We start from the raw sequence: 1,153,433 nt of genomic DNA, 5'->3' as shown, positions 1-1,153,433 counted from the left end.
TCTTACAGTCAATTCTGATAAAATTTATGTTATGTCCGAGACATCTGCTTACTTTAACTGGAACTAACCTCTGTATATCGGTAAAATATCAAAGCGATGGGAAGAGTGGAAACGGTGCAAAATTAGTTCACAAATATTGCGCCATGGACACATACAGTCAGTGAAATTATTATAAAACTTTTAAAAATAGACGGTGTCGAAATTGACTCGATTTAAGCCTTAACTATCCACATGAATTTGTTGATTATGCGATCATTCATAACTTACAATCTATGGCTATCGGGCAAAGTAACGAAAATAGTCAAAGAAACAATCAATTAGCATTGTGTTTGTTGTCTGCGCGAGAATGTCGTATGTCCTTGCCTACTAACTAAAATGTTGATTGGACTACATTTTATGACACTGTGACGGTTTTATTTTTGTATATGCTACACTTAAATGTCATTCGTTACACAACACATAAACATGTCACGGGTATCTGTAAGTACTGTGTATGCGTACTTACAGTTAATTCACCCCTGGTCCCCTTTGACGGAACTAATCCGGAGGAGAAAGCAGTTGATCAAAAAGAAGAGGAGATATGTATGTATGTATGTATGTATAAACAACCACCCACGGCCAGTTTAACATAAAATGCTATTACGCATTAATAGGACCCCCTTCCCTCCTAAATCATAAGCCCTGGCTGAGGTCCTAATGAATGACGTCTAGATCTGTTACATGAAAGGACCGCTCTTTCTCGCCGCGCGTTTGCTTTATGAATATCTCCGCCTGAGGTGAACGGGGATTCTCAAACTGTTTTTTTTTCTCTTCTTGATTTTTTTTTTTTATTAATTTCCCAGGTTTGATCTGGCTACCTAGGTGAGTTGGATTGCGTGCCGATCGCCAGTGACCCACAGGCGCGAAGAGTTGTTCTCACGCATGCGCACTTCATTAGGAACGACGTGATTTACTTGGATTGGGCCGTGGGCTTGCGTGACCGAGCACGTCAGCAAGTGCGTGACGTATACCCGAAAAACGATCCGCAGCTGCATCTCATCTCGAATCAAATGCCATATTTGAATAGCCAACACTTCAGACTGTGAGATGTTCCAGTGTGAGTGCGACAACTCTGACATCCGGATTGCATCATTCATTTGACTTTTGAATTTACAATATTTAAACAAAATTTTGAATTCTCTCTATATCTACATATGTATATCCGACATATACACACTAGGGTTTCTGACGCGGGTCGATCCGGTACAGACGTTCCCGGGAATTCACGGAATATTTGTTGTCCCGTGTCCCGGGAATTCTCATCTTTAATCCCGGGAATTGGATTTAGAAAAAATCTTGAAAACATACAACATTTTCACGACTGCACGAAGGGAAATAATAAATCAAATACACAAAGCATCGTAAAATATTCTCAAATATTAAAATCGAAAAAAAAAGAAGCCTAAAACTGTTTTTTTAACATAAATTTTAAATAATTCCGATTTTATACCGAACAAATCATTTTTTAAATGTTGTAACAAAAGTGAATGTATATCCTACGGTGAAACTATTATGAAGCGAGTATATCCTTCTTGTATTGACGATTCCACAATGGAAGAAGCTCTTTTAAATTCGGATGAAGATGAAACAATTGTGTGTTTGACGATGGATGAAGAATTAAATAAGGAGTTATCAAAGACGAATATACAAAATAACGTAAATAATAAGTGAAACGTAAAGGAGGTTTGGAAAAATAGCCTTGACTTAAAAAAAAATTAAAATATACATACATGCTGACAGGAGAAAAAGCCGATAATTTAAAATAAGATGAGGTTAGTAAAATTTTTTTTCGTCCCTTTTAACAATAAAACCAACTTCGATCTAAGCTGAAAGAGTTTTTTCCATTGCTGGAAATTTTTGTACTAAATCTAGAATTAGACTTTCGGATCCTGATTCAAATATTTTAGTATTCTTAAGAAGCTACTTTAAATAAGTTCACTTTTATAATTACATTTTTTCAAGTTAACAGATATATTATGTATTGTTTTGTAAATAAATAAATATTTTTTAATTAATAAAAAATATATTAAATTGAAAAAAAAAAGTTTTTTTACATGAACGATCCCGGACTCCGTCCCGTGTCCCGGGAATTGAAAAAGTCCGGGAAATCAGAAACCCTAATACACACATATATAAACTAATAGTATGACAGTGTTACAAACAAAGGCATGTAAAAGGGAGGGAGGGGGGGGGCAAAATTGGATGCCAATTATAAATTAATGCGACGAAAGTCCTAAGTGAAATAATAACCACAAAGATATCATTAGCAAATGTTGCTGTTGACACACAAAAACGGGTTTTGTAAAATCAAAGATGTTGAAGAGTATGCATTATGGAAGTTTTTATAAAATATAAAAAAATACATCATAATTTCAACAAGTAAGAATATTTGTTAATTATTATTTGATTTTCTTTATAAATACATTATTATATATGAACTACTAATATTAAGATACAACTTTTTTTTAGTTAGGAAAAAAGCGGGGGGGGGGAGGGGCGGTCGTGAAAATTAAACACCGACCTGGTTATTTTCTTTTTTATTTAGCACTACACCACTGAAGTCAACTTTAAATAAATTTTAATATAATGATTAACTAATTATTCTATTTTAAAATTTGTTTTGATAATCATAGTTTACATTCATTCTTTACGACTTTTTTCTAGACCTGATAACTTAAACATTTTATTTGTATAATTCATTTTTTAAAGAAAGCTTTTGCCCCGGGCGCAACTTTTTCTTCGCATGGCTCTTTGTCCAAATCATTTCATTGAACTGAAAAGTAATCAAAAGCCTTGTATGTATGTATGTATGTACAAATTTACAATATGTACCTGCATAAGTTCGTATAAAAAAATGTAATAATTTTTTCTAAAATTTCCAGCATTGACATTCTATAGGTATAGATTAAGCTGTTTTTATACTTTTAAAGAAAGATTCAAGAACAAAATCACCTTGAACCTCTCTTTAAAAAATACTTTTTTATTTTATTTAGGAATTGTATATGTACATATTGTATGGGAAAATTGGCTAATAGATGGAATAAAATATTAAGTAATTAGAATATTTTTCTGCACACAAATAAAAATCCTGATTACTGAAATGATTTGGGTGGTTGTTCCAATATAAACGTACAATACATAAGTACGTACATATGTACATATGTAGATATATTGATCATCAGAATGTCATTTAAAAATCATCCAGTTCAATTCATCGGTAAAAAAGTAGATATCATAAATAGTATTATTAATTTATTAACTTACTTAACGGAACCCGGCATGCGGCAATTCCAAAATAACGCATGCAATTTCCGTTCCCGTTCCCGTTCCCATTTGTCGGAAAAACGCAGACAGGGAACACATTTGAAATTATTGCGTTGCAATGACACTCATTCCCGTTTTTCCCATTTCCGTTCCCGTTTTTGGGCGATTTTTTTTCACAGTAATCTTCCCGAATATGCATACAACAAATCCTGAAAGTATATAGTATAGATTTTAACTTACGGAATTGATATTAATTGTTTTGAAACAAAATCTTTTAACATAATATAATGTAAAAGTTAAAGATATGTACACGTACCTATATTTCTTTTAATAAATGGAATATTATAGCAATCATCAAAGATCGACATCATATTATATGCATGAGGCACTCTATATTATAAAGCTGAGAAATTTAAATAAAAAAAACATATACTATACGCAATATGTGTGTCTGAAAAAATTCTTTCGATATTAAACAAATTTCGTCAGACGAAATCAGACGAAAAAGAGGTATGCAATAAAAATAGAATATCGTGCGGAATATTCTAGCATATTAATATGTATGGGATTTCAAAAATGCGAAAATAATTCCCAGAACGCCGAAGCGACGCCCCAAGTCATACTGGATTCAATCGCTCTCTGAAGTCGATCATGCAATCCGGTCTAAATCGATTAAAAAAAAAAATCGATGAATATGTATGCAGTTTTTGTATGCGACTTTTGTGCATAAAAGTATTGAGCGCCGATAGCGCTCCAACATTCTGAAAAATTCATTTCAATACATCTCCATATATTAAACCTTATATTATGTACATATACCGATATTTCTATGCATTTATTTATTCACATGTGTATGTATATGTATGTATGAACGTATTGTATTATTTAATGGAAGTCTTCCCGAATATGCTGAGAAATTATTTCCAAGAGACGCATAAGATCCATCTGCTTTCAGCGCGGTTATGACAATACTTTTTTGAAATATTTTTTATATAAAGAAAATAAAGCACCGAAACGTTTCGCGAAGGCGCGCTATACAATATCTGAAAAATACGACTGCTTTTCAGCGCGGTAAATAGGTTTTTTAAACAAGACTCCCGGGATATAGACGGCGTTAAATTTCAATCATAAATCCTACAGGAGCGGCTGGAACAAACTTAACTAAATTAATCACAAGAGCTGCGGAATGATCTAATAAAAGATTGCTTTAATACAAAAAATACTAAAAAAATGTTTATTACACGGGGAGATACTAAAGCGCGAAATTGGACTTATTACGACTCGAATTTTTAACGTTTACTTTTTACTACGTCAAATATTTACTCGGTCAACAAATTTCTACGGGTTAAAGCGTAATATCGAATATGTCAAAAGCTCGCTGTTTTTACACTTCACGGGTTTTTTTGTCGTAATAATAAATTTTCGATAAAAGCGGAAAATTTCATTACGTCGATAACGAGTAGGTGTCGTTTTTCAAGATGGTTTCCATAAAGAATTGTAAGGAAAAAAAATTAACAGCGAAAATAAACTCGACGAAGTAAACGCAACTCGATATCCTTGCCAGTTATTAAAAGGAGCATTAATTTAAATCAAACTTCCTTTCACAAAAGCCTACGCAAATAAAAATGTACCTACATACATATAACAAACTGTATATTAGACATTGATATACTTTTAAAGTAAATGAGCTGAACCTACATACATACATATATAAAATTCAAGCGACAATGAAACGAATAGAATATTACATTAAACGATGAGATGTCTCTGACAGATATCCGTAGGCAGAATAATATAAAAATATAAAATATGGAGGACATACTTTGAATTGACTAGGATTTATCGGGCCGCATATCTGGCTAATGTTGTCGCTTTTCTTTGGCGATTATCTGAAATCGTGGGAGTACTACTTTACTCACTTACGCGCGCTGGCAAGTACCATTATCTTTCCCGAGGCAGATGAAAAAAATAGGTTTCCCTTCGGTGTTATTTACTGAACTCGTACGGACCTGGACAACCGGTAATATCGGACATTAATCACGGACAATGGGACAAATTATTGCAGTTATTTCCCTTCGCATTGTTGTCCTTCTTTGTTTTCGTCTGAGAAGTGTCTTCGGATTCTTACGACGGAGATTCGACCATAGATTCACGTGAAATACGTATGTCACATTATCTCAATATCACAAAAGGACTAATCAGACCTGAAAAAATGAGTTCAAAATTTTGTTCTATGTTACTTTATAATTATCACAGCTACATACATATATAAAATTTTCTTTGGAACAATATTTAAAAAAAACAATGATTCATTAAAAATTAAACTGGCTTACTAGTACATATATGCAATATTTCAATAGTTTTTTAAAAGTTAATTTACATATAAAAATATTTTCCATAAGATTCAAAATACATACATATGTACATATGAAGGAAAAGCAAAGGAAAAACGATAACATTTTCCTGTAATATTAAATGAGATTATACATTAAATTGTACCTTGAACACGGACCCAAAGATTTTGATAATATGATAGATAAGCGGAAATATAAATAAAATTATAAAATACAAAAAAAAGATAGCAAAGTATTTACATACATTTGTATAATTTAATCAAAAGTATCCCATACCCGGAGACAAATTTTGTACACCATCAGCCTCCTTTTATCAGATATATGTATTTATAAAATAGGGGAAAAAATGTCACATACGTATGCACCAGTGCCGTGCCGTGACTTTAAAAACAAAGAACTAGTTATGGACAAAAAAATATATTTTTTATTTTTGAACTATAATAGTCAGTCTAGGAGTGATGAGTATAATTTTTCATTTTTGTGTCAACAGAAATATCCTAAATAGCCTGTTTTTCTTCAAAATTTAATATTCTTAATGATTTGTCGAGCAATCAATTGAGAATGCAACATTCAAAGCCCTCGTTATTTGTTTACGCACGCTCTGCACTGATTTGATCTATGGAATCGTTTCGCGAGCCCAGTCCCTTGATATATTTTTACTCAAAAAGTTAGATGTAAATGTGACAATGATATGTGACAAGGAACAAGGAACGCCTATACAAAACAATTTGCCATTACATTGAAGGGAACTGAATCGAGTCCGTGTAAGCGAACGACGCGGCGGACCATACCGTAGAAAATCCACTACCACTACCATTACCTCGGGTAGGGAAGATTCCAGTTTCTGAACTTCGCTAAATCGAATGGACAACATCAATATATTATTTTATTTTATTTTTCAATTAATCATACACACTCGCCTAACAGATTTCTCCGGAGCGGCGAATGTGCTAAACAGATTAAGACTCAAGAAATTGTATATTACAAATATTAAATACATAATTATTACATAGATACACATGTAAATCGAAAAAATACCTGACATTTATGGTCGGACATTACAAACATCGTATACAATACGATCAATAACATTTTTCATGTAACATATGAATTTTTACATTCAATTAACATCCATAGAGACATCTATTGAAAGAAATCTGTCTAAACCTGATATATAACAATAACTCAAGGTTTGCAATAGAAAATTGAGAGGAAAAGCCAATTTTACAAGAACCGTTTCAATGAAGATCAGAAAAATTGGCAAATTCTGATAACTGACCTCGACAAACCAAGGTCTGGCCAACCACGAGACTCTAGTGGGAATCGAACCGGTGACACCTTGCACGAAAGAATACAACACTCACCACTAGACCACGCTGCTGGTTTTGATGGCTGTGGAAAACGATTTTGAATTTGTTGTAGTTGAATTGTTGATATTTTTTAATTTTAGCTAAAAGATTTTAGGGGTCCAATGACGGCACGCTACTGGTATGTACACACATACATATAATTCGATGAACGTCGAGTTAAAGCAAATCTGAAACATTCAACACATCGAGATGAAAGATTTCCTCGCAAGATAAAACAACGGTTCGATTACGGGATTAACAATTTTTGAGGGGGACCGAGACATCCCATAGGAACATTTACCTCCCCACACATACACAAAACATACGAAATGAGTGTTATCGAGTTTCGGATCGCACGCATCGAGCTGGTGGTGCGGTGGCGCGTATCGGAGCGATCGCATCTTTCACGGCAAAAAAGGCCCGTCCGCGAACCTTATCTTGACGCGGCGTTTCGCCGCCAACGCGAATTTATGTGGCGGAGTCCTCTCAATGGGGCATTGTCGTCGAGGTTCGCTTTTTGCCTGAGGGATACCAAAAAACGGCCAGTGTTCGAAAGCGTTCGTAATGACGACGCCGAGGTCCGAGAATTCCCGATTTATTTTCGGGACTCCGCTCGTGAGATCGACCCTGGTTAAGAGTGGTCCAGGGCGGTCGGTCGGTGGTTGTCCGACGCTGCGTAATTAAAATTTAAGGGCAGTTTCCCAATATAGAACGACCTCTTCGGAAACCAAATATAAACTCCGAACAACCGATTCACGTATAAATATGTATACGTATCAAGGTCCGTTTATATTATACTAGTGTTTTTATCCGGCTTCGCTTGGTATTTGTAATATAAATCGCTTAAACATGGCCATATTTTTGGAAACGTCATATTGTGACAATATTGACTCGACGATACGACGCAAGCAATATTTTACCTTGAACTCGTCCATAACTTGTCGGAACTCCAAAATCCAAAACTTGCTGCTATATAGTATAAATAGAAGCTGTCGTTTGCGTAAGCTGTTGTGCTGTGCTGTTGCCGTGAACTGCTAGATAGTATGAATAGACTTTTATACGCACGAAGGTATCATCAATAACAAATGTATGTTCTTCTTCTTCTAATGCCGAATCCGTATTCAGACGTAGGCGACTACCATGGGTAGACATCGTTAATGGCCCGTGCGAATTCTTCCCTATCATAGGCAAGCCGAAATAGCTTTTCGAGACCGAGTCCCATCCATGATCTGATGTTCCGGAGCCAAGAGAGCTTCTTTCTCCCGAGCCACCGTTTGCCTTATATTTTCCCTAAAAGTGTATGTACATATATGTATATTACAAACTAATTTTATGCCCGTTGAAATTTCAACGGGTGGTTTTGGAAACAAATTGATACCTGATTAAAAATAAAGTTACAATACGTATAGTAATAATTAATCGGAAGCGGAACTAAAACAGAAATCGGGAATCGGAACTGAAACAGGGGTCGGTATCCGGAACTGAAAGGAATCCAAAACCGGAAATGAAAAAGGAATCAGGATCTAGAGCAGTGGTTCTCAAGTGCGGCCACGGTGGCCGCATGTGGCCACTAGTGGATTTTACTGCGGCCACCAGCGACTTAACAGTAAATAATACTAATACTTAAAAAAATTAAATATATTTTAAAAACTATAAAAAAGTAACTTAACAATAATAGAAACCATGCTCATCATTGACAAACTAAAAAATATAGAGAAAAGCCTTGTGACAGAAGTTGAAAATGACAATTTTTCAATTTTATCTTCTGTTAGTGATTTGATAGATAAGATGACAGACACAACTTCAAAATTTAAATTTAAATTTAAAATAATAGAGTGTCTTTTAAGACATTGTTTTTTCAAACATTGCTGCTTCTAAGTTTGCGTCTGTCAGCTGGTTTCTAAATTTGTTTTTAATAAAGTGCATTACACTGAATGATCTTTCGCAATATACGGTATTGGGAAAAATAGACAATATTAATAAAGCATTTTGTAGTACATACTATGAAATTTTCATTTGTCATCATAATAAAAGGGGAAGATACAAAAGAAACAGTTTTAAAAAAATTCAATTCCTCGAACCTTTTATCAAGTTCCAGATTCAGAGATTTATCTCTATTTATATGAAAATTTCATAGTATGTACTACAAAATAGATTAAAATCATTTTCAGTATTGAGATTAATTAACTGGGCTAACGTAAAATATGCATTATTAGAAATTAGTCATGATCAAGTACTTAATAACCATTTTAATAATATTTCGGTTCAAAAATTTTGGTCGGAAATATACGGTGACAATGAAACAAACCAATATAAAGATTTGGCAACAAATGCTTTATTAATATTGTCTATTTTTCCCACTACCGTATATTGCGAAAGATCATTCAGTGTAATGCACTTTATTAAAAACAAATTTAGAAACCAGCTGACAGACGCAAACTTAGAAGCAGCAATGCGGCTTGCATTGGAAGAAAGGAGTATTGAGCAATTTCCATTTGCATTATTATTAAATAAATAGATACCAAAATGTTAAAATTTCTTTTATTTTATGAATAAATTGATCTATTTTTTTTGTAACTTTAAATTATTTGATTAAATTTAGTGCGGCCACCAGACATTTCCATGGGATCACTATTGTCACCTGTGCCCAAATTTCGCCTGAGAACCACTGATCTAGAGCTGAAAAAGAAATCGGGATCCGCAATTGAAACTGAAACATCTCGGCCACCGCCCCACGCGCCCTTACGGCCGTTACCGCCACCTTGGGACTACCGCCCCGGGTCTACTGCAAGTCGAAATCGAAACGGGTGGTTTCGGAAAGGAGTTGATACACGAATTAGAAATTACGAATTACGAAGTGGTATACCCCCCACTTCGCATGCTGAAATCAAACATCAAATCAAATTCGAAATTGATTCACTCGACAGCCGACAACTGCCGACCACTTCCGACAACTACCGAAGATACGTGAATACTCAACTGTGATTGGCTCCCCATACGTTCTGTACGGTTATTGGATATTAACGTTATTTAGAGCATTTTTGGAATCGGGACTGTGGTGTAATTGTCGGTTACCTGCCAACTCGTTCACAGATTTTCCGTAAACCGATGATGCGCTCCAGGCATTACGTATACGGCCATCTCTTTCTCACCCCGTCTGTTCACCATGATCTTGTTTACTATGCCATTACGTATGCAGCCATCTCTTTTACTTATGTATATTGATGACCAAAATGAGCAATATAGCAAAGTATGAAAACGATCGGATAAGAGGCAAATTTTTTCCTGAATTGTAATCGTAAGTGAAACCTAAAGGAGGTTTGTAAAAATGAGTTAGTTTACCATTATTTTAACGAAAATATTTTGTTCAACCTTTGAAACAATACGTATACATTTATTTATGTAGATATAAATTTAAAAATTTTACACTAAAATAAATTGCTGTTAAAATGTACATTTTATTTTTCATCTTCAATAAGTGTAGCCTGAATATAAATAAAAATGTAGACGAAATCCCTTAAGAGGATGATATCAAATTTTGAAGAAAAATGTTTATATATAATACAAGCTGCTGTAATTAATTTTTAATGAGCTCTCTGGAAGATTCTGAGAACGTCAAGTATGTCTGCTGGTTTATAGAACTAAATAACAGAAAACTACCCGCATACGTATATATATATATATATATATATATATATATATATATATATATATATATATATATATATATATATATATATCGCATTAATTTAAATAAGGGAATGAGAAAAATCTTTCACATATGTACATATATATTATTTATTTCGAAGCTTATTTTCTCAGCATTTAGACAACGATCTCAATGTTGAATATTCATAACTTTCCACATATTTAATTTGCATTTCAGAGAAGCGCCCGTACTACAGATATTTCTCAGAAATGCTACAGATTCTATTGGCAATAAATAAACAATGATGCAGAAGCTTATCGAAATATATGTAATGTACTGGTATTCAATGACAGCGTATCGCATACGCTTTATCTTCATTTATGTAATTGCGATTGGTAAAAAATTGAAAACCATGTCAAAATGGAGTTCGGCAGGTACACATGCTACCTACATACATACATGCATATATAGGCACATGTATTGTTTGAGTTGACGGAACGTTTCGAAGCACACCGGCCAAAAAGCGAAACACTAACAAAAAGGCCGATCATTATGTGCGGCCCGTCTCGCTCCGTGTACCGACATCACCTGTAACTATTTAACTCGACAGAAAAAGTTGATCCGTAAAAGTTAAATGGATGTCAAACGAAAGCAAAAGTCGCCCGGGCAGGCCATCCCAAACTTTTATCGTTATATATGGCACACATACATATATATGTACATACATTCATACCTACCGGCACTCGCAACGATCGAAGCGGCAAAATCTAACTCAAAAGGGACGATTTTGTCAAAAAAAAATTAAATTTAACCAATTCTCGAAATGTCTGATCGCGCTTTAAACGGTCTTCCTAAAATGGTATACGATGAAGCGAAAGTACTATGTTTATGCAGTACAATTATTAAGCCTTTGTTCCCCGTCAAAAAAATCGTACAAACACACTTTTTAACTTACATTATTTTAAAAGTTTCACTTTTCATTTTTTTTTGCTATTATCTAACACATCAGGGCTTTTTTTTTGAAAAAAAAGGTACCGAAACGCACTTTTACCAAAGAAAATTTATACCAAAATCATTTCAATTAAATTTAATGTAGCTTTTTCGATGCCACCAAGTGTATAAAAATAAAAAAAAGTCTTATTTTTATGCGCTAATTTCTAATTCATCCATATTTTATCCTCTTCATAAGGACACCATATTTTATCATTTTGTCCAATTATAGAGAGTGAATTAAATATGGATTGTGATAATGTACGCACGAATATTGTTATGCTTAATTGCTTTTCGCCTAACATTAAAAATACCGAGATAAATGGTACCGGAACGGCATTCCGCCACATTTTTTGGGAATTAAAGCCCTACAAATAATGATAGTTGATTAATTGGTAAGCAGTAAACAAACAGATACCATGTTTAAAAATAATTTCTAATGCAATTCACAACTTTTATAAATAAATTATAAAAATGGGAATCAACTGAATTTCAATAGAATGTTTTTGGCATCATATATATAAAGACGGTAATCTGTGTGTGTGTGTGTGTCCTAACTCTCGCCGAACATAATGAATGAATCGATAAAAATCGATAATTTCATTTTTCGACGAGACGACTTTGTCGCGACTCGAACCGATCACCCCAATAGCCTGAATATAGGTCTAAATTGAGCTAATGGTCACGGACATCACGCCAAATCCAATTCTTCACTTCGCCTTTTTTTTTTAAACATTAATTGAAATATTCCTTCTCGCCATATAAAAATACGTAATTTTAATAATTTCATTTAGGGAGGTTTTGAACCATTTTTTTATATATTTATTTTCAATTAAATTAAAATTATAATTAAAATTATTTATATTTTGACGATATTCGAGAAAAAAATTGAGACCCTCCGATCCAAACGCAATGTCCTCACGAGCCCGCGCCGCACGCCATATCCTCGCCCAGAATACGTATTGTAAATACACATCATATGTATATGCACGTAATTTGTTATGTGTAATAATAATATTCAACGTTACGAGGTCAATGACCGTTTGTGTATAATCGGAAAATATTACATTTTGTTAACTTTAAGAATTGAAAATTATTACAAATAAAGAATTGAAAACCATCTATGAGAGTCTACGAAAATAACGGTTCGGGTTCCGGATTTTTTTTTTAGTTTTATACGGGTATATAATAATTTTATACCCATGCGATGATATTTCATCGGGCTATTCACTAGTAATTTAATAAAAAAAATAGCTTCAATGTAATGTGTTGAAATTAAATTGTAAAAATTCTTGTCTGTATATGTACAATCGCCGTCAAGTAAAATAAAACCAAGTAATCATGATTAAGTTATAATATGGATAAAATAAACAAACATTCAATTAGTTCAAAAGTTAATGTGTATATGATTGTCAAGTCAATTTCAAAAGTTTCTCTCGATGCTAAAGACTGCAAAATATATTAAATTCCTTTACAAACGAAGCGACAAGGGGATTCAAGATAAAACTCCGAGCGATAAGGTGAAGTTTTCCATTATTAAAAGATAGGACGATGTGATTAGAGTTGTGAAGAAATCTTAACTTCGAAATCTTTGCTGTATGGAATAAAAGTAATTAAAACTTTCACTATGACACATAGTTTAGAATGCATTGGAAATTTCTGTTACATAACTTCACCTTGCAAAAAAATCAAATCGTTACAAACTGAGCAGAAAATGTACAAAATTTTTATTCGACTAATGCAATACATATTTCTATTGAAAACGAAAAACACTTAAAATCGTTTCGCCTCAGTGCACCGCATTAGTGTGCAGCTTTAACATAATAAATCGAAGTCAAGTCGATGTGAGGACACAAAACGTAGATTCTACTATTTTATTTTAAATCCACTCTGCGCAAAAAAGTGTCTCGCCTACCGTCGTGCCAGTGGGTGGTGGGCGGGGAGGGGGAGAGAGTTTCGTCGACCGACGGCCAGCTTAACTTTTCTTCCCTTATTGGAACTTTTCCGCACTTATTGGAAATTTTCGTGCGGCCATCAATCATCGCCGTTTATTTTTAGGGTGTACACGCGTGTTGGCGGGACAATGGCCGAGTTGGAGCACTTTCCGAGTGTCGTCTGCCCATTGTGGCCGGTCGACAGCTTTATTGTAGCTCTTCTCGGTCGGTTTTCGCCTGTCCGCCGGTTTATTTCTCGGACTTCCTGGCCGAGTTGCTTGGCCAGAGCCCAAACCGGATGTAGGCATCCGAGGACGACGTAGGAAACCCTACTCCAGGACATACCTAGCGAAAACTGCACCAGGGTAAACACCACATATGTATAAGCTCTTCGACTGATTAGCGCATATTCAGAATAACCTATTAGTGAAGTAGAAATATATATGGAAGATAATGAGATCCTATAATGCAAATTTTATAAGATATAGTGTGAAAAAGTTATAGTTATAGGCAGTGATGTGCTGCTAAAATTCTATCAACCGGCTCGGAACTTGGCAAACACCCCCCCCCCCCACCTATTTTTACATCTTTTTCAAATTAAAAAGGAAAATTTTTAAATTAAACAAAAAAAGAATATTTATTTTTATCATTCATTGCAAAATTATTTATTGACATTACATAAATATTCAGTCCAAATAGTGCTTTGATTTTCATTCGATACTTTAACCGTGAAGGGTCTTATCATCTGCTGTGTGATGGTGAGACTTCTGAGCCAGGATTTAACGAATGGTGTGGAATCCCATGAAATCAGTGGCAAACCTATCAAATTAATGGTAATTATGTCTGATATGTGTCTAATACTTAAATTTTCCCTTTTTTCTGAACACATAGTATTGAGCATCAGCAAAAATCCTCGTTCCGCTTCTGCAGAGCTTATTGAAAATGTATTAATAATATTTTCTGACCGTTTCAAGAAGTTCATCGCGATTATCTCTTAAAATATTATCAATATATTCTCTGAAATCATTTACATTTATTTTGAACATGATAATTTCACTTAGAATCCTAATATTTTCTTTGCCAACTCTAAATAAAAAAAAATCATATTTTAAGAACCAGGTCTCCGAAACAAAATTATTTTTGCAACCAGCTCAACAGAGCCGGTGCGAACCCATAGCAGCACATCACTGGTTATTGGCGTTTAAAAAATTAAAGTCTGACAAAACGAGTGAAGGACGGAAGGTCAAACATATAAGGCTAAAGGCTAGTGGCAAAGTGGCTAGCTGTGGCTAGCCTCCAAAATGTTTGCATTCTTAAACGTGTTTATTACGTTTGTTTTTCACTATCGAACGATCGGAAGCGATTTAAATTTCTATCGGTGACCAAACCGCGCAAAATGACAAAGTTTCAAACCAATCAACAGAATGTAGGAATATTGCCTGAATGATTAGCGAAGTAAAACATAGAATAGCCTTGTAAAAATAAATGCTTCTTAACTGATTACAAATATTCTAGAATATTTTATTTCTAATAATCTTATTTGTAAATTATCCTAAGAAATTTAGGCGCCAAAATTTCAAAATATCGACCTGAAATTATACAGGATTGACACGATACGAATGAAATCAGACGAAGTTCGCTAATTTGGTCACTCGGACGTTATTCGTACCGTCCAAGTAATGTACGAGTAAACTCCGAATGATCGAATTTGCGAACTCGGTCTGAGTGTCCTCGTATCGTATCAACCCGATACTACGAAACTTCGATAACTATATAGATTTGCGTTAATTTTGTTTAAAACTTCAAAAAGCATGATTACGTATTTAAAAAAATGAATCATTCATAAGTAATTTTTAATAAAACGAGCTTTTTTCAAATTCAAAGAATGATTCCAGTTTTAGACGTATAAATAAATTACATATCAAGCTCGTCGTCGTCACCGGATGTGTCACAATGCAGCTTCTCTTAAATTAAAATGACAATCAAAACGATATTAATCAGATTCCCTATATTCAAACCAGCAGAACAGAATGGCTAAAGGCGACATGAAAATTTGATTTCAAGAGAATCTTTCGAAAGAAACAAGATACACGTATCTACCGATTGAAATACGATAACTCAAAATTTCATATATGTAGATTACAATTCTGAAAGATACATTGGATTAAAGCGGACCAAATTTTTAGTCAAATATTAAAATCGAGGTTTTACTCCACTTTTTAATCAAACCCTGTATACACATATGAAATTATAACGCTGTCGAAGAAATTTATACATTTTAAATAATTAGGGGGTGGCGGGTGAGAGGTCAAACCCCAACACACTAAGGGCAAAATATGAAATAACAACAACAACGCAAGTTCGGTTGACATAGTTAATTACTCGTCGACTCTCTTAGAAGCTCGTAAAGTTTTATGGGAAAACTCGCGACCTGGGAGTGAGGAGACGAAATTGGGGGAGGGGGAGGGGCAAGCCCATTAAGTTTTCACTTTGCGTGTCAATTCGTAATAAAAGTGTATGGTAAAAGGTCGAATCGTAAAATATACGCACACATCATCACCAAAGCATGTAAGGTAGCCCGGCCGGTGGGCCAGGTATTTGATATTTAAGTAGGCTTTTGTTGTTTTCAATAACAAAATTCACTTCTTCATATTTTAAACGAGTATTTTCGTCGAGAATAAGATTCATCGTCTGCCTTTTTGAATACGTGCGTATATTATGTATACATTTTTTTCCTCAATCAAAAACAATGGGTCGAGAATAATATCCTTGATTAGCGCCAATAAATTCCGCGCGGCTCTTTTTTGCCGGTGCCTCGCTAATTAAGATCCTTGACCGCAACAAAGGAGACCGTTTTAATTAGCGGAATTTATATTAATATTAATAATAAAATTATTGAGACTTTCCCGCTCGGAAAAAAGGACACACTCAGAGGCATTTTAATTGACAAAGTATGCAAGACGAATGCCGAAATTAATAATCCATATTAGATGCCGACTTAAGACGCATTCAGAGTTCTAAAAAACTGGATACATCTTTCTATAAGTCTTACATACTATCAATTAAATAAATAAGTAAATGAAATAATTTTCATGTATGAATTTGGATTCACCCAATACAAATACCATAATATTACATTAAATTACAGTTACGTGCAAAAAATTCAACATGTGTACTCTAACGAACGTTATTTATTACATTATCGAACCAATCACAACCACTTATTCAAACGGCAACAACCACATTTAATTTGGGGGGGGGGGAGGAGGGGAGGAAGCTACGCATTAAACAGACGCCCTCTAAATCCGATAACGAATTTCTGAAACGGAAGTATGCAATCACTTTTACGAGGTATGCACGCAAATTAATCACGCGGCAACTTCACAATTATTTAAAACCAAAATCGGCCCAGGAGGGTAAAAGTACTTATGTACATATGTATGTACTTTTACCATGCAAATGCATGTCGATAGGGCCGTTTTAAGAAAAATTACGTTACCCACGACTTAAAAAAAAGTACGAATGATTTTCTATTGAAAAAATAATCAAAATTTTGTAAACAAATTCTATTTATGCGGCCGCGTTCGAAAATTTGTTCAATTTTCACGTCATTACATTGCAATATGTTGAATTTTTACTTTATTTACATAAAAGTAAAGAAACAGTAAATTAAATTAAGCATTCGTTAGAATTTTTAATCATGATTTTGATTGTATGAATCTAGTAACGGTACCTAATCATTTTTTTTTTGTTTTTTTAGCAAGACTGTGGAGTCAACCAAAAAACCTAACTCTGACTCTGAATTCTAATTTTTTAAGGTTCAGTCAATCTCTTGAGTAAATATGGGATACCGCTTATGCACATACATACATATATACTCATTATCATCTACAGCCATTCACTGCTGTATAAAGGCCTCTCCAACATGCCTCCACTCGTCTCAACTCTCATCCATCTTACCCCACACATTATCTACTTTCGACTACCCGTCTTCCCTGCAGTCTTTCTTTTACCTTTTTCATTCTCTCGGGTATCATTCTAGCACTTATTTTGTCCATTATTCTAGCCACGTGGCCCGACCAATGCCATTTCAATATCTTACTCTATCTACAAAATCCACTACCCTTGCCATAATTCTCACCCACGTTTTCCGCTTCCTATCTTTCCTCTTTATGCCAAGCATACAAGCTTCCATACTTCGTTGAGTGAATTGGACTTTATGATTATTAACTTTTAATTAATTTTTACAAATATTTTTTTTTTTAAACTAATAAAATATAAACAAATTGGTGTAACGAATTTGTCAAAGACATATCTAACCTCTTTTCAATTTGACACAAACATAGAAACACCAAAAAGCCACTCTAGGCTACTTTTTCAATATTAATGTACATATTTCTAATTGCATTATAAAAATAAATAAATGTGACTTAAACGCGAAGTTTTAGCGACACCAACTCCGACTCTGATCACAGCCAAAGAGCCAAGACTCCACAGCCCTATACGTGTGTAAATCAAAAACAACACGAACACCGTTAATACCATCAAAATAAAACTTCATATTGGTTAATGAATAAATGGGAAGGAAATTCTAATCATTTTAAAAAAAATCAGATAATTAGCTACCCTTACATTGTATATATTACGTTCAAACTGAAATTTAAGATAAACTAAATAGTAAAGAAATAATAAATTCTGATAAAGATCCATCAATCGGAAGTTTACCCTTATTTGCATTTTTTGTACCGTATGCGAACACTAAAAATAAAATAAGTATTTATAAAAATGTTTATCTTAAAAACCATTTAATATTTTCCTTATTAAAAATTCCAGATATGGAAGAAGTAATATTTCTTATAAAAAAAATTAAAATAAACAAAAATTCAGATGAAATTGTTGAAAATCCTTACTTAAAAACGCACACATCTTCAAATCTTTACAATATTTACTCATATTTTATTCCGATATACATACCTATACATGGAAGTACGTATGTAAATGTCACTTAGCACGTTCATTCCTGGGGTGGCTGTATGTACTTCTATATACATACATACTTATAAGAATACCTGGTTGTAAAGCCTTTATCGGTTCTCGAATCTCCTGGCCTAGCGTAATGTAGGAGTCGTGTGCATATTTGTACGGCGCTCTGCATAGGCAAGTGCGCTCGCCCTACTCCCCTGACCTTCCTCCCTCCTCTTTCCCTCCTCCGTTCTTCCCTGACGTTCCCTCTCGCTCTATTTCCACCCCAGGGCTGCCTGACCCCCGCCCACCCCTCGCCCTTAGCGACACCGTGGGGCCGGGAAATCAATACATTACTTACAGCTGCTTTCGTGAGTACACAGCCGTTGGGGGTGGGCAGGGAGACCCTTTTCCGCCCGGCATTCCTCTGGTCAAACCTTCCAAGGGATGTACCAAAGTTTTATGTTTAAAAACGATGAATCTTACGGCCAACGTGCTCAGCTATTTACCTTATTATACAGAAAAGCTCCGGCGAGGCTCACTACTTTTATACTAGTGGTTTTTCGTAGTGCAGAGGTCACGAGTTCAAATCCCGATCGAAATCATTTTTTTTTTTAGATTTTTTGAATGACGACTATCGCTGCTGGCAAGATATAGATCAGACATCGGCAGCCTATGACCTGCAGATCACCGAGTGACTCATTTGACAATATCAAATGACCCCCTTAAGTTAACGCGTTTAATGCGAGTTACTTTTTCGTATAATATGTAAGTACAAAAAGATTTTTTTTTAAATAATTTATTTAAGAACATAGGTCAGGTCAAAATGATTTGTTATAATGATGTAATTATCATTGCATGAAATTTTTTTACTTAAAAGGTTAATTTGAACGTGAACAAAATAGTAGTTTGATCTGCATTAATACACAGGCACTTCAAAGCTGTTTTCAAAGAATTTCAATCTAAATATGAAGATTTATTGTTCAATAAAAATCATCTCAAACTCAATGATAAGACTTTTGTTCTTATCAGACATTATATATGTTTCATGAATGATTTCAACGAATGACTCCAAGGATTTTGAAAATATACTAGGAATGGAAGAGTATTTATTAAGAGAAGCCTCTTAATAAATTTATCTTATATTCACGAAGTCTGTTTTAAAATGAAAATACCCACTCACACGAAACATCTTCTTAATAGTCACGTTTTGGTTGATTTTGACCGAGAGCCAAAAAAAGTTATCGAATTCAGATCGGCCTTCTCCTGATAAAATTTACCAATTTATCGAACGAAGCTAAACGTAATTCTAACAATGTTCACATAGAAAATTACTTGTTATTTTTAGATTTCTGTGCTTAAGTACAGCGGGTGCATCTAAATTGATTTCAATAATTTTATTAAGTCAAAGGCTAAGGTACCGAATCGATTTAATAATCAAAAATTTAGTATTGAATAATTTAAATAAGTCTTTTTTAATTTGATTTTCAAATGCACGCAAAAAAAATATAAGTAAATAAAAAATGTTATCTCACAAAGTCACAAAAGGCAAAAAGCTAATAATTATTACATATAATTAATGAATATTTCAAAATCTCATAAATTTAAATAATGGATATCCGAGCTGACTATACAAATATATGAATGTGATAGAAAAAGTTCAATTGATCGATGTGCATTCAAATTTCATTTCGCATTGGGTGGTGTATCTCATTATGAGCGTATGTACATTTATCGATGGGAAAGGGGGGATGAGGAGGGTGGGGGGGGGGGTTGGCCCAAGAAAATATTTGGGGTTAGCCCTACACGCGCCCTTTGTGCTCTGTATGTCAAGGATTCGGCAATCGAGCCATTGTGAAACGTGAACCTTTGTGTGTCGGCTCGAATTGTGATAGGTTTATGTGCATCGGAGGAACTAGCGGGGAAATTCTTAGGCGATGTTTCAACCGAGTAATTGGAAAATCGGTCACAGGAGGGGTGGACTTTTCCACCATGATACTTTTCGACATGGGGTGGAATGCTATACGCGTTACAAATTATCTAAAGCGTCGTAAATTCGCTCCCCCTTTTTGGATTTTTCGTTATTGAAATATGAGTGTATGATTAACGTGTCGCTTTGAAGCATACGGTTAATGATCGAGTGGGAAAACTGAACACCCCTTTACATACATATATGGAAGAGATGAAAATTTCACTCCATTCATTACTATTTTTGAAATGAAATCATTTTACATGCATTCCTTTTCAAATGCACATTTAGCTACGTTTCATGGATGAATTTCGTAATTTATTTACATGTACATTACAAGATTCCATAAGTTTATGTCCGTTTACGATTAAACCACTTTTATGAAAATTGGGCACGAATACATGCAAATCATTTAGACATACATATGTACATAGACACATTCAATTGTTCAGAATCTACGTCAAACTTTGTAAAAAATATTTTTAACACCATAATAATATATCAAAATTTATTTTAAATGCTTTTAGATGTACATATAAGTATGTATGTTTGATCTATTCATCATCATCATCATTTAAAACCATTTAGCATTCACTTCTTTACACTAGTGGATCCATAAAATGGTCAAGGGGGGGGGGCATTCAAGTTGAAAAATCTCTGGGCCATACATTTTTAAGGCTTATTTTTTGTATAGATTCATTTTTGAAAGCTAAAATGGGAATTTGGAGAAATTAAAACACATGTATGCATGTATAATATATGTATATATACTATATGTACATATATACATGTATGCTGTATGAAAATCTCTCCAACACGTTTCCCACATTATGTCCAATTTATATGATTTTTTCGTTTTCAATTTTGATTTTAAAAATCTAAAATGTATTATGATATTAAAAAAAAGCTATGTATAAATGTATTATGAGCATTTATAAAAATTGTAAATAAGTTTTTAAGATATTTTTCCTATTATGATGTACATTAAAATTAAAATAATAGAACTTGGAATGGGACAAAGCCGGAGTAAGCATCAACGGTCGCTTCTTGAGTCACCTTCGGTTCGCAGACGATATAGTTTTAATAGCTCGTGATTCAGCTGACCTACTTAACAGACTAACACAGCTGGACAGGGAAAGTAGAAAAGTAGGATTAAAAATTAACGTAGATAAGACCAAACTAATGTTCAATAGGTATTGCATGCCTGATAGCATCCCATTAGATGATAAACCAGTAGAAGTAGTAAATAATTATTTATACTTAGGTCAAATAATTGACATGTCTGGTAATAAAGATGAAGAGATAAAGAGACGTATGAAATTAGGATGGAGTGCATTTGGACGGATGAATGCTGTTTTTAAATCAAAAATGCCACTCTGCCTGAAGAAAAAGACCTTTGATCAATGCGTTTTGCCAGTGATGACGTATGGATGTGAAACTTGGACACTGAACACCAAGATGCTACATAAAATCCAATGCACTCAAAGAAGTATGGAGCGCTGCATGCTTGGCATAACGAGAAAAGACAGAAAGCGGAACACGTGGGTGAGAAGTATGACAAGAGTAGTGGACATAGTGGATAGAGTGAAGAGATTGAAATGGCAATGGGCGGGTCACGTAGCTAGGAGGATGGACGAAAGGTGGACAAAAGAATTGCTTGAATGGTACCCGAGAGAATGCAAAAGGGTAAAAGGAAGACCGCAAGGAAGATGGGTGAACGAAATTAGGAAAATGTGCGGGGTGAGATGGATGAGTGTTGCGCAAAACAGAGACGGGTGGAAGCGTGTTGGAGAGGCCTTCATCCAGCAGTGGATGGCGAGTGGCTGTAAATGATGATGATGATGACATAAAATTAATAACAAAAAATAAAATAATATTGTAAAATGGAAAATGATCAGTAGAACAATAGCTGTTAAAATATTAAGATGTATAATATAAAGTATTTAAAAATCAATCAAAACCTAACAATCATGAAATTCGAACGATTTATATGGTAAAATAAATTGCACTCAATTTTGGAATACATAAAATATTTTCATGATAGACACGTTCACTTAATTAAATAAAATGAACGTTTTCACATACAAATGTATGTATGTGTTACATAAATAAATAAATAAATAAATTGACACGTAGAAAGTGTTGTCGCCATTACTGTTATTAAACACTGCAGAAACAATTAGCAATTTCCAATAAATAATATCTCGTTTAAAATAGTATCAAAAATAGTTTTGTCTATAGTCACATAAAATAAATACCTGCATAGTCACAATCACAGAATCCATGTATTTCATACCGTAAATCGGCAATTTGTACATAGATCCACAGCATTGTAGTTGATATTTTCTTCCATGTTTGAATTTCAACACACACACATACACTTCACTTGTTTTATTTTCGCTTTTAAAAGCTATTTATTTTTATTCAAAATCAGTTGATGAGTAACGTGCGAGTATTGAACGCTAAATTAAACGCAAACATTAAACTTTTATCCCCGGAAATAGTGAGAGATACATACAATCAAACCGATCGCGATCGAAGTAGAATACATTTCCGATAGTTGAATTCAATTCGAATGTCACGTGTCGACGATAATCCGACGGCTTATCGCCACTAATTAGAGATGCGCACTGCACATACATAAATGCAAGTATTGCACAAGTCGGCTAAGATTTGTGAAGCTCCTGCTTCATTGTTCGGTTAATTTTTACGGCTTCAATTCAAATATTGTGTATTATTAAGTGCGCGTTTTTAATAATACCAGTTTCTTTAAATCACGTTGCACTTTTATTCAAATGTGACAATGAATTCTTTTGTTTTTTTATTTTTCATATACCAATTTAAGTGTTCAAATTCAAACATATTTTATTCGGAAAAAGTGTTAACAATTAATAATAATAGTGTTTGTTAATCTTTGTGTAATTCGCATTGATGGTGCTGGCAATAGAGGTGTTATTATAGAGACAACGTACAAACTGTGAGTTACAAATGATATTTTGTATTTATTTGAAAAAAAATCAGTTTTTAATATATTTTAATATCTTCATTCTTTCCACTATATCAACTACTCTTGTTATACTTCTGACCCACGTATCCCGTTTCCTATCTCTCTTCATACGTTTCCATACGTCTTCATTAGCGAAATACATTCATCAAAAATCTTTTTAGGCATTCCACTATTCTTTCTGAGTTAATTTTACATTTTTTTGTACATACATATGTATGTATGTGCTGACATTCATTTTATTTTCAATATTTTACATTTGTAAGGAATCGTATTTAGTCAAAGGTAAAAATTTGTTTTGTCCTTGAGCTAACTGTACCTGCCTTTGAATATATTGTTTTCATTTAATTAAATTTAGATAAAAAAAATAAAAATAATTAAAATTTTCATACGCAAACCCCTTGCTATTCGTTATTTTTTCATTTCATTTTTCCCTTAAATTGTTGAATGGATTGTGTTGAAACGTTTTGCTTATATAATTGGAATATACATACCAGTGGCGTGCCGTCATTGGACTAAATGGACCAGGCTATTGTCCTAAAATCTCTTCAAAATTATCAAAAATCCAATTAAAATAAATTCAGATCGTTGTCCAGAACATTCAAGAAGTTTGAAAACCAGGATCGGCCCTACCTGGGGTAGTGATTGTGATAGTGAATTGTTATGGTGTATATATATAGTCCACCGCAACGTTTGCTTGCACGGTCTTGCTGTCTCAATTCTGTTCTCTTCGCGGTACTGGCGAATTATTGTATTCTCGATAGATTGTTCGACAAATCATTCAGAAGATTAAGTTTTGAAGACAAACGAGATGTTTTTAAGAAATGCAGGCTACTTGGAATATATCTGTTAGAACAAAAATGATAAATTATACTCATCACTTCTTAAAATTTAAAAATTCAAAATATTTTTTTTGTTCATACCTAGTCCTCTGTTTTAAAAACCAGAGCACGCTACTTATACATATGTACAAACATACATATAGCAGGCATACATACATATATATATATATATATTTTTCCGAAATTTAAAATATAAAATATATTATAAATAAAATAAAGAAGCAATGCGTTGAAATTTGAGAGAACATCATTAATGAAATTTATATTTGTATTCGAATAAAATTGTACGATTCGTTCATCGCATTTCAAACGAAAAAGTGGGATTCGTGTAATAAGGAGATTTTGTACGCAATAAAACGAACTCTCGGAGAGTATCCCTCGAAATTGGAGCATTTTGATCGAAAACAACTTTAATTGCTTAATTAATTTAATTTCGACCATCCACCTCACCCCCTGCGACACCCCCCACACACCCGCCCTAGGAGCGTAATGAATTTAATCATCTCGCGAATTTAATTACATTTTCAAGTGTACAAAAGCTTTAATTATTTCTTTGGCGCGTGGGCACGCGGTTGTAAAAACTCGAAATTGAAACTGCAAAAAGTTGAAATTCCGAAAAGTCGAAACGGAGAAATGCGGCGACCGAGATTCGACGGGACAAAAATGCGCAATAAATCAAATCCGGTGCGTTGTAGAGTGGAAAAAAATCTGTACGCAGGTACATAATACATACTACATATGTAGGTATGTATATGAATAATTTACATTCGATTAGTATGCAAATGAGAGTTTGGCTTAATCAATAATATACGCTCGCGGCGTACATGGATAATAATATTTATAGGATCGTATTACGTAACAAATAAATTTAATCCTTGTCGATACAATATTAATTAGATTTTACCACAGAATATGTATCCGATATGCTCAAGATTATTTTTTTTAACGTCATGATCGTCGCGTCCTTTGGTTAAAGATTAGCTGGAGCATTGTGCGGTTTGAGTACACGTAATTCGTTCGGTGCAAATTTTAAAGCGATTAATAAAAATCAAGAAATAAATTGAGACATCCGAAGCCCAAGTTCAATGATGGGAGCCGGTGATTTATTGATTTCCTGGTGTCTGTGAGTCAACGCGAGTCGTTCGTTATCCCCTGCCCAAAAGTAAGTACGTTCCCCCAACACCCTCGCCAATTTCATTACTTCTTCCTGACTTAATCACCGAAAGGGTAAATTTCATTTTATTTTCTTTTTTTCCAGGATACCCACTTCCTTCGCTTTCTTTTTATTTGCTCTTTACCACTCCTGTTTCCGCTAGAGGGAGGGTGGGACCTGTTCTCCTTTGTTTTAATCCGAGCATTCGAATTAAATTGGCAGTTCTCTTTTCCCTCCTTTTTGTGTTTAAATTATAACGATCGAGCGTAAAATATCACCGACGATTGCCAACAGCTTTCTCAATATAATTTTTAATATATAAAACATAAAATTGTAAGTGGGTTTTCATGTTTGTCGAGGAAGTATTACCGGAACAAAATTGTATATAGCTCATATTTTTAAGTACAATCTTATTATATAAAAGCGTAAGCATGAATTCATCGTTAACTATTCGATACGTTTTTATTATTTAAAAGCTTCATCGTTTTGGAATAAAATTGATACATGAATTAAATTCGTAATCAACGGTAAAAGTTTTATTCCATATATTTATTTATGTTAAAGTTTGGACCATTGTGGCATTACAGGAGTCCCTAATTCACCACAATGGTCGAAAAAATATAGAAAGCTGAGAAAAATAATTATATATACACAGACAAAAATACATTTATACATAATCATAAAAAAATAAAGCATTATAATAATAGCAGATAAGGTAAAAATATCAAGTAATAAAATACAAAGTAGCGAATGTCTTGCATCTACATACAGCTAGCACCAATATATAAGAACCAGCCGTAAATATAAAACATCCCTGCGAGGCCCAAATGGAAGAGATATTCAATATTCCACTCATATATCACATTCAATTATGAAAATAAGGATGAGCGCAGTCTACCAGAAAAATAAGTTAAAATAATTTCCGAAAACCTATGCTCACTGAGGTGGAAAATAAAACGATCAGGCTCAGCAGCAACGATTTCATTGAGAAGTCGGATAGCTCTTGGAATTGGAGCCATTCGATAAAGCACTGTGCGGACAGGATCGTAAAAGCTGAAGAACAAAACGAATTAAAGTGGAAATTTCTTCGAAGTTCAAGGAAATTATATCCAAGCATACCCAAAAGAAAAGGAGTAGGATAGAGATATGGGTAATACCCATACTCTTTTCTGTATAGGAAACGAAGAAATTCTTTTTGCACTTTCCCAATCATTAGATAATCATTTGCTTCACGCGGACTCCACACATGCGGATATATGAACCGTTATATTTGAAATTGGCGGAAATCCGGAAGTCCAAGTCTCCATACTTTTTGATGCAAAAAAAACACATACACACACCTCAACAAATTACTTACTTTTTACTTACCTCCTTTACGTTTCACATGGCTTTCGTGTTAGTGGTCATTTTTATCTCTTATCCGATCGTTTTTACAAGGTTTTTCTTAATTTCACTTGTGCAACGATTAGTGTTCCCATTCTAAAACTCTTCTGATCGCTTTGAAACTTTGCCATTTTACAAGGTTTGGGCCCCGATAGAGATTTCAATTGTGTCCGCTAAGTCAATATTGGAATATAATTGTAATTAACATGTTTAAATATTCGAATTTTGGGGTCAGTTACTGCTCGCTCTTTGTTTAGAGCCCGTAGCCTTGTTTGTTTACTTTTCGCCACCCACACGTTTTGTTATATTTTAATTGTTTAAACGCCAATAGCTCCATCTTTTTCACAATATATTTTATAAAATTTTTTATCTGATTATGAACCACTTCCACTCTTTAGGCCACTTCGATATCTTACCGACATACGAAGGTTAGCTAACATTCAGCTAAGATCATGTCTCCGACGTGAAGTTAGAGGAGTTAAATCATTATCGAACTCATTACAATTTATTTATTCATATTATTACTAGGAAATTATGTAAGTTTAACTTTGTAAAAAAAATCGGGTGTGTGTAACAATTTCGCGAGACATTTTTTTCAGTTCCGAAGACACTACAGAAACTCGTTTTCAGAATAGGTATGCGTAATTGGAGAGCATTATACCACATTTTTGCGCGAAGAGCATCAATTTGAAAGTGAACGAAAAATACAGTAAAAAAACAGTCGGCAAAAATTCCGATCGCACGGTCGCAAATGTTACACCAACGTATAATCAGAGCGATGTTTTGGCACTATTGCCACAGATTATACACGCAGACTATCTACAAAATGATACACGACACGTAAATATTTCCGAATCGTCGCATTTTTAAAATATGTACATAAGTATCGACGCAAAAAAAAAATGCCACTTGAATATTTTCAAGATCACAGTAATTCGAGGTGTGTACCAGTTAGTAATCGGCTAACCGAAGGAGTTCATATAAATATTCGAGCGCCTGGGGCGAAGTCTTTTGAGCAGTTATCAGCTCGTCCATCTGACAGGGGTTCGTGGGAACGGTTAGCGGTCCCCGGCTATTAATAAAATATAAAATAATAATAATCCTGGATAGGTAAGCGATCAATCCGTTTCTCACTTCTGCGGGATAAGGAAACATTTCATCGGGATAATTCTCCTTTCATTTTGATATCCAACTGAAAGAGATGAGAAAAATATACATATTTATAATTTCTAAGAAGTATTTGGTTATACGTATTTTTTTTTCGAAAGAAATAATAAGAAATAATAAAAAAAGTTTTATCTGGGAAGAAAAATTTTATAAATAAATAATTTGTATTTTAGCGAACAAACTCAACATTTTAAGGGATGATGAAATTGTAAATAGGTTTTTGAGATTTTTTTTCCAATTATGCTGTATATTAATATTAGAATAATATAATACTACAATTACTAACAAAAATTAAATTAAAAATAAAGTAAAAAATTCGGGTGTGACCAACCCATGACTTTATCTATGTATTTGATGAATATAAGAAGGTTACAAAACAAAATTCGATATTGAACTGATGACTATGATAGCGATACAAATTGAGCGCAAATGTATGGAAACTTGCACAAAACAAAAGATCTACTTCCGGTTGTCAGATTTTGTTCAAATTTTTTTTATTACTAAAAATCACTATCAGTATTATACTCATTAAATATCAAGAAAATAAAAATAATTTTTAAGGTCAAAATAAAATAATGAAATATTGTTTTTAAAAAAAATACTACTTCCGGTTTACAAATTCTGACCAAAACCCTACCAGCTCTAAGTTAGTACATAAAGGATAGAAATATAAATTTTCAGCTTAATACGTTCAGGGGTGCGGACAGAGTAGTGGGCACAACATTTTTGACCTTTCTACGAGGAAAAAAATTCCACTTCCGGTTCATTAAATTAAGTAATTTTTTTTTATTTTTACTTAAAATCACTATTTTTATTATACACATTAAATATCAAGAAGCTTAAAACAATTTAAAAGGTCAAAATAAAATAATGAAAAAATAATGAAATATTGTTTTTAAAAAAAATACTACTTCCGGTTTACGAATTCTGACCAAAACCCTACCAGCTCTAAGTTAGTACATAAAGGATAGAAATATAAATTTTCAGCTTAATACATTCAGGGGTGTGGACAGAGTAGTGGGCACAACATTTTCAACCTTTCTAAGTGAAAAAAATCCCACTTCCGGTTTATAAAATTTAATAATTTTTTTTCATTTTCATTAAATTGCTACAAGAATTATACTTTTTTTGTGACGAACACACATGTTTAAGGGGTCGAAAAAAATAGTGGAAGAAAAATCGAACAAGAGTAAACTGCTACTTCCGGTTGACGGATGCTAACTAAATTTTATAATTAACTTGGTATTAAACTTAAACTTCTAGATATGAAATTTCAGTTCAATAAACCAAAAGGTTTCTGAAAAAAACATAAAAAACTTCGATTCTCTAGAGTAAAAGTACTGCTTCCGGTTCAGATAGAAATATTTAAAAAATATGAGGTTATAAAAATTATTATTTGTATTATATTTAAATAAATTCAGTCCGATTCAATTAGTGGTTTGGGAGATAATTGAATTCAAAAACTTAAAAAAAGAGGACACCTATAAGGCGAGGTACCATTTCCGGTCAACTTAAAAATTTGAAAAAAATTTACGTCGTGTCGATAAGAATTTCAGTAACCGATACTAAGTTTCAGTTCGATAGGACTAACGGTGTTAAAAATATCGCCAAAATACACACCCACACAGACACACACACACACACACACACACATTTTTTCTAGATCATGAAAACGTGATCAGTGATCGATTCTGAGTTCGAATCAGTCAAAATCTCGAGTTCGAATTTTCGCATGATCACAAAACTTCATATATTGTTACTACGTACATAGATAAAGTAAAAATAGAAAATGATCAGTAGCTATTAAAATAGATATAATATGTATTGTGAACATAATTTAGTAACAATAGAAAGCATTTAAAAATTATAATCAAAAGGATAAAATTCCGGTTCTTGTCTAGAAAATGAACAGCGTTTCATACACAGTGTATTGTGTGCTTTGTTGAAAATCTGAACAATGATTGAATTGTATGTTCTTTATTTGTTAAGATTGAATTGTATGTTTTTTAATTATATGTACATATGTTCTTTATTATTGAATAATGTTCTCGAATGTATTACTAATCAGCAACATATGTAGATCAATGCTTAACATGAAATGGTTTTGTATGTTCACGGGTTCACTCCCTAGCTGTGCTGCTGGCCAAACCTTGGATATGTGACTCCAAGGTCAATCATTTCCTATAAGAGTTAGACAAATTATCTAATTTTCTTTGAAACGGTTCCAACGGCAACCCTGTCCTATGTATTTCTCGCGAAATTTGAGCTTACAGCATCTCGAATTCACTGACTTTTTTTAAATTTGTCCATAAATGTCACGTGAATTTCGAGTTTTTCAGTATCTCTAAATTAAAAAAAAGCTTCGAAAATGAAAATTTGTCAAATTTATGCAGAGATGTCTCTATGATGCTCTGCTTAAATTACTATATATTGTTTATCAATATATTTTTATTCCTAGAAATTACATATACATACATATATGTATGTATGTATGTCGGTATATACCAGGAAGGCTTAATTGTTAAACCCTAATGTGCCTCCCTGGCCAATTATAAACAATTTATGGAGCAATTCTACAAAGAATCATCGAGACATCTATAGATAAATTTTACAAAACATTTTTGCGTCATTTCAATAATCAGAAAATTTGACATGCTCAAATGAAGCTCAAATTTTTGCGAGAAGTAGGACAAGATTGCCAATCGTTTCAATGAAATCAGATAAATTGGAAAACTCTAATAGGAAACGATTTACTTGGAATCAAATATATCCGAAGTCTGACCGGCAGCACCAAGACAAGGATTGAAAGCATGACCCTTCATTTGAAAGCATTATCCACCAACCACTAAGCTATATGGCTGGTTTAAATATGTTTACTTAGTTCTCATTCTATTCTGAATCTTACTTGGTTACCTTATAAATTAATCCATGTAGAATTTAGTTGTCTGGAACCATAGGTGGTAGAGTTAAGACATGAGATTCGTTGAGCGATTTAAAACATTGTTTATTAGGTGGAGCGCCGCAACATACTAATCGTTCGTTAAGCGTCACACGTACAAGATGACAACTCAACCATTCTTCAACTCATGTACCAATGCCAACTTAATCATTCATACATGCATTCTTCTAGGTAACAAAACTAAATCCCACACATATATATATATACATATATATATATATATATATATATATATATATATATATATATATATATATATATATATATAATATATATATATATATATATATATATATATATATATATATATATATATATATATATATATATATATATATATATATATTTACAGGAATGAAGTAGATCTACAAATAATACATTTTTATAATATGAATAAGATATCCCGTATCGAGGTTTACATCCGCTTAAAATTAAATCGGTCCGTCCAACTAACCCCGTTTTTTCCCTTCGGTTGTGCGGTTTGGACCGCCTACATCCCACCTACAGGTGAAAATCTAACAAAAAAAGCTTCGCGTGTATAAGAAACACTGTACTAATTAAGCGATCACTCGGGGCTATACCGGCCAGCCTTCAATCATCTGTCCGAGTTTATGCAAATCGGCAAACCGCTGATTGACAGCCACTGATCGGTTCGCGGCGAAAGTGAAAGCGCACAAAGCGGACACTCGCGGTTTTGACGTTAACGACAACGCCTATCATACATATGTACATACATACCTAGCTAATAGAAAAATTAATATCAAATATTTGCGGTTCGAAATACTTCGAGCGTATTAAAATGCCATATAAATAAGAGGTATGTAATAAATCATGGCGGCCGGATCTCATTATAATGCATTGTAAATAATTAAATCGACGGTTTTGCGTCGATGGTCGAAGATCGAATCTGTCGGGTGATTATTGCGGGGATTTCCCGGAAGCTGTGAAAGCCTCGCACACATGATCGAATCATGCGCTTAAGCTGAATGTAAGTATATTAATAATTTGATTTTGATCCGTGATATTTAAACGGGATAGAGAGCGTGAATGGAACGCGTTACTTTATAATAAGCTACCGACTCCTTGGTGAGAATCGTGACCGGGTCTTACGGGAAACCGGTGCTGTATGGTTCGGATAACAGCTGATGATTCTAACCCTGTAACTGATATTGCAGCAGAATACAACTTCCTTCACTGACCATATAAGTTTAAACTCATTTGAATGCTACAGTTTGTGTTGACTGTCTTAAAATATCAAATTTCGTATTAAAATAATATTATCTCTATTACTTGATTTTAGTATAATTTTCCATTCAAATTCTGTTTTACTTAAGTTTTGCCTTAATAATATAATTGATTTTATACGTATTATGTTCTTTCATTCAATTAATTCCGCACTTGGCAATGAAAATTGCTGGGGCCTGAAAATTTTTCTTATCGTCTTTGGCGAAATGTTAGACTAAGCGCACATTATCGACCTTTCCAAAACAACCAATAGGCGTCACTGTAACTAAAGGCGCAGACACACGGAGTGGTACACGGTATGTGTTTTTTTATACGATAGTTTTACACATATAAAATAAAAATCACTATCAGTATTATACTCATTAAATATCAAAAAAATAAAAATAATTTTAAAGGTCAAAATAAAATAATGAAATATTGTTTTAAAAAAAAAATACTACTTCCGGTTTACAAATTCTGACGAAAACCCTACCAGCTCTAAGTTAGTACATAAAGGATAGAAATATAAATTTTCAGCTTAATACGTTCAGGGGTGTGGACAGAGTAGTGGGCACAACATTTTTGACCTTTCTACGAGGAAAAAAATCCCACTACCGGTTCATTAAATTAAGTGATTTTTTTTTATTTTTACTTAAAATCACTATTTTTATTATACACAATGAATATCAAGAAGCTTAAAACAATTTAAAAGGTCAAAATAAAATAATGAAAAAATAATGAAATATTGTTTTAAAATAAAATACTACTTCCGGCTTACGAATTCTGACCAAAACCCTACCAGATCTAAGTTAGTACATAAAGGATAGAAATATAAATTTTCAGCTTAATACGTTCAGGGGTGTGGACAGAGTAGTGGGCACAACATTTTCGACCTTTTTAAGAGAAAAAAATCCCACTTCCGGTTTATAAAATTTAATAATTTTTTTTTATTTTCATCACATTGCTACAAGAATTATACTTGAATTTTTTTGTGACGAACATACATGTTTAAGGGGTCAAAAAAAATAGTGGAAGAAAGATTGAACAAGAGTAAACTGCCACTTCCGGTTGACATATGCTTACTAAATTTTATAAATAACTTGGTATTAAGCTTAAACTTCTAGATATGAAATTTCAGTTCAATAAACCAAAAAGTTTTTGAGAAAAACATAAAAAACTTCGATTCTCTAGAGTAAAAGTACTACTTTCGGTTCAGATAGAAATATTTAAAAAATATTATGTTATGAAAATTATTATTTTTATCATATTTAAAAAGAATTCAGTCTGATTCAGTTAGTGGTTTGGGAGATAATTGAATTCAAAAGCTTAAAAAAAAGAGGACACCTATAAGGGGAGGTACCATTTCCGGTCAACTTAAAAATTTGAAAAAAATTTACGTCATGTTGATAAGAATTTCAGTAACCGATACTAAGTTTCAGTTTGATAGGACTAACGGTGTTTAAAATATCGCCAAAATACACACACACACGGACACACACACACACACACACAGACACACACACATTTTTTCTAGATCATGAAAACGTGATCAGTGATCGATTCTGAGTTCGAATCAGTCAAAATCTCGAGTTAGAATTTTCGCATGATCACAAAACTTCATCTATTGTTACTACGTACATAGATAAAGTAAAAATTATGATGTGACCAACCCATAACTTGATCTTGATTGATGGAATATAAAAAGGATAAAAAACAAAATTCGATAATCAAACATACATTCACGTTCATACATACCGGCTATGAGAGCATTTTCGATATGAATTGAGCGCAAATGTAGGGAAACACACAAGACAAAAGTTCTACATCCGGATGTCAGTTTTTACTTTATCTTTTTATTAGTACTATAAATATTATAAGTAAAGAGCGGACGCAGAGCGCGCCGTTCATTGTTCAATTGTTGTAAATGCATTGTTATAGGTTGGCCGAACCTATAACAATACACTATAGCTTTGTAAATAGAGCCAAACTGCCCCGATTCCTGGAAAAACCACGGTCTCTCTCCGCGCTCTAATTATAAGCATAAATTATTATTATTATAAGCATAAATTATTAACACTATAAATATTATAAGCATAAAATATCAAAGCGATTTAAATAATTTAAAAGGTCAAAATATAATAATGTTGTTTTAAAAATAATTACTACTAAGAGTAAACTGTCACTTTGTTGATGGGTTTTCAAAAAATTTGACTTAATATAAGACTTAAAATTCTAGATATGAAAAATACTTACATCCTAGCACACGCACGGACACACATTATTTTTAAAACATGAAAACGTGATCAGTGAACGATTCTGAGTTCGAATCCGTCCAAATCTTGAGTTAGAAATTTTGCATGATCCCAAAACTACATTTATTCTTACTATGTATGTACATAGATAAAGTAAAAACGTTAGCACGCCCAATATATGCCTCAAAATCCAGGTCAAAACTCACCCCCTGGAGTGTTTTTGTGATATTTTATCCTTATATTGACATAATTTGATAGTGATCCATAACGGCGATTCCTACTCGTGAATAAATATAGGAAAAAAATGTCAAAATAATAAGATTGCACGAATCAAAATTGACGTGCAGACTCACCCTTTCATAGCTGGAGTCTACCTAGGTATGCTGTGCCGTACGATTTAATGTATCTGCGCATTTAAGCCGTTTGTTTCACATCCGGTCTAAGCTTACTCCCCTCGTTTAAAAAATTGGAAATTCAAAAATCATATACATACGTTGCAAAGGACTTTGGTTACACATTCAGGGTATGTGAAATTGAGTTTGATCATTGCTGTTCTATGGAATTTTATTTCTTTTTGGTTTTATATTTTATTACATTTCGATAGTAAAATCGAATGTGAACCACGGTGAGGTAGTTTGGGGGTTAGAAACGAGTTTAACCCATCGATGTGTGTGTTGAATGCGCACCGGGCAACACGTCGTCATCACACAGGAGTGATCGGCCACTTAACCCACCGCGTCGATTCGTGATCGAATGATCAATTATCGAGTTTGCTCGCACATTCAATTTCGGTATTGTGAATTCAACTGAAAATCTTTCCAAGCTTGAATTTCGCATCCGTGTGAAAATTTCACTTATATATTATTTCCAATTTTAAACAAACAAACACCTTGTGAAAATGAAGTTTCTCGCAAAGTATGATTTTCGTTGATCAATTTATGTAATATACATATGTATGTTCATATAATATAATGAAACTAAGGTAAAACGTGTAAAAAAATTTAAGATAACTTTTGAATGTTAGAACTTAACTAAAATCAATAGTTCGTGTTTGAACAAATCAGTATGTTCATGTACGAACCGGAGTAAACACTTAGACTATAATTCATGTATATACATATGTTACAGTTGAAGTATATTTTCCAGTTGTTTTGACTAGTTGGAATTAATCCCATCTAACCTTGCACCAACTACCGTCATCGTTGAAGTGTGTTTTCAGTTGGAATATATTATGACTAGTTGGAATAGTTTCCGTCTTATCCACGTAAGTTGATTCATATGGCGAATTACATTTCAACTGGTCAAAATATATTACAACTGAAAATACACTTCAACTTTAAATTGGTACCAAGTTAGATGGAAAGGTTAGATTTTCATGAAAACATCACTTGACTAGGAAATTGGATGGAAAGTCAGATTTTTGTTTTGAACACATTCTTAGAGTTTTAGCTATGCAATACTCATTACCACAATTCGTAATGATTAGCGAATATTAACGCATTATAGAATTATACATAAATCATTAGTAAAAATATCCAAATTGTCAAAACTCAACTGTTATATTAGAACTGGCGTACATTTTTGTAAGTGTATTTGGAGTTATAATTTACTAGTTGATTTGTATTCGAATACGAATGACCTAAAATTACAACTGAAAATACAATTCGACTGCATAATGTATAAGATGTTAGTTTGTTTAATAGTTTAAGTTTTTTTTCGATTTTTCATATTAATGTATAACTTAAGTATTCCGATATATATGTATGTATGTAGTGTGTGACTGTACAAAGATAATCATAATTTTCTTTTTTGAAAAATTTATTATACATATATACAAACTTACAGTTTTGGGTAATTTAAGCCCGTTCATGTGTGATAATGTGATAATAATTCAGCTATGCAATTTTCAGCATTGAGAATGTAATCAATTTGATGGAACCTATGTATATGGAATTATTTGCTCGGGTATGATTGAAATCGTGTAAATCGATCGTGGCGTAAATTACGTGTGAATACGATGAAATCATGTTCGCTTTCATTATATACGTGCTGAGAGAGCAGTACATACATAGCTATGTATGTGTTTAAAGCGAAAAGAAAAAAAAAGTGTTTCAAAGAAAATTTGAATTTGATATATGACCGTATTAAAGCACGTATGCAAGACGTATGGTTCGAATATAACTTAAGATATGCGTTCGTTGATTAAGCCTTGAAATATTTCACGGTTCAATCAATCATCATCGTTTCGTACAAAAGATAGTAAAAACTTATTACGTGCGTCCGAATCGACGGCGATTTTTCAGTCTTGTAACTTTTCGATCGCCGTGCGAAAACTATTATATTTTGCTCGAAATTGGGCGTGCACATACATATGTGTATGATGTATGCGAACATTCATAAAATACACCTTTTTTTTCAATATTTAGTCATAAAACAAACAATAAGAATTATTTATAACTTCAGCTGTGGTCGTTTATAGCGGGTTCGACGATCTAATAAATTCATTTTAACACGTTTTATAGCGCAAACTTAAGATGACGTCAGTAATCTAAATGTTTTGAAATGAAATTCGGTGTTAGTTTAGTATGAAACATTGATCCTTAGAGCCGGATGTGATTGTTTTTTTAATGTCATGAAAATATATTATTATTTTTGAATTTTATTTAACCCTATCGGTGTCGGAATTGAGGCTCGAATATACCTTCGGATAATTTCAAGTTTCCGTTCGGGTTTTTCGAATCATAATTTACAAATGCCAATTACTCCGTTCGTTGGCCGTTTTCATTTGCTTTTTATTTTCCTATCGACAACAATGCGAAAGAAATAGAATATAAAAAAAGCCACCATAAATACTACGCCGAGCTGACATTTATTTTGGCTATGCGGATATTGCCGATGCTCGAGGCTACTAAGCGCCAGTTTACACCGTAGAACTGAGCCAGGTCTTGAAAATCAGGGTTTGCCATAGCAAAAACGATCAGTTTCGAGAGGCAAAGAGTAGACGCTTCGTAAATAATTAGTTGGATACACCTGGGAAATCTCCGGTGTCTCTAGCTCGGGTCGAATGGGCCGTTTGTAACAATTAAAATCTTGTTACATATTCTTTCGACGAGTCGCTCGTTGTTTCTGTCCGACTGTGTTTTTGTTTTTTTTTTGTTATTTAATTTTTTCATCGATCGAACGTACCGAGTTCGTCTTCTCCTGGGTTCAACTTCCAATTCTCGGTACTGGAACTGCTTCTAGACTCTATCAATCATCGGCTCCGGTAATGAGTCGTACTTACACACACGTAGAATATAAAAAATATAAGAAGACCGCTACATTCAATTAAAAACATTCATTGAAAAAGCTCACTATGCTTAGCTGCGAGCGAAGTTTTCAATAAGACGATTGACGTGAGTGGCGTAACTTGAAATTTTGCATATAGATTTAAAAATGTAAAATCGCTTACAAATTCAAAGCGATTCGATTTATTTCAGTCATATTTCAAATTAAAGAGGCATCGACACCGCGAATTGGCCAAAACCTTAGTGCCAAAGTTCGAAGGAATAATCAATTCTAAATAGCCCCCGTGTCAAGTCGACTATAATCGTAATTTTCGAGGCACGATCTCAAAATGCACTGCGTTTATTTATTCGTTCCTTTTTTATTGGGATAAGTTTTGATACAAATTCGGGTATACGTAATGTGGTTCACGCTTATCCCAAAATTGAAAAAAAAATCCATAGGCTACTGCGGCCATCTCGACTTATAATTATTATCGGTCCGATCTAAAAAATAATGAAACGGTAGTGGTAGTTCGGGTGAAGGAGCCTTTTTGGGTAACTCGGTGGAGATAAAATAAGAAAAATAATCGAAATCGAAATACATAAATCTCTGTCGATAAAAAATCAAAGTGGATAGTAAATTTATTTCGTATTTAATTATTACTAGGCGGTACAAAATACAATTGAACATTTTTGAAATATGAAAATATGCAATCGAACATTTTTGAAATATGAAAATATGCAATTGAGCATTTTTTTCTTAATTTCAATTTCCCGGTGCCAGCAATGGGATCCTGAGAACGAAAATTCCCAGCACCGCAATCCCGGTGCTGAAGAAACCTTGGAAGCACTAAACTGGATTGGAAGCACTAATCACGACGGTTGTACATACATCTGCCCGCATACTTCTTTATCGGATGGCTCTTATTCCAAGAGCTTTCCGACTTCTTATTGAAATCGATGTTGCCGTGCCTGAATATGATATTTTCTACCTTAGTGAGCGTAGTTTATCGGATATTATTTTAACCTATTTGTCTGGTAGCCTGCGATCATCATTATTTTCATAATTTGATGTGATGTATAAGTGTAATTTTCATCTTTTCTCTTCCATTTGGGCCTCGCGGAGATGTTTTGTATTTACAGTTTGTTCTTATACATATGTATGTATATTGGTACTGGCTCTAGATACAAGCCATTCTCTCCTAAACATGTTTTCTGTTAATTGATAATTTTACTTTATCTGATATTATTATAATGTTTTCGTTTTTCTTATATAATATATTATGTATAAATGTATTTTTGACTGTATATTTTTTTCTGTTATATTTTCGACCATTGTCGCGCATTAGAGCTTCATAAATTTCAACGTTAAAATTTAGATGATTCAAATTAAATGCAACAGATATTTCGGACGTAGGTGTATTAAAAATGCATTTGAAACGAGCAAACGATGAAGTCATCGAAGCTTCTTTAAAAATAAAACAAAAAATAGTGTCGATCCAAAGCGATAATTAATCATGTAAATTCTAAAGCGAACATTAATTTCACCCGGTGTGCAATGTGTTATTTATTTGTTTATTCATTGCCGTTTTTAATGGTAACGAATTGGACGAGTTTAACGGGTTTGAACAAACTGATAAAAAAAATTGTAATGCTAATCTGCATTTGTTTATAAAAAGAATCTATATATATGTACATTATACATACATACGTATGTACATACAGTATAATATATGAAACGACCTCTCATCGAATTCATCGAACGCCAAATTGCGAAGCGATATGTTAATTTCAAAATCAGTCAATTGTAAGGGACGCACATTCACATGTAAGTTCTAAAGGGACTGCGGAATTCGAAATAAAAACGTAATCGCGCGTGGAAATGGAGAATTTAATACCGACATATTCCACAGCATCAAAGATACAGGGCGAGAGTCTGAGCGAGAGGGATAGCGAGACAGGGTTAATTTCTCGAAACTCGGTAAACGGGATAAGGGACACTTAACTAGTTTATCGTTTTCAAAGTGTTCACTCAACCTTTAGCGCGCGGCCCTTTCGGTAATTAAGTATAGATCTTGCTCGTCCGCGTAATACCCGACGGGACGCGTTAATTCCGCATCGCACACGATCGTAATTAAAAACATATTGCTTCCATTATAATGGCAAATGCGGTTTAATCGCTTCGATGTGCGTTTGAGTTGACTTTAACCGGTGAGTTAACTACATATGTATATATATATCTCTCTCTCTCTCGTGATAATTTTTTTTATTTTTTTAATTTTCGTCCCGATTCAGCTGGGATGGGATGTCGCAAATCCGCAAAGTCCAAGTATACTTTGCGATCGTTAAAGTTGGCGTAATCAGCTTATTGCCGCCAGTTGTCCTTCAAAGTGTCGATGGCTGTTTGAAAAGTCGAGCTTTCAAAGCGGAAAGCTCGGTCTATTCTGTCCGGGTGAAAATCTTTTGGAAAATGGGCGAATTAAATACCTGCCTCTGCCTGTTTGTCTTTTCTCTGCGGTTTCCCTTCAACGATTGTGGGCGAATATAAAGCGATATTTCCGTGCATGTGAAAATTGTTTTTGAGAAATTGGTATAAATTTGAAAATAACTAATAAGGTAAGGTAATTTTCGGTTGAATTTCGACTAAGCATTCTTTGAATAAATTAAATCATTCGAATTAGGATGTTGACGAAATTTTAAGTTTGTTTTAATATTTCAAAAAAACTATAATAAAAGTCATGCCCATCATAACTATAAAAGTCACTGAAAGCGTGTTCAGTGATCGATTCTGAGTTCCAATCAGTCAAAATCTCGAATGAAAATCCCCATCATAACTATAAAAGTCATGATGGGGTTGTTTATTTTTATGTATGTGCTAACAATAGTTGACGTTTTGTGATCATGCGATAATTCGATTTCGAGATTTTGACTGATTCGAACACGAAATCCATCATGGTTCACGTTTCAGGACTTAAAAATGTGTGTTTCTAGTATGTGATTACGTATTTTGGAAATAATTCGAATAACGTTAATCATATCACACTAAAACTACATACATACATATGTAGATATCAGTTACTGAAATACTTAGCGTTGCCATTTAGTTTTTTTTTTTATTTTAATTCTGAAGTATTACCTCCATTTATCCTGTATTTACAAGGTATCCTGTATTTACAAGCTTTTTATTTAGATTCAGTTATCTCAACGGATCAGGTTGAAAGTTTGTAAAATGTAATAGTTATGATTAATTGATAAACAAGTATTTTTTATTATTTTTACCGCGATATTTTTTAAGAATTGAGGTTTTGAGGTACCGAAAAGGGCTGCAAAACATCAAAAATATCTAAATGAATTAATTTAATTACATATACCTACAGATTTTTTGTTACTTTATTTTTATTTGGAAGTGTATATATACATACATATGTATGTATGTATCTTTCGATAGAATTAAATGTTTTTTTGATTTCAGTTGAAATACAAGATTTATTTTTCACAAATAGTTTATTTATTATTTTTCAAGTAACTGTGAATTGTGAGATTTCATCAAATGTATAAATTATATTGTGCCATTGATTTTCTCCGCCTCTAGAAAATAGACTCGTTTTTACACTAGTTGAGTTTAGAATGAAATTTTATGTTTTTTTTAAGTAAAATTTCCTTACGGACGGCATAGTAAATTGTTTTGATGTGACGTCACGCGTTAAGAAAATTTTCAACGCTGGAACATTGCATACAATTAATGAGGTATGATCACACCCCTTTCCCTCCCCCTCTTCTTGATAATTACCTTGCAAACCTGACCTGTTGGGTATTTAATAGATTTTGCGAAAGGAAGTTTTAATTACATATGTAATTTAAAACATTACGATTTTTAGAAACATTAATTTTAATTTAAAATTGTGTAAGTAAATGCTTTATATTTACTGTATGTAATAAATAAATGTTTTTTACTATTCGAGTAAAAGAGGGCAGTCTTGAAAATTAAACGACGTTTATCATCGGTGATTCAGAGCCGTCCGTCGAGGGGGAAAAATTAGAAGAAAACAAAACAATTATAGCAATCGCCACTCAAAACTTCGGGTGAGTGTATATCAAAAGGCGAGCAGTTCCATCCGAAACGAACAATTATTTTAATTTGGGTAAATCGGGCCATCGTTACGCCCGTTTGTAGTATTTAAACGTGTAATTTGGAGTAATAAAGTTAGGTCAGAACCGTCGGCTAGCTCAAACTCACTACGAATTATTCTAATGATTTTTTTCAACGGCTCTTACACACACAAACGTATACACATCATGGAATTATATCATATTACGGCTCTTCCTATGACTTTTGTCTCTGAACCGCGGTCGTTAATGAGATAGCGTAGTCTTAGATGCATTTGCATAAGTATAGTGGGCAGTTTATCATTCGAGAACGTTTTCGGTTGCAAATTCTCGCAAATGCAATAAAAAGTTTCTTCGGATCGATACGAATTCGAATGTCTACCCTGTGTATGTATGTAAGTGTGTGTTTTATGTGCGTTTTTTTTTCGGGTGGGTCGTTATAGACATGCAAATGTGCGATTATGTTGCTACGAATCGAACGGAGGTATTATAAGATATGCACATTTTCAATTATACGCGTTTTGTTTGACCGATTGTTTCTGATTCTGCGGGGGGAGAGATCGCATGTTTGAAATTTCGGGGTAATGGGCCACGTTTTCGAATTAAAGAATCCGAGAAATGTTTTGTTTTTATTTTCAGTCGAATTATATAAATTTATGTGATGTGCCTGTCGAATTTGTTTAAAAGTGATCCGACTGGAGCAATTATATATTTCACGTCATTGAAAGGAATTTTTAGATGGTTTTATTTAGCTTGACGATGTTGTATGTGGATTCTTGCAATCAATTTTTGAAACATTTACACAGTAAGTCGATTTACTTGAAATTTTGCTAACGTAAACATTACAATACAAAATTTTATCACATGATAGAATACTGTCATAAAGGGATATAATCTATGCTGGAATATGGCTATTTAGTGACCTATCGATTCCCCAACATTCAGTATTTGGTTTCAGTATTTAATCAGATCAGTGGTTAGCGTGTAATGCCTTCGATTGTGTGGTCGCGGGTGCTATTCCTGGCTTTGTTGCTGGCCAGACCTCGGATTTGTGACTCCAAAGTTGATTATTTCCGTTCAGAGTTTGTCAATTTATCTGATTTCATTGGAAACGGTTCCAACAAATTAGCAAACTTGTCCTATTTCTCGTGAAATTTCAGCTTTTACAGCATCTCATAATTTGTTTATATTTAAAAATGCTGCAAAAATTTGTCCATAGATGTCTCTATAATTATAGTTATGCTTTAATTGTTGACAATAGATGCCGTGTTAGTAAAAATGGGTGTAACCTGTATAAATAAATAAATTTGCATTATTGAGTGTGAACATGAGTGTGTTTTTCAAGAGTCGAGAGAAGAAAAATCAAACATTTAAATACGTGTCATGAATTTGTGAATATTTCGTGTCATTAATGTAAGAAAATATCTTCGAGATGAAGCTAGAGGAATTTAATCATTGAAAATCATATCGCAATTATCTGTCAGATCGATGTGATGACAGCTAGCTCTCCAAACGCACTTTTCTACTGCCCATGCGCAAATTACATGATAAACAGTTAAACATTTACTTTTTCGCTCTATCTCATATGCACTTAAAATTACAAACTTTCAAATTTTCTCATATGTGTACATTTTTAATTCAAATTTATTTTTAAATCTTAAGCTTAGAGCGTATATACACACGTAATATAGAATATTATCATATAGTGATAAAAGCTATGCTGGAAAATGATTACGAAAAATATATTATTAAAAACTTTTTTTTTACAAGCTTCTTAAAAATTCCCAACCGTCTGAAATTTATGAACTGATTTGTCAATTTGTCCAGTCGTTCTGATATTTTACTGACATTCGGGGGTTAGTAGTCATTAAAATACGCAAATGTTTCCGACATGAAACTTGAGGAATATAATCATTAAAAATTACATTGGAATCCTCTGTCAGATCGACGTGATGACATATAGTTATCCCAATGCGTTTTTTTACCACTCCTACACAACTCACAAGCTCAACAGTTAAACAGTTACTTTTTTCACTCAAATAAACATATTACGGAATATTATTTGTATATGCGTTTGAATTTGACCCTTTGCGAATGAAAATTATAATTTGCACTCCCCCTTTTTGTGTTTATTTCATTCGTCTGTCGTTCCTTTTTGGTAGGTTTCGGAACATACATAGGTTTTCATATTTCTTTTGAGGGTTGTGATGGGCAGGGGTTGCGAAATGACGGGCTCCGAGCCTGCATCGATCACGTGCACAATTGTGCGTGTGCACGTATCTGTGCACGGAGACAAATTGTTTTCACGTGGACTGAAAGAAAAATGGACGCACGTTTATTTTTCCATTTTCCGCGACACAAAGGGAATTTTTTTGCGTCGCGTCGTGCCCCGGGCCGGTTGCATTTTATTCGCACTCTGTTTTTCATTTATTATTTTCAAAAAACGGTCATATATTTACTATTTTTACGTTTTCAATTTGTTTCTATATTGTTATTTCGAATATAACATTTGAGTCCAATATCTACGGCTAATAGATTCATTTTAACTTTCCAAGCGTACTCGCCTAAAATGAAAGGTACATACGCGCAATACAAATAAGTTAAATTTCGGTATTAAATTGGATCGTTTGTTTGCTTTTTATTTGTATTTGTGTGCGTTGGCGTTCTTTTTTTGCTCTCTGTTGTTTCTCAAAGGGCCGCAAATGGAATTATACCAACTTTAAATTCGTTCCCCGTTTTCCATAAGAGATTTCATTTGAATTATTCCCACCCATACTCTCTTACTTTTCACAGTGACGAATATCCCCCTTCCTCTTTGCTCGCCTCCCTTCTCTCATCGAAATAATAATAAGAATAATATTGTGGCACAACAGGTATGTCGGAAAAAAAGCAAGAAAATTGCGGAAAATTTAATATTAATCCGCAATGTTTTATCTCCGCATTTTTGACGAATGACGAAAATGAATTCGGTGACACAGCAGCCGGCAAATTTACATTCGAAGTAATTTCCTCGAAGAAAAAATATATAATACTTCGCAATTAATTGGAAATGAAATTTCGTCTCTAATGCAAAACATTTTAGCGGAAAATTTTAATATAAATTCAAAGAAAGACGTATTTTTATCAATTTCTATGAAAATCTGGAGAAATATAATATTATACATTCAAACAAAATATATTCAAAACGAAATTCTTATTTCATATTTAGGCTAAAAACATTAAAGTATTGATTTTTTGGATTATTTAAAAAACTATTTAGACTATCAATAACGTATTATATTTGTTATTGCCATAAATAAGTTAAAGCCTGTTTATAAATTTGAAAAGTTATGTAGTTTGTGGCTTTCATAACACTAATTGATAGTCCTTTTAAAATATGTAAGCGAAATTTAATAAAATAATTTTATTTCAAATTAATTGTAAATAGTTTATTGAGCTCTTTTTCCTATTATGCTGTACATTAAAATTAGAATAATATAATAGGTACTATGATTACTAACAAAATTAAATTAAAATTGTAAAATAGAAAATAATCAGTAGACCAGTAGCTATTAACATAGATATAAAATGTATTGTGATCATAATTTAGTAATAATAAAGAGAATTTATAAATCAAAAAAAATATATCAAAAAATGTTTGAGTATATTCCATAGTCAAACTTTACATACAGCTTGAATATTGTTTTACGATAATCGGTTTGATATAAACATATGATAATAATAATAATTGTGGTTCTTGGAAGTTAAACGACTGGAATGATGACGAAGTTTCTCGACATGTCAGATTACAAGCACTAATTACCGACAACGACCCGGCAAACAACACGGCGAGGAACTATTGCAGTTGAGCCCCGAGATGACTATGCACATAAACGCAATTATAGTCAGGGGTCCTCTGACAAAGGTCCAACAGTGCCTCTCGATCCTTATCGGCAACCTCTAAAATAAAAAACGGGCATCGAGTAGCCCTAATTGGAAATGCCTGGTCGCCTCTTATCGCGAATTTGTACCGGTAGTCGAACGATGCATTTACCGTTACGTGTGCGATATATACATACATACATGTACATATTTATGTAATAGATTCGTATCGGAAATTTTTGGGAGGAATCGGTATTTCGAGCACGAAAAGGTTTAACGACAAAACGTGTGAATGAATAAAAACTTTAATTTATATTGATTTTTCCATAAAAATTCCGACGTTTTCTACCAAAACCTTATTATATTAATAAAAATCAGCTAAATACGTTCTTAATACTTGTCGCACTATGGTGAATAAGCAAGTGACCTGGACTTATATTATATTTTATTTATCCAAATATACTGAATGCAGGGTCTTCATATTTTATGAAATCCTCATCAAAACCTCTACGATTCGAATTATGCCATTACGAAATAAATATATGGATCAATATCAACAAAAATAATTATTTTTACAAGAAGCCCCTTCTGCACGTGCCTCACAGATACGAGAGAGAATTCAGTACGCGCCACGTTCATCGGTCAGTGTGAGAATGATATTCGCTTTGGAATGACGGCTCTGCTCCAGCAGTCATTTTGTTTTATTTCTTGCACTGATTTTATATTATTCGACGTTTGATACAAGATGAAATGATTCTTACAATTAGTTACAATAAAACACACACATTTAACTAGACGCTTGAATTCCAGCATAGTGGCTAACGGATTTTCTTAGCACAGTAAGATAATTCTTAAAATGTGGTTAGACTATGATACAGATTCTATAGTTTTACGACAAAAGCTCCACGGATATTATGTCCATGGAGTTGTTCGGTCGTTAGACTAAACATCCACGACAAAATTTCATTGTTTCAATGATCAATCAACATGTTTTGTCGTTGGAGTATATGTCCGTGGAGCTTCTGTAGTAACAAGAGATTTGATGGGCTAGATTTCCAAATGGTAAGGGTATTTTTGTTTAATAAGCCAAATAAGGAAATTATTTTATTTTAATCCAAAAAATGATCAAAATAGGTAGTACATGCTAATGTTGTTGAGATTTATATAAATGAAAACAATAATTTATCCATACATCTTATATTAAAACTATATTGTTTGCTTAATTCAGTGATGGTGTAAAGTAACAAAAGTAATATTGCTTTTTTCTAAAAATTGATTAAATAATGTGTACAATCACTTGTAAATCGAAATGTCAATAAACTCAAACAAAAATTTCATAAAGTCAACTTCTCGAATTTATTTATTTTGTCTTACAATTTATTATCACTCAGAAAGATGATAATCACGCCTTATATATTTTTTACCATAGTATAACCTTACTGATATTCGTTTCGGAATTTGTTCGACCGATATAGTCGAAATTGATTTTATCGCTGCACTGGGCATTCATAGAACTTTTAAAATCGCATCCGCCCAAATGAACGATTACAAAATTGTACGCATACCGATTTTTACTGAAATTCCACTACGTATACATACATAAGGTACGACTGGTCTAATTGGAAGTGCTCACAGATTAATAGAACACGTATCGTTCATTTGCATACAATCGGCGTACGGGAATGCAATTTCGGCAATTAGCGCGCGCGTAACGCTCACCAAAGCAAACCTTCGCAGGGTGTTTAAAAACTTTTTACTCTTTTTTTTCTCTCCATTTAATAATAACGGCTGGACGTAATTCGATGCCGCTGAAAGACGTGTGTTATTATTGAAGCGAGATAAATTTCTTAATTAGAGAGGCGGATGATACAGCGCGAGCGGGCCCTTCCGTTGTATTATATAAATTGTTATGGTAATTTATGGTGTGTGTATGTGTGTTTTATAAAGTGTTATTGCGCGGGAAATTCGTGTGCTTTTTCTATTGCACATCGGGTATGTATGTATGCACATTGTACATATGTAGTGTAAGATGCGGTTTTATTATACCGTGTCTTTATTCCAAGTCTCAAAGGAAAATACGATTTTACTGGCTTTTCAGTGTATTATACGCATTTCCAACGTATAATATGTAAATTAAACGACCAAATTAATGGATTCTAGTATACGAATCTGTTTTGTTTATGATAACATGCCTACGATATATCATACGAATATTCTTTACTTTCGCATAAGCTTGTTATCATAATATCGCTTCACTAATGAGATCACCTTGCTCCAAATTGGACCGGTTGGATTGCCAAATGCACATCAATCATATAAAAGACAATAGTTGTATATATGTATATATTTTCATTTCATTTAATATTTGCATTTAACATTTCAATATTAACATTTTACTATTTAACACTAAATTAAGTGAAGCTTACTTAGCCAAAACTTACATGAACACTGACTAGCTTTGTGAGATGATTCTTTGCAATGTTTCAGAGTTGAAAATTTTTGAGACACGTTTAGAAACATAATAACAAATTACCATACCTATGTAGATAAGGTTAACATTAAAAATATAGTATAAAAATCGTTCGATATTAATCTTATTTACAGTCGTGTAGTATTGCATTAAAATCATTCATTTAAGTTATGCTAAATATTCTTATGAAATAATTTAAGATTTATCAGATTTTCGATGTCAGGACATCCCACTAGCATGACATGACTAACAGGTATCTTAAAGCGATAAAATTAAAGTCAATAATTTCGATTTTCACTTCTGATTTTATCGAATGGCCATAGGCTACAAAGCCAATCGTGAATCATTGCCATTTTCTAAAGCAACCGTTTAGAAATCGATACTTAATGTGGAGATACGCCTTTTTCGCCACATATTGCGCAAATCAGTAGCAAGGGGGACACCTCTCAGGTATGCTAATGTTCGAAAAGTCGAATTCAGGTGCCAATCGATCCACATACATATATCAAGTCGCACTTATCGCCATCTGGATCTCTTAATTTGTAAGTGTCCCACATTCGGCGGGTCCCCAGTATTCGGCCGCTTGCAAAACCGTTCACATGTAATAAATATAAATGGAGGAAACGTGTAATATTTTAAAAAGTGTTTTATAACACATATCTGTCCGTAGTTTCATACGAAACATATATTACAATGTAAAAATTTAATATGCGCATACTGAAAGTTTCATATCTACGGTGTTTCACCTCGTTCCAAAGAATGTAACCTGGAATATCCGTATTTAGAGTGAGTTTTCACATTGGAAAAACAAACAGATCAGCGTGTCAAACTGTCAAAGTTCAACTGATTTATACATCAGTGGAGATTTTCGTACTTTTGTGAGATACGAGCGCACACCCACGATACAGTTTTGTGTACAAATTTACATATAGCGGCCGAAGCTATGTTCATTTTACGTTCTTTTTCGTTTTATTTTTGTACTTTATTTATTATTGTTTGTTACCAACGTGAGAATGATGTTGTCTAATAAATAATAAACTAGCGCGTACACTTGCGCGTAGCCTATTAAGCAATGAAATATAATTTATATATTCAAATATGCGCCAGCAACAATTAGTAATTAATGTAAATCCGCCGACTATGAATCAAAACGATCTTATCTGCGCATACTTATTTTTATAGGAACGATATTTCAAAAGCTTAATAGTTCACTGTAATTAATTACCCGGTGCTGTATCGGTGCACCGATTCAGTGGAACCTTAAATTTTAATTCATTTTCAAATGGTTAAAACTTTCGCTTACTATCCATATAATAGTTGGGTTCATATTTAAATCATAAAGTCTATTTTTCTATTAAAATGTTCGATAATATTTTGATGGTCTTTACTTGCTCAACACTTGTCGCACTGTGATGGATAGCGAATGACCAGGACTTATATTTTGTTTTATTTCTCCAAATATACTACATGCAGGGTCTTTATATTATATGTATTCCTCGTCCAAACCTCTATGATTCGAATTATGCCATTACGAAATAATAAAAAATGATCAATATCAACAGAAATGATTATTTTTGCGGGAAATTATCTGTATACATGCACCATAGATGTGAGAAAGAGAGAATTCAGTACGCGCCGCGCTCAACGATCGGTGTGAGAATGATATCCGCCTAGGAGTAACGGCTCTGCTTCGGCTATTATTTTTCTCTTTCTATTCTATTTTTTTTATTTTATATTATTCAATTTTTCAAACATAAAATATTGATATTTACAGATAATTAAAAAAAAATGCGTCACAGATTTTGCATTATTTTAACTTGAAACACACATTTTAAGCTGGACGCTTGGCGTTCTGCATAGTGGCTAGCGGATTTTTTTTAGTACAGTAAGGCAAGTATTTATGTTAAATTGAAATACGTTGAAAGGTTTGTTGTATTTCCGAGTATCAAAAATTCATTACATCATATATATAACGACGGTAATCTGTGTGTGTGTGGGTGTGTGTGTGGGTGTGTGTGTGGGTGTGGGTGTGTGTGTGTGTCCTAACTCTCGCCGAACATAATGAACGAATCGATAAAAATCGATTAATTCATTTTTCGACGAGACGACTTTGTCGCGACTCGAACCGATCACCCCAAATAGCCTGAATATGGGTCTAATGAGGTAATGGTCTCGGACATCGTGCCAAATCCAATTTTTCATTTCGCCTTTTTTTTTTAAACATTAATTGAAATATTCCTTCTCGCCATATAAAAATACGTAATTTTAATAATTTCATTTAGCGAGGTTTTGAACCATTTTTTTTTTCTTTTCATATAAAACAATTAAATATATATTTTTAATTGAAATTATTGAAATTAATTTATATTTTAGCGATATTTGAAAAATAAAATTAATTCCAAAACGCGGGATCGAGCTGGGGTCCCCGCGTTCAGAACATTCACGCTAACCACTACACTGCCGTCTCGATAGAAAAAATGCTCTAAATTACGTACATAATATTCGATTACCCTTTACAAGTATGGGGAACCAATCATTCGCGTATCTTCGGCTTTCGTCGACAATCGACAATTGACTTCGGCTTTCGTCGACAATCGACAATCGAAAATTTTTTTTTTTTTCATTTTTTTCATATTTTTCATATTTTTCATATTTTTCATTATTTTCATATTTTCAGTTTTTACAGTTTTTTTCAGTTTTTTTCATTTTTTTTCATTTTTTTCAAATTTTTCATCTTTTTCATTGTTTCCATTTTTTTCAGTTTTTTCATTTTTTTCATATTTTTTATTTTTTTCATATTTTTCATTATTTTCATATTTTTCATTTTTTTCATAATTTTCATTTTTTTCTGCCTTTGTCTTTCCGAAACCAGTCAATTCCATATCTTTAACTTTATTTTTATTCGAGTTTCAATTTCTTTTCGAAACCACCCGTTGAAATCAACGGGCCCTACACTAGTTTTAATATATGAACTGAATAATAAACTCGGTTTCAAAGTATTGAAAAATAATTGAATTTATGCGTTCATAAATACAACTCTTTGTTCTGATAACAAAATAAAGCCCTAAAGCTCTTAGCATCTTCGCGTTAATGTCACCGTTAATTCGAATTAACACCTTCACTCGTTTAACACTTTGCCGCCCGCCCGCGCGCGATGAGTCTCATTGTTCGTCGGAATTCTCGAAAAAAATAAAAAAAATAAAAAATAACATCAACTCCGAAACGTCTAGGCGCAGATTTGATTTACGGCCGCGATAAATGAAGAAATTTTCATTTATTTTTTATACACCAAATACAATGAAATAATATATTATCGTTACGGGACTCGACTTTTGCCTATTGTCTGTCGCGTGAAATTTATGCGTTCTGATTTAAAGAGTGCACGATTTATTGACGCGCATGTTAGGGGTTGATTTCGAATTCAGTTTAGTTCGGGGAAAAAATGAATAAATTAGCAGTAGACTGTCGTGCTTTCGGAGTTCGCGTGTCTTCGCGATTTCTTCAATTAAGCTTTTTACGATACGAAAGCTCGATTTCTCGGAAAACTGTTCTGGGCCTCTCAATATAGATCGAGATTGTGTAATTGAAACGCTAATGGCACTTATCGGGTCCAATCCAAACAATAAATCCACAATGGAACAACGGGCTGAGAGCCAACTCTATTGCGTTCCGGCGTCGAATTAAATATGTTAACCTAAAAAAAACCTATTATATTATAAAACCAATATAATTCTCATTTATTGATAAATCATCTGCTAAAAACCTTTTCAAAAATGGAACGAAACATTAAAATTCGATTAAAAATATGCATGCGAAAAAATTGGATAGGTATGATTGTATCGAATCATAAAATTTGAATTCAATTTTATTAATATATTAGCAATTTATACGTCATTTATATTTTAAGGGTCTTTACATTTTTTTCGGACAACCAATTATCCGGGTAGACATTAATTATCGTTTTATCCGATACCGTTTAACCGGTCATCAGTGACGTGCGGCTTATTCGGACGACACCTCTCTCTCTCTCGACCCTTTTTATTGCGACCGAAAGGAATTTATGTCTTTTACCTCTGCTCGATTCAACCTTTTTTTGTCAAAACCTTTCCCTCTTAACCCCTTCTCCCTTCCAGTCATCCGGCATACAAAGCTTTATTTTCATACGTAATCAATTTATATAAGCTCTTTGTAGGAATGGACTTGAAGGGGGACGTGTGTGGAGTTCAAATTTTTCTATGAAAAAATGTATTTTGAGCGGCCGTGTATAAACGTACGTTTTTTCTGTTAATAAAATGGGATTAAACATACTTTTATGACTTATAAAGGTGACGGTGTTTCGGGCTACATGTGGCAACAGGAGCAAAAAGGATGAGTTCCCGAAGCTGGGTCGTTGCTGCCGGTGTAAAATATGAACCAATCAACGGCCCTACCCTCGGGCCAGCCATTTCTTAGACTAAGATACAATCTGCTTGTCAAAGTTGGGGACGCGGGTGTGAGGGCATCGCGTGTTGCCCCTAAACCACCTCTCGAAATAATGTCCGTAAAATTTTACGAACCACCAAAGAAGGAGGTGCTTCCGAAAAATGAGATGGGCTCGTTGCTTGTAAATTGGATTAGGGCTTGTCGAACAGGGGCTTTTTATTTATTTATTAAAATTGCGTACTTATCTACAAACTGTACCACTCGCTTGGGATAACTTCAGAACGCTTCCGTAGACGCTTTACAGCAAACACTTGGAAATCACAAGTACGTAAAAATATCAGATGCAATTCATCTTGAAGACCCCTCGACTCGAAAAAACTGTTTTAAGTTATTTAAACCAGCAGCATTGATCAATGGTTAGCGTGTAATTCTTTCAACTCAGTGGTCACGGGATCAATCGCTGGCCCAGTGCTGCTGGCTAGACCTTTGGATATGTGACTCCAGGTCGATCGTTTCTTATCAGAGTTCATTGTAACGGTTCCAAAAAATTAGCAACCTTGTCCTATTTATCATAAAAATATATTTTATTAATCAGCATCTCAAATTTGCTGATTAATAAAATTTATCAAATTTATCTATAGATGTCTCTATGAGGCTTTGTAAAATCTCTCTATAAATTGTTTAAAATTGGCCAGGATAGTGCATTGGGGTTCCCTGGTGTAAATATATGTATAATAAACATATGTACGTATGTATGTATACAAATTATAAAACAAAAAATAATTTAATTTTTAATAATTTTAGATATTTTACGCACACTAAACGAGTTGTATTTTTAGCTTCTTCGCAATGTGTATTCGATCTGAAGTTTTGAAAGAAACTGACCACTTAAAATATTTTCAAACGTTAATCACGAATTCCGTTCGACAGTAATATAGGTCGATTGTTGAAAATTTTTACTAGGAAATTGGTCGAAAAATAGTCTATCGTCCATTATGAGGATTTTCTAAATGTCAGTGTTGAACAAAAAAGTAAAAGTGAAACAAGCCATTCCGACTGAAATAGAAGCTGATTTTTGTATTGAAGATTTTGTCGAATTTTCAAGAAACTTTTATATATAAATGTACAAGACTAAGTGAGCTTTGTTATAGATAAAATAAAATTTATGTGAGAAAATTTGTTAGATTATCTTAATAAGATAGTTAAGATCACAATTGTAAGTCGTCGATCATCACAGAGAACAATCTAAATTCAACGTTTTGAAGAGAACTCAATTAACATAAAATTCAGTGACTAAATATACCTATATTTACTTCATCATTAAATAATATGAATTTAAATGTAAAAGCAATTTTGAATTAAATTGACTCGAAGATGCTGAGCTAGGTTTAAAACATTTAAAGTATGCAAGTACCTTAGAGTCGAGGACCAGGAATATAAAAAATAAAACAAAATGCACCTTGTTAATGAAACGAGCCAGGTCGTCGTGTTCAAGAGACAATTTAATTCGCGGGCACGCCATAAATAAGGCATCTGTTCTACAGGGGTATTAAAATAATATTATTTTATATACATATACATGTATGTATATACATACTCGTGTATATAAAATATTTATATATAAAATATATATATGTATATTATGTATATATAATTTGTCGCGACCGCAGATTAATTACAGAGTCTGAAGATTTACGTGACTTTTCGCCGAGGCAAATGTTTATCGGTCGACATTTAATTGTGGGATAAGATTAAGAAGCTGTGTCACCTGATTAATAAGCACCGTTGGGATTGGAAGTTTTCCCCAGACAGTTTGGTGGATACATTTTTATCCGTCCCTGTAGCTGTTGTTGGATGATTTGTTAGAACACTCGGAAAAAATGGCCAACAAGAATTCTTCCACTTGTTTTGTCTGATTATAAGGAGAAATCCTTCAGATGCATACATGTGGAACTTCAAAAATAAAGTACCACATATGTGCATTTGACCTTTTATTTGAAATTAGCTTACAGTACTCTGTGGTCAGAATTAGTTCACAAAATTTGTCTCATCATCAATCAACCTACCTAATTATCTACGACAGAAACGACATATGTACATACATATATATCACATGGAGAAATTGTGTACTGTTAAATGACATATTTGAAAGCGTGTTTTGTGTATTTGCCATGGTCTGTTTTTTCGCCATTGTAGTACATACATACATAATTTCTGTATGTATAACAATATACTCATCTTAATATAAAAAAAACATATTAAATGCATATTTGTACATATTATAAATATATTGAAACATTTCGACTTGATAATGTGAACTTAATATTATTCAAATAATAAGTTTATTATTATTTGTAGGTCGATATTGTAATAATCAAACAAAGTTAATAAGGTAAATAAAAGCACACGGTATGCGGCGCGTGTTTGTTTATTTTATTTATGTAGTTAGTTTTTCACGTGTAAAAGAACGTCAGACGTTCTCTGGTACGCCAAATATGTTCCACCACGTATCTTTGCCAGCCTCACACCCTGGGGTGTTTTTGGTGATATTATATCATTTTATTGACAAGGTTTGGTGAAGGCAGTGTAAAGTTTGCCGGTGATTCCCATATTTGAAGTAATGTAGGAGAAACTTGGCGAAATAATACGATGGTACGAATTAACACTGGCATGAAGATGCACCCATCACAGCTGGAAACCACGACCACGTCCCATGTCACACTTTTCTGTGTGTTCTTACCATAAATTGACACTATGGCTAACTGTCTACATATATACATTCACGAATATCTAAACATATTATTAGTATAATGTAGGCATACATACATATATTAATTATAAACTTCGAGCTAATGTGCGAATAAACAATTTTGATGATCTTATTGGACGCAACAATTATCTAGATAAATTGCTAAAATTCAACAGAAGACGGTAGATCTGGATTTGATCATAATAAAATGGAATGAAGTTTTTGATTCCAGCTGGAATTTGAACCCACGATCTCCTTCCTGTAAGGCAGTTGCACTTCTCACCACTGGAGTCTACGTACACGTTCTGTGCTGTACTTTTGAGTGTTTTTTTGTTACTATAAACAGTTTTTCTATTAACAGATCAGTCAAAATCTCAAGGTCTATTTTTACAAGTACATCAAAGGTGTCTGTAAAATGTGATATGTCGATTATCGGGAATGCCGAGCTTAAAATGATTGTATTTAATGTGTTTGCCGTATTAAATACGATTTTCTCACGGTCGCGTAATTTCGTAGTAATATTTATATCTTATTCGGAAAAAATTCTCGCTTTCGCGAGAGAAGCCGCAAAACGGAGAAAAGAAAATCAGAATTAACCGTGTCGGGTATACTTACTTTTCCGGGGGCTATCCTTCGAAAAAGGATTTATCAGGATTCCTCGAGGACTTTCGGCGCACATTAGTCGCCCTCGTACTTATTATCTTCTGGTTTTGGGGTCCCCGGGCGTGATTTACGCTCGCGCCCGCTTTAAAACATAACTTGTTATCTGCTCTCTCTCTGCGGCTGTGGCTGGAGCAATTTGGACAAGTGTGGCAGCTCGCTATTGTTGTTACCTGCGGATCTTATTACCGAATCAAATTTATGACCATTTATTTCATGTTTGTTACTCCGGCTTACACTAAGTAGACGTAAATTAAACTTCTCCGAGAGGGACGACGACACAACTCTACTGCGACCATCTCGCTCTGACAACTCAAATAAATTGGAATTAACGTTTGTTTGAGAAATGCTTATTGCCTTTGTGGGATCGCTAAACATTTTTCAACTGACTTTGCGGCCCTTCTTTGTTTTCACCTTTTCCGAGCTCGTCATTTACTCTCTCCTACCTCCTCATCCTCCGCAATTCCTACCAGCTGAGTTATTATTATGCTTTTGACGATAATCCGACGCAGAGATAATTGCGGATGTTTAGGTGATTTTGTTCGACGGTTCTCTTGTGATGATTGTTGATAGAACTGTTTTAAAAATATATGTATAGAATCGGGCGGAAAGTACTATGTAAATAATTAGTAACTTGAAAATATTCGAAATGCACGCCTATTATTCTTAGAATTTTCGCCTATGTGTTAGACTTCACCTTCTGGATAGTTTCAAGTCTAAGATTTTAAGCAAGGTGGCAAGGAACATCTACGAAACTAGACATGACATGTTGCGGAAACATTTCTTGCCAACTTGCTTGGAATTTTGTGCCGTGTACAGTGTGCATCCATCCAAATTATGCCTCATCCTATTTGAACCAAAGCTTCCCATAATTTCAGAACTCGTAATGAAAAAAATCAAAATATTATACTGACAAAAGTGATGTTTGACAAATAGTTGAGGTTTACTTGACATCTAGTGGAGTTACATATCTCTGGTGGCATTATCTAAAAAAAGGTTAGTTTATATGAAATGATAAAATAATATATAGATATATAATATCGTATATGTAATAATAATATTGTATATATAATAATAATATATTTAATATCATATATAAAATATCGCTATTCTGTGTCTGTTTGAGATAACGCTCGCCGTACTAAAATAGTCGTTTTGACTCGACATACATATGTATTTACGCCACAGCTAAACCTCTGCACAAAACGTATATACGAATATAATAACAAAATAAAAAAACTATATATACTGTTTGCTACCAATGTTTCCTCGAGGCAAATAGACGGCGCTATGACTCTGAGCGCTTACCGCCATCTTAATTTTTATATTGGTGTTTCCTATTGTTTACATGTAGATAGGTATGTAGGTAGTTTTTACCATTTTTTAAAATAATTATAAATATTAACTTAAATATATTTAAAAGCTATTTGAAAAAAAAATTCGACCGCGTGCGGATCGAACACGGAACCAACACATTTATTTGAATTTAATAACTTAATATGCCAACATTCATGCGATGATATTTCATCGGGTAAATTTTAAATCAAATTCAAATAGTGGTGACAAATAGTGAGTAGTATGGATTTTGCCAATTTGATAACGAAGTGTTTTAACAATGAAATCAGATAAATTGACAGATTCTGATAGATTTGTAGAAATATTCCGAATGAATTCATTTAAATAGAGGTCGATTCCAGGATTCGAACCCGGGAACCTCTCTGTGGTTAGCATTACCGCACCACCGAGCTGTACTGCAGGCTAGTATGAAACACGCAGTTGATTTTTAATAATGAAAGTCGACATGAAGACCTTCGGAGTCTGTTGTCGAATTTTGTTGAGGTTGAGAGCATCTGACCTAATTGAAAACTATCACGATGAAAGCCTTACGAAGAGTGAAACACGCGTTTAGTGGTGTCGCTACCACGCGTTGATATATGCGCGCCAGCGGTCGCCGTTACTTAATTGGAAAATGTAAATCAAAATAACCTTTTGGCTGCGCGAGAGCCTTCTCACAGCCGCAGCAGGTAGGAGATCGCTATTAAGAAAAATACGAAAATAATCGTCCCATAAAGTTAACGAGCCGCCACCGATGTACGAACGCTTCCGTACAAACATACCGAGAACGGGCCGCCTCGTAAATATCGCCATAGCGCAAAGGCGTCACGTTAAATTAAATATTCGACGTAAAATATGCATGTATTTTCATTTATATTTATTCGCTCTGTTCTTGTTTATCGATATTTCAGATGGGCACATAAAATATATGAATATAAAAAAAATCGCATCATTTCCCAGCGAGCATAAAACTCAACCGACGATGAAATGCGCGCCGTAAAGTTCAATAGTGAATCAAGTCGAGTGAGAAAAACCGGAAAATTGACTTTAACGTTGCAATTTGTTATTTAATTATTTAACAACAAGATTGTTCTATGATTGAGATTTTTGATATATGTATATTAGAGCCTGGCAGATTTCGATAATGACCACATTCATACAATATATGTATATTTAGATCTTGCATATGAATTTATTATTCATTCGAAGTACCAATAGTATTGTGATCGTAAAAAAATTCAACCCAAGATCATATATTAATGGTTTTTAATTTTCCTGACAGTTTTTTAGTTATCTTTTCATTGTTCTCTAATTGTTTGAAATACACTTTTAATTAGGATTTAAAATAAAAACTATATTTTTTTGTAATTGCAAGAAAGTCTGCTCAAAACATCTGTTCTTTGTAAATACATCGATATAAATTATAGTTGGAAGGAAACTCATTTTATATTTACCGGTGGTAATTCTATTTTATATGTACTTTTCGGATGTTCAAATAAGCAATCATTGACCCGTAAAGTAAGTTTCTAATTAAATATTCGAATAAAATGCGCTGCGTGATTAATTTTTATGTGAACGAATTTCGCGAAAGGAATTATAATTTGTCACGTTTGTTTATGTTGTATTATTCAATTTGCATCGAATTAGTATTCAAGTATGCGTCTCTTTTGCGATATTATAATAATAAAAGCAATTGTCTTTTTTAATTAAATTTGCATATTTTCGAGGACAATTAAAAAGACCAGTGGTATACAAACAGAAAGGTAGTCCGAACGATTCTAGTACGCAGTTGCATTTGCAATTTTCGAATTTCGAATACATTTAAATTAGCTTATTACGGCAAATGTCCTGCACGTTTTCGTTTTGCGACGATTGTTATCGCGAGCTAGTAAATTTTTGACAGATCATGATATCGAGATTTCGGACGAGATTGAAGGTTTAATTTCGGAAAAGGTGGAATAATTGGCGGTTTTGATGAAATTACAATCATTTTCCCGGTAAAATTCCTGGATGCCACTGGTCGAATCTCTTTAATCTGGCCACTTGATCCACCCAGGGCCATTAATAAGCCGAAGAACGGACGAGTGTGGAATAACACGTTACCAATCAATTGGGGCTCAACTTGACCGGTGGAATAACTTCTGTTTTAATGGGATAGCGACCCAACGTCTCCAATTTTTTTTTCTGCTCCAATTGTTGTTTTGACCTCTGCTTACCAAACAAACAAAAGGTGAGAGGAGAGCACGACATGGTATTGTCGTTTATATTCAACAAGATTGCTATAATTATGTACACTGAGCGACAAAAAATCACGTTTTTGAGTTATCAGAGTGGAGACTAATCAATATTTACTAAGTTTGACCCACTGAATTCGAATATGATAATGATTTATGGTTGTTCGCGATCGCTTACGAGATATGAGCGCTTAAAAAAATGCGCAATTTTTACAGTTTTTTGGCTTTTGCGGTCTTTAACTCAAAATAAAGTTTTGTTGTGCTCAAAGTGAGTACTGGAATCAATAGTCAGATGCTTTTTATATTGATTGTGATATTTAATTGCTTTAAAATACTTTTAATTAATTGTCTAGCAAATTTTAAAAGTCAAAAATATATTTTTTTACGGATTTTTTCTCTATTTGAAAACAATTTACTTCTCTATTTGAGAAGAAGGAATCTCTAATTTGTTTGTAAGAAATATATTTTGAACAAAACCTCTCATATGTGTTTTTGTTAAACAGTAATTGCCTGTTTTAACCTAATAATGCAACTCAGTAGATTTCAAAACGCTCTTTTTTTTGAAATTATTTTTGACGTAATCAAAATATTTCAATACGAATTACACTAGTTAATTCTTTAATCGAATACATAAATGATTAATACATTTCATATAGTGGTTAGTTTGATGAATAATGAATTAGGTCACAAATAGACTAATAGATTCAAACTTCTTGATTTTCGACGAGCTCGATTTTCTCAGAACAAGGATTTTGACTTGAAGCTTTCTGTCTGTCAATAAACCGTCGATATACCCTCGTGAATAAATGGTATTATATTTTACAAAGTAACGGAGTTTTGAAAGTTCGCGTGTCGTACATCGTATTCAAACATACATACATAGTATCGTCAAAATAAACTGTACGAACAATCCAGTCTATCGCAGTCATCTAACGGGCGCAATGCAAATTCATTAAATGGCATGCAAACGCGGTCTGAAAGTGCGCTGAATTCGCGATAAGCGCCATATTTCACGCACCTCATCAATTCTCGATGTGCGGTGACGGTGAATGGCACAATGTGTGTGTGTGTGTGTGTATGCGGTGCACTTTAGAACGGGGGTGCGTACATTAAAACATAATTTATTAAGTTGGGGCACTTTCACCCTTAAAACGCACGAGAAAGGTGTAAATCAACGTTTCTCAAACGGAACCCGCGCACGCGTCAATTTGGCCAAAGTGCTGCGGGAGCTTTCGCAAAGCTATTTTCATAACATTTTCCCCTGAAGAAAGTCACTTTTATAATAATCTATCGATCCTCTCTTCCGACATTTTCTGAAATATTTTATTATATACCACAGCGCAGCTCACTTACCAGTAGAGAGGTCACGGGTTCAAATCCAGGCTGGAATTGAAAAATTTAATCATTTTATCGATGATTACAAGTACGTCTATCGCTGATAGCCAGAACTGAATGGTTGTTAAATCCAGACCAACCTCTTAAATTTTTCAAATTTATCTAAATTAATTTGGTTCCAATTTTTATTTTATTTTACATATATGTATGTACATATTTACCAGGAAGGTATGTACATATATGCAAAATGGCGTATTGTGGATTAGGTGGTCTGGAATTTGTTTATTTGCAGTATTAAATGTGGCAATTTTAATTTGATAAATTCACTGGCAACACAGACTAACCAAATCGTAATAAATGCGATCAGACGCTTGTTTCAATTATGATGGAAACTTTCAAATGTTCTAAACTCTAAATAAATAAATATGATTGCTTACGATAAAAAATAAAATTTATTTATTATTACGAATTTACTTCATTTATATGACATAATACACCTGAGATTTATTTTTAGTAAATTAACGATTAAATCTAGGTTAAATTTTTTAGGGAAATTATCCACATACAGTTTCCACGTTTTTTTTAATTTACCGGTAAATACCGGTATAATGGAAGTAGTAAAAAACATAATTTACCGTTTAACAGTTTATGAAATTTTACGTTAAATTAAAATCACTAACCAATTATAAATATCGATTAAAAATTAATAGAGTAATTTTTACAGAGCATCATAGACACATCTATGGATAAATGTTACAAATTTTCATAAATTTTCATTTTTGCAGCATTTTACAAATCGAATTCAAGATTCTTAAAACTCGAAATGGTTGCCAATTTTTTGAAAACGTTTCAATTAATATTAGATAAATGGGCAAAATCTGATAGGAAATATCGACCTGGAGTCACACACCGGGCAGGTATTGAACATGCATGTATTGAACATGCTAACCACTAATCTACGCTATCGGTATCTCCTCCCTCTCTCACAAATTCAACTAAGTTGATTGATTGTTGCAAGCATACATTTGCTTACGGTTCGCAATTAATACGCGTTATTATATACCTATGTACATTGTATATATGTACATAATTAAGCAAAGTGTTGATATAGGGTGACCTTTCATGACACGTGGGTTAAGTGAAAATTAAAAATATATTTTTAAAATATTTGTATGTCTACATATATTAAAATTGAATTTTTCTAAAATATTTAAATAAAAAAACATCAAACACGTAACACATTGATCAATACTCACCAGGCAAGATTTATGATTTATAATTATCAAAGAAAGGGAGGGGGGTAGGTCGAGGGAAAGGGTTGGGGAGCTTTGGGGAGCCTTTCCCCAATATAATTTCATGCAATGTTTCAGCTTTACAAATATTTGTGACACATTCATCTGTATAAAAGCACTTCATTATATCGCCCGTCAGTTTTATTTTAAAAAATACGTACAAAATTTTTGAATTATTATCGATTTCAATAGAAATCATACATATTTTAACTATCTATTATGTATAATAATAGTAAATGTTGAATTATGGAGTAATTATTTGATTGCACTCTATTGATGGACTGTTTTGTTTTATCTACTTTTAATCGTGCAAATTTTACTTATCCAAGTTGTTGTTCTATATTTTTAATTAGTTTGCGTGTCGACAAATCTACGGTCATAATCTGAACTACTGCTCTGCGATCATAAATTTTGTCACGTTTAAGTTTTATGTGTTTGCCATTAAAAATTCTCGACTGTAAAATGCAAGTGCAATTGAATTTCGATTAATTTGAACCCAGTACACGTACAGAGCGCGGGGTGCATAAGCGATAGTACCACTTGAATCTTAAATGAAAACTTAAAATCAAAGTTATTGCAAAAGAAATATTACATTTCTACAAAATTGAGAAAAATATCACTGTTTTATATATTTTCCATTGGAATTATTAACAATGTTAATTTCACAAAATGAGAAGAGCTCGCTGAGTGAAAATTGAAGCTTGGAGTTTTCCCGGTGCGCTTTTCCACGCTGCATGCAATTAAATTGGCGCTTATGCGATTTTCATATCGAATTTGCACATCGTCTATAACTTATACGAGGGGCAATGTTCCGATTTCCGGATTACCTCTGGGCACGAGCTGCACGGTTTGATCTTTTGCGAGCAAGATTGCATTTGTTATAAGGCAAATACGGAATTGCATTTTCATCAACGGAAACTGGCTATAAATTATGAAAAGCGCATCGCATCTCTCATTGCGGTTATTGCATTCAGCGTGCTAGAAAACACGCCTGTTACCACAAATTAGTACCATTTTGTCTTGACACGTTGCGGGATTCGCTTTAAATAACTTATTATTATGCAAGAAATGTATGCTACGATTTGACACCATTGTATTAGTTTCTACCTCATATAAATAAATTTGTATATAATATATGTATATTAAATTGGAAATGTGTTAATATTTTCGAAATTTTCGTAATCGGAAACTTGATATTTAATATAATAATAATAATATTAATAATTACTATTTATTCCAGATGATAGGCAGAATAATGTAATCCCCATCATCCATATAAATAATATATACATAGATAATAATATAAATAAATAATAAAATAAATAAATATAATAAAATGATTTAATATTATATGTATGTACATATTCATCTATATTTTATTTATTTTATTTTTATTTAATTTATACCAGGAAGGCTTAACAGGTAAACCCAATGTGCCTTCCTGGCCAAAGACAATTATATAAACATATAACTAGTTTTATGCCCGTTGAAATTTCAACGGGTGGTTTCGGAACCAAATTGATTAAAAATAAAGTTACAATAGTAATAACACTGAGAAACAAAAAAAAAATACCAGAGCGGAGACTAGCCAATCTTTACTAAGTTTGACCCACTGAATTTGAATATAATATTTATTTTTGTTGGTGGGCGATCGTTTACGAGATATGAGCGTTTAAAAAAATCCACGATTTTGACAGTTTTTTGGCTTTTGCGGTCTTTAACTCAAAATTTAGGATTGTTACGCTCAAAGTGAGTATTGTAATCAATAGTCAGATATTTTTCCTATTAATTGTTATATTTCATTGCTTTAAAATAATTCTAATTAATTGTCTAGCGCATTTTAAAAGTCAAAAATATATTTTTTTTTACGGATTTTTTTTCCGTGCTATTTTTCATTTATTTGGCAAATTTTTTATTTCACCACGTTTATAAAGATTGGTTTTCTATCTCAATATTTTTTTTATCTAAATGTACTAACTAAAGCGGTAATTGCAATTTAAATGTTTTCGTTGTATATATGGTTGTATCGCGTAATATGTTAGGTGCAAGCGAGATGGCATGTAGTCAGACCGCTGTACTCTGTGAGGTGGATTAAACGATCGCCTACCAACAAAAATCAATATCATATTCGAATTCAGTGGGTCAAACTTAATAAAGAATGGCTAGTCTCCGCTCTGGTAACTCAAAAACGTGATTTTTTGTTGCTCAGTGTAATTAATCTAAAGGAATCCAAAACCGTAAATGAATAATTGTATGTATGTAAGCTTATTGTAAAAAACTAAATGTATGTAAGCTTATTGTAAATCATATTAATAATTAGATACAACATAACTTCTTATTGAATACTTATCTCGCAGATAAAACTCCGTGAAGAGATATACTTTTAGCCGTGAAATGTCAGATTTGACATATTTGGCCAAAAATCAATATATATCGTGTATTACATTACATGAAGCTAGACGCCAAATTTGAAATTATATATACATATGAGAGTTAAAACTATAAATATTTAAATATTAGAGATAACGAGAACCTATAGAGCAAATTTTATAAAATATAGAGTGAATTACAGGCGTTTAAACAATTAAAATCTGAAATAGCATATCAAGGCGAAAAGGTTGAAGATAGATTATGGTAGCCTTACGTACCATTATAAACGTCACCGTATCCGAGATTCTGGATATTTGTTACGCATTGTATACGATCTTTTATCTCCAACGTAATGGTAGACGATACATTAACATATATTGATGACCAAAATGAGCAATATGGCAAAGTATGAAAACGATCGGATAAGGGATAAGATATATAAAAAATGACCACCGACACGAAAACCATATGAACTGTATAACAGTTAAGTAAAAAGGAATCAGGATCTAGAACTGAAAAAGAAATCGGTAAAATTACTTGTATATATGTATATAAAATAATGTTTGTCTGTTTGTCTATTACGTATGCGTTCCTATACCATTCAACCGATTGCGATGAAACTTATTGTTTGTATGCCCGCAATGGTTTCTGCAAAAAAAAAATCGCCCAAAAACGGGAACGGAAACGAGAAAAATGGGAATGAGTGGCATTACAACGCAATTTTTTCAAATTTTTTCGCGTCGCCACCTGCGTTTTTAGGGTAAAATAAACAAATAATTGAATAATTTCAAATGTGTTTTCTGAAAAACATATATGTACATATATGTAAATACATTACGGAAGCTTATGTCTATACATCGATTAGTGCTTTTAAACGAACCCGTGTTATGACTGTATAATGAAAATATGCAAAGCAAAAAAATAATTACTTTTATATAACGTATTTTTATAAAAATTTCCCCGTGACTTTATGTATTCCTCCATCATATTTCTGCTTTTAATTATTTTACAGTCATATAATAGCTCGTGGACTTTTACGTGACTTATTTTATGCCTTCCAAAACAAGTTCATAAGACAACTCAATTTAAATGATACACACGTATTAAGGACTATTCATATTAGCACAACACGTATCGGCAACTGCAAATAACCAGCAAGTACAAAAGTATTCTTTGGTACATTATATATTATGTACATACATATATGGACACATTCATATATTCCATTGGCGCATGGGCATTCTCGCATTTATCTAATATATTTATACTAGTGAATAACCCGATGAAATATCATCGCATGGGTATAAAATTATTATATACCCGTATAAAACTAAAAAAAAATCCGGAACCGGAACCGTTATTTTCGTAGACTCTCATAGATAGTTTTCAATTCTTTATTTGTAATAATTTTCAATTCTTAAAGTTAACGTTAACAAAATGTAATATTTTCCGATTATACACAAACGGTCATTGACCTCGTAACGTTGAATATTATTATTACACATAACAAATTACGTGCATATACATATATATGATGTGTATTTACAACACGTATTCTGGGCGAGGATATGGCGTGCGGTGCGGGCTCGTGAGAACATTTCGTTTGGATCGGAGGGTCCGAGGTTCGATTCCCGGCGCCCGCGGTGAATGAAATCAATTTTTTTCTCGAATATCGTCAAAATATAATTAATTTAAATTTAATTAAAAATAAATCTATAAAAAAAATGGTTCAAAACCTCGCTAAATGAAATTATTAAAATTACGTATTTTTATATGGCGAGAAGGAATATTAGCTCAATTTAGACCTATATTCCAGCTATTTGGGGTGATCGGTTTGAGTCGCGACAAAGGAATTGAAAAATGAATTTATCGATTTTTATCGATTCGTTCATTATGTTCGGCGAGAGTTAGGACACACACACACACACACACACACACACACACACACACACACAGATTACCGTCTTTATATATATGATTTACATATGCGTGCATATAGAATGTACCAAGAATACTTTCCGTACTTGCTAGTTAGGTGCAGTTGCCAATATGTGCTGTGCTAATATGAATAGACCTTACCTATGTGACCTTACCTATGAATAGACCTAACCATACAAAACAATGCTAACAGGATTGCAAAATTATGTTATGTTTTCCTCGGAAAATTTAATAACCAAAATGGAAAACAATTTTTTTTCAATATGCGTCACACGATTTGTAGTATCTCCTTAGTTACGTAGTAGTATGAAATTTTTACCACATCCAAACTTTCCAGCTTCCAATTAAAACCCCAATAATACAATTCATTCGACCATTAGCATTTCGACGCCGCATTCAAAGAGTTACAAAAGTGATCTGATATCGATCACCGTTTGATTGATTGACCCGTGCACTCACACAATTGGATATTATCAAACATAATTTTATATAGGGTGTCCACACCGTGGACCAGTTTATTCGGGACGGGTTTTATCGATTGGCATGACCTGATTTGACAATATCCAAAGCAGCGTCCATTAAAAATTAATTTTTGTCTATAAATATTAATCGCTTGACATTCGTCATACATCTAAATGATAAAATCTATAACGATTGGACAATTGATCTTATGAATAACCAAATATGAATAGGCGATTGATCGGCTATGAAGCGCACGTTACTATTTTCGGTTATGTAAATACATTTAGGCAAACGTGTTATATGTCATGAAAAGTCATTCGAACTTCAGTGTGTCGACGAATTAAGTAAATTTAAAAATTATGCAAAATTGATGGTAGTTAATTTTTTTCGTTTTAAACAAATTCTTCGGTTATAAATTTTTAATTTAAGTCGTAAATTTTCGATTTGATTTTTCCACTGATTTAATCGCGCTTTAGGAATTGATAAGATTTCATTTAAAGATTACTGAAACAAGTTGTGGCATAAATTTATTGAAATGTTTTGGATTCAAAATGGAAATTGATATTATATTATAACAATACTAACATAAGTTTGAGTAGATAATTGGCATAATGAAAATCATGTTTGGAAAAATATCGTTTTGTTTCGTTTTTTTTTTTTTCGGAAACTATTTATGAAATGCTGATATTATCATTGCCGTGTCATGCGATATATTTTGCATACAGTAAACTCGCTTATTATTATGCAAATTGTCGATTTATTTCATTATTTACATTATGACTATTTGCATAAAGTTTTGGTTGTGGCATAAATTGAAGCACATCAAATGTATGTATATATGTATGTACATATGTATTTTCGCATAGAAGCTACGTAGAACGTGAACGCAGTGCCGTGCGTACTAAAATTAATTATTTTTGTAAATAAATTATTTTTCTTCGGATGAAATCTGACCGCTCGAATCTGGGTCTGGTTCGGATCTCTTAACCCTTTCGCTGCCGTTTTATGTGGGAGGAGGAGAAGGGGGGGGGGTGTATGGGAACCGGTTCTCGTGTATATAAAATATACGAGAACAATAATTAAGGGCGGGCCGCAGCCGTTCGGGAGAATTATGAGGCGAGATTCCGTCCGCTGATAGGGAGACCACTCGGGCTCCCGTGCTGGACCCAAGTCGGGGTGACCATCCATCACAACCAACAGCATCTAGAAAAAAACTCACTTTGACCAAATAATATTTATTTAACTAAAAACAAGTATTTAATTTTTAAATTTATAAAATTTATTGTGTGTGTGTAAGGACACACCTGGTAAAAGTGGAATTACTAAGTGAACTGTATTACTTTGATTATTTAAAAATAAAAAATCCCGAAAATATTGTTATTATCGCGAAAATTCGATTTTATCTATAAAGCATTTTAATCGCGAGTGTATAATTTTATCTCAATCATTAATTTTTGACATGATTTTTAACTTAATACAATTTGAATCTAACGATGGGGTCTCATTTCCGTAATGTTACACTTTCACTGAGAAATGCCTAAAGAAGTTTTCACTTGAATAACTCTGTATAAACATCCCGTTATATCCCGGCAGCCTCAGGAGTTCCAAACTGTCCTTTCAATTAGTTTTAGGGCAACATACAACAAGTAACTATTCTATCAAACTTTAATTTTTCAGAAAACCCATGGGTTTGATTAGGTATAGTTCAGATATTTATAAAAAAGAAAATTTGTTTTTACATAAATATTTGGTGTTAATACCAGTTTCACTACTTATGAATACTAACATAATGTCTTTTATGTAAATTTGATACTAGAGTTACTTATATTATTTGCATCTGTATGTACATACATATTTATCAAAACGTTTTTTTCTTTTCATACGAACATGCCATAGTTCCATGAAAAGTCACCTTAAAGGTGACTTTTCATGGAACATACGTATTTAGTATTAGGCGGCACTTTTTTTAGATAGTATGACATGCAAAAAAATGCTAGCACTCCTAATCTATGCAATCGCGATCCTTGGTAAAACTCTTACCTTGGATTATTTTCGGTGCTATTTTATCCTTGAATTGACATAGGTTTAACAGTGGTCGTTAACAGTGACTCCCATATTTGAAGAAATAATAAGATCGAATGAACAAAAAATGACAATAGATATATGGAATCTGGATATAAAAAGATATAGATATAGAATCATGGCTGGAAACCACGAGCACTGCTCATGCCACACTTTTCAGTATTTGTATTACCATAAATCGACACTATGGCTAAATGTCTATGTACATAAATACATATCTTAACACATTAAACAATGGAGGCATACACATATTAATTACAAACCGGAAGCAATTGTGCATATCAAAAAATTCAGACTTGCCAAATTTGTGAGAGAGGGAAAGGATGCTGATTTTATTAGATCCGTCGCAACAAATATATCAGATTAATTGAAAAAACTCAACAGGAGACGATTGATTTGGATTTGATATCCATCCAGATCATCAGAAAATGGAATGAATTTTTACATTTCAGCTAGGATTTGAAACCATGATCTCCTTATTGTTAACCAGGGAGTAACGGTATGATATTTATTTATTTACTTTAAATAAATAAATAAATCCAGAATTGTAATCGTAAGTGAAACGTTAAGAGGTTTGTAAAAATGAATGTCTGTTTGTCTGTCTGTCTCGTATAGGCTCCTAAACCACACAACCGATTACGATGGAACTTTCAGGATTTGTTGTATGAATGACCGGGAAGCTTACTGTGGAAAAAAAACGGGAAAAAACCTCTTAATAATAATATACGTAATTACGATTTTACCGACGCAAAAGTTTGAAGCGCCATTGTTTAGTCAAGGAAATGTGTTCGTTGGTAACCACGTTACCAGTTGGTTTATGACGAAACGGCTTTGAAAATACGATAAATGTGTTCACCGCCTGCGTTTTTCCGACAAATGGGAACAGGAACGGGAACGGAAAAAATCGCTCAAAAACGGGAACGGGAGCGGGAACGGAAATTGCATGCGTTATTGTGACATTGCAACGCATGCCGGGTTCAGCTAGTTATATACATACATATATACTGGTACTACAGAAAATATAAAACGTGTGCAAAATTAAAACGAAAAGTATTATTTACAATCACCCAATAAAATTTGCATCATTTTCGATTTCACGTTCTGTTTGACCATAACGCATGGTTACAAGCGCATGCACGCATCGAAGCGGTAGCCAGACGCACGGTGCCCATTTGTTTTGATTTGGCGTCGGGACGGTTGTCAAAACAGGACTGTTTAAAATTGGAATTTTTATTAAAACAAAACAAAAAATGATAAAAAAAAAACATAAAACCGTAGTGCGGTAGCCTAGCAGCCGGTTATCTGACGCTCAACTGTGCGTTCGGTTAATTTGAATATAATCCGTACGTTCGTTGGTTCGATAACTTCTGGGGTTGGTGTATGTAGTAGCTTCTGGAATTAATTCGGCAATTGCATAGGTACGTTGTATTTACTGACCTATTATTAAAATAGCTTCGACTTCAATTACAGTTATTTATAGCAGTATAATCCAAAGCGTAATTGGTGCTTGTGAACAATTGAATAAGAATTTTGATGGGGCTTACTTCGCATTGAAATTATATTTATGCCAATGAAAACTTTAAATTTGAATTTGATTTAATCAGACATAAATGGCAGTAGTAAATCTATCCAATTAGAATGTTTGAAATGCTTTGTATTTCAGCTGTAATAAATTTAGCTTTAAGTGATTTAGCTCCACCCATCATTTTTATTGGAATTAGATTTCATCAAAATTATTCAATTTGATTTAAGAATCAAATTTCAAGTAAACTCAAATAAATAAATAAATATACTTTTATACGGTTTTATTTAGCTTCATATTTCTGTTTGTTTGGGTGAAATTCAAACATAATTAATTTCTATTTTTAAGCAATACCATGCTTTTAAAAAGGCTCACGATTTTATTCACATGTGACCAAGAAAGTTGTGTTAGATAAAGAAAGTGATTTTTTTTAATACATTTTATGCATTTTTGGTGAGACTATAAAGCTTTTTTTTAATATTTATATTACAAGTTATACTGCTATATAATTGTACTAAGTACGAAAGTATTCCAAGCTTTATTTACTTAGTAGAAAAGATTATTTAAATGTATATTATCAATTTTTAGGTGGTATTTTAATGTCTTCTACAGAAACTGACGGCTCCGGAGCAACATCACCTATTTTTATGCAGCTTTGGGAATTAAAATTTTTATGTATATGTACATGTACAAAACCTTTTTTTTATAGTTTTAAGAGTATATATGTTATTAGAGATATTTTAGATGAATTGTATTTTCAGTGGCCAAAAAATGATTGTAGGTTTAAATTGTATGCCTGAGAAAATATACTGCAATTATTATACAAAGATGATCGATAAAATACATTTCAAGATATTTGCATGTTTCTCCAAAATTTTAATTAAAATAGTATATAATGCGATTTAGAACTTGTCAAATTATTTATTAAAAAATTATAATATAATATAGTGCGGCTCTCAAAATTTGTCAACATCGCAATATTTACTCTATTTTCATATTTTTCCTCTGATCGAAAAATGTTCCCAACCAATTTTATTTTTATTCAATAAGTACACATGTGAAAACAGACTCTGAACTAATTAATAAAAAACTTTATTTAAATAGTTTATGTATAAATTTTACTTAATTGTTGATAGAATTGTAAATTGCCCATGAAAACTTTGGAAAAGTTTGAAAAATTATAAAATAAATTTGTTTAATATTTTATGATATTATTATGTCGCATACGTATGTATGCGTCATGATTTATTTATTTATTTATGATAATCTAATATATGTAATTTCGAATGAGACTTTGTAAGTTTATATCTTTGGTTGCGAACTTCATAAACAAGACAAAAGGTTCTATGACGACAATTCAATTGGTTAAATATTATATTTTTTTCGATTCAAATAAATTTAATAAAAAACAAATGAATATTTAATATTAGATTCGCCATGTTTACGCTGTTTATATTAAAAACATATATCAAAGTGGTGAACATACGAAAAATTGGTACATGGAACGTTAGGACCATGTATCAAGCAGGTAAAATTGAAAATCTGCAAATAGAAATGAAAAAAAACCAAATACAGATGCTCGGCATAAGCGAAGCTAGATGGCCTGGAGCAGGAAAAACGATGCATTGCAATGGATATACGACTTACTACTCGGGATCGCTTGACGGCACTCATAAGAATGGTGTTGCTGTGATTCTGGAAGACGACATCAGTAAAAGTGTGAGAAACTTTATTCCGTTATCTGAACGAGTCATGATGATACGATTAGCAGGAAAACCTATAAATGTTAACATAATACAAGTGTATGCCCCCACTTTTGATAAAGAAGAAAATGAGATTGAAGAATTTTATCAACAAATCAAAGAATTGATGACATATACGAAAAAACATGATGTTAACATTATAATGGGAGATTTCAACGCCAAAGTTGGAGACGAAGAAACAATGGGTATAACTGGTCGCTTCGGACTTGGAGAAAGAAATGAGAGAGGAGACAGACTAGTTCAGTTTTGCCAGGAAGAGCAGTATGTTATCTTGAATACTTTCTTTAAGCTACCTAAAAGAAGATTATACACATGGAAATCCCCAATGGACTGTCCTGATAATATTGTGCGAAACCAAATTGACTTTATTTTGATAAACAGTAGATTTAAAAATAGTATAAAATCGGTGAAAACCTACCCTGGTGCAGACGTGGCATCCGATCATAATCTACTTTGTGGGAAATTGAAGATAAGACTGAAAAAGATTTTAAGAGCATCAAAACCTAAACCAAGATTGGATTTAGAGCTGCTTAAAAATCTTACGATCCACGAAAAATTTACAAAAGATCTCAATAAAAATTTTAAACAAAAATGTATTGAAGAAAATAGTAATGTAAACTTAAAGTGGGAAGGTATGAAATCAGCAATGACCCAATCTGGGAAAAAGTTTCTTGAAACAAATCAAATAATTAATAAAAAACAACCTTGGATGACGGATGAAATTATACATTTAATGGAAGAACGTAGAAAACACAAACATAATAATCCAACACAATATAAAAATATTCACCGCCAAATACAAAGGAAAATTAAAGAAATCAAAGAAAAATGGATGGAAAATAAATGTAACGAAATTGAAAAATTACAAGAAAAACACGACGAATTTAACGTACATAAAAAACTAAAAGAAGCAACAGGATCATTCAGAAAAAAAGATTTCATACTCCTTAGGAATAAAGATGGAAAAATCATTTTAAATATGGATGAGAAGAAATCAGAATGGACCGAGTACACAAAATTACTCTTTAAAGACAATAGAGAAACCGGAGGGCATATTGAAGATCCAGAAACGGGACCATATATATTGAAATCCGAAGTGGAACATGCTATAAAACTAGCAAAGTGTCGGAAAGCTACTGGACCGGATCTGATTCCTGCCGAATTTCTCAAGTTATTGGACGACGATAACATAGAAAATCTAACAAAACTCTATAATAAAATATATTTATCAGGCGAAGTACCTAGCGATTGGTTACAATCCATATTTATCCCGTTGCCCAAAAAGAGTAACGCGAGGACGTGTAGCGACTTCAGAATAATTAGCCTAATGAGTCACACATTGAAGATCCTACTAAAGATAATACAGGGCAGAATTTACTCACGGTGTGAAGAGGCGATTAGCAGAGAGCAGTTTGGGTTCAGACAAGGCTTGGGTACCCGAGAGGCCCTTTTCTGTATGAAAACACTACTCCAAAGATGCAGAGAAGTCCGTAAACCTGTGTACATCTGCTTTATAGACTTTGAAAAGGCCTTTGACCGTGTCCAACACGCTCGCCTGATGGAAACATTAAAAAATATTGGCCTGGATGACAGAGATGTCAGATTGCTACGAAATATTTATTGGAATCAGACTGCAGTAGTACGTGTCGATGATCAATTCACTGATGAGATTCCTATAGAACGGGGCGTCAGGCAAGGATGCATCCTATCACCTACTCTTTTTAACACCTACACCGAATCCATCTTCCACGATGCTCTCCAAGAGGCGGAAAGCATCAAGGTGGGCGGCGAGACGATCACCAATATAAGATATGCTGATGACACGGCACTAGTCGCTGAAAATTTAGCAGACCTGCAAAGATCTCTAGACCGTGTACATCAAGAAAGCAATCGAAGAGGTCTGCGCATAAATCTAAAGAAAACAAAATTTATGATAGTAGATAGAATGCAAACAGACACCGGGAATCTAACCTTGGATGGAGAGGTGATAGAAAGAGTAAAAAGATTCAAATACCTGGGTACCTGGCTGAATGAAGAGATGGACCCAGATGAAGATCTAAAAATCCGCATCGAGATGGCTAGAACAGCATTTGTAAAAATGAAGGCGGCCCTTACAAACAAGCATCTCAATCTTCATACGCGGTTGAGATTCGCGAAGAGCTACGTCTGGACAGTATTACTACACGGATGTGAGACGTGGACTCTGAAAACCAAGATGATCAGCCGCATTGAAGCTTTTGAGATGTGGGTCTATAGGCGTATGCTGAAGATTCCGTGGACCAAAAAGATATCAAACGAAGCTGTCCTCGGCATGATGGGGAGAGGCAGGGAACTTGTTTCTGTCATCAAGCGGAGAAAGATGGAGTACCTCGGACACATGATACGGGGTCCAAAATACGAATTTCTCCGTTTGATAACCATGGGGAAAATAGAAGGAAAAAAATGGATTGGCAGGAAAAAGTTATCTTGGCTTCGAAACATGCGCATGTGGACCGATATGAGCGCCGAAGAGCTGTTCCGAGCCGCTGAAGACCGATGCGGATATATTCAAATAATCGACGAGGTGGTCGCCAACGTCCGGATGCGGACAAGGCATTAACAAGAAGAAGATATTAAAAACACTGAGCGAAGCCGGGTAAACCAACTAGTATAATATTAGCTTCATTACATACCTTCTTTACGTTTCACTTACGATTACAACTCAGGAAAAAGTTTGCCTCTTATCCGATCGTTTTCATACTTGTTGTTGCTCATTTTGGTCATCAATACAAGTAAATGGATCCTCCGCCATTACGACATAGATAAAATATCGTTTAAGAAGCGAAACAAGTCCGAAAGTTTTTAATCTCGGTAACGTCTCGTAGTCAGTTATTTTATACATAGATGGCGGTAGTAAAATAAAATTATTGACATTTTTATTCAAAATAATTTTATGCTTATGAATATCAATTCATAACCCACTTATATATAGACTTTTTGTACGACTAAAATATTCACAACAATGCATAATATGAACAAGGTTTTATAAAGCTTTTTATATATTGGTATATATTTTTTAATATCCATGTAATTTTTTTAGAGATATTTGTTGCAAAAGGTCACACATTTATACACGTTGATATATGTACATATATAGGTAAATATACATATGTGAAGTTACATAGATGAGTTGTTGTCAAGGGCGCCGCTCGTCAAAAAGCTTCGAACTGAACTTCGAAATATCGATTAATTAAACTGAATAATAGTGTGGGATGAGTGTCTAATATGGTATACGTAATATATCATTGCTCTTCGATATTGCTTAATAATATTTCGGTGAGATGGCTGGCGTTTAAATTAAGGATAGTTCGAAGCAGACAATGGGAGCTTTTACGCGGGAGCTTTTGACGTGGGGTTTTTGGTGGGTGTGTGTATGTGTGCGAGGTCGGCAGGAGGTCCCGGTCTAATTCCCGCACACCCTGTGTGAGGTCCAAATGAAACGTTATGAGGGTAAAATGCCTCCGGATACAATTTCCAGGGACCGATGTATCGCGTCTAAAGCGTTTTAATATATATCGAGAAGTTCGAGAGTAATTCTGCTGTGTATGTAGATGTACAAGCATGTAATAATAAAATAAAATTTAGAGCTACATTCTCAAATTTAATATGCTAAACTTTCATTTAAAATTTCGTGTGCCCAACAAACTCATACTGTGTAAAGTGAGAGTCAACACTGTGCTTTGTTTGAATTTCTGGTTTAATATATATTTAGGGATGAAAATTTTTGCTCTGTCTATATACGAAGTATCAATACAGTGTTCGTGATAAATTTTGACCTCGTGATGTTAACCAGTGGTGTGTGCTCTTTGTGTGTCAAAAAATATGAATAATTCCATTCAGTTCGTGCTACATTTCAATAGCCTTTAAAGTGAAAGTAAATTTATAAAAAATCCTTTTTTGGCAAACATCATCGAAATCAACTATAGTTTAGTTTATTACGGTTTATATAAAATATGACTATCTGTCAAAGCTGACCACAGAGAAGAGTCTATGGCGGTAAGAACTCACTCCTTGAATGGAAATCTCTCTCAAGTACCGCCTTTTTCTCAACACATCTTGGATAAATGCGAGAAAAATAATATCCAAACCTCCAACAAGGTAAGAGTGACGATGGATGATAGCTTAGCTAATAGAAACCTGTATTTAGCCACGTACAATGTAAGAACGTTATCGAGTGAAGGAAGTGTGCTTGCATTAGAGAATGAATTAGAAAATATCAAATGGGATATAATAGGACTTAGTGAAGTAAGACGAAAACAGCAAAACCAAATAATCCTAAAAAGTGGTAACTGTCTCTACTGGAGAGGGCTACCAAATGGTAGAATAGGAGGAGTAGGGTTTCTTATCAATAAGAGAATAGAAAGAAATATTATAGAAATAAGCGACATATCGGAACGTATATGCTATATAGTATTAAGAATCTCGAGCAGGTACACTTGTCAAATCTTCCAAGTGTACGCCCCCACATCTAGCCACCCAGACGAGGAAATAGAAGACTTCTACGAAAAAATACAGGACGCATACGATAATAGCCGTCACCACTTTAAAATAATCATGGGCGACTTTAACGCAAAAATAGGACAAAAGGCAAATACTGAAAGAGCAGTAGGCAATTTTGGTACCGGCCAAAGAAACGACAGAGGCGATCGCCTCATAGAATTCGCAGAACACAACAGGCTCTTTATCACTAATTCATTTTTCAGGAAAAACACCAACAATAAGTGGACTTGGGAGAGTCCTAAAGGAGACAGAAACGAGATCGATTTCATCCTAACAAATGCCCTGCACTCCGTTAAAGACGTTAGTGTTTTAAGTAAAGTAGATATAGGTAGCGATCACAGATTAGTCCGTGCCAAGATGGCCATTAATATAAATTGCGAACGTAGGAAATTAATAAAAGGATGCAGTAACTCTCCAGATTTCGCTCAACTAAGGTCTAGGAAAAAGGAATTCGAACTCGAACTTGGAAATCGATACGGGAAATTAAACCCAGAAGCAGACATCGAGGAATTGAACACTGTAATTAGTTCGGTTCTAACCTCAACAGGTAAGAAATTAGGTGGATTCAGGAAACAGATTAAATTAAGCAAAATTTCAGCGGAAACAAAAAACCTAATTAAGCATAAAAGGAATTTAGATAGGGATAATAATAAGCAAGAATACAATCTAGTAAATAAGGAAATTAAAAAGAGAATAGTCAGGGATGTCAGGGATTTTAACAGCAAGCTAATAGAAAATACCATTAAGAATAACCGTAGCCTGAAAAAGTGCAAACAGGATCTTTTCTTAGGCAAAAACCAAATGATCGCAATCAGATCAGAGAGCGGAGTAATAATTAGGAATAGAGAAGAAATCATAGACAGAGTTTACACGTTCTATGCAAAACTATACGAGAACGACAACGGCCAATTCCCCGCTCTGGAATCGACACACGGCCAAAGGGTTCCTGCAGTATTGCCTAGCGAAGTAGAGGCCGCGCTAAAAACTGCAAAGAACGGTAAATCCCCAGGGGAAGATAATATTCCCATTGACTTACTAAAATGTGGCGGCCCCCCCCTAATTAATATCTTAGCTAGGCTTTTCAGCAAATGCATCCAGAACCAAGCTATACCAGAAGGATGGAATAACGCAACTATCATTTTAATACACAAAAAAGGCGACAAAAGCGATATCAAGAACTACCGACCCATTAGTCTACTTTCAGCGGTCTACAAGCTCTTCACGAAGGTTATTACAGAAAGGCTGAAGAATATCCTCGACGAGAACCAACCTATAGAGCAGGCAGGGTTTAGGGCAAATTTCAGCACAATGGACCACCTCCAAGTAGTTGGCGAACTAATCGAGCGCGCCAACGAATATCAACGGCCATTGTGCCTAGGTTTCGTCGATTATGAGAAAGCCTTCGATACAGTTAGTCATAATGCAGTACTTAACGCTCTAAAAACACAGGGAGTGCCGGAACCCTATGTGGGACTGTTAGCTGCAATATATAAGAATGCCACAGCTTCGGTTAAAATTTTTTCAGGTACAGATAGATTTAGCATAGGAAAAGGAGTAAGACAAGGAGATACAATCTCGCCCAAGTTATTCAATGCGGTGCTTGAGGGAGTTTTCAGGAAATTGGATTGGGATACAGCCGGAGTAAGCATCAATGGTCGCTTTTTGAGTCACCTTCGGTTCGCAGACGATATAGTTTTAGTAGCTCGTGATTCAGCTGACCTACTTATCAGACTAACACAGCTGGACAGGGAAAGTAGAAAAGTAGGATTAAAAATTAACGTAGATAAGACTAAACTAATGTTCAATAGTTATTGCATGCCTGATAGCATCCCCTTAGATGATAAACCAGTAGAAGTAGTAAATAATTATTTATATTTAGGTCAAATAATTGACATGTCTGGTAGTAAAAATGAAGAGATAAAGAGACGTATGAAATTAGGGTGGAGTGCATTTGGACGGATGAATGCTGTTTTTAAATCAAAAATGCCACTCTGCCTGAAGAAAAGGATCTTTGATCAATGCGTTTTGCCAGTGATGACGTATGGATGTGAAACTTGGACACTGAACGCCAAGATGCAAAATAAAATCCAATGCACTCAAAGAAGTATGGAACGCTGTATGCTTGGCATAACGAGGAAAGACAGGAAGCGGAACACGTGGGTGAGAAATATGACAAGGGTAGTGGACATAGTGGATAGAGTGAAGAGATTGAAATGGCAATGGGCGGGTCACGTAGCTAGGAGGATGGACGAAAGGTGGACAAAAGAAGTGCTTGAATGGTACCCGAGAGAAGGCAAAAGAGTAAAAGGAAGACCGCAAGGAAGATGGGTGAACGAAATTAGGAAAATGTGCGGAATGAGATGGATGAGTGTTGCGCAAAACAGAGACGAGTGGAAGCGTGTTGGAGAGGCCTTCATCCAGCAGTGGATGGCGAATGGCTGTAAATGATGATGATGATGATGATATAAAATAAAACTTTATACAAAATTTGTCCAGTACAATCAAGGAAGTATGGAACGCTGTGTGCATGGCATAATGAGGAGATATATAAAACGGAAATCATGACTATTAATTGGAAATCATGACTATTAATAGGATTGTATGACAAGTGTATGTAGTTGATATAGTGGAGAGAGTGAAATGGCAATGTGGGTGGGTTACGTGGCTAAAAAAGTGCTGGAATTTTACCCGAGAGTGTGTAAAAGGCTGAAAGGAAGGCCACAAGGAAGACCAGTTGATGTGTGGGATGATATGGATGAGAAGCTCAAAACAGAGATTAGGAAGTGTGTTGAAGGTGCCTTCATCCAGCAGCGTTAAGATGGTGAATGGCTGTATATGATGATGATGATTTTCATTTGTAGGCATATATTGTTGTTCATATTGAAAATGTATCTATGTACATACTTTTGCGTCTGAGGTTGAGTAAAGTCGCTCGCGAGTATTTTCACGGGTGACTTTGAGTATTCAGTCACTTGCCTGATACATTCTCTAAATAGCAACTAAGTTGAGTAAGGGAAATTAAAAATAAATGGTTGGTGGATGTATGAGAGTTGCGCAAAACAGAGACGAATGGAAGCATGTTGGAGATATAATGCATAATGATGATATAAATTTCAAATTATTTTACGTATCTTTGACTGCCTGTAGTCACTAATACAACTAATCAGTGAGTCTATGAAAATTTAAGTATTATTGTTATGTGAAATTTAATTTTGAAAGCCGACATTTTTCGTGTTGAGATTTTTGTAAATATACATTCTCACGAATGAGAGAAGTTCTTTGTTAAAATTTTGAAACGTCAATGGTTGTCGGTAATTTTGCAACATGAAGATGCAAGTCATCGACCCATTTCAATTAATACATGAAGGAATTAAATGGCATCATACATATATGTATGTACCCGACTTCCCATAAAGCAGAAAATTACATATATTAAAGTAGGTTTAAAAACAGTGTCGGGATTACAAAGACCATTGACTACGAAGAGAGGAAACAAAGAAATATGGTTAAACTACATGTTCTTCATGTCAATAAAAGTTTATTGAAGTTCTCTCAGTTGTACATATATAAGAAGATTATCATTGCGTTTATGAAGATTTGGTTCAAAGCATTCGATGAATGGATCTAAAGTAGGTCAACCGTACTAAAGGTACATATTTGTAGTATCTGGAAGATTGTTTACAATTGGAAGGATGTGGGTCGCACAGTCTATATGTACATATGTGTGTATACATGTACATTTAAATATAAATAAATATATAAATTGTACGCGAAAGGATTAGTTCAGAAGTAGTTTATACAAAGACGTGACACCCTCGTGTGTACTTTTTGAAATATTGGGCTTTGCGCGCTAGCGCGAAGGAAAACCTATATCATATTCCTGAGATCCTCGTGTGTCCTCCGGATATTGGACCAGTTTGATTTATGGCTGAAAATGGGAAAGTTTTTTGTATTCCCGAAATTTATGGCGACAGCGAAACGAATAAAAACAAATGGTCGAGTAACAAGAGCGCACCTACTCAGAAAAACCTTAAAACAAGATGATAATAAAAAAGAAATCACAACGTAAGTTGCAGGTACATAGTTGGATATCACGAATTGACTAGAAGTGTGGATGCATGTTTAATATACAGAATAAATTATGTAGAAGGCTGAGAAATAAAATCAAGTATAAAAAGACAGTTTAAACACAATAACCCATTGATCGTTTAATTGCCATTGTGATCAAAGTAGCCATTATTTTTCAGAAAAAAAAATGGCCAACGAAGCGAATCGACTATCGTTTGCTTTCGGTAATTTTACCACGTTTGCGCACCTCGAGCACGTAAACAATTTCGTTTTATATATTTTTTTATTTAGCATAATTACTTTGTTGACTTCAATTTCGTTTTACGAACCACATACTTAGGTAACTGTTAGTTTTAACGGGACGCTTTATCGGAGGTTTAAAAAAAAAGTGTCACGCCACTTGATTTCCCTCGTCCGTTGGGTATTGTTTGTTCAATTTTTTTGTTCAGTCTTTTTACATTTTTCATTCGTGTCGGTATTGAAAATGAGACTCATTGTATTTGCAGATCGAAAACTTACTTTTTACCTTCTTATTTTTCGTACTCAACCGTCTAAGAATGATCGCAAATACTATTATCGAGTCTAGAATTGTTTATAAGGCAATTCCTCGCAATTAGTTCAATTAGTTATTCAAGCAATTCCTATCTTTATTTCAGCAGCTAAATGCGTTTACACAATAATGAACTGACAGCATTCTAACGAAGATTTGGGATCAAGTTTCAGCGGATTGGCTCACAAATAAAGACCAATCAGGGATCGTAAATGAGAAATGATATCGACGCCTGTTCGCCCTACTCCCGATTTTCAACGTGAACTTTTACCATTCCATTTTCGTTTTCGGTCGCACTGATCTTTTATTTTTTTTTTCTCGTTGAAAAAGTAAACAACGTATTCAAACCCGAACTACATTTATTCTTCTTTTTATTTTGAACTTCAATTTTTATTCGAGGCACTTCTTTTTTGGCCGACTATCGATGTTAAGTGGAGCGTGGCGTTGTTTGACGCCTTTGTATTTTTCATTTTTAGTTTTGTAAATTGATTGGATGAAACGTGTGCATCATTTTGAAATCGAATCTATGTATTTAAACTATGCACGAAATTTGTAGTCAGTCTTGTGTTCTTGTCGTATCGATCTTCCTTAGATGTACTTTTTTTTCTTCTTAAAACTTTTGCATTAAGACAGAAGCAGCGAACTGGTTCATTCAATTATTGTGAATTTCATTCTGTTTTAATAAGCGCGACAACATTGTATTTTGGCTGCGTCCGTCTGTCCGTCCTGGACGGTCCAGGACAGAGTAAGAGAGATAAAGTGGCCGACGTAGCGGCGATAATAGGGCGAGACTTGATTGAAATGTCCCGCCGGTTTACATTGTAATTTCACGGTTCGACTCTTTGTTGTTGTGGAGAAGACTTTCGAGATTGCTGACAGCCTCCTCGACGACCGACGACGACAAAAAGCACTGCTGAGGAACAATGGTGTTGTCCAACTATGCTCAGACTCGTGCAAAGTTGCATCTTCACCTTGGCTGTTTTATATGCAAATACAACTTTCATGCTTGAAAGGATCGAAGACACGCTTAAAACGTATAAAATTCATCATCGATTCTCGAATATTCCTATTTTCAACAATACACAATTTATAGATACGAATTTGCACTTCTTATACTGGAATCCGTAAGAAATTAATTCGATTTAATGAAATTTCATATGTAATTTTCGGCTAGTTAATGAAGTGTAATAAATAGCAAAGCGATAAAAAATCTACAGTATGAAGGGTTGGTAACAATCTCAACATTCCATTAATTTAAGCGTCATATACATTAATCAAATGAAATATGATAGCGATAGCGAGCTTAGAAAAAATCCATATTTCTCACACGACCAAAGTGCGTTTTTTTACTCTCACATATGCATCCATTCTTTTTCGTTGCATTTTCCGCATTTAGAGTGGGGTGCAATTAGCCGAGAGGATATGGTGACACGACATTCCACTTTGACGAAGAGCACTCTCAACAGTTCCGTTGTTATGTGCCGAGAGAACGAGCCGAGGTCTTTATTACTGACGCGCGCACCCTTTGAGCCGAGCTTTTCCCTACTAATCTCGGATGAGAAAAGCCTCAAGCGACACGTCTTCAAAACCTTTATTCAAATATGTATTTTAATTCAACGACAGTTTAAAGAAATTTTCCACACTAGAAAAATTTTCATGATGCAGCATATATGATAATACATTCGCTGTTCGAATAGTGTGGTCTTCGTACAACACCCATGGGACTTATCCGGGCCCCCTTTATAAACCGGATGGGGGAGAGCGCCGGATGCAAAGTGGAAAATGGTGTTACGAAATCGAATGGGAAATCGATCATATCTAACATTGTAAGGAGTACGCGTCATACACGTGTTCGAGGATAACCGCGTAGATTCGGTACCTCTCTTGGATACCCCTATGTACGCACTCTCGTAACTATTGTATTCCACGGTGGGAATCCTAACAAAGCGATCATTCAATTTGTAGGATTCAAATTGAGTGTGAAATGTAATGTACTTGAATTGTCGATTGAAATTCGGAAAATCGACGAAAATTCATGCTTTTGTTACGTACACCGCGTAAGTGCAATTGGATTAGGCCGAGTAGCATCCCAGAGACTGTGTGACCGTTATAATTGGTTTCGAGGATTATATCCAGGCCTAACAATGAGATACCCCCGAATGCACTTAGCGGGGGTAGCGGTAACTCGGTCGCATTCCGGTAGAGTTCTCAGAACCGACAGCGGTAGCGTGGGACCGACTTCCGTAGCACATCTAGTACGTGACCATAACAATAGGTAAACAAACCGGACGTCGAAGATGCCTTGAGAGACCTATCCGTTATAAGGCGGTACTTAGGCGATATCAAGAGATTCTGGACGGAGCACTGGCGGTGTGTGTATCTCCTTAATCACCAATAAATGCTGTGACATGACTTTGGCCTTTTACTTGGATCCTCCACCCACCCCTACGCAACACTTTCAAAGACAACTTAGAAAATCACTCACTACTAAGATGATATAAAGTGAGCTAAGGGTAGTATGCATACTAAACATTCGTCTGAAAATTTCTACGTAAAGTATACATATTTCATAAATAAAATGCGTAGTATAAGATTGTGACTTGACTGCAAGATTTCCATTGTGGCTTCAGCCTATTCTGCATTATTTTCTTCAAGTGAAGGGGGTGGCGTCCATGGGGCTTTGTGCACCCCTCACTGCATGACAGATAGCCTTCGCCATAATCTGTCACATGGTTTTGGGGGGCCGGAAAGCTGACAAGGTGCATTCGAGAGTAACCATCCTGACACGAGACGAAAAATAAATCTGTCACACGCAATGAATACCTAAATAAAGGATAGGACACATGTGAACGCCTTTCATAAGTCGGAGAGAAAAATGGAAACATGTTCGGCAAAATTTAAAAACTTTATCAGCGAAAAATAAATCTGAAAGAACGTAAGAAAATGCAATTTATCTGAGGCGCAACATCGTGTAACAGATCAACAGCACTGATAGCGATAATGATTGCTATAATTCACCACACGCAGAAGAATAAATATGTTGCTGTGGCAAAAGTCGATATCACTGATACGCGATGTGCAAGTGCACCACGTTGTAAATTGGATAAAAGTGCAATTAATTATAAGAGAACTGGATTCGCAGCGGTGCGTAGTACAAAGGGGCATTAATTGCCCACTTACATTATTCCGATTTCGTTTTGCTCTCATTTTAAGCTTTGGTGCAGATTAACGATTACAATGAGACACAGCCACTGATGTTCAAATCTCTGCAACATGCGTTCGAACGGTTGAACATGCATCGAATCTGTATGCTAAGAAATGTGTTTCGGTTTTGAGTGGCATCCAGCCGCTTAGATTTAATTTATTAACTCGGAAATCAAGTTGATTTAAATTTAATTCTTGTTTATCCGACTCTTGCCCGAAGGATTTCGCTTTTAATCCTCAAAATGCGAAACTTTTCGCAATGTAATAATCTCTTTAAATCGAGCTCGCTTGCTGAAACTTCCATTGCGCTCCCAGAAGATGAAATTATTTTACAATTGCTTGTTTGTTTTGGGGGTACCTTTTCGCAGCTTTGGAGTTTTCAGAATTTAAGTAATGGTTCTTAAATTTTATATTACAAATTATTATCAGGAACAATGAAATAATGCAAAAATTTGTGTTATATTATATATCACGTACATATGTATGTACAATATACATACATATACGGAAATTTTATAGCTAAATTTATTCAATAATTGTCTTGATTATTGGCATGTTTCTAACTATAGCATAAATATAGTATGAGTTTTGATGAGATAAGATAATACTACCCTTTTTACTAGCCTCTTTTAGTTTGCTTTCGATTTTTTCGTCTGACAATATTTGTGTTCTTATCCACACTCAGTAATATTTCTGTTGACATTTCTTCCCACAAAAAATTGTGATTTGATTTTGAACCACTGTTTAGAGACTTTGATATTTTACAGACGTACTGAGGGCACCTAGTCTCCGATATTAAACTAAAAGAGTCTAATCATTATATAACTTATTAAAAATTGAACCAGATCAAAGCGATGACAGCTAGCTATCTATCCAAACGCGGCTTTCCATCGCTCCTTTGCAACTCACAGGTTAAAAACTTGATCAGTGTTAAATAAAAATTTTCCACCCTCATTTAAAATCACTTTTACTAGCATTTTGTTATATCTCAAAATTTGTGAGCTGATTTTAAACCACATCCACTCACCCGATCGATTTGATATTTTACCTAAGAAATTTAATCATTAGCAAAATCATTCAAATTTCATCAAAATCGTCTGTCAGATCGACGTGATGACATCTGACATTTACAGTACTATAACAGTTAAATTTTTCACACTATCTCATATAAATATATATATTATTTAAATGCAAATAGGTCTTGTCATTTAAAAAAACTCATTTAGGCGGTCACATGAACAGATGCAACCCCTTATGAACTCCCCCCGACATAGACTATGTATATATGTACATATATATGTAAATGTCCATACATTTTGTTGCGCAAAATTTATATATGTACATACGCACCAATTAAGAAATAGATTAGGTTTGTGAGATATTTATCAAGAAGGGAGGGTGAAGAAGGGGGGGGGGGGGGCGGAGGGTAGAGTCACGGGTGATTTTCCAGTATCCGACTCTAGTTTCATGTATTGTTTCAACATACATTCTAGCATATCAAATTAATTCAGTAGATATAACACATGTATAGAAGTTTTACTTTGAATAAAGCTTTGAATGCCCTTGGCCTTCTTTACATAGCTCGTTCGTTGCTCAGTCTTTCAGGCGTTTTAAATTTATTATAAACAATGTAGACCATGTAGAGATTGAGCGAACTCTTCATGCTACAAATTTAATCAGACCGCAGACATACCACAACTCGTTCAATTTCAAAGAAGATGAAATTATGCGGCCCTTTCAGAGTTTTATCGCTCGAAATACAACCGCCCAACTTTTCCGTTCTATTGTGTAACAATCGATTATACAATTTACACGCGATCCATCAATGCCGCTCGAGTTTTGCGTAAATATTTTAATATCGTCCGAATTAACACGACGCTTCCTACCCGCCGATCGTTTTTGCTTTATGGGGGGGGGGGGGGGGGGCACCATTGTGCTGCGCGTTTTCGGCGCTAAGCCATCTTTTGTTATCCCGGAGGCGGAACGTCTTTATAATCCTTTTAGCGGTGGCAGACTCAATGGAAAGAAGGTAGCCAACCAGCCAGCCAGCCGACGACGAAGCAACCAACCTACCTCCTCTCTCCATTGTTTTTGATGGGGCCTTTTGTATCTGGCGTCAATCAGTGATATAACCCATTGTTATGCAGATACAACGGGATTCCGCCGTTCGCCATAATATGTCAAGTTCACTTTAAATGAAATAACTCTACTACACAACTATAGAAGCCTCCCCCCCTCCGCCTACCCCCTGCCTCCCCGCCCATACCTCTCGTTCGTCTTATCCGTTTCGTATTAAATATTCAGCGGGTTAAAGTTTTCCTTTATGCTTCCTGGCTAGAGAGGGTGTATCTGTGACGAGGCTCTGCTCAAATACAGATTGGTCTATATTTAATTAGATACTGAAATATGTCGATCGAACACTGGTTTTACATAAATAATGAATGCACCAAGATGTTAGATGTATGTAGATGTTAAATCTACAAAAAGTGCAAAATAGGGCAATGCGTGCAATTTTGAATTTGAGGAATGTATATTAGGAGATTTTTAGATGAATTGAAATATTTAAATTAAGCATTTAAAATTTTGTATACAAGCTTGATAATAATCTACTACTTAGATATTTTAATAATTACCTAGTTTGGAAATATGCATAATTATAAAACTAGAAATAGAAATAAATTAATTATAGGAATAGTTAAGAAAGAAAGAACTGCAGGAGGTGTTTTCCACAGAGGTGTTCAAATCTATAATGCCCTTCCTAAGGGTAAGTTAATAACATTGGTGTCTTTTTGGAGGGTGATAATGGATATCTATGTGGAAGATGTAATTATTTCATTTTATTTTTTACATAGATATATACCAGGAAGGCTTGACAGGAAGGCCCGAATGCGCCTTCCTGGACAATTAATTACAAAAAATGCTGCATTTTTATTACATAAATCACTGCATTTCGAGAAGCTGAAAAACACGAAATTAACAATTAATTAATTGATGACTGAATTTATGGATTTTTAGACTCGAGCATAAATTTTCACAAATTGTACATTGATTTTTGACAACAGGTAGGATGATATTTTGCCAATTTTAAGAAACCGTTTCAACAATGCTCGCATAAAATTGACAAACTCTGATAAGAAACGATCGCCTTGGACTCACAATCATCCAAGTCTAACCAGCAGTATATTAAAGATTAGCCCGGGATCGAACCCAATAATCTCTTGGTGATAAACATAAACGCAACCACTCAGCTATACTGCTGGCTCATATAAGTTAAAATGCAATGTTCGATATACTTTGTTATAAATAGAACGTTTCGGGCTTTGTATAGGAGTGTTTAGCAAAACGGCGACTTTGATAACAGATCAATCATTGAAACTAATCAAAATCGACCCAATTAAACTGAAATTGATAAATTTTGAAAAGAAAATTAAATAGTAAAAAATATAAATTAAAAAAGGAATATAAATTACAAATTAAATAAACAACTTTTTCAAATTTTTTGTCGGCATAAATCGATCTATTGGTGGCACAGGAAATTGTTTAAAATCGATGAAAAATTTTATTTAGAGTTTCATTGATACGACGCAAGTTTTAGGTTTATCATGGGAAATTCAAATATTGTATTTTTCGCTACGGTCTAAAGTTAATACTTGTGTATATATGCACCAAGAATAAGTTGTAGACAAAAATAATTTCAAATTAATTCCTAGGCCGTTCACGAACCAAAAACTCAGAGTCTTCGTCGCTTCATACATACTATCCAATATTCAAGTTATGCAAATACAACCACAAATTGCAAATAGAACACATCGAACGCGAATAGGCACGCGGTAGGTAAACGCGTGGACAGTTATAATGATATCGCCGCATAGTATAATACATATGTATACTAAGCACTTGGATACGTATACAGCGTAGAATAGACAGTAGATGTTTTGTATCAATTACGGGATCAATCCAGATCCGCTTCCGCGCTGAGAGACTCGTATAATTAGCGTCAAATTGGTCTCGTTAAAATGAAAACATGTTTTCCGTCAAATTACCGTTTTTTCGGCTCGATCGTCGTACAGTAGCTTAGCGGAGCCAGTAATTAAGTGTCGACCTACTGTTGCATATTATAATATCGCGTACGTACTTGTATGTACGTCTAGATGCTTACCGAGTTACTTTTTCGTATGAGATCACGTCTCGGTGAATAAATAAAGATATTAAATTAACATATAGTGTATCCGCTGTGGCGTGTGGGCAACGTATGATTTCCGTCCCACGCCGCTCAATTAATGGTGAAATTTTCTACTCCAATGATGTGTCTCGAGATGGGACATGTAATCGACCCATCTTTCAATAGATTAGACTTTTCTATTAGATTTTATTATCTGGAATGGAAATACTACTTATGTATGATTCTAATACTCATATTTCATGTAAATAGTAGCGAAAAATGTATACATGGTAACTTCTGATCCATATTACTATAAGAAATTTATTTCGTTAAGAATTGTTTGTATTGATTAAATAATATACACATACGTTTAATTTTCACATTATTTATTCTACTTTTCTCTCGCTTGCTCAATACTGAGCGTCTTGGTCATGGATGTCATCTTGAATACGGCTGTTCCTTGATTCATCTTGAATACGACCGTTCTTTCGCTCGCATTCCCTGACTACCAGCTTCTCTAGACTCTCCACATTCTTCCTGGCCATATGGTCAAAGTACGAAAGAACTCTTTTTCTACATATTGTGGAGTCCCTCTGAAACTACTAGCTCTTTGAGGATGGGTATGTTCATGCGTCTTGCGGTCCATGGTATACGCAGCATCCGTATCCAGTACCACATTTCGAAAGATTCTAATTTTCACATAAACAGCCGGAAAATTTTCTCATAAACCATTTGTCAAAACGCACAATAGTTGTCGCTATTCCGACTCACCAGACAATAAGAGTTTCGTTTCAAATCCAACTTCAAAAACTCTCAGCGTGCCAATTTTTACAATCTATTAGATTGTAAAATGTGATAGGTGAAATTCCTAACTTTAAATTTTTAGTTGATTTTGAACCACTTCCACTCTTTCGATCGCTTTCATGTTTTAACGACATTTGATTGTTAACTCATTAAAATACATAAACCAATGTCTCCAATATGAAGCGAAAATAATTTAATCGTCAACGCAAACATTAAAAATTACATTGAAATCATCTGTCAGATCGACGCGATGACAAATGGAATCAGAATTGGATACTTATGTTACAAAGTTACTTCTTTCACACTATCTCATATAAACATTATATTTCAAGCTTTCACACTTTCTCTTCTTTTTTCTTTCTTTCTTTCTTTCTTTCTTTCACACTTCTTTCTTCAAGCTTTCACACATTTTTGATTCACTAATAGATTGGTCAAATGAGGACCGCTTCATAGAAGCATGTTTCAAACATTGTTACGCGGCGTTTTATTAGATGCCTCGTTTCTTAACGATTCTTAGAAAGGAAGGATGTATGTATATGTATATCTCATTGTACGTATTCACACACATCAAAATGTATTTTGTTGTGTATACAAACATATACATAAAACATGCATACATTTATATATAAAAAGGCCATTTCTCATATTTAAAACTTCTCAATTCAAAACCGTGTTATATAGCTATTGATTATATGATATGCGCCTTCGTTTGCCACATGTCAAATTCTACTAATGTTTGCCGATGCTTGATTACATTGGCGTAAAAAAGTGAAACTCTAATGGCAGAATGGCATTCGTGTAGCCCCAAATTCGCATGCAAGTGCAACATGTGAGTAAATATGTATGTATAGTGCGTGCGCATTGTTTGTACGTCGTTGTTATATTCGTTAATTGGGGCCAAAACTTATTCGAAATGATTAATGAGCATTCGTGATATTTTGGATATTAATGAAAGCCGGGGTAAACAAGTTATCAATCATACACACCGAGTTCGCCTTAAATATAGTAAAATTCAATAGTTTTTTATTCTGTTTTATATTGAACGAGTGTGACTTTCATCACCGTATAGTATACTACCGAAGTTCAATACAAAACAAACATTAAGCTTTGAAACTGTAAAACTTATCCAAATTAAATCTTGGTTCTGATTTAAAATTTCGATTGAAAGAGAATATTGTATTCATGAAATTGACTGTACAAATTGGCACTTAATTTAAATAATTATGTGACTATTATATACTAAAATTGAAAAGAAAAGTTTCAGTCGTTAGATTTCTGTATTATTATAAGTGTCGAGCTTTTTAATATTCGCCGTACAGTAAGCCTACTGGAGAAATTACAATTCTCTATAATCATAATTTGGTATATACAAATGTACATATACATCTATACAGGTGTGTTTGTGTATTAATTATCTCGTCCTCGAACGTGGATATTATAACGGAACGGTTATTCGCAGAGGAATGCGCGTCATGATCAAGACGATGCGATGGACTTATCTATGTATTCACTACCCATCTAGTGAATACTTTCTCCCTTTAATGAAGACGTTTGAAAAATATTTACGCGATATGAATCTCAAAGGATATTATATTGTTTTATGTGTGGGGATATTTTAATTAGATCTATCAATCATCGCTCGCTCGAGATTATGAGCAGATCATATCTCGACAATGAAAATCGGTCATGTGTGCATTTTAAATGGGCTCGAGAAAGATCACAAGTGTATGCTGTATAAATTAATTTAAAATTTATAAATATCAGTATGTTAAAATATATGTATGTACGTATATACTATGTATGTATGTATGTTTCAGTATTGACAACACTATTATCACTTATTGACAGAACAAATATTAATTTGATTACATCACCAATTTCCTAGTACTACATATTTGACCATTGTTGAATAAGAGTACCGTTCAATTAATTGGGAGTGGTAAGGGTCATTGTGAATTTGAACAATTACCTAAATTTTCGAATCAAATAGATACTTCAATACGATTTAATTGCGTACAAGTTGTTTTGTTTTTGAAAATTAAATATATTCTATTTCGCCCCAACACTTTAACTATATGCCATATGAATATATGAACTTTGATGAATATATAATTTGATGTGTGTAAAATAAATTTCCTTTGAAACCATTTTTTGACCACTTTTCAAGTGCACCTCCCTAAAATGATTTGAAGCACGCTATTTTTACTTACCTCCTTTATTACTTTATCTACATAAATATGTATGTACGTAGTAACGATATATGAAGTTTTGTGATCATCTGAAAATTGGAACTCGACATTTTGAATGATTCGAACGCAAAATCGATCACTGATTTGAGCAAAATCGAACACATTTTTATGATCAAGAAAAAATGTGTGTGTCTGTGTGTCAGTGTATTTTGGGGATTTTTTTGAAAGCCGTTCGTCCTGTGGAACTGCAACTTATGTATGTAGTATCGGTTACTGAAATTCTTATCGATACCGAAGATGGTTCCTTCTCTTATAGGTATCTCCTTTTTTTACATACCTCTTTCGCATTTCACATGGTTTTCGTGTTAGTGGTAATTTTTATATCTCTTATTTAAATTTTTGAATTCAATTATCTTCCATACCGCTAATCGATTCGGACTGAAAATTTGTGTTCTAAAAATTCTAAAATTTGTGTGTGTGTGTGTGTTTGTTAGTATGTGTGTCTGTGCAATTAGGAGATTTTTTAGACACCGTTAATCCTATCGAACTGAAACTTAGTATCGGTTAAGTTTTTAAGTTGACCGGTAGTGGTACCTCCCCTTATATGTGTCCTCTTTTTTAAAGCTTTGGATTCAATTATCTCCTAAACCGCTCAACAGATCAGAATGAAGTTTGTTTATATGTAATGGAAATGATAAACTTCATATACTAATATTTTTTAAATATACTTCCTTCAACCTGAAGTAGTACTTTTACTCAAGAGAATCGAGATTTTTATGTTTTTTTCAGAAACTTTTCCGCGTGAACTGAAATTTTATATTTCTCTTCGATTCGATGATACATTTCTCAGTACAAAGAAAAAGAGCAATATAAATAGATACTAATAGCTTTTCAGTCGTCTTAACAGTATAAAGTGATTTCTATATTTCCACTCACAACCAACCCTCTCACGCTGTCTTCGTATTCGCATGCAATATGTCTCAAACAAACAGTGGAATGAGAAATACATATATCGTAGACATTGGGTTTGTCTCAGATTGTTTGATTCATCTATTTATCATGCTATCGTTCTAATTGTTGTCTTATTTTAATTTCCAAAATAATCATGAAAATTAATTGCATTTTCCACCACTTAATATTATTTAAATCTGTTATTGTAATTTAAATGATACCTATGTATATTGTACACATCACTGTCATTTAAGACAACGATACTTGAAACATTTTCGTATGAAAAAGAAAAAAGTAACATTTTGGCGCGATAATCCAAAGCGAGCGCGAACAATCGATGACTTAAAAATGTATAAGCACTAATTGAGCGATCATCAATTCGCGTACAACAAAAGGACGCGACTTGAGCCCTTTTGTTCCCGTATATGTCTCCGCGCTTGACAGACACTTCCCAGAAGAGGTTCATTGTGAAAAATTATGATTTGACACGGTCGTACAAAGAGCAAACGGAGAAAAAAAAAGACTGAGGAACGCATATCGATATTCGGAGACGCGCGGCGTCTATCTCGGATATAAGAGGAGAGTTGACGCTTTATCCGCGTTGTTTGTAAAGAAGATATATGTATTTTTCCGTTAACTGGCAATCCTTTGTGTGTCGGGACTCGCGCCCATTGAAAGGCGAATCTGTCAACGGGGACAATGGAGGCTTCGCGCCGAGGCGTGCTATTGGCCCGAAACGAGGTGCGGTTCTCAAATATTTGATTGTGATATCCTCTCTCAGGATCGACGGCGGGGAGGGCCAAATTTGAAAGCCCGAGGGAAGCGACGAGAGAGGACCTCTCTCGTATGCGAGAGGGCGTCGGGAAAGGAATTGGATAATTCCTTTTTCGCCGACGACAACAACAAAGGATCCTTTGATAATCGCCTCGGTGGCGTTGATTGATTGATCCGTCACATGTTTGATTCAACGCGGGTGTCGCGTTCGGTTGTAAAACGACGCTTTCAATTTGACCTGGACTATAAAGGGTGAAATAAAGTCGCGGAATGCTTATTCCTGTCGACGGTTCAAAACGATTTTAAGCCCAAGGTGTGCGTTTGAATCGGTGGTTATTTATGGCGCAATTACCAGATCAAAATGGTCACCGGATGACGTGTTACGTCAAGCTGAATAAAATCGTTCATAAAACGTATGTATGTACATACATAAATATAAACGCTGTTTTTAAATAAATTTACATATGTGATTGGACATGTCACGAAACATTTCAACGTTGAATAAAAATATATAAGAGAGATAAAGAGAGGCTACAATGCAAATTTTATAAAATATAGAGTGATAAAAGAAAATGTTATAGGCACTTAAACAATTAAAATCTGACATAGCCAGAGGATGGCGAAAAGGAAAAAAAAATCGGAAGAGTGTGGATAAATACAGCAAATAGACGTCACTGAGAACGATAATGGAGTATTTTCAAACGTGTCTATTACGATTATTTTACACCATTGTAATGGCGGATTTGATTTCCACATACATATACTGATGACCAAACCATGTAAAATGGCAAAGTTTGAAAACGATCGGAAGAGTGTGGATAAGAACCCAAATTGCGTCAGACGAAAAAATCGAAAGCGAGCTAGGAAGGAAGACGCTAGAAAAATCTAATCTATATATTTCTTACTTCTTAAATGGTGTGTATGTATTATATGTAGATTTTGTGTAAAGAACTCCAATACTCATGATTAATTGATTAATTCGAACAAAATTCCATCAAAATTAATCTCCATCGATGTGCCCAATATATTTACATTTTGCAATATTATTAGACATAATATTGTAGCGTTGCATAGGGAGACGCCCCGTGGACCGGTGACGTCATGGTGACGCCGACCAATGGTGGAGTCGGGCGTTGTGGCCAATGGCTACACCCGACTCCTTGACCAATGACTGTACTTGTTGACGTGTCATAAACGTGTATGCGCTGAGCGCTCTATGATATAAGAACGGTACGCTCTCGATCGGTGGCATTCGGATCCTGACCTCCACCGGACGAGCAGCAATAAAGAACTGGAACCTGCCTGCGTGTTTTCTTGTACCTCGACCTGACTCCACTTACCTTTGAATACTCTTCACTGGTGTCAGAAGTGGGATCTACATGGTTGAGACAAGGAGCCACAAAGGTGCGGATTCGGGGTCTTCATCGCTGCCGGAAGAAATGGAGCCGAATCGAGAACAAAGCCCTGGGGAGCTGAGCAACGGAGGACGGAGACGGGAGGAGCAGAGGAGCCAGGTGTCGAGGAGCCGGGTGCCAAGGACACCGGAGCCGAGCTACAAGGAGCTAAGCCAGGGAATGGCGAGCTGCCAAGAGCAGGTCCAGTCCCTGCAAAACACCTTCGCCACGTTTTTGCAGTCCTGGGAGAAGTCTGCGACACCAACGCAGCCGAAAGCCGACGTACATCCAGAACCACCGAGGAGATCAGAGGTATGTTACGAGGACAGGCGGACCACACAGCGAGACACGTACGGGGTGCGGCAACATTCCCACCGGTACGACTACACCACGTTCGACGGTACTGAACGGTGGAAGGACTTCCTCAACCACTTCGAGTTTGCTGCACGGCTGAACAAGGAGACGACGAACCTGGAGGACCGACTGTGCTGCCAACTCCGAGGTGCGGCCGCCATTTTCGCCAGTCAGCTGCCATCGACGCTGAGCTACGATGACTTGACGGAAGAGCTGGCCCAACGCTTCAGACGACAGGGCACACCGATTGCATGCCATGCGGCAGCGGAACAGAGAAGATGGAGTGCGGAAGAACCAGCCGCGGACCACGTAGACGCGATACGAGCCCTCTGCGAAGACATGCTGGAGGGCGTCCACACGAACGCCGAAGCAGTCGAACGCATGACCGTGTGCATAGCGGCGAACTCCTTCACGTACCCCAGTCTACGGGCCAAACTTGGCGCGCTCCGGATCACCCCGACTACAGCGGACGTGATAACCAGAGCCGACGCAACACGACAAGCCGTCATCTTCGAAGCGAAGGAACAACGGTCGGCACAACCAACGTCGAGAACGGTACGTCCCGACGCGGGAGCGTTCAGACCATCTCGACCGGCCGTGCGACCCCCACGATGGGTGTCATCGGACCAGACAGCGCGACCAGCCACTACCACTCCAACGTGTTGGAACTGCGGACAAACGGGACACATTAGCCGGTTGTGCCGCAAGAAGAGGGTCCGGAAGCTGGAGCCAACGAACGACGAGGATGAAGACGACGAGGAGGAGGCGGCTTCGGGAAACGAGCAGTGATCGGCCTGTTACGGGTCAGACCGATCACCGGTGCACGCAAAACACCCGGAGTGAACAAACTGGACGGCAGCGGCACGGCCGGCTCGTTTGTCGTGAAAGGAGAGATCGGAGGCGTGCCGTGTCGAATGGTGGGGGACACCGGGGCGTGCATCACGGTGATCAACCCGGAACTGTTCGCGAAGATCTCTCCTAAAGATTACACCGTCGTGAAGGGCCATTACAGCAGAGCGCGGCAAGCGGCGGGCCAAACCATCAAGATCCACCGATGGATACGGGTGACCCTTAATCTGCAGGGCGAAAAGTTTCCGTGGAACGTAGCGGTGGCGGATATCCAGGATCCCATATTGTTGGGACTGGACGCACTGAGACATGTCCGAGCTACGTTCGAGTTGGGCGGAGAGGAGAAGTGTACCATCAGGGGCGTGCAACGCGAGAAAGGCAAGAAAAATGCTCCTGCTGTCAAGAGCATCCGCGGGGAAGTACCCCACCCGAAGATCACGGCGTTACTCGAGAGGGCCGATATTATGCCAGAAGAGAAACGGCGCCTCGAGACCATGATTCGGGAAAATCGGAAAGCGTTCGCCCGGGACGAGAAGGACCAAGGAAGGACCACCAAGGCGGTCCACACCATCGACGTGGGAGACGCGAAGCCGATGAAACAGCCGCCGAGAAGGATACCGCTAGCACGGAAAGAGGAAGTACGCGCTATGATCGACGACTTACTGAAGCAGGGCGCGATAGAACCGGGGCACGGGCCGTGGGCGTCACCGGTAGTTCCGGTCGCCAAAAAGGACGGGTCGCTAAGGATGTGCGTGGACTACCGGAAACTGAACACCGTCACCAAAATAGATTCACACCCCATCCCGAGGATCGACGACACTTTCGACCAGTTGAACGGAGCGATCTATTTCAGCACACTGGATCTGCAGAGCGGATTCTGGCAGGTACCGGTCGCCCCGGAAGACCGCGAGAAGACAGCGTTCGTAACAGAGTTCGGTCTGTTTCAGTTCAAAGTGATGCCATTCGGGTTGTGTAACGCGCCAGCGACGTTCGTACGGTTAATGACAAAAGTGGTCGGTGACATAAGCAATGTCCTCGTGTATCTAGACGACATTATCGTGCACAGCAAAACTTACGACGAACACTTGGTGCATTTAAACAATGTGTTCGAACGGATACAGGCAGCCGGCCTTAAATTGAATGCAGACAAGTGTCGATTGTGCTGCCGCGAGGTCGAATTTCTGGGACACCGAGTGTCAGCCGAAGGAATTTCGACAGATCCGAAGAAAGTCCAAACCGTGCGGGACTGGACGACTCCGAAAACACAAACCCAAATGCGCAGCTTCCTGGGACTGGCCACGTACTACCGAAAATTTGTGCGCAATTTCGCCGAGATCGCGAAACCACTCCATCAGCTAACGGAAAAAGGGCGCGAGTTCAAGTGGACACCGACGTGCGAACAAGCGTTCGAAAAGTTGAAAGAAGCGCTGACTACCACGCCAATTATGTCGTATCCCCAGCCGGGAGAGCGATATGTGTTGGACACCGACGCCAGTCAACATAGCATCGGTGCAGTTTTGTCTCAAGTTCAAGGGGGGGTGGAGAAAGTGATCGGGTATTTCAGCCGGACAATGAACAAACCCGAACAAAACTATTGCGTGACCCGAAAAGAACTATTGGCGGCAATTAAAGCCATTCAACACTTCCACCACTACCTATCGGGCTCGAAGTTCACGTTACGAACCGACCACTCAGCGTTAACGTGGCTGAAGAACTTCAAAAGACCGGAGGGCCAGTTGGCGAGGTGGCTGGAAATTCTGGGCCAGTACAACGTGACCATCATTCATCGACCGGGGATAAAGCACGGGAACGCGGACGCACTATCGCGAAGGCCGTGTACGGAAGAGTGTCCCAAATGCTCACGCGCAGAGACAACCGATCAAGAAAACGACTCGGCCCGAACGGAACCAGTAGAACCCGCAGAACCGGAAGCACGAGTAGCCCTCGTAGGGATCTTGCCCAACGAGATGACAAACTCGACGATCGACAAAATCGTCGAGTGGAAGAACGCCGGAACGAGACCACCGTGGGAAACAGTATCTGCTGAGGAGCAGGAACTGAAAATACTGTGGACCCAATGGGACGCATTGGAGGTGGAAGGCGGTAAGCTGTACCGGAGATGGGAGAACACCGCGGGAACACGTCACACAAAGCAGCTGGTGGTGCCGACTGAGAAGATACCCGAAATCATGTGGGAGATGCACAACGCGCCCACGGGGGGCCACTTCGGTATCAATAAAACGTACCGAAACGTGCGCCAAAAATATTACTGGCCGACGTGTCGAATCGACGTCACCCAGTGGTGCGAACGATGCGCACAGTGCGGGGCCCACAACGGACCACACCGAAGGAATCGCGGGGCACTTCAACCGTACTTTTCGGGGACGCCACTACAACGAATGGCAGTCGACATTCTGGGTCCACTCCCGGCCACCGAACGAGGAAACCGATACATACTGGTGGCCATGGACTACTTCACGAAGTGGCCGGAAGCGATTCCACTACCGAACCAGGAGGCAGAGACCGTAGCAGACGCCCTGGTAGAACAAGTGTTCACGCGGCTAGGCGTCCCGAACGAGCTGCACTCTGACCAGGGACGAAACTTCGAGTCGAAGTTGTTCCGTCAGGCACTGGACCGGCTGGGCGTACACAAAACGAGAACAACACCATACCGACCTCAGTCCGATGGAATGGTCGAGCGACTCAATCGAACCATGCGGGCGCACTTGACGAAGTTCGTCAACGACGAGCAGGACGACTGGGACACGCTGGTTCCGCACTTCCTCATGGCATATAGAGCGGCCCAACACGATGCGACAGGAGCATCACCAGCAGCCATGATGTACGGACGAGAACTGCGCATGCCGGCGGACCTACTATATGGGGGCCCTCCACCAGACAGCGAACCTCAAGATCCACACCGATATACCACGAAGTTGACCGAAGGCATGGCCAAGGTACATCGGTTCGCCAGAGCCCACCTCCGGATGCAGAATAGCCGTATGAAGACGCGATACGACGTCCGCAGAACCGAACCGGCGTACGAAACAGGTGACCGAGTATGGCTGTACAACCCTGCCAAGACTCCAGGGCTTTCACCAAAGCTGCAATCGTTGTGGGAAGGACCGTACACCATAGTGACTAAACTTAGTGACGTGGTATATAGGATACGCAGGGAATTCGACGGCTCAAACCGATTAATGGTGGTGCACCTGGATAGACTCGCAAGGTATAAGGCCGTCGAATATTGACTGTAATTGTATGTAGCTGTTTTGTAATTGTAAATTAATGTGTAAATTAATGTGTAAATTAATGTGTAAATTAAGGTGTAAATTGGTGGGTCGATCGGGACGATCTCTCTTAAGAGGGGGGTTGTGTAGCGTTGCATAGGGAGACGCCCCGTGGACCGGTGACGTCATGGTGACGCCGACCAATGGTGGAGTCGGGCGTTGTGGCCAATGGCTACACCCGACTCCTTGACCAATGACTGTACTTGTTGACGTGTCATAAACGTGTATGCGCTGAGCGCTCTATGATATAAGAACGGTACGCTCTCGATCGGTGGCATTCGGATCCTGACCTCCACCGGACGAGCAGCAATAAAGAACTGGAACCTGCCTGCGTGTTTTCTTGTACCTCGACCTGACTCCACTTACCTTTGAATACTCTTCAATATTTAATTCAATTGTCTTTCCACGTGTGGTTTATTGTGCCACTGTGCTTAATTTGTTTACTGGCCAAGATTTAGAAAAAATGCAAAAAATACAGAATAAAGCTATGAGAGGTATTTTGAATGTGAGTAGATTTAAGAGTATTGGAAGTATGTTAGATGAATTAGGATGGATGAGTATTAGAATTAGTCTAAATATTAGTGCATTGTCTTTTGTTTATAAGTTAGATCATAAGTTATTACCTAAGTATTTTGATGATTATATAATAAGGAATTGAGATAAACATAGTTTTTATACTAGAAATAAGGACAAACTAGTTGTAAGTAGAGTGAGAAAGAATAAGACGGCTGGGGATGTTTTTCACAGGGGTGTGCTCATGTATAATGCCGTCCCTGAGTGCATCAGGTCTGCTAAGAACATGGATGCATTCCTGCGAGGTGCGAAGAGACACCTCTGTGAGGGACAGTACATATAAGTTAATTATAAATTTTAGAGTTAAGTATAATAATTAAGATGTATTTTTAAATTAGCTTGATAGCTAAAATATATATGTATAAATAAATACAGTTTCACTGTATACAAATTGTTTTACATATTGTGTACATATCTATGTATGTTACAGTCGAAGTGTATTTTCAGTCGTAATACTATATATACATACATATGTATATTATATTCCAACTAGCGTTTTAGGTCATTAATATTCGAATAAAATTCAACTAGTAAATTATATATTTACTTAAATAGACTTTCAAGAATGTACGCCAGCTGTAATATAACAGTTGAGTTTTGAGAGTTCTGATGTTACGAATGCTTTAAAATTCAATAATGCGTTAATATTTGCTAGATATTACGAATTGTGGGAATCAGTATCGTATTATGATAACTCGATGAGTGTCTTCAAAACAAAAATGTGACTTTCACACTTTTTTTTAATATGAATACATATGTACTTAATATCAATTCTTATTTTTATTTGGATTATTATAAATTCATAAAAAGACTTCTTATATTGCGATATATCTATTGAAAATTTGTTAGTTGAAAAATTTTAAAAACTTTCCGTATTGATGTGCGTACGATGAAAGCATCTTTATTTATTTTTTAAGTTCGGAAAAACTTTAACGTATCTTTTCTTTTTCGAGATATTTCTTTTCAAACTGTCAAAGAAAGTTGCTCAGATTTTTTCCCACTAATCTTGCAACTTCCACAACTTATAACTAACTTTTACTAATTTGAAGCAACGTAAATATGTATATTACATACGTACATACACAAAAGTATAAAGTTTGAAATACTATTACTTCATTAATATCGATTCATAATAAAATAACGTTCATACAAATAATTTTCAATTTAAAATTTTCAGCGATGAATAAATTTGAAGTGCAAAATGATCCACGGTTCAATGGATTTGACGACTCAATCGATTGTGGTCCATCACGAAACCGTTTAGCGACCTCAATAGAATGGCAATCCATTCCGTGACGGTGAAAAAATCCATTAAATGAGGAATTATCAATTTTTACGTAGGGGGCGAATAATAAGTCACGTTAGCTCAAGTTCGCGGTGGTTAATCGAAACACTTCTTACCTCACAAAGATTCAATTTTACGTGTTTTTTTTATATTGTTAGTTTTGTGAACATTCTGTAGGAGCAGATTATAAATAATTCTACTCTTCCATGACGAATATTATGTAAGTTGAATGCCTGTATTATTTCAAAATATAATAAATTAAATCAAAATATTCTTTATACTTCAAACGAACCTTTCACAGTGGTAAAGGGTCTGAAAGCCGGTAGCTTTAATCGTATTATACGAATATGAATATTAAAATTCGCACATACGTTTTAATAACAAAATTTCTTTATCCCCATACGTGCGCCCGTTCTAATATTGAAAATTTAATTAAAATTCAAATTAAAATTTTCGGCTTCGGTCCTTTTTATCCCGTATTGAAATACCGCACACGTTAGGCCAACGATTCTGTATCAGATTTTCTGTTTTAAATGAAATTCCTGAATATGGCGACTGAGACCTGAATTAATATGCGAGTCGTTTAAATATACACTTTTTTTTTTAGCTCCGAGCGAATTTAACGTGACTTTATTTTGCATCCGCTCGGTAGTTTGGAAAACTTTATTTACGCAAACTTGGCAAAACTGACGGGAAAAATGGGCCGCTTCTGCAAATATTCTTGCAGCTCGAGGAATGAGGATTAAAAAATGCAGGATGATGAAGGTGGTTATGTACGTAATATATACATAACGTTGGCCTTGCGTTTCAGAGCCACTCAACTTAAGCAAAAATATATAATTATATCAATTTGGATATTTCAATAATTAAATTTAGTATTATATTGTTAGAACTATTAAATTGATGCTGTATCAAACTTATATTTTTCATATAAAATTCTTTAGAATCGTCCGTCAAATTGACGCAATGACAGCTGGCTGGCACTTGCCACTTCATATAATATCTACATACATACATACTTAGACAGTTAGTTTTAATAACATTTATTACACCATCTAATATATAATTTCGAAAGAGACTTTTTATGTACATATGTAAGGTTTAAAGGTTTGTTGGGAGCATCGAGAGCAAATGAAAGTTTCTATGAGCACGACATTGAATATTATTTTTTTTCGATTCAAATAAATTTAATAAAAAAACAAATGAATGTTTACCATTAGATTGTTTTGCCATGTTTAAGCTGTTTATATTACAAATACCGATCGAAGCCGGGTAAAACTACTAGTCTCATATAGTTTTAAAATGGATTCTTATATATGTATTTACATAGCTAGTTTGTGTTAATTTGTTCGGGTAAAACACGCGTGCGTTTTTTTTTCACTTTGATTTGATTTGAATGTAAAAATCGATTATTAGACTGTATGTTAACACAATTGAGTGTCTTGTCTTATTTTTAATAAATTGATTTTTCGTGGGCCCCGATCGGGCTGCGGGCCGTTCTAAAAGCTCCCCGTTTTCTCGGCAAGGGGAGAGAGTACTGGCGAACCGCAGACAGTCGACTTATGATTAAACTTGGGAGTTTTGACACTTGGAGATATTAAAGTCTCGCTGCTACTAGATGCTGGTGGTGCTGGTGAATCCAAGAGCACATCCTTGGTCCTGACGGAAGCTGAAACCCACCCTCCTTCCTCCCTAATTCCTCCGCCTCCTGTTCACTCCCTCATCTTCCGTAATTCATAATGCAGTGATCACATTGGAGCCTGCGAACGTAAAACAGGATGGGGTACCGCGAACGTGACTTACACAATTTATACAGGGTTATCAAAAGCGGAGGGTTGAACTTTTAAATCATTAAATTCGGCCTTCACCTTCCGAACGGGGAAAGCGGGGATTAAAATGTGGAGGTTGGAATGTCTACATACGTTTCTACTGAAAATTGAACATTTTTGCATATTATTTTTAATGGTTGAAATTAAACAAATTATTTTAATTTTAATGACCCATTATCTTAGAAAATGTCTCATTTTCCGATGACCCTATTCGTATTCGAGCACATGCGGGTGACTCTCCCACGATTAATTGATAAGATGTTAACATTCGTCAAATTTATAGCCTGCCGCGTTCTAAGTGTTAGATGATGTCGATAGTTGCGGTCGTAAATCTTCAGACCGGAGCTCGTAAAAGGTTCCTTTTCGCGGTCGAAATACTGCAGTTATTCGTATCATTTCCAGTTTATTTCGCCATCTGTCGATATCTGATATATTTATTAACATAATAATATATCGGGAAATGATTGAATCCATCCTTTCGTGAGATATCGCACAAATCATCACTGATTTTCGATTAGCTCACCCGTACATTATATAAAATATATGTACATATGTATGTATATATGTACATACATTGTACCTACGCGTTGTGATGAAAATTGGACCGTGTAATGAATATCAGAATATGTGGCGTGCCGTCATTAGACTACATATAAATACTAGGCTAATCTCCTTACATAATATCATGTATGTACCTAAAATTTAATAAAAATATCAAAAAGTTTTAAAACAGGAATCGGCTCTACCTGAGGTAGTTGTGGTAGTGAAATGTTATGGTATGGTCCACCGCGTCGTTCGCTTGCACGGACTCGCCGTCTCAATTCTGTTCCCTTCACAGTACTGGTGAATTGTTATGTATAGGTATTCCATCGATAATTATTTATTAATTAATTTACTCTTCAAGCATTTATGGAATTTTCAATAAGAATATTCTGATTTGTATCCATTGAGCAACATTCTAAACTTTTTTTTTTGTAAAAATATATATTTACAATTATGGCAATTGGTTCATTATCAATGCATTGCAATGAAAATTGCATTTTCGATCGATTGCTTGACAAATCATTCAGAAAATTTAGTTTTAAGGAAAAACAAGATCTTATTCAGACAGGTAGGCTAATTGGGATATTTCTGTTAGCACAAAAATGAAAAAATATACTTATCACTTCAAGACAGGTATATTATAATTAAAAAAATTAAAATATATATTTTTTTGTCCATACCTAGTCCTCTGTTTTAAAAGTCACGGCACACCACAGAATGTACATATTTAATGCAACAGGTGTTAAATTATTTTACTGTCTGAAAAATACATCGAGATGCTTTTTAGGTAACATAATGAAATTTTTAAATTAATTTTACTTTGTATTTAATATTTACTGAGGAAGAAGCTTTGGAAAACTATTTAACTTTTACGAAACATTTCACTATCAAGTTTTGCAGTTTAATTTCCGCAACAGTTGTTATAAGTTCTCTATTCCAACTTTTCATTTAGTTCATCAGCCTGAAAACCATACCTATCACAACATGTATTTTTCAATTGGAATTAATAATTTTAATTCAATTAAAAATTAATACTTCAATTGGTTTTTTTAATAAATTATAAAATAAATTGTAACAGCTTAAAATTGAATTTCCCAATATAATATTTCATAATCAAATAATTAAAATAACCGATTTCACTGCGAATTAAGGAATTAATTTTGATATGCTTTCATTGAACATACCAATCTCTTCAATGAAATTTAATTAATAATCTATCAAATTGAAATTCAATTAAAATATTCCACACAAATTTGTTATTCTAAAGTCTGGGGGTCTCAAATCAGTCTCAAGTCGAATATTTTCTGACGAATTATTTTGCCCTACAGCAAATTCAACGTAACAAATGATCACATTTTGACCTTTCTAAAAACTAAATCTAAAACTTTTAAAGCTTACTATTCGATATTTAAATATTCCGATCCAATAATTGTATAATCTACATATACATATAAGAACATAGACATTTTCCAAGACGGTTCCAATAAAATCGGCATTCCGTCCTATCCAAATTCGGCTAGTCCAAATATGTTGATTACACTGTTCGACAAATGACGACTTTTTTTTTGGTTCAAAGACGAGATATAACTTTTCTTATAGATCTATAGCCAGTGAACACGAATCTGGTAATAAAAAGTGTTGATTGGCTCGAGATTAGGAGATATGTGTTTTTTAAATCGCGCGCTTTTTCTATATCTTAATGTTGTTCGGTCGATTTCTCAAAATCTGTTAATTTTCTGTTCAAAATGAATATTGGAATGTATAGTCAGGTATTTTATCCTTCATTTGTAGTACTTTTCAGTTTTCAAATCTCTCTAAGTAGTCGTCCAGTTCAAATTAAAAGTCAAAATTACGTATTTTCACTTGGGATTTTTTCCCACCGTTAATACTATATTATATTGAGTATTTTCTATTGAAACATGTTTATTCGTATAGTGTTCTGGCTAAACTATTTTTTGTTTTCGTTTAAAATGGTTAATTGGATGTGTGCTGAATTTTAAATCGGTGAAATTGCGAGCAAAAAATTCGTATTAGTAGAGCACGGATTTGTGTTTTGTGCGCCATTTTTCGTGTCGAACAGTGTTATTTTTGGAAATGTACTCAGTAAGTCATAGTGCTGATTTAGGGTGACCTATCATATGTAGTACTATGGCATATATGAAAAATAAAATAAAATATATGCTGGATACAATACTCATTCATTATTTACTTTGTTTACTCGGTGAACTTTGAGCCATTTGATTTAATAGAACTACATAGCTCGTTAGACGCCGAGCGAGATATTAAAATTTCAGCTTTGGCTGAAATTTTCAGCCGGTTTCGCTTGGGGTGAAAGGGGTGGAAAGGGGTGATATTTCCGTCGATGCAATTTCCGGCGTCGATTATGAAAGAAGACGCCGGCGTCTGGCGTCAGTTCCGGGGTAACCTCAGCCCTAAGGGGTGACTTACTCGCGAAGTTCGCACGTGCAACTTGCACGTGCTCGAACAGGAAATTAATTATTTTCGATGAATTGATTCGAATGCATTGTGCGAGAACTCGCTTTCACACGTCCATATAAAATTACGTACCACTACCCGTTGTATCTGTACACACGGTAAATTCTCCGTTGATATGTTTTTAACATAATATACTAGTCTGTATGCATATTTCTTTTTGATTTTCGGTCGAAATGAACATTTTTACTTCATTTTATTGATATTTCACCCGCGACAACGCGACTAGTTCACTATCGAAACTTTATCAGTGAGGAAACGTTTGAATTTTTTTCGAAATGACTTCATTATCGCTCTTACTTGTATATGGATAAATTGTTTTCACTTAAGTTGTTATACTGGTTTTTCATATCAGTGTTTGTGAGTATTGTTGTTTTGTTGAATTTATGTCGGTTTATTTTTTCTACATTTCAATTTTACGACTATTGAAGCATTTCGTTGATAAACAGTGTCACAACTAAAGCTATATGTGTATGTACATATTTAGATACATATGTAGGTATGCATAATGTATTCAAACTTATTACTGACTGTTCATGATTACTATTTTTACAAGACTATTCTATGTTTTTTCCGGGCTTTATCATATCAGCTGTACTCAATCTTAAAACTTGCACAAGTCAATTAAGCTGTCAATGTTTTGACTGCTTCTTTGCCATTTATAAAATGTTCTAATTATGTTTATGTTCTAAAATTAATTTATGCAAAATCGACTACATACATACTGTCACTTCCAATAGTTGTTTATCTTTTAAAAAAGTTGATTAGGATGATGAGTATTCAGTCAACATCACAATCAATATTAAAGTTTTGTTACAAGTTATAATGGGAGAGATTCTTTTACCATTGAATCTTTTATTTTCCCTAGCCTCTTCTTATTCACAAGGTACACTCTCTACTATCTCTAATATATTCGAAAAGCACTTTTGAATTTTACCTTAAAAGTGAAACTTAGTATTGGAACGAAAAGCTTGAGAGACGCATAGAACTGTTTATTAAGTTGCTCATGCTAGTTGAATCGATGTATTGACTTGATTCGTTTAATTGGATGTTATGACTGACTCTCGTATTTCGGTACGGTTTATACAGTGAATTTGATGGGTAAACGGATTATTCCGCACATTGCAATAGCATCGACGAAAATCGTTGCCACGCGAATACGGAATATATGGCAATTCTTGATGGATGGAATTTTCAAGTACGAGATGTTCCATGATCGAGATATCAGTAAACGTGTACGAGATTAATTTGTGCGGAAAAATCACCGAATCAATCTTATGATGTCAATGTTTATCTTAAAGCAATTATTTTATACGATTCTTGTATTTATTCAAAATTGGATATACGAATAGAGGCAGGGGATACGCTATAGTGGCAGGGAATACACAACATACATACAAGATAATATTTTATTTTTTTGAGGAAATTTACAAATTCGTAGAAGATGGGTTGGGGTTAGAGTTTTCAAAAATACAGACATTTGTCACTACTGGCACTACCGATAGTACCGGTATCTACCGGTATTAATCCTTAATTACAAAATAATTTGCTGAGTCCTTCTACACCACGTGAAGTACCGATCAGCAAGTGTCAGCGATATATATTCTTATAATATTTGTAAGTAAAAAAATAGGTTACCTATTCTAAGCCGTCGGTTATAAAACAAATTTTGTGCATTTATCTTTTACGGCACACTCCTTTGAATAGCAGGTCAAACAGGATATTGAGTATTGTAGCATTATTTGAATAATCCATACAATAACTATCCGATTCAAGGTTTTCTTTTAAATTCAAAAAAATTAAACAAACATAAAATTGAAATTATTATATTTCGTTATTACCGGAAATCTATTTTGTACTACTGATAGTACCGAAGGTCGGATTTTGACTAAAAAATAGCATAGCCGGTTTCGGTATTACCAGTATTGGAATTCCTAGTTGGGGTGTTTTTCACATCATTCCAATTAGTTTCGTGTAATGTTTCAGTGTTGCACATCACATGAAAACATTTCACTACACCATTGTTAAGAAGGTTTAACGGTTAATTATGGTTCTCATTTTATTGATGGTGTATATTTCCGTACTTCAAGTTCAACGCCAATTTCTCGACGGGTGTGTAAGTATATACATACATACATACATACATACATACATTTATTCAGTCGGTAGTGGCATTCGAATGATGCATCTGTCCGATGCATTATTTTACTGCAGTTGACTCGTCTTGTCCAGTAATTACAGCTCAATTCCAGTGCTTCTTTAATCTTCACCGGCCCGAAGGCAATTGCGAGTTTCGCCAATAAATAAAAGCATCCGACCCGTTCCGTATGGAAACGTTACACATTGCATATTATATGTATTGTAATCGGAGCCGATGCAATCGTTGCACCGGGGGCATATGCATTTCTTTGTGTGCTTAATCCGATATTAATGTGTCAGAGCCCCTTATTTATCGCTGATTATTTCAGATTAAAACGCATCGCGACCGGGAGGATGCAACTGGCGCGAAAGTAAAACCCACACCTTGCTTTCGCAAATATCAAACTAGATAATTCCTTATTATTTTATTCAAAATTGACCTTTTTAATTTCTTTATCGGCTGGAGTATTTAATGGAAATGCAACATAACGAAAGCGAAGTAACAGCATCAAATTAAAATTTAATGCATTTAATGAAATCTAATCAAAGTTTACAATATAAATAAGCACTACAATTACCTTATGATTAGTTTACTAACATTTAACAAAAACACTAATCAGCGAGGACATTCTATCAGACTCCAACAAGAAGAGGCTAAAAAAACGCTTGATAAACGTCAGAAAGAAATACGAGGAAGTACATATTTTCAAACATATCTAATACGATATTTTTTCACCATCGTAATGGCGGATGACACTTTCACTTATCAAGTCGAGCAAAATGGCAAAGTATGAAAACGACCGGGCAAGTGCCAAAATTTTTCTTGAATAGTGATCCTAAGTGAAAGTAAGAAGAGGGTAGTAAAAATATATTTCTTACAAGAAAATTAGAAATTCCTTATAAAAATAGAGGATAAAATATGGAATAGTATACTAAATGAATTAGTAACTTCTATTATAGTAACCTAATATCTGTTTAAAAACAAACTTGATGATTTCCTAAAAATTAATAGACTTTTGTAGTCCTTCTTTTTCAGTTTATTCTTATTGTATTTTTAATATATTTTAATTTTATTTCGTATTGGCTATGCCGACTCTCCGAATTATTTTTAGACAAATAATTCTTTATACAATCTATTAGTGAAATAAAAATGTATATGAGAAATTGTGAAAGCTTGTACATAATATAATGTTTATATGAGATAGTGTGAAAAACGTAACTGTTATAACTAGTCACCGGACCCAGAAGGTGCCGCGTATTGTTCAAAGGTTGTAAATGCATTGTTAAAGGTTTGCCGAACCTTTTTTACAAAGGATTTACAACAATTGAACAATGGATAGCACTGTGACTATCTTACCTCTTGTTATAACTGTTCAACTACGTAATCTGTGAAGTAAAGTAGGGGCAGGGTGAGCAGGTGCATCTGATAGCTTGCTGTCATCACGTCGATCTGACAGTCGCATTTGATTACATTTTGAAAATTTCGTTAATGATTCAATTCTTCTAGCGTTATGTCGGAAGCTTTTCTCCGTATGTCGGTAAAATGTCAAAAAAAATCGAAAGAGTGGAAGTGGTTTAAAATCCAATAAGATCATATTTTCGGATGAAATAATATATTATATGTGAATTGAAATTAAATTCGAAATATCACCTATTATTTGGAATTCTGAATTTCTACCGTGCATGACGTCATATCGGTTTGTTATATTTTTAGTACCTACATAATATTAAATATCAAAAATTCCTTCATTTTCGATATTATAAAGTACTTAAGATACATAACATAATTTATTGCTATTCTATTTTCAGCTTCCATTCCATTCCAACTGCGTTGCAACGCTTATATAATTGTACATTCTTCCTATACATGTATATAAAATGATTACATAGTTTAAATTCAACAAACAAAAGCTTCCTAAATCATAAAGCTACATAGATAGTACATAAATGCATACGTAATACATTCGCCATTCGAAAATTGTCATCGCAATATTTCCCAAGCATGTCCGACAAAGGCCGAAAATGAAAAACAATTGGAATAACGACTCACTAACGAATAAATCAAAATGCAGGATGGCACTCATTACGTATGTATTTATTTCGCGATGCATTCGCTTTGCATACGCGACGACGAGCCCACCATTTAAATACAATGTGTTATGCAAGTGCAACGGTCATATATCATCATCGTTGCATTTATTGCGGCCGATATGAAACAATTAAAAGCGACATGGCGTTCACGAAGCGCAGCTCGCCGACCGATGCAAATTATACATATGCGAATCCAATAGAAGAAGTGCAATACAGTTGAGAAAAGCTTGCTTTAATCAAAACAAACTGACTGCACAATCGAAATGGGTAATGGAATTTCATGCTTAATAAAGTATCTGCATTTAGACTTGCGTTTTGATTATTTTTTCACGACTAATCGGGATCAAATAAAATCCATTGATGTGATGAATATTAAGGCTTAATTTGTACGACTTTAAAAGCGTCCTCATCTCCAGTATAATAACCTTCAGAATTCGTAAACCCGAAGAATTATTTTCATCACTATTCTGTCCACGCCCCTGAACGTATCAAGCTGAAAATTTACATTTGTGTTCTTTATGTACTAACTTAGAGCTGATAAGGTTTTGGTCAGAATTCGTAAACCGGAAGTAGTATTTTTTTTTTAAACAATATTTCAGTATTTTATTTTAACCTTTTAAATTATTTTTATTTTCTTGATATTTAATGTGTATAATACCGAGTGATTTTAAGTAATAAAAAAAAATTGAACAAAATCCTACAACCGAAAGTAGAACTTTTGTCTTGTGCAAGTTTCCATACATTTGCGCTTAATTTGTATCAAAAATGCTCTCATAGCTGTTAGTGTTTCATAATACTGCCGGTATGTGTGAATGTGTCTGTACGGTTCAATATCGAATTTTGTTTTGTGACCTTCTTATATTCCTCAAATACATACATAGATAAAGTCATGGGTTGGTCACATCCGAATTTTTTAATTGAGTATTAAGGTCCGTTTATATGTATTATTAAGCACTGTACGTCAACAATAACAACACTGCACGTAAAAGAATAGTAATATTCATGCTATACAGTTCATACTTGTTTTGGACAAGTGCAAAATTGGTTACATATACATTACAGAGTGCGACGATATGGCTCAAAATTTGTTGCGTTGCATCGTCAATAATGTCACAATGTGACGTTTTCATATGAATATTCATATGAAAATATTCTTTAGTACGAGTGCGCTCTCCAAGATGACGTCATGTCATGCGTGAACATTTCCACAGTGGTCTAAGAAATTGTCTTCTTATTGATATGACAATATAAATCGTTTAATATGAATCGATAAAACTGTATAATATGAATCGATCGTGTTGGTTGCTGCTGTTTCGATACGTAACATACACACTACGGAGCAGTCGATATATGTATAATATACTAAAGAATATTTTTCATACTGTTGTTTGCGTGCAGTTGCCAGCTTGAGCTGTGGTCGTATAAACGAACCTGTATATTTAAATTATCAAAGGAAATAAATATAATGAAACATTTAATTTTAAAATTAATCAAGAGTTCCTTTTTATTGCTTGATATATGCGTAGCAATTAGAGCGCTCCTCATCATATCAAAGCAAATTTTCGCGCGAGCGAAAAATTTAATTAAAACAAAGAGCAGATGAATGTCCTGTTATATAATACGACTTTTACTATATTGCTATTATTGTATAAATTACAAATTACCTAATATTTAATAAGGCTGGGGATAGAAATCCGAATTCAGAAACGTTCTTTCGTCGCACAGTGTACGTTCACACATATGTATGTAGGTATGTATTATGTATGTCCATTGAATTGAAACGTATTAATTTTATTAGCGCTCGGTAATTAAATATCGACGTTTTTACAGTTTTTAAAGTCTTCACCTCGTCTGATATACGACTGTTATCGAAATCTCCAAATCGGAAAAATAAAAGCGAGATCGTAAAAGTGCGCGCGTATCCGAACCCGGAGCATTGTGTTTGGTACACTGGCAGGGTAACATACGCTCGATTAGCCGTCGTAAATTTACACGTGTCATATTTATTACGCCAATAAAGCGGTATTAATTAGTAAATATGTCTATTGCATTGAAAAATAATAAAAAAAGATTCTGATTCTTCGGTAAGCCACACGACTTTTACCATATTGAATTTCGATAACCGTTCCGCCCATACTGCTGATCAATGGCTGTCTATATGTATGTATGAATGTAGCTAGTCTCGTACACACAAACAGATAATTACGAAATAATTTGATTACAATATAAACCGGTAAATGAAATAACTTTAAATAAGAATATTGTTTTTTTTTTCAATTTTGCCATTGTATTTGTCATACTTGAATAGGCAACTGCTGATTTTCTTTTTTTTTTTAAATTTATTTTTACCACGGTCATTACGGGATTGCTCCAAAATGACATCTGAGGCCGACTCTGTACATACATATTTATGTATGTACTTATAAATTTACACTATTATTATTAAACTAGTAGCCTGTGTGCACATAATTTTGCACTCGGTAAAATATCGCAATTCGTTTCAACGGAATTAATAATTTAAAATTTAATTAATATTTTTGTAAGTTAACATCAGTTGTTAGCATTATACGTCAAACATAGGGTCATGTTGGCGGGCTTAAAATTTTAAATAATTTAGTCCAAAGCGCATTCATATGAGAATAGTTTATTTCTGAAATACATATGCATATATGTATGTACAAATGTACATTTTTATTAGTTTTTAACAGAAGTGTAACGTAGCAGAAGTACAACTACGGCGTCAAGTTTAAACGTAACAGACTGAAAACAAGTCGTATTTTACATACAGATCACATCATCGATATTAAATCTGAATTAAAAATTCAGATTCCATATCCATATTTTTGAGACATAATTGAACTTTTTATCTGAAAAAAAAACGAAACGAATTTTAAATGGTTTATTAGTTGTAGAGATACATACATAGGGAAGAAATTTTTTTTCAATATTAATGTTTTTTTTATATCGTTAAGGCAAGAAATGTTTTTTTCTAAGAAATCAACAATAGTGCTATGAATAGCTTATGAATTATACAATCTTTGAATATATGTATTCAAAGGGCTTAAATATGAATTTCAAAAATGCCTTCTGAACCTTGGAATTTATAACGGAACTGCAACGAAATGGAAGCTTTTAATGTTACAGCATCAATTAAAATTTTCTTCCTACCTTAAGTCACTTGCATACGATATGAGACTGAAAATATTGAATCTCTCTATGTATATCGGGACAAGGAGAATGAGAGGCGATCTAATCGAAGTTTACAAAATTATAAATAACCACTACAATTGTCCTGTGATTAATTTCCTAAACGATTAACAAAATCTCTTATCTAAGAGGTCAAACTCTCAAACCTCAAAAATACATTTCTAATATAATAAAAGATTCTTTGTTTTCAATAGTTTCGTCAAAATTTGGAATAGACGTCCAAATTAATTAATTTGATTTTTGTCGTATTTAATTTTATAATCATCATTATTGGCAATGAGATAATATAAAAGACCCTTAGGAATATCGGGTTTGCCGCCTCTAACGGGTATTTTTAAATAAATTAAAAAAATACATAACACGAAAGCGTACTTCTACCATCACGTGGCTTCCAAACACATTCGAATCTCATTTAGTTTGATGGTTTTAAAGAAGTTTATACATAATAGTTTATTTTCAATAATCCAACTAACAACTTTGTACTAAAGAGCTTCTACTCTCGATGCTATCTACAGCCAAATAGGAGTTGATGCTAGGACAAATTTGATTACAATTGAAACTGCACAAGAAGTGCATAAACAGGAAGCATGTGGCCATTTATTCTGTAGATTATTTCTTTTGAAAAATGACCAAAATGAAATTACTATTTTCAACATAATATATTTGAAGGATTTTTTTACAGTGCTTTTTTTGCTGTACATTCCTCATTGTGCTATTGGCATGCTCAAGATTTAAGGAACTTTTCAAAAGTCCAAAGTGACAGATCTCTTCCCTGCCACATCGCTTATGGATGGCGTGAAAGTAATAATGAAACGAATACCATCGGTCGACACTGGTCTGAGAAGTTGCATGCTTACATATTTATTGCATCATTGTTGTGCCTCAGACGGTGGTCTCGGTGTACCAAGCCTGCACATAAACAATTTTTAATTATTTCACGATTATCTTTTGTTTGAGAAGCTCAGCTGGCGGCTATACAACATAAAGTTCTCTCGTTTCCCAAGTATGTATGTATTAAATAATAATTTGATATTTCGAGAGAGGGACCATTTTTGTTGTTGCATCGTCGGCAAAACGTTACCAAAGCGTTTTCTTTGATCGCCGCTGACACTTTACTGATGTCGGTGTCAACTGGCCCTTTGAGATCAAAGACAGTGTTATTTTGGGAATTTATACATACATTTAACTTAATTAAGACTTACGCGCGTTTGACTTAAATTGACCGTATCATTCTTTTGCACCGCGTTTTTGCCTTATTTTTTTCGGTAAGCTATGCAAAATTAGAACTCTGGGATTATAAATAAATCAATCATTGTTTTGAAAAGCCAGACGTTTTTTCTCGTCTATTCTATTTTGGTTGGAATGTTAAAATTACTATTTAAAACTTAAAACAGAGCATATGTGATACTAATTGGAATGTATGTTGATTGACTTTCAAAATATGACATGAATATCTTTATGTTCAGGATAAAGTGCTCATCACAATTATGGTCAAAATATTACATGTACCTACATTTTAATTTTTACGAGGCTATTCTTAGTTTCACTTCGCTTATTCTTTGTAAACTGCTTTAATTTTCACAGTTGTTCCTAAAAAATGTTGACTATTCATATGCATGTAATTCAAACGCATTAAACGCCAGAAAGCTGAATAAAGTCCAATGCACTCACAAAAGTATGGGATGCTGTATGCTCGGGATAATGAGGAAAGATAGAAAACGGAATACGCTAATGAGCAGTACCCATGTCAACGGTAGTTGATATAATGAAGAGGGTTCCCGGAAAGATGCACTAAATTTCACTGAATAGTAGCACAGTTTCGAGAAGTCCTAATTTTTAAAGGCGCTCAAAAAGAACTTACGCGATAGATTTCCATAAAAACAGGTGAGTACCCTCGGATAATATATAAATACTCCTTGACGCTTTTTTGTGGAATTCTATCGCGTTAGTTCTTCTTGAGCATCTTTGAAGGTTTGGATGTCTCGAGAGTGATTTTTTCCGGTCACCAATGAAGAGATTGAAATGCCAATAAGCGGGTCACGTAGCTAGGAGAACGGACGACAGATGGAAGAAAGAAGTGGTGGAATGGTACCCGAGATAATGTTAAAGAGTGCATGGAAGGCTATTGGAGAGAATGTTGGATGAACAAATGTGTGGGTTGAGATCGATGAGGGCGAAGACACACTTAGTGGGATGTGGTACGTGTTTTTTTTTAAACTGAAAATAAATATAGAACCCCTAGGCCGTATTCATGGTACACAATCCCAAAAATCACCCCCTGGAGTGTTTTCGGTGATATTTTATTTTATTTCTGTATTTATCCTTGCTTGACAGTGATCAATAGCGGTGAATCCCATGTTTGAAGAAATGTAGGAAAACTTGTCGGTTTCATATGGATATGCATACACGTGCGACCTCCCATACATATGCATTTCACACTCGTCTCTCGACGCTCCGTGAGAACGGACGTGCCGAAGACATACTCTCTGTGCGAGCGCTCATAATACAGCGATACGCCATACCGTCAAAAAACCCACACCTTTTAACATACACAACAAACACCCCCCACAAAACGAACACCAAAAGAACACATGTTGGCACCATGCGAGGATCCAACCTGAAAAAGCGACTTAAGAAGACACTGATAACTACAACCGAAGCTCCTCAACCAGGCTGCTCTCAGACCGCTCAGATGGAGACCGAGTGGCAGTTTCCAAAACATACGGCAAAGAACGTGAAAGATGTTGCTCCTGAATTTAAAATTCAGGAGAAAAACAAATTTGAAGGGCTCTTGGAAGTTTCCGATGTCCCCAGAAGCGGTGGAAGAATCCCGCCCATCATCATGACAGCTACTGGCACTCACGGCAGCATGATCGAGTCGATCAAGAAGTTTATAAAAGACTTCACAATGACTTACATTGGTCAAAATAATGTCAAGATACAATGTAAAAGTCTTGAAGACTTTAAAAAACTTCGGGATGGATTGACACCAGACCGACAATTCCATACCTTTTCCAGGAAGGAGGAAAAGGAAATAAAAAGTGTCGTACGTGGCTTGCCGAAATTGCCGGAAGCTGATATTAAAGATGACATCATCGGACAGGGATTCCCTGTAACCAAAGTCATACAGATGAAGACGAAGGAGCCTAGGAGCAACGCCACCGAGCTATACTTGGTGTTCTTCGAGCCATCGGTATCGGCAAAGAAGATTAAAGAAATCCGGTACATCTGTTACACAAAGGTCAGTGTCGTTAAATATACTAGTAAATCACAAAATATTACCCCAATTGCGTCAAATGTGCCGGCACTCACCTCACCGCACAATGCAATCAAGGAATAGTTACCCCTGCTGTCTGCTCAGGCTGTTCATGATCTCACCCCGCTAACTTCAAAGACTGTCCAAAAAGACAGAGCTATCTGAAAATGCTGGAATCGAGGAAGAATCGAGCATCAATTGTCAAAGCCAACCCTTGGAAACTCCCAGTGGTGCAGCCACAAAATATCCCGGTCGTTAACGATCATAACTTCCCAAAGCTACCGACCATTAAAACTCCTTCACCAAATATCCCTAAAAAACCCCACCAACCAACCAATCCCAACATTCAACCAACAACAGACCTAACTTCCATGGCGTCTATGACGAAGATGTTGAAGATCCCCCAGGAGATTCGTGCCAAAGCCAGCGGTTGCACCGACAAACTAGAGCTGGCACTCATGCTTGTCGAATATCTCGATGTCTTTGATTAACGGGAGGCGCCTGAACATTCTAGCTTGGAATGCTCGTGGACTTAAGAATAAGATTGACGAACTAGAGTCGGCGATCGGTGAGTACTGTGTTGACATAGTTTTAATCTCCGAGACCTTCTTAAAACCTCATATCCGTATTAACCTACCTAACTTTAACTGCTATCGCGAAGACCGAGAACAGCATGGAGGGGGAGTTGCCATTTTTATAAAATCCTCAATTAAACATTGTCGCGTAATAACTCCGCCACTAAAAAATTTAGAACTAACCGCCATCGAACTAACAATTAACAAAAACCGTCAGATAGTAGCATCCGCTTACAATCCTCCCCAAAAACGATTATTGGCATCCGATCTTAACAAAATATTTAACATTGGTAGTTCGGTAGTGGTAGCTGGTGACTTTAATGCCAAACATCCGTTATGGAGTTGCGTAAACACTGACCAACAAGGCACAACTCTTTTTAAATACATTCAACTAACAGATACAATCTTACTTCATCCGGATACATACACACACTATCCCACAAATAACTCACAACCATCCACACTAGATCTTGTCCTCGTCAAGAACTGCCCAAAAATATCGACACCAAATGCCCTTCAAACCCTGTCGTCTGATCATCTCCCGATAATCTTCTCAATCGACGGGAAACCCGAGGAAATCATCAAGCATAGTTGGGATTACGGGAGAGCTAACTGGCGAGAGTTCAAGTCGTACATAAATGACCAAACCATTCTAACTTCTACCACACTCACAAACAAAACCGAAATCGACAGCTCCATAATACACCTAACGGAATCAATAACTCGATCCAAACACCTTCACATACCTAAGACACAATACATTGAACACAAATTAGAGATAACTGACTTTGTTGCAAATCTAATTAAAAGTAAAAATAAACTCCGTAAAATTTGGCAAACATCAAAAAATCCAGCATTGAAAACATTAATTAATAAGCTCACATATCAAATTAAAATTAGAATCAAAGAAATCAAAAATGAAGCTTGGTCTAAAAAATTAGAAAAATTGAGCTCAGTTGATGGCTCTCTATGGAAATTAGCTAAAGCGATTCGCAGGACAAAAAACTCGATTCCTCCATTAGATGATGCAGGAATCACAGTGACGCGTGATTGCGACAAAGCAGAACTATTATCAAAATCCTTCCAAAAACATCACACACTCACACAACATTACAATCACATACCAACGCATAATAAAGTCAACCGGTCCATTAAAATCATCACAAAAACTCCCACTTACAGTACTAAAAATATAAAATTGGTGCATCCGTGTGAAATCCAAAATATAATACGTAATTTAAAAAATAAAAAGGCACCTGGGCGAGATTCAATAGATAACATCATAATCAAACAACTTCCATTTAAAGCTTTAGTCTCACTATCTAAAATATTCAACGCATGTTTACTCACCGGGTATTTCCCAGAATACTGGAAAACAGCCAACGTAATTCCCATACTTAAGCCCGATAAAAGCTCAAAAAACCCGGCCAATTATCGACCCATTAGCTTACTTTGCACGCTTTCAAAAATTCTGGAAAAAATAATCTACACACGTTTACTTAAAGTCGTAAATAAGAAATTAATAAATGAACAATTTGGATTTCGCACTGGACATTCCACGACCCAACAACTAACAAGACTAACTGAACACGTGACGAAGAACTTTAATATGAAGAGAAGTACCGGAATGGTATGTCTCGACATAGAAAAGGCCTTCGACACGGTTTGGCACGATGGACTCATTCATAAGCTCCTTATTAACAAAATACCAAACTACCTAATTCTCATCATCAAATCGTACTTAACTCGTAGAAAGCTAGTGGTTAGCGTAAATAATGAATTATCGTCTCCAAAAATAATCGCAGCTGGCGTTCCGCAGGGGAGCTTGCTTGGCCCACTCTTGTTCTCCATATATATAAATGACATACCTATTCCAAAAAACTGTCACATAGCCCTATATGCAGATGATACAGCTTGCTTCACAAGTAGCAAAAAACCAGACACCATTCTTAAAAATCTTGAATTTGCAATTAAAACAATGACTAAACACTTCACTAAGTGGAAAATTCAAATTAATCAAACCAAAACAGACGCCATATTCTTTAGTGTTAGAAAACATAAGCCAAGTTCAGATCTGAAAATCCCCTCTGGAGAAAGTCTGAAATGGCAGTCAGTAATAAAATATTTAGGAGTAACGTTTGATAAAAGAATGAGATGGGCACCTCACATTGAGGCAGCGAAATGCAAGGCGATGCGGGGTATATCCTCAATATATCCAATATTTAATCGCCATAGTTCTTTATCAACGCTAAATAAAATAAAATTATATCGCGCGCTCATATTACCATTATTAACCTATGCTTCACCTGTATGGAATAACGCCTCGAATACTAACCTTTCCAAGCTCCAAGTAATACAAAATAAATCCCTTAAAATAATTTATAATACACCCATATATACTAACCTGAAAAAACTGCATGCTATTTATAATATTCCATTTGTTACAGACATTACTAACAAACTAACCAGTAGATTCTATGAAAGAATCACTAATAACCATACTAACACACTTGTGAAGAGTCTCGGTGATTACAACAAAATGTCTATACCCTTCAGGTATAAACACAGATTACCTAAACACAATCTGCTTTAGGTCATCGACTTTAGATAGTCTTAAATTAATATTATGTATTAGATGTATTATGAACATTTATAAGGATTGTAAATAGGTTTTTGAGTTCTTTTTCCTATTATGCTTTAGATTAACATTAGAATAATAAAATACTGTGATTACTAGCCAAATTAAATTAAAATTGTAAAATAGAAAATGATCAGTAGATCAGTAGCTATTAAAATAGATATAAGATGTATTGTGAACATAATTTCGTAATAATAAAAAGCATTTAAAAATCAAAAAAATACATATGCATTTCGCACGTGCACAGAGGGAAGCCAAGGACACATGATGCCCTTTACCACTCAGTGTGTTTTCGCCATGAGAGTTGCCCAAAAGAGAGACGAATGGAAGCGTGTTAGGAAAGCCTTTATCCAACATTGGATGGCGAATAGCTATAAATGATGATGATGATGATCCAAGAAACTAGTTTTGAATTTCCGAATAACAAGTATGCAACTCGAGGCGTATTCAAATCGTTATTTGCTTATATGTATGTATGTATGTGTGTTGCAACTGCATTAAAAATTATAAGTTTTTCGTAATAGCTTCGAAGTTCTGCTACTTACATCGATTTTTTGAAGAAAAACAGCTGCCCGGATAATGTTTATTTAATAGGGAACGGGCCTTCCGAGATGGTAGTGGGAGGGTTTGGACTTTCTCCTCAATTTCTCCCCGTTCTTTCCACCCCTCCCCATTTTGCTCTCCCTCTCGTCGAAGAAAATGGGTTTTAAACTTTCGCATTTAAAACGGTGGAGCATCTGGTGCAACTTTGTCATTTGGCGCTCGAAATTCGGGTCCCCCCCTCGTATTGACACCGTAAATTCTCCCAAACGACACTCCCAATAAAAACGAACGTAAATTAACTATATAAATTAATTAAAATATTTTCTAATAATACCTCACTATTGCACGTTTAATTTTATAGCTGTTTTGACTAGACGTATCTAAGAAACCTTTTCGAAAAAAAAATCTCCAATATACGTATTCAATTAATACAGTTTAAAAGCCGCTTTGAATGTTATCGCAGAGTAAAATGCGTTTCGTTGTTTGGATTTATCTGAAAATAAAAATAAAATTCGGATAGTAGAATGTAAAAAAATGAGTATATAAAGTAATAAAAAAAAGGAAACACTGTTCGATATTCAACTGTATCGCTTGTTTGTATACTAATTTATAAAATGTGAAGAATGCAAAGGTGTACTCTCTTGCTATCGTTTCTCAAACCGTTTTACTTATTTTCTAATTTTTATTGAATTTGTCCGTTTAAATATGGTAATTCCGACCGCATCCTGATTTCAGATGACATATGTATGTACTTACACAATTGTGACTTATCGTCGTTATCCAGAATCCGGATCGAGAGAAATTAGATACAAGCGACGCGCCCACGAATTGAATTGTCGCATGTGTAATGCGTAGGCGTAGAAACATCATAGTAAAGCATTAGACGGAAAAAAAAGTCGTATTATATCTGAAATATTCCAAAATTTAGACAAAATCGATTGTACACATGTTGAGGAGAGCCGGTTGGTTAGTCGGTGCACACGTAGTAGGGGAATTCCAGTGGTCCAGCGTCGTCGCATTCCTCCCATTGTGATATAAAACCGAAAGGGTTAATCGGTGCCTTTGTTCCGTAAGAAAAATATTATCGATCTCGTTCGGAAGATGTTTACATTTCATCACCTGCTGTTTTCCCCGATGCGGGGAAAAAAGGGATGCTATCGCGTGTGCTTGGGAGTATGTATGTACATATGGCATTTTTGGACCACCGTGTACGAAAGAGAGTTTCGTTACTGGAATAATAATCACTTATTTGCTATCATCATCTTGGGGTTAACACGATTTTGTGACATTTTGTATACATCTTTAACTTATTGAAAACCAATCAATCAAAGCACTACATATGTACATATATACATACATAGTTTATTCAATATAAATTACAATTTATATAATTTTATAACACAATGCTGTTTACATACATATATGTATGTATGTATATATGCTGAATTACAAAATAAAAATCAATACTGATTAATTGCAGATTTAACTTAAATGGTTTGTTTCTAAAATAGTTTGAGATAGGAAAGGACCTATAAACGAAAATAAATTACAACGCATTATTTTTAAATGCGATAGTTAACGGTTTGTAATTATATTAATTTGTATTTTTATTCATCAAAAAACAATTTATTCCGAAATTAAGTAAAGTGGTTTGTATCAAATTTGGGATCTTTGAATAGCTTAATAGGTCGGAACGCATTAGCATATATCTTAAGAATTTAAATGTATCTTCTGTTCTGTGTCAAAATTAGGCGCACTTCTTTTTTTCTTAGTTTAAAAACAATAAAACGTTATTATCATCCCTCGTTTTTATTTGTTGCGCGTGACGGAAAAGGGTTAGCTCAGACGTTCTCAACATTTTTGCATTAATATAATTTATGAACCTTCATATTATGATTTCAATCTTATTCAAAACATATTTTTACGTATGTTGTCACCAAATATACACTGTACATGTTCGATGATAATGATATTAAAAATTCTGTATTAGATGTTGGCAATCCCTGTCTAAGAACAGAGATACTTTTCGATTACTCGAGGCGTCTACCGGCGGGTAGACACCTGCACCCACCTGATGTAGTCTAAAATAAAAAAAATGGTCATCGGTAATTGTCCTTAACCCTTCGTTATTATTTCGAAGGGTTAAATTTACATAAACAAGGTTTGACTCTCCGCTTTTATCTAATTTAAGAAATGCGTGGAGAATAGTAAATAATAGGGACTTACTAATATGGACGTGTGCGTTTATTCGACAACATTACATTAATATACATACATACATATACATCATTGTATTTGTTTGTCATTACATATTTATACTGTGTACAATTTGCAATCTATTGACACATCATACATCTTTTTAAAATATACATAAGTCGATCAGCCCCTTTTTGATTAAATCGCCAAAACATTAGCAAAGTGAGTAGGGTTTTTCATTAAATTAACGTATGTATGTATAGGTACATATAATATATAAAAAGGTCGGCTATTTTATTCTGTTCGAAAAAAATCTCTCATCCATATCTTCTGGCAAGATTTGTTGACGATGCTAAATTCAAACGTCAATCCGGTCTAAATGTGCCAATTAATTAAATTAAAGTAATGTGTATTTTTAATTTGCATTACCTACATACTATATATAGATTATATTTGATTAAGACACATCTCAATTTGATGATAATCGTTATTCCCAATTATTTTGACAAATAAGGAATTCTTTCTTTCAATCCTTAAAAAATCTGGAGTCGTTAAAAAAAACACGGCTAAATTCCGACTTCGATTTTTTAAATTTGAATATATCGTTAGAGAACTAATTACAAGATGTGGTTTATTTTTATTTTTGTTGATACATATATACATATACTAAGAAGGATTAACAGATAAACCCCAATGTACTTTCTTGGCCAATTATTAACACAGTTAAACAATTTATAGAGCAATTTTACAAAGCATCATAGATACATCTATTGATAAATTTGACAAATATTTTTGCAGCATTTTATAAATGTGTTGAAACTCAAAATTTGCGATAAATACGACAAGGTTGCCAATATGTTGGACCCGTTTCAATTAAATCAGATAAATGGACAAAACTGTGATAGGAAATAATTGACCTGAAGTCAAATATCCAAGGTCCGGCCAGCAGCACCAGGCCAGTGATTGAACCCGTGACCACTCAGTTGAAAGCATTACACACTAACTACTGATTTATGCTGCTGGCTTACTATTACATATAGTAAGCTGATGTAAATCATTTAATATGAGACCTCTCTTCAATTTGACCTAAACATGAAAAAAATAAAAAGCTTGTAAAAACCTGCATACATTGAGTATTGGTGAATCACTCTTACATAGTTACTAATTCATTATTCATATTTATTTATTTAGGTTACCCCCATTTTTACAAACCTCTTTTATGTTTCATTATTAACCTGACATCTAACCATTATAAACATTGTATTTTTCAAGGCCAATTACACACATCGATCATCAAACATTACAATCATCATAGAGACATCTATGGACAAATTTTTGAAGAATTTTAAAATATCAACAAATTATGAAGGGCTGTAAACTAAAATTTTGCAAAAAACAGAACAAGATTGACAATTTGTTGGAACAGTTTCCAATAAAATCAGATAAATTGGCAAACTTTGAAAGGAGACGATCGTATCTGGAGTCACATATCCAAAGTCTGGCCAGCAAAAAGCCAGGGATAGAACCCGTGACCACACAATCGAAAGTATTACATGCTAACCACTGATCTATAATATATTATTGATTAAATTAACTGCTGCTCATTATGAAGTAAATATTAAATGCGATTTAAGCGCGAAATCAGAGTGGAAGTCACTCGAAGTCACTCGATCAACCCCGACTCCAGTCAAAAGCCACGACTCCAATGGTGGATAAACCATTGGACAGCCGTGGATAAACCTTAATATCGTTAATTTTCACCGGACAAAATCCACACAATCTAATCGCGAAATCAATGATAAAATAACAATATTTACGACGATTTGAATTAAAAATCCGCTAAAAAAAGACCATTGTATCAAGTATCGGGTGTGCCGAGGTTATGAAGATCAGCATTCGAATAAAATTTGATTTAGCACCGATAGAACACAATTTTATTTTTCAGTCGCGAAAAAAACATATTTATTGCACATTAACAATATGTCTTCATTCGTGAGGGAGAATATTATTTATAAAAAATTTAAAAAAATAAAACACCACAACCAAAAGTGGTAAATATTTAATTTACCACTTTTGGTTCTCTTCTCTATAGCTCTATTCGCGTGCATCGCTTTCGAAGATCCTGAACTGTTGTGTTTTTTTTTTTATTCGTATAATTTATATATTGTCCGCGTTGTACGTTATGTATTGTAGTGATGCGTCCATAAAAGTGAATAAAAATAGTATGGTTATGAGCTGTAGCCGTTCTATGGTGTGTCGTGTGGGGGCGTGCGATTGCCATTGACCGCCGCAGTCTGTCACTCTGCGGGGAGCGCACCCGTAACACGATACCACACTAGCTCCACATTACATAGTACATGCATATGAAGTTGGTTGTTTTTTTCGGTCGCAGTATTGTTGTAGCGATCGCGATCGCAGCACGGATCGATGAGATGTAATCCGCCGGTGAAAATATTTATTCCCTCATTGTGATGTCGAGTCGTATATTATTCGAGCGCGCTCCGAACGAAAGATGCTGAGCCCGTTTCTCGGCGAATTTTTAAAACATTGAAATTTTATGTATCGCATACGACCAGGGACAATACTGAACATTGTCTTGGATATCGTGCGGCTGAAATCTTCTATTATGTTGTCATATCGAAACTGTCGGCGTTAATGTAAGCGCTCGATTCACCATCCTCTCTCAAATGGGGTGTGATTTTGTTGATTAAAAAATATAAAAAAAACGACTATTGTAGTCGATCATTTAACTTAAAAATCGATTGTCTGTATAATCTGTAGTATTAGTTTAAAAGCTGTAGTAAAAAAGTAATGTTTCTGTCGTAGAATACAATGTGAATCGTATCTAGAAATTCAATTACGTCAAATCTTTTGATAAAATCATTACGAAAGAAGATTAAAACTTGAGATCAAAGATTTGAGGCATTGTTTAATACTTTTTGAGTCATTGAAAGATCTACAGACCCTACTCAAAACAATAGGAATACTTGCGTTTTTTCAGTTATTTAAACAAATGGGTAAAAAAAATACTAAAACACCAACTTTTTACACTCGTTTTTAAATATATACATTTATTTACATATAAAAAATACATATCAATATTATTTATTTCCGCCTTTAGCTTTAATAACGGCTAATATACGTTGTGGCATACTGCGCATGCAACTTCGAATCATCAATTTGATTTAATACTAGTTATTGTAGTTTGTAGCTAAAATATACATTTTGCACAACTGATTCCATACTAGATTGCTGCATCTTTCGACACAGATACCATATTTTACTATATTAATAAACTACGCCAGTGTTGAGTGGCAGGGGTTGTCTCACAGTGTGTTCTACTCGTGTTTTGTGTATTTTTTATTTTGTTTTATTTCAATCGAACATGCATACTCGACTTTCAGATCGCTTGAAAGCGACGAGTGTACTAATTACAGATACAATACAATAATACAATTAGTACAACCATTTTTATACAATACGAATTCATACAAACATCATCCACAGTGATATCTATGGAGCAATTTTTGCAGTATTTTTTATTATAGAAATTGGCGAGCCTCAAGACGCTGAATAACTCGAAATTGGAAAGGAAATACCAATTTACATGAACCGTTAAAATGAAAATCAGAAAAATTGGAGTATTCTGAAAGGAAACGATCTATCTGGAGTCACAAACCAAGGTCTGGCCTACAGCTACTGGTGAGAATCGAACCGTGACCACTCCGCTCGAAAGCATATGTTAACCACTAGTCCACGCTGCTGGTGTCTAACCTTTATTTGTAATGATGGTATTCGGTACTTTATACAAAAATTTGATCTTATGTGTCACTTTCAGCAACCTGTAGTTTCTATAAATAAATAAATAAATATATAGAAACTTTTGGTGCCAATGTTTTGAAAAAATATTGAAATACTGTATGTTTCTGTTTTTAATAAGTTAAGAAATAATTTTCATAGTCCCAAAAGCTTTGAAAATTATTTTTTCGACATATCAATTTGACAGTTATTTTTACAAGCGTTTTATTAGCTTCACTCTGTTATTTTCAATTACTTTCCCCGTCCTATTTAAATAGTCTGAATTTGTATTTAAATCATTTGAGAAGGAAACATACATAAATGTAAACATTCATTTTGTTATAAATATGTAAAATATCTCACTAGTGGGGCGTTCAACCGTTTGCTCACTCGTTCGGATATACATGTGTCGAATATGCAATTAAAGCTAATTACATAAATTGTGACTTGTCGAAAATTATTTGTTGATTTGGCGGGATTATTTTGAAATTCGAATTGTGGCGTGTAATTTAGTATGAAAGCGCTTCGGACGTTTTGGAAGTAATTGTTGAAATTCGAACAAAGCGTAGAAAGAGCGTGGAACAATGGCCGTGAAACGTTCCCAAAAATGCGAACAAAAAACCCCATCGGCCTGATTGATCCAATTGTGAGGCTGAAGACGAGCCGTGATTTATGTTTGGAATAGGCTGAAAATTAGTTCCGACTCTTCTTCTTCATGTCGGACACTTCCAAAGTGAAATTTTGGTCAGGTGTGATGAATGGGGCGACGGCGATCTATCGGAACGAGGACACTATAAAGACGAGAGATAAATCTGAGGACACGCGAGACAAACTTACATCGTAGCCGTATAAATGCACGACGAATCGAAATCAATATAACATCACACCATTATCCATTTGGAAAGTGGAAATTCGATTAAGAAAAAATCATATTCGGTGCGTGGGATGGAGAGTAGGGTTAACACAGCGCGATTATCATTCTTTTTAAGTTTCCGATCCCAACAAATCATAATATAGGAAACGACCTCAAGATACTATTAAACGTAATGATATTGTTTATGATCCCAGTGGTGTATTATAAATCAACACCCACCACAAACTTTTAATACCGATGGCAATCATACCATCGTTCTGCGATCATATAAAAATATACACAGATCTCTCTCTAGCCGAGCTAGTCGAAGCGAGACGGAGATGCATCTCCCGAATGTGGTGTGTTTTAAACCAATTTGGTTAATTCAATTGTCCGCAGCAATTTATGCACATAAAACTATAATTTGGAGTTGCCCGTTTTTATTGTGTCGGTGGGTGAACGGCACGTGTCCATTGTGCAATACACTGCATCACATATGTGCACTGTGCATTCGGGAGTCTGCTGTTCAAGATTCAACACACTAAATCGCATTCTATTTAAAGCTATTATTCAATAAACGTTGTATTTATAATTCATAAAATAAAACTAATTTGTGAGGCACATTTATACAATAAAATTAAATTACATTGAATGATGCAGCTTCTTTTATAACTTTATAATACTTTGGATGAATGAATGCCTTTTTAAATCAAAAATGCCACTTTGCCTGAAGAAAAAGACCTTCGATGTGTTTGCCAGTGATGACGTGCGAATGTGAAAATTGAATATTAAATGCCAAGATGCTACACAAAGTCCAATGCACTCAAACAAGTATGGAACGCTGTATACTTGGCATAATGACGAAAGACAGGAAGCGGAATATGTGGGTGAGGAGTATGACAAGGGTAGCGGATAAATTGACGAAAGATGTGCTCGAATTGTACTCGAGAAAATGTAAACGGGTGCAAGGGAGACTGCAGGGGAGATGGGTGGATGAAATCATAAATATGTGTGGGATGAAATTGATGTGAGTTGCTGAAAACAGAGACGAATGAAATCGTGTTGGAGAAACTTTCATCCAATTCATCTGTGAAAGATGATGATGATGAAACTTTATTTAAAGTATTATATATTCATCATCTATCTTCAATCTCTTTCGTCTCACCAACCATTTTGTCATACTTCTAAGCCACGTATTTCGTTTTCTATCTATCCACGATATATCAAGCAAACAGCGTTACATACATATGTAAATATGTACTTCGTATAGAGCACTGGACCTTATGCAGCATTCTGGCGTTTAATGCCCAAGTTTTGCACGTTTCGAGAGTAAGAAAATTTGAAGTAAAAAAACGCGCAATTTATTCAATGACGTTACCAATTTTATTATTATTTATATAATATGAGATAATATAAATAAGCTGTCAATCTTCAGTCCCGAACACCTGAATTTGACATGGTAGTACATACATATTGTTGTATCACGTAACACGATTCTCTTCTGAGTAAGTACATACGTCTGTTTGTAAATTTGATGCTACAGTCAGCGAGACAGATACTGTTGGTCATTTTATATGCAATAGATAATATTTTTTCATAAAAATATCTAAAGTAAATTTGACATTTAAAAGTTCTTTTATAATGACACCGTATGACTGGAGCAGGTGGAAGATCTTTCCCCATAGTCCCACTTTAGTTTCAGCTATGTGATACTGACGCTAGTGTCAAAGCAATTCACTACCGTCCGTAAAGAAGCTTAACTTCGGCAAATAATTCCTCGAATCCTTATTAATCCTGTGAAGCGTGGATGATGAAAGCTGTACTTGTATAAGAAATATTAAATTTACCGGTTCAATTTAACAAAAGGAAATTTAATCGATCGTATTGATTACATTGAATAAGGGTGCGAAGAAATAGGGGATTCTCACCCCACAATACCTTTGTGTAGCCATTGATTTTTTAACGCTCGCAACACCCCAAACATAATCATCCAATTACTGTGACCTTTGACGTGAGTTACGAGCTACAAGGCCGTGACTCACCTAATGCAATAAATAAGATGCATTTCGAGTTGTTTTGTACCCACACGTATTCGACTGCCTGATAACTCAGTTAACTAGTACAGCGTGGAAATTCCTTCGTCTAGAATTTTCACAAGAGACTGCAGATTTACGACGGTGCATCATTGATATAAGCCGTTTTCGGCTTGCGATGATCTGACCGGCGTTTTTTATGACCCGACATAAATTTTACTTGGATTCATTGTGGTCCACGGTCGTAACGTACGTTTTACAGTTAATAACGAAACAAATATTTTAATGAAAACCGACGAACTCAACAATAAAATATGCACACTGTAACGGTATGGTATTGAACAAACTTTTCCGATTCTGACAGTTGAATGAATCACGTAAAGCGAGCGAATAAATATTCCATTTATGGAAATGTCGATTTTTGCTTAGAAACATTCTCTTTGTGAAATTCGAGTAAGCTAGTGATATGAACCACATTTAAATCAATATTTCGTATTCATCAACAGTAACGGCTATAGTCTCGTTTATATAAAGGAAAATTTTGCGGGAAAATATCAACATTATTTGAAGTATTTTATTATAAAACATTATTAAAAAGCGTTAAAATGTCCGTATCCTTGTAACTAATGACATATGTAAGTAGTCTTTGCGATGTTGTATTATATTTTGTCATCTGCAATATACCTACACATTGAACTTAAATGATCCCAAAATATTGAAATATGTATATGTATATGTATGTAGTTGGAGTCTGGACCATTTACGGACTGTTTTTAAGGACTGGACCATTTACGGACTGTTTACGGAATTTTTCAGAAATTGTAATACTTTAACTGCTTTCTTCTCCCACCACCCACTCATTATAAATCTTAGTTCAGTGACAGGAATGTCACTGAACTAAGAGTGAAGCTAATAAAAGCTTGTAAAGAAATGAGTTATAGGAGTAGAAAAGGGATTAATTTGAAATAATGAAGTATTACGGAAGGGAGTGAAATGAAGTCCAGGAGTTGATTTTAATATTTTAAATAAGAGTTGAAAATATACATAATACCTGATGAGGACGAGGCTCCCGATGACAATTATTTATATTTTCTTTTTAGAACAAAATTTAATTCTACGATAGATATTTGGTTAGTAAACTGTACTTAATGTGCATCACGTTACCAATTGTTAATTAATTAGCTCCACAGGACAATATTAGACGTCGGATCAGTGTACAAACGACGAACGCATACCCACAAGAGCCATAGGAATTTGCTCAGTGTCTATAGTAGTCTATTTACCGAGTCTTACCAAATATAACCAGACGGAATTGTTTCAAGACAAAAGAGCAATCAGATTTGATTAACTATGCCCGGCAGTTGCTTTACCGCAACAACGAATAATTATTCAATTTACTAACGTGGTAAAAAAATGGTATTGTTCGATTGAAATCCAAGTTTCAAAGCACCAATTATTCGGTATGGTTTCAAGTTTGCGTGGGTCAAAAATTATCGTAACGTTAAATTATTACTTATTCGGTCCGCTCCTGGCGTTTGATGAATGGCAATGCGTTCGGCGCTTTTGTGTCGTCGATCAATTTTTGAAACATAATTGAACAACACCATAAAAGACGTAAGTGATGGATATCTCAGTTTTGGATGCTGCGGAGACGGGGATAATTTTAAATATGCACTGAGGAAAAAAATTAACATCATACCGAACAACTCTACGGATCCATCTATCAAAAAATAAAATACAAATCGATCTATTTGCAATGCGAGGTTTCTCAAACTTTTGCATCTACAAGGTATATACCTTATATAGATTATATAATCCAAACATGTGTGTAAAATGTACATATTTTATTTAAAATCAAAAATTACCAGGGCTCAGATACATTTATTTTTCACATTTGTATTATACATTTGATTTGTGAATATCATTAGAGTTAGCAATAGTTTCATTTATGGGATAGCATACAAAATTTCATACATTTTTCACACAATTTGTGTGGCATGGCACGTGAAGGAAGATTCCAGCTATACCAGGCGTGTCTTCATGTCAGTGTTAATTCGCACGATATTATTATTTCGATAAGTTTCTCTTACAATTCAAAATAAGAATCACCGTTATCGATCACTATCAAACCTTTGTCAACACAAGGATAAAATATCACCAAAACCAATCTAAGGGGTGAGTTTTGGGTAGGATCACGACGGTACAGACTCTTGCAGATAGTCTTGCTTATGTAAAAAACGCTAGTACGCCTGATCTATGCTATAGTAATCCAGGCTAATACCCACCCCCTGGAGTGCTTTCGGTAATACTTTATCCTTGTATTGACATAGGTATGACAGTGATCGATAACGGTGATTACTATATTTGTAGAAATGTAGGAGAAATTTGTCGAAATAATAAAATCGTACGAATTAAAACTTGCCCCACTGTGATGGATAGCGAGTGATCAGGACTTATGTTTTATTTTATTTCTGAATATACTGAATACAGGGTCTTCATATTTTATGTATTCCTTACCAAAACCTCTATGATTCTAATGTTGCCATTAAGAAATAAAAACATTGTAAATATAAATAGAAATGATTATTTTCGCAGGAAACCCTTTGTATATGTAGTATATGCCTCACAAATGATAGAGAAAGGGAAATTCAGTACGCACCGCACTCAACGTTCAGTATGAGAATGATATCCGCCTTGAATGATATTCAGCTATAATTTTTTTTTCATTTATTGTACTGCAGAGTATTCAAAGGTAAGTGGAGTCAGGTCGAGGTACAAGAAAACACGCAGGCAGGTTCCAGTTCTTTATTGCTGCTCGTCCGGTGGAGGTCAGGATCCGAATGCCACCGATCGAGAGCGTACCGTTCTTATATCATAGAGCGCTCAGCGCATACACGTTTATGACACGTCAACAAGTACAGTCATTGGTCAAGGAGTCGGGTGTAGCCATTGGCCACAACGCCCGACTCCACCATTGGTCGGCGTCACCATGACGTCACCGGTCCACGGGGCGTCTCCCTATGCAACGCTACAGTACTTATTTTATATTTTTCAACGTCTGATACAAACTGAAATGATTTTTATGGCTAATTAAAATAATGAACCTGGCAGGTTTTGCATTATTTAAACTTAAAACACACATTCATAACTGGGTGCTTGGAGTTCAGCACACTGGCTAGTGGATTTCTTTAAAATAGAAAATAAAGTGTTAACAATGACATAAAGATACGCCCAAACAGCTGGAGTCGACCTAGGCAAGCCGTGCCGTAAATTTTAGTGTGTCTGCGCCCTTAGTCGTCAGATTATATGGATTTTAAACATTTTGTCAAGTCGCCGCTGTCACTAATATGTACCCTAGCGTAATAACCTCAAAATAATAACTCGTGGAAGTTTTTATTCAATTCAATAAGCGTTTTTGTATGTACATATGTATGCATATGTAGTGCTGCAGATCATTTGTAACGCATGATACGATCACTCGTTCGCATCTAATCCCAATAAATTGTACCATACCACTTCACTCTTCTGCATTGTAAGAGTTTATAAATCGTGTTTATTCGCTTCAGCAGCAGCTGAACACATTATTACTCACAACGGCCGTGTAGAAATAAAATTGATGGAGCTCTCGCGAGCAACAACAAGCGTATGACGCGATGAATATGGAAGGCGGCGAGAATACGTTATTGTTGGCACGAAAGCGACATTTGTCGATTGTAATGCGACTTGCATATACACAAATATACATACATATATCTAGCTAGAAGTCGGTGGACAACAAGCACGCCTACCGACTCTACGAAAACAAGGAGACGTGTCAAACTACCCGAACGGAAGAGGAGCTTCTGCCCGAGAGGACCGGTTCGCTTCTGGGAATTATCACGTCGCGACTTAAAATATATAGAAAGTGCTTCTCTGCGCGACAGACATCGCCTCTAATTTATCGACAATCCGCCGAAACACTCCTCGGGATCGATAAAAGCCGTATTTCTAGAGTAGACTGAAGAGTGGCCAGTAGGTAGGTGCCGGGTGGGTCTGTGACAGGTAACTCGGCGCATCGCGCCGTTAAGAAAGTCGGTTAGTCACATTTTACCGGTGGTATTGAGTCGTTAAAATGTGTCACATAAAAATGCGTTTTTAACGACTCGGTAGTCAGCCTCGAATCCCTTCGATTGCTCTCATTAATTTATCCCCGAGACGCGTCGCTTGAGAGATGCTTGTTTCGATCGTCGTTACAAGTGTAACTGCCGTCGAACAAGGCGATGGACTAATTTGTTTACATATTTTCATTACACACAAGCTTCACATTAAATGAAATGAAGTAAAAACAATCAACTTATTTTTTTTATTTTCCCACTGAAAGTCTTTGTTGTTTCTCTCCTATTTTATTATTGTATATTTTAAATTTATCTTACATAAATCATTATATTCACTATTAAGTTCAACTTTATCTGTCGGATAGCCTATCTTTAACACGAAGTTTTAATTATTTAGGTCGATAATTACTTACGACTAAGGATTCCTTAAACCTTGGGTCTCCTTTATATCATCTTTCTTCGCAAACCAAAGGTTTTAAGTAATATATTTAAGTACATTAATCCTCTAGTATACATATTATATATTTATATGAAGTAATATATTTAATTACATTAATCCCTTACGTTAATCATCTAGTATACATATTATTTTTAATTAATTTAATTTTCGACTAATAAAAGACAAATACCTGTCAACAAATTAATATCGTTCTCGCATATTTTGAAAATAAATAACTAAAATGTATATTTATGAGATATACCCGTTCATTGAGACTATTTTTGTATGAAACTAAATTATTTTTCTCTAATCAAGACATTATTTATCTGCCAGCAGGGTGGTCTTTTTATTTCAAAATAATACTCTCAAAAGAGCCGAATAGTTAAGAACAGGAAATAATGTGTATCACGGACGGACGGGTGAATGTTAAATGTGTAAATAAAAGTGTAAGCCTAAATAGAAATGTACATATGTATGTATGTAAGAATAAACCTCCCCAACAAAGAGAAAAAGAAACGACGGATCTTGTCTACAATATTGAAAATATTTAGTTATTTATTTACATTGTCACAATACATAGTACTTGTTAATTATTTAATTGTGATTCATTTTACTTAAATACATATTTTATATTGAAAACCTCTGTCGACTGCCTTTATAAATAAAAAAATGCACCAATAGGATATTACTAAATAAGAAGAGGTTATTAATAAAAAAATGAACTACGCCCGAAAAGAGCCCACTGATGAACACTGATTTAATACAAATTTTCAACATTTAAAAAGTTAATGATTAAATTTAAACTTGTCTGAAAAACATTGAACCAACTGAAAAGTTTTAATATGTGTTTAAATATTCACATCGACCCTCAAACAACTTGACTGATTGCATATTTAAAATTCATAATTATTAGAGACATCTATGGAACTATTCATGACTTATTTAAATTCAAAATTAAAAATTTTCGATGAAAATAAACATGAATACATTTGATTTACAATTATGTGCTCAGTTATATTTAGGAAAAGGTATAATAAAAAAACGTGCTTTTGAAAATCTAAAACACCTCATTATGAAGTAGTATGTATTTTTTGAAGAAAACTTATTTTAATTGTAAATAATGAATGTACATATAATATAATATATTTTTTAAATAATTTATGTATAATATATACATAAATGATATTTTATATACTAATATACATATGTATGTTAAAACGTGCAAGAAAGGTCACAGGGAAGATTGGTGAATGAAATCATAAAAATGTATGGGATGAGATGAGTGGACGAATGGATGGCGAATGGCTATGAATGATGATGATGAATTTATTTACGGCCAAAATTTTAAACTTAAAATCACAAAATTTGGTAGATTATCTTAAAACTTAAAACCTTGACGTATTTCAGAATGGCTCGGAGTCATGGATCAAAGAGCGCCCATTCAAAAACTTTTGCCCGATATGCAACTTAATTGTTTTCAATATACATACATATAATACCTATACATAAACTACCAAAAATTATATAATCATCTCACAGTACTATAACTAAAGCCGTCAGATTTTGAAAAAGTTGGAATCCAGAGTCAAGGTGACCCCCAAGGTGACACTTAAGCCATGCCGGGTGAAACTCATCTAGTATTATATAATATTAAAATGAACTTCTGCACTTGAAAACATTTTGCGATATGTTAAGCAGAATACTCAAATTGTGTGGACACGTATAAAAACCAAAATGTGTGTGTGTGTGTGTGTGTGTGTGTGTGTGTGTGTGTGTGTGTGTGTGTGTGTGTGTGTGTGTGTGTGTGTGCTAGTGGTATGTAATTGAATAGAGTGCTACTATTCTAAGTAGTTGATTCGGTTTCATTCCAAAATTTATCATAAACATTCGCACGAGATCCAAAAAAGGACACCGAGAATGCAGTAGGCAAATCGAACAGGATATGCCACTACGAAGTCGCTCCATACCCACGCCAATATCGCCTATTTTAGTTCTGGTAGCTTTACACCAAATTTAGTCAAACTACAATACACACATGCATATATTGTATAAATTGCAGGCTGGAGATGTTCACCATCCAGGGTCATCAACGGAGCTAACATATTGAAGCCTACACATATGTATACGTACATGGTTACACACTGACGTATACATAAGCCCTTCTTAAGCCGTTCTCGAGCGTAATGCTCTCGTGGCAAAGACATAGAATGTCTAGTTTTATGGCTCAATTACATTTTGATGGGCCGAAACACGGAATTTATGTGCGTTACTTTCTCTACCTCGGTTTCCTCTTTTTTTGGCAGTACGTGCGTAATGCGTATGTATGTGTATGCGTCTAAGTAGAATTGATACAGTTCGGATGATCGGCTTCTCTCCTACTCTTTTATGCGAATATTTTATAGCGGGAAAACTACTAGGATCGACGCAAACAAGGAATTGTCGGTCTTTTATAACTGAATGATATATTATAAATTTTGTTAAATTTGCAGATTAAACTTTTTATATGTAATACATGACATGAAAAGATTGATCATATTTAGAGGAAATACCAAGAATATATAGACTTTTTTGCAGACGGTAAGAAAATCAAGTACAAAATAAGGCAGCGCTCAAGGGCGGCACATTTTGAAGGGCGGCAATACAAAGAAGTAAAATATATCAAATATAATTGGAATTATAATTTTCTGTTTATATTTTATTACAAATAATTTTCCATTCATGAATAAGTGTATACACTATTTACTTGCATTAAAACAAATAACTAGCAAGTAAGTGTATAGTGCTAACAAATGGGGAGGGTTACGGGGAGGGGGGTAAAATGGGGAGGGTTACTCGAGCCCTAATTCAGCGTTGCTAGTCAGACCTTGGACATGTGAATATAGAGCGATCGTTTCCCACCAGAGTTTGTCAATGAATCTGATTTGATTGTTGAAATATTTCCTACCAAATTGACACCTACACTCATTCTTTGAATTCAATTTAAAATTTTCATTAAATTAAAAAAAAAAATATATATTAAGTGTGTACAAAGTTGGTCATATGTATCACCTTAGGGCGATCCCATAATGAAACCATACTAAAAATAATATTTAAAAATATTTTCCTTCATATAATATGTAATTATAATTTTTTTCGTTTATATGACATTTTTAGTAGAGCGGCATTTTCAACTTCACCTAAGGGCGGAATATAGTCTTGGGACGTCACTGTAAATAGATTTCGTCAAATTTTATACGTAGGAAAAAAATCCTATTTTATGTTAAAACTAGAATTTTTCTAGAATAAATATTTAATAAAATAGAATAAATATTTACCCTTTACACAAATAAAACATGACACGACACATTAAGTAGATACAACTTTAACATTTATTTACATACCAGAGAAAAAGAAGTGGAGGGGTAGGTTTTGTTACTCAGATTTGTTTCAGTGTTGCAATGCTTCGGGTAACTGACGTCACCATTAATTGATTCAATACCGTTCGTAATGAAGTTTTAAGTTAGATTTGTAACTAAATATGTATGTAATGTAACTAAATATGTATGTTTGTATTGACAAACGTATATATGTACATACATATACAATGTTGTTTTTATATTTAACTATACAAGTTAAATATAAAAACTTCAGTTTTAAAATCAACTTGAAAATTTTTCTGATAAATTTTTAAGAATCTTTCAAAGGAAAACATTTTCCACCTGTCAATAGTATACTGGGGTCCTCAGTCTTTTGAAATATTTCTACGAAGAATGTAGCCGTCTTTTTTACAGCGTCCCTTTGAAAGATTTCACCTCGTAGGTTTCCTTGGGCGATTCGATAGCGAACAATTAAGTCTTTTTCCAGACGAGGAACTGACGTCAACAGTTGATCCTTTGGAAAATAAAAAGTGAGGCTTCGCAAAGAGTCGACCTCTTTTATTGTTGCGATTTTTCACGTGTTTCAGCCGAGGAGAAACAATTTTGAGCAGTATTGTTCGGCGACATCAAAGGCGAAAACCGTAGAGGAAATGAAATATTGAAATATGCATCGCGTTACTGAGCAGGACTGGCTCGGGCCCACTTCCGCCGGAAATGCGGGGAAAACTCGACGCTCCTGCCGACCTGGAAAATAAATAAAGAAACGAAACGGGGAAAACGAGCCCCAGCCGTAAAAAGAAAAACAAATCGTCCGTTTGACAATATTGCGTTTTAATAGAGAGACGACTGTTTTTATTATTCCACGTTGAAAATATACAATACGACGCGCTATTTTTATAATACATCCTCGATTCATCCGCGGAGACTGCTTTGGAACAATATTGAAAACCCGTATGTATTGTCTTAAATCGCAGAACGATGTTTTATTGCTTTCAGAATCGAAAAAGTAAAACAACAAAATATGGACAAACTAGCATTTCAACGATAAAGCAAATTATTAATCTTGCTCATGAAATTCAAAACATGCAATCTCGTAAATTAATTAATAACTGTTTAAAAAATATACATTCAGAAAAATTCAGAATGCAATTTATTTTAAAATATTGCATCTTTGAGCGCAATGTTTTAAAGATTGCAATAAATCAAAGAAACTAAATGTAAAAATGGCAATTTTTCATAATTGTAAGAAAATTCGCTACCATTCGATTGTAACTTCCATTGACTTTATTTTCAGCTAGAAGATATTTTGACACTTCAAAGGTATTGGAATTGAAATTGCTGCGTGATTTGAGATAAAAGAAGTAAAAATTAAAGCCAAAAAATTGGTATTCTTTGAAAAGTTATCAATTTGCTCTGAAAGAGCAACAAAACTGTTAATAAATCATTGACTGATTGATCACAATTGTCCTCTAAAGATGTGACATTTACAAAATGAAGACTTAAAAAAATTTTCAATACCTAAATAAATAATAAATTAAGTTGGTATGAATATATGAATAAACGATGTATACAAAAATCAAATATCATTAAAGGTCGGCAGGAATTTATGAAAATATGATTGAATTTGTGTCAAATTTATGAATATGAAGTTCAAAGTTTCAAAAATAGAAAGATAGATCACATAAACTTGATTTTAGCAACGATAAAATATAAATACATACCTATGTATTATACATCTTTAATGGATTATTATTTAATTTAAAACCGTCAATTTCATATTTTTAGTATACATATATGTATGTATGTATATACATTTTAGTATATCGTACTTATATTCAACAGAAGATAACTGATTTCGGTTTTTAAAAATTGAGATTAAATATATTTTTCGGCTATAACAATTTTTTCTTCTACTATCAAAAGTTTTCCGAGGTTTTCCGATGGACCGCAGCGCAGCCGCCGGGGAAATTGAAACATTTGTTTCGCATAAGAGCCGCTGTCTGCGATTGTCGTATCATCGGTGTGTTTAAGAAACATTGCAAAATAAATCATGACAGACGGATACGGACGTGTGTGCGAAACTTTCGCAAATAATAAAAACGTACACGTGTACGGGGTGGGAGCGAAATGCACGCGCGACGTGGCACTCTCCCGATAAAGGTGCGCCGGATGTGATTTACGTTATTTTTGTATATTGTTACCGGTGATGAATTACCCAACGTCTCAGAGAAGAAGTGTGTAGGAATTTCCTCTGCTTCCCTTTTCCTCGGATACATGTACATACATACATATATATGTATGTACCATTTTCAATTTTTATGTACGTCTGAGTGGCAACGTGATGCATTCGCACGACGGAGATTTATTTTCTTGTCGACGCGACTTTGATCAAAACAAAATAGCTGCAGTGCTATAACAGATACGTATATGAAAATATGCATCTGGAAAACTCCACACTATTAGTTTGGCTAATGGTCTCATATTTTCTACATATCATATACGTGTATGTACATATGAATACTTTTCTTCTTTTCTTTATGTTTCCCTCTTCTTATACAAAGGACTCGATGATGAAATTTTTTGGTGATTCATATTTTTCGAATTAATAACATGTGTTATGCCACATGTTATATATAATACATATGTACAATAGAATGATTTATTTAATTATATTTCAAATACACTAGTTCGCCAGTTGGTCCATATTGATCACAATTATTATCAAAGCTGAGAAGTTTTTAATGTGTATCTTTTTCATTTTCTTTATTGGTATTTGTATTGGTATTAGAGCTTTGACTTCTTAGCAAAATCTTTCATATTATGAAAATTTAAAATTTCGTAAAACAAACAAATGTGACAACTTGCTTTCAAAGTCACACACACCCACGCTTCGTTTTTATTGTATGATTTATTAGATTTCAACTGAAAAGAGACGTAAATATTAACAAGGATTGACAAACTTTTTTGTCTGATACTTCAATTAATTAAAAAAAATTTATAAAATAAAGATGAAAATTTTATAATCGATAATTGTATTTTGTTTTTATATAAACATCAATTCCTTTGAAAAACCAACCGTCGATATATGTATAATACATATCAACGAACAAAGTACTAGTCGACAATATTGTATGGAATATTTGATCAAAAACTGTTTTTAATGTACTTGTCATTATGTTAAATAATATTATTCTCAATACGCGGTCGCTTTTTTGACATCGGATGTGTTTCTGTACCCAAAATTCACGTTTACATTTAATATCAATATTTGAAGTCCCGTTTGACGACGACTGAAGATACTCCTCGTTCAGCAGTGCCGAACAGATGAGAAGTGTGCCAATGTTGGCGCTGAGATCACAGGCGCTACAAATGGACTGTTGACAGATAATGGGGCGAACTTCACAGGGGACACTTCTCATTATGTTCTCAGAATTTGTTTTTCTTCTTTTTTACCCACACTGTAGTTCGATGCATGTGCGCGTCCGGTTATACTGTGAATCATCGCGACAATTACTCTCCAGCACAAATTTTCAAATATTTTTTTATGGCACCTACTCTTATAATCCATCTCAGTAATTTTTGCAGGAGACAAACTATAAATCTCGATTCCTATTGGCTGAAAAGTTTTGCTATGAACAAATGCAAACCTCAAAATACGCTATTGGTGAGAACATCCTAACTGACTGATAAGGATCGCAGATTCTTCTCTCTAATCCAAACGACTGTGAAATATACATACATATATTTGTATTTATAAGTTACATCATTGATATGTTCGGTAGAAAAGAAAATTTAAATAAAGAGACGGGTGCATTTGTGCGAATGAACGCCGTTTTCCCACCTAAAATGCCACTTTGATTTGAAGAAAAAGAGCTTCGATCAATTTGGTTTGCCAGTTATGATGTATAGATGCAAGATTTGGACATTGAAAACGCGAATGTAGGAAAGTGTTAAACCCTGTATGATCTGCATAACAAAGAGATAGGAAATGGAATACGTAGATTTGAAGTGTGACAAGGCTAGTCGATATAGTAAAGAGGCTGAAATTGTAATAGGAGGATCAGGTAGCCAAAATAATAGACAAAAATGGTACCCGAGAGGATGCAAAAGGGTGTAAGAAAGGACACAAGGGAGATGAGTGAAATAAGTGTGAAGTATGACAAAGGTAGTCGGCATAGTAAAGAGAGTGAAGAAATTGAAATTGCAATAGGCGGATCACGTAGTAGTAAGAGGAACAGAAAAAAAGGTCGAAAGGTACCCTAGAGAATGCAAAAGGATGTAAGAAAGGCCACAAAGGAAATGAATGGATGAAATAAGAAGAATATGTGGGATGAGATGGATGAGGAGTTACTGAAAACAGAGACGAATGGAAGCGTGCTGGAGATGGCTTCATCCAATAGTGGATGGTAAATGGCTGCAGAGTGTAGATGATGATTTGAATTTATAGGTACATAAAATTGTTGATTATATTGAAAATGTATCTACTTTCGCATCCGAGGATGAGTAAAATAGCTCGCCAGTATTTTCGCTTTGAAGTTATGTACTTTGAAAATTGAGTCGCTTGCCTGATACATTCTCTAAATAACAAGTACGGTTAGTTGGGTATAGGATTTTGCTTTGTGGATTATATTTACAAAGAAAAGTAGTTGATATGTAAAAGTATATGTATTGTACTATATGCACCGAAGTGACTTTGTGCAATTCCTGTTTCTCATTAAATAGAAAAACACATTAAAGAACGCACACACGAAATAGAAGACAGACATCTCCTTCTGTATATGTACATAATACACATCAAAAGCTCCCCATGGTCGAATAGAAACGTCCCCTAAAAGAAAGGAAAGCGTTTGACTTGTGTCAACACTACACTTAAACACGTCATACGTCCACCGGCTTCTCACATAATAAATGCAAACGGTATGTAAAAAGTAAAAATGGAACTGGAAATCTGTGCGAGACATCTTCCATCCACCCAGGATAATGCTAACAGACTCTTAGAAATGCACAAGCAATCCTAGCGTTTCCTTTAGTACTGTACATATCGTCTGAGTGTATTCAAACGTGGTATTTCTAAATAGAACCGAGACTTAAGTACATTATTACACACCCACATGTAGCATATTGTTTTGTTATAAAAATAAAGAAAGACTTTAATTACATGACTTTGCAATTAGCACACATTATAAATGTAACAAAATAAAATAATAAAAGTTCGTCTAGCTATTTTATCGCTAAGCCACACATAGACTAAAAATAAAAGTTACATTTATTACGTGACAACGGAAATATCCGTATACGCCACATATTAGTATTGCCTACGATGAAAATATGACAAGTGATGATGAATTAATCATCTTATTCTTTATTTGGTACTTATCAGGGTGTGGAAAACTTAAAAAATCCAACTCGGATTACGATTTCGAAATCTTTAAATTTCAAATTAATTAAAACTAATAAAATGCGAAATAATTGATCAAATATCATCCCAAATTTTTTTTTATTTTTTATTCAATCAATCACACACACTCGTCTAACAGATTGCTTTAACGCGTCGAGTGTGCTATACAGATTAATAATTATATATGTATATGTAATTATATATTATAAGTATTATACAATGCAAATACAAACATCGAATAATGTACACAGAGACAGACATCTATGGACAAATTTGCAGCATTTATAAAAATCAGGGAAAATCAAGTTTCTGAATAACTCGATTTTTTGCAAGAGAGATAGGACAGTGTTACCAATTTGTTAGAACCGTTTCTATGAAACTAGATGAATTGGCAAACTCTGATAGGAAACGATAGACCTTGGAGTCTGGCCAGCAGCACACACCAAGGATAAAACCTATGACCACACAATTGAAAGCAATCCAATCAAAATATAAAGAAAGACAAAGATAGAAACACTGCATCTCAGAATTGCATATATGTAGTTATTACATGGAGTATTGACGAGTCAATCCTAGTTAGTAATTCAATATTCATATGCATTATTAAGTAAAGTTATAAGATTAACAGTATTCGAATTATCTCCAAAATTCACAGACAAGCATACTTTACACACACACTTTTTTTCAAAACCATGAAAATTTGATCAGAGATCGATTCTGAGTTCAAATCAGTCAAAATCTCTAGGTCAAATTTTCGCATGATCACAAATTTTCATCTATTGTTACAACGAACATAGATAACGTAAAAATAAATGCGAAATCGAAGTCGGAGTCGCTCCTATTTTTACATACCTCCTTTACGTTTCATTTATGATGACTCACAATTCTACTGACTCAACATCAATAATTTCATTTCAATAATAAGTTTGGGCGGCTATAAAATATTGAACGTGCTGTAGTCAAGAATTTAAATCGACGAATACAAAGGATGCTCACATCTTTTAATAGTAATAGCAAGTTTTAAAATACGGGCGAAACGATGAGATTTATTGCTTTTTATGATGAAATGCTCCTCTGGTACAAAGAGTACCGAAAGGAAAGGTTATTTGACCTTCGATCTGTAAAGATTGAAATGCCGTCTGCATATGAAAAATGTTTAAAAAAGAATTACAGCAAGAGAGAGAAACTCTACGTAGTCGTTGAATAAGTACGTAAAAAATAATCCTGCAAAACATATGAAAGGGAAGTAGTCCTCTTGTTTATTTCCATGCCGTTAAAATATGAAAAATCTGTTATGAATTTTAATGATGAGTTGTTGAGAATATTTCGGTAGATTTTCAGTTTTATTTTTATATCGCCAATGTGACGTGAGTTTACACTTAAAGATGGCATAATGTCTCCTATGCGATGATAAATTTACGTCACACGGGGCTTGAGAATTTTATTTTTAGCGTGGAATATATTTTTTATAAGAAATTTAAACGAACCCGAATAAAACATGACCAAAATACAACATATTTCATACAATGGAATTAATACAAATTATTTTACTATTCATATGTATGTATGTGCAATATAATATTTGCGACTATTGAGAAGATGGAATACCTCTTGAATATTATTTATATATACAATTTTATTTTTCAGACGCCACTGGGCGTCTCGACGCCGGCGTCACGACAAATACCGCCTATTAATTTTTCATGGCGGCTTTATAGTCGAAAAAACATCAGTATCGTTTCAGCTTTAACGACCCTCTGTTTATGTCTGCTGTCTTCGAGGTGCTTAACATACCTCTATAACACACCGCAATAGTTCTATGTACATATGTACATACATATATGTATATATGCACAAACACGCCTCATAGGAAAATTTCACAATGAGTACACATAATCATGAAAAATCCACATGCGTCATTTCGATGCTTCAATCTGCGAAAGATAGACCGGAAGGGTCAGATCAATCAATAAATAAATCGACCGTATTTACATATGTTACGGTGAATCTGTATTCCCCAGTGAAATTTAACTTTCGCTAGTAGGAGTTTACCTAGGCAATTTAATCGGTAAAAGCATATTACACAAATCAAAACATTGAAAACATGGTGCCAAGTTAAATGTTTGATCATTACAATTAGAAGAGAGGACTGAGAACTATTCAATTGATGAATAAAAATAGAGCATTCCCTTCAGGAATCAAACGGTCCCTATATGAAGCTGTATTTGAATAAACTGCAAAAGTTGATCTAACATCATCAAATTTCCCTTTGATGTAATTTAACGTTTATTCACTGAAGCAGATATCGAAAGCTTTTGTCGGAGGAAGACGAAGACAAAGACACAACATTAATATAAGTATTAGAAGTAAATGTTGAGTATTCGGAATGTGAATTCCCTAAAACGACAGTGAAAGTATACTTTCACTGGTAGTATGAAATCACTATAGAATATACAAGATACAATACATAGGTAGTACTAGATAAATTTGTGTAATAAAGTTTCAATATATTTGATGGCAGAAAAGAGATAATTGTCTTATGATGACTGAAGTATGAATTCCATAGTAATTTTATATATACATATGTACATATATATGTACGTATTTAGTGAATAGGACGTCAATTGTATATCTTGACTTCAGCAGATAAAACCCTGCATTTTGTAAGTGTGTTAATTATCGCCCCAACATATTAGGTGGGCTGAAAATTTCATAGGCTGACACATAGATGGCGCTATTAGTATTAAATCCATATGATTTTTAGTTAGTCCTAATATTCAAAAGACACGTGTATAAATTTGACAGCTGTTTTACTATTAGTTTGTGAATTATAGCATTTTGAGTGAAGCAACTTTTATTAGTTTGAAAAAATGGATAAAAAGGAATTTCGTGTGTTAATAAAGCATTGCTTTTTGGCGAAAAACTATTGAAGCCAAGGCTTGGCTTGATAAACATTATTCGGACCTTGCACCAGGAAAATCAACCGTTGAGAAGTGGTTTGCTAAGTTTAAACGAAGCGAAATGAGAACCGAGGACGATGCACGCAGTGGACGCCCCAAAGAGGCTGTTACCGACGAAAACATCAAAAAAGTCCACAAATCGTACTATAAAAATGCTATCGAAAAATTGTATGACCAATATAATCGTTGTATCGCCCTCGAAGGCAACGATATTGAATAATAAAATCAAATTCTAACAAAAAAGTTTTTTTTCTATGCTAGCTAGCCTACGAACTTTTCAGCCTAACTGTTATGTATGTAATTGACTTAATTACTAAAATATTAGGTAGTCCATAACGACAGAATCGGTGATTGCGCGATCATAAAATATTTCGCTCAGCAAAAATATTTCACGACAAATTCAGTCATTGCATGATTGAATAGAACGTTTCCGGTAAATTGAAACGACAAAAAAATTTTCCACTAACAAAAATCATAATTTCATAACTATTTAATAGAAAATTTTAAAAAACATACAAAGTGATTACTGCATATGCATACTATTTTAAGTGTTGCATGTTAAATCTTAGAATTTACTTTCAATTTAATATTTCATTTCTTCTTTGGTTGGCAAAAATATTCGATAAAAAAGACAAATCTTCCAGTACTCAAAAATGTATCCTACAAATACGTTTTCTCGGGTACATGATATTGTCGGACATAAAACTATTTTGATGTGCAAAATATACGTACTATCTCATTTTGTTTGGTGATCTGTGGTTTTTTCAGTATTTTTATAATAAATTTACTCATAAAAACAGAGGGGCATACAATGACCCATGCAAAAATTGGCGGTACCTATTGTCGATTACATCAGTGAACGCAAAAACATTTCAGTCACATTATTTTACAGTCGCTAGCGCGCGTCACCTGTACAATACCATATTTTTGATGACGCCTCCTTTTTTTAAAGATGTTTTAATTTAAAAATACCAAAACTAAAGTAGAATGTTAGATAGAATGTATAATATGAAGGTTCTTGTTTGAAATTCGCTGTTTGAGTCGTCTTAAATTATGTATGTAGTTATTTTGTCGAATCTCTAGTGGGAGCTTATACTTTTTTTTCCAAATTGTAATCTAATAGTACCGGAAGGGTTAATATAAAAACTTTTTTTTTAACGTTAAACATTTATATTTATCGCACAATACTTTTATTGGTCCTTCGGGCGTTATAAACGCATATTTACGTTCGCGCTTAACAGCTCCCGCACGCTCCCAACTTTGACGCAATTTTTGAACGAAAGTTTTATTAGAACAAATTCGCAAACGCGAATAAATTTTTCACACATCTTACACACCCGAGATACTACAAGGAAGTGTCCGAACGCCAAAAAAATAAATTAAGAGAATTTTAAACGGCCGATAGAGAACGGCGTCGCGTCGGCCGAAGTACCAAATCTTGGGTCAAAAAATAATTTCATCAAATCAAATAAATACCTGTTCAATCACAATCGCAGAATTCATGCATTTGCATACCGGAAATTGCCAATATGAAGATCCACACCATTGAAGTTGATATGTGCTTTCGTGTTTGAATTTTAACACACACACTTCACTTGTTTTATTTTCACTTCGAAAATTTATTTATTTTTATTCAAATTCAGTTGAAGAGTAACGAGCGAGCGTGGAACGCTATATTATTCGTACACGTTTAATTTTTATATTTACCACCGAAAGTACTGACAGATATAATCAAACCCATCGGGATAGAAGTGCATAGAAGTCATTACAAATTTTTGAAACTCTTATTTAATTGTTCGGCTAATTTTTACCGCGTCAGCGATCGATTGTCGTGTGTTGTCAACAGTTCCGTCTTCACACGCAGCATCCGCGCTTCAGAAAAGTCATCTGTCTTGATTTTATCATTATATATTTATGTAATTAGATCAAATGTAAAAGTGCGCGTTTTTTAAATAGTACTTGCTTCGTTAAATCGAAATTTTTTATTCGAATGTGACACTAAAATTCTTTTGTTTTTTTTTTCATATAACAATTTACGAATTTAAATTTAATTTTAAAAAGTGTTAATAATGGTGTTATTTAAGCTTTGTGAAATTTATATTGAAGAAGATGCTAGTAAGGGAGGCGTTCTAATGGAGATCATATACAGCTTGTGAGTTTCATATAGCATTTTGTATTTATTTAAAAATAAATGTTATTTAATATATGAATTAAATATATTGTTTTTGACTCCAGAAAATGTAAAAGACTCACATGCAGTCACGTCCTGAACCTGTAAGTGCGTTTTTTGTTACTTTATTACTTTATCTATGTACGTAGTAACAATAGAAAAGGTTGTTAGTCCTATCGAACTGAAACTTAGTATCGGTTAATGAAATTCTTATCGACACGTCGTAATTTTTTTTCAAATTTTTAAGTTGACCGGAAACGGTACCTCCCCTTATAGGTGTCCTCTTTTTTTTAAGTTTTTGAATTCAATTATCTTCCAAACCATTAACTGAATCAGACTGAATTTTTTTTAAATATGATATAAATAATAATTTTTATAATCTTATATTTTTTAGATATTTCTATCTGAACCGGAAGTAGTACTTTTACTCTAGAGAATCGAGGTTTTTTATGTTTTTCTCAGAAACCTTTTGTTTTATTGAACTGAAATTTCATATCTAGAAGTTTAAGCTTAATACCAAGTTATTTATAAAATTTAGTAAGCATATGTCAACCGGAAGTGGCAGTTTACTCTTGTTCAATTTTTCTTCCACTATTTTTTTCGACCCTTAAACATGTGTGTTCGTCACAAAAAAATTCAAGTATAATTCTTGTAGCAATGTGATGAAAATAAAAAAAATTATTAAATTTTATAAACAGGAAGTGGGATTTTTTCACATAGAAAGGTTGAAAATGTTGTGCCCACTACTTTGTCCACACCCCTGAACGTATTAAGCTGAAAATTTATATTTCTATCCTTTATGTACTAACTTAGAGCTGGTAGGGTTTTGGTCAGAATTCGTTAACCGGAAGTAGTATTTTTTTTAAAACAATATTTCATTATTTTTCAATTATTTTATTTTGACCTTTTAAATTGTTTTAAGCTTCTTGATATTTATTGTGTATAATAAAAATAGTAATTTTAAGTAAAAATAAAAAAATCACTTAATTTAATGAACCGGAAGTGGGATTTTTTTCCTCGTAGAAAGGTCAAAAATATTGTGCCTACTACTCTGTCCACACCCCTGAACGTATTAAGCTGAAAATTTATATTTTTATCTTTTATGTACTAACTTAGAGCTGGTAGGCTTTTGGTCAGAATTTGTTAACCGGAAGTAGTATTTATTTTTAAAACAATATTTAATTATTTTATTTTTACCTGTAAAATTATTTTTATTTTTTTGATATTTAATGAGTATAATACTGGTAGTGATTTTTAGTAATAAAAAAATTTGAACAAAATCTGACAACCGGAAGTAGAACTTTTGTTTTGTGCAAGTTTCCATACATTTGCGCTCAATTTGTATCGCTATCATAGTCATCAGTTCAATATCGAATTTTGTTTTGTAACCTTCTTATATTCCTCAAATATATAGATAAAGTCATGGGTTGGTCACACCCGAATTATTTTAATAGTTATGATAGATTTTTCGCATATTAAAAGTATATCTTAAAGAATTTTTTTTTTTTGGTTTGTCATAGGGCTCCAAATTATTTTTCCAGGGCTCGGGATTCCTCTTGGCGGCCCTGGATATATGTATGAGCTATTGTATCTGAAATTGGCAAAAGTCTACTTTTCTTCATTTCGAGAACGTTTTACGTTTAACAATATTTAAAAATATGAGTGGCCTGTAATACGTTTGTTCTGTTTTTCCAAAATTCTGGAGATATCGAATTTAAATAAGCAATTTGTGAATTAAGTTAAACTGTTTTTAGAACGGAAAATTAGACTCTTGCCACTTTCAAATATAATGTATAACATTCAAATATAATGTATGCAAATTGGTCGCGACGCGAAAACATTTGAAATTATAGCGTTGCAATGACAATCATTCCCGTTTTTCCAGTTTCCGTTCACATTTTTTCCCGTTTTTGCACAGTGGTGCAAAAACGGGACATCTTCCCGGACATGCATACAACAAATCCTGAAAGTTCCATCGTAATCGGTTCAGTGGTTTAGGAGCCTATTCGAGACACACAGACAAACATTCATTTTTTATATATAGATTTGTACATATGTATGTATATATATATAATTTATTATATATATTTGAAAAATTTTATATTTGAAACAATTCATAACACATAGAAATGTAAATGAGATTAATTTTTGATAATAATGAATTTTGGTTGATAATGAATAAGATTATTTCTTTAAAATTAAAAAAAAAAATGTATACAGCTCATTTCAAAGTTAAATTTGGTATATGTAAATGCATGCTTCTTATGTGTTTATATTTATTTGGGGTTTTTTCATTGTTCAGTAATACAAATATTAGTTAAATGGGGGCATTAGAGACAGGAAGATAAAGAGAATTGAACGATTTCTATGTACATACATACACAATTTTTACTTAATTTTTAATGTCACGCGGTATGTTCTCTTACTAATGTGGTATGTGCAAATTTTCGAAACATAAATACCTACATATATAATGTAAGAATATATACATACATATTATATGTACAGACGTTCAAAATATGTAAATTATTTCACTTTTGTAAGAAATCTTATCCGAATTTAAATATTTAAAGATCAAATTCAGTCAAAACATTTTTGCACGGCTGTGTTCTTAAAGATACACGAGATTCGCAAAGGGATGGTTACGCTGTACCATTACGCCATGTACCATTATCCCCCGACGAACCATTATCAATATTCATGGTACAAGGCCCGGCCATATACGTGGAGTCCAGGTGTTGCCGTACCGGGGAGGTTCGTGAAGCCGTTCGTGTTAACCGCGAACACCACTTACGGACCAATGCGAGAACAAACGCATCAATATCCAACCGACCTGCTCCATATCGTGTTTGTACTGTGAATCGACTCATTAACCGGTGAAAAATGCACACTAAAAGCGTCCGAGCGCTAAGGGTTAAAGTTTGCCGCTGTATACGAGTGACGAGATTCGGATTGCCAATTCTAGAATATGTTCATGCATACATCTCTAGGCTCTCAACTTGGAACCATATGGTTGAGACGTGTTAAGTTTATACCGAACTACACGTTAAAAATGCGCCTTTGGGAGGCATTGTAATAAATATCTAAAGGGCTTCCTTCTTCTTCTTCTTCTTCTTCTGATCCCTTATCTCGCGTGGAGTGAGCCTCTATCTTACTCCGTTTTCAGGTTCTTGTTTTGTTGCTACCTGAGTATTATATTATTAGCGAAAGTACCTAGTCAAGCTCGCATGTAATAAAACAGCAAAATTGCCTGGCACTGCCCAGGTGGGTGAAAGACCTAAAGTTTTTAATGAATGATGTTGGGAAAGCTCATTTAGATTATCATTTTTACTAAGAAATTCGGCGATAGAACTTTGGAATAAATATTATGCGTGTTGCAAATAATGCATCATCTCCCTAATTACCATCTTTACGGAGCACAGCTTATATGTATGTACATATATTTTTGATTTTTAAATGCTTTTTATTATTACGAAATTATGTTCACAATTAATCTTATACATATATCGATTATTAATTACATATCGAGCTGTGCGAAGGGTGCAGTGGCCCCAGGCGCTAAAATCATCATCAAAATTTTTAATTTTTAATGCGAATCTTAAATGAATGCTTTATGTTTTCAAACTGTTAGTGAAATAGTAGTATATGCTAAGATACTGTTCCTACCTCTGAATGAAAATGTTCATTTAGAATTTCTTCGATTATTTAATAGATTTAATTTGCCAACAAATTAAATCTATTAAATAATCGAAGTGATAAATCTATTAAATATAAATAACTACTTATTAAAACGAATAAACTCTTTTTTATTTTTTTACTTACCTCTTCTTACTTTCACTTACGATTACTTATATTACTTAACTCTTCTTAGTTTGCTTTGTTTTGTGTTGTTTAGTTGACTAAATACTTTTTTGTTGCATTTACATTTTTTTTTTCACTTTTTCTAAATGTCTTTTTTTCTTGACATTTTATATGTAATATTTATATTTATATTATTTACATAAATATTTTTAATAATTAATTTTTAATAAAACGTACATAGTTTAAAAAGTTTACACATGATTTTTAAAATAAGGGAGGGGTAAAGGAAAGCGCCAAATTCAAACTTTTGCTCCGGACGCAACTTTTTCTTTGCTTTGATTACTTAGATTACCAAAGATACAACTATACATTTTGGGTGATTTTCATATATAATTTCTATTAAAACGTAATTTTTAAAATTTTCCGGGACTTAAAACATATATTTGTTACAAATAAAGTTTGTTTTCTAAACAATATAGGCAATTTAAAAAAAAATTTAAACCAAATATATTTTTATATTAATGATTTTGTACAATTTTATTTATATACATATGTATTTACAAAATATTGTGAAGTAAAAGAATAAAAAAAAAAAATGAAATGAGAAAGAGTGAAACCTTGAAATAAAATATTTATATGAAATAGTGTAAAAAAAACTGTTATGACTATTCAATTATGTAATCTGTTAAGTTAGGTAGAGGCGGTGAACGGCACATCTATTAACCAGCAGTCATCACGTCAATTCTGGTGAATTTAGATGACTGGAGATATTTGCTTACCTTAATTAGAGCTAATCTACGTATGTCATAAAAATGGAATTAAATTATAGTTGAAAAGTAGATACAGAATTAAATGGATCTACATATGTACATATGTATGTATGTAAGTAGGCGAGCTGGAAGAAAGTTGAGAAAATATGACACGGGCTATTACAATGTATATCGTTGTCATCCATGAAATCTGAGTGCGTTGAAAGGTCTCCCTTATATATAGGCATATGAATATTTTAAAGTGTTCATTTTCAAGTGATTTTGTGTCGAGTTTAACGACATAACGTTCGGCTCTTGTCTTTTCAGTTCGTCATTAAACTAAACGTTCTTCCCTGAAAATATTAGACGAGTCCCGCGAGTGCACTCTACGGGGTTTTTATGATGCTTTATGATGGCATGCGTCGACTCACCTGACGAAACTGAAAATTTCATAAACGAACCGTTAAAAATAGCCTAGGTACCTATCGTGCACTTACGGGTATTTGAAATTATAAGGTTTAAATTTTGTCGCTTTATAGTCGACTATAAAATTTCAAATTTCTTGCTTTTAATCGAATTTTTATGAGCGACTGACCTGCATGTATAACAATCTACCTTATTTGGAAAAAAATGGTAAAAATGATTTTATATGCCAATTGATATTATTTAACGGAAATTTAGCTCATATGTTAATAAATAATAAATATATGTATAATTTTGAATCAATAAAATACGGCATATGAAAATATGACGTATATTTGTTGATTCGTTTTATGTTTCGTACAATATCAAAATTATTCGAATAGAAATTAAGTTATATGTCACAGAGATTGAATAAAGCCGTTGCTGCGTTAAAAATTACATCATTAAATCCAAACGAATCAGAATTATTCGAACGGTCCCAATTAACAACTTCCAACTATGCATTGTGTAATTTTTCAATAACGATAAATTTCAATAGTAAATTTCATAAAACTCGCGTAAAATTAAATAATGCGTCCATAAATGCATTCGAACGACATCGGAAAGTGTCGTTAAATAAATTCGAACCGTTAAAATGAATTGTGCATTGCACTAATGCACTCTCATTATCCATTCACATGAATACAATGCGAATTTATATTTCGATTTAAAAGTATATGGCGTGATTGAAATTTAATTTACCCTTTTAAATTCAATGTACAGTAAATAAATTGATTCGTTGTAAATAAAGAAAGATTTTATATACATTAAATTCGTGTAGAGAATATATAAATATACATTTTTCTGTTTATGCCATGTGTGTTAAATGACAGCATTCGCATTGAAACGTTGCATTGGGGAAAAATGCAAATAAATACATTGATTGGAAAATCGGATTGTTTAGGGATACTCGGGTGTTGATTGCCTCTGTTGCTAGTTTTTGAAATTGTTTGTATTTTAGACAAACTTCAAAAAGTGGGGGTTTCTTATGATTTTTATCGTATAACGACCAGAATTTGGCCGACTGAGCTAAAATTTCTTTCGATTTATCTGAATCGGTTCGTCACGATTTTTAGAAGATGACCCATTATTCTCGGTTTACCGTGTTGCGAAAGTGTAGATATACATACATATATGTATATGTACATATATACGCTTATGATGATTCATTGTAATTTATGTATTTTAAGTGGTCAAAAGAATTTGGATACTGAATTTTTTGCCACTAACGTGGGGTTTTCTCAGATATTGAACGAAATTATATTTTACTATTTTTGGATTATACACACTATGGGTTCGATGGATGCGGTGCATCCGCTCTAAAATCACCAGACAAATTGAATGACAGATTAACGGACGGATGCTTTAAATGCAATTCTCATCTTCTCGAATGATAGATTGCACATCAGATGACGGGTAACCTTTCGATGTGCACAGATGCAATTATTAAAATTGAGTTGGATCTTTCAGTCGAGTTCAATAACGAGAATTACGTTTAAAGCTGCCGTTCGGTTAATCTGGCGATTTTAGAGCGGATGCACCAAACCCAGGTTCGATCGTTATTCATTCGTTTTAAGATTTCTTGTGCTAAATCGTATTAAATATAATACTAGTGTGAATGAAAATATGTATATATACATATGTATATACATATATAAATGAATGTCTGTCGGTGTATCTGGAATAGGTTCCTAAACCACTGAGCCGATTACGATGGAACTTTCAGGATTTTGTTTTATGCATGTTCGGGAAGATTACTGTGAAAAAAAATCGCCCAAAAACGGGAACGGAAACGGGAAAAATGGGAATGATTGTCATTGTAACGCTATAATTTCAAATGTTTTCGCATCGCGACCAACGTGTTCGCTGCCTGCGTTTTTCCGAAAAATGGGAACGAGAACGGGAACGGAAACGGGAATTGCATGCGTTATTGTGGTATTGCAAAGCATGCCGGGTTCAGCTAGTACATACATATATAAATATAGAAACTTGGCGATGGAATACACCGAAAAATTTGGAAAAATGAATCTTGAGATATTGCAAGTTGGTCGAACGAGGAAGACCCGTAAACAACAGATAATATAATATGGATACCACTGGAGACGATCCTGGATATGCCGACCCAAGTACAGAAATGAGATAAAGGCTAAATTCAAGATGTAAAAAAAGATACATCAGATCGATAAAGGCTAATTATTTTACCTGTTTGCGGTCAACAACGACAAAAATTGGGTCATACCGACAGCATTGAGTATAGAAGCTTTGCACATTCAAAACGCGCTGGGAGCTAAATTTTTTCAACTCGACACACATTTACTTCCAACGACTGAAAGTGGAACGACAACTCCGACTGAAAATAAGTCACCTCGGTACATCACTCACGCCGCGAACACGTTTCTGAATAATAAGTGGGAGGCCAGGAGACGGGGAGGCAGGCAGGGTGGTAGAGCACGAGATGGGAGATGACTAGGAAGGGTAGTGGAGGGTAGTGGAGTGTCGCAGTTAGCGCGTGTAAACGGCTCGCCTAACTGCCGAGCGAGTGCATTATGCAACCGTTACGGCCGCACTTAATGGGTTATTCGGCAAATATCGGCGACATTAGCGACGCCCAAGCGCGACATTAAACCGCAATAATATCGACTTTATGGGGACGACACACCAGAACCTATCGTCAAATTGATATTTCGTCGTGTGCGATCGCATCTTAATGGGTTCGACGACTTACGAGTGTTACAACACGTCTACATGTCTATTAGGCCGAAACGAAAAATGCAAATTTTGGATTTTCCACGATGGACTTGTGGAAAATTTGCATCGCGTCAAAGGAATTTATATTAAAAACCATCATCGATTTTAAACCATATCCTGTGCATCCAACAAATCGATTTATCTCACCAGGTCATCCTAGATAATCCAAATTTTGCATTTTCCACTCTGCCCTGATGTGTATGTTTGTTTGTATTCTACCAGATGCATTTTCATCGGTGCAGATGTGAGTTGATAAGTTGGATTTTTGACATTTAACTATGTGTGTACATATATGTATGTGTTTGTGAGATTATATATTGACAGTAGCAATTACACAAAATGTTACCAATTACAATTACAATTACTAATCTTATATTATCTCTCGTAAAGAGTATCGTTGAATATAACGCGAAATTCATATTGATGTAATTACATACGAAGTTTTAAGAAGAATTTATGAAGATTATTTAATTTTATTATTATTATTAATATTTATTATTTATATTATTATTATTATATCATTGTAATGCATTTGTATTATTTATATGCCCGATGGGTTTTGCACTATTATCCCTATCGTTTGGAATAAAAAAAGTTATTATTATTAGTAAAATGGAGCTACTATTTCTTTAAATTATCTTATTATAGTATGTATAGACACAACTCTGGTACTTTCATTTCCGCGAGAAATTCAAGCGTACAGACATATATGGTTTTGATTTTTTTTATTTATTTAATTCAGATAATCAATTAATTCACTTTGATAATCTAAGTAAATAAATAAATAAATATTTATTAGCTTATCAGACTTTTTAATTTAATGTCTATAAGATATATTTAATATCAATGCGTTTATTATCTTATTCAATGTTCGCGATTTTTATATTTAACATCCTTATTCTTATTATAATTATTTGAATGAGATATTATTTCATTCGTTAAAGGTTAAATTACTACAATGAAACTGAAAAATCTACTTCATTAATAGCTCCAGATAGAATTATTTTTATTATTTTTAAATACAAGTATAATACAAATATCCTAAGATATTCTGAAGCATTAACATGATTTATATTTCTTTGATATTACACATATTCATAAGATCATCCCTAAAAGCGATTCGGAATACTTGTCTGATTTAAATTTAAATTTTCCTGCCACTATTAGTGACGCGACGATCTGGAATACCAAGAAGGTCTAACAGGTAACCCCAATGCGCCTTCCCGGCCAGAAAAAAATTACATTTGATACAAGTATTATTAAACAAAATAAATACATCATCAATTAACATCCACAGAGACATTCATGGTCAAATTTGCAGCATTTTTAAACCATTCAGCGAAATTCTGTAAATGCATATCAATTAACATCCACAAAGACATTTATGGTCAAATTTGTAAATTTGCAGCATTTTATACAATTCAGCAAAATTCGAAATTGCTGAAAACTCTAAATTTGCGAGAAAATGGGTAAGGTTGCCAATTTGTTGCAACCGTTTCAATGAAAACCAGATAAATCGGCAAACTCTGATAGGAAACGATCGACCGTAAGTCACAAATCCAAGGTCTGGCCAGCAGAAACCAGTGGGATTTGAATCCCTTACCACTTTGTTCAAAGCATTATATGCTAACCACTAGTTTATTCTGCTGGTTAATTTGAATCTCCATTCATAACATATTTCAAATACATATAATATTTGCTTTAAAATTTCTGCGGTTCCCAGGCACAAGCAAACATTCGCCCTTTTGTAAGCTTAATGTTTTTTCAAGGATTGAAAGCAATCGTGCGAAAATTACCTAGCATATAAACAAACGATTTTCCTTCGTCCAAACGAGGCGGTTGAAAGTCCTTTGAACTCGTTGAAGATGCGGGCTGTTTGACCTAGTTTTTCCGCGAAGGTCTGACGGGTTATTTTCCCGAATTAGCCCCTACCCCCACCTCCCCTACGTAAAACTCGTTTCTACGTTTATTCGCAGTCGGAAAAATGAGAAGCAGCTGTCATCTTCATGGCGTTTTCCCGCGCGCGCGCTCGCCGTCGAGCTTTTCTCGAACCACTCGACCGAATAACAATAGATGTAATGAAACGCATAGATAAATAAACGCTGTACGATTTATCCTTCTTTACAAACCGACGGAGAAGAACAATTCATCGATCGACCGGACTCGTCAGAAGAGTATTGCATCACGCTTGATTAAGTACGAACGTGTAATTAAAATTTTTGTCCAGCCTTGATACGTCCCCTGCAGAAGACGCTTGCGAAGACAAGATATATCTATACGTGGACAGATAGCCTTGATTTTAAATTAATTTGAAATAATTAAGTTCATTAAGCATGTAATGATTTTATGAACAATTTTTATTTTTATGCTCGATCTGTAAAAAAAAATTTTGAAATTGACTAGTACGTGTTATTTGCTTTCGGCTATATGTACGAATACTGTTGGATTGTTACATAAAATTATGTAATAAAAAATCTCATTAATATTCTACGTACAGAGACAACCTGTCCCAATATGCAATAATCATTTTTTTTTAAGTCATTCAACACTTTGTTGTGTTATGTATGTATGTTAATGGCGTCACCTGAATCATTAATTTTTGACAAGTGATATTGAAAATGTTATTTTTTTAAATTTTTTTTTTGTCATTGGGTGTTTCCGTTGCGCAACCGTTTTGCTGTTGTCGGTCTTGTTTAGCAACAGTTGCTCATAGCCAAAGGCAAATTATTCGTTATCGATCTGATATGATAGATTTGAGATTATTGCCTGATTCAATGCACGGTGGCGACATTGCTCGGTAAAAGTTGAATGTGTTCACTATGACATGCCAAATTCGCGTTTATTTTACGTAATTGTATTTTTTTTTTCGTTTTAACTGATGGCGGAAAAATTTCCAAATGTAAAAAAATTGTCCCCAATGGCACGTATTTGCATTCGATCGAATTACACACATTCGCCGTGATATATGGGAGAGATTTAATCCCGTTCGATCAGGTACATAGGTGACTGTGCTGAAATTTTCAATTCAGTAGGTACGTCCAAAGCTCGTATTCCGCATGAGAGTTTTTCACGATAGCCTGAAAAATTGCACTTTTCCATTTTGAAATTGGGGCGTTAAATCCATTGCAGTTTACAGTTTCAATTTTGCGTCCTACTCAATTTTGGGTCATAGCGATTGGGGAAAAATAACCGATTGCGTGGTAGGCTACGCGCAGTAGAAGTATTCATTTTTTTGTGGTAAATGTATAAAATAAAGAATAATTACACAAATACCAACGTCAAAGGCAAAGCGCATATTATCGAACTTTCCAAAACAACCGATGGACGTCGCCGCTATGGCTCACTGGACTAAAGCATTTCGTTTCAAATCCGGTCCAAACTTACTATTCTTATCTGTGATGGATACTGAGTGACCAGGACATATAATATTTATTATATTATTTCTCCAAATATATTGAATGCAGGGTCTTCATATTTTATGGTTTTTTCAACAAAACCTCTATGATGTCATTACGAAATAAAAACATTAATCAATATTAACAGAAATAATTATTTTCGCGGTAAGCCCCTTGTACACGTGTCTCACAAATGCGAGAGATAAGTAGACTTCAGTACGCGCCGCACTCAACGGTCAGTGAGAGAATGATATCTGGTAACCTGCGCTCATCATTACTTTCTTAATTTGAATGTGATGAATGAGTGGAATCTTAATCTACTCTCTTCCATTTGGGCCTCGCTGTGATTTTATTTTTTATTCATATTTTGTTTTATTTTATTTTACTTTTTCTTTCTCCTTTGTACCTTTTACTTTCTCTCAGTGTAAACAAAGAATGGGATTTATGGATTTTATTTTTAATTTTTACACTTTTGTTATTTTTTTTTTCTCTCTGAATGATGTATTATTTTCCTTTTGTTACATTTTTTTTTTTTTTTATTTTATTTTACCATGTTTTCTGCTTTTGCTTTTTTCCTTTATTTACAGTTTACTTCTTTTTATATCATGTTTTTAAATCTTTTTCAAATGTAGGCCATTGTGGCGCATTAGGTTCTTCCTGTAATGCCACAATGGTCCAAAACTATTAAATAAATAAATAAATAAATAAATATTCGCCTTGGAAAGATGGCTTTGCTTCAACCGTTATATTTTTAATTTCTTGCACTTAATTTTTATTATTTGAAATTTAATACACGACAAAAAGATTTTTATAGCTAATTACAATAATTAACCTTGCATATTTTGCATTATTATAACTTAAACCACAGTGGCTAGCGGATTTTTTTCAGTACAGTAATACAGTAAGTAAGTGTTAAGAAAGTCGAAACTTTCCAAAAATGACATACATACATTATTACACGTTTTTCAATTATTATATACATAGCTGTGTATGTATATAGGTCAGATTAGTTTTTGATTTGAACCGAAATTCGATTCAAATATTAATTCATACGCAAACCGTCAACCTTTTCAAGTTAACTTTGAAATCTTATATTGTAAATCATGTGTATGATTCGAATTACAATTGACCTTGTAAATTCATTAAAATTAAATTCGTTAGACACTACCCAAGAGTGAAGTGATTGATTTCATGGCCTTTACATAGTCCAATTAAACTATTATTATTCACCGTGAATTTCATATTTACGCTTGATTTATTTGAAAATTGTTTTTAGATCGGAATTTTTGCATTGTGAATAGCGTGGGAACGCATACTAAAAATTATGACATTTTAAAGAACGGACCGCAAAAAGAATTAACAAAATTTTCAACCTTCGAACGACGGAAACATTGACGAAATTGGGTCGTAAATGACCCAACGCAAAATTAATTGTTTCAAAAGTTCCAAAATATACAAACGACCTTTTAAAATGAAAACCCATTATCTCACGTGCGATGAAATATTGTTACGTTTTGCGAAAATTGATGTGTTTCAAGAGAGACATTCATAACGTCTCAATTCCATTTTTAACGATCGCTTTTATTAATTGATGTTCATCGGCGAGATCGCCTTGAATTTAGCACGACCACAAGATCAACAAAAATCAGTAAACATGATACATAGAATCATTTCAACTCGTGTGGAATATCAGGGTTGGTGCATTTCGACATCGCTCTCAAAGTCGCGTGTCATGCATCTTCGGTGCTCCATCCATTACCAACTTCTCTACGAAACTGGACCAAAAATCATCAATCACTGGATCTATTTTCGGCTTAAAAAGATCTATTGATCCGCGGACAAAAGCTGCGGTCGAATAATGCTTCGATTGTTTTACGTCTGCGTAGTGTTTTGTTGGCTTTTCTTTCGTCGGGCGATTGAATACATAGCGCAAAAGACCACTTTGAATGAGAGGGCAAAAACTGGTATACAAGAGCAGACGTTGAGTAACTCAACAATGGTCTTGGTCGGTTTGCAGCGCCGGTAACCACGTGACCCAGTTTCCATGGGGGTCTTTGAAGGTACGCCGGCTTATTAGCCGACTTCTTACACATTCGCCTCTGTACATATTTGTTGAGGTCGCTGCAAGTGCTCAGATAACTACCGAGCAGAGCGTGTGTGTAATAAATGGCCTTTTCGCGGACTAACTTCCTCTTAGGTACTTGCTCGGTTGTAAAATGCGAGATTTATGGTGTGAAGATAAGGAAATTGCCGTGGCGAGGTACAACTTTGACCGGACAGAGATGTGTTAAAATCTGTCGTGGAACACGGCCGCCATTGCCTATCTACGATATGATGTATGAATTTCACGTTCCCAAGTGACTATCATTTCAGAAATTCGTATGGAATTTTTGTCGAGAAAGTTTTGAAATGATTTCCAGTGTTTTAAAGATATTGTGTCAAAATTGCATGCTTCATATAATTATGATAAATTGTACTTTTTGATTAGAAGTAAATTCAGGTCTCTTTATATGCGGTTTATATTTTATACAAATTCGCAAAACAAAAAAAAAAAGATAATTTTGAACGTTATTGCCACAATATTGCACCGTTTTTTTAGTACGAATTATTTTTTTTGTTTTTAATGCGAAATCCGGTATTTCCCACATTTTTTGCAAAGCGACGTTGTCACGTATCCGTGTCAGTGTGGAATGTAAGCCCAACCAGCCTTGTTTTTGCAAATTTGGGCCGCGGCCAGTTCGATTCGGCCCTAGCCAGACGAGATTGGGCGTTCCTGAGCGATATCTCACTCCTTTCCAAATTTTAATGTCCAGCACATTGGAACGCATCTCTACTGTTTCTAGGTAAGTCAAATCTTTTTCTATGCGATATTTACTTTATTTTTTACACCGCATAACAAAAGACCTGAGTGAATGTACATATGTACATTAAAAACGTATTTAATATTTAATGATATTTCGAAATCATATTAAAATTATTTTTATGTGAACTGAAGACTTTTTTACACCGCATAACAAAAGACCTGAGTGAATGTACATATGTACATTAAAAACGTATCTAATAATTAATAATATTTCGACATCATATTAAAATTATTTTATGTGAACTGAGGAGGTGCTCATTTTTGAGTTTTTTTTTAGTTATACGACTTCATATATTCATATACTTTTGGTTTTAAATTCATCATTATCATTCAAAGCCATTCACCACCCACTGTTGGACGAAAGCCTTCCAATAAGCTTCCAGTCGTTTCTGTTTTGCGTAACTCTCATCCATCTCACCCCACATATTTTTCTAGTTTCACCCACCCATCTTCTTTGCAGCCTTTTAACGTTCTCTCGGGTACCATTCCAGCACTTCTTTTGTCCATCATTCTCCCATTGCCATTTTTATCTCTTCATTTCCTCCACCATATCAACTACCCTTGTTATACGTATTCCGTTTCTAATCTCTCCTCATAATATTTATTATATATTTTTTTTAAATGAGCATATATAATACATACATATGTATATGCAAACAAGCATTCAAACATTCAACTTTATGTTACAAGCATTGATCTATTACAATTTCTTTTGCCGCATACTTGTGTATTTTCTCTGCATCCTCCCAAAAGTACAGAAGTTAATCAATAGATCTCCTAATTATTATTATACATAAATTCACCATTACAGCCGTGTTTTTTGTTTTAAAATATCTTCATGCAATCATTGCAGTGTTTGCATTTTAATGCAGTTGTCTCAAAATGACTATGAGAATAACATTCCCTAACCCTTTAACTTTAGCCCACCAATTGATTCACTATTTGCCCTTCTGTTTTTACCGGTAATGTTATAAATACGATATATTACTACAATAAAAAAAGAAGAAGCACCTTTTATACGAGAGCTATATTTTATTTTTTGACATTTGAGACAGTCTGTAAATAGCATTGCACAACACGTAGCTTAAGGTTTAAATTTAGCAACAGAACGGAATTTACACTTCACAACTGATCCAATATGGCGTGTAGCAATTCTGCAAAATTGGCAATGTGAGCGACACGTCCTGCGGCTAACGCTGTGGCTTTGTGCAACACGAGATCGCGCTAACATGATTTTGATCTTCGATTTCGTCGCAAAAGTACCGAAATTGCGAGCTCATCTTGCACGGGTTGCACGGGATTTGCGCCAGTTAAAGGGTTAATCTCCATTAGAGGCGAGTTCGACCGTTGTTAGCGGTGCAGTGCCTAACGATCTCACTCACCGACAATGAATATTGTTGTGGCAGGTGAGCTCAACTCCGCCATCATCGAGGTGCAATGGACCCTTTGTCTCTCGGCGTACGGTCACTTCCCATGGATTCCGACAATGTAACGGAGTTTCGATTTTTATCATCGTTTCTGCATTGACGTGACCGATAATTTATCGCACATCTCCGACCGTCTCCGCTAAGATCTATTTAACAGGGCACGAACGACCATTTTGATTTTTTACCACCTGGATAGCATCTAGAGCGCATCATAATTATCGCCCATTGTCGAGCTGTTAAGCACGATTTACCGAAGCAAAACTTTACGATGGTGTATGTATTTGATTTGGCGTTGAAGTGAAGATGTCGTGTAATTAAATTGGGGCGTCACATGTTAAGGAACAGTAATCGTACTGATGACTAATTACTGTTCGCAGCCTCTTGACCTATTGCGCTCCACGAAAGTGAAAACAATATCACGTGTTCTTTTTTTCCGTTTTTCGTAAAAATTTTGGGTTGCAAAACTCTCGCGTTATTCACGTCTTTTTTATTTTTTATAATGAATGTACTAAAATTTGGCGTAGTCTGTGATGATTGTTGATGCTATGAGATAACGAAAAAAATGTACACATTATTGCGCGAAGATCGCACGACGTACTCGAAAATCGTGCCTGTTATTGCTTTTTCTAACACCTAAACTGTCATAAAACATTGCCGTTTTTTTGTAACCTAATACACTTAGGTATTCAGGTCATAATCTATTTTTTTCGGTGTATAATATTATACGTTTTAGTGGTGAGATGCAAATGTAGATTAGATTGTGTTTCAGCAATTTTTTTTGTCTGTTGAAAAAAATATCAAATTTAGATTTTTTCTAACCTACTTATGTCTATTTAATGTACCTACAGAATATAAAACAGGTAATTTAAAATTTTTAAAGCAATCATTCCCTATCTTCATCATACATATGCATAGGTATGTATGATGCATAAATAACGATACCAAAATTATGAAAAATTGATAAACAATTTGTTTAAAAATTGACACTTTTTGTCAAGAGAAACTTCCGAACGCAAAATCCAAATATATCTATACAATCCTAGTAAGAAGCATTCTTGGTTTTTGATGTACTTTTGGAGGAATAGGAGGGAGTTCGACTCTACTTAAACAATAGCGTAGATGGGTTGGGGTGCAACGTTACGTAACACGTTCAGACACATAAATACATTTTTAAATATATTTTTACTTCACTAATAGATTATTTCACTATGTAGCCGCAAATGACTACTCATTGAGTGTGGCACACGCCAATACATTTTGAGGGACCGTGTTGGTCGCCCAGGTCATAAAATCGTCGCGACCAAACTCAACGCTTGCGATAGATCTTACTAGTCGGCGGACCTTACGGGCGAAATCACACAGAAAGGTACGTGGCACGTGGTTTTTTTTAGATACTTTTAAACATGCGGAAACTTTTAAATGTAGGACAACTTGTCGAAATAATAAGATCGTACGGTGTAATAATGACGTTAAAGAATTCAAGATATTGTTTAATAATTCAGTTTTAAACTTCATTAGTAAACAGTTAACAATAACCAGCCGTTTGAAAATAAATTTCGAATGTATGCATTTCACGTATTTTGCCAAGTGGATACGCGTACATACATGGAAATTGATTTAAAGCTAAACGTTCGCCAATAAATCATCAAAATATTATTATTTAAGAGTATTTTATACCTGTGTCAGATTTGGCCAGTCGTGCCAAAAGACTTTGTTAACGCTCTGTTTGGGTTTACATACACACATAATAAAAAAACAAATATATAAAAAAAAAGTTTTTTACATACCTCATAAAAAACATACCTCTTCTATAATTTGTATATAAAATTATTATTTTGAATAAAAACACCAATATTTTTTTTTACTATCGCCATCTATGTTTAAAACTAACAAACAAACGTCAACCGTAAACGTCAAATAGAATGTCGGCGGGCAAATTACAAACGCGTCTTACACGATATATTTGCACCATCGTAATGGCGGAGGCTCCATTTACTTATATTGATGACCAAAATGAGCAATATGGCAAAGTATGAAAACGATCGGATAAGAGATAAAAATGACCACTAACACGAAAGCCATGTGAAACGTAAAGGAGGTATGTAAAAATAGATAAACAAGTGTCCCGTTTCCAAAAAATAATTGATTTATATTTCCGGGTAGGCTTAAGAATTAAATATTCATTTGAAACGACATATGCCATTCATAAATAAACGTACAAAAATGTTTATCGATTGGTGACGGTCAATAATTATTGCACTACATAGAACCCTTTATACAGGAAACATCTTTCAAAACACTGCAGGGGGGGTGATTTTTGGGACTGTGTGCCATGAATTTTTTTCGCATGCTTATTTTATTTACATGGATTTCGCATGCTTACATTCCAGGAAGGCCTGACAGGAAGACCTAAATGCGCCTTCCTAGATAATTAATTATAAACAATGCAACATTTTATTATTACATAAATCACTGTATTTCCAGAAGCTGAAGAATACGAAATAACAATTAATTAATCCATTGAGACATCTATGGATTTAGATGTTGTAAATAATATTTACAAATTATACACACAATAAATATAGAAGATTTGTGACAACAGGAAAGATGATTTTTTGGCAATTTTGAGGAACCGTTTCAACAATGATCAGATAAAATTGGCAAATTCTGATAAGAAACGATCGATTTGGAATCACAAATACCCCCAAATCTAACCAGCAGTATGACGGATTGAACCCACTGATGACTTTGTGCTAAACATACACGCCACCATTAAGCCATACTGCTGGCATATAAGTATCTAAAAAAAGCCTTTCTGTGTGATTTCACCCTATTACTCCAGAGACCGATGAGTTGCACGGTATGGCCGATCTTATTCAGCTGCATACATTTATCTGACAAGTCGGTTGACAAAGTTGCACGAATAAAGAATTGCAGACGAACGGTTTGAATAAAAATAATAATTTATTATAATATTCAGTACAAGAGCTGATTACAGACTAACTTAATTGTATCAGGAATGGTTTATATATTCTTCTTTAAAACAATGAATGTGTTGAAGACACGTTTCGTACAATTTCGGTTAGTCAGTGCGTGAGGTGTGGTACAAATCAATAGTGCTATTCATTAACTTAGGTGTGTCACAAATCAATGGTATTACTTATAAAATTAGTTGTGTCTTATCTCTACTGGTGAGTCGTTTTATTCGTACTATTAATTACACATCATGTGACAATGAAGGAGTCAAAATGATGGTGTCATACAAGTGATAGTTGAGTATAATGGTAGAGGGTTGTCCTCAGCCCTTAACTCACGCAAGTCTCACGTTGTCGCCCGGTTCTTATGGCAGCTACTTTTTTCACACTATCTCATATAAACATTATATTGCAAGCTTTCTCACTTTCTCACATACATTTTTAATTCGCTAATAGTTTGAAGTATCTCAAAGGATTTTCTGTAAAAGCTCATCCAAGCAAAATAATGTTAGACAAGTGGGAAAAAAGTAAGTCGAATCGAAAGTGCGATTATTATTCAAGCGGTGGTCGAGCGACCTATACACGTATATATGTAGTACACAATAAATTCGGGCCTCCCAACTCCTGATAAATGACTTAATCTTGGCCCGCCGGTGAGAGTTAATTATGTCGGGCATTGTGCGAGTCGATGTTGCCCCACACACATAGTTGATTTTTTGTTGTTAATGATCGAGACTGAGTTGCGCAAGCGCGAGCAATTTGGCCCCTAATAAAGGACTGAACAAAAAGAACTCATTTGCGTTACGGAACGGAACGGTAACGTAACGCGTGCCTCTGACCCTCGCCTCAGAGCCTTTATTATTTTTGGTTTCGCCTTCTATGAGATTTTAACGAACTTCTGAGGTCGAATGTCGTCCACGACCCCGTCCAATATGGCTCAGTGAACAACATTTCTTAAATTCCCGTGCAACTGAAACAGTTAAAGTATCCACTCTCGCTTTGTACAGTTTTGTGTGGGTGTCCTTAAAAGTAGGCTGTTTTGATTTTCACGCAAGCCGGAACTGATCATTGATTTTATTCAACAAAAGGAATGCTTATTGCAAATAACTTCATACAATTGGAGTCGTGGATTTGTTGCATTTGGCTAGAGTTGCAGTCGTTCAAAATAAAGCGAACCCAACTACAATTTCGCATTTAATATTTAATTGATAACTTATCAATGAATGCAGATCTGGGATAAGGTCTTTTTATTACATACCTCTTATACAGTTCACATGGTTTTCGTGTAAGTCGTCATTTTTTATCTCTCTTATCTCTTATCCGATCGTTTTCATACTTTGCCATATTGCTCATTTTGGTCATCAATATACGTTAATGTATCGTCTGCCATTACGTTGGAGATAAAATATCGTATACAATGCGTATCAAATATCCACAATTTTGGGTACGGTGACGTCTAGCAAGCTACTATAATAAAATTTGCTCTATAGGTTCTCGTTATCTCTAATATTTAAATATTTATAGTTTTAACTCTCATATGTATTTATAAATTTCAAATTTGGCGTGTAGCTTTGTGTAATGTAATACACGATATATATTGTTTTTTGGCCAAATATGTCAGATCTGACATTTCACTGCTAAAAGTACATCTCTCCCTTGAGAGTTTTCTGCGAGATAAGTATTCAATAAGAAGTTATGTTGTATCTAATTGTTAATATGATTTATTTATTAATTGTTAATATTAATAAGATTTACAATAAGTTTTCCACCAACTAAAAAGCAAGGCCACATTTTTGATAGTGTGGTTCCAGCAGTAATGCGTATACATAACTCATAACCTCAAATTTCATTGTTTATTCCTCCAAAACAAACTTTCTAACCAATGCAAGCTTAATATATGTACACAGATCAACCAGTGATAGTTTTATTTTTAGTTATCAGCTGATTTAATTTATCTGATGATTGAAAAGTTCATTTAAGTAAATACATAAACTCATTTATGACTTTTCAAAATGACCTGCAAATTCACTCTGCAAATCAATTGATTAGAAATAAATTGAAGCAATTAAAAATTTCAATCGGCCAAACGTCCATAGGGAAAGTGTACATTAGGTAAAAAGTCCGCGTATATGTAATAGTAGGTAATTCAGATATATATATATATATATATATATATATATATATATATATATATATTTTTTTTTTTTTATTTTTTTTTTTTTACATATATACCAGGAAGGCCTTACAGGTAAATCCCAATGCGCCTTCCTGGCCAATTACAAATACAAATGCAGCATTTTTATTATAAGTCGTTGAATTGCGAGACACTGAAAAAACTCGCAAATTAACGAGACATCTATGAATTGTACATAAATCAAATTTCAAATAGTGGTGACATAGTAGATAGGAAGGATTTTTAGCCAATTTTTTTTTCCGGGAACCGTTTCAACAATGAAATCAGAGAAAATTGGCAAACTCTGATAGGAAACGATCAACCTGGAGTCACAAATCCAGGTCTGACCAACAGCATACTCTGAAAAATTCATTTTCATTCAGGGATAGAACCCGGCACCTTCTTGACGGTAAGCAGAAGCTTAACGTCCGAGCTATGCTGCTGGCTATATATATATATATATATATATATATATATATATATATATATATATATATATATATATATATATATATATATATATATATATACATATATATTTTAATTTTAAAATCGGATTCAGAGTCTGGTTTGGAATCAGAGTCGTCGGATTATGGGAAAATGTCGGACTTCGAATCATATTTTATTTAAATGACTCCAAGCCCTGGTAGAAATTATTAGTATCGAATTATTCATAAAATAAAACTAAATTTAGTCTTTTTAAAGATGAATTTTATATCGTACATTTAATCTCAGTTGATTGAAATCTCATTGTGAATATGTTGGGGTTTAAATTTCGTTCGAATAAAATAATATGTCCCAAGCCTCTCTTTGGACAAAAACTTTTGTATCGAGAATTTTTAAGGTCCGACAGTATAAATCTTAATTTGATATTTTCTGAAAGATGAACAAAAGGAGAATATTTAAATAAGTGGGCGTGTTCTTGCGGAAGATCATCCAAGACTTTTCCAAGCCCGGTCGAACGCGTGTAATGGACCGAATTTATTTATATTCATTCATGTGTCTTTTTTTTTATTTTTTCTTTTTTATCGAGCCCAAATATAAGTACACTCGTGTAAAAGCTTATTTGATCTTAAAGTAAACAAATTATATAACAAAATTAATTTTATCATTCTGCATTCCAAGTGATTTGATGTCGGAAATTCTGTCATACATATTTACTTTATCTAAATAGTATCAATAGATGCATCGGCTCAAAAGTTATTTTGTAATCATTTTAATAAAATTTTGTTTGTTTTCCTTTCCTTTCATTATCTTGTCATCAGACATCTTCAATGCACACACTTCACCTCAAAATTTTGACATTTAAATAAGCGTTTCGTAATATAGCGCAATGGCTCGAGGGTAAATAACGCTTTTAATAGAGACATCGTTGAGAAATATTCAAATCTTGATTGCATTCAATCAAAATCACAATAAAACAATGCGGTGACCCCGAGGACATGATTTAATGGGGTTTTACGTAAACACTTCATAATGAAACGTCAATCGAGAACAATTAGTGATTTTCACACGCGCTCGCGGTTTAGATTTTTGTATTTCCTCTTTGGTTTGATTCATCGCTTATTGTGTAACGAAAATATCCTCCTCGATGCGAATGCAGAATTAATCTCCGCAGACGTATGAATTAATTTTACATTCACCGAATTTTTAATTATTTATATAACCTCGAATATACAATGGGGACACACTTGAGAGTTTCCATAATAAAACTTTACACAATCAGCACAGAGCGAGTGAAAGTCAATCAATTTATATTCAAAGCAATAAAGACTTTACTCGGGGCTTCATTATCGACTAATTACTTGGTATAATATGATGTCATAAGGCTTCGATGAAGACGTGCAGCTGGAATTTATTGCGTTGAAGTCATAAAAAGATAAATTATACTGATGTTGTGTTCATGTTGAGAATCATTGTTTTTATTGTGATGTTTTTGACTTTGGAATGATTTTATGAGCGATCGTAAATGAGTGCCGAAAATTAATGATTGAAAGAAAGCGAAATTTTGTATAGAGAGGCATGTGCAATACGTATTTCACTTTCGCTCAACTCGTTGAAAATAATAATAAAAAAGTTGCGTAATAATAATATGTACCAATGGTGATTTGAACGTAAAACTGATTGGTTTCGTCAATTAAAATTGAATTAGAACGGAAACGTATTACAGGAAAGGGATGTTATTAATAAATTTGGGAGATTGTATCGGAACACTTATTTCCATTATATTATTTAAACATGGCAATATAAAAAAAAAATCTGAATTAAATGATAAAAATGCGTTTATAGACATATGTACATACATATAATATGTATGTTGGGTACATAATTTTAATAATTTATTTTCATACACTTATTTTGCGAATGTTTTGAATCAAGAAAACCTCCTCGAAAGTTGAGTACGAGATAAAAACGACCCTGTTAGCATTGTAAGAAAAGTTTTCTTGAAATATAGGACGAGATAAGGGTTCGTTATTTTGCCTCAACGCAAGCTCAAAATTTTCATGTTATTTACGGATAAAAATATTTTTTCTTTATATTAAATATCTGAAAAAGAAATTGAATTTACAGCTCAATTTTTGAGAACATTTTCATATTTAATGTGGTGTAAATTAAAATATTCACATTTTGGTACTGGTATATGTATATGTACATATGTATCTAACTCAATGTACATCTCATATTTTTGTATGAATATCTTACAGTACAAGTTTTTCACTCTGATGCGTTCATGAACATACTAATTTGTTCATACAGAGTAGACTTTAGTTCAAGTGCTAATAGTCAAAATCTATCTTCAAATAAACTCACCAGATGTCGCTTTAAGATGTCAAAACTTTTGAACTGTCAAAATCTTTAAGATGTTAAAGCGCCAAATATCGAAAAGGGAAATCCTGTAGAAACCACATTACAACGTTGCTATTATTACCGTTTCCGATAATTTTTTAAAGCTTTTATTTATCTTGTTAAAATATTGCAACCCAAGGTAAAAATACAAACATACAAAGAGGATGGGACAAAGGATTGAGAATACTTAAACTTAGGCTTAATAGTTTGAGCATGAACAAACTAGTTATTTGTTATTTTGTGTACACTATAAGTGGCCTGATTGGTTCGTGTTTGAACAAACTAGTATGTTCTAAATAGAACGAAATGTATACTTGGACTGTATACATTTCTATTTAGCTTGTAAAGATTTGCTTCATCTGCTATTATAAAATTGTAATTTTTGACTCATTAATTAATTTACAATACCTATTTATGATTTACTAAAACGTACATTTATTTACATGAACGAATTTGTGATATAATAACAGTACGTTAAGAAGTTGAGAAGAAAATCGTTAAATCAAAATAACAAGATTTTACTAGCTGAACCCGGCATGCGTTGCAATGCCACATTAACGCATGCAATTCCTGTTCCCGTTCCCGTTTCTCGATGTGTGTCGATAAGTGAAAATTTCAGTTTCAAATTAATACTTAATAATCAAATTAAATTGTTGGAAAAACGCAGGCGGCGAACACATTTGAAATTATTCAATAGTTTATTTATTTTACTCTAACAACGCAGGTGGCGACGCGAAAACATTTGAAATTATTGCAATGCCACTAATTCCCGTTTTTTGCTGATTTTTTTTTACGGAAACCATCGCGAACATACACACAATAACTCCTGTAAGTTTCATCGCAATCGGTTGATTGGTATAGGAACGCAAACGTGACAGACAGACAAACATACATATATTGATTTTTATTTTTTATATGTATATCTATAGATTGATAATGTATGTACATACATACATATGAGTGCTTTAGATTACGAGCATGGTTTCGGAACGAACTATGCTCGTAAATCAAGGTTCCACTGTTCATACGTTGAACTAGAAGAATCATATATGGAGTACTTGTTAATAGTCAATACAAGTAGTTACTATTATGTCATATCTAAACATTATGTATTCAATTCAAAAGTCCATTCACAAATACGCCAGTTTAGTCAAGACAACATTTGTAAACGAGATGAATTTTTTGTACTCCGTTTGAACGATGCACAAAAAAGTGTTGAAATATTATAGATATATATGTATATGTATGCACATAGACATACATATAGATATGTACATGTACATGCATACGTTGAGCAACACACTATGACAATACGGCAATCGCGTCAGAACCGAATGCTCGAAGCTTGTAACGACAGATAACATCGCATTTTTTAAGCATTTATCAATATTTCCGTTGGCACGCCTCGTTGTTTCAACCGTGATTTTGATGAGGTGTGGCAAATGTCGAGATCACCATCGACATATCTAGACGTCTCCGGGTTTGGAAGACTCACTTCTCGTGAATGTCGTACTACGGTACTTAATACATAATATGTATGTATGTACATATGTATGTATGAATGTACGCGTGTCGAGGGTCGTCGTTGCATTGTTGCATCGTTGCACAAAGATGATGCACGGTTAGCGACTGCTTATGCCGCATTATTGTTGTTGGACGTCGTCGCAATAACCATGTAACGACCACCAGATAACAACTCGTGTTGTATGCCATTGTTGTTCTTTGTCGGTTTGACTGTATACTTGAATAACCCTTTGTTGACGCCGTGTTCCATTCTGTCGTAATGTGTTTCAGGTTGCATCTGTCACACTGCATACGTGCATATTACGTTATGAGAGACTGAAATACATACATAAATACATACATACTTTATTTTTGGATGACTTATTTATATATGTATAATTTATTTATTTATTTAACGTACTTGGAGGAGGTGGCAAAGCCGATAGACCGAAGGGGTTTGACTTACATATATGTATGTACGTACATACATATATAAATTAAATGAGAAAAGAAAATAATTCAAGATAACATAATAAAATTGAAATAAAAATAAGACAGCAAAAATTATACAAGAAAATACAAAGAGATAATAAATCAGCTGATAACTAAAAATAATTGTATGTGATTTATGTATGTAAGCTTATTGTAAAAAACTAAATGTATGTAAGCTTATTTTAAATCATATTAACAATTAGATACAACATAACTTCTTATTGAATACTTATCTCGCAAATAAAACTCACTGAAGAGATATACTTTTAGCAGTGAAATGTCAGATCTGACATCTATCTTTGGAATATCTTGCTCCCTTTTACATTCCCTGTAGTATGATTCGAGCACTTTTTTGTCTACCTTTGGACCATCCTTCTTCATTGATACGTGATCCGCCTTTGTTATACTTCTCACCCACGTATTCCGTTTTCTATCTCCTCCCTGTGCCAAACATACAGCGTTTCATACTCCTTTGAGTGCACTGGATCATATAGAAATATTTATATTGTATGTATATTTTGTGTCATCTGTTATCAGTGGTAAATAGATTCGAGAGTGGAACTATTTAGAGAGGATATAAATTATTATTATTATTATTATCTTGTATCAGTTATCCTATATTTTTTCAATTTTAATACATTCTCGTACGATCAGTTTATTTGATATTTTTAATTTATTTTATTACATTTTGTACAAGCCATTGATATAACGATTAAGTTACTTACAAATAATCATAGTAATTTCTATATTCTTCAGATTACTTTCATCACGATATACATATGTTCATATGTATAAAGGATTAAATAATATATAGGATGTATTCCATATTTTCTTAATGAACCATTAAACTTAATTGTCATATTAGTTTTTTTAAACGATTACGTCATAGTTGTAGTGTATTATGTAATTTACCTTTGCTCGCCTCCAAGCTATACTTTTACTTTCTACAGATAGTTTCCACTCAATTACTATGAATATAATAAGAGAGCATATCACCGTCGATCTCGTCTTATAAGGTCAAAACGACATTTCAAAAGCGTAGCCACGAAAAGAGGTGTTTTGACTTTCAATCTGAGATACATATTTAATACGACGCGTCACGTTGAATTTAAGCAGGTTTTTTTTGTTTGCATACATATATACACATATTCATACAATGTCACAATGTTTTATACTTAAAATTCCCATTAGTGACAGCTTTAAGCTAAATAAGACACAAGTATAGTATATTTAAATTCAATGAAGTCCAAATATATTCATAAATTTGAAATGTACGGTTATAATTGCATATATGTAGGGTACGTTCATTACCCGCATGGACAGGGTCCATCTATCTACATACTTAATGCTTTTTAACACAATAATGATACATAATGATACAGTTCGAATATTGCAGCGGAAGGAAAGATACGTTTGCTATTTTTAATGACTGTTATCTAGCTTCGACGATTGTATGTATAAATATGTTATGTACGTATATAGATTTCCGTGGTAATTTTGCGACGTGTGTATAATTAATTGTTTGGTAATTGCTATTTTGATATGGGTTCTGAAAATTTATAGCAAATAAATAAATCGTTGAATATTAAAGCGGTGCATCAAAAATTTACGACGTATTACGTTCAAATTATTTTTTACGATTAGTTTTAATATTTATCTAATATCTTTGAGTCGGTTTAAATTTGTAATTATATTTTATTGGAAGACTAATAGCACCGAATACCGGTTACCACCGAGTACTAAAAGGCATCACCTGTTGCACTTGCTGAGAAAATTGCGGATTATCGTATGTACTTTTTACGACTTTCCGATATATAGAGTGTCTTCTTTCCGTATCATAAGTCGTAAATTCGGAAAGTCGTTAAAGCGTTGTAAAACCGTTAGCATATTTAAATGCAAATCCATTTTATAGGAACACACTCAAAACTTATTAACGAAAACGTGATTATATTCGAAAATAAGTTTGTGACATATAAAAGTCAGTTTTTATTATTACGATAATAATATTAATAGTGAGCATGTTGTATGAATAATGATTCGTCTATATGTAGGTAAATGGTGTGGCAATGGTGCCGCTCATCATTATAAATGTGATGATTAATGAGGTCTAAGCTACATTCCGCACGTTCTTGCACATTTTTTGCGCAGTTATTGATGTCAAAAATGTTATTGATATTTGCCACAAGACTCGTGTGTCAATATACTATTGGTCTGATGTAGTACATATAATGGTGTAGTAATTTCCTATAATTGTTTGTGTACATTCCAAGTGTGTATTTCGTTCGTTCATAAATATACTAGTTTGTTCACACATGAACCAATCTGGCCAGCCATAGTGTACACAAAAAAACAGATTGACAAACTAATTTCTTCATGCACAAACTATTAGGCATAAATTTAAGTATTCTCAATCGTTTCTCCCGTCCTCTGTGTATGCTTGTATGCTTAACCTGGGTTACAATATTTAAAAAAATAGCGGAATCGGGAATTATAGCAACATTGTAATGTGATTTCTATGGGATTTACCTTTTAAATACTTGACGTTTTGACAGCCAAAAGTTTCATGTGACACCTGGTGCGTATATTTGAAGATAGCTTTTGCATATTTTGTATAGTTGATAGATAGCACTCAAAACTAAAGCGAAAATCAATAATTGAATATTAGAAATAGTCTTAAATTAAGCACTTTAGAATTTGTATATTAGCTTGATAATAATCTGTTACCTAGATATTTCAATAATTACATAGTTAGGAATAGAGATATGCATTATCATAAAGCTAGATATATGTAGGAATAAATTAATTATAGGTAGAGTTAAGTTATATTATGTTATAGTTATTTTGTCACATAATTCGTAATTTGATATTAAATAAATAAATAAACTAATATTTTTGTGTATGAACAATAATATGTTCCTGAACGTACCTTAGTGAACACTTGGATTGTAATATATGTATGTACGTAGATACATATATTATACACTGATACATCTTGTAGAATTTGCTACATTCTACATAATTGCACGTTACTGTTTGCTAGACGCATGTATGTAATTTAACTTCAAAATTATCATAAATATACCAAATTTTAAAAAATAAATATTAAATATGTATACATTATATAGTTATACATTAAAATCTATGACACTATAAATTTACAATCGATAAATGATGAATATCACTAATAATTATCTTCGGAGGCTAATGTACCTGTTACATAGCATTTTCACTAGCGAAAATATTTCATTTTAACCTTTCAATAGTAATCTTTTGAGTGTTATTTTCCAAATATTATTTCACCCTTTTCCAAAAAAGAGGAAAAGGTGTTTTTCGTATACTAATGGATCTTGTGCATAAGAGGATCTCGAGGAAAAATTTCTTGGATGTTTTCCAGGGAAATCAAAGTGCGAGGTTCAAATCCGGGTGAAAATTGCTTAAGACGACATCAAGCCGGATTAAGTGCAAAGTGTTAATGGAAAAAATATAAAATTTTAAAATTTAAATATAGTCACAAACACAAAGTGTGCCTATACTACATAAATGTACATACATATGTACGTACAATACACTTTTATATTTGGTTAAAATTAGACACATGGGCGTAGAGCAGGCAAAATTCAATATATTTCGTATATAAATTAAAGCTTTCTTACACACTGGCAAAAAACCAATATCGGTTAATTTTAAGCGCGGAAAACCCATTTTGCATATTTCACTTTTGCGAAAATTTTCCGAACCATTAATCATTGTACGGAACAGATTTTTGCAGGCCCGTTCTCTTACACTGGAGCGCTCTTCCTATTTTAGCAATTTTCGATGAAAAAGTCAGCGGCACGACCTGAAAACTTTCAAATTATACATTTATAATATTCTATACACACAACGGAGATGATTTTGATTGATCAACGTCGAAAAAATCTGCGACACGTTTTTTAAATGACTTTTTATAATATTTGCGTCCAATTCAACGTTTATAACGACGCAGTCTAGTTTGAACGTAAAATTTAAACGGTTCCAAATTTGATAACATTCCTCGCTAAACCGTAAACGTTTACCGCGACCATAACTGTACAAGCAATTTGCAGTTTACATTTAATACAGCCAGTGGCCGGGTAACCTCCCCAGTATTTACCTTTCTCCATTGCGCAGTGGTTGCCTGAGAAATTAACTGGAGCTCTATCTAATATCGGAATCAATAGAAATGATTGAAGAGGTATGCAATTTACCCCCGGTAGATTGCCTAGATATAATTAAATACAATCGCGTCAATTACCATCACTCGGTGAAATAACAGACGATGGTGGAAAAAAATACAGACACGCATGAAACCTATTCATATACATACGTATTATTATAGGTTTTAAACATGCTGATGGTACATATGTATGTACATGCGTGTGAATGAATATGATATGGTGTTTGAAAAATAAAAAAATATGTAATATTTATAAAAAAAACATCTGATTTTTTTATTGAAAATTTCTTTCATATTACTCAGGTATAATAATGTATTATATATAGGTGGACGTACAAATATATAACATGCTTTGAATCAATGATATTTTCATCATTTCATTTTAGTTGAATTTCTTACTCTCGAATTAGCCGTCTTCTTTTCAATTTCAACTTATTTGTTTATTTTTCTTCTTAGATATTTGATTAAGCTGATCATAATATGCCAATAAGCCTATTTAACAACCGTTCGATATGTTAATCGTTGATACCGTTAGTTGGAAACATCTTGTGATAGTGATGATGATATTATGAATGGAATATAAAATATTCTAATGTATGTACATAATCGGAAGACAAAGATCACAAGGTAAAGAAAGTCGAGTAGGTACATACAAATTTTTTGGATAACTTTTTGATTTTGATTCTATCTTATATATGAACTCATTCTATGACAATAGTTTTGTAGGTACAAGCGTTTTGGTAACGTAGATTTATTGATTTGTATTTACATCGCTTAAATCGCTTTTTTGTTCGATTTGTATTTACGATAAAATCATTCACTTTCAATATTTACATATTCGTTAATCAAAGTAGTAAATGCTGTATAATTGACATAACGATGAGAGATAGGAAACGGAATACGTGGATGAGACGTATGACAAGGGTAGTTGATATAATGGTGAGAATAAAGAGATTGAAATGGCAATGAGTGGGTCACGTATTTAGAAGAATGGGCGAAAGGTGGACAAAGGAAGTGCCGGAATAGCACCCGAGAGAATGTAAAATGGTAAACGGAAGGTCGTAAGGAAGAGTGTGTTGGAGAGGTCTTTATCAAATAGTGGATGGTAAATGGCTTTAAATGATTATTCATATTGTCTGCAATAACCGATAAACATATATAAAAATATATTTGGGTGAGTTCTGTTTATATTTGCACGATGATTTGCCTAGAAAATGGCCCAAATGTTTCTTAAGGGATGAATATGATAACATAACCTACTTAATGATATTTTAAATTCATTTCGTCAAAATCCTTGAACCCGTGTTGTTATTCAAGATGAAATAGAGAAAACATACAAGAGTTACTCGTTTATTAGTATATGAACATCCATAGGGTTGGTACTTAAACGAGTTAATTATCAGTGTGTACATAATTTAATCTCAGGACAAGCTGTATGCACGCATTAAAACGAAATACATTTACAATTGCATGGCAAAAGTACATATGTACATATGTATGTAGTTGCGTTTTAGTAACGGTAAAACGGCAATGCATATCAAAGCCAATTAAATTGTGCAAATTAAAATTAACAGTACAGCGGTATAGATACGTGCGCAAAGTATGGGAACTCTCTGGATAATTTCTACACATTTGAGCACTGAGAAAATTGAATCTTATTACCAGTTTCTATGTATGATTATACACAGCATCGCAGTTCTGATATGGGTCACGGTTTTCAGAGCGTATTCAACCAGGCGTAAATTATTTATAATACCTAATACATACTATTGTCATGGAGAATAATGTGGCTGGAGCCCGAATTGAATTGCTAATCTGCACATTTGTATTAGTTTCAAATCCATTCCGGAGAGCGAACAACGTGGGACTCCAATGGGACACTGCGATGCACTTAATCTGCGAACTGGGTCACGGTACATATTTCAACGTTAATAAATGCCCTACTCCAGACTAGAACGCGGCAAATTTAGGCAAATTCAACCGAATGACCCTCCAGGCACTCCGAATAACGATAATTGAATTCTAAATATTGCAATACAGGCCGGGAAAAATTGCCCCTTTTGCGAAAGTGCGAGCGATTTCAGTTTTAAGTGCTGCGAACGTAATGGCGCGTAAAAGAATCTCGAACCAATGGGAGGCCGTTAAAATAAAGATAATTGTGCACATATATTCAGAAACGTCCCAGAATCCCTTCAGTGGCGATTTTCTCTAAAAGCCTCTCTAAAAATCTGATATCAAAACGTATCGCACAAATCACTAGAGGATCGCCGCTCGACACTAATGGCTTAAACTCTTGCCGAGAAATGTATTTACATATATATATATACATACATAAAATTATCCCAATTTAAATCTATTTAGCCAGCAGCATAGCTCGGACGTTAAGCTTCTGCTTACCGTCAAGAAGGTGCCGGGTTCTATCCCTGAATGAAAATGAATTTTTCAGAGTATGCTGTTGGTCAGACCTGGATTTGTGACTCCAGGTTGATCGTTTCCTATCAGAGTTTGCCAATTTTCTCTGATTTCATTGTTGAAACGGTTCCCGGAAAAAAAAATTGGCTAAAAATCCTTCCTACCTACTATGTCACCACTATTTGAAAAATTTGATTGATGTACAATAAAAATTTATGTACAATTCATAGATGTCTCGTTAATTTGCGAGTTTTTTCAGTGTCTCGCAATTCAACGACTTATAATAAAAATGCTGTATTTGTATTTGTAATTGGCCAGGAAGGCGCATTGGGATTTACCTGTAAGGCCTTCCTGGTATATATGTAAAATAAAATAAAATAAAAAAAATAAAAAAAATATATATGTAAATAATAATAGATATGTTGTGTTGTATATATAGGATATGAAATTAAATTGAAACACTTCAATATTTGTGTTTCTGGGTGTGTGTATGTATGTAGACAAAAAATGAGTAGATTTATTAGGTGTTTTCTGTGTATAATATTGCATCGAAGATGGCGCATGTTTGCTCTGTCAGTTTGTATCGCCCCCAGCATTCCGAATAGAGATAATGTGATGCTTGATCTGTTTGCCCGTACCATACTTCGACGCCACCCTTTGTATGAGAAAGCGAGGGAGTGGAAAGCTACGCCCTGCAAAATACACAATTTCCCGTATAATATATTTGTTCTGGCGTTTATTAAAATATATGAATTTTCCATTATATTATTACATATACATACATATGTATATTTACCTATATATTCCATCTCATGCATATGTATACTTTTAATATAATATAAATTTATATTACGTAAATTGCCTTCGAAGCTAATAATATTGCCTTATGTTAATTCAATACAATAATTTGCGTATTTAAATATTTCACCCGTCTATGGTATTAAGCAAACGAATAAATTTATTCTAACAGTATGAAATTTAATTTTGTTTGTACTTTAAATTAAGTTCGGTACATTATTTTAATAACACAGAGTTTGAAACGAATCAATATATGCTCATATCTGTGTTTAATTACGGAACTTTATTTATTGTATACATTCAATTTAATAAAGTGAGTGTATACTTTCTATTATACAATTATTTTTTATATATTCCTGTATTGAACTTTTTCTTATGTCTAACGGTTCATTTATACTAGCACAGTACAGACCGGCACCTGCAAATTCATATATTTCGTAATATGTACGTGGCGTACCCGTAGCAGTAGTTAATGACAGGATATATTCATATTATACAGCAGTACATGTCGCCGAAACGTATCAAGCAGAACCAGTTTTCTTTGGCCTGTTGGGACATGAGGTCATAGTGCACCCGTACTAACGAAAGTGCTGTCATGTGCATATGAATATTTTCGGAAACGTTATATTTTGATAATATTGACTCGACGATACGATGCAAGTGATATTGCGCAGTATCGTCGCACTCTGTGTTGGATATGTAAGCCAATTTTGCCTTGCACTCGTTCAAAATAATTATGATCGTTCCGAAAACCAACAGTGCTGTATAGTATGAATAAAAGTAGTCTTTTTCGTGCAGTGTTGTGCCGAGCTGACGCCGGGCAGTGATAATATAAATAGACCTTAAAGTGATTTTAATGATTACTATTTGTTTTATATAATATAGCGCTGTATCCAAAAATAGGGGGTTATACATTTTTATTCTAAAAAAAATATATGTAATATCAGTGTTTAACTAATTATTTGAAATATACTGCTAAGTTTCAATATTATCCCTGTTGAAACATTGCATAAGTAATTTTGTTTACAGTGGAAATTTTGCATCGCTTTCAATCTTAAAGTCGCCTTTCTGCGAAACTCTATTTCAAAAAGCGTCGAGTGTCGTCAGATCAGTAAATTTGAAATTCACACAGACGCGTCCTTTGAATCTCACTTCGACACTAAAAGGCGAGCGACAACTCTGTGGAGTGCAAACAAGTTCAAATTTGCATGCATTAGACGCAACAGTTAGGCCTTGAGCAAAAGCATCTCCCGCCTAATTTTTAAGAGAAGTTTCCATACGAAAGTGCACCTGCAATTATTTCGCGATGAAAACGTTTTCTCGCAACGTCGAAAATGTGGAGGGGAAATTCTAGTCTAATGACTGGTTAGAGCTCCTCAAAGCCCCGGCGAAATGGGGTGGCTTTGAACGCGAATGCGTCCGTCTGTCTGTCTGCAGACGAGCACGAAGAAAACTCAAATTAAACGGGAGAGATTAATGCACTTCATTATTCAGTCAAATCAAATTTGATGAAGCGAACAAGTCCCGGGTCGTTCGAATACTAAGAGAGTAACTCACGAGGAATGAGCCCACCGAGGCGAACCAATTAAGAAGGCACAAGGAGCAAAGCCGTATTTTAAAATGAAAATACGCGAAAATAACAAAAGACTTTTCACTAGAAATCCAATCAGAATCCTCAAGTCCTTGTGGAAAAACAAAATCAATTGAAATATGAATGCTGTACAAACACGACTCGGATATCTTCACCAATATTTAGATTTTATATTAAAATCTATTCGATTGTGGGCTTTGGTACAATTTTACCTCTAACATTAATGATAATTACATTACAAATTATTCCTATATAATTCATTTCATACTTTAATTATATTTAGTATTGTACAATCTTCTGAACTCGGATTCGTACTTGAAAATTAACATTGTCGATTTCGACTGAAATTTTCGACAATATGCTCAACATGAAAGCGCGTCAATTTAAGTCAAAACGTACTTTTGTTTTGTAAAATAATATTATTTTAAGTGAACTTTGTATGGAGATGAAAAGGTAAACTAGCAGAAGAGTTTTCCATTAAAGGCAAAAACAAATATCCCGCCTTCTTCGCTTCGAACCCCTGTTTAAAATTTTAAAACAAATTTATTCATTAGTAGTCGAATGCGGCGAGCAAACACGCTTCAAAGGATTATCTCGCAAGTTGTGATGCAGTGAAAAAATGAGAGGAGCCCTTATCTGAATCTAAAGTAAATAACTAATTTTAGACGACGGGCCCCGGAGGGCTTCGGAGGGACTTTCTTGTGCGCGTATGTTTATCTGGATCCGATCTCGCCGGCCCACAACAGCATCCTCGCAGAGAAAGGGTTACACTTAAATTACATTCGCACAAATGTAGAGGTTGTGCCTCCTCTGATTAATTAACATCTGCTTATCTGACGCTTTTAAAATAATCATCATTTTCAAAAACATTAATAGAATACTATTTTATTTTTAAAATCAACAATGCAAATTATCATAGATAAATTATGAATAGTTTGATGACCGCATTTTGAAATATTTAAATGATCAGTTGTCGCCTTGCAAATGTATTCAGAACATATGTTGGTATGTATAGTATTATATATGGGGTTTATTCAAATTTTTCGTATACATTTGTACCTGTCAATATTTTAAATTCAAATTAATGAATTATGTATTCTAAGAACTATGTTTGATGGCAGCTGAAGCTTCGAAATGCGTACTCCTATTTCGATGATAGATAATTCATTCTCGTAGAATGTTTTCGATATGTATGTATGTACATATATACATAAGTAGGCAACGTGTAGCTTCAATAATACAGAATAACTAAATACAATGTCAATATTTGCACGGAGCACATATAAGTTTTGCGTTCATTGACTTCTCCGAACAAAAAGCTGTATACTAATTGCTCGGTCTTAGTAGTAGAGTAGCGGGGAACTGTTAAGGGTTCTACGAAAGGACAAAAGTGCATTGTGTAGTTAGTCTACGGCGGAACTTTAACGCGAACAATATGCGAATAATAATATGATATCAGCTCGCGTATATACGAGGGTTAGAGAACTTGTTATCTAAACGATTATAGCCCGAAGGCTACACAAAATTCCCTCCCCCCGATCGGACAAGGGAACTTTGAATGGCTCTCCGAGGGATATCCTGAAGGAGACGTCTCATACGCCCGAGGAAGGACGATAACAAAACCGAGAATGAGGAGGAATTACAAAAAGAAATTTCGTGAGAGACACGTGTCAAAGTGTCGTACGGTACGCTCATGTATTATTCACTAGCGTCATACCTGGAGCTACTGATCATTACTGGCACAAAAAATAGTATTCGTGTTTTCGACAGACTATTGAATCGATTAAAGTCGAGATCCAGACCGGAGAGATTCAACTTTGAAAGATGTGTGTGTTTGTGTTTTTTTTTTCAAAGTCATCAATATGTATGAACGACATGTTTACATACATTTTGGATTAGTCGTATGACGTTGCTCTAAAAATGTGTAGTCATCGCGTGTGGGCTGCACCAAGGGTTAAAAAGTTGCATTTTGTGCTTTGAATTTTGTTGAAAATGTAAAGTGATTTAGCTGTGGAAACTTTGAGGCGAAAGTATGTAAAGAATTCAGACTCGGGTCCCAGATAATTTAGCCCTCTACGTTAAGTCAGTAATGAAAGTGTGTCTTGCAAGGACCGTCGACGGCATTATAGTCATTATAAGAGATGTTTGACGAGATGAGCCTTCGGAATTTGAGTACTTTTGTACCCAGGGATCTTCAAGTACAAATAATAATATAAATTTTATAACCATCATATTATAACGTCAAAATTAAAACAATATTTTAAAAATACTTCTGATTAGTATACAAATTTTCGATATAAATTTCAACTGGAACTTTAATGGTCAATTTTAAGCTTTAGAGAATTTAATAATTCACTATAAAATTTGTAATATTGTATATATGTAAGTATTGTTTAAGTAGGTACCTATATGTTTTATAAACATATAATTATATTGACAGGTCCTGCCGTCTGTAATGATATAGCCAGAAGCATTTTGAGCCTTCGCAGAGAAGGGTCCAGTAGCCTCTCCAGTCAGCTTCAGTCACATCGCGAAATTGTTATGGGAGTCCGTAGCACTGTTATTTTGAAAGGTTTTCTTAAAAAAAGAATCACATACTTCACGAATGTGAATATACATATTTTGTATGCAAAGTTACACCGTGGAAATACATATATTAAAAAAATGTTGTCTTGAAATGTATTAAAATGAAGTAATGCCCTTTGTCAGGAAAGATTTTTAAAACCGTGTATGCTTTTAAAAATTATGATCTATGAAATTTTAAATAAAAATACTAATAAGATTTTAACTTCTTTATTGAAATATTTTTCTCTTTTCTCTTTTTCTTATAATAGTTATAAAAAAATGACTATGGAATTTTATACTGATTCATCAGTTTTCTGTAATGAATTAGAAAAAACTATTCATTTTACATTTCTTCTAGGATTTATCCTTCATTTTAAAACAGTTATTGTGAAAAACTTTAATTATTCGTCATTGCAAATGGCTTAATAGTAAGCAAATATATCTTGTACACATACATAGTATATGGCCGAAAGAATTTAAAAATTTCATTCAAAATTTTATTGGTTAAGACTCTTATTTATCAAATCACACGCTTATTAGATTTAAGATAAGGGGGGGGGGGGGCTTTGATAAAATAATAGGTAAGATGAGTAATCAATATCACCTGATGAATAATTATATCAAGAGCTAACTATTTAGCCCCATTTTGTCCTATCCTTACAGCTAATAAGAAAGTTCGATATAAAATTGATTAAACTTGTATATTTGAAAGTGTGTCTGAATGTAATAAAAACTAAAGCTTTACTTACATATATGTAGTAAGTCTTACTGTAGGAAAAGTTTGTATCGAATAATCATTGGAAGACGTCAACGGTAACAACTAAGAGATGTACAGTGAGAGGTTTTATTGTGTTAAGGGTGGATTGAATCGGCGACTTTACTAACCCTTCGCCGACTTGGCATTGTTGTTTGCCGGGGGCTCGTAATCGAGTACGTATCGCCGTGGATATTGCATTTAACCCTCTGTGCAAATAGGGGTAAACATCGCCCGCGGCCAAACGAGATTAAGGCGGACTGGATTAAAAGTTGAAATTTGTTTGCGGCGAATCCCAACCCTCCATCCGCGACCATACGTACAGCCACAATCAAACAAAGATGCGAATGGCTCACAAATTAATATACGCGGGGTTGAACTGACTTTTGAAACGCTTAATTGCATTATCGGTCACGGCGTACAGAGTCAAATTAATTTAAAATTTAAGGGGACTTCAATTTTTGATTGACTTTTTTGGTCAGATGCTTTGAGACCTGGATTTGATTATTTTATTTTATTATATTTTATTTTATTTTATTTATATAACTTTGGTATCTTGATCCTATATGTAACTCAAGTCTTTTTTGAACAATAACCCAAAATAGATTTTGACACTTGTTATTTGAAGTGAAAAATTTATTTTCTCTAATCATATACATATATAAAGACGGTAATCTGTGTGTGTGTCCTAATTCTCGCCGAACATAATGAACGAATCGATAAAAATCGATTAATTCATTTTTCGACGAGACGACTTTGTCGCGACTCGAACCGATCACCCCAAATAGCCTGAATATGGGTCTAAATTGAGCTAATGATCTCGGACATTACGCCAAATCCAATTTTTCATTTCGCCTTTTTTTTTTAAACATTAATTGAAATATTCCTTCTCGCCATATAAAAATACGTAATTTTAATAATTTCATTTAGCGAGGTTTTGAACCATTTTTTTATGTATTTATTTTCAATTAAATTATAATTATAATTTAAATTATTTATATTTTGACGATATTCGAGAAAAAAATTGATTTCATTCACCGCGGGCGCCGGGAATCGAACCTCGGACCCTCCGATCCAAACGCAATGGCCCTCACGAGTTCGCGTCGCATGCCATATCCTCGCCCAGAATACGTGTTGTAAATACACATCATATGTATATGCACGTAATTTGTTATGTGTAATAATAATATTCAACGTTACGAGGTCAATGACCGTTTGTGTATAATCGGAAAATATTACATTTTGTTAACGTTAACTTTAAGAATTGAAAATTATTACAAATAAAGAATTGAAAACTATCTATGAGAGTCTACGAAAATAACGGTTCCGGTTCCGGATTTTTTTTTTAGTTTTATACGGGTATATAATAATTTTATACCCATGCGATGATATTTCATCGGGCTATTCACTAGTTTTATATATTCAGGAAAACTAAACATCATTTAAATTCATAATATTTTATTGAAAGCAAATTTTTGTAAGCATAATTCGTATTAAATATGATAGGCTTAAATCCCACACTATATCCATATCTTGGATGAATTAAGCATTTTATTATATAAATTATAAAGATTTTAATAATAATAATAATACATTTTTTATTCCAGGCGATAGGAAGAATAGTGCATATCCCCAACGTTACTGTGAATAATATACATATATATATAGATAATAACATTATTGAAAAATAATAATTATAAATGATAATAATAATAATAAGAACAATCAGTCAATTCAATGTTAATTTAAGGCGGTCGGTGGAGTAGCTCCATCCATCGAATATATAGTGAATAATGCAAATGACAATTAGCAGCAGCAAGAAGACAATTAGAAGATAAAAATATACGAAGACGTAGAGAGGCAGCCCTCATCCTGAGAATGGCCTCGAAGTGAGGCACATGCCCTTCCACAAACGTTTGCGTCGCGCTGCAGCCCCTAGGTAGCCTGAAGAGAGCACGGTAACAGTTATTATATTGTACCTTTATCTTCCTCCCGCTTGTATCTGGTCCATAATTCTCGAGTATAAAGGCAAAAGGACATAAATAATTGTCTCTTAACCTTTACACTGCAGTGGTAAAACCGTCTTGCCGCCCTTAAACAAATAGCTCTTCTTTGTCTTTCGATGTCACAGTCATCAGAGAGATCCTCCGTCAGCAAGTATAGTATAATATAATAATATAATAAATAGTAAATATAATAATTTTATTTTAAGTGGTAAATTCGAATAAATCAAACCAAAACAGACGCCATATTCTTTGGTGTTAGAAAGCATAAGCCAAGCTCAGATCTGAAAATGCCCTCTGGAGAAAGTCTGAAATGACAGACAGTAATAAAATATTTAGGAGTAACGTTCGATAAAAGAATGAGATGGGCACCTCACATTGAGGGAGAGAAATGCAAGGCGATGCGGGGTATATCCTCAATATATCCAATATTTAATCGCCATAGTACTTTATCAACTCAAAATAAAATAAAATTATATCGCGCGCTCATATTACCATTATTAAACTATGCTTCACCTGTATGGAATAACACCTCGAATACTAACCTTTCCAAGCTCCAAGTAATACAAAATAAATCCCTAAAAATAATTTATAATACACCCATATACATATACTAACTTGAAAAAACTGCATGCCATATATAATATTACGTTTGTTACAGACATTACTAACAAACTAACCAGTAGATTCTATGACAGAATCACTAATAACCACACTTGTGAAGAGTCTCGGTGATTACAACAAAATGTCTATATCCTTCAGGTATAAACACAGATAACCTAAACACAATCTGCTTTAGGTCATCGACTTTATAGAGTCTTTAATTAATATTATGTATTAGATGTATTATGAGCATTTATAAGAATTGTAAATAGGTCTTTTTCCTATTATGATGTACATTAACATTAGAATAATATAATACTATGATTACTAATAAAATAAAATTATAATTGTAAAATAGAAAATGATCAGTAGATCAGTAGCTGTTAAAATAGATATATGATGTATTGTGAACATAATTTAGTAATAAAGCCTTTAAAAAAAAAATCAAATCACTTAATTAATGGATAGTAAATATAAATGCAACTATGTATGCATGTATAAGACGAATTTTATTCTGTTTAAATGTAATATGTTAATTTTAAAATGCTTAATTATATGTAAAATCACTTGTTATATCGGTAGTAAAATTTAAATGCTAAATTTATAACGTACAATACATATATATATATATATATATATATATATATATATATATATATATATATATATATATATATATATATATACATATATTATCCTCGACGAGAACCAACCTATAGAACAGGCAGGATTTAGGGCAAATTTCAGCACAATGGACCACCTCCAAGTAGTTGGCGAACTAATCGAACGCGCCAACGAATATCAACGGCCATTGTGCCTAGGTTTCGTCGATTATGAGAAAGCCTTCGATACAGTTAGCCACAATGCAGTACTTAACGCTCTACAAACACAGGGAGTACCGGAACCCTATGTGGTGCTGTTAGCTGCAATATATAAGAATGCCAACGCTTCGGTTAAATTTTTTTCAGGTACAGATAGATTTAGCATAGGAAAAGGAGTAAGACAAGGAGATACAATCTCGCCCAAGTTATTCAAATATATATTAATATTCCATTTTTAATTTATTTGCGCTTTGATATCTCAAAGGTTATGACAGATAAAAGTGAATTGTAAACAGACAATTGGTGAGTCAAGATAACTTTTGACTGTTAGCACATAAACTAAAACCATTAGTTCGTGTATGAACAAACTAGTATTTTCATGAAAGTTGTACGAACACTTTGACTGTAACATATGTACATATATATATATATATATATATATATATATATATATATATATATATATATATATATATATATATATATATATATATATATATATATATATATATATATATATATATATATATATATATGTACATATGTTACAGTCAAAGTGTTCGTACAACTTTCATGAAAATACTAGTTTGTTCATACACGAACTAATGGTTTTAGTTTATGTGCTAACTGTCAAAAGTTATCTTGACTCACCAATTGTCTGTTTACAATTCACTTTTATCTGTCATAACCTTTGAGATATCAAAGCGCAAATAAATTAAAAATGGAAATTCTAAGGATATCACATTACAGCGTTGACATAATTCCTGTTTCCGCTTATTTTAAAAATATTGCTACTGTGGGTAAGCATACAAAAAAAAACAGAAGATCGGACCTAACAGTTTGTGCATGAACAAGTTTATAAGTTTTTATTTTGGTATACACTATAATTAGCCAGATTGGTTGGTGTATGAACAAACTAGTATGTTCGTGAACGATAGAAATGTACACTTGGAGTATAACATGTATATTATTAAATACATATATTTAACATATGTACATATATGTATTTAATAATATACAACCGAAACGGCGTCTGTAATTCGTTTTTGATTGGCTGTCGTCAAAGTCGGTTCTGATTGGCTGTCGTCAAAGTCGGTTCTGATTGGCTGGATTGGTCAAAGACGTTTGTGATTGGTCGGTCGTTTAATATAACTTTTTTTCGATTCAAACAAATTTAATTAAAAAAAATGAGGATTTTTTTCATGGTTCGACGGTATTCTCACTACTAAACTGTATTTCCATTTACCGAGCGAAGCCGGGTAGCACCACTAGTGTAATACTAAAAATTAAACCACTTAAAATAAAAAAAGTCAAGATCACGTATATTGTAAATGTTATAGTAACCACAAAAGAAATACCTTTTTTCTGAAAACTCTGGGTTAAAAATGTACTCAGAATTATACTATTCTATTTAAGACGGCTCAAAGTCAAAAGGAAATATTTATGATACTCTCGAAATTTTTCAAGAACTCAAGTGAAAGGATGATTTACATAATAAACATATAAAGTCATATTGAAATTATATATTTATGTTTGAGGCAAATTTCAAATGCCTAGGTGCAGAAAAATTGCAATTGCATTTTTTAATAATAATTAAAAAATGTTCTAAGAGTTCAGCTCTCAAGACATAGTCATTAGAAAAAAATCGCCGAGTTTGTATAATATCGTTTGTACGTAAATTTTAATCAAGCTAGATGAATCCTATATAGAATTTTGAACGTCCTTTGAGCCGTCACAAGTTCTAGATTTCCGTAGTTATGTCACCCCCAATGATTGCACCCCAGCAATGAGGTTGCATGTCAAAAGCACTCCTTCTCAGTTTCTGACCAACAACATCTCAAGCGAGCTTTCCTTTAGTTCATTCCAACGACTGCATTGCACAAGAATTAAGGGCCGGAAAATCGCCCGAAGGTCGAAACATACACACCATTGAATCTAGCTACTTTCATGCTTCCCCTTCGTCTCGTATCAATTTTGTACGATGTTTTACCCATAACGAAGCGTATCTGTTTTTGACGCAGCTTATTACAAAATTTTAGAAAAAAAATCACTTTCAAAAGTGACACTTCCTAATTGAATTTAAGTGCATGGAAATTTGACATTTTATTATTTGATTTAAAATGAAAAATTCTATTTATACATTTCAAATCCATTTTATGTATAGTATGTTATTCTTTCGCCACAGTTAATATAAATATGCAGACTGTGCTGAGTTTGTATGTAACTTGAAACTATAATGTACCTAGTATGTTTGTATATATGTACACATGTACATATATACATATAACACGATCTCTACCGTTTTAATTTGTTCTTTGAAGAGATTGATAAATAAATTCCCTGGTACCAGATCCAGATTAATTCCGGTTGCAGTAGTACGGGCGATTCGTTGGGCAAACACTGACATACATAGCTCGGAGAGATTCGTCTTCAACCCCTTCACCAAACTGCACGTCTGTATAGAAACGTGATGTATAGTAATATATGGATGATAATATAATACCCAGATAACCCAGAATAAATACTTCCAATAAAAAATTGAAATCTAATATTATGAGATGAGAGTGAACAAAATACTGTTATAACTTGAACTGTTTAATCTGTGAATTGCGCAGGGGCGGTAGAAAGATGTGCTTAGGTAGCTAGCTGTCATCAAGGCAATATGACGGATGAATTCCGATATAACTTTACCGATTAATGACTAAACTCATCTAACTTCATGTCATAGACATATATTTGCTTTAATGAGACCTATCTCCTGTATGACGGTAAATATCAAAGCGATCGGAAGAATGAAAATGGTTCAAAATTTTGAATGGTCAGGAATTCAACCTAACTAACCTAATTATTGAAGTAAAATCTATATACATATATATACACGCAATTTAATAAAGATGTGAGGCTTGTGAGGCGTTCTTATAGAAGATGGAGAGGGGGGGGGGAATCGTCTACATCTTAGCGTTTCAGAAATTTGGAAGTACAACGCTTCGTACCACGCTCAATTACATACATAAATATGTACATACATTCGATTAACTCCACTGTGTTGAAGTTAGTTTTTTTTTTTTTTTACTTTTTTGATTTTTATACATGTATGTACATATATGTATATACCAAGAAGGTCTGACAGGTAAACCCCAGCCCTCCTAGTTAATTATATATAGGTACATCGATAAACAATTTACGAAGCAACTTTTACAGAGAATTAAAGAGACATCTACAGATAAATTTGACAAACATTTTTGCATTTTATAAATCAGTTAATTCGATATGCTCGAATTTTTCCAGTAAAAAGACAAATTGCTAATTTTTTGGAACCGTTTCAATGAATTCTGATAAATTGGAAAACTCTGATGGGAAACGATTGACTTGGGGTCACATGTCCAAGGTCTGGCCAGCAGCACCGAGCCAGGGATTGAACCCGTGACCACTCAGTTGAATGAATTACACGCTAACCACCGATCTATGCTATGTATTTGAAAATCAGCACTATAAATATTGTATAAATTTGTAATATTACATATACAATATGTATTGGGATTATATGTACGTGAAACTTTTGCAACATGAATATCAACGGAACTTAATCGGAAAATCTGTTGGATTTTCTCGCATGCACGAATCCGAGAGACAAGTGGCGTTTGATTCGAAACCGTTCTACCATTTTCGCGAGGGAAATTTACCATAGATTTGGACCATAGGGTGAGCACAATGAGCGCGTCATACGGCAGACGTTTCCAACCCAACGCCCCCATTCCCATTTCTTGCAAACATGCATTTCCACAAATACCAATTTAATGGCAATGCGGATTGCCGAAGGGTGTGATGGCTGAACGCACACATACCAACGATCACGTCTAATTTTATATGGGATATATGTACATATATAAAGTGTATTAAACACCATCGCGTTGGAATTCACAGTCTTCGGTGGGGCTGTGGTGCAATTAATCAATCAAGGTGTTTGATCAAATTAAGGTTTCCGACACGATCGTGAGCCCGACGGTCGGTCGGTATGCACTCAACGACAGTAACATATGGGGGTGGTTCGGAAACATGACATTAAAATATTTTTAATCCTTTTTCTACGCTAGTATAGTTGAATTCCGTGCATATTTCACATTAAATATACATACATACGTATGTACATATATGGAGAGTTTGATAAATTCGCTTTCAGACACAGAACATTTCAAGCTGTAAGTCCATATTTTTGGGAATTAAAATTTTTCAGTAAATTGTACTTATGCTAAATATATTGAAATTGTGTAGTCTTTAATTAAAAACAAGAGTAAACTGCCACTTTCGGTTGACGGATGCTAACCAAATTTTATAGATAACTTGATATTATTAAGCTTTAACTTGGAGATATGAAAATTCATTTGAATAAACCAAAAGACTTCTGAGAAAAACATAAAAACCTCGATTCTCTAGAGTAAAAGTACTACTTCAGATTCAGGTTCAGATAAAAATATTCAAAAAATATCACGTTAAAAAATTTACAATTTCTATTACATGTAAAAAAATCGGGTGTGACCAACCCATGACGTTATCTATGTATTTGAGGAATATAAGAAAGTCACAAAACAAAATTCTATATTGAACCGTACAGACAGATTCACACATACCGGCAGCATTATGAAATACTAATAGCTAAGACAGCATTTTCGATACAAATTGGGCGCAAATGTATGGAAACTTGCACAAGACAAAATTTCTACTTCCGGTTGTCGGATTTTGTTCAATTTTTATTATTACTTCAAAACACTATCAGTATTATACACATTACAAATCATGAAAATAAAAATAATTTAAAAGGTCAAAATAAAATAATGAAATATTGTTTTAAAATAAAAAATTCTACTTCCTGCTTACGAATTCTGACCAAAACCTTATCAGCTCTAATTTAGTACATAAAGAATACAAATATAAATTTTCAGCTTGATACGTTCAGGGGTGTGGACAGAATAATTGTCACAACATTTTTGACCTTTCTAAGAGGAAAAAATCACACTTATGGTTTATAATTTTTTTTTTATTTTCATCACATTGATACAAGAATAACACTTGAATTTTTTCGTGAAGATCACACGTTTTAAAGGGGTCGAAAAAATAGCGGAAGAAAAGATCGACCAATTCATGTAGCGAGATGTCAGAAATGTTAATAAAGATAGTCATAGGCATTTGGCTATAACACGCATATCGGATTATCAACATTATAATATAAGCTTTTTAACTTTTAGTAAAAATTAGTAAAGTAACATATTAGTGAAATAAAAATATATTATATATAAGAGATTTATAAGGTATAAGTGTGAAAAATATAAAGTCATAGGCATTTAAACAATTAAAATCTGACAAAACGAGTGGGTGGCAGAAAGCCAAACATATAAGACTACTGGCCACTGGCGTAGCTGAGCTGTCATCGTCTACAAAATATTTGCATTATTAAACGTGTATATTACGATTATTTTTCACCATCAAACTATCGGAAGCGTTTTAAATTTCTATCGGTGACCAAACCGTACAAATTGGCTCAGTTTCAAACCGGTCGGACGAATGTAGGAATATTGCCTGAACCATTAGCGAAGTGAAACATATAAAATCCTTGTAAAAATTAAATTCACTTACACAAAGTCTACATACACCGAGTAATAAATTATATTAATTCACAAGAAGAACTACTAGAAGTGTTCCACTTTAACTCAACTGCTCAGATTAATTGGACATGCAACGTTTCATAACACATTCAGCCACACACATATGTACAATTCATTCTACCCTGCATAAAAAACTTTTTCTATTCAAAAGAGACGTTTCTAAATAAAAAAATTTCAATTGAAATATATTAATTTTTAATTATTTATTAATTTAACCCATTCATTAGATTTAATACGACTGGTGTAATATAAATACATATTTAGCTTCAATCCTATTCCATTGTGTGAACCAGAGTACATATTTGATCACATTAGAGCAAAACTGATTGTGTTAATGCGCTGGCAAGATTCAAATAAATTTTTGATACGATTTTCGTAATTTAATTGCCGGGGAGAATCTATAGAATTTGCGCGTGCGACTGGTCGGCGAGGGCAAATTGAAATTTGTTAATTCAAATGGGGTCTCTAGGATATGTACACAGATCCTCCGTACATTCGGCGAGCATTGTAATGACGTCGTTAAAAATTCAAAAAACCCGCGGGACGCACTTTTGAAACCATCAAATATTTAAACAACCCCCTCGTCCTGCATCCCTGCTCCTGCCCACCCCGGGCGAAATTCCCTCTCTCTCTTTCTCACCGTCTCTCTCGCTCTGTATCTCTCTGCGGGTCTGTATTTTGGTTTTGATTGAATTGTTAATGCCATATTTGAATTGTAGCCGCGCGCGCAATAAATTGTATAGGTGATTAATTAATGCCACAACGTTTATAATTCAAAACGGACCTGAAATTAATACACGAGGTACCTACGTTCCGAGTACGAAGTATGTATAAATGTTTAAAATGTTGATGTATGTGTTGCGTATCCTGTTGTGTAATTAATTTTTGCACAATGTAGAACTTAACTAACCAGAAAAACAATCGTGGAAATGAAAATAAAATAAAATCATTTTAACGCAACCACTGCAATTTAACAACAAGCTGAATAAACTAAATTTTCATTTTTGAAAAATTCATTTTAAATAATTGTTAGCACAGTGCTATAAATATGAAGCACAGTGCTATAAGCTGAAAATTCATGATTGGAAGGAAACGTGTATTATATTATAGTTTAATGGACACAAATAAAATTCTGGAAGGTTTTTCATCTTAAAATCGTCTTAAATAATGCATCAGTGAATAAAAATGAAATATGAGGAAATAAAAAAGCAACTATGTAATATTAAGTTTGTGTATATGAAACGAGAATGAAAAAAAATGCTTTCCACTATTTCAATGGTTACAAACGGGTGGTAGAAAGTGGCGTATGGAAAGCGAGCTGTCATCGCTCCGATCTGACACAAGATTTCGATTTAAATTTAACGAATGATTCATCCTCTCATCCATCTTACCGCACACGTTTTCTTAATTTTCACATATGGATAACAAATACAAAATTTTTTAGGTTATCATTCACATAACTTTCAATTTAGAATCACACTTTTATAAGTGCAACCTATTTCAGGTATAATTATTTATATTTGAAATAGGCCGCCGTTTCTTCCAAATTTTTCAATTAAAAATAAGGCTTGTTTATATTGAACATTTCAAAGTTTTTACAAATACAAAAGAAATTACAAAAGTAATTTCACACAAAAGCAATATTTCATTTGATGATACATACTATACATTTATTTACATATCTTATATAAAGTAAATGCATTTAAACTTCTACTATTTTACTATACAAATTGAATATTTGTTTACTCACTATGCAAATTAACAGTTTTCAATTTTGAACCACCAAATTAAAAAAATATATATCATGTACATACATATGTATAACTTCGACAGTGAGCTACATACATATGTATATGTATGTATATAAGTACAGAATAGTCCGTTTTCAACTTTCCCCCACCCTAATAGATGTAAATTTTATCATCTTTCACTACGATATATTGCAGTAAGGTAAAATAAGCGAATGTCTCCAATGTGACGCCAGAGGAATTTAATCACCAACGAAATTATTAAAATTTCATCAAAATTGTCTGTCACATCGACACGATGACAGCTAGTAAAAATTCTCGCCTCTCCAAATATTACGTAGTTGAACTGATAGAACAGTTACTTTTTATCTACTATTTCATATAAGCTTTATTCAGAAAATGGCATGTCTAAATTTCTTAAAACCAAACTTTTGTCATTTCATCCCCAGAACTCAAATAATATTAATGGCGCTCCTCTTCTATATATGCAGATATTAAAAAATGCAATTCATGGCGAAGAAGTAGTAAGGTTTTTAAATAAAATAGTCCGACATAAAATGCACATTTCCAGCATTCTTTAAAACGCAACGAAGACAGAGGCGGGGAAAATGCAAAACGCGCAGTATAAGACGAGAGTAAATGTAGAAATAATGGAAAATGGAAGAAATACTGCCGTTTTCGGTACGCGCGGACGCATGCGTAGATAATTGAAAGTCCCCGCGGAGAAAGTCGCTCTTTACGGCCATTCCTTTCACATTTCCCCATTTTATTTTCTCGGTTTTGCACAAGACACGTTCCGAATTCGTTTTGCACCACCTCTTCCGAAAGCCCCCATCCTCCTCCATTTCATTCCTCTCTTCGTTGCGTTTTTCTCTCGTCGACGCGAGCATGTAAATGTTCCACGGATGTGTAGACTGTGTGTTCCCTTTTGTGGTTTGGTGGGCATTTATTAGCGTTTGACGAACCGGTCGTTTGTCCAAATTAGAACGATTCGACGTGGAGTTGAGTTAAATGGCGTGAAATGGAATTTCCAGGTATGTCGCCCATTGTACTGGACGATTCAGGTCTCATAGAATTCTACATATGTAGATACATATGTCGAATTTTTGACATACCACACACAGCTATTTGCATACACACACACACACATACATACTTTATGTAGGTTGGCCATATTTTTTTAGAAAAAATAAAAGACATATAACGAATCGTTTTACAACATAAAAAATGCTTTATAAGTCTTTTATAAAATATTAGCATACAAAATTTATAATTTTATACAATCATATTTATTAAACATTTTTGAAATTAAAATAACATTATTTTTTATATTTATCACAAGAATGAACTGTTTTTAATAATGCAGGCTTGTGCTTCAAAAAAAAATTTTTTTAAAAACATACCTCTTCTATAATTTGTATGTATATAAAATTATTATTTTGAATAAAAACAATAATTTTATTTTACTACTGCCATCTATGTTTAAAACTAACAAACAAACGATGGATAAACGTCAACGACTATCTCGCCGGGCAGATATCAAACGCGTCTTACACGATATTTTTGCACCATCGTAATGGCGGAGGATCCATTTACTTATATTGATGACCAAAATGATCAATATGGTAAAGTATGAAAACGATCGGGTAAGAGGCAATTTTTTTCCTGAATTGTAATCGCAAGTGAAACGTAAAGGAGGTATGTAAAAATGTAGACAGTCATTGCGAAGTTGCATTTGGTATAAATGCATGCTTCTAATGTGACTACTTCTAATTGGTCCACATGTTGTTCATTTATGAAAACAATCGTTAAATGGGGGAATAAGATCCAAAAACCCATAAGGAAAATTCAAAGATTATTTGAAACGGACTTTATATCTGTGAAATATTCAAAAATTTCAACCCTCCTATGTTGGCAGGGCTTATTATATTGTCACAATTCTTCGATCTTTTTATATGTGCCATGTATTTTAATACAGGAAACTTCGTCAAATAATTGGCCGTCAAGTATATTTAAAGACGAGTAACTAGAAATAAACAAACAGCTTTTCTCGATCTTCGCCCACGTAGGGATTTTTCGTAATAGGACCATCAAAATACTTAAATTTCCTCGAAAAATTTGTCCCAGTTATTTAAATCCTCATAAATATAGGTACTATGGTCAGCTTAACTGTAAGTGGAGTAAGAAGTGGAAAAAATTATTACATTTTTGATAAATCATTGGATGATATAAATATGGTATATTAATTTTTTAGGGATACAAATGGGCTAGCGTTTTTTTACAAAATAACCAATTTGTAACGCATTTAGTTTTTACACGCAACTTCACACCTAATTCATAAGAATTGTCAGAATTTCAATCTGCTTTCATTGTATTGAAGGATAACAGTATCAAGTAGACGCTATTTTGGATCTGCGTTGTATTAAACGAATCTGAATAGCATTAGTTTTCATAGGAAATTTTATTTTAATTTAAGTTTTCATTCGTTTGGTGTCTAAAATGCACTCTTACAATCCTGGACGATGTTAAAACAATGCCGTGACGACTCGAAAGCGTTATTTGAAGATCAAAGCTAAAAGATAGTAGGACGTATATCGATTTTTTTCCTATTGTACTGTATATAGAAAATAAGGGGCGTTTTTGAGGTGCGCGACACGAAAGGAATAAATAGGAATGCGTGCGTAGACGCCATTCGAAATTATTAAAGGGAAGCATTAGGCGCCCTTTCCTGGCAAGATAAGAGACCCATGGACGAACAGGATATCCGAACGCTCGCTTAACGCCCGTTAAAAGCTCCAGAAACGGCTTTCAATCGGGACATGCGGTACTTACGGTATCGGTACAAAATTCGCTCGATTCCATACAGTTCAGCTATTGAATTTTAAACCAATTGATACTTGGTAGTGGTATTAAAGGAAATGTATATTTTACGAATATAGCACACCGAATTTTTATTATATTTTTCAAATATTTATTTATTTATTGTATAACACACGTAATCGACAAATTACCTGGCGTTGTTCGGGTTGGTAATAATAAATATAATTATATGTATAATACAGTATGAAATAAATAAATGTTCAACTACGAAACATTTGAAGTTATTTGGGGGTGACAAGGACGGCGTCTGACAGATGGTTCTGATGTTATTTTAAATGATATTGTTAATGATTAAATTCCTCCACATGTCATGTCAACGTCGTTTTCTTAATTTATAGACATGTGTAAAGTATCAAAGTTATCGGAAGAGTGAAAATGGTTCAAAATCAGCTCACAAATTTCGACTGGCTAAAAATTTCATCTAACTAATGGTAAGAACACGCTCAAAAGTGCGGCACAGAACGCGCTCGTGGACTACAGCTGTGTTCATTTGTACGATGTTATTAATGTTGTTTCAATAAATTACTCTTACCTTTCTTCAAAATTGGGAATTACTATGATCAATCAATGTTTAACCTCCGTCAACACAAAATAACATATCACTGAAAACACTCCAGGAGTTGAGGTTTTTCGAATGGGCGTGACGGTACAGATTTGGCGGACCAGCATTTTTTAGTCTTGTGTGTCTTTACCTTATTCAAGTGAAATTAATAAATAACTGGCAAAAAAAGTAAATAGTCAAAAGTTTTCAGAAAATGTTGGCCTTAAGTTTCAACCTCTTCCAAAAACGCCGTGCCTTAATTAGAGCACGATAAATAGTATTCCAAATTTGATATCTCATATACATACATATGTATGTAGATAAAATATAAATAAATTTGCATATGCTAAATTGAAAATTTACATAATTATGCAAAAATTGTGAATTTTCTTAAAATCCTTTAAAATTTTAAGCTTTTGGAAATCAAGCGTTCATTTCGACTTAATGTTTTTTTTCTAATTGTCATTCAAGGTATATCATAATAGTAGCTTAATTTCTTCATTTTGATAATATATAAAATATTTCATTTTATACATCATTGGAATAGCAATACTCATCTTTGTTATTAGTATAAAAATGTATAATTTAAAGAAAATATATGAAAAAAAGATCTGTAACTCTACATACGTTCTTTGTTAGCAAGATGGTAATAATGTTTTCTTTGAATAGATACAAACAGCAATATATGTACGTATTTGTATATGTATGTATGTATTATATTTGATAAATAAATTAAATGAAATTTCGAATACATTTGAAAAAGAAGTAAAAATATATTCTATTTATTCAAAAAGTCAAAGTGGAATTTTCGAAAAATACATAATTGAGAGTATCCAAACACAAAGCTTTTATCTTTACAAATGTCCGATAAAAAATAAAATCAATAAAACGAACAGGATAAAATCATTGTATGAAGCCACTACAACATATGTATGTATGTATGTATGTACGTATCTAGGCTGCGGTAAGTTACCGTCTATTCGTGCTATTTAAATTTTGAAAAATTGAACGAAATATCCGGTCGTTTTGTACGTTTTTCTCGCCCGTTATAACCTCCATTAACATATATAAATATTATCATTTCGCTTATCGCAAACGATTTCATATGGGGGTGAGAGTCCCGCACACAGCGAGGGGTAGCAATTGAATTAGGGTGCAATATAAAATTTGATAGTGATACGAGCGGTTACCGCATTTACCATTTAGGGGTGGTGCCATAATTTTAGGTTTTATGGAAATTCGTATGGTGGGCTATGACAGCTCGACGTTCGGTCCAAACGCGTTTAACGGCGCTTTAACGCCGTTAAACGCCGCGACGATGAATTACGGACCCCTGTTTTTCAATATCAAATTTTAAACGAATATCATCTGCGGCGCCGTACAAATTAAATTCATCACCACTTAAAAATCAATGCCGGGCAGATTTTATTCCTACATACATATACAAATGTAGGTATATGTTAATCTTCATTCTGATCAAATGTGTATGTATAAATAGGTCAATACTGTAAGATATATACACATGTATTGAAGTATTGAAGCTATGATTTATTATATTATACTATTTATATTAACATATTTGTCTGGTAGTCTGCGCTCATCATTTATCAATTAACTGGTCACCTTTTTATTTATCCCATATTAATTGTATTGAAAAAGTTCAACTTAAATTTATTAAATCCTTACGTTACCGTTTTCCTAACTACGCCCATATTACTATCCTTTAACAATCTTTCTGTCAGGCGACGACTCACCTATGCTACATTCTTTTTGAAGCTCCTAAATGGTTTCCTTGATTTTTCTGTATTCTAAACACGTTGCACTCTTTTCACTTAACCCTTTCAAAACCAATTCCCTAAAATATTCCTATCTACAGCGTGTTTATCGTATGCTTAGCGAGGAGCTGAATGAGGTTGATCTATTCGGTACTTCCTTACATCAATTCGGGACTGCCATCAGGAGAATCTTGACTGATTGATCCATTTCTATTTCTATTATTTTATTTTATTTTATTTATTGAAAAATTAACAGACAGGATGTACATAGATATGTATAAAAAAACAAATAGTAAATAAATAATATATGTAACATCCGAGTCCAATAACAGATTATAAAATCTCTATCCAATATTATATCACTTTATGTTTAGATATGCAATGTTCTATTTCGTCATATTTTAGCTTTTTTTTCTTTTCTTTTTCATTTGTTTATCTCCATGCACCATTTTATGTAATTTGTAAAATTCTATAATTGCACTCGGATGTTATTTTGTTACATTTACTATTTATTTTTATGCATTTCTAAATCTGTCGTCTGTTGATTTTTCAATAAATAAATAAATCATTATTTTAATAATTGGATGCAATGTATGTATGTATTCCATTTGGGCCTCGCAGGGATGTTTTATATTTGCGGCTGGTGCTTACTTATATATTTGTGCTGGCTGTAGATGCAAGAAATTCCTTCCTATGTATTATGTTATTTGATACTTTTACTTTTCTGCTATTATAATATTCTTATAATGATTATGTATAAATGTATTTTTGTCTGTAAATATTTTTTTAGCTCCTCTCTGTATATTTTCGAACATTGTGGCCCATTAGGGACTCCAGAAATGCCACAACGGTCCAAACTTAAACTTAAATAAATAAATAAATGGTATTTTTATAAAGAGAAGAGTAAGTCTAGACCGGATATGAAACGAAACGCTTTGGCTTAATGAGCGACGGTAGCGACACCTATCGGTTGTTTGGGAAAGTTCAGCATTTTTAGCTTGGACCCTGACGTGACGATGCGTGTTCCAGTACTTTATGTCATTCACTCAAATACCAAATGTTCAGCAGTTCCGCCTACATACGCCAAATCTAAATTTACATATAACTTAAAAGTAAACACTTATATCGTACGTGTTCTATAAAACATTCGGGGTTTTTCTATGTACATCTGTGGCATCATTATAAGTTTAATATCGCACATTTGTGTATGTTTAGGGATATGTTTGTGTGTGTGTATTTGCATAATTATTATAAATGTACAATTCCAGCTGGCAGTTTGGAGGATTACCAAACTCGCATACATACATAGGTATAAGTTGTATCCGGGATTAAGGCCACCGTAATAATTATTTGCGAGGATAGCTGAAGGCATTTAGCTTCAGTAAATAGAGCCTTAACGTTTCTGGGGTGGGGGTGGGGCCTAAAACTAACCCGGCTCGCCGAAACTTATTCATAATTACCACATTTGTAGAAATCCATCTTACTTAGGGCTTACACAACTTTCCCCGCACAACTCCGTCCGCAAAATATTATATAGGCCTAAGCGAGCATTGATGTATCTGTCCGGTCTGAAAAGTTACCCGTTTAATTACCGCATGCACGTATATAAAGCAAATATATGTACATATGTATAATATAGTATGTATCAGAAGCTTCTCAAACTTAAACGCTCCTATTTGATACATCTTTAGTATGTACATATGTGGTATTTAATTTTCTAACCTAGAAGAATGCATGTATGAATGATTAGGTTGACATGCATTAGTGGAATGAATCATACAGTAACTATATGAATGATGAAGAATGAATAAAACTCTAACATATTATACGACGGATAGATCGTTGTGGCGCTCCGATGAGTAAAAAATGTTCCAAACCACTCAACGAGTCTCATTTCAATCTGCCACCTATGTATGTATGTCTCTTGACAACCAGATCCTACACATATTAGCCAGCAGTATGGCTCGGTAGTTGCATTTATGTTTAGCACCGAGAGGTTACCGGGTTCGATCCCGTGCCAATCTTTAATAATACTGGTCCGACTTGGATATTTGTGACTCCAAGTCGATCATTTCTTATCAAAGTTTGCCAATTTATCTGATTTCATTGTTGAAACGGTTCCTCCATCAAATTGGCAAAAATCATCCTACCTGCTGTTATAAATATTAGAATTTGATTTATGTATAATATGTAAATTTTTATGTACAAGTCTTAATCCATAGATATCTCAATGGATTAATTAATTGTAATTTTCGTTTTCTTCAGCGTCGTGAAATACAGCGATTTATGTAATAAAAATGCTGGAATATTTGTAATTAATTGTTTAGCAAGGCGCATTGGGGTCTATCTGTTAGGCCTTCCCGGTATATATCTATGTAAAATAAAATATATACTAGATTAAATAAAATGGCAGTCCTGGTGACATTTGCTGCATTTTTGTTAAAAGATTCACGAAAAACTTAAGCTCAAACTTTGTAACCAAGCTCGTCCATAGATGGTGCTTGTAAAACCATTTTAACGGTTAAATATTGTGCGTTTTGAAAGATAAATCAAAGTGGCTCGCCGTGAGACTCTGGAGTACAAGGCAAATCGATGAGCGACTCATCAGTGAGTCGTTGGCTTACAAATGGACATACAATTTAAACTTTTTTGATTTTAAAGTTTTAAAAGCAGATGAATATCTCAACTCAATTCAGATTCAATAAGATTGTTTATGCAATAAATAATCTTGAATTTATGGCGATTTTATATTCGACAAATTTTCGAATCTATATATTGGATGATTGCATAAGATCATGAAACATTTTTTTAACGATAAACGTGTACGAACTTTTGCAATCATCTAAAATATATATAGCATCTCGATCATTTAATATTTTCACCATTATTTTGATGATCAATCAAGTATTCATTATGAACGTCTTACATTACGATCAATTATTGATTCAATATTGAAAGTTGAAAGCTATTAGGTGCCACTATTTGAATATATTTCAATATACGGCAGATAGTCTTTTATGTATATACGTACATATGTACGGTAATAGATAGCATTAGCTTAAATTGAATCACAACGAAATATACCGCAAAAGTATAGTTTTGCGTTACTTCTTGAATATTCTTCAGTTGAAGGGTAAAAGTTAATGAGTAGTAACGCCAGCGGCCGTTACGCAGCATATACGGTCCGTTAGCAGCGGCCGTTAGCCGAGGACTGCTCTTGAGGGCTTTGTAATTAAGAGAGGATGTGGAGGAGCTGACTTCCGGTGAGGGTAGATTAGGAGTTATAAAAGGAATTTAGCACCGACACTTGAACACATGCTAATAGGAGCCGGTCTGTGCAAAAATCGCGCAGACCGTCATAATTTAGCAGAAATAAGCCTCCTCAGCTACGAATGTCCGATTATCCGGAATGCTGAAGACGTCGGCTGCTTCGGGGAGCACTTACAAACATACATAACTGTAAACTTTTACATGAGAATAGTAACATATCTACATATATTAATATATTTTTAATAAAAATGACAGTGAAAAAAATAAATGTTTAGCTTTTGAGTTGTGAAGTGGTGGTAGAAAGACATGTTTGGATAGCTAGCTGTCATCGCTTCAATCTGATATAAGATTCTGATGTAATTTTTAATGAGTTCGTTGATGATTAAACTCCTCTAGCTTAATGTCGGAGACATTAACTTATAGCATCCGATAATATGTATGTATGAAGTATGTCGGTAAGATATCAAAGCTACCTGAAGAGTAAAAGTGGTTCAAAATCAGATCACAATTTTTACGGGCATCAATGTCACTGAACAAACAGAGTGCAGCCAATAAAAAGCTTGTAAAAATTGAAACAACTTTTTTTATAAATATATATATTTTACTCTAGGCTCAAATATTGATCAACTGAACATGTACGTAATATGTCCGACTGAAAATAGCACACGACGAAGGTTTTATTCGCGTCACGGTTGTTTTAACTGATATAAACACGTAAAGTGCTTTTTCTCAAGAGCGACCCTTTTGTCTCTGACCTTTTAATATTCTACTAGAGTTAAACCATACTTCTCGTTTATATTCCACCGTTTTCTATTACATCCCTTACACACGCTCGTATTGTATTGTATACACGCACACACACACACGTGTATCTATATATTTAATTTTTCTCTTTGCGAAAAAGAAAATTCGATGTTTATTGCGCATTTGCCGCGAGCACGTACTGCGAGTTACTCAAAACGTATTTTCATATAGGTTTTTTTTCCAATACGAGTGTATCTCGATATATTACGACATTTTTATATTAAAAATTTTTCTATATACACATAGAGTGTTTCATCTCAGAATCTATATTGAATATTTCCCAAGTGTTGCAGAGTGTCGGCGTTATATCTCTATATCAAAATGTAATTGAATGACATTGCGCAAAGTGCTCGCTTTTTATTATGAAAGCAATTGTGCATTTCAATGTGTTGATATCAATTTAAGTTACACAATATCAGAACGTTCCTTGTCGCAATAATACTAGATTATAATAATGCTCACTTCACGTTCGAATAAAAAGTAACCATAAAAATAAATATGTACGAATGCATTTACGGTTGAATTAACGAAACGAATCGAACGTTAATTTGCTATTCGACTACTGCGAAGAAACATTATTGAATGTATTAAACTTTTTGCAAAGAGTATACGATCGTATGTAAGTGTGTGCGAGTATTTGAACGGAGCAAAACCATTCAGATAGATACCTTTGTAGTTCCGAGAAGCGAATTCGCAAGTTGAGTTTTGCACAAAAGATCCGCTGACCACACAGACGTTATCCAACAGAGTGTAATTTGGAAATCCATTACTTTGAATTACACCCTATTAACGCGGGACGCGATCGTATTTCGCGGTTCCATTTAGGTCCACATTTCGAAGTTGGACTTAAGGATTCTGTTCTGCATAGCTTACGTAGCCGGAGGTGACCGATTTGAGCCTTGGTTTGATCGGAATTGCAGAATTCGCTCAATTTTGCGGAACAAGAAGTGCATTTCGCATACCCTGCCCTGAGATTAATTCGCAATCAGATTACGCAGGCATTCTTCGGCTATTGGAAATCTGAATCTGAATCTCCCCCTCAGCGAAACGATGGATTAAATTGCATTTAAGAATTCTTAATTAATGTCAGTGTATTTTTAAAAGCCTTTTATTAGTTTCAATCGGTTAGTTAGGTGAAGTTCTTAACAGTCCGAATATTGTGATCTGTTTTCAACCATTTACACTATTTGGATCGCTTTGATATTTTACCGACATACATATGAAGGGTAGTTCTAATTAAATCAAGCAAATGTCTCTGGCAGGAAGCTATAGGAATTTAATCATTAAAAATTACATCTCAATCATCTATCATATCGAAGTGATGACAGTTAGCTATCCAAACGCACCTTTCTAATGCCCCTGCGCAACTCACATGTTAAAAAATCAGTCAGAATAATCTCAGTGACTGATTTATTGAGATTAAATATCAGTATAATCTCAATAAATCAGTCAAAATCTAGATACAGATCAAATTTTATTCATGAACACAAAACTTTAAGATGGTTCCAAATCACGTGGAGACAAATCGCGCATACTGAGACACAAACTATGTCTCCGTGTAGCCTAATTTGAACGCAAGTTTATACATACACTGATACTTTGTATATATGTACATATATTGATACTTTGTATATACATACATATATAGATAAAAACACGAATCATTTATACAACTTGAAATTTATTTTCTTAGATTTTGATATAATATTTTAAATTTCAATAAACGTTAAATACAAATGTATAGATTTAGATTATATACTGATGTTATACGGCAATCAAAAGCTAAGTTGGTCAACATCATTATATAAATTTAGCGATACATAAATTATTCGTTCGAAATATGTAATTAAATGAACTTTTATGCTATGTATTATATTTTCATACTTTGCACGAGTCACCGAGAGCAAGAGTACACTCTTAAAGGTCAGGTCAAGGCGTTGAGGTCGTTGTAGAAGACAATCTTGACCTTTAAGCAACAGCCCACAGATACATTGTATGTATATACATATGTATGTATATGTCGAAAGCTCGTGACGATACAGAAAATAAAGGCGATTATACACTCTCGATAGCTTACGTAATGCCTGAACGCGCACACACGGTAAAACGAGGATTTAATTGACAGGATCGTCGATCAGATCCGTAGATTTGACCAATGAGATGATGAAAAAAAGAGTTATTATGATTGGTCTCGTGTCGGAAAAATTGCAAGATCATTGTGTACAACAGTGTGTACAAGAACGTTGAACTTGACATTGGGCAACAATGAAACGTTTATGGAATCACTTTGTGCGCGAGTACAAAAGCAATTATGTATATATTTGAAGATATTTTCTCGAATGTTTTACAATGAAACGTCGTATCTTACATAGTATACGGTTGTAATTTTTTTACACTTATCCTTGGCGAGCTTCATATTGTGTACGCGTTCAAGTGTGCTTACAATGTAAAATATTTTTAAAAATTCTAATAAAAAATTCGATTTTATCGCATTGGAATTCGTCATTCGATACGAGTCAAATTTCCTTATTTGATTAAATATTTATGAGATAGCAGTCATTTCCATGCCATTCACGACGGGAAATTGTATTCTCAAATTGATATCACTCTATGCTTCTTGTAGTATATAATATTATATATGTACATACATACATTCATACATGCATATTATAGAATTGAAAATATATTCAATAGTGGTGACAAATAAACGGTATATAGCCAATTTAGTAAACATACTAATTCGTACACTGTGCACGTTCGTGGTTTCCATCTTAGAAGGACGTTTCTTCAGGTCATTCGTAAAATATCACTGAAAACATAGCAGGGGGCGATTTTTGGCCTTGGTGCCATAGCATTGATCAGGCATGCTAGTGTTTTTTACATACCTCCTTTACGTTTCACTTTGGCTTTCGTGTTAGTGGTCATTTTTATCTCTTATCCGATCGTTTTCATACTTTGCCATATTGCTCATTTTGGTCATCAATACACGTTAATGTATCGTCTGCCATTACGTTGGAGATAAAATATCGTATACAACGCGTTTTAAAAACGGGGAAAGTAAATCTTCCTGACGTTTAACAAGCGTTGCTTAACAAGGCGTAAACTGTTCGCCATGACACGGCCTTATCAGATTTTAATTGTTTACACGCCTATAATTCATTCTATATTTTATGAAATTTGCTCTATTGGTTCTCGTTATCTCTAATATATAAATATTTATAGTTTTAACTCTCATATGTATATATAAATTTCAAATTTGGCGTGTAGCTTCTTGTAGGGTAATACACGATATTTACTGTTTTGCGAAATATTTCTTGAAATGAAGAAAAGTAGACTGACATCACTTGCAAATATAACGGCTCATATACATACATATACTACATACAATAAGGAGGAATACTTTTTCAAGAAGTCGTTAATTCAATACACACCTCAATGTGGAATCAACAAGCCGAGAGCAATAACCGAACTGGTCCACACAACCCTGATATATATGTACATATGCATATATACATACATACATATTATATGATATAAGTCAGATGAGGCGAACGCGAGAGTCGCGGTCCCCGTTTCGCAATAACGACACGGGCCATTGAATCCGTGGGGAAATATAAAAAGGGCGTCACCATTATTGGCGTCCGTACCCCCATGTGTAAATCATTATGATTCAGGACCGGGGCCCTTTAAATATTACTTGGGCCTGAGTGAGTGACCGGTCCGGCCCTACGAGGAGAGTTAGGCCGCCACGCGTGAAGTAATTCCGCTCGAAGAAGTCTCGTTAGACCCGCTTTTTATGGGCCACTCTTTATCGACGACAATTGTGGAAAATCAACAAGTTACCCCCCCATCGGAAATCGACCCTTTATAATGCACTAATAATTTATTTGTCGTCGTTTGAGGATCATGAAAATCGACTCGAATGTATCCCACAGTGCTATAGAATAAAATAGTATAAAATACTATTTAAATTTGATGGTTTCAAATGTTTCAATTTTCATCTCGCAACTATTGGAAATATGACATTGTCTTCACACACTGTGATGCAAGTACTGAGGGTTAATTAATTTAATAAGCAATATCATTTTCACGTATCATTTTGCAATATCTTGGATATTTGCATAAGTTGATTCCCGATTTTCATAGTTTTTTTTAACGGTAAAAGGGCATGAATTTATACAAAAATCTAATGTAATCGCTTCCATCAATGATTCAAAGACTCCAAATAAGATTTTTGGGAAGGCTGATCTCATATTTTGATAAAATGTTATCAGTAATATTTATGTATGCAAAAGTTATAGAAAATCGGTTTGGTGTGCATGGGTCAAAATTGCAAGAATTCTTGTCCTCATATGTACAATATCGTTGATTTTAATAAATTTAGTGAATATTTTATATATACATATATAGTTTAGATTCAAATAGATGTCTTACAGCATATTTATATTAAATCTGCAAAAAAGGAAATCCTATATACTTGGGTAATGGCATCTGAAAGCTTTTGATTGTTTGCTATTGATTATTCGCTTTGGTTATTGTTGCGAAAACATAATATGAAAGAGACTATTGTATCGGAGAAAGCGTATTGTAAACAATCGAGGCAAACTTAAATGAGAAAATTTCCAGAAAATGTATGACATATCAAAAGAAAACGACGGCCCTTTGTAGTTACTCTGCAAACATTTTCAGATGAATTTTTTCACAAAGTACATATAACGAAATGAAAGCCTTCACTTTTTTCTGGAACGTTCGACAATACATACACTCATAATCCAGCATCGAATAAATGAATTAACGATGATTTTATCGTACTTCAGTACTTCTTGTTCCCTTTTTGATCATTACTTGAATTATTTATGTTCGTACTTAAGGTTTGATCTGAAAGGGCTTGTTGGGAACTAAGGCTGTGTTATTGGTAGCATTAGAAGTGTGCTGAAACAATAACATTAGAGTATCACGATCGGTCGGCTATTGAACCATTTAATGTTTTCCCTTCCTGACTTTTTATTACGAGAACGGTTGGCTTAAGATGCCATTAGATTAAAGTTATACGGGGTTGGATCCAATAGATCGGTTCCTAGAAAATTTTGCTTGAAAATGCTAACCTAATACGACACGATATAAAACGTAATAAAATTTATGGGACAATCGTACCATTTCATTTAACGATATTGCTATTATGTATAGAGGGAATAAACGTACGCTGTTCGAGATACAAAAATTTTACATTTGAGAAATTTTTTTAGAAATTGATTTAAAACTGAAGAGCCATCCTTATCGGTAGGAACTTTTTTCCAGTAAAAATAAAATAAAAGCAAAATAATGAAAGAAAAACTTTTGAGATTTTCTTTGTAAATTCTCACCGGATGGCAGCTTTCACGCACGATACGACCTGCGTTCGTTGGAAAATTTTCGCAATTTTTTCGCGAGCAAATGGAGCGCGAGAAAACTCGCTCCAAAGTTTAGCCTTCATCCCATTTGCTCTACGGAAGAGGGAGAAGAGGTGGTTATGATACGCGTCACCTCATGCATGCATTTATGCCTTGGAAAGTTTCGTTCGGGAAAATTAAATTATTGCCCATCTAGAACTATCTCGTCCTGTACCAAGACCTACACTCGGATTTTCCGGGAAAAAATGTGGGTATTTCACGCAGTAAGATAGACTAACAAACATTTTTTCGCTGAGAGGATACAATACACAACATATATATTTTGTAACTTAATAAATTCTAGCATATACTCACTGAAATATGATTGTATAAATGTAGAATAATTGTCGGCCTTTTTGACAACCAAGCTTTTAATGATTTGTTCGATTAATCTTTAATATATGTGTATATATATATATATATATATATATATATATATATATATATATATATATATATATATATACATATGTATGTATGTATATATATATAAACTGGAAATAATTTTTGGAGACTGCGCGATACTCAAAATCCACCAGGTCATTGAGTGAGACAGCTCGTCCTAAAAAGCGCTGGTGTAGTGAAATTAATAAATGCAGTAGAAAATAACAAATTGTTATCAATATCAATAGCAATAAAAAAAAATAACAAAAAATAAGTAGATATTTTCAATAGGCTTTCAATAGATTGTCATACAATTGTCCGGGCCGAGCCTGGTGCGTCAACGATTTATTTCACCTGGTGCGTTTTGCTTGGCGCTCCTATTGAAATAATCTCCCTAAAAAATGTCATACAAAAACTAATGATAAAGACAAAAACGCGAAACAGATATATTTCCATACAAAAGAGGCTAATATGGATCAGCGATCGAAAGTCACGAGTTTTTACGATTGGTTTCGAAGGTCAACGATCTCTGGATCGTCATTCTTCAGCATTTGGGTATGAAAGGAAACTTTTCATCTTAATTTTTGGAACTAGTGGACTCCCGATGTATTTGTTCGCCAGATTTCACTGCTCAAGACTCATTCTTATCATCTGGAATCTAGTGGACGATACACCCCTATTCTTCCCGGTCCTATTCCAAGTTAAATGCAGTGCTTAGGGACAACCCCTTTAGTTCTTTGATTTTATCTGACCATCTCTCGCTCACCTTCCCTCTTGTATTCCGGTGACTAACAGCTACTCGATATTCTCCACATTCTTTCTTGCAATATGGCCAAAGTAGGAAATATTACTTTTTCTACATGTTGTGGAAAGTCTCACTGAAACTGTCAGCTCTTTGAGGGCGCAGACACTCATGCGTCTTATTATCCAAGGAATACACAATATCCGCATATGTATGTGAAATATGTATATGTACTGTGTACAAAAACTTATTGTATACAGTAGGAAGTTAGATCGGGTAGTCCTACTCTAGCGCTATGTAGTTCAAACGTAGATGAGAGGGGTTGCAACCTTTCGTAACATATTTAGCCTCATAAATGCACTTCTAGCCTCATTCGTTTAGCCGTTTAGCCTCATAAAAATATATAAGTGTATTTCATATATTGAAACTTCGGTTTGTAAATACATAGGAGCCAATATATTTGAAAGTGGTGGAAGTCCAATTTTCAGTTCCAAAAACACTATTTCTGTTTGACTTGATTCACAAATTGTTGTCATTTCTATTAATTCGATATGTCCAGAGCCTCCGAAAAGCAGAAAAAACTAATTACAGGCCACTAGTATTTTTAAATATTGTTAAACGCAAATCATTATGTTTACTATTTTGCGAGATATTTCTCGAAATGAAGAATAGCGGACTTATGCCACTTTCAAATTTAATGGCTCATACATATGTAGAGAAAAATTATTACAAATAGTCATTGTATTATAGTTTATGTTATTTTCGTTTTATTGAGTGTTTCATTTAATTCATGAAAATATATACATCTCAAAGCGTTATTTGGCAATTTGGCGAGGGGCGATTCTTTACTCTTATTTCTTTTTAATTTTTTTTTAGTCGAATTTTTTTCCCAGGAAATGAAAGAAACTTTTCCGAGCGAGTCGTCGTAACTAGATTTTAATTTGCGGCAAAACGACATTTGTTGGCGCGAGTCGTCACAATCGAATTAAGTCGTTTCAGAAGTTTCCTCCCCTCGCAACCCGCCTTCGACGACTTGTTTTGTTTCTTATTCGGCAGACGTCATCGCAGAATTAAATTTAGAGGAAGAAGGGAAAGGAGATAGGTGGGTGGGAGGGAGAGTGGGTCCAACAACGCTCTTGGACTCGTAGCGGCCCCCTCGGTGAAATTAACTCGTTTTCGGGATTCGCGCCGAATTCAATTAGAACGTAATAAATTGGCAGGCAACACCAACCCGCCATGTTCCGTAAATCGTAGACGGCGATTATTTTGTCGCCGTCTGTCTTCAGGACACTCTGTACAGAAGTTGATTTGATTACGGCGACGACGGGCCTTTCTTCTCCTTATTGGATCATTTTACAAATATTTCTTTGATCGAGTTTCGCGGCTGTTTGCCGTAAAGCATCAACAAACACCGATTCCGCGGAAAGGATCGCAAAGACAAAGGAAATGCTCGTATTTGTGTATAATAAATACGGCTTCACTATTTATGACCCGCAATTTCAAACTGAAACGCTTGAACGCTATTAAAACTACTGAATGTACTCCATAAGAGTTAAATTAAATCCAACAAGATCTATAGGAGATTTTTGATACTAACTATTGATGATTTTCATTCGAAATAGGTTGATTTTGAATTAAATAATCGTCATAAAATATTTCCCATACAGATTCACATTCGTATATTAGTGAAAAATCCCTAAAAATAATTTATAATACACCCATATATACTAACTTGAAAAAACCGCATGCCATAAATAATATTCCGTTTGTTACAGACATTAATAACAAACTAACCAGTAGATTCTATGACAGAATCACTAATAACCATACTAACACACTTGTGAAGAGTCTCGGTGATTACAACAAAATGTCTATACAATACCCTTCAGGTATAAACACAGATTACCTAAACACAATCTGCTTTAGGTCATCGATTTTAGCGAGTTTTAATTAATATTATGTATTTAGATGTATTATGAGCATTTATAATTATTTTTCATAGGTTTTTGAGCTATTTTTCATATTATGCTGTAAATTAACATTAGAATAATATAATACTATGATTACTAACAAAATTAAATTAAAATTGTAAAATAGAAAATGATCAGTAGATCAGTAGCTATTAAAATAGATATAAGATGTATAGTGAACATAATTTCATAATAATAAAAAGCATTTAAAAATCAAAATATTAGTGAATCAGACATACAATAACAAAAAAACTTAATCGAAGTTATATATCTATAATGGAACTCTTTAGCCTAGCCAGTTGTAGTGGCGACACCTGTCGGTTGTTTGAGAAAGTTCAAAAATGTGAGCTTGAGTTCTTACGTTTTGTGTGCAACTCACTTGTGAAGAATACTGAAACGCTAAAGAACACGCTAAATCGTACGGCACGGGCATGCTTAGGTAGACTCCAGCTGTGAATGGGCGTGTCTTCATATCATTGTTAATTCATACGATCTTATTATTTCAACATATTTCTCCTAAATTTCTGTCGATTGAATCGTCTTCCCGAAGTTGGAAACCCTTCCGCTGATCTGTAAAATCATTATCGAGTGGAGAGAAAGCACCAAACTTTCTTATCAAATGTTGTCACCCGCTTACGAGCAGCGAATTCGGGCCCATCCGCGGAGTTAACTGATACAATATTAATTTGTTATATATTTTTTACGTTTTTAACTACATTTCACATTTTGATCATTATTCCAAGCTGCACTATTACTATTTTGCTTGGATTTTGGCAAATTTCCCAACAAAGCACTGCACTGTACGCACACCCCTCGTTCTCACGTCGCGTTAATATCGTATTTCTCCCGGTGACGACAATTTGGGTGTACTACCCGGAGATGAATTTCCCAAACGTACCCCATCCGATTCAAAGACGCTGTGTATTGCTTCGGCATGCAACTCGCTATGCTTATTATGAATGCCACACGAGCGCACGTTATTGTGTCGGATATGGTGACGTGGAGGCGGATTTCAGAGTGGGTGGTTTTGGGGTGGGAGGGTGGGGGTCTTGCGCTATATCCGGGGACCCATTTGTCTGTTAGGTGTTGTTATTACCCATCTCGTGCAATTAAGCTTAACTGGATGGTAGGTGGTGGATGAGAAGGAGGGGAGGGTTGTAGGTGTTTCGGTGAGAACTGGGTTATACAATCCGAAGAAAACGTCACGCGAACAAATAAATTATAAGGTTATTGTGGCGCAATCAGAAGCAGTGCCTAAATTATGCAGCTCTTGGTTAAATGTTTACAAACTTAAATCCTACCTTATGTATCTTGTGTACCAATCCCTCGTTCCGTGGAAAGGCATATATGCGTAAAGAAAATTGTTATTTAACTGTAAACAGATCCATTTATAATACTTAAAAATACATATTATATGTGCATATAATTTGTACATATATTTACTTTTTCTATTTACGAAGTATCGATAGATGAATTGTAATCTTGAGAAAATTCAACCTCGAGATTTTGACTGATTTGAATTTAAAATTGATCACCGATCACGCTTCCATAATTCTTAAAAAGGTATATCCGTATATTTTCAAGAGAAGTCAAACATCATTAAAACTTGCCTTAAAGTGCTAAAAAAATCCGCTAACCATTGTGCTGGACGCCAAGCGTCCAGTATAAATAGCTCATTAAATTAAAATAATGCAAAATCTGCGAATCAAATTATTTTGCCCATCTTTATATATAAAATTGAATGTCTGTGTGTGTGTCTCGTATAGGCTCCTAAACCACTGAAACGATTACGATGGATCGTTCAGGGAAGATTACTGTAAAAAAAAAACCTCTTAATAATAATATTCGTAATTACGATTTTACTGACGCGAAAGTAAAGCTATCCTACCGCCCTCAAGCATAACGCCGCGAGTGTGACAATAATCGCACCACGCCTACCTTGCACTCGAATGTACTGACCATTCAGGGCTGTACCGCAAACACACAGTGGATGGCCCACGTCAGCAAATATATCTATACCTATATATAAAATTGAATGGCTGTGGAACGGGAACGGGAATTGCACGCGTTATTGTGGCATTGCAACGCATGCCGGATTCAGCTAGTCTGTAATAAAATATTGTTTATTAAACGTGGAATAACATAAAATAAGTGCAATAAATGAAAACAATAATGGTTAAAGCAGAGTCGTCACTCCAAGGTGGATATCATTCTCACACTTTGCCGTTGAGCGCGGCGCGTACTGATTTCCCCTTTCTCTCTTGCATCTGTGAGACCCCTGTACAAGGGGCTTTCCAGAGAAAATTGTTATTTCTGTTGATATTGATCAATGATTTTATTTCATAATTATGAAATAATTCGAATCATAGAGGTTTTTATGAGGAATACATAAAATATGAAGACCCTGCAATTCAGTATATTTGGAGAAATAAAATAAAATAAGTTTCAGTTCGATAGGACCAACGGTGTTCAAAAAATCCCCGAAATACACAGAAACACACACAGACACACAGAAACAGACACACACACACACATTTTTCTAGATCATGAAAACGTGATCAGTAATCGATTCTGAGTTCGAATCAGTCAAAATCTCACGTTCGAATTTTCGCATGATCACAAAACTTCATCTATTGTTACTACGTACATAGATAAAGTAAAAATAAGTCCTGGTCACTCGCTATCCATTACAGTGCAGCGAGTGCGAATAATAGCATTGACGTTTTACCGATATATGAAGACTAGCTAACATGAAATCATTCACGAACTCATTAAAATTTACATTGAAATCTTGTATAAGATAGAAGTAATGACAGCTAGCTATCCGTATATGGCTTTTTTATCGCTCCTTTGTAACTCACACGATAAAAACTGGATCACTAGTAAAAGTTACTTTTTTCAATTTCATTTATTATGCAACTGAACGTATCACGAAACTTTGTAGCGATGAAACATTTCATTAAACTAGAGTGGAAATCTGGAAAACTCTTCTCCCCCATCTCTTTACTTATTTGGTGTATAGGTAAATTTTCCATAAAAAGTTTCTTAAGTTTGAAAAAAAATTTAACAAGTCCAAAATACACAATTTATTTTTCGAAATATTGTGTCAGATCGAAGTGATGACAACTAGCCATCCATACGCGATTTTCTACCGCCCATTTGCAACTCAAGTAAACATTTATTTTTTCACTCTCATCTCATATAAACTTAATATAACAAGTTTTTATACTCTCTCAAATACATTTTAAATTCACTTTTATTTCAATGTATGTATTGATTAAACTCTGTATGTACATATGTATAGAAGTAAAGTTTTATATATAATATTTGAGATTTAGCCAAATCTGAAACCATTTATTAATTCTAATGATCACAATGAATGTATACAACAATAGTTAAATAATTGAATCTTTGTAAAACAGCAACTCTGATATTTAAATTTTAAATTAAGACTAGTTTTAGCTAATACATATGTAGAATATAATATTAAAATCTACGTTTGGAACTAAACGATGTGTACAAAAATTAGGTCTACATCTACATACTATGTACGAGTATATACTTGTAATATTAGTTTTGTCAATTCATGATTGATAGCCGTGCTCAATCAATTCCGCAAATATTTAAAACGGCAACTAATCGAGTGTTTATTCGATACGGCTAATGTTTTAAAATAACATTAATATTCTTATGAGAATTTCGACTTTATTCTCAAATAAGCATCATTCGAATGATATCGATTTTGATCAAATGCAGAAAAGTAGAGCCAATACTCTGGAAATTTCCGGAAAATCGAGATCCATTTATCTTATAATACTCCATTCCATTATAATACTACGAGCGTATGTTTACGTGTAAAAATAAAGTCTAAAAAAAAGACAGCGTAAACGAACCACCCCCTGTATTATTTTTACGTATTCTTCTTAATTTCACGCTTCGCAGGTCCACCAACGAACATCGGATGAAAATTAATTTGCATAAATAAATAACATTAACATTGCGAAGAGGCCACAGGCAAAGGGCGAATAAACTTATTCGTGCGCACAGCGAAAATAACGCTACGCCCAAACAGCCGTATTATTAACACGTTATTACACATTCATGATAAAATACAACATGCAGATTGATTAAATAATAACTCGCGCAGTGTCTTTGGATCCCCCTCGATGATCAACGTGCAAACACCGCACAACGTGCGGAGTTTGCACGTTGTGCGGTGCAATGGAAGCTGTGCAAATACATGGTTGCGATTCGCCGGAACGTGCACATTCGCAATCGAATCGAATCGCGACAGGAAATCGAATTTTAACCGGACAAATATTTACGCATCCCGGACAGGAGCAGCAGCTCAACAAAGGCAGGAAACACGTTGTTCGATCGAACACGAACGGTTGAAATCGATAGACTCAAACGATTTAATAATCAAATATTGGTACAGGATGCGACCGATCGCACTAAATGCTCAAATTAGCATACAACGCAGCCGTTAAATTAAGTCGATCCAATTTTATTTCGTCTTGGGTGGAGTTGTTGATTTGAATAATGGCCTATTTTATTGTGTATTCATGTATGAACCGAAATTCGAAATGGGGCAACAGTATTTCGATCGAATTTATGTCCCATGTGATGTCTTAAATGGATACTTACAAAGATCAATATTTTAATTACAGCGTATTATTTTTTTGAGAATATAAATTTAATAATAGAAAAAAATACATCATTTTTTTTCATGAAATTAGCCAGCAGCGTATAATAGTAGTTAGCATATAATGCTTTCGAACAAAGTGGTCAAGGGTTCAATCCCACCGGTTGCTGCTGGCCAGACCATGGATATGTGACTCCATTGATGTGGTTGATTGTTTCCTGTCAGAGTTTGCAAATTTATCTGATTTTCATCGAAACGGTTCCAAAAAATGGGCAAACTTAGCTCATTTCTCACTAACTTCGTATTTCCAGCATCTAGAGTTTCGCTGATTTGTATAAAATGCTGCAAATTTGACTACAGATGCTTAATATTTGTATTTGCCTACAAATATCAAGATAAAATACTTCTGTAAAATGTTTGACCATAGATGTCGTGTTTAATATAAAATATATACTTTCAAATTTATACTGAATGAAAGATTTATATAATGCATTGAATTACATATTTATATTTTTTGATAGTAAAAAAGTTATTATTTTCTTAATTGTTTCTTTATTTACATATTTATTGCTTTCCACAGTATCAATTTTTGGCAACCGACATTCCAATTGCTCTTTGATCTTTCAATATCGAAATTAGTTCAGAAAAATCAAATACAAAAAATCTCATTCGTTCGTAACTCCGTTAAAGCGCTTTCCATTGACGGAAAAAATATATAGCATTTTAGAAAATTCTTTGTAATTCCAACGTTTTCAAACATCCTTTGTTTCAAACGGAAAAAGCCAAGCTTTGCGAGTTTTTCCCTATCGAAAAACACAAATTATCATTTATCTACGTATGTATATGTGTATCATTTAATATCATTTAACTACGTATGTGTAATATATTGATTTTTGATTTTTAAATGCTTTTTATTATTACGAAATTATGTTCACAATACATCTTATATCTATTTTAATAGCTACTGATCTACTGATCATTTTCTATTTTACAATTTTAATTTAATTTGGTTAGTAATCACAGTATTATATTATTCTAATGTTAATCTAAAGCATAATAGGAAAAAGAACTCAAAAACCTATTTACAATCCTTATAAATGTTCATAATACATCTAATACATAATATTAATTAAAGACTATCTAAAGTCGATGACCTAAAGCAGATTGTGTTTAGGTAATCTGTGTTTATACCTGAAGGGTATAGACATTTTGTTGTAATCACCGAGACTCTTCACAAGTGTGTTAGTATGGTTATTAGTGATTCTTTCATAGAATCTACTGGTTAGTTTGTTAGTAATGTCTGTAACAAACGGAATATTATATATAGCATGCAGTTTTTTTCAGGTTAGTATATATGGGTGTATTATAAATTATTTTAAGGGATTTATTTTGTATTACTTGGAGCTTGGAAAGGTTAGTATTCGAGGCGTTATTCCATACAGGTGAAGCATAGGTTAATAATGGTAATATGAGCGCGCGATATAATTTTATTTTATTTAGCGTTGATAAAGAACTATGGCGATTAAATATTGGATATATTGAGGATATACCCCGCATCGCCTTGCATTTCGCTGCCTCAATGTGAGGTGCCCATCTCATTCTTTTATCAAACGTTACTCCTAAATATTTTATTACTGACTGCCATTTCAGACTTTCTCCAGAGGGGATTTTCAGATCTGAACTTGGCTTAAGTTTTCTAACACTAAAGAATATGGCGTCTGTTTTGGTTTGATTAATTTGAATTTTCCACTTAGTGAAGTGTTCAGTCATTGTTTTAATTGCAAATTCAAGATTTTTAAGAATAGTGTCTGGTTTTTTGCTACTTGTGAAGCAAGCTGTATCATCTGCATATAGGGCTATGTGACAGTTTTTTGGAATAGGTATGTCATTTATATATATGGAGAACAAGAGTGGGCCAAGCAAGCTCCCCTGCGGAACGCCAGCTGCGATTATTTTTGGAGACGATAATTCATTATTTACGCTAACCACTAGCTTTCTACGAGTTAAGTACGATTTGATGATGAGAATTAGGTAGTTTGGTATTTTGTTAATAAGGAGCTTATGAATGAGTCCATCGTGCCAAACTGTGTCGAAGGCCTTTTCTATGTCGAGACATACCATTCCGGTACTTCTCTTCATATTAAAGTTCTTCGTCACGTGTTCAGTTAGTCTTGTTAGTTGTTGGGTCGTGGAATGTCCAGTGCGAAATCCAAATTGTTCATTTATTAATTTCTTATTTACGACTTTAAGTAAACGTGTGTAGATTATTTTTTCCAGAATTTTTGAAAGCGTGCAAAGTAAGCTAATGGGTCGATAATTGGCCGGGTTTTTGAGCTTTTATCGGGCTTAAGTATGGGAATTACGTTGGCTGTTTTCCAGTATTCTGGGAAATACCCGGTGAGTAAACATGCGTTGAATATTTTAGATAGTGAGACTAAAGCTTTAAATGGAAGTTGTTTGATTATGATGTTATCTATTGAATCTCGCCCAGGTGCCTTTTTATTTTTTAAATTACGTATTATATTTTGGATTTCACACGGATGCACCAATTTTATATTTTTAGTACTGTTAGTGGGAGTTTTTGTGATGATTTTAATGGACCGGTTGACTTTATTATGCGTTGGTATGTGATTGTAATGTTGTGTGAGTGTGTGATGTTTTTGGAAGGATTTTGATAATAGTTCTGCTTTGTCGCAATCATGCGTCACTGAAATTCCTGCATCATCTAATGGAGGAATCGAGTTTTTTGTCCTGCGAATCGCTTTAGCTAATTTCCATAGAGAGCCATCAACTGAGCTCAATTTTTCTAATTTTTTAGACCAAGCTTCATTTTTGATTTCTTTGATTCTAATTTTAATTTGATATGTGAGCTTATTAATTAATGTTTTCAATGCTGGATTTTTTGATGTTTGCCAAATTTTACGGAGTTTATTTTTACTTTTAATTAGATTTGCAACAAAGTCAGTTATCTCTAATTTGTGTTCAATGTATTGTGTCTTAGGTATGTGAAAGTGTTTGGATCGAGTTATTGATTCCGTTAGGTGTATTATGGAGCTGTCGATTTCGGTTTTGTTTGTGAGTGTGGTAGAAGTTAGAATGGTTTGGTCATTTATGTACGACTTGAACTCTCGCCAGTTAGCTCTCCCGTAATCCCAACTATGCTTGATGATTTCCTCGGGTTTCCCGTCGATTGAGAAGATTATCGGGAGATGATCAGACGACAGGGTTTGAAGGGCATTTGGTGTCGATATTTTTGGGCAGTTCTTGACGAGGACAAGATCTAGTGTGGATGGTTGTGAGTTATTTGTGGGATAGTGTGTGTATGTATCCGGATGAAGTAAGATTGTATCTGTTAGTTGAATATATTTAAAAAGAGTTGTGCCTTGTTGGTCAGTGTTTACGCAACTCCATAACGGATGTTTGGCATTAAAGTCACCAGCTACCACTACCGAACTACCAATGTTAAATATTTTGTTAAGATCGGATGCCAATAATCGTTTTTGGGGAGGATTGTAAGCGGATGCTACTATGTGACGGGTGTTGTTAATTGTTAGTTCGATGGCGGTTAGTTCTAAATTTTTTAGTGCGGAGTGATTACGCGACAATGTTTAATTGACGATTTTATAAAAATGGCAACTCCCCCTCCATGCTGTTCTCGGTCTTCGCGATAGCAGTTAAAGTTAGGTAGGTTAATACGGATATGAGGTTTTAAGAAGGTCTCGGAGATTAAAACTATGTCAACACAGTACTCACCGATCGCCGACTCTAGTTCGTCAATCTTATTCTTAAGTCCACGAGCATTCCAAGCTAGAATGTTCAGGCGCCTCCCGTTAATCAAAGACATCGAGATATTCGACAAGCATGAGTGCCAGCTCTAGTTTGTCGGTGCAACCGCTGGCCTTGGCACGAATCTCCTGGAGGATCTTCAACATCTTCGTCATAGACGCCATGGAAGTTAGGTCTGTTGTTGGTTGAATGTTGGGATTGGTTGGTTGGTGGGGTTTTTTAGGGATATTTGGGATATTTGGTGAAGGAGTTTTAATGGTCGGTAGCTTTGGGAAGTTATGATCGTTAACGACCGGGATATTTTGTGGCTGCGCCACTGGGAGTTTCCAAGGGTTGGCTTTGACAATTGATGCTCGATTCTTCCTCGATTCCAGCATTTTCAGATAGCTCTGTCTTTTTGGACAGTCTTTGAAGTTAGCGGGGTGAGATCCTGAACAGCCTGAGCAGACAGCAGGGGTAACTATTCCTTGATTGCATTGTGCGGTGAGGTGAGTGCCGGCACATTTGACGCACTTGGCCTGCCGATTGCAGTTTTTCGCAGCGTGTCCATATTCTTGGCATCTGAAACATTGAGTAATATTTTGTGATTTACTAGTATATTTAACGACACTGACCTTTGTGTAACAGATGTACCGGATTTCTTTAATCTTCTTTGCCGATACCGATGGCTCGAAGAACACCAAGTATAGCTCGGTGGCGTTGCTCCTAGGCTCCTTCGTCTTCATCTGTATGACTTTGGTTACAGGGAATCTCTGTCTGATGATGTCATCTTTAATATCAGCTTCCGGAAATTTCGGCAAGCCACGTACGACACTTTTTATTTCCTTTTCCTCCTTCCTGGAAAAGGTATGGAATTGTCGGTCTGGTGTCAATCCATCCCGAAGTTTTTTAAAGTCTTCAAGACTTTTACATTGTATCTTGACATTATTTTGACCAATGTAAGTCATTGTGAAGTCTTTTATAAACTTCTTGATCGACTCGATCATGCTGCCGTGAGTGCCAGTAGCTGTCATGATGATGGGCGGGATTCTTCCACCGCTTCTGGGGACATCGGAAAATTCCAAGAGCCCTTCAAATTTGTTTTTCTCCTGAATTTTAAATTCAGGAGCAACATCTTTCACGTTCTTTGCCGTATGTTTTGGAAACTGCCACTCGGTCTCCATCCGAGCGGTTTGAGAGCAGCCTGGTTGAGGAGCTTCGGTTGTAGTTATCAGTGTCTTCTTAAGTCGCTTTTTCAGGTTGGATCCTCGCATGGTGCCAACATGTGTTCTTTTGGTGTTCGTTTTGTGGGGGGTGTTTGTTGTGTATGTTAAAAGGTGTGGGTTTTTTGACGGTATGGCGTATCGCTGTATTATGAGCGCTCGCACAGAGAGTACGTCTTCGGCACGTCCGTTCTCACGGAGCGTCGAGAGACGAGTGTGTATGTGTAATATATGATGTTATTTAAAAGCATCGAATTACACATTGGTATTAAAAGTTCAATTGAAAAGATGAATAAATTGATTTGTGTATATGAAATATAAAATTAAAATACTACGATTTATTATATACATATATAATAAATCGTTTCATGCATATACATATGTACATAATATTTATAATGCACCACTTAAATAATATATGATGTTGATGTTTAATTTAATTTCCCAATTTTCTTTGATGTATTAAAGAAAATTCTTCAGAAAATACAGAATAAAGTGGAATAGTATAGCACAGTCATGACATTTTGAGCGAAACGCTTCTAATCAAATTAGTGTAAAATGCTACGAAATTTTAGTGATAGTGTAATGTGAGCAGGAGAGAGATTAAATTTTCCTGGACGAGTTTCCTCTATCAAGAAGCGAGTTGGCGAGCTGTGTTTCTTTGTGCTTCGGGTTTCGCCCCGTCTAACGGTTTAATTGCGCGCCCCTGGAATAACGACGCGTATACGTAATTTGCATCGGTGAACAGGGGCGCTCAACCGACGCAAATTTGAAATATCACTTCAAAGATTTTTCGTTGTTTCTTCCATGCATTTTCTTTTGATAGTTTTCCCCTCATTTTGCGAAAGAGTCCCTCGCTTTCAGTGCACACCGTGAAATATGAGGTATCATCCCCTTTTTTGGGGGACGCGGCTGAAAATTGATCGCAACTTTAGAACCCCTTTAGCTTAACATGCAGTGCGGTTTACGTCAAGTGAATCCTTTATCTATACAGACATCGTTTTATACAAATGTTAATGCATTAGTCTAATAAAGGGAAAGAGACATTTGATAAAACTGATCATTGTGAATTGATTAAAAGCGTTAAGAATTTTTGAAAATTTAACTTTATACAATATAAATTTGTAAGGGCGTCACCCAAAGTGAAACACTATATCTCAAGCTTTTTATATAGTGCATAATATGCGAACGAATCCAATATAAAGTCGATTTGGATGTAAAATGACACTGATAGTAAAATTATAATCGTCATATTACATACATTAGTCGATTAGAATTTGAACAGTATTATTTTTATTCAATTTTGTTTAAATTTCAATATCTTTTTGACAAAGTTTGTAGCTTCTGGTGTGATGTGTGTGTAACTCGAGAAGCTCGTTTCTAGTTAGAGACTCACCTGTGGGAATAGCTCGTATGGCGTTTGTTACTACGACGTCTTATTTTATTGCAGACATGCAAATACTGCATCCTTCCTGCACCATTTCCGTATCCTTCCACTTAAATTAATTATCAGTCATACCTACCCCCACCCCTGGTCTCAAGGGATGGGGTCGCGCTCAGCTTCATTTACGTACATGCCCGGGGACTAATGAGACAACTTTCATCGCGAGATGGTAAAAGTGCAATACGCAGCCGAACACTAATCACCTCTCAGTCAGTTACAACATTTCAAGGCAACTAAAATATAGTTGTCACAACGGATATCCAAAGAGGGTGGGGGGAGGAAGGCACCCTCTTACTCGAAACCGGAGCTTAATTCCATAGAGTTATTATGAAGCTGAGGAACTTCGGTTATTAGTATTCGTCTGGGATAGTTGTTCTCTTTGTGCGAGTTTGTCGCTTCGAATCAACGGTACGTGGTTTGAAAACGATAGAGTTGCATCGAAATCGAAATATAATTCAACGCTTGTTTATATACCTACATAGGATTTCTAAATTGCACGATTCCAAGTTTGTCAAATATATAAATAATTTATTTATTCTAAGCTAAGTACTATAATATGAAGATTTTAGTAACATATAATTATACATTAACCATCTGTATAGCTAGAAGGTTGCGTTGATGCTAACTACTGAAAGGTTCCTGGGTTCAAGCCCTGGGTTAACCTGGAAATAATTTATTCGGAGTATTTCTGCAGTACTGCTGGTCAGATTCGCATATTTGTGGATCGAGGATCATTTCCTATCAAAGTGTGCTAATTTAACGGTTTACATTCTTGAAACGGTTCCTCATCAAAAATTGGCAAAACCATCTGACATACTATTTATTACTACTATTTGAATATGATTTCAAATTTATAATCTGTAAATTTATATACGTACAAGTTTAATACCATAATTTTCATTCAGGAGTAGCCCAGAATGGCATCATGGAAAAGTATAAATTAAAAAATAATATGAAAAATATTTTGTCTCTGTTTTATTTAGATAAAATACATATTTTATTTATCAATATCGTTAATATGCAAATAAAACTTTGCCTTTTATGTAATAAAAATAAAGTTTGACTCCACTATTCCTTGTTTCCGTTTGATGAAATTGTATAACTTAAATATATTTTATAGGTATGTATATCTTAAATATTAAATTTTTACTAGCCTTACAAATTTTCAGTTAAAAATTTAAGTTAAACTTCATATTCATACATGTACAAAAATTCAATGGAGCTGAATTTTTTCACTTCGCTATTCCTACTCAAGTCAAGCTCCCAACCCTTTTTCCTCCATGAGAGCTTTTCCTTCTCCATCTCTGCAATATTAGCCTTTTCCAACTAAGTATCTTCTATTGAAACTGCTATGCTTTTTATTTGAGGCTTCATACAAAGCTGAAAGAAAATAATACGATTATTTAGAATTACATTTTTAATTTCATGGTAGGAAAACTTTTAAAAGAAAATGCTTATACTTTATTTATTTATTAAACAGGTATACACCATTTTTTATTACCACGACATTTAAGTCAACATTGTACATAAGTAAAATTCAAGGCCAATTACAAACATCACAGAGACATCTATGGACTAATGTTCAAATAATTATTAGATACTATAAACACAAATTTTGCGAGAAGTAGAACAAGATTGTCAATTTTTTGGAACCGTTTCAAATGAAATCAGATAAATTGGCAATCTCTGTAAGGAGCGATCGACCTTGGAATCACATATCCAAGGTCTAGCCAGCAACAGAGCCAGGGATAGAACCCGTGACCACATAATCGAAAGCATTGCATGCATGTGATCTACGTATATTGCTGGTTAAGAATATTTCATATATTGAATATCAGTTGTGTTTTTGCTCTAAAATATTGAGCCTTTGTGTTTGACCTCAGCTTACCATCGTTAAAATGCCAAAGAGACAATTCACAATATCGAAGCTTCGATCGCATCGTGATGGCTGAAAGGCTGCAAGAGCAACACAAACACAAAAGCTTTCTGGGTTCATATACACACCCCTTCCACACCCCTCTGTTGTTGCAGTTGTCCAACGATGCAGGAGATGGAAAAAAGCAATAAGGTTTTTCTTCGAGTAATTATTTCCCCTCAGCAGGAGCTTATCCGGGCACGCTATTAGTTCCGGGCCGGTCTAAAGCCACACTGGCGACCTTTTAATCCAGCGGATGTAATATCCAGTACCCAATGTTGATGCTGCATGTTAGTTTTGGCCGACCGATCCGACTTAAGTGAAGAAGTTCTTGTGCAATTAAGACCACCGATGAAATTCTATTCATATTGTTTTCCAGGGCAAAAAAATTACGACAGATTCTTATTTTTATTTTAAAGCTTGGACCATTGTGGCATTATGGGTTATTTTTAATGGTCCACAGTAGTCTTAATTAAAATATTATAAAAAATACATTGCAAATATAAACAAAATGGTTAGGAATGTTACATCAACAGCCAGCAACAATATATAAATTAGTGAATTATTAAAAACGTATAAATGCTTCTAATATTAAGTTTATATGAGATGAGAGTAAATGAGAGTGAAAAAAGTACCTGTTTTAGTGATAAAAAGAAGCGTATTGGTAGCTAGCTGTCATCGATGTGATCAGACACAAAATTCCCATGTAAATTTTAATGAGCTCGTTAATGATTATACTCTTCTAGTTCTATGTCGGAGACATTAACTTGCTTCGATGTAAGCTAACCTTCGTATGTAAGTAAGATTTCAAAGCGAGCCGAAGTTGGACCTGAAAGTGATTCAAAATAATATCACACTTATTAACGAGCAGGAATTTCACCAAACTAACAGAGTAAAGCTAATAAAAATCTTTTAAAAATACAATGCAAATATAAACAAAATGGTTAGGTAAGTCTTGTATTCCATAGCCAGCACCAATATATAAATACAAAACATCCTCACGAGGCCCAAGTGGAAAAGAATAAATCAAAAACTCCACTCGTATATCTTTCAACTATGAAAATAATGATGAGGGAAAACTACCAGACAAATAGGTGAAAATAATCTCTGATAACACTGAGCAACAAAAAAAAAACATAGATAAAGTAAAAATACCAGAGCGGAGACTAACCAATCTTTACTAAGTTTGACCCACTGAATTCGAATATGATATTGATTTTTGTTGGTGGGTGATTGTTTACGAGATAAGATCGTTTAAAAAAATCCGCGATTTTGACAGTTTTTTGGCTTTTGCGGTCTTTAACTCAAAATTTAGGATTGTTACGCTCAAAGTGAGTATTATAATCAATAGTCAGATATTTTTCCTATTAATTTTTATATTTCATTGCTTTAAAATACTTTTAACTAATTGTCTAGTGAATTTTAAAAGTCAAAAATATATTGTTTTTACGGATTTTTTTGCTGTGCTATTTTTCATTTATTTGACAATTTTTTTATTTCACCACGTTTATAAGGATTGGGTTTCTATTTCAATATTTTTTTTTTATTTAAACGTACTAACTCGAGCGGTTTTTGCGTAAGAAAGATTTTCGTTCAGTTCCCGTATACGTAACACACGCGCATAAGTGACGGACTTGCCATCTCGCTTGCACAAACGCTTCTGTTATACGCATACGGGAACTCAACGAAAATCTTTCTTACGCAAAAACCACTCGAGTTAGTTCGTTTAGATAAAAAAAACATATTGGGATAGAAAACCAATCCTTATAAACGTGGTGAAATAAAAAAAGTAGGCAAATAAACGCAAAATAGCACGGAGAAAAAATCCGTAAAAAAAAATATATTTTTGACTTTTAAAATTCGCTAGACAATTAATTATAAGTATTTTAAAGCAATGAAATATAAAAATTAATAGGAAAACTATCTGACTATTGATTCTAATACTCACTTTGAGCGTAACAATCCTAAATTTTGAGTTAAAGACCGCAAAAGCCAAAAACTGTCAAAATCGCGGATTTTTTTAAGCGCTCATATCTCGTAAACAATCACCCACCAGCAAAAATCAATATCATATTCGAATTCAATGGGTCAAACTTAGTAAAGATTGGTTAGTCTCCGCTCTGGTAACTCAAAAACGTGATTTTTTGTTGCTCAGTGTAATTTACGCTTACTGAGGTGGCACTGACAGTTTTTGGAATAAGAAACATCCAATAAAGCAATTTGCGGGAAGAAGGTACAATCATCAAATGATGATATCTGCCACGCACATTATTATTTTTTAAAGTCAAAGCCAACCTATAAATCTCCACATGAGGCCACAAACCTTCCAAATAATACAATCTGAAAAACCTTCCAAATAATACAAACTGACCAAAATACTTTGAAAGTAAAACTGGTGATATAAAGAACACTGGCTCGTGATAGATCAAGATAGCGAGCACTGAAAGAGGCTACAGTAAGGATGCTACTTACTGAATGTATCAAATGTACCAGCAGCGTGGTCTAGTTGTGAGTTTTGTATTTTTTCGTGCAGGGTGTCACGGTTTCGATTCCCACTAGAGTCTCGTTATTGGCCAGACCTTGGTTTGTCGAGGTCGATCGTTTCTTATCAGAATTTGCCAATTTTTATGATTTTCATTGAAACGGTTCCTGTAAAATTGGTTTTTCCTCTCCAATTTTCAATTGCAAACCATGATTTATTGTTATATCTCAGGTTTCCCCAGATTTCTCTCCATATATGTGTCTGTGGATGATTATTGAATGTAAATCGTATTGTTATATTAAAAATGTTATTGATCGTATTGTTTACGATGTTTGTAATGTCTGACTAAAGATGTCAGATATTGTTTCGATTTACATGTGCATATATGTCATAATTATGTAATTAACATATGTAATATATAATTTCTCAAGTCTTAATCTGTTTAGCACACTCGCCGCTTTGGAACAATCTGTTAGGCGAGTGTGATTAATTGAAAAAAAAGGATGATAAAATCATCAGTTTGAGTGAGGAGAAAATTCTTCAAATTAAAATTGAATTTTAGCAATACAAGAAAATAGCATAAGCATTATATCATATGTAACGCATATACAGAATTACTATTTCAAAGGGTACCAAATTAAATATGTTTAATAATCTAACTGTTGGCTTATGCGTATTTAAACTTCAATATCACCGGACGAATTATGAAGCATTAATAATTATATGTTAAACGGACGGTGAGCACGCATAAAACAGGTATTTTACGAGGACAACTCAGCCTCGTTATCCAGTTGAATGTGGTGCAAAAGTGAGTATTAATTGCGTCAGTAATACCAAGCTTTGCAGGTTATGCTCACAAAGTTCCATATTTACGTTGGCGCTGCTCTCGTGCATTTTACTCGCCCTCTTTGAAAATCTCGATTACGCTCGCACACAACTGTGAAGTTTAATTGGATTTTGCACATACATACATACATGTGTAATGTGTATATATCAATTTATGATCCCGTCTGGCGGAGCAGTGAACCAATTCCATTATGAATGTATGTATGTATGTAAGTACGTACATTCATAATGGAATGTATGTATGTACATATGTACGTACATTAAATTAAAATACATTTACATTTACAAATAATCAGAGCCGTACCAATGATTTTGGCGGCCTTGGCAAATATCAAATAAGCTCCCCTTTATGTCTTTTGACTTTATCTACCTATATATACATATGTATGTAGCAACAATAAATGAAGTTATGTGATCTTGCGAAAATTCGAACTCGAGATTTTGACTGATTCGAACTAAGAATCGATCACTGGTCAAATTTTTACGGTCTAGAAAAAAATTTGTGTATATGAGTGTTAATAGTTAGTCTTTTGTAGTATTTTGTTTTAAAACAATATTTCACTATTTTATTTTGACCTTTTAAATTACTTATATACTCTTGATATGCTATTTTTATAATATTTATAGTGGTTTTAGGTAATGAAAAAAATTTGAATAAGATCTGACGACTAGAAGTAGAACTATTGTCTTGTGAAAGTTTCCCTACAAATATTTGCGCTCAATTTGTATCGAAAATGCTTTCATAGGTACTTGTATGTACGTTTCACTATCGAATTTTGTTTTTAAAACTTTTTGTATTCCTCAAATACACAAAATCGTGAGTTGGTCACATCTTTTTAATGCTAAATGTTTATTATTCCCTTACGTTTCACTTACGATTACAATTCAGGAAAAAGTTTGCCTCTTATCCGATCGTTTTCATACTTTGCCATATTGCTCATTTTGGTCATCAATATAAGTAAACTAGTGTTGGACCCGTTGATTTCAACGGGTGGTTTCGAAAAGGAATTGAAACTTAAAAATAAAGTTAAAGATATTGAATCGACTGGTTTCGGAAAGAAATTGATGCACGAATTACGAATGACAAATTACGAAGTGATTACGAATTACGAATTACATTTTGTGCATCGCCGACGTCTCCGGCACCCCGGGGCCTTCGCCCCCGACGCTTATGTCGCTCCGGGGCCTTCGGCCCCAGCGCCGCCGACGCCTCCGGCGCCCCCAGCGCCCCCAATGCTTTCGGCACCCCGGGGGCTTCGTTCCCAGCGCCGCCGGCGCCTCCGGCGGAGTTAGGACACACACACACACACACACAGATTACCGTCTTTATATATATGATGGATCCTCCACCATTACAGTAGAGATAAAATATCGTTTAAGAACCTTTTCAAATCTGCCCGGCGAGATACTCGGTGACGTTTACCGTTGACGTTTGTTTATTAGTTTTAAACATAGATGGCGGTAGAAAAAAAATAATTGGTGTTTTTATTCAAAATAATAATTTAATATCTAAATAACAAAAACATAATTAAAGAAGTAATTTTACTATGAAAATTATTAATTGTATTAAAATTACGTTAAACAAAATTAAGCTTTTTTTAAAACAATAAAAATGCAAGACATAAATTTATAATAAAGCATATTTATTTTTGGTACTAATTTAACTATTCATACTTAAAATTTAAATAAAAAACGCATATATAGTTTTGTTTTTCTCGCTTTTGAATTATCAAAATCATTAATGATATCGTCACATTTAAAATCACTTACTAATTAATGTTTTATTGACAAAAGTCTTAAATCAAAAGCACGACCATTACAGATCTCAAATAATTTTAGATTATTCTTAATTTGTTAAAATTTCTTTCGGCTGTAGCTATTGTCACCAGCATTGTCAGAAATAGGCATATAGCTTGTGTTTTATAAATCTTATTGAAGTAACATACTATTACTCTAATTTCATATTGTATTTTTCGTCGTAAGAAAGATTTGCTTGACGCTCCTAGCGCCCCTCAGATTTTTGCACCCTTGGCAAATGTCCCGTTGCCAATTCTTTGGTACGGTTTTGTATATGATATATGAGAATTTGGGACTATGCTGAACCAATCGAGATGAGACAAATACATACTTACTGATTGATTGTAAAAGTCTTTATAATGAAATCAAATATATGCTTAATTCAATTGAAAATTTATTTATTTAAATTTATTTTATTTATAACAAAGGACTACTGTGATTTAATATTATATTCTGAAATGAATGTCTCACACAGTTTGCTCCAAATGGATTATCTCATTCCATTATTTACACGTTCAATGCATTTCCAATTTGGATCGAATGTGACAAAATTTACCGCCGTGACAATAGTCTTGCAGAAATTCTCAATTTCACTGCAATTGTCAAATTGTCAATAGCTTTTTATCGGTTTACGAAACACGAAGAAGATAAAAGTTACCGGAGAAATCCTTCAAAGTGAGCTTTGTTCGAGGATAAAGTTTACGTTTGTTGGGGGATTTGTATCGTCGCTCTAACGTTTTCAAACACTTTAGAATAAAACATTAAAAGCTCAATACTAAAGATTGATTAAAGTATAAAAATTGACATATTTTATTCATATGTATTTATATGTGTATAAAGTAATAATAATAATATAAAATAATTCAATCACCAAGCTTTGGCTAGCAGTATAGCTCGGTGGTTTGCGTTAATGCTAACTAGTGAGGTTCCCGGATTCAAACCCTGGGTTCGCCTCGATTGAAGGAAATTCATTTGGAGTATTTCTACAGTGCCAATGGTCAGATTAGGATATTTCTAGCTCCAAGTCAACCCTACAAGTTATATACCATAGGTGTCACTCAGTGGTAAAACCCGTAATGGTAACATATAAAAAAATGTATTCATGATTAATTTTCAATATATTAAAATATATTATGATTAGATTAGCTAATATGCAATTTTATTGCTCGATTTGAATTTATACAAATTGGCTTGCAAACAACGCAACGGCGATTTATCGGTGTGCGGTTGTGAAAACACGCTCGAAAGGTTACCCTAAATGCTGAGGTACATCGTAGAAAGCTTTCTCAAAGGTCAACACCGTTGAGAAAGCAGGGAGAGATCATCCCCATATGGGGGTGGGGAGAGGTGCACAGGATGAGACAAAGAAGCAGCGGTACAAGATGGCCCAACGGAGCGTATTATTGGGAGAGGAAAAACAAGAAAAGCTGCACACCGACGCAAGAAAACTCTGCTTTCCGTGTGTACTTTGCCAGCTACCTTCAGCCGCGGTCAAAAGGTTAAGCTCCACCACCATCATATAACCCTCTATATATATACGTATTTATACCCTGTTGCCTCCCCCTCCCGTTCCCTGCCCTTCACTTCCCGTACGAATCATAAATAAGATGGAATTACAGGCACAAACGGTGAATAATAACATCAGAAAGCTTGCTTTTAATATTAACACACATCTACATTTGAGTGAAATATATGGTTCATAATTGAAATTAGTTAAACGAGTCGTTTTATTTAACGTTGTCTAAATATTGTTTTATGATTTTAATTGTAAATATTAAATTTATACTTAAGCATAATATTTTTGATGAATTGTAAAATGTAATGTATGTAAATATGTATAATGCTCATAGCTGAATTATTTATTACTCGAGTATTTTAAGGAATGATTAATATCACTTGCCACAAATCAAAATAATGAAAATTTTTTTAAATTATCGACACGTTTATTTGTTATGTTGGTACGATATCAAACAGCATAGGTTTTTGAGCTCGTTTTCCTATTATTCTGTACATTAACATTAGAATAACATAATACTATGATTACTAACCAAATAAAATAAAATTGTAAAATAGAAAATGATCAGTAGATCAGTAGCTATTAAAATAGATATAAGATGTATTGTGAACATAATTTCGTAATAATAAAAAGCATTTAAAAAAAAAAGACAGTCTTAAAAGTGAAAGTACATATGTAGTCCAAATTCAGATCACACATTTTTCAGATCATCAAGAATGTTACTGAACTAACAGAGTGGAGCTTTTAAAATAGCTCAACAGCCTATATATTTTTATATCTTATAAAGTACTTACGATATAAAATAATATCAAAGTTATAGTAATAATTTTAAATTATTATTGTTTAATTGCTATTTTATATATATATATATATATATATATATATATATATATATATATATATATATATATATATATATATATATATATATATATATATATATATATATATATATATATATATATATAATCTACTTATGTATATAATCTACTTATGTATATAATAAGAAATCACTGTCGATTTCTTGTATTTATTATGTTTTATGTACATATATTTTATACTTATATATATACTTATATACATTATATTTATATACATACATATGTATGTTTATGCATTTTAGCTCTCACTCGACATGACATCATGAACGTTTCAAATAATATTTTTAATTGAGGAAGCATTGACATTCACAACATAAAAACCAATGGGATGTGAAATATCTTTCAAAAAAGTTCCAATATGGAGTGAGTGGGTAATGGAGTACGTTTCTGGCGTTATTTTCCGCCTTCTGAAGTGGAGGAGAGCAAAACAAGAACGTCTGCCTGAAAATGCCGGCTCCTTACATGCTCCGACTGAGCCCAAAGACTCTCACCTTTGAAGTTCTGCTTTTTTTATTTATTATTTTTTTTTTGCGTAATTGGATTCCGCTGCTGAAAATCTTCTCCGGAAAAAAAATTGTATGAAGCCGCGTCGGCTCTTTCCCCTAATGCGCTCCCCTCACGTTCGTTAAAATATAAATGCGAAGCGTGTGAGGGGGACAAGTATTTTTTCCTTCGAACTCGTAATGAGTACGCATACGCACTCGTCGTCGAAAATATCATACATATGTACCTACAGTTTACTTAAAAAATCACTATAAATACCAATAGGTAAACATTTGTCCGTTCCCTTCAGGCAAAAGTCAAAAACATACATACATACAAACATAATGTAGATAATACTAATGTATGAACATCGAGTATATGACTTAAGACGTTTACTGCAGGCAAAACTTTGCAAATGTGGAACATACACGAAGGCATGCATAATTTGGCGCCTAAACGCTTGAAACTGCACACATACATACATATCTTCGGGGATAGCATCCCTTGTTCCCGGAGTAATTAGTTTACGAGATATGGCGATTTACGCCTTGACTTCAGCAGACTTTGGCGCCCAAACTTGTTTGCATATATTAACGATCGATTCCGGGGCAAACTCGCACATTAAAACGTCTCTCTTGGGATAGCGAGTTGCCGTGCATAAACGAAACCCAACAATGTGGCCAAACACTCTGCGAACTTCCGCCAATACATCCTCATTAACGCCGTAAAAAATGGACCAAGTCTCTAAAAGCTCGAACGGGTGCGCCAAAGTTGAGGAAAAAAGTTAGTAAGTGCTCCACGTATATACACACTCGTATAATACAGCTACACATGCCGAAGACCCTTCTTTTAACATCATAAGATCGAACCCATGTACATATGTATGTATGTATTACATTGGTTATATTCGTATGTGAAGAATATTTCAGTAAAGGGTATAGGATTTGAATTGCAAAACGTATCTTATTTGTTTCATCTTTTAAGTTTTTTTGACAGCTGTCAAATTTATCATGTCAATGGAATTCGGTATGTATAGTCATGTTAACCAATTACTTGTGACACAAGGATCATACGAAATGTTGAAGGGAAAGTTAATAATCCAAAACCAATATCCAAGTCACTATCTGACGTTGAATATTTTTGAAAATGTGATCTAAGCTTCGAGAAAAAGTTTACGGTCTATAACAGGAACAAACATTTTGATGATGAGCTATATACATAATCTACATTATTATTAAAATAAATTGGAGCATTCTTATTTTTCAATGCACAGTCAATCTGTAATCTTATCGGCACTCCGACAAAGCCGCGCACAACAATGCAACGGCGACAATGCCGTGTAGACAAAGTTGCGCAGGAAAAAGGTGAATTCCAATATATGTATATTTTATATCGAAAAAAATTTAAATATACTCAAAATTAGACAATTAGAGTCACGTAGGCGCAACATTAACAAAAAAAGGTTGTGCAAGATCCTTATTAGGGGCTTCATATTTTTCACAAAATTATAAAATAGCATTTGTTTTGAAAATAATTGAAAATATTTTTTTTCATATGTATGCAGAACGCCAAAGTATAACGGAATATAAAGTATGTAAATACCGAAAAAAGGCAATAATGTGAAACGTAAAGGAGGTCTGTAAAAATTAAGCTTTCGCGAGACCGTAAAGTTTTATGACGGTTGTAGTTTTACCTAGCAGAACCGATGTTCCGAGTCCTTAAAATGCATTCGGTCGCATAAGGTTAAAAATGACAAATATTCTGTACCAGTACTTCTCATTTTTTTTTCAAATAAACCTTTTTCTCCTATCCTTAAATTATCTTATAAAAAGAAATTCTGTTTTATTTAATTAATTTTAGTTTTGTATTTTTGTTTTGCGCGGCTTTGTCGAGTCGCCGATCTTACCACACTAGGCAACGAGGGCAGCAAAGGCAATGAGGCTTGTTTTGGAAGAGTTTTGAGAGTTAAAAGTATTGTAGGACATGTCTACATATTTAGTTTTGGCCGTAACACATCAACAGTCGCGCTACGCATTTCAACATTTTTACTTTATTTCATCTATCAGTGATATGAGAAAGTGTGAAAGCTTGTGATATAAAGTTTATATGAGATAGTATGAAAAATTTAACTATTCAACTACGTAACGTAATATGAAGTTGCGCGGGGGGTGAGAATGCCCAGTGAATAGCCAGCTGTCATCATGTCGATCTGACAAATAATGTAATTTTTAATGATTTCGTTTATAATTAACCTCCTTTCGTATCATGTCAAATACATATCAAAACGATCGCAATAGTAAAAGTGATTCAAAATCAACTCACATAATGTTAAACTCCACATCAAAAACAAGATGTGAAACTTTATTCCTTAAGGTTTGTAAGGAAATTCTCACAGTTTCATGCAATGTTTCATAGCACGTTCAGCTGAACCACTACATGCATGAAAAGTGTTTCACTCGTATTTTTATTTGTAATATTTATGTATACATATATGTACATATGTAGAAGACTTATCTTTTGAAGTGCCATTTGCGATTTGGTATTATAAAGGGCTTAAATATAATAGCAATAGTAAAAATATAAATTTACGACGTGGGATATAAAAGCAATAGCATTAGTATAGCGTTTATTAACATTACGGATGGAAAGAGGGAAGGAGGGGGTGGAGTGCCATAAAGCAACAACCATAAAGGGATTGCAGCATGTCCGAGCTGTGTACTTGTGCCGATTTACGTGGAAGGTTTCATTGCATATGGTGCATTAAACCGCGTAATCTGCGAATACTACCGCCGAGTAGAAAATACATCGTTCCAAGCAATATCCTTTTTGCGGAATTTTTGCAATTTGATTTTAGTGCTGGAAATGAAGCAGGCGATTATCGTCTTGAGAATGTTTTAGAATGATTCAAAGGCATAAATTTTCTAGAATTGTTTCCTTGTCATATGAACAAAAACTTACTATTTATGATAAAATCATAGTTAGCTAAATCTGATTGTAGAAGCCAACGCCCCCATAAAATAGCAAAATATGAAAAGGGTAGTAGTAAAGAAACGAGATGGAAAATCTTTAATTTTAATGAAAAATTTAACGAACCATTTTTAGGTTTCTGTTTTATTGCAATCAGCTTTATATGTTCGTTCTAAGACGATTAAGGATGACGTCTAAAGAAAATACACATATACATATATGTGCATACACAATATCAATGCATACATATGAACACTCAGGTCTCCTTTTATGCGGTTTATATTTTATGCAAATTCTCAACAAAAAAATATAGACGTTATTATCATAACGTCTTAATTTTGTCACATGCCCGTTTCGGTGTTGAGGAAGATGGAAGGTAAGCCCAACCGGCCTTTTTTTGTGCAAACTCGGGTCGCAGCCATTACAATGGACGTTCCTGAGTAATATTTACCCTTCTATCAAAACTTCAATATTAAAATTACTACTTTTAACTGTCGTTTTTATGCGGTATCCCGTAAAATGTATCTATCGCATAATAATATGTATATTATTAATACCAAAAATCATTTTATTCATATTATCGATATTCATACCATTTAGAAGAACATTGAAGAAATATTATATATTCAAGACATCCAATAAATATTCTTTAAACGTCATAAGTTATGACGTTTAAATAATATGACTCATAACGCTCGTTCGACGCAGGCTTTACAAAATTGCCCATTACGAGGAATTGGCAAAAAATTTCCTTATGGAAAACGTGAGCCCGTTGCTTAATTCACGAATTAAGCTAATTATCATCAAATGCGTGAATTCTTAAACTATCAACACGACAGATGAGAAAATAATTCTGATTTTATTTATGAACTAAGCAACAGGCTTGCATTTTTCATCGATTGGGCAATTCTTGCCGATTTTACGTAATAGAAAACTTCATAAATTCGGATAAAATGTATGTACCTATGTAACGCATCATATTCACCGACTTATGGAATTAATATAATTTTGATTAAAATGTAATAATTTCACCGTGCAACAAATCTGGAGATTTTGTAATTTTTCTATCATAAATAAACCAAGAGTTCTAGCCTTGTATAAGTAATAGATTCATACAATAGGTATATTTAATTTATAAAAATATGATTTTCTATTTAAATTTGTTATTTTATTCCGAAAATATTGTATAATTTTTCTTGAATATATATAATCTTTTTTCGAAACTTTGTAAATTTGAATTGGACACCGCGCGGCTTCGTTTCCGTTACGTTACAATTTCCACATAATCTTTTTGCCGTATAAAGTTCACATTCAAATATAAAAATATAATTATGATTTTTTTATTAAAATATCCTCTGTTGTTTGTATTAGAAAGTTTTATTCTTCCATGTATATGTTACACCGAATCCGTGAAATTGTCTATGACACGAATTTTTGCATTTTTCACGCATTCGGCAAGAGAATTGCCGAATGCGTGAAAAATGCAAGCACGTTGCCCAGTTCACGGATTCGGCAAATTCTTTGCCGAATGCGTGAACTGGACAGCGTGTAATATTATAACCAAGTGTCAAAGTGACAGCTGAATGAGGATGTTTAATTTCTTCTATGGCTCAAAGTGTTCTATGGCTCAGGTCACGCAGGGCTGTTTTGGTCCTTCGGACAAATGCATCTCTGGACTCCGGAGAGATATATGCAGTTAGATTAAGCGTTTCACACCCGGTGATTTCTTAGTCGTTCACATTTTTATATATTTGGTCTGGTCGGTGTAGCCGAAAGCTATGTTCCGAGACATGTGTAATGAAATTAAATATTTATAATATAATACTGATTCTTCAAAAGGTATAAAATTCCGACTGTTAAAATATTGATCAAAATGTATAAAAATAGTATTAATTTATGTACAAGTCATATGAGATGATCGAAACATATGTATGTAGTCATATTATACATAATAATATGTAAATTAAACATCCTCATTCAGCTGTCACTTTGACTCTTGTCCACGCTGTCCAGTTCTAAAAAACAACACCGGAGCGCTGCTCTCTATTTGCCGACTCCACGCTTTGAGCAGACAAATTCTTGCCGAATACACGCATTCGGCAAATAATTTGCCGAATCCGCGAACTGGGCAACGTGCTTGCATTTTTCACGCATTCGGCAATTCTGTTGCCGAATGCATGTAATAGACAATTTCACGGCTTCGGTGTAACATACATATATACATATGTATGTATGTACATACATATATACATTGAAAATTCTTTCAACATAAAAATTGCCATATTTGAAAAAGTACTAAGACAGTATTTCAGTTTGATTTATATATACAGACATACAACATCTCTTACGTCAAAACATTCTTTACATGCTAATGTAAAAGCGTAAGGGAAGTTCACAGAAACAAGCAATAGAAAGTAACGAAGGTGAGAGTAAACTCGCAGGAGGACTTCCTCTTGCATTTTGCTTTCACTTCTTGGTGGTGAAGCTCTTCGATGCGAATAACGGAAAATAAACAGGAAGCTTTGCGGTAGCAGTTCGCTCGAGTGGTGCGAGACGTTCAAATTTGAATTTCAAATGTGATATTGATTATCTACGGCGAGCTTTTTTTTTTTCCTCGGTCGCCAGCGAGCTTTCGTTACTCGGGTCGCCCGTCGAAGGGCATTAGGCTCGAGGGGTGTTTTCGTATCATGGGGTTGTTTATGTTGAAAATAAAGTATCGTTCGATGTCGAAGAGGCAACATTAGTGTAAACAACTCAGGGGAAACTTAGCCCTGAGTTTGTTGATTTATCCTGGGCCACCCATCCACTCTCCCTGCGTTGCCAACTTTTTGACGAAATTTCCCCAACACAATTACATGTAGGTGTGCGTGGGTAGCTTCTTCCGACCTTCTGATGAGACTGTATGGAAAGTTTAAGAATAGAACAAAGGCTCATGCGAAAAACTTATACATATATGTAATGCGCGGAAATTGTTATCAACGTACGCCACTGATATGTTAATCATAGCTCTGGGTATAAATCTAAAAGGAGAAGCTCAGCACGTACTCAATTAATTTGAGATCACGTCCGATATTCACCGATAACGCGAGCTTTCATATCTATGTTACGTTTCGGGGAAAATAGACGACATTTTAAAATTTTCCAAATTTGAATATTTACACAATTCAAATTTGTACCCAAATACATTCTACGAATTCTGTGATTTCAACAATTTTTAATCACAATGGTCATATCTAACCTAACCTAACCTATATATATCAAATTTTGCATATTAAAGATTTACTTCTACTTTTATATACATATGTATATAGTGTGTAACACGGTGGATTTTCTTTATGCTCTTAGAAAATACAATCAGCGAATTCTACCCTTTATAAGATTCAATCTTTTCAATTAAGATTATATCACGAAATTTTCAGTGAGTCATAATCTCCGTACACTATAATATAGACGTCTCTCGCATGTCTGGAATGCTTTCGAATGCTTATGACGACACTGCATCTTTTTAAAGTATTTCAATATTATACGTGACAGCCTGCAACGTCATTTGCATATGATTTCAACACGAAGACGTATAATGAAAGTCTTATGGCTGTGAAAATATTTTCACGAGAAAAACTGAATTTATTTTTATCACGGTTACCTACGTATGGCAAGCCTTAGTGTGTAGTGATACGTGGCTGAAGTCCAAACTCAATTCGAGCCCCTGTAATGTAATATTTGTATGATTCGATCCATAGTCCATACAGACGGACTGGTGGTGTACACGTGAGCTGTTTTCGATACTCGCTATCATTCCAGACTACGAACAACCCCTTCAGTGTTTCCGGTTTCAGAGCACGACCGTCCCTCTCCCGCTTTCTCGTCCATTTCCAGTTTTCCAATTTTTCCACATTCGTGGTCGTCTTCACCACTTCAAAGTGCTTCGAATATCTTTTTTCCCTCAAGAGTAAAGAGCAAAATTTGGACTTAGGTAATATGTATAAATTAAATTGTTCACGAATTTTGATAAAATTTCTACTCAAAATAGGTAACAAATCCTACATGTTTAAAAAATAATATATAAATACATACCGTATGTAAAACAAAAGAGATGTTTGTCCTTACGAACACACGTCGCAGTCACGAAAATCTCAAACACGGAATATCTGGCACTCAAAAATTCCACCCACCGGAGAGCCATCCACGTGAACTATTACACTATGAAAATTTGACCTCCAAATGTTCCGTATTCCGTGAAAACGATTGTCTTGTGCGAAATTGTCCGTTAACCGTTTTTATGCATGAAAAAGTATGGAGATTTAAAAAAATAGATATTGAAGAGTATTCAGAGGTAAGTGGAGTCAGGTCGAGGTACAAGAAAACACGCAGGCAGGTTCCAAGTCTTTATTGCTGCTCGTTCGGTGGAGGTCAGGATCCGAATGCCACCGATCGAGAGCGTACCATTCTTATATCATAGAGCGCTCAGCGCATACACGTATTATCATTGGTCAAGGAGTCTGGTGCAGCCATTGGCCGCAACGCCCGACTCCACCATTGGTCGGCGTCACCATGACGTCACTGGTCTACGGACGTCTCTCTTAATAACTTTACAATATCATACTTATCAAGAGAATGTAGGTTAACATTCACAATAACATGCATAAAAATTTTCATTTGTACGTAGACGACCGGGCAAGTATGCGGGGATGGAATGAGATGGCTGTGCATGCCGAAACCCCGTTAGCGACTATAACCTTGAGTGTGGTTTATCTATCAATTCCTTTCCTAAGCCACCCGTTGAAATATCAACAGGCACAACACTTATTTATTTAAATATGAATATTTTTCAATTGAATCCCCTTTTAACAGCCCAGCTTACGGTCCGATATAAATATTATAAAATTCTACGCACGGAAATACCCCATCATATTTTCAATATTTATTCACATTTTGGTTGTCTTGTATGTATGAAATGAGTAGCAACTAGCGGTTTTCGCGAAAAAAGTTCCAATTTTTGCTTGAGGCAATCCACTATTTTTACAGTACCAGAATGGGTATTCAAAATGGAATTCATGCGCCTTTTTGAATAGTTAAATTTTATATCCCGCAGTTTGATTAATACTTTTCGGAATTAAAATGCTATCTGGCTATTCGGACTTCATCAAACAGTGAATATTTTAAAACGTTTCGACCATTTTATTTGGTTATTTATGGTGGATTTTGGGGGTGAAGGGGAGGTTAGTAGCGTTATCTTAATTAAATTTCGAGCAAACGAGTTCGGTGTCGGTCTAAAACTACCTATCGCGCGCCGTCACTGTCTCCCTGCTGCCACTGCAGCTATTAATAATCCATTTTAGAAGTTAAACCGGTGGATTTTTAGAATATTTTATTAATAAACATGATGAAAAACAATCAGACAAAAATAGTCGACCAATTATTCAATGAAATTGATCTAAATAAAAGCTTTTAAAAAATTACTTTTAGATATATATGTACGTACATAAGCATATTCAGATAAGCATTATCTGTATTCATAGATGTAAAATCGTGCTTAAAATACAATGCATACGGTTTAATATGTATATGTACTTTTAAAAGAAAGTGACATATTTTTTGGAAAATGAATTCCTTGTGCAAGTCTGCGATCAATAACTGAAGTTATCATTAAAGTTAATAGATCTCTATACAACTTATTATATTATCACAATTGAATTCATAAATATGTATGCGCATATGTATGTATGGTATATAATATTATATTTGGATTTAATTGACTGCATGGTTTTGAATTGAACATTTTCGTCAAACGAATTTATTTATGATCCTATTACCTTAAGATTTCTCGATCTTGCAGTAATTATGCACCGTGGAGCAATTTACTTCATTAACTAGGAGAAGCAAAATAATGAGGCGATATCTCTGGTACTTCACCTTCATCCTTATACGATGTTATATGTAGGTACGTATGAAGTGCGAGTACTATTAGAACTTATAATTTAAATATGCGCAGATATTATTTTGAATGAAAATATTTTTAAGCGGAATGCAACGATGTCGATTTTTGCTAGCGTCAGCTGATGACGTCACGCGATGATTAATTCGTGAAAGATTACCATAAACCATCTTGTGCCTCTGCGTATTAAGGTTCGTTTATACCAGTATAGCAACTGCAGGTAAACAGCAGTACGAAAAATATTCTTTGATACATTCTATATGGACACATTCATATATTCCCTAATACGGACGTGGCGTATCCGGAACAGCAGTAACCGACCCGATCTATTCATAATATACAGCAATACATGTCAACGAATCGTATCAAGCAGAACGAGTTTTCTTTGGCCACTGTGGAAACATTCACGCATGATGCGTCGTCATAGTGGCGAGTGCGCCCGTACCAACTAAACTGCTGCCATATTTTTGGAAATAAAATATTGTGATACACGTAAGCAATACTGTGCCGTATCATCGCGGTCTATAATGTCTATGTAAGCCGAATTTGCCTTGTGAGCGTCCAAAATAAGCATTGAAGTGCCGAAAACGAACGGTGCTGTACAGTATAGATTGTAGAAGTTTTTTTCGTATAGCGTTGTGCCACGTTTTTGACATTCAGTGCTGGATAATATAAACGGATATGTTTTATACACATGTAGATATATATATATATATATATATATATATATATATATATATATATATATATATATATATATATATATATATATATATATATATATATATATATATATATATATATATTGACGATTATATGTACTTATGATCATTTCAGTCTACATACATAAAAATTTGGAAATCCCCTCAACCACCATCATACATATAAAATACCTAATTTTAAGTCTAACAAATTATATTAATTCAATAGGTTTTTGAGCTCTTTTTCCTTGTATACTGTAGATTAACATTAGAATAATATAATACTATGATTACTAACCAAATTAAATTAAATTGTAAAATAGAAAATAATCAGTAGATCAGTAGCTATTAAAATAGATATAAGATGTATTGTGAACATAATTTCGTAATAATAAAAAGCAAAAGCAAGTCTAACAAATTATATAAATATAATGTTCGAGAAATGAATTCGGTTAATGTTTCATTACAAAAATTTCATTATGAATATCATGTAGTTATTTATTACTTGACCTTATCAACTAGTAAATATACTCGAGGTACGCCAATCATGCAAATTTTTGTATTATAATTACAGAAAATAATAGCATATATCGATGGCTTGATGCACACGTATTGTATGTCCATTTTTGAATTTGTATGGAATTTTACATTTGTAGATGCTGCAATAATTCAGATTTTTCTATTCAAAGTTATTTATGTGTACCACATGTGTATGTATGTTTTTGAGAAAGTTTACAGCACGATTTTTTATCTATAATAAATTTATTTAATTAATAATTTTACATATCAGTTTTTCATTGCGGAACTTCCGAATAAATTTACGCTGATTATAGAACCAATGAAAAAAAAAGTGAAATTCCGGTCTCTGAAGATTCATAATGTTTTATCTCTTTTCACTTTGTCGGTCGTGCTATGATTTATGACGATATAATTTATCATCGCGAAAACTTTGCACTCTCTTCGAGACATCGATAAGGTCAACTCTTGGAGACTGAGTACTATAAAAGGAAAACTCTCCGTATCGGAAAGATAGTTAAAAATTGATATTTTCATATTTAGCCTCCGGGGGATTTTCTTTCGTTTCGCAAACGTAGAGCTTTCAATTTTTGATGCGGCCGCACGATATCGCTCGAACTCCAACAAATTTTTAACTAATTAATGAATTTTTTAAATAACCGCAATTCAGCCGAAATTTTCACATCGAAATTAACTTTTCATAACTCGATTCCATGGCGACAGTGGCGGCGGGAGAGCAACGCGTCCGCCAAATTCGTATACATACATACATATGTACACGCGTGGTTAGACGATGTCAGTTAAAACTCAATTAGGCGAAGTGATAACTAACCAGATTGGGCGAGAAACACAGAGAGAGAGATAGAAAGTGAGAGAAGGGAGACAAAGTTTGTATAACTGTCATTAAATTACATTTCAGCCGCCCTTGAACATGTGCAAATGTTCAGGAGCGACTGAAATAATATGAAGACACCAAGCATAGGTAAATTCCTGAATTCAATTTACTGCTAACCGAATCATTACATACTAAACTATTAACCTCTACAGTTTCGTGCTCGATCCACCCATTTATCCAGATCAACTTTTTGATTAAATTAAATTAAAGTATTTACTTTCACTTTCAATTTTCACCCGTCTGAGCAGCGCACGGGAAATTCGGCTATCTATTCTATAATAAGAAAATAAAATAAAACATTTTTTTAATCAAATTAAAATAGTGTCTTATATGTAGATACATACAAACATATTTTTGATTTTTAAATGCTTTTTATTATTACTAAATTATTTTCACAATACATCTTATATCTATGTACATACATATTTTAATAGCTACTGATCTACTGATCATTTTCTATTTTACAATTTTAATTTAATTTTGTTAGTAATCATAGTATTATATTATTCTAATGTACAGCGTAATAGGAAAAAGAGCTCAAAATCTATTTACAATTCTTATAAATGCTCATAATACATCTAATAAATAATATTAATGACTCTCTAAAGTCGATGACCTAAAGCAGATTGTGTTTAGGTAATCTGTGTTTATACTTGAAGGGTATAGACATTTTGCTGTAATCACCGAGACTCTTTACAAGTGTATTAGTATGGTTATTAATGATTCTGTCATAGAATCTACTGGTTAGGTTGTTAGTAATGTCTGTAACAAAGTACATACATATATAGTGTCTTTCGTGTATGTAATGTTGCAATTCAATTATCTGAACGCTATCCCCGAAATCCTCAAAGCGAAAACAGATGGCTTTTTAATGTGAACATGATATTGAAATAAGCATCATCTTGACGTGGAATTACGCCGCAACCCCACCTTGAACGAATGATGCAAACCAGATGCCACTTACTCACTGCTGCTGCAAGTAGATACAAGTGCATCGGCCAAATGGACACACAATTATTTTATTCCAACGAAACTTATCTAATATTTTTGCCATAGAAAATGTGTTAATTAAAAATGGGATTATATGTATTTTTTTTTGGATAATGCCATAGTAGCTTTTCAGGCATTCATTACTGTTTTTATTTGATTACAGATACTCATCAGAGCAAAATTCTTTTCTTATTGGTTACTTCGTAAAAATACTCTTTTTTACTAACCTCTTCTTAGTTCAGAATCGATTTTGTCGTCTGACGAAGTTTGGATTCTTATCCGATTCTTATCGTTTTCAAACAGTGCCATTTTGCTCGGTTTGGTCCCATCCGTCCACACTGTTCTGATCGTTTTTTCCCTTTTCGCCCCCCTCTTGCTATGGCAAAATGAGCACTTTGCCATACTCATAATCAAAGATTACGGAGAGAATTGGTGATTTCTTAGTTAGGTTTTTTATATATTGTCTCAATTTTATAAACAAAATACAGAAGAGGTTAGTTTTTAAGAAACATTTTTTATTATTATCCTCTTATTATTATTCACAATCTCTTTATATTTCCGTTCACCAGCAATCAAAGATATTGTCATCTCTTGGCTAAAGATTTTAATATTCATGATTGAAATGAATTACCGTGAACTTTTTGCACAGTATTTTCTGCTTTAGTATTTTTATAAGCTTTTTCTTGTTATTTGTTATTTGAGATTGCCCTAATTGATATCTTATGTATAGTCAATATTTCGACTATTTCTATTTCATTTCCTTCTCTGTCTTTTTGTCCAGAAATTTTATAGTTCATATCCCTCAAAAATTCATACTTAGTTATATCTATGATTTTTTCCATTATTGTAGTTTTATTCCTTTTATTAAATATTCCATATTCATCAAATGCATTTATTGTATCAGGATCATTTAGATAATTAACCACGTCGGAATATATCTTTCTTCTTTCCTTTATTCGAATTATTAGCTCTTCTTTAAGTTCCATGGCTAAAAAGGAACTGTATTTAGACAGTTCATCAAGCAATTTCAATGTTATGTCGGCTTTATATAGATTGATGTCTTCACGACAGAAAGCTTCTACAGCTATTTTTACATACCTCTTATACAGTTCACATGGTTTTCGTGTTAGTGGTAATTACCGGTTGTAATGCCAATATTATGTCAGAGATTTTATCAAACTCAATATTATCGATTTTTATCTCCGATTTTATATCAATCAAACTTTTTAAGATCGCAGATTTTAATTTCATAAAGTCGTTCCAGCATTTTCAGTAAATAATTCCATCGAGTTTTGCAATCTCGATACAAAGTAAGCTCTTTTCCTAATTTGTCTTTTATATGTTTTTGAAGATTATCATGTTTTAAAGGAGATCTTCTATACAAATTTACTATTGATCTTACTTTATATATTAATAAATTCAATAAATATGTATTTTATATAATCTATAATTCACAAATGTGTTTTATTAAATATAAACAATAATGTAATAAATGCAAACAGAGTAGAATATGGATCTGAATACTAATGATCATAGAATATTCTTCGTCCCCTGTCTCAAAATAACTAGGATCAGCTGGATCGGAGTATTCGGTCACCGCATTCTGAAGACAGTTGATACCAGTGTGACACGTAACACACCATCTATCTGCCAGAGTCAAAAAACAAAACTACCCATTCCACATGCATATCTACATAAAACTTACGTTATAATATGCCTGTAGCTGTCCTTAATTCACCAAAAAATCATTTCCTTTAATTACCGGTAATTTTACAATTTACCGGTAATTACCAAAGGTGTTTTTTTGGCAATTTACCGGTAAACCGGTAATGCAACCACTAGTGCTCACTAACGAATGGAATGTTGCAATTACAAGCAAACTCTCTATGGGGGGGGGGATATTTTTCGAATCGAATCGAAAGGTGGGTTAGTTGATGGGGTTGAGAGGGGGGGTGGGGGTGTGTGGGCTTGGCGTCACCTGGGTCGTGGGCGTGACATACCGGACATCCTGTCAGCGCCACGCTCGGTGCACTTTGTCACTAGCCAAGCGGCCATCATGGGCGCGGCTTCCCGCCAAAATGCCATAACGCCAACCAAATCGGTCATGTGTCGTCTAAACTCGCCCCTAATTTCTCCTAAAACTACCCACGTATGTCTCACTTGTCCCTTCGTCTGACTTCGAAACTTCTCTAATGGATATTGTTCGTCCAGTATATTTGGCGCGAAAAAAGAAAGGCAAATGGTTTGATATGAAAGATAGCTAATTGATTACGAATATATACAAAGAAAACAGAAAGTATAATCGTTAAAATAAGTAAATACAAAAGCTTCCTGTATTAATTCAGTAGCAACACTAATCGGCTATTTTCAAAATTCGACAACTTTCACTTGTCCTATAACGAATCGATGTGCACTTAGTATTCTTGTGACAGTGACTTAAATCGCGCTGGGGGGTTGGTGACCTCATGTGGAGGCCTATATTGGTCTACTTCATTGACCTTTAAAGTGGGCTTATAAAGGACAGATGAGGGTCGTCATGGAAAAGGACTGTTTTTACAAGATTCATATCAAGTTGCTTTCACTTTTTTATATGGATGTATGTATTGTGTATGTATTTTATATGGATGTATGTGTAGGTGTGTATGTATGTATATGTATATATGTGTATTTTAATATTTATGTATGTATGAATGTGTATTTGTGTATACGTGGAAGTATTTGTGTATATTTGAATGGTGTACATATATGTTTATATAATTGTCTTTGGCTAGGAAGGCGCATTGAGTTTACCTGTTAGGCCTTCTTAGTGTAAATTAAATAAAAAAATAAAATAAATATGACAAAATTTGGGATTTATATCCACACCAATTTTGCATTTCGCTCGGTTTGGTCATCAATATATGTGTAAATCAAATTCGCCAGTATGATGGTGAAAAATAATCGTAAGTTGTTAAATTATATTTGTTAGTTTCACTAGATGTTAGTTCATATTTTAATGTAGCCGCAGCGTATTGCATTGGTAGATCTATTGCATAGCAGTGGATAGGTCATGGGTTCGAGTCCTGGCCAAATCTGCAGCTGGGAAGGTCTAATGGTTATTAAAATACCACAGATCGACCGTCTCCTGTTAAAATTTTTCTAGCTTAATTGTTGTAACGGGTCCGATAAATTGATATCCTCCCCCTCAGTTTCTCGCAAATTAAAGTTATTGGCATCTCGATTTTTACTTTATCTATGTACGTAGTAACAATAGATGAAGTTTTGTGATCATGCGAAAATTCGAACTCGAGATTTTGACTGATTCGAACTCAGAATCGATCACTGATCACGTTTTCATGATCTAGAAAAAATGTGTGTGTGTGTGTGTCTGTGTGTGTGTCTGTGTGGGTGTGTATTTTGGGGATATTTTTAACACCGTTAGTCCTATCGAACTGAAACCTAGTATCGGTTACTCAAATTCTTATCGACACGACGTAAATTTTTTTCAAATTTTTAAGTTGACCGGAAATGGTACCTCGCCTTATAGGTGTCCTCTTTTTTTAAGTTTTTGAATTCAATTATCTCCCAAACCACTAACTGAATCGGACTGAATTTTTTTTAAATATAATAAAAATAATAATTTTTATAACCTCATATTTTTTAAATATTTCTATCTGAACCGAAAGCAGTACTTTTACTCTAGAGAATCGAAGTTTTTTATGTTTTTTTCAGAAACCTTTTGGTTTATTGAACTGAAATTTCATATCTAGTTTAATATAATGTATACATAATATTTATCGTTTTGAATTTCCATAGATGTCTTTATTTGTATTCTGTGTACTGTTTTGTTTGAAAAATTGTTAGTACTTATGTACAAATTGTACTTGGGGTAGTTCCTGTCATGGCACTTCTGATATATGTATGTATGTATTTAAAAATAATAAAACATCTCAATGCTTTTTAATAAAAATAAAAATATATTTATTTGTATGTAATACAAATAAACCATGATGTTCTTCTGCTCACATGCTAGCTTCTGTGAATTTTTCACTATATGTATGTATATATATGTTATTGAGTAACCCAAACATTTTCTTAGGATTTTCCTCATTACTAAGGGTCTCTAAAACCTATAGATATCTAAAATCTTTCCTCAATCTTATGAAGTGCTTGATAAACCAAACATCATTCAACTAATAATATCATACGATAACATTAATAAACTGCGTACTAAGACCAATCATACATTTTCGCCATAAAAAGAGCAATTAGTATGCACACACTGCGGTAAGTTTTTTGATGACAAATCGCACCTGTCAAGTTGTCAAAGTGCGAGCATTCGTTATGCCATATTAATAGTTCCACAGCCATGTTGTTATTTACACATACACATGTATATTAATTAATAAATTGGCGCGGCATTGTCCCCAGGCGCGGGTTATATTGCGAAAATTAACCATTTTGCGGTTGTCGCAACATGTGACCGTAAATTGTGGTCACCCTGTTTTTGTACAATTACTCATTGTAACCGGGGCAAGATTTACCGCCACCGGTACGAAACGGGTCAATTTCGCCAAATTCGCGAAATGATTAATTAGCTATATCCGCAAATTTTAATAAAACGGGGTTTCTTCACAAATGGAACACTTCACAAATCTGGACATTTTATCGGAACACTTAGCTTATTTTTAATGTTGGGTAAATATAAAATAAAATAAATTATTAAAACACTTATTATTTATTTCATAATTATTTTTAAATATAGTAAACAAAACTCTTAACGACTTTGGTGATTTTGAGTTTTTGAATCGCAAATCTTATTGATATCAGGCACAATATAGGATGTAGAAAACGGAAGTAAAATAAAAATAGCTTGTTTTGAATATATTGGGGCATTCTTCTGATGAACTCGCTCAGAAATCATTTAATGGCTGATCTCTATGTTTTTGTTTCAAATCAGAGTCACTGTGTAAATCAATTCGAGTTTCATAATCACTTGCTTTTAGCCTACTGGAAAATGGATGCCAAACCCAGGAATCATCCTAACTATGTATGTAGTTTTCGAAAAATATTGCAAAATAGTTATGTAGGTGCTCTAAAAATACTTTGGAAACTTTTACATCTCTTTTAAAATTTAAGTAATTCAACTAAAGCAGGAAAACAATCAAAATTATTAGATTCTACTAATGAAATCCAAAATTGTATTACTTTTACCTTATATTGTAATACTTTTTCCACAATTTTTATTTCCGTATCCAATTTATATTCAAACTCTCAGATTGACTATCACTCGCCTTTCAATTTGAGGTAGAAGTTGTTTAAATGTGTAGCAGCCTATAAAACCATTGCAATTTTTTCGCGGAACACCTATTCAGGTTCCGTGGAGCACCATTGTTCCACGGAACATAGTATGTATACCCATTTTGCAACATAAAATCCGCGATCTGTCCCCCCCCCTTCCCCCACCTCCGCGACGACGTCTTTATCGTTCGAATTCAATGTAATGCTAATCTCGTGGATCAGGTTTCACCGATATACAAAGTAATATGTTTAAAGCTTTGGGGGATGAACTGTCAGTCAAACTGACACGCATACCGTCACGAAAGACTCAACCCTTCTTGTATGAAATATACCATTGTTTTCAACCTCCGCTTAGAATAGATTATACATACTTGTATGGTGTGAATTAATGCAGGTGTATTGTACGTATAAAATCTACGTTCAAAATTAAAATTAATATTTTAGGTATATGTATACTACTAGTGGCCCGATGCACGAACATTTCTGGGTTTTACCTTACATGAATTACATTCAAAATACTTGCCTTCATTACCACATCAGAAGACCGAGCTATGCTTAGAAGAAGCTATTGAGAAGGAGATGATTCATTAGCAACTTACTAATTTTTGGTAGGGACTTGCCTCAAATTGTTCAGATGTTACAATCTGTATAATACAACATTGTTTTTTTAATACATATGTATATTAGCCATCAGCATAGCTCGGTGGTTGCGATTATGTTTAGCACCGAGAGGTTACCGGATTCGATCCCGTGCTAATCTTTAATATCGGTCAGACTTGGATATTTCTGACTCCAAGTCGATCTTTTCTTATCAGAGTTTATCCGATTTCATTGTTGAAACGGTTCCTCCATCAAATTGGCAAAAAATATCCTACCCGCTATGTCACAAATATCTGAATTTGATTTAGGTACAATATGTAAAAATTCTAAATCCATAGGATTAATGGATTAATTCATTAATTAATTAATTGTTAATTTCGTGTTCTCCAGCCTCTCCGTATACAGCGATTTATGTAATAAAAATGCTGCAATGTTTGTAATTAATTGTCGAGGAAGGCACATTGGGGTCTACCCGTAAGGCCTACCTGGTATATATGTATTTATGTAAAATAAAATAAAATAAAGATAAAATATATGTATGTTACCTATGGCGAATTTCAAAAGTCAAAAATATACTTTTTTCCGTAACTAATTAATAATAATTTTGCTAATTTTTCACTTTGACAAGGAATGGTTTTTTTTAAATCTAAATATACATATATTGTTTTAATCTAAACGTCTTATTTCGCTGTAAATAATTTGAATTGAATTGAAAAATTCTGTTGTAGATGACTGTATGCACGATTCAAGATTGCAATATTCACTTTTGTCATAGCAATACTAAATTTTTAGTTAAAGACTGCAAAAGCCAAATATCTGAAACATTTTTTTTAACGAGAAGAAACTAACAAAAACTAGTGTATCAAACTTAGTAAAGATTGATTAGTTGCCGTTCTAATAACTTAAAAACTGTAGTAAAAAAAATTTTTTTTTTAAATCTAGCGTCTTCTATGTTTTGTATATAATATTATTTTAAGTATGAATAATACATATACATATGTAGAGTGAAAAAAAAAGAAAAAGTTATAGGCGTTTAAACAATTAAAATCTGACATGACAAGATGGTGGCGAACAGGGAAAAAAACGATCAAAACAGTGTGGACGATAAACGTCACCGTGAAAGAAGATGCATTATTACGATTATTTTTACCATGGTAATGGCCGACTTCATTTCCACATATCAGAACAAAATGGCAAAGTTTGAAAACGATCGGAAGAGTGTGGAAAAGAACCCAATTTTTTTCTGACTCAAAATCCTAAGTGAAAGTAAGAATAGGTTAGTAAAAACTTCATTTTGAATTATACTGATGTAATTAAAAGTGTATTATTTAAAATATCTATAATATAAAAGTGTATATTTTAAAATATGAACATATATTCCGTGTTTTATTACATACCTCTTTTACATTTCACTTACGATTACAATTCAAGAAAAAGTTTGCCTTTTACCCGATCGTTTTCATACTTTGCCATATTGCTCATTTTGGTCATCAATATAATTCAGAACCTTAAAATAATAAAAATAAAGAAATATATAATATATATATATATATATATATATATATATATATATATATATATATATATATATATATATATATGTATATATATATATATATATATATATATATATATATATATATATATATATATATATATATATATATATATATATATATATATACATATATATATATATATATATATATATATATATATATATATATATATATATATATATATATATATATATATATATATATATATATATAACTCATAATCCTAATGATATTTGAAGTAAAACATTTATGGCTGGAATTTTAGCGCGATTGCGTTACGGAAATAGTGTCCCGCATCATCATCGTCTAAACATCATGAAACAACTCAATGGTTTCACTTCTACATTGCGTCGCTTCATACACCCAAGATATTGTGAATACTGAATAAACTTCTAGGCACAGGTCTAGTAAGTATTTTAAGGCACTTCTATATGAAGTTTTATAAGATGGCACTATTATTAAAAGTATATTTTAGGAATATTCGGTGACTGGATAAATCGCGAGTTATTAGCCAAAGTTAAACAGCCCAATAGAGATCTGAAAGAGAGAAGTTCGACACAGAGCGCAAACATGTGACGCCTTGCGCGAAATTTCAAAATAATGTAAATATGTAAGGAGAACGCTCAAACGAACTTATTTCATATACACAAGCTTGATATTAAATTTAACGATATCGAAGTTTGGAAATTTCGACACGTGTCGCGTACGCTCGTTGTTCTCGCAACTTACGCTCCAGCGGCAGTGCAGGGGTTAAGCGACGAACTGTGTTTGCGCCGAACAAAGCGCACAATTTCAGAACCGCTGCCGGCGCATAAATTAAACCGCTTCAAGGAACCACCGGCACCTAGCTATTCCCAAAAGTAATTTTTCGAAGGAGGCTCTTCCTTCGTTACGAGCGAATATTATTTTATGCATAATACGGCTGCCAACTACCGCTGGCAATTCTCGGAAGATGAGGCTCGGCTGCCTAATGAACTATTCGCCGCTAGTAGAAAATGATCGATTCGCCCGTCCGAAATTAGATACATTGCTCTCCATTATGTTTTATGCATATGGATGCTATTTGAAAACTACATAGGAGGCGTCTAAAGAATCTACACTCTCTGATGCTATAAATGAATTTATTTAGAACTAACTGAAACCCAGAATAACGAATGCAATTTCCGTTCCCGTTCCAGTTTCTCGATGTGTTTCGATAAGTGAATGTTTCAGTTTTAAATTAATACTTAAAAATCAAATTAAATAACAGTAATGATAATTAGTTGGAAAAACGCAGCAGGCGAACACAGGAGACAAACCGACAAAAATTGATTTTTATATATGTATATATGTACATACATAGGTACATATATACATATATATATGTATATATGTATATATACATATATACATATATACATATAACAAAATTAGTATTTTATTCTGAGAAGCGTTGAAGGTATAATGAATTCTTTTTTGGTCAATTTTTTCATGTTTCAGTAAAGCTAAACTCTATTTAATCTTACAATACAAATGTTGCTATTGACGTTAGTTGATTTCATGATTAAATGTTCTCAGTTCTCAGAATCACATGTTCTTTATGTAGCATTGGAAATATTAAAATAATCTTAAGAGTAATTTTGCTTCACCTTTAAATTATATTTTCTATACATTATTATTTGCTTTTTTCATAATTTCAAGGTTAGATCTATTGTTGGGCTACCATATTTCTTATGGTGTCCAGTCAAAACGCTCGGTACATAAGCGCCTCGACATAATCACCCCGATATTACCGCGCGGGCACAAAACTGCGAGAGACATAATTTAACGGTCTTTAGACCGACAGGACTCTTTGATTGCATCCTAGTTGCACACATATGTACAATGCTGAAATTGAAATTTTACCAGTTTCAAAGGTAATTTAACCCCCTTATAAGTTTTTGCGTGGCCGAAACCATTTCATCGTGATTTTTGAGCAGTGTGAAAATATTTGGTAAAAAATTATTTACAATTATACAAGATTAACTCGTTTGGTACAAAAGTTGAGGATGGGTAAAATTAAATATTCAATTCGTTTTAGGAATACTGGAAAGCTAAATATAGTTCATTTTGAATATGAATATCTATGATAATTATTATCTTGGAATTAATCTCTTTCTGTAATACAATATCAAATTTGTTTATGTAATGTGGTTAGTACAATCCAACATCCAAATGTTAATATTATTAATTGTTTTTCGAGGAATTCTTTCTCTAGAAAATACAGAGTAATGATGCTAATAAGTGTATATATATATATATATATATATATATATATATATATATATATATATATATATATATATATATATATATATATATATATATATATATATATATATATATATATATATATATATATATATATAATATTTACATACATACATACATGCATGACGCATTTATGCGCAAGGGTTGAAAATGACAGTATTTATTCTCCCCGTCCATTTAGTTATATAGGCAGTCGTGCCGATTGCGCACGTAATAACCATGGGAACGAAAGGGTTGTTTTGAGCGCTGACAAAACTAATTATGACGTTCGCGTTTTAATGCGTGACGCGTCTCACACGAGACATTCTCTCACTTTTACTCTCTCATAAAATAATACTGAGTTTCTAAACACTAAATTTTGACAATTTACTTCCTCGTACAAAGTTTCTAACACTGAAAATAATTACAGTACGAATTTCATAGATGGAGAACGTTTGAAATTTGGATTTTGAAAACTTGATCTTCATACTTTGCTATTTATTGTATTTGAGTTACATGTTTATAGTTTTTGTTTAAATATCATATTTTTTTCCTTTAGCCATTTTTTATCATATCTTTACCATATCTTTATCATCATCATAATATACAGTCATTCGCCATCCACTGCTGGGTGAAGGCCTCTCCAACACGCTTCCACTCGTCTCTGTTTTGCGCAACTCTTATCCTTCTCACCCCACACATTAAAATTTTTTAGTATACCCATCTTCCCTGCGGTTTTCCTTTTATCCTTTTGCATTCTGTCGGGTACCATTCAAGCACTTTTTTCCACCTTTTGTCCATTCTTCCAACCACGTGGTCCACTCATTGCCATTTCAATCTCTTCACTCTATCTACTATATCCACAACCCTTGTCATACTTCTCACCCACTTAGTCCGTTTCCTATCTCTCCTTGTTATGACAAGCATATAAATTTCGATACTTCTTTCAGTGCATTGGACTTTGTATTGCAACTTGCCGTTCAATGTCAAAGTTACACATCTATACGTCATCAGTGACAAAACACATTGATCGAAGATCTTTTTCTTCAAGCAAAGTGTCATTATAAATATAGTAACTCATATGTATGAATATTGATTCTGACCGTTAGATAAAGAGTTCGCGATCAAAACTTTTCGAAATGATCTGTCTCAGAATAGGGTATACAATTATAAATACATCGTTTAAGTGTATTCACGCAACTAAAGTACTTTTATCGTTAGGAAGTTAGCCTCCAGGGCACGTATTGAACGTCAGCACACGTGGACTTGAAAGCATTAAATTAAATTTTACAAGTTCGTAAATTCGGTAACGTTCGTGACTCAAAATAAGCAGAGGAGGGGGGGATGCGATTACGCTGCAGATGGATATTACGAGAAAAATACACCCTCCCTCGCGAACAAGCTGGCACCACTTTCTAGACAAAGGAGTGTATAAAAGAGCCGAAATGTATACGACACGTCATAAAAACGTGCCGTTTCCACGGGGGCAGAATTAAATTTTCGATTTCGCAATACTGAATAATTCCCGGCGTCTCCCTTATCCCATTTTCTCACTGGTAGCGAGCGGTAGATTCGCGAACTTTCTTCCGAGTCTTACACAACGCTCGCTGTTTTCGTCGTCAAAGACGTAATGTATTGCGTATTATGCTAACGAAAATTGTTTTAATTTAAATTTAAGCTCCTTAGAAATCAAATGAGACGAATATTGTTCATATTCAAACCCTAAAACCATACAAATGCTCCGTAAAGGCAATCTCAATTATACTTGCTGCGTATAATGTTGATGTTTGATACACTCAAACATACATTTAATTCATTTCGGTTTTTTTAATGATTTTTCAATTTGGTATTTATAAAAATTCAATCCGTTTGAATTTATATCCGTTTAATTATTGAAAAATTGCACTGTTGATACATTGCACGAAACAAAAATGGAACCACAGAGACGCTAACTTTCTTCCTCTTTGAAATTACCTCGGAAACCTAGCCTGCTTCTAATGTAATATGTATGTAGTTATGTGTCTACGTGACGAGCCAGAATGTTAAATTACAGAAAACACAAATATCGGAAGGCAAAGATCGAAAATCGAAAGATCTTGAGTCGAAAGATAAAAAAAGGGTGCATGGTAAACGGTACATACTCACTTAATTTGCGCGAGCAGGGTACAACAGGAACAAGAGGAACAGGCTTTTCCTCCCGTATTCTGCGCGCGCACATTAATAGAGATCTTTCGATTTTCGATCTTTGCCTTCCGATATTTGTGTTTTCTGTAATTTAACATTCTGGCTCGTCACGGAGACCGAATAGTTATACATACATACATATGTAGATTTTGTGGGAGGAAGTTTTACTTCAGTATTGTGAAGACGATTTTTTTGAAGTAATACTTCTTCACGGATGGATTAGTGATTGTTTTGATAGTGACATCAGCGTGACATACGGCCGTATCTATGTATGTAGGTACGATAAATAAATACGATTAGAATATCGTGTTGAATATTGTACTAATCGACTTCGTTATTTTTTTTGGATCAAATTATTAAATAAATTAATCAAGCTATTTTTTCGATACGTTTTTATGCAAAAAGTTTATGAATCATATTGTGAATTATCAAATATACATAAGTTCACGTTTTCTTCCTTCAATTTATTGAAAAAAATTTCGCCCGTGACGTTGAATTAAAATAAAAATTTGTAATTTCTCGTAAGGGGGGGGGGGGGGGCTGGCCCCATAGCTTCCTTGGCTACGGTCGTGGCTTCTTGAAGTATGAAATATTGTATGAGACTAAAGTAGAACAAAAGAGAATACGTCCCATCATCTAACCTCCCCTCCTACTTTTACCACCTCTCCCCTGTTCTTCCACACTATAGTGAGCTCTTTGAAGTAGTCGTAGTTTAAAAATTGAATTAGAATTACCAATTAATAAGTCGCCTTTATCGTCCCAATTACTTTGCACCCCCTTCCCATTGCAACACTGAAACATTGCAAGAAACTAGAATGGGGAACTGTCCCCTCTTCTGAATAATTACTTCATGATCCTAATGTCAATGTAGATATTGTATAATTAAGTTTCACTTATGTGGTGTGTAATGTAAAATACACTGTTGATTTTTTATTATTTATTAGCAGATTATTCCACAAATAATACACAAATATGTGTAATTATTCATTTTTTTAATATATTTTTAATAATTTATATATGTACGTATGTACGCAGTAACAATATACGAAGTTTTGTAATCATGAGAAAATTTTACCTCTATAAAAAATCTTACAAATATAATGCTAAATTGTGCTTTAAATCCATTAATGATTTAAACTAAAATAAATCTAATAATACTATTAATCGCGTTTTATTTTAAATCTAACGAGTAGGTATGTTGCTTAGTGCACGACATGAACTGTTGTCTTTTTAGCGTAGCAAGCACGTTTGATAGGAAATTTTATAGACATATTTCACATCCCGGAATTTTCGCTGGAAAACCAGATAAGCTTGTAGCAGCAGTAGCAGCATCAGTAGATCAGTAGCGATGTTATTACCGGTAGAATGTGTATGTGTGTGTGTGTGTGAGAGTACTAGAGAGTAGGTCTAGCTCGCACCTGAACACCGGATATGGGTATTCCCCTAGTCCCCGAAGTGCTCACGTAATAACATAACCCGATGGATACAGAGAAGAATCTCCTCAACCTTGGTACGAAAACTTGAGAGAAGGGAGGAAGAGAGGGTTAGAAAGTTTCTAGAGGTTTTCCGCCTAAATACGGTCTATAAAAAAGCATCCGATGCGCCTAGGGGGCGATTTGTCATCGTTACACCGTAATCTGGGGGTTTATAATTTTTAGACGGATGCATCCTTTTTAATTAGATTTTTTTGCGCGGTTGTTGTTTGTCGGTCGATATCACCGTGCCGAATAATTACATTACCGTTAAAGTGGACCGCAAAACTTGAATTCTTTCTGACGAACGTATTTATTCGGCTTCCTGTCGCGGTGCCACTTTAATAATGAAGAAAAATGTGGGAAATTCAAGTGTTTGGTCCGCTCGAGGACTTTAATTAAAATATTTACAAGTCGGGTAGATAGCGAATTTGCCCCAATTTTTTTCGCCTGCATCTCTCGCACCGCAAAACAAAGCATTTCTTGGTTAAACGACAGACACTAACTAATGGTTCGCTTCATAATTAAATTTTGAAAAAAAAAATTTTAGGCAAATTTTGTATTAAAACGTTCGTGTAAATATAAAATGGTGTAATGAAACGATTTCGTCTGGAAATTAATTCTATTTCAGCGAACGAATTTAATTAATATAACAACTATGCGATTCGTGTTATATGAAGCGTATAATTCAATACGTTCCACGATCTCGACACATTCCATGTTTTGATGAGCCTTATTAAAATATTTTATAGAATCAATCTATAAATATTTATATTTAATATTTTTAATTTGTATTTTACCATGAACCCATTTTTAATCGAGGTGAACTCGAGGCTTGAACCGGAGAACCTCTAGGTGGTTAGTATTAAAGCAACCACCAAGCTGCTATATACTGCACATACATATGTACATAAACTGCTAGAATTTTGTATTCAAGAAAGTGTTTTTTTTGTGTACATAATTAAAGTACATATTAAAATTGTGTAAAAATACTTTAAATCAGTACATTTATAAACTTGATATAAAATAATATCGTGCAAAAGCACTTTTTAAGTTTTAAATGGTTTTGAATGATTAATTTTTATAAGCTTTTTATTAACATCACTTGGTGATTAGTCCGCACAAATTGATCACTAAAACCTCGATTTAAGAACATCTGGCACCCAAAAATTCCATCCATCGAGAGTCCATCCACGCAAACAAGAACTCGAGTGCGAGATATTCCGTATTCACGACTTTTCGTTTGTCGTGTGCGCGATCTCAATGTACGAAATAATCCGTTTTCCGTTTATTATTTGGCGTTTGATATTTTGTAAATTGATTTTGAACCACTTCTTTGAATTTGTAAATGTTTCCGACATGACGCTAGAGAAATTTAATGATTCAAAATTAAATCGCAATCGTCTGTCAGATAGACGTGATGACAACTGGCTATTTAGACGCGCAATCTGCCACCCCCACGCAACCTCACATGTTACGTAGTTGAAGAGTTATAATTAGTGGCCGGATCCACATCACGCCGTATATTGTTCAATTGTTGTAAAAGGTTCGCCCAACCTTTTTTTTTTTGTACTCTAGCTTTGTAAATAGAGCCAAACCACCCCGATTCCTGGAAAAAGCACGGTCTCTATCCGCAGTCTAGTTATAATACATATACGTAGTTTATTTTTTCATACTACCTAAAATCAGATAGTAAATATATATACATACATATGTAGGTATATATGTATGTTTATTATCATGTCTTATGTTTAGTTTTTCCATAAAATTAAAATTGGTTTAGCAAATACCGGAAAAGTTAAGGATACAATTGTAAATATGTAAAGCAGTATCGTTGGCAACGTCAATTAAAAGCAACCGTTTTACCATTTGCATACCGTCAATAATTATCTTTTAAAAGTTACGTGCATATTGCATTCGCACATACTCATGTGCAATACATGCACGTGGATGCAGGCATTATCGCTTACTACATGCGGTTTTCCAGTAGGCTGTCACGCTCCTAGAATAGTTAATTCGATACCGAAACGCTACCCCTCCTTGACTGACGTCCGACTGACTCGGCCTGTGCCCCTGCACGCCCCTGGCCCACCCTAATTAAAATGCAAATTAAATTTTTATCGAGAATCCGACACGAAACCGGATAGGGAGGCTAGCATGCGAATATAATTTGCACTTCAGCAGAAATCTGATGGATTTCTCCGTATAGGCCTTTGTTCCGAGCCTACTACCTATGTATGTATGTACGTATGTAAACATGCATACAATATGTAAAAAATTCCTTTTATTTTAATTTAAAGTAAATTCACGCTCTTTTTTATATTTAAAATATTTTATTGGTTCATTTTTCGACATTATAAATTTTGATAACACGCAAGCACAAATCAAGAATTATCGAAACAAGAAAAACGTTTTAATTTAATTACGTAATACGGTGACAATTAATTTGACTTATTAATACACGTTTATAATTTTTTTTTCAATTTCACTAAAAAAACACTTTCATATTAAACATGAATTAATACAAAACATATTTTAATACTAAAACTGGGTCAACGCAGCATGTAAATATGCTGAAGAAAATTGAAACTGATCAAAGTAGTCGAAACTGTAGAAATAGACCGATTTTCAAATTTGAGGTTATGTACATATGTATGTATTAGCCGATGACTGTCAAACGAAATCGAAGACAATACTAAAACTAATATCTGGGCCTGGTTTGGATAACATTATTTTGTACATATGTACCTCGCAATTTTTATTGCAAAATGTGTGGATCGCACTTTCAAATTTATTCTGGCTAGAATTACAACAAAATTTTTGACAGTTTTAATCATTGAAATGTGGGATGACAAAAATGAAGTGAGACGACCTTAAATTGCTTATAAAATCTAGTATGATAACGGTTCCGTATAATATCGCAGTTTCGAATAGACCAAAATAAAGCCAGAAAGTCGAAATCAAAGATAGATCAGTCCTAGCAGAGAACTGTCAGAATGTAGCGTGGGACATTTGACCGTAACACGTACATACATATGTATATATGTATATATCAGAATAATAATATAAACATTTTAATATTCATTATACAACCTATTAGTGAAGTAAAAATATATATGAGATAATGAGACATTCGGTTAATGAATAAATTCTTCTAGCGTCATGTCAGAGACATTTGCTTACTCAATGACTGCTACTTTCTGTATTTCGGTAAAATATCGAAGTGGTTCAAAATCAACTAAGTGGTTTAAAATCAATTAACTCACATATTTCAGGGTGCGAACAAACATAATCGTGTATTTTTAGCGATAGAGTTTAAAAACAAGGCCATAAAGGGGGGATTTACGAGTGACTATGTTTCCCAAGCGTAGTTGCTCTTAGTTAGTCTTGGTCTCCCAGCTCTGACAACCAGAAGCGACCAAGAAGATGCTCATTGATACGTAGTATGTATGTATAAGAATTTTCAATACGTGATGATACAGTCATACGTGTTCATATTTTTTTAACTTCACATTTTGAGGGATCGTGACAGTTGTTCATGTAATAAAATCATCGAACCAGACCGAACGCTGGCAGCTGATCTTACTGGTCAGATAACCTTACGACTTAGGCAACCGGTGAGTTGCATTGTGTGGCATGTTCCATACAACTGCATACATTTGCCTTGGTCGCGCACAAAGTCGCCCGCCAAGTTGCCTCAAGTCACCTGATAGTTTTTCGGTCGCCTTTTAATCACACATTCAACCACATTTGAGACGAGCGTACAGATGAAAGCAAAATAATACATGTAAAAGTTAGCCAGGGACTTTTATAGACGGATGACTCACTACTGACAGGACAATTGTCTCTTTGTTATTCGCCAGTGACGTTTATTAATCCACCGACCAAGTTGATTACTCTACTTTCTAATATTTTCTACACTTTAGCATTGCTTATATATGCGGAAATTTTATCTATTACAATTTAGTTTTCTCAGTGGATAGAATTCATTATTCGTGCGTACGTCCCTTTCGAGGCGAATGTGTTTTGAATACATGCCATTGAACAAACGAAAAATGCTTCAATACACTATACGGCCTACGATTTTCTAAATGGACGATACAAAAATCATTGAGTTGGAAAGTCCTCTCCTAAAGGCCAGCCCCAGATTGTACGGAAGCTTCGCCTTTTGACCCCATTTCAATAAGAATTTGAATCCTACTGGACGAACAGGTTCAAATGTGAATTGATTAGACGCACGTTTGAACGATTTTATCTGAAAATTGCGTTTTCAACATGAAAATTCGAAGATTCATATCGAATATATCTATCTAAAAATCTTAAAAAATTCACAATCAATATGAGAGTATGCATTTTCTTATAATACATTTGTATGTATGTTTATATTAAGATCATATTATATTATCCAGCACAACAAATCAACAGCTAGGCACAGCACTGCACGGAAAATACTACTTCTGTTCATATTATATAGCACCAACTGTTTTTGGCACGTCCATACTCGTTTTGGACGAGTGCAAGGCAAAATCGGCTTTCATATATTACATTACAAAGCGTAAGGTGCGGCGTAATATTGCGTAGGTCATATCGTCGAGTCAATATTATCTCAATACGACGTTTTTGAAAATATTTATATACGCATAGCACTTTCAATAGTACATCAAGCATCAAGCACTTTCAATAGTACGGGTGCACTCGCCACTATGATATCAGCTCATGCGTGAATATTTTCTCAGTGGCAAAAGATAGCCGGTTCTGCTTGATACGCTTCGATGACGTGTACTGCTGTATAATATAAATAGATCATGTCGGTCAATACTGTCACAGATACGCCACGTATATATTGCGGAACATATGAATGTGTCCATATAGAATCCACTAAATACTATTTTCCGTTTCGCTGTTTACGTGCTGATTCCGGTTTGTTCTGTGCTAGTATAAATTTACCTATATAAGAAAAGGGATTTATTAATAGATTTGTTTTTCGTAGGTATGAAATTTGTTTTAATCAACAATACTATGGCTACGAGGAAAAATTCTTTCTACACAGTTTGTTTCTGTGAATCTTTTTTTTTATCAGAAATTAATTATTCCGAATGCATTATTGGAATGGAATTGACAATATAATAAACTTCGAATAAACGTACTATAGTTTTTTAATAAAAATGGAATGTGTAGAAAGTCATATTTTCATATATTCGGGGTACATTATCTGAAATCAAACATTGACATCCCCTACCCGAAACATTTCTCATTCCTCAACCGTCATCCCTCTCCCAGGACACAAAATAGTGACACAAGAATACCGAATGCGCATCAAACGTCAGAGGCCAAGTGCAAGCTGTCAATCTACCGAAAAAAACCGATAAGTGTCACCATTACGAATCATTAGGCTATGGCGTAACGTTCTACATCCCATTTAGACTCCCCTCGTTAAAAAATTTTAAAAAAAGTTTACTTCAAAGGTATTTTACTTACCTCTTCTTAGCTTGCAAATAATTTGGTCGTGTGACGAAGTTTGGGTTCTTATCCGATCGTTTTCAAACTTTTGCCATTTTGCCAATTTTATAATTCTCATGCCAGATACACTATTGAATAACATTTTATACACCAATTTTTGTTTACGCAACATCTCTTATCAACAATATATATATTAGCATTATTCAAGGCTAATTACAACTTATGGAACATTTTTTAATATCAGCAAATGATGTGATGCTGTAAATTAAATTTTGCGAGAAATAGGACTGGATTGTCAATCTGTTGGAACCGTCTCCCCAATGTAATAAGATAAAATGGCAAATTCAAATTGGCAGACTCGCTAGCCAGGGATAGAACCCGTGACCACGCAATTTAAAATATTAAATGATAACCCGTGATCTATATTGCTGATTTTGAGTCGTTGAAAGACAGCAAACAGAATCATATTGTGTTTTGAACATGTCTTATCTGTTGACAGACAAGTCGCTCGTCGCTGAATAGCAGTTAAGGCGAAATCACACAACGGTGCATGTGGCACGTGGTTTTTTTTTTAAATAGTTTTAAGCAAATAGAAGAAATCTGACCTTCATGTCACGCATGCATAGCACGTGGTGGAACGCGTCATCTCAAAACGACACTTTCGACCTATTTCTTTGAAATTGTATGGTAGTATTTATCCTTGCTTAACAGTGATCTATACCAAAACGACCCTTTGGACCATTTTCGGTAAAATTGTATCCTTATTTGACAGTGATCGATAACAAAATCTAAAAAGATCCCACGTGCCACATGCACCGCTGTGTGATTTCGCCCTTGGTATGGAAATATTGTTAGAGAAATGTTTACCGAGATGTCCTCAGATAAATCAGAGGTCAACTTAATAACACTTGCATGATAAATCAACGCTGAGTATGATTTATTCAAACTATCAATCTCAAATACCCATCCGCCATCTCCGAGCACATATTTTACGTACATTTCACAGCGATTCTCGCGAGTTTATTTCTTACTTCATTAATAAGGGATGAACTTTCGTCACTTCCATAACCACCCTGATTCCTTTTCGGAAATATGGAAGCTGGGCGTGGGGTGCGCAACCTTTGATCTCGGTCGCGTATAATTGCGTCGCTAACGGTTTGATTAGAAATTGTAATGAGGTCTCTTTAAGGTTTGCCCGGAGGACGGACGGACAGACGCGCCACCTGCGGCCAACCGACGAGGGTCGCTGCGATTTAATTAAATGTTTGGTATCCTTTCGCCCCATCCGACGCCTGTCCGGATAATTAAGGAAGAAAATTATCCGCCAGCATAAAATAATAAAGCGAGGCGATACGTGAAAGGTGAACCGCCAGGTACTCCAACTACACCCCATTCAAACTCCTATAAAACTTTCGAGTCCATTCAACTATGCGAGGGACTATACAAATTCTCCTATTTAAATCCCTTTTATTGTGTGTTAGCAGGCGGTTCACTCGCCGACAACACAATTATTCGACGAATTCGAGCGTATGCTCAAAAAATATTTCAGCACGGCGTTTCTCGTAGGAAGGGTTGAAGTGGGTGGCGTCAAAAATTTATGGCGCGCTAAAATTGGCAATAAAACAATTCGTCGCTCGACTAACAATCGCGGTAAATTGAGTTTGAAAATTAAAGCCACCCACTCAACCACCCAAGCGACAGAAGTTTGTATCTAATTTCGTCCAATTTTACACGTTGTGCGTTAATGTGTTTCGCATTGTATCGCAAGGACGTTGTCGCTTTCCGCCTCGTTATTATTGTAAACGGAAAACCGACGAACGTCAAACTGTGGGGCGCAAAAAATCAATCACAGACTATCATTACTAGATAACGGATACTTATCAGGGCAAAATTATTTTCCTATTGCTTCTAACATTCTATAAAAATCTTTTTTTTCTTTATTTTTGTTACGTGTCAAATTGCTATTTGGGATTGTCCCAATGGGTATCTTATGTATAGTTATTAAACAGTTTTAAATAATCAATAAGACTATTCAGCACCTGAAATATTGTTTTGTAGAATTGATCCTAGCATTTTTATATGAGTAATTTATCTTTATTTATGTGTATTTATGTGTTTATGTGTATATGCATGTATAATGTGTGTATGTATATGGATGTATGTATTTGTATGTGTATGTATGTATGTGTATATGTATATACATATATACATATACACATATATATGTGTATATATATATATATATATATATATATATATATATATATATATATATATATATATATATATATATATATAGGATCCGGATGTGAAGGATTCCAAGTGAAACGCGCAGATTAAGTCAGAACTATTTATTGTACACGCTCTTCGGGCTTGTCCTCCAACAAGTGACCATAACAACACGCATCCGGTCTTTCCCAGGCATACCACACACACTCTGTCTCGGCTCGTTTAAAAATCAATTCTACATTCGGTCATTTCTGACTGTCATTCGCCCTCGGATGACATTCTTCGTCTTTTATATTTTTACAGCATTTCATCTCACATTCTTTTACATTTCATCTTCTACTCTATACAATGTATCATCTTACATTTTTTAAAACATTTCCTCTATCATCCTCAACAATGTTTCATCTCACATTCTTTTACATTTCATTTTCCACTCTATACAATGTATCATCTTACATTCTTTTAAAATCATCCTATATTCTTCTAAACATGCTTTCAATTGTCACAATTACAATTTAAATCACAATTACAATCATCAATAAAGTTACACATAAATCATCACAATTAAAGTTACACATAAATCATCACAATTAAAATTTAAAATTATTTCATGCAATACAAAACAGAAAGGTATCACAATTACAATTTAAAACATTACTAGAATTAGCAATAAAACATTAAAATCAATACCTTTACAATGACAAGTTAAATCTTTACATCGGAAACAATCACATTTTAAAACATTACTAGAATTAGCAATAAAACATTAAAATCAATACCTTTACAATGACAGGTTAAATCTTTACATCGGAAACAATCACATTTTAAAACATTACTAGAATTACATTTCAATACAGTTATCTTATATTCTTCTAAGCATGTAACCAAATTAAAACATGATTCAATATACAAAGCACTTCCCAAAAAATACTAGAATAATCGATAAAACAATTAAGGCTTAACTAAAAACCCCTCCGTGTATTCCACTTCTATAGTTCACTAACGCACACTTCACTTCCCTCGGTACAACTTAAAACATAATCTTAAATAACATAAAACATTCTTCGTATCTCGGCCATACTTCAACTTATCTTATATCTCTAAAACTTATCTCTATATAACAGCTTCGAATTACATTTCTTTCGACCACGGCTTCATGTACTCAGCACAAGAGGAGGTGAGTTGCGGTCCATTGAATGTACCGACCTTCCGGACTCCATATCGTTCATGTGCTTTAACCCGAGTGACCTCATATGGGCCTAGGTAGTTTCTATATAGCTTCAATCCCGTTCCAAACTGGGTCCTCTTGATCGCCACCAAGTCACCAACGGCGTATGTCCGCGCCTGTTTCCGTGTTCTATTGTAGGTTCTCCGGTTTTCATCCTGCACATGCAGCAATTGTCTTCTACCAGCGTCCCTTAGATGGTCTCGATTTTGAACAAATTCTTCGATCGCTTCTTCTTCCAACAGTTCTCGCAATCTCAATTCTTCTTTAGACTTCATCTGGACTCCAGTCATCAACTCGAAAGGAGTCATCCCGATGCTTGGATAAAATGGAAATAACAGTGCGGTGAACCCTCTCCACCTGACCATTTCCTCTTGGAACTCCAGTGGTGATAAGTGTATGTTCGATCCCTTCTTCGGTACAATAATTTTCAAAATCCTTTGACGTAAAAGCCGTTCCTCGGTCACTGATAATGCGCGATGGATTCCCGAACGTTCTCTGCTGTATCATTAATTTATCCAACACTTCTTTTGTCGTTGTCGTCTTAGTTGGATACAGCCACGTGAATTTAGTAAAACCGTCGATGATTGCTAGTATGTAATTATAGCTCTTTGCTGTCGACGGTAATGGCCCCAGATGATCAATGTGATATGTTCCCAAGGGACTTTCTCCCTTAGATATCGGATGTAGTAATCCCTCCTGCTTTCCCAACTTCTTGTTGGCCAGTATACATGGAACGCAATTTTTTATACAAGTTTCGATCTTGTCTTTCAATTTCGGGATATAAAATTCCCTTTGTATGACATCCTCTACTTTCTTCACTGCGAAATGACCGACATTATGTGCGTTCTTAATAATCTCCTTCTGCATGACTTCTGGTACGCAAATTAATTCTTTGCCATCGGTGTATTTGTATATAATGTCGTTCCTAAGAAAGTAAGACTCATGCGGCACGTTGCTTTCTTTGAGTATTTCTCGAATGGTCACGAGGTGTTCGTCCTCCTGCTGCGCCACTTTCAAACGTGCGGTGACTCCGTTATTTGTGATGCACAATACCGGGAATCGGCTCAGAGCATCTACATGTTTCATACGCTCTCCCGGTCTATGTTCCATTTCATAATCGTATTCTCCCAGCGCCATTGCCCACCTGGTGATGCGGGCTGATAAATCTCTTTTCTCCATCGTCATGGTAAAAGCTGAACAGTCAGTGACAATTTTAAATTTCATGCCCAATAAATAAATCCTGAACTTTGCCACAGCTCCGATGACAGCCAATACTTCTAATTCGTAGCTACTGTACTTTTCTTCGGCGGGAGACGTTTTCTTACTCCAAAAGTATACAGGGTGCAATTTTCCATCTCCGTCAGACTCCTGCAGTAGTACCGCTCCATACCCGATTTGACTTGCATCCGTGTGGAGCTCGATTCTACACCCCTGTTTAAATAAACGAAGAACTGGTTCGTTAGTCAAATGTTCCTTCAATGTTTTAAAAGCTTCCTCTTCTTTCTCCTCGAATTTGAAAATTACTCCTGTACGTAGCAAGTCACTGATGGGTTTAGCAACAGTAGAGTATTTCGGGATAAATTTTCTAAAATAGCCAGTCAATCCTAAAAAGCTCTGCACTTGTTTAGCCGTTGTTGGTACCGGAAACCTCCTTACAGCTGAGGTTTTCTCTGGCGAGGGTTTTATGGTTCCGTTTGTTATAATATAGCCTAGAAATTGTACCCGTCGCATAAGGAACTGACATTTCTTCCAATTGATCTCTAGCCCATATCTCTTAGCAGTATCAATTACCATCTCAAGCCTCTGCATTCCTTCTTGTTCATCAGGAGCCGGAATAATGATATCGTCCATGTAAGTTAGAGCAATGCCCCGACAAGTTAGCGATCGGAATATGCGGTTAATAAAGCGCTGGAATACTGATGGTGAGTTACATAGTCCAAATGGTACCTTTGTAAATTCATATTGCCCCTCGTGCGTTACGAATGATGTGTATTTCCGGCTGTCTTCTTCGATATCCACATGGAAAAATCCATTCTTTAGATCTATCGTACTAAACACTCTCGCATTTTGAAGTTGATCGAGCTGATCCTCAATCAGGGGCAGTGGATATCTATCCTTTATGATTTCACGGTTGAGTCGTCGATAATCTATGCAAACTCGAGCCGTGTTGTCCTTCTTCCGCACTAGTACTACGGGACTCGCAAAGTCCGAGCAGCTTGGTCTGACTATTCCTTGCTGAATCCATTTGTTCACCTGTCCTTCTACTTCTGCCCTTTCAGCGAACGGAAGTCGTCTTGGATGTTGGTATATCGGTTTTTCCGATTGTAAAACAATCGTCATCTTGATGTTTGTGGTTTCTGTCTTCTCAGGTTTGTACGTCTTGATCAGGTGTTCGATCCTGTCCTTGGCATCTCTGTCGCTCACATGTGCCAGATCCACTTCTGAGGTTGCGGCTATTTGCAGGTTTCTAAAACAATTACTAAATCTACAACGGGTGGTGCTATCAGGGTTCGGTTTTTTGAAGAATTTTACTTTGTTGCCATCAATGCACATAAGGACGGATTCTGTGATGGGGCTACCCAACAGGACGGCTCCCGGGATACTTTTATCGTCCATCACGTGGAATTCCGCCATGAATTTGACGTCATCAGCAATGATTTCGGCAGCGAACCTCCCTTTCGTCGAAGCCTCACCCCCGATACCGCTCACTTTTATGGCTAGTGTTTTGTTTATTCGGACTCCGAGTCGTCGAGCTGTGGAATCAGTAATAACATTTATTTGGCTACCAGTATCTATAATTGCAGTTAAAGGGACTTTGTTAATACTGACTTCCTTTTCGACGCTCGGGTTCCTATCCTCCTTCATAGTCAATACGGTCTTTGTTTTGGTACCTTTGCATTGAGCTGATAAGTGCCCAAACTCGTTGCAATTGAAACAGCGGGTTCCTCTTTTCTTGAATCTGCAGTCGGCTGATAAGTGTCCACGTCCTCCGCAATTGTAACATTGTGGTCTCTCTCTTTCTCGGTTTTCACGGTTTCTTACGGGCCCCGCCACCTTGGGTTCGTCGTCCTCTCTAATTTTCTCGCACTGCGTAACTCGCGTCTTCAGCTCCTTGATTGTACCGGCCCCGCTCAGCGTCATTTTTTCATACTTATCAAACCCAAGTCCACCAATTATGTACGCGATAATCGCCTCTTCCTCAATAAAACTACACTTGGCTGCAATCCCCTTCATCCTGTAAATATAGCTTAAACTGTCTTCCGCTTTTCCCTTTTTCTCTAACCTCAGTTCTCTGTGCACGTCCGCACTATTCAACTGATGGCCAAACTCTCTGGTCAATCGTTCTTTAAGAATCGCCCACGTGATTATGCCCGTTTCCGAGTCCAAGAAGTCCTTGGCAGTTCCTTCACACAGCATCCGCCCATACACCAACTGTTGTGTCTCCGTCCAGCCGAGGGTTTGCGTTTGCTCTTCAAGGCGCTCAATCCACGATGCGATAGGGCTATTTCTGCCGTTATATTTCGGCAGACCGAAGCCAACCTCCAGATCTCGGAAATTTACGTGTGTTGCTTCTCTCGTCATCGTCGTCGTCTTGTTCGTCGTTGGCGTCGTTGTCTTGTTCGTCGTTGGCGTCGTTGTCTTGTTCGTCGTCGTTGGCGTCGTCGGCGTCGCTTGTCGTGGTCGTGACGTCGCCCAGTTTGTCGACCGCCGCGTCCGCGCTCTTGATGTCATAGCGTGTCCTAACCTCAACTGTCAAAACTCCGCGTCGTCGCCTGACCGCTCCTGGCTGTCACTCGAAATGTCTTCAGGTATCCCGGACGAGCCCCCAAATATAGGATCCGGATGTGAAGGATTCCAAGTGAAACGCGCAGATTAAGTCAGAACTATTTATTGTACACGCTCTTCGGGCTTGTCCTCCAACAAGTGACCATAACAACACGCATCCGGTCTTTCCCAGGCATACCACACACACTCTGTCTCGGCTCGTTTAAAAATCAATTCTACATATATATATATATATATATATATATATATATATATATATATATATATATATATATATATATATATATATATATATGTGTATGTGTGTATGTATGTATGTATGTGTATATATGTGTATTTATATATGTATGTATGTATATATGTGTATTTGTGTATGCGCGTAAGTATTTGTGTATATATGGATGGTGTACATATATGTTTATATAATTGTCTTTGGCCAGGAAGGCGCATTGGGTTTACCTGTTAGGCCTTCTTGGTATAAATTAAATAAAAATAAAAATAAAATAAAAATATACGTACATATGTATATGTATGTCCACATATGTAATGATCAAAATCAGCCAAAATATGGCTATTAAGAAGATGTTTTGGATTAGTCAGCACTTTCACTTTAAAACAATCTTTTAGTGAAAAGTGAGATAAATTTAATTGAGATATAACTCTTAAACCAACCCTTACGTTTTCAAAATTGTGTAGTTATTTCCTTGGAGTCTTTAGTTGAAATCATTATAATGGTTCATTATTTCTCTAAGAACAAAAGTCTTAAATCCTATTGCTTATCATTGACTGGAAACAACTCTGAACGTGCGGAAACGTAAACTGCTGTATATTATAAATAGAAGCTGAGGTTTACTGCTGAATGCATACACCTTTATACAATAAAAATCTATATCTTTAACTGGTTTACTCAAATGGGTTACTTTAAATTGTCAAATGATTAACTTGATGACCCGCGGGTTTTGGGTTGGGGATGATCTAAGTCTTACACAGCTGAACGTTTTGTATAAAGGGTCAAAACTTGGGATGAAGCGACACCTATGCGAAATTTAATTTCATCGAAATCGAATTTCAATGAAAAATATGAGAACCCCTGACATAAAGACATGCCCTAACGAGGGTGCGAAGTTCTACAGATATAATCTATACTGTCACAAATAAGTTCGTTAAAGACACAATTATGCCTATACAATGACCGAAATTGACTATTGAGATACACTGACTATTATCCCAGTTCAAATCGTTTTCATTTATCAAACTGTATTAATATGATATTATCACATTGAAAACCATTCCAATGCATATGTATGTGTACGATTTCAACACTGGAAATTCGAAATACGAATTCACTGTCTATAGTTTACTCACCAATTGTTATACTAATTCGTCTTATATTGAGGGGAGGTTTCCTGCGTTTAGCATCGATTTTCCGCGAATCTCTCGCACAACGACGAACGTCAATCGAATCGAATGTTTGTATAATACATACATATATACATACATAGCTGGAAAACGCGTAATAATTCAAGCGGGCAAAACAAACGAGTGATTTACGCGAACGAGCTATACCCATGGGAATGTACAGTGCTTTGTTTGGACCACCATGCCATTGTGCACCCGCGTCCACTGCAACCGAGATAAATAAATAATACGCCTGATACACCTGTCAATAATTAATCATGCTCGTCATCGTTGCATTATCATGTTTCGAGAATTTTGTGCCCTTTCACGATTATGCATTATTCATATTTACATAACCGCTATGAAATTTTCAAATATCTACAAATCATCAACGCCGTTTACAACTATTCAATATCCTCTGCTGGATGAAGACCTCTCCTCCATCACACCTCACTCATTTCTACAACCTTTTTACTAGCTCCCTACTTAGACAAACCTGCTCGTCAAAAACTTCTTAAGCGTGTTTATTTCGATTATATTTCACCATCGACTTAAAAATCGTTGAATTTTCTTCATGTCTTCCTGGATCTAATCCCCCATTTAACAAATATTTTTATTACTGAACAATATGACCAATGAAATAAAGAGCTAGCTTTCACTGACTCCAAAATTTTCGAATCTTTAAACATGTTAATTACGATTATATTTCACTATCGGCAGCCAAACTTCGAATGAAATGCAAAGGAGGTATGTAAAAATGATAAAATTTCAAAGCGATCGGAAAAGTGTAGGAAGTTTGTCCATACGAATTGATTAAATGAAACTAATATAAACCATGTAAAAACAATTAATTAGTACCTCTTTTAATTTTTCAAATCTTTAAACATGTTAATTACGATTATATTTCACTATCGGCAGCCAAACTTCGAAAAATGATAAAATTTCAAAGCGATCGGAGGATTGTAGGAAGTTTGTCCATACTAATTGATGAAGTGAAACTAATATAAACCATGTAAAAACAATTAATTAGTACCTCTTTTAAATTTTAGTCAACGAGCTTTGTTATGAAACTTCCTAAGCAGTTGATAATTTTCGCCATATTAACTGAAATAAGGTACATATATTAGTGTGCATATATTAATATTTGATTTTTGCATTTATGTACACACATATGTATATGCAGTATTTGAAGATACCTGGTTCATATACAGGTACTCTTTTATATGTACATACATACGTACATTGCCAATATACATTGTTCCTTCCTTGCGACCTGTGTGACAACAATTTTGGGCGGAAAAATGTTGATGAAGTCTTTCATAATGTCTAATGTAAGATTGCAATTGCAGTTATAAAACTGGTGTGAAGTTTGACGTTTAATTAAGAACGCTATTTTCCTCTTTGAGCTTTTTAGCTACGACAGGCTTTCAGAGGCAAATGCGCGTTCGTTAATGAATTATTAGCTCTTCTCTTCAGAGGGTGCACCTTCATATTTTCATCGTGAACGAGTCTTTGAGCTTTCAAGGGTATCTTTTTGAAACAGATATTATCGGAAGTACTAAGGTACTATACATTTATACAAACACTCAGTCTTTAATTAATACGTGGAGTAAAATATAAATGTTATACCTGATGTTTGTTTCGGTGTTAATAACTGCTATTTCCTTTAAATTTTCCTAGCTCACCTTCGTACGACTACTAGCTTTGCATCACAAAAGGGACCTTTATACTATTTGAGCGGACGATGCTTAAATTTGTCCATTTTGAGATAATTTTATTATATGTGTGTTTGCGCTGGTCCTGTCCGGAAACAAAGGTTTTTTTTTCAGCACACGCAAAAACGCTTCCCAACCAAATCGAATCGCACCCGGCTTAGACACTCTCAGGGATCCCAAATCCCAAATCCATTATGTGTCTTTATTTGAGTTGCTTTCGGTGTTTGCTATAATAACATACCCATCGGATTTGAGTTAAAAACACTTTTAAAAATATGTGTGTATTTGTAACTTTTTTCAAATTAATTCATTAAAATGTATATAGAGATTCGTTCATATATGCAAAATGTTATAGTATTTTTTCAAACGATTGTAATAAATGTACATACATAGATGACATTATAAAAAAATATTTTTAATTGATATTAAAAAATAACACTTTTATTCAGGACCGATCCTATGAAAATTGTTACATGACCGAGAAAAAATACTGGGGCATCCCCTAAAGGCTGGACTGTGAAAAGTTTTCACGGAAAATGGGAAAATATTTGCATTGCTTTCTGTCTTTGCATCTGACACTTGACACGGTGTTGACGCGGGTATGATGGGATCAAAATTTTTCATGAACGATTTTCTTTTGAAAGAAAATATTTACATATTGGATTGGAAGGTATGTTGATTTAAAAATATTCATGTAAATACATTCTTGCAATTTCGATGCATTGGATTTTTTTAACGTACATATAATAATTGGAATTATTCCGAAATATATATATACATGTATCAATTAAGTATGTAATATAATTCTGTATGTATAAACATACTGTTAGCCTATTAATTGAACAATTTTTATATAATGTATTTACATTTGGCGAATCCCAAATTAATGTTTGCATTAATATATGGCGATTTCAGCTGAACTATTGTATTGGTGCTTTTGATGGGACAAAACAACAAAATTTCATAGTTTTGAATACTATCAATACTTCAAAGCAATTTTTCTGAATATTTGCACTCATTAATGTCATTTTTTTTGCACCGGCAGCGATGCAAATAATCTCCTTGTTAATAGCGCTTAAAAGCGATCTTTGATTAAATGATTCAGCTCTTCCCTATATGCCATTAAATGATGACTTTTAACTTTTCAATCAATTTTTATATCATATCTCGAACGTATTGAACCCAACCTAACCTAACCTATAGTTGTATTGATTAATTGTGATGCATACATAATTTTATTATAGAAAAAGTTGCCTTTTTGAATTTAAAATAAATATATTGTTACGTTTCCGTTGTAACGTAAAACCATTGTCGTTCAGGAGGTGACCATGTGTTAATAGAGGACGGGTCCAGGGTCCGGTCGGTACCTACTGATTGATGTTCCCACTGCACTCTCTGCGGTACCGTAAACCAAATAACGAATGCCTAATAACCGCCATAAATCGTCATCAGCGTACGTTGCTCTGCTGGCCGGGATGTTTTCAACCCTTTGCCTGCATCTCCCCTCCTACTCCTCCGATGATATTTATTGTGTTATGTCCGTTTGTTTGGGAGAGGAGGCGGAGGGATGATCTCTCGTTGCTGTTTCCACCCTCAGTAGATTCATTGCCAAATGAGATCGTTAATTTACCTTTGGCTGAACACGCCTACGGACCGAAGCTTTTAGTATTCGTAATGGGACAAATGATTATTTTCGGACGTTTCTATACTATGCTAAAATTTATTATCAAGATATAAATTGAACAAAAAGTATACATATATATCCAATTCTTAACTGTATAAAGCAATAAAACTATATTTAGAAATTATTTTAAAAATCTAAATGTTGAGCGTAGAATGAAATATAAAAATTCGTAGAAGGTGAGGTAACGATCCCAGAGGATCCGTAGCTTATTTCCTATTCTGAAATGGATTCATGATATATTAAGAAGGTTAACCTTCTGGTCAAGATATAATACGCAATATATTAATTGATATTTGATATTTTCACATATTTTCTTGGAAATTTTGATACTTATTGTAATAAAAGCATATCTTAAAAATGATATTCGCATATAAAAGTTTAACAGGAACACAACGGATCGTTGTCGCAAAAATTATACAAATAACTTACATACATATGTATGTATGTATTATGAAGGGTGTGAGTATTGAATATTGTTGAATAATTCTGAATGTTTTCTCTCTGAACCAATATTCATTCATATTGATAAACTACACGTCTAATATTCATGAAACAAAGTCAATTCTATGAAAATTTCAGAATGTGAAACCACTAATTGTATTCATCGCAATTGGTTGAATGGTATAGGAACGCATACGTGACAGACAGAAAAAAAGACAAACATTGATTTTTAGATATGTACATATATAGAAGATGTACATACATATTGTAAACTGGTACAGAATATAAACCTGGTCCTCTATACAATACGTTCACAAATAAATCTTTTTAAGGTAAAAAATGTATATGAAAGCGTAATCTCGGCTTTATATTTTGTAAGAAAGACATGAATGAAGTCTGAAACGCAGAGTTTCTTAACCAGTGGTCCATGAAGTAATACTTCAAAGAGCCCAAAATCAACTTGTTATCTTTATTTAAATCTTGAACTAAAATGAAAAAAATATTTACGTATAACTTTATAAAATTATAATGTCCTAGGAAAGCAACTCATCTTTGTCTCATAAAACGAGCTTTTTATAAAAATTTAATTCCATTTGCAACGACATGCAATTACAACACTTTTAATAATGAAAACACAAACTTAAAATTGAGACAACACAACATGCGAGCTTCCTTGTCAAATACCATACTAGCTTGTTCTTATTAAAAATGAAATATAAAAAACCTTGTTATAAACAACATGATTATATATATTTTTTTATTTAAATTTTTTATATTCAAAAACTTTCTGAAAGGAGTCCGTACATTACATTTGACTGGCAAAGGTTTTCATAGAACAAAATAGACATCGGATAGCGCTCTGAGCAGAGGGTCTTGCTATTGTCAATATCTAGAAAAACCGTTGTTTTTTTTATTTATTTATTATTCTCTTGACTTCGAACACTGTTGAAATGGTATATTGCTATTTGCGATTGCCCTGATGAACATCCGATGTCTACTAATTGGATTACAATACAATGGTTTAACAACATCTAGAGTAAACTCAAACACAATTAAAATTTGTTCGCTGGACGTTTCAGCATTATGTTCGGAAGAACTACAAATAACAAAAGCCATAATTTGAACAGTGATTTATCCCTGTGGAAGTGCCACGAATACGTCCCGAGTTCCACGGGAAGGAAGGAAGGAAGAGTTCTCCCAGTGGCGTGCGCCGCCTTCTAAACAAATAAAGCCGAGGAAACGTCTCGCCGGTAACGCAATTTGCATAAGTAACAGACTAACACACGACAGGCCTCTTCTGGAAACCAACCAACCCCCACCTACCCTTCATCGCAGCCCCAAGACAGACCTAACCCATTCTTGGGCACAGCATTTATTCATTACCTGGAGGAGGTCTCGCGAGACGTGGCCCGTACGTATATATGTAGGTAAGTGCTTGATTGAAACTTTGGGGCTGAATTTCGTAATTCAATCAGACGTTTAATACGTCTCGACGATTATTATTATATTAACTATACGTATGCTGGGATATGTGCGGAAATTTTTCTCTCGGTTTTTCCGACCGTGCAGTGAAAAGCGTGCGGTCTTTGACAGCAATTCGTATATCCAACGTCATTAATCTGCAGTGCAGTCCCTCCTCTGGGGAGAAGGGGAGTATACGGTACGTGTATTTATTCGCCCTTCAAAACAAAGCACCACAATAAACAGTGTTGTGATGCATGTAGGGGTGATCATCAATGCAACGGATACGCATGTATGTGTGTAGTCATTTAATGGATTTTTTCTGAGAAAATTCTCCTATGTTTTATGTAAATTCCAACAAAAAAGCACTCAAAATAAATTTATACGTTTATTTTATTAGACAAAGTATTATATTATACTAGTAATAATGGAATTTGATAGCAAAGAGATATATGTAGATAAGCGTTTATCCTGATATTATATGTATTTCATCTTAATATATCCTACGTATACGACAAATTAAATAGCATGAAACCCCTCTTCATACACGAATACTCAATGATCATAAAAACGTCAGCGTTTTGTTTCACATCCGTTCTAGCTTAGGATAAGAACACACTTTAAGGTATCTATCTACACAAGGCAGAGGTTGCCCATACCAAGTATGCACGTTCCATATGCAATTCGTATCATCTTATTATTTCCAAACTTTTCTTCTACATTTCATCAAATATGGAAATCATCGTCATCGAACAGTGTCAAATATATATATTTGTCAATACAAGGATAAAATATCACCAAAAACATTCAAGGGAGCGAGGGAAATGTCCAGCGTTTTTTTTGCATGTGCAAAATTATATAAAAAAAAACCATGAGCCACGTACCATTCTGTCTTTCCCTTTATTCATTTAGCTAAAAAAGTTGAAACTTTAATTTAAAATAAATAAATACCCATATATATATATACATATATCATCATCATCATCATTTACAGCCATTCGCCATCCACTGCTGGATGAAGGCCTCTCCAACACGCTTCCACTCGTCTCTGCTTTGCGCAACACTCATCCATCTCATTCCGCACATTTTCCTAATTTCGTTCACCCATCTTCCTTGCGGTCTTCCTTTTACTCTTTTGCCTTCTCTCGGGTACCATTCAAGCACTTATTTTGTCTACCTTTCGTCCATCCTCCTAGCTACGTGACCCGCCCATTGCCATTTCAATCTCTTCACTCTATCCACTATGTCCACTACCCTTGTCATATTTCTCACCCACGTGTTCCGCTTTCTGTCTTTCCTCGTTATGCCAAGCATACAGCGTTCCATACTTCTTTGAGTGCATTGGATTTTATTTAGCATCTTGGCGTTCAGTGTCCAAGTTTCACATCCATACGTCATCACTGGCAAAACGCATTGATCAAAGATCCTTTTCTTCAGGCAGAGTGGCATTTTTGATTTAAAAACAGCATTCATCCGTCCAAATGCACTCCATCCTAATTTCATACGTCTCTTTATCTCTTCATTTTTACTACCAGACATGTCAATTATTTGACCTAAATATAAATAATTATTTACTACTTCTACTGGTTTATCATCTAAGGGGATGCTATCAGGCATGCAATAACTATTGAACATTAGTTTAGTCTTATCTACGTTAATTTTTAATCCTACTTTTCTACTTTCCCTGTCCAGCTGTGTTAGTCTGATAAGTAGGTCAGCTGAATCACGAGCTACTAAAACTATATCGTCTGCGAACCGAAGGTGACTCAAAAAGCGACCATTGATGCTTACTCCGGCTGTATCCCAATCCAAGTTCCTGAAAACTCCCTCAAGCACCGCATTGAATAACTTGGGCGAGATTGTATCTCCTTGTCTTACTCCTTTTCCTATGCTAAATCTATCTGTACCTGAAAAAATTTTAACCGAAGCTGTGGCATTCTTATATATTGCAGCTAACAGTCCCACATAGGGTTCCGGCACTCCCTGTGTTTGTAGAGCGTTAAGTACTGCATTATGACTAACTGTATCGAAGGCTTTCTCATAATCGACGAAATCTAGGCACAATGGCCGTTGATATTCGTTGGCGCGCTCGATTAGTTCGCCAACTACTTGGAGGTGGTCCATTGTGCTGAAATTTGCCCTAAACCCTGCCTGCTCTATAGGCTGGTTCTCGTCGAGGATATTCCTCAGCCTTTCTGTAATAACCTTCGTGAAGAGCTTGTAGACCGCTGAAAGTAAACTAATGGGTCGGTAGTTCTTGATATCGCTTTTGTCGCCTTTTTTGTGTATTAAAATGATAGTTGCGTTATTCCATCCTTCTGGTATAGCTTGGTTCTGGATGCATTTGCTGAAAAGCCTAGCTAAGATATTAATTAGGGGGGGGCCGCCACATTTTAGTAAGTCAATGGGAATATTATCTTCCCCTGGGGTTTTACCGTTTTTTGCAGTTTTTAGCGCGGCCTCTACTTCGCAAGGCAATACTGCAGGAACCCTTTGGCCGTGTGTCGATTCCGGAGCGGGAAATTGACCGTTGTTGTTCTCGTAAAGTTTTGCATAGAACGTATAAACTCTGTCTATGATCTCTTCTCTATTCCTAATAATTACTCCGCTCTCTGATCTGATTGCGATCATTTGGTTTTTGCCTAAGAAAAGAATATACATATATATATGTATATATATATATATATGTATATATATATATATATATATATATATATATATATATATATATATATATATATATATAAATATATATATATATATATATATATATATATATATATATATATATATATATATATATATATATATATATAATCTACGGCACTGGAAACCGAATATTAATTGATATGATAGCCTTTGCGCCTTCATGACAAATCATGTAATTATACATTATAAAATTTAGTGGTTTGAAAACTGCAGATGTTCACAACGACAAAATAAACATACCTTTTCACATACCTAAAAATGTATGTATGTACTTATCAGTGGCGTGCCGTTAGTTGAAATTTAAGAAAGCTTATAAAAATATCAACAATTTAATTACAATATATTTAAATTCATAAGAATAAATTCAAATCAAATCAAACTTATTTAAGGCTATATTTAAGGTAGTGGTAGCGGTAGTGTATTGTTATGGTATGGTCTGCCACGTCATTCAGTTGCACGGACTCGCCGTCACATTTATGTTCCCTTTGCGGTAGAAGCAAATTGTTATGCACAAGCGTTCCGTCGAAGACAAAACTTTTTTTAATTTGCTTGTCTATTCAAGCATTTATGGAATTTTCACTAAAACTATTCTGATTTGTGTCTCAAAAATCAAACATCATTCTGATTTTAGACAGAGCTTCTTGAATACAAATATGTTAAGGGACTTAGCTCACGAAACGATTCCCTCAGAACAAATCAATGCGGCCGTAAACAAAACACAAGACCTTGAAATGTTGCATTCTAGATCGATTATTCGACAAATCATTTAGAAGTTTTGAACACAAAAAATATGTTGTTTAGAAAGTTGAGCTACTTCATTACATTACATTACATTACACTATACTCATAACTTCAAGACTTAAAATTTAAAATATTTTTTTTGTCTATATCTCGTCCCTGTTTTAAAATTCGCGGCACGCCACTGGTACATATGCATGTTTAAATTTTACTTCAGAACAAGGATGGGATAATATTACATATGCACAATGATAGTTTATATATAACATGAACTTTAAGTATTATAAGAGCGGTTCAAGCTGTTGAGTAAATTGAATCCGATTTGCACATGCTGTGTTGAAGTCTATGCCCTAAATCTGAAGTATGCATAATTTAGGAGCATAATAATAAGCGGCATCTTCATTATGAGCCAGTGAGTGGCGTGCGAAAGCCTGTTCAGGTTTTCGCTTAAGTGAATAATATTTATCAATTGGCCGACCATAAATTTATTGTTTTGCCACATTTCACACCCTTAAAGGCATGAAAAATTCACGCCACAGGGGAGAGTTTAGCACGCGATCGCATACTTTCCACATAATTCCTCCTTTGTTCGTTTCCTGACGTCGTTCTTTGGTGACACGACGACGAACGTAAAATTTGCACACCGTTAAAACAACGTGATTTACACCCCTATTCGCAAACATAAAGTATGGATAACACGCACAAAAGTACACCTCGATTCCTATACGCAACGTTGGCGAATCACAAATACTACTCTACCTTATATACATAGACTGTTGAAAATCTCTGTTTATCTTTCTGTATTTAGAAACAGGAGATTTTCTAAAATATGCATTAAAATACTATTAATTATCTTGAAAATAGACAAACAATAGTGTGGGGATTCATGTAAGGGAAGATCGTGAAGAGGCAGAAATGATAGACGACTTTATAGACTAATTTTTATACAGCCAAATCAACGCTCCATCGCACCAAGCATGATGCACATACTGCTGACACTCCGACCAATCACAGTGGCCCGCATTCAATCGGCCTCTGGGGTACCAACTGTTAATAACTAACAGTAACGTGCAACAACTATTTCACTCTACTCTTACATTAAGTAATTATACATCAATTCCTACAATAGTAATAATTTAAAATGAAATTTTCGTGTAAATATGTAAATAAAGATTTGAAATAATATTCTTTTTCATTTGTGCTATTGTATTTTATTCCTCACGTTGAATGATGAAATATGAAACGTGTGTTTTGTCGAACGAGATTTTAAAAGAGGGAAGTAAAGAGTACACTTATTTGTTACTTTGGGTGTAAGTATTTAAAAAAAGTTTTTTAAAAACACACCTCTTTTATAATTTGTATATAAAATTATTATTTTGAATAAAAATACCAATAAGTAGTAGTGGGTAATAATTTTATTTTACTACTATTTATATTTATATACTTACATATGTACATATATAGATTTAATAGTATAGGATGTTATCTTTATTTATGAACTTCATGTATTGATTTTATCTATTTTTGTTGGAAACAGGAGGAAGAAAACAAGATAAAAGAAAAGGGTCATTTGGTTGGAATGACGAAGAATATTAAAACTTTCATAAAATATCAACTTTTAATACTAGTAGCTGAAAAATCACATGGTTATAATTATAATTCGTAACAGTTAAAACTTATGGTTAAACGGTGGAAAAATAAGATTTTTATAGAAACTAATTAAAACTTATGCTTGTAAACTCTCTAAAGAGTTTTCTATAAATATGAGAAGCATACTGTTGTTGCTCTAATTACATACACACATATATTCAAATATTACTGGGGTCAAAGTACGTATTTAAATAATGAACCCCAGAAAATTTTGCGTAAATGGAGACAGCATAGTTTCTATTTCACAATAATTAATTAGTTTCATCAGTTTTCACCATTGTCTTCTACATTTGCATTGTGATCATCATTGATCATTTTTGTTTAATACGATCATTTACTGAACTTACATTAAAACTTAATATGGAATGCTTTGTTTGTAAGTCTGTGTCACCAAAATTGAAACCCTCAATGTAATAATCGCTACACGTTATCGATTGAGCGCATTTTAATCACATTGTATGCATAATTTTGCATATGCAAGGCGACTAGATATTGATTTTACTCTGAAACGTTGACTCGTCACCAAATCAACTAATAGTCATATTGTTTCGTCGGGCCATTAATGTATGTATGTATGTATGTACCCTCACCAATAGCGTAGTACTAGATAAAATTGCTAATTATGGAAAATCTGAAACAATGCCTACACTTTTACGTTTCTCGTGTACCCAATTTAATTACGAGGAATGATTGATGATGCATCCAGAACCTTTGATCCGTCTCCCTGCCTGGCGAATTACGCAGTATAAACATATTCTGTTGTAGCGTTGGGCGGGTGGGTGGGTGGGTTGGTGGTTTGGCCTGTTGTTGCGTGTCCCTGCTCCCTAGGGACTAGCCCGGTGCATCTAGAAGCCCAGGATGGTGACAAATGGTTCTGCAAGAATACGGCCTCGGTCGTCCCCTCACTTCCGGTCCACCCCATGCATTTATTCAGAAGCTCCAGCATACTAGTTAGCAGAGGCGGTGCTCGGTAGCCGTTTGCATTACAAATTGTTGCGGTCGGTAGTGCAACGAATGCAATTGAATCCTGTAAATGTATTGCTTTCTATAAGACTACGCCTTTTTCTGACTGCACGAGTGACTTTTCAAATTGTACTTGTAATCAAGTATTTCATATGTAGTTCTCTCCAAACACATGCATATTTATATTTGAAAATGAATACATACATACAGATGTATATTTGCGGCATTCATCTTTAATTATTATTTTACAGACCATTGAGAAAATCATTAGTGGGTACTGTTTGTGCCCGTTGATATTTTAACAGGGAGTTTGGGAAAGAAATTAATAGCTATTGCTAGCGGTTTCTATCGTATTCTTATAATCTCTTCACTCCAGCCCTCATTCAAACCCCGCAACTCAACTGGCCGTCCACGAACAAATGAGTATATATATGTATGTATGTATGTGCTTTCATGTACCTATGTCTGTTCTTGTCAATGGTCAAGGCACAATCTCTTGCATTAATATTTTTTGAAATTTCCATATTCCATACTCCATACAGGTGGAGCACAAGGAAGCTTAAACCTTCTTAAGCTTCTGTATGTATGTATATTTGAAAATGAATACATACATACAGATGTATATTTGCGGCATTCATCTTTAATTATTATTTTACAGACCATTGAGAAAATCATTAGTGGGTACTGTTTGTGCCCGTTGATATTTTAACAGGGAGTTTGGGAAAGAAATTAATAGCTATTGCTAGTGGTTTCTATCGTATTCTTATAATCTCTTCACTCCAGCCCTCATTCCAACCCCGCAACTCAACTGGCCGTCCACGAACAAATGAGTATATATATGTGCTTTCATGTACCTATGTGTGTTCATTGTGTTCCAAAAATACAAAAATAAAATTAATAAAAAATATTTAATGATAAAAATAAATTAATTGACATATTGTGATTTGAGCATTGTTTGCAAATTATAAAAATATCAAAAAACATAAACGGTGTCTTGTATTTTTTTAATCTTATAGAAAATATAGACAGGACTAGCGTATTTTGCCTTGAGGTTGTGATCGAGAAATCTCGTCTCGAGATTTCTCGAGAATTTTTATTCTTGTTTCTTTAGATTTCGAGATTTTCATTTCTCGAGAATATTTTATTATGAAAATTCAAGATTCTCGTTTCTCGAGAAATCATTTATTAGAATCTCGAAAATATCCAGAATATTTAAAAAGTATCATTACAAGTTTTTGTTCAATAAACTGATTGATTTATATACTTGTTAACTCGTAAATAATTTTGGGTGAAATTTTTAGTATGAATATACTCGTATGCAAGAAGTGTGAAGTTTTTCCTAACAGGCAAAGATGTTTAATTTATTATTTATTTATTTGTGTATTTGTTTCATACATAGTAATCAATTGTTGGTCAGTACTTTAATATGCATACATGGTCAGTATTTTTATTATTTGTCCGGCATGTCCTGTATTTTTATTTTTTGATCAGTATGTTATATTTTGGCCACAAAACCACTATTTCAGTTAGGAGAAATTTGTGTGGGGCAGTCTTGCATCCTTTGCATCCTTCCTATGTTTATACAATTTATTATTTAAAAATAATAATATTAATTTCATTTTGTTTTGTTTGGGTACTCAACAATTTTATACAAGCCGATATTCTTGGCGTTTGCTAAAAAGAGTTGTTTATGGACTACATATATGTATATCTATAGCTGTATAGCTTTTATGCAGCTGAGCGCTTCACGAAAATTTGTAACGCTGAAACATTACACGAAAGTACAAAAAGATACAGGGAGGATGTCCAAGTCTTCTCCTTCACCACTGCTTGAGAATTACCTCACAAACCTCACCTGTTTCTAACATGGCTATTTTATTTATATAGTGTTAAACGTATAAGCGTTTGATTCAATATTTTAAATAATTAAACATTTTGGTTATATTTTCAACCATAAAATTATTTTTTTAAATTAATAAGAGAATTATCCTACTCGATTTATCTTCTCAATCGAAGTTAAATAAAAGGTCTACATATGTACATACATATACATATATATAGAAAATAAGTCAACTAATTTAAATAAAGTATAGTCAAGTAATTGTAAATGTATAACACTATATAATAGTATTATTATTGTGACTTGAAAATTTTATATATTGACATTTAAATGCAGAGTTATTTGACAAAGTCATAAATATCAATGTTTATTTATTGTATTTGCACGTTGAATTTTAAAATAAAGTGAATTCAATTAATTGGTTTACGTACAATACATAAACACCGGGTTTAATTAAATTTTAATCGATCATAGCTGGAACACGCTAACCTACATCGCAATGCTAATTAAAGATTCGTCATCGAGATACGCACACATTTCATTCGAATTGAAACGTACCAATTTAATAATTATTTGTAAAATATTTGTTTCAAACAAATTATTTATATATTATAATTAAAATTATTTTGGCACTGGTTCAAATAACCTCGCATAAATGTATATATGCATGTAAGGGTATTCTAGCAATTTGATATAGTGTTACTCGCATTACTTGAGACGTTGGGGGTGTAAAATTCTCCGTTAACAAACTCCCTACAAAGACGTATAGCATTAACTTTATCAAATGCAGCCCCATTCCACCTCAGTCAACCATCCCTTGGTCTTGTTGCAAGTTAAAAGACACATTCAAGTACAATGCCACGGTTCATTCTCACTCCATTATTCGGCCATTATGTACCAAGAACGTTGCCTGACGTTCTCGCATACGTCTTGTGTAACAGCACTTTGAAAACTTATTCGTTTACCCTTTAACACACGACTATCGTATGAAAGCATGGACAAATTGTGTGAGTCACATTTGTAATTTGATATTTGTCTAAAAGCAAAATGCTGTTCAATCGTGAAGATTCTGTATGAAAATGTAATCATCTTCGCGTGTTCTTATATGAAGTTACGATACACACATTTACATTGGACATTACAAGCTATTATCAGTTTCACTAGCTCAGAAAATTTATGAACTGATTTTGAACCACTTACATTCTTCCGATCGCTTTGAAATTTTACCGATATATTGACGTTAGCTGTCATTAATATAATCAAATGTCTTCGACATGACGCTAAAGGAATTTAATCATTAACCAAATCATCAAATCGACTTTCAGATCGAAGCGATGACAGATGGGTTAGTTAACTTCACAGGTTAAATAGTTGATCAGTTATAACAGTTACTTTTTCCATAACACATTACAAGATTTTGCACTTTCTTATATATATTTTTAATTCACTAATAGATTATTTACATAACGAATTAAATAGTGTCAAAATGTTGCAATGCGCTTTGCGTGTATCGACGTCTTATGGCCATACACCGTTTTTTTTTTGTACACAACTGGCAAAAGTTTTAACCCTACAGTGCGTGCCAAAGCGTAAATGAAACAACCTTTTTTCTGTTTTAATATTTTCGTATAGCATGTACATATTATGTATAAAGATTTGTGCGTGGATACATATTTGAATCAATCAATTTTGTGACGTCATTGGAACAATCGAGCGCTGTTTTACCGGTAAATTTGACAGTTGAAATTATTTAGACTTTTGTTGACGAAATATTTGTGAAATATCTTGACTCAAACTCCATTAACTAATTTTTGTCTAGTTATCACATAATATTAACGAAGTTTATGCAAACATTTCAAACCTTGTACATTTGTACCGAATAAAGATAATTTCTTAAATATAGTAAAAACAAAGCAAATCAATAAATATTTATTAAATTACTTTAGCATATTTTGATATGTTAGGTGAAGTCGTCGAACTTTCCAAAACAACCGCAAGGTGGCGCGATACGTTTCGTGACGTATTTCCTGTATGAATTTACTTCATCAAAATTACAGAAGTTTATACCCAAAAATCACATTTCATTAAAAGAAGTTCAACAAAATATATTACCTTTTAGTAACAAGACTCTAGAACACATATGTACATACATACCTGGACGCATACCCCTGGACACATACCCCCGGACACATACCCCCCCGGACAAATACTTCCGTTCAAAAACCCCCTGGACATTAACCTGCTGTGCAAAAAACCCCCAAAAAAATATCCCCCGCCATGGATAAAAATTATTTGAAAATATTAATAAATAATTGATAAAAAATAATAAATTAAGTGAAGTATATCATATTTAATTTCAATTTATTGTTAATAGTAGAATAAATATCAATTTAAAAAAAAATTGATTTCAACACGCAGATTCTTGTCATAATTCGCCGATATGATAATAATAGTAACATAATTAATTACCTACATGTTACACAATCTTTCTTTATCATATATTATTATTTATATGATGAAATCTGATATATTATTACTATCTGTATTTTTCTGAATGAAATAATTATTATTGATACTGACTTTTCATACTGTCAATTTTTTTTTAAATATTTTTATTCATGGCGGGGGTTATTTTTTGCACGGGGTATTAATGTCCAGGGGGGTTTTGACCGAAGTTTTGTGTCCAGGTGGTACATGATCTGATACCTAGTTACAAGTAATATTTACAACATTTTTGATGCGTTAGTAATTTGATTGAAATCCATATATCCCTCGAATTACGCAATAAATACGTTCAACGAATTTTCACATTTTCTTTTCAATTTCAGTTCGAAGACATTCCAAATTAATTTTAAAAAGATGTCCTTCTTGGAGAGCCGCTCTTATGTCCACATTTTACCAAAATATTTGCGGCAACCTCACAGAACACCAGTTTAGAACCAATGATATGTATTTACATGCACAAGTATACGGATAGATGAGATGTGTGTGTGAAAGCTTTGCATTTATTTCGAATCGCCAATAATCGAGCAAAAAGGGCGAAATTAAAATAGGACGGGTCTGTAGATGCGGGATGACCCTTAGACCGCGGTCTGGTCGTTTTCGTCCGTTTTAATGCGAGGAACGACTGCGATAAAAGGAGGTTGAAGGTTGCAATTTCATTTCGGATTATGCCTCTCCCTTTTTACGAGGGTCCTTTAACGGCCGACCGATGGACGATCATATCGCGTCGGGACTTATTTATTTCGATGCATTTAAATTATGCAATTAACCCCAAGAACGCGGCACGCGTTTACGGTTACCGTTCTCGTTGTAAAAGGCGCCGCTCGCGTCGTTTCCACTCTGCCTTTTACGAGCGATTCTCAATTAAAACGTATGCGATTTTGAAAACCTCAAATTACTACTATCGTTGCTTATTTATGATATTTTTATTAGATTTAATTTCCTGTGTCAGTTTTATTGCTCTTAATGATCTCAAGATTATGTATATAAAGCGTTGACATTTTAAGTTTTGATAAATAAAGTGCATTTAAAATACGTAAACCATTTAACAAGTTGAAACAGGAGTGAACGCATTCTTATGATATACCATTGGAGTCACGTTTTAGACAATTATTACGCAATTATTTTATTGTAAATACATATGACAGTGAAAGTTTTCATTAAAATTTTTAATATCATATCAGGCTCCAATACATAGTAGATCAGTTAACAGTGTTTCGTCAAATCAAAAGTTGTTTTATTTAATCTACATATTTGTGAAGTGAAAATGTACATATATGAGAAAGTTTGTATATCATATATATATATATATATATATATATATATATATATATATATATATATATATATATATATATATATATATATATATATATATATATATATATATATATATATATATATATATATATATATATATATATATATATATATATATATATATATATATATATATATATATATATATATATATATATATATATATATATATATATATATATATATATATATATATATATATATATATATATATATATAAATACGCTAATCTGAGTGTGTGTGTCCTAACGCTAGCCGAACATAATGAATGAATCGATAAAAAGCCTAAACACTGTATAAATTATCTGATTTCAGAGACTTAGCCGTGAAACCATCGAATATTCAAATAGTTCTTTTTTTTAAACATTAATTGAAATTTTTCGTTCTCGCCATATAAAAATTCGTAATTATAATAATTTTATTCAGCGAGGTTTTTAACCATTTTATTTGTTTTCATATAAAACAATAAAATATATATTTTTAATTGAAGTTAACTTTTATTTTAACGATATTTGAAAAATAAAATTAATTCCAGATCGCGGAGTCGAACCCGAGCTGCTCGGTTGCTTTACTGGGCTTTAAACCCGTACACCACGACGGCTGACAAAGGAAGCATTCTAAATTTAATATATAATATATGTAATTTTTAATATTCAAGCTTGCGACCTCAATGGCCGGGGTTTGTTTATACATAATTGTGGGTATTCGGTTTTTTAAATTAAACATACATTTTTGCTTACGTCACGCGATGAAAAAATACGTACTTTTCATATTATCCTATTCCGATTCCGATTTCGACTTCGATGTAGACTTCGGATTTTATAATTTTATTATTATTTTTTATTGCATAATTTAATTCCGATTTCTGTTTTAATTCCGATTCCGATTAATTATTACTATTCATATTGTAGCTTTATTTTAAATCATGTATCAATCCGTAAACACCCGTTTAAATTTCAACGAACATAAAACTTGCACTATATATTAGTAAACTGGAGTACAATTTATATTTTAATAACAATATAATATTGTGCATGTTAGCCCATTGGATTTATGGCAATCATTAAAATGATGGTATATTAGTATTGTGATATATTTGAAGCAGATCAACGAGATATGGGAAGTTTTCCCTAATTTGCAACCCAGATCTTTCCACTGCGTGATACTTTTATTCATTTGAAAGTATATGATGCGCAATCCACCTGCCGAGTTTTAACACAAACCCTTTTATAAGAGGGGTGGTCGGGCGATCGGCGAGGTGTGGGTATTCGTGACTGACAAGTCCTGGGGTAACTCTCGACGCCAGAGAGGTCAACCCTTAAGGGAGGGTACCCTCAGCCGCAAGTAGCCCTTCATACACCTGCGTTATCCCGGAGGTAACTAAAATCTCCGTTCATTAGCAGATTGCTACGACCCCACTTCACGTTTACGTGAACCCCCACATCCAACGACCCCGCGGGGATCCAACATCATATCCTTTATGGGTCGTATGCGCGTCTCAACCCCCTCTAATAACCCCGTTCAATTCGACGTTACCAACAGTTAATATTTTACTTCAAATTCGGCCATGCCATTCGACCACATCCTCTACTCGATACTCGCTCTAAAATTCTCCCGCTATGTACTTTAATGACCATCTACATACATACATACAAACAATAATGAAAATGTAAATTAATTCGTGAGACACGTACAAGTCGAAAAGCAAAGTGCACACGGAACGATTCTATTCTATATTTGCCGAACAGTTTATCCGGCACGCAAACTTGTCACGCGTTATCCTAACGTGAGGTTCAACCCTGCGGGGAAAACTTTTTAATTAATTGATGCGGGGTGAGCCCTCTATTTATCTGCTTATCCCAAATTCACCATACATGTATAAACAATAAGATACCCATGGAAAAATATCATATACATATAAGGATGAGATGTAACAAATGTCGACGACCCAGTATCAAAACAAAGAAAATGCTACTACTAATACAAATAGAGAGAGAAAGAGAGCGGCTCGGTTTGTATCGTGAAACATGATTCACGTGGAGCGGTTCCATTATATGAAACACAATACGGGCCCACTTTAATTCATTAGCGGAAAAATAGATATGTTTTAGCGTAATAAATAGATATGGAGTTCGAATCAGTCAAAATCTCGAGTTCGAATTTTCGCATGATCACAAAACTTTATCTATTGTTACTACGTACATACATAGATAAAGTAAAAACATGTTTAAATTTTTACCAGCCTCTTCTTACTTCACTTTCGATTTTTTCGTCTGACGAAATTTGGGTTCTTGTCCGATCGTTTTCAAACTTTGCCATTTTCTCGGTTTGATCATCAATATATATGTACATATGTATGTCCGGAAATGTAGTCCGCCATTACGATGGTGAAAAATAATTGTAATAGACCCGTTTGAAAATACTCCATCATCGTTCTCGGTGACGTCTATTGTCCACATTGGCGCATTTGTCCACACTGTTCCCATCGTATTTTACCTTTTCGCCACTCTCTCGTTATATCAGATTTTAATTGTTTAAACGCCTATAACTTTTTCTTTTTTCATTCTATATTTTATAATTGTAAAATAATCTAGCTAAGACGCAACAACCAAGGTCACTAAAATATCGTTGGATAAATACCAATGGAATACTATTTTTTAAATAGTTCTAGAACTCATTTTAAATAAAATATTTACAAAAATGAAAAAGAATGCGAGTTGTTCCAGGGGTTTTAAATATATAAAGTGCTGCCCTCCCGTTGGTGCAGTTTGTTAAACGTGCGCTCTTATAATGTATGTATGTACATATATGTTATGTATGCTGCATTACATACACGGCAGTACAAATCTCCGGGGAAATCACCGATGCGAACTTTTGGGCCTTTCCCGACAAATTATGTTTGATTGTTGACCTCCTGCTCCACCCCGTCCACCTGTCCAGCAGTCGCTTTGTTTACTCCTCCTCGGGAAAAAAGGTACAGCTCTACGCGATCATTTTTCAAAAGTGATTTCCATTTGATCGTACATACGACCTGCGAACGAACCTCACTGCGTTTTTGTATTATTCGCAAAATATATTTGCCGATAACAGATATTTACTTCTGGATTTGTGTAAACAGTGTGACAAATAGGCGTTTTATATTTAATTTTTAATAATTTAATTGTTATTAAAGGTGTCATACCCAGGAATAACCAGCAGCGTGGACTAGTAGTTAGCATATATTTTTTCGAACAAAGGGGTCACGAGTTCGAGTCCCACTGGTTTCTCTCGGCTAGACCTTGGTTTGTGATTCCAGTTCGATCGTTTCCTATCAGATTTTGCCAATTTATCTGATTTTCATTGAAACGATTCCAACAAATTTGCAATCTTTACCCCCCATTTTACGCAATTTTCGAGTTTTTAGCATCTCGAATTTCGCTGATTGGTATAAAAATGTTGAAAATTTGTACATAAATTTCTCGCAAATTTTGAGTTTTCAAGCATGTCGAAATTTGACGATTTATATACTCCGAAAATGTAAGTTTATCAAAAATCTGCCATAATTTATCCATAGATGTCTCTATGATGCTTTGTTAAATTTGTTGAATCGAAAAAACGTGTCTATTACGATTATTTTTGATTATCAAACTATCAGAAACGATTTAAATTCCCATCGTTGACCAAGTTTCAAAATGATCGGAATACCGCTTGCTTCACAAGTAGCAAAAAACCAGACACTATTCTTAAAAATCTTGAATTTGCAATTAAAACAATGACTGAACACTTCACTAAGTGGAAAATTCAAATTAATCAAACCAAAACAGACGCCATATTCTTTAGTGTTAGAAAGCATAAGCCAAGTTCAGATCTGAAAATCCCCTCTGGAGAAAGTCTGAAATGGCAGTAAATAATAAAATATTTAGGAGTAACGTTCGATAAAAGAATGAGATGGGCACCTCACATTTATTTATTTATTTATACATATACGGTCGCAAGGATCATTAAACCATAATACAATAGAAATAAAAAACAGAGTTTTAAACAATGAAGATACCCGAAGTGAATAAATAAATGAAACGAAAAAAAAAAATAAAATGCATTTAGCCTTTGTACATATTAGAGAAATGATAATGTAACATTTTTTAAAAATTTTTTTTACTAATATTAAATAGATCAAATTGGCTATAGTCATTTACCAGTTTATGAAGTCTGGGTAAAGTTTATATAAGGTAACCGGAACTGAAATCAGAATCGGTACTGAAACAGTAATTTGAAACCAGAACTGAAAAAGTAATCCGGATCCAGAACTGAAAATGGAATCCAGATCTGGAAATAAAAAAATGAATCGGGAACCAGAACTGAAAATAGAATCCAGAATCATTAAAAATGAGCAATATGGCAAAGTATGAAAACGATCGGATAAGAGATAAGAGATATAAAAAATTACCACTAACACGAAAACCATGTGAACTGTATAAGAGGTATGTAAAAATTAGGTTATTTCGATAAAACAGATTCTACGAACCAAAACTTACATACATACGAAGTCTCTTTCGAAATTATATATTAAATAATTTTTTAAATGTACAAGTTTAATACCATAGGTGTCATAAGTAAAGCCCGTAAACCAAAATTACCATTGTGCTCTAAAGATGAGACACATTACAAATTCTTTGCCAAAACCACCGGATGAAATGTCAAAAGGCACAGTACTATTTCGAAAATGTTTATTTTTGGTAATTTATAGATCCAATTCTTCGGTTGATTGAGAGCTCTCCTGCAACAATGTTTGAGCGGCTCCCGAATTCCTGGAGCTGAAAATGTCGCTTTGCGCGGTTTTCTTGATAAAGGAGAAGTTCGCGGGCAAGTGGCAGTTAAGTGGTAAAGTATTATATGACGTCCTCGAGCGAACAATGCAGCCGAGCCAACTTTCAGCCGTTGAATAATTTAGCCGACAGTTCAGGGTGGGTTCCCCTTTCCTTATATTACACATACACACTCCCACACACCTTTGCCACAATTTGTTTAAGTTACCTGCGAACTGCCGCTCTTGACATCCACAGCGAAGAGGTTTCCAACCATCTGAGAGACGTTTGCCTTGCTAATGCCTCTCAAACTGGTGGTGGGAATCCTCTTAGCATGTGAATCAAACGAACTAATGATACACGAGAATAAGTCGAGATTCGTGGAATGAAAACACTAACTGCGTGTTTATTTTTAAAATGATTTTTGTGCTGTATTTACACGTATAGAATGATGTCTCGAGTGGATATCCTTTGTCCCACTATCGCTTCTTAGTTGTAATAAGAGTTGAATTGCGGTGGAATTTATGGTTGCGCTGCTAATTACAGGTGTTTGCTGCTCGTAATTTTTGCTCATGCATCTGGAAAGTTGCCGCTTTTCCGAGAGCGAGCTTTGCGAAAGTTTTGACCGAAAAGCTCGCGCTTGTTATCGGGCGAATGGAAGAGCTTTGAAGCTCAAACAATTTTCCACGGATAATTTTCATGTTATTCGAGATTTTACCCAAGTTTCATTCTACCGTATAAAATGTAACTAAATGTTGAAATTTATTTAAAAATTCCAGTTCCACACAAGATATAATTTATTTAGAAATTATCATGAAGTAATTAATACTCTTGAGTTGCGTTTATTATGAAGGAAAATATATTATTTACTATAGAAATAGCGCTCACTTTTTTTCCTTCACTATAAAAATGAAAAAAAAAATTTTTTTTAAATAAAACTTTTTCAGATGGTATTATGTAGACTTATATAAATTTATAAATTATAAATTTTTGAAATCAAAGTGGGTAGAATGGTTTTGCCAATTTGATGAGGACCCGTTTCAACAATGAAATCAGATAAATTGGCAAATTCTGAACAGCAGCACTGCAGAAATACTCGGAATAAAATATTTTCAACCAAAGTTGACCCACGGGATCGAACCCAGGAATATATTGGTGGTAAAAATTAGGGCATAGACCGAACAACACTGTTGGCTCTATACATACATATATGTATATGTATGTTTTAAATAAAATAAAGACGAACGCGATGTACTATGTACATATGTATGTATGTATGTTTGTGGATATGTGGTGGATGCGTCGACTAGTCGTAGCGAGGAGATGCGGGGAAGTGGAGGTATGTGAAACGTCTGAAGTGTGCTCTTGATATTGATCACCGAGCAATGGGTGACGTCAGCGTATTATGCGCCTACGCATGCGCGTACATATGAAGCGTACACAGATACACACATCCATGAAGACACACACACACCCACACATACATTCATCATTTTGAACGGGTGAACGGGTTGTATCGTTGCGCGTGAAATACGCGCATTCAACTTTTTCCATTAATACGAGTGCGCGCTAATAAATTACCTTACATTATATTTATATATTTCGTATATATTTTTTTAATTCGTGTATCAATTCCTTTTCGAAATCAACGGGCACAACAATAGTTTTAAATAAAATTATGTTTATTTTATTGGTGCATAATATATCACACCACACAAAGTACATAAAAGAACATCTCAAAGCACTAAATCCGAGACGGTGTAAGATTTTGCGGAAAAGTTTTGATTCAACTGAATAAAATTAACTAAAACAAAGTTTTAATTGCACAAAAGATTACGAAGATAGCGTCGAAACTAGAGTCAAGTTTAAATCACACGTACGCTTTTAAATAAAATTTCATGTTCATGAGATTTGAGTGGTTTTAATGAAATCGAACACATTTTCAAATGAACATATATACATACACATAACAGCTAAATTTAAATCAGATTTGAAATTGTAAAATAAATACAAATAGAATATTTTATAGAATTATTACTTAGCTTTATTTACTTCTCTTCAAGCTGACAATATACTCCACTGAATTGGAGCTCAGACTTAGCAGTACCCAATACGAGACCTTTATTACAAACTAGAACAATTGGATATTAACGAGCAATACGTTCTAATTCGGGAAAGTTGCACGTTGTAAAGAGCGGCAATATCCTAAACAAGACAACTCAATTACTAGGCGTTTCTCGCTCGAATGCACCACCCATCATCAAAACTATTATTTCCTTATTAATTACACTAAAGATTGCAGCCAAAGCTGGAGGGCTTAATTGCTTTGCTCGCGACTAATTGTCTGTTAGCCTATTTTACAATAATTTCACTCAGCGAACAAACGAGATTGCTGTCAATTTCGCTCACTTGAGCCACTAATTAATTTCGACGCACACAATTTCATATTATTAAAAATTGTTTCCATGACATTCCAAGCGGAACGCTATCAAGTATTTCCCCCCTTTGTACGTGACGGGTATTTAAGTCAATTTTGTTGACGTCTTTCTGAAACTTTCTCCTTATACCGTTGCACTCTTCGCCCACGTCGCTGCAAAGCTCAGCTAATAGGGAAAGCTTTCGCCCGGGGTCTAAATTATATTTTTACCGTTTTGGCCTGACAAGCTTTGTTCGGCCCGAGTTTTTCCCCGCTAAGGCTGTCATGGGAAGTTTGCCCCGATTATAAATAAGCTGCAAAACTGCACACACACGCGAAAGCTCACCGCACGAATTTCCAACGAAATTGCGCCCCCGTGGAAGCAACTGAAACGTTCCAGTGCGCCGTAGTTGCGTGTCGATAATTTCCCTATGTGTTTTTCCGCCCTTGGAAAAAAATAAAAATGAAGAGGGAGGATTAGCCAGAAAATTTCCAGTGAGCGCAAAAACTATTCTGTGGAAATTGAGTTGGCTCGCACCAGCAGTCAGAAGTCGATTTCAACTTTACCACTAGGTGAGCTTCAACTATTAAAACGTTTTGAATTTCATCAGACTTCCTCCTTTTGAAGATCTCAATTAAGACTGTTGCCGTTGAATAAAAGCATTCAAACCAGAAGTAGAACATTCATTAAAATAAATACCTCTCTCAGTGCCATTTAATTTAACTCAAGCTGCATATAATATACATACGTACATACGTACATATCAACGCATCGCTAATATGATCATTTTAACAAAAAAACATATTTCAACAAAAATTAAACAGTGCAAAATACGCGTGTATAAATCTTGAAAAATAAATATTAAAATTTGGTTTACCAATTAATAATTTAAAATATACATACAATAGATAGAATCACTACATAGACATGTAAAATTTAAATCTATTTCAAAAAAAGGCTTTCAAAACTAACAGAATGAGTAAAAAATATCACGCTTTTATAAGGTTTTTAATAATTTTACTTGTATGTGCGTACAAGGATAAGTGTTCCCATCCTTAAAATCTTCTGATCGCTTTGAAACTTTGCCATTTTGCGAGGTTTGGCCCCCGATAGGGATTTCAAGTCCACTAAGTCAATTTTTGTAACAAAGCGGAAACATATACATATGCAGAACTGGTACAATAAATGCATGATGCCTCGAGAAAAAAATATCTAAGAAAAAAGTATAATTTTTAATTTGAAAACTCACTACGTAATGAATTATACAATCAATAGAAAAAGCAGCTGACAATAATTTTAGCACAGCTTTACTAGATTTTGATTTAAAGCCTGCAAAAGCCAAATATCTGTAAATTTGCGTATTATTTTAAACGCTTATACCTCATAAACAAAAAAAATCATTAGCATATTTGAATTTGGTGGGAAAATTTAATAGTCTCCACTCCATTAGTTTTTTTTTTGTTTCTCAATGTAATTAAAAAGGACTTCCATACATACATATATACATATAATACTAATTCTGTAGAGCTCTATTTGTCGTGCATTTGATGTAATGTTTTCCATAGTTACTAAATACGCAAAAGAATTCCTTGAGGATTTCAACATATGTACATACGTAAAATAACGTAGGTAGGTTTAATTTTACTCGAATACGTCTGCTTCCGGGAAATTACACCTCCCTATCTATTAAGGTAAACTAATCAACGTAAAGTTGATTGTCCGCATTCTGTCAGACACAAAAGGGGAGAATCGGAATGGGATGGCGGGAAAAAATCGAACAATCGGTCGTTCGACTCGAGTTCGAATTACACGGTGTTGGCCTTTCTACTCGTATTTCGATCCGGTTTGAACTACGCGCTGTAAAACTGAATCCTTTTTCACCCCTTTGGGAAAATGCAGCGGACTGTGCCGGATGAAACTCAGGACTAATTTTCCCCATCAAGTTTCGACATTGACATATCAGACCTGTTGTATCGACCGAGGTGTACAAATGAACTTGTTCGTTCTTATTTTGCGATAGGTAACTATAGCGCTTTTGCTCGCAAGGAATCTGAGGAAATTAAACACGTTTAATATAAACCACGATGTATTAAAATTAAATGAGAATTTCAATTCAAATGTGCTCAGATGAGACGTATGTATTCGTGTACTTATGTATATATTCATGTTATTAAATTTCAAAACAATTCACTTGAAAACATTACGGTAAACCGACGGCGCTAAACTATTTGTGTTAGCCTATGAAACGTAATTTAATTTTATAAAACGCTCACATGAAAAGTTTTAGTACTACATATATTGGTCAGTGGAAGGAAAACCTCAAAGCTCTCAAAATGCTTTGAAAATATTAAAATATATTTTTACGTTTATGTATGTATGTATGTATGAATGTAACTCATCTTTGATGTATGTACATATCTACTTTTATATTGTTCAATATCTTACTTCTATTTATTTATTATACACTAGCTGAATGCGTTGCAATGCCACAATTCCCGTTCCCGTTCAACAGACATTCAATTTTATATATATGTAGGTATAGATATTTGTTGGCGTGGGCCATCCACTGCGTGTTTGTGGTACAGCCCTGAATGGTCAGTACATTCGAATGCGAGGTAGGCGTGGCGCGATTATTTTTACACTCGCAGCGAGATGCGTTGAAGGCGGGATAGCTTTATTTTCGCGTCAGTAAAATCGTAATTACGAATATTTTTAAGATGTTATTTCCCGTTTTTTTTCACAGTAATCTTCCCGGACATGCATTCAACAAATCCTATTCGAGACACACATACAGACATTCATTTTTACTAACCTCTTCTTAGTTCATTATATGTACATATACATTATATGTAATATATAGAATTAAAATTAATTTCCTTCAATTAAGTACTCTGTCGACTGATGTAGTAAGAGTATTCTAAAAAGCAAAAAAAAATGTATTATATTTAAATTTTTTCAAAATGGGATTTATTTTTTAATTTTAATTTTTTATTTCAATTGAACATGTACACTCACCTTTAGAGATCGCTTCAAAGTGTGTACTAATACAGATACAATATGATCAATACTAGCATTTTTGCTATGCGAGTTTTCAAAAACATCATACACAGTGACATCTATAGAGAAATTTTTGCAGTATTTTATTATACGAATTGGTGAACCTCAAGACACTGAATGACTTAAAATTTGCAAGTGAGATTGAAAAGGAAATGCCAATTTACAGGAACCGTTTCAATAAAAATCAGAAAAATTGGCCAACTCTGGTAGGAAACGATCGACCTGGAGTCACAAACAAAGTTCTGGCCAGCAGCTACTAGTAGTGGGAATTGAACGATGACTACTCTGCTCGAAAGCATAATATGCTTACCACATTGCTGATTTTATTTCAAAAGCCTGTTTTTATTATTTTTTATTGAAAAAATTCACACAGATTGAAATCGCACACGTTAATTTTGAAAGCAAAATTTCCCCCTACGAATGGTCCACTTCAAAGTAAAATTTTCAGTAACGGGTCTGATCATTTTATTTTGCGGTGCGCTTTTAGCTAGCAACGATCCACATTTGGCCCATCGTTTCCTTCACGAGCTCAAGGGTTGAATCTGAATGCAAGGGTTCCCTCTACATCCGAAAGAAACACATAGAAAACATTTAAGATCAGGAAACGGGGGTTTGAGTCTCTCAAGGGCTGGCCTTATACGCCGCAAATTGTTACCGCTCCTCCATGCAGGAGCAACTTTGCAAATTGAGTTTTCTTGTTTTTAGCTCCTAATACTTTCAGCACACGTATCAGCCGCGTCCCTACATCACTACCAGAAGAAAACGAACCGTGAGCATTCGAAGGGAGTGCGAATTCCAGATGAAAATAAACCGAGAGCCTCACTAGTATTCGCGACATCGACTCGTCGCAAAATTATCCACCACACTATTGCACGAATATATCTTTATATGTGCTTTTAAATTTATGATATGATATTTAAATTAAACCAACGCATAGAAAAAGATAAGTTTAGTGAGATATCTTGTATCTGCGCCGTACAAATGTGTGCACTCGCTCACGTACGAGAAAAACCACTCTTCCGCTTTTCTCGCAAATTTATTCACTTAAGTGTCGTTTGTATTCGGTATGCAGCTGCAAGACGCGAATAAAAGTTCTCAGATAACGCTCAGACTAAACGCGAGAAACCTAAACTGTAAAGACGAGCTTAATTCGGCGGTAGGATATCTCACAATCTCCTCTGTTCACTTATGTACTATTCACTCCCCTTCGTTCAAAGGAAACGTATGGGAATTAGATTCCTCTATATACACAAATAAAAGAGACTACATTTTAAGTAACATTTCAATTGATATACATAAATCTTTTTAATTAAATTTTATTCATATATGTTTCCATTCAGCATCTGAAATATTATACATATAAAATTTATGCCTTTGGGAGATGCTTTCTTTGCACACGATGTAACACGGTAGAAATAAAATGTCGCCTATTACTCGAGTGGAGGCAGTGACGGTGTTTATTTTTCCTTTGTTACACACCTTATGAGATATATAAGAAATAACATTGTCACATTTACCCCCGTTTAAAAGCTTTGAAAGCTCGGCGCTCATCGAAGCATTGTGCTTTACGAGTGTTACGCTCTCGACTCGCTGAATCTGAATATGAAAAGCCATTTTTTACACACGCATGATAAATCAAAAACATATAATATTTACGTATTTTTTTATGCGAGAACTCCATATACACATGTATAATATTTATATTGCGATCAATTCGTGCGCAATAAACGTCTGATGCATTTCCGTATGCGAATGAAAGAGTGCTTTCGCTTCAGATGGACGCTTTTATTTTTGAAGAATTTTACGATTTCTTTTAAATCCGTATTTTGATTTATGTATCGGCCGATTTCAAATCCTCGCGAATTTTCGCGAGTGTTTGGGAGAAAAAATGCCTCCACCGTCTAAGCAGAGAAAGGACCGAGATGCATGCAAAAAATATTCATGTCATGACACGCGAAACTGAAATATATACAGGCTCGCAAAAAGAGAGGATTTCCGCAAATATCGAAAGAACTATAGTAGTCTTGAGACGAAGCGTGGTGCGTGTCGTGGAAACGCACGTTCTTCGGGAACATGTGTTCCGTTGTGTGCACGGGAAGAGAATGGAATGGGGTTGAATTTCCCCTATTTCTCGGGACTGCCGTCCAAGTTCGCCATTAAAGAACAAAGATTTAAAGGGGAAAGCTTTCGGACCGATCTTTTTTCCAACCGAAGGGAGGGATGAAACGTTGAGAGGGTGAGGGGTTGCAAGAGAGCGGTGCGAATCACACGAGGCACGAACTTCTGCGACACTAAAGGGGTGATTAAACGCTCTAGTGCTTACGATTCTCCTTTTTCTAAATGAAAAATCGAAAAATTTATAGCGCAACTGTTCGAAATTCAGAAAAAAAAACATTCGTTGTATATTCTACGAATGTTCCGTATAGAATATACAACATTCGTTGTATATTCTAGTTGGGCTTTTCATATGTCCATTTGGGTGTGCTCGCAGAGCAATAATGCATTATTGATAATAAAATTCCAGTCGTTGGCAACGAGTGTTGTGCTAAAATTCTCTCGGGGCTGCTGGCCAACAGCCAGACGAATAGAGAAAAACAATCGCGGAAAAGCTCACTATAAAAGTTGTCACGATACACCATTACGCGCTTTATTTACGATATATAAAATGGACGTGCCTAATTAAAACAACGAAAAAAGGACCCAAGTACATTAAATTATAATTAAAGTGAGGATTTATAAAAAATCTGAGCCATATTAATTATACGTACATATATGTATATATAAATTTAATAAAAAAGCTACTGCTATAACTGTTCGACTTAAAGCGGCGACCAGACTCATTTGATTAGATAGCTATCATCGCGTCGATCTGACAGTTAATTCTGATGAAATTTTGACGATTTCATTAACTACGGTGATAAATACGTTGCCAGTAGGCACTGTGCTGGACGTTATCGTCCAACACTTATGTCTCCAGTTAAAAATGGTTTTTAAAGTAAAAATAATGCAAAATTTTCCAAGTTAATTATTGTAATTAGCTATAAGAATCATTTTATAATGTATTAAGCGTCTAATAATACACAATAAGTGCTGAAAAAATAGTGGCTGATGCAGAGCCGTCTTTCCAAAGCGGATATGATTCTCACATTGACTGACCGAATTTCCACCTTTCTCTCATCTGTAAGGCACGTGACCAAGGGGCTTCCCGCGAAAATAATTATTTCTGTTTATATTGATCAATGTTTTTATTTCGTAATGACATAATTCGAATCATAGAGGTTTTGATGAGGAGGATCTATATAAATATAAGTTCAATATATCAGTATATTTGGAAAAAAATAAAATAAAATAGCCCGGTCATTCAATCATTGTACATCAAAGTGCGGCAAGTGCCGATGATTAAGTTATTCTAGCGACATATAATATATCGAAAAATTTTGCTTACTTTAATTAAAACCAACCTTCGTATATCTAAAATATCAAAGCTATCGGAAGAGTAGAATGGTTCAGAAGCAACTCACAAATAGTGCACTACGTACACACAAAGTCAGTGAAACTAATATTATAATAAGCTTGTACAAAATTAAATGTATAGAATCAATAGAAAATTGACAGTTTATCAATGAATGTCAAGATATTAAAAATGTTTTTATTTTTCTTCATTTTCCAGAAGTTTATTTAATATTAAGAAAGGTAAGAGAGGAAAAAGGTTTGACGGATGCTGATGGATATTTGGCTGAATAGATATTCGACCAACGGACAGTTGGCTGAATCGAATTTTTATTTGCTTAAATTTATTTATTTGATTGGCTTTTTTAATCTGCAATGATATTTTATTTGTGCATTTTTATTAATAAATGTAAATAAATATAAATTCATTAAAACGAATAAGACAAAAATTGTATTCGTTGCAATGTCCATCGTCCAATGTCCGTATGCCAAATGTCTATTTGGCCAAATTTCCGCGTACGGGAAAAAGGGGGAGGATGAGAAGGAGAAAGGATAGATTCAATATCCAGCTTTACTTTCTCGAAATGTTTCAGCGTTGCAAAATTTTGTGACGTGTCAAGTAAAAGCAATTACTTTCTGTCTGTAAAGAAGTTTTATTTCAAAAATTGCATAATATATGTCTATTTAAATATTTTTTTCCATATACTATGTACACATGTAGATAATACAAAATGTCAAATTAGTTTTATTTAGTAAAATTTTTGCGTTTGAATGCAACGTGCGTCTCATAGAATCACAGTTAATTCTATAGAGTTTTGAAGTTTTTTTCCTTTTACGTGAAAACTCGACGACAAACTTTCCACTTGTATGTATTCCGCACCCCTCGATAAGAACCTGCCGTACATCCTAGCCGTACTTTTCAAGTACACTTGTATTACATTTTTCTCTAAACTTCTACTTACAAACCGAATGAATCATATTAAAAGTACAGTAATTGTAGCCAGACATCGCTTGACTAATGACTAGTCATATTCCTATCACGGCATATTTCAATGTTCAGATTCAAAGTATAATTTATGATGTGACACACATTGTTGACACGAGTCACAGCTCGCTTTATTCCTACATAGTTGTTAGAGCGATATTCTCTCCGTTCGCTACTTTCACTCTTGAAAAATTACTTCTTTTTTTTCTCCCCCTCACACGCGTCAAAGTTGAGTATCTCCTCCATTCTGCGTAGTACATAAGTACATACATACGCATACCAACACGCTCTGAAACCTCGAGTTTTTCAGCACGGTGTGTGTCGACTAACGGAGATCCCATTTTGCTTGTTAGCTGGTGGAGAGAGAGCTCGCTGCTTACGCCGTATGAATAACTGATTTTTTATGACGAAAAACTCGGAAAAACTTTTTCAAGAAGCGACTTTTTAATATCGCAAACTGTTGCCGAAAACCAAGCACTTGGATGAATTAGATGAATCGGGTGGTAAATTTGAATACTCCCAAATTAGATATACTGTACAAAATAAAACATCAGAACCTCTACATTATAATCTAAACCTAAATCAAACTATTATAAAAATTGACATCCGAACAGTTAAAACATCAGAAGAAAATTTTAGGTGATCTAATTTTTTATATAAAACAACATTTTTATATAAAAACCTTTTAGTTAACCTAATAATAATAATTTAAAAAAACTTTAATAAGTTCACTAAAGCCTCTACAATATACTTCCACTCGTCTCTGTTTGCGCAACTCTCATCCATCTCACCCCACTAATTTCGTCTACCCATCTTTCCTGCAGTCATTCTTTTCCCTTTAACATTCTCTTACCACTCATTTTGTCCACCTTTTGTCCATTCATCTGGCAACGTGGCCCACCCATTACCATTTAAATATCTTATATCCACTACATTTGTCATACTTCTCATCCACGTGTCTTTCCTCGTTATGCCCAGCATACAGAATTACATACATACTTTGAATGCATTGGATTATGTTTAAAATTTTAGCGTTCAATGTCCGAGTTTCATATCCGTACGTCATGGCTGGCAAAACACATTGTTCCAAAATCTTTTTATTCAGACAAAGTGCTATTTTTGATGCACTTTAATACATGTACATAAATTATTTATTAGATATAAAAACTTCGCAAAATGGCATAGGTTTAAACCCACAGAAAGAATATTTTCAAACTTATTGGTGAAGAGAACCGAATATAAACCTTGTAAAAATAAAAACTTCTGAAGTTCAAAGCAGATTAAATGAGTATATGTATTTTTTTAGAAAACTTAAGTCTTGTATTATATATTCTTGTTTCACAATCTCCTAGGATGACTTTTCATTTAATAAATATTTAAATACATTATTTTCGCATGGAAGATAGGTATACATTTTCTCTTTTGGACTATACACATAAATATTTTATTTATTTATTTATATATAATTTTAGCTATTAGCTAATTTTATATGCTAAATATAATCTCACAAAATTGAATTCAAACTAAAATGATAAAAAAATTCGTAAAAAATATCTTCCTAGTTAATTCCATATTATACCAGATTTGCATATGATCATTATCCACTACTAGATGAAGACCTCTTCAACACGCTGACATCCACCTCTATTCAGATCAACCTTATCCACAGAACCCACACACTTTCCTTACGTCGTCCATCTACTTTTCTTGTGGTCTTCCTTTCACCCATTTACACTCCCTTGAGTGCGGTTCAAGCTCCTTTTATCTACCATCCCCTTTTTAGTCACCTATCTTGCCCATTTCTATTTTAAAATCTTTACTCACTCTACTAGTCATGCCTCTCAGAATTTACACTTTATACATATGTATGTACCTACGTATTATAAACAAAGATCAACTTTTAGGGTATTTCTATTAACTTCATCTACTAAAGCTTACTTAGCCAGCAGCATAGCTCGGTCGTTAGGCTTCTGCTTAACACCGAGAGGCACCGGGTTCGATCCCATGAGCTGGCCTCGATTGAAAAGAAATTTTCTGAGTATATATGTAGTGCTGCTGGTCAGACTTAGATATTTGTGACTTCAGGTCGATCGTTTCCTATCAGAGTTTGCCAATTTTCTCTGATTTCATTGTTGAAACGGTTCCCGTTTAAAATTGGCTAAAAATCTTTCCTACTGTTACGTATACTAAAAAGAGCCGCCGGTTAGTTGCAATCGGATTAGGCCGGGTAGCATCCCAGAGACTGTGTGACCGTTATAATTGGTTTCAAGGATTATCTCTAGACTAAGTGCTGTCGGCTAAACAATGATTGCGGCGATAGTGATACTCGGTCGCATTCCCGTGGAGTTCTTAGAACTAATAACGCCAAAGCGTGGGACTGCACATCCGAGTACGTGACCATAACAATAGATAAACAAATCAGACGGTACACTTAGGCGATATGAAGACATTCTGGACTGAGCACTGCCAAGGTGTGTATCTCCTTAATCACCAATAAATGCTGTGAAATGACTTTGGCCATTTACTTGGATCCTCCACCCACCCCTACGTAACACTAAATACTATGTCACCACTATTTAAGTATGATTAATGTACAATAAAATTTAAGTACAATTCATTTTTTGTTTTTCAGTGTCTCGTAATTCAACGACTTGTAATAAAAATGCTGCATTGTTTGTAATTGGCCAGGAAAGTGCATTGGGGTCTTTCTGGTATATATGTAAAAAATAAATAAATAAATAAGTAATAATAATAAATAGAGTCGTAGTAACAATTGTTTGACATTTGAAACTTTCGGTGAGGATTATAATTACACTCAAAATTTGTATTTAAATGACAAAGGAGTTTATCAACGATATGGCTGGTGAGGACTCGGTACGTCAAACGCAACGATATGCAAATCGTTCGCTTCTTCTTAATATTTCAGAGACGAGGTGCGTGTGAGGGCGTCGGCACCGGCGTCGGAAAGTGCGGAATGCTTTTACACTAAAAGCCCAAGGAAGGAAACCCAAAGGGCCTCCCCATTTTTTTCCCTGCCAGTTACGGCTCTGCTACTTTCTTACTTTCTCCGCGCGGAAAAATTTTCACGGCTATGTAAATTTCAATTATCCCGCCCACTCGCGGTACTCATGGCGGCGACGTCGCGAAGTTCGAAGGCTGAATTTGTGCAGATTTATTTTTCGCACATTTGAAAAGTTTGTGTTTATGTGGCGCGACTCATAACAATATTAATAATTCATGAAGGTGCCGTCGATGTTTGCGCTCGAAACGGCGAGGGAGAATTTCCCGGTTTGCTCGCATTCAACACATTCCCCTACTTTTGGGGGATGTATATCGCGGAAGTGCGCCTAACGAAACGCAGTTAACGCTCGAGATTCAAACGAGCCGAAATTAAAATAATTTAACACTGAATTCAACAATTCAAATTGAAAAAAAATGAAACGATAGAACTTGACACCAATGCCCGTCTTCGATTTGATTTTAAAGTATACATATAATAATAAAGTTTACAGTATATGTTAGTGCTTCCAATCCAGGACTGTTCTGTAAGAACCGGGATTACGGTGCTGGAAATTCTCAATCCCAAGATCCCGGTGCTTGCACCGGTAATTTAAATGTATTGAAAAAAAAAATTTTCTATCGGCTAGTTTCGTTTAGCCGACGAACGAATACTTAACTTTTGAGTTTTCGTTTTGTTTTGTTACTTGAAATCTGTAAGTATAGCTTGCCTATCTCTACGCTCGATTGTAAAATCATATTGTTGACGTCGACCATACTTTTAGCGTTCAAATGGAAATATGTCCCTTTCCATACACTGCTAGCGTTATCGCTGATTGCTCTTACTACCTTCTATACATATGTATGTATATACATATATGTACATATATACAGTTTTGAAATTTGTAAATTTTATCTTTTACTTAATTTTAAAATCACAGAGATCGTAAACCATTTCAAAATATTCATGTAAATTTAATTTTTAATAAAAACGTTCGCCACTACCAAAAATCCCGGTATTCAGACTAATCTCAGCACCGGGATTACGGTGCCAGAAAAGTCCGCGATATTCGGGATCCCGGGATTGGAAGCAATAGTGTATAGTATGGGGACGCGACAATTGGTGCAAGGCCAAAATGTTCAACGACAAAATGTACCCGAAAATTAGTGCACTGACAAAATGTACCCGCGACAAAATGTACCCGCGACAAAATGTACCCGCGACAAAATGTACCCGCGACAAAATGTACCCGCGACAAAATGTACCCGCGACAAAATGTTCAAAAATGTTCAAAATATTCAAAAATCCTAAATTATCCTATTTTAATGGCAAAAGTAACTTTTTATTGTATTATATTTATCGATGTATATTGTACTTTTTATCGTATAGATCGCGGATGTTATTAAATTATTATAAATTAAAGGTGTTCTCAACCGTACCAACATATACTTATTTAAATTGAACAATTACATTTTAAGCGAATGTCATTGTGACTCATTGAATATCATTTTAAGATGTCATTGAATTAGTATAAATGTCAGGGGTTCTCAACCGTATCCAATATTTACGTATTTAAATTGAAAAAAAAAACTTTCCGAGCGTATGAACTGCAGATTACATTGCATTAGTTTATATGGCAGGGCTTCTCAACCGTCTCCAAAATTTTCTTTATTTCAAATGAATAATTTACTTTTTATCGTACACATCGCGGGCGTTATTAAATTAGTATAAATGACAGGGGTTCTCAACCGTATCCAATATTTACGTATTTTAATTGAAAAAAAAAACTTTCCGAGCGTATGAACTGCAGATTACATTGCATTAGTTTATATGGCAGGGCTTCTCAACCGTCTCCAAAATTTTCTTTATTTCAAATGAATAATTTACTTTTTATCGTACACATCGCGGGCGTTATTAAATTAGTATAAATGACAGGGGTTCTCAACCGTATCCAATATTTACGTATTTAAATTGAAAAAAAAAACTTTCCGAGCGTATGAACTGCAGATTACATTGCATTAGTTTATATGGCAGGGCTTCTCAACCGTCTCCAAAATTTTCTTTATTTCAAATGAATAATTTAGTTTTTAAGCGTATGTCATTGAATTAGTTTAACACCGAAGACCTCTGTGAGGGACAGTACATATAAGATAATTATAAATTTTAGAGTTAAGTAATTTTAAAATTAGCTTGATAGCTAAGATAATTATTTTTTATTTTTATTTTACATATATACCAGGAAGGCCTTACAGGAAAATCCCAATGCGCCTTCCTGGCCAATTACAAATACAAATGCAGCATTTTTTATTATAATTCGTTGAATTGCGAGACACTGAAAAAACTCGCAAATTAACGAGACATCTATGAATTGTACATAAATTCTTATTGTACATCCATCAAATTTCAAATAGTGGTGACATAGTAGGTAGGAAGGATTTTTAGCCAATTTTTTTTCCGGGAACCGTTTCAACAATGAAATCAGAGAAAATTGGCAAACTCTGATAGGAAACGATCAACCTGGAGTCACAAATCCAGGTCTGACCAACAGCATACTCTGAAAAATTCATTTTCATTCAGGGATAGAACCCGGCACCTTCTTGACGGTAAGCAGAAGCTTAACGTCCGAGCTATGCTGCTGGCTATATAATCCGAGCTAATATATAAATAAATAAACGTTGATCGCCACGTTTTATTTTGATAAAACAGTTCCCAGCCAGCGGTCACGTGTACTTCGAGTTTTAACATTGAATGTGACCTTTACGGCGTCTCTAAATCAAATTCACATAAGTTTTTTCCAAAATTTTGTTTAAAAATGCAATTATTTTATTTCTTCTGCAAATAAGTCTTCTAGTGTACATTCGCAAGCTATATGTAAAATGAAAGTTTTTTTTAAACTTAATATTTCATTATACAATTATAAGGCAAGAATATCAAATATTAATTTAGATAAATTTAATGTATTATTTTACAATCAAGTCTCGAATTACGACTATTAGGATTTATGATGGAGAGATTTTACTTAGTGTTTAACAAAAAACAAATGTATGAATCGGACATTGTATTGGAGAAAAAAGGAGGTATGTAAAAAAGGCAGACATTAGAAATTTACAATAGTCAACCTTTTTTTTTTGGGCAACAGGTTCCTTAATCCCCAGCTAAAATTATTTTTACATACCTCCTTTATGTTTCACATTAATATTGCATCATTTACAACTAACTATTATGCGTAAGAGTTGCATACAAAATTTCATTTTGACATGTAAAAGACACACGATTGATGTAAAATGCAATTAAAATGTAAATGTAAAAAAAATCACGCGCGTTGAATAGAGATGGCAAAACAATAATATATTTTGAAATTAGTTCTATGATTGACAGATGAATTGTCTACACAAATGGACGAAAATATGTAAAAAGACAAATGGGTTATAAAATTTTACTACCCTCATGTTAGAGGCTATTGAATGCATTTTTTTCTTTGCGTAAAACCCTAGGACAATAGGCAAATGGTGGGTTCGAAATCTCTTCAATGTCCTCTTCAACTTCGGTTTGTAGCATTAGAATAATAATTTTTAGCTATTCACAGTTGATAAGCTCGATCACATTTATTATAGAAAAATATACATATATCTATGTAATAAATTTATAATTTCTCTGGTATTATAAAGTTCTAATAAGGTTATCAAGTTAACAATACTTGTTCACCATCCCACCGCAAAATGCCTATGTTGAACGTGTGTTCTCATTAATTACATAAAGCTCACTGAACAGATGAGCGCAATTCGCATTATATTGACACAGTGAAAAGCGTGTTATAAAAAAGTGTATGTATTATAAAATGTCGTGCATTGAACTATATAATTATATAAAAGGGGAAAAAGAGCTGCTCCAAAAAACGAAAACATGAAGTCGCCCAATTCAAAGAAGAGTAAAGGCGAGAGAAGAACGTATGAATTAAAATGTTAAGGTAAGGTTCTATTTGGTTTTATTAAATTTAATCGCCTATTAATCTATATTGTTTGATTTTAGATTTGGTACAGATGCATTGTTTTAAAAGATTGCACAATTTTTTATAACAAAGCTATGAATTTCGAGTGTATAAAGCTATGAAAGCTATGAGTGTTTTTTTTTTGGGGGGGGGAAGTCCCCTTCGGTGGTCCGACAATTATGGCAACCCTAAGATACGTACGTACATAAAAAGTAGTAATTAGTCACAGTCAATATTGTGTGCACTACAGCCCTTTACGCAAAAAACAGCTTTGTCTGTTTATTTATGAATGGCATATGTCGTTTCAAATGAGTATTTATTTCTTAAACTTACCCGGAAATATTGCGGCTGTTGGTTGTAACTTTCTCGAAAACAACAAAGAGTCAAGTTTTATTGTTATTGTTAAGAAATATTTTGTTGTTATTGTTTTATTGTTATGACTAGAAATTTTAATAATATAACTTTTAAATCAAATCGCCACCCTGGCACTTTGATTGATATAAACATTGTTTTTCGAGTACAATTAAAAAATATTTTGACTAAAATTTCACATAAAATTTTGTATTCCAAATATTGTGAGCAGAATCTCGTTCTAACACTCGTTAGTTTTTATTCTAAAATATTATTTCGTTAAAATTTTGTATATAAAATAATATATAACATTCATTTTCAGGTGCGTACACAGGATATTTTTCTCGCAGCAGTCAAGTCAAGGGCGAACAGGGTTCTAGTTTATATATCTAGTCACATACTTATGTATATTATATTTAGTTATTAATTTTAAATCCTTGTATTTTAAAACTAAACTAAACTTATTTAATATGAAAAATATTAAATTCCTTTTAATGTACATATGTATGTATGTATCTACATTATTTAAATACTGTCATACCATTTTTTAATCTTACTAATTATGGATTTTTTAATATTATATACAATATTTTTATTTCCTTTTAGTACATTTTTTGTATCTTTTTTTTATAAAAGCTTCCTCTTATTATCGATATTCCATCAAATGCACAACTTTTTGCTTATTTATTTCTTATTATTTAAGAATGTATAAATTAAGTCATAATATACTCAAATTTTTTAAATGACATCAATATTTTTTATGCAGCGGTAGCTATTGATAAGCAATTATATTATAACTAAATTTGTCACTGATGTTAGGTATTTTAAATTTTTAATTTAACAATTATTGTTTTAATCTGAAAATTGATAAATTTTGTGTTTTAATGTTTTAAATTTAATGACATGTGCATTTCAACAGTTCGAACTATGATGATTCCATTATTTGAGAGCAGATCACTTTTAATCTTACAATTAATGATGTATTATTTTAATTGAATATTGTTTATTTATTAAAATAAATATTATTACAAAATTAAGTAATAAATTTAAAAATGATTTTAAAAATACATGTCAAATGATGATCTTTTTTCTTTATCTATTTTGTATGCTCATATTATGTTTAAATGATTTTTGTTTTGTTTTCAACTGAATACAACTTATTTCATACGAAGAAAAGATTTGTAATTTTGGCTTTTATTTATTTATTTTCATTATAAGATTTTATATTACGGTTGAGAAGCCCTGCCATATAAACTAATGCAATGTAATCTGGAGTTCATACGCTCGGAAAGTTTTTTTTTTCAATTTAAATACGTAAATATTGGATACGGTTGAGAACCCCTGTCATTTATACTAATTTAATAACGCCCGCGATGTGTACGATAAAAAGTAAATTATTCATTTGAAATAAAGAAAATTTTGGAGACGGTTGAGAAGCCCTGCCATATAAACTAATGCAATGTAATCTGCAGTTCATACGCTCGGAAAGTTTTTTTTTTCAATTTAAATACGTAAATATTGGATACGGTTGAGAACCCCTGTCATTTATACTAATTTAATAACGCCCGCGATGTGTACGATAAAAAGTAAATTATTCATTTGAAATAAAGAAAATTTTGGAGACGGTTGAGAAGCCCTGCCATATAAACTAATGCAATGTAATCTGGAGTTCATACGCTCGGAAAGTTTTTTTTTTCAATTTAAATACGTAAATATTGGATACGGTTAAGAACCCCTGTCATTTATACTAATTTAATAACGCCCGCGATGTGTACGATAAAAAGTAAATTATTCATTTGAAATAAAGAAAATTTTGGAGACGGTTGAGAAGCCCTGCCATATAAACTAATGCAATGTAATCTGCAGTTCATACGCTCGGAAAGTTTTTTTTTTCAATTTAAATACGTAAATATTGGATACGGTTGAACATTTTGAACATTTTTGAACATTTTGTCGCTTAAACATTTTGTCGCGGGTACATTTTGTCGCGGGTACATTTTGTCGCGGGTACATTTTGTCGCGGGTACATTTTGTCAGTGCACTAATTTTCGGGTACATTTTGTCGTTGAACATTTTGGACTTGCACCAATTGTCGTGTAACCGTATAGTATACTGTGTATAGAGAAAAAAATGTTTTCAAAGTCTAAAACTGCAACATAGTTCATTGAAAGACCCAAGGGATCATTTTAAATTACCCGGCAAGAAATATACATAGCTTCGCAATAAGGTTATAATGTGTCCAGAATAATTATAGCCAAATAGATTAACGACAGAATATCAAGATTTAATTGAACTTCGTTCTACTTAATTTAATTATATAATATTCAAATGTATGTATGTATGTATGTTCTAAATACTCAAAATCTATCAAAAATATTCAAAATCGATTACAACACAGCAATTAACCGATATTTTTAAAGGTTTTATATTATCATTCCTAACCCTTTACCCGCTAAGGACTACTATAGACGTCATTATTGAAATGCCGGTAGTGATTTTCTGTTAAAAAAATACGCTAGTTGTCAATTGAAATATTTGATCACTTGATTAATATTACAATCTACATATGTATATGTATTTATGATCGAAAACTCGATTTACAATTAAACTAAAAAAAAGTACTACGAAAGTTAACGTACATAGAAAAAGAGTTTTAATAATGTTCCATTTTTAATATAAATTAAATTGTGGTTAATGCTTTACTCAATATGAAGTTCATGTACAAGCCACAGCGTAGTACACAGGTAGAGCTTTTGTTTACCAGTAGAAAGGTAATAGGTTCAATTCCCGGCCAAATACGAGATCTTGTGGTTATTAAAACACAGATCGACCGTTTCCTATTAGATTTTTTTTTATTTCTAAGGCATAATTGTTATGACGGATCCAGTAAATTGGTATCCTCAGTTTCTCGCAAATTCGAGTTATTAGCATTTTGAATTTGTTGAATCCTTAAAAATGCTACGTGCATAATTTATTTTTTTGCAAATTTGTTGTGTTTTGAATTTATTGATTGTCCATAGATGGCTCTATTGAATTCTACATTATGTTATGTTTGAAAAATTGCTAGCACTTATATACAAAAATAATTCAACCATAGGTAGTCCTGTTAATGTAATTCCTGTCATGGCACATGGCTGTATGTACAATGTGATTCTGTATCGTTGTTTGTTTATTCAATTAATGTTCAAATTCGTTGTAGAATAATTAATTTACTATCAGTTTATATTTAAATCAAGTTTTAATTACTTTTAAGATGCTATTTTACAATTTAGCAGTAAAAAAAGAAATCGTACAAGCAATGAAACACCGGAGATTTTCTGCGCGAACAAAATCACCGCAGGACGCCAAAGTTTCTTCCAAAAGTTTTTCGCTGCTCTTGTGCTTTGAATGTTTTTCTTTTCTGCTCGCTTATATTTATATATTTTTTTTGTCGGCTTGGGGAGAGAAATAAAAATTTATTGTCCCGATTTTATCGTCTTTCCCGGCGGTTTCCCTTATTGTATTGCCTCAACCGAAAGTGTAAAATCCTTCAAGTATAAAATATTTAAGACGAAGAAACCGGCGGAGGAAGAGGGTTGCTATTGTTTAGCCCTCCCGTTTTTCCGAATTCGAGAGACACGAACCGTTGAAGAAAATTAAAAATGTTTCGTTCCAAGGAAGAAATCAATGAGCCGTTGCACCATTGAAACGATATTACCGCTTTTCTTTTTAATGGAAAAATATATTTCTCCGAGAAAAGAATAACACGTGTTCATGTTTCAAAATTTTGGACATACTGCTGAAATTTTGTTATGATTTAATTAATTTTTTTTTAAAAGAACACCTAAAAAGCCACAAAATACGGGAGAATTTTACAAACAGTGGTTGAAGTTCAGCATGTAGGTCGAACTGCGTGGAATATTTTAATTAAACATCCCCTCTCTTTTTAGCTGAAAAAATGCGTTTAATTTCGTTTTGTTTACCAAACATCTAATTATCGCGTCCCACCCTAGTCCGAAAAAAATAACCACAAGCTCCTCTTAAGCAGTGCGAAAAATTTTCCTACTTTCCTCGTGGCTGACACCCTCTCAAAAGTTTGCGTACACGCACTCTTTTCTTAGGTGCGAAAGTCAGGAAAGGAAAAGGGGGCGTTTGAAGGAGGAAAAAATTCGAAGGGTGAATAAATTAATGGATATATATCGCTCGGCGACGGCAATATTTCACTTGTTGTACCGGAGCTCGTGACGCGGGTTCCGTCCGACCGGAAATCGAGCATAAAGGGGCGAGATGGCTCTCAGATGACTTATTCTCGTCGAGAAATATTGCCCGGTTCACGCTCATCCGGCCATTTAAAGTATGCGCCACAAGGTAGCCAATTTGCGGAAAACTTCATCGATATGCGGATCGATTTGTCTTTAGATATTACATTTGGTTTGATTTTCAAATGTGAAACTACATACATAGATATTTATCAATGATATGCGAGTCTTCAATGACACAAAAATCAATGAATCTATTATAAATTCTCATAGAAAATTATCTGAGAAATCGAGAAACATTCGGTTAATAGAAGGGGAAGGAAAAATTTTATAACAATTCATTTATATTCATCATGTTCGGATCTGATATATGCGGCCTCGGAACACAGAAAGTGCACGTCATCTTCAGTTACAAGATAAACCATTTATTTTAAAATTAATATTAATTTTAATAACTCTTTATTTTTTTGGGAATAGATTTATTTATTTTCAATCATAGAATTCTCTCTGAAATAGTTCAAATAGGTACAGATTTTCCCACTATACTAGACATGTATCTAGAACAGTGGTTCTCTTGTGCGGCCACATATTTCAAAAATTCAAAACGATCGTAAGAATGTAGGATATACATATGTATTATCAGACCAATGAGCGAAGTGAAATATAGAAGAGCCTTGTAAAAAATTAAAAAAAATCTGTAGTAAAAAAACGTTTTTTAAAAACAAACCTCTACTATAATTTGTATATAAAATTATGACAATATTTAAAAAATTAAATAAAATTCAATTAAAAAAATGTATTAAAATATAAAATTCCGTAACACTAAAAATAAATGTATATAAAAAACCTAACGTACTAAAAATAAAAAATAATTATAAAATAAAATAAAATAAAAAGGCAATTTAAACAATGTTTCAACAACAAATGTACGACAATATTATCTATAAATATATAAAATGTGTGGTATTTTATGATTAGGATTTAAATAAAAAAAATTTCAATTATTGGGATTTCAATCAAAATAATGATCCCGGCTTAAACTAATGTAATTGAATATATTACAAAGAGTTTTGGGCTGCCTAAGTACGTATGTAATGATATAGAGGTGGCCATAAGTATGTACATATATCAGAATTATAATATAAAGATTTTACCATTCATTATATAAATTCGTTTAGTATAAATATATATGTGTGAGAGATAATGAGAGCCTATAATACAAATTTTATTAAATATATTGTGAAAATGAAAAAGTTATGGGCGTTTAAACACTTACCTCCAACAAGACGAGTGGGTGGCGAATACGGCAACAAATTTTCGCTAATTTGGAGGTGGTTATTACGATTATTTTTCACCATCGAACTATAAAAATCGATTGTAATATCCATCGTTGACCAAACCGCGCAAAATGGCAAAGTTTCAAAACGATTTGAAGACTGTAGGAATTTTAGATGATTTTTTTGCGAAGTAAAACATAGAAGAGGCTTATAAAAATTAACAAATGGAATAATCGTTCGTTTAATAGTTATAGATGAAATATTTAATACATAGATATAAGATATATGTATACAAAAGAAACACTAAGAACATTTTATTCAATTTATTACTCTCATTATTTTCATCGTAAATGTCAATATCTTAGTAAGTTCATATGTATGTATGTATAATACAACGAAAATAAAACAGAAACCTCGTCCGAGCACTCAAAATATAGTATACAAGAGTGTGTGCACTTAATGCTATTGCGATTTGGACACTTTCCAGTATCTTCTTTTTCGGCTCGTTTATTTTTACCCCTAATGTGTTTATAATGAACCGTAAACGAGTTCACAATTTTTAAACGCAATTCACCACAAACGAATTAAACAATTTTACAGCGTTTGCACACACTAACATTTATGCAGCACGAAATCAGATATAAAGTATCAAATCGGGGGGGGGGGGGGGGGGAGAGGGAGGGAGAACAGTGAAGTGCAGTCTGGCGTTGGACCTCGTAATAAACTCACCTGAGTTATTGCAACTCGGAACCGTAATATGTCCCTTAGGTAAAACTAAAGACCCAAATTAAACCGTCTCGCAGCCCAAGACCCACACGTACACCCCTCCCCAACGAAAAGTGAAACCATAACCGTTACAACAACGCAGTCCTACATGGACCTCAGCTTATATCCATATTTTAGCCCTACACAATTCAGATACACAAAATTCCTGACAGATCACACTGAAAATTTCATCAAAGTAATCCAATTCGTTAACCAGCTCGGTCGAGGAAGTGTAATAAGCGGATAAATTACTCGATTTGTCGCGTCGGCAGCAGATCAAAGTATATCCATGGAAACGTTGGAATATTACCTGCGAAACTTAAATATTACACAACTATCACATCACCGACAAACTAATAGGATATTCTGATCTTAATCTACATTATAGTTGCTGAATGATAGCTAAACTTCTTAATTAAACGCGTCGCGGCGAGTAACCGAGCCGAATGTGAGATGAGAATTCGACGTTTATCATTAGCGCCTAAACCATATCAATTCTGTATGAAATATAATACAACAAATTCTGTATAATTAATATTATACATATAATCGCAAAGTAAATTGTTTTTTAATGATCAAAACATATAAAAACAAAAATTCATGATCCTGTTATATTCGGAGAAAATATTTGTGTACCAAATATTATTAATAATTACATTCATTTCTAGAACAAATCTACTCATTTCTGTCAGCACATTCCAACAAACTTTCTTTGAGACATGATTTATAGAGAAAATTTTATGAACGAATTCAGCTCAAATACTGAAATCTGACAACTTCTTGCCTAATTTATTTACAGTTAAGTTCTTTAGCAGCAAATTATAAATTAATCTTGTTGATAAATATTTACTCTTGATTAAACATTAAATTTCTAGGTATATTTGTTGTTCTGAATTATAGTATACTAGTGATTTTACCCGGCTTCGCTCGGTATTTGTAATATAAGCCGCTTAAACATAACTAATCTGTAAACATTTTATTAAATTTATTTGAATATTTTTATTTTGTATAAATTTATTTGAATACTCATTTGTTTTTTTATTAAATTGACTGTCATGAACAAACAAACATATATACTAATTCTCTTTCGAAATTATATGTATACCAGAATCCGGCGCCTGCGCCCCCGGAGCCTTTGTCCCCAGTGCCTACGCCCTCGGAGCCTACGCCCCCAGTGCCTACGCCCCCGGAGCCTTCGCCTTTGAAGCCTTCGCCCCCGGCGCCTTTGCCCCCGGGAACTTCGAATCCTTTGAATCAAAAAAATCGAATCGGCGCCTATGAATCGAAAAAAAAAATCGAATGTGTTGTCTACGAACCAACAAACGAAGGTTACATGCATATATACAAAGTGTCTTTCAAACTTATATATTAGATAGTTTGTCGCCGGAATACTGACTAATAAATTATACAATGATATGATTCTTCTTTCAAAACGAGCAAAATAATTATGAGTTACACATATGTATGTAGGTGAATTAATCAAACCTCAAGTTTCTTTTCATATAAAAGATTACTCTTGACATTTCCATTTATCCTTATCGAACCTTATGAAAAAATTTTGACTGACTTTCACTGGGCCAATTTTCTTAAAATTTTTCACATAATATTCTATTACAATTGAGTTGACCGTGAGCCGTAATGTTACATGAAAAGAAGCTTGTTTATTTTTTTACCATATCGATAAATCAACATTCAATCAAACAAGCCGTATTTGCTAAAAAAGTATTTTTACGTGTTTTTTATATTTTATTTTACTCTTGATTTTTTTTTTATCCATTCCTATAAATTTTTCAGTACACCCTGTAGACTATGCTAACCATTCTAATCCAACATCACTTTACCACACATACCAAATACCTAATGTATGAAATACCAAGTCAAATATAATGATTTTAGCCTATTGTCTATTATTAATTAATTTAAACGAGAATGCAATTTGAAATTTCATTTAAATTTCGCATTAATTACAAAGGCGACCGTCCATCCGGTGAATTTTTTGGCACTAAAAATCCTAAATATACCGTCTAGCTTTAATTACACTGTGTACTTTTAACGCATTCGTTCACCATAGCAATATCCGAGCGTCAAAACGTCAACCGCAGCCATTTTGCGACGTGGCGCCGACTTAATTCCTCAACCGGCACTTGTAGCGTCGCCAAAAACCCACCCACCCACCCTCTCCGTAAAAGAAATGAGTGAAAAGGGAAAAAATACGGGAAATTTAATTTGAGGGTGACCGCCCGGAGCTGCCGACTATGCAATTTTAATTTGTTTTTACGTTAAACGCCCCCTCACGCCTTAGTCCCTTGACGGTCTCCCCACTCGCCCGTTGCGGTCACCTCTCCGGAGATAAGTTTCCAAATCAACTGAAGAGGGTTTGATATTTCCACGGTGAAATCTTGCATTCCTTGAGTCTTCAGGAGGGTGTATTTCATTTTCCCTGGCTTAAAATTAATTTGTATTTGGTTAAAATACAATTTAGTCGATCAATATAAGACTTAAGAGATTTTTATTTCATAACCCAACGCCCTTCTAAGATTGAGACTTTAATGATAAATTTATATACATATTTAAAAATAAAGTAAAACCTAGTCTTTATAAAATGTAATTTTTTAATTTCTCTGTTGTTACGTAAGTCTCATTTTTTACAGTCATTTACAGAACATTAACAATTTTATAAGGTTTACTTCGCCAATCGTTCTGACAATATTCTTAATACACTTCCGATCGCTTTGAAACTTTGCCATTTTGAAAGGTTTTTCCCCTGATAGAGATTTCAATTGTTTCTGCTTTCTCGATAGTAAGCGGAAATAATAATAAACCTGTTTAAAAATTCAAAAAATCTGGAGACAATGACAGCTCTCGACTACGTTCGGGTGATTGCCATGTTTGACTTTCCGCCTCCCCATTCATTTTGTCAGATTTTAGTTGTTTAAATAACTATAACTTTATCTTTTTCACACTATATCTTATTTTTTAACATAAATTGAATGCAATACTACAAACCCAATACTGTACAGTGTACGTCAATACATCACTAAACATCGTTACAAAGCTTAACTCCGGTTGTATTCAACGATATACATGTAAGCTATGTACATATCTACCTTATATTGCTATGTAATATATGTATCTAGGATTTATCATGATTTGAAAGACAACCTTTTTTTACCCCGTTATTAATGTACCCCTATGAATGAAGATCCGTGTATATGATCCAGCACTGCAAATCAACAGATCGGCATAGCACTGCACGGAAAAGACCACTTCTATTCATACTATACAGCACCATTCGTTGTTGGCACGTTTATACTAGTTTTGGATGAATGCAAGGCAAAATCGGCTTACATATACATTTCAGATCGTGACGATACGGTGCAATATTGCTTGCGTTGTATCGCCGAATCAATATTGTCACAATATGACGTTTCCGAAAATATTAATATGCACACGGCAGTGCGTTCATTAGTACGGGTGCACTCGCCACTATTACTTCACGTCATGCGAAAATATGTCACGGTGGCGAAATAAAACCGCTTCTGCTTGATACGTTTCGGTGACACGTACTGCTGTATATTCTGACAGTAAGTCACCAGACCAATTCATTATTATTTTTAAAATTCGTCATTCTATTTAGCAATACTTTCGATTATTTTAAAGATAATATGTACATATCTTTGTCAAAAGATATATTTAGTTCTACATAAAAAATAAACTATATAATAAGGTATGTACGTTAATTTTACCATACATACATATACATATAACCAACAGTATGGCTCGGTGGTTGGGCTTTTGCTTAGCGCCTAGAGGACGCCGAGTTCGATCCCGATCGACCTCGATTGAAAAGAATTTATTCTGAGTATTTTCTGTAATGCTGCTGGTCAGACTTGGATATTTGTGTATCCAGGTCGATCGTTTCCTATCAGAGTTTGCCAATTTTTCTGATTTAATTGTTGGAACGGTTCCTGATTAAATTGGCTAATAACCTTCCTACCTACTATGTCACCACTATATGATTATATACACTATGATTAATGTAAAATAAAAATGTATGTAAAAATTCATAGATGTCTCATTAATTTCGAGTTTTCAGAGTCTCGTAATTCAGCGACTTGTGGAATAAAAATTCAGCATTGTTTGTAATTGACCAGAAAGGCGCATTGCGGTTTATATGTTTGGCCTTCATGGTATACTTGTATATATGTACATACATACATATGTATGTAAAATAAAAAAACAAAAATGTAGTAGAAGCAAAATACATTTTGCCAATTGTATACGTTATTTTATAACAAACACTGCAATTGATCAAATTCATTTGCAGTATAACACCTACCCGTTTTCTCATACACCTGTAATATAAAACACATATACCCAGGGTACGACGTATATGGGTCTAAAGAATAAGCCCACGAATCGGAAATATCTTAACAAATTGGTTTTCCTCCCGAAAACATCCCCGCGTATCCGCTACATACACACGCATCTGCATAATTTGATTTGACCGGGTGCCACCCTCCTCTCCAAAAATCCACCCTAATAGCCACTGTTCCGCATATACACGTAACCACCCCACCTGTGCTTCGAACATAGGTATTACAAACACCCACATATGTATACGTATATACATATATATTTATTCACTCTCTAGAAAGCGTAAATAATAGCCGCCAGATCGGCGACGCGATACGTCGCACTTATTAATGCAGACCGCAATAACGGCGGCTGGATGCAGATAAGGGGTCCCGCAAAAGGATGATTTAGGCCAACCACGCTAACGATTATCGGGATTATCTGGGAGAGTCCCCCCGATAATGCGAAATTATTCAAATTCAGGCAAGGGAGGGGGGGGTGAGTTTGGTTTTTGCCGCATAAACGTGCCGAAAATAACGAGTACTCGCCGCATAGCAAGTGGGGCTCGTTCCGGATGAGGAGTGAGTATCTCCTCGCGATAAGAGGCCATTGATTGAAATGTGGACTTTGTGTAAACGAATCGCTCATTAATAATGCATTGAATTCGCCAGCGTTCGATCTCGGGCGTGGGTACGTTAAATTCGAGAGGGACTGTTCTCACTATTTACAAATTGAAATGAAGAAATGATTCACTGTCACATTTGTCCTACAAATAATAATGTTCTAGAATAGTGCTTGAAATGTACATACTTATTAAAAACATGTCAAAAATTGAGCAATTATCAGTTTTAGATGTTTTGCGTGACTTTTAAAGCTATTTCATCATCATCATTCTCATTTACGGCCAATCGCCATCCTCTAATGGGTGCAAGCCTCTTCAACACGCTTCCATTCGTCTCTGTTTCGCGTAACTTTCATCCAAATCACCCCACACATTTTTCTAATTTCGTCCACCCATCTTCCGTGCGGCCTTCTTTTCACCCTATTGCAATATCTCATGTAGCATTCCAGCCCTTCTTTTATTCACTTTTCAGCCATTTTTCTAGCTACGTGAACCTTCCATCACCATTTTAATTTCTTCGCTTTTTACTATATCCTCTACCCTTGTCATACTTCACACTAGGATTTCTGATTTCCCGAAATGGTTTGATTTCCGGGACATAGGACGGAGCTCGAGACGTTCCAGGGATTCCGGGAGATATGATGTAAATATTATTATTTCAATTTATTTTTTATTTTTTATAAAATTTAAAGTAAACAATAATTTTCTGTAAAATTTAAATGCTAAATACTAAAATATTTAATTGAGAATCCGCCTATTTCTAGATTTTGCACAAATATTTTTATGAAAAAAAATGGAAAAAACTCTTTCAGTTCTTTCAGCTTGGTTTTAACGTTAAAAGGACCAAAATAGTTTTTTTTTCTTCGGTCGGCATGTATTTTAATTTCTTATTTAAATTCGAGACTATTTTTATTTATCCTAATTCGTAGGTTTTTCTTTGACAAATCCTTACTTAATTCTTCATTCATCGTCAAACACACAATTGTCTCATCTTCATCAGAATCTAAAAGAGACTTTCTTTTATCAAAATCTTTCTTCCATCAATACAAGATGATACACTTGCTTCATAGTAGTTTCATCGTAAGATATACATATGTACATACATTCGCCCTTTATTATAACATTTTGAATGAAATATTTTTCCCGGGATTCAAGATAAGAATTCCCGAGACACGGGATATCGGAAATTCCGTGAATTATCGGGAATTTATTTCCCGGTTCGACCCGGACAGAACCTACTACGCACCCACACATATTTAATTTTATACTTCACCTCGTTATACCGAGAACACATCGTTTCATTTTTCATTGAAAGCTATTTAAGCCATAAAATAGTTGAATCCCAGTCATATATGTAGGTACATATATGCATATTTTATTTTATTTTTTATTTTATTTTAAAAAAATCAATACCACAGAGACTTGACAGGTTGCCCCAAAGCGTCAATGTGATTATAATACAAATAATAAAAATCATAAAAATTATAAAAAAAATATCATATAAAAATAATAAAAATCATAAATAAAAAAAACATAAAAAAATAATAAAAATCATAAATAAAAAAAAACATAAAAAAATAATAAAAATCAAGTAAAAAATATGTACACAAAATAAAAACAAAGAAATAAGATTGAAAAATTTATATCGTGCTATTTAGGATGTGTTCCACCAACTCAACATAACTGGCATCGAAGAGATCCAAGCAATGTGCCAGTAAGTTAAGGAGTCGAACAGCTCTCGAGATGGGGGAGTTCATGAGCACGTTTGATTTAGCCCTAATTGGCAAAAATATATCATGTTTTCTTAAAACTCTATGATTTTCCGGGGCCCAGAATTTTAGTTTCTCCAGGATAGCGGGATTGTGAATATCTCCTCTAAGTAATTTTACGAAATGTTTCCCAAGAAATAAATCTCTTCTCTTTGCCAGGGAGTTGAAACCCAAAGATCCCAAGACAAAGGCACTAGGGAACAGATATGCATAAAATCCAAATGTCTTCAGATATAAAAATCTAAGGAATTTCCTTTGGACTCGTTCCAACATTAGAGAGTAATGAAGTTGATAGGGAGACCATATAATTAACGACCTAACGACTTAACGACCAGCAGCGTGGCTCGGTCGTTAAGCTTCTGCTTAACACTGAGAGGCGCCGAGTTCGATCCCTTGAGCTGACCTCGATTGAAAAGAATTTTTCTGAGTATATCTGTAATGCTGCTGGTCAGACCAGGATTTGTGACTCCTGGTTGATCGTTTCCTATCAGAGTTTGCCAATTTTCTCTGATTTCATTGTTGAAACGATTCCCGATTAAAAATTGGCTAAAAATCCTTCCTACCCACTATGTCACCACTATTTGAGTATGATTAATGTAAATATTACAATAAAAATGTATGTACAATTCATAGATGTCTCGTTAATTGTCGAGTTTAAGTCAGTGTCTCGTAATTTAGCGACTTATATAATAAAAAATGCTGTATTGTTTGTAATTTGGCCAGGAAGGCGCATTGGGGTTTACCTGTAATGCCTTCCTGGTATGAAATAAAATAAAAAAAATAATAAAAAAAAAAAATAATAATAATAATGGAGCCAAACTCGAGCACACTGCGAACTAATGTATAATATAAGAGACGAATGGCAGTGAGCCCTAGTTCGAATCCTAGGATTACGAATCCAAGGATTTTTGTTGCCCTATCACAGATATTCTCAATGTGAATGTTGAAACTCCATCTATTTTCGAAGACTATTCCCAGATCATATATAAATAATTCTCTCTGAAGAAGAGAATCATGAAATTTATACGGATATTTAATAGGAGAACGAGAACGAGAGTAAGAAATGACCCGACACTTTAGGATATTGAAGGGAAGTTTATTAACATTAGACCATTCATAAATAGAATTCAAATCCTCTTGTAAATAAAGAGCGTCAGGTAAATCAATTATTCTCTTATAGATTTTTAAGTCATCCGCATATAATAAAAATTTAGAATGGTGAATAGAAGATTGAATATCGTTGATAAATATTAGGAATAATAAAGGGCCAAGATTTGATCCTTGAGGAATCCCAGTAGTGGCAACATACTCATAAGAAAAGCAACTCCCAAACTTAACGAATTGACGTCGATCCTGTAAATAAGAAATAAAAAGACTATTAGTAAAGATTATTAGTAAATCCGATAAAACTTAATTTACTTACTAAAATTTTATGATCAACTTTATCAAATGCCTTCTCAAAATCAGTATATATTACATCCATTTGATTATTACAATCCAAAGTGCTGGTTATGTCACTAGAGAAACATAACAAATTGGTAAATAGTTGATCTGTCTGGACGAAATATAAATAGCCTTTCGACCCTTTGTTTTTTTGGTATGGTTTTTCATTTAGTCTTCTATCGTTGTAAATTTCTCAAAAAAACTTTCTCAAAATGCCATTAATTAAATTTTGAAATAAATAAACGATTCAGGATTAGTATGTGATTTTTTTTTTATTTATATTAATAATATATGTATATGTAGCTTCACTAGATCACAGACCACTAAGAATATAAATAAACGTAAAAGATTATGATGGACACCATACATAAGGCTATGATCACTTTGTACAAACATACATACATAGTTTTGTATTAGTGTATGCTATAGCACCTAGGCCAAAAATCTTTGAATTAACATATGTACATAGAGATCGAAAACAGTGATTCCCATATTTGAAGAAATGTGGGAGAAACTTGTCGAAACTGTTTCACCACAGAAGGCCAAGAACGTGCCCGTACCGTACGAATCAGTGTACTTGCGCCTTAACTTTGCAGCAATACTACGAACTGACTTCAAATAAACTAATTATTATTATTGTTACAAAGCATTTCTTGGTACAACGATTCAAAAATATTATGAGAGAGATGATCTTAGATTCACAACGAATTTTAAAAACTGACTTGGCTAGTATGTACATATCTTCACGAATATTTGTATGTATGTACTTCTACGTCATAGTACTGACACCCATTAAAATAATTTCCAGTCATGACTTAGCTCAGTTTTCGCTAAGAATGACGCAACCGAGGAGTGTTGCGGCGTCCGATCGTGCGATATGGACACACAGCATCCGAAAAAGGGCAAAAAGCGCGAGGGGGCCCTTCACGACAAGGTGAGAAGTTTTAAATATGGCGAATATCGGACTCGTCACGACCGGCTCATAACGCGCGCTTTGTTTATTTATTGTCGTGAAACCAATTATCGAGTCAAAAGGCAGGCCTTTAGCCGGCCACGGGGCGGATAAATAAACGGCGATAAGGCCTCCGAGGGCTCCGAGGGAACGTTTTAATCTGTCACGACCTATCGGGTCCCTCTCTGGAGTGCCGGGGCCCTGCGATGATGCGGCCCCGCATAACTTCACAGCTCTTTCGTGTGCCGATCGTTTATCGACCGAGCACCATGGGAATAACCACCAACAATGCAATAATTCAATGCTGGTCTCTTTTTGATTTATTTGTGGCGACCTACGACGCGATGTACAATACCTATATTGCAGAAAAAAGCTACAACAATAGAGCAAGAACAGTGACTTTGTAGCTGCATGAGTTTATAAATATGTAGCTGCATATGTTTCCGAAAATTTGCTGTTTAGGTTTCTATACTCTCGATCTTAGTCCTGGATCGTAGCCTCGTTTTGTTGACGAGAGGAACGTGTATACGTGTGTTGGCAACCCGAACTTAACTTCGTGTCATCAATTCGCCAATCGTCGCCGTCATCAATCGAGCATAATGTTCGCCACGAGCATCTGTTCATAAATCACCATCGGATCCTTTACACTTTACCGCTACCCTTTAGAGCAGAAGTATACATATAGGACATACATAAATGCCTATTTATGTAGCTAAAAACCAACAAGTAGTTTTAGTCGTCCATTATTTGTATTTAATGAAACAGTAGCAATATTTAGTCTCGCCATCCCATATAAGAAAACTCCATTGTCTTAAATGATTTTCTATGAGTTGTCGACGATTTGACGGAAACTCATGAGTTCTCAGCAACAACAGCAACGAAGCTCATGCAGTCGAAGTTGTTTCTATACAAACAAACTATTACTATTTAGGCGCACTATCATTAACTCTTTAGTTTTGCTCAGTGAATTTGGAAGAGGAACATCTATGTATGATGGAGCTACTATTCCGCAGTGGAAGTGTTCAGTGGCAGGGATTGTCGCCGAGTGTTTTCAACTCATGTTATGTTACTTGTGACACCGTGGTCGAGATTAATGGATCACTAAATAAATAAAAAAATATGTAGAAAATTGTCATTTTGAAATGTTGATGTCAATGTTTTATACAAATATTTAAATACTGTATGTTTCTCGAGTTATTATTTACATACATATAATATATATGTATGTACATATGTATTATACCTATATATGTATATATTATATATACCAGGAAAGTCTAACTGAGAAATCCCAATGCGCCTTCCTGGCCAAATAAATACATCGAGAAACAATTTATAGAGTAATTTTACAAACATAGATAAATCTACATATGGATACATTTGAAATCGTTTCAATGAAATTAGATAGATTGGAAAACTCTGATAGGAAACGATCGACCTTGATTGATCTAGGGATTGACCATACAATTGCTGCTGGTATATTTTAATAAATAAATGAGTTTGATGCCTCGTTCGTTAAGGAAATCTCACAGAATTTTTACATTATCTATGTACGTAGTAACAATAGATGAAGTTTTGTGATCATGCGAAAATTCGAACTCGAGATTTTGACTGATTCGAACTCAGAATCAATTACTGATCACATTTTCATGATCTAGAAAAAATGTGTGTGTGGCTGTGTGTTTTGGGAATTTTGTTAACACCGTTAGTCTTATCGAACTGAAACTTAGACTGAAATTCTTATGGACACGACGTAAATTTTATTCAAATTTTTAAGTTGACCAGAAATGGTACCTCCCCTTATATGTAGGTGTCCCCTTTATTTAAGTTTTTTAATTATTTCACATGTAATATAAATTATAAATTTTATAACTCAATATTTTTTTCTCTAGAGAATCGAGGTTTTTTATGTTTTTTGCATACCTCCTTTTTCTCAGAAACCTTTTAGTTTATTGAACTGCAATTTCATATCTATCAGTTTAAGCTTAATACCAAGTTATGTATAATATTTTTTTTTTATATGCAGAGAGCATTAAGTTGGAACTTCATACATAAATACATATGTAAGTCCAAGTGTTACGTAAAACGATCGTATTTCATTCATTTTCTAGCGAAATCTTCGCCAAATTTTGTATACGTGTTTTTAAATACGCTGGTTTTATCAAACTCAAAGCTCTCCTTCACTTTTTGCCTGAATAAATTTATCGCAATAAATACCTTACTAAATTTATCGCAATATTTTAATGGTAAAATGATTATCTCATGCGAATGCGAATATTGTTCATCAACATTCATAAAATTACTCATAGTACTCTATCAAATTTACGAATAGTTAAATTGAAGTTTTCATTCCAGATTTCTTTCCGAGGAAAAATTTCATTTGTGAGGCTACGGTGATTTAGGTAAGCAAATAAATAAATATTTTCAAATGAATAACGGTCTCCCGTATTCATACGGAAAAAGTTCATTACGCCGAGAGGAGGGAAGATCCCTCCGGGCTAGCACGGAGCCGTATAAAAAATTTCATTGTGCAGACGCTACGTAAAAAAAGCTTCCATTCATCTTTCAATTACACACGTGTATGTTTCCAGGGGCTCGAGGGAACCTCGACTGCTTACCCAAGCTTGCCAAGGTGAGCTTTTCATACTCGCAAACAGATACAAACCAGAAGCAAAATTAAAAGTCGCTAAAAATTTAAAATTTATCCCACCCCAATTTCACAACACTGACAAATGAAAATTATAATTCATGACAGTTAAAAAAATACATAACTGATTTTGAAAAAAGTTTGAATACATACATTGAAAGATCAAAGTTCAAGCGCTTTCTTTGTACCGTTTCTAGCATGCAAAAATAAGAGGGGGAGCTGCAAACCACCCTCGCAATGATGATGTATTGACAGGATGACTTCATCCCACCTCCATCCCTACAAGGGTGTGTGGAAAGTCTGCTGAAGGGGGCGGCTACGAGTAATGGCCGGATTTTCACGTAATTGTTCACACTAGTGTCGAAGCCATTAAATAAACGTTATGGCCCTCCCGCGATAATTACCGACAAAGCAATATAAGCCTCGCGACACAATCAATTACGATACAGTTTCCATTGTCTATAATCGACCCACGTTCTACGTATTTCTTCTATTTTGAATACAAGAAATAAAGACGTATAAATTACCATTGCGCAAAGCAGATCACATCTGTGCTTAAAACCGATGTTGAGAATTGGAGTTTTATCTGTCCTCGGAAACGATATTCGGCGCAGATAGATTTTCATACTATTGCCTCGATTAAAGTAAATTCGTAGTCGAACAACATATCCGAACACCATACACGTGTATAAGGATATTCAACATTCGTTTAAAATGCTCGGTTGCAGATTTCATATAAAATAATGGAAAACAATATATTTCGCAAACGGAATATATCAGAATGAATACCTGTCCACGAAGAGGATCTTTATTATATTCCTTTTTAATATACGTTTCATTTTTGAATATGTTAGATGGATAATTTAAAAGCTCGTTTTTGTATTTTAAAACCGATTGATGTAATTGAATAATTAAGGTGTACGATAAATTGTGATTACAAACTGCGAAACGTCTTTCAAAAGCACGGAACGTAATATATAATTTAATTCTAGATATGCAAGTCATTTTGAACGAATTGTACAGTAAGCTGAATTATAAAATATTCTATGAGAAATGCTTAGCCGTTTCAGTTTATCATTATAGTAGACCGCCAATATTGAAAGCAATTTTTAAGCCTTTAATTTTATATGTATTTTTTTTAATAAAAATATAATAGCACAGTGTAAAATATTATATATCTTCATTGTATAATACCTATATAAAACCAGCAGCTTGGACTAGTGGCAAGCATATATGCTTTCGAACATAGAGGTCACGGGTTCGAATTTCACTTGTTGCTGCTGGCTAGACCTTGATTTGTGACTAGGTCAATCGTTTCCTATCAGAGTTTGCCAATTTATCTGAATTTTATTGAAACGGAACCAACAAATTGGCAACCTTAACCCATGATTCGTATAAAAATGCTGCAAATTGGTCTACAAGTGTCTCGCAAATTTCGAGTTTCTAAACATCACGAAATTTGACGATTTGTATAAAAAAATTCTCCGAAAATGCTTTCTTAAAATTATTCTAAAAATTGTATATCGATGTTTGTATGTAATTGGTCACGAAGGTGCATTGGAGTTTACCTGTTATATATTTACCTGTTATATGGCCTTCCTGGTATATATAATATTTATGTATGTAAAATAAAAATAAAAAATATCTACATATATGTATTGTAGAATCAGAATGGAAGAATAAAAATAAAAAAATTATAAAAAAATACGAAAAAAAGCCCGATGAAATTCTGTTACGCTGCGCTGCGGGGAATATAAAACTTGGGCCGTAATACTTTTATTTTATTATTAAAAGAAAACGGAAAAAGTCAGAGAAACGGTAAACAAGACGGAAACATTTTCACTAAACGCACTCGCGAGTATTTCTGCGTGATTACATAAATAATGCAGATTTTTTTCATTTCTTTTATAGGTGAATATAAAAAAAACGGAGCACTGTCGGAGAGATTAAACGTCCAATTACTCCTATCGGAGATAGCGTCAGTGTAATATTTCCTTATTACGTTTGGCGTTCGCTGCTAATTGAGTCGTAAAAAGACCCCGAAAAGAAGAGATATTTTATGAAAAAATTAGAATAATTTATATTACAAGCCGAGACATTCTCGGAGACGAAATATGAATACTATCCACTACCCACTATACTGACAGTGAACTGAGCGGAAAAGTTCAATCATAATTACAATTAAAAATAATAAACGTCTTCGGCTATGGAGACACATGGATGGTTATTTAAATCAATTTAGACAAGTTTTATATTATTTTCATGCACACAAAACTATTACATTCACACCAGGTACGATACAGATTAAGTATGTATGTCAGGAAATTACTCTGTAAAGAAATTTTACTAAAAAATAATTGTATTTATATCTATTAAGGTAGATATTTTGTTTCTCCTATCAAAATTGAATATAAAATAAATATTGTGGAATTTAAAAAGCATACCTGTCGTGTTTGATATACCTGCATTGAAAATCATGGAATTTCTCGTCGTCAACCCTTTCTCGTCTTTCAGGCGGATGTCGAACGCGATTTGAATAAAATACAACCCCCCCTCCCCTCCGCCTTCTCTTGCTCCATCCCAGCATCTTCGGAGCATTTATGTATCGAAACAGATTTTGTTCGATTTCATATATCACGGGTTGCCTCATTTGAATTTCAATATGCACGCCTCGGTGTATGTCGTCCGTTGAACATCTACACAAAAAGCCTCAATTTAAAAAAATAAAAACCTTATTTTTAAATATTATCTTTAATATAACTCTTGATTCCTTGGAAATATTTTCAATTAATAAAAATTTTAGATCCTAAAGCAATATATGTACATATGTATTGTATATATCTGAAAACATTTCATACTCACATACAGTTTAATTTATTACACGGTGTATTTTTTTTAAACCACATATTTTTATTTTTAATATATATTCAAAATGTATGTATGTATGTATGTATATGAATGTAGGTATTTTGTATATATGACGGTAAACGTGCAGTGGTTTATGGCGAATCTTAAAAGTATTGGGAAAAGTTTCGTTATAAAAAATTCTTGTTTGAGAAAGGAAATTGCGAAACCTGCATACATATGCACACGTTCCCGTACATATTTGAGAAACATCGACTATCGATTCAGCATATACATACATACATACATGTGCGTCGCTTATGTTTTGCATTGGTTTGAAAACGAGATAGGACCCATGTTTATATAATCTGCGTATATTTTCTCTATTGTGTTTGTCTCACATTGTTTTTCGACTTATATTTTTTTCTTCTCTCATTTATCACACATTGAACGTTCATATTTCACACGTGACACTTGTAGAATAGACCACATTATATTGTGTTTATATATAGAAATACTTATTTATGATATCAATTTTTGAAAATTGTAAGCTTCGATCATACATATTAAGCGTGTGTATTTTCAAGTTTAGTCTTATTACATATGTATAATAGATAATTAAATCAATTTCAAATATTTTATGAAAGCAATCAAATATAAGTGCAGAGTTCTTCAAAGACGTCATATTTCTACGTCTGAAACATACTTTCAAACTTTATAATGTTCTCCAACGAAAGAACTATTTCATTATTCAAAAGTGGGCATCACATTCAGCTTGGAAAAAGTTTCAAAATTACGAATGCTAATTTTCAGGCACTAAAAATTTAATCATCGGAATTATTGAGAACTCTTCAAAAGCAAAAAAATCTATCACTTTTTTGTGATAGTCTAGAAACTTTCAAACGAGACTTTTACTATTTTTTATATACTCGTAAATTCAATTTATAATAATGTACGAAAACATTCGAAAACTAATAAATATGTAAAGAGATTCGTTTTCGAATGAATTGTAATACATTTTATAGTTTTTTTATTAGTCGCGCATTCTGTATACATACATAGTTACGCGAAAAAATCGTCAACGTTAAACGTTGACTCACTTTTATGGGAAAACTTTTACGTTTTTAACTGTTCGAGGGAGGACACGTCTCGCGGTGTTTATGATAAAACTAGATTTAACGGTTCCACGACGGCCATCATCCGTCTTTCAAGTGCTTTATTACCTTCTGAACTGTCGCCAAACGAAAACAACTCGAAAATAAATTCACTTTTTCCACCCCCACCCTCACTCTCCTCATCCTTCTTTCCGTCACGTATTTATGCGGATAATGTGCGGTGGAAAATGGACTCCCCTGAGCATGTCTTCCTCGTCTGGGTCGCTTTATATCACGCCCTTTGAATTTATGGCACCCGATATACATATTCAAATGGGATATGTCTGGTGCAAAACAAAGCTGACTCACGATCCTGCAGGAATCGAGTGATAAACACGGTCAGTGGTTGTCTAATTGTGCAAAAAACTATAAATACACACATTAAATATTCATTTTTATTTTAATTTCATAATAACGCTTTCTAAACTTTTATGTGCATTGTAAAAGATATACGTATTCTGTAAAATAATAACCCGTCTACATTAAAACACTAAATGCGCACGGAAACACAAGACGTGCACGGAGACACAAATGTATTTAAAAGTATTCAAATAAGTAAATAGATTTGTTTTTGAATGAACTGTAATACAATTTGTGTTTTTCTTATGAGATACGCATTCTAAATACGTAAATACATACATAACAAACATACAATAATTTATGTACAAGTCGAAATCCATGGATGCCTCCATGAATTAATTCAATAATTAATTAATTGTTAATTTCGTGTTCAGTCTCTCGAAATAAAGTGATGTATGTTATAAAAATTCTGCAATGTTTGTAAGTAATTATTTGGGAAGGCGCATTGGAGTCTACCTGTTAGGCCTTCCTAGTTTATATCTAAATAAAATAAAATAAAATAGTTGGTGGGTTCACTTTTATGGAATAAGTTTTACGTCTCAAACTCTTCGAGTAATTTTGTATTGTTTTAAATAACCATCAAGAAAAGCATTCTTTTGAATTTTAAATCTCTTCCAATAAGTAGACATTTAAACGGTTAACTTTCCTGTTGGTATATCAAAAGTGCATATATCGCATAAGTTCATGCCTGATTTTAATATATAATAGTATATTTTTTCGTCTAATATAAATATGTACCTACAAGTATATAATAACACATTATAATGCCCAAATAACAAACTACATCACATCATACAAATTTTATTAAAATATTATATATTCCTGTATATGTATGTATAGGTATATTATATATGAGCATTTAACATCATTCCAGGATGATGACGCATCCATTGATATATAAATGGAATCAAAATGAGGTTTGATATAAAAAAACCCCAACCAATAATACAAAGGCACATTTCAATTTCATATATTTATACGTAGATATATTTCATATCCAATTTATGCGTACTGTCGCCAAGGTAAGCAACAATTCAGTCGGTCCAGGATATAGATCTATTCTGACAAGTCTGGGTCAACGGGACGCTATCCAATTAGCGGAAAGGACAAAGGGTCAATAGCCAAAGGGTCCAAAGCCAAATTATCAGCGGTCACAAGATCAAATTGTAGACAACGCCATTAGTCTACCGGCATCCGATCTTATTGACATCAAATTTTCATCCATCAAGACCCGAACATTTCTTACGCCGAGCACGCTCGCCCAGTACAATATAATCGTAATAAATAATATATATGTATACAAATATGTATGACTATGTTATACGTGTTTCGTGGTGGGCAACAATTTAATGAGGATATAATGACCATTAAAGGCGATAAATATTTCAATCGCATCCCGGGCATTGTTTATGAATTCGCGTGCGCGATGTTAAAAACAATGGACTTTTACGAGCGAATAAATTATTTGCGCGAAAAGTACGATTTGAGGTCGTAAAAGTTTTTATGACGGCTAGACGAAAAATTTTACTGCTTTTTGGGGGTTTCTGCGGTGTTTGATCTAGCGCCTAAATAAGTTTTTCACGCACACGTACCTACACGTGACGGTTTTCCTGACTTTTCACCTCATTTTACGACGAACCTTTTAAATATTAGCGAATATTTCAGCTGGTCAAACATTATAGGTGAAAGTTTTCTTTTAAAGAATATTTGAAAATGATTCGTTATTCGTATATCTGATACCGTATTTTGTCATTAATAAACTTCCACAATTAAAACTTACATAAGTTTCATTCAACATTCAAAAGGGAATTTTGTACTATTTTAAATTCATCAATTCGAGTCCGCCCGTTTGTGACGGAAATATGTAGGTAGTTTTCAATAATATGAGGGGGGGGGGGCAATGTTTCAGGACAAATTCAGCCGCATAAATCCAAATCATCTTCCGATTCTGTGAAATCTGTGAAACTTCAAAAGAGTTTTTAAAAATATTTTATAGTAGCAAATTTTCCGAATAGAAATTATATATATTTTTTATTTTTTTTTCATTTTTACCAGGAAGGTACTTTACAGGTAACCCTAATGCGCCTTCCTGGACAGAAACATTATTTATTTGATACAAGTATTATTAGTAATATACAAAGTATGTAAATACATATCAATTAACATCCGCAGAGACATCTAAGGTCAAATCTGAAACCTTGCAGCTTTTTTAAACAATTCCGCAAAATTTAGCAAATAAATATCAATTAACATCCATAGAGACATCTATGGTAAAATTTGTAAATTTGCAGCATTTTATACAATTCAACGAAATCCGAAATTGCGGAAAACTCGAGATTTGCAAGAAAATGGGTAAGGTCGCCAATTTGTTGGAATCGTTTCGAAGAAAATCAGATAGACTGGCAAACTCTGATAGGAAACGATTCACCTAGAGTCACAAATCCAAGGTCTGACCAGCAGAAACCAGTGAAATTTGAACCCGTGACCACTTTGTTCAATATATTATATGCTAACCACTAGTCTATTCTTCTGGTTATATATATATATTATATATTAAAAAAAAAAAATTCAAAAACTTTTAATTCGTCTACCGAATGTGTACCAAGTCAGAGCGACATTAAATAAAATTACAAATTCTATAGTTCCAAATTGAAAGCCGTGAATTTCTCAGAGCAGAAAAACCAAAACTTTAACTTAGATAAGGTATACATACATATGTATGTACGTATGGTAAAGTATAGATCCAAAATAAAGGTTTTCATTTAAATTTACTCTAAAATGAATTTACACTGGTTGCTATCCTCTTTTCAAAAAGAAAACTTTAACCAACTAAAGCTTTATCTTAATTTGATATAACGTCGATTGTTCCGTGCTTAAATGATTGATTCTTAAAAGCGCGCTCGAACAATGGTTCAAATCAACAATAGCCGTGTTGCAGCGTCTGCAGCTTCTTTTCAAATCCTTTCCACACTTTTACGTAAGACATAAGAGAACTTTAGCATCCGGCAAAGACGCTCTCCGCCGGTAAATGGACCATTATGATAATTAAGTGACGCTCGTTTAATGTTTGTTTTGAGCAAAGCTCTGAAGTAATGGTGCGCGCGCACACAGTAAATAAATATACACGAACACGACCATAACAATGCACTGTAGTTTATTATCCAACACAGGTCAAATTACACTGTCGCGAAATTGGATTGTATTGTTCAACGGTCATTACGAAAAAGTGAAAATGTGTATTTGATAATCGAATAGCGCGTTAATTAATTTAAATTTCATTACTAACATATGTACATAAAAGACCTAATGAATACTCAGCCAACGGTAAATTTTCAAAAATTTAATTGAGTTAATAATTTTAAATTAATTTACATATAGTGATCTGTCATAACCACTAGACGTATGAATATTTACATTAGTTGATATCTCTTTATATATCAAGTTGCATGATATATAATATGAAGAGACAAGCATATGCATGTTAATAATATAAAGTACTAGTGGTTTTACCCGGCTTCGCTCGGTATTTGTAATAAAAACCGCTTTAACATGACTAATCTAATAGTAAACATTTTATTAAATTTATTTGAATAGCTTTATTTTATATAAATTTATTTGAATATTCATTTGTTTTTTTTTTTATTAAATTGACTGTCACGAACAAACAAACACATACATATATTAAGTGTCTTTTGAAATTATATGTATACCAGAATCCGGCGGACCCCCGGCACCCTCTGGGGCCTTCGCCCTCGGCGAGAAGGCGCCTTCGCCTCCGGGGCCTTCGCCCCCTAGGCCTTCGCCACCGGGGCCTTCAAATTCTTTGAATCGAAAATAATCGAATCGAAGCCTATGAATCGAAAAAAAAATAAATCAAGTGTATTGTTTCCAACCAACCAACCAATGTTACATATATACATACAAAGTCTCTTTCGAAATTATATATTAGATTATAGTGGATTACGTAATAAATGTTATTAAAACTGTTCAAACATTTAACACATGAAGTTGCGAATGGGTGGCGCGGATGTCGTTACGACTAGCCAGCTGTCATCACGTCGACCTAACGGACGATTCTGATGAAATTTTAATAAGTCAGCAAACAAATCACCAACCAACTAGTTTAACTAAAAAAAACTTGTGAAAAAAAAAGCTTTTACCACTGATCAAGTTTTGAACCTGTGAGTTGCAGAGGGGCGGTAGAGATCCGGGTTTGGATAGCTAGCTGTCATCGCTTCGATCTGAGAAAGATTCCGATGTAATTTTTAGTGAGTTTCTTAATGATTATACTCCACTAGCTTCATGTCGAAGACATTAGCTTACTTCAATGATAGCTAAATACCGTATGTTGGTAAATTATCAAAGCGATCTAAGGAATGTAAGATCACGAATTTTTGACGGGTAGGAATTTCATTGAACTAACAGAGGCTAATTAAAGGCTTGTAAAAATCGCGAAATATACTACAGAAGTGTAACTTCCTTACACAATAGGTAAGAAACTGATTTGGTTTGTGAAATAATTCCCAATCAAGGGGGTGTCTCATCGACTTGCTTAAGCTCAATGGTGCAGAGAAGTAGAAGTTTTATTCGTTAACTTATTTTTATATTTAAATAAATTATGTAGGGAAGAACTGAGAGTTTCATAGCCCACGTACATACATACATAAAAGTTCTGAAAGTAGAAATCATACGTACATACATATAGAGTACATACTATATGCTTTCACAACCATGCACATAACATACGTGCAAACTTCTATGAATATTCAGTGAATAATATTTTTGAAAGCTTCAAATAAATACGAAAGCCCTCAAAGCGACAATGCTTAAAGAGTCTCGCTTTCTTCTCACCCCCCTTGCCGTATTCGCTCTCGCGCCATTCGAGCGGAGTTTCGTCTCGGATTAATTCGCGAATTAGGAGCCTTATTAAACTTCGCGCCTAAGTTAAAATGTGTAAATTGCGTTTGAACTTCGAGTGTGCGAATTCGCGGCAACCTGACGCGACGCGTCGCAACTTTAATTTCTGCCAAGACACCCAGTGTTTTGTGTAGCAGTTTTCGCACGAGCTTTCGCAGAAATATCCTCCGAGTTTCAGATTGCGCAAACAGCTCAATTTGGATCACGGAATGAGGATGTGTACTCAAAGTTTTAAATTAATGCGCGTTCTGTATGAGTTTTCTTCATACTAAATACAATTTATAATGAAATTTTGATTTCAAGAAATATCATTATTTCTACGAACTTACACACATACATACATAATTATTTTTAATATTTATATATCTTAAAGAAATCCTTATTTTAATTAACAAGGTCAGTATAGTGTTTTTATCTACGTGACGAAATGATCGAATCGGAGTCACAGATATCCAAGTCTTACCAACAGCACCACAGATTTTACTCGGAATAATTTTTTTTCAATTGCTGTCAACCCACGAAGTCGAACCCGGAAATTTCTCGCTGGTAAAAGTAAACGCAACCACCGAGCTATTCTGCTGGCTATTTATTTTAATTTAATTATTTTTTATATTTATTCAATCAATCATGTACACTCGTCTAACAGATTGCATCCAAAGCAACGAGTGTACTTATTACATATCAAGAAACATGTCAAATTACATATAATACATAAACATTATATATCCTTTTACCTTTTTATAGACGACATATATGGTCAAACATTTCAAACATTTTTTTTAATTATATAATACAATCAATAAGCATTTTTATAAATTACGAATATTTTTGTGCATTAATCATCCACAGAGACATCTATGGAGAAAAAAATTTTGCAACATTTTTGTATATAATCAGCGAACCATGAGACACTGAACAACTCAATGTCGTCATAGAAATTTTGACTTGTTTTCGAAGTTCCCAACCAAATCCCACCCAACAATATTTACTTATATGCAAAGTCTTTTTCGAAATTATATATTAGATATAGTTGAACAGTTATGACAGTTACTTTTTTCAAACTATTATATAGACATTACATTACAAGCTTTCATTTATACCTATGTATGTACATATACATATGTACCGGTCTCCGTGACGAGCCAGAATGTTAAATTACAGAAAACACAAATATAGGAAGGCAAAGATCGAAAATCGAAAGATCTTAAGTCGAAGGATAAAAAAAGGGTGCATGGTAAACGGTACATACTCACGTACATAGTCACTTAATTTGAGCGAGCAGGGTACAACAGGAACAAGAGGAACAGGCTTTGCCTCCCGTATTCTGCGCGTGCACATTAATACGGGAGGAAAAGCCTGTTCCTCTTGTTCCTGTTGTATCTTGCTCGCGCAAATTAAGTGAGTATGTACGTGAGTATGTTACGTTTACCATGCACCCTTTTTTTTTGATTTTTCGACTTAAGATCTTTCGATTTTCGATCTTTGCCTTCCGATATTTGTGTTTTCTGTAATTTAACATTCTGGCTCGTCACGTAGACCCGTATATGTACATATCAATGTATTTTCCTAACCAGTTCCTACACGGCGAATTCATCCCATACAAAATTAAATGAAAAATAAAAATCGTCATAATCGCCGAAATGGAACAATTTCAGTGGCGTACTTGATAAATTCGCCTCGTGGTCAAAATCGCGGACGTTTATTTTAAAATTTTTTCCGGCTAGGTAAGCGTTTTGGGTAGGCTCGCCAGAGCGCCTTATCTGCGGTTTATTGCCAAAACGAAACAGAGAGGCGAATTAATGGTATTTTGGCAAGCATATATTTCACGTTTCGGACGGGTACACCTATACACACTTACATATAGACGTACATCCAGTGCACAGGTGGCTGCTTTTTATCTGCTTTCCGCACGAACGCTCTGACCCACATGTGACGCGGCACCACCGACACCGCCAAACTGTATTAAACCGCGCGCGCAAACCGTCGGGAATACCCGATTCCCGATACGTCCACCACCACATCCACAATCATAAATTTCGGGATTCACTCACGACCCCGCTATATTTCCATCCAGCTACATTTCCATATCCTACTCGATTGAATAAATACGTTCGATTTTAGATGATTGGCTCTAATTGATTCTGGAGTCGAACCAGAGGTTGGAACGTGTCAATTCAGATATGTAGAAAAGACTAGTGGTTAGCATATACTACATTGAACAAAGTGGTCACGGGTTAGAATCCTACAGGTTTCTGCTGGCCAGACCTTGAATTTGTGACTCCAGGTCGATCGTTTCGTATCAGAGTTTGCCAATTTATCTGATTTTCATTGAACGCAAATCTCAAGTTTTCAGCAATCTCGAATTTCGCTGAATTTTATAAAATGCTGTAAATGTACAAATTTGACCATATATGTCTCTGTGGATATTAATTAATATGTATTTACTTTTTATAATACTAATAATACTTGTATCAAATGTACAATGTTTCTAGTTAGGAAGGCGCATTGGGGGTGCCTTTTAGTCCTTCCTGGTATAAATTAAAAATAAATAAATTTTACACACGTTTCAACTGATTTTGACGTAAAACGACACTATTCTACAATAAAATTGCTCCAAAGATTATATCTCGCAATAATGTCGATAATGACGCATTGTAAAAATCGCCAATCAATTAACCGAGTGGTATACGGTCAACTTGTAGTATTTCATAGCCCTAGCCAAGGGGGTCTATGGGGTCGCCAGCCTCCCTTAAATTAAAAAAATATGTATCACACGGCCGTGAATGAATTATTTGCACCTTGAATTTAACATACATGTTTTATAGAATAAAAAAAAACCCAAAATAAAAATAAAAAAATTGCAAAACCATATAGTTTTATAATTTGGTTCGAAATAGTGAATGAATTGAATTCCTTGAATGAATATTTATTTTAAATGTGAAAAAAGTGCCCTCGTGTTTTAGCCCCCCTCCCCCACTAAAAAATCCTAGCTACAGCCGTTGCGTCAAAGCTATGTAAATAATATCAGAAATTCAGTGAGTAATTAATGAAACTGTTGTTTAAGTTCAACTGTGATCGCAAAACTTTGATGAATGGAAAGATGAATCTTTATAAAACGGGTACTTTGAAATCCGCAAGAAATTTAAAGCTAGTTCTCTTTTATTTTAGCGTAGAAGTGAAGAGGGGGTTTTTGATATCGAAGTGAAATAAGCAGTGAGTAGCGGTAAATACAGTTTAATGTTGATTCATCAATCAGCCAGCTCCAAATGAAGCGCGGAACAAATCCACCGAATATTTATATTAGTGATGGTAAACCAGTTGTTGACGAGCACCAATTATCAAATAATATCAATATGAACATAGGTATCCACTTTATTTATTTATTTTATTTTATATACGGCCGCAAGGACCATTGAACAATAATAATATAGAACATACATAATAATAATATGGGTTTTAAAACTAATTATGAGTTTAAGCAATAAAATAGAATGCATTTAACATTTGTATATATTAGAGAAATGATGATGTAACAATTTTTTTAAACTCTATTTACTAATATTAAAAAAATCAATTTGGCTAAATTCGTTTCCCAGTTTATGAAGTCGGGGTAATGTTGAATTTTTTTTATAACTTTGGTCCTGATAACGTTTTTACTTGACTTTTGTTACACGTTTGATACACAGACAAAAATAAAATTGTCAAAAATGAGCATCAAATTAGAATTATATGTATTTGTTTTGAAAACGGGCAAATAGCCGATAGATTATATTTTTAAAATAAAATTGAGTAGGCTCAGAACCATTACGCATGAGCACAATATTGTATCGTAAATCTATTGAAATTTTTTCTATACAAGTCTTGAATTTGCGTATTCTCGTAAAGTTATCATCGAACCGTCTAAATCTGACGTATTTCGAATGAGTTGTTGGAACTTTAAGACTTAAGAGCTTCAATCCCCGGGAAAAGTTGTACCGGGCATCGCTGTAACTGACGTCCTCGACGAGCTTTCGAAGCTGGTAGCTAGAGCGAGCGCAGATTTTCCATCGTCTCGTTTGGCGTCCAAAACTTTCCCGTGAAAATTTTCGCTGTGAAATTGAAACGCATTATTTGGGCAGAGCCCTCTTCCGAAATTTTCCGCACGGGGCGGTCGCTCGTCGTAGATAAAAGTGGAATCGCTACTTTGGGGATTCCCGAGCATTTTTCATCGCTATCTTCTCGCTATCTATTTTAGTCCCCCGGCCCTAGCAGTCACTATTTTCGTATTCCAACCCCCGTGGAGGACGAAAACGCGTCAAATGACAAAACGCTCGCTTCGTTTTTGCTTTTAAACACAACATTCACCGCTTAGATTCGTTACTCGACTTTGTATTAAAACTAAATTTAGTCCTTTAAGTGCTCGGGGAGTTGGCACGATAAAAACAACCTTAACTAAACACATTCACTATCTCAAATCGCATTCACGTGGCAGTTAATTTGTCTTTTAAGTATTTATAGCGTTTGCTGCTAAGTATGTACTAACATACATATGTGGCAGTAAATATTTTACAACCGTGGTTCCCAACATTTTACAAACTGGAAACATTTTTGAAGTATCAACTTTTATTGTGAAAGGAGTAAGCTTGGACTGTATGTGAAACGAAACGCTTTAATCTATTGAGTGGAGAGTTCGCTTATTTCTACTTAACTTGTCTATAAGAAAATAAGTGAAATGTCTCGAGGCAAAACAACGCGTTTTTTTTAAGCGGGCAGTACTAACTTAATATTAAAACAAGTTTATTTATTTATTTTATTATTATAATTAATACATAAAAAAAAATAATAACATTAACAAATTAATGACCAATGTGACATGACAGGTTGCCCCAAAGCGTCACATCATTCTTACAGTAATACAACAACAGAAAGAAATTAATTTGTTAAATGCAAAATCTATTTTTCTACAACACTTTTATCGTGCATAACTTCTACATACTCTTTTTTAACTGAAATTAAATACTTTTTTGTGATACTTCTTCATGCAGAATTTGCACTTAAGTGCAACGGAGATTGAGCACTTAGCATGTCAAATGCAAAGCGAAATATGTCTAGTTATTTCAAATTTGCCGTTGCACTCAATTAAGTCATTAAGCTAATTGCATATAAAGCGATTGCACTCAATGAAGTATGGAACAATGTTTGCTTGGCATAACGAGGAGAGATAGAAAATGGAATTCATGGGTGAGAAGTATGACAAGTAATGGATATACTGGAGAGAGTGAAGAGTAAGAAATGGCAATGGATGGGTCACGTAGCATGAACGAAAAGTGGACAAAAGAAGAGCTGGAATGGTACCCGTGAGAATTTAAAAGGGTCAAGCCTAGGCCGCAAGGAAGATGTGTAGACGAAATTAGAAAAATATGTGGGATGAGATGGATGAGAGTTGCTCAAATCAGAAACGAATGAAAGCGACTTGGATAGGTCTTCATCCAGCAGTGGATAGCAAATGGCTATAAAATGTGATAATGATTTATTTAATAACTGAAATATTGTCTCAATACTGTTTACAATGTGAATGTATTAGCAGAATTAGATTAGATTTAAGATATTTTATATAGAAGTTATTTTTTAATTGAAATAATCTTAAAATATTACATAATAAGCTGATAATTATACAAGCTTATTTTCAGCCGATAAATCAAGCGAGATTTTAATCAACTATTTTTTTCTCCAACGTATAAAATGCACACCGGGTCAAATGTCCCTTAATGGGGTGATGGCTGATTACTCGCATATATAATACACCAAAGTGTAACATTGTGGAAATTTTCACTAATAATATGTGACCGAACCACGCAACCTATCATGAGGTATGTTGCATTTTGAAATTTTCACCTATTGTGTCCGAAAATTTAGAATCGTAACACTATCAAATTTAAATTTCAAATTTTTCTCGTGTCACGTCAATCAATGTCTTCGAACGTTTCCTCTATTGTATTTGACCGTTTTTTTTTCAAAGCACGCATTATAATTAAAAATATGTATATGAACTATTAGCATAACTTAGTAAGGGCTAGACTTTTTTGCAAATATCATTGTGCTGTAGTAATTCTTGAGCAATATCAAGCGTTTAAAGAAAATATATCCAATGAAAATATGTACACAAAACTCACAGCGAAAATTGGCTACATTTGCAATAACTTTATCGTTTCGGAAATCGGCATGATTTTGCAGAAAAAAATGCTGTTTTTTTTTTTGAATTTGCTGAGCAAAGCACACTCCACAAAATGAGCAAAATATACCCGTTGACCCTTTTCAATAACGATACGAAAGAGACGCATCTATATTTAATCCGAATATTAAATACAATATTTATAATTTAATACGGGTCAAAATTAATACTTGAAACTTTAGAACCAAATGGAGCGGCCGTTTCGTCTTGTGTAAATAATTCCTAGGCGGTGTGCAATAAAAGTGCAATCTTCATAAATCAGGGTGCATCTAGACCAGCATTCTAGCATGAATACTTTATGAGTTGCAAGTCTTTCTCGTGCCGAATTCCTTTTTCCTGCATTTTTCATGCTTTTCCAAAGAGGCAAAATTCCTTGCGGAATTCTTCGGAGGGGAGACTCTATCTAATTGATAGACGCACCACTAGGCTTCTAAAAATGTGAAAACTCTCAGTGCCAAGAAGAAAATAATAACAACAACAACCCAAATAAAAATGTTTTGTTTCGCAAAACCCAATATAAAACGAATTTCAGAGTCCCTCCTCCGGGTTCACCCGGTACTCTCATATGATTCATAGTGGATAGTTTTTATTCATTCTTCTATTTTATTTTTTCGCTGTAAATCCACCCTCTACCCTACAATGGGGTGTCACTACGGCACAATACCAACAATACGTGACGCACATCCTACGCGTGTATGTGTATGTTACCGAATCCATTTCTACGGCACGCGGTCCTTTTTTCCCCGGAGGGCTCCGCATTCTTATTTCCACTACGTGGGCATTCCCTCGTACGTGAATACAACGTGACACCTAAAGGAGACGAGTGTATAACGTATAAGTGTGTGGGTGGAAAGGGGGTGGGGTCGAGGACGGAATGGCCCACAGGGAGGGGAAGGAAGTGGAATACATACACAAAAAAAAAAACTAGGTAATTTCACGCTGTGAAGAGCTCAGGACTCTGGGATATGGTGCGATATTTTGCGTAAAGTGACACGTTACATACGCAAATGACTTTATTAATTTAGAGAAAAACGGAGGGGAAAATGAGGAAAAGCTCGACCGAAAGCATAAAAGGACCCAAGGTCAGGGGCGGTCTAATTACTTTACCGGATGCCCTAATGAATTTGATATACATACATGAGAATAATAATTAAGATGGATTTTTCCGACTACATGTACATATGAGCCGAAAAATCGGTCAAATATAATTCATCTAAATTAGGCAAGGGTAGTTAAATGATTTTCTTTATATTATGCAAATTTATTTATTTATTTTTTATTACATTTTGTACCAAAAAGGCCTTACAGGTAAATTATCAGGTAATTACCAATGCGCCTTCCTGGCCAATTACAAACAATACAGCACTTTTATTTTACAAGTCGATGAATTACGTGACACTGAAAACTCGCAAATTAACGAGACATCTATGAATTTTACACAAATTTGATTGTGCGTTAATCATACTCAAAAAGTGGTGTCATAGTAGGTAGGAAGGATTTTGACCAAATTTTAATCGGAAACCGTTACAACAATAAAATCAGAGAAAATTTGCAAACTCTGATAAGAAACGATCGACCTGAAGTCACAAATATCCAGGTCTGACCAGCAACACTACAGAAAAATTCTTTCAAACAGTTCATAGAATCGAACTCGGCGTCTCTCGGTTTTAGGCAGAAGCTTAAGGATCGAGCTATGCAGCTGGCTAACACATATAAGCTATGCTTTGCATTATAATAAAAGTTTATTTGAGAGTTTAATTGGGTCACATATAGGTGTATTAAATGTATGCATAACTAGCTGTCATCGCTTCAATCTGACACAAGAATAAAAAAATATTTTTCTACTTATTAAGAAACTTTTTTAGGGAAAATTTACATACACACCAAATAAGAAAAGGGTGAGGGAGAGGAGAGCTTTCCAGACTCCCACTCTAGTTTAGTGAAATGTTTCATCGTTGAAAAGTTTTGTAATCCGTTCAGTTGCATAATAAATGAGAGTGAAAAAATAAACTTTTGCTACTGATCAAGTTTTTAACCTGTGAGTTGCAAAGGGGTGATAGAAAACCGCGCATGGATAGCTAGCTGTTATCGCTTCGATCTGACACAAGATTCCAATGTTATTTATCAGACTCCTGCAGTTTCATGTTGGAAATAATAACTTACTTTAATGTTAGCTTCGCCCCGTATGTCGGTAAAATATTAAAGCGATTTGATGAATTTAAGTGTTTCAAAATCAGATCAAAAATTTTTGACGGGCAGAAATGTCACTTAACTTAACAAAAAAATTGTAAAAACAGTGATTTATAATCGTTTATGTTCTTTAAAAATTTACTGATTTTGGAAGGAATATAAGCAAAATTTACCAGATATGAAACAGTAGCTTTTAAAATTTGAGTCAAACGCTTTTCAATTGTGCGATTGATGTGTTGATTAATTGTATTTTTTTTTTAATATTCATATGTATTAAAATTCAGTTTGATTATAACTAAAGAGAAATTTTGAGATTGATACCAATATTTTTTATAATTTACTCGAACTCCCCCCTTCCTTATGACAAGTGAGACGCTAAGAACTAGACTTGTTCAGACTAATAAATTTCAACAGAGTGAGATTAATTTTTCATTCTAGTAGCATCTCATTTAACTATTTTGAACTAAATTTCATGTATGTATATATATGTACTCTTATACATACATATGTACATATGTGAATGCGCTAGTTCGATTCGAATCACATACGTATATGTACATATATATAATTTTCAATTGAAAAAAAATCCATTTCTATTTGCAATATTTTTTGACAATTTGTTTATAGTTATATAGAGTTTTGTTATTATTATTTTTTTGATGGATGTAAATGTCAAAATCACAAATTCTCGACCGTGAAATTCACCTTTGTGTATTAACAATGAGTTATTATAGTATGTCGACGCCGACGACGACTATTACTCATCTTGTCATATATGTTAGATATACATACATATATGTACACTTCTCGGGACATTTTTGATATCTAAATACAACATCGTTACTAGTTCAAACAAGATGGATTATTATTCGCGTTCGATAAAGAAATTAAAAAAAAATTGAAAACCTTAATGATTTCACTTTGATGCCAATTATCTTTGAAACTTTTCAAAAACATACATATGTATGTATATACATACATATGTTTATAAAATTATATTGGCATAAGTCTCAGAATTTTATCCTTGAAAAAATGAAACTTCAGTCGCCTTAGGCTACTACTTCAGTTCTGTTTTTTTACTGTACTTTCGTTCCTATTCACAATCGTGACTTTTATATGTCCCTCGAGTGAAAAAACGGACTGGGGGAGATTTTGAAAAACTACCTAGTTGCATATCTTTATGGGTGCAGTGTGTCGTCTTGAAGGATTTATTGCGAATTGCTGTACAATAAAACCTAATACGTATAATTTTACCTATGACGTTACATTTTATGAATAAAAAATAATGACGAAGAAAATTTTTAAATGCTCTTTCGGCTTAATCTTTTTCAGGTGCATTTGGCGACTGCACTGCAACGATCCATAAAGGCATTTCTTTCCAAGCAAATTCTAGAGTCACGTCAATTAAAAACTACCCTAAGGCAGCATATATTTCATCCAAGCGACCCACATCCGCAACAGACTCAGTTCCGGAGAGTTTTTCTCCGTTTATTCTTTATTCACCAGTGGATGAAACCGTCAACAATAGACTGCTGCAATCACTAAATCCAACTGTGCTAAACCTTATACAATTTAATAAGATCAGACAGTAATAAAAATTTCAGTATTAAAAAAGGAAATTTTAATGAACTCCAGAAATGCGCAAACATTGAAAATGAACTATACAAACGTAAGTAATTTCATATTTTAATAATGCGTGTTATTAAATTCAATAAATATTAACTTAACAGTCTGAAAACTGGTAAGATACGTATGTATGTATGTAAATACATACGTATATTAGAATAAAGCAAAAAACGCAAATTTTGGATTTTATAATGGACCTAGTGTAAAACGAAAAGATGGACCTAGATTTATCTCGACAAAAATTTAAAAAAATCATAGGTTTTTTCGTGTCGTTTTTGAGAATAGTTTTATTTTTTTTTACTATTTTTAAAGAAGAACACTCAATGCTTAGTTATTGAAGTTTATTTGGGTTGATTATGATAAGTTTTGACTGATTAATGAGAATTCAAGTCGTTCGTTTCACTAGAGAGTCCCCATACAAACCGTAAAGGGTTTGTATGGTGGATGCAGCATTTTTAGATAATCATCATATCTTTCATGTTCCTGTGATTATTTTGAAAATAAAATTCATTGAGAGCGTTGTTGAGTATATACCTTTAATTTGAAAGCAGGCCAAAACCACCTATTTTGAGGAAAAATGTAAAAATTAATTGATGGTTAAACCTAACGATACTTGAAAACTTGTGTATTAAATTTTTCATAACAAAATAAAATTTTCCTTCAATTGTATGGTAGATATGCGATTTTCTTTGAATTCGTTAAATATTTCAAATAAACAATAAGGAGAGATATCGAAGCGACCGTTCTCGGAAAAAAGTTGAGCGATCTCATTCTTTATTCAGCATTCGCCGTGTAGCGTATTACGATTGGCCCTACTTTTTCAAGCTTTCGATGAAATTCAGCAAGTGCATATTTGATAAATCAATCAGCGGAGGGTTGAGCCTTCAAATAAAAGGCAATTCCACGCCGGTTAAATAACTTATTCAACATGTGAAGAAGAGTAAGACTACACACGTGCCACACGTTGTCTCCCACGGGGAGGAGACGACCGAGGCCCAAGTGGGCGGATGCGAGTGCAATAATTATAAATGTCGAGACGAGAGATTTCGCCAATATATATTTATCAAATAGCTTTTACCGTACCGGTACATCGATGAAAAATCGTCGTGTACGTCGCCTGAATTTTAATTCTGGCAGTGTAATTTCAAATAATCAAAACATTAATTTATATACATATTACAGCAACACGGTGTAAGTCCTTATTTTTAAACTTATAAAATAAGGCTTTCTAGGTTCGCAATAAGCAACTGTCAAATACTTACAACCTCCTTCGCTTACTCCTTACCCGATATATGAATAGCGAAACGTTTCAAGCCAAGCGGAAATTGTCGATCTTTCCAAGTCAACTAACAGGCGTCGCCACTGCAAATCTCTAAGTTTCAGCGTTTCGTTTCAAATCCAGTCTAGAATTACTGCCATCACCAACAGCTATAAAAAGCTGACAAATAGATTAAAACATATGAAATTACATATAATGGAGTGCATTTGAGCGAATGCTCCATTTTCAAATCTAAAGGACTACTCTGTAGCCAGTAATTGGGCTTTGGACGCTAGCATGCTGCACAAAGTCCAATGCATTCAAAGAAGTATTCAATACAGTATTCTCAACATAACGAAGACATATAGAAAGCAGAATTCGTGGATAAGAAGTATGTATGACAAGAGTAAGTGATATAATGGAGAAGGTAAATTGAAATGGCAATGAGCAGATCACGCAGCTAGAAGAATGGACAATATAGGTGCTCGAATAGTACCCGAAAGTATGTAAAAGGATGTACAAGGCGATAGAGAAGATATGTAGGTGGATGAAATTATAAAAATAGGTGGTATGAGATGAATGAGAGTTGCCAAAACAGAGACAAACGAAAGCATTTTGGAAAGCTCTTCTTCATCCAGTAGTAAATGGTAAATTATAATAACAAGAAATAGTAAAGTTTATCATCAAAACTGTGAATTAAAATAGTTTATACGATAAAATGGAACGTGAAATGTTTTTGAACAGTATATGTAGACCCAAACAGTAATGTAGACAGGTATGTAAAATTATGGTCAAAATTATTAGACACTAGTGGTTCTACCCGGCTTCGCTCGGTATTTGTAATATAAACCACTTAAACTTGACTAATCTAATAGTAAACATTTTATTAAATTTATTTGAATACTTATTTGTTTTTTTTATTAATTCACAAACAAACAAATCTCTTTCGAAATTAAATGTATACCAGAATCCGACGGCCCACCCAGCGCCTTCGCCATCGGCGCCGTTGCCCCCCAGAGCCTTCGTCACCGGAACCTGCGCCCCCTAGGGCTTCGCCCCCAGTGCCTTCGCCCTCTAGGGCTTTGCCCCGGGCGCCTACGCCCTCGGCACCTTCGCCCCCGGGGACTTCGAATCCTTTGAAAAAAATCGAATCGGCGCCTATAAATCGAAAAAAAAAATCGAATGTGTCGTCTACGAACCAAGGAACGAACCAACCAACCAATGTTACATATATGTATACAAGGTCTCTTTCGAAATAATATATTAGATAAGATGAAATAAAGTATAAATAATAATCAAAGATTGAAATTGTCCTCTTTAATTACATGAATATGTAATACCGATGATAAAAATCTAGCCTTAAAATAGGAATTTCAATTATGTATGTATACTGTAAAAGTATTATACATTTAAAGAAAAAACTCTTAAAACGTAATTTATTCCATATCATTATACAGTACATTAATACGAAACGAAAAACTATGTCATTGTTTCATGACATTAAATTATTATAACGATCCCTTTTTTTGTTTATCGCTTTCGTGACCCATTATATGTAGAACAACTTTGCGGAAAATCTTTTCCGTTCCACGGACGAATCTGAATATTTATAATGGGTACCAAGCGAAAGTACATCGTCAATTCAGCGAATGTCAAAATACCAAATAAGTCATAAATGCTACATACATACATATGTAAACACTACATACATACATATGTAAACACGACTCGTAAACAAGCGTTGACAACCATAGTTTCAACGTCTGTCGGTGGGTGGTGGCGAAGACGAGAGTGGGGGAGGGAAGCTGAAATGGACATTAAGTCATTATGTGCACATCGGCATGTACATTTTAATGGGCCGTAAAAGTAATAAGCGAATTTATGACCGTCACCGCCCCGGCTCAGACCAGAAATACCAAACCCCTCAACGACGCGATCGAAACCTCGAAACGTCTGTTCATTGTCTGGCTTCGAGACAATCGGCACCTTTTCAGGTAACGTGAAGATTAATTATGTTTCCCATCGACAGATTCCAGTCGACACATATTATTCAAAACATTTCAAAAATTTAAGAGGAAAACTCTAAGCAAACTTCGGCACACACTACGAAAATAATATTTTAATTAACAGTATTCATCCCAATTTCATATCTCATCTTACTTCAAACATTGAAATCTGGTTCTGATATAAATGCATATATGTATATGTATATATTTATGTATATAATTGATCATAAAAGAACTGGTGCTTTAGACAGTCCGTTTGGCATTATACAGTTACTATCGTGAGTCGCTTCTTGAATGCTGTATTTTTGGTGATGTAACAAGTCGCAACTCTGCAAATTAATAAATTCAACTTACTCCCCCCTATAATGAAGTTTTACCTCAAAAATAAGATTACTAGAGTTGCTATTTTACTATGATTCTTTTATTTATTTAAATCATCATGTATTTACATTGTGCTTTGCTAACTGAAATCAACAATAGTTGATTGCAGAGCTTCATATAAAATTTCATACATAGATTTGACGCCATACCGTAATCGGATCAACTTATTACTATTGTTACAAAGCGTCATTCTTGCCTTTTTCAATTACATACATACATACATGAATACGTATATGTACATATGTACATACATATATGTATACCAGGAAGGCCTAACAGGTAAACCCCAATGCACCTTCCTGGCCAATTATAAACATCATTTTACAATTTATAGAACAATTTTAAAGAGTATCATAGAGACATATATGTATAAATTTGACAAACATTTTTACAGCATTTTATAAATCAGCAAATTCGAGATGGTGAAAACTCAAATTTTTACGAGAAATAGGACGAAGTTGCCAATTTGTTGGTACCGTTTCAATGAAATCAGATAAATTGTCAAACTGTGATAGAAACCGACTGATCTTGAGTTATATACCAGCAGCATCAGGCCAGGGATTGAACCTTTGACTGCTCAGTTGAAAGCATTGCACGCTAACTTATCTATGCTGCAATATGAAAGATAATATATTCGACAAATAATCTCAGATTTGTTATTATGTTCACTCACAAATGGACTTATTTACATTCATAGTTAAAAATCTAAAAGTTGCATCAAAAAGTATCACGGTAATTATACGCGATATGGTTATTGTTAATCTTTATATTACGTAGAGTGGAAGAAATCATTAAACGTGTAACGTTTCGAATGACGTCACAGTTCCGTATTTGGTGAAAGTGGAAGATGTACCCTCACCTGTGAGCAGGTCTCCTCTAATGATACCTTGTCAACCGTTTTATGAAGATGTTTCTCGCGATGGGCGGGCAGGAGAATGGGTGGGAAGGGGGAGGCACCCACTCGACACAGAAGAGGAGAATCTTAGAAGGCTTGTACGACAAGGCCTAGGCGCCCAGATGGCGCACGGGCCTGCGGTTAAGAGCCTCAGATCCTAACAGGACGAACAAGGATAAGATCCTGATCACGAATGTATCTGATGCAATGTGTCGAATTCGGTTTTTCCGCTACCGCATACACAAAGCTGGATTGCTTTGAGATAAAAACAAACCAAACGATTGTTAGTATTATTACTACAACCACAGATTAAAATAAAAATACTAAAAATATAATTTTACAAAGATTAGTGTATTTAATTGTTTTCACCATTGTCTTACACACTAACTTTTTGAATGTCACTTAAAGTAACAAGAGTTTTGTTGTCATTTACTAAAAATTTTATATATTTTTCGCATAATTTGGCGCAATGCTGTGGACTGGTCGACATGAAATTCTTGCTCTATTCAACGATGAAAGCATCATGTAGGTATGTAGGAGTAAATATTCGATTTGTGCTGATTTTAATGGTGATATATTTTCATGTCGCAAATTCCACTAATATTTACCCTCACGAATAGACATACATATGTACATATTTATATGAATATAAAAAAATTTCAAATACGTACATACATTCGTATAGAATTTATATTAATACGAGGAGCCGAAATATATCAATCGTACGAGTTAAATCAAGCTAAACCTAATCTCGTGCAAGATTGGATGAAATAAAATTCTCGTGAGCTGAAAACGATAAAGCGGAATTGGTTTTCTCGTTCGCAATATAGCAAATGATCACTTGTGAAAAGCACATCTGAATATTATCCGACAAGAGGAGCTTTGTGTCTTATGCGAGCTTACGCGAACGCCGAGGCGGGCAGTGCCGCTCAAACTTTTCGTCGATCGATCCGCTCGTTCCTAAATTTAGTTACGCGAAAATAAAATTAACATTTTGAATAACTTATGCTAATGCGATACGTTAGTTCGTATTGTTTATACACACGGCACACGTCATGACAAATGACCGGTGGGTCGACGTGACGCGACGCTCTGAACGATTTTTTTTTCAAACATATCAGTATGTACCTACATACATATGTATGTACTATGTAATTTCAGTTTGACATGTTCAGTGTAGTCCCATTGAAAGGTTGATAATATTTCAAGAAATTGTTACCATTTCAATTTCATGAGCCATAAATAAAATCACACACATATGTATATCAATTCAATGTTTTTTTTTATTTGTTATCATAGAGTCGATGTTGGCATGTCGATATGACGATAAAAAGCTATTTATCAGTTTTAATTTATTTATTTAAAAGTTTTAGACCATTGTGGCACTACAGGATGAACCTAATGCGCCACAATGGCCTAGATAATAAAACAAGAGAGGGAGAAAAACAAAAAATAAATAGATATAACAAAAAGCAAAAGCAAAAATACGATAACAAATAAAAATTACAAAAAAAGAAAAGATTAAAAATCAATATTTAAAAACAATCATAAGAAAACAGTAAAGTAATAAAATAGCGGATAAATGAGAATTTAATAAGTAGTAAAAATACAAAGAAGGGAATGTCTTGTACCTGCAGCCTGTTCCGATAAATAAGAACAAGCTACAGATACAAAACATCCCTTCAAGGCCCAAATGGAAGAGAGTAAAATTCCACCCATACATCACATTCAAATTAAGAAAATAATTATGATAATAATGTCCTTAAAACAGATATGTAGTATTACAATTTTTTTCCAAAACATTGACATCAAAAATTTTCTACATATTTATTTATTTATCTATTATATATTAACCCCGACCACAAGTGCCACTACAGGTTGCCCAAGGCGACAGCTATGATCGAACGTTTATACATATGTGCCAAATAACATCATTACTGGTAATGAGTATATGCAAAACATGAGATGAAAACACTGTGTGACAACCCCTGCTACTTGACTCTTCCAAGCTGCTGCAGTAGCTCCGTTAAATGTAGATGTTCCTCTTCCCAATTCATCGAGCAAATCTAAAATATTGAGTGTGCCTCAATATTGCTGCTGTTTTACTCAATTCAATCAGGAAGGTCGACTTTCCCAATACATATTACATCGTCATCATCATCGCTCAGTCTTGCAAATATTCCATCGATGACTGCTAAACTGCCCTTCATGCAAAAATGTTAACAAATTAACAATTGCAAAACACTAAAGATTTTATTCAATCCATTGAATAAATATTTCGCTATTACTTATTTTTATTACGATATTATTCAAATATTTAAGAATGAAAGTGTTTCAAATAATCACTTTGCTTAAAAGCTTAAAATTTCAAAATGTTTAAATTCGTTGAATTTGATTGAAATTTTCATCGAAATATAATGTTTCAATATGAAAGTGCTTCGTAAAATATTTTGAACAAAAACAATAATATTATGCCGGACAAAACATCCATATAAAGACTTTTAAAATATACCCCACAGCGTAGCTCACTGGATAGAGTTGTAGTTTCAAATCTCAACCGGAATCAAAAAACGCATTCGATTTTCTCGATGGCAAAAGCTGGATGGTAATTTAATCCAGATCAACCATATCCTGTCTCCAATTTATCTAAATTATTTGTCATGATGGATCCAATAAAATCGGCAAATATTTGGTGTTGCAAGTATACATTTGCTTTCGATTTGTAATTAATGTCTACATATATACCTATCTTAATTGTATCATATAATGAGTACTTACTGCACACATTGTACATAGTGCGAATTTGATGTGACCTGGCATAGCCTATATGAATAAAAAATCTATTGCCAATATGAGTGAAATATATGTAGGTATATACGACAAGCGACCTGTCGAAATTTTCGTTTTTGAATTGTTGTCGATTTGTAATTTTTTTCCGCACATGAAAATAAATCACAAAATCTACATAAACATCATGCAAGAAAAGGATTTGGTTTCTGAAGTAATTCTAAGAAGAGAGGAGCCATGGATACCTAACCAGCGCTAGCTTTTGTTTCGTGCAATGCTTCAAAATTCCTTAATTTTATGCATTGTTTCAGCACAGTCACAACTTATGTATCGAAAATACTAGTCGTCTCGCCACGACCCACAGTTGTTGAAACGCAGAGTTGCTGTCGAGCTGATAGCATCAATACGTCCCGGCATTCTTGCACGCATTTCTGCCTTTTATATTCAAATTTCTTTTATGTTTGAACTCGTGCCGTCCACATGGGAAATAGATTCTTATCTTCGGATAAAATATATCCTCTATTTGACGAAATTATTTGTAATATGCTCTAAAAACGTTAACGGGGCACCGCGAACCTTTAAAAAAATCCCAGCAAGCCCTTTCTTTCTATTACGCATTCGCATGTCTACTATCTTTCTCAAACCAACACAATAAAAATTCTCTTTTTACTGGCTGACTCGCCTTGAAATCGTTAACACTACATTTAACAGCGGCTTCGAGAGCATTTTTTAAACTTTATTTTACGACTTCAATTTGTTTATATTACGGATTAATGTCATGATAGTGCTCAGTTTTATACATTAAAAATGTTTTGCTAACTATAGCGTGTACTCTATCCTCACTCTTACATACATATATATACAGATAATCTATCAAACCAATTATTTTTTTAAATTTTGCATTACTACAAGGTGAAGAAGGCAATTTCATATCGAAATCGAATACATCGGTTATTTTACCGAGCATATTTCGCGGTACGCGAGCTCTGCATAAAGGGGAGAACTCCAAATATGTCGATATTATCCAGAATCGATAAAAGCTCGCTCGGACGAGAGAGCTTTTGTGTCGTTGCGGACTACCGCTAAAAGGATGGATATTTACGACACTTTTACTGGACAGCCAAGCCCTTGATGGATTGATGCGGGTTCGAAAGTTCTGGAACGTAGGCGGACGTCCACACTTAGGTGTCTTTAGCGTCTGCTTCTTATAACGGTAAAATTCAAAAATGTACATTTTTTCGCTGAAAAATGACGCATGATGCTGATGGAATTCAATAAAAGATGGTCGTCAATATCCTTTGAAAAATTGAAGCACTTGCTAAATAATTGCGTAGTATTTATTCATGTGAAAATTTTCACAATAGTAGTCGGGCAAAATATAATCAATGATAATTTTTTAATTTATTTCAATCCATTTGATATATTTTAAATCAACTAAAATTTTCAGCATTCTTTTTCGTTGCGGCTCTAAAAAATTTACAAACCATTTACGTGGATATTTCGAACGGGTTATAAAACTTGAGTTTGTTACTCTTTTTCAAATACTCAAAATATTGTAGCGTGGACGTCTTGAGGGGTTTCTGAGATCGGAGTGAAAAACGCAATGAGTAGTGGTAGAGGTAGTTTATTGTTGTACCGACGACGATCCAGCTCCGAATGAAGCACTCCCCAAAACCGCCCAATATTTATACCCAAACGTGTACTATCAAGACAGAAAGATCATTGGTCGATGGGTCGTGCGATCTTATTGGTTGTTGTGCACGGTTCGTTGATTCGCCGAGGCTTTTTTGGCGCGAATACGAGATGACGTGATCAGCGCTAGTGAACCAGTGGTTGACGAGCGCCAGTCACCTAATCTACGTTACAATATTATCAAATGATTATAATCAAAATACCAAACATTATAATCAAAATACTAATTTCAATAATTGAGTTGACAAACTATTTACATACTACATGTAATGATACAACCAGCAACATAGCTCAGTAATTTGCGTATTATGCAAACAACTAAGGAATCATGGGTTCAAGCTCTGATCCAGTCTTGCTGGCCAGACCTTGAATATATGACTCCAGGTCGATTGATTTCTATCATAATTTCATTTATCTGATTTCATTATTGAAACGGTTCCTAGTTCCTACCAAATTAACCACCTACCCTCATTTGTAGCCATTATTCGAATTTAATTTCAAATGTATAATAGGTGTCAAATTGGAACAATCCCGTAATGATGATGCCTTGTTAAAAATAAATAATAACAAAATTGGTTATATGACAATATACAATCAAAATTATAGTTGATATAATAAATGGTTGTCAAAAACAAAATCAAGAGATAGGTCTCTCCTAAAGTATATTGTAACAACTCTAGCTATGACTCCTCGGCTACGAGAGACTTGTCAACAGACAAATCTTTACGCAAATGAATATAACCAAGCCAAATTTATTTTCATCGAGGTTGTCTGCATTCACACTTGATCTTAATTAGATAAGATTTTCAATTATATTATACTAGGGCTCTTTTCCTAATTGGCAGGTTTGAATTCACAATGCTTGCAGTTCACTATATAAAATTCATGGGTAAAGGAAACTCGTCCGATGCGGGGTTACTCAAAGAGTGATTTTGAAGTTTAGTTTAGCAGAATACGATACACACGACTTCACTTGTTGCTGACATAGCATAGTCGAGTTCAGATGCGTCCAACCATCTCCAACTTGGAGTTGAACTCCTCTGCGAGAGGACATCGGACGTCTCCGGAACATGTGTGAATAATTCATAGCGAACCCTCGTACCCCCGGGGTCCCGGACCGGCCCGACCGACACCTCGACCTGAATTGTTAAATGCTTTTTATTTACGGCCCACCATTGTTTTTGGCGGTGTCCTTTATTTTTAACATCCTCTCCCCGCCACGAATGCAAAATGTCCACTTTGCGCTAAACTGTGGGGCGCGGACTTTACCATCACGCCCCTACCGCATTGCTTGGGAACGCGAATGGTCAAGATAATATTTATATCGCTAGGGTTTTAAAATATTGTTACTAGGAGTCATATCGATCCTATACTTGCGACTATATCAGTGGTCGGGGACTTTATTTAATGAAAAAGTTTTGCAAAATTAGAAAATTTTAAAATGCCATGATTGTTTGATGAGATTTGAAACATTCATCAATTAGACTATTCTCATCAATTTATCAATTATATTCTGCTACGTACACATCAGGTAAGATACGGACTAAGTTATATTCGTAATGTAATAATTCATATAGAGAAGAGAGAGGAGGGGAAATTACACATTCAATTACATAAAAAATCACTATGCCGTCCGTAAAACAATTTCACCCATTGTATTCAACAAATTTCTCATAATTTTCTAAATACGTGTATTGAAATTATTTGATGAATAATATTTTCATTTGTAAAGGGATTTCCATTACTAGGTAAATGTGCTTTTCTCTGTTTTGTATTTCACTAATAGCTTTCAATTCCCATTAAGATCTGTAAATGCAAATTGCTTTGGTAAATATTCTCTTATTTAAGCTCATTATTGATTGAAAAAAATAGCAGAAAATTTACATCAATACGCCCTGAAATGAAAGAAAATTTATTTTATATTGATGTCGTTGAAAGGTGCGCTATTCTATTAATCTTTTATATTTAAATTTCATTTACTAGAATTTTAAATAGGTTTTTGAGCGTTTTTTCCTTTTGAGCTCATACACATACATTTGTGCATCAAATTAAGATAAATCCTAGCAAGAAAAATAAATTGCAAAATTGTTAATCACCACTAGACACATCAGTGCCTTAGAATTAGAATCGACCAAAGATGTACATATGTATGTATTATAATCAAAATTTATAAAAAATAAAAAGCATTTAAAAATCAACATTCAAAATCAATTCCATATAAAGAGCGGTATTAATCCTATCACTACATCTACATAGTAGCTATGAAAATATTAAGAGGGCTGGACACCAGCGCCTTCCATACAAACGTATTACACTTCTCCCTTCCTCAATTATGGCACTAGAGAAATTATTTTTTAATATGCTATGGATATCTACTATTGGGATGCATCTATCGTTTTTCGATTAGTTATTTTTTATAGGAGCTAGGAGCCGCCAAATATCTATAAAATCGCCTCTTTTTTACACCCACGAAAAGAGTCCAGCGTGCTTATTTAAAGGTCGATTTTAAAAAAAATACGCGCATAGTTGCACAGGAAATATTTTTCTCATACCGATGATGATTTTTTTTTTAAATTGGTCCAGTTTCGGAGAAGAAAATAGGAGAATATGAAACCTTTATTTGTCAATTTAAAATACGTTTTATCTGATCAAAGCGCAACTGTCGCATTCACTCAATATATATATTGTCGCATTCACTCAATATATATATCGAAGAAAGGAACGGCAACAAAATTAAGGTTTCGGGTGTACAGCCATATTTTATTGAAGCAATATTTTATTTTTTATTTTATTTTTACATAAATATATACCAGAAAGACCTAACAGGTAAACCTCAATGCGCCTTCCTAGATAATTAATTACAAACATTGCAGCTTTTTTATTAAATAAATCGCTGTATTTCCAGAGGCTGAAGAACCCGAAATTAGCAATTAATAATTAATTAAGACTTGGAGTCACAAATATCCAAGTCTGACCAGCAGTATTATTGATCAGCACGGGATCGAACCCAAAACGCAACCACCGAGCCATACTGCTGACTATTATATAGAGTTTATGAAAAACATACGTACACATACGACACTTGGCCAAACGGATACTAGACCGACGGATATTTGGCCGAATGAAATTTTAAATTGCTCAAATGTATGAAGTGATTTCTGAATAGTGTATCTGTCTTCAGTGAGTTTTGAGTAATTTCGATATACCATCAGCCTAATGTCCGTTCGGCCAAGCGTCCGGCGGCCAAATGTCCGCGCACGATAAGTCTACGTACATACTACATACATTTGTATGTTATTTGACAATATAGTCAGATTTTTCGTGACAGAATATTGAGGTGGTACAAAGCTACGCAAAATTAAATATTCTCCATCTACTCTAGCTTCATAATTTTTGCTTATTAAAAAAAAATCAGATAAAAAATAATACAATAACACCTCCCAACGTTTTTATTGACGCAATGTCCGACGTTGATACCGTTTGGAAGTAATTAATTATTTTTTGTCATTCGACGGGGCTGTTTAATTCAATTTGACAAAAGTAGGCTCGTTACGTCGGTGATATAATATTCATAATTTTTCGACACGCCTCGGCGCGATACTGTGACGTGGCGACACGCCATTTTGTCATGCGAACGTAGTGTGTGATAAGCGCGCGTGTAACGGCCGTATATCATACCAGTAAATGGTGAAAAATCAAAACAATGTCGACTTTCTTCTATGACAATGTGTGTGTGTGTGTGTGTGTGTGTGTGTGTGTGTGTATGAGTAGGGTCATCACGTTTTACATTTTTTATCATCATTCGTGCCTACACAAAAAGTACCGTATAAAATACACGTACATGTATTATATTTACATATGTATATCAATTTGAATATACGAAACATATGCATCTTATGTACTTGTTTTATATTTATTTCATTAAACAATTCAGAATAATTTCACTAATTGTAAGCAAACTCAGTACCATCATCCCTTCGATCCAATTTTTATAGGATGTGGCTATTTGTACATACAGTATCGACGAATTATTGGCTATTTGCACATACAGTATCGGCGAATTATTGGCTATTGGTACATACAGTATTAATGGATTATTGGCTATTTGTACATACAGTATCGACGTATTATTGACTATTTGTACATAAAGTACATAGTAAATAAGAAGATGATAAGAATTAGGATTTAAGATTAATAAATTATAAGATTAGAAATTTAAAGTCGATAAAGAAATTTTTTAAATATATGAAAAAAATATATATCAACGGCACTATGTGATGTAGAAGAAAAACGGAATGTATTGCAATCGTTCGAAAAAATATTAATTATTAATCTTAAATCCTAAATCTTTTAATCTTCTTATGTACATATAACATACATATGTATGTACAAATAGCCAATAATACCTCATTTATATGCGAATTTTTATTCAAATACAAATGCCATATGATCTATGTACATATACGTATGTATATGTACAGTAATCATATGTACATTACCAAAATATAAGCTTACTTTCTCAAATGGCAAAACAACAGGTATCCGATCGTTATTCGAAAATTGCATTTTTATACGTTTCACATGGTTTTCGTGTAAGCGGTAATTTTTTATATCCCTTATCTCTTATCCGATCGTTTTCATACTTTGCCATATTGCTCATTTTGGTCATCAATATAAGTTAAGGTATCATCCGCAATTACGATGGTGAAAAAATATCGTATTAGACACGTTTGAAAATACTGCATCGTATTACACGGTGAAGTTTATCTGTCACATTCATCATTCACATCGGTAGTTTCATTGCTTTTCGCCCTGCCATCTCGCTGTCAAATTTTAATTATTTAAACGCCTGTAACTTTTTCTTATTTCACTCTATATTTTTTATACTTTTTAATAGATTTTAAAAATAAAATTAGACCCGTAATAATACAATTTTGATGAAAAATTGAAGAACAAATATGACCATTCACAAGTTTTCAACAGAATGACTCGTATTTTTATTTTTCCTAGTGTGCATAGAAGCCGATTTCCGTTCACGTTGCGTACGTAAAATTAAATTTTGTTTGAAAACATCGATGGAGAAAATGTTTATTTTCCATTTTTAGCGGTGGCAGTAGTGAGAGCGCATCAATATTGATGATTGAAATCCGCACAGAACGTAAATAATATTTTTTTTATAGGCGAATCGCACGGAAAGCTTTTCTGCTACCATAACGTACCACCCCTGTGTTTAGAACGGCCCCGACTAGTGAAATATTTTTATCGACCAGAAAGCACTGATTATATTTTACAAAATGGCAATAAACGTCACGATTAAAGGTGAACGGTATTTTTTTGGGCGGGGAGGCGGCGGACCTGGAACGCGTTCGACGCTCATTTAATAAGAAACTTTTATGGCTGACATTATTTCCACATAAACAGACACGTTGCTTTTTTTCGCATTCCCGATAAAATACGGTTTCAATTTTCCGCGATTAAAAAAATGTATTCGAAGCGAGTGGGTCGCTTACTCGCTAAAATATCACACGAATTTCGTGCTCTACTTGATATGAGAGACTGTATGTACTCTAAAAGTTGCACTTTCAAACGCCGGTGACAAGTTTTATTCGCTTCGTGCACTTATGTATATCTACATCAGATTTTTCTTAACAGATTTGCATGAAAGCTTTCGCCGAAACTACGCTAGAAAACTCGCGAAAAGTGCATTTTATTGTGAACTTTCCGTGTACAGCTTTTCGAAAGTTTTCACCGTACAATTTTTTTAAAAATATTTCATACGTTCTTCAAAATACATAATATTTTATTTAACACCACAACTCACCATACAAGATTCTTTTTTTGTGATTCATTTTCATTTTTACAAACCTCTTTTTATTATTCAACTGTACACAAGCATGCTTGTCAAACTTTAGTCCCTCTAATAAAGACATTGAATTGGTAGATAGCGTTTTAAACCATCATACCACTTGGTGAATTGATGATAGACACGCTTTTTGAGAATTGTTCTTCCGTGTTGAACCCAGTTAAATATATTATTATAAATATCATTGAACCTAAAATACATACATTGTTCAGACTTCTTATTTTATTGTGATTGTAAAATATAGCAGAATAGACCAGCGGCCAGCATATAATGCTTTGAAAAAAGTGGCCACGGGTTAAAATCCCACTGGTTGCTAATAACCAGACCATGAATTTGTGACTCAAGGTCGATCGTTTCCTATCAAAGTTTGCCAATTTATCAGATTTTTTTTAAAAAATTGGCAAACTTACCAATTTTCACGCGAATCTCGAGTTTTCAGCAATCTCGAATTTCGCTGAATCGTATAAATTGCTGCAAATTTACAAATTTGACCAAAAATTACTCTATGGATGTTAATATTAATTAAGTATTAACTGAATTTTGCCGAGTTGTTTAAAAATACATACTGCAAATTTACAAATTTGACCATAGATGTATCTGGGTGTTAAATGATATGTATTTATAACACTTTGTATAATACTAATAATACTTTAGTATTAAATGTACAATGTTTCTGGCCAGGAAGGCACATTGGGGTTCCCTGTTAGACCTTCCTGGTATAATTAAATTAAAATAAAAATATTGAACGAACATCATTTTTATAAATACCACTGATTTAATACACATGGACCAAAATGATGTGCAAAAACTATTTATTTTTAAATATATGAAGAATTTATTTAAGAGACAGTGTAAATTGGAATGGGTTCGACTTTTCCTATCCAATTTTTAAACTCCTCCAAAACATCTGGCATCGCATTATTAAAAGATGGCGAACTGAGAGGGGGATGGGGTTGAGGGGTGGACTTGGAGGTTCAACGACATTCGTATTTTCCTTTTTTTGCCGCTGCTATCGAATAAATGACAAAAGTTTGGAGGACTTTTTACGCGAACGGTCCAGCAGAGACAGCGCTCAAAGGGTGGGATGGGCGCGAGCGCGAGGGATTTCCAAGTAATTAGAACTCCATTGTGTCGAAGTGGAGCCTCATCTTCCATCCCTCCAACGATTCAAAGGGACGCTCCCCGAAGGAGGTGAAAATAAAATAATTGACTTACGTCCGTCCGCAGATGAATCTGCGGAACCGAACGTTTTTCGACCGGTCGTTAAGGGCTTAATTCCCGGGGGAGGAGGGGCCCCTGTTTGGCATTTGTCGACGTTTCATAAGTTTTGTCTTGCCGGTGTACTTGTTTATGCTAAAATGAATTAATTTAAAACGAATAAATCATAAGCTGGAAACGCTTTCAGAATGTGCATCATGATTTGTATAGAAATTTGAACAGCATTACTTTTTGTATATATCCAATCAATATAACCACAAGCAGTTCAAACAAACAAAATCCATTCGTTTACATTTAATTATAAAGTTAACACGTATTAAAACCAAACATAATACAAAAACCTCCCTTTAGAAAAAGGGTGTGAAAATTGTGTTTATTCTAAATATTAAAATGATTGACGCATAGATAGAAATAGCACATAAAATATTATGAAAACATTTATGATGCAATTTAATTAAATGCATACACTTTTCTTCTTTTATCTACATACATACATACATAGTTATGTAGGTATTCAAATGCGTTACTTGAGAGAATTAAAAAAATGTATATTTTCGCCTAGTACAAAAATCTTTTTAAACTTAATAAGAAACTTTTTAACGGAAAATTTACATACACACCAAATAAGAAAAAGAGTGAGAAAAAGGAAAGCTTTCCAAATTTCCACTCTAGTTTAATGAAATTTTTCATCGTTACAAAGTCTCATGATACGTTCAGTTGCATAATATATGAAGTGAAAAAAGGAGGTACGTAAAAAATAAACTTTTATAACTGAATTACATACCTGCTAGTTGCGAGCCACATTTGGATAGCTAGCTGTCGCATCTTTATTCTGATACAAGTTTCCAATGTTATTTTTAATGAGTTCGTTAATAATTAAACTCCTCTAGCTTCATGTCGGATACATTATCTTACTTCAATGGTAAAATTTCAAAACGATCTAAATTTCGGAAGTGGTACAAAATCAGATCACGATTTTTTGACGGACAGGAATGACACTGAACTAACAGAGTGAAGCTAATAAAAATAATTTAATATACATACAGTGTGTACTGAAATTTTTATTTTTCGAGTATGGAAAGATTTATAATGTTGAAGTTGATCCAAATTAAAAACATTCAATCAATCCGACAAGCATCTTTATATAACAAAAAAATTATGTAATTTATTAAAATACTCAAACAATTAAATTAAAAACAAACCGATGTAACAATAAGTGCATTTTTCGATAAGCCAAATTGTAAAAATCTCTGGGAATTTTCGATAGTCACGGTGAAAATTTGAAAAGAAAACAACTCTATACACGTTGAAATCACCAAGTGGCGATTATCCAACAACCCTACCTCAGTGACAGAATATCGAAAGTACTCATTCTGTAACACTACAACATTTTTATGTATATGTATGTACGTTCACACGTACATATATACGTGTGAACAAGTGTTATAGGTATGTATAAATTTGGAGGGTCGGTTCTCGCTGGTCCATTCAATCCGAACAGACCATTCTGGTTGGTTGGTGGCACAATGGAAAACCATTTATCAGAATAAAATTGAATTTTCAGGGCGGTAGCGGTGGATGAAAAACCCAAACCAGTGCGGTCATGCTAGGAATTTGGTCGGAAAATTCGATGAAAACTCTGGTCACTAAAATTACCATATAAAATGATACGCAACTAGCATTCTCTCGAATTCGGAAATCGATGCAAAATGCACACACAGAAATGCATAAAAATTTAAATAATTGCATTAAAAATGACACCGCTTATATATACATACATATATACATATGTACATATATTATACTTTTTTTTATATAAATATAAATTTACATATGTATTCGTAATGATTAATCAAATAGTTGCTTGGAATATTACGAAAGCAAAGTTATAAAAGTACAAAGTCTAAAACAGGCGTTTGTTATTGTATTGAAAATGTCTGTACACAAAAATAACTTTATTTTCCCGAAAACCAGAAAAAATTATGATTGATTAATTCCGAATGAACACACATAATTTGATGAAAATGCTTTTGATAATTTACACGTACCGTTTTTATATATTTTTAACATATAAATTTTGTGGAAAAAAACGTCTCGTCATCGCTAGGACCACACTACCTCGAATTACCGCGGAAAAGCTCTGGCTGAAAACTTTTTTTATCGAAAAAAAAAATCGAACCATTTATCATTATACCTTTTGTAGAGCGGCATTCGAAGGGATGAAGGGGGGGGGGGTAGGGCTATCACAAATGACAGGGGGTATTACGCATAATGGTTTCAAACTTGAAAGGTATCTAAGGTGACGGGCGAGCCCCTTTTGTTCAATCACATTGTACGGCTAATCACTGAAAACGGTACTTTGAAATTCAAATCCTTTGGCGTGCTCGTCTGAGATAAGTGGGAGCGTTGTGTGCTCAGGTAAGTACCGCGTAGTGGAGGAAACTTCGGGAAACCCACTAGTTTTATATTGGGAAATTCGAGCCGCTCCAGCTTTTAATGTGACACTATTCTCAAACGCGGTCGATCAAAAGAACAAACTACCAACAAGTTTTGCATACTTTTTATTACTATGACAATTTTATTACACACTAATATATACAAATGTTTATTTCCTTATAATAAGAAAATAATAATACCTTCCCACCATATTGATAACCCTTGATTAAAATATGAAGTATGACCGTATAGAGGGGTTTCTGAGATCCATAGTAGAGGTAGTTTTTTGTTATTGAACCGTCGGCCTATATAAATCGGTAACGGTATCCTTTCCCTCGGTTTCTCGCAAATTAAAATTATTAGCATCTTGATTTCGTTGAATCTTATAAATGCAACCTACATAATGTATTTATATATATAAAAATTTGTTGATCGTCAATACGTGTCTCTATTTGTATATTCCATTTGTATTTAATAGGGCCTATACTGTACCTGATATACACTGCTGATATCCCGACAAGCGAAGAGACATTCATTGGAACATTTGCAGATGACACAGTCATTATGTCATCGAGCGAGTCGCAGGAGGAAGCATTTGAACGCCTGTAGCGTGCACTGGACAAGATCAGCAAATGGACCAAGGACTGGAAAATGAAACTCAACGAGCTAAAATCAATGCAGGTCACATTTGCACTGCGACGAAATAGTGTCAGCACTCAGACTTTCATAAACGGAATCCAAGTTCTACAAGCTTTGTCAGCCAAATATTTAGGACTGCATCTTGACTCAAGGCTTACGTGGAGGCATCACATAAAAAAAATAGAACAGATTCGAATGAAACAAAGAGAAATGCATTGGCTAATAGGAAGACACTCCAAATTAGACCTACAATGCAAAAAACTGATATACCAGGCAATCGTGAAGCCAATATGGACATATGGCATACAACTGTGGGGATGCAGTAAGCCATCCAATATCGAAAAAATGCAAAGATGTCAAAACCAGTTTTTGGGGATTATCACCGATGCATATCGCTTCGTCACAAATGAAGAGATCCACAAGGACCTTAAAATCAAAAAAGTAAAAGAAGTCATCCGAGAATGCGCCGGGAGGCACGAGTTGAGACTGCACCGTCACCCTAACATAGAAGCGTTGCAGCTATTGGACACAACTCACCAGCAGAGGCGTTTAAAGCGAAAAAAGCCTCACGAATTGGTGTTCTGAATGTGAGAGATTCAGAAACCCAATTCACAATTTTGGGGACGGAGTGATGATTCCGTAGTGCCCGTACATGATCTGAAGAGCAACGATATCGCTGGTGATGATTTATCGGGAATCGATAAGATGGCACAAAAAAAATGTATTTACAAGTACTCTTATGTAGTGTTATGTTTGAAAAATTGTTGGTATAAAATTTAATCTAACCATAAAGCAAACACTGGGGTAAATCTTGTCGTAGCATATTTATTTATTTAATATTTATTTATTTATTTATTTACATATATATACCAGGAAGGCCTTATAGGTAAATCCCAATGCGTCTTCCTGGCCAATTACAAATTACAATTACAAATACAATTGCAGCATTTTTATTACAAGTCGTTGAATTGCGAGACACTGAAAAACTCGCAAATTAACGAGACATCTATGAATTGTACATAAATTTTATTGTACGTCAATCAAACATCAAATAGTGGTGACATAGTACATAGGTAGGAAGGATTTTTAGCCAATTTTTTTTCCGGGAACCGTTTCAACAATGAAATCAGAGAAAATTGTCAAACTCTGATAGGAAACGATCAACCTGGAGTCAGAAATCCAGGTCTGACCAACAGCATACTCTGAAAAATTTATTTTCATTCAGGGATTGAAACCGGCACCTTCTTGATGCTAAGCAGAAGCTTAACGCCTGTGCTATGCTGCTGGCTATGTAATAATAAAACGAAATAAAATAAAATTTACAAACATACAAATAATTATTCGTTCCGTTTGTATGTGAAAGTGTTTAAATTTCGACTTAAGTACATTTGAAATAATATAATTTGAATTTGTGTGTAGAATTATAGAGAAAAGATACACACCTATGCACAAGTTTCTCAAACAAATGACCACCGTAATTAGTTAATTACGACTTCTTGCGGTGACAGACACAAAAGGTTTTAACCCCTTGCCGCCGCCAACGGCGGTCACCATCGCTGGAAAGGGGATCTCTGATAATAACGACCGAACCCCTACGAATACACATATGTACATACATACATACATATAATACTCATCTGATGATATTAGTTTGCATTCTTTGCGGGGCTTCGCAGTCGAACTGGCCAACGTTTGGACTACGGCCCACGGCACACGACTAATGGGATTTTCTTTCGGACCCTCCCATATAATTAATTCACTCTCACAAAGCTTTGTGCACTCCAAACTGCTCTGGGGTATAAATAGCCATTTTTGTCAGACTGTTTCGCACATATTGTGCATGGACACAATAAATACAAAGGTACAAATTAATGAATTTTGAAACAAAAAAAAATGATTAGCCACTCTGGTGTTATTTAAATGCATACCATATTACTGCAAAAGAATATCGTTGATTTTTTTTCTAAAAATTTAATTTAATTTATTTATTTATACTTTAGAAAAGGCAACATAGCCGATGAACCAGATTTTTTTTTTCATGATGCCACTACCGCATTATCCCTGGGCGACATCTATGGTATTAAACTTGTATTATACATATGTATATAAATTCCATAGATTATAAATTTTAAAATCATATTCAAAGAGTGGTGATTTAATACTGAAGAGTATTCAGAGGTAAGTGGAGTCAGGTCGAGTTACAAGAAAACACGCAGGCAGGTTCCAAGTCTTTAATGCTGCTCGTCCGGTGGAGGTCAGGATCCGAATGCCACCGATCGAGAGCGTACCATACTTATATCATAGAGCGCTCAGCGCATACACGTATTATCATTGGTCAAGGAGTCTGGCGCAGCCATTGGCCGCAACGCCCGACTCCACCATTGGTCGGCGTCACCATGACGTCATCGGTCTACGGGCGTCTCTCTATGTAACGTTACAATACATATTATGGTTTTGCCAATTTGGTAAGAAACCGTTTCAACAATGAAATCAAAATACATTTTCAAACTACGATCAACACGGATATCATAAATATCCTAGTCTAATCTGATGCACTGCAGATAATTCTCGGAATAAATTCTTTTCAATTAGGATCCACCCATGGAATCGAACCTCTCGATGGTTAGAATTAACGCAGCTACTAAGCTATGCTTGTTAATATGCATACCATCATGGACTTATGTACATTTTAGATTGACTATGAATCTCAACAAAACACCGCTGAGATTTTTGCAAGAGCACTCGTCTACCTGCTCCAAGAAGAGAATGACTTATTGTGGAAAATTTATATTTAAAAAGCCTGTCAAATTTTTCAAATTCGAATATGTCTCTATGATAATTGTAATGTTTTATTATCGATATTTTGTAATTGGCCTTGAATAATACTTATTGACCATATATGTGGTTTTGGCAAAAATGGGTGTATACCTCTATAAATAAGTAAATGTGAGTTTATATATACATACATATATTGATACACATCTGCGAGTGAAAACTTGTGAAAATCATGCAACGCCTTAAAATGCGCCCGCTCTCTAATGAGAAGTTGATGAAGTTCAAATTAGAGGGCTGAAGTCGACAAGCCAAAGTAAACCCCCGGCAAGGCGGTGCATTTAAATGCACTGACGCTCGTGCACCTACATAGAAGTGACTGCAGGTGAGCTCTGCCAATTCAGAAGCACTTAGCAGGTAGTGCAGTTAACGCGAGCCGTAGGTACTTTGACTCCATTATGAAGATTTAAAGAGATTCGAAAATAACTCCAACATCACACAAAATTAAAATTTTTAATTGATTTTCAGATTCATATTCGCACGGTAGAATGAATTGGTTTTACGCAGATGAACGCGTCACGAAATGTAGCACCTCCTCTTCTCTGCGCTGATGAGATGGAATAGAACGACCGAAAAGATAATTAACCCTTTGCTCACTTTACAGCAACATTAGTTAAATGAGTTAAATGCTAAAAACTGAGGGGTCACGGGTTTGGTCCAGTGTTGCTGGCCAAACTTTGGATATATGTGACTCCAGATCGATCGTTTCCTATCAGAGTTTACCAATTTTTCTGATTTCACTTTTGTAACGGTTTCTAGCAAATTGACCACCTACCCTCAATTGTCAACATTATTCGAATTTAATTTGAAATTTAAATTTATTTATTGAACATTGTTTTTAAAAAAGACGTTGTATGATTAAAAAGGGTCCAACGAAAAATTACAAACTTCCGAACTTAACCTACTTTCATATATGAGATTGAAAATAATGTATCTAAGAAGAAAATATACAATATAAAATTTACAATTATGTATATTACAATTATCCTATGATAAAACTACTGATGTTTAACAATAAGACTTTTCTAAGATGACCTCTCAGTCTCCAAAAAATATTAATTATAAAATAATTAGAGAATCCTTTCTTTTAAATAGAATGGATAGAGTTTGATATAGTCTATCATATGAATTATAAACTTCTAGTAACTTAATTTTAAAAAAAATCGGATTTTAATTTGACCTTTTAAATTATTTTCTTTTAGATATTTATTGTGTATAATTCTGATAGCGATTTTAAGTAATAAAAAAAATTTGAACAAAATCCGATAAGCGGAAGTAGAACTTTTGTCTTGTGTAAGTTTCCCTACATTTGCGCTCAATTTGAAATTCGAAAACGCTCCCATAACCGGTATGTGTGAACGTGTATGTATGTATGTTTAATTATCGAATTTTGTTTTGTAAACTTATTTACATATATTCCTCAAATACATATATAAAGTCGTGGGATGGTCACATCCAAATTTTTTGAAGTTAAGTTTATATTTTGTATTTTCTCTTGCTTTATTTTATTTTCGTCTATTTTGAATCGTTAATTAGTATTTTCTTTCTTGATTTTTTTTTTCATTATCTTATTTAATATTATATTTGTATTTCTGTAATACAGTATGATTATCAAACCCCTTGGGTCCATCGGCTTCACCGACCTTCTCAAGTATTCTTAAATAAATAAAAATATACACAAAGTCTGTCATACATATGTACATAGGTGTCGCCTTGGGGATAATCCCGCTATAGCACCGTGGTAAAAATTAATTAAAGAAAAGCTGTTGATTAGATTGATAAATAAATTGTTAATAGCCCTATAGCAAAGCTATAACAGTTTCAATACGATGTTAAATAAATCAGATACGTGCTACGTCCGTTAATGGTTTGGTAAATTAGATAAGTTTGTCGCAGATCCAAGATGTGGAGGGTGAAACTCATAATTATAAACGAGAAGCTTCCTTAGACGATTCGCACCCCTTAGCAACAGGTAAAGTACGTACATACATACATAAGCTGCATCACCTGATTAATATCATTCGCTTGTCTTCAATAGGAATAAAATTGAGAGCATCATATTTGCGGGGCGAATTAATAAAATATGAACGAATCGTTATTGCGGTGCTTGAATTTCAGCTGGGAAATCGATCGAGCTTCCATCTGGTCTGGTTCCACCAACCCAGATACAATGACCTTCCATAATTTGTATGCACGTTTGGTCTATAATCATACTTGTAATGGGCCGCTGCTTCCTAGCCACAAGATGAACCACCCACCTCATACACAATTTGCGTGCTATTGACGTGCTGATGAATTGATAATGCGTTGATTAATTCGCAGAAACACTCCATTTCTGACCGGTTCGACGTAACAGTACAATCGATGCTCAAAAATTGATCACTGGAATATGATAAATGAGAGAGGCATTTCCAATTATCAAATATCTTTGAATTTTGGGAAATAAATTTTCTTCATAGACACAGTTAGTCCTAACACAAAAAGATTTATAAAATTGCATGAAAAATCACATAAGCCATTAAATATTATATACCTATACATACATATATTACATATGTTTTTTTTACATTATTGGAAACACTAAACGGAAACGTGTTTTAATAATGAAAATTATTATAATTGTATTGTAATATTATATTAGGATGTTTTCCGACGACACAAACGTAATGTTATTATTTGACCATGGGTCACTATTTGATCTTTTAACTGAGATTTAATGTAAAATGAATATTAAGCCACGTGTCCGCACGATACTCGCGATAGAGTAAGAGAGGAATACGAGTTTTCCGGACGAATGAAGAGGATGGAAAATGTCGAGACTTTTAGAGAGAACGACACGAACGTGCTATTACAGCGACCATGAATCACATTTATAGAACACTGTGTACGAAACATTTCACTAGAATTTAATAAAAAATAAAACAATAAGTATGTAAGTGTGAACTGTTTACAAATTACTTTTCTTTAAATACAACTTACATTACCACTTCTCACACTCGTCAAATCTCCATTTACGAATAAACTACGAAGAACTTTGAAATATAAAGAATTCTATTATTAATTAAATTTCGTCGTATATCTTGTCAAATTAAACATCTACATACTTTTTGAAATAAAAATAAATGAGAGTGAATAGATTAACTGTGATAACTGTGTTACTATTTAGCATGTGAGTTATGAAGGGGTGGTAGAAAGACGTGTTTGGATAGCCAGCTGTCATCGCTTCATTTGATACAATATTCCGATGTAATTAATGAGTTGGTTAATAATAAACTCCTCTAGCTTCATATCAGAGACATTCACTAACTTCAATGCTAGCTTTGTCAGTAAGATATCGAAGCGATTTGAAGAGTGGAAGTGGTTAAAAATCATATGACAATTTTTTGACATGTTATTTTTCACTGATATGTTTAATGAACAGATAGAGTGAAGTAAACTAGTAATAAAAAGATAATGCTTTAAGAAAAAAAAATGATTAATATTAAATTTGAAATTCGAATATTATATCTTTACTATAATTATAACTAGAAAAATGTATAATTATTACAACAAAATATTTTGGTCGGCGCAAAATTTTGCTCGCCTTGAGATATGTTTAATATAAAAAAAGCAAAAAACAATTTTGGCCTTCCTGTACCACACGAGATATTCTGTGCGAAGTGTTTTATTGTATAATACAATTAAATTCATAAAGGCTATAAAATCAGCGAGGCTATAATTCAACTGAAAAGCCTCACAGGCAACAGTGGAAATGCAAGTGAAATTGAAGTACTTCCGAACACGACCGAAATAGATGCATAAAAAATAAATATACAATTAAATGTTTCACGATCTGAAAATTTTTCGCTTCGGATCACTTGCAAGGGGGAGAAAAATGAAAATAATAAAACAGAGCAATTTCCTGTGCAACACGCTTGCGAAATGGAAAAAGTCCGAAATTATCGGACGAAAAGTTTATTTTTCGTGAGACGATAGGGAAATTAGGCGGAAGTATAAAAAATAATCCGAGATTATGGAAAATTCAACTGGAGCTTACGTGTCCCTGGGAATTATGGATTGCTCTGATAACAGAATCAACACCGAGCGCCGAAACACGCCACTCCAGACGTACTTTCTAATCAGTTATTCAACTTCTAAATAATACATAAAGCGTACTACAAGTGAGAACATACATAAATATATAGCCTTTGTGACTTTGTGCGCTGGCACGGGTCACGAGACTCGTCTTTGAGTCGTTTTAAATCTACAAAGCTTTACGGAATAAGTTCTACGGCAGATAGGGCACACTGGGAGGACCGTTTTCTTACTTTACTAAAAGCACTCGGGTATATACATACAAAATTTTAAATAAAATAAAGCCATTTTACTTGTGATACGGTGATATAAAGAGTGTATATTTGAAGCACTTTATTTTTTAAATACACACTCGTACATACATAGCCCGGTCGGGATGTTTAAAAAATGTATAGAGACCGGAATTTATGGATGCTGTAGGGTTGGGTGCACTCGTCCACGAGCAACTTCACAAATTGGGTTTCCTTGTTTCCATCCCCGTCCACCGCCCAGACTGATACAAAACACCCCTAGCCGTCGGGGTGGTATTAGAAATAGCTTTGGGAAACTGGATCTTCTTGCTGCAAACGGGCGAGGACAAACGTTGAAACGGATTATCCATTTGCTCATAACTGCTTTATACATGTACAACAATACAAATGCATGTACTACGTATATTACATATTATATAGCTAGAGGGTGGTGGGTTGTTATATATTCATTGGAAAGTTTTAAGATATGCGATTCGAATACAAATATGGACGTGGGAATGTTTGGCGCATAGAAATATTTTCCGCGAAAAAGGGGTGAATATTGAAGGATGGACATTGAAAACTTTTGTCCGATTCAATATAGTGAATACCGGGGAACAACTGCAGCGTCGATAAAACGAGAAGGGCGTAAAAATGACACGGCAAGCAGATTTGGCAGCTGAAGGGCAGAATTGGAAAGTGGCTGGGAACGAACGCAGATGTCACCTCACTAAACTAAGTTCGGGAACGGGAAACGCATTATGGAAAATCCAACCCGCTTCTGCCCCCTCTGCCCGCATCCGCCGCTGCACACATTCGATCTCGGCTTAAAATCTGCAACTTTATGGTTCTTTGTTAAACTTCTTGTTTATGTCGTCGCGGTAAACCGAAGCGTTCGCAAAGAGACGTCGAAAGCCTCTTTGCTGCCAACAAAGTAATATCGCTATAAAAACTGATCATTTTCTGACCTTTGATCTCAACTTCCCTTCAATCAAATTAAAAAATATATATTTTTCCTCTTTGAAACATTTTAACTTCTATTTAATGCGTAGTATATTAAATTGAAAAGACATTTTAAACCATAAATAAAATATAAAATGGGGGAAAAGACTCCACAGAATGTACATAACATTCTAAACAAAAGCTTTTTGGTATCAAAAGACATATATTTTTAGAGATTATAATAAATTTATATTAAATTAAATATTCATAATTGAAAACAGTTTAATTTTCAATTATTTTGACAACCCGTATACATATATCATTCGTGTAATATAACATACATACATATGTACATAAATGAATTGTCCTGTTTGATTTGAATGAAGCAGCAACATTATTGAGTTTTGAATTGATTAATATATAATAAATAAATAAAGTGATTAATATAAACTTAAAACATTTTTTTTGTTTCTTTTATGTATTTTTGTATATTTAATGAACATAAAAGATATCTTATTTATCTCTCACAAATTCGAATTTAAAAGCATCTTGAATTTGCTGATATTATATAATGCTACCCACTGTCTCTATGATGCTGTATAATTGTTTGTTTATAATTGGCCAGGTAAGTGCATTGGGGTTTGCTTGTAACTCTTTCCTGTTATATACATTTTATTATACAAGTGACTGAATTACGAGACATTGAAAAACTTGCAAATTAACGAGACATCTATGAATTGTACATAAATTTTATTGTATAATACATTAATCATACTCAAATAGTGGTGACATAGTAGGTAGGAAGGATTTTAGCCAATTTTAATCGGGAACCGTTTCAACAATTAAATCAGAAAAATTGGCAAACTCTGATAGGAAACTATCAACCTGGAGTCACAAATATCCAAGTCTGACCATCAGCACTATAGAAAAAATATTTAAAAAAATATCGAGTCTCGATGTCAAAAACGTTCTTTTATTAATAAGAAAATTTTCATCAACTAATTATTTTTCATCTTAGTTAGCAGATTAAACACGTCTGGCTTATAGTACAAAATTCAAGTACAAAGTTTGCACTCTCGACATTTTTCAAATACGACGAATTAAATTCGCCTTTACACTACTATAAATTGTCACACTCGGCCGAACTAACGTCACGGTCTACGAAACAAACCCTTAATTTCGACAAATATTTTCACACGCAAAAACATTATATTTTACACAAAAACAATAGAAACGACTTCACATTGAAGCTACCCGACCAGCTATATGTACAAATGTATTGTATGTATGTACAATATATAAAGACGATTATGGTCATGCGGTGTTATCTTTGGCCAGAAACAGAAAGCAAGCGGTCTTATATTGGTCACATCTGTAGCTAATATAATTTTATGGGGTCGGTTATAAAAAATAAGTGAGCTTTGGGTGGGGGGGGAGGGGAGAAGCGACATAAGGAAACTTACTTTTTATAAGGCTCAACGAGCCAACAATAAAATCTCCGGCTGATATAAATTAAAATGAACTGCGCAGTTTTATGATTTATTAGCGCACATAAATTCATTAACGCGCTTCTCAAAAATTTCATATTTCGTGAAGCGCGGCTTTTCACTGCGCGTATACATATTTTCTTAATTAAATCATTATATGGGTGCGAGCACGAAAAATCGCACAAAGACCGGGCCGTGCCCCCGCGGCTTTTCATTGGGATGCTGTAACGCTACAGTATTGTAACCGTGCTGAAACTTGCGTGTGCGAAATTCAAACACGTTTGAGAATCTTCTTGCGAGCCAGGGCCGGGCTGTAACCGCATTAAAGGGCCGAACTCGAGGCGGGTGTTCAGGCATTCGAGTCACATGAGTTTATGTCCCCACCCGACTGAAATGCGAGTACTCTTCGTCACGTACGCCAATGGTTCTTAAACTATAGCGATATTTTTTTTTGCAAAATAGATTCAAAAGAAAAATGGAAAATCTTATTCCTTTACGTTCTAAAAATTGAAAAAATACAGTAACCTGGTGGATGCTATCTATATATATACATATGTATATAAAATTAATTGTCTGTATGTGTGTATCTCGTATAGGCCCCTAACCACTTGTGTATGCATGTCCGGGAAGATTACTGCGAAAAAAAAACGGGTAAAAACCTCTTTATAATAATATTCGTAATTACGATTTTACTGACGCGAAAGTAAAGCTATCCCGCCTTCAACGCCTCACGCCGTGAGTGTGACAATAATCGCGCCACGCCTACCTCGCACTCGAATGTACTAACCATTCAGGGCTGTACCACAAACACACAGCGGATGGCCCACGTAAACAAATATATCTATACCTATTAGGTATACAATTGAATTTCTGTGGAACGGGAACGAGAACGGGAACGGAAACGGGAACGAGAACAGGAACGGGAATTGTACGCGTTATTGTGGCATTGCAACGCATGCCGGATTCAGCTAGTGATATATACAATGCATTTATTTACATACATGACTGGTATAAAATAAGGAGAGGTTAAATTTGTATTTTAGAAGCTTTTAACTAAGTTCACTGACTGTGTATACGTGACGAAATATTTGTAAACTGATTTTGACTGATTGCTTTGATATTTTACCGATATGCGGAAGTTAGCGCTAATTAAAGTAAGAAAATGTCTCCGACATAACGCTAGAAGGATTTAATCATTAACGAAATAATTAAAATTTTATCAAAATCGACGTGATGACAGCTGGCTATCTCATGAACCTGCTCGCCTTCCCTATTTAACTTCACAGGTTACACTACATACATATGTACATACATAGTTGAAAATGTATGTACCTATCATCATTTACAGCCATTCGCCATCCACTGCTGGATGAAGGCCTCTCCAACACGCTTCCACTCGTCTCTGTTTTGCGCAACACTCATCCATCTCATTCCGCACATTTTCCTAATTTCGTTCACCCATCTTCCTTGCGGTCTTCCTTTTACTCTTTTGCCTTCTCTCGGGTACCATTCAAGCACTTCTTTTGTCCACCTTTCGTCCATCCTCCTAGCTACGTGACCCGCCCATTGCCATTTCAATCTCTTCACTCTATCCACTATGTCCACTACCCTTGTCATATTTCTCACCCACGTATGTACCTATATGTGATTAAAAATCGCAAATTTTTTACGGGCAGGAATGAGTCACTAAACTAACACAGTGAAGTTAATAAAAACCTTGTAAACAATGAGTTATAATGAAATATACAAATCCATATATGTATGTGGCGTTATATGCATTTAAAGCTAAATATTAGAAAATAAGTAATTGATTTTCATATTATACCAAAAATATATATTATATTTAATAAATATTCTATGTAAAAATTATTCATTTTAATCAAATATAAGTATTATATTGTCATGAGTGAAATGCTCCCACACAAAGAAGGTGATGGCGTGGAAATATTTCAGAAGCTCAACCCCACACGAAGATATAGTCTGCGAAGTAAGTAAGCCACGGCGCCGAGAATGCCGGATAGTTAACGGGGCCACCTCCATAAAGAGGAGGGATATATCCCTCTGTTTAGTAGTTCCTCTCGGCGTTAGACAAGTTTCAGCATTGTTAAATTGATTAAATCTCGAATGCGTACATACAATTGGAAGCCGTGCCGCGGCGCGAGGAGGTTAAAACAATTTTTCACATCGTGTCGACACGAAGAGCGGCCGTCGCGACAGATTTAAATCAAAATTGGCCAGCATCCAAACCACCAAACGCTCGTTTCCATTAGCTGTTTGATTATAATAACCCGACAAACATCGGTAGCGTGGCCGAGCGGTCTAAGGCGCTGGTTTAAGGCACCAGTCTCTTCGGAGGCGTGGGTTCGAATCCCACCGCTGCCATCTCTTTTTTTTTTAAATTTTATTATTTAATAAAAAATACCGTTTATAACAAACGTGTGTATATTTTTGATTTTAAACGGTGATTAGTTTAATTACATTTATTGCACGTATTGTTCGCCGCTAACAATAGGAAAGTACAAATCGGCACGTAGAATGTATCATATTTTAACGGAAAACTTTTAATGATCCTAAAATTTACATCTAAGCGCCGATATATAATATATTCGATTAATATATACATATATTAATCGAAATAAATTTATTGTAAATTGAAAACTCTTAAATAATTCGAATTGAATTTTGACTTTCATGCAAAGCTTGAACTAAAAATAGAATAATAAATTAGAACTGTATAAAATTATTTTATACGTGTCATTTTGGGAAAAATCTATTTATAGAAAAATTAAAATTTATACTGTTTTCATACATATTTTTGTTTCTTGTTTAATATAATATTCCATTTTTATAATTTCTGACTTAATTGAAAAATATCGTATTGATATTGATAAATCCAAAATTCTATTGACTTATTTACAAACGAAAAGCCATTTAGTTTTGACTTTCATACAAAGTTTGAATTAAAAATAGAATAAGAGGAATTTCAACTCACCCTACTGTATTTCAAATAATATTAAAACTTTAATTACAGACGATAGGGAGAATAATGTAATCGTCCATATACATATGTATGTAAACGGTAAATATGGTAAACGGATTATTGCGCGAATTGCGATCGCACGCACGACAATCGTTGCCTCAAAAACCACGCATACGGAATATCTGGCACTTTAGTTCTCGTTAGTATAATATTTAGCGTATGTAGCTTTTGATTGATGGAGTTTTTGGGTGCCAGATGTTCCGTGATCGTGATTTTAGTGACGGGTGCGAGATCGCTTTTTACGGAATAATCACCAAACGTAAAGTATTATTCAGATAATATATGAATAATACAAATGATTTATAAAATATAAATAAATAAATATAATTTAATGTTATAATAATAATGATAAAAATAACATATGTGCATATAATAATAATAATAATAATTAATTAATCAATTGAAAGTCAAATTATGGCGTTCGATGAAGTAGCTCCATCCAACAAACATACAGTGATGAGCGGAAATGAGAAGACGCGGCAGCAAAAATCTTTATCCTCTTCATTGTCTTTATCCTCTTCAAAAATCTTTATCCTCATCCTGCCTGTATTTCATCCAAAAATATATAATTTGATACGTTTATTTTCAGAAATAAATCTATTTACAGAAAAATTTTCAATTTAAACTATTTTCATACATATTTTGTTTATTATTGAATACTATATTTCACTCTTATACACACCCACTTAATTTCTGATTAATTTAACACAGGTAACATTGATAAATCCAAGATGACAATGACTTAATTTACACACGAAAACTATTTAATTTTCTTAATAACTTTCAAGTTTTTGAAAATATACTTGCACAATACATATATCCGATCACTTTATCGTAGTTAGTTATAAATGGAAATTTCTATAAGACTGTTCAATATATATATAACTGCAGGCTAACTTTTCCTGTTCTAGTTTCACAATTTCAGAGGTTTCTTTCAAAGATACTTTAGAATTCGTTTCAAGTGCAAGTCGATGACAAAGAGCCACGAGTTAGAAACTTCATTATGTCGGTCGGCTGAACCTTTCGCCAACAGAGAAAACTGGCCCTTTTTCCCTTTACTTTCAGCTTTTGAAAATGCATTTGCTTTGAGCCGGCAACAACTTTCAGTGTTCGCGCAATGTGGGACTGCAATACAAATAGGTTAAATTTTTCTCCACTCGTATAAACTTTCAACCCTCCTAACTAAACCCAATTAAAATTAATAGTTAAATTATATTTAAATATCGATACAAACTCCGGGTTTTCAATTTTGCAGAGTTCCCGCCGAACCGATTCATTATAGACACTCGCGGGAGGGAAATATCCCGACCGAAATTTAATAAAGCGCACGTACCAGTTGTCCGTAATTGAATGTATAATTTATACGGTGCATTCTGGTTCAGGGTTTCCGAGCAAAAAGCTTAAAGGGCTGCAAGAACCGGAAGGAAGGAAGAAATTTCATCTCAGTGCTGGAGAGGAACATCTGAATAAATAACGACCTCCGACTTTTACCCAGATACGCGACCTACGTCATTCCTTTTTGAAGCCTCGGCATTCAGCCTCAAAGTGATTAAACCCATTTAATTACGCACATTCGCGAAATTTACAAGCATCATTAGCCCGCTCACGTAATCGACTGCGTTAATTAAACGTTACGGTATATCAATGGCAATCTCATTGGATCAATTCAGTATAAAATCTAATCAATCACTCAGATAACTAACGAACTAGAAGCTTTGATACGATTCTGTAACGCTAAATAGGCGTTTGGGGGGTGTCGTGCCGCCTTGCATTAAATTCGACTTTGATGTTACGGTTTGAGAATCGCCGATCTGTCGATGAGGACTAAGGGTGTAAGTAATTAAGAATGCGTGTGTAACGACTTCTAGTGGGTGTGTCCTAGGGCTATAAAGACCAGACAAGTACAGAACCAGTGGCTATGAAACTTCAACGCCTCCAAGAGGCCTTTATATGATGACTTCGAAATAAAGAATTTAATTATTGGAAAAAATCCTTCTTCCTGTTTAATAAATTATTATTTTTTTTATTTTCATCACATTGATACAAGGATTATACTTGAATTTTCTAGTGTACATCACACAATTAAAGGGTCGAAAAAAATAATGAAAGAAAAATTGAACAAGCGCTCGACTAAAAGGTTTCTGAGAAAAACTTAAACAACCTCGATTCTCTAGATTAAAAATATTAATTTCGGTTGAATAATTTAAATATATGAAATTTATGATTCCTATTACATGTAAGAAATTTTCAGTCTAATCTGTTGAGCGGTTTGAGATATAATCGAATTCAAAAACTTAAAAAAAAAGGACACTTACATACATATAAGGAGAGGTATCGTTTTCGTTCAACTTAAAAATTTAAAAAAATTTACTTCGTATCGATTATTATTTCAGTAACCGATATTAAGACTAACAGTGTTCAATAAATCCCCAAAATACACAGACACGCATACGCAAACACACGATTCTGAGCTCGAATCAGTCAAAATATCTAGCTAAAATTTTCGCATGGTCACAAAACTTCATCTATTGTTACCACGTACATATGTACATATGTAGACAAAGTAAAAATAAAAATTAAAAGCTGTAATAAAAAATAAGATGATAGTACGAAAATGTAAAACGTAAAAATAAGATAACAAGACAAAAATATAAAACGTAAAGTAGTCTTAGAATAATTTCTTTACATGACCAAATATGAAAGCTTGGGGTTTACATATTATATTACCTTTCAATCATGTCCGTACACCACAAGCTTTTATATTTAGTTATATAAAGAAATTCTAGCTAACTAACCTGAGTGAAGCTAGTAAAAATCTTGTAAAAATATTTTATATAATCTCATCACTGATGGATGATATTTGGTTCTGCGCGTATAATAGTATCAGAATTCAAATATCCAAGTTATTTATAACCCGCACGTTTGTCACGGGGTTATAACCTGATATATAATATTTTCTTCATAGTATGAAGATAAGACCATAAAATGTGACGACACGTTTCGCTATCCGAATGCGATCAACGTCACAAGCTTTTCTACGCATCCCGAAAGCTACAAACTCTTATCTTTCATCGTTCTTTTCTTGATAAAATACAACCGCTTAAATATGCCAACAAATATTTAAAGGGCAAAATACGAACGATTGATATAAATCGGCATGAAAAAAATTCGCATTAGAGTTTTTAGTTTATTTTTAAATGAATTCGCAATGACCTTTTAGAGTGGGTTAAGCATACATACATACTATTATGCATCGCTTTGATTCTCCACTTCGTATAATAAAATAGTATTAAAAAGAGCATTAAGTCGAACGAGTCATTAGAGGCGAACGTTTCGAAAGGTGAAGATTCTCGTTTTGATATGAAGACGAGGGCGTTATCTCGGATATTATACTTTGCTGAAATGTGTGCCAAATGTTCACCACCCCTCACCCCCTTTGGATAGATTAAACCGAGGACTTTAAACGTCGACGGGAAGTGGGAAAACTGGCCAGAAACGGATTCCAAATGGCTTATCTAAATCTATTAGAAACAATTTTCGAACACTCCCACATTGTACCACACTTGGAAAGAAACATTTCTTAAATGACTAAAACTAAATTAATCCACTTGTCCATGAATATAAATAAAACAATTTTACTTTCCCATATTATGTACATCAACTTATACCTATATAAGAATGCATATGAAAATTAATAATTTACGACGTTGACTCTAACCGGTGAAAATCGCAGTGCGCCACAGCGAACCAACGTATCCGGAAAAACCCCCGCGGGAAAACCGGATTTATCTCGAACTGAATATCTATTTAAACTCAACTCGCTTATCTTTTTATTGCGAGTCAAGTGAGCGGAATTTTTCACCACACACAATCCACTCTATTTTTGCATAGGCAAAAAAAACGAAGGTAACATAAACAGAATATGCAAAATTTAAATTCAACCAAATTCATGTACCAACTTATTGCTATTAATATAACCCCCCCGTTAATATAAAATCGTATTTTTATCTAATAACTGCATTAGTATAATATTTTATTTATTTTTATCACTAACCATATTATGCTTATTATATTAGCACTAGTGAATAGCCCGATGAAACATCATCGCATGGGTATAAAATTATTATATACTCGTATAAAACTAAAAAAAATATCCGGAACCGAAACCGTTATTTTCGTAAACTCTCATAGATACTTTTCAATTCTTCATTTGTAATAATTTTCAATTCTTAAAAATACGCAGACTCCCATAGAGAGTTTTCAATTATTTATTTAAAGAGTTCCTATTTTTTTCTATTATTATTAGCTATCGCCCCGAGCGATACTGCAAATCGAAATCGATTCACTCGATCCATGACACCCGACCACTCCCGACAATAACCGAAGATATGACTCTACTCCGTTTTGATTGGTTGCCCATACGTTCTGTACGATTATTGAATATTAACGTTATTTAGAGCACTCTTTGTATCCGTATCGTGGTGTAGTGGTCAGCGTATATTGATCTGGGCGCGAGGGGGTAGGTTCGACTCGGCGTCCTGGAATGGATTTTATTTTTCAAATATCGTTAAATATAAATTAATTTCAATTTCAATTAAAAATATATATTTAATTGTTTTATATGAAAAAAAATGGTTCAAAACCTCGCTAAATAAAATTATTATAATTACGTATTTTTATACGGCAAGAAGGAAAATTTCAATTAATGTTTAAAAAAAAAGGCGAAATGAAGAATTGGATTTGGCGTGATGTTCGTGACCATTAGCTCAGTTTAGACTTATATGAGGCTATTTTGAGATGACTGGTTCGAGTCGCGGCAAAGTCGTCTCGCCGAAAAATGAATTTATCGATTCATTCATTATGTTCGGCGAGCGTTAGGACACACACACAGATTACCGTCTGTATATATATGATTTTATGCTTTTGAACAGAGTGGTCACAGGTTCGAGTCCCACTAGAGTCCCGCTGCTAGCCATAGTTAGTGACTCGATCTCGATCTTTTTTTATCAAAGTTTGCCAATTTTTCTGATTTTCATTGAAACAGTTCCTATAATATTGATATCTCCTTTCCTATCTCTCTTGCTAATCTCAAGTTATTCAATGTTTTGGGGTTTTAAAATTTGATTATTTAAAATGCTGCAAAAATTTCTCCATAAATGTCTCTGTAGATATTTGTATGAATTCGCATTGTATAAAATGCTAATGTATATTGATTGTATAGGTATTGTAAAGGCGGGTATTCATATTCTATGAAATAAAATAGAAATTAATTAGAAATATGTAACTTTTCCAAAATAATGCTTACGAGCACATCACATACGAATTATGAAGTGTAAAAACACTTTGTAAATTAAATTAATAAATTTAGTTCATTTTTCATCATTAGACTATTTGAAATAAGCGACATATTCACACACTATAATACAAGTTGAATTTTGAAGAAGCAAGTAAAAACTCTCCCTAGTATTTCAAAATTTTAAAGGCCAAATTTTTGTCATTAGGATTAGCATTTAAATCATGAGCTAACAAACTTCAGCCAAAATAAACATAAATTGAAATATCCAGTAGGTACGAGATATTTTTCTAGAGACATGTACATACATATGTAGGTATATATATTTTATGTTTGCGAAAAATTTCAGCCAACCTCTTGGTTGATACAACTTTAATTTGGGTCAAGTTAAGCCGTAGATAAAAGAGAGCCTGCCAGATTCCGACGCCGAAAAACATTTTCCGAATTTTACGCTCGACGTACCTGAATGCCAATTTTGAGAAATTTTAAACCTTTGGTTGGCCGTTTCCATTATGTCGCCGACGAAACTCCGAGTGTCGCCGTTTTCACGCGCGCAAATTGCAAATAAATATTTACATCGAACGAAATGAAAATATTCACGAGGGGTCGACACGTTTTCTTTGCAACCCCTTTTTTTGGCCGCCATTTCACCGGGAAGCGCTATCTTGCCGGCTCGTCGTTAATACTTAGTATGACATAAAAGTAATTTAGCTGAATTTCTTCCCTCGCAACAAATGTGATGAGAGATTCGGCCCTAATAAACATTAAAGGGCATTAGCTCTTTACTGTGGAAGCTATCTCGACTCCGGCATCTTTTTGCCTTCTCATCTCATTTCGACTTAAGGGGCGCTGATATGGCGATAGCACAAAGACGTTATTCAGCGAATGTTATGATTAAATTGAATTCCATTTGATGAGTAGAATCCGGGAAAGCAACCCAAAATCTCTGGCGAGGCTAACACGCGACTTCTTTGCCGTATTTACAATTTTAATTTTTGATACTGATATGTCAGATATAATATATTCCATTTTTATTATACTTTTGAGGACGCCAAAGCTTTCATTTATCGTTTATCAAAACATAAGTAACCTTCATTCAAAATAAAAGACGTTTTAATATAACTTTCTATTCGATAGCTAAGGTCATTAAATAATTTATGAATAAAAGAAGCAGTAATTAAATCGGTCGTGTAGAATGAAAATTACTAACTGCAAAAGTGAAACTTGCTTAGATAAACCTACATCATATACTGAGCGAGAATAACAGCTATGTAAAAGTTACTTGACCAAGAACACTTCAATAGTTGGATCACGAATTTCACAAATATGTATATTTCTTCATTTAATCTATAAGTGAATTAAAAACGTATATGAGAAAGTATAAAAGCTTGTAATATTAAGTTTATATGAGATGAGACTGAAAAATATTTATGTACCAATTATCAAGTTTTTAACCTGCGCTAGAAATTCGCGTTTGAATAGATAGCTGTCATCTATTAAAATCATTGATACAAAATTCTGATTTAATTTTCAATTAATTCGTTAATGATTAAACACCTCCAGCTTAATGTTGGAGACATTAGCTTACTTCAATGTTGGCTAGCCACCGTATGTCGATAAAATATCAAAGCGATCTAAAGAGTGGAAGTGGATCAAAATCAGATCACAAAATTTGACGGGTAGGAATTTCGTGGACTTTCATGGGCTTGTAATAAGTTAGTGGAATAATTCCTAACTCTTTACCCGCGGCAACTTTTGCGGAACTTTCTTAGCGAATTTTTAAATCAAGCTTTCAAATGTGAATATACATATTTACATATATATATATGTATGTCAATTGACACCTGAAGTATTTTTTAAAATAGTAAATCACGCCTGAACTATTTTGTTTACACATTGATTCACGTAATTCGCGCTACTGATATTTTACGCAAGACGTCTATAGCGGTCATTCACGAGCAAAGAATTAACCCTTTGCCCGCGTCACCAAATTTAGCGAACATGCCCTGTACGCGGCTGCTTTTTTGCGGATTTTGTTATCGCGTTTTCGACTATAAATATAGGTTGTAATAGTTTTTTTGACTACTGCCATCTATTGAATTTGGTAAAGTATACATTTAGTAATATTTTCAACCAAGTTATAAATTTTTAGCACAATAGACGGCTCTTATACAGGTTGGAACTTCCAAGACATCTATGCGTGTCTCGCGCGCTGAGGGCATGTTCGCTAGGACATGTATAGTAGTCGTACGTGATGGAAAGGTTAAGGAGAGGAAATAAGAATGGGAGCAGCGTGGATCTTCCCAGCATCTCACTCTAACTCAACATAGGGGTTTCGTAACACAATTAGTCGGTTGAAGATCATAATTATTTTTTAGAAACTTATTTTAGTTCAGAATCGATTTTGTCGTCTGACGAAGTTTAGGTTCATATCCGATCGTTTTAAAACTTTACCATTTTGCTAGGTTTGGTCATTAATATAAGTGGAAATGACGTTCGCCATTACCATGGTGAAAAATAATCGTAATAGACACATTTGAAAATACTGCATCTTCTTTCACGGTGACGTCTATCGTCCACACTGTCCATTTGTCCACACTATTCTGATCGTTTTTTTCCCTTTTCGCCCCCCTCTCGCTATGGCAGATTGAGCACTTGGCCATTACTCATGATCAAAGTTTACGGAGAGAATTGGTGATTTCTTAATTATTTTTTTTATATATTGTCTTAATTTTATAAACAAAATATAGAATAGGTTAGTTTTTAAAAAACATTTTTTTATCCAATAATTTTTTTATGATGAAAATATAAATAAACAAATGTACACGTGTATAAAAGAAATAAATTCAATTACTTAGAAATATAAATTCCAAAATGCCTTCAGCCATAATTTATCAACCCAAAACTAATACGCGTAAGCTTTTGAAGATTTTTTTGTCGTCGAATGCGTGGTAGTAAATTGAAGTTTTTTTTGTGAAATTCGTATAGTTATAGTTGCCCACGCAATTTGGTCACAATGGATACGAACGTGCGGCCATAATACAAAATTGAATCAAAAAATGGACACGAGTGTATTAGAGAGGGAGAGAGAGGCGACACAAAAACGTTACGTGTGCATTCTATTGTGTCACAAGAGATGACGGCCGCACAATGGACACGGTGGACAGCTCCATTATATTAGGCCAGTGGTTGCGAAGCGGTGGCGCGCGAGCCGCTCTCATAATAGCCACCATTGAAACCGGATAGAACTTTCCATGCCGGCGTCGACTTCGGTACAATGAAGCGTCGAAAATGCACAATTGAGCCATAAAAATCATATCGATTTTAATTTATTTTCGGCGGTAGTTCAGATAAAAATGTTGACGATCGCACGTCGGCTCGTCGTACCGGAGAAATATAACGAACGTGTTCACAATGGTTCCGGTGATTTTCCTTCCGTTGTCACCCCGGGGTACCGAATGCGGCTCCCATTACTGACTGCACCTTGTGACACCGTCCAGCCCAGTTTGCGGTCTACGTAGAATGCACACCTGTCCACGTGTGCATTCATGCCGCCAACGATGCGTTTTGATGCATCTGAAAGCCATTTCTGAACGTTACCCATATTGGATAGGCTACAACAGCGGGTCCTTAATTTGATGTGTTGATTTTTAAAAACATAGTATATCAATATACATACATATGTATACTAGTGTTGTACCCGATGACATATCATCGCATGGGTGTTGGCATGTTAAGCTATTAAATAACAAAAAAGTCACGTGTTCGATCCCCAGGTGGTCAAATTTTTTTCAAATACCTTGTAAATATATTTAATTTGATAGTTATATTTATTTGTTTAATATGTAAAAAATTCAATTAAAAAAACTTAAGTAAAAAAAACCTGTAGTAAAAAAATAAATGTATTTAAAATAACTGTAGTAAAAAAATAATTTACTAAAATAGAAATAAAATGGCAATTTAAGCAATATTTCAACAAAAAATGTACAAATGTGTGGGATTTCATGATTAAAATTTCATTCAAAATTATGATCCCGGCTTAAACTAATGTAATTAAATATATTACTAAGAGGTTTGGGCCGCGTAAGTACGTATGTGATGATATAAAAGCGGTCACATGTCTGTGTATTTTGGGGATTTTTTGGACACCGTTAGTTCTATCAATCTGAAACTTAGTATCGGTTACTGAAATTCTTATTGACAGGACCTTAATTTTTTTTAAATTTTTAAGTTGACCGGAAATGGAACCTCCCCTTATAGGTGTCCTCTTTTTTTTTTAGTTTTTGAATTCAATTATCTCCCAAGCCGCTAACTAAATCGGACTGAAATTTGTTTACATAGAAATAATAATTTTTATAACATTGTATTTTTTAAATATTTTTATCTCAACCGAAAGTAGTACTTTTACTCTAGAGAATTGAGATTTTTTTTGTTTTTCTCAGAAACCTTTTGATTTATTGAACTGAAATTTCATATCTAGAAGTTTAAGCTTAATACTAAGTTATTTATAAAATTTGGTAAGCATCCGTCAAACCGGAAATGGCAGTTTACTCTTGTTCGATTTTTCTTCCACTATTTTTTTCGATCCTTTAAACATGTGTGATCTTCACGAAAAAATTCAAGTATAATTCTTGTATCAATGTGATGAAAATAAAATTATTATTTTGATTAAAAATACCAATAATTTTATTTTACTACCGCCACCTTTGTATAAAATTAATGACTACAAGACGTCACCGAGATAAAAAAATTTCGATCTTGAAACGCTTCTTAAACGATATTTTATCTCCATCGTAATGGCGGAGGATCCATTTACTTATATTGATGACAATATGAGCAATATGGCAAAGTATGAAAACGATCGGATTGTAAACGTAAAAAATCATTAAATTTAAGAAACCGGAAGTGGGATTTTTTCCTCCTAGAAAGGTCAAAAATATTGTCACCTGGATTCTGTCCATACCCCTGAAACTAACGTTTTGGTCAGAATTTGTAAGCTGGAAGTAGTATTTTTTTTAAAACAATATTTCATTATTTTATTTTGACCTTTTAAATTATTTTTATCCTCTTGATATTTAATGTGTATAATAATTATACTGATTTATTAAGTAAAAAAAAAATTGAACAAAATCCGACAACTGAAAGTAGAACTTCTGCAAGTTTCCATACAATTGCGCTCAATTTGTATCGCTATCATAGTTATTAGTATTTTAAATCTGTCTATACGGTTCAATATCGAATTTTGTTTTGTAACCTTCTTAAATTCCTCAAATACATATGTAGATAAAGTCATGGGTTGGTCACACCCGAATTTTTACTTTATTTTTATTAAATTCATGAATGCATGCACTAGGCCACTAGTACTAAATACCAGTAAGGTCTAAATAAACATATTAAAATTTTTATCGATTAATCGTGAAGGAAAAAATTAATACCCACACACTATAAAAACAAATTTAACATAACACCAGCTTTGAAACGGGTAAGGTTTGTGCGGAAATTTTCAAGACAGTGAGAACGTAAGGGCCATTCCAAGCGTCCTACCATATCCAACATTGACAACACAGAAGATCGTTCATTCACATAAAACCAATTCAATATACATACATAGATAGAGAAAATTACTGAAAGCATGCAGACACACATGGTACAAGTATAACTTTCGCATTTTTTCTTGACTATTTCTAATCCTTAACGCTTCCGTGTCGAAAATCATGTTTATGAGACAGTTCCATAATTACATAGTGAAATAACTAGCAATATTTTGTGGTCACTTTATACTACACATACATATGTACGTTTATATAATATGCCAATAAATCAAACAATGATAATCTTGTAAGAAAATTTCTCCAAAGGAAGTTTCCTCTATTTTTCGCTCCATATAATATTAGATCTCCAATGGTATAAATGCGAATTTGCGCACAAAAGAGAGAGAGTCGTGCTAAATTGCACGTGAAGTTTTCGCGTGCGACCACCGGAGTGTGCCCCGGTGCACCCATTAAGGTGCAGATGACCGCTCGCAGGCTAAAGGTTAATTTGAAATGTATATTAAATGCGGCGGATTTCCCGCACTGCAACCGCGCGTCCCCCAGCTTGCGAAAATTTCAATTTGTTCTTCGGTACACGAATCCAATTAATTCGACGGTTTCGGATGGACCCGTCGTCGTCCTGTCCTAATTGCGATGGATACGATTTTCCCTATTGATATCTGCGGATCAAAGCAGCCCGAAAAGGATCGTATCCGAGACGTAATCGGGAATGACTAGGTACGAGACCACAATGACACCACTCGTGCAGATTAAATAACAAACACCACTGTTTCAATTTCACAAAGTGCCGCGTTGGGGGATGGGTTTTTATCTCATGTTAATTCGACTTGAATCTCAGACGATGGTCCATCCTTTAGAAGACGACGCTAATATATTAACGGGAAAGCCCTTCTCTTTGATTCCACAGAACAGCTTTCAAATCAGAGATATCTTGTGAAATTAATCTGACTTAAGTTTCACAAGGTGCTCTTTGCAATCCTCCTTTTCATTGTTATTTTTTAGGTTTAAAAAAATAAACATCATAAAGGATCGTATTTTAATGTTCTTGACTATTTCATATTCATTTTTAAGATTCCTTTGATATGTGTATGTATAATACATATATGTATAACATGATAGAAAATAACTATGAAATATCTTGACATAAAACCGAATTTGAATATTATGTATTAAAAATCAAAAAACAAGTACATTTTTTTTTCAGTTATTAATTTATGAAAAACGTTTTAAAGATCAATGAAGTTGACTTACAAAGCTCCTAACATGAAACAACCACCACTTTTTAAATACAAATTTTATTGAATAGTCATTTTTAAAGTTATTATTTAGTTTGACATCCAAATTTCGTTCGTCGTAGTTTCCAGTTGAGTCACTTTCGATCATCAAATTGATCTGAAATTTCGTCTAACCATGCATTTTTTGCCTGAGATTACTTTTGACATCGATATTTTTGATTTAATAGTAGGGAAAAAACGTCGTAGCAACCCGTGGTCGATTTGCCGCTGGATCGATGTCATAAACGGCAATGAAGCCAATGTTGACATAGCAATAATTTAATCAAATATTTGTATTAATTCAATTTTCTTTCTATCTTCACATATTTCTTCGAAACATTGAAATATTTCTAGTAATTTAATATTTCTTTATATTAAACCTTACCATTAAACCTTATTAAACATTGTCCTTACAAAAGGAATAATTAAATAAATTTTAAAGAAATAACAAATTACTAATAAGAAGAGGTTAGTAAAAATATGTACATACATATGTATATCAATATTTGCTAAAAATATGTTAGAGGAAAAGAAAATTTATTTTTCCCATTTCTACGCATTAATTCCTATATCCATAGTAACAATAAATGAACTCGAGATTTTGACTGATTCGAATTAATTATGTTTTCATGTTCTTGTTTTTTTATATTTAGATTTTTTTTTATTGAATTATTTGATTTTTATAATTTAAATGATCATGATTTCCATAATTATTAGATAATTTTTTAATGAAAATAAGCTGATACACTCGCTTCATTGTTATTTCTATTGACTATGTAAATATAAATATTATATAATGTGAACTATTTAACAAAAATACATTCTATACGTGTTTACTCATACAATTTTTAAAATATACCACATTTAAAACGTGTATATGCGTTCGTTTTTCTTATTTTTACATAGCGCTGTAAAAGATGTCATCGAATTTAAATTTGAAAAGTTTACTACGAATTAGAATCGACTTTCATCCGGCCGACGGTATCCCAGTTTGAATTACGCAAGTGAATGCACCCGGTCCAGTTGCAATCGCTATTGCAAAATCTCCCCGAGCCAATTGGCAATCATGTTTCTTTTCCGTGTAATTGAATTGATCCACCCCTAACCAGGTAGGGGGCTTCGAGGGGTGGTCTGGGAGGAGCCGTGAGGGACAACTGTGGGGAGAGGCTGAGAAGGCTTTCGAGGAGATCTGTCCCGGCGATAGCGGAACAAGCTTCAGACTCTACTATATTAAAGAGAGTTCCCAACCAACACAGGGGAGATTTTCCTTTTTTTTCATCCCCAAACGATTTTATTCTGTTTTTTTTCCTGTTCACCACCACTACTCTCGTGTGCCCTCCTCCAACTTTTACAATAATTGAAACGTTTATTTAGCTTTTATTGCTCGAATCTACCCCGCACCCTTCTTTGCCTCGGTGGTCCTATTGCAAAAGGAAAGCCTTTTTTGTACGTCGATTCAAATTGTTCGACCGGATTTCGCTACCGTTTTAAATTCAATGTGATTATGGGGCAAAAAAGGGAAGATATATTGCGGCGAAATCGAATTCGAAGGTGAAATGTCCCGTGAATTTCCCGAACGTATGTAGGCACTAATCCCGTTGATTTATAACGTTTGAATTTAATCGGCGCATATTAAAAGGAAAACACGCGATTTAAAATGCAAACTTCTTTTGCTTTTACCTGCGTTTATTATGTGCACGCGTTCGGCAGTAAATAACGAACTGTCCTCACCAATTACACAAAGGATATTATAACATGGCTGCAGATCCGTTTGCCTTAAAAGATGGCACGGCTGGCAGGTGGTGCATGCGATAAAGTGGAACTTATGGGACGGAAGGCTCTACGTTAAAGCCTTATTGCACTTCATCACGCGAACATTTAAGACTATTGATTCAGACATTGCACGTACGAGTTATTCAACGTTTGTATTACTTACTGCATTCGGCGTTACAATAATAGCGTGTGGACAACATTCTACTGCACTACCTCTCCTAACAAACATCGATTCATACATACATACATACATAACGAATACACCATTGATTTTATTCAACAAATTTTAGAGTTCAAATGGGTTTCCAGTAACAAAAATAAATACTTTAACAACCTAATCTTAAATTAATAGGATCACCCTAACTTAACCCAGTGTTGTTGTGTAATTGTTGGCTGCTAAGATATTACGATGTGTTTGGATGGATATTACGAAGTGTGGACCATGAGGAGAGTAGGAATGGACAGGAGCGGGGGGGCGCGCTATCATCCAACTGTCAAAAATTATAATTTAAAAATTCCATACAATGCCCAATGCACGCATTCGGCAGCTAACTTGCCCATTTGATGAATAAAGTAGGGCTTACACTTTTCATGAATTCGGCAATTTTTGCCGATTTCACGCAATAGGCAATTTCACGGATTCGGTGTAACACATATAATGAAACTATATTTAATTAAAATTAATAATCCATTAGTGAATTAAACCTATTGAATTTTGTAATATTAAGTTAATATAAGATGAGAGTAAGCAAGAGTGAAAAAAGTAACTTTGACTATTTATTAAGCTTTTAACCTGTGAGTTGCAATAGGGCGATAGAAAGCCGCGTTTGGATAGTTGTCTTCTGTGTGACACAAAATTCCGATGTAATTTTTAATGATTTAGATAATGATTAAGCTTCTCTAGCTTCATGTCGGAAATACGAGCTTGCTTTTTAACGGCAAATTTACATAAACACCAAATAAGGAAAAGAGTGAGGGAGAGGAAAGCTTTCCAGCTTCCGGAGAAAGCTTCCCACTCTAGTTTAATGAAATGTGTTATCGTTACAAAGTATCATGATACGTTCGGTTGCATAATAAATGAGAATGAAATAAGTAACTTTTACAACTAATTTCCTTGCGAGTTGCAAAGGGACGGTAGAAAGCCACATTTGGATAGCTAGCTGTCACATCTTCAATCTGACAAGTTTCTGATGAAACTTTTAATGAGTTCGTTAATAATTAAACTCTTCAAACTTCATGTTGGAAAAATTAACCTACTTAAATATTAGCTTACCCCCGAATATGGGTAAAATATTAAAGCGTTCTAAAAAATGGAAGTGGTATAAAATCAGATGACAAATTTTTGACGGGTAAGAATGTCACCAAACATACAGAGTGAAACTAATTATCCTGGTTTCATTATATTGACGAATAGAAACAATTAAAAATTTATAACGCGATAACGATACAATATTGTTACTGTCGAAATATTTCATCATGATCAAAATAATATAAGTAATACTTGAAGAAGATGTAAATTCTTGTTGTGCAGTTATTATCACACAATGTTTCCGATCTATTATATGCAAAATTCATACGTAGTTAATTTCTTGTAGTGAAAAATCTCATATTGAAAACGATATCTCAATAAATTCAAAGTACTCGTATCGTACGAGTACCAGTTTTAGTAAACATAACGCCTTCCGAGAGTGGTGAGGCAGAGCTGAAGAGCTTCGAGTCAAATAAAATATTGACGCCAAAGCCATTCCGGTAGACCAAATGCTCCATGTCGGCCCATTCCATTTCCTCGGCCATTTTCTTAGCGACCGACCCCAGGAAAGACATTGGAAAATAATAAAATTTTATATGCCGCTCGGCGCAAAAATGTTTTTATAGCAAACTATACCCGTATTAAGCGCCGCCGCTGGAAATTGCAAAATTCCATTAGCGCCAACTACCGCCGAAGAGCGAAAAAAACTCTGGAAAATTCAACAGAATAGTTTCGTTAATTTGTTTCAATTATGGGCACTTATTTTCCAGGACGGGGAATTCGGTCGCTGCAATCGGATTTTCCAAAAGGCGGAGGTTTTGCGTGGGGCCCAGCTTTTGTATGACCAAACTCACCCTCACTAAGTTGTCTTATCAAGATACCGTTTACCACGAAAGCTCATTTCGAAGACTCGACAAACAGCAACAAAGGACCGGAGCTGGATTGCTCGTATAAGAATAGCTTTTGAACGACGCAAAACATTTGTTTTGTAATTAAATAGCGAGCTACATAGTGCGGAAAGAGAAACAAACGTACCACCAAAAGAGCAATCGTTTCAAAAAAGCAAACTGTTTCGACCATTTTAATTGGATTAATTAAATAAACATCGTAAAAAAATATAGAGCGAAAAAAAAACTATAGACGTTTAAACAATTAAAAGCTGATGATGATGGTGAAAAGGGATATAAAGTAAAAAGAGGCCAGTAACGATCAATGTGAACGATAGACGCCATCGAGAAATATGATGGAGTATTTTCAAACTTGTCTATTACGATTATTTTTCACTATCGTAATGGCGGACGTTATTTCCATATACATATATTGACGACCAAACCTAGCAAAATGTCAAAGTTTTAAAACGATTGGATAAGAACCCAAATTTCTTCTGATTAGAAATCGTAAGTGAAAGTAAGAAGAGGCTAGTAAAAACAGATCATTTTAAAAACTACATATACATATGTATGTATGTATCTACATATGTATGAAACCAACATCGACCGAAACTGAAAGAGTTTTTTCCATTGCTGGAAATTTTTGTTCCAGTCTAGAAATATGCTTTTGGATTCTTATTTAAATATTTTAGTATTCTTAAGAAGCTATTTTATTTTTGTTATAACATTTTTCCTGCTAAAAGATATGTTGCTTACTTTTTTTAAATAAAAAAATTTAGAGTCGGTGACAGCTAACCCTTGGCCATTAGCTTGTAACCTTGTTTGTTTGACTTCCCAACCCCCCCCCCCACCCTCCCCCCACTCGTTTTGTGAGATTTCAATTGATTAAATGCCTAAAACTTTATATTTTTCACACTATATCTTATAAAATTTGCATTAAAGGCTCTCATTATCTCTCATATGTATATATGTTTACTTTATGCTGCGTACGGACCAAACCAACGACGAATTTGGTCCAACGATTTAACCAGCAGGATTAAACCAGTAGCGTACAAAATATCGAAATAAAAATTAAATTTAAAAATTGAAATTAAATATCAAAATTAAAAATATTATTATTATATTAAAATTAAATTCAAATATCAAAATAAAATTATAATCAATATATTAAAATTAAAATAAAATATTGAAAGTTAAAACAGAACATGCCCAATTTAAATAAATTTTCGAGATTGACCTAAAATTAGATCATCAACAATCACATACAGATAATCCTCGACTTTTGTTTGTCGAAGATGTTTTGACTTACGTAGATACGCCTAAGATCGATAAAAAAATCAAAGAATTATTATTTTTACTTCCCCGTAATGCGCAGCTACTGAGCATATATCATGTGTAAGTATGGGTGACCGAGTTGATGACTTCAACCCGAGACGTTGTCGGTTTTATCAAAGGAAATTTTTTTGTCTTCAATTGTTTCTCTCGTCGAAATAAATCAATTAATTAAATCATTTCAGAGGTAAATTTTATCGGATAATGTCTTCAATTGTTTCTCTCGTCGAAATAAATCAAATAATTAAATCCATCTCAGAGGTAAAATTTATCGGATAATGTGTGATTATTAATTTTATTTCGACGAAAGAAAAAAAAACCCTTTGACAAATCACCGACATTTTTTTTGTTAAATATTTCATCGACGGCGAAACACATTGGTGTATCGTGACGACTTATAAGAAACAATAACAAGGTTTTTTTCGCTCGTAATTATAATATTTCTCTGGTTGTAATGCATAATATAAGCATTTTCTATCAAAATGTACGAGGCCTTAAATCTAAACTGGATGAATTAGGTTCTAACTCGGCTATTCAATGTGCTGACATCCTGGTACTAACGGAAACCTGGCTTGACGACTCTGTGCATGATTCTTTTTAATTTACATTAATGACATCTCAAAAATAATTAAGTATTCAGACTATCTTTTATTCGCCGATGACCTTAAGCTTTTTAAGACAGTTAAGTCTCATAGTGACGCAGCCCTTCTCCAATTGGACTTAGATGCGCTGTCAAGTTGGTCTGTCGATAATAAATTATTTTTTAGCATTCAAAAATGCTGTGTTCTCAATGTGACAAGATCTTCAAATCGCTTGATTTATCCATATCGCCTAAGTGGTGTTGAATTAAAGTTTGTAGATGAATATTGTGATTTGGGGGTCTTGTTCTCGAATAATTTTCAATTTAAACGACACATAGACAATATTTGTTTGCGTGCAACAAAAATGCTGGGATTCTTACTAAGAGTTAGCAAACCTTTCCAGAGTACGTTGGTGCTTAAAATTCTTTATGAATCTTTAGTACGTAGTTTTCTAGAATTTTCTTCTATTATATGGAATCCTACCCATATAACTCATTCATTGAAGATTGAGAGAATCCAAAAACGGTTTCTCAGATATCTTTATTTGAAACAGTGTGGTTATTATCCTTGGCTATATCCTAGTGCATTCCTATTAGGGGCGTTAGGCTTCAACTCATTGGAGTCTCGTCGGAATATGTTACTGGGAAGACACTTTTTTAAGCTGTTGAATGGGATAATACACAATCGTCAGGCTCTAAAGGAATTTAGGTTTAATGCACCTTGTAAATTCAGGGACTTGAGAAATCGTGATTTGTTTGTTCCTCCTGTGGCTCGCACAAATATGTTGTCAACGGCTCCTATATCTAGAGCGATATATCTGCTTAACAGGATTTCTGGTGAAATTGACCTCTTCAATATAAAATATACTAATCTGGTTGAGTGGTTGTTGAGGAATGCCAGTGGTTGATTTTGCCTATTATAAATATTAATGATTGTTATTACTTTATCTATGTTTTTTCTTTTTTTTATGATTTTATGATTTTAATGATGTTGTGTTAATATTGTTATTATTATAAGTTATTATTACTGTTATCATGTTATTATTACTGAATGACCGGCCACAGCGACGCGTTGGAGATCTCTGTAATGTCACTGTGGCTAATATGTTAAATAAATAAATAAAAAATAAAAAAAATATCGTCGTAATTCAAAACATTGCTGTAATTCAAAACATCAACGATGATCTAATTTTAGCTCAATCTCGCTCGTTAGCTTAATTTTGATATTTAATTTAAATTTTTTTTATTTCATTTTTATTTCGATATTTTGTACGCTACTGGTTTTAAAAGTTGGCCCAAAATCTTCGTTGGTTAAATATTTCCGAAGGGGGAAACACAGTAGTGTATCGTGACGACTTATAAGAAACAATAACAAGGTTTTTTTCGCTCGTAATTATAATATTTCTCTGGTTGTAATGCGTTTTGTCGTAATTCAAAACATTGTTGTAATTCAAAACATCAACGATGATCTAGTTTTAGCTCAATCTCGCTCGTTAGCTTAATTTTGATATTTAATTTCAATTTTTTTATTTCATTTTTATTTCGATATTTTGTACGCTACTGGTTTTAAAAGTTGGCCCAAAATCTTCGTTGGTTAAATATTTCCGAAGGGGGAAACACAGTAGTGTATCGTGACGACTTATAAGAAACAATAACAAGGTTTTTTTCGCTCGTAATTATAATATTTCTCTGGTTGTAATGCGTTTTGTCGTAATTCAAAACATTGTTGTAATTCAAAACATCAACGATGATCTAATTTTAGCTCAATCTCGCTCGTTAGCTTAATTTTGATATTTAATTTCAATTTTTTTATTTAATTTTTATTTCGATATTTTGTACGCTACTGGTTTTAAAAGTTGGCCCAAAATCGTCGTTGGTTTGGTGCGTACGGACCATTACACGCAGATGTATTTGAAATAATTCTAAATGATAACACAAAAACCTCTTTTTATAAAAATGTATTTGAACTACCAATATGCCTTAAGAGTACATAGTTTAGAAACGGCCCCATCTTTAAATGCATTATTTTCAAACTAACATATAAAAAGTCCATAAAATTATTCACCACAAAATATGAAAACCTAAATTATACAGAAAACGGATGCAATTTTTCATCCATAACAACGCAGGTTTATAAAAAAAAAACGTTTTACGTTGTATTACACAACGTTTTCACGCAATTTTAGGCTAATTTACGCGTGTTTAACACGCTTCGCAGAGACCAAGTTCGCCTTGTCATACTATCTGAGGCTCCTTTTAGAGTTTTACACGCGGCGAGACAAAGAGTTCAGTCTGCGAAAGGGACGAGCCGCAATGATGAATGGACTCTGGGTACTTTTGCGTCCGCTTTTTGAGCGATTGCGGCATAAAGTTTAGCCGTCATCTTATTCAGCTTGACAATCTGTTAAAAAGTTAAATCTGTTTTGTGTGACAGGGGGCGCTTAGGAGGTTTCCGCGGCGACGCCACAATTTTAATGTAATCCTCTCGCCGGGGGAAAACTCGACCAAAATTCTCACTGCGGTAACAAATGCGATTTGTATCGCTGTCTGTACGGAGAATTTTCAGAAAATTAACACCTGGAAAAACTTCCATCGCGATGACAGAATACTCAAATTACTCGTCATCCGATCGACGAATACTTGCCGATACGTAATCTAATGGTAAGCATCCAGATTCTAAATCGAGTTATATAATTTTACAACTTTTCTTAATTAATAATATAACCAGCAGCACGGACTAGTGGTTAGCATATCTTGCAGTGTGGTTACGAATTCAAGTCACACTGGTTGCTGCTGGCCAGACCATGTTTTGGGACCAGGTTGGTCGTTTCCCAACAGAGTTTGTCAATTTTTCTGATTTTAATTGAAACGATTCCTGCAAAATTGGCTTACCCTCCCCATTTCTCTCGCAAAATCTTGAGTTATTACATATGTTATATCTCAAGGTTTGCTGGGTTTCTCTCCATAGATTGTATAAAAAAATTGTATTGTTGAATAAATATTTGTTGATCGTATTGTATACGATGTTTGCAATGCACTTTGCAAACTTTGATCATAGATGTCATGCATAATTTGAAATTATGTATTAATATATAATTTGGTGATTGAATAAAATTAAAATAAAATAAATTATGCGAAAGCAAGACTATTTTTAGAATAATATTTATTGTATAATATACAACGACTAAAATTCAATATGAGCCGTTATGTTTTAAAGTGACTGAAGTCCAATAGTGAGTTCCAAAAATACAATTTCTGTTTGACTTAATTCACAAATTGTTATCACTTATTTTAATTTCTTTATGTCCAGAATCTCGGTAAAGCAGAATAAACGTATTAAAAGCCACCAGTATTTTTAAATATTGTAAAACGCAAAACAGATATTTCTCAAAATCACGAAAATTGGACGCCAATTTCAAATATAACGACTCATACCTACATATAAAAATTTTAAAAGCACCTACTTCAAATCGAGTCAAATATTTATCCTTTACATTGTATATAGAATTTCGTTTAATTTTGATGAACGAACGTTAAGCGTTTAATTTACTCGTATATAATAATGATAATGCTGAAATGTGTGAGCTTTCAAAAAATCGCAAATCTGCCATCTCTGTGTTTCGTGGCTTAAGCGCCGAGCTTGCAATTCGACTATTAGAGCGCCGCAGAAATTAGCAAAATCCACTTAACCGTTGCCGTGCATAAAAGCGGCAGCCGCTGCGAAAGGGTTAGTCGCGCCGCAGAAGCGGCTTCGTCACTAAATCTAACGTGTTTGGTACGTACGTGTTTGCAATTCAAATTAATTAAAATTTAACGGACTTTTGCCACAATTATTTATGAATAAAATGAGAAGCTGGGTAGAAGGAACAAATTGCGGAAACATCCATGTACACATATGTATCTACATATGGGTATTAAAAACTAAGCGGTTAATTCAAACACAGATGGGATCCCATTTTATTTGAAACTAGCCGATTTATTCGGAAGATAAAAGTCGGAAGAAAATGTAAAAATAAAACTTCTCCAGAAGATTTTATACGGGATCCACTTGACCCATTTCAAAAATCATCTACGGTCAAAGTTTGAGTACCTTCCATGAAAACGCATGCCGAATTTGGACTGTAGAAAACGGTTTACAAATCAAACATTAAATTTAATTCAATACATAAGTAGATGATAACATTAATAGAATAAAAACATTTGATAGTTGGGCCACGAATATCACCAATATATGTTTGTATTATTATTAGTTTATTAAATCTATTAGTTAATTAAAAACGTACTGGGAAAGTATAAAAGCTTCTAATATTAAGTTTACATAAGATGAGAGTAAATGACAGTGAAAAAAAGTAACTGTTATAACTGTTTGACTGTTAAGCCTGTGAGTTGGTGTTGTAAAAAATATGTTTGTTATAGCTTCAGTCTCATACAAGATTTCGAAGTAATTTTTAATGAGCTCGTTATTTATTAAACTCCTCTAGCTTCATGTCGGAGACTATATATTACTTCAATGTTAGCTAACCAATATGTCGGTAAGATATCAAAGCGACCTGAAGAGTGGAAATGGTTCTAAATCTGACCACAAGGTTTTCATGGGCAGGAATGTCACTGAACTAACAATATTGAACGAATAAAAAATTTGTAAAAATTTAACCATTCCAAACGAAAAGACTATATATTTAAAAAGGAGGTTTTTAAAAATAAAGAATTTTACACATTTTTATTTTGTTTTTATTTAAAAATACTACCACTTTGACTTTTCCAACTTAACAAATACTATAGCATACATATTCAAAAGCTTCACAAAGCGAATATTAAAATCAAAAACCTTCAGAACCACTGAGCGAATATCAGCATGTGGCATTATTTTTAATTTTGCATCCTTGCATTTTGCCGCCAGATTTAACCCTTTTATCTGTGCAAATAGGGGTAACTTTAGCCGAGATATATGGCGGGGATTGGGCGTGCACAGATAAGGCTTTCAGTACCCGAAGAGGAGGAGGGGCACCTACGGCGGGAGAGTGAAAATTACTGCAACCGGGATGTATGTGCATTCCCGGGATTAAAAGATCGTATTACGAAACAGATTAAAGGCGGGAAGCAGGAGAATGTCCTACGGGGGGGGGAGTTGAGTGGGAGGGGGTTGGTAGTGTGGGATGAGGGGTGGCAAAAGGATTGCAGGATTGCGGCGAACACGCGAAAGTCCGCTCATACACGTACCGGCACCACAAGCCTTAATCAAGCTTTTGCCGCACGGCCCTGCACATTCATCGCCCTTATCCGCTTTTCGTTACTACGTATTACTTCTAATTAAATCCGCAAAAATAAAAATACGTCTATTATATATGTATATAGACAAAATATATATATTTTTAAATTAAATAGCATGAAACGATCGCCGAACGAATACGCGTGTGTGCGGTCGTGTAATGTGCGTGTATGTATTTTGGACACCGTTGTATCCCCCCGAGATGACGTGAAAATTCTTCGAGGTATGAAAGTAATACTAATCCTTCTTCGGGAAAACTCTCACCTAAATTTCCCAAGACAAATGAAATCCTAAAAAAAGTTATGCGGCCCGCAGTTTCGATCCGACACGTGAGATAGTTTATCTCGCAAATATGTACATATGTACATACGAACATACATACGTCATGTTTTATTTTAAATATTATATATTGAATATATGTATTTTACTACTAGCAGCCTGTATGCACTAGTAAATTAGTGCAAGTAGTGCAAACCGGAAGTTGTACTTTTATTCTTGAGAATCGAGGTTTTTTATGTTTTTCTCAGAAACCTTTTAGTTTATTGAACTTAAATTTCATATCTAGAAGTTTAAGCTGAATACCAAGTTATTTATAGAATTTGGTAACCATCCATCAACCGGAAATGGCAGTTTACTCTTGTTCAATTTTTCTTCCATTTTTTTCAACCCCTTAAACATTTGTGATCTTTACGAAAAAATTTAAGTATATTTCTTGTATCAATGCAATGAAAATAAAAAAAATTATTCAATTTTATAAATCGGAAATGGGATTTATTCCTCTTAGAAAGGTCAAAAATGTTGTCGTCTCGATTCTGTCCACATCCCTGAGTGTATTAAGCTGAAAATTTATATTTGTATTCTTTATGTACTAATTTAGAGCTGATAAGGTTTTGGTCAGAATTTGTAAACCGGAAGTAGTATTTTATTTTATAGTAACAAGTAGTAGTAACAATATTTCATTATTTTATTTTGACCTTTTAAATTATTTTTATTTTCTTGATATTTAATGTATATAATATTGATAGTGATTTTAAGTACTAAAAAATATTTTAACAAAATCCGACAGCCGAAAGTTGATCTTTTGTCTTGTGCAAGTTTCCATACATTTGCGCTCAATTTGTATCGAAAATGCTGTAATAGCTATTAGTATTTCATAATGCTGCAGGTATGTGTGAATGTGTCTAATATAGAACGGTTCAATATAGAATTTTATTTTGTGACTTTCTAATATTCCTCAAATACATAGATAAAGTCATGGGTTGGTCACACCCGAATTTTTTCATATGAAAGAAAGCTTAGATAAAATACTATGAAATTTTATATTCAAAGTTTTTATATTAATTGAATTACAATGGCTATCGTTCTTAATTTTTTTTTCTATTTTCTAAAGCAAGTTATACGAGTACATTGAAGATTGCCCCTTTTTGGAATTGCTTCTATGCTCAAAGTGAAATACTCATTTGGATTTCCCGAATAGTGATATTTATATAAACGAAACGAAATTTTCCGATCGCAGTTTTATCTTAATGTATTCGAGACGTTATGAGTTTTCCGCGAACCGATATAAAAAATTCGACAAAAATTCACTATGTAGAATCGTATAAGAATTAAGGATGAAAGAAACGAATAAAGAGGAAAACGATTGTGCCGAAAGAGGCTGTGTAGTATTAGAGAACGGGACCAGAAAAAGAAGTGCAATAAAAATGATGTTAACATTAGGAGGAGACCTTTTTGATTTGCCGAGAGCATCTATAAAACAACATCAGATTTCCCCCTACGACGGTTGTCGCGCTCTCAAAGAAAACTTATTGTGTCGTTTTTCCTTTTCGTCTTCGTTTTCCTCTTTTTTCCTCTCATTCTTTTTTCCGTTTCGTTTCTGGAAAATATGTTGAATAACGGCGTGACTTCTTTCGAGACTTTAGTTTCGCAACAACGAAACGTCTTTCTTTTTGTTGTGTCGTTCAAATGTTACAGCATGTTATTACCGTGCTTTGAGCTTGCGTTCATTTTCATACGTGTTTCTTTCAATATTACAATTTAGCGTGACTCTCAGTTATATATCATAAACATTATTTAATTATTATTTTTTATATAAAAAAACTCATTTTTCAAACACCACACATTTTTGCTTGCAGACTTGCATGCACTTCACGTATTTTCAATTAGAGCAAACTTTTACACAACAACAAACATACATAAATAAAATAAAGAATACATATATAGAAACACATGTACATAGCTATCACGTAGAAACAATTTTTATCTACTAAGTGATTCATTTTTATCTGTTATCTATTAGATTTTTTATCTATTAGAAAACAAGAATTTATATTGTAGTCAAGTAAACAGATACTATTTTCCAACTTTTTACTAATTATCAGCTTTCAATAACAATCTTGTAGAATTTTTTTTTGTGGAAAAGGGGGTGAACACTTATTTTGATTTAATATCATATTTTCATAAGAAATATTTACATGCATATGTTTGGAAAGTATGAAAAATTTAAATTGGCTCGGTGCAAATGGATTAAAAGTGAATTTCAGTAACTCATGTCAACATATAACAACTTCAAATTAAATAATATCATGTAATAATAATAAAATCAATATTAGAATGTAAAAACTGTTCTTAAAATAATAATGAAACACAAATTTTAAACAGTTAAAAACTAACTATCCATAAGTAGTCTCGATAACAACTGGATAAGCGCCTTTGTCAATCTTCAAAATTCATCTCCTTCAATAAACATACATAGCACAAATTTTGACAAACACTAAAATTTATTATTAAAACGCTTTTTACCAACAAAAGCATATGTTTAAATTTGAAAATACTTCTAAAGGAAAAAAAATAATTGAATATATCGTGAAAAAATGGCGACGTGACGCGACGGGTGAATCACTATTTATACCGCGGAAAGAAAATACAATTAATCACAAAATGATCTATTGTTGACAATCACTGATAGCATATGAATACGAAAATTTGCGGATTCTGTGTGCGAAAAGCAGTTTCGCGAAGATGAAATCCGCGAGTCAACAACTGACACGTTCAAAAATTTCAACAATTCGTTCTTGTTTGATTCGTTCGCGATTGATTCTAATGTAATGATCGTCATTTTCGGTGATGACGATTATGTGCCAATAATTCTAATTGCGTACAACGCTCGACCGTTACTCGTTAACTAAATTTAAAAACCATACATTGTGTCGATTCTTTAAATAAAACAAGTGAATTGTGTGTATTTATGACATACATATATCTCCGAATCTCGAGCCAATCAACACTTTTTATTACCAGATTCGTGTTCACTGGACATATGTAGATCTATAAGAAAAGACATATCTCGTCTCTGAACCATTTTTCATGTCGAACAGTGTTATCAATTAATTTTTTCATTAATTCTATTTTCAGTTTCTAATTTTTTACGATAATATATTATTTTAAATACTTTAACTGTCATAATATGTAATTGATGTATTGAACATGAATTCATTGAAAACTTGATAAATACATAAATATATACCGATAGATACTAATAGGTCGATTATTCTCACGATTACATACACATACTTCATGTATTGATACTACCTACATAGATAAAGAATGCTGCATCTGGTCCAGTGCACTCAAAGAAATATGGAATGCTGAATGCTTATCATAACGAGGATAGATAGCAAGCGGAATTCGGAAGTATGACAAAGGTGGTTGATGTTTATAATGAGGGTAAAGAGATGGAAATTGCAATGGGTGGGTCACCTAGCTACATATAAGAACGGATGATGGGCGAAAGAAGTGCTCAAATGGTACCCAATAGAATGTAAAAGCGTGCAAAGAAGGCTGCAGCGGTTATGAGTGGATGAATTAAAGAGGCATTCATCCAGAAATGGATGGCGAATGGCTGTGAATGATGAATGATAAAATTAATCATCTGATTCGTGGAAAATAGAATCTGAATATATAATATTCATTATTGAAACCCAAGTTACCAACTTTTTTGAGATAAAATTATTATATGTACATATAATAAAATCATTTTATCAATTAACTGAAACAAATGTGAATTGTGATGAAAGTTAGATTTCATATTGTTTTAAAATTTTACTTCTAATAAAATCACAGTTACTTCGTTTTATTTTCCAATCGATTATATTTTACTTCATCTATTTACATACATAGCTGAAGTTTTGTGATCATATGAAATGTGACTCTAAATTTGAAATTTGAGTTTTGTGATCATATAAAAATCGATGACTGATCACGTTTTTATGGTGTTTAAAATTATGCATGTGTTTTGGAATGTATTTATCCCATCAAACTGAAACTTAGTATCAATTACTGAAATTTTTATCGCTAAAATCTCTTAAATTGACATACTTATACATGTATGTATATATAATACATATGTATGTAGATATACATAATTATGTACGAGTATATGTTTGTATCGAATTACGAACAAGTAGTATTAAATTCCTATTGAAGTAATGTGAGGCAATTGTCGTCAACAAATGTTCATTGAGTTAATTATTATAAGGGTAAATAAAGAGGAGATGTTACATCTAAGGGCTGATAAATGCTTGGGAACGTTTTCAACTAATTAAAGTTAATAAGCTCGCGATGAATAATGGGCATTTCGAGAACGGATTAATGCAATTTCCCAGAGGCGTCACGTTCCTGGGGGACCAAACCACGACTGGGTCTCAGAATTTGAACCGAACGGGTCAGCAGTAGGCTCTTTTTCGGTCTCCCGTGAAAAAGTCCTCTAGCACTTCAATTTCCCTCACGTAGAAGAAGAAACCATTAGGGCGGCACGTGATACGACCGCCTCCGTTACTCTTTATCTTATTTAATAAATTAGATAACTTTATTTTACGCGCAGTCATTGTGAATATTTTATAAGCGGGCTAAACAAAAGTTTTCCGAGGATTAATACGGTGGGAAATTAGAAATTCTACAGGCGCTGGAAAACCGTTAAATTCCCTCTAGAATACTGCAACACAATCGAAATTTTTGTTATTTTCACATAATTAATATTTAAAACCGTCTAAATGCGATAGAAAATTTATTTTTAAGCCACAAGTTTCTATAGTCAAAAACACACTAATAAACATGAAATTTCATTCAAACATTACTGTTAAATTTACATATGTATAAGACTTGTGGTAAGAACACACTCAAAAATACGGCACAGCATTCCTAGGTAGACTACAGCTGTGATAAGCGTGTGTTCATGTCATTGTTAATTCAAACTATCTTAAGTTTCTTCAACATTTCATGAATAATGTGAATCACCGATATCGACCACTTCATTCGTCTTTTGACGCTCCGTGCAAACGGATTTACGAACGACACTCTGTGCGAGCGCTCATATCACAGCGATACGTCATTTCTTCAAAAAACCCACACCTTTACAGATAATACTCACACAACGAACACAAAAATATCACATGTCAGCACCATGCGAAGATCCGCCTGTTAGGGCGCTGGGGGCGTCGGGGGCGCCAGGATCGTCTAAGTCTTTTTGCTTCAATTCCGGTTCCCATTTTTTGCTTCAGTTTCGGATCCCGATTACTGTTTCAGTTCCAATTCCGTTCAATTATTATTATACGTATTGTAATTTATTTTAAATCATGTATCAATTTGTTTCTGAAACCACCCGTTGAAATTTCAACGGGCACAACACTTTTTTATAATAATAACATTTCCCTGATTACAAGCATTTGAAACTTTGTAAAATTGTTTATCGTGGACAGAACAAATAATTTGGCCGCCTTCATATTTATGTACTGTGCACAATCATTGTCTTGTTTTTACATACCTCTTTTATACTTCACTTACGATTACAATTCAGGAAAAAAATTGTCTCTCATCCAAACGTTTTCATAATTTACCATATTGCTCATTTTGGTCATCAATATAAGTAAATGGATCCTCCGCCATTACGATGGTGCAAAAATATCGTGTAAGACGCGTTTGAAATTTGAATTTCTAAAAAGCGCCAGTTTTTAGTTATAAACTTAGATGGCGGTAGTAAAATAAAATAATTGGTATTTTTAATCAAAATAATTACTAACCTCTTCTTAGTTCACAAACGATTTGGTCATGTGACGAAGTTTGAGTTCTTATTACAAACCTCTTCTTACTTAGTAGATTATTAACATAAAATGTCTTAATGTTTCTTCCTTCAAAACAAACTTCCTAACCAATACATAGATACAATACAATAAACAGTGATAGTTACATATACATATGTACATAAATCATCAATGTGTACTTTTTTTAAGCGTTACTATATGAGGAGAATAATGAACCAGGCTATCGAAACAATTGTCAGACACAGAGGATTTTTGAACCAGATATAATATTTGGGGCGCTGTAAACATTATTGCATAATCATGTGCAGAAATAAATGGAATAAAATGGAAACACAAATGGTTAATCTAAATAATGAATAATGAACTTGGATATTGACAATGTTGATACTAATGAATTAATTGAATATCACAACGTACTTACTTACGCGGCCTAAACCTCTTAGTAATATATTTATATACATTAGGTTAAGCCGGGATCATAATTTTGATTAAAATTTTAATCATGATATCCCACATATTTTTATTACGATTAATATTACGTGCGCGTGTGCTTATAAATTACCTTACATTATATTTATAAATTACCTTGTATTATATTTATAAATTACCTTAAATTATATTTATATAAATTACCTTACATTATATTTATTATTCGAGTATCAATTCCTTTTCGAAACCACCCGTTGAAATCAACTGGCACAACATTAGTTTTATTATATTTAGCTTGTTACTGTGTGATTTTTTCCGATAAATGAATGATCCTATTGGTGAATAATATACATATTTTGACAAATTCAAAATATATTATTAACTTTTTTATGATTAGATAAAAAAAACTTCATCTATTGTTACTACGTACATAGATAAAGTAAAAAATAGAGGCGCTCAACCCGTGACTTTATATATTATATTTTTAAACCGTTATCTTTAAGAGATTAGTAACTTTATTTCATATTCGAACTAGTATATATAATTCGGCAGAACAAATTTAACTTAAAGAAGACCGAAATTATCACATACATACATATGTATGTATGTATATAATAATTATTACATACACAATATATATGTATATGTACATATATTGTGATACAAAATTCATCATTGTGATACAAAATACATCAAGTGAGTAGAACCATTCAAATGAAACATTTATCAAAAATCTCACGTGTGACAAATAACTCCAGTTCCTGGTTGCGTCTAAACAAACTGTATGGTTGGAAACCAATATTGAATATAAATTTAATATAAATTTGAACTTTACTTAGGCAATTTTGTACATAAAAATGGCGTACGTGATAAATCGACCTTACTTCGTTTTTATATCCATCTGAAACCACTTGAAGAGATAAGATACGAATTCGTTTATAAAAGAGCGATTGAATGATTCGCCAGCCATTTATCCTAGTGTGCAATTCGTAAGAGGTATTAAAATTTTCATAAGTTTTTGTGGTAAAATCAGTGGGATGGCGACTTCACAATCTAATAACTCGAATTGTTCAACCGAAGAAGCGGGTCCAAAGTTTGTTTTTAATGTTATTTACATAATTAAATCTATACGAGATTCAAAAATATTTTAGGTTTTATTAATTTATACTTTAGATTTATTTCCAAATATTACATAAGCATACCTCTATATAAACTGTACGTCTATCGCTTAGTCCAAAGTTGCATGTGTGTGAATCGGTTTTCCGAGGAGCTCTAGCGCTCCTAAGAAACACTCCTCGTACTAATGCAACTATATATTTTATTTAAAGTTTGGGACATTGTAGCATTACAGGAATTCCTAATGCGCCACAATGGTAAAAAAATATAACAGAAAAGAAAAGAACTGTGTACTTTGAAAAAAATAACTATGAACTGTGCGATAGAGACACAGAATATGACGAGCCGCCACTGTATGCATGTAATATCAACATTGATGTTCTAAATATCTAAAGATGATTTTTTGACGAATAGAAAAATATCAATATTTTTCTGAAAATTCGATTGTATCTTTAAAATATAATTATCATTATCCCAAAATATTTTTTTTTAGTACAAATATTATATTAATAGCTTAAAATAATGCAAAAATAATGTTCCGTTTCTGAAGATTTTCGAAAACCTCGCTAAATAAATTTTTTATAATTACGTATTTGTTATATAGCGAGGATGAAAAATTTGAATTAATGTTTAAAAAAATCACATGTACACACAGATTAGCGTCTGTATATACATATGTATATAATAATATTATCTGAATACTATTACAGAACATCAAAGACTAATAATCCGGCAGAAAATTCTACAAACCAAAGTAAGCATTATACGAAAATTAAATTTGAATATAAAAAGTTATGAATAGATTGTCACGCTTTTTTAACCATAATTTCCAGAAGTACCAGTTAGGCAAATCCAAGAAGGTCGGAAGGAAACGATCACAGCTCGGATGAATTTGGCTAACGCAGAAAGCGATTTGGGAAATTACGCTATCGCAAAATCTCACAACGACAAGGTTTTTGCCTCACGGAAAAAAATTTACGGCGAAAATCATGAGGAAACGGTCACAGCTCGGATGAATTTGGCTAAAGCAGAAAGCAATTTGGGAAATTACGCTATCGCAAAATCTCATTACGACGAGATTTTTGCTGCGTTCAAGACAATTTATGGCGAAGATCATGTGAGAACGGTCACAGCTCGGATGAATTTGGCTAACGCAGAAAGCGATTTGGGAAATTACGCTATCGCAAAATCTCACAATGACAAGGTTTTTGCCTCACGGAAAAAAATTTACGGCGAAAATCATGTGGAAACGGTCACAGCTCGGATGAATTTGGCTAGCGCAGAGCGTGATTTAGGAAATTACGCTATCGCAAAATCTCATTACGACGAGGTTTTTGCCGCGTTCAAGAAATTTTACGGCGAAGATCATGTGAAGACGATCACAGCTAGAATGAATTTGGCTAACACAGAAGGCGATTTGGGAAATTACGCTATCGCAAAATCTCATTACGGCGAGGTTTTTGCCGCGTTCAAGAAAATTTACGGCGAAGATCATGTGGAAACGGTCACAGCTCGGATGAATTTAGCTATCGCAGAATGCGATTTGGGAAATTACGCTATCGCAAAATCTCATAACGACAAGGTTTTTGCCGCACGGAAAAAAATTTACGGCGAAAATCATGTGGAAACGGTCACAGCTCGGTTGAATTTGGCTAACGCAGAACGCTATTTAGGAAATTACGCTATCGCAAAATCTCATTACGACGAGAGTTTTACCGCGTTCAAGAAAATTTACGGCGAAGATCATGTACAAACGGTCACAGTTCGGATGAATTTGGCGACTGTAGAACGCGATTTAGGAAATTACGCTATCGCAAAATCTCATTACAACGAGGTTTTTACCGCACGGAAGAAAATTTACGGTGAAGATCATGTGGAAACGGTCACAGCTCGGATGAATTTGGCTAGCGTAGAACGTTATTTAGGAAACTACGCTATCGCAAAATCTCATTACAACGAGGTTTTTGCCTCGTTCAAGAAAATTTACGGCGAAGATCATGTGCAAACGGCCACAGCTCAGATGAATTTGGCGAACGTAGAATGCGGTTTAGGAAATTACGCTATCGCAAAATCTCATTACGATGATGTTTTTGCTGCACGGAAGAAAATTTATGGCGAAGATCATATTGAAACGGCAACAGTTATTTTTAATATGGGATTTTTGGAACATAGTTTGAGAAATTACACGGCAGCCAAAATGCATTACGAAAAGGCTTTGAAAGTTTTTGTCACGTTTTATGGTGAACAACACGAGATGACGGTTAAAATTAATAAACAATTACAAATTTTGAACGATACCCAACGTGATGATCATGTTATGTTTTGATAGAGTGTGATGGAGCGGGATCAGTGTTGGTGATTTCTCCAGGGCGTCTTCGTCAGTCAGACTTGGGCTGCCTTTATATCATTACATACGGACTTACGCGTCCCAAGCCTTTTAGTAATATAATTAATTACATTAGTTTAAGCCGGGATCATAATTTTGATTGAAATCCCAATCATTGAAATCTTTTTGATTGAAATCCTCATCATGAAATTCCAAATATTTTATATTTTTATAGATTATATCGTCGTACATTTGTTATTGAAATATTGTTTAAATTGCCTTTTAATTTTATTTTATAATTATTTTTTTATATTTTAGTACATTAAGCTTTTTGTAAACATTTATTTTTTTATATATTGTCTTAATTTTATAAACAAAATATAGAAGAGGCTAGTTTTTAAAAAACTTTTTTTTATTACATTTAATTGAATTGAAAAAAGTTTAGAATTGAAAACATTTACAGCCAATCAGAAAGGAATTATACAACATAACAAATAGTTTTAATTTTATATATAAGGGAATCGCAAATGAAACATGAATTACAAATCGAAACTGAAACGAGATACATAACTGTTTTAAACTAAGTTTTAAAATTAATTTTTATTTTCTGCAATAAAATTATGTGTAAAAAATTTATACTTTTGAGTGTGAAAATTGAAATAAAAATTAAAAATATGTAGTGATTTCAAAGATAGAATAAGAATTGTTATAATACATAATTACTTTTAAAATTATTTTGTTTTATTTTGTTAGGAAAAATTAGTTTTATTGAAAATTGATAACAAAAAATAATTATAAGAAGATAAACCATTTTTCAAAATTTTTGCATATAGGTGATAGAAAAAGAAAAATTTAAACATTAAAAATGAAAAATAAAAAATTACAATAAAATAGTACCAGTGAAAGTGGTAAGATAATAGTATTAATAATAATAAAAATAATAACTTAGTTACAAGATCATAGTTGTAACAACAATAAACTAATATTAATAAATATTCAAATTAAGCAAATAAGTAAGATAATTAGAAAAAACACAAAAATTAAAAATAATAATATAATAAAAATAATAAAATAATAAAAATAATAATGTGATAAAAATTCACAATCACAATACAATACAATACAACACAATTACTGATCTACAAAAAATGTGTGTGTGTGTGTGTGTCTGTGTATTTTGAGGATTTTTTGAACACCGTTAGTATTATCGAACTGAAACTTAGTATCGGTTACTGAAAACGTGATCAGTGTTCGATTCAGTCAAAATCTCGAGGTCGAATTTTCGCATGATCACAAAACTTCATATATTGTTACTACGTACATACATAGATAAAGTAAAAATTCACATTTCAATATGTTAATATCCACTACCGGTAGGTATATAGATTGATCTAGCTTAAAATTTGTATATTGTTACAGTGAAATTTGATAAATGATTATATGTATACTCTCGTAAGTTGAAATTTTAGTACTTAGCCGTGAGTGAATTCGACACGGTCCTAAGCCCAGATTCAATTTCTTTCTCGACAATTTCGACCCTAGTCTGCCCACGTTCATCCATTGGTTACAACGAGAGCCTTCCGGGTGGGGGGGGGGGGTGAAGAGTTCAAAGTGAGGTAAGAAAGACCTCAAGCATCGGAGAGGACGAGAGGGGGAGGCGGTTTCAGAATTTCTTTTATTTGGCCAAATCTGTAGAGGAGCCGAAGGCCAAAAGGGAACGAGGCCCTTCACCACTCAGGTCGCAATTAATTCACTAAAACAAATACGGGGCTGAGTATCGACTAAGCCTCGCTCCATGGCCCTCCTAGCCCCTACCCTGCAATTCCGAAAGCTCCCGACCCCCCTTAGAGACATTGAGTGATGTTTGCTGAACCCCCTCGCGAAAGTGTCCTCACGATAAGAACGCACGCATACGTTTCAAATGAAACTTGTTTGTTGTATCTGACTAAATTCTAATAAATGACCTGTGATAAAAAAGAGACCGCGTTCTCAGATAATACGACCTTCAATTGAAGTCAACATACAAATTGTCACTCTAGTTTGAAAAGTGAAAAGTCTAGCGCAAATCCAATTTTAGTCAAAAACAATATTTTTTTAAATTATTCCAACTCAAAGTGGGATAATTTATACAAAACAATGGTCAATAAAGCAGTTTTCATTTTCTCCTGAAAATAGAATTCTTGACTTATTTAATATTTTGATTTATTGTCAAAACATTTCCATGCATACATATTCCAGAAAAAAATAATTGGCTTATTTATAACACGAATACCTTTGATTGTAATTTGTAACCAGAAACATAGATCAGTGGTTAGGATGTAATGCTTTCGATGTGTGGTCCCGGGTCTATTACTGACTTTGTTGCTGGGCAGACCTTGAATATGTGACTGCAAGGTCGATCGTTTCCTTTCAGAGTTTGCCAATTTATCTGATTTCATTGGAAACGGTTCCAACAAGTTGACGATCCTGTCCTTTTTTTCTCGCAAAATTTGAGTTTACAGCATCTTATAATTTGTTGATAATTAAAAAACGCTGCAAATTTTTTTCCATAGATGTCTCTTTGAGGATTGTTATGTTTGATGTTCGATATTTGTAATTGGCCTTGAATAATACTTATGTACAATGTTGACCATATATGATGTGCTAATAAAATAAAAATTTACTGATAATATACATTTTATTTATATCAAAATACTAAATATTTAAAAAAGGAGGTTTTTAAAAATTTAAGTGAATCCATACGGTGACCCATGCTAGCATCGACCGCGCCTAGTGACGATTACCTCAATTTACACACTACACCAATTATTCACAACATTTTTGACAGATGGGCCAATTTATATATTTTGTATTTTTTCCCAGGCTGCAATGCACAAAAATAATTATGATATTCAGACAGAGCCGGATTTAGATTAAGAAAAACTCTTTTTAAAGAAAATTTATTTATTTCGTCATTAGATTTTGACATACGTAGATATTTTTTATATTCAATGAAACACTTCGTGGTAAAGTAAATCATTTTGGGCCACAAAAAATGTCACTTCGAGTCGGAGATTGTGTGTCACTGCACTACACTATAGTCGCTAAATATATGTATGTGATGCAACACTACGTTACAAAGCCAGCTTCATAAATCTAACTTATTACCTTTTATATATGTATGATAGAAGTTCTATTTCAAATATATAATTTAAACGAGCTTATGTTTCTGTTTTTGTGCGTAAAACTCATATTATAGGTAGATTAAATTTCATATGTAATTTTATATTTATTTGCAATCCGAAAACATAATCAATTTAGCTCGTTATTTTGAACGAAACCAATGCCACTTAATCTGGCACTGATCCGTTTAAATCCTCCCAGGCTTAATTAAAAGAATTAGTGGATTACGTACGCCGGCACCGCTTCAAACATTTCACTAATTGGACGAATATAGAGCGACCAATTGCCGGGAAAACGAGGATGTTGCGTCACTTCCGGTCCCGCGGCTAAGTCTTTGAAGGCATTAAGCCAATCGGAGAAACTAAGGGAGATGTTGCACGTGAACTTATGTACAGTGGTCGAAATTGCAGAGTGCACAAAATGTGAGCGAAATAACACGATACAAAAATGCGCAAAGGGTGTATGAACCGTTCGTAATGGCCCTTCGGCGTAAAAACTGACTATCGAGACTGACACAGTGTGTTCATAAAGTCGAGAGATATTAAATTTTGAATTTATCGCTTCGTAGTCGTAATGTTCCCCTCGGAGCGTTTATGTGGAAATTCTTGACTTCCATCGCTGCCGTTCTTTTTTCCTCCTCGCTTTTCCGCAGACGATCGTCGGGTCGTTGTGGATGTACACGTGGCGTGGGTGGAATTGTGCGAAACCACCGATTCTCAACGAACCCCCTGGCAAAATCTCGTTTTTATTTAACCATAACATCCTTATTGAGTGATGGGATTGTATTCAAAGTTTGAGCTGTTTAATTGTATCTTGGCATAATTAACTTCTGTAGTACATTTTCACACATTTGTTTCATGCCATAGTTCTACTTCAAATTTTGTTATTTAGATTCAATTTAAATGGTCGAAAAATGCCCGTAAGATTGTTTAGTCTAATTCAATATTTCACGTCTGCAATATCATACATAGCATCAACGACAATGTAATTTTTTCACTCACAATTGTTCGCATGATATTATGTATATCAAAAAGGTATTCTTTATAACCTTTGACATTTGGGTTAACTATAACGATGTAAGATGACAGAAAACGGCAATAAGAAAAAATCTAGTATGATATCTAGTAGGTTCGTAAAATATTGTTGTTCGGAATAGACGCTCTCAGTCCAAAATCAAGCCAGAAAGTCGAAATCAGATAGTTGACAACAAAGATTGATGAGATCGAAAAGATAAAAAGCTATCAGAAATTATAAAAAAAAAGAATTGAAGTTATGTACATACGTATTTGCCGATGACTGTCAAACGAAATCGATGACACAATACTAAAACTAATATCAGGATGTGGTTTGGATTTTTTTTTGTACGTACCTCGCAAGTTTCATTAAAAATGAGAGGTTCGCTCTTTCACACTAATTGTATTAAAACAACAATTTTTTGCCAGTTCTAATCATCGACATGTGGAATGACAAAAACGAAGAGGGATGAACTTAAAAAGTCTTATAAAATCTAGTATAATAAAAGGTTCGTAAAATATTGCAGTTCCAAATAGATGCTCTTAACCCAAAATCAAGCCAAAAAATCGAAATTGTTCAATACGGAAACGGGAATTGCATGCCTTATTCTGGCATTGCGACGCATGCTGGGTTCAGCAAGTAATATATACATTGTAACATTCATTATATAACCTATTAGTTAATTAAAAATATATATTAGAGATTATGAGAATCTATAATGAAAATTTTATAAGATATAGTCTGAATAAATTAAATCAGCTGATAACTAAAAATAAAACTATCACTGTTTGATCTGTGTACATATATGAAGCTTGTATTGGTTTATAAAGTTTGTTTTGGAGAAATAAACAATGAATTTTGAGGTTATGGGTAGCTGTTGTGTGTGATGTATGTATGTAAGCTTATTGTAAAAAACTAAATGTATATAAGCTTATTGTAAATCATATTAACAATAAGATACAACATAACTTCTTATTGAATACCTTTATTGCAGATAAAACTCAGTGAAGAGATATACTTTTAACAGTGAAATGTCAGATCTGACATATTTGGCCAAAAATCAATATATATCGTGTATTACCTTACAAGAAGCTACACGCCAAATTTGAAATTTATATATACATATGAGAGTTAAAACTATAAATATTTCTATATTAGAGATAACGAGAACCTATAGAGCAAATTTTATAAAATATAGAGTGAATTATAGGCGTTTAAACAATTAAAATCTGATATGGCCATATCACGGCGAAAAGGTTGAAGATAGATTATGGTAGCTTGCAAGACGTCACCGTAACCAAAATTGTGGATATTTGATACGCATTGTATACGATATTTTATCTCCAACGGAATGGCAGACGATAGATTAACGTATATTGATGACGAAAACGATCAGATAAGAGATATAAAAAATGACCCCTTACACGAAAACCATGTGAACTGTATAAGAGGTAAGTAATAAGAGTTAAGTAAAAAGATAAAGTTATACGCGTTTAAGCAATTAAAATCTGACAAGGGAGTGGGGGGGGGGGGAATGGAAAGTCAAACATGCATGGGCAATCACCTGGATGAGGCCAGGAGCTGTCATTTTGAGATTTTTTTAATTTTTAAACATGTTTATTAAGATTATATTTCACTATCGACTTAACGGACACAAATGAAATCTCTATCGGATGCCAAACCTCGCAAAATTGCAATGTTTCAAAGTGATCGGAAGAGTTGTAGGAGGTTTGTCCAAAACAATCGCAAAGTGAAACTAATACAAACCTTATAATAAAAAGTCTTTAAATGGTACATTTAAATGATAAAACTTATCGAACGGGATCGAAAGTATGTATGTAGATGTGCGTCGATCATGCAAACAAAATAGGTCAATGGGAATGATCCCTTAGGTGGATGAAAGGGTGGGTGTTCCTGGCTGATTAATCCGAAGGTGCTCGTGAAGGGGTGGCACGCGTTTGTTTGCGCAGCGCGTTAAATTGCGTGTAAGCCGTAATCCTCTTATGCGTGCTGGCTTTTAAGGTCGCAATCTGACGGGGCGCAGCGCCCGGATAGTGCGTGGAATGGGGGCCGGGGGCAAAGCCCCACCCTCCCGCTTTCCTCCCCCACCTGCACCCGGGCCTACCGAAGTCGCCTACCTTGAATAAACACGGCGATGCCGAGGAGGCAAGAAATCGGTGAAACAATCGAGCGTAATGGGATCGGAGAACGACGCGCTTTCCCGCGCGAAAGAATACCCGCATTACGGCTGCAAATTCGTTTCGAGATCGTCCGAGCTGTGCATCCAAATTGTTCCGTTCAATATTCTGTATTTATTTATATTCACACTCTTTAAGAACCGCTGGTGGCACGTTTATGAAAAAACAACTCACTCGTGTATAAATGAAAAGGTAAATATGATTTCGGTTTCTTTTGCAAAATAACATTTTATGTAAATGTATTACATACTAGCATTATATGAAAAATTTAAAGTTGTTTGTTCAAATCTGGGGGGTCATCTGAGAGGTCATACTCCCAGACTCAAAAAGATAATTACTTCAAAATAATTAGAGAATCCTTCTTTTCAAATAGAGTGGTCAAATTTTGGAATAGTCTGTCAAACGAGCTAGTAACTAGTAACTTATGAATAGATGGATTCTTAATAATATGTAAATGAAATTTTGTTGATCTTCCTTTTTACAAACCTTACTTCCTTCCTTGTTACTTTCACTTACGATTACTATTAAATAAAAATGTTGCCTCTTATCCGATCGTTTTCATACATTGCCGTTTTGCTCATTTTGGTCATCAATATAAGTGGAAGTATTATCCGCCATTACGATGGTGAAAAATAATCGTAAGAGACACGTTTTTTATTTACTCGTTATTCGATTTATTTTGACTTTCTTTTTATCTTATTTGATATTTTTATCATTCTATAATGTAAATTTTTGTATTAACAAACCCCTGTGGTCCATCTATTAGTCCAAGAATTCTTAAATACAAAATATGTATTTAATTAAATCAATAAATTTATATATGAATATATACATATATATATATATATATATATATATATATATATATATATATATATATATATATATATATATATATATATATATATATATATATATATATATATATATATATATATATATTTATTAGCCTCTTCTTATTTTCCTTACTTACATACATATGTATTTTTTCTTTTCAGGAAAATTATATTTTTGTTAAAATGTTTGGCCACAATGTCGTTTTGGGCAACTGTTAAGACACTGTGGCAAAAAAAATCTTTAAAAATAACACAAATAAAAATATACATATCTATACATAATTAAGTGATTGAACTTCATTCAAAGTAAAGCTTCAATTAATTGAACTTCGTTCAAAATTAATATTTTATTTAAATAAAGTTTTAGATAACCCAACAGCTTTCTTCATACCTTCAATGAATTTAAGAAATAAATTATTAATATGATCTAATTAAGTAAAACTCGACTGACGACTATGAAGACAACTCGAGATTCGCGAGTCTCTTTTGTGAATTTTTAACTTTCAGCTTGCTTGTATTTGAATCGCTTACCCCTGTTTGTATATAATATTTATACGTTCCCCAATTCAAACATTACAGCATTTATAAATCATCATACATTAATTATGTATTAATTGTAAATTAACATATTCATATGTACATGTGTACAATCAATATGACGATATTTTGAAGTTGAAATAGTTTAATTCAAATTTCGAACCCAAAATATGACAATATGAATTTGTATATACATACATATGTACATACTTATGTACAAACATAGTTCATGAAATTCTATTGTAACTATTGTAGTCTCTAATATAATATACGTTTGAAAATTTGTACAATACAATGACAACGAGTAATTTGTACGATACCTGAACACGAATAATCGCAAACAGAAAGACCCATCTGAATTGTAGATAGCTTTGTTTACAAGATTTACTAACAACGCAATACATATGTACATATGTGTGTGTTCGTGTGTATGTATGTACATATATACATATATACGTGTGTTTGCATTCAAAACACTATCTTAAAATTACGATCCGATTTCGAAATTTGGACCGTAAAACTAAACGGCGAATGCTGAATTTATGCTTGTTCGGCAACGACTTCACCATTCCCGCAGGACCAAGGATTATAATTCTCCATATAAATAAAGGAACTCCCGCTCCCCCCCCCCTCCCCGTACACACAATGAACTTCAAAACGGCCGTTCACCACTCGAGATACGGACATATTATTTCGGGATAAAATCTCCACTTTCCGACCGGAGGAAATCTCGAAAATTTCCCTCCCCCCCCCCCCCACTTCTACTATTGTGTCGCAATTTTACGGGGCTTTTATTTCGGTAATGGTCGTCGTGTAAAAACGAACATTAAGAGTCGACGCATTAAAAAGAATAAAAATATAATGGGTTGGATGGTGTTCGTTTCGCACCCGACTCAGATTGCGCGGTGTATCGACGTCAAAATAAAAGAAAAACAAATTAATTTTCATTGGCGATCGTAAAGTTTTATTAGAGACAGCCCCCTTATTACGATTGAGCTCTTATTCGAGCGCTTGTCTCCAGGGTGCTGAAGTGCTGTTGACAGTTATTCAGCCGTGGTCGTAACTAGAAACGACCTTTTTATAGTTGCTACAGATAAAATGAAATTCATTCAATTCCGAGCGTGAATCTCACCGCAACCGTTCGAGATCTCTGCACAATAAAAGGCAAATTATTCAGATTTCCCCCTTAACTATCTCAAATTTTAAAGTAACGCTGAAAATCACAATCATTTCTGCGACTAGAAATACGAACAATCACAATCTACATACATATGCGTAAGGATTAGTCAAAGATTTTTAAGTCATCCGTGCTCCCATTTTTTACTAGCCTCTTCTTACTTGACTTACGATTTCTTCGTCAGAAAAAAATTTATCTTCCGATCGTTTTCAAACTTTGCCATTTCACTCGGATTGGTCATCAATATATGAGGAAATCAAATCCGCCATTACCATGGTGAAAAATAATGGTAATAGACACGTTTGAAAATACTGCATCATCTTTCACAGTGACGTCTATCGTCTACATTGTCGCATATGTTTTCCCTTTACGCCACCATCTCGCTATGTCAGATTTTAATTGTTTAAACGCCTATAACTTTTTCTATTTTCACTCTTTATTTTTTAGCACGTAATCGAAATCCCAACATCTTATTCAACTCTGTGTACACACATATATTGTACATATATACGTATGTATATTACTTACTTACTAGTTGTTTTACCGGGCTTCACTCAGTATTTGTAATATAAACAGCTTAAGCATGGCGAATCTAATAGTAAATATTAATTTGTTTTTTTATTAAATTTATTTGAATGAAAAAAAAATATATCGAATCGTTTTGTTTTCGAAGCTCCCAACCAAAAATACTTACATACAAACTTACAAAGTCTCTTTCGATATTATATATTAGATGTAATTTATGAAATCCTCAGCTTATCAGCGATTTATGTAATAAATAAGTGAAACGTATAAGAGGTATGTAAAATAATACTGCAATGTTTGTGATTAATTGTCCACGAAGGCGCATTGATTTTTACCTATTAAGGCTTCCTGGTATATATCTATGTAAAATAAATAAAATATGTATGTATGTAGTAACAATAAATGAAGTTTTGTGATCGTTCGAAAATTTGACTTCGAGATTATGATTCAAACTCAGAATCGACAATGATCACGTTTTCATGGACTTGAAACAAATGTGTGTCTGTGTATTTTGGAGATGATTCGAATACCGTAAATCTTATCACAATGAAATTAAGTTACTGAAATATTTATTTCGCGACTGTTTTCAGTAGGAACAAAAATACGCAATTTGTATTGGTAAGATGTTCTGACCAATAGAAATAACGTATGTAAGAGGTTCATAACAAAAGCTTTTCAACCGATCGGATTCTAGATTTAAAATTTGTCAATTGCAAAGACAACTTAAATGAAATATACATATGTACATTGTATGGAATGTCAATCGTGATATGAAATTAAATCGTTACAAATGAATTAAGTTGGTTTATATCTTACCTTCATCTAAATTATATAATCAAATATATATTTGGGCAAATTGAAGTATGTAAATGACATAAAGCTACGTTATATGCGAGGATACACATCGCTATTTAATCCGAGATTATATCTCGCATAGGAATTACATTTAGGTATGTTATTAAATGGAACAACAATAACGCTTTGTGACAATTAAAATAAATTAGCTTGGTGACTCACAATCAGTCTGCAACGTTACGTCATAAATATAAAATCAAATCATATATGTAGTTGAAAAATACGTACAATTCCGTACATCACCATAAATTAAATAAAATGAGAGTGAAACTAAAATAAAACTTGAAATAAAACTATATATGAGAGATAATGAGAGCCTATAATGCAAATTTTATAAGATATAGTGTGAAAAAGAGAAAATAAGAGCGAAAACACACAGCGATGCACGTGGCACGTGGTTTTTTTTAGATACTTTTAAATATGCGAAGAAAATGGCCCGTACCTTGAACATATTCATGAAACGCCCAGCATGCTCGCCCCAAAATGACACTCTGGAGTGTTTTCGGTAAAATTGTATCCTTGTATTTATCCTTGCTTGACAGTGATCGATAACGGTATATCTCATATTTGTAGAAATGTAGGAGACCACCCACAGCGGGGAGCCATGCACACGGCGTGCCGTTCTTCCCTGTATGATTTCGCCCTTACAGGTGTTTAAACAATTAAAATCTGACAAATCGAGTGGGGGTGGAAAGTCAAACATATAAGGCTAGTGGCAAAGTGTTAGCTGCCAAATTTTTTGGATTCTTAAACGTGTTTATTACAATTATATTTCCCCATTGAATTAGCGAAAACAATCGGAATCTCTATCGGTGGCCAATCTTCGCAATATGGCAAAGTTTCACAGCGATTGGAAGAATTTAGAAAACATTGTCCGACCGATTGGCGAAGTAAACCTAAAATAAACATACAAGATACAAGATTTCGATGTTAATTTTAATAATTAAACTCCTCCAGCTTCATTTTGGAAACAATAGCTAACCTGAATGTTAGCTAACCCTCGTATATCGGTAAAATATCAAAGTGACCTAGGTGAAAGTAGTTCAAAACCAGATAAAAAAATTTTTGACGGTCAGGAATTTCATTGAACTAACAGACTGAAGCTACTAAAAAGGTTATAGAAATAAAAAAAAATAATAATTTCAATGATGTTTACTTAAAAAATGTGCATGACAATGGTGATAATATTAATAAAAAAAATTATTTTAACAGCAACTCTGGTATTAAAATATGGAAATAATTTTGTCCTTATCGGTTGTTTTAAATTTATATTGTTTTCTTCACACGTTTATATATTGTAGGTATGTAGTATGAATGAACAAGGATGTTTCAACGCAATACAATTTTCTCAACGAAATATCTCTAAAACTAGAACACACATACCGAACGGCAATTACCCCACCACCAAGATGAATTTCAGCCAGCCCCAGCTACGCGGTAGTTTTCCTACGACTAGGCCTAATTATTATAATTTTACATTCAGGAACGGGCTTATCCCGTTGACGGGATAATAGTCCCTCCTTACCCTGACAGCGGGCCGATGGAAGACGGATGACCATCGTGATGGATGGGACTACCGTCTCCCCGCTAATTCCTGTGTGTCTCGCCTATCATTTTGAATGATTAAACTTAATGGGGAGGGCCTTATCGCAGATAGCCTGGCTAAACTGTAATTAACAGACACACGCCGCCGTTTTTCTGCACGGTAACCATCCCCCTCCCGGCACGAGAACCAACCCGAAACTTCCTCGCAAAATTTGCGATTCATCCACCATACAACCCGAGCCCTAGTTATCTCCAACGCAAGATATAGGAAAATGTGTCACAATATGTATGTATACATACATACATATATGTATGTAGCCGGACAGCTTGTGCGCTTAACATCCGTGTAAAATGATATAATGGCACTTAGTTTGTATGTGAACAGGGGTGAAAATCGAGTGACACGCGATCCTAAACGATTTTTCGTCCCAGCTCGAATTTCCCCATAGCATGGTGTATGTATGTATGTATGTTTGTATCTCGTTTGTTCGTTGACAGTCCCCTGCAAATGCACGCGCGTGATGCATTTTTTATTTATTAAAAATGTATGTACATACATATGTATGCAGTATGTCTCCGAACACATTGACAGCTGTACATTATAAACCAAACGTTTCCGCTCTATCAATAGGGCTTCTAAATCGGAGTTCCTTTCGTTTATTTGTTCGGAAGAAATATTTCTAATAAGTATTTCAAAATTTTACAATAAACAAAGAACAGGTTAGGTTTATGAAATTATTTTCAAAAAGAGGGGAAGCCTTTCCGGTGTCTCACTCTAACTCAACGGTCCAGAGAAGTACGTGAGAAAGTTTTCACTTCAATGAAATTATTTTTATTAGAAGCTGTTTATTAACTGCATTCTGTTAGATGACATTCCTGCAAAATCAAACAATTCGTGGTCTGATTTTAAACCACTTCTACTTTTTGGATCGCTTTGATATTTTACCGACATACGGGAAGGGCTAGCTAACACTGAAATACGCTCATATCTCCGACATAAATCTAAAGGAGTTTAATCATTAACGAACTCATTAAAATACATCTGAACCTAGTGTCAGATCGAAATGATGACAGCTAGCTATTCAAACACGGCTTTTCACTGCCACTTTGCAATTCGCAGGTTAAAAACTCAGTGGTAAAAGTCACTCTCTCCACTTTCATTTATTATTAAATAGACGGGACTAGCTTTCAAAGCGTTGTTCTTATTATAAATGAAATTATACATATATGCATTAGCAAAATTTCTTTCCGAAAAGTTGCATTTATATGGCGTCACCATCATTTGCAAAATCTGCAATCCTACATACACATTGCACAAAATTAAAGTGGGACGATGGGAAAAGCGCCCCATCATCACACCCCCTTTGCACCTCCTGCTCCACGTCACAACACTGTGGAGTGGAACGCTGAGAAGATGCCCCACGGCTCCCCCACCTTAAGAATTATCTCACAAACATAACTTGTTTCTTATTCCCGCACATAATCCTTAAACAGGTATAAAACCCTCTAAGCTTTGTTCTTAATGAATCAATTAATGTAAAGCATTACGTTCTTTTCAACCGTGTGTGATTTTTTTATTTATTAGATTATTTTATTCGATTTATTGTTTAACTAACTGAACACGGCATGCGTTGCAATGCCGCAATAGCGCATGCAATTCCCGTCCCCGTTTTTTTGCGAATTTTTTTTTACAGAAACCATCTTAGGCATGCACACAATAACTCGCTTTTCATCGCAATCGGTTAAATGGTATATGAACGCATTCGTGACAGCAGACAAACATTGATTTTATATACATACATATGTATATAGATATTACATACTAGTGGTTTTACCCGGCTTTGCTCGGTATTTGTAATTGTAATAAACCGACGAAACATGGCCAATCTAATATTGAACATTTTATTAAATTTATTTATAGTTTTATTTTATTTATAAAATGGAAATTATAATATTTTGAATTCTTTTTATTTATTTTATTTTATATACGGCTGCAAGGATTTGAACAATAATAATATAGAACATACATAATAATAATACATAGAACAATAAAACAAAAAAACACAATATTAATATAAGAAAAGAAAAGAAAAAATATGAGTTTTAAAATTAATTGAATAAATAAATGAATGAATTAAAACAATAAAATAAAATGCATTTAGCATTTGTATCAAAAAAATGATGATGTAACAATTTTTTTAAACTCTTTTTACTAATATTAAAAAAATCAAATTGGCTAAATTCGTTTCCCAGTCGGGGTGACGTTGAATTTTTGTTATAACTAGTGGCATAATTTTTGATGTGGAATAAATAGTTAATAAATAGTGGAATTCATATAAAAGTATTTAGTTGTTTCATTCAAATGAAACGAAACACAATTTAAAAACCTAGTCCATAGTATGTATGTACATATGTATACCGATGAAAAATGTACCGGCGTGGAAATTCGTATTCGCACAGAAAAATGTCGATAAATACACAATCGGCGGAAAAGTCGGAAAATGTAACATTAAAAGCGTTGCGATTTGCGGTTGCCGAAATGCGAAACCTCTGCGCGGTGCAACTCGGCTCCAGATACGGGGTCGTGTGTCAGCTGATGGGGGCGCAGCCGGGGTCTCCGCCCCCCTGTCACTCACTTGAGCGTGAAATGTACACCGAGGGTGCGACGCCCTTCCCCCCACCACCCTTCGACGCCCAACCCTCCCCCCCCCCCCACGTCCTCCCACTCGGCACCGCGAATCATATTAAAAGTGCGCCCCTCGCAAATGTAACACGCGCCACTGCACACGCGTTTCTCACACGGCCTCTCATCGATCCGTTTCCGAAAAACGATATTTTTAACTTCAATTTCCGTTTTTTTTTAACAAAAATTTAAACACCCTCGACTCCATATTCGACATATTGCCCGTTTAAAATTGTCGAAAATTTTAGCAGTTATTCCGACTGGCTGATTACGTTCGATTGTGAAATACGAGTAAAATGTTGAAATTAACATATAGCTTTTCCGGTTAAAACGATACAATGAAGTCAGGATTTTGTTTTTATTATTTAGAATATTAGTATAGAATCAATGATTCAAATAATATGATATCGCTTATTGTTCCATATAAACCTCTCTTAGAATAAGGATACAACTCGCGCACGGTCACACAGGGCGAGCACCGACGAACACAGAGACACAAGACAGATGATGTTCATCAGTAGGCACCTTGGCGCCATTGGCGAAAACACACTGAAAGGCACGCGGCACGTGTTTTTTTCAGATAGTTTTCACAAAAAAATACTTGCACGCATAGCATATTTTGACACCAAGTCTAAAAATCAAGTCCCCTGGAATGTTTTCGGTGATATTTTATTAATGTATTGACAAACATAGGTTTGACCTATAACGGTGATTTGCATATTTGAAGAAATGTAGGGGAAACTTGTCGAAATAATAAGATTGTGCGAATTAACAATTAACTAAAGGAACGCACTTCCCAGCTCGAAGCTACGAGGACTAAAATTATAACTAAAAAACACTGGGCCTGTATATACCTCGCAAGTTTAATTACAAAATTTACAAGTCTCACATCATGATTCTTCTCAAACTCAGTGAGCCTTTCTTGAGCCAACTCGGAACAGTTAAAGTGAGGCTGTACTGAAGTCATATGTTTTTTTACTATTTCAACAACGAAATTTTGACAGATCTAATCTTCGACACGTGGGATTACAAAAACAACATCTTTATTGTTTGCATATTAGTATTACAAAAAATATAATCTAATCATATAATGGAGCATAAACATGATTGATCATCCATAATAGATGAATTATGAAATCAAGTTATGACAACGATTCAAAGTTTAATAGAGTATCTATAGAGTATTTGTATACGTCATTTATTAATAACCTCTTATACGTTTCACATGGTTTTCGTGTAAGCGGTCATTTTTTATATCCCTTATCTCTTATCCGATCGTTTTCATACTTTGCCATATTGCTTATTTTGCTCATCAATATAAGTTAAGGTATCATCCGCAATTACGATGGTGAAAAAATATCGTATTAGACACGTTTGAAAATACTGCATCGTATTACACGGTGACGTTTATCTGTCACATTCATCATTCACATCGGTAGTTTCATTACTTTTCGCCCTGCCATCTCGCTGTTAAATTTTAATTATTTAAACGCCTATTTTTTTACTCTATATTTTATAAAATTTGCTTTATCGGTTCTCGTTATCTCTAATATATAAATATTTATAGTTTTGTGGAGGCTTGCTGAGCCAACGGTCTTGGGTGTTGCCACACCGGCTTTTATGCAGGGTGGCAACACTGTTCTGTGAGTCTGACAGAATGACGTTTAACCCATAACCTCAAATCAAAACAAACTTTCTAACCAATACAGGCTTAATATATGTACATACATAGATCAAACAGTGACAGCTTTATTTTTAGTTATTTTATTTTATTCCTACTGAAAGTAATCAATGTAATATTTGGTACGATTTTTCTACAAAATTAACATCACGTTAGGGTTGTTGTTTGTTGTGTTACTTCGTATTTTAACGTTTCGAGGGCTATTTTTATGTCGTTTTTTTTTGTTCATTTTTATTTTATTTTTGGCAAAATCGTTATGACTTATTCTCCGCGTGAGGGTAGGGTCCCCTCTCTGGCAACATCCCCGAGTGGTATTTCACCGAGTTAATGTTCCGTGGCTTCCCTTTTGTTTGTTGTCTGCGTCGGTGTCTGGCCAGACGTGGTCAAACACACCCCAGCAGCAAGCGTTCTACCCCGAACGGTGTCAACTTGTCAAGTGGTAAAATTTACATGCGCCTAGTCTTGCCCCAACGTGTTGATTAAGTGCCCCAAATAATTTCTTTTCATCTCATATTTTGAATTTTCGCAAAAACGGAGACAAGGAAAAATTAAATAAATAACACGATTTTTCGCAAAACAGTGTTTACATTCTTATGAATTTCTATACATACATACAACGAGTATATATGTTTACAAAATATTTAACATTGACGATGAATCATTTTGAAAAATCAATTGTACGTTTTACTCGAAAAACTACAGAACTTTTGTATACAAAACAAATACTTTCGTATACAAAATGTGGGGAACAGTGGAGTTTCGTGCAATATTTCAGCGTTGCAACGCTGAGCTCACCGTCAAATTAGGCAGCAGTGTAGCTCAGTGGTTTTGTTAATGCTTACAACCAAGGAGTTCCCGAGATAAAACCCTGAGTTGACTTCGATTATAAAGAATTTCTGCAGTACTGCTGGGCAGACTTAGATATTTGTAAGTCGATTGTGTTCTATCAGAGCTCGCCAATTTATCTGATTTCATTATTGAAACGATTTCTGATCAAAATTGATAGAATCATCCTACCCACTATTTATCACTAATATGTATATAAATAGTATTTCAAATTTATAATGTTTTCATTTATATACATGGATATATATTTCTATATACCTATATATAATTAATATTATATACAAAACTAGAGGTTTGTTTTTAAAAAACTATTTTTTACCAGTTTTTATTTTATAATTTTTAGTTAACAAATGAATTTAATTGTTATTTTATTTATAATTATAAATATTATAACTAAGGATTCAAACCGACACCGCACAGATATTGCACTATCACTGAATTTAAAGTATTATAATTCTTCAAAGCGCATTATTAATAGGGAACTTACTCCCTTAAGGTGGATGAGGCTGTCCCGTCGTATTATACCATATACTATACGCCTTTTATAAACATTCGGCCATCAGTATGATATTATGAATTTGATACATGAAATATGACTGATGTCTAATTATAACCTAGAAGTGTCAAATGTGTGCCGAGAGTTTTGGCCGTAAAAGCAATATGAATCGATATTTCGATCGGCAAGGATATCGATAACATTCTTTATTAACACTTTGAGTGAACTAATTAGTTTTGTATATAATATTAAGAAATATAAATTAGTATTTTGAATATAAATAACAATTATTTTATTTTACTACCGTCATCTATGTATAAAACTAAAAACTACATAGACTTCACCCAGATTTAAAATTTTCAAACTTCAACCGCGTCTTAAACGATATTTTATCTCTATCGTAATGACGTAAGATCCATTTACTTATATTGATGACCAAAATGAGCAATATGGCAAAGTATGAAAACGATCGGATAAGAGGCAAATATTTTCCTGAATTGTAATCGTAATTGAAACGTAATGGAGGTTTGTACAAATCAATCTTTGTCTGTCTATCGCGTATGCGTTCCTATACCATTCAACCGATTGCGATGAAACTTGAGTTATTGTGTGTATGCCCGCGATGATTTCTGTAAAAAAATCCGCCCCAAAACGGGAACGGAAATGGGAAAACAGAAATCAGTGGCATTGCAACGCAATAATTTCAAACATGTTCGCCTCGCCACCTGCGTTGTTAGGGTAAAATTAACAAACAATTGAATAATTTCAAATGTGTTCACAATAATGGGAACGGGAAAAATGGGAACAGGAAAAATGTGAACGGGAAAAACAGGAACGGGAAACAGGAATGTTTGACATTGCAACGCATGCCGGGTTCAGCGAGTAATAAAATAAAATAAAACGATTCACTAGCAGACGTAAAGAAGTTTTATTTAGAAATTTTTCCTCAAATATTAATTATCTTTAAAATATATGTAGCTAAATTTGTATCAACTGTATTTTCTATAATGAAAATCAAATAAAATTTTCAGTAGTTTTAATCAAATATACTTTAAATTTAAATACGAAATTAAGGACTATACGGACTACATGTGATGGCTCTGTTTGATTTTAAAATTCTCACAGAACTTTCACAGGGTGTGAAAAATGTTAGGTTATGCAAATTATTTTTAATAAATAATAAAAATTACGGTTTTAATAGTATTTAAAATTAGAATTTATTTTGCGAATAAGTTAGCTAAAAAAAATATATGAACATATATATTTTTGTTGTACTTAGCATTTCTGTGTCCTCGGCATTTTCGAGCTTTTCTCTAATCGGGCGAAAGAAAACACGTTTCGCATTATAATGAAAGCGGTAAAAGTTAAAGCCACCATTAGATAATGAAAAACCCGTTATAGTAAAATTCTATGAATTCTGTCCGCTTATCTACTAAAAAGACTCTTTACGTGGCCATTTTCCTGACAATTTCCAACTTTTGCTGTAAAATAAACTTGGTATAGATATATCGATGTTAAACAAAAGTTCCCTAGTTACAAAGTGCGTAAGCAAAAATATGCATGTACATATAGATAGTTGAAAAGTACGAAACTTTGATGTGACCAGTGGGAAAAAAATTGTAAAGGTTGAAATAATTCTAAATCTCAGTCCCCCGCTGACTTTTCCATTCATCCCTAATTGCGGCAGTCACGCCACACGGTCTTGATAATAATAAAGATGAATATTTACCGTGTTCGTGAGGAGAGTGGGGTGAGCCCTTATCGCCCTCGCCGTGGGGGAAAAACAATTATGACGAAACTGCGACTTATCACTGCGGAGACGATCGAAATCGGAAAATTGCTGAGATTTTGCGTTGAAAACCAACCCTCGAAAGCTCGTATAGCCCCAACCGCGATAAGGGCTATGTGAGATTATGAGCGAATTTCCCTATTTTTGTATTTGAAAACTCCCTTTGAAAACATTTTCAATGCGGCAATGATAACAAAATCTGCATTCGCTTTGTGCTCGAACACATTACTGTTTTCCGCTGAAATAATATTTGAATATTTTGACGTACATAGATCTACATATAAATATATATATATATATATATATATATATATATGTGAGAGAATATGCTAGACGTAGATACAAAACCGAGATCTCTCACAAATAATACATGTTAACAAAACAAACAGATAATAGTCACAACGATTTTAATAAAACGCGTGAATAACGAAACGCCGTGGCGACACCTATCGATTGTTTTGGAAAGTTTGAAAGATTCTGCTTGACCTCTGACGTTTCAATATATTAAAGTATTACTTTAGGTCAACCTCCCCTTCGTGTCAGTGTATAAGTCGTGTCTTTTTATAAATGCATGGATTAAATTATCTATTAAATCGCTCAACAAATTGGGCCGAAAACTATTACAATAGGTTTTTGAGAATTGCATACGTTTATTGAATTGTATTGGAGAAGAATTTTAATAATATGAAAAAAATAAAATAAAATAAACTGAAACTTCAATACACTGAAAGCTTTCGAAGAAAAACTTATAAAGCTCTAAAAACTATTCCCAGTTGAAATATTCAAAAAATATAAGTGTATGCACTGAAATAATAGTGCAAAAACGTTATCTTTTTACAAGCTTTTTATGAGTTTTACTGACTGTGTGTACATGCTGCAATATTTTCGAGATAATTTTGAACTAGTTCGCTTTGATATTTTACCGCCATACGAAGGTGACCTCTTATTAAAGTAAGCAAACGCTTGAAGAATTTAATCATTAACGAAATCATCAAAATTTCTTCGCAATCGACTGTCAGATCGACATGATGATCAGCTGGCTATCGCCTTCATTACTTAGCTTCACATGCGACAAAGTAGAACAATTATCACATACAAACATTATAATACAAACTTTCACACTTTGTCGTGTAATTTTTTGATTCAATAATAGAATACATATGTATATATTTACTTTATTTTATTTTATTTTACATAGATATATACCAGGAAGGCTTGACAGGAAGACCCCAATGCGCCTTCCTGGACAATTAATTACAAACAATGCAGCATTTTATTATTACATAAATCATTGTATTTCCAGAAGCTGAAGAACACGAAATAACAATTAATTAATTAATTAATTACAGAATCAATCCATTGAGACATCTATGGATTTTAGATTTGTACATAATTTTTACAAATTGTACATATAATCAATACAGAAGATTTGTGACAACAGGAAAGATAATTTTTTGCCAACTTTGATGAACTGTTTTAAAAATGATCACATAAAATTGACAAACTCTGATAAGAAACGATCTGCTTGGAGTCTCAAATATCCACAAATCTAACCAGCAGTAAAGCGGATCGAACCCACTGATAATTTGGTGCTAAACATACACGCTACCATTAAGCCATACTGCTGGCTTACAATATTTAACAATTACATAGTGTGTGTCCTTCCACATAAAATCAATTTTCAAATTATTGGATTGACCTATTGAACGTCAACGAGCAATATGTTGTTGTAAATATTAGGGAAATCTAAATTGTTACATGTACATATGTTTGTATTTAGAGGGTGTGGGAAACAGGGGACAAATTTGCGACACCACGACAGGGTGGGAGGGGGGTCAAATATCGATGACAGGTGGCGTGTTGGGCCGCAAACCGACCCCCCAAAGCTGTCGTGCATGCGGCCCGATGCGGCCACGGGTGTCGCGTCACGGGCCGTTTGTTTGACCAGGCAAATTACGTAATTGATTGAGTTTGTACGTGCGGTCGTATCGAAGCAAACACTATCGCGCCGGTCCACATTGAGACTTCAAACACGAAGATTATTTTGTACAGCATCTCCTTTTCACTTTATTTCTGTATCATGTGAGCATATCTACCCAATCTACTGGCTAAAGCCGGCGCCGATATCTATAGAACCTGTGTTAAATGTAATTGATAAGTCTGACTAATCGTTTTGTTTGTGCCCACTATTGGTTTTCTCCTTAAATTGATAGGCTGTATTAAGTGCCAAGTTAGATAAAGCTAAGCTTTAAATTTTGCGTTTCAATTGTGATGGTTAGGTTTTATATTTTATTTTTATACATTTTTTCTTTCTTTGATAAATTAAATTTGAATTAATTCCAGTGTCATATTTCCTAAAAATAGCTATTATGCATTATACAAACAAATTTGATGTTTTAATTCAAATATACATTATTTATTTAATTACAACAAAAAAATCACGTTTTTTACTAACCGAAGCGGAGACTAATACATCTTTATTAAATTTGACACATTGAATTTTAGTATGACAATGATTTTTGTTGGGTTTTTCTCGTTTAGGAGATATGCGCGTTTAAAAATAAGTAATTTTTATAGATTTTTGGCTTTTGCAATCTTTAACTCAAAATTTAGTATTACTGTGCCAAAAGTAAGTATTGGAATCAATAACCAGATGTTTTTTTTATTGATTGTGATTTTTTAATGCTTTAAAATACGTATAAATAATTATCTAGCGAATTTTAAAAGTCAAAAAAATGAATATATATATTTTTTTTACGTCCAGATATAATATTGAGATTGAAAACCAGCCCTTGTAAACGTAGTGAAATATAAAACTGGTTCAATAAATGCATGATAGCTCGAGAAAAAAATTGTGTGAAAAAATATATATTTTTTACTTTAAAATTTGCTATATAATTATTTAAACGTATTGTAAAGTAATAAAAATCACAAGCAATAGAAAAAACATTCAATTATTGACTTTAATATTAATTTTTTTCACATAAATACTATATTTTGAGTTAAATACTGCAGAAGTACAAAATCTGCAAGCAATTTAAATCCTCATATCTCATAAATGAGAAAAAAAAATTGTCATATTCGAATTCAATCAAGCAAATTAGAAAATATTGAATAGTCTCCGCTCCGTTAATATTTTTGTCGCTCAGTGTTTTTGTGAAGAGTTATTTATCAAGATTTGAATTAGATAATGATTACGATTATAGTTTAACTTAAGAAAAAGTCTCGTTTAAGTTTCACTTTTTCAGCCGTTGTTTAATTATTTAAAAAATTACACAGAAATGAATTGCCAATAAAAGTTTTCTATTTAAAATATAAATAAATAAATCTTTGCCCCAGTTATTTTGTGTATTATTTGTAACAAAAATGTATACTTTCTGCAGAAGGCTTTAGTTTATTGGGATATCTTTTATCACAAGGAAGATTAATCTACAGATAACTCGATTTTGAATTTTTTGTTGATTACAATGTTATTTCATACGACGTTTCATTTGTCGTTTATTCATCTCCAATACTACACTTCCATTCATATTCAATCTATTATTATCATTAAATTGTTTCATTGCTTCTGAAGTTCTAGATTAACTTTTCCCTGTAATATTGTATTTACCGATATTTTTCTTGCTCTTCACTCCAGACACAGATCGTCTTTAGAAACTTTTTACTAGCTTTACTTGTATGTTAAATGGGGTTCGAATTTTTGTGATTTTATTTTGAACCACTTCCACTCTTCTGATCGCCTTGATATTTTACGGACATGCGGCAATTTACTTTCGATAAAATAAGCAAAAGTCTCTGACTTGATGCTAGAGGAATAAAACAATTAAAGAAATCATTAAAAACAATATCGCAATCATCTGCGATGTGATGACAGCTGGCTATCTAGACGCGCATTCTCGCCACCCCCACACAACTTCACATCTTACGTACATAGTTGAACAGATATATGTACATATATCATCTCATTTGAACTTTATCTTTCTGGCGCTGTAAATATGTATAGTACGTACTTGTAAATACATACTACATATGTATACACTTTAACGACTCTCGTTAAAGCATCAGCATCGTGTCTCCTTCGATAGGACATCTGTGTGTACATACATATGTACCCGCTCAGTCGTATATAGTGGTACTACGACCGCTGTCCCACCCTGTAGTTGCGAGTACGACGTCTATAAATGTAGATGTCGATAGCGGGTCTCCGATCTGCAGCATCCCCGTCGTCGTAACAAGGGTCGTCTATGGCGCAATACGACCGGACAAACGCGCCCCCACTTGTCACCCCCATTAGTTTGAATATGCACCCGACAAGATATCCGACTCGAACTGTCTTTCATGCATATTCAAGGGATGATGCTGCCGGATCCGAAACCCGGAAAATAAATACAACCGGACCGTGTCGATGTTGCGCGCCGGCCAAATGTGCACACCCTCGCTTAACCGGTCCGGTCGGCTCGTTCGTATTCATCAATGCGAACGATTGATCATTGCAAATGATATTGCATACAAATATAGGTACGCCGAAACAGGACAAAGGACCGTCGCGTGATTATTTAGTAATGATTTCCCAGATGAGTTGTCCAACGAACGGCGAAGCGTTTGACAATTTGACGCCGACGAATCAAATTAATCGCAAGTATGTAACGTTTCGGTCATTATTGACGGTCAAATTGACGCTGCGTTATTGTTTAATAATTATATTATACTGTCGGTTTTGAAGCTGTGACGATATTATTATTTAATGCAGTTCTATTTGCATATTTCGGGCATTCATTGATGCGTGATGAATAATTACTTCGATTCGGCATATTTTAGCTCTGTACGAACAGCCCACAAGGTTTTTGAAATAAAACTTCTTTACTGATGTTATATTTAACTAGTTTTTTGCCCGTTGACTTCAACGGGTGGCTTCGTGGTACGTACTTCAATGTGTGTGTACGTGGATGTGTGTATGTGTGTACGCTCCCGCGCAGCATATTTTACGCCGACGCCACCCGTTCCTACTCGCTCAATATCAGAAGCAAATGTCAGACGCTCCAATGAAATCAGGAGCTGATTACTGAAATTAAAGTAATTACCTCACAAATCTGATTTATTTCTTACCTGGTGTTTATGTACGTTTTGCATAAGGAAGTTTTACTTCCTTAGTAGTACACACATTAGATTTTTTGCTATTTTAATTCAATGAATTTCTTTTATAAGCCCGACATTTTTACCTTTTTAAGTCCACTAACTGCGTGTATATATTAATACATATGTACATGGCGCAATATTTGTGAGCTGATTTTGAACCACTTCCACTTTTATGATTGCTTTGATATTTTACCGATATAGCGGGGTTAGCTCCAATTAAAGTTAGCACATGTCTCACACATGATGCTTGAAGAACGTAATCATTAACGAAATCATCCGAATTGACTGTTAGATCGACGCGATGACAACTGGCTATCAGATGCGCTTGCTCGCCACCCCTACTTAACTTCACAGGCTATATAGTTGAACAGTTATAAATAAGGATCGGCGCCAGAGTGCTTTTGCCCAAAAGAGCCCTGTAAAAAATGGGTTCACTCTTGTCAATTTTATAGTCAACCTTTTTTTGCTGAAGTCTAGTTATAAAAATTACTTAATTATATATAACTTTTTTCACACTTCTTGTATAAACAGCTTTCACACTTTCTCATAAATTTTTAATCACTAATAGATGATTATCAAAATACATACGTACATATGTATATGCAACATGTTTTGTCAAAAAATATTTTGAACAACTGCTATATAAAAATTTTACTATGTGTCATGTTGTGTAATCTCTTGGGAAAAATGCTTCACTGGCGGTTTTCCACTATTTAAAGGGTACACGAATAATGGTAGTTGTTGGCAGAATAAATATTTGGTGGTGCCAATTTTTTTACGGAACAACGTCAATTATATGTATAATACTAGTGTTGTGCCCGTTGATTTCAACGGGTGGCTTCCGAAAGGAATTGACACACGAATTAAAATAAAATTATCTGTTATATAAATATGGTGTAAGGTAATTTATAGGCACGCGTGCGTATTAATGCGCAGTTAACCTTTTCGAAATATTGAATTATTGTGTGTATGTGTGTATGTGTGTACACTCCACTGATGCTGATGTCACCCGTTACAATGCTCGCTCGGCACTCAGTATCAGGAGCACATTTCAGACGCTTCACACCCCCCCCCCTCCCACTTCTCCTCGTCTCCTCGACACGGTCGATCGTCACGCTACATCCCTATGCATTACCTATACTCCTGGTATTCTAAGGTTTGTTTCTTTTTTAAATCCCCATACCACTCCACGCATCCGCATATACAAACATACATATGTACATACATATGTACATCCCGTCCATTTTTATGTATATTATTATTGCAAATATTAGAAGACTGAATAAATAAGAAAAATATTTAAAAATACCATTATATTGACTAAGCTATTTTTAAATTACTGTGTTTATATAGTGTAAATATTTTTTATAAAAAGGAGGTATGTAAAAAAATAAATACAAAACACAAATACCATTCGTAGCAAAGGCCGGTCGTCGTCCGAGGACCAACCCTCTGTCTCCTAAATAACGATCTCCCCAAGAAATACGTATTGGATGGGGGCTGTACCAGGGGGTTGACTTCATATAGTCAGTGGTTGTAAAACCTACATAACACCCTTCTTATGCCACATGGGGAAAATATTATATATACGTCTGTATCTGAGTCGAGATTGCCTGATATGGATGACAGTGCAAACGAAATGGCTTATATTTGCAATAACAAGAAATGCGCATCTCTCCTCGAAAAAATACACTCTATTTATACTCATCTGCATGAATTAAACATTTATTTTTCTCGTGAAGGAAGCGTTTCGCACTAAATGTATTCATACAAAGAAAGTGGACGGTTCGGTTGAACGCCGAAATAATATATTGCTTTGTGGTATATTTTTTCCGAAACAGTTCGTAAGTATAATAAATGTGTATTAAAAAGGACGACGTGTATCTTTATAACAAGCGGGTCTAGGGATGACGAAGGACACGAGAGGGAATATTGGAGATGTCCTTGTGCTAACAACCTGCCTAAGAAAAGCGATGATGCTATAGTTTCATTTTTTTCCAGCCACGCTCTATATCACTGTCTAACCCTTACACGGCGCTCGTTATCGTTCCCAATGGATATAAAACGAAATTAATGAGATCGCTTCTAGGCGAAAAAAAATACAGCACCGACATGATTGTATCGTTGGAAAATATGTTATGAAAGCTTCGAATATCTTAAAAAATTAAATTAGACAAATGGTATAGATTAATTGAAACTTTTGTAGTGAATGTTTATACGGACGAGTCTAAAAGTTATAACACCCTACATATACGTCACACGCCTGTATACAATGCGTCTCACACTGCACCAGTCTAGCAAATGTACAATATAGAGCGCATTCTAAGCGCATCGTATACGGGCAAAACCAAAGAATTGTCAATTAGAATGTGAAAAGTTCACCAATAGTAAAGTTCCAACCGTTACATACAAATCATTTCGAATATGTTATGCGATTATTTACTCACCGATAGTTAATTATATACTGATTACAATATGTTCGCTTGATTGTCTTTTGCCGATTTTCAGAATTCATATTCAATTTGCAGAAAAAAAACTATATACGTACATACATATGTAATAATCGTAATTGAAACGTTAAGGAGGTACATCTTCTTCTTCTATCTAATATATAATTTGGAAAGAGACTTTGTATGTATGGATGTATGTATGTATATATCCTGTGTATGTATGCCATGTTTAAGTGGTTTATATTATAAATACTGAGCGAAGCCGGGTAATACAGCTAGTATGTAATAATCGTAAGTGAAACGTAAAGGAGGTATGTATGTAAAAATCAATGTTTGTCTGTCTTTTTGTCTGTCTGCACGTATGCGTTACTATACCATTCAACCGATTGTGATGAAACTAACATGAGTTATTGTGTGTATGCCCACGATGGTTTCTGTAAAAAAAAATAGCCCAAAAACGTAAACGGGAACGGGAAAACGGGATGGAGTGGCTTTGTAACGCAATAATTTCAAATGTGTTCGCGTCGCCACCTGCGTTGTTAGGGTAAAATAAACAAACAACTGAATAATTTCAAATATGTTCGCCGCCTGAATTTTTCCGACAAATAATCATTACTGTAATTAAATTTGATTATTAAACATTTACTTATCGAAACACATCGATAAACGGAACGGGAACGGAAATTGTATGCTTTATTTTGGCATTGCAACGCATGGCGGGTTCGGCTAGTTAATAATAAATTTATCAATAGACCCATCGATCTATTGTATAAACTACGTAAAACTGAATCCAAATGAATATTGTATCGTGCGCAAGTATGTAGTGTCACTCCTGTCAGTATTACTATGAATTTTTCAATCTCGAATATTTTCAGTTTATATATATTTTTATCCAATTGAATTACATATTTCGCATACAAGCGAGCTTTTATTAGAGCGTTCGCGTTGATATCTCCATACATATTCCGATAATCGGCGTATTGCCACCTCGTTCGCTACTCATCCATGGTCAGATGTGTTCAACTCGAGGTCTGCTGACAACAATCGTGTCCCCCCCACCACCAAACTCTTTCTATACGTATTTCTCGCTATCCAGGGTATTCAAGTGCCGATATATAATAGACGCTTCCTACATGCATAAAGACGTACAAGTGTCGCCGAGGGTCGTACGTATCGAGCCGATATTCACAGTTTTCCATAAAAGGCTTTTCCGCGTCGCTCGCATAATGGCCGAGGAATTTTCCCGACCGATATTAAACCGTATAAACGCACATTGCTCGCAATTCATACGAATGTATAAATTACGCATGAATAAAATTCACATTGTCCGAGGCTGTGTTTTCAGTCGAAACAAGGATTCTTTGGTATCATGAGTGCTCCTCTTTTGTATGTATTATTTTCTATTTAACTGCATTATGTAGATATATCTTAATATCAATTTCGTCGAACTATATTTTTAAATTCTTCAGAAATTTATAAATTTAGAATTATTAGTTTGAATTACACTTAGAAATAAAGTAAAAAAATTTAAATCTTATTTAGCTGTGATTTGGTGTAATATTTTTCAAAGGATATATACACTTGCTAAATAAGTATATGTGTTAAAAGGTTCTTTGGAAAAAATAACTATTAAATAGATAGGGACGGCCTTTTCCTTTTACAATGTGGATTGAGGCGATGTTAAAACGTTTTGCTATCGGTTCGGATAAGTCCTTCTATTGCGACCAATATGCGTATCAATCCCTCTAATACGGCGTTGAGTTTAAGGGCGAAGGACATCGCGCCCTTTGTGACACGTGAAGGCGTAAAAATTGCATTTTCCTTGGGGTCGTCGACGCCTCCCCCAGACTAGCTGCCAGCACCCACCCCCTGAGGATATTCGCCCAACGTATATAAATAAATGACCAGCTTCTGGGATCAATTTCACATTTGAACCGTTTTAGTGCCGGCTGAGAGGGTCAGAGATTGTTAAAAGGTGCTCAGCGTCAGACGTGAGATGATTTCATTTCTTCGAAACCAACCATCTATGGAAGAAGGCAGTGGACGAATTCGGGAGGTTCGTTTATGACGCACAAAAATATATTGAGATAAATGACCCGTGGAAGAATTGGCATATAAACCCCTTCTGATAACATCTATGGATGGAAAAGAATAATAAATTTAATTTGCACATTTATGAGTGGAGTGAAAATACTAGCGCTCGATGAAAATGTCGCTTTTCGTCTAAATCTGGTAAAGGTTAAATGAAAATGGCGACATTGTCGTCGGTGAAAAATGTCGACGACATCGGTAGCCGATCGGCATTCGAAAATCCGTCAGTGAAATTTGTGAAAAACAAGAGAAAGTCGGAAAAATCGGGCAGATTCGTTTGTCAAAATGGTCGGATCCATCTGTGGAAATTGCATTTGCGACTGACGCGTTTCAACATGCCACCGAAATTTTTGCCTCTTTCTACATTTATTTTCACCATTTTCAGACTTCTTTCGAACACTTTGTCCCAAAAGAAGTATTTCGAGAATTTCCGTATAAGCGATTCAATTTAAAATTAACAGAATTCATTACCTTTTTGAATACTTTATTTTATATATGTACATAATACATACAAATATGTACATATTCATATGTGGACAAACATTTTAATCGATTAATTTTACTACCATTAAAAATTTATAACACAAAATCAGCCATTTGTTTTTATACTACAGAAGTAAGACTTCACTATATATATAAACTGGAGGGGGAAAAGTGAAGTGGAGTGATGAAAAGTGAGGAGAAGATGAGTTTCGTGCAATGTTTCATCATTGCAACGGTTCATGATGCTGACGTCATCATCAATACCATCCGTGTATTGATATGATAATATTAATGATAAGTAGGTCAGTAACAGGATCAGTAAATAGATATAAGATGTATTATGAACATATTTTTAAAACAATAAAAAGCATTTTAAAATTAAAATCAATACCGTACCGTGAAAGTCCAACCAATTCTTACGCCTCTCTTTTTGGAAAAAATGGTTTTCAAATTCAATATATCGAGTAAAACTAATCTATGACGAGCGGTCAAAATAGTTCGTTTTTACCAAGTACTAGTGTTGTGCTCGTTGATAGTTAAACGGGTAGTTTCGGAAAAACAATTGATACATGCATTAAAATCAAGTTATATGTAACTTTGCCAACTTGCGATTTTTGGCTCGTAATAGAAATTGTTTTCGCTAAGTCGTTAGAGAAATTTCATCATCATAGACATGTTCAACGATCCAGCATTTTTCGAGACGATGACAGTCGACGAGAACGATCGCTTCTTTGACCCCCCCCCCCCATTCGTTTTTTCAGATTTTAATTGTTTAAACGTCTATAACTTTAACTTCTTCACACTATATCTTATAAAATTTGCATTATAGGTTCTCATCATCTCTCATTTATATTTTTGCTTCACTAATATGTAGATTATATAATGAATGATAAAAGTTTATATTATAAAGTTGATATGCATGTTATGACCAACAGCCACTTTTGATGTCTCTCTGCTCGGTCTTTTCTATCTTTGTTTTCAACTCCTTAATTTCAACTTTCTAGCTTAATTTTGAACTGAAAGCGTCTAATACGAACTGCGATATTTTATAAACTTTATATTACATATACTAATTTTTATAAGCCATTTTTTATATATATAGGTATATTTTATGAAATATTAAAGGATAAAAAGCTTTATAATAAGAAGGAATGACTCAATGATTCATAGAATTCTATGAATGATATTAATCTATCAATCTGCGATAAAGTTTCGATGATGATAATTCAATACAGCTTTGAATCGTTAACTAAAATTATAGCCTAGTTATCTACCAACATATAAAAAAGTAAATTGTATGAATCTAATTAATTCTCTTTTCGGTGGAATATAATTTAATGTAGAATTTCACCATGTGGAATATAATTTTCTTCAGTATTGAAAATCAAACTAATGATATGATATTAAACCGAATAATATGAAAGATAAATAAATTTTGAGCCTATTATGGCGGAAAAGATAATAATGGTGGAAAGTGTTATTATATGTATATACTTCAATCTTTCTATGTCTAACGGTATATTTCCTGACTATTGGAAATTATCTTACATCACCCCTATTTTTAAAAAAGGTGATAAGAATCTTATTGAGAATTACCGTCCTATATCTAAACTATCTGTCATTAGTAAAATCTTTGAAAAAATTATCTATAATTTCCTTTTCTCCAATTTCAAAAACTACATTATACCTGAACAACATGGTTTTTTTAAGGGGAGATCGGTAGAGACTAACCTGCTTAATTTCACTAGTACTCTCACATCTTATATGGACAAACGAATCCAAATAGACGTCGTTTATACGGATTTCTCTAAAGCTTTTGATAAAATCAATCACAACCTTTTACTCAATAAACTTTGGTCCCTCGGAATCCGAGGAAATTTATTTCGTTGGATCTCTTCGTATATACTAAATCGTCACCAAATCATAATTCTCAATGGTTTTAGATCATCACTTAGACATATTCCTTCCGGTGTCCCACAAGGGTCGCATTTAGGTCCCTTATTCTTTTTACTCTATATTAATGATATCTCATACATCTTCAAACATTCCTTTATACTTCTTTACGCTGATGATTTAAAAATTTACAAACCTATATACACCATAGACGATTGTCATAAGATACAAGAAGATCTAGATAGATTCTCTATATATTGTTTAAATAATGATCTTTTTATTAATCTAGAAAAATGCTTTATTTTAAATTTCACTAGAAATAAGTCAATTATTACTAATCAATATCAATTAAATCATTCAATCCTTAACACGTCATCTTCTATTAAGGATCTTGGTGTAATACTCAATAATAAACTAGATTTCTCTGAACATATTTCTTTTATTACCAACAAAGCATTTAAATCTCTTGGATTCCTACTCCGCTCAACAAAACCCTTTAATGATCCTTATGTACTAAAATTACTTTATTTTTCCTTTGTAAGGTCTCACCTTGAATTTGCCTCAATTATCTGGTCACCTTTTTATTTATCCCATATTAATTGTATTGAGAAAGTTCAACTTAAATTTATTAAATCCTTACGCTACCTTTTTCCTACCTATACCCATTCTACTGTTTCCGACATTTTAAAAATCCTTTCTTTTAACAATCTTTCTGTCAGGCGACGACATTCTGATGCTATATTCTTCTTTAAGCTCATAAATGGTTTTCTTGATTGTTCTGATTTACTGAATAAGGTTAATTTCAGAATCCCAGTTCGATACTCTAGACGCGTTGCACTCTTTTCACTTGATCCTTTCAATACTAATTCCCAAAAATATTTTTATCTGCAGCGCGTTTATCGTATGTTTAACGGAGAGCTGAATGAGGTTGATCTGTTTGGTATTTCCCTACATCAATTCAGGTCTAACATCAAGAGAATCTTGACCGATTGATTCATTTTTTCTCCTATTCTATTTTTTCAATATTTCCATTATTTTTATACTTTAGTTTAGTTATGTAATGTGCTATTTAATCATATTATAGCTTTCATTCTTTTCCTTTTCATTTGTTTATTTTGTATTTACCTTTTTCATTTGTTTTTTATATTTGTAAATTTCAATTTCTTCTTATATTCTATCTTATAACCTTTTCCAAATATTTTAATACTATAGTTTAATTATGCAATGTACTACATATTTTGTCATGCCTTTATTCTTTACTTTTTAATTTGTTTTCCTTATATTTATCTTTTTCATTTTTGTAAAAATCTATTATTGGACTCGAATGTTACATATATTATTTATTTACTTTTTGTTTTTTTTATACCTATCTCTGTACATCCTGTCTGTTGATTTTTCAATTAATAAAATAAAATAAAATAAAATAAATAAAATACATATATGTACACACATACATGCATATGTATAAAGGTGGAAGTCGATACAGTGAACGTGCTTTTACGGAAATGCGACGAGAATGGCCGAAGTTATTAGGCTAATGGCTATATTTTAAATAAATGACCTTTTATTCGCTTCATTATTTGATAAAGCTATAGCAATTACAGGGGGCGCCATGATATATGAAGCTCGATAAGCTTCCCGTACGAAAAACATATGACGCGAGAGCTTTCGTTCTCCTTCTCCTAATATCGACCCACCCAGCTACAGTTTTATCACACGATGATGTTCACTTTTAAGCGTGTCTATTTTATTTTTGCGTTTTTCGTGAACGAACGAGATGTGATCAATTTTCATTGCGATACTGAAAAGTGGGACGGGGCGGAGCGCGTTTCGGGAAAAAATAGTTAAAGCGTATTGCGATTTATTTGAAATTCAAACTGAACGATAAATAAAGTTCAATCGAAATAGGATTAATTGGACTAGCGAACTTTGGGTACGTTTTTAAAGTTGTGGTGAGTTTTAATTATACGCTCCCATGACCACAGTTACAAATCCCCTTTACTCTATCGCATTAAAACTGTCAACTACAAACCATTCATACGATACGGTTATTACTATGGTATTGCTTTGTAAAATAATAAAAGAATCAATGTGAAACGTGTTCAGGTTTAGTAGCTCTGGCTCGTAGGTTTTCATAATCCGCATCGATCTGCTTGCATCCCATATCATTTTCGCATGTTGCAGCATCATCTGCTGCGGACACCCTTTTTATTCCATTTTGACAGCTCGTATAATACTTTCACATATTCACGTGAAATTGATGCATCTTGATCACGACCCATGTTACGTTCATACGCCATGTGAAATTGATGTGAATGCATTATTTTTGCATGAAATTCGATCCCAATCTCTTCTGAAAATCATACATGTACATATTTATGAAAAATGAAACTCATATTTTCAATATATACATACTTTGAATTTTACAATGCATCCGAGCACAATTATAGTATGGCATTGTATGAATAGGTTTATAGGAAGATCGGATGACTTCCACTCGACACTATTTTGCGTAACTCTCATCCATAGGACACCACACATTTTACTAATTTCTTCCACGCATATTCCATGCGGGTTTCCTTTTACCCTTTTATATTCTCTCAGGTACTATTCTAGCACTTATTTTGTCCACTTTTCATCTATTATTCTAGTTATGTATCCCGTTCATTGCCATTTCAATACCTTCTCTCTATCCACTACATATATAACCTTGTCATACTTCTCACCCACGTATTCCGCGTCCGCTGTCTTTCATCGTTATGCCAAGCATACAGCATTCTATACTTATTTAAGTAAAATTTAATTTGTGTAGAATATGTCCAAGATTTACATCCATACGTCATCACTGGCGAAATACGTTGATCAAAGAACTTTTTCTTCAGGGAACGTGGCATTTTTTATTTGAAAATGGCATTCATTGATCAAAATGCACTCCATCTTAATTTCACACGTCATTCGCGTTTTCTTTTTTACTACCAGACATGTCTATTATTTTTTTCCTAAATATAATTACTATTTTATCTTATAACTAGCTGAACCCGGCATGCGTTGCAATGCCACAGTGTGCAATTCCCGTTCCCATTCTGGTTTCCGTTCCCGGTCCCGTTTTCGTTCCCGTTCCACAGACATTCAATTTTATACCTAATAGGTATAGATATATTTATTGACGTGAGCCATCCGCTGTGTGTTTGTGGTACAGCCCTGAATGGTCAGTACATTCGAGTGCGAGGTAGGCGTGGTGCGATTATTGTCGCACTCGCGGCGTGATGCGTTGAAGGCGGGATAGCTTTACTTTCGCGTCAGTAAAATTGTAATTACGAATATTATTATTAACAGTTTTTTTTCACAGTAATCTTCCCAGACATGCATACAACTAATCCTGAAAGCTACATCGTAATCGATTCAGTGCTTTAGGAGCCTATACGAGACACATAGACAGACATTCAATTGTATATATACATATAGATGAAATCCATTAAATATATACACTATTCATAGAAATAAATGTACTCGTCTTGTTTTATATATGTAGGTAGATACAATTCCAACATTTCTCTAAAAAAAATGCATTTAAAGAAAAACTCAAAATAAATTTAGAAAGCAATTTTCTTCGAAACAGCTTTCGTTTTGATGACGCACGGGGAATAATATCGCACAGAAATAAAAATCGAGTAATGAAAATTGGTTCTGGCAGTGAAAGTGGCCAATCCTTTGGGTTCATCGTACCCTCGGGTTATCTCTATTGGGAAAGACGAAGGGTCCGACACGATGTCCGCGAATAAAAAGGGTCACTACCCACCGCCAAGAGTACTTCTTGACTTTGCCGTTAATACTTCAACGATCGATCGCGACGAGCGAACGCGACAAATCGCGTAGATTCGCGAGCAGATCGGACGAAAAGCTCGCGCATCCGTTGTGAGATAACGACGGAGGATAACCCACGGTCAGATTTGCATGGGATGGACAGACGCACCGAGTAATTATATGGTTTTAAGGATATTAAATAGCGAGACAGTGATTCCGCAAAAGCCTCCATTTGAATTTTCCATTCGTCCCTCACTTTAACCGCATCTGACTAAAAGCTCATACATAACTAGACCGAGTGAAATTTAATTAAAAAGCCCCCAATGTGTTCTTGGGAAACTGTTGATACACATCATTGCGAGATATATTCTCAATTTTAGCTAACTTCATCTTCTATATTCTTGTAACTAAAGATGAAAGAAATATTGCATATATGTACATGCATATGTAAACCGCAACATACTTTGCATTATAGTCATATTTTTATTACATTTATGTGTATACTAAGATATTTATTACAATAATACTATATGATAACATCATATAGAAATATAATACATAATATAATACTAGAATACATATGTACATACATCGAAAAAAAGAATAGAATATATACATCGAAAAATAGAATAGAATATATACATAGAAAAATAATATAACACTAGAACGAGACGTTTCAAAAATTGTCAGTGAATAATTTGTATTTTAATCGAATATTTAAAATTGATGGATTTAAGTTTCACTGTTAAGAATTTCTCAGTTTTGAGTGGATTAAGGTATTAATTTCAATTGTTGATTAAGAATAAAGTAAAAACACTGGATATCAAATTTTCAAGTATTCTTTACTCGCCGGCTAAAATCTGAAATTCCATACTAATTTTAATTCATTGATGACGAAAGTTTTATGAAAATTCTGCTAGACTTTCAATTTTCATAGTACATACATACATTAAAAATTGAAAATTGGGAATAATTTAAAAAAATTAAAAATTGAGCAACTTTTCCAAATTTTCTCAACACTATGTAAAGAGGTAATTAGTACGATTATCAAAAATTAGTATCCAATATAATTTGTCTAGTTTTTCTTTTAATTTCATCATACAACATACATGTATGTATTTTATACTCAAAGTACAAATAATTCATCGTTCAAATCAGCCAACAGTAAAAATATATACTTTTATAGCTTCGTTAATATTATCCACCACTGCGCGTCAACAGCTCGGCACAACACGGAAAAGACTAGTTCTATTCATACTATACAGCACCACCTGTTTTCGGCACGTTCATACATGTTTTAGCGAGTGCAAGTCGACTTACATTGCAGAGCGCAACAATATTATTTGCGTTGTATTGTCGAGTCAATATTGTCACAATATGACGCTTTCAAAAATATTAATATTCAATATTTAGCACTTTCATTAGTATGGGTGCACTCGCCACTGTGACGTCACGTCGTGTGTGAATATTTCCACAGTGGTCAAAGAAAACCCGTTTTTCTTGATACGTTACTGCTGTTTCGGATATGTCACCAGCACATTACAGAACAAATTAATGTGTACATATAGAATGTACTAAAAATATTTTTCGTACTGCTATTATCATACTGTACTAGCTGAACTCGGCATGCGTTGCAATGCCACAATAACGCGTGCAATTCCCGTTCCCGTTCTCGTTCCCGTTTCACAGCCATTCAATTGTATATATAGGTATAGATATATTTGTTGACGTGGGTCATCCGCTGTGTGTTTGTGGTACAGCCCTGAATGGTCGGTACATTCGAGTGCGAGGTAGGCGTGGCGCGATTATTTGTTGAAGGCGGGATAGCTTTATTTTCACCTCAGTAAAGTCGTAATTACGAATATTATTATTAAGAGGTTTTTTTTCACAGTAATCTTCCCGGCCATGCATACAACAAATCCTGGAAGTTTCATCGTAATCGGTTCAGTGGTTTAGGAGCCTATTCGAGACACACACACAGACATTCATTTTTATATATATAGAAATGTAGATAGATAAGCGAACCTTTTTCTGTATCTTTTTCTACTAAGGTTGATGATGTATTCGCTTTTCTTTTCCATCACAGTTATATGTTCATATGTATGTACTTCATTGAAATTAATTCAAATCCTACTACTTTGAAATGGTAGTTATTTAAGTAGCTGTCTTACATGAAAATACCTACATACATATAAGATATCCATACGACCAACACTTGAACGGTTTTTCGTCAGAGCACGCGTCCACCATTATCGTTCCCGTAACTGGCAAACAGATTTTCCATATCTTATTCTAAGAATCAATTCCTTTATATAATAGATATTACCATCTAAAATTTGAAAACCCCATTATATGAAAATAATCTTTTTCGTACGATAGTTTTACGTACGTGAGCACGTGTCCAATATATCGAACGAATACTTTTCCGAATTTTCTCTGAGAACATTCAAGCGTATACGTGTACGTGCATATACGTAAGTTCTACGTCGTAATTTAATGAAAGGCAAACATCCACAAGAGCCCCTTCAAACCGACCCTAATTTGTTGTACCCGGTGGCGCTGCACCCGCGATCGATACCGACACACGTGGTAATGTTGCACAGATCGCATTAGCTCATAAATTAATTCTCGGAAAATGCAACAGTGCACGCCTCGTAATTTCCGGAACATCGAAGTCCTGCTCTTGACGTGTGCGAGAGCTTAAAGCTCGGCGTGAGATATTAACCACATACTACGTCACACGATGCCTTAAAGCCTGTTTTGTAGTCACACTTGCTTTAATATGTAATTTCCTGGATATTAAATCTACACGTACAACAGGTTTGTCTTTAAGGAACTGAAATTAATTATCATATTTTTTGAAGTGTAAACTTTTACATGTATGTATGATATGTATATGTATGTATATACAGCCAGCTGTATAACTCAGTGGTTGCGTTTATGTTTAGCACCAAGAGATTGTTGGTTTCGATCCCGGGCTAATCTTTAATATACTGCTGGTTAGACTAAATTTTTTGTGAGCCCAAGTCGATCGTTTCTTATATTGTTGAAACGGTTCCTTAAAATTGGCAAAAAAATCATCCTACCTGCTGTCACAAATATTCTGTATTATTGTATGTACAATTGGTAAAAAATTATGTACAAGTCTAAAAATCCATAGATTGTGATTTATGATGATTTATGTAATAAAAATCAGCAGATAACTAAAAATAATTGTATGTGATGTATGTATGTAAGCTTATTGTAAAAAACTAAATGTATGTAAGCTTATTGTAAATCATATTAACAATTAGATACAATATAACTTCTTATTGAATACTTATCTCGCAGATAAAACTCCGTGAAGAGATATACTTTAAGCCGTGAAATGTCAGATTTGACACATTTGGCCATAAATCAGTATATATCGTGTATTACCCTACAAGAAGCTACACGCCAAATTTGAAATTTATATAAACATATGAGAGTTAAAACTATAAATATTTATATATTAGAGATAACGAGAATCAATTGAGCAAATTTCATAAAATATAGAGTGAATTATAGGCGTTTAAACAATTAAAATCTTATATCGCCATATCAAGGCGAACAGGTTGGAAGATACGGGACGAACGCTTATTAAACGTCAGGGAGATTTACTTTCCGCGTGTTTAAAACGCGTTGTATACGATATTTTATCTCCAACGTAATGGCAGACGATAAATTAACGTGTATTGATGACCAAAATGAGCAATATGGCAAAGTATGAAAACGATCGGATAAGAGATAAAAATGACCACTGACACGAAAGCCATGTGAAACGTAAAGGAGGTATGTAAAAATGCTGCATTGTTTGTAATTTATCGCGCAAACCGCTAACTGAATCGGACTGAAATTTGTTTACATGTAATAGAAATTATAAATTTTATAAGGTAATATTTACTTTATCTATGTACGTAGTAACAATAGATGAAGTTTTGTGATCATGCGAAAATTCGAACTCGAGATATTTTTTGAATATTTTTACCTGAACCGGGGAGTAGTACTTTTACTCTAGAGAATAGATTTTTTTTATGTTTTTCTCAGAAACCTCTTGGTTTGTTGGACTGAAATTTCATTTTTTAAGTTTGATTTAATTAATTTTTTAAAACGACATCAATGAAATTTATTTTTAGGTTATTTTAAATAAATGCTACCTTACATATACATAAGTCTTTTCGCTCGAATACTGTATTTTAAAAGTCAATATATTAGTCACAAAGGCTTTTCAGTCTGAAACTTATTTTGTTTAAATATACATATGTATATTTATAAATCAGTATTTTGTTGTTGATTCGTCGGAGATTCCGAAACGAGCGTCGAATAGAAGTAATCATGTCTTCAGTGAAGTCCGACGGTTACGACTAGAGTTTTCACTGGGTGATTCAAACTTTTCCAAGCAGGAGGAGACGAGGGTATGGAAGGAAGGTGGTGGACGGTGGGCGATACAAACAAGGCTAACTTTTAACATCTTGATCTCGCACAAGCGATTTTCACTTTTTGCGCAAGTCGCAGCTGGGCCTCTCTTGGCAATAATGAACCTAGCGTGTATACAGAAGAGGTGGGCGGTCCATGGACTAGCGAAACTTTTGAGCAGTTTAAGTGTTCCGATGCCCGGGGACAGGGCCGGACCTACAAAAGGGCGCTGGGTGGAGAAGAAATTTCATTAAGCTGTTTGTTATCCGTGCCCGATTCTTTGTTTCCCATTCCGTCTACTTTAGACGTCCAAATCATCCCCCCGCCTCCTCAAGATCGTGTTTAATTTATTTCGGAATAAAATTCCGAAAAGTTAGCGTTGAACTTTCCAAAGATTGCATATCGATTTTATTAAAATTCCACTAGCTACAGTGTTAATTAAAAGTTTCGCGTATTAATTAAAGATAGTACAGTGAAAAGTTCTATAAGAGAATTTCTAAAACTTTATCATTACGAGTAGTTCAATTATGTATGACTTCTCGTCAACTATGCTTGTTTTAAACCTAAACTCGATGTGATATTATTAACAAAACATTACCTATTTATATTTAGTCCAATTTGTGTAATTGTTCATTAAATGAAAGACTTATTTCGAAAATTTTCGATTTTGTGAAATATGCCAGAATTGTCATTCTTACATTTTTCGTGAAATGAGCAAAGTAGACTATGATTTCAATTAATTCTTCTATTTATTTTTAAACTTAATCAAATGAAATTTCACTGTTTTCTGTCATCTATTTACTAACTGTAGTTATGTTAATTTCTACATTTTTTTTAACAGTTGTTTACAAAGGGCGTTTGGCCATAAGTTGTCGAAACACGTACCGTGCATTTCAAAATTTTAACTTTATATCATTCTTTATATAATAACTTAAAAATGTATACAGGAAAGTCTGAAAACTAGTAAAATGTATACTGTTTATATGAAATAGTGTGAAAAAAGTAAATATTATAACTGATCAATTACATATGTAACCGGTGTATTAAACATATAATAGCCAGCTGTCATCGCGAGGATCTGACAGTCGATTCTAATGAAACTTTGAAGATTTCATTAACGATTAAATTATTCAAGCATTACGTTGGAGACATGTGCTTACTTCAATTTGATCTACATAAGTGCCGTATATCGATAAAAAAAATCAAAGCGGTCAGAAGAGTAGGAGTGGTTTATAATCAGTTCACAAATATTGGGCCATATATGTATGTACATACACACAGCCAGGGAAACTAATTAAAATCTTGTAAAAATGAGAGTGAAAAATTCTTATTTTGAATAAAAATACCAAAAATTTCATTTTACTACCGCCATCTATGTATAAAACTAAAGACTACATAGACGTCACCCAGATTTCAAATTTTCAAACTTAAAACGCGTCTTAAACGATATTTTATCTCTATCGTAATGGCGGAGGATCCATTTACTTATATTGATGACGAAAATGAGCAATATGACAAAGTATGAAAACGATCGGATAAGAAACAAATTTTTTCCTGAATTTTAATCGGAAGTGAAACGTAAAGGAGGTTTGTAAAAGAGTATCTTTTACCAGTGATCAAGTTTTTAATCTATGAATTGCAAAAAGGCGGTAGAAAGCTGCATTTGGATAGCTAGCTGTCATCGCTTGATAATATTTAATGAGTTTGCTATTTATTAAACTCCTATAGCTTCATGTTGGAAACATAAGCTTACTTCTTTGTAAACTAACCTCCGTACGTTAGTAAAATATCTAAAGAGTGGAAATGGTTCAAAATCAGACCAAAATTTTTTGATGGGCAGGAATGTCACTGAACTAACAGAATGATACTAACTAAAAGCTTTTAAAAAGCAACAAGCTTACACAATGCAACTGAACATTTTTTTGACAATATCATGAAATATGCAATTTCACAAAAAGCACCACTGCAGTGGTTGTAAATCACATACATATAATCTTCTCTGCCTATGAATCATGCGAATCAATCAGCCACGATTCGAGTCCGATTCAATATACATATGTACATGCGTCGTATGCATCGATAGTGCTTACAAAGTTCCATCATCACACAACGCATCCAAACGTTCAAAATTACACCCAGCTTTGGGTTGCATAGTAAATGGATCGTCGTATTTATATGCGAGTGGGTTCTTCGCATTTTATTTCTGGTGCGCGATCGAACCGCCCCTAAATTGAAATATCCCTCGGAACCGACATTATCCGGCCGAAAGGGTAAGGGCCGCCCTTATGATAATATTCAGAGCCGGCCTTTCGCCAAATCGAGTAGTATATCTTTCCGAGGGGCGGCCGCAGCACACACGGACGAACGGCCCTGCTTTTTAATCCCGAAAGATTGCGCGAAAACCTACCGAAATGGACCGCGCGATAAGGGTCACGATCGTGGCTCGGCTCGATGGTCGGTTGCGCCTCTTCGGCACCGCGTCGAGAATTTAATTTGATAAAACAAAGGCTAATATGAATTGTTGAGCGGCAAAATAAATCTTGCGCTATTTTACTATTTATAAAACGGTGGTTGTGCACGCGATGCCGTATTAGCGCTTTTAACGTGCGACGCGCGGCGGTCGCAGTTGTGCGTACACCCTTATTTATGGCGACCGCCTAATTAATTTCGGCGCAGACGCACACGTTGTGTTATAACCATTCGAAAATTATTTTTTATTGCCTATTTGGCATCGAGCTAAAAATTCATATTTATAGTTCGCGCCTATGGGCTAGTAGAACAGATTTTACATTTTTTTTAATCGATTGTAAATATCTGTTTATACGAAATATCAATAGATAAATTATAAAAAAAAGTTTTTAAATACTTAATTCACTAAATGCTTATAGCTATATTTCTTTGTTTCAAAAAATGAAATTTATAATATGAAATTATTTAAATGGCTGTCTATGAATATACATATGCTTTGAGCCCGGACATTGTATGTTTTAATCTCACAATAACTCATTGAAATAATATGAAACCCATTTTTAAAGAATTTACATATATAAGTTTCATTTCGTTCGTTAGTAAGGCACCCACCCCTTCCTAAAGTCTTCCGATCGCTTTAAAACATTGCCAGCTTGTGAGGTTTGGCCCCCGATAGAAATTTCAAAGTCGCTAATTTAATCGACATAGACATGTTCAAAGATCCAAACATTTTAGAGACAGTCACAGCTGATGAGAACGGTTGGGTGATTGCAAACGCTTATTTGATTTTCCTCCCCCCCAACTTTTTCACACTATACATATATAAAGCTTACATTATTTTTAAAAGAATATTGGGCAGGTTTAGTTCTTATTTTTTATATACGTATTTCATTTTTGCCATAGGAGCAATGACAGGTTGACTCAAAGCGACACATATTGTCAAAATTCTACTATTCAGATTTATTTTACAATCAACAAATTCTTGCGTGAAATGATGAGGGTGGGGGATGCCGATTTTATTTAATCCGTCCCATCTATTAGATTAGATATACATACATAAATGATAATTAAAAAGTAACTGTTTAACTTTTTAGCGTGTGAATTGTGAAGACGTAGAAAGACGTTTTTGGATAGCTAGCTGTCATCTCTTCGATCTGACACAAGATTCCGAAATAATTTTTAATGAGTTCGCTTATGATTAAACACCTCTAGCTTCTTATCGGAGACATAAGCTTATTTAAATGTTAGCTAGCGCCTCCCCCCCCCCTGTATGTCGGTAAATATCAACGCGATTTAAAAAATTGAAGTGGTAGAATCAGGTTAGTAAAAAGCTTGTAAAAACGTACAAGAGACGGTTGGTCTGGATTTAATAAGAATTCAGATCTTACCAGCAGCGTTTTTGAATTGAATAGATACTCGGGAATGTTAGAAGTAGGCAAATGGATAGGCACATTTATGTAAGCTTGATTTACATATAGTTTATAACATAATATTCAAGAGAAAATAAACTGTGAAAAATAATAACCCGTAAGGTTGTAGGTTGATATTTATTTCGAATCTCATACTAATTGATTGTTCTAAAACGATCTATATATGTATTAAATTCATTTTCATGTAAGTTTTACATACGTATTATGGTACATTTATGTACGTATATATATGAGCCGTTAGATTTGAAAGGGGCGGAAGTCCAATTTCCATTTCCAAAAACACATTTCATTAATTAACAATATTGTTTAAAAATCAGGCCACCAGGATTTTTATATATTGTTAAACACAAATCATTATATTTCATGTTGTGCGAGATATTTCTCTAAATGAAGAAAAGTGGACTTTCAAATATAATGGCTCATATATGTATGTAGGTAACAGTTTTGTTTTGGAAAAACAAGTTAATTTATTATATTCTGGGAATCCAATTGTGACTTATTTTATGTAATCGTATTCTTGTGTATTATACGAACGTTTGTTTTCCATCTGGGTCTAAAAAATACGTTTCTTTCTAAATGTATGTACATAAATTTATATAAACAAAATAGTACGCGAACATAAGCATACAAAAACGTGCAAAGTGGTGTATTTCTTTCTACGTTTTAAGTCGCGTTCTTAATTGGATGTTAACGCTATCGATACGTCGCCAGATTGGATGTTTATGCTCTGGTGATTTCCAGATAGTGATCGCTTAACCAGCTTAACGTGCACGTGGCAAATATTTCGGAGCTGATTTAATTTGTACGATTAGCCAAGCTATTGATTTTTCGCGTGCACGCATTCCACTTCATACAATTTAGTACACAGTGAACAATTCCCATTGGAAATGATGTTTAAAGTGATAAAGTTCATTATTCGAAATGTTCGTCTACGTGATAAGAACAGTGCAATTGTCCAGGAATGGGAAACTTTCTTGAGACCGAAGCGCAACGAAAAGTGAACGCGTTAAACCATTACGAGAAGGCGAATGGTTCGAAAATTCAATCTCAAATTGCAGTTAATGTCTAACAAAGTGCAATGTGCACTGAAATTCAGTCGGAAGGTATTCTCCAGCAGCCCTTCTCTCTCTCTCTCTCTCTCGCCGTTTCAATTTCGGGCTTCGTGAAGAAAAGCACCTCATTGGAAGTTGTGACCGTATAAATTCTGGGACACGTGCCCCAAATGGAAGAAAGCATTCTTCAGAACTATGCATATATTCTAAATGTATGTATGCGCCATTTTGAAAACTATTTTGTCTTACAACCTCTAAAATTGTTACACATAACACGATTTCAAACACTGCTAAAAAAGTCTTACATATTCAATTCGTAGTGGAGTGTTTTAAAAATGTTGTTTCTTCAGGAATTTCTCTTAGAACAAAGAATTTTGATGAAGTTAAAAGATAAAACTACATACTTTTTCAGACCCAAAAAAACTTTTTGAATAAGTTTCAACTTTGTAAAAAACTTCTATATACTGAGATTCAATGAATCAAAATTGAAATGCTCTGGAATGAATTCAAACTCGGAATCGTATTAAAGCTGATTATGAATACAGATATGAGAGTCGTTTATTATTTGGGACAGAGGGTTGGTTAAGCGCAAGGCGAGCGGGCTATCCTCAAATTGGAATGCACTTCCTTCCGGTGAGATAAGATCTTAAACCGGCGCGAAGGAGACTAATAAATGCTATCCGTGCACTATTGGATCTGGAAACGGGGCAAAACGGTAAAATTGCACCGTCATATATTGTCGCCGGTAAGCCTCTTTGTGACTTCAATTACTTTCGGCGACACCGTCTACTTCGCCTACCCAGAGCAGATCCGAACCGTTATGGAAACGGATGCCGAGGCAATATTAGAAAGAGAATTTCCCAGTTGCCAGCCAACTGTTATGGCCATCCAATAACGATTACGTACGAAACATCCGCGAAAATTTACTACCAACGTGTACTGACGTTTTATGTCATACGATCTAAACCGGTGGCTTGAGAGCCTGTCAACGATCCGGGATGAGTTTCGAAACATTCGTTATATAATATTTAAATAATAATTTGGAAACAGACTTTTTATGTAAGGTTTAATGTATGTATGTATGTATGTAACTGTGTAAGGTTTGGGTGGTAGTATCAAGAAAAGCCTGTATATGTATAGGTATATACTTACATATGTATATTGTTTTCTATCAATATTTCCTCTTGAAAAATAGTGCCACGAGCAGTTAGCGCTACTGAAAATTAATTTTTCTATTGCTGTTTTATATTGTTAATATGTAGGTAGGTAGGTAGTTTTTACTTATAATACACTCGATGAAATTTTCATCGCGTCTATCAATGGTATTTAAATAAAACTATACATATATTTGTAAATAGTTAAGTCGTCCGTTCGTTCGTGTAAATATTATTTTAATATTAAAATAAGAACGCGTTTCGCATTTCATGTAAATATTATTTTAATAAAACACAAATCATGCAAATAATTTTACTTTTATTTATTTATATTAATTATAATACATTCAACCCTGCTATAACATGATATACATAAGTATGTATCTACATTTTTTTGCACGAAAATGGCATGAAACTAAGAATTGAAAATAAAATAGCACAATATATGTATAAATTTAACATGATATAAAATACAACATATAAACAGCTGTCTTGTAATTTTAAATAAAGATAGATGTGGCTCTTAACTAACAAAATTAAGTAAATAAAACGTTGATTAAAAAATATATTCACATAATTATGTAAAAATTAAATATGAAAAATATCTTAAAATAGTGAATATTGAAACATTGGTACTATAGAAAGTGAACGAGAAAATAGTTTTCAATCGATGCGACACAGTACATCCATCGAGAGAAAGCCTCCGCGCGTGGAAAGCTACCAGAAAATGTCCAATATCGTTGGCCGCAAAATGAAACGAATGAAATTTTCTCCGACACAACACGAATTTCCGGGACAAAATGATTGGCCATTTGTTGAAAGCTTCCGCGTATCTTGAGATAGGTAGGCGGGAGTAGATGGGATGGAGAAAGAAGGGGTGGTGTGGAAGTGGAGAAGAGCAGCATCTCTGCCCTGCGGTCAGGTTCGAGTGCCCCCTACGGTTGATCCCTAACGTAAGCTTCAGTCGGCGAATAAAAGCCTTTTGTCTGAGGTGCACACTATCCTATTGCACTAAATTCACAGAACAAATTTCTACACGATGTACGCCAACATCTAGTCGTGCGTTTGCGACAAGTGTGTTTAGCTGGACAGCGTAGGGTGACCAGACAATCTGGTTTCGACTACGGTCATACCTTTAATTCCAGAGATTTTAATTTATTTAAAAAGGAAAATGTGAATTGCTTGTGACATATTAAAAATTAAGCGTATACGTGTTGAGGGTCTTCCAAAATTGGAGTGAAAGACGCAATGAATAATAGAGATAGTTTATTGTTCTTGATCTGTCGATCGGCGAGCTCCGAATGAAGCACGGAACAAAACCACCGAGTATTTATAGACAGCGTGTACTCTCAGCAGAGAGGTTATTGGTCGATAGGTCGCGAGATCTTATTGGCTGTTGTATACAGCTTGTTCATACGCCGAGGCCTTTTTGGCGCGAACCTTCGATCGGGCAATCAGTGATGGTAAACCAATAGTCCACGAGCACCAACTACCTAATCTCTACGTTACAGTATCATCTCAAAACTGAACATCGCTCAATAAAAGGCATATAAAATTTATTTCTTCCTTCAAATTTTTAATGATTTCGTTATAAATTTTATGTCGGAAATATTTGCTTGCTAAAGAGTATGTCTCCAGTATACTCTTTAGCAAGCTAAAGTTCTCCAGTCTAAAGAGTAAACTCCAGTATGTCGGCAAAAAAGAATATAGTGGTTAGCATATAATGCTTTAAACAAAGTGGTCACAGGTTCAAATCCCACTGGTTTTTGCTGGCCAGCCCTTGGATTTGTGACTCCAGGTCGATCGTTTCCTATCAGAGTTTGCCAATTTATCTCATTTTCATTGAAACGGTTCCAACACGTTGACAACTTACCCATTTTCTCGCAAATCTCGAGTTTTCAGCAATCTCGAATTTCGCTGAATTCCGTAAAATGGTGCAAATTTACAAATTTTACCATAAATTTCTGCGTGGATGTTAATTGATATGTACATATTTACTGAATTTCACTTAATTGTTTAAAAATGGTGCAAATTTACAAATTTCACCATAGATGTCTCTGTGGGTGTTAATTGATATGTATTTATTTTGTATAATACTTATTTTTTTTCTGACAAGGAAGTCGCATTGGGGTGTACCTGTAAGTCCTTAAAGTAAAAAAAAAACTTACTTAAAGCTAACTTTAACCAAGTGAAAACAAAAATACAAAAGAATTGCTCATTTAGCAGTATGTATTATATATTTGTCTAGGATATTAAGCTAAGGTGTATCTCTCAAGGAGTCCTCAATTTCTTCGGCTATTGTCCCAGTTGCTGGGAAATAGATGTGGAGATGCTACGGTGAGGAGGGAAGATTCATCACATCTGCCCGATCATCATCATCTCCCAACGAGCAATGTCACCGTTATAATAGCATACACGAGCGCGCATAATGCGGGCATGTGTACGTGTGCGGGTAAGCCTAGGAAAGTCCGCCAAATGGATACCATCAATCTCACTCAATATTGCGCCACGTCAATATGTTGCGGTGAACTTTGCGAGTTTTTATGTCCAGCGTTGAGGCCTTTGAAGGATTTAACTTTGTGCAGGGGCGTGCGCCCTCCCACACATCCACACACATACACAAACCTCGCAAAAAGGATAAGCCCAAAGCTGCTCGGGCGCTTTCCCTCGACGTTTTTCATACGAGGCGCGAGATTAGCCATTTCCACATAGGAAAACTTAATTTTGAAAATGCTGACCGCATTTTACGCCGAAATGACGCAAAGTTAGTGCGGGATTAACACACCCTTGTGCCGGCAAGAGTGTTGGTGAATTTTAAATGGAATTTTCGCCCTGATGCGATGTATTATATGTTCCGTTCAGTTTAACAGTGGATCAAGTCTACAATTTTCTTAATCCGCGATATTTATAAATTGTATTAATCTTTACGAATAGCAAGATTTGCTTTTAATCCAGTTTAAGAAAATAAATGAAAATTGTTACTTGACCTAATTAAAAGAACGTTTCAAAAACTCAAAATTAAACAGACTTTTTTCTCATTATGTATAGTAGTGCTACTTTACATTATTAAATGCTTTTTGTTCATTCATTAAAGAAATTTTTTGAATTATAATTTTTTTTAATGGTACAAATTTCTCTGGAGACCAACTAAACTAATATCGAAAAATATTTAATTCTAAAATGACGTCACTCTACTATAATTCATACATACAAAAGCCCGGCTCGACTTGGTGAATATGGAATTTTAAAAGAAAGGCTTTAAAAAAACAAACAATCGATCATGTTTTTTTATTCAAACTCGCCTTGTTCGTCATTTATTTATTTATTTAAAATTAAATTTAGACCATAGTGACTGTACATGTCATATATCATCATCATCATCATTCACATCCATTTTTAATTCACTTCCATCTCATCCCACACATTTTTCTAATTTCATTCATCCACTTCTTATTTAATGAGTGAAAAATAACTGTTCCCACTATTCAAAGAGTTGTGAAGGGGCGGTAGAAAGCCACGTTTGAATAGTCATCGTTTCAATCTGACACAAGATTCAGATGTAATTTAAGCTTCATATTGGAGACATTCGCTTACTTCAATGCTAGCTAGCCCCCCGTATATCAGTATAAATCGACCTGAAGAGAGGAAGTGGTTCAAAATGAGATCACAAATTTCTGACGGGCAGGAAATTCATGAAACTAACAGACAGAATCTAATAAAAAGTTTTTAACAAAAGAAATCTTATGCAAAAATATAAAAGCATACGAAATTTCAGATCTATTTGACGATCGGAAGTGACTCAACTAAAAAGTCGACGAATGGTGCACAACATTCAAATTAAATAAAAGATTTTAAAAAGGCTTACTTCGTCACGCTGATTGTTGTAGTCAATACGTATGTGCTGACGAATTATTTTATTTAATTTTTTGTTTTTGTAATTATCTTCACCGCCACCATATTGGCCAGTTCATAATTCAAGTTCCTGTTTACGTCTCTTCAGAGGTGAAATAAAAAGAAGCTGTGACAACGATCAAGTTCATTAATAAGTCCAGAGTGAATAATTTTTCCTCTTCATAGATTCACGGGAACCATGTTTGTCGTCTTCGCTATGTTCGCCTTATTCGTCATGTTTATTATGTTTGCCTGTTCGTAATGCATGTACATATGCATGTTCGTAATGAACTCCTCTTAATGTAATCAATTATTTTAACGGTGTAATATGTATTCAATAAAAATTTTGTATACTGAAATACATGGTGATTGGTAAATTGTAAATAATGGGTTTGCGTACCGTACCGTATTCCGTACTGTTATGCCAAACAGTACAAAAGCGTGCGTTTACATAATACATTTAATGTATAAATACACGCGGGCCAGGGTCGGATCGGGCGAAACTCGATAGCTGCAATCCAGTGTTTGCTTTTACCCGCTCGTTGAGTGGTTGGCGGTGAAGGGGTTACTACTGCGTTTTCTAAATTGCAGCAGCGGCGGGTGCCTGTGCAAATACCAGATAGGTTTACCCGTACATCATCCGATATTTGCGATACCCGTTACCGCGGTATGTGCTGACGTTAATTGTGTGGGAATTTCTCAAGACAAACAGGCAATATCGTTTCGTTATTTGTCTGAAATTTCGCTCCGTTTAAATTGAATTCGAGCGGGAGGGCAAAAAAACGAACGAAATAAAATTTGAACAGTTTGTCTGGAGTTGCGGAATCCCGTAACCAGTTGGCGGTTCAACTGGAATTCGGTCTTTGGCTTTTACAATTCCAACCCCAGCGGTCAGTTCGTAAGGCGATTGTGGGGCGAAAGCTTTATATGCGAAAGCTCAAGGGAAGAAAAATATTTTCACAGCGGGTGGGGAGACACCGTTTTCCACCGGAATTTGTCAATGAAAAGTCCCTTTTTTCCCCCGTCGTGTACACGAAATTCCTTTTTATGCTCGTTGTGTTATAGAAAGTTCCGAAAATATCGCCAAAGATGACCACAGTATAAAGTGTAACACAACAATGTATAAAAATTTCAATGAAATACGGCTCGGCTCGTCCTTTGTATTTTTTAGCGCTTTGCGTGTGCTTCTAACATATACAGAGTGTTCCATTATCGCTTCTCTTCTTCCCCCTCTCCACACAAACACACACACACACTCATATGAAATTTGATAGGCATTCAAAATTATATCATAAGTAAGAATATCCATCCATCATTGAAAAATATTAAAGTTACATATTCATAAACCGCATATTGGTATTCAGTGAAAATGTATAAAAATTTAATATCATATATATATATATATATATATATATATATATATATATATATATATATATATATATATATATATATATATATATATATATATATATCAGTGGCGTGCGGTCCATGGATGCGGTGGATGCGGCGCATCCCCTATAACTTTAAAAAGCCAAGAGTATTTTTAATAAATATTTGAATTTCGCTTCGATGTATTCTTAGTGATGTACGTGATTATGATGTAGTATATGATATATATTTCACATATCACGTGTTTTTTGTTACATGATGCATTATATAGGATCTTTTGATAATTTTTATTAAGGATTCGCATAGGCCGCATTCGCATAGGCCGGCCACAGGCGAGTGACGCTGGCGAGTAGACGCTGAGTGAAGTGCGCGCGCGTCATGGATTCGGAGTCGCGACCGATCCCATTTGCGCATGCGCACTATGAGGCTGTCTTATTCGCGCGGACGCGTTGACACTTGTTTAACCTCTACGGTGGATTCGGTTTCTCTGTTTGCTTATCTATTGAGTTTCACTTGGAAGCCGCTGTTGATCGATATTTCCGCACGCTACGCCCCAAGTTATTTATCAAAAAGCTAGCCGATTCATTTCTTTAGACGAAGTTAATCATTTATACTGTAAGTTGGTTATTTTTTACTTTTGAATTAAGTTTTCATTTTAATTAGTTTCGTCTAACTTTATTTTTAGTTTACTGTTCCACTACTTACGAGTTTTCATTATTGCCTTTAATATGGATATCGAAAATAACAATGAGAGTGGACTTGTCGTCGAGATCAATAATAATTGCAATTGTTTAATTGAAAATGTGCTGAAAAGAAGATTTGCTTCTCTCCCATTTAATGAAAAGGAGATTATTGTTAAGAGCCCCAAACCCACACCAATATTAAATATTCAGTCTAAAACAAAAACATTTAAAAGGTATTTTAACACAGAAACATACGAAAAAATTTCATGGATTTGTGGATGTGCTCACTTAACGAAATTATTCTGTTGGCCATGTATTTTATTTTCTCAAGAAGTGAATGTCTGGAGTAAATTTGGATTTTCTGACCTAAACAATTTAAGTAAATCGCGCAAGAGACATGAATGTTCTCAAGCTCACATATGTTCTGCTGCTCAATTTAAAAAATTTGGAAAGGGACCTCGTATAGAAAATTTTTTAAGTGCTCAATTTAAAGCAAATATTGAAATGCACAACAAAGAAGTTACTGCAAATAGATACATTTTGTCGAAATTAATAAGCGCGATCTGTTTTTTAGCAAAACAAGAACAACCTTTACGAGGACATTTTGAACACCAGGAATCGGAAAATAGAGGGAATTATATTGAGTTGCTGTATCTGTTGAGTGAATCAGACATAAAATTGAAAACTCATTTAGATAACTCTACGGTGTTTACTGGACTATCGAACCATATACAAAATGACTTGGTATCCGCAATATCAAAAGTCTTGCTAGATGAGATTAAAACTGAAATACGTGCATCAAAATTTGTTTCCATAATTGTGGACGAATCTACAGATATCAGTCGCAAAGCTCAGCTATCTACTATTTTTAGATATGTAGATGAAAACAATGAAATTCAGGAGAGATTTGTTGGATTTGTCGATGTTAGTCCCAATAGAACAGCTAATGCTCTTTTTCAGCACATACGTGAGACCTTGGAAGAATTTGGTTGTTTGGACAAATTAATTGCACAAACGTACGATGGAGCGGCTGTAATGTCCGGGGAGCATAATGGAGTGCAACGAAAAATTCGAGATATTTGTCCTAATTCTTTATTTGTCCATTGTTACGCTCACAGATTGAATTTAGTTTTGTCGCAATCTGTTAAACATATATCCGGATGCAAACGTTTTTTCAGCCGTATGTTGTCATTTTCAACTTTTTTTTATAAGTCTTCAAGAAGAATTTCCCTTCTCGATTGTCAAATAAAAAAACGATTTCCCACTGCTGCCCCTACACGATGGAACTACAATAGCAAAATTTTAAATATGATATTAGAATATCAAACAGAATTAATGGAAATATTTAATCAAATAATAAATGATGAAGACGAATGGGATACTGATGCTGTCATAAATGCTGAAGTCCTTCATCGTTATTTAAAAGAGTTTGAATTCAATTTCAATTTGCATTTATTTTCTGCAATATTTAATTCGGCAGATTTTTTATTTGAAATTTTACAAAAAAAAACCTTTGACATATCGTATTGCGTAAGTGAAATTAAAAAATTTGTAAAATATTTAGATAACAAAAAAGACGATTTTGATTCATTGTGGAACAAAGTAATAACTAAAAATTTTAATAGAAAAAGAAAATATGCTGAATGTGAAGAAGATGTGAAAACAACGTATAAACTTCACTATTCTGAAATTTTAGAAACTCTTTCAGTAAATACAACCAATCGATTTCGAGATATCGAAAATTTAAAATTTCTCGAATTTTTTAACGTCAAAAAATTTAAAGAATATGAAAATAATTTTCCAGATTTCCTATTTAAATCACTCCACCTAACTTATGGAAAATACTTTGATTTTATGAAATTAAAAAGCGAATTAATTTACATGTACTCAACGCAAGATTTTCATTTGAAATCTATAAATGACGTAAAGGAATTAATTGTGAAAGATGATCTAATAGACGTTTTGGAACAAGTATTTAGTTTAATACAATTAATTTGTACGATACCTTCCACGAGCGCATCGGCTGAACGATCATTTTCGACTATGAAAAGAATTAAAACGTTCACCAGAAGTAGTCAAAGTGAAGAAAGACTCTCTGGTCTTGCTTTAATTGCAATCGAAAAGAAAATAATGTCAAATTTAAAAAACAATAAAAAATTCTATGATGCGGTTATCGATGAATTTTGTAAAAAGGAACGAAGAATAAAATTAAATTTTAAAAAATAAATTGGTCGGTTTTTTTTTTCAAACAAGGGACAGCATCCCTTGTTTGAAAAGTCACCGCCCGCCACTGATATATATATATATATATATATATATATATATATATATATATATATATATATATATATATATATTCGTTTCGTTCTCCTGCTCTTACGTGGTAATACGTCATGCCCGTTGTTGCTGGAGCAGTTGGGGCTTTATGTCCCTATTCACTATGTGCGTGGTAGACATCATCATTTGCTGGCTGTACCTCCTGCCCGCACAGTCCTTTTTCGAATGGCTCCTATTCCAAGAGCTATCCGACTTCTTAATGAAATCGTTGCTGCCGAGACTGAATGTGATATTTTCCACCTTAGTGAGCGTAAATTGTCGGAAATTACTCTAACCCATTTATCTGGTAGTCTGCGCTCATCATTGTTTTCATGATTGATTGTGATTTATGAGTGAAATTTTGATTAACTCTCTTCCATTTGGGCCTTACAGGGATGTTTTGTATTTGTAGTTGTTTCTTACATATTTATTGAAACTGGCTGTAGGTGCAAGGCATTCCTTATGCTATATTTTATTTGATATTTTTACTTTATCTGTTATTATAAATGCTATTTTTTATGTATGTAGATGTATTTATGTTTATGTTTAATTGTTATTTTGTTTTTTTTCTTTTTTGTGTTATATTTTTTGACCATTGTGGCGCTTTAGGAATTCCTGTTATGCCACAATGGTCTGTTTAAAATAAATAAATAAATAAATATATATATATATATATATATATATATATATATATATATATATATATATATATATATATAAATATATATATATATATATATATATATATATATATATATATATATATATATATTTATATATATATATATATATATATATATATATATATATATATATATATATAAAGACGCTTATCTGTGTGTGTTTGTGTGTGTGTTTGTGTGTGTGTATGTGTGTGTGTGTGTGTGTGTGTGTGTGTGTGTGTGTCCTAACGCTAGCCGAACATAATGAGTCGATAAAAAGCCTAAACTTTGCATAAATTCATTCGCGGTCTCGAACCGGTAACCTCTCGAACACACATATCTTATTATAGGTATATCCGAGTTGGGAGTTAACCTATTACGCCATGGTCCGATTTGAAATTGTCCTTTTTTTTTTGAAAATTTTCTTTATCGCTATATTAAAATATGTAATTATAATAATTTTATTTAGCGAGGTTTTGACCAATTTCTTTTTCATATTGAACAATTAAATATATATTTTAATTATATTATAAAATAAAATAAATTATATTTTAACGATATTCGAAAAATAAAATAAATTTTGAAACATACCAGCTTGGGTTTCGAACCCGTGATGTCTAGACCACAAGCGCTCTACCAACGGATTACAGCCGCTCTCAGAGAAGGTGACACATATAATTTAACCAGGTTTTTCGACCTGTATTATTACTCAAGGTTGCGAGGTCAATGACCAAAGTTTGTTTATAATTGATTTAGTTTATAACACGGCCAAATATTTACGTTAACCTCTTGACTAAAACCATTTTCACAAATGTGTTCATATAATTTTATTTAGCAAGGTTTTTATCTTTTTGTTATATTAAATTATTTGAAATATAATGAATTTATTATTTGAAAAAAAAGAGGATAGCGCATCGAACACAACCTGTTTCTTTATATATAACATAAAACTTTATTTTAATTCGTGTATCAAATTCTTTCCGAAACCACCCGTTGAAATCAACGGGCCCAAAAATAGTGAATTATAACAATGAATTATGATAGTGAGATGTAAACTAATCAGTGCCAGTGAATTATGATAGTGAGAGAGAATTATGATATATAGTCATTACATATGTACAAACATATGTAAAGATACAGACACACAGAATGGTACACGGCAGGTTTAATTATATACCACACCGGCATGCTTAATTTGTACCATCGCGATTTTCTCAAAACACCCCTGTGGAGTGTATTCAGTGATATTTTATTCTGATATTGACATAGATTTAACAGTTATCGATAACGGTAATATTTAAAGAAATGTAGGAGAAATTTTTTAAAATAATAAGAATCGTTAATTCGTACGAATTAACAATGACCTTTTCCATCTGGAAACCACGAGCACATCTACGCCGTACGATTCAGTATATTGTCTTTTATGTAAATCGGTACGAAAAATATGTCTTCTTTTAACACGTGGTATTTTCCACTAAATCTATCCTAGGGTTCTAAAATCTCGAATGATAACAATTTATTACAACTAAAAAATAAACTATTGTGCATTTTACATTACATTTTTTTCTAAAAAGGATGATATGATATAAAAGCAACCCAAGGGTTTAAGTAATACATTGAATTACATTAATTTTAGCCGAGATCATAATTATGATTGTATTTTGTAAGTATATAGATTGTAAGTATACATATTATATTTAGTTCATATAAAGATCTTCCACTAAGATTGTCATTTAGGCCAGAACTATAATTTTTATATTGTAGTTCTTTTTATACTGATTTTTAATACTTTTTATATACATTTGGGGGACCGAAAAGTAATCAAAAAAATATTTTTTCTAGTGAAAAAGATTTAGAACTTTTCCAAGTGCGTTTTCACTTCCCCATCATTATTATTTTTTTTACGCCAATAAGTTTTCATTTCTATCTTAATTTAGTATAACTAAATTAATCCGACACGTCGATTTTTCCGTTCGGTGGAAAACGTCTCGTTTTAACGATTCGACGTTGTTGCCTTTATTAACGCAGGGCTTTGTTAAAGTTTGCAATTGATAGGCAAACAGCCCCTAAGATAAATCAATTTCCAGACGCTCTCATCCCCTTGCTGGAAACTCGTATTAAACGTCCTAAGTTGTCGGACCGCAATTGCTCGTAAACTTGGGATCAATTGATCCGACGAATAGAATTTTGCCAATGATTATTTATGATTAAGACGCACTGAAGCCACTTTGCGATTTTCATTTGCAGTATATAATTGAAATTGAGCACATTTGAATTGCGAATGTATGTATGTATGTATGTACATATGTATTAAATTTACGACGTACATAAGGGGATTTTTCCTCGACCGGAAAATGACGTGAGTAAAAAAAGAAAACGATGTCTTGTATAACAATCCAATTTTCGCCGAATACGTTTCGTACGACACACCCGCATATCGGTCTGAAAATAGTCTCGTATCAAAGGCGCGAGTTTCGGAATGGGTTTCACTACGGGTAGGGTAGAAAGAGTATGGACTGAGGGTGAGGCGACAAGAGGAAAGGGGGTTCTGAACTCATTTTATTTATAGAAGCACTGATGGGACACGGCGTCGTGTTCCGAAAACCATTGAACCCTTTATCAATCCGGGCCATCCATCTGCGGCCGCCGGAACACTAATCCGCACGGCTCAAGACTCCGGCTTTGTTCGCGTCAACCGGAAAATGTGTGATTATTTATCAACCTGACCGGAATTAGTTACCCCTGACCTCGTCCCCCCCTTCCCCTTCTCCCTTCATTACAATTGCCTTTTGAGTCGGTGCAAATTATCGATGCACGCTCCCAGGGCTAATTATACATATGTAACCAAGTCAATATTGGGTAGGCCGAGCTTTGCTTGCTAAAGAGGTGATTAGGGGTATGATTATTTATTTGCAATCTACCTTAACATAGTATATATGTTTGGACTTATAATAAGTATTACGGTAAAGTTTCATATTTCATATATTCGAAATTTCAAAAGTTTTCTAAATGATTTTTACTAAGGACTAACCCATCGATGTTGTCATATGAACCGTTATATTTGAAAGTGGCGAAAGTCCAATTTTCAGTTCCAAAAACACTATATCTGTTTGACTTCATTCACAAATTGTTGTCACAAACAGGCCACCAGTATATTTAAATATTGTAAAACGCAAAACATTATATTTAATGTTTTACGAGATATTTCTCGAAATCAAGAAAAGGAGACTTACTCCAATTCCAAATATAACGGCTCATATACTTATTATATATGTACATACATACATACATATGTCATCACTATACAGCGGATGCTGATTAGGGCAATATGCTTTTTTTACGTTATAACTTATTTTGCTCTGTTGCATACAGCACTGTTGGAACGTGTATTGTTAATGGTCATTGCCCTAATCACCATCCACTCTATAGTCATCACAAATGACCAATGGAGTTGCACTTCCGATCCTCTTGCATAAATGCCTTTCACTATACTAACTTTCAATCGGAGCTATGTAAATAGACTCATTCATTGTATTTAAAATCTCTTGTAGAAATTAAATACCATTGTTGTTGTTACACAAAGATATGAAGTTAAAATTATCTATTATGATATTAATGTAGTTGTGTTTAAAAAAATTTTTGAAAGTGGTTGAAGTGCAGAAATGCATCGACCGATAGCAAATTCCGGGTGCAGGTGGCGCCTCCTGGCGACTACCGGCTAAAACTGTCCGTTGCATTCGATGCACGTACAGTTTTATTACCGCAGCCGCAAACACCGACAGCATCCCACGTGAGCACACTTCGTCTTTGGAAGACATGTGCGCCAACACTGTCTGTGACATTAAATAAGATCAACAATAAGCTCAATAAAAGTTATATTAATAAATAAATAGATATGTATATTTTTAATAACGCCCATTTGCTACCCTGTCTTCTCTTAAATTCTTAATCTTGATCCATATATATCTGTTTGCTCAAATTTAGTTTAGTATACATATGTACATATGTAGATATACCGTTATATATTGAAAATTTATGTTCACTTTCAACGTTCTGAAATATAATTTGTCAGGAACTATAATATGTACAGACATACGTAGGGTACATCTTTCACGTGGTCATATGTACCTATACATATATATATGTATGTCGATATATTAGTTTCCCAATTTTACTTACCTACTTAATAACTGAAAAAAAATCTTCTGATTTTTCCGTTTGAAACTGATTTAATTGTTGAGATGGTTCCATATACATATGTATGTATAATTGAGATAAATGTATATTTGTCCATTCCTTCTTGTGTCCGCCTTAAGTCGTATTTAGTTACAGTAAATATAATCAAAAATAACTTTTAAACATTAACTAACTTCGTTATTCTTCTAAGCCAGTTTAATTCAATTTATTTTTCCTCCGAGTCACTTTTTTTTCCGAAGTTAAATAGCATTGCTCCGAAATCCAATAAGCATTACTAAAATAAAAGGTTAATCTTCTGACCTTCGTCGGAAGACAGGACCGAAAAAAATCAAATTTTCTCCGCAAACTAAATTTAATGTAATGCTGTATCCAATATTGACCCAAACATAATTTCACTGTACTTTCGTCCAAAGTTTACCCAAGTTTTTGGGGTAATCTACGGTCAGCAGCGCAGACGTCGTAAAAATACGGACGAAATGAGCTCGGCCGTCGCGGTGAGATATAAGCGCGCGTCCGTCTGTCGGCCCGTGTACAGACAGGGGTGAGAAAATCCAATTTTAAATAAAAGTACCACCACCCTCACCTGGAACGTGAGACGCGTACCTTCGTAGAAGGGGTTGGGAGGGGGGAGTGTGGGAGATTCCGCGACCGGACACGCGCAGACTCTCATTACACGCGATTCATCGCACTGAAACCCACACTCTATCAAATTACTTATATCGTGCAACTGTATAGTCGTCGGCGAGCTTACGTCCTGAGTCCAGTCTATAAAGAAGAAAAAGGCTTTTCACGTCGTGGAAAAATTCAAACGGCAGGCGGTCGTTAAAGACACGAGAGAGGCCGTTAACTTTACCGCTTGCGGGCGTTTTGGCTCGGTTAAGTCGGTGAATTGCCTGTGGCGTTGGAAGATCACTAGCAGGTGGTTAGTCGCTGGCTAACAGACAGCTTCTCACCATAGAAATATATAAAGTTAAAAAAAAGAGTCAAAACTTGCAGTCTATATTAGAACATTGTATGTACATGGAGTGAAAACTTACTTACATACGGCAATGTGAATTGTGTTTAATCGCCTGAACACTAAAAAACGCTAAAACCCCCACTCTTTCACACCATTAAGCTAGAACCGGACTTTCTTTAAAACAACCTCACAAACCATACTTATTTACTTTTTCAACTAAGTTTCATTTCTGTATCGTATAATGTGTCCTCCTTTCTTCTCCCCTTTCTTGGATATTATCTCAAAAATCTAACCAGTTTTTTCCTGGCGTTTTTTCATTGCAAGTTCTACCAACATGCAATATCTCGAGACTAATTTTCTCAACCTTTCGTCTGCCTAAACAGGAGTTTGTATATTTATAAACAAAAATATTTTTTGTATGTATGTAATTTCTTTAATATACGAGACATATTGTGATCATTCAAAGATTTTTAAGCTATTAACACATATTTAAAAGACGTTTAAAAAAGTTTTTTTTTACTAATTAATGTTTATCTCGTAAAATAAGTTTTTCACTAAGTAAACGATTTTAGTGAAATTAATTTATATTTTAACGATATGAAAAATAAAATTAATTCCAGAACGCGCTGTCGATCCTACCCACTCGCGCCCAGAGCAATTACGCTGACCATTACATCACGGTCCCGATTCAAAAAATGCTATAAATAACGTTAATATTCAATAATCGTACATAACGTATGGGGAACCAATCACAGTCGAGTATTCACGTATCTTCGGTAGTTGTCGGAAGCGGTCGGCAGTGAGTTCGAGTGAATCGGCAGTCAGCTCGATTTTTAATGCGATTACGATTTTCATTTCGTATTTAATTTCGAATTAATTTGATGTTTGATTTCAGCATGGGAAGTGTTATTTCGTAATTCGTAATTTCTAATTCTGGTATCAATTCCTTTCCAAAACCATCCGTTTCGATTTACCGCCCCAGGGCGGCCACCTAAGGGCGGCGGTAACCACAAGGGCGCTGGGGGAGCGGTGGTGGCCGCAAGAGCGCGGGGGGGCGGCGGCCGGGGTGTTTCAGTTCCGGATCCCGATTTCTTTTTCAGTTCTAGATCCTGATTCCTTTTTCATTTCCGGTTTCGGATTCCATTTTGTTTCGGATACGGACTCCATTTTCATTTCCGGATACCGATCCCTATTTCTGTTCCGATTCCCAATTAATTATTACTATACGTATTGTAACTTTATTTTTAATCATATATCAATTTGTTTCCGAAACCACCCGTTGAAATTTCAACGGGCATAAAGCTAGTGTATGGATAAACTGAGATAACTTTCTACCATATGTGCCATTCCAGGTTTTTACTTCTTTTTTTTTGTACATAATAAAAACAATTCTAAACATTACAATATAAAATTATGGAAACATCTATAGACAAACTAATATAATCAACAATCAAAACAATTTATTTACAGCTAATTTGCGAGAACACATTTTACAGAGATGTACGTACATACATACATAGGTAGCATTTTTATAATAATCAACAATTTCGAGATACATATTAGAAACTGAAGGGGGGGATAAGGATGCCGATTTATTGGATCCGTCACATTAATTAAGCCAGATAATTGGCAACTCTAGTAGAAGACGGTCGATTTGGGTTTTAGCCAGCAGTATGGCTCGGTGGTTGCGTTTATGTTTAGCACCGAGAGGTTCCGGGGTCGATACCATGCTAATCTTTAATGCTGCTGGTCAGACTTGGATATTTGTGACTCCAATTTGGTCGTTTCTTATCAGAGTTTGCCAATTTATCTGATTTTCATTGAAACGGTTCCAACTAATTGGCAAAAATCATTCTATCTGCTATGTCACAAATATCTGAATTTGATTTATGTACAATATGTAAAAATTTATGTACAAGTGTAAGTCCATAGATGTCTCAATGGAGTAATTAATTAATTGTTAATTTCGTGTTTTTCGTTAATTTTTCTAATAAAAATGCTGCAATGTTTGTAATTAATTGTCTAAGAAGGCGCATTGGGGTCTACCTGTTCATCCTGGTATATATATGTATATGTAAAAATAAAATATATAACCTACCAGATCTCGCCAACAGCGTAATATGAATCGAATAATTACTCAATTCCGATCGGGACTTCAACCCACGACCTCTCTACCGATATATGTTGGCTCGGACAGTGAACTATTCTGTCGTTCTGTATGTAAACACACACACATAAAACCGGGAAAATGATCAATTCTGATTTCAAATTCAGTCAGTCAGTCAAATTCTACATTCAGTACATATAGTAAAACACGTTTTTCAATAATACGTAGTATTTTTCTTCTCAAGTTGTATTCAAAAATGAAAACGAACCCTCTTATACAAATATTTGATATGTTTATGTTTTATTTAAAAAGTCAATATTGAACCATACAAAAGTTTTCTAATATCTCGGCATTCGAATGTTTAGGTTTATATGTATACTGTATGTATGTTTGAATGGAAACTTGACCCTTTCGTGCGGCGGGTTATTCCAAAACCAAAACACACACATAACTTTGTGAATAAAACAGTCGCGGAGCGTGCTTCAAGATTGAAGATGTAAGTAAATTTAATTTCAGTTTTTGAAAGAGCACTCTGAGCGAAAGTTGGTCCGGCCGCTCCCCGAGCGCAATCCCGCATCGGCAACTTTTATTATTATAATATTTGCGAAGGATTCGCAAAGATCGACAATATTTTTATTTTTATTTTCACATTGACAAAAAAATCAGAAATATCTCGAGGTAAAAAGGAAACATTTAAAAATTTTCGCGTGATTTGTATTTTTTTTTTATTTTTCGCGAAAACATACATATTGCAAATGATTTCACTTCAACGACAGTTGCATCGCCGGATTGAAAGATCGTCTGCATTGAAAACCTTTTCGTTGTCCTCTGATTTTGTTGCCTATTTTTTCTTCGTCCCTCCCTCGAGTGGTTCTATCTGTTACAAACAGCCGTTTGTCATGCAGACTGCGCACGGCCTTTGGGACCTTGCCGCCTGCAAGTTTGTCAATAACTTATTTAACTTCCTCTGTATTGTTTTCAGGATGCACTGTCTCGATATCAACCTCCAGAGAATCGTATCCGTGCGCTGACACTTTGCGAAAAATAGTACTCCAGTCTAGTATGCAGTTTCATAAGAATTTCATATGCACAAAACTGCTATCGTCTGATACAGATACCATATAAGTGCATACATTGGTTTATTCGATACAAATGTCAAAATTTGACATTCGTGACAGAATTCCATTTATTATTAGTTGTATTCCATTCATTTACTCATATTTTTTTACTATTGTATTTATCAAAATATTATATTATTATTATTGTATTTATTAAATAAAATAATGATCTTTTTATTAATCTAGAAAAATGCTCTATTTTAAATTTCACTAGAAAATAGGCAATTATTACTAATTAATATCAATTAAATCATTCAATCCTTAACACGTCATCTTCTATTAAGGATCTTGGTGTAATACTCAATAATAAACTAGATTTCTCTGAACATATTTCTTTTATTACCAAAAAAGCATTTAAATCTCTTGGATTCCTACTCCGCTCTACAAAACCCTTTAATGATCCTTATGTACTAAAATTACTTTATTTTTCCTTTGTAAGGTCTCACCTTGAATTTGCCTCAATTATCTGGTCACCTTTTTATTTATCCCATATTAATTGTATTGAGAAAGTTCAACTTAAATTTATTAAATCCTTACGCTACCTTTTTCCTACCTATACCCATTCTACTGTTTCCGACATTTTAAAAATCCTTTCTTTTAATAATCTTTCTGTCAGGTGACGACATACTGATGCTATATTCTTCTTTAAGCTCATAAATGGTTTCCTTGATTGTTCTGATTTACTGAATAAGGTTAATTTCAGAATCCCAGTTCGGTAGTCTAGACGCGTTGCACTCTTTTCACTTGATCCTTTCAATACTAATTCCCAAAAATATTCTTATCTGCAGCGCGTTTATCGTATGTTTAACGGAGAGCTGAATGAGGTTGATCTATTTGGTATTTCCCTACATCAATTCAGGTCTAACATCAAGAGAATCTTGACCGATTGATTCATTTCTTCTCCTATTCTATTTTTCCAATATTTCCAATATTTTTATACTTAAGTTTAGTTATGTAATGTGCTATTTAATCATATTATAGCTTTCATTCTTTTCCTTTTCATTTGTTTATTTTGTATTTACCTTTTTCATTTGTTTTATATTTGTAAATTTCAATTTCTTCTTATATTCTATTTTATAACCTTTTCCAAATATTTTAATACTATAGTTTAATTATGCAATGTTTTACATATTTTGTCATGCCTTTATTCTTTACTTTTTAATTTGTTTTCCTCATATTTATCTTTTTCATTTTTGTAAAAATCTATTATTGGACTCGGATGTTACATATATTATTTATTTACTATTTGTTTTTTTATACATATCTATGTACATCCTGTCTGTTGATTTTTCAATTAATAAAATAAAAAATAAATAAAAAATTAGAGAAAGTCAGTCTATTGAGTTGCTCAAACATCGTTATCTTTACTAGGATAAAATACGCAGCACAATAAATATTCCTATGTGTATATCAATGGCTTAGTGCACATATTGTATGTCCATTTTTGAATTTGTATCAAATTTTGTAGATGCTGGAATAATTCAGGTTTTTCCTTTCATGGTAAACTTTTGAAATAAACGGCGCATTTATCGATGTCTTATGGCCAAACGCCGTTTGTACACAACTGTCAAAAGACAAAAACCTACAGTACCTACACAATAATGCAAAAATTAATGGACCACTTACTTTCTTAATTTTTTCGTATTATAAGACAATTTCCGCATTTATAAAATCAATCATATTAATTGCGACGTTGTCGTGAATTTTGTCACGTGAATTTTACTTTTCGACATTTTAGTGTAAAATTTAGTTCATTCCAGTTTTTTTTGTTTTATATCAATTGGTTCATAAAATAATTGTTTTAGAGTGGATGCATGGATACATCGTATCCTAAAATTCATACAGTCCACCAACGAGCGTTCTACCGCACTTTGATAAACGTTTTCGTTCTTGGGTCAACATTGTATGCATAGTATTTCTATACAAGTGTATGTATGTAGGTATATAAATCATGTATGTATGTACTTTATGTATAGATGAAATTCAAAACTCGTACCAGTTTTAGCTGGTTTCACGAAAACATGCATACTAGTGCACTTATTCGCTAGATATTGAAAGACGTAAGCGCTGCATCTGCATTTCAAGCCCTGCTAAATTCGAACAGTTTTGCTCATTCATCATGCAGTCCGGAAATGTTCTCAGCGTAGTAGGTAGCAAAAACGCTACTTCCAATATAAATAAAGTAAAAAAATCAGAAGACATTTTGCGAGTGCTGTACACGTATAACACTCGGAAATTTTAACGTTAGGGGTGAGTTGTCGCACAAAAGTCGATTCTCGTTCGAGCCTTTGAAATTTTCCCGTTCTGTCGGGAAATGCAAGTCTTGAAACTCGACTTGCATTTTATTTGCTTACTCGCTTACTGCTGCTGCTGCTCGGTACGCGAGAAGTCACAGAACTGCGCCTTTGAAGTGAACCTAGCACTAAGTATCCTTTACGCGTCTCTGTATACCAGTTGGTACGTCCTAGAAGCCGGAGAAAAATTCTGAAATAAATAGAAACTAGTATCGAGCATAAAAGCTGTGAATAAAACGTATTTTCTACTATCGAGCTTGAACACGTACGCTCTGAAAGCTTTCCACGCAAATTCACTAAATATTAAATGTGCGTATACATGTACATATATACGAAAGAATGATATGAAATATAAACACTAATTTATTATGGATTTGTCTACGTTTGCATTTCATTCTCTGAACTTGCATTTTGGCAACCACCATAGTTTCCAAGATAAATCTGTTTATCACATGCATGGTGGTGGTGCATTTACTAAAAATGTTTACAACGATTCAATATACGTTATGTAATCATATATATAAAGACGGTAATCTGTGTGTGTGTGTGTGTGGGTGTGTGTATGTGTGTCCTAACTCTCGCCGAACATAATGAATGAATCGATAAAAATCGATAATTCATTTTTCGACGAGACGACTTTGTCGCGACTCGAACCGATCACCCCAAATAGCCTGAATATGGGTCTAAATTGAGCTAATGGTCACGTGCATCACGCCAAATCCAATTTTTCATTTCGCCCCTTTTTTTTTAAACATTAATTGAAATATTCCTTACGTATAAAAATACGTAATTATAATAATTTTATTTAGCGAGGTTTTGAACCATTTTTTTTTCTTTTCATATAAAACAATTACATATATATTTTTAATTGAAATTATTGAAATTAATTTATATTTTAGCGATATTTGAAAAATAAAATTAATTCCAAATCACGGAATCGAACTAAGGCCCCCACGCCCAGAACAGGTACGCTAGCCATTAGACTACGGCCTCGACAAAACGCTCTAAAATTACTTAATATTCGATTATCCTTTAGAAGTATGGGGAACCAATCATTCGCGTATCTTCGGCTTTCATCGACAATCGACTTTCATCAACCATCAACCAGTATGGGGAACAATTATTTTTTTTTTTCATATTTTTCTTTTTTTTTCAGTTTTTTTAGTGTTTTTTTTCAGTTTTTTTCATCTTTTTCATTATTTCCATTTTTTTCATTTTTTTTTTCATTATTTTCAGTTTTTTAATTTTTTTTTCATTTTTTTCATATTTTTCATTTTTTTCATATTTTTCATTTTTTTCATATTTTTCATTATTATCATATTTTTCATTTTTTTTCATAATTTTCATTTTTTTGTGCCTTTGTCTTTCTGAAACCAGTCGATTCCATATCTTTAACTTTATTTTTATTCGAGTTTTAATTTCTTTTTGAAACCACCCGTTGAAATCAACGGGCCCTACACTAGTATGATATAACGAGCGATGTGCAAATAAACGTGCTCAAATATACGTTTTATCCGTTTATCGGCGACCGGAAGGAATACCCTTTAACACATGTAGCGGGTGCGAAAACGTTCAAAGCAATATCTGAGGGCTATTTGTCATACCCTCGAGATGCTCAAAGCGACGAAGAATTCCGATGAAATATTTTCCCGTGGAAAATAATTCTCAACCCCTTCGCGCCGTCGTCGGCCGTAAGCATTTTTTTTTGCATCTCTTTTGTCCCCTTCTCTCACCCAACCCGACATTATTATAATTTATTTCTTTCCGATTATTTTGCTTCGGTGCGATCGTTTCCGAGGAGCGAACGGCATAGTTTGCATATTTGTCCGCCGTCAAATATTTTCACAGCGAGTAAAGCGATGAGAATCCGTAGTAAATTTTTAGCATTTCTCAAATTTTATTCTTACTTTTATTCTTAATAATTATCTTGTTTGCAATGCACTTAGCAATGTTTGACGATAGAAGTCATGTATGTGTAATGTAAAAATATATAATAATTATGCATTAATATATGTACATATAATTTGGTGTGTTTCTTGATCTGTATAGTAAACTTGTCGCATTGGAGCAATCTGTACGACGAGTTTACATAATTAATTAAATAAATAAAATTAAAAAAAAATCATATTAAAATGAAAATTTTACTAACACTTTGAAATTTCGAAAACTCACAACCAGTAATAGTCATAATCATTCTTAATCCTGTGCTACAAGGGGTTGCAGCGCATCACAAATGTTTGTAGAAAGTCACGTGCCTCACTTTGAGACCATTCTCAGAATGAAAGCGGCGTCCTTACGTCATCGTGTATTTTGTCGTCTAATTGTCTTCTTACTGCCACATCTTCTCATTTGCGCTCTTCACAGTATTTTCGGTGGATGAAGTTACTTCATCGACCGCCATAAATTGAAATTCAATTGATTGATTAATTAATTATTTATTATTTGGTGTGCTTTTTATATACATATATTGTGTTGTCATTATTGTTAAATCATTGTATTATGATTGTTTGTTTCTTCATTCAAAATTTGTATTATCTATTATCTATATATTATTTATATAAAAAATGGGGGCTGCGCTATTCTCCGTATCGTCTGGAATAAAAGTTATCAATATTATTATTACTCTACTGTACATTTGTACATACATACATATATATAAATATTATGTTAGTAAATACATATGCAGCATTGATTGAAATTTCAAAAAAATTGTATCCGTAACCATTTTGTAAGTCAACCTACGTATTTTTGATTCCTTTGAGGCGTCGATAAAATATATATGGAAAGTAAATTAATAAACTTCTAAAATATAATTTTTAGTTTAAATAACGGTATTAAAGTTTGAGTATATGCTTTTGAATGAATAGGGGAGGGTGTGTATGTACGTCAGTCAGGCGTCGGCGTCGCTCTCATGCAAATATGGCGTCGGCTATGAATAATTTGACGCATGCCATAAATCGGCTGGGCGCTGCTACCAATTTGGCCAACGACTCTTTCGTTTTTAACGTTTTTAACCCCACTAGAAATCAAGCTGAAGTGCTGTCCACAGTCATGTAGATGCAATTCAAAAATTTTGTTTTCGACCATCCGTCTACAATGGATAGATGGCGAAAAAACGATAAACACCACCCATATTATCAAATGAACATTCTTATATAGATACATTTATTTTAAAAATAAGGATTTTGATGAAATGTTATGAATCTACAGTCTTAAAGTGGGAGAAAATGAATTCAAAAGGTGTCAAATTTGGAAAAACTCAATTAGCGTGTAAATTATTTAAGCCCCACTGTTTGAGCCATTGTTTACCTATTGAGAAGTTGTGGGTTTAAATACCGGTCGGAAACAAATAATTATTCGATTCATATACACTGATGGTAAGATCTAGATGGTTATTAAAATCCGGATCAACCATTTTCTACTAGGATTTGACGTTTTATCGTAGCTTAAATTAATTGTTGTGACGGATCCGATAAAATCAATATACTCCCTCTCTCTTCGTTTATCGCAAATCCGAATTTGTTGCTTGTTAATAAGATATGTTTACTTACATCGTAGAATGTGTTTAGTGTGTATATACATATATATATATATATATATATATATATATATATATATATATATATATATATATATATATATATATATATATATATATATATATATATATATAGGTGTCGCTTTGGGGAAACCTATTATGGTACCTAACAGGTTGCCACAAATAAAAAATAAAAATAAAATTTATAAAATAGAATAAAAATAAAACTTAAGCCCCCGCGCTATTGTCTAGGTATTTGGCCATCCACGTCGTAAACAAAGATATAAATGAATTAATTTTTATAAAAAAAATTGTGCCCTCAGCTCTTTGCCAAATAATTATTTATCGGTCAGATTTTGTATTATAAAATTTGAATTATTATCTACAATATGTACAATCAAATACAATCCTTAGCCAAAAATTTCACATAAATATTATACATACATATTTTATTTTATTGTTACAATCAATATACACTCGTCATTACAGATCGCTCCAATGCGACGAGTGTACGATAACGGTCAGAAATACAATAATACATATACAATCAGAATACATAGCATATAACAATTAATCAGTACAGAAATAATAATCAAAGAGACATCTATGGATTATTTTTAGATTTTTGTGTACAATTTTTATACATATAATAAATACAAAATTATAGAGATATCTATAGATTTCAGATTACTGTGCATAATTTTTACAAATTATTCACACAGATTTTGTAACAACAGGAAATGATCTAATACCAATTTTCAGGAACCGTTTCAACAATGATCAGATAAAATTGGCAAACTCTGATAGAGAAACGATCGATTTGGAGTCACAAAACCCTCAAACCTAACCAGCAGTTTGACGAGGACTCGAACCTTCGACCTCAGTGGTGCTAAATATATACGCTACCATTAAGCCAAACTGCTGGTTTATATGTATGTACATATCTTTATCCAAACTTATAAGCCTCGTAAATCTACTTTTGGTTAAAAGTAATATTTTTCTTTTATCTTTTAGAATTATTTCAAATCCAAATACAACGATATATCTAAATAATCCAAAAGTGATGCAACATTAAATGTTTCATTAAAAAACATAATTTTAAATGTACATAGATCAACAATCTATTAATTTATTATAGTCTAATGTTTGCAAGATTTGCTTAAAAATTTCAAAAACATAATAAATTAATCGCTTTGATGTTTACCAAGATGGTGAAATCATTTTTGGGAGGAACTGTATATGTACATATATGTATACTTTTCGAGCACATGTCTAAAGTCAGATTAATATTTCTGAGAGTGCTGAGCATCGACAGCGGCTAGATTTTTCCCGTTTCGTTATTTTCGATTATTTATCATACTGGAGCAGATTTTCCGATGGGGGTCGCGTTGTCGCATCCCCTGGGAGTCGAGGGTGGGTCGATTTCAGGGCTCATCCTTTACGCTGACCTGACAGTCGGCAATGGGGCGAGTCGTCGGACCCGTCTGACTCGGCACAAATCTATCGGTCGACGTCTGACAAACATCATATCTTATGACCTCACACGTGCCAAGTCCCGGATGGGACCTGGGCCAAGCCCCGCGTCCCGTCCCGTCCGGTGTTACGGTCGAAGGTCGCGCTCGTTTGTCACGAATTCGCACAATTTCACCCGTCGACCGGATATGTCGGTGGGCGAGCTTTGTTTTCCGGATTTTACAAACGAATCCAAGATATATCTCATAAAAGTGACTAATTTAACAACATTGAGACTTACATGTATAAATAAACCATTAATTTAACTACAACAATTTGAACTAATGCTCTTCGATTCATCAAAACATTTTAAGAATTAAATTACGCTAGAAACATCAGCTATGCATTGTAAAACTGAAATTAATCAAATTCTTATAGCTTAGTATGTTCAAAATGATAAAAAAAAAACTTGTATTAGCATATTTTTACAAGCCTCTTCTATATTTCACTTCGGTCAATGGTCTGACAACATATGTATGTATATTATATCCTACATTCTTCCGATAGTTTTGAAACTTTGCCATTTTGCGCGGTTGGGTCAAGAATTCGAATTCCGCCAATACGATGGTGAAAAATAATCTTGATAGACACGTTTAAAAAATACAACAATTTTGACCGTTATGGTAAGTGGACTTATATATTGCCTTTCTATAGGTTCTCATTATCTCTCATATACATATATTTTTACTTCACTCATTCACATTCAAATCGGTTACACCTTGAATTCACCTGCATATAATGCATTGAGAAAGCAGATTATTATCGCTGACGTTTGCTATATAGGGATGCACTGCATAGATGCGCGTGACGTATACGTCATGTACATATAAATGTATATACATACATATATATGTATGTATGTAACTGAAGGACCATATATACATATTAGATCCGAACGTGATCTCATAGCGCTATAGCGTTTCACTTTTGATGACGTCCAAATACACAACTGTGTCACATAAATAATACGCGCCAATTTAAGATTTAATTTTAAAATGTAAATATCAGAATTGCTACACAAATACTTAAAATTTAAATTACCATTATACATATTTCTTAATATTATTTGAACTAATAATACATAGTTTTCATTCAAACAAATAAGGACCAGTTGGGACAAGTCTAAACCTATCCAAGTTTCATACGTGTTGAGACAATAGTCACGCTAGATTCGCTCTGCCGATCGTTCAGTCTTAAACGAGCCTCCAGATTCATATGGAATACCATTGGTATGCTAATAAATGCTAAAAGGACACGACGTTCTAACGTTCCCAAACGTACGCCCAGGAAACAATAACATTAGATTAATTTTGGGATTTTATAAACTTTTTCATAAACGAACTTAAGCTTTGATACAATACAGTGGACCAACTAAGTTGTAGTATCATTTTTTCTCTATTCCTCAATAATTTCATTTATGCTATAGGATAAATAGTCTCATTAATATGAAATTAAGTCATTATAAACCTTTGAGTCGCTATAATTAGTGAATTGAAAGCGAAGTTTTCTGATATCGCCACTACTGCAAATACATCTTCATGCTAAAATGAATTTTTACATCAACATATCTCATATTAGTTAGTGTTGCGCACAATATTTAAAAAGCAATTAAATTTCATATGTACATATTCAAAATCACTCACATTTCACAAACAATGTAATTCCTCACCGAAATTGCGTTCAAATCGGACACCGCCGAATGTAATTTACACCGAATAAATGCGAAAATTTCCAAAAAAAAATTCACCGCTTAATCGATACTCAATCATGTGCATAATTGGATGTGAACTGCCGCACGTAAAAGCGATCCGCTAATGGCCGCTATCGAATTAAATCCGGTGCGGTGTATTTTCAGCTAAAACTAGCGCCTAGGTCCGCGGATCCGGCAAATTGATATTCCGGATTAAAACACTAGCGTGCGTGGGAACGAACTCATCTGTTTGGAATTTTCCGCGGACACGTCGAATTTCACTCGTGTCTTTCCCGCTTTTCCGGAAGTGGGTCGCGCGGTCCGGAACGCCGACCGGCAAGTTTATTTGAGCCACCGCGTTCACTCGAGAAATTCGCTAAAGCTAGCGTGTTTTTCCGGAAAAGCCGCGACGTGTAGCCGGCCGGAAAATTGCGTGGTTTTTGCGGACGGTCACTGTGAGGATATAGTCTCATTTACAAATCCTCTCGAATTCAATTTGAAAACCGGTTTTAAAACGGAGAAGCGGCTATCTTTAACAAGTCGATTTGTTTTTCGTACCTACATACATAAGTATGGTTAAAGTAATACTTAATAGAGTAATTTATATATTCTTTGGCATGGCTTTTGTATTAAAATCGAATTTTGAATATATTTTCCCGATTTTGAATTAAAAGCTTTTTTGCGCGATATACAAATATACCTATACACGTAGAGAGTTCCTTTACGAATAAAAAATACGCGGTACGTCTCTATAACTACGCTACAACGCACGAAATATAATCATGGTCATCACATATTCACTACAGAAATTAAATTTTTATTTTGATATAGATTTATTTACAATATGAGTATATGGTGGCGTTGGACGTTGGTGGCCAATCCGTTTCATTTCTCAGTTGGTGGATTATTTTTATCCACTTTTTTGTATTTGTCTGTCCTTGGGACCTTTTAAATTAACGTCTAATGTATGGTTTCAACAAAAATATGTATTATATAAAATGAACGATGTTTATATTAATTAAACTTAAATAATTAGTTATTAATATAATTAAGTATTCGGCGCCACCAAGAGAAATGTTTTTACATTTATATAAAAATAATTTTTAAAAAATTGGTTCAAAACCTCGCTAAATAAAATTATTATAATTGCGTATTTTTATATGGCGAGAACGAAAAATTCAATTAATGTTTAAATAAGTGAAGTATAAAAGAGGCATATAAAAAAGAAGGCAAATTAAAGAATCGAATTTTGCGTCGGCGTTGAGACCTATAAGAGGTTATTTTGAGGTCATGGGTTCGATATCGCGGCAAAACGTTAAAGAATGAATTTATGTACAAAGCTTAGGCTTATTACATACCTCCATTACGTTTCACATGGCTTTCGTGTCAGTGGTCATTTTTTCTTTTTTCAAAGAAGTTATGTTGTATCTAATTGTTAATATGATTTACAATAAGCTTACATACATTTAGTTTTTTACAATATGCTTACATACATACATCACATACAATTATTTTTAGTTATCAGCTGATTTAATTTATCTGATGATTGAAAAGTTCATTTCTGTAAATACATAAACTCATTTATGGAATTTTAAGATTCAAACATCTTTGCAACTGGACTTGATGACTATGATTTATAGAAATACTACATATTGAGATTTTAAAGTGCCTTTAAAGTCATTTAGATGCGATAATACTCAACAGTGAAAATAATTATAAATAATAATTAAATTAATTTGTAAATAATTATAATTAATTTGTAAATGATAATTAAATTACTATGTATAAAATAGTTAAAATAATTTGTAAAATATTGTATTCATAAATAAATGTCTGTAGCATTTAAATCAGTGCTACTCTAACATTTTCAGTTATATACACCAGCATATATTTTTTAGTAATTCTCATGGGCTGCCTGCGGTATTGTAATAATTTCTGTAACACTAAAAGGTAGAAAATAATAAAATCTTTAGTAGAAAAAGATTTTTTAAAAACATACCTCTTTTATCGATTCATTATGTTCGGCTAGCGTTATGACTAGAGGTAGGATAGTCACAGTACTATCCATTGTTCGGCAAACCTTTAACAATGCATTTACAACCTTTGAACAATACACGGCCCCCTCAGGCTCCGGTGACTAGTTATGACACACACACACACATGCACACTCACGCACATACTCACGCACACACACACGCGAGAATACGCACCCACACGCTTGCACATTCGTGCACACGCGCGTTCATACGCGCACATACGTACACATGCACGCGCATTCGTGCACACGCCCGCAACCACACGCACACGCACGCACACGCACACACACGCACGCAAACGCACGCACACGGACGCACACGCAAGCTCACGCACGTACACACGCGCACACACGTGCACATTCATGCGCCAGTTTCAGAATTCATATAACAGGTCATCAAAATTTTCTGGTATACAAAATTGTGTATGCTTACTATGCAACAAGAATCAATTAGCTAGCACGTCCTTGTGGGTCGTTAAGAATTTTTATTTTCGGGCTTTCGTAGAGAGGGCTTGCTGCTAGCTTCTCTTTTCGTTGGCACCATCCAAGTGAAGCTCATTTGCATAATTCTAGTGATAAGTCCCGCGTCGTCAGAGATAAGGGCGTCGCGACGCCCATGTTAATTCTCGTCGACGTCCCTTAACGATCCGAGACGCCCTCCATCGTCGACATGCACTTCAGCCGGTGCACTTCTAATGCACCGTCTACGACATTATTCTACATTATCTTGTGACAGATACAGCCTCTTGACACTAAAGAGTCCAATTTACCGAAAATCTGAATTCCAATATTTTTTTTACTGATTACCGGCTTAACAACAAATAACCGATTTTTTTTAAATATCTGAAATAAACGCTCGTAAATATATTAATGCACATAGATATGTATATTGCAAAAAAAAGGTATGAATGGTAATGAATTCATAAATTAATATTTTATAAAGGACTAAAAAATTTTTTTTTGTCGTTAAAGAAAATAGTAGCGAAGAAAACTTATTTGAAAGATAATTTATTCAGATAGTATAATGTATTCATCATCCGATAGTTGTAATCTAATTTTTGTACAAAATGACCAATATTGAGAAGTTTATCTATGATTCAACACTTGGTTGGAATGTCATCAATTACTGAAAAGTAATTTTTAAATATTTTCCTCTTATTTTTTCATTAAAAAAAGTAATTTCCGTTCTCACATTTTTCTTCTGGGGGATACCTTTGCCAAACTGATTCAGTTTTATTTCTTATAACTAAATGAAGCATTTATTTCTGATAACATACATACATACATACGTTCAGTCGTAGAATGAACTACTACAATATTATCATCGGAACCTGAAACCAATTCTCGTTGTTAATCCATTCTATAGCTGCTAATATTAATTTTTACTATTAGATATTATTTGATTGCATCATGTATTATATATTTGATTTTATAGCTCCTCGCCAAATTCTTCTTTGGTATACAGAACATCCATATGACTTTTCGTATTTTTATTATTAACAAATTTGGTTGCATATTTTGAATAATAATAAGTGAAGATCTGTTATTCTCAAGTATTATAAAGAAGAAAAATGTGATAAAACGCAACGAGTATTGTTGCGTTGTATCAATTTATTGGTAAAATCGATATTTTGTCGATAAATTACCTAGCTGTTCTTCGGGTCATTTAACGGTTTACTTGTAATGGTGCGTAAGCACCAAGCCAACGAACGGCCCACAGACCAACTTTTAAAACCAGTAGCGTACAACATATCGAAATAAAAATTAAATTTAAAAATTGAAATTAAATATCAAAATTAAAACTATTATTATTATATTAAAATTAAATTCAAGTATCAAAATAAAATTATAATCATTATATTAAAATTAAAATTAAATATTGAAAGTTAAAACAGAACATGCACAATTTAAATAAATTTTCGAGATTGACCTAAAATTAGATCATCAACAATCACATACAGGTAATCCTCGACTTTTGTTTGTCGAAGATGTTTTGACTTACGAAGATACGCACTAAGATCGAAAAAAAATCAAAGAATTATTATTTTTACTTCCCCGTAATGCGCAGTTACTGAGAATATATCATGTATTAGTATGGGTGATCCAACGATTTTTGCTAACCCGGGGTGTTGTCGGTCACATCAAACGGATTTTTTTATTCTTCAATTGTTTCTCTCGTCGAAATAAATCAAGTAATTAAATCATTTCAGAGGTAAAATTTATCGGATAATGTGTGATTATTAATTTTATTTCGACGAAAGAAAAAAAACCCTTTGACAAATCACCGACATCCGACACCGCGTTTTTTTATGAATTGTTTTTTTTTATCGATCATCGACGGTGGAAATATAGTAACATATCGTGACGACTTTAACAATATTTTTTTTTCGCTCGTAAGCAGAGAAATTATAATATTTCTCTGGTTTTAAATGCGTATCGTCGTAATTCAAAACATTGTTGCAATTTAAAACATCAACGATGATCTAATTTTAGCTCAATCTCGCTCTTTAGCTTGATTTTGATATTTAATTTCAATTTTAAAATTTAATTTTTATTTTGATATTTTGTACGCTATTGCTGGTTAAAAAGTTGGCCCAAAATCGTCGTTGGTTTAGTCCGTAAGCACCATAATGGACATCCTACATGACACAGATACATAATTGAGCCCTTCAAACCTACCCCTAATATCTCAGATTTTTCAAGTACGCTAAAAACTCGACCATGCATTTTACACTACACACTACAAAATAAATATCTATTACGATTTTGTGCGATGTTTCAACGTTGCCAATTTCGTGACGTGTGACTTCATATTAAATCAATCAAGTTGGTGAAACCATTATGTGCTATTTTTTAAATTATCTACTGTCGAGACCACATCGGAAGATAAAATACAATTACAATATGCCGTGCGGAAAAAAGTGGTAATTTTCAGGTGAGGGCTTTTTTTATTTTTAAAATTTGCTCATCGAAAACTTTTTAATAGCGCAATAAAAAAACGTGAACGAGCTTGATAATTAAATTAGATTAATATGGCGACGGTCGCTCTCTCTTCAAAATTGGAGAAAAATTGGTATGGAAAAATGCGGCATTCGTGGTCCTGAAGGAGAAAATGCATTAGGGCACTCACCGGAGGCCCCGTTTTCACAATTAAAAAAAATGTTGTTGCCGCCGAGATATCGTCATTATAACCATTAAGTTGCCTGCTCGTAAATGGCGATAATAAGACCCGCTTTAAAATAATAATATTGCGCGTCGCTAAATTGTGAAATATGCCCGTAATAAAATCGCTGCAACGCGGCGTGGGTTTTGCGCCCTCGGGTAGTTAGAGTTGGGGGACATTAGCCCTTTGTATGCATTTCGGTCAGACAGCTACAAAGTAATGACTTACAAATTATAACACTGTACTATTGAAGGCAATGTGATAATAATTATTATATTAAATCGAAAGAATTCAGAAAGAACTTAAAATTACATAATTAAAATTGAAACACATAGACATATTCAGCCACTGTTATGTTTACAGTTTATAATTTAGTACCTGAAAGACAGAAAATTCAGTAAAAAGGTACTGAGGGCATAAATATTAAAGTTGTATATACAACTCGAAGATAAAGCAATTATGATGTAAAACAGTAAAATTTGTATAAATAAATAAATTGTTTGAAATAAATAAATTAAAATTAAAATTAAAAAATAATTGAAATGACCATAACTTTATTTATTTAAATTAATTGTTATTTCTGTAAAATTAACTCTCTATTTAGCTTCTAAAATATTTTTTTATATACATTTTTTATTTTTATTTTATTATACAACATCAATTAATCAAGCACACTCGTCTAACAGATTGCTCCATAGCGACTAGTGTGTTAAGTACATATATGTATGTATGTATATAAACATTGTATATAGTTGAAACCTATTTAAATCACTTCATTGGACCCAAAATAAAGTCAACTCATACCATTTCATCAAAAATTTATAAAAAAATATTTTTTTTTACTATGGTGCCATTACAGCTTTCCCCCAAAGCGACATCTTTGTTTTTAAACATGTACACTTATGAATTTGAAAGTATATTCAAATAAAAGGTATGTTGGTTGCTAATTTAACCGTTTCAAAAATGAAATCAGTCAAGTTGAAAAATTCTGAAAGGAAAAAAAATTTGAAGTTAATTATCCATTTTTGACCAGCAGCACTGCAGAAACACTGGCAGTGAATTATTTTCAATTGAGGTTAAACCAGGACTCGAACTCGGGACCTTCCGATGGTTAGCATTAACAACGACCGGGCTATAACTACTATTCATATCAAATTTGAATACAATATTTACATATAAAAAAATAATTGATAATATAGCCAGCAGTATGGCTTGGTTGTTTTGTTTATGTTAAGCACCTAGAGGTTACCTTTAATTCTACTTGGCAGACTTGGATATTTGTGACTCCAAGTCGAGCGTTTCCTATCAGAGTTTGCCAATTTATCAGATTTCATTGACGCATTGACGCATTTACCTGTTAGGCCTTCCTGGTATATATCTATGTAAAAATAAAATAAAGGTAGCCGATATGTCACAACTTAATTTTTTTAAATATTTTTACAAATTAATTTAAGGTTCAAATGTCTTGTATATGCATTGAATGTGTAAGTTATATAAATATGTAGGTTGAGACTTTTCCACCAAACTTGTTGCCTATAAATAATCAAAATATGATTGCGATGACTGATTTTTAGATGCAATTTTAAATAATGACATGGTATTCAAATGCACTGCTTTTATAATCCCGCTTACGCGATTTGCATAATTGACTCGACAAAATTTTCACCGGCGTCGGTCGCATTGAATTTCCCAACAGCCATAAGTACCTTTCTATGTTGATTAGGAATGAAAAATTGCCCGTTTCTTTCCCCGTTGAGTCCCCTGCGATAAATGAAAACTTTCCGCTCTATTTATCTTTTATATCGCGTCGGTCGGTCGGCTCTTTTCTTTCCCCCGGTGCAAGTGTGAGGGGTGGGGGAGGTAACGGTAGGTAGATCACCCTCGCCCCCTAATGATGATGCAGTGGAAAGGATTTATATGCAATTCGCGATGCAGGCGGAAAAACCGCGGGAATGTGTGCCTATAAAAAGAGCCAGTACACGTGCAAGTGGAGCACTAGCGGGCCGCGAGCTGATAACCCCTGAGCCGGATCAAATAAAAATTTACGATGCTATTTTTTTCACGCAGACACGTAGCGCAAACATGTATTAAAAATTTATATCGCGAAAAATATTCGTTATCAGCGCTATATGTCACGAGTCGTTAAATAATCGCACGATCGTAAACGCACACGATTTGTCTTTCTGTTGACACTATCCCATAGTCACGGTATTGTTGTGTATCTTTGCAGTTCTTTAATATCTGAAATGTATAATTATTACTTTTCATTATTAAAATACAGCAGAAGTAACTTATTCACATCTTGGACAGCCAGCTTTGAATTAATGTACAAATTAACCCGCATGTCTGATATGCTAAATTATACCGAGCGGTGATTGGTCGTTTAGAGTTGAAATCTCATTGGTTACTGAGCACAGATTACTCACTCATTGGCTGTCCTGATCGCTGATTGGACGATGAATACTGATCACCAATCGAGCTATCTCCACATCACAATGCCGCCAATATTATTACGTTTGACTAAACAAACCATAAGATGTATAAGATGCCTTTATATGAGGAAATATAAATATTACCCCTATTTCTTTCCCACTGCCTTTTTACAAGGTATGCTAGGCTTTGAGTCACTATCTTAGAGAAGTATTTTGCCATTTCCAAATATTTCTTTGGAGTATTAAAAAGAAGTATTGACCATTCGATTTTATCGGAACTTAAAATTTGGGCGCCTGAATGCGGTAGAGCTTTGCGGCATATTTTACTTTACCTACCAATTGCTGTGAAAACGTCGGCTTTCAATAACTCGTCTCTTGTAAAGGCTATCCGGTTCCTTAATATTATATACGAAAATGTTGACCTTTTTGATTGTCAAGTTGATGAACTTGTCAGTTTCATTCATCCAAACGAGTATATTTGAATGAGATGAATGATTGCCATTTTTTGTTGTTCTTTTCTTTTTTTTTTGTAAGACCGATGTGACGCTTTGGGACAACCTGTCAGGTCACAAGCCATCCGATTTGTCGTCTTAAGAGGGCTGAACAGCGCCTTGTCCATACAAACGTATTACACTTCTCCCTTCCTCAATTATGGTACTAGAGAAATTATTTTTTAATATGCTATGAATATCTACCATTGGCATGCATGTGTGCTTTTATTTTTTTGAGTAGTTATTTTTTATAGGAGCTAGGAGCCGCCAAACATCTATAAAATCGCCTCTTTGTTACACCCACGAAAATAGTCCAGCGTGCTTATTTAACGGTCGATTTAAAAAAAAATCATTGCATAGAAAATATCTTTCTCATACCGATGATGAAAATTAGAGAATACGAAACCTCGATTTTGTCGATTTAAAATACGTATTATCTGGTCGAAGCGCAACTGTCGTATTCACTCAATATATATATATATTGATATACATACATATACTGTCGCATTCACATTCACAGAAAGGAACGGCAACAAAATTAAGGTTTTGGGTGTACAGCCCTCTTAACAATGGGAATTAATATGTTATCAAAAAATTCGTCATCCAATTTTTCCGAGGGTGAATAACGATGCAGGGTAAGCGTATAGTTCAAACGTACATATATTCCACCTTTTATAAGGCGTTAGAAAGAAACAATTTTTTAAGCTATTAAATGGGTTAGTACACAATCCTCAGATTCTTAATGAATCTAAGTTTTATACACCTAGTAAGTTCAGGGACCTGAGGAGTCGTGTTTTATTTTCTCCTCCTGTGGCTCGCACAAATATATTGGCAACGTCTCCAATATCTAGAGTGATATGTCTGCTCAACCGGGTTGCTGGTGAAATTGACCTGTTTAATTTACCTTTATTTGTCTTATGATTGTGTGACTGGCCACAGCGACACGTTGGAGTACTCTATAGTATCACTGTGGCGAATATGTTAAAAAATAAAATAAATACACACTTTCCTTTACGCTTTTTGTAAAAATCTTGGAACCAATCACACTTGAATTTTTGCCTAAACGACTATAGGGCGTATTTGAAAATGACTTTAAGAATTAAATGGGTATTTTTATTATACATTAAATAGCATAGGTATTTGAACGTAGTCTAACGTAGCAAGCAGATTGTCATTTGTCCGTCACCCCTTAGTGAGGTTGCTATCTGCACAGGAAGGGCAGGTGAAAAGGGAGGGTTTGGTGTGTGCCTCTATCCGTTTATTATATGAAGAAATATGAGATTCGGCCCTCCAGACATCAGAGGGCAAAAACTACCCTCCCGAAACGTACACGCCGATACGCGTAATCTAGGGGTGTATTTCACGCGGCACTATTGCGGGCGCGCCGCAAAGCCTCTCATTATTTGCCGCCGAAATCTCTCGAAAGCATATGATCTTCGTGAAGCGTGAAAACACCCTTAAATATAAGCAGGGAGAGGTGGGAGGATCGGGGGTTGAAATTTTCGACCGGAGAATTAAAAGGCCCTCTCATCGGCCGGCGGTAAAACCACCCTTGGAAAAAAATTATAATTGAATATGGTCGTTAAGTGGTGAAAAATTTACCGAATTACGTCGTTAGTGGCCCATATTTCAAGTTTCGCTTTCCGCTAACGATACTTTAAAGCAGCTTTTAACGACTCGAATTTTCGCATAAATATAATATTTTTCAATTAAAAATATCGCATTACGATTTTTCGCGCCGAAATTGTATGCATTAGTTATTTCGAGCTTCGAACGGTTCCTTAATAGGACGACAAGCATCTTATGGGTATTACTACTGCAACACGAGAAAAGATGCTGCATACCATCTCCTACATAATAAAATGTAACGAGTTTCACATTAGGGAGGTGAAAAAGGGGGGGGTGAAGAACCGAAGGGCATTTTTCCGGGAATTGTCTCTTTCAGGTCAGCAAACGGCCGTAAAATGGGAGTGTAACGACGTCTCGACACAGAGGGCAGCGAAATAGGCTCAAAAGAATAAAAACTTCACGACATAATCGTGTTTTATGTATTCCTTAAAAAAACACACTTAAATTGTCCCCTCCTTTTGAAAGGGAAATGAAAATATAGGCATATATAATATACAAATACAAGCAAAATGAAATTCACTACGCAGTATCTTTTGAAAACCAAAATATATACACACACCATAAGAATATCATAAGTCAAAGGTTTACTATTCTAATTTAAAAAAAAAAAATTGATAATAAGGTGTATAAGATAATAAGGTGATAGTATAAAGATTTATTACAATTATTTTAAAAAATAACATAAATTTGGAACAAAGATTGGTTGCATTAGAATATATAGTATAATTATATGTGCAGCTAAAAATACTTTTATGTACTTTTTATTAACCTATATCATTATGTTAAATATTCATCTTCAAATAAATAATTATTTGTATTTTTCTTTTTTCAAGCCCCGTATATGATAAACATATATACTCGTTTATATTTACATGCTCATACGGATAGATTGCTCATGATCCCAAAAAGGGTTCAGCCATACATACATATGTATGTATGTATATGTATACCCAAGTAGGCGACCAAATAAAATTTGTTTTAAAAACAGGAGATATTTAATTATACATATATAGATATACTACATACATACATATATCTGATTTTAGTAATATAGTATTATTTACATACATAAATACGTGTTGTACACATGCATTCGATTTTCTACAAACCTCCTTTACATTTCACACGATCTTCGTTTAAGACGTCATTTTTTATATCTCTTATCTCTTATCCGATCGTTTTCATACTTTGCCATATTGCTCATTTTAGTCATCAATATAAGTTAAGGTATCATCCGCCATTACGATGGTGAAAAAATATCGGATTAGACACGTTTGAAAATACTGCATCGTATTACACGGTGACGTTTATCTGTCACATTCATCATTCACATCGGTAGTTTCATCTGCCATCTCGCTGTCAAATTTTTACTATTTAAATGCCTATAACCTTTTTCTTTTTTCACTCTACATTTTATAAAATTTGCTTTATAGGTTCTCCTTATCTCTAATATATAAATATTTATAGTTTTAACTCTCATATGTATATATAAAATTTTCAAAAGCTTCGTGTAATGGCATATACCCGCTATATATCGATTTACGGCCAAATGTGTCAGATCTGACATTTCACTGCTAGAAGTACATCTCTTCACTGAGCGTTATCTGCGAGATAAGTATTCAATAAGAACTTATGTTGTATCTATGTAATTGTTTATATCATTTGCAATAAGTTTTCTACCAACAAACAAAGCTAGCTTTCCACCAACAACAAACGCCCAATTGACGCATAACCTCAAATTTCAGTTGTTTCTTCCTCCAAAACAAACTTTCTAACCAACACATGCTTAATATATGTACACAGATCAAACAGTGATAGTTTTATTTCTAGTTATCAGCTCATTTAAAAGTTCTACTCCGGTTATATAACTAGTAAACTAAAAATTTTAAAATAAAAACCGTGGTAAAAAAATCTTTTTTTAAATACAAACCTCCTTTTTCTAGAATTTTCCATATAATATATATGTATTTCTGAATATATCACCGGTCTAATATTTATACAATCTATTTATTTATACAACCCATCGAATAGTTATCGATGTTTTCCAAACCAATTTTCACAGAAGGAAAAGATTGTGTGAGATGCGACTGACAGTGTCTGACTGTACGGTCTACAACTCGCATTCTCCCGGGACCGCTGCCCGGTTTTAATTTGTTTCCCATTCCCAAAGGATAGTTTTCTCCCCCTCTTGTGGCGTGGCGTGCCTCTACTGGGACACACAAGATTTTGCTTCACAAAGCTTTCTGAGAGCTTTCAAAGCACCCGTATCGACGTGGCAAAGTCGAATTCAAAATTCCATTTTCGTTCGAATCAATCAAATCGCACATTATTCACGTCGCCAGTGCCAGACGCATATATTTAATAACAATTTACGAGCAAAAGCTCCTCTCAACTAAGTGGATTGTCAGTCGCTCTCTCGCCGGAAGCTTAAAAAAGCTCGCTGTGCCGCGCATCTAGCGTGGAAAATATAAATGACAACTCAAAAGACAACAAACACTTTTCTTCCACTTTTCCGTGCGAGGGGTAAGAGACTCTTTTGACGAGCAGGAGAAAGAAAGCGAAGACAGTGATATATTGTTACCACTTAAAGCTAATGATTGCCAACTTACGTTGTCCATTAAATCCTGTCGGTATGCTTCGACGTACATACATACATTTTGCATATTATATTTTACAAACATACAAGAGAGGAAAATAAAGATACCTGTATTTGCAAAGCTTAATATCTAAAACATCAACTGCGGCAGTTATTAAATTCACCCTGAAGTCAACTTCCCCTAACTGCCTTTTATCTTTTAAATCTTGTATCTCATTACTGGCGATCATACTTTGTCTCATATAATTATTGCATCATATAGAAAATCTGTTTTTGAAGTATCAACCTTTTTAGCGAGGAAGTTGAACTCTAGACCGGATTTGAAATGAAATAAATTGTAGTCTAATCGTCAGTTATTTTGGAAAGTTCGATAACTTATCCTTGGCCTCTAACGTTTCAATGCCAAATTGGTATTCGTATTCCTGCAGGAAATAATAACTGACAAAACCACCTTCGCGACTGGGGCTTCCAATATAGGGTCGTTTGAATCTTTTTCCTGAAGCTGAAAACCATTATACTGCTCATTGTTGAGTGGGAAGATAGAAATTCAACACTGTATGCATCCACTTCAACAACATGCTTTTTATACACTCAGTTTTTCCTCCCATTTCATTGAATAGGTCAAGGCCGTCCCATCTCCACCACCTGTTCTTCCTTTCATCTACCTGTAAATAATTATATGTAGTTACTAATTTTGATGTGTATTGTGGTGGAATCAAAAATCTCAAATGATCTTGACGTAATAATAAAACATGTATGCGTGTATATGTACATATGAACAATATTGAAAAGTACGGAGGCTGGTAGAGTTCACGTATGTATGTATGTATGTATGTATGTATATGTACATATAACTGAGCCGGGAAACTTTTGCCTAAGCGTAACACGGTTTTTGCATTTGGCTCTTTTGCCGCTGCCGTCACGTATGCGAGTGCCATATGTGTCCAGGGCCGTGCAAGGGGCAGACCAGGGCACCCACGCCTGTAAGAAAAATAATTTATTATTCAGGAGGAGTCTAATGTGCGGGATGCGGTCGGCTGCCGCAAGGATTTATTCAGAATGTCCTGCGAACCGGAGCTTTTTCCTTATAGAATTTAGTACACGCTCAGTGCAGGGTTGACCCGTGATCTCAAATAAAATTTTCAGTCTATGGAATGTACTCTGCGCCCAAATCTTTCAATGGCTCCAATCCGCTCACGAGAATACTCCGTAATGGTTGAAAATTCCAAAAACTATGTGACAGTGAGATCTGTCACTCCCGTCTGCGGTATTTTTCAATTAAAAAGTGCGTATCGAAAGGGACAAAAGGTCCTCAGATACGGAGGGCAATAAGTCTCTGTGCGGTCACAATGTGTCCGAGCCGGCGACCCATGAAATGCGAACGTGACCTTTAAATCGCCCTTAATTAATTCGAAAGCCTGACGCAGTTTTCCGTGGAAAATAGCGTGCGGAAAATCCGTCGAACTGTCCAATTAAAACACTCGTCGAGACTTAATAATAAAAGCGCTTGTTGACAACGCGTTGGTCACGTCATTATTAATCACCAAAATCATCCAATCAATAGTTCGGAATGTTACATAGTCTGTTCAAAATATAATACAGCTTGTATATGATACATATACTTTTTCGTAAACCTGTAACTGGTGTTTTAAAATGTAGCAATAATTTCAACGTGATATACAGCCTTATTTTCATAAAGCTCGTATTATTCTATCGTTTCGAGATTGCGCTTATATTTCATCTTGTGTATTAGACTAAAACGGGTCGGATATTTTATCTTGTACACACACAAAGATTTATCGTTATGCTCTAATTTTTTTTCTAAGCTTACACACACGCATGGAAAATTACCCTTTTTTCTTTTTTTGATGAAGGAGCTTTTTTACTTTAAATATTATTAAAAATACTACACATCTTTGTATGCATACAAAATTTTATCTCAAATATAAATGTATGTATGTCTTCTAATCAAAATCTGCATACGTGTAATATATATGTACATATATGTAAGTAATATCTGTTATTGTCGCCGCGGTGTACCGATACATAAAATATGCTCCGACTCTCTCTGCCTTTCACTTAACTGCACTAATGCAGTTAAGTGAAAGGCAGAGAGAGTCGGAGCATATTTTATGTATATTAATATTATATAATATTAATATTATATTATATATTATTATTATATTATATTAATAGTATATAATATTAACTAATTAATAAATAATTCAAATTGAATTATTGCTCTTTGAATCGCTCTTAATAGCGGTTTTCTTTTGTAAACTTTTGTTTTATTTGCGTCGAGAAGTTTTCAATGGAGCCAGCCCACGCTTATATATTATGCAACAAAGAAAATGTGTGTCTGAAAACACAAGATAATGCTTCCTTTGCTCCTTTTTTATTCCTCTTCTCGTTCCCATATCAAAGAACGTGCACAGATATCTCGAATAGATTTATAATAAATGAAAGTCTAAGGGACTTGTAAGGAAACACATAACGGAGAACAGCAATACGTCTATTTTTACGCACGGGATACAAGATTTCGCTTTTATGTGGCTCGTCGATAAAAAACAAGTTCTCGTACAACATTTAATGTAGGTTTTTTACATAAAATATCTAATGTATAATATATATGCACATATGTAGAACTAACTTAATTATGTTTTAATATTATTAAACCAACTATGTAAGAAAACAAATTATGTAATACGAAGCCATTAATATCATTTCGGAGAGTATGTGCCTAAGTACATAATTTATCCGTATCTTTTACCGTTTTTATAGGTAAGGATGAGACAGCAACGAAAAAAATTTTCATGGTCTAAAATAATATGAAATATTAAAAAAAAACTACCGGGTTTTAACGAAAAGTGCTTAATTTGAATTTTATAACAAATTAAATTAAATGATTTATAAATATAGTTCAATTTCAAGCTCATTCAATTTTACGGCAGGGACGCACTTAAAAGTGCGGCACAGGCGCGGAGGTGGACGCCAACTGTGCTAAGCGTGTCTTTATGTCATTGTTAATTTGTACGATCTTATTATTTCGAATATGTATATATATGTAGAATAATATCATTGTGAATTTCGATATTATTCTACATATATATATACATATTCAAATTTGGTAATCACTGCTGTCGATCACTGTCAATACATAGATAAAGTACCACCGAAAATACTCCAGGGGGTGAGGCTTGCGAAGAGACGCAACCGTCCAGATTTGAACTACATACATAGAAGCGTTTTTTCTACATGTGAAAAACTATCCAATATAAATAATAGTGAAAAAAGTTACCGTTACCATTTTTCAACACTTACCTGTGAGTTTCGAAGGGGAAGTAGAAAGCCACGTTTAGATAGTTAGCTGTCATCGCTTTGATCTGACACAAGTATCAGATGTAATTTTCAACAATGATTAAACTCCTCTAGCTTCATGTCGGAGACATAAGCTTACTTCAATGATAACTAATCCCCATATGTCGGTAAAATATCAAAGCGACCTGAAAAGTGGAAATGGTTCAAAATTAGATTACATATTTTTGACGGGCCGGAATGTCACTGAACTAATTGCAAATATTAATCTTTAAAATTAATTTAAATTAAGCTTTTAAGCTTAAGCTTTTTTTTCCATATGCGAAAATTTTTAAAATAGTTTTTCTTCTAATAATTATTTTTTGTTATCAATTTTGTAATTAATAAAACTTTTAACTTTGTAATAAATAAATTTTCCTAACAAAATGAAATAAAATAAATTGAAATTTTAATTTAAACTTGTAAAAATTAGGAGGTTTGTTCAAAACAATCGCAAAGTGAAACATATAAAGTGCCGCATACCTCTCCGTATTTTCACCTTTAACCATTCCTCATTGTATATGAATTCCCATATTCATTACTCTTCAAGATCCTCCAAATCTGCTTAAGAATTATAGTGATATAATTCCTTATGCGCGATAGATCATTGCAGCGAATAGTGTTACGAAACGTTGCAATCCCACTTATCTACAATGTTGAACTAAAGAGTGAAAATTACCTCACAACTTTTACTTTTGTCTTTCTTTTTTTAATTCCTGTCAAGAAAAAAATTTGAAAGAACCTTCAGTCATCCACATAACGTGCCGCAGCTAGCTTAATTACAACCTGTCGATTCAAAACGAACATAATATATTTGCACCTAAATAATTCTACCTAAATTTGAACTACGGTTTACTTAACAATTAACCGAAAAACAAATCGCGCGAACGGGGCAACGATAAAATTCAACATTGTTCCGAGTCGCGGTAACAAGACATAAGGCGAATTAAGCTCACTAACTCCACCCCTTATTTTGCGGATTTGATATGAATAATTCATCGATTTGGGTCGATTGTTTTGTCGGCGACTTGGCGACCGTGTCCGAATGCAAATAAAGTGCATAGTGCACCGAATAAGTCCTAGCTTGCAGTGCAGTACCGTCGCTTGCGAAACGCAAACACAATACCTAAACACCACAAACATACATACGTGTATATTATATTCTATCTCTGGTATGCATGTATTACTCTCGTATAGCGCACTTATATAGAAGGGTCGTACTGTACTTATGTAGTAAATTCCTAACGAATAATAAATGATGTATAGCCGGCAGTGTATTATTTATGGGAGCGGACTCGTGGCCGTTTGACCCGCGGCGAATGCTTAATACCGTTTCGTATTTGATGTCGTTTAAATTTTAACCGGATCCACTTCAACGTGGCGTATCTGCACACAATTATTTCGTATGTGTGTGTGTTCGGAAATGTGTTTTTATTTTTTCAGACGAACGGGAGGCTGCGTCCGTGGACGGGGGTGGGCAGTGTAATATTTTAAAGTTGAAAACTGAACCGGGCGAACGGGATACTATGCAAACGTAAATCATACGAAACTGAACGAAAACACTTGCCGCGAAAGTTTGCATTGTTTCGCTCATACATATTAATGTTGACGATACAAGCGATCTCGATCCTTATAAAGCTTCGTATCGGGTATAAATAATATACATATTCGGACGACAATATCAATAACGATGTTGATTTAATACACATGCATATATACAATGCGGTAAAGGATCGCGGTAAAGGAACAAAGATTTAAATATCGTTCAGATATTTTTGCTTACTAGTGTTTTATCCGTTAAAATATCAACTTTAGATGGCTTTAGAAAATAATTCAAAGAGTTGAAAGTTTAAAAATTTATATCAATACTAGCTGAACCCGACATGTTTTGTAATGCCAGAATAACATATGCAATTCCTGTTCCCGTTCCCGTTTCTCGATGTCTTTCGATAAGTGAGTGTTCCAGTTTCAAATTAATCAAATTAAATTACAGTAATGATAATTTCTCGGGAAAATGCAGGCGGTGAACACATTTGAAATTATTCAATTGTTTGTTTATTTTAACCTAACAACGTAGATGGCGACGCGCACACATTTGAAATTATTGCGTTACAATGCCACTCATTCCTGTTTTCCCGTTGCCATTCCCGTTTTTGGGTGATTTTTTTTATAGAAACCATCGCGGGCATGCATGCAATAACTCATGTAAGTTTCATCACAATCGGTTGAATGGTATAGGAACGCATACGTGACAGACAGGCAGACAGACAAACATTGATTTGCAGCATGGTTCAGTGGTTGCGTTTATGTTAAGCACCGAGGGGTAGCCAGGTAGATTGAAAATAATTTATTCCGAGTATAATATTTGATGCTGCTGGTTATACTTGGATGTTTGTGCAAATTCTAAGCTTGTGTATTATACCCAGAGTCCCGGGCTCTGAGAAAAATAGCTTCCAGCCCTTTGACAAACTAAAAAGCAGATCTTATATATGTACATATATATTTGTAATATGCGAAAATCTGACATAAAGAATGCGTGGATCGAAAAATAATAAATATTTAGCATTAAAAAAATACATGGATTTTTATGTATAATATAAAATGTCAATTTCGGAAAGTCAGACGTCTCGGAACGGAGCCCTTCGAGTAGAACGGGTCTTGGAACTTCACCCCAGCTTCTACCTCCCCCCACCCCTCTCCTCTCCACGCATTCCATTTGAGTATATGGTGGTATTTTATTTTACAGTGGTCAATGTATGTAAAATTTAAATTATGTAGAAAAAATCGATCGAAATCAATGAAATAATACCAAAGTTATTAAAAAATGTAAAAAAATAATGGAAAAATATGTAAATTATTCCATTTCAAAATAAAATTACAAAAAAGTAATGGAATTTTTATTTTATTTTTATTTTATTTTTTATTTTACATATATACCAGGAAGGCCTTACAGGAAAATCCCAATGCGCCTTCCTGGCCAATTACAAATACAAATGCAGCATTTTTTATTATAATTCGTTGAATTGCAAGACACTGAAAAAACTCGCAAATTAACGAGACATCTATGAATTGTACATAAATTCTTATTGTACATCCATCAAATTTTCAAATAGTGGTGACATAGTAGGTAGGAAGGATTTTTAGCCAATTTTTTTTTTCCGGGAACCGTTTCAACAATGAAATCAGAGAAAATTGGCAAACTCTGATAGGAAACGATCAACCTGGAGTCACAAATCCAGGTCTGACCAACAGCATACTCTGAAAAATTCATTTTCATTCAGGGATAGAACCCGGCACCTTCTTGACGGTAAGCAGAAGCTTAACGTCCGAGCTATGCTGCTGGCTAAAGGATAAAGGAATGGGATACGATATGGTTTCAATCGTTAAATCAATAAATCAACATACTAGCAGTATAGCTTGGTGGTTAGGCTAATTCCCAGGTTCAATCCCTGGGTTGACCTCAATTGATAGAATTTATTCGATAGTATTTCTGCTAGTAGTGCTGCTAGCCAGACTTACATAATATACTTGTGAATCCAAGTCAATCGTTTCTTATCAGAATTTACTGATTTATCTGATTACAATGTTGAAACGGTTCCTCATAAAATTGGCAAAACCATCCTACCCTCTATGTCAGCGCTATTTAAAAATGGTTTCAAATTTATATATAATCAAGTTTAATACCATAGATGTCGCTCAGGGGGTACTACGTCTTTAGCGCCACAGTCAAAAGCACCCTGACAAAACCATGTACAAGTTGAATGTCATATGTAGGTGTCGCTCAGGAGTAACCTAAGGAAAATATAAATTTTATAAACAAATATTCTTATTATTTTACCTTACCCAAGATTGAGTGGAGGCATCAACGTCTTAACGGTGCTCATTCATGAGAACCAATATGTAAAGTTACATTACATTGCATTATCCAAAATATGGATCTATTCTCCCCATCGCACCGTCTCCGATTAATGGGAAGTCTGTTGTAATTAAATAATCCAAATTGCACACGACTCGAATACGTATACTCGCGTTTAATTATGAAACTGACACGTGCCGATTTCAGCTCAGCTTTCAGATCAGGTACGCGGAGGCAGACAAATCACACTGACGTCACGATTAATTACACACATACACGGCGAGTAATGCGCGTACGTACTGGGAAACTAACTGGTGTCGTAACTATGCGCGCATTACATCCCCGTAATTACCGGAGACACGAGCTAGCAGTAAAGATTCCTCGAAATTCATTAGCCGGGCGGTGGCACATGAATAATGTCGTCTTGCGAATTAGTGCCAAAGAAAGTTAATGTGCCGCGGCGGCGCCATGATTTATGGTATAATTATCCGGCTAGAGTATGTACCCGGCCGTGTAAACAGACTCCGGGGGGTGGTGGGTGGCTACAAGCCTCCGGCCGACCCACCCTCTTCTATAGATCCACAACTCGCTGAGATGACACGTTTATAACTTGAACCCACACTATAAGTAAGAACGGCTAGGTACATATGTATGTATGTACACGTCAATAATTGAGTAGAACGAAAAAATCAGGTATTTAATACACGGTAGATTTGTATATGTAAAACAAATTAGTTATTTATCATATAATCACCTTACTCTTTGTGTGTGTTTGTGTGTGTGTGTGTGTGTGTATAACTTGGTAATTAAGCTTACACTTTAAAGTTTGAAATTTCAGTTTAATATTTTGAAAGGTTTCTGAGAGAAACATAAAAAACTTGAGAAAATGCACTACTACCGGTCAAGGTAAAAATATTTAAAAATATTAAAATATAAAATTTATAATTTATATGACATGTAAAAAATTCTGTTGAGCGACTTGAGAGATAATTGAATCCAAAAATCTAAAAAAAAAATAGGACACCTGTAAGTAGAGGTACCATTTCTGGTCAACTTTACATCGTATCGATTAGCATTTCAGAAACTGATACTAAGTTTCAGTTCGATAGAACTGACGGTGTTCAAAAAATCCCCAAAATACACAGACACACACACACACACACACATACACACACATTTTGAGTTCGAATTTTTGCATGATCACAATACTTAATTTATTGTTACTTACTAAGTACATAAAATGTCATTTGTTTAATTAGGTAACAGTAAAAAATGTAAAACGTAAAGTAGAATTTATTTGTATGGAATATAAAAATTTGGGGAATACGGATATGATTTAAAGATAATATAATACGATACTCTGCCATTTTTTTATCTTCCTAATACATACATATAATTGTTATAATGTAAGTTTTCCCAATAAAATCCAATCAAAAACTATATATTTGTTTAAAGGTTCACACAAGTTCCTCAAATATGCCAAGCAATCTGTCACTTCATCAAAAACATTCCTTCCCACTTTTCTGAAATACACACTTTTACTGCTTGAGCGTTGCAAGGTCCAAAAAATAATCTCAAATATATTATACTGGTGGGTTTACCCGGCTTCTTTCAGTATTTGTAATATAACCCGTTTAAACATGGCTAACTTAATAGTAAACAAAATTTATTTAAATCGAAAAAAAAATCAACGGAACTAATTTCGGAATCGGGAATCGGAACCGAAAAAGGAATCGGGAGTCAGATCTGAAATCAAAATTGTAAGTTGAAACCCGGAACCGGAATTGAAACATTAGTCCGGATCTGGAACTGAAAAATTAATCCGGAACCAGAACTGATGGCATCCTGAACTGGAATCTAGACCCAGAACTGAAATCGGAATTGAAATCGAAATCGGAATCGAAATCGAAATTGGAATCGAAAGCAGCATCGAAATCCAAAACAACATCGAAATAGAATACGGCACCGAATTCGATATCAATATCGCCATAGAAAATTACATTTTTTCGATGACGTCATGGATTCTATGAACCAAACCTTACATAGTTACAAAGTCTCTTTCGAAATTATATATTAGATATTATATACAAAATTTTCTAACGACCGATTATTTTATTATATTTACTTTATTTCATTTTACAAATCAAATAATTTGAATCATCACCACTTATGTACGTGATGCGCAACACACATGCTCATTTATACGTGCGCTTAAATCTTATCTACATACATATAAAGTTAATTGTAAAAGTTGGACGCGCTTAAATCTCATATCAAGTGTGTTATCCAACAGTTGAGATGCTTTACCGGCGTCTGCACCTACGAATAGCAATCGTTGTCTTCCATTAATTAAACGTATTGTTTGCGCGAGTGTTTCATTAAAAGTTTGCATGTGATTTGCGGCTCCGGATATTGCATTCGGGTGTGGAGGGCAAAGGGATGGTGGAAGGGATGGGGGAGGCGCAAGTGGCGCGTTGCAACCGAAACTTTGTTGTCTAATTGAGTTTGACCGCAGACGTGCAGTTACCATTTTTGCACAAACAACCGGCGGCGACACAAAGGGAAACTGAGCTAGGGCTTGTGTTTACGACACAACTTTTGCGCGAACCTGTATATTATATTGCGATACAACAGAACTGCCGTGTACCTCTAAATTCATACATACATACACATGTATATATGTATGTACTTGCCGTGCAAAATCTCGAATTATCTTGGAACAGCTAGGTCTATAAAATTTGACTATACTAAAAGAATGATCCACATTCATTTTTCCAATTAGTTTTAAATTATTTAGTATGCATACATTTAAATACATATACTAAATAGTTTACCTAAAATTTAAAAATATTAACAATTCAATCACAATAAAAGTTCAGAAACCGGGATCGGACCTATCTGAGGTTAGTAGTAGTGGATTATTATGGTATGGTCCGCCACGTCGTTCGCTTGTACGGACTCGCCGTCTCAATTTGTTTCTTTCGCGGTTTCAGGCTTCATTATGTATAAAAGTTTTGTTGAAGATAAAACATTTTTTAATTTAATCATCTCTTCAAGCATTTATGGAATTTTCACTAAAAATATTTTGATTTGTGTCTATCGAACATCATTTTTAACTATATTTTTTGTTAAAATAATACATATTTACACAAAACTTCTTGAGTACAAATATGGCAAGAGTCTCGACTCACGAAACGATTCCCTCAGAACAAACAACTAGGCCTTAGAATGTTGCATTCTCGATCGATTATTCGACAAATCATTCAGAATATTAAGTTTTGAAGACAAATAAGATAATATTAAGCAAGGTAGGCTACTTAGGATATTTCTGTTAGCACAAAAATGAAAAATTATACTCATGATTTCGAAACAAATTACTATAATTAAAAAAAAAAATTGTTTTCTATATATTTATATACATATTTTATGTCCATACCTCGTCTCCTGTGATAACATTAAGTCACAGCACACCACTGAAATACAGACATATACATACATATGTACGTATATAGAATGATTTTTTTTAGTTTTAACTTTTATACTTTTAACTTTTTAGCCAGCAGCATAGCTCGGACGTTAAGCTTCTGCTTACCGTCAAGAAGGTGCCGGGTTCTATCCCTGAATGAAAATGAATTTTTCAGAGTATGCTGTTGGTCAGACCTGGATTTGTGACTCCAGGTTGATCGTTTCCTATCAGAGTTTGCCAATTTTCTCTGATTTCATTGTTGAAACGGTTCCCGGAAAAAAAAATTGGCTAAAAATCCTTCCTACCTACTATGTCACCACTATTTGAAAAATTTGATTGATGTACAATAAAAATTTATGTACAATTCATAGATGTCTCGTTAATTTGCGAGTTCTTTCAGTGTCTCGCAATTCAACGACTTATAATAAAAATGCTGTATTTGTATTTGTAATTGGCCAGGAAGGCGCATTGGGATTTACCTGTAAGGCCTTCCTGGTATATATGTAAAATAAAATAAATAAAAATACCGAGATTAAGCAGAGAATTGATATGAGACGAAACACTTTAACCTGGTGATGGCGACACCTATTGATTATTTTTAAAAATTCAACAAGTTCTGCTTAGTTTTTGAGGTTTCGACGCGTATGTAGTGTGGTGTGTCGCTTACTTGTTATGTATTTACTATAGATATAATAATACATAAAGTTATTTTTTTTAATTATTTTCAAACGAATTCTAATGAAATTTTTATGAAACAAATATACATCTATATATATGAAACAAATATACATGAGTGTAAAAAAACATTATATATTATACTAATCTTTACCATCGTTTCAAATTGAATATTTGTTGATACATACATATATACAGCAAATTTATTAAAACGACCTTTCATTACATTTGAACCAAAGATAATGTCAGTCAATAATTTTTATCTTTGCATCGAATATGAAACGTCAAAATACGACGAACTGTCCACTCTAATGGAAATATGTTTATTTTATGTGTATCGTACGATACAAATTCACTTTCGGGAATGAAAAAAAATGTAAAAGTTGTCCATCATTAATCACAAGCTTAAAACTAAGCGATTTCAACGCAAAAAAATAAAACTCGAATGATAAGTGATCTCGAATGAAATACGCGAGCTGCATCCCTCATGTATAGTGTACGAACAACGCGGAGATTTTCAAACTGCTCTATATACTTGCGAAACGAAACGGACACGGGATTCACTATAAGACGTTGAAGAGACGACCCAAATCTTCTTTTCAATTTTACCAGAGAGGCTTATCCGGCAAGTTGATGGGAAAGCTCGGACGGCTAAGACGAGTATACACTGAAAGCTCACCCCAAACATATCACTCTCAAAACCTAATTCTTCTTCTTTTTTTTCATACTATTTAACAATCGCTTTTGTTACACAACAAAGTATTGTATGTACATATGCTCGAGCTTCAGACTAAATCACTAATGCTGAAGATATTTTTAGTCATCATTGTTTTGCATACCCACTTAATGACATTAATTAGCGTTTCCACGGCTCTAAATCGCATTATGCTGTGGTGAATGCAGCCAGGTGCGAACATTACAATGAACGTATAGCACTTCCATCAAATCGCGAATAGGAATTATGACACGCATGAATTCGTCATTGCTCGTTGCACTGTACTGCACTGTGCTGCATCGATAGGCTCACTTTCTAAAAGCTCCGAGCAACGCTTTCATTCGCCAATATTTGATATTTGACCGTCGGAGCGTAACTCGAAAGTCACCCGTTTCATATTGTTGCACATTTTATTTGTACGATTTCTGAAAAAAATTCATCCACTCGAACATTTTTCAACGTGTTGGCAGGTTACGTCATTTTTTCTTTTTTGTAAAAAAAATAGAAAAATTGAAATATAAAAATATTTGAAAAATACCTGAAATGCCTGAAATTTATTATATCTTTTACATACGAAAATAGTTTCAATCCAATTTGTTGAGCGGCTTATGAGATAATTTAATCCAAAACGTTTTTTATAGTAAATTAAAACTTTTTTTTATAGTATTCAAAGCTTTCTAAATAATTTACTCTAATGATAATTTCATGAAAATGTAATATATGATAATTTACCTTGCACATAAGTATGTACATATGTATTGTTGAGTACCACTCAATCCCTAGCTGTGCAGCTGGCCAGACCTTGGATATATGACTGCAAGGTCGATTCTTTCCTATCAGAGTTTGCCAATTTATCTAATTTCATTTAAACGGTTCCAACAAATTGACAGCCCTGTCCTTCTCGCAAAATTCTAGTTTTCAGCATTTTAAATTCGCTGATGTATAAAAATGTTTCAAATTTATCCATACATGTATGTCTCAAGGATTGTTAATCGATGTTTGTATATTATAATTGGCCTTGAATAATACTTACAATACTTATGTACTATTTTTGACTGTAAGTGTCGTGTATAATAAAACAAATGGGAGTATGCCTGTATAAATAATCAAAAAAAATATTGGAATGTTCACACGGCCATACATGGGAATAACAAAAATATTAAATTGTGATAAGATAAAACATTTTTGATGGGACAAACATTGACATCTTTGAACCACACTTAAGTGCGATAGTGAGTCAGTATATCGAGTTCAATCAGTTTGAGCGTAAGCTTTTAATAGTTAGTACATCATTTCAGTAGTAAATCGTTCCAAGTTAAAATCTCACGATCAATATCAAAGAGTACTTCGAATATACTAGTGAAAGTTTACTGTTAAAAATATATTATAAAGATTCAGTTATAGTAGAATCTCTTTTATTTCTCATAAGTATTTGATTTTAATTAAAGAATTTAATAAAAATAATAAAAATGAGAATGAAAATTAGTAATTGTCATAATTGTTTTACTGTTTTAAGTCAGTAAGTTGTAAAGGGGCAGTATAAATACGTGTTTGGATAGCTATCTGTCATTGCTTCAATCTGACAGAAGATTCGGAAGTAATTTTTAATGAGTTCGCTGATGATTAAACTCTTCTATATTCATGTCAGAGATATTAACTTACTTCAATGATAGCTAACCCTAGTATGTCGGTAAGATATCAAAGCGACCTGAAGAGTGAAAGCGGTTCAAAATCAGATCACAATTTTTTGACGGGCAAGAATGTCACTGAATAAACAGAGTGAAGCTAATAAAAAGCTTGTAAAATAAAAAAAATACTTAGTGAGATTTTGACTGAATCGTCATCATCCTAATCAACGTTTTGAAAATCTGACATGCTGGATAAACGTCAAACACTTTTTCATACGTCTTACACGATAGTTTATCTCCAAAGTAATGGCAGAGGATACATTTACGTATATTGATGACCAAAATGAGCAATATGGCAAAGTATCTGAATTGTAATCGTAAGTGAAACGTAAAGGAGGTTTGTAAAAATATAAACTACCCCGGGAACGTGACAGTATACATATAGAAACGAATTGACTCTGCCCATAGTTACATACATACGTAAATATGTTTGTATACGGATGATATTTGTTACGCGACCGTTGAGGCATTTTCAAGTGAGTTCCAGCAATGTGGCGTGCACTGAAAATAGGAAAACATTGCCATTTGAAAATTCTTATTAGGGAAAACACCGACAACGACCACGAGTATGGGTCCGTTTGTTTTATACGTCGTGGTGTACACACACGGTAAGGACCCTCTCTCTCTCTCCCGAGGGACGCCCCATATAACATGCCGGTAATTTGATTACGAGCTGATCAATAATGCATACGCCCACTACACCACTGTCTACTTCCTCCCACCCTCCCTCGTCCACCAACACACGTACAATTGATTTTTAAACGAAAGCCCCCACCGAACCCCCCTTAAACTGGCCCTGTCCACCCCCAAGCGTCTCTCCCGATGTTATGGTATTTTCTTCGCGAGAGACGCCACCGACGACGCCCCGTTAACATAACAAGGCTTTCCACTTTGAAGATAAAAGGCAATCTCTCTGACGGAATCGCTTTTATGAAATATAAGACGTAATCGTCGTCGAATACGTGCTGCGGCCCGTTCGTGTTGAAAGCTCGCGTCGCTCTCTCATACACATCGCGATCATTTTGAATAAATATGTAAATCTCATGACTGTATAATTCACTTACATATTCACCAGTTGTTGCCCGATTTTTAGATGAAATTATACTTTTTAAATATATATTTATTGTATTTTATTTGATTTCTTAAAAGATATGTCTATTCGGGTGGGTAAATTTTATATTATACTAGCAGGCACCTTTAAAATCTCTATAAATTACATTAAAGCAATAAATAACATGTACTTACTTATATCATTCAATAGAGCAATGTTGACGCTTTGTATGAATAATAATTACATACATATATTTATTTATTTATTTAACATACTTGGAGGAGGCGACAAATCCGTTGGACATTAAATGATAAAAAAAAAATTATAAAACAAAAATAAAGGAGGAAAAAGTAAACAAGAAAAAGAAATAACGAAATATAAGAAAATACAAAAAGATTTTAAATAAACAGTAAATGGATTACTAAAAGAAAACGAAAATATAAAAAGAAATGAAGATATTGGAAAAAAAATTAAATAAACCCCTTAAGTTTAAGAAAGATATTTAACTGTCTTGTTTAGCTGTCTGCGTATTTAGCTGTCTGTCATATTAAGCTGTCTGTCGAATTTACTACATTGTTGGGAAGACTATTCCAAATTTTAACCACTTTGTTCGAAATGAATGAATCTCTAATCAGTATGTCGAATTTTTCTTTTCGGAGTCTGAGTGTGTGGCCTTTCAGATGAGTGTTATCAATGAACATAAAGAGGTTAGACTTTTAATGATTAAGTCACCTTACTTGTAATGAAAATTGTAATGATTAAGTTACATCTTATTCTTCTCGACTCCAGTGTGGTGACATTCATTCTTATCGACGTCTCATTATGAAAAAGTGAAAATTGATAAATTAATATATCACTTTTTTAGGGCAAATATGATTCATTCATTAAAATGATTATACATATACATATTTAATATTTTCGCTAGATCTTTTATCTCAGTGTTTTCAACACCTTTCATTTATTTTAGTTCAGTTACTCTTTTAAAGTATTATAGAAATGTATATATTAACTTTCTCTAAAACATTTAATTATTGTTATTTCAATTATATTTCAAACACCGAATAGCATCTGTGAGACAAATTTTCAAAAAGTGTGCAAGTTTTTAAATTTTGAATCTGATATACATATATGTACATTCATATATATGTATGTACAATCGAAATACATATACGAGACATTTCCACTATATGTAGGTAAAACCCACTAATATAAGTTTAAATCATTTGGAACGCATATTAAATAAAGACTAAAGTGCCATTAAACTGAAAAATCTCTTGGTCAAATTTTTGCATTATCACAAAATTTCATATGTTGTTGAAAAGGGGTGCACCTCACGGGATCGAATTAGAAATGCACGAAAAACCAAATATCTGAAGGCAAAGATCGAAAATCGAAAGATCTTAAGTCGAAAGATCAAAAAAAAGGGTGCATGGTAAACGGTACATACTCACTTAATTTGCGCGAGCAGGATACAACAGGAACAAGAGGAACAGTCTTTTCCTTCCGTATTCTGCGCGCGCACATTAATACGGGAGGAAAAGCCTGTCCCTCTTGTTCCTGTTGTATCCTGCTCGCGCAAATTAAGTGAGGATGTACGTGAGTATGTACCGTTTACCATGTACCTTTTTTTTATCTTTCGACTTAAGATATTTCGATTTTCGATCTTTGCCTTCCGATGTTTGGTTTTTCGTGCATTTCTATCCCGTGGGGTAGATCCGTTAAAAAGTACATTGTGAAAATCGTGTTGCATTTTCAATTTGCATGATAATATTCGAGTCTCAAAATATAATACAACGAGAGAAAAATAATTTATTCTTGTATGCGAATTTAGGGTCATGTACATAGTTCCAAATTAAGTTATTATTTTTTCCAAGTTATTTATTAGATCGTATCTAATGCTTCGTGATCAAATTCAAAAATAAATTGCTTTTACCTAAAAATGGCTTGTAAATTTATAAACACGGTAGGTGACTTCGTTGCATCACTTGATAGCCCGACATGAACATTGTTTCTGTCCGATTATTAATTCATCCGTTTGTTGGTGAACCGCACGCGCCAAATTGGCGCCCTTTGTTCGCGTCCCTCCTCCGATGGGAAGCTGCGGGGTCTTTTGTAACCGCGATGGCACCTGGGGAAAGGGGCGACCGGTGCCCTTCGGCCCACAAAAGGGCAAACGAACGGTCACCCCATGAATTTTTAATACAAAATGTGGGATACGATAGCGCGCACAATTAATAATTTTCAGTACCTATACCGTCTGGTAAAGGTACGAGTACGTGTGTAGGAAAATTCAATGCTATTGTTTATGAAAATCAATCGCATCTGCACTTGAAAGGTGAACTTAATTTAAGAGCCTCCATAATACAATTCTGATGAAGTTCCGATAAATACCTTTTATATACAGGCGTATGAAAATAAACGATTTAAATTTGTAATACATAAATTGAATATATCATTCATTAAATACAAAAGCCAATGTTAATACAATACGCCCCATTCTCATCAAAATAATACTATGTATAGTATACGTAGAAACTTTTCCTGTTTATATGTACATATGTAGGTATGTATACTGGTGTTGCGAGAATTTAATTGAAATTCGTTCTGTACGCAGGTCTTCATTCGAGACGATCTCAATCTAAATGCTAACGAAAAGAAAACTCTAGAGACGGAAAATTTTGAAAATGTTCTCGCATTAACGAGTGAGGGTGCGTATCACTCGAGCGATTTTCAGATCTGGACGCTTTTCGCAACTATTTCACAACTTTTTAATGAACTCGGTTAATGCGAAATTTTCGCTGAAAACTTTTAATAAATCCATATCATTATTGCGCGCCGCGTCCAACTTTTACGCCTCGCCGATGTGATTTTAAACGTGCTCGAACGAATACGGCACCGTAAAAAGTTACGTCTAATTAAATATTCCATCCGACGAACACGCTTACATTTCCTTCAATACCGTAAATCCTATTACAACCTTGTACATTTTCTCAAAACCGAATCCAAATCTAACAGTAAAATTTAATTCCAAACATGAAAGTGTTCGAATAAAATCATCCAAATTCATGCTTTCAAGTATGTATCAATTTATGTATATTTAATACATCTATCAATTTACTCGCATGAACATTGTCACATGAGAAACCGTAACCACAAAATGATAAACAAAGTAGATCAACATATTTTTCATGTGATGATTGGCAAAGGCGCTTAAACTATTGCTATGGAAACAACATTTTCCTCGTTTGCTCAATGATGAGCGTCGCTCGTAGCTCGAGCGGTTATTGATGTCTGTAGTTTGATTTACGATCCACCTCCACTCCTCTCGATTTTGTGCCAAGTTGAAAGTTCTTTGATTTGGTCTGACGTTCTCTTGGGAGATCGTTCTCTCGCTCGCTTCCCCTCCAGCGTTCAGGTGACTACCAGCCTCTCCAGACACTGCACATTCTTCCTTGCCATATGGTCCAAGTAGGAAAGAACCCTTTTCTTACATGTTTTTGGAGTCTCTGGGACTTGCAGTGCTTTGACGATGGAGATGATATACGCAGAATCCGTCTCCAATACCAGATTTCGAATGCATCTACATATGTATTTAAATATAGAAAGTCCCTTTCTTTATTTTCAGGGTCCATGTATCGACTCCATACAATGTAATGGGGAACACCAGAGATCGCACCTGACGGACATTTATTTTTCTCATAATAGAGCGTTTTTTCCATATTTTTATCAAACTGACTACTACTACTGACATTCCTACTCTTCTGTGGATTCCTATGTACATATGTAGGTAGGAAAATTCGTCAATTTCCTCACAGTCATTTGGGACGTTGGACTTTATGAGTCTCAAATCTGTCAATGAATAGGATTTTTGACAACATACTGCTGGTGAATTTTCAGGTTGATTTTTACATACCTCCTTTACGTTTCAAATGGCTTTCGTTTTAGTGGTCATTTTTATCTCTTATCCGATCGTTTTCATACTTTGCCATATTGCTCATTTTGGTCATCAATACACGTTAATGTATCGTCTGCCATTACGTTGGAGATAAAATATAGCATACAACGCGTTTTAAAAACGGGGAAAGTAATAAATATATTGCAGCACAACTTAAAATATTATATGTAATTTTTAGGTTACCATGAAGGGGGGAGATTTGTTCAAACACGCGGAGATAATTTCCCAGTAAGTTTTTTTTATGCAAATTTTATTTTACATAACATTTTGTTTTCATTCCGTAATATTTCAATTTTTGTATACAATTTTCAAGTTATATGTATATATGTATATGTATATAAGATGTTAGACATCATCGCGATTAGACGATATTGAACTACATAAATGATTTATTAAACATTCATTCGACACGCCTAGTGCGTCTTCGGAATGCGACAGCAGCTTTTGATTGCAGTTTAATATAATCCAGCTGGTTAATATCATATTTATAATGCCTACGTAAGTCGTTGCATTCAACTGCGTGCTGTAAGCTGCACTTTGTGTGTTTCCTTCGAGGCGAAACGCAATTTAACTCAGTCGAGAAATCCGCAGACTAATCGGTTAGCTCACGCCCAAGTTAACTTCAAACTCACCCAAATGTCATAACCATATTTGCGAGAGGCTAGTTTGAATTGCACAAGACGAGGTGCTGCAAGAGCCTCTAGATGCGACTTCAAACTGCGAAAAACATTTATGTCGATATATTTATCCTGTGTGTTTCCGCCATTCCGTGCTAAATTATTCGTATTATCTGTCGTTCGCTTTACGTACACTGCTTTACGTACACTGCTTAAATTTATACACGGGAAAGCTTTTTCCGAAGCGTCAATCCAAAGTTGCCGACGGATACGCTTATCTTCTTAGTGCAATTAGTTTCTAATCGACGTTACAACGAATTAATAAATCGATACAGTACTGAAATTGTAAAATGTATGCTTCCACATATATTATCACGTTTATACTTTATCTATGTACGTAGTAACAATAGATGAAGTTTTGTTATCATGCGAAAATTCGAACACGAGATTTTGACTGATTCGAACTAAGAATTGATTACTGATCACATTTTCATGTATAATTTCCGTATCAATGTGATGAAAATAATAAAAAAAATTATTAAAACCGGGAAGTGGATTTTTTCCTCTTAGAAAAGTAAAAAAAAAGAGTGTCCACACGATTTTTTCCAAACCACAACCTATCAAGCTGAAAATTTATATTTGTATTATTTATGTACTAACTTAGAGTTCATAAGATTTTGACTAGTATTCGTATACCGAACGTAGTAATTTTTTTTAAACAATATTTCATTACTAGTGAATAGCCCGATGAAATATCATCGCATGGGTATAAAATTATTAAATACCCGTATAAAAATAAAAAAAAAATCCGGAACCGGAACCGTTATTTTCGTAGACTCTCATAGATAGTTTTCAATTCTTTATTTGTAATAATTTTCAATTCTTAAAGTTTACGTTAACAAAATGTAATATTTTACGATTATACACAAACGGTCATTGACTTCGTAACGTTGAATATTATTATTACACATAACAAATTACGTGCAAATACATATGATGTGTATTTACAACACGTATTCTGGGCTAGGATATGGCATGCGACGCGAGCTCGTGAGGGCCATTGCGTTTGGATCGGAGAGTCCGAGGTTCGATTCCCGGCGCCCGCGGTGAATGAAATCAATTTTTTCTCAATATCGTCAAAATATAAATAATTTAAATTATAATTATAATTTAATTGAAAATAAATACATAAAAAATGGTTCAAAACCTCGCTAAATGAAATTATTAAAATTACGTATTTTTATATGGCGAGAAGGAATATTTCAATTAATGTTTAAAAAAAAAAGGCGAAATGAAAAATTGGATTTGGCGTGATGTCCGAGACCATTAGCTCAATTTAGACCCATATTCAGACTATTTGGGGTGATCGGTTCGAGTCGCGACAAAGTCGTCTTGTCGAAAAATGAATTAATCGATTTTTATCGATTCGTTCATTATGTTCGGCGAGAGTTAGGACACACACACACACACACAGATTACCGTCTTTATATATATGATTTTGCTTTGACATTTTTAATTACTTTTATTTTCTTGATATTTAATGTGTATAATACTTATAGTGATTTTAAGTAATATAAAAAAAATTGAACAAAATCCGACAACCGGAAGTCGAACTTTCGTCTTGTGTAAGTTTCCCTACAATTGTGCTCAATTTGTATTGAAAATGCTCTCATGGCCGGTATTTATGACCATATGTTTCAATATCGAATTTTGTTTTTTATACTTCTTATACTCCTCAAATACATTGAAAAAAGTCATGGTTTTAATTAAAATCAATGAAATTTTTTTATTTAACGTTCCCTTGATATCACAAAAAATTTTCAATAGTTCCATCGATGAAAATCCAAAATTCGCAGTTTTCGCCCCGGCCTCAAGTTTAATTTCATAATTGGTTCAAACATTTTCATCCACATTCTATGAAGTAATTTAAAATATTATCAATAAATATGTATCAATTTAATTTTTTTAAATTACTTTTAGCATAATGAAAGAAACTTTTATTTTGCAAATCATTTTACTTTTTGCTTGCTTTTATATTAACGACTAGTCATTTCTTACTAATCTACATTATATGTATGTACATATATGAAGTTCATCTCGACAGACTTGTGCTTGCTCGGGCAGAGGAATATTTTACATGTGGTCCACTTGTGCCCAGTTTCCGACCATCAACAGCCTTAGTTAAAGTGCCATGAGATGATATACCAACATTTTATGTTCCGGGTTAAATTAAAACCTGCAGATTTGTAAATTCATCCATGTATTAAAATCATAATAGTTAATCAACGGGCAATACGCTATCATTCACTCGATAGATGTAACAATTTGACGGGAACATTTTGATAAAACGGCGACATTGGCAATATCTGCGGTGTATTTACAAATGTTTGGGGTAAAACTAAGAGCCGCGTCATTGGGTCGTATCGATGTGTGCCCTGCCGAAATAAAATATGAAGTATTGACCCAATAACGGGGTCGATCGAGGGCACCGGGGTATTACAGACCCCGCAATAAAGCCAAAGGTCCGTTGAGTCAAGCTGTTGCGGGGTGCCAACAGATTGTAATTTGTTGCGCGAAATACGATATTACTCCGGTGCCGCTTAATAAATATCGACCGATTTATTTGTTTGTGTTATTATAATAAAACTTTATGCCATGCCAAATTCATAACCATAATTTCAAAACGCCGCGACGTGTCGGATTAACTCTCTGCGAAATATTTCCGACGCGCTTCCGAAACTACGTACATGTACATATATTCTATTTCATTATTGAAATTCAATCACTATTAAGCAAAAATTTTGACATACTTCCTCGTATTTCTCCCTGACCTTTATCGAGCGTTTTTTTAGCCTCTTATTACTTATCGCCATCATCTGGCCATATATAAATAAAAATATATATCCAGCAACATGGCTCGGTGCTTGGGTGCAACGTGGCTCGGTGCTTGGGTGCAACATGGCTCAGTAATGCTGCTGGTTAGACTTGGATATCTGTGACTCTAAGTCAATCGTTTCCTATCAGAGTTTGCCAATTTTTCTGATTTAATTGTTGAAACAGTTCCTCCATTAAATTGGCTAAAAAACCCATCCTACCCACTATGTCACCATCATTCGAGTATGATTTATGTAAAATAAAATTTATGTACAAAAATTCATTGATATCTCGTAAACTTCGAATTTTTCATTGTCTAGTAATTCAGCGACTTATGTAATAAAAATGCTGCATTTTTTGTAATTGGCCACGAAGGCGCAGTGGGGTTTACCTGTTAGGCCTTCCTAGTATATATGTGTGTACAATAAAAATAAAAATATGTATAAACACAATTTTTTTTGGGCGTCACCAAAAATGAAACATTTCACGTCTAGTGGTTGTACATATGTAGTGCGTCTCATTCACATATAGACAATGCATCGATTTGTTGCAAGAGTCGCATCATTTCACGTATACTAAGCAATTAGAATTTGATTCGCTAAAACAAGGTGTGGTCGATTATTTTAAATTTCAGAAACAGTTGCTGTTGACTCGATAGTGAATTTTATAAATTTTGTATTGCACGCTAATATTATATTTTGCAATGATTGAATGTGAACTGTAGCAGATGAGGGTCGATTAAATTTTTACACTTATTTATTTTATGCTCCTCGGTCCGCTTCCGTGTCAACACGTCTCTGTAATTCCCTGTTTGCTCTTCCCTTCTTGACGAGAGAGCTGGCAAATCTCAGCCGGCATTATAGGCGGCCGGATAATCCGTTATCGCCGCCCCGGGGCGACACTCGGCAAATAAAACGGATATAAATACCTAGAGCGCACGTCTCGGGACGACGCTGGAGCTCAAAGTCAATACTGCGTCCCCCTTTGTACAGTCAGGGGAGTACAAGTTCTAAACTTAGAGCCGAGTCAGGCCCTAATCTCGTCTGATACCGGACATTCGCATACCTTTGAACTTTGATATATGCACATACATACATATATAACATACGTACATAATTCAGTTATATTTATTCTATACATATATGCAATAGTTATATTATGAATGAGTCTCAATATGGAAACTTTAGTTTTATTTTAATTTATTTTTCTGAATACGCACGTTTTAATTTCGCAATGCGAAACGCATTTGTATTCAGTCTCATACATATGTAGATGTATGTATGTGTATGTACATTGAGACACAATTCGCCGAAGTCGCGGATATTACTTCGCAATACTTTTTAAGTAACAATCCGACCGAGCGGAGAGAACTCTCAGACGAAGAAAGGAAATTTCTGAACACTTTTATATGTTAACTTTCAAGCTGTCATCCGAGCTTAATATCTGGAAAGCGCAAAAGTTCCTCAACCCAGCTCTCGCTCTCGCCAAACAATAGAAGTATACATTCGTTTTGCATTTTTATACGCCCTTATACGCCGATCGCGTCTCGCCGTATATATATCAACCCTAAATTGTCTTGGCAATCTTAGATTATATGTATAATATATCATTAATTAAATAACAAATATTTTTTGGTTTAATTTTTGCATTTTAAATGTGTAATTTTTACTTTATCTATGTACGTAGTAACAATAGATGAAGTTTTGTGATCATGCGAAAATTCGAACTCGAGATTTTGTATGATTCGAACTCAGAATCGATCACTGATCACGTTTTCATGATCTAGAAAAAATGTGTGTGTGTGTGTGTGTGTGTGTGTGTGTGTGTGTCTGTGTGTCTGTGTGTGTGTGTGTATTTTGGGGATATTTTTAACACCGTTAGTCCTATCGAACTGAAACTTAGTATCGGTTAATGAAATTCTTATCGACACGTCGTAATTTTTTTTCAAATTTTTAAGTTGACCGGAAATGGTACCTCCCCTTATAGGTGTCCTCTTTTTTTTAAGTTTTTGAATTCAATTATCTCCCAAACCACTAATTGAATCAGACTGAATTTTTTTTAAATATGATTTTTATAACCTTATATTTTTTAAATATTTCTATCTGAACCGGAAGTAGTACTTTTACTCTAGAGAATCGAGGTTTTTTATGTTTTTCTCAGAAACCTTTTGGTTTATTGAACTGAAATTTCATATATAAAAGTTCAAGCTTAATACCAAGTTATATATAAAATTTAGTAAGTATCTGTCAACCGGAAGTGGCAGTTTACTCTTGTTCGATTTTTCTTCCACTATTTTTATCGACCCCTTAAACATGTGTGTTCGTCAGTTCCTCGTAGAAAGGTTGAAAATGTTGTGCCCACTACTCTGTCCACACCCCTGAACGTATTAAGCTGAAAATTTATATTTCTATCCTTTATGTACTAACTTAGAGCTGGTAGGGCTTTGGTCAGAATTCGTAAACTGGAAGTAGTATTTTTTTTAAAAACAATATTTCATTATTTTATTTTGACCTTTTAAATTATTTTAAGCTTCTTGATATTTATTGAGTATAATGAAGATAGTGATTTTAAGTAAAAATAAAAAATAAATTACTTAATTTAATGAACCGGAAGTGGGATTTTTTTCCTCGTAGAAAGGTCAAAAATGTTGTGCCCACTACTCTGTCCGCACCCCTGAACGTATTAAGCTGAAAATTTATATTTCTATCCTTTATGTACTAACTTAGAGCTGGTAGGGTTTTGGTCAGAATTTGTTAACCGGAAGTAGTATTTTTTTTAAAAACAATATTTCATTATTTTTTCATTATTTTATTTTGACCTTTTAAATTATTTTAAGCTTCTTGATATTTATTGTGTATAATAAAAATAGTGGTTTTAAGTAAAAATAATAAAAAAAATACTTAATTTAATGAACCGGAAGTGGGATTTTTTTCCTCGTAGAAAGGTAAAAAATGTTGTGCCCACTACTCTGTCCGCACTCCTAAACGTATTAAGCTGAAAATTTATATTTCTATCTTTTATGTACTAACTTAGAGCTGGTAGGATTTTGGTCAGAATTCGTAAACCGGAAGTAGTTTTTTTTTTTTAAACAATATTTCATTATTTTATTTTGACCTTTAAAATTATTTTTATTTTCTTTATATTTAATAAGTGATTATATTTAATGAGTTTATTTTCTTTATATTTATAATTACTGATAGTGATTTTTAGTAATAAAAAAAATTTGAACAAAATCAGACAACCGGAAGTAGAACTTTTGTTTTGTGCAAGTTTCCATACATTTGCGCTCAATTTGTATCGCTATCATAGTCATCAGTTCAATATCGAATTTTGTTTTGTAACCTTCTTATATTCCTCAAATACATAGATAAAGTCATGGGTTGGTCACACCCGAATTTTTTTTGTTATCGTAGAAAATCAGTGATCGTTTATTTTAAATTGAGATACATATGTCGGACGTATGTACGTACATATGTCCATATTTAAAGTTTAAAGTTTATTTAAAGTTTGGACCGTTGTAGCATTACAGGAATTCCTAATGTGCCACAATGGTAAAAAATATAACAGAAAAGACAAGAAACAAAATAATAAATTAGACATAACAAAAACAAAACATATATATACACAAACAACTAAAAATAATAATTATTATTATTATATATCGTTTATCGTCTTGAATTCATTCTATGTTTACAAAGTTTTTGTATTTCGTAATATTCTTTCTCGATTATGATTTTCAAGTTATGAATTCCATAAGTCCTCACCAGATAGAGTTTCAAAATTTGTCATCCGGACTGACCGAAACCAATCACGACAAGCAAATAATACACCACCACCACGTCGATCTACTCTATCGCGACGATGCACCCTCCAGGAAGAACCAAAAAGTTCAGCATCAAAAAATGATGAAGTCAACCATGTTTCCGTTAGTGCTACCATATCATCACAAATATGTAGTAGAAACGGCTGAATTAAACGCAGCCAGTTTTGTCCTGAGACCTCGTGCATTTTGGTAATAAATTACCAATTTTTGGTCTCCCAGTTTGGCGCGTGACTTTCTTTGAGACAAGAAATGGCAGTTTTGATTGAGCCAACGGAGGTTGAGCCAATGGAGACGAAACGGAAGAGGAAGCAGAAGAAGAAGCCAACACAGTCACAACAGAATCACGACTATCAGGACCATTTGAGCAGGCATATGTAGGAGAAGAGGCAAACATCGACGTCACTGCGACCGTTTCCATAGAAGATTCACTAATACTTGCAGACATAGTTTTAATATCAGGCTTCAAACATCTAGCAGCTCCCGTACAAACATCAGCAAATGAAACACTTGGGCGCAGCTCTAATGATGAAACAACGTCAGTGGCAGACATAGAAGTAGTATTAGTATTAGATTTTATATTCTTAATGCTCATTCCCCAATCTTTAAATCTACCAAAATGAACACCAGCAGGCCAAGAACCAGCATAAAATAACAGGCCAGCGACAGAAGCAGGAACAGATACCTTAAAGGATGTATAAGATCCTCGTGCATTAAGAGGGGAAACCACAATGCCATCCTTTAATCCACAGATGGCACTAACGTGAGTCAAAACCTCGTCACACGAAGTGTCCAATGAGAGCTTCCATATATGTACATATATTGACATTCCTTTTGACGGAAACAATAATTCCAGAAGCTGCTGTTCCCACCTCAAATTTACGTCTAAGTGGAGGTTGTTTAGCCGAAGGTCGGTCAGGTAATGCGGGTTGTCCAGGTTTTTCATGATTAATTCGCAGACCAGATTTACGTCTATTTCTTTTCTTTTTGCCCATCTTCACGGCTGCATCAGCAACGAGAGAAACAGAAGGAGAAGGCACAATATTTCTAATAAGTACAGGAGAATTCAAGCCTCGTATTAACTGCTCTAAGGATGAAAATCTTTTCTCAATATGATCAATTGCATTGACACATAGTTCACGCCACATAGTTCATATGTATGTATACATATGTTTCGATCAAAGTTGGTTTATAGTTTAAACTAATTCCAACTAATATAAATATTGTTTCCTCTTTTAAAATATTTTGTAGATAAATAAATTTTATATTAATAAAGAATGAATTAATGAAAAAAATTGTTTTCGTTTCTTTTAAACGAAAACAATTTTTTTAAATTGTATTTTTTTTTCTCCTATCAGCATGTATATTTTCACAGTCGAGACTATTTTTACATACCTCCTTTACGTTTCACATGGTTTTCGTGTAAGTGGTAATTAATTTTGTTTTTGACAAATCATTATTTAATTCTTCATTCATCGTCAAACACACAATTGTCCCATTTTCATCAGAATTTAAGAGTTTCTTCAATTGTGGAATCGTCAATATTCAAAGGATACACTCGCTTAGTAATTTATTCATTATAGGATATATGTACATTCAAAGAATATTTTGATTGAAATATTTTTCCCGGGACGCCATTCAACAAAAATCCTGTGAATTCCCGGGAATTTTTGTGCCAGGTCGACCTGGGCAGAAACCCTAGTCTGCACATTATATTGTGTTTTCCAATAGTCAAGAGAAAATTAAACATTTTAATCTACGGAATATATAAAATACACCATATTGGACAAAATTATTTTCCAAGGTTGTTTGAAATAAAATTTCCTATGATTCTTAAGTTTGATAAGAAATGAATTTAATTGTGGGGCATTGTCATACATGTCAGGGTTAAATGGGGAGTGTCGTCGTAGGAAGGCCCTCGAGCAAACCGAGCGGAAAGTTTTTCAGGACTAATTAAGCGCCATGTTTATGTGAGATGGGATCTCCGGAGTATGTTTTGCAATTTTACTTCATAAGCGCATGACTCCGCCGCCACTATGGCTCGGCATTAGAAGGAATGGTCTGTCGGGAGAAGCGGTGTTCCTAATCTACATATTTCTTATAACAATAAAAGCAGCATTAAATACCTATACATACATACGTATGTATGTATATTTTTACAAGGAATTCACAGTGGTGAAAAATTTTACAGCTCTCGTAAAACGTTTCAATTAACCGAAGCGAATATGGAAAACGATTTGCTAGGAAATGTGGAACATTCGTAGTAAGCGAATCTAATGTATTTTAATAGAGTCGAGAGAAACTTACGACGGGATTTGATTAAAGCGTATAAAAGTTTTTCATCATTTGTCCCGTTTACAATGTTGTGCCGTCTATTTTGCTCGATAAATTACTTTTCCTCTTATTTTGAAAACAGACCTGTGTAATCCAGTGGATTTTTTTTCGTCGTGCCTCCTTTTTCATTCTTCCGCTTTTCAAATGTCCTTTGTATATTTTCATTGTAACGTTTTTTCTTGCCTCCCGGGCCGTTTTTTCTCTCCGGAGGCCAAACTATGCCATCTTATTATGACCGAGCGAGCATTTTATTTTTATTCCCAGCCACCCTGTGTAATACGCATATACATTTTTGCGATGATTACTTTCCGCTTCATCTGACCGCGCTTTCCTATTCTTTCACTTTTTTCATTAGTATCAATTTCGCTGTAAGTATCGAATTCCTTGCGTTCTTGCTCGTTTCCAGGTATCTAGACTAACCTCACGTATTTCCAATTTTATTTAATGGCAAAAAATAATAGATTACTGCCTAATACAAGTAAACGGTTATTGTATCTATCAAAGCAACTCCTTCACCGAACCAGTTTTATACTCATTTTGATATTGTGATACAATCTAGATTGCTTAAATACAAATATAATTAAAATTGCTTATTTTATCAGAAAAATTAAAATATATTGATTTCAGCAAAGATATGGTAAATATAATGTGCAATATACGAAGCGGGAGCGATTTCAATTTCCTTCAAAATTAATTAGCAAATTTTTATTGAAAATCATTAAAAGAAAAAGCAAAAACGGAAACAGAGTGGCGTACTCTCCGACGCTTAATTACAAAGTTGGCCAAAAGACGAGATAAAAAGCTGAAGAAAGCGCAGAATCTGCGTTTTTCAATACCCACACACATACATACGTATACTCTTATCGGAGGCTTTCGAGCGAAATGCCCCTTCGGCAGCCAATATGACGCGAAGTTTTATAAAGAAATTATTAATGCGGGCAATTTGTGCCGCATGAGTGCAGGGCCGGTCTATTACGGGGGCCGAGGGACGTAACGAGCCGGCCCTGTACTAAGGCTTTCACGGGAAAATTGGACGTCGCGTCGGTATTACTGACGCCTATAAAAATATGTACCTACGTGTATAAGTGAATTCATTAAAGTCGCTCGTAGCCCCCAAGATGAGATCGAGAGCTGAAACGGCCTACATTCTCAAAGGTTTCTGTATCTTATATAATAATATTTCAAAACGATTAATTTCAATGCTCGATTCGTTTAGCAGTAATGATAATATTATGAATTATACATTGTATGTATGTAAATTATACAAGTAATTTTTCAGGTGTTCAAATTGCGTAGTCAAATGACATTATGTTTTATACAGGCTAAAATTACGTTTTAAATCCCGGTCTCCCACCTCTCGGTGAACGTTATATAGATAAATTGCGATTTGAATCGAAAGCTTTTTTTCGTAATGTTCGCTTTTATTTTTTCGTACCTCGCGCCGTATAAAGGTTATGGCCACGATTTATTTTACAGCGAGTTCTCTCATACCCCTCCCCCCTCACACTCGCGAATTGGTCAAACTGATCCTTCAATAAACGAAAATATGCGATATTTCATATTATTATTTTATTTTTTTATTTTATTCCGACGAATAGAAACCCGTCTGCGAGGGCTTTTGTTTTAGTACTATACGTAAAACCGCACGCTCGCGTATGCGAAGCCTCTTCAGAAGCTGCTAACGCATCTCAAATATTTATTTTTGCAGTCGAAAATTTACAACAATTTATTTAAATTAGTTACAATGACGAAATTAGTTTTATTTTTATATTTTTAAATATGTTTATGTTTCTTAGTTTAATAGATTAAAAAAAATACATACATAATTCTACTCCCTTCCTTTTGGGCATGCTTGGGTATAATTTCCTTGAACTTCTCGGAGAAACTTCTCATTAATTCGTTTTGTTCTCCAGCATCTACGTGTTAATACGTCATATCCGTCCTTGCTAGAACAGTTGTGAGTTTACATCCCTATTAATTATGTGCGTGATAGACACCGTTCGATGGTTGTAACTCCTGCTCGCACAGTTCTTTATCGGATGGCTCCTATTCCAAGAACTATCCAACTTCTTAAGGAAATCGTTGCTATCGTGCCTAAATGTGATATTTTCCAGTGATCGTAGATTATTTTAAGCTATTTGTCTGGCAGCTTGCGTTCATCACTATTTTATAATTGGATGTGATGTGTGAGTGAAATTTTAATCTTCTTTCTTAAATTTGGGCCTCGCGGGATGTTTTTTATTTACGGCTGGTATATACATATTTACATCTATTGGTGTTGGTTGTAGATGCAAGACATTCCCTACTATGTAGTATTCTATTTATTTGATATTTTTACTTTATCTGCTACTATTATAATGCTATTGTTTTTTTTATGTGTTATGTATAAATCTATTTTTGTCTGTATATATTTTCGACCATTGTGACGCATTAGGGATTTCTGTGGTCCACAATGGTCTAAACTTAAACTTAAATAGACAATTTTATTACACTTCCTAGTGAAATTTCATAAAAAAATCGACTTTATTTATATTTATTTACAATACACTCTAATCTTGTCTACGTAAATGAAGCTTTCTTAAGTAAATATTTACACAAGAGGTAAGAAACGGGTTACATTTGTGAGATAATATTCAATACAGGGTGATTACAGGAAACGTTGCCTTCTTAGATTCCACTTTGGTTTCATGCAATGTTTTAGCGGCAAAATGGGAAAGTTCATGTCTGATGAGTTCGATGACGTACCTACTAAATTTTTCTACAAATTTGGATTTCGTGCAATATTCCAAAATTGCATTTTAACGTGTTCAGACACATTCAAAAAATTAACTACTCCGTCCGAAAAGAAGTTTTAATTCCAAACAATGATATTTTAATAAAAATTTTGTCAAACGTATATATTGTATGAAAATTTATTAAGAAAACCACATGAAATCAACAAATTAATAAATTCGTATGGCGATATAGATAGGTTCTGGCGATACTTGAAAATAATCATCGCATATATTTTTTGCAGACGGGGGATGGAATGGTTTTGAAGGTAGATAGGGTGGGGGAGGGAGTAAGGGGGTGGTAGGATGGCAGGGGTAAGTTACGACTTCAATATAGGCGGCCGGAAAACTGCAGACATATTCTTCTATTACCCTTTTGGACGGGACCACCCCGCAGTTCGGTTCTCCGCTTCCACCTAATACTTACGTCAATTTCTCGAGGCCTCATAAAATGGTTTATTGGTCGTATTTAGGACCCCGATTACATTGTACAGAAGCCAACGTAAATACCTCTTGTAATGACCCTTAGAGTACTACTTACCAACGAAACCGTAAATAAACCGATTCGTCAACTTTCCACGGACGATTTCTGACAGCAATTTAGTTATAATGTATTTGTTTTAACCATTCTATAAAAGACGATACATTTTTCATGATGTGTGTTTTTTATTCAGTGGTGAATCCAAGCGATTGTATAAAAATCGAAAGCTCCAACAGACACAGATCCATTTGCGTAGTCACCTTCCCCTTGGTGCTCGCAAGTCGAAGCCCGCCCCAAACAGAATTGAATGCGCGCGTATCCCCCAGTGCCGTGCAAACCCCCACATTAAGGGTATTTCTTTCGAAATTCCAACGATTCTTTGAAGAAATATGTGGTGTCGCGAACGGGAAAAAAATCTTATATCTTTGCGGAAATTTCATCAATTTACCGGATGGATATTCAAAAGGCGCGGTGAATATTCTCTGCGCGCGGACGTGACGCGAAGATCAATCCGCTTTATTTGCAAATAAATGACAAACGACCCCTCCAAGCATACGTTAGGTGCGGCTATTATCCGGAAAATATTTCGAGGAATCCCTTCTTTTCTCAAAAATAAGATTTTCAATCAAAAGAATCCCACAAAAATGTTCCGCCATAAATATAAACGTTATATTTATGTGAGGCAGTTATAGGTATTATTTCGATAAATTTAAATTTGATGGAATAATTTTAATTCCTATATACCAAAAGAAACATTTGTATAATTTTGACATACAATAATTTATTATTTATTTATTTAATAGTTTTGGACCATTGTGGCATAACAGGAAGAAACTAATGCGCCACAATGGCCTACATTTGAAAAATATATAAAAACATGATATAAAAACAAGTAAACTGTAAATAAAGGGAAAAAGCAAAAGCAGAAAACATGGTAAAATAAAATAATAAAAAAAAAGTAACAAAAGGAAAATAATACATCATTCAAAGAGAAAAAAAATAACAAAAGTGTAAAAATTAAAAATAAAATCCATAAATCCCATTCTTTGTTTACACTGAACAAAATTAAAATAGTATATAAAAATATACAAAGGAGAAAAAGTAAAATAAAATAAAACAAAATTTTATATAAAAATAAAATCACAGCGAGGCCCAAATGGAAGAGAGTAGATTAAGATTCCACTCATTCATCACATTCAAATTAAGAAAGTAATGATGAGCGCAGGTTACCAGATAAATATGTTAAAATAATATCCGATAATCTACGCTCCCCAAGGTGGAAAATATCACATTCAGGGACAGCAGCAACGATTTCATTGAGAAGTCGAATAGCTCTTGGAATAGGAGCCATTCGAAAAAGAACTGTGCGAGCAGCAGGTACAACCATCAAATGATGATGTCTACCACGAACATATAACAATAATGATACTTTGTAACAAAAATAATTAGCTATCCTAGTGATTAACATTAAATATTCAGTATTACGTCAAATTTATACAAAATTATATAACCAATGAGTGAAGAAAAAATATATATGAGAAATCCTATAATGCAAATTATAGGTGATCAAACAATTAGTCTGACAAAACGATAGGAAGATAGAAGAACTTACCATTAGACGTCAAGATGGTCAAAATTGTAGCATTTTTAAACGTGTCTATAATGATTATTTTTCACCATCGAACTATCAGAAACGATTTAAAATTTCCATCGTTGACCAAAGCGCACAAAATGGCGAAGTATCAAAACGATCGGTAGACTATAGGAATATATACGATACGAATAGAATCAATATCGAAGTGAAACATAGAACATGGTTGTAAAATATGTATTAAATTTTGTATGAAGTCTGTAAATGGCCGCAAAAAATGAAATTATTGATAATTCAAGATGTTCAAGACAATGATCACATTGATGAAATTAATAAATCGTATACTTGATGAGAATTTAAGTTCCACTTTTGTTCACTTTATAAAAAATATTTGTTTTATAAATAAACTTATTATATTTCTACAAAAATTGTAAGCCAAAGATACCCAAACTTTTTGTTGGAAGCTACTTATCTTAATTTTCATAGCGATCGGCTTTTTAGTTGTTGCATTTTTTTAGTATTTAAAATTAGTTAAAAATATTCATTTTTAAAGGCAAAATATCATTGAATATCTGTAGAAACAAAATAATTTTAATATTTTTTTTATATGAATATGTATGTCATATTTAAATCATCATAATAAAAACATATCCGTTACTCAACCACCTTACTTCATTGTGAATATACAAATCTCTGTGATGTGTGTCAACTTCATCCAAAATAAATTTAAGTTTTCTTCTCCGAAGCGCTTTATCTACATAATAGAACTAATCATTTTTTTATTTTACTTGCTGTATTACCCGGCTTCGCTTGGTATTTGTAATATAAACCGCTTAAACATGACTAATCTAATAGTAAACATTTTATTAAAATTATTTGAATAGTTTTATTTTATATAAATTTATTTGAATACTCATTTGTTTTTTTTTTATTAAATCGACTGTCACGAACAAACAAACATATATACTGTGTAGATTTGCCGAGCCAATGGTCTTGAGGGTTGCCACACCGGACTTGATGCAGAGTGGCCACACTGGACTCAGCTGCTCTGACAGAAGTGACCCCACTCGGTGTCTTCGGTGCCTTCGCCCCCGGCGGTGCCTGCGCCCTCGGCCCAGGGGACTTTGAAATGGCCAGGAAAAATTGAATTTGCGCCTATGAATCGAAAAAAATAAATCGAACCACGAACCAACGAACGAAGGTTACATACATACATACATACAAATTATATATTAGATTTTAAAAATATGAAATTCATTATTATGTATTTCACAATCGAGATAGACCAAATGTTGCTTCGCGATCGACCGATTGGGAACCCTTGCCTTACACCATATTTTCTTCCAAATATTATTTGTAAGTTTAAATACAGTGAGTGAATCAAATTTGCATTTCTAAATGATTTTATTAAAATATAATAAAACCAACAGTGTTATGCTAGTTTTCAAAATTGTCACATTTTTACCAAATCTAGATTTGCAATATGATTACATGATGTAAGTTTTCATTACATCATGTAATTGGCTTTAAGATCCAATTTTCTATATGTTTATTACTTTTAAGGATTTATGGGTCGAATCGATCATTTTATTAATGGTCAGCTGTCTCGGTACGATGCGGCGACACTGCAGGCGCATCGCATCGGCCTCTCCGGTGCATCAGTGATGCAACTACCTTGGGAGACTCCGTTCGGTTAAAATATGACCTGGAAGTCTGGTAAATTCGCGATACTCGCCCGTATATTCTTAGGCAGTCATATTTCAAACGATCCGGTCGTTAGGCTGTCTGCCCGCACACGGCCAGATGCACGACAAAATGTTACCGATGCACTCTAACAATGCACTCTCGCCAAAGTCAGGCCTATTCACCTGAAAATGCATTCATACCCGTCAAGTATATTTTAAACTTACATACATTGTGTATCGCATTATTCACATACATTGCAGGGTCTTAAATTTTAAAGGCAAATAAACTAAAAATAAAATAAAACGAAAAATATGGAAGCTCTAGCCATATATGTATGTTTGTATCTTATGAGGTAGACAAGACTCGAAAAGCCTCTGGCTACGATATTTTACGATATCTGGCTACGTTCCTCAAAATTGGCAAAAAAAACTCATCGTACACATATCTACACTACTGTAACAAATCTTCTGTATTTAATGTATGTACAATTTGTAAAAGTTTATGTACAAGTCGAAATCCATAGATGTCTCAATGGATTAATTAATTAATTGCTATTTTTGTGTTCTTCAGCTTCTCGAAATACAGTGATTTATGTAATAAAAATTCTGCATTGTTTGTAATTAATTGTCTAGGAAGGCGACTTGGGGTTTTCCTATGTAAAAATATCTATGTAAAAAATAAAATTAAATTTGTCATAATTACAGACCTACAACGTACCTCACAAATATTTTGTGTTTCTGAAAATTATTATCAAATGCAAATTTTGGGATCATATTGACAAAGTAAATAAGCTTCATCAAAGTAAATAAACATTTATATAAATAAAGTAAAAAATCATAATCGCAATAAATTTTTAGTTTAAAATTTGCTGGTCTTTAAACAATATACTACTTTATTTAATCTAATAGTGAATAAAAAAAATACTCAGACACACACCATTGACCAATAGCGAGACGGCACGAGACAGCGCGCGCTCTCGTGAGTATGTATGGGATCATCGACGACATGAAGGCGCGATGCTTGCGCACGGTCGGACTTGTTTTGCGTACAGGTACAAAATATTATACAAGCATGATTTTCCATGTGCCGTGCTACTAGTTATATATCACTAAAAACACAATAGTCTGCTAGCTTAAAATTGCTTAAATTTAGTTATTTTGCACAATTTAACAAGACGCAAAAATGTGGTGTTCTTTCATGCAAATTTGCCACGAGTCGTATCTGAAAAAGCATTTATATGTTTTGAAAAGTATTTATTTTTGAAAATATTGTGCACAATATTTTCGTAGCGTCCCCACATAATCCACGTGCAGCTAAGCCCTCTAAGTTGCACGTAGCGCAATTCTCATTCAAATATATTCAAATTAGTGAGGCTCCGTTGCAGTTGCAGTCCCGAGTGCAATACAGGATTCGGTTACAATTCTTTGTCCTGATATACGTTTATTGTCACCTACAAAAACAATTACGCCACCGGTACGTGGTATGGACTAATTCCAGAAACCAACCCACGTGTATTCCGAACAAAAGTTTCCTTATTTATTCATTGAACGCGCTGTTAATACATCGCTAATTGTTTTAATTTATTAGCCAATAAAATATGTATATATGTATGTATTGAATTATATTTTGCTACCATTAAAATCATTTGATACCCATATGGTGTTTTGTATTAGAATGCTCAAAATGTATATGTATATGTAATATTATGACTAAGTACGTAAGTGTAGTGTGTTAATGTGAAATTGCAACGATGTTGAATATATCATTTGACCATTAATCTTCCTAAACAGTTATAAATAATGATCATTACAGTGGTAACACACGTTCATCTTCGTGTATTTTGCATTTATTGTGACACTGATTTACGTAGCTATTTGCACGACCTCCGCTATATAATACGGTTCTAATCTTATCATATTTTAACCGCAATCTCATATTCCGATCACAATTTATTAACTTAAAATTTTAATTTGAAAGCAGTGGGAGGTCTTTATGCTACCGAAGTGCTTCATTTCGTTACAAATGTTCGACTACTCAGCAAAAATTTATTTAAGAAACTAAAAATGTTTGTTATAAAGTTAAGGGACAGATTCTCATTAGATCAACATGCTTTTGGGACGTTTTTGCTTTAGTTTACTTCGTAGTAAATCTTTTTTAAATGCTTTTTATTATTTTTCTGCTCGATTAACGAAATAAAATTAATGCCCGATTAACGAAATAAAACTAAAGAAACATGTCATCTTTTTAATTATTTAATTATTTAAACATCTAGTCTTTTTAATTATTCTAACCAAAAACTTGTCCTGCGACAAGAAATTGGTACCACCTATTTTACATGTCTTGCGCCCATTTGTAACGTTTATAAATAACTCATTTAAAGGGCCTTTTCGGCTCATTTGCTAACCTATTCACCGACAAAAATAAAAATAGTGGAACACTATCATTCAAAATGTCTTCAAAAATAAAAGTGAAATCAGTTTGCTCCTAAATTATGTAGCCCAATAGCTAGCGTATAATGCCATCAACTGTGTTCAATAACCAGCAGAATAGACTAATGGTTAGCATACAATGCTTTGAACAGAGTGGTCACGAGTTCAAACTCCACTGGTTTCTGCTAGCCAGACCTTGAATTTGTGACTCCAGGTCGATCGTTTCCTATCACAGTTTGCCAATTTATCTGATTTTCATTGAAATTTTCTCACAAAACCTCGAGTTTTCAGCAATCTCGAATTTCGCTGAATTGTATAAAATGCTGCAAATTTAAAAAAAAATTCAATAAATGTCTGTGGATGTTAATTGATATGTATTTCCTGAATTATTTAAAATGCTGCAAATTTACAAATTTGATCATATATGTATCTGTGGATATTAATTGATATGTGTTCATGAACTTTGTATAAATAATATTAATAATAATATTTGTATCAAATTTTAAATGTTTCTAACCAGGCAGGTGCATTGGGGTTACCTGTTAGGTCTTCTTGATATAAATTAAAAATAAATACCTGGCCCGATGTTTCTGGCCAGACCTTGGATATATGTATGTATGATTTACATATTTGACTCTAGGTCAATCGTTTCCTATGAGAGTTTACCTGGTATCTTATTTCATTATCGAAACGGTTCTAAACAAATTAGAAACCTATCCTCGTTTGTCACATTAATTTTTGAATATAATTTAAAATTCAATAAATTTATGTAAAATTCATATGTACAAATTTAGCCATTGGTGTCCCCTTGGAGCAAAATTCATAATGACATCATGGTAAATATATTTTTTTAAATTTAATCACAATAACAAGACCTTCTTTGATATAGGAAGCACAATATATAGTTAATCACTTTCATTGGATTAATTTATTATTACGAATGACAACATCGATTTAGTGTGTTCATTGTTCGTACAATTGTATAATATTATTATATTATCAGAAATAAATTCGCATTTAATGTAGAAGTCACGCGACCGGCCATTTCTCATAATAAGTCACGATCTGTATCGGCGCGCCAATAAGTGAGCGATCAAACTGAAAGCGATCGAAATAGAGCCATCAGTCCACATCGTCTATTAACCACATATTTACAACCGGTCAATTTACCCCGTGAAACATTTGTTACACGTGCAAAATATCAATACACCCGTGAAATATCGGTGAATTCCGTCCAAAAGACCCTTTTACATATTTATGAGCGGAAAGCTGTCTAAGATTTCTCCCCGCTATGCTCGCATTACACACAAATGTGTGTGTGTAATTTAACGAATCCTTACCGTCCAAACTTCTCGATATAATGATGAGTAACGATGACCGTTTAAGGCTTCTCTTGATCAGTCACGACTTATCGAATTCTTTTTTTTTTTTCGCCGTATCGGTGTGTATATTTCACATTTTATTGTATTCCGTGGTTGATATTGGCGCTGTTATAAAATGTTTCGTCACGTTGCTTCGAGCCAGAACGATATAATCGAGTGTTCACGCTATTCGGATGACATAATCTTGTCGTGGTGATACTTTAATTTGTAACTGTTGAGAATTTGTATCGTATTTAGTGATCTAGCAACACTAGTTTCGAGGCGCGTTCACCCGCAAAAAACCAATTCACTCTATCGTGCGCTAAAAACGTTTCACTTTCAAAAACATCACAGTGTATTAGAATTTTAAAAGCAGATTAGTGCATTACAATAATTTCTTATAAGATCAAATTACATATATTAAATCCAATTCGGTGATATCATACATATTTGAATTAAAATTATTGATTTTTTAATACAAAATTTCCTCTTTTTTACATACCTCCTTTACGTTTCACTTACGATTATAATTCAGGAAAAATTTTGCCTTTTATCCGATCGTTTTCATACTTCGACATATTGCTCATTTTGGTCATCAATATAAGTAAATGGAGCCTCCACCATTACGATAGAGATAAAATATCGTATAAGAAGCATTTCAGGTCCGAAGATTTTTAATATCGGTGACAGTTGGTAGTCATTAATTTTATACATAGATGGCGGTAGTAAAAAAAAATATTGGTGTTTTCATTCAAATTAATAATTTTATATACAAATTATACAAAAGGTATGTTTTTAAAAAACTTTTTTTGTTATATTAATTTATTTTTGTTTTATAGCATTATTTAATTCTTGAATTATTTTCTAATTAGCGGTTTCAAATGCTCGAAAATCAAAATAAGTAATCTTTAGTATATTTATATAAGGTTTTCGAAAAACAAAAGTAGTAATTTTATGATAATATGCTGTACGTAGAGCAAATTAGTTCGTATATTTGAAACTCTCGTTTCTGAAAGATAGGTCCAGTTTAGGTGACTGTAAAAAATGAAAACTAGCTGTTTTAACTGTTCATGTACATATATAACATTTGAAGTGGCTAATGGGTGGCGTGAATGTCGTTTGTCAATCTGGCATTTTGACGATTTTGATGAAACTGTAATGGTTTCGTTAATAATTAAATTCTTACTTTAATGACAGCTAATCTTCATATGGAAGTGGTTCAAAATCAGCTCACAAATTTTGCCTTGCCATCTATCAACATCTAGTGAAACTAATAAAAAGCTTGTAAATTAACACCAAATTCAGTATAAAACTACATATCATGTAATTATTTTCTATATTATATTATTCCATGTTTTTATATTGACGCATGTCTACTTCTCTTCAAAAACCGCTTGATATTAAATGAAAAAATGCTCAAGCTTACTTGCCGGAAAAGATTGGGATAAAAAATGCAAAATTTTATTTGAATATGATTTTCAAAGCTCTTTTGGTTATACGGACACGAGCATGTCTCTTCTAAATAAAATATAATTTCCGGAAAATGTTTGCATTAATTTGGTCCGGCTCGAGTATAAAATAAATCCGGAAAAACACATTTTTCGCATTCGTTCAGAGCTCCGCCTGTTTATCGCGAATCCTCAAAGAAAATACAGAATTAATTTTGCAGAATTTCCCCGTCCTCTATCTCCTCGGGGCAAGACGTGTGAAATTTCATCTTTTCGGGTCCGAGAATTTACAGGCGTCTAGGTGGAAATTGCCTGGCCCCGTTCCAGACAAATGTTGACCTCCATCTTAAACTTTTCAGTTCGGGTACTTACGGTTTAAATACATAACAATCGAAAGTGAAGCTTTTTAAATTAAAACTGCGCCGTTTATGCCAAAACTGATTGTCGAAATTTCATAAAACGCGATCGTATTTTATGTAATCTCGACAATCGGATTTTAAATGTCAGTCGCGAGAAAGTGTCGAACGTTGAATTTTTTGCAAAAGTTAATACATTTACGAGATTGTTGTTTTTCTATATTATATTTGTTCAAAGTAAAAGCTTGTCAGAAGCAGACAATGGAAAAGCTCACGTTGTTGTGTGATGTGAGAGAACAATCTGAGCGAATGTGAAGAACAAAGACTTCCAAAACATCTTAAGTCTTAAATGGAAAATAATTTGCGGCGAATAATAGAAAGGTATTTTGAATTTTAATGACTCCATTGTGTTATACAAATTTAGCATATTTCAATCACAATTTAAAAATTAAAATTAAAAATCGAGAATTGTATTTAGAGTCGAAATTTGCCATAAATCGTCTTTTTGTTCTATGTAGGAAGTTATTTTAATCTAAATTTTTATTTTCGATAAGATTTTAACGATTTTTTAAATATAAATTAATTATTACAAATCTACAAAATTGGTAAAACATTCATATTTTCTTACAACTGTCTTGAAAAATATTCACAAAATTGTTTTTGCTGTACATTCCTTTCCACTCAAAAATAATCACAGAACTTTAACTATTGATATTTCATAAATATATTTGACTGTACAATGTACATATTGTATAATAGATATGTAGAGTAAAAATCTGGGTATAACTTAATCTGAATATGCCAGACTTTATTATATAGATACTATATTATACAGACTTTATTATATAGATACTATTAAGATAAAATATAATTTATTTTTAAAGTATTTATTTAATAATACATTATATTAATAAAAAAAATATTTGAAACAGAACCCCCCATTCAACTCCTCTCCTTTGCTTGAGAATGATCTCACAAACCTAATCTATTTCTTAAAAAGGTTCTTGAAATTTCACTTCTTTAGTATGCAATGTTAAACACACAGTCGATTTTTGAAATGAAGTTTTACGCCAAGTCCAAGTTTTCAACAAAAGTAAGTTTTTCAAATAATAATTCGTTTATCCGAATATAATTTTCAGTTTCCATTTCTGTCCAATTCGTATTTCCGTCACACCTCACGTTGAGATTTTTCATTAGGGTGAAAGGCTCTCCTCTCGGCGATTTTCTCCGTCGCTTTCCCTTATTAGCTAATGATTCAAACGCGGCGGAATTCTGCGCAACTCTCATAACGGCAGAATTAATTTTAAACTAATTTCGCACAAAGTTCCGCCACTCTGGATATTATCGAATCCGTCGAACGCTTCCCGGAGGGAAGTTTCTCAAAGGTCGGTTTGCCCTGAAGGATGTAGATAATGTTCCCGGTGTACCGGTCCTGGTGATGAATCGCGAGTTCGAGCGAACTCGTCGAGATTATTGCTCAGTCAATATCCTTGTTTGCCGTCTTGAACTCAAGTCGACTGACGATACAACGATATAGCCCTGTGCGAGGATGGATACATTTAGTATATACAAATTTGACATTCAATTTTTTTTCAGACTCTTGTCTAGTATCCGATACATGCGCGACACCCAAATAATACAAATACATATGTATGTATTTTATAACTAAAACTCTTTGAAAATATTAAGAACACTTTCATCGTCTTGTTTTGATAAAAAATTGCCTTATTTCTGTTTTAAAAGAAAACTTTAATTTGACGTAAAAATAAAGTATTATATACGTATTTTAATGAAATCATGTAAGTTTCGAAATCACTCTTTTGCCGTAAAAGAGTTCGTTGATTTTATTCGCGACTTCTTTAGTCCACAGAATATGAAAAATCAGTCGTTAATATACGAAATGAATTTCATGTATAGCTGAGAGTGTTTGAAATGTATTCGTCATTGATTAAAATTTGCTACTACTTATGTTCATGAATCTATTTGATGTCTCATTTTAATCACACTTTTCTTGTAATTCTACATACACATGATCGCTGTGTATCTAAATATGAACTAATGATTTTAATTTTTTTCCTTTATTAAATCATCTACATTTGTATATGTCGATGATTAAAGAAAGTATATAGTATTTAGTATAATATATAGTATATTAGTATATTATATTGTGTTTTTTTTTCATAAACAAGCTTATGCTATGCGTGATCCAATTTATTTATACTTCCAGTGAGTCTGTTACGTAATCATATACATATGTATGTATGTATGTACCTATGCACATACATATCTACATGATTTCAATAAGATTGGTCTGTTTTGAGAATACAAATTCGTTTTGAAAATGGAATATCATCTCCTTTATGCTGTTTATTGAATTATTTTAAGTATACAATATATTTTCATTGCGGCTATTATTCGGGAATGTTTGTCGTCCCCCAGGGCATACACTCGCGAACATCCATTTCTGTGATTTGGTCCTCACAAACGACTTACTGTCCTGCACGCGAACTAAACAAGTTTAATCCAAGTTTAGCTGGATGCCGTGCTCGCCCAGAAATGAAGCCTTCAAGAGCAGATGTTTACCAAGTAAACCGCGGAATTGGGAAATTAACTTAGGGTCCGTGGCCGGTGGTGGGTGAGCGAGAGACGGTGGCAAAGCTGGATGGGGAGCCTGGGGTGGCGTTCAAAATAGGGTGCCACGCACTCAAAAGGTTAAACATTGCCATAAAATCGATTGCAGTACCCTAATTACGATTTTCGAAGATTCAATATTATTATACGAAATATTGATTCGATTCAATTTAAGTTTACATATGTATATTACGCTAAAATTTGTATACTTTTTTGTGCAGGAAAGAACCATTTTATGCCAAGAATTCATAAGTAGAACCAAACTTGCGCTTTCCAAAGTCGTTAAGGTCAATATTGAAAAACTTGGACGCCGCTTAGATAAAATTTTACTGAAAAGAAAAAGTTGATAAAAAGTTTCAATGTCACTCGGTCTTTCAACTATTTTACATATACATACATATGTATATGTATATACAGAACCGTTATTTTGACGATATCAAAGAAAATCATATACTTGACTTAATCATCATTATTATTATTGTCTTAAAATTGAAAATAATCGATATATATATATATATATATATATATATATATATATATATATATATATATATATATATATATATATATATATATATATATATATATATATATATATATATATATATATCGATTTATTATAATAATAGTTTCTTAATAGGATTTTTACAGTTTTTAAGAAAATTTCATATTTCATTCCATCATTTTGTATTTTAACCAGCAGCATAGCTTGATGGTTTAGTTAATGCTCACCACCAAGACGTTTCCAGGCTGAAGCCCTGAATTAACCTCGACGGAATAGAGTTTATTCAAAAGTATTTATGCAGTGCTGCTGGCAAGACTTGGATATTTGTGAAACAACGATCGTTTACTATCAGAGTTTGCCAATTTATCTGATAGGCGCTCGGGTTCTATTGTCAAAGCTTTATAGGACAATATAAATTAGCAATAGGCAATAGGAAGCGTGCTTTTGCCAGGAAACAGGGCGTTTTGGGTCTATTTCCCAGGAAACAGGGAAAACTACAAAGCTAGAGAGCATAAAAAAAGGCTCATCATAAAAATGAACAAAGCACGGCGAACAATGAACAATGAACTGCGCAAAGTTGGTCCGCTCCTTATTAATAAGCAACTCAAGGAAGAGAAAATATAGTTGAACAATAGGGGAATCCCTAGTAAGGTGTGATACAGATAGTAGCTATTTCAAATAATCGGGTATATTCGGTCAAAATCATATTTTACAAGTGGCCTAATACATTTGTCCATGACTGTATATACAAATGTACAAACATATTTATATCGCATAGCTTGCGCAATTACAAGCTATAATTTCGTTCGTCTGTAAACAGCGCTTTTGAATGAAAATCCAATTGGATTTCAAAATTATTTATAGTAGAATAGATATGTATGTATGTATATATGTTCATACACGAAATTCACTAGTTATCTATTGAATTTGTGACATTTTGTAAAGAAAATAATGACATTTACATTTGCGAAATGCGAAACAAAAGCTTTCAGAAATGAGGAGCTTTATATTTTTAAACGGTTTCGTCTGCCATTCACGAACGGTTTCCTTTAACGGTTAACCTTTAGCGCGCCATATTTATCCGACAACTGACATATCACAAATGCGAAAATAACTTCGCGAGAGGCGCACACCAACCAGCCAACATTCACATTTCAGAAGAATAAGAAAGAGGATTCAACGTCACAATAACAACTTTACAAAAGCTCCGCGGCTCGTGGCACAAAAGCTAAACAATGGGCGAGTGAGTGAAGCCTCCGCGATGCAACACTCATACGGGTCCGACTACAATATAAATACACATGTATGCATCTTTAATACATTCCCCGCTGAATGTACAGAGTGAATCATAAAAATCCAAAAACGAGTCTGAAAATTTTAATAATTCATAGCTATATGTATGTATTGTTTCATAGACGGTTTGAAAATCAAGTGATTATGTATGTTTATGAAGTATATTTGACCTATATTTTCAAGCATCAGCAAGAAAAGGTACCATTTCCATGGATTGAATAAGCATCGTTCATATTGTTTGTTGCAAGTTCGTGGTTTTAACTTACGATGATCGCTAACGGGCATAATGCTGTCATAAACTTGTATGAAGAATATTGTTGGCAATGCTTAGTAGACGTGTACATGCGCGAACACAAGATGAACTGTCAAATAAGTAATGAGTGATGGCATTTTAATGGTTTTCTAGTAGACGTGGATACAGGCTTCTCAAGTGCATTGTGAAGCGAGAAAGTATGTGTGATGCGATGGGGTGAAAAATGAACCCAGTTGGAGTGCATTATGCAGCTAAAGTGTCTTGAAAAAATAAAGTGTTGTTTTGCAATATTCCAGTCGGACGAAATTCTCGTGTGAATATTTAATATATGTAAGAATTTCGGTGGATTAATACAATTTCTAAGCCGCCATCCATAAAAATGTTATCTTTTGAAGGGGGAGGCTGAGGCTTAATACAACAATGGTGCGCCAAAGTTGGCAAAAACCGCACACTTCCCTTACTTCCCACTTCTTCCATATCCCGGATTAATCCTTTCAGACCCTCCCTTCGTCTCTCCTTATCCCACCCACCACCTTACCCACACCCATCGCCCGAAATGCTCTTTTGAACTTCCGTTGCAGATACACGAATGCTACAGCATTTTTCGCGCGTGTATGGAGGAAAATTCTGCGAAAATATACTCAAATGTTATCTTGTTATTTTTATATACGTTTATATATATATATATATATATATATATATATATATATATATATATATATATATATATATATATATATATATATATATATATATATATATATATATATATATATATATATATATATATATATATATATATTTTTATTTATTTATTTATATATATTTTAGCTATCAAGCTAATTTAAAAAAAAATACATCTTAATTATTATACTTAACTCTAAAATTTATAATTAACTTATATGTACTGTCCCTCACAGAGGTGTCTCTTCGCACCTCGCAGGAATGCATCCATGTTTTTAGCAGACCTGACGCACTCAGGGAGGGCATTATACATGAGCACACCCCTGTGAAAAACACCCCCAGCCGTCTTATTCTTTCTTACTCTACTTACAACTAGTTTGTCCTTATTTCTAGTATAAAAACTATGTTTATCTCTATTCCTTATTATATAATCATCAAAATACATATATATATATATATATATATATATATATATATATATATATATATATATGTAACTTCTTAACAAATGTACGTATTTTAATTCATCGGTAGACAAATTCCTAATAAAATATAACAGTCAAGCTTTTAAGTAGAGTTTACTCTCAATTATCCGGGTTCATACTGGGGAGTACATGAACGGATAGCATGGATAATCTGATCTATCAATTTTTGATATTTAAATATTTTGCGTTATTCTAAAAGATTATAATTTAATGTAAAAAGTAAATAAATAACTCAATCCCATTGATCACCCAATGCTTCAAATCTACTCATTATAACGTATTAATAATGAGTAGATTTGAAGCACTTGCATTGATTACACAATTAAACTTGCATTGATAACACAATTAAAAATAATGAAATGAAAAAAAATGGATTCATTTTAAGCACGGATAATCCTCAAACAGGATAATCCGCACCCGGATAATCTAGGGTACACTACATATACAATAAATTTTGAAAATTTTTATGGCTATGTTTTTTGATTTTTAAATGCTTTTTATTATTACGAAATTATGTTCACAATACATCTTATATCTATTTTAATAGCTACTGATCTACTGATCATTTTCTATTTTACAATTTAATTTAATTTGGTTAGTAATCACAGTATTATATTATTCTAATGTTAATCTAAAGCATAATAGGAAAAAGAGCTCAAAAACCTATTTACAATCCTTATAAATGTTCATAATACATCTAATACATAATATTAATTAAAGATTCTCTAAAGTCGATAACCTAAAGCAGATTGTGCTTAGGTAATCTGTGTTTATACCTGAAGGGTATAGAAATTTTGTTGTAATCACCGAGACTCTTCACAAGTGTGTTAGTATGGTTATTAGTGATTCTGTCATAGAATTTACTGGTTAGTTTGTTAGTAATGTCTGTAACAAACGGAATATTATATATGGCATGCAGTTTTTTCAGGTTAGTATATACATATGTCATGGCTATGTTAACATATTCATTTATAAAAAAATGTGTTAGTAAATAGAAACATTTCACAGCTTCAGCCATTTACAGTATTTTATTTTCTCAAGTAAAGTGTGTCTGTGGGATGCACGTAATCGTCTAGATCTTAGAGAAAAGATAAACTTTCCGCTATATTAGTAGCGTGGACGTGTTTCAAATGTAAATTCACTTATTACTACAATACAAACTACTATCCGGGGACACTTTGTTAAGGAAATTCCATTTAGCGTCCTCGAGAAACTACCTTCCGGGTAGTTTAAATTACTGCGCGCTATCCGGTCAAAATTTAATTTAATTTTCTCGCAGAAAACTATCGTTTTTACATTGCGTTGAGCTGGCGCACATTTTTAATAGTACTCGTGTGCGGAACTACATATAAAGTGCATACGCGTTAAGCTTTTACTCCGGTTCTTGATATGAAAGTTTTCCAACAGAGATCGTCTGACGAGCCTCGAAGGCTTTCGAGGGTGAGTTTGTGTTGCTCCCTTCTTATCAATATCCGTCTGCGGCGCTAATGCCATCCTAATCTACCCCTGCACTCGCCATAGAGATGGATGCTGAGACCACGAGATACAACACACATACATATATACATACATATACACAACTACAAAATTAATAGACTTGTATTATGCTTCTATGGGTATACTCTTTCGTCTACGTACATGTATTTATATAAAACGTTTACGGTGAATTTATAAATTAAGTTCGAGTTGATTGAAATGTCCATTTAATAAAAGCGCTTTTATACTATTTAATATAATTCAAGTGTTTAAAAACCTTAGCATGGAAATATTTCGATAAAATTTCCGTCAGCTCTATTTCAGAATCACCATTCATTATGATAAGACTTCCCCTTGATTAAATAATCCCAAAATTAAAGCAGTGTTTATCTTAGGGAAAGGTTTGGCAAATCGTTTAATACTTGACCCAAATCTTTATTAAAATATGCTAAATGTTTCAAATGAATTTTTATATATGTTCTAAAAGCTTAAAAACGCTTAAAGGTCCATTTATATTATCCAGTGCTGTATGTCAACAGCTCAACATAACACTGCTCTAAAAGGACTACTTCTATTCACATACTATACAGCACCGGCCGTTTCCAGCACATTTTTGTTTTGAACGAGTGCAAAAAAATCGGCTTATATAATATATACATACATTACAGAGCGTGATGATAAGTCCAATATTTGTTGCGTCGTATTGTCGAGTCAATATTGTCACAATATGCTGTTTCTGAAAATATTCATATGCACTTGGCACCACTTTCGTTAGTACGGGTGCACTCGCTACTATTACGTCACGTAATGAGTGAATATTTCAACAGTGGTCCAAGACAACCAGTTCTGCTTGATACGTTTCGGTGATATGTGCTGCTGTATAGTATGAATAAATCGTTACTGCCATATCGGGTACGTCACATACACATTACGGAACATATGAATGTACCATATAATATTTTTTGTAATTGCAGGCTTGAATTTTTATTTATTTTTTATAAAAGAATCGTTGAGAAATAATGTTTGTATCACATTTCTGTATTGTATTTTAATGCTAAAATAAACATTCATGATTTTGACATTTCTTTGAACTTGTAATATTGCGAATAAAATAGGTTGAAGTATTAAGCCGGGACTCAAAGTAGTTTGAGAAGCTTTGATAAAGGCAGCATGACCTGCTTAGATAATAAACGGCTTCTGGCATGCGAAAGAGCGGGATTAATCCTTTGACTTTCGGTGTAATTTGTTCAGGGCTTTGAAAATCCCATACACTCTCACGGTTGAAAAATTTAAATTAGGAGATATATTCGTATAAAGGAGAGAAAATGAGAATATTTTAATTTCACATAATGAATGCAAATATACATACAAGAGGATGAAATTTTTGCTAGGTCTCTTAACTTACATTAAATTGCGTTGTAATTTAGAGGGAACTTAATTCACTACATCAGAATTTTATGCCGTAGAATGTTTTGGAAAATCGAGCTTAGTTTGCGATCATGGCCACGTGTTGGGTAGACTTTGGGGGAGTTTTCTTCAGAATGCTCAAACCGCGTCCGATTCGATCTGCAAGTTATTTATCAAAACGCGTTCTCGTTTTCTTGCCGGGGGAATTTCGTACGCGAAAAAAATCCACCCACGCAAAATTTGGTTACGATGAAAACTCCGAATCTGAATCGTACCTCGTTTGCCTTTTCAAACCTCAAAGCGCATGGGGGTATATTGTGAAAGCTCACCTGTGCGCTTTGTATGCCGAAATCCGCTCGATAATAGCTTTTATCTGAATATGTGAAATTAATCAGCATTCATATGACAAAGCTTAAAGCTCCGAGAAATCCTTTATATAAAATAATTACACGTACTACGTAAAATAATCCCATGAAACATTTTTAATTTTACTTCATTTTTTTTTAATTTTTTGTCACCTTCCAAAAGTTTATTTTATAGTAAACCTTTCTTCGACTAATAAAGGACGAATACCAGTCAAAAAATTGATATTGTTCTCGCATCTTTTGAAAGGAAATAACTGCATCGAATACTTATAGTATATTAGTACCTGCTATGGCCGTTCATTGAGACCATTTTTGTATGAAATTACTATTAAATATAGTTTTCTCTAAGCAAGACAGTATTTAGCTGCCAGCAGGAATGTTAATTTTATTTAAAAATAATATAATAGACGAATAGTTAAAAACAGGAAATGATGTTTATTACGGATGGACGGACCGATTTCGTTAATTGTATGTATGTACATAAATACAAGTCTAAATGCAAAAGTAGGTATAAAACTCCCCGACAAAGATCAAAAGGAAACGATGGATCATATCTTAAATATTTATTACGAAAATATTTACAATTTTATCGGTTTATTTTATTATTTTACTAGCTGAACCCGGATTTGAGCGATTTGAACGAGATCAAAATACTTCAGAAATTTAATTTGGCCGTTTATTTCCAGATTTTTGTAAAATTTTCAAATTATAAGTATACATATGAGCCGTTTTAATCAAAAGTGGCATAATTCCAAAGTAATTCCGTGTGCAAAGCATGTATTTATAAATAACTAGCTGAACCCGGCATGCGTTGCTATGCCAGAATAAGGCATGCAATTCCCGCTCCCGTTTCAAGTGATGGTTGGAGCTCTAGTAACTTCTCTTCAAAGCCGAAAGTCTTTTCAAACCAACTGGTAACGTGATTACCAACAAACACATTTCCTTGACTACAATATGGCGCTTCAAATTTTCGCGTCGGTAAAATCGTAATTACGATTATTATTACTAAGAGGTTTTTTCCCGTTTTTTTTTCACAGTAAGCTTACCAGCATGCATATAATAAATCCTGAAAGTTCCATCGTAATTAGTTGAACAATTTAGGGGCCCATACGATACAGATAGACAGACAAACAGACATTCAATTTTTTATAGATATATAGACTAGCTGAACCGGGCTTGCGTTGCAATGCCACAATGCCGCATGTAATTTCCGTTCCCGTTTCCTTTCCTGTTTCTGTTCCCGTTCCCGTTTCCGTTTACGTAGGCGGTGAATACATTTGAAATTATTCAATTGTTTGTTTATTTTACTCTAACAACGCAGATGGTGACAAAAACACATTTGAAATTATTGCGTTGTAATACCACCTGTTTTCCCGTTCCCGTTCCATTTTTGAAACCATCGCGGGCATGTACACAATAACTCATGTAAATTTCATCGCAATCGGTTGAATGGTATAGGAACGCATACGCGACAGATAGACAGATAGACAGACAGACAAACATTGATTTTCATATACATATGTACATGCATATATAGATTTTTAAATACAAAGTACTTATTTATTTATTTTTTTAAAAAACATATTTTATTTTATAATGAAAACCCCTGTCAATTGTATCTATAGATAAAAAAAAAATGCAAATAGATAACACTGGAAAAATGAACTATGCCCAATAATAGCCCGCGTGGCCACCACTGGTATACTGACTGCTGCTTTTGCGCATCTTTTCTGAGGGGTGGGAATGAGTTTTCATAAATGAAACGACCTCTATGTCAAATATCCTTTCGTTTTGACTGCTTAAAATTAGCAATTGTTGTTCTTTTCTCAATATTTTTTCTTATTATCCAAAGGAGGCCAGTATCCAAATACACACATCCAAAAGTCGGTCTGTATGTTACATATTGGTTCTGTTTTGTGTTTCGGAAGATCACCCCGTGGCGATATTCTCTCGGTAGGGAGAGGCACCGCGTGAGGGCAACTTTGATTGGAGTTTTCTAATATAAACACAGAGGTCTCAGGCCTCTTCATGAATATCAAATATGTCGTCTCCCCTGCGACAGGTTGTTACGATTTGTTTGAAATACCTGTTAACGGATATAGTAGTACGTTCAGACCCTTCTCCTCATCACCCCACACCTCCACGCATACCGACTCCAAATTTTCCCAGAATAAACAATTTTATTATTCATGGGAGGAAAATCCTTCTGCGCGATGTTTCACTCCAATATTGGAGCCGAACGAATTCATAAATAAATAAATAAAAGTCATTATAAACGTAAATTTTTTCAACCTCCTTAATATTTGCGTCGAACTCAAGAAGTCTTCACCGTCTATCTAATACTCGAAAGATGCTTCGCAAAATATGTATAAGTAATGAAACCAATTTAAGTATTTGACTAGCATATCAAATCCATCAATACTCGAGGGGGTGTTTATTTAAAATCGTTTCATTAATTTTATATTTCCAAAACATCGATTGTATGTATATCTTATTGATATTTTATATGTGTAGAAATTCGTAGAAATGTGATGAGTTTTGTCGGAAGTTTTTTTCGTTTTATCGGAGCGTAAAATCAACGATGAGATCAAAAGCGAGACAACGACTTCGTATTGGACCTATCGTGTTTGCAGTCGTGTCGTTAGCTCGACAACTCAAATAACAAGACAGATGATTATGTGTAACGTAACATCCCTTGTAAAGGTAAAAGTCGGAGTAACGTGGTCGTTCAATATGGGGAAAGTCGTATATGGGACTTTTCTTGTTTGCTTTTTGACAGAAATGTTGATTCTTCCAAAGATGAACACTAATTCAATACGTTGTGTTGTTTGTGTTGAGAAAATATATTTATTTTACATTTAATTAGTGACTTTAAATTCTTTTACGATTTATTATCAATATAGTTGCATATGTATGTACATACATATGTACATAGACTAGGTAGTTTGGTTTAAAATACCCAAATTGATTCAACTTCGAATTAACACACTTAAAATACAACGATTTTTATTTTAAATTTATTACAATTATTTACTTCGATTTTATATACGAAATATTTTATAATTTAATGTAATAAATGCTTTTATTATTGTTTTATTAGAAAATTTCATAAACATTTACTTACAAACGACCTACTAGTGGCATCTTTAGATGAAAAGAAAAATTTTTGTAATGCTTCTATTCATCAATAATAGACAAAAATTATTATTACAATTAATATTGTACCTATAAGTTAATTGGGACTCAAGTGTCGATAAATGAAGCAAAAAAAAAATTATTTATAAATTCAATTGGAATAAAAAACTAAATATGTATCGACATTAAAAAAGTACGATTAGTTCATTTGCTATACAAAATATTTATAATGAACTCTTCCATTTTCAAGTTTGAAGCTTTTAATACATACATAATTATACTTATAATTTTCTCATGTCTACATGCATACATATTTACCTAAATACATATGTATATAAAACACTATTTGATTATATTCTTGACAATGATAATTCAATGCATTTCTCGTGTCGGTTATATATTCAAGTATTGTACTATATGTATATACTTATTTTATAGCCTGTATTTATTTGGTCATTTATTTCGTTTGATTTGACCACTAAGTTATATTGTCTGTTTGTCAAACAATACTTAAAACAAAAAGCGGTTGTTAAACTGACATTTTTATTTAAGCTTTATAGCGGGTATCTACTCCATAATTACTAAATTTTCGTAAAAGTTACTGACTATTTATTGAACAAATCTTATTATTTAAATTCTTTCCTTATTTTATTATGAGATTGTATATTGAAAAAAATCCATAAAAATATTATTATTAAAATTATTTTATTCCAATAAAGCTACTGAATTGCTCTTTAGATTTGTTTCAACAAAAGTCTATTTTTTCGTTAAACCATAAACACACCCTCGTTTGTAATATAGACAGAGGCATCAAATCTTATTTTCGTCGGAAAATCTAGATCGTTATCGGACACAGACGAGCGTGTTCGGGTGGGGAAAAAAATGACAGATTTGTAAGAGGAAAGACGTGGCGAGAAGGTGGCCGCATCGGATAGTTTTTCCAGGGGGAAAGGAGAGATTGAAAACTATCTAGATTTGTAAGGACCCGAAAGTGGAAAGGAGAGTTTGTCAGGGTGGGTGCCAAACGAAAAAAAAATAGAAAATGGCCTGTCTATATGTCAGTGTCGCAGGAGAACACACTTGATGGCGGTTGTCACACAGGGTCTGATGCGACGTCGCCATCTCTAGTTCCGGCTAAATTGAAGTAGTTTCCCCAGATTATACAACGGGTACGAAGAATATGAAGGGATGCCATCCCAAACACCCACCCACCGACCATCCCTTAACGCCCCGCCGGGGTGGTTGGCTGCCGTTTGTAATGACTTTTGTCACTGGTTACGACTTAATGTGAAAATAATGTTGCCCTACGCGACTCTTCGTCACTCTGAAATCCTTTATGAGGATTTCCCTGGGAGATATCTATACGTGACGATTTCCTGGGTAGTTTTAACCCCTATGGATACGAGATAGAATTTCCGTTACAACCTCTTTAGCAAGATCGCATAAAAATCGTCGGAAAAATATTTGAAAACAGTTTAATTCGAACAAAAAAACGAATGCAATTATTTAATACGAGAAATTTTGTTCGTTTCTTGCATCATTTCCACCATCTTTTAATATATAATTTCGAAAAAGACTTTGTATGTATGTAAGTTTTGGTTCGTGAAATCAAGAAAAAGCATGAACATATGTATACCAATATATCTATAATATTTGCTATCAATATTTCGTCTTGGAAAATAGTGCCACGAGCATTTAGCGCCACCTATTGAAAATGAATTTAATTAATAAACTAATTTTTCTATTAATGTTTTATATTGTTTATATCTAGATAGGTAGGCAGTTTTTCTTAAAATACATCCGATGAAATTTTCATCAGGTCTATCACTAGTTGCTTTATACATTTACCTTGTCAAGATCTATGGATTTAACAATATATAGTCACATTTTTAGGCTCATTTACAGTACTTTGTACACTTTTGGAATGTAAACTTTCAAGACGAGGATTTTGACTGTATAAACGAATATGACGTCATGTAACGAAACACATCTAACGATTGATTTGAAATCTCGACAACTTCCGTCTGACCAATGATGCTGTCTTTATATAAAACAGAATTTTACGTATAAAGACTTTACTTTCTAGAACCCTTCGCTACCTTACCCCTCGGCATCAACTTATTTCAAATTTATAAGTTCACACTTCTGGGTCCGTTATTGTATTAACCAACTCTGCACGTCAAAGCTCGGCACAAAACTGCACGGAAAACACCACTTATATTCTTACTATACAGCACAGCCCATTTTTGGCACGCTAATACGCAATTCGGACGAGTGTAAGGCAAAATCGGCTTACATGTACATTCAAAAGCGCAACAATACGGTGCAGTGTGGCTTGCGTCATATTGCCGAGTCAATATGGCGTTTCCTAAAATATTCATATGCACATGGCAGCACTTTTGTTAGTACAGGTGCACTCGCCACATTGATGTCTTATCATGCGTGAACGCGTGAATAGATCGCGTTGGTTACTGCTGTTTCAGATACGTCACACACACACACACACACACACATTACAGAACATATTTATGAATGTGTCCATATAGAATTTACTACAGAATATTTTTATTACAAGGCTATTCTATGTTTCACGTCGGTTATCGGTCTGACACTTTTCTTACGTTCTTCCGATTGTTTTGAAACTTTACCATTTTGCGCAGTTTGGTCAACGATAGAAATTTAAATCACTTCCACCAGTACGATGGTGAAAAATAATCGTAATAAATACGTTTAAAATGCAAATATTTTGGTCATCTTGACGTTTAGTGGTCAGTAGCTTTACATGTTTGACGTTCCGCCACCCTCTCGTTTTGTCAGTTTTTAATTGTTTAAACGCCTATAACTTTATCTTTTTCACACTATATCTTATAAAATTTTCATTATAGGCTCTCATTATCTCATATATATTTTTACTTCGCTAATTCATACTGCTATTTACGTGCAGTTTCCAGCATGAGCTTTTTAACATATTAACACTATACTAACTGTTAGTTACCAGGCCAGCTATTTATTATTATAATAATGCGTAATTTTTGTTTAATCTCGGATTTACAGCGATTTTGTATATCGTGGTTTTTGTTAATATTATATGTACCCTGTTAAATAATGATATGTCATTCTTCGTAAAAACCTCACTCATCACGCTTTACATAATTTAAAAAATCGATAGGCAAAAAACAACAGATCATCAACCGATATTTTTTTCCGAATAACAAAATTTAATTTGGGTGACAAACAAGTCTAAAGGCCAGTTGACACCTTATCGGCACCCAAGGGGTGGTAGGAAGGTACGGATGCTGTGGGGTGGTTTTCAGGAGAGGAGAGTGGGGTTGTCCGGACATTTTGTCACCGTCAGGAGGACGCCGTGCGATGCTTTGTTTCGCACAGTGTCCCCCTCGTCAGGGCCGGCGCCGATTTATCCGGCCCGAAACAAATCGCAGGACCGCAAGACGCCCTTATACATTATCACTTCAGCGACGACGACACATAAATACCAAACGAAAAGGACATTTTTCTCAAGGACGAGTCTTCTACTCCGTTTCTCTCTCATTTCGTCAATTTCGTCAGTCGATTTTTTACTCCGACCCAAAAAATAAATTATTACTCCGTCGAAGTGTCATCAAGCCTCTTGCGAACGTTTTGTTATTATAAAAAGAGCGATTTGAACGAGATCAAAATACTTCAGAACTTTAATTCGACCGTTTATTTTCAGATTTTTATACAATTTTCAAATTATAAGTATACATACATATGAGCCATTTTAATTGAAAATGGCATAATTCCAAAGCAATTCCGTGTGCGAAACATGTATTTATAAATAACTAGCTGAACCCCGCATGCGTTGCAATGCCAGAATAAGGCATGCAATTTCCGTTCCCGTTTCAAGTGATGGTTTACCAACGTACACATTTCCTTGACTACACAATGGCGCTTCAAATTTTCGCGTCAGTAAAATCGTAATTACGAATATTATTACTAAGAGTTTTTTTCACAGTAATTTTCACAGTAAAGGTTCATCATAATCGGTTGAATGGCTTAGGATCCTATACGAGACAGATAGACAGAAAAATAGACATTAAATTTTGTATATACCTATGTATGTATATATAGACTAGCTGAACCCGGAATGCATTTCAATGCCACAATAACGCAATTCTATATGGTTGAAAATTCAAATAAATTAAAAAAAAAATCAATATTTACTATTATATTCGCCATGTTTAAGCTGTTTATATTACAAGAAATTGAGCGAAGCCGAGTAAAACAACTAGTACTTAATAATCAAATTAAATTATAGTAATAATGATTTGTCGGGAAAACGCAGGCGGCGAACACATTTGAAATTATTCAATTATTAATTTATTTTACCCTAACAATGCAGGTGGTGACTCTTTACAATTGCAATACCACTCATTCCTGTTTTCCCGTTCCCGTTTTTGGGTGATTTTTTTTACAGAAACCATAGCGGACATACACATAATAACTCCGGTAAGTTTCATCGCAATCGGTTGAAGGGTATAAGAACGCATACGTGACAGACAAACAGACAGATAAACATTGATTTTTATATATGTATATAGATAGATAGATTATAACTTTTTTTATATTGTTCATCTATAAAAAAATTGTATTAACAAAATACATATATAAACAGCTTAAGTCAATGGCGAACAAAATTGAATACTTTAATTAAAAATGTATATGAGAAAGTGTGAAAGCTTGTAATATTCAGTTTATATGAGAGATTGAAAAAGGTAACTGTTATAATTGTTCAACTGTTTAACTTGTGAGTTACTCAGGTGTGGTAGAAAGGCGCAATTGGATAGCTAGCTGTCATCAGGTCGATCTGATAGATGATTTTGTGGATGATCAAATCCCTTTAGCTTCAAGTCCAAAAATTGCTTATTTTAATCAAATCTAGCCCTTATAAGAGCCGTTATAATTGAAATTAGCATAAGTCCACTTTTCTTCATTTCGAGAAATATCTCGCAAAACATTAAATAAAATGTTTTGCGTTGAACAATATTTAAAAATACTGGTAGCCTGTAATACGTTTATTCTGCCTTTCTGAGATTCGGGACATATCAAATCAAAAGAAGTGATAAAAATTTGTGAATTTAGTCAAACAGAAATAGTGTTTTTGGAACTGAAAATTGGATTTGATCCACTCCCAATTATAACGGCTCATATTTATTTCAGTACACTAGTGAGATGTGAACTTCAACTTTCGAAAGAAACAGTCTTTATATATTCATATCGTGTGTAGGTATTTGAAATGAAATATTCAGAAGCAATCAAGAGCACTCGATAAAACTGTTAATAATGTATTAAACCAAACGAATTTCAAGAAAACGCCCTTGAAACTTTCACATCATTTACAATTCATGACCGAAGCTTTTCTCGCCTGTTTGCGAATCTGAAAATTTGCCACAACTGAAATATTTCCGCGTTCATGAAATTTATATTGCCACTCCACACATACATATATGAAATTTTAATCTACTTCAAATTTCCTTTAAGAAATTAGCATACATATTTCCCATAGTGAAAATTATTTCTTTACTTTACTCACACGGTGCAAGTATGATATTTTAATTTTTATTTATTTTTTATTAGACCGCTAATTTTATTGTGAATATAAATTGCCGTGATTTAAACGGAAGTGTTTATGTTGTGATATTATGAAAAATTTTCGATTAATTTTATTTGAACACGAGGAGGGAAAATGAGAGAGCGATTTTCTTTTCAAACAAACTAATCTGTTGATTATCTTCGACGAGTTGTCCGTGGAGGGGACGGAACGTAGACGTAAAAAATAAATAAGATGAAATGACGAAATACCAAGCCTTAATCTGGGTAGGTCCTACACAACAGGAGGGAGCAAATCGGGTAGGATGAACGCGGAGCAAAAGCTTGAACCGAAGCTTCCAGGGTGGTTTTCCAAGAGTGGGAGAACTCGGGGGCACAAATAAGCCAGCTTGCGCATTGTTCGCATGATTGAACACAGATTCGTAGATAATTACTCTTTTCACTTTGTTTCGGGGGGAATGAGGAACTGAGGGGGGGGTGGATTGTCCGTGCCTTTGTGGAAGTTGCTTTTATTGGTTCCTATTTACGATGCATTTTATGCTTCGATTTAATTATTCACGCTCGACACTTTGATGAAAGGGAATTTCACTACACGGGTTCGATGCTTTGCATATATGCAATACATTTCTTTGAATACATTTGGAATTTATGTAGATTTTCGGGACTACTGTTTATTTTCAAAGGCGATTCGAATCAATCGGATAATTTTAAATATTCAACACAAGACTTAAACGAATTGGAATTGTTGAACTGTGTTGAAGAAAGCTACAGATGAAGGATGCTACCGTTATTTATTATTCCTTTTCATTTCGCATCGAAAGCCTACTTCACATATGCCAATACCAATCGATTTGCGCTGTTTGAACGCACCAAATTGAATATCATCTCCAAAGAGAGAGAAATAGAGAGAGAGAAACGTTCCATTTTATTAAATTTCATTTCGCTCTCAATAAACCACCTCTTTTCAACCTTTTCTTCACAGGGGCTTCGTCTTAAAATGGGTATATATCACTCTGTCCTTATTTTCATACGTTGCGAGATATAGACTTCTTGAATGAATTTCTATTCTTAAAATAGAGAGATCAAATTCTACCCCGTTCAATATAATTCATTCACAATTCATCATCTGCAAGCATTCTTAAACACTACATACATATATTTAATATCGTACAAATTAAAAGATTAATATATTTCTGATTTTTTCAAACACCACCTTGACAATAAAACTATCGACATTTTTCACCACTGGTATTTACTGGCGAAAAAAATTACACTATCAGTAGTACTGGTATCTATCGGTAGTACCGGTATCCGCTAGTAGTACCGATATTTCGTGAAAGTACCACTATTTGTCGGTAGTACCGTTATGTGTCAGTAGTATCGTGTCTGTTTGTAAAGCCGGTATTTATCATTTTTTTTTCGATTTCCGTTCCATTTTTTTTCGGTACCGGTAGTACCGATATCCATCAGTAGTACTGATATCAACCGGCATTGATTTTGATTAATCATTATTTTTTAAATTATTTTAACCAATAATTTTCGTAATTAAAAAAATATGTGCCAAGTCCTTCTAAACCGGACGAATTACTGATCAGCGAGTTTCAAAAAAAGTAAACCATTTTTTGCGCTCTCCTTTGCTTTGAAGCATTTTGTGTGATTGATGGTTTTAGCTTTTAAATATTATATACTAGTGGTTTTACCCGGCTTCGCTAGGTATTTGTAATATAAACCGCTTAAACATGACTAATCTAATAGTTAACATGTTATTAAATTTATTTGAATAGCTTTATTTAAAATAAATTTATTTGAATACTCATTTGTTTTTTTATTAAATTAACTCTCACGAACAAACAAACATATGTGCTCTTTCGAAATACCAGAATCCGAAGATAAATCGGGTAGGGCTTCGCCCCCGGGGACTTCGAATCCTTTGAATCGAAAAAAAATCGAATCGGCGCCTATGAATCGAAAAAAAATAAATCGAATGTGTTATTCCCAACTAACCAACCAACCAACCAACGAATTTTACATACAAAGTATCTTTGCAAATTATATATTAGATGTATTCAAATAATTAAAAAATCGAAAGGCAGGAAGCCTTCTCAATGTTTAAGAGTCAGTTATAAATCAATATACATATGTATGTATTCGAAAATACATGTCTCAAGTAAAATATTATCTGCATACTTTATCGGTGATTTTTAATTTATGATATGTACATTTACCACCTCCTTTGAATAGCAGGTCCAAAAATAGGCTGAGTGTTGACAAAACAAATTGAAACAACGTTTTCTTTTAAATTAACATTTAAATTATTGTATTTCCGTAGTATCGGTAGTTTATTTTGTACTACTGGTAGAACCGGTTTCGGTAGTATCGAGATTGGAATCCCTAATATGTGATAAGCTATGATCGTGAATAGCATAACTTTATTAAAAATTCGATCTGGAAGAATAATACTTATGCTTTTATAAAACAAATTTTATAGTTATTTCTTTCACGAATATTACTTCTCATGTATTATACATATGAAATTAATGTTAGAAAAAATCTAAAAAAAGTTCCTCGAGTATATAAATCCGTATTTTTAGAGAAAATGTTCGTGGAAAAGATTTAAGTAAATACTTAAGTACACGCTCGTCTTATTCTAGTCGTTGCATGCATATGCACTTACGTTGTACTTTTACATATTTTTTACAACCTGCGATGTAATGCTATAATGCTGTTGTATTCAGTAAATAGCTCATGCAAAGTACCGACGCGCAACAATTTTTATACGTTGCTGTATTTTTCGATGGAGTGCATTTAGTTGAAGTTACATATACACACAGTGTTTAAAATGTGATCGACCTGTTTCAAATAGCATCTTTTAAATATATTTCACCGTTTTTGAAAGACCTGTTTGTTTGAATGTTCATACGTATATGAGGGTAGGTGAGCTTTCGAAAAGTTCGAAAGCTCACAAATGCCTGTCAACGCTCCACCCTCCCCCTTCCCCTTCCTCCCTCGTTCTCTTGACATGTGCAATTTGTTAGTTTTAACGAAAATAATTGGACATCGTACTAACGAGAAACGGGCTTGGCGCACATTCCGAACCGCTGCAAATTTTTCCGCTTTTCCTTTTTTCGCCACTCATTTGTTATCTTCCCGGCTCGCCGTACTACCGCACACAATATCGCGCTCCGGAAAGATTTACAGCGAAAGTCGAAAATATTAACGCCGCCGTTAAAAGGTTAACGGCGACGCAGTGTTCATTAAAATAGAACCTTTGCTCTTTCACGAGCTTGAAAAAATAATTGTTTTACTTCATTTTGGCTTACGAAAAACACGTCTGAAACAAACAGTGTGAATTTCATATCTACGTACATACATATGTACATATGTATTATGTATGAATGAATGCACTTGAATGTGTTTTTCCATTAAACTTACAATGTTTCTGGCCAAGAAGGCGCATTGGGGTTACTTGGTAGGCCTTCCTGGTATAAATTATAGATAAAATAAAAAAAATATGTAAGCATAGATCAGTGATTAGTGTGGAATACTTTCAACTGAGTGGTCACGGGCTCAATTCCTGGCCCAGTGGTGCTGGGAGTAGCTCCGGGTCGATCGTCTCCTGACACCAAGTCAATCGGTTCCTATCGGAGTTTATCTTATTTCATTGAAACGGTTCCAACGAATTAGCAACCTTGTCATATTTTTCGCAACTCAATTAAACAGTGGTAAAAGCTACTTTTTCTTTTTTTTCGAATACGAATACAATTGTCTCGAATACAAATGGAAATCCCTCCATGTATCTACATACATTTTTACATAGATATATACCAGGAAGGCTTGACAGGAAGGGCATTCCTGGACAATTAATTAAAAACAATGCAGCATTATATTATTATATAAATCACTGTATTTCCAGAAGCTGAAAAATACGAAATAACAATTAATTAATTAATTAAATACAAAAATTAAGCCATTGAGACATTTATGGATTTGGATTTTGTACATAATTTTAACTAATTATACACACAATAAATACAGAAGATTTGTGACAACAGGAAAGATGATTTTTTGCCAATTTTTAGGAACCGTTTCAACAATGATCAGATAAAATTGGCAAACTCTGATAAGAAACGATCGATTTGGAGTTACAAATACCCCCAAATCTAACCAGCAGTATGGCGGATCGAACCCACTCGTCACTTAGCCATACTGCTGGCTATTATTAATTATCATTTTCTACTATAAACGCTATGAAAGTTTTAGCATTGAAATTACTAAAATTTAGCCACTCGCATATCTCATGGAAAAAATCCAGAGGATTATTCGCCAGTTACTTTCAACGAAATTAAAACCCTTCATCGCTATATGTGCGTCCGTCCGTCCGTCCGTCTGTCTGACGTTTCGCTATTTATTTGCCCTCCCATTGACAGAGCAATGGCTGCAGTCAACCGCCGTTCCCTCTACACACAGCAGCCCTATTATATTACGAGATTTTTTTTTCGATCCGTTTTATTTTGCTTCCGCTCCGGTTCCGGAAAATGATTAATGCGACGTTGCGATGTGCGGTTTATCGGACGCGGAAAAGGAAAATTGCAGACGCAACCTTTCAAATAAATTAAAACGTCTGAAAAGGATATACATATATACATACATATAAACAAAATAAAATAAAACCGTCGTCGTTTGTTATGAGAACGCGCCGTGTACGTAGATGGGGTTTATGAATTCTGAGTCGAGTGGGTGGTGGGTTATTTTTTCAGCCTCTAGAAATTCTTTCTTGTAATTGGTCTGCAAAAGCTCAAACTCGACCGTTTTGAAAAGCTCTGCTTAGTTTTATATCCGCTCCCCTTTCGTTCGAGTGCTGTTTATCGTTCGTTTGTTTTGACCGGGTGGTTCAAAACATCATTGAAATAACACAATACAGGTACCTGTCTGGATGACAAAACTCTGAATGTAGAGAGTATTTACTTACATACTAATACATCATTTGCCAATACAATATACAATAGATACATACAATTCCGATAGTTAAAATGTTTGTTAAAATAAAATATCTCACATGTTAACATCATTTGTACTTTATCCATGCAAGAAGTTTTGTGATCATGCGAAAATTTGAACTTGAGATTTTGACTGATTCAAACTCAGAATCGATCACTGATCACGTTTTCATGATCTAGAAAAAATGTGTGTGTGTGTGTGTGTGTGTGTCTGCATGTGTGTGTGTGTGTGTATCTGCATGTGTGTGTGTGTGTGTGTGTCTGTATTTTGGGGATTTTTTGAACACCGTTAGTCCTATCGAACTGAAACTTGGTATTGGTTACTGATCGCGTTTTCATGATCTGTGTGTCTGTGTATTTTGGGAATTTTTTCAAAATATACAGGCACACAGACACACATTTTTCTTGATCATGAAAACGTGATCAGTGATTGATTCCGAGTTCGATTAGTCAAAATCTCGAGTTCGAATTTTCGCATGATCACAAAACTTTATTTATTGTTACTACGTACATACATATTATACATAAATAGATAAAGTAAAAACATATTTTGATTTTATGCCAATAATTAAAATTTGCTAGAAATTGGAAATTGGGGGGGAGGATACCGATTTATTGTATCCGTCCCAATATTGGGACGGATACAATAAAAGCTATCTAAAGAAATCGGAAAATACTAACAAAAGACGGTAGATCTTTGGTTTTTTACTAACCACAAGACCTCGCCAGCAGCATATTTGGCCGGTACTTGAACCCACGACCTATCTACTGGTATGAAATAGCTCTACCAGTTCACTGCGCTGTGGATATCCAAATATACTGATCTTGACGTTATTACTACGGCCCGGATTTAAGCTATCGATCTCTCTACTGTTATACAATATTCATGCTGTTTTTATACATATTTATATACATACATATAAAGGTTCATATTTATGCTCATATATATGTACATAAATATGAACCTTCCATTTCACTTTAGTTGGATCATATTTGGAAGTCAACCCCACGGTTCATATGCTATATGCATGCATTATATATAATAAAATAAATATTATATCACGATGGCTGTAGAATGACTTTTATTAGTAGCGGGTAATTTGCGACCCTTGAATTGGTCTCCCCTGACAAAAATGTCATGACTCTAATGAGGCAGACCAAACCAGACCAGAGCGGCTAACTACATATATGACGTGACGCTCGCCCTGGCGAAATTGGCTACTGGAAACTTAGCACTATGTACTTATCCTACAATATTATATGCATTTATACTGAACGAAGCTTTTAAAATTTTGCATATTCACCCCGTACACTTTCTTACTAATTACGGCCGGTACGACTTTGCGCAAAACTTTTCTCCGTACAAAAGAACGAATTAATAGAGCTGATCGCGCAAAAGTGTGGAAAATTCTCGCCAGTTGTATTTTTATATTGCAAAAACCTCCCCCCCCCCCCTCCCACCCCTTCATATCCATATAAAGCGACCCTCCCTTCCACCCATTCGTAGAAGTTTTTCCACTAGTTGAGAAAAAGGAAATTAAATTACGCCTTTCTCCACTTTATCTTTTCTATGCAATTAAACTTCTTATCTCAACGATGGGTAGTAATCCTCATTGTTCGCTCACAATTAATTATGGGATAACTTTTGAATGGTAGGTACGATTTTTATCTGTATTTTATACAGTTTTGATATTACAGTTAAATTAGTATACTTGTTTGTAAAATACAAACACACAGAACACTTGAAATGATGCAAAAACGTTAATGAAAAATCTCATATTCTTTTTATATTTTTTCATCACGTCATTGCGGGTGGCCCCTGAGCGACATCTATAATTTTTACATATATAAACTTATAGATTATAAATTTTCATTTGGCGATCGACTTGGAGTCACAAATATCCAAGTCTGACCAACAATACTACAGATAATATTCGGAATTCCTTACAATCGAAGTCAACCCACAGAATCGAACCCGGCAACCTCTCGGTGGTTAGTAATTAGCACAACCACCAAGATATGCTGGCTATTATCTTATATAATAATACACATATGCACACGTTACATACATATGTATATGTATATACAAAGTTTCTTTCGAAATTACATGTTAGATTGTAGTATTTTTACAAACCTCTTTTTACTTACACTTAAGATTACTATTAAGAAAAAACTTATCCGATCGTTTTCATACTTTGCCATATTGCTCATTTTGGTCATCAATATAAATAAAGGTATCATCCGCCATTACGATGGTGAAAAAACCCACGAAGAACGGTTAAAATCACCCACGAAGAACGGCCTGACGTTAATCACCCGAAATGTTCGGTCGCATTGTTCGCCTACAGCGATCGCTTTGGCGTTTTCTTGTTGTTCGCCGTCCTCTAGCTTTGTCAAATTTTATTTGCTTACACGCCTATTTTCACTCTATATTTTTCGAACATAACTTTTGAACCGTGGGTCGGCACACACATTCATGAGCGGATTATTCAATGAGTCTAATTATGTACATACATACATAAGTCTCGGTAAATCAAATACTATATGAAATTAAATGTATAATTCTATTATTAAATTACTATATGAAATTACTGCATAATAATTAATAGTAATTAATGATATTAATTTCATAAAATATTTACATGAAATTACTAAATAAAATTACTACATGAAATTACTGCATACATTAAATTACTACATTAAATTACCACATGAAATGTAGTAACATAAAATTACTACATGAAATTACTACATAATATTACTATATGAAATTACTACATGAAATTACTACATAAAATTACTACATAAAATTGCTACATGAAATTACTACATAAAATTACTTCATGAAATTAGTGCATACAATTACTTCATGAAATTACTGCATACAATTACTACATGAAATAACTACATGAAATTGCTAAATGAAATTACTACACGAAATCACTGCATAAAATTACTGCATACAATTACTACATGAAATTACTTCATGAAATTACTACATAAAATTGCTACATGAAATTACTACATAAAACTACTACATAAAATTGCTACATGAAATTACTGCATATAATTACTACATGAAATTACTTCATGAAATTACTACATAAAATTACTTCATGAAATTACTGCATACAATTACTATATGAAATTACTACATGAAATTTCTACATAAAATTGCTACATGAAATTACTACATGAAATTCCTACATACAATTACTTCATGAAATTACTACATGAAATTACTACATAAAATTGCTACATGAAATGACTACATAAAATTACTACATAAAATTACTTCATGAAATTACTGCATACAATTACTATATGAAATTACTACATGAAATTACTACATAATATTACTATATGAAATTACTACATGAAATTACTACATAAAATTACTACATAAAATTGCTACATGAAATTACTACATAAAATTACTTCATGAAATTAGTGCATACAATTACTTCATGAAATTACTGCATACAATTACTACATGAAATAACTACATGAAATTGCTAAATGAAATTACTACACGAAATTACTGCAATAAATTACTACATTAAATTACTATATGAAATTACCACATGAAATTACTACATAAAATTACTTCATGAAATTAGTGCATACAATTACTTCATGAAATTACTGCATACAATTACTACATGAAATAACTACATGAAATTGCTAAATGAAATTACTACACGAAATTACTGCATTAAATTACTACATTAAATTACTATATGAAATTACCACATGAAATTACTACATGAAATTACTATATGAAATTACTACATAAAATAACTACATGAAATTACTACATAAGTCTCGGTAAATCAATTACTATATGAAATTAAATGTATAATTCTATTATTTAATTACTATACAACAGGAACAAGAGGAACAGGCTTTTCCTCTTGTTCCTGTTGTATCCTGCTCGCGCAAATTAAGTGAGTATGTACCGTTTACCATGCACCCTTTTTTTACATACCTCCTTTACGTTTCACTTACTATTACAATTCAGGAAAAAGTTTACCTCTTATCCGATCATTTTCATACTTTGCCATATCGCTAATTTTGGTCATCAATATAAGTTAATGGAGCTTCCGCCATTACGATAGAGATAAAATATCGTATAAGAAGCATTTCAGGTCCGAAGATTTTTAATCTCGGTGACAGTTGATAGTCATTAATTGTATAAATAGATGGATGTAGTAAAAACAAAGAACCCGGCATGCGCTGCAATGCCACATAACGCATGCAATTCCCGTTCCCATTCCCGTTCTCGTTCCCGTTCCCGTTCCCGTTCTCGTTCCCGTTCCCATTCTCGTTCCCATTCAAATTTGTCGGAAAAACGCAGGCAGCGAACACATTTTAAATTATTCAATTATTTGTTTATTTTACCGTAACAACGCATGTCGCGACGCGAAAACATTTGAAATTATTACGTTGCAATGCCAATCATTCCCGTTTTTCCCGTTCCCGTTCCCGTTTCTCGATGCGTTTCGATAAGTGAATGTTTCAGTTTCAAATTAATACTTAATAATCAAATTAAATTATAGCTGAGTATAGGAACGCATACGTGACTGACAGACAAACATTAATTTATATACATATGTAGGATTTCTATGAGTGTTACGAAATGTCAGGTTGGTATGAGTGGTACGTAATGTATTTGTACGTTGGCATGTGTGCGCGCAAGTTGGTTACCAACGTAAACATTTCCTTAACTACACACTGGCGCTTCATACTTTCGCGTCGATAAAATCGTTATTACGAATATTATTATTAAGAGGTTTTATCCCGTTTCTTTTTCACAGTAATCTTCCCGGATATGCATAGAAAACATCCTGAAAGGTCCATCGTAATCGGTTCAGTGATTTGGAGCCTATTCGAGACAGACAGACAGACAGACAGACAGACAAACATTGATTTTTATATATGACTAGCTGTATTACCCGGCTTCGCTCCATATTTGTAATATGAACTGCTTAAACATGACTATTCTAATAGTAAACATTTTATTAAAAAATATATTTTTATTTTTTTGTTATTTCATTTATTTTTTTGCCTTCTAGGCCTTCGCCCTCGGCGCTCCCTGAGCCTTTGCCTTCTAGGGCTTGGCCTTCGGCGCTCCCCTGAGCCTTTGCCCTTTAAAAAATAAATCGAATCGGCGCCTTTGAATCGAAAAAAATCGAAACATTTGTTCGATGAAGTCACGGATCTACGAACGAACCAAATAAACATATGTACATACATATATACTAAGTCTCTTTCCAAATTATATATTAGATATCTAACTCAAAATTTAGTATTGGTCTGCTCTCAAAGTGATCATTTAAATCAATAGTCAGATGCTTTTTCTGTTGATCGTGATTTTTTATTGCTTACAAATTTAAAAATATGTATTATACAAACATATATTTGTTTACACTAGTTTGACGTGCCTTTATGCGTTTACCGTGAATTGGTTTTCTATTTCGATTTTTTTTATCTACACGTACTTATTCGATCGGTAAATGATTTTTCTCAAAATTAGATTATTTTCAATCTCCTTAGTCCACACTTTCATAGATTCTTGTTTGCTTTCTCTCCCTTCCCGTTGAAATTAAGTGTCAAAAACGGCGTTCGACGCCCATCCGAAATAAATTGCACACATAATCGGCGAAAGCTCCAACTCGCGCGACACGACCATTACCGAGCTTTCGAGCAGAGCTTTTCGCAATCAAACGAAGAACTGAAGGCGAAGGGGGGATGAAACGTGGGTGGTGGATAGCCATTAATTAAGTTTATTGGTGTAATCTTTCACGGAGCATCTGCCGAATAAAACACGTTATATAATATTAGCCGAATCGCATCTGCGCTTTATCGGCGTATAGATGACGCGGAAGATGAAAAAATCCGATATTTTTTCAGAGCTATGTACATTTGCATATCATTAGTGTACATATATGGAATCGTTTTAATTTTATACCAGAACTATAATGAATGTTGCAAGCTAATTTTCCAGATTTTTAATAGTTGCTGCATCAAAGCACATTTGCAACGAACTCTCGTCTGTCTGTTGTTCGGGAGAAAGTTTCAGCTCGTGAAAATTTTCTTATCGTCCGGATTTTGACCGTAAACTTTTTCCGCCGGTTCCGGACTCGCCGGATAAATTCGCCGACTTTGCCGGCCTTTCTTCCCGTTTCGCCTATTTACTTTTAAACGCGCCTAAATAACGCGAAACGGCTTTCTGCAACCCCTCCCCCCCCCCTTGCGAAAAAAAAGCACACACATACAAAATAATAATGAGGTTTTTTTTATCCCCGCTACCGAGCAGGAAAAACGAGAAAACGTCGGAAAAAATTCCATCCGTGTAAAAGCGCAACGTCTAAGGTCATACATTCCATTTAACGACAAATCCGCACCGTAAAAATGCGTTTTTCATTACAAAAACTCATTACGTTTCCACGTATATTTTAAACGCGGACTTTTGCAACATTTTTTATTGTTATTTATTTTTAAAATTCCATTTAAATAACTTTCAGCGCGTAATCTCTATTTAGAGGTTTGTACGGAATTGACTTGTACTATGTATATAAAGCCTCGTGAATTAATTATTGAAATTAATAAGAACTGAAAATTTAGATTAATACTTGCCTTACTGTGCAACAAAAAATCCGTCAGCCACTGCGCTGAATCCAATCGTCCAGCTAAAAGTATGTATTTAAGCTAAAATACTGCAAATTCTGGGTTTCATCAAATGTTTATTATTGTGTTTAGCTATAAAAAACGTTTCATCAAATGTTAAACTTTGAATAATGTAAGAATAAGTGCAAACTAATTAAAGCCTTGTAAAAATGAATTGAATAGTGGCTGAAATAAAGCCTTCATACTAAGGCAAATATCATTCACATACGGACTATTGAGCGCAGCGTACTGAATTATCCCTCTCTCTATTGTGCATGTGAGGCACGTGTACAAAGGGCTTCCTGAGAAAATAATTATTTCTGTTGATATTGATCAATATTTTTATTTCGTAATGACATCCTTTGAATCATAAAGGTTTTGATGAGAAATAAATAAAATATTATGACCCTGTATTTAATATATTTAGAAAAAAATAAATAAAACATAAATTAAGTAATAAACATCGTAATTAAGTGTTGTAGACTTCACTCCAAGAATAGTACACCAAAATGCTGTAAGTAAATAGCTTAGATTAAATTCAATATAATCAATCATATTCAAATAATAATTTAAAAGACGTAGCTTTATTTAATTCTATGAGTTCATAAAATTTTATTTTAAAAACTCCGTTTTAATAAGTTTCAAAGCGTAATCTCTATTTAGAGGTTTGTACGGAATTGACTTGTACTAAATAAAGCTTCCTGGATTAATTATTGTACTAAAAGATTAGTTTAAGATTACACCGTATTAAAGTACCGTAGACTTTACTCCAAGAATAGAACACTGAAATTCTAAAAGCAAATGGCTATAATTAAGGTCTGCCTAATTATTCATTGGATGTGTTTAAATAATAATTCGAAATACGTAGCTTAATTTAGTTTCATAAATTGACAAATATTTATATGTATTTTTATACATGCAATATTTGTGAATTTATCGATCAAATTAATACTAAAAGATTTTATCGTTGTAATTTGGTTATCGGTTTAATATTAAATGTTATTTAAGGTTTAATATCATTAAGTGAATTTTTTAGCTGATATTAGTAAATAGTTGATTTCACTTCACTGAAAATTCAATTATCTAATGGAATCATTTCGATCGTAAATACCGATCAAAGTTGTCGGAGGCCGTAATTGAATTGGTACTTTAAATTATCAACCAACTATTTTGAGGTAGTATTTCGATTACTTAAATGCGCTCAAAATTTAATTGAATCGGTACGCTATTCCCATATTTTACGATGACAAATTCGAATGAAATCCGGGATTTCTTGCCGGTAAAAACGCTGATACGGCATCCGCTAAAAGGAGCCGAGCTCGTTCGGATCTCAGTTTTAAATTCGTCGGTGTGTGTGTTTTTTTCTTCGTTTCCTTTTTTGATGGAAAAAGGCGAATAATTTCGCGATAATAAGTGCGTGTTGCGCACGCGCGAGCCCTTCGCCCCCGCAAAGGATCTCGTTTCGCGCCGAGACAACTTAATCCTTTGATAAATGTGGGCGAAGGCGAGGAACGCTCTCCTACTTATTACGAGGTCGCCTCGAAACAACGTGGAAAATTTTAATTTCACCTCTCGGTGCCGTTTCTTACGGAGGAAAAACCCGTAAATAGAAAACTGGGAACTCATCGCGGTCGAGGCTTACGCGCGAAAAACAGGAAAAATACGATATGCCGCCAATATTGCGGAAAATGCGCCAATAACGAGGTGTGAAAACGCTGAAAACTCTACGAAAATGCGCGGCGTCACTGCTGTACAATATTTTTCTCATATTAAGAAATAATCCGTTGTATAAAAGTCTTCAAAGCACACTTCTATAAAAATGAAAATTCTAGTACAAAAAATGTCGGTTGAAAGATGTGTATGCAGATAGTGATTGCTTAAATTTTTAAAAATGTATATTTAATATGAATTTGTTTGTCTGCTTTACAAATACACAGTTTTTAATATAAAAAAACACAATATCACATGGTACTTTGTACTTCCTTTTTGAAAAAGCTCTATTTCTTCGACTTTTTCCGATTTGAGCAATGTCAGGCAATTCGGCTACAGCATTTAAACTTAATACTGGAATAATATGCAAGATTTTCATAAATATGCAGTATATGAAATATTTCATATGAACATATTTACTAGGAATTCCAATACAGGTACTGCCGGTATTTGGCAAAATCAACCTTCGGTACTACCGGTAGTACAAAATAAACTACAAGTATTATCGAAATATGTATCATTTAAATTTCATGCTAGTTAAATTATTTTGAATTTAGAAGAAAACGTATCAACTAGTTTGTATGGATTATTCAACAAATGAGTCAACACTCATTTGACCGGCTATTCAAAGGAGCCACTTTGTGTACCGTAAATTTAAAACCAAAGATAAAATTTGCCGAATACATACATTTATTTATTTATTGAAAAATAAATAGATCACAGATGCAAAAATGCATAAAAATAAAGAATATATGTAACAACATAATATCTGAGCCCAATTAGAGATTTTTACAAATTACATAAAATGGTACATAGAGATAAACAGATAAAAAATAAAATAATAAAAACTAAACAAATTAAAGTGCATAACTAAACATAATGTGATATTGCATGAAAATTATAAAATAGAAATAGAAACATATCAATCAATCAAAACTCTCCCGATGGCAGTCATGAATCGATGCAAGGAGACACCGAATAGATCAACCTCATTCAGCTCCCCGTTAAACATACGATAAACACGCTGTAGATAGGAATATTTTAGGAAATTAGTTTTGAAAGGATTAAGTGAAAAGAGTACAGCGTGTTTAGTATACCTAATTGGGATCCTGAAACCAACCTTATTTAGTAAATCGGGACAATCAAGGAAACCATTTAAGACCTTAAAAAGGAATGTAGCATCAGCGAGTGGTAGCCTGACAGAAATATTGTTAAAGGATAGGAGTTTTGAAATATCGGGAACAGCATTATGAATGTAGATAGGAAAAAAGTAGCGTAAGGATTCGATAAATTTTAGTTGGCCTTTTTCAATACCATTAATATATTTTGACTGACTGTTAACAATGAATAGCCTCGTCACCTCCTGATTTTTTTGAAAACCTATTTTTTTCACTTTACTATTAAACCTAAAAACTAAAACCATTCCAACTGCATGAAAATTCTTCAAAGCAAATAGTACGCGGTTATCATAATTTTATTATTTAGAAATTAATTAATTGAAGTTTAAAGTTATCAATTAAAAAAGGCGTCAATTATTTAAAAAGTATTATTTATTACCACGATGAATACAAGTATATATTCTGATTTTCAAAAAAAATTATATGTAAAATTATATCATTTACTTAATCAAATGTATTGTTATGTATTAAAATTCATTCAGAGAGAATATTTACAGCGTCTAAATTAGACTGAAATTTTGATTAACAACAACGCAAAATTATAAATTGCAACTCACACTAATTAGGCAACTTTGGTCGAAAACCGCAAGAAACTGTGCGCCATAAGCCGCACTTAATCTCGCGAAAGCACACTCGCGAGCTTAATTTCTCCCGTTACAAACATAGTCAACGCAAAATAATACACAACTCGCGCAATTACGAGATATATTTTTGCAAAATAAAAACAACGAAAATTCACCAATAGTCATATCTCATTATCAACAGACGGGAACGTGTCGATGCACATTCCCGAATGCACAAGCGAATGCAGTTGCACTCGATAAGCGCAAAAGCTACCTACAGATAACACCGTTCAGTGCACCCCACTAAATGCCTACAATGGTCTTGTAAATCAACGATTGCTCAACGTTTATTTATTATTAATTTGTTTGTGTTCATTTGAATAATCACGCCCCACACTTTGGAATCCTAGATATAATAGTATGTACATACGTATACAGTTTAAAGCTATTACCGATTACTTTGATGTCGTGTTCGGTAGGTCGAATGCGCCGGATTAATCAGCATTATTGTTTGAGCGACGGGCCACTTTCATATCCCGGCTCATCCCCTCCTGGGAATCCGGGACTAAATGCAGCGTCATCCCCGAAGAAAAATGCAAGGATCCGAGGGAGGGATCGACTCGAGGCGAGGGTCCAGCTCACATATCAATCATCGCGATTGACTTTTCGCCCTCCGATTTCATACCCAATTTATTTCGGTCCACAGTCGACTTGCGATGGATATTTTCTTAGTTTGTCATCCCACACCCTAGTTCCCTCCCTATGCGCAATTCGGACACCGGTATATTTTCTAGTCGACTATCAAATATTTCCCCTTTAATACTTGGATATCAAAAAAAATCTCGTTTATATTTCAACATTGAAAAATTGTATTCTTACTTTGAGTATTTGGATATGAAGGGATTATCTTTAACTTTCCACTCTGATAGGAATATTTACATATGTAAATTCATTTAAAAATATATATATATATATTCGAATATTTAACATCGAATGATTTAATTTAATTTAATTTAAAAGCTTTAATTTACTTAGATTTAGTTTTGGAAAAATAAACCCTAATCTGGAACATGGGATAAAATCAAATGTGCTGTAGATTGAAAATAAAAAAAATAAGTTCGTATAAATAGTATTCGAATACAGATTTGAAATCCCTAGTTTCAATGTATTTACGTCGTTTTATAAGAAATATACACTGCACTAGTCTAAAGAACAGCCAAAACAAAGACAACGAATGATAACAGTACGCGATTTTATACAATTTTCACAAGGTTTTTATCGTTCGTTCAGTCTCTCCCTAAGTTCTTCCGATCATTTTGAAACTTAACCAACTTGCGAGATTTAGCCCTCAGTAGAAATTTTAATTGTTTTCGCTAAAGACGTTAAGGAAGTTTAATCGTCATAGACATGTTCCAAGAACCAAAATTTTTCGAGAAGGAAACAGCCGACGCACAGAGTGATATTTGGCCTCAAAAGCTGGCTAAAAATCAAAAATTTAAGCTTTCGCAAATTTAGTTTATGTTGGGGTCCTAAAGCAGGTAGATAAATATGAAGTTACACTGCGGAGTCCTTACCTGGGTTAAGGTAGCCAAATGTAGTCGCAGTTAAATCCTGTCATTTGTGTGATACGCTTTTTTTTGCGGAATGTTGTTGTTAAGCAACCTTTCCTTGTGATTATTTTTATGTTAAAAGTGTTTAAATTATTTTTGGTGGAAAAACTTAGTATAGACGTTAAAGAACAAGATATGTACACTAGATTAAACTAAGTTTCATTCCTTTTAAAATTTTATTTTACATCATTCCACCTGTCACAAACGCTACAATTTTCAATTAGGTTTTCTTTAATTTTTTGTACAAATTGATGCTTTGAAACGTATTATGCTTTTGGTAGCCGAATCAAATTTATATGAAACTTTAGGATCTCTACTTTTAGTCTATTAAACCAAAGTGTGTCCGAATTTTCACATTAAAACAATAATCAATAATAATTAAGCGTATTTTGAACTCCAATTTTTTTACTAATTTTCATTCTTTATTTATATTCCAGTTTCTGAGGATTCTGTAATGACTATAACCCGAAAGCATCGACATGGTATAATAAGAGGTAGCACCGAAAGGCTTTTTATTCAAAAATTCAAGTTCATCGACAATCTGTAACTGTAAATAAAACCCATTTTTCAGATAAAATTTAAAAAAAATCAAACTTTTGAACCAAATTTGTAGCCCTCAAAATATATGGTATGTTAAAAATTTAATATATGTTTGTATGTATGTATGTACGTTGCACACGAATTAAGCGGTGACAGCTATGGATGAACCTATAGATGAATAAATATCATTATGATAATGGCGTAGTCTTGATTGATAGCAGCAATTGGGTGCCAAATGGGCTTATAATGACTGATCAGCACACGGGCCGTAAAATATTAAACCTTCTTCTTCTATGAGGATGAGTGAATCGAAAATAGCGATGGGGAGCGATGAGACGTTTCCACTCTCGGCACGAATCAAATCGAGTGGCTGATTAAAGAATCTCGCGTAGCATTTATTAAGAGATTCGTCCCGAGAATATACCAGTCATCGTCTAATGGCATTCGCATAAAAAATTGGACGCTTTTTATGCGCCACATAATAAGATCAAGAGGGGCGCGGGTCGCCCCAGCATCGCTGGTTTTACTCTTCAAACATGGGGTGGAATGAAATGCGGTCTGTCGTTATGGGGAGGGTGAGCATCTCACGTGACAAAGGGACAAATGCACTTCTTCAGTGCACACGAAAAAAATGTAATGGAATGTACGACGTTAATGTCGCGCAGACTAAAGAAAAATTAGCGACTGCACCGGTTACGGCTTTACAAAAAAAAAAAAGAAAAGTGCGAGAAGAAAAGGGGAATAACAAAATTTGAAAAATCACCCAAAAGAAAAAATTTCCTTTGTAATACCAGTAATCAAAGACTACATCACAATTTTTATTTAAAAAAATTACATCCATTAACTAAGAAAAGAATAGGTAGGTACTCCTTTTTATGAGCATTTGTACTGAAACAAAACACCTTTGTATTACTTTTTACAACTCAATTATAATTGAAAATATTTTTACGGCTTCCCTTATAAGGGGTGCGAGAAGTTATATTGAAATTATATATACGGACGCTTAGCCAAAAATTTGTCGTTGGTGCATTTTTATATACATATGTATGTAGATATTGTGCAAAATAGTGATGAGACTATTCCCCACACTTTTTTAAAATACAAGTTCTTTACACACGGTACAGTGAATTGGTTTTATGCAGTTGAACGTCTCACAAAATGTTGCAACGTTGAAATATTGTACAAAACTAGATAGAGAACATCGCTGAGATGGAAATATATAAGGGCACTTTAAAGGTCAATGAAGTCGACCAATAAAGCCCTCTACATGAAGCCACCACCCCCCAACGAATACAGTCTCAGAAACCCTTTCGTCAGAGAACGAGACGTTTGTTCAGCAGTATAGCACTGGAACAACCGCACATCACTGCTCTATTAAATAAACTCCAATTTACCTACCAGTACAAAACAATCAAAGTGCATAATTTTATATATAAGACCAAAACAGCGATTGTAATTCGTTTTTGATTGGCTGGATTGGTCAAAGACGTTTGTGATTGGTCAGTCGTTAAATAATATTATTTTTTTAAATTAAAACGATAAATGATAAATTTCATTGGGCCAAATTCCCATCAGTCTAGTGTCCTTTCGGCCAAGCGTCCGTTTGGCCAAACGTCCGTCGGCCAAGTGTCCACCCGACCAATAGTACCCCAACCACATGAAATGTTTGTAAGCAGACTTGGTCAATATCAAGAAAAGACAATTAAAAGCATATAGATGGTAAGGAGAGCATTGTGGTAAGAACGCGCTCAAAAGTACGGCATGGCACGTGTAGGAAGACTCCAGCTGTGATAGGCGTCTTCATGACATTGTTAATTCGTACGAACTTAATCTTAATTTCTCGTACATTTTTTCAAATATGAGAATCACCATTATCAATCGCTGTCAAACCTTGTCAATAAAAGAATAAAATATCATCAAAAACACTCCAAGGAGAGTTTTGGCAAGGATGGCGATGGCACAAATAAAACGTGCTGGTGTATTTTTGCATGTGCAAATCTTACCATTCTGTGTGTCTGTACTTTTATGCCAAGTATGACAAGACATTATTGAAATACATATGTAAGGTGTATGTAAGCAAGCAATTCTTATGTCTCTAGAAATATCGCCAATTCTTAACGAGTTCGGCAGTGAAACGGTTAAAACGTCATAAATAAGGATCACTACAACAAAGTCAATCAATTAGTGCGACACGCTAAGTGTTCTTTGTAAAACAAGCACTAAAATTTACGAGTTAGAAGCCGCAAACGAATTGAGCATCAAATTGGTGGTAGAAGTTTCTCTCTCACTCTCTCTCTCACGCATACACTCTCTATTGAATTGGCTGAGCATAAAAAGGTGGTTTCAGTTAATTTGTCGTGAGCTTACTAACTCGACCACCTTATTCAATTACTTAGAGCTGGGGATAAATTACCGGTCTTAATATGACCAACGGGTTGATTATTTACCATTAACAGTGACGACTCTACGGCAATAACCAACTGAACGTTGCGGGCAAATTGACGACTTAAATTAATTTTGTTTTTAATTAAACCGTATATTTACAATTCCAAAGCAATTCCGTATACGAAGCATGTAATTTATAAATAGTTATAATTTTAACTTTTTTTTATTTTTCATCTATAAAAAAATTCTATTAACAAAATACATAAACAGCTAAAGCCAATGGCGAACAAAATTGATGAAGTAAATTAAAAATGTATACAAGAAATTGTAAAAGCTTGTTATATTAAGTTTATATGAGAGAGTAAAAAGGGCAACTGTTCAACGGTAAGTTACTTGAATAGCTTGCTGTCATCAGGTCGATCTGACAGATGATTCCGTTGTAATTTTTGATGATTTCGTGGATGATGAAATCCCTCTAGCTTCATGTCGAAAAATTGCTTACTTTAATTAAAGCTAGTCCATTATGAGCCGTTATAATTTAAAGTCCACTTTTCTTTATTTCGAGAAATATCTAGCGAAACATTAAATATAATGTTTTGTGTTAATCAATTTTTAAACTACTGGTGGTCTATAATACGTTTATTCTGCTATTCCGAGATTCTGGACATATCGAATTAAAATAAGTGATAGCAATTTTTCAATTAAGTCAAACAGGAATAGTGTTTTTGGCAATGAAAATTGGACTTGCGCCAATTTTATATATAACGGCTAGTTATATTTAATATTTAAATATAACTAGCCGTTATATACTTAATTATTTAAAAAATGTTCAAATTTTATGCTACATTTGGACTAAATTATTTAACAATCTAATAAATTTATAAAGATATATTTATTATAAGTATTAATATATGTTTATTTATATAATTAAATAAATAATTTATTATTATTTTAATTTAAAAAATATAAATTTTATTAATATTTATATAAATTATATTTTATTTGTATATTATTAAATTATTTATATACATTTATAAATTTATATATAAGCAGAACGGTTTTATTTGGTTGGAATAATCATGCTAATTATACAAGCTTTATAGATTAAGCTTTGTTAGTATAGCTGGTTTTGAACCACTTCAACTCTTCCGACCACTTTGTATATTACGGATATATGGAACTAGCTTTCTGTCTCCTTGTATCCAACAAAAATTTTGAGGAATTTAACCATCAAAATTTCATCATAATCGACTGTTTGATCGACGTGATGATAGCTGGCTATCCAATGGGTCTTTCTGATGCCCCTTTCGCAATTCACAGGCTAAATAGTTGAACAGTTATAATAATTACTTTTTTCACACTACATATATTATGCAAATTTCATAATTACAAGCTTTTGTAAAAAAAATTAAAGCATTTTAAACATCAAACAAATTATGAGATGCTGTAAACTATAATTTTGCGAGAAATAGAACAGGATTGCCAATTTGTTGGAACCGTTGCCGTTATCCAATTACACGAAATCTATGGTCAAACACTGTACATAAGTATTATTCAAGGTCAATAATACTTATGTACAATGTACATACATCAATTAACAATCATATATGGACGATTTTGAGATGCTGTAAACTAAAATTTTGTGAGAAATAGGACAGGATTGCCACTTTGCTGGAACCGTTTTCAATGAAATTAGATAAATTGCCAATCTCTGAAAGGAAACGATCGACCTTGTAGCCAAATATCCAAGATCTGGCCAGCAGTACATTGCCGGAGGTAGAACCCGTGACCACACAATTGAAAGCATTACAAGCTAAGCACTGACCTATGCTATCTGTGCAGTATGATATTTTGCGAGAAATAGGACTTTGCTGAAACCGTTTTCAATAAAATCAGATAAATTGACAAACTCTAAACAATCGACCTTGGAGTCACATATTCAAGGTCTGGCCAGCAACAAAACCAGGGATAGAACCCGTGACTACATAATCAAAAGCATTACATGCTTAACAATGTATGTACATACTGAAATGGGATGCGGTGCATCCGCTCTAAAATCGCCAGACAAATTGAACGACAGATTAACGGACGGCTGCTTTAAATGCAATTCTCGTCTTCTCGAATGATAGATTGCACATCAGATGCCCAAGATACGATACGTTCCGAATCTTGCCTTATTAAACTCGCCAGAAAGATCCAACTCAATTTTAATAATCACCATTTTAATAATTGCATCTGTGCACATTGAAAGGTTACTCGTCATCTGATGTGCAATCTATCATTCGAGAAAACGAGAATTACGTCTAAAGCTGCCGTTCTGTTAATCTGTCGTTCGTTTGTCTGGCGATTTTAGAGCGGATGCACCAAACCACTGAAATGATGAATCAAAATTATTTGTATAATACGTAACAAAAAAATATATAATATTCGTGTGTATGTATGTATGTATGTAGATTTACAGCAACATATCCGTTTTGTCTACCATTTTTATGGAGGAACAGACATTTTTATATCAATACATCGAATGGCTTGTATTTAGACTTTGACGTTAACATATACGCATTCAGGGGTGCGTAACCAGTGAGGCGTCACATTTATTACTCGCCTTACCGACGACACGAAGACGACGGTCCACAGATACGACGGGGGTGGAGAAGGGCGATAAACGTAATTGCCCAATTGCCAGGCGGGCAATCAATTGTAATTGGACCTGCCATACCGGGAAGGGAGGCTCATACGCCTACATTATTAAATATATGTACACACGCATATACATAATTATATGTTCGTAAGCGGGAGCAGTCCTTGAGATTCGCTAAACGAGTGATTAATTAATTTGGCGGTTGCAAAACCACCCGACCCTCCCCCACCTCTCAGTGGGCTAAACCGGCGATAATAACTCAAATCTTGCGCGAGTTGGCGCTTACGCAAGAATCTAATTAAAATCGCAAGTAAATTACGGGCCGCACAAAAGTGCCCCTATAAACCGCAAAGTCAAACCGGAGGAAATAATTTGAAATTCTCGAATCGATGCGAAAGCATGAAAGTATGTTTTGTCGGGTATCGAACGTGACGGTAAGGGTAAACCCATCCCCGTCCTCCCACACCCCGGATTCAAGGGGTCCTCCCCATGGGAGTACTATTGCTAATTGGCTGAGCGACCCGTGGTCGTATCGAACCAAACCCCACACACATTTGAGAACCCCATTCTAAAGCCGATAAGATTTTTTTACATCGACAATATTCGCCCGGGTGATACGAGCAATCGCCAGTTCGAACGTAGGTACTTTCGTTTCTACAGGATGTATCAAACATATTCATAGTATTGGTAGGAAAACTATCGCATATACACCATACATATATTATGGATGTTTATAAAAAATATATAAAAAAAAAACAATTTACCATAGTGTCATTATAGTTACACCTATGGTTTTTATCTTGTACATCTATGTTTATATATAAAATGAATGTCTGTTTGTCTGTCTGTCTCGTATAGGCTCCTAAACTACTCAACCGAACACGATGGAACTTTCAGGATTTGTTGTATGCATGCCCGGGAAGCTTACTGTGAAAAAGAAACAGGAAAAAACCTCTTTATTTGTAATTACGATTAAAGTTTGAAACGCCATTGTATAGTCAAGGAAATTTGTTCGTTGGTAACCACGTTACCAATTGGTTTATGACGACACGGCTTTAAAGAGACGTTAAATGTGTTCGCCGCCTGCGTTTTTCTGACAAATAGGAACTCGAATGGGAACGGGAAAATAATCGCCCAAAAACGGTAACGGGAACGGGAATTGAATGCGTCATTGTGGCGTTGCAACGCATGCCGAGTTCAGCTAGTATGTATATACATTTGAAATTATATTCAAAACGTGGTGACAGATATGTGGTAGTGGGGAGGATGGTTTGCTAATTTGATGAGGAACCGTTTCAGCAATGAAAGCAGATTCATTGGCAAACTCTGATAGGAAACGATCGACTTGGAGTCACAAATATCAAATTTTATTGTTGAATTTTAATTAGACATCGGAGAGTCGTCGAGGTAATGGAAAATAACAAAAGTCCGTTCCATCCGTGTTCAAGGCAAGAGAGTAGAAAAACTTATAAAAAATGGTTTTTCTATGAAATTAACAAAAGCAAATCTTCTGCCCTGATCTCTAGCCTAAGTCTAGTCACAATTTAAATATACAAAGGTATTATACATAAGAGAATAGTTCAATTTAAAGTTAAATTTTAAAAAAATATTTCAATAAGTAAAATACCAATTCCAACCAAATTGAAAAATAATGGTATTAAAGAATTAATTCATATTGCTATTTTTATATACTTTAAATATCAAACGAGACAATCATGTACATATATTTATGTATATATTTTTGACAATATATTCTCAAACTTGAATAAGTTTAATTAAAAGGTTAAATTTCTTTTGTAAATGGTCATATTTTGATATTTTACATCCATCGTATAAGACACGCGTATATGTGCCAGCAGGGCGCAAGATGTGTGCCTTACTGGCGTGTGTGCAAGCTAAATGCAGGAAGCAATTCGCCTACGTTAACACAAAATATGACGGTTTTAAGAATACGGAATTCGACCGTCATATACATAAATATGTTTTCCTGATATTTTAGATTGCTTAGTTGTTTCAAATAAAAAATAAGATCTCGTCTTAATCTTTTTCATCAATTTCATATTTTTAACTATACCAAACATAGTTGGCGACATGATTCGCAACGTATCGATGTAGATACATATATGGAATGTAGATGTTTTTATAAGGATGTAAGATATATTATTGCGTATTTTTCTTAAGAAACTATGATAATATATAAAATATGAGTTGTATGTTTGTATGTATACAAAGTGTGTTATTGTTTGTATTATATATATATATATATATATATATATATATATATATATATATATATATACAAAACATGTATGGGTAGCATAGTGATCCTTGGGTAGGCTGAATCATAAATCACACTCGCAAACTTTTCTTAATTGTCATATAAAGGAGTTTATATTCAGCAGAAATTCAAACAAAGTTAATTTGAAAGCTCTTAATCGCGAAGCTTAGGAGAGAAGTACGAAGGGAGTGTGGGTGGTATGATGGGGAGGGGGGGAGTCAAAACAGATTAGTCGAAAGTTTATTTTGTATTATATAATATTCATTTTATATACAAGCACATAAAATAGAAACAAATTAAGTTTAAGCAGAAAGACCGAGATCGTTGCGTACAAAATTTAAAATTCGCATAAATGTATACATTTTCGCAGATAGAATATCATCAACGGCATCTTCAGAGGGAAAGCTCGTTACTGATTCATAAGTGCGAAGAGCTTTCACATCGAAGTCCGATTATAAATATTCAAACTGTGCAAATATTATAATGGAGTGACGACGGCGTTTTTATTACACTTTGCGTTTGTCGGCTTTGCAAACCCGTTAGATATGATATTGTTTACGGAACATTCTACGGAGATGTGTGCCGGGAGGCGAGCTTTCAAACCGGAAGTCGAGTGGGTATGAACTGGACATGGCGCGTGTTTGACAAGACTTTACTCGTGTTTGTGTTTGCCAAACGCTCGACAGACAAAGAAACATCCACCGAAGACAAAAGGGGTAGATATTCGCCTTGTACCCTTGCCACAGTCCTGCTCGAGCCCTTAGGACTCCTTTGGGAACACACACACAAATGAAAAACTATTTCAAACTGCGGAAAATCCCTCTGGACTACTATAACCGATACTCAAAATATTTTCAATACAATACCAATTTCTATTTAGAACTTCATCATTTTTTTCGAGAGAGAATTTGGTTATATCAAAAAATACATTATAGTTAATATGCCGTATATTAATCTCTGTTCCCACTTATTTCTGTATTTTGTTACCTTATATAATGTACTATTTATAAACTCGAGCAGTATACGAATCTATGTACATATGTACTCGTACATACCTACTCGAATGTACGTGTCTTCTCGAAGTCAGACATTTCACAGAGTGATCGAGTTTTCTTTTAGACTTTTCGCTGAGCAAACACTTTCTTCTTTTTTGTTGATTTTCCGGTAGAAGCCATTTCATTTGATCTTTTTCCGCGGACATTCAATTATGTCTATACTCGTACTTATTTATGTCTCCCTTTTGGTATATTTTCCGACTCGTATCACACGCTCCGACAATTTCACTCACATTCGAAATATAAAATATGTTGTAAAATTTTTTCAGAGATCGTACGGACTAGACGATACTCTTCGTTTATTTCAGATGAATACTGACTCTCGAATCTCCAGTGACTAGCAACATCTCTGAAAGACAGTTCAAATTATATGCGAGTAGAAATTGTTGCGTGAACTATCCGCAAGAGCATTTTAAGCTATCCAAATAAACTGCGGCAAATAATGCTTTTATTTAATTCAAATGTATATTTACATATTTACCTTTGATTGTAAACTTGACTTGTAAATCTATTTGAGATATCGTCATCATCACATCATCTACAGCCACTCACCATCCACTGCTGGATGAAGACCTATTCAACACGCTTCCATTCGTATATGTTTTGTCTCTCATCCATCTCACCCCACACGTTTTCCAAATATCATGTACGCATCTTCCTTTCACTCTTTTACATTTACTCCGGTACCATTCTAGCACTTCCTTTGTCCATTCTTCTAGCTACGTGACCCACCTATTGCCATTTCAATGTCTTCACTCTCTCCACTATATCGAGTCCCCTTGTCATACTTCTCCACCCACGTATTCCATTTCCCATATCTCTTCGTTATGCTGAACATACAGCGTACCACACTTTTTTTAAAGCATTGAACTTTTTGTAGCTCCTCTGCGTTCAATTTTCAATTTTCACATAATTATTTGAATTACATATGTATGTGTATATATGTATATATGTTTCTAATAATACTTTGAGAAGTTTAATCTCCTGAATTAAATAATTAATAGTTTCGGGAAAGTACATATGTATGTACCTACATACATTAATGCCCGACATTGTAATATTTATAGCCCAATCAAAGTTCAAAACTTCCAAATACCTCAATATATTTTGGATTTATGACATTTCTTCTTAGCAGCATTTTTTGTCTCCCTCAATACTAACGTAAACACATACGTGGAGATCAAATCAGCAGAAAAGTCCTTAGCAATTATTTTGCTGTGGTGATTTATTAAAAATTATCAACTTGTCTGCTAACCATTCGTATGACCTTTATTGCTGTTTTTCAATGTACCGATTCTTATGTTTTTTGTCAATATTATTCTAATTTTAAGTTAAAAAAAATCGCAAAAGATTCTCAAAAATGAAATTGATTGATATTTACAAGCTTTTAATAGCTTCACGCTGTTATTTCAGTGACATTCCTGCCCTTCAAAGAATTTTTATCCAGTTTTGAGCCACTTCTATTCTATTATATTCAGGTCGCTTTGATATTTTACTGGCATACGTCAGTTAATATTGCAGTAAGCTATTGTTTTCAACATAAATCTAGAATAGTTAAATCATTAAAGAACTCAATAAAACTTACACAGGAACATTGTGTCAGATCGAAGCGTTGACAGCTAGCTATCCATAGGTGATTTTCTTCCGCCCCTTTGCAACTCAATTAAACAGTGATAAAAGCTACTTTTTTCATTTTTTTCGAATACGAATACAATTGTCTCGAATACAAATGGAAATCCCTCCATGTATCTACATACATTTATACATATATATATACCAAGAAGTCTTGACAGGAAGATTCCAATGCGCCTTCCTGGACAATTGATTACAAACAATGCAGCCTTTTATTATTACATAAATCACCGTATTTCCAGAAGCTGAAGAACACGAAATAACAATTAATTAATTAATTAATCCATTGAGACATCTATGGATTTTAGATATGTACATAATTTTTACAAATTGTACATACATATGTACAATAAATACAGAAGATTTGTGACAACAGGAAAGATGATTTTTTGACAATTTTTAGCAAACACTATTAAAAAATGATTGATTTGCAGTAACAAATACCCCCAAATCTAACCAGAAGTATAGCGGATCGAACCCACTGATCACTTGGTGCTAAACATGCACGCTACCATTCAACCACACTGCTGGCTAATATACATATGTACATGTACAAAGCCAGCAGTTTGGCTTAGTGATAGCGTATATATTTAGCATCACTGAGGTCATAGGTTCGTGTCCTCGCCACTGCTGGTTAGATTTGGGGGTTTTGTGACTCCAAATCGATCGTTTCTCTATCAGAGTTTGCCAATTTTATCTGATCATTGCTGAAACGGTTCCTGAAAATTGGTATTAAATCTAATCCTGTTGTCACAAAAATCTGCCTGTGTATAATTTGTATTAATTATACACAGTAATCTGAAATCCATACATGTCACTATGATTATTATTTCTGATTAATTGTTATATTCTATATATTCTGATTGTATATGTATGTATTACTGTATTTCTGATTTCTGATTGTTTATGTATTTCATTAACGTACACCCGTCGCATTGGAGCAAATCTGTAATGGCGAGTGTGTATTGATTTGTGACAATAAAATAAAAAATAAAATAAAATACATTAAAATAAAATAAATAATACATACATATGTGATCATTTAGTGATCATACTTACAACATGCTTTATCAGTCACTAAAGGAGGATATTATTCTCTAACCGTTTTTCAACTATAACGATCTTTTTCTACCCGGATTCATATTTCTTCTAATCATAATTTTCGAGAAACAAATCAATACGCTTTAGAGCAAGGCCATCTTCCGCTTTCGCCATTCTTCGACACCAAATTATCGTCATAAAATCCGATTGTGTATTCACCGTACGCCCGCTCAGAGGCAGAGGGTGCGACCGGTCGTCATAAAGTTCCCAGAGTTGGCGCGTACGTGCACGGCGCTTCCCGAGCCCATTCGGACAGGGGGCGCGATCGGCGACCCCATCCGAAATAATTCATCGTCTGCTCGATATCTTAATTACCAAGTTTAATATTCGGCGACTCGGTTCGACCGTCCATCTTGCCGATAGCGACCGACTAATGGGGCCCTCGTTTTTGAAGGTTCCCTGATGCTGCGAGGACACGTACCAAATGACGGAACCCTCCATGTCACCCTCTAATTTGTTCGTCTCTTGGGGTACGACCGTGTGTCGGACTTCCTATTTTGTATGTATTATCGCGAAGATTGTAGTTCAGATCAAAACTAATCCAATCAAAGGACCGTTTGTTACAAATGGTCTTTAGAAGCTCTATGTATATAGTTATTATTACCAACTAAGAAACTTGTTAAGAGATATTACAATTCATACATACATAAATGCGTGCTTTGTATTGATTAATCTCGTATATAGTACATATTATATCTCTAGAGTGAAACTACATGTAATACTACGCCTAGTGAAACATATTTTATTATAGCAATATTTTTTGAGGGGAAGATTCATAAATTATTCAAAAGATTCAAACATTCAAACATAGAACTATGTAATTTTACAGCTTCGGATTTCTCACAGAAATCAAAATACCAAAGTTGCTTACTTTTACATTTATTTTGTGATCTTTATTATTGAGTTTCATACATTTTCATTTAAAACGACCTTAAACTTTGACGCAATGTTGCGTACTGATTGTATTATTGTTGTATATTATTGTTATAAATCGTCATTCTTCATCTACACAACGATATAATTATTTTTGCTAAGCACGAGATAATCATAAATGTATACTGATTTTAAAGACAGTGTATTTTTTGTGCCGTGAATACGTTTTTATAAGCTTTTTACATACCTCCTTTACGTTTCACATGGCTTTCGTGTCAGTGGTCATTTTTATCTCTTATCCGATCGTTTTTATTAGCTTCACTCTGTTAGTTCAGTGACATTGCTGCGAGTCAAAAAATTGTGATCTGATTTTAACCACATACGGAGATTAGCCAACATTAAATTAAGCTAATTTCTCCAACATGAAGCTAGAGGAGTTTAATCGTTAACGAAATAATTCAAAATTACATCGGAATCTTTTATCAAATCGATGTGAGCTAGCTATCCAAATGTGGCTTTCTACCGCCCCTTCACTCAATTTATTATGTACAAGCCGAACCCGGCATGCGTTGCAATGCCATAATAACGCATTCCCGTTCCCGTTCCCATTTGTCAGAAAAACGCAGGCTAAAGTAAAGGCTTGACTAAAAAAACAATAGAAGAATAGAATCAAAACTTTTTCAATTATTGAATTTTTTGTTTATTTTACCCTAACAACGTAGGTTGCGAACTGATTTGAAATTATTTGCCATGCAATGCCACTTATTCCCGTTTTTCTCGTTTCCGTTCCTGTTTTTTTACAGAAATCATTGCGGACATGCACATAATAACTCTTGTAAGTTTCATCGTAATCGGTTGAATGGTATAGGAACTCATACGTGACAGACAAACGGACAAACAGACAAACATTGATTTTTTTATATACATATATGTATATGTGTATATATGTATGTAATTCTAAGTCAAGCTGTTAACATAGCTGTGTGTAGTCAAGCTGTGACATACTGGACAAAATCAAGTGACGATCAATCTTCCACTTCTTCGATGAATTTTATTTGAAACTAGTGTTGGACCCGTTGATTTCAACGGGTGGTTTCGAAAAGGAATTGAAACTCGAATAAAAATAAAGTTAAAGATATTGAATCGACTGGTTTCGGAAAGAAATTGATGCACGAATTACGAAGTGATTACGAATTACGAACTACGTTTTGTGCATCGCCGACCTCCTGACGCCTTTGCCCCCGATGCCTCCGTCGCTCCGGGGCCTTCGGCCCCAGCGCCGCCGACGCCTCCGGCGCCCCCGACGCCTTCGGCACCCCGGGGGCTTCGCCCCCAGCGCCGCCGACGCCTCCGGCGCCCCCAGCACCCCCGATGCCTTCGGCACCCCGGGGGCTTCGCCCCCAGCGCCGCCGACGCCTCCGGCGCCCCCAGCCCCCCCGATGCCTTCGGCACCCCGGGGGCTTCGCCCCCAGCGTCCCCGATGCCTTCGGCATCCCGTCGCCCCCAGCCCCCCCGATGCCTTCGGCACCCCGGGGGCTTCGCCCCCAGCGTCCCCGATGCCTTCGGCATCCCGTGGGCTTCGCCCCCAGCGCCGCCGACGCCTCCGGCGCCCCCAGCGCCCCGATGCCTTTGGCACCCCGGGGGCTTCGCCCCCAGCGCCGCCAGCGCCCCCGGCAATGAAAAAACTGAAAAAATGAAAAAAATGAAAAAAATGAAAAACTGAAAAAATGAAAAAAATGAAAAAACTGAAAAAATGAAAAAAATGAAAAAAATGAAAAAACTGAAAAAATGAAAAAAATGAAAAAACTGAAAAAATGAAAAAAATGAAAAAACTGAAAAAATGAAAAAAATGAAAAAAATGAAAAAACTGAAAAAATGAAAAAAATGAAAAAACTGAAAAAATGAAAAAAATGAAAAAAATGAAAAAACTGAAAAAATGAAAAAAATGAAAAAACTGAAAAAATGAAAAAAATGAAAAAAATGAAAAAACTGAAAAAATGAAAAAAATGAAAAAACTGAAAAAATGAAAAAAATGAAAAAACTGAAAAAATGAAAAAAATTAAAAAACTGAAAAATATGAAAAAAAAAAAAAATTTGTTCCCCATACTGGTTGATGGTTGATCGTCCGTCACATACAAATATACAAATATACAAATATACAAATATACAAATATACAAATATACAAATATACAAATATATTTAGCGACAGTCCGTTTTTATATATAGTATTGGCTGAACCAGGCATGCGTTGCAATGCCAGAATAAGGCATGCAATTCCCGATCCCGTTTCAAGTGATGGTTGGAGATCAAATAACGTCTCTTCAAAGACGTGTCGTCATAAACCAACTGGTATCGTGGTTACCAAGGAACATATTTTTCCTTAACTATTACAATGGCGTTTCAAACTTTCGCGTTAGTAAAATCGTAATTATTATTAAGAGGTTTTTGCCCGTTTTTTTCACTGTAATCTTCCCGGACATACATACATACAACAAATCCTGAAAGTTCCATCGTAATCGGTTGACTGGTTTGGGATCATATAAGAGACAGACAGACAAACAGAAAAACATTGATTTTTATATATATAGATTAAATGAAGTTTGTATGGGCGTCACCAAAACTGAAACGCAGCACGTCATCAGAAGCGATTTCACACACGTTCTATTTTATTTAATATATAAAGTAGGTACTCATACATACAGCACTTTAATTCCAACTCTAAGCCCTTATCAATTGAGTGATGTCGGCATCGAAATCAAAAGCTCGCGTTGACTTTTTACGTATCGAAGAGGTCTAAAAAAACCTCTCCACTTCACAGGGTCCTCTCGCAAAGACCCTCGCCAGCAATTATTCCGTTTGAACGATTCGGTAGCATTTCTAATTAGAAGCAAGCGACCTGCGGTATGGAAATGGGGAGAGTTGGGCGTGGTTGTAAACACACGACGCAGCCAACTGCACGCTGCCTTTCAGTCAACCGAATCATATGAGTCGACTCTTTGAATTCTGAATTGTCAAGTGTATATCCAATTCGAGATTGCCGGTTCCCTTTTCGCCGGAAAAATCTTTGATGTGCCTCAGACTGCTGTTGAGTCTTCAAGCATCGAAAAATTCAACTGAAGCCACTTACACAGTAGCCACAAAATTTGTTTCATTCATTTCAACTTTTTATTGAACACAACGCAAAATAAATCGACGAATATAGTATTCAATTACTTTTAAATATCATATCAGATCAGTTTACACCTGCTAAGGAATTGTTTTGTAATTGATTTCAGCGAACATATCGCACTGCACGTCTCGAAACGCTTCCGGAATGCAAATAGAGCTTAAAGCTCCGCGAAAACTGAGCTTTGCGAAACCCGCAACTTAACTATTCTCGTCGTCAAAGGCCCAAGAAACGTTCGGGGGGCTTTCGAATATTAATACCACGGTATCAAGAGTCCTTTAAATTTGCACCGACGACTCCGGCTTTCCCGGGAATACGTTTGGCTGCAGTAGATAGACCCTTTCGCGAACTACATAAACCGACTTCACTAACTCTCGCGTATCAATTCGTATAGATTTAGCAATAAATATGCTCGGCAAATCCTTTACAACCGTTTCGAAGCAAGGAACCTCGGTCTTATCCCCAGAAAATGGCCTATTCCGTCTTGCTTAAACGAAAACCCTAACCCCACTTCAGGCGTAGTTAACGCTTACACTGATTAGCCAATCTAAGAAAAGTCGGAAAAGCCTAGTCCGAGGATTTCGATCTAGAAAAATGTCATCATAACCCCCGTAGATAAACTGTAAGAATATCGTAAAATCGTATTAGAAACTTTGTATGCTTTATCCCTGTCATACTTGTCATACTAATATAAGTAAGTATTTTCTAAATCAAATATCGCTCGGTAAACGCCACAGTATAGCTCGGTAGTTGCGTGAATGCTAACCACCGGAATATCCCGAGTTCTTGATTGAAAATAATTTATTCTGAGTATTTCTGCAGTGCTGCTGGTCAGACTTCGATATTTGTGAACCTAAGTATTTATTAAATAGTTTATTCTGAATATTTCTGCAGTGCTGCTACTCAGACTTGGATATTTGTGACTAAGTTAATTGTTTGCTATCAGAGTTCGCCAATTATTCGGATTTCATTGTTTAAACGGTTCCTCGCCAAACTGGCAAACAACCTACCTACTGTTTGAATATAATTTCATATTTATAATCTATCAATTTATATATGTACAAGTTTAAAACCATAGGTTTCACTTTGGGGCCAAGAAAATTAAAAAAAAATAAATTATTATTTATTAATTATTGTTAATTTTCAAATGAATACTATTTTTTATTATTACTAGCCTCTTCTTACTTCACTTTCGATTTTATCTTCAGACGAAATTTGGGTTCGTATCCGATCGTTTTCAAACTTTGCCATTTTGCTCGGTTTGGTCATCAATATGGTAAAAAATAATTTTTTCCCTTTTCACCACCGTCTCACTTATAACTTTTTCTTATTTCACTCTATATTTTATTTTAAATCCTAACATTTAGTTCATTTGTTTTCACCCTAAACATTCTATTTCCGATTTTAAGTCGAGAATTTCGGGCAACGATTCAGGCTTATTCATTATTTATATACTAGTGGTTTTACCCGACTTCGCTCGGTATTTGTAATATAAACCGCTTAAACATGACTAATCTAATATTAAACATTTTATATAAATTTATTTGAATACTCATTTGTTTTTTTTATTAAATTGACTGTCACAAACAAACAAAAATATATACTGTCTCTTTCGAAATTATATGTATACCAGAATCCGGCGCCTGCATCCCTAGAGCCTGCGCTCCCGGAGCCTTCGTCCCCGGTGGCTACACCCCCGTAGGCTTCACCCTTAACGGCTGCGCCCCCGTCACTTCAAATCCTTTGAATCGATAAAAAATCGAATCGGCACCTATGAATCGAAAAAAAAAAATTTGTCATCTACGAACCAACGAACAAAGCATACATACATACATATATATACAAAGTCTCTTTCCAAATTATATATTAGATTACTGCTTTATAAGTCGTTCCTTTTTGTTTGAACCGTATAATAAAATCATTAATTTATACAAGTTTATTATTAGTATCACTTTATTCAATTCATAAAGTAGGAACAAGTTTTTGTACAATATTTGTGCTGCTAGTCGCCTAGAAAGAAGTTGAAGAGTTTCCTCCCAAAGAGTTTTCTCTAAATCGATAACGATTCCAATTGCTTTTTTTTTGGGCCGAAAACGGATAGTAAGAGTAATTTCATCAAAATTTTTGAACCTGTTTTCAATACAAAACTAATATTCGACAGTTTTTCGTTTGATATAATAAAATAAGATTTTAATTTAAAATTTACTTTATTTGTCGTGAAATAAATTGTTAAATCAAAGCTGAAGGTCGGGTTCGTGTCGTAATCGAGATCAATCCAATCTCATTACTGCATCAGAACAATACGTCGCTCGGGATCTTTTCCGGCTTTCCAGCCCCAGTCTGCGTGGAGTATGGTGTCTGTGGAAATTCCTATAGAGGATGTCCCCGCTCATTGCTTAATGGCAAGTGAAATTACAAAGGCATTGCTCCGTGATCAAATTCCAGTCATGCCCCGTTCGGATATTGTCGGCTATGCTGCCATTATTAAAAGGAAAATGCGCTGGGGTCGAATGCACACACTCCATCGCCAATATTTACCATTTAAATTAATTCTAAATATTCACAAAGCGAACCCATCCACATGTTGGATATCCCGTTATGAAAATTGCTCACAATTGATTACAATTAATATATCTTTTCATATATAAATACATGTAGAATAAACATACATGTAAGTACTCTATTTATATTTGAATATGGCTTTGCCTCTCATATTAGATCCCAAAAGGTTGCTTTACCCACTATTAATTGCTATTTTATGTATCTCATATCTGCACGCACATACACATGTACACGCTCCCCCAAAAGCGTAATTTTAATGCCGAAAATGTCTTCAGGTTACAAAATGTGGCAATTAAGAGGCGATACGCAAATGTTTGCCCGAAAAACGGGCAAATGCGCACTTTGAAATTGGCCCCGTAACGTGTGCCGAATTTTTAGCAAAATTAATTTAATCGAAAACGATTCTCATAACAGTGCACTTTTTATTTAAAATAAAATGGAAATGTATTTAAATACACTTGAGTTTACTATGCGGAAGTCGAGTGCACTTCGAACGTATGCAAAAGTTTGCTCACCGTGATGGAAAAGCTTGAAAAAAACTCACACGCTACTTCCGCTGAAGGGAAAAACTACCAGGAAAAGCTACTCACTGTATATCTTAAAATTCTTCGTCGCTTTGCATGTCAATAGATGTGAATATGTTTCTATATTTCTCCTCGTTATTGTACAAACTTTATTTTGCAACACAATGTCTAGACTCGATGAATTTTATATTTATGTATTTTATAAAAAAAACAGCATATTAAAATTTTTTTCGCCGTAATCTAACGCGTGCTTGAATATGATCATGTGTTTGTTTGGCTCGTATTTTGATATTTCAGGGCATTGGCGTGCTTTCGCAAGGCATTCCTCGGTCGCGTGTCGTTCTGATATCGTCGCTAAAAGCTCTATTAGATTAACCACGTACTCTTGTATAGAAACGACGTACAAACTATACTAAAACCCCATTATACAATTCCTTTGAAACGTTATAAATGCCTTGCCTGAAAAATAAACATTCGTTTCAGCTGATTAGTCCGCCTGGACACTCTCGATAAACTGAAAAATTGAACATCCGTTTAAATTATTTTATTTTAGCAGTATGTTAATTTACGTCCTTATCTTGGACTCTTTTTTTAGAAATTTCATACCGGTGTCACGAAATGAATACATATATACAGGTATATAAAAAAAACATCAGAATTTTTTTCGAATAACTACAGCTTAACTAATTCAAGAGCTCTGTATGTAAAAAGAAAGCAAAACTAGATACTATTATTTAATATTTTTACTTTATCTATGTTTTATAATCATTTACGGAATTATATCTTCCTATAACTATTCATTACAATACCCTATTATAAATCAGATTGAAATATGATATTTTACTATTTTTCTAACACAATTATCCAAATCAACTGGTTCCATATTTATATATAAGTAATACTATATTTCAAATTTATTTCTTCCATAAAAATAAGATTAACTTTATCCCTCTATTAGAAGCTTTTTATTAGTCTCACTTGGTTAATTAGGTGAAATTCCTAATCGAAATTTATAAGCTGGCTTTGAAACACTGGTATTTTACCGATTTACGGAGGGTTAGCTTGCATTAAAGTAAGAAAGTGTCTCCGACATGAAGCTAGAGGAATTTAAGCGTTAATGAAATCATTCAATATTAAATCTGTCAGATCGACGTGATGACACGTAGCTATGAAAACTCACCTTTCTACCGCCCCTGCGCTATTCACAATTAAAACAGTTGAACAGTATAACAGTTATTTTTTTCACTAAACCTTTCATATATACTTAATATTATTTATTTCATATGTAGATTTATTTTTATTGCTTCAATAGAGCAGGTCAGCTACTCAAATGATGATTTTAACATTTTATTTTTATTAACAATTGTTGTAAATCTCAATTTAATTCATTGTTTTAAATAGTGTTTTTAAATCTTAATTCTATCCATTATTGAAGAAAGGCAACAAAGCTTACAGGTTTACATTTGGTCAGTAACTTTTAAATGAAATAGTCAATAACTGGTCAATACGAATTAAGTTATATTGAATTCATCAAAACGTCCATTCTATGTACATACATATGTTACAGTCCAAGTGTTCATTTCGGTTTCACCAATTGTATAGTTAGTTCGTTCGTGAACATACTAGTTTGTTCATACACGAACAAATCTGGCCAGTTATAGTGTACACAAAAGAAGGATTGACAAATTAACTAGTTTGTTCATGAATTACTAAGCATAAGCATAAGTAGTCTCAATAGTTTGTCTTATCCTCTATGTACAAATTTATGCTTAGCATGGGTTGCAATATTTAAAAAAACATAGCGGAAACAAATTACAGCAACGTTGTAAGGTTGTAACATTTTGACATGTCAAAAGTGTTGACGGCCAAAAGTTGCATACCACACCTGGTGAGTCCATTTGAACCTAGCTTTTGTACCAAATTATTAAAAACAAAAGATAATAGGTTTTTTAACTATTTTTCCTATTATGCTGTACATTAACATTATAATAAAATAATACTAACAAAATTAAATTAAAATTGTGAAATAGAAAATGATCAATAGATCAGTAGCTATTAAAATATAATATAAGATGTATTGTAAACATAATTTATTAATAATAAAATGCATTTAAAAATCAAAACATCAAAAACAAAAGATATTATTTTATATCAAATTACATACAATGAAAATTGCATGATTAGATCCAAGCTAGCCAAACCTAATTTAAGAACAAATTCACACACATTCTACTCGCCTTAAAAAAACACTTTCCAAAGTTCACTTATACGCCTTCTACCTTTCGCCATTTCCACTTAACTTTCTGGTTTATTAACGGTTTGTTTGTAGCACAATAATGAGTTTTTCCAGCGTCGTGTTTTCAACAATCACCTCGCATGGATCACGCGTCACGCTAGACGAGCTTTTCCCACCCTCTCACCCCTCCTAAACATATTCTTGGATCATAATTTTGGATATACAATTTTTGCGATTCAGTTACATCATCTTGCTTTTACAATAATGGTCCAATTCTCCCCTTCCCCCCTTTCTTTATACAAGGGTATGCTCTTTCTGCGTTGCGGCTCCTGAGAAATATACACCTACATAGGATAAATCACATACTTGGAAGCTGAAAAATGTGTAATAATAATATCATACAAAAAACTTTTCCTGTGCTTACAACAACACCTGCATTGTCGCCGTCAATAGGACTTAAATCGTGTTTTTTTTTCATAATTACTAAATGCGTGAAATAGCGTGTTCACCTTATCGAAATGTTTGCCCACATTTTAATCACTTTAATTACTTAATATATAATTTTTCTGCCAGTGTTCCATTTTTAATTGCGAATGTGTGTGCCAATTAATTATTCATGAGTAGAATATTTCAGTTCGTGTTACTCATTCAAGCAATGATCGTGAAAAATGTTGCCTATATACGTATTGCCAGAACTGCATATATGAACATAGTATGTACATACTTTGGGAAAAACGACTCTCCAGTATTTTCCAAGCAGGTTAAAAAATAAAGCCTGGTATACACGCGACTAGTCAAGCAGTACCACATTATAGTAGTTAATTTCAAACTATAATATTACTAAATTTTTGTTTTTATACGGTTGAATTATAAAATTTGCTGATACTCAAATAAGCAACTCGATATATATGTAGGTACAAAAGTCGGATTTAAGAGGAGAGCAATTTAGCAGCGTCGCTCAAATCGTGGTTCGTACTACGTACATATGTATGTACATATTGAACTAACAATTCGTTTGTAAAATGTTCGCGAACATGTGCTCATTAAATACTCAGTTTGACCATAGAATTAAGAAACACTACAGAAGTTCAAGCTGCGAGGATTTGCTCCCGAGCACATTACAAATAAATAATTGACTTTGTACATACATACATGTACATATGTATGTATATATTATACAAACATTAGTAATTGCATATTTTTACGTCTTTGTTTAAAATCCTATACGAAATAAAAATACACCAATGAATATTTTTACTCCATATATGTATATACATACATATATACATATGCACGTTGTATCAATAGATGAAGTTTTGTGATATTAAGAAAATTTGACCTCGAGATTTCGACTGATTTAAACATATCACGTTTTCATGATTTAGAAATGTACATAAATCTGTATTTTGGAGATAGTTCGTACGCGGTTAATCTTATAATACTGAAACTTTGTATTGGTGAATTAAATGCTAATAGTACTAAGCAACAAAAAAATCACGTTTTAACTTTATCTGTGTATGTACATACATATGTAGATAAAGTACGTAGTAACAAATGATTTGTGATCATACGAAATTGGAACTCGAGATTTTGACTGATTCGAACTCAGAATCGCTCAGTTACAAAACTGATCACGTTTTCATTATCTAGAAAAAAAAATGTGTGTCTGACAACTCGAAAAAAAACTTTTGTCGTAAATTTGCGCTCAATTTGTATCGAAAAGTCTCTCATAGCCGGTATGTGTGAACGTGTGTGTATGTTCATTATCGAATTTTGTTTTTTATACTTCTTATATTCCTCAAATACATAAATAAAGTCATGGTTTGATCACGTCCAAATTTAATCCAATAGTCAGATGTTTTTTTCTAGCGAAATTAAAAATCACAAATATATGTACTTTTTTACATACCTCCTTTATTTACACATTTTAACATAGAAATATTAAATTGGATCATGCAATATATATGTACATATGTACATATATATTGTGGCATTGCAACACGTGCCGAGTTTAGCTAGTACAAAATAAAAATGTATAATAAAAATACGCAATACATACACAAATGAAAATAAAGAATTGTCAATTTTTTGTAAATATGTTAAAATTTTTAAATTGTTATTTTCTGATGTAATTGAATTTCTTTGTATTAACGATTTGTTATCGAAAAATTTATAACATTTTTCGAAATATTTTAGGTGCCTGCGTGTGCCAAAAGCTTCGCACACGCCACGAGCCGGCTCTGCAATAATTATATATGTATGTTCTTTTAAAATTTAAATAAAATTCATAATAAATAAATCGTATATAATACTACTAATAAAAATAATAATCATTCGGAATTGTGCTTGTTTTATCAAAAATCCAATCAAACCATTCCGAACAAGGCGATCCCTTTTGTCTGTACTTATGTACATAGATACGCATTATGCAGAATGCAATTCGGCACCGAGAAAATTTATTCAAAACGATGCAAACGATCTCATTAAAGTTCATCCTACAACCTTTACTCGCTTACACACCGTGTGGGTACGGGTATCAAATGTATACATGTTGTTATTATTCTTTCTCGTCGAGATTTTCCCAGCATGGCGCAGCGACTAGTAGATTCCGACCAATTTTTCACTCGTGAAAATATTTAAAGCGTCCGTCATTTCGAAACAAACACTCTCTCGCCTCGAAAAAGGACGGGGGACGTGGTGGGGTGGATGGGAGAGTTGCTGTAGGTTTGAAAAAAAAAGTAGACGCTTCCGCGAATTGGGGGGGAGGGGTGGGTGGCGACGTGCCGCGGCCCCCAGTTTGAGATTAATGGCGCTGCAATATGGCGCCCGCGGAAACAAATGAATCGCTCTTTGTCTGAATGACAGCTCGCCTAAGCGCGGATGGGCGGGTAGAGGACTCAATCCCCAGCATCCCACCCCATCTCAACTGCTGCCCTCTAAACACGTCACACTAACGAGTTTTTAGCTCAAATTCAATAGCTCGTTGTTAACAATGATCCAAACATTATTTTGCTAAACGCACAATCCTTTCCTAATATTGTTGCATTGTAATAACTACATATGTTTGTACATTCAAATATACAATATTTAAAATGGCGCGCCTCCTGGTTATAAAATATTGTAACGTAGAGATGAGGTGAGTGGCGCTCGTGGACCGATGGTTTACTAGCGCTGATCACCTGATCTCGCGTTCGCGCCAAAATGGTCTCGGCGCATAGAGAAGTCATATACAAAGGCCAATAGGATCTCGCGACTCATCGACCAATAGAATCTCGCGAATATCTGTGTACGGAGAGTACCCGATATTGGACGTATAAATATTGGACGCTTTCGAACCATAAAGCATTCAGAGCTGACGAGCCCATGGGATCAGACCAATAAACAACTTCTACAACACTAGCTGCGCTTTCTCTCCAATCCTGGAAACCCCTCCTCACGTCCACGCAACATACCTATGGTGCTATCTGTCCATACTGGACAGATAGCATAGATCAGTGCTTAGCTTGTAATGCTTTCAATTGTGTGGTCACGGGTTCTACCTCCGGCATTGTGCTGCTGGCCAGATCTTGGAAATGTGACTACAAGGTCGATCGTTTCCTTTCAGAGATTGCCAATTTATCTGATTTCATTGAAAACGGTTCCAGCAAAGTGGCAATCCTGTCCTATTTCTCGCAAAATTTTAGTTTACAGCATCTCAAAATTGTACATATATGATTGTTAATCGATGTTTGTAATTGGTCTTGAACAATACGTACAATACTTATGTACAATTTTTGCCCATAGATGTCGTGTAAAATAAAAATAAAGTTAAAAATGTGTGTATACCAGTATAAATACATGTAAATAAATAAATACTATGTAGTAAATGCGAAAAATAAACGCTTTTGAAAACTAGATTTTTATCGAAAAGAGTGTATCGTTAAACATATATGTTTAGGTATATGGCTGTGACATTAAGCCTTTGGTATTTCTTCCCTTTACTAAATAACCAAAATTTACCACAAAATCCGAACGGGGGTACGTACGAAAGGACCCCAAAATACTTTTATCTAAAATTGACTTACGTTTTCATAGAAAACAATTTGCAATGTGTAATAAAGGGTCACCCTAAATCAACACAATAGCAAACTGTGTACATATCCAAACACATTGTATGTACAATGTAGGCATACAGTTAATAATTACAAACCGCAAGCATATGTATGCTTGCAACAATCACCAAATTTGGACTAGCTGAATTTGCGAGAGAGAAAAGGGAACTAAATTAGATAAATTGGCAGAATCTAATAGGAGAGAGTTGAATTGGATTTAATAACCATCAAGATCTTGCCAGCTGCAATATACATTACGACTTTTCTACTGGTAAAAAATTGCTTAGCCAGTGAATCTTAGTTTAATTTCAAAACCCTGGCGGCGACCAGCAAAATTATCATCGCAAACATGATTGCCAATGTCCAATAACATATAAAGCGCACTAGGAGAAGAAAATAATTACTATAAACCTAAATATGTAGTCTCTATGCATGGCCAACCTAAACCATGCGTGAAAGAAAACATACACCGCTTTGGCTGTAACAAGCCAGTAGTCGTCTATGACACATTAAATTTTGATATAAAACAATTATAAACAAGTCAGTTTAACCAATTATTTCTGGGATAATTTAATTGTGTGTGGCACCTTGAGATAACAAAAAATAATCGCAAATACATAATTAGCGACATATCTACATGAAAACACTGACTTTAGATCCCCCCCTCCGTTCAATGAGGATAGATTTTTAAGATATTAACTAGCTGAACCCGGCATGCGTTGCAATGCCACAATAACGCATGCAATTCCCGTTCCCGTTCTCGTTCCCGTTCCCGTTCTTTAAAATTATTATAAAATAATTATATATTATTCCCGTTCTTTAAAATTATTTAAAACTATTATAAAATTGTATTATTTCTTAATCGCCGACATACATATTCACACAGTTTGGGATTCATGGTCGATGACAAATGGGGTTGAATTATCACCCCTTTGCACTGTGCCAATTACGATTCATTATTTCGATAGCGAAATAATATGCGGAAGAACTTCAAAGCGATCCAATAACCGCAAAGGTCCCCACCTCTCGGTTCGTTATTCAATTTCGTTTTGTGTGTATATTATTATTATCGACGAAATGTCTGTAAACACAAACCAATTTGCCAGACTTTATTTCGAAATGTTCGCTTTTCATCGCGGAGTTGCCAATATCATTCTCCCCATTTAGTACCAAGTGAATAGGTTAAGTAAAATTTGCAGTGTAAGCAGTGGTGTCATCGAATTTCCATAAAAACGGGTTTCCGAAAAAAAATCATTTATTAAAAAACTATATTTTTACCGGTAAATGGATTATTTCGCACGTTGCAATTGTGTACACGATATTTGTCGCCGCGAAAATCGCGAATACGGAATATCTAGCACTCGAGTTCTCGTTAGTATGACAGTTCGCGTGGATAGCTCCCGATGGATGGAATTTTCCAGTGCCAGATGTTCCGTGATCGAGATTTTAATGAAGTGTGTGAGATCGCTTTGTGTGGAATAATCACCGAACCCTTTTAACCATATAGCTAATGCTATGTTACATATACATATATGTATGTAGGTACAGAATACGTACACATATTTATTTTATTTATTATTATTTTAAAATAATAACAACAATAAAATGACCAGTGTGACCTGACAGATTGCCCCAAAGCGTCACACAATGCAATAAATTGGGACTGTATAGAAATGGATGTATCTAACAGAAGTTGCTTCAGAGGTAGTTAATCAGCAAATGCATATTTTCTCTCATCGAGATTCAAAAACAGGCCATTATTTATCTTGAATTAATATTTACTCTAAAACTTCCCATTAAAATAAAATTTAAGAAAAAATCAAAATCAGGATGTGACCAACCCATGACTTTTTTATGTATTTTGGGAATATAAGAAGTAAAAAAAGAACAAAATTCGATAATGGCGCACACATAAACAATTCGTGTTCGGACATTTCATCGCGGTAGCTTTTTATCGCGGGGATAGCTCACCGACAGATTTCATGCAAATATTTTCTATCCACAATATTGACATTTTATTTTTATCTCGACTGATTGTACTTTTTGAAATTTATATAGAAACTGTTATTTAAATATTTGGAGCAATGATTTTTTTACACATTAATATGTATGTAGTTACTCTTTTATAATAAAATTAATTAAAAGATTTATCTTATCAACGAAACAATAAATTATATATTTTGTTCGAAAATGTTTATTGCATTATATGATAATTAAAAAATAGCTGCATGAAACCTGTCGGTGAGCTATCCCCGCGATAAAATGGTCGTGCGAAGAAATGTTCTAGAATCATTAATACAATTATAAATTTTCAGCTTGATAGTTTGTGATATGGAAAAAATCATGTAGTCACAACATTTTTGACTTTTCTAAGAGGAAAAATTACCACTTCGGGTTCATTAAATTTGATGATTTTTTTTTTATTATCATCACATCAATACAAGGATTATATTTGAATTTTTTCGTGAAGAGCACACATATTTAAAGGGACGAAAAAAATAGTGGAAGAAAAATCGAACAAGAGTAAACTGCCACTTCTGGTTGTGGACTGTTTACAAAATTTTATATATAACTTGGTATGAAACTTAAACTTTTAGATATGAAATCTTAGTTCAATACGCCAAAAGGTTTCCGAGAAAAACATAAAAAAAAACCTCGATCCTCTAGAGTAAAAGTACTACTTCTGGTTGAGGTAAAAATATTTGAAAAATATCAATGTATGAAATATATAATTAATATTTATTGTAAAAAATATTCAGTCTGATCCGTTCAACGGCTTAGGAGATAATTTAATCCAAAAACTTAAAAAAAAAAAAGGACACCTATGTATGTATGTATATCATCTTTTGTTACTACGTACTCAGTCCTATCTGTTGAACGGGAGATAATTATCTCCTTTTCAACTTTGTTATTAATCCACAAGAATAGTCGAAATATGATTTTTCTAAGTGGAATTTTATTTAATTCTCATATAAAGATAATTTAATATATTATCCCTATTAATTAAATTCAGATTCGTGTAAATACGAGTAAACACTAGTACGAGCTTTTTGGTCGCAATTTTACCGATTTAAAGTTCAGCACACTTCCAGTTAACCCTTTTAAACGAAAACAAAAAATAGTGCGGTCAGAACACTATCCTAATAAACATGTTTCAATAGAAAATACTCAATATAATATAGTATTAACAGTGGGAAAAAATCCCAAGTGAAAATACGTAATTTTGACTTTTGATTTGAACTGGACGACTATTTAGAGAGATTTGAAAGCTGAAAAGTACTACAAATAAAAGATAAAATATCTGACTATAGATTCCAATATTCATTTTGAACAGAAAATTAACAGATTTTGAGAAATCGACCGAACAACACCAAGATATAGAAAAATCGCGCGATTTAAAAAACACATATATCTCCGAATCTCGAGCCAATCAACACTTTTTATTACCAGATTCGTGTTCACTGGGCATAGATCTATAAGAAAAGTCATATCCCGTCTCTGAAACATTTTAAAAGTCGTCATTTGTCGAACAGTGTAATTAATAAGCGAAAGTTCATTGAACATTTAACAAGTTTCCAGAAATTTTATATTTCAAACAAATTCTCAGGATACAATTACAAAAATGGTAACACTGAATTTAGACACAATTATTTAAAGCCCTAATTTTGTGATTATATTATGTTTTTGTTTTAGCAAAATATTTTTTTTGCGTATGGCAGCAGTGGTTCTGTTCTGTCATAATGTGCTGTCAGTGTTGTTCGTGAGCGGTCTTGTTTACTAGGTAATATACGATTCGAAGAAAATACGTATGATCTTGTTTGATATTTCTCATCTCAAATTTCCCAATTGATTAAAATTCGTGTTTTATTGCTTAATCGTTCATATATATCCACTATATGTATAATTTACTCATGTATATACGAACACATAATTATGAGTCATACCACTCATCCACATATATATGTATGTATATCTATACTAATTTGCATCACACATGAGATCATCGAGTATTACAATAAAAATCTAAATATTTTTTATTCAATGTAGTTCATTATACAAATTTGTTCCTTTACTCGATGTAAGCGTAAAAATATATTTTGAATTCAATTTTTAATTTTAGTGTTATATCTTCAATGGGTCAAAAGAACGCAGGTATGAGTGGAAACCCATCGACAACAGCACCCGTTGAGCTTTCGTCTGAGCCGCCTCCAAACATACCCCCGAATAATGGGTGTGTTCTATCGGATACATATTTACCCGATGAAGTGATAATAAGGATACTGAGTTTCGTAGATAAGAAAACGCTAGTCAAAAAATGTAAGTTTGTTTGCAAGAAATGGCATGAACTTATAAAGCGAGGTGTTTGGAAGGTCAAAGTTGAAAGGAAATATCACAAAGAATTTTCTAAATTGAAACTTCAAAAGAGATTGCCGTGGAGTGTCTATTATAATATAATTTGGAACAACAGTTATGGCAAAAATTTCTTAAAAAATAATAGTGGACAGTTGGATATGAAACATTGGAAAATTGTCGCAAACGGTGAGCTGAATATATGCACATTATTTTTTAATAAATAATTGTAGTTGCTAATATGATTGCATATTGTGGAACTCGACAGGAGGCGATCATTGGAAAAATGAATGTCCGCCCATTGGAGTACCAGAAACTACAGTCGATGCTGGTCACAAAGTTTGTTTTGCCACCTCTTATCACAGATGCGAAAAAAAACAAGTAATAGAATTATCCCGAGAGGGAATTTCGCCTTATATAATGGACACATACCAACCTACTATATTTATTTCAGAATGGTAAGTACATATGTTACGTATAGTAATAGTAATTTTATCATATTTGTCAATGTTTGAATAATGCTATGATTTATTTCAGGTACACCGCCAGGTGGGATTGTAATTCTTATTACAGGTTACATGTTGAACTTTTAAATGATAAACAAGAAGTAGTAACTAATTTCAACTTCGACATCGAAATGAGATCTTGGCTCGATGGTTGGAAAGAGGTCGGTAATCTCACGACTATTACATACATACATTTATAACATTTTAACCATTTTCTCCTTCTTAGGTTCATCATTCGTTTGATTCTTATGGTCCTGGCGTTAGATATGTTGTTTTTTCCCATGTCGGCAATGATTTACAATTTTGGTCAGGTCATTATGGGTCCAAAATGGCGTGCGCTCGAGTTGAAATCCCATTTTCAACACTGAGTAAATTGCAAATAAAGCACGACGATTACATTAATGATGAAATCATCAATTAAATCACTATATTACTGATTCTACTGTATACTTGTACAGTATATATTATTAATTATATTTTGTAATAACGATTGTTATGTTTATAAGAAATTTCAATATTTTATAGTATTATTTAAAAATCTATTATTAATATTGTATTTTAACCTTGTATTGCTTAATACCATTCACCAAATAAATATATTCATATATTGTAAGCAAATTTTCAATATTTATGCACTATTATTTTATCTTATCTATCTATATATGTATATATAAAAATCAATGTTTGTCCGGAGAAATGTTATGATAATAGAAGCGCCCTTTCGAATACATTTCTTGTTTCAATAACACGCGTACCATTTCCATAACTACGCAATATTGTACGCTTGTGCGTATGCTATTGCCGAATGCTAGCTGTCGCCATGACGCTTTCATGAAAACTTTCATAAACGATGTTAATTGAATAATATGTTACTTAAATGATCAATTTACTTATAAAAATGTAACCCATGTTGTTTATTGTGTTTTTGAATGCATCGTGCAATTTTTAACGATGCACTTGCCCATTGCCCTTGCCCAGAGAACTTTTTATCGGACATACGTCGACCACCAAGCATCAAATACGACTGATGCTTAAATTATTTAGGAATGTCTGTGGACAATCATCACTTGACAACAATATAACGCCTAATTACTTCTATTATTACAACATTTCTCTATGTTTGTCTGTCTGTCACGTATGCGTTCCTATACCATTCAACCAATTGCGATGAAACTTACAGGAGTTATTGCGTGTATGTCTGCAATGGTTTCTGTAAAAAAGAATCACCCAACGGGAATGAGTGGCATTGCAACACAATAATTTCAGATGTTTTCGCATCGCCACCTGCGTTGTTAGGGTAAAATAAATAAACAATAAATACTGTTCTGGAATGTGATAAGAGTGTAGATGGAAATTTTCCATTTTATTTTAATACATATATCCAGCATTGTCTGAATACACGATATCACACTGCCATGAATGTATGTGTATATGTTAATTGCTGTGATAGATTTGACCCCAGACAAATATTCATACATTAAATTAAAGTTATGTAGATAAGATGTTACATACAATCTTTATAAAATATATATATACAATCACAAATAAAATGAAGAAAATTATCAAGACACAAATGCTAATCTGAAAGCAATGTCGACCATATTTTGTGGAACGGATTCATGACAACATACGTACACTTCTGCAAATTTAGGATACTCAAAAAGACGTCTGTAACAAAATTGACAAAATCTCATTACATGTGAATTTAATGTGTGTATGCTATAACATATTCAACATGACGGTTTTACTTACCCAATAACCCAATAACTAAACGAGTCCTCGTTCTTTTTAGAATTTTGATGGAATTTCGAAGGAATTTCAAACAATATCCCATGTTCTTTTATTGCCACGAGAGATTTATTTACAGAACTCGAAGGTGATAACATTTTCTTAAATCTAAAAATATAAGTATTTTAAACACAATCTTATTAACAAAATAATACAATTTATTTTTCAACTGCAGAACGATACGATACCTGATAGTATTTTGTAACAAAGTATGAATCTTTTGACTTGATTTCCTAAAATTCGTCAATATATACCTATACAGCTCACTGTCGGATTGTTTTTGCACATTTAATGTCGGTGCTAACAAAACACCAAGTTCACTTTCCAGACGTACAAAATGAAAACACATATTATTATCACCTGCAGTGATCCTTAAAATACATTACAATAAGCATTACATTCAATCATTTCATATACAACTTTAAATATAATAGGAACTATGACGTACTTAGTTGGCAAGAGTATACCCATCTTTTGAAGAAGTGATTGACTTAAATCACCCAACTCGTAACTCCCACTAAATTGACTAGTACCCTAAAAATAACACGATTTATTTTTAAAAAAAGTAATTTTATAATAATTTATTACATTTCAAACCAGCTTACTTCACAACCATCCCATTCAGTGCATGAATCTGATGATACTGAATTTCTACCAGTTCGGTTCTCTTTTTCTCTAGCAGCTTTTCGTCCCTGAATACGTTCCTCATTTATTTCACTAAAGGATCAAAATTTCAATATTATATACAGGCAAAATATGTATTCACATCAAATACTAACTTAACTAACCTATTGCTATTTTGACTTTCCGAATCTTCAGACTCCACATAAGGATTGGCGTTTGAACTATTTGGTTGCTGTCCTTTACCCCATTGACCACCTATGCCACTAACACTAAGTTGGGACTGACTGCTATTTAGTTGACTTTCGCTGCTTGCAATTACAGATGAATTGTTGATTTGATCAGACGATGAGAGTCGTTTTTTTAATATAGATTGTATTTCTGGTGATTTTTTTGAAACCGGTGATGCCTTTTTATTAAAAGGTACAAATGAACCTAAAATATCAATAATGTTAGTACGATTTAATGTCATATGTTAAATTCCATCGTATGTCTAATTGTATACCAGCATTTTCTTTGGCTTTGGGCGAAGAAATAAAATCTTCTGGTTGCAAAATAATTTGAGGCTGAAGATTTGAATGAAACCATTGCTGTAAAAACTTATCAAGACCAACATCTATAAGCAAATCAACGGTGCTTTCACACTCTTCGACAAAATAAGGAGATGGTGGAACATTTTTTGAATCCTGAAATTAAATTTCAATTATAAACCTATCATACAAAATCCGTGTTTCATAAAAGCACATACCTGAGTTCCTCGTAATAAAGTTACAAGCATTAAATGTCCTTTGCCAATAATTATAATGTATGTTCTATAGTTTGAAAGTAGCTGAACGCTAGAATAAGAATAGTACATTGTTACAAAAACATTTCAAATTTTGATATATGTAATGCATAATATTTCAAAGATACATATTTACTTATAAGGCTTTGCTCCATCTTGTGGATCGTCTTCATATTTAGCCGGCGTTTCATTGTTAAAGTAAACCTCTTTCCACACAATAAGATTTTGTAAATCTTCCTCATACGATATACTTAAGAAACCTTGCATCCTCAAGAACGAATTAATTTCCACGAGATTTTCTTGGATTAGATGTGACACTAACAAATGACCTGCATAGTATAAACATGTCCCCATTATATGGAATATATCTTGTGCATCGACATCGTGATTCTGTAACAACGGGAAATTTTATAAAGTTTTATTTAGATTTTGATATGTATGTGAGTATTGTTAAAACTTACCGATCTAGATATATAGGTTGCATCTAATTCGGTAAGAGCATCATCTATTTGCAACTGAGCCTCCCAAGGTAAATGAACCGTTTGAACTATCGGCAAACACTGTTCAAACATTGGATCTGCTTGGGACTCACTGGACGATATTATGTCTTCAATGCGAACACTTTTTTGGGAATCCCAACCATATCCGCAAGTCATTATTTGAGTGAACAATCTCGAAAATAAACTATCTAACTTTTTCACGTTTGAAGCATTAGTAAAACAACTATTTAAGCTTTTATAACAAAATTCCAAAACTCTAACGATTTCAGCATTTACATGAGTAAGTTCAAATAAGTTACATTTATTCTCCGGTATGGCGAGTAATAATAGATCGGTGTTTTCCAATGTGTATACGACATTGACGAGACATTCCTTAGCGATAATGGTACAAGAAGTAGGTTTTGTATTTTTCAAAACATCCGGTATCAAATGATTCAAAGTGATGAATGTTCCACGGCATGAACATAGAAAATTGCATTTCTCTGGTCTGGGATAGCAGTACAAGACACCGTCATTCTCCGGTCCGTTTTCACTCAAGCCTTCTGTTTTCAAATATATCACTGCAACCGGCAAATCCCTCAATATTTGCATCAGGACTGTATCATGCTCGTTTACATCTTCGGTAAGGTGTTTGATAGTGTCTGAGGGCATTACAATGTTCGCAGGCGATTCACAAGCAACTTCGGCACCTGCCACTCTTTGCAGAACCAATTTAACTTGAATTTGGCCATCGGAATACTCATTTAATATTTGATCAATGTTTTCAGAATTAACAGATTTATTGTCGATTTGTTTCAACCAATCGCCAATCTTTATCTGTTTTTGATTAGCAGCTTGAGTGTCTGGTAATATTCCAGACACCATTAACCTTTTTCCGTCTTCAAAAGTATTCACAGATATTCCAAACAAGGACTCCACTTGATTATTCCGTCTACCAAACCGCAATCTGTTCGAAAAGTCAACCTTAAACAGAGAAGATATAATGAATCACACAAGACAATAAACAAATATACACATATGTCAACAGATATATTAAAAAAATATACTTCAATGCTAAACTCCTTCAGTTCTCCTTCTTCATTCTCATTAAATGTGACTTTGCTGGTTACTATAGGCTCAGCGTTTATTAAATTAGACTTTTTAATATTATCGATATTTTGCTTTAAAGTGAGGGTTTTGTCATCTTTTGCAAAAGACCTAGCACTGTTCCTTCGCTTTAATATTTTTAACCATTTCCCTAAAAATTTCCATACATATAAAACTCTTCACACAAAAAATACTAGACTTAAGATAATCAATGAAACCTTTAGAACTTCTTCTAACTGATTGTCGGGTAAAGCCATTCCTTTCGATCCCACTATTTCTTTCATTCACTTTAGAAAGTAATCCAGAAGAATCGACTTTTGGTTCAGATGTGTTATCATTTTTCGTTTTAGAAACAATATAAACCAATTCACCATCATCTTGAACGAGCGAATCCCACTCAGGTATATAACTGTTAAAATTAATTCATAGTTACTATTGGGTAAAATTATAAATGAAATAAGTACCATATACATATGTAGTTTTTCACTATGCGAATTGTCAGAATTAAATTTTAAAATTTGGAAAATTTAAATGACGCACCTATCAGAATCTGAATAGTATGAACTTGAGGAGCCATCAGACCAATTCTCAGTATCAGAACTGCTCTCAGTGCTTGATGTTTTCTTATAAGAATCAATGTAGTTTGTATTTTTAGATAAAAGTGGATTTTTCTCTTTTTCGTCCATTTCTAAAAATTTTAAAATAAAATATCTTAATAATTTGCTAATATTTCAATTAAATAATAATAAAAACTTTGTAAAAATAGGAGAAATGTTTAAACTGACTTTTAAATTTTAAACTAAATTGGCATGTAAAAATTATGAATTTAAATAATATACACGAATAATATAAGTAAATAAAGTATAATAAAACATTACTAACGTTGAGAATTGCGCGGAAAACTTTCTTTAATCTGCCAACAGTGTCAACCAACGCTTCCCCAAATTACGCGATCTAAACAACCAACTTTACAACCATACTTATATTACAATACAAAAATCTATTCTTTATTTTTTCCTCACACTAAATGTCATTGAACATGCAAAAATATGTGTTATGTTTAATTTCGTTACAAAATTTTCTACTAGCAAGTATTTTATAAAAATAAAAATCTAAATTAAAACACTTCCAGTAATAATGCACTCACAAGCATTTACATTTTCATCAATTATTGGTTATGTCCCATAAATAAGGCGACGCCTACGGTGATTTTTATTATTAATATAACTAAGCCCGTACCCACAGGAATCGTTGACATTGCAAAAATAGAAATGCGCATGAACAGTTTTTCATTCGGAAAAGAACCGCTAATTAATAATCCATCTAGATCAGTGGTTCGCACGTGAAATTTTACCATGGCCACATAATTGACACGGTGGTCTTATAAAAATGTCTGGTGGCGGTACCAAATTTTGCCTCTGTTGTGATTAAAAAAACAAAGCTAAATTTTATTTACTAAAAAATGGCAAAGTTTGAAAACGATCGAATAAGAACCCAAATTTCTTCTGATTAGACATCGTTATTGAAAGTAAGAAGAGGCTAGTAAAAAATGGATCAATTTATTAGTTCATACAATAAAAATTTTGGTTCATATCTTTTCATTTAAAAATAATGCAAATGAAAATTCCTCAATACTCTTTTCTTCTAATACATGCCGCGTCGCTGCTTCTAAGTTTAATCTGTCTGGTTTCGATATTTTTTTTACAAAGTGCACTACACTAAATGATTTTTCACATTATATTATAAAGCAATTTTTTCCAATTTTTTGAAGTGACTCGATTCATAATCAATGTACAACTTTGACCGAAAATTTACAATTTCAATTATTAAATTGGTCTTTACTTATTCGATAATGACTCATCTCCAATAACGCATATTTAAAGTTGGTCCAGGTAATTAAATTGAATACTGAACATAATATTAATCTCACCTGTAGTCCTATATAATTTTCATTTGTCATCATCTAAAAAGGAGAAGATACAAAAAAAAAAGTTTAAAAATTAAATTCTTCGGACCTTTTATTTATTCAGATTTATTTAGACAATATTAGCTTGGCTGAGTGAAATATCTTTAAATTGGCCTTGTGTAAATGCAGCATTTAAACCGGTAAAGTACATATGCACGAGTATTTATAGTAATTTTTTTTCAAAAAATTCCTTATATTTGCACGAGTTTGTTTTTACTTGACAACTATGTACCTTAATCTTAGAATGTACCGAAAACATTTTTTGATACTTGTTAATTAGTTGGAATTGCACTTAGCTCTCAAAAACCAATTATTATGTTTTGCTGCAAATTATAACATAACGATAACAGATACAAGGAGAATCGGTACGACGTCACCTGGTCCCCTTGTATCCTGCCCTCGCATACATAAGTAAGGCTGTGCGACAAAACATGGAGATTTTCACGGCACGCCACTGAAAGAATCCCTATATCAGTGGCGTGCCGTGAAAATCACTCTGTTTTTATCGTACAGCTTTACTTACGTGTGTGCGAGCAGGATACAAGGGGACTCGGTATGACATAACCTAATCTCCCTGTGTGGTAAAAATGAGAATGCCATTGCCCCTTATGTACATACCCCAACTCCCGTTGATTATTCTTGGATCTATGTATATTTATATAAATGTATAAATGTAGTTCTGAGTCAAAAAAGCGCCTTTGGAAACGAGATTATAATAAAGAGAGCGATAGGTGTTGTACGCAAGTTGGCTGTACTGTGCGAGAGTTTTACGGACACAAAGGCGCGCTTTGGTGCATCAAACAGCTGATCGCGTGCCATTGCGGTGTGTGGAGTGCGGAGTGTGGAGTGTGGAGAGAAAAGAGACCGGTGCAACGCCTGGCAGTGTGCGAGCGTGACGTCTTCCACAGCGACTGGACCACAATTAGAATCCTCACTTCTTGATTAGAATGCGGCCTTCTGTTGCCGCTGCCCAGGTCACTTTGTGCTTCTTCTGTCACCAACTATCCCTCGCGTCTCACTATTGCTTGTCACTCAAAACATACACACACACACACACACACACACACACACACACACACACACTCTGATCTGTCAACCGCATATATTTGTTATCCTAGTACTCCTGTTCGATACGCATGTAAATATTTTGAACGTTTTTCCTGTTACACCGATGATTCATCCCTTTTCTCATCACCGTGTGAAGATTTTTTTGTACAAGTTTATTCACATACTTTGTTCACAATTTAATAATATTTTGCTCGTGCCGTTGTAGAAGAATGGACATCAAAATGCAATTGCTCCTCAAGGAACACAGAGCTGCTATTATTCAAGACGTCGATGTCGATGATATTATTGATTCGCTCTTTTCGAGTGGTACCGTAGCCGAGGAAGACTTCGAAACCATCAGAAGTCTGGTAAGTATTATACGTTAAGAAATGAAAGTGCTCAACATTTTAATCGTATTTACACTGACTGAGTCGATGCTAAATATATTTGGAGAGACTATTAGACTATCCTTCTAATTTTGAATGTGCGAAAACATTTAATATATTTATTTATTAAATGTATCTTATCTGTGATATCCTTATCGAGTGTACATAAACAGTGTACATTATCTTTTTCATAAAAATATGATCGATAAAAAATAAATTATGCAAATTGTTTTTCAAAATGTTATGTTTTCGTTTTCAGACCACTAGGAGTGATAAAGTAAAAAGATTACTGGAAATTGTATCTAGAAATGGCACAGTGTCGTTTCAAGCGTTTGTTGATAGTTTATGCAAGCCGTATAATTGGTTGTGGAAGAGGCTACAAAATGCCAACGAGTTAATACCTGTGGAAATTCAGCGAGCTGCTTCAGAGGACATTTTAATTAAAGGAAATGTTCCTAAATTACCGCTGTACTATGTGAGAAGACCGACTTTAGTAAGTTTTGTTATGTAAATATATATTTATGTGTTTATTATCCTGTAAATATAAATATATGTAGTGTGTATAACTCGCCCATAACAAAGTGCATATGCTTCATGTTGTTACGTCACTGGATTTAATAAAATCTTTTTCTCATCAGGAAAAAAACTTGCACGAGCGTCTTTCAAAATTAGAACGGCACAAAACATTAGCTTTGCACGGAATGCCTGGTTGTGGAAAAACGTCTCTAGTTATTAGCACCCTTAGAAGTAACAGTTCACTAATAATAAACTCATTCAATGGAAAGGTTTTCTGGATTAGCGTCGGCGATTGCAAAACTGATGACCAAATCATGACTTTACAACTGCGGTTTGTAGTCTTTTCAACTGCACCATTAAAAATACTTTTCATTTATTAACATCGTTATGATATGTTTATCAATGTGTATGTATGTAAAAATTTTCATCGGAAAGGTTGAAATTTTTATTCTTTCCTTTCAGACTACTTAAAAAAATGGAACAAAGTGAAAGTGCTATGAATGTTTCTACATCATCGATTACTTTAGGATCGTTAGGCTACAGTGAATATTCAGTTTATGTTGATCATGACTGGAAAGATTATAAACACAAACTTGCTGAAATGTTTAGTAAAGATATAAACAAAGACTCGCTCTTAATTATTGATGATCCCAGAGAAAAGCAAATTGTTGAAGCTTTTGATGTGGGCTGCAAAATATTAGTAACCACACAGGATAGTACTTTAGTTGATAGCAATTCTTCGATTTTGAAGGTAATATAATATAAAATTTAATGTAGTTCATATGTAACATTATGATTTACTAATTTTTTTTTATAATTTTAGATAAACGACAGTCTCACCGAAACCGAATCGCTCCAATTAATATCCATTTGTGTAAACCAAGAAGTTCAACAACTCCCTGATCAGGCGAAAAAAATGCATAACATTTGTCGAGGAAGCCCTCTGCTGATGGCCATGTTGGGTGGATTGTTAGCCGACAACAAAGACAGTTTAAAGCATGATGGCAAAAGATGGAATCATTTTTTAAAACAGCTTCAGCACAAACCGAATTTCATTGCTCGGTAGCTTTTGTTCGATATTTTTGAAGTCGTTTCCATCAAAATTCCTTTTTTATTATGATGTATTTTTACATTTGCAGGATAAACTTGCGAAAAAATACACATCATTCGCCACAACTTGCATTGGAGATGTGCATAACGTCATTGGAATCTGAACGTTTAGTTACTGCGTATAAATCACTTGCAGTGTTACCAGAAAATATTAAGGTTTCCGCACAAGCGATGGGTGTAATATTAGATATGTCTGAAAAAACAGAAGTAGAGGATATGATGACGAAACTTAAAAATAAATCTCTTATCATAGAGCATTACAATGTCGATCGGAAAACGTATGAATATGAAGTTCACGATTTAATATTGGCTCATCTCAAAAATTTTTATGACGAAGATAAAATCAGCAGTCTTCATTGTGACCTCTTGAAAAGATACTTAGAACAGAATTCTAATAATTTGGTAAACCTTCCTGATGATGGATACATTGCCAACTATATTGGTTATCATATTTCAATGACTAATAATGTCGACAATATGTGGGATTTATTTGCGACACTTTATACTAATTTAGAATTCATTGGAAATAAAATACGTTTGGCTGGACCTTGTGATACAATTGATGATTTAAATAATTATTGCAAATATATTTTCACTGTAAGTTGTCTCATTGTTAAATTTATCAACGTTAACTAATTAACGGTATGAATTTTTAAATAAAATTATAATTTTAGAACGCTTCAGAAGGCAATACTGACTTCATAACCAAATTAGGAAAATTTATATCTAGTTACGGACATGACTTGCATCGTTATCCTAGTACTGATATTATTCAAAGTATTTTACAATATGAATCCGGTGGAGAATTATACGAGATGGCATCCAATTTAGTAAAAGAAGAACACAACAAACAGCATCTCTATTTACAGTGTTTGTGAGTGATTTTTTTCTAATAATATAATATCTCAAATGTAAATAATGAAAGAAAAGATTTTTTAATTATTTTATAAATTAAATTAACGTGCTTCAATTTTACAGACCAAACAGTGATCAAGAACATTTTATAGTTTTGAACGTCGGAAGTGAATTTAATTTTGTAAAGTTTTGGTTGCATTATATATTCATTGGCCACATTAACGGAAACATCACGGTATTATTATTACGATACATTGATATTTGAATATTGAACTTTTTTTTATGTAATTATATTTATTTCAGTTTTGGACAATCAATAACTATAAAAAAATTAAAACCTTTACTGGACATAAATCGTACATTAAATCAATATCGATAAATTCTATTAAACCGTTTAAAATGACATCTGTAAGTAACGACGGCGTTCTTAAAGTTTGGGACATTGATAGTTTTGGTTATAATGATCAAGAAGATAATGAAGACAATGAAGATGATTCTACAGAGACTGGTATTTTTTTTTTCACAAAGAAAACCATAGTAAGATTTAATGCATAATGATTTTAAATTTTATTTTTTACAGAGGACGATTTTCCTAATATTTGTGATACGCACAACAGCATTTTAACTTTCACGCATCCATCCGGTCCTCTGTGTGATGTCAATTGGGGTAGAGATTCTGATATATTTTTATCGCACACTAATCCTGGCAATGTGATAATCATATATGATTTTGATAAAAAGTCGCATAAGGAAATTGAGTGTGAGAAAGATATTGAAATAAGTTGCAGTATATTATCGCAAGACGACACTTTAGCAATCATTGGATACAATTCGTTGAACAAGAAAAAATTCGGAGTCAACATGTATTGCAAAGAAACTAAACATCTACTTATAACCTTCACAGAATACAACTGTGTTTTAAGTCTTGCACTTTTACCGAGTACGTATTCGTTGAATTTAAACATTTCCATTATAATGAGTGTAAAAAGTAATAATTTAACTTGCTAAATATTTTAGATGAACATCGAAGTGTTTTAGTTCTCACAAATAAATATGTGAAAAAGCATAAATGGAATAAAGTATTGCCAAGTAATTCTATTCAAGCGAAAGAAAATGTAACTCATTCGAAAATTGCCGAAGCTAAGGATAATTATGAATTGCGAATGGTCAAAATCGGTACGGAAGACATTGTTTTCGTTTCGACGACAGATTGTCGTATACTTTTGTATAATATAAATACATCCGATTTGTTGTGTGAATTAAACAACCACAGAGGGTAAGCTTTTTCATAATATACGTCAAATGTCAATAGATATTTCTATATAATTTAATTTCTTCTTTTGTTTCTAACAGTGTCGTATCAACTATGGACTATATGGAGTATAGAAATGTTGAGTATGATGTATCCTCACATTTGCTCTTGACTGCCAGTGGTGGTGATCAAATTTCAAAGTTGTGGTTCGTCGACGAAACGCAGTTTTATTTAGATCGCATAAGGTGAGTTTGATAAATAACAGCTACTTAAAAAGGTCTATTTATATTATCCGGCACTACACATCAATAGCCCGGCACAGCACTACACAGAAAAGACCACTTATATTCATAATGTTGCGTTGGGGTGGGTTCAGGATCCAAATGAAAGGCCAAAGTCGCTTCACAGCATTTATTCAACAATTCAGGAGGTCCACACGAGATCACCGCTCACTCCAGAATAATCTGATGTACCGTGTGTACCTCCTTATAAAGTAAAAGGTGCCCATCACAGCTTCCCCGATCCATTAATGTGTCTATTGTTTAGGTTCTACCTTGGCGAGTCTTTTTGTTAACGCATGCACTCGCCCGGATCAGTGAGAACTTAGCGTATCCTTTGTCCGGGCACTTACTGGGTCCCGTTAGCCTAATCCAAGGTCTCTATTGTTCACCCACGAATGCACTTAGACAGTAGATACTCTCCCATATTCCCACGTTACAATACTATACAGCCCCATCCGTTTTCAGACGAGTGCAAGATAAAATCGGCTTACATATACATTACAGAGCGCCATGATATGGCGCAATATTGCTTGCGTCGTATTGTCGAGTCAATATTGTCACAATATGGCGTTTACGTAGATATTCACCTGTGCATCATTGCACTTTCGTTAGTAGGGTGCACTCATCATGTCATGCGTGAATATTTCCATAGTGGCCAAAAAAACCGGTTCTACTTGATATGTTTCAGTGACGTGTACTGCTGTATAATGTGAATGAATCGTGTCTGTTGCTGCTGTTACATATACGCCACATACATATTACGGGACATATGAATGTGTCCATGTAAAATGTACTAATGTATATTTTTCGTGCTGCAGATAAACGTGCAGATGCCAGTCTGTGCTGATCTAGTACAAATGAACCTTAAAATTTGTCCATATAATCAGTTTCTTTTTTTATTGTTTTCAGAAAAAGTCCAAAATTTGACTGTGTATTCAATTCTCATTTACAAATTTTTCCAAAGAACATGCTAGAAAAAGTATCACCTATCAGAGAATTTTCGGACCTCTCCCTTCGGCGCGTGAAAACGTTAAGTTGTACAAAAAATTCTAAACCTACGGTTCATAAAACTACTAGTCTGGATCGACACACTCTTCGTCCGTTGAGTTTCCACAATCTTTCACGATCCTCCTCAAATGATGACCCTATTGTTGCAGTTATAGATAATTCTAACAGTATACAGGTCAGTCAATCAAATACTTAAAAATTTTGAAATATGTATGTAAATAAATATGAAGTGACCATGAGGAGCATTATCATTTTTTAAAAAGCAAAACAAAATTAATTTTTCAAAAAAAAAAAATATATACATATATATTAATAATATTAGTGGACATAATACTACTAGTGGCCTGTGTGCATCTATGTAATTGTGCACTCGGTAAAATATCGCAATTCGGATCAACGGAATTAATAATTTAAAATTCAATTAAATTGTTTGGAAAAAAATTATTTTGTTTTTGTCGGCCAATCGTGTGACCAAAGTGATATACCGCATCTCTTTCCACGATATACGATTCCAAGCGGAGAAAGAGAGACAAAGCATGGTGAATGAGTACTTTGTGCACATTCATCATGCTTCATCTCTTTCCACGATATACGATTCCAAAAGAGAAACAGAGCACGGTGTTAACACCGAGTACTTCATACACACGCACGCACGCACGCATTAGACAATTATTATATACGATTAATGGACATATGACGGGCTGAAAACCAGACTGGTTCAAGTGACATTTTTAAAAAAAATCTGGTTTAAGTGCTAAAATAATAGCATATAATATGAAATGCTATTATTTTAGCACTTAAACCAGCTTTTTTTAAAAATGTCACTTGTACCAGTCTGGTTTTCAGCCCGTCATATTATTATTAATCCTCCATAACTCCACAACCCTAGTTTGCACCATTCGTGGATATTTTTCGCAATTTCTCAACCCATTTCATAATGGACCACTGTTCCATTGCTATTGAATACAAAATGGCGATCCATTGGAAGGTAAATGGCCATACCCTTACCACTCCACGAGTACCAACCCATCTACAATGACAATGCTCCTTGTAGTCACTCTGTATACTATTTGCTCCCAATGATAATTTTTCAATTATTAATAGGTATTTAAGGGCAATAAACTGATTACAAAAACTGAAAAAGCAAATAGCGCCATCACTTGCATTGCACTTTCACCTTGTTGTCGATATTTGATATATGGATTGCAGAAAGGAGATGTAATTAATTTCACATTCAAAACATTGACCGGTGTTGTCATTGTGGAAATTAAAGATTGTGTGGACTATATGGAATTCATAAACAGCACAACACTTGTGATTGGCGGGAAAAGGTGTGGTTTGATGATATACGAAATTCTCCACGACGATACGAACAAATGCTGCGCTAAAATGTTAATGAAAACATACAACGAACTGGGCTCTCGAGAGCTCCTCGACAATATATGGGGTAAAAGGGGGAAACATGCAAACAAACCGAACGGTAATAATCGCAATAGTTACTCATCGTCCGAGTCGAATTCTTCGGTGAGCGACAGCTTACCACCAGAGTCTCCCAAGCATCTTAGTAAATGTGAGCATATATACAAGCATGAACCCGTCATCAAATGCATCTCCATTCCGAAATTCGGCATGCTGAGTATAGAACGAGATGGTAGTGTGAAACTGTGGAATACTGAACCACGACTCGAGAGCGTTCTCATCAGCAGACAAGATCTTTCCTTGTCTTGTGTTTCTTTTGAAAAGAGCCTTCTTGTAATGTGTGATATAAATGGAACATTCCAAGTAAGTGCCGCTTTTCATTTTTTTTTTATATTTATTCATTTCAACACTAAATATGCATATGTATATGTCCATTTTTCAGATCTATCAAATAAATTCAGCAGAATCAAATACCCAATTGACTGCACGCAAAATTACATCCCAAAAAATTAGCCAGAAAATCGTTAGTTGTACTGTATCAAGCGATGAAAAGATTTTAGCCTTGGGCTGTGAATCTGGAAACATAGTGGTATATACATATAGTCTTACTTTATTCTTACACGTGTTAAACGGCAATATTTTGACGTTTGTTTCATTTTTTAGATCTGGCATATTTCCAACACAATACTGCTGTCTGTAATAAATTTCCACAAGGAGCCGGTTAATTCGATGAAATTTTCGCCGGTACCCATTTCGACACGACCCATTTCATTTACGCATTTTGATAATGACGAAGATATACTCGATAGCGATTCAACTCCGTTGGTACTGGTATCAATAGCTGGACAAGTATGCTGGTGGAACGTTACGTCCATCATTAATAGGAAAAATAGAAAATTATTGAAGCAAAGCAAGTATGTATACTAACTAGACTAGCATTTTATTGTATAGTACACTAGTTGTTTTACCCGGCTTCGCTCAGTCTTTGTAATATAAACAGCGTAAACATGGCGAATCTAATAGTAAATATTCGTTCGTTTTTTTATTAGATTTATTTGAATCGCAAAAAATATAATATTCAACCAATTGAATTGTCGTCATAGAAACTTTGTTTACGAAGTTCCCAACTAACATCACATATTTTCTTACATACTTACAAAGTCTTTTTCAAAATTATATGTATATTAGATTGAAAGGTACTTATTGGTTATACGGGCGCATCCGAGCATCAAGTATACACACTTACACCAACACATACAAATACATAGCAGTTATTTTTATTTTTATTTTACACTAGCTGAACCCGGTATGCGTTGCAATACCATAATAACGCATGCAATTCCCTTTCTGGTTCCCGTTTCCATTTGTCGGAAAAACGCAGGCAGCGACCACATTTGAAATTATTGCGTTGCAATGACACTCATTCCCGTTTTTTCCGTTTCCGCTCCCGTTTTTTTTTTTTCACAGTAATCTTCCCGGACATGCATACAACAAATCCTGAAAATTCCATCGTAATCGGTTCAGTGGTTTAGGAGCCTATTCGAGACACACACACACAGACATTCATTTTTATATATATAGATAGATATATACCAGGAAAGCCTAACAAGTAGACCCCAATGCGCCTTCCTAGACAATTAATTACAAACATTGCAGCATTTTTATTACATAAATCGCTGTATTTCGAGAGGCTGAAGTACGCGAAATTAACAATTAATTAATTAATCCATAGAGACATCTATGGATTTAGACTTGTACATAATTTTTTTTTTACATGTTGTACAAAAATCAAACTCGGATATTTGTGACTGCGGGTAGGATGATTTTTGCCAATTTGATGGAAGAACCGTTTCAACAATGAAATCAGATAAATTGGCAAACTCAGATAAGAAACGATCGACTTGCGAGTCACAGATATCAAAGTCTGACGAGCAGTATTAAAGATTAGTACGGGATCGAACCCGGTAACCTCTCGGTGCTAAACATAAACGCAACCACCGAGCCATACTGCTGGCTATGTGAATGGCTTCTTGGTGTCTCAAGCATTTTTAGTAAAGTGACAGTACACAAGCACACCTAGAGGCCATTCATGTAACTGCCGTATATTTGTATGGATTAGTATGTACAACCAATAAGTACCCATTGAATTATTTATGTATTAATAAAACTATTATAGAGGAAGTAATCGCAATATACTTTCGCCTATTGGGAATCTGATGTCGTCGTCTCCAATAGATTTTAAAACGACTGGCAACAAAAATCCTGCACGAAATAGTAATGGATTCAATTTCGATTTAACAACTAATCTAGAATGGGAAAAGCTGTGGAAAGGAAAAAGGTAATTTTCTTTATTTCATACACAATATATTATATGCATGTATATATTATCTCATATGTAATTATAATATTTCACAATTACAGAGCGAAGAACAAAAAACGTAGAGATCTGCTTAATTGCATTAAATTGACAGGCGAAAGAGCTTTCAAAATTATGGTTAACAGTGACTTCTCAACATTTGTGACCATCGACCAAGGTGGGGTTCTCTATGTTATGAATGTAATTCATAATAATAAGACTGAAAATGGCTTAAAGTCAATGACTGAAAATAAACTTCCACTGACAACGAAAACTGATGCAAAAGAACAAACAAACATTCAGACAAATCAACATTCACATGCTTCCAGTATTTGAATGACAATGTCGAACAAAGTTTTTGAACATTGCTCAACCTTAATGAAATGACAATTGCGAGCAATTTACAGATTTTATTACTAATTGAAATGGTGATTCGAAAATTTGCTCATTGCTAGAAATTGAATGTGTGTGTGTGCTAATGAGGCGACAATTAAATAAATTAGAGTAAAGAAAGGTTAACAATGCTGACTTAAGGAACACAATACTGATCGTATTACCTAATTTTATTTTATAGAATAAGTATTTTGTATCTCTTCTACAAATACTCTTTCCTCGTGATCTCTTTACATCTCACATGTATGTAACTACTACGATGGTTTGGGCTAGTATTTAATCCAAACTATGTGCATATTTTTTTGAAAATATATTTTATACGTGCTTACAAATGTTCTACGCACAAATTTTGCATAAATATCTGTCTGTATTATAAATACATTATAATAAAAACTTTTATATATACCGATCAATTTACATTAAATCGGTTAGACCTTTTTTATATATGTAAAGTTTTTAAATAGCGTAAGAAAATTTTTATGAGTGTTTCAATGTGAAACTCTTCCGGTTGTATACAGCTTTCAAAAGCTGTACACAAGTATGAAAGTATTGATTATATTATGCAATAAAACTGCCTTTAATGAGATTATGATTTTTCTATTTATTGTAAAATTATTAGAAATGCTAATATTTCCTTTAATATGTACATAAATAAATTAAATTTTATTTACTTATATATAATATTTGCAAATAAATTTATACGAAGATCATTACAACTCATTTCACTACTTTTCGCAATTACAACATCAAAGGCATTTTAACAAAGGGATCTGTGCAAAAACGAAATTTGAAACTATCGCAATATGTGTTGTTGTGCTAATATAATAATTTACCTCGTATGTTAATATAAAATTAGTTTTGTTTTGTTGATTAGTAAAAAATGTGCTAAACGAATTTTTATAATGCTTGAAAAATAAACACAACTACTTAGTACTTTGTGAGTCGATGTTTTGTAGAAAATTTTAAATACATATGTATCAGTTACCACAAACAATCAACCAAAGTTGTGATGGTAATCTTTTAGTCATATAATTCACATATGTATTATTCAAATTAAATAAATTGATTGTTATAGACTTATGATATGTATGTGATGATACTGTAAAATTCGATAGATATAATTTTTTCAGTGATGATATAACATGAGTTCAATAACTATGTGCCAATCGGCTTTTATGTATTTACATAAATGAAGTACACCCTAATTTTAATCACAAGTTATGATTTAAAATTAATTCAAATAATAAATTTGACCTGTTTGTTTTGTGGCTTTGAAAAAGATAAAATTACAACGTAAATTTGAAAAAGTTTTTCTTGCATAACCAAGCATATCATATAGATGATTTATTTTATTATAATTTAAACGTTGGCCTCGCTGGATCGATACTGTCGAAGCGTTTTTAATCATTTCTATTATCGGATTGCCAGCAAAATGTGTACATTTATACTATATTATTGTTAATTATTTGTGTATAGTAAAAACTCCCTTTTGAACCGTAATTGACGTGCCTTAAATATTTTATATACCTTTGCTCACTTGTAATATAAGTTTATAAATAAATCTGTTTGTAACCATGAAATTGTGATTAAATTTTGTTTTATAAATATTTTTACTAACCACTAAGTTACGACATTTGTGTGCATTTGGTATTTTATTGTCTTTTTAATTAATTAGTTTTTAGATGAATTTTTAGCCAATTTATTTAAAATTTATATCCTTTTTTTTTTATTACTTTTCATCAACAAAAATCCTTTATACGCAATTGATTAATAATGTACTTTTTTCATACTTGTTAAAAATGTACTGTTCCGGAAAATATTCTGTCAATTTTTGATATCTGTGAATACACGTGTATGTATTTATATTTTTGATATTAAATGAAATACATTTTTTCTTTTACATACATATATATAAATTATTTAATGTCCCTGTTGTAAAATGAAAGAACCAAGCAGATTTGTAATCAACAATAGACGACATAAAAATGCATAATATTTATTAATCATACAAAATCAACATTTTAAAATGTATTTACATATCTATATTTATATTTACAGGCATTAAGAAAATAATTCCATCGCATTTACATATACATATCTATAATAATGAACGCTCTGAATCACATCAGCAACTGCCAACCAGCAAGTTGAAAATTGAACAATTGCTTAGTACATTTCAGTTATATTTTTTTTAATAAAATTTAAATTAAGAATTGCAACAATGGCATCTTGACTACCTTTACATTTTAAGCAGTTTTAATAATAGCAATAAATTCATATTTGGTGCATACATGCAATTTATTGCATAACTAGATCGAGTAATAACTTTATGATGATGTATAGATGCACTTTATCGCAAGACTGGATTAGTTAATGAATTCATGGCAGTGTATAAATGCATTTCATAGTTTAAATGTCAAATTCATCTATTACTGTCCTTAAATACATGCAATACTTAAGCAGATTTAGAATTCCTACCGTTTCATAATTTTATATTAAAAAAAATACATAGTTAAATGTAAAATATTCTATATGTATATAACATTTTTTTTTCTTTTTGACTATTTTTAAGACACTTACATTTCATGAAAATTTTTCTTTCAGTCACGCATCATGATTAGTATTTGAATTTTCAGTATTAAGTTGCCAATTTCTAGACACGTTACTTTTTCTCTCTTCCTGTAATATAAAAATAAAAATAACAACAAATTTAAACACAATTAATCAATGTTCAAATTTTACAAAAGCAAAAACACAAACCATATTTTCTGAACTCAAAGCGCCTTCCGAATGAATTCGTTTATGTCCGGAAACTTTGGTTTCATTCATAGTATCTAAACCTGACGAGGTGGCTACTCTTAGAACAGGACAGCTTTCGGTGACTGCTGAAGTTGATGATTGTGCATTTTGTATTGGCGGGCATCGCTTGAGATCGTTTTTAATCAGGTCATTGACAAAATCGAATGGTTCAGAAATGGGAGCCGTCACGGAAGCTAAAATGGGTTGAACGAGTTCGCGTTCATTCTTGAGTCTGGCTGCATCGCAGCGAGCCGGTTGAAGTACCGTGACATTAGTTTGATAATGCTCCGCCAAAAGCTGTATCATCTGATTGATTTCAGTCGACACGGCACGTATCGCAGTCTCGTGTTGGACAGCTTCAGCCGCAGCTTCAGACAACGCTCTTTCTACAGCACTCGCAACACTGGCAATGCCCTTCCCACTGGCAGTTCTAACCGCTTTGTTGAAAGGATCACACCTGTCACCTTTCATTCCGCGCTTATAACCCGACACTTTTTCTCCAAGATTGCTCGTCACATCTTGCATCAATTCGAAACTGCCATTGTGACCGATTTTCGAAAATCGATAGCTGAAAGTGTGCGTCGAATTGCCTGGCGTTTGTCTGCACGTTATGTTGCAGCACAAAAAGTATCTGCAATTTTGGCGTTCAAAATACTTTTGCAAACTTCTCGACAATATCTTCTCCCGCATTGTCATTTTTAGGGAATTGTTACGGCGATATCTATACCAACCGACTACTTTTGGTGTGGAATCTGTCAACATTTCGTATATGACGTTCTCTTTTATTTTGCCGCATGAAGAATAAAATAATCCTGTATCAGGACAAGGCAGCATGGATGTCACATTAATAAATACATCAGTGTGTGAGTTTTCTTGCTGAGAGTCGGAAATGTGACTCGTTATTTCTCTTGTTATGTTTCCTAACAAAAACCCTTCCTACAAAAAATAAAAACAAATATAGATAAATAAATATATATAATATATTGCTCATTTATTACAAACTCGAAATTTGGCAAAGACTTTTACAAAAGTGTCTAGTAAGAGCCATAACAATCTGAAAAGTTAGTGTATGATCATTTTACTATATCTTCATTCTATCAAGTTACTTTGAATATGATGATATTTTGAAACGACTACTAAACAAATTTACATATCCTTTCTTTTAATAATTTCTTTGAGAATTCAATTCATTTCGTTCTACATGGTCGTTGCTGAACAGTTTAGACTTAATTTTTCTAATAATTATGTATGTGCATGGTAGACATCATTTGATTATTGTACCTCCTTCCCACGCAGTTCTTTATTGGATGGCTCCCATTACAAGAGCTATCCGATTTATATCCAAGTTTTCCCCAATGTGATTTTTCCACCTCAGGTTATCAGAGATTATTTAAAACTATTTGTTTGGTAGCTTGCGTTCATTATTTCGATTATTGGATGTGATGTATGAGTAGAATTTTCATCTCTCTTCCATTCGGGCCTCCAAGGATGTTTTGTATTTACGGATAATACTTAAATACTGGTGCTGCTGTGGCCAGCCATTCTGTTTATATTTGCTATTTTTTATTTGTTTTTTTTTTCCATACATATGTTCTTTATCATGTTTTTTTTTATTTTATTTTCTATTAATAGTGCTACCCGGCTTCGCTCGGTAAATGGAAATGCAGTCTAGTAATGAGAATACGTTCGAACCATGAAGAAGATTTTCATTTGTTTTTTTTTATTAAATTTATTTCAATCGAAAAAAATTAAAATTATTTAACGACCGACCAATCACAAAACGTCTTGGACGACAGCCAATCAGAATCGACTTTGATGACAGCCAATCAGAAACGAATTACAGACGCAGTTTCGGTTTTGTATATAAGATTGTTCTTTTGTTTTTAATACGTTTTTTTTTCTACTTTTGTTTTTTATTATGTATTTTTCTTATGTTTTTTATTGATTATGTTTTCTTATGTATGTAGACCATTGTAGCGCATTAGGTATCTCCTGTAATGCCACAATGATTCAAAACTATTATATTTTTGTAAGAGATCGAAATTTCATTTCCATAGAAGAGGTGAAAACAGCCCATTCAGACTACTTTCAGTCAAAACCCAAAACAATTTTGTATAAGAAAAATTGTTTTGAATTTCATTGAAAAAAAACGGCATTACCGTAGGTACCTAATAAATAAATATGTGATATTTCAAAACTTAAAAAAATGCAAAATTTGAGTTGTGATACTTAAATACAAACGAACGATATTTACATACATAACTTTAAATGACAAATTATTATTACTCATACTGTGAATTAAATATTTTATATATGAAAAGCAGAGGTAAATGAAAAATCAACTACATGAGTACAATCGAATATGAGGATTTTTAAATTGATTTAAACAGTAAATAGCAACAGATTTAATATGACATAAGTAGAGCAAAAATGAATATTAAATATAAAAAACTTGACGAAGGCATCATCACGTTAAGTTTAACGATGACACACAAAATGAAGAAATTTGATACAACCGTAGAAATATAAAATTACTTTGAAGTTATTTGAGTTAAGTGTAATTATTTCGTTTAGAATGAAACTTTGCTTTAAATTGCAAACTAAGAATAGTGCAGACCTGCGCTGAGTCTGCGGTGACGCATTCTGTTAGCAAATAAGAGAGCGCCGTGCCGCTAATTGAGGCGCGCTCAGACACCGACATTGACATGGACATCGCACGCCAATTGATTCTTGCAAATATTCTCTTCTCTTCAGTTTCCAATCTCTGCAATTACTCCAATCCCGAATTCCCTCTTCGATCCCAACTCCACTCCCAACTGTCAAAACGACACCACAGATAGCACTCGCTTATACGCCCAGCCCTAACGCAACACATTACAACCATTACAAATAACAAAGTAAAAATCGAAACAAAATGACCTATCCCAAAATGTATAAATCTTAAAAGCGTAACTTTCTCTTACATGAGTGCAACGAACGGATATTATACACACATTATAGTGCAGTCAATATATTTTAAAGAGAAGAGACAATGAATGAGTTTAGTAAATAAAAGCTTTTAAAAACACCGTTTTCTTGATTTTCATTTGATTGAACATTTTTTTTATCTCAGTTTGCAGCAGAAAAAGTTTTACTTGATTTTATATTGTCAGCAGATTTTTTTGTGTTCCAATAATTGATAGTAAAATACAACATTTATTACCCTCGTAAACATCATAACTTTTTTAGTTTATTTTATTTAAATCTTGCACTTTAAAAAATACACATGCCATTGGCCTCTTTTTTATTATATTTAAAATTATCAAAGCACAGATAAAGGTCTGTTCATACCTATCCAGCACGACCCGTATCCTGCAGGTGTCATGCAAGTACGGATAGTATTCTTTGGTACATTATATGGACGTATTCATACTTCATTCGCGCATGCGCATTTACGCATTCATGCGCGTCCATATAGAATGTACCAAAGAATACTATCCGCACTTGCATGACACCTGCAGGATACGGGTCGTGCTGGATAGGTATGAACAGACCTTAATTGGTTCGAACGGCGCAAGATCGATATTTATTCAGCCAGGTGATCGTTATTATCTGAAAGGAATGGGTATCCATGGAAGATCAACGCACGCCATATTTGTATCCTATTGAAGTCTTCTAATCACATTAACTTTAACTTTCTTGTTGCTTTCTAGATTTTTTTTGTTATGCCATTTAAAATTACATATCCCAACATTGTTTTATTTGGAGTATTTATGCCCATAGATATTTCAATGAAATTTTACTTGTGTGTAGTTTGAGTATTTATTGATCCTTCCTCTTCTAATTGTTAAATTTAGAATACTTCGTAAACTATGTATATGTATATGTAGAACTAAACTATAAATTAAATTAAATAAACTATGTATATAGAACTCCCCCTATACAAGCAACCATGTTGCTCTCACATGAATCATTTTGTGTATAAAGCTTTTGTCATGGAATTGGCTCAATATCAAGAGTGAGCATGTACATTTAGTTGAAAATATAATCAGGTATTATGGCCAATGCAGATGAACTGTCAGCCATGAGTTCGAATGTCACGAAGTGTTGACGTCTGTATCAATTTTGCTATTTCGATGTAGTTTTATCGCAAGTTTACATTTGACTCTTTAAGCAAATTAATTTACTAGAAATGGATGCTACCAGGTAATCGATTTCTTTGACTCAGTAACAAGAAATTAACACTTCAAATTTCATTTGCATGAATTTACAATGTTCATTTTCTAGCGAGCCAGAAAGGATCATGTCGGAACAGGACATTGAAAAGTTGTCTAAAGGCCTATTAGATGTATTTCAAGAACCTTTAGTGAAGGTTGCTACTAATTTAAACGAACTCACGTTAGTATATTGAACATTTTCCATATATGAGAATTTTTTTCATACCCACAATGTATGTATATACATTTCAAAATATTCTATTTTTAGAACAAAGCAAAAGGCTTTGATTGACATAGTTGATACCAAAAACCAACAATTACAGTGCAATCAAAATAGCGAAGAAATGAAAAAGATGGTGAGTTTCTATTAACTATGTACATTAATATGCGAATTTTTGTGATCTTTTATTAAAATTGTATTCGTTTGCTAGTTTTCAGATATAATTGGATGTAGAGATCAACTTACAATAATAAAGAAACAAATGACTCTATTACACGAAAGATCCAGCAAGCTCAAGGTATATTTTGTATACAAGTTCTATAATATACACGCATGTATACTTTTTGGTGACAATAAAAAGTATTTTTTTAGGTAAGGGCTCAAAATGTGGTCAGTAATGCCAGAAAGCGCCACGCAGTACGCTTAGCTCAGTTAGACAAAGAACAAAGACTGATCGGTGGAAATAAATCATAACATTCCTCTTAATTATCTATAAAAAAAACAATATATGATAATTAAATTGACACTCCCTTTATGATTTTTAAAATGATAAACAATAGAATGGGAGATTCTCTTCAATTTGATGACAACGCTTCTAAGAAAGCGTTATATTGATTGCATGCTCAACTGTGGCTGCCTTTGTTATTTATTGGCAAAGAATATTCTACAATTGATTGCAATTTAATATTGCATTACCCGATTTGTTAGACACAATATTGAATATTGAAAAATTCATCTTATTGAGTTAATCTCAATTCACTATACAACTGCATTTTTAAATCGTTAATACTTTCAATGTATGTCTTTATACATATTATATATTAACCGCATTTTTTCCATTATTACTAATGCTGTGATATAGTTGTAAATTATTGATCTTTCCTCAAAGCTATAAATAGATTTTATTCAGATACAAATTTCAAATGTTTATATGTAGTTGTTATAGTATTTTTGTATGAAGTGCCTTAGAAATCATTAATTATTTATAAAAAAAAAACTCATTTGTGAGCATGCTGTGAAATCATACTATTTTAAATTGTTGAAAAGCCCTTTAGAGATATATAAAAAGTAAATGTATGATTTGTTACAAATGTAAATAGTTATACCAAAATTATAAAATTTAGAGAAATAATCACCAAATCAAATTTAAATATATACACATGTATATATTACAGTCAGATTGTTCACTGGGTTCGTTCATGAACATACTAGTTTGTTCATACACGAACTATTGGTTTTAATTTAAATGCTGTCTTCAAATAGACTGAACCAGGTTCCGCTGTCACACCCTTTAAAATGTCAAAACGCCAAGTATTTAAAAGGGAAATCTTATGGAAACCACATTACAACGTTGCTATAATTCCTGTTTCCATTAATATATTAAAAATATTGCAAACCAACTTAAGCATATGTATGTATGTACATATATGCATAGAGGTTTGGACAAACGATTTTGAATATGTACTTAAAATTATGCCTAATATTCTGTGCATGAACGAACTAGTTCGTTTGTCTATTTATTCTTTTGTGTACATTATAACTAGCCAGATGAGTTCGTGTATGAACAAACTAGTAGGTTCATGAACGAACGAAATGTACACTTGGTCTGTAACATACATACATATGTATATACACATGGGTGTAAAATCTTTTGCAAATATATTTTATTAAATATTAATCCATATAAAACACTGTTTTATTACCAAAATCCGCAAACATCTGCAACATTAAGATTTGAATGAAATAAATGACAACACCAATTCGACATAGAAAATTTATTTGACCATTACAGTACATTTGCAGTTTACTTAAATAAAAACTTTAATTTTACTTAAATTATCATCTAAAAATGTATCGAAAATATTCTTAGTATTAAATCACACATTACATTCACTTAATGACACTCGTGTAAGTAGAGGTACCTACATTTATCAAAAATATATTATGACGATTGATTGATCGATATTCATATGTATTTGAATACTTTTTTTATAGTTAAGTATAACTTTTTCTTTTAATATCAATCGAAATCACCATACACAACTGCTATAATTAATACTCTTCCAATTATTATTGGACAGATAATATAATGGCACTTTGAATTTATTTATTTTTTATATTATCATACATAATTGAACTTAAGCGAAAGTTAAAATTTATATTGATGTTTTTTTTTTTTACTTTTGTAACAATAATATTTTTTGATACACAGCTTTTTTAGTCAGTATGAATTCCTAAAATATTTTATCATACTTTAATTGTATCGATTTTATTAAAAACTAATTTTGCTATTGCCGAACTCTGAAATTTTACTCTTAAATGACAAACATTTCACATTCGACGAATGAAATATAATATGAGCACTTTTCAAAAGTCAAATTCATCAAATCCACAAAATAAAAAATAAATACATTTAAAAAAATTGTAATGTTTAGTAAATTATTGTTTTATTAAGTTTCTTCCATTTATCATATCATGGTACAGATTTACCAATAAATGAAGCTTGTTGATTTGATTTAAGAACGTCTCATATGTATATTATATTAGTGATTTCTGTATTATTATTACGAAAAATGCTCAAAATACATAATATGGTGGCTCATTACTATCATATTAAAAAAATACATATATCTTTATGTATTTACATATAGATAAACTAATAAATACAAGATGTGTAAGTATAATATATTATAATTATTGATGATCTTTATTATATGTATCTGCATCATGATATAAAAAGTGTTAATACAGTATATTTAAGTACTTTAAAAAAATAATAATTAAATCATGTATGTGATACAAAATTTTGAAACATATATTTTAATGAGATAAGGCATTAGATTCGAAGTTATAAATATAAAAAAATAATTCTAGACTGAAAGACTAGAAAAGTATCTATGAGATGATTTTTACACATGTTCAGATTTTTTTTAAATCTATTCAGTATCAATAATTAAGGACATACGTACATACATACAATTCGAGTTGAAAATTAAATTTGCGCATGTATGAACTTATATCCCCAATATAATACTTATAATAATGGCAGTATTTAACGAGATGGGTTTAATTAACATAAATTGTTTAGAATAGTTTATCCAATGACTCCTGCTTTATTTTCAACGGTGAAAGCCCACACACCAATTACAAATGACTCGATTTCACATTCGTTAACACCCCTAACGATTCTGAAATAGCCATTTTCTCCCCAAGACTCGCCCCAACTGTTGGCTGCCAACTGAAACATTCGAGGATGTGTTATATTTTATTATATTATTTATATTAAAATTTTGGGGCATTATTCAATGTCTTTATAATTGAAATTTTCGAAAATTCCAATGTGTGTAAAAATACAGCATGAAAATACATCTAGACGTAAAATGACGTGTCAAAAGATTTAATAAAAACAATATTTATAATACTAACCCAATATTTGATACCATTTTCATCACCCCAACCAACTATTCTCACAGAATGGTATCCATACAATTGCTGTGGTACATATCGTGACTTTTTGTAAATTCCATCCGTATATGCGAAGAAATCTTGATACACTCTCATCGTTGCTAAGTATTTTTAATAATTTTTCATTAATATAATAAGGTTTCTCTGTTACAAAAGAATATTTATAAACAAGTGATACCTACCTTGAACGGGACCAGAATTGATTATTTCGTACATGATGTCAGTTTCATTACCGAGACGATGAGCTGGCGATACTGTGTAACGATTCACACGTGTAGGTGGCGATGAAGGTGGAATGCAACCTGAACCCTTAAGGCTCTTGGTCTTCTTCCATGGAATGGTGCATTTCTTATTGCCACCTACATAAGGGAAGCACTCTTCATTAACCAACCTGAAATTTAAATATAAAATACAAACGTGGAATTTCAAAATTATTTTATATAAATATTGTATACTAATGTTGTGCCCATTGATTTCAACGGGTGGTATCGGAAAAGAATTGATACACGAATTAAAATAAAGTTATATGTTATATATTAGTATAATGCAAGGTAATTTATAGGCGCGCGCGCACGTATTAATAGAAAAAGTTGAGTGCGCGCATTACACGATCGCCGATCCAACCCGTTCACCCGTTTGAAATGATGAATGAACGCGTGTGTGTGGCTTCGTGGATGTGTGCATGTGTACGCTCCCGCGCATGCTTAGGCGCATCTAACGTTGACGGCACCCGTCGCTCGACGCTCAATATCAGGAGCCAGGAGCAAATGGTCCACTGCTACTCCGTGTCTCCTCGACACAATCGCACGCCACATCCTTATAGCACAGTGGTTCTTAACCTTGTTGGAGGTACTGACCCCCACCAGTTTCATATGCCCATTCACCGAACCCTTCTTAATTGGAATCCTTCTTAATTGGCACCCGAATCATATGAGTCGGGTGTGTGTCTTGACTTCCGCCGAACCCCTGAGACTGACTCACCGAACCCCTGGGGTTCGATCGAACCCAGGTTAAGAACCACTGCTATAGCGGATGCTTAAAATGCACCCATTGGTCAGAATGCCGATACGTTCCTCTAATTGGTCAAAGGTTATAGTACACTTGAACCACTTCACTCTGATTGACTGTCCTCCTTGTTCGAGTGTATTTATTTTATTAAATATTCCAATCTCTAAAGCACAACATATACTCCTGGTATTCAAATTTTTTTTTTTAATCCCCAAACTTGTCCACGCGTCCGCCACATACATACCCACATACACACATCGCGTCCGTTTTTATATTATTGTATGTAACTATGTATGTAAATACCCGATTTTTCTGCTGAATTGCCATGCTATATCCAAATATCCACCATTACAAGATTGCTGTCCTCGATTATTGCATGACAGTAACTGTTGGGCACTCAACTCGGGAGTTTCTAATCCATCAGACATTATGACAAATCTAAAAAATAAAAATAAAAATTACCCAAGATACATTATATTTATTTATTTTATCATTCATGTGTATTATCCATATATTATTTATATGGACGATGGGGATTGCACTATTCTCCCTATCGTCTGGAATAAAAAGTTGTTATTATTATATTCTTATATGTGTACATATGTATTGCAAATATTGATCATACCTGTCGCTAGCAACGTCTGCTGTTGTAATCGCCCATGATGCACCACACCATCCTTGGTCGTGAATAGGAGCCATTTTATTTGGCCAATTTACCAAAGCGCTAAAACTGCGTGCCATTCTTTTAGAATCATATATAGGATGCAACGAGACCATGCCGTATGTACTTTTCTGGGGTGTTAACGTTCCTGAAAATGTACTTGTATTATTAAAATTTGAATTATTCCCCAAACTATTTGTATGAAGCACCTAAGAGTCAAAACTCTCTAAGAAAAATGGGTTTGCTACAAATGGTTGCAAAATGCTGTATGCTCATTTCGATTGAATTTCAGCATGTACGAAAGACGAGATATTCATGGGGTTGCGTAGATGAAATTTCGATGTACATTGATGATTGGCAATTCTTAAAATTGAGTTGGATCTTTCTGGCAAGTTTAAAATGGCAAAAGCCGAGAAAAAATATGAAATGAGCATGCGGTCACGTGGTTTGCAACCATTTGTAGCGCAGGGAGAAAAAATACCTAATCTTAGTTCAATTCCTTCACTAAGTTTGTGTCCCCAAAACGGCGTGTAATTTGCAGCTTTCCATGATATTGTTGGATCATTGTTAACCTCTGAGATAAGTTCCGGCTCTATCATGCACGGATCTGCTTCACATATCATATCCAATTGCTCATTTACCGCAGTACATTCGCTGAAAACGATACGATAATGATTAGGAATAGTCATGAAAAATATAATGTATTCTTAAATTCAAAATTCATGTTTTTTGTAGCAAACAAAAGGTAAACGGACTATTAGTCATATGTAAACCAGTCACAGGACAACCGGTCGCTCTAGATCGGTCACACGTGATCACCCGTCACACTAAAGCTGGTCACGAGAAAATTGGTCACACCATAAAATTGGTCACGAGAAAACTGTTTAAACGATTTTAGGGTCTGACCAGTTTTAGTGTGACGGGTGATCACGTGTGACCGATCTAGAGCGACCGGTTGTCCTGTGACCAGTTCACATTTGACTAGTAATCACCGAACCAAACATTCAATTTTGATAAAATTATAAAAAATTAGAATTTTAAATTAAAATTGATAATTTAATATTAATTTAATTACAGTTGTATTTTGAAAGGATGTGGGTTTAAGGTGAAGAATAATTTACAAATAAAAATTGCAATTAAAAACTTGAGGTTAAAACAGGAAATACATACAGAATATGTCGTTCATATTTTGCACACCAATTTAATTAAGGCATAGGAAATGACTGTGGTATTGTGGTTATAAAATGTCTCTATATTATTTTGTCTTTTAATACTATTTATAAAATTGATTTGTATTTTACCATTTATTGCAATTTGTGGTAACTTTTTTTCCATATTCATATTCTCTTCCATTGTAGAAACATATTCTAAGGGTTTCAGGAGTACTTTCAGGATTAATTCCATGGCAGTGACTCCAGAAGTCAGGACAGCAATCATCAGTGGTTGTGCGGTTGCAAAAATCATCGCAATAGCACAGTGTACCTATAGAGTTAACTATTAAGGTCAATGAAGAATTCAAACTCTCAAAATAATTATATTCATTTGATTTAAATAAACACATGCATACACACACATTTCGTACACTGATAGGACTTCAAACATATGTTACCTAAAATTGGTGCTGAACATCTATCTTCACGACCGTTGCAACAGGAGTCTGGTTTTGCAGCACAATATGGCCCTGGAGGCAAATCTGGACCGGAGTAACTGACGACATGAGCCACTGAAACTACAGCTATAAGCGCTAATCCATACCTCCACGAAAGGCTAAAACAATTTAAATAAACGGCTATTGAAAAATTGCAATGAATCATTACTATAAAATAGAGTAAGGGCGAAAACACATAAAGATGCACGGAACGGCACGGTCTTATTATTTCGATAAGTTTCTCCTACATTTCTTCAAATATGGGATTTTCCGTTATCAATCACTATCAAGCTTATTTATTTATTTTTGGAAAACTTACAGTTTAATTAATTACAAATAGTAATAAAATATAATTATTAAAAAATTAACCATTTATAAAATTTTCGAATATAGATAAGAAAAAAAAAATTAAATATTAAAAATAACAACAGAAAAAGAAATAATAATAATATTGACAACAGTAGTACCAATGATAGAAGTAAAAAATAATATTAATAATAGCCTAGATTAAAATTATAATAGGTTGTGGCTATTTGCAGGTACTATATCTGCGAATTATTGGCTATTTGCAGATATAGTACCTGCAAATAGCCGCAACCATTATAATAATAAACTAATAATAATAATTATAATTCAATAATAAATTAAGAAAAGTAATTAGTGTACCGTTTATCGGCCCGGAAAATAAAAAGAATGCCCCTCTCTAAAATAGCTCGCACGATAGATTCGGTTTTCGCCCGGCAAATCAAACGTCAAATGGGTTGCCAGTAACAAAAATAAATACCGATAAAATAGCTTAACCTAACCTAACCTAATCCTTAAATAAATAAGTGTTGGATGCTAAGATATTACGATTACCCAGTGAAAAAGTAAAATTGGTTTTGATTCCACTGAAACGTCAGATTTTATATTTGTTACTGGTAACCCGTTTGACGTTTGGTTGGCCGGGCGAACGCCGACTCTGTCGTGCGAGTTATTTTAGAGATGTTAATTTGACATTCAATGCCGTTTTGACATTTGTTGTGTAATTTATTTTACAGCCATGCCAAAAATATTATCCTAAATAATTATATCAATACAAGGACAAAATATCACTGAAAACACTCCAGGTGGTGATTTTGGGACGGTGTGCCTTGAATACATGCTAGACGTGCCGCATTTTTTTCGCATGTTTGAAAGTATCTAAAAAAAACCTAACTCTTAAATCCATGTTTTAAGTTTGAAGATCTACACCTATTGTAAGTGTAGGTAAGCGTATTCATTCGTGCTATTCAATAAAAACAAGTTTTTATGTATGTATATATGTATTTTATTTAATGTTTAATAGCTTATATTTTACGGCCAAAAATCAAAACTAATGATGTATGTAATAACAAAATATTATTATACCATATAATAAAACGAAAGGCTATTTCATATTATTGAATGTCAAATTTTATGATTGATTTATTATTATTTCTTCGATGTTTTACGTGTTATGGCTATTTTATTTTAATTTGAGAACTTTGAGATTGCACAGCATGCGTCTGGAGAGCTTTTGTTTTACATTGGAATTTCAAGAGTGTCCATATTGTCTCACGTTAGCCAATATCTGATGAGTGATGACTTAATGCAGCTGACCATGGCCGAGATCTTTCAAACAAACTGGAACCAGAGAGGTAAACGAGGAACACAAACATTGGAATGAGTGGGATGTTTATTTCTGGTATCTATCTTATTATTGTCAAGCAGTACGACAACAGTATAAATAAATATGAAATCTAATTTCATGTACATAGACATGGATAGTAATTCCATGTTTGTAATTATCTAACGCAGCGTGTACATATTATGTACGTACATTTAAAATAGTGAAAACTGTACTGTGTCTGTATGCACATCATAACAATGCATGGAACATGTTCGCTGGAATATTTAGCATCTTTTGACTCCATCGTCAGTGTTTATGATCTATTTAATATTCAATAGCTGAAGTGAAGTTAACGCATCACCGTTCACTTCAGTAATGTCATGATGTCATCGTGTCAAACGAAGAAGCACCGTTTTGCATAACAAATGTTCGGGTTGCTCTAGCAGTCTACCTATCATAAAATTTTCCCCTTTCAAGACATTTGCTTTCATGTTCTCGACCTTTTTGGGTGATGGCAGTTGTTTCCAATGAAACAATTAAACTTATTTAAAAATGAAAATAAACACTTTTTAACAAAAAATCACAATTAATATACGTACATATATATTTAGCTTTATATATATATATATATATGTTACAGATCAATTTTAGATTTATTTGTTCATAAACTAACTAGTTTGGTTATACACCAACCAATCTGTCCAGTTATTGTGTACAATAAAATCTTGTAATTCATGCTATTAAGCAAAAGTTTAAGTATTCCCAATAGTTTCGCCTACATGCTCTATTTATGCATGCTTAACTTTGGTTGGAATGTTTTAAAAATTAGCGGAAACAGGAATTATAGCAATAGCAAAATCTGAAATGAACTAGCTTGTTCATGCACAAACTATTAGGCATAAGTTTAAGTAGATATTCAAAATCGTTTATCCCAACTTTTATGCATGTACATATGCTTAAGTTGGTTTGCAATATTTTTAATATGAATGGAAACATGAATTATAGCAACGTCGTATTGTGGTTTCCATAGGATTTACCTTTTAAATACTTGGCGTTTTGACATCTCAAAGGTTTTGATAACTCAAAAGTTTCAAAACAGTCAAAAGCTATTTAAAGATAGATATTTAAAGATAGCTTTTGACTGCTAGCACTTAAACTAAAACCAAAAGTTCGTGTATGAACAAACTAGTATGTTCATGAACGAACCGCAGTGAACACTTGGACTGTAACATATACACTAAAGGTTATTCATCTTGTCAATAAGTACAATTCTTTTGGCGAATGTACATACCTATACTATGGTTTAATTTTTATTTTAAGAATGTAGTATAAGCTTTAAACATAAACGCAATTTTATATTTAAATACATCCCTTAAATAAAAACAATAAAAAAAGACTATCACCGGGAGACTTATACTTGCTTAATAAAAAACAAGGAAATGAAAAACATTTTTGCAAAATGACGACCACTCTTACACTGTTTAAATGAATAGTAATCACACATGCAAATCTCAAATTTGCAATTCGTGTCGTTTCTTTATGTTAAACAAATATCCGTAACTGAACGAAAAAAAATTACATATAGCCCAAAATAGATAGAAAATATTTGAAGGTGGGAAAAAAATGCAACTAAAATATGCGAACAATGCAAAATGTTACAATTCCAGCCAAGATCAATCTGTTCGCTACACATACAATAATTCGAGGTCACCTTGTCTGGAGGCTACTTCCTGATTCAACGTTCTTCCAAAAATGTAAAATTAGCCATGGATCAACCTTCTAAAGACAACACTGATGCATCAATTCACATAACAGTTAAATACACAAATAGTATTTGAAGCATCCACGAGTTTAAAAGCAAGACGTCATTATTCCAACTCGAGGACGAAGAAATGATGCGTAGGTGTGCCACTGTCACACGTTCACTTTGGATTTCGTCCAATTGGATCGATCGAGTTCAATGATTCACACGCTGTGCGTTGTCTTCGAAATTTCTTTCGAATTGAAAAAAAATTATAAGCATTAATATAATTAATTGTCTGCAATGTCATGAAAACGGCAGTAGGTGGTTGCCAAAGTTTGAAAATATATACAATTCGCGTTATCAAAAGTAATAACTATCATCCATTATGTATGTTTGAGGAAATTTGGGACAATATGAGAGATTTCAATAAAAAGTTCAAGGCTAAAAAGCTCTGGATGTCAACAGCACACGTGGACTGAGGCGGAACGACAAGGTGGTGAAAGCGAAAGTGGAACAAACAGTGATGCAATAAAGATGAAATAGTGTGCCAAAAGTACGTCAAGTGCCAGACATTGTTATCAGAAAGAAGACACAGCTTTGCTTTGCGTGCGTTCTAACTAATCGAATCGAAATAATAAGAAATATAAGAACATATAGATCTGAAGATAGTTTGTGGTAGGATTTATGTTGCATTGTTCTATTTCGAAAAAGCTCGATACGCGTTTAAAGAACCAGCTTTAAAGTCGAAAATAAAGGTGAGCATTCACATAGAGATTTGACCACAAAAAGTCTTTCGGTGGATACGTCTGACTACGACATTGAAGACAAATGTTTCAACTTCGTTTCTGGGAATCTTGCCGAGCAAAAAAATATTTTGACAAATGCGATTTCAGTAACACATTGATTAAATCTCGATGTTCCATACTCTATTGTGACTCATTTTCTACGTTGAACTTATTATTCAAGATTTTAGTCGTCTCAATGTGATTTACATATTTAAGATGTCATCCAACTGTATTTTGTAAGCATTGTAAATTTAACCTTGCTTTAGGCGAATTCGTCATCTGCTTTTAAAATAAATTATGATTATAAATATTATTTATAATCGAACGTATCTAACGGCTCTATACCTACTATTTTCACAATAGAAGAAGCGATGTGAGTCGGCAAGGAAGTTGATAAGCTAACTGGTAGGAGGGACTAACTTCGCGCTGAGATTGCAATCTCGTATCCAATTACGATAGAATTGTGTGAATCGGTCAACGCAAGCTATAAATTAAATTTTAAGAAAAAAAGTAGATAAAAAATACAACTTGGGTATAGTTTCGTAATAAATACCCATAAGTCATTATATATTACTATGTATTACATATGGATTTATAGTTTCATATTAAATACCTACCTACCTATATAAGTCTTTGTATATTACTATTTATTAAGTACTTGCTACGAAATGCCAACGAACTAATAAAAATATTTATGTCTGCACGTAAAATTAGTATATACATACATATGTACATATGTTACAGTTGAAGTGCATCTTTCAGTTGAAATATATTTTGACTAGCCTGGTACCAACTGCCGTTATAGTTGAAGTGTATTTTCAGTTGTAATATATTTTGACTACTTGGAATATATTCCGTCTAACCCACTTAAGTTGATTTAAATGGTGAATTAAATTCCAACTGGTTAAAATATGTATATTACAACTGAAAAAACACTTCAACTATAAGTTGGTACCAGGTAGGATGGAGACGTTAGGTTTTCGTGAAAACGTCACTCGACTAGTAAATTTAGTTAGAAAGTCACATTTTGTTTTGAACACATTCTTTGAGCTATCGTAATACGGTACTCTTTACCTTTATTCGTATTATCTAGTAAATATTAGCGCATTATTGAATTCTAAAACATTCGTAAAAACATCAGAGCTGTCAAAACTCTACTGTTATATTACAACTGGCGCACATTGTTGAAAGTGTATTTGCGCTGGTAGAGATATAATTTGCTAGTTGAATTGTATTCGAATATGAATGACTTAAAACGAAAGCTGGATATATTACAATTGAAAATACACTTCGATTGTAACATGTACATATGTACACTTGTATAGGGTAAAGCAATAGGTAATTATTTAGAAAACGTAATTGAAGTTTTTTAAATACATGGTTGAAAAAAAATGTTTTTAATACTCTACAAAATTATATAATCTGGCCATTGACACTGAATTCCTCTATTCATAGTCCTTGGTTGAAGTTCCCATTAAAAATAAGCATAAAAATTTGCTATACAAAAGGATCACAAGAGTTAATTTTATATGTAAAAGCTTTGTGGACTGCAAAGCCAATAAATCACAACGAAAAAAATACCGTAAATACTTCAGAAGAAAAGACAATAAAAATACAGATGAATAATGTGAAAAGTATTTAGCGGTTTTCAAATAAAAAACATAAAAATTTGAGGTAATCTTTAAGTGACATTCAACCTTCACCTCATGTAATTACTAAATATTTCGAGTAAAATAAATAGGAAGTCAACAAATCACTCATGGAGACTTATTTATTTCGCATTTTTGAACCAAAATTTAATTTCCGTAGTAATTTTTACCTCACGACGGCGTATTTTCACTCACTCTTCACTCCAAAAAAGTCTCCCAATATACAAGATTTTCACAATTTTACCCTGCGCTTTTTAGAAGGAATAAAAAAAGACTTCGTGAGATAAAAACTGTACCTTATGTAATAAAATCTAATATATAATTTCAAAAGAGACTTTGTATGCAATTATGTATATATTTTAGGTTGGAAATTTCTTAAACAAGTCAAAATTTCTATGTCTATGATTAAAATAAATTTTATTCTATGATTAAAATAAATTTAATAAAAAAAAAATGAATATTTACTATTAGATTCGCCATGTTTACGCTGTTTATATTACAAACACTGAGCGAAGTCGGGTAAAACAACTAGTATACTATATTTCAATAAATAGGTATCATTTGAACTTATTTGCAATAAATGTACGCACTCAAATTATAAAAGGTATTTTATGCATACAGGTGAAACTTTCCAAGAGTAAGATAAATACCACCTAATAACACAAGTCTAAAATGTTTGAAACTACTGATTTTGGCTGAAAGACCAGAACAATCGCTCAGTATTTCAACGACACATTCCTGACCTAACGGGCATACTAAATATCGTTTAATCTGTAGCGACCGCCGCGAAGGAATCTCGAATTGATTCTCAAATGTTCACATTGTCTAGTATTTTTATTTTCAAATTATAAACACACTCATAAATGCTCTTCAATGAGACATAACGACACACTTTGCAACATTTTAAAATCGAAATTAAGCATGCATGTGTAATGTATAAATTAATTTACATACCCACGTACGAATAGATAATATTATACAAAATAAGTGGAATTATTCGTAATATATCATGATAATTGCATAATTGCTAGCAAATTCTTACATAAAATTTCCAAGAGTGAACGACATTGAAAAGATGAAACATAAATTGAATTCATTCATTCATTTGTTTCACAAATTGGTATAATTGTTTGATGCATATGAAAAAAAAAACAACAAATGAATAACATAAAACAAAATAATAAAAGCTTGTAAAAAGAAACGATTCAAATTAATTATATGTATTTTTGTATACCTGAATATGTAAATTATATGTTCATATACATATGCAGTCTCCTTTGTATTACCAAAACGCATCACGGTATTATCTAATCCAACCCATCTAATTTATTAAATGGCCATTATCGTTTCAATCGGGACGTGTTTAAATGGAAATTAGGCCTGATACAATTTATGAGCTGCTCTGTACTCGATGCATGCATTATAATGGTAATATTTAGCATATTTACACTAATAGAACGACCGGACCAAGGTGTGTTGGCCAATCGGTGAGATCACGCAAGTATAACACGTTGAAAATAAACAAAATCGGATTATGTCATCCCAGGTATGTACATATGTATGTATGTAGCTACCACAATTACTAAGCCATTATCGATTGTGTGCAATATGGTCTATGGTGCGGATTAATTGCTTATTGTTTCTAAGAAGTAACATAAGGATTTGATGTAATCGACACAAACTTGCAACTATAAATATTTTAGTGGTGTCAAACCGATTACAATAGAATTGTGTCAAAACACATTTCAAGTAAAACGATTTTTCAAAGTATCATTTTATCTTCTCGACTATTAGAAAACAAAACATATTCACTTGCACTTTTATAGGACTTCATTTATACTAGTGCATGGACTTCATTTATGAGAATGTTAATTCATTAATATGATACCATTAATCAAGTAAACCTACATATGTATGTATACAAGTTGTCCATGACTTCTATTGAATTTTTGTTCATTTATCCAGCACAGCTCAAGCCAGTAACAGCACGTAAACAGCAGTAAGAAAAATATTATTTAGTGCATTCAAAATGGACACTTATGTATGTTCCGTAATACCATGTGGTGCTCACTGTAAATGGAATATTATATTTGTATGTGTGTTTATTATTATTTTTTGTCTCACTATACAACTTTCTTTTTATATTTTATTCTATATGTGAGCTTATTTAAATAAATAAAAAATAAAATATGTATTTGACGAATAAGAAACAGCAGAAACCGACACGATCTATTCATATAATACAGCATTACATGTCACTGAAACGTATCAAGCATATTCCGGTTTCCTTTGGAAATATTCACGCATGATATGACGTCATAGTGGCAAGTGCACCCTTATACTAATGAAAAAAAAATATTGCCATGTGCATGTGAACGTCATATTCTAACAATATTGATTTGATGATACGACGCCAGCAATATTACACCGTATCTGTAATGTATATGTAAGCCAATTTTGCCTTTCACTCATCTAAAACAAAAAAGATCGTTCTGTATATTATGAATAGAAGTAGCCTTTTCTGTGCAGTTTTGTGCCGAGCTGCAGACGTGCAGTGTTGGATAATATAAACGAATCTTTATATGTAAATAACTTTGTTAGAGAAAGGATTAACTCAAAATTTGATAGAATGGGAAATCTGTATGTGTGTAAAAATCGGCTCGGTAAAAGTCTATCAAAAATTCGTTACAAAATTGAACCAGACAAACAGAAATGCCTGAATAAAACCGTGTAAATTTTTTTTATAATATTGTAACGTACGCCGCGGATTAAGCGAATAGAATCCCAGAGACTGTGACCGTTCAAAGATTATCTGTTAACGGATTAACTAAATGCATACCGTGCGACTGGTATAAGTGGGTTTTAAGGATTAGCGACAAGCTAAGTGCATGAAACAATGATTGCACTTCTCATACCGTGGGAATACATATCCGAATACGTGACTATACAGTAGGTAAACAGATTAGATGTCCTGAGAGACCGTGAGACCGGTGTAAGTGGTTTTAGGGATTAGCGACAAGCTAAGTGCATGAAAGCTAAACAATGATTGCACTTCTCATACCGTGGGAATACATATCCGAATACGTGACTATACTGTAGGTAAACAGATTAGACGTCCTGAGAGATCTACCCCTTATAAGGCGGTACGTAGGCGATATCAGGTCATTCTGGACGGAGCAGTGACCGTGCGTGTATCTCCTGAATCATCAGTAAATGCTGTGAAACGACTGTTGGCCTTTTACTTGGATCCTCCACCCACCCCTACGCAACAATATCAACATTTAATGTGCCATTTCAATCAAGCTTTTTATATTATTAATGTATAATTAATTCACCGAAGTAACGCCGGATAGTCACTCCACAGTTCACACAGAAAAAAAAAAACATGTATCACAAGCCGGAAATTTGTTCACACTTAATTTATTATCCAATTTGTAATCATTATGATTAAATTTACAAAAAAAAATGTTAAGATTTATTTATGTACATAATATGTATGATAGATTTTATTAAAGTTACCTTCAGAATAAATTTACTCGTTTTTAAAATTAATTAAAAATGCGTCACGTCATAATTATATAGCAGTAATTTTGCATTATCGATGACAACACTGTGAAATAAATTAAGAAAAAAAAAATCACGCAAATGATTCACATCACATACATAATTTAAATTGTGACTTCATTTATCCTAATCAAATTCCATGCAGTTTAAAACAACAATTAGCGTGCTTCCACTGAATCATTTGAAGTTGACAGATGATTGATGTTGCTGCCAGTGGCTTAAAGATTATAATTCACTATACATAAATACACATCTAATTGGATTTAGTATAAAAATCCAAGTAAATATTTTCTATTCATTATATTTGAATCAACGATTGCATTGAATCAAGAAAACACTCACAGTAAGTATGGAAACGACCGGAAAAACTTTAAGCCGAACCTTTGACATACACCTTCTGCATCTTGATGATCGCATCTTCTAGTTATTTAGGAATACATGATTGGTAAGGTGATATACATACATACGTATATACATGTAGACAAGCGTGTGAGAAATATATATGTACGTGTTCCTAGAAACAATAAATGTAAACATTTACCGAACATCGTGTCCAAATGATAAATAATTCAGTGGGAGTAATACATAAGTACACGAAACAGCGCTCGTGATGTTGTGAAAGCTTGTTCGTTCAGATATGTATCACAGAACTTTGAAAGCTCTGCGACCTTTATCAAATTAATGCAGAAAACAAGCAAACTCACATTTTCGATAGAAGAAAATTCATACCAAAAGTAAATATGTAAGTAGTTTATACACATTATATAAACAGTTAATGTAAATTGTATAAGTAGTTGATATAAACTATATATGTAGGTAGTTGATCTTTAATAAGGTTTCAGACATGTAGATACATATGTTCTGTCCATGACCTGTGGCATACCATCTTGCTAGTACATATGTATGTATATTAACTTATTATAATAATTAACAAAACACAAATACAGTATGGAATTTAGTTTTCTGACCTAGAATGTTTAAATGATTAGGTTGCCATGCACGAGAAAAATGGTTGAGTTGTCATATTGTACATTTATTTATTTATTTTACAGATATACATATACTAGGAAGAACTAACAGGTAAACCCAAGCATTTTTTATAAATGCTTGGCTGAAGAACACGAAATTAACAATTAATAAATTAATCTACAGAGAAATCTATGGATTTAGACTAAATCAAATTCAGATATTTGTGACATGGCGGGTAGGATAATTTTGCCAATTTGATGGAGGAACCGTTTCAATAACGAAATCAGATAATTTGGCAAACTCTGATAGGAAACGATCGACTTGGAGTCACAAATTTCCAAATCAGACCAGAAGTATTAAAGATTAGCACGGGATTGACCCTGGAAACCTCTCGGTGCTAAACATAAACGCAACCACCGAACCATACTGCTGGCTACATGTGACGCTTAACGAATTATTAAGATCGTTGTGGCGATCCGCCTAATAAGCAATGTTTTAAACCGATCAATGAATCTCATTTTACTCTACCGCATATGTCTCCAGAAAACCAGATCCTACATGCACATACATATACAAGATAATAATATCTCACCACTTGATTGAATGCACTTTTACTTTGGCACAAAGTTAATTTGGAACGACCATCAGGTGTCACCCCATTTCAATTGAGGTCTATAGTAAAAGGTTCATTTATATATGCCTATATTTATATGTACAGTTAAAGCCGATACAGAGAAACTGCACGTAAACGCCGGGTCGAAAAATATTCCTTAATATATGCTATATGGACACATTCATATGTTTCGTAATATTTGCGTAACATATTCGAAACAGTAGCAAACGACACGATCCATTAATATTATACAGCAGTACATGTCACCGAAATATATCAGCAAAGCCAGTTTAATTGGGCCACTTTAGAAATATGCACGCATTACGTGACATCATAATGGCGAATGCACCCGTACTAACTAAAGTGCTACCATGTCATATTGTAGCAATACCGACTCGATGATACGACGCAAGCAATATTGTGCCGTATCGTCAGCGCTATACTGTACATATATGCAAGGTGATTTTGCTTTGCACTCGCTCATAACAAAAATGAACGTGTCGAAATCGGGCTATGCTGTATAGTATGAAAAGAAGTAATCTTTTCCCGTAAAAAACTAAAGTGCTACCATGCGCACGTGAATATTTTAGGTAACCTCATCTTGTTACAATATCGACTCGACAATGCGACGCAGGCAATATTGCGCTGTATAGTCTAGCTCTGTAATGTAAATGTAAGCTGATTTTGCCTTGCATTCGTTCAAAATAAGAATCAACGTGCCGAAATCGGGCGATGCTGTATATATGTAGTATGAATATACATAAGTAGTCTTTTCCGTGCAGTGCTTCGCCGAGATGTTGACGTGCAGTGCCAGATAATATAAGTCGTGTAAAATTTATTTTATTTTTCTTGCATTTTATCGTACTTAACACGATCAGTTAGGATTAATCAAAACAACGAAATCCCATACATTGAATTATAGATAAATATCGTCACTAGGGGCTAATAGTCATTCAAGGATATTTTTTAAGTCGAAAATTCTAATTTCACGATAATTATTATATTGTTTAAAGCATTGGGACGGCTAGGAGTTCGTGATCGAGCAACGAATGCGGATATAATTAGTCTATTCGTTGATTAGGCAATACACTACAGATATCTCGTCCTGAACGACCTCGGCATTGACACCACTTTATCTTCTAGACGTGACTTTAAATCAAAATCTCTACAGATTTTGCGACACTTTAAATATCCATTCGTTATGTTTATTAATATTACAATATTAGGTAGAACACATTTCCGGAAAATTCGTACAACATGAAAGCGATAAACATTAATGGTTAACATTTATGATGAAGTTGATTTCAAAATTACATTGTAGTTAAAATTATGCATCTACATACTATGTATTTGCATAAGATACATTGCAGTTTTAAATGCTAAGCCGCGAACATAAATCATGATAGACATATGAATGAAGTGATGTGCATTATCCTGGGTCGATTCTCTTTTATTGTCTTGCCACGGTTATGTTCGATCTGCAAGCGTTAATTAAATTGCCAATGCAATCGCGAAATTGTGTTCGCTCTATAACACAATCAACCCACACTTTCAATAGATTCGTTCGTGGAGGACAACAAAAAGATTGGTTTTGCCCAGAGAATAGATAAAATTTAAATTTAATAGTAGGTAATACACCCACAATGTATACATATGTGTTTAGAGATCATACAGTGTATAAAAAACGTATATAAATAATATATGTAAGTATGTATGTATCTCGACCTACTATATTTGTGAGTAAATCAATAGACAATTAACTGGATGTATCATTTTCAACAGCCGATAGTATTTTATGGACTTTTATGTACTAATGTACATAGGTCATCGAACAGAATAGAATAATATGCAGAAAATGTATATTTGTACATTCATTTCTTACATATATATATATATATATATATATATATATATATATATATATATATATATATATATATATATATATATATATATATATATATATATATATATATATATATATATGTATTAAAACTAACTGAAGTAACATATAAGAAAAATGGGTCTACCTCACGGGCCCGAATGTGAAACGCCCGAAAACGCAAATATCGGAAGGCAAAGATCGAAAATCGAAAGATCTTAAGTCAAAAGATAAAAAAGGGTGCATGGTAAACGGTACATACTCACGTACATACTCACTTAATTTGCGCGAGCAGGGTACAACAGGAACAAGAGGAACAGGCTTTTCCTCCCGTATTCTGCGCGCGCACATTAATACGGGAGGAAAAGCCTGTTCCTCTTGTTCCTGTTGTATCCTGCTCGCGCAAATTAAGTGAGTATGTACCGTTTACCATGCACCCTTTATTATCTTTCGACTGAAGATCTTTTGATTTTCGATCTTTGCCTTCCGATATTTGCGTTTTCGGACGTTTCACATTCGGGCCCGTCACGGAGACTGAAGAAAAATATATTTTCTCTCCAATTTTAAAATAGGAGTGATAATATGAATACTTAACAGCCCAAGTGTTCCGCTGGTTTCGTTCATGAACATACTATGTAGTTTGTTCATACACGAACTATTAGTTTTAGTTAAAATGCTATCAGTCAAGAATTATCTTTAAATAGACTCACCAGGTGTCGCATGAAACTTTTTGATGTCAAAACATTTGATATGTCAAAATACAAAAGTATTCAATAGGGAAATCCTATAAAAACCTCATTACAATGTTGTTATATTTCCCGTTTCCGCTAATTTTTAAAATATTACAAACCAGGGTAAGCATACATGTATGTACTTAGAAATAGGACAAATGATTGAGAAAACTAAAACTTATGCCTAATACTTTGTGAATGAACAAACTAGTTCGTTTGTCAATTTATTGTTTTGTGTACACTATAGCTCACCAGATTGGTTCGTGTATGAACAAACTAGTATGTTCATGAACCATCGAAATGTACAATGTAAACTTTTGAGCTGTCAAAACCTTTGAGACGTGAAAACGTAAAAAAAAGTATTTAAAAGTAAAAATTTTTAGAAACCTCAATACAACGTTATAATAATTCCCGTTTCCGCTAAATTTTAAAATATTGCAACCCAGGGTAAGCATACATATGTATGTACATATATGCGTAGAAAATAGGACAAACGATTGAGAATACTTAAACTTAAACGTAATAGTTTATAAATTTCCTTGTTTTCCAGGAAACAGGGAAAACTACAAAGCTAGAGAGCATAAAAAAGGTTCATCATAAAAATGAAAAAGTACGGCGATTAATGAACAATGAACTGCGCAAAGTTGGTCCGCTCTTTAGTCATCGCTAGAGGTTGGACCGGAAGCATGCCGTTCGTTGTTAATTGTTCGCTGTGATTTGTCCAATTTTATGAAGAACTTTTTTTTTGCACTCTAGCTTTGTAAATAGACCCAAAACGCCCTGATTCCTATAAAAAGCACGCTTCCGGTCCGCCCTTTAGTCATCACCATCGACTCCGAGAGAGTCAGTCATTAATATCGACCCCGCAAGTGACGGTCAACACATCAGCAGCAGAGTTAAATAGTGATGCAAAGTTAAAGTGAAACAGTTTTACGTATCTCATTTAAATTATCCATTCCATAATTAAATCTGTTGTTTTTCGAGTATATCTAACAATAATTTAAATTAACCAAAAATATTTAATCTTTCATCGGAACGCTGCAGTGATAATTTTGGTGGCAGCGGTGGAAAGAGTAAACTAAAATTTATTAATTTTTCATTGGAACGTGATAGTACATATGTATCTATAAACATGTAATTGCAAAATGCAAGCAAAATTATATATGCGGTAAATTTATATGCATGTATGTACATTTTCCGATTAAATTAATTATGATTATACATATGTATTTCACAATCAGGGCTAAAATTACCGATAGGAAAACCTAATACAAAATTATCAATAACCTATTGCATATTTTTATGTAATATTTTCTTCAACTTAACGACATTTCACAATCCCCCGAACCTTACAATTTCTAACCAAACGCAATATTAACTTTTTAAATTTTAATATCACTTACATAAATTTTGTATAGCAATAGTCGAAAGATTATGGCAGACCTTATTTAATATGCCGTGGGAAATTATATTTATTATACATATAAGATGATAAGCTCAAGAACAAACACAGACGTACACACTTAATGTTCTGGACCACTTTGACCAGTCCCACAAATATATATATATATATATATATATATATATATATATATATATATATATATATATATATATATATATATATATATATATATATATATATATATATATATATATACATATATATATATATATATATATATATATATATATATATATATATATATATATATATATATATATATATATAAAGTAGAGTAAGTTATTTTTCATTTCTATCATTCCATTCAACTGTTCATTGTACCACTCAAATACATCAGTCAAGATTGAGGCTCCATCAAATAAATTCTTTCAACTTTGATAAAAACTCATCATATTTCAATTTTTTTACAATTTCATTGAACTTCCTATCTTTTTCAAATTAAACAATCTTCTATTTACAAATTCATCATTTTCAATGTTCTCTAATGGTCTTAACTTAAAAAACATTTATTTTACTTGAGATTGCTTTTTGACTGTTTATATTGAATTGGATTAGACCGAACTAATAATGTTCAATAGTTATTACATGCCTGTAGATAGCATTTCATTGGATGATAAAATAGTAGAAGCAGTTAGTAATTATTTATATTTAGGGTAAATAATAGACATGTCCGGTAGTAAAGAAGAATAAATAAAGAGACGTGTGAAATCTAAATTGCAAAGTGGCAAAAATGCCACTTTTGTTTGTGTGTTTTGCCAGTAATGACGTATGGATGTGAAACTTGGAGATTGAACGCCCAGATGCTACAAAAGTCCAATCCACTCAAAGAAGTGAGGAACGCTGTATGCTCGGCATAACGAGGAGATATAGAAAAGGGTGAGACGTATGACAAGGGTAGTGGATATAGTGGAGAGAGTGAAGAGATTGAAATGGCAATAGGTGGGTCACGTAGCTAGAAGAATGGATGAAAGATGGACAAAATAAGTAATAGAACCTGAAAGAATATAAAAATTGTACCTGAAAGAATATAAAAGAGTGAAAAGAAGGCCGCAAGGAAGATATTTGGAAAATGTGTAGGGTGAGATGGATGAGTTGCGCCAAAACAGACGAATGGAAGTGTTTTGTAGAGGTCTTCATCCAGTAGTGGATGGTGAGTGGCTATATATGGTGATGATGATATTGAATTGATCTCATTTTTTAATAATACTTGGTCAATATGACCTGTAGATTTTTTTTTTTAGGTGTAGGGTTAAGTTACAATATAATAGTATCAACTTCGATGAATGTCTTAGACGGTTGCTAAATACCAATACTTGTAATATATGTATTTACATACGTCACTTTTCCGGATTATCTATTTTAGCAATACTTACGTAATTCAATAGACCTGTACTAAGTAAAATGTTCATTTATATATGAGAATGAATTCATGGCTAAAGAATGGACAATGCACAAATATGTCATCGATTCAATCAGTGATTTCATACCTGCGAATAAACTGCAGACCGCCACAGAACAATTTTAAAGAGAATGCGAATAGTAGCGTGAATCACTCGACAAACTTTCGGGGTGTGTACGAAATAGTTTATTTTTGAGCAGACACTTAACGCATAAGATCTGAAATACTTTTGCGAATTCGTCTTACCTACACACTCGACGTTTCAATGAGCCATTGGTATTTTCATACGATCGAAATACCTACGTACTGACCTTTATGCTCCATTCAAAGGAGTTTTAAGCCATTAATCCGCAAATTCAGGAGCTTTTGTAACACGTTGGCGTGGAGCAAGCAGTTCACGGATTTCTGCAAAGTTCACAGATCGCGATCGCCTCATAAAAGGCTTGAAATCCTTGAAAATCTGCGGCACAATGGAAGTGATCTTCGAAAACAAAAAAAATGATTCGCATCGTTACATCATCCAGCCCTAAAGAGAAAACCTAGACCTGAATATTCAAAGTGGATGCCGTGACACAATAAAATGTCGTATATTTTTAGCACTTGTTAAAACCGTCATTAAAAACGAACGCAGTGATATATGTATGTACAATCACAACGTATAGTAGTTATTATTTTAAGAACGTGTTTCTGATATTGGTTAACAAAAGCGTGCAGCAAAAAAAGCTCAACGGATCTATAAAATCATTACACGAGGCGAATGAAAATATCACACCGGTCATTAATATTGAATCAATTAATATTAAAATCTATCTATGTATACACACAAAAGATCAAACGTGGAAATTGTAAAATAAATAAATAAATCAGCAGTGGTCAACTCAGGGTTAACTACATAGTGACCGCCGCACACGTTACGTCACACGCACTTTAATTAAATACATACATAACTTGGAATCTGCGTTAAAATCAACATTATCTTCAATTTCAAAGCATATACACATCTTCAATTTTAATTTATTGTTTCGGTACATCAAATAGAATTATGTTTGCTCACTTATTTAGTACAAATAGCGCTAAAGTTACACGTGTAAAATGCGTTTTGTTGTTTTTTTTTTCAATGTTTGCGTTGACATGATGACATGACAAGAAATGCGCCCACGTTCAATTCGATAATATTGTTGATAAAAAAAATTAAAAGAATTGACGGTTCATATGACACAATTATCCATTATTGGATTAGTGATAAAAACGTTTACATTTCAAATGCTCACTTTATTTAGCACAGACTTCTATACATATGAAAAGTCATTGGCTTGAAACGAATGAAATTGTTTGAGAGCAATTTTTAAATACATATTTAATTTTAAAAAAGACGTCTGAAAATTGTCTGGTCTGATTTTAAATGACAAAGTTGAAAATTTACAGCATTATGCAATAAAACCAGCATATACTTATAATTCAACTAAACCAAATAATGTTTATGGTTAACTGCAAGCTATAATGTTTATAATGTTAAATTTTATATGTGTAAATACTATATGTACATACATAAAATCAAACATAAATATTATGAGAGATTTTCATTTTTAAATGATTTAATAGTATCGTATTAAAAATAAGTGATAGTGAAAGGTTTATTCATTGAATATGATCTTAAGTGCTTCGCAAATTTTAGTTCGCATTAAAAATCTCTACATTTTTACAAGAAGGGCTGCAGAGTGCATTTTTGCTGTCATCGATGGGGTATTTTCAAGACTGGGTGATGATGATAACGATGTAATGTAAGAGCAGTCGACCTTCCTGGTTGAATTTAGTGAAACAGCAGCAATATTGAGACGCATTGCAATTAACTCTCTACTTTTGCTCTATTAATTGGGAAGAGGAACATTTTACATATGACGGAACTACTATAGCCGCTTCCGCAGTGGAAAAGTTTAGTGGCAGGGGTTGTCGCAGTGTTATCAATTCACGTTTTGTGTATAATCATTATGTGCAATGATGTTATTTGGTACTTTTCATCAAAAAATTGATCATAGGTGTCATCTTGGGCAACCTTTAGTGGTACCTATGGTTGGTGTTAATATACATATATGTAGTCTATATATATAATGAATGTCTGTGTGTGTGTGTGTCTCGAATAGGCTCCTAAGCCACTGAACCGATTAAGATGGAACTTTCAGGATTTGTTGTATGCATGTCCGGGAAGATTACTGTGAAAAAAAAACGGGAAAAAACGGGAATGGAAACGGGAATGAGTGTCATTGCAACGCAATCATTTCGAATGTGTTCGCTGCCTGCGTTTTTCCGACAAATGGGAATAGGAACGGGAACGGGAATGGGAACGGGAACGGGAATTGCATGTGGCATTGCAACGCATGCCGGGTTCAGCTAGTGTAATATATAATTTCGAAAGAGACTTTATATATAAGTATGTATATATGTATTTAAGTATCTTTGGTTGGGAACTTCGTAAGCAAAACAAAGTTTTTATTTCGACAGTACAATTGGTTGAATATTATATTTTTTTCGATTCAAATAAATTTAATAAAAAAAACAAATAACTATTTCGATGTTTACGCTATTTATATTACAAAAACTGAGCGAAGCCGGGTAAAACAACTAGTGGATAAATAAATAAAGAAAAAATATATATAGAAACGTTTTTTGTGATAATGTTTTGAAAAAATATTGAAATCATTTATGTTTCTGATGGAATAAATTAAAATACAAATGTTTTCACATTAATTATTTTTAAATTGATTAAAAAATCTAAATTTAATTACATATACAGTTTATATTACAATAATATACAGTTAAGTATAAAAATAAACAACACGTATTAAATTTGAAACGGGAAAAACTACTTTTATTCTTCTGTTTTTTTTTTTAAGCTTCAGTTTAAAATTCAGTTCTGAATACAAATTGATAGTTAGTGCATTTTATGTATTTTTTTATTGCAAATTAAACACGCCAGATTGATTTTAAACTTTTTAAAAATGCGGAACGTCGTCGGATGACCTTCGATCTTTTTAGATGACCGTGACAGATCGATTTTGGTCGCTCTAAATAATCACTGATCTGAAATTTAAACGACCCTATATTCATTTGACAAGGTTGTGCCAAACGCTAATTGTGCGCTAGAGCAATAAAATGTAACGCGAGACGGGAACAAATTCAATTGTCGCAAATGAAAATAATAATATGCATTGCGGAAAAAATTCAAACGATAATGAAGGATACGTATGCGCATTTATTACGTTTCGTAAATTACCACATCAATGTATTCAAATGACGATAAAATTTGTAAACGAGACAGCATTCGTTTAAAATTGAGATACTGTTGGTTTACTTCCTATGCGGACTGTAATATAGGCAGCGAAGATAACAGAACTAAGATGGGTGGCGAAATTGACAAGATTCGCGAAAAATTAACGTATAAAAGTTACAAAAGAATATACTTATGTACATACATACGTACATATATTTAATTAATTACAGAATTGCAAGCCAGGTTGTTAACATTACGTTGAGCAACAATCACGCCAGTATCACAGCTACATACATAAGTTTCACTTCAACACAACATAAATACTTTTAACACTTAGCCAGTAGAAAACTGAGTTCAATTAATTACAGTAAGTGTAGAAAACGATGCAAAAAAAAAGTGAAACATGTTTACTGAGTTGCGAAAAAAACAGTTATTTCGACGACACGTACATTAGACAAATACACGAGAAACATAAAAAAGTAGTGTAATTAATTGCAGTCGATAATGCGTCCGATGAACTCGAATTTTCGCCACTTTTTGCAAGCGAAACAGATAACGATTCAACGGCTCAGCTTGGCAGCCCATTAATTTGACAATCGTGAACGTTCGTCTTTCTCATTTCGCCATTTTCTCGCGAAAATCTACCCGCAACACGATCTGACCCTTTTATCCACTTTCGCAGCCAACTTTCGAACTTTAGGTCAGGGACATGTAAAACTTTTTAGTATGCGAGTCATATTTGATCAAATGTAAAATTACAAACGTAAACATATAAAAGTTTTACTAAAATAGTGGAAAAGTATCACAACCATTTTATATTGAAAATTTACTGATACTGAAAATATAATTTTTACTTTATCTACCTATATGTACGTAGATGAAGTTTTGTGATCATGCGAAAATTTGAACTCGAGATTTTGATTGATTCGAACTCAGAATCAATCAATGATCACGTTTTAATGATCTAGAAAAAATGTGTGTGTGTCTGGGTATTTTTTGAACACCGTTAGTCCTATCAAACTGAAACATGGTATCGGTTACTGAAATTTTGATCGATATGACGTAAATTTTTTCAAATTTTTAAGTTGACTGGAAATAGTACCCCCCCCTTATAGGTGTCCTGTTTTTTTAGTTTTTGAATTCAATTATCTCCCAAACCGCTGACCAAATCAGACTGAATTTTTTTACATGTAATAGAATTTTATAATTTAATATTTTTTGAATATTTTTATCTGAACCGAAAGTAGTACTTTTACTCTAGAGAATCGAGGTTTTTTATGTTTTTCTCAGAAACCTTTTGGTTTATTGAACTGAAATTTCATATCTTGAAATTAAAGCTTAATACCAAGTTATGTATAAAATTTGGTAAGCATCCGTCAACCGAAAGTGGCAGTTTACTCTTATTCGATATTTCTTCCGCTATTTTTTTCGACCCGTTAAACATGTGTGGTCTTTACGAAAAAAATCAAGTAGAATTCTTATATCTATGTGAAGAAAATAAAAAAAAATCAGTAAATTTAATAAACAGGGAGTGGGATTTTTTTCTCTTAGAAAAGTCAAAAAGTTTGTGACCACGATTACGTCCACACCCCTGAATGAATTAAGCTTAAAATTTATATTTTTTACTCATTGAAAACAAATTAAATTTCATTTCTTTTCAATTAATTTTAATGTAGGTATTGTTTCAATCGACTAATCGTAACTGTGACTTAAAATGAAGTCACATTCTTAAACTTAATGCTGTAACTACTATGAAGCGGAGGTATATAGTGCATACTGGTCCTTAGAGTCTGGGAGGGGAGGGGGGGGGGGGGTTAATCTCCAAGTATTTATTTGGCGATTTGTATAAGGCAGTTGCCAGACTTGTTAATATCAAAATACAAGTGTATGAAAACGATCTTTTAGTTATTTTTCACTTTGCCAGTTATTGTCGCTAGTATATGTAGAATGCACATTTTGCGAATAAAAGGTAAATCCAGAGTAAAATTACAATAATAACTATTTAAATTGAAGAATTTCAGAAATTTCTTGTAATAAGATTTGATTGCAGAATTTTCAAATTTAAAGGTAAGGATACACATTTAAAATTCGTAAGTACTTTCATTTGATTAAAAAAAATAAAAATAACTTTTCTAGTTACGCCACTGCTCAAATTACAAATGCATCAAAGATTCAACCTACGATTCTATAAATATTTACTGATAAATTTTAATTGGAAGCAATCAACAATAGATGAACAACAATCTTAAATATGTATTGAACCAATGCCAATTCTATTGAATACCATTGCCAATTATATTTGATTTAAACACTAAATTATTTTCAACAGTTTTTAGATATACATATGATGATTTTTTAAGAATGTTTTTAATTTTTTAAATGAGTTAAGTTTGTTTGAAACTTCTCAACATGCCATACATTTATTATATCAACAGACGACGTGTTGTTTTTAATTGCAACCCTCGCATTACTGATAGTAGAGTGAAATAGTAGAGTGAATAATAAAATTGGATGGGCTTGCAATTTAAATAACACTTGTGCTAGTTTCAATAGTGAAATTCAATCGCAATACTTGTTCATCTGCAACTAAAGACCATCGATGTTGTGGTCTAGTTAAGCGACCAGAATAATTAAAGACAAATAGATATGGTTTGTTTATGCAAGTGTCATATTCGATTATGTCAAACCTACGGTCTACCAATTACATATGTATGTATGTATTAGCATCACAGTTAGATATGGCACATGACATCAGAGAACCCAAGAATTCAATGAAGATTTGACATATGTATATATTAATATATTTTTAAATAAAAAACGAAATTCGATTAAATAATCTTCTTGATTATAAATATCAAAAGTTTAAATTCGCACTATACAATACTATGGTATTAGCAAGAAATATCAATTTATTTAGCGCTTTTGGCTGAGCAATCTTTTATTTCTTATTTGCCATAAATTAATACTTGTTCAAATTTGTAGAGGCCTTTGCAAAAAGGAAAAAGATTGATAACATCTTCAATAATTTACGACTCTACGTGTCTATAAACTTTGGCGAGAAACCATACCGAATATGGTTATCACATCTTTCTTTGAAGATAGATTAAGAATGAAATCTGTCAACTTTTAAAAAAACATTTTCACATATTGATATAGTGATAAGTATGTTAATATCATTTTATCAAAAAAAAAATGCAAATATGTTATTTTTTCATGCACACAGTTCAACAACATTTCAGGCATTCGTATAAAAAGAAAAGTAATTCTATATATCCAATCATTTTAGTAACCACATATTTGCATATATCAATTTACCGATAAAAAATTATGTCAATTTATATTTTTAAGTCACATTAGTCAAAATTTCAATTACGAACGTGATTAAAATTTGATACCGATTCCAAATGCATAAAAAATTAGCATTGCCAAATGTGAAGGAATCCGTTGATACACTACGAAGTACAGACGAATCTATTTTACATGCAAGTGAAAATTTTTGAACAAACAAAATAGACAGAATTTTCCAAAACACCGAAAATGTATAAATTAGCGCCAATTTGCAATTTAAAAGTTACATTGAGCGTTAGAAATATTAAAAATACAACGAGGAATCGACATAAATAACCACTGATTGTAGATAGATAGTTTCTAAGCCTTTCTTCATACACCGATGATAATGATGATGATGTCGATCATGACTGAAGCAAGCTAAGCTTCCGCGTCTTATCTTTGATAGAATGTGTGTGGGTTTGTTGGGTTGCCAGTCTTCAATACTGCATTTATCTACTGTGAATGCGCGTTTCTTGTTCGTTAATTGATCGTGTAAAACTTCTTTGAAAAATGGTAAGCATTTACATAGATGCGTTTAACTTCCTTAAATTCCACAATAGAACATCTCTGCAGAGAAATCTGCAGAAGCGAACATAAAACGAATTTGCAATTCCTGTTTGAAATTTACATAGAAGCGAGATACGCTCCTCAGACAGGCTCTTTGTACAGTACAATACAATTGTTGTAATTCTTATATTAAAGTAGACAATAGTAGTCAATAGCAAATTGGTTGAATTTTTATTAACAATAGCTGAACCCGGCATGCGTTGAAATGCCACAATAACGCAAGCAAATCCCGTTCCCGTTCCCGTTTCTTGATGTGTTTCGATAAGTGAATGTTTCAGTTTCAAATTAATACTTATTAATCAAATTAAATTACCCTAATGATAATTTTTCGGAAAAACGCAGGCAGCGAACACATTTGAAATTATTCAATTGTTTGTTTATTTTACCCTAACGCAAACACATTTGAAATTTTTGCGTTGCAATGCCACTCATTCCCGTTTTTACCGTTTTCATTCGTGTTTTTGGGTGATTTTATTTTACAGAAATCATCGCGGGCATTCACACAATAACTCCAGTAAGTTCAATCATCTCACAATAACTCCAGTAAGTTCTAACATCGCAATCAGTTGAATGGTATAGGAACGCATACGTGACAGACAAACATTGATTACTAACCTCATTACAAACATTAATAACTTATTTTATATATTTATATATAGATTTACACATTTATTCTACCTAAAAAAATCGTTACAAATTCAAAGAATTTTTTTTTCAAAAATATCATGATAAAGTCTTTCTTTTATAATTTCCGCTATTTATCATACACACATATGTACATACATATGTTCTTCTATGTATATTTGCGCAAGATAAAACAATTATCGCAACAAGCTTGCCATTTTTTTTAGGTTCAAACATTTACATTCCGATGGATTAATTTCAGCCTAAATTCTTTCGTAAAATAAAATGTATAATTAGACTTTTTTACAATCCGTTCCATCATTTGCAAATATATTTTAAATAATTTATAGCTATTGAAAATTTTAAAAGGTGACGTTATCTTCAACATATTTCAATTACGTATACGTATTTATATGTATCTAAATATAATTGAAAAAATTATAATAAAAATACAATTTAAAACACGTATTTACATACATATATATGCATACCATTGTCGGACGCTGTTTGTTCTTGTAGACATTCTGCCAAATCTTTTGATATCTATTTTTAGCGCTAACAATTCAATCAAATTAATAATTGAACAGCGCATAAAAATTACATTTAATATATTTTTTTTATAAACTTATCGTTAAGAAGCATTGCAGATACTTATTGTACGTATATTTACATACATACATACATACATACAACATACCAGATTTTCTACTGTGTATGATCAATTGGAATAGTAATTTAATTTTACAAGTAGTTTTAAATTCTCGCATTAACAAAACTAATAAATGTCATCCCGGTAATAATAAAATTTTAATTAATATATTAACGTCAATAAAAAAACCATGAATAATGACCTACCGATATTATTATTAAGCCTCAAACATTTTTTGATAGTTAAATATACATACATACATATATGTACATATGAATGCAATCATTAATTCTTTTATGCAAATAGCATATTCATAAACTCCACTTAATGTCAATATGAATGCCATGTATTATATTATAGATAAGATATAGAAAAAGGCAAAGAGAGTTTCATAAATTGTTTCATTGATAAATAAAAAGCTGTAACTTGAATAAAATTTGCAATGAGTTAATCTTAAAATTACATGGCATAAAATATCACACTCTTTTTAATCAAAAGTAGATATGTACTTTAACCTAAACAGGTTCTATGAATTGTATCAGAATTCTTACTACAAAATATAGCACGAGCAACTAGAAACGAATAAAAACAAAAAGACATTCTTCTAATACGACAGTTTCTATCCGTTCATTCATTCATACCAGATGACAGGTTTGAATTTTTAGTACTACCAATTAGCTCGATCACAATATACATATGTAGATTTAAAGGTCCAATCTAAATATTTCAAATTTTGATTTCTATCTATGAGCAATGTTGACCTTACGCATTAAATTAAAGTCTACAACATATTCGGAACTGTTTTAGGAAGCGAACAGGTAAATAAATTTCGGTGAGATCAGCATACTTATGCAAATCGACTTAGAGCGATCGTGAACTTTGTCATCGTTTTCCATCAAAGATCAGCAAAAGAAAAAAAACAGTAACCAATAATAAACGGAAAAAAAATTAGTCACACCGTATATATCAAGTTTGCGAATTAAATTATCAATATTTTGACACCGGTATTAAATCTTCTTTTATTTATAGTGCGTAGGTACCACAATAGGTGTAAGTCAGCATGGCATCTACAAATATGTATAGTATTGATTGATATTCGATTTTTTTTTTTCAATAAAATAATGTAAAAATTTTCGCATTTATTTCCAAGACATTTTTAATGATTAAATATATGCTTGAAATTTATTAAATATTAATTGATTAAATGAATAATTCAAATAATACAAAATTTGTTTTCCAAAGTTTTTAGTTACGCCGCGACGATAAAATGTAGAGATGATCTCAGAAATGGAGGGCTTTTAGTAATGTTATCTTAAGACGTACTTCATTGTCGATGGTCAGGATCTGGTAGTGGTCTTGTCGAATTTGAATGCGGTTTCCCGCGCGCGGAAGTCCGCTCGTTCGCGCACGACTGCCAACAAAAAACTGAACGGACTGATTTGATTTCGGCACTAGGTGTGGGTCTCCAACAATCCATCGACTGGGGGGAGGGGAGGGTGGCGCCAGTGGCACTCAAACTGTACGAAGGCGACTGCAAACTGTCAAATATTAAATATTTAATTGGACGCATCCAAACACGTTGGCCATGAATCTTCTTGTATGTGGTAGGAAGAACTCCGTTCGAGCGTTGGTTTTCTAGCCGTATGTGGTCTACTGCTGTTTTTTTAGATTTATCGATTCTTCACAGTGATATTTTGTCCAATATTTCGATCAGCGCATAAATTTGCCTCATTTTAATGGTGTTTTGTAATATAAATCAATCACTAGTACATTTACAGGTTCGTTTATACCAGCACAGTTCAAGCCGGCAACTGCACATAAACAGCAGTACGAAAAAAAAATCTTGAGTACATTCTATATGGTTCGGTGATTATTGGTCACAAAGCGCTCGCCCAAAAGTCACTAAAATCTCTATAACGAAACATCAGGCAGCCGAAAAGTCCATCATACTAACGATAACTATCATACGAATTGTCCATGATCGATTTATTCATTGTTAGTAAATGCAACATGAAATCTATTCTATATAAAAAATTTTTTTTAATATAATGTAATTTATTTTGTAATATATGAATGTATGTGTACGTGTATATATTTATGTATGCATATGCCTATACGTGCATGTATATATGCGTTTGTTTATAATTGCATGCGTGTGTGTGCACAAATGTGTATGTAATTGAGCGTATGTGTAGGTGTATGCATGCATGTATGCATTATTCTAGTTATTGATTTTTCTTTTATATTTTTCATTGTAATTTATTTTATATTTTTTTCTATCTCCATTTCCATTATGTAAAATGGTCAATTTTTTCTTGACCATAAAATAAATAAATACTGTTGCGTAGGGATGGGTGGAGGATCCAAATAAAAGGCTTCTCAGCATTTATTAGGTGATTAAGGAGATCCACGCACTGCCAGTGCTCCGTCCGAGTACCTGCTTATAAAAGGCTGGTCGCTCACTGCATGTTCCTCGACGCTGTTTGTTTACCTATTGTTATAGTCACGTACTAGATATGCAGTCCCACGCTCTCGGAATGCAGTCCCACGATTTCGCGCTGTCAGTTCTGAGAAGTGGCTGGGTGCCGTTACCGACCACTAAGTCCATTCGGGGGTCTCTATTGTTAGCCGACAGCACTTAAGCCTGGAGATAATCCTTGAAAACAATTATAACGACGGCTCCTTTTAGCATATGCTACAATTCTAACGAGAACTCGAGTGCCAAATATTCCGTATTTGAAACTACGGCAATCGATACGATCCGTTCATATTTTCCAGCAGCATAGACTACTGGTTTAGCATATAAAGCTTTCAATCAAGTCACGGGTTCAATCCCACTAGCCAGACCTTGAATATGTGACTCCAGGTAGATCGATTCCTACCAGAGTTTGCCAATTTATCTGATTTTCAAATTTCAGGTTTTTCAGCATCTCGAATTTTGCTGTTTTGTGTAAGTGCTGCAAATTTGTCCATATATCTCTGTGGATTGATGTTCAATGTTAAATCGATGTTTGCTTTTGCCTTGTATAATAGTTTAATAATATACAATGTTTGACCATAGATGTCATTTTTAATATAAATATATGGGTGTGTACCTGTATATATAATTAATAATTCTTAATCTGTATACTACACGTGTCGCTTTGGAGACATCTATTAAGACGTGTGCATGATTGATTGAAATAAAATTAAATATTATACAACAGTACATACATACATGTCACCAAAACGTATCAAGCAGAATCCGGTTTTCTTTGGCCATTGTAGAAATATTCAAGCATGGCGTGACGTCATAGTGGCGAGTGCACCCGTACCAAAGAAAATGTTAACATGTGTATCTAAATATTTTTGGGACGTCATATTGTCATATTTGGAACAGACAATATCGACTTCGACAATATCGACAGCGGGTTGTATAGTATGAATAGAACTAGTCTTTTCCGTGCAGTGTTGTGCTGAGCTGTTGACGTGCTGGATATTATAAACGGACTTCATTAGTATCATTTCATTTCAATCATCTCCTGTTATCGTGTGCCAAATTTATCTGATTTGGTTGCTTAAATGGTTCCATGCCAAACGTTCCCTTCCAGAAGTTGCATAAGATCCCTTCTATAGGACGATTCATTACATGGAAAACAGTAACCTGTTCGTTATAATGAAGCGGTTTGACTTCAAATTGAATATGTATGGTTACTAAGAAGAAATGTTTGATTTGACTTAACAATGGATCCTCTTTTTGTATTCACAGAAAATTTGATTTTAGACCCGTTTGGTTGCACAACAGTGGGCCTTTGCCGAGTTTTGTCGGTTATTCAATATTTATTATTCATCATTTTTATTTTACGTGTCATATGCTTCACGGATTCAGGCATTCTGGAATGTGTGAAGTTTCCAATGTAGTTATACATATGTACATATATCTGGGCGTTTGAGCTTCAGATCAAATTACACACTACATATCTCTTTTAGATCAAATTAATGAATCGCCTCTTTACCATTGAATGTTTTTGCTCGGAAAGAAATGACTCGAGTGTTGTTTGCGAGAATCAAAAGTTCAAATATCAGTTTTTTTTATTTGAAAAACATTCAAGACTTCAAGTGAAGTAGCAACAGAATCGATTGATTGACTCACACTTAAAATATTGTCCACATTACAAATGATTCCTATTCTAATTTTCAATCCTGAAATGACAACACAGACATCCTAAACAATATTTAAATTCTAAACTATGCGTGATATATTTGAACTTGCATTCATACGTTAATTTCAGCAACAGAAGGTCAACTATTAAAGTTGCTAGTCATCCATATGCATTTCAACAGGAAGTTTTTAATATTTCGCTCGTGAACTATTGCCGAAAAGTGTCATGAAAATGATTTTATTATCGATTTTGTCTAGCATACTTTCCGACACAGTACTTGGTTAATCAAAACTCATCCTAACAAAGCGGCATAAAAGCTCGCGCATTCCATTTCTTCCAATTGATTTGATGACGACATATTCTGCTTCTGATCATTGAGCGCCAATTCGTTGCTCCCACAATAATTACATGCGAAATAAAAGGGTACTTTATGTGCGCTTACAATTGACCCCTTAGCTGCAGGTCACAAAGACACTAAATTAAGAAACTACGCATGTAAAATGCGAGACGAGATTAGTTTCAGTTATACCTACGATACAAAGAAGCGCTTGTGCAATGCCATGTATCCAAAAAGTTTGATAATTTATTCCCCTGTCTTGTATTGCTCTTTCTTAACATACGCGAACGAAACAGAAGTAAGACACGCGGTTTTAAGTTGCACAAAAAAAAATTAGTAGTAGATGGCGCACGTCTTCTTCAATTATTTGTTATTAGTTCTTTTCGACACTTTTCACACGTTAATCATAACGTGGCTGCTGTAGGTACTCTTTCTAGGTAAATAATCGTACAATAATTCACCGACACGACTAACCGGTTCCCAATAAACCTATGTATTTATTTGGAAGGCACCATAACGCACGTGAGTACATATGATATATTCATATTTGAAGGAAAAAGTTGTTGAATGTTAATGAGATTGAGACTACCGAATTCAATTATTCATGGTTTTTACTTCTATCTATGTACGGAGTAACAATAGATGAAGTTTTGTGATCATGCGAAAATTCGAACTCGAGATTTTAACTGATTCAAACTTGGAATCGATCACTGATCACGTTTTCATGATCTAGAAATGTGTTACACATGTGTTACTGTGTGTGTGTGTATTTTGGAGATTTTTTGAACACCGTTAGTCCTATCGAACTGAAACTTAGTATTAGTTACTGAAATTCTTATCGACACGACCTAAATTTTTAATTTGACCGGAAATGGTACCTCCCCTTATAGGTGTCCTCTTTTTTTAAATATTGAATTCAATTATCTCCCAAACCGCTAGCTGAATCAGACTCAATTTTTTTTACATGTAATAGAAATTATAAATTTTATAACCTAATATTTTTTTTTATTAATTTCACATCAATCGATTTTATCTTTATGGTGTTACGTGATTTGTCACGATCGATCGCTATCTACATATGTAAATACATTTACGACTGGTATTTGATTGAAGATTGACATGTGCTAAATGTTTTTTCATTAAAATGTGGGCGCTGTTGAGTTGTCCTATTAAGACTATTGAGACTTTTTCATTTATGTATTTTAATACATATTCAAGACTTAATAAGTACATACGTGATGACTTTTGAAATAAAGATAACGGGTCAAATGAAATGACATCTATTTTATCAATAAAAAAAACGGTTTTTCCGATTAACAGAAGATTTAAAAATATATAAGTGGTATTTATCTAAAAAAATATATTTATCTATAATTATTCGTTTTATAAAAAAATACTAATTGAAAGATCATTCTCAAGATGATGACGTATTACTCACTAAAACTATGGCATACATACATATTTATGTATATTATTTTAGGGCAATAGTACGTGACAAATCATCGGTCCAAAAAATTAAAGTCAAGAGTCAAAGTGTTAATTGATTGAATGAACTGTTCGTAAGAAGCGTTGTGATCGATAATAAAGCAATGCAATGATGGGAAGCGATTTTTCTTCCATACTATATATGTATGAATATCTATTGGGGAAAATCGGTCTTTGTTGGTGAGTGATATGTGTGGAATGCTGAATTATCGTTGTATTAATTCTTCGACCTAATGATTCAATCTTCATACATCTGCTAAAATTTTGCTTTATAAATGTTTATATTATTTCGTACTGGAAATATCTATGATATAACCATGAATTGATATTTGCCACATTTGACAAGTAATGCATTTATAAATAGTTCCAAGACTGGAACTGAAATTCATCAGAAACAACCAACTGAACGTTCATTATTTTTCAACTAACAATTAAATGCTATTCTTCTCAAACAGAATGAACGAATTCTCAAATTCTACTTACAGAGTTTACGTTCAAGAATGAAATCCGACTGCTTTAAAATTCAAAAGAAGCTGAAATCAAAAGATGTTGGGTTTGTCCGAGAACAACAGTGTGAAGAATGAGTTCCACCTTCGCTCTCAGTGTTTAGTATAATATCTGGTATTAACCTTGAATAACGTTTGATTACATTGCGGATTTTTTCCAACTCTTTTGATTCGACTAACCGTTGACAAGTCTATCCAAACACGCGAAACTCGGCCGCCCAAAAATCTAGCTGACGTTTAACAATTGCTTTTTCTCAGTTTCGATGATTTATCATCGGGCACAGTTGTATGAAAATAAACCTAATTTTGACAGCACAGATCGTCAACCCGCTGATTTAGATTTTCTTCTTTTCAATAAACAGATGAAAAGCAAGATTTTTTTGTAGATTTCATGTCAAGGGAATCATTAATAAAAAAATCCGAAATATTTTAAGGTTGGACCCGTTATTGATGATCAAGCTTGAACTACACGACTCGCCTATTTCTTTGACAAAAACATTTTAGTGCTGGATTTTGAAAGCTCCTATCATTAGTAATAGCACATTTCGAACTAAGTTGACAGTTGTAAGCCCTAACCGGCGTGCTACATATTGTACTAGATTTGATGGAAAGAGAAAAAAGTATACAAGAGTATATAATTCAACAAATTATGCAACTTACATACATATGTATGTAATACATACAGTAGCGTAACAAAATGACGATGACGATGAAGGTATCGTACCCGGGCACACCAGTTTTGGGGGCGCTGCGTAGGCAAATACACTTTTATTTATTTTCTTGTCATATTTTATAGGAACTTAAGTTAAGTGAGTGCGTGACTAAGTTGTCTACAAAATTCGCCATAAACATTAAAGTTAATGAGTGTTTTTCAGTAATCCGTCTGTCAAACATGCAGTTTCTCTAGACTTTGTATTGAAAGCTATAACTTGGCGCCAGATTTGAGCCCGACCGTAAAAGCGGAAGATGTATTAACATAAGACAGTACTTTCTACACATTCCTCGATTCCCTAGAGTAAAACTACTACTTCAGCTTGAGATAAAAATGTTCATTCGTTGTCTGATCCGTTGAGTGGCTTAAGAAATGATTGAATCCAAAAACTTAAAAAAGGTTTTTTAAAAACTAACCTCTTCCATATTTTGTTTATAAAATAAAGACAATAGATAAAAAACCTAATTAAGAAATCAGCAATTCTCTCCGTAAACTTTGATCATGAGTATGGCAAAGTGCTCAACCTGCCATAGCGAGAGGGCGGCGAAAAGGTAAAAAACGATCAGAACAGTGTGGACAAATATGACAGTGTGGACGATAGACGACACCGTGAATGAAGATGCAGTATTTTCAAACGTGTCTATTACCATTATTTTTCACCATGATAATGGCGGACGTCATTTCCACTTATATTGATGACCAAACCGAGCACAATAGCAAAGTTTGAAAAAGATCGGATAAGAACCCAAACTTCGTCACACGACAAATTCGATTCTGAACTAAGAAGAGGTTAGTAAAAAAACGAGAAGACCTATAAGGGGAAATACTACACACACACACACATTTTTTCTAGACTACAAAAACGTGATCAGTGATCGATTCTGAGTTTGAATCAGTCAAAATCTCGAAGTCAATTTTTTGCATTATAAAAAACTCCATCTATTGTTACTACGTACATATATAAAGTGAAAATAAAATAAAAACGAAGAAGAAAAGCATTCATAATGGTAGATATGGGATATATGTATTTACGGTTCGGTGATTATTTCGCACAAGGCGATCTCGCACACGTCACTAATATCTCGATCACGGAATATCTGGCACTCGAAAATTCCATCCATCGAGACTCACGGGAACTATCTCACTAACAAGATATTCCGTCCCAATTAGTGCCAGATATTCCGTATTCGCGGTTTTTGTGGCAACGATTGTCGTGTGCCCGATCGCAATGTGCGAATTATCCATTTACCGTATGTGCATACATATGTACTGCTAAGAAAAACAATCAAATATCAAGGATATTGTAAAAAAAATTAAAAACTGAAATCTAGAAAACTTGGATTTATAGTAATACTTCATAAGGCATTTTACAGTTCTGTATTATTAGAATTTTTTTTAATGTTCACCTTTAATTTATGAGTGATGATGCACTTCTATCCAGGCCTGGCGAGAAGGGGGGGGGGCTGAGGTAAAGTTCCAGGGCCCGGACTAATCGAGGGGCCCCATATCAGAAATCATACCTGTTATATCATACTTTCTTATTCAATTATAAAAAATAAAAACCAACATATTGTATGTACATAGGTATTTTTCTAATAATTCTGATATATCTAGATATAAGTTTTTTTTTTGTCATAGAACCCGTAACAATTTTTACCAGGGCCCGGGATTACTCTCGGCGGCCCTGCTTCTAACTACACTATTTCTTTAAAATAAAAATCTTTTCAATATACATATGTATATATCATTTTTCTAACGGTATAGTGAATAGACATTTAAATAAATCTCCCCGAAATTTCGAAAATTCATCCTTAATTTTCTAATCATGTCGCACTATAAAAGCATCACCTTTTCAATATCTCTTGGGTCAAAGATTGTCATCAACTGATATCATAGCTTTGTTGCTAAAGCGATTGACTCCAATTGCCGAGGGTGTCAAGTTGGACTCCACTCCAGTTACGTCATGGTCTTATCCTTGAAATGGTAAAATTATCCATAAACCTTATTTGCGGTTCGCCGAAGCAGCATCAGCTACGGACGCCTTTGCCAGATTTAACTAGAATTGATTTTCTAACCAAACCAAACAGTTTAGCCAAGTGAAGACTAAATTTGCACACCGGCGTATTCTAAAGCACTCACATACAAACAATGGCAACATTTGCTTTTCCATTATTGATGTTCAACATTGTACAACTTCATCCGGCAAACGCGCTAAATATTATATCGCTTTTATCTCAGTTAAATATTGTACCAAGACTAGTGTTGCGGAAAGTGTTGATTTTTTTATTTGATAACTTACGCATGCACAGTGTAAAGTGGCAACATTTTTCTTTCGTGTTATAAATTGTTTACATCGCAAATATATAGATTGCTAAGTTATATCATTCATAGTTTAGACGTACTAAGTAAATATATTTCGTACAGAGTGAAACATTGTTACGATCGAAGATATGGAGATATGTATGTATATTAAAAATGTATGTATACGTTATTGATGATGTGTGTGAAGGGTCACTGCAATAAATTAGTCATCAAGTCTACTTGACACGTTCCTATTGAGACATCATCGTAAAAATGTCATTCGCAAATGTGCGCCGAAATATTTATTCAGTCGCCATTTTATGGGTTAGCTGACGATTTCAAAATTCTTTCGATCCGACTTCATTAATCAACGCTTAATCATTTCTTTTCAACCACAAACCATTCGGGACCGGATTTTGTTTTGTTATAAAAACTTGTGTCGATGATAAATCCGTACGATTTATAACAAGATCTTCTTTGAAAAGATCTACAACTTTTGATAAGAACTGACAAAGTCTTGAAAAAAAACCCCAAAGTCCAATTTTTTTCAGTGTTAACCGTTTATCGCAATTAGAGGAATGCACTTGGATGCTCATATTATGTATGTATATATCATATTATGTGGTGCCCGTTGATTTCAACGGGTGGTTTCGGAAAGAAATTGACACACGAATTAAAATAAAGTTATGTGCTATATATAAATATAATGTAAAGTAATTTTTACGTATTAATAGTAAAAAGTTGAGTGCGTGCATTACACGCTCGCCGATCCAACCCGCTCACTCGTTCGAAATGATGAATGAATGTGTTTGTGTGTGTGTGTGTGTGTGTACGCTCCTGCGCAGCGCATCTGTCGCTGACGTCACCCGTTCTAAGTCAGTGGCACATGTCAAATGCTCAGGTCCCACGCGTCTCCTCGACACGATCGGTCGTCAAGCCACATCCCTATGCATAACGTATACTCCTGGTATTCTAAAATTTGTTTTTTTTTAAATCTCCATACTTGTCGATGCATCCAACATATACGTACATACCCTCAAACAGACATCGCGTCTGATTTTATATATCTAATATATAATTTCGAAAGAGACTTTGTATGTAAGTCAAAGAACAAACAAATGAATATTTACTATTAGATTCACCATGTTTAAGCTGTTTATATTAAAAATACTGAGCGAAGCCGGGTAAAACAACTAGTCTATATATATATAAAAATGAATGTCTGTCTGTGTGTCTCGAATAGGCTCCTATACCACTGAACCGGTTACAATAGAACTTTCAGGATTTGTTGTATGCATGTCCGGAAAGATTACTGTGAAAAAAAATCACTCAAAAACGGGAACGGAAACGGGAAAAACGGGAATGAGTGTCATTGCAACGTGTTCGCAGCCTGTGTTTTTCCGACAAATGGGAACGGGAACGGGAATTACATACGTTATTGTGGCATTGCAACGCATGCCGGGTTCAGCTAGTATTGCATATATAAAACGGATATTGCATTAGAATAATTTGTACATACATATGTAAATTATATGTATGTGATTTCGACAAATTCAAAAATGAAGATCAATTTTTATGTATGTTTGTAATTTGGTTAAATCGTCACCCCATTGTCGATTTCAATGTATTACTATTGTGTTTAAATTATAGGTAAGTGTTCAATTTTACACAAATTGTAATAAAAAATTACTATTATAATGCTCGTGCAAACAACCGGATGGCCCATTTCCAGATTTCCATTGTTTGACTCAAATAATTCGATCTTGACAGTTAGTTGAACATTCTAAACGTACAAATTAAACGATCGTTTGGAGGTCAAGTGTGTAATAAATCTACATGTGGTGCATTCGGAACGTCGATGTAAAATTCAGAAATGCGTGACGCGAGAGCTAACGTTGCGAATCGAGATTTTCTGCTCGAGAGTTAAGGATTGAATAAGTCGTACCTGCAGGTCATTTCGAACTGGGTCACTATTTTGGTTGGGATGTTTCGAGAATGGAATTGAAATGACGTTGGCGAGGGAGCGCATTATGGCCGCGAAGCTCTCACGGATGGATTTATTGGTGGCGGCGAGGTATGCCGTCAAAAAAATTAACCAGTCCTCAGAAATAGCAAACCAAATCTTGCCAAAAGCATTCAACGTTCGATGCAAATGATCCGTGGGATATTGTCGGTTTGATCATATTACTTGCAGGCCCGTCCCGCCAAATGGATGCATATGCACTTTATCAGGTGACAGTTTGGCATCCAGGTCGTTCCGAAATTTTCTGAGTTTGAGAGGGGGAGAAGGGACAAATTCCCGGGACCAGTGCTATTTGAGGCCTCGATTCTGGAGGAAATCATCGCATGAATATATTAAAAAGATTGATGAAAACCAAGAGCAAATAAAGGCGCGTAACTACTATGCCGCACGGGCATGCGGTGCATGAGGGCCTTTTAGATTTAGAGGCCCAAAAGGTTTTTAAATAAAATTACTAGACAATTATTCATAATAGGAAACACTAGTTAAAGTTTATTCTCCAAATTTGATACACAACACATTGTGTTTCGAATTTTCACGATTTAGTACATCTCACCATATAAATAATTGTCTGCAATCTTAAATATAAAACCGTTAAATAATACATTTTTTTTTTAGATTCAAAGAAATTTAAATTTTTTTTAGATTCAAAGATTTTTCTCATGATTTTCATTTAATTTCCATTTACCGAGTGAAGCCGGGTAGCACCATTAGTGATATATAAAAACGATGATAAAATAAAATGTATTTGAATGTAATTGCAGAATTTTGCGACATAAAAGAACATTTAAATATTATGTGATTTAATGCTAACGTTTACATACGGGCCAGCTTTTTATAAACCTCCTTTACGTTTCACATTATTTCTAGTAACGCCACTGAGCAAATAGTTAATCGACACTAGTTAGGTATCCCATATTGAAATCTAACCAAAGGATGTTCTTTTAGAAGTTTGTTTTTTTGAATTAGCAGCATTCTTTAGCAGCAGCCAATTTAAAAATTGACAGCTGATATATATATATATATATATATATATATATATATATATATATATATATATATATATATATATATTTAATTTGGTTTGCCATTTTATCATAAATAGACTTACACCAAAAAAATGCTTGCAAATTGTGCAAATTAATTTCATAAATCGTGGTTCAGTTCACGAAACTTGCCGCGTGTTAGGTTGTGAATTGGCCTCCAAAATCGTGTGATTTAACACCTTCGGATTATTAACTTCCATGGGGATATTTGAAGTCGCTAGTCTACGCCGATAAGCCAGAGACGATGGACTTGGAAGCCTTCGCCGCATCATTGCCGATATATGGCCTCAACTGCTCGAAAAAGTGGCTTAAAATCGGACTTCCAGATTTCGCATGAACCAACCACGGCACCCATATGCACGGCTGTCAAATCATATTTAAACACTAATAGCATAATATTATCTTTCAATAAAGCCATTATCATTACCAAGGCCATTACCACGATTTTGATGTGTTTTATTTCAATTTAAAATTCTATATCTCTAAAAAACCATCATGTATGTAATTTTAAAAAGGGCTAAAAAAACCTTGTTTAAAAAAATTATCTTCACAAAATATTTATTTTATTATTTATTCAAATATAAATATTTACATATGTCAACAAATCTCCCCCTCCCCCCATAGGGGGATATGCTGTTTTTAGAATTCCAAAACAATTTCCTCCCCCCCCCCCCGCCACTCGGGGATGTTCACGCAAGATAGGTAAGTACATGCGAAAAAACCGCTAAACGTACCTGGTACGCCAAATATGTACCGCCACGTCCCTTCGCTAGCCTCGCCCCTTCAAGTGTTTTCGTTTTCGCTTTATTTGGCATAAAAACGGTAGATTCATCAAATTTCATCAAAATCCTTGGATCAGTTTTACTAGATAAGAATTACTCGCAATAATAAATAATTTGATAGTGCGACGAAAAGACTGGCGATCGCTGAACTCTAGCTCAACGTCAAATGTTCTGGCGCCAATGTGAAAAATGCAAGCGTATGATATAACACTTGTGTATAATATGCGTCATAAATAAAACAAACTCTTCTCAATTTCAATGTGTTACACATCAAACGCACACACAGTGAGGAAAAGATCATTATCTCGTTCAAGGCTAAAGATCGATGAAACGGCGTTCAAACAATTTATTTATTCGCACATGCTGACGAAAAAGTCAGTTTGTTTGTGCGAGCTATGCGCAAACTACGCAAAGAATTTTCGCGCCAGGGCGAAAACGAGTGAAAACAAACAAGTGTGTTGCACCGTAAATCAACAAAAGGATATTTAGATTGAAGTTCGAGATTGCCGAGAACTGATCCGGTCTCGTATCACAGAAGCAGTGCCATTTATCGGATCGTTTTCGGTCCGTTAAGCAGTTAAGAGTAGATTGTTATGTGATTACATTGCCGCGGATCAACCCAGTTGGACCAAGTCCCAAATATGAAGTTGCGGCATTTGTTGCATTTCCCAGAAGTGCACTCGAAAACAATTTGAATGCAAAACCCTGAAATATCACCGATAAATCATCATAGCAAGTAGATATACACGTACCATCAATTGCTAAACTCGTTCAATTGAATCAGGGCGAATTGAATTTTGAGTCTAAGAAACTATAATATAATGCATAAACAAATTGATTAAAACAACGTGGGAATTGTTTAAAAATATCTAGCCCACCAAAATTACTTCATCACGAGAAAATTACTATTTTCATACCAACCGTATCTCATAAAATATTATGAAAAAAATAGAAGAAAGTCGTAGCAAATTGCTATTTATTTGACGTGGCTATATACTACATATAAATCACTTCTGACCGTGGCTCTTGAAATATTTATAAAATAAACATAAATATCGGGAAGACTGCGCGTTGCTCGGTTATAAGGTGGTCAGAGACATGGTGATTTAGAGTACATTATGTGCTATGATCGAGTTTCGTGGTCTTAAGAGCGATAGGTAGAGCTGCCATACCGTATAAAGGTCTGTTCATACCTATACAGCACGACCCGTATCCTGCAGGTGTCCTGCAAGTGCGGATAGTATTCTTTGTTACATTATATGGACGTATTCATACTCCATTCGCGCATGCGCATTTACGCATTCATGCGCGTCCATATAGAATGTACTAAAGAATACTGTCCGTACTTGCAGGATACTTGCAGGATTCGGGTCGTGCTGGATAGGTATGAACATACCTTAAACGGGGCTGTCACCGTATTACACTACTCAGTCCCGTTTTTGTCCCACTTTTTATTGCCAAATTCATTACCTTATCTACTTTCTCCATGTTTTATTTATTTAGCACTTACGGTACACAGCACTTAAGCACACACAGAGAGGTACACATTACGTGCTTTTTTTTAGATACATAGTTTTGCACTGGCCGCCGGTGCGCCAAATCTTTACAGTCGCGTCCCTTCGCAAACCTCACCCCACGGAGTGTTTTCGGTGTTATTTTATCTTTGCATTAACACTGATCGATAACGGTGGTTCCCATATTTGAAGAAATATAGGAGAAATTTGTCGAATTAATAAGATCTTTCACAGCTGGAGTCCACGAAAACATCCCGAACCGCACTTTTGGGTGTGCTTTTACCAGTAAACGTCCTATCTTGATAGGGCTGCCATACGTCCCGTATATACGATCACTGTCACTATTCAGTCAAGTATTACTATTTGTCCCGTTTTCTCCCTAAGATCTGCGTGAGACAGCCGGTTGTGGAATATATTGAGATGTGGTCATAATCTCATGGTCTTAATCAGGGGCGTCCTTTTTGGGGGGGTGGGCTGGAATGGACAGCAGCCCCCCCCCCCCCCCTAGATTTGAACGGGACTATCCACGTTGTTTAATGTATTATTATGAATTTGAATTAAAATACTAAACCAACAAAAATAGAACATCGAAATTCTTTAGAACACTGTCAGGTATGTATAAACACGTCGATTTTTCCCACAAAAAATAATGTTAGCTCCCAAATATATTATGTAAAACTTGAAAGTAAAATTCACTTTAAAATATGTATGACTGAGCTAAAAGGATTAGATTTTTTTAGCAATTATGGCAACCCTCCCGATAGGGCTCTTTCAAATTACATCCTACTTGCACACATGCAATCAAATTAACAGTTTGCATTCTGCATATACATAGTCCTAATTGATTAAGCAAGATGCAATGCTGCGGTCACGTGATATAGATGCATTTCGTTATAATGTTTGGGTCAGAATTAGGGAATGTGAAAATATTCGACAAAATCATTGTTGTAATTTGTGAGAAAAAATTGATACATATTAACGGGTAAGATTGTGTATATATTTATAGATACACAATACATATAACAATATTTATGCTTAAATATTAGAATGTCAACTTATTAATATTTTAGTTCCGGAGAAATGATTTCAATTTTTTTTTGACGGTCAGAATGTTAGCAATCGCTTCATCATCGGCTTCTTTATATTTTATTTACAAGATTACAAGGAAAGTAATATAAAATTGATGTACGTGCTATACAAGATTAGCTCGTTTAATAATACAGGATACAATACTTAATACTCGTTAAATGGCATCACAATTTGGTTTTAAATGTTTGAGTGACATTAAAATATATGTACATATAAAATAAGATACCTAGTGAAAATAAAAAAGCTTCTATAATTAAGACAGTTTTCTTGTTGTAATCCTATTTAGAAGCACATAAAAAACTCGCTTTAATGCCGTTTTTAATTAAGACATTCCAACGTATCAATTGTAAAAGTGTCAAATTAATTTATTGAGACTTTAAACACGTCTTCGCGCAACTCGTCGACAAAGTTGCCACTGGATGTAATCAGATATATTATATGAACATATGTACATATGATATGTATGTATTTATGTGTCAACACATTTTGCGAAATCAAGCCGAACGGTTGATATTGACATTACTTTTTGAAAACGGGTCACTGTCTTTTTTTTCCACTTAGTTTTCAGAATGATTCGTACGTAATTTTTCCTGAAAATAAAATTACGAAAATAAAAATGGGTCGTCTTTATTGCATTTTTCCACGTGTTGGTCTGTCAGCTGAAAGAGAATAACAATAAAATATCAACATGTATGACTGAACTTATTTCATTTATACACCTACTGACGTTTATAACTTTAAATAAATTACCTGTAATAGGAAACAGCCTGAATTATTGTGTCAATAGCGTCGATTTTGGCACTAACTCAAGTTATTTAACTCGTTGTTGTCTCCTCAATTCCATAACAGATGATGATTTATTTGACACAAAAAGGTCATTTTAATGTTATTGCATTTTGTCCTTTTGATATGTAAAAAAAAATTACGTGGACCAAAATGTTGAATGACAGTAAGTTATGAGGAAATCGTTAATGAAATCGCTGGTTTGTTTCGACGATACATCATTCAATGAAAATGTGCAGACAACAATCATACTAAATCATTTCAATTTATATTGGTGTGGCATTTAATTAAGCTGTATATTATTCGTGTACATATAATATTAAAGCATGTGCAAATGCACTTTTTAATAACCTATTCAATTAAAGAAAAATACAATTCGCAAAAAATATCGTAACTATCTATTTATACACACATGGGTATCGATTAAAAATATCTTCAAGTTTTAATAATGAAACGTAAAGGAGGTATGTAAAAATAACAACACACCCAACCAAAATAAATACAAAATTTAATAACCATTTTACAGTGACATCTATCGATGTATGTTGAAAACTTATTACAAAAGTTATAAATTACTTACATACGGCGACAGACTATTTGGCATTGGAAAAAATTTCGAACGCAAAATGACATTCAGCTTTAATTTTATTAAATGTTTAAAGTTTGATTTTTCGGATTGTATAAAGCACGTTGCTATGCATTGCTATAATGCATTTTGTGGGTTCGGTGATTACTAGTCAAATGCGAACCGGTCACAAGACAACCGGTCGCTCTAGAGCGGTCAGACGTGATCACCCGTCACACTAAAACTGGTCACGAGAAAACTGGTCACACCCTAAAATTGGTCTCGAGAATACTGGTCTCACCCTAAAATCGGTCAACCTTTTTTTACACAAAAATCTACATCACATTCTTATTTTGTCCGCTGGAGAAATATAACAATATTTTATTGATATTCTGCATTGTATAAATGCAGAATATCAAAATACATAAAATTCAGTTTATTTGCATCATGAAATATGTAGTAAGAAGTAAATCAATCAACATGTAGTGACTTAAAAAAATCCAACAAAAAATCTCAGTTACATTTTTCTATTCTATTCTAGCAACTGAAGAGCAGATAGCGGCGGTTTATCGGTAAACGGACTACTAGTTATATGTGAACCAGTCACAGGACAACTGGTCGCTCTAGATCGGTCACACGTGATCACCCGTCACACTAAAACTGGTCACACCCGAAAATTAGTCACGAAAAAACTGGTCAAAACCAAAAATTCGACCAATTTTTAATTTTTGGGTGTGACCAGTTTTTTCGTGACCAGTTTTAGTGTGACGGATGATCACGTGTGACCGATCTAGAGCGACCGGTTGTCCTGTGACCGGTTCACATTTGACTAATATTCACCGAACCGGTTTATCATAGGCGCCGTCCACACACAAGATATCAACTAACGATATTTACTAGGTCTAGTAAATACCGCGAATCGAACGCATGAGAGCATTGCGTTCGAACGCACGGTATTTAATAGATTCAGTAAATATCGTTAGTTGATATCTTGTGTATGGACGCCCCATACACGAAAATAAGCGGGCGCTTGGGGCCTCCAAAATGGGCCTTTTCTACCAAAATTTACAACTTGCAAATTATTATTATTGTCCACAATCGGTTCGTTAGCCAAGAATAAATGAAATGAATACAAATTGGTAGTATAATCGTATGAAGAATGTAATATGAAACTTAAAAGTCAGTGGCGTAGCGTGAATTCCTGTTGCCCCCCCATATATTCATATTATTTACTTACAGCAAAATAACTTTCCAAATTAATAATGTATACCTATTTTACGTATCGATATATGTACCTATATATCGAAGTGCATTAATAGTTTAATCTGGACGACCAACAAGCAGTGCACAATCTGTTTAAAGTAATTGATGGTGAATTTTAAAAATTACCACACCTGCTAATGGTGACAGTGAAAAATTTATAAATTTGATTGGTTTTAATCATATAATTTTGTTTTATTGTTTACACATTGAAAAAATATATATAAGAATAAGAGAATTCTCAGCAAATAGGTTGAAGTGGCACTGACGTCCAAAAGATGAAATATGACGACAGTCTTCTAGCCCTATTGGCATAGATCAATTACACACTGAGGATGAATTTAAAATATGTATGTATAATAATGTATGTGCATACATATAGTACATACACATATAGGTTGAAAAATAAGAAAACTTTTTAAAAAAGTTATTTCAAAAAAATTACTGAACAAATTAAAAAAAAATCAGTGAAAAAGGCGCGCTTCGTGGCGCCCCCCAGGTCCCCCCCCCCCGCATTGCGGGGTCTGCGGGCGCGGTAGCTACTCCACTGATTAAAAGTTGACGGAACACTACTTGTAATTATTAAGTACTAAAACATAAGATACAAAAACCCAAAAATAATTCAATGAGACCTTTAATTGATCTAAACCAGCGCAGATTATGTGTATTAAAATGTTGGCTTAATTTATAAAGATTAAAAATGTGAAAAGCGTTGACATAAATTCAAATGTTGCCAGTGGTGAGGGAATGCGAAGATGAGTTGGCAGCGACGATTAGCAGGATTAATTCGACTGGCAACATTGGCGAGAGTTCGACGTCGACGTGTTTACTTGACGTGGAGCTTCGGCCGGGTCGCCCGCTTAGCGACGGTGAGTTACCGCATTTTCCTCTACTGATCTCTTGATTCATCCATTGACGATATACATCATCTCCATCATCTCCAGGGTACTTTCGCACGTGCCAAATCACGATAGTTCCCCTTTTAGACTTTTACCAATGTTCGCTTGCCGCAATATGTTCCCCATTTTTGACGTATCCTGTTCGATCGAGATCAAACGTCAAACGGTCCTATATACCGTGTGGCATTTGCGCGCAAAATCCGCTTCCCCTAAGGATACTCCAGCTCGTTGAATCTGAACGTCGACGTCTGCCGCGTTTGCATTCTATTCCATAAACCAATCTTGATTCGTTTGCGAAAGCAATTTTCCAATCGAGTGATGCACATCAATTTTCTAACTTAAAACGTAGCATATGGAACATCTCGCTCCATCTTAGCTGTTCTCTAGATTCGTTTTCATTGTACTTTAGTAGGTTGTAGCTGAATCAGTACGTTCCATTTAATTCATTGTCGCACTAATTTTTGAGTAATATTACATTTAACGTTGCACTATTCGATACCAAATAGTTGATAAAAATATGAGATTGCCCATTTTATCTGAAAAAAAAATTATGTAAAATATATAAAAATGTACCAATTCTAATATTAGAATGTTCTCAATTTTTTTTCTATATTATATATATACTATTGAATCCTTGGTCCAATATAATATTTGTACATAAACCTTTAAACAATCAACGCATTTTGAAATCTTGCCAATCATATTACTTTCACCGGTGACTCATTACATTCTTAGGAAATTTATTGCTCAACTTTTTCTATACACTACTTATAACATATTTATATTTCAGCGTGTGTTTTCAATTTCATAGATTCTATACGAACTGTAAACTTGATAACATATTCCCCAATTGTTATCGTACATATTATCTCGGAAAATGTCCAGTATCCTTACGACTTATCATATATGTATATTATTGTATTTGGTTAAGATTAATCATATATATATAATTGTATTTGATTGAGAATAATCAACCGCAAAATGTATGATAACGTTAAATAATATAGAATAATATTTTTTATAATCGATAAAGTGAGACGCAATATAAAATGTGTGCCTTTTTATTGATATAACTTGTTTTTATGTACACGAACACGGTATCGAATTTGCAAATTCGTGACATTGTTGTGTTTTGTATTTAATAATTCCGTCAAAGTCATAACTTTTCCTTGATAGTACACCTGTTTAAATATCATCAACACGGTGATCAATTCTACTACGATACATATGTTGTATACGCATATGTATATGCATCGTTCCAAACGTATTTGTGGTAAAATGAATGTTTTCATCATTTCAGAATCGCATTTTGGTGCTGAAGAACTAACCTCTACAAAGACACAATGGCTCCTAAACAAAGAATGCGTATTGCCAATGAGATGGCCAGCAAAAACATCACGATGAGGGGAAACGTACCCAAATCGACCAAAGTATACTTTTTTCTTTATGTTTTAGATAATATCATATATGAAATAGTTGTTCTAATGATTTATCGACGATTTTTTCAGCAAAAGGACGACCAATATCCAGTCGGTCCATGGTTGTTAGCCCTGTTCATCTTCGTCGTTTGCGGTTCGGCTGTCTTCCAGATAATTCAATCGATCCGGTTGGCGTAAACGGATCCAACACACGCTCAGCACTCTTCACCACCATCTGTCAATGTCTAGACCACATACACACACCGAATAGACCATTACTTAAGCCCGAGCCATGTCTAACGACTGAGGCCGATGCCCGATATTAAACTAATTTACTTTGCTAACTCGATTATCTATTCACTTGAATATAAAACATAGTCAAACTAGATTCGTATTGGACAATTTCGTCCATTTATATATATGGCTCTGGCTACATTCCATTATTACCGTTTCAGATGAAAAAGTCTCATGCGGGTGTGTGTATGTGTGTGTGCGTGCTCAAATGTGTCAAATATTGCATGTGATCTGTGCTGGTGTTTACTCATCCCATTTTCCTTAAATTTTTTGGTGCAAGTGTGGGAAAAGTTATCTGGACCCTTATTTTAATGCTGGAAAATGAAAACCTCCATTTTGTTTACATACTTGATTTTTAATAATAATAATTTCAATATTTGATCATGATATTAATGGGATATTTCTGTTGTTAATTTTCTACTGCAACCTGTACATTTTGTTTTTCTTTGAATTAAATTTTGGCTAATTGTGGTTTGTGTGACAAATATTAATTTTTATCTCCACATATTTATAGAAAATAATATATTATAAAATAAATGAATCAAATGTGAAAAAATTATATTTCAGTCGTTTAATTTTTTCCAAAATGTTCGATTGGTGTCTAATATATATACTTATATATGTGAAATGATGAAAAATAAATTTTCAATTTTTTGAACTTTTTATTTTATTTTTAATCTTCCATATTCGATTTTTGGCTTCAGGGACACAACATGTATGAATTTAAAAATGTTTTTATTTTTATATTTATATTTTTACCTTATACAGGTTTTTCATTCCAAATCAACACTTTTTCATTTCAAATTGACACTTTTCAATGTCAATTTGAAAAATTAAACCTTTTTCATTTCAAATTGACCCCTTTTCAATGTCAATTTGAAATGAGAAAAGGTCAATTTGGAATGAAAAACCGAATACACATGTTGAATTTAAAAAAAGTAGTGTTTTTACCTGGCTTTGCTCGGTATTTGTAATATAAACCGCTTAAACATGGCTAATCTAATAGTAAAAATTTTATTAAATTTATTCGAATAGTTTTATTTTATTTAAATTAATTTGAATATTCATTTGTTTTTTTTCATTAAATTGAACGTCACGGATTCTACGAACCAAACAAACAAATGTACATACAAAGTCTCTTTCGAAATTATATATTAGATGTTTAAAAAACATAGAATAGGCTTGTAACCATAGAAGTAGAATGCATAGAATCGCTCTCAGCCTCCAAAAATGTTCCTACAAAAACTCTGCGCGGCAGAGTTTTTTCATTGTTTGCTAAACTTCGTCTCTCTCTCTCTCTTGTCTCTCTTCTAACTTTCCGTCTCTCTTTTCGATGGCTCGCTTTTAGACGATACTTTTGTTAACAATGACCATTCTATGCATTCTACTTCTATGCTTGTAACAAAAGGTTTCTTTACCAATAATGATAAAATAAACAAGAATAATATAGTTTCCAAACATTTTATTTTACAAAATATATAAGTGCATCGGCGATTCAACTGATTAAACACATCTATAATATACAATAAGGAAATATCACGTTTATTGATAATACTAATACAATTTTATATTAATCTAAATATACGTAGGTTCAACAAAAGAGTCTTCTGATATGAAAAAGATATAAAATACACAAATCACAAATTCTCACCACTATCTAAATTGTTAAAACTTTTATCGCGTTTTCATACTACAACTTCTCTTAGGCTAGTGTGATATTAAATAACAACGTATATACATATTGCTTGAAGCTATATAACATCCGAAATAAAGACACCATTCATAGCACCACAAGTGTATTGACATAGTCATTTTAAACTATAAAGCAAAACAAAGTAACGCATTTTCGCAAGTTCAATTTCCTAAATCTATAATATATAATCCTTAAACAATGTCATGATTTTTATGTCAATCATTATCATATAAAATTTAGTACTATACAAATATTCATATATTGTTTCGTGTGTTAAAATAATTACACACATTTGGCAGAGATATTAATTAGATGATTGTTTTATCAAAATTACTACTACAAACTATCTCCACGTAATCAAATCTATACACATGTGTGTGTATATTAAAATTGACCTTGCTTATCACAATGTCAAACTGTATAAACATTCAAATGAAAGCAGTACGATTGCACTGATGTCATTTTAGCGTGTTGTATATTCCCTCGGTATTATCTCCAGAAATGGCCACGTTTTCTGACACCGTAATACCCTGACAAAACTTGACATATGACCCATTTTTGAGTGCTTGCATGCTGGGCAGTTTCAATATTTCCATCTCGGGTTTATCTCGATCGCTATCAGAGTCGTTGTGTGTCACCTCCAAACGAATTGCGTGAATCTTGTTGTCTTTCTCCAGAGAGTTGCCAGCCGAAAATGCTCCGGATTCGGTAAAGGGCGAATATTTATGAGATACCTTTTCAGATATCTTCTCGTCTGAGTCCGAATCTATAAAGTCATTTTCCAAAAGATTTTCGAGAGTGTTCTTCCTGTTTCTCTCTATCACAACTACTTCTATGTGTCTAAATTGAGACTCTTTCGTTTGTTTAGATTCATGTCTTGTGATATTGACTTTTCGGCTAAACACTAAATCATCTGATTCAAACTTGCTTTTCTCTGCATCAGGACTACAAATCTCAGCATAAATATTATCCGAAAGTTCCGAATCCCTTCTTTCATGGTTATTACGTCCGGTAATAGCATCAGCTACTTGTCCATACGGCATATCTTCAATAACTGGTAATTTTCTATTCTGAATTGAAGAGATCGATCGTTTTAATTTATTGTGATCCTCTTTTTTATCATTATCTATTATATCGAGTTGTTCTTTTATTATAGGTGTTATGCTATGCTCTACTATACTATTAAGCATAGAAGTGCTATTTTGGATTTCATTTTGATCTTTCTTTTCTTTTCCATGAAGCAAATTAGATGTAGATTTGCTTAGAACGCGTTTAGTTTTGACGTGAAACTCGGAACACAATTTTTCAGTTATAAATGATTGTTGATTATATTGTACTTGAGTATTTTTATCGCTAGAACTTGACCCTGTGCCAAAAGCATTTAAATCTTCACAACTTTGAATTTGATCAAACGATTCCGATGAGGCAACATCGCTCTTTTCGGGTATTAAATCTGGTCTGATTCTTTGACGTCTTTCAAATTTCGATACTTTTTGTTTACCAGAATAATTTTCAGTACGTTTGGCACAATTTCCAGTATATATTTGCTTCTTTTTTAAACTAGAATCGTTTTCAGAATAATAATTTATTTGTTCAATGCTCAAATTCTTCTTTCTACCCAATTCTGACATTCTGTCGTCAGTAAAAGGAGAGTCTAAAATACCTGTTTGCACTGAAACAGATTTTGTCAGAACCCTTTTTGGTTCAACTCTAACAGGCGTGATTCCAACACCAATATCAGACGAAGTTGTCAAACTTCTATATGACTGCCATTTTTCCGATGACGCTTGATCAACTCTATTGGTACTCCTCATTGCTCCAAATTGGTCCTCGATTAATTTGGACATATCTTGGTATCTCTCTATAGAGCAATGTTTATCGCTGAATGGATCGAATGGATCTCGGAATTCTTTATATTTTTCAAGTTTTTTAATATCCTCATCGCGCTTCTCTTCGGCAAGCCTCTCCGAACTCTTTAAAATTTTCAAATGTTTAAACCATTTTGACAATTTCGGATGTCCAGAGCTATTTTCTCTAAAAACTTTCATTCTATCGTCTGCAAATTGTTGTTGTACTTCTTTAACCTCCTCTTCCTTGCTTTCTTTTTTACTTTCTTCATCACTATAAACGTCATAGTTCATATTTTCCAATTCGTTTTTACTAATGAAAATAATAGATCCTTCATTTTCATCCGGTATATCTTTTAGTATCTTATCACTTTTGCCAAATAGCCTCGAAGCATCAGCTTTGAATCCTTGGAATGTAAATTTCCTTTCTTTTTCAAATTTCATTTCATTCTGTTGTTTTTTATCAATCGAACGAACTTCTTTTTCTGCCGTATCATCAGCGCTTTGGCTTCTATTTAACAATTTATACTTTGGAGAATGCGGTTCAGGATGACAATCCGGCATAGCAAAAGTGATTTGTCTTATCCATGTATCGACATGTATTTGACAATATGTTAGAGCTTTTTGAACTCTCGGCGAGAACAGTAATTTCTTTTCATTGTCGAAACCTAAATTCGCTCTTTGTAATTTCCTGTCTGTATTGAGAGATAGCAGCGCCAAAGTCGGAATTTTCGAAGCATCTGACAAAGAGCATGTCACAATTACAGCTTCCGTGGTTACAGCACGTAGAAGCAGCGTTCCTGAAATGAAAGAAATATTGTTAATATAAATAAATAAGAAACGCCAAATTATTAAAATCACAACACAAACATCTATTGTTTTAGAAAAATAGATGAAACGGTATGCAAACCTGTTGTAAGAGTTGGATGAAGAGGTGGCGGCAACGCTGGTCCAGCTACTAGCCTCACCCTGAGTGGTAGCGCTCTTTTCAAAAGAGCAGACAATCTCTGTAGGCCGTTATCCAAATTTACTCCATCCCGGTCTTCTTCTGATGCATCCATGTTTATTGGATAAAATTCTCCTTTAGTTGTCAACGGCACATATAATTCCTAAAAAATATATATTTTTTATTAAAAATAATGATGACTTATTTTTGAAACATTAACAATTGGTTCATGAACCTTTGTTATACACTTATTGACAAAATTACTAAACTCGGCTACAAAATTTGAATGTATGAACATCAGCTCTTCTATATGGGCTGCAGGGCTGCAAATCTCCCAATATAATACATATGCATGCTATTTTTGTCTGCATTTGATAACTTGTATGGTTAACGAGCTAGTTACAAACCGATTAATCTATGCAGCCCTCCCTCTATGAATTCTCACGAGCCGCCACTGATGTACATACATATGCATAGTAAAATAATACATGCACATAAAAACATATTTAACAGTTTAGTATAATTATCCAATTGACATATTAATTACAAATTGTTTGATTTAAATATTTATTATTTGATAAATATTCATATTCATATCACAATGTTGGCATTGTACCAAATATGGTAACGATTGATGTTCTTATTATCGACACTAGACAGTTATTAGTTTAGAATCATGGTAATGGCAGTCACTACCGTTGAAAATAATTCAAATAAATAAAACGGGCATTGAGCAAAAAAAACCACATACAAATTCGCTTTATCAACACATTAAATAATGTACATATTTAAATCGATGCGTTTCAGATGTAATATTGCGATAAGTATATTTTCCGGCCAAGCCTTACATACATACTTTAACATTATTATTTGAATGACTTTGCATTATCAAGGCCTAAGTTCGATATGAAAAATTAAAATAAAATACACATAAATTACCAAATAATTTATACAAGAGCCAATATTACCCTAAGCGGCCTATCTATATAGACGTGCAAATATTTATATTACTCATTTCACAACGCAAAACCCCTCGACATTAATAAATATGTTATATGTTTATAACTTAAGAGGGCTACACCAGCGCCTTGTCTATTCAAACGTATTACACTTCTCCTTTCCTCAATTATGGCACTAGAGAATTTATTTTTTAATATGCTAAGGATATCCACCATAGGCATGTTTCTGTGTTTTTATTTTTTTTTGATTAGATATTTTTTATATGAGCTAGGAGCCGCCAAACATCTATAAAATCGCCTCTTTTTTACACCCACGACAAGAGTCCAGAGTGCTTATTTAACGGTTGATTTTTAAAAAAATACGAGCACACAAACATAGAAAATTTCTTTCTCATACCGATGATGATTTTTTTTTTAATTGGTCCAGTTTCGGAGGAGAAAACTGGAGAATACGAAACCTCGATTTTGTCGATTTAAAATAGGTATTACCTGGTCGAAGCGCAACTGTCGCATTCACTCAATATATATATATATATATATATATATATATATATATATATATATATATATATATATATATATATATATATATATATATATATATATATATATATATATATATATTGGTATATATTGTCGCATTCACTCAATATATATATCGAAGAAAGGAACGGCAACAAAACTAAGGTATACAACCCTCTTAAAGGCTTAAAATCTAAATGGAATTCTATAAAGCTTATAGGTATTTAAAGAATAAATTGTATTTGAAAGTAAATTTTGTACACCCATCAATACGAAACAGGATAAAGTCAAACGACATGTAAACATTAAACACCCACGTCCTTGCATTTTTACTCTTGTACAGATAAGTCCCCGTTGTGGGGTAACGTGTGGGAACCGAGACCAACAACAATGTGTCCTTTTATCGGTACTTTGAGATCCGAACTAAGGACATTCTCGTAACTTACAAAAGGAATCCAAATTAGTATTCGGAACGCAAAGCGCCAAAACAATGGAGTCGTCGACGAGTAATGCTTCTCAATGCTAAATATGTGCTACCATAATTGGGGAAGGATTTCGCATGAAATGTCCACTAAGCATCTACGAATGTTGGTATGTGTTTCATAATAATCAAATCGTAAGTTTCGTCCCTTGAGCCTTGCTCTGTGTTACATTGCCTACTACATATGAATGTGTAACCTTCGTTGTTGAACTTAGAAGCAGACTTTCTCCTCGATTTTCGTTTCTTTCGACGGATATGACTACCGTTTCACAAATCAAACAAATAGTATCCAATAATAATTGTTAACATTGCGACACATTCTCGGCCTTTGAATCAGTTCCCGAGATATTGCGCCAGAGTCGTAACCCGTCAACGAAACGCAACAAAGCACGAATGTGCGCAATAGTTTCAACATTTTCGATATGCAAACAGAAGTTAAACGCTCTAAGACGAAAGCCATCCCTAAATTTTAGTGGAAAAGAATTATTTATACCTACAATACTCGAATTGCGAAGCACTCTAACTTGGTTGCAAGTTGAATATCGAATGTCTGACTTATCTCAAGCATTGCCAATCCTTATTCAATTCATCAGAAGGTAACAACCGGATAATCAATAGGCCAAATACGGCCAAGTCACCTACATATATGCACGAATAACAATGTGCAAACCCAAGTTTTTGCAATCACCTTGACACTACTAGGTTTGAGCAAAATGTAATTGTTTACTGCTTAAATATAATTTGAATACATATTTTAAATGGTTCATAGGTCAATGCAAGACTGAATTTAATTCAACTTTAGTTCGTATACAAAACAGTTGCCTTGTTTAGCGTAATGAGATTTTATGTTTAACTCTTTGAACTCGAATGCCGCCATACTGGCGGCATTGACGTTTGCCGTATTAAGGTATGTTCATACCTATCCAGCACGACCCGTATCCTGCAGGTGTCATGCAAGTGCGGATAGTATTCTTTGGTACATTATATGGACGTATTCATACTCCATTCGCGCATGCGCATTTACGCATTCATGCGCGTCCATATAGAATGTACCAAAGAATACTATCCGCAATTGCATGACACCTGCAGGATACGGGTCGTGCTGGATAGGTATAAACAGACCTTTACTCGAATGCCGCCACTGCGGTGGCATTCGAGTATATTACATTAGTGTCATTTATACTTTTATTGGTTACTCTAAATCTTTGAATTTCCATTATATATTGATAACAAAGATAATTTTAGCATGAATGCATAATAAGTTAATATCATAAGTAGACACCGGATAGTCACAGTGCTATCCATTGTTCCATTGTTGTAAATCCTTTGTAAAAAAGGTTCGGCAAACCTTTAACAATGCATTTACAACCTTTGAACAATACGCGGCACCTTCTGGGTCCGGTGACTAATCATAAGCCATTTGCCATCAATGCACAGTGTTACAGGCATTGGGTTATTTGTTTTGTGTTTCGAACGCTCTACTGGCAAGAAATCGTCATTATTTTTTCTAGAAGAAACATAAATTTTCGAATTATGGGTGTTCTTTGCAAATATTTTCTACATTGTTCAATTATTTAAAAAAAAAAATAATAAATAATTTTTATAGCAATTCTATTCTATTAAACATTTGTACGTGTTTTTGTCGGTAAAATTAAAAATATATGTTTTTAAAATATAAATTATAAAAATATTAAAAAAAAAAAACAAAATTACTGAAAACTGCTTCGAGTTTACGGTATTAACACCTAAAAAATCTTCGAGTGCAAAGGGTTAATACTATCCTGACCGTGACTTGTATTTAAATTCAATTCCATCTATACAGTGTTTTTATCTCTAGAAAAGGAGGCGATTCCACAATCTTACCGTCATGTTTGGATCTACAAGTTGAGCATATCGTTGCGGAGGTGAGGATGGAGACGCTGGAGATGATGGAGTGCCGCCTCTGATTCCTCGACCCCTCGGAGCCTCTTCGAAGACACCGGCCAATCTCAATGGTGTTCCACCGCGAGCGCTGCCCTTCACATAAGACCATTTTTCTCCATCTGAAAACAGCAAACATCTCGGTGTTAGTTCGGAATGGGTACCAGTCAGTTTCGCAATATGAAATTCGGCACCAATTAAACATTCGATCGACGATCGGCGATGACAATGGGAAAGAATAGCGTGCCAACTGCATGAAACGACCGATCAAAAGTGAAAGCATGACACCGGTAATTATTCTCGGTGTTGTCTCGTCAATCCGACTTTGCTGTTCTCATCATCCAAAGAACCGACCCCTTTCCGTTTCGCTCGAAGAGCAATTATTGTTATTCCGTTTGAGGAGCGTTCCGATCGTGCCATGAATCGACATCGATATCTGATCGGCGAAGACGACAAGAGGTAAGCAGATCTTTCGGAGTAAGCAGATGCCCGTTATGCACGATCGAGCAGCCTGCATCTTCCTGCTCGGATGCTTCGGTCAAACGTTTCAGCAAATTGCGATTACATGGAAGAGAACACCCGCTTATACAATTCGTTAAACTTCTCATTTCGTAAATACCCTTTCAAAACGCTGCAATTTAATATTCTTGTAAATAATACAACTACGACGATACCCCACTTTGATACGGTTCAGAGTTCAAATCCTAGTAAAAGTAAATAAAATACGTATTGTAAATTAAACTTGAATAGCCTTGAATTATAGGCAATACATCCAAAATAAAATTTTCGTCTCCTTTTGCTAAAAGAATTTAAACAGTTTCGGGTCTACGTGACGAGCCAGAATGTTAAATTACAGAAAACACAAATATCGGAGATAAAAAAAGGGTAATACATTAATTAATGAATTAATGTGCGCGCGCAGAATACGGGAGGAAAAGCCTGTTCCTCTTGTTCCTGTTGTATCCTGCTCGCGCAAATTAAGTGAGTATGTACCGTTTACCATGCACCCTTTTTTTTGATCTTTCGACTTAAGATCTTTCGATTTTCGATCTTTGCCTTCCGATATTTGTGTTTTCTGTAATTTAACATTCTGGCTCGTCACGGAGACCGACAAAAGTTATGCAACTCCATAGTTATTTATTATCAAAACGCTCATCTCTTAATTTTCAACATTGTTCACTTATTGCATTGCGCCGAAGACTATATTAGTACATAAATAATAGCGAAAGTGCAATAATATATTTCAAATAAAAAATTAAGCTAAAATGGAATATCTCTTTAATTCAAGATATGTATTAAATCGTATAAAATACAACATATTTTAATGTGTCAGTTATAATTTAAGTCTTTTGGTATGAAGACATACTTTTTTAATATAACAATTATTAAGAATCGTCAATAGGTTTTTGAGCTCTTTTTCATATTGTGCTGTACATTAACATTAGAATAATATAAAACTATAATTACTAACCAAAAAAAAAATTGTAAAATAGCAAATGATCAGTAGATCAATAGCTATTAAAATAAGATGTATTGTGAACGTAATTTAGTAATAATAAAAAGCATTTTAAAATCTAAAAATCAAAGTTATCACAATATAGTTAGTATATTGCCAGTAAAATGGGTAATGGTGGAATGAACGCGAACAAACCATATGTAAGTTACATATGTACATATGTATGTACATAAGCACATATGTAGCTCCAGTACGTGAAATCTATAATATTTTTATAACTTCGACTCGTTAAGTTATTGCAATTACAATTCGGAGTAAATTATATAATCACAAATATCAATTGTTAATTAGAAATAAAATTTTAATGTTATATATCGTTTTGATTCGTTACAATTTCCATTTCTGTCCTGTCATGTGAAATAAACAATCACATGTTGACTGTAAATGACATTGCGAAGTCTCTGTCTTCTAAACAATGAATTATGCCGAAAGTAAATAATACCCGTCCAATCAAAATAATTTATAACACCTCTGCATCCTTGCGCGAAAATTTAACACAAGCCCATGATAAAGTTTGAACACGAAATTTGCAAAAAAATTAAAGCTGAACGTAATATTAGGCGCAATTAATTCAACGCCGATTAATAAAATAAAAATGACGTCAAAATCACCATATTTTAAATAAGGAACTGCAGCTGGCAATTTTGCAATGTGTCGAACAACTCGGAGACCACAATGGCCATAACGGGTCAACGACAACGTAAAAGCTTTTCCAATTATAGTTTCGCACTGGAACTTGCATTTTATTGCGGATATTTTATTTGATTATCTTGATAGGTTGGCACTTGTAAAATAGAGACCTTCTATAAATGACGTTTGTTGCCCATAATAATACTGAAAATGAACTAGCCGTAGCAGAAAAATGTCATTTCACTTCCTAGATGGGTGCGGAATTCCAGAAATGACACTACGTACATACATACATATATGTATATTGTACCTAGTACGTAAATTCATATAATGAATATAAAATACCTTTGTGTCAACATTTGGCACAGTTGAATGGGTTATTTTCATTAAAATACATATATTTTATGAGCCTCATATACGTACATATGTACGTTAAGATCTGTATCTGTTTATATGAGATAGTGTGAAAACTGTAACTGTAACTACATACAATGTAACCTGTGAAGTTAGCTAGGGGCGGCGCGAAGGCGCATCTAATAGCCAGCTGTCATCGAGTAGATCTGACAGTCGATTTTGATGATTTCATTAATGATTGAATTCCTCGTGCGTTATTTATTTATTTTATTTAAGAATACTTAAGAAAGGCGGCATAGCCGATGGACCCAAGGGGTTTGTTAATACATAAAGTTATACAAAATTAAAAATATCAAATAAGATAAAAAAAAAAACAAAGAAAACCAAAAATAAATATAAATAACTCAAAATATAATAAAAAAAATAAAATAAACAATCAAGAAAAGAAGAGGACATACAAAATACTGACAAAAAGGAAGAACGACAAAAACACTTTTGTAGGGAATCATCAAGCTTATTTTTAAAATGGTTACTTGCAAGCTTATTTTAAAAGTTACTAATTCTTTGTATAGACTACAGCAACATTTAGCCACTCTATTCGAAAAGAAGGATTTTCTAATTATTTAGAAATAAATATCTTTTTGGAGTCTGAGAGTATGACCTCTCAGATCAGTGTTATTGTTAACCGTACCGAGGTTTATCTTAGGACAATATTGTAATGGCTATTTATAATTTTATACAACAAGAAGGATTTTCTAGTTATTTAGAAATAAATACCTTTTTTGAGTCTGAGAGTATGACCTCTCAGATCAGTGTTATTGTTAACCGTAACGAGGTTTCTCTTAGGACAATATTGCAATGGCTATTTATAATTTTATACACTTCAATTAGATCACCTATCATTCTTCTCGCCTCCAGCATGGAAAGATTCATTCTTTTCAATCTCATATCATATGAAAGTGATTCAAATTCGGAAGGCGGAGAAATTATATGTTTATGTTATATCGAAGACATTTGCTTACTTTAATTTGAGCTAGCCCCCATACGTCGGTAAAATAGCAAAGCGATCGGAAGAGTAGAAGCAGTTCAAAATCAGCTCACAAATATTGCGCCATGTACATACATACACACAGTTATTGAAATGAATAAAAAGCTGGTAAAAAATGTACTTGCCTGGATCTCTTTGCAGGAGGTACGCTGGCAGGGCAGCAGCCGGTAAGAAGCAAGGCACCCTCGCCCTGACCAGCTCGGCCAGGGTGCTGAAGGTCTTGGCACTGGTGCAGCCGCTTCCGCCCACGACGGCAAACCAACCTGGAACAGACGACGGCCATAAATTAAATTCTGAGAAAATCCCTCAAAAGCAGGTTTAACCGGAGTCAACGATAACTGGCGAGGAAAGTGAAACCACGGTGACGCATACATACTTTAAAAATTCGAAGGTTACCAGCATTTCAAAATTCACCCCCTAATTAAATCACTCTCACCGTCTGATATCACACCAGCATGATGCATTCAGACGTGACTGCCCAACCCGAATACATATGCGTAATAAATAACAGTGAAATAAGTAAATGTTTAACTTTAAGCCTGTGAGTTGTGAAGGGGTGGTAGAAAGACGTGTTTGGATAAATAGCTCTCATCGCTTCAATCTGACACATGATTCCGATGTATTTTTTAATGAGTTCGTTAATGATTAAACTCCTCCATGTCGGTAGGATATCAAAGCGACCTGAAGAGTGGAAGTGGTTCAAAATCAGATTACAACTTTTGACGGGCAGGAAAGTCACTGAACTAGCAGAGTGAAGCTAATAAAAAGTTTCTAAAAATACAACCTGAATTCTAATTTAAAGTACCGAATTCAAAAATTCGAAGAATTGTTCGTATATTATGCTCACAATACATGTTCGGTCTTTTTTAATAGCCACTGATCTTGATGGTATTTATATGTATAATATGTAGGAAAACATCTCAGAAAACCGCATAAGAGGTTTGACTGTATATGAAACTTTTCACTTTTTCCTTTTTTAATATTATTTTTCACATATGTACATACATACATACATAACAGAATGGCTCGGTGGTTGCGTTTATGTTTAGTCCCGAGAGGTTAACAGGTTCGATCTCGTGCTAATCTTTAATGCTGCTAGTCAGACTTGGATATTTGTGACTCCACGTCGATCGTTTCCTCTCAGAGTTTGCCAATGTATCTGATTACATTGTTAAAACGGTCCCACCATCAAATTGGCAAAAACCATTCTACCCACTATGTCACCAATATCTGAATTTGATTTATGAACAATATTATGTACAAGTCTAAATCCATATACATATGTCTCTATAGATTAATTCAGTATTTAATTAATAGTTAATTTCGTGTTGTTCAGCATCTCAAAATTCAGCGATTTATGTAATAAAAAATGCTGCAATGTTTGTAATTGGCTAGGAAGGCACATTGGGGTTTACCTGTTAGGCCTTCCTGGTATATGTATATCTATGTAAAATAAATCCAAAATTTTTACATTTTTAAACATGTTGATTAAGATTATATTTCACTATCGACTAGCGAGCACAATTGAAATTTCTATCGGGGGCCAAACCTCACAAGTTGGCAAAGTTTCCATACGATCGGAAGAGTTTAGGAAGATACGTCTTGCAATTGCATTTGGTGAAACTAATAATGAGAGCCTATAATGCAAATTTTACAAGATATAGTGTGAAAAAGATTAAGTTATAGGCGTTTAAACAATTAAAATCTGACAAAGCGAGAGGGCGGCAGACAGGCAGATAAATACGGCAACTTACCATTAGGCGTCAAGATGGTCAAAATTGTAGCATTTTTAAACGTGTCTATTACGATTATTTTTCACGATCGAACTATCAGAAAAGATTTAAATTTCCATCGTTGACCAAACCGCCCAAATTGGCAAAGTTTCAAAACGATCGGAAGTTTGTAGGGAAAAATACTGAATCGTTAGCGAAGTGAAGTATAGAATAGGCTTGTAATAATAAAAGCCTTGTACAAAAAGGTGACAGCCGATCTGGATTTAATAACCATCCAGATACTACCGACAGCGATAAACGCACTCGTAATCATCGAGAAAATCGAATAAAATTTTCAATTCCGGCCGGGATTTGAACCCATAACCTAATAGGTTATGGGTTCAAACCCCATAAACAATCTGACGCATTCCACCAGAGAGGACGACCTCACCAGCGTCCGAGTTCGAGACATCAAAAGTAAAACTACCACCCACCACAGTCGCTATTCCAGCGCAGAAAAATCATCGACTCTGGATTATAAATTGACATGGAGCAATCGGCACCGTTGCATCGGAGGTTCAGCTCGAGGTTTGGTTCGAATTCGGCACGTTCGGGATCAGATGACCGTTTATCGATTGAGCGATCACCGCAAACGGCGTGACAGTGCAGATCCCGCGGGTGTTTCTCTCTGTTTCTTCAGGTTTCGCGGGCGGGCCGGTCCTCAGGGGGGGCTGCGGGCCCGCATTCGAGGCCCCTGACCCCCTGAGAGTCATCGAACCCGGTCGCCCGCCAAACGGCCTGCCCGCTCGCTCGTTCTCTCTCCCTCGACAGGCTCTATGTACGAGCATAGTGTGTGTATACAGTATCTGGTATATACCCTTCGCTCGCTTTGCACTGCTGCGTGTATGTGCTGTGCTAGGTGGTCATAATTCACGAACACCGCACCGCACCGGCTAATTCCGAAACGCGGATCGGCCTTCTTGCGCAACATCTGGCCCACGAAGACGGGTCCAGCTTCTTTTGTTCCGGCGATTTGATTTGCCTATCGATACGGAGATGAGACGAAGCACTGTTGGACGAAGCAGCTGCCTTTCCGTAGATTTTATGTGGAAAAAAACAATTGGAAATGACTAGTGGCCGGATCCACATCACGTCGTTTATTGTTCAATTGTTGTAAATGCTTTGTTAAAGGTTCGCCGAACCTTTTTTCTAGCTTTATAAATAGAGCCAAACCGCCCCGATTCCTGGAAAAAGCAAAGTCTGTATCCGTAGTCTACTTATGACTAGAGGTAGGATCGGAAGCTTGCCGTTCATTGTTAATTGTTCCCGGTGCTTTGTTCATTTTTATGACGAACCTTTTTATTTTTGCACTCTAGCTTTGTAAATAGACCCAAAACGCCCTGATTCCTGGAAAAAGCACGCTTCCGGTCCTACCCCTACGTATGACTAGACTTCGACTACTCACCGGGGCAGTAAATAACAATAGGCCGTTCCATCGGTGTTCAAATGAAGATAGCAAAAAAGCTTATAAGAAATTAACAATAGTGCCCCGATCCCTAGCCTAAGTTTAGTTATTTATTTTTTACATATATACCAGGAAGGGCTTACAGGTGACCCCGATGTGCCTTCCTGGCCAATTACCAACATTGCAGCATTATTTTTATTATACAAATCGCTGAATTACGAGACCAAATTCTAATAATTCCCTGAAAAATACAAAGCAATTGCCCAGTTCGGCCTCTGAAGTGACCAGTTTTTCATTTATGCCCTAATTACCATCCGACCCGTCGTTATGTCTTCGGCGTTGGCTGGATGCTTTTCAAATAACAATAGACCGCTCTATTAGTGTGCAAAGCTGGAAAGTAAAAAATCATGGTTGACAATAGTTATTTACAATAGTGAACCATTTTTTGTATAAAAAGCATCGACCGAACGCCTATCTTTAGTTAACCAGCAAAATAGATCAATGTTTAGCATTTAATGCATTAAATTCTGTGATCACGGGTTCTATCCCGGATGCTGTTGGCCAAACCTTGGATATGTGACACCAACGTCGATCGTTTTTTATCAACGTTTGTGAATTTATCTGGTTTCAGTGCAACGGCTCCAACAAATTAGCAACTCCGTCCCAACCCTTTCGCGAAAATTTGAGTTATTCAGCATCTCTATTTTCGCTGATTAGAGAATGCTGCAAAAAAATGACCATAGATGTCCCTGTGGCTGTTATTCATTTAATCATAGATATTGGAAAAGACTTCGATAATGGTTTGATGTAGTTTATTGAAATGTAAAATTTGCACGTGGTGGTTCAGCGGAGCGTACGGAACACAAGTTGTCCGTACGCCGTCTGCTCGAACTCTGTCGACCGTCGCGTATTTCCGCTTGGGCCGACACTAATGCCAACTCGTCAATAATGCCAATCGACAATCAGTTAATAAGACTGTTTGCCACACGTCATTACAAAAGTCGGAACATAGTCCCACATAGGAAAACTGTTGAACAATACAGTTATTCTACAGAGTTACAGCATTACTGACGAGTCGTTTACAATAAATCATAGCTCTTAAAATAATTAAATAGAGGGTGAATAATGAAACCTTTGCCTCATCCAGTGTGAGGATAAAATCAATTTATTGGTTCAGTAATATTTCAACTTATAGGTATACCTCTGGTGAATGTTGTTTCTCTTTACATTAAAATTTTTGAAATCTCCTTTGAAGCTGTGAATAAGCATTACAAGATAAGTTTACTTTAAAGAAGAGAGAGTGGACTGTATATGGTTTAAAACTTAAGCATTCCTCATCTTGATGTTAACTTAGACAATACAATGTTGACACTGTTACAGTTGTCAAGACAGATCAGCTATTACCGATCAACTAAACTTGATTAGTGAGTGTAATGCTCCTAAGTTAACTTGATTTCATCAACAAGTAGCACAAACATTGCTAAATTAAAAGTAAATTGGAAAGTCATTCATTCATTCCTACAAGCAGGAAATGAAGGCGAACTATGATTATAGATGTCTCTACGTTACATCGAAATGTTCAGTATTATAATATTTACTTATTCTATGATTCACATAAATACTATAAACAGTAAGAGTTAACTTATGTTTTCATAACAAGAAACATAAGACCTGCGGATGACTCCCGGCAGGTTATAATTAAGTAGACATGAAATAATTTAAGATGCTCCATTAAGTGTGGCTTGGAGACTAACATTAACAAATCATGAATCTAATTTTAACTGTCAAATTTGAACAGTTTATTTTAAACTCGGATATAATCCTTCCGAGTGATGACATGAGACAAGTCTTATATTATAAAGACAAAATGATTAGATTAAATTCGGAGATATATACTGCCGAATGTTAAAATGAAAATAGCTTAAATTATACACACAACACAATTAAAGTGAATTACGGAGTACTACTATTAACATTGACTGATTTAAACTCATGATTACATCTAATAAGTAATATGAGTTGGGGGTAGTGTCTTCGGGTTAAACTAAGCTACCGAAGTTGACGGAATTGAAGCTGCTGTTTCTCCTCCCTCTTGCTGATCTTCCTTCCTGTCAAGTGGTCCTTGTGGTAGAATCGGCAATGGCGCCACTAGATGACTGGACCGACGAAACTCTCCGCTGGCAGTAAAGACGTCGACGACTCGAACTCTGCCATCTGGTCCGGGATACAATTTAGTGACTCGACCCAAGACCCATCGGGTTGGCAGCATGTGTTCCTCCTTTAACAGGACCATTTGACCCACACTCAGATTGTTGCTCGAGTCCTTCTTCCATTTGTGTCGTAACTGCAAAGAATGTAAATATTCCGCCGACCAACGTTTCCAAAATGCTGCTGTGGTCAATTGTATCTGAAGCAGATTGGCATGGACATTAGTGTTATATTTAACCTCCATTGGAAGAGCGAGTAAGGATCTGCCAATTAAGAAATGTCCAGGTGTGAGGGGTAAAAGGTCTAGTGGATCCGAAGACAAGGGACTAAGAGGACGGGAATTCATGCAAGCTTCTATTTGAGTCAATACCGTACAAAATGATTCGAAATTTAAGGTGGTGGCCTTTAACACCTTGTTTAAATGAATCTTCATGGATTTAACCGCTGCTTCCCACAGCCCTCCCATGTGAGGCGCCCTTGGCGGGTTAAACTTCCAACGAATCCCTTCGGAGGCTACATACCGTAGTAGCTTCTCCTCATGAGGACGTTCGTAAATTAATTTTACTAAATTAACGAGTTCACGACTTGCACCGACAAAATTAGTAGCATTGTCGGAATATATCGTATTGGGCCTGCCACGTCTGGCTACGAATCTTCTTAAACAATTTAAGAAATTTGAACTCGTTAAGTCTCCGACAAGTTCCAAGTGAACTGCCTTACTGGAAAAACACACAAAGACACAAACGTAACCCTTAATTATCTTAGAATTCTTATTGCAACCACTCTTCACAGGAAAGGGTCCTGCGAAATCTATCCCCACATGACTGAAAGGAAAATTCGCAGTGGTACGTTCAAGCGGGAGTAATCCCATTAATCTATTGTGTGACAGTGGTTTATTTCTGAAACAAATGACACATGAACGCACCACTCCTTTGACAGTATTATGTCCGGCCAATGGCCAATAGGTCTGCCGCAATAACGACAGTAAGGCTTGAGTACCCAAGTGAATATATTTCAAGTGCGCATCTCGGACAATCATGTGTGTAAGTTTATGCTTATTTGACAAGATAATGGGTGACGTTGATAGAGTTGTTCCCAGAGGAAGTCTACTTCCAACACAAATTAAATTCTCGTGGAATAGAGGGGACAATTTAGCTAATTTACTGCTACTGGGAATTGGATGTCCCTTGCTCAGCAAACGATATTCCAATGGAAATGATTCCATTTGCGATAACCTTATCAAATTATTTAAAGCATCTTTTAATTCTAAAGCGGACGGTTCGTTATTTTCTTTAACGTTTAATTGTTTATTCCTTAGTGGCCGACGAACATATGATAAAACTCGAAGGAGTCTTGGAAGATGAGAATGTTTATCTATCCAATTATTTTCCCTCACAAGGGTAGCGTTAGTGACTACCCTTCTCTCTGGAAGATCTATTGTGATCTCAGGAGGTCTTCGAGGCCATCGTGATTCGTCTAATTTCAACCAACTAGGGCCGTCCCACCATAACGAATTATGATTTAATTCTGATGGTTGAGTCCCTCGAGAAATTAAATCTGCTGGATTGTCTTTAGAGGAGACATGGTACCACTCAATGGGTTGAGATATTGATTGGATTTCGGCCACTCGATTGGCAACGAAGGTGGTCCATTTACATGACTCTCCTCTAATCCAATGCAATGCGACGGTTGAATCCGTCCAATAATATTTTTCATTAATATGAATTGTTAATTGGTCTATTGTTGACTTCATTAACTTTGATAATAACATAGCGGAGCACAGCTCTAAACGCGGAATAGTTACAAAACTGAGCGGAGCGACTCTCGAACGAGAACACACAAGATGACATTTGGAATTTCCCAATTGATCAGTACATTTTACATAAATACAAGCACCATAAGCTTTCTCGGATGCGTCACAAAATCCGTGTGCCTGTATATTAATGACATTATTTAGTATTATCAATCTAGGAATTTTATAAAGTTTCATGACTGTATTGGATAATTGACAATCTTTCCATTTTTTGAAGATTGTCTGAGGAATGAATTCATCCCAACCAATGGTTTGTTGCCAGACAGATTGCATTAATATCTTATAATTAATTAACAATGGAGATAATAGTCCTAATGGGTCGAAGATCTGACTAATTACTGATAAAAAGTTTCTTTTTGTTATATTTTCAGTCTCGACTTCGGTTTGAACCTTAAATACAAAAACGTCTTCCCGCGGTTTCCAAAATAAACCTAAAGTTTTGTGTGATTCGTTAGAGAAGTTAAAATCTGAACAATCGTCAGCTTTAACATCCGTGATTATATCGGAGTTGTTCGATGTCCATTTGCTTAAGGGCATACCGGCTGATAATAATATGGTTTCCAGTTGAACCTTTAATAATTTACCAGCTTCAATAGTATTAGTTCCCGTGAGCAAATCATCAACATAAAAATCACGTTCGATCACTTTACTAGCGATGGGATATTTGTTTCTATTCTCCTCTGCTAACTGATTTAGACATCTAGTAGCTAAAAATGGGGCTGAAGCAGTTCCGAATGTTACTGTATTAAGCTTGTAATGCTTGAATTTACTCTGGGGATCTGTTCGCCAAATGATTCGTTGTACATTTTTATTTTCCTCTGCTATTTGAATCTGTCGGTACATCTGCTTAATATCCGCAGTAATCACGTATTTATGGAGTCGAAAGTTGAGTAGTAAACTTAACAAATCTGATTGGACATTAGGTCCCACCATCAAAATATTATTTAGTGAGATATTAGACGTTGTCTTTGCGGACGCATCAAAAACTACACGATATTTAGTGGTAAGGCTAGACTCCTTAACCACGACGTGATGAGGTAAATAACAATGAACCTCATGTGCCTCCGGAGGTTCACACTCTGACATATGTCCTAAATTTATGTACTCTTCTAAAACTTTATTGTATTCCATTTTTAAATTATTATTGGCTAAAAAACGTCTTTCCAAAGTTTTGTGTCTTTTCTCCGCAATGTGCAATGAACTTCCTAATACTACCGGGGAATTTTTATATGGTAAAGCTACACAAAATCTACCGTTTTTATCTCGTGATGTGTGTGCTTGGAAATGTTCCTCACATCTTTTCTCCTCAAGAGATTGATGTTTTACCATAGGAACCTGGTCGATCATCCAAAAGTTTTGAATGTGACTGTCTAATTGACTTAAGCCTATGTGGCTCTTCCCTGGAGCATTATTTACTTCGGGATATGGACCAACTATTGTCCATCCGAATTCGGTATCCTTTAAGATAGGCATACCTTTTCCTAACTGGATGGTTCCTGCTTTCATAGCATGAACGCAAATCTCGGCGCCGAGCAATAAATCGATTGGCGTCGGTTTATTCCAAAGGGGATCTGATAACTTGATTCCCGCTGGTATTGAAATTAACTGTTGATCCAGTTTCACAGTTGGAATTTCGCCAGTAATTTCTGGTAATACCAAACACAACACTTTGGTTGAGTAATTAGTGGTTGAAGACCTTATGGTCACCTTGGTGATGTGACGAATGCTACTTTCTTGATTAGCGATACCTACAATTTTTTGAGAGATTTTCTCTAATTTGAAGTTATTCTTCTTAGCGAAAGATGTGGTAACATAGTTGACTTGTGAGCCGGAATCTAATAATGTGCGACCCTTAACGACCGTTCCATTGGACGTTATAATGTCTACTTGTACCGTCGGTAAAATTATCTCCCTTTGAGAGAAATGAGTAGAATGAGCATTAATTGACTTCCTTCCCGTATTATTGGAACTAAATGTATCGTCCTGATGCAACAAAGTGTGATGGTTTTGTTTGCACCTTAAGCAATTATAGTTAGACTTGCAATTTGTTATCTTATGCGATGAATTTAAACATTTAAAACACATGTTATTAGATTTAACGAATTCATTTCTTTCCATACTGGATTTTGCTTTGAATTTATCACATTTGCCTATGAAATGATTATTTCGACAGAATGCGCATGCGTTTACCTTACTTGATGGGTTTTTGTTCGCGACATGGGTTCTCATGATTCTTTGACGACTATGAGGGAATTCCTTCACCGTAGTTACAGATGCAGTAGATTGTAATACATTACATCTATTCTGCAAGAATGTCTCTAAACTTTCATATGGTGGCATTTCTCTGCTAACCAGCGATATTTCCCAGTCTCTTACTATATTAAAAGGTAATTTCCTTAGAACTAAACATGTTACCCATGGATCTAAAATTTCTCTCGCGTAACCCAACGATTCAATGTTTTTAATACACACTGTTACCTGATTCAATAGATTTCTCAATTCGATATGTGATTCTCTTGTGATTAATTTTAAGTCACAAAGTGAATTAATCCTAGTTTTGAGATTAAGTCTTGGTAAATTATATTGCTTGTCTAAAATACTCCAAGCTATTTCGTAATTGTCTGAGCTAATATCTAAACCTGATACAGCTGCCAAAGCGGGACCGATTAAGGATTGATGCAAATATTGCAATTTCGTGACATTCGAATATTCCGTTTTGTTTCCTATTATATTCTTAAAAGCTTGTTGAAACGATTGCCATTCAGATGGATCTCCCTGAAATGTGGGAATGGTTAACGTCGGTAACTTATCCCTAGCAAATTTAATTGTTGCTTGCTCTACCTTTAGTTTACTATCTTGAAAGGATTGGCAATCTAATGCTGCTTTAAGATTTTTAACTGTTATTGTAATTGCATCGTACTCTTCGTCTATTTTGGCCGCTTTCGGTATGTCTGTAAGGTTATCTAAATATTCGTAATGGAGTTTTCGGACATAATCGTATGCTTCTTTAATGGTTTGATACTGTCCTTCATCTAATTCGGAGGATTTATCTATTTTTCCTTTTAGTCTTTGTACCGCGCCTGAATACCTTAATTCTATTGACGTCATTATGACTTCTACTTTATTTTCCTTCGCTAATATTTCTATCGATTGAGTCTGACTTCGAGTCTGATGTATTCTAGAGCTTGACCTGTCTCTAATAGGTTCTACGTCCCTAGTTGGATTTCGACCTTTATGCGACTTGGAAGTCGAAGCTTCTATTTCCTCGTTTTCAGCACTTGACATTTGTTTCAGAAAGTTGCACTATTTCGTCTCATAAATACAGTTGTTCTCTACTATAGCTGTCAATTGAACTATTCGTAGAGATAAGGTAATAATATTCAATGATTAACCGTGAATCTTAATATTCTACTTTAACTATTATCACCAGAATCTATCCAACATATTTTGGAAGAAATTACAACCCTAAATTGGTGGGTGCTTGATTTAAACCACTTTGGGGCTACAAGTCTTGTGATTTATTTTAAATCACCACTGTTTCATCACACATTATGAAACAAAGAGATCTACCGATGTATGAATATGCCGGTATGTACTTGATTTAATCCACTTTGGGGCTACAAGTGTAATTCCACATTTATCGTGGAAGGGGGGGGGGGGGAGGGTGTTTCTACACACATTAAGAAACAAAGATCTACCGATATGAATATACCGGTATGTACTTGGTTTAAGCCACTTTGGGGCTACAAGTATAATTCCACATTTATCGTGGAAGGGGGGGGGGGGAGGGTGTTTCTACACACATTAAGAAACAAAGATCTACCGCTATGAATATACCGGTATGTACTTGGTTTAAGCCACTTTGGGGCTACAAGTATAATTCCACATTTATCGTGGAAGGGGGGGGGGGGAGGGTGTTTCTACACACATTAAGAAACAAAGATCTACCGATATGAATATACCGGTATGTACTTGATTTAATCCACTTTGGGGCTACAAGTATAATTCTCCACGTGCTTTGCTAATTTTACACTACATCTGATTTTACACTTTTAATACGAAATTCGATGCGACCGATGAAACATTCCTTCGTAGCGCGATATTATTTTATACAATCGCGTTAATTAATTGTTATACTTTAAAACATATTTTAAAACTGACCTACCCACATGATTGCCTTTTGAACAGATTGCCTGAGATTGAATACATTCACTTACTTGAATATCCTTTACGATGTTTATGTGATCGTTCCGATAATTTTGGATTACCTCTGTGTCCCATGCGTCTTTGTAGGTTATGTTTTTATTTATATATTTTCTGCGTCAATCACGCGGTCATGTACCTCTGTACATCAATCAATATATTGCTGAAATAGAAGCAAACATGTTATTAGTATTGGAAAGGTATGGATAGTAACAAAGGAACGATACCGATTTCTTAATTGACATCCATTTTTTCTCGACCACGTTTTTTCCTATTGGTTTGTCCGTTTGGTGTTGTGGCCTAGGTTACTGGTGTCCGGTTCGAAGTGACCATCATGGAAAAGACTTCGATAATGGTTTGATGTAGTTTATTGAAATGTAAAATTTGCACGTGGTGGTTCAGCGGAGCGTACGGAACACAAGTTGTCCGTACGCCGTCTGCTCGAACTCTGTCGACCGTCGCGTATTTCCGCTTGGGCCGACACTAATGCCAACTCGTCAATAATGCCAATCGACAATCAGTTAATAAGACTGTTTGCCACACGTCATTACAAAAGTCGGAACAGATATCGTGTTTAATAAATGGGTTTATATCTGCTTAAATAATTAATAAACAATTCTTTGTATGTTAGTCGAATGTTCATGATTGATTAAATAAAATAAAAAAAAAATACATAAAATGTTTAAAACTCAGAAAGACGTATTTTAAAAAATATATTCTGAAGGTTTGAAATGTATAGGAAACAAACAGTGTACTAGAGATCAATAATAGTAAACTTGATGTATTGAAGTTTACTATTATTGGCTTTTTAGTGGGAAGAAAATACACCACTTACATATATTGTACCAGTGATAATTGTAATATCACAAGATAAAAACAGTGTACACATATTAAAATGAGTATTTGTTTATCCGCTGTGCAATTCCATAGTTTTCAATTCAGAACCACCAAAATTTGGTATGCTAACTCATGCTACATATAAGAATAGTACAACTGAAGAGAATTGAAGTTGTGAATTATTTATCATAACCAAATTGGTAAGAACTCTCTTGTTTAATCGAATTATTAAACATTTAACTTCGGTTGGAAAAGCTGTTAATTTGTGATTATCATTATGTCATTTATTGATTAATGAAATTATAACAAGATAAACAAAGGTATACAAATAGAAAAGGATGGTTTAAGTTGGTTCAGTAAACTTTCCACGTCAAAAATATTCAAGATTGTTTTTGAATGATTAATATATGTATGTATATGTAGATATATAAAAAAGCCCTGCCAAAAATTTATTGCCGTTACCTAAACCACAAGTCTTAGCTTTAGTAACTGTAATGCGAATTTACCTGTATGAAATTTCAAGAGTAAATTATACATGCATATTATAAACGGTCCTTACAGATCATTGTGCATGTAAGACGTCACAATTTCGATAGAATCTCGTGAAGAGCAAGCATAAATCTTTTCAATTGATTAATAGAGCCTGGCTTTTGCACAAAATTATGATACAAGGTAACCATAGCGACCGTGAAACTTCACATTTTTCGTGCAGAGAAACTTGTTTTTCAACGTGTGTTTATTTGTTTTATATAATTCGTTATTAGCAAATCGGATACTTTCAAATTACAATAAACATTACATCAAACGAGGGGGGGGGGGGTCGCTTTTTCGGTGCATGATAGTCGGAGTAGTCTCGAATGTTTCAAAAGTATAAAGCGAACAAGAACGAGTTCATATGTTTGATTGTTGTACCTTTGCGGTTTTCAACAGGGAGTAGGCACATATGTACTACATATAGTCTGACCAGGAGGGGCAAAGCCGCAGCCGACAAATAAAGTCCAATGCAAATTTGCATTACATAAGATGGGTGATTTATGAATTTGAACTGGTGACCCCGGTGTTTGCATGTTTTAATAGCACACCACTACCGTTCGAGCTGACCAACTGGTGTGTGTCTGTATATCACGATTCATTTTGATATTTGGGTGAAAGTAGTCGAGATCACGATTACGCGCCTCAGACTGAGTGTTTTCTTTGAATACGTAATTTTTTTTAATTTGAAAATCTCTTGTATCACATACACATACATGTACAAATATGCGGGTGTCGTGATTCGAATGAGAGGAATGTCACCGTTCAATATTAATGAACACAGCTATGAACACCATTTTAAATGGTACCAAATTTGATAGCTGTAGCTTTTAACATATACATTTGGAGATACATATTTATCAAACCAATCTTTTCATATCAATATTTACTTAACGTTTTAAGTACATATACATATGTACATACATATAGTCACCGCAGTAAGAACAAATACATATTTTACAAAGATATATACCAGGAAAACCAAACAGGAAGACCCGAATGCGCCTTCCTAGACAATTAATTACAAACATTGCAGTATTTTTATTATTAAAATCGCTGTATTTCGAGAGGCTAAAGAACACGAAATTAAAAATTATTTAATTAATGAAAATCCATAGAGACATTTATGGATTTAGACTATAGGCCTAACATGTAGACCCCAATGCGCCTTCCTAGACAATTAATTACAAACATTATTGCAGCATGTTTATTACTAGTCACCGGACCCAGAAGGTGTCGCGTATTGTTCAAAGGTTGTAAATGCATTGTTAAAGGTTTGCCGAACCTTTTTTACAAAGGATTTACAACAATGGAACAATGGATAGCACTGTTACTATCCTACCTCTATTTATTACATACATCGCTGTATTTCAAGAGGCTGACTGAAGAACACGAAATAAACGATGAATTAATTAATTAATTAATCTATAGAGACATCTATGTATTTAGACTTGTACATCATTTTTTACCTATTGTACATAAATCAAATTCAGATATTTGTGACAGCGGGTAGGTTGATTTTTGCCAATTTGATGGAGGAACCGTTTCAACAATGAAATCATATAAATTGACAAACTCTGATAAGAAACGATCGACTTGCAGTCACAAATATCCAAGTCTGACCAGCAGTATTAAAGATTAGCACAGGATCGAACCCGGTAGCCTCTCTATGCCAAACATAAACGCAACCACCGAGCCATACCGCTGTAATATGTAATATATAATATATATTCGCGAGGGAAATTAATTTGTCTGGGCATTTTCGACTATTTGGCATCGTAGTATCTAGTTTAGCCGGTTAACTGGACATTAGATAGGTCTCTCGGTTAAATATAATAGTTAAAATGGAGTGAACCGGTAAAACGGTGACCGTTATATTCGAGTATTGCATCAGAATAGCCTCCATTTCGCTGACTTATGAGGTAATGAATTATTTGGCGAAATTTAACTACATATGAAAATAAGGTGCGAGAATGACATTGAAAAATGTTCAAGAACGGTACGCTAAAATACAACTACATGTACTGTATTTTAATGGTGAAAATAAATAAAATATGCTATTGGGGCAAATTGTGACAGGGCTCCTTTTATTAAAAGGTTTGAGACTAAATAGAAAGATTCAAAACTGGGCGTCTCCGCTTGCATTCTCTTGCGATTTCTCGTCATTGCATAATTATTCCGGTTTCGTGCCTAGTCTTGGATACCCCGAAAAACTGTGGCTCGCACACAACTCCAGACTGAATCGATCGCCTTTTTTTGCACGGATCTTCTTCGCTCTAAATTCTCAGACCCAATTTTGTCGAAGAATTCTTTTACCTGTACCGTGTCCTTGCCGAGTACCACGTTTATAGCGTTGGCCAATGCTATAACTTATAGCATTGGCCAACGCCATAAACGTGGTACTCGACAAGGATAAGCTATAACCATATTATATAAGTTATAACTATAAGATTAGCTGAATTATATTCAGAATCCTCACAAGTCGAATTGCAAGTCATTGCACTTGGACACTATAAATAAAACGACCGTAAATTTATGTCTAAGAATTTGATATAATAATACACATACACGGTTACATTATCAGCTCACACATGAAATATTTTAGAAACGGTGAAATTATCTCTGGATAAATAAAAATTAGAGCAAATAAAGGTGCAGATACACGGAGTGGTATGCGATACGCTTTTTTTTTTTTAATCTATACCATCGCGATCCTTGGTAAAACAAACCCTGGAGTGTTTTCAGCAATATTGTCATATGCGAACTTTTGGCCGAATGTACACTTGGCCGACGGACTTTTGGCCAAACGGACATTGGGTCGACCGGACATTTAGTAGATTGTGCATCAAGATAACTCAAATATCACTGAAAACTGATACGTTATTTAATATTTAATATTTGTGATACATTTAAAAAATTAAAAATGTCATTCAGTCAAATGTCCATTCAGTCCGACAGCCTATTGTTCATCGGCCAATATTCCGTCAACCGATATTTTATCCTTGCATTGACATACATAGGTTTGACAATGATCGACAACGGTGATTCCCAAATTTGAAGAAATGTAGGAGAAACTTGTCGAAATAATAAGATCGTACGAATTAACAATGACACGAAGATACGCACATCACAGCTGGAAACCCCGAGTGCGTCCCACGCCGCACTTTTGAGTGTGTTCTTACCACAATTCACACAGGAAGATGAACCGTATATCCGCAAACCTCTAATGAATTATTTACTGACTATGACCAGTGTGAAGCTTAGAGATTATAATAATAAAAAGTGAAACCAAGTGCTAGATCAATTTTGGAGCAGAATTAACAGAGCCTATCTTGGGCCTTATCCGATGGTCTATTTTAGAATAAATTATATACACGTTAACTTCACGGAAACTGGTTCCAAATTTTGTACGATTTCCATTTAAGATTACTCACATTTTTCATTAATTTCAAAATAAACAAAATGCACACAATGATATGAAATAATTAAAACAAAAAAAACTTTAATTGAATAGAATAATGAATGTCGTGTATGGCGTGAATTATTTCCGTTGGCAAAGCAGCGATGCATAAACTGCGAATCCCGAGCCAATTCTAAACATATGTACTTCATATCTATTTTGCAATTCATAAAATATACAACCGAATACCAGAGACCGTTCAAATGACGGTCGAAGGGTCTTTGATCACATAAAATCATACATAAACATAAAATTTTACAACTTATCTATGTTTACCGAGAATTTTCGACCTCCGGTGAGAAGTCGCTAGGAGCTTATTAAGTACACACATAATTTCGTTGTTTGGTTTCGCAGGTAAACTTGTTATAATAATGCAGACGGTGAAGGTGCGAAATGCATATTAGTTTTAACATGTGGGCCTTAAATCAAGGATTCCAAACGCGATTATTTATTTATATATTAATTAAAACCCCATTTTACACACACGCGCGCTTCTTAACCTTGCGGAAAAGAAATCGTAGCATCCACCGATCGACGAAGCGTAGCAAGCAAAATCTAGATTTTGATTTTTTCCTATTCAATAGCGGCAAAGTAAAAAAAAAAAATGCAATAATACGTGTATTATAAATGAGCACGCACGTTTTGCCTTGAACGTTTCATAATTGTATATTTATTGTGTTTTGTAACTAACACTACCGATATTTGCTTAGAACGATTATTACGCGTAGGTACGTGTGACTATAATATCCTACTCGTTACTCATCAACATAATCATAAATTTATGTTAATAAGCGTCCATATATGTACATACATACAGAAGTACGATATTATGTAAGCGAGAGACTGCCGAGACAATATTGAAGCCACTTGCGATCAAGAGACCCGTGATATCGTAGGTACACCGCAAACGTGTTACTTCACTGCGAAATCGGTCATTGCGGGTGGACTGGTTTCACAGGCTAGACTACTCTGGCTGAAGAAAATCATCGTCAGTTCATCGTCGCGTCGGTGGGATATCCTCAGCAATGGCCGGATGCTCCGAGGAGAAAAACAAGTAGAAACGCCTTCCGCTCCAGAGTACCCTATCGAAGATCACGCAATCATTCTACCGCAGAAGCAGTCAATCGACAATTAGCAAAGTTGAATCTGTGTGCTATTACGTGGTTCGTGAACTCGTCCCGTCACTTTGTTTACTTTCGATACGAGTTTGTGCTGTTCGTCTATTCATACATAATTCATTCAAAATATGTACATAGATGACAATTAATGAAGCTGTTAAGAACAAGACATGGGACCAATGCTATTAACCCTTTGAATGGACCCCCATGGGCCTGAAATACGCCTATAGGCGTTGTATTTTTAGTATGTAAATGACTAATTATAACTAAAAAAAAAGCCGTACTGTCCAAAAAGACCATATTTTTTTGATGATATGTAATTTAGTATAACTAATTATATGTAAACCTGTATGAAGTAACCTGATTAGGATCTGTTATTTCGGCGGATTTGTCGGCACGCGAAATGACGGATATAAACGTCATTCGACTTTTGGCCGAAACACCACGCTATTTAAAATTCATTTTAACAATCATAATATAACCTAAGTAAAAATATATGAGAGAGATAAAGAGACACGTTTTATAAAATATAGAGTGAAAAAAGAAAAAGTTATAGGCGTTTAAACAATTAAAATCTGACATAGCGAGAGGGTGGCGAAAAGGGAAAAAAATAATCGGAAGAGTGTGGATAAATACTAATAGACGTCACCGATAACGATAATTAAGTATTTTCAAACGTGTCTATTACGATTATTTTTCACCATGGTAATGGCGGATTTGATTTCTACATACATATTGATGACCAAACCGAGCAAAATGACAAAGTTTGAAAACGATCGGAAAAGAACCCAAATTTCCTCAGACGAAAAAATCGAAAGCGAACTAAGCGGCTAGTAAAAATAAACAAGAATACTACCCGCTAAGCCTTTCCATTGCATCAAGCATTGAACATGGGTGGTGTAATCCGTGTCAATGTTTATAAAGACTGGTTTACACCGGAATTTCCGAATTTATAACCATTTCAGAAAGGAAATCCCTAACTGTTGAGTATTTTAGATTGTGGCTTGGTATTTAGATTGTGAGCATAACATTTTAACAACAATGATGAAGATGGAACTAGTTTTGGAAAATACATTCATTAATTGACTTCTTTTGTTTTTTTTTTATATTGTTGCAAGCTATATTAGACAATCGAAACACACCTTTACAAAACTCGAAATCCTTAGCGGTGGTTATCTAGGGTAGACTGTTGGATATTTGTGACTCCAAGTTGATCGTTTCCTATCAGAATTTGCCAATTTATCTGATTTCATTATTGAAATGGTTCCTCATCAAATTGATAAAAACCATCCTACCCACTGTCACCACATGATTTGAACATAAATTTAAATATGTACAAGTTTAATACAAGTGCAACCCGATAATGGCATCATGAGGAAATATAAAATTGCGTCCATCGGCTATTTCGCTTTTCCCAAGTATTGGAAATTAAAAATAAAATAATAAAAGATAAAAAACAATCTACACTTGAAGACAATTCAATACAAAGAGCGTTGAGAAGCAAAGGGTCAAAAGCTGATGTATGTATTATAATGAATAAGTTATACAGCATATCAAATATGTTATTTCATTTATTATAATCTGATATTGCTTTCAATTTCGCCGTCATGTCTGTACGTACATTTATTCACAAAAATGGCTCGCAGTCTATCAGCGTAGAGCAACTGCGATTCTAATTCCAAACAATGCGAATCTCACACGATCGAACAATCGGTTATTGCGCAATTGAGCGATACTTAAAAGGACCAGATGCGCGCAACGTGTTAAAGATGTCAAAATCAAAAGAATACGTATAAATAATAATAAAAATTAAGACGTGCATATGAATACATATGTGTAGTGCGTAACCTAGGCTGATTGTTAGACTGACTGTCTATACATACATATGTACGTAGGTATATTGCGCAATATCTTATTCATATATGTATATGTACATATTTACGTACATATGTATATTGTTGTTATTATTAATTATTATTGTTAAATGAACGTCCGCTATTTGGGGCAAACGTCAGCAAAGATATCAAAGTGGCACGAGTTTGTCTATTCTATTACCTTCGGGGTGGACTCATGCACAGATGCAGCGGTGAGATAATAATGGCAGTTCGCAAACTAGAACCGCGTTACGCCAAGACTCGATGTGTGGTGCAACGCCCAAAATATTCGAAAACATTTCGCAAATTTTATTCAGCAACTATTTTCTCTCGGTAATATGAAATTCCAAACAAAATTTATCCGATCGTAAGACGCAACGAAGATTTATCTAAAGAACTCTATACCTATTCCAGTCACACTCTACATATAACATGAATTGTTATAAATATTTGCAAAGTAATTACTTATTTATATTTTCAAAATTTCAAAAATCGTGTGTGAAAAACCACGCATGGTAGAAGTCAAACTTTCAATAATCCTAAAGGCGAATTTGTGGGTGCGTGGGGGTAGCAGTGCGGGGTGTGCTGTTGGTAACGAGGGGGGAGGGTATAAAATGACCAGAGACCACTTCCTTTGACGTTTTGCCCGAACCACACCAGTAATATTTATGTATATAGCTTACGGCCGTAGCCAGGGGGGCTATGAGGGTGACAGCCCCCTAAATTTAAATAAGTAAACAACAAATCGGAAAACTGATTGACGATAAAAAAATTATATTGAGTTTTTAATGAAGAATAAAAAAATGTTTTTTAAAAACAAACCTCTTTTATAGTTTTGTATATAATATTAAGATATATAAATTATTATTTTGAATAAAAATACCAATAATTTTATTTTACTACCGCCATCTACGTATGTATGAAACTAAAGACTACATAGACGTTACCCTGATTTTAAATTTGCAAACTTCAAACGCGTCTTAAACGATATTTTATCTCTATCGTAATGGCGGAGGATCCATCCAAAATGAGCAATATGGCAAAGTATGAAAACGATCGGATAAGAGGCAAATTGTTTCCTGAATTGTAATCGTAAGTGAAACGTAAAGGTTTGTAAAAAAAATAATCCAAGAAAAAAAACATAAAACCAAATTTTTATTCTAATTCAACGCATCGGGTAATTTTTTTCAATATTCAATATACAAGAAAACGTGAATATTTTTTGGTAGTTCGCAAATAAAATTCATTAACTTTCGTATAAAACCATATTTAAGGGATGAGTTTCGTTCGAAAAAATAGCATGATTAATTTATTTGATAATTTGGTCCAAAAAAATCATAAAAATAACGAAAAACTCTATTATTCCATTCAAAGCCATCGCCAGTATGGCTCGGTGGTTTCGTTTATGTTTACCACCGAGAGGTTACCAGGTTCGATCCAGTGCTAATCTTTACTGCTGCTGGTCAGACTTGGATATTTGTGACTCCAAGTCGATCGATTCCTATCAGAGTTTGCCAATTTATCTGATTTCATTGTTGAAACGGTTCCCCCATCAAATTGGCAAAAATCATCCTACCCACTATGTCACCAATATCTGAATTTGGTTTATGTACAATATGTAAAAAAATATGTACAAGCCTAAATCCATAGATGTATCTATGGATTAATTAATTAATAAATTAAAGGTTAATTTTGGGTTTTTTAGCATCTCGAAATACAGCGATTTATTTAATAAAAAAATCTTGTAATTGGCTAAGAAATTGGGGTTTACCTATTAGTCCTTTCTGGTATATATCTAAGTACAAATAAAATAAAAAAGGGATATTCTAGTCGAATGAATTCACTGGATAAATGGAAAATTTTAAATGTGCCGAAGTATACCTAATTTTTCGCAAATTCTAGCAACAAAAAAATCTTATAAAAAGTCTCATTTTTTCTTTTGAAAAAAAAAATGTTTCAGCCCATCCCTAAAAAAATCAGGCTATATTTAGATGACGACAATGCAAAAGTATTTGCGCCTGTCCGTGTTTTGTCAGTGGCGAACGTGTTAAATTAAATGTGATCGCCTGACCATGTAGCGAATTATACACGAAAAGAAAGTAATAGCGTTAACTCTGCGTGAAATATAGGGCGTTTTCTCGCGACGGATTAAAATCTCTAAATTTAAATTTTTGCTCTCGTTCTCTCTCTCTCTGTAGATACGCATATACAAATACATATTTACATAAATGTATATTACGGAACTAAACGCGATATATTTTTGTATGAATCTATCAAAATTATACAGTTGAAATTAGATAAATGTTGCTAGATACATGGATAGATGTTATCGGCCAACCCGAGCGTTGTTCTTTTGTACGGGTTCATTGTTGCGTTCAGACGATCAGCTCAAGTTTTACAACCGAAAAGGTAGCCGAATTCAATACACAGATTAATGAATTTTCGCCAGAATTCAGGTCAAGGATGGAATCGAATTTTCCGCTTAGTACGTACTCGTAATAAGCGAACTCGATGCGTAATTCAATTACTCTGTACGCGCGATCAAGGCCGATGATAACAATAACAGATCGATGGTTTATAATTGTATAGAAAGGCATTGATATTCAACTTACAAATCCTTTGAGATTCGTCGAAATTTCTTGGCGAGGATTCTTGTAAAAACACTTTTCAAGTTTCATTTTATTTCCTCAATTATTGGAAAACTTTAATTTAAACTTCTATCGCGCAAGGAATAATGTAGATAAATTGAAATGGTAGAAAAGTAAACAAATATGTATAAACATTATGTATGTATGTAGTATGACTTCTTTTAATTTTTCCTGAAAGTTTAAAGACTTTGTGAGGAGGGAGTACATAATCAAATTTTGATAGATTATTAAGATGCAGATCCACAGTGGTTTTTTTAGGTAGTTTTGCAGATGCAAAAAAAAACCAGTATATTTTTAATATATAACGGGTGATTCCCATTTTGAAAATTGTCGAAATAATAAGATCGTACGAATTAACAACGACATGAAGACATACCTATCACATCTGGAGTCTACCTAGGCGTACTTTTAAATGTGCTCTTACCATTATTGAATGCGTGCAAAATTTCAAGAAAATCCTCTTTTTGGTCAAAACTCATACAAACAGATTATTTTTTATTTATTTTATTTTACATAGATATATACCAGAAAGGCCTAACAGGTAGACCCCAATGCGTCTTCCTAGACAATTAATTACAAACATTATTGCAGCATTTTTATTACATAAATCGCTGTATTTTGAGAGGCTGACTGAAGAACACGAAATAAACGATTAATTAATTAATTAATTAATCTATAGAGACATCTATGGATTTAGACTTGTACATCATTTTTTACAGATTGTACATAAATCAAATTCAGATATTGGTGACACAGTGGGTAGGATGGGTTTTGCCAATTTGATGGAGGAACCGTTTCAACAATGAAATCAGATAAGTTGGCGAACTCTGATAGGAAACGGTCGACTTGGAGTCACAAATATCCAAGTCTGACCAGCAGCATTAAAAATTAGCACTGGATCGAACCTGGTAACCTCTCGGTGGTAAACATAAACGCAACCACCGAGCCATACTGTTGTCTTTATATATCTGTTTGTATGGATTTTCTTATCCAGGTTTAGAAAACCTTAATAAAACGGTATCATAATCATTTGCAACCAGTGCATAGGGGCTGCGTCGCTGCAGCACCCCCAGAAAAATCGCATTTACAACTTGTATTTAGATATTTGACATACTCATTAATAATGATTATGTCAAATATCTAATCATTCTTATTTAAATTATATTCACAAGTCGTAAATGTATACAAATGTGATTTTTTGTATTTTTTATGCACGAGCCGCTACTGTATGCAACCATTCGCCATCCGCTGCTGAACTCTCATCCATCAAATCCCACACATGTTTCTAATTTCATCCACACATCTCCCCTTTGGCCTTCCTTGCACCCTTTTACATTATTTCAGTATCATTTGAGCCCTTCTTTTTACTAGGTTTTTGATGAGAAAGTTTCATCCTAATCAGAAAGCGCCAATTTTTCAAAATAGCTGGGTTACATTTGAATTTTGAATTCGGCCGTGCATTCAACGAGGTCAGAAAGCCATTACGCACCTAAAATAAAAAGGTATGAAAGTCACGCATCCAAAAATTAAATGTCGCCATTCGTGACACGACTGATTGGTTTGCACGGTTATCGGTCTACTTTTGAAACATCCTGTACCGAGTTGTAACTTTTAATCGTACTCTTTTGCGTTCCGACCCGCACGTTTTACAATTTACTATTATTTTTAACGCGTTTTAAACTCGCTTTCTATTAACCACAATATGCAATAAGCGCTTTATCTGTCGCTCATGTGATATTACGTACATATAACTCACCTAGAGCGATTTGGAACGACTGCCACTGTTTAACTAATGGCGAAAACCGAAAATTTAAAAAGCCATTAAGAGTAGATATATCCTAAAATTAATTAAGTACCAGCTCAATATGAATACTCAAAAAAAATATTCTCATACATAGATATATTGTATTTATATCTGAATTAATTTTGTATAAAATTCAATTAAAAATTGAAGATGCAAAAAACATACTAAAGAAGCACCTACTATTCGAATCCGTATGTACATAGATACATATATGAAATGACGAAGCAATATTATACGATAACAAAAAATCTTATCCCATAATCACAATGATTATAAATATTTTGCCACTTATCACCCGACTAAACGTATCAACACAATTTACGTGCTAATTTAATTTGAATAACCCGACGTTCAAAAAGTTTTATCGATTTTGCGATTTCGGTTTTAATAATCAAGTTGAAAATACAGTTAGTCGCGATAACAATAAGCGGCAATTAGTCGTTTGGGTCCGTAAACAGGGCCGCCGTGATAACACTAAGTGGTATCTAATGTTACATAGGAGGTTCAACAATAAAGTAACGGAACGCGTTGCTCCGAAACGCCAAAACGGTGAATCGTTAACTATTGTGCAGAAAAGGGATACCAAACCAAACAGTGATGGATGGGGTAGGTTGAAGCTCGAAGAATCGAAATCGAAATTGCGAATGAAAAATGTTGTGAATTTCTGCTTATCGATTAACGGGTGTTACACAGTTGCGTTCGAAACGAGTTCTGCTTACATATTTATTATTGTTTTACAATTACAGTCACTTTCTAATGAAATCATCTGCAAAGATCGTTACTCCCTTTTGTAGTGCGTGGAATAACTAGTAATTTTGTTACTATAAATATGTATGTTCGTCATTTCAACACATTCATATATATAGGTACATAGATACATACATATACATATACTAGCATCCTCTTGCCAATTTTTTATGCACGTGCGCAAAAAGCAAGGATCTCATGTTTCAAATTATTTTACGATTGACGATGCGTTAGCTTCCGCAATTTTTTCCGCATAAACTCACGATGCACTAATGATTGATTGTTCACCTTCATCAACGCCGTTTTTTGTCAGCTTTTTGTTATAACAGCTTTTTGTTTTGAATAAATAAAATAAAAAGTTTTTATATGTAAAATTGAAAGTGGGTTTTATCCAAGATAATTCAATTCGAACTTAACATTAATATGGGTATGTATCAGTGGCGTGCCGTCACTTTAAAAATAGGGAACTAGGTATGGACAAAAATATATATTCTTCATTTTTTAATTACAATAATCTGTCTTGAGGTGTTGGGTTTAATTTTTCATTTCCAGCTTTTCTTTTTTGTCTTCAAAACTTAATCTTCTGAATGATTTGTTGAACAATCGATCGAGAATGCAACATTCCAAAGCCTCGTTATTTGTTTTCACACTGATTTGTTCTGATGGAAGCGTTTCGTAAGCCGAGTCCCTTGCTATGATTCTACTAAAGAAGTTCTGCGTAAATGTATTATTTTAACAAAAAAAATAATAGTTCAAAATTATGTTTGATAGACACAAATATTCTTAGCGAAAATTCCATAAATGCTTAAAGAGATGAGTAAATTAAAAAATGGTTTGTCTTCGACGGAACGCTTATATATAACAATTCGCCAGTACCGCGAATAGAAAATAATTGAGATGGTGAGTTCGTGCAAGCGAACGACGCGGCGGACCACACCATAACAGTCCACAACCATAGGTAGGGCCGATTCCGGTTCCCGAACTTTGCTAATCCGAGTCAACAATACCAATAAAGACAACGAATTGAATTTATTGTAATTGAACTGTTGGTATTTTTTACAAGGCTCTTCTATAATTCACTTCGCTAATTGGTCTGACAACATATGGATATGATTTCCTATATTCTTCCGATTGTTTTTAAATTTTAAGTAAAAAAATTGAGGTGACTAGCCTATAGTTCAATGACAGAACGCCACTGGTATGTACACATGTAGATCATGTTTGATTTTAACACCGTATAGTATGGACAAGTGAAATAATTAAGTTTAAAATGTACATACATATGCTTGAATTAAAATATTCTGAAAATAAATTTCAATTCAGGATGAAGGCATACCATAAAACCAATTCAATCTAATCAAAGCGTCATTCAATGGAATCAATTTCTTTGCAAAAAAAAAAAAAATAGCACGCATAGCTTTCGTTTAATCTTTGGCGTGCACGCAACGTTACATCGCACAGCAGTTGCATGTGAATGTTCAACATAACGTTGCCGTGCGTAAATTACAACAATTTCACACACAATAATAATAAATGTATGCAATAATAATGCGATCGACTCACCTTGGTATCCTTCCGGTATGTAGATCGGTTTTCCGACTGGTTTGTTCTTTTTGCCGACGAGTCTCACGGCTTCCACTCTGGTGTAGCTTCCTATGTGTCTGTACAAGACGAGTGGATGTATTTCACCTTCCAAGCTGACTACTTTGGGTAAGGAAAACCGTTCCAAAAACTCTCTAGGGGTTAATTTTTTAGACGACGCTCCCGTGCTGTGAGGACTTGAACTATCGACGTCCTTTCGGCTCCTGGCAGATTCACTCCTGTCGAAACTATCATTCTTAGACGGGTAATCGCTCAATTCGTATGAGCCCTCATTGTTCGTAGACTGAAATCGTTTCAGTAAAGCTTTGGATTTTTTCGGACTGGAACCATCGGCCAGTATGAAGTTTTCGTTCCAGGAATCGTCGAATGCGCTCGTTATGAAGTCCTTATTCGAGTCGTGCGAATGGAAACGCCTCAAAAACGGCTTCTTCTTCGACGAAGACTTCTTTTTGGGCTCCATCTTCTCGAGGGCGTCCTGCGCTTCCATCAACCATCTCGTCACGTGCCTCTCTCTGTCCCTATCCAAGTATCGAATCGTGGGTCGCTGTTGGGTCGGCTTCTTTTCGCAGGCGAAACGGGCTGCGTCGAAAATGTAAGGGTTGCATGGGGGTGAGAAATGAGGTGGAAACCGGCCTTTGGCCGAAGGTGGGAAAACAGGCCTGCCTTTCAACGAGGGCATAGAAGAGTTTCTGCCGAGTTCGCCAGAACTCGGGAAACTTCCCTCGCCCGAAGAGATGGTCCTGTTCGGGAACATGCCGATGCGGCGTTCCCAGTCTTGTACGCTCGAGATCATCGTTATCGATATTTTTCGTAATTATTTTACCATTTTAGCGGTGTATCAGCTATCCACTTCCACTGCATTTCTGAAACAAAACACAAGCATCGTTAAAAACAAAATAAAAACAAACCATAAGAAAATAATGCGGTGGGGCGGAAACAATTTGACGGTTACTATCTTGAAATAAACACTTTACATAATTGAGAAGTAAACACAAAACTGCTATATAATACGCTACTAATTTTTAATACAATCTCACTCAGATACATACATAGTACTTCAGGTAAACCGCAGTACATTGTCGGATATTACACATCGCTTTCCTCAATATAATGTCTGGACTTATATTGAGGAAAGCGATGGATTACAATTTTAGGAATAGTTTGATTCAATATATTGACGCAGAACCAGGTGTATGCAAATTGCACCCTGAATAAATATAAAATGTGATAAGAGCATTGGTGTAGCTAGAAAAATTTGGCCCGCATTTAAAAGTTACCAAAGGGCCACCCATTTTTTTTTTCAATGAAATAAATAAACTAAATAAAGCAAACTCTAAATTTCCTTCCTAGCCTGCATATATTTTAATTTGAAAATTCTGCAATCGCATCTTTTAAAGACATTTTCTGAACTTACATAATATTTTCTGAACAATATTGATATTGCAAGGTCGCGAAATCAGAATGTTATATTAACTTTTTATTCTTTTCAGTTAGTGTGAATTTATTTTTCTATATTTTTTGTTTATAACTTTTTTTTAAATATTGGTATTAATATTTGGAGATCCTCCCGAAGGCCCTCCCGCCCTTAAGAGCCCGGCCACACCGGGTGACTTGCGTGCAACTTTGTGGGTGACTTTGTTGCGCGTGCAACTCAAATGTATGCAGTTGTATGGAGCATGCCACACCTGGCAACTTATCGGCTGCCCAGGTCGTACAGTCACCCAGCTATTGAGATCGGTTGCCGGCGTTGGTCACCGTAATTTTATTACCTAAGCAACCCTCGCGATCCTTCAACACTCGATGATTTAGTTGCCGGCGACCACGGGTGACTCTATAGTATAAAAACTATATCGTCACATATTGAGCGGATTATTGGTCACTTCTGGTTGCTCATATCGGGTGACTAAGAGCGACCTCAAGGCAACCACGCTTAGGCAACAAAGTCACTCACAGAGTTGCCCGCAAGTCGCCCGATGTACTAAGGGCTCTCATGCACCGCGTCATAGTAGTTACGCCACTGGTTAAATGTGGTCACATTATTGATAAACCAAAAGAGGTTCATTGTTTTATATGTTCTCACATTTCTTAGGACCAAAGATCAATTTCGCGAGTTAGTCACAAGCTAGTTTGATCATCACTCGTATACATCATTATGATTTTCAAATTTCGTGCATGAGGAAAACAGCACTTTTCCAAAACAAAGCATACACATTTGTTGGAAATGAAAATGACACAGTAACAGTTAATTGTCACCGCGTTGCGAAAACGAGCGCGATTATAGGGCGTGCGTTGGGTGCATTGTGAACCACACTGTACCGTGTACTGTTACGTATTTTTTCCCACAGGCGCGTGTCGCAAGATGGACGCGGAGGGAGCGAAAGTTAATCGACACTGGGAACTTTTTGCATGGGAAAACGATTGATAAGCGAATGGCACAATGAAGTCGACATTAATATGTAGTTGCGAAGTTAAATAACAAATTTGCATCGATCCATAGCAGGGCTCGCCAAACGAACGGACATATGTATGTACACAGGGCCGCTCTAAGGGGTGATTTGAGGGTGCAGAACACCCGGGCGCCAAAGCCCTAAAGGACGCCAAGCTCTACGAAAAAAAATTATATAAAAAAATATAAAAAATATATCGACAGCTTCCGTTAAACAAAAATTGAAATAAATTTGCAACGTCGCCAAAGTTTACGTTTCGTGAGCAAAAGTGTGGAAAAAAGCAGCGATAGCTGAAATGTAATGCACATTGATATGTAAACACGTTCAATAACTAATATCTGATAAAAATTAGATCGAAAGTAAAACTAAATTGTCAATAATTTAAGTCGTTATTGTTTTAAGAATAATATAAATATAACTACGAAAGGTTCGGAAAGAATAAAAAGTGAAATGTTCGGAATAGATCGTATAGGAGCTATCAATTGTATAAGAGGCGCACAAAAATATACACATACATATATATTCTGATGATAAACGAGGTGAACAATAATATTTGCGCCAACTACCCTTAGAGCGGCCCTGAATGTACATATGATAAGCAAAAACCAGACCAATTAAAGGCATTCAAATGTATCATCCTAAACCTATCCCTTGATAGAATAAATTGCGTAGACAAACCTCCATAACTCTCAGTGAAAGCAGCATACTTTCAATTGATCACAAAAACAAATGAAATCAGTTTTCACAATTTGAATATATAATTCTTTGTTTGTATTAAAAATGTCGAGTTAATTGATCGAATCTAATTATTCTTGTTTCCAAGCAACAAGTACACGTGTATTTGTATTTCAAATATTTGCTTTGCATAATATTAACATTATCGTTGAACGCATCTGCTGAATATTGGTTAATTTTTCGAATAACGTAATACAGCACACGAAAATTCAAAACATGGAAGGTTGCATAATCTAATAACGAAATAAAACAAAGGAGCGACATTTATTTTCCCACGTCCCCTTAAAAATCCCATTATCCATTGTGAAAAGCGCGAAAAGTTCCCAAAGAAAGAGGAGTAGTGATCCGCCGTCGAGATCTGACACCTTAGCGATCGGTCGGCCGTCGCAAAAAAAATTTGGCCGATATGAGAAACATTATAATTGCACCGTATTGTTGAAACTGTTAATCTCGTCCTCAGACACTGCGTGTACCGTATGTAAATGTGCGTGAAACTGAATTAGTTTCGTCTATTGAAATCTAGAAACTTCAAAGAACAGACAGATGCCGAATTATATTCCTACCGACGGTATTTGAATTCAAATAATATATTTCATAGAAAGACATTATTCATGCATATGATTGTGACCTTTTTAAATACATTGTTTTTGTCTCCAAACGTTCAATTTATCTTACAACTCATACCATAAAAAATGGGGTACTTTCTTCGCCCAAAAAAAAGCTTCATCAATATACATACATGTAATTATATATTTAAAAAATACGATATTCTGTGTGTGTGTGTAACGCTAGCCGAACATAATGAATGAATCGATAAAAAGGCTAAACTTTGTATAAATTCTCATTCGGAGTCGAACCGGCGAACCCTCACGCGAACACAAATATCCTCTTATAGGTACACCTGAATTCAGAGACTTCCAACCAACCATGTAACCATCCAACCAACCATGTAAGAGTAAGTACATATAATTTTATTTAGCAAGGTTTTTAACTTTTTGTTGTTATATTAAATTATTTAAAATATAATTAATTTATTATTAATATCAAATTAATTATATTTTAACGATATTCGAAAAAAAAGAGGATAGCGTATCGAACACAACCTGATTCTTTATATATAACATAAAACTTTATTTTAATTCGTGAAACCCGAAACCACCCGATGAAATCAACGGGCCCAAAACTAGTCATATATATAATATCGCTATTCCGTCTGTGTGTCTGTCTGAGATAATGCTCACCTTACTATAATAGTCGTTTCGATTCGACATACATATATGTATATGTACGTCAAAGCTAAACCACTTGCAACAAAAAGTACAAATATAATACGAATATAATAACAAAAGAAAAAAACTTCTATATATACTGTTTGCTACCAATGTTTCCTCTAGGCAAATATATGGCTCTAAGTCTCTGAGCATTTACCGCCATCTATTGAAAATTTATTTAATTAATTAATTTTTCTATCGGTGTTTTATATTGTTTATATGTAGGTATTTAGGTAGTTTTTACCATTTTTCGTATTAAACAGTTAAATATAAATATTAAATTTAATATATTTATAAGGTATTTGAAATAAATTCGACCGCGTGCGGATTGAATGCATGACCGACGACACATTTTTTTTTTTAAATTTAAATTTAATAACTTAATATGCCAACACCCATGCAATGATATTTCATCGGGTAGTTATATAACACTAGTATAAGATAATTGCAATTTTTGGTCACGTCAATGTACCTTTTTGATTCATACAATTTTCGATAAATTTGTATACAATTTACAAAAACACCTTCGTGAGATAAAAACACAGATTGTATACACTAACAATTAATATAAAGAATTTACAAGTACATAACTTTAATCAATTTAAACAATATAACGGCGGTAAACAGTCTCCAAAGAAAATCCTCGCCTAATCTCATTGTCTCTGGACAGCGTAAAATTGTGATTCGTCCTTGTCGTAAGTGGGTTGAGGTCTATTCAGATAAGGCAAATAGGTACATGATAAAAATTTATTTCTTGGCAAAACTTCTGTAATAATACCGTTGACAGGCGAATTTCCGAAACGTTAATTTTTCTCGCCGAATATACATTGTGCCGAAAACGGTAAACAAGCGTGAGAATACTGCCAGGTGTAAAATAAAAAAAAATACAATAAATAACGCGTAATGTGTGCTCGACCGCAGCAACTTCATTTTCGCGTATCATCGCGTAATTTTCCTCAATTATTATTTAAACATTACTGAAATATTAAAAATAACTACCTTTTACAGATCATCCCAAATCGCGTAACAGAAATTTCAACAGTATTGTAAAATAGATCTATAAAAATTCAAATAAAAAAAATAAAAGAATATTTTTATAATTAATTATTATTCTATTGATGAAAGAACCATTGTGTCTCCACATTTAAAACAATTATGGATTTCACAATCTAAAACGTTTTAAAAAATCGAATAAAATACAATTAAAAATCACACTGTACTGTTGAAGTGCTGTAAAAATTGCAACGAATTTAAAGCAATCGAGCTGTCAGAACATGGCGATTAAGGTTTTGGCCAAAACGCGCACATCCACGTCCATGTGATCAAAGAAATCTTTGATCTCTTCGCTTCTGCGACGATTTTGTAATTTGTAACCGGCTTTCGGCTTCATTGGTCAACCGTTTTAAAGAAAATCGATTACAAACGGCGGCACAGCGTTACGGAAACATTCGAATAATTCGACAAAATGTGCGTCACTTATTTCTATGAACTCGTGATTCGTCTATTATTATTATTATTATTTTGGATAAAATGACATATTGATTTACACGAAATTTTAAAATACATGTATGTATGTATACAATAAAGTCTCGTTTATTTTATTGTATCGTTCTACAGTAGGACTCCTACAAATCTTTCATTTAAACTTGTCTCCTCCTTCTTTGGTGCTTTATGGCTGACGCAAAAAATTGGAAATAATAATAAAAAGAAAAATTGTCATTTTGAGTTAATTCATTTTCATTTTCAAAAAAGATTACATATTTTAACATTTTTGAATAAAAAAATTGAGTTATTTTAGTAATTATACATAACTTAACTATGTATAATTACAAAAATAGCTCAATTGCATATATCAATGATATATAATAATTGAGTATATTCAATACTCTATTATATCAACTATATAATTATGGAACAACTTTGCGCCGTTCATTATTCATTGTTCGTCGTGATTTGTTCATTTTTATGATGAATCTCTTTTATGCTCTCTCTAGCTTTGTAGTTTGCACTGTTTCCTGGAAAAAAGACCCAAAACGCCCTGTTTTCTGGAAAAAGCACGCTTCCGGTCCTACCTCTAATGATAACTACACAAATCTAATATATAATTTCGAAAGAGACTTTGTATGTAACTATTGTTGGTTCGTAGAAAAACAAATGAATATTCAAATAAATTTAAATAAAATAAAACTATTCAAATAAATGTAATAAAACGTTTACTATTAGATTGGCTATGTTTTAGCGGTTGTTTATATTACAAATACCGAGTGAAGCCGGGTAAAAACACTATTAGTTGATATAATAGACAAAGATATGGAAATGGCAATGAGCGTGTCACGTAGCTATAAGAACGAACGATAGACGGACGAAAGAAGCGCTCGAATGGTACTCGAGAGAATGTAAACGAGTGCAAGGAAGACAGGGAAGATGCGTGGATGAAATTAGAATGACATGGATGTTGGAGAGGACTTCATTAAGCAGTGGATGGTGAATGGCTAAAAATGATCAATATGTACCCTGACATTGCAATATTTGCACAAAAATAATACATATAATGTTGTGATGAAAAATAGGTAGGCCAATTTAAAATGAATATATCCAATGGTAAATACAACTAATATTATAGTAATAAAAATATTGAACTTTTATAATTGATCAGTTATTGAAAAAAACCTACACGCCTATGCTACATAATTAAACAATGGCGAATGATAGAGATATCATAATATTAAACAATGTCTGGCCTTCTTATAACGATAGATCCATTTTAAATATTATTAATTTATGTCACTATTGTTTCACACTTATAATTTGCGTTCGACAGCATATTATTCAAATTTCTTCTCTTTAAATATGTACAATCTGTACGTACAGAATCGATATAAAATGCTATCGTACACTCCCAGTTATTGATCATTTTATTTATTTATATCTACAAACACATACATATGCTAACTGGTAGTGCAGTTTTATAATGCTGACCATTATATAATTTCCGTCATAAATATTGTTATGCAGATTACGTCTTTTTTTTTGTATCTTTACATATAAGGCTCGACTCGTTGAACCGGTCCAAGAAAGTTTTTCTCGGAGGATAAGGAGATCGATGTCGGCAAAGAGGAGCAAAAGAAAGGATAAGACCGAGGATAATGCGAGGAGCACGAACATATTACACGAAAGCCAAAGCAAAGCAAACAAAAAGAAAACAACGCTCGTGATTTCTTTGCGATCACGATTACAAGGGACCGAATTGCAGTTTAAAAATTGCAATCCTACTGTAAATTCAAATTTATCATGTAGCACAATTCGATTAATCAAATCTATACTACACATTACTACTCTTATTCCACTATACATTTATGATCTTAATATGCATCTATGCACTCGTACATAATACATATTAAATGTATTTGCGGTCTACCGCACAACAGGAAAAAAAACCGGGAATCCATATTATCCTTCGAGGAATCAAAAAACGGGGAAAATATTAATGTTATACGGATATGAATACATTTCTGCACAATTCAGATATCCTAAAATTCCCAATTAATTCATTTACCTGCACATTTTCAACGGCCGGTTATTTCAAAATAAAAAAAAATAAGCCGAATCGCTGCTATTGATTGAAAATAGTTGACACTGAATATGCATACGAAAAAAATCTCGTGTAAATAAAATGTTTACAGTTATTTCAAAAGCTATTTAAAGAGTTCATCACAAAGCGAAATTAATTGGTTCCAAAAAAAAAACAAATTACATATTCATTCATTTGAATCGACAAAAACATTAACTGTATACATAATAACATAGCTTTTTAAGCCAATACAACATAATATTGGAAAATAAACACTTAGTAGCGGAGAGAATGGTTTATTTTTAAGAGTAAAAACAAAACACGACAGGAGGAGAGCATTAATGTTTGCCAGTAAAACAGCGTCTTCTCCGAGCAGTGATAATTACTCCATAAACATATCAACAATATGAAAAATGGAGTCGAAAGACGCCCACAAAATGGCCGCATCATAAATTTTTTTATCGTTCAAGTTCATTTTATTTATATTGCTATTATTCGCTGTTAGGGAAGAGGGGGAGAGGGGAGCTTAATAATACCAACAAGAACAACACTCGTTGAATAAATTACGCGCAAACCCAAGAAACAATGCTCAACTTGCGTGAACCTAAAATTTCAGCGTCCGAGCGAACAATGGCGACCGAGAGGAAATAAAAGAATCGACATAAATTATACGGAAGACGAGATGCGTGTGAAATGAGAACCTCCCGAAGAGGCTCTTCTGAATTTGACAACAGTTAATATTGAATTTCGATATGCTTTTATCCTACCAAATGTCGTCGACCAAATTTGTATTTGTTATTAGACGACACTATGAATTAAGCACAGTTGAAAACATTAGCCTTCACCTCGAAAAGATTGCTCAGTACATATATGTATGTAAATACATATAATAAGGCGAAGTAAGAGAGGTATGTAAGATGTATAATCTTTTAAATTTGAAAAAGAATAACTTTCTCGTGCTTTATGTGTTGTTATATTATGCATACATACGTACATAGTTCAAGATCACTGACAAGCAAACATTTCCTGACACCAGAATGCTGCGGCCATCTATATTTCAAATGTTAAATACATAAATAAAAATATTCAACAGTTTCATATTCAACAGACCACGTTCTTCACTCCGTCGCCTCTCAAACTATTATAATGCAGACCGTTATATTTGGGTGAATCCTCGAGAAATGGCCTAATTCAATTATTCAGTCACATTAAGTATGTTACAATCGAAGTGTATTTTTAGTTGTAATATTATAATAATATATAATATATTCCAACTGACATTTTAGGTCAACTAGTAAATTACATCTCTACAAGCGCAAATAGACTTTCAACAATGTGCGCCAGTTGTAGTATAACAATTGATTTTTGACAGCTCTGATGTTTTTACGAATGCTTAAGAATTCAATAATGCTAGGTATTACAAATAAAGGTAATGAGTACCGTATTACGGTGGCTCTAAGAATGTGTTCAAAACAAAAATGTGACTCAATTTACTAGTCGAGTGACGTTTTCACGAAAACCTAACCTCTACATCTTACCTGGTACCAACGTATTGTACCAAAATATATTACAACTTCTAGTTGTAATATATTTTGACTATTTGAAATATATTCCATCTAATCTGGTACTATCTACCTGTATTTTCAGTTGTAATATGTTTTGACCAGTTTCAATGTACTTCGCCATATGAATCAATTTACGTGGGTTAGACGGAGTATATTCCAACTAGTCAAAATATATTACAACTGAAAATACACATCAACTCCATATAATGATAGTTGGTACCAGGTTATATGGAATATATTTCAACTAGTCAAAATATATATATATATTACAATTGTAAGATACACTTCAACTGTAACATATACATTTGTTTCGATTTTAATTATCACGTAGCGATGTAACATCTCCGTTGATTACATTCGATGGAGGTATCCTGTTCGGATGCAATGTCCTTCGTCAAGGTCTTTGCTCGGTGGCATTTTTTCCACAGATTAATTTTACGGTTCTGCGATTTCGATACCGGAAGCGGCCAAAACCACAAAAATCATTTTCGTAATTTTTATTTCGCACGCCACTGACTGTTCGAATACAATAAACAACACATTGCAACAGCGCAATGTTCGCATTCATAATAAAGGTGTACACGACGTATATGTAAAATATTTATGTACATATGTATATGTAAGTATACAGATCGCATTCAATTGTAACATAACATAGCCGGTGTGACATGATGACACTGAGAAATTGTTGTATAAATCAGAATTCGATCTGATGATGATATATGTGCATACATATCCATTTGTATTAATGTAAATTGTTTTAATTTTTTCACACGCGTAATAATTTGGATTTAAAATACGAATGTAAAAAGAATATTGATATGAGATTGCCGAGGACATTTTATAAGTTAGACAGAAGTAAAATAAAACATTTCTTACTACATATTAATATTTTCATCAGAAAACGTATCAAAAATATTACAACCCTTGCCAAATTTTAAGATTTATCTAAATTATCAGGTATTTTATGTACATATGTACATATTTCAAATAAATTGACCCTTTGTATGTTACAATGAATCTGTATTTTCCATTGAAATTATATTTTCTCCATCTTAGAATCTGTATTTTCCAATGAAATCATATCACACAAATCAGGAAATTGAAAATATGCCGATTATTACAGCGCCGATTTGGAAGAAAGGACTGATGACTAGAGGTAGGATAGTCACAGTGCTATCCATTGTTCGGCAAACCTTTAACAATGCATTGACAACCTTTGAACAATACACGGCCCCCTCAGGCTCCGGTGACTACTGATGACTGTTCAGTTCATTAAAAATAGGGCATTCCTTTTAGGGATCAAACGCTCCCTATATGAAACTGTAATTGGAGAAACTGCAACTGAAAAGTTGGTCTAGCATTATCAAATTTGCTTACTGTTGTAATTAAACAATTAGACACTGAATAATATATCAAAACACTTTCGTTAGAGGTAGAAGAAGAAGAAGAAGACTCAACATTAATAGAAGTATCAGAAATAAATATACATATGTACATTATTCGGAATATGATATCCCTAAAACGCCAGTGAACGATACTTGCACGACTTCGTATATACGAAGTCCAAGTTTGCTCGAGAGTAAAAATCAATTCCTTATACATAATAAGAAACATTCAATAAGAACCATAATATTATATGTACATATTTTGATCATCACAGGATGTTATGGGTAAGTGGCTCCTACAATTAATCATTACATTCAATTGCGCAATCGTTCAATCATCACAGTGTCTTCTCGGAATATAACCGTTCTTCCGAAGATGGTATTTTTTTCAATGTTAATTAAGAGAAAAAAAAACGTACGAAGCCGCCATAATTTCGATTGACCATTGACTTGTTCGCGAAGCCATAATTGACAGACTTTTAACAGTTATGCAACCGAAGCATTGACAAGGTTCTTACGGCAGAGATATAGGTTAACGATAACGTACGTATAGTAAAATTTAATTTTGTTCAAGCAAACTTTAACGAGACGCTACCGATGAGTTCCTTTGTCAATTTTTAACGGCAAAACTACGCGATTTATTGGAGCGAAATCGTGACGAAGTACATACATACATACATATGTATGCGACGAACTAACGTTTCATCAAATTCTTCGCAAGAGTGTTCGATTTAAATTAAATACGTTTATTACAATAAATTGCGATAGTTTTGTATTAATTGAACTTTTCTCTGAGATTTGAACTTTTTTAAATCTTAATTGAGGTTTGAAATTGAACCTAATAACCAGCTACGCATATAGCAGACTCACGTTTTGTAATAATCTTTTGTCTCTTCGTCGTTTTCTTCGATTTTTTTTTATTCCCACAATTGTTATCCGGAATCTGGCATTGTTACCGCATATTATACAATAAGTATTACACACACTCTCGCTTACGTGCCACACATTCATGTACATAAGTACATAAAGGGGCACCCTGATTGGTCAATGTCTTGCATTAACTATGACATATTTCGTGTAACTAATATTAATAATTGTAAATGTTAAGGATGACGTATTTGAAAAAACTTCTAAATTCCAGAATTATTCAAGTTTTTCCCTGTCAATTTAAAATTTTCATTAATTCAATGTTACTTTACTGTTTTCCTTTATTGAATTACCGAAATTTATACATATATGTATTATTGAGAAATTTTTACTCAAACGATAATTGTAACTAGGATGTAGGATACCGAAAATTAACCCAAACCTGACCTAACTTAACACGTCTCGTAAAAAAGTCGACGACTTGTATGTCCATAAACTGTGGGTCGGTGAACAAACGACCATCCTTGCCAGATATGTACATATATGCACATATATGAATATGTACATAGATATTGTGTAGAATCATCATTTAGTCTCGTAAAACACAATTTGCATATTTATTTTGCGTAACTTAGACAAATAAAATTCATCAGTTTTCCGAGAAACTCCAAGAATATAATCCTATTAACAACGTGGACATAAAATCCATTCATCACTTCTAAGAAAGTTTCTTTAGTACGCGGACACGTTTTTATTTCATTCATTACATTTTTTTTTTAATTTTAATTCACTCGCAAAAAATATATATTTATACGTTAATGTTGTATTTACGAAGTAAAAGTCGTACTACAATTTCAATTACGACGCTAATGGTACATCAGTGTCACAAAACACGACGTTGAAATTTCACCGTCAACAACAATTAATACCTCTTTCACTTCGAGTGCTCGTTAATCAATTTTATCAAATTTTATAGCTTAAATAATTTAAAGCGTAGACATTTTAAACGGCGCCTCTTAACTTCCTACCAATTTATAATAGTAGGCTAAAAACTAAAATGTAAAGAAATTAAAACTTGAGCAAAGTAACTGAACGAACTCTTGCCCACATTTCGAAATTGAATGTGCACCTACATACATATGTACTTGTATCAAGTTTAGTGACCGTCGCGTTGCACAAACTGGCCATGGTTTTTGCAGCAAACAATGCGACATCGACGGTCCATTTGCGTATAACAATAAGTTTTCAAGTTGAAGAATATAAATACGATTTAAATACGTACGAACAAAAGCCTTCGAAATGAATAACTAATAAGGTAACATTTTTTTGATACTTTGTAAGCACGTGTGCGCTTTGATATCCAGTATACATACATATAAATATGTTGTTCGATTCGACGACGTTTGTTCAAATCTTTGGCCTAATGATTACGAAATCAGTTGTGAGCTACAAAGTCAACGCATAGACAGCTGCCTAGCTACATGGGTTTTTTCTCCGTTATATTGCCATGAAAGTCAATAAAACCAATAAGAAATACTTTATTTATAGATCAATATCCTTGAACCATGTGATTTATCAACAAAATAATGTACTTAATCGGTGTTATTACAAAGTCTTAGTTAGTTATCCATTTGGTGAGATTATCTCTTCGTGCGCATCTATCTACCTATATACACATTATATTATAGATAGATATGTAGATACATTTATAGGTAGTTCGTAAAATTTGTAATAGAACCTTCGTTAAAATGTTCATAGCTCGTAAAACGAAAAGGGTTCATCGTAATTTCAACAGAATAAAAAATTATTCAGAACTAATAAATTAGTAATAAGTAGTCACCGGACCCAGAAGGTGCCGCGTATTGTTCAAATGTTGTAAATGCATTGGTTTGCCGAATCTTTTTTACAAAGGATTTACAACAATGGAACAATGGATAGCACTGTGACTATCCTACCTCTATTTATTACATAAATCGCTGTATTTCAAGAGGCTGACTGAAGAACACGAAATAAACGATTAATTAATTAATTAATTAATCTATAGAGACATCTATGTATTTAAACTTGTACATCATTTTTTACCTATTGTATGTACATAAATCAAATTCGGATATTTGTAACAGCGGGTAGGTTTATTTTTGCCAATTTGATGGAGGAACCGTTTCAACAATGAAATCATATAAATTGACAAACTCTGATAAGAAGCGATCGACTTGCAGTCACAAATATCCAAGTCTGACCAGCAGTATTAAAGATTAGCACAGGATCGAAAAATACTGATGGCCAGTACGTTTATTTTGCTTTTGTGAGATTTTGGACATATGTCAAACAGAAATAGAGTTTTTGGAAGTGAAAATTGGACTTCCGAAACTTTCAAATACAACGGCTCATATACATAAGTATTTAATTTGTATGTGTCATTGAAATTCAAATAATTTTCGTATGTGACGTAGGAAACATCAATGCACAGTTAGACGCCAAACCTGATAAGCTACAATCAATTTTTTTTCTTCTTTTTTTACATAGTTTTACATGCGCCATTTTATATTAAAGCCAATTTTGATCAATATTGTAAAATATGCAGATAAGACTGGCCTTTGTTTATTTTTATAATAGACAATATTCATAGTACACTATTCAATCAAGACGTATGTATGTATGTACAATCGAAATGCCCAACCCAATTGCATAAATATCAAAAGATTTCTTTTTTATTATTTTTGGATTAAAATTACTGTAATTATATTGTCTCTCATATTAAAAATAATGCAGGTTGGTATATTACATTGTATAATATACTCGGAAGATCGCAACGAGTGTCCTTATCGGCGGCGAGCATTGCGACATTTTGCCGACAAATCGCGCACATTACTTATAGAGGCTATTATAATATCTTGTGTATGTGTGCATGTTAAATAAGAAATTCAGAATGTGCAGAATAAATTACACAAGCCACAACTGAGTCAGCGCAAGGCGGCTCTCTGTGTTCCATGGTTATTTCGCAATTGTGCGCAAGTTGCCTTTGCCATTGATACTTGGCTTATGAACGAGCCAACAAAGGCTCGAGATGGCACACTTTATAACTGGTGCCCTCTCGAACTTTATAATCTTTCTACCCCCTCAGTACAGATCACTTACTAGTGACACACTTTGACAAGTACGGCTTCTAGTCGCACCCGTTTTATTTTTATTAGAACACCCAGTGCATGCATGTGCAATTATCGCCGTCACGACTGTTATAAATTCTGAATTCTTCCGATGTAATTATTTTTACCAGTTTTTTTTTTGCATCGCGGTTATTTTATAGATCCAATCTATGAAATAATGATCGCTTTACCACTTGGCACGCGTCCTGCTTCGAATCATTGTGACCGTATTACTCCCAATCGATCCAGTTCAAGTGTTCTCTTTAGCGGAGGCGAAAGCTTAATTAATTCATTTGAAATTTTTACTGCTATCATAGTTGGAGTATCGGCGATCGATCGGCATAGGATCGTTGTTCGCATCGAAAAGGAAATTGGCCATTTGGGCGCAAGAGCGGTTTGAGAAGAACCGGTTATGTCATCTCGTCCGGCCGCGTGCTAGCCAGACTCGCGGGGTCATTATTCTGACCGCGAAACGAACCCTCAAACTGTGGGACGCAACCTTCTACCCCCAAGTCTAAATAGGGACACTACAACTATGATGGAACATACAAAACAAGACTGTTTTAAAATAAGACTTGCATTTAAGTCATATCAATTGAACTGAAATTCCTTATTTAAAAAGCGAGCTAAGAAGAGGCTAGTAAAAAGGTAACTATGTGTAAAACTAGATCAAAATGTCTTTAAAATTAAAAAAATATATTTATTTAGTAAAAATACAAATAGATACCACAAAAAATATGCAGGAAGGACCTAACTGTAATATTGTTGAATAAGAACTTGAATTGAAGAATAAGAATATATTATATTTTTATTTAAATATTCAAATAATATGCTACTGTGTGCTTAAAATATATTAACTTTTTATTACAAAATATAATCGAAAAACACTACCCATACAATTTTTTCAGTAGGAAATCTTCAGAGCAACTCACATTCACATTCGTATAAATTGTTGTATTACATACTGTTGTGAAAAATCAAATTAAATAGAGTTATGTCAATTATTAAGTGGTTTATGTAATTAATCGTGATAATAAAGCAATGAGTCAGAAACATATAAGAACAGACTATTGATGTACGGAAGAAGTTCTCGAATGATAACCGAGTGTAAAAGGATGCAAGGAAGGCTACAGAGGAGATGGATGGATGAAATCAGATTAATGTGTGGGATAAGATGGGTGAGAGTTGTCCAAAACAGAGACTAACTGAAGCGTTGGAGAGGCCTTCATCCACCAGTGGATGGCGAATGGCTTTAAATTATTTATGATTTTATATAACTAGCATTAATTTAGACACTAAAATATAATTATTGAAAACTTTAAACGATTTAATTAAAAAGTAATCGACGAATACATAAGGTAACATTCTTATCATTTACGCACTGAATTGTATCGATGGCAATCATGAAGTGTTTTCATTTTTTTTATTATGATATTTTCCTTTTTGTCATGGATCGGTAGGTCATGTTCGCTTTCACAATTTACATTATCCGGCCTCTATTAATTACTAAGTCGAGTACAAACGTCAACACATCGTTTGTCAAAACGATCATCGGTCGTTCAAATTTTGCACTTATGCCTACGCCCAATGTAGGTTGAGCAATCTAAAACGTACAAAAGCATATATTAGGTTAGGTAAGGACGATATCTCCACGTTGATGAAACAACTTTCTCGCCACTATTTCAGCGATTGGCAAACTTGACGTTTATACCCCATCAATCTCGCGTATCAGTGACTGGACATTTATTATCCTCGTTTAATACCCTCACAGTTTAATTCGCACATGGATGTGTGTGGAGGCTCACGCACAACGACCATCCGCTTCTTGGTTAACTGTTAATGCAGTTTTTGCGCCAGCCGGTCGGAGGCTGTGCTTGGACGTCAAAGGAGACCTTCTGATGATATACGACTATAGCCAATTACTATTTTCATATTTTTAGCCAATAAATCCAATATTAGTTCAAAATCATATGCCAGAGTTCATCATACATAGACAGTTAGTTATTACAAACTTCGACCGTACATTCACACAAAATGAACTGTGTACTATTATTAAACCGTGTTGCTTATGAGATTTTCATATTGATTAAATTTTTACCACACCTATGTACATACGAATGAACACATATTTACCTGGGTTTCGAATTGTGGCGAATTTGTAATGTGTGTATATAGACATATAGATAAATTGTAACGAAATTTGAATGCAAAAATATACACAAAGATAGCTGCTATATACATATACTGTATGCGTAGCAATTACATTAGATAACATTTGACAAAAATTCGGAAATATGTGAAAGCATGTGGTAACTTCCGTTTGAATATATTTCACTAACGTCATTATGATACGTGTATGATATATGTATGAATTATACGTAACTATGCATATCAGGGACACAAACTGTGGCCATTAAATAATAACAAAACAAAAAATACGCCTTGACTTCAAAACACTTAGATTTATTTTTATGTAAAAAAATTTAAATTTTTTTAACAACCAAAAAATAATTGTTATGGAAAAATAAATCTAATTATGTATCATCATCATCATCTACAGCCATTCTGGATGAAGGCCTTTCCAACACGCCTCCACTCATCTCTGTTTTGCGCAACTCTCATACATCTAAATACGCACCTTTTCCTAATTTCGTATACCCATCTTCCCTGCAATCTTCCTTTTACCCTTTTGCATTCTCTCGGGTACCATTCTAGTACTTCTTTTGTCCACCTTTCGTCCATTCTTCTAGAATTATTACATATAAAATACAATACGCTTTTCATTCAAAAGTAACGAAGCAAAAGACTTGCAAAATAGTTTGCTTTCCCCCGATGGAAATATAAAAACTTATTTACCTTTGGCAATATCTATTATGCTTTTTGATTCCTATGGCTATTATTGAGAAGCAGATTTAATTGAGAAAAAAATCCCAATTGAGGCACACGTAATTAGAAATCAACTCGTCGTCGTTTCGAAAGCGTTACAAATCAAAAATACGACTTTTTTTAGTTCTGCCGAAATACATAAAAAATACAAAATTTAATTTTTGATATACCTATGCTCGCTATGGAATGTATTTTTTGACAGGTCGGTTCTCTTTTCGCGCCAATTCTCTCCGCCATTAAGGGATAGCGATACGTCAAGGTGTGATTAATCGCTGATTTGGCGCCTCCAGACCGACCGACCGGTTTTTAGACCTATTATAAAACAGCAGCGACTGCTGAGAAAAGCCATTCTCAATCTGTGTGGACCAAATTTGAATTTAAACAAATTTAAAAAATAACAATTTCTAATCCAGCACATTATACATATGTAAGCACTATCACTATATATTTTTTGAAAATCACAAAAAATTCTTCATATCTCAAGAAATTTCATATTTTATTTATATTTTGCTTGTGTATGTATGCATATCTTAAATGGTAAACAAATCTTTCAAAACGCTTAAGCGCTTAATTCTACATACATACATATGTATATATGTAGATATGTTGTATGAAATTATTTTTCGGTGCCCAATCTACAGATGGAAATTATGCAGCTTAATTACACTGCATCGTAAAGATTGAATAATGTCCTCGGTATATATGTACATAATAATTGTAACCACACCCAATTCATGATAGAAAAATACCACAATATAACAAAAATTAGTCTTTTGTACAACCGATACTTAATTTGAATGTGTGTATACGACGCAGGAATGTCAAGCCCCTCGAGGATGTCAAAAACAACGCGGCTTAGCAGTTTTCAATTCGATTAAAAGTTTACACATATTGTTAATCGAGGCTTACGACGCATATGTGCGTGGGTAGACAATTGATAAGTTGCATTGAAAGTTGATTTCAAAACGTGCCCGAACACAAAGGAACAAACGAGATTTCAGAAAAAATATCTACGGGGACATCTGCAGCGGCGAGCGAATGCAATGGATGCATTTTTGTTAAATGGATGCATAGTCGGGTTTTAGTGCCGGAGACACCCACGCTACTTCTCGGCTGAAATTCCAATCGAATGCGTATTTAATCGGTAATTATTAAAGGCTTTTAAGCTCAAAAATCACTTGCCATGTTTGTGTGATTTTAATTTGCAAGAATGTGATGAATAAATATTGATTTTGATGACGAACCGCGAAGATGTTCGAAACTCAAATCACTTTCGTTAAATATGCTAATTTCAATTAATAAAATTTACATTGCAAAAAATGTACATACACGTACATATGTGCGTCTTACGTAATTATGAAAAAAATACTCTAACTTTTCCTTTTATTTTTTGATTAATTTCTATTGATAAAGTTAATCTCATTATCGCATAATAAAACGGTATAAAATTTAAAATATCACCTAGTATTAAAAAAGAATTCAAAGAGAAATTAAAACCTATTATGTATGTACATATATGCATATGTTTATATCTATGTACATATGTAAAAGTAGAAATTAAAATATACATATAATGATAACAATAAATTATTACTGTTTATTAAAATGTCAATTAAAGTCAACTATTTTTATTTATTTCAATTTAAAAAGAAAGAAAAACAAATAAATGCCTAGGTATGTTTTAAAATTGAACTACAAGTACCAATAACGTACTTACAATTATACCCAGCATAAAATAGTAATAAAAACTCGTTTCAAGCAAAGAAAGGGTTGAAGTCTTCTTAGAAGCGTTTAACCTTCTGATAAGCTAGTCTACCTGGATTTTATGCTGCAAAAACTGCAATTGTAAAATTCCAACCAACATGTTTTATTCGTTATAGTTTTAATGTGCTTATATAAAGGATATAAGTATAAAAAAAAAACATCAGACATACCGAAATTCCCCATCCCCTCTTTTAGCCATCCTTGTTATGGGAGCACACCAAAAACTTGTCACTTTGTATTTATGTATTTTAACACTGCAATACCCCACTATAGCATTTGGCGTGTTGCTATTGCACTCGGATTTTAATACGTTCAGCGAAAGCTCCCCATTTCGAACAATGGGTTGATTCGCAATTATTTCGATGTTCGTTTCGACGGCTGGGAGCAATTCGAAGTGTGGATTTGCTATAATATGCCGAAAATTGTCGTTGCGGTGGTAAAGGAAAGAGGATTTGCAAAGGGTGTGAACGTGAAGGGGAAACGAAACAAGATGGCGGCGGCGACCAAACCGCGACTGCTTCAAACGCGACTGGCTCCAGACTCGAGGCAAACCCACACCTACAATCAAACGGCAAACGCGAGCTCGACCAGTGCTACTCAACCAACACATGCTACATATTTCATTTCAATTTTCAATTTTTAAAATTCAACTCGCCAAACGTAAAACTACGTACCTTGGAATTTGAAGAGTTGTTACTTCTATGAAGTTGCCGCCACTGCAATGTACGTACATATACATTTGCTTCGTGAACAATAATAGGTTACGGGACTCCATACTTACATTTTCTACATAGCTTTGACGAAATACTGAGGTTTGTCTTTTAATCGCCAGACCAACTAAATAATTTTTTTTTTCACCGCAAATGAACACTATAGCCAACTGTGTACATATTCATACACATGTTATAATTAAAGGGCAGGGGTCAAGTTTCCATTGCCCAAAAAAAAAAAAATGGTTCACTTTTGTCAATCAACATTGTCTTACAAAGCAAGAGAGCAAAAAAAAAGGTTGACAATAGATATTGACGCCCTTTAGTTATAAATAGAGGTAGGATAGTCACAGTGCTATCCATTGTTCGGCAAACCTTTAACAATGCATTTACAACCTTTGAACAATACACGGCCCCCTCAGACTCCGGTGACTAGTTATAAATTATAACTTATAATTAGAGGTAGGATAGTCACAGTGCTATCCATTGTTCGGCAAACCTTTAACAATGCATTTGGAACCTTTGAACAATACACGGCCCCCTCAGGCTCCGGTGACTACTTATAATTAGACTGCGGACCCAAAGCGCGCCGTTCATTGTTCAATTGTTGTAAATGCTTTATTAAAGGTTTGCCGAACCTTTTTTTTTGCACTCTAGCTTTGTAAATAGAGCCAAACCGCCCCGATTCCTGGAAAACGCACGCTCTCTATCCGCAGTCTATTTATATTTAGAGGTAGGATAGTCACAGTGCTATCCATTGTTCGGCAAACCTTTAACAATGCATTTACAACCTTTGAACAATACACGGCCCCCTCAGGCTCCGGTGACTACTTATAATGAAGGAATACAGCAGTGGCGTGCGGTAAAATTCTCTCTTTTTGTCGTACAGCCTTACTTAATGTGCGCGAGCAGGATACAAGAGGGATAGGCTGTTCCTATTGTATCCTGCCCGTGCACATTAAGTAAGACTGTACGACAAAAAGAGAGATAATTTCACCGCACGCCACTGGTATACAGATATGTATTAGTTATAAACAGCAAGTAAATGCAATAGTCGAATTTGCGAAAAATGGAAGGGGATTAATGACGAATGTATTGGAACCTTCGCAAAAATTATGTTAGATAAATTGGCAAACTCTAACAGAATACGGTCGATCTGGATTTAATAACCATCCAAATGTTTTCGTAATCATCGAAAAAATCTATATTTTTTATTGCAAGGCTCTTTTATTATGTTTCACTTCACAAACGATTGAGCTGAAATCCCTACAATCTTCCAATCGTTTTTAAAACTTTGCTATTTTGCGCGGTTTGGTCAACGATGGAAATTCCAATCGATTTTGATAGTTAGATGGTGATAAATAATTATAAGAGACATTTTTGAAAATTCTACAATTTTGACCATCTTGACATGGAATGGTAAGTTACTCTATATATTTACCTTTCCGCCACTCTTTCGTTTTGTCAGATTTTAATTGTTTAAACGCCTATAACTTTTTCTTTTTCACACCATATCTTATAAAATTTTCATTATAGGTTTTCATTATCTTTCATATATATTTTTACTTCACTAACAGTTTATATAATGAATTTTATTTTTATTCCGGCCGGGGTTATTGTTGTTGTCATGCTAAAGATGATCCCACCGCCTGTGTAAAGCCTCGTCAATAGACATCGCTCTTCAACAAAACTAACAGTTCACTTGATCTCTAAACATAATCATTGTCGAAATCCCATGTCATCGATGATGAAGCGAAATTTTGTTTAAAATATTAGAAATTCTTTTTAATTTATTAAAAAAACAAATATTATAATTTGACTTAAAATCTCCTAATACACAATAATAAAAAAAATCAAAAATTTGAAACGAGTCCAATAAATATTCGATTGTTTATGTACATTTCTATTGCTACTTAGCAATTTGACATTTTATTGCGTTACATTAAAAAGTATGAATAAATAAAAATTTGACATTTAAAAAAGACGTGGCTGATTTGTATAAAAAAATTTCTGTTGCTATTTAAATTATGCCGAAAATGCCAAAATAATTTACAGCCTAAATTTAATTTGATACGTACATTCTTCGTGAATGTCGAATACCACACTTGAATCAAAATTATGAATTGACGAAATAAAATAAATTTATCAACATAAAATGCTGTTTCAATTAATCGATTTTCTAAATCAACGACATGCATATAAAATGTAGTATTTTTCCAGCGTGTCTGTGTATATGTTTGATAATGAATTAAATTGCATCGATCGATTTAAAATAAAGTTTTGGCTTTGGTTATAGATTCACACACTGAAATGTGCTTTTTTGTATAATATTACAACTTTCAGATATTACTTTATGAATATGGAGTAAATCTTGAGAGACTAAATTATTTTAGAAATATGTATAAAATATCTCGGGAGCAAGTCGATAAACTAGAAAATCGATACCTACGTTTATGCATTTACATACCAACAAATGATATCAATGTCGTCACTACGGCTGGTTTAGTTTAATAATTTGGACCAGTTTCTCAGATGGTTGAACGTTAAGCATTACAGTGTCACACTCGTTGCGCTCTGAATACGTACAATTTATTCTAAAGTGCAATAGCTCTCTAAGCAATATACATACATATGTATGTACATATGTAACAATATTATGATGATTTGATATTAGGAAGATTGCAGCGTCTATGATTCTACATGTCGCAGAAGTTATCGTTTTAAAATAAATTACTCTCGATGTTAAATCGATTTATCGATTGAAAACTTAAATGTACATACATACATATGAAGTCATAAAAAAACCACAAATGGTTAACTCTAATCCACGTACAGCTACAGTAAATATTTATAAAAAATTTTGACCAGTAAAGAATGACTTTCTAGGGGGATAGGGGGGGGGGGGGGTGTAATATAAATTTGATATGGAACAATTGTATCAACAGTTCAACAATTCTTTTAGTAAGATAAACGAGTTTTACAAATATCTTTCAAAGCAAGACAAACAACAAAACAAAATATATTTGGGAGTTAACTTTTTTTTTCTGGGAAAAATCGACATTTATACTTGACAGGGTTCTAAAGAATTTAAATAGTCTATTTTTCTTCGTTTAGTATTTTAATCCAAATTCCTAATAATACATTAAATAACGTGGATAGTCCCGTTTAAATCTAGGGGTGCCCACCCCAGCTCCCCCCAAATGACGCCCCTGCTTGGAACATTGATATAGAAAATTCAATAATTTTGTGATATTCACCCACTGTTTTGATATTATAAAAAAAACTGTAACAAAACACCTCTTATATACAAATATGCTTATTTTTTTGTTTTAATCTAGATCACTTATTCAAATCGTTATATTTATATGTAAATAATTCAAAGGTTCACAATAAAATATAATTTATTTATAATAATCATTTTTATCATTTAAGGATTTTTATAGAGCCAGATTGATGGTCACATATGTACATATAATAAAAGTATTAAAAATTGTATCCCATTAATATTTTAGTATTATCTCGAATTTGATACTCCATTTTCCAACTATTGTTTTGAAATTTATTTTTTCGTTATGCAAAATTTTTATGTGCGTAATGCGAAAGTTTTTCAGTGTTTAAAATAAAAAAAAATATCATAGCTGAATAAAAATGTCAAAAGTTGACATGGACATGAAAATGCGTGTTGTGGCAACCTATTGTTGGTCGCGAGTGTTGAGTGTTGACAGTTGAAGTGAGGTTAAGCGCGTCGGAGTGGTATAAAGTTTTTACGCTAAATTTGCAATGGCACCAGACGTGAAGCGATTATCAGCACCTGATTCTTCAACTCCTTACCGGCTATTTTCTCCATTAAATACTCGGACTCCCGCTCAACTCCTAGCTGAGACTTTTGACACTCGCGGTCGCCGAAGGGATAAACGTCGCCTCGAACAGCCCAGAACAATATGTCAGCTCCTCTGCATACTTTTAGTGCTATTTGTATTGTGTTAATCCGATCAAATTCAATTTTCCTAACCTTTTCCTTATTTCTGAAATTTTTGCTTTATTTGATTAGTTTTGAAAATGAAAACGCATAGAACTACTGATTAATCCATTTCTAACCCAGCCAAGTGTAATACAGAACGTTTAAAATTTTTATTTAAATTTTAATAAAACTATGTACAGTGAATTTTGTATGTCAAATAGAAATAGTCATATAGTGGAAGTCTTCGATAGTTATTTATACCTTCTTCTTCCTTCTCGTTTGCTCAATGCTGAGCGTCATAGTCATACTATCATCTGGGATCTGGTAGACGATCCGCCTCCACTACTCCCCGTCCTATGCCATGTTAAAAGCAACGTTTAGGGACAATCATGTCAGTTCTATAATATGATCTAACCATTTTATGGGAGAGCGTTCTCTCGCTCACCTTCTCCATACTCTTCCTGGCAATATGGCCAAAATAGGAAAGAATCCTTTTTCTACATGTTGTAGAGTCTCACTGAAACTGTCCGCTCTTTGAAAACGGATATATTCGTACATCTCGAAGACATCTAAAATGTCCTTTTATTTATGCTTAGGATAGTGTAAATGGTAACGACTATAAAATAGCGGCTTCCGTGACGGGCAGGAATGTCAAATTACCGAAAACGCAAATATCGGAAGGCAAAGATCGAAAGATCTTAAGTCGAAAGATCAAAAAAAAAGGTGCATGGTAAACGGTACATACTCACTTAATTTGCGCGAGCAGGATACAACAGGAACAAGAGGAACAGGCTTTTCCTCCCGTATTCTGCGCGCGCACATTAATATGGGAGGAAAAGCCTGTTCCTCGTGTTCCTGTTGTATCCTGCTCGCGCAAATTAAGTGAATATGTACGTGAGTATGTACCGTTTACCATGCACCCTTTTTTTATCTTTCGATTTTTGCCTTCCGATATTTGCGTTTTCGGTAATTTCACATCCCGGCCCGTGAGGTAGACCCATAAAATAGGATGACGAATGATATTATGTTAGTATGGTTCCAGAAATATTGATGTAATTTTGAATCAAGTATATTATAGATGAAAGGTTTTGATTAAAGTATTATACCAGTCACACAAATAAAAAAAACTTGAATACTGATATATAAGAATGATTCATTATAAAAACTGGTATAGGGAAAGATACATCTTTAAAATAACAAGAATATATGGAATGTTTTTCTTCAGAATTACGCGAAGAGTTATGAATTACATTAATCTCATAATAGTTTAATGAATAATAAAAAAAGTAAAATTTTTTGATTCTGACGTCACATTACTCACTATGCCGCTTGTAAAGAAGTTTTAATTCAAAAGCTATTATTTTCTCAAATATCACCAACTAATGATTCTTTGATAATAAGCTTTACTTATGTACATTACATATAAAGTCATTAATAATTTTATTTTTTATTTCAGTTGGTTATTTAAATGCAGTTCGTCAAGCGAAAGGTTCTGCATATGTGGAGATGGGAAAAACAAAAGTCGTCGTAACGGTATATGAACCGAGAGAAATGCCGAAACAGAATAATTTTGAGTATGTATCGAATAGATCATTTTAGTAATAATCTTAAACCCTTGAAGTTAAATAATTTTGCTTTTATTTATAGTGGACATGGTGAACTACATTGCGAAATAAAATTTGCTCCATTTTCAAATGTCAAAAGAGTTCAACTACAACCAGGACCTGAAGAAAGAGAAATGGCTGCAACAGTGAAAAGAGCATTAGAGCCTGTTGTTCTTCGACATTTGTTTCCTAATTTCCAAGTATTAATTATGAAATTGTTGTTTTTTTTTTAATATTCATACCCACATGTGTATGTGAGATATTTTTTCTTACAGTCGGGGCTCGCTTTTTGACATCCCTTATTGGCATGTCCAGTTTTATAGACCATATATTTACTGGAAATATTTGTCATTACTCGATTTTGAAAAGTAAACAGTATGAAAAATGAAAATAAATGAGTTTGAAGGTAAGAGACTAATCGGCAGCTAAAATCGACTCACTAAATTCAAGTTTTCCTAAATATAAAATTCTAATATTAAAATAATTTTGCTTGGCCACTGTAAGAAAAGTAATGCATCATTGCTTTTAGTTAACAATTATTATAACAACGTTCTTCATGTCTAAAAAGCGAGCACTGACATCAATAGCTTACAAAATATTAAACTGCTTGACAATAAACGAACGCTGCCTTCATTTTGTTTATCATCTTTCTGCTTTCAGGTGGATATATTTGCTTATATATTAGAAAATGATGGAGGTTGTTTGGCGACTGTTATAAATGCTGCAGGTTTAGCTCTCGCTGATGCTGAAATTCCAATATATGATACGGTGACGGCACTGACAGTCGGAGTTCAAGGAGATAAAGTAATTGTAGACCCCAATGCTAACGAAGAGGCGATGTGTTTAGCAAGCATAGTTGCCGACAATGCAGGTGGAAATCATGGCTTGATAGTCAAGGTTATGATGCCACAGATGGAACAAGTTACCGAGTTGTGGCAACGTGGTTCAATTACTTTTGATACAGTATTAGATATTGTTGATTCACATGATCTTGCGTACCAGAACTTATACAAGACTATGAGATCGATCTTACTTCGAAAATGTGACCAATTCCTTAAAGATAAAATGGTTAAAGACGCTAATAAAACACCATATGAAGTCGAAATTGAAATTCTTATTAATAATATGTCTGTTTAACCACCGATTATTTGTTTTATTAACAGCATGTCATAATGTATTTTTTATATATTTTTATTAAATAAATACTGAATTTACATTTATCTACATTAAATGATAAATAAATAAATCTACATTTTCATATGAGCTTATTATATACATACACTTATGTAAATTTATTTCCACTTTTCGAAGAATATACATATGTACATACTAGTTTTCAATCATTTTTAATCAGTCTTTTCATTTATATGCCACTTGGAAAATGACACATCAATCATACGAGTCTACTTTAGTAGTTATTTATCAATAATATGAGTCTAATTTTTAATACCAAAAATAAAAGTGTGAGATGAGATTTTACTTGAAATTTCTATTCTCGCAAAACGCACAAAACAACCTTAAGTTTCAAAGCAAAATCATAGACTGATTGTGAATCACTACACAAACTGATTATTGTTAATAATAAAAAAACTGGATGTTTGAGGATTATTTATTAAAAAAATTAATTTAAATTTTTAAAGAATGCACTTACAAGTTCTTAAAATGAAAAAGAAATTTGACAGTTAATAAGCAACGTATATCAAGATTAATATTAGTCGTCTGGTTTCTCCGGTGGGGGTCCGCATGGCTGAAGCATATTCTCCATGAGGTTGAATCGGACACGAGCTTTAGCTTCATTTTCACATATGGCAAAATAATTCAAGAGATCTGGATGACCGAGGTAGCTGGAGCAGGAATCTCTGTGCTGATTGGTCAGCCATTCAAATTTTGAAGTATCCGCATGACCTGTACCGATGTATTTACTCTGCAAGTGCTCTAACTGACTGTGGATGTTGTATCGTTCACCCATTGTCAACTAAAAACAAAAAACGATTTTAAAAAGCGGTAAACGAACATAACCTATACACAAAAGAAAAATATAAAATATACACATGTAGATATTAATATTAACATTTTCTCTCATTAACTAGATATATTCAATGAAATAACAAATAAGATTACCTGTGTTTACAAAAAGAGCATCGGAAATACTAAACGAATAGCCGCGGTCGACAGAGCTGTCAGTTACTTTTGGTATTAACTGAATCGATATCGACCATAAATATTAGCTTGGTTTCAGATAAACAGTAGGCTGATAAATTTCGCATGTTGAGATCGCGAAAACGAAATATCTGGCATCCGAGGGCACAATATTATCTCGAGGTCACGATATTGAAGGATGGTTTCGAGCTATCAATATTATCAACGTCAGTATACAGTTTGAGTTTGTAGTGGATACTTGTGTTTTGCTTGTTTCAGCCTTCAAAATGGACAATAGAAGAAAAGCCGCTGTAGCTATAGCACTCGCGATTGCGTTAAAAAAGGCACAGAAAACGTTGGGTAAAAAAAATGGATTTTAAAACGAAACCAATATACTCATTTGAATATCACGCAAGAAATACTCTTAAGCGATGACTTAGATGATTACGGCAATTACTAATGGTCGAGGATTTGTTTGAGAAACTTTTAACCTTAGTTTCGCCTTACATATAATACAAAATATTTCAACTATATTTTTTCTTCACATCATCTTTTTGACTTGATCATGTTATATTCTTGTAAAAGCTTATCAAGATTTTCATTATTTTTGCATTTATTTAGGTAATCCTTATCGTTTGGGTTTCATAATGCCGAGCTAGCTTCATAAGAAATAATGAACGTATTTGAATAATTTATTTCCGACAGGGTCTCTGGAAAATCGTTAATGTCCTTCGTGGCTGTCGAGCGCGTAATGGCGATATTGAGGGTAAGGAAAGGGATTGTTTATAATTTAAGCCACGTCTCCTGGTATCGCAGATTCACAAAACATTTCGTACACACGGCCATATTATTATGATACGGCGATGTCACATCGATATATGAAGATTATAATACGCGTGGATCGTTTGATAATATTGATTCTGTAATATGCCTCATTCATAGCACCACTCAATCCATTTACGAGTTCAGATCATTTTGAGAGTTTGATAAAGTTTTAGCCCTTTATTAACGTGTCCTCAACAGATCCTATACCTTGCAATGCCTGATGTGTCATTTTAAAATTGTCCTGGTGATGATAACGTGTCAACTACGTTTACAAGTCAATCGGATGTTCAAGTAACTCGGTAAGGGTTTACCCGTATCGCGCCAACCCATTAGAAGTAGATAAGTGGACACATACTTTTTAATTATTTACATACCTAGATAGTTGAAATTCTAAATAAAATTATTTGTATCGTTTAAAAAGTCAAATATTATTTGAATATAGTGCGTTCGTACTGGAGCTGTGTAACCAACTTACGTGTTGGCATCACTTAAAGGTATAAGATAGTACATGTCGGTAGATTTCAAATTACTTCCTCCTCGTCTTTCAAACTAGCTGGTCGTGCAATAAAACTACTCAGTCGCTCCCTCATGGGTGACATAACTCCCTTATCGTCATGTGGAAGCACTGAATCATGTTTGGATCTTTATGGCCATTCTACGAACTGGTACCATTCGACAACTATTGTACAAGCATGTCGGTAAGTCCACATCACTACTCATTTTATTCCCCATAATTTGTAGAATTAAATTATTAGAGTAAGTTTGTAAAAATATAGAATAATAGTAGGAGTAGCTACCCACCTACGCAATAAATTTGGTTGATAAAATTAATGTCTGTATGAATTGAGACATGCTCGTAGTATGTTGTGCTGGGATAGAAACGATTAAAATGACAGAGACGTCAGACGGTTGGGTAGCGCGGGGAGGTCAAAGGTTAACTAAAAGTTCAGACAGGAGTCCTCTGTCGCCAAGATGACGGTGGAGGCTGCGACTCGTGTTAGTTCACCTCTAGTTCCACTCCTGGTAATGGTTTTTTCAATATTTCATTCAATGAAATTGTTTTTAGGAGTTAACCTATAACGCGGCGGGAAAATAAATTAATATTACTTTTTTAACTATGCATACGAACAATAATATTGAAATAGTACAGAATCCCAATTTTGATCATAACTACCAGTTTGCCGCCGTAATTATTGCTGAAGTGACTTTAAATTAGATACGTTTGGTTTTTAATTGTAACAATAATTGAGACACTTACATAAAGTATTGTTCCGAATACATATATGCATTTGTAATATATTTCTAATTATTTTATTAATATGTATCTTATTTATTTCAGTCTGGGGGTTTTGCCGGACTTGCTGTAGATGTTACCCTTTTTCCTTTGGATACTATCAAAACGAGGTTGCAAAGTGCTCCGGGCTTTAAAAATTCTGGAGGGTTTTCCGGTATTTATCGAGGTCTCGGAGCCGTTGTAGCCGGGAGTGTACCAACGGCAGCGCTGTTCTTTTTTTCATATGAAATGTTTAAAAGTACCGTTGGACCCATGGTACACGAAAAATACACACCTTTGGTATATTTAGCAGCTGCTTCGGTGGGAGAAGTGGTAAAAATATATTAAAAATAATAAGAAAATTACTTTTCAACCTACTGTTATTATTTAACGACGTTTATATTCTAGATGGCTTGCTTTATAAGAGTACCCACCGAGATAGCAAAGCAAAGGCAACAAGCTATTATCGGTCTTCAAACAAATAAAGGTGGTTTTCAAATCTTATGCGAAGCTTATAGAAACGAGGGCTTCACACGAGGTTTATATAGGGGATACTTTTCAACAGTGTTAAGAGATCTTCCATTTAGTTTTATTCAATTTCCAATATGGGAATATTTGAAGAAAGCTGTTGCGGAAAATTCTGTCAATGGTGAAATAACCAGTTTTGAGGTAAATATTCAATGGACAAATCGCCACATATTTTTTTATTTTTTCTTATATTTTAACATAACATGTTTGCATATGAAATATTGCAAACATGTATGTTAATTTATGCGTTTATGCGTTTTCAAAACTTATTTTTACGTTTTGGATATTTACATATATAAAATACTTCTCCTTCATGAACCACCATATAAAATATTTATCGCCTATAGATAAAATAAAACCGAAATGAATGTCGCAACTATTTTTCATATAGTATAATAAAAAGCATTTTCCCTTACAATAATTTAAAGAAATACTAAGTAGAAATTTCAAGTGTAGAGGAAAGGATGATAACTTTATTTGTAGATCCAGTTTGGTTTTGTTATTAATTTTTTAGGATAGCCAATATTGAAATACTTACTTAGCAATTATAGGTCCTGGCAGTAGGCATTAGAAATTTAATCACTTTTTTGCTAAAACTGGGTTCTCCCGATGACAAGACAGTCAAAAATCCATCTTACAATTCCGTCAGAATCTATAATAACCTAAAAAAGATTTCCTTATTTATGCTTCGTTGCTATTTATTGATCCCACATACTTCCATTCCATTCAATGCCATTTTGGTTAGTGTAATTATCAATCAAATTAATATTTTCATCAGCTGTTCTTAAATTCATGCTAAGTTGTATTGTCAAAACCGTATCGCACAGAACCCATTATATCTGCACTATCAATGTCTTTCATGTCCATGTATGTTGTTATCAAAATCCAACTTATGTACAATCCAATTTATTTATATGAAAATTTTACAACTATTTTATATTATACATATATATAGATTATATAATTTAATTGTTTTTTAGGTAGCAATGTGTGGTTCGCTATCAGGAGCCATTGCAGGGGCTTTAACAACACCCTTGGACGTTACAAAAACTCGGATAATGTTAGCTGAAAAGCAAACAGCTTCGAAAAAATTAAGAATCTCAACTATGATGAGAAGTATATATCACGAAGCTGGAGTTCGAGGACTATGTGCAGGGCTATCAACACGTATCATTAGTTTTACACTGGGTGGTGCTGTGTTTTTCGGTGCATATGATTATTCTAAAAATTTCGTCAATTCATTTATGCAGTTGGGTTAGCACATTGCTTGGCGAAGCTGGGCATTTCTTTGGGACTTGTTCAGATCTTTAGATTTTTTCCAAAATTGAAGTGGATTTGAGACAGCGCAGATAGTCTCAAAATACAAAAAAAATGTCTGCACGTTGTTGGTTGAGTAGCTAGTCTAGATAAGCCTTACCACAGAGTATTGATGTTATATGTATGTATGAACTATGTACCATATATATGTACGTAGTTAGTTATTAATAGATTCACATTTCGAATGGTGACCTGATTTGATGTTTTGTACACGATTGTTATTTTGACGATTTATAATTATTTACAGATTTTCTAGTATTTTAAATTGAAGTGATTAATGGAGAAGTGGTACTTTGTATTATATATGTATGTATATCAAGCCCAATATAAGATATTCTAGTCCCCCACTACTTACATCAAGACTGTGTGAGTGTCTGAAGTCCAAGATAAAAGAAATCATCCCAAAAAAGGTGTAATTTGTTCCACTTATGTACATCAGTTTGCATTCACTCTTTGAGTGCCTACACAAGAGCGTATTTATAGCTTCAAATGTACAATTAAAATATTTGTGGTTGTTATATCGATGGAGTTTCTAGGCCCTTATAAACTTGGGTGATCAGTTTGATTGACGATAACATACTATAAATGTTATAATATTATCAAAAAAATTCATTAAACATTGTGTCACATCACTTTTCCATTAATCGCTTTTATAAATCGGATGATTTTATTTTATGATAATCATTAAATGAATTGTGGGTGAATTTAAACTGTTGTTTAATATTGTTACAATACTTTTTTCGATTATTAAATATTTGGTTGAATTTTAAAATCGACTTTTTGTCAAATTCCTTATCCATTTTGTTTATAACACACAATAGAAATGAAACCCAGTAATAGATGATATATTTTTTTTGTTTTCAAATTGCTCAACATACACATTTATAATTTTTCAGACATGAAAATTTAACATAAATTATAAGTAGGTATATATATTTGCTCTTCAATTTAAACACAAATTTTCATTTTTATACTACATATAGTAAAAATAAATATAATTCTATTTACACATGTACACAAAAATTCACATGAAAACATACATAAACATGTAAATAAATTCATATTACAATACATACACAATTTTACAAAATATTCCAGATCTGGAAACATAAACAATATGTATTATTTGATGATACTTTTAACATTGTATATGCAATACGTTTAGTAACGTAATATAATTCATATAAATAATAATAATTTGTAAATGTTTAATTAAACTCATTTTACAAGCATGGAAAGACTTAAAACTATCAGTAATATCTTTGCACATTATGCAATTCATAATTTCAAAGTTTGCATCAGATTATTGCCAGTTAAAAAGTTTGTGCAATCATCTGAATATGACATTGCTCGAATGTGATCCTCTGTTTGAGCTGCTGTCTCTCGAGACGTTGTGTCTTTTGAATGGATTCCACGACGGCAATCTACGAGCACCCATATGACTGCGACTCACCCCACCCGTGGAGCCGTTGCTTGACGCCGTGGAAGCAGCTGAAACGGAACCTTGATTGGATCCTGAGTTTTGAGTACTCGGACTGTTACTTGCCTGTGAAAAAAACATTCATCAGTACATTTGCACATTGAAATTTTTCAAAATAATAGTTATTGCTTACTTTCAAATAGTTCCTATCCATAGGGGTGACAAGTTTAAGACTTAGCGTGTCTCCGGATGCCTTGATCAATTTGACAACTTCATCGTGAGGACTCCATTTCACATCTCGATCACCGATAGCCACGATAAAGTCTCCTTCACGCATCCCACCCAGCTATAAAATGTAATATTGTGTTTAAAAATGTTAAATTTTAGAATTTGAATGCAAAAAGACTCCAAATGCTTACATCGGCGAGTGAACGTAGTTCAACGCCAGCTATAATGACTGGTGCATCGCCCCTGACGGAAAAACCAAAGCCATCGCTAGGATTCCTCTCGTGACCATTCTCATCGATTTTTTCATCTGCCGGGGATATATTACATTCACTAGATATCCTCCTCAGATGATTTGCATCTCCATTTTTATCGTCACTGTTTTGTTGTCTCGAGTCTATAATGTAACCAAAATTTTCGGCCCCGAGTGATTTTTGGAAGTAAGCACTTTTTCCATTTCCTATTTGTATGGCATCATTTTTTATTCTAATTCTATTGTTTCCATCCGTTTTCACGTTAATCCTTAAATCATTCGTTGATGCGTTCTTTTCATTGTAATATGCATCGTCGTAAGGTTTTGAAAAGCTCGACTTCTTTTCCAGATTGTTGTTGTATCCGTTTATATAAATGCCATTTTGTCTTGTGACTGGAGGTTTATTTACATTGTTGTTGGAAATAACTTTCTTTTTTAATTCATTGTAGTCCAATTTTGTCGAATCCTCCCGCTGTAACCTGTACTTGTCATCACTTCTGATTATATCCCTTTGATAATAATACGCGCTATTATCCTCGGATCTGTCCCTTTTTTCGTACAATGAACCATTTCTAAAGACTTTTTGTCCATTCCTTTGAATACTATCTTCATTTGTGTATAGTTTGCCATTGACTCTTCCACGGTCCACTCTCTTAGAATCTTTGCCCGGTATTCTTTCATTTCGGGAAGATTTTAAATTATAGTTAGATTTTTGCAATTGTATGGTACGTGGGGCGCTCCAATGTCGCTTTGCTGAAAATATAGCGACTGGACCTAGAGATTTGAACAAATCCTCCACTCGGTGTTGAGCAAAGTCCGGCTGAGTCAACGATAATTGAAATTTTGTAGATGCTGAAACAATATTCTTTATTGAATTATTTCTATAAAAATACCCATTTCGACATGATTGAATTTCAAACTTACGCATTATTTTGGGTGATTCTAATACTTCGCCAAAGTCAGGGCCGTCTGGTAGAAGAGCTGATTCATTCAATGCCTTTTCATGGCGTTGACGAAGGACACGACATATTGATGCTTTAGCTTTCAACTCTCTGCAATTATTATAAGTTTTTCATTATAATATACTATCAATAGAGGTATGTACATATGTCTGTATACGTTTCGTAAAATATTTGTAAATTTTTCATTACCTGCACATCCTTTGCAAACGGAGAGCTTCTTCATAACTACTCAGTGCTTCTGAAAGATGAGCTTTACCTAAAGCAATGCGTTGTTCTTCTTGACTCACCAGACTGCCGTTTGAGCTATTGTTCTTTATAAGACTAGGATCAACATTTCTAAAAATTAAAAATATAAATTGTCAAGTAGAATATTTATGTAATTAATTAATAAACCTTTTGAGTGCTGACGTCTTTTCTGTTGAAAGCTCGCCACGCTGAAAATGTCGCCAACATTTCCAACTAGAATTATTTAGAAATCCAATAGAAAGCAAGTATAAAAATTGTAACTAATCCAAACAAACCCTATATCACTACCCTAGATAACTACCGCCAAGGATTTCGAGTTTTGTAAAGGTGTGTTTAGACTCTCTAATATATCTTGCAACAGTATAAAATAAACAAAATAAGTCTATTAATGAATGTATTTTTCCAAAACTATAATAGTTCCATCTTCTTCATTTTTGTTAAAATGTAATGCTCACAATCTAAAATACTCAGCAGTTAGGGATTTCCATCGAGAAATTCTGCTATGGTTATAAAAGTTAGGGATTTCCATCGAGAAATTCTGCTATGGTTATAAATTCAGAAATTCCGGTGTAAACCTGTCTTTATAAACATTGACACGGATTACACGACCCATGTTCAATAGATTTTTTTTCAATGCTACCTGGAAAGGCTTTAGCGGCTAGCGTTCTTGTTTATTTTTTACATACTCAAAAAACAACGCCTATCGGCGTATTTCAGACTCATAGACTTGTTGGCAAAACGCCGATTTGGCGTTGGTCAGCATTCAAAGGGTTAAATTCAGTTTTAACACATTTTCCCACCTGTCATTCTTTGTACTAGTATATTCACACCAATCGGGAAGATTTGGTTCTGACGAGTGAACACTCGATATTCTCTCTTGGGTTTTACTATTCACAGAAGTTCTTGTTGATGTTGCATTCAGTAATCCCGTTGCTATGTGATGATGAGCTAATGCTATAAAACAAAAAGAAATTAATTAAAAAAAATAAAGTTTTTTAAAAACATACCTCTTGTATAATTTGTATATAAAATTATTATTTTGAATAAAAATACCAATATTTTTTTTTTACTACCGCCATCTATGTATAAAATTAATGATTACCAACTGTCACCGAGATTAAAAATCTTCAGACCTGAAATGCTTCTTATACGATATTTTATATCTATCGTAATGGCGGAGGCTCCATTTACTTACATATATTGATGACCAAAATGAGCAATATGGCAAAGTATGAAAACGATCGGATAAGAGGCAAACTTTTTCTTGAATTGTAATCGTAAGTGAAATGTAAAGGAGGTATGTAATAATAAAAACTCATCGTTATGCAATAATTAATCACACACACACACACACACGAAATATACGTATAATATATAAATTACCTTTGTAAAATTCTGTTTTTATATTAACCAAGGAGACCCAAGAATATGGCACATAATTTAAAACCGTTTCTGCTTGCATCTAAAAATAAAGTAATGAAATTGTTTTATTTTTAAAATGTTATATTTAAGAATTATTCTAACAACAATAATAAAAATTACCTTTTGTCCCAGCATTTCATATTGTTGAGCAAGTGTTTGACTTTCTTGACATAGGTCCAAGCACAGCGGCAAGTCATCGCATAGTTCTTTCTCGCGTGCAGCACACTCTTCTTCTGCACCGAGTATTAACTTTTCAAACAAACATTCTCTAGCTTGAGCCTAAAATTCATCCCATTAGTTAAATAGCATTCAATAACGATTGCGACACACAAAAATTACATTTATACATACAAGCATCAGGTTTACTAGCATATCGAGCATGTCGGGCCCCAGATCCATGCTTGGCGCATTGGTGAAATTTTCATGTATATATCTGAACATACCAGCAGCTCGTAGAAGCGAATCCACTGCAGAATCTAGACCCTTAGATTCTGAACGATCCTATCACACAAAAAATATTCACAGGTAAGTATTTAATATAAGGAAAAAACAGTTCCTCTAATATTCTATGTACACACCTGTTTGGCTCCAATTTGTGTATATATGGCCGCCATATTGAAAAGGATGCAAGCCTTTTCGAAGGCTACCGTTCTTTGGCACGAAGGAACTCCTATAACAATCATCGAGTGTTAGTATTGCATTTCCACTGTGGATTTACATCATTCTAAAATTTGTCAGTATATGTAATATTTACCTGTGAGTGAATCAAACCATTCAAAATATATTCCAAGACTTCTATCTGGTGGAAAGAATCTTCTTTCTATGAAATATAACTGGTTGTAGTAACGAAAAAGCAACGCCACACCGCTAGCATGCCTGACAGGAGTCCTTATAGCCTGTAATTTAACAGATACAATTAATATTTTTAATTATTTATTGAAAAATCAACAGATAAAAAATGGAGAAATGCATAAAAATAAAGAATAAATGTAATAAAATAAAATAAAATCTGAGCCCAATAATAGATTTTTACAAATTAGATAAAATGGTACATAAAGAAAAATAAAAGAATAAAAACTAAGACATGACTAAATAGAACAGTACATAACTAAACAATAAAGTGATATAATATTAGATAAAGATTATATAATAGAAATAGAAAATGGATCAATCAATCAAGACTCTCCTGATGGCAGTCCTGAATTGATGCAAGGAAATACCGAATTGATCAACGTCATTCAGCTCCCCGTTAAAGATACGATAAACACGCTGTAGATAGGAATATTTTAGGGAATTGGTTTTGAAAGGATTAAGTGAAAAGAGTGCAACGAATCTAGAATACCTAACTGGGATCCTGAAACCAACCTTACTCAATAAATCGGGACAATCAAGGAAACCATTTAGGAGCTTAAAAATGAATGTAGCATCAGTGAGTCGTCGCCTGACAGAAAGATTGTTAAAGGATAGGAGTTTTAAAATATCGGGAACAGTAATTAGTATGGGTGTAGATAGGAAAACGGTAGCGTAAGGATTTGATAAATTTTAGTTGGAATTTTTCAATACAATTAAAATGGGATATAATATAAATTAATATCGTTACTTGTCTCATGTCCATGAAGTCTGATATGGCATCTTGGTATGTTGTTGCTTCTTCGCTGTAATGCTCGAGTATAAAATCAGTGAAAGGTTCTCTGAAGTCGACTTCTTTCGTTTCTTTCAGACCCAACGGTATCATAGGCATCACACTGTCTTTGCTGTAAACATGTTATAGGTATACAATTAGTTTGATACTTCATCATTGAAATATATATTTTTATATGCAATTCTGATTCCATAATAAAATTAATTTCCATTGTTATCTATGTACATATATTTTACTTCAATAGTCTACATATACAGTAGGCAAAGTCTAAATCTCGATTCCCATTGATCAAAAGCTTTGTTATGAACCTCTTTCAAACCTAATAAGTCAACCACGAAATACACTATTATTAAATTTCATTGAAATTTTCGAATACTCATTGATATTGTAGGATCTCCAAAAGTCGAGTGATTCATCGCTTTTAGGAGGCAAATGTGTATATGCTTTTAGGTACGAGTGCGACTAGGTGGAGGAGGAGAACAAAAGAAGAACAAAACGGCGCGTTAAAGAGTCGTGTCTTTAATGGATGTAACGAACATCCGCTGTTCCCGGTGATGTAATGAGAAGATGGCGAAGAACAATAGCGGGGCCATCGACCAGGACGCGAAGAGGCTCTGATCATAACAGCCATGGGAACATTCGCGATGGCGGCGGTCCATCCGACCATTGTTCCCATTGTTGGCGGCAGAAGATCTCGACAACCGCTCGCTCTATGGTAATTCCAAGGCGATACCATCCTGGTCTCCGAGTCTTGCACGCTCCAAGAGCGAATACACGGTTTTATGGTTCACGGTCTTCTTCTAGTTCGGAAAATTGCCCATTCTTCAGATATACAATATCGTTCAGTGGAGAGTTTTATATTTATAAACAAAACCTTCCAAAGCAATACTATCAATAAGAAACAATTTATTTTACCTACGATTAATGCCCTTTTTGTTGAACAATGAACTCCCAAACCGTTGTATGTATATTACCGGTCTCATGTGCGCGCGGAGGTTTTTCCTCCCGTATTCTGGGCGCGCACATTAATACAGGAGGAAAAGCCTGTTCCTCTTGTTCCTGTTGTATCCTGCTCGCACAAATTAAGTGAATACGTACGTGAGTATGTACCGTTTACCATGCACCGTGTTTTTTTTATCTTTCGACTTAAGATCTTTCGATTTTCGATCTTTGCCTTCCGATATTTGCGTTTTTGGGCGTTTCACATTCGGGCTCGTGAGGTAGATCCGTATATTACATACATGTATTGCGTTTTGTTTTAATTTTATAATATGATCGAAAGTTCATTCAAGATGCTGGAATATATTTATGTACATATGAACGCGAACACGCAACTACTCCCACAGCAGGAAGGTAAACGTCTTGCAACATTTTGTTGTTTTTTTTTTCACGCGTGCGTGTGTAGTCTCTGGTTTCGAGATGTCAAGTGCAATGGCACTGGCGCAGTTGCATCATCGCTCTTCAATTGCCTCATCGATCTGATTTTGCGATTGCAATTGATAGAAGCCATGTATAATACAATGTACTTTGATGCTGGGTTACAGCAACTTCTGCCGGTCGATTTGTGCAGAGTAGAACGATTTGCATAACAAGTTGCAAATTATTTTCTCTGCATTGGGTCCGTTTTGCATTCCGTCTTCTAATCTAACCGACGAGTTTACAAATCGAAATGTGTACCTACTCGTATATACTATACAATATCCATATATACATAATACATATATGTATGGTTTCAAATATCGCATGCATCATATGTAGATAAGTTTTGAAATAAAACTATTAACTACTACCCTACTATCATCGTAATACTGAAATAAGCTACTGGGAAATCACCCTAAAGGTGGCCTTAAGAGATTTTATAACAGTTTCTTCAACGTAACGGTTTTATAGATATGTACCAGGAACTTGTCTGTCAACACATAAGGCTTTTGATCACTATACGATCGATGGAGTAATCCTATTTACATATGAAGTTTAACATGGACCGAACATTCAAATCACAATACTTTTTAACGATGATATTTAAGTTTTTTTTAAATAGATATGATATGTAACGATAAGGTTTAGTTATTTTGGCAATATCATGTCAGCATTTTTTGTTCAGCAAAAGATTTTCAGAAACGAATTTAAGAGATTCGTCGTAACAATTACGAATAAATCTCTACGTGTACTTTTATATACACACACATATTTACATAGGACTGGGATATAATTTTGAACACTTTAACACCTTAAAAACGAATTTAAAGGCGCAGACACACAGAGTAAATAAAAGGTAGCACGCAAATCGGCCAAAAATTATTGTATTGACATAAAATGGAGCAGAAACCTGTCGGAAAAAAAACAACCCCTGTAGTGTGAGACACGCTTTTTCACTACAGGAAGTCAAGAAAGCACCCGTGCCAATCGATTCAATATGAGTGATACGCGACAGGTGTTTATTTTTTAGATAATTTTGCACGTGTAATAAATGCTAGCACGCCCAATATATACCGCCGCAATCCAAGTCAAAACACACCCCTTGGAGTGATTTCGGTGATATTTTATCATTGTATTGACAGTGTTCGACAACGGCGATTCCCATATTTGAACAAATGAAGGAGAAACTTGTCGAAACAATAAAATCATCCTAATTAACAATTACATAAAGACACACTGATTCACAATTGGAGTCTACCTCCGCATACCGTGCCGTATGATTCAGTGTGTTTTTACCATAAGAAGTTCTTTGTACACGATATTGTAGGTTCATACTACATTTGTACGTATTTAATTATATTTGAAAACGGCGTAAATCCTTCATTTAGAGAAATAGTATAAATTATAGTAATTTGTGAATTAAGTCAAACAGAAATAATGTTTTTGGAATTGAAAATTGGACTTCCACCACTTCAAATATAACGGCTCATTATTACTTTTAAAAACTGAATGAATAGAATTCCAATCGTGATATTTGAAGCTGTTTCTGAAATTCAGTTCTTGGTCAGGGTGAACCTCCCCCCCCCCGGGGGGGGGGGTCACTCCTTAGAAAAGGAATAACGGCCTAGAACAGTGTACAGAACACAACAACTTTGGCCTTGGTAATGGCCATGGTGTTGGATTCAAGGAGTATTGCGCCGCACCGACACAGACCGGTTGCATCCCGAGTCGCAATTAGATGTTCCGTTAAAAACCGTTAATAGACCAGCACCTCTCAAACGGAGAGGCGAGCCCCCGACAGCTTTGCTGCACGGGTGGATACACACATTAATACGAGGAAAGTTTCGGAACCGATGCAGGAAGTGCAATCGTCGTCCGAGGGCGACAAGTTCAATCCAGTTTATTCAACCTGGAGTGGATGGAGTGGACGAGACGTCGAGTCCTTGGCGTCTGTCCACCAGCAAATCCCGACGTTGATTTATTTGAGGTTGGTCGGCTTAATTGGAGTGCGGAGAGTTGTTAATCGCGAGACGAACCGGCGCTACCTGTTATGGAAGAGATGTTCAGGCCCGGGAGCGTTTCAGGTAAACGGAGATGCGTATGCATGAGCAGAGCCAACAGGCAAATCAATGTTGGGGACGATGAACTGCCCAGCCAGGGCAGACAGCAAATTGCCCTCGCAAATAAGGAGAGGATGCTTGCATTTATCGCAAAAAGGACATTTGTCATGCCCTTTCATGGCTACGTTTACTTACTGCCCATCGATTCAGCCACATTAAACTGATCCTTCTACAATGGTAATTTGCGTCAATGCAGCCGACGAATGTATCATGCATGTAGTGAGCTCACTTTGATGCTTTGACAGTATGCATTACTAGTAAATTGGTCACAGCAACTCCAAAGGAAGCCAATAAACTTAACGACAGTACCCAGGACCCGCATGGGACCCGCTTGCGAATAAATATTGAAATCACATGTCGATTGCCAATTCATTTTAACAGAAGCAGACGCATTCGTACTCGTACCAATCGCAAAGAAAACAGAAACGATTCACTATCCTAGTAAATAAACAAGCGTGAGTACCGATAAACGGACCTTATTCAATGTCATGTAAATATATCTTTCATCACGCGATAAAAAAAATATGCTGTAATCGTCTTCGCGTGTTAATGAAAATATAATTCAACAAACTTGATGGAAATTCGTTATGGAAAATTTATGTAAGAATATTCGTTAGGCAAAATTTCCTTTTAATGATATTTTTAAGTAAGATTAAAGATTTAATAGAGCTAAACTTGTAAATAACTGATTGCTATCTGCTGGGTTATTAATATCTACTGGTATTATTCTTAGGTATCGGAATTTACCGTCCAATTTCATAACTCGGTAAACCGTGAATGATTTTTCCTACTACTGGTATACCGGTATTTACCGGTAAATGAAAAAAAATCGTGAGTTACCGAACTGTATGTGGTTATTTTTCCTAAAAACGTTAGCCTAGATTGAGTCGTAAATAATTAAAAATAAATCTCAGGTGAATAATATAAATACATTTAGATAAATTGGTAATAACAAATAAATGTAATTTTTTATTTTTAACCAATTATCAATTTAAAATTTGAACCATTTCAATTTTTGGTTTATAATTAAAACAGCCGTCTGATCGCATTTATTTCACTGTTGGTTGGTCTGTATTGCCAGTGAATTTATCAATTTGAAATTGCAACTGAATTTAATACTGAAAATAAACAAATTCCAAACAGACTAATCCACAACACGTGATTTGCATCGATTTTTAATGTAATATTAAGCAATAATATATAACTGTACATATGTACTTAATTCGCGATAAAATAGGTTCATGTAATTACAAAAAATTGTAGCGATTTACCGGCATTGTCTATTCCTAGTTATTCTACTATTATTAGTGAAGTCGTTTAATCTGTAATTTGAGAAACGGCGAAAGTTGATATTTAAGTGATTAGAATTTTGCTAGATTTTTCATTATTTTTTATCCAACGAAGACATGACATAAGAAAAATGATTGAAAGCAATTTTAGAAAATCATACATTTTGCACTTTCTATTTTTAAGAATCTTTAAAAATTTCGTCACTCGCTTAATCACGATGGAGTGATATGAGGAAAGCTGTTCTAAAACCGAGATGTCATCATGAATTGCCGCCACCTGACAGAATTGATTAATCTGACAGCCACAATTAAACATGATATAAACACATTCAATTAGCACGCAACAGCGGTAATTGACACAATACAAAACACAACATTCCGTCGAATGATGAAAATATTATGAAAAAGCATAATATTATGTTTCTACCAGTGAATGTATGACGATGATGATGATGATGATGATGATGTTGACGATTCGCTGTTTATTAATAATATATATATTTGAAGACAATGAACATCGGATTAATCGGTGGGACCTGTAACATAGCGGTTGTGGTTGCCCTGCTATCAGCGATAATTGCTTATTTTGCTCTCGCCTAACGAGGAGTTGATTTGTGTTGGAAAAGAACATGAAAACTCACACACGAACGGACAGACGGACAGACTTTGTGAATGATAGATCGGCGATGGTTACGAAAGAGTCTGCTGGTTATTAAGCCACCGTGAAGAATCGCCCAGTTACCGTTCGATTCGTTGTGCAAGCGCCGTATCTCGGTCACAACAATAACGCGAGATATCTTACACCAAAATGGCGGCCGAGAATAAAAACACAATTATTTGATTTCGATCTGTGGGAGGGGATGGTTCGTTGCGCTACTCGACTTTATCAAAAAGAATCGCAAAAAATTCTTAATAATTATTTAATTCGATAGCCCATCACTTTTACTTTCAATATCCGTGTATATTAATAAACTGCGATTAGCATATTAAAAACATTAACTTGGTAATGAACATAATTTTAGAGTTCTTTTTTAACACTGTGTCATTACGGGATTGCCTCCAAGGCGACACCAAATTTGTACATACATATGTACCATATTTAAATTTATAATCAACTAGCTGAACCCGGCATGCGTTGCAATGCCAAAATAAAGCATGCAATTCCCGTTCCCATTCCCATTTGTCGGAAAAACGCAGACAGCGAACACATTTGAAATTATTGCGTTGCAATGACACTCATTCCCGTTTTTCCCGTTTCTGTTCCCGTTTTTGGGCGATTTTTTTTCACAGTAATCTTCCCGAACATGCATACAACAAATTCTGAAAGTTCCATCGTAATCGGTTCAGTGGTTTAGGAGCCTATACGAGACACACAGACAGACATACGATTTTATATATATATATATATATATATATATATATATATATATATATATATATATATATATATATATATATATAAAAATATAAAAAAATCTGTATATATAAAAAAATCAATGTTTGTCTGATTGTCTGTCACGCATGCGTTCCTATACCATTCAACCGATTGCGATGAGACTTACAAGAGTTATAGTGTGCATGTCCGCGTTGGTTTCTGTAAAAAAAATCCCCCAAAAACGGGAACGAAAACGGGAAAAACGGGAATGAGTGGCATTGCAACGCAATAATTTCAAATGTCTTCGCGTCTCCACATGCGTTGTTAGGGTAAAATAAACAAACAATTGAATAATTTCAAATATGTTCGCTGCCTGCGTTTTTCCGACAAATGGGAACGGGAACGAGAACGGGAACGGGAACGGGAATTGCATGCGTTATTGTGGCATTGCCACGCATGCCGGGTTCAGATGGTATTATTATAATTTTGAAATTAACTTCAAACAATAGTGACAAATTTTGTAAGAACCGTTTCAATAATGAAACCAGATAAATTGGCAAAATCTGATAGCAAACGATCGATCTGGAGTCACATATCCAAGTCTGTCCAGCAGCACTGGATTAGGGCTCGAGCCCGTGACCCCACATTTTACGCTAACCACTGAGCTGTGTTAACTGTTTTATTTTTTAAGCCGCATCGAATTAGATAATTTCAGTTATTTGTCAAATAAAAAAAATAATAGTTATTCCATTGGAGCCTCTAATTTAGAGGTTCTAAAATTATGCAACAAATATTACATTGTCGTAAATATATTTACACATACGTATAATCTCATATTCTTATTCATACATAAGTGCAGAAACTATATATTATACATATGTACATAGATATTCAATTTGGAACCTGAAAAATAAGTATTTTTAATTTTTTGCGACGACTTTGTCGAAATTTTAGCTCTAAAATAATAAATTGTATAATAAAATGTTAACCTGTCATTTTGGTAGAGTTCTACTGATGAATTTAGAGAAGCCAGCTGCTCTTTCAGCAGTTGCAGATTGGAGTTGACGAAACTGAGCTCCAAAGCTACCGTCTCTCTCAGTTTCCGATTGTGTGTCGCCTGCATATGTTCGAACAATATTGTACAAAAAATTACAATCATATCATGAATTAAAATTAAAATCAATACAAAATGAAATCATATGGCAAAAGGCGACTTTATGCCTCGCTTAAAATTATAAATCAAACGGTTTCCCAATCGTCGATTGCGAGAATTGCATATTTTTGGGTTGAATGTTTAAAAAGCGTCGATCAAAGCGATAACGCCGCATTGTAACGCGATCGACGCAATCGACTAGAAAACTTTTCATTCAGGCATAACAATTCATAATTTTCCTTATGTAAATAGTAAGCGTTATAAAAATGAAATGCAACATCGGCACGTCTCAACATTAATCTAAAAGTAATCGTTTTCACGGCAGAACGCACACCGACATGCTCTCTGTTGCGAAATGCACCATTGTAAATTGAATTAAAAAAATATACAGACCTTGAAGAGATTCTCCGCTCCGGCCCTTAGCCTCATCTCCTTGTTGATTTCTTGATTGAGTTGACATCTCCTGTTTTGCAACTTCCCCCTGCAAGTGGCTACGCGGGGATCCGAACCCTGCAAAAAAGACATAAATCAGTTTTTATTTATCGAATTTCTCAGAAGAAACGACGAACAATGGACAGCGAATAAACCAGCGTTTACGCGGAATACGTCAAAATTCGTCGTTAAGAATTCTGGTCTTGAAAGCTATGTACATACCCACGCACACACACACGTGGAGAGAAAGGGAATTAACTTGGGATTGGAAAATAAAACACGCGTCTCTGTTAAGGTGAAAGTTTATGGTTAGATATCGACATAATTTGTCTTAGAATAACAAACGAGCAAGTACATACATGTCGTTCGTTTAAACAACCAATTAATACCCAAGAACCAATGTCGTTGAACGACTTTTCACAAACAATTACTCCTCCTCTACATATACACATGGTAAAAATACTTTTATTTGTTGCAAAAAGAACAAGAAGAGACTTAAAAAAAATACACAGCCACACAGATACACACGTTTATTCTAGATCAGTGCTACTCAAACTTTTTCAGCTGGCGGACCAGTATATATTTTTCAGTAATTCTCACGGACCAGCATCATATTTTTAAATAAAAAGTTTATGTATGTATATGAGTGAAAATTTGTACATATAACAAATAAAAATAGTATTAATATAAGTAGTAAAATGCCATGGGTGCCATGCCCTCCCCCCCCGCTTGGGACGAATTTAATTTCATATATACTGTAAGTTTTCATATTTAAATATATATTATATTATTTATAACGGATTTATATTTTTATAGATATCAATTGAAAAACATTTCTTTCACATTCTTTCAATTTATTAACACATTTTTCCTGAATGGGGTTTTACATCATAGTAGTTTTCTTTAAAAAAAAATAACTACAATGTAAGTATCATATCTACTATTATTTACATATATTGTAATGTTATCTAAACAAATCTAAAATCACATAATTTTAAATTATTTTATGTTCATTTCAAAATGGCCCCCTCCTTGACCATTTTCTGGATAATAGTCGTTTATAATCGGCGGCCCATTACCGCCGGTGCACGGACCAGTAATGGGCCGCGGACCATAGTTTGAGTAGCACTGTTCTAGATCATGAAAATGTGGCCAGTGATCGATTCTGAGTTTGAATTTTCGCATGATCACAAAAATTCATCTATTGTTACTACGTACATACATAGATAAAGTAAAAACATGTATGACTCAAACTAACTGACATACATCTAACAAGTGAATTAAAACGGCATTTACGTATGAAAAAATTGTATAGCAATTCGTGAGCACACGCTTAAAAGGTTAAACGCACCGCTACTGTATTCTGAAACGATTCAACGCCTGGTTGAACGCATTGAAAGTGGAATTCGGCTTTGAAAATAATGAAAAACAACCGGCAAAAAAATGTCACAGAAGACTGAGTGCGTCTGTAACTAAATCCGGATTTTCCAAACTGTTCGAAGACTAATAAACAATCCGCCTTGTAATTGAAACACGGATATTTTTATCACCGCATCGAAACAACGTCGTAATGTCGATTCAAATAAATTTAATATCGGTCTCGCAAACACGACTCTTTTTTTTATCTCGTGCCTGTTCAAATGTCAGCTGTTTGGTAACGTGTGATTTGCATGAGTGCATGTTTATGCATAAAATGCATTCTTTCATCGTGGCGACACACACGCGGGACGTGTCACGTGTGATTTGTTTCTCCGAATACGCGGGCCGCGCATACGAATTAATTGTATTTATTTAATGTATTCAGAAGCCGACCGAGTCGTTTTATGTCCTAATCTGTGGCCACGGATCTACGCAACCGAAATATTAAAAAAAAAGATCTCATTGAATGAACAAACAAAAAAATATACATATATTGTGAAAGTTAGAAATTGACCGCTGTGCATGCACGATTAATATTATAATACAATGTTCGGTGTCAAATTTTGACATTTCTCTTAATTAATTTTAATTAAATCCAAGATTTTATCATTACCTTAACATTATCGAATCACAAAAGTATCATATTTCAGCTTTTGAATGGGCACATGTGCATGGTCGGTGCTTGTATTTCGTACGGGAAAATTTCGTGGAAAACCTCGATTTTTCCATACAACCATTAAAATAATCGATTTTTTTAAACATTAAACTACAACACCAGACACTAAGAATGTAGAAAATCTAAAAAAAAAATACATCTTGTCGGAGAAACAAGTGGTGATTGTACCGTATAAATCGCACTACATATGTACACCGTTTAGTTAGCAATGCATCATTTGTACACGCTAGAATAGTTCGAGTTAAAAAATATATAAACTAAATACGATAATTTGAAACACTTATACTCTCGCGTGATTTTAAGTAGTTTTTCAATCGATTGATACAATGTTTCGAAATATTTCGGAACTAGTATATATGTTCCAGAGGTTGAAAATTTGGATCGACTATTGGACTCTTTATGAGTATATTATTGTTGAGTATATTATGTTGGGCTCTTTATGAATAGATTATATGAGTATAATCAAGTCATTCGGTATGTAGGTACAATACATTGATTCACATGCTTTGAAAGTGGTGGACATATTCGTGGCGTCACAGCCGATGGCGCATCTGCACTCTTTTACCTCGCACTGACACTCGGTGAAAACGGTACAATATTACACAGACTCTGTACAAATTACACATTGAAACCTAATAATTATGGGAGGGTTGTGGCTCACGAAATAGCAGTTTGTTGTCGCTGTGCGCTCTTCCGTTACCGTAACATTTCACGCGTCATCGGTCACAATGTACAGGTACTCCACATAGAGGTGGGCGTGGGCAAATGGTTATTGTTTATAACCTTTTATGATAAACAAGTGGCTTATTCTTCGAAAGAAATAATATTGAAAACTCGGGGGTGATATTTTTAGGGTAATTTCAAACATTTGATGATCAACTTCTCAAAAAAGTATCGGATAAGACAGTATGGCAATGAAATAAATTGAAATTAGTAAGCTTGATGTTAGTATAGAAAGAACTATATAAAATGTATATGTTACAGTTGAAGTGTATTTCCAGTTAAAAATACGTATATTCCAACTGGCGTTTTAGGTAATTCCTACTCGAATACAATTAAACTAGTAAATTATAATTCTACAAGCGAAAATGCACTTTCAACAATGTGCGTGAGTTGTAATACATATAACAGCTGAGTTTTGACAATCTGATATTTTTACGAATTCTTTGGAATTCAATAATGCGTTTGTGTTTACTAGGTATTCCGAATAAAGGTAAAGAGAACCGTATTACGATAACTCAAAATACGTTCAAAACAAAAAAGTCACTTTCCAACTAAATTTACTAGTCGAGTGAAGTGTTCACGAAAATCTAGCCTCTCTGGTCCCAACTTGTATTTAAGATGTATTTTCAGTTGTATTATATATTTTGACCAGTTGGAATGTAATTCGCCATATGAATAAACTTACTTAGGTTAAGTGGAATATATTAAAACTAGTTAAAATATATTACAACTGAAAATACACTTCCACTATAACGGAACTTGATACCAGGTTAGATGGAATATATTCCAACTAGTCAAAATATATTAAAACTGGAAGATACACTTCAACTGTAGCATATATGTACAATGTACATTGTACATACATACAATTTCAAGAATAGAATATGGATTTGGACTTTCAAATTTTGGAAAATTACCAATATGATATCGATCGATGAGATCGATCTCGTCACACATCATCATGATAAGTAATAAGTTACAGCAATAAAAAAGCGAAACCATTTGCGCACATACGACATAATTCTACATCGACATAATACAACCTTAAGTATAACAATAAGTCAAAATTAACTTTCCTTTTGGTAAGTTTCTAATCTCCGGAAGTTAGTCTTCCAGTACTATAATCGAATTCTAACTATACTTTGATCACCGTCGGATGTTATTAGAGTCACGAAGCGAAACGAAAAAAAAAAACAGAATCAATCGGTCGATAGCATACCGATTTTTGTATTTCGCATGCCGATTTCGTATTCCGCAAGTGTCAATTTCCTAGTTGGCAATAGAAATTGAATGGTTTGTAAAATGCATACGGTGTTTTGTTGTGCGTGAGGAGCGACAATGCATCGTCGTGTTTTGAATGGCGACGGAAGCTTATGAATAAAACAAATTAAAACACACCACCTACTTTATATTGCAATCATAACCTTAAGAGCTTTCACTATCCCATATTATATTTTTACAAAGACAATATGAAAAATGTACGGAAATGTGTGCATCTGGCCAAGGAGAAATCGCGAACGTGGACAGATATTCGGATTAAGTAACATAAAGCACGTTTTAAAACATATGACAGCTGGAAAAGAGCGTGTGTTATAACGCGAGGTTGTTGAACTAATTTAAATTTCGTCACCGGGTCAACATTGTTAGATAATAATGTGAGGCTGGATCACGACTATTATTGAACAAAAATTACACAACGAAATTAATAATGAACATAGTGAGAATATTGAAAGTTGTCAGGTGCGCTTCTGGCCACTATGTATTTAGTACTTCCTCGTTCATGAAGAAATTATACAAGTTTACGCAATGACGCAATATTCATTATTGATCCATAAAAAATGATCATTATCTGCCGCAATATTTGGTTCACAGTCGAAAAAGTGAGATTACAAATCTTACTTTTTTCATACAAATCAAAAACAATAGATAATGTAACAATACGCACTTTGCTGGACACTGCAGCGATATCAGCGCTGTCGGAGAAGATTTATTTAAAAGCCACTTCGCGAACTCACGTTGGAGGATGATATACTCAGTCTCAGAGGTCTAGGATCAAGAAGGGTGAAAACTTGTGGATCTTTTTCTAATAATGAGTAAATAATGAAGAATGCGTACTTCGATTTCATGTAATCCCGACCTTGTCATCTTCATATGAAGATGACCATAGGCAATGATGTATTGGCCCAGATTGATATCAGAATTAGAGGCGAGTGACTTTTTCCATTCAAGAATGCATTTTGATGAGCAGGATAGATTTTTAATGGAAATCTGTGTAGATTTTGATAAGGAATGTGTAGATGTCACACATATTTTGGGGGTCACACGTATTTTTCATCCAAGTTCATGGTCCTTTAAAATATACATATATAATAAATACATATTCTACGTATCCTAAATTCCAATGCACTTAAAGAAGAGTGGAACGCTAGATGCCTAACATAACGAGAAGAGAAAAGGAAACGGAATTCGTAGGTGAGAAGTATGACAGGGGTAGTTGATATAGTTAACATAAAGAATACAGATATTAGAATGGCAATCGGCAAGTCACATGGCTAAAACAATGGACGAAAAGTGGGCAAAATAAGTGCTGGAATGAAAATGAAGAATGTAAAAGCGTGAAAGGAAGGCCCGCAGGGGTATTGTTGGATGAAATTAGAAAAGTGTGTGGGGTGAGATTGATAAGAGTTGTGTGGAAGCGTGTTGGAGAGCCCTTCATTTAGCAGTGGATAGTGAATGGCTGCAAATGATGATGATGTTGATGAGGTTTATCCACGAATCTTAAAATATATACAGACTGTTGGTTTTAAGCCTCTGCCTATAGAAGTACTAATCTACACTTGAAATCCAGCATTTTCCAAAATTTTCTTAATTTCTTAGAAATTCCCAATCATTCAGACCTTTCCGTTGCCTTCTTATTATCACATACTCTGCAAATTTAAAATGCCCCCCGGTTTTAAAAACGCTGCTGTATTTCCAGCCAAAGCACTTGACCCAGCTTGACCCTATAGAAAATAGTAATTAAGCACGTGCTTAGAAATAAATTGAAAAATCGAAATAAACAGTGGAAGATAAAGTCAAAACATAATATATTATCAGTTTCTATAGGTAAAAGTAACGGTTTAGAAAAATTATAGATATTGTTTTTTTAGTTATATTTAAAACAGGTACTACATAGTTCCGTTCGTGCCAGTATGAATGGGTCGAATGCATTAGCGAGATGAGCGGCTGTGGTTACCTGATCGATTTGCAAACTGGTAAACCGTTCAACTGAACGTCAATTTGCTGACAGAAGTATAAAATAAATATATGCTCACGTTGCGCAAGATCTGGTCACAAAAGCGCACATTTGCGACCAACCGTTAAATTTGCATAATTCAAACCGCATGGTGTTACTGCAAGCGACGAATAATGGCGGGAAGAAGATCCGCAGTTGCCCAACTGAAGGCCCATTTGTTGCATATTTACAAAAATGATTTCAACACATTTACATACTGTCCATATTTATGCTATTACACATACAAATTTCAAGCACCATCGAATGCAATAATTATTCACAATATGTACTTACGAGAAACGAAAACCGTACAATTTTCATCACTACTAAGGATGAGGTTTATTATACAGATGGATGTTGACCGTGAGATGTCCGAGTGCAGATTCACGATCGCGTTCTCCGACGTTTCCGGTGAGAAATGGTATTAGTTGCATTTCAATGGACCGGTTTAATTTCTCATTTTATTAACATGACTTTAACACTCATACACTCGAACGCTTTCTTCAAAGACCCGTTATTCTCAAATATAAATATATTTAAAAAATGTCAACGTACAAAATGTGTGACAATACGGTGAATGGACGCACTATGCACTATAACCTCAACTATAAATTATCTATTAATCGATCATATTAACATGATCAAAATTTGTATGAGAATTTGTCGAAAATTCATTTAATTTCAATTCAAAGTCAAAAAATGGTTACAGAATGATATCATTATCGTCATTCGGCATCCACTGCTGGATGAAGGCCTCTCCAACAGGCTTCCATTTGTCTCTGTTTTGAGAAACTCTCATACATCTCATCCCACACATTTTTCTGATCTCACGCATTTCCCTAGTGCCCTTCCTTGCACCCTTTTACATTCTCTCGGGTATAATTCGAGCACTTCTTCCATACATCTATCGTCCAATTTTCTAGCTACATGACCTACCAATTGCCATTTCAATATCTTTACTCTCACTATAACATCAACCACCTTTATCTTAACCTTATTCTTAACCACGAATTCCGTATTTTTTTTTATACATTGTTATTTTATTATACACAAAATCTATGGTCAAAAATTGTACATAAGTATTATTCAAGGCCAATTACAAATATCGATTAACAATCATAGAGACATCCTTGAACAAATTTTTTTGGAGCACTTTAAATATCAACAAATTTTGAGATGCTGTAAACTCAAATTCTGTGAGAAATAAGGATAGGATTGCCAATTTTTTGGAACCGTTTTCAATTAAATCAGTTAAATTAGCAAAAATCTGAAAGGAATCGACCGACCTTGGAGTCACATATCCAAGGTCTGGCCAGCAGCATAGACAGAGATATAACCCGTCACCCCTCAGCTTTTAGCATCATACGATAACCACTGAGCTATGCTAATGGTTTTATTTACATAAACCACACAATTTGAGAAACATTACACGCTAACCATTAACTCACTATGCCGAGCATACAGCATTCCATACTTCTTTGAGTGCACTGGAAAATAATTTGAAATGTTGCTACCTATAATATGAATTTGAGAATCTTTCGCTATATAGCTATCCATGCAAGTGCCGGTATTGTTTTTCAGTATTCTCTATCATTACATATCGTCATTATCATCATCATCATCATCGACGCGGTTGGTAGATGTTCTTCGACTCGCATAATTTAACATGCACCTCTTGCATCTACGGCCTCACCGCATCGCTGAAGATGCACTTTTGGTCTCGTTTCCTCAGTTGACCACCAATAAGAACAAACAATATCGTTCAATATTCAGAAACCACATTCGAAAAAAAAACCATTCAGCATCACAACGTGATGAGTAAGCATTGGTTTTGCAGCTATCAAATTGGAAGCTGTTATAACTGAAATGGCGGTTAGAGTTAACTACAAATTGGAACGAACTGAAATTAAAATGCGCGTTTCGCAAACGGGGGCGACTCGCCGAAAAATCATAAATATTGATGACGGACGACGATTCGCGCAAGAAGTGTTACAGTCTAGTATGAAAGATAGCACTCGTTTCGCCGACAAATAAAAATGGAAGAAGTCGATCGGTACTTTTGGGTCAATGCTAACATTTCCCATTCGTAATTATGAACATACATACATAGGTACTTGTTCGACTATAATGCGATTACGGCAAAATAGCTATGTGCAAGTGTTTATACACATAGCACACGTGTGCGCGTGAATGCATGCCGGGGTGTGTGTGCGAATGTAATTATCGCAATCATCATCATCAGTCCGAGGTACCGTTTAATTCTCAGCGAGGAAGTGTTGTTGTGCTTTGTAAGAAATTTGCACCTGTTGATGGGGTTACTGTACTCGCTCTAGTTGCGCACAGGGTATTCCATAATTCATACGTATGATGTATGTATCTATACATGTGAAGGAAAAATGAATTTCTTGTTTGTCAAACATGTCGTGGAATAACAATGAATTGTAACACAATCAATACAAATGCTCACATCGCGTCCTAAGATCATATATTTTATTAACCATAGTAACATTACAGAATTCTCCAAGTCTTATTAAATATATAAAATAGTTAAAAAATAAAAAACGCGGATGCAAAAACAAAATAAGATAATGAACACAGATAAACGATCTCAAATTAAACAATCCCTCAACCAGGTCAGCATATCTTAAATTAAACAGACCCAAACTAACAGAAATCTGGTTGAGAAGCTTGATGCCTCTTGCGACAGGTGATGAAAGCCATCAAATTGGCACGTGCCACAGGAGAAGAGAACAAACTGCGGCATCTACATAACTTAGGTAACATAAGGTACCCGAGTTGGCTTTGGAACAATGAAATTCAATTCTGCAAGAATTTGAGAATTGTTCAGCAACCCAACCTAACTAGCTTTGTAAAGTAACCAAACTTAAAATAATTTTGTAAGTTAACCGAATTAACTTGTAAAAGTGTTTTCCAAAATATACTCAACGTTGTGACTCGAGGGAAATATAACCTAGTGCTCCCAGCTGGTAGACATTAGGATAGAGGTGAGCGACCGTAAACTATACTATAAGGAGGTATTGATCAAGATTTAAGGACTCGAATCAATCTATCTGAGAAACCTGCTCTACATTCCCTCAACTCTCAATCAATGGATTCTATCACTTGATATAATAGAGGAATATATAAGAATGCTTCATACTAGCGAATCATATAGCATTCGAAGCACGTTGGAAAGGTTTAAAGATAACAACTGATATAGTATATGTTAATATATCAGTTATTTTCCAAAACTCTGGTATGAAATAAAAGCCAAAGTTACTTACAATCGAGATACCCATTCAGTCCTTATCGGTCCTTATCCTTGCAATCGATGATTATTTTCGATCAGCAAGCAATACGATCTTGTGGTATGCCATTATCAATACGCCATTGTGATATGGTGCAATTGATGTTTTAAAAGCACTAAAACCTTGATCTCTATGTATTTACGGTACGTGTGAGGTACATATTATGTGTGGCCGCACTTTGCTTCCATTGATGCATGCTTTGGTGCAAAAATTGACGAATTCATTGAACATACAGACCATAACGCATCGTGACTTATATCTAGAGAGAATATATGTACATATGCATGTATCTTAAAAATAAAACTATTAATCGACAATGAACGTATAAAGTTCAAATTGTAGAAAATTATTGATTGGTTATATCTAAGATAAAATGAATAGAATATGGTTTTAAAATAATATGACAGAATTTATTTACTATATTTTTTTTGTGTTTTCCTATCTAAATTTTAAGAGGCGCTTCTTTCTCACAGTTTCAATCATTGGAGATCGATGGTTCGTAACCGTTGAACTCCATTAACAAGCCACGAAATTCCATTAGAGATGCCCATAATAACTCCATAAATAACTATAATACAATGCTCAAGGGGCCGACAACAATGCCAATTATGCCGTTTCTCACTACGAATATTTTGACGGCGTTTCGTCAAAACGTTTTAACTCGTAATTTATTTCGTCTTTCGCGCGTGGAAGTATTGAAAATTGTTACGTCATTTTATCGGACGGCCGTTCGAAAAATTTTTTAAGCTGTTGTCCGCTCGTAAATCACACGAAACGAACATCACGATTTCACCGTGCCCAAACTTGTAATGAACTAATATTTTCAATATAAAAATGGATCTACAGCAAAAACTTTAAAAAATGTGTAATCTTGATAATATAAATATGTCCATAGATATTTGATTAATGAAAACATTACAAACGCACTCACAGATCAGTTAGTAAAACACAAAAAATATCGCTTATTGTAAATACATACATCAGTTTCTAAATAAACAAAAGTTGGTTCACTAAATTTTGAACGTGTGAAAATACATAAGCAGTGTCGATTTCATTCACAAAGTGGCATTTTTCACAACCAGGACTGTCTGCAGACTTGTTTGGAAGAAAGCTCGTAAGAAGTGAATAATGATGATGATAAAATCGTCTTTTTAAAATGGAATATTTTATGCTTTTGATTAAAATAATATTTAAAAAGTTTTAATTACTAAAATGTATCATTTGATTAGAAAAATACCGTTAAATTGACGAATAAAAACGACAAAAATAATTAAAATGTAGAATTTCTCGATCGGGTTTCGCGTCTCCCCGTCCGCTGAAGTCTCCGTTCATTGTTTATGTTTCGCATAAAGTTGTCGAATTTCTCGTCGGCAAAAAGCGGTTTACTTTTATGACTACGTAATCGATATTACGGAAATAAAAATAATAATAAATCGAACGAATTATATTATGTAAAGCGTGAAAATCGCCCGAAGAGTAACGGAACTGTATTTAATTTACCGGAAAATTCACGATCTAACCGAATTGAACACGGCGACCTAGTTGCATAACTATAGCAAACGACTTCAAACACTGAATACAAGATGAGGGAATGAATAAGGCAAATCACATTTTAAATATTTAAATCCGTATGCACTCACAATTAGATTAGTATTTGAACGGCGCCAATAACAATTAACACACTAACATATAGAAAATTAATATACTACATAACATTCACAAAATAAAACATGTAAATCTACGCATTCCATATATTCTTTTTGAAACTAGGCAGTTAGAATTGATTTATTGATTATGCAAATATGCGCATAACAACAAATTATACGTGAAAAATTTTTTAAAGGTCAATATATTTGAACTTACCTGAGGCATTGTAACGTCTGGGAGAAGAAGCATCGTTTTTTGTTTTTATTTTCTTGACGATACACTTTGTTTTTTTTTAAACGTACATTTCGAATAGTTCACATTTTTAAACCACACTGTAAGGTATTTTTTTCAGATCGCTAACGACACTTAAACAAAATGAATTAATCACTTTAATGATTTGCAGATCATTGATTGAATAATAATATGTATTGCGATAGACGGTAGTTCGATTGGTTCCTCTTATACTCTTATTCCTCTTATACAGCTTTAGAAACCATCTCGAAGACATTAATTACCCGCTATTATTGATTTACAAAGGCAGCGAGTTTATCTGGACGCGGAACAGTTATTTTAACTAAAGATTTCGCTTTAACGGGCAAGTGAACGTGTGAACTAACGGTTACCTGCGTGAACACTTCTGACCTGACCGTGCAAGTTGATCCGACCAAAAAATTTATTGAATGGTAAACGGCGATACTATATTTTACAACTCCAAAGAATCATTTGAACCAACCGTAGTATTATTTAGACATCGAGCGGCTCTACGTAGAAAGCGCCAAACACAAATCAAGTTATTCTTATGACCGCAGCGATTTTTTTTTATTAAGAACGTGTATTGTTTTGAAGATCAACGTACGAGCAACTAGTTGATTGGACCTTTCGCTGGTATTCAAGCTCCTTTCACCGATCAACAATCGACCAGGAAGAGCAGTTTTGACGACGACACCGAAATCAACGCGCACCGCTGATTGCTAGTTATTTCGACGTCGACGTCCGCTCAACCGTTTTTTAGTTCAATTTTTGAAACAGTCGAAATAAAATTGCGACATTTGAATACTGCAGAGTAAAACAATGCATTTTCAAACCTGAATACAACAGATAGTAAAATTACAGCTATTATGCATTCGCATGAAGAAGCTGGAGAACTGAGCTAAAATGAGCTGTAAGTATTCATGAACATTGCACAGGGTCCAAAATATCTAATGTTTCATTTCATGAAAATATAAGTAATGCTATCGCTTTCGAAACGAGCATAAATATTGATACTGATACTACATTCATATAATAGTAAAATACTACTAATTCGATAACCCGTTGGTGTCTGGCCGCGGACACGTGTCGGATCTCGAATCACGTTCGTTTAATTGCCGGTTCGTGTTTAATTGCACCACAAGTCCAACCCTCCTAGAGGTAATTAGAGGTTCGATAAAACGGTCGTAAATATTGAAGTGATCTTATCTGAGAAGCGACCGCCCCTATACACGTTATTAATTGTTTTGTTTGTTGTTCTTTGGCGGCACGCACACTCTGATTGAGTGTGACTGAAAAATTACAGAGATAATAATAATACAAATTTAATTCGATTAGAAGCCTACGTAGGTAATGAATGTCGAATAAAATTTAATTTAAAATTATAATTGATCAATTGCAATGCATATATATATACATATATGAATGCTTATTTTATGCATTTATACAATTTCGCTAACTTCACAGTAAACATGGTGTCTAATGAGAGAGTGCTAATCATTTCCCAATCCAGAGATAACAGTAGATGGTGCCGTAATGTAACTGTGACCCACATTCCTAGCTGAATAATAATTATTTGTCCGGTTTTTTGCGACTATTTATTTATCGGCGCTTAGTTAAACCAGCGGTCCCGAACCATCGACTTTCAAACAAAAATGAAGTTAATATAAAATAAAACGACCTTTCTAAAACAAAACGACGCTGTGCACGCAGATTTATATAATTAAAAAGCGATCATAATTATTTTTCCCGAATTTGTGTCTTTGAGCAGTGAAAGGGCCTTTTTCGTAATCGCGAAATTCAATTCTTAAAATATTATAATTATGATGTCAATTGGTTGCTACAATCAATGGGCAATATTTGATGAAATGGAAATGAACAGATAGAGCTTTGATAGATTAGAAAATACACTACATATATACATAGTCAATAGATTTAGTAAATTTAATTATTATGCAGAATTAAAAACAGTAAAAGCGTCTTTATTTAATATGAAATGATCATATTTTCATTCAGAACAGTCGACTAATTAATGTATTCTGTTAATATATTATGGAGCACAAATAAGGTGTTTCTATCATTATTGAATCATAAACAACTTGAATGATAATAACAATGAGGAGGTGGAAATCTAATCAAAATGGTATTTTTTTACAAGAAAACTTGGGCTTCTGAGAACTATGTACATATATACAATGTGTGGGGTTTCCAATTTGCGTAAAGAAATTTTCAACCAATTTGTGTCGTTGACAAATGTTGTCAGCAACTGATACTATTGTCGAACGATCCACTTAATAGGTTTTTTATTGAGATCGATCTATTCGCGGCGGCATCCACGCTTTTTCTTTTCTTTTGTACGCATCTTTTTCATCTTATTTATCCTTTGGCGCGATGTGCAGAACCAGTTATATCAATGAGTGCGATGCTGACCGCTGCGGCCACCATCGCCATTAAAACATCACCGGTTCGCTAAGCGGAAGCGCAGCCTCAAGTGAATGACTTCTAGTGCACTATTACTTCCTTGTGTATGGACTATTTTTTTATTTTATGGCAATAGTCCGAAGAACAGGTGAGTTTGACGAAACGAATCGAAAACAATATGCCAAACATTATGTCACGGATTGCAATGAGATATCCCATAGAGTGCATTCACGTTAAATCAAAACACGGATTCAAATTATAAACATCATATGTACCGGCAAGTTACGACTCAACTTTTACAACGTTGATCTGTAAAACCGCTATGGTTCAATTAGTATCGCTTTCTGGCTCCACTGCACAGGAAATATAAAATGTTGAGTATCGAAATAAATTTAATGAAGTAAGCAATCACTGATTGGAGAAATTTATAGATACTTTAATGCGGTAGCGAAATAATATTATTTTTTATAAAATTTATACCAGACACGAGTATATAAGAGTTACTCCAAATTATAAAACATCATCTAAATGATTTATATTAGACCAGATTTACAGTTCACATACATATGTAGTAATAGGATATAATGTTTTTTCTGTAATTGCCCGGAAAATCGTTTTCATATACCGGGGTCGAAACCATGAAATGAATAACACTGTTATAAAGAGTTTGAGAATTCCCCAAGCATATTCAAAACCTTAGTAGATAGGGGATGATTTTTGGACGGCAGAATTGAATAAAACGTGTTATCAATAATGTATTGTATGATTTAAATTGTTAGAAATTTCAATTTGGTATTTTATATATATATATAGATCATGCTTTAAAATATAATACTTTTATATAAGAAGAAAAATAGTTTGATATGTTCGAAGGGTAAGGTCCCTTTTCATTTATAATAATCACACCCAGTCCTTAATACAATAACGCTTTATATTTTATTAACATAAATAATAAAAATGAATAGTATACAAAACACACAAAAGTATAAATTTGAACACAATTGAACTAAATAGTTCCAAATATCGATCAAATCTGCGTTCACTTCCTTCACAACGATTACAAATCACTAACAAATACTGCGATTGTAAACTGATAGGGCGTCATTTTCAATCTACTATCAGTTTAGGCCCTTAAGGTTCACTTTTATATGTATTTAATTGTATTATTTTGTGACGGTATACGGACGGACTTTCACACAACTACGAAATTCGCGCTGCTCGAGTGCTGGCTCGTGCCGAACTGAACTTTCGAATCGAGAAGAGAGGCTCTCGAGGAACTTTCACGAACGCCTGTGGTCATGATCGCATTGCTAAGATGCTACCGAATAAGGTTGTCTGTTGCATCATGGCCTTTCGAGGTCCAAGTACTCCCAAATCATCAAATAAAAGGCAATCGCTCATATTTCAATCTCATTCCAAACTCATACTAAACATCGCTACCATAGTCCAAGTAAAATCATTATGTTCATAAACCACCGGAAGAACAAGCGCGTTGCAATTAAATTTAAAATCAATTCATAATTCAGATTCGGTTAACCAATCGAACTTTACCGGTTGTGGCGCCAATTTTGCGCTGTTTAAAATCGCATTGCGCAAACCTACCGTCACTGATTTGCCGAATTTGGACGACTGTACTTGAAAACAATTTATGACATAAATAATGTAATTAATCAACACAAAGAGAGCTTTCGCGACGCGTCCGCTCTGTCGAGAGCACTTCGAACGAATGAACCAGCTGGTCTTTCCTCGCGGTTACTCTCGACATGGGCCAGTAGTTTCCTGGGTGCATCGTCATACCTGTTGTATCAACCTGACAATGTCCAGTGTGATTGCTAAGCCTCATTATATTATAAACATAGCACCCAATAAATATTATCGACTTGGAATAAAAAAAGTTGAACAGATGCTTAGAGTTGACCAATTATTTTTGACCCACAAACTAACCATAAGCATAAATTCGACACTGCGGAAGCTCAAAGCATATGCTATAATCAAAGACATTTTGATTTATGTAGACGTTCAGATCACACATATTTATATTCAATTGACAGTATATTTGTTTGATCCCACAGCTATTCAAATTTACATTATTTATCGGCCATATAGAAAAAATGTTTATATATATATGTATTTACATATCTACATATGTACATGTGTTGAAGAGATGATTAGTCAATGTGTAGGTTAAACTTTAAAACATCAAACAATAACGCAAAGAAAGGATTAATCCCATTTTCCACACCGAAAAAAAGAAGCACTTCTGAATTGTATGAAAATAAAATTTTGCGAGATTGCAGTTAAATCAGAGTAATCCAATAGTATAAATCAAAGTAACCCAAAAATATAAATTGAATGGAAATAAGAGCCAAATTTTTTACTGTATGTATGTAAAAATGCCTTTTTATTTTTATTCATATACTTCGCTGCAGTGCATTTCTGCAGGCTGTATGAATTTATTGCGGATTTTTTTTTACATGAAACATATTTTGGAATTTAATATTCAATCAAAAAGATTAATATTTCTTGGTAAAAATTTTAGCTTACAGCACATTTGACTCGCACATCTATGTATCTAAGATAATCATACTTCAATTTAAAATAATTGTTTAATAACAATAACCGGAGCGGAGAAATCAATCTTCAATTTGATCCACTGAATTCGAATATTACCATGATTTTTGTTAGTTTTATCTCGTTTATGAGATATTAGCTCATTGCGGCATGCATTGCAATGCCAGAATAAAGCATGCAATTTCCGTTCCCGTGCCCGTTTCAAGTATTGGTTGGAGCTCAAATAACGTCTCTTCAAAGCCGTGTCGACATAAACCAACTGGTAACGTGATTACCAACGAACACATTTCCTTGACTACACGATGGCGCTTAAAACTTTTGCGTCGCTAAAATCGTAATTAAGGGGGTTGTACCAATTTTTTTCACACTAAGCTTTCCAAACAGGCATACAACAAATCCTGAAAGTTCCATCGTAATCGGTTGAGTGGTTTAGGAGCCTATACGAGACAGACAGACATACAAACAGACATTCAATTTCATATATATACATAGATAAGCGTTTAAAAAAATGCGCAATTTTTACAGAAATTTGCCTTTTGCAATCTTTAACTCAAAATCTAGTAACGTTGTGATAAAATTAAGTATTGGAATCAACAGTCAAACGTTTTCTTTATTGATTGTAATATTTTATTGCTTTAAAATACAAATAAATAATTATCTAGCAAATTTGAAAAGTCAAAGATGTCCTTTTTTAACACATTTTTCTCCGAGCTATCATGTACATATTTATCGAGCCGGTTCTATATCGTAGTGTTTACATTGCAATAAACGCTAAAAATTGCCACCCCTAGTTTTCACAAGTAACTTAATGTAATTTTGTTTATCAAAAGGAGTGTCCGCCGAATTCAGTATATTATTCGATGTAACAATCACTGGTTGCATATATTATGTGTACTGTCACTTTACTAAAACTATTCTCGACACCTAGAGACCATTTATTAAACTGTCGTATATTTGTTTGTGTTAGTGTAAATGTGTATGTATGTATACTCGATGCTCGTTTGCGTCCATATTACCAATAACTATCAATAAAAGATTCTGCATTTTCGTTAAAAAACATTTTAAAAAACTAATAAAAAGCGATCCTCAAATTGACAGCTTCTGGTCGGCTTTGTTGTGAGTAGCTATAGTTGCAGTGCAGGTCGTACAAGAACAGTTAACCTTTTAACGGCGGCGAGCACCTCTACGAGCAAACAAATATTTACGCAATTATTCAATCGGCAGTGTATCGGCACGTAGTAATTTGCCATCATCTCAACCCGTTCACTGCAGCCAATAAAAATATACGGCGCCATATATTTTTATTTTATATAAATACAGCCCCAAACGTGTGGAGTATAAATTCTATTTTATTTTTCTTACATACATCCATATATCATAAGATTCTCCACGCCCTGCACTAAATTGAGGATCAATCCATCGAACAATTGTTAACAACCTAAACTGCGATCGTAGCATAAGCGTTGAAAGGTTAGTGATATCACTAACCAAATTGAATTAATCGGGAACTACCATAGCAACATCAAAAGTCAGGGTCGTGAAAGACTTAATTGTGATGGAAAGCTTAAAATTTAGGAGAATTTAGCACGACTAGTATTTTACATACATAGATGTACATCGTGTATGACCTGGTCTAATTAGCGTTTAGTCTGTTGAAGAGATACAACAACAGAGACAAGGTCTTCTGAAGAAAGCGTCCCGGTCGGATTGTTTGGGGGCTCTCGAGCGGCAAGGTCCTCCTGGGGGGCCCCCCAAGGCCAAGGGGCTCAGCCACCGTGATTCCTGTTTCCTACAAACCAGCCCCTTCGTAGATAACTACTTTGTATATTGAACATAAATATTGTTAAAAAAAGTTATATTACAATGATATATCGCTCATGACAGAAAACAAGCTGGTTCTAGGACATTTCGTCGCACTGCCATTTCATCGCGGGGACAACTCGCGGATAGATTTGGCTATTTAATTATATTATACGGCAGTAAAAATTTTTTAACAAAATATATCATTTATTGATTTTTTGATAAAAGAAAGAAAAGTTTTCACTTAATTTTAATAATTAACTCCTATATATGATTAAAAAATCATTTATTTATTTAAGTTTGGACCATTGTGGCATTACAGGAATCCCCAATTCATCATAATGGTCGAAAAAAATACAGAGAGATGATAAAAATTAAATATATACATACATACATATACACAAACAAAAAAACATTTATACACAATCATAAACAACTAAATCATTATAATAGTAGCATATAAAATAAAAAATTCAAGTAATAAAATACAAAGTAGGGAATGTCTTGCACCAACAGCCAGTCCCATTAAATAAGAACGAACTGCAAATACAAAACATCCCTGCGAGGCCCAAATGGAAGAGAGAAGATCGAATTCCCCTTATACATCAAAATCAATTATGAAAATAAGGATGAGCGCAGGCTACCAGACAGATATGTAGGTTAGTATAATCTCCGATAATCGACGCTCACTATTTGAATAACGGTTTCAATATGCATTTCAAAAAATCAACATAAACGTTAAAGATTAATATTGTGGATAGAAAATATTTGCATGAAATCTGTCGGTGAGTTGTCCCCGCGATGAAATGTCCAGACACGAAAAATCTAGATTTTCAATGCACATATCTCAGTATGTATGTATGTAGGTTTTCAATTGTGTACTAAGCTTAGTTTTGACGAATGAAAAAAAATATTAAAAAAATAGTGCGGTTTGTGAAAACATGGCCGACGTAGTTGTGTGAGCAGCCAAGCTGAAACTTCTTCACGCTTCTGTGACCTCTGGCTGAGGCGAATTCGCCAGAACGTTCGAGGTGGAATCTATCTACATACGTTTTAGATGTGTAAGATAAAAATATGACAATTATAAATATCGTGTTACAGAATGTGTAGTAAAATTATGACACGAAATGGAGAGAAAAATGAATGAGGTGTGACTGACTCACGACTTTATCTGTGAAAAGCGTGAATTATATGAGAACTTTACCTATGTATCTACATATGTACATATACATATACATATACGTGAGAAAACAAAAAAATGATAAAACAATTTGAATACCTCTCGGAAGTGTTATCGAAATTATTCATCGAACACTCGCTTCGCTTAACAATAATTTCGGAAATTACGTTTGTTTAAATTCGATAACCATGAGTTTCAATTGTCTTCCGCTTAATAATAAAAATGCATGATATTAAAAAATATGTTGTTTTCAAAGGTGTGAAGCATGAATCCTTTAATGATTTTTTAGATAAAACCAAATTACAAATACAAAATAGTGCTGTGCGAGAACAACGAGTGGCCATCGGTATCGAAACATGAGGTCTGAATTTACTTGGTTAGAACGAATTCTACGATTGAGTGATTCCTAAAAAAAATTGTTGATGATTCAGCAACTTGTTATTAGTTGAACAAATTAGTGAGGAAAAGCAACAGACAACAAGGGTTATTATTTCAGAAACGGTGTAAAACAGGTTCTTGTGGAAGAAATGGGAAAAATTGAGTGATGTAAAGTAAAGAATATACCAGGAGAATTGTACTTGAATGCGATTAAAGATCTATTCATATTGGCACAGCATAGACGGACAAGTGCAAATGCGTCCATATAGAATTTACCAAAGAATACTTTTCGTACTGCTGTGCACGTGCAGTTGCCGGTCTGTATTGTGCCAATGTGAATTACTTTTACACGTAAGTCAAAGTTCAATACCAAACCATTGACTATCGAAAGTATTCTAACAACAGGAGAATAATCATTCAACAATAAGTACTATTCTAGAATTTTATTTGACAATTGCCTAACTGTGCTAAAAAAGCCGATAGCCACTGTGCTGGACGCCAAACTTCCAGTTAAAATTTAGTGTTTTGAGTTGGAATAGTACAAAATCTGCGAGGTTAATTATTGTAATCAGCTATAAAAATCATTTTATCGTATATTAAACGTCGAATAATATAAAATAAAAGCAAGAAATTAAAAAATGATGGCCGAAGCAGAGCCGTCATTCCGAGGCGGATATCATTCTCACGCTGACCACTGAGCGCGGCGTACTGAATTCCCCCTCTCTTTCACATATGTGAGGCACGTGTACAATTGGCTCCCCGTGAAAATAATAATTTCTGTTGATATTGATCAATATTATTATTTCATAATGACATAATTAGAATCAAAGAAATAAAAACAAATATAATTCCTGGTCAGTCGCTATCCATCATAGTGCGGCAAGTGTTAATGAGTATACGATTGGAGCAACTTGCTTTTGGGGAGTTATGACTATTGTTAAATTCGAAGACAAACTTTTTTTGGTCTTTAGCTTTAAACACCGTTGGAACGTGTATTATGAGTAGAGGTAGGACCGAAAGCGTGCTTTTTCCAGGAAACAGGGCGTTTTGGGTATATCTTCCAGGAAACAGGGCAAACTACAAAGCTAGAGAACATAAAAAAATAGCCTTATAAAAAAAAGTTTTTTTAAAACAAACCTCTTTTTAAGTTTTGTATATAATATTATTTTGAATAAAAATACCAATAATTTTATTTTACTACCGCCATCTATGTATAAAACTGAAGACTACATGGACGTCACCCAGATTTAAAATTTGCAAATTTCAAACGCGTCTTAAACGATATTTTATCTCTATCGTAATGGCGGAGGATCCATTTAATTATATTGATGACCAAAATGAGCAATATGGCAAAGTATGAAAACGATCGAATAAGAAGCAAATTTTTTCCTGAATTGTAATTGTAAGTGAAACGTAAAGGAGGTTTGTAATAAAAAGGTTCATGATAAAAATGAACAAAGCACGACGAACAATGAACAATGTTGGTCCGCTTTTTAATTGTGAGTGACTTGCTCTAGTCGACAGCCGCCCTATATCAATGAGTTTTTTTTGTCAAAAATATGTTGCAGCTGAAGTTGACTCTCGGAGTTGAAATGGTTCTCGGTTTTTTGAACCTTTGTGAATTATGAAGACAGTTACATATTTCAGTTTAGAATTTGCATGGAAAACTTTGACGGACTGAATTCTTTCGTTCACCATTTTGGCGAACGCGTTTGTCGCATGTCAAGATGGCGGCGACTTTCGGCCATTTCCCATTTCGATTCGATCCATTTGCATAATGGAATTCGGCTATCGGATCGAATGGTACAAGATTTCCGGCAATCGCAGAGGACCGGTCTCACCGTTAAGCATTTCCTCTCGCCCTCCGCCACGTCTTTACCGTTCGGAGGACCGCACCGTTGACGCACTCTCAGCTGCTCTCGTACGAACGCACGTAACGCGTCCAGGGCTGTTCAACCGCTACCGATCGATTATTAATTCGAGTGACCTGAATCCAAGTGGGAAGCCAGATTGTTGCGTAGCCGCAAATCTGGAGAAAATGGAGCTAAATTACCAATCGGAATAATTGTTACTTGCGAGGTGTGACGCAACGGAATCCGTAACGTATAACACCCGCGCAAAATTCTTAAAAGCGACTCGAATCTGTTTGAATTGGCTTCTTCAGAAAGACAGTTATTTTCTAGTAGTTTTTGTTTTTATATTCATCTTTACATCGAATTTGAGATTTGCCGTAAATCATCTGCAAGTGTCAATGGAAGAAAATCTAAATATATACAGCGGCTTGTACCAGTGGTTAGCATATTATACTTTCGAGTAGAGTGGTCACGGGTCCGAGTCCCACTAGAATCCCGCTGCTGGCCAGACCTTGGTTTGTGACTCCAGGTCGATCGTTTCTTATCAGTTTGCTAATTTTTTACTTTCAGTTATTTGATTTTCACTGAAACGGTTCCTGTAAATCTCCTTTCCTATCTGTCTTGCTAATCTCAAGTTATTCAGCGTAGTGAGGTTAGCCAATTTGATTATGAAATGCTTATGTACATATATTGATTATATTGTATCTGTTTAAGTGCACTCGTCGCTTTGGTGCGATCTGTAAAGTGTCTGTAAATGTTCTACGAAATAAAATAAAATATAATACCTACATATGTATGTACATAATATTATATGTCATATTTTTCAAGAAATTATCCTACGGTAAAATTAATTCTGAATACTAAAAATTATATAAGATAAAGTTATAGGCGATTAAACAATTAAAGTATGAGAAAATGATAGGGTGCCGGAAAGGCAAATATATAAGTCTACTTACCAGTAAACGTCAAGATGGTCAAAATTATAGCATTTTTAAACGATTATTTATCACTATCGAACTATCAGAAACGATTTAAATTTCCATCGTTGACCAAACCGCACAGAATGACAAAGTTTCAAAACGATCGGAAGACTGTAGGAAAAAATATTGAATCGATTGCGAATTTAAGAAGCGGTCTTGTAAAAATATGTAGTTTTAATATAAAACTGTCTCAACAATGATATTGAACAAGATGAAAATCAGAAAATTCGCAACTCCACAGATTTGAGCATTTCACCCTTTCAGTTTTCAGACTTGGTGTTTCATTGCTTGGGCTTTCGCAGCGCTTGTATTCAACTTAAAATCTAATTATCGCAACAAAAAACCATTGTTTCCCCGCACTCATTGTTTGCCGCCATTTGCCGGATTTGGGCGCGAAGAATCGTGACCTTGACAGATTTCTCAACGTCAAATTTCCGATTCTGAAATTGTATAATTACAGATCAAATAATGCACGTCACGTGTAAATTTTTGAACGATGAACTGGAGAAATCGTCGAAAGTTTGATATACTCGTATGCAATTCGACAGGAAAACTATGCTGTACGCCAACGGGTTGAGAGCTTAATCCGTGAAGCACAGACAAACTTTTTTTGCGAAATTGTAAATTTATATGATTGCGGAATACGTAAAAAAGCCACGCACAAATAAACAAGAAAGAAAGTATTCGCGAATTGAGTATGCAGATTACGATATTTATTACAAAATATTATCCGAAAAGATGTTAGATGTTTTCGCAAATTTCCAATCGAAAGTTAAAAGTGTGAAATTCAATAAAAAAAAAAGATATTAGTTGTTTCACTTGAACCAATCACAGTAAAATTATACTTATATATATAAACATTTAATATTATTGGCGACGAAAATTTGCAAGAGTTTAGTTTCACTTGGGGCGTGGTAGTTTAAGCAACTTTCTCCGTCAGTCCATGAAAAAACCCAGTTTGAATGTCAAAAGCGGCTTAGAATAAAGTCTTCCTTAAAAAATATATACACGTGTCTGATGAAGAGGTGTGGCCTGTCAACCAAAACGCCTCGGGAACTACAGCGCAGAGAAATGCCAAGTTGGGCAACTCTCTCTTGTTTGTATTTGCTTTCGTTCAAAAGGGAACCCTCTGTAAGAAATATGCAGTCTAAATATTTACCTTTTAGCACTTATTTATGTGTTAAACATATTTTAGCCGTGTGAGCTTTTAAAAGAAGAAAGTGATATCTGGAGTGTGTAAACATTTTCCAAAACATATGTACCTACATGTCTTTTATTGTGTGGATGAAATAAATCCCAAAAATAAGAATTCCAGTGCGTGAAAAGTGTTCATAGTATTTCTACCTGTGTATGAACAAATAAATAGACGCAATCAAAATCGACCAACTTTCGTTGTTTCAAAAAAATAATGGAAAGTAGCACTAACATTTGTTCGCGATCGATGTCGAGCAATTCACAGCCATTGGAGATTGTTTATTTGATGGTTTTATTTATTAATAAATATCCACTTCCTATTGATAGTAATGCGATATGTAAAATAAACATTATTGAGGAAATCGTGATTTAATTGAAATCTTTCGAATGCTTTTTGCATAATGAGCTCAAGTGAAAATGAGTTATTTTAAATTTCATAAAATTCGTTATAAGACATAATGGCAAGTCATATACATAGCTACAAATATAAAAATATTTTCGAATAAATAATGTCGAGTAGTTGGTCATTGGATAAAACCTTAAGAATCTTAAAATGTGGAATCCAATTAAATCGTTGATTGTAAACAAAACATGACTAAACATAGCTAAACGCTATGTAATACAATTTGTAAATTTTATAAATACAATTTGTGTCGATCTTTCGATTTATCGAAAATTTGGTATTCAATTAAAATTTAAAAAAAATGTAGACTATGTACATATGTATGTATGTACATATATAGAAACTTTTCAAGCCATTATTCAAAAGTTTATTTAGTGACATCTATGAAATATAATATTTACTATTATAACTTGTTTTTAATTTAAACTAAAATTTGCTTGCGTTTAAACATAAATAAATATTTCAAATACATATTAACGTATGTGACGACATTTTAACATAAAGGAAATTTTATATAATAAAATTAGATATTTATCAATGTTTAAGACCGATTTAATTTACACTGTTGTAGAAATATATTCATAGATGTCTCTCTTACAACATCTTGTATAGAAATAAAGCGCGAAATTTAAAAAAAAATAAACCACTATTATATATTTTATTTCAAAATACAATCATGAATCTCCCAATAAAAAACACAACACCAAACTTTCATAAAATTTATAATTTTATATTAAAGTGTATGTTGGATTATTATGATTATGGTAGGTTTATTTTAAATCTATCTTAATTAACAACAATCAAGAATTTTCTTGTAATGAATTTAATTGATGTTAATACTATTTGTTTATTTTTGAAATCTGAATACTTAGTTGATGACTGACAAGTGTTTGTATATTACACATTTCTTACTAAAGGCAAAACGGTTACATAATTGTAATACCGTAGTAAAAACGACAAATAAGGTTGGTCAGAAATGCATGGCGAAAAGTAAACGAGAAAACAGACGAAAGTCGTCAATCAACTCAATCTTCTATATAGTTCTGCAGGGTTTGCACTTGATGTGAAATCGAAATTCCATCTAGTTGCATGGGCAACGGCCTCAGCATCCGGCTTTATAGATGCGACGCAACACCGGTAGAAAAACATATATGGAAATCAACCTTGAAAAAAGGTTCGACATCTCTGCTGCGTAGAGATTAATTTAATACTCAACGCGCCCGAATATTGGTGGTAATTTATTTCCAGTGTTTTTAACGGCCAGAACGCATCGCGATTACACGGATCGTTAACGGCCATTTAGAGCCAGTCAATTTGTCTTGCGTTAAAATACAAGGTAAATACGAGAGGTGCATTCCTACGACGTCAGGTGCATCGATGGAACGAGAACAATGGTCAATTGATTGGTCAAATGACCGGCACGTGCGTCACCGCAAAACAGAAAACCACGACAAATTTTACCCAACCGACAAATCTATAATAGAATTAAATTAAAAAAATAAATAAACAAATTGAATTACTATGAGTGTTTTAAGTTTAAATATTGCATTTACTATGAGTGTAATGCAATAATTAAAACCAAAACATTTTAAATTTTCTTGTTTTTAAAACATTTGAAATTTTTTCTTTTCTTTTCAAAGCATTTGAATTTATTTTAACTTACTTTCAAAATATGAAATTTTCTTTTTTTTCCCTTTCAAAACATGAAATTTTCTTTTTCTTACAAGGCTCATTTATTTATTTTTCACTTCGCAAACGATTAAGTTGAAATTCTCACAATATTCCGATCATTTAGAAACTTTGCCATTTTGATCGGTTTGGTCAACGATGGAAATTTGAATCAATTTTGATATGGTGAAAAATAACCGTAATTAACACGGCGACGTTTGATAGCTGGTAGCCTTATATGTTTAGATTTCCGCCACCCACTCGTCTTATCAGATTTTAATTGTTTAAACCACGACATAAGATCTAATGATATAAGATCCAACGACAAGGGCACCACGAAAGAAGATCCACCCGATAGAATGTCCACCTGATAAGTGATCCAGACGATAAAAAGCCCAGATGATAAAACGTCCGACCGAAAATCGACCTCAATCTCATAAAATTTGGATTATAGGCTCTCATTATTCCTCATATATATTTTTACTTCATTCATAGTTTATTTTCAAAACATTAGAAATTTTATTTTCATGTGCGAGCATGTCTCAAACAATGTTCTTAAATTCAAATTATTGTTCAGTTAAGGAATGTTCAAATTATAATTTGGAATCAAAAAGAAATCAGACTAAACTTAAATTAGCCATTTATTTTTATTTCAATCTAAATATAGAAAAATAAATCAGAATCATACAAGTACATAGGTATTCACATTTTAATTTTGGATGCAGCTATTTCTCATCCATTGACATTTAGATACGGAATTAAGGATCTTTCAGAAAAGAATCAAAAGCGTACGTTATTCTTTTATAATATGTAATAAATAAAATAAAACTGAAAACACTACATACATACCAATACATATAAATTTTGTTTTTATTTAACTAAAGTACGAGTATGTTAAATTGTCGCATCGTTTTCTCACAAGGTCACAACGACAGAATTTATTTTAACTGCTTAACAAAGTGTTTCGCTTATTAAATTAATAAATTGAATAACAATGTACAGATGCCGAGAATTGTTTTCGTCTGAAATGTTTAAAGATAATTACCAAATTTCACTGCAATCCGACAATAGTGCCATTAAGATGTATAATTTGAATCATAGCATCGAAGATTCGAAGTGACTATTGAAATGAAAAAAATCCGGGTGGAAAGGATGAGAACAACCTTGATTCATTGGCTCATCTTAAATGTTACATTGCAAGTCCGATTCATACTATTGCAGTGATGCAATCGGGGCGGTATCGTGAGATATCTTCTACATACTTGTACTTAAAAAATCAAGTTCTTGTGTTTCGCGTTTCACCTCTACTTTACGGCTACACTTTATTATTAATTTTTTTATCAATGACGCTATTCAGATATTACCAATCGCTTACACATCATCATCTTCAAATGTCAGGAGTAGCAATCACGATCGACAATAACAATGCCAATGAAACACGTAACGTGGTCACGACCAAAAACCAGGAAGAACACAGCAGGTGTTTAAACTTCTGAAAGCTTCAAAAATGGTATAACCAAGCTTGAAAAATTGGAATATTCAAAAATCAATGATATTTTCATAAAAGATTAACGATTTTTTAGTCGAAGACGAGCATAAAAACTCATCATCGCTTTGCTAAAGCCAAAAAAATAATGAATTGCAACATTTTGGACTGGGTCGCACTTTGTGCCTCAATTGCGCAAAAACATGTTATTTATGAATTGTCAACGACTTAACCTTGTGTGTTGTTTCCTCTGCGCTCGTCTCCACCTGATAGTCAAATAAATCTCTGGTTAGATAGAGAAAATTTATATCGGCATAATGTATGTCAGCGTGAAACTAAATAAGAGCAAACATTGGCGTCTAGTCAAGAGCTTATAAATTTTCCGACCGAATGATAAGAAAAATATCACTCGAACACACTTTTAAAACAATCTTCGATTGGTCAATTGAAATGGGGCCGGATTAACAACAATTGCCGCCATTGTTGCCGTCACATGATTAAATTGTCTGACTACATCCTGCTCATTTGGTAACCACACTCGATGACCCGCACCGGCTAGGTCAAATCTGAGCCAAATATGAAAACTACATATATACATATTTTGCAAAAAAAAATCATCTTTTATACAAACAATACCACTAATGCCCTGGAGCTATATAATTTCAAATGTCAAACACATTAGTTTGAAAATAACAATCTACAATATGTACTTACCTACTATAACTAAACTACCTTTACAATAGGTCAACACCTCATTCGAATGATTTTATAGATGAATAATTCTTACTTGAATGATAATATCACAGGGATTGATTATACATGTGTACATAACTTTCAGATCTTAGTCGAAAGTTGCGAGATTAAAAGTTTGATAGAATGGAAAAATTTGATCGATTTTCCCTTGTAGGTGATACAAAATTAAGATCGTCCATCTCCTGTAAAAATTTTCCAATTTTATGTAATTTCAATGTTGAAACGATTTTATTGGAACAATGTATAAAAATTGATTTAAAAATTGGAACAATGTATAAAAATTAATTTATTTTAATTTAATTTATTATTTATAGTATAGCACGGTGTTGGGTTAATTCTAACCACCAGGAGGTCTCGGCTTCAAGCCCTGGTTTGACCTCGATTGAAAAAGAGTATTTCTGTATTGCTGTTGTTCAAACTTGGATATTTGTGACTCTCCAAGTCGATCGTTTCCTATCTTAGTTTGCCAATTTATCTGATGTCATTTGGATATGATTTCAAATTTATATATGAGCTGTTATATTTGAAAGAGGAAGAAGTCCAATTTTCAGTTCCAAAAACACTATTTCTGTTTAGCTTAATTCACAAATTGTGGTCACTGATATAGATTCGATAAGTCCAGAATCTCGGAAAAGCAGAATAAACGTATTAAGGTCTGTTCATACCTATCCAGCACGACCCGCATCCTGCAGGTGTCCTGCAAGTGCGGATAGTATTCTTTGGTACATTACATATATGGACGTATTCATACTCCATTCGCGCATGCGCATTTACACATTCATGCGCGTCCATATAGAATGTACTAAAGAATACTGTCCGTACTTGCAGGATACTTGCAGGATTCGGGTCGTGCTGGATAGGTATGAACAGACCTTTACAGGCCACCAGTATTTTTAAATATTTTTAAACATTACATATAATGTTTAAATATTTCTCGAAATGAAGAAAAGTGGATTTTGCCATTTATCAAATATAATCATACATACATATGTGTCGTTTTGGGGCAAATATATTTTTACCCCAAAATATAAATGTAAAATAAATATAATCGAATTACAACTGCTATTTTTAAAATTATATGCATAATTAAATCGTTCTTTCTTCAGTATAATGATATTAATGTGGTGAATCGTGGGGCAAACTTCAAAAGAAAAATTTCTACCATTCACAGTTATCAGTTCATATAAATTGGTTATTTACTTTTAATGCGTGCATTAAATTTCTATCCGTGTCTACTATATGCATACAAGAGAAATGCAAATTATGTTGTGACAACTAAGCTGTCACATTAACATATTAATGACACAAATATATGTATGGAAATTTTATTTGACTTCTAATGAAGGCAATCGTTGAATGGAATAAAGATGGTCATTGATGATGGTGCAGAATTGCAACACTTACGACAATCAATAGTCCATCGCGGAACGACCATACCTGGCTAACCTTCGACACGGTCGACAGACCACGTCGTACACAATGAGAGCACGTCACGCGAACACGTCGAACGCCGCGCGCCGGTTACTGTGATCGCCGATTGACAGTAATCAAACGATATATGTATTATGATTAAAAAAAAAATACACTCAATACAAAGTGACCTGACTTCTTATATCACATCAAATGAATCTTCTACCCAATTCATAAATTATAGTTTGTATGTAGTTTCGATTGCTTTGGAAAATATGCGCAATCGTGTCGTCCGAATTTTTTCTTTTAGATTTTTATTAAGGTGATTATTTTTTCTAATTGAAAACCAGGACATTTTATCAAAAAAAAAGATATTTTTTTCTTAATACTTCCATGATAAAAAACTAACATAAAGATTTAATTTACTTTAATGCTCTTATAAAATTCTACACAGAACTAGTTGGTTAAAATTATTCGTATCAATTAGAAAATATTATTAAGTTTTAACATTCAATATTGCGTTTTATCATATTGTATTATCGAAGAAAAACAAGTCCTTCGGCAGATGCATATATTCCTGGTAAACAGATACAATATTTGACTAATTTGCCAATATTTTTGTAGCAGACATCAATTTCGCTGAAGGATTTTTTCAGGGCCGCGCCTAGGAGTTCAGTCGCATGTGTGCAAATCAAAACCAGTCGCTTTTTAATTTTATCAGCATTTGATTTTAATTTTATCAGCATTTGTCTTTAATTTTATCAGCATTTAATCATATTAATTCGAGGTATAATGTTGGAAATTTTAATCACAATAAAAACTAATCAAACAGACAGACAGAAAACCAAAACGTTTAGTTCTGAACAGAACCAGACGACAAAGAGACTGAACGTTTTCAAGTTCGTTCATGAAAATATAGTGTTTTTACCCCAAATCCCACATCTAGGACATTGTTCTTTCGATGACCAACCAATACTCAACATCTTTGAAGAAATACATATACATTTGGCAGTCGTAAAGATAACAGAACATAAAAGACACATCTCTATGCGGACTGAAGCTATACCTGCTGTCGTTATTTTCCTCTCATTGCTTTCAGCCGCCTTTATACTTCGGCCGCCTGTGTGCATTGCACACATTTGTACATATGTTTATTTAAATTCATATATTAGATAAAAAAGTGTACTGGTTTTATCTCACGGTTTGCTAGGTCAGATATTCAAAAAACCAGTACTGTACAGATAAAAACAATACGAATGGTCACCTTAATTTTAGTGCAGCTTTTATGAATGGAATGTCTTATAATAAACCTAAAGGTTTATTAAATATCATAAATGATATTATTTGAAGAAAAAATTGGAAAAAGAAATGAAGATAAATTTCCACAGGTGGGCTCCAAATCAACTTCATCACTGCTAATCGATGTCAATTAGATTGATATGGCCACAATACCAATAACAATAGCATCACCCTTTGGACTGGATTAAAAGCATCGAAAAACTACAAGAGGCTAAGCCATCTTGTACAAGTACATACATACCAATATTATTAATGGAATGATTCAAAGTTGCAATTGCAATATGTCGAAAGGTGCACGTGGGATGTGACAATTGTGTCTCGGTAATTTATTTTCGCCACTTTGAAACCCACGTGTGTGTGCGTACCCATTATGCATATCGTAATCTCGCCGATTAACAAAAAGCGAAAATGAAAAGTGACATTTTATGTTACACGTTGGGTGCTTGGAATAGATTTCACAAGGTCGAGTTACAAAAGTATGTACGTAAGCTGTCTACAGTCTTGTCGAAAATGCATTGATCCGATTAGTATTTGACACTCGGGAGATACACGTTTAGATTGAATAAAAAAACAACTCTACGTCTAATCGAACCAAGTCAATATGAAATATTAAGTACTCGTGAACGCTCATTACTAATTTTATACATAACATGAAGTCTACAATTTTTTTCATATGTATAGAAATCGCATCTGAAATACATATGTACTGAAATGGAAATCCTGATCTCCTTCAACGTCCGCATTATTTAATGGGTTCCAATCAAAATCGTCATCATTAAGCCGACTCCATGTGGCACACTGTCAAGAGCCGTCAGATGCACTTTGAATTGTCGACGCTCGTCAGGTTGTCGTGTGACCTTCAGCTATCATTACAACATTAGGAGTCAAGGTTCTAAAAGCACGTTTTGTTATCTGTACTAATAATTGTCTGAGCCCACAACAGGTGGCCCATTACATTTGCGCACATACACACAAATGACATACGCAGCGCGAATAACATGTGAAATTCGCAATTATTGTCAGTGTGACGTAGGATAGATGTGATTTTAATGCAAAATCGTGCAAATACCGTGACAGAGAAATTCAAAGCTACAAAGTGCACATACATACAATTTAGATACACTTAATATACATATATGTATGTACGTGTACACTTTGTACATATTTACATATGTTGCACAATATGAAGTCGTAAACCATTGAAACTGTCATATTTACTTTACAATAATAATAATAGCTTTTCATCATTATCATCATCATCGTCATCTACAGCCATTCACCATCCACTGCTGGATGAAGGTCTCTCTAACATGCTTCCACTCATCTCTAATTTACGCACTTCTCATCTACATATCTCACCCCACACATTTTCCTAATTTCCCCTAACCATCTTCCGTGCGGTCTTCCTTTTACTCTTTTGAGTTCTCTCGGGTACCATTCTAGCACATTTTGTTCCACCTTTCATCCATTCTTCATTTCGCCCTTTGTCAGTTCAATCTCTTCACTCTACCCATTATCTATCCACTAACCTCGTCATACATCTAAACCACGTATTCCGCTTCCTGCCTTTCCTCGTTATGCCAAGCATACAGCGTTTCATACGTCTTTGAGTGCATTAGACTTGATGTAGAATCTTGGCGTGGCTTTGGTTTTTTTAAATTATAAAATTCAAAAAAGTGTTATTGCTGAAAATCTCACTTTTTTGCCGGTTGGATCAAAAATCGACCTGCACAGTATTTCAATAATTCATTTTAATAAAAGTTTTTTAGAATGTGTATTTTTCAAAACCGTTTCCGATTGAAGTTCTTTTTATTTGAAAGTATTTTTTCTTCATTAAGATTTCCTATGATTGTAAATATTTTACAATAAAAAATGCTCAGCAAATGAATCGAAAAAACTTGAAGAACTTTTACTTAGAGCCAAAATGTGACTGATTATCGAATAGGCAAATATTTAATAGCCTCACTTAAGCTCATGAGATAGTGTGTCCTTTCAGAATTCTAATGAGCTAAATTGGACCACGGAAAGGCCTAGTTTACCAAAACATGACTTCAATTGAAAATAAAAGTCGACTAATTTACATTCAATGCCAATTTACAGATAAACACGAAGTTGCATTCAAACTTGAAATTAAAAACGACATAACAGACGTTTAAATAATTCTTTAAATTGGATGTCGTCTTTCTAGTAATCAAATTACTCTTTTTTTTTTTAAACTATATATTGTATAAGAATGTGTGAAATTTACGAACTTCTCAACCGGTAGTGGCAATAGTCATCAGAGTAAGTACATACCATCTCATCGTCAGCAATTTCTCACGATTGACCCCGTTATGGCAACACTTGCGTACGAGCACTTTTCATCTCGAAAAAAAAACCCGATCGCATAATATTATATTCTATATATTATATGTTTATGTATAATAGATACACGCGGAGAAACGTGTGATTAACATCTAAAGCGTTATGTCATTAAACCTCGGCTATTTTCCAGTTGAGGTAACCGTAAATTTTTCTCAATTATTTTAAATCAGTTGAATGAGCCTGGGCGACTTTTATTCGAATTCAAGCGTGTAAAAATTGCAGTAATATGTATGTTCGATAATAATGAGGATGTTGCACTAGGTACACCCGAACATGTTGTGCAATGATCGCGAAGAACAATGCTGCTCACGATGCAAATGTCGTCATCTCGCTCCTGGGAACGCTGACGTTGTGCAAACCAAAGGTTGGGCGCCGCTTATTCTCCCATGAGCCGAGATGTGCCGAAGAGTTTACCAAGAGATCGTTCAAAATCCATAATATAAAATTTCAAGTTTATTATAATACTAGTTATGCCCGTTAAGATTTCAACGAGTGGTTTCGGAAACAAATTAATACATGATTTAAAATAAAGTTACAATACGGATAGTAATAAATAATCGGAATCGGAACTGAAACAGAAATCGGGAATCGGAAATCGGAACTAAGACAGGAATCGGAATTCAGAACTGAAACAGGAATTGGGAATCGGAACTGAAAAATGAATTGAGAATCGGAAATGACATAGGATTCCGGATCCGGAACTAAAAAAAGAACTCGGACCCGGAACTGAAGCAGGAATCCGGAACCGGAACTAAAAAATTAATCTGGATCCAAAACTGAAAAATGAATCCGGATCCGGAACTGAAAAAGGAATCGAAATTCGATATACATATAATACCGCTATTCCGTATGTGTGTCTGTCTGTCTCAGATAACGCTCGCCGTACTATAATAGTCGTTTCGATTCGACATACATATGTACGTCACGGCTAAACCACTGCCAAAACGTATATATACATATGTACGAATACAATAATAAAATAAAAAACTTCTATATATACTATTTGCTACCAATGTTTCCTCTCGACAGAGAATTTACCGCCATCCATTGAAAATTTATTTAATTAATAAATGAATTTCATTCATTAATTGTGTTCGACTAGCGTTAGGACACACACACACACACACTCTTACTAAATAAAATTAATTTTCCAAAAGGCTTCTGATTTCATTCATCGTTCCATAGTTTTCATTTTTACTTACCTCCTTTATTTCTCAGTAAAATAAACTGAAATGTATCGTAAATGGAAACACAACTTACATAGAATACACATCAATATCTCACTCTCTATTCATATTTCAGTAAATTAAAGAAATTTTTCAGCGATGAACTATAAAATACGATAATTGGAATCCAAAGGTTGACAACGACTGCCTCAAATACTCTATTAACAATTCAACATCAGTGATAAGATTTCGCAGCCAATGAAACGATCTAGATTCAATTTGAATCATTATCTCAGAGTCATCCCCGATACGATAACAAGGTGATTAATTTATTTTTAACCGAATCCATCCCGTATCTATGAATATACAATGTACTTATTCACAGTTCGTACGAAGAGTGGAAATAATCGTGATGAGGCATTCGAACCTTTAAACCTTGACACTAAAGTGAACAATGCGGGCATTTGACTGCGGGCAGTTCAACAACCATTGATATTGCAAATGTATGTATTTGTAAAATCTCATGAAAATTGTAGCCGTCATTTGCATGTATCCATATAAGCAGTGGCATGCAATGGAAATCTCCACGTTTTTATCGCACAGCCTTACTTACATGTGCGAGAGTAGGGTACGAGGGGACTAGGTGACGTCATACCGAGACCCTTTATATCCTGCTCACGTGCACTTCAGTGAGGCTGTGCGACGTTTCAAATCTGACAAATAATAATAACATTCTTATTCTAGACAATAATAATAATAATTAACTAACAAAACCAGTGGGGGGTGGAAAGTCATACAATCAGTTGAACGTTCACATCGGCTGTCATCTTTTCCAAAAATTCTGGATCTTTGAACATGTCTATTCCGATTAAACTTCTCTAACGTCTTAGCGAAAAGAATCGAAATTTCTATCGGGGGCCAAACCTCGCAAGCCGGAAAAGTCTCAAAGCGGTCGGAAGAGTTTAGGAAGGTAATAAAAACTATACGAAGGTAATGAAGTGAATAAAAACCTATTGAAAACGGAGAGATTTCCACGGCACGCCACTGGCTGTAAGCATCTGCTCAGCAAAGAAAAATATATAATATTTAACCACAAACAAATGGTAATCGGATTATTCCGCAAATTGCGAACGCGCGCATGACAATCGATGCCACAAAAATCACGAAAACGAAATATCTGACACTCGAGTTCTCGTTAATACATTATTTTGCGTGAGTAGCTTTCGATTTATGGAGTTTTTGGGTGTCAGATGTTCCGTGATCGAGATTTTAGTGACGTGCTCGAGATCGCTTTTTACGGATCACCAAACCCAAACGAATATCTAAATACGTATATGGATTATATTTACGTATTGATAATGTGCTAAAAAAGTTTCATCCTTTCAAATGAACATATTCATTTTTAAATTTTCCCATGCGAAAACACGTGTACTTAAGATATTGCGGATTAATTAACATAACGTTCTAGAATAATAAAATACTCATATTAAAAAGAAAATTTGTGTGAAGTCTGACCCCCACGCGTATTCCGTTCGAACGTGCCCAGAATGCTATTAAATTGTGATTATATGTATTTACAAAGTGCGGTTTTCAATCCACCGAAATAATTCAGAAGATCAATAAGTTTATTAAAAACATAAATTCAATGATGTAATCTTTCTCTAAAACAATAAAAACATTGCTCTATCGAGCCACATCGTGACCCAATACCGGTTTATAGGAAATGGCATTACAAGGACGCTGCGGAATTCCGATTGAATAAGTAAACCTTTCGCCGAAATATCGCACATCTAATAAATAATCCTACCAAGTATATATACTTTGTTCTAATGGGAAAATTAAACGCATTTTTCTCGGTGTGTGAGCAAACGCGTAGATAAGAAGGAAAAGGTGAAACGTACAACAAACTTGTTTTCGCTAACACGCACTGTTTGCTGTGACTAAAAATAGAATCATTGTTTTATCCGCATGGTCATATAACTATGTATATTAAAATTATGATCATATGTGTAATGTAGAATGGTATGTATTTTTTAAGTTGCGTACCGTAGAATACGATGAGCGCCAAATTTCAATGAAAATTGGGCCCGCTGAGCACGAATATTTCAAAACTGTTTTCAACTAGAAAAAAAAATGCACTCGAGACAACTTTTTTTGAAGGAACAAAATCAAAATTATATACTATTTTCATAATTAAACTATAAAATGCTCAAATTTTCGTCACTGTTCGATTTGTAATTACTGCTATGTATGTAGCATCTTGAAGTGGTGCAAAGAAAGCTCAAAATATATATCAATCACACTTATAACGAAATAAGTAATTGGTTCAAGTCGTTTATTTTTAATTCATATGAAATTTCCTATGAAGATGCGTTATTGTAATGTACTTCGTGAAGGTTATTAACGGCATAGTAATTGTCAATTGGTCATTGCCGCGTTGCAAGTCGTCTTCGAACGATAACAATGAAGAAGAAGACCGATTACAGGTAATTGTCGCCGTGGGTTGCCCTTGATGGACAGCCCATTAGACCGAAGAAGATAAACAATGCAATTACCACGCTACGCGAACGACCATCATCAAACGTAATAACACTGAAGTCGTTGAAATTCGGATGACTTCATGAGTCTACCCAGAAGATATGAACCGGTGGAACAAGTGTAAGTATGCGCGACCCACATATTTGGAACCAGACAAAACTGGGTCTGTCCGTCTGTCTCGTCTTCTTTTTAATTTTCAATATAATATAAAAGAACAGAAAATACTTAAAACTTTCATTATTGATCGTGGAAGTGATCTATAATATTGAAACATTTACATACATACATGTCTTATTTAAATAAATCATCACATTTAATTATTTTTAAATAGAAATACGTATGTACATATGTACAAGTACATACATAGGTATACGTATGTATTAACGGATTATACATATTATTTCCAGTATAAGATACTTAGGAATTTAATTGTTACGTAAAAATAATTTACATTTTCATGAGTGATACTAGATATACGAATCATTGGAATGATTTAACGCACATTTTTTGCCATTTAATCATCTGAAAATTGTCATTTTACTTCGTAAAAATAAAATAATTATACTGAAAACAAATATTATCTTATCTACACATATGTATGTATGTATGAATGTGTACGCATTGTGACACTGTACGGCCTTTTTATTTTCCAAAGTTAAGTGGTTTATTTATTTATATTTATTTTTATGCGTGTGCAATCGTTGTACGAGATCTAGAATGTGGATAAGAAAAATTCCTCAGAGATTTCGTCATAATCTGTAGCTTAAAATTTATTGTTGGTACCTATTCAGACGCTCATATCTTAAAAACTGAAATTCAAGAAGAAATTCAAGATTTAGTTCTAATGAGATAAACGAGACTCGAGTCATAGTGCAATGTTAGAAAATATAATTCAAAAATTATGATACTCGTAGTAGCGTGACAACTTACCATTTTGGTATAAAAATACGCTATGTATATATGGAAGAATGTGCATACATATGTAGATATGTACATATATGTATAATAAACCAATAATTCATAGTAGGTATAAAGACATTCTAATATATTTCGACGTATATTAGCTTTATTCAATGGCATACATTTTACAAAAGTGTATTTCGAATTCCATTGTAAAATACCGACAAATAAATAAGTATGTAAATACCAGCAACATATCAACGATCGTAAATGATGATTTTAAAATTCAACATGAATTTAAAAATTGTGCGTAAAATGGATTAGAGTTGAAACTGTAGTACGTACCTACAAAAATATGCAAATGTGCTATTATCCTTCATTATCGATAATCTAATCCTCATTAGCAATGACTAATGCGATTTTTTTTTAAATATTTGTTTAAATCAGATACAGATTATTCATATCAATTTAAGAACACTTAAAAGTAGCGGCATAGCCGATGGACCTAAGGAATTATTAATACATAAAGTATATAAATACATATATACATATGTACATATGTACATAGATACTAGGGATCCCAAATATTCGTCGACTTCAATTATTCGAATTCAAAATAGTAAATCAAGAGCTATTCGAATATTCGAATATATTAGAAAATTTAAAAAAAGGTCATAATTACATATGTACCAAGCATAAATTTTAATGAATCGTCTTATCATAGTTGCCATTGAATTCCACCTCGTTATTACAGCCAATAATAATTTAATTTTTTTATTTTCTTATATATTTCATTTTCTTCATAATCGTTGGCTTCTTCGTCATCACTCTCTTCATGTTGATTTTGTTTATTTAGTTTATAAAAAAATATATACACGAATAATATTCGATTAGTTGATGAAATATTCGAATAACGAATGGCTGAAAAATCAGACGAATAATTCGAATATTCGATTGGGATCCCTAATAGATACATATGTAGGTACAGCTATCTCGCACACATCACTAAAATCTCGATCATGCCACATCTGGCACCCAAAAACTCCATCAATTGAAAGGTAGCCATGCGAATTATTGTACTAACGAGAACTCGAGTGCCAGATATTCCATATTCGTGATTTTTGTGGCAACGATTGTCGTGCGCGCGATCGCAATTTGCGCAATAATCCGTTTATTATACAAAATGTCAAATAAGATAAAAGACAAAATATATATATACCGAAAATAAATACATATCTTAAAGAATTCAAAATATAATAGATGAAAAAATAAAAAATACAAAAGATAAACTGGGAAATGGAAGAACTACAAAAAGCCATTTATTTTAATAATATCGTCAAGTTTATTTTAAAAAGGTTTAATAAGTTACTAGAAGTTACTTATTCACTGGATAGACTATTCCAAATTTTAATCACTCTATTTGAAAAGAAGGATTTTGTAATTATTTTAATTTGTATATATGTATATATTTGGAGTCTGAGAATAAGACCTCTCAGATGAAGTTATTTTTAAACGTAAGGAGGTTTATCATAAGACAATATGGTAATGGTTATATGTATGTACGTATATAATAGTATTCGTCTCCAAGTGGAAAGATTCATTCTTTTCATTCGCATATGATATGAAAGTGATTTAACTTCGGAAAACGTTTTTTTGCATACCGTTTTGTGTTATTCTTAAGATTTTTAAATATTACACGAATAATCCGTGGATAGCAATGTTTCAAAACATTATAAAAAGATACATATTCCAATTTCAACAAAAATATTCAAAACAATAGTTAACCAATTGAATGAATGAATTGATCAAATTATAAAATACCATTTTTAACAAAAGCTCGTCAGTTTTTTTTTTAATAACTCACGTGCGAGTAATTGTGCATTGTTTGATACGAGCGACGTGGAAAATTCGTGAAAAATGTATGATTTCATTAACAATTACACAAGTATGTTTGCACAAAAAGCCGTTCTTAATAATACTAAAGTCGCAATTTAAACAATGCCACGTTATCGGTATAGTCAACGGTGATAAAGTCGACCGTATCAAAAGGAAAAATTGAGAACAAGCCGCGTCTAGCATACACACATTGTACCTCGTAAAACGAGAGTACCTCGTAAACCGATTCATTACGCGAATTCGAAATCATTTCCATCTGCATTCATTCAATCCTCAATTTGTTACACGTCTCAAAATCTTCCCGATTTTGTCGACTTGTGGTTATATAACACGATAAGAACAAGATTGAGTAATTTTCTCAAACGTTGCAAAGTGGGTCGCTACCACCGTGTGTGACGTTGCGCAAAGCCTTCGTATTGATAGATTACATCGGGCACTACGGTAGGTATGCAATTAAATGTTAATACATAACCGAAATGCCTCATTTTGTATGTTATACATCAGTGTATCTCAATGAATGAGGTGTTGAATGCTGAGCGAAATGATAAATATGCGTACGTACAATATATACATAGGCGCTCGCATTACAGGACCTAACACCTGGCCAATTAAACGATAATATATATAAAAATTTTGGTCAGGTTATCACAGCGATGTACTTCGTCTTGGGAGAAAATTCATTAATCAAAATCTCAATGCTTGGATTAAATAGAAAACTTAATCTTTTCCACTAAATTTTCATGTCCGTTAAACGAGTGCTGACTGTATCTACACATGTACTTCAGTTACAAATCGTCACGAAATTCGATACTGAAAGTATTTCTCAACTAATGGTCTCAATATTACTCTAAATTTACCAAATGGGTCCAGCATATCATATGGTGATTATTCCCGCAATAGGCTGTACACCACGTACATACATAAACCTTAAATAGTTGAGACAAAAATAATTCAGTTTACAAAATATTAAGCCAATTAAGTAGGCAGTCGAGAATCATATAATCAAATTCTGATTATACGAGCCGTTATATTTGAATGTGGCGGAAGTCCAATTTTCAGTTCCAAAAACACCACTGACTTAATTCACAAATTGTTGTCACTGATTTTAATTCGGTATGTCCAGAATCTCGTAAAAGCAGAATAAACGTATTACAGGCCATCAGTATTTTATAACGCAAAACATTATATTTAATGTTTAAATATTTCTCGAAATGAAGAAAAGTGGACTTTTGCCACTTTTAAATATAACGGCTCATATTAACAAGTTCATAATAATATATGTCGCTTTGGGGCAACCTGTAAGTTTGCCGATTTATCTGATGTCATTATTGAAACGGTTCCTCACAAAATTGGCAACCTACCTATGTACGTACATACTATTTGAATATGATTTTAAATTTATATATGAGCCGGTTTACTTGAAAGAGGCAGTAGTCCAATTTTCATTTCCAAAAACACTATTTCTGTTTGACTTAATTCACAAATTGTTATCACTTATCTCGGAAAAGCAGGATAAACCCATTATAAGCCACCGGTATTGTTAAATATTTTTAAACGCAAAACAAAATATTTGATGTTTTGCGAAATATTTCTCGAAATGACGAAAAGTGAATTAATGCCACTACCAAATATAGCAGCTCATATGTACATACTATGAGCTCAAACAAAGGTGTCTTAAAATATATGAATTTACAGAATTGAACCGTGATACTACAGGCTGTCAAGATTAGTTTATAATTCGTCGAACAATAGGAGATGAAAGAATTACACGTATTGAGCAATTGAAGCGTGAGCGTTATCGATAAAAAAAAAACTACACACACAGGAGTCGAACCAAGGCCTTTGGATCTCAAAATCAGCCAATCAGGTAATTTGGCCGTGCACTAATAATAATGATACTCACTCACAAACATCATCAATCTTTACGAGTGATGTTTGCCCAACGGTGAACGCATGAGAACGAGATCAACTCATCATCACAACAATTTCAAGTCTTCAAAACCGCCACGCTGCTGTGGAAGTGGCGGTTTTAACAACGCTCTTTTGATCCACATTCGGATCCAATAAAACAAAAAATTAAAATTATCCGAAAAGTTCCCACCGTCAAGTGACGGGAAAATGACGGCATTGTTCCGCAGTGAGCCCTAACCGTTTGACGACCGCGCACAGATCATTTCAGATGAAATTAAACTAAAATAATAAGACTAAACCGGAAAAGTCATACTTGCCTACTTACATACATGCATATATAATAAATGTATCCGCATTGTTTTATTTCTCTTTAATTAATTAACATTCATGTAAATTAATACAATAAGGAACCGGATATCTACATAAAAAAATGTGAGAAAATATAACAGATGGTCGCCTTACGAAGGGTGAGTTAATTTTTAAAATGCATACCGTATTTTACAAAGGTATGTAGACATGTGAAAACGAATACGACGACGCAATAAAATTAAATTTAAATAAAATTTGAATATTTGCTAAACAAATGAAATTTTATTACTAGCAATACAATTTAATATGACATTGATGTGCAATGCGAATTAAGTTTTTCAGCACACGATGCCAAAAAAAAAACTAGCCGTGTCTGTTCATATGCATATGTACATAATATATAGTAATAGGTTTTTTTTTTTTTGCAATATTGTCGAATAAACGGTTTTGAATAAATTAAATCAAATTTGAATAAATTTATGACGAAAAATAAGAATTTTATTTATTTTAATACCCATAGCAATCATTTAACGTTGAATTTGGTACAATAATATTATTTTCCATAAACTAAAATATGCAGATAATATAAATCAAAAAAACTGATATGAAAATTCTCAATCCTACAAATAAATCTCAATACCAGTTTCGCAAATCCTGATTCTATGTATTTGAATACATATGTATGTATGCCGAGATATATAGACTAGTGGTTAGCATATAATGCATTGAACAGAGTGGTCACGGGTTCAAACCCCATTGGTTTCTGCTGGCCAGACCTTGGATTTGTGACTCGAGGTCGATCGTTTCCTATCAGAGTTTGCCAATTGATCTGATTTTCATTGAAACGGTTCCAAAAAATTGGCAACCTTACCCATTTTCTCGCAAAATCTCGAGTTTTCAGCAATCTCGAATTTAGCTGAATTGTATAAAATGCTGCAAATTTACAAATTTGTATAATAGTAATTATTAAGATATTAATTGATATTGTATAATAGTAATAATATTTGTATCAAATGTACAATGGGGCCAGGAAGGCGCATTGGGGCTACCTGTTAGGCCTTCCTGGTATAAATTAAAAACTAAATATGTAAACACAAATTGTGAATGAATTCCTTGCGCATTGAATCTATCACATGTGTACTTTTTTTCGTACTAAAATCATTCATGAAACTATTATTGCAGTAAAATAGTTTCTAGTAGAATAATGAGACCCTATAGTGAAAATTTTATAAGATATACATAGTGTGAAAAAGAAAAAGTAACAGGCTTTTGAACAATTAAAATCTGACAAAACGTGTGGCGGGCGGAAAGTCAAACATATAAGGCTACAAGCTAGTGGCTTTCGCCGTCTCCAAAATTTTTGTATTCTTAAACGTGTTTATTACGATTATGAACTAGCGAAAGCAATTGAAATCTCTATCGGCGGCCGAACCTCGCAAGATGATAAAGTTTCAAAGCGATCGGAAGAATGCAGGAATATTGTCAGACCGATAAAAAACCTTGTTGCAGCCCCTCCCCCCCCTAAAAAAAGCCGTGCTCTATCAAATAATGTAGTTAGATGCATCCAATTACTCAACTCTGATTTAAAATTTCCAATTCATTCTGTAAGACGAAACACGGTAGCTAGTTGTTGTGCGTGCCATGCCGGTTAAATTTTAAGTTTCGCATCCAAAACATTAAGACACCATTTTCCCAAGTGTAGTTTTAATTGCTCGCAAAAGAGCGAAACAGTGGGAAACTTTCCAAATCGTTCAATGGGATTCATTTAGATGAAAATTCTGTACTCACTCTGATGAAAGGATTCCTCTTTGGCAGCAAATCTCTCGGTAGACTGCTCAGATCCCCGGGCTGCAGAGCTCGGAAACCATTATCTTGTCTGGGGTCTCTGGCAGGACTCAAGGAGTCCCTGAAGTGGTCTTGACCGGTGGAGCTGCTTCCAGAGTCTTGAATGGAGGAACTGTCGTTGGTCTTGGACAAACTGTCCACCTCCCCATAACTGGACGACTCATCGCCCATTTTCAACCATCACAAATCACAGAATCTGCACACGTACAAACACACACACACACACACTAGCGAGTAATTTTTCACGACGCTTTCAACGTGGCACCTGTCGAAGAAATTTATTAACTTTAGAAACTTCTTTTTTTTTTTTGGGAAATTTTCAATCACTTTCTTTATATATGGGCGAACAGAACGGTGCGCAACGATTACGAGGTGTGCAAATCGATGTAAAATTAGTTTGCCAGTCGAAATTTTTGAACGGTGAAATTGAACAGTGATATAAAATATCTAAGCACGTTCGCCAGATGATGCTACATTACATATGTATAAAGAATTGCACACTTAACTATACTGAAATCATCTTCAAACTATAGTGTGCGTACGTCATGTGTCATACACCCATTGAGAGAGTAACAGTATTTGTAATCCGTTTCTGATATTGCGCTAATTCCAAAAATAACATAAGTAAGTTCCAAAATTGCACTGACAGCCACATAACATAACTACCACAAACGGCATATGTCTAATTTAAACGTAATTTTACATCGAACAAAAAAGATTTGATGATATAAAAATATTCCTGGAATGGCTTCCATTAGCAGAAATTTGTATGTATTCATTCAGAACCGATATATTCTACTGTTCTTAAATAACAATTCATAAATTTTCAAGGGTATTCAGCGGACATTAAGTGTTAATCAACTTTTTTTTTAAATTATCATTGTGTATGGTAGATTGGTAGGTAATTAAATTCCATTACGCGATGTATTATATGACTATAGTCAAGATCGATTAGTTTCGATATAAGAATTTCTGTCACATCCTCAAAAGAAAAAAAATGGATGTGACCAACCCACGACTTGTATGTATTTGAGAAATATAAGAAGTATCAAAAACAAAATTCGATGATGAAAAATAGTACATACACTTTCACACATGCCGGCTATGAGAGCATTTTCGATGCAAATTGAGGGCAAATGTAGGAAACTTACACAAGACAAAAGTTCTACTTCCGGTTATCGGATTTTGTTCAAATTTTTTTAGTTACTTAACATCACTACACATATTATAAACATACAATATCAAGAAGAAAGAAACAATTTAAAAGGTCAAAATAAAATAATGAAATATTGATTTAAAAAAAATTACTTCTTCCGATTTGCGAATTCTAACCAAAACCTTATCAATTATAATTCAGTACATAAAGAATACAAATATAAATTTTCAGCTTTATATACGTTCAGTAGTGTGGAAAAAATTTTGTAATCACGACATTTTGACTTTTTAAGAGGAAAAAATCCCACTTGCTATTTATTAAATTTAATGATTTTTATTTATTTCCATCGCATTGATACAGGGATTATACTTGATTTTTTTCGTGAAGAGCACACATGTACAATAAGGGGTCGGACAAAATAGTGGAAGAAAAATCGACAAATTTATATATAATAACACTAGCTGAACCCGGCATGCGTTGCAATGCCACAACAATGAATGCAATTCCCGTTCCCCTTTCTCTTTCCCATTCCCGTTCCCGTTTTCGTTCCCATTCTCGTTCCCGTACCCATTTGTCGGAAAAACGCAGGCAGGCGAACACGTTGGTCGCGATGCGAAAACATTTGAAATTATAGCGTTGCAATGACACACATTCCCGGTAATCCCGATTCCATTCCCGTTTTTTCCCGTTTTTTTTTCACAGTTATCTTCCTGGACATGCGTACAACAAATCCTGAAAGTTCTATCGTAATCGGTCAAGTGGTTTAAGAGCCTATTTGGGACACACACACAGACATTAATTTTTATATACATACATACATAGATATATGTAGAAGATTTGATGTAAAACGAAGTTGAAAAAATACAAGCCATGCCAGAATATGGACACCGAAAGCTAAAAATAAAACACTACGATTACCTGCTTCAAAAAAAGAAGAACATGTCAATCACAACCAAACGATAAGAATCGTGTGATACTCGGAAACACTGTATCGAATGGTTTTACATACATACAGATAAACAAACACGCATTCTTTCACACAATACCGGGTGAAACCGCCCGCTAATTTTCCGTCCGGTTAGGTCAGCAACTGGGCCATCACATCCACGATAGCAAATCGCGAATCCTACGAATAATGGACCCTGAAAATTCACAATATGGTAAACGCTGCATGTGAAGGATGTGCACCCACCGAATCAGGGTCACGCACGAGAGCCTGTTCTTTTGCGTCAAAGATGACCCGTCTGGCCCAGATGACCCACTGACCACGGTCCAGTCCCAACGGCTATTTGAACCCGCGCGAACGTGTTAATAGAGGTTGTTTTTGTTAATCGATCCTCATAAAGTTAATTCGCATTGAAGAATAAAAAGATAATGTAGTCATTAAAACCGGATTTCAAAGTTTCATGACTCGAATCGATGCGATGGGGACGAGGGCTCACGTTTGCAATGCAACGAACACCCTACGTATGTATGCTTTGGTCAAAATAAAGCAGGTAGTACCTATTATCGATTTATGATTCATCGCTCGGTCGACGATGACGATGATTCCCGAATGTCTGCCATATTTTATGTAGCCGATTTCCAAAAATAGATACTGCATAAGTAAATGAATTGTAAAATTAGTGAATTAAATTTCAATTCCTGTCAAATGAATTTTGTTCGTAAATATATAATTACAGATTAATATTAATAATTTAAAAATCATTTCAGCAGCAATTTTGAAATTGAACTTTCAACTAGATTATTTTGGGAATATAATCAAGATTTCGTTGCATTAATCATAAATTTAATTACATATGTATGTATGTTATAGCGATCCTTCGTCTATATAAATATGCATCTACATACATTCAATAACAATGTTTTTATATTTAAATAAAAATATTGTCGTCAGCAGATATGGTGGGTAAGACAAGACGACTATCAATACATATGCGCATGAAGAATACCATTTTACCGTTCAATTTATTTTTTTTTTATTTAAGAAATAACGTGAGAATTAATCAATAGCGGTTAAAGTGTAACTGTTGTGTGCAATACTGTTAAATTATTATAAAAGAAAAATTATCTATCGATACATACGTACGAATTTAACATCACATTACTCTGTAATTTAATTTTATTAGTTTTCCAATGAGTATACATATACATACATATGTATGTAGTATGTGTTTAAAATTAACACGTAATATTCTAATCCCCCATACTCATAGGAATAAAATAATAAGTCCCTAAGCAAATAATATTAACACCTGCTTAATTGCGTATACCTATATGATAAAAATTCATCAAACAATTAAATTTAATTTAATAATGCTTTGATACCATAAATCGTTGACAAATACATATATGTAAAGCGGAACAGATGTTGGGTTAAAATTAGAAGTCAAGTATATCGATGCTCAACCATAACAATAAACAATTTGAACATAAAATAGTACATATTTTTATGTTATACAGGTTTTTCATTCCAAATTGATTCTTTTTCATTTCAAATTGAACCTTTTTCATTTAAAATTGACCTCTTTTCGATGTCAATTTCAATTGAATGTTTGATTGGGGATTTCCGCAAAAAAAATGTAAACTTTACGCCAAAATGAACCGAAGTATTTAACCAAAGACACGAGTAAACAATTCAATGAATGAAAAAATTCGTAAAGATGAAAAATATAATTAGTTAGCATGTTTAATATACGGAAAATTGTGACTACACATTTCACGAGGGGTTGATTGATAGTCCTTTTTGTTACACTTTAATTTATACATCAAAACAACTCTGAATAATATATTGAAAAAAAAGGTATTGGCAATGATTATAAACGTCAATTGATAGCGAATATCAATCGGCGCGCACAATTCTGGTCTGTTCAAATTGGAGGATAGGAATCGAAACAGTTGTCACTTGTCTCGTTTGCACACACAACAAATACACGTGGCCAGAACGAGACAGCACTACCTGGTGATTGGCGCGTGCTCACTATCTGATAACAACGACTGCGACCGACCAAACTTAGCGGTTGACTGACTAACGGTTGCAGTTGTGCGAGTTGAGCCTAGTGCTACGAAGCGCGAATCTCCCATACACGCTGCAAATCAATCTAAAGTGCATATAAAGGTCTAGTTCCGAATTCGGCGACCGCGACTCTGACTGGACGCATTCATCTTCCGGATCATTGACCAGAAAGTCTATTGGAAATGCTCGAAGGAAGAAATGGAAGATTTATAGCACGGCCAGAGCTCCCTGCGATCGCCAACCGTGGATCCGAGCCTTTCGAAGTTCTGCCCAATAGGAATGCTTAAAGCTTATCGAATCTAAAGTTTGTCATTTATTTATTGTCAAAATCATCTTAAATAGATTACAAAATGTTTTAAAACATTTGATACACCAGCATAATTTTTCAATCATACCGGTTAAATTTTTGTTATTAATCCACAAGAATACTCAAAATATGATTGTTCAAAGTGGAATTTTATTTAATTCTCATATAAAGACAAGTTATCCCTATTAATTCAATTCAGATTCGTGTAAATACGAGTAAATACTAGTACGAGCTTTTAGCTCGAAATTTTACCGATTTAAAATTCAGCACACTTCCAATCCTCACAGAGGTGCGAAGAGACACCTCTGTGAGGGACAGTACATATAAGATAATTATAAATGTTAGATTTAAGTATAATAATTAAGATGTATTTTTAAATTAGCTTGATAGCTAAAATATATATAAATCAATAAAATAAATTAACCCTTTTAAACGAAAACAAAAAATAGTGTGGCCAGAATACTATCCCAATAAACATCTTTCAATAGAAAATACTCAATATAAAATAGTATTAACGGTGGAAAAAAATCCCAAGTGAAAATACGTACTTTTGACTTTTGATTTGAACTGGACGACTACTTAGAGAGATTTGAAAGCTGAAAAGTACTACAAATGAAAGATAAAATACCCGACTATAGATTCCAATCTTCATTTTGAACAGGAAATTGACAAATTTTGAGACACCGACCGAACAACACCAAGATATAAAAAAAAGTCAAAGTTCTTATACTTACAAAATAAAATCGAAAGGTTTCATATAAACTTTCCGCGTTCACATATTCACCATTTATTTAATCAATTTTCAAATGAAAACAAAATTTTAAATTATTGTTATTTAAAGAAACAAATTTTTTGCACTCAAATTGTTCAAAAAACAAATTCTTTACTGCACTCAAATTTAATTTAGCCGATTTATCATAAATAAAAGTACATTATTAACGATCTAAACAAGATTAAATTCACACACTTTTAGACGACTTAAACCGAAAAAACAAAAATTTGAGTATGCAGATTCATTCTACATACTTATTATGAAACTATGTAATATCCTAGCAACGTTGATACTAACTGAGCTACCAACTAGTATTATAAAAAAATAGATAGCATACCAACTAAATATATTAGCTAGATTTCTAAAATAAAAAATCATATCCGAATCATTATTTAAGTACTAAAATAAAAATAAAAACTTATTTTTACAATTCACACCAATTTAAAAATTGTGGTGAGTATACATATAACGTGGATTTTAACATCCAAGCTTACATATGTGCGTGTATGGGCTGCCTTATTTGAATCACCTGAGCGAGGCGCCTCGTGGTTCACAATGAATTCTGAATGTCTCATACACCTATGTACCTGTCATAACGTCACTGTTTACGTCAGTGGTCCGTAACCATCGACTTACAACACCCATTATAAGAGTAAATACAGAGATATGCATGCTTATTATTTAATTTCAAGACAGGTCACAGGAATTCCAAGATTTCCAAACAGAAAAGGTACACACAACGTATCACAGTCATAAATAGAGGTAGGATAGTCACAGTGCTATCCATTGTTCGGCAAACCTTTAACAATGCATTTACAACCTTTGAACAATACACGGCCCCCTCAGGCTCCGGTGACTAGTCATAAATGATATTATATTAACAAAAGGTTAGAAAAAATACTGATACCACTTCGATCGACGGTTTTCGGAAGTGTTCTAAAATTTCACCTTGCACACCATCTTTAGCGTTTACCTGCCGTTGGCAATTGTTTTGCAACCGAGTGTGACTAATCGATCCGAACCGATAATGCAGTTTTACGACACCGAATGTTCGAAAACGAATCAATGTTAATTTCGAACAGTTTTTGACGGCAAAAATGCGAAAATGTTTGCAGTAGCTGACGGTCACGTGCAACCCTCGTCAGTATTGTCTGTTCAATAACCGAGCAATCGTAAGGTTTCCTTCCCCGTTTTGGTATCTCCGTAAATTACGTTTCCAGGTAAGGCAGCTATCGATTCCAAAAAAGGAAACAGAAGTCAACGACCAAGAGGTGCTTCCGAATATATGTATGTACATACATACAATATGACAGTTTTTAAAAACTATTCAAAAACCTAAGTTCATAATAATAATTGTAATTAAGAATCTATTTTTTCCATTTGGGTGTGAAAAATTCTGCAAAAAAATTAATTGACTACTTTTTGTAGAAAATTAAAGTAAATATCGTACATATATAGTATTTGATTTTTAAATGCTTTTTATTATTACGAAATTATGTTCACAATACATCTTATATCTATTTTAATAGCTACTGATCTACTGATCATTTTCTATTTTACAATTTAATTTAATTTGGTTATTAATCACAGTATTATATTATTCTAATGTTAATCTAAAGCATAATAGGAAAAAGAGCTCAAAAACCTATTTACAATCCTTATATATAGTATTAATATATGTTTTTCATTCCAAATTGGCCCTTTTTCATTTAAAATTGACTCTTTTTCATATCAAATTCACCCTTTTTCATTACAAATTGACCCTTTTTCATTTAAAATTGACTGTTTTTCATTTCAAATTAAAACTTTTTCTTTTCAATGTCAATTTGAAATGAAAAAGGGTAAATTTGGAATGAAAAACCTATACAACTGAAGGCAATAGACTCGAAACTATTGTTTAAAACCGATGCTTGCTTTTGGCAGAAAGATTTTTAGGTAAAAATTATCGTCTTATGTATGTTTAGAGATGGCCAAAAAAGGGAAATTTGAACGAGCGGGAAAATACCAGTGAAAAAACCGGAAACTTTTTTTTACATAAAACTGATTTTTTTTAATTGAGAATGACCAAAATAATAAAACATAATTTTGGTATATAGGTAATAATTAAAGAAAGGTCATATTAATTTAAATACAAGACTTTTTATAATTATTTTTCTCTATTTTCTTGATATTTAGAGCACGTAGATACATAGATATATGATTTGTCATTTTTGTAGCAATTGGAGAGCTATGTTGCATATCATAATATGTATCTACATGCAGCTGCAAACTTCTTACTTGTTCCGGATTCTTGCTGAATTCTTTTTGATTTTGATTTTTGATTTTTAAATGCTTTTTATCATTACTTAATTATGTTCGCAATACATCTTATATATATTATAATAGCTACTGATATACTGATCATTTGCTATTTTACAAATTTAATTTAATTTTGCTACTAATCATACAGCATAATAGTAAAAAGAGCTCAAAAGCCTATTGCTGAATTATTTTTAAAGTGATTCCAAACTATTGATTTTGCATGAAAAAATAAACTTTTTATATCCGAGATTCCAAATTCCGAGACCGTCGTAGTGTCTACTTGCAAGCCGCGTATTTCGAACAAGCGATAATAACTAATAGGTTATTTACGTGAAGCATTCGACAAAACGGAAATTTGCCACTACACCAAAACGTTTAGATTCATTTAAGTATTGCATGTGTCAATGGCATTGACTCAATGCAAGTATTTAAAAATGTGTCGATTTGAAAATCTGATTTACATATATACATTTTTTTTCAATTTTCCCAAAATTCCCGGGGAAAAACCTAGTTTATTTGGTGGTGAATTTCTGAAAAATTTAAAATCAAATAAATAGTCCTTTCAGTATATCGCAATTCTAACATTCGTTGTTTTACATCTAAAATTTATTTTCACATTGGATTTCGCGCCATCGAAAGCAAGTTCACGGTGAGATATTGTTTTTCGTGCTTCGATAGCTTCATTTAAATTTTTTTGGGACACGGCCGTATAATAATCCATTATCTCTTTGTCCCAAATAAATATGTAATATTATAAAATATATGGATACGGTAAGAATAAAATTAACAAAGCAAGAATGCTGCATCGCATTTAAGACGACCTCGCGGTTAACCCATTCATGTCCTCGTTAGCTCTATCAGAATTAGTGTTTTGCATAATCGAAAACATCTCAATCTTTTCATATCGTTTTCGATCGTAATGAAATCCATGCTGCCGTGCCTGAATGTGATAATTTCCACGTCAGTGAGCGTAGGTTATCGGAGATTATTTTAACCTATTTGTCCGGTAGCCTGCGCTCATCATTATATTCATAATTTATGTGATGCATGAGCGGAATTTTCTCAGATCTTTTCTCATTCATTTGGATTTCACGGGGACGTTTTGTATTTATGGCTGGTTTTTATATATTGGTGCTGGCTGTGGATGTTGTAGCACACTGTCTGGTAAGTTTCATCGCAATCGGTTGAATGGTATAGGAACGCATACGTGACAGTCAATATATATCTATATATTATGTATATAAAATTTAATGTCCGTGTGTCTCGAATAGGCTCCTAAACCATTGAACCGATTACGATGGAACTTTCAAGATTTGTTGTATGCATGTCCGGGAAGATTACTGTGAAAAAAAAACGGGAATGAGTGTCATTGCAACGCGATAATTTTAAATGTGTTCGCTGCCTGCGTTTTTCCGACAAATGGGAACGGGAACGAGAATGGAAACGAGAACGGGAACGGGAATTGCATGCGTTATTATGGCATTGCAACGCGTGTAGGGTTCAGCTAGTTATAAAATAAATAACATGACAAAATACACAGTAGCGCACTTTGGATTCAACTTTGGAAAGGGGTGGGGGGGATTTTATTGAAAATTCTTTTTAACTAGAAAATAATGAAATCGATTATAAATCTCTTAAATTGTTTCAGTCCTGTGTCACTGTATCTTTATTTAAAATATATCGGGTCATGAAAAATTCCTCACTCAAATTGAAAGCTACTTTATGTACTTCTATTTTGAATTCTTATAAAGATGTATAATGATTTTTATCATATTAGAGATGTGTGTACATAGTATATGTACATATATAAGTAAGTTAAATGTATTGTTTGGTTTTGTGAAAAAAATTATAATTAACTTCAATTTTTATTGAAACAATAACACACATAGTAGACAAAATTTGTCCAAGTAAGATGTTAGTAGAACATTCATGACTTCGTTGTAATGTACAATAAATTCTGTAATATTACCTTCAATGGTTTATCCATTAAATTACATAATAATTTAATACCTACACACATATAACATGTATTTATGTGTAATACTTTAAGAACAATTATGTTATGTAAATTTCATAATTTATTATTGAACAACAGAGATGTGAATACATATCTTATTGGTTATTTAGAACTTGAACTGAAACGTTATTATTAATGAAATTTTTCGATTCTTTTCGATAGATATTTATGACCGAGAACTACATACACATGTAGTGCTAATTTTAACTAGTTAAATTTTCCATATGTATTTATAACATTATACAAATATTGACAAAATTTAATATATACAACGAATCGAAATATGTATATGTAATATTGAATACAATAACTTGTGTTATACAACTACATAAATACATACATATGTTATATGGGAAATATTCAAATACAAAAAATTTAAAACGTTCAATGAAGGCACTCGTTGACTCTTCACAGAACACATTGTTTTACAGATTATCTTCTGATGCGTAAGTACAATAAAAAGTAACAATAATAAAATTAGTATAATACAATAAAATTCTATACCAAAAGTAAAAACCTACAACAAATAAAAACATAACAAAATACATAAAAAAATATATATTAAAAAAGCATTTTAATATTGCAAGGTTTATGACTTATTTTAATAAAGTTCACATTACTTTATATTCCCAGTAAATATGTAGCATCTAACTAACAATAACTTTTTTTTAATAAAGCAAATGTATTGTCAATATTAATTTAAATGCGTAGAGGATTCTTATTATATTACCATTTAAAATATAGTTCATTATAACTAAAATAAATATCAATTAATTACTAGTTGAGCCATGATTTAAATCATTGATAATACATTGTGCATAAAAACTGCATATATTTAAAGTATGTCAATATCAAAAAATAGTAACTATAAATGCCAATTAAACGAATAATTTTAGACAATGTTACATTTTTTAATATATCAATAATATTTGATCATTCTAAGAATGTTTTGATTTTCACCAAAAATTATCAAGGCTTCAGTTTATTTTAAATTTGGCCAATTTCGAATGATTTTCCATTGGTCTATCTAGTAAAAAATAGGCTTTTTGAGTGAATTTTAAATTATGTTTCCTAAATCTATTTAAAAATGGTTCCTTACAAAAATATCTGAGAAGCAGAAGCTAATAAGAGATTAAATTACCCATAGCCTGAAATTTTAAAATTTGACATTTTCACAGTAAAAAATTATCAAACTTAAAAATAAATGCATAAACTAAAAATATACATATTTTATACACATGCATATTTTGAAATAAAGGTTGATCTGATACAATGAATTGGAAGTAAAACGTACAATATTTCTGGAATGAACAACAGAAGTATTTATTGTATCTGAAATTTTTTTCAATTCTTTTACTGACTTATCTGTGAAACAAAATATCATTCATAAGACCACTACGGCTTCATGTTTAATGCAATCGTCCGAAGGTTAAAGACAAGGGGATGAATGACATCTATGACAGTTCGAATGTTGCCTTACAAGTACTGAAGTATTCATAGATTATTGGGATACACTTAAGTTTCCAAATTACTCTAAAGTAAGCAGAAGTTAAAATGCATTACATATCTTTAGAAGCCAATCGTTGGAAATCATCATTTTATTGGGCTTAAAGTATTCCAAAAACAACAAGGATTAATCAAATTTGCTATAAACCAAACTTTCAGATACAATAAATATTTTCGATGTTCCCTCATAAAATATACTTTGTTTAAGAAAATCTTTTGGCCACTTATGTACATTATAAATGCGCATATATGTACAACACATGTATTTATGCATGTATGTTTATATAATACGTTATAGAATTATCTCTATGTAAGTGATAAACTTGAACTGCTTATCTCATATCAAACAAGTTTTTTTTATATTTGGGAGTAATACAATGAGTATACTCTAAAAAAAATGAGATCACTTCAAAATATTTATGTATGTGTTCCTACATATAGACCATGTGATAATTGATATTACCTTATATTGTGTATGAACAGTTTTTAATCTTGCGATTCACTCTCCTCGAAAAAAGTATCAATCAATAGACCTCATATACACGTTTATGTAAGATTTTTATAATTACAGGTTACTAATACAGTTTCAATGTATTATACACAAATTTATTTTCAATAGATTTAAAACCTGACCAATAGAATTTTTGAAATGGGCCTTTGTGAGATACTAATTAACACAATATCATAAATTTGCAAAAAAATAAACATATTTCACATTATACTTGTACATAAACTTAATTCGGTCTTTCTTGAATAATCAAGCTGAACGTATACAATATGTATGTTCAATTAATAATACTGTTACACTAAAAATATGGCAAAGCATTGTTTATAATGTATTTGCTAAATATTAAATAATATTTTTATATAGAAATACATTATGAGACTTGAATCTTTTAATGTGGAGACTTACATACAAACATGTAGATATGTAAATCGACAATTTCAAAAAATCAGCAAATATTGTTCATGAACCGAGCATTTTTTCGACATTTATGTGTGTACATACATATGTACACAGAAACATTTTTTGGATAATTAAGTAAACCAGAGCTCCACAACCTTTTGCCAACCACAATGTGTATACCAATAATTTTTCACAGCACACAAGTAAACACATTGACCATCGTCTTGCGACGCACTAAAGCAAACAATAAAAGCCAAAAGAACTATTTATAATGCATAATTATCTCAACATTTAAAAATTGAACCAAAAGTTCAAGAGCTCCCAAAGCATTTGTTTTATTATTTAACAATTAACAAAAAGATAATTACATTATTGTGCAAATTAATCCAATTACCGAAAAAGTTGCCAACCTATGAGTTACACATCACGCCAAAATCACTCAAATAGTCTATGAATTAAAATTAAAATATGTGACCCGAATATTTTAAAATAAGTTTTATTATTTTTAAGTACCTTGAATGTATGACATATGTAATCAAGAAGAGTTGTCTGAAAAAGAGAACATATTGATAAAAAAAATTATAATTTGTTCGATATAAATATGTAAATATATTGATATCTGATTCTTAAAACCAAATAAGGCTACATAAACTCTAAACATTTTTTATAAACCAGTACTATTATGAAAAAATATTTTTAAAACCACCCAACATTTAATAGCCCAAACTAAATAGCATATACATACATACATATGTAATATGTATTATGTATTAGCCAAAAAACAGTTAGCATAGACATTAGCCTGCGTATTTGAAAAATTTATACAACTGCTCTCATTTTTAAACTTACTCTAAAACTCAGTGGTAATATAAAGACTGATACACTCTAATAAATCTCTTTTGGACATGTAATCTGAAAAAAAATAGTAAAATTAAGAAAATATAATCATTTAAATGTGAGAATTTGAAGGATGCAACTTTATCTTCTCTTCAACATCAAGACGAGCTTGATCGATTGATGATGCTGTTGGTAAACCGCATGGCAACTCTAAAATTTCGGGTTCAAATTGCATAATATTTTCTGCTTCCTCTACAATAAAATGTATTATAACATTAAGTAAATAAAATTGAACACTATAATTAATACACTGAAAAGAAAATAAAACTTACGTTGAATTCTATAAATTTTTGTGCCGTATGCACAATCAATTTGATAAGCAGTGAAGAATGTCAATGGTAACATAGGTGCTAATAAGTAAGGACGTTTAGTCCGACGAAATCTACAAAAGTTAATATACAATATATAATATTTATGGAAAATCATAAATTACTCGCGGTCATAATTTCAAAAAGTAGTACTATACTATTGTCTGGAAGTGGCCAGTTACAAAAAAATTGTTAAATAAAAGGATACTCACCCAGTGAAGAGACCAATTGTAGCTACAACGGTAAATGCGGTAATCCAATTGCACATTTCTCTTTGTTTAGCTATTTCCATAGCTAAACTTCGTTCCCTTAATTGATACATCATTTGTATATGACGCTCCATCTGCATATATTAACAAAATAAGCATCATTTTCGCATCTCCAAAAGCAAAATGATAAAAAAAAATAGAATAAACAAAAAAGGCAATAAATAACACCTTAATTTTACTGATGGACTGAATGAAGTCTTGGTTTTTCTTGAAGTTTTCTTCCATAGATGTGGAGTGAGATATACCCATTTTTGTAAAATATCTCAAACTCGGTCAAATTGATTTTTACAAAGCTCTTTTTATTGAAAAGTAAACACAGGTTTAAAACACTCAACACAACATACAAGCTATCAGCCGAAGCGTCAACTCTGACAGGCTAGGCCCTTTAAAATTTTGGCCGTAACATTGATATTTATTTTCAAATTATTGTGATTATTGCCCACAAAGCGCTCGCCCAAAAGTCACTAAAATCTCTATAACGGAATATCTGCCAGCCGAAAAGTCCATCATGCTAACGATGAGACTATCATACTAACGAGAACTCGAGTGCCAAATATTCCGTATTCGTGATTTTCATGGCAAAAATTGTTTTTTTGGCGATCGTAATGTGCGTAATAATCCTATTACCCATATAATCATATATCGAATAGAAATCGTAATTTCTAAATACATTTCGAATGGTTAGGAAGGAATTTTGTTTGATTAAAATTATATCCGGTTTTTAGCAAATATATATATATTTTTTTTTCTTTGAATGGTGAATAATTACATTATTATGTAATTATACATGTCGAATTATGTTGTGGCGGCTCGCTTATACGACATGGTCGAGTTTGGTTGCCTTCCTGCGAGTGGGGACCAACCCGGCTGGGTTCGTAGAGCCACTACTCACTCTGTCTTCAGCTGTCATATAATAAACACGTGCATTAACATGCCAGTCGTCTCATTCGTTCATCCTCCATAATGTAATTATTAATTTCGAATTATGTAATTATTCATGGTGAATAAGTCTACATAATTATGTTTGTAATGGTCCGTACGCTCCAAACCAACGACGATTTAAAACAAGTAGCGTACAAAATATCGAAATAAAAATTAAATTAAAAAATTGAAATTAAATATCAAAATTAAGCTAAAGAGCGAGATGGAGCTAAAATTAGATCATCGTTGATGTTTTGAATTACAACACTGTTTTGAATTACGACGATACGCATTACAACCAGAGAAATATTATAATTTCTCTGACTACGAGCGAAAGAAACCTTGTTGTTATTTCTTATTAAAAGTCGTCACGATATACTACTGTGTTTCCGCCGTCGATGAAACATTTAACAAAAAAAATGTCGGTGATTTGTCAAAGGGTTTTTTTTCTTTCGTCGAAATAAAATTAATAATCACACATTATCCGATAAATTTTACCTCTGAGATGGATTTAATTATTTGATTTATTTCGACGAGAGAAACAATTGAAGACATTATCCGATAAAATTTACCTCTGAAATGATTTAATTAATTGATTTATTTCGACGAGAGAAACAATTGAAGACTAAAAAAATTTCGATTGATAGACCGACAACGCACCGGATTGCGACCATCGCTCGGTCACCCATACTAATACATGATATATTCTCAGTAACTGCGGATTACGGGGAAGTAAAAATAATAATTCTTTGATTTTTTTTTCGATCTTAGTGCGTATCTTCGTAAGTCAAAACATCTTCGACAAACAAAAGTCGAGGATTACCTGTATGTGATTGGTGATGATCTAATTTTAGGTCAATCTCAAAAATTTATTTAAATTGGGCATGTTCTGTTTTAACTTTCAATATTTAATTTTAATTTTAATATAATGATTATAATTTTATTTTGATATTTGAATTTAATTTTAATATAATAATAATAGTTTTAATTTTGATATTTAATTTCAATTTTTAAATCTAATTTTTATTTCGATATTTTGTACGCTACTGGTTTTATCCTGCTAGTTAAAACGTTGGCCCAAAATCGTCGTTGGTTTGGTCCGTACGCAGCATAACACTACGTCTTTCTCATCGTCCCTTCAGTTGCCAGCCATTGGTTAGGTTGGCAGCCTGCTACCCCTACTCCCCGGAAGCGCTCTCTTCTCTCCAGACTTTCACCTGAGGCAGTCACGAGATCACATCTCCTGCCCAGCAGTAGTAGCTGTACAGTTCCTAGAGCTCCCACCCCTTCATAAGCCGCTGTTTACGGAACAGCCAGAATCCGTCTACGTAGAGGAAGGATCTCGTGACCGAGTCTCCAGCTTTTCTCCCGCCAGCTTGTACAGCTGGCTGCGATTCGACGTGGAGCATTGAACCAGGAAAACTCCTACGACAAATAACGAAACATTCTAGGTCAATCCACGGTTTCCCTTAAAACATGCTTCTGGAGGACACCTGTACGCTACCTGCGCATCCCAAAGTAGAAGCCATTTCGACGCGTAAAGGTCTGTTCATACCTAGTCGGCACGTATCGGGAGCAGCAGGCAACCTGCAAGTACGGGGAGTATTCTTTGGTACATTATATATGGACGCATTCATACTACATTCGCGCATGCGCGTTCACGTATTCATAAGCGTCATATTCCAAAGGTACCAAAGCAAAGGTGATAAAATATAACAAAAATATTGACAAAATAGTTGAATATGGTCTTTGTTTACCAGAAACATATGCATTTGCCGAAGGACTTTTTTCTTCGACAAACAATATGTGGTCCAGTGATCTGTGAAAACGAAATATTGAATGCTAAAACTTTAAAATGCTTGCTAATCGATAAGAATCATTTTAACCAGTTATGTGTAGAATTTTATAACAGCATTAAAGAAAATTAATTCTTTATGTTAGTTTTTAACAATGGAAGTATTTAGAAAAAAATTTTTTTGATAAAATATCCTGGTTTTCAATTAGAAAAAAGTGGCCACCTTACACTAAGCTAAATAGGCGTTTCGAGACAATACACGAGATTAATATTGGCTTGCTTAGTGGAATGTTTTAACAATTGGCTTCGGGTAAATGAAGGAAAAAATATAAATTACAGTCGTTTAAGTACCTACCTACCTAAGTGTATTTAATCGTTAAAAAATAAATAACTCTTTCTATCTACATCATATTTAATTATTGTTTAAGCGACAGAAAGATGAATTTATAGGAATAATAATCTATTTTTTTTTCATATTAAAGATATGGACGTAAATTTTGCTGTGAGGGTTGGTTCAGCTGGCGTTTTCTCGCAGTCTCGCCTGTCAAGTGTGTTTTTAGAAATTGGGTAAAATTTTATGTATTTGTTTATTAATATTTTAATATTTGGTTAAATTCATCATTGATCTTAAAGTAGTTTCAGTTTCCTCTGAATAAATAATAAAATTGACCACAAATCCAATTATATAACTGCTCAATAAGTAGAACTGTCAAAATGTGCACATCGATAATACCCGAAACTGCTAATAATCTGTTGTTACATAAATTATTTTATCGTTACAGTAATTATGGGTGGACATAGCCACGCACCATATAAAGTCCCGGACTACACAATCTATAAAGTTGAAGATGCTCCTGAATTGATGAAGATTAAAAAACAATTGGAGAAAAAAGGATTATCTGATCCGTGGTTGAGGTATATACATTTCATGTGTTTGACAAACATTTATCCATTACCAGTAATATAATGACAAATATTTTTTAAGGAATGAAGTGTGGCGATACAGCAAAGAATTTCCAAGGCCATGGGCAAACGCAAGAATTTTTATCTTCAGAGGTTTCGGTGTTGGCTTATCTTTATTTGGAATTACCCTACTTTATGAACAACTTACAAAATCAAAGGATCATGATCACGAAGCCCACCATTAATTTCATGTCTGATTAGTAAAAATTTAGAATACCTACTGTAAGTTAAAATGAAATTACGCAACAGTTTCTTTAATAGGGGTGCATATAATTCGAAAAGTAGAAATTATGATGTATAATCATGTTTTGACACTTAAAAACATACTTTCATTTATGTTCATTGATGTATCATTGAAATTATTAAATACGTTGTTAAATTATTTTACTTTCATTTTATTTTCTAAATTATTTTAATTTAGATACCTGAATATACTTAGTAATAATTTAATAATATTAAATGTTTAAAAAAATAAACTTATTTATTATGAAATTGCTTACAAAAGATTAGAAAAAAAAACAAAAAATCGGTTATATTACATTTTATGTGGATACATATTCAGACACTCTTATTTAGACACCTTATATATTCATGTAAGGTGTCTTAATAAGTTAATTCACAGTTATTCTTGATTTACACTATGGTCGTCAGGCTAATAAAGTCAGGTTAGAGTTTCTAATATAAAAAAAACTATTGAATTCACTTTGAAAAAATTAAACACAATCCAAACTACAAACCATCTGGACAGAACTGGAAGATTCAAATTTGTAATGTATTTAGTTTGGATATAAAGAGATGTTGTTTAGTTAAATTTGATGGTTCAAAAAAAATTGCATTTAACATTGAAATCTCAGCATTATACATAACATCTTTGGAATGAAGAAAAACGTAACATGTGTAAAAAGTAATGTAAATGAATGCAAAATCTGTACTTATGTTTGCATGCATTTAAAATAAGTTTATTTCACACAATTCTGGGCAGCGCTCTTCAAACCCCATTAAATGGACCTATGTAATTATAAAACAAGACAAATTATGACGAGACTCTAGGTTTCAATTCATCATAGCACGGCCTTAAAAATATATAGTTCTTCTTTGATGTATTATAATACTCGTGACCCTAAAAAATAATAGAGAAAATTAAGGATGATACATAAAAGATAAATAATTCATAGATACATTTTCGAATTTACCTTTGACCAATCATAGCTAACAGCATATGCAAAGATTTGTCCATTACTATTGATAGCACACTTTGTGATGCTCTGGTCCATTTGTTCAGATGGTTTTAATTTTGTACGTGCGTCTTTATCCCAAAACGAGAATGTACCATCTGATCCAACTGTCGCTAATGTTCCATGCTCTGGATGAAATGCTATATCATTAACTGCATATATTTCCTACAAAAAAATGTTTTAAATTACTATTCACTATGAAAACACAATTATTGACATGGACATAATGTCAGACGGTAACATATGTACATACTTAAAAACATAAAAATCATAGTGATAACATACTTGAAATCCATTTTGGGCACCGTTAGACCTATGGCATTTGAATGTAAAATTATCTTTGGGCCCGGCTGTTACATATTGAATGGCAACTCTTCCTTCAACACTGCCGAGCGCATAACCTGCAATAAATATAACATATTGTAAACGTGGAAACACGAGAGAGAGTATCCGCTGTCTAAGTGCATTCAGGGATTAACAATGGAGACCACCGAATTGGCCTAACGGGACTCAGTAAGTGGCCGGTAGAATTCTCAGAACTTGAGAGTGAGAGTGTGAGACTCACTTAAAAGTGTACATGCCTAGACAATATATACATAAACAGATCGGGGAAGCTGTGGTGAGCAAATTGTCCTTTATAAGGAGGTACTTAGGCTATATCAGATTATTAAGGAGCGAGCGCTGGCTGCGTGTGGACCTCCTGAATCATTCAATAAATGCTGTGAAGCTACTTTGGCCTTTCATTGGGATCCTGAATTCAACACTACACAACAATATCATACTCTCACAGCATATGCTTGGCCAAAATGAAATCGGAATTTTTAATTACATACCTGTTGGTTGTTTAGTTGTTTTGTCTTTGAAAATAGCTACAACTCTGTGTTGAAACTTCAATGGTGAATCTACTTTTCGAAATTCCTGTGGTTTACCTTCTAACATGTATATTGTAATGCCACGGCCTGCTGTACTTACCACCGCCATAGGATAATCCTACAACAAAATTTCAGTTGTAAGCATATACGAATTTAAGTTAGATTAATATATACAATCGTAAAATTTTAATTAAACAATACCACATCAGCACAATATACTCTTTCATTTAAATTAATTGTCATCATAGGATGTGGAGTTCGTGTGTCCCAAAACTGAAAACATATTAAAACGAATATATATAATATAATATATATATATTTTTTTTAAATGTATAGAAAGCTTTTACAAAATGTTAAAAACAAACCTTAAGAGTTTTATCCCACGAACCAGTCATCAAACACGTATAATTTGAGGCTTTAACCCAGTGGCATGTTTTTACTGGACCATCATGTGCCGCTACCTGATTTTTTAAATATAAAATTTTAATGAATTTGATAACCTTATTTGTACTCGATACAAATCGATGAAAATATTTACTTGTATAGTTTGATTGGACGCTAAATCCCAGCATTTTACTTGTTTGTCCACAGAGGCGATAAACACTTTAGTTCCATCCTGAAATTGAAATTAATTGAACAATAAAACACATTTTCATTATCTTGTAGAAACAAAAATTACTAAAATAATATAACTACATCGTGCCAACAAACGTCAAGGACTGGACCTCCCATAGTTTGCATTGATTTTGGATTTGTTTTGCCTGACATTTCTACATCCCAACAGCGTACCTTTAAACGATTTTATCACAATTAATATAAAAAGATTATTGGTTTGTATAGGAAATTCGTATGATCATTATTTATTTTGAAGTATTAACTTGACTATCCCAACTTCCTGCAATAAGAAAATTTTGTGGAATAGAAGGCGGGGAAAACGCCAACGCTGATATGGAATCCTCTGGAGGTGCCGTTACTTCATAATCTTTGTTTGGATTAGTTGTGCCTTTTTGTGCAGTCGAGGCAAATGCACTGTTCCCCAAAGTGTTCTGGGAAAACATTGTTCAATCTAATATGGATGAAAAAAAAACAACTTTTATCAACTTGGGCAATTGAGTCATTACAAGATGAGTGAATTTCTTGACATTAGCAGAAAATTAAAAAAAAAACTTATGAGATACGTTTATATGAATACACTTACATCAAATTTATAATACAGTTTCAATTATAACGGGTAAATAACTAAAATTCCCGCGATTTACAACAAAGCCGTTTACTTGACGCTTCACCGTGAACTTAGGTTAGATTTAGGTTATTTACGGTATTGCCAGTGCGTGCAGTTGAGCACTGCCAACACAAAAAAAATAAAATAATGTATAAAACTTAAGTTATCAACACCCAGTCATAATTCTCATAAAATTAAGTTTATTGATATTAAAATTATATGTATTGTTTTTATACGTCAAAAACCATACAAACAACTCAAATATCCTTAGAATGATATATTTACAATATTTTTCAAACTTGAAGACGGTTTGTAGGTAGTGTGCGTACGCACCGCTACAGTACTGAGCGTACACACATATAACATTATACGTACAGACAGTAAGCGTATTTACGCTACAGATACTGAGCGTACGTACGAAAATTGAGCGTACGTACGCGCACGTATACTTTCAAGAAACCGCATCATAGTTAGAAATATGCTGTACATACAGATTGGTCAAAATGTCAAGGTTGAATTTTCTCATAATTACAATATTTCATTTATTGATACTTAATGTTTTGATAAAGTAAAAAATGTTAATATCATTTTTGTTAAATCGGATAAATGACGCCGCAGACAATTTTTTTATAACAATATTTTTAGAGGTACACCAGATCGATCACGGAGATATTCACGATGACGACATAAATAATTAATTTTTAGCTTCACGTTTTGTACAAAGTAGAACAACTAAAGGTCTGTTCATACCTAGTCAGCACGTACCGACTTCAGCAGGTATCCGGCCGTACGAAAAGTGTTCTTTGGTACATTTTGTATGGGTATATTCATACCAACCGTCACGTTTACGCCACGGCAGGCTTACAGCAGTACCCGACATTTCCTGTTCATACCTTACAGCAACATCCGTCAACGTATCGTATCCGTTTTTTTGGCCATCGTGGAAATATACACGCGAATTACGTGCCATGAGTCTGCCTATTTGCTGTTTTGGACCAATTATCGATAGTGACAGTTGACAGCTGTTCAATCTTTCGAAATGGTTTTGGCGCAAATATTTAAAAAAAAAATTAAATTTTTTACGGAAATATTTAAAAAAAAATTGTCCATCATCCACAAGCTCCTTCTACAGTGTCCAAAACTCTCCTTCGGTTTTTCTATTTTTTAACATGGGATGCACATCAAAATGCCTCTGTGCTTTTTTATTGCCTTCTTGAGCTTCTTCTTCCAACAACAACGCGAATATACATAATTTTTCATTCGATAAACGCCGAAACATTTTTGCTGACTTGTATTCTGACGCGTAGCTACGAATGCACGTGTATGCATTCATATTGTAAGTACTCGACAATACGACGTAAGCAATATTGCGCCGTATCGTCATGGCCTGTAATGTATAAGTAAGCCGATTTTGCCTTGCACTTGGCCAAAGTGCTGTGAAGGTGACGTGACCGCGACGTGTAGGTAGATATGAATAGAAATGTAATAAAATGACATATTTGAAACGGAGTCGTGCAGTGCTGAAGCCGTGCAGTGCTGTTAAGTATGAACAGACCTTAAGACGGCGGGGATAAAATATTACGGAATCCTTAAAACAATCAGAGAAGTCAAAAACCGAATTTGATAATATAAGGCTTATCACGGTACAATATTAGGATTGATTTTCCAAAAGTTGAATAGTGCTATTAGTGCTATGTAGTGGCGGCTCGTCTATATGGGCTGCGGGGCTACAGCCTTCCCAGTATAGTACAAATGCATGCTATTTTTGCCGTCCACGTGGGCTGCAGGGCTGCAGACCTCCCAGTATAGTACATGTGCATGCTATTTTTGTCTGCATTTGATCACCGGTATGGTCAACGAGCTATTACATCCCGATTAATGTCTGCAGCCCCCCTCTATGAATTCTCACGAGCCGCCACTGGTGTTATGAATGATGGCATCTTAAATTATATTCATCATAAGGAATCATCAGCCATTTCTCCAACAGAATATCACTTTGGATTTTTCTTAGTGCTTTAAGTCTATAAAAAAAAGCTTTAAGTTTATAAAAAAACTGCAGCAAAAAGTTCAGTTCTATATTTTATTTACTCCAATCCTACGAAATTTTACACCTCCAATTTAATTGCTACAAATGCGTATTTTCCAATAGTGTTATTTAATAAGGTTCAGAGAATGCTTTTTTATACGAGATTTGGGCAGCTTTGAGCAATATTTGGTCAGTTATTGTCAGTTATCTGTACGGAAATTTTCATGTGTGACGAATTTTCGTGCGACAGGAGACCCGCGCGAGCAATTTTCGTAGCGGCGGCTATTCTGGTAGCGATTTATATTTGGGATGTAATCACTAGACTACGGATACAGACCGTGCTTTTTTCAGGAATCGGGACGGTTTGGTTCTATTTACAAAGCTAGAATGCAAAAAAAAGGTTCGGCGAACCTTGAACAAAGCATTTACAACAATTGAACAATGGACGGGGCGCTGTGGGTCCGGTGTTTAAATCACCGAACCGATATAATAAAGAAAAAAAAAACAAAAAAAGTGTAAAGGTTTTCATTTAGCTGTAAAAAATAATACGAATTTCATTACTCAATTATGGACTATATACATATGTAGTTCATATATGCACATATGTGCATACATAGTTGTATTTGTATATTATTTTATATTAGCAAATCTAGCTAAAACTATTCGATAATGGGTACTATTTAATTGTTTATAAATTATACAATTGGCATTCAGAAAGTGCTATTATAAACGGGTCTACGTGACGAGCCAGAATGTTAAATTATAGAAAACACAAATATCGGAAAATTCTGCGCGCGCACATTAATACGGGAGGAAAAGCCTGTTCCTCTTGTTCCTGTTGTATCCTGCCCGCGCGAATTAAGTGAGTATGTACCGTTTACCATGCACCCTTTTTTTTTTGATCTTTCGACTTAAGATCTTTCGATTTTCGATTACATATGTTTATAATCGGCTCGTCACGGAGACCGATTATAAACATATGTATTGGCGGTAATTGGACTATTCGCAGTGGCGTAACTACCGCGTCTGCAGACCCCGCAATGCGGGGGGGCGCCGAGACCTGGGGGGCGCCACGAAGCGCGCCTTTTTCACGGATTTTTTAATTTGTTCCGTAATTTTTTTAAAAACTTCTCTTATTTTTCAACCTATTTGTACTATATGTGTATGTACATACATTAACGTATTTTGAATTTATCCTAATTGTGTAATTGATCTATGCCAATAGGGCTAGAAGACTACCGTCTTTTTCCATCTTTTGAACGTCAGTGCCACTTCAACCTATTAGCTGAGAATTCTCTTATTCTTGTATATATTTTTTCAATGTGTAAACAATAAAACAAAATTATATGATTAAAACCAATAAAATTTATAAATTTTTCGCTGTCACCATTAACAGGTGAGAAGTTTTTAAGGAAAATTCACCATCAGTTACATTAAACAGATTGTGCACTGCTTGTTGGTCGTCCAGATTAAACTATTAATGCACTTTGATATATAGGTACACATATCGATACGTCAAAAAGTATAAATATTAATTTGGAAAGTTATTTTGCTAATATTAATATATGGGGAGGGGGGGGGGGGGGGGCGCCGTAAAATATTTTGCGGGGGGGCACCGGGAATTCACGCTACGCCACAGACTATTCGTCACATTGCGGTGGTCACAAAGACAATTTTTGCATTTTTTACACAATATTTGGCACTCAAGTTCTCGTTAGTACGATAGTTATCGTTAGTATGATGGACTCTTTGGCTGCCAGATGTTCCGTTATAGAGATTTTGGTGACTTTGTGACGAGTATTTTATGACCAGTAATCACCGAACCGTATTGGCAGGTTCATATAAACTCGAGCCACGTCGACTGTATTGGCCAACCACATTTTCAGGACGAAAATCATATTTTCAGCCTGCAAATTGTTTGATGAAAATAACAGGTAATATTAACTTGTAGATGTTGTCGCTTTTCTATATGAAACAACAATGGACTATTATCAATGAACATTCACACAAACAATTCTGAAAATTTAAAGTTCCGCCACTGGGCAATGGCCGTATCACAGCAGATCGAAAGGTCGAGCGGGAGCGGGAGCGGGATGCGGGACGAAGTCAAGATGCTGCGGCTATAGATATAATATAGAACGAGTAGGCATTCGCCTATATTTATATGTATGTATGTACGTCGCTCGTGCGCTCACACGCCTATTCGCCGTCGGCGGGGTACGTCGTCTCTCGATCGACTCTCGACGATTTGTGTAGCGCGAGCATTCACCATCCAACAGTCACTCGATTCGATCATCCACGGACCATCAGTAGTCAGTGGGTCTGGTCCTTTGGCGCGAGCGGGTCGTGTTGCTCGTCGCACTCGGGATGCAGCCGTGAAGTGAAGCGATCAGCGAAGCGATCTTCTGTCAAGAGTCAGGAGTCGACGAGAGTCAGGATGCGCGCTCGTCGAGGCTCGCCTTGTCTCGTACTCGTCCTCGTCGTTCACGCCTCGCTGTTGTGCACGAGCTGGTGCGCGGCGAACGAGAGTTCGAGCACGGCCAAGAGTACCCCTTCAGATGTGGTGACGACGACGATTCCCAGCGTCCAAGTGGAAGTCGAGATCCCCATCTTGCCCGGTGAGACGCTCCCCTCTGCTTTGTCTCTGTCTTTCTCTGTCATTCTCTGTCATTCCCATTTCCCGCACAAACGAGAGTCTCCTAGTTACCGGCCGGCGTTCATCTTCGAACGTAAACAAACTTGTAAGCGTCACTTCGATCCCAGCGAGATGAAAGCTCGATCCTTTGATACACACACTCATTAATGTGTACGTTTGTTGTTCTTTTTGTGTTACGGCGAACAGAGCTCACTCCTATGTTCGTTCTATTTGTATCCATTTTTATCGGAATAGGTGTGGGATTTTTCGATAACATGCTCAAAACCGGTGTATTTGAATTGGCGTAGAAAAATGATTATAAATTACATTTCTGAAAATCGGATCTATCAGTATCATTGGGATACGTGGAGAGCTCGCCGTTGTACCACATGCGAAATTGAAAATTTGTTAATTAATTAATTACTTATGTATAAATAAATTAAATGCGTTAAATTCATGTACATACATACATACATAAATATCCTGACAATATGTAACGAATTTCTCACGAGTACACGATTGTTCAAAAGAAATCAGAAAGTAAATATTCATTTGTGGTCGAATCCGATGTTATTTGTTTAAAATATTCACATACATAGGTATTTGATATATGATAACTAAATTTAACAATTCGTTTCTATTTTTATTCAAGTAATCCGATTTATTGTATGTTAATTAACTACAAGTGTAGATACGTTCTGACGATTTGATAATTGTGCAATCTTGCATTTAATTAATTTAATTAACCAACTATAGAAATATGATACACACCCATTTCCTTTTTTGTTATCAGTACGATAAATTTAATTTGTACTGTATCTATCTATGTATGTATATTATCAACGTTTACAACGAGGCTGTATCGTCGTTAAAGAATATACAATTTCGGCGTTTTTTTACAACCCGACTAAGATTCTGATTTTAAAGGTTTAAAAATGTTAAATTTTTACCCATTCGATTAATTTTACGAATATCTCTCGAGTACGTACATATTAATTTTCATCGAACTATACATACATGAAACTATGTAGTAGAATTCACGTATTTGGCGTAATGGGTTTGTCAAATATCGGGTCTCTCCTCAATTTCACATAAACATGAGAATGAATGTTATGAATTGCCGCCAAAAAAATAACAATAGACCTCTCCATTGTCCGAGAAAGCATCAAAGCAAAAAAAAATGGTTGACAATAGTGAACGATTTTTTTAGCCGTTGTTGCATCTTGTCCGCCGGTCCTAGTATGACTTTTCAACTTTTTAGCCTGTGAGTTGCGCAGAAAGGCTCATTCGATAGCCAGCTGTCATCACGTCGATGGTGATTAAATTCCTCAAGCGTCACGTCGAAAACATTTGCCTATGTACTTTAATGACAGCTAAGAGGAACCACTTCCAAGTGGTTCAAAATCGACTTTTGAAGCGTAAACGAACATCTTGTGAAACTAATAAAAAGCTTGTAAAAAGCAATAGAAATACTGTGTCTGCATACATTGGGTATTGGTGAGTATTGAATTACTCACTAAAAGATCCAAAAAAATTTCATACATTTTTGGAAAAAAAGCCTATTAAAAATCTCATCAAGAAGCCGAGTTTTAATTTGACTTTGATTTTCAAATGCTTTTTATGGCTTATAAATTGTGTTCACAGTACATCTTAGGTCCATTATAACTAAGGATAGACGCTCGTTTTATATTTCCAAGGAAAGAGGGGTTGACTATTGTCAATTTCTATTGTCCTACAAAGCTAGAGAGAAAAAAAAAAGTTGACAATAGAAATTGACAATGGTGAAACCAATTTTTTCACATGCGAATTTTTTTTGTTGGTATTTATAGTATTTTCTTATTTTAATGTTAGTGTACATCATAATATGAAAAAAAAAACTCAAATATATTCACAAGTCAGCCAGAAAGGTGTAGACATCTCTTCATAACAGAGACTTTTCACAAGTGTATTGGAATAGTTGTTAGTGATTCTGTCATACTCTACTACATAGTTTGTTAGTAATTTCTACGACTAACATTTGAGTTTTAGTGAATTCAGAACTTATCATAGAAATTGTGAACTATTATGTAATAGGTTTGTTACGGGCCTAAATCACGGGGTATTGATATATGTAAGTGGCGACAAATGTATCAGATTCACGTAATTTATACAATACGACACTACCAGTTGATATCTCACATATGTATGTACATATCATATTTGTGTCGCAATAATTGTATTCGCGACGTCTTATCGTAAATGGGGTCCTTTTCATATTCAAGCAGGACATTTCTCGACATTCAGTGTTTATCATTGTAAAATTGTCTCAAGTCTCTAAAATTATTTATGTGAAACTATCGCATAAATAACGGTATAATATAAACTGAATCTGTATTGCAAATTATTAAGAAAATTCTTTGAATTTATCTACTTCAAGGTTAACTAGATTCCGGTAAATCGAAATTGTGGTATTCATTATTATATAAATGTATATTTAGTGCTTTTCGTGCCTATCAGTTCAAAATTGCTTAATGTTTGGAAATAGCTACGCCCTTGGTCATTGTCATTATCGAACGTGAAGAAAAACAACTTTTTTTAGAATAAATCATTAAGAGTTTATCATGTGAGTTGCACTGACTTGTCATTAACTCATTATTTTCGTCTTCGAAGTTGCTACTTTATTCTTTTTATTATATTTTAACTGATTTCAGGTTATTATTTTATGAAAATTTGTTGTTCATTGCAATAAGTACACTTGCAACGTTGCATATCCAATAATTCTATTTCGATTATACTTGTGTATTTATAGTATTAATTCTTGGACTTTCGAGCAAATCGTGTTAATCATCGCATTCTGTCAATATAATTGTCATATTGACAATATTGACATGGAACTTGCTATATTATTTGACTGAGTCAAGGTCGGGTAATTTGTAGTTGAAAAGCGTTCAACCATTGTATGTATATGTATGTATGTACATACATACATACATACTTACCAGTGCCTAGATAATGTGCAATCAAAAGTAGCAACCATGGTTGATGGGTGGTTAAGGAAACCAGTTTTTCTCCTTTTACCTCTTCATAACTCTGTGTTTGTGACTTATTAAAGACGTGCACTTTTCGATTCAAAAGGTTATCAAGACTTTTTGTTTCATCCTGTTTTCGACTGGTCGATCTTAAGCTTCAGAAGATAATACTTTGGTTGTTTGAACTGTATGAGTAATTCTATTTTTACAGTATACGCATTTGTATAATACTTTGTATATGTTACAGTCCAAGTGCGCATTTCGTTTTTTTATGAACATACTAGTTTGTTCATACATGAACCAATCTGGGCAGTTATAGTGTACACAAAATAATAAATTGACAAACGAAATATTTTGTTCATGCTCAAGCTATTATTGTTCATCCGATGTAGGATGACATTAGATAAAACGCATATGCTGTCCTTTTCACCCCATTTCAACCAATAGCATTTCGCGCGTACAAATGTTCTACTGTCTGAACGAAATTCTATTGGTCGAGAGGCGGTGAAAGAGATGGTATGTAAGTTTTTCCTAAGTCTCTTTCTACAGCGCACCAATTATAGGCACAAGTTAAAGTGTTATCAATCGTTTTCCCATCCGCCATTTATGTATGCATGCTTACCCTGGATTGCAATATTTGGAAAATTGGTGGAAAAATAAATTACAGCAACGTTTTAATGTGTTTTCCACGAGGTTTTGACTACTTAAAGTTTCATGCGATAACTGGTGAGTCTATTTGATGATTGTTTTGGACTGTTGGCACTTTTACTAAAACCAATAGTTTGTGTATGAACAAACTAGTTCTTGTATAAACAAATTAGTTCGTGCATATACAAACTAGTTCGTTTATGAACACACTAGTACGTTCATAAACAAACTGGAGTGAACACTTGGACTGTAGCATTTAATACTTTAACATTGCATTATTTATAAACTCTAACTTAAGTCCTATTATTAAATCCTTTACAAGGTAAATCCTAAATCTTAAATCCTATTCAAGCAAAGGTTTTGGAATCTGAGGTGTCAATTATTTAATTTTTTACTCTATCTATGTACATATGTACGTAGTAACAATATACGAAGTTTTGTAATCATGCGAAAATTCGAACTCGAGATTTTGAATGATTCGATCACTGATCACGTTTTCATGATCTAGATAAAATGTGTGTCTGTGTATTTTGGGGATTTATCGAACTGAAACTTAATATCTGTTATTGAAATTATTATCGGAACGATGTAATTGTTTTTTCTTGTTTTTATGTTGCCGCGTTTTATATGCAAAGTATCAGACGGATACCTAAAACAATTTTAGAGACAAAACTCTATAAAATGAGATGCGGGGAAATTGGAGATAATTTTTGAAAATAAAAATTAATCGTAATGTGATATGAGTATACATATACAAAAACGTTACCTACGGACAAAAACGTTACGTACACAAAAACGTACATCAGTTGAAATCTCGAGGTCGAAATTTTTCATGAAAAAAAATCTTGACCTATCGATACTTCGCGGATATACTGTACCTACACGCATACATGTGTAGATATAAAATAAGAACTATGAAAAAGGATATATCACGAATTCAAATTTTATTTTTTAAACCCATTCAAATAAAACTTCATTTGTTTTGTCATGTAACAACAATCCACAAACAAATGTGTTTCGCGATCTTTTCATCGCCAAGCAATGGTCATAATTGTTTAATACACCATTTTTGTTTTATTTTCTAATATTTAAAATAACAATTTTTTTTCCACACATAATTTAAACTTAAGTACTGTTAACAATAGAAACTAAATTGCTCAATACAAGTGAACAGTCGGATTAATTGTAGTTCATCGTCGCTTTTCGATTCCGAGAATGTGTCAAAGTAATATAAATCGGTCGTACTTGACATTGTAGATAGTACCAATATAGTTGATACTGGGGGGTCAGGCGTGTCGTACAAGTCATATGAATTATGCTAAAATTTCTTCACACGTCTCTTCTGTATGTGTATGCGCGCCTCATTCATCACATCCTCATCTGATCCAATCCAGCTGGTTTCAACTGTTCAACAAGTTTAACTCAATCGAATGCACACTCATAATATCAAGTTCGACGCGACGACACATAACGCTTCCTGCACTACATGTATGCATGCATGTAAATACATATTATGCCCGGTATATCGTTTGTTAAACATTCTCCTGCTCAAGAGTGCCAATATAAAACTGAAAATTAATTTGATCGATGAACAGATTGAAAATTTATTGAATTACATAAGATGTATCAAATTATAGCAAAAACCGCAGACGACGCGTCACATTACTTGTGGTCCATAAGTACATGCATAAACATATTTTGACAAACCTATCACGTTATCTACGGAAGGTATCGTTGTTAGAGTGTCCTACGTACACAAATAGTATTTTTGTCTATAAAATATACCGATGAAAGTACGTTATCCGAGATATATGTACATATGTAATTCGTGGTTCGGTGATTATTAGTCACGAAGCACTCGCCCAAAAGTCACTAAATTCTCCATAACAGAACATCGGGCAGCCGAAAAGTCCATCATACTAACAAAAACTATAGTTTTCTTTAGTTTAAAAAAAAAAGTTTTCGTGGCAAAAATTGTCTTTTGGGTGATCGTAATGTGACTTAATCCCATTACCGTAATTCGTGTAGTCACTGAAATGTTTCAAATCACTCTGCAGAAAAACATTTGATACGTGGCACTGGCACACAGGACTAGATCGCCACCGGTTGACCTAATAATTATTTTTTGACAGACACTAGTAGCCGATTCTTCGTTTCGATGCTACCTTATTATTATATTTCACTGATGTATAGGTTAATACAAAAGGCCGCTTTTTTAAGGCTACGAAATGCGTCTATAGGACTTGGGACGCATGGGTGTTGGCATATTAAGTTATTAAATAAAATAAAATTAAAAGAAATGTCCTGTGTTCGATCCGCACGCGGTCGAATTTTTTTCAAATACCTTCAATAATATATTTATATTTAATTGTTTAATATGAAAAAAATTGTAAAAACTACCTACATATGTACTTACATATAAACATTAGAAAAAATGATTAATTAATGAATTAAATAAATGTTCAATAGGTGGCGCTAAATGACCAGAGAGTTAACGCCGAAACATTGGTAGCAAAAATTAAATTTATAGAAGTTTTTTTCTTTCGATATTATATTCGTGCATTTTGTTTTCAGTGGTTTAGCTGTGACGTATATATGTATGTCGAATCTAATCGACTATTATAGCACGGCAAGCGTTATCTCAGATACACACACACAGACAGACAGTATAGCGGTATTATATATATAATGTTGCAAATAAGTCATCTTCTCTCTAATCACAATATTAAATTCTTAAATAAACCTAATATATCGAATGCGAATTTTTGACTGATATCGCAATTAGTTCGTCAATTTAATACATATGTAGGTCGGTTCCCGGAAAGATGCACTAAATTGCACTGAATAGTAGCGCAGTTTCGAGAAGTCATAATTTTCAAAGGCGCTCAAAAAGAACTTACGCAATAGAATTCCACAAAAAAAGGTCAGCACCCTCGGATAACATCCAAATACCCTTTGTCGCTTTTTTATGGAATTCTATTGCGTTAGTTCTCCTTAAACATCTTTGAAAGTTTGGATGTCTCGAGAGTGCAACTATCTCGAGTGCATTTTTCCGGTCACCATGTCGAATACTCGATAATACTGTTTCTAGCTTTGTAATAATGCCGAAACTTGCTAACAATGCTATAAAGTGTTTCATCCGAACATAACCATAGGATACTTTTATATCTACATATCACACATACGTAAGTACATGGCTATGGCTTTTCTCGCTTGTTTTGATAATTGTCTGTTGATATTTAAAGGGCCCTTAGAATATCATTAATGTGTTCTCATGTCGGTCGTATAGCAACAAACGTACACTTTATCGGTCGTTGAACGGGCCGTAAGCTTCGAGCGACCTTCGCTGACCGCCCAGAAGAAAAACTGGACCTGCTCCTGATGGGGACGAGGTGAAAAAATCGGCGAACCATCTCCAAGACAAGAACAATCGTGAAAATTGCGATCGAAGCTCAAACCAGTGCAGAGATCAAAATCAAACTTGATGATGAAACATGACTAGTTGAGTTCCTTATTTCGAATGCGTCCCTCGACGTCATCGTGTTTGGATGAAAACATGTAATACTGCAAAATGTGATACAAATCGATTTTTGTATACATATCGAAATATTTGATTTAGAAATAGTGCAAAGTGAGTTAATCATTCCGGTTTCTCGTCTTAATATTTATTTTGTAATCTAAAAAAACAGGAAAAAGTTAACGGATACATAAAGACGTTTTATTTTAAAAATACTATTATAGTTGAATTTCGTAAGTTTTTTAATGATTTGTTTTCTAATACCAGCTCTTGACGTTGGGCCAACTCCGTGTCTAAAACTTCGTGCACAAAAAGATACGTGTGTATAAGGGTGAAATCACACAGGAAGGAACGCGGCATATGGTTTTTTTTAGATACTTTTAAACATGCGAAAAAAATGTGGCATTCCTTGCACATATTCATGGCACGCCCAGCACACACTGTCCCAAAATCACCCTCTGGGGTGTTTTCAGTAAAATTTTATCCTTATATTTATCCTTGCTTGACAGTGATCGATAACGGTGTATCCTATATTTGAAGATATGTAGGAGAACCCCCACAGCGGGGAGCCAAGCACACGACGTGCCGTTCTTCCCTATGTGATTTCGCCCGAAGCAGTGCGGTTGCGTGTTTGAGAGTAAATGAATGAGTGTGTGTGTTTTCGTGGATGTGTGTATGTGTGTTCACTCCCACACAGCGCATGTGACGCTGACGTCACTTGTCGCTCGGCGTTCAATATCAGGAGCACATGTCAGACTCTCAGGTCCCCGCTACACACTTCCCCGCGTCTGCTCGACGCGATTGATCGTTACGCCACATCCCTATGCATATCGTATAAAATTTGTTTTTTTTTTAAATCTCTATTCTTGTCGACGCATCCGCCACATACATACCCACAGGTTCGGTGATTATTCCGTAAAAAGCGATCTCGTGCAAGTCACTAAAGTCTCGATCCCGATAAATCAAAAGTGTTGTGCAAAAACTCATAATAATGTTAGAAATATAAAATTTTGTACGACTTCGTTAATAGCTGTCGAGCCGCTTTATAATTTAACATAAAACACTCATTTAAACGTCAAATTAGGTTTAAAATATGAAAATAAATAATTCATTTTGAATTGCCGATATATCGGCTCAATGCATTTTTAATGATTCTATGAAAGCCGATATATCAGTTCTAGGGAATTATAAACCGAGACCGGCGGACAAGTTTCATTTGCCCACAATAAATGGTTCACTATTGTCCTACAAAGCAAGAGAGCGAAAAAAAAGATTGACAATAGTGAACCGTTTTTTGTTGGCAAAGGAATCTTGTCCGCCGGTCTATGATTATAAGGGTTAAGACGAACCATTAGAGTTCAATTTGGGACCACTTTAATTAATGTTAGAAATAACCATTGATGTTTAATACATTATTATACATCAATGGAAATAACTAGACTGCGGGTAGAGACAGTGCTTTTTCCAGGAATCGGGGCAGTTTGGCTCTATTTACAAAGCTAGAGTACAAAAAAAAAGGTTGGGCGAACTTTTTACAACAATTGAACAATAGCATTTACAACAATTGAACAATAAACGGCGCGCTGTGGATCCGGCCACTAGAAATAACACAACAAATTTTACTTGTACATATATTTTTGGAAATAATTCCTTAAGTAGTTGTAGGTACATATTTGGAACAACTTTTAGAATCTGAAACTATCGCTATTTCTTCAGTGTGAGGATTTTGTAAAATCACTTTTTCACAGCGAGTTCTAAGGGTTCGATTGTTGCGCAGTAGCGTATTGGTTGATTCGTTTACTAATTAAAATTCTTTCGTTATTATGATTGGTGACTACTGCGTATCGCATTTGATGTTGTGCGTTTATTTGACCCCAGCGGTCAAATATGACTTGGTAGCGTTTGATTAACGAACGTTCAATTTCAGCTCCAACAAAACAAGGAATTTTAAAACCGTTTATCGCTGAAATGCCAAGTTGCAATTTACATTAGTGGAGCAACATTGGGAAAACCTGGGGCAAGGATACTCAGGCTTAGCGCGGTCGCTTTGCCTCGAACTGAGTTACATTGTATGTACATACATACATATGTGGTGTCGATTTTTCGTCATATTAAAAGGGGGATTGAAGTGAGCTTATTAATTTTAATGTAGACTTTTTTTGATGCTGCGTACCTGTATTTTATCTCTAACTAGTGTTTTTACCCGGCTTCGCTCGGTATTTGTAATATAAACCGTTTAAATTTAAATTTATTTGAATATTCATGACGTCACAGATTTACGAACCAACAATAGTTACATACATACATAGTTACAAAGTCTCAGCAATCTCGAAATTCGAGATTGCTGAAAACACGAGATTTTGTGAGAAAATGAGAAAGGTTGCCAATTTGTTTGAACCGTTTCAATGAAAATCAGATAAATTGGCTAACTCTGATAGGAAACGACCGACCTGGAGTCACAAATCCAAGGTCTGGCCAGCAGAAACCAGTTGAATTTGAGCCTGTGACCACTCTGTTCAAGCACTACTTTATTCTGATGGTATGCTTTACATACATCCTCGCACTCCATAGAAACAGGCTGATTTTGAGCATTTCCTCACGAAGCATTCTCGCAAGGAAATGCTGTGTTGTGGAATGAGCCAACCGTGACAATCATGACGTATTTTACGAACATGAGTTTTCTCCTAATATGCTTTTCTCATTTTGACTATTGATTTTGAATTTCTCCTATCTCGAAACATTAACCTAGTCTGACAGGGATATGAAGCAGTTATATAGTCATTACATAGCAGTTTTAGCTATCTAGCCTTGCAAAACTGCTACGCCAGGTTTTCTCATAAAATCAGTTTACTTTATCTCGGTCTCCGTGACGAGCCAGAATGTTAAATTACAGAAAACACAAATATCGGAAGGCCGAGATCGAAAATCCAAAGATCAACAAAAAGGGTGCATGGTAAACGGTACATACTCACGTACATATTCACTTAATTTGCGTGAGCAGGGTACAACAGGAACAAGAGGAACAGGCTTTTCCTCCCGTATTAATGTGCGCGCGCAGAATACGGGAGGAAAAGCCTGTTCCTCTTGTTCCTGTTGTACCCTGGTCGCGCAAATTAAGTGAGTATGTATGTACGTGAGTATGTACCGTTTACCATGCACCCTTTTTTTTATCTTTCGACTCAAGATCTTTCGATTTTCGATCTTTGCCTTCCGATATTTGTGTTTTCTGTAATTTAACATTCTGGGTCGTCACGTAGACCCACTTTATCTATCGATTCTTCGTATGTACTTGTATAGAAAATGATGGGATAATGTTGTTGCTAAAAATATATATAAAACAAATTATAATACATAAGTATTTTGGATGTACATAATGTAATCGCGATTTCATAAACAGATGATAACAATGTCTGAAACGTTATGAATAGTAATTTGTTCACATTGACTTACCGGATATAGCAATTCACAAATATACTTAACAATTGCTAAACTCGGTACTACAATATTGCATTCGTAATCGCTGATATATGTATGTACATATGCATGTATGTATGTATCTACATACATACTAGGTTGTAACGGAATAAAATTTAGATGTTGATTATGTACGTGTGTACATAGAATACACATGGCAAAATTTGCAGTAATTTCGCATTAAAATTATAAATTATTCCGATTTGTTGATTTTTGTGTTTAAGTTTGCGTGTATAATGAAGCAACATATGTATGTATGTAGTAAGAATCGGGGAATTTTCATTGAGACAACAAACGCGACGCAATTCGACATATCAGGAAGCGAGTAACTGACAACAGTTGCCGATGCTAAAATTCGTTCATGCTAAAAAGAACATTTTCTGCAGTAAAAGTCACTATATTGTCAATCAGTCCACAGGCCTCGACATGGAAAATGTACATAAGGCCTGTTCTTCACGTTGACTGAGTTTTACTAATTGAACATATTTTGAACATTTTCTATTCACGAAAATGAAAGTCGAGCCAACATGGAAAATCCGTGTTTCGAAGTATTGTTTTGACATGTCATGTTTTACGCGAAATCAGGTCATTTTAGCCTCCATTCATTTCATAAAAATTTTATTTGTCGTAATTTTTTGTGTTCTACTTAAAGGTATACCCAAACCCTCTACGACTTTTATTTTCAAAATAATCACGGAACTTGAAAAAATGACGATTTTCTGAAAATATCGCTTCTCCCATACAAACTTTCAAGGGAAACAAGATTTTGAATTCTCGTTATCTGTCAAAACTTATCATAATCGACCCAAGTAAACTTCGATAGACATTTTTTCTTTTTACATACCTCCTTTACATTTCACTTACGATTACAATTCAGGAAAACGTTTGCCTCTTATCCGATCGTTTTCATACTTTGCCATATTGCTCATTTTGGTCATCAATATGAGTAAATGGATCCTCCGCCATTACGATAGAGATAAAATATCGTTTAAGAAGCGTTTCAAGATCGAAAATTTTTAATCTCGGTGACGTCTTGTAGTCATTAATTTTATACATAGATGGCGGTAGTAAAATAAAATTATTGGTATTTTTATTCAAAATAATAATTTTATATACAAGTTATAGTATAGTAGTTGTTGTGAGGAAAATCCTGGTAAATTTCTCGTCGCAGGGCTGAAGATTGAACTTTATTTAAACAAAACTATCAGTTATTGAAAAAATCGTAATATAGAACATTATTATTGGGGAGGGTCTTACACCATTCTATTAAAAATTAAGCTGGTGAGAAAAAAGTTCGATCAGTATTTAAAATATACATTACCTAGAATTGGATTAAAAAATAACGTTTCCTAAATGTAAAATAATACTTTCTTTGAATTTCCTCCCAAAAAGCTAGGGGATTTTTTTAATATAAAACTGAAATAAAAGATATGTGTGGAAAACCCAATGGACGATTTCAATATACATACATACGTTATGTATGTAATTGTACATATAATTTATTTTTGTGCCAATAAACGTGCATATTAATATACAGATCTGAGAATCTATTTCAAGACTGATGACACAAAACAGCTTCTTACACATATGTATACATCATGAAAAACAACAAACAACTCCAATAGAAAGAATGTTTACGTTTCTTCCTCTATTTAATGAATATGTACTTAATATAATAATTTATATTAAAGTGCGTTGTGCTCAATGTCATTTTTACTTTTATTTATTCAATAGGTAAAAATGTTTTCAGGATAAAATCATATTTTAGGGATAAAAATGAATTTATTAATTTAACAAAAAAATATAAATTTACTGAACGCTTGAAAATTCAATTCTTCAACAATAGGCGTTAAGTAAAAGTTTCAAAATTATCAGAAGTATCAATTATCAATTATTTTTCGAAAAAACCCATTGAACATCAAAGGCAAAAATACTAGGTCATATGTACATATGTACATACATACGTACGTTGAAGAGCAACATTGGTCTGTTTTTGACCACGAAACCTTATTATTTATATAGCTTTCTCCCTAAAACATGAATTGCAAAGTCTTCATTTAAACAGTATTTCTAGACACCCTGCAATATAAATTCGGACGTGACCAACCCACGATTTTATCTATGTATTGAGTAATATCAAAAGGATAAAAACAAAATTCGGTAATTAATAAAAATACATTCGCGTTCAATTATACAGGTTCTCTCATACAGTTTTTGAATTCAATTATCTCCTAAACCGCTTACCGAATCAGACTGAAATTTTTTTACATGTAATAGAAATTATAAATTTTACACCTGAATATTTTTTTAAAGATTTTTTTCCAAGTTATGTATAAAATTTGGTAAGCATCCATCAACCGGAATTGGCAGTTTACTCTTGTTCGATTTTTCTTCCACTTTTTTTCGATCCCTTAAACATGTGTGCTCTTCTCGAAAAAAATCATGTATAATTCTTGCATCTATGTGATGAAAATAAAAAAAAAATCACTAAATTTAACAAACCGGAATTGGGATTTTTTCCTCTTAGAAAGGTCAAAAGTGTTGTGCCCACTATTCTATCCACATCCCTGAACGTATCAAGCTGAAAATTTATATTTGTATTCTTTATGTACTAACTTAGAGCTGATAAGGTTTTGGTTAGAATTCCTATACCGGAAGTAGTAATTTTTTTTAAAACAATATTTCATTATTTTATTTTGACCTTTTAAATTAAGTTTAAATCATTACATAAGCAAAAATGAGACAGACTTATTTAATTTTAAAATTATATTATTTTGTTCTTGAATTTAATTTTTGACATTACAGCTCAGAGTGCTACTTGCAGTCCAGATGAGTTCAAATGTGATGATGGTAGATGTATTGAAACCTGGAAATGTTCTTCTCCGAGTAATTGTGATGACATATGTGGTTAATACACTGTTACATTTGAAAAATAGGTAATATACAGTAATTTTTCAATATAATTATGTTTTGAACATATTTTTTTAGCAAATGTTTCAACCTGCCGAGTGGGTCAGTTTGAATGTGCTCTAACAAAAAAATGCATACCTGCTAGCTGGATGTGTGATGGTGATCCTGATTGTGGAGTACATGATATAGAAGGACCAGACATTTCTGATGAAAAATCTGAAAAGTGTGAGTTTTGACTCTTTATTTTCAAATGGTAAATCTGGATGAAAACATTATCCAGATTTGTTTTAAATTTTTCTAATGACTAGGCACCCTGACAACTCAGCGCACGTCAGCTTAGCGCCGACAACTCGGCGCACCGACAACTCAGCGCACGACAATTCAGTGCACAGACTATTCAGCGCACCGATAATTCAGCGCAAAATCAATTTTTTCAATAAGTTTTAAATGCGTTTTCGAAATAATTACTCTATTGAAATTGTCAGCCATATCTACATAATAATTTAATAAAATGCAAATAAATTTATAGATACTCTTTGTGCCTTTATGATTTTCTCACTGGGGTCCACGAAATATTACGCAAGCAGGGGTTTCTTATCAGGGTTTCAAGAATTAAAATTCAATTTTGGATTTCTTCAGTTGAATCTAGTCATTTTGATTGTTTTCCTGCCTTAGATAAATGACTTGATAAATGAAAGCTTAAAGTAGATGAAAAGCCAGTAGTTTTAAAGTAGGTGAATTTTAAAGCTAGTAAATTAATTTGTCAGAAGAATACCCCAATATGGCAAAACAGGCAATTTTTGTCTTACTTCCGTTTTCTACATCCTATTTATGTGGAGCAGAAATTTCTTATCATGCTGCAACGGTCAAAGTGCAGGAACAAACAAGACGCCACCCCACATATAAGAATTGAGCTCACCTTTATTGTGCCTGATATCAAGAAGATTTGCGATTCAAGGACTAAAAATCATCAAAGTCGTTAAGAGCTTTGTTTACTATATTTAAAAATATTTATGAAATGCATAATAAGTGTTTTAATAATATATTTTATATTTAAGTGTTCCGCTAAAATTTCCGGGTTTGGAAAGTGTTCCATTGCATAATAGGTTTGGGAAACCCCGCACTAGATAGTTTCGGACATACAGCTTTGGCCAAAAGTCTGAAGTACCCCCTTTATTGTCGATATTTGGTATTCTCCGTATTGATGGTTTTTGATAGACTATCAACAATATTTACATTAATATTAAAGTGTGATGATAAGAAACTGCAAATTTTATGAAGCTCATTTTCAGTAAGCTTCTTGTGAAATTGATTCAGTATTTTTTGTTTTCAAAAGAATTGAGCCATTCTTTTTACTTTACATAGAAAAAGTAAAAAATGCACCACTGAGAAATCAACTAGTAAAAACAAAAATAATCGAACTCTAACGTAATATATTTTAATCAGTCTGGGTACTCCCAGACACCCCAAATGCCGAGCCACTGGACCAGAGCCTTGGTCAGCCCCACCCACTAAAGGAGGTACATGATAAGATGATATTTGGCTGATATTAATTTCACCACTAATTGTTGCTTTATAATAGTGGACCTATCGAAGATGCATACCTCGCTTAGGCCATCTCTCCGGGAACCGTAGCGTACTCCTTACCCGAATATAAAACAGTACACATCCCTTTTCACTGTCGTTTTCAATGAATTGGGACGACTTTGTTTACTTCCGGTTAGATTGACAAGAGCGGTTGTGGTGAGAAATGTTGTTATTTTTGACGTATTTTTAATTTTAAATCCAATTTCTTTTTCGAATTGTTAATCATTAACATAAACCATGTTAAAATTCCGAAAAATGCGAGTGAATCAAATTGAGCGAATATTGTTTTACGTAACTCTCAAGGGGTGAGTCAAGTCAAAATTGCACAGCAATTACAGTGTTCAGATGGTTGCTGTTAAAAACACTGAAACGATTATAACAACGAATAGCATAGCTACCAAGCCTAGATCAGGAAGAAAAAGGGCCACAACAGCTGATGAAGATCGTTTTTGCTAAAAAAAATCGCAGAATGACTTCATCGAAGCTATCTGCTAAAGTTGATGAAATTAATATTTCTGCTAGAACCGTAAGAAGGAGACTCAATTAAGCTGGGCTGAAAGGCTGCAAAGCTAGAAAAAATCCTTGGCCCTCCGAGACAAATAAAAAAAAGACTCGAAAACCAAAGATTCATTTAATGAATCACCATTTGCGAACCTTAGTTTAGAAACCCTGCATACGTAAGATTTTGGATAGCTTAAAGGCAAAAGGTAAAAAACTATTTGAAAAAAAAAAAAATTGCTGCTCCCTTAAGAAAAAATATTTGCGGCCTTAGTTAAGAAACCTTGCTTGCGTAATATTTCGTGGACCCCAGTGAGAAAATCATAAAGGCACAAAGAATATCAAATAAATTTATTCGCATTTTATGAAATTATTATGTAGATATGGCCGACATTTTCAATAGAGTAATTATTTTCGAATAGGCATTTAAAACTTATTGAAAAAATTGATTTTGCGCTGAATTGTCGGTGCGTTGAATAGTCCGTGCGCTGAATTATCGTCCGCTGAGTTGTTGTGCTACCATGACTTTAAAGTGTAACCATTCACGCTATTTAAAATCTTTTAATATAAATAAAAATGAAGATACTCCCTGCATATACATATGTACACAAATTAATAGCGGTTTGAATAATATTTAATTTTCAGGTGTAATTGGTTTAACTTGTCCTCCAAATCAGGCAAGATGTCATGATCGCTTAACTTGTATACCTATTGAATTATTTTGCAACAAAGTAACAAATTGTCCAGACAATAGCGATGAATGGAGTTGCGGTAAGTTGATTTTTAAAAATAAAAATTACACAAAAATTTCTAATAAACTTTAAATTTGGTTAATATGGTTTAGCACACTTACTATAATCGATGTTTTATTAATTACATGAAATGTTAGAATATTACATTTTTTAATAAAATGGTCAAATAATACATTCACAATACATTATGTAAAATTCTGATTAATTCAATGCAAAGATCTTCAATCTAATATATAATTTCGAAAGAGACTGTATGTATGTAACTATCGTTGGTTCGTATAATCCGTGACGTTAAATTTATTAAAAACACAAATGTATATTCAAAAAAATTCAAATAAAATAAAACTATTCAAATAAGTTTAACAAAATGTTTACTACTAGATTAGCCATGTTTAAGCGGTTTATAATACAAATACCTAGTGAAGCCGGGTAAAACCACTAATATTGTATATGTATGTATTATAGATAGTGGGAATGTGACCTGTAACAAAAATAATTGTGTTCATGGATGTCGTGTTACGCATGATGGTCCTACATGTTTTTGTCCACAGGGTCAAAAACCAGACGGAAACAAGTGTGTTGGTAAATAAAAACTGATTATATACAATTTGAGACTAAATATTCTAAATATTAAATAAATAATTACTACATTTGTTGATATTTTATTTCAGATCTAGATGAATGTACACTCGATACGAATTGTGATCAAATATGTCACAATACAATTGGTTCATTTACTTGTTCTTGTGTTGAAGGATATATATTAGAGAATAAGACTCATTGCAAGGCAATAAATGGTAATTTTGGTTTTTATTATATCTTGATTGTATTTATTATATTAAGAGTGAGTTAGAACCTAAATATGTACAGAAATAATTAGTTTTGTTTGTTCACTATTGTCGAATGTGGTCCGATCCGGTCTTTAGTGCTAAAAATATTCTTATTTGGCCATTTTGATTGTAGATCCTGTTGATGAAGAACCTTCTCTAATTTTCTCAACTCAAAAGGACATACGGAGGGTTAAATTGGATGGAACTCCATGGAGAGGAAATTCAACTTTGAAATTACTAAATTCTCATGCTTTAGAATTTAATTACGCCAATAGGTATGCTTAAATAGGTTACATACTAACAGGTATTTAATTATGATTTGAATATAACTCTTTGAAATTGAATTACAGATCTGTGTGTTATATTTATAACAAAGTTACAAAGTCCTCTTTGACATGCTCTATGATTGATAACTTAAATGAAAAATGGCATGTACCAGTTTCTTTATTTTCTGACCTTGATAGTGAGTTGAAAATAAATGTACAGTACATATGTATAATACAGTCGTAGAAATATGACGTGTCTGTGAATATATTGATATTTAAAAACTATTTAATATTTATTATTAATGCGAAGATGAAAAGGCGAACTTAAGATATGGATTATTGAAATTCATCTTGTGAAAATAATTGTAAAAATAGATACACCGACTATTCAATGGCTATATCCTAAACTGATTAATCACTAACTTCATATGTCTACTATGTATATATATACTATATTCATATACCACTTCATCACCATAAGCGCACTGGTGCGCGCTCCTTGGTATTTAAGGTTATGACTCGAAATTAATTTTGGTTTCTTCACAGTGAAATCTAAAAATATGCTGTGATACTAATGAAATTTAAAAAAGTCAATATTTTTCGTTAGTTTGTGATATATTCAAGAAGCAGTGTCAAGGGTTGGTAATAAACACATACAATAAAATAATCGAATCAGTTTCTATAAACGCGTGGTTAAACCAAAACATTTCCAGACACGTCATACTATTCCGTCTATTGTATAAAAATTCTATAATGTAATAAGAAAAACTTCCTTTTTATTATTTTAAGCAATTCATCAAATTGCTTTGGATTGGGTATCAGGAAATTGGTATTTACTGGATGATTCTCGGGAAGTTATTGTAATATGTAATAGTACATTTGATGCCTGCGACATTCTGTTAGATACGGATTTGAGTAAACCTAGAGGAATTGCTTTGGATCCTACTAGGGGGTAAATATCAATGCAGTATATAAAGAAATTGCTAGCATTAATATAATATGTATAAATATTTCTATTGATTTTTTTATTTATAGTGTGATGTTTTTTACAAAATGGGGTCACTCTGCGCCCGCTCTGGAGAGATGTTCTCTAAATGGATTAAATCGAGAAGCTATTGTTTTGAAGAAGATTGTGTACCCATATGGTGTTACTGTAGATATCCCGTCTGAGACTGTTTATTGGGTTGACACCTATCTTGATTTTGTTGAGAAAGTTGATTACACTGGAAAGAACAGAAAGACAATTAAACAAGGCCATCCGGTTAGTTTCAAAACTTCATTGTTTATAGTTGTTAAGTCGAGTTTTTATTTATTATTTTTATTTTTAGGTCCAAAATTTATATTCCGTCACTGTTTTTGAACAAAGTTTGTTTGTGACGTCATGGCATAATGAAACAATTATCAGACTCAATCAACCCGATACAGGAAACTATACCATAATCAATGGTGATATATCGAGACCTTATTCTGTCCACGTATTTCACAAACAAAAACAGCCCGAAGGTTCTTATAAATTGACAATAATTTTTATATCATAATTTAATTAATTCTCAAAAAATATTGTAAATTTTAGTAAAACATCCTTGTAGAACTCGCAATGGGGGCTGTGAGCATTTCTGTATTCCCTTATACAAGAATGCAACCAAAGTTCCACATGCAACGTGTATGTGTAAACCTGGTTATAGACTTAGTGGACATGGCGATTGTTCTTGTAAGTTTTAATCTATGTATATGCGTTATATTGAATTTATAATTACGAAAAGTATTTCCTTTTTACTTTCTCTATGTAGATATAAACATATGTAAAAATATCAATAAGCATTTTATTAGCTTCACTTGGTTATTATGTTTTTTTTCTCTTAAACTGCTCGATAGATTGGGAACTGAAACTTTTGTACACATACTAGGTATGGTAAATTTCAGACGTTATTTTTAAAATATTTTTTTCTCATCTGAAAGTATTAATTACTTTTGAGTTTCAAGGTTTTTTTCCATTCAATGTATTGAACTGAAATTTCATATCTATAAGTTTCAGCTTATTAAATTTCAGAAGTGGCTGTTTAAAACTCTTATTTTAATCCTTATATCCAAATCACGTAATTAAAAAAAATAGCAAATTTGATAAACATAAATAAAGTCAAAAATGTTACCACACGATTTATTCCAAACTAACGTATCAAGTTAAAGATTTATTGTTATATTCTTTAAATTCTATCTCAAAGTTGTTAAGGTTTTGGTTATCTGTAACCCGGAGGTAGTGGTTATCCTGTAAACAGTATTTCTTTATTTTAAACTCTTCAATTGTGTGTATATCTTCTTGATATTTTATGCTTATAATATTTGAAATCAGACAACCAGAATTAAAATTTTTGTCTTAGTAAAAATCCAAAATGCTTATTTTCCTGCGTTAGGTATGTGTGTATGTGTATGTATGTGGCATTAAAGAACTTCTTTTTCTGATACCACTCAAGTCATGGGTTGATCATATCCGAATTTTTACTTTATTTAGATAGATAGCGTTCGTTTTTTATGCAAATTCAAATTGCATACCACTCAAAATATAATACCGAGATATGTTGTCTATGTAGTGTTTTGAAATTGTTAATGTGTTTTATATCTCTTATAGTGGAAAATCAACCACCATTTTTAATCTATGGCAAAGGAAAACCAGCTATGATCAAGGCTATTCCTATGTCTACCAAGCAAAATTATCAAATGATGGTTCCAATCACAGATCTTGTTCAACCAATCGCTTTGGATTTTGATTTTGAGGAAGAATATATTTACTATTCTGATATTCAACGGTATGAAATTGTATTATTGTTATTTATGTTTCAATATTTGAAAAAAGTACTGAAGATTATTTTTTTTGTAGAAATGTTATTCAAAGACAGCGTATAAATGGCAGTAATCGTGAAACCTTGATATCAGGCACAAAATTAAGTTCAAATGCAGTTCCAAATTGTGAAGGCCTTGCTATAGATTGGATAAGCCGATTGCTTTATTGGACTGATGTAGCATCCAGCAGTATTAATGTTATGATGTTATCAAATTTTGATAAGCATAAAACAATCATATTTGACCGTGCCTCAAATCCGCGAAATATCGTTTTAGATCCTGGGAAAGGGTTAGATATTTTTTAGTAATCATGTTTTTTTTATTACTTTTGAAATTAACTAAACTTAATCAATAAAATCACATTCTTTACAGAACTATGTACTGGTCTGATTGGCCAAACAAACTTTTACGTGTTGGTAAAATTGAAAAGGCTTGGATGGATGGAAGTCACAGAGAAGTTTTTATCGATACTGATATACATTGGCCCAATGGTCTCACATTAGATTCTTTCTTTGGGAAGCTTTACTGGTAATTAAAAATATTACATAATTTTTAACAATTTTAGCAATATCAGCTATTCGTCAGTTTTCGCGATATCAACTTTACACCGTTTGTCTCAACTACATACATACATTTGTATGTAGTTAGGAAATATCACAAATTCAAAAATTAAATTTGTTCGTAATGTTCCTATCATGAAATGTATTTTTAAATATAATGAAATACATTTTTCTGTAAATAATTATTGTTTACATTTTAATTATGATCTACATATAAATATTTCAGTGGTGGATGATAGTACTCTATCTCTATTTCTACTTGCTTGCATGCGATCGATATTTCCAAGGTTTACACGTTGACAACACTGTTCCGCTGTGCCAATTCATACTTTTCACCTTAGGATCACCGAATTTGACATTGTACTACATGTATCATGGCACCTTAAATTGGGCCGTAGACATGTTTTGGAAGGATCATAGTTCTTTAAAGGGTTTTTTTCCCAAAGACGCTTGGTAATGCTAGTCTATGTTGAACAACTCTAGCTACTAATATTATAAAAGCAAAACCCAACATCCCAATAATCTTATATTTTTATTTTAATCTCGATTTGCAGAGTATTGATTGTATACATATTATTTATGAATTATTTTAGGTGTGATGTCTTTCTTAATAAAATAGAAAGTATAGACATCGATGGAAAAAATCGCATTGTAATACAACGCCTAGATGATATATCACAACCTTATAATTTGGCATTTTATACTGGATTTGTGTTTTGGACTGAATATAATAAAGGTGCCGTAAGACGTTTAAATTTAAGCAATGGATCTGTTGATACATTAATAGTAGAAAATCCACCTCTTTTTGATATCAAAGTATATGATTCATCATCTCAAACCACCAAAGGTATTTTAATTGCCTCTTATTATATGTTTTATATAATTGATTTTAAATTCAGAGATGATTTCTTTTTGAAGACACTATTAACCACGAAAAATGTGCCCTTCAAAATTGTAAGGAATTTTGTTTATTGACTCCCGAGGGCAGTGTTTGTAAATGTGCTGATGGATTGACTTTTGATGATACTGGTTTATGTATTCCGATAAAAAATTACACTACCCCGTCAAGATGTTTTGGTGGGAAATATCAATGTAAACATGGGTAAAATTAAAATTTTAATTGAAACTTCGTATATGTATTATTAATATGGTGAAAATATATCAATAATATTTCCATTTTATTTAGACGCTGTATTGACAGAGTATATGTATGTGATGGTGATGATGATTGCGGAGATGGATCCGATGAAGATACAAATCCTGGAGGAGTATGTGGTAAAACTTATTATTCGTCCTCATTTCCACTAAAGTGTACATATGGCCCAATAAATCGAATATAAATTTACCCTTATGTTTTTAGAAAGTGTCATGTGTCGTAATGATGAATTTCGATGTGATTCAAGTCGGTGTATAACTAATTATTGGGTATGCGATGGAGATAAAGGTTAGTCTTGTTAATGTAAATTTTTATGAATATTTTATTACAGAATACATACATACATACATATATGTATATGTATAAATACACATTTTTTTTAAAGATTGTGCTGATGGTACAGACGAAGAACCTATTCACTGTTTGAATAGCACTTGTTCATCGATACAATTCAGATGTAAAATATCTGGAAGGTAAGTTTGATTATTATTTAATTTATTTATAGATAACATTATATTTTTGAGTTCATTTTTAAGTTATTTTCTGTTATACATAATTTTATTTACAATTACTTACCTTAAATTTTATTTATATTTATATAATATGTTATTAAGAAAATATTTTTCTAGAACTATATTATATTGTACTATATTTTCAGAAAATACTTCTGATAATTTAGACATTATAATTTTTTTCAATTATTGCATATTTCACTGTCTTTTTTATAACAGATGCATTCCAATGGCATGGAAATGTGATTCAGATGTCGATTGTGGTGAAGGGGACCAATCAGACGAAAATGAAGATTGCGGTAATTGATTGTATAGCAAATGCGGTACTTTCAATTTTGAGAATATTTTTAGATTAATTTCTATAAATTATTTTTTACATTGTTATAGTATATCCAAAATGCTCACCTATTGAGTTCACATGTGGTAATAAGAACTGTATTCCTATTGCATATTATTGTGATGGCCACAATGATTGCAGAGATAATTCAGACGAAAAGAATTGTTCTACACGTTGCGATACTAATTCAATGGTAACGCATTACATTTTAATATTTTATGATTATTACTTAAGTTTAAAAAGCGATATTTTAAATTATTATAATTTAATTTTAGATATTTTGCTCACCAAATGAGACGTGTTTGCCTCTTAGCAAGAAGTGTGATGGCATATTTGATTGTCCAGACCAATCAGATGAAACTAATTGTAATGCAACAACTAGTAGAATCCCAGCTCCAAGTCACAATAATAGGTGAATACATTTTTTTTAATCAATTATTTTTTTTATTTATTCGGTTTTCAAATCCGTTTTACTTGATATACTCGTATTTATTAGATATGAATTTAGTAAATTATTTACAATTATTTCAGACATCATAATTTTCCTGGCAATAATGAGAAGACTGGGGTTTGTGAACCTAACGAATTTCGATGTGAAAATTCAGACTGCATTCGCAAAGTCAGTACATAAATCATACACACACACATTTTATATTCATATGCATGTATAAAATGCATGCAGTAGAACCTAGATTATCTGGATTAAATAGGGATTGAGACAGTCATAATGTTTTTATAACTTAACAATCTGAGTTGCCATTCTCATACATAGCATACACATTAGTCGTGTGCTATTCAATAAATTTAATTGTATTTTTTTAATTTAATGATTTGTTTTGTTATAATAGAGGTTCTACTGCATTTGGTTTACTCTACTATGGAATGTTGCATACCAAATGGTTGCTCGAAATTAAATGATTGTTTACATTTAAAATATTTAACAAACTTCAAAATACTTGCGTTTTAATTTTTATCTTATAATTTTCTAGGAATTCAGGTGTGATTCGCGTGTAGATTGTCTCGATGGTACTGATGAAGAAAATTGTCCAATGCATTCTACTTCTACCACTCCAATTCCATCATACGAACCAAATAACTCATGTGATCCTCCATTTCGGAAATGTGATAATGACACCCAATGCATTCCGCCTAATAAATTGTGCAACAATAGAAAAGATTGTTTAGATGGCACTGATGAAGGCCTACGCTGTAGTAAGTATTTTTTTTTAAATGATTAAGATGGTGTCAGTTCAGCACATAATTAATTACACTGTTCGACACGAAAAATGTGTCAGAGACGAGTATGATTTTTCTTATAGATCTATGCCCAGTAAACACGAATCTGGTAATAAAAAATGTTGATTGGCTCGAGATTCGGAGATATATGTGTATTAAATCGCGCGATTTTTCTATATCTTGGTGTTGTTCGGTCGATGTCTTAAAATATGTCAATTCTTGTTCAAAATGAATATTGCAATTTATAATCGGGTATTTTATCTTTCATTTGTAGTACTTTTCAGCTTTCAAATCTCTCTAAGTAGTCGTCCAGTTCAAATCAAAAGTCAAAAGTGCGTATTTTCACTTAGGATTTTTTCCCACTGTTAATACTATTTTATATTGAGTTTTTTCTATTGAAACATGTTTATTGGGATAGTATTCTGGCCACATTATTTTTTGTTTTCGTTTAAAAGGGTTAATTGGATGTGTGCTGAATTTTAAATCGGTAAAATTGCGAGCCAAAAGCTCGTACTAGTATTTACTCGTATTTACACGAATCTGAATTGAATTAAGCATGAAATTAAATGTTGCAGATGAAAAACTTTGTGATTTAAATTTGGACTGCTCACACTTGTGCTATAATGCTCCTGAAGGTATGGTTTGTGCTTGTCCTAAAGGACTACACTTACAACCTGATGGTATGATTTGCTCTGAATTTCATCCATGTTCTCAATGGGGTGTTTGTTCACAAAACTGTCAACCACGGAAGTCACGCCATAAGTGCATTTGTCACGAAGGCTATCAATTGGCTGATGATGGATTCACTTGCAAAAGTATAGGTGTGTATTGATTTGTATCTTTATTTTGTTGCAAACTCGATTCCAAACATAGCAAACTTCACCATGTCAAACATTTATATTATTTGTCACGTAATTAAGTAGTATTGGGAAAGTTTATTATCTGCATTGGCTTCCCATAGCCTTCTGGAGTGGAAAAAATGGAAAGTGGGATTATGATTTTGGTGGGAATGTAGATTTTTTTTGTTGTTGCCAATTTTATGTGGAACAGTCATGACAATTATTTTTTCATAAAAGCAGCAAAATTTTATGAGAAATGGTCGATCTGGATTTTATAATCATCTAGATCTCGCCTGCAACAGTGAACATATTCATAATTATCGAGAAAATCGATTAAACTTTCTCATTTCGGTTGGGATTTTAACTCACAGCCTTTCAAATAGTGAGCATTCGCTTAACAAGTAAAATTTGGCACTTTGGCATAAACACTGTGGCTGTTCTTTAACGAAAGGGTCTCTCAGACTAGAGTCCTAATGTTGACGGCTTTAAGGGTCGAATTATTTTACCTTTAAAGCGGGTTTTAATTTTATAATGTTTATGCTTTTAAATAAAATTATATTTTGTAATTAAATTGCAACATATGTATACAATTTTCCTAGACAAAAATCTAGATATATCGCAATTTAATTAAAGACAGTATTTTTGTATATATAATATGCAATCTTTCTAGAATTAATATTCTAGAAAGATTGTCGTATATATGTATATTTATTAGTATAAAATATTTTTAATCATTTGCACATGCATGAATTTCAGATGGTACAGTACCTTATGTAATATTCAGCAATAGACATGAGCTGCGTAGTATTGATTTGCAAACGATTATTGGAAAACCCTTAATACTATCATTGAAGAATACAATTGCTCTTGATTTCTTTTTTACAAATCGATCTAGTTTAATATTTTGGACTGATATTATTGATGATAAAATATATAGAGGAACTCTGATTGGTGGATGTAAGTACATATATATATTTTGCAATAAGTTATTACTTACGTATTTATTGTATATACATATATAAAAATCAAAATTATTTTATCTTTGCTCATATAAATAATTTTTGTTTTTTTATAGCTCTTAGTAATATAGAAGTAGTGGTGCAAACTGGACTTGCAACTGCTGAAGGGTTAGCTGTTGATTGGATTGCCGAAAATCTGTACTGGGTCGAAAGTAACCTTGATCAAATAGAAGTCGCTAAATTAAACGGCAGTTTTCGTAAAACTTTGGTTGCTGGAGATATTGAAAGTCCAAGAGCAATTGCTGTTGATCCTCGTGATGGGTTCGTATTCATTTAAACATTAAATAATACATAATTCACGTTTAATTTTTCTTTATTTGTTGAATGAATGCATGCTTTTTCATTTATTTAAGTACTTAAAATTTCATTATTAATGAATTTTTTCATTAGGTTAGTATTTTGGACCGATTGGGCTGTTTCAGCAGCTCGCATTGAACGTTGTACATTAGCTGGGAATTCAAGACAAGTTGTCGTTCAAGTGGATCAGCTTTATGATGGCGCATGGCCTAATGGCTTGACATTAGATTATGAAGCACGAAGAATATATTGGATAGATGCAAGGTTAACTGAAAGCTAATTTTTTTTAATCTAAAATTCAGATTTATATAATAAATTTAGTGTGTATCATAATGGTAACTTTACACATACATACATATTATATATATATGTATATACTTTTTGTTTATTAGATCGGATTCCATACATACTATTAATTACGATGGATTTCATCACCAAATAATAAAGAGAGGTCATGAAACACTATCTCATCCATTTGCAATAGCACTTTACGAAAATCATGTTTATTGGACAGATTGGCGAACTAATTCTGTGGTTAGAGCTAATAAATGGAATGGTTCTGACGTTTTTGTTTTACAAAGAACATATTCTCAACCATTCGATATAACTATTATGCATCCAAGTAGACAACCAACAGGCTAGTAAAGGCTGTTCATAGTTTTAATCTTATTATTATATTATACAAATACATAATTGAATTTATAAAACATTCCATAGGTGGTCCAAATCCATGTGGAAGTAATAATGGTGGTTGTTCTCATCTTTGCTTGCTAGATGGTCCTACAACATATCAATGTGCATGTCCACATGTGATGAGTTTATTCGCAGACAAAAAAAATTGCATTTGTAATATAATATGGATTTTTTTTCATATACCACATTGTATACAAGTTGACTAATTTCTATGCTATATTTTGCCTTCTATTTAGTAAATGAAAAAGTTCTACTGTTTTCACGTGCCAATGAGTTGCGAGGCGTTGATTTGAATTCGCCATACTATCAAACAATTCCTACTATAAGTACTCCCCAAGTATTAGCACCTCAGCAATTAGATTTTGTAGCTAAAACCAGTACTATCTATTGGTCTGACACTCAGGTAATTCCACTATTTTGATTTTAATAAATCTAAAGTATCTTGTAATTTAAAATTATTTTCTAACCGCAGATCAATGAAATCAAAAAGACTGGCCTCACCACTGGACCCACCCAGAGTATTATAGATACTGGTATTGAAAATCCCATTGGATTTGCTGTCGATTGGATATCAGAACTCATCTTTTTCTCATCGTCTGGAACCAAAGAGCATATTTCTGTTTGCAATTTGAAAGGCGAATATACTACATTCGTCATTACTGAAAATCTCCGGAAAGTCTCGGGTCTTACAGTTGATCCTACAGAGTAATTATATTTATAAATGTTATCAATTTTAATCCGAACAAAATGAATATTAATTCCACATACAAGGTGAACTAATATTTCATTCAAGGCTGTGGGGTTGTTAAAAAAACGCGACTCGGACTGACATTTTCCCACAATTTGACTCTGATTATTTTAAAAATTTTAAAGATGTCAAATTGAGTTTTTTCCTATTTTCGTTCCTATATGTGTATGTATGTACATATGTACGTACATCATCATCATCATTTACAGCCATTCGCCATCCACTGCTGGATGAAGGCCTCTCCAACACGCTTCCACTCGTCTCTGTTTTGCGCAACACTCATCCATCTCATTCCGCACATTTTCCTAATTTCGTTCACCCATCTTCCTTGCGGTCTTCCTTTTACTCTTTTGCCTTCTCTCGGGTACCATTCAAGCACTTCTTTTGTCCACCTTTCGTCCATCCTCCTAGCTACGTGACCCGCCCATTGCCATTTCAATCTCTTCACTATGTCCGCTACCCTTGTCATATTTCTCACCCACGTGTTCCGCTTTCTGTCTTTCCTCGTTATGCCAAGCATACAGCGTTCCATACTTCTGTACGTACATAAGACAGTCTTAATTTCACCAACGAATGCGATGAATGGGCTTATTTTCAAATATCTCTGGTGTACTAATTTAACAGGTGACTAATACATATTTGTATATCATAAACTTTTTTAGTATCAGTGATCGATTCTGAGTTCGAATCAGTCAAAAACCTCGAGTTCGAATTTTCGCATGATCACAAAACTTCATCTATTGTTACTATGTACATAGAAAAAATTTGAACAAAATCCGACAACCGAAAGTAGAAGTTTTGTCTTGCGCAAGTTTCCATACATTTGCGCTCAATTTGTATCGAAAATGCAGTCATAGCTATTAGTATTTCATATTTCATAATGAATGTGTTTGTACGGTTCAATATCTAATTTTGTTTAGTGATCTCCTTATATTCCTCAAATACATAGTCATGGGTTGGTCACATCCGAATTTTTTTTATTTGTGGATAATTCAATTCTTTAATACATACTTAACATTTTGTATTAAATGTTTAAAAGAATGGCCCCTCAAATTGCCGCCATTTTCAATTTCAACCTGTCAGGCTCGTTCAAACCCATTTCCCATCACTATCTCAGATTTCGGGTCTTAACGCTTGTTTATTATTCTCTAATGTCAGTCCTCAGCTGCTGGATGGCTATTAATTTTTATTCACCTCAAATATTGTGAAGCCTCTCACAAAGAAGTTGATGACGGTCAAATCAGGCAAATGCACCAGAAATGTTCATTGAAAAATCGCGATGTTATTCAATCAACAAAATTTCTCTCAAAAGAACTATACTTTAATGGGCTACAATGCACTATATGGAAAGAACTCCAACTAAAACGCTGACCCTGACCCTGGCTCCAACCAAAATGTCACGACTTCGATTCCGACTTCACAGCCCTGTATTTATTCATTACTATATCTAACATCATCTATGAAATGATATAAGTGGCATTTGTTTCAATTAAATATAAATTGATGAATTGAAACTAATAAAAACTGTGTAAATATATTATTACATATTTATATTTTTAAAAAATCATTCATTAATTTTTACAGAGGTAAACTCTTTTGGGGACATATGAGAAATGGAGAACATACTATTGAAGTAAGTAACATGGATGGATTAGGCAGAATGATTTTAACATCTCACACTACCAATAAGGACCTCTCAATGCCACAAAGTATATAAATTATACATATATAACGTTGAAACAATATCTTAACTTACACAGAAACTGTATGTTTATAATTAATCATATTATTTATAACTTTTCATGATTTAGGTTTGATAATCGATATTCTTTCGAAGCGTTTATATTGGGTAAACGCGCATAGCGCTTCAATTCAATATTATGATTTCAAAATGAAGAAAATAAATAAGGTAATTTTTATAGAAATGTTTTAAGGGCAAGTCAAAAGATATGTAAAAAAACATGAATATATATTTCATCCGAATTTATAATTGTAATTTGGCACATCAATCAGTAAGGTCGCACAAATAATTAATCAATGCATTCTATCGATACATGAAGTTAATTTACAATTTTCAAAAGATGAGGGTGGGTACATTAGTATTATGGAAATATAGTAACTCGTGTCTATTACCATCAGTTAATAAATTTAAATTGCTTTTTTTAAATCAGTGGATGCAATGCAATATATTTTATTTTTTCATGAAAATCATGCATTGCAATCGAATAAAGTCATCACCACTGTGCTAACGTTCTTCTGTTAATTTCAGCTATTTTTACACCTTCACTTCACAAAAATCTACTTTGGTACTGACAGCCTACTCACCGTCATCTTATGCAATCTACTCATCGTTCAAGTGGTGTACAACATCACTGAGCTTCAGGCGTATGTTTAGTAGTATTCCGTAGAAAAATATTAATTGAGCCTAACTGCAATAAATAGCAGGTTATTGAAATGCTGATTTTATTTTTTGACTTGCCCGGTTTTCGATAAACATCTAATGCATTTATGAAATTTTTCAATTTATTTTCGTGATGCTAATTGTTTTAACTTAAAATTCAAGGTGCCAATACCGGCTATAAGTGAACCAAGTGCAGCCGTACCTTATTTTGAAAAATTATACTATGCATCTGGGCATGATCAAGCTATTCACGTTTGCGATAAAACTATGTGTGATGATGATAAACTTCTTCGTAATAATACAGGTAACTTTAATAATACGCCGCTGTTAATATCATGATATTAAAAGTGATTGTTATTAATTAATCTTTTTTTCGTTTTAGGAAATGTGTTGTCGTTACGAATCTATGATGCTAGTTTACAAACAGGAAACAATTCATGTTCAAAAGGTCGAGGTGGCTGTCATCATCTTTGTTTACCAACCAGTGCATATACTCGCACCTGTGCATGTGCAACTGGCCACTATGTGGATCACGCACATCCAAATCGTTGTATTGGTGAATATTTGTTTGTGCATCAATTTTGATAAATATACCAGAGGTCATAGTGGTAGCCAATCATAAAATAGAATATCAGTATTTCGAATTGTATAAATGCAGAATATTCGAATTTAGATTATCAAAATGTAGAACTTTTTGTAGAAACATTTCATTGTATCCGGTAATTAGAATACGATGAAAGAGGTAAATCAATTTAATGGGTGTTTTTGGTCCTTCCTGAATATTTTCCGTTTTGTAAAATTCAAAATATTTATATTCTGTATTTTGATTATACACCACTGATTTTATATTGCTTGTATGTATGTATTAAATTATGTTTTATTCATAAATTGACCATAATTTTCAAATTTTTTTATTTTTATATATATAACTTTATAATTTATAGTTTTTTTCTTGATAACATTTAAGGTATTGAAGAGTTTATGTTTTATTCAATAAATTGGGAAATTCGAGGTTTGAGTTTAGATGGTAATAATAGTACTGCTGTCCTCGGACCTATTTCTCATGTGTCTCTAGCAACAAGCATCGATTTTCATGCAGGTATACTATAAATTATATATGTATTTATGTCCACACTGGGATTACTTATTTATGAAAGATATTAATTTTTCTGATTTTCAGCAAAGGATCATATATATTGGGCTGATTCTGATCATGGAACCATCAGTCGTATTAAGCGTGATGGTACGGAGCGTCAACTGTTGATTGAGCAATCTGAGTCTGTAGAAAATGTTCCCATTGACTGGCTTACAGGTTTAATACATTTCAACAATTTTGTTTTAATTAAGTATTTAATTTAAATGACATATATACGTATTATGAACAGGACTGGCGATTGATTGGGTTGCTGGAAATATGTATTGGACTGATCCAAAGCAAAATGTCATTGAAGTCTCAAGATTGAATGGGAGCTCTCGCTACGTTGTTCTTTCTAATGATTTAGAGACTCCTACCGGTAAAATTATAAAATTATACCCTTTAACTAATCTGGAATGAATGCGATTACAATACTAATATTAGTGCTGTATCGTAATTTACTATGTATTTAAATTAATGAAATTATCAGTCAAAGTTGACATGTTATTATAATACATGTACTTGCCTATATAATGTACCAATTGTACCACTGTTATACGTAGTGTGCGCCAAGTTTTTATCAGATTTTTATATGTGTATTTTAGCTCTTGCGGTGGATCCAATTAAAGGCTTTTTGTTTTATGCTGGTGGTGGTTGGATCCAAAGATGTGGCTTAGATGGTTCTCAGCGTACCCTGCTATATAATAAAACAGTACAATCTTCAATCACAGACTTGTCATTAGATTATGAGGTATTTATTCCTATATGTATATTAAAACAGAAAAACAATTTCATATAATATTATATTATATATTTATGTATCAATAAATTTTGTGAAAAGATTTAACGTTAATTACACTGTTCGACAAATGACGACTTTTTTTTGGTTCAGAGACAAGATATAATTTTTCTTATAGATCTATGCCCAGTGAACACGAATCTGGTAATAAAAGTAGTCATCCAGTTGAAATCAAAAGTCAAAAGTACGTATTTTTACTTGGGATTTTTTCCCACTGTTAATACTATTTTATATTGAGTATTTCCTATTGAAATATGTTTATTGGGATAGTATTCTGGCCACATTATTTTTTGTTTTCGTTTAAAAGGGTTAATTGGAAGTGTGCTGAATTTTAAATCGGTAAAATTGCGAGCTAAAAACTCGTACTAGTATTTACTCGTATTTACACGAATATGAATTGAATTAATTGGTCATATCTCGTCTCTGAACCCTTTTTTCGTGTCGAACAGTGTTATAATTAATCACAATCTATATTGTGTACCTATATATTTTATATATGCTACTTATTCACCATATGTTTATATATATATATATATATATATATATATATATATATATATATATATATATATATATATATATATATATATATATATATATATATATAAAATTTATATACATATATATGTATATATTTACGTTGTAAGTAATTTCTCATTGAAAAAAATTATTTTGCTACAGAAAGGAAAAATCTATTGGACAGAATCTGGAAGTCGTTTAATCATGGAGATGAACTATGATGGATCGTCGCAAATAGTTTTACTCAGTCAAAATCTTGATAATCCATTTTCACTCACAGTGCATAATAATTACTTGTATTGGTTGGATACGTAAGAACAAATTCCACTCACTAAATTAAATTACAATTTTCCAATTTTTATTTTTTATTGTTCATAATTTTTTAGAATTAGTGAACACGGTTCAATTAAGAAAGCTCCTATTTCAAACCTTTCAAACTATGAGATTTTATCTCGAGGTTCTGGTGACTCACTAAAAGATGTACAAATATTTTCAAAACAAAGGTATTTAATGAATTGAATAAATTCAAGAATATTTTTTGCAGCTAATTTTAAATGTTATAATTACCTTAATTTCAGACAAAAAGGCACAAATCCTTGTGCAATACCTCATAACGGTGGATGTGCTGAACTTTGCTTATTCAATGGTGTAAATATAACTTGTGCTTGTCCACATGGCAATATTGCTCCAGATGGAAAGCAATGTGTTTGTACGTATATCCATATGTATGAATGTATAATGAAACTGAAAATGCGTTTATATATTTGTCAAGATACAATTTATTATATGTATATATATAAAATTGGGTGTTGATTGTAAATCAAAATTGAAGCTTTTAATTGTTTTAGACAGCAAACAAAACAATAGTTAAATAATGTTGATTAATAAATACTATTTTTAATTTAATAAGATAATTCTATTATTTATAGCTTACAATGCATTTTTAATGTATTCTCGAGTGGTACAGATAGATTCTATTCATATGTTTGATGAAAACAACCTCAATGCACCATATCCGGGAATAAAAGATCGGTAAAAATTATATAATTTTTATTATATCATTTACATATCGATGTCTATCTACTTAATTTAAAATATCTATCATTACAGTGACCTACGTAACGCAATAGGATTATCATTTGATTATAAAACTTCAAGATTATTCTATTCAGATATTCAGAAAGGTTCAATTAACACCGTGTTTTTTAATGGAACTGGAAATAGAGTAATTGTTGATCGTAAGTTGATTTTCTAATTGATTGTAATCTTAACAATATTTATATTATACAATTTTTATTGTTATTTTTAGAACAAGGGTCGGTCGAAGGTCTTGCATTTGATCAAATGTCTAATCATTTGTTTTGGACCTGTAATAATGATGCATCAATCAATAAAGTCAATTTATCAGTTGCCTTAGCGACTCCAAATCCAACTTCAGGTCCATCACACTCTTTTATATTATCCGGTAACGCTTTGTTTGGAAATAACAATTCTCTCGTTAAAAGAGTAATAAAACTAGAAAACAATGACAAACCCAGAGGAATTGCAATTGATAGTTGTCAAATGTTAGTATTCATTTATATGTGTATTTTTTTAGAATGCAGCTTATGCCAATTCAAATATTTTTGAGACTTAAGTTTTGACATGTATTTAAAATCTTATTTTATATTCTTACATATGTTATGATTTAATTAAAGGCGAATCTATTGGACAAATTGGAATGCTCAATCACCTAGTATTCAACGTGCTCATTCAAATGGTTTCGGACGGGAATCCATTATTACAACGGAGATTCGTATGCCAAATGCTCTCACTCTTGATCACAAAGCTCAAAAGTTATATTGGGCTGATGCTCGGTTAGATAAAATAGAACGAGCGGAGTATGATGGAACTCATAGAGTAGTACGTATATTTTTTTCTTGAAATTGAAGCAAAAATGTTAAAAAAATTCCTTAGCTCATGAGTTCTGCCAGTCCATTACTTTTTTCACAAAATTGCCAAACATATGTATATGTCGATTTCATGAAATATGCAAGAATTCGTTGCTTAGTTCATAAATTGAGCAAAACAGATATTGAGACCTATTGTGAATTTTTTTGGAACTAAACCAAATAACATTTCATTGGATGAATAAATCAAAACAATCTGTATTATAAACGAATAATAATTAACCATAGTAATGTTAATTTCAACTTACATATATTGCCAAAATTTCTGAAATATATTTATGAACAAACAAATGCTTTAATTTTTAACACATACGATTTTTAATCTAAAACTTAAACATTAATTTCTCGAAATGTCAAACAGTTAATGGCTTTTTATAAGAATACTACCCACAAATTAACTCATTAACAAAGTAACCTACTTGCACCATTCACGTATTGGGTGTTACATATACTTATGTATGTCCATTTAACTCAATTATCTTTTACGAATAGGTAGTAACTAAAGGAACACCAGCTCATCCATTTGACTTGGCGGTGTATGGAGATTCTATATTCTGGACTGATTGGGTCTTGCATGCTGTAGTTCGTGCGGATAAAATAACTGGATTAAATGTAGCTAATCTACGTAAAAATATTCCAAGACCTATGGGAATTGTTGCTATAGCTGAAGATACTGATGATTGTAATTTAAAGTGTTAATATTTGAATATTTTGTTTTTATCTCTTTTTAACTATTTGTGAAAATTATATTTTAGGTACTCAAAATTTGTGTAATGTTTTGAATGGTGGATGTTCAGATATTTGCAATCTGAGTGCAAGAGGTCAAGTAGTATGTAGTTGCCACGATGGTCGACATCTAACATCAGATGGTCTTCGCTGTACAAATTCTCAAATAACTTGTCAAGATGATTTTAGTACATCTACATTCATGTAAGCAATTCTTAAATGATTTGGAAAATATTTGGATCATTATTGATCAATACTATGTATCTATTATACGAGTATAATAAATAAGTCATTAGACAGTATACTATGTAATCGATTAACCTATGTATCATATTGAGTATGTATTTAATTTCTCACAAAATCTTTTGTATCCAGAATTTCTTAATTTTACCTGATATGGATCTACATAATGAAACAACTTAAATTTTTATCTTTTGAATATTTTTTGAGTAATTGGAAATTAGAAAAGTACAATTTAAATTTAACTCAATGATGAAAGGTATTTATTTTATTACTTATTCAGTATTATGTATATTTCAGGTGTTCCAATGGTGGTTGTATACCACTGGAATCTACTTGTGATGGTATTCGACATTGTTCTGATGGGAGTGATGAATCTGAACGCTACTGTGGTGAACTATCATTTATTCAATATATTTTACAGTAAATTTTTTGTTATTAATGGTGGATTAATAAATTATAGCTACGAGGGTCTGCAGTGATGGCTTTTTCCAATGTACCAACAATAGGTGTATATTATCAGCAAAAGTGTGTGATCGAATAAATGATTGTGAAGATGGGTCAGATGAAGCGTCTTGTCCTTGTGAAGGAGCCTTTTTCAGGTTAAAAATATTTTCACTTTATCTAGTATGGACATATGTATATACAAAGTTTTATTTTCCTGAGAAATTTCGAATTATATGCAAAACCGCCTGAGAGGCAGGGTAAATAGTTGGGCCCGGCGCTCCAAAAATCAAAAATAAAGACGAAATAATTTCTTCAACAATTTTTAATAATATTACTAAATAATGTTACGATTTTTGAAGTTTTTATTTATTTATTGAATTTCATTTTAAAGTTGTGGTGTTTCGTGTTTCATGTAAAAATTTTCCTGAATAATTTATACTATACATATAAATATATGTATGTATGTATGTACCAGTGGCGTGCAGTGAAAATCTCCCCGTTTTTGCCTAGCAGACTTAAGTGTGTGTGAGCAGGATTCAAGGAGACTCCGTATGACGTCACCTAGTCCCCTTGTATCCTACTCGGGCACACGTAAATACATATATAAGTAAGGCTGTGTGTGTGTGACAAAAACAGGTAGAATTTCACTCATGCCACTAATATGTATATTTGTTCATATACATATATATTTTTTTTTTATTATATACATATATACCAGGAAGGTCTTACAGGTAAACCCCAATGCGCTTTCCTGGCCAATTACAAACAATGCAGCATTTTTATTACATAAGTCGAAAAATTCGAAATTAATGAGACATCTAAGAATTTTAAACCTGTACATAGATTTGATTGTACATTGATCATACTCAAATAGTGGTGACATAATAGGTAGGATGGTTTATTTAATGCAGGAACCGTTTCAACAATAAAATCAGAAAAATTGGCACACTCCGATAGGAAACGATCGACCTAGAGTCACAAATATCCAAGTCTGGCCAGCAGCATTACAGATATACTCAAAATAAATTATTTTCAATCGAGGTCAACTCATGGGATTGAACCCGGTGCCTCTCGGTGCTAGGCAAAAGCCCAACCACCGAGCCGTGCTGCTGGCTATTTGTGCCCATTGTTTGAATTTGTGTTGTTTTAATTTTATTAAAGCATAAATTTTTACATTATTTCATAGATGTGGATCTGGTCAATGCATAAATTCTGAAGTTGTATGCGATATGAAATCAGATTGTCCAGATGTGTCTGATGAAATGAAATGCCCCACAACTGATTGTTCATCACCAAGAGCACTAGGTCGAACACCACCTGATCAATCTCCACTCGTGAGATGTCCGCATACTTCACCTTGTATACATCCATCATGGTTTTGTGATAACTATAATGACTGTCTTGACAACAGCGATGAAGAAAATTGCCCAAGTACATATTAAAATACATATATTTAGTGAGAAAGGTTTAGAAATTAAGAGGATACTTCAGGAATTTTGATTTATAATAACTAGTCACTAATGTAATAACATTTGGAATTCATTTTAGCGGTATCTACCGAAATAATTAAAGGTGAAAATAATACATGTGGCCCACATAAATTTGCATGCAATGCGACTTTCTGCATTCCATTACAATGGAGATGTGATGGTGAAGATGATTGTACTGACAACAAAAATCCTAATATCATTAGTCCGGATGAAGAAAATTGCAGTAAATGAACTTAAAACTTATTTATTGTATATTTTAATTTGAGTTAATCTATTTGTAATTGTGTAATTACATATACAATATATGAATTTAGAACATCAATGTCGCGCTAATCAATTCACATGCAATAACAAGGAATGCATTCCGGAAAGTTACCAATGTGATGGAAGTCCAGATTGCAGTGATGGTTCAGATGAATCTATTCATTGTAGTAAGATAATTCATTTAATCAGTACTTGACAGTATATATGTACACATACTGAATTACTATTACTATATTTACTAGGTAATAGAACTTGTTCGGAGAATCAGTATAGATGTGGTGATACAGCTAGATGTATTATGAAATCATGGCTATGTGACGGAGAATCTGACTGTATAGATGGCGAAGATGAAGGTGAAGCTGCTGATTGCAAACCTGTTCCATGTACTTCTCAACAGCTACAGTGTGCAAATGGAGTATGCGTTTCAAAAGTAAATCTTTTTCGAAAATTTTATGTTTCTCATTGCTACTAAAATTCTAAAAATACTAATACATGAATTTAACGTTTTTAGTTCTTTTATTGTGATGGTGATAATGATTGCTCGGATGGCTCAGATGAACCTGTAGGTTGTAGTGGAGGAGTAGGTTTAGAATGTGGGGATGGTAAATTTGCATGCTATAATCGATTGTGCATATTATCTACTTGGATATGTGATGGATATGATGATTGTGGAGATGGAAGCGACGAAGTCTCTACACTTTGCTGTTAGTTTCAAGCTACTTATTCTAAGTAAACTGTTTAAATACACAATATTTATTTTATGTATTATAATTACAGCTAAAAATGACAAATCAGGTCCATGCCAGAAATTCGAATATGAATGCACTAATCATGTTTGTGTCAACAGTACTCTTTTATGTGATGGTCATGATGATTGTGGCGACTTCAGTGATGAACAAAAGTGCAGTAAGTGAGCTTTTGGAATAAGATTATTATTTATTATATACATATATAAATTATCTATTAACAATGGTAGTACTTAAAACAATCCTTATGTATATTTAAGATAGTTTCTTTATTTATGTACTAAATGTTTCACTGTCACATTAAATTAACTAGGCACACAATAGTATATGTCTTTGTATTTATTTGTTATAGACATCAACGAGTGTGTTGATTCATTGTGTGCTCATCAATGCACAGATTTAAAAATTGGCTACCAGTGTTCATGTTACAAAGGTTATCAAGTATCTGATGGAAATGGACATCTTTGTGTAGATGTTAATGAATGCTTGGAAAATCCTTGTGGCCAAATTTGTCGGTAAGTTTTAATTTTTTCTAGTTTTTTCTAGATGTCATATTTAATGAATGCATATATAAATACATATATTACAGTAATTATCTTTTATTGTAATACTTGGCATAATCAATAAATATTTTTTAACTATTTACCATTTCTTTGTTGTAGAAACACTCAAGGTAGTTTTGTGTGTTCTTGCCAAGATGGATTTAGTTTAACTTCGGACAAAATTAATTGTAAAGCTAATAGCCGTAAGTCCTTTGATATAATTGTATTTAATTAATAAAACTAAATAATATGAAAATTGTGTTGTAAGTGTAAAAGTGTAAAATCAATTTTAGGAACCCTTGCATCACTGATATTTTTAAATCGGTATTACATTCGTACAATGAATTTGGTTAACGGAGATACTAATTTACTAGCTCATAATCTTTCAAATGGTGTTGCCCTTGATTTTGATTGGGCTGGTCAATGTATTTACTGGTCTGATGTTACCCGCCAGGGATCACAAATAAAAAGGCTGTGCGAAATGAATACAACAAATCAAGGAGGAGCCAGTAGCAATGCCACATACCAGGTACAAATAATATAACATGAGAATACAATGCCAAAAACAGCAAATATCATTTTTAATTATATTGATCCCATTTACTGTATTTTCAGGTGTTACACTCAGTAACTGTTTTAAATCCTGATGGACTTGCAGTGGATTGGATTGGTCGTAATCTTTATTGGTGTGACAAAGGTCACGATACCATCGAAGTGTCTCGTTTAAATGGTGGACATCGTAAAATTCTTTTAAATAAAGGACTTCAAGAACCTAGAGCTATAGCACTTGATCCAAAAAATGGGTTCGTTTCATTTTTATTTAATTAAATTTTATATTGTATATTGACAGCCATTAAATGTTTTAATATTTATTTTCCTTCTAGAAATATGTATTGGTCTGACTGGGGAGACCGACCTCACATTGGCCGTGCTGGAATGGATGGTTCAAATCCAAAAATCATTATTAATTCATCACTCGGTTGGCCAAATGCTCTTACAATATCGTATGAAAGTAGAGAATTATATTTTGCTGATGCTAAAGAAGATTATGTTGCCGTATCAGATTTAAATGGAGAGAATATACGTTTTCTATTCAGTAGAGGTAATATTTTTTTACTGTTTTTTTATGAGTTAATTAATATGTAAGTTAATTATCATATTTATATTTTAGTGAAAAATCCGTCTTTGAATTTACACCATATTTTTGCACTGGCTGTTTGGGAGGGCCATATTTATTGGAGTGATTGGGAGACTAAAACTGTTGAAAGATGTGATGGATATCCCAGACAGAAATTTTTACATGAAAATGTAGCAAACAATCAAACTGGGTCAACTTGTAAAACTATGGCTAAATTTGTTCATAAACCTATGGATATTAGAATATATCATCCATTCAGACAGAGACCAGAACCGAGTTAGTTGGATTTACTTATAAATTATAAAAAAATAACAATTGCATTTGTACACATACCAATTTTTACTTCATCTATTTTTACTGAAAACTGGACATAATCTGTGTATACAAACGCGATCTTACATTTGTCATACATATATGTATGTACATACATATATTGCAGGCCTGTGAAGTCGGTTCAATATTTACCGACTCCGACTCCGACTTTATTTTATGACTCGAATCACTAAAAATTAACATTTAGGTATAAAAAAAGTAAGTACATTCATAGTGCTTGTGTATGAATTTCATACACAAATAAATCAATTAGAAAAATGAGATTAAAATTAAACTATGAGACGGAGGAAACAATCGATTTTTAACAAACATCAAAATACATGCAATTCAAAGTTTTTATTTATAACTAGTTTTATGCCTTTTGAAATTTCAACGGGTGCTTTCGGCTTGATACATGATTTAAAATAAAGTTAGAATATGAATAGTAATAATTAATCGGAATCGGAACTGAAACAGAAATCGGGAATCAGTCATGCCGAAGTGCTGTTCGGGGACACATATTTTGCCGTGGCACACAGGCTAAGATGCTCTGGTCTAATGGTTTCCAACGCAGCCGAGCTGACGGATGGACCCATGTTCGACTCGCGGTCGAGACATATCGAATTAATTTCAATTAAAAATATATATTTAATTGTTTGATATGAAAACAAAAAAAAAGGTTCAAAACCTCGCTAAATAAAATTATTATAATTTTGTATTTTTATATGGCGAGAACGAAACATTTCAATTAATGTTTAAAAAAATGGGCCATTTAAATATTCTACGATGGTTTCACGGTTAAGTCTGTGAACTCAGGTATACCTATAAGAGGATATTTGTGTTCATGTGAGAGTTTGCCGGTTCGACTCCGAATGAGAATTTATACAGAGTTTAGGCTTTTTATCGATTCATCATTATGTTCGGCTAGCGTTAGGACACACACACACAGATTACCGTCTTTATATATATAATTCTCAAAAAGACATTATGAAATGTATTTTATAAGGTCCACAAAGATTTATTACAATGGGAACTTAATTTGCTTTCAAAATATCATAAACATTACAGAAATGTGCCCCCCTCTAGCTAACCACTTTACCATTTTTCAATATAATCTACAAATTTTCTTTTAAATTACTTATAATCCTTCAATAGTATAAAAAAAAGAACATACAATTTTCAATATTTATTAAGACTGTTTCGTTTTTCTTATGATTCATAGGTAGAAGTTTACGGTGTGAACAATTAAATTGTTCGGGTCTTTGCCTTCTAACACCAAATTCTAATGAACTCTTGGCACAATGTGCATGTCCCGAAAACTTTATTTTAGCTGACGATGGACGCAGTTGTAAAGCTAATTGCACTACCGCACATTTTGTATGCGCCAAAGCATTGAAATGTATACCATTTTGGTGGAGGTGTGACACACAGGTATATTGAATTTTCCTACATATGTAGTTGTGTATTATGTACATATATCCGATAATAAGCATTGTTGCGCAGGACGATTGTGGAGATGGATCGGATGAACCTGAATCTTGTCCTCATTTCCAATGCATGCCAGGACAGTTTCAATGCAGGAATGAACAGTGTATACATCCTTCTCAACTTTGTAATGGTGTTGATAATTGTGATGATGGTTCTGATGAACTGGATTGTGACAAGGTGAATATTTATTTTAATTATTATTTAATTGTATTTTGATTCACTCAACTAAATTTACATCTTAATTTTAGTTTACGTGTCTTTCATCTCAAATTAAATGTAAAGGAAACTCAACTATCACTGATCGTTGTATACCAGCCGCAAGGCGATGTGATGGTACTGAAGATTGTCCAAGAGGTGATGATGAACTAGATTGCCCTCCTAAAACATGCGACCCCAATTATGTTAGTATCCTTTTTTATTATTTAACAAATTGTAACTAGTTTTTTTAATCCTTTTTCTTACTGATTAATTATTTTAATTTCAGTTCCATTGCAATAACGGTAATTGTATCCCAAAAGTATGGGTTTGTGATGGAGACAATGATTGTAATGACAATTCTGATGAAATCAATCTATGTAAAGATAGAACGTGTCCTGCAGACCATTTCAGGTGTGAATCTGGACGGTGTATTCCGTGGTCTTGGAGATGTGATGGTGAAACTGATTGTTTGGGTGGTGAAGATGAACCACTGTCATGTAGTGAACAATCAGCCCAAACTTGCGAACCTACATATTTCAAATGTAAAAACAATAAGTGAGCATATGTTGTATATATTATACTAATGTATATTTTATTGAAAAACAATGTATTAATTTGTAAATGAATTAATAGATGTATTCCTGGACGGTGGCATTGTGATTATGATAACGATTGTGAAGATAACAGTGATGAAGAAAATTGTGTACAAAGAAATTGTTCAGAAAGTGAATTTAGGTATTTTTAATGCTTTTAAGTTGAAATTGTCACAATTAAAAAATTACAAAACCAGCAATGAATTAGTTGATATTTATCTTCATTTTATGTTTGTACTGAAAAAAATTCAGATGTTTAGACGGACGATGCATTCGAGGTTCTCACTTATGCGATGGAGAACACAACTGTGAAGATCGGTCTGATGAATTGCATTGCAACAATACTTGCACTTCCAGGGAATTCATGTGTAAAAATCCTCAATATTGTATAATAGGGTAAGTAAATTTACATCTTTATATTTTATTTATATCTAGAGCTTATGGCTGATTTACACCAAGTCTTGTTTCCTAATCACGTATTTTAGGTTTTTAGAAAAAGTGCTAATGTTGCAAATCACTCCAAATCCTTCAAATTTCATATCAAAACTTCATATTTGTTACTCGTGCCGGTCATTTAATAATATTACATTATATTACAGTGAATGGAGATGTGATGGTGATACAGATTGTGCAGATGGATCAGATGAATTAGATTGTCAAACTACTGGACATGTTACTAATACATGTGGACCTAACATGTTTGCTTGCTCGTCTCCTAGTGGCCGTTGCATTCCAGAATATTGGCAGTGTGATATGACTGACGACTGTGGAGATGGATCGGATGAAGATCCTGCAATGTGTGCACGCCATGTCTGTTTGCCAAACACGTTCAGGTATAGCAAAACCCAATTGTATTTTTCAATTTCGTGTCCAGCGATTAAATTATATGTATTTTAATTATTTTCAGATGTAATAATCATAAATGTATATCAATGCAAAATTGGTGTGATGGGACTGATGATTGTGGTGATAGCTCAGATGAAAATCCAATATCATGTATGTATATTTTCTTTCATCAATGGTCATTTTTTAAATGAAGCAAATTTATTTTTAAATCTTGTTTTTAATAATTTTAGGCATGGAAGCTGGCTTTTGTGGTAAAGATCAATTTCGCTGTTCTAACGGATATTGCATTGCCAAAAATTTTACATGTGATGGTACTTTTTTTTTGTCATTATTTAGTCATAAATATGGAATTAGTCAATGGACGCTATGTTATATTTTTGCCTTGTTATTTATAAGGTGAGGATAATTGTGGAGATATGTCTGACGAAATGGATTGTTATCGATCTCCTTGTGTTTTGGAAGCTTGCTCTCAATTATGCGTAGAAAAAAAAGGACGATCAGTATCTTGCAAGTAAGCACATTTTATATACGAAAATGATATTTACATACATATATTGTCTTTCATTTATCTTTGAGTTGAAATTTCCATTTTAGATGTGCTCCAGGCTACCAACAAATGTATGCCACTAAATCATGTATGGCGTTAGGTAATTTATTTTTTTCTTACGTAGATTATTTATTTATCAATATATGTTTTTAATTAATTATTCAATTTCATTTATAGGTGACCGAGCCAGACTCATAGTAGCCAGTGATGCCGATCTTCGAATATTAGATCCCTATAAGCCTGGAGATAATTCACATACTAATATTCTTAGTAAAAATACCTCCAGACCTGGGTAATTTTTTATACAATATGGCTTTTACTTGGTGAAAAATATACCATGCCAATTATTTTACATTTCAATATTTAAGATTTAAAATTGGATATTACGACTTTTTGTGGGGAACCAAACAAACTACAATATTTTGGACTGATCACCGTTACAAGAGAATTGTTAAACTTACAATAGATACATCTAATATTACTGCACAAATCAAACCACTTGATATTGATGAACATTCCCTTGAAACCATTGTTAGTAAAGTGAATATATAAATTATATATATATCTAAGCTTTAATATATATATCTAAGCTTTAATTTGATTTTACTGCTTATCATAAATTTTTCCATATCTTACAGGTAACTGGTTTGACAGATCCACGTGGAATTGCCGTAGAATGGGTTGCAAAAAGATTATATTGGACTGAAGGTGGAGGTCATCGTCTCAAGAGTGGATCAATCAAAGCTGCTACCATTGAAGGGCGCATGCATGCCACGCTTATTTCAAATTTGAATGAGCCTCACGATATCGTAGTTAACCCCACCACTGGGTAAACTGTTGCTTAATATTTTTACTTTATCTATGTACCGATGTAGTAAAATAGATGAAGTTTTGTGATCATGCGAAAATTCGAACTCGAGATTTTGACTGATTCAAACTCAGAATCGATTACTGATCACGTTTTCATGATCTAGAAAAAATGTGTGTGTGCCTGTGTATTTTGGGGATTTTTTGAACACCGTTAGTGCTATCGAACTGAAACTTAGTATCGGTGACTGAAATTCTTATCGATACGACTCGAATTTCCAACTCAGAATCAATCACTAATCATGTTTTCATGATCTAGAAATAAATGTGCCTGTGGTTTTTTTGGACTTTTTGAACATATTTAATCCTATTTATTAGTAACTATTTTTTCTTACCTTTAAATATGTGTACTCTTCGCAAGAAAACTCCACTATAATTCCTGTATTAATTTCATGTAAATAAAAATAAATCAACTAGTTTGATTTACCGGAAGTGGCATTTTTTCCTCTTAGAAAGGTCAAAAATGTTGTGCCCCTTATTCTGTCCACACCCCTGAACGTACCAGGTTGAAAATTTATATTTGTATTCTTTATGTACTAACTTAGACCTGATAAGGTTTTGGTCAGAATTCGTAAACCGGTAGTATTTTTTTTTAAAACAGTATTTCATTATTTTATTTTGACCTTTTAAATTATTTTAATCTTCTTGATATTTATTATATATAATACTGATAGTGATTTTAATTAATAAAAAAAATTTGAACAAAATCCGACAACCGGAAGTAGAAGTTTTGTCTTGTACAAGTTTCCATACATTTGCGCTCAATTTGTATCGAAAATGCTGCCTTAGCTATTAGTATTTCATAATGCTGCCGGTATGTGTGAATGTGTCTGTACGGTTCAATATCAAATTTTTTTTTGAGACCTTATATCTTAAATACATATGTAGATATAGTCATGGGTTGGTCACATCCAAAGTTTTAATTAAATGCTTATGAAAAAATTACAGCCTACAATATAATCATTGTTTATGCTGTTACATTTAATACATAATTTTTTTCAGACATATGGTTTGGGCATCACTGGGCAGTTCTCCCCGTATAGAACGTGCATCTCTTTCTGGTGTTCTGAGAAAAATTTTAGTAGTACGAAATGTAAAATGGCCGACTGGTCTTGCAATTGATGTTCCAGCGTCGCGAGTTTATTGGGCTGATCCTAAAACTTCCACTCTTGAATCCATAAAATTAGATGGAACTGATAGGCGACTCATCAGAAGATTCAATTTTGGTATTTTTTAGCATATGCATAGATTTTTAAATTAAATTTTTTTATGTACATATCTATAACCTAATTCATATATCTGTTCAGAAGAGAAACCATACAAGGTTGCTGTATTTGAAGATTCCGTTTTCATGTCAACTTACTATGGACAAAGTGTATTAAGGGTTGATAAATTTGGTCGTAATGTGCCATCATATCTTGTACGAGGACTAAATAAAATATCAGACATGATCATAGTACAACAGAATATACAGGATCAAAACTGTTAGTGTCTCATACTTTAACGTCATTACGATGGTTTTAACTCATTTTAAATTCGTGCATGAAATTTTATTTACAGTTACAAATAGCTGTGAAACTAATCCCTGTCATCACAGTGCTCTTTGTGTACTCACATCTGATCCAGTTAACAGAAGCTGTGTTTGCCCCGATGGACTAATCACTGGTGGAAAATCAGTTGATGTATGTATTTTTTTTAGACACGGAGTAAAAACATGTATAGTAAAAAAAAAGTGTTACATACATATGATAAATTAATTTTCACTATTTTTAAGTAATTAATATGAATCGCAATTTGTTTTCATATTCTTATTCAGTGGAAATTTTCCTATTTTTTTTATATATTAGAAATGTAGTATTTTAGTGATGATTTTATAAAAGTCAAAATTTGTTGAAAAATGTAACCTATTCCTTGATTAATCAATACCTATTGTTTGAATGCATGTTATCACAGTCATCAATTGTATGTGTCATTGGATCTACTACTGTCCTATCATGCTCGTTGCGTTGTGCTGCCGGAGGTTCTTGCGTAGCAATGGATGGAGAGGAAAAATGTGCATGTACTCCGGGCTATTCCGGGCCCCGCTGTGAACGATACCGCTGCTCTCGACGTTGTCTGCATGGTGGAACCTGTTTTAACTATAATGGCATTTTAAAGGTTTTACTAATTAACTGCATTTGTGCATATACATATGTTACAGTCGAAGTGTATTTTCAGTCGTAATATATTCCAACTGGCGTTTTAAGTCATTCATATTCGAATAAGATTCAACTAGTAAATTATATTTCTACAAGTGCAAATACACTTTCATCAATGTGCGCCAGTTGCAATATGTCAGTTGAGTTTTGCTCTGATATTCTTACGAAAGCTTTAGAATTAAATAATACGTTAATATTTGCTAGGTATTAACCGTTTGCCCGCGGCCGTCTTCTATGGAAGCTTTGCGCGACAAGTCTGTAGCGCGGCTGTCTTCCATAGAATTTCTGAACTTTGCACGGGATTTTGAGCCTTATATGCGCCTATTTCAACGGTTTTAAGGTTCAAAATTGGTTGAATATATTACTGAGAGTTGAATGCCATCTATTCAATTTGCTTAAAATGAATATACACCAGTCAAAATTAGTTTTTTGTGGAACCATACTGAAACCTCGTTTATGTGACGTCACGTCTGTTGAACAATGGCGACGATTCTTCTCAATTGTATGAAAAATGATTTTTTGACAATTAAGCCAAAACTACGAGATATATTATGTATTTTATTGTTTAAAATAATACTTTATGTGTTAATTAACATATCTGGTTACTTGAGTAAATATTAAAATCTGTATTTAAGGTCGAAAACTCGATTGCCAAATTCGCGAAAAAGGTGCCGCGTACAGAGCTTGTTCGCTATATTTATTGCCGCGGGCAAAGGGTTAAACTGTATTTTCAGTTGTAATATATTTTGACCATTTAGAATATAACTTACGTGGTTTAGACGGAATATATTCCATCTAGTCAAAATATACTACAACTGAAAATACACTTAGTTGGTACTAGGTTAGATGGCATATATTCCAACTAGTCAAAATATATTACAACTCTAAGATACACTTCAACTGTAACATATATATGTATATTAATCTGTTTGTTTATATACATACTTATATACTGCATTAAAAGTACCTCACTACATTCCATCCTGGGAGTTTGAAGCATTGCTTGTTTAAAACACCCTCACATGAAACAATCCAACTAATTTTCAAAATCACTACTTCTGTGAATGTATGGTTTATATTAACTGAATGTTCATTCAAAGCTTTAATCTTATTATTTATATTTAAAATGCATCTTGTTTTCATTAATTATACTTATTTCAATAATGTTCAGAAAAATTATTAAGACGAAACTTTTTCTTTTTAACCTCCACCGATTTCAATTCACAGTGCGAGTGCCCCACCCAATGGACTGGAGATCGTTGTGAAACATTCATATCAAACTGTGGAGAGGGATGTCTAAATGGTGGTGTGTGTGTTCAGGAAAGTTGTGTCTGCAAATATCCACATAGTGGTAAGGAATTTTTGTTGCCTATAAGTGTTATATAAAACTCTAAATGTCGAGTTTCAAATTCTAATTTTTGAATATTGTTTAAAATTAGGCCCTCGCTGCGAATTTTGTGGAAATACTACGTGTGTTAATGGAGGAATCTGCATGGTTGAGAATCCCTCTATTGTTTCATCTAAACCTGAATGCTCCTGTAAGCCTGGTTGGAGTGGAAGTCAGTGCGAAATAAGCGCTTGTCATAGATACTGTTCTGAAGATGTTAGTACAATTCACTGGATTTATTATAATTATAACTTATTTATTTTTATAAACAAACTATTCATATGTTGCAGAAATATTGCAAAGTCAATCGTGAAGGTAAAGCTGAATGTGTGTGTCCTACGGGTCTATCGGGTACAAGATGTCAAGAAGATATGTGCAAAGATTTCTGCAAAAATGGGGGTTTGTATTGCAACCTTTTATAAATCTGCTGTAGTTGTGAATATTAAAAAATATATTTTCGAAACCAGTCAGTAAAAAATACACATGTTACATACTAAAATCTGCAGTAGGTATGTTAAACTTTTAGTTTGTATTAGATTGTTCAAAAATTTTAAACTAATGTAAATAAAAGCGAATATTTATTTAGATAAATATTCGAATAATGTTTTTTTTTTTAAATTGACGCATATTCGAATACTAAGGTCTCTAAGTATTATATAATAGATGGGAATTGAGTCTCCGAGTATCATTGATTTCAGTTGCTTGAAATATTTAAAAATAGTAAAACTTTTTTGCATCTTCAAAACAAAGTGGATGTTGATCCCAAAGCAGAACTAAAATTTTCTTTCAACAAAACCTTTGCTACTTTTGTCCTGTTAACATAAATAAATTTGGAAATCCCAATTGCAATTTGCATATCTCATAACCTGTTTACCTTGGGCTGTTGCATTCATCAACTAAAAACCAGTTTTGTTCACACACATCTTCACCATTACTGACTTGACCTTCAACGGTCAAATATAAGATCGATAAATAACAGTACTGTCGTGGAGGTATTTTTAATTTGAACATAACCTTTGCGGTTGAATTATTATATCACAAAAAAATAGCGAAACAGTAAGAAGATAGCGATTTTGACGACTAGTCGTCTGCCAAATTGTATTGTTCATTAAATGTGTATAATTTTTGAACAATTGATCTTCAACATACATTGTTGTAATCAGTCTTTTTATTTCCGATGAGATTCATCATGATGTTGACTTTTCTCAGTACTTTTATGTAAGTAAATATGTGTTTTTTTAAAATATAGATTTTTACAGGTGTGTGTCAAGTGACCTTTGAGCATATTGTGTGCGTTTGTCCAGCTCGATATACCGGTAGTCATTGTGAAGAACGTCTTTGTCAAGGCAAAAATTGTGATATAGGTCATTTTACTATAGTTATTTTGTTGATTTAATTGATTTGTTCGATATTTATAACGTGGTTGATATTTCTCAGTTGACGAATTTTCAACAATGGCTCCGCGTAAAGGGGAGTGTGATTTTACTGGCTCTGGAGATCGTATATGTGTCAACGGCGGAACTTGTACAGAAACTGTGCATTCTACAATCTGTAGATGTCCTCCGCAATGGGGTGGCATGTATTGTGATGTATGCACACATATTCATTCCAAATTTTGCCTCCACATCATACGTTACATAATATTTATATGCAATCTTATTTTCGTTATAGGTATACGTTGGATATGATAGTCCTTGTCTGAATCGTTGCAAAAATAATGCAGTGTGTACATTAAGTAAATCATCAGGTCCGGCATTGTGTCACTGTATGGAGGGATGGCGTGGAGAGTTCTGTGGCAACAAAGACCCATGTTGGGGTTTGTGTCATCCCGAAAACAGTATCTGCCGTATAAATAATTATGGAAATGCCGAATGCTTGTAAGTTTATTTTTGTTGAAATGTTCATGAAACAAATATGTACAAACATATTTAACTGGTTATTCACGTTCTAGGTGTATCAAGGGCTTTGGAGGACCCCGATGCATGGAGAGTGTGGATCAGCTAATGGGCGAACGAACACGTCGTATTTGGACTGGTGTCGGCGTGTCTTTCGTGCTTCTTGTACTTGTGATCGGTGCAATATCAGCACTCTTTATCATATATAAAAAGCGAGGGTAATGCATCATTGTCATGTTGAATCTTTTAATAGAACTTAAAGAAGAAATACACACATGTGGATAGAAATAATCAATATTTTTATGTTATTTTTTAGCGGAAAACCATTCAGTCATTCACGCCTGCAAGATAATATTGAAATAAATAATCCAATGTATTTACAAGGCGGTCCTGAAGATGATATTGATCCTATAGATAGAGGTTTTGCCTTAGACAATGATAAGGTATCAAAAGGAATTTACTATTGGTAAAAATTAATATAAAGCAAACTTTAATTGTGTACTTCAAACTTTATTTGATATTCTAGAACGGTGGACACTTCGCCAATCCATTATATGATTCAATGTATACTAGCATGGGTGGTTCGTCCAACTCCGGCACTGCTGCAGCCTTGACCACGGGCTCTATATCTCAAATCGGAGGATCAGCAGCCGATGAAAGGGCCGGTCTACTGCAAAATACGCAAGAATCTGATACATTATCATAAAGTAATTCAAATCAACTAACTTTATACATATTTTTATAAATGTAAATTATAGTAGTTTAATTATATCAATGTGATATTTGATGAGTGCTTGACATTTTTATTTAATTTAAATATCATGTTTTCGTCAATACATATTTTTCATTGTTCAAATGAGGAGAGCCTAAGAATGAAAACAATGTAATTTTAACAAGTTTTTAGTTGTGCATAGACAACAATTTATTTTGAAATTTACCAAAGACTTACTTTTAGGCCTCTCATGTAATATATTATGCATAATTTTGGTGGATATTTTAACATTTACAGATACCAACTGAGTGACTTCTTTATATGTATTATATAATAGGCATATAAATGAAAGTTAGTTGGCAAAGCAAGTCTGTCTATGACTCAACTATTTTACTCATCAAAAGTCTGGAGTAATTAACATTTAATAATTATTATACATACATATATATGTATTACTTTTCATCCTCGGTTTCTCTAACGAGTAATTTTTATTATAAATAATGTCTTGAATTTGTTTTGTTGGCCAACACCAATGTACATACAAGCTTTTATTTCATTTTTATCACTTTAATTACAGTAAAATTAAACATCAATTTATGATAATTGAATGTTTGTATGTATGTTTGTATTTAGTAACTCCCGTCCTGCCATTTTTCAGAGGCCTTCTTAAATTCCCCGAAAAATTGTGCCAATTTTTATTGATGGACTGTCGTTAAAATAAACGTGAACTATTTTAAATAATTCGATGTATATTTCGTGAATTTATTTATTAGGTTTTAATAAATTAATTTTGAATATGTTAGATAAATATACTAAAGCTATAATAATTGTATCATTAAATCCAACTCCAACATATGTATGTATATATTATATATAGATATGTATCAGATAAAGGTATGGACGTGCATAAAAATAATAAATGCCATACATCTTCAAAATTACTGAAGTTAAAAGTCATTCAACTAATACTTTTGTTGTTTGAAAGGATTTTTTTTCCTTATGTACATAATTACATGGTATGCTATGAATTGTTAAATTTTCTCCGGTTATTCTAAAACGTAGGTAATAGGAACGTGAGTGCAGTTATATAAAAAATCGTAAATTTATATATGTATTTTAATTTATTCTGTAACCCTAACTGATCTGGTAACCCCACGCTATGAATATACACCCTCCATTTCTATACATAAACTCTTTATATCTTGTATAACCATTTTCATAATTAAAATGTTTTATTTACAAAAAATCTTATTACAAAACACATCTACGGATCAAAATACCAACAGGAAAAAAATGAATTTGTAATAAATTTGTCATTTTGCACTCTTATAGAAAGTACTAACATACATATATGCTAATATCTAAATATGAAATGAGCTAAAAATGCTCCAATTTTTTTTTATATTTGAATGTTATAATTTATTTTTAAGAATTTTTTATACATTTTAAAAATTCATATTATATATTTTAAGAAGGCTGTTTGTTATATCGTAAGCATTAGTTTTTGTAGAATAATTGAGCAATCTATAATAAATCAAACCAGATTTTCTCAACTTACTCGCATTTTCTTCAGCAATAAAACCTTGTGAACCGTCTCCATCCAAGTATGAATTTACAGTTGTGTTTAACTTACTTTAACTTTTTCTATTGTACCAACTCATTATTTTTCGTAATATGCTCATTTTTCAACACAATATTGAAAATCTGTAAAGTTTTTGTTTTTTTGTGTAAAAATCAATCATCGTCATCATTAAAACAAACATATATTTTAAACAATAATTAGAAATTAAATATTGAACGTTGGTTGTGTGCTATGACATTAAAGTATACTGTTCTATGTACTATGTTACTATTATTATTACGTATTGCTATTCAATTGTGTTATATTTTAATCGAAGGCGCAGTTAAATTATAAACATGTGATTAATATTAATCAATTATGTATAATTATTCCCCTTACCATGACATTTTGTTATTTTATTTCAACCAAGCTTTACCACTCACTAAATATATACATAAATAATAATCTGCCATATAAAAATGTCTGCAAAGTGTGTCTGTGGAAAAATAGTCAACTTTTTATGTGCCAATTTATTGTATTTTAGTTTTATATAAGTACAATAAATATTTTTTTATTACAATTTATCACGTGTCTTATTTACCATTTTATAAACAAATCTGTACCATTCCGGTACTCAAGACGAAGAAATATCGAGACGTTTGAGATTAGGATGACAACGAGGTGCAACACATCTTAGGCAATCGTGAAGTCTGAAGTGGAATCGCCACTTTGTTCCAGATGTTTCCTTATTTTGCAAACAGACGTATAACTTACACCCTCTATTGTCGCGATTTTATGTTTATAAAACATTCTAGTATTTATTAATGGTATAATACTTGCATTTCTCTCTTTAAAAAGAATTGCTTTTCGACTAATCTAAAAAAAATCTATTTAAGACTCACAAGCAATTTAAAACATTAATGAAAGTATTTTTTTTTACAAATTAATCACCAACTTACCCTAAAAATATAGTAAAGCTTCAGCAAAAGAAAAAATCACGGTGTTGTTAACGAAATAATAAAAAATCTTCGCAGAAACGCTCGTATATGCTTTACGTAATTCAGGAGCAAACTCATTTCACTTTTATTTTTGAAGACATTTTGAAGGATAATGTTGTATTATTTTTTGTTGGTGAATAGAGTAGTAAATAAGGATGAGCTTACAAAAAAAACTAGCCCAAAAGATCTTATTGTGAATTATTTATAACCGTTACAAATGGGCGCGAACGCGGTTCAATGGGGTGGCGTAATATTCTGTCCTGGGACTGTTTGTACGTTGGAAGGATGTTCAACGGATTTATGTACACGATGTCAATTTCAATAAAAATAAATGTAATAGTTTCCTCAAAATTTCCGGGATAATTTAGCATTCATCCAGGATACGGGACAGTGATTCCAATTCCGGGACAATCCGGGATGGTTGGCAACCCTAGTTGAAACAAGAAATTTGTTGTCAAAGGGCGATTCTATTAATATTTCATTTCTCTGCGTAAAAATAATAATATTAAGTAATCAAAGAAGAGGTTTGAAAAAAAAAACGTACCTGTTCATTTACTTCGTCTTGTGAGTTCATGGTGGCGTTCGGTTCGTCCCTTCCATGAAAGAAATTCAAATATGCATAACCAAACCATTTTGGCTTATATATCTGAAATCTCGGAACCCGAAGATTTTGAATCCGAGATTTTCTTCTTTTCTCTTCGGTATTGAGCCAAAATAATCTTCCATTTTCTCATTACCTCAGTCGAGTCACAATTGAAACTTTGAGCCAACTCTTGAATGGCGTCGTGTTTTTTATTTCTATTTTTATAACCATTGTGACTGGAATCACATAGAATAGGATAAGTTTCAATCGCTTGAATAAATTTGATAATTTTTTCATTCGTCCAATCCATATTTTAGGTAATATATTCTAAAAAAATTTACTTGACAAAGTACGCGCACGAATAAAGGTCTGTTCATACCTAGTCAGCACGTACCGACTTCAGCAGGTATCCGGCCGTACGAAAAGTATTTTTGTATGGGTATATTCATACCAACCGTCACGTTTACGCCACGGCAGGCTTACAGCAGTACCCGACATTTCCTGTTCATACCTTACAGCAACATCCGTCAACGTATCGTATCCGTTTTTTTGGCCATCGTGGAAATATACACGCGAATTACGTGCCATGAGTCTGCCCCTTTGCTGTTTTGGACCAATTATCGATAGTGACAGTTGACAGCTCTTCAATCTTTCGACATGGTTTTGGCGCAAATATTTAAAAAAAAAATTGTCCATCAGCTCCTTATATAGTGTCCAAAACACTCCTTCAGTTTTTCTATTTTTTAACATGGGATGCACATCAAAACGCCTCCGTGCTATTTTATTGCCTTTTTGAGCTTCTTCTTCCAACAACAGCGCGATTATACATAATTCGTTCGATAAACGTCGAAACATTTTTGCTGACTTGTATTCTGACGCGTAGCTACGAATGCACATGTATGCATTCATATTGCAAGTACTCGACAATACGACGTAAGCAATATTGCGCCGTATCGTCATGGCCTCTAATGTATAAGTAAGCCGGTTTTGCCTTGTACTCAGCCAAATTGCTGTAAACGTGACGTGACCGCGACGTGTAGGTAGATATGAATAGAAATGTAATAAAATGACATATTTGAAACCGAGTCGTGCAGTTCTGAAGCCGTGCAGTGCTGTTAAGTATGAACAGACCTTAAATGTTTTCGCTTTGGTAGCGGAAGCAAGAGTTCGCGAACAGCGAGTGTGTGTGCGTCGACACGAGTCCACACTTGTACCATGTGCGCGCACACAAGTGCACAGTTGTGCGCGAACATTGCTACAATGTTCGCGCACGATTTGTTATTGTTCGCTTGAGTGAGTCGACCAAAACAAACATTTGTACCGTACGCAGTGCAGCACTGTGCCGCATAGTTCACCACACTGGTGGAATCTCCCCTTTAGATCTTTCATATTCATTCGCCCGCAACATAAACATCAAATATGGACACTAATTGACGACAGTGCAAATTTCAACTCTACCGTTTACTTAAAACGGAACAAGAGTCATTCACGACATTTCAAATATGATTCATTGTGGTCAATCTTCAAGTATATATGAACTTCTGATAACGATTTATTGTTAATGCAAAGAAATATACTTTTGCGCTAAGTGATATATGTATAGTAAGAATATAAACAAACCGTCTGACAAACCTAAGCTGAAAAATAAAATTGATCAGTAGGTGTATATTATTTTGCTGTATTTGATGTTTTTTTTTCTAATTTTATATTTCAATGTGTACGTAAAAAAAAATGATGTGCCCACAACTTTATACATATATTTGGGGAATATAAAGAGTATCAAAAATAAAATTCACTGAATGCCACACATTTATTTTAGATTTTCAGTAAGACAGAAGTTGTACTTCCAGTGGTCTGATTTTTACAAACTTTTTATTAGTTTCAGAAGTTTACAGAAGTTTAGACAGAAGTTGTACTTCCAGTGGTCTGATTTTTTACAAAGTTTTTATTAGTTTCATTTTAACTTAATATCGCTTTTAGAATTATAATTACAAAATATGAGCCGTTACATTTGAAAGTGACATAGGAAGAACCGTACCAAGGCATTGGCAACGGGACATCTGCCAAGGGGGCTCGGAGCGTGAAGCAAAACTTTCTCACGACGAAAAATATAATATGAACAATATATACATATATTGAGGGTTTACATAATTACGCAAATTTTGCGCACATTCAATTGGATTTTCGCTTAATTTGACAAAAATGATCGATGGTTTTGAAAATTGTTAAATGAATTTCCGATTTTCAAACCATGATTACATTCATCTATTGACGACATTCGTTATGAATGTCCAAATTCACAATTTATATCATGGCCTTAATTGACTCAATATCCAATCCTTAAATTCAAACACTTTTGTGTATATTGCGGGTCTATCTCGCTGTCCACATGGCGAAGGACCACTTGATACTATACCCACTAAATCATATCGATTTTCCCGATTATACATAAGTGGCCCACCAGAATCACCAGCACAAGAATCTTTGTTGGCTTCTCCTCCAGCGCAAATGATAGTGTTGTCACTACTTTTGGAATAAAAAAATCATTGCTTAAAGTTGTTTGATTTGAAAGTCAAAACATTTAAGTACTTACATAGATACGTTATTGATCTCAGCGCATGTCGTCAAATCAGCATAATATGGTAAAATAACATGCATTTTAACATCACTTTGGCTTGCATTTTCAGTTGCACCCCAACCTGCTACAGTGAAAGTCAAATTTTTGTCTTTGGGAAAGTTAACTGTTATATCAGAATTTGGTAAACAAATTGGACTTATGAAATCTGAAATTTTTTAATTTACAATTATTGTTTTTGATACTTTATCGATTGCAAATCCTGAATACATGATTCAGCATTAGGATTTATGTACATACATACATGTATACATATGTGGTAAAAATACCTGTGAATGGAATGTCTCTTATCATTCTTATTAGTGCTATGTCGTTTATTATATTGTATTGAGGATGGATAATAAATTCTTCAATACGTACCCTTAAAAAGGGTTCATTGCAGTCATTATCCCCACCACTCACTTTTTGACAATCTATCAAGGTTTTTGTATCAAAATCGCCGATTCTGACAGTCTCACTGAAATTTTTTAAATGTAAATTACGAAATTATGTTTATTTAATGTTAGTTATTTTATGTGCCCCTGTATAGCTTTTAATTTTTATTGTTTTTTTTTTTTTCTTAAATTTTTTGAGTAGCATGTGATATTTGTGAAATAAAATTAGATGTGGTTTTATATTTATGTATGTGTAAGAATACATTGTAACTGCACGAAATCCTACGTTTCAGCTGAAAAACAAATGACGTCAAGACGCCGCAGAACAACAGATACTAAAAACCAATCAAGCAGAACGGCGACACGCAGACGCTGAGAATATTCCACATACGCCAGCAAATGGAAAGCGATCCGGAACGTGAACGACATTATTCGCAAACGACCCCTAAGTGCAGATGCACCATGCGACTCCGGACAAGCACATTTGCACATGGCCACCATCGGACTACCATATATAAACCTGCAAAGTGGACTCAACAAGCAGTTCATCCAGCCACTCAACCAGAAGCAGAGCAACTACTTCCTTCTCCTCGAGTGCACTGTACAAAATAAACTCTTGTATAAACTGAACATGAATAAAGACCATCTTCAAAACACAACCGTGTTTTCATAGGCCGGGATACGGTCAACACACCTTCCCTGCCCATAGTGTGTTTATATAAAATGTGTGTTATTTATGTATTATCTAGCCACAGTGTCATACTGGGATAACCTGTAAATACACTGTGGTATATGTGTATTAAAATAAAAATAACATAACGCTCACATGACAAGATTCGCTCTATTGCAGTGCGCAGCAGTCACAACATATCTGGAGTTAATCAATGAACCTCCACATACAGACTTGTAGCCTGTAGGACGAGTTTGGTCTATCAAAACCATCCAAGGGTATTGATCTATTGACGTTTCTTTTCCACCATATATTCTATCGTCATCAGCATTAATGCCACATGTGTTTTCAGCTGGTAGTAAGCTTTTAGGATCCCAAACCGTTTGACAGCAAACACTATATTGTTGGTCACCGTCACATGTTGAGTTTCTTATGAAGTCGTTCACTCTTGAAGTAAGTGGTCTAGGCCCATCAATTATCTTTTTCAATTGTTCACAACTCTCAATTCCTACACATTTACCTTCAATCCCATCTGGTGTAAGACAATCTTAAATAAAAGGAAGAAAATTAATATTTTTATGGTATTATTAAAATAGTATCTTAATTTTTTTCTGGCATTAAAATGACAATCATTGGAAGTTGATTTTAAAGCAATTTCCAGAAAAACCAGAACCATTAATACCATAAATACTATTTTAAATGTGAACAATACAAATTTGAAACATTGCAACTTTGTATGTCAGATCTATGTATGTACATAATTTCACATTGTATTAAAATGAAAGCTTTAACTAAAAACAAATATACAAACCTGATGACGTTTTGATGGTCGTAGTTACTGTAGTAGAATATATCGATGTAGATGGCGTTGTTGGCAATGTAGATGGAGATGGAATTGTAGCAAAAAACACTGTTGCTGGATACGGTAGAAAACCAATAGTGATACTTTCCTTTGGACAACATACATGGTTCTTCGTAGTTGAATCCATCTTACAAGAATAATGACTGCGTGTATCAATTTGTTTCCACAATTTGGGACATTTTCCAATGTCAACGCACATGCCGGACCCACCATCTGCAGTCTCGCAGTGTTTTTCATTGTCAGTGGATTCCTGGCGAAACTTGCGAATAGTTGATAACGAGGCGCAACACATCTTAGGCAATCGCGAAGTCTGTCCACAGTGGGAGTTCAATAAAAACTTCGTGTGATGCTTAGATCTTTTACGGTCATTCGTCCGCAACATATTCATCAAATATGGACACTCACTGACCACAGTGCAAACTCCAATTCTACCATCTGGAGTGATGCACACACTCTGAACAAATTCTGAAAATAGTGTATTACTGTTATTATTTGTAATGAAATGCGCATAATATTTCCAACTTTCTATACTCACTGAATTCGATTGAGAGTACCAACAAAAAGGTAAAGCCAATCGAAGGCAATATATTATGCAATATCATGGTTTATTTGGAAAGGTTCTCTGTGTCCCAAAGTGCGTCGCACAACTGAATAAAATTAATGGATGGTTAGGTTTTTAACTCCTCTGAAGATAAATGAATATATTCGTAAAGTAGCAAGTGACTACAATATCAACGGAAGTTGATAGTGGTTAATAATTTTATCCACATATTTATCCTTATGACATCATTTAATTAATACACTTCAATATCAAATAATGTCCGGGTTGACCATCTTGAAACCAGGATAAAAAATTCTGATGTGACCAATCCATGATTTTATTTGTGTATTGTGAGGAATATAATAAGAATAAAAAACAATATTCAACAATGACGCACACATACACATTCACATACCAGTTATGAAAATATTTTCGATACAAATTTGATCGCCACTGTAGGGAAACTCACAAGATAAAAGTTCTACTTTCGGTTGTCGGATTTTGTCCAAATTTTTTTTGTTATTTAAAATAACTATAAATATTATACACATTAAATATCAAGAAGATAAAAATAATTTAAAAGGTTAAAATAAAATAATGAAGTATTGTTTTAAAAAAAACTACTTCTTCCGGTTTACGAATATTAAGTTGCTAAGTTAGTACTGTTGCGTAGGGGTGGGTGGAGGATCCAAGTAAAAGGCCAACAGTCGTCTCACAGCATTTACTGATGATTAAGGAGATACACGCACTGGCAGTGCTCAGTCCAGAATTACATGATATCGCCATCTAATCTGTTTACCTATTGTATAGTCACGTATTCGGATATGTATTTCCACGACATTGGGTCTCCCCGTACCGATTCTGAGAAAGGACTAATAACGGTCATTGTTTAGCCTAAATGCACTTTTGACAAAAGAGTCCAGATATAATCCTGGAAGTAAGTGCAATCACTTAGTTAATCCGATAACAGATATCCGTTGGTCTAAGTGCAAGCACTTAGTTAATCCATTAACAGATAACCCTTGAACGGTCACATAGTCTCTGGGATTCTATTCGCTTAATCCGCGGCGTACGTAAAGGTACATAAAAATACACTGATAAATTTTCAGCTTGATACGTTCAGTATGGTCGTGTGGTCACAACATTTTTGACTTTTTTAAGCGGAAAAAGTCCCACTTCCGGTAAATCAAACTAGTTGATTTATTTTTATTTACATGAAATTAATACAGGAATTATAGTGGAACTTTCTCGCGAAGAGCACACATATTTAAAGGTAAGAAAAAATAGTTACTAATAAATAGGACTAAAGGTGTTCAAAAAGTCCAAAAAACCACAGGCACATTTCTTTCTAGATCATGAAAACATGATTAGTGATTAATTCCGAGTTGGAAATTCGAATCGTATCGATAAGAATTTCAGTAACCGATACTTAGTTTCAGTTCGATAGAACTAACGGTGTTCAAAAAATCCCCAAAATAAACAGGCACACACATATTTTTTCTAGATCATGAAAGCGTTGATCAGTGATCGATTCTGAGTTCGAATCAGTCAAAATATCGAGTTCGAATTTTCGCAAGATCAAAAAACTTCATCTATTGTACGTACATACATACATACATAGATAAGGTAAAAATTGTTATCGAAAGCACATACCCAAAGATTGACTCATTCATAATGAATCAGATAATATCTGAAATTTCGGTAATGACTATATATGTATGTATATAAAAATCAATAAAAAGCTGTTTATATACATAAATTGCAATGAGACGTATAGCCGCTCGAGGACCGTCATGCAACGGATATGTTGAATTAGCGTTTTTCAATTTGAACAATTTGGTGTCGCCCGGTGCAGACCGTACTCTCTGTACAGGCCTAGCGACGCTACTGTGTATAAAATATGTATATGAAATTAAATTTGATCCGCCTGTAGTTCTACTGTATTCAATACAATTGAATTTTCAAAAATATTTGTGTTTCATGAGTAAATTTGTCGTAATTATAATACAAATAAATGGCATTTGCATAGCAAGGCGCATGCGAGCAAAGCGGGCTCAATAGGCTCTGCTTGGTGAAGTCTTTTGAAAATAAAGATTATTTGTGGAAATACAATAACATAATGTGCTCGGTCTTTAATCACTAACATCACTTGGCATCTAACCAAAAATTAATAAGTATTTATTTTAATCAACCGTCAAAATTTTATGACTTGAAAGTTCAACCCTGTTTTCCATTTCCTCCAATGATATTATTGTTAACTACTAAAACTGTTCTTTATCAAAAATAACAGTTTTTTTTCCTTTTCCTCGATTGATAATTGTCAAAACTGCTTTTTATCTTTAGATTTAAAATCTATCAACCTATAATCCTGCACAAGTGAAAGGAAAGGAAAGTCAGATGGGCATTTGAATGTAGTCATTCTTTTAAAATGTCACATGCAAATAGACATGTAATAATGTAATTTAGGCATTTTCAATATATAGGATCAATTTCAAATGAAAGAAAATATTTTGCTTCAATAGTTTTATTTTAATTTCATTTTGACATGCAACCGGCTAAATGTTAATCTTAACCTATTGATCAAAACCACAGTCGGCCCAACGCAAGTTCATTGGATCTCGGTTAGCCCCCGCGGCCACTTTTCTGAACAAAATGGCTGCCTCCTTGCTAATTAGACAAACAGCAGCATACTCTACGCCAAGTAGAAAATCTATCACATATTGTAATTATATAATAAGAATTATATAATACAAAGCAAAAGTAAATAGGCTGTGATAATTAAGTGTATATTGAAATGAATACACAATCTTCGAGAGTGACATAGAGTATTTGCCGTCTGCCCGTCTGCACCAGCCGGTTACACAATACACACTTATTAAATTGATACATTAATTTCACATTTATCGCATGTAATATTAATAACAAAGATGGTGAGCTGTTGTATGAAGTATATACTGATTTACATTACTAAACATCTTTCATTAGTTTTTATCTATGTAAATTATACAAAACGAGAAAAGCTACACTTTGATAAATTTTTATATTTTGTGTTAAATAAAGAGAATAAAGACAAGACGATGCAAGACTTACGGATAAATATAATATTCAATTTTAACATCAATCTGAAATCTATTCAGTTTCTTTGCAAGTGATTGACTAACAGAGATAACATTACAGATACCTAAACCAAATATTTAAATATGTTTACGACTAAAGTTAGCAGAAACCAAAATTCAATTACATTCATTTATCCCTTTTCATTTTACTGCACTGGCCTATTTATTACAAACCAGCGCGGAAAAATATATAGGAAACAAATGAATGAAAAACAATAAACAATTAAATATTTAAACTAATTACCTTGAGAATATTTTAAATAAAATATTTCAATACAATAATGAAGAAACTGAATATTTTCCTAAATTAAGTCAAAAATAATTCATATACAATCCTGAATTCCAATAAAATCTAAGTTTCAAGATACCTATCCAATCCACCTGACATGATCGAATACCAATAGTTCAAGCCGGTCAAAAAAATAAACAGTCCGTTAATATGATAAATGAAAATAAATTAGATTCCCTGTAATCGTTGACGGTAAAAAATTCAAAATACAGTAAGAGCACAATCTTATATTGAAAACCTTCATTTCAAAACGAAAAAATGTAATAAATAAAAAAAATAGAAACATCCACAATCAGAAATAGTTCGAACACTGGAAAAAAATCATACAGTATATTTTATTTATCATTCGTACTAATCGGAATGTAAAATGTTCAATTTTGAAATATTCAAAATTTAGATTCAGTGCGGTCGCATTATAAGCATTGCAAGTAATTTATTTGCCGATGATTTTCAATATAAAAATGCATTTTCTTATCACATTTTTGATTGAATAATGTGAGTCATGATTGGAGGGGGGGGGGGGAGGGGTGTCATACATTTTAAGTCCAAAAAGACATTTCAACATAACTTTTGCTTCTCGATTCTGTAAATGTCAACAGATAATTTAAAAAAATCACGTTGTTTGTCCCCTTTAGTTTTAAAATTTTTGTTATCACATTATACAGACAAATTTGTGAGATAGAGGCACAGTAGCAAATGTCAGTTGAGAGCAACTGGGATGACGGGAGTGGGACCTGGAGCTAAGGTTGACGACAACAAGCAATCATTCCTTGAAATGGTTTCACCTCCAACAAAATGATCTTCAGTGAGCGGAGACAATTCCTTCAACATGGTCCTGAAAATATATAATTAACTTAATGATTACATGTATACAAATAATTTTGAAAAGGTTGCATGGTTAAGATATTCACCATAGGTCAGCAGTGATGTAGGCAGAGACTCGGGGTACAGGGAAGCCGTTAAATGGACTAGCAACAGGCAGGGTATAAGCACCCATATCCTTAAAAACAAGCCAGTCTCCCACCTCGAGGTTGGATAGTTGCACATCTCTTGCAATTTGGTCCATACTATCACAAGTAGGTCCCCATAAACTGCTGCTCACAACTTTTCCATGAGTTCCCTAAAAAATTACACATAATTACTTACACACATGCATTTAAAATCAATTTGTATCATATTTATATGATTTAGTCTCTTTACCTTGAGTGGAATGGCCGTAACCTCTTGGTGATCATATAAAATGCAATTGAAAGACCCATATACACCATCGTTGAGAAAGTACATTGCATGCTTTACATCACCATCATCATCATATAGCTGTAAAAAATATATAAAATTAAAATTAAATACGTAAATAAATGAAAGTATTCATATTAGATTTTCATATTTTAATAAAATTGAATTAAAATTCATATTTATATATACCTGACGTTTGGCGTACACACAGCAGGCTAAAGTGAATGCAGAAGCTACAAAGTAGCGTCCAGGCTCTGCAATTACACGTACTCCACAACCTTCAGGAAAGTTTTTATCAAGAGCATCGGTCACTACCTTCGAAATCTGTGGATATAAATAAAATTTTATTGATTAAAATCATATATTAGACATAATTTTACTCTAATTACGTAGTTGATACATAAGATTTTCTTACATCATCGATGGAAGAGTCAGAACCACCGGGGAAACCACCTCCAATATCAAGCAAATCCATACGATAACCAAGCATTTCACCGAGAGCGAATAGTTGTGCTGCATGTTCAATAGCACGAGAAAACACTTCTGGCTCGCCACATCCAGAACCAACATGGAAGGATACACCTATAACCTGTAAACACAATTGAAATAAACAAAACATAATAAAAATGCACATTAGATATTACCTATGTAATGGGAATTGAAAACTTAAACTTACATTAAGTCCCAAAATGCGAGCTTGTTTCAGCAAACGAGGAGCTTCCGAAATAGGATCACATCCGAACTTGAAACCAAGAGGACACTGTGCAATTTTAGCATCACACCGGATTCGAATCACCAAACTGAAAAAAAAAACAATACATTCGATTACACTTATCATACAAAACTTGTTAATGTTTTCAGAATATTGAATAGTAACCATACTTGGCACGAGGATGCAACTGCTTAATTTTGAGCAGTTCAAATTCACTGTCAAATGTCATAGTATTCACTCCGCTAGCAAGAGCATGGCGCAAATGAGATGCGGGTTTGGCAGGATTCGCAAAAATTATACGACTGGAAAAAGTTTGATTATCAAATCAGTAAATTGTAAGTCAAAATAAATCAAAACAGTACAAAGTTGTATAAAAAGATTCTTACTCAGGACTGACGCCCAAATCGAGAACTTTGTTGATCTCAATTTTTGATGCACAATCAAAACCAACTCCCAAAGCGGCCAAAACTTCAACTACTATTTGCAAATCATTGCATTTTACAGCTGAAAAAAAAATCATAAAATTGATATGTGAATATGTACATACATATATTAAATATATTCTGGAAATGGAATAATCAGACTCGCAGTGACTCACCATAATGTGGTTCCACGCGGGGCATCTTTTCTTTCCAAATGCGATATTTATTGACAATGTTGCCAATGTCGAGGACGTAAAAAGCATCTTCTTGACGACGAGATGTAGTGTCGCATATGGCATCCCACGAATTCCAATCGGCATCCACGACCCGTACGCGCTCTTCGATATTCAAGGCTTTCATTTTGACTATAGTGTTTATGACGGGTGTGAAGATTTAATTTAAAGAGAAATCAAGTCCAACGAAGATTGAAAAATACGAAACTTACAGCGATATCTTTATTAAAAAATTTACTAAATTAAATAGTTAAGTGTGTATTGTGTAACCAATTTACTGGCGCTCACGAGCACTCGTCCCAACAAGCAAACTGAAAGTCAACAAGAAAATCTATAAATCATCGATTATAACATGCGATAGTAATTAAAACGTCCGCCCAGAACAATGTTGTAACTACTATATAATTAAAAAATAATAATAAATGTTATCAATTTTAAATTAGACCGAAAAAGTAGAATTTGTGCTACAAAGATACTGCAACATACAATATTACAATTTGAATTTCTATGGATAATTTTAGTTTATTAGAAATCTTACACATTATAATAAAAGTTTTCCATTACAAATATAAAATCTACAATAAAAAATGAAAGTTTTTTGTTTGTTTACAATTTAGAACCACTAAATTTGGTTTTCCATCTCATAGTATTACAACTTTTCCCTGCCACAGCAACACCATGCAATTCCGCTAGTGATAATATGTATATAGGGTAATTTTTTTAAATACAAAAAATATCAGATTTTTCTTACTTGACAAATTTTTGAAAACTTATTGTGCCTCTAATAATTTTTCAGTTGACACAGATGGTTGTATTTGTTTTTATTTGATTGAACAAACATTAAAAAAATTATAATTAACTAACATATCACATTTAACTTGGGCAGTATTAGCAATTAACAGTGAGATTTTGGTGTTTTTACTAAAAACCTTTAAAAATGAAATAAAAAAAAAACCATAAGGGCGAAATCACACAGAGGGGAATGCAGCACATGGCTTTTTTTAGATATGCGAAAAAAATTTGACACGCCTAACACATATTCAAGACACACCGTCCCAAAATTACCCCCTGGTGCGTTTTCGGTGATATTTTGTCCTTGTATTGATATAAGCTTGACAGTGATTGATAACGGCAAATCCCATATTTGAAAAAATGTAGAAGAAACTTGTCGAAATAATAAGATCGTACGAATTAACAATGAACTGAGCGCGCCCATTCTAGACTCGAAGCCCAGACCGCGTGCCGTTCCGTTCATCTCTGTGTTTTCGCCCTAAGACTTTGTACTGAAGTATGTGTGGCTCAAAATGTTCCAAATGATATGAGCTATCAACCCTTAAAGGCTTTGCAGCAGGGTCGTCATTTCAGCTTGTTCCAGAGGGGGGCAAAATTTTTAACCAGTAAGGAATGACTTTCTAGGCGGGGGGTGTATTATATTAAAAAAAAAAAGAGTGTATATGAATTTTAACTATTTCTTTTAATCATTTTTTTATTTGAATGATCTATTAAGAGATTTGGTTTGTTGGTTTAGTACAGGCCTGGGCAAACTTTTCGAATTAAAGGGCCACATTAAAAATTAAAAATGAACGTCAGGCCCCAAGTAAAAAACTATTTAAAGATATACATTATTTACTGCCATGAAAAAGAATTTCAACATAAAAAAACAAGTGGTCCTCTAATAACCAACAATTTGGTGGGCCGCTAAGAGGAATTAAAATTCAAATCGGGCCACAGTTTGCCCAGACCTGGTTTAGTATTTTAATATTTTATTTCACAATAATAAATTAAACAACGTGGATAGTCCCGTTCAAATCTAGAGGGGGGGTTGCCCCAAATGACACCTTTGCTTTGCACTTAGCTTCATAACGGGTCTACCTCACGGGCCCCGCTGCGCGCGCACATTAATACGGGAGGAAAAGCCTGTTCCTCTTGTTTCTGTTGTATCCTGCTCGCGCAAATTAAGTGAGTATGTACCGTTTACCATGCACCCTTTTTTTTGATCTTTCGACTTAAGATCTTTCGATTTTCGATCTTTGCCCTCCAATATTTGCGTTTTCGGGCGTTTCACATTCGAGCCCGTCACAGAGACCGCTTCATAACACCCTGTATATTTGAAGCAAAAGTCTACAACAATATGTACTTACCACAAAAGATTGTAACCAACTGAGATATATATTTTATCAGAAGGAACGTCAATCAATAGATAAGTTGATTTTTTATTAGTTACAATGTTTCCTAGCGGACGTTTCGACTATATGAGAAAAATATAAAAATGGCTTACGAGGCAGCCTAATCGCAGTGAAGGGCTCAGGTGGCGCGGGGGCGTCAGTGGCGGGGCTCAGCAGGGTTGCAGTGGCAAGCGCCGCTGCCAGGGTGGATCCACGTTGAGCGAGCGCCGCCAGCAGCCTCCGCGCAGAGGGGCCCACACGCCAGGCGAGCTGACCTCACCCGATAAGCCTCCCTGAAAACAAACAAAACAAACATGAACAAACAATACAAATCAGATGGAGGGAGGAGACATTCTATATACTAATATATTACAGAATAGGTGGTGCAAAACATCACCAGCTTGACCTGAGTTTGTGATGATCTTGTTCAGTAACAGATTGATCTAGCGTGTGAAGAAATAATGATCTTCCTTAATGGGATAGATGTATGTATGGCCATTTGAATGAATCGTGTTGTAAAATATGGTCGTTGTAGCGACTCGATGACCCTGGAAGCTTAATTTGCTTAGCGGGTTGATAACACATGTCGATGACGTGTTTGGAAGTCGTTCGCACACACAAACGGTTAATTTATTTGACCATTTAAAACATTTGTACACAGTATTTATTGATTAAATAGCGCATTTTGTTTCTGTTAAATAACAATTTAGTTTGAAGCCCCCGTGAATATTTTCTAATTAAAATTATATTTTATTGTATTCATACAATCGAGTTAATAGATAATTACGCCGAGCGTTTTAGTTTGAATTTGCTTTAAGCTATAGATTTTTATATACAGCAACTTACTGAAAGGTTGAAATGAGGCTTCTTTTTCAGAATATCGCGCGTAACATTATAAGCACATAATCTAATTTTTTCTACGATGAATTATTCTAACATACTTTGTTATAAATATTAATTTCAAATATACATCAATTAATAAGGAACTGATCAGTATGTTTTAAATTTAAATAACAAGATTATAATTATCAAAATTATGGTTTATTACAGCTATTTACATACATGATTTATATATTTAAAAGCATTTTTTGACATTAATTCAAATATGTAATGAGAAAAATACTTTTGGTCATCATACAGTGTTCGAATGAACTATGTCCATATTTGGATTTAATATAAATTGCTTTGTATCAAATTTCGCAAAATGTCATGACACAAAGTGTGAAATGTTATCGGGAGAGTTGTCTGAATATGTTTAATTATTTGCAGACTAAATTCATTACACAACAAAATAAATATCTAATCGCACAATCAGAGCATTACTTTGACCTGCTTTGACAGTTCAACCGCAGTGACCTGACGATAAGATAATTAAAAAGGGTGCAATACCCACAATATCGAAACAAAACTCATTAATAATTGACATCAGAAATAATTTTAGCCCATTTTAATATATTCAAATTTGACAGTAATTTGTTTCAAAAATTATCTTTGAATTATTATTTGAATATTATTTCATAATTCTTTCTTTTGTTTTAACTTTAAGTGCACCATAAAAAAATTGAAAATCTATTTTAAAATTAAAAGATAACAAAAAATAGTTTCATATGTATGTATATGTATTACCCATGAGCATGCAGATCTCTTCGGCTAATTTGCCACTAATAAATCATGATTTTTTTAATTTCCTCAATACATCTAATATTTAACCCGTTTCAAACAATCATCCTCTGTAAGTCATACCTAAATATAGTTTATAGCCATTTCGTGAAAATTTTCAATATGTTGCAGAGCACGGTATTCAAATCGGACCAGTCATTCTCTAGTCCTCATGGCCGCATACATTACTCTTTATACACGGATATGTAGAAATGAAGAGTTTAAAATAATAATTTAACAAACGATTTTTGTAAATAATGAACAATAAATAAATAAATATGAAAACAGGAGGGTAAATTCAGTAAATTCCCCAATAAATTGAAAAAATTGTGATATTCTACATATGTACACTTCATATGACACTACTTACATTGATTGCTACAGCACAAACACGTAATTGCAACATCAGTATTGCAAGCAAAGTTGAAACGAAAGCAAAAATATCACCCGACGACAAATTTCAAACACGGCATATCGAATGTTATAAATTTTTATCAGTATAATACATATCCGAGGCAAGATATTATTCAAGGATATGTAGTACATGTGGAGTTTGCTCACCTTTAATAGTGGAATTCTCAAGGCTTTATTACACTGCATACAACAAGAGCCTCCTTCGTGCGTGGAAGCTCCGTTTCTAGATGATGAGCTGTCAGTTCGACGGGAATAGTGTTCGGCTACGGCGAACGAATTGAGAAGAGTCGAGTTGAGAAGATGTCGCAGTGCTGCGACAGGACAGGAAGTCGAGAGGGCGATTGGCGATTTCTGCAGTGGAGACCACGACGAGCGCCAGACTGAGTCAGCGGCTCTCCGACAGCTGCTTTTAAACCAGTGGACTTATCGTGGCCACCTTATCTGGCCACCAGACGACAACAAGCCGAGGGTCGCGGCCCAGCTAGATGGAAACCAATTGTGCGCAATTCGCAAAAGAGAGAAAGGTCACGATACTGATCTGATCTAGTGGGTCACTTTCTCCGTGTCGAACAAGTAGAACGGTGCCTCTTCTAAACGTGTATAGATGTGCATACACTGAGCACACATAAACACAAAAGTACATATAGCAAAAAATGTACACATTATATCAGCAAGTCTACGACGGTGGTCGACATAGTTCATCATTTCAATGATCAAATTTAAAAAATAAATAATTAATCGTTTAAAACAGAATAGGGTACTTGTTTAGTAGGGAGGCTCACGCTTTACGCTCAATAACCAATCATTATGCTTCACTGCAACATCACGTTTTGACTATATGTCAACAGATGTATCAACTTTTACATTTTAGCACTTGATATCAAGTGTTAAAATCAGTAGTTTCAAGACGTTTATACATGCGTTTAAATACTCTCTTTACTTATTTAATAATTGTGGCATCCATGAATCTCGAAAAAGATCCAACAGATAAAACGAATGTGGGGTTCTGTCAAATTGGGAAGTAAGCGGAGACGAGGAACAAACCAGGATTTTAGGTAGGTACTCGTATCTGACGAACGAAACTGGGTGAATGCAAACTCTTCGAGACATATGTATCTTCCTATCAAAATGAGAAGCGTCAAAATAAGACGTCAAGGGCGAATACACAGCGATGAACGTGGCACATGGTTTTTTTAGAGTTTTAAACGTGCGAAAAAATGGGCCGTGTCTTACACATATGCATGGAACGCTCATAACGCACCGTCCCAAAATGACCCAATGGAGCGTTTTTGGTAAAATTGTATCATTTCTTGACAGTGATCGATAACGGTGTATTCCATATTTGAAGAAATGTAGGAGAACTTGTCGACGTTCCACGTGCCACGTTCCGTGCTGTGTGTTTTCGCCCTAAATCGAGTGCGAAACATAATGTCACAGCGAAGCGTAATAATTGGTTTTTCTTGAGAGTGAAGCGCGAGCCTAACTACCAAACAAGTACCCAGAATAGGGGTCTACGTGACGAGCCAGAATGTTTAATTCCAGAAAATACAAATATCGGAAGGCAAAGATCGAAAATCGAAAGATCTTAAGTCGAAATATAAAAAAGAGTGCATGGTAAACGGTACATACTCACTTAATTTGCGCGAGCAGGGTACAACAGGAACAAGAGGAACAGGCTTTTCCTCCCGTATTCTGCGCGCGCACATTAATACGGGAGGAAAAGTATGTTCCTCTTGTTCCTGTTGTATCCTGCTCGCGCAAATTAAGTGAGTATGTACCGTTTACCATGCACCCTTTGTTTTTGATCTTTCGACTCAAGATCTTTGCCTTCCGATATTTGTGTTTTCTGTAATTTAGCATTCTGGCTCGTCACGGAGACCGCCAGAATAGATACCACATCGATGTGTCAAAATAAGTTTACTACAAATGAGCGTAAATTTAATACTATATCTTGAAAATCACTAGCCTTAATTTCATAATTGACTTTCAGTAGCCGGTTTCGATTTTGGAAAGAATAATATAGCTATAGTTTATAAATAAATTTAGAAAACACAAAATTTATATCCAATGATTCATATGAAAATAATAACTTTTTTGGCTTTAACTTCAGATAATGTTAAAAAAGCACACAAGATTAACAAAATATTTTTCGTCAGTATTGTTTCATGTTTCAGGTCCCCTTTCATCATGGGCCCTGTAACTGCGCACCTACATATGTCACTGTTTATGACACGATCGATCGTTTTTAAGATATAATTAGTACCTATTTGTATATTCATCATACAAAATTGTCTTTGTTTAATCATTCAAGAGACCATGTTATAGATAAAAACTTTTTTAAAAAGTTTTATCGCGAACACAAGCAAATGCATGTCATCACGTGGATAGCGCGTGAGAGTGAAGGACCGCGTACCATTCGCTTTGTGACCCCTGGCCAATACGTCAATCGATCAACACTGGTTTTCCATACACGAGTGTAATAAACATCAACACGATTCGTAAATCTTTATTTATTGCGTGTACAATTCCAAAGTACAATTCTCTTGAATTCCGAGAAATTACCAAATGCTAAAAAATATATGTACAACAAACAATGCGCACACTTATGTATATATCTTTATGGGATATCCATTTTGTAGCCCAATTTTTCCAAATGATATTATTTTGATTCATTTTTAGATAATGGTTATCGTGCATGTGTGATTTAAAAATGTGTATAAAACCATCAGATGGATAAAGATAGCGTTGTCATGGCAACTTAATTGTAGACTGTTGCGTAATTAAATATTTTTTTATGTATATATTACTCTTTACCAACATTATATCACAAACCATAATTTCTTTATGGATGATTTTCCTGAAAATTGCGAATTCGCCATCCAATACGCATTAATTTCACTTTCGATGAAATTTTTAAATTACAGCGCATTTTTACACATATACTGAAATTGCACATTTACATGTAGAAAATAAACTGTGAAAAACGATTTGATTGAAAATAATGTATATTATCATGGCTCAGATATGTTTTATTGACATTAAATCCACAAAAATGGTGGACTTTGAAGATGAACTCGACACTCTCTTTGGCTTTGTTTTTGTGAGTTACACCAATCATGTGATCGCAACGCTTTGGATTCTGGGAAACGAGTTGGTCATAATTATGACCTAGCTTATGTTTATCGACGAAGTAATTTGTGTACGAATGTGTAATAAAGGGCTGGGAAATAGTATGTATTCGATAAGAAAAATTAGTTTTCAATTTGTCTAAAGCTTATGAGTTTGTGACACACTGCTAATTATGCGATCGATACAACAAAGCAATGTTGTAAATGGTTTACGGGTTTAGGTTTAGTATTGCAAATGTAATTGATATTGTTTTGTTTATGACGACACATGCTGTCATAATCATATCCTCGGGTCAAAGCAGCATACTTCACTTTTGATGATATCCAAATAGCTTCAGCAGACATTGACAGGTTGGTTAGTCGTTTTTTGGGCTTTTTAGTAGCGGGAGTTAACATTCATGTGTATTGTTGAGTTTGAAAAAAATTATATATGCATATGTATGTATACTCAAAAGGAAAAGTTCGCATTTGGCTTGTACATAATTGATAGTGTAGAAATGTCGTGGGTATAAATCATTCAACTTAATTTAATTGATAACATCCACATTAAATTTAATAACATACACGTGTAGGTACCTACTTATGTATATGTAATTTTGTTATTCATAATATTAATACTAAAATTTAATTTAATTAAAAGTATGTATGTTTAAAAAATATTATTTAATTGACAAATATTACGTATTGACAGTGGCAATTTAAGAATTAATATTTTTTTGTATGTTTTCGAGCAGCATCTGCATCCTATCTTTCATCACAGGCTGCCCTTTCCTGGTCTTCTTGCTGAGCTTTTTGAACTTCTCTGCTTTATTTTGCTTGTATGCAGCTAAGGCTTGCGTCCTCTCTTCTTTGGCCTTAATTGCAGCCTCTTTCTTGGCCTTCTTGTCTTCCTTCAGTCTGTTGAGTTCTTGTTTTGCCTTCCAAAATGGTTTTTCTTTCTGTTTCAGTCTCTCAACAATATCTGGATGCATCACATAACTTAATTTTTGCTCTTCCTCTTTGACTGCAGTTTCTGTTTGATTCTGAATTGTAAAATGTTCTTCGTTTCCGGTTTCTTTAGGTTTACTTTTGTCATCATCGCCAGAGTCACTTAATTCTTCGTCGAAGTTAAAAGGTTTGTAATTTCCATATTGAGGGTCACTCTTCAGATCTTTATAATATTTTTTGAGTACTGTCTTGCGTCGATTTTCTTCCCATTTATCCAATTTGTACTTGTTGCTGTATTTTTTCAATCTATAAGTTTTTTTATCGAATGTTTTGCTGGTTTCCCCCTTAGTTTGAGATTCTTGTTGACGTTTGTTGTATTTCCCAAAATTTTCACCAGCATCTGCAGATCGGCGGTTGGTTTTCTGAGACCTTTTAAAAAATTTGTCCTTTTCAGCCCCAGGGTTCAGACGATGTTTCGACATGGTGATTCTACTATATTATTTATCCTTTATAGCAAATAGTTGGTTGTCCACCTAAAACAATTAAAGAGCTTTGCTCTAGAATATTCCAATATTTTTAATGTAATATGCAAAATCCAATAACTACATCCCTCGTTGGTCAAGGTCTAATATTCCAATGACAGAAGAATCCGTCTTTCAATTATAACACGTCAGAAGTCCAGTTTTCAGCAAAGTAAATATTGAATGGTAAATTATTTGGGTCAAATAAATTTTGTTCTATCAAATTTCAGGGTCTCACTATCGCGCTTGTTGGTCAAATACAGGGGTCAATAACGTGTTGGAACCAAAAGCCTATTTATTTCTCAGAAAAGGACAAATACCAATGTTAACAGCAATCAGACAAAACTAAAAATGTCAAAAATTGCGACGACCTTGTGTGGTCTACTATTGATCAATATTAATATTGAGATCAACGACCAGCATCACCAATAGCATTGAGATTATGCTTGTAAAAAAATCGCCTAAACAATTTAAATAAAATTTCAATTGTTATTATAATCGACAAATTTAAATCGAAAATAAATATTACGAGATTACGAGAATCAAATTAAATCTCATAGAAGAATAGAGGTAGAAATCCAGCAACCTTGATCAGATAAGCCTATCGTCAAACAGATGATATCAGATGGTGGAATAAATTGTTTCTAAATTAATTTTGAATAGAAAAAAAGTGTTAAAAGAATAATCGACCTGATGAAATACATATATATATGTATATGTAGATTCAAGAAGTTTATAATAATTCAAATGTACAACCTTTTCGTTTGTATGTCTGTATAAATATTGGCATATATGTATTTGGAAAGACTAGATGTAGCAGCTGAACATACGCATATTTTACACCTTAACAATTCATCAATATATTTAACAATAAGATGGAATCATTTCTATTCAGATATATGCGAATAGTTAAATATTTATTCAACAACAAAATAAAATACGAAACGCATAAACGATATATGATAAATATGTATATATATAACCTTAACAAATAATCTCTTTCGTATATTTACACTCGAGGAAAATCTACGTAAAAAATATTAAATCCACATATGTACGTATGTAGTTCATCAAATCATGTAATGAACATTAATGGCTAAGATCAAAAAGTCAAGATTAGATTTAAATACATATAATATTCACTTTATGGATGAAATTGCAATGTCATATTTGCTGTTCAATATTATAGGAAAATTGACGTCGCAAATTTTAATGCAAATGTGTAAAAGATTAAATTTATGTTTATTGTGTGTGATTAGAGGAGATTGCAGTAATTGGTTTGTTCTAGAGCAGTTGGCAATTTGAAAATATTCCCCTTTTGTAACTCGTGGTTACTAAAGCATTCTTTGGTCTTTCTTCTACATAAATAACTTAATATTTATGATTGAGGTAGATTTGAATGGTTCCGATACTCGAACTTAAAATCTTTGTCTACTATACAAATTCACAATTTAAAATATATGTAAATCAAATTTTTAATACTATCTCATGATAATATAAATTACTCTAGCCGGTTTGTGAAAGGGGTTGGAACCTAGATGTGTACGGTATTTTTCGTATCGATGCGATAAACAATATATTTTTGACTTTTAAAATTCACTAGACAATTGATTATAAGTATTTTAAAGCAATGAAATATCACAATCAATAGGAAAAACATCCGACTATTGATTCCAATACACAGCAATATTAGATTTTGAGTTCAAGACCGCCAAAGCCAAAAAACTGTAAAAATTGCGGATTTTTTTAAACGCTCATATCTCATAAACGATCACGAAACAACAAAAATCATTATCATATTCGAATTCAGAGGGTCAAACTTAGACAAGATCGATTAGTCTCCGCTCTGGTAATTTTTTTTTTGTTGCTCAGTGCTATTGTTAAATTATACTTCGACTTGATTATTATGTTTAAATATTTATTCAAATTCAATTTTTGTACTAAATATGTATTTAATTATGTACATGGATGATTATCCATAAAAAAAAATATTTCATCACATACGCTGTCACGTGAACTGACAGCCAATGCACACGCGCAGTCTGTCAACTGACATACAATAATGTTATTCTATTTTATGTCATTTTGTTTTTTACAAGCCTCTTCTATACTTATTCAACGCCACCATGTTGGGTAGTTCGTTGTTCGAGTACGCGTTTGCGTTTACGTCTCTTTGGAGATGAATTAAGAAAATACATTAGCTAATTTTAGTGAGTGATCTTTTCGTTTGACTAGGGTTGTCAGATTTCATGCATTTTTATATTGAATATTAGCAAAATCACAGAAATCTTTTAGTCTTTCTGTTCTGACAGTGTCTATTCCGCGTCTGCGTGTGATGAATCATTCTGAGTGTGAGAAAATTATCGATTCAAGATAAATTGATTGATGCCTGATACACCTGATATTAATGTGCGCGCGCAGAATACGGGAGGAAAAGCCTGTTCCTCTTGTTCCTGTTGTATCCTGCTCGCGCAAATTAAGTGAGTATGTACGTGAGTATGTACCTTTTACCATGCACCCTTTTTTTGTATCTTTCGACTTAAGATCTTTCGATTTTCGATCTTTGCCTTCCGATATTTGCGTTTTCGGTAATTTCACATTCCGGCCCGTGAGGTAGACCCCTGATACACATATGTAGTTTTCCGGAAAGTATAAAACAGAGACAAAGAGTTCATTGTTGAATATTGCTTTAGTGTTTACCAGACATCGATTTTTTGTTTATAGTTCATGTTAATTCTAAGTTAAAAACTTCTGTAGGAATTTAAAAAATAGTAAACCGGGACATTTGAGCGTCCCGAGAGGTTTGTTCGGGACACCGGGATACGAGACTTAAAACTGGTGACAATCCCGATTAATCGGGACGCCTGAGAACCCTACGTTTGACGGATTTAAAGAATTCACATTTTATCAAGTGCACAAATGTGTGCACCGGGCCATTAGTTTTTAAATCTGCGCAGTCGCAAAAAACTAATTACATCGAAATGCACGTGAAAACTAAGCCACTATCATAGTATAAATGTATTTTCACATTTTATTTATTCGTTCCATTTTTACCATAGTGCCATAATACATACGTAGGTTGTCCCAAATCGACACTTATGGCCAAACTTATGTACGTGATGCATATACAATACATTATCATTTACAGCCATACACCATCCACTGCTGTATGAAGGCCTCTCCAATACGCTTCCAATCGTCTCTGTTTTGCGCAACTCTCATTCATCTCACCCCGCACATTTTCCTAATTTCGTCTACCCATCTTCCCTGCGGTTTTCCTTTTACCCTTTTGCATTCTCTCGGGTACCATTCAATCACTTCTTTTGTCCACCTTTCGTCGATTCTCCTAGCCACGTGGCCCGCCCATTGCCATTTCAATCTCTTTATTCTATCCACTATGTCTACTACCCTTGTCATGCTTCTCACCCACGTGTTCCGCTTCCTGTCTTTCCTCGTTATGCCAAGCATACATCGTTCCATACTTCTTTGAGTGCATTGTGTATTGGTAACAAATAAGGAGGTAGGTAATCAATTTGTGAAAAACCATTTCAACAATTAAAACATTAAATTATCAATCTCTGATAGGAAACGATCGACTTGGAGTCACAAATATCTAAATCTGACCATAGAAATATTTAAAATTGGTTCGGTGATTATTCCGCACAAAGCGATATCGCACAAGACACTAAAAATATCGATCAGGTAACATATGGCACCCGAAAATATATACGAATGAGAACTCGAAATATCATTACTAATCCTAACGAGAACTCGAGTTAAACATTCTGTATTCGCGAGCACAATGTGCCAAATAATCCGTTTACCCATGAAAATACACATTCTCTGGCATATTGCAGAAGTAACTATTTCTTCCCATTTTTATGGGAAAAAACAGAACGTGGTGTTGTATATTTACAATGAGAAAACGGTAAACGGACTATTGCGCAAATTGCGATCGCACTCACGACAATGGTTGCTACTAAAGTCGCGAATACGGAATATCTGGCACTCGAGTCCTCGTTAAAACAATATTTCGATTGGTGGAGTTTTTGGGTGCCAGATGTTCCGTGATCGAGATTTTAGTGACGTGCGCGAAATCGTTTTTTGCGGAATAATCACTGAACCTGAGAAAACATCGATACATTCAGCACTCTTCAAGCAGTTGAAAGATTATTTGAAGAAAAATATTTCGGAATCATATACATATTTAAATTACATATGTACATGTTAAATATATTTGAGGTGTGTGATATCCAAATGATAGTGAATTTAATATATGTACAACTAGTGTTGTACCCGATGACATATCATCGTATGGGTGTTAGCATATTAAGTTATTAAATTAAAAAAAATTAAAAGAAATGTGTCATCGGTCAGGAGTTCGATCCCCTACGCCAGAGCATCGTAACCTTTTCACGGAACTCGCTCTATGTTGCCGCGGTACTCAGGTTACGATGCTCTGCCCTACGCGGTCCAATTTTTTTCAAATACCTTTTATAAATATATTCAATTAAATATTTATATGTAACTAGCTGAACCCGGCATGCGTTGCAATAACGCGTGCAATTCCCGTTCCCGTTCCACAGCCATTCAATTTTAGATATAGGTATAGATATATTTGTTGACGTGGGCCATCCGCTGTGTTTGAGGTACAGCCTTAAATGGTCAGTACATTCGAGTGCGAGGTAGGCGTGGCGCGATTATTGTCACACTCGCGACGTGATGCGTTGAAGGCGGTAGGATAGCTTTACTTTCGCGTCAGTAAAATTGTAATTACGAATATTATTATTTGAGTTTTTTTTTCACAGTAATCTTCCCGGACATGCATGCATACAACAAATCCTGAAAGTTCCATCGTAATCGGTTCAGTGGTTTAGGAGCCTATACGAGACATTCAATTTTTTATATATACATTGTTAAATATTAAAAAAAAAATGATACAATCTACCTACCTATTACGTAAAAACAATATAAAAAACCGATAGAAAAATTAATGAATTAATTAAATAAATTTTCAATAGATGGCGGTATATTATTTCGGTCTATTTTCCTAGCGGAAATATTTGCATGGAACAGAATACGTATATAACTTTTTTCTTCTGTTATTATTCGTATTACATTCGAACTTAGTTTTTTTGGAAGCGTATGTAAGCTTACGGGTCTACCTCACGGGCCCGAATGTGAAACGCACGAAAACGCAAATATCGGACGGCAAAGATCGAAAGTCGAAAGATAAGAAAAGGATGCATGGTAAACGGTACATACTCACTTAATTTGCACGAGCAGGATACAACAGGAACAAGAGGAACAGGCTTTTCCTCCCGTATTTTGCGCGCGCACATTAATACGGGAGGAAAAACCTGTTCCTCTTGTTCCTGTTGTATCCTGCTCGCCCAATTTAAGTGAGTATGTACCGTTTACCATGCACCCTTATTTTTTTTTTTATCTTTCCTTTGCCTTCCGATATTTGCGTTTTTGGGCGTTTCACATTCGGGCCCGTCACGGAGACCGGTAAGCTTACATATGTCGAATCGAAATGACTATTTTAGTACATATATACAATGATATTTAATGAATTTTATATATATAATAATGATAGCGAATTTTACATCCTCAACGTTTCGTGTATGTAAATGCCAGGCGACGCTATTCTAGGTGACTAGGTGTTTCAGATACTTGACAGAAAGAGGTTACTGAATTATTATAGGAATAAACCTACCTACCTTTTCATGTTTTATTAATATGGCAACCCTATCTACACATATGACATGACTGTATGAAGAATATTTTTCGTTAAATATATTTGAGGTGTGTACATTTGTACTATTAGAACTAGACATGTATGAAACGGGGTAGTGTCGAGCAAGTGGCTCGATCGATCGGCCATTCGGCGAGATACGAAAACGAAATCCGCACGTGGAGTCGTGGTATCGAATTGACAATCGGTTACGTAAATCGAGGAGAGAGCGTTGTGGTAGACGACGAGGACGAGGATGATAGATGAGAGGTGAAGTAGTCGTGTGAAGGGAAGTAAGTACCTGTGTGCGGGTCCCAGTGGGGGGGCGACGGGGGCGCAGTGAGGGCGGAATCTTGTCGGCGGGGGGCGGCGGCCGGGGGAGGCGACGTCACGATCTCACGCTGCACGACCTCGACCTCGACCTCACACGAGTCGACGTCACGACTTCGCGACCGCAGCGACTCGACGCTACCCGACGCCACCCGACGCCACTAGACGCCTATCGACGCGACCGCTCACGACCGCACTCGCGCCCCTACTGCCCCTACTGCCCCTTCTTACGGCTACGAACCTTTTTACCCTGGACGCGGTTCGCCCGATTCTACCCCTTCTGTCATTCATTTACATTTCAATTCTACGCCTTTTCCGCCATTCTTTATTTCATCTGCAATCCTAGAAGCGCGCATGCATTCGTAGAATAAAAAAAAATTGGCAAATTCTAGTGTCTTCGCCAGTGCGAGCAACGTTACTGATTCCGTCCTAACGCTCGAAAATACGCTCATGATCTTGACGCTCGAAACGTTATATATAGAGGTAGGACCGGAAGCGCGCCGTCTATTGTTTTATCTACAATCGTTTAAAGGTCTGTTCATACCTATCCAGCACGACCCGTATCCAGCCAGCCTGACAGCCAGAGCCGGCTCGCAACGTGTGCATGGTGTGTGGTATACACGGGAGCCGTAAAAGAAAGGGCGCATAAAATATTTCGAAAAAAGGAGAACAAAACAATAATGCACAAACATTCCCATAAAGGTCTGTTCAAACCTATCCAGCACGACCCGTATCCTGCAGGTGTCATGCAAGTGCGGATAGTATTCTTTGGTACATTCTATATGGACGCGCATGAATGTGTAAATGCGCATGCGCGAATGGAGTATGAATACGTCCATATAATGTACCAAAGAATACTATCCGCAATTGCATAACACCTGCAGGATACGGGTCGTGCTGGATAGGTATGAACAGAAAATAACAACAGGCAGCCGAGCCAACAGCCTCATTTCGGATGCGTTTTCGTATCGAACGTATTCATACAATGTTTTTCGTGCGCATTGAGTGAGAGGTTACGTTTTTTTTCATCGGACGTTCGTACTAAATAAATAATAAACCTTTTAGAAAATAATGTTCCAACTCACAGATAGAGCCAACCTTCTCCAAACTAGGGACTGGGTGAAAAATTATTTTTGGCCCAAAAAAAACCGAATATTATGAAAGATTAGATTTTGTATGAAAAGGAGTATTTGAGGCCAAAATTTTGCCGAAAATTTCGAATTTAGGAAATTTTAAAAAGTAATGATGCACGTTCCGGCTTAGAAAAAATGCCCCACTACATCACTGGGGCTCGGGTCTTTTACGTCTGCTAATAAGCAAAGATTGGCGGCCGAGACGCCGCCATAAAATAACAATAGACCTCTCCATTGTCCAAGAAAGCAGGGGAGCAAAAATAAATGGTTGATAATACAAATTGACAATAGTGAACCATGTTTTTTAGTCGTAGATCATTGTGGCCGCCGCCTTTACTGATAAGTTAGTCGGCCCTGCTCGTAGACTACGCCCGCCTTTACACGGGAAGGATGGATTAGCCCGGCAGCCGTACCTGCCCCGGGTACCAAGCTCAGTGTTGTATGGGTGGGTATGCATTATTTCAAGGCAGAGCATCGCAACCTAAACATCGAGGAACTCGCGGAACTCGTAAGCACGTTCGACCATGTTGGTCTGTTGCTACTTTACTTCCTTCCCGCCCATCACATTAAACAGTCGAGCCTTAACAATTCCGTCGATTCACTTCATACGTCCCATAGATCTAGCGCGTGGGAGGGAGAAAACCGGTCAAGTTAACGATTTATCACCTTTGTTTGAATGTAGGTAGTAGCGGCTAGCGACTGCTGATAAAGTACATATGTACATGTACGTAGCTGGCAAATACAAAGAGTCGTAAACAACGTGTTCCGCGAGGTTCGGTGATTACATTCCAAATGTGAATCGGTAACAGGATAACCGCCGCTACGAAAATCGCTCGCGCGGATCTCTTATCGCACAGGAAAATTGCCGTACATAAAACTTCCCAAATATTGCTCAACAAATGCTTTTTTATACGAGATTTGGGCACATTTGAGCAATATTTGGGCATTTTCCTTTACGGCAATTTTCTTGTGCGACGAATTTTCGCAGTGGGGGCTATCCTGTCAGCAATTCACATTTGGGATGTAACCCGTTTACCGTTTCGCAAATACCAAGAGGTTGCGTGGCTCTGGACTACGGCATCGTCTCCTTCGTAGCAACATATAAAATTACCGTTAATTACCTCAATGTCGCCTCTGTTTTCCATTTCTCACTTGATTGGTGATTCAAAGAGACTTTCTCCGTGGGTTGTAGTTTGGAGAGTTGAATTAATTGAAACTTTGATATATGAATTTCGATATTAGATATCCGCAGAAAGTAAGACTGTGTGCGAGCAGAATGCCAGTTGTGTAGCCTAATTTTGTGCAGGGGCGGATCCAGGAAATTAACTGGATGGGAGCAATTCACAATTTATAATATATTCACTTTATCTATGTACGTAGTAACAATAAATGTATTTTTTAAAAACAATCGTAGTATCGTAGTAACAATAGATGAATTATATAAAAAAAACGATTACAGCTGCGATAGCTGTAATCGACTACGACTGGATATGTCGTTTATAAGCCACACCAATATTCCCACGATTTTTGGTTGACGACAGGCGTCAAATAACTGGAAAAATCTAGTTGGAATCTAGTTGGGACACGAACACCTGTTTCGTCGTAGGTGTCATCTCGTAGGAGTGGGAAAGGACACGGAATTAAATGGATTTCAATCGGAACATGCAACGGCCGAGAGGCGCATTTAACAGATTGGATTGTAAAGTTGGTTGTAAAGTTGGTGGGGACGCGGGGTCAACCAAATCACTTTTGAGAGGATCGAGGCAACGACATGGCCCTTGTGCACGTTCTGGGTGGAACGTTGGCCTGCAGCAGGGGGTAATTGGATTATTAGTCACATTGAGATCGTCCAAAAGATAATTTTTGCCATGAAAATCGCGAATACGGAATATTTGGCACTCGAGTTCTCGTTAGTAGGCAGTGCCGGTTTTAGAGGGGGGCTGGGTCGGGCGGTACCCGAGGGCGCCAAATAAGATAGGGCGCCGCATGTGTGCCAAAGGCGGTTTAAAATTTAAAATTAGAGCGCCAAAAGCCATACAAAATAATCGATTAGAGCGCCAAAGGCGAAAGTTTTTTCTAAGGGTGTTTAGAAAAAATTGCCCTAGGGCGCCATTGGGTATAAGGCCGGCACTGTTAGTATGATGGACTTTTCGGCTGCCAGATGCTCCGTTATAGAGATTTTAGTGACTTTTTGTGACCAATAATCACCGAACCACAGCAGGGTGCTTCCACATGACATAGGAAGACGGGACCCCGCCACAAATTTGGACGTTGGTGACACGAGCGACGCAGATCAACCACGTGGGGGCATTTCAAACCGAAGAAACACCAGATCACGATTTCAACGAGACGTAACGGAAAAATTGATGGGTAACGAAAGGCGTCAACTAGCTGGCAAAATCAGGTTGGAAACTAGTGGGGACATGACCATTTGCAACGATGTGGACAGTCGCAATATGAACGCTTGGACCATCTCGCAGGTGTGATAAGAAAATACATCAGAATGAAATGGATTTCATTTGGAACAATGCAACGGCAGAGAAGCACATTCAGCAGAGCGGCTGAATGTTGGATGTTCATTTTCCATGATCAATCAACTCATTTTTAAGAGGATGGAGACAACCTTTATAATCTTTATTTTGAATTTCTGACCATTTTTTTTCGATATTCCTTTAACGCTCAGCTTTTCGCCGCCATTTTGAAACGCCACTTGTATGCGGATACAATCGCAAAAAGCACTTGCGATTTTCTGCCGCGCGATCATTTAGTCGCAACAATAGAACAAATGTAATCACAGCCGTTTTCTATAATTTCTGTCACGTAAAAAAAAGATCGCGCGATCGAAGGTCGCTGATGCGTATGGGGCCTTAGGCCCTACCCATAGATATAGAATAATCGCTCGAGCGGGTTTCCTGTCTCACAGGAAAATTGGTGTAAAGAAAACTGTCCAAATGTTGCTCAACAAATGCTTTTTTATATGAGATTGGGGCAGTTTTCTGTACGGCAATTTTTCTGTGCGACGAATTTTCGTGCGATAGGTTACCGCGCGAGCGATTTTCGTAGCGGCGGTTATCCTGGTAGCTATTCAAATTTGGGATGTAATCACCGAACCAAACTCGAACATGTCGTAGAGCCGCTACATACTTTTCTCGAAGGATTTACATAGACTTGAAAATTAATATTCTTATAGGAATCGGTTTTTATTAAATATGTACAGTCCCATGACCGTAAATTAGAGCACCCGATTGAATAGCGTGTACGTCCATTTGTGATGGTCATAAATAAATTACTATGGGACCTTTTGGGCTCATTTTTTTTGTAAGCTCATCCTTAAAGGCAACTCTATTCACTGACAAAAAATAGTGGTACATTATCCTTCAAAATGTCTTCAAAAATAAAAAAGATGTTAGAAGTCATTTTGCTTGTGAATTACCTTCAGTGTTGACGTGGGTTCTCGCGAAGATTAATAATAATTTCGTCAAAAACACCGTGATTTTTTTTCTATTACTGCATCTTTATAATATTTTTAAGGTAAGTTGGTATTTAATATCTCAAAATTTTACTTTGTTTTATATTTTAAAATTGCTTGTGAAACTTTTATTGGTTTTTTTTAGATGGGTCGAAAATCAGATCTGTTTAAAGAAAAAAATTGCATGTATTACCACTTTATTAAAAACGGGAAGGTTTTCCCAATAGAAAATTGGAACAATGAAGGGTGTTAGCAGGGCGACTGTTGGAGGAATAGAACAACGTTTGAAACAAGATTGTGACCCCGCACGCAAACAGCGAGCTAATTTTGGCGATAAAAAAATTTGGTTCTCGTGTGGATCGAAAAATCGTCAATTTGTTTGCAGGAATCGTTTAATCACCAATAACAATATTCAGCATGAGTTAAAGGACGAAAAGGTGGATATGATAAGGGTGTTTGTGACGAAATAATTATTAATCTTCGCGAGAACCACGTCAATACACTGAAGGTAATTCACAAGCAAAATGACTTCTAACATATTTCTTTTATTTTTGAAGACATTTTGAAAGATAATGTACCGCTATTTTTTGTCAGTGAATAGAGTTGCCTTTAAGAGGGCTGTACATCCGAAACCTTAATTTTGTTACCGTTCCTTTCTTCGATATATGTATATATTGAGTGAATGTGACAATATATATTGAGTGAATGCGACAGTTGCGCTTCGACCAGATAAAACGTATTTTAAATTGACAAAATCGATGTTTCGTATTCTCCTATTTTCTCCTCCAAAACTGGACCAATTTTTAAGATTTCATCATCATGAGAAAGATACTTTCTGTGCATCTATCCGCGTATTTTTTTTTAAATCGACCGTTAAATAAGCACGCTGGACTCGTTTCGTGGGTGTAAAAAAGAGGCGATTTTATAGATGTTTGGCGGCTCCTAGCTCCTATAAAAAATAATTAATCAAAAAAATAAAACGATAGATGCACCCCAATGGTGGATATCCATAGCATATAAAAAATAATTTCTCTAGTGACATAATTGAGGAAGGGAGAAGTATAGTACGTTTGTATGGACAAGGCGCTGATGTCCAGCCCTCTAAGGATGAGCTTACAAATAAAATGAGACCAAAAGGTCCCATAGTGAGTTATTTATGACCATTACAAATTGTCGTATACGCTGTTCAATCGGGAGCTCTAATTTCCTGTCATGGGACTGTATATCAACCTGTGTTTCACAACACCCAAGATTTTCTTTAAGTTGCTCAAAAATAGAGATAGGTTTTAAAATGAGTTGATTCGATTTTATTTTCTGAACTGGAGTGCATTCGATAAGAGAAATTTCTTCCAATATATCAATCGTCAGTGCCAAATGTTTTGGGAAACATTTGTTGCTGAGGCATGACCCCATTCCAGGATATTTTTTGACCGCAAGCTACCTTATTGGAGTGGATTTTAACAATCAGGAAGCTCGCCATCATATTTAGATTACTAATGTTACAATATTTTCATTGGATCAAGTATTGTGATCGTACAAAAAATCAAACTTCTTTTTTACGTATTATTTTTAAATTCCGTATTTTAGGAACCAGCTCTACGAACTAAAATTATTTTAACAACCGGCCCTATCGAGCCGGTGCAAATCTACATGGTTCGGTGATTACTAGTCAAATGTGAACCGGTCACAGGACAACCGGTCGCTCTAGATCGGTCACACTAAATCACCCGTCACACTAAAACTGGTCACACCCGAAAATTGATCACGAAAAAACTGGTCACACCCAAAAATTAAAAATTGGTCGAATTTTTGGGTGTGACCAGTTTTTTCGTGACCAATTTTCGGGTGTGACGGGTGATCAAGTGTGACCGATCTAGAGCGACCGGTTGTCCTGTGACAGGTTCACATATGACTAGTAGTCCGTTTACCATCTACATATATAATAGCAGCACATCTCTAGTATACGCCCAGTAGACTTTTGTCGTTCGTCGAGTTAGTTGCGTATATATGTATGTCTTATATCTGAAGACTGTCTTATGCACATGTGCATACTTATTACCTACCTGGTGACATAGTCCGAAAAAAGCGTGTTACGTAATGAATAATTTGAAGACGTTCTAAAAATAAAATTTGATAATCTTATCAAAAAATTGTGAATTTGTAAACGGGCGACCCGGAAGTTGTGAACAAACCAATGTGTATAATTTGATCCGAAAGTGATAAATTGGTTAGACTGAATATGTACTCTGAAAGTACAGACGCAAGACCCTTTAGTAACACAGAGTTGAGAACTCAGACTGTTTCTTCCATTACACCTGAAGTTGGAAATTCCACTCAACATACCATTCCGAAATCCAATCTACCTTCAGATTTTTATTATAAAATGAATCATAAGCGAAGAGGCGAAGCTTTCATATTTAATCATGAATTTTTCGCAATAAACAATCTCGAAAGTCGTATTGGTACAAACGTAGACTGCCGCAAACTCAACAAGATTTTGAAAAAGTTGCGATTCAAAGTGAAAGTATTTAAAGACCTTACTTTTATAGAACTTAAAAAAGAAATTAATAAAGCATCATCAAAAGACTACTCAAAACACAATTGCATTTTAGTCGTTATTCTTACTCATGGTGAAAATAATCACTTATTCACCAAAGATCAACTTTACAAAAGTAGTTTAATTTGGGAGAGTTTTGCCAAAAATCGCACGTTGGAACATAAACCAAAAATTTTCTTCATACAAGCCTGTCAAGGAACACAGCAAGATGAAGGATTACGTTTAGTGAAAATTGCCAAAACGGAACAAAACCAATCAATGAATGCCGATGTTCAGGATTCAACTAGTTGTGCAGAGTTGGAATTAAATGAAACATCCACATATGAATTGTTTAATATTGCAGATTTTCTTCTAGTTTTTTCGACAATTCCTAATTATGTATCATGGCGTAGCAAGACTTTCGGTGCATGGTTTATTCAAGCGTTAATTGAAAAAATTGAAATGCACGGAAATGATGCTGACTTGTTACTACTTTTAACACTGGTGAATCAAAAAGTGAGTGTAGATTTTGAGACATACGAGAACAAACGAAAGCAAGTCTTGAGGATTCACTCAACTTTAACTCGTTTGTTAGTTTTGAAAAATAAAAAATGTTTATCTTGTTCAATCTTCTGACCAAAGTACTGTAAGTTTAAATTCAATAAATATTTCATTTCACCCACAAGATGCGTATTTTATTCCAAAAACCTTCATCCCACCATAACAAATGTTGTTCTACGAATTGATATAATACACATCGTTAGTGATACTGCATAACCGCTGATCTGTAACTTGTAATTCTGCAGAACTGCAAAAGTAACAAATTTGAGATTTCACATCAGCGCGCTCTATGTCACCATTGACGCGTTTTTGCAAAGATATATTTTAAATTAATAAATGGGAAGGGTGTATTTGTTTCGAAGCAAGAGCGCAGTGCCGGTGATGACTTATTTTTTGCTGACAATACTGCGGAACTGCTCCACAATGTACTTACGCTACATTTTTCATAGATTATTTGACGAAACTTGTTGACTAAGACCATAAAGATGCATGGTTCAAAATATAAATAATATAGTTTCGAACGTTTACTAGCTATGCAGAAAAAAGTAACAATTACGCAAATTTTCTAGTAAAGGGCCACACCCAAATGGTGTGGCCCTTTACTAGAAAATTGAAGCCAAGGAAGCAAGATCTAGACACTTTCCTTGCGATATAGTTTTACCAGATTTTGGCTTTTTAAAAGATTACCACATTTACGACTACACACTCTGGAAGAGTCCTTATGTATAACATCAATGGCACTATTGATTAAAAACTTATGTTCTCTAATGAATTTTCCCTATTACCACACTGGTTGAAATTGATAATCTATATGTGCAAAAGACGATGTGTAAATCCCAATAATTGTTATATTTCTCGGTATAGAATAAACAAGTGGTACCTGACAAGGCATAATTTTTATGTCTGTTCAACATAGAAGTAGAATGCATAGAATCGCTCTCAGCCTCCAAAAATGTTGCTACAAAAACTCTGCACGGCAGAGTTTGTTCATTGTTTGCTAAACTTCGTCTCTCTCTCTCTCTTGTCTCTCTTTTGACTTTCCGTCTCTCTCTTCGATGGCTCGCTTTTAGACAATACTTTTAACAATGACCATTCTATGCATTCAACTTCTATGCTGCTCAATAAATAAAATACATATCGCTCGCAAAAAAAGTTTTTGTGACGGCAATATTTGTCACCTGAATTAGTCTCGTTTTAAACGTTAAAGTGAACGCACTGCTTTCAAAATTCTTAAGTGTATTTTTTGTTTTAAAACTATGGAGTTTTCATCTACAGGTATATACTATTTATTTGCATAACTTAATAACTATTTAGTAGTAGTATTTTATGAACATTCTTTTTTTTAGGGTAATTGGACAATAACTCGAAGATCCCTAAGCACATGTGTTTTTACTAGACAGCTACAGCTTTCAAAATTTCGCCACTTTCAAATACACCAGATCATATATTGGTACATCGATGAAGACATTTTTCAAGAGGAGAAAACACGGCATTTTTACTAGTGTGAAACGTAATATAAAATACGCCATCATGAAATAAATAATTGCAAGTGAGACACCTAAATAGTGACATGCAAATAAGATCACGCTCTGCAAAGATTATTATGGGTGGCGTACAACTTTTTGCAGGAAATGGAAAAAAGCTACTCTGTAAAAATTAATGAAACGTTATTCTTATATCAGACCCTGTTTATTTCTCTGGATGAATCCAAATAAAGATAAAAGTCTGAATTATTAATAAAAAAAGTACATATAAAATATCAGACTTAACAAAAATTTAATAATAATAGAATACAGATCAATTTCATTTTAAAGACTTAAGAAGATTATAAAAAAATAGGTTATAATATTAAAACACTAGTACATTGTTAAATCACAGTGGGTAAACTTGGCTAATAGTGCATGAAGTTTTTTTCTGTAAAATATATTGAAAAATTATTGAAGTCATTGAAAAATCATTAAACTATTTGTACGCCAAACTTTTGCGAATATGAATTGAGAGCTGTACGATGATCAGAAGACAACTGTTCAATAAGTGGCAACAAAAGCCCTGGGTGTCTAGATGAAAGCATTCCAAGGGATTGCACCAAAAATTGACGTGGCTCAGTAACATCTAAAAATAAATTAATGATTATTTTTGAACATTATTTTTTTTTATCGCATGTGGTTATTGCAATACCTTTAAGAATATCAGGAATATCTTGACGGGCAGATAGGAGTTGACAATATGCAGGCTGATAGGCATTTTCTTCGCCAACGTCAATCCAATGATCTTCAGGAAGGATACTTTCATCATTTGGCAATTCAAATAATGCTATTAATGCCTGTGAAAATATAATATTTAATCATATGTACATATATATAATACATTAGGTATTCTAATTAATTTAAAAACTATTCCAGTGGAACTTTGATTGAAAATTTGACATATTTTGATACAACCCATTATTAATAAGTTGTGTATTTCCTATGAAGCATTGCTCATATAATCATTTTTCACTTTTATATTTTTTATATTTATCCTCACTTATATAAACAGACCTGTTGATCGATATATTCTAAATAAATCCGCTGCACATACATAATACCTAGAATTTAGTACCTGTATATAATCTACATATGTACGTATCAAGAGTATACATGATACATGTGCGAAATAGGCCGTTTACCACTGGCAAAACAATGTTTCTGCCGGTATACAATTTACAGGCATTTGTTTCCAATACATACCCAAGTTATTAATGGATGTGATTTCGTTAACCAAAATATATGTACGTATTCTGTACTTTTTATATATAAAAATAAAAAAAATATGAATATACCTGCATGATATGATTCCAGAGATATCTGTATTTGCCATCAGCTTGATACAAAATTGGGCATTCGCTTACCAATTTACTATAACCGCAAGCTGCGAGTTTTAATTGTGTCTGTCCTGAAACTTTTTGCAAATCAGGTACCAATATGCGTTCACAGTACATACCAAACAGGCTATAAGGATCAATTAAAAATTATATTAACACACATACTATAGGAAATAAATGAAAACAAATCGAGAAAAATGTATACTTAGGTTGAGCTGAATCTAAATTTTCTACAAGATCAGTTGGTCCATATTTTAAGGAATAAAACCCAAGAAATACAATGAGGCCACACACAAACTTGGTAGTTTTCGAAGACGACAGACGCTGGAACATTAGTGATAGAATTTGTTTCAAAAAGGGACGCATTGTTTCCCTGGAAATTATGCAATTATTATTAATAATGAAAATTCATAGTATTACATAATAAGTGATCAATTAAAATAAATCTTACTCTGGTATATGTTGCAGCATGCACTGAATTAATGTAAATCCTTCTTGATCGTTTGCTTTAGACGCGATCAATTTTTGAAATACTCCTAACATACCATTCTATAAATATAGGTTGAAATACGTACATATGTTAAGATATGAAATACAAATAAACGTAAAATGTTAAGTTAAAAAAAAGTAAGTACGAGTCGATTATCACGTATGAGATGTTGATGAGCAGCACTGGTAAGTGCACAAAGCAATCGAACAAGAGCTTTCACATTGGCTGGACGATCCCATAATGGTGGGGCTAGTAAGCACCCAACTAAACTTAAATATGGACCACCTTCAGTTAGTCCACCCATTCCAGAAATACTTCTTTGTTCCACAAGCAAACTTAGCAGTTGGAATACATACGGCATAAACTCTATGAAAAGAAAAAAAATACATAATTACATCATAATAATTTCATACACACAACATACATATGTATATCAACAAATTTACCTTGAACTTCTTGTTGTAAAATTTCTTGAAAAATCGGAAAGAAAGCATCTTCAAAAGATTCTACTGCAGCAGGACTCGCTTTGCAAACAAGTCTAAAATTATAAATTTTCATTTAATAGTTGAACGAAAAATGTAAACAAAATGAGGTAAATAAAATGAAATACTTGATTGAAAGTGAAATGCATTCAAACAAATAGTGATTGAAATGCGGACGGGATGGGTTTTTCGACACAACGGTGAGAGTTTGGGCTAATTGAGTTAATGCCCCACCCAGAGCTGGCAAACAAGCGTTTTGTAATACCAAGAGGGCACGCATTACACCTGAAAATAAAATAAAAAAATACATTTGAATATAAATCAACTGCAACTGTACTCAGTAATCATGCTATAAATGATGCACAATGTAAAAAGTTTGAAAAATAACCTTTCATTGCGTAATCATTTTCTTGGTGGCCCGGTTTTTGTAATAATTGCATCAAAGCTTGAACTAAAGTTGGTGCGAGTTGCATGAGTTCAGGAACAGGACCAATAATGAAAATAACTTTTTCCAAGCAACTTGCAGCATATGAAGCAACAACACCACTCCCAGCGTCTAAGAAACGGATCTATAAAAAAATAATAACTATAATTATTTGACCACACACATCTATCTTCTGGAATATATAGCACTTTACTTAGATAGTAATTACCAAATTGGGGAATATGGCGAGTATTTGTTCTTTTGGAAGAAGTGAGCGGAATGTAACAATGTATTTTATAGCATCTGCTTTCAGTACTGGTGTTGAATTAACTAAAAATTTTTTTTAAAATATTAATATTTACAGCATTGTAAATTTAAAATATGTATCTTAAAATATAAATAAAACATACTATCAGCAGCAATTAAGTCAGGAATTACATGATCTTGGCAAAAACTTGATAAGTTTACTAAGCTGGAAGCTGAAGTAACACCAGAACGTACTGTCCGGCCACGTTCTGAAAGAGAAGTAACAAGAAACAGTGCTACATCTTTGCAACGCCATTGACTGCCATCAGTTGCAGCAACGGATTGTGCTAACATGGCCTGTAAAAATGCATTTTTAATAATTTTATGGTTAAGAAAAATAAATTTATTGATATTCGAAAACACAATGTATAACAAAAACATATCTACAGGTATTTAATAAATAAGGAAAAAAAATAAGAGAAAATTAAAGGACTGAAGTTTCATCATTATGAAAAACTATTAACGTAAATATAAACCTGAACGTATTGTCCAAATATTTGGAATATTTTTTCTTCAAAATTCACAGAGAGCACTTTGACAAGATCACAAGCGGCTCTACGACGAGTCTCTACGTCAGAGCCTTCCATATCCCTTCTAATGTATTCCTCTGGATTGTCTTCAAACAATTCTTCGTCGCATTCTACAAAATTAAATTGAAATATAAAGTGTTGGACAAACAAATATGTACATATAAGAGTTAGCAATCAATATACCTCTAAACTGCATATTTGGAATAACAACTTTTTCACAAACATTGCTTAATGTAGCGGGATCTTCAAACAAGTGACGATAATGCTTTTTTTCAGCAACATTCGATAAAAAACTAAGTGAACTGGACACTAGCTGTAATTGAAATAATCACAGTGAATTCAATGTACGTATTAACATATGTTGTGTCTCAATAACCAAATAGAAGGAAATTACCGCATCATATTTAGGTTGAGGTCCCGCATCAACCAAAGCTCCCCATGCAGCAGTTACAAAGTCAGGAGCATGAGGGAGAAATTCTTCACTATATTTAAGAGCATACAATCCAGCGCACTCCACAGCAGCTTCGCGTACACGTTCCACAATTCCTGGTTCACTATCGTCCTGCAAAATCATGGGAAATAAGGTTAATTAGGCTGGTCAAAGTAAGAATTGATTTAATTAGGTGCTTGAAAATTTAACACACATTTGATTCGAGAGAAGGAACTTTACATTGAAGTAAAGACAATAAATTGGGCATCCAAATGTGCATGTGGTCTTCGAAATACTCAGGTAAATCTTGTGAGTTCAATGAATGAAAAACTTTACAGATAAGCAACAATGACGAATAAATGATGCGCAGGTCCTCTGGATTATTGGCGTGAGATTGACAGAGTCCCAAGGTAGCCTTCAAAGAAAATAATAATTGTTTTAATTAATATTCATCATCAAATGATTGATTACAACATATGTATATATAAAACAGGCTTACCAAAAATAAATTAGTAAGAGGTTCAGCAAAATTGCTTAGAACGAAAGCAATTTCTGTCCATAGTTCTTCGGATTTGAATTCATACCTGTATCTTTTAAAAAGCGAATGGGCAGTTTGTAATACACCATTTATTATATTAAAATTCCCTAAAAATAAAAATAAATAAATGTTTACATTTAAAAATAAAATACATGCATTTAGACATGACCATGCCGAATATTTTTTTGATTATACCCGTAGCAAACTTTTCAACCATTTGAGCTATAAGTCCAGGCCATTTTTTAGGAAAATCATGTTTTCCGATAATGGAAACGACATCACTTAATTGTTTTTGAATAGGGGGCGAGGAATGTAACATCAATTCCACCAATGCCCCTCGAATATTTGCTCTTTCAGTTTCCGATATGCAATTGGGACGATCTTCTTCCTGAAATTTAAATTTTGAATTTTTATGAAAAAAATCATGGACAAAGATAAGAAATATAAGATAATGTCAATTTTAAACAATCTGTAAATCAGATTTTATTACTAACTATTACTAGCATTAAAGCTCACCTCTGCCCAATTTCTTTTGACATAATTTTTCAGAGCGATTGAACCTGCAATCCGAATTGTTGCATCTAAATCTTGCTTGTCCACAAGTCGCAACATTAAAAGACCATAATTTTGGTTAACTTCGACACCTTCCAAGAATTTTTCGGCTGAAAAAGAAATAAATAACATACCATAATTATACGCACACAGGTATCATATCAATGTATGATAATTATTATTCTAAAATATGGATAAATATGTATACGGTAACAATAACATTATTATGTATGGATAGGTGGTCTTTTTTAATGCAAAAATATAAGAGAAAATCGAAAATACTTATCATCTGGTAAAATATAATAGATATAGTGTAAGAATATTTATTGCATTACTGAAAACGCAGATTTTATTGACCCGAGTATGTCATACAATATATAAATATAAAAAGGATGCAATTTGTCATTTGTAAAAAAAGCATTAAAATAGTTCAATGGTTATGCAAATAATGATCGTTTGGGGAATTCATAGACGTCAAAATCTAAAATCAAGTGTTAAAAAAGCAGTTGAACAATTTAATATTGAATTTGAAGATATTGTCGTTGAATTTCAAAAAATCAAATGACGGGTGCAGGAAGCCCTGACATGTGAAGAATTAGCAAAATCCGGCGAAATTGTCAGAAGCATCAGACAGTTGAGGCAAATGATTCGACAAATAATTAAATAGGAAAAACGGGAAAAGAAGATACAACGAAGGTAGTGGTGATGTAGTGAAGATTATGATGGGGTTTCGTTTACCAGGTCGGCGAACATTGGGGTCCGGGTTGAGCGTTTGCTGCAGATATTGCGCCAGAGTAGACAGATTGGCGTCGGTCAGCTCCATTGCACTTTTGGTCGCACAAAGCAACTCCTCACTTTCGAAATGATCTCGTAGCGTGCGAAAATGACGCACTAAAATATCGCAACACCCGTCGCCCCGTTTCGGCTGTCTGTTTCGCGGTTCGTTTGTACAATCGACATAACCTCACTCCAATGGCCGAAACGACTCGTTTAACGGCTCGTTATTTCTAGAATAATATTTCCTTATTTTCAAACGTTTTGCTGGTTAAAACAAACTACCAATTGCTATCGGTTTAGAAACGGAAAGTCTTGGTATTTTTTATGCGATATAAACACAGAAGGTGGCGAATGTGAACGCGCAAGGAGATATACATAATACAATTTATTGTAGTCGCCAGTACTGCGACAGTCGTTATCCACTTTTTTTTAAAACTCCGTTTCTATTACAACCTGTTTATTTAAAAAAATATTAAGTATTTTTTTTTCTGTTTAATGACCAATTTAGGTTTTTAGTACGATTTTTTATAAATCTGTCTGATACATTTGTTAGTCTGAGACTTTTTAGCCTAGAGCCAACCATCGCTAAAAGTGAGAAAGCTCGACAGGAAAAGCGGGGCTAGATGCTGGTTGCCATTATGCCGGCGCTAGACATGTGTTCAAATATGTGATCAAATAAGTGTTCACATGTGTGGCACGGGCATTTGATACTATTGTCACATATTTCATCACTTAAGTGCGCTTTGCCGTTCTGTGTCGGTTTTTTAGCGCACATCAAAGAGATAAAAGTCCAAATGTTTGTGTGCCTGCCACACTACGCGAAGCCCAGTTGCGCGAGCCTAGTTGATCAAATCTTTGAACATATATCTGGCAGATACAACAATATGGGACCAAATGTGTGAGCAAAGTCTTCAAAGAAGTGATCACTTCTTTGAACTCATGTCTGGCACCGGCATAATGGCAACCAACATCTAGCCCCGCTTTTCCTGTCGAGCGTTCTCACTTTTACCCATCCATCTGCTCACCTAGTAGGTCGATCGCAAGCCTATTCGGATTTTTACTAAACCCTTCAATCTACGAATGTACTGTGAGGTTATTCTTGCGATTTTTGCCTTGGCGGTTTTCATTTATAGGACCTTTCTTATTTCTTCGTTTACGACGAAATAGGGGGGGATTTACCAACATTCTTAAATTTTTTGACTGAAATCGTTCAAATATTTCTACGCTTGAGATTGATGCAGTACCACATATTGATGTTCATACATATGTCCATATATGTAGACTTCAGTATTGTTTTGTTTTATTTTATCAATTTTAAAGTTCAAAAATAAGAATCTCGTAATATTTCTGAACATCTGTTAACTAACACAGCCGTTGCGATATATGTATGAACTAAAGCTTCCAATCCCGGGATCCCGGTGTTTTCTGGTACCGTGAATTCCGGTGCTGAAACTAGTCTGAATACCGGGATTGCGGTGCTGGCAGAAATTTCTTTAAAAATATTATTTTTACAAAAATAATATGGAAAAAAAACATAAAACAACATTATATAATGAACAATGGTGGGATGAGCAATGGCAGTTATAGTCCATTTGTTTGCCACTCGTTTCGACGCCGGCTTGCCGTTTCCACGAAATGGTATGAACGGCCTGTATTGTGTCGCAGATATTGTGCTCAACCGCAATGATATTTGAATCATATTTTAACTGATTCGAACTCAGAATCGACCATTGATCAAGTTTTTGTGATCTACAAAAAATATGTGTGTCTGCGCGAGTGTCTGTATGTTTATTGTGTGTCAGTGTATTTTGGGGATTTTTTAAACACTGTTCGTCCTATCAAACTGGAACTTAGTATTGATTACTGAAATTTTTATCGATACACCCTAATTTTTTTCAAATTTTTAAGTTGACCGGAAATGGTACCTCCCCTTATAGGTGTCCTCTTTCTTTTAAAGTTTTTGAATTAAATTATCTCCCAAACCATTCATCAAATCGAACTGAAATTTCTTACTTGTAATAGAGTTTAATAATATTATACACCAATATTTTTTCCTAAACCGAAAGTAGTACTTTTAATTAAGTGAATCAAGGTTTTTTATGTTTTTCTAAGAAATCCTTTAATTTATTGAACTGAAATTTTACCAAGTTATGTATAAAAGTTGGTAGGCATCCGTCAACCAGAAGTGGCAGTGTACTCTTGTTCAATTTTTTCTTTCACTATTTTTTTCGACCCCTTTAGCATGTGTGCTCTTCACGTGAAAATTCAAGTATAAGTGTTGTATCAATGTGATGAAAATAAAAAAAATCACTAAATATAATAAACCGGAAGCGGGATTTTTTCCTCTTAGAAAAGTCAAAAATGTTGTGACGATTCTTTCCACGACCTGAACATATTTTTAGCTGAAAATTTATATTTGTATTATTTTTGTACTAACATTGAGTTGATAAAGTTTTGTTCGGAATTCGTAAGCCGGAAGTAGAACTTTAGTCTTGTATAAGTTTTCCTACATTTGTGATCAATTTGTATTGAAAATGCTCATAGCCGGTATGTGTGAACGAGTATGTACATACATATGTATGTACATACGCTCTAGGAATTCCTGTTATGCCACAATGGTCTGTTTAGAATAAAATAAATATGTTCGATTATCGAATTTTGTTTTTTATCCTTCTTATATTCCTCAAATACATAGATAAAGTCGTAGGTTGGTCACATCCGAATTTTTTACATGAAGTAAATGTAATTGGAGTTTTTTTTTATATTAGGTGGTTGTTTCGATGAATAATTACTAGACGGTACAAACTATTCGTTCAGACCAATCGGCTTTCGTGGCCTTACGACCCACGAGCTGGTCGATGTTTTTTGTGCTGGCAGCCCTAGTCAGCCAGCGACCACATTCCCGTTCCAACCGTCACCGCTTGAACACTGCTTCTAAGCGGCGCGTTTCCTCGATCCCGAATCACCAGTTCGAGACTGGCAATGTTTGACGATACTTGGAGACCAGATCCAGTATTCGTCCGGGGTGTATTGAGGAAGTCTGTTCTGTCTTCGTCCCGAAGGCAGACAACACGTGTTCTTTGTTTACGAACTCCCCCCCCCCCTTCCCCCCTGCTTGCTCTCTGTACATTTAACTTGAAATATAGTTTTATACAAAACAGATTTACGACCTGTTGTCATTATATACAATCTCCTTCCATTTCCATCTCCCAACATCACGCTTACATACGCACACGGTACGAGAGAGTGAGACAGAGAGCAGATCAGCCATCAGCAGAGACCAGACCACAGACGACGATCAGCAGGCACCATTGGGGGAAAACCACGCCGACGCTCACGAGCTTTACAAACATCATGACATCAGGTGGCATCTCGATTGAGAACCCCTGGCGTCCATACACTATTTGTAAAAAAACGAATAAATGAATCAAAGCGATGTTTTTTACTTTATTTAATTACATTTTCGGGTGTGTTTTATTTAATATTAGAAATTTATGTATGCGAACCGAAAATTTAAAGAATGTAGCCAAACTCGGCGCCCCTCACATCGAGGGGCGCCTTTGGCACTCGCCAATTTGCCATAGCCTCGCTACGGCACTGAAAACAAGTGTATAAAGGGTTATGTTGATGAAGCGGGTATGTTCCGGAAGTTCTCGAAGTGGCTGGAATCGGCTGAGTTCTGGAAGTTCTCAAAGCGGCTGGATTCGGCTGTGTTCTGGAGCGGTTCTTCCATATTGGTTGTTGCTCTTCTAGATCAGCGTTGTAGGGCGGTTGCTGGCTGACTGTGTTGTTAGAGCGGCTCTTTCATGTTGGTTGTTGCTGGTCGGCTGGTTCTTGTTGATGGTTGCTGGTCAACTGCTTCTAGCTGACTGGTTGTTGGTGTAGCATGGTGGTTGCTGTCTGACTGCTTCTAGCTGACTGACTGTTGAGTCCGCTGTGCGGGTTTATATAGGGTTTGTTTCGGTTCATTCTGGAAGCTTTATGACGTCAATGGGTTACAATGTTGCTGGTTATGGTGGAAGCTTCTAGAATATGTGGCACCGTTCCACTCGATTTAGTTTTTATCATCCTTTGTTCTGCGGAGTCTGGATGTTCATTCAATGGGTTACAATGTAGCTGTCGTGTTTGTACACCTGCGCTTTAATGGATGCAGGTGGTCTTCGACTTCGCCTCGTTCCGTTTGGTTTTTTAGGGTGTCTGGAGGTTGAGTTCAAGGGTATGGATGGCGGTTTGCTCGCGTGATGTTCACGCTACTTTATATTATTGGTTGTTTTAATACATTTATATTCGTTTGATTTTCGATTGGGGTGAATCGGGATTCCTACAGTTTAAATCTTATTAACATCAATATCTGCCAATATGGAAATCCTGCAGCAGGACATAAATATTAATAGATGTTATAATATAACTACTGGGCCAGAACAATAAAATTTGTGCTTATAAAATTATAGGCCCCATAAGAACATATTTATAGATTTTGTGTTTGGATAGTTTTACGTGTGAATTGAAATGTTTGTCCAACCATGCGTATGTATTGCACTTTGCACCCCTCGCTCTGTTGGTTTATTTTAAATAGCTTCACGACATGTGAAAAGCGCTCTTATTTAAAGTATGAGGAGCAGGCGATTGATTGAAAGGGGGTGTTTGGCTTCAGAAAATAATGGTTTATTTGTTCCGGTAGCAGCGAGTGTGGGAGACGAGAGAGGTGTTGAGAACCAAATCAAGCAGAGCGGCGAGGCGCAGTCGAAGAACACCTGCACTCATTACCAGAGAATTAATTGTAACCCATTGACGTCATCTCGCATTCGAGAACGTTCCACCCTAACATACCAAATGTCGAGAGGCCGCAGAACAATGGGTGATAAAAACTAAACCAAACGGAATGACGCGCAGCCGAGAACACCTGCAGCCATAACCAGCTACATTGTAACCCATTGACGTCATCTCGCTTCCAGAACATACTAAATGACGTCAAGATTCCGCAGAACAATGGGTGATAAAAGCAAATCAAGCATAACGTCGATGCATACGCACTAGGAACCCCTCCGGAATGCCAAACCGCATTCTTTGCACACTTCCCTTAAAAGCGCAGTTTTTACACGACCTCAGAAAACCACATTCTTTGCACACGGCCGCGTACAGCGTATCCTATACAAACCCGCACTCAACCGCACCCGGGCTCAACAGTCTGTCAGCCAGCAACCGCCCTACAACGCTGACCTGGAAGAGCAGCCAAAAACCAGCAGCCGCCACGACAACAAGTCAGCTACCAGCCTTCAACCAGAAGCAGCCGACCAGCAACTACTAACATGGAAGAACTGCTTCAGAATACAGCCAAATCCAGCCGCTTCGAGAACTTCCAGAATATACCCGCTTCATCAATTTTATCAATCAAATTTTTTTTAATTTTAAATACCAATATTTTTAAATATTTTTTCCTAATCCGGAACTAGTATTTTTACTCTAGAGAATCGAGGTTTTTTATCTTTTTCTCAGATACCTTTTGGTTTATTGAACTGAAATTTCATATCTAGAAGCTTGAGCTTAATACCAAGTTTTGTATAAAATTTATTAAGCAGCCGTTTACCGCAAGTGGTAGTTTAATCTTGTTGATTTTTTTTATTTACATTGATACAATAATTATGCATTAATTTTTTCGTGAAAAGCACACATGTTTAAGGGGTCGTTTACTCTTTTTTCCTGGCAGTTTACTCTTGTTCGAGAACGGTTCAAGAACGGTTCCCACGTTGAGAGCGCAGATGGCAAAACACACGTGTTGTCCTTCCAGGTACTCGTTCGTTCCTCGTTGGTGGTGCGGGTCATAGGAGAAACAAGAAAACAAGTGGACTGACCTGGAATATCGTGTTTCTGTCGTAGGGTTCCTGGTTGAAAGCTCGTCGTCTAGATGGAGCGCAGCTGTAATACTAGCTGGCAAACAGGTCACACGGTCCTTCTTCTAGCGTCGGATGCTTCTAGGGACATTTCGGAACCGGTGGCTACCACGGAAGTTTAGCCCGCACGGGGGTTGGAAGCTGCAAGGAAGAGGCAGGAGGCAGGAGCCGGGCTTTATACTGCCTCGTGAGACGATCTGGTTGGAGCTCTGGAGACAGAGATAAAGATGCTCGACCGTCTCCCGTAAAGGCTCAACAACAACAACAACCGAGTGGCGAGCTTTCCGGAACGTAAGCTACGTGGAACGGCTCGGGAAGCTGCAGGACATACGTATGTGTCTGTTCAGACTACGTGTCTGATGATCGGCTTTCGTAGCCTTACGACCCACGATTTGGCCGATATATTTTTGTGCTGGCCACCCTGACAGACAGCGGCTAGCCCACTCAATGACAGTTGTTTGATAACGGCTTTCGCGTAAACATTGGGGGGTGTTTACGTGGTTAGCTCCTCGCCACCGATACTTGGAGACCAGCTCCAGTATCCGTCCGGTGTGCACCAGAGGAAGCCTGGTCTGTCTTCGTACCGAAGGCAGACAACTCAGCTACGCGTGGCTAACCTCAAAATCACGCGTGGTTTCTTTGTTGACTCCCCCCCCCCTCTTTCCCCCTGTTTGCTCTATGTACATTCAACGTGAAAATATATTCATTGTGATTAGATTTACGACCTGTTTTCATTGTTATATATTCTCTCGCCCTTTTTCCACATCACGCATCCCACGCACACTACGTAAGAGAAAGGGACAGAGCAGATCAGCCATCATCAGCAGAGACCAGACCACCGACGACGAAGGAAGGCACCTTGAGGAAACCAGCCCCGCCCACGCTTACCACGAGCTATATCACAAAACCGACTTCAGGGGGCTCTCGATTGAGCATCCCTGGCGTCCGTACAGTGTCCTTTCCCGTGTCGGATCCCGAGAGAGCGTCTCGGCGCGTTACCGCGTAGGAAACTTCGTCTAATTGGGTGTTGCCATGCGAATCATTGGTACTGCTGCCAACCGGCGGGACGATTAGGAGAACGTAATGTTACAAAGTATTATTCTTGTATCAATGTGATGAAAATAAAAAATAAAATCTCAAAATTTTATAAAGTGGAATTTTTTCCTCTTAGAAACGTCAAAAATATTGTGACCACGATTCTGTCCACACCCCTGAACGTATCAAGCTGAAAATTTTTTTTTTTGAAAGTTTTGGTCAGAATTTGTGAACCGGAAGTAGTATTTTTTTTTAAAACAATATTTCATTATTTTATTTGGACCTTTTAAATTATTTTAATCTTCTTGATATTTATTGTTTATAATTTTAAGTAATAAAAAAATTGATTTTGCCGAGCGAAAAGTCCGTGTACGAGCAACTGCCGTGACGTGTGGAGCTCCCTCAAGGTATAAATCTTGTACAAATATGTATGTAAATCTTGTCCTTAAAAAATCTGGCCTGCGCCCGTCACTCTTCTTCTAAATCTCAAGTGCATCCGTCACCGCAATAAAGTTAGAACCCGTGACGTAGAGGAAGGACCTTGTAACCTGGTCTCCAGCTTTTCTCGTACATCTGGCTGCGATTCGACGAGGAGCACATAACCAGGAGAATTCCTACAACAGATAACGACACATTCCAGGCTATTTAAATTTATGTAGATAGCCGTCTTAGGGCGGCAACCGTCTAGGGGCGGCGGCGGTCACAAGGGCACTGAGGGGTGGCGACCGCCTAGGGGCGATAGCCCCGGGGTGGCTGCCTAAGGGCGGCAGCCGTGTAAGGGCGGTGGTGGCCGCCGGGGTGTTTCAGTTCCTGATCCCGATAACTGTTTCAGTTCCGGATCCCCATAACTGTTTCAGTTCCGGACCCCGATTTGTTTCAGTTCCGGATATCGATTACTGTTTCAGTACCAGATCCCCATAACTGCTAAAATTCTGATACCTTTTTCAATTCTGGATTTCGATTACTGTTTTAGTTCCGGATCCCGATTACAGTTTTTGTTCCGGATCCCAATTACTATTTCAGTTTTGGATCCGGATACCTTTTTCAATTCTGGATCCCGATTACTGTTTTAGTTCCGAATCCCGTTTACTTTTTCAGTTCCTGATCCCGATTACAGTTTCAGTTCCGGATACCGATTACTAGTTCAGTTCCGAATCCGGACGCCTTTTTCAATTCCGAATTTCTATTACTGTTTTAGTTCCGGATCCCGATTACAGTTTCAGTTCCGGATGCCAATTCCTTTTTCAGTTCCGGATCCGGATTTCTGTTTCAGTTCCAAATCCGGATTCCTGTTTCAGTTCCAGATCCCGATTCCCTTTTCAGTTCCGGTTCCAGATCCGGATTCCAGTAGTTTCATGTAATGCGCGTGAATGTAATGTAATCATGAGCGTGAATATTTCCACGATAGCCAAAAAACGGATACGATACTGTTACGTACACCGCCGTGTAGTTGTAATAGGATTAGGCCGAGTAGCATCCCAGAGACGGTGTAAACGTTATAATTGGTTTCAAGGATTATCTCTAGACTCTAAGTGCATGGGTATCCAATTGGATAGAAGGAACTGTCGCTTGCAAGGCAGAAGACGGAAGCGATATTTTTCACCCGCCGGCGAAAGCTAACGCCACCGACTATCAACATAGGAGGAGAGCCGGTACTGTTCCAGAATTCCCTATAATATTTGAGAGTCCATCTGGACAAAAAACTCAACTTTCGGGAGCACGCGACAAGGGTGGCCGAAAAAGCGGCAACAGTAAAAACGGCGCTGGGACGACTGATGCCAAACCTCGGAAACCCGAAAACCTGGGCAAGAAGCTAATAGAGAAGATGGAAGCTTGGGTAATCATCGACACGTTCGCGTCAACGGTGATGCCCAAGAAGGAGGCGCATGAACGAGAGAGAAGAATGCACGCGAGATGAATGGAAGAAAGAAAGAAAGAACGACGAGAAATAAAGAATGAACGAAGATGAATGAATGGACCAACACTCTTTGAAGTAATACACAGAAGTCCCAGAGAGTGGGGGTTGGGGGTGGGGTTTAGCCGGTAAATATCCGGCACTACCCTGCAGTTCGGACTGTAGGCTGTCTTTCGAAGATTCCCCAACTCCAGCGCAGCGAAAAAAAGACTAAGTACATGTAGGCTAAACAATGGCCACCGAAGTGGCCGCTATTGGTCCCTTCGCAGAAGTGACTGATACCGTGATACTGGTTGTCGTGGGAATACATATCCGGGTACATGCCTAAACAATAGGGAAGTAGCCGGATGCCTTGAGCGACCGACCCGTTATAAGGCGGTACTTAGGCGATATCAAGACATTCTGGACGGAGCACTGCCAGTGCGTGTGTCTCCTCAATCATCAATAAATGTTGTGACATGACTTTGGCCTTTTACTTGGATCCTCCACCCACCCCTACGCAACAATACGCTAACGCAGTGGTCACCAACCAACCTACGGCCCGCGAGAGATTTTCATCTGGCCCAAGGAAAAAATTGACCTGATTTTTAAAAAATAATTTTAAATATAAAATTTGTAAGATTATTAAAATTTTTGACCTTATCGTGATTTATACAAGGTCAAACTCCTTTACAATTTCTATTGGGGTATGACTTACAAGTAGTTAAGAACCAAATTAAATGCAAAAAGCAACTTTCCATTCTGATAATTTGTTCAGATCGGAAACTGTTCACAATATTAAATTATTACAGAATGCGTTTGATGATCGATTTATAGATTTTGAGAGTAATTTAAAAGTGTTAAAATTTTTCCAAAATCCATTTTATATCGATATCAACGATATTGAAGAATATTTTCAATTAAAATCGATCTTCAAGCGAATGATGGTTTGAAGTCAATATTTAATTACGGGCACCGTTTTTAAAACGCGTTGTATACGATATTTTATTTCCAACGTAATGGCAGACGATACATTAACGTGTATTGATGACCAAAATGAGCAATATGGCAAATTATGAAAACAATCGGATAAGAGATAAAAATGACCACTAATACGAAAGCCATGTGAAACGTAAAGAAGGTATGTAAAAATGAAACGTTAATCAAATTTTATGCTATATTGGAGGAGTCTGATTATCCAAAAATATAAACATTTCGTAGAATCTTTGTGTAGTGCTGTAAATTTGTAGTGCTGTTATGTATCAACAGACCTTAATCCGTGTCGATGTTTATAAAGACTGGTTTACACCGGAATTTCTGAAATTATAACCATAACAGAATTTCTCGATGGAAATCCCTAACTGCTGAGCATTTAATATTGTGAACATTACATTTTAATGAAGAAGATTGAACTAGTTTTGGAAAAATACAATCATTAATAGACTTGTGGCGGCTCGCTTATACGACATGGTCGAGTTTGGTTGCCTTCCTGCGAGTGGGGACCAACTCGGCTGGGTTCGGAGAGCCGTTACTCACTCTGCCTTTAGCTGTCATATAATAAACACGTGCATTAACATGCCAGTCGTCTCATTCGTCCATCCCCCATAGACTTCTTTTGACTATTTTATTTTTTTGCAAAATATATTAGAGAGTCTAAACACACCTTTACAAAATTCGAAATCCTGGGCGGTAGTTATCTAGGGTAGTGATGTAGGGTTTGTTTGGATTCGCTACAATTTTAATACCTGATTTCTATTGGATTTCTAAATAATTCTAGTTGGAAATGTTTGCAAAATTTTTAGCGTGGCGGGCTTTCAACAGGAAAGACGTCAGCACTCAAAGGGCTAACTTTTGGTAAAATAGTTTTTAAATATCATATATCAAATCGTTATTACGAGAAAAGGCGAAAGCATGACGGTTTAAGGTGTGTTCATACCTATCCAGCACTACCCGTATTATACAAGTGTCATGCAAGTGCGGATAGTATTCTTTGGTAGGTTTGGTAGGTTTGAACAGAGCTTTATGGGAATGTTTGTGCATTATTGTTTTGTTCTTCTTTTTTCGAAATATTTTATGCGCCCTTTCTTTTACGGCTCCCGTGTATGCCACACACCATGCACACGCTGCGAGCCGGCTCTGGCTGTCGTCATAAATAGACTGCGGATAGAAACCGTGCTTTTTCCAGGAATCGGGGCGGTTTGGCTCTATTTACAAAGCTAGAGTACAAAAAAAAGGTTGGGCGAACCTTTTACAACAATTGAGCACTAGCATTTACAACAATTGAACAATAAATGGCGCCCTGTGGATCCAGCCACTAGTCATAAATCTGTTTGAAACTAACGCGATTTGAAAACCGTCCGGCGCCTGATTTGATTTTTTTGATTTTTAAATGCTTTTTATTATTACGAAATTATGCTCACAATACATCTTATATCTATTTTAATAGCTACTGATCTACTGATCATTTTCTATTTTACAATTTAATTGAATTTGGTTAGTAATCATAGTATTATATTATTCTAATGTTAATCTACAGCATAATAGGAAAAAGAGTTCAAAAACCTATTTACAATCCTTATAAATGTTCATAATACATCTAATACATAATATTAATTAAAGACTCTCTAAAGTAGATGACCTAAAGCAGATTTTGTTTAGGTAATCTGTATTTATACTTGAAGGCAGTGGCGGATTAAGCGCTTCGGAGGCCACAGGCGCAACGTAATTTAGAGGCCTCCCCCCTCCACTAATCATAAAGTGACTTTTTTTTTCAAATGTGAAATGTAGGTATGTATGTACATAAAAAAGTGTGTTATTTTGTATTTTGTTTATTAAATAATATGAATCTATTTACAAATTTATACAAACAAAAAATTTTATATATTATACAATTATATAAACAAACATCTAAATATTTACAAACTTATGCAAAAAATCAAGAAAAAAAGAAAAACATTTTAAATTGGTCTCCAGTATAGCACGGTTTATTTATTAAAAAAAAATGAATCATTTTTTCAGATATATGTATGCTCTGACTACAATGCTAAATCCATAGGATAATCATTAGGAGCCATTACAGTATCATTTTCACCTTTGCTTTCTTCCTCATTTTCTTTTTCAGAAAACTGTTCTACAGTCCTTTCAGGAGTCTGTTCTTCAGACGTTTTAGGATTTTGCTCATTATTTTTTCCAAAGGGGTTCTTATCAGTTCTTCTACAGGGCTGCTTTTCGATCCTTTCCAGTGGTTGGTCTTCGTTTCTTTCAGAGAGCTGCTCTTCAGTTCTTTCAGAAGACTGTTCTTCATTTTGTTCCGATATTCTGGCATTTTTAGCGATATTCTGGCATTTTTAGCATTAGTTAGCGACATTTTATGTAATTAGTTAGTTAATTCTTTTGTACCAGTGAAATTTATCTAGAAAGGCCAAACAATCGACGACGGTGAGAGCAATTATCGCAAAGCTTTGTACTTTACGTAAAAAAGTATGAAAAATGCATAGGAATTTCCGAATAATAATTTTTCTCAGAACGATTTGGAGGCCCCTTAAATTTAGAGGCCACAGATATGCGCCAATTTTGCTGTTCGATAGTCCGCTACTGCTTGAAGGGTATAGACATTTTATTGTAATCACCGAGACTCTTCACAAGTGTGTTAGTATGGTTATTAGTGATTCTGTCATAGAATCTACTGATTAGTTTGTTAGTAATGTCTGTAATAAACGGAATATTATATATGGCATGCAGTTTTTTCAAGTTAGTATATATTGGGTGTATTATAAATTATGTTTAGGGATTTATTTTGTATTACTTGGAGCTTGGAAAGATTAGTATTCGAGGCGTTATTCCATACAGGTGAAGCATAGGTTAATAATGGTAATATGAGTGCGCGATATAATTTTATTTTATTTTGAGTTGATAAATAACTACATATGGCGATCATAGATGTATAATACGGTTCGGTGATTACTGGTCACAAATTACTCGTCACAAAGTCACTAAAATCTCTATAACGGAACATCTGGCAGCCGAAAAGTCCATCATACTAACGATAACTATCATAGTAACGAGAACTTGAGTGCTAAATATTGTGTATTCGCGATTTTCATGGCAAAAATTGTCTTTGTGACCACCCCAATGTGACGAATAGTCCAATTACCGTATAATACATAGATCCGCCCTCACGGTTTATACTGGTCTCCCTTTTGGCGCATGCAAAATACATGGCGCATGCACACTTTTCTGTCAGTAGGTTAGTAGCTTCTAAGTAGGAAAGGTCGATTGCGGAGATCTTGTCAATAGATATGCGGAGATCTTTTCATCTTTTCGTCACTAACTGAGGAGTGCGGGGGGAAGTGAAAAAAAACGCCGACCGCTGCGTCGTAGGGTAAAAACCCTTTTTTTCCCCAACTTCCCCCCGCTAGTTAAACCCCCCGCATCCCTCAGTTAGTGGCGACAAGATCTCCAACGAAATTTGTTGTAATGCTGTAGGCATATAGTACAACTGAAATGATCTCATCAGGTCACTGCGACACATATCCAGGAAAGTCATTAACGCATGGCACACGCTCGCCTCGTCAAAAGGTCGACACGTGTTTCTATACACGTGTCTTGGAAACAAAGGAAGAACTCACTGAACCCATAAAAACCACGAACTACGTCCAGGCGTATGAACCCATAAAACCACGCTCGCGAGTACCAAGAACAAAAGATGTGCACATGACACACTTCAACCCAAAACGTTTATAAAGCAACGCAGCAACCTCCACCGGCAGAGTGAGCCTCTGGAGTTCAAACAGATCACTTCTCCGAAGAAACCTCTTCGTACATACAATAACCATTGTACCAATTGAACGCAAATAAACGATCCTCTTTCAAACTACACAACACGTGTTTCGTTAGACCGGGATACGGTCAACATACCTTCCCTGTCTTACACTGGTGACCCCCTCACCTGTCTTACAATGCCATATCTAGTATATTCTAGATCTATGATGGCGATTAAATATTGGATATATTGAGGATATACCCCGCATCACCTTGCATTTCGCTGAGGTGCCCATCTCATTCTTTTATCGAACGTTACTCCTAAATATTTCATTACTGACTGCCATATCCGGCGCCTGAGCGTGTGATGATATTGTTGCGTACGGGTGGGTGGAGGATCCAAGTAAAAGGCCAACAGTCGTTTCACAACATTTATTGATGATTAAGGAGATACACGTATTGCCAGTGTTCAGTCCAGAATGACATGATATCGCCTACGTACCGCCTTATAAGGGGTAGATCTCTCAGGGCGCCTAATCTGTTTACCTGTTGTATAGTAACGTATTCGGATATGTATTTCCACGACATTGGTGTACAGACTCCAGGGATGTTCAACTCGAGAGCACCCCCGAAGTCGGTTTTCTGAGATAGCTAGTGGTAAGCGTGGGCGGGGCTGGTTTCCTCAAGGTGCCTTCCTTCGTCGTCGGTGGTCTGGTCTCTGCTGATGTCGGCTGCTCTGCTATGTCCCTTTCTCCTTCGTAATGTGCGTGGGATGCGTGATGTGGAAAAAGGGGGGAAATTGTATAATAATAAAAACAGGTTGTAATTCTGTTTGTATGGTGACTGTATTTTATATATGTATAAATACAGAGAATAAGCAGGGGGGGGGGGGGAGTCCGTCGTGAAATTAGCGCGCACGTGTTCGAGAGGTTATGATAACCTCACTCCTCACGTGACTACGTGATCTGACTTCGACGAAGAAAGACCAGGATTTCCTCACTTCTCACCGGACGTATACTGAAGCTGTACTTCCAGTATCGTCTGCCGATCCAGGCTGAGCTGATCGGGACTCGGTGGTGGGAACAAACTCGGTAGCGAACAGAGATGTTCACTCGACCGAAGCGGAAAACGAATAGGAGGCGGGGACGCGCGCTCGACGCCGATCTCCCTCCAAAACGGCTCCTTTGGTCGTAACGCCACGAAAGCTGACCATGAAGACTTGGTCGGAACAATTGGGTCTTCCCGTACTGATTCTGAGAAATAACTAATAACGGTCATTGTTTAGCCTAAATGCACTTAGAGTCCAGAGATATAATCCTGGAAGTAAGTGCAACCACTTACATAGTTAATCCGATAACAGATAACCCTTGAACGGTCACATAGTCTCTGGGATTCTATTCGCTTAATCCGCGGCGTACGTAACAATATCGACGGAAATTGACGGGCGAACAGCCGGAGCTTTGAATCTGTCCAACATATGTTTTTGACACTGGCAGATCTACGAGCGGGCTCGTACGTTATCGCGACGGCTTCGGACGGATTCGCGCATTGCTTTCTTCGAAATGAGAAATTTCAGAGACCGTCGGCGGGTTTAAATTTTCCGGCAATTCCGATCGGAAAAGAGAGCGGCGGCGGCGTGCGTGAGCGAGCGCGTGTGCGTGTGCGTGTGCGTGTGCGTGTGCGTCCTCGTCCGCGTCTGCTCGCGAGCGATGGAATTGGAAGCGCGCAAAGGCAAAGGCAAGCGCAAGATGGCGTCGTTATTTTGAGTGCGGGGCGGGCGGGGGCTGTCGTTCGTCGGCGCGGCGCGGCGGCTCCCGCGGCGCCGAGATGAGCCTTAAGAGATGGCCGCCCGCGCCTCCGCCCCCGACCCCACCCCCGCCTCCGCGCCCGCAGCCGAGACCACCCCCGCACCCGCCCCCGTCCGAAGGCGCCCCGCGGCCTCCGCCCTCGCCCCCGCCCCCGCCCCCGCCCCCGCCCCCGCCACCAAGTGTCACTTCGTGCCGCTCGACCTCGACAGTGTCCCTGGTCCCAGCGGCATCAAGCAGTGCTTCCGCACCGTCAAGTCCCTGCGGCGCGTTCCTCTCCTGGGCAGCGCCGGCTCCTCGTCCCCCTCCACCTCCGCCACCTCGTCCTCCTCCTCGTCCAGGTCCAAGGCCGTCCCTCACCCGAACCCCCACCCCCACCCGCACCCCAACCCGAAGCGCTACGAGTGTCATTCGTGCCACAAAAAGTTCGGGAGTCCGGGTAAGCTGCAGCAGCACTCGCTGTCGCACACGGGCGAGCTGCCGTTCACGTGTTCGCACTGCGACAAGAGGTTCAACTCCAAGTTCAAGCTGGTGCGGCACGTGCTGATCCACAACGAGACTCGGCCGCACGCGTGCCCCCACTGCTCGAGGACTTTCCACCGCAAGGACCACCTGGCCAACCACGCTCGCATCCACAACCCCGTCAAGGATGTCTACGCGTGCGGCAAACACGGCTGCAACAAGCAGTACACTTCCCTGCTCAACTACAGGAAGCACGTCGCGCTCCACTCCGCCGAGGAGGGCAACCTCGAGTGCAAGATCTGCTCGGAGACGTTCGACACCAAAGACGACATCGTCTACCACCTCAAGGTGCATGCGGGCAGTCGCACGGTCAAGAACGAGATGGACAAAAAGTTCACCTGTCCCGAGTGCGAGAGGAAGTTCTTCACGGCCAAGGACGTGCGTCGACACCTCGTAGTGCACACCGGCCGCAGGGACTTTGTCTGTCAGTTCTGTCCGCAGAAGTTCGGTCGCAAGGACCACCTCGTGAGGCACGTTAAGAAAGCGCACTCGAGCGAGTTGGCTCAGTCGGCGATCCCGAGCACTTCGACCGTCGTCTCCGAGCCCCTCCTTCGGCCCGAGACGCAGCGGAAGAAGGGCAAGGGCGAGGCCAAGCGATCCAAGCCGGACACGCGCTTGACGAGAAAGCAGGCCGAGTCGTTTCAGAACGTAGTCAAGTCTGAACGTCCCGTCGGTCAGGTCTTCCGATACGACACGGCGCCGGTTCCGATGGTTCTGACCGAGGCTGTTGTGCCTCGGCAGTTCGTAGAGATCAAAGACGAACCGCAGTCTTCGGACGATGTCAAATTGGAAACCGTTCCTTCTATGATTACGTTGACTTCGCCGATCGAATCCACGCCTTCTACGTCCGGTCTCGGTAAGTATGCCGACGACGAGTCGTATTCGGACGTGATTTATATGATTCCCGAGCCGTATTCTTCCATGGATGTGATGATGGTGGGTGATATAGACTATGCGGCGAGAAGCGGCTCCAGTGATATAGACAATGCTGAACTTGTACCTGTGATGGAAGCTAGTAGTGAAACTCTTAGTATTTTAGAGCAACCCGTAGACTCTTTGTTGATCGACGAAAGCGAGCACGGCTCCCCCATGACCAACCCGCAACTGATGAAACTGCCCACTTTTAATGTTGCATTCCAAAATGCTGCGCAGAGTCCCAAACCTCCGCCTTGAATTCAATCGATCTAGTGAAATTATTAGGCAAATCCCATTTACAATTTTTACATTTAAATTGATCAGGTCGACGGCATTATCCAATCGGTGTTCCGACCGGTGGAGAGATGCGAGCGAATCGTATATCTTGACGATATAACAAATTGATGGGTAGTAAACTAAAATATTTTAATACAAATCACTGACTAATGAAATCACAAAGACTTTTGCTAGTTTTCAATTGTGCGCTTGTATCTACAGTGATTTTATACGACACTGTAGGCTTTTACCAGATATTAATGAATTGAACGATTCCGAGATACCACAAAATTACATTTTACCAAATTGAAATATTGTACTATGTTGTAGCCATATACTTTTAAAATTGTAACAGTTTTATCTGTAACATTAGTAGTTTATAATGTTACAGATAAATATGGCGGCAATATTTTCAAGAAAAACTTTTTATTTTCTTTTGATAAAGTTGTACACATAGTAGGTCAATCTTCGAGGCCGGGATTTCACGATGCATTTTTTGCACCGGCCTCTTATGATTGATGGCCGATAAAATAGAAAGATCAAGTTTTATGCAAGATTAAACACACACACACACATTAAAAAAAAAAATAGTTCCAAGAGTGATTCGCAAATTGGAATGCAATAGGAGTATCCAAGTATGCTGAAGTAACCACTTCATGTATTTTTACCTTGTGTTCAGCGGTAGAGCTATGCTCTGCCACATTCTGTAATATTGTATTGCATGTAAGTTTTATCATAGTAGTACAAAGTAAAATTCGAGTGTATGTAATACGTTTTATAAAAAAAAAATAGATAAAACGTATTCGAGTGCATATTGTCTGTGCTAATCGAAACCTGATGTGTCTTACCTCATAATTTAATTATTTTAATATTTTATTTATAAATATTCTGAAAATATATGTATGTTTTCATATGTGAAACGCTGCAGTTATGCGTTTTTTATTCGACTTGCATATGCATATGTGACTTGTAACGAGACGATAGCTCTATTTGTTGTATTTCACGTCGCGTTCAAATCGGCAATTTAATATTTTCTGCTTATTACATTTCAAAGATTTTTATCAGTTTACGATAACGAACGTGAGCACGATTTTGCTCTATGTTGTACTTTGAAAATATTCTGTTATAGACGGTGTTCTCGTTCACTGACGCAAACAATGTACAATGAAATCAGTGATTTTAGACGTGGCCTTAAAATCAACATAAGTCCAAATTTATATAGTTGTATAAATTTATATATATATATATGTACGTTAATGAATAAAAACGTATTGGGAAAACAGTGTCGAAGGTTCTGCTACTTTGAACCGTGTATAAGATTAGATGTAGGTTTAAAATTTATGAATTCTACCTCAATTTTAGTGCCTAAGCTAAGTTAATAAGTTTTATAAAATATTTTACAAAATTTAAAATTATTTTTAAGTTTTATTTGTTAAGTTTTTAAAAATTTACATAAAATGTGAACGTATTTTTAGGAGGAAGATGCAATAAATTCACAGATCATCACACTTTTATGTGCACAAATACACATGCCATATATGTTTGTGTTCTAATGGGGCTTCTTTATCCAGGCTAACGTGTATCAAATGATTGATTCCCAAAGAAATTGAATATACATATGAAAATGCTCGTCGCTGTGTCACCCGGTGGGACTCGTTAAATATTCGCCGAATATATCTCTGTATCCATATCATGTTTAACCCTTTTTTATTCTTATAATTTAACTGACTTGTGATTACTGTAAAAAAAACGAGGCGACTGGCTCAAACCCGCTTATGAAATTTGTAGACCAATCAGTACATCAAAATCATATATCATGTGAAACAATTTATCTGATCCTACTTAACCTAAATATTGATTTTAATGCATTCTTTCGATACGCTTTTATTTACATCATATATGTATGTATGTTGAGATGAATATTTTGTTTTAAATCTTTTCATTATTATTTATGTTGATGATTTCATAAAGTTAATAGTCCGGGTTAGGACTTAAAAAGAACATTACCAGTGACCATGTATATTCTAGATACTAAATATGTTTTAAACTAAATGTCTTGAATTGAAATTGAAAGATTATATTTTGTGATAAATTGTCTCAATAGTTTTCACTCCTTAACAGTTTCCCATTAGAAACTTTGAACATTTTGTCTTCCACTTTTGATGCTCCATTGGAACCATTTCAAAATATATATATAACACCAGATCAACTCATTTTGTAGAAAAAACATTGGCTTCAGTGAATGCATAGTATAATATATGCTGTCATTTAAAAATTGGTTTATTAAATCTACATATATATTCAAAATATATGTATATGTGATAAAGAAGGAAACCAATATTTTATTGTTGACTAATGTCTTCTTTATAACAATACTGTATGTATGTATTGATACTTCCTATAGATCAAGTAAAAAAAGAACATGCTATGGGATAATTGGGGCTTTTATTTAAAAAAAAAATTGTTGGGTAGTCGAATTTAATCTTAATTTGTGGAATAACTCTACAATGTTCTGCAATTAATATCTATCAATTCTGAATTTGAACCCTGATACAAATTATTTGCATATGTACGAAGATATCCAACGATCTTAGAAAGCTATATACATATACCTGCGGATCGCAAAGTACTTGTTATATAATACACAAACACACACACACACACACACACACACACACACATATTTATACTTTATTGATTTTTATAGTTTTTAGCCTGGTAAAATTCAAAATAAATTTTTGAAGCTTCACATTGTATGCAGTTGTATTTTTAATTTTATTAATGAGATGCTTCAAGATTTCCAAATTTTAATGTTACATATGACAATATCAATTTATTGTGTGTTGATGTAATATCAGTTTATGCTGGGTTAAGAACTAATTTATTTTTGATTTAATAAAGATACTGCCCTAGAGTTACTATTTTTATATGCAAGTTTTAATAATAAGCTATTTCGAGTTAAAAATCAAAGTAAAAATAAAAAAAAACTAAAGATAAGAAATCTGTACCTAAAAAAATGAAGAAACTGTTTATTGTTTTATAATTAATGAATTAATACTGTTTATAGAATTGATTTAAGTATTGTAACAGTGAATGATAAATAATATATAAATCCAAAGTAATTGATAACAAGGTTGATTAGAAAATACCTTTTTGTGTTTTATGCTATCCTGGAATCTGTGTGATTTATTATACAGGAGCATGTTAATTGTGTATGCAGTGAGTTGATGATATACTGCTGTTATTTGTCTTTCATAAAGATGTCTTTGTTTCTATCGTAGCCTGATTTAGTGTCCGACAGTAGTTTTCCTAAAGATTTAGCACATATCATAAAAAATAAGTTATTGGGCAGCTCTTTTCCGAAAACATAGACTATTTGTGAAATTCCTTTATCAAAGCTATATGTATTTTTCCACTATGAGCATGAAATGCAATCCGTAGTGCTAAGTGGCTAAGTCGGTGTCTTTTGCTGGTTAGAAGTACTGCGAGATAAGTTTCAATGAACTCTTCAACTACCTCATTATTAATTGCTATACAATTATGTTGATTTTATTTACTATAGACATATTTATGTATTATTTAGATTTTTCAAATATGAAAGTTTCCTTCTGCTTTATCATATGATACGATTTCTGAATATGATAAAGCTTCTATTATACATATAATGTAATCTCCGTTTAAATTAACTTGACTGTGTCCAGTTTTTGCATATATTTTTTATTCATTTGATTCATGACTGAAATCTAAAATTTGAGTGGTAACTGAAGAAATGACTGTTTTAAGGATGGTACATAATTATTCTTTCATTCCATATATTCTTTTTTTTTTTTTTTTTAATTTTTCTATGTACATCTAACTGCTTATTCCCGGGGCGCTACAGTTAGGTATTACATACCACCGAAGGTCTGTTCCCTGAACCCTTAATGCCAGTCGGGCCACATTCGCAATATTTTAATTAAGTTGAAATTGTAAACGACGTCTGTGATACGCTCAATATATTATGCGTGCAATTAGTAAGGGTTAAAGGTTTTTATCGATATGTATATTGTATGTATAATATTATATTATATATATATACATATGTATCATCTTGTGTGTTTGTTTTATATATTGTACATAAAGATATTGCTATTGATCGTTATTCTAATTTGTCTCTGTTTTTAATTTATTTTTAATGTTTCAATTTTTTAACGTTCCATTTTTCCTTAAGTTTATAATAATTGTTATTTATTTTTTATAAATGATATGTATTTAGTATATGTAAAGTCGCATAGGGAAGCTGCCAAATGTGTACACTTGTTACGACACTCTTTCAGGCTAACAAGTAATGATTAAATATATTTTTGTAATATATTGTTTATGATGGTTTGTTGCCAAAAACGGTTATTGTTGGATTTATATGCTTATTGTTATTTTTAATACATATATATTTTTTTATATAATATTTACCGAAAACCACTCCCACAATTTGTCTTTCTGATTTTTTACTTTATAATATTTTAACAAATTTGTACAATATCTTAGTCCTTTTCCAACTCAACATTAAAAATTATAATACGAAAATTTACCTAAAATATAACAGATTTGTTTGTCCTGGATATGGCACTCTTACAGTTTGTTATATGAGGAATATCAGACTACAAGAAGTGAAGATGTCGTCTTTCAAGTGGCAAATTTGAATATTCAATTTGTGCTTTATTGTCTTTACAGAATCTCTTTATCATTTAAATTAAATAGAAATTTTTATATAAATGGTTTTTATCAATATTCACAATGGAACTCCATTTTTTTCTATCATAAGGAGTTCATATTTCCAATACTTTGTATACGTAATTTGATGAAACTTGACAATAGAATATTATTTTTATTTCAAACTTATAATTAATTACATATATATTATATATGTATATATTTTTTTCTATTTAAAAAATATTAAATATTATATATTTTATGCAACTGTCTTAAATATTATATCAATGGTAGCCGAGCTACAAATCTGTTTTGTTTTTAACAATTTGGTACAAGTGTGTACTAGTCATAGATAATCAATATTATATTTCTTTCACTCCCAGCCTATTTAATACAGATTTTATATAATATATTTATGTTACTGTAAATTTGGTAATTATGCACACTATACGTTATTGATGATTTTGGTATTACTGTGTACCATTTAGTTTGCATTATTTGTAATTAATCACATTTACAGTAACAATTAATTTTATATATGTACATATATGTGGATATATGTAATATATACATATATTATAATTGTATACAGTATATAACATAAATTTAGTTATACTGAGATGGAACAAAAACAACACATTAAATTATTGATTTTTAACAATATTTTCATGTATCATTTTATGTGTATGTTTATAAATGTATGGTTTTACTATTTAATAATGGTGTTGTATGTATTATATTATTTTGAACGTGAACTTGCCCAATATTTTGTTGCCATGTGTGATTGTTCTATTTCTTTATTTCTAAATACGTGTTGATCGACTGTATATTGAGTGTAGATTTTGTAAGAGATATAAATATTTATATAATTATACTGAGCAAAACATGGTGCTGTGAATGCTTATTAAAAAAAACTAATAAATATTATATAATACTTAATTATTGCATTTATATTTCTTTTTTAGGCTGACTGGAAGTGGTACCTCCCCTCATAAGTCTCCTCTTTTTTTTTTTAAACCTTTAATACATGTTACAAAAGTTTGGCAAGTGATCTGTTATACATACATATAATTCTGGTTTATAGCTTGACTTTCTGTATAGTTCTTTTACTATGGCTTCTTGAAATATTTTATTTTTATAAGATGGGTCTTATTTAAACAGAATTATATTAAAAATTCACGCGTATCCTCCTTACGACTACCTATACCTGCTCCATGCAGGTAGTCGAAATTTGTGCATACCTATTTTGCAGCTCTTTTATATTGTTCAAAAATTATTAGTCTAAATAAATAAATAATCATTTTTTTCTTGTTGGAAGTATTGAGCACTCATTCTGTTATTTCTCTGGCACCAATAACCTGTATGTAGCTGATATAAGAGGAGATATCATATCTGGTGAACTAAAAATTTCACGGTAGGTAACAGTACATAATTCATAAAATTATTTATTACTAGTAGGTAGAGAGTTTCAGTCAATTTGGCGCTCAACATCGCGTATGGTCAACCTATTTTGGTCGAACAAAGATGAATTCATAGTAAAAATTTCGTTTGAGTGCTTAGAGAAATAATGAATATATGTATGTACAATAAATAGGGGAAACATTAGTCATTGGCCATTTAGATTTGAAATAGAGCGTTGGAGCAGGAGCATGAAATTATGGAATACTGAGATATGGGAAGATCGATTTCCATATTATAGAATACATTTTCAGTCTACCAGGCACATCAGCACTTGTTGAAAGGATTATATTCTCAATGTTGAATAACATGGTCTGGAGAATGGGTGAACCAACAGCTTTTTAAAAGCTTTATTGTGCTAAAAAAACTTATCAGTCAACTAAATTGTAATGCAATTAAACATAGTAAAGAGTTTTTAAGAAAATTCAAGCTAGCAATATTTTGAACTTTTTGTTAATACAGGGCCGGGACTAGAAAATTTGCGCACCTTTGTAGTATTTTTTTTACACATACGATACTTAAGGTAGGGCCTAATCTTAATTTAATGGAGGTGGGTGATAGATGACTTATACTTTAAAAACATTTGTAAACAAGATGTAAAATGTGAGTAAACATTTTAAGATAAGAATACCAGAAATAAAGTATTATCCTTAATCAATATGCTCATTTAAAAAAACATCTTTAGCTTTACAGCTTTATGGGCCACTGTTCGGATCTTCATATATATTCATAATAATTGACATCTTCGTGTGTGATGACCTGATAAGTCAGGGCTTCTCAGATTAATCATTACTGATTTATTTCAACAAATAATGTATATCCTTTTAGAATAAAATATAAACAGATCACTTTATTATATGTACATATGTACATATAATGTTTTTAAACATTTTATAATATCTTTCACTCGGAGATTGAAGTGAAAGATACAGCGGTAGTTGTAAAGGTAGTTAATTGTTCCGTGATGATTCAGCCCCGAATGAAGCACGGAAGAGATCCATCGATTATTTATATTACAGCACACTATGGATCACGAGACCTTATTGAGGCCGTCGACACCAACAATATTACTTACAATATTTTTCGTTCTTACAATATATGGGAAGTGGATACGGAAAATATTGCAAGTAATATTGTTGGTGTCGACGGCCCCATTGTTTGTTGTATACAAAATTCATACGGAAACGTTTTTGGCGCGAGCGGCAAATCAGGTGATCAGCGCTAGTAAACCGGTGGTCGATGAGCACTAATCACCTAATTCATCTCTATGTTACAATATCATAGCGATCGGAAGATTGAAAATGGTTTAAAACTAGCTCACCAATATTGCGCCACGTACACAGTGAAACTAATGAAAAGCTTTAAATTTTACATTTGACTGTTTCCTGGCCTATAGAAATGCAGTTGAGTTTTGAAGGGGATCTTTGTTGTTCAGTTGATGCAAGTGTTATTGTATGTTCGGCGTAGGAGCTAGTTCCTTGACTTCGTAAGAGTGGGCAGGCTGAACTCCTGTTGCTCACTGGCATCTCGGGTTGATGCGCTGGTTTATATACTGGTTGATTGTGCAACGTGTAGGTTGTCTGGTGAGATCACGTTTTGGAAGATTTCTACGGACTTGAGGCTTACGGCGAAAACACACTGAGTGGTATGGGACGTCACGTCCCTGGCTTGTAAACAGTGGGTGTTTCCCAAACCGAATTTGGGTGAAGTTGCACGTGCAGAATGTATATGTTTGGGAGGTCACATGTGTATACATATCCATATGCAATCGACAAGTTTTTCCTACATTTCTTCAAATATGGGATTCACTAATATCGATCATGTCAAGCAAAGATAAAATATCGCCGAAAACACTCCAGTGGGTGATTTTTGGGACTGTATCATGTATATGGGCTGGTGACCGGAAGAGTGCACTCGAGATAGTTGCACTCTCGAGACATCCAAACTTTCAAAGATGCTCAAGGAGAACTAATGCAATAGACTTCTACAAAAAAGCGTCAAGGGGTATTTGTATGTTATCCGAGGGTGCTAACCTTTTTTTTATTACAAACCTCCTTTACGTTTCACTTACGATTACAATTCAGGAAAAGATTTGCCTCTTATCTGATCGTTTTCATACTTTGCCATATTGCTCATTTTGGTCATCAATATACGTGAATGGATCTTCCGCCATTACGATATAGATAAAATATCGATTAAGACGCGTTTGAAATTTTAAATCTGGGTGACGTCTATGTAGTCTTTAGTTTTATACATAGATGGCGGTAGTAAAATAAAATTATTGGTATTTTTATTCAAAATAATAATTTTGTGGAATTCTATTGCGTAAGTTCTTTTTGAGCGCCTTTGAAAATTATGACTTCTCGAAACTGCGCATTCAGTATAATTTCGTGCATCTTTCCGGGAACCATATGGGCCAGGCGTGCTGCATTTTTTTGCATGTTTAAAAGTATAAAAAAAAAAAACACGTACCACTCAGTGTGTTTTCGCTCTTATCCTTTGTGCAGCTATGCCATAAGGTTTGGTTGGTGCGTAGGTGTGCGATGAGTAAATGGCGGCATTCGGACGATGCTTTATGCACAAAACATAGTTCATTATTGTCATTTACAATTGTCAACCATGTTTTATTGCTGTCTTGCTTTGTATTGTAATAGAGAGGTCTATTGTTATTTGACGAGCACCATGCCAACGACAGCGTCTGGTGATGAGATCATCCTCTTGGGGGTTCCTGTGTACTAGTTTGGACGAAGATGTTTCAGCCTGTTGAGTCTCATGTTCGAACAGGAAGGCGATGATCCAATTGCAGAATAGATTAGTGGTTAGCATATGATGCTTTGAACAAAGTGGTCACGGTGGTTCCAACAAATTGGCAACCTTACCCATTTTCTCGCAAATCTCGAGGTTTCAGCAATTGTATAAAATTCTGCAAATTTACAAATCTGACCATTAATGTATCTGTGAATGTTAATTGATATTTATTTACTGAATTTCGCTGAATTTAAAAAAAATGCTGCAAATTTTCAAATTTGACTAGATGTCTCTGTGGATGTTAATTGATATTTATTTACTATTTTTAATACTTATATCAAATGTAAAATGTTTCTGGCCAGGAAGGCGCATTGGGGTTACCTGTTCGGCCTTCTGGTATAGATTAAAAATAAATAAATAACAATCAAGGGCGTCATTTCAGCTTTTCCCAGGGGGGGGGGGGTAAACATCGTTTAATAACATTTTTCATGTAACAATACGAATGTTTACATTCGATAAACAACCACAGTGACATCTATGGTGAGAAATCTGGTGGAACCTGAGATATAACAATAACTCAAGGTTTGCAACAGACAATTGGGAAGGAAAATCCAATTTTACGGAAACCGTGTCAGAATCAAATCAGAAAAATTGGCAAATTCTAATAAGAAATGATCGACTTCGAAAAACCAAGGTCTGGCCAACAACGAGATTCTTAGTGGGAAGCAAGCACGAAATAATTCAATACTCACCACTAGACCACGCCGCTGGTCAAATAAACATAAATGCAAAACAAACAACAACACAAAATATATTTGGAAGTTAACATTTTGTTCTGGGAAAAATCGTTTGTACTTTACAGTCTTCTAAAGAATTTCAACATTCTATTTTCGTCGGTTTAGTATTTTAATTCAAATTTAACATTAAACAACGTGGATAGTCCTGTTCAAATTTAAAGGGGGAGGGGGGGAGGGGTGGCTGTCCACCCCAGCCTTCCTCAAATGACTTCCTCGAATTAAATGTACGGCTCAAGTTCGATGGGGAAATAGGTAATTGGATTATTACGCACATTGCGATCGCCAAAAAGATAATTCTTACTATGAAAACCGCGAATACGGAATATTTGGCACTCGAGTTATCGTTAATATTGTTGCGTAGGGGTGGGTGGAGGATCCAAGTAAAAGACCAAAGTTGTTTCACATCATTTATTGGTGATTAAGGTGATACCCACACTGGCAGCGCACCGTCCAGAATATCTTGATATCGTCTAAGTACCGGATCGGTCGTTCGGGACATCTTCTCCGTCCGGTTACTTCCCTATTGTTTAGGCATGTACCTGGATATGTATTTCCACGACACTCAGTCCCACGGTATTGGTCACTTCTGAGAAGGGACCAATAGCGGCCAATTCAGTGGCCATTGTTTAGCCTACTTGCACTTAGTCCAGAGATAATCCTTGAAACCAATTATAACTAGAGGTAGGACCGGAAGCGTGCCACTTATTGTTCAGTTGTTGTAAATGCTTTGTAAAAAAGGTTCGGCAAACCTTTAACAATGCATTTACAACATTTGAACAATAAACGGCCCCCTCAGGGTCCGGGCTTTAATTATAACGGTCACACAGTCTCTGGGATGCTACTCGGCCTAATCCGATTGCACTTACTCGGCAGTGTACGTAACAATATGATAGTTATTATCGTTAGTATTGTTACGTACGCCGCGGATTAAGCGAATAGAATCCCAGAGACTGTGTGACCGTTCAAAGATTATCTGTTAACGGATTAACTAAAAGCATACCGTGCGACTGGTATAAGTGGTTTCAAGGATTAGCGACAGGCTAAGTGCAAGGAAGCTAAACAATAATTGCACTTCTCATACCATGGGAATACATATCCGAATACGTGACTATACAGTAGGTAAACAGATTAGACGTCCTGATAGATCTACCACTTATAAGGCGGTACGTAGGCGATATCAGGTTGTGGCGGCTCGCTTATACGACATGGTCGAGTTTGGTTGCCTTCCTGCGAGTGGGGACCAACCCGGCTGGGTTCGGAGAGCCGCTACTCACTCTGTCTTCAGCTGTCATATAATAAACACGTGCATTAACATGCCAGTCGTCTCATTCGTTCATCCTCCATACTGGTGACCCCCGACATCGAGCCACGCAGCCTCGATCAATTTCAACATGCCGCTCATCCCTGCCTCGCCGAGCCAGGCGAGGAAGCTACCCGCCGCGCCCCCATCGCCATCAACACAACACGCGTCGCGGCCCGCGGGTGACAATAAACGAGCAGACACGGCTACCTACCTACCTACCGACGTCCAGCCACAACGTCGATGACAGGTGCTTACAAAAATGGGGGAGCGAATGAGACGACGATCTTGACAGCTGGATGTGGAGTCATGCGCGATCCACTACACATAGAACGGTCATCCAGCACCACAAGACATACACCACCTCAGCACCATCATCATCATCATCATCATCAAGGCCCCGTCCGTCCCTACGAGCGTCGTCACGCCGAGACGGGCGGTAGCGCTACAACACCTCCACGAGCCACAACGACTCACAGTCCAGCTCGGAGTATCATCAACCACATCGATGCCCCTGCCGCCCCCGCCGCCCCACCAACCGACATCAGCCTCGGAAGAGCGGCGCCGCCGCAGCATCGCATCGCATCGGCGCGACCATCGGACCACCCACCGTCCTGCTCGCGACGTCACCGCCCTCGAATCTACCGACCATTCAGGGCGGTACACCTATGTACACAGCGGATGACCCACGTCAACAATTTTTTTTTCTCCCCACGTAATAATTTTTTCTCTTTGTGTAACAATAATTTTTTTCTTTTGTAAAATTTGTTTCTTTGTAATTTTGGTAGCGCTGATGCTGGGGGGGGAGTGATGTGGCGGCTCGCTTATACGACATGGTCGAGTTTGGTTGCCTTCCTGCGAGTGGGGACCAACCCGGCTGGGTTCGGAGAGCCGCTACTCACTCTGTCTTCAGCTGTCATATAATAAACACGTGCATTAACATGCCAGTCGTCTCATTCGTTCATCCTCCATAAGGTCATTCTGGACTGAGCACTGCCAGTGCGTGTATCTCCTTAATCATCAATAAATGCTGTGCAACGACTGTTGGCCTTTTACTTGGATCCTCCACCCACCCCTACGCAACAGTATAGTGAAATTTTCGGTTGCCAGATGTTCCGTTATAGAGATTTTAGTGACTTTTGGGCGATCACTTTGTGGGCAATAATCACCGGGGAATTATGTGAGATCATGGACATCGATTCCGGATATTACACATTGTGCAATATTCGTACAAAAGTTGAAGTCGGATTGTGGGAAAGTGTCGGGAGTCAGAATAGTGATTGTACTCCTGGTTTTGAACGTATATGAAGGGGGTGGCGAAAAAGCGGAAGATAGAATCGAAAGGTTTTCAGCGGTTAGGTTGGTGTCGGTGTGAGGCGCCGACAGCGCCAGCCAGTGGGTCCGACGGCGGACGGCGAAGGTGGGCGCTGGCTGTGCCTGCTGTCTGCTGTCTGCTGTCGGCTGTCGGCTGTCGGCTGTCTGTCGCCCGCCCTGTCGCTCGTCGCCAATCGCCGATCGCCAATCGCCCGTCGCTCGTCGCTCGTCTTTCTGCCCGTTTGCCCCCTCTCGCTCGCACGCGCGCTCCTCGTCTCGCCGCGCGCTCGCTCGCTCTCGTGCCGCTCACACCCACCCACACGCGCGCTCGCAGTCTCGCACACTCGTACACTGGCACACTGGCACACTGGCACACGCACACTCGAACGCACCGCACCCCAGTGAAGACGTCCGTGGAGTTGCAGGTGAGCCCTCGCGACCCCGCCCCACCCCACCCCACCCCACCCCACTTCACCCCACTCCCCCGCCGTCTGCCTCTCCTCACCCCCGCCCCCCCCGATACGCCCTCTTTGTAAACAGTGGAGTCTCCTTTGCAAAAGTGCGCCCCTTTCCGCCCCTCTCCGCCCCACCCAACCCATTGCACTCACTCTTCCATCTCCGATCTTCACTCCACTCCACTCCACTCCATTCCACTCCCTCATACTTCACTCCATTCCACTCTACTCCACCACACACTATGACCCCTTTGACGTTTGAACATGTCATCGAAGAACTCTCACCCACATCCGTTCCACGTTAGACTACATACTATCTAACGTCTGTTTATCTTTAACTATGGAATGTAAACATCTCTTCGCCTTTCAGTTTTTGGTTTGGTTCGGCCGGTCGGCCGGTATCCTCGACGGCAAAGCCGGCTTTGCTGCATCTTATCGGTGATTTTCATCACGAGTGTGAATTCGATTTCACCGGTTATGATTGCCGTCGGGTGTAAATTCATAAATTAAATTTGTGTGTGTGTGTGTGTGTGAATCGATCATGGATTATTTTCACGAATAGCGTGTAATTACGCAAATTTCGTATGTTTTTGGAATTTTTATTGAACGAGGTTCGTCCGCCGCCCGGTCTGGTTTGGGCAACCTTGGAATCTTTAATGTAAACCAAAAGAAAAGGTCACCGCTCGGCTGTTCCGCAAGTTCCAAAACAAGTTTTTAATCGTACGATTTCGACAAAAACGAGAAACGTTTGCATAGTTAGCCTAAAGCCGATCGATCAGTACGTTAGATTAATCGTTAAACCGTTCTATACTGTTTTGATAATAAACAAGTCCATCTCGATTTCAAATCACACATGATTTCACACAACCCTTAAATAAACTTGAACCTATGTATATAATTTTCACTCAAAAATCATTTAATAATAGTGTAAATTAAATATGTATAGAAATTTTAATAAATATTGACATACGACTTCTATAGTAGATTTGACGAATAGTATTTATGACTTTTTTTTTTTATTTGCCTATATTGCCTTGATATTATAATAAATGTATACATTTATTGTCTGATTAATTCAAGTACCGATAAAAATCACATATACATATAAACATTCACTGATAAATTGTACAATTTTAATCCGCAACAGAATTGGATGAACTGGGATGTTGACAGTGTAATTTGATTTTTGCAGAGTGATCGTTGACAGTGCGATGGAAAGAACGGCCGCAAAAATCTGAAGTCTCGAGTGAACTTAGTGAGCAGATACTTGACGGTCGACGGTTCGGTTCCGACTGTTCTTGGGACGGTGGTTAGTTTGTAAGTGAAGTGTCGCACCAGCAGCGACCTGCCGCCGAGTGTGATGTTCTGACAGAGGTGCGCAAGAAGGTCAGCGTGGCACGCAGCAACACGGGTGCGGCGGCGGGGGCCGGGCCCGCCGACACTCCATCCCTGCCGCAGGAGACGCCCGACAACTCCACACCCACCTGCTGGTAAGAATCTCCGAGTCCCAACCTCCCCCCCCCGTTTCACTGTATTATTTAGTTTTGCTAGATGATATCATGATTCATTCAATATATATATCTACATATATTTCATAGTACATACATTCATGTGTTTTATTATATTTATTCGCTTGTTTTTGTTTTATATAAAATTTACATTAGAAGAAAGTTTTTATTTTTATTTTGCTTTTTTGTTTTTCTTTTCTGTTTTTAGGAACCGCTATCTGTTGTAAATTATACGTCGGCTGCCGATTCGCTACTTTAATTCAGAGGTGATGTTACTTCTTCAGCATAAACTTACTTTTATATAATTCTTACGTATTTAATGCTGGTTGGATTTTTCCTTCCTTCTCGGTTGACTTTACTTTTTTATTTTATTTTTATTAATCTTTTCTATTAACAAAATATTCAAATTTTTTTCAATGGTGAAAGTTTGCATTAACAATTACTTATTGCTTATTTTTAATTGTTGATAATTGTCGATTTTAATTGAAGCCCAAAGTTAATCAAAAGTTGTGATCGTATGATGTGAGTTTAAGATTTTTGAATGCTGATTTAAAATATTCACCCCTGAATTAACATCAATAAAGTTTTCAATGAGTATTTTATGACCGTTTGTATTATTATAATATTTTCACATTCTGGTCGAATTATTTACGGTATCATGTTAATTATTATAGTGAAATGAAGTAGCCTTTGAATTTGTAGATGTTCCGATGAATTTGTTTCCGCCAGTGTTGGGATTTTTGTTCTTTGCGGTCATCGGTCGGTGTTTGTAAATGGATGAAAATGCATCCAGATGCCACGTGATTTCTCAGAACGCTGTTTCTCATCCCCTCCTCGAAATGTGAAGTCGTTTGTTGGGTTGAACGAAACAATGTAAAATTGATTATACGTAATGAGCGGTGTGTATTGTGTACCGCGCCGCGTCTGTATAGACTCCATACAAGGTCGTTATAACATAATAAGCCGAATAACGACAGTGACCACGTTGGTTTCCCGCAGAAAGTGAACACCGACCGACCATCGTCGATAAAAGAAAAATATTTTCAAAGCGCAACATCACAATGTGACTGTCCATCTTTGTGAAAATAACAGCAATGTGGCAGAACTAAACGCGCGTGAAATCGCCGTAGCGAAGGTGAACATTTCTATATATTGGTTATATGAGTCTTTCCGACGCGGATTTCGGTCATTTCAGTCTGCACAGTTTCACAGTTTCGTTGTCGGTAGACGTTCCAGTAAAAAAATTTGGGGATTTTCATTAGTAGGACACTGTCGTCGGTTGTGTGGTGATCTCCGTTGAGAAATGTCTAGTGCGTGCGTTGCTATGAATTGTAATCGGCATTTTTACATTATATTTAATATATTGTATCGTGCATTATTTATATTCGTATATGTGCATTGTATACATACATATTATTTTTAGTCCAATACTTATTGATTATTTTCCTAAAAGTTAAATTCGGCTCGTTCATTTTATTTTTAGGAATCGTTTGAGTATGATTTTGAATACGACTTTTCCTTTGTCGTGGCTTTTCTTTTGTGTTCATCTACATTCATATGCATATTTAGGCCTCGTAGTTCATTTTTCAAGTGCAGCGACTTCTACGTTAATTCTAAAAGACGCTGTTGGCTGTGTGAGAATATTATAGCGAAAATATTATAAAAAAAACCTTAGCGACACTGTAATAATGACATATATTTGGCGTGTTGTAAATTTTGATTATTTCATTTTATTTACAGGTGGGCGGCGTGGTCGGCTATGGGGTGCTTTGGTTCCCCAGGCGGCAAGGGTGGTGGTGAGGCGGGTGATGTGGATGATCTTAAATCGCAGAAGCGCCGCAGTGATGCTATCACTAGACAACTGCAAAAAGATAAACAGGTAAAAAAATACTACCGAGTTCGATGATCACTTCAATCATGTGTATTTTTCACTCTATATGGATAGCGTACATAACAGACGATTCAACGCTCATAATTTCTTGTTTTTAAACATTTTAGTATCAGGTATTTGTGTGAATTGCGTTAAACTTCAAACAATTACTTAGCTCTTGAATATTGCCACTTTGTACTCGAAGATGGGATGTTTTACGAACACTGTAAATATTTATGTAGTCTCATCCATTTTGAATGATGTGTGTTTATTAATGAACTTATTCTATTTTTAGTTATTTTCATGTATTGAATCGTTAAATATGTGATGCAACTCTTCTATACTATATTTATATGTATATGTGTAGTAATTTGCAGTTATAAAGTACGAAAAAGGAGGTGCTATTTTTATATTTGTCAGTTTTATTATAAAACCAGTGCTGTACCCGATGACATATCAACGCATGGGTGTTGGCATATTAAGTTAAATTTAAATATATTTAATTTAATATTTATATATAATTGTTTAACCCTTTGCCCGCGGCAATAAATATAGCGAACAAGCCCTGTACGCTGCACCTTTTTCGCGAATTTGGCAATCGAGTTTTCGACCTTAAATACAGATTTTAATATTTACTCAAGTAACCAGATATGTTAATTAACACAAAGTATTATTTTAAACAATAAAATACATAATATATCTCGTAGTTATGGATTAATTGTCAAATAATCATTCTTCATAATTGTATGAAGACGTGACGTCACATAAACGAGGTTTCAGCATGGTTCCACAAAAAACTAATTTTTGACTGGTTGAATGCCATCTATTCATTTTAAGCAAATTGAATAGATGGCATTCAATCTCAGTAATATATTCAACCAATTTTGAACCTTAAAACAGTTGAAATAGGCGCATCTAAGGCTCAAAATCCCGTGAAAAGTTCAGAAATTCTATGGAAGATAGCCGCGGTACAGACTTGTCGCCCAAAGCTTCCATAGAAGACGGCCGCGGGCAAACGGTTAATATGAAAAAAAAAGTTAAAAACTACCTACCTATGTACCTAGATGTAAACATTATAAAACACAAATAGAAAAAATAATTAATTTATTAAATAAATTTTCAATAGATGGCGGTAAATCCTCTGCCAAAAGGAAACATTGGTAGCAAATAGTATATATATAAGTTTTTTCTTGTGTTATTGTATTCGTATATACGTTTTGGCAGTGGTTTAGCTGTGATATACATATGTATGTCGAATCGAAATGACTATTATAGTACAGCGAGGGTTATCTCAGACAGACAGAAGAGGGATATTATGTTTATAAAATTATATTCCGGTATCGTTTATTTCTTTGAATATTGAACTTAATTAACTTTATTTATATGTTTTCAGCTTTATCGAGCCACCCATCGCTTATTGCTTTTGGGTGCTGGAGAATCAGGAAAATCTACCATAGTGAAACAGATGCGTATTCTTCACGTGAATGGCTTTTCAGAAAAAGAACGCAAAGAAAAGATTGAAGATATTAAGAAGAATATTAGAGATGCAATACTTGTATGTTTATAATATTATGTGTAACGATACACTGTTTGTCTTGAGAATTCATTCTGTTATTAGATTTTTATCTATATTTGACAATTTAAGATGGTAGTATCATTAAATATAAATGAAATCAGTTTACTAATAATGCATAGTTATAGAATGAACTTCCAAACCAAGCTTTGATGCAATGAATTTATTTTAACTTTTTTTTTTAGACAATAACTGGTGCTATGAGCACTCTAACTCCACCGATAGCACTTGAACATCCAGAAAATCGTGCACGTGTTGATTATATTCAAGATGTCGCTTCTGGGCCGGATTTCGATTATCCTACTGAGTTTTATGTTCACACGGAAGCACTTTGGAAAGATCGTGGAGTTTGTTCAACATTTGAACGATCTAATGAGTATCAACTAATTGACTGCGCCAAGTAGTAAGTAGCATGAAAACACCAATAGTATCGTATGCTTTGTATATTATTCGTTTTAATCAAACTTGCGTGATTTTTTCAGCTTTCTTGATCAAGTTCATATAATTAAACAGCCAAACTATACACCCACTGAACAGGATATACTACGGTGCCGAGTTTTGACATCTGGAATATTTGAAACACAATTTGTTGTAGACAAAGTCAACTTTCAGTGAGTTATTCAATTCATGTTTATTGATTTCAATGCTTTCTTTAATGATTTTCATTCGAGTTTATTTTTCGTTTTATTATTTTAGTATGTTTGATGTTGGGGGACAGAGGGATGAACGTCGTAAGTGGATACAGTGTTTTAATGACGTTACTGCCATCATTTTTGTGACAGCTTGTTCCTCTTACAATATGGTGCTCCGGGAGGATCCCACTCAAAATCGCTTACGAGAGTCTTTAGAGCTCTTCAAAAGCATTTGGAATAATAGGTGAATTTCTTTAGTGATTTAATTTGTGACAAATCAGAGAGAAATACGTGTGTTTTGACAATATGCATGAATTTGATTGCAGATGGTTGCGTACAATATCTGTGATCCTCTTTTTGAATAAACAAGACTTGCTGGCGGAGAAAGTGTTGGCCGGCAAGTCCAGATTGGAAGACTATTTTGCTGAATTCACGCGTTACAACACGCCACCTGATGCGTGTCCTGATTCACGTGAACATCCTGATGTCGCACGTGCCAAGTATTTTATTCGCGATGAGTTTCTTGTGAGTATTGTTTTAGTTATTGACGTACATGCATACGTAGGTTGACGTGATTTTTGATGAGATTGTTTTTGATCATGATCAGCGCATCAGTACGGCGTCCGGTGATGGCAAACACTACTGCTATCCTCACTTCACATGTGCCGTGGACACGGAGAACATCAAGCGGGTGTTCAATGATTGCCGTGATATCATACAAAGGATGCATTTGCGCCAGTATGAACTCTTGTAACTGCCCCTCCTCACCCTCACATTGCACACAACAGGTTTGTGGTTCTATTTGTCAAGTCTCAGTGTTTACGTGTGTATTTACATATGTAGGTTGGTTTTCAGATCAAATTGGTCTTCGTATTTTTAATACTCGTTATTTTGTTGCAGCTCTGTCTTAGGAAATCACATATGAGTGACGGTCATCGCAACAGACCGACACAAAGTGAATAGTCACTTCTTAATATTTATAAAATCTTATTTTTTGTGAGAAGAAGTAAATACATATACATATATATATTTATTTATATTTGAAATCAACGGAGATGGATCTGCTACCCGTATATCCAATGCTCTGATGCAGATGTGGGCCAGACATAGTTTCGTTTTAAATACTTATATTTTGCATATTTTGTTTTTAATTATGATTATTATTAACAAAATATTGTGAGTTTATATATTGTATAAATTCGTAGGATAAGAAGTTTTTAGAATTATAAAAAAAGAATATTGTCGCTGATGCTGACACACCAATCGATGTTACCTTTATTTTGTTTTTCCTCAATAGATATGTATATTATTAATATTGTTGTTATGAGTTCTTCGATTTTTACTATTATTTTTATTGTGGATTATTATATATTTGTTATGGCATTATTACAGTTATCATAATTTTATTATTAGTTGTATTAATTTAATCACTTGTGAATATAGTTGTATGTTAATTAATTGGAAATGGAAAGTGTTGAGAGATGTTTTGTTAACAAATTGTGTTCGTCATTTTGGAACATTTTGTGTATGTAATTTAAAAATTTTCATTGTTGTTTTTTGTCATCATTCACGTACGCCTATATAATAAATTACATATATATACTGATTGATCTTGTTTGCATAATAATATTCGCTTTTGTCGTGAATATCTAACCTGGCAGCTATAAATAAACAGGAGTGATATTGGATTTTAATATTCTATATATACATAATATAATTCATTTAATCATCGTGTGATCGAAATTGTCTCGCCTGTTTCTTATATATATGTATGTCTTTTATATGTGTGTTACTTTTGTCGAGATTGTATTGCCTTAGTATTATCATGATCTGCTTGACAAATTAACGTTTATCCAAAAAAATATATCCTCTTCTCGGTACACACACCAAATGTTTGATGTATTTAATTGCATCGTATTTATTAGATCTGTTTTTATTTTTTGCTCGTTTTAATACAATTTTTAATCGTTGTTTATATTAATATCGCACAAATGATGAATATGCGGACAAATTAGACATATATTTAAATCATTTAAACCAATATTCAGTATTTTTTTTTTATTATTTGCATTATTATTTTATTGAGTTCACATCGACATTTTGAATATAATACTAGCCAATAATTTGATACGTACACTGAACTTTTTTAACGTAGTTGTATTGGGAAATCGTTTCAGATGTGAAAGCCCACTCCCATTTTTATTATGTGATGTAAATACAGAATTTCATATATATATATATATATATATATATATATATATATATATATATATATATATATATATATATATATATATATATATATTATATTTGTTATTTTTTTTTATTTAATCTAATTTTGGTCATTCAGAGTTTTGAGATTTAAGAACAAAATTCGATTATTATTTAGATGTGTATTAGGTATCGTCAAATTGGGTATATATGTATGTATAATGTTTTAGGACGATTCGTTGCATCGACACCATGGAATTCGAATTCACTGCATTTTTATTTGTAGTTTTGACGAAAGCATTGGTTGCTAGGCCGAGTGTTGTATGATCATTAATAGAATGGAGAGATGAAACATTTTTTGATGATTTAAACATCAATTGCTTGTTTGGTTAGTTCACTTTGGTGAGAGCTAGTTTGCATATTTGAAAATAACTGAATGTGATTGTAAATTATCATACTTTCTCTACCGCTGTAGTATTCTTTCGTTTCAGTACGTGAAACCTTTAATGTATATTTAGTAGATCTTTTATTTCTACTAAATGTGAGATGCCACTTAGTTTTGTATCGACCTGTCAAGATTCCAATTGTTCGAATCTATCCCTTGTAATGAATGTGTGAGCGTTATTGTATCATAGTGTCACTAGCTTATGAAACTGAACTTAATTATATACATATTTATGTATGCATTTGTTATATACATATATAAATAATTCAGTTGAATGGAATATTTTTGTGCAAATTCAATATTTTTATCAATCTACAACAAAAAATACACAAAAGGAAAAGTGTAGATGTGCCATTTTAATTTCAGATCAACTGTCGCTAGTCATTAAACATTATTGTAAATAAAATAATTATTGATGGGCTCGTAGAGCATGATGTTCGCATAAAAAAGTTCCCAATGGACGAGTTGTACGCACAATATATATATATTATTATATCACGTTCAGTTTTGTGTCAAGGTTGATACGTGGGTGCATCTTTCAGTAGACGACTTTTTTCTTATAAACTCTCATAATGGATTTTTAAAGTAGACAAAATGCAATTGTAAAACAGAATAGTTTTTAATAATGTTTAGACGCTTCTGTGTGTTTGATTTGTTTTCGTCTCTTAGATATTTCTTTCGAATCGTTGGCTCGTTGTTTTGCGAGTGCAAAGTTAGGTTTTTTCGGGGACTTTTGGTGTATTGCAGTAACATTTCTTTTTTTTTGTAGGGCTGAGCTATGTTTGATGTATATAATTGGTATATATATATATATATATATATATATATATATATATATATATATATATATATATATATATATATATATATATATATATATATATATATATATATATATATATACATATATATATATATATATATATATATGTATATATATATATATGTATATATATATATATATATATATATATATATATATATATATAAATATATATATATATATATACACACATATACATATGTATATCTTGAGAATAGATTTTAATTTTTTGGAAGGCGATTGACTCAATTTTTCTTTTTATTAATGTACAGTTTTGTGGCGAAAATCTTGAAACATGAATAATAAGGCTTTCGATGCTTTTGCTTGATTTGTTATGTTTTCTGTGTTGGATTTTTTACTATGTTATTATTAAAAAAAAAAAATGTAAAACTAATACACATAAAAAATAAATTTACTAACATCTTGTTTTTCTTTTAAGAATTAGTAGGAAACTATTGAAAAGAGATGGATTAAATCATTACGCTAATTATTTTATTTTTATATATAAATTTTTCTTGTAAGTGTATGATTTTTCTTTTAATAATATTCAATGTCATAAATGAGCCAGAAGGTGTAAATTTATCATTTTCAGTGTAATGACTGCTATTCTGAAAATTCAGTTTGTTAAATGTAACGATATTTTTCATGTAATTATACATTTTCAAATTTTTGTTAAAAAGTAGATGATAATGTGGTTTTATATTGAAAAATCATAAAAATTTACTCATTAATATTTTAAACGATCTACTATTTATATTAATTATACCTTTTTATGAGGGTAATTTTGCCTGTTTAGAAACAGTGAATAAAGCAATTTTTATTACATCTTCTCGCTCAAGTAGCCGTCTGAATATTTCTACCATGTGCTGTAAAGAAAATTTAACTTTTCGAAATATTTTGTTAAGAACATATTATAGTATAGATTCAGATCCCATTTCTGGAATGTCTTTATTTAAATATATTCAATGTACATAATTGTATATTATGCAATCAATACAGTCTATTTATCTATCTACGATGAAAGAAATGTGAATGTCAACGCTCTAACTCGTCGGTACCGTATTAAAAATCATTTTTGACATGTCCGTAAGTGTCATTCACATTATATTAACTAGTACGCGATCGAAGATGATTTTTAGTATAAACAGCGACACATACGTAGGGGTTGTTTAAGGATGACTTAAGGAAGAATGATTATAGCTTACTATTTGACATGTCACGGGGAAAATTCATTTATAATATACACATATATATATATGAACAAAATTGTATTCAAGTTTATATTTACACACATACGTTCGTGGTTGAACACAATCAGGCAAACGTAGGAAACTTTCCAACACAGGGTTTCAAAATATTGATATGTATAAGGAAAATTGTGGACTTCGCAACCCGGCTTGTCTTTTTATTATTCACTGACATATGTATTCAATATATTTACTGAAAATTTTTATTGGGAATGCTATCTGTACGATTAATATATTTCCGCATAGTACGTACATGTTCTGTCATTATTCGACTCGTGTGTTGCGAATCGTATCACTTTTGAGCGAGTCGTACATTTGAAAGTCTTTCGTATGAGTAGCAGTATTAAAAGTTGTAATTTTTTTTCTAAATATATGCGAATGTAAAGATTTCTGATGATGGTCGTACAATTTTGCCCGAGTCACTTCATCACCATTGATTATTCGACGCGTAGTATATTTATATATATGTATCTGGCGTTGACCACGGCTCTATTGATCAACTATATGATGAAAGTGTCACTGATTTAATCTGTAGGACATCGCAAGTTTGCTGCCGTGGCCGCAGACAGTTGTACTATATGCCAATTTTTTGTGATGATTATAAAGATACGCTTGAATCTCTTTTTAAATTTTATTGTGCAATACACTGACGTTGAAATTCAGTGTATGTATGTAGAAAGAGCACAAGTATTGTTTTTTTTTTTTCGAATTGAAATGTTTATTATAATTATGATTAGATTATTTGTTATTTTTATTTTATTGAGAAATTCTTTTATGATGTTATATAAAATACACACACACACAACATACACATAAATATATGGCTTTAATTATTAAGCCTAGGATACGTTTCCCTTGCATATACACACAGAATGATATTCGATAGTAAAGTTCAGTGATTAAACAGCAAGGAGTATTTAATATGCCGAGAGAAAGGCGTATTGGACGATTTTTGTGGATGTTTGTTATTTTACTTACATCAAACATAAACAAACTGTAATGCGTTGAGAGATTGAATGTCGTCGTACGTTCTTGGTCGTCTAATTTCGATCTTTACCTGTGAATATTGTTACACACCCCGTATATTATACAAGTACTCGCGAAAAGAGGGTTTCTTGAGAGATTGAGATTTGAAAGTGAAGATACGATTGCCATTCTTATTGATGATTTCTAAATGGCACCTCGGAAGAGTTCGACTTTTATTTTTTTTGTGTTTGTTTTAATTCTATATTGAAAACCTATGATAAATAATAGGTGGCGAAGTCAAGTGAAAACAATTCATATATGCATAATGTATGCGTGTGTTTCTAATTTCGTTCATTTTATTGTTTTCGATCTGTGCTATTTTTATACGAGGCGTTTAAATTGTGGTTGTATTGTTCTTCATACATATGTTGTGTTCTATTTTTTCGGATTGAAACTGGATTTGTTATAATATTGTGATCTCCGTTGTAACGGGAGGTGTTTTTTTTTTGTTTGTTTTAGGCCAATGGATCGCTTTCATTTGACTTAAGCTTGAAAAAAAATGTCTATTCGATTCAATAATTTGTTATAAATATATACACGTGCATATGTTTGTGCATAAATACGTACATACATTATGTATAAGTAATAAGTGTATATACAAACATATGCACATATACACATACACATGGTAGTCGCTTTAATTTGGTATATATGTATATATATATATATATATATATATATATATATATATATATATATATATATATATATATATATATATATATATATAATATATATATATATATATATATATATATATATATATATATATATATATATATATATATATATATATATATATATATATATATTTATCTATATATATATATATATATAAATATATATATATATATATATATATATATATATATATATATATATATATATATATATATATATATATATATATATATCTATATATATCTATATCTATATATATATATGTTATATCAGTTGATGAAATGAACTGTAATATTATGTGTGAAATTAAATCATTGTTAATAAGGTGTCATCTTTGTGAAAGCTTATTTTTAATGATGAAATAGAGAAAATTATTAAATTGAATTTTATTTTATTCGTGTACTCATCGCATTTGTTCACATACTTACAGTGAAATTGAATTTACATTGTGTTGACTCATTATGGACGGCCTGAATATTCCTAAAACTGCGAGAATGCGTATTTATATATATAAATATAATAGGTTTTGTAAATTAAATATGTATAATTCGTAAACCTTTCTATCAATTAAATTGAAAGTTGGAATACAGCTTCCTTGGAGTTGTCTTAGATAGACACCGTGCTTTTTCCTGGAATCGAGGTGGTTTAGCTCCGTTTACAAAGCTAGAGTCCAAAAAAAAAACGGTCGGCGAACCTTCAACAATGCATTTACAACAATTGAACAATACGCGGCATCCTCTGGGTCCGGGCTTTAGTCTTCGACCGTATAAATGATCGTATCAGTATTTTTTAAACTAGTGATTGCTGTATTCAATTTTGTATTAATTTTAATATACTTTCATGTAATAAATGATCAACAATCATTGTGTTATACATTTGTATGAAATATTCAATTTGAATTTGAGTATGCTACGTAGGGTTTCTGGACCCGATTCAACCCGGATCCAAACCCACTGGGTAATGACCTCAAACCCGGATCCAGGACTCTGGTTTATAACTCCCGGGTACGGGTATTATATCTAGAATTTCAAGTTTTAAAACTACATACATTTTGCAAAAATCAAAATGAATTATTACATTCAATTTATTTTAATTCAACTAGCTATATTTCGAAAAAAAACAAGAATGAAATTAAACTGAGTAGTGGGCTTTCAACAGAAAAGACTTCAGCACCAAAGGGTTAAATATTGTTACGTACACCGCCGAGTAGCATCCCAGAGACCGTGTGACCGTTATAATTGGTTTCAAGGATTATTTCTAGACTCTTAAGTGCATGTAGGCTAAACAATGGCCACCGAAGTGGCCGCTATTTGGTCCCTTCGCAGAAGTGACCGATACCATGGGACTGGGTGTCGTGGGAATACATATCCGGGTACATGCCTAAACAATAGGGAAGTAACCGGACGCCTTGAGCGACCGGACCGTTATAAGGCGGTACTTCGGCGATATCAAGACATTCTGGACGGAGCACTGTCAGTGTGTGTATCTCCTTAATCACCAATAAATGCTGACACGACTTTGGCCTTTTACTTGGATCCTCCACCCACCCCTACGCAACAATATTATATTATAGGTAGTAAAATAAAACAACTTTTAATAACAATTTTTTATGTAATAATAAACCTGACGGGTTTCCAAAATATTGGACCCAGAATCGACGGGTTTTCAGAAACCACGCTTTATTGATGGCATTTGTATGAAATTATATTAAAAATTTTGGCCCATAGTGAGTTAATATACCAACTGTGAATATGAGGAATTCATTTTTATTTCAAAAATTGATGTCTGTTGGTTTTCAGGGAGTTTGCAATTGGGATGGAAAAAAATAAGACACAATTGAAATTTTTCGTTTTTATTTCACCAAATGAAAATTGTCGCAAATGTACATAGAAGTCAAAATGGTAAATCAAAAAGAAATAATTTTAAATTTATTGCACAAAAAAAAAATGACTCAATTAAAAATTTTCTCAAGAAAATAAAATGTAATTGTAATAAAAAATGGTCCCATAAAAGAAAAATAAAATATCATTTATCAGTAATAAATGCAACAATAAAACTTCATTAATGCCAGAAAAATATCCAAATGGACAATTGTGCAAACGCCAGCCTACACACTTGTCAAAATATGAACGACAATATAAACCAAAACAGTCTGAAAACAGTAACAATTCATGCTTTTGATCAGTCTACCTGGATTAATTCAACGAGCACACAAGTCTTAATTATCACATTTTGTAAGAAAAATTAGCACTAATCAACCATATCATTTAAGTGGATTTTTTTTATAGTAATCAATCAACGCCAAACATAACATCAGAGTAGAAACATCACAAATTAAAATTATATAGGTGTTACGATTTTACGCAATCACACTTGCCGATTGGCTGCTACCAAAGGTTATCAACATATATCAAAAATAAAATTTTTAAAAGTTCTACTCATATATATGTATATGTATATACATGTAATATGTATTTTTGTGTATGTACATGTGTGTATATTATTAAAAAATCAGAAAAGGTACTCGGGTACGATCCGTATCATAGTCTAAATTTTGAAAACAATATGCATTACCCTCACATATATCAATTTGTAAGAATTTGTAGTATGTACATGCCAGGAATTGATTGCTTATGTATATAATTTTTTGTTTTTATATTTTTTTTTATTTTGTGAATTGATTTATGAATATCATTTCACTTCCTTGGTTGGTGGATGTTGCCATGTGGCTTTTGAGCGTGAACGGCCGGGGGTTTCGGTGTGTGAGCGACCTGAGCTGCTTCTAACACAAATTCAGTAGCATTTTTCGCTGGAGCACCGCCGACGGTTGTTGGATTCACTGGAATGTTTGATGGACCTGATAAACCAGTCACGTCACCAACAACTTCTTTAGGCGTTTTATTTCCATGACCTTCCTTATGCTGGGTAATTCGCATACCACCGGCTTTCACTGAAAATATTCACAAATATATAGCAAAGTAACTAGCGAGATCATCGCTCTTTCATTACAATTATAATTGACTTAGTACTGATAAACTCTGTGTATTTAATGTGTTATTGTGAAGTGACTCATTAATATTATCAGAAGTATTTTAAGGTATGACTGTCAAAATGCAAACGAACAACAATTTGTACAGAAGATGTGAATGTAATATTCATAATCTAATTTTTTCAATTAAAATATACACTGGAAATCATTAGCATTACCAGTGCATTGCATTAAAACGTTGCATATTAAGAATGTACCCAATACAGATAAATATGTACATTGCACAATGCACAACTCTGGTTTACTAAGTGGTTTTTGCAATATCGGCAGTATAGCCGATGGTGTAATATTTTTAATAATGACACACTCAAATCGTAATGATTTTAGTGTAAAGTATTTTTTAAGGTAAAATGACATTTATCTTAGGGAGCTATTTGGGGTGTAAATACAGGATGAGGAGGAGGAGGGAACAAAAGATAACATGTAAATATGATATATTTGAAGGTTGATTTAGCGAGATATTAGCGTGAAAGGATTACCTGCTGGCGGGTGGCCAGCTTTCAGTTTGGTGGACTCGTCTCCTGAAGACATGACGTTTTAAGAGTAGGCTCTGTTCTAAAGCAACGCTCGCCCTGTTGTCGACGACGTGGTCGACGTGGAACAGCAGTTGTCGTGCGTGTTCAAACAGAATAACATCTTGGTTTCACACCATTTTATGAAAAGACATTCCATTTGCTTTGAAAGTGCTTTGGCTACTAATACATAGATGTCTATATATTATTTAAAAAATATTTATGTGTACATGCATACAATTTTATGTACATACATATGCAATACAAACCTTGTATTTTTTATCCGGACTAATTGGGGATGAAGGTAGTCTGGATTATGAAAAATCCGGATAATCGAAAAAATCACAATTGACAAAAGACATTCAGTATGAATCATTTTTATTTGTCTTCATTTACATACATACATGTATAAAAACATGAAGATCAATATTACATTATTCTTTTTATTTGGAAATTCAATTATAGATTTTTGCTTAAAGATAGCTGCTTTTTTTGTGAGCTACGTTGTATATAGCACACTTTTTTATTTTATTACATATTATATGTATATTGCATTTGAAATCTTAAAATGTATTAAAAGTAATAATATCTTGTCCCTAATAAGTCGGTTTAAATTAAGGTGCTGATATTATGCGTTATATTTCATTTGAAGTCCATTTTAAATATATGTATGTACCAGTGGCGTAGCGTGAATTCCTGGTGCCCCCCCGCAAAATATTTCTATTCCTGGTGCCCCCCTCTTATATTCATATTATTTACTTACAGCAAAATAGCTATCCAAATTAATAATTTATACCTTTTTTATGTATCGGTATATGTACCTATATATCGAAGTGCATTAATAGTTTAATCTGGACGACCAACAAGCAGTGCACAATCTGTTTGAAGTAACTGATGGTGAATTTTCCGTAAAAACTTCCCACTAGTTAATAATGGTGATAGCGAAAAATTTATAAATTTATAAATTTTATTGGTTTTAATCATATAATTTTGTTTTATTGTTTACACATTGAAAAAATATATACAAGAATAAGAGAATTCTCAGCAAATAGGTTGAAGTGGCACTGGCGTTCAAAAGATGGAAAAAGACGGCAGTTTTCTAGCCCTATTGTCATAGATCAATTACATAATGAAGATGAATTCAAAATATGTATAATAATGTATGTACATACATATAGTACATACACATACATATAGTACAAATAGGTTGAAAAATAAGAGAAGTTTTTAAAAAAGTTATTTCAAAAAAATTACAGAACAAATTAAAAAATCAGTGAAAAAGGCACGCTTCGTGGCGCCCCCCAGGTCTCGGTGCCCCCCCTGCATTGCGGGGTCTGCGGGCGCGGTAGCTACGCCACTGGTATGTACATAGGATAATTTACTCTTAATAAATATATTAATTTAAATTTGGTATATTTGGAAGTCAACACTCCTTTGATAGTAAAGAATATGGTATCAATGTTTTTACTTTATTTGAAATATTGCAATAAAATAAATTAACAGTTAATAATAGTTCCAGTATTTTCCGTTAAGATGGTCAAATGAACATATTATATGTACATATGTATGTAAATACATATAAATGATTAATCTTTCATGCATGGACATAATCTTTGGTGCTAGCAACGTGGTATGCAATACTTTTGTGACATTGGGGATATCTGCCCGTGTAAAATGAATGTTTTTGTATTCAAACTGCAATACGATGAAAATAAAGTTGGGTGTGTATGTAACTATAAATCGCGCGCGAAATGGTCTTTGGATTTTTCACTGCAAATCCTGACAAAGCCAGTCGACTATTTATCGCCACATTTTGAATAAGTTTTACCCGTCTTTACTGAGTAAGCAGTCACAAAAGTGTGGCTCGTGACCCACTATCCTTTATACGAGCACATTTTAAATTTACGATATCGAGAACTTCCTCGTAGTTTTCAAAAACTTGCGTGGTGATTTTTCTTCCTATTTATCTTATTTGCCGATGGTTGAATAACATATGGTATTTAATTACTTTCATTGTATAATATTATTGTATAATATAATTGATACAACACACGAAATTATTTTTAATTGACAATCTGAAATAATTGTTTTTAAAAGCTTTATAAAACACTAGATGTTACTCTTAAAATTTATTTGATTTTTCATTATCTTTATTATTTCAAGACAATTGACACATGATCTGTTCAACTATAAAATATTATCTACTAGTGGTTTTACCCGGCTTCGCTCGTTATTTATAATATAAACGGTTTAAACATGGTTAATCTTATAGTAAACATTCATTTGTTTTTTATTAAATTTATTTGAATCGAAAAAAACTTATATTTGATGGCAGCCAATCAGACATGAATGTTTTTTTTTATATATAAGTGAACCGGAACTGAAAAAATAATCCTGATCCGGAACTGAAAAAGGAATCGGGATCCGGAACTGAAACAGAAATCGGGATCCGGAATTGAAAAAGGCGTCCGGATCCGGAAATGATAAAAGAATCTGCTAACGTAATTGAAAAAGAAACCCGGAAACGGAATTGAAATCGAAAGCGGAATCAATATCGTCCTCATAGAAACTTTTGTTTTCGATGCTCCCACCCAAACTTTTAAACCTTACATACATACAAAGTCTCTTTCGAAATTATATATTAGACTAGTTGTTTCGCCCGGCTTCGCTCAGTATTTGTATCATAAACAGCATAAACATGGCGGATCTAATAGTAAATATTCATTTGATTTTTTATTAAATTTATTTGAATCGAAAAAAATATAATATTCAACCAATTGAATTGTCGTCATAGAAACTTTGTTTTTTTTTAAGAAGTTCCCAACCAAAGATACAAAAACTGACTTGTTTTCCATTCCCAAACAACAATTGGACAATCTTCATATTGTTATGGTCGCTCCCCACCTGATATATTATAAATGTATAAACAGAGGGCTACCGACGGTGCACGGCATTCATTTAATAATTGGTATCAGTTAAACATTCAATAGGTGATGTGCCAATCACCATACACCAGCCGGCAGTCCCTCTTCTATTTCTTGTAATAAAGGAAAGTAAAACCGACAAGAAAGGAGTCATTATTACTCAATTACAAAATTTTCCATGGTCCTTCGAAACGGATTGCATGATTTTATCTGCAAGAGCCAACATAAGTCAATGATCACTCCTTTCTGTCCGAATTATTGTCACATTTATTCCATTGTGTATACATATTTCTGCTTCTGTGCGTTAGGGTTGCCAAAAATTTTACTGATGATACAGTTTTAAATACATAAAATAATAATTTCCTCCATGAATGCTTTCGCGTGAACGATTGTTTCTTTTTTTGTATTATCATTTAATTCTAATTATTATATAGAAAAGTTACGATTATTGTTCACGTTCGCGAATATTCAGCTGCTTCTGAATACTAACTTCCTCAATTCTGACTTCGTGAATACGAACGATCTTGAGCTTTGTTAGATTCACAAGTTGGGAATTTCATAGAAATCCAGTAATTTTAAATACTAATGCCCTCAATTCTGACTTCATGAATGTGAATGATCTTGAGCGGTATTAGGTGTTTATTAAGTATTTCACGCTTTCGTGCGAATATTCAGCTGCTTCTGAATACTAACTTCCTCAATTCTGACTTCGTGAATACGAACGATCTTGAGCTTTGTTAGATTCACGAGTTGGTAATTTCATAGAAATCCAGTAACTTTAAATACTAATGCCCTCAATTCTGACTTCATGAAGGTGAATGATCTTGAGCGGTATTAGGTATTTGTTAAGTATTTCACGCTTTCGTGCGAATATGGAATTTTTTTAAATAGTTTTCTGTTGTTCAATTTGAATATTGAACAGTTCTCCTTTTGGGACAGATTTGTCACATTGTTCTAAATATTGTACGTGAGTCGCGTAGATCGATTACATGTACATGTTTGTCATTTTAAACAGGTGACAATTATACATATGTATGTACATATAAGTACGAGATAAATAAATTAATTTAGGAATCCAATTATAAAGTTTAAGTTAAATTAGTAAAACTGTAAATTTACTAAATAAATATAGATTATAAATGAACAGTTACTTTAATTTTCGTAAATGAAATTTCACGACGATAAAATAGATATAGTATACTTTTACAACAATTTATACTTGCAACATTCTAGAAAATACACAACATTACAACAATAACCGAATAAATCGAAACATCACATTTTCACACATCTATAATAATCAAGTTATTTTATTATTATTACTTTTTTTCTCAACATCATGGCTAGTTACGAAGTATTAAAAAAAAATAGATCCAAAGCATATGAAATTCTGTCAAAGGCTATAAAAGAATTAAAAGATTGTCCAAGTTTGGGTGTAATTCAGCGTAAGGTATCACTGGTAGAAACTTATAAAGGAAAATTCGAAGAGGCACAGTTGGGTATAAATTTGGGTGATTTTGAAAATGAACAAGATAGAGATATGCATGAAAACAGATATTTTAAGGCTTATGATGAATTCACGGATATGGCTAATCATATGATTGATGATAGATCAAGACAAATCGTAAAACAAAAAAAAAATTTTTTTTCGGAAACAAACGTAACTAATTTATGTCCCCTAAATGTACCTAATTTCACTGGCACCCAAGAATCCTGGGGTGAATTCAGAGACATGTTCATTTCACTTATTCATAATAATTCTGATCTAAATAATATATCAAAACTTGCTTATCTTAAAAAATCACTACAAGGTTCAGCTATGCAAGTCATTCAAGGACTAGAAAATACGGAAGAAAATTACACCATCGCGTGGGAACTGTTAGTAGAGCGATATAATCATTCTAGGATGATAATTAAAACAAAAATAAATTCAATGTTTAACTTAAGGGCAATTCAAAGGGAAAATTACACAGATTTACGTCATTTAATTGACGAAATAACGATAAATATACGAACATTACAAACAATGGGACAACCAATAAAGCACTGGGATAGCATATTAATATGCATAGTATTATCTAAGTTACCCTTACGAATGCAAATCGAATGGGAGAATACCTTACCAAACAAAGACATGCCAGCTTATGATTCATTAAAAAATTTTTTAGAAAATCGTTGCTCAGTACTACAATCAATAGATGCAAGTAATTCAAAACCAGTTTATCAAAATAATAATGATTTTTCTGTAAGAACATATAATAGACAAACTAGAAATTTTGAAAGTATTAAAAAAAAACGTTGTCACTTTTGCGATCGAGAACATTTTACAGCTAGCTGTCCAATTTTAACAAAACAAACGCCACTAGAGAGACGACGATCTGCTACAGAAAAGAAATTATGTTTTAGATGTCTTAATAGTGGTCACATGTGGGAAAACTGTCATTCAAAATTCACTTGTAAAGATTGCAATAGGGCTCATCATACACTATTACATATCCCACAAACATCTATTGTTGAAGAAACAAACTTCTCTCCTCAAACATATACAAACATAGGTACATTTCACAACGCCTTACTAGCTACCGCCTCAGTTCTTTTAAAGGATCATGACGGAAAATTTCATAAGTGTAGAGCTCTACTAGATCCAGGATCTCAAACTAATTATATTACAGCCAAATTAGCTAGGAATTTGAAAATAAAACAGAATCATGTCCACATACCAATAACTATGCTGCAAGGTGTGACAACAAACACAACAAATTCAATAAATACAATAATTAATTCAGAAGTCTCTAATTTTTCATCGGATATCACATTCTTAATTTTAAATTCAATTACCGGAATGTTGCCAAACGAAAATATAAATAAATCGATTTTAAATATTCCTAAAAATATCAACATGTCCGATAAATATTGGCATAAACCAGGTCAAATTGACGTTTTGCTCGGAGCACACATATTTTGGAAAACATTAAAGACAGAGAAAGTAGATTTAGGGCAGAATCAGCCCACCATGTTCGAAACAGAATTTGGGTGGATTATTTCCGGAAGGATTCCAACATTAAAATCATCATCAATTACATGTAACTTATCAATAGCGAAATTAAACAATCAAGTAAAGCAATTATGGGAAATTGAAGAAGTACCAGAAATACTTCCGAGATCGTCAGAGGAAACCAAATCTGAACAACATTTCAAAGATAATGTTTCGAGACTACCATCAGGGAGATTCTCAGTTAAATTACCATTTAAAAGCTCACCAAATGATTTAGGTAATTCTTTATGTGTGGCGGAGAAAAGATTACTGGCTTTTACTGGAACAAATACCATTAAAAAATACTGGCTTTTAAATGGAACAAACACCATTAAAGGAACATTACGTAAATGTATCACATGTTTTAAGAGTAAACCTATTATTATAGGTCAATTGATGGGTGACTTACCATCGTCTCGAATAATTCCAAAATCTCCTTTTCATCATTACGGGGTTGATTATGCCGGTCCATTTGCAATTAAGAATGGAACTTTGAGAAACTCCAAAATCACCAAATGTTATGTTTGCATTTTTATCTGTTTCGTAACAAAAGCAGTACACATGGAAGTTGTTAGCGATTTAACTACAGTTGCGTTTTTGAATTGTTTTAAACGATTTGTCGCGCGTCGCGGAAAGCCAGCTATCATGTGGTCGGACAACGGGACAAATTTTGTCGGAGCCAAGCGAGAACTAGGTCGAATATTGCAGAATTTATTTTCAGAAAATTCCTTTAATCAAATAATTAGTTATGCGTTTACGGAAGGCATTCAATGGAATTTTATTCCGCCTCGATCACCTCACATGGGAGATATTTGGGAATCGGCCGTTAAACAATTGAAGTATCATCTAAAAAGAATAATAAATTCAGTAAATTTAACGTTCGAATCATTGGCAACTGTAATTGCACAGATAGAAGCATGTCTAAACTCCCGTCCTCTTACACCCATATCAAATGATCCTAAAGACCTTAATCCTTTGACTCCCGGTCATTTCTTAATTGGACGACCATTATTGGCCATTCCTCAATCAAGAGTAATAGAAACCACTAATATCAAACATCAATATCTTCAGATGACCAAGGCAACTTCTGAATTTTGGAATAGATGGTCACTGGATTACATTTCGGCATTACAAATAAGAAATAAATGGAAACAACAAAAAATTGGAGATTTAGTTGTGATAAAAGAAGAGGGACTGCTAACAACTGCATGGGCTTTAGGCAGAGTCAGACAAATCTATCCAGGCGGAGACAGATTAATCAGAGTAGCAGAATTAACAACAAAAAACGGAATCACGAGAAGGGCCATTTCCAAATTGGCTGTTCTTCCCATCGATGACAACAACTTATCATCATGTTCTGAAAAAGAATAATATTTTTATCTCAACACATCATTGCCCTTTTTAACAAAGGTCAACTTCCGGTGCTCAACAGTTCTTGCTTTCGGAAAGACCAGTCAACAGCACATCTGTCTGGGAAGGTCATTGTTCCGGATGTCATCAATACTTCTGTTCTGGGGAAAGTCAATCTCCTGATTTAAACATCATCATCCGTTTTCTGGGAGTGACGGCAGATCATCTGTCTTCTGGGAGAGACATCTTCTGAATGTCGGCATCTCAACTGACTTCTAGGAGGAACAACTTCTGAATATCTGCATTTCATCTATCTTCTGGGAGACACATCTTCTGGACGTCAGCATCTCAACTTTCTACTGGGAGAGACATCTCCTGTATGTTAGCATATCATCAGCAGCTCATCTGCCTTCAGAGGAAGGCCATATCCAGAGCTTCTTTCATCTGCCTTCCGAGGAAGGCCATCTCCAAGATACATCCATTAGTGCAAAGGTTATTTAGTGATAAAAAAAAAAATAATATATGCATGTATATATATGTATGTATATATATATATATATATATATATATACATGTATGTAAAAATAATAGTGTGAAAGTGCATTAAAATTGAAAATAATATTTAAAAACAAACAAACTTCAAAATAATAAACATAAACAAATAAATGTCAAAATAAAAATAAACAAATAAACATCAAAAATATAAACAATAAACAAACTATTTCATTTCTACAATGAGACTTTTCAAATAATTCATTTCAGTTATATACAGTCCACTACATATAGTTTTTTATGATATTATGCATGTTAAAACAAATATTTAAATAATTGCTTAATTATTTTTTACTCATTTTATTTTTTACTAATTTTAAGATTGAGATTTGATTTTCATATACAGTCCAATACAGCTTTTTATCATTTTTATGCATGTTAAAGTAGATTTATATAGTATCAATTGAATTATCTTTAACAATAAGATTGTCTTTTTAGTATATAAGTCAATTAATTTCCTTATAGGGGGGAGTATGGACAATCTTCATATTGTTATGGTCGCTCCCCACCTGATATATTATAAATGTATAAACAGAGGGCTACCGACGGTGCACGGCATTCATTTAATAATTGGTATCAGTTAAACATTCAATAGGTGATGTGCCAATCACCATACACCAGCCGGCAGTCCCTCTTCTATTTCTTGTAATAAAGGAAAGTAAAACCGACAAGAAAGGAGTCATTATTACTCAATTACAAAATTTTCCAACAATACTTACAAAGTCTCTTTCGAAATTATATATTAGATTATAATTTATAAAGGTTTTCAATACGTTTGTTATATTATATTAAGGTGATGCGGTTACACGACCTGTTTAACTCTTATATCGGGCTGACACGATACGAGTAGAGGTTGTGATTTCTCGATTTTTTTTGATTCTCGAGATTCGAGAATCTCATTTTCTCGGAATATTTGAATCTCGAGATTTGAGAATCTTATTTTCTCGATTTTCTTTTTTGTTTCGAATCTCGAGAATTCTCGAGATTCTCGAGAATTCTCGAGAAAGTATAATTTTTTTTGAATATGGTGAATTGATTTTTTTAGCATATAAAATCGACAACATCAAAAGGACACAAACACTTATTAAATACATGATGAAAGAAAGATATAGAGAGATACAATAGAACATTAATAGAAAAGAAAGTAAAATTATATAAAAAAAATATTATAAAAGAAGGCACGAAAAGAAAATAATAATATACAAAAGTAATTTAAAATAGTAAAAATAACAACATGTAACAAAGAATTTTATAAAATTCCCAGTTTCGGCACTCGGTTTTGCCCGTGTTTTTGTGACCGGACAAATAAGAAACGTATAAGAGGTTAATAATAAAAATACTGAACATCTATACATATTAAAATACTGAATATACATTGAGTAATATATAAGGAGCAAATACACGAATCAATAAATAATAAATCAAAAATCTTTGTTTTATGAGTGTTACAGTGGGGTCATATTGTCAGTGAAAATATATTTTCACTAGCGTTTTAGTGATATCATAACCGAATACTTTCCCACTAGTGACTAGTACCTACATGCACATATATGTAACTTTAAAATGGTGCGATTTCGTTGTGACATGTGTATATGTACTTACATATATGATGACCGGATAATAACTTACCGGACAAATAATTAAAATACTGACCATCTATACATATTACAATACTTCAAAAAAATATTTACGAGTTAACAAGTATACAAATCAGTCAGTTTATTGAACAAAAACATGTAGTGATAAATTTAAAATATTCTCGATATTTTCGAGATTCTAATAAACGATTTCTCGAGATACGAGAATCAAAATTTCTCGAGATTTCTCAATCACAGTTTGCTTGCTAATTTGGTCCCTCGGAAGTTGAATACATTTTAGTTCTTTATATTTAAATTTTATATAATTGCACGACTGTTTCTACTACGACTCTTTCAGGTGGATAGATTAAGTTTAATTCAAGATGAAAGTGACCTTTCACACTATTAACTATGCAAAAACTAAGTCTTTACAATTTATGGTATTATTTTTTAAATTTGAATGCACCCCCCCCCATTGACAATTTTTTGGATCCGCTAGTGGTAATAAACTATAAATACTATAATAATACATACACATATCTAGTGGCGGATTAAGTAAATGGAGAGCCCCAGGCGCATTTGAAATTTGAGGCCCCCACTCCTGTAAAAAAATTCTATCATCGTTTTCACCAAGCTTGGTTCAGTTCATGGTTTTTCATTAGGATTTTACAAAACCATATATTTTTTTTTTATTTACTATGTACTTGAAACTAACAGTTTTCGGAATAAAATAGGCACTATTTTAAAATAGGTATTAATTTCATTTATTTTTGGTTAACGAACGTATTGTGGACAATGATAATAATTTGTGAGTTATAAATTTTGGTAGCAGAGGCCCATTTCGGGGCCCCCAAGATTCGGGGGCCCCAAGCGCGTATGATAAACCGCCTTATTCTCAATGTATGCTTATTTTCAATGTATGCTTATTTTCAATGTATGATAAACCGCCGCTGCTCATATCTGCTCAATGTTATAATCTGTGTGTCTTTAATACTTGAGGGCTGTACATAAATTTAATATTAAAACTATCTTATACGCGGATGCTGCTATGTAACTAGTTTGTTAAAGCGTAATTCTGTGATTGGTTAAAATTATTATCACTCTGATTGTACATACATACATATGTATACATAAATAATCCTGTTAGCCCTATCAAACTTCACTTGTGTGTAACTTACAACTTGAAACTTGTCACTAGTAATTTGTATTCGTATTTCGAGACTAACAACTTGAATTTCAAAACCTGTATCATAAATCTTGTTTATATAAATTACTATTTGGGAATATAGGCTTTGAGAAAATCAGTATTTATATTTTTTTTATCAGCTGCTATTCATCCACGTAGCTATTTAAAATGTTTGTAGATGTGATTTTTCTTCCCAGACTCCTTCAGTGGAGCACTTCTACTCCCCTATCGTCGTTTTGTGGTCGGTTTAGTTGTCAAAAGGGCGTCGGAGGGTGTAGACGCGTCGCGGAGCACCCTCAAGCAGGCTTTTCGGGGGCGGAGGCGCAGAGTGCGAGACAGACGTCGCTCGGGGCCTCCGACGACGTCTCCGGGGGCCCCATTCGTTTGGGAGCCCGGCGGGTGAGCGCGTGCCCCGAGAATCAACAAGTTGCCGCACAAAAAGGTACGTATGCTACCCAAATTTTATTATTTGCCAAGTAGTTAGTATTGAACCGGATTGCTTTTTTTAATATTATACCGAGTGTCGATGTTTTATCGAATATTATTGCAGATGAGAAATCTGATATATATATTTTTAAATAGCTCGGATATCCGACTCATACATTCCGCTGCCTATAAACATTTTATTTATGTTTATTGAAATTATGAATATAATTATTTTTCCATTTGCTTATGATTTTAAAATTAAAACGAGGTTCCAGATATTTGTTCATATCCGCTTAATATTTTTTAGCACTCCTCAAACTTTTTATTTTTTATTGATCGAGTTTTATTTTTACGGGTAGAAATTGTCAATTTTATATTTTATAGCTGCTAGTAATATATACATATGTACGTTAATAATAATTATTTTGAGTCAAAAATTTTGTAAATATGATACGTTAAAATTTAAATCGCAAGTTCCAATATAGTATGTACATATGTATGTGGTAAGTATTATAATAAGTGTTTTTATCCAGTTACCCTACTTATGTATGGTGAGATACGTACTTTGATCTGGATAGTATCGGTGAAAGTCGATTGGCCCTCTTTCTCAGTTTGAGTATCGCTGATCTGTCACCATGGAAACGAACGATGCTCGCTGACCTCTGCTCGTTGCCATGCTCAAACGCCAGAATCGAATTTTACGGGAAAAGTGAAGACACCCACATATATATATATTTATTTATTTATTTAATAGTTTTGGACCATTGTGGCATTACAGGAAGAACCTAATGCGCCACAATGGCCTACATTTGAAAAATATATAAAAACATGATATAAAAAACAAGTAAACTGTAAATAAAGGAAAAAAGCAAAAGCAGAAAACATGGTAAAATAAAATAATAAAAAAAAGTAACAAAAGGAAAATAATACATCATTCAGAGAGAAAAAAAAAAATAACAAAAGTGTAAAAATTAAAAATAAAATCCATAAATCCCATTCTTTGTTTACACTGAACAAAATTAAAATAGTATATAAAAATATACAAAGGAGAAAGAAAAAGTAAAATAAAATAAACAAAATATGAATAAAAAATAAAATCACAGCGATATATATATATATATAAAATATATATACATATATATTTTATCTCTATTCCTTATTATGTATATAATCATCAAAATACTTAGGTAATAACTTATGATCTAACTTATAAACAAAAGACAATGTACTAATATTTAGACTAATTCTAATACTCATCCATCCTAATTCATCTAACATACTTCCAATACTCTAAAATCTACTCACATTCAAAATAGCTCTCATAGCTTTATTCTGTATTTTTTGCATTTTTTCTAAATCTTGGCCACTAAACAAATTAAGCACAGTGGCACAATAAACCACATGTGGCAAGACAATTGAATTAAACACTAAAATTTTACTTTTTTTACTTAAAATATTTCTTAACCTACATAATACACCAACTTTTCTAGCCATATATATATATATATATATATATATATATATATATATATATATATATATATATATATATATATATATATATATATATATATATATATATATATATATGTATGTACATTCGCTAGTAATTATTATTTAAATTGTTATTGGTGCTTATTTATATTTTGAAAATAATTTTAAAGTCAATCCATGTCCATATTTTCATCGAGAGCATCTTTCTAACTTGTGGCGATTATATTTGATATTATGATTTGAAACAAATTTGATGCAATCAAATTATTACTACTTAATTATTATGTTTAAAATATATTTAGATCCCTTTTTTTTGGTTTTTTCAGATGCAGCATCGTTGAAAAACACCAATTTTTTAAATTAAATATTAAAACAAACGAATGTAATTTTATTCTATTTAAAATTCTACGTATAAATTTTCGCTTTGAAATTGTTCAATGTAATTCTTATGGAGTGTTTTAAAAATAATCAACCTAAAAGCTTTCGATACTTTAAATAATCTCATTGTTAATAAAATATATACAAGCTCATATATTATATTATATACATATATTATTCTATTGATAATAAATATAAATACTAATTCATAAACGGGTGCCATTTTCTTCTTGGTGGAAATATTGGATTTTACCTCTTAAATTTAAGTGAAATTGTGAATTAAGTGAAAATGCAGACGAACGTCCAGATTGACTCGAAAAACTTACGACCGTCACCTGATCACAGACCGAGAGGAAAAGGAGCAAGATCAACAGTTGAGGTATTATTTTATATAATAATAACTATTAGTAAAATGTATGCCCAGTTATATATTTTTTGTTATATTACATTTAAAATACATAAACACCGAAAACATCTTGATTAAACTAAAAAAAGCTTTTATAAAGAGTAATTTTTGACGAAAAAATTAAGCAGATGACATAATTGCTCCTCCCTCCTCAAGTCTCGCTGTTCCCTTTTAATACACTTAATTATCGTCGCCATCTTTTCTTGCGGATGTCTAATTAAGCGCCATCCGATTTTGGGGAAGAATTAAAAGACTTGAGAAACAAACATAATTGCAAAATTAGTCAAGAGAATTGCGTAATTTGAATCCGTTACTTCAGCATTAATTAAACAAATACGAATATATAATATGTATGTATGCATAATACTTGTACATACATACGTATATTTCACCTAAGTATTTATGTACATACATACATACACGTTGTCGGTTTTGTAGTTAAATTGACGTAGCAAGAATCGACAAATGATCTGATTTTTTACTATTATAGTCGAATATTCTAGAATATAAGTATTTATTTAATAGTTTTATGAAATAATATGATGAATTCATTGATGTATTCAGGGACGTCATTTTTGGAAAATATTTTATATTTTGTTTTGTTAAATAGTTAAAATTTGGGTAAAATTCTTAGAAATTGTTCGACCTGTGGAGCGAATTGTTAGAAAGGTCCACGTCATTTAATTTACAACTGAAACGGTCGTTTGTTTATGACTTCCCTTCTTAGAATTAACGGAACCGAAAATATAATTGCAAGAAGATTTACTTTAAGTGAAAGTCATCGATGGTATAATTATAATGGTATAATTTAGAAAATATTATGAATTTGATGATTAATGAGATACTATGGATCTATGAATGCTACGTTTATTTCTTATGTTACTTTTGGGTAGTTTAGTAACTAATAAAATAATCGCTGCTACGTGCTTTGAAAAAAAAAAGATTTTATTATTTCGAAACAAGTATATTTTGGTTTTTAAGTGGTATGCCTTGGGTAAAATTCTTAGAAATTGTTCATCCTATGGAGCGAATCGTTAGAAAGGTCTACTTTACTTTATTTTGTCTCAAAAATAGATGTGTAACGTTTATTTTTCCGAAAGTTCGTGTTTATTTTTTGTTTTCAAGAAAGGTTTTAAATTAATATTTTGCTGAATCGGTTCAATCACACATAATTTTATTTCTCGTATTTTTATTTGCAGACGACCATTCTCACACAAAACAACGAATGAGATGGATTTAATGAACGAATTCGGTCCAAAAAAAGTTTTATTTATTTAATAAAATTGCTTTCTGACCAAAACCTTATCAAAGTTAGTACATAAAGAATATAAATATAAATTTTCAGCTTGATACGTTCAGGGGTGTGGTAAAAAAACCGTGTGTTCACAACATTTTTGACTTTAAGAGGAAAAATTCCCAATTCTGGTTAATTAAATTTAATGATTTTTTTCATTATATTTTCATCACATTGATACAAGGAATTATACCTGAAATCGTGAAGAGCACAGATATTTAAAGGGTCGATTAAAATAGTGGAAAAAAAAATCCGGTAAACTGCCACTGTCGGTTAACGGGTGTTCACGAAATTTTATATATAACTTGGCATTAAGTTTATAATACTAGATATGAAATATCAGTTCAATACGCCGAAAATTTTCCGAGAAAAACGTAAAAATAGCCTCGATCTTATAGGGTGAAAGTACTACTTCCAGTTGAGATAAAAATAATTTTATATATACATACATATGAACATACATATATAAAATTATAAAAATAGTAAAAAGACAATCAGAAACACACACAAACACACTCAGACACACAGAGTCACAGACAATTTTCTAGATTATGAAAACGTGATCAGTGATTGATTCTGAGTTAGAATTTTTGCATGATCTCAAAACTTCATCTATTGTTATTACTAAAGCGCGGACCCAGAGCGCGCCGTCTATTGTTCAATTATTGTAAATGCTTTGTAAAAAAGGTTCGGAAAACCTTTAACAATGCATTTACAACATGTGAACAATGAACGGCGTGCTCTGGGTCCGCTCTTTAGTTATTAGTAATAACTAAAGTCTATTGTTCAATTATTGTAAATGCTTTGTAAAAAAGGTTCGGAAAACCTTTAACAATGCATTTACAACATGTGAACAATGAACGGCGCGCTCTGGGTCCGCTCTTTAGTTATTAGTAATAACTAAAGTCTATTGTTCAATTATTGTAAATGCTTTGTAAAAAAGGTTCGGAAAACCTTTAACAATGCATTTACAATATGTGAACAATGAACGGCGCGCTCTGGGTCCGCTCTTTAGTTATTAGTAATAACTAAAGAGCGGACCCAGAGCGCGCCGTTGTCTTTTTACTTTATCTATGTACATATATGTATATACGTAATAACTTATTACGTACATACATATGTACATAGATAAAGTAAAACGACAGTCGATAGAAATTAAGTTAATTGATAGATTTTTAGTGATACACTTTGATAGACCATTTTTATTGACCATGTGAAGATTTTTGGAAAAAAATTTTTGCCTGCGGCGTTTTTTTGCCTTTTTACATAATATTTTTATAATTCTCTTTTCAAAAATAAGCTTATTTACTTACCTCTTATTTTTTCATGTTTTAGAACTCAAAAAGGTGTATACAAAGAATATTTTCCATTTTTATTCCAATATAAAAAAAAAATTAAATTTGACCAAACTTTTGCCTGCCCCCCCCTAAGAAAAAGCTGAAATGACGTCCCTGGATGTATTATGTACGTATGTTGGTTTTTATTGATAAAGCCTTGTCTGGAAACTGCACAACAAACTTCAAGGGGAATTCTAAAAGTCATTAAAATTGCAGGTGGACACGAAGCGTAGAGTAATATGTATGTAAAATAGTGAAATGTTATTTGAAAAACGACGTTACGGTTGACTATCTCTGTCTCGGGAGTAGAGGCGCTAACGAAATGCAAAATATTATTTAAATATTCATTTCTGGCATATTTGTGGAGTGTTCGCACTCCATGAATATAAATGTTGGATGAAATTACGAAATATGGCGGCACTCACCTGTGTGGAATAGACACGTACACTACAAATATGCTATTTTTTGCAAAAAAATTAGAATGTGTCCAACCCACGACTTTATCTATGTATATACATATTTGAGGAACATAGATGTATACATAAGTATGTATGTAGTGTCAAAAACAAAATTGGCTTAATAGACACAGCGGCAAATCAGAAAGTCCTTGTTACACTTTTTATTGCATTTACCAATATAATAAGATTAACGTAGTTCGAAGCTCCAAAATGCATACACTCACATTAAAAAAAAACCACATGCATTTGTGATTAGTTATCGATTCTAAGTATGTACATACATATCTGCCAAAATCTTGGTGTGAATTTTCTCATGATCACAAAACTTCATGTATTGATACTTCGAATATACGTATATATATGTATATACATGTAGATAAAGTAAAAATAAAAATGTAGCTAGAAACAAGTATAGCGGCGATACTGCAAATGAACAAGAAACTCTACTTAATTAAAAACGAGAAATACTACCCCTACCGGCGTAAAGGTTAATTTTATAATCTTTATAAGCTTAAGTCATGTTTCCGTCTTTTTTAACACCTCCATGCCACCATTATTATGCTAATTTTGGGGGGTTTCGTTTAGTTTATGTTTTTATAACTCGACAAACACACGCACGGTATTCATCAACGAGCTACCAAATAGCTAAAGGGTAACTAGCGATGCCCAAATAAATATTAACTTAACCCAGACCAGTATTCGGATAAAATTAATATAATAATTATTATTGTTGATTGATTTTACTAATTTTCAGACTATACTGACATACTTATGTATGTATATATATACATATATTTTGAAATTGGATTTGACTATTTGTACGATTCAATTATTATCAACGGTTGAATTGAATAGTAAACTCCGAAATCGGATCGAGTCTTATTCAGTTCACTAGGTTACTTATAGTGTTTAGTACTTTTCCATCTGTTGCTTGTAGAATTACTAATTCGGTTTGGGGTTTTAAAATTCCAGTGACGCCATAAAATTTAATGAAAACACATACATATATAGGTATGTAAATACAGATAGCCATCAGTATGGCCCGGTGGTTGCGTTTATGATTAGCACCGAAAGATTACCAGGTTCAATCACGTGCTAATCTTTAATACTGCTGGTCAGACTTGGATATTTGTGACTCCAATACGATAGTTTCCTATCAGAGTTTGCCAATATGATTTCATTGTTGAAACGGTTCCTCCATTAAAGCGGCAAAAAAACCATCCTACCCGCTATGTCACAAATACATGAATTTGATTTATGTACAATATGTAAAAAAAATATGTGCAAGCATAGATGTCTCTATGGATTAATTCATTAATTGTTAATTTCGTGTCCTTTAGAATCTCGAAATACAGCGATTTATGTAATCAAAATTGTTTGTAAATTAATTTTCTAGGAAGGTGCATTGGGGTTTACCTGTTAGGCCTTCCAGGTATATATCTATATAAATAAAATAAAATACACAGAGAGGGGATTCATTATTGATGCATTGAATTGGATGATGGAGTTTATGGTGGAGTTTGCATGATGGTGTTTATTCGGTTTTATTTTTAGATGTTTTCGCGGGACGAATTATCTGGTTCCGTAGATTTAAATATATTTTAGCCTGATTGATCAAGTTTTAGGGTCGCTATAGTATGGGAAAAGCTAGGAGAAGGTTGTTGGATGTAAAAAGAAGTGGGAGTTATATCGCGAAGGACGCGCCCTCCTTAAACAAGGGAACGATAAAAGTTAACAAAAAAAAAGGAATAGTCTCCGAAAAACTTGCAGCCTCCAGCTATGGAGAAAGAAAAGCGAAAGTAGGCCGTTCGTTTTTATGGTAATTACGATTTTTCGTCTCCCAGGAGTTGCTGGTGGGTGTTTACCCGATTTTGTTTGGTGGATCAACACTGTTAACGTATTTTATTATGGTTACTGATTTTCTGATACATTTGTTTTCGGATATGCTATTGATAACATTGATCATGACAATGAGAATGTGAAATTATGTTTAATCTATCGAAAATTGTCGAAAACAAGACCTATTTGCTTTTTCTACCTTCAAAATGTCAAAACTTGAACAATAAAAAGTATGAAATCACATTTATTTTAGGGTAGGATTTTATATATAAGAGATTTTTGACGATTTTCAACAGGCATGAAGTTTATTTTTATCGTTTTTTAAGCCGTATAATTTTATGATCTTCGCAAGCTATTGAAAAGTATTTTATTTTTATATTCGAATTTTCGACCAACTTGGAAATTAAATTAGCCTATAAAATATGTTAATTCGCTATTTGTGGGGACAATTGTTTTATTATTTTATTTAAATGAATATACTTATGTACCTATTGTTATATGTTTCTAAAGGAAGGCTAAATGTTCAAAAAATGTCGTTAGCATACACCGAGGTTTAATTTATGTGTTTCAATACGCGAAACGAGCGCATTTTAGGCGGGAAACGGAAACATATTAAAAACGTTTACATTCTTTGTTCCACTTGATTTATTAAAATGATTCGCAATTATTTTTTGCTCAAAGATATGTTAAGAAAAAAATGCCTGTAAACATTTTATTCTACTACGACACTCATTTGCACCGTTTAAAAATAATTAAATGGGGTTGTATAATATGAGACGAAATTATGTGTAACGAGGATTGTAATTTGCTCTCTTTATTTCCATGTTTTTATTACTTTTATTTACGGCAATAAAACAAATGTACATAAAGTTAGAAAAAAATAATTACATTAATATACCTGGAAGAAAGTAATTTTCTAATAAAATAAACGATTTGTGTTTATTTCGTAATTTATTATCTTCTAACATTCATATATGTACATACTTTATTAGAATTTCTTTAGTGTTCGCTGTCTTTTATCTTTATTATTAAATTTATTTATTTTTGTATAGGTCCTTACAAGCATAATCTCTATTTAGTGGGCATTATCTCATTTACTGGCAATGGAAATGTGTTACGAGGAATAAGGAAAGGGATATCGTAAAACGGGCTATTCAACGCGCGCCTGTCTCGTTTCACATAATTCCTTTTCAGTTGCTGAATTCACTTTTCAGCTGTCAGCTGCCAGAAAAACCTTTAGGCGACTCATGTCTCCCCCTTGCCGATCTCCCTTTCAGCCCTTCACCTATCCGTTTATCGAAAATTGTGTTTTCGAGTGAGCGTCAACTGTGGTGTAGCCCCCTTCAAAGATTCAAGTCAGCAATTGTGAACCGCAAGAATCGACATTTTGACTTTACTACGTAAGACGCATAAATATAAGCCCAAACAGGAAATTGATTTTTTACATCGAGAAAATTTCTAATGAAGTGTTTTTGCTCGAATTTCGAATACTTATTAGAATTTGTGACGGGGATTTTCTTTGAGAGGTTATGATAATTTTTCTTATTTGAATAAGTTTCATGTCTATATGCATGCTATGTATGAGCATTTGCTTTTCAAATTGATACCGCACATTGCGCGTGTCAGATGCCGTTAAAGTGCGATGAAACTGCGAGATTGCGCAATCAAACAATACGAGAGGATTACGATTTATAGAGCAATTCGTAGCGCCATATAGCCAATTTATTTCATTGTCAACGTTTGATTGACTATCAATATTGAATCGAACATTTTGTGATTGTGTTATATCTTTAGAATTGTAATTTGAAGTATGTACATCCAACCCAAATTAAATTGTTTGATAATAAGCCAAGTAAAGCCACCTGTAAAACTAAATTGTTAAATGTATAAATGTACTCACATTAAAAATTATTATTTTGAATAAAAATACCAATAATTTTATTTTACTAACGGCATCTATGTATAAAACTAAAGACTACACATACGTCACCCAGATTTCAAATTTGCAAACTTCAAACTCGTCTTAAACGATATTTTATCTCTATCGTAATGGCGGAGGATCCATTTACTTATATTGATGACCAAAATAAGCAATATGGCAAAGTATGAAAACGATCGGATAAGAAGCAAATTTTTTCCTGAATTGTAATCGTGAAACGTAAAGGAGGTTTGTAAAAATTGCATTATGCTGGATCAGTGAGAATTCGTTTTGAAATAGTGTTCATTCATTCATTCGTTAAAATATGGTGAATACGAATACAATAAAAATTAGTTCGTTTTAAATATGGTGAATACGAATCTCATCACGGATACAAATTCAATTTTAAATGCGTTTCTGTGAATAGGATGCGGAAATGAAAACAGGAATTCAATTTGTCGGCGGATGCATTTGTTGCTTAGCAACACGCCACCAAAATGGCGGATAACCTGCAAATTAAACTGTAGATATATATAGAACTACATACATATGTACGTATAATACTATCTATATATTTTTATCACTACTAGACCGCACCCCATAAAAAAACCAATCTCACAAAAGTCCAACCGATCGTTTTGACACGTCGACGAGTTTCACGGGAGCGACTGTGCTGTCGAATCAATGATCCGGAAAGGATTGTAAATTAACGTTTTACGTAGTTGGACTCGGATCTGGGGTATTACTGCGATAATCGGGATTCCGGTTTTGGGTGGTAAATTGACTTTTGTTCCGGCTAAAATTGAGCGAAACTTTCTAATTGGACCGCATCGAACAAAGGACACGATGTACCAAAAATATAATATGGCATCGAGGGCACACCTACGTTTGCAAAGGGAATTGTTTGTGATAGGGAATTCTTAAGAGTAAATGAATGAGCATGAAAAAAATAGCTTAACCAATGTTTCAATGCGTTGCAAAAGGGTGGTAGAAAGAGGCGTAGGGAAAGCGAACTGTCATCTCTTCGATCTGACGCAAGATTCCGATGTAAATTTTGATGAATTCGTAAATGAATAAACTCCTCTAACTTCATTTCGGACAAATTAGCTTACTTCAATGTTAGCTAAGCCCCGTTTGTCGGTAAGATATCAAAGCGACCAAAAAAGAGGGAAGGTTTCAAAATCAGACCACAATTTTTGACGGGTAGAAATTTCACAGACTCAACAGAGTGAAGCTAATTAAAAGCTTGTAAATTTCATTGGTGATATTTTTTTACATATACATATACCAGGAAGGCCTTACAGGTAAACCCCAATGCGCCTTCCTGGCCAATTACAAATTACAATTACAATGCAGCATAGACATCTATGAATTTTACATAAATTTTATTGTACATTTATCATACTTAAAATAGTGGTGACATAGTAGGTAGGAAGGATTTATAGCCAATTTTTAAATAGGAACCGTTTCAACAATGAAATCAGAGAAAATTGGCAAACTCTGATAGGAAACGATCGACCTGGAGTCACAATATCCAAGTCTGACCAGCAGCACTACATATGTACTCAGAAAAATTCTTTTCCAATCGAGGTTAGCTCATGGGATCGAACCCGGCGCCTCTCGATGTTACGCAGAAGCTTAACAACCGAGTTATGCTGCTGGCTATGAAAAGATGGAAAATATGTACGCCCTCCCTAGTTGTATGATTGCATAGGATCTAATTCGTGAAGGGACACGTGGTACAGGTAGTCAATAAGATAAGTTCTGCGTTTTAAACCATGTTTATTTTTCGATGTGCCAAAACTAATTATAGTGCTACGCAGCATACCAATTTAAACATATACTATTCTGAGTTTGAAAATTAAATCTTACATGTATGTACATACATGCGATGAACTCATTTTGCATAAAATAATTTGTTATATGAATACATATGTATGTAAATTGTGTATATATTAAGAAACTATAAGCAATAAGAAATTCAGATTGAGAAGAGCGAAAGTAGGGTTGGAGATTATTAGTGAGGATTTTTTTCTTTGTTTTGCGGATATGTTTTATATAAATATATTAGTAAGATAACGTATGTATGTATATGTAAATTGGTATAAGCTCTTAGGATGCAATTGAAAATTGAATTATATTATATTTTAGTTTCAATTTGATTTTATTTCAATGTAAAATTTTATAGATTAATTTCTAAAATAAAAAATGTAATTGATCCAAATTTTTTATATTTTTTTTCTTCGTTTTCAGATCAATATTCTATTTTTTACTTTTATAATTTTTTCGTGGTTTTTTGCAACAAAAAATCAATATTTTAATTTGTATTACGTTATTTAATTTGTATTATGGTAGTTATAAGTTACACGCACATAAAACAATTACCAAGCACACGCCACAGTGACATTTAAAGTTTAACCCAACAAAAGTTCGTTCCTTCGGATCTTCCTAACTCGAGTTTAATTGGGAAACACTTCACAAAACATGTCAAAATTTTAACAGGAGTTAAATGACTGTTTAGATTTTTCTTTTCTCGTCGCTCCACAGACCACGAATCAGATCGTGAAGAGGTTGACATTTTTTGTTGCACAAGGAGGAGTAAATTGAATTGGCTACGCTTAATAGATTGTGGGTCCCGTAACAGGTGCACACGCTAGCCTTGTCCCATTTCCCGCATTCATTTTTTAACAGGCGAGATTATCCCAGGTCGTTTTATACGAGGTTCGGCTTTTAGAGGCAGTATCTTTCAATTTGAATTTAAAAAGACTCGATACAAGTTTCTAAATGAAATTTTTGTTTTAGTTTAACATGCCAAACAACTATATGTACATACACAATAAATTAATATATAAAATTTTGTCTCTCAAACTATCATTGTTTTGTGGAAATATTGCTTATATTTCCGGCTTTTTTATTTATAAAAAAATAAAATAAAACTGACTTAATGGCTCAAGCCCTGGTTCGGTTTTACGTTTAGTATTGCGTCTAACAGCGTATTAAAGATACTACAAAACAAAAGGAAAATCCGCTATCTATTTTCCGGTATCGAATGCGAAAGGAACTTTTCCAATCGTTCTCTGGGAAACTGAGCTGTTTACTAGAATATCTCTACATCGCCGATGATGCGATCAAGTTGTCCAATAAATAACATAATAATACTCGCTAGAGCTCGACTGTTTAGTAACACGAAAGTCCTTAAACTCAAAGGAAAAACTCCTACCTCCCACGTTCTTGTTCAGATCAAAGTTCAAATCGATCTGTTGACACAAATAAACTTTCGTCAAAAGGAGAGTAGGTATTCACGGGTATACGAGGGTGTGTGTGGCTACGAAACCCACGTAATATGGTGAAAAAAGTATTTCCATGAAACGAGGCGACTTATTGACCGGTACTTGGGATGGTGCGTAGCCTTGGAACGTGTCCCTAAGGTGCGTCACATCAGGACAATACCAGAAGAGTGGTTCAGCTCATTCACTCTGATCCACCGAAGAATTATCCAATTGTTACTTAGCCTTCAGTTCGAAGATTCTCAATGAATCGCATATATTTTTTTAAATAATTCCGCAAACATGCATCATTGCAGTTTCACACGAGAACGTCAAAGGTTTGTTTATTCGAAACAATGAGAAAATCAGTACATTGGGTTTAAATATACAAAAAGAAAATAAATTTCAAAACTTTATGTGGTCGAAAACAACAAATCGTTACAACACAGCCACGATAAAAAGAAAAACCTCTATAAAACGAAATAACTTTCATTACAATTCGAAATTATTTATTACTAGTGGTTCCATATGGCTTCACTCGATATGTGTAATATAAACCGTTTAAACATGGCTAATCTAATAGTAAGCATTCATTTATTTATTTTATTGAATTCATTATTTGAATATTTGAATATTTAACGACAGACAATCAGAAACAAATTTGACGGCAGCCAATCAGAATGAATTACACACACACACCACAACAGTCTTTGTTTTATGTAATAAACGGATTATTGCGCAATTTGCGATCGCGCGCACGACAATCGTTGCCACAAAAATCGCGAATACGGAATATCTGGCATTCGAGTTCTCGTTAGTACAATATTTCGCGTGGTTGGTGTCGATTGATGCAGTTTTTGGTTGCCAGATGTTCCGTGATCGAGATCTTAGTGATGTGTGCTAGATCGCTTTTTGCGGAATAATCACCGAACCGTTTTATATACATATACGACCAGGGTTGCCAGACGTCCCTATTTGAGCAGGACTGTCCCGAGTTCAACAGATAAATCCCGAGTCCCGCATTGCTTCTGAAAGTCCCGAATTAACAAAATTTGTATATGAACAAAAATGCACTTACGTACATAAATAGAAATGGTAAATTTCAAAAGTAACAAATTTAAAACCAAACATGAAAAATCGAATTTTTCTTCAATTGAAGAATTTCACAAAACTGTTTAATATTATTTGTAATGTTGACCGTCTATACGTAGATGTCTGTTTATTAAATATTTTTTTACTGTAGCAAATGAGAAAAAAACAATGTATGAGAAATGGATAATATTTTTTAAAGATCATTCTGCTTGCTATAATTTGTATGAAATTGTGGCCCCCATCGCAATTTTACATTCAATTGCAATTCGCGAAAGAATATTTAGTCTAATGAGTCTAATTAATTTTAAAAACCTTAGAAGTTGAATTAATGCAATTGTAATGACTTAAGAAAATTTTTATCAAGCAAAGCTGGCGAACATATTTTGAAACAAGCTAAAAGCTAGGAAAAAATCATTCAATAAAACTGTTTTGATTGTATACATTTTTGCATTTAGACCAAAATCTAATTCCTGCAACTGTATCCAATATTTTAATAACTGTTTTTTCTGTGGATCATTAAGTGACTGTGATCATTACTGATGTATTTACATTATAATTTAATTAAAAGTATTTTTTTCTTATTTTCTTTATTAATTCTTAAGCTTTTTTTTTTTGATTATTTGAAATAGTGAAATTTTCGATTTGTGATTTTGGGAATCTGACAACCCTGTATACAACGTACTTATAGTGTTTGTTAATAGCCTATTACAAATGATTATTGTGTGAAATTCAAAGCAATTATTTTTAAATGACAGCATTGTGAAAAATTAAAATTGAAAAAATGAGTCCATTGTTGGAAAAGTCAAATTCAGTATTTTGGAAAACTAGCTAGAGTTTTCGTGAAAACGGTCACGTGTCACGATCAGCTCCGACCGTCCAGTAGCGAAACAATGGGATTTTTTCCGACTCGCAAAAAGGATAACAAGGAACACCGTATAGAATGGAGACGATGCGTGGTGAATTGGAAGAATGGGGTGGGAGAAGGTTCAGAACGAAGAAAGCCGTAGAAACCGAAGTCTTTGTCTCGCGAGAGCTTTTCGCGGAAGTATGGAGAATGCGCCAATATGAAAATCATTACTACAACAAAGGACCTCCGTTTTATTAAGTGGATGAAGCAATGTTAAAAACTACACGAGAAGTGTTATATAAATAAATTGAGAAATATCTGTAAATACCTTACATTGGAAGTTTGACAGTGTTAATAAATTGATGAATGGGATCACAGGCATTATCTTTAGTGGCCATAGTGGGTTGCGATTACAATAACCGGCACATACCGCTGAATGTGTTAGAGAGATCTCTATCGAAGGCTGTTGGGAGCCATTGGTTCGCGTTCCAGAATAATAATTTCATTAAGATTCCGAGCGTACAGTCCGTTCCGCATAGTAAGCCGAGCACGCTTTTGTCGGACCGCGCGAGCCACAGTTGTTTTTTTATTCGGTGCAATTTGCCAAGCGCGAGGAAAAGCGAGAACTATTTTCCGACCTCGATTAATTATACCATTATCCCTTCGATGGGTAATAGTTGATAGGGGTTTCTCGATACTCCATTAATATTCATCCACTATCATGTATATGTATGAAATTTTAAGCCAAAATTAACGTTCTATCTGTATATTGTGAAATGAATGCATACAATTTGCGTATGCCATATTTTCTACATTTTTAGTATTTTATCGGTGATTTTCCGTTTTTTTTTTGTTTTTTACTAGTCATTCTATGTCATTATATATGTGTTGTACCCGATGAAATAACAAAACGTCGCAAGAGTGTTGGCATATTAAGTTATTAATTTAATATTTATATTTAATTATTTAATATGAAAAAAAAATGTACAAACTAACTACTTACTTACATATAAACAACATAAAACACCAATAGAAAAATTAATTAATTAAAGAAATTTTCAATAGATGGCGGTAAATGCTCAGGGATTAATTTACCTAGAGGAATAATTGATAGTAAATAGTATATATGTATATACATATATATATAGATTTTTTTTTCTTTAGTAATTATATTCGTATATTATATTTGTACATTTTGTTGGCAGTGGTTTAGCTGTGAAATACATATGTATATCGCCGTACTATTATAATCGAAACGACTATAATAATACGGCGAGCGTTATCTCAGATACAGAGACAAACAGACAGAGTAGTGATATTATATATATGACTAGCTGAACCCGGGATACGTTGCAGTGCCGCAATAACGCATGCAATTCTCATTTCCCGTTCCCGTTCCCGTTCCCGCTCCCGTTCCCATTTGTCGGAAAAATGCAGACAGCTAATACATTTCAAATTATTGCGTTGCAATGACACTCATTCTCGTTTTCCCGTTTCCTTTCCCGTTTTTGGGTGATTTTTCAGAAAGGAAGATTTTTCAGAAATCTTCCCAGACATGCATACAACAAATCCTGAAAGTTCCATCGTAATCGGTTCAGTGGTTTAGGAGCCAATACGAGACACACAGACAGACATTAAATTTTATATATGTATATATGTATATGTACATACATACATATAGATATGTAACTAGTAAAATGAAAATGCTTGAAATGAAAATAAAATAAGGTACACAAATTTTGAGCTCTTACCTGAATCAGTATGTAGTACAAACATACATACATACATACATACATACTACATACATACATGCGTACATAGATCAAACCATTAGATCGTTGTATGTATATTTTCTAGGGTTTTTTCTTTGAAATCTATATTTTTCATTTAGTTACTAGGATATCTTTTACGAGTACAACTGATATTTCTTACAACAAAAATTATTTGAAATTATTAAGGAATTCTTAATTTGCATAAAAGGTTGATATGTTTTTCTCTACGAAAGATTATTCGCTCGAACAGATTTTTTCTAATTTTGATAAATCGAAGACGATTTGCATTCGCTTCGCGTGAAAACACTTTTTCAGCAGAAAAAATGCGTATATAATATTGAAAATACAACCTCAATTTAGCACAGAACGTTGTTGCGGTTCGTTTGCATAATAAATCGTGGAAACAACGACGTTTCTACAACGTTTTTATACTCGTTTCGTTTTTAAAAGGCAAATGAACGTAGATTGAAATAAAAAAGAGAAACTTATTTATGAGGTTTTATATTTTTATGAAAAGCGAGTCTTACGTTGGTTGATAGTTCCGTTCTAAATTTACGATTCGTAATTTTACGATACAAATAATTCTTCACAAAAATATAATTAATGCATCTCTGCATTGACGCTTATAGATATACATATACAAGCTGGTTTAAAAACGTTCATATGATTTAAATTACGTAAAAACTTCGAATTCAAAATTGAAAATCATTCTATCCGATTAAACAATTGAATTATTTTCAACGTGAAAATAAAGAAAAAATGTCGACGCCATCAGCGCGGCGCGATATTAAATTCGACTGACGACAATATTAATTAGAGTTTCATTTTTATACGAATTGTGCAATAGTCGCGAGTGTAATGAGTTTGCGAGTTCGCGAATCGAAATATTTCGAAAGATCAGCACATTTTTCGAAGAATGGTCCTCTCGAATCGCATATATGTAATCTTTAACTCTATTCACCAACGGTTAAACTGTAATGATGGCTATTTTCGGTGACGTTTCTAAATGTTGATCGCGTTCAACATGATTTTGATGATTTTGATCGCGTTCAACGCTTGTCCGAATAGTTCAAATTAAAATAAATTCCGTTTTCAAATAAAATAAAACAAGTGAATTGTGTGCATATTTTCAAATTAAAGCAACATCGTCGTTGATCTAATGGCGATTTTCGGTATGTATTTATTTTATTTTATTCGACTATATGAAATTAAGAACAATTTAAACGTCCATTTTATAAAATAAATGTACATTTAAAAAGCAATTAAAAAAAAAATTGTACATTAAAAAATGTTTCTGTACATCACAAAAAAATTATGTGTATTTCTAAATGACGGATACAGATTGCATTAGAAACTTTGTTTTGATGATTGAAAAAATATTGGGTACTTAAAAAGCGGATGAATTGTATATTAAAATGACAGATGAACTGTATCGGTAATGTCGCGAATACCAAAATACGAACCGACAGCGACCAACGCTTCTCTCTACTGGATTCCTTCTTTTTATTACTAGCCTCTTATTAACTCGCTTTTGAATTTTCATTTGACAAAATTTGGGTTCTTATCCGATCGTTTTGAAACTTTGCCATTTTGCTCGGTTTGGTCATCAATATATGTGGAAATCAAATCCACCATTACGATGGTGAGAAATAATCGTAATCGACACGTTTGAAAATACTCCATTATCGTTCTCGGTGACGTCTATTAGTATTTATACACAGTCTTCCGATTATTTTTTCTGATTTCGCCACCCTCTCGCTATGTCAGATTTTAATTGCCTATAACTTTTTCTTTTTTCACTCTATATTTTATTAAATTTGCATTATAGGCTCTCTATATCTCTCTTACATATTTTTACTTCACTCGTAGACTATTTACTCTTCGGCTTGCGACCTTCGACACCTATGACCTGACATCATCATTCATATTCATGCGTAATACGTAAACAAAAGTAAATACGTATTCATTTCATATCTTGATGTTGAAATTTCTCACCAATACAATACTTTATTAAATCAATGATACTTTGGATATATTAAACCTATATTGCAGTAAGAAGTTTGAGTTCGAGAGTTTTTATCGTTTCATGTGGTTGACTGTAAGTGGCCCCTAGTGGTGTGTAAATGTCTCCATTTATTATGGTGAAATCGCTGCGTTGAAAGTGGAACTCCTCAGTTGAGAGTTTCCGCCATTTCCCTTCGTTGTTTGAGAAAAATTCACTCCAGTTTTCTCAGAGCCCCCTCGCTGTCGTCACCACTCCCAAAGGGTTTTTTTTCTGCTGAAACTTTTCCGTAAAAACCAGCTTACAGGCTAGTGCCAATTAAGCAGCACGAAAGCGAAACAAGCAGTATGCTGAAAAGCTCAACAATATACCTATATATGTACATTATATGTATACAAAATAACTCGTCTCAAGAAAACAGCTTGTGTATTTTGCTTATGTCAAGAATCACGATTTCGCATCTCCGGAGAATATCTTATTTGCTACGCTCTCACATCCCAATGGAGATTTTTAACACACTGGCAAGAACAAACATCGAATTTCACAATGCACCGTTGCATTGTATAGAAATTCTGAGAGTGTTTTGCATTCTAATGATAATGTATAGAATAATTTGACACTATAAGTACACTCGACGATTTGTTATTTCAGATGCTGGATTCATAGACGTTAATTTATGTAATATCTTGTCGTGCAATCCACTATATTATACGCTGACGTGACGTCACACTTTACATAGTAGCTTGGTGCTCGTTCGCGTTACGATCTTTTGTTCTCCAAAATTAGATAATATTCATCAACTTTATCAATGTATGATTTAAGACGGGAGAACAGGCGTTTTATCATCTGCCGTTCGAGCTCAATCTCCGATAGCCTTCAGGCACTCGAAGGATCAAATCGAATTAGTGGAAGTTTTCACTCGCTTCTTTGCCAGCTTCCGCAACATATTCCGCCTCGTCGCAAAAATACCGAGACGAGCTTCCGCGGTAATAAAATAGGCTACACTCGTCGACAAGTTTCAAAGTTTGATTACCTGAATATGGTCCAGGCTCCAAAGCATACACATTTATTGTTGCAAACTTCACATTTGTCTCGGAAAAGGCCGCATATATTTTTTAATTTAATTTTAGCAATATTTCATTCGTATTATACACTTGTTTGGCGGTGGGGCGATATAATTAAAGCGTCCCTTAGTCGAGGGGTTGCCATAAAGCTGCCGTAACGGTACTCGTTTGACCCATTTCCCCTCCTAGTGGCCACCCCGTAATCAGATATGTTAAACAAACGGCCGAGGACCAGCGTAAACCAGCCAAAGAGTGGACATATTCGTTCTGTATTACGAACTTGATGTTCTTTAAAACCCATATACGTAGGCGGACTAAACCACAATCAAATTCAATACATAATGTGTACAAAAATCTATTTATGAAAGATATGTCTATGTTTAAAATTTCATCTAAAAATCCAAAATTATCTCTCGCATAGTAATTTACCAATACGTTTTGTAGCAATAAGGATTAGTTGGTCTGGTGACCTATGTATGTATGTATGTATGTACCTATATACAAGTCATAAAGTCATTCTGCAGTATTTTGCTTATGCGATGTAAATTACAGTATTAAACTACATAATATGTATTCTAATGACGTTCACGAGGGAAATTAACAAAATACTGGTTGTTATTTTAATTTTTTTAGAAGATTTTCATTAGTTTCACTTGGTTAGTTAGGTAAAATTCTTAAACCGTTCTTAACACTTTCACTATTCCGATTGCTTTATTAATATTTCGCCGCCATACGTTTAGGGTTTCTGGTCCCGACTAGACCCGGAGCGGAACCCGCCGGATAATGACCTCAACCCGAATTCGTGCCCCGGGCTTCAAAGCCCCCGGGTTCGGGTATCTAGAATTTCGAGTTTTAAAATGAAATATTTTTTGTAAAAATCAAATTCTATTATTATACATATTTTGATTGTAACTAAAAATATTTCGGAAAAAACAAGAATAAAATAAATATCTTGAAATATTAGACCAACGAGTGCGCCTGTGTTGGTTTCGCGGAAGATCACGTTTGAAATAGACTTTGACTGGTTTTCATACGTGCTTTTTGAAAGAGCAATGCATTTTTACCAAGCGGTAATTATGACCAAGTACATATCCCATTTTTATCTTTAAAAATTTAAAAATTTAGAAAAATTTAGAAAAATTTTAAATTTAAATTTTGAACTCGAACCCGATCCAGACCCATCGAGTTTCCAAAATATTCGACCCGGAATCAACGGGTTTTAAAAACTTGGGTTTTCAGAAACTTTACACACGTTGGTTATCTGTCATTAAAGTAAGTCAAAGTTTTATTTAAATTTATTGTTTTCCCGGAATGCTACTACGAGTTGCCTCTGAGCTACACCTCAGAACTAAACTTGCACATAAATTTATAAATTAATAACCGAACATGGCATGCGTTGCAATGCCACAATACGCGTGCAATTCCCGTTTCCGATCCTGTTACCGTTTCTCGATGTGTTTCGATAAGTGAATGTTTCAGTTTCAAATTAATACTTTATAATCAAATTAAATCATAGTAATGATAACTTGTCCGAAAAACGCAGGCGGCGAACACATTTGAAATTATTTAATTGTTTGTTTATTTATCCTAACAATGCAGATTAACTTACGTAAGTTTCATCGCAATCGGTTGAATAGTATAGGAACACATAAGTGACAGACAGAAAAACATTGATTTTTACAAACCTTTACGTTTCACTTCCTATTACAATTAAGAGGACTTTTTTTATTTTATTATCTCTTATCCGATCGTTTTTATATATGTATGTATATAAAAACATAGATAGATAAAATTGAAATCATATACCGTGGATAAGATCATATACCGTGGATAATTCGATGAGGAACTGCTTCAACAATGAAATCATATAAAGTGGTAAACTCTGATAGGGGACGATCGACTTAGAGTCACAAATACCCAAGTCTGGTCAGCAGTACTACAGAAATACTTCTTAAAAAAATATTTTCAATTGAGGTCCAACTAACATCTCGGTGTTTAGCATTTACGCAACCATCGAGCTATACTGTTGGCTAATGTATCCGACATAAAGCTAGGGAAATTTAGTCATCAACGAAATCATTAAAAATTACATCGACATCATCTGTCAGATCAACATGATGACAGCTAGCTATTCAAATGCACCTTTCTACCGCCCCAAGTCTAACAAGTTAAACCGTAATAATAGTTACATTCTTCACTCTATTTCATATAAACTTATTATTACAGGCTTTCACACTTTCTCACATATATTTTTAATTCACTAATTTCTTAAGTCCCAAGCTAAGGGCGTACTTACACAAACACTTCATTTTACGTTTAAACATAAAATGTCTGGAGTTTTATGGATTTTTTTACATGGTAGAATTTTTTTGGTTAGGTGGTTTAATATGTTTGTCTAAGCACAACAAATCTCATTTTATTAGAGAGTAGGTACATATTATGTACATACATACATAGTATGATACTGTAGATGAAATTAATCGGCGATCGACGTAAGGATCATAAAATTGCATTACTTTTTTTTTTGTATTTTATTACTAACAAATGGAATAAAATTCGTGAATAACGCATGACGGTACGCAAGTTGGAATTTTGCGCGATAAGGCGTATCCGTCGTTTATGACGGAAAGTGTTGTGATAGCGGAAAATAAACAGCGCTCTATAAAATGTTGCCACAGTGACGACAAAACAAATAAATACTTGAAATATGTTATTTTACATGAAGATTTGATGTGTTTATTTCAACTCTACTCTGACATTTTGCGAGTTTATTTTTCTTTTCGGCCAGTCCTGTCGGTATAGCTCCCGTCTCCGGTTTCGTCTACTCAATCATGCGACGTTGAATGTGGAGAGTGCGTGCCATTTTACGACATGGTATATATTTGTGGTGTGTGTGTTAGATCTATATTTTTTTTAATGAAAAGGAATATTATACCAAAAAATCAAAAATTTCAGACCAATATCTGGCGTAAAAAATCGCAATATCCGTGGGTTTATCTGGTTGTTTGCGATTTGTCTCAGCTTCATATGTCACATTTCACTTGATAAAACATGCTATACCGATAATATGTTTACGAGAAAGAAAAATCCACGAAGTCACAAAAGCTTTTAAATTAATGGCGCGGCAGATTTAGAGGAACTTGTGTTGAATATGTCTTGCGTAACGTGGTTACAAAGCCGACAAAAGCCGTCCTTGTCGAAGTACCATCGCCAAAAGCACAAAACATGTATGTATGTATGTATGTACATGCATATGTACGCCAACACACATTTCTAGAAAACATCTAGGCTCTATAAATAAGGAAAGTATAATTTAAAATATTTATATATGTATTGTATTGTATATTTGGCACAATTGGTACATCTAATTGGTACACAATTGGTACATCTAAATATTAAAACGACGAAAAGGGAATGCATTAACTGAATATACTCATTGATTTCAAATATATACAATTTTTGATGCCATTTTCAATTCAGTGCAAATGTTTTAATGGGGCTAGTAATGTGACAGGTATGTTATTTGGTAAATACATATAATTCATATGACACATGAGTGTCAAATATGCAGTTAGAGCTCATGCAGAAGAACAACTCATTAAAGTTTGTTTCAAAGGAAGTGTATTCGGACAATACATATATTCCCGTTTTGATGGGTTTCTGGTTTGTCAATTAGATGGGGAGAAATGTATAGATACATACACATATGTAGTATGTATGTATGTGTATAAATGTACATGTACATATATCAACACTTTTCCTTCATTTCAATGAAAACAAAGCCCCCACCGCAGCGGGGAGGTTTGGCAAATTAGGTCGTGTGTTGAGGAAAATATTTTTTTATGTTTTCATACAACATATTTGCATGTATGTATTTTTCAATCCCCGGTTCAACATAAACAAGTTTTCTGTATTCCGAGTCATTTCTTTTGCTATTGAAGTTTCATTCATATGTATGTACATATGTATGTATGTACCTATATATAATATTTATGTATGTAGGTATGTGCGTATTAGACTTGTATTGAAGAAATTTATATTTCTACGTCATTCTATACACAATGAGATAAAGTCACCCATCTTCACAAAAAAAAAAAGTGTTCGGGGTAAGTTTCAGATGATTGATGAGGCGTCTCACTCCGCCTCGAGCAGTGCGTTGCGTCATATCGTGCGCAACTTCCGGTCCATTTGATCACATTAAGCGGCGCGATGACAATGTCGTACGTCATCTTGAGAATCCGTCTAATCTTTTCTTCCGTAAAATGCGAATGTCTTGCATTGAGACTCGAAAGACCGCAACTGCGAGAGAAATTCGTCGAACCCAATAATAGTCATTAATTTCGGTTCACTCGGCGTCTCTAATTTAGCCAATACCGATTTATATATTTTGTACAGTGTATACTTTCTTAAATTCATCTTAAGTTTTATGTTATGTTTTCGGAAGAAACTTAATAGTTTGATTTAAAGTAGATTGAAGCCTCTTGCACATTTCGGTCTTATGCGGGGGCTGCTCGTGACTATAAAAGCAGGCGGGGCACGGGATACTAAAGCCCATCTTACATTTTTTTTTTCGAAAAATGTACTTGATATATTTTTGATAACATTTTATGCAAGGAAAATTACATTTTTAACAAATTATCGATTTCGTTCATTATGTGTTATGAAAAATGGAAAAAGGAAAAGGAAAAATGTGAAAAATGTGAATAAATAATATTTAATGATAAAAATTAAATGATTTACATATTGTGATTGACAATTTAAGCACACCTTTCAAAATATAGTTGAATTTTTAAAAATCGTTGACGTTGTCGTTAAATTTGCGAAACTTATGGAGAATATACATAAATATGTAGACGATCAGGGCTGGCGTACTGCCCCAAGGAGACCTTTACGCAGCCAATTAAAAGCGACCTTCTGTTAATGGAAATACGGATCTTTTTTCTTTGGCAACTGGCAACCACGGGACCACGGCAGATAAGCGACTGCCACGAACTGAATTACGAACCGGTTCTGCTTACCACGTGGTGCGCGGAATAAAGAAATACATACTAGTTGACTCTTGACGAGTCACCAAAATTTTCTTTTCTCTTTTAGTTAGGAGAAATGTGTATGGGGCAGTGCCCAGTTACCCTTAAATATGAGCCGCCCCTGATCTAATGAATTGGTAGCAACTTTTAGTATGGAATAGATGTATGTACATATATATATATATATATATATATATATATATATATATATATATATATATATATATATATATATATATATATATATATATACATATATATATATATACATATAGTAGATATATTTCATTCATATACAAATAAGAGAATAACAGGAAAATAGCGGTGCTCGTATATGCTTTTGCATTACAAAAGTTTCATTAAATTCCTTTGGTATTTTCTCAACTTCAACTCGATCATTTCAAACTATAATAAAATAATCTTAACAGTGACGTGGACGTGACTGTATTAAAGATATTAAATATGTGAAGCTTGTGTTCTATTTGAACATTTTAATAATGAGCTGACAGGAGTCCTATTTCAGCTCAAACTATACAGCAGTATAATATTTAATTATGATAATAAAAATTAGTCGATTTAATTGTGATATCTTCGTGGCAATCTTAAATGTGGGGGAAGTTGTATAATCAGTATTTTCATAAGCACAAGTTTCACTCGAATTGGCGCAAATCGGTACTAATGTAAATTTGATTTTTCAATTTCACGAGCGAGCGCGTTTGGAATGAGCACAAAGATATCATCAGGTGTTGTAAATTTGACGATGGACCAACAGGTGAGATTTGGAATCGGTTCAAGACGTTTGCAAAGCAACAGGAACAAGGAATAATTTGCCTCTTTCTGTAGCCAACTTCCGACTGGAGGAATCGATAGCGCGCTGGAAAGAAGCCAGAAAATATTATCAAACTTACATAAAATCGTTCTGCCCTTACTATATATTTCGAACATGTTATTGGTTTACAATTCAAAATTAAATACCTGCATACTTATGAACAAACATATCGACAATAGCCATTCCATACATTCTGGTAAATTTTAATAATTAAAATCCGGAATTATTTAAAATATTTTTGGGGTGTATGAATGAATTATGGTGTTTATTTTAGAAATCATACTCCGTAATTTGTTTGTACGATGTATGTATGCATGTATGTGTGTTCTTAATGTTAATACAGTTTACTTTACTAATATACATATTGCGGAAGTGCTAATATTAAGCGAGAATTAATGTATGTATGTATATATTATATGTACATATGTATATATGTAGATACATTGTATGTTCGTATGTATGTATATTAGTAGGGACGTACATATTATAATATAATGTAATGTAAATGAAGAAAGTTGTTTGAGTCGTGTAATTTGTTTGAACCATCGAGACTTAATTAACCTTAACGGTTAACGGTGACAAAGAAAACTAATTTGGTATAGAGAGGGAGCACAGAGGCGTGCCTTTCGTAGTATCACAGGGTCGAGAGGCGTGGGCGCCAATTTCGATTAGCCGCACATTATCTCCGTAGTGTTATGCAATTTATTAGAAAGCCCCCTCCCCGTCGTTATTTTATTTATTGATTATGTTTAGAATAAAAACATGCATATTTGCGGAATTAATTGATTGACATTAGCCGTTTTCTTAAAACTAAACTGCATATACTCGTGCGTAATTTATCCGGATGAGAGAACCGTCCAATTGTTCAGTAGCTCGGCGATGCGAAATTTTCTCATTTTAGGTACGTACGTACGAGGGTTGCTTTCGACCGCAGTTCACATATTTTTCCGACTTTGCCGACAGACGTTTCTTGTCTTCCTTTATTATTTATGCGATTCGAGTGGGGTTATTCGCATAAGCCGCCCCTTTCTCGCTGAAAAAGTCGACATAAATAACTGGAGAAATCCGGAATGGTTAGGCACGGAATTGCACGAGAGGCGCCGAAATTGAGGCGTTAACATCTTCGGTACCGCGAGCGACCCCGCGGGTGCACTTGTGCCTCTTCAACCGCAGCTAATGGTATTTATCACCAATTTCGAGCCAGGAAATTGGCCCGTTAGCGCGTAGTTTCAACGAGAGTTCAGTATTTAATTGAACTACCACTTGGATCATCTCGACGTTTTGAAAGTAATATCGAAGTATGTAATAGTATTGATCGAAGTTTACCAACATTACGTTATTGTATTTAATAGTTTCATTTCAAAGGCCTTCATTATAAAGAGTGTAGATAATTTTTTCATAGGTATTAACTATTTATTTATTTAAAAATAGAAACATACAGTATTTCAATATGTTTTCAAAACATTGACACCAAAAAAGTTTATATTTATTTATTTATGTACTTATTTATCCATTATATATTAATCCCGACCATAGAAGCCACTACATGTAGCCCAAGGTGACGCCTGTGAACAAACTTTTTTACATAAGTACCAAATACCATCATTACACGTAATGGTTATATGCAAAATATGAGTTGAAAATACTTTGCGACAACCCCTGCCACTCAACTCTTCCACTGCGGAAGCCGCTATAGCAGCTCTACTATACCGTTGTAGATGTTCCTCTTTCTATTTCGTTGAGTAAAACACTAAAGAGTTGATTGCAGTGACTCTTCATATTGCAGCTGCTTTACTCAATCCAACCAGGAAGGTCGACTCTCCAACATTGTGTATATCTGATGGGTGGTACCCCGACTTTTCCGCGCCGTCAATCAGCGCCCTGACATAACCGCGCCGACATTACCGCCGCGAAAAAACCGCGAGAGCCAAAACCGAGACAGACCTAACCGCGCGGTGACATAGCCGCGCGCCGACAAAACCGCGCCAGCAAAAACCGCTCGGACACAAAACCGCGCCAGAATCCGCTTCCAGATGCAAGTTGCGCTCGCACATTATCTCGGTAGGGGGTAGTAGTTTCCATTTGGCTTTCTTTGATGTCGTATGAGTGGGACTGGATGCGTAATCGAATTCGTGCTTGCCGAACGGTTCAATGTCGGCGCGGTTATGCCTGGGGGCGTATTGACCGAGCGGTTTTGACTGGACACCGTGATGGGTTCCCAGTCTTGTAAATATTCCATCGACGACAAACTGCACTCTGGATCTCTTTTTGCAAAAATGTTGACATTATTGATGCGAATTAACAATTACGAAACACTTAAGATTTTCATCAATCTGTTGAATAGACCTTCCACTATCATTTATTTTGAATACGAAATTATTTAATTATTTAAAAATTAAAATATTTTAAATTATTCTTTGAAATTCTTTTGAATTATTCTTTTAAATCTTTATGTAGCTGCGTTGAGTATTTTCTCGAGGATTCGAACAGCATGTCATGCTAATCCATTTTTTATGCATTCAATACACGTGCTGGTCGTCGTGGAATTTCTGTGAGAATATTTCACAAGAATTTCTCTTGGGAAAGCTTCGGAGGCTGTTTGCTACGAGCAAACTTCGGAAAAACGGCGCTGTGTGGAGGGATGCAGGCGTTCGACAAAAATCAATTTTCCGACTTTTCCGGAATCGACGTCGGGCCGACGATCGAGTGCAGATAGCGTCCGTTCGACCTTCGCCGGAACCGGAAACAATGGAGCATACACAAAGCGAGTCTTATCTTTGACCCATGAAAGCATCGACGAGGTCTCGCTACAACGCGGTGACAATTTTTAGTTTTATCTTAGAGAGCCACACTTGTTCAACAGTTGTTAGGTTACACGAGTGTGATGTAACATGTTCAAATTGTATTTATAGATATATATGTACATGAATGTTCATATGCGTGCGTACAATACAAATAGGTTATCGAAATGTGATATGGGTCTATATGAATTTTTCCAACCAAAGAATTTATTATATTTGCAAAATGTGAGATAATATTTTTTTTCGACTTTTATTCGACTTAGATTAAAAAAACTCATTTTAATTTCAATTTTTAGTTGCAAGTCGTTGATTGAAGAGTATTTTAAACAAAATAACAAACATGTACATATGTTTAATAAAACAATATTTATTTTGCGAAATATTTGGTTTTCCTATTTTTGAATTGAACCGTTGCAGCTATGCGAGGATTTCACGTGAAGCTAACTCAGCTGAAAAGTATTCATTTTTTTCAGATTTAATATCGATAAAAAGATCTTTTAGAAATTTAAAATATAAATTTGCCCCCGCCCCCCCCTTCTTCAAATACTTATTTTTATGTATGCATAGTATGTATGAAAAGTATGGCGTCGTGTGTAAAAGTTGAGCCATAAAAAGGAAAAACTTGGGGGTGGAACGCTTTTTTTTACTCTTCCGAACCTTTTACGACTTACTTTCATGAAAAGAGAATGAAAAATATGAAGTGAAACCCTTATTCGAGGGAAATTCTCTTATTTTATCCCACTTTCCTGTTCTTTCATCTCGTTCTGGCGATTTTAGTAGAAACGTCGTTTCCAAATCTACGAATGTCTCGTTATTAGCGTTCCTTTGTTTCGGCTAAACGGTTATCCGGATTTATTGCACGATAGGTAATATACGATACCATCCAGATAATATATAATATGTATTACCACAATTCGGCAAGCAATCGAAGACTTTTAATGATGTTTATTACTTTCGAATAATTTAACTTATTATTTTTTCTCAGATTTTAGTAAATGATATTTTTTTCAATCGCTGTTTGTTTCCAAACATACAGCGTACGATTTATATTATATTATATTTATCCGATGTTACTCGAGATTGTTGAGAGATTGAATATTTTATGTGTTTGTTTACGCGGCTCCTGTTGATATACGATAATCCGTGTAATAAATTCGTATCAGTTTTATTGCGTATCTTTTTCTTCCACTTCAGATCTCGCTTTTAAACAAGGTACATCGTAAAAGGGTATCGTTTTACTCAATTTTATAAAATAACAAACATTAAGAAGTAGTGTGAAACATTTCCTTACATCGAAACGTTATTCAGATATGTTTAAACGTTTGCAGTAAACGAACGCTGTGATTTTTAAGAATTATATAATTATATTTTTTCCAAAATCTCATTAAAATTGTGATTATAATATTGTAGAAAAATCGATATTATTTTTTTATTTTCTTTTGTGACATCTTATAAATTCCCTTTAAATGATCACCAATGATGTCGTTTTTCTTCCAATGAATGGCCGGCCACTTCCAATGAATCCCCTAAAATTGCGTATTGGTCTTCTGCATCTCTTATATTCAGACTAAAATTCGTGGATCGACATTATAAATATCTATCTATATAAAAATCAATATTTGTCTGTCTATCTGTCTGTCTGTCACGTGTGCGCTTCTATACCATTCAACCGATTGCGATGAAACTTATATGAGTTAGGTATTATGTGCATAACCGCGATGGTTTCTGTAAAAAAAATAGTCCAAAAACGGGAACGGTAACGGGAAAACAGGAATGAGTGGCATTGCAACGCAATAATTTCAAATGTGCTCGCGTCGCCACTGGTGTTGTTAGGGTAAAATAACCAAACAATTGAATAATTTCGAATGTGTTCGTTTCCTACGTTTTTCCGACAAATTTGCATTGCTGTAATTTAATTTGATTATTAAGTATTAATTTGAAACTGAAACATTCACTTATTGAAACACATCGTGAAACGGGAACGGGAACGAAAACGGAAACGGAACGGGAATTGCATGCGTTATTGTGGCATCGCGACGCATGCCGGGTTCAGCTAGTACTGCAGAAATAAAATTTTGTATACATATACATTTGCACTTGAGGTGTGGAACAGGTTAGGTTTAAAAAGTGGGTTGGATTTCTTAAATTAGGCAGACATTATGTGTTTTGGGTACGATGATCCCTCTTTAGTGTCGTGCAATGTATAAGTGTTGGAACGATTTGACGCTTCCGTCAAAGTAATTCATAGCCGTCCGTAAAGAAGTTTTACTAAAATAATCAATGTAGCATAATCAATCTCTTAGACATGTAATATAGTGTACAAATTTAAAATAATGATATGTAAGTAAGTGTAAGGATATAGCCATTATTATTGCAAAGTAATTGACTCGTAGATTATTTGAAATTTATTAATATTTATAAATTTACTTTATATTTAAGTTGGATGTTTATCTTGACATTATTGCCGGGTATATATTATTTTATACGTATGTATGTGTGTGAGAGAGATCCGTAAGAATGATAACCAATACACAGACGCTGTGAACAAAGAAGGTACTCGTACCGAAATAAAGAATGGGATTAAACGGATATTAATATCGTAGGAAAATAAATCTTTAACAATTCCAGTTTTCGAGTATGTACATTATTTGAATGCTTATTTTATATACAACGAGTGACATTTCATATTTTTTTCTAAATTAGCTTCGGTATACGATCGTTTCGAAGACAATGGGGGTGACTTTCATCAGGACGAACGATGTCCTTTTTTTTAATTGTGTCAGGGTTGTACCGTCACGAAGACATTCCTAGGGATACGAGGCATCTGTCCCCGAGGATGTGGTCATTACCATAATACGACTATTCGCACACAACGGTTATTGAAGTTGTCCACAGGGGCTCTCAAACTGGTTCCACAACCAACTACCGCACCATATTGTGACAAAAAACAATTCTTATCAATGAAAATTTTAGTTGGTTATGTTTCGTTGTTGTTTCACCAATATCCGCAGTGAAGATAAAATTTAATGTGTGATGCCAATGTTTGAGAATCACTATGCTAGAAGTCGTCCCAAAACTTGTAATGAGCCATCCTTGGGGTTTTAACTACTCCGAATGGGATGCGGAGCGTGTACTCTTGCGTGTGCGACACGATTCTCAACGTTACATTGAGACTTGTACTCGGAAAATCACATAAATTTAACAAACCTCAGTGACTTTAGGCACAAACTAGTTTCTGAATACATAGTATCTACACGTGTGCTATAACCGATGTCATACCTGGGAAAATTTGACTGGGAAACACCGACTTAATTTGTACGCGCATCGTGCACAATCTTTGAAGAGCTCACGAGTTCACTGAGCATGTTGACTATTCACGTTCACTGAGACAGTTGCAAACCATCTAATGAAAGGTAATATCAATCACTGCATACCACATTCAATTTGTTGAGCTTTGAGCTTAAAAGCACGAAGTTTCTCTCTGCGGTATGGGAACTTTTCACTGTTGGAGTGAAATGCCTGTGCATACACTGAAAAATAGACGTGGGGGTGAGCTTTCACATTTGAAAAGAGCTGTACATATAGAAATTTATCTGCTGGATAGATATTCATATGTATGTATGTATGTGAAAGGTTTTTTGATGGGCGGATGTCGCCGTAAAAAATGAAATCCGAAATCGTGGGCGTTCCCCCATTCAATTTTTCACGCGAGAAATGAATTTACTTGACAGATTCAGCCGTAAAATATTATTAAACTTATCAATGGTTGTCTAAAATCCATTTTCGGAATAAAGTACATGCCAAGTGCAAAAAATTTGGGCGCAAAATTTTTTTATGATTTATTTGAACTTTTTCCAAATTTATTAAATAAATTTTTAAAATTCTCTAAAATAACATTTGCAATCTTACCGTGTCTCGTAGAATTGACATGATAAAATGACATCTGAATAGTGTGTTGAATCCTTTAGCTAAGACGCACACCAAAAATGTTGTGTTCACACTTTTCCAAGACATTTTTAGTGTTTAGTATGAGAAACTTTACATAGATGTCAATATACTATTTTCCGGCAATTTCCTTTCACAAATAAATGTCTTTAATTTAAAATTCACTGCAATATTATTTTTGGTATTATTATATTTATTTATGATCTGATATTTTATTTTTAATTTTTCGTGTGAGTGAAGTTCCTAATTTGTCAACACTATCTCATTCTGTCAAGGTTTGTCAAAAATTTTGGGGAATTTTTTTATTTTTATTATATTATCATGGCCAAATAGAGAAGTTCCCACAAGTCGTTAAGGGATAGCAATAAAACTGAAATTGGATCAGCAGCGTGAAAAAAAGTTAATTTCGCGACTCGAGTGGAACGTCGGGAAATCGTGAAAATTTCAACCGGCGGGAAGACTTTAAGCAAGATGAATGCGTTGAGATTTTTCTCGACTCGTTTAATTAAATTGAAAATTTCGTTTAATCATTTTCGTCGATGCACGCTTTTCCTTTTCCACCTCCTCTTTATTTTATCCCTTTTGCGCCCAATTTTGCGAAAGTATTCAGAAATGCGAAACAACGCCGTTCTTAAGCGTACAATTACTATTAAGAAAATTTAAATTTAGATTAAAAAGAATCCAACTCTGACATTGTTCTGTCAACATCTTATAAGGTACAACTTAATCAAAATGTTAACATCTCTTTTAAATTTATTTTATTTCTCTCCTATCGGCAGCCATGTGTATGTTAATTGTATATGATTTGCAGTAATCTATTCTGCAAATAAATTTTGCGCTGTTGGAACATTCCGACCATACTAGCGCTATTGTCTTTGGTATATACATACATACATACATATAATGGCCGTGTCGTTGGTCGATGCAAATTGGCGCGTAATTGCGGACGGAGTGATTCGAGAACCGGTGGTTGAATTGTACCACTCACTGGGGCTAATTTATCTGGTGGTGATTCACACTCGACACCCCCTTTGATCACAATGGGTGGTCCACTCGAACCCAACGGGTTGTTTAGATCAGTGTTGGCCAGCGGGGGTCAAATTGTGGACATCGTTCAAATGGAGCTTGATACGAAACTTCCCTAACACGTTCATTCGATATTTTTGCCTTGGCATCATAGGTCAAAATTTACTCTAGCTATTATAAAACTTTGTATGTATGTAAATATTTTATCAAACTGTGCCCTTGACCTTTGGATATTATTTCAGGGTATATACGAAAGCGTATTACAAAAAAAATATAGAATAAATATTAACATACTATGTACATATGTATACACATGGAAGTCGGAGTGCGTTTCATCCGGTGTGCGGATCATCCAAGCGAAAGGGTTATTGGGCAGCGACCCTTGCCATCTCGGAATGGTTGTCTTTTTACTGTGAGATTTGTCGTCTCTGAAAAGCTACTTTTCCTATATCACTCCTAGAACATCTCTCTTTACCCATTCCATTCTTTTTCCGGTGACTGAGCACAATTCCTTAGTTAAATAGTGTGCTTTTAGAGTTAAGGGTGGATGTGTTTATCAAAGTCAAATATCTTATATTTATAATGAAAAGCACTTTTAAGTCAATCATTTGTCAAAGGACCAATTGACTGATAAAATGTCTGGTAAGTAATTACATATAATCTAGTTGACGGTTACTAGAAACTAATTGGGTATGAAAAAGAATTCTTTGTAGCGTAGTATATATTACTTTGAAAGCAATTTAGGGAGGTTCGCTGACCCTTTAGTTAGCTTCAGTCGAATTGGACGTTCAGGATGAATTTGTCGAACTTTGACCCAACGTTTGATGGTATGTATAATGGACTCGTTGCCACTGTGATAAATTCGTCAAATGTCAAACAATATTAAATGAAATTTTAATAGTAAATTTACCAATTATCAGCGAATACTGAATCTTTATTGTTTAATATAAGGTAAATCCAAATAATAATGTCCATTGAAAATTAATTACTATTACAAACACTATACTTCTCATTGTTCATATGATTTTTCTTATCTTACATATTGTATAGAAGTATGAATGTATAATACACATGTATTATACATAGTATTCATAAAATATTGTTTATTATATGGTATATGATACAATTATAACTTTTACCAGTTTTAAATCAGAAAATATTAACAAAAACAAAAAAAAAATATTTTGAAAGGAAAGGAAATTTGTCATGTGCACGGTACGGATGTGGGAAATCGCTTTTTGGCAGAATAAAAATAGAGTTAACTTTCTGCCCAACAGTTGTTTATTTAACTTAAAAGTTTGTCCACTGATTTCAAATTAGTTCAGAGACTGTTTCAAAGTTCTCTTTCCACTTTGTTTTCGTCGTTGAACTTTGTCGAAAACTCTATTAAAACAATGGTGCTCGTGACACATGCATGCAAATTTAAATTAATTTTTTTTATTTATACCGATTAAGATCTATTTTGTGTACTTTCCCGTGTTCATATGCATGTATGCACGTATCTATATACATCAACATATGTATGTACATACATATGTGGATGGATACAAACGTCATTAGAATCGAACCGTAATTTTCAATGTGATCTAATCCAGTTGAGTAAATTTCCCAAGTGAACGGAACAAAAGGAATGTTCAACAGAGCACGATTTATGGATTTTGTAACAATGAATTTGTTGTGAATTCTCGGTTTATATGTACACATACATATGTACATATGCACATTGTATTTACGCTTAGAGTATTTGTCGAAATTCGTGCCAAGACAATGCTGACAATTTCACGTTAAATCTCAAATTTCAAGGCCCATCTCAGACATCTTTATTTGCTTAAGTGTTGGGTTTAATTATTACGTACCGGTTGAAAAAAGTTGCAAATTGCAATAAAAAATTACTGATTTTTACTAGCTTCACTTTGTTAGTTCAATGAAATTCCTGCCCGTCAAAAAATTGTGATGTGATTTTGAACCACTTCCACTCTTTAGGTAGCTTTGATATCTGTATATTTTACCGACATGCGGAAGTAAGCTAATGTCTCCGATACGAAGTTAGAGGAGTTTAACGAAATCATGAACTTCATTCGGCGCGATGACACCTTTCCATAAGACTCTTTTCTATAATTCCTATAAATTTCATTGAAACAGTGGGAAAGCTAATTTTTTCAGTTGTTCAAGTGCAATTATATCTGGAAAATCCTCTTGTTCTCCTCATGTTGAGGGATTTATTGGTCTACTTCGTTGACCTATAAAGTGGGTTTACAATTACCGAATGTCGGTAGATTTCGTTAATACAATAACTTTTGATGGAAAAACATCATACTAAAATGGCGTTTCCTTCAATTTGTGTTAGCAGCGCACAAAGTGAAATTTCAACGTAGCCTGAACACGTATCATATATATAAAGACGGTAATCAGTGTGTGTGTGTCCTAACTCTCGCCGAACATAATGAACGAATCGATAAAAATCGATTAATTCATTTTTCGACGAGACGACTTTGTCGCGACTCGAACCGATCACCTCAAATAGCCTGAATATGGGTCTAAATTGAGCTAATGGTCTCGGACATCACGCCAAATCCAATTTTTCATTTCGCCTTTTTTTTTAAACATTAATTGAAATATTCCTTCTCGCCATATAAAAATACGTAATTTTAATAATTTCATTTAGCGAGGTTTTGAACCATTTTTTATGTATTTATTTTCAATTAAATTATAATTATAATTTAAATTTAAATTATTTATATTTTGACGATATTCGAGAAAAAAATTGATTTCATTCACCGCGGGCGCCGGGAATCGAACCTCGGACCCTCCGATCCTAATGCAATGGCCCTCACGAGCTCGCGTCGCATGCCATATCCTCGCCCAGAATACGTGTTGTAAATACACATCATACGGTTCCGGTTCCGGATTTTTTTTTTAGTTTTATACGGTTATATAATAATTTTATACCCATGCGATGATATTTCATCGGGCTATTCACTAGTGTACATATGTACATTCACACACCTATATACTTTTAAAAACGAATTTTAGTTATGGGCCTTACAAATGCACCCCAACATTCTCCCCTTCCGGATGCATCTCTGACGTTTACTTTTAACAATATATGTATTTGACACGTGCTTTTAAGTCTTTTTGGGTGCTCGTAAGATAGGTCGTTATTGAAACATGGACAGTATAATTGAGTACTTTAACTCTCCAACAATGCGCTTAGCCCTAGTACGAATACTACAATTTTCTAACATAAACGGATATAAATTTCTAACATAAACGGTGGACCCTTGCGTATATCAGCTTGATTTTTAAAAGTTTGATTGCTTATTTTGGTTTTATATGAACGGTAATAATATATATAAATCTGGTCACTTCCGGATACCGATCCCGATATCCGATTTCGATTATTTATTACTATACGTATTGTAACTTTATTTTAAAACATGTATCAATTTGTTTCCGAAACCACCCGCTAAAATTTCAACGGGCACAACACTAGTTAATTATAAAAGTCATAATATGATTTATATTGATTAAATAAAATATATTTGAATTCAAAATAATAAATGGTACTTTGGAAAAGATTAGTAAGCAAGTTGACATAGTTCTTTATTATACGGGTATTAATTTGATTCAAAATAAAAATTATTTAAATCAATTAAAATAACGTCTCATGTGAGAGCCGTGATCAACCTGTGGGTCGCAGGCTGCGTGTGGTTTTTTGTTGGTAAAATTGCATTCTTAAAATAACTAAATTTTATTTCATAGTTTTTGAACACATTGTCAAAATTGAAATTCAAATACACACTCCGACTCATAGTTGAATGAAATGAATTGATGATTGAATGTAAGACTATTTTCTGATATAAAATATTCTAATATTATCATTTATTTTAATACAAATACTTAATAATTTTGTAATTTTTCTTTATTTATATTTACTATTTTTATGATTGAATGTAATAAAATGCAGTAGAACTTAAGAACATAATAACGAATATCTACATATATAACAATGAATGTCTGTCTGTGTGTCTCGAATAGGCCCCTAAACCACTGAACCGATTACGATGGAACTTTCAGGATTTGTTGTAAGCATCTCCGGGAAGGTTTAATATGAAAACAACAAAAAAATGGTTCAAAACCTCACTAAATAAAATTATTATAATTACGCATTTTTATATGATGAGAACAAAAATTTTTCAATTAATGTTTAAAAAAAAAATTCGGGTGTGACCAACTCATGACTTTATTTATGTATTTGAGGAATATAAGAAAGTTACAAAACAAAATTCTATATTGAACAGTACAGAAATATTCACACATACTGGCAGCATTATGAAATACTAATAGCTATTACAGCATTTTTGATACAAATTGAGCGCAAATGTATGGAAACTTGCACAAGACAAAAGTTCTACTTCCGGTTGTCGGATTTTGTAAAATTTTTTTTATTACTTAAAATCACTATCAGTATTATACACAATAAATATCAAAAAGATTAAAACAATTTAAAAGGTCAAAATAAAATAATGAAATATTGTTTTAAAAAAAAATTCTACTTCTGGCTTACGAATTCTGACCAAAACCTTATCAGCTCTAAGTTAGTACATAAAGAATACAAATATAAATTTTCAGCTTGATACGTTCAGGGGTGTGGACAGTGTAGTGGGCACAACATTTTCGACCTTTCTAAGAGGAAAAAATCCCAATTCCGGTTTATAAAATTTAATGATTTTTTTTTCATTTTCATCAAATTGATACAAGAATTATACTTGAATTTTTTCGTGACGAGCACACATGTTTAAGGGGTAAATAGTTGAAGAAAAATCGAACAAGAGTTAACTGCCACTTGACGGATGACGGTTGACGGATGCTTACCAAATTTTATAAATAACTTGGTATTAAGCTTAAACTTCTAGGTATGAAGTTTTAGTACAATGAACCAAAAGGTTTCTGAGAAAAACATAAAAAACCTCGATTCTCTAGAGTAAAAGTACTACTTCCGGTCCAGATAAAAATATTAAAAAAATATAAGGTCATAAAGATCATTACTTCTATTACATGTAAAAAAATACACACACACACAGACACACACACACACACACACATTTTTTCTAGATCATGAAAACGTGATCAGTGATCGATTCTGAGTTCGAATCAGTCAAAATTTCGAGTTCGAATTTTCGCATGATCACAAAACTTCATCTATTTTTACTACGTACATAGATAAAGTAAAAATTAGTTATTCAGTTAGCGGTTTTGGAGATAACTGAATTCAAAAACTTAAAATAAGGGGAGGTACCATTTCTGGTCAACTTAAAAATTTGAAAAAAAATTACGTCGTGTCGATAAGAATTTCAGTAACTGATACTAAGTTTCGGTTCGATAGGACTAACGGTGTTCAAAAAATCCCCAAAATACACACAAACACACACATTTTTTCTAGATCATGAAAACGTGTAATTGATTCTGTAAAATCTGTAATCGATTCGAAGTTCGAGTTCGAATCAGTCAAAATCTCGAGTTCGAATTTTCGCATGATCACAAAACTTCATCTATTGTTACTACGTACATAGATAAAGTAAAAAGGACGATTTCAAAATTGGACGATGGTGTAATCGGTTAGCTCACCAAACTCAGATATATGTACATATTTGTGTTCGAGAGTTCACCAGTTACACCGCCGCAAGTCTCGACGAATGAATTTATACAAAGTTTAGGCTTTTCATCGATTCATTCATTATGTTCGGCTAGCGTTAGGACACACACACAGATTACCGTCTTTTTACATATAATTTAAAGAATGTTTTGTTCGGTATAAAATTAGAATTATATAAAATTTTTGTTAAAAAAATCACGTTTAGGCTTCTTCTTACTTCGATTTTAATTTTCAATTCTCCGAATAATTCATCGGTAAGGTCAAGTCCTTCGGTATTGAGATTTTCCAAAAATTGAATTACAAGAAACGATTTTGGCCAAACGCACAGAACCATTATGCTCATAAAATTTCCACGTTCGGGGAATGTGAATGGAAACCTTTGAGAATATTTTACGATTCTTTGTGTATTTGATTTATTATTTCCCTTCGTGCAGTGGTGAAAATGTAGTATATTTTCAAGATTTTTTTTAATCCAATTCCCGGTATTCGAGATAAGAATTCCCGGGACACAGGACAACAAAAATTTCATGAATTCCCGGGAATATCTGTCCCGGGTCGTCCCGGGTCAGAAACCCTATTGTTTTTTCGTAGTTCTCAACATTTTACTATTAATACATGCGCGTGCCTATAAATTACCTTACATTAATATTTATGTAGGATCCTGGATGCATGCGGTTCCAAATGATACATATTAATTATTTGTACGTTTTTACTTCGGGCTAGCCTGACGGCAAGTAAAGTGTCCGATTCACACTTGTTCCTAGCCATGCACCTCACATACGCTTCATACTGTAACGTGGGGACATTATGGGGATTAAGCGCTGCCTAAAATGCATTCGGGGAATAACAATGGAGACCCCTGAATTGGCCTACCGGAACTCTAAGTGGTCGGTAGAATTCCTAGAATCCTGAGAGCGTGAGACTTATTTAAAACTGTACGTGCCTAGGATGGAAAAACAAACGGATCGGAGAAACTGTGGTGAGCAACTTGCTCTTTATAAGGAGGTATTTAGGCCATATCAGATCATTCTGGAACTAGCGCTGGATCTCCTGAATCACTCAATAAATGCTGTGAAGGGACTTTGGCCTTTCATTTGGATCCTCAACCCACTCCCACGCAACATTACCATGCAGGCTAGGCAACCACACATTCAGCACGTTTGAAAATAATTTCTACATTTATATAAAACATGTAAATTTATTTTAATTCGTGTATTAATTGCTTTCCGAAACCACCCGTTGAAATTAACGGGCGTAATTGCTTTAGTTGGTTCAATGGACCCTTGTAACTATTTGCGTTGCAAAAATTTGTTTTTTTCTGAAGAACGTTTGTCCTAAAATGTTTTATTATAATAGACAAATAAGGCAATTAGTCAATAAAAGAAGTATCCGAAGGATATAAACCATTTTTTTGAGACAAAGTTTGGGTTTTTATCCGATCGTTTTCACAAATGCCATTTTGCTCGGTTTGGTCATGAATATAAGAGGAAATGTAATCCACCATTATAATATAATAATAATCGTAATAGACACGTTTGAAAATACTGCATCGTATTACACGGTGACGTTTATCTGCCACATTCATCATTCACATCGGTAGTTTCATTACTTTTCGCCCTGCCTTCTCGCTGTCAGATTTTAATTGCTTAAACGCCTATAACTTTTTTATTTTTTCACTTTATATTTTCGATAATTAAGTTATTAGGATTAATATGTTTCGCGAGAAAACTGAAAAAAGCGAGGAGGAAAAAAAAGATTGAAATTCTTAAAAATACATCATACGGAATATGAAGCCATCTTGGAGTTTTATTTATTTTCTTAGAATTGTTATTGCTGAACCGATCGAGCGCGTTATACACCATGCACTCTTACTTTTAAAGTACTTTTACAATGTTTTAAATTACGCAAATGAGTCGCGTACGTATACTGATATCGTCTTCATTGAACTTTATGTGAACGTTGTGTGAAAAGTTTCGTTTGGCGCCATTTGAGCGCGCGCGCCAAAACAAACAAGATGGCCGCATGCTTCACCGTGGCACGGAAGGGATGGGGGCGTGGGGGCGTCGCGACGCCGCCAGTCCACAGCTGATCGGCCCAGCCGACGCTCGGGCTCGGGCTCCGGCCCCCGAGGCGCGCCCCCCGCGGAACAACACACACTCACACCCACCCAGAGACACTTTCCAAATTATTAATTAATTAATTCAATATTTAAATATGGCGACACTGGAGCGTGCCAGCGCGCCACTGCGGCCCGAGACGTAAACACGCTCACGCACGACCATTACCAACACCGGCGCGTATATGTACATACATATCTACTCTCCTCCCTGAACGATTCGAAATTAATTAATTCCATAGAACACGCAAATCCATACACACACATAGCCACGTGCACACATGAATGGATTAATTATTTATGTAATTTTGCTGGATCTTCGCGTTTATCTCGGGTATGCGTACATATATTTTAATATAATGTATGCGGTGTGTAGTATTCGCGGGGATTGAAAGTTGGTTGGACGGTTACATGTGTAACCTTTTGCTGGTATTTCACTTTTATGTTTTGTTGTATGTATGTACGTCTTTTATACCCTTTTGTCGGTGCTGAGTTGACAGCTCTCAATATCAAATGACGAAGGTTTGCCATTGCCTCTCCCCGCTATGCCACTGTTTACAAATGGTGGTTTGACTCTCTAATATTTGTCTCTATAAAAGTTTTGCGTATTTCTACATATATATGTGTGGGTACGTATGTATATACAAAGGGAAATTTGAGAATTGCATATCACTTGTAGAAAATAGCTTATTATATATATGTACATATATTGTATGTAGTTATGTATGTATATATGTATTTGAAATACTGTTCTCAAATTGCAGCTTTTCTCAACGTTTTTATTATGATTTTTCCATTTATTGCAAAATAAAAATCACTTTCTCGCCTTTAAATTTTTTCATACATAGATAAATTCATATTTTAACTAGAAACATGCCCCAAGCTATTAAAAAATTAAACTTGGTGTAGAAATACTGCAAAACCTGCTAAAATTTAAAATAGATGTATTTAAAAATATTTAATCTATTATATAATAAAAATAATATTCAGTATGATTTGTTTTTTCATATAAGAAAACACAAAATCGTGTGATTAGTTTACGTTGAAATATTTCATGACGTTGAAAAATGCATTGAAGCTTATCTGTTTTATAACTATAAGTTCAAAATGAAGTTTACCTCGCTCCTTGGTTTAGAATTTTCTTAATGAGAAATGTGGTTTTATTTATGCTATTGGAAAACTTATTAGCAAATACTCTCGGGGATAATCATTCAGGTACATATGTATGTATGAACATATCCAATTATGGTCAGCGGTTATATATATATATATTATATATTTATATATATATATATATATATATATATATACACACATATATATATATATATATATATATATATATATATATATATATATATATATATATATATATATATATATATATATATATATATATATATATATATATATATATAATATACATATACATATGTATGTATTTAGATAGTAATTTGATTACAGGGGAGGAGTTACAGCGAGATGTTGCGATAAACGAGTAAAAAAGGTCCTTCAGGACCAATTAGAGTGCGTAATAGCCAGGGTGACGTTTTATCCGACTTCCAATTAAATTTATACTGTGCTCGCAAACGTCCTAATGAAACAGTCGCACTTTCCCAATTATTTGTCGACATTTAAAATGTTGCTAATCTGTGTTATATGTAAAATAAAACGCTGTTTTATTTTAACACACTTTCGCCACATTTGAAGAATTGAAGAACATTTCGAGTCATTATCAATTTAAATTTTAATTTACATATGTATGTATAATGAATAAACCAAAATTTGTAGATATGTATGTATGTAATATATGTACAGATATTTAAAAACGGACTGGGCCAGCGGAACGAACTTATGAATTCAGAACAAATTGTTTACTATTTGTAGATTTGTACATATATGTACATATCTTTAAGAATCCTCATTAACATAATTCATTTAACATAAAAAGGATAAACCTCATTTTGAACGTACGAAAAAGTAATATTTTTACGTCATCCTCTAAACAAATATGAATGATATTTATTGTATGTGTCAATATACATTTATGCATTAATCTAAATTAAATAATGTTTTATTACTAACTGGTAAGTACATACGCGAAATGCTATTTTGAATTTTATTACGTCAAGTAATTTTTTTATGTATTTGGAATAATATGGAGGGTATTTCCATATTAAGTGAATATTAGTGTTTTTATTTATTTCGAGAAAACTTTGAAACACAATATTTAGAAGGCATTTGAAATTTATAATTGTAAATATGAAGTTTGAAAGATTGGCTGCTTACATTCCACCGAAATCTCTCTTGAAAAATTCCAAATTAGGCTATAGTATAAAATATGCATATGTTTGTAATTTTATGACCGATCAATAACAGGCTATCTCGGAAAAAAAATAACGTATAAAATATGGAATTGAAAATAAATTATAAATATACTTCTTCATATGTTTTTATAGTATAAGCTATACTTGAGTATAATACTCGAAATAAATGCTGGAATAGTGATGTACATATAATTTTTTAACGAGATAGAAATGGGGGACTCCCCTCCACCCATCTCATCCTCTCACTTGGGAGATATCTCAGGGCGTCGCCTAGACGGCACGTTTCGGTGTATGTTACATGCAAAATTGACAGTTGTGTCCGTAGCCATTGGGTTCTATTTCGGTTGTTCTAAATTAATTATTCAAAATTTCTAGTAAAATGCTTTTCCTGAACTCCTCGAAGATTGCTTGCAAAATTATTTCGGTTGTTAATGTAATTTTAATAGCCGACGTACGCCGTGATGAGTCTCCCTTCTTAGATTAAATTGATAAAATATGCACATTACGTATGCGATTATCTTACATTTATATTTCATCTATATTCAAAGCAGTGTTTTGTAAATCTATGGAACTAAATTTTATGTTCGTTGTAAAAATATCAAAAGTTATCATGTATATTTACGAAAAAGTAAAACAACGAGAGGATTTATTCTTAACGAATGCTGAGAAATTTTGAAAATATTGCATAATCCACTTGCTGAATTTTTTTAAAGTTTGCCTTTAGAATTAAACGAGCTTAATGTCTTGTCACGAACAATTCACTAAGAATTGAGGTTCTTCTGGGGACAATATTCATTCGAATACTGTTGGTTTTCCAGAACGTCTACGAATTGTTTTTATTATTTTCGCCTCTGAGTTTTTCTTTTCGAAGAACGCTCGCATATTGCATGAGTGTTCGTTCTTGCGCCTAATCCATAAAATTTTGACTCTATCCATCAAAAGTTCAGACAAGTTGCTAACGAACGGGATGAAAAATACTCTTTGACGAATGGATGTTGTAACACCTGCTTTCAAAACATATAAAATACATACATAAATTTGTTCATACATCATATAAATATAGCCAAACAGGTATATAAATTGTTGAATCGGTGTATAAAAAGTCCCAGATTTAATTTATCATATTTATAAGTCCCTATAATTTTAATATACATATATATATATATATATATATATATATATATATATATATATATATATATATATATATATATATATATATATATATATATATATATATATATATTTAAGAATACTTGAGAAATTTGGCAATGCCGATAAACCCAAGGGGTTTGATAATCATACTCTATAGTACAGAAATACAAATATCAAATAAGATAATAAAAAAAGCAAAAAATAAAAATCAAACCAAAATAGACGAAAATAAAATAAACAAGGGAAAATAAAAAACATAAACTTAACTTAAAAGAGAAATTTTGTAATAAATATATTTTTGGTGCCTCTTAGACGAGTGCTATTGTTAAACGTAAGGAAATTTATCATAGGATAATTGTAATGGTTATTTATAATTTTATGGACTTCAATTAAATCATTCTTCTCATCTCTACAGTACAAAGATTCATTCTTTTCAATCTCATATCATATGAAGGTGTATTTTTGTAATTCTTTGTTGGACCCTTTCTAAGCGTACAACGTCTTTTTTAAATATAAAATATATGTATATATAAAGTTATACATAATGAAAAACTCATATGCTGAGCACTCAAGGTATATTTAGACAGATAGCGTTTTAAAATAACCGCAATTGTACATACAGAGAGAGAGAGAAAGGAGAGGCTTTGTATGGTTTATTTGCTTCGTTTCGGTTAGCATGGAAACGGGTTGAGAATGTATTATTCAAAAGGTGGCCAAAACTATTTTTCATCCAGCCGTAGTATCTCATAATGGATATTGTTCAAAGATAATATGATATTTTGTACGGTTATATTTGGATATCGTCTGGATGAATTACATTCTGCTTCTGTAATAATTATTGTTCACGGAAAGATGCACTAAATTGCACTGAATAGTAGCGCAGTTTTCATAGTTTTCATAATTTTCAAAGGCGCTATGTGGAATTCTATTGCGTTAGTTCTCTTTGAGCATCTTTGAAAGTTTGGATGTCTAGAGAGTGCAACTATCTCGAGTGCATTTTTCCGGTCACCTAATTATATACATACATATGTAGATATGCCTTTTCATAAAATTATCCATGGGAATTGTCGTTAAAAACTTAAAGAAATATTTAATTATTTTTTTATTATAAATATATTCGTTGAATGGACCGAAAAAATCGGTTAAAACACATCACTAAAGTAACACCCTTACACAAATCTACTAACACACACCAGGTAAGAAAAAGGCTAGGTTTGTGAGATGATTTTCGGAATGGGACATCCAGCATTTTCAGAGTCCCACTCTACATGCAAATTTTAATGCTGCAACGTTTCGTAACGCGCTGTCGTAACTCTATCGTGCGCGAAGAAATTTCCATAAAAAAATGTTTGTATGCATTATTATACGTGTGTACATACATCTATTGTAATAAATTCATACATACATACATATATACGTATTGTGATTCTGATTTCTCGATGATTTTCATTTCTCGAGAAATGAGAATTCTCAATTTAACTTTTTTTTCAAAATTTCTCGAGAATTCCCAAGAAATTTTGATAAATGAAAAAATGTATATAACACAGTAAAGTATCGTTTATTCGACATTATTGGATTCAAGAATACAAATATATGTTTTCGCATTATTGGAATGTAATTTTTGCATTCATTTTGTATTACATTCTGCCGATTCCCACGGCTTATTTCTTCTTATCGGAGAGGTTTCTATAATCACTAAAGCAAAGATGACACCGCCTCAGCCGGGAATAGTAATATAAATAAATAGTAATAAAAATTACGATCAATCAACTCATAGGATAATTGAGGGATTGATGCGTTTGCAATGTCTAAAGATTGACGCGTTTGCAATGTCCAGGTCAAAATGAGATAAAAATCAATTCAGAAAGTAGTCAAAATATGACAAAAAAAGCATATAAGATAAGGCATGTTCGAAAGTTAGAAATTTGTAAACAATTTTTCATCATTCTCAGACCTCTAATTTAAAACCTTCTAAGAAGTATGCACATTTGGTATAAACCCGCTCTTTCAAATGCAGCTTTATAAAGGGCAGTGGTTGTAAACTGTTTGAAAATATTTTATAGAATTTCTCGAGAAATTATAAAACTTTTTGAGAAATGAGAATTCTCAATTTGGCATTTTTTTCGAGAAATTATCGAGAAGGAACACTACATATGCATAGGTATATACAATATGTGAGGATTAATATCTGTGGTAGCTCGTAACTTCTATGATACATACATACATATGTATGTGCATAGTTCATTTTGAGTCTGCTTTATACGAAACTGTCAACGCTCCGGCCAAAATTAATATAAATAATCTTTCCTTTCCATTTTTCGTGTGACACGCGTTCTCTGAGCAGATAGGATTAACCTATTAGCGACCGTGCCGCGTCAATCATCCGAAAACCCAGCAAATAAGAATATTTGAGGAAAATAAAAAATTAGAGCCGTTGAAAATTCAATTTTGCACATATGGAACCTGTCGTGTACGAATATTGCAGCATCTACGTCACTGTCATAACCCGCTTGCGACCAATTAATCCCCGGTGGCACCATCTGTCGGTATTTAATTGAAACAGTTCTACCCCTTCCGTACATTACGTCTGTTACTAAACTGAAAATTAATTCAGCTCATAATCTTCACATGCATATCTAATATATAATTTCGAAAGAGAGTTTGTATGTAAGTATCATCGTTTGGGAACGTCGTAAACAATACAAAGTTTCTATGATGACAATTAAATTGGTTGAATATTAAATTTTTTTCGATTCAAATAAATTTAATAAAAAAACAAATGAATATTTACGCTGTTTATATTACAAATACTGAGCGAAGCCGGATAAAACAACTAGTCTACAATATACACATTTACTACACATGTATATGAAATTGAATTTTATATTGATTGGGAGTGCTATGTGTACTGATACTTTGAATCATCATTTCAACTTTGTTCAAAAGATAATTGTCGTTGTAAGATCTGTGGACGCTAGGATTATTTTAACCGAAGTATAACGTAACTAAAGCGAGGCTGCGTCGCTAATTTCAAAGTTTATAATATGACTAGTGGTTTTACCCGGCTTCGCTCGGAACTGAAAAAGGATTTGAGATCCGGAACTGAAACGGGAATCTGGAACCGGAACTGAAAAAGGAATCGGGATCTGAAACTGAAAAAGGAATTCTGTTCCAAAACTGAAAAAGGATTCCGGATCCGGAGCTGAAACAGGAATCCGGATCCGGAATTAAAAAAGAAATCAGAATCTAGAACTGAAGAAGGTATTGGTATTCGGAACTGAAAAAGGAATCGAAATCGATATTTATTTATTTTTTACATACATATACATATACCAAGAAGGCCTTACAGGTAACCTCAATGCGTCTTCCTGGCCAATTACATACATTGCAGCTTTTTTTTATTATACACGTTGGTGAATTACGAGACACTGAAAAACTCGCAAATTAACGAGACATCTATGAATTGTACATACATTTTTATTGTACATTAATCAATCACAAATAGTGGTGACATAGTAGGTAGGAAGGATATTTAGCCAATTTTACCGGAAACCGTTTCAACAATGATATCAGAGAAAATTGGCAAACTCTGATAGGAAACGATAGATCTGGAGTCACATATATCCAGGTCTGACCAGCAGCACTACAGATATACTAAGAAAAATTCTTTTCAATCGAGTTCAGCTCATGGTCGAGATATATTGACATCGTCGTCATAGAAAATTAGATTTTTTCGATACATCACGGATTCTACCACCCAAACCTTACATACAAACAAAGCCTCTTTCGATATTTTATATTAAAGATGCAAAAAAATCATATAATGCAGATGAAATCACATTTATACTCATAATCGAAAAGGTAAGTAATTAGTTGTATACGATATTTTTGACTGCCGATATATCTACATATAATTTTAATTGTAATTTTTAATCTGCATTATTTTTCACTGATGACGCGATAAAATATTGTTACTGTTTGAAAATATAGGCAAATCTTTTTACAAATACATAAAATGAATTTTAAATTAACGGGTATTCTTGAAATTTCAACCGTACATATTTATTTACATATGTACCTATACATATGCATTTATGAAATACAAAAGTAAATACATACGTACATAAACCTATTATATGTATGTATGTATGTAAATAATGTGTCTAAACAAAGCATTTACGCCCATAATCCTTGAAGCATTGTTCAATTATCCATTATTGTTCATTGAAAACAATGGTTTATCAATGTTAATTGAGTAGGCATAGCCAGTCAGTAATCCATTATTATATTCATCTTGAGTAGGCTTGTCCGAATTTGGCATATGCAAGTTATTATTAAAGTAGTATCAAATTTACCAATGTGATTAATTTTTAAATATAAAATTAATCAAATTATGTGCTTGAAATATGAACGTTATATATGTAAAGACACTAATTTGTGTGTGTCCTAACGCTAGCCGAACATAATGAATGAATCGATAAAAAGCCTAAATTTTGTATACATTCATTCGTCGAGACTTGCCGTGGTATCGAACGGGTGAACCCGCGAACACAAATATCCTCTTATAGGTCTATCTGAGTTCGGCGGGCTAACCACTACGCCATCGTCGAATTTTCAAGTAGTCCTTTTTGTTTTTAGTCATTAATTGAAATATTTTCCTTCTCGCCATATAAATATTCGTGATAATGATTTTATTTAACGAGGTTTTGAACTATTTTTTTGTTTTCATATTGAACAATTTAATATATATTTTAGTTAAAATTAATTATATTTGAAAATAAATTTAAATTGAAGTCGCCAGTGAGGTCCTTGATCCTTGGCGCGGTATGCTCCCAACTAAGCTACCGCTTTCCACGGGAAAGGCGTTAAAAACAAACATAATTTATGTAATGTCCTATCGAGTTGCAACTAGTGCTTCCAATCCCGGAAGGTTACTTCAGCACTGGGATTGCGGTGCTGGGAATTTCCGATCCCGGGATCCCGGTGCTAGCACCGGGATTTCAAATTTATAAGAAAAAAAGTTCAATTGCATGTTTTCATATTTCAAAAACGTTCAATTGCATTTTTCAAACTATCCCGATGGTTCACGCAAAAAATACTCACATATTGGCGTACTAATTTTGAGAGTTTGGCTACATTCTTTAAATTTTCGGTTCGCATCCATAAAATTTTCTAAGATTAAATAAAAAACATCCAAAAATGTAATTTAATAAAGTAAAAAGCATTGCTTTGATTCATTGATTCGTTTTTTACAAACGTTGGTCACATCCGAATTTTATGAAAAAAATTCGGATTTACTTGATTAACCAAAGGCGCTTCATACTTTCGCGTCGGTAAAGTCGTCATTACGAATATTATTATTAAGAGGTTTTTTCCCGTTTTTTTACACTAATCTTCCCGGACATGCATACAACAAATCCTGAAAGTTTAATCGTAATCGGTTGAGTGGTTTAGGAGTCTATACGAGACAGACAGACAGACAAACAGACATTCAATTTTATATGCCATAATAGTTTTATGCCTATGCGATGATATTCCATCGGGTTAATCACTAGGACATACATACATACATACATACATATTTGTACAACAGAGGAAATATTTTCAATAGTGCTTTTTAATTCGTATTAGTTTAATATGGTGATTGATAATGTAGCACTAAACATCAGTTATAATAAATTATTTTAAAGGTCCAGACCACCATTCAGAGTGAAATGAAATTTATGGTTTGTTACAATTCTAATTTAAAATTTTCCCTATTTGTATTTGTATGTCGTAAAAATGGAATATCTACCATTTAATATGGGCACACGTAGATCGGTTGTTACTTATCTAAGATGTGAACGCACTCTACCACCGATGATCATAAATTCACTTCCGGTTTGCTATCGCTTCGTTTTATTATTCCCCATTTAAAGTTCATTGTCGTCGGCGTTTTTCTACCGTCCTCATAATTTTTCCTTACGAATTAATTTATCAAATAAAAGAAAAAACCGTGAAATCTTCTTCCGACATACCTGTTTGTCGTGCGAAAGATATATCATAGGAAGGTCTCCATCCCACTCCAGAGTTGCATCCATCTCTGTCCAACGTCGATCAATAGGCACATTGAGAGACTATGCATGCATATCGGTCCAGGTGAGATACTATATTAAATGAAACAGGAAATAGCAGCTTTTGAGTAATTGATGGTATCTGACATACAAAAAACGTTCACGTTTTTATTGCATACGAGTACCTATCACATATGTACATACATCTATTATTGGACTCGGATGTTACATATATTATTTATTTACTATTTGTTTTTTTTTATACATATCTATGTACATCCTGTCTGTTGATTTTTCAATTAATAAAATAAAATAAATAAAATAAAAATAAAATACATACGTACATACATAAATACATATGAATATACTCGTATAAGATACGAAAAAAGTAATTTTACAAAGAATATACTTTAGATACTAGCTGAACCCGACATGCGTTGCAATGTCACAATAACGCATGCAATTCCCGTTCACGTTACCGTTCCCGTTCTTGTTCCTGTTCCCATTTGTCGGAAAAACGTAGGCGGTGAACTTGACTTGACTAAAAATAAAGTAAAAACGATAGAAGGTGACGAACACTTTTTCAATAATTCAATTTTTTGTTTATTTTACCCTAACAACGTAGGTTGCGAACTGATTTGAAATTATTTGCCATGCAATGCCACTCATTCCTGTTTTTCCCATTTCCGTTTCCGTTTTTGGGGGCTTTTTTTACAGAAACCATCGCGGACATGCACACAATAACTCTTGTAAGTTTCATTGCAATCGGTTGAATAGTATAGGAACGCATACGTGACAGACAAACAGACAATTAAATTGCAATTAAAATTGCGTGCGAAAAATCACGTAAATATGAGTTATTATGATGTACATACGTATAGTACTACTTTTCATAGAGTTTTCCATTACTCTTCCTTAGTGCTTCTTGTGATACCATTAAATGTCTCATTTGAAGTCTTTCTGTACGTCTGTATTTATCTTCTACTGATCCTTGCTGTTCAAAATTATTCAATGATGAACACATTTTTTGTATAAATAGGGCAATTCTAATATCATAAAATCTTTTAACTCTTCGATTGAAGATTGATCGATTGTCCCGGAGAAACAAAATAACGAATTTTATATTTCTTTAAAAAAAAAATAAATTAAAGATGATCACGTTACGGGTTTTACCTCTGAGCGACACCTTTGGTATTAAAGTTGTAAATGTATAAATTTATAAATTATATCAATTTTAAATCATATTCAAATAGTGGTTAAATAGTGAGAAGGATGGTTTTTTGCCAATTTTGATAAGGAAACGTTTCAACGATGAAATCGATAAACGCTGATAGGAAACGACCGATTTGGCATAATCCAAGTCTGACCAACAGCACTCCAGAAATACTCCGAATAAATTGTCTTGAATTAATTCGGTGCTAAACCCAGTGCTTGAACCCGGGAACCTGTTAGCATTAATGCAACCACCAAGCATTACTGCTGGCTACGTGTTCTACAGTCATGCACGATTCTATATTTAAGTATATACATATGTATGTAAAATTCCAATGTTATATCCATAAAATACAACAATGTACATTGGAAAAAGGTACTTTAGCTTTATGTACATATAATACGTAATATGTATGTATGTACATATACACATAGATATACTCGAATGTCTGTACACGAGAACGTTGTCAGAGCTTTAACAAATATCGATTGTTACGATACGACGAATTTTCAGCTTTACATTTTTTTGTTTTATCAATATCCATAGTGTGCACGAGCATTTAAATTTACATTCAAAAAGTGACACAAATTCAATATGAGAGACGGGTAGCATGCACGTTGTTGCATTTCTAACTTGCATCTCCGTCCGTAAGAGGATTTGGAACGTGCACTTACTTTATCGGCTAAAACTTATATAGGTCAATCAAATGCTATTCTTACAAAACTAATAAAAGTATAAAGCTTAACACAACATATCTATGTATGTACAACATACATGTGTGTTGCGTTTTGAATACAATGAATATTGTGTTAAATTTTACTCAATGGCTTAAGAATTAGATTTCTAAATACATATAATACTACAAAAAGTTTTATAATTTAACTAAGAGAAAGCTCAATTCATCCTAGACTATTTCGCGGTAATTAAATGGTTAAAATCAGACGGCATTGTTGCACGGTGTGCTGAATTAAAGTGCGCCTTGCTCCTCATTCTCTTTTATCCCCTTTGGCACTGCACGAACCGAAGGAAGAAGAAGCGGAAAATTAAGAATTTTAATTTGATAAAGTCTTTAAGTGGGACGGGCCGAGGTCGTGCGATGAATGCGCTGAAAAACCCCTTTTTCCACCACCTCATCCAGAATGAGGGTAGACAAGAGCAAGGTAAAGGGGGTACAGACCCGCCTTGAATAATTGAGTCCCCTACCACGAGTTGAGAAACAACGTCAAAATCAGAAAAAGCACAGGCGCAACTGCCCGTAGATCTATTTCTGTGAAATTTTCCGCACATATTTCAAAATGTGTTTTATCTCTTAATGCTTTATGTATCTAATATATAATTTCGACAGAGACTGTGTACGTATGTAACTATCGTTGGTTCGTAGAATCCGGGTAAAATCACTAGTCTAAAATAAATTGAAGTTTCATAAGAATGATGGAAATAATATGATAACATAATAGTTATCTTTACACATGTATATTATGGATGTATGTACATATATTGGTAAAGTAAAAATTATTGTAATCATAATCTCGCTCAACATAACACGAAAATTCAATATGAGATCATAAAAAGTACATCAAAAATATAATATGGAGGCCGAAGGATATTCCCTTCTATAAAAATAAAGCCTGTGTTTTATTAAATATTATCAGGACAATGACCATAAAAATATTTAGGGACCTTTTTATTACGTTATAGAAACCGACTTATTACATTTTGGAATTTCAGCAGGAAAGGTCTCAAATCATTATAAAGTAGTTAATAAATAAAAGAATAAGAAAATCTGGTAAAATGAAGTTAGTATAAACCTTGTAATGATAGCGATTGGAGAAAAAGATACAAGAGGTTTTAAGGGAAGCTAACAACATTGATTGTTCAAAATTTTTAAAAAGAATGCATTTATTCAAAATTATTTTTATATATGAATATGTATATGTATGTATGTTTATACAAATATATTAAAATGGAACGAGTATTCTATTGTGTTCATCAAACAATGCTCCATATTGCGACTACAGGATGCAGAAAAATTGCAAAACAACAATTCAAAACAAACAACAACAACCTTTATATTTAAATTCTTGCTGAATTTTTCGTTTTCTTTTAGAGTTCTAAATACAGAATATGTGTTAATTAATACTTCAACTCGATAATGATACATTTTCTTATTCCAATTAATGCTATGTTCATCTTTATTATTCATCTTTAATCGACATTATTTATTATGTTCTTAAATATTTAAATGCGTTAAACTGTTAACCTATACATACATATGTCTAATATTTTGAGCAAACACGAATCCTTTGGTAACGAACAATGTTCAGATATGCTAACGAGATCAATTAAGCCAAATGTAAACAGAATCCCATCCCATTTCTCGTGGAAGGCATCAGCGGCAAAGAGGAACGTTTTCCCCACAATAAATCTAGACGCGTTATTTCTTATCAGATCTGCGAATGGTTAAGTAACTGCTATGTCTAAATACGTTTACGCTGCCACTAGAATATCTCAAATATGATTAAAAAAATTTATTTGGGTTTGGTAATGGTCAAGAAAAATTTACTAAATAATTATTTTACAAAATATACAAAAGCTAAAATGCTTACATTTAATTACATTCACACACATATTATTATTTGTGATTTCCAGAAAAATTTCTAAAAATATATACACATATTAATAAATATAAACGGATAGTGCCAATTATATAATATAAATATATCTTAGACGAAAATTATATAGATGTTATTAAAACGACCAATAGAAAATTTTGTAGACACCCCTATTTTGTATAGACTGTATATGATATTTTTATTGCATTGTGTGAAAACATTTATCGGGGACGAGTTTGTACGTGTTTATCAAATCTAAACGAATCGTATTGTACATATCGATATCCAAGGTTGGTATACGGACTCCTAATTTTGTATTGTTACATTTGTAATACGGAACACTTGATTAAATTTAAAATAAAATGTGAATTTTCTCATAGAAAAAAGAAGAATGATTGGAATGTCGTGAATTTGATCGAAATCGATCCCTCAAATGTTCTATTGGGGATAATTTCGTTCCAATCCAATGAATCGATTCAGTGCGAAAATGGGGCAAAATTTCATCCGAAGTATCGTCTATGTCCTATGATTTCCCACGAGGAAATCGCAGCTCTGTAAACCGAAATAAGAAATTGGATGCGAAGCATTATGCCGAGATCGGGCCCATTGTTATAAATTAACTAATATTAAGTCGAAGTTAAAGTTCGGGGTGGAAATTTATGTGAGAAAGTTTACAGATTCGGTAAATGAAAAATATTTTAATACATATTATTAGTAAACATATCGAAGCTAGACTGAATAATTTTCGATTGATTTAAACTATTGAAAAAAAAACATAAAAAATGACACGTGATAATTGACGAGAGTTCGCTGTGGTGATGAGATTGTAGACTTGTTGTGGACTTGGCGAGGCTAAAGTGAAGTGGCCAAATGTCCAGAAGCGAAGATGGGGCTGCTGGGGCGCCCAGCGCAGCGCCCATTGCTGTCATCTCGGGCACCGAAGGTGAAATGGATGCTCTGCTGCTGGGAAGGACGGGGGTGAGGAATTTTAATCACTTGAGAAACGTATGTACAACCCACTTTGGAAGAAACGCGAGTGGACTTGATTTTTTAATTCCTAAATTTAATTCATTTCAATTAATTATAGCTCAACATTCGCTCGCTTTAAAAATTTCATTTCACAAAATATATATTTTTGATTTTTGATTCACGGCGTTTTGTAGGTCGTTTTTGTTTATTTTTTTACTATTATTTTATCAATATTTGTAGTGTAGTATATTCGTTAATTTTTCATTTGGCTACTGTAGTGTTTGGAATTTTTTAATATATTAGTAATACAAGTATGCACGAGTTGTTTCTGTTACATATATTTACATATGTCCATTATGATATTTATTCTATCAATTATTATTGATTTTTTTGTATCTCTTTATAAAATTGTATCGAAGGATGGGTCATTTATTTACATGCAGATTAATTTATCATAATAAATAAATTTTAAGTTGATTGATGAATATTAATCAATAGCGAATTACAAAAATTGTTTTTAAGTTTTTTTTAATTTCATCATTCATGAACCAATTTTTTCAGAAATCGTTTGTGTCATTAAATGATAAAATTGAAAAAAATCATTGTTTGTTATTTTTGTAAAATTACTAATGGTGTTACCGGGCTTCGCTCGGTAAATGGGAATGCAGTCTAGTAGTGAGAATACCATCGAAATATAGAAAAAAATCTTTATTTGTTTTTTTTATTAAATTTATTTGAATCGAAAAAAATTTATATTATTTAACGACCGACCAACCAAAAAGGTTTTTCACCGAATCCATCCAATCAGAAATGAATTACAGACGCCGTTTCGGTTTTATATATAAGATTTTAGTCACAGGTGTAATCAATTTGATTCGTACCTATGTATGTGATTTTTAGTAAATCACAATCGTTTTGAGAAAATCATTCGTTTGAGTTTTGAGAAAATCATTTTTTCGAGAATCAGGAAGTTTGAAACTCTCAATTTTGTGACCTAAATCATTATTTATTTTTTGACTTATTATTATTGAATTTGACATTATTTTTGACAAATTCAATTTCAATGAAAATAATATATATACATGTTGTATGTACTTCACATGAATGTATGTACATATATGCACTATGTACACATATGTTTATACGTTAATAAGTAATCAAGTCACTCTCCTACCCTCAAATAGGATACGCCATAAACCAAGTGTAAGTTTTGAAACCGATAGTTTTTCTTCCGCTTCTAAATCAAATCATAAACTTTAAGATTTCGGGTATATATGTAACGACACTAAACAAATCTCGCATATTTTCAAAAGTCGTCACGCCCGACACCCCTAATAGCGGCAACATCAATGGCGTCACTGATAATCACCAAAATTTTAGTTTCTTTCCCACTCCCCATATTACTAAGCTATAATTTGTCATACAGCCACTCAAAGGAAATACTTTATCACACCCTATGCCATATTTATGTACTTATTTACACATGTACATATATGTATACCGAAGTTCAAAAATGTCAAGCCCGACGAAGTTTCCCACGGGATAAACATAAAGGGTATATACCTTTATGTAGATAAACATATAGGAGTATGTAGATGGAAGAATATGTGTGTTCAGTTTTGTATAGCGACATCCAGCGTGTTTTGAGCGTCGTTAAGTCTCTTTCGGTGTTTAAATCCCATGGCGTTCATCATACGTACAATATTTCGAAACGAGGCGACGTGGCAGCCTCGAAGCGGCCATGTTTGTAAACGAATGTGTTCATCGTGAAGGAATCCCGATGGTAATCACGCGAACCATCCCCAGGGATAGATGATGTCATAATGGGGCACGTGTGTTGATTATGACGTACACATGGATAGTGTTAAGTGAATTAAAATGTCTTGCATTCAGTCGTCTATTATACTATGTATTATATCTTAGTCTAGAGGTTTCTAATACATAAATTTCGTCGAATTGCAATCGGTTGCGGCTAAGGGTTGTAGGTGGCGCGATATGACCATTTTTACGGGCTGCCGACCGCAAAATGTTAAATTGACCGGAAGGTGGCTTTGGATGGCCGCCAGTCCGTCACGCGTAAAATGGTCCATTTGCGCCGAATCGTTTTCTTGTAAAAGCTCCTCTTATTTTTGTAACCCCTATCGGAAAAAATACGCTCGTACCCTTTTCGGCTCGTAAATTGACGAGTTAAATCTTTTAAATCCCCATTTTCGGCGAACAATTCAATGTGATATGACGTAAGATTTATGAATATGCTCGTGGATGGCAATATCGCTATTTGAACCATCGATGAGTCTATCGCTTCCATCATTTCAATCCTTTCGGAGACTGTAAAAGTTATCATTTCGACACATATATATTTCGGATTTAAGTTAAAATTAAAATTTCGTTATTTTTATCGCAGACTAGCATGCACTGGTTGAACTTTCAGAAATTAAATTTATATTTCATTTCAGTAGTCTTTGTTCAAACTCTATGTAAATCTCGATTCTCATATGGTCGAAAAACTTTGTTATAGTAACATTTAAAATTTATTCCAAAGCATCTGAGCTGACACAAAGCAATTGCGTATTTTTTTCCCTGTTTGCAAACAGCTGTGAGATGAGATATATTTTTTTCTCTTTGCTTAGCTTTTATGTAGATGAATCAAATTAACAAATTTTCTTCATACCCCCAAGGGCTAAAAATATAATTCTTAGCAAATATAATTCTGAACCATTTAGTAATTATGGATACAATATTGAAATTCTCTAACACAATATTTTTCGATCTACGGTCAAAATGGTTGTTTTAATCGAAAACCAAATCAATTAGATTTCGTTTGTGGGAATATTGCTAAATTCAATTTTATGAATCACAAAATTTATTCTCGGCATGTGTAGGTACTAGGGAGTCAACTATCGGTAAATGGTCCAAAAATCGGTAATTTATTGATAAATTGTTACATTTACCGGTAAATCAACAAAACATTCGCTGCGTTTTATCACATTCCTCTTTCTTCTTTTGGCACATACTTCTGGCAATACTGGTCCGACCCAGTGGTTCATTCAGGAGAAAAAAATATAGGATAATAATTTGGGCATGGCCATTGATGTATAATACACTAGATCCGCTCTCACCTCTTATACTGGTCTCCCTTTTGGCGCATGCAAAATACATGGCGCATGCACAATTTCTCCTAGTAGGTAGGTAGGTACCGCTGCGTCGTAGGGAAAAAAAACATTTTTTTTCCCAACTTCCCCGCTAGTTAAACTCACCGCTCCCCTCAGTTAGTGAAGACAAGATCTCCGACCAAAATCACAAGTCAGGGTCCATCTATGTGTATTATACATCAATGGGCATGGCTGTAAAATAAATTACACGACAAATGTTAAAACGACATTTAATGTAAAATTAACATCTCTAAAATAGATCACCCGGCAGAATCGGCGTTCGCCCGGCAAATCAAATAAAAATATATTTTTTTGTCCTTAATAAAATTTTAATTTGTAAAAAATTACCACTAATACACTTTTTGGGCAATATTTCTTAGTATACATATATGTATTTAGTATTATTATAGTAGTCTTAGGCGTTGGCTAGCTGCTCGTCAAATAATAATAGATCACTACAAAGCAAGAGAGCAAAAAATCATGGTTGACAATAGTAATAATTGACAATAGTGAACCATTTTTGTGCCAAAAGCATCGTCCCAACGCCGATCTTTGATAATAAATAATGTTTATTAAATAACGTTTGGTTAAATTTATTTATTTCAAAAAAGTAGTTTATTTTTGATATTGAAAAATCTAGTAATTGTTAAAAAAATATCGGATTACTGAAATTACAGTAAACATAAATTACGATAAATTGGACTCCCTAGTAGGTACACATGTAATATCGAAGTAGTCTTTTGGGATGTGGTGTACGAGTGCGCAGTCCAATTAATAAAACGTTAATTATCGCGTTCGCCGAGTCCCATCGAGTCTTCGTTTCTATTTCCCACTCCATTCTTTCGCGGAAGATTGAGGATAGAAGCGACAGCGATAAGTGCGCCGCCAGAGACACCTAGCGGTCTTTTGCCGCAATTAATTTGCAACACTCAAACAACGGTGGAATTAAATGAAACGAGACGGAGAAGTGAACGGCGCTTCGTTCTGTCTTAACAATTAATTGTACCATTCGATTAAATTACTTATTTGTCGTCCCTTATCGTCGTTACAATTCTGTGCCACTAATATTTCCCAACAAACTGAACAAAGATGTACCGGTCCATTTCTAAATATATACTTTTCATCTTTTCTATCATTCATTAGTTTAATATCTAAAATCACAATGAAATACCCAGTAAATAATATTTTTTCGAAAAATCCCAAATCTTTTATTTTCACTCAGAGAAGAAGAAATTTTCCGTCCAACGAAATGGATTGTCATATATACAACGATGATCTGTAAACTATTGCTTTTTTATTAATTTATATATTTATGTGCGTGGTAGACATCATCATTTGCTGGCTGTACCTCCTGCCCGCACAGTTCTTTTTCGAATGGCTCCTATTCCAAGAGCTATTCGACTTCTCAATGAAATCGTTGCTGCCGAGACTGAATGTGATATTTTCCACCTTAGTGAGCGTAAATTGTCGGAAATTACTCTAACCCATTTATCTGGTAGTCTGCGCTCATCATTGTTTTCATGATTGATTGTGATTTATGAGTGAAATTTTGATTAACTCTCTTCCATTTGGGCCTTATAGGGATGTTTTGTATTTGTAGTTGTTTCTTACATATTTATTAGAACTGGCTGTAGGTGCGAGGCATTCCTTATGCTATATTTTTTATTTGATATTTTTACTTTATCTGTTATTATTAAATTCTATTTTTTATGTTTATGTATGGATGTATTTATGTTTATGTTCAAATGTATTTTTTTTATGTATAATTGATGAGTATATTATTTTCGTTGTGTATTAATTTATGTTTAATTGTTATTTTGTTTTTTTTTGTGTTATATTTTTTGACCATTGTGGGGCTTTAGGAATTCCTGTTATGCCACAATGGTCTGTTTAGAATAAAATAAATAATTGAAAATAAATAAATAATTGAAATAAATAATATATGTACGTAGAAACAATAGATAAACTCGAGATTTTTACTGATTCGAACTCAATCACTGATCATGTTTTCATGATCTAGAAAAAATGTGTGTCTGTATCTTTTGAACACCGTTAATCCTATCGAAACGAAACTTAGTGTCGGTTACTGAAATTCTTATCGATACGAAGTAATTTTTTTTCAAATTTGACCGGAAATGGTACCTGCCCTTATAGGTGTCCTCCTTTGTTACAAACCTCCTTTACTTTTCACTTACGATTACAATTCAGGAAAAAAATTACCTCTTATCCGATCGTTTTCATACTTTGCCATATTGCTCATTTTGGTCATCAATATAAGTAAATGGATCCTCCGCCATTACGATAGAGATAAAATATCGTTTAAGACGCGTTTGAAGTTTGCAAATTCTAAATCTGGGTGACGTCTATGTAGTCTTTAGTTTTATACATATGTATGTAGTTGGCGGTAGTAAAATAAAATTATTGGTATTTTTATTCAAAATAATAATTTATATATCTTAATATTATATACAAAACTAAAAAAGAGGTTTGTTTTTAAAAAAACTATTTTTACAAGGCTTTATATAAGGTTTTTATGAATAATGTGGTTATAATTATGTTTTTGAATTCAATTGTCTCCCAAACGGCTAATTAAATCGGATTGAAATTTTTTTACATGTAATAGAAATTATAAATTAAAATATAGTAAAAGTAAAAAGACAAAACGTTTCATGTGCCATCACTTAATTGAGTGCCATAATAACGTTGTACAAATGTAGTACTACTTGTACGTTGTACATACATATGTATGTAATAACTCTAAGATCTGGATAATTGATCATAGTGGCTGAAGATATAATCAGGTAATGGTGTTAATCATCTCTATAGCAATATTCATCCAATTCACGAATGTTGCACAATTCACTAAATATACTGATATACATATGTATATCCATCTTTAAGTTACGCACAGTACAACTAATTTCTAAATGCTTCTCATTGACACTTTCCAGAAATCGTAACCTAATTGACTTTACTTACAATATTGATAACGTAGATCTTATAGCAAAAAATTGTGCCAGAGACTTAGGTATACTTATAGATTCCAAACTATCATTTAATGAACATATTAATCATATTGTTACTAAATCTTATTAACTCTTGGGATTTATTTGCCGAGTTGCGAAGCTCTTTAAGAATCCCCATACTCTGATTCTACTCTATTACAGTTTGGTTCGTAGTAATATGGAGTATGCCTCAATCATATGGTCTCCCTATTACCAAACTCACATTGAGCATTTAGAAACAATCCAGAAGCGTTTTTTGTGCCATTTATCCTATAAACTGGTCTTAAAAATGACAGACTTTATTTTTTCCATATTGCAAGTTTGTCTCAGCGCAGAAGGGTTTCTGATTTGTTAATTATATATAAGATTGCTAATGGTATTCTAGACACATCTGTTTTAAGTGAGATTAATTTTAACGTTAACGCCCGATTCACCAGATGCACAAATCTTTTTTATTCACCAATTTGTCAAAGCAACACCTCTTTCAATAGTGCAATCGTTCGTATATGCCGTATTTACGATAGCTTAGATGATTGTCCTGACCTCTTTAGTGACTCTTTCAGTATTTTTAGGACAAAGGTTAAGAAAATAATATGTGGTTGATTAGCTTCTTCACCCTTATTGTCTTTCTTTTTCTTTTTCTTTTTTACTTTATCTGTTTCTTTTCTTTTTTTTTAAACCTTGATGTTTTTGTAATTTTACTTTTTTATATCACCATGTGGTGCTCACTGTAAATGGAATATTATATTTTTATTTATGTTTATTATTAGTTTTGTCTCATTATACAACTTTCTTTTTATATTTTATTCTGTATGTGCGCCTATTTAAATAAAATAAAATATAAATAATGCTTAGAACGTTATGATTTGCTAATTCAAGTTTCTACCTCTAGGAGATGACATTTCAAAATTGTTTAAAAAGTAAAAGACCGGCACATACACCGCATTTGAGCCTATGTGGCACTTACAACGTTATGGTTTAGCATCCCTCAATTTAATCAAGCCTCCAATCATACGTAAATACATTATTTTCCGATAATAGAATATATTTCGTTCCCGTGTTGACATATTTAAAGAAATCGTTTAAATTCATAATGATATCTTTTGGGATATATGTATTAAATTATTACTCTATGATGAAAGCACTCGAGTTAATTGTTGGTCACGGATATATTTAACTCTTATATTATTTTTATGATTCACGCCTTTATAGTCGGCACACTTATAGGTTTTCTTTCGATAAGGCGATAAAATAACACGGAACCGGCTTCAGAATCCTTGGGGACTTTCTTTACTCCTTCGGGAATTAGATATATCCAAGCTTCTTCGGGTATTTTTACCCGAAGCTTCGCACTCGTAATAAATACTCGAGTGACTATGACGCACGACCAGCAGGGATGAAACTTTAGAAGGAATTCTCACACTCTACTAGACAATTTAGATAAACTGCGACCCGTTAAAAGAATGTTGGTTTTGAAAGGGTTATTTATGGGGTGCAAGAAAATTTACAGCTACGGGGCGACAATCTTTATAACAAACGACAATACAATTTTAATTTGACTATAATTAATAATTTCCACTTGGCGGGTTTGAAACCAACGAATGTAATTATAAATTGAAGCAACATTTGAAGAACCTTGAAATAATGTTTCGTAATGTTGCAGCTTGGGGAAACCAAATGAAAGTAATTCATTCATTATTGTTCGACAAACGAAACTTACATATGTATTACAGTTTCCCCAGACAAATAATTAAATTATTGTTGTGCACGTGTTTGTATGCATGCTGTATGTACGTCAAATTTGATTAAAATATTGCGAAATATTTTGATTGATCTTCATCACGCACCGCCTTCTATAAAATAATCTATTAATATAATATTTGGTATCGTTGGTACCATCCATTAAGAAGTTACGACGTTCATGAAACTATCGAATATTAATTATAGCTTATTGTATTTTTTTTCTGATTTTAATTTTCAAATTGTCCATTAATACATATCGTTTTTACTTACCTCTTATGCAGTTCACATGGTTTTCATGTTAGTGGTCATTTTTTATATCTCTTATCTCTTATCCGATCGTTTTCATACTTTGCCATATTGCTCATTTTGGTCATCAATATACGTTAATGTATCGTCTGCCATTACGTTGGAGATAAAATATCGTATACAATGCGTATCAAATATCCAGAATCTCGGGTACGGTGACGTCTATGACGGTGACGGCAAGCTACCATAATCTATCTTCAACCTTTTCGCCTTGATATGGCCATATCAGATTTTAATTGTTTAAACGCCTATAATTCACTCTATATTTTATAAAATTTGCTCTATATGTTCTCGTTATCTCTAATATTTAAATATTTATAGTTTTAACTCTCATATGTATATATAAATTTCAAATTTGGCGTCTAGCTTCATGTAATGTAATACACGATATATATTGATTTTTGGCCAAATATGTCAGATCTGACATTTCACGGCTAAAAGTATATCTCTTTACGGAGCTTTATCTGCGAGATAAGTATTCAATAAGAAGTTATGTTGTATCTAATTGTTAATATGATTTACAATAAGCTTACATACGTTTAGTTTTTTACAATAAGCTTATTACTTAATCTACATATTTACATATAACGAAAAATATATCTAGGTGAAGATTTGTGATTTTTTTCATCAGTTTAAATTTTCGACCGTATTACTAAGGATGATATTATGGATAGATTATATTAAAACAAAAGTGTCTTTAGGGTCATATCCAATCGCCGCAAGTGCACAGAAGTGCTTTCTTTCCTCCGAGCTTTCAATTCGCCACTTACCTTCAGTCCTTTGCGAGGGATCCCATTGAAAATGGTTCCGGAAGGAAGTGAAGTCTCGCGGGATTTCGACAGATTCCCAGATAATACGAAAATATGTTTATGGTGCTAAATTTTACGAAAATATATTGGCTTCAAAATTTTCCATTAAGGTGGAATGTAGATGTTCAATTACTTACACGACAATTGTTGTGTCTTATTAATTGACTTCATTCTTGTAATAAAATTGGATATAATTATGTTTATATAAAATTTGTATAAAGATCTAAATTCAAGACGTGCACAAGGACGCGTCCCAAAATAGCTTTTTAGCGAAGCGACATAAAATTTCAATGAGGTCTCCGACAATGAAAAAAGCTCTTTCTGTACTGTGCACGATGCTGAAATCAATAATTGATTCTCTTATTCCGAGAAAAACCCCCAATGAACGTATTTAATTTCTCAGACGATATTATTCTTGTGGACACAATTGAATAAGCTGTGGAAACGGCACGTTTCGAGAACCGAGCTGAAAGTCACCGAAGTATCCATATGGGCGTATATACGTACGTAGCTAGAGGCTACTTGGAATTACACAATATGATATTTTCAAGAAAAACAATTTATTTTTTCCGATCAAACAAAATATTCGTATCTTTTGTTTTATAATAAAAATCGTAATTACTGAAAAATAAACAAAAAAATCCATTGTATAATATGTTACGAATTAATATTTTTATTTTATGTGTGGGAGTCTAAATCTACGAAAGTCTTAAGTTAGTACAGACTAGGTAATGCTAGTCTATTTATTAGGACGTAGGTTATTTATTTCCAAGTATAAATGTAACAGTGACATCTACTGTTTTAAAATTAGGCGAACCTATAATGTAAATGGTTTGTGTATTTGATAAAAAAGCCCTTTTTTAATTTTAAATAGATGTCTCAATACAAAATTATTTCAAATAAATTATTATATCTGACCGTCTAGAATTTTGTTTTTTTAGAAAACTTTAGCATTTACTATATCAGTAGAAGACTTCTATTATAACTTTTATTTGTTATGAATTCTGGTTTAGGTAATCTACATTATATGTATATTTTTATATCCCCGGTCTTCCATTTTTATTGTTTCATTAATTATTATTTTACCGAATTGTGATATATTTCGCCAGTCATATAATCTGGTAGTAAATACTAAATACTTTTTAATAATTTAAATTAAAATGCAATAAGTTTGTATTTGGATTAAACGATAACATGTACATATGTACCTATATACATATATACATATTGATATATGTAGACATATGTACGTAAGTAATTATCGATTTAGGGTGGGCATTTCTAAATCGATATGGTGGATAATTAAACCGGAATGAAATTATCTTTGATTATAACAGCCTTTTTATTGTTTCTCGTCTCATACATTTTCAATCTCAAATTGATGTGTGTTTGTGTACAGTGGCATGTATTGAGCTATAATAAAATAGCATGCGGTCATAAAAGGATTTAATGAAACATATATCTGTTCATCCAGATATGTATTCAAATTTACATATGTACATCTATGTATATATTGTTATCCAATAAAATTTTAATGCATATATAATATGTACATATTATATGTATGTATGCTTTTCAAGGTGTATCTTTGTGATGACGCATTCTGTACTCTCTAACGTATTATTCTCTAATTTTGCTCACATATATATGTATGTAGTTGCAAGAAATATTGTATGATCACAAAGTTCCTTATGTAATTATTTCTACTTCAAATTGACTGACATCCTACATCGAACTGGAAGCTGGAAATACTGCGTCACCCGAGCCATTTCGGGGCATCTGCAGGATTAAAAGATCACGACGGACTTATTTCGGACTAGAGGCTTCTCACTTTGTCGGAATTCGACTTGAAAATAATCCGTTAAGCAGTCTAAATATAGAATTAGAAATGCTGAATGTCAAGGGAGTCATTTCAAATTTTCCCAGGGGGGGGCATAGTTTTTGACCAGTAAAAATAATTTTCTAGGGGGGTGTATTATATTAAAAAAATTCGGATGTGACCAACCATGTGACCATTGAACGCAAATGTATGGAAACTTGCACAAGACAAAAGTTCTACTTCCGGTTGTCAGATTTCGTTCAATTTTATTAATTAAAATCACTATCAATATTATACACAATAAATATCAAAAAGATTAAAATATTTTAAAAGGTCAAAATAAAATAATGAAATATTATTTAAAAAAAAATACTACTTCCGGTTTACAAATTCTGACCAAAACCTTATCAGCTCTAAGTTAGTACATAAAGAATACAAATATAAATTTTCAGCTTGATATTTTCAGGGGTGTGGACAGAGTAGTGGGCATTTTTGACCTTTCTAAGATGAAAAAATCCCACTTCCTTATAAAATTTATAAAATTTAATGATTTTTTTTTATTTTCATCACATTGATACAAGAATTATACTTGAATTTTTTCGTGACGAGTACACATGTTTAAGGGGTAGATAGTGTAAGAAAAAGAGTAAACTGCCAATTCCGGTTGACGGATGCTTACCAAATTTTATAAATAACTTGGTATTAAGCTTAAACTTCTAGATATGAAATTTCAGTTCAATTAAGCAAAAGGTTTCTGAGAAAAACATAATAAACCTCGATTCTCTAGAGTAAAAGTAGTACTTCCGGTTCAGATAAGAATTTCAGTAACCAATACTAAGTTTCAGTGCGATAGGACTAACGGTGTTCAAAAAATCCCCAAAATACACAGACACAGACACGCACACAGACACGCACACAGAAACGCACACAGACACACACACAGACACACACACAGACACACACACAGTAACACACAGACACACACACATACACATATATTTTCTAGATCATGAAAACGTGTTCAGTAATCGATTCTGAGTTCGAATCCGTCAAAATCTAGATTTTATTGACGCATATAAATCAATAACTTTTTCGATGTCATTTTTTTTGTTCCTGTTGGCATCCTATTACTAGCAAATACATAGTATTGTTGCGTAAGGGTGGGTGGAGGATCCAAGAAAAGGCCAACAGTCGTTTCACAGCATTTATTGATGATTAAGGAGTTACACGTATTGCTAGTGTTCAATCCAGAATGAATTATATCGCCTACGTACCGCCTTATAAAGGGTAGATCTCTCAGGACGCCTAATCTGTTTACCTGTTATATAGTCACGTATTCGGATATGTATTTCCAAGACATTGGGACTTCCCGTACCGATTCTGAGAAATAACTAATAACGGTCATTGTTTAGCCTAAATGCACTTAGAGTCCAGATATAATCTTTGGAAGTAAGTGCATGCATTTAATTAACCGATAACAGATATCCGTTGGTCTAAGTACAATTCGCTCAATCCACGGCGTACGTAACATTGCCTCCCTCTTAGGTCAAATCGTCCCGATTGACCAACCAATCATAACTGATAAATCTACAGTAGTTACATTTATCTCCGATATCAGTCACAGTTACATTTACCATTACAGTCGTTATCTTTACAGTTACAATGGAAACAATGACATTTAAAATCTATTACCGTTACATTAACGTTACCTTTACAATTTAAATTCTGTTACAGTTAGATTAACGTCACCTTTACAATTTAAACAATTACATTAAACCTTCGTTAAACTTCAATTTACGACACCTTTACAATGTAAGCAAAAACATTTAAAATTTCGTTACACTACGATTTACGTCACCTTTACAATGGAAACAATTACATGAAAACTTTCGTTAAACTTCAATTTACGACACCTTTACAATGTAAACAATTACATTAAACTTTCGTTACACTTCAATTTACGTCACCTTGACATTGGAAACAATTACATTAAACTTTCGTTACACTTCAATTTATGTCACCTTGACATTGGAAACAATTACATTAAACTTTCGTTACACTTCAATTTACGTCAACTTTACAATGGAAACAATTACATTACACTTCATTTTACGTCACCTTTACAATGGAAACAATTACAGTTATATTTCTAATCCCCTAAAATTAGTCATCCGATGTTCTACATTTGGAAATCATTATTTGTTAGCTCTTCGGTCCAAAATTTTCTCACGTGTTTGGTCCATGTTGCTCGTATCACCAAAGTCCAAATTTGCTATGGCAGCCCCGTATTCCTGTCATGTGGCCCAGCATCCTGCTGCAGACCAACGTTCAACCCAGAACGTGCTCCAAAGCCATGTCCCACAAGAATCGCTCCCATCCTCACAAAAGTGACTTGGTCCATGTCTCTCGTGTCACCATCGTCCAAATTTGCTACGGTGGCCCAGTGTTCCTATGTCATGTGGCCCAGCATCCTGCTGCAGACCAACGTTCAACCCAGAACGTGCTCCAAAGCCATGTCCCACAAGAATCGCCACCATCCTCACAAAAGTGACGGTTGACCCTGGAAAATGTGCACCCCTCAGTCTGCCACTCTGTTGGTGGTGCTTCTTTTCCGTTCCCTTGACCCTGGAAAATGTGCACACCTCAGTCTGCCACTCTGCTGGTTGTGTTTCTTTTCCGTTCCATTGACCTTGGTAAATGTGCACCCAACAGTCTGCCACTCTGTTGAATGTGCTTCTTTTCCGTTCCATTGACCCAACTGAAATCCATTTCTTTCTGATGTATTTTCCCGTTACATCTGCGAGATGATCTAAACACTGCTGCAACTGTCCATGTATTTTTTTCAGGTACTCGTGTTTCCATTAGTTTCCAACTAGATTTTTTTCGATGTTGACGTATATCACTTGTTCCACTATCTCTCGTTGAAGTCGCGATCTGGCGTTTCTTCGGTTTCAAATGCCCTCACGTGGTTGATCCAAGTCGCTCGTTTCCCCAACGTCCAATTTTATTGCGGTGGCCCCGTCTTCCTGTCATGTTGCCCAGCGTCCTGCTGCAGACCAACGTTCCACCCAGAACGTGCTTCCGTTGCCATTCCCTCTGAAGCGGTGCCTCTATCCTCCCAAAAGTGACTTGATTGACTCCGCTGACTGACCAACCAACATTTATCCTATCTGATAAATGTGCCTCTCTGCCGTTGCATGGTTTCGATTGAATTCCATTTCAATCCGTTTACTTTCCGACTCTTTGCGAGACGACACCTGTGACGTAACAGGTGGTTAACTAGTTTCCAATTAGACTCGACTAGTTTCCAATTAGATTTTTTTTCCAGTTTGTTGACATCTGCCGTCAACAAACAGTTGAAGGGAATAGTGGCTTGTAATCGACATCTCTCAGTTGTAGTCGATCTCCGCTCCTCTTCTGACGACGATGCTTTCCCGTGGATCGTCGTCACCTACAGCCGCTAATTCTTGCTACTTGCGGCGAATTGACGAACTGCCCTCGTCCCGGTCGCCCTTTGGATGACTCTGCAATTGCCGGATGCTGCTCCTCGATGTTGCCCTTGACAGCGCCCCAAGTTGTCCTCTCCCGGCAGCACTTGTACGAAACCTCCCGTTTCGTAACCTCCTTCCGTCATCCCGATGAATTCTCGGCGGCCACCGCCGATAATGTCAAAGTCGAGTTGCAGTGATAACTGCAATTCGACAACCGAATATGTGATGACCGATTCTGTGTGTTGCAGTAAAAACTGCATTTTTTTATTTCGTGTCTCCATGGCTCGAACTCTCTCCTACAGCTTCCGAGGATGGCTTCGCTGTAGCTTCTCTTCCTTCGCTGGTGACTTTGTTCCACGGCCCATCTTGGATCCCACTTCTGACGACCAGTGTTGCGTAAGGGTGGGTGGAGGATCCAAGAAAAAGGCCAACAGTCGTTTCACAGCATTTATTGATGATTAAGGAGTTACACGTATTGCTAGTGTTCAATCCAGAATGAATTATATCGCCTACGTACCGCCTTATAAAGGGTAGATCTCTCAGGACGCCTAATCTGTTTACCTGTTATATAGTCACGTATTCGGATATGTATTTCCAAGACATTGGGACTTCCCGTACCGATTCTGAGAAATAACTAATAACGGTCATTGTTTAGCCTAAATGCACTTAGAGTCCAGATATAATCTTTGGAAGTAAGTGCATGCATTTAATTAACCGATAACAGATATCCGTTGGTCTAAGTACAATTCGCTCAATCCACGGCGTACGTAACAGTATTTTAATTCAAATTCCTGATAATACATTAAGCAACGTGGATAGTCCCGTTCAAATCTAGGGGGGGGGGGACTGATCACCCCCCCCCCCAAATGACGCCCCTTTCTTCCTCTTCAAAATTCATTGGATTGAAGCCATTACATTTTATTTTGAAATTATTCAGAAAGCAATCACAATACATTATGGCAATTTTCTTTAATTGCAACAACGAGGTATTTTTAAATATAATGACTTGAAATAATTACGATGTTTGTGTACTTTTCTTGTATGCAATGGTTTTAGGAACATCCTGTACGTGAACGTGAACGTCAAAACACGAGGAAAGAGAGAGGGGGGGGGGGTGATGGCAAAACAAGCCTTGTTCCCTTGCCAACGTGTTACCATGGCGACAGCTTCCCGGGCCAGGCTCATGCGCGTCCTCTGCAGTGCCTGCAGAGGACGTCACTTCAAAGCTTCTGATAGCCTTTAGGTCCTTTATAAACCAATCACGAGCTTTTGTAGATTATCAATATATACAATATAATTCACAGCAAGCTTATTTGTAGTCACTGTAATCTGTGGAGAATAAAAGTAGTATACGATTTTAAAAAAGTAATAAAATAAAATCGTATCAACTGGTGAATAGACTAGTGGTGAGTATATAATGATTTGAACAGAGTGGTCACGGGTTCATATCCCACTGACTGTTCATATTCCAATAAATTGGCAACTTTACCCATTTTCTCACAAAATCTCGAGTTTTCAGCAATCTCAAATTTCGCTGAATTGTATAAAAGGCTGTAAATTTACAAATTTGACCATAGATGCCTCTGTGGATATTAATTGATATGTATTTATATACTTATAATATTTTTATCAAATGTTTCTGGTCAGGAAGGCGAATTGGGGTTACCTGTTAGGCCTTCCTGGTATATATTAAAAATATATAATAAAGAATAATTTAGAAATAAACTTGTTTAAACTTTCAGACGAGATAAACTAGATTAAAAATTTACCATAATAATACTTTGTTATTAGAATTTGAAAATCTTTTGTTGAAAATATGTGGTATTTGAGTAAAATGTATTTGCGCAGTTTGAAGTCTGGTCTAAAATACGACTTTCGGATATTATTGTACTAATAAAGTATCTCAAAACCATCAATATTTATTACTGCAGATTATGCTATATTTTCCGTTCAAACTATTTCGTTTTTATGTCACTTTAATAGCCCTTTTGGGTACTATTTGATTACATATTCTAAGATAGGAAAAGCACGAGAAACCCCTTATGAAATTTAATTTTATTGCCAAAACGTGGAAAGTTATTGCGTTACATAAAAGCGGCACTCACACTGTTGCGATATTGTGATCGAAAAAAAACGGATCAATGAACGGGAATAAGATGTCGTCTGATGGAAAAGCATCAGTTAATTTTATGAAAGCGTTTTTCCGATGGGTACCAACACCTGCCTTATAATCGCAATTGATGATATTAGCCGCGTATGTGATACTATCGATTAGACTGCGCCATTACTCTGGGTACTTTGTTCCTTTAATTAAGCATTCTAATGTTATCCACAACATTGAAGTACACATCACTATGTAGGGTACTTTTATTATTATTTTAGTGACATCTATGGTCCGGCATAGGCATTGTCTTCCTGAAAAACCGAAAATTTTTCCCGTCTTCTCCCCAGGATCGGCCTCATTATCGGATGGGGGTGGGATTGAGTGGGTGGTGTTTAAGGAGGAATTGGGGTGAAGTGTGAGTGAGGTGGGGACATCAACAGGCTGCTGTTTTCTCGCTTACACGCCTTGGTATGAGGCCCCCATATACACAGGATGTTCGCGTATTTATGACTACACAACGTTAAATAATATTTCGCTGAAGAGAATCGACGATGATTAATGATTTTCATGTGGGTAGTCGTCTCGACGATGTGTACGCAATACCACATCAATTGTTAATATACTGTGTGGGTCATGTCGTTTCTAATAACTTCATTTATCTACTGTGTAAAATGTTATTGGATTTCTGAAAGTGTTCAAATATAATACGTATAGACAAGTTAAACTATAAGTATGAGTTGATCTTTGAAAGTACATACATATATTTGAAATGATGTATCTCAAGATTCGTTTAATGACCCACATATACTTTCACATATTATTCCACATATATACATGTTTAATGACCCACATAGAAACACACGCAGAAGCTGTGAGAGCGCACTTCAAATGTGTGTGGGTGGTGGCTTCCGAAAATCAGATTTTCATCAAGAAAAAATATGTACTTCCGGTTGTTAATATTATTATTTTTACATGCTTATTTTACTGTTATGAAAATATGATATAACTACGTATGTATATTTACATGTAATTTTTCCGATTTCGGTTAGTAGATTATTTTTTACGAAAATCATGGAAAACCGTTGACCGTTATATTTTCCATATTTGAGCGCCCTATACAAATTTTCAATGTGATAGGATTAATAGTGTTCGAATAATCCTTAAAATTCTGCTAGACACCAAGCATCCAGTTAAAAATATGTGTTTTAAGTTAAAATAATGCAAATTCTGCGAGTTTAATTATTGTAATTAGCTATAAAATCATTTAATCATTTATTTAACATCAAACAAATTAAAGTAAGTGCGAAAAATGAAAACAAGGCTGATGCAGAACCGTCTTTCCAAGGCGGATATCATTTTCACACTAACCGTTGGGCGGTGCACGTACTGAATTCCTGCTCTCTCTCTCTCGCATCTGTGAGGCACGTGTACAAATGTCTTCCCGTGAAAATAATTATTTCTGTTGATATTGATCAATATTTTTATTTCTTAATTACATAATTCTAATCGTAGAGGTTTTTAAATTTTTTCGTAGAGGTTTTATAAATGTTTTGATGAGGAATATATAAAGTATGAAGACCCTGCATTCAGTATATTTGAAGAAATAAAATAAAATGTGTCCTGGTCACTCGCTATCCATCACAGAGCAGAAAGTGTTAAAATATACAGGCACCCATATACATACGATATCTAAAAATCAGAATAATATTGGAATATACATATCGTACATATTTCCCTATTTATACATACACGTACTTGATCAAATATTTCATACTCATAATTAATCACAATTTTTATTGACTGATTTACATTACATCTATATGAATATATAAACATATATACATAAAATGTAAATATGAATTTATATTTATTGCGATGCGAATAAAATAAAAATTCTCAAATTGTATAAAGAGGTACCTAGGTACTTAAACGTTATACATACATACATATATGTTAATTTTTTGGTTCTGTAATACGTTTAATCGTCAACCTATTTGTGTTGGTACATAGTATACATATGTATATGTAAATGTAGATTTTTTAACTTTAATGATAATGCGAACAATGACGACGCAGTTGCTTACAAATATGGCATCGTTTCTTCCTAATGGTCCATTTACATCGGCTCGCATAAGCTTGGAGCCCTTGTCGTCGAGAGTAATTAGTTGTATGTACATACATATGTACAAGTATTGTATTTAACAAGCTAACGAGACCTAGACCCGACCCGACCCACGAGTCGAGTTCGTGTTTGATATATTCGAGCTTAACTATTTCGGTCCTCCTGTCATGTGATAAAAATATTAAGTTCTTTCAAAAAACTAATTGTTCGGTTTGCCTCAAAAGCGTGTTGAATTTATACTGTTTTATCAGTATATATGTAAATTAACAAACTACATTATATGATACATGTTTATCATATATTTCACATTTTGTTATTTTTTTGAGAATTGGACTTTCATTGGAAGTTTTATTCGTTCGAACATTTAACCCTCTGCAAAAATTTATGATAAAAAACGGAACCATCTTTTAAAAAAAAATTGATTTTATTTATTTCACCGAGCCGTTGAATCATTAAAAAATGTGAGAATTAAAATTAAACTCATTGCTCACTTCGTTTTTTAAATGCTTTTATTTAGTTTGACATGTATCTGCCGTTCGTCCCTTTTTCAGTTGAGTCATTTCCAATTATCAAATCGATCTGAAATTTCGCATACTTATGTATATATTTTTGTCTAAGACTTATTTTGTTTATTTATCGACAAATTGGGGCATACAATTTCTTCTATTTATATTTTCTATTTAGATCTACTAATCGTCGAATTACGTTAGCAATTACGTCGAATTACGTACTATGTATTACGGATATACTGGTACTTATTACATATTACGATCGTTTCCAATTTCCAATTACGATCGTTTCCAGAGTTTGGCAATTTATCTGATTTTCATTGAAACTTTTCCAACAAATTGGCTACCTTACCCATTTTCTCCCAAATCTCGAATTTCTCTGAATTGTATAAAATGCTGCAAATTTACAAAATTTAACCATATGAATGTCTCTATGGATGTTATTTGATATGCATTTACTAAATTTCGCTGAATTGCTTAAATTTACAAATTTACAAATTTGACCATAGATGGCTCTATGGATGTTGATTGATATGTATTTACTTTGTATAATAATACTCGCATCAAATGTACAATGTTTTTGGCCAGGGAAGCGAATTGGGGTTACCTGTTAGGCCTTCCTGGTATAAATAAAATAAAATATTGTTCGGGTGAAAACAATCTAAATGATGCAAACTCGTCTCTCTGTCGTAGACCATTGAATGTATACAGTCATTTCAGAGTTAGCTTTTCACTCAGATGATGCAAACTCTAACATTTATTGTATGGTGAAACCAGTAGCGTTTATGAGTTTGTCTAGTATTGAATTCCGCCATTTTTATGGTTACAATGTTTTCTAATTCCACAAATTAAAAATATTTTAAATGTATACGCATGAAAATGTAAAAAATCAAAAATACATCAAAATAATAATACATAACAATAGTCATCAGCATGGCTCGGTGGTTGGGCTTTTATCTAGTACCGAGAGACGCCGGGTTCGATCCCGTGAGTTGACCTCGATTGAAAAGAATTTATTATGAGTATATCTCTAATGCTGCTGGTCAGACTTGGATATTTGTGACTCCAGGTCGATCGTTTTCTATCAGAGTTTGCCAATTTTTCTGATTTCATTGTTTGAAACGGTTCCTCGATTAAATTGACTGAATACTTCCTACCTACTATGTCACCACTATTTGAGTATGATTAATGTACAATAAAATTTATGTGCAAGTTAGAATTTATACATGTCTCGATCATTTAGAGTTTTCAGTGTCTCGTAATTCAGTGAATTATGTAAAAAAACTGCTGCAATGTTTGTAATTGGCCAGGAAGGCGCATTGGGTTTTACCTGTTAGGCCTTCCTGGTCTGTCTACATATTGTTGCGTAGGGGTGGGTGGAGGATCCAAGTAAAAGCCAACAGTCGTTTCACAGCATTTATTGATGATTCGGGAGATACACGCACGGTCACTGCTCCGTCCAGAATCAATTATATCGCCTACGTACCGCCTTATAAAGGGTAGATCTCTCAGGACGCCTAATCTGTTTACCTGTTGTATAGTCACGTATTCGGATATGTATTTCCAAGACATTGGGTCTTCCCGTACCGATTCTGAGAAATAACTAATAACGGTCATTGTTTAGCCTAAATGCACTTAGAGTCCAGATATAATCTTTGGAAGTAAGTGCATGCATTTAGTTAATCCGATAACAGATATCCGTTGGTTTAAGTGCAATTCGCTCAATCCACGGCGTACGTAACATTGCCTCCCTCTTAGGTCAAATCGTCCCGATTGACCAACAAATCATAACTGATAAATCTACAGTAGTTACATTCATCTCCGATATCAGTCACAGTTACATTTACAATTACAGCCGTTATCTTTACAGCTACAATGGAAACAATGACATTTAAATTCTACTACCGTTACCTTTACAATTCTAATTCTGTTACAGTTAGATTAACGTCACCTTTACAATTGAAACAATTACATTAAACCTTCGTTAAACTTCAATTTACGACACCTTTACAATGTAAACAAAAACATTTAAAATTTCGTTACACTACGATTTACGTCACCTTTACAATGGAAACAATTACATTAAACTTTCGTTAAACTTCAATTTACGTCACCTTTACAATGGAAACAATTACATAAAACTTTCATTACACTTCACTTTACGTCACCTTTACAATGGAAACAATTACAGTTATATTTCTAATCCCCTAAAATTAGTCATCCGATGTTCTACATTTGGAAATCATTATTTGTTAGCTCTTCGGTCCAAAATTTTCTCACGTGTTTGGTCCATGTTGCTCGTATCACCAAAGTCCAAATTTGCTATGGCAGCCCCGTATTCCTGTCATGTGGCCCAGCATCCTGCTGCAGACCAACGTTCAACCCAGAACGTGCTCCAAAGCCATGTCCCACAAGAATCGCTCCCATCCTCACAAAAGTGACTTGGTCCATGTCTCTCGTGTCACCATCGTCCAAATTTGCTACGGTGGCCCAGTGTTCCTATGTCATGTGGCCCAGCATCCTGCTGCAGACCAACGTTCAACCCAGAACGTGCTCCAAAGCCATGTCCCACAAGAATCGCCACCATCCTCACAAAAATGACGGTTGACCCTGGAAAATGTGCACCCCTCAGTCTGCCACTCTGTTGGTGGTGCTTCTTTTCCGTTCCCTTGACCCTGGAAAATGTGCACACCTCAGTCTGCCACTCTGCTGGTTGTGTTTCTTTTTCGTTCCATTGACCTTGGTAAATGTGCACCCAACAGTCTGCCACTCTGTTGAATGTGCTTCTTTTCCGTTCCATTGACCCAACTGAAATCCATTTCTTTCTGATGTATTTTCCCGTTACATCTGCGAGATGATCTAAGCACTGCTGCAACTGTCCATGTATTTTTTCAGGTACTCGTGTTTCCACTAGTTTCCAACTAGACTTTTTTCGATGTTGACGTATATCAATTGTTCCGCTCTCTCTCGTTGAAGTCGCGATCTGGCGTTTCTTCGGTTTCAAATGCCCTCACGTGGTTGATCCAAGTCGCTCGTTTCCCCAACGTCCAAATTTGTTGCGGTGGCCCCGTCTTCCTGTCATGTGTCCCAGCTTCCTGCTGCAGACCAACGTTCCACCCAGAACGTGCTTCCGTTGCCATTCCCTCTGAAGCGGTGCCTCTATCCTCCCAAAAGTGACTTGATTGACTCCACCGACTGACTAACCAACATTTATCCAATCTGATAGATGTGCCTCTCTGCCGTTGCATGGTTCCGATTGAATTCCATTTCAATCCGTTTACTTTCCGACTCTTCCAATTAGACTCGACTAGTTTCCAATTAGATTTTTTTCCAGTTCGTTGCCATCTGCCGTCAACAAACAGTTGAAGGGAATAGTGGCTTGTAACCGACATCTCTCAGTTGTAGTCGATCTCTGCTCCTCTTCCGACGACGATGCTTTCCCGTGGATCGTCGTCCCCAACAGCCGCTAATTCTTGGTACTTGCGGCGTAAGTGGACCGGTGAACTGCCCTCGTCCCGGTCTCCCTTTGGATGACTGCAATTGCCGGATGCTGCTCTCCGATGTTGCCCTTGACAACGCCTCAAGTTGTCCTCTCCCGACAGCACTTGTAGGAAACCTCCCGTTTCGTAACCTCCTTCCGTCATCCCGATGAATTCTTGCTCCTCCGCATTCCTGATCTCCGCTCCTCTTCTGACGACGATGCTTTCCCGTGGATCGTCGTCACCTACAGCCGCTAATTCTTGCTACTTGTGGCGAATTGGCGAACTGCCCTCGTCCCGGTCGCCCTTTGGATGACTCTGCAATTGCCGGATGCTGCTCTCCGATGTTGCCCTTGACAACGCCTCAAGTTGTCCTCTCCCGGCAGCACTTGTACGAAACCTCCCGTTTCGTAACCTCCTTCCGTCATCCCGATGAATTCTTGGCGGCCACCGCCGATGATGTCAAAGTCGAGTTGCAGTGATAACTGCAATTCAACAACCGAATATGTGATGACCGATTCTGTGTGTTGCAGTGAAAACTGCATTTTTTTGTTTCGTGTCTCCATGGCTCGAACTCTCTCCTACAGCTCCCGAAGATGGCTTCGCTGTAGCTTCTCTTCCTTCGCTGGTGACTTTGTTCCACGGCCCATCTTGGATCCCACTTCTGACGACTAGTGTTGCGTAGGGGTGGGTGGAGGATCCAAGTAAAAGCCAACAGTCGTTTCACAGCATTTATTGATGATTCGGGAGATACACGCACGGTCACTGCTCCGTCCAGAATCAATTATATCGCCTACGTACCGCCTTATAAAGGGTAGATCTCTCAGGACGCCTAATCTGTTTACCTGTTGTATAGTCACGTATTCGGATATGTATTTCCAAGACATTGGGTCTTCCCGTACCGATTCTGAGAAATAACTAATAACGGTCATTGTTTAGCCTAAATGCACTTAGAGTCCAGATATAATCTTTGGAAGTAAGTGCATGCATTTAGTTAATCCGATAACAGATATCCGTTGGTTTAAGTGCAATTCGCTCAATCCACGGCGTACGTAACAATATTATGTATAATAATCAATTTTTGTCCGTCTATTTGTCTGTTTGTCACGTATGCGTTCCTATACCATTCGACCGATTGCGATGAAACTTACATGAGTTATTGTGTGCATCTCCGCAATGGTTTCTGTCGCCCAATCGCCCAAAAATGGGAACAGAAACGGGAAAAACGGGAATAAGTGACATGGCAACGCAATAATTTCTAAGGTTTTTGTGTCGTCACCTGCGTTGTTAGGGTAAAATAAACAAACAATTGAATAATTTCAAATGTGTTCGTCGCCTGCGTTTTTCCGACAAATTATCATTACTGTATTTTAATTTGATTATTAATTATTAATTTGAAACTGAAACATACACTTATGGAACGGAAATAGGAACGGCAACGGGAACGGGAATTGCATGCGTTATTGTGGCATTGCAACGCATGCCGGGTTCAGCTAGTAAGTATATAATAAAATAAAATAAAATATGTACGTATTTAGTTGATAAATGCATCGTAAAAATTTGGATATGTATCTTTATTTCGGTACAAAGACGTAAAATCAACTATCAACTTAAACAAAAATTCCGAATACAAATAACTAAAGGGATAAAGAATAATCTACCGAAACACTGTGATCAGTCAAGTTGGACATTTCATTCCAAACGAATGGGACTAAACTCTAAATATATATGTATGTACATACTAGCTGTATTACCCGGCTTCGCTCGGTATTTGTAATATAAACCGCTTAAACATGACTAATCTAATGGTACACGTTTTACTAAATTTATCTCAATAGTTTTATTTTATATAAATTTATTTGAATACTCATTTGTTTTTTTTTATTAAATTGACTGTCACGAACAAACAAACATATATAGTAAGTCTCTTATAAAAAATTATATGTGTACCAGAATCCGGTGCCTGCGCCCCCTAGGGCTTTGCCCTCGGCGCCTTTGCCCCCGGGGACTTCGAATCCTTTGAATCGAAAAAAATCGAATTATTTGTTCGATGACGTCATGGATATACAACCCAACGAACGAAGGTTACATACTTACATACAAAGTCCCTTTCCAAATTATATATTAGATACTAGCTGTATTACCCGGTTTCGCTCGGTATTTGTAAAATAAACCGCTTAAACATGACTAATCTAATAGTAAACATTTTATTAAATTTATTTGAATAGTTTTATTTTATATAAATTTATTTGAATACTTATTTGTTTTTTTTTATTAAATTGACTGTCACGAACAAACAAACATATATAGTAAGTCTCTTATAAAAAATTATATGTACGCCCCCGGCGTCTGCGCCCCCCTGAGCATTCGCCCCTCTGAGCATTTGCCGTCTAGGGCTTCGCCCTCTGCGCCCCCCTAAGCATTAGCCGTATAGGGCTTCGCCCTCTGCGCCCCCTGAGCATTCACCGTATAGGGTTCGCCATCTGCGCCCCCCTGAGCATTCGTCGTCTAGGGCTTCGCCCTTTGCGTCCCCCTGAGCATTTGCCGTCTAGGGCTACGCCCCCGGCGCGAAGGCGAATCAGCGCCTAATCGAATCAGCGCCAAAATCGAATCGGCGCCTATGAATCGAATCATTTGTTCGATGACGTCACAGATCTACGAACGAACCAAGGATACATACATACATATTTACAAAGTCTTTTTCCAAATTATATATTAGATATATACTAGACTGGGTTCTTTGAAATTATATTGTAGTTTATGAGAATCCAATTGTTATATTTCTCACGGGACAGTCATCGATGCAGCTAAATCTCTTCACTAGGATCTGTCGTTATTGTTGTATCGCATTAGCGGCTGCACATTCCGCATGTGCACCAAAGACAGGGTCGGAATCAGAAGGGCGTTCCCGACTCGTAGCGTGTACAACCGTTCCAGTGGTTCTCAGACTACCGAACCGAACGCGCGCTCAGTCTCCCTCCGTTCCGGAAAACTTATCGCGAACTGTGAAAATCGTTACGTTTTCCGTCCATCACTCGAATTTCGCGGTAAATTCAACTTGCCAAAAGGCCACGCGCCCTTAAATTATATTACATTAAAACAATCACTCACTGTATTATATGTACATATATCTTTGTGAAAATTTGAATGAAAAGTTTATTTGACACGTTGAACACGTACATACATATACGATGAACCTGTTTTTCTTTTCAATGTAACTAAAGTTTTATTGTGTTTCTGGATGCGTGCAGATGTTTTCTGGTACATATGTACATGTGTATATACATATATTGTCAAAGGAATTCCTTATAAATTGAATTCAGCCAATTGGAACCATTTTACGTTTTCCTGAAATGTGAAATAGAATGCTTGCTATAAAAGACGTGCGAGAAATCAGTTTTCGTAAACGATATATTTTTTTATAAAATGTACATCGGAATGTTAAAATGATATATTGCGGCGTATTATATTCTTTTTTTTATTTTATTCATTGTAATTGAATCTTTGAATAAATGTCTAATTTTTAGTATGGTCTGTACTTTCGAATAATTTTATCATTATGCAATCATCTCGAGCTCATCATTAATGCGTTTTTCCGATAAGAATTTGTATCAATAGCATGTTGGGATTTATTTTAGACTTTTATCGATGTCGCCGATTATCTTGACGACGGATAACGTCTTCCGGAACAAGGTTTTATCGGACGTGAGCAATCAATCATGCTAGCTGGGTAAGCGGCTTCATTCAACTCGCCGATAACGTTTCCAATCCATTCATCAATCACAAATAAAAATGTGGATAAATTTAAAAAGGTTATCATTTTGCAGTCACCAGTAGCGTTAGTAACGTTTTGAATACGGCGTGCAAACAGCAGTTAGCGATTAGTCAATGTTTCTGGGGATATTCATCAAAAAATTATTTGAATTAAAATCATTGCCAAAAGTGCGATGTTTAATCATTTGAAGACTGCTATTATTGATATACATACATGTATGTACATATATCTGATCGAAAACTATTTCTGTTGAATAATGTTATAATTATTTTCATTATACTTTCATTAAAGCTTTCTGAGCAACATTTTAATATTAAATTAATGTTGTGCACATTGATATTTCATTAGGTGGCCTAAGAAATGAATTACAATGGCTTTTTATATCAAACATCATAATTCGATGCGTTGAATTGTGTATTACCTTACAAGCTACACGCCAAATTTGAAATTTATATATACATACGAGAGTTAAAACTATAAATATTTATATATTAGAGATAACGAGAACCTATAAAGCAAATTTTATAAAATATAGAGTGAATTATAGACGTTTAAACAATTAAAATCTGATATGGCCATATCACGGTGAACAGGTTGGAAGATAGGTTATAGTACCTTGCTAGACGTCACCGTACCCAAAATTGTGGATATTTGATACGCATTGTATACGATATTTTATCTCCAACGTAATGGCAGACGATACGTTAACGCATATTGATGACCAAAATGAGCAATATGGCAAAGTATGAAAACGATCGGATAAGAAATAAGAGATATAAAAAATGACTTATTAAACGAAAACCATGTGAACTGTATAAGAGGTATGTAAAAAAATTGGTTCATGACAGCTTTTTTGTGTTAACTTAGCCCAATATAGTCTAGTTTCAGAACGAAAACTATATACATAGTTTATAGTTAAAATTAACCGTCACCTACGTCTTCGAGGAGGTGAGAGTAGGAACGTTTTCGCCTCCTAGAACTCGGCTTTTCTCGACTTGGATACAATGCCACCCTGGCAACAGTATATTCAAGAAGAAATTGAATCAAAAAGTTTAAACTTGCTCTACATCTAGTATCCAACTATTAGTTCACCCTAACTGTAACTCTATTGGCTCGTGCGAAAAATGAAATACACATACAAAGCTTTGCGTTTCAAAAAAATTCGTAACTGAATTTTACAAAAGCGTTCAAATTTTGCAAGCAAACGCGAATGACTAATTTCGTTTTCCAAAAAAAAAAATTTACTTTGTAAAATACAAAACTTTGTTTAAAACTTCTTTGAAAGCTTCCTAGGTACTAACTTGTACGCCGAACACAATTAGTACACCAAAGGAATGCTTGCGTTAATTTTAATTTAAATGTTAAGCACACCATCATTAAATTTCAATTGAAAATCGTATATACATACATATGTATGGTGATGCACCACATCGTCATATGGCCAATCTCATGAAATCATCTTATTCCACTAAATTTATATTTTCCATGATGCCATTACGGGTTGCCCCTGAGCAACACCTATGGTAATAAACTTGTATATATACATTTGTAGATTATAAATTTGAAATATATTCAAATTGTGGTGTCAGATAGCAGGTAAGATGGAATTGCAATGAAATCAGATAATCTGGCAAACTCTAAGAGGAAACGAGTCACAAAAATCCAAACTTGACCAGCAGCACTGCAGAAATACTCGGAATAAATTATTTTCAATCGAGATCAACCCAGGGCTAGAACTCGGGAACTTTAAGTTGGTTAGGATTAACACAACCATCGAGCTATACTGCTGGATATGCGAAGAAGTCTCTTAACTGGTGGTCGAGAACAGTTTTTTTTAAGTAATTACTCTTGAATCGCTTACAACACGTACGGGAGATTATTTATTGGCGCTGTCCAGAAAGCCTTCGCGAGATTTCAGCGTCATAATCCAATGTGCGATTCGCTAAATGGATTCCTCTGGGCAACGCTTTCGCCTAATCACCCTTTGATCCTTTCGCGTACGTCTGAACTACGCCGATGATTAATAGTTTTACTCGAATGGGAAATTTTGGCACTTCATCCTCCGTGGAGTGTTGGGAATCCTTTTATATTATTTCAACTCTCTAGTGACGTCGGGGCCAATCTCGCAATTTCATCTCCGAACGTGCTCAATTTTTCGGCAACCTTCGCCGAATTTCCGGTGTCGATATTCGGATCGATAGATCTATGTAGGTTGATAAGAATCGACGACGAAGTGAGTTTATCTCGGCGATGGCAGCAGTTATTCTCGTGAAAAACGTCTATACCGCATGCAGCGTTGCAATCGCATTTCGCCGAAACCTGTATAAATTCACGATTTATCCAGCGTAATCCGCGCAACGATAAACCAAAAATAAGAATAAATGGGCTTACTTGACCCCAAAAGCATGGTTTTCATAGACGATCGTTAACGTTCCGGGTTTTTTTTTATCTCTGATAACTGCTCTCTATCCTGTTTTTCCCTTCTACCCTTTGCGGTGAACAGTTTTTGTCTCGCGGCCATAATGTTGCTCATTATTCTTGGATCAATATATTTATTATTTATTTAACGAGACTAGATTCTTTTTTCCGACTTTAGTACTGACCTTTTAAGTAAGTTGCCATTTTTCTACCAAAAATATTTTAAAACATTTTCAATCTGTAAATAATTTCTAAATGTAATAAAAGGAGTTCTTTTTATACGAATTCGTTTAACGGCTTAATTAAATCTCAATTTTTTCCGAAAATACATACGTTGCGGAGCGATTCAATACAATCAGTAATATTGTGATGATGATCATGAAATTCTCTACTAAATTAGCACTACATCAGTGGTGTCACCCTAATGGCTTTCCGGAAACCCGTTGATAAAAATCAAAATTTTCCGAAAACCGTTATTTAATCTAAAAATTCATATAATTTTTGTCAAAAATTATATAAATCTTGAAAATTTAATTAACTTTCATGTAATAGTGCCTTGAACGAAAAAAAACTATATATACATATTCAAAATAAAATTTTGGAAACCTGATGTTCCAAAATTGGGGTGACACCACTGGACTACATGCATATATTCGACAAGTGTTACAATATCCAATTAACCAAATTCAATGTAAAAATTTATACTCCGAAATATCGATAAGAATTTTTATAGTCTTAAATTTATAAATTAATACGTATGTATTTTATTTTTCAATTTTTGTCGTGATCATTTTATCAACGACTTTTCAGGGCTACTGAAAAGATCCAAACAAGTTCGTTATAACTTTCATTCGGTTGAAGAAGATTTATTTATATCCTAAAGTTAATATGGAATATAATGGGAGTCGCATGTGGTTCCAGAATTACAGATTATGTTGGATTGGCTTTTATAGATATGTATTGCGTGCCCTTATCGATAAACAAATTTTAAAAATACCCTACGGAAATACGAATTTTTGGAGTGTAGATTGAGAATTGATTAGGCTTTGATGACAAATTATATTTTCTGAAAGTATTTCGGAATTATATAACCAACGCATAAAATTACATAATCGAAATATATATACATATACATACATATATCACTATATGAATAGAATATTTCGATATTTTTTTTATTTCACAACTATACCGCGTTGACGTGATGAAATCTATTCCATTCGAAATGACGTTTTAAATGTCTGAAATAAAACATAACATGATTGATTTATCATTCCCCTATTTGCTGCTATTGTTTACTATGAAATGATTAAAAGGTTACGAGCTGATGGGTGACTCTTCGTAGCTATGATAAATGGCTAGTTTTCTGCACACATTTCGCTTAAGTAATATTTAATGTGACCCACAAACCAGACTGTTATCATTGTATTACGTAAAAATATATTGTCACAGTTACTAACCCGTTAATTGAGGAAATTCACATAAAAAGCATGTCATGTCATTTCAGTTTAGCAAATGACGCAATTTCATTACAAGTCGTAGTTATATGATCAAACTATAATAATGTGATGGTATAAATAAAGTTAAATCTTTCACCTGCGTTTGAATTTTCTAAGATTTTGGTGCTGTTATGCCGTAAAGAGATGTTAATTCGCGATAATTAAGTTTTATCCAGAAAATCTCCTTTCGCAGCAACTTTAACTTCACCGTAAGTTTTAATTAAAAAAGTACCGAGCAATCTTATTTTGTCTCGAGTTTTCCGCACTGTATTGTGCTGAAACTACGTAAGCATTTATAATGTCTAAACACAACTGTTTTTTTTTTGGTTAATTGACAACACAAGGGACTCTAGCGAAAAGATAAACATACATACATATGTGTGTACCGTACATATAGTTTGTTGAAATAACAAAAATAACCGTTTTCGAATTACAGAATGAAAATAGTTTAACTGTTTGAATTAATTCTAAGAAGACGAATACTAAGTTCAACCTTGCAGCAGGTTTCGAAACAATTTAATTAATTTCTATAAATGTATGTAGCAACAAAATAACCATGTACATATTGTATGTATGTACATATGTATGTTAATTTGACAACCGATATGTAATTCCGTTTTGTTATTTCAATATATGTATGTACATAAATTGTAAATTAATGGAATTATCGAAATATAATATTTATACTAGTATAATAAATAAATGTTATATGTATTTATGTAACACATATGTATGTTTACCAATATGCTGAAAATATTCGGTATAGCCCTCGTAAATGTACATATATTAATTTATAATTTTCTGTTAGGATTTACATATGCTCGAAGGAAATTCGCATCACGATTTTTCTTTGAAACGATTCGAAACGATCTTCTATACAAATACGGAAAATCCTTTTATATATTTTTTTGTTCAATTTGTATGCGTGGTGGAAAAAAAATGCCGTAATATTAAAAATAATATGGGGGCTTGCTAAACAAAACAAATTCAAAAAAATGTTTATGTTCGTGTCGTAATACTCCTTTACTGCCAAAAGGCTCAAATGAGCATTAAGTTTGAGCCATGCTCGCAAACGTCGAAAAAAAGTATATTTTTGCATTATGTGTATGTACGTATGTACGTACATAGATATAATACGATCATGGCATTCGTATTACAAGACCGTTCCATGAAACGGAACAGTAATGAAAATTAAATGAACAGGACATTAAATGATAAGACCTATAATAAATGCTATTCACGTGGAGTTTGAACACGTTTGGACCGGTTGGAAAAATATTCGTCCTATAGCCTTTTAGGAATGCGACTACTATTGATAAAATGAAACGCATTTCGAATATTTTCTAAAAATAAGATGGCTAGCGTGATTTTGGCCTCAGAATAATGTTTTGTTATGGGGTCGGGGTGTGTCGTGGGAGTAAATTATTGAAATTGTTGAGATAACCTTCTTTGGTGAAACATGCAGCCTTGAACGTTAATCCCTTTGACACCAGAAACCTTGTGAGCGAGTTACTCTATTTATTTTATTTATTCAACGCCAACTGAATGTCGACCTTGTTTGCTAATGCACTTCGTCCGGATGAGATGCAACTACAAATTTAATCGCCTCCTTTCTACCCCCGAGCTTCTCAACCACCGTCTCGTATTAAAAATCATTTGTGCCACGTTGATACAAAAAAAAAAATTGTATTGTAATATTTGTTCGTGTTTCTCTCATTAAAATATCAAAGACGACCTAAATATTCAGAAAAATCTATTGCTATCGTGAGAAAATTCTCAATTCAAATTCAGGACATCTCGTGGCTTGATTGTATTTTTTACAAGCTTCATTTTTAAATATCAATTGCATTAGATTTTATTCAAATAATAATCTCAAGGCGTGGCTTTTATAATACAACACAATCAGAATAATTCTGTCTCATTTATACGTATGTTTGTATGTACTAAATAGTATAATTGCTATGAATACTACATAGAATATTGCTCGTCAACATCCTAAATATGATTAAAAAAAAAAAATTATGAGGAATTTGAAAATTAAATTTAAACTTTTGATAATCGGAGAATTTAATATACTCAAAACAAAATTTAATTTATCTGAATAAATAAATTTTTTTAAGAAGTTACAAACTTAAATTTGAATAGTCCAAAATATCAATACTCATTTTTAATCACATGTCAATTATTATGTTTTTCCAAATCAACCGTTGAATATCAATGGGCAAATTTCTAATTTTCTCCCTTCCCTGTTTCAAATATTTCATTGCATTATCTCTTAGAATAGTTGTCTGACTTGCGGTTGCCGACAATTTCGAATACAAAAGACTTACATTTACATCAGAATGGCACAGTTGAGAGTGCATTTGCGTATCTGATTAAATGTCTGAAAGAATTACTGAAACACATATACGTGTAGATATATTTTTGTAATTGTTATTGTTATAAAATACAGGTCCCATCCGATGTATGTAAATGATTTTAATAGACTATGGAATCAGGTGAAATCGATGTTGCCGTGTTCAAAATAATAATAATACTTAAGTTTCAATTTTGGTTTAATTTAACAAGCAATTGCTAAAAGGAAATATGAATACGGTACAGAGTAGCGGCGGAGGAGGACATGGAGGTTCCATGAAGAAGGATAGGGACGAGGTTTGACCTTTCGAACTTTACTACGAAAAGTTAATATTTGTTCGACTTTCCAAACTCAAAAAAAGTATCACACCTCTTTCCCCACCACTCCACACTGTCCTGACCCTTTCGCAGAAAAAATTTGTTCGGACACTTTTAGACGCATCTGACGAAGTAACACTTTGGCAAGAATGCAGCGAGACTTTATTTTGTTGTGAAATTCTGCTACAGCTTCTTTGATAAACGAGAAGTTTCAAAGTTGCCTCGCTTTTTGTCCAAATTGCTTGTTACCGAATTTACTTTTTCCATGCTTAATTATTTTGGATTATAATTAATTTTTCTTTGTTTTTTTTTTCAGGTGAGTGCATTGTTCTTGTTTTGAATCGATTGTTCTCATTCAAGGTAAGGTAATTTAGATTTTGTTTTAATATATGTATGTATATGAACTTTCATACTAATCGCAATCATTTTATAATAATGAGAGTGAAAAAAGTACATAGCTTTTATCACTGTATAATTGATTTGCAAAGGGGTGGTAGTAGGTACAAGATTGCAATGAACATGAAATCTGACGTGAAACTGCTCATGTTGGAGACATTGGCTTACATGAATGTTAGCTAACCTATCTGTGTAAAAGTCCAAAACGAAGTTGATGTCATTATTTTAGTAAAATATTTCACGCCAAACATTAAACAGATAAAGCACCTTAGTAAATTGAATATTTTACAAAGTTGGGATTTTTTTAAAATGATTGTGTATGGGTTGTATACTTTAATGTATTATTAATATATAAAAAATATGCCAGCTCAGACATATGCGGATATGGAAAGTTTTGGCCCAATAAAATACAAAATATCTGAAATTATTGATAAAAATGACTCTCTAACTTTGTATTAAAAATACTACCACTAAATAGTTATTAATATTAAACTTAAGTTATGTAAAAAAATAGTACATACCTGTAGATGAATACTCCATAGTTTTAAAACAAAAAATATACTTAGGAACTTTGAAAGCAGTGCGTTCACTTTAACGTTTAAAACGAGACTAATTTAGGTGACAAATATTGCAGTCACAAAAACTTTTTTTGTGAGCGATATGTATTTTAATATTTTGAGGACATATAAAAAGTATGCATTCTTAAAAACCATTTGTTTATTCTATACTGAGAAATACAACCATTATTGGGATTTACACATATACTTCGTTCTGGACTTTTGCACACATATATTATCAATTTCAACCAGTGTGTGTCGGTAAGATATCAAAGCTCCCTATGGAGTGGAAGTGGTTCAAAATCAGATACCAATTTTTCGACGGATAAGAATGTCATTGAACTAACAGAGTGAAGCTAATAAAAAGCTTGTAAAAATCTAATTATTACATATATGCATTAGTTTGCATTAGCATAGATATGTATATGCATTTAAATTTACGATATTAATAATATAAATATTGTACTATTTGCAATTAAATTTGGAAATATATTATAATTAAATCGAGTCTCGTCTTATATGTATATTAAAATATTGCATAAATAACGATCGGCATGTGAATTTCGTACCGCGAACGACAGTGGTACCAACCTTTGCTTCCGGTGACGTTATCAACTTTAATTGTGACCTCCGATGCGGTATTTTATGTATTAAGCCAAAGTCCACACTGATCTAAATGCGGCATCGATTGTGTATTGTGTGAAATTTGTTTCCTATGACCATATCACAGATACATGTTTGAAAATATACATGCAGGGCCGCACCTACCATAGGTACAAATGTGGGCAACGCACACAGGCGGCCGAAAGAAATGAGAGCCAAAAAACATATTCCATAAAAAATATTGTTGGAACAGCACGCATGACTCCGACTTGTATTATAGTAATATTATGACCAAACCATAGTACATATGTATGTATATGTTTGTACCACTGACTCTGTGTCAGACTGTGTTAGAGACAGCTTGTAAATATACAGCTTTCAAACATGCCTCGTCTTTCACTCTTCGATATCTGAACCATCCCGCACACATCTCAATAAATATGAAACAAGAAATCGTACGTTTCGACTCGTAACACACCTGAACTGTAATTCGGGGAAATAATGGGATAGCAGGTTTATGTAGCTTCGGTCCGCATAGAGCTAGATATTTTATATTCTATCTTTGCGACTGCCAGACAGTAATGTCACCCTAATGGATTCCATGGGTTTCCAGAAACCCGTTGTTAAAAATCAAAAGTTTCCGGAAACCCGTTATTTAATCTAAAAATTCATATAATTTTTGTCAAAAATTATACAAATCTTGAAAATTTAATGAACTTTCATGTAATAGTTAGTGCCTTGGACGAAAAATAATTTATATACATACATATGTATGTACATATATTTTCAAAATATTTGGTTTGAAAAAAAATTTGGTAACCCGTTGTTTCAAAATTGGGGTGACACCACTGCTGCCAGATGTATTTCTTCGAGGATATTGAGTATTGGTTGATCATCGACAGGGCTGACGAGAAGGGGGGTACAGAGTATGCAAATAGCCTGGGCCTGAGATCCAGAAGAGCCCGGTAGAAATATTAGCTAAAATATATTATTTTATGATCTATATCTACTAGTGGTGTCACCCTAATGATTTTCATGGGTTTCCGGATACCCGTTTTTAAAATCAAAAGTTTCCGGAAACCCGCTCTTAGAAATATAAAAGTTCATATAGTTTTTGTCAAAATTTTTATTTCGTTATCAGTTTTTATATTTTAATGAAATAAAAAACGCATTTTATATTTTATAACTATTAAAAAATAATCTTTTTTGAAATAATATAAATTAAAACGTACGTAATTTTAAACATTAAAATAACATTATTAAACTCATTAATGATGAAACGTCAGCAAAGCAATATCACTATATTAATATTACAATTTCTTTTTGTAATCGTGATCCGAAAAAAATAATTATGTATATAATTCCGTTAAACATCGTTTCCGTGAATTCAGGCATACCTATACCTGTCACATCTAACGATAAAAACATTTCATTGAATCAAATTCAAATTTTGATTCCACAAATTGTGCATCGAGGCCTGGATTTTCTCTCGGCAGCCATGATCATCGAAAGAACACTGTCCTAGATGTGAGATTGGGGGTAAAAGCACTATATTTTCATGAATGAACTTGAAAGTTCTCTTGTCGTCTGGTCCTGTGCAGAACTAAACGTTTTGGTTTTCTGTCTGTTTTTCTGGTTAATTTTTATTGTGATTAAAATTTTCAACATTATCCCCCGAATTAATTTAATTTATACAAATGCTGATAAAATTAAAGAGCGGCCGATTTAAGTTTGCACACAGGCGGCCGAACTCCCAGGCGCGGCCCTGGATACGTGTCAATTTTACCAGATTAAATTATAACATAATGAATTCGTTTGAACGCCGAATCGTACGCGGCCATTTTGTGGTCGGCAATGACATGGCCGACAATTCTTTGGCTTGAGTCCAAAGAGACGGCCCGCAGGACATCCTCGAAATGAGCGTCACAACAAACAGTAAAGAAACTTACTCGGTCGGTTGGTGTCGAAACGAAACAGTATAAAACATTAATATTTATTTATTTGCCTTTTCGTGCGTTAAAACAACGAAGTAAACGCTACAGGGGGTATTAAAGTGATCCCGTTATATGAAGCGACGTTTTAACTTGACAATACAAAGCCCCGTATGAGATGATTCACGGCTAATGCTGCAAGGGATGAAGGTCGTTTGGAATGAAAAAGTTTTCAGCACTTAGCAGTAGCGAATGTAGTGCTTAGTTTATATGTAGTGCTAAGTTCAAATTGAAACCGACAGGCTTTCAAGAACGATAGTTTATTTGTTTTTTTGATGCATAGAGGTACTTTGTGGTTAATTTTCTTCAAAATTTATTCAAGGTTTCATTTTATTTCAAGGTTTATTTATTTCAAAAAAATTATAATTTGACCATAGTGACTTTTTAGGTTGTCCCAATGCGCCACTATGGCCGGAAGCGTGAAAAAAAAATCAATAAAAATATTTAAAAGATAAAATAAAATTATGCTTAGTTTAGTTTTGCGGAAATATATTTTGTCATGCGTATATACATATGTGTACAATATCAATATGTTTTCTGCCAAACGAGCTTATAATTTACTTATCATGCCTAATATTCTCAAAAAGTAAATAAAAATTTCAGAGTTGTTAGGTTTATTTGTTTCATGGCTGATTTCTTGTATATTCGCTTGTGAACATCATTGCAATTAAGTAAGGTGACCGTTCGTACTGATTTTACCAGGAAAGTAGTGAATTTTTGGGTATCTGTCCTGGTAAGTCGTGAGATAAAACCAGTACCCTTTTTTATGTAATCGATTTTTTTTATCTAATAGATGGATAAATGTACAAATTCTTCACCGAAAATTATGTCTCCTACAAAATATTGGCAAATTAGTCAAATGTTATTTCCATTTATCGGGAATAAATGCACTAGCCGAAAGATTTTTTATTTTTATGAACAATATATAGCTCAGTGATAAAACGAAATTGAAAACTAAAAATGTTTGTTTATCACTTTTTTTTAACCGTTCTTGTGCAGAATTTTATAAGAGCATTTAAAAAAAATGAATTCATTTTTTCACTATATGTTCTGGTTTTGAATTTGGAAAAAATGGTTAAAATAAAGAAATGTTTTGTTTTAAATGGAATGTCATGTAATTTCGCATAACTTCGACGCAATAAGGTAGAATGACTAAGTCATCAGGTTAAGAATTCATTATCCATACGAAGCGTTGTTCTGTTTTTTTGCGTGACGAATTTTGTGTCAAGGCTACTTCTAATATGGTACTTTCACGAATAGACTTAGTTTTACATCAAAATAATAGTAGGTGAAACGATGAAAAGTACAGCGAAAATGTTTAAAAATTAGTTTAAACGTTCATTATAGAGTTAAATCATAATTAAAAGGAGAATTTATACGCAAAGAAGATTGAAAAGAGAGAAAAAAGTGAAAAACGCCAGAGCTTTCGGGGACGAGCGCGTGCCGGCGGCCGATAAGCGACCGCTTTGCACGCAATATGCTTTCCTTGCTCTTGTTCTTATTGTGCCGTTTGTTGATGGAGTGTGCGAAAGTGTACACGTGGTTCTGGCACTTTATTGCCCGCTATTTCAGGTTATTGCCGCTTCAAAAAAGCGACGGTCATTTTTCAAGATAGACCCTCGATTAGAAAAATTTATATCGTTACGATTGGGATATACGTATTTATAACGAGACACATACGTCTATGTGCATACATATGTATGTATGTGTCCATACATTGAATCCATAACTGGATTACCTTTATACCGGTAAATGCAACAAAATTGGGAAAGTAAATAAATGTGTATTAAATAACATCTGCCGTTTTTATTTTTATTACATACCTCCTTTACGTTTCACTTACGATTACAATTCAGGAAAAAGTTTGCCTCTTATCCGATCGTTTTCATACTTTACCATATTGCTCATTTTGGTCATCAATATAAGTAAATAGATCCTCCGCCATTACGATGGTGCAAAAATATCGTGAAAGACGCGTTTGAAATTTGAATTTCTGAAAAGTGACTGACGTCTATCCAGTTTTTAGTTTTAAACATAGATGGCGGTAATAAAAAAAATTATTGGTATTTTTATTCAAAAAAATAATTTTATATACAAATTTTTGTTCTGTAAGCTGTGTTTTGTATAGAAACTAGCTTATACTAAAACGAAAATTTATATTTTAAAAAGTATTATGTTTTGAATTACTGATTTACCAGTATTTATACAAACATACTAAATGAAACCTGTATGTCTAAATGACGGTAAATTTGGACTTTCTAGTATGCATATAACAATCAGTTGTAACGATCGTAAAATCCTCCTTTTTGCTGATACTTGACAAATAAAAGCGCGCACGCTTTAGGTTCGGAATTGCAAATTTTATAGTTATAACAGATTATCTTGCGCATATATTACTAATATTTTATCACCCGCAAATCACATCATAAAATTCAACATAATGGTACTTATTTCAGTTTCATTTTATTACTAAGTTTATGAAAAACCACACGCGCGTACTACATTTCTTATTTCTACCCTCGTAAAGTGCCCCCCATCTTTATTGCGCTATATGTATATTACATTAATATTAACGTGTACGACCTTGACTATTACAGTGCAAATGACATGAACTATATTCAATTTTTGGAAAAAAAATTATTAAATTTTTATTCTTGATACTATTATGTATATTATTATGTTTCCCTTCTTTTGACTTATTTTTCCCTTATTGAAAAAGAAAATGATCTCTTTCAAGTGCGAAAATAAAATGCGAAAGGGGTGTAAAAATCTATCCTTAATCAAGAATTCGTTTCTGTGGCCACCCCTAGAATTATCCGGCGTGATTTATATGTAAGGTTAAATGTCAGTAGCCTAAAGAAGTTTTACCGGAAAAGATGGCCGTCTAAAAAGCAACTTATCCAATTTTTAACAATGTAAAAATATTACTAAAATCTGATTTTCAACGAATCTCTCATTAATTTTTTTACAAACCTCCTTTTATTAGCATTTACATCTTCGATTATTAAAAATGAAAATATAATTTTGCTTCATTTTCAATCAAATGAAAGGAAAACAATGAAGTCTTTTGTAAATTTTTTGATTTTATTCAATATCTTTTTTTGCCAACGGTAAAATTTCGATATAGATTTTCGGTTCGATGTTTATGTTCCATTATCGTAATATATGTATTTGCATCAAGATAAATGACATTTTAAAAATATGTTAGTACATACCATTTTTGTTCGACTCTTTATATTTTTTTCGGTATGGGTGGTTTGTATGTAAATTTTAAATATTACATCGAAGGCGAACCGAGTCTGTTTAAATGCCACTCTAATTCTTTCATATCTGAGTGGTGAGAAATGAATAATGGATTGGAGACAGTAGTCCGAGGTGCGCCTGGCCATTCCGGAATCTCCTCGTTCGATCCCCGGTCTGCTTATAAAGGTTTTATTATTCAAGGTGACACTTTTTCACGGTCTGTATCTAAACGCTGCACAGCATAATAAACAGGCGATACACATTTGCCTTTGTTATTTTTCTGACACTATGTTTGTATGGATGTACATATATATATAAATAAATAATTAGTATATTCGAATGACATTGTCACAGAAATACAATATGTATTAAAAGCACCTTAGGCATAAGTAATGTTATTGAAGTGTAAACGTTTTTTTAGCTACGATTGAAATGAAAATATAATAATTGAGAGTGAATTAGTTTAGTAAAAATATATATGAGATAATGAGAGCCTATAATGCAAATTTTATAAGATATAGTGTGAAAAATATGAAGTTATAGACGTTTAAACAATCAAAATCTGACAAAACAAGTAGGTGGCGGAAAGTCAATCAAACAAACAAACAAGGCTATGGTTTCTAAGGAAAGAGCGAGCTGTTACCGACCCCAAAATTTTTGAATCTTTAAACATGTTTATTATGATTATATTTCACTATCAACAATTTAAATCTTTATCGGGGCCAAACCTCGCAAAATGGCAAAGTTTCGAATCGAACGCAAGAGTTTTAGAAAGGGAACACTTATCGTTGCTCATGTAAAAACTAATGAAAACCTTGGTGTGGGTGGTAGAAAGAGGCGTATGGAAAGCGAGCTGTCATCGCTCTGATCTGACACAAGATTCCGATGTAAATTTGAGTTCGTGATTTAGTTAAATGAGAAAATCATTTAACATAAAAACATAAAAACATTGTCATTTGTAAAAAATCTTAAAATTGTTGATAATTTTTCGAAATTCTTCATGTTTCGCAGGAGGGAACTTTGTAACAATTACTAGTTTTATTTCTTCTAAATATTGAATTTTTGAATAAAAAGCCTTTCGGTGCTCCCTCTTATTAGAACACGCTTAACATACAGAATCCTCATAAACTGGAATATATGTAAATAAAAAATGAAAATAAATAAAAAATTGGAGTTCCAAAATACGCTTAATTAATATTGATTATTTTTTTAATGTGTAAATCCGGGCAAACTTTGTTTTACTAGAATAAAAGTAGAGATCTTATAGTTTTCATATATGTATATAATAGCACTATTCAGTGTGTAAGTGTGTCTGTGTGAAATAACGCTCGCCGTACTATAATAGTCGTTATGATTCGACATCCAGAAAAATGTACAAATTTATACAAATATAATAACAGATCAAGAAAAAACTTCTATATATACTGTTTTCTACCAATTTTTCCTTTAGGGAAATAGTCTCAGAGCATTTAGTGCCATCTATTGAAAATTTATTCAATTAATAAATTAATTTTTCTATTAGTGTTTTATATTATTTATATGTAAATAGTTAGGTAGATGATTTTTACTTGTAATGCACCCGTATTTCATCGGGTACATCACTATATTAAAGGTCTGTTACATGTTAGAGATTGCTTACGTCACGCCATGTAAAAAATACATAACAGTAATTTGATTTATCGCGGTTTTGAACCATTTTTTTTTTCATATTATAAAATTAAATATAAATGTTAAATTAATTATATTTTAAAGGTATTTGAAAATAAGGAGAGGTATGTAAAAATACGACCTAATACATACACATAAGACAGATACATAAGCATTTACACATGCTGGTTATGAGAGCGTTTTCAATACGAATTGAGCGCAAATGTAGGGAAATTTACGCAGCACAAAAGTTCTACTTCCGGTTGTCGGATTTTGTTCGAAATTTTTTTATTTCTTAAAATCACCATAATTATTATACACATTAAATATCAAGAACATAAAAATAATTTTAAAGGTCAAAATAAAACAATGTAATATCGCTTACCAAATCTTATACATAACTTGGTATTAAGCTTAATCTTCTAGATATGAAATTTTAGTTCAATAAACCAAAAGGTTTCTCACAAAAACATAAAAAACCTCGATTCTCTAGAGTAAAAGTACTACTTCCGGTTTAGATAAAAATATTTTAAAAATATAATATTATAAAAATTATTATTTTTTTTAAATGTAAAAAATTTCAGTCCGATTCAGTAAGCGGTTTGGGAGATAATTGAGTTCAAAAACGTAAAAAAAGAGGACACATATAAGAGGAGGTACCATTTCCGGTCAACTTAAAAATTTGAAAAAAATTTTCGTCGTATCGATAAGAATTTCAGTAACCGCTACTGAGTTTCAGTTCGATAGGACTAACAGTGTTCAAAAAATCCCCAAAATACAGACACACACATTTTTTCTAGATCATGAAAATGTGATCAGTAGAGACACGTATTTTGGGCATCTATTTTTGTCAATTTTAGCATTTTCATTTTGAATTTTAGCGTTTTAGGGCACTAAAATGTTCAATTTTAGAACCAAATTTTTATGAAGAGTTTAATTTTAAATAATAAAAAATATCGATGAATTTTAATAAAAATTTATATTTGTACATATATACAATTTAAAGACAACACAACAATTAAAAAATAATAGGAAAATTCAAAAATGTTTTGGATTTAAAATTACAATGAAAAAAACATGAATATAAAAATACAAAGACTAAAAAATATGAATATAAAAATATAATACCAATTAAAATTTATTAAAACTCAACATGGAGTATATTTCTACAGATTCTTTTTTGAGATTCGTGCGATGATCGATAATAATTATATTGTATTTACTAAAATACCTTTCTGCATCCACACTATTGACGGGACACCAAATAGATTTTAGAGCTGCACAACCAAACTCTTCATATTTAATTTTTGTTGTCATCAATGATAGCAATATATCCGGCGTGGATTCACTTTTTATATTCTCTATTAATTGTCTAAAAAGTGCTGATATCCTTCCAAACATTGAGCCTCTGTTAATACATTAAACAATGGCAGGTTTCAAAAAAACAAAACTGTTTCTTTAACATTAATATTAGATTTTGTACCTGCCACATATGGATTGAATAATTTACTCAATGTTTGGAGGAATAGATTTAGTCTTGGGTGAGAGTCTAGTTTTAAGTCGTTTTTTTGTGCAGCCTTTTGGATACACAGCTCCAACTGTCTTCTTTTGTTATGTTAAAGCAGTTGCTTGGTTTTGACAGGAAAAACACTGTCTATGGTAAACTGCAAGCTCTGTTTTATCCCCTCAATTTCTTTACATAATAAATGGGCAAAGGGATAGGAAGACCCTTCTAAAATGTCTATTAATTTTATAAATTTTATGCAAATTTCATTTTTGTTTGTTATTTTAGCATATATTCGCATATTTTATGAATTTAGCATTAATCAATTAACCATTAATAGCAAAATGCCCAAAATACGTGTCTCTAGTGATCACTAATCGATTCTGAGTTCGAATTAGTCAAAATTTTCGAATTTTCGCATGATCACAAAACTTCATCTATTGTTACTACGTACATAGATAAAGTAAAAAGAGGACATCTATAAAAGGAAGTGCCATTTCCGGTCAAATTAAAAATTTGAAATAAATTTACGTCGTATCGATAAGAATTTGAGTAATCGATACTAAGTTTCAGTTCGATAGGACTAACGGTGTAAATCCCCAAAATACACACACACAACGACACACAGACACACACACATTTTTTCTAGATCATGAAAAACGAGATCAGTGATCGATTCTGAGTTCGAATTTTGGCATGATCACAAAACTTCATCTATTGTTACTACGTACATAGATAAAGTAATAAAAATAGTAAGTAGGGTTTGTTGACAGTTCGAAACAAGTAAAATACAATTTTATAAGGAATGAAACTTCTATACTAATCTAAGTTTCCCACCAAAAACACTTTAAACATAAAAATAATCACAAGGAAAGGGGACTTAACAACAAAATATCGCGAACAAAAAAAAAGCGTATCACACAAATGACAAGCGTATCACACATTGACTGCGACTACATTTGGCTAGAGAGCTTAGCCCAGGTAAGGACTCCGCAGTGTAACGTCATAGGTATCTACCAGCTTTGGGACCCCAACATAAACTCAATTTATGAAAGTTTAAATTTTTGATATTTGGCCAGCTTTTGAGGCCAAATACCACTCTGTGTGACGTAATCAGGCGGCTGTCCATCCCGAGGGACATGGCTGTAATGCACGAAGATTTGGCCCGCGGGAAAGCGTGGAGCGGGGCTCGGCGCGTCCTCCGCATTGCGACAGTGTGGGGGTACTTTACGACCCCCACCTGTACATGGCGGCCATTAGCCGGACCAGAAAATCAGGAAACGCATATATCGCACGTCAAGCAGTCAGCTCTTCCGCTTACACGGAAACTTGAACAATGTGTGACCTGCGGCACTTATTTTTATCACTGACAGTAATCCTGAATGGGTCCTGAAAGTGGCTCTAATTTTTTAAACGCTTCTATCTGTAGGTATGGGTGCTCAACTTTATCTCACAAATCTACTCTAGCTATATTTGCCATACATACATATGAATAAATATAAAATCCTGTTTATCTCACTCTGTTGATTGTTCGTACAGGCGTTACACGGAAAATGTCATTTTTATCGAGTGCAGGAATGCGCGCACCTGGTTACTAATATGTAATAATTTTACTTAAATATTTTCGTCAGTCTTTAAATGCATTTATGCATGTACATATATGTAATATGTTTACATACATATGTACATATGTACAATCACCGGTGGGTGAAATTCAATTTATAAAAAATCTACAGTGTCCGAATAAACTACCCAAGGAAGCCTATCAAATTAATGGCTTCCTTCATTGTCCATCTATTTACCTTTCATCGCACCTTTATTTATTTCCAATCGGTAAATATTTGTACAAAGAGAAAGGGAGCGAGAGAAAGTGAGAGGTGCCAATTTTATGCTTTTACATTATACACAACGATATACATATGCATATACATATATATACATATAAAATTATAAAAATGCATTGCATTGCTTGTTTGCTTTAGCATTGTTTGCTAAAGGAGGTGAAGGGAATATAAAATTTTAAATAATAAAAATTTGTCCGAATTGAAAGATATGCTACATTTTCGTATATAAGGTTGGTAATAATTTGTTGAACAGTATTTTGTTGGTTGCCAGGGTAACGATACGCTAGTTTATATGGGGGTTTAATCGGGTAATTTCACCCCCTAAATGGTTTTTCCCAAAGTTGAGACCCATTTATTTGTAATTTTAAGGTCATAATTAGGCGAAACGTGAAGTTTCGAGAAAATATTGACAAACATATAATTCTGTATATACATACATATGTATGTACATACCTATATATTAAATTATACAAAATTAGCTTGTTCAATAGTATAGGATAGTAATGTTACAAATCATAATAAATTATCTTGCTGTAAATGAATTTATGATACACAAACACATATGCATATGTATGCATGTACGTATGTATGTATGTCATGTGCGTATGTATATATGTACATGTATGTATGTATCTATTTTCGTATACGGGAAAATTTCACACGTTTGGAGATGTTTGGAAATTCACCGTCGCACAGTGTGGCCGTTTGCAAGTCTGCCAAGACATGCACTTACTTTACATTAAAAGTGATATATCATAGAAGCTGTGGAACATAATAAGCTGAAAATTTATTTTTGATACATTCGTATAAGGGTTCAGATAATGTGTGATTTTAATACAAAACCATGAACCGAAAGTGATACATCCGAATTGAGTATGCAATGCATTTTGCATAGAAAAACTATACGATTGATATTTAATCATCATATTCGTATTCAGTGGGAAAAATGTACTGGAAAATATGATACAAAAAAAAATTGTTTATCGATGTAGCAATTGAAAAAATAAAGATACAAGTTACAAACAATATAATTGCTACCGATCGTCGCACAAATCTCAAAAAAGAATCTGTAGAAATATGCTCCATGTTGAGTTTTAATAAATTTTAATTGGTATTATATTTTATATTCATATTTCTTGTCTTTGTATTTTTATATTCATGTTTTTTTTATTGTAATTTTAAATCCAAAACATTTTTGAATTTTTCTATTATATTTTAATTATTGTGTTAACTTTAAATTGTATATATGAATATACATTTTATTAAAATTCATCGAAATGTTTTATTATTTAAAATTAAACTCTTCATAAAAATAGATGCGAAAATTGAACATGCCCTAAAACGCTAAAATGCAAAATGAAAATGCTAAAATTGACAAAAATAGATGCCCAAAATACGGGTCTCTACTCATCAGTCACATGTTTGATCAAGTGTGACGGACTTTTAATACAATTTAATAAAAAATTGTTAATGGTACATCAAATTATAGATATACAACAATATAAAACGATGATATTTTAATAGATTTTCAGAAAATATTAAAATCATGAATGTCTAAGTACATCTGCAAACGGCTACATTGTGCGTCGCAAACTTTTTGTATTGAAGTTTCTTATTGTCATGCAAAAATCGGGATATTCAATTTCAGGACGACTAGGATTTTCAAGATATCGGAATTCTGATTTTTTAAAATCAATATGTTACCTACAATTATGTAACTAGTGTTTTTTCCATTAAAATTCAACGGGTGGACGTAGAAGAATAATGTATTAAATTGTAATAAATATACAATATTTATTCAATTATTTAGTTTTTAGTAACACATTATCGACAAGAAATTTATTTTATCATTGACGTAAATTTTGCGATTTAATATCTTTTGTTCGATCAATTAAATTTGATAAAACTTACGTAATTAAAACACGTAATTAAAATTCTTATCGTCCTATTTAAATGTTCGTTTTCCCTCTACGCTTTTCTTTCCTCAATTTCCAAATTTACTTTTTCACACTGCAAATCGTTCTGTTTTTCTTCTCTTTCCCAAGAGGTGGAGGCTGTAATGCGACAAGTTTTCTAGATCTTTTTCATTGAACTAACCAACCTTCATCCCTTCCTCAGTCCCCATTTTATATCAGTGTCCCTTTTTTGTGGGTAGATGGGGAATTGAATCGACGCAAATCCACAAATCTTCCACGAACCACTGTTTTTTGTACTCTTGTGTATTCGAGGTGTCTCAAATGGGAAAGTTGCAATTTTTATTTTTTCTTTTTTAATTCACCAGTACCTATAATATACACACACATGTACATATATTTATATGGTTAAATGGACACGTTTTATAGATTGTTAATATGTATATTTATAATTAGTGCGTGTTATAAAAGATATAAAATATTTATTTATTACAATTTTTAAAGGTCTAAAACGTAAAATTTTAATATCTGAAAATGGCAAATTACTTTTACTTTTGAGACTACACAAATTATGGAAAATGAGTATTTTTTAAATGGGAGTTGAGAAAAACATTGGGAAAAATGACAGACAGTTAAAATTATGACGATTTATGAGGTAATTTCACGACGCGAAAATCGCTATTAATAAATCTGTCCGTAAAAATTTCGTTCTTCGGAAGAAAATACAATGCGCAATTGATGCCCAAATTTTAAGTAAAATGGAGTATGTATCTGTTGTTTTTATATTAACTAGCTTTCATACCACTTTTTTCCGGTTCATTTCTAAATGGGTGCGATTCGTATTAATCTTTGTGCAATGTACATAAAATATATTATGTGTACTTATTTATTTCAAGTATGTGTACAAATGTATGTACCTATATATCGTGTACTTAATCGTACTATTGTATGTATTCGTAATTTTAAGTATTCGTTGTTAAACCTTACTATATTGATAACCATCCTAAAAAGTTGACAAAATATACACTTTTGTATGTACATATTATATGTACAAAAGTTATATATCAACTAACATTTCACTATCCAATATAAAGTTTTAGTTTGATTTGATTAAGATCCCATATGCACTTGCGATTTTTAATCGCGCGATCTTTTTCTTGCGCGACAGAAACCATAGAAAGTGGCTGTGATTATTTGGTCGCATATGCGCGCAGTCGTTCTTAAGACTGTATGTTCTATTTTTGCGATTAAGTGGTCGCGCGACAGAAAATCGTAAGTGCGTATAGGGCCTAACAGTATTCGAATTATCTCCAAAATACATACAAAGACACAAATAATAATATACACAAAACACACACACATTTGTACAAATAAAAAAATAAAGTTAAAAACATGCAAACATGATCAGGCATATTTACAATTCAATTCAATCACGAAACTTAATTTATTGATATTTCATATATGTATTTACAGCAAACAGCTTGTAATAAAAATAACCGCTATGATGCAAAACAAATAAATATGTACATTGGCTGAAATATTTCCCAATATGCTGATTGATATCAAATAGGAAATCGTTTTTTTGAAATCCGTTACACACGAAGATATTAACAAATAAACAAGCTTTTTCAAATTTTTATACATATACAGAGATTGTATCTATGTGCATATGTACATATATACATGCAAACATATATTATGATATTGTCAAAATCATTGTATTTATACACCTTTCGTATTTCTAAAACTGTAATAAAAATGAATAAGGAATGCATTGTTTGTGTATATAACGGTCATATAGTCGCGTGTTCGATGTTAAATTCCATAAATCATGACTTTTGATTTATTTAACTCAAATTTCCCGAAAAAAAAATTTAAATAAGGTAAAAATGTTTCCAATTTCCGTTTGCATTTAGATTATTCACATGCATATTTTATGAATGTAGATATGTACTGATACATGAATGTGATGTACATATGTATATGTATGTACATACTTAAAATGAACATACATACGATATACATATATGTATATGACGCTAAACGGACTATTCCGCAAAAAGCGATCTCACGCAAGTCACTAAAGTCTCGATCACGGAACATGCATATGTATATATGTATGTATGTAACAACATCTGATCTTGTTTGAAATAGGGAGGGAATTTCCTTTTTAAAGTCATATTTTTAATATTGGAAATAATAGTCCATATATTTTACAATATAAAAAAGTTTTTCCGAAAGTGCCGCTGCAAAAAGTTTTTCGAATACCGATATATATGTACATATATGTATGTACGGTTGAGTTCTCATTTGTTTTCATAATATTGTAGTGTGGGGGTTTAGAGAGGCTTTCTAGTTGGGGTGAAAGACAAAGCAGTATTGGTAGAGTTAGTTTATTGTTCTCGATCCGTCAGCCTGCCAGCTCCGTATCAAAGCACGTACCAAAACTGTCTAGTATTTATACCCATCGGGTACTCTCCGCACATAGAGATCATTGGTCGATGGGTCGCGAGACCTTATTGGCTGTTGTATACAGCTTGTTCATACGTTGAGGCCTTTTTTGGCTCGTTACAATATTATTTATTAAATCAAAACTAATATCAAAAAAATATAATGTTTTTGGGGGTGGGAAAACCCCTCGACTTCGTCTGTGACCTAAATATCATATTTAATATGTACATACATATATGTATGTACATATATGTATGTACATATGTATATGACAATACATATATGTATGTACATGTATATATGACAAATTTGAAAATCAGTCTTTGATTTTATTCAACGTTCCTACTATTTCCTCCCTTACATTAACATGTAAACTAGCATGGGCTTTGACGTTCTAATTAGTGACGGCATGGACGTGCGGTTTTAAGGGACGAAGAAGGGGCTAAATTAGTGACATCGAATAATTAACTTTGATGACAGCTTGCGGCCAGTTGACAAGATCGAATCATATGCATATTCAATATGTATAAATAGAACGAAATATTAAACTCGGCATTTGATAACTTAATTGTTAAATTAAGACTGTATTTTTTCTCTCATTTCAAACTCAATTTAGTATTATACTTCAATATATACATATTTACATATATTTGTTAGTCTTGGAAAAGTATTTAACTGTTTGTTGAATGATCTAAAATTATATGTATATATTTTTACATGGTTTTATGCAGTAAAATTACACATATGTACATATATGTACCTTATACGTATATGTATGTATTACCCTTTTTTGTTTAATTATTTTTAAATTTTTTTACAAAAATACGAATTCGTATGAAGGCGCTTGTCGAAGAACCCTAACAAAAAAGAAGGGTAGTTATTTCAATAATATTAGAAATCAAACCATATTACTATGTATAGAGAATGTTCTGTATTGAATTATTTGGAATAAAAACACCAATATTTTTTTTTACTACCGCCATCTATGTATAAAAGAAATGACTACCAAACGTCACCGAGATTAAAAAATTTCGGACTTGAAAAGCTTCTTAAACGATATTTTATCTCTATCGTAATGGCGGAGGATACATTTACTTATATTGATGACCAAAATTACCAATATGGCAAAGTATGAAAACGATCGGATAAGAGGCAAACTTTTTCCTGAATTGTAATCGTTAAGTGAAACGCAAAGGAGGTATGTAAAAATAGGTAGAATTATATATAAGTAAGATTAGTAAAACAGATTTCAATTATATTATTCAATTCTATATTAGGAATAATAATAAATGCTCAAAAGTATTATAACTTGTCACCGGAGCCTGAGGGGGCCGTGTATTGTTCAAAGGTTGTAAATGCATTGTTAAAGGTTTGCCGAACAATGGATAGCACTGTGACTATCCTGATACCTCTAATTATAACAAAGTTTATGAAGTAAACGATTTAGCATAAAACGGACAACCGTAAAAGTATTATTTTGGCAATTTTGTTAGTTTTACACATACGTTCTTACACATAGTATATCTATATACTTGTATGTACATACATATATATGAAATTTAAATAACCATACTTTCGTTTTATCAGAAAATTGCCATATCGTTCATGTCGATAATATCGAAGAGTAAGGAACAAACTCGCTCGTTTTCATCCTTCAACGTGCTGTGGCTTCATCCGACGTGATGGTTAACCATCAAATGGTCATCACAATTGCGTGGTCGAGTTAGGCATTCATGGTCGAGGCGCGGCTCATCCCCAGAGGGTCGTAACCGCCCCACCCGTCTAATGCCCGAACATTCCCGGAGGCAACTCGAATGAAAAATTCATCGATAGTAATGCTATGACCGTTTTTCGTTCGCAAACTTAAATACATTCATGCGTTGAATTCCCGTAAGGGTGTACCAAAAAGTAAATAATTAAATTCGTAAAAATACTGCGATTTTCGTATTATTACTGCAACATGTGTATTTACGTATGATTTTAATATACTATGTATGTATATGTGTGTATGTGAAATGCTACGTTATGTAGTGTATGTATGTATGTGCTTATGTACATATGTATGTTAATATATGTAAATATGTAAATTCACTCGCATTCTAGAGATTGTCTCATCAAGTACACATTTACCAAAACTAGTTACAACTTTTCCTGCAGAATATCACTGCTTGCATCTTGACAACATATACAGATGTACATTTGTATGTACATACATCCTAGCATGTAGATACATACAGTCAGAGACATAAAAAATGCCGCATGACTGCAAAATACATTCAATTTGGGTTTTTTCTCAGAATTCTGTCTCGATTGTTTTAATTTTTTGTTTTGGGGTTCAGTTCGTAAATTTTTGAAAAAATATCGAGACACTGTTACTATCCAAAATTAGTTTTATTCACAAAAGATTTTTTCAATACCTCACAAGAAATATTAGCTTTAGAAATCCAACAACAAAAATGGTGTAAGGATAGTCTGACCCTCATAAATCACATGGGCTCAACTTCGGCGCAAGTACCGTTAATGACCGCTTTCAATTTCTGCATCCATTCCAAGAATATCATGTTAACTATTTCCATTTTTTTTATACTTAAATTGAAGTTTACTGATTAGCCTTCAAGAATTCAAGAATTCTTTGAAATTATAATACCGAATATAATTTTAAAAAATTGTAAAAATAGTCGAGTGCGGCATTTTCTATTAAATTCTATAAAATTATTATTTTGAAATAAGAGAATTTTGAAAAAATGACCACTAACACGAAAACCATGTGAACTGTATAAGAGGTAGGTAATAAAAATGCCAATAATTTTATTTTACTACCGCCATCTATGTTTAAGACTAAGAACTGGATAGACGTCAATCACTTTTCAGAAATTCAAATTTCAAACGCGTCTTACACGATATTTTTGCACCATCGTAATGGCGGAGGAACCATTTACTTATATTGATGACCAAAATGAGCAATATGGCAAAGTATGAAAACGATCGGATAACAGGCAAACTTTTTCCTGAATTGTAATCGTAAGTGAAACGTAAAGGACGTATGTTAAAAAAACTTCCCCAATTTTCTAATTATTTCGTACCTACTTTTTAAAACAATCTCATTTTTAACATTTTTTATACTTTCAATATCCAATATGTATGTATGTATATTTTGCTAGGAAGTTTTTATTTAATTTACAATTCGATGTTTTTCTCTATTATTCGATCGTCATTCCTTCCAAACAATTATGAAATTTTGTGAAATACATACATACATATATAAAATAAATATTATGATTTTGAATGAATTCAAAAGAATACAAGATAAGCTTGACCTAGTTTGTATTGAAGGGCTGAAAGGACGCAGTACGTACATACATACATACATACACAAGTTTATTTTATTCGTATTATTTTTACTACGCCATGGTCAGACTTATTTATGGGAATTTTCCGCTACTCTCCTTCACTCACCTATACAAGTTTAGAAATACATATGTGTAGAGCTTACTGTTAAGTACAGTATCAATTTTCCCGAGGGAAAACACGTTCGCTAGACGCTGAGAGGAAAAGTCCAATTCGAGACGTTTGAATGTGTAAAAAATACATACCAACCTTTTTATACATACACATATCTACACATCGCTACCTTTTATAACCTTTTGGGTGCTTGGACTCTGGAGGCATATCCTAAATCCACGGTCTGCACGCAAATCGGATAGTGAGTTTCAGATCTTATCGCGTGAGTTTTACCAATCTTAACTGATAGAATTTCAGATGTGCGTTTTTAATTTAAATACATATGTATTTGATTCGAGACGAACGAAATTGGCGCATATCCCTCAACCGCAGCGATCTTTGATTATTTGAAATATTTTAATCCGACCGATTTCTCACAAAACACAGTCATAATAAAAATAGCCTTCACCTCTATTGTGAGAGAGTATTTCGGGATTCTTGTTCGACGAATGTAGAATACTGTTTTGTCCGAACACCGTGAAACTTTATTTGATGTTTAACGATTCGCATGCTTATTTCAGATTTGTCTATAAGCACTGCATATACAAACAGATGGTATGTTTAATTATTGAGATAAGGCAAAATTGTCCGAATTGTCGTATTGTGCAATCGTCCGGTTATCGGTGCATCGTTACGGTCGTTGAATATGTGCATCCCAATTTGAAGCTCAAACTAAAACGCATTCACCGAATTCTGAATGTGGCGACATCAATAACCACGCCAATTCAAATAAATAAAAAATCAGATCCATTTAATATGAAAAATAATGAATTGTGATTCAAATCTATGATACTTGAATTCCTTGCATCTTTGGTACGCTGCCGCAATTTCCCGGATGGATACTGGAGTATTTTCTCGATGTACTACTGCCATAAATCAGTGCTTTCAAAATGCGTCCGAAGTGTGCACTCTTGAGCAGGGCCGCCGAGAGGAATCCCGGGCCCTGGAAAAATAATTCCATACCCTATGACTAGAGACACGTATTTTGGGCACTTTGCTATTAATGCTTAATTGATGCTAAAATTCGGAATAGATGCTAATAGATGCTAAATTCGTAAAATATGCGAACAGATGATAAAATAACAAACAAAAGTGAAATTTGCATAAAATTAATAACATTCATAGACAATTTAGAAGGGTCCTCCTATCCCTTTGCCCATTTATTATGTGAAGAAATTGAGGGGATAAAATAGAGCTTGCAGTTTACCATAGACGGTGTTTTTCCTGTCGAAACCAAGCAACTTCTTTTAAATACTACTGAACAGAACAAAAGAAAACAGTTGGAGCTGTGTATCCAAAAGGCTGCTCAAAAAAGCGTCTTAAAACTAGACTCGCACTCAAGATTAATCTATTCCAACGAACATTGAGTAAACTATTCAATCCATCTGTGGCAGGTTCAAAATCTAATATTAATGTTAAATAAACAGTTTTGTTTTTTAGAAACTTGCCATTGTTTAATGTATTAGCAGAGGCTCAATGTTTGGAAGGATATCAGCACTTTTTAGACAATTAATAGAGAATATAAAAAGTGAATCATAGACAGAGTTTATACGTTCTATGCAAAACATTACGAGAACAACAACGGTCAATTTCTCGCTCCGGAATCGACACACGGCCAAAGGGTTCCTGCAGTATTGCCTAGCGAAGTAGAGGCCGCTCTAAAAACTGCAAAGAACGGTAAAACCCCAGGGGAAGATAATATTCCCATTGACTTACTAAGATGTGGCGGCCCCCCCCCCCCCCTAATTAATATCTTAGCTAGGCTTTTCAGCAAATGCATCCAGAACCAAGCTATACCAGAAGGATGGAATAACGCAACTATCATTTTAATACACAAAAAAGGCGACAAAAGTGATATCAAGAACTACCGACCCATTAGTTTACTTTCAGCGGTCTACAAGCTCTTCACGAAGGTTATTACAGAAAAGCTGAAGAATATCCTCGACGAGAACCAACCTATAGAGCAGGCAGGGTTTAGGGCAAATTTCAGCACAATGGACCACCTCCAAGTAGTTGGCGAACTAATCGAGCGCGCCAACGAATATCAACGGCCATTGTGCCTAGGTTTCGTCGATTATGAGAAAGCCTTCGATACAGTTAGTCATAATGCAGTACTTAACGCTCTACAAACACAGGGAGTGCCGGAACCCTATTTGGGTCTGTTAGCTGCAATATATAAAAATGCCACAGCTTTGGTTAAAATTTTTTCAGGTACAGATAGATTTAGCACAGGAAAAGGAGTAAGACAAGGAGATACAATCTCGCCCAAGTTATTCAATGCGGTGCTTGAGGGAGTTTTCAGGAACTTGGATTGGGATACAGCCGGAGTAAGCATCAATGGTCGCTTCTTGAGTCACCTTCGGTTCGCAAACGATATAGTTTTAGTAGCTCGTGATTCAGCTGACCTACTTAGCAGACTAGCACAGCTGGACAGGGAAAGTAGAAAAGTAGGATCAATAGTAGGTTCAATAGTTATTGCATGCCTGATAGCATCCCCTTAGATGATAAACCAGTAGAAGTAGTAAATAATTATTTATATTTAGGTCAAATAATTGACATGTCTGGTAGTAAAGATGAAGAGATAAAGAGACGTATGAAATTAGGATGGAGTGCATTTGGACGGATGAATGCTGTTTTTAAATCAAAAATGCCACTCTGCCTGAAGAAAAGGATCTTTGATCAATGCGTTTTGCCAGTGATGACGTATGGATGTGAAACTTGGACACTGAACGCCAAGATGCTAAATAAAATCCAATGCACTCAAAGAAGTATGGAACGCTGTATGCTTGGCATAACGAGGAAAGACAGAAAGCGGAACACGTGAGTGAGAAGTATGACAAGGGTAGTGGACATAGTGGATAGAGTGAAGAGATTTAAATGGCAATGGGCGGGTCACGTAGCTAGGAGGATGGACGAAAGGTGGACGGTTACACGACAATTGGTGCAAGTCCAAAAGGTTCAACGACAAAATGTACCCGAAAATTAGTGCACTGACAAAATGTACCCGCGACAAAATGTTCACGCGACAAAATGTACCCGCGACAAAATTTTCACGCGACAAAATGTCCACGGAAATAATGTTCAATCGACAAAATACTCAAAAATCTTAAATTTTCCTATTTTAATGGAAAAAGTAACTTTTTATTGTATTATATTTATCGATGTATATGGTACTTTTTATCGTATAGATCGCGGATGTTATTAAATTAGTATAAATTACAGGTGTTATCAACCGCACCAACATATTCTTATTTATATTGAACAATTACATTTTAAGCGAATGTCATTGATACTCATTGAATATCATTTTAAGATTTCATTGAATTAGTTTAAATGTTAGGGGTTCTTAGCCGTATCCAATAACGTATAACGTATGTAGAATAATGTAAAATATTAATATCGATCAGTCGAACAGCCCAACACGGGCTAACAGTCCGGGCCCTGAAATTTCAGGTTCCAGGTCCCCCCCCCCCCCTGTGGAGTCTAGCTATGTCAAGTTTCCGTTTGGTCTATAGTCTGTCAACCTATAATTATTATTATATAAGGCAGGCCTGGGCAAACAGCGGCCCGCCAAGTATTTTTGTGCGGCCCGCGAGCAAAATTCAAAAAAAGTTTACTTTTTTCTGATCTAAAAATTTTTTTGTTGATTTGTTGAATGTTTTGTCGTCTCTGACATAAGATACAATTCGAATTTGGGCCAAACTAGACTACAAACCTTAATGAGCAATTATCATCAATATTAGAATTGATCACATGGCACTCGATAGCTCTCGAAGAAAGTAATGATCGAAAAGATACCGCACAGTTATTAATTGTCATACGCGGATGTAACTCTGAAATTATTGAAGAGCTTTTGTCATTGGAATCACTTAAAGATCAAATTTTATCCAGGATAAAATTTGTGAAAATTGTCCTGATTACAATTTAATTATAATTCATTGTAATATACATCAACAAAAATGTGTAAAAAGTTGAACATGTGACATTTTGTATTATTAAACTTGTAAATTTAATTCGATCAAGTGGCTTGAAACACAGATAATTCATTGCTTTTCTTCAATATATTGAATCTGAGTTCACAGATATTATTTATCATAATCACATTTGATGGCTTAGCCTAGGAAAAATACTTCGGCGAGTATGGGATACAAAAGAAGAAATTGTTCTATTTTTAAAAATGAAAAATATCATCGACTTTCCCGAATTAACTAATAATGACTGGCTGTGTGATTTTGCATTTACTTCGGTCATCGTGAAACATTTAAATACTTACAACACAGTGTTCCAAGGGGAAAATTTATATGTCCATGATATGGTGAAAAGTTTGAATGGATTTAAATTAAAACTACGACTGTTTCTTCACCAGATACAATCAAGATACCATAAAATAAATTTGAAGAATATGGTGAAATTATCAACGATTTAAGTGGTGAGTTTCCATGAAGATTTGGCGACTTCCGAAAAATTGAGATAAGCTTGGCAATTATACGAGATCAATTGCGATATATATTGATAGCGTATCGACGGAGATATAAATTAAGATTATATATTTACAGTGGAATGCTGATTTAAGTGAAATACACCGACATGAAGAAATTTGAAAAATTTTACAACGCCCTTAATACGGAAAAATTCGATAAACTTAGAGATTTTACTCAAAAAATGCTGGTGGTTTTTTGATCAACCTACATATGTAAACAAACATTTTCAATCGTGAATATCAATACAAATTCTTTACAATCAAGCATCACAGATGAAAATTTACAAGCATTTTTAAAAATTTTAACTACAAAATTTTCTCCTGAAATTAAAAAAACTGTTAAAGATGTAAAACAGTTTCATTCGCCAAATTAAATTATTTTTTTGTATGAAATTTTAATAAAAAATTATGTTTTAATTCCTTTCACGATAATTAATTAATAAAAATAGTATTTTACTTGCGGCCCGCCGCTCATTTTTAATTTCTAATGTGGCCCTTCATCCAAAAAGTTTGCCCAGACCTGATATAAGGTATATAAAAACGGACGGGATGTATGTACGTACATACATATGTTTGTATGTGCGATTGCATCGATAAATATGGAGATTTCAAAAAGACAAATTTTAGAAATATCACTACATTTAGTATTTATGCTTGTGCGTGCTCCATTAACTATACATTACAAATAATGATAAAATTATTTAAAGGAATCACAAATGTCCGCTTTTAAGTAACCCAATGAATTTATATTTGTAAAACGTGAGTTGCAATATTTGGAAAATTGACTAAAAATGACTGTTTTTCCGTTTTGATAAGCGTTTTTTCAAACATCAATTTTCCGTGCTCTGGTTTTATATTCATTATTTTTTTTTATACCCAAATATTCAACATATTACTCGTGTCATATTTTTTGACATGTACATTTTCTGAGTGGAAATATTACGCTGAAAATCTTAATTATTAACTGTATTTTCATATTTGTTATTTTGAAAAACAACTTAAATTTTGATAAGATGAATTCAATTAACAAGTAAAATATACATATTCATTATGAATGCAAACGTCATGTGGTAACGCGATACGCGTCGCCATTTTCTTAATTAATAAAACGCACGTAGTACACCACGACACGCCACTGTATACATAGTTAGGTATATTATATATAATATATATATTTCGAAATTGGAGTAGGGTATTTAGTAAACAAAATTGCATACGGAATTTACGATAGTTTTATATACGAATTTAAATCCTTTCGTTTGAGAACAGCTACTCTTTAAAGCTTGGAAGCGAGCGTGTGTCTATTTGAATGAAGAGGCGATGAGAGAATATTCAGTAATTACAATGTTTGCCCAATATAGCTCTGTTCATTCAATTTTGTATCTAGGTTATTTCAGTGTTTTATATCTCATTTGTTCGCATATTAAATATTAAATATAAAAAATAAAATTATTTATTTGAATTGTAGCAAAATAGCCAACAGTATATATTGCGTTAAAAATTAGTCTTAAGGGCTACTAAGTAACGGTCTTTTTGTGACCTATTTTCTGGATTGCTATCGCCTTTCAGACAAATGCAGATTGTAGTCTCACGCAACCTGTATGCGATTCATTCTTCCAGAAAATGTCAAATAATTAACCTCATTCGATTTACTGGACTGTAATATGTTTTTTGCGGTCTCCGTGACGAGACAGAATGTTAAATGACAGAAAACGCAAATATCGGAAGCCAAAATCGAAAATCGAAAGATCTTAAGTCGAAAGATCAAAAAAAAATGGTGCATGGTAAACGGTACATACTCACTTAATTTGCGCAAGCAGGATACAACAGGAGCAAGGGGAACAGGCTTTTCCTCCCGTATTAATGTGCGCGCGCGGAATACGGGAGGAAAAGCATGTTCCTCTTGTTCCTGTTGTATCCTGCTCGCGCAAATTAAGTGAGTATGTACCGTTTACCATGCACCATTTTTTTTTTGATCTTTCGACTTAAGATCTTTCGATTTTCGATCTTTGCCTTCCGATATTTGCGTTTTCTGTCATTTAACATTCTGTCTCGTCACGTAAACCCGTTTTTTGGTATCATATTTTATAGATTGATATATAATATTTATTTAATAAAATTTTCATTGTGACTGAGCATTATTGTCCTCCGATTTTAATGAGTTGGCTTTTGTTCGCGCAGTAACGAGACTCCTTTCATAGATTATAAATATCTTTAATCGCCGTCTATTCTCTGCACGTGAAAATAATTGACTCGGAGACAGAGTTTAAAACTTGAGTTGATTTTGCGATTGCCGTCGTTAATTTAGACGACGGTGACAAAGAAGCTTTTTTTATGGTATTTGGTTAAATTTGTAGCCTTGGGCTTCGCTTTGGTGGTCATTTCCGTAGCGCTTCCGCTCCAGCTACCACGTAAAACGGCTTTCGGAGAAAATGCGGTGGAAAACAAAGAGCCGAAAACTTCGAATTCACCGATATGGTCGATTGATGAATGCATGTTGAGACATATGTATGTATATGTACATACAAATGTTGATATTATATATATATTATATATATATATATATATATATATATATATATATATATATATATATATATATATATATATATATATATATATATATATATATATATATATAAACGGAATAGATGTATTTATATAAGTATGTGCGAGTTTTCATAATTTTAAATCTTGTAATTAACTTTATTTTGAATCATATGTCAATTAGTTTCCGAAGGCACCCGTTGAAATTTCAACAGGCACAACACTAGTATGTTCATAGCACGCTTTGGTAATCGTTGGAATTCCCTTTTAAACTCGTTTTTATTCGATATAATCAAATATATCAGCTGTCCTAAGTCTAATTTGAAACATACAAATTTATTCGTGAAATACGGACGCCACACGAGAACATATGTTTCTACATATGAACATATGTATAATATATACATATATAAGGATGCTATTGATTGGCCTAATCAGATTAAAAGCAAAAGATGATTCTCATCCTTTACCCTCTCAAGCAAATGAGGTATAGAAAGGTATCATATTTGGAAATCTTAAAGGTTTGATTAAAAAAAAAAAAACAGTTTTTGAATTGAAGAATTTTTGTCTCACTTTTATTGGCAGAGCTCTTTTAAGCTTAATTTATTACACATTGTATCATGTTCGATAGCTATCAAAGCCAATCTTAAATAACTTTTTATGAAATTTAATTTGGAAACACTTCTTTCACCACTTGATATTGGTAATGTAAACAAAATTCTAAATTAATATTCGGCCCAAAATTTAATGTGATATTGAATTTTAATACTTCCCTTGGAGACAATTTTTTTCTATTAATGTGCACAGAACTGACAATTCATCTGCAAGGCTTATTGCATTTATGTACTTATATCAGATGACTCCGTCGGTTTTTTTATTGTTTGGTCTATTCGCCTACACTAACTTTTCAATGTCACTAAAGAGTCACCCAACATCTTAAATACCTGCGGAGCGTTGAAAATGTGCGACACGATACGTTTATGTTTCATAAATTTTTATTTGTTATTATTAATTTTATTTTTTTACGCCAATTTTTGCCTCCCTCAAATCCGCCGCCCCAGAGCAAATCCTCCCCTAGATCTCGGCCTGGAGACACGATACGTAGTGAAACTTCTTTCATCCTGGATTTATGTACAAATTTGTTCATGTATATTATGTTGTTCATATATATTACTATGTATGTATTATATTTGTATGCACATAATTTCATTTATTCCCGAAAGAGACCTCTATAGTCAAATATGAATAACAAGTGCTTTAAATAAAGAAAAGTATGTGTTCACCGATAGGTGGCAGAGCTAGCAAAGCTACGAACCATCCACTAATAAAGTTTGTCATAAAAAAAAAATTATGTTATAGATGTCACTATAAAAATAGTTTTTTTTAAATTAATTCTACATATAACTGTCAAATTCATATTTTTAACGATATTTAAATTTTAAATTTATTTCAGATATAAAACTACCCAGATGATATAAGTTTAATTTCTGAATTAAACCAATTTACAAGAATGTGAATTACCTCAAATTGGAACTTTATATACGTACATACATACATATATACATACATACATATGTATGTATGTACGTAATAACTAGAGCGCGGATAGAGGCCGTGCTTTTTCCAGGAAATGGGGGTGGTTTGGCTCTATTTACAAAGCTAGAGTCAAAAAAAAAAGTTTCGGCGAACCTTTAACAATAGATTTAAATTTACGTTTTGACCTAAGACAATTAAATTTTGATTACAAAATCAAAATAAAGAAAATTTTACCTCGAGATTTTGAATGATTTGAACTGAATCATAGATCTCGTATCAATGGTTTCGAAAAAAAATTGTCATAGTATGTGTATGTGTGTTTGTCTATTTATTTTGGAGACAATTTTAACACTGCTAGTCCTATCAAACAGAAACTTAGTATCACTCATTAAAATATTTACCGGTACTGCGTAAATTTTTAGGCTGACCGGAAGTGGTACCTTCCCTTATAGGTGTCTTTTTTTTACTAAAATATATATTTACGGCTCCCCGACAAATGAGCAAAGTCAATTTCACACGAGCGCGATACGTTGCCTAAATATTAATATGGAACAACGACAACTCTTTATTTGTGTCTCTGGGCCGGGCCGCACCATGCGACTAGCGAGCGACTCGGTTGAGGGTGACCAGACCAATGCATGCAGGTAAATGGGACATGCTACACCCGTCAACTTGTTTGTCGCACACATTTCCATACATTTTTTCGTGTCACGCAACTAATCGACCGACAAAGTTGCACGGTACGGCCCGGCCCAATGAATCTTCCCTCCCCCGCCATTGTATAATGAAGCGTACGCACCAAGCCAACGAACGGCCCACATGCCAACTTTTAAAACCAGTAGCGTACAAAATATCGAAATAAAAATTAAATTTAAAAATTGAAATTAAATATCAAAATTAAAACTATTATTATTATATTAAAATTAAATTCAAGTATCAAAATAAAATTATAATCATTATATTAAAATTAAAATAAAATATTGAAAGTTAAAACAGAACATGCACAATTTAAATAAATTTTCGAGATTGACCTAAAATTAGATCATCAACAATCACATACAGGTAATCCTCGACTTAAGAAGTTTTGACTTACGAAGATACGCACTAAGATCGGAAAAAAATCAAAGAATTATTATTTTTACTTCCCCGTAAATCACAGCTACTGAGAATATATCATGTATTAATATGGGTGATCCAACGATTTTTGCTAACCCGGGGTGTTGTCGGTCACATCAAACGGATCTTTTTATTCTTCTATTGTTTCTCTCGTCGAAATAAATCAAGTAATTAAATCATTTCAGAGGTAAAATTTATCGGATAATGTGTGATTATTAATTTTATTTCGACGAAAGAAAAAAAAACCCTTTGACAAATCACCGACAACTGATACCGCGTTTTTTTATGAATTGTTTTTTTTTTATCGATCATCGACGTCGAAATACAGAAACATATCGTGACGACTTAAAAAAATTATATCGAGATATTTTTTCACTCGTAAGCAGAGAAAGTATAATATTTCTCTGGTTTTAAATGCGTATCGTCGCCATTCAAAACATTGTTGTAATTCAAAACATCAACGATGATCTAATTTTAGCTCAATCTCGCTCTTTAGCTTAATTTTGATATTTAATTTCAATTTTTTAATTTAATTTTTATTTCAATATTTTGTACGCTACTGGTTTTATCCTGCTGATTAAAAAAGTTGGCCCAAAATCGTCGTTGGTTTAGTCCGTAAGCACCATAATAGTAAGATTCGCTTAACCCTAAGAAAACACCGAAGGCTACGTTCAATAGAAGTGCTAACTTAGAAGTTGTAAACGTAGAAAAATAGAGGTTGTATTCAACTTGTTTTTATAATAGACTAGCTGAACCCGGCATGCGTTGCAATGCCATAATAACACAAGCAATTCTCATTCCCGTTCCTGTTCCCGTTCCTATTCCCGTTCCTGTTTCTCGATGGGTTTCGATAAGTGAATTCTTCAGTGTCAAATTAATACTTAATAATCAAATTAAATTACAGTAATGATAATTTGTCGGGAAAACGCAGGCAGCGAAAACATTTGAAATTATTCAATTGTTTACTTTACCCTACCAACCCATGTGGCGACGCGAACATATTTGAAATTATTGCGTTGCAATGACACTCATTCCCGTTTTCCTCGTTTCCCTTCCCGTTTTTGGGAGATTTTTTACATACCTCCTTTACGTTTCACTTACGATTACAATTCAGGAAAAAGCCTCTTATCCGATCGCTTTCATACTTTGCCATATTGCTCATCAATATATGTAAATGGATCCTCCGCCATTACGATCGTGCAAAAATATCGTGTAAGACGCGATTGATATCTGCCCGGTGAGATAGTCGTTGACGTTTATCCATTGTTTGTTTGTTAGTTTTTAACAAAGATGGCGGTAGTAAAATAAAATTATTGTTTTTATTCAAAATAATAATTTTATATACAAATTATAGAAGAGGTATGTTTTTAAAAAACTTTTTTGTATGTATATATTTTTTACACAAACCATCGTGGGCATACTCATGCGAGTTTCATCGCAATCGGTCAAATGGGATAGGAACGCATACGTGACAGACAAACATTGATTTATATATATATAGATTGGTGTTTTGACCATTCAATGATTTGCTTCAGAGAAAAGAAAATAAAAAGTATAAATATGTTTTTGTTTGTTTAAATATTTAAATTAAAAGTTCCGAGCGGTGACATTCGTTTTGCATATACAATTGACCCCTTCCACGAGACTCCTTTCCTCGTCAATACAAACGAACGACACACCAATATCGAATGCGCATTAAAACGTCAGATATACATACATATGTACATACATACATACAATACAATCAGACACATCTAAATTAACTAAATTAAATAAAAATGTGTGATTTCACGTGAATGTTGTACTTATGTATATGTATATAATATATATATATATATATATATATATATATATATATATATATATATATATATATATATATATATATATATATATATATATATAATATATATATATATATATATTTATATATATATATATATATATATATATATATATATATATATATATATATATATATATATATATATATATATATATATATATATATATATATATATATATATATATATATATATATATATATATATATATATATATATATATATATATATATATATAAATACGTCGTAACTACAATGGAAGTTTACCTTGGAATCTTTTAATCTCTCCTTAATTACCTAACTCGGAAGTGAAGGGTGCAATAGAGCCACCGCTACCTGAATCGTCCCGGAACTTGAAATTAATTCCATTCGTTTTGCCTCGAAATTGAAAGTCGAACCAAATGGCTGGAGTTTTTAATGGGATTTTCTTTTACTGGGTGATATATGCACATGTATATATGTATGTATGTATTTACAGAGAATCTGGAATTAAATTGGAAACCATCTTCATGGTCACGACTAGCAACGATGACTTTTAAATAAATGTCTTTACAATTCAACATAGACATAATTGTTAGTGCATTTTTCCTGCACGTTATGTACGAAACATCGATAGTCCAAGTACTGTTATTTATTTCAAGGCAATTCATCAATATTTAAATATGTCCATATATTGATAGCCAGCAGTTTGGCTTAATGGTAGCGTATATATTTAGCACCACTACGATCACTGGTTCGATTCGCCAATAAACTGCTGGTTTGATTTGGGGGTCTTGTGACTCCAAATCGATTGTTTGCCAACTTTATCTGATCATTGTTGAAACGGTTCCTGAAAATTGGTAATAGATCATTTCCTGTTGTCACAAAAATCTATTTGTAGAAATTATGCACAGAAATCTGAAATCTATAATTTCGTGTTTATTATGTGTATAAAATTGTAACAATAATTGTGCACAAAAATCAAAAAATAATCCATAAATGCCTCTATGATTATTATTTATGTACTTAATTAATTATTGTATTTCTACGTATTCTGATTGTATTCTATGTATTATTGTATTCTGACCGTTCTTGTACACTCGTCGCATCGGAGCGATCTGTAATGACGAGTGTACATTGATTGATTGATTGTAATAAAATAAAATATATTGTATACTTGTATTTTATTAATAACACTACTTTTATATTTTTTTTAATACTAAACTTATTAAAAATAAATTATTATAAGATTAAAATGTTTATGAGTTCAGTGGATCTATTACGAGTACGACGAAAACCCTTATGGGATAAAAGGCTTCTGAAAAAACTCCGACCGATTGAAAGGGGCGTATTTTCATCGTAAAATTGAGACGAGGGAATGGTTGGAATGGTTAGGACAGACGGTAAGCGTAAACAGCGTCAGTTGCACCGCGGTAGCGGAGCCTGTGTGTCGCGTCCCTATCGCCGCATTTGGTGGAAAACACACTATTTACGAATAGATATCTCTGCTTTTTCCCAGATTAATTGTCCCCAGAGACACGTGGTTCATAAGTAGTTTCACCGTTAAAAAAATCGGAAAATGTCATAAATTTTTAGGTTAATAATTTCATAACAAAATCGACCGTCTCCTAAAATTGTTGTATTCCACGAAATTGTTTATCGTGTGTGTGAATATGTATTTGTGGAAATCAATAATCGAACAAGCCAAAATCGTAATAATTAAAAATAAAAAATATTATTATTTATTTTATATCATCTAAAGCAGTAGTACTTAACCTTTTTGCCAAGGGCAAATACTGAAGGACATTTCCAATGGTCCATTTTATATATTGTATTATAAACGAATAAATATAAAAATGTTGTGAATAATGTAAAATTTTTCTAAAACTATTTTGATTGTAATAATAATTTGGTTTTTTTTTAGTATGAAATTAAATAATATAAAAATATGCTTTCGTAAGAATGGTGCGAATTAATCAATAAATTACTTTGATGTTTAATTAGATATGAAACTATCATAAGTAAATGGTTGATTACAAAGTGTAATTAAACTGGAGGATAACTTCAGCTGTCCTTATGTGCTTCTACATATGTATTACCAACAAATTTTTACTGTTACTTAATTTTGATTATAATCAATGTTAATTTACTATCGGAGGGAATTTGTTTTCAAAATGTTTTATGTACCTATTCAAATTCTTTAGTCAAATACTCTTTTATTTATTATACAAGAAAAAAAAAACTCTGTCGGCCAAAGAATTGGCGATCGATTCTTGAAACTTTGTGTTCGCAATAAAGCACGCCACACCTCACACGTACATACACTTTATACATGTATCTATTCGATTCAGAATTGAATCTCCATACATTAACAACACGACAACGCACTTTGCAGTGATTAAATGCTAACGATCGTATCATAATCACAAAATCTTCCATTATACATGTATAGTATTTTTACTTTATTTCTTCTAGATCGTTAAAAAGGAAATTCGGAACAAAGTGTAAAGATTATTTGAAGAAATAAAAGTTGACTATTTTTACGTCATGTCCAAAGATTAAATTTTCGTGTCAACTTTGTAATTTCAGCGGCGAACTTTGGAAAGTCAAGTCTTTAGAAACTTATTTTTTTCTCGTGTCCCTGAACAAATGCCTCGATACTTTCGAATTGATATCGACACCGACGTCCTTTTAAGATACTTATCTTCAATGTGACTGAAAAAAATCGCTTTTGTATTTTACCCTAGTCATTTGAAAAGTCTTTAAATTATCTGAAACATGTATGTTTAAATACAAAACAATATACTTTTGTTTCTTTCATATGTCACATGTGCTTGTGCATACATAGTAGATATTTATTCATTTTTAGTTTTTAAGTTTACAGGCATAAAACTTAATTGTATCAATTTTATCAATTTACATGTTATCAAAATAATTAATCTCTAAATTAATCGAAATCAATTCAAATAAACACCTTGTATAATTTCAATACAAAATTCTGAAGTACGTTCACCAAATGCACATACACACACACGATATCAACAATCACGTCTATTTCTGACACCACGACGCTTCGATCAATAACATTTCTGCCAGCCATTAGTAATTGTTTAGATTTCGCTCATCTCGTGTCAAATTTAATGACCTAAGACCGGAGTAGCGACAAACAACGAAAATATTTCAACGATACATATATGTACATATGTATGTCACAGTTATGATCTTTTTCAATTCTAGACAACCTTTTTCAGCTAAAAGATCAGACGACCACTGTTGAGGAAGATTAATGTCGCCCGCAGCGCCGCTCCATCACTCTGTCATCTGCGACCTTTTCAACCGGACTTAGTCCTGTTTGTGAATAAAAAATTTACTCGTAATTTTTTTCTAGAACGGCGACTTGTATGTTAAAATTTCCCCGGGTTGTTATCATGCGACCCAATTGCAAATCTCGATTTTTGCACCATAGCGTGACTAGACTGTATTCACACACTCTTCCTGTAATTTCAACGCTTCTCAGTATATAACAGGTGTGGTTGATCGATAAAGTGTAGAAAATTTTCACATTTAATTTTCAATGCCTAAATTCAATTCAAATATGTTTTTATAAATATCATATCAATATATGTACTTTCAGATTTTTGATAAAGATGGTTTGTAGCGATATTTCTAACGCACCTAAAAAGTTGAAAATTCCTAAATTTCTTCTTGTTAACAAAAGCAATATATCTATTCACATAAAAACTGCGCGTAATAACGTCAGAGGAAAGATGTCGAAGAAGCGGGTCGAAGAGAAGGAGAACTGTCAAAAGTTTATGGGATAAATTATTCAGGCCGACGTCAAGAAGCACTTGAGGCAACCTGAATTTGACCAAGTTTTCAAAGCCCACCTGTCATCATCTACTATAATATTATAAACACATCATCATAAAATAAGAGTATTATAGATTAAGCTACATATAATCCGATAGGGAGAGATAGTTAATTACAACGCTTATGAACCAAATTGAATATAACTTTTACAAATTAATCTTTGCTCTGCAGTCTTGTTAATCAATTATAATGTAATATGTATATGTACTCCACGTACATATGTATGTATATAATACTTCATGGAAACAAGACTCATTTTTAAAAAAACGTGACTTTTAAATAAAGTGTAGTAAAAATGGACACTGTGACCAAAAAAGATTTTTAAGAGCGTATTTCGCGTGTGATGTGACATGTCACTGGTGCAAAGTCAACTTCAATTGCGTTTCCGGCTAAATTTGACATGCTTCTGTGTTGATCGAAACGAGAACGACGAGAATGGCTACGTCGACGGATAACAGCAAGACGACAGCTTCCGTAGAGAGTCTGAAGCTGTCGAGCAAGAATGCTTCGATCAGTTCGTCGAAAAACGCCTCGACTGAGAGCGTTCTTTCCAAGAAGAATACGGAATCGACCCAATTGAAGGGTAGCAAGAGATCTCTTGACAAAAAAGAGACGGCTGTCCTCATCAAGGATGACACGGCTACCAGGTCACCCCCGATCAAGAAGACCACAATTGTCGCGCCGAATCTCAATCAAGACGTCTGCTTAGAGGTATTATAATATACATACGTACATATACAACGGTTGGTTTTGGAAAGGAATCGGTGATTGAGGTTAGGTGTTGGTGTCGATGGGGAGACTTTTTAAAATTTAATAACATTATTGCGTGGACGTGAAGAGGTACATCCAGATCAGAGTGAAAAATGCAGTGCGTAGTAGTAGTATACATATTGTATCGTATATAATATTTGTCTAATGCGTACGTGCGTGCGTGCGTGTGTATGAAGTAGACTCCGGATCCAAAGCACGCCGTTTACTGTTCAATTGTTGTAAATGCTTTGTTAAATGTTCGCCGAACCTTTTTTTTGCACTCTAGCTTTGTAAATAGAGCCAAACCGCCCCGATTCCTGGAAAAAGCACGCTCTCTATCCGTAGTCTAATACGAAGTACTCGTTGTTAACACCATGCTCCGTCTCTCATTTTCCCCTTGGAATCGTATATCGTGGAGAGAGACGGAGCTTGGTGAGTGTTTACGAAGTACTCACTCAACATGCTCCGTCTCTATTTCTCCCCTTGGAATCGTATATTGTGGAAAGAGACGCGGCATATCACCGTTCACATGATCGACTGACAAAAAAATGGAATAAATTAAAAATACAATTTGTTTTTCATAAAAATCAATTAAAAATTAAATTATTAATTCCGTTGATCCAAATTGCGACATTTACCGAAGCGCACAATTATGTATGTGCACACAGGCCACTAGTTATATATAATTTACTGTACACATCTTGGACAGTCAACTTCGGATGAACCAATCACGGATCAATCCACCGACCCTTTATACTAAACGCAGTGAGATTAGTCGCGAAACTTCATTGGCTGCTCGACACTGTTCGCTTTAAGTCCCGATCACTAACTAAACGATGAGTGCTGGACCCACAGCTCAACGAGCACTAATCTTCACATTAAGGTATACATATTTGTTTTACTAATGCCTCGTAAATCAAATTTCTTTAAATTATATGATAATTTATATTATTAAATGGGCTAATCGCATATAATCAAAAAATAGCACACATTTTCTAGAAATTCGTGATCAAGGATCGATACGGAATACAAATCAGTCATCATTTCAAGGTCGAATTTACTCACGATCACAAAATTTCATCTACATATTAATATTATCTCTAATAGTCTCTCGTCTCCATTGCTTTTTATTTTAAATTTAATACTGAAGACTTTAATTTTTACTGTGTCTTGGAAATATTTGTTCGAAGGTAGCTCCGAGCCATAATAATTATTATTTACAAATTATTTTAATTTGTTTATTGGTTGGGTTAATACGAAGAGTTCTCTAAATTGATAAATCACCAATTCTCTCCGTAAACTTTGATCATGAGTATGACAAAGTGCTCAATGTGCCATAGCGACAGGGGGGCGAAAAGAGATAAAACGATCAGAACAGTGTGGACGATAGACGTCACCGTGAACGAAGATGCAGTATTTTCAAACGTGTCTAAGTTTCAAACGTTGCAAAGTACGTATTTTTACATCGCGTGACGTAAGCAAAAATGTATGTTTAATTTTCAAAACCCAATACCCACAATTATGTATAAAAAAACCCCGGTCATTGACCTCGCAACCTTGAATATTATAAATTACACATACATATGTACATATATATGTAGATCGCAATTAAATTGTGTTATTTAAAGCATTTTGTTTATCGCCACTATAGTCGAATGGTCTGCGAAAAGTATTCTGGAATCACGGGTCGTAGGTTTGATCCCGCGATCTGAAATTATTTTTATTTTTCAAATATCGTTAATATAAAAATTAATTTTAATTAAAAATATATATTTAATTGTTTAATATGAAAACAAAAAAAAATGGTTCAAAACCTCACTAAATAAAATTATTATAATTACGTATTTTTATATGGCGAGAACGAAAAATTTAATTAATGTTTAAAAAAAAGCCATTTTAAGAATCGACTTTTAGCTTCGTGGTTGAGCAACATCTTTCGGAGTCAACCAACTTCAAAGTTCAAGCCTTATTTGGAAATTGACATCGGGCAAAAATAGTATTTATTATATTTAAAATAAGTAATTGATATCATCAAACAAATGTAATAGAATTTTATTAAGTTTCCATGGATATTTTTTTTAAACACAAAATAATACAAAGACAAAGTAGGTATTCCTCACTACAATGATCAGATAATAGTTTCGACTTACACCCTATAGCAAAATGTATGAGCCATTATAAAGCAAAGGGAACGAAAACAACACCGTGGGACAAATTATGAGTTAAAAAAATATTGAAAATGCATGTTTTGAAGAAATTTCGGACGAAATGCTAAAAAAAATCGTACTGTCTATGCTGACACGTGTTGAGGCCTTCATAAAATAAATAGTTGAATAAAATAAATAAAATAGTTTAAATAAAATAAAAACACCAAATAAAACGAAAACATTGAACAATTGAAAGTTATGCGATTTCCATGCACGGTACTGTATATATGTATGTATGTACATAGATGAAATATAATTGATCAGCATATGTATGTGTGTGTATGTATGTACATATGTTTTTTTATGTAAAAAATGTTAATTAAACCTTCTTTGATTAAAATTTATTTCAAAATCTCTTTCTCTTTCACTGCTAGACAAGACCCATAATATTTCACGTTGAATTTCAATAGGTGTACCAAACTGTTTGATAGGCTCAAATTTTATTCGAAGATAAATATCCCACGGATAGGTACAAAAGGTGATAAAGTTTTCCGCAGGGTTTCCATTAGGTAGCAGTCGATTAGCCGCGAAGTTTTCCAGTTAATAGTCGATTGAGTACAGTTGGCCCATTAATTAGAGTCGTTTCATTAGCCAAGATCACTTTGTCCCAATTTCCAGGCAGAAATTACAGATATATCAATGTGGATAAAAAATCTACATTGAGCATTGCACTACATACATATGTCTGTATGTAGACTCTCCCTATGATATAAAAGGCTTTTTTCATCACACCACACTGAAGTGATTGATGGAATTAACACTGACAATGCGCATGCGCAATCTGTCTACTGACAAATAATACGTATTATTTCATTTTTACTGTATCTATGTACATAGTAACAATAGATGAAGTTTTGTGATCATGCGAAAATTTGAACTCGATATTTTGACTGATTTGAACTCTTGAACGTTTTCATCATCTAGAAAAAATGTGTGTGTGTATGTCTGTGTATTTTGGGGATTTTTTGAACACCGTTAATCCTATCGAACTGAAACTTAGTATCAGTTACTGAAATTTTTATCGACACGACGAAAAATTTTTTCAGATTTTTAACTTGACCGAAAATGGTACCTCCCCTTACCTCTATTTTTAAAGTTTTTGAATTCAATTATCTCCCAAACCACTAACTGATTTATTGAACTGAAATTTCATATCTAGAAGTTTAAGCTTAAAACCAAGTTATTTATAAAATTTGGTAAGCATCCGTCAACCGGAAGTGGCAGTTTACTCTTGTTCGATTTTTCTTCCACAATTTTTTTCGACCCCTTAAACATGTGTGCTCGTCTTGAAAAAATTCAAGTATAATTCTTGTATCAATGTGATGAAAATAAAAAAAAATCATTAAATTTTTTAAACCGGGAGTGGGGTTTTTTCGTCTTAGAAAGGTCAAAAATGTTGTGCCCACTATTCTGTCCACGCCCCTGAACATATCAAGCTGAAAATTTATATTTGTATTCTTTATGTACTAACTTAGAGCTGATAAGGTTTTGGTCAGAATTTGTAAACCGGAAGTACTATTTTTTTTAAACAATATTTCCTTATATTTATCTTTTTCATTTTTTTTTTATAATTTTTGTTTTTGTTTTTGTTTTTTTATAAGTTTTTTTATACATATCTATGTACATCCTGTTGTCTGTTGATTTTTCAATTAAATAAAATAAAATAAAAATAAAAATAAAATAAAATAATTTTATTTTGACCTTTTAAATTATTTTAATATTCTTGATATTTATTGTGTATAATACTGTTAGTGATTTTAAGTAATAAAAAAAATTGAACAAAATCCGACAACCGGAAGTGGAACTTTTGTCTTATGCAAGTTTCCATACATTTGCGTTCAATTTGTATCGAAAATGCTTAGTATTTCATAATTCTGCCGGTATTTGTGAATGTGTCTGTACGGTTCAATATAGAATTTTGTTTTGTAACTTTCTTATATTCCTGAAATACATAGATAATGGAGGTATGTAATAAAGTCATGGGTTGGTCACACCCGAATTTTATCTTATGTTTTTTTTAAAGCTTTTATTTATTGTAATTCTCTTCAACGCCACCATATTAGGCAGTTCATTGTTTGAATTAACGATTTCACGAGTACGTCTCTTCAGAGATGAAATAAAAAGAGGCAGCGGCAGCAACCGAGCTCGATAATTATCTCGGGGTGAGTGATCTTTTAAATTCATGGATTTCAAAAATTCATTTTGTTGAATTCAAAAATTCATTCATTCATTTCAAAAATTCAAATGTGTGCACCAAGGCCACTAGTGTTACTATATTTTAGGTTATTAAATTATTTTGTTCATATTTGTCAATGATGATCAATTCCATATTGTACATCACATGATAAGTTAAGAACATCTCATGAATGGATGATCTCATTGAAGGCGGGTGAGATGAAGGGAGTGAACCCTTCCATGTATGTACAAATGTATGTAATATCTAAATATCTAAACAAAAAAGTCGGATGTGACCATCTCCCGACTTTATCTACATATGTTTTTGTATAATATAAGAAGAATAAAAACAAAATTCGATTATGAAACATACATACATATGTAAGTTCACATATACCGGCTATAAGAACATTTTTGATACAAGTTTGAAGTCTAATATAGGGAAACATAATAGTCTAATATATACACAAGACAAAAGTCTTATTTCCGGTTGTCGGATTTTGTTCAAAAATTTTTACTACTTAATACATACAGTTATTTCATTTCAAATTCAACCTTTTGCAAATGAAATTCAACCTTTTGCAAATGTAATTATGTATGTATACAAAAGGTTGAATTTGAAGTGAAAAAACTTAAGCAATATTATAAGCATAAAATATCATGAAGATAGAAATAACTAAAAAGGTCGGAATAAAATAATTAATTTTTTTTTAAATAATAGTACTTCCGGTTTACGAATTTTAAACAAAACACAATTATTATTTTTTTCTATAAAATTATTTAAAAAATAAAATTTGTATTTAGTAAAAAGTAGACGATTAAAACGATGTTTGATGGTGGCTGTTAATGTGGTGCCCTTAATGGACTTGGTGGCACCTAACAAAAGTATGTGTGCATCATTATTGAATTTTGTTTTATTTTTATTTTTAATTAAAATAAATAAAATAATAATTTGTAACGATAACTTATACCTTTTTTTATCATCATCACAGCCATTCGCCATCCTCTGCTGGGCGGCAATAAATTATAGAAATTCAAATTTTCAGCTTAACGTCCATTCGGCCAAATGTCCGTCAGACTAATATCCATCGGCTAAGAGTCCGCGCAGGATGTACATAAAAGAAAAAGTATGACTTCCTGTCGACTTTTAACAACGTAATGATTAACATTTCATTAACCAACACAAAAAATACACATACAAACCAAGAAGTTAAACTAAAATTGCTTTTTTTCATTTTTTACAAGGCTCTTTTATATTTTTGCTTATCACGTGGCAACTGATGTACATAACTTATAACTAACTGATGGTGATTTGCTATTTTTCACGTAGTCGAACAATAGCATTAATTTTCCATTTGTCTCGCCGTCAATTTCATAGGTCTCGATAATAATCTCGAAAGCATGTGTTTACATAATTCATTTTTGAATTTCTTTGCACAAAGGATCCGTCTTTCCTTTTCAATACATATGAATTGTATACACACGTATAAAAATGTACGGTATGATGGCCCGATTGCGTGTGATTCCATGCGAAAAATACATGGATTTTAACCACATCCGTTCTTAATTACACTTTCTGCATTTTTATTATTTAAGAAGAGTGATCGACGTCGTCTGAAAACTATTTTTAGGTCGTAAAACAAATTAATTTTCAAATTGGAAAATTACTGGGATTACAGTTGGAAAATTACAGTTACTGGGATATACAGCCAGAAACAACTAGATAAAATTGAATTAACCAAAGAATTTTTCATAGTACTCTCACTTTAGAGATTTTTGTGTGGCTGAACTTTGACGATATAGAAATGCAACTTATTAATTTCCAATCCAGTTCTATCTGGAAACAAAAGTTTTTCGATAGGGGAAATTACATAGAAATAATTGAAATCAATTGATTGTCGATTGTAATTAAAGAAAAATGCAAAAGAAGAAATACTAAAAACTTGGAATAGCATTCAATAAACATTTTGCTGTTTGAAAAAACTAACAATTTTCTCTTCTACGTATGCTTTTGATTCGTTATTTTCCGAGTCCATTGTCAGAAACTCATTGACTGACGAATCTAGTTGGGCATGTATGTAAATATATCTATATTGTTGAAAGAAACAAAATAAGAAGCGGATATGAAAATTTAGCTACAAATGTACAACAAAAAAATCTCATTAATAAATAATTGTTTTCTATTTTAAGTTCCTATTATTATTATAATTCTATTTTTATTATCACATTAAAATTTAAAGTTTTATTGTAAACTTGTGTATTAAAAAAAATTATACTACATACTCATATGTATATTATATTTCACAAATCTTTATTAATTTTTTTCAATAGATTTTTTAAGGGTTGTGGCTATTTGCAGGTACTATATCTGCAAATTGTTGGCTATTTGCAGGTACTATATCTGCGAATTATTGGCTATTTGCAGGTACTATATCTGCGACAGGCGCAAAGCCTTCTGCGCATGCGCGTGAACTGTGAATGTCAGCGTGTTTACTGTTAAAATTTTGTTTTAAACCTCTTAAAATTTAGTTCGAACTCTTAAAGTGACGTAGAGTAAAAAATATAATCCAAATTAGTTAATATTATTAATTGTTAGAAAAGTATTATCATATACAACGTATAATACCTACATACAAGTACAAGCCGCGAGCTGGCTAAATGATATAAATCTATTATAATAACGTGCGAAATTTATTTGCCTCATGTATAATGAACGATTGATTAAACAAGTCTAGCATACATTAAATGTAAGAAATTATAACCGGATTTTAAGTTCACGCGCATAAGCAGAAGGCTTTGCGCCTGTCGCAGATATAGTACTTGCAAATAGCCAATAGTTCGCAGATATAGTACCTGCAAATAGCCACAACCTTTTTAAAAAGCTAATTTTTTTTCAATAAAAAATACTTGGCACGCGACCCTTAAAAGGTTTGCCACCCCTGTCCTAGTATATTTACCATCGTGAGGGGGGGCGAATTTTTTCTTTTGCCGAATTCGAAGGCTTTCACTAAACCATTTTAGTAAATGATAATATGTATATAAAAAATCTGCATTACGTTTAAAAACCACTTGCTTAAGCGATTGACATTATTATGCAATTTTTCCCTGTTTGTGGAAGTGAAAAAATGCGCCCATTAAAATTATTACCTCAATTATGCAAATATTCACAATAGGCCGTCATTGTGCTTGAATCACAATTACGAATATGAATAAAGAAAAAAAATCGGATGTGACCAACCTACAATTCTATCTATATATTTGAGGAATATCAGAAGGATAAAAAACAAAATTTGATAATGAAATATACATTACGGTCACACATACCGGCTATGAGAGCATTTTCGTTACAAATTGAGCGCAAATGTAAGAAATCTTACACAAGACAATAGTTCCACTTCCAGTTGTCGGATTTTGTCCAAATTTTTTTTATTACCAAAAATCACTATAAATATTATAATTATTGTTTATCAAGAAGATAAAAATAATTTAAAAGGTCAAAATAAAATAATGAAATATTGTTTTAACAAAAATTACTACTTCCGATTTACGAATTCTGACCAAAACTACGAATTTGTACATAAATAATACAAATATAAATTTTCAGCTTGATACGTTCAGGGGTGTAGAAAACATCGTTTGTCACAACATTTTTGATTTTTTTTATATTGGAAGATAACATTTTATATTCAAAGATAACTTTCATATGAATATTCGATCATCAACTCATTGCATTCATCGAAAATAGTTTTGGAATGTACGTTACAAATAATATTTCATCAAAAGCTTGATAAGTATTGAATACAATTTAGTTATTGTAATTATAAGTATACACCAAAAGACCACATGCGGCCACACAAGCCGCTGATTGATAATCACGGCTTTAACGTAAAACGCTATTTTAATTGATATACATAAAAAAATTGTATTTTTAATCAAAATATTTTATCAATAGAAATCATATTATGACTTTTACAATCAATTACCTTTCATATAATACCAGAATAAACAATAAACATTAAAAAAGCAGACCGATATACGCAAGGGTCCAATAGACTCATTGTATTCGTTTGTGTTCGAAAATTTTTGTATCCATACTAGGACTCGGCCCTTTTTTACATACCTCCTTTACGTTTCACATGGCTTTCGTGTCAATGGTCATTTTTATCTCTTATCCGATCGTTTTCATACTTTGCCATATTGCTCATTTTGGTCATCAATACACGTTAATGTATCGTCTGCCATTACGTTGGAGATGAAATATCGTATACAACGCGTTTTAAACACGCGGAAAGTAAATCTTCTTGACGTTTAATAAGCTTTCGTCCCGTATCTTCCAACCTGTTCGCCTTGATATGGCGATATAAGATTTTAATTGTTTAAACGCCTATAATTCACTCTATATTTTATGAAATTTGCTCTATTGGTTCTCGTTATCTCTAATATATAAATATTTATAGTTTTAACTCTCATATGTATATATAAATTTCAAATTTGGCGTGTAGCTTCTTGTAGGGTAATACACGATATATATTGATTTTTGGCCAAATATGTCAGATTTGACATTTCACGGCTAAAAGTATATCTCCTCACTGGGTTTTATCTGCGAGATAAGTATTCAATAATAAGTTATGTTGTATCTAATTGTTAATATGATTTACAATAAGCTTACATTTAGTTTTTTACAATAAGCTTACATACATACATCACATACAATTATTTTTAGTTATCAGCTGATTTATGTTTCTTTCTGTTACTTTCTTAATAGCTTTATATACATATATCTGTGTTGTATGTAATATGAACAAGTATCAACGGGCAAAATACAAGTGATTTGATATGCAAATATGTACATCCACTCATACATACATATGTACATACATAATTACATATGAAACCCTTGCAAATTATTCACGTCAAAGTTAAAACGGTTGCTCGATACATGTTTAATCATTATCGCATTTGTTCGTGAATTTATAAGTTAGACTTAAATAATTTAATTCTATAGTTGTAAACTGCTGCCTCGGCATAAGTTTGATACCTATACAAATATGCATAGGAGTCAAATACAAATTTATAGAAACCTTTGACGTAAGAACACGTTTTCTCGAAAAATTAATTATTACATTAAGTTAGAGTTTTGTCCGTTAATATGTCCATGGATGGTTTTGGAAAAGAATTGATCACTTAAATTCATAAATACATATACTAAGATTAATTGATTATTTAACCGATATCTAATTTCAATTGTCAAATATTTTCCAAAACCATACGTTGATATATACATAGGTATGTAATATACACATAAACGGGCAAAATACTGTTGAGCGTAATAAAATTGTTCTTATTTCAATTTTGAAATTTCAGGAACTGGTAGCTTCTACACCTAGTCAACGCAATTGGAGAGGTATACTGATTGCTCTGGTAGTGATAGCTGCTGTGTTGGGCCTCATAGTCTTCAGCATAGCACTATTATCTCCAGCTGGTGAGGGTGGAGGACCTAAAGGTCGACGTCCTCCGCTTCATCTGCTGCTGGCAGACAGATTAAGATGGCCGCCCTTCAACGGCACTTGGATCTCAGGTGAATTATATTGCATTATAAATATAAGCTCGATTTTAATTTTAAAACTCTTGACCTTAGTTCAGTATTCTAATTTAAACTATGTACATATGTATTTATGTATGTATGTACATAAAAAAATAAGTAAAAACAAAATTAGTCTACTTTTCAAGAAAAAAATTATAAATATGTACATATCATAGATAAGTTTAACCAGCACCATAATCAGTGGTTATTGTGTAACGCTTTCAATTGTGTGGTCACGGGTTCAATCCCTAACTGTGTTGCTGGCCAGACCTTGAACATGTGACTCCAATGTCAGAGTTTGCCAATTTATTTGATTTTCATTGAAATAGTTGAAATAGATTTTCATTAAAATTGGCAACCCTGCCCTATTTCTCAAAAAATTCGAGTTTACAGCATCTTGAATTTGTTGATTTATAAAATACTGCAAATTTTTCCATAGATGTATTTATGATTGTAAATCGATGTTATTTGCGTTGAATAATACTTACAAATTACAAGTTACAATAATGTTTGACCATACATAGATGTTGTGTAAAATAAAATAAATGGGTGTACACCTGTATAAATAAATAAAAACATATAAGATTTGTTACTAGACTAGCTACTGCATTAACTAAAACTAAGCTAATGATTTTGCCAAATGTTTTCACATCCTTAAAATCTGGCCTGAAAACCACAATGGAATGGGCTGCGACCTTGAGAAATCTCATTTAGGGGGATAAATTACCTTTGAAACTTTTAAAATTTCGATATCACGTATTTTACAAGATTAGCTGATCTAATACTAAAGGATATATACATAATTGTATGTATAAATCGTAAATTTTGCATAGCAGAAATCACACCAGCATTTTTAAGAGGAGATATTTCCTCATCCTTTCGCAAACAATGAATCACACAGATAATATCTTCAATTCAAACAAAGAAGGTAAAGTCCGAATTTGCTTCTTATTCCCTCGAGGGTTGAAGCTTTATCTTCTATCGCAATTTCACACGAGGGTAAATTATATAAATAAAGAAATTCGGATGTGGGCAACCCATGACTTTATCTATATTTGAGAAATATAAGTGTATCAGAAACGAAATTCAATTAATGACACACCCACACTCACATACCCGCTATGAAACAGTTCTCGGTACACATTTTAGATTTCCATTTATTATTTTCATTATTTTTCATCACAACTACATACAGACATACACACAAGCACAGCTTATCAAAATTTAAAAGGTCAAAATAAAGTAATGAAATACTGTTTAAACAAAACTTATTATTTAACTTTTACTTCCGATTTACAGATTAAAGCTAAAATTGTTTACTGTTAACACCTCTGGTTTATATTTACATACGGGTCTACCTCGCGGCACCGAAAATCAAAAGATCGAAAAAGCAAATATTGGAAGGCAAAGATCGAAAATCGAAAGATCTCAAGTTGAAAGATCAAAAAAAAAGGGTGAATGGTAAACGGTACTATGTATATATAATATATATCAGTGGCATGCGGTGAAATTATCTCTCTTTTTGTCATACAGCTTTGTTTAATGTACATGTAATGCGCAGGATACAGGAGGAAAAGCCTGTTCCTCTTGTATCCTGCTCGCGCAAATTAAGTGAGGATGTACGACGGGGGGAAAGGGAGTTTTACCGCACGCCACTGATATATATATGTATACTAAGGCTTCCAATCATATTTATTATAGGTATTTTCAGGCACGCACCGTGAATCCCGATGCTGAAACTAGTCTGAATACCGGGATTACGGTGCTGGCAGAAATTTCTTTAAAAATATTATTTTTACAAAAATAATATGGTAAAAACATAAAGCAATCATATCATATCATATATATAAAGACGGTAATCTGTGTGTGTGTGTGTGTGTGTGTGTGTGGGTGTGTGTGTGTGTGTGTGGGTGTGTGTGTGTGTGTGGGTGTGTGTGTGTGTCCTAACTCTCGCCGAACATAATGAACGAATCGATAAAAATCGATTAATTCATTTTTCGACGAGACGACTTTGTCGCGACTCGAACCGATCACCCCAAATAGCCTGAATATGGGTCTAATGAGCTAATGGTCTCGGACATCGCGCCAAATCCAATTTTTCATTTCGCCTTTTTTTTTTAAACATTAATTGAAATATTCCTTCTCGCCATATAAAAATACGTAATTTTAATAATTTCATTTAGCGAGGTTTTGAACCATTTTTTTTTCTTTTCATATAAAACAATTAAATATATATTTTTAATTGAAATTATTGAAATTAATTTATATTTCAGCGATATTTGAAAACTAAAATTAATTCCAAAACGCGGGATCGAGCTGGGGTCCTCGCGTTCAGAACATTCACGCTAACCACTACACTGCGGTCTCGATAGAAAAAATGCTTTAAATTACGTACATAATATTCGATTACCCTTTACATGTATGGGGAACCAATCATTCGCATATCTTCGGCTTTCGTCGACAATCGACAATCGACTTCGGCTTTCGTCGACAATCGACAATCGACTTCGGCTTTCGTCGACAATCGAAAAAAAAATTTTTTTAATTTTTTTCATATTTTTCATTATTTTCATATTTTTCATTTTTTTCAGTTTTTTCAGTTTTTTTTCAGTTTTTTTAATTTTTTTTAATTTTTTTCAAATTTTTCATCTTTTTCATTGTTTCCATTTTTTTCAGTTTTTTCATTTTTTTCATATTTTTCATTTTTTTCATATTTTTCATTATTTTCATATTTTTCATTTTTTTCATAATTTTCATTTTTTTGTGCCTTTGTCTTTCCGAAACCAGTCGATTCCATATCTTTAACTTTATTTTTATTCGAGTTTCAATTTCTTTTCGAAACCACCCGTTGAAGTCAACGGGCCCTACACTAGTATGTATATAAAGACGGTAATCTGTGTGTGTGTGTGTGTGTGTGTGTGTGTGTGTGTGTGTGTGTGTGTGTGTGTGTGAGTGTGTGTGTGTGTGTCCTAACTCTCGCCGAACATAATGAACGAATCGATAAAAATCGATTAATTCATTTTTCGACGAGACGACTTTGTCGCGACTCGAACCGATCACCCCCAAATAGCCTGAATATGGGTCTAAATTGAGCTAATGGTCACGTGCATCACGCCAAATCCAATTCTTCATTTCGCCTTTTTTTAAAATATTAATTGAAATATTCCTTCTCGCCATATAAAAAAATACGTAATTATAATAATTTTATTTAGCGAGGTTTTGAACCATTTTTGTTTCTTTTCATATAAAACAATTAAATATATATTTTTAATTGAAATTATTGAAATTAATTTATATTTTAGCGATATTTGAAAAATAAAATTAATTCCAAATCACGGAATCGAACTAAGGCCCCCTAGCCCAGAACAGGTCGCTAGCCATTAGACTACGGCCTCGACAGAAAAAACGCTCTAAAATTACTTAATATTCGATTATCCTTTAGAAGTATGAGGAACCAATCATTCGCGTATCTTCGGCGTTCGTCGACAATCGATTTCCGATTTCTTATGATCAACCATCAACCAGTATCGGGAACAAATTTTTTTTTTCATATTTTTCATTATTTTCAGTTTTTTCAGTTTTTTCAGTTTTTTTCAGTTTTTTTCATTTTTTTTAATTTTTTTCAAATTTTTCATCTTTTTCATTATTTTCATTTTTACTTTATCTATGTACGTAGTAAAAATAGATGAAGTTTTGTGATCATGCGAAAATTCGAACTCGAGATTTTGACTGATTCGAACTCAGAAGCGATTACTGATCACGTTTTTCTGATCTAGAAAAAATGTGTGTGTGTGTCTGTGTATTTTGTGGATTTTTTCAACACCGTTAGTCCTATCAAACTGAAACTTAGTATCGGTTACTAAAATTCTTATCGACACTACGTAATTTTTTTCAAATTTGACTGAAAAAAAGTTGACCGGAAATGGTACCTCCCCTTATAGGTGTCCTCTTTTTTTGAAGTTTTTGAATTCGATTTTCTCCCAAACTACTAACTGAATCGGACAGAATTTTTTTTACAAGTACTAGAAATAATAATTTTAATAATTTTATATTTTTTAAATATTTTTATTTGAACTGGAAGTACTACTTTTCTTTAATCACATTGATACTAATTCTTGTATCAATGTGATTAAAATAAAAAAAAAATCACTAAATTTAATAAACCGGAAGTGGGATTTTTTCCCTTCCGGAAGCTTCCGGAAGGAAGGTCAAAAATGTTGTCGCCTGGATCCTGACCACACCCCTGAACGTATTAAGCTGAAAATTTATGTTTATATTCTTTATGTACTAACTTAGATTTGGTAACGTTTTGGTCAAAATTCGTAAACCGAAAGTAGTATTTTTTTTTAAAACAATATTTCATCATTTTTTCATTATTTTATTTTGACCTTTTAAATTATTTTAAGCGTCGTGATATTTACTGTGTATAATAATGATAGTGATTTTAAGTAAAAATAAAATCACCAAATTTAATGAACTGGAAGTGGGATTTTCTCCTATTAGAAAGGTCAAAAATGTTGTCGCCTGGATCCTGTCCACACCCCTGAACGTATTAAGCTGAAAAATTATATTTGTGTTGATTATGTACTAACTTAGAGTTGCTAACATTAACTTTTTGTCATTTTTTTCATATTTTTCATTTTTTTCTTATTTTTCATTATTTTCATATTTTTCATATTTTTCATTTTTTTCATAATTTTCATTTTTTTGTGCCTTTGTCTTTCCGAAACCAGTCGATTTTTATTCGAGTTTCAATTTCTTTTCGAAACCACCCGTTGAAATCAACGGGCCCTACACTAGTATTATATAACGAACAATGGTGGGATGAGCAATGACAGTCATAGTCCATTTGTTTGCCACCCGTTTCAACGCCAGCCTGCCGTTTCCACGAAATGGTATGAACGGCCTGTATTTTGTCACAGATATTGTGCTCAACCGCAATGATATTTGAAGTATATTTTAACTGATTCGAACTCAGAATCGACCACTGATCACGTTTTCGTGATCTAGAAAAAATGTACATATGTGTGTCTGTGTTTCTGTGTGTGTCTGTATGTTTATTGTGTGTCAGTGTATTTTGGGGATTTTTAGAACACTGTTCGTCCTATCGAACTGAAACTTAGTATCGGTTACTGAAAATTTTATCGATACACCGTAATTTTTTTTCAAATTGTTAAGTTGACCGGAAATGGTACCTCCCCTTATATGTAGGTGTTCTCTTTCTTTTTAAGTTTTTGATTTAAATTATCTCCCAAACCACTCATCAAATCGGACTGAAGTAGAACTTTAGTCTGTGTAAGTTTTCCTACATTTGTGTTCAATTTGTATTGAAAATGCTCATTGCCGGTATGTGTGAACGTGGATGTACATACATACATATGTTCGATTATCGAATTTTGTTTTTTATACTTCTTATATTCCTCAAATACATAGATAAAGTAGTAGTTTATTATATTGGGTGGATTATTTCAACTATTTGTAAAAAAGAAATCAATGAATCAAAGCGATGCTTTTTACTTTATTTTATTACATTTTCGGATGTGTTTTATTTAATCTTAGAAATGTGTGGATGCGAACCGAAAATTTAAAGAATGTAGCCAAACTCTCAACATTAGCACGCCAATATGCGAGTATCGAAACATCGCGAGAGTTTGCAAAATGCAATTGAACGTATTTGAAATATGAAAACATACAATTGAACTTTTTTTTCTTATACATTTGAAATCCCGGTGCTAGCACCGGGATCCCGGGATCGGAGATTCCCAGCACCGCAATCCCGGTGCTGAAGTAACCTTCCGGGATTGGAAGCACTAATGTATACTAACCGTTTTTCATATGTATGCATGGTAAACGAACATTTTCGATTTTTTAACATTCGGTGCGGTGACGCTCACCCGTATGTTACATATTTACACCTTCGCGTATTAACTTTCTATGACTTGCCAATATTGCTTTTATCAATGTTGATCGTGTTTTTTACTTCGACGAATCGAATTTAGATATTATTATAGACTACTAGTGGTTTTACTCAGCTTCGCTAGGTATTTGTAAAATTAACAGCTAAAACATGGCAAAACAATCTAATAGTAAACATTCATTTTTTTTTTTAATTAAATTTTAATTTATTTGAATCGAAAAGACGATATCGATATCGTGGTCATAGAAACATTGATTTGCTATCAATTTTTCCAACAAACCTTACAGACATAGTTACAAACATTACAAAGTCTCTTTCGAAATTATTTATTAGATATCAAAATTGTACCATTCGAGCAGGGTTGCCACACGTCTCTGTTTGAGCCGGTCTGTCCCGAGTTCAACAGACAAATCCTTAGTCCCGCATTGAAAATCCTGACTTAACAAAATATGAATATGTTCAAAAATGTACTTATATATATAGTTCAAGAGGCTCGCCTAATTTTTGTACAGAAATAGTTCGACTTCAAAAGTAGCAAATTTCAATCATAAATCTTGCCCTTAAAACAAATAAGAGGCAAATTTTTTTCAGAATTGTCATCGTAAGTGAAATAAAAGAGGTTTGTAAAAAATGAAAATCGAATTGTTGTCAATTCAACAATTACTTGAGATATTAACCTTCTATGTGAAGATGTCTGTTTATTACACAATTTTTTGGTGAATATGACAAAGCAAACTAGATTAAAACAATGGGTCTACCTCACGGGCCGGAATGTGAAATTACCGAAAACGCAAATATCGGAAGGCAAAGATCGAAAATCGAAAGATCTTAAGTCGAAAGATCAAAAAAAAAGGGTGCATGGTAAACGGTACATACTCACTTAATTTGCGCGAGCAGGATACAACAGTAACAAGAGGAACAGGCTTTTCCTCCCGTATTCTGCGCGCGCACATAATCGATTTTCGATTTTTGCCTTCCGAAATTTGCGTTTTCGGTAATTTCACATTTCGGCCCATCACGGAGACCGACAATTACCATATTCATATGTACATATAACCATATGTACTTATGTACATGCAGTGGCGGCTCGTGCATAGGAGCTGCGGTGCTGCAGCACCCCTAAAAAAATTACAGAAAAATCGCATTTACAACTTGTATTTGGATATTTGACATACTCATTAAGAGGGCTGTACACCCGAAACCTTATATTTGTTGCCGTTCCTTTCTTCGATATATATATATTGAGTGAATGCGACAATATATATCAATATATATATATATATATTGAGTGAATGCGACAGTTGCGCTTCGACCAGATAAAACGTATTTTAAATTGACAACATCGAGGATTCGTATTCTCCTATTTTCTCCTCCGAAACTGGACCAATTTTTAAAAAAATTTCATCATCGGTATAAGATATTTTCTGTGGAACTATGCGCGTATTTTTTTTTAATCGACCTTTAAATAAGCACGCTGGACTCTTTGCGTGGGTGTAAAAAAGAGGCGATTTTATAGATGTTTGGCGGCTCCTAGCTCCTATAAAAAAAAACAAATCAATAAAATAAAACGATAAATGCATCCCAATGGTGGATATCCATAGCATAATAAATAAATAATTTCTCTAGTGCCATAACTGAGAAAGGGAAGAAGTGTAATACGTTAGTATGGAAAAGGCGCTGGTGTCCAGCCCTCTTAATAATGATTATGTAAAATATGTAATCATTCTTATTTAAATTATATTCACAAGTCGTAAATGTATACAAATGTGATTTTTTGTATTTTTTCTGGGGGTGCTGCAGCGTCTCAGCTCCTATGCACGAGCCGCCACTGCTTACATGTATAATGAATTTGAATTTGTTATTTTTTATCTTAAGAATTCTTTGAAAGCATACATTTAGTATGCTGTAAATTTTAAGGTATATTTATTCGCATTGCCTTTCATGTCTAGCATGCTTCTATTCCTTTAATGTAATGTCAAGATACTATAATGTATTATAAATAGACGAAAACGAAAGAAAATATTTATCCCAAAGTGTGGGAAAATGACACAAAACAGCCAAGAAATGTTCAGACTCCTCCTTCGCAATCACCATTTCCTCCACTTATTCAACTATTAATATTATACTTCATAAATTATACATATGTATATAAGTACATATGTACATATATACATTAAAAAAATTCGGGTGTGACCAACCCATGACTTTATCTATGTATTTAAGGAATATAAGAAGGTTACAAAACAAAATTCTATATTGAACCGTACAGACACATTCACAAATACCGGCAGAATTATGAAATACTAAGCATTTTCGATACAAATTGAGTGCAAATGTATGGAAACTTGCACAAGACAAAGGTTCCACTTCCGGTTGTCAAATTTTGTTCAATTTTTTTTATTACTTAAAATCACTATCAGTATTATACACAATAAATATCAAGAATATTAAAATAATTTAAAAGGTCAAAATAAAATTATTTTATTTAATTGAAAAATCAACAAACAACAGGATGTACATAGATATGTATAAAAAAACTTATAAAAAAACAAAAACAAAAACAAAAATTATAACAAAAAAAATGAAAAAGATAAATATAAGGAAATATTGTTTAAAAAAAATAGTACTTCCGGTTTACAAATTCTGACCAAAACCTTATCAGCTCTAAGTTAGTACATAAAGAATACAAATATAAATTTTCAGCTTGATATGTTCAGGGGCGTGGACAGAATAGTGGGCACAACATTTTTGACCTTTCTAAGACGAAAAAATCCCACTCCGGTTTAAAATTGTACTAATATGTCCCGATATTGAACTAATAACTATGATAGCGATACAAATTGAGCGCAAATATATGGAAACTTGCACAAGATAAAAGTTCTACTTCCGGTTGTCAGATTTGGTTCAAATTTTTTTTATTATTTAAAATCAGTATAATTATTATACACATTAAATATCAAGGGATAAAAATAATTTAAAAGGTCAAAATAAAATATTGAAATATTGTTTTAAAAAAAAATATTACTTCCGGTTTACGAATTATGACTAAAATGTAAGCAACTCTAAGTTAGTACATAATCAACACAAATATAATTTTTCAGCTTAATACGTTCAGGGGTGTGGACAGGATCCAGGCGACAACATTTTTGACCTTTCTAATAGGAGAAAATCCCACTTCCGGTTCATTAAATTTGGTGATTTTATTTTTTATTTTTACTTAAAATCACTATCATTATTATACACAGTAAATATCACGACGCTTAAAATAATTTAAAAGGTCAAAATAAAATAATGAAAAAATGATGAAATATTGTTTTAAAAAAAAATACTACTTTCGGTTTACGAATTCTGACCAAAACGTTACCAAATATAAGTTAGTACATAAAGAATATAAATATAAATTTTCAGCTTAATACGTTCAGGGGTGTGGTCAGGATCCAGGCGATAACATTTTTGACCTTCCTTCCGGAAGCTTCCGGAAGGGAAAAAATCCCACTTCCGGTTTATTAAATTTAGTGATTTTTTTTTATTTTAATCACATTGATACAAGAATTGTACTTGAATTTTTTCGTGAAGACCACACATGTTTAAGAGGTCGAAAAAAATAGTGGAAGAAAAATCGAACAAGAGTAAACTGCCACTTCCGGTCGACGGACGCTTACCAAATTTTATACAATACTTGGTATTAAGCTTAAACTGATCGATAAGAAATTTCAGTTCGATAAATCAAAAGACTTTTGAGAAATACATAAAAAACCTCAATTCTCTAGAGTAAAAGTAGTACTTCCGGTTGAGATAAAAATATTTAAAAAATATAAAAATTATTTAAATTATTATTTCTAGTGCATGTAAAAAAAATTCAGTCCGATTCAGTTAGTAGTTTGGGAGAAAATCGAATTCAAAAACTTCAAAAAAAGAGGACACCTATAAGGGGAGGTACCATTTCCGGTCAACTTTTTTTCAAAGTCAAATTTGAAAAAAATTACGTAGTGTCGATAAGAATTTTAGTAACCGATACTAAGTTTCAGTTTGATAGGACTAACGGTGTTGAAAAAATCCACAAAATACACAGACACACACACACATTTTTTCTAGATCAGAAAAACGTGATCAGTAATCGCTTCTGAGTTCGAATCAGTCAAAATCTAGAGTACGAATTTTCGCATGATCACAAAACTTCATCTATTTTTACTACGTACATAGATAAAGTAAAAATGAAAATAATGAAAAAGATGAAAAATTTGAAAAAAATTACGTAGTGTCGATAAGAATTTTTTCACACATTTTTTCTAGATCTTATGATATAGACGTGATCAGTAATCGAATCTGAGTTCGAATCAGTCAAAATCTCGAGTTCGAATTTTCGCATGATCACAAAACTTCATCTATTGTTACTACGTACATAGATAAAGTAAAAATATATATAATTATAATATATATATATATATATATATATATATATATATATATATATATATATATATATATATATATAAATATATATATATATATATATATATATATATATATATATATATATATATATATATATATAAATATATATATATATATATATATATATATATATATATATATATATATATATATATATATATATATATATATATACATATATATATATATATATATATATATATACATATATATATATATATATATATATATATATATATATATATATATATATATACATATATATATATATATATATATATATATATATATATATATGCTACACACATATATATATATATATATATATATATATATATATATATATATATATATATATATATATATATATATATGCTACACACATATATAAATATATATATATATATGCTACACACATATATAAATATATATATATATATATATATATATATATATATATATATATATATATATGTATATATATATATATATATATATATATATATATATATATATATATATATATATATATATATATATATATATATATAAATATATATATATATACATATATATATTTATATGTAGGATATTAATATAAAATGATTATAATTATGTATAACTAGTGAATATGGGTATAAAATTATTATATCATATATATAAAGACGGTAATCTGTGTGTGTAACTCTCGCCGAACATAATGAAAGTTCATTTTTCGACAAGACGACTTTGTCGCGACTCGAACCGATCACCCCAAATAGCCTGAATATGGGTCTAAATTGAGCTAATGGTCACGTGCATCACGCCAAATCCAATTCTTCATTTCGCCTTTTTTTTTAAACATTAATTGAAATATTCCTTCTCGCCATATAAAAATACGTAATTATAATCATTTTAGTTAGCGAGGTTTTGAACCATTTTTTATATATTTATTTTTAATTAAATTTAAATTTAAATTTAAATTATTTAACAGGCTTTTCCTCCCGTATTAATGTGCGCGCGCAGAATACGGGAGGAAAAGCATGTTCCTCTTGTTCCTGTTGTATCCTGCTCGCGCAAATTAAGTGAGTATGTACGTGAGTATGTATCGTTTACCATGCACCATTTTTTTTTGATTTTTAGACTTAAGATCTTTCGATTTTCGATCTTTGCCTTCCGATATTTGTGTTTTCTGTAATTTAACATTCTGTCTCGTCACGTAGACCCGCTAAATCTCTCTGTACCTGAAAAAATTTTAACCGAAGCTTTGACATTCTTATATATTGCAGCTAACAGCCCCACATAGGGTTCCGGCACTCCCTGTGTTTTTAGAGCGTTAATTACTGCATTATGGTTAACTGTATCGAAGGCTTTCTCATAATCGACGAAACCTAGGTACAATGGCCGTTGGTATTCGTTGGCTCGCTCGATTAGTTCGCCAACTACTTGGAGGTGGTCCATTGTTGTGAAATTTGCCCTAAGCCCTGCCTGTTTTATAGGTTGGTTTTCGTCGAGGATACTCTTCAGCCTTTCTGTAATAACCTTCGTGAAAATCTTGTAGACCGCTGAAAGTAGACTAATTGGTCGGTAGTTCTTGGTGTCACTTTTAACACCGGTTTGTGTATTAAAATAATCGTTGGGTTATTCCATCCTTCTGGTATAGTTTGGTTCTGGATACATTTGCTGAAAAACCTAGTCATGTTAGTATTTAGGGGGGAGCCGCCACATTTTAGTAAGTTAGTGGGAATATTATCTTTTGAATTTTACCGTCAGTTTTTAGCGCGGCCTCCACTTCGCTAGGCAATACTGCAGGAACCATTTGGTCGTGTGTCTTTTCCGGAGCGGGAAATTGTCCGTTGTTGTTCTCGTATAGTTTTGACTAGAAAGTGTAAACTCTGTCTATAATCTCTTCTCTATTCCTAATTATTTCTCCACTCTCTGATCTGATTGCGATCATCTGGTTTTTGCCTAAGAAAAGATCCTGTTTGCACTATTTCAGGCAACGGTTTTTCTTAATGGTAATTTCTATTAGCTTACTGCTAAAATTCCTGACATCCCTGACTATTCTTTTTTTAAATTTATTTATTTACTAGTTTGTAGTCAATGCTTAATTAGGTTTTGGGTTTCTGCTGAAATTTTGCTTAGCTTAATCTGTTTAAAAAATATATAAAAAAATAAAAAATATAAAAATATATTAAGTCTCTTTCGAAATTATATATATATATATATATATATATATATATATATATATATATATATATATATATATATATATATGTATATACTAGAATCCGGCGTCACCCCCTGCGGCTGTTCCCCCGGCGGCACCTCCTGCGGGGGCTTGGTATCCTTTGAATCGAAAAAAATCGAATCGGTGCCTATGAATCGAAAAAAAAAAAATTTAACGTGTTGTTACCACCCAACGACCAATCAACGACCACCCAATCAACGACCACCCAATCAACGACCACCCAACCAACGACCAACCAACCAATGATACACTCAAAGTCTCTTTCCAGATTATATATTAGATATTGTCTTAATTTTATAAACAAAACAGAAGTCTTGTTTTTAAAAAACTTTTTTTTACTATTTTTTTCAACTTAATATTTGGTATCTTCTTAATGTTTTATGCTTATTATTAGTCACCGGAGCCTTAGGGGGCCGTGTATTGTTCAAAGGTTGTAAATGCATTGTTAAAGGTTTTCCGAACAAAAGATAGCACTGTGACTATCCTACCTCTACTTATTATCATTAAAGTAATATTAATTTATCGAACAACTGAAAATAAATCTTTTATCTAAGTAAAATCCAAAATTTGAATTTTATAGCAACCAATTTTCAATTCCCTTCCGAAACACCTGTTGATATATAAACGCGCAATACAACACAAATTTTTTCAGTTAATTTTTTAAGCAGTTATGGGCCACAGCTTGAGTTTACCTGTCGGCCGATTTCCGTGTTTACGACTTCGACAAGATAGTTTGTGTGTGCTATCAAGATCCTAAATCCTTGAAAGTTTAGCATCATACCATGAAGCCATCTACGAACGCCCCTCATCGTAGGGCTTCTTTGAGGATTACCCCGTTATTTATGTACATTCTTCGTAAGCAGCTTTAAAAATGTCAAATGTGTAAATGCAGACACAATGGATACAATGGGATCTGCAATTTGACACCGGGAAAATGTTTATTTCGTTTTTTTTTCTTTACGTATCTTAAAATCTGATTTTTAATAAACAGACTAAACAGATTGAGTTAGAAATTTTATTCAACTTATAAATGTTATTGTGAAGAACGTGACAATAAGTTTTTTATAAAATATTTTATTGGAAATACCAATACTCAAAATGAATAGTGTAAGGGGCTATTACCGAGTTGACATGATACGACTAACCCAAACCGAGTATCTCGGACGAACAAAGTTGAGCACGGTCTGACTTAAAAGTTGTCGGATTATCTGTTGCGACGTTACAGGTAAACGAAAAAATTGCTCGTCCCAGCCACTGGGTCTAGGTTACTCGTATGCCAACGGGTTCATTTCTCTCTGTCACTCACATGGTATAATATAGAAGAAGTCAATATATTAATACATAAAAAATATATACAACAAATAATAAATCTTAATTCGATGCGTCGAAACCCCGCCCCCCCTTTGAAATCGACGTGAGATTGAGAAAGTTCAAAAAAGTAAAAGAAGAAAGAAGTGAAATGGGCTCAAACGAATGTTGTTAAAAACATGTGTATACATATACTACATGTACACAAGTACATAAACGTTAATGCGAACCTGCACACTCGCGTTCATTCAGCCACTTGATGATTGACGTTTAGTGTCGGTTAAATAATTTAATTTTCTTCATAAATAAAAATGCATATGTATATACATATATATACAATTATACAAGATCAGCTCGTTTTATAAAACAGTAATATCGGAAAAAACCAAGCTTTCCGCGGTAAAGCGGTGATTTATTTACAGCATACATACATATGTATGCTGAAAATAAATCACCTATGATAGATTTCTCTATGGATTTATTCATTAAGAGGGCTGTACACCCGAAACCTTAATTTTGTTACCGTTCCTTTCTTCGATATATATATTGAGTGTATGTATATATTGAGTGAATGCGACAATATATATCAATATATATATTGAGTGAATGCGACAGTTGCGCTTCGACCAGATAAAACGTATTTTAAATTGACAAAATCGAGGTTTCGTATTCTACTATTTTCTAATCAATTTTTAAAAAAAATTCATCATCGGTATGAGAAAGATACTTTCTGTGCATCTATTGGCGTATTTTTTTTTAAATCGACCGTTAAATAAGCACGCTGGACTCGTTTCGTGGGTGTAAAAAAGAGGAGATTTTATAGATGTTTGGCGGCTCCTAGCTCCTATAAAAAATAATTAATCAAAAAAAATAAAACGATAGATGCACCTCAATGGTGGATATGCATAGCATATTAAAAAATAATTTCTCTAGTGCCATAATTGAGGAAGAGAGAAGTATAATAGGTTTGTATGGACAAGGCGCTGCTGTCCAGCCCTCTTAATTAATTAATCGTTAATTTCGTGTTCTTCAGCCTCTCGAAATACAGTGATTTGTGTAATAAAACCGTTGCAATGTTCGTAATTAATTGTCTAGGAGGGAGCGTTGGAATCTACCTGTTAGGCCTTCTTGGTATATATCTACATATGTAAAATAATATTTAAAAAAAAAAAAAAAAAAATATATATATATATATATATATATATATATATATATATATATATATATATATATATTTATATATATATATATATATATTTTTTATGTGTAGCATATGTACATATATTGTACTATGGTCGAGTTGTATCGTCTTATAAATGGTTAAAATGTATTTTAAATTGGTGACATCACGTGAACACAACATTGTAACCTACTCGCATGTACCCAATTTAGGCTTTGTGTGAGCAGAATGCAAGCTGCGTAGCTTAATTTGTGTGTTGCAAGTAAGATGCAAAAGCCTTATTGGAGTTAAGTCCATGAAATCAAATTCAAGTTAATATACAGAGGCATATTTTTCTTATATCCCTTTTTGTGGTTTAGTGTGAGTGCTAATCAAAATAGCACAAGTAATTGTTTCTATAATCATATCGATCGTAGCCGGTCGAATTATTGTGTGAATCAGCTCACGGTGTAGCACCGGGGTGCCCGATATAAATACGGTATCGATCGGCGTCGCGGCGACGCGCGTCGCCCCAAACCCCTCCCTTCATCCCTACTGTTATCCTCCCCCACCATCCCCCTCTGGTAGCGCGGCATCCCCGCAAGAGCGTGGGGGAGCCAGACACCCGTCCGGAGTCCCCGGCGGCCGTCCCGAGGGCGCCAGCTGACGCCCAGACCCTCAGCCTAAAGGACTCGCGAAAACGCCAATTGAAAATATCGACCGCGTAATAAACCATTATCTGAACCAGTACTCAAAATTGGGTCACTCAATATTTTCCAAAATCCATTGTTATTTCTAAAATTAAAAATTTAGATAATGTCCAACCTACAACTTTATTCATATAACAGGGCTCGAAATGGAAATTTTCACGAATGGGATCGCTCAACTATAACTATATTTTATTTTATTTTTACATAAATAGGAAGGCCTAACAAGTAAACCCCAAAACGCCTTCCCAGCCAATTACAAACATTGGAGCATTTTTTTATTACATAAATCGCTGAATTTCGAGATGCTGAAGAACACGAAATTAACTATTAATTAATTAATTAATTAATCCATAGAGACTTCTTTGGATTTAGACTTGCACATACATTTTTACATATTGTACATAAATCAAATTCAGATATTAGTTATTGTAATTGGTTGTAGTAAAAACTTAAACGTGATAAATATAATTTATTTAAATTTTTTTTTTTCAAGATGATTCTTTTTAATTTTTCTTTTTACATATATTTCAGGAAGGCCTTAATGGCAAGCCCCAATGCGCCTTCCTGGCCAATTACAAACAATGCAGCATTTTTATTACACAAGTCGCTGAATTACGAGACACTGAAATCTCGCAAATAAACGAAACATCAATGAATTGTACATAAATTTTATTGTACATTAATCATACTCAAATAGCGGTGACATGGTAGGTAGGAAGGTTTAGCCAATTTTAATCGGGAACCGTTTCAACAATGAAATCAGAAAAATTGGCAATCTCTGATAGGAAACGATTTGACGAGAAACCTGGAGTGACAAATATCCAAGTCTGGCCAGCAACAGTACAGATATACTTTTCTGTACTGTTGTAAAATTCTTTTCAATCGAGGTCAGCTCATGGGATCGAACCCGGCGGCTCTCAGTGATAGGCAGAAGCTTCGAATAGAAATTATATGTAACATTTTATCATATTATTATATGTATATGAAAACAATACAGTGTTGTACCAATATAGGGTTATGGCATATAGAGTTATTAAATAAAAAAAATTCGGGTGTGACCAAACCATGATTTTATCTATGTATTTGGGAATATAAGAAAGTCACAAAACAAAATTCTATATTGAACCATACAGACACATTCACATATACCGACAGCATTATGAAATACTAATAGTTATGACACCATGTTCCATACAAATTAAGCGCAAATGTATGGAAACTGGCACAAGACAAAAGTTTTACTTCCAGTTATCGGATTTTGTTAAAAAAAATTTAATTACTTAAAATGACTATCCGTATTATAAATTACACAATAAACATCAAGATTAAAATAATTTAGAAGGTCAAAATAAAATAATGAAGTATTGTTTTAAAAAAAATACTACTTCCGGTTTACGAATTCTGACCAAAACCTTAGCAGCTCTAAGTTAGTACATAAAGAAAACAAATATAAATTTTCAGCTTAATACGTTCAGGGGTGTGGACAGAATAGTGGGCACAACATTTTTGACCTTTCTAAGAAAAAAAAATCCCTCTTCTGGTACATTAAATTTAGTTAAAACAAAATTTTTTTTTAAAACATGTTTTGAAAAAAAATTAAATATTCAGTCGTCGAGATCTAAACCCGGTAAAAGCATTTCACTCATTTGTTTCACACTAGCATGCAATTCATATTTTTACTTTATCTATATACGTAGTAACAATAAATAAATTCGAATTTTTGCATGATCACAAAAATTCGAACTCGAGATTTTGACTGATTCGAACTCAGAATCGATCACTGATCACGTTTTCATGATCTAGAAAAAAATGTGTGTGTGTCACATACAGGAATGAATGATTTCCAATCATAAAAATAGAAATATTTTTTATATAATTAATAAACATTATCTTAATTAATCATAATCGATGTTAATATGTACAGTCGATGATCGACAATCCCGCAATCGATACCGTTTTCATCTGATCCGGCATGGATTTTGGAGTGCTTTTTTAAATTTACCGCGTTAGCGTCCCAATGAATAAATAACTTAAATTTTACAATTCAGAACAGCTCGATAACGATCCTTTATGTTGCGGATAAAATTGAAAGTATGATTAGAAAATTAAATTTTTGAATGCTTTGTATCGAAAATGATCAACCTTAAGTATTTGAAACCTTACATAATTTCGTATCTGAAAACAAGATTCGTTTGTCTCGTGATATATGTACGTGAAAAATTTATTGAAAATTTAATATGGCTGAAATCGTCTTTTACGCAGTATCTCCCCAAATCTAAAGAAGCAAACAATTGGATTTCAAACCCCTTTGATAATGAACATTTTCGGAGAGCTACGTCATTATTAGAGACCCGTATTTTGGGCATCTATTTTTGTCAATTTTAACATTTTAATTTTGCATTTTAGCGTTATAGGGCATTAAAAATGTTCAATTTAGCATCTATTTTTATGAAGTTTAATTTTAAATAATAAAAAATTTCGATGAATTTTAATTAAATTTATATACATATATACAATTTAAACACAACCATTAAAAAATAATAGAAAAATTCAAAAATGTTTTGGAATTAAAATTACAATGAAAAAAACATGAATATAAAAATACAAAGACAAAAAATATAATACCAATTAAAATTGATTAAAACTTAACATGCAGCATATTTCTACAGATTCTTTTTTGAGATCCGTGCGACGATCGGTAACAATTATATTGTATTTACTAAAATACCTTTCAGCATCCACACTATTGACGGGACACCAAATAGATTTTAGAGCTGAACAACCAAACTCTTCATATTTAATTTTTGTTGCCATCAATAATAGCAATATATCCGGCGTGGATTCACTTTTTATATTCTCTATTAATTGTCTAAAAAGTGCTGATATCTTTCCAAACATTGAGCCTCTGGTAATACATTAAACAATGGCAGGTTTCTAAAAAACAAAACTGTTTCTTTAACATTAATATTAGATTTTGAACCTGCCACAGATGGATTGAATAGTTTACTCAATGCTCGGAGGAATAGATTTGTCTCATTTAGTCTTGAGTGCGAGTCTAGTTTTAAGACGCTTTTTTGAGCAGCCTTTCGGATACACAGCTCCAACTATCTTCTTTTGTTTACAGTAGTAGACAAAAGCAGTTGCTTAGTTTCAACAGGAAAAACACCGTCTATGGTAAACTGCAAGCTCTGTTTTATCCCCTCAATTTCTTCACATAATAAATGGGCAAAGGGATAGGAAGACCCTTCTAAATTGTCTATTAATTTTATAAATTTTATGCAAATTTCACTTTTGTTTGTTATTTTAGCACCTATTGGCATCTATTCCGAATTTAAGCATCAATTAAGCATTAATAGCAAAGTGCCCAAAATACTTGTCTCTATTCATTATCAATTTAGAAAAAAAGAGAACTTGATTGAACTTTAAAGTGATAGCATTTTAAAAACTGAATTAAAATAAACTAATCGGGATCCGGAACTGAAACAATAATCGGGATCCAGAACAGAAACAGGAAACCAGATCCGGAATTAAAGCAAAAGTCAGGAACCGGAACTGAAACAGAAATCCGGATCCGGAACTGAAACAATCCTCGGGATCCGGAACTGAAACAGTAATCGAGGCTGCCGCCCCTAAGCTGCCGCCAGTCGGCGCCCCCGAGTTCGCCACCGCTAGACGGCGCTGCCCATAGATGGCTGCCCAGGGACTGTCGCCCCGAGGCTACCGCAAATTGAAATCGAAACGGATGGTTTCGATGAAATGTTGATAGTTATAATTGGAAAGGACAAATACAAGAATTAGAAATTATGAATTACGAATTACGAAGTGATACTTCGTGTGCATCGCCGACTTCAGACCCCCCCCTCCCCCACTTCCTCGCTACCCACCCCGCATTTGACTCAGCTTAGTCAAATCTCCGCGTATAGAATACTCACCTGTGATTGGTACCCCATACTAGTAATAATTAATCGGAATCAGAACTAAAACAGAAATCGGGAATCGGAACTGAAACAGGGATCCGTATCCGAAACAAAAAGGAATCCATAACCGGAAATGAAGAAGTAATCAGGATCCAGAACTGAAAAAGGAATCGGGATTCGAAACTGAAATAGTAATGAGAGGGCGCCCTCGCGGCGCCCTCTCATTTACGCTTTTCCCTATATTTACGCTCAATTTGTATTAATAATGCTCTCATAGCCGGTATATGTGAACGTGTTTGTATGTTTAATTATCGAATTTTGTGTTGTAACCTTCTTTTATTCCTCAAATTAGATCGTGGGTTGGTCACATTTTTTTCCATAATGTTTTCTAAATATCTACATATGTATGTACAAAAAATATTTATCAATCTTTTTTAATTTAAAATTGGCCTTTTGGCGTAAAAGGTTGAGAGCTGTTGTAATTTGTGTATCCTTTTATTTTGTTTCAGATACCGAATTGGTATTCAGGGACAGATTTGGTGGTTTAGCGGTCATGAATGCAGACAACTTAACTACCAGACTACTCATGACCAATTCTACATTCGTGAGTAACCATATTTTATTGTTGTTTGAAGTTGAAATATTTTATTGCTTTTGCAATTTTCATATGGTTAAAAAATTTCGGGGAAAAGCAATAAACTAAATTGTAAAAAAAATAATTTTCGAAAGTCAAATTTAAAAGTTTACTCTACGTAGATCCGATAGGTAGAGAAATATGTATTGCAGTAATTTCAGAAGACATATTTCAGAAGAGTACATCGTTGATTCTTTCTCATTATCTCTACTATTTTACGACTTCCTTGAACAATTTTTTGCCCTTTGCGTTTTCCTCGATACAAGGGCACTTTCAGTCGAAAAATTCGAATGGAATTCGAAAAATTTGAATATACATATATATATATGTATACTAAAAATTATACAACAATATATATATATATATATATATATATATATATATATATATATATATATATATATATATATATATATATATATACATATATATACACTTTCCGAAACCAGTCTTTAACTTTATTTTTATTCGAGTTTCAATTTCTTTTCGAAACCACCCGTTGAAATCAACGGGCCCTACACTAGTATCTAATAGACACCATATTAAATCCGATAAAAGCTATTTAATAAGGGTAGTTATACAAAATAAATGTGGTGTAACAAATTATTAACGTAAATAATTATATATTTCTTTATGTGTACTTTAAAGAATAGCTTATTTACAACATATAAAAAATTACAGGTTGAAAATCGCTTCAAAACAAGTGAAACACGACCAAAATGCAACCAACACGTTTTTCCCCATTTTTGTACATTTCGCAAATAATTCCAATATTTCAATAAACACGTAGTAAAAATTCATAGTTTGTCCTGTTTTAATATCCTTATGATCCTTATCATCGTTTAATAAACTTTTGTACTGAGAATATCGCTACATATAAGAGTAAAATCAAATTTCATAGAAATTTCAAAATCAGCTTTTTTGTCGCTCACTGTATGTACCAGCTATTGTATACTATAATATTATTATTGTGATAGTCCCGGTGAAATATCATCGAATGGGTGGTTTAATATATAGTAAAAGTATAAAACCTTATTGTATTAAATTCAATATTGTTGCGTGGACGTAGGAGGACGGAGGGGTTTCCAATCGGAGAGAAAGACGTAGTAGTGTGGTACATAGAAGTAGTTTATTCGTCTCCACTCGTCGACCCGCCAGCTTCGAATCAATCACGGTACATCAATCACGCCCAAATTTATACCCATCGAGCGATCTCCGTACCGAAAAGTTATTTGTCGATGGGTCGCGAGACCCCATTGGCCTTTGTACACGGCTCCTCTACACGCCGAGGCCCTTTTGGCACGAACGCGAGATCAGATGATCAGCGCTAGTAAGCCATTGGTTGACGAGCGCCACTCACCTAATCTTTACGTTACAATATCTTTGAGATTTTACTACATTTTAATTCCTCATTCCCGGTGTAGATTCGCCAGATCAATTCGATTCGCTATCCGACCATCAGAAGTGGTCGATGCCCAAAAGTACTAACGCTGATCTAACTAGCGTTTAACTTCACGAATTGTATGTTTTCAGAGACAACTGAATGCAGTCAACTTCAAAGTAGCCAGTAATTTAAAATATGTGCTCCTCATATCGGATGAAAGAAAAGTATATAGATATACGAAATTGGCTAGATATCATGTCTATGAAATAGCTACTAGGTGAGAATTTTTATAAAAAATTTCTATATACATATGTACATACATATCTGCACATGTACAGTAAATAAATAAATATTATATTTTATATTTTTTCAGAAATAAATTTCCACTTTCTCCAGATGAAGACGACCGAGAAGCGCCATTACTTCAATATGCAGAATGGTCACCCGATGGAAATGCCATTGTTTTTGTTCATGAAAACGATATTTATTATAAACCCAGAGTACTTAAGGCTCTCGTTTGTAGAATAACCAATACAGGTACGTATATGGACATCTTGTCCTTAAGCCGCATCAATGATACTCGCATACTTTGAGCACAAAGGTGTTCCACAAAACCTATCAAAAACTTGAACAATGCAATTAATCAAGCGAACTATATAAATACATAAATAATAATAAACTTAAAAAAAACTGATGTATTATTAATATTTTTTGAAAAGCTACCAATTTGAAAACAGCTTAATTTTTAAGTTAACACCTTTAAGCTCCAAGGAAGTAATGATTTAGAGTATTTTTACGTTAACTACAAAATATATTCAAATATCTCCAGGAACTCCAGGAACGGTTTTCAATGGAGTACCTGACTTTTTATACGAAACAGAAATCATCAGGGACGATCATTCCCTATGGTTCAATTCGGATGGACAGTACCTCATGTTTGTTACATATAATGACACGAATGTTGGAGAGCATAGATGGCCTTGGTACGGTGGAGATTCACCAGATCAATTACGCTATCCGATCATCAGAAGTGTTCGATACCCAAAAGTACTAACGCTGACATAGAAATGAAAGTTCATCTAAAAATCTGTTTTTTAATTAATAGTTTTATTACAATTTTTAGGCGAACACTAATAATCCCGAAGTAACAATTTATACAGTCAATTTGAGGACACCAAAATTTTTGTTTCCTCATGCAGTGCAACCCAGTTCCAACGTTGAACCAGGAAAATATTTTAAATTATAATTTGTAGTAATGTTTTATTTTTTTATAACATTTTTATAATTATTTTTAATTCTTCATATGCAGATAGTTACGTAACGTATGCTACCTGGATCACGGATAAGCAGATAGCCCTTCTATTTCTTAACCGCGTGCAAAATGTATCCATCATCAGCATGTGCAAGGCCAACCAATTCAATTGTCAAGACGTAATATATCAAATTAATTGAAATTTTAATTTTACATATGTATGTATATTTGTATGTATCTATATTATTGTGCATTGTATTTACGAATCATTTTTACATTTAACACGGAAGATTTTAAGTCAAAGTTATGAATCCGGTAATTATTAATAACCTGCCAGCGTTGTCCAACAAAGCTTGGCATTTTTTATTTTTTTTACTAGCCTCTCATAGCTCGCTTTCGATTTTTTCATCTGACGAAATTTAGGTTCTTATTCATACTTCGCCCTGCATGGAAAACAACTGCATGGAAATGCCTGAAAGGCCAAAGGACAAAGTGCATCAACATTGTACACTAGTTTTATGCCCGTTAAAATTTCAACGGGTGCTTTCGGATTGATACATGATTTAAAATAGAGTTACAATATGAATAGTAATAGTTAATCGAAATCGGAACTGAAACCGAGATAGGGAATCGGTTATGCCAATTATATTGTGCAATAAAAAATAATAATAAATAAAAGTTGAAATCCGAATCGGAATCGGATAATATGAAAAGTACGTATTTTTACATCGCGTGACGTAAGCAAAAATGTATGTTTAATTTACAAAACCCAATACCCACAATTATGTATAAACAATTCATTATGTAAGTCATTGATCTCACAACCTTGAATATTATAAATTACATATATGTACAGGGTGTTTGGTAGCTAAGTGGAAAGCCGGGATTCTTGTATCCCGAATCGTATTGATTCGGAGATATGTGTTTTTTAAATCGCGCGATTTTTCTATATCTTCGTGTTGTTCGGTCGATGTCTCAAAATATGTCAATTTCGTTTATTTTACCGAGGTAAGCCAGTTATCAATAGAATTTTTGTTATTATTCCACAAGAATATGATTGGTCATGGATTGGGCACACCCGAATTTTTTTTTAATATACAGTAAATTACTCATTGAAATGTCAACTGATAAAACCCCATAAGAAATATAAGGTAATATAATTTATAGTCATTTTTCTCAGTTTTTCTCATCATTTTTAAATTCAGTGCCTTTGAATTACATATGTCAATTTTGAAACTCTGCTCTGATCAATTAATTCATGCATCTTGTTAACCTGTGGTGCTGACACAGCTGTATAGCATTTTAAACAGTCAATAAAACCCATACAGATATACATGGAGCGGGCCCAAGATGGTATGTGGTCTACATTAGGTGGAAACAGCGAAGGTGGCTCCCCTGGAATACCACCGTTTATTTTCGCACGAGACGGTACAGCTCTTTTAGTATTACTATCTGTACGAGATGGTGACGCTGGAAGCTACACACATATAGGACATTTGGAAATAGTTTCGGCAATGACCAGTGGATTATCAGGGCCTAGAGCTATTACTATGGGTCGTTTTGAAGTTACCCAATTAGTGTCGTGGGATGAGGATAATGGATTTGTGTGAGTATAAATTTTATATCTATTACATTATATTATAATATATACATTATAGTATTAAATTTGAATTTTCTACCTGGAATATGATAAAATGATTTAAAAACATCGAGTATCTTTCAAGCTCTATAATGCCTTTGTATGTATGTAAAATTACATAAGTATAATCGAACATTTTGAATAGTGTATTATTTTATATTTTGACTAAATGTTGAAAAATAGGTATTTCATTGCTACACCAGAAAAAAAACCTGGCCAACGCCACTTGTACCGAATAAAACTTAACAAAGAAACTATAACTAAAAAACATCAAGACGATTCGACGGACAATGGGCAGAATGACAATCACGGTGGTGTTTGGTCTGATATGAGTATGCTGCAGTGCCTGACTTGTCCAAATGAATCTGGATTATACCAAGACGAACATAGCATTGAGGTTACAAGATCAACCGAAATATATGACACGTCTATCGAAACGACAGAAGACGGAGTTCAAAATGTGACTGAAGCTTCGGCAAAGATTCCTAATAACAAAACTGGTCATGGTGGTAATAACGCAACGCACCCCATGAATGCCACTGCCAAATCATACGCACATTTAAACGTTGGTCATCACAGAAATGGCGTATTTTACCTCAACGAAAGTGTACCTAACAATTGTTTATACAACAACGTAATATTCAGTGCTAACAACAGATATTATGTTCAAGTAATTAACAGATACTTTTAGTCAATTATTTTAACGTATGTATATCAGGAAAATTTTTAGTTAATTAATTTTTCAGGAATGTTTGGGGCCGGAGTCACCATCTGTCTATTTAGCAGAAACGCTTACCAACTTTCGAGTAGCCATATTGCATGCTGGTGAACAACTGAGGGATAGAGTAAATGCACTAGCCGCACCTCAAATCAAAACATTCCAAGTGGAAATCCAAGATGGCTATCACGCTCAAGTGAGACTTTACTTGCCTCCCGGTTTGCGAGAGTACGAAGAACTGCCATTTCCACTCATCCTACAAGTGTTAGTATCATATATGTATTATTATTAAACAAACAATTCTTGTTAATTTTATCTTGAAAATGAGCCAAAGGATTTTGATGAAATCAAACAAACAGACAAACATCAATTTTTATATACATATACATACCGGTCTCCGTGACGAGCCAGAATGTTAAATTACAGAAAACGCAAATATCGGAAGGCAAAGATCGAAAATCGAAAGATCTTAAGTCGAAAGATCAAAAAAAAGGGTGCATGGTAAACGGTACATACTCACTTAATTTGCGCGAGCAGGATACAACAGGAACAAGAGGAACAGGCTTTTCCTCCCGTATTAATGTGCGCGCGCAGAATACGGGAGGAAAAGCCTGTTCCTCTTGTTCCTGTTGTACCCTGCTCACGCAAATTAAGTGAGTATGTACGTGAGTATGTACCGTTTACCACGCACCCTTTTTTTTTTGATCTTTCGACTTTCGATCGTTGCCTTCCGATATTCGTGTTTTCTGTAATTTAACATTCTGGCTCGTCACGTAGACCCATCGATTCTACATTAAGTGTTTCTTCATTTATATATTGATAGTGATGCTTCTCCGGGATCGCAATTGGTGTCAGAAAAATTCCAAGTGGATTGGGCGTGGTATTTGGCAAGCACAAAAAATTTTATTGTAGCTCAAATAGATGGAAGAGGTTCAGGATTTCAGGTTTTTAAATTTCTATGGATATTAAATTTATTTAAAACTTAATACATACTCCATTTTAAAGTTTAAATCAACCAAATTTGTACATTTAATGAAAATTATTTTAGGGCGATAACTTAAGGAAAGAAATATATCATCGTTTTGGAACTGTTGAAGTAGAAGATCAAATTGCTGTTCTCACGTATGTCATTTTACAAATATAATTTGAAAATTTACCTACTATTATATACATAATTTAACTAATATATTACATTCAATTTTATTAATAATTTACAGCTATTTACGAGACAGTTTAAAAATAATAGATAGTACCAGAATATGTGTATGGGGGAAAGGCTACGGAGCACACGTTGTCGGAATGATGACAGCTCAAGATTCACTTAATCTCACCAGGTGTTCAGTAGCTATTGCTCCCATTGTTACATGGGCTTATCACAGTAAGTTAAATTTATTAATTATCCTGATTTTTTTTTCTATTAATTCTGCAATGAATTCAAAATATTATTTAGTACTTTTACATTTTGATTTTCATCAAATACAAGTACATACATATTATATGTATTTGTTTTCTCTTAAACTCACTTTATGGACAACTTTTTACTAACCTAATTTCTCTTATTTTTACATTACCATCATATAAATACATACATATATATCAGTGGCGTGCAGTTAAATTCTCTCTCTTTTTGTCGTACAGCCTTACTTAATGTGCGCGTGCAGGGTACAAGAGGAACAGGCTGTTCCCCTTGTATCCTGCTCGTGCACATTAAGTAAGGCTGTACGACAAACAGAGAGAGAATTTCACCGCATGCCACTGATATGTATGTATGCACATATTACATTTACATAATATTGATTAGCTCCAGGGCTGTAGTCTCCAATTTACACTCCGACTCCAGCTCCAATCTCGACTCCATTTTCAACGCCAATTTTTAAAATATCACATTAAAAATAAAGATGATAAGCTAGGATGTAGAGTCGTTAAAAATGAGCGATTCTACATATCTCCGATTTCGCATTTATATCTCATGTATTTATTATTATTGTTAATTTAATAATTTTAATTACTAACGAAGTTTAGGTCTCATGTTTGCGACTAGCGTGACTCACTGATTTCCAATGTATTCAGATATGAAATGCAGTGCATCTGAAAAAAAATTTACGTCCCTAGGTTGAATTTTATCACGATCCCAACACTTTATCTATTAACACTTTGCATATTTATAATGTGTATTGAGATTTTAAATTTAATTATTTTTAAGACCAATCTCGATTCCACCAACCAATGCAAAAAATAGGATAATTTTGAAATCTGTAAAATTCGGTATTGATGATTTATTCTCGCATTCATTTAATTTCTGAAACTATGCATATAATATAGCCCCTTTTAATGTTGCTCGAGTCGCTGTTCTCATGGTAAACGGATTATTCCCCAAAAAGCGATCTCGCGCAAGTCACTAAAATCTCAATCACGGAACATCTGACACTCGAACTCTATTTTAGTTAGTATAATATTTCGCTTCGATGTCTTTCGATTATACTGAAATGAGATTTTTAAAAGAGAAAAAGGAGTAAGGGGTCATTCGATTTTTAAGACTCCGACTCTGACTCCACAGTCCTGGTTAGGTCTTAAAATTGTTTTATTAAATCCAAAAGTTACTATAACTACGCATTTTATTTTTATTGCTTTTTTTTCAATCTAGTTTATTACTTTTTAAAAGGTTTTTATTTTACATATGCATAGATACATTTTTTACTGAGCGTTATCTCGGATCTGGTTCGTCTTCCGGAAACTACCGTGGATATGAAGCTGCCGATTTGGCTAGACGAGCTGGTAATCTTGCAGGAAGAGCATTGTTAATGGCAACGGGCACAGGAGATATGACAGCACCAGCTCAGCACTCACTAGCTCTAGCTAGAGCTCTCATACACCAAGGAGTTATCTTTAGACATCAAGTAAGGAATTTAGTTTTATTAAATTTGTATTTAAAAGTAACGTCCATGTCAGAAAATACCCAAAAATCGATCTACATACATACATATACATGCATACTATTGCTGCATATACATACATACATATGGAGAAAATTGTAATAATCAATTAAACATTTATGATTGGATGAAAAATTAAAAATTAGAAGACCGATTCACTCAGATCTTGTCGTTTTGGTGGAAGCGCATCCTGTCAAAAAATCTAAAATGTTTTTAGATGTCATTAAATAGCATACACATTAGGTTATGGGGGCGTAAGGGAATGAAATGACGGAATATTGTACGCACGACTGTTTAATTTGACGGCCGGGGAGGAAGTGAAACATCGGCAAACCAACATGGCCGAATCGGTCCCAACTCACAAGATGGTGACCGAAACTTGACCATGTCGTAGAGTCGCTACAAGGAATTTGGGGAATTGAGTTGAAATATGATGACGTTTTGAATATTTTCTGTCTTTTTTAAAAACATTTTCAGTACAATAAATTCAGAAATTTTTAACATCTTTTTCAATTTGTTTTCAGGTTTATCCAGATGAAGATCATGAATTTAGTGGATCATTGTATCATTTGTATAAAAACATTGAATCATTTTTCGATGATTGTTTTGGTCCAATGGAGCTGAACGATTGGGATTTGGGTGGCAGTTTCTTTACGTTTAAACAATGAATATCATATATGTATGTATATATACATATATTTACATATGAACCGTTACAAAAGTGATGAAAGTGGCGTCAGTCTATTTTTTTCAATTCGAGATATTTAATGTTTTGCGTTTTACAATGTATAACGAAGTAAAACTAAGAAAAGCCTTGTAAAAATTTTATAAGATGTAGTGTGAAAAAGAAAAACTTTTAGGCGTTTAAACAATTAAAATTTGACAAAACGAGAGGGTGGCGGAAAGGAAAATATATAAGGCTGCTTACCGTAAGACGTCAAGATGGTCAAAATTGTAGCATTTTCAAACGTATCTATTACGATTATTTTTCACCATCGAACTATAAAAATCGATTGAAATTTCCATCGTTTGCCATTTTGCGCGGTTTGGACATATCAAATTAAAATTAGTGATAAAAATATGTGAATTAACCCTTTCCGCTCGGAATCTATTTCAAGTTTGAGATGCCAGCTGGAAATTAATTTTATGATTATTCGTTTTTCAAAAATGAAAAATAAAATATTTATAAAACTTCAAAACATACATATATCCTCCACAACACGATAAAAGAAAATTCATGGATTGAATTTTTCGTACCAGTGTTTCTCAATTTATTTTTTAATGAACCCACTTTTTTCTGCTTTCCTCTTGAATTCATCATAATTTCAGGTCATAAAAAACTTTTTTATGTTTTTCCTTCGTAATATAACGTTTTTGTTTTTGGGAAATCCTATGGCGTCTCCAAATTTTTCATTTTTTAAAAAATGGGTGTTATTTAAATATCAGAGGCTCAAGTTGTACAAAAATATTTTACAGTTAAACATGTGGATAATTCGATCGCGCGTAGATGAAGGAGTTCACACCTACTATTTTAATAACCCTTTATAAAAATAGTAACAGCATCCACCGTATTATTCAAACAAGGATCCTTCTGATTTGTTCCAGTCTCTACAGAATTACTAAAATTGCAAAAATTTTAATTCCATGGAAACTGTCAAAATTCATCTCGCGAACTTTTTTTAAGCTAAACCAAGATATAACCGACAAGATTATAGAACATTGAAAAATAATTGTAAAGAAGCATGGTGGATTATATAAAATTGATAAATTAAACATTTTTCATTAAAATATATTCTATTGAAGCTACTTTCAAATCGGGGGGAACTTATACAATCATAAAAGACTTCTTAAATGAACGTCATGCTATTTCGTTAAGTTCGACTTTTCTTCGATGTCAGGGTTAATTTTAATCTACATACTTAGAAAATCATAATTTTGGCAAGTTTATTTCAGAAAAAGATAAAAGTATAAATTAAAATCTCTGCTAAAAAAATTCTGCTCGCTGACAAATGATATACTTATGTATTTTTTCCTTGCATATTTCTATATACAAATTATATATTTTTCTTATTAACTAAATAATAAATAACCGATAACTTAAATACGTGAAATCTCTTTTGTTCATATCATTGGAATATTATACTATTCTGATTATGTTTTTTTTTAAATATACAATAATACATTACCTGATTATAGCTTATACTAGTTTTTCTCAAAATTGGACTTACGCCACTTTCAAATGTAGCGGCTCATATGTACATATATTATAAGATAACCACCAAAGACAAAAACAACCGTCCAAATTGAATATATGTGTATATATATATATATATATATATATATATATATATATATATATATATATATATATATATATATATATATATATATATATATATATATATATATATAATATATATATATATATATATATATATATATATATATATATATATATATGATGATGATATATGTGTGTGTGTGTCACCAAATTCGTGAAATTGTCAAAAAACTCTGAATTCAAGGACAATGCAAGTCTCCTGCTTTTCCATGAATTGATCAGAATGTATATACATGTACATACATATGTACACTGATAATATTATTTTTATATTTCGACAAACGAATGTCAGTTTTGACTTTGGATTATAAATTAACGATCATCTGCTACTACATATATAGGGTTGCCAGATTTCCAAAATCACAGATCGGGGCATTCACTTTTCGAATGATCAAATAAAAAAGAAGTTAAAGAATTAAGAAAAAAAATACATAATTAATTATTTTTAATTAAATTATAATATATGTAAAAAAGTACATATGTATGTTTGTATGTATTCATAAAAATAATATATAAAAAAAAAAAATCAGATGTGACCAACCCCCAACTTTATCTATGTATTTGAGGAATGTAAAAAGTATAAAAAATAAAATTCAATAATGAAATATACATACTGGTCTATGAATTCAAGCCAAAACCATATCAACTCTAATTTAGTACATAAAGAATACAAATATAAATTTTCAGCTTGATACATTCCGTGGTGTGTAAAAAATCTTGTGGTCACAACATTTTTTACTTTTCTGAGTGGAAAAAATCCCACTTCCGGTTAATTAAATTTTATCATTTTATTTATTTTTATCACATTGATATAAAGATAATACTTGAATTTTCTCGTGAAGAGCACACACATTTAAAGGGTCGAATCAAATAGTGGAAGAAAAATCGATTAAGAGTAAATTGCCACTTTCGGTAGACGGGTGTTCATCAAATTTTATATATAACTTGGTATTAAACTTAAACCTCTAAAAATCATCAATTCTCTAGAGTAAAAATACTATTGAAATTTGTCACTTTTGAAGTCGAACAATTCCTGTACAAAATTAAGCAAGCCTTTTTAACTATACATATGTATGCGTACATTTTTGTACATATACAGATTTTGTTGTCAGAATTTTCAGAGGCAATGCGGGACTCAGGATTTGTCTGTGAAACTCGGAACAGTCCCGCTCAAATAGGGACGTCTGGCAACCCTGATCGTATAGTATATTTTTCAAATTTGAATTAAAAAAAAATAATTGGAACCAAGCTTTTTTTCAAATTTCACAAATTGGATGTGATCTCTTCTCTTCACATTGAACCAATGTGAAGAGGGGACATTGCATATATGTACATACATATGTACATATAAAGTGTAATCAATGCAGCGGGCCAAAATGGTCAAAAAGTGGATCATTGGCGTTTTGGCAACTTGAATATTGTTTTTCAGATGTTGTAATGTGTTTTGTCCTTTGAATCTAACTATCAATTCGTTCACATTCTAGATAATTTTATCTAGAATATTTTAAAGTTATCCATACATACATATATTATATGTATTTTATTTTGAACACACATTTTATATGAAACAAAATTGAAATAATATTAAAAAAAGCACTTTAAATAAGGAAAGAAACAATTTTGCTAGAGTATGATTTATTTATATTATGAATAATTATTATCGTTGTACATACTTACTCATATAGATCACTAGTCGTTTTATCCAGCTTCGCTTAGTATTAAATTTATTTGAATTGAAACAAATCGTGGTAAAAGTGAGAACGCTC

At 33.8% G+C, this 1,153,433-nt stretch overlaps 25 protein-coding genes, 1 long non-coding RNA gene and 1 other non-coding gene across 41 annotated transcripts; 15 read left to right on the top strand and 12 right to left on the bottom strand.

The window, feature by feature from the left end:
• Nucleotides 1-281,076: 281,076 nt before the first annotated feature.
• Nucleotides 281,077-701,109, top strand: LOC143909957 (uncharacterized). Its single transcript, XR_013260423.1, has 2 exons — nt 281,077-282,063; nt 698,909-701,109. It is a non-coding gene; the product is annotated as an uncharacterized LOC143909957 (long non-coding RNA).
• TRNAL-AAG (transfer RNA leucine (anticodon AAG)) lies at nt 382,269-382,350 on the top strand. The gene has a single exon. It is a non-coding gene; the product is annotated as a tRNA-Leu (tRNA).
• Nucleotides 604,592-606,073, top strand: LOC143909984 (F-box only protein 6-like). Its single transcript, XM_077428309.1, has 5 exons — nt 604,592-604,602; nt 604,917-605,335; nt 605,415-605,604; nt 605,684-605,813; nt 605,879-606,073. The coding sequence occupies exons 2-5, from the start codon at nt 604,930-604,932 to the stop codon at nt 606,071-606,073; spliced, it is 921 nt and encodes a 306-aa protein (XP_077284435.1). The 5' UTR covers nt 604,592-604,602; nt 604,917-604,929.
• Nucleotides 606,972-611,395, bottom strand: in (inturned planar cell polarity protein). The gene is made up of 14 exons (XM_077428149.1): nt 611,314-611,395; nt 610,972-611,119; nt 610,650-610,840; nt 610,392-610,582; nt 609,307-610,308; nt 608,982-609,235; nt 608,810-608,897; nt 608,567-608,747; nt 608,229-608,496; nt 608,046-608,157; nt 607,889-607,974; nt 607,629-607,811; nt 607,405-607,548; nt 606,972-607,320 (listed from the first exon to the last, which is right to left on the bottom strand). Exons 2-14 carry the CDS (start codon nt 611,115-611,117, stop codon nt 607,215-607,217), a joined length of 2,952 nt encoding a protein of 983 aa, XP_077284275.1. The 5' UTR covers nt 611,118-611,119; nt 611,314-611,395; the 3' UTR covers nt 606,972-607,214.
• Nucleotides 613,169-623,605, top strand: LOC143908959 (uncharacterized). Its single transcript, XM_077426819.1, has 19 exons — nt 613,169-613,371; nt 613,671-613,812; nt 614,090-614,323; nt 614,469-614,677; nt 614,809-615,097; nt 615,170-615,408; nt 615,486-616,053; nt 616,131-616,330; nt 616,435-616,546; nt 616,615-616,819; nt 616,892-617,251; nt 617,329-617,587; nt 617,665-617,808; nt 618,754-619,027; nt 619,957-620,634; nt 620,714-620,860; nt 620,935-621,185; nt 622,448-622,609; nt 622,693-623,605. Exons 2-19 carry the CDS (start codon nt 613,675-613,677, stop codon nt 622,961-622,963), a joined length of 4,740 nt encoding a protein of 1,579 aa, XP_077282945.1. The 5' UTR covers nt 613,169-613,371; nt 613,671-613,674; the 3' UTR covers nt 622,964-623,605.
• LOC143908960 (BRCA1-A complex subunit Abraxas 1-like) lies at nt 624,806-628,706 on the bottom strand. Its single transcript, XM_077426820.1, has 3 exons — nt 628,437-628,706; nt 625,781-626,755; nt 624,806-625,699 (listed from the first exon to the last, which is right to left on the bottom strand). Exons 1-3 carry the CDS (start codon nt 628,530-628,532, stop codon nt 625,625-625,627), a joined length of 1,146 nt encoding a protein of 381 aa, XP_077282946.1. The 5' UTR covers nt 628,533-628,706; the 3' UTR covers nt 624,806-625,624.
• On the top strand, nt 629,853-632,670 carry Pldn (biogenesis of lysosomal organelles complex 1 subunit pallidin). 2 transcript variants are annotated; one of them, XR_013260422.1, is made up of 6 exons: nt 629,862-630,004; nt 630,086-630,196; nt 630,284-630,371; nt 630,447-630,533; nt 630,608-631,426; nt 631,784-631,920. XR_013260422.1 is itself a non-coding variant. In XM_077428280.1 (5 exons), the coding sequence occupies exons 1-5, from the start codon at nt 629,991-629,993 to the stop codon at nt 630,707-630,709; spliced, it is 402 nt and encodes a 133-aa protein (XP_077284406.1). In that variant the 5' UTR covers nt 629,853-629,990; the 3' UTR covers nt 630,710-632,670. The 2 variants fall into 2 exon arrangements, 1 of the variants encoding a protein (XP_077284406.1); XM_077428280.1 differs by having other exon boundaries at nt 629,853-630,004; nt 630,608-632,670.
• On the bottom strand, nt 631,998-663,346 carry Swim (Secreted Wg-interacting molecule). The gene is made up of 9 exons (XM_077428279.1): nt 663,210-663,346; nt 636,979-637,136; nt 636,671-636,851; nt 635,851-636,023; nt 635,334-635,517; nt 635,012-635,146; nt 633,883-634,091; nt 633,662-633,801; nt 631,998-633,473 (listed from the first exon to the last, which is right to left on the bottom strand). The coding sequence occupies exons 1-9, from the start codon at nt 663,212-663,214 to the stop codon at nt 633,330-633,332; spliced, it is 1,329 nt and encodes a 442-aa protein (XP_077284405.1). The 5' UTR covers nt 663,215-663,346; the 3' UTR covers nt 631,998-633,329.
• On the top strand, nt 681,164-684,491 carry LOC143909958 (stress-associated endoplasmic reticulum protein 2). Its single transcript, XM_077428281.1, has 3 exons — nt 681,164-681,297; nt 682,628-682,757; nt 682,836-684,491. The coding sequence occupies exons 2-3, from the start codon at nt 682,671-682,673 to the stop codon at nt 682,941-682,943; spliced, it is 195 nt and encodes a 64-aa protein (XP_077284407.1). The 5' UTR covers nt 681,164-681,297; nt 682,628-682,670; the 3' UTR covers nt 682,944-684,491.
• Nucleotides 684,492-741,183, bottom strand: B4 (imaginal disc development protein B4). Its single transcript, XM_077428278.1, has 6 exons — nt 740,788-741,183; nt 720,939-721,840; nt 695,081-695,218; nt 691,351-691,529; nt 687,490-687,688; nt 684,492-687,379 (listed from the first exon to the last, which is right to left on the bottom strand). Exons 2-6 carry the CDS (start codon nt 721,768-721,770, stop codon nt 685,191-685,193), a joined length of 3,537 nt encoding a protein of 1,178 aa, XP_077284404.1. The 5' UTR covers nt 721,771-721,840; nt 740,788-741,183; the 3' UTR covers nt 684,492-685,190.
• Nucleotides 741,184-745,011: 3,828 nt separating this feature from the next.
• On the top strand, nt 745,012-748,223 carry Mtr3 (exosome complex exonuclease Mtr3). Its single transcript, XM_077428277.1, has 4 exons — nt 745,012-745,270; nt 746,745-746,862; nt 746,936-747,092; nt 747,553-748,223. Exons 1-4 carry the CDS (start codon nt 745,108-745,110, stop codon nt 748,027-748,029), a joined length of 915 nt encoding a protein of 304 aa, XP_077284403.1. The 5' UTR covers nt 745,012-745,107; the 3' UTR covers nt 748,030-748,223.
• A 267-nt stretch (nt 748,224-748,490) lies between these two features.
• Nucleotides 748,491-749,094, bottom strand: Sf3b5 (splicing factor 3b subunit 5). Its single transcript, XM_077427411.1, has 2 exons — nt 749,014-749,094; nt 748,491-748,867 (listed from the first exon to the last, which is right to left on the bottom strand). The coding sequence occupies exon 2, from the start codon at nt 748,859-748,861 to the stop codon at nt 748,604-748,606; it is 258 nt and encodes an 85-aa protein (XP_077283537.1). The 5' UTR covers nt 748,862-748,867; nt 749,014-749,094; the 3' UTR covers nt 748,491-748,603.
• Nucleotides 749,095-750,384: 1,290 nt separating this feature from the next.
• On the top strand, nt 750,385-753,743 carry LOC143923144 (S-adenosylmethionine mitochondrial carrier protein homolog). Of its 3 annotated transcripts, none has more exons than XM_077446676.1 (4): nt 750,385-750,554; nt 751,196-751,462; nt 751,538-751,798; nt 752,638-753,742. In XM_077446676.1, the coding sequence occupies exons 1-4, from the start codon at nt 750,489-750,491 to the stop codon at nt 752,914-752,916; spliced, it is 873 nt and encodes a 290-aa protein (XP_077302802.1). In that variant the 5' UTR covers nt 750,385-750,488; the 3' UTR covers nt 752,917-753,742. The 3 variants fall into 3 exon arrangements, with proteins under 3 accessions (XP_077302802.1, XP_077302804.1, XP_077302803.1); XM_077446678.1 differs by having other exon boundaries at nt 750,422-750,554; nt 751,196-751,429; XM_077446677.1 differs by lacking the exon at nt 750,385-750,554 and adding an exon at nt 750,730-750,879 and having other exon boundaries at nt 752,638-753,743.
• Nucleotides 753,744-753,812: 69 nt separating this feature from the next.
• Rhp (GTP-Rho-binding protein rhophilin) lies at nt 753,813-814,739 on the bottom strand. Of its 4 annotated transcripts, none has more exons than XM_077446671.1 (16): nt 814,666-814,739; nt 810,497-810,818; nt 766,894-767,010; nt 766,337-766,464; nt 759,103-759,256; nt 758,257-758,398; nt 758,081-758,172; nt 757,854-758,003; nt 757,623-757,781; nt 757,464-757,542; nt 756,881-757,034; nt 756,024-756,170; nt 755,797-755,924; nt 754,814-755,724; nt 754,588-754,740; nt 753,813-754,520 (listed from the first exon to the last, which is right to left on the bottom strand). In XM_077446671.1, exons 2-16 carry the CDS (start codon nt 810,722-810,724, stop codon nt 754,305-754,307), a joined length of 2,958 nt encoding a protein of 985 aa, XP_077302797.1. In that variant the 5' UTR covers nt 810,725-810,818; nt 814,666-814,739; the 3' UTR covers nt 753,813-754,304. The 4 variants fall into 4 exon arrangements, with proteins under 4 accessions (XP_077302797.1, XP_077302798.1, XP_077302799.1 ...); XM_077446672.1 differs by having other exon boundaries at nt 814,669-814,739; XM_077446673.1 differs by having other exon boundaries at nt 814,634-814,735.
• Nucleotides 814,740-819,959: 5,220 nt separating this feature from the next.
• On the bottom strand, nt 819,960-824,416 carry LOC143923296 (plasminogen receptor (KT)). 3 transcript variants are annotated; one of them, XR_013261713.1, is made up of 5 exons: nt 824,178-824,416; nt 823,953-824,083; nt 823,705-823,814; nt 821,777-823,624; nt 819,960-821,386 (listed from the first exon to the last, which is right to left on the bottom strand). XR_013261713.1 is itself a non-coding variant. In XM_077446906.1 (4 exons), the coding sequence occupies exons 1-4, from the start codon at nt 824,256-824,258 to the stop codon at nt 823,485-823,487; spliced, it is 462 nt and encodes a 153-aa protein (XP_077303032.1). In that variant the 5' UTR covers nt 824,259-824,416; the 3' UTR covers nt 819,960-823,484. The 3 variants fall into 3 exon arrangements, 1 of the variants encoding a protein (XP_077303032.1); XR_013261714.1 differs by lacking the exon at nt 819,960-821,386 and having other exon boundaries at nt 823,040-823,084; nt 823,385-823,624; nt 824,178-824,386; XM_077446906.1 differs by having other exon boundaries at nt 819,960-823,624.
• A 1,574-nt stretch (nt 824,417-825,990) lies between these two features.
• ND-B12 (NADH dehydrogenase [ubiquinone] 1 beta subcomplex subunit 3) lies at nt 825,991-828,080 on the top strand. The gene is made up of 3 exons (XM_077426807.1): nt 825,991-827,292; nt 827,508-827,640; nt 827,711-828,080. Exons 2-3 carry the CDS (start codon nt 827,513-827,515, stop codon nt 827,871-827,873), a joined length of 291 nt encoding a protein of 96 aa, XP_077282933.1. The 5' UTR covers nt 825,991-827,292; nt 827,508-827,512; the 3' UTR covers nt 827,874-828,080.
• A 65-nt stretch (nt 828,081-828,145) lies between these two features.
• Nucleotides 828,146-831,149, bottom strand: Rae1 (ribonucleic acid export 1). Its single transcript, XM_077428285.1, has 10 exons — nt 830,994-831,149; nt 830,674-830,861; nt 830,492-830,584; nt 830,334-830,411; nt 830,161-830,256; nt 829,997-830,068; nt 829,757-829,913; nt 829,209-829,324; nt 828,882-829,088; nt 828,146-828,808 (listed from the first exon to the last, which is right to left on the bottom strand). Exons 2-10 carry the CDS (start codon nt 830,851-830,853, stop codon nt 828,722-828,724), a joined length of 1,086 nt encoding a protein of 361 aa, XP_077284411.1. The 5' UTR covers nt 830,854-830,861; nt 830,994-831,149; the 3' UTR covers nt 828,146-828,721.
• Nucleotides 831,150-835,241: 4,092 nt separating this feature from the next.
• LRP1 (LDL receptor protein 1) lies at nt 835,242-888,985 on the top strand. Its single transcript, XM_077427425.1, has 91 exons — nt 835,242-835,661; nt 849,131-849,232; nt 849,314-849,460; nt 851,966-852,091; nt 852,538-852,654; nt 852,744-852,869; nt 853,036-853,177; nt 853,253-853,365; nt 853,958-854,120; nt 854,204-854,429; nt 854,497-854,671; nt 854,742-854,879; nt 855,795-855,972; nt 856,044-856,295; nt 856,379-856,534; nt 857,160-857,413; nt 857,485-857,668; nt 857,753-857,841; nt 857,927-858,010; nt 858,108-858,195; nt 858,454-858,533; nt 858,622-858,764; nt 858,847-858,983; nt 859,103-859,190; nt 859,561-859,783; nt 860,383-860,628; nt 861,403-861,603; nt 861,722-861,926; nt 862,056-862,226; nt 862,355-862,599; nt 862,680-862,808; nt 862,892-863,058; nt 863,128-863,360; nt 864,988-865,112; nt 865,215-865,312; nt 865,967-866,108; nt 866,187-866,360; nt 866,772-866,903; nt 866,985-867,116; nt 867,190-867,318; nt 867,545-867,690; nt 868,420-868,568; nt 868,644-868,760; nt 868,836-868,966; nt 869,187-869,289; nt 869,368-869,495; nt 869,567-869,822; nt 869,955-870,159; nt 870,699-870,888; nt 870,962-871,136; nt 871,473-871,564; nt 871,636-871,774; nt 872,806-873,050; nt 873,168-873,332; nt 873,424-873,540; nt 873,616-873,803; nt 873,885-874,077; nt 874,151-874,279; nt 874,472-874,634; nt 874,782-874,864; nt 874,955-875,190; nt 875,277-875,464; nt 875,546-875,763; nt 875,833-876,075; nt 877,334-877,542; nt 877,615-877,776; nt 877,848-878,000; nt 878,084-878,352; nt 878,431-878,532; nt 878,643-878,786; nt 878,990-879,223; nt 879,298-879,386; nt 879,467-879,547; nt 879,633-879,747; nt 879,831-879,883; nt 879,961-880,075; nt 880,152-880,314; nt 880,422-880,612; nt 881,653-881,876; nt 881,958-882,134; nt 882,211-882,332; nt 882,604-882,807; nt 884,076-884,199; nt 884,288-884,451; nt 884,526-884,634; nt 885,495-885,599; nt 885,673-885,824; nt 885,907-886,112; nt 886,187-886,348; nt 886,447-886,573; nt 886,657-888,985. Exons 1-91 carry the CDS (start codon nt 835,481-835,483, stop codon nt 886,834-886,836), a joined length of 14,376 nt encoding a protein of 4,791 aa, XP_077283551.1. The 5' UTR covers nt 835,242-835,480; the 3' UTR covers nt 886,837-888,985.
• Nucleotides 888,986-891,695: 2,710 nt separating this feature from the next.
• LOC143909436 (phenoloxidase-activating factor 3-like) lies at nt 891,696-895,274 on the bottom strand. Of its 3 annotated transcripts, XR_013260341.1 has the most exons (7): nt 895,061-895,184; nt 894,475-894,990; nt 893,820-894,210; nt 892,889-893,076; nt 892,578-892,767; nt 891,901-892,510; nt 891,778-891,827 (listed from the first exon to the last, which is right to left on the bottom strand). XR_013260341.1 is itself a non-coding variant. In XM_077427426.1 (6 exons), the coding sequence occupies exons 1-6, from the start codon at nt 895,125-895,127 to the stop codon at nt 892,294-892,296; spliced, it is 1,569 nt and encodes a 522-aa protein (XP_077283552.1). In that variant the 5' UTR covers nt 895,128-895,274; the 3' UTR covers nt 891,696-892,293. The 3 variants fall into 3 exon arrangements, 2 of the variants coding, with proteins under 2 accessions (XP_077283552.1, XP_077283554.1); XM_077427426.1 differs by having other exon boundaries at nt 891,696-892,510; nt 895,061-895,274; XM_077427428.1 differs by having other exon boundaries at nt 891,773-892,507; nt 895,061-895,252.
• A 2,303-nt stretch (nt 895,275-897,577) lies between these two features.
• On the bottom strand, nt 897,578-916,324 carry LOC143909433 (ornithine decarboxylase 1-like). Of its 2 annotated transcripts, none has more exons than XM_077427421.1 (11): nt 915,927-916,324; nt 903,353-903,532; nt 901,018-901,385; nt 900,806-900,923; nt 900,590-900,721; nt 900,384-900,507; nt 900,123-900,296; nt 899,897-900,031; nt 899,672-899,788; nt 899,383-899,591; nt 897,578-899,306 (listed from the first exon to the last, which is right to left on the bottom strand). In XM_077427421.1, exons 3-11 carry the CDS (start codon nt 901,199-901,201, stop codon nt 899,171-899,173), a joined length of 1,329 nt encoding a protein of 442 aa, XP_077283547.1. In that variant the 5' UTR covers nt 901,202-901,385; nt 903,353-903,532; nt 915,927-916,324; the 3' UTR covers nt 897,578-899,170. The 2 variants fall into 2 exon arrangements, with proteins under 2 accessions (XP_077283547.1, XP_077283546.1); XM_077427420.1 differs by lacking the exon at nt 915,927-916,324 and adding an exon at nt 905,460-905,929 and having other exon boundaries at nt 897,584-899,306.
• LOC143909434 (caspase-1-like) lies at nt 915,743-923,771 on the top strand. 3 transcript variants are annotated; one of them, XM_077427423.1, is made up of 5 exons: nt 915,774-916,438; nt 916,871-916,929; nt 921,854-922,007; nt 922,145-922,207; nt 922,493-923,771. In XM_077427423.1, exon 5 carries the CDS (start codon nt 922,797-922,799, stop codon nt 923,727-923,729), a length of 933 nt encoding a protein of 310 aa, XP_077283549.1. In that variant the 5' UTR covers nt 915,774-916,438; nt 916,871-916,929; nt 921,854-922,007; nt 922,145-922,207; nt 922,493-922,796; the 3' UTR covers nt 923,730-923,771. The 3 variants fall into 3 exon arrangements, with proteins under 3 accessions (XP_077283548.1, XP_077283550.1, XP_077283549.1); XM_077427422.1 differs by lacking the exon at nt 921,854-922,007 and having other exon boundaries at nt 915,743-916,438; XM_077427424.1 differs by lacking the exons at nt 916,871-916,929; nt 921,854-922,007 and having other exon boundaries at nt 915,743-915,815.
• A 1,558-nt stretch (nt 923,772-925,329) lies between these two features.
• Nucleotides 925,330-931,417, bottom strand: Cse1 (chromosome segregation 1). The gene is made up of 19 exons (XM_077427419.1): nt 931,008-931,417; nt 930,234-930,379; nt 929,913-930,105; nt 929,679-929,824; nt 929,394-929,594; nt 929,144-929,311; nt 928,933-929,062; nt 928,696-928,859; nt 928,324-928,516; nt 928,143-928,243; nt 927,878-928,058; nt 927,618-927,774; nt 927,454-927,545; nt 927,153-927,373; nt 926,969-927,066; nt 926,723-926,890; nt 926,476-926,644; nt 925,833-925,977; nt 925,330-925,766 (listed from the first exon to the last, which is right to left on the bottom strand). The coding sequence occupies exons 1-19, from the start codon at nt 931,090-931,092 to the stop codon at nt 925,612-925,614; spliced, it is 2,913 nt and encodes a 970-aa protein (XP_077283545.1). The 5' UTR covers nt 931,093-931,417; the 3' UTR covers nt 925,330-925,611.
• A 14,980-nt stretch (nt 931,418-946,397) lies between these two features.
• LOC143923049 (uncharacterized) lies at nt 946,398-948,716 on the top strand. The gene has a single exon (XM_077446531.1). The coding sequence runs from the start codon at nt 946,469-946,471 to the stop codon at nt 948,125-948,127; it is 1,659 nt and encodes a 552-aa protein (XP_077302657.1). The 5' UTR covers nt 946,398-946,468; the 3' UTR covers nt 948,128-948,716.
• Nucleotides 948,717-959,115: 10,399 nt separating this feature from the next.
• On the top strand, nt 959,116-968,344 carry Galphas (G protein alpha s subunit). Of its 2 annotated transcripts, XM_077426891.1 has the most exons (11): nt 959,116-960,876; nt 962,099-962,396; nt 962,623-962,680; nt 964,155-964,293; nt 965,678-965,839; nt 966,043-966,260; nt 966,340-966,468; nt 966,554-966,733; nt 966,816-967,014; nt 967,097-967,277; nt 967,390-968,344. In XM_077426891.1, exons 4-10 carry the CDS (start codon nt 964,174-964,176, stop codon nt 967,241-967,243), a joined length of 1,155 nt encoding a protein of 384 aa, XP_077283017.1. In that variant the 5' UTR covers nt 959,116-960,876; nt 962,099-962,396; nt 962,623-962,680; nt 964,155-964,173; the 3' UTR covers nt 967,244-967,277; nt 967,390-968,344. The 2 variants fall into 2 exon arrangements, with proteins under 2 accessions (XP_077283017.1, XP_077283018.1); XM_077426892.1 differs by lacking the exon at nt 962,623-962,680.
• Nucleotides 968,345-974,518: 6,174 nt separating this feature from the next.
• LOC143909885 (death-associated protein 1) lies at nt 974,519-976,634 on the bottom strand. Its single transcript, XM_077428139.1, has 2 exons — nt 976,451-976,634; nt 974,519-975,872 (listed from the first exon to the last, which is right to left on the bottom strand). Exons 1-2 carry the CDS (start codon nt 976,500-976,502, stop codon nt 975,619-975,621), a joined length of 306 nt encoding a protein of 101 aa, XP_077284265.1. The 5' UTR covers nt 976,503-976,634; the 3' UTR covers nt 974,519-975,618.
• A 4,112-nt stretch (nt 976,635-980,746) lies between these two features.
• Nucleotides 980,747-983,812, top strand: LOC143909160 (uncharacterized). Its single transcript, XM_077427061.1, has one exon. It carries the CDS (start codon nt 980,747-980,749, stop codon nt 983,810-983,812), a length of 3,066 nt encoding a protein of 1,021 aa, XP_077283187.1.
• A 5,881-nt stretch (nt 983,813-989,693) lies between these two features.
• Nucleotides 989,694-1,151,279, top strand: LOC143909159 (inactive dipeptidyl peptidase 10). The gene is made up of 16 exons (XM_077427060.1): nt 989,694-989,783; nt 1,120,851-1,121,064; nt 1,141,276-1,141,370; nt 1,142,934-1,143,061; nt 1,143,158-1,143,321; nt 1,143,614-1,143,831; nt 1,143,908-1,144,011; nt 1,144,095-1,144,215; nt 1,145,347-1,145,642; nt 1,145,859-1,146,345; nt 1,146,422-1,146,657; nt 1,147,217-1,147,337; nt 1,147,442-1,147,515; nt 1,147,611-1,147,771; nt 1,149,079-1,149,290; nt 1,149,851-1,151,279. Exons 1-16 carry the CDS (start codon nt 989,694-989,696, stop codon nt 1,149,992-1,149,994), a joined length of 2,865 nt encoding a protein of 954 aa, XP_077283186.1. The 3' UTR covers nt 1,149,995-1,151,279.
• The last annotated feature ends 2,154 nt before the right edge of the window (nt 1,151,280-1,153,433 follow it).

The sequence above is a fragment of the Arctopsyche grandis genome, chromosome 3, assembly GCF_051622035.1.
Source record: "Arctopsyche grandis isolate Sample6627 chromosome 3, ASM5162203v2, whole genome shotgun sequence".
Taxonomy (NCBI): domain Eukaryota; kingdom Metazoa; phylum Arthropoda; class Insecta; order Trichoptera; family Hydropsychidae; genus Arctopsyche; species Arctopsyche grandis.
This window is presented reverse-complemented; position numbering and strand designations above follow the sequence as displayed.

Excerpts from the sequence above, each read along its gene's own strand:
- LOC143909984 (XM_077428309.1), top strand. The coding sequence starts at position 604,930 with ATGGGTCAAAAGAACGCAGGTATGAGTGGAAACCCATCGACAACAGCA. Across the intron at positions 605,605-605,683 it reads ACTATATTTATTTCAGAATG|GTACACCGCCAGGTGGGATT; the intron begins GTAAGTACATAT and ends GATTTATTTCAG. Across the intron at positions 605,814-605,878 it reads GGCTCGATGGTTGGAAAGAG|GTTCATCATTCGTTTGATTC; the intron begins GTCGGTAATCTC and ends TCTCCTTCTTAG.
- in (XM_077428149.1), bottom strand. The coding sequence starts at position 611,117 with ATGGACGAAAAAGAGAAAAATCCACTTTTATCTAAAAATACAAACTAC. Across the intron at positions 608,158-608,228 it reads GAAAGTCAAAATAGCAATAG|TGAAATAAATGAGGAACGTA; the intron begins GTTAGTTAAGTT and ends TTGATCCTTTAG. Across the intron at positions 607,321-607,404 it reads TTTAGTTATTGGGTTATTGG|ACGTCTTTTTGAGTATCCTA; the intron begins GTAAGTAAAACC and ends ATTTTGTTACAG.
- LOC143908959 (XM_077426819.1), top strand. The coding sequence starts at position 613,675 with ATGGACATCAAAATGCAATTGCTCCTCAAGGAACACAGAGCTGCTATT. Across the intron at positions 613,813-614,089 it reads TCGAAACCATCAGAAGTCTG|ACCACTAGGAGTGATAAAGT; the intron begins GTAAGTATTATA and ends TTTCGTTTTCAG. Across the intron at positions 619,028-619,956 it reads ATAATTCTAACAGTATACAG|GTATTTAAGGGCAATAAACT; the intron begins GTCAGTCAATCA and ends AATTATTAATAG.
- LOC143908960 (XM_077426820.1), bottom strand. The coding sequence starts at position 628,532 with ATGTCCATGTCAATGTCGGTGTCTGAGCGCGCCTCAATTAGCGGCACG. Across the intron at positions 626,756-628,436 it reads TCACCGCAGACTCAGCGCAG|GAAGGGTTTTTGTTAGGAAA; the intron begins GTCTGCACTATT and ends TATTTTTTGTAG. Across the intron at positions 625,700-625,780 it reads CTTTGAGTTCAGAAAATATG|GAAGAGAGAAAAAGTAACGT; the intron begins GTTTGTGTTTTT and ends TTTATATTACAG.
- Pldn (XM_077428280.1), top strand. Across the intron at positions 630,372-630,446 it reads GCGAAGAAATGAAAAAGATG|TTTTCAGATATAATTGGATG; the intron begins GTGAGTTTCTAT and ends TTCGTTTGCTAG. Across the intron at positions 630,534-630,607 it reads AAAGATCCAGCAAGCTCAAG|GTAAGGGCTCAAAATGTGGT; the intron begins GTATATTTTGTA and ends GTATTTTTTTAG.
- Swim (XM_077428279.1), bottom strand. Across the intron at positions 636,852-636,978 it reads ATGTTCAGCACCAATTTTAG|GTACACTGTGCTATTGCGAT; the intron begins GTAACATATGTT and ends TTAACTCTATAG. Across the intron at positions 633,474-633,661 it reads AAAATGGTATCAAATATTGG|TTGGCAGCCAACAGTTGGGG; the intron begins GTTAGTATTATA and ends CGAATGTTTCAG.
- LOC143909958 (XM_077428281.1), top strand. The coding sequence starts at position 682,671 with ATGGCTCCTAAACAAAGAATGCGTATTGCCAATGAGATGGCCAGCAAA. Across the intron at positions 682,758-682,835 it reads ACGTACCCAAATCGACCAAA|CAAAAGGACGACCAATATCC; the intron begins GTATACTTTTTT and ends CGATTTTTTCAG.
- B4 (XM_077428278.1), bottom strand. The coding sequence starts at position 721,770 with ATGATCTCGAGCGTACAAGACTGGGAACGCCGCATCGGCATGTTCCCG. Across the intron at positions 695,219-720,938 it reads CATACCGGAAGGATACCAAG|GTTGGTTTGCCGTCGTGGGC; the intron begins GTGAGTCGATCG and ends CGTCTGTTCCAG. Across the intron at positions 687,689-691,350 it reads TTGTAGATCCAAACATGACG|GAATTATATGTGCCGTTGAC; the intron begins GTAAGATTGTGG and ends TATATTTTTTAG.
- Mtr3 (XM_077428277.1), top strand. The coding sequence starts at position 745,108 with ATGGCACCAGACGTGAAGCGATTATCAGCACCTGATTCTTCAACTCCT. Across the intron at positions 745,271-746,744 it reads CGAACAGCCCAGAACAATAT|TTGGTTATTTAAATGCAGTT; the intron begins GTCAGCTCCTCT and ends TTTTTATTTCAG. Across the intron at positions 746,863-746,935 it reads CCGAAACAGAATAATTTTGA|TGGACATGGTGAACTACATT; the intron begins GTATGTATCGAA and ends TTTTATTTATAG.
- Sf3b5 (XM_077427411.1), bottom strand. The coding sequence starts at position 748,861 with ATGGGTGAACGATACAACATCCACAGTCAGTTAGAGCACTTGCAGAGT.
- LOC143923144 (XM_077446676.1), top strand. The coding sequence starts at position 750,489 with ATGTTTGGATCTTTATGGCCATTCTACGAACTGGTACCATTCGACAAC. Across the intron at positions 751,463-751,537 it reads CTGCTTCGGTGGGAGAAGTG|ATGGCTTGCTTTATAAGAGT; the intron begins GTAAAAATATAT and ends TTTATATTCTAG. Across the intron at positions 751,799-752,637 it reads GTGAAATAACCAGTTTTGAG|GTAGCAATGTGTGGTTCGCT; the intron begins GTAAATATTCAA and ends ATTGTTTTTTAG.
- Rhp (XM_077446671.1), bottom strand. The coding sequence starts at position 810,724 with ATGGGCGATGAGTCGTCCAGTTATGGGGAGGTGGACAGTTTGTCCAAG. Across the intron at positions 758,399-759,102 it reads ACTTCATGGACATGAGACAA|GCTATAAGGACTCCTGTCAG; the intron begins GTAACGATATTA and ends GTTAAATTACAG. Across the intron at positions 754,521-754,587 it reads TGGATAGGAACTATTTGAAA|GCAAGTAACAGTCCGAGTAC; the intron begins GTAAGCAATAAC and ends TTTTTTTCACAG.
- LOC143923296 (XM_077446906.1), bottom strand. The coding sequence starts at position 824,258 with ATGGGTATATCTCACTCCACATCTATGGAAGAAAACTTCAAGAAAAAC. Across the intron at positions 824,084-824,177 it reads AGTCCATCAGTAAAATTAAG|ATGGAGCGTCATATACAAAT; the intron begins GTGTTATTTATT and ends TAATATATGCAG. Across the intron at positions 823,625-823,704 it reads AAAAATTTATAGAATTCAAC|AGGAAGCAGAAAATATTATG; the intron begins GTAAGTTTTATT and ends ATTTTATTGTAG.
- ND-B12 (XM_077426807.1), top strand. The coding sequence starts at position 827,513 with ATGGGTGGACATAGCCACGCACCATATAAAGTCCCGGACTACACAATC. Across the intron at positions 827,641-827,710 it reads TTATCTGATCCGTGGTTGAG|GAATGAAGTGTGGCGATACA; the intron begins GTATATACATTT and ends ATATTTTTTAAG.
- Rae1 (XM_077428285.1), bottom strand. The coding sequence starts at position 830,853 with ATGTTTTCCCAGAACACTTTGGGGAACAGTGCATTTGCCTCGACTGCA. Across the intron at positions 829,325-829,756 it reads AACAACTAAACAACCAACAG|GTTATGCGCTCGGCAGTGTT; the intron begins GTATGTAATTAA and ends TATTTATTGCAG. Across the intron at positions 829,089-829,208 it reads GTGCCCAAAATGGATTTCAA|GAAATATATGCAGTTAATGA; the intron begins GTATGTTATCAC and ends ATTTTTTTGTAG.
- LRP1 (XM_077427425.1), top strand. The coding sequence starts at position 835,481 with ATGCGCGCTCGTCGAGGCTCGCCTTGTCTCGTACTCGTCCTCGTCGTT. Across the intron at positions 858,765-858,846 it reads GTTGCGATACTAATTCAATG|ATATTTTGCTCACCAAATGA; the intron begins GTAACGCATTAC and ends ATTTAATTTTAG. Across the intron at positions 862,809-862,891 it reads AGACAAAAAAAATTGCATTT|TAAATGAAAAAGTTCTACTG; the intron begins GTAATATAATAT and ends CCTTCTATTTAG.
- LOC143909436 (XM_077427426.1), bottom strand. The coding sequence starts at position 895,127 with ATGATATTGCATAATATATTGCCTTCGATTGGCTTTACCTTTTTGTTG. Across the intron at positions 893,077-893,819 it reads AATAGAGCGAATCTTGTCAT|TGAGACTGTCAGAATCGGCG; the intron begins GTGAGCGTTATG and ends AAAAAATTTCAG. Across the intron at positions 892,511-892,577 it reads GAGATCAATAACGTATCTAT|TAGTGACAACACTATCATTT; the intron begins GTAAGTACTTAA and ends TTATTCCAAAAG.
- LOC143909433 (XM_077427421.1), bottom strand. The coding sequence starts at position 901,201 with ATGAAAGCCTTGAATATCGAAGAGCGCGTACGGGTCGTGGATGCCGAT. Across the intron at positions 900,508-900,589 it reads CAGTTGCATCCTCGTGCCAA|TTTGGTGATTCGAATCCGGT; the intron begins GTATGGTTACTA and ends TTTTTTTTTCAG. Across the intron at positions 899,789-899,896 it reads GTGTGTACGCCAAACGTCAG|CTATATGATGATGATGGTGA; the intron begins GTATATATAAAT and ends TATTTTTTACAG.
- LOC143909434 (XM_077427424.1), top strand. The coding sequence starts at position 922,797 with ATGTACTCTGAAAGTACAGACGCAAGACCCTTTAGTAACACAGAGTTG.
- Cse1 (XM_077427419.1), bottom strand. The coding sequence starts at position 931,092 with ATGGAGCTGACCGACGCCAATCTGTCTACTCTGGCGCAATATCTGCAG. Across the intron at positions 929,595-929,678 it reads CTCTTACTAATTTATTTTTG|GCTACCTTGGGACTCTGTCA; the intron begins GTAAGCCTGTTT and ends TTTTCTTTGAAG. Across the intron at positions 926,891-926,968 it reads ATGCTGCAACATATACCAGA|GGAAACAATGCGTCCCTTTT; the intron begins GTAAGATTTATT and ends CATAATTTCCAG.
- LOC143923049 (XM_077446531.1), top strand. The coding sequence starts at position 946,469 with ATGGCCGCCCGCGCCTCCGCCCCCGACCCCACCCCCGCCTCCGCGCCC.
- Galphas (XM_077426892.1), top strand. The coding sequence starts at position 964,174 with ATGGGGTGCTTTGGTTCCCCAGGCGGCAAGGGTGGTGGTGAGGCGGGT. Across the intron at positions 964,294-965,677 it reads AACTGCAAAAAGATAAACAG|CTTTATCGAGCCACCCATCG; the intron begins GTAAAAAAATAC and ends ATATGTTTTCAG. Across the intron at positions 967,015-967,096 it reads TTATTCGCGATGAGTTTCTT|CGCATCAGTACGGCGTCCGG; the intron begins GTGAGTATTGTT and ends GATCATGATCAG.
- LOC143909885 (XM_077428139.1), bottom strand. The coding sequence starts at position 976,502 with ATGTCTTCAGGAGACGAGTCCACCAAACTGAAAGCTGGCCACCCGCCA. Across the intron at positions 975,873-976,450 it reads AGCTGGCCACCCGCCAGCAG|TGAAAGCCGGTGGTATGCGA; the intron begins GTAATCCTTTCA and ends GAATATTTTCAG.
- LOC143909160 (XM_077427061.1), top strand. The coding sequence starts at position 980,747 with ATGGCTAGTTACGAAGTATTAAAAAAAAATAGATCCAAAGCATATGAA.
- LOC143909159 (XM_077427060.1), top strand. The coding sequence starts at position 989,694 with ATGCAGACGAACGTCCAGATTGACTCGAAAAACTTACGACCGTCACCT. Across the intron at positions 1,145,643-1,145,858 it reads GATGAGGATAATGGATTTGT|GTATTTCATTGCTACACCAG; the intron begins GTGAGTATAAAT and ends GTTGAAAAATAG. Across the intron at positions 1,146,658-1,147,216 it reads TTTCCACTCATCCTACAAGT|TGATGCTTCTCCGGGATCGC; the intron begins GTTAGTATCATA and ends ATATATTGATAG.